At 44.0% G+C, this 1,153,433-nt stretch overlaps 11 protein-coding genes, 1 long non-coding RNA gene, 2 other non-coding genes and 2 pseudogenes across 28 annotated transcripts; 8 read left to right on the forward strand and 8 right to left on the reverse strand.

Annotated features, from left to right (window-relative positions):
• Positions 1 to 256: 256 nt before the first annotated feature.
• Positions 257 to 34,856, reverse strand: EARS2 (glutamyl-tRNA synthetase 2, mitochondrial). Of its 3 annotated transcripts, none has more exons than XM_054452577.2 (9): positions 34,590 to 34,856; positions 29,573 to 29,728; positions 21,967 to 22,156; positions 12,405 to 12,877; positions 10,170 to 10,278; positions 7,254 to 7,407; positions 7,012 to 7,142; positions 2,770 to 2,905; positions 257 to 1,982 (listed from the first exon to the last, which is right to left on the reverse strand). In XM_054452577.2, the coding sequence occupies exons 1-9, from the start codon at positions 34,726 to 34,728 to the stop codon at positions 1,899 to 1,901; spliced, it is 1,572 nt and encodes a 523-aa protein (XP_054308552.2). In that variant the 5' UTR covers positions 34,729 to 34,856; the 3' UTR covers positions 257 to 1,898. The 3 variants fall into 3 exon arrangements, with proteins under 3 accessions (XP_054308552.2, XP_063510710.1, XP_054308550.2); XM_063654640.1 differs by having other exon boundaries at positions 574 to 1,982; positions 34,274 to 34,749; XM_054452575.2 differs by lacking the exon at positions 257 to 1,982 and having other exon boundaries at positions 2,546 to 2,905.
• A 144-nt stretch (positions 34,857 to 35,000) lies between these two features.
• Positions 35,001 to 51,784, forward strand: UBFD1 (ubiquitin family domain containing 1). 2 transcript variants are annotated; one of them, XR_010124343.1, is made up of 8 exons: positions 35,016 to 35,151; positions 35,352 to 35,681; positions 36,865 to 37,073; positions 39,605 to 39,670; positions 40,031 to 40,136; positions 41,455 to 41,525; positions 44,402 to 44,484; positions 47,872 to 47,938. XR_010124343.1 is itself a non-coding variant. In XM_054452580.2 (7 exons), the coding sequence occupies exons 1-7, from the start codon at positions 35,127 to 35,129 to the stop codon at positions 47,980 to 47,982; spliced, it is 930 nt and encodes a 309-aa protein (XP_054308555.1). In that variant the 5' UTR covers positions 35,001 to 35,126; the 3' UTR covers positions 47,983 to 51,784. The 2 variants fall into 2 exon arrangements, 1 of the variants encoding a protein (XP_054308555.1); XM_054452580.2 differs by lacking the exon at positions 41,455 to 41,525 and having other exon boundaries at positions 35,001 to 35,151; positions 47,872 to 51,784.
• Positions 51,785 to 58,415: 6,631 nt separating this feature from the next.
• NDUFAB1 (NADH:ubiquinone oxidoreductase subunit AB1) lies at positions 58,416 to 72,479 on the reverse strand. The gene is made up of 5 exons (XM_054453679.2): positions 72,148 to 72,479; positions 63,089 to 63,211; positions 61,166 to 61,253; positions 59,673 to 59,772; positions 58,416 to 58,577 (listed from the first exon to the last, which is right to left on the reverse strand). The coding sequence occupies exons 1-4, from the start codon at positions 72,313 to 72,315 to the stop codon at positions 59,681 to 59,683; spliced, it is 471 nt and encodes a 156-aa protein (XP_054309654.2). The 5' UTR covers positions 72,316 to 72,479; the 3' UTR covers positions 58,416 to 58,577; positions 59,673 to 59,680.
• A 5,745-nt stretch (positions 72,480 to 78,224) lies between these two features.
• On the reverse strand, positions 78,225 to 115,283 carry PALB2 (partner and localizer of BRCA2). 8 transcript variants are annotated; one of them, XM_054453681.2, is made up of 14 exons: positions 115,056 to 115,145; positions 112,384 to 112,529; positions 111,995 to 112,054; positions 111,776 to 111,878; positions 108,804 to 110,276; positions 103,607 to 104,436; positions 103,174 to 103,245; positions 100,531 to 100,692; positions 98,303 to 98,388; positions 97,271 to 97,432; positions 95,655 to 95,771; positions 88,570 to 88,657; positions 82,437 to 82,585; positions 78,225 to 78,733 (listed from the first exon to the last, which is right to left on the reverse strand). In XM_054453681.2, exons 5-14 carry the CDS (start codon positions 109,600 to 109,602, stop codon positions 78,523 to 78,525), a joined length of 2,676 nt encoding a protein of 891 aa, XP_054309656.2. In that variant the 5' UTR covers positions 109,603 to 110,276; positions 111,776 to 111,878; positions 111,995 to 112,054; positions 112,384 to 112,529; positions 115,056 to 115,145; the 3' UTR covers positions 78,225 to 78,522. The 8 variants fall into 8 exon arrangements, with proteins under 8 accessions (XP_054309656.2, XP_054309655.2, XP_063510142.1 ...); XM_054453680.2 differs by lacking the exon at positions 112,384 to 112,529 and having other exon boundaries at positions 115,056 to 115,283; XM_063654072.1 differs by lacking the exon at positions 112,384 to 112,529 and having other exon boundaries at positions 114,197 to 115,256.
• On the forward strand, positions 115,206 to 143,800 carry DCTN5 (dynactin subunit 5). Of its 2 annotated transcripts, XM_054452991.2 has the most exons (6): positions 115,206 to 115,536; positions 116,905 to 116,973; positions 132,474 to 132,592; positions 135,140 to 135,251; positions 139,567 to 139,669; positions 140,985 to 143,800. In XM_054452991.2, exons 1-6 carry the CDS (start codon positions 115,489 to 115,491, stop codon positions 141,080 to 141,082), a joined length of 549 nt encoding a protein of 182 aa, XP_054308966.1. In that variant the 5' UTR covers positions 115,206 to 115,488; the 3' UTR covers positions 141,083 to 143,800. The 2 variants fall into 2 exon arrangements, with proteins under 2 accessions (XP_054308966.1, XP_054308967.1); XM_054452992.2 differs by lacking the exons at positions 132,474 to 132,592; positions 135,140 to 135,251; positions 139,567 to 139,669; positions 140,985 to 143,800 and adding an exon at positions 124,674 to 125,065 and having other exon boundaries at positions 115,394 to 115,536.
• Positions 143,801 to 149,592: 5,792 nt separating this feature from the next.
• On the forward strand, positions 149,593 to 165,622 carry PLK1 (polo like kinase 1). Its single transcript, XM_054452989.2, has 10 exons — positions 149,593 to 153,481; positions 154,243 to 154,411; positions 155,087 to 155,231; positions 156,239 to 156,332; positions 158,026 to 158,245; positions 162,739 to 162,894; positions 163,925 to 164,002; positions 164,496 to 164,650; positions 164,752 to 164,934; positions 165,118 to 165,622. Exons 1-10 carry the CDS (start codon positions 153,074 to 153,076, stop codon positions 165,319 to 165,321), a joined length of 1,812 nt encoding a protein of 603 aa, XP_054308964.1. The 5' UTR covers positions 149,593 to 153,073; the 3' UTR covers positions 165,322 to 165,622.
• ERN2 (endoplasmic reticulum to nucleus signaling 2) lies at positions 165,566 to 188,407 on the reverse strand. Of its 2 annotated transcripts, XM_054452988.2 has the most exons (22): positions 188,279 to 188,407; positions 186,072 to 186,177; positions 185,675 to 185,708; positions 185,331 to 185,403; positions 182,199 to 182,271; positions 181,945 to 182,052; positions 181,523 to 181,624; positions 180,101 to 180,365; positions 177,880 to 177,958; positions 177,646 to 177,793; positions 177,408 to 177,529; positions 176,229 to 176,384; positions 175,809 to 175,974; positions 171,142 to 171,226; positions 170,457 to 170,646; positions 170,281 to 170,380; positions 169,990 to 170,189; positions 167,432 to 167,579; positions 167,214 to 167,341; positions 166,550 to 166,673; positions 166,400 to 166,467; positions 165,566 to 166,314 (listed from the first exon to the last, which is right to left on the reverse strand). In XM_054452988.2, the coding sequence occupies exons 1-22, from the start codon at positions 188,369 to 188,371 to the stop codon at positions 166,102 to 166,104; spliced, it is 2,781 nt and encodes a 926-aa protein (XP_054308963.2). In that variant the 5' UTR covers positions 188,372 to 188,407; the 3' UTR covers positions 165,566 to 166,101. The 2 variants fall into 2 exon arrangements, with proteins under 2 accessions (XP_054308963.2, XP_054308962.2); XM_054452987.2 differs by lacking the exon at positions 176,229 to 176,384 and having other exon boundaries at positions 188,279 to 188,406.
• Positions 188,408 to 227,311: 38,904 nt separating this feature from the next.
• CHP2 (calcineurin like EF-hand protein 2) lies at positions 227,312 to 231,581 on the forward strand. Its single transcript, XM_054453361.2, has 7 exons — positions 227,312 to 227,770; positions 228,315 to 228,387; positions 228,501 to 228,581; positions 228,719 to 228,849; positions 229,033 to 229,094; positions 229,847 to 229,969; positions 230,177 to 231,581. The coding sequence occupies exons 1-7, from the start codon at positions 227,704 to 227,706 to the stop codon at positions 230,228 to 230,230; spliced, it is 591 nt and encodes a 196-aa protein (XP_054309336.1). The 5' UTR covers positions 227,312 to 227,703; the 3' UTR covers positions 230,231 to 231,581.
• Positions 231,582 to 313,014: 81,433 nt separating this feature from the next.
• Positions 313,015 to 699,085, forward strand: PRKCB (protein kinase C beta). 2 transcript variants are annotated; one of them, XM_054454155.2, is made up of 17 exons: positions 313,015 to 313,380; positions 314,396 to 314,427; positions 466,855 to 466,937; positions 511,230 to 511,341; positions 514,496 to 514,624; positions 570,799 to 570,955; positions 572,170 to 572,304; positions 588,902 to 588,998; positions 599,768 to 599,914; positions 630,623 to 630,796; positions 648,103 to 648,194; positions 650,352 to 650,414; positions 656,625 to 656,763; positions 661,006 to 661,086; positions 661,355 to 661,462; positions 669,264 to 669,404; positions 698,435 to 699,085. In XM_054454155.2, exons 1-17 carry the CDS (start codon positions 313,208 to 313,210, stop codon positions 698,585 to 698,587), a joined length of 2,016 nt encoding a protein of 671 aa, XP_054310130.1. In that variant the 5' UTR covers positions 313,015 to 313,207; the 3' UTR covers positions 698,588 to 699,085. The 2 variants fall into 2 exon arrangements, with proteins under 2 accessions (XP_054310130.1, XP_054310129.1); XM_054454154.2 differs by having other exon boundaries at positions 313,113 to 313,380; positions 692,821 to 699,085.
• A 15,530-nt stretch (positions 699,086 to 714,615) lies between these two features.
• LOC129015695 (uncharacterized) lies at positions 714,616 to 731,348 on the forward strand. Its single transcript, XR_008494633.2, has 4 exons — positions 714,616 to 714,648; positions 726,320 to 726,383; positions 730,432 to 730,630; positions 731,200 to 731,348. It is a non-coding gene; the product is annotated as an uncharacterized LOC129015695 (long non-coding RNA).
• Positions 731,349 to 734,211: 2,863 nt separating this feature from the next.
• On the forward strand, positions 734,212 to 843,486 carry CACNG3 (calcium voltage-gated channel auxiliary subunit gamma 3). The gene is made up of 4 exons (XM_054454156.2): positions 734,212 to 735,448; positions 827,778 to 827,861; positions 835,923 to 836,063; positions 842,426 to 843,486. The coding sequence occupies exons 1-4, from the start codon at positions 735,238 to 735,240 to the stop codon at positions 842,935 to 842,937; spliced, it is 948 nt and encodes a 315-aa protein (XP_054310131.1). The 5' UTR covers positions 734,212 to 735,237; the 3' UTR covers positions 842,938 to 843,486.
• On the reverse strand, positions 813,858 to 813,990 carry LOC129016401 (small nucleolar RNA SNORA1). Its single transcript, XR_008494803.2, has one exon. It is a non-coding gene; the product is annotated as a small nucleolar RNA SNORA1 (small nucleolar RNA).
• A 37,666-nt stretch (positions 843,487 to 881,152) lies between the features above and the next one.
• LOC129016378 (U7 small nuclear RNA) lies at positions 881,153 to 881,213 on the reverse strand. The gene has a single exon (XR_008494784.1). It is a non-coding gene; the product is annotated as a U7 small nuclear RNA (small nuclear RNA).
• Positions 881,214 to 1,015,820: 134,607 nt separating this feature from the next.
• Positions 1,015,821 to 1,052,304, forward strand: RBBP6 (RB binding protein 6, ubiquitin ligase). 2 transcript variants are annotated; one of them, XM_063654692.1, is made up of 18 exons: positions 1,015,821 to 1,020,310; positions 1,025,679 to 1,025,778; positions 1,028,584 to 1,028,620; positions 1,033,155 to 1,033,199; positions 1,035,255 to 1,035,343; positions 1,035,462 to 1,035,558; positions 1,035,949 to 1,036,088; positions 1,039,147 to 1,039,319; positions 1,041,268 to 1,041,371; positions 1,041,489 to 1,041,826; positions 1,042,866 to 1,042,962; positions 1,043,089 to 1,043,167; positions 1,043,276 to 1,043,330; positions 1,044,449 to 1,044,517; positions 1,046,586 to 1,046,948; positions 1,047,235 to 1,047,336; positions 1,048,185 to 1,049,939; positions 1,050,315 to 1,052,304. In XM_063654692.1, the coding sequence occupies exons 1-18, from the start codon at positions 1,020,145 to 1,020,147 to the stop codon at positions 1,051,882 to 1,051,884; spliced, it is 5,379 nt and encodes a 1,792-aa protein (XP_063510762.1). In that variant the 5' UTR covers positions 1,015,821 to 1,020,144; the 3' UTR covers positions 1,051,885 to 1,052,304. The 2 variants fall into 2 exon arrangements, with proteins under 2 accessions (XP_063510762.1, XP_063510763.1); XM_063654693.1 differs by lacking the exon at positions 1,047,235 to 1,047,336.
• Positions 1,052,305 to 1,087,138: 34,834 nt separating this feature from the next.
• Positions 1,087,139 to 1,087,733, reverse strand: LOC129015698 (acyl-CoA-binding domain-containing protein 7-like; annotated as a pseudogene).
• A 54,732-nt stretch (positions 1,087,734 to 1,142,465) lies between these two features.
• Positions 1,142,466 to 1,143,109, reverse strand: LOC129015102 (putative uncharacterized protein FLJ45256; annotated as a pseudogene).
• Positions 1,143,110 to 1,153,433: the final 10,324 nt, after the last annotated feature.

Raw genomic sequence — 1,153,433 nt, forward strand, 5'->3', positions numbered from 1 at the left:
CCTGTTTTTTTTTGGCTTTTTGGTAGATGCTGTGGCTCTCTTATGGCCTCCAATAAACATAAGTGAGGCAGAGTTGGTTTCCATTGTTTGCAACCAACGAACTTAATGGATTTTGTATCAGAAAGAACTGGTATATTTCTTTAAGCAAAGACTAGGACTCTCTGGGGCTCAACAAACTCTGTAATCGCCTTTCCACTCCCCTGGACAAAATAAATATATTGTCTATTGCTGAAATGCAAATTATCCCCAAACCAAGTAGCTTTAAACAATAAACGTTTACTATTTCACAGTTCATGTGTGTCTGAAATTCCGGAGCAGCTTCTCTGAGTGGTTCTGGCTTAGGGTCTCCCATAGAGGTCACAAGCGAGATCAGCTAGGACTGTGGTCATGTGAATGCTTGGCTGGAATTAGGGGACCGGCTTCCAAGATGGCGCACTCCCATGGCTATTGGTGGGAGGCCTCGATCCCTTGTCATATGGAGCACCCCATAAGGCTGCTTGAGTATTTTCATGACCTGGAAGCTGGCTTCCCCCAAAGTAAGTGATCAAAGAAAACAAGACAGAAGCCATGATGTATTTTATGACTTACCCTCAGAAGTCAAACTCTCATTTCTTCAATAGCGTAGTGGTTACACAAGTCAGGCCTATTCAATGTGGGAAGGAACCACACAAGGGTGTGAATAGAAGAAGGCAGGGATGGTTGGGGGCCAACTTAGAGGCTGGCTGCCATGCAAGGGAAGCCTAGAAGCCTGGTAGGGTTTCATGTACCCTGCCACCATCCTCCTTTCACTTGCTATTCCTCTTCACTGAAGACCCCAAGAAGCATATCTCATTTCAGAAACCAGCAGAGATGATGACTTATAAGTCATGGAGGAAGGAAGAGGTGGATTTGAAGAGAAAGCCACAAAATAGGCAGGGTCTCCAGTCCAAGGACCAGGTCTGGAAGACTGGAAAAATGGAACAGATGACGTTTAGGGAAGGGAGACACAGGCTGCCCCAAGGTTCAAGAATAAAGGGTAGCATAAGACAAGAGTGCTCACCCTTGGCAGTGGAGTCACACTTCTCCTTTTACAACCCCAAAGAAAGTCTGGTGTCCAGTTCAGCCCTGCTTGTGTCACATATCCTTTGCTGCTCTGAGTCCTTGGGGCCTGAGAACTGGGACCCGTGAGTGCTGCTGCCCAGCTGCTATGGGCTGAATTGTGTCCCCCTAAATTCTTACGTTGAGAAACCCCCAGCACCTCAGAATGAGACTGTACTTGGAGACTGAGCATTTAAAGAGGTGATTAAGTTAAATGAGGCTGATTAAAGTTAAAATCCAGTCCGACTGGTGTTCTTAGAAGAGGAACGTTGGGCACATAATGAAACCAGAGATGTGTGTGCATGGAGGGAAGACCGCACAAGGACACAGTGAGAAGATAGCTGTCTGCAAGCCAAGAAAAAGGGCCTCTAGGAAAAACCAGGCCTGCTGACACCTTGATCTTGAACTTCTAGCCTCCAAATGTGAGAAAATAAATCTCTGTTGTTTAAACCACCTGGTTCTGTGGCATTTTGTTATGGGGGCCCTAGCAAACTGAAACCCAAGCCTTCTGCACTGTTCTGGGATGTTAGCTTTTCTGTGAACTAACTCCAAACCTCTGCTGTGTAATGTGTGAGAAACCAGACCCGGAGAATGCCTTTCCAGAGTTCAGGAGGTTAGATGGGTTGGGCTTCCCCAGCCAACTGACAAGAACGGGCCTGTGGTAGATCACAAATGCACTCGTGTGCAGTCAGAGATTGTTTCCACTCTTGGTTCCTTCGGCAAACTTCCCGACGGGCCCCAGGCCTCCTTCTGTTCTCTGAAAGCTGTTTCTAAGCTCACAGGTTCTTAGGGCGATCTCCACTGCCCGACACATGCTCTCCCTAGCTGGAAACCACCTTCTGGATACGTTCTCGCACTTCCTTTGGTCCCAAGGCCAACATCATCTCAGCTACAGGAGGTCCTTGCTAAGAACAAAAAGAGCAAATATTGCCTTACTACCTTAAACTGCCTAAAGAACTGAAGCTCAACCTCAGTCTGCAGAAATTATTCCCAGGCCAGCTACTACACTGCTTCCTGTGTTCTGAGGATCAGTGCTTGTGTTATTTCCCTGGACAAGAATGGGTCCTAAGAGCCTGTTTCTCCCGCAACCACCGCCCTTTTTTTTTTTTTTTTGAGATACAGCCTCACTCTATCGCCCAGGCTGGAATACAATGGTGCGATCTTGGCCCACTGCAACCTCTGCCTCCCAGGTTCAGGCAATTCTCGTGCCTCACCCTCCCAAGTAGCTGGGATTACAGGCCCAACACCACACCCAGCTAATTTTTGTATTTTTAGTAGAGACAAGGTTTCACCATGTTGCCCAGGCTGGTCTCAAACTCCTGACCTCAGGTGATCCACCTGCCTAGACCTCCCAAAGTGCTGGGAATACAGGTGTGAGCCACCGTGCCTGGCCTGTTTTTCCCATATTAAGTAAGCTGTTGCTAGGTCTGTTATCCCCAATAAACTGCAAACCTCATGGAGGCAGAGATTATGTATGTGTGTTTCATTCTATACTGTATTCACTGTACCTAACACAATGCTTACACATAGTAGGTACTCAATAGTGTCTGTTGATTGACTGAATGAGGGGAGTGATCATGTTTCATTCACCTTTGTATACTCAATATTGAGCTCAGTGCCTGCCAGGAAATGTAAGTTCAAAAGATCAATGACGGGCTCCAGGGAACAATCCAACCCGTGTCCCTGCCTCACCTGCTGTCCACTGAGGGCCACCCGAAGGAGTTTCATCACATTACTGTACTTGGTGCCTTCCAGACCTTCTGATAGCTTCTTCAGTTCTCCATTCAGCATATCCTGAGTTAAGCTCATACCAGATCTTTCTAGAAGCCTAGAAGAAGAGGGCCAGTTTACAGGGCCTGCATGGGCCAATGGCAAGTGGGTGGGAGGAAGGGCTTCAGAAGGTTATTGATCAGCTACAGTACGAGCAGCACAACCAATGTTCAAGCCTGTTTTGAGGGAGGTGAGGAAGATATCGACCACTTTCTTCTCCCTTATCCAGGTCAGGAAGGAAAAACCACCAAGGGACCACACACAGAGAAGCCAGTGGTCACAATGCAGGGAGGTAAGAGGTGCCATCAGAGGCTTTACTCATTGCTACCTCTGTGTAATGCAATCTTTATGCCTCAGTTTTCTCATCTGTAAAGTGGGGAGAATAACAGTATCTGAGGCTGGCACAGTGGCTCACGCCTGTAATCCCAGCACTTTGGGAGGCCGAGGCAGGCAGATCACTTGAGGTCAGGAGTTCAAGACCAACCTGGCCAACACGGTAAAACCCCACCTCTACTAAAAATACAAAAATATTAGCCAGGGATGGTGGCAGGTGCCTGTAGTACCAGCTACTCAGGAGGCTGAGGCAGGAGAATTGCTTGAACCTAGGAGGAGGAGGTTGCAGTGGGCCGAGATCGCACCATTGCACTCCAGCCTGGGTGACAGAGCGAGACTTTGTCTCAAAATAAAAAAAAAAAAAATAATAGTATCTGTCCTGCACAGGGCTATCGTAGAGAGTTAAAACTTATAAAGCACCAAGTGCCTGAACACGTGATAAATACTCAGAAATATTACCTTTTTTTTTTTTGAGATGGAGTCTCGCTCTGTTGCCCAGGCTGGAGTGCAATGGCACGATCTCAGCTCACTGCAACCTCCACCTTCCGAGTTCAAGCGATTCTCCTGCCTTAGCCTCCTGAGTAGCTGGGATTACAGGCACGTGCCACCACGCCCAGCTAATTTTGTATTTTTAGTAGAGACAGGGTTTTACCATGATGATCAGGCTGGTCTCAAACTCCTGACCTCAGGTGATCCGCCCACCTTGGCCTCCCAAAGTGCTGGGATTTTAGGCGGGATTACAGGCATGAGCCACCATGCCCGGCCAAGTATTACATTTTGTATTTGAATTTAAAATTTTTAAAAATTAGTTAACTTAAGTACAATCAAGAGCTTTGAGACATTACAAAAGGATCTAAAAAGAAATAGTTCTGCTTGCAGGCACAACAAAAAACAAACAGGAATAGATTTGACATAGAATGGATAATTTCTGGGAAATTATCTGAAATATAGCTTTAAGATTGGTAGAGGGAGACTTCTTTGGAGATGTAGCCAAGAAGAGAAGAAATCAGAAGACCCCACCCAGCTCCAGCAATGGCCCTGCCACCAACTTGCTATGGCCGTTCTTCCACAAATTAAAGCCTCTAGGATTCCAATGGGCCAGCAACCAACTCCCACATCCTGGCAGTCCAGCTGAGCAAGATGCTCTGCCCAAAGCTTTTGTTTCAGGAGAAATTCTCCATTCAGTTAGAGATGGACTTGCAAAAATTTGCCCCGGCCCTGATTCTGAGTTAGTCAAGAGATGGGAATAGGCTGGGGATGAGTATATTTCACTGCAACTTCCCAGTTCCTCTCAGTTTTTAAAAATAATTAATTAATTATTATTTTTTTAAGACAGGATCTTGCTCTGTCACCTAGGCTGGAATGCAGTAGTGTGATCACAGCTCACTGCAGCCTCAAACTCCTGGGCTCAAACGATCCTCCCACCTCAGCTGCCTGAGCAGCTTGGACACAGGCACCCACCACCACGCCTGGCTAATTTTATTTTTACTTTTTGTAGAGATGGGGTCAAGCTATGTTGCCCAGGCTGGTCTCAAACTCCTGGCTTCAAGTGATCCTCCCCATTCACCCTCCAGAATACTGGGATTACAGGCACAAAGCCACAGTGCCCAGCCTCCCCTCAGTTACTACTGGAGATTCCAACGTGGAAACACTGAAGAAAAACTGGGGCTGGACATCTTCCTGGTGCAGATGATCTGTGATGCCAATTCTGACCCTGCCTGCTCAAACATGACCCAGGCAACTGCATTCCAAAGTCAACTCACTATGGACCACTACTGTCTCAGGGAACTGGGTTCCTAAGTGATTTGAAGAAGCAGCCTTTCAGTGCAGACATATTTCCTTACTAACTGTCAGCACTGAAGCAGATGAGTTTCAATTTCAGACAAGGGTGATCGTTCTTTTTTTTTTTTTAGACGGAGTCTCGCTCTGTCGCCCAGGCTAGAGTGCAGTGGCGCAATCTCAGCTCACTGCAAGCTCCGCCTCCCGGGTTCACGCCATTCTTCTGCCTCAGCCTTCTGAGTAGCTGGGACTACAGGCGCCCACCACCACACCCGGCTAAGTTTTTGTGTTTTTAGTAGAGACGGGGTTTCACCGTGTTAGCCAGGATGGTCTTGATCTGCTGACCTTGTGATCCACCTGCTTGGGCCTCCCAAAGTGCTGGGATTACAGGCATGAGCCACCGCGCCCAGCCAAGGGTGATCATTCTTACTGCATCACCTCTATGTTCCGAATGTTTGTGTTCCCCTAACTTCATATGTTGAAATTTTAACCCCCAACGGACAGCATTCAGAGGTGTGGGCTTTGGGAGGTGATCAGGTCACGCGGGCAGAGCCCTTATGCACAGATGAGTGCCTTTAATAAAAGACACCCCAGAGAGGTCCCTCATCCCTCCACCACGTGAGGACGCAGAGAAGGGCTGGAAAAGGGAAGGGCCCAGGAACAAGGCCTCACCAGACACTGAATCGGCGGCACCTTGACCCTGGACTTCTAGCCTCTAGATCTGTGAGAAATAAATGTCTGTTGTTGAAGCCGCCAGTCTATGTTATTTTGCTATAGCAACCCCATGGACTGAGACAATTATTAACTGGGTCACATGAGTACTGCTATTTACAAAAATCAGGAGATGAAATACTGAAGACATAAAATATAATGTGGGAAAAAAGCAGACACTCTCCCCAATGGCACTGCAGGCAAGCAGGCTGCTGAGGAGCTGATGAAACAATGACAGGCCCCAGGCTGGGAACAATGGCAGTTCCAGACCTGCTAGAGCTGGCCCACAGTTAAGAACCATGGCATAGGCACAGAAGGGATTTCTAGTGATCTGGCAGCTCCTGAACATTTGTGTATCAGCTTTCCTGACTCAAGAGGGAGTCCCAGTGCAAATCTAAAATCCAACCTCATGGTGGAGACAGGCAGTTATGACACTGAATCCTGGTGAATTAGAACTAATAGGCCCTGGCCAGGCACTATGGCTCACGCCTGTAATCCCAGCACTCTGTGAGGCTGAAGCATGAAGATCGCTTGAGCCTAGGAGTTTGAGACCAGCCTGGGCAACATGGCAAGACCTTATCTCTACAAAAAATAAAAAAATTAGCTGGGCATGGTGGCTTGTGCCTGTAGTCCCAGCTTCTAAAGAGGCTGAGGTGAGAGGATGAGCCCTGAGCTGCTTCCTGCAGATTGCTACATAATGGAGAAATGTACTTCCACAAAGGTCATGCACTGTCATTTCTTTTGTCTGGTAGAGAATCTTGCCCTCTAGTTACCTGATACACAGCCTCTGCAGGAAAAGTGGTCAGCATGGGTGAGTAGGGGCAGAAAGGGAAAGGCAGAGAGAGAAAGCAAATCTTGGTAATGGAGTACCGACTCCTGCATTAAGCTGTGCCTCAAGCAGCCCTTCTTCTAGCATCTGTGGTTACATAAGCAATTATTCCCCTCTTGCCTAAGCCAGGTTTGGTTGCGTTTGTAATTGAAAGTTATTACTGTCACAGTAAGAATTAGCATCGTCTCTCTCTCACTGAGAAGGAAAAGGAAGCTCAAATAGGTACAGTAACTTGGCCAAAGTGAAGCCGCCTGAGCAAGGTGACATAATCTGGTGAGTACATGGGGATGTGCCAGGTTGGTGCAAGCAGTGAACACATGCCTATGTCCAGGGAAAGCCCAGGTCCTCCGGGTAAGCCCTCCTTACCAATGAAAGCCAGTGAAGGGTCACTTCTTCACTGGCCATGGGGTTATGCTGGGGCCCCAGCAGCCCACCCCTGAAGGAAAGGGAGCCATGGGACAGAGAGAGGGAAGGAGGGTGTGGAACCCTGAGCTCAGCCTGCAGGTACTCACCCCAGCACACGCTTGGCAATCACATCCACCTTCTCCGAGATGGCGTCCAGCTGTGCTCGACCCACTGCAGGGCGAGTCCACAGGTAAGAGTACACTGGGGACACCAAGTCCTGCAGGCGGCAAATGTGACCCTGGGGAAGGAGACAGTCATTGAATGCACTAGGGGCAGGGCTCTGGAAGGGAGGAGGAATTGAGGCACCCAGTAACCCCTCCCTCAGCCTCCCAGAATCCTGACACCACACCTGTCTCAGCAGGAGGATCCTCTCCACATAGACTGGGTTGAGGACATCCCTGTTTTGCAGCTGGCTCCCAAAGGCCTCCTCCACAAGGACCTGCAGCTTCCCCACCAGCTGGCGCCTCTGGCTCTCATTGCTCACCAGCCGCTGGAGGTGCAGTCTGAGGAAGAAATCAAGGGGCTCCCCTGCTGTCAACACCCCAACCCACCCAAACCGTCTCTCCCCCAGGGAAAGGGTGAAGTTGGAAGAATGACATATCAGGTCCCATGAGCCCTCCCTTTCGCAAGCTAGAAGAATTCTCTTCACGTTTATAAAAAGAAAGGGATGTGACTAAGGTCACAAACAGCCTGAAAGTCCCAAGCAACTCAGAGCCATGCTTTGTTTTCAGGGGTTTGGTTTTTCTTTTTGTTTGAGAGTCTTGCTCTGTTGCCCAGGCTGGAGTGCAGTACCACGATCACAGCTCACTACAGCCTAGACCTCCTAGGCTCAAGCGATCCTCCCATCTCACCCTCCCAAGTAGCTGGGCCCACAGACACACATCACCATGCCCAGCTAATTTTTTAGTTTTTTGTAGAGACAGGGTCTTGCTATGTTGTCCAGGATAGGCAACAAGCAATCCACCCAGCTGGGCTCCCAAAGTGCCAGGATTACAGGTGTGGGCCACCACACCCAGCCATGCTTTCAGTGTTTTCAAAATAGTAGCTGACATTTTATTTTTATTTATTTATTTTTGAGACGGAGCCTCGCTGTGTCACCCAGGCTGGAGTGCAGTGGTGCAACCTCTGCTCACTGCAACCTCCGCTTCCCAGGTCACCTGCCACTCAGTCCTGCTGGACCTGGAAAAGCTTCTGGCCAGGTGCAGTGGCTCACTTAATCCCAGAACTTTAGGAGGCCAAGAAGGGAGGATCACTGGAGGTCAGGAGTTTAAGACCAACCTAGCAACATAGTAAGATGCCATCTCTACAAAAAAAATTTAAAGTAACAAAATTAGCCTGGCATGGTGGTACACACCTATAGACTCAGCTACTCTGGAGGCTGAGGGGGAAGGATGACTTCAGCCTGGGAGTTTGAGGCTGCAGTGAACCGAGATGTCACCACTGCACTCCAGCCTGGGTGACAGGGAGAGACCCAGCCACTAAAATATACAGAAAGAGGCTTTTTTTTTTGAGATGGAGTTTCGCTCTTGTTGCCCAGGCTGGAGTGTAATGGTGTGATCTCGGCTCACTGCAACCTCCACCTCCCAGGTTTAAGCGATTCTCCTGTCTCAGCCTCCTGAGTGGCTGGGACTGCAGGCGCCCGCCACGTCGGGCTGACCTTTTTTTTTTTTTTTTGTATTTTTAGTAGAAATGTGGTTTCACCGTGTTGGCCAGGCTGATCTCGACTTCTGACTCAGGAGATCCACCTGCCTCAGCCTCCCAAAATGCTGTGATTACAGGCGGGAGTCACCGCGCCCAGCCTACATCCACTCTTGAATGCCCCATTCAAAAGATGCCCACTGTTTACTGTGTGAACTTTGGCTAGTTTTTTTTTTTTTTTTTTTTTTTTTTGAGACGGAGTCTTGCTCTGTCGCCCAGGCTGGAGTGCAGTGGTGCGATCTCGGCTCACTGCAAGCTCCATCTCCTGGGTTCATGCCATTCTTCTCCCTCAGCCTCCTGAGTAGCTGGGACTACAGGCGCCCGCCACCACGCCTGGCTAATTTTTTTGTATTTTTATTAGAGACCGGGTTTCACTGTGTTCGCCAGGATGGTCTCGATCTCCTGACCTTGTGATCCGCCCGCCTCGGCCTCCTAAAGTGCTGGGATTACAGGTGTGAGCCACCGTGCCCGGCCACTTTGGCTAGTTTCTTAACCTCTCTACGTCCTGGGTTCCTCATACATAAAACAGGGCAAAATCATACAACTGACCTCATAGGTCTGATGGGAGAAGTAAATAAAGTAATAGCCCTAAAATATCTGCAACTGATGTTAATTCTCTGGGCTCATGCAAGTAAATGCACTGATACTGTGTCCCCAAACCAGTGCTCTAGGCAAAGTATCAGGAAGACCCTCACCCCAGGTGCACACCTGGCTGATGGTCTTAACCACTAATAACTTTTTTTAAAGACAGAGTCTCACTTTGTTGCCCAGGCTGGAGTGCAGTGGTGTGATCCTGTCTCACTGCAACCTCTGCCTCTCAGGTTCAAGTGATCCTCATGCCTCAGCCTCCCAAGTAGCTGGGACTATAAGCATGTGCCATGTCCAGCTAATTTTTGTATTTTTAGTAGAGACAGGGTTTCACCATGTTGGCCAGGCTGGTCTCGAACTCCTGACCTCAGGTGATCTGCCAACCTTGGCCTCCCAAAGTGCTGGAATTAAAGGTGTGAACCGCCATGCCCAGCCAACACTAATACCTTTTGACTCAGACATGTTAACAATGATCTGAGTTGGAACGATATTTGGAGGTTTCCAAGTGAAGAGCTACTTGCAATATCAAATACATGAAATATAAAGTAGATGCCATGAGACAGTGCTCACTCACTGTGTTGGCTGGGTGTAAGGTTGAGGGGGGGAGGGAGTCTAAAATGAAGATACACCTCTCCAGGCTTTGGTTGTTAACAGAGTCCATGCAAGGGGTGGCTAGGAACATAATGCTAATGATAAAAATATACATACCATTTACTGAGCACTTTGTATGTGCCCGGGGCTATACAAGATACTTTCATGCAACACTTAATACAAGATACTTTCATAGAACAAGCATATAAGATCGGTACTGTTATTAATCCCATTTTAGAGAAGAGAAAACAGAGGCTCAAAGAGGCTAGGTGATTTAGCCATGGTCACACAGAATTAGGTACCAGAGCCCATTATACCCTCTGCTGTAGGGACTGTCATAAGCAAGAAAGCCCTTTGCCACCAGGGGATCTCCATGCTCCCCACTCACCTGTTGAATTCTGGGAGCTTCTCCAGGTCCAGCAGGGCTGAGTGACAGGTGACCTGGGTCAGGTTGAACTGTGCGATCAGCTCTGGCAGGGTCCTGCCCATTTGGTTCTCTGCAAAGAAGAGAGGCCCAGCCACTCAGTTTCCTCCCTCCCTTCCTCCTTCCACTTTATCTCTTTTTTTTAAGAGACAGGATCTTGCTCTGCTGCCCAGGCTGGAGTGCAATGGTACAATCATAGCCCACCGTAACCTCAAACTCCCAGGCTCAAGCAATCCTCCAGCCTGTCTTCCAAGTAGCTGGGACTACAGGCACGTACTACCACACCTGGCTAATTTTTAAATTTTTCTGCAGAGCCAGGCATGGTGGCTCACACCTGTAATCCCAGCATTTTGGGAGGCAGAGGTGGGCAGATCATGAGGTCAGGAGTTCGAGACTGGCCTTGGCAAACATGGTGAAACCCATCTCTACTAAAAGTACAAAAATTAGCCAGGCGTGGTGGCGCATGCCTGTAATCCCAGCTACTCAGGAGGCGGAGGCAGGAAAATCACTTGAACCTGAGAGGCGGAGATTGTAGTGAGCTAAGATTGTGCCATTGCACTCCAGCCTGGACAACAGAGCGAGACTCCATCAAATAAATACATCATACATACATACGTACATACATACATTTTTCTGTAGACATGGAGTTTCACTATATTGCCCAGGTTGGTCTCAAACTCCCAGGCTTAAATGATCCTCCTGCATTGGCCTCCCAAAGTGCTGGGATTACAGACATGAGCCACTGCGCCCGCCCTCCTTCTACTTCCAAACATAAGGGAGGCTGAGTGAGCAAGCCCTGGGCCCCCCATTCCACTTTGCCCAAAGGGATTTAACTTCTAGCTATTTATATATCAAGAATCTGAATGAGCTTTCATTTTCAGAAAGGGTTCTGTCATTAAGGAAAAAAAGGTCTGAAAACAATCAGGCTAAACCCATCTCCATCACTCTCAAGACATGAGCTGCAGAACAGTACACCCACTGCCTGGCTGTACCAGAGACTCTGAGTCGACTGGGTTTGGTTGGGGTCTGAGCATATTTTAGAAGCTTCCTAGCTGATTCCAAAGCACGGTCAAGAGTTAAGAACCAGGCCGGGCGCAGTGGCTCAGGCCTGTAATCCCAGTACTTTGGGAGGCCAAGGCAGGTGGATCACCTGAGGTCAGGAGTTTGAGAACAGCCTGGACAACATGGTGAAACCCCGTCTCTACTAAAAATACAAAAATTAGCCGGGCGTGGTGGCAGGTGCCTGTAATCCCAGCTACTCGGGAGGCTGAGGCAGGACAATCGCTTGAACCCAGGAGGCGGAGGTTGCAGTGAGCCGAGATCGCGCCATTGCACTCCAGAATGGGGGACAAGAAGTTCTGTCTCAAAAAAAAAAAAAAAATTAAGAACCATGGTGCTGGGAGCTTCTTCTTGTGAGCAGCAGCTCAGTCCCACACGGTCAGCAGGCATCGTAATCAGGTGTAGACCTAAAGCGCTATATCCCTCACTAGGTGTGTGACTTTGGCAAGTTACTCAGCTTCTCTGAGTTTCACAGTCCTCTTACAAACAGTGGAGATATGTATCTACCCCTTAACAGTATGTTGTGTTAAATGAAATGAGACCAGCAGGCAGGCTATTCTGGACACATTTTCAGAAATCCTTCAGGTCATCCTATTTGATGCTTGCTTCTTAAAGGTTTGGGTCTAAGTCTTGGACCATGGATAAGTGCTCAGCTTGAAATAAACTAGATTCATCTGGCAGTAAAATGAAGAAGGAAAAAAAAAGAAACTAAATCCATATTAATTCTAGTCATACTGTTAGCATACATGCTTGTAATAATTGTCAGAATCATAGGGTTTGTCATTTTTTGTGCTTACAGTGTGACAGGTGCTGGGCTGGGTACCTTACACTCCTGAGCTCAGTGAATCCTAACCCTATGAAGTAGACACTTATCCCCATTTTCCAGATGTGCAACTGAGGCTCAGAGACTATAAGTCCTTGAGGGCAGGGATCATGTCTATCTTACCCACTATTGTAGCCTCAGCACTTAATGCGGTGTCTGGCAAAATAAACATTTATTGAATAAAAGAATAAACTTGTCCAAGGTCACCTGGCTGGTAGATGGCAAAGCTGGGACCAAAGAGCAGGACTGTCTCAGGCAAAGCCCTGCTCCTCCTGGCCACGCTCTCTGCTGCCAGGACCATTCAGGTAGGCGGGTACCTGCAAAACCTGAGCCACAGTTGGTGATGATGTCCAACAAGGAATCGGGCAGGAAGCCATCAGCAGCAAAGTGCTCCAGGAAAATGTCCCCTTGCCTCTTGGAGAGCTTGCTGCCATCTCTGTTGAGGAGCAGGGGCAGGTGGGCGAAGTGGGGTGGCTGCCAGCCCAGGGCCTGGTAGAGGAGCAGGTGCTTGGCAGTGGAGACGAGCCACTCAGAGCCTCGCAGCACGTGGCTGATGCCCATGTGGTGGTCGTCTACCACGCAGGCCAGGTGGTATGTGGGGAAGCCGTCGCTCTTCATGATGACTGGGTCTCCCTCCACGCTGGCCACTTCATGCCTATTCCAGCCATACACCAGGTCCTGGAAGGCCGGCGCCACCTGCTCCAGGCGGAAGCGGATCGCAGGCTTGGGGTCCTTGGCCAGCTTCTGGGCCACCTGTTCCTGGCTCATGTTCCTGCACCGATTGTCATACCTGATGGGGAGCAGAGCAGCATGAGTACTGTTGATGGACAGGTTGATGGACAGGAGTCCTACCTTTGTCATAGCTCTGTGACCTTAAACAAGTCAGTTACTGCTGCAAGCTGCTTCCTCAGTCTAGAACAGGGATGATGATACAGTTGTGTGGAAAACTGAGATAACATGGTGTAGTAGACACTAATGTCTGCCTATCTACCAGCCATTCCACGCTTCTTCCTTGCTAACAAGAAAATAGCAAAATGCTTAGTCCGAGGGGTTGAATCCTGATTGGTATAGCCAATCTTGCAATCCTATTGCCCCATGCCAGTGACCAGTCCAGGCAGGAATGTAACCCCATCCTAGTCACTGGGATGCAAAGAAAAGCATGCCTGGGGGGTAAGGAAGGCTTAAGGCTCCAGGAAAGGTTTTTCTCTCCAAAGGACAAGGAGAGACAGCCACAGGAGGAAAATCCCTTCTTAAAATTTCCCACTACCCCACTTCTGTCCTCTTTGGATGTTGTCCTGTGAGGGGAGCATGCTTGGACCTGCTGCAGCTACTTGCAACTGCAGGAGGGAAGGCAATGAAGTCAGAGAGAAGCCAAAATAGAGCCCTGGTGTCTCTACACTGCTAGTCTCATCCTGGAGTCACCCACCTCCAGCCTTGTGCAGAATCAAAAGACAAATGTCTATGATTGATGCCCTGGCTACTCAAAGTGTGGTCTGTGGGCCCCTAGCATCAGCCTCCTGGGAATCTGCCAGAAATGCAGACTCTTAGGCTCCACCCCAGACCTACTGAGTCAGAATCTGTACATTAACTAGGTCCCCAGGTGATCCATCTGTGAGTTAAAGTATCGTTTGTCCCTTCTAACAGGGTATTCCACTAACTGCACCCAAAAGCGTTCTGAGACACAGATGGAATGCTTGTAAGGTTAGTCTTTGCCACAGCTAAGTGTTCAATCAATCAATAAATGGTGCACAGGGCTGGACACAGTTGCTCATGTCTGTAATCCCAGTGTTTTGGGAGGTCAAGGTAGGAGGACAGCCTGACCTCAAGATTTCAAGACCAGCCTGGGTAACATAGCAAAATCCTGTCTCTTATTTAAAAATTTAAAATACCAGCCTGGGCAACATAGTGAGACTCTGTCTCCACAAAACAAAACAAAACAAAACAAAACAAAATCAGCCAGGTGTGGTGGTGCATTCCTGTAGTCCCAGCTCTGTGGGAGGCCAAGGTGGAAGAATCACTGGAGCCCAGGAGGTTGAGGCTGCAGTAAACTATGATGGCGCCACTGCACTCTAGCCTGGGTGACACAGTGAGACCTTGTCTCAAAAAAAAAACTTTTTTTATTTTTATTTTTTGAGATAGAGTCTCGCTCTGTCACCCAGGCTGGAGTGCAGTGTCGTGACCTCGACTCACTGCAACCTCCACCTCCACGGTTCAAGCAATTCTCCTGCCTCAGCCTCCTGAGTAGCTAGGATTACAGGTGCCTGCCACCACACCCAGCTAGTTTTTGTATTTTTAGTAGAAACGGGGTTTCACCACGTTGGTCAGGCTGGTCTTGAACTCCTGACCTAGTGATCTGCCCGCCTTGGCCTCCCATAGTGCTGGGATTACAGGCGTGAACCACCGTGCCCGGCCAAAAAAGAAATTTCTAAAAATGAGTCAGTTGCACATGAGTGAACAGGAGGGTGTTCAGCTGCAGGAGCAGGGCAGCACAATGTCTAAATCAAAGGAACTTGTTTCTTCAAGCTCTTCTGGCAGCAATTCTGACAGTGAGTTTGACAAAAAGTTAAAGAAGAAAAAGTAAGTTGCTCCAGAAAAACTTGTAAAGGAACAAAAGACTGGCAAAACTTTGGGAGCTCTGTCATCTTCCAAACAGAGCAGCGGCAGTAGACATAATAACATGTTTCTTTTCTTTTTTAAATTTCATATGGAGATGGGGTTTCACCATGTTGCCCAGGCTGGTCTCGAACTCCTAGTCTCAAGTTATCCACCCTCCTCAGCCTCCCAAAGTGCTGCGATTAGATTACAGGCCACTGTACCCAGCTGATAACGTTTCAGATAGGGAAAATGAGGTACCTTAGTGTTTGGGATGTTAAAGGGGAAGTGCTAATTGATGATATTAGAGATTATTGGATGGATCTCAAAGGTTAAATAAAACCAGGAAGAAAAGGTATTTCTTTAAATCCAGAGCAATGGGGCCAGCTGAAGAAACATTCATTCATTCATTCATTCATTTATTGAGACAGGGGACAAGGTCTCACTCCCATTGATCAGGCTGGAATACAGTGGTACAATCATGGCTCACTGCAGTCTTGACTTCCTCGGCTCATGTGATTCTCCCATCTCAGTCTCCCGAGCAGCTGGGACTACAGGTATGCACGACTATACCCAGCTAATTTTTTGTATTTTTAGTAGAGACAGGGTTTATTTCTTTTCTTTTCTTTTTTTTTTTTTGAGTCAAGGTCTCACTCTGTCACCCAGGCTGGAGTACAGTAGTGTGATCACAGCTCACTGCAGCCTAGACCTTCCCAAGGGTAAAGTGATTCTCCCACCTCAGCCTCCCAAGTAGCTGGGACTACAGGTGTGCACCACCATGCCTGGCTAATTTTTGTATTTTTTTTAGTAGAAATGGGGGCTCACCATGTTGTGAAGGCTGGGCTCTAGCAATTCGCCCACCTTGGCCTCCCAAAGTGCTGGGATTATAGGCATGAGCCACCGTGCCTAGCTGGAACAGATATTCTACATCGATACATTGATGATGCAGTAAGAAAACTGTAAAGTCTGAGCCATACACACTGTCCTAGTTGGGTTTTTTTGTTTTTGTTTTTGAGATGGAGTCTCGCTCTATCACCAGGCTGGAGTGCAGCGGCGTGATCTTGGTTCACTGTAGCCTCCACCTCCCAGGCTCCCAAGTAGCTGGGATTACAGGTGCATGCCACCATGCCCGGCTAATTTCAGTAGAGATGGGGTTTCACCATGTTGGCCAGGCTGGTCTCGAACTCCTGACCTCAGGTGATCCGCCTACCTCAGCCTCCCAAAGTGCTGGGATTACAGGCGTGAGCCACCGTGCCTGGCTTCTAGTTGTTTTAATCTGTCTTTTTACATTGGCTTTTGTTTTCTAAATGTTGTTCTCCAAGCTGTCATATGTTTGGATTACAGAACAACTTGTAAGATGAATACTTGTTTTAAATGTGCATTACTGAATATGTTCTGTTCAAGTGTGGTGGCTCACTCCTGTAATCCTAGCATTTCAGGAGGACAAGGCAGGAGAACTGCTTGAGCCCAGGAGTTCAAAACCAACCTGGGTAACAAGACCTTGTCTCTACTAGAAATTAAAAAAAAAAAAAGAATTAGCCGGGCATGGTGGGTACATGTGTGTAGTTCCACCCACTTGGGAGGCTGAAGCAGGAGGATTGCTTGAGCCCAGGAAGTCGAGGCTGTGGTGAGTCATGATTACATCGCTCCAGCCTGGGTGACACAGCAAGACCCTGTCTGAAAAAAAAAGTTCTAAGGGAAGCTGTCAGCTTTATTAAGGAGGATTGCTTTGTACCTACCACCTAGTATAAAATAAAATCAAGTAATACAATCTCAACAGTTATGGCCCCCCTCCTTTTTTTTTTTTTTTTTTTTTTTTGAGACAGGGTCTCATTCTGTCTCCCAGGCTGGAGAGCAGTGGCACAATCTCAGCTCATTGCAACCTCCATCTTCCTGGTTCAGGTGATTCTCCTGCCTCAGCCTCCTGAGTAGCTGAGATTATGGGCACACACCACCAAGCCCAGCTAATTTTTGTACTTTAAGGGTTTCACCATGTTGCCCAGGCTGGAGTTGTAGCCTTTTTTTGATCATAAGAGCTGCTACTGTTTAAGGCCCAAAGTAATAGTTTTTACAGATCTTTTAGTTTCAACTAAGCTTTTACAATAAAAAGGACTTGTATCACATTGAGTTTATAAACTTTTGGTTTGTGAAATCCACACTTGATCTGTTCTTTTCCAACCAAATGTCTAGGCTTGACTTTTCCACCCCAATGACATTTCACTCTCTTTATTAAATATTAGCAGATATACTTTGATAACCAACACAGCTTGTATGAAAACTGAGCAAGTGTCCATCATTACCCACAGGGTTCTGGGTAGTTGTTACCTTACTGTTTAGTCCACAAAAAATAACGACTTAGATGAGCTGTCTGATTTGCTTTCACTTATTAAACACGTTCACCATGAGATGATGTGTGTAACATCAGACACCATTAAACTAGACTAGGATTTAATACAAATCCTGAAAGATTAAAATAAATAAATAAATAAATGGCTGCACGGATTCCACAACAGGACATGAACATAATTAAAAAAATAATAATCTGTTGGCCAGGCATGGTGGCTGATGCCCATAATCCCAGCACTTTGGGAAGCTGAGGCGGGAAGATCGCTTGAGTTTCAAACCAGCCTGGGCAAAATAGGGGAATTCCATCGCTACAAAAATTTAAAAACTAGCTGTGTGCCAGCTGAGCACGATGGCTCACACCTATAATCCCAGCACTTTGGGAGGCTGAGGTGGGTGGATCTCCTATGCTCAGGAGTTTGAGACCAGCCTAGGCAACATGGAGAAACCCCGTCTCTACCAAAAATACAAAAAAAATTTGCCGGGCATGGCGGCATACACCTGTGGTTCCAGCTGTTTGGGAGGCTGAGATGGGAGGACTGCTTGAGCCCAGGAGGCAGAGGTTGCCTCGAGCCGAGATCACACCACTGCACTCCAATCTGGGTGACAGAGTGAGACCCCATCTCAAAACAAAACAAAACACCAGCTGTGTGTGGTGGTACGTGGCTGTGGTCACAGCTACTTGGGAGGCTGAGGATGTAGGATTGCTTGAACCCAGGAGATTCAAGGCTGCAATGAGCTGAGATCATGCTACTGCACTCCAGCCTGGGTCACAGAATGAGATGAGGAAAAAAAATATTCTGTCAATAGACAAATAGATTGTTTATAATAAAAAGGCAATGTCACTGTAAATGTCATGACCTTGGCCAAACAGCTGAGCCCTTGACCAAATAGTTCACTGGAACTGCAATGTAAATGTTACGATGCTATTGTGGATGGGAGTGTAAACAAGTAAAGGGCCAGCCACTTGGCAGTATCCATCAAAGCTACAACTCAACCCTGCAATTCCACCCCTAGGAAGGTATTCAGGAAACATTGCACAAGTGCAAAATGACATATGTCAACATTAGTTATCACAGCTCTCTTCTTTTATAACCAAATATTAGAAATAACATAAAGGTTTGGGCCGGGCGCAGTGGCTCATGCCAGTAATCCTAGCACTTTGGGAGGCTGAGGCAGGCGGATTGCCCGAGCTCAAGAGTTCGAGACCAGCGTGGGCAACACGTTGAAACCCCGTCTCTACTAAAATATAAAAGAAAATTAAATTAGCCAAGTGTGGCGGCGTGCACCTCTAGTCCCAGCTCCTCAGGAGGCTGAGACAGGAGAATTGCTTGAATCCAGGTGGAGGTTGCAGTGAGCCAAGATCACGCCATTGCACACCAGCCTGGGCGACAGAGCAAGACTCTGTCTCCAAAAAAAAAAAAATAATAACATAAAGGTTTATTAAGGCCGGGTGTCGTAGCTCATGCCTGTAATCCCAGCACTTTGGGAGGCCACCTGAGGATCACTTGGGCAGATCACTTGAGGTCAGGAGTTTGAGACCAGCCTGACCAACATGGTGAAACCCCATCTCTACTAAAAAAAATACAAAAATTAGCCAGGTGTGGTGGCGGGTGCCTGTAATCCCAGCTACTCGGGAGGCTGAGGCCAGAGAATCACTTGAACCTGGAAGATGGAGATTGCAGTGAGCCAAGATTGTGCCACTGCCCTCCAGCCTGGGGAATAGAGCAAGACTCCATCTCAAAAAAAATAACATAACATAACATAACATAATATAACATAGTATAACATAACATAAAAATAAATGTTTGTTAAGATGAAACTGATTCAGTAAATGAGTTATATCCATAAATGGAATATTATGGACTGATAATATTAAAATAATATTATGCATTATTATGGACTGATATCTGATCCTCAAGATAGTAAGTGAACCTGGTAAATTGCACCACATAGCATGTACATAGTACATTGCGTGCTACCATGTGAATAAAGAAAAAGAGAAAATAATATGTACTTATCGGTATATGTACTGAATGTCTCTGGAGGAGACATAAGAAAATTTTAACACTGGTTGTCTCCGGAGAGCAGAATTGAGTGGCCAGAGTCAAGATTGGAAGAGAGTTCTTTCAATATATATCTTTGTGGACCTTTTTTTTTTTTTTTTGAGACAGTCTCCCTCTGTCACCCAGGCTGGAGTACAATGGCACAATCTCAGCTCACTGCAACCTCCACCTTCTGGGTTTATGCGATTCTAGTGCCTCAACCTCCCAGGTAGCTAGGATTACAGGCATGAACCACCAAGCTCAGCTAAATTTTTTTTTTTTGAGACGGAGTCTCGCTCTGTTGCCCAGGCTGGAGTACAATGGCACGATCTCGGCTCACTGCAACCTTCGCCTCCCAGGTTCAAACTATTACCCTGCCTCAGCCTCCCAAGTAGCTGGGATTACAGGCACCCGCCATCATGCCCAGCTAATTTTTGTATTTTTGTAGAGATGGGGTTTCACCATATTGGCCAGGCTGGTCTTGAACTCCTGACCTCAGGTGATCTGCCCACCTCGGCTTCCCAACGTCGGGGATTACAGGCATGAGCCACCACTCCAGGCCTAATTTTTGTATTTTTAGTAAAGATGGGGTTTCACCATGTTGGCCAGGCTGGTCTCGAACTCCTGACCTCAAGTGATCTGCCCGCCTCCGCCTCCCACAGTGCTGGAATTACAGACATTAGCCACCACACCTGACCCTTTGTGGACCTTTCATTTTTCTTTTTTTTTTTTTTTGAGACGGAGTCTTGCTCTGTTGCCAAGGCTGGAGTGCAGTGGTGCAATCTTGGCTCACTGCAACCTCCACTTCCTGGGTTCAAATGATTCTCCTGCCTCAGCCTCCTGAGCAGCTGGGACTACATGCGCACCACCGCGCCCAGCTAATTTTTGTATTTTTAGTAGAGACTGGGTTTCACTACATTGGCCAGGCTGGTCCTGAACTCTTGACCTCGTGATCCACCCACCTCAGCCTCCCAAAGTGCTGGGATTACAGGCGTGAGCCACCACGTCCGGCCTGTGGACCTTGCTCATTAAAAATAACAAATAATTAAAATTACTTTACACATTACTTTCTGAGACCCAATGTGTCAGGCAGCTTCTAACATAGCCCCCTGGTGGTTCTGTCCTTGTGTAATCCCCTCCCCTTGAGTGTGGGCTGGGCCTAGTGACTTCTGTCTAATGAACAAAAATAATGCCAAATACGCCTAATCTGAAATGCTCCAATGGTCCAGGTGCAGTGGTTCACGCCTGTAATCCCAGCACTTTGGGAGGCTGAGGTGGGAAGATTGTTTGAGTTCAGGAGTTTGAGAACAGCCTGGGCAACATGGCGAAACCCTCTCTCTATTAAAAACACAAAAATTAGCCAGGTGTGGTGGCATGCGCCTGTAGTCCCAGCTACACAGGAGGCTGAGGCATGAGAATCCCTTGAACCTGGGAGGTGGAGATTGCCGTAAGCTGAGATTGCACCACTGTACTCTAGCCTGGGTAGCAGAGCTAGACTCTGTCTCACCAAAAAAAAAAAAAAAAAAAAAAAGTCAGGTGCAATGGCTCACACCTGTAATCCCAGCACTTTGGGAGGCCAAGGTGGGAGGATTGCTTGAGGCCAGGAGTTCAAGACCAGCCTGGGCAACATAGTGAGATCCCCATTTTTATGAAAAGTTCAAAAAAAAAAAATTAGCCAGGAATACAGTCCTAGTTACTTGGGAGGCTGAGATGGGGGGACTGCTTGAGTCCAAGAGTTGGAGGCTGCAGTGAGCCAACATCACACCATTGCACTCCAGCCTGGGTGACAAAGTAAGACCCTGACTCTATGAAAAAACAACAACAACAAAAAAAAAAACAAAAAAAACCCTGATCTGGCTGGGCGCGGTGGTTCACGCCTATAATCCTAACACTTTGGGAGTCTGAGGCAGGCGGATCACCTGAGGTCGGCCTGGCCAACACGGTGACACCCGTCTCTACTAAAAATACAAAAATTAGCTGGGTGTGGTGGCGGGCACCTGTAGTCCCAGCTACCCAGGAGGCTGAGGCAGGATAATTGCTTGAACCCAGGAGGCAAAGGTTGCAGTGAGCCAAGATCGCACCACTGCACTCCAGCCTGGGCGAGAGTGAGACTCTGTCTCAAAAAAAAAAAAAAAAAAGCCACAACTGATCTGACGTTTGAAACCTTTTGAGTGGTGACATGATGCCATAAGTGGAAAATTCAACACCCAAACACATGTGACAGGCTACAGTCAAAATGTCAAAACTTTGTTTTGTGCACAAAATTATTTAAAATATTGCATAAAATCACCTTCAGCCTATGTGTATAAGGCGTACATGAAACATAAATGAATCTCATGTTTAGACTTGGGTCCCACCCCCAAGATATCTCATTATATATATGCAGATATTTCAATATACAAAAAATCCGAAATCCAAAACACTTCTAGTCCCAAGGGTTCCAGATAAGGAATACACAGCCTGTAAAACAAAAGTGGTGAGAAGTTGCTTCCACAACTAGATAGACTCCAGCTCGTACCTGCTCACTCTCTCCTTGGCTGGCTTTGAGGAATGCTGGCTGCCACACTGTAAGCTGCTCTATGGAGATGCTCACATGGCAAAGAACTGATGTCTCCAGGCAACAGCTAGCAAGGACCTGAGGTTGGCCAATAGCCTTCTGAGAGGAGATGGAAGTAGATCTTCCCCAAGCTAAGCCTTAAGAGAACTCCAGGACTGGCTAGGACCTGTAGTTGCTTGCAGCTTTGAGAGAATCCCTGAGCCAAAGGAACAGGTGGGGCCACGCTCAGATGCCTGACCAACAGAAACTGAGAGGTAATACATGTTTAGGGGAATTTCTTATGCAGCACAAGGTAACACACCCAATGGCGGTGAGGCATCTGCAACAAGCTGGGGTTCTTACCGGGGCGTCTGGTGGTTCCGCAAGGCTTCCTTCTTCAGGAGCTCCAGCCGCTGGGGTGAGCAGAAACAGGGGTAAGCAGCTCCGGTCTTCAGCAGTGCTTCTGTGGCCTGGGCGTACAGCTCCAACCGCTGAGATTGCTGGTAGGGCCCAGCAGGACCGCCCCGGCGGGGGCTCTCATCAGGGGGGATGCCTGGCACACAGGGAATAATGACAGCTAAGGTGCACACAGCGCTCATTCTCAGGCATCGCTCTAAGCACTTTATGCACATATTAATCCTCGTAACAATCCATGAGGTTGGCATTAGTACAATGTCCCCCCATCCCCACCTTTTTTTTTTGAGGCAGAGTCTTGCTCTGATGTCACCAAGGCTGGAGTGCAGTGGTGCAATCTTGGCTCACTGCAACCTCCACCTCCCAAGTTCAAGCGATTCTCCTGCTTCAGCCTCCCAAATGGCTGGGATTACAAGCATGTGCCACCTCACCCAGCTAATTTTTGTATTTTTAGTAGAGACAGTGTTTCACCATGTTGGCCAGGCTGGTCTTGAACTCCCGACCTCAGGTGATCCACCTGCCTCGGCCTCTCAAAGTGCTGGGATTACAGGCGTGAGCCACTGCACCCGGCCCAATGTCCCTTTTAGAGATGAAAAGTTAAAACACAGAGAGGTGAAGCACTCGAAGTCGCACGGGCTCATGGACTAAGGAGCAAACAGGTGTACGGGCTCCGAAGTCCACATCCCTAATTGTATGTCCTCTCAATCCCTGATGGGATTCCCTGGAGAGGGAGAAACAAGTCCAGGCCTGGGAACAGCTGACTTAGGAGAAAAAAGCGTGGTTCAGAGAACAGCCCATCAGGCCCTGGTTGGACCCGTGGCTCTGCCACTTAGTAGCTGTGACAAGGGATCCTGAGGTGCTACCAACGTGTGAGCACCAGGGTGCTGAGCGCCATAAAAGACACTGTTCCCTGAAGCCTCAAACCCACCCTACCAGGTAGGTGCGGTTATTCCCCCATTCTGTAAGGAGGACACTGAGGCACAGAGGTGCTTTGTCACCTGGCCGAGTAGAAGGGGCACGATCAGCTTCAAACCCAGACTAATGGGCAGCGGAGCCGACATTCTTAACCACTCATTACACTGCTGTTTCTGTTACTTAGCCTTTCTTTTTCTAAGAGATGGGGTCTCACTCTGTCACCCAGCTGGAGTGCAGTGGTGTGATCATAGCACACTGCAGCCTCGAACTTCTGGGCTCAAGCCACCCTCCTGCCTCAGCCTCCCGAGTAACTAGGACTACAGGTGCACATCATCACATCTGGCTATTTTTTTTAGTAGAGAGCGAGTCTTGCTGTGTCACTCAGGCTAGGGCGCAGTAGTGCAATCATAGCTCACTACAGTCTCCAATTTCTAGGCTCAAGTGATCCTCCCCACCTCAGCCTCTCGAGTAGCTGGGATTATAGGAATGTGCCACCATGCCCAGCTAGACTTAATCTTTCTAAACCTCAGTTTCCTCTTCTGAAAAGTGGAGCTAGCAGCCTCCTGTGCAGAGGGAACTGTGAGAACAAATGTGTCAGTGCTTATAAGCGCTTAGCCCAGTGGTGTATATTTAGGACAGTTTCAATATATGCTATAGAATAGATTAGATATGATCTACTGTAAGCCAAACCCCCAACCCAAAGTCCAATTCCCTCCGCTTACACAGGATAAATTTCATTACGAATGCTTTCAGGAGAGGGCACAGGGACACGAGAACTGGAAGATGGTGTTTCTGCCCTCAAAGAGCTTTCAAAGGAATTGAGAAGATAAGGACATTGTTCACCCTGCTACTCTCAATGCTAACACAAACTGAGCTGAGTGGGCCTGGGTTCAAATGTATCAGCCAGCTCACAGACCTTGGGCAAGTGATCTTTCTGGGCTCTGGGTTCTCATTTGTCAAAGAAGGAAATAAGTAGTAACTTTCTCATGAGGATCATCATGAGACTACAGTAAGATGATGTAAGTAAAGTACTCATCATGTGGCCTGTGACCAGTGCTCTCTATGCTTTGGTATTTATGTATTTATTTATTTGAGACAGGGTCTCACTCTGTTGCCCAGTCTGGAGTGCAGTGGCACATTCTCGGCTAATTGAAGCCTCAACCTCTCAGGCTCAAACAATCCTCCCACCTCAGCCTCCCAAGTAGCTGAGACTACAGGTACATGCCACCAGGCCTGGCTAACTTTTTTTAAGTTTTCTATAGAGACAAGGTCTGCCTATGTTGCCCAGGCTGGTCTCAAACTCCTGGGCTCAAGTGATCCTCCTGCCTCAGCTTCCCAGTGTTGGGACTATAGGCATGAGCCATGGCACCCAGCCAGCTGTGATTATTTTCAGTGTTACTTGGCTCCCTCTCATGGGACCTCCATTTCTTCATTTGTCAGAAAAAAGGGCTAGATCGGGTAAATTTGGGGGGTCCCTTCCTGATCTAACGCTAAACAAGTCTCTTTAATGTGGTATCTTGGAATGCCCCAGGGTTTAAGAGGGACTCCCCTAGGAGAACTGAAAACATGTTAATTTAAACTCTGGCATGTAAATGTTCATAGAGTTTTACTGGACAGCCAAAAACCAGAGTAACCAAAATGCTCATTCACTAGCGATGAATAAACAAAATGTGGTATATCCATACAATGAATATTATTTGGCTATAAAAAGGAATGAAGCATGATAGCCCACAGATGAGCTTATGGTAAGTGAAGGAAGCCAGTCACAGAAGGCCATATGTTGTATGATCTCATTCGTATGAAACGTCCAGAAGAGGTAAATCCATGGAGGCAGAAAGAGATCGGGAGTTGCCAGGCGGTAGGAGACGGTAGAATGGAAAACGACTGCTAATAAGGAAGAGTTTCTTTTAGGGGTGATGGAAATGTTCTGGAATTAGTGGTGACGGTTGCATAACATAGTAAATATATTGAAAACCATTGAATTGTACACTTTGATACGGTAAATTTCATATCACATGAATTATATGTCAATTTTTTTTCCCCAAGACAGAGTCTAGCTCTGTCACCCAGGCTGGAGTGCAGTGGCATGATCTCGGCTCACTGCAACCTCCACCTCCCGGTTCAAGCAATTCTCCTGCTTCAGCCTCCCGAGTAGCAGGGATTACAAGCATGTGCCACCATGCCCAACTAATTTTTGTGTTTTTATTAGAGACGGGGTTTCACCGTGTTGGCCAGGCTGGTCTGGAACTCCTGACTTTGTGATCCGCCTGCCCAGGTGAGAGCCACCCCAGGTGACAGCTACCGCGCCTGGCTTATATGTCATTATTTTAAAAAGGCTGGGCATGCTGGGTCATGCCTGTAATCCCAGCACTTTGGAAGGCCGAGGTAGGTGGATCATTTGAGCTCAGGAGTCCGAAACCAGCCTGGGCAACATGATGAAACACCGCTTCTAAAAAAATAATAATAATAGCCAGGCGCGGTGGCTCACGTCTGTAATCCCAGTACTTTGGGAGGCTGAGGCGGGCAGATCATGAGGTCAGGAGATTGAGACCATCCTGGCTAACACAGTGAAACCCCGTCTCTACTAAAAATACAAAAACAAAATTAGCTGGGCATGGTGGCGGGCACTTGTAGTCCCAGCTACTTGGGAGGCTGAGGCTGGAGAATGGCATGAATCCGGGAGGTGGAGCTTGCAGTGAGCCGAGATCGCGCCACTGCACTCCAGCCTGGGCGACAGAGCAAGACTCCATCTCAATAAATAAATAAATAAAATGAAAAAAATAAAAAATGACTCCCAAAGTAAGGTGCTCTAGAAGTCAGCCACCATGAGGTGCCTGAATACCTGCCCTCTGCCTCGCCAAAATACCAGGGTGGGGGACAAGCTCTGGGCTGCAAGCCTCATTCTCACAATGATGCTGCCCCAGGAATTCCACGAGGGTGGGACCCATCACCATCACCGTTGTTCATCACTGTATCCCTCATGCCTGGCATGGTACCTGATAAGTAGCAGATCCTCTGTGAAACTGAAGCCTTCATCTTGGTCTGTGAGGCACCATGTAATTTGGCTTCTGGAAAGCCTTTTTTTTTGAGACAGGGTCTCACTCTGTCGCTCCAGGCTGGAGTGTAATGGTGCGACTGACAGGAGACAGACAAATTCCTAGGCAGTCAGGGACAGGTCCCTGGTGAAATCTGACTTCTAAGCCAAAGACAGCCTGAAGCCTGAAAACCAAACTGTCAGGTCAGGATAGAGTCTATGACTGGAGTGAGAACTTCTTTCCCTGTCTCACCCACTCTCTCTCGATTGGTTCCTTCTCGATGATGTTTTAACCAACTGAATGGTCCTTTTTCCAAGACCACTCATGGACCAATCGGCAGGCACTCCCCCATTCTAAGCCCATAAAAACGCCAGACTCAGCCTCACAGATGGCTACCACTTTCAGGGTTTCCTCTTGCAGTGGAGAGTTTCCCTTCTGTCATTCAATAAAATTCTTCTCTGCCTTACTCACTCTACGGTACCTGCACACCTCATTCCTCTTGGTTGCAGGACAAGAACCCAAAACTCGCCAAGCTGCAGGTGACGGGAATAAAAGAGCTGTAACACACTCCTGCTCACCAGACTATGGGAGAAAGAGAGCTGTAACATGCTCCCGCTCACCAAGCTACAGGAGTGAAGAGCTCAGACAGTGCTGGGGACTCAGATCTCAGGACTCCCCAAACAAGAGCTATAACACCCCTTGGAGCTCCACGACTGATGGTATCTCCCAAATTTTTGGGTGCCACCATGTTCCCCTCATCTAGATGCCAGCACCCAACACAGAAGCCACTCGTGGCACACCCAGTCCAGCCATGGGCTGAGTGTGGAGCCACGGCAGGTGTGGGATCCAAGTGGGCATGAGCCAAGTGCAGCCTGCTGGGCCAAATGGGCCCAGAAGGCCCAAGCGAGGCCCCGACAGAGGTGACGGCAGCTGCAGAGATTTCTGGCTGGCAAAGTGGCACTGAAGGAATCCTGTAACATGATCACAGCTAACTGCAGCCTCAACCTCAACTTCCCCAGTCTCAGGTAGATGCTCCCACCTCAGCCTCCCAAGTAGCTGGGACTATAGGAGTGCACCACTACACCTGGGAAATTTTTTTGTAGAGATGAGGTCTCACTATGTGGCCCAGGTTGGTCTTGGACTCCTGGGTCCAAGTGATCCTCTCTCCTTGGCCTCCCAAAGTGCTGGGATTCCAGGCATGAACCCCCGTGCCCGACCTGGCAAGCCTTCTATCCTCACATCCCTGGTCATTCTGCTCACTATGGTTAGATCAAGCTGGACTTTTTGATGCTCCTCAAATACATCCAGAACATTCCTGCTGTGGGGCCTCTGCATTGGCTATTCTTTTTGCTTTGAACATTCTTTCCCCAGGTCCCCATGGGGCTGGCTCCTCACTTCATGCAGGTCTCTGCTCCAGCATCACCTCCTAAGAGGAGATTGCCCTATCTACAAGGGCATCCCTCACCTTAGTTTCTAAGGCTGTTACTCTTTTCTCCATACTGGTTATTATCATTTAGTATCCTATGAAGAATGAATTAGGAGCCAGGAGCGATAGTTCCTGACCGTGATGCCAGCACTTTGGGAGGCCGAGGCAGGAGAATTAACTTGAGGTCAGGGGTTCAACAGCATCCTGGGCAACATAGCAAGACCCTATCTCTACAAAAACATAAATTAATAAAATTAGCTGGGCATGGTGGCACACAGCTATTGTGCCAGCTACCCAGGAGGCTAAGGTGAGAGGATCCCTTGAGCTCAGGAATTTGAGATTACAGTGAGCTGTGTTTGAACCACTGCACTCTAGCCTGGGCAACAGAGCAAGACTTTGTTAAAAAAAAAAAAAAAAAAGAAATAATTAATCCACTCATCTGTCTTCTCCCTTGTCACTAAGCACAGGGTCTTTTTTTTTTTTTTTTTTTTTTGAGATGGAGTCTCACTCTGTTGCCCAGGCTGGAGTGCAGTGGTGCAATCTCGGCTCACTGCAAGCTCCGCCTTCCGGGTTCACGCCATTCTCCTGCCTCAGCCTCCCGAGTAGCTGGGACTACAGGCACCCGCCACCACGCCTGGCTAATTTTTTGTATTTTTAGTAGAGACGGGGTTTCACCATGTTAGCTAGGATGGTCTCAACCTCCTGACCTCGTGATGCGCCAGCCTCGGCCTCCCAAAGTGCTGGGATTACAGGTGTTAGCCACCGCACCCGGCCAATCATTTTATACTCTTTAGGAATCCAGAGTCTAGTGAGTAATTTACCTGAGATTAGAACACACATCTCAAAATAGTCTTGGGACTTTTCTTTTTTTTTTTCAATCTCTAGACTAGCAGAGTCTTGGTATTTTTCCTTGGGAATCTCCCCTTTCCTAGTCACACTTGTCCATACAGGGAGACAACTGTCGACCCAGGAAAAGGAAACACACTCCTCTTTGTTCTCCCTGACCTTAGCTGTCCTCAGGATTAAACTTCCCACAAAATCAACTTCAGAAGCCGTATGAGTTTTGTGTGGTTTATACAACATAGTTAAAAAAAATCTGAGCCCACATTTAATAATGGTTAAGTATTCATCCAGAAAAACTGGATTTCTGGCTCCTCTTGGAATTCAGAAGATTGGACAAGCTGGGCCAGCATTCCCGCATGGGCACAAGGAGCTGGAGCTCAGAGGCACTCCCTCCTCTAGATGAGGTGTGGTTTTCACAGCTCAGCACCGGCCCAGCTCCTCCAGTTCCCACTTGGCCTGTGTTTCCTGCCTGGCCCCTGTAGGGAATGGACTTGAGATTCTGAGGTGAAAACAGGAATCTCAAAACAGCCTTGGCAGTGGCTCACACCTGTAATCCCAGCTCTTTGGGAGGCTGTAGCAGGAGGACTGCTTGAGCCCAGGGGTTTAAGCAACACAGCAAGATCTCATCTCTACAAAAAAATAAAAAACTAAAAATTAGCCAGGCATGGTGGTGCGTGCCTGTAGTCCCAACTACTTGGGAGGCTAAGGTGGAGGATCACTTGAGCCCAGGTCGAGGCTACAGTAAGCTATGATTGTGCCATGGAACTCTAGCCTGGGTAAAAGAATGAGACCCTGACTCTAAAAAATTAAAAAATAACGAAACCAAGTTGGGCGCGGTGGCTCATGCCTGTAATCCCAGCACTTTGGGAGGTCGAGGCAGGTGGATCACGAGGTCAGGAGATCAAGACCATCCTGGCTAACACAGTGAAACCCCGTCTCTACTAAAAATACAAAAAAACTTAGCCAGGCGTGGTGGCGGGCGCCTGTAGTCCCAGCTACTTGGAGGCTGAGGCAGGAGAATGGCATGAACCCGGAAGGCAGAGCTTGCAGTGAGCCGAGATCGCACCACTGCACTCCAGCCTGGGCAACAGAGCGAGACTCTGTCTCAAAAAAAAAAAATAAATAAAAATAAAGAAACCAGTCTTGGAGCTGTGTTTCAGAGAGCTTCAGCATTTTTTCAGGTGTCATCTGCCACCCCGGGCAGGGCAGTACAAATGTAGCCATTTCTCCAGGAACTCCCCATTTTCCACCCAGAACTCCATGAGAAGACCCACAGGCTCCTTTTCCTGCTTCCTGTTCCTTCCCTGCAGAAGGATCCTTTCTCTGCCAGGCTTACCTGCCCACTCCAGCATGTCCTCAATATTCTCCGCTGCCCCAGGCACAAGGCGAGTCTGATCTGTGTCCTCCAGCCTCAGGATGAAGCTCCCCTGGTACTTCTTAGCAAAGATGTAGTTGTACAAAGCAGTGCGGAGGCCACCCAGGTGCAAGAAGCCTGGAGAAGAGAACAGCTCAGATAAGACAGGGAAGATAAGCTAATAGGCCTCAGCAAGGGGCAAGTAAGCACTACTGTGACAGAATGTTGCAATAAATTTCAAAGACCAGCAGGACACATTGGCTCACACCTGTAATCCTACCACTTTGGGAGGCCAAGGCCAGGGGGATCACTTGAGCCCAGGAGGTTTCTGTAGGTTTTTAAAGACAGAGTCTCGCTCTGTCACCCAGGCTGGAGTGCAATGGCACAATCTTGGCTCACTGCAACCTCTGCCTCTTGCGTTTAAGCAATTCTCATGCCCAGCCTCCCAAGTAGCTGGGAATACAGGTGTGTGCCACCACGCCCAGCTAATGTTTGTATTTTTTGGTAGAGACAGGCATTCGCCATGTTGGCCAGGCTGGTCTTGAACTCCTGGCCTCAAGTGATCCCCCAGCCTCGGCCTCCCAAGTGTTGGGATTACAGGCAAGAGCCACCACACCTGGCCAATTTTTGTATTTTTAGTAAAGATAGGATTTTGCCATGGTGGTCAGGCTGATCTCGAACTCCCGACCTCAAGTGATCCATCTGCCTCGGCTTCCCAAAGTGCTGGGATTACAGGCGTGAGCCATTGTGCTTGGCCTGAGTTTAAGATCTGCCTGGGCAACATGGGGAGACCTTGCCTTAGCAAAAAAAAAAAAATTTAGCTGGGCATGGTGGTACATGCCTGTAGTTTCAGCTACTGAGGTGGGAGGATCACCTGAGCCTGGGGATGCTGAGGCTGCAGTGAGCCATGATCACACCTCTGCACTCCAGCCTGGGCAGCAGTAGAGTGAGACTCTGTCTCAAACAAAAAAAATTAAAAATTAAAAAATTTTTTCAAAGACTAAGAACTAGCTACCCCTGTGCCCTGTCTCCAGACACATTTAATCCCTCATCCTGAAAATGGAAACCACCCAGGATTTGGAGCATGTCATTTTATTAAAAGGCTCCAATTTTCCCCAACTGCATCCACCACTCTATTTTGATATTTGTTTCAAGGCCAAGTTTCGCCTGAAAGAGAAGCAGAGAGTTATTCATTGAGGCCATATCATGTACATTTAACTTACAGAAATTCAATGATGTGCGCTGGGAAAAAAATTAATTACAAATGAACTAGAAATTTAAAATACTGTACAATCACATTGTGGGCCAGGTACAGTGGCTCACACCTCTAATCCCAGCACTTTCGGAGACAGAGGCAGGAGGATCACCTGGGTCTCTAAATTTGAGACCAGCCTGGGCAACATAGTGAGATCCTGTCTCTATCAAGAAAAAAATAATCGGTGGGGCATGGTGGCTCACACCTTTAATCCCAGCACTTTGGGACGCCAAGGTGGGTGGATCACGAAGTCAGGAGTTTGAGACCAGTCTGGCCAACATGTTGAAACCCCGTCTCTACTAAAAATACAAAAAAAAAAAAAAATTAGCTGGACGTGGTGGTGGGCGCTTGTAATCCCAGCTACTTGGGAGGCTGAGGCAGGAGAATTGCTTGAACCCAGGAGACAGAGGTTGCAGCGAGCCGAGATCGCGCCATTGCACTCCAGCCTCGGCGACAGGGCGAGACTCCATCTCCAAAAAAAAAAAAAAAAAATCACATTTTGCATATGCAGTCTATGCAGTATATATGACTGTCCGCATCATACATTTTAAATTTTGTCTACTTGAGATTTTTACTTTTTAAAAAAAACAAAATTCACTTTTAAAATTTGAGATGGGGTCTCACTCTTGCCCAGGCTGGAGTCCAGTGGTACAGTCACGGCTCACTGCAGCCTCAACCTCCCAGGCTCAATCAGTCCTCCTACGTCAGCCTCCCAAGTAGCTGGAACTACAAGTGTACACCACCATGCCTGGCTAATATTTGTTTTGTTTCGTTTTTTGTAGAGGCAAGGTCTCACTATGTTGCCCAGGCTGGTCTCAAACTCCTGGGCTCAAGCAACCCTTCCACTTCAGCCTCCCAAAGTGCTGGGATTATCGGCATGAGCCACCATGCCTTGCCAAGATTTTCACCCTAATTGCTGGCTTTAAACACTAACCAAAAGTAGTGTTTGATTCCACTGTATTTCTCTTCATCAGTTTAAACTCATAAGATTTGCCTTTTTCATCATTCCTGTCTGAAAACTGAAAGTTAACAGCTTTTCCAGAGTTGTCATTAACTCTTACCGTACCTTCTTTGGACCAGCCCACAGCCCTAAGTCTCCACAACGAGCTCATCTACATTTACAAGTACAAGAGGCAGCAGAGGAGAGAAAAAGCTCTTCTGGGGCCAGGCCGACCCTGCTTCAACACTGATGTAACCTTCGGATAGTTACTGCAAGGACACCAGAAAACCAGTGGTATTCAGTGGCACTGAGTCCCAAGAGTCCCCAAGACAAAAGAGGGACCCAGCTGCTGAAAACAAAGCCTTTTACATCAAGTACACCTGGATTCAAATTCTGCATCCACCATTTATTAGTTGCTACCCCTTGAGGAGGAACTCTACTTTTATGAGCTTCTATTTCCTCATGTGTCAGAGGGATTAAGAGCAAAAAAATAAGAATCTTCTTTATTATAGGGTGGCTCTGAGGTCTAAATGCTGACCAAAGTAAACCTTCAATTAATTTCAGCTACTGTAATGATCTGTGCCTGATAATTCTTTTATCTGTTTATAGTCAAAAGTCTTTCCCACATGGGCTTTTCCCGCAAATGAGCAAGGAAATTATCATAATAGAGGCTGTTTATTAAGTGCTTTCTGGGTGTACTAGACCTTGCTGAGTGGTTCGGCTGCATGAGCTTAACCCCATAAGACAGATACTACTATTAGCCCTGTTTTGACAAATGGTAAAACTGAGGCTCAGATTCATTAAATAATTTGCACATCTAGGCCAGGTGCGGTGGCTCACACCTATAATCCCAGCACTTTCGGAGGCCAAGGCAGGTGGATCACTTGAGCTCAGGAGTTCCAGATCAATCTAGGCAACATGGCAAAACCCCATCTCTACAAGAAAATACAAAAATTAGCTGGGCGCAGTGGTCACACACTTGTAGTCCCAGATACTCGGGAGGTTGAGGTGGGAGGATCACTTGAGCACCGGAGGCCGAGGTTGCAGTGAGCCGAGATTGCGCCACCTCACTCCAGCCTGGGCGACAGAGCCAAACCCTGTCTCAAAATAACAATAATTTGCACATCTAGTAAGTTACACATCTAATAAGTGGCCAAGACAGAAATTTGGACCCAGGCAATCCCAGGCTTTGGCATTCTACATAAGTGCTCTTCAAAGCAAAGTGTGCAATCCAGTGCTGGTCTGAAAACAGTTGTCAGTTCACAATCAAGTACAGAAACTGAGAGTAAAGGTTTAGAAATTTTTGTTGTTGTTGTTTTGAGATGGAGTCTCACTCTGTCACCTGGGCTGGAGTGCAGTGGCACGATCTCGGCTCACTGCAACCTCTTTCTCCTGGGTTCAAACGATTTTCAGCCTCCTGAGTAGCTGGGATTACAGGCCTGGGCCACATGCCCGGCTAATTTTTGTATTTTAGTAGAGACAGGGTTTCGCCGTGTTGGCCAGGCTGTAGAAACTTACATAGCAATCTGGCAGAATGATTTTACCTCTGCTAACACAAATAAAAAGAGATTGGTTTGTATTTTGGATGTTTTCAAAATTTTATTTTTCTGGTCATTAATTTATATTAATTTTGTGCAAATATTGATACACAATTGATTGGAAATTTAAAACCAGCACTTCCACAACAGATGGTTTGAAAGGCACTGCTCTACGCTATACTGCCTGCCAGAAAGATCCTGTCATGTATAGCTGGGATTTTACCACAAAGATCCTTGTATGTTCATCCTGGGATTTGGGATGAGAGGCATACTCCGTGTAGAGAAGGTAGAAGGTAGCCTTACTGGTGGGAACCAGAAAGCCCTGACAAGATCTCCAACAGGCTATACAATGGGCCTCTGTCACCCTCTAGCTTGCTAAGCTCCCAACAGCACTAGCACAGTGCCTTGGTACCTGCGATTTCCTCTACCCAGAAGGTTCCTTTTTTGTTTTTGAGACAGAGTTTCGCTCTTGTTGCCCAGGCTGGAGTGCAATGGCGCGATCTTGGCTCACTGCAATCTCCACCTCCCGGGTTCAAGCAATTCTCCTGCCTCAGCCTCCCAAGTAGCTGGGATCACAGGCATGCGCCACCATGCCCGGATAATTTTGTATTTTTAGTGGAGACGGGGCTTCACCATGTTGGTCAGACGGCTCTCAAGTGATCCACCCACCTCGGCCTCCCAAAGTGCTGGGATTACAAGCTTGAGCCACCACGCCTGGCCTCCAGAAGGTTCCTTCTATAGGCTTCACATAGCGTGCTCCTTCTTGTCATTTGGATCTCAGCTCAAATGTTACCTGCTCAGTAAAGCCTTCTGGAGCGTCCTTCTTAACCCCCAGTCTCCTATCCTGTTTCACTTCCCGCATGGCACATGTGACTCTAAAATTACATTTATTTTTATAAGTGTCTGCGGCAGCCACTAGAATGCAGACTTCCACAGAGCAAGGCCCCTACCTTTCTCAATGATCACTGTATCCCAGCGTCTACAACACCTGTCACACAGCTTGTCATCAATACACATGTATGGAATGCACGAAAAAAAGATCGAAAGAGATGGGATGGCACAAAAAACACAAAGAAACTCCTGGCAATTTGAATTATTTCCGCTCCTGCACCTCAGTTTCCGCCTCTGTAAAATGGGCTCGCGCTGCCTTAACCCTCCTCCGCCCGCCCACTCTGACACCACCGGAAAGGATTCATTCGGGAACATTCGGGGGGCGGAGACGGGACAGAGGGCCTCGGCCTGTAGCGTCACGTCCGCCAAGGTTACCTGTGGGGCTGGGAGCGAACCGCACTCGCACCGCAACCCCGGGATCAGTGCCCAAGCTGGCCTCGCGCCGTCCTACGGGGCGGCCAGAGGCCGCCGAAGGCCTCTCGCGCCGCAGCAGCCTCCTCAGGAGCGCCGCCATGTGGGATGGAATAGCACACGTGGGCTTCTCCTGCGTCACTTCCGGGGACTGCTTCCAGCCAATCGGCCTCCGCCACAGCCAGCGCAGCCCTGCCCCTTAAAGTCACAGGCCTCCTAGCGCGAAAGCCCACGCCCCCCTGGACGGCTGCGGCCGCACTTGCCACCAGGGGGCAGAGCCCAGAGAAAGGGCTATTTCCCGGACCCGCCCCCTTCAGCTTGGGAAAGCGAAAGCGTGGCAGGGGCCGGACCTGGGAGCGGAGTAGGCGGGTCTCCATAGAAACCTCCACCTGTTTCCGGCCGGGCTGTGAGAGATTAGGGGCTGCTGCGGGGGCCAATCTCAGCCAGCTCGCCTCTTCCCAGCGGCCTCTGCGTGAGCGGTGGGTGTAGTACACAATCATCATGGCGGCGGCCGGGGCCCCGGATGGTGAGTGCGGTGCTGGTGGCGGGGGTGGCGGGGGTGGCGGGTGCAGGGCCCGGGCTGAGGTTGCGGGCCCTCCTCTGGGGGATGCGGCCCGGCCCGGGAGGGAGAACCGCGGCTCGGGAACGGAGGTCCGGCGGCGCCCGGACAGCGTCCGTTCCCAAGCCCAGCCCGCGGCGAGCGCCCACCCCCTAACCCCCTTGCAGGCATGGAGGAACCTGGCATGGACACGGAGGCCGAGACCGTGGCGACTGAGGCTCCCGCGCGGCCCCTCAACTGCCTGGAGGCTGAAGCCGCGGCGGGGGCGGCGGCCGAGGACTCTGGCACCGCACGAGGCAGCCTGCAGCCGGCCCCGGCCCAGCCCCCTGGGGACCCCGCAGCCCAGGCCTCGGTCAGCAACGGCGAAGACGCGGGCGGCGGCGCGGGCAGGGAGCTGGTGGACTTGAAGATCATCTGGAACAAGACCAAGCATGACGTGAAGTTCCCCTTGGACAGCACAGGCTCCGAGCTTAAACAGAAGATCCACTCGATTACAGGTAATTCCTGTGGCGCTGACAGCCAGTCTTCCCCACCCCGCCTCCTGATGGCCCTTGCACCTTACTAGGCACCTGGTGGCTTTCCTTGCATCAGGTCGCCCCATCCTCACAGCAATCTTCTGAAGGATATTTGGATGCCCATTACTCAGCTGGGGAAAGAGACTCAAGTTTATAGAGCTAGTAAGTTGCAGAGCTGGGATTAAAGCCGAAGTCTGACGTTTAGGCCCCAGTTTCTCATTAATGTTGCTCTGACATCTCTAATTTAAAAATCACCTAAGGCACTTGTTTTACGGCTTCCGGGCCCTTTCCCAGGAGATTCTGATTCAGTGGGTCTGGGATGTAGCCAGGAATTTATTTTTAGCAAATATCTTAGGTAATTCTTCTAGGTGAAGTTTAGGAAACACTGCTATTGACTTTGATGCTGGTTCTTCACAGTTGATTCTGTTTTTTAATTTTACCTTGTTTATAGCTCTTTGCCATCTGAAATTTCTTTTCTTTTTCCTTTTTTTTTTTTGAGACGGAGTCTTGCTCTGTTGCCCAAGCTGGAGTGTACTGGCACCATCTTGGCTCACTGCAACCTCTGCCTCCCAGGTTCAAGCGATTCTCCTGCCTCAGCCTCCTGAGTAGCTTGGGATTACAGGTGCCCGCCACCCTGCCGGGCTAGTTTTTTTTATTTTATCCACCCGCCTCGGCCTCCCGAAGTGCTGAGATTACAGGCATAAGCCATCACTCCTGGCCTTGAACTTTTTTTTTTTTTAAAGCTTTCTACATGTAGCCTTGTAAACTCTATTAAGAACAGGAGTTTTGTCCCTTTTGGCTTCTGTAGCTCTGATGCCTGTGGATTCTCACTTAATGTTTGAATGATTTAGATGACTGAGGAACAAGTTGGAAAGAATGAGAGCTAATACTTATTGAACAATTATTGAATGCTAGGCACCGTACTAAATGCCCCGCATTGGTCTCTTAATCCTTGAAACAAGTCTGTACAGAAGGACTTACTCCAATAAATCTTCTACAGTTCTAGAAACTGAGGTCCAGAGATTGTAAATCTCCCAAGTTCACAAAGCTGATAGGTGATGGAGTCAGTACTCACTTTTTGGTCTGTTACCAAAGAGCTGTGTAGTATCCATACATTTTTCTTTCCTTCTTTCTTTTCACTGTCCACCTTCTACCTTTTCCCAAGGTCTCCCGCCTGCCATGCAGAAAGTCATGTATAAGGGACTCGTCCCCGAGGATAAAACATTGAGAGAAATAAAAGTGACCAGTGGGGCCAAGATCATGGTGGTTGGCTCCACCATCAATGATGTTTTAGCAGTAAACACACCCAAAGATGCTGCGCAGCAGGATGCAAAGGCGGAAGAGAACAAGAAGGAGCCTCTCTGCAGGCAGAAAGTGAGTCCATCTTGTGCTTCTTGGTTCTGAGAAATTTGAGGCTTTGTCCTCTTGAGCCTTGGCTGGTTATATTCTCCCTAGAATAAGCTCCTTTTTGGACAGGGCCCATGATGGAAATATATGGCAGCAGTTGGGTGCCGCAGAGTGGAGGTGACAACTACCTGAGATTTGCAACTTTGTCTCATCTGGCGGGTCAGTGTGTCTCAAGTCTACCTACTTTAGGATAAGACCTTGGTAAAGGGAGGCTTTAGACCATCTGTTGAAAGGAATCAGACGTGGGTTTCTCTTTCCTATTTAGTGCCAGAGAAAACTACCAGTACTAGAAGTAAGCCCTCATTTTGTACAAGTGCTTACATTTGGCTTTTTGGTTTGTGGCTTTCCCCAAGTCAACAAGCCTGGCTAGGCATGGAAATCAACAACTCTCAGAGGTTCCTCTAAAACTGACCGTTTCAGGAAGCTGAATGAAGCTGAGTAGGAAGACAACTACACTGATGGATTTGTTTATTTATTTTTTTGTCTTGATCTGTGAAATAGGAGCTTGATTTTTTACGTTCTCTGTTCTTTTGGCTGCAAGAGATCCTGCCTTGTCTTGTGCTCATCATAGCCATTAACATTCTTTTATGTAATGAGGAAAAGTGAGATTATTTTACTATGGAAGGAACAGGTTGTAAGAATCATCACTTGTTGTCTTTTTACCTGGCAAATTCTACTGATTGCTCTGTAGCCTCCTGATCATTCTTCCTAGTGTTCCAAGGAAAACAGGTATTCTCAACTGTGTCTGAAGTAGAGTAGATCAATTTCAATCAACATCATTTAGTGACCATAGACACTAAGATATATGACCAACAGTAAGAAAAGGACACAGTTTGTGTTACAGATCCCTAAGCCCCCATGTGTGTTTCCAAAACCGCAAAGGAGTATATAAACGAAAAGTGTTTTTATAAATTTAACAGCAAAACCTGACCAGAATTAGTGTGAATTTTCCTGTTTGGTGACAAGGTACTGCCCCAGACCCCACAGAGAAGATTGTTATGTATTTGAAAGCAATATCATCTTTATAAAACTTCCAAAACCCTGAAAGTTCAGAACTCTAGGGTTTCAGATAAGGGGTTGTAAACCTATATTAATTATCTAAAAGGTGTTGATGTGGAGACTTCACCCCCACATATGGGGTCACAGTGTCTTGAAACCGATTGAGTTTCTTCTCATATTCCTGTTTCCTTTGCCACATGTATGAAATAGTGAAATGTGAGCACGTCAGATAGGAGTGGTCGCACCGGTCACACCCTTGGAGCATAACATGCCTCTTAAATACAGGTTTTTAATTACTAATGGTAGCTTAACAGGCCTAGAACTGTTCTCCACAGTACAGGAAATCTTGTTCAAAAGATACTTGAAAGGTGTGACTCGAATTGTACTTCCAGCCCATGCTGCTGTGTTTCGTTGAGGCCAATTATGAAGCATCATGTGACCTAATGAGAGGGATATAGTCCCTTGCCTTTTTATCAACTTATTAAGGGGTCTGGGGCTGATGTCTGGAGTGACTTTTTGCTAGCAGTCTGGCAGTGCTGAGTTTATTCCTCCCAGAGGGATTCCACCATGCCAGTGAGGATTTGGGCTGGTGTGTGGCTGCCTAGTGCTTACATTTGATTAAATAGTTACCTTCTATCCATTCATTGTCTCCTAGTTCCACTTTACCAAGCAGTGGCTATGCCTATAAGGCCACAGATGGAGAAGAAAGAAAACTCAGGCATTTGGGCCAGGCAGGAGAGCTGTTTAAGGGGCCCTGAACTTAGAATCCTTAAAGAGCTGCTTAGAGTTCTTGGGGCAGGCAGTAGGGGTGGAGTTTAGAGGCTTCTTAATGTCAGGTTATAGAGTAATAAGCATTTCTTTCTGAAAGGTGGCTGTTCCAGGTTCCTGTTTAGCTGGAGTTAAGGGTAGGGCAGTGGGGAAAACTTCGGCGATGGGCTGGGTCTCCAATTGTTGAAGAACTGCTCCTTCTAGGCAGTTAGACGGATTACCAGCATCTTGTAGTGTTCTCTGCGAGTTTAAGTTGAAAAAGGTGGCTGCCATTTTTTGTCTGCTAGGAGAGCAACACCCTTTGTCGCCCTCTTTAGTTTGATGGTTTAATCATTTCAGTGGTGATTTTTTTTTTTTTTTTTTTTGAGGGGAGAAGGGCAATCTGGAAATCCCGTTTGCTGTAGAACTTTGATATCTAATATGGTAGCTAGCTACATGTGGCTGGTTAAAATGAAATTAAGAATTCGGTTTCTCAATCATAGTAGCTGCATTTCAAGTGTGTAATAGTCACAGCAGTAGGTAGTGGCTAGCACACGTACAAACATATTCGCCCTCCCAGAAAGTTCTGCTGGACAGCACTGTGCTATAGTTTCAAAGGATCCATAGTCTGTCGTCATTAAAAAGCTTTTGAGCCAAAACACTAAGGCTTTCTTCATCCTCTCTTTCAAGGGAATAGTAACACGACTAAATGTAGTCAGCTGTTTCATTTCATTCTCTCTTCTGACTTATAGCAACACAGGAAAGTGTTGGATAAAGGAAAACCTGAAGATGTGATGCCATCTGTTAAGGGTGCCCAGGTAAGGCGGATTTCTTTGTGAGCATTCTGAAAATGAGATAGCCCCGCCGTCTGACTTGAGGTTCCTGCAATCCTGTCCTTTCTCTTTTTTCCCTTTTTTTTTTTTTTTTTTTTTTGAGATGGAGTCTTGCTCTGTCGCCCAGGCTGGGGTGCACCACCACACCTGGCTAATTTTTGTATTTTTAGTAGAGACGGGGTTTTACCATGTTGCCCAGGCTAGTGTCCAACTCCTGACCTCAGGTGATCCGCCCGCTTTGGCCTCCCAGTGTGCTGGGATTACAGGCGTGAGCCACCGCGCCTGGCCCCCTTCTCTTTTTTTCAGACCATCCCTCCATCTCTTACCATGCTCTTGTGCCTTCAGGAGCGCCTGCCAACGGTACCGCTGTCTGGCATGTACAATAAATCTGGAGGAAAAGTGAGACTCACCTTTAAACTAGAACAAGACCAGCTGTGGATTGGCACTAAAGGTATGTTCTTCCTCGCCTCCTTGCTGGCCCACTGCCTGCCTCTGGCACCCAGCAGCACTCCCATTTTAGAGTGCGATTCTGCCCCTCCTTCTGAAACCTCTCTCTCTCCACTGTGCTTTGCTTGCTTCTGGCTTTTAAATTTGCTTTTAGACGCTTGCCTTTTGTTTGGACCCTTTTCCCTCGTTGTTTTCAGTCTGATCTCAGGGCTGATCCACCAAACGTTGGCTCTTCAGTTGCACACAGATTCGGAGGTCCCAAACACGTGGCCCAAGGGCCAAATCTGGTCCGCAGAAAAATGTTTTGTGGGATGACACACAATCTGTAAAAATTGGGAGATTTCACTTAATCTGATTTTTTTTTTTTTTTTTTTTTTTGGCTTCTCTTGAAAACTCAAATGATCTGGCCCTTTGGGGCCTGCATTCTCACATGGCGTCGATCCACTAGAGCCGAGTGGTGGTTTCCAGTGGGCCATACTACAGTCCTCATGGTCCCATTTATCTTAGAAGTAGCCAGCTTTGTTCATTTGTCACCTGCCTGGCCCCTGTAGGTCAGAGTTTGACCCTGTAGTAGGTGAAGTTTTCCTAACCGCTGCCGAGGAATCTGCCTCTCCCTCCCCGCCTGGTTGCCCTCTGCCTGCCCCACCCCGGCCTGTGCACGGTGTCTGGATCAGCCTTGCTGTTTGCTGGGAAGTGTCTCTGACTGTCCTCCCTCTCCCTTCCCCCAGATGGTTACAAAGTCTTGTCAGTTATACTGCAGAACTGTCTGTTCCTTTCTTTGCCACACTGTTGTGCCAGTTAAAGTTCCCAAGCATCTTTAAACTTGGTCTGTTCAAAGCAAGTTACCCTGTTTCACTGCCCCATCTGTGTTTTCTTCTGTCCTGTCCATCTTACCTACTGCTTTTTATCCTGGGTACCCGTGCTCAAGGACCTTTGGCTGTTTAAGGACACATTCAAATGCCTAACCATAGCGTTCAGTGTTCTCAACACTGGGCCTTAGTTTAAATTTTGGTTCCAGCTTCTGGCCCGTTTGCCCTGTGGTCCCCTGTGTATTTCAGCCGCATCTCTCTGTGAAACTCCCAGTGTGCTTTGCACAGCTCCTTGTCTTTGCTCATGCTGTGCCCTTACCTGGAATGCCTTCTTCCCATTCCTTGTTATTAATAAAATCTTCCAAGGCCCTACTTAAATGTCCTCTCCGAATGAAGCCTTCCTTGATTCTCCCCCCACCCTCCAAATGACTTGCTGCCGCTTCTGTTCATAGAGCGCTTCGTTTATATCCCCAGAGCACTCATTACTCTCTGACTTGTCTGTCCCCCTGTTAGATTCCTGGAGGGAACCGAACATGCCTAAATCACCTGTTTCTGGCCAGCACTGTAGGTATTCAGTGTTCGAGGTAAATGCTAAAGAGAAGTATAGGGGGTCCCATCATCTGACGTTCACTGGTTTCAGGGACAGAGCATTTAGTGAGACTCCACTTAAAATGGGACCAAGTTTTATGGAGAATAATCGGGGCAGGGGTGGTGGGGAGAGAGAGTTTTTAATCATCTAAAACACAAAAATCAGTGTTCAACCCTATACTGATTGTTGAACAAAAATTGAAATGCCGAAAATGCTTGAGTTTTCTATCAGTTTTATGATAACTTGCTATTTTCTTCATTTCACATTCAACTCTAACTGCATGGTCAAAGCAAGTTTTACAGAATATCTGAGGGTTCCCCCCAGTTTTTGCAAGGGCCTTTGAACCCTCTGCTAGATCATTCTCTTCTGCAGAGCCTGTCCATCTTCCCGTTATCAGTAGTAAGCTGCCTAGCCTGTGTCAACTTTGCAGGTGATTTTGCTTAGTTCTGTCTCATCACATTCACTTGCTGAAATGCATAGACTTCCTGTCTCTTGCTGGACCTCTACTTTTGCTTGTGGGCAGCCTCATTGAAGGCAGTTGCTAAGGCTGACCTGGAAAGACCCTGCTGTGAGGATAGGTGCAGGCAGAGAAGTCTGGATGGGAACTAAGTCTGTAAGTGCTCGTTGGTTCCTTGGGGAATATTTCTGTGTCAGGAAGTTGTATAGGGAACACATCATAACTGCAGGAACTGATAGAACAAGAACTTCCTGACCCTGTATTGGAGGTTTTCTTTTTGCTAGTAGGAGCAGCCACTTTCCTGCTTTGGCCTAAAGGCAGAGCTCTAGAAGAAGCTCAATATGTTGGGGCTTCTGAGCCCTTGAAAGCCACCTTACCCACCAGTCTTGTTGAGGAGCATGGCCATGGACTACTCATGTTTTCTAGGGATGAACAAGGTTAAGATTTTCATTCCCACCCATAGCACTATACCTCTGGAGTCCAAGGGGCAGGCACTCTTGCCACTTGCCCAGTCCCGTTACCTAAGTGTCATAAGCACTCATAAGAGGACAGCTTGTTCTGGGAGTTGGCTACTAGCCACTGGCTTCGTCTTTCTGCTGGCAAGAAGTAGCGGCTATGGAATGACCATCCCAGCAGCGAGTTGGCCTCTCCGTGGGGCGCTTTGCTGAGTAAGTGACCCTTAAGGGCTGCTACTCTTGACTAAACTCTGCTAGCTTGTGTAGGAGGAGGCAGTACTAACAGCCTCAAAAGAATGAGAACAAGCTCCAGGCAGGAAACCGGAAGCCACTGGAGGAGAGCATGTACGCTGCTCGTAGGAAAGTTGAATCTGGCTGAAGGTCTGATGTAGTGATCAGGAGTGTGGGTCCAGAATTGCCCAATATTTGGAGTTTTCAAGAGAAGCCAGAAATCTGTTGTGTATTTTTGTGAAATCTCCAGACATTTCAGGATGAAAAGTGTTTTAAAAGTTTCCATCTTAAAGACAACTGCTGCCCAGGTCCTGCTTTAGGGCCCACTGTTGTAGAGCCACTAGAAGTCCAAACCTAAATAAACATCTTCAGGTCCCTTCTCCCCAGCCCCCATTTTTCAGAGACTGAGGCCCACAGAACTGAAGTAAAATGTCTTAAGTCCCCAGCTAGACCAGAACCCTGGTCTCTAAATTCCTAGTCTGTTTGGCCAACTTATCTATTTTTAGACTCTACCTTTCCAGATTTTTCTTTCTGCAAAGGCTGCAAGTTTTTTTCCACTTGGTTTAGCTGTTTGCTGAGCCTCCCTGCCCCCCTCCCCCTGCACCCCCGTCCCTGAGGTGTCTGCTGCTCCAGGGTGGCCATGTCCCATTGTGCAGGTGCACCTCGCCTCCCCTGACCTCACCCAGTCCCGCTTCACTTGGCTCACTCCCGGCAGTCTCATCTCACTCCAGGCATCCCTTGCTGGCCTCTTCTCTTACCTGCCATCCTCCTTAAACTCGCCTCAATGTCTTCTGACCCCATGTGATCAGTGGTATCTCAAGTGTTAATCACAAAAGGTTATAAATGTTTTAAGGAAACTTCATAAAAGTGTGTGAATATAGAGTGCAGAGGACTCGAGGAGGGAGGCGGGGGAAGGGAGCAGGGTCGTGATATAGAATCTGGCCCTGAAACCCAGGCACTCCCCTTCCCTTGTGAGAGCCACAGGGGAACGTGTTGTCTCTTTGTTCGTAGGCCTCTTGACCCTCCCTACTGCCCAAGACCTTAGCCAGTGCTGGGCTTGCATAAGGTTACAAAGGAATTTCTTGGGTATTTATTTATTTTATATTTATTATTTTTTTGTTGAGATGGAGTTTCGCTCTTTGGCCCAGGCTGAAGTAAAGTGGCACAATCTCGGCTCACTGCAACTTCTGCCCCCCGGGTTCAAGCGATTCTCATGCCTCAGCCTCCTGAGTAGCTGGGATTATAGGTGCCCACCACCACGCCTAGCTAATTTTTTGTATTTTTAGTAGAGACGGGGTTTCACCATGCTGGCCAGGCTGGTCTCGAACTCCTGATCTCAGGTGATCCACCCACCTTGGCCAAATCCTGACTCCCAAGGTGTTAGGATTACAGGCTTGAGCCACCGCGCCTGGCCTTTCTTGGATATTTATTAACCATCAGACTTTTAAAAAATAATCCCAGGGAAGATACATTTCTGCCCTCAGAGACCTTTACTATACCGTTGCCAAACCCAGTTTCCCACTTGCTCCTACGGAGTTCCCAGCTCCCACACAAAGCCCTATGTGCACTGGTCAGAAGACCCTGTCGTGTTGTCCCCAGAGGGCGTGGCGCCAGTCACTTGAGTTTACTGTAGACCCCGCAGCCACCAGCCCTGATGAGGGACTACTGAGTCAGAGGAGTTAGAACAGGAGGGCCTTTGAATAATCACTGTAATCCCTCTCAACTTAGAGCGGACTGAGAAATTGCCCATGGGCTCCATAAAAAATGTGGTCAGTGAACCTATCGAAGGACATGAAGACTACCACATGATGGTAAGTAGCGCTGGCTGAGTCCAGCCTCTCTCACTAGACTCCCACTTCACCTGGCAGGAAACAGTTTTAACTGAGCTTGTTTAATGGAAGAAAACTCAGTCTCCAGAAGATGCACTTTTTTAAGACCCTGATGTTTTCTTCATCTACTTAGAACTTAATCCATGGCCTCTATTCCTAGTTCTGTTTATTTTGCACCCCCCTACACACACCTTCCATCAGTTTAAAGGGGATATGTTTTTTCTTACCTCTTTTAGAGAAGTCTCTCTTGCCTCTCTCTTGTCATGTGTTGTTTCTAGACCAGGAAAATAAATTAAAGAGGAGGAATGGATTTTCATTATAAGTTTTGTCTTGCTTATAAAACAAAACTTGCCCTTAGCCTTGGTGTTGGTGAGGGCACCAGGCAGCCTCTTTTCTGTAATAACGATGCCGCTCTTCCAGGCCCAGTGGCTGAGGGCCTCGTGGGGAAGACGGGCTCTGTGGAGTATCTATTCTGCATAGAACCCACTCTGCAGAGAGCAGGCTACTCTTTCCCAAGACAGAATGTTTGGAGGTGTTCCGCAGGTCTGCAGAACAAAGCAAAAAATTCATTCATCCGGTAAAATGAGCAGCTTAGGCAAAGTTTCCAAAATTTTCCCAGTGCTCTTTGGAGGAGCCACATTGACAATGAAGTTGATTCTGCAGTTGCCCATCAGGGGCCTGGCCTGAGCAGCTGTAATGTGAGGGCGGGGCCTCCTGCCATTGTTCATCCAAGGAGGCAGGCCTTTCAGTGTCTATCCCATAGTGATGAAGCCACATCAGCCCATCCCAGGGAAAAGAAGGAACTAGTGGTTTGACCAGTAGATTGGGATAACAAGTCCCAGGCAGAGAGATGTGTTGGAAGATCCTCTTGCTATAGAAAAAAATCAAAGGGACTTAAAGTATGGTGGGCAAGGGAGGCAGCCCTGTTGGCATCCTGCTCAGTGCTGCTGTAGCAAGGCCGTAGCTGGGAGTGCAGTCCCTAGGCTGCGGGGCTTCTGGGGTTTTGTCTTCTGGAAGTGATGATGCCCCTGGCAGCCCTTCCACCCCTACTCTCTCTCTAGTCTTTTTTTTTTTTTTGAGACAGAATCTCGCTCTGTCACCAGGCTGAAGTGCAGTGGCGCTATCTGGGCTCACTGCAACCTCTGCCTCCCAGGTTCAGGCGATTCTCCTGCCTCTGCCTCCTGAGTAGCAGGGATTACAGGCTCGCGCCACCACACCCAGCTAATTTTTGTATTTTTAGTAGAAATGGGGTTTCACCATGTTGGCCAAGATGGTCTCAATCTCTTGACCTGGTGATCCGCCCACCTCAGCCTCCCAAAGTGCTGGAGTTACAGGCGTGAGCCCCCATGCCCAGCCTTCTCTCTGTAGTCTTTATTACAAGGATTGCAGACAGATTGGTTTGGCCTGGTCAGTTATTTTTTTCTGTTTTAACAGTTGGGCCGGGCCTGGTGGCTCACGCCTGTAATCCCAGCACTTTGGGAGGCTGAGGTGGGCGGATCATGAGGTCAGGAGTTGGAGACCAGCCTGACCAACATGGTGAAGCCCCGTCTCTACTAAAATTACAAAGATTAGCCAGGCACCTGTAATCCCAGCTACTCAGGAGGCTGAGGCAGGAGAATTGCTTGAATTGCTTGAACCAGGGAGGCGAAGGTTGCAGTGAGCAGAGATCGCGCCACTACACTCCAGCCTAGGTGACAGAGACTCCGTCTCAAAAAACAAACAAACAAAAAACCAAAAAAAAAACCAGTTGGACTTGAATATTTTTAACTGGGCCCCATCACTCCTTTTTGAATAGTTTGTGTTGCCAGTCACACCCTGTAGGGTTTGTAGCCTGAGTTTTCAAGCAGTGTGGTGGTAGGGAGTCCAAGGAAGTTGAGTGGACTGTTTTGGACGTCTTTGGAGGAATTGGTGTGGATGGGTAATGACTTAGTATTTCATTGAAATGTTCATTTCTCTCGAGTTATTTCTGGCAGAGGATAGCTCTAGTAGTCCCCTTCTCTTTTCCAAACACCTTTACCTTTGTCCTAATGAAAGTACTTAGTTATCTCTTTGGGCAGATGCTATTTCTCTAGCTAAATTAACATGTCATCATTCACAGTTGGAAAACTGTGGCTGTGCTTTTTCATTTTTAGAGAAATGTTTTTAAAATACAGAAAAGAGGCTGGGCGCAGTGGCTCACACCTGTAATCCCAGCACTTTGGGAGGCCGAGGTGGGTGAGTCACTTGAGGTCAGGAGTTTAAGACCAGCCTGGCCAACATGGTGAAACCCTGTCTCTACTGAAAATACAAAAATTTAGCTGGGCATGGTGCCATGCACCTGTAATCCCAGCTACTTGGGAGGCTAAGGGAGGAGAATCTCTTGAAAGTGGGAGGCGGAGGTTGCAGTGAGCCGAGATTGCACCGCTGCACTCCAGCCTGGGCAACAGAGCGAGACTCCAGCTCAGAAAAAATAAAAATAAAATACAGAAAAGAAAGAGAATAACTGTCACAAACCCATATATCCATCACTGAGAAGTGGCAATTATAAATATTTTGTAATTTGCTTTAATTTTTTTTAAATAAAAGAAATAAAGTTTATTCACAGCAATGATGGCCCCACTGTCTTCCCCTCCCCCCATTACCATCATCATGCGTCACGTGCGTCCTTCCCGTCTATCCATTCTTTGATTTACACGTGTATCCACGAACAAGATGGAGTATTGTTTTGTGCTTCCAGTTTTCGTAAATGGTATTATGTATTCTATAACTTGCTTTTCTCTGGTTCAACATAAGAATCTGTCAGTATTAACTGTAGATCCATATGGACCCAGTTGATACCTCTTTAAAAAGAGCTCCAGTATTGGTGTGACTAAGCCTTGTCACTTTGAATTCTGCATTCCCTTACTGATGGATATGTAGGTTGCCCCAGGTTTTTGTGGTTTCAGACAGTGCTGCAATGAACATTCATACCTGTTTTCTTGAGCATGTGTGACAGGTTTTCTAGGGCAGCGTTTCTCCAACTGTGGTCCCTGGATCAGTAGTGTTGCATCACCTGGGAGCTTGCTAGTTTCTCAGGCCACACCCCAGACCTCCCTAAATTAGAAACTTCACAGGGTTGGAGTCTGCTGATCCGTGTTCCAACAAGCCCTCCGGATGGCTTTGATGACCACTCAGGTTTGAGAATTGCTGCTTTAGGGTTGGCTCAGCTTAACCCTCACCCTGCCTGTTTTTGTTTTTGGTTAGGAGGAGAATGCTCTCCACATGCAAAGTTTTGTTTGGTTTTTCTTCCCTTTTTAATTAACTCACATCCCAACCCTCCCCCATGTTTGTCCTGCTTGCTTGGTCTCCCGACCTCTGAAATACCGCTTGGTTTTCCTTTTTCCCTTCCAGGCGTTTCAGTTGGGCCCCACGGAAGCCTCTTACTACTGGGTGTACTGGGTTCCAACTCAATATGTGGATGCAATCAAAGACACTGTGCTGGGGAAATGGCAGTATTTTTGAAAGCACTTTCACCTCTGGCCCAGGAGACTGACCCAAAGTGAAGGACATTGCTGGGAGAGGCCTGCAGCATCCCTGGATTTCAGAGTTCTGGAACTTTGTTCATAAAAAATCTATATTCAATCTGAGGTGATGTGGTGACTGAAGCCAGAGGTGATGTACTTTCCCCATTAGCTTAATTTTAACTTAAAATTACCAGTTCCCTTTCTTGCAGTCAGCTTCATACCATTTTTAAAGTCAATACGATGGAAATCAATAAATCTGAATTCCGAACATGTTGTGTGGAATACTCTTAAGTGTGTTTGAGAGTAGATCTGCCAATTATGTTGACAAGGGAATGATCAAAAGCTTTGTTTTTTTTTAAAAAAAAAAAAAGCAGTTTCAATTGAAATATTTTCATACATCTTTGGTTGCAAACATTTGGACTGCATTGCAATGAGTTGGGGTGTTTTTTTTTTTTCCTTTTTTGTATAAAATTGTATGCAAAATGGGGGGTGGTTAGTAAGCCATATATTTCTGTCCATTGATTCAGATTTAATTCTTTCCCTTTTTCATTCTCTCACTTCCTCGATTTGAGTTTTTGTTTTAAGAACCCAAAGATGTCAGTTCCTCTTTTGGTACCTCATTAACGCTTCCTTTCCTGGGCTCCCTCCCACCGTGCTGCTGCTGCCTGTGAACGCACGGTGGGAGAGGAAGAGCTGCTCGGTCTTGGGCAGGGAGCTCTCACACTTGCTGTGGTGTTCGTTGAGCAGCAGAGTATCTCCCAGTGACTCCTGTTTAAATGTCTTGCCCTTTGGGCCCCCATCTCCGAGGAGTTCCATTGCTGGTTGGATGATTGTCCGCACGCCTCACTGAGCTTGGCCTAGAGGCCCAGCCTGGCATGGTTGTGCCTGGGCTGTGCTGCTCAACAGCCCCAGCTCCCAAGCAGACAAAGACCTCTTCCAGGAGGAGCCAGGTAGAAGATAGTTATACAGCCATATAGCTGCAGGTCCAGATAACCTTCTTTCTTTGGAAGTTTTCAAGAAATTCTTAAGCAGTCCAAGGATGATTTCAATTATGCTTCTCCATTGGGTCCTTCTGCTCATGCATTCAGTTCAAGTGTCCTTTATCCCAGGTTCAGAGATGCTGCCTTTCTGAAGAAGACATCTGACCCTAGCAGATTGGCCAATGTTATTGAACAACAAAAATGGGATAAATTGCTTTCATGATTAGCTCACCTTCTTCTGGTTTTAGTCCTTCTGTTCTTTGTATACGTGAACTTCTGTCATCTCCTTCTGGCTTGGTTGCCTCTGAAAGGAGGGAAAGTCTCTTGGTAAATTATCTCTTTTGTGCTGTTTGCTGTTTCTCTGCTGCCGTCTTTGCAGTTCTCCTCTCACTGGTTGCAGGCTCTCATAGTAAGGTTTGGCGAGAAATGTTCCAAACGTCACATTTTGGATTCTAGGCTGTCACCCCTCATTCTGTGAAACGTATTAGCATGTGTTCGCCCAAGATGACTATTCCTTGTGAGCCAGTTAATGATGATATTCTACGCCCTTCCCTTCTAAGCTGTAGTTCAGGAATCCAGCCCACATAGACAGACTCTTGCTTTCCATGGCGTAGTCAATGCCAAGTGATGCATCTAGGCAGGAAAATCTACTCTTTGCTTTTTTGGGGGCAATTAGTACATTTGTGAAGTGCAGCATCCAAGAAACAGCCTGTTTTTCATCCCTTGAGAAAGGAGCAGTCATTGCAGCTTTTCTGTCCTTGTCGGCCTGCAGTTCCTGGGGAAAAGAGTGCATCTGAGCTATTTGTCCAAGCCTCTGTCTGCAGGTGACAGGTTTCGGGGGAAATGAGATGCATTAAGTAGAACATCATCTCGGATCAGACATTGCCCCTTTTGTTTGCCAATGCCCCAGTCCTAGAGACTTGTCCTGATAGTGCCGCACACCTGCTTTTGATCTCTCAGAGCAGGTGGCTCCATCCCCAGACTAGCCTGGCTGCTCTCTGAGGCCCCTCCACCTGCTCCCCTCATTGTCCCATTCTTGTGGCTCACCAGGCCACTTGGCCTCCCTTGTTGCCAGTGACAGCGAGCGTTCCATCATCTCCCCGCTCCCCAAGGGCCAACTGCTTCTCACTCAGGCTGGTGTCATTTCAGGAGGACCAAAGCCTGCGTGAGCCTTTTTATTTTCAGTAAAATGGTGCTTTTTTCCTTACTTTGAGATACTATATATAAATAATAATGTAAATGACACCTTTTCGTATGGAGCTGTTTGAGTATTGCTCTACAGAGCTCACTAAATCAGCTTCAACAATCTTGAGCTCTGTGGCTCCTCACCCTGTCTGCATGGAAGACCTTGCTGGAAGCTCTCGAGAGAGCAGACATAGCACCAGAAGCCACTGGGAGAAGTGTTTTCGATCTGTGTCTGGGCTACAGTAGTATTCACTGTTTAGTCATTGAGTTCCGTGAGCAGTCTCTTCATACATTTTTTACAGTCTGGAGTGTACTGACTAACTCTGTGTAAGCAAATTGAAATACTCTTTCTTTTAGGTAGCGTCACAGTGGTTTTTTTTTCCTCAGGATAATTTCTATACAATTTCCTTACTGTCAGAGGGACCAGATCTTTCCCTCACTGTGGCAGGGGGCGTGCAGGTGGATAAAGGAAGAGCTGGTTTCCGGAGAGTGGCTGTAACAGCGTTGACTCGAAGCTAGAGATGGAGGGGGTGGCCGTCTCTTACACATTGGACACCTCTCAGAGCCTCCTGAGGGCTTCTTTGTCTTCTAGGATCTGTATCAGTGGTCCTCCTGCGGGTTCTGGCTCACAGACATCATCATGCCTTTCTTTCCCTCCCTGAGGGGCCTTGGCAGAAGAACGTGACCCTGTGAGCCGGGCCTCTCAGCTCTGCTTCAGATCACAGAACGCAGACAGACTCGCAAGTTGCTGGACCTCTTTGGTATTAAGTGTTTGAATCCATGGTGGGCCTTTTGCAAGTAGCGTTAGCTCTTTTTAAATGTTGAACTGAGCTAAGGATGCACTTTCTTGTGGACATAGAAGGGGCCCACATAAGGCCCTGAGTAGGCTCCTTAGTTGCTGCTTTACCTGATGAGGGCCAAAGAGATTAACTCTGCCTCGTTGCCATGTCTCAGAAAAGTTGCCATATTTCACCCAGAAGGGGCTCGTTTTCCTCTTACTCTTACTTTAACCATGTGCCTGGAGGAGCCGTTCTGGGCTCTTGCACTTGCCCAGCCTTTCTTTGCCAGGGGCAGAGAAGGGAAAGGGGGTAGACTGAGTGTGCCAAGGGCCGTGCAAGGGCAGGCTTGCTTTCCACCCATCTGCTGAGGGAGCCCTCTCCTTTCGCTCCTTGCCTCTGTTCACACCTGTTGTCTTGGAAGAGGATGGTCCCTTTGTCTTAAGGCTTTGTGATAAAGTCATCTCCAGTTAGGATCTGCACGTGTTTCCTTCGTAATAGTGCCTGGTGGCCTTTCTGAAGTTACAGGTGTTTGGGAGCCCTCTCACGTGCAGAACATCTGGTAGATTGACCTGCCAGGCTGGGTGGTTCTACTGCTTTCTCAATTTCTAAGAACCTTTTTTTTTTTCTTAAAGAGTTCTGCAGAATTATTTGACAATATTTGTAAGTACCATGTTTCCTTGTGGTGTATGCTCTGTTCTGGTTTCTGTTTTTAAATCAAATGCCTGTTTGGGAGGAGATGAACGTATTTAGTCTATTAGATTTGCGCTGCTGGATTTTTTTTTAAAGTGTAACCTTGACTAGCTGTCTTATTGTTTATCCTGTAAGATTAGTCAGTCGATTAAAGTTTGATAATTAATTGCGTCTCTTTTTCCTTCCATTTCTTCATGCGCCTAATCCATACTGGGGATTAACCAACATTTGGAATTGGACCTGGAGCCATTTCTTTGCCAGTTGTGGTCTTATTTGGCTTTAAGTATATTCAAACGTATCTCTGCTGAAACAGTTGACATTTACTCTGCAAAATAGTGAAAGTGACCGGTGTGACAGTGAGCCACACTCCAGTTAAAGCAGCATGGTCTGCTCCTTGGTGGGCCCTGGCCTCCACGTGTAGGAAGAGAAGCTGCCTCCCTGTACTCACACCTCCTGACTAGTGCCTTGGGCAACCCCACCTGGCCATTTAGCCTTCGAGGACATGTTTTAGAAAACACTGAGATTGGAGCAACAGATTTAGCCACAAGCTATAAAGACCCAGGAGTCGGGAGGAAGAAAATCTGTTACCAAAAAATGGGCCAGGCTCACTGGCTCACACTGGTAATCCCAGCACTTTGGACACCAAGGTGGGAGGATCACTTGAGCCCAGGAGTTTGAGACCAGCCTGGGCAACATAGCAAGAGCCCCATCTCTACAAAAAATACAGATATCGGCCAGGCATGGTGGCTCACGCCTGTAATCCTAGCACTTTGGGAGGCTGAGGTGGATGGATCACCTGAGGTCAGGAGTTCGAGACCAGACTGGCCAACATGGTGGAACCCTGCCTCTACTAGAAAATATAAAAATTAGCCAGATGTGGTGTCAGGTTCCTGTAGTCCCAGCTACTTGGGAGGCTGAGGCACAAGAATCGCCTGAACCCCAGAGGCAGAGGCTGCAGTGAGCTGAGGTTGTGCCACTGCACTCCAGCCTGGGTGGCAGAGCGAGATCTGTCCCCCCCCCAAAAAAAAAAGGCAGGGGACTGAAACAGAATCCTTGGTATATGAAGAGTGATGGAGTTTGTCCCTGCTGGTCTCACTTCTTCCTGGCAGGTGGAGGGGGTCAGCTCTTCACTTTTTCACAGTACCTCATAATCCTGAAACAATACTGCTGGATGCTTAGGGATCTGACTCCTACATGGGAGAGGGGGAGCAGCGGGATTGTGTCACATGCTATACGTTGGCTGATGCCCACCTAGAGAATCTGCTGTCTGGTACTTCTAGGCTGAGTGTGGTGGCTCATGCCTGTAATGCCAACACTTGGAAGGCTGAGGCGGGCAGATACCTAAGGTCGGGAGTTCGAGACCAGCTTGACCAACATGGAGGAAGCCCATGTCTACTAAAAATACAAAATTAGGCGTGGTGGCACATGCCTGTAATTCCAGCTACTAGGGAGGCTGAGGCAGGAGGATCACTAGAACCCGGGAGGTGGAGGTTGCAGTGAGCTAAGATCGTGCCATTGCACGCCAGCCTGGGCAACAAGAGTGAAACTCCATCTCAAAAAAAAAAGAGACCACCTAGCAGGGTGTTTTGACCTCTTGCTGTGTGCCAGGCAAATGCTGCTTCTCTAGGCCTCCAGCCCTGGAGTGAAGAATGGACATCACCTTTGGGCGCTCTTTCACCACGTACTTGCTCTAAACACTGCATTCAGGTCCTGTGACATCAGCTCCTTCCTTATGTCTTAACGGTGCGAAGGATGTTACTTGCATTATATAGTCAACACTGCACCACATCCCTCCTGTGACCCTCGCTTCAGCCACTGGAGGAAATCTTAGGTTCAGAGAAGTTAGATGGCTTAGCCAACATCACATGCCTGTTAACCGAGTGAAGCTACGATTCAGAACCCAGCTTTGCCTGATGCTAAAGTCTGTGCTCTTAGGTACTTGTCTGGTACTTGAGAAGTTAGGAAAGAACCCAGCTGCTTTATTTTGCTTTCAAATTTTTTTCTTTCCTCGGTTTTGCTGTGTGTCTTCAGGGCACTAACTTGGGTGTGTGAGTTGCTTTTTTAAACTTTGAACCTTGGCATTTGTTTGTTGGCTTTATTAATTAGCTTTGCATATTAATAAAGTTAATTTGTCAGTTACATTTGTTTAATTGATTTTATTTATTAGTTGGCTATCACTTTAAAAATTAAAACAGTAACACATGCACTTGATAAAGAATTTCAGGTGATAGGTAAGTCTTTCAGTTCTCCTAGCTTCTCAACTCCAGCACCAAATCATCCCTGAAGAAGAATTCACATTACGCTCAAGTACTTAAGTGTGCATCCCAGGGGCAGAGGGCCTATCATTCCCACTTAAGCCACTTCCTAGAGTGGGGTGAGGGGACTCCTCAATGGGAACTTAGCAGGAGGAAGCCGGCACTGGGGAAGCACCTCACCAGCGCTCAGACTCCAAGCCTGACATTTTTCTTGAACTCTTGCTCATTATCTGTTGCCTGCTCACGTATCCTACAAACACCTCAAATTCAATGCATCAAATCCAATCCTCTGGTCCCTGCTTTAGACCACAACTCACCCAGTACTGGTAGGTTGGGAGATAGCTTAGACACAACTGATCAGATTCTGCCATTTATTTGTTTTATTTATTTTGAGATGGAGTCTCTGTTGCCAAGGCTGGAATGCAGTGGCATGATCTCGGCTCACTGCAACCTCTGCCTCCCCGGTTCAGGCAATTCTCCTGCCTCAGCCTCCCAAGTAGTTGGGATTACGTGCACCTGCCACCATGCCTGGCTAATGTTTGTATTTTTAGTAGAGACGAGGTTTCGCCATGTTGGCCAGGCTGGTCTCGGGACTCCTGACTTCAGGTGATCCACCCACCTCAGCCTCCCAAAGTGCTGGGATTTCAGGTGTGAGCCACTGCATCCTGCCTGTTTATTTTTCAATTCTTTTTTAGAGACAGAGTCTCCCTCTGTTGCCCAGGCTGGAGTGCCATGGTCCAGTAATAGCTCACCGTAGCCTCTAATTCCCTGGCTCAAGTGATCCTCCCAGGTTCTGCCATTTTATTCCCAGAATCTCTTGCCCGTCCATCTCTCTTTATCCCAATCTCCAAATCTGGGACTAACTGGTACTACAGGCATGTGACACCACACTCAGCTAATTTTTAATTTTTTTGAAGAGACAGGGTCTCACGATATTGCCCAGGCTGTTCTCAAACTCCTGGCCTCAAATCAAAGTGCTGGGATTAACAGAACAGGCATGAGCCACCATGCCGGGCCTCTCCTGACACTTTTTAAAGTCCAGGCCTTATAAACTGTCCCACCTTCTGGATTTGTTTCCTCATAATCAGATTCAAGTTAGATGATTTTAGCAAGAGTGCCTCAGAGGTGACATGACCTCGGTGCCTCACATCAGGAGCAGCATAGGAGGTTGGCTGCTTGTATCATTGGTGATGCTGAATGTGATACCTCCACCTAGGTTGTACCTATCTCCCTTACAAGGTGGTGAGCTCCTGGAGATGGGAAACGAACTATATAGTGTGAAACTGTGTACTCAGGCTCCAGGAGTGCTTAACACACGGTACTTCCTTGTGTGTGGAGCGAGTGAGTGAACTTGCTGTGTGGAGGACACAGTGAGAAGACTGAAGCAGCTCCACTGGAGATATGGTGGGGATGGCTGGAGACAGGGCTGGGACTGGGTCATGACAGGCTTCACAAACCACCCTTTCCCAATGGGAACGGTGTACAACAGAGGCACAGATCCTCAGAGGTGTTTTCAGCAGCTATTAAATACCATATGCATACAATTCCATTTACCCTGTTCTTGAATGCACACACACTTTGGAATGCTACATTTGGCCAGTTTGCTGCCTCCCTATAGTGGCACAGAAGTCTCTCAAAAGAACATTCTGATAAGCTCTTAGAGCAGAAAGAACAGAAAGGCCTTTGCTATTGCTTGAACAACCAGACCCTAAATGGCCTTGGGGATGAATGATCTGTGTGTGTGAGATCCAGTAAATGTCTTCCCTCATTCTGGCTTCTTTGGGGCTTACACCAGCTACTGGATGACGTGAATGGGCTGTTTCACTGCAGGCGTCTGGTGAAGATAGCAGCAAAGCAGGCACTCAAGTGGCAGTACAGTCAGACTTTGTGATCTTAGGCAGACATAATCACAGACGCTTTTTTTGTGATCTTAGGCAGACACAATCACAGACGCTTTTTTTGGTAAAATGTACAGCTGCCATGGGATTTAAAATAGAACAACTTGTGGACTATCACCAAAATACCCCCAGTGTTAAACTACCGGACGTTCCAGTCAAAGGAATAACACACAGCCTGTTTACTCCCTGTTTGATCACCAGTGCTTAGTAAGTGCTCAAGCTATTGTTAAATAAATGCAGTTGTAAAAAAACAATGAGGAAGAGCCTTATCCTCCAATTTGGCAGTTTTCCAAGATATGTTGCTAAGTATTGAAAAAAATAAAAAAGGTCTAGTGTAACAATGTATGATTTTCATGACTGAGAAGGATATGCTTTCTATTGCTAAAAAGGGGCCAGGTGCAGTGCCTCAACGCCTGTAATCCAAGCACTTTGGGAAATGGAGGTGGGAGCATATTTTGAGCCCAGGAGTTCGAGACCAGCCTGGGTAACACAGTCAGATCCCATCTCTATAAATAACTTAAAAAATTAGCAGTGGTGTACCTACTTGGGAGGCTGAGGCAGGAGGATGGCCTGAGCCTGGGAGGTTGAGGCTGCGGTGAGCCACGATCATGTCACTGCACTCAGATTGGGTGACAGTGAATGTCTCAAAGTAACTCAAAGAAAATGAGGTTTGCATTCGACCCAGCAATCCCATTACTGGATATACATAAAGGAATATCAATCATTCTACCATAAAGACACACGCATGCCTGTGTTCACTGCAACACTATTCATAAAAACAAAGACATGGAATCAACCTAAATGCCCATCAACTGCAGACTGGGTAAAGAAAATGTGTAGGCTGGGTGCGGTGGCTCTCGCCTGTATTCCTAGCACTCTGGGAGGCCAAGGCAGGCGGATCACTTGAGGTCAGGAGTTCGAAACCAATCTGGCCAACATGGTGAAACCCCATCTCTGATAAAAATACAAAGTAAGTATCCGGGCATGGTGGTGGACGCCTGTAATCCCAGCTACTCAGGAGGCTGAGGCAGGAGAATCACTTGAACTGGGGAAGCAGAGGTTGTAGCTAGCCAAGATAGCGCCATACCACTCCAGCCTGGGCGACAGAGTGAGACTGTCTGAAAAAAAAAAGTGTGTTTACACACACATACACACACACCATGGAATACTATGCAGCCATAAACAACGAGATCATGTCCTTTATAGCAACATGGACGCAGCTGGAACCAGTATCCTAAGTGAACTAACACAGGATCAGAAAACCAAATACCACGTTCTCACTTTAAGTGGGAGCTAAACATTGAGTAAACATGGACAGAAGGGAACAACAGGCACTGGGGCCTACTGGAGGGTGGAGGGTGAGGCTCCAAAAAACACCCATCGGGGACTGGGCACAGTGGCTCACACCTGTAATCCCAGCACTTTGGGAGGCCGAGTTGGGCGGATCACCTGAGGTCAGGAGTTCAATACCAGCCTGGCCAACATGGTGAAACCCCGTCCCAACTAAAAATACAAAAAATTAGCCAGGTGTGGTGGCGGGTGCGTGGTGGCGGGTATAACCTCAGCTACTTGGGAGGCTGAGGCAGGACAATCGCTTGAACCCGGGAGGCAGAGGTTGCAGTGAGCCAAGATCGTGCCACTGCACTCCAGTCTGGGCAACAAGAGCAAAACTCCTTCTCAAATAAAAAAACCCATGGGGTATTATGCTTATTACCTGGGTGACGAAATAATCTGTACACCAAACCCCATGACACATAATTTACCTATATAACAAACCTGCACATGTACCCCTGAACCTAAATAAAAGTTAAAAAAAAAAAAAAAAAAAAAAAAGGACTATGTCTGCCTAACATGCCTGGAATAACTCTAGAGCAACCCAGAAGGAACCAGCGTATTGGTACCTGCAGGAAGGGAAGCAGATGTGAGTGTGGAACTAATCCCAGAGCTGACTCCCATCCTTCAACCACCTCATCTCTCAGCCATGACATTCTCTGCTGGCTGAGGGCCCCTCACCTTAGTCCCTCTGCCTCGAAGACACTACTTACTGTAGGCCTTTGGTTCCTCTTCCCTCCCCATACTAGAAATGTCAGTAAAAGGAGAGCAATTATTTTGATGTTAACTCTCAAACTAAACTCTTCAAGAGCTAAGCAATGTGTACGTTATCTACATCAACCCCAAGGAACCAACAGAGTGCTAAGAGTAAAAGGGGTGGGACCAATAATGATGTGTGACAAACTGTGGTTTGATGTGTGGCAATGTCAAACTGACCTTCCAGGAGGAAAGAGAGCCTCCCATTCTCCAAAACTGTTAAATTGTATTAATTTGGAAAGGGATCCTTAGGACAGGGATGAAAAACTAGTCCCACCTGCTGATATCAGCTGACACATCTGATAATAAGCTAATGGAAACCAAAACAAAATTTTTTTTTGAAGCAAAAAGTCCATTTCCATGAATATATTCACTCCTGATATGAAGGTGGGGAAGACAGCCTTACTTCAAGTACGTGGCTGGAGAAGCCATTGTTTTTGACATGCATGAATACCAATGACAAATCAGACCTTTAAAAATATTAAACAATGTCAATATACAAACATAAAAAAGCACTTTATAGACATCAATGAAAAACTGAAGACTGGGGAAAATGTTGGTTTTATAGATTTATTTTCAAAGAGTAAAACACTTATACAATTTAAATACGAGTCCATCAGAATCACTCTGTCAGAGTCAGCAAGAATGCCAAAATGTGTCCTCACTGCCAGACATTCGTCACTATCATCTGAGTCCTCTCTCAGCCAACCCAAAGGGTCTGGAAAAGACAAAATAAGTTCAATGTTATTTTTGATGTATTCTTACTAATGATAAGTGACATCTTTCAGGTGCTAAAAATGCAGCCTCTGGCTGAGTGCAGTGGCTCATGCCCGTAATCCCAGCACTTTGGGAGGCCAAGGTGGGCGGATCACCTGAGGTCAGGAGTTCGAGACTAGCCTGGCCAACATGGTGAAACCCCATCTCTACTAAAAATATAAAAATTAGCTTGCACGCCTGTAATCCCAGTTACTCAGGAGGCGGAGGCAGGAGAATCGCTTGAACCCAGGAGGCAGAGGTTGCAGTGAGCCGAGATCATGCCACTACACTCCAGCCTGGGCAACAGAGCAAGGTTCCATCTTTAAAAAAAAAAAAAGGCAGGGTCACTAAAAGCTAAAGACTAAAGACACTAATACAATGTTTTAATTCAAAAAGTCTTATTTGATTATTCTAGGGCCCAAGTAACAAGAGCTACTATTTACTGAGAGGCTCCTTTACATCATTATATCAAGTGATATATATACTCTCTTCAATTTTGCTTTCACAAAAGCCCCAGGTAGGTCCTATCATTACCACCATATTACATATGAGGAAACTGAGGCTTACAGAGCTAAGCAGCCTGCCTGAGACCACCAGGCTTATAGTGTGTGGCAGAGCTGAGAATAAACTTGGGTGTCTCTGACTCCAAAGTCCATCCTCTTATCCATGAGGCTTCTCTTGCCTACTTAAGAGCCAGGTCACCTCAGTGTCTTACCCAGCAGGCTGGGCTTACCTTGGCTGAGTAATTGAGGGAGACAGAGGTCTGTTTCCAGGTTAACCTGCTCAGTACTTTGTAAAATATTCTGCTTTTGTGAGGAGAGCTGACAATCAAGGGAGTTCTATCCAGGAATGACAGCTCTCAACTTCTCAAAGGTAAAGACCACCACCAGGGCTGGGCCCCTTTGAGTGGCAGACAACAGGAAAGGGCTTGCATTTTATAAGTAGTGAAAAATCTTGGTCAAGCATTTCCATTTTCTATTTCTTCTTAAGTTTCTTTTATTGAAGAACCACAGACAAATCTATGGGTGAACATCATTTTTTAAGTCTAATTATTTACCTGATACTTTATTCATATACATCCTTCTTATCTGCAATGTAACCTACAATTTCTTGTGGACACATTAACTTTTCAGCATCTATATCAGGAATTTCAAACCCTAAAAGAAAAATATACAACAATGTGAGAGAGTTAAAAAAAAAAAAATCCTTTAGAACTGAACACACCTGACCCTTCTACAACAGCTACAAGTATATCAAAACTTTCAGCAACCTTGAATCCCATATAGGTTGTGGGCCAGTTAGCTTCTAGAGAGTATGCATACAGGTTGGGTACAATGCTTTGGAGGTATGTTTGTTTGTTTGTTTGTTGAGACAGAATTCACATAATAGAAAATTCCTCCTTGTATATACCATATAATTTGGTAGTTTTTAGTATATTCACAACATTGTGCAACCATCACCATTGTGTAAAAGAAACCCAGTGCCCGTCAGCAGTCACTCCCCATCCTCCCTAGCTCTGGCAACCACCCGTCTACTTTCTGTCTCTGGATTTGCCTCTTCTTGACATTTCATGTAAATGGTATATAACGTGTCATCTTCTGTGTCTGGCTTCTTTCACTCGGCACGTTCTCAAGGTTCGTGTGCTGTAACACACATCACCCATGCATTTTTTTTTTTTTTTTTTTTTTTTTTTTTAACGATGGTTGGGTTTTTATAAATGGCTGGGTTTTGGTAGTTAGCTTACTTTGGGCCAAACACTGTGCTGAGCATTTTACACATCATCTCTAATTCTCACAGCAATTCCAGTCCTGGGGTTCCTACTATTATCACCCCCACTTTACAGCTGAGGAAACATGCTTTGAGAGATACAGTTACTTGTCCAGGCTCCTACTGACTAAGCTCAATTCCAGACCTGGTACTCTTAAGCACTAGGCAAAGGATTCCATCCTAGTCAGCATCATCTGTGAGGAATTTTAACTAGGCCCTGCTCTGCAGAACAGCACAGAAGTCCTTTGATTTCCTATTCAGCCAACTCACGCAGAAACAGCCATGGAGCCTTATAAAAGTCTCACCTGCACAACACACAGTCCCAAACTTGGAGTATGCTTGTGAGCCAGGATAGGAGACCAAGGCCAGAGGCTCTGGGTGCATCTCTTGTCCTGGCACACATTACTTCTATCTGGTTCACGTTACCCGAGCTCAGGAGGGGCTGACGTGTCATCAGCATGTGTTCCGGGGAGGCTTTTGCCCTTTGTCTTAGACCCCTGTCTGAAGAATCAGTCCCCCGGAACCACCTCTGGTCATTTGGCTCTTGGCACCACACTGGGCACTCTGCTGGGCTTGTGCGAGGTGCTTTCTGAATAAATGTACCATCCCTAAAGCTTACTTCACCTGATGGTAAGTGGGCAGGAGGGTGTGTGCCTAGGGCAGTGGATGCTACTGTTTCTATTAATATTTAATTCTAATTCCAATTCAGACTCCCACCACTTCTTTCAGTTTAATCCACCTTAATCAAAAATCGCAGTATGTCGATAGAAGACTGAGCCTTACCAAATTCGTCTTCCATGGCCATGATAATCTCCACTTGGTCCAAACTGTCTAAGCCCAGGTCTTTCATAAAATGAGAATTTACTGAAAGCTGCAAGAAAGGAGCACCAAACACAAAATTTAGTCCATGAAAGCATCTGCTTCCCAAGATAACAGGGTGGTAAAATGCCACTTAATCACTATATTGAATTTTTTTATTACACTTTAAGTTTTAGGGTACATGTGCAGAATGTGCAGGTTTGTTACATAGGTATACATGTGCCATGTTGGTTTGCTGCACCCATCAACTCATCATTTACATTAGGTATTTCTCCTAATGTTGTCCCTCCCCAAGCCCCCTACCCCTTGACAGGCCCTGGTAAATGATGCTCCCCGCCGTGTGTCCAAGTGATCTCATTGTTCAGTTCCCACCTATGAGCGAGAACACACAATGTTTGGTTTTCTGTCCTTGTGACTACGTCGAATTTTTTTTAACATACAGAGGCTATAACTGACATTTTATATGTAACCTATGCTGGTATGGACATGGTTTGCTTTATCTTACTCTACTTTGTTTTGAAGTGAACAATATATACATAGCTAATGAAGGATTTCACTCTATATATTTTTTGTTTTTTGAGAGAGTCTTGCTCTGTCACCCAGGCTGGAGTGCAATGGCATGATCTCGGCTCACTGCAAACTTGGCCTCCTGGGTTCAAGCGATTCTCATGCCTCAGCCTCCCAAGTAGCTGGGATTACAGGCGTGCACCACCATGCCCAGCTAATTTTTTTGTATTTTTAGTAGAGACAGGGTTTTTGCCATGTTGGCCAGGCTGGTTTTGAACTCCTGACCTCAGGTGATCCACCCACCTCAGCCTCCCAAAGTGCTGGGATTACAGGCGTGAGCCACCGCACCCAGCCCAATCTATATGTTTTACTGAGATCTCTGATCATTGCTCTGAATGACATCTGAAGAAGTTTGGGTATTTTTGCTGCCTTACTGACAACAAAGGCCTAGACTCCACACCTTAAGTGGCATTATTATTATAAACTGTAAGCAGCTTTACAAAGTGTTTACTGTCTTTTTTTTTTTTTTGAGACAGAGTCTTGCTCTGTCACCCAGGCTGGAGTGCAGTGGCGCAATCTCGGCTCACTGCAACCTTCGCCTCCCGGGTTCAAGCAATTCTCCTGCCTCAGCCTCCTGAGTAGCTGGGATTACAGGTGCCCGCCACCACGCCCAGCTAATTTTTGTATTTTTAGTAGAGATGGGGTTTCACCATCTTGGCCAGGCTGGTCTTCAATTCCTGACTTCATGATCCACTCGCCTCGGCTTCCCAAAGTGCTGGGATTACAGGCGTGAGCCATCACGCCCGGCCCCACTTGTATTTTTATTATTTATTATTATTATTTTTGAGATGGAGTTTCGCTCTTGTTGCCTAGGCTGGACTGCAGCGGCGCTATCTCGGCTCACTGCAACCTCCATCTCCCGGGTTCAAGCGATTCTCCTGCCTCAGCCTCCCGAGTAGCTGGGATTACAGGTATGCGCCACCATGCCCGGCTAATTTTGTATTTTCAGTAGAGATGAGGTTTCTACATGTTGGTCAGGCTGGTCTCGAACTCCTGACCTCAGGTGATCCGCCCGCCTCGGCCTCCCAAAGTGCTGGGATTACAGGCATGAGCCACAGCGCCCAGCCACTTGTGTTTTTTAAAAAGAGTGAGATATACATACACATAATGTACACACATGTATGTATACTTCTTTAACATATGCATTGAGTACCTTTGGAAACATACATGAAACTGGTAGCGCGCTGGCTGTCTCCCAGAATGGGCCTGGGTGGCTGGGAGCCAGGGAGATTTTTACTGAGTATCTTTCCCTTTGCATTTTGTAGCATGTAATTAAATACTCTATATTTAAAGACAAAACTTCAAACCACCATCAGTTACCTTCTCTGGGTCAATCTTGTCATAGAGTTTCAATACGTAAAGAACACGGTCCTGGATGCCCTCTAACGTCAAAGGAGGCATGTCGCTATATTGGCGGCACAACTGTGTAACTCTACCAGGAACCTAGAGCGAGGGCAGGAAGGAAACACTGTCATTGAACGGAAAATACCTCTAAATCAATGCACGAGCCTACAGGTAACTTTCACAGAACTTTCGGGGCTTTAGAGAACCCACAGCATCTGATTCTCATTGTGGCCACCAGGACACACCAAGTTGTAGGACTGGGTAATCGCAGAAGCCCCAACAGTTCGGTAGCATCTCAGGCCTCCTTCCTGGGAGCCAGGACCGGTCCCTCTGCCTCCTGGGTTCAGCCCTCAGGCTCTGGACATTCATCCTGCTCTGCGACACTAACTGCCACTAAAATTGTCTAGCGTCTGCAGAATGCCTATGTCTTCTCACGGCATCTTCAGCATCCCGAGGCCTCTATAGGGTGCTGCCACCTTTAATAGGCAGACCCAAGTCAAAATAACCCACAAGGAAAGAGCTGTCATGGTAAACCCAAAGGCAATTCAAATTGAGGACCATATACCAAAAAGGTCTAGTTTGGCTCCAGCAGTTATCTCCCTGATCTCAGCCAGGACAAAGGAAGCTGGCCGGCCACCCACCCAAAGAGGAGATGAGGGAGCTTACAGTCATTACGTTCCAATCTGTTTCCCTTCCAGCGAGGCTTGCCTCATGGCCACCAGCCAAACCATGAGCCCTTCTGGCCTCTGCCATGTTAGAGCAATACCTCACATATCTCTGGTATTAGTCGGCTCGATGTTTAGGTATTACGATATTGGCCAGATTTCATTCAACAAATGTGGAATGAGCTGCAATTACAGGTCAGGGGGTTTAATGCTGTGGAAGGTACGACGCAGAACCAGAGAAAACAAAACAGGGTATCTGGCAGTTTTGCTCACTACAGAAATCCCTTATCTGGCTAGTCGTGGTGGCTCACGCCTATAATCACCACCCTTTAGGAGGCCACGGTGGGCAGATCATCTGAGGTCAGGAGTTCAAGACCAGCCTGGCCAACATGGTGAAACCCCGTCTCTACTAAAAATACAAAAATTAGCCAGGCGTGGTGGTGGTGGGCGCCTGTAATCTCAGCTACTCAGGAACCTGAGGAAGGAGAATCGGTTGAACGTGTGGGGCAGAGGTTGCAGTGAGCCGAGGCTGCGCCATTGCATTCCAGCCTGGGTGACAGAGCAAGACTCTGTCTCAAAAAAAAGAAAAAGAAATCCCTAATCTAAGTTGGTTTGTTTACCTCCTGAAGTTGATTTTAAGTCCGAGGCTTGGCGTTCTTAAGGCATTTCCCTATAGAACGTGGGGCTGCTTGTTAGGGCTCAGGTCCCTGAAACTCACAAAGGTCCATGAAAAATCATAATAAATACTGCCCAGGGAACCAAACCAGTATAACCTCTGTATAAGAAACATTCATCTTGCATAAAGAACAGGTATTGGGCCGGTGTGGTGTCTCACACCTGTAATCCCAGCACTTTGGAAGGCCAAGGTGGGCCAATCACTTGAGGCCAGGAGTTTGAGACCAGCCTGGCCAACATGGTGAAGCCTCGTCTCTACTAAAAATACAAAAATTAGCCGGGTGTGGTGGCGTGTGCCTGTAATCCCAGCTATTCAGGTGTCTGAGGCATGAGAATTGCTTGAACCCAGGAGACAGGTTGCAGTGAGCCGAGATTGTGCCACTGCACTCCACCTTGGCCCACAGAGTGAGACTCTGTCTCAACAAAGAAAAGAAAAAGAAGTCAGTTATTAAAATCAGGTTTAGGCTGGGCGCAGTGGCTCACACCTGTAATCCCAACACTTTGGGAAGCCGAGGCAGGCAGATCACGAGGTCAGGAGTTCAAGACCAGCCTGACCAACATGGTGAAACCCTGTCTCTACCAAAAATATAAAAATTAGCTGGGTGTGGTAACATGTGCCTGTAATCCCATCTACTCAGGAGGCTGAAGCAGAAGAATCGCTTGAACTTGGGAGGCGGAGGTTGCAGTGAGCCAAGATCACATCATTTACACTCCAGCATGGGTGACAGAGTGAGATTCCATCTCAAGAAAAAAAAAAAAATCAGGTTTAATCAGCAAGCTAAAGAGATGAGTTGGAGAGTATGATAGATATTCTAATGAGCCTTTCTGAGTATTTCAAGAGCTTTAGAGCATGTTTCTTTGTCTAAATGTCTAGTCTCCTTTCCTATTATACGTGGGTTAAGGAGACCTTTGATACAGGCACATCACCGGCCTACTTAACAATGACTCAAATAGGTTTCCAAGTCACAAATAAAATGGAGAAGAAAGGAATAAAGAGAAAGGGGGAGAAGAAATGAGGTAATATGGCAATGGCAGAAAAGAAGTTTCAGGTGGAGGGATCTAACAGAGGCTGTGTGCTTATCAAGAAATGGTACGAGGCCAGGTGTGGTGGCTCAGGCCTGTAATCCCAGCACTTTGGGAGGCCAAGGTGGGTGGATCACTTGAGGTCAGGAGTTTAAGACCAGCCTGCCCAACATAGTGAAACCCCTGTCTCTACTAAAAATCCAACAATTAGCCAGGCATGGTGGCGTGTGCCTATAATCCCAGCTACTCAGGAGGCTGAAGTGGGAGGATCACTTGAACCTAGGAGGCAAAGGTTGCAGTGAACTGAGATCGTGGCTCTACACTCCAGCCTGGGCGATAGGGTGAGACTGTCTCCAAAGAGGAAAAAAAAAAAATGGTACGAGGCCAGGTGTGGTGGCTCACGCCTGTAATCCCAACACTTTGGGAGGCCAAAGTGGAAGGATCGCTTGAGCTCAGGAGTTCGACCAACCTGGGCAACAAAGCAAGACCCCTGGTGAGGGTATATTCTGTGTTCGTACACAGTTACCCATGAGGCCAACTAGGTTGTCAGCATTGTCCTCGGCAGCTCCGGCAAGTACCTACAGGGGCCAGGTGGGCACCATGTGATTAAATTAAATGAGTCTCTGACTGGAGGCCACATGCCAATCTAGAGTGGGTGCTGCATCAGGGTCAGCGTGAGGCAGTAAGTCAGTGGGCAAGAGCTCAGACTCTGAAACTAGACCGCCTATGCCTGCACCATGGTGCTGGCTCTCACTAGTTGTTTGGCCTTGGGTGGGTTACTTAACCTTCTACATCTCAGTTTCCTCAGCTGTAAAATGGGGATAAACAACAGTACCACACTCACAGGACTGTTGTGAAGCATCAATGAGATGACGTAAAGGGCTTGGACATTGGCTGGCACTTAACATAGTAAGTGCTATTTAGGGTTATTTAGTAGGATCCTGAGAACAATGACCAGGAGCAGCTAGTTTGATACCTTGGCTGTAACGTAGCCCCAAAATACTTGATCCTACTACCCTCTCATGCTCCTGCCTCTGGTCTCTATTTCTTTCTTTTTTTTCAGACAGGGTCTCACTGTGTTGCCCAGGCTGGAGTGCAGTGTTGTGACCTCGGCTCACTGGAACCTCTGCCTCCCAGGTTCAAGTGATTCTTATGCCTCTGCCTCACAAGTAGCTGGTATTAAAGGCGTGCACCACCATGCCTAGCTAATTTCTGTATTTTTAGTGGAGATGAGGTTTCACCATGTTGGCCAGGCTGGTCCTGAACTCCTGGTCTCAAGTGATCCACTCACCTCAGCCTCTCAAAGTGCCGGGATTACATGCATAAGCCACCACGCCCCGGCCTTCATTGATTTCTTATCAAGTCAGGCTATGATACTGCCCTAAGCACTTTACACACATCATCTTTCTTCAGCTCTCCAGTATTCTGGTGAGATCCATGATACTATCACCCTCCTTTTTACAGATGAAAAACTGAGGCAAGGGAAGGTTAGGTATCCCCCTCACCCCATGTCCTTCCAGCATGGCCTCTTGGAAGGTCTTGTTGCTCCTTCTAGCTGGATCTCTGTTGATTGGGAAAAAATAAAAGGGATACAAAATGGACAAGCACCTCCCCAACAGCCAACATGTGATGTTTCTGGTGTTGTTCTTCCCCAAGATCTACACTTAACAATTATATGGGAAATAAAACCACCTCTCCCAGACATCAGAGAAGGTACTGTTTGCAGGTAAAGAGTGATGACCCTCTGGGCTAGTAATTCAAACAGATGAGGTTCCATCAGAATCCCGGTACTCCACTGGGGCCCACTTCTGCCTGAGGCAAACTCAGAGGAGACTAAGGAGAGGGCTTTAAAGACCGTCTCTACAAACTGCCGACTGGTCCACTCTACACAGGCAGCCCAGACCTCTCAAACTCAACAGTTTGGAAATGAACTCTTGACCTGTCTCCAAAACTCCTGCTTACAGACCTCTGTTCCTTTTCCGCCACCTGGGGCTTATTCCTTCAATCAGCCCTGCTTCATGTTCACTCCCTATGACCTTGGCAGAGAATACCCACAATTCCTCACTGCAGCATACAGCTCCCTTCATGATATGCTCACTCTCTTCCCCCCAGCAATGTTCCCTTCCAGACACCCTAAGAGTCAACCACAAGGAGGTAAGTGCCAGGCTCTTCCTGGCCTCTGCACAGGCCTTCAAGATCACGTTCACTGAGAGGTTGGTCAAGTATCTCTTTTTGCTTTTGCACTACACACACCTGTTTCACAATGTCTTGCCTTTATTTACACGACCGTCTCAGAAGCCTGGGAACTTTACCTGTGTGCCAAGAACTGTGCAATGGGCTGGAAATGCAAAGACGAATAAGACACAACCTTCCCCCCAGAGAAGCTTACACTCTAATGGAAAAGACCAATCCACAGATCATTTTAGTTGAAATAAAAATATGGCAAGCACCACAACAGAAGTATCTGTAGGCTGACGCAATAACAAAAGTTGTCACTCAGTCCTTGAGTGGCCGGAAAGGAGGATGCCAGACTTGGATTTGGTGAGGAAAAGAGCCGAGACTGATAATTCAAGGAGAGGGAAGAACAGGAAGAAAAGGAAATGAGGCCAGGCGCGGTAGCATGGGCCAGTTATCCCAGCTAGTCAAGGGACTGAGGCAGAAGGATTGCTTGAGCCCAGGAGTTTGAAGCTGCACTGAGATATGATCGTGCCACTGCACTCCAGCCTAATGACAGAGACCTTGTCTAAAAAAAAAAGGCATGAAAGTGCAGTGCCTGTGTCTATGTGAGAAGACATCAGCTCATGTTGGGAGATGGTACACAGATGACAGGCTTGGAGGCTAAGAGGGAGGGCCCAGGTCTGCAGAGCCTTAAGGGCCATGGGAAGGGACTGGGACTTTGTCTGGTCCTGGTCCCAGGTCCCAGTCCTGGAATAGCTAGCTTTTTTTTGCACAAGTGCTGTCTTCATCTGGGTACCATGCCCTATAGAACTGCTGGAAATTATCTTTGTGCTCCAGCTGCTGGACGGTGTAGATTCGGGGCCTGCCTGGATCAAGTGTAAGACTTCCAGGCTGCATTTTAGGCCACTGCCCTTGGTTTGTTTTTTTTTTTTCCTTACCATCTATTTTATATCATCTGGTATTTTTCTACCCAGGAAAGCTGCCTTAGCTCCTTTTGGGAAAAAGGGTGTAAATGAGTGACTAGTTGCTCTGAAGTTGGCATAGTGGATGGATTTGAGGAGAGGAAATTTCACAGCAGGGAACAGGTAGCAAGAGCAATGGTCCAAATGAGATGAACAAGGGCTGGAGGCGGAGGTCTGGGGTATACAGCAATAACAGAAACCAAGAGTGAAGAGTCCAAGGAGCATGTGTGGTAAGAGAACTCGGGAGCCCACCAACATTTAAGGACTAGGCATACCAGGTGTGATGGCTTATGCCTGTAATCCCAGCACTTGGGAGGCTGAGGCAGGAGGATCGCTTGAGCCCAAGAGTTCACAACTAGCCTAGGCAACATAAGGAGATCCCATCTCTACAAAAGACAGACATCAAAAAATTAGTCAGGCGTGGTGGCTCATGCCTGTAGTCCCAGCTACTCAGGAAGCTGAGGCAGGAGGACCATTTGAATCCAGGAGGTCAAGGCTGCAGTGAACCACGATCATGCCATTGCACTCCAGCCTGAAAGGCAAAGTGTCCCAACAAGGTAGGGGGACAAACCAACCAAGGGAGAACAGTGTCACAACAGCCAAGGGAAGAAGACAGCAGCAGAGAAGGAGCCGGCAAGTTGGACATAAGGGCTGCAAAGTGTTCAATGAAGATGTAAGCTAATGTCTTTCTTTTGTATCCATCTCTGTATCTATCAACAGCTAGCATGAGTCCTGGCACACAGCTGGCCCTCAATATCTTTGAATGAACTTAGTCAAAACCACTTTGTAAATATAAAATGGTTCCTCTGCTATATATGCAAGCCAAGCCGCCATAGTGGAACATTTCTGAGCTCCTTGCCATTCAAAGCATGGTCCAAGGAACACTCGCAGGAGGATCTTCTGGAAGCCCACTGGACGTGGAAACTCTCTGGCCCCTTCCCAGAAATGAATCAGAATCTGTATTCCAACCCAAGTGATCAGTATGTCCAATCAACTGAGAATCAATGCTGTAAGAACAAAGACAATCACTTCACATTTTAGCCCAATGTTGAAATCAGTCTTAGGAACCAGACACTCATCAATTCTATCTACTGCCTTTTTAACCCTTTTTTTTTTTTTTTTTGAGATGGAGTCTGCTCCTGCTCCGTCGCCCAGGCTGGAGTGCAGTGGCGCGATCTCGGCTCACTGCAAGCTCCTCCTCCCAGGTTCAGGTTCACGCCATTCTCCTGTCTCAGCCTCCCGAGTAGCTGGGACTACAGGCGCCCGCCACCACGCCCGGCTAATTATTTTGTATTTTTAGTAGAGACGGGGTTTCACCGGTTAGCCAGGATGGTCTCCATCTCCTGACCTCGTGATCCGCCCGTATCGGCCTCCCAAAGTGCTGGGATTACAGGCGTGAGCCATCGCGCCCGGCCTTTAACCCTTAATTTCAGGGTGACACTTTTCACCTTTTGATACAGCCAGTAGGGCAGTGCCCAATGAATTAATCCATTACACTGTCAGTGAACAGCAACACTGGCTTCAAAAAGAAACACTTGATGACTTCTAAAAAATAGTCGCCTAGTACTCACTTCTAGATTCTGTCGATCTGGCATGGGCTGGCTTATTTATTTATTTATTTAAGACGGTCTGCCTTCCAGGCTGGAGTGCAGTGGCATGATCTCGGCTCCCTAAAACCTCTGCCTCCTGGGTTCAATCGATCCTCCCACCTCAGCCTCCTGAGTAGCTGGGCCTAGTCAGGAGGCGCGCGACACCACGCCCGTCTAATTTGTTGTTGTTTTTTTTTTTTTTGAGACGGAGTCTCTCTCTGTCGCCCAGACTGGAGTACAAGTGGCGCGATCTCGGCTCACTGCGACCTTCGCCTCCCGGGTTCAAGCGATTCTCCTGCCTCAGCCTCCTAAGTAGCTGGGACTACAGGCACATGCCACCACGCCCGGATAATTTTTTGTATTTTTAGTAGAGACGGGGTTTCACTGTGTTAGCCAGAATGGTCTCGATCTCCTGACCTCGTGATCCGCCCGCCTCGGCATCCCAAAGTGCTGGGATTACAGGCTTAAGCCACCGTGCCCGGTCTAATTTCTGTATTTTTTGTAGAGACGGGGTTCCACCATGTTGCCTAGGAAGGTCTCAAACTCCTAGGCTCAAGCGATCCGCCCGCCTCGGCCTCTCAAAGTGCTGGGATTACAGGCGTGAGCCACCACGCCGGACCAGACACACTTATTTTTCACACTGACATGCAGTCAAGGTTGAAACCACTATTACCTGAGGTCTATGACTTTGAAAAGAGGTTTCATAACTTGACCTTGGAGTCTATCCTACCTTAAGACGGTTATTTTTATTCTCAATTGCACTTCAGAGTCATCTGGAGAACTTAAAAAACAACAGGCCGGGCGCGGTGGTTCACGCCTGTAATCCCAGCACTTTAGGAGGCCGAGGCGGGTGGATCGCGAGGTCGGGAGTTCGAGACCAACCTGGCCAATATGATGAAACCCCGTCTCTACTAAAAATACAAAACTTAGCCGGGCATGGTGGCAGGCGCCTGTAGTCCCAAATACTCCGGGGACTGAGGGAGGAGAATCGCTTGAACCTGAGAGGCGGAGGTTGCCGTAAGCCACAGGTTGCAGTTAGCTGAGATCACGCCACTGCACTCCAGCCTGGGCGACAGAGCAAGACTCTGTCTCAAAAACAACACCACCACCACCGAAATCACTGCCTCCCGGCGTTTCAGCCTCACGCAGATTTCATAAGCTCAAGCTATATACTACAGGTACAGTCGTTCCTTGGTATTTGCGCAGGAGATTGGTTCCAGGATCCCCGACTACACCCAAATCCGCGCACACTCACGTCCCGCACTCAGCCTTGCAGAATCCCCTTATAGGAAGAGCCTGCCCTCTTTATACGCGGGGCGGCACATCCCGTAAATACTGGCCGCGTTTGGTTGAAAAAAATCCGCATATAAGTGGACCCGCGCAATTCAAATCCTTATTGTTCAAAGGTCACTTGCGCTTGTTTCCTAGAATTACTTTCAGGAGTCCTGGACACAGGAAGAAGGTGCTGCAGGGAAAAGTTAAGGACAGAACTGCAGAGAGAGAATCGCTCTGGAGAAGGCTGTAGGCCAATGTGGCTGCCTCTTTGCGTGCTGCTTTCACTACAATACGGTGACCGCTATTTTGAGACCATACGAGGTGCTCTATCCGCATTAACTCATCTAATCCTCATTGCTACTCCGCAAGGTAGAGACCAGGATCCCAATTTTGCAGGTGAGTGTGAGCCAGGCTAGGAGACTTGTCCACAGTTTCGGTAAGCGGCAGCCCAGCGGTGCTGGACATCGAGTCAGTGCTCTTGCTCGTTATTACGAGGTCACCCGGCCTCCCGTCAGGGGTCAACTAAACACCTTTAGGCTGCGGAGCGAGCAGGCTGCCCCCTGGGTCACCCCTGCCTGCAGCTGGCGCGGCCCGGATGCCCGGCCCCCACCCCCACCGGGCCCAATCCCCGACCCTTGCCAAGCACCAGCAAAGTCACCGCGAATCACCTGCGCGAGCACTGAGGCCGGCTGCAAAGGCCCGAGCCTCGTCTGGGTCCCCGCGGAGCACAGAGCGGTGCTGAGAGGCCGGGCCACGGCCAGCATCCGGACCTGGGGCAGCGGCGCAAAGGCCGCGGGCAGGCGCCGGACATAGGCTGAAAGGACACGAGACGCCATGGCTACGCCAACCCAGGATGCACTGCGCCGCCGCCTCCGGGCCAGGGTTCCTTTCCGGCAGCGCGCAGGCGACGCACACAGCAGCGCTGTCGGCACCGCCGGCGGTGGCGGCCCCTGGCGGCTCCTGGAGGCACTGCGCCCTCGGAGCCCATCCAGGTTCGGGGACGAACAACTGCTTGGTGTCTAAACTGTGCAGACGTCGCCGTCTTTCCTAAACGACACGGCACGAGAAACCTACTTTCATTTGTTATCTGAAAGTTCTGAAATACATCTATTTAAACGTTTGGGGCCGGGCGCGGTGGCTGACGCCTTTAATCCTAGCACTTTGGGAGGCCAAGGTGGCAGGACTGCTTGAGCTCAGGAGTTCAAGACCAATGGCCAACATGGCAAGACTCCGTCTCTATTACAAAAAAGATTAAAAGAAAAAAAGGACAAAGTTTTGATTCCACGATTCTTCCACAAGTATTAACATTTATTGAATAGGTAAAAAAATATATATATAATAGTGTGAAAAAATAATCAATTTCAATACATAACTAAGACTAATAAATGTGAGAATTACGATTAAAACAATATACATGTTTTAAAACTTGACAGTGTATAATACAGCTGTCCAGTCCACGACTATGCCAACTGTCATGCCCACAGCCAGGTTCCAGCCCATATCGAGATCTGAGGGAAGTCGGTGGATGAACAGATAGCTGAAAGAACACTTAGGGGACGGTAGGCAGGTGAAAGATGATTTTATTCAGCAACAGCTCTCATCAGCAGCTTACTTACACTAGTTCTCTCACAGTGGCTGCCTTGTCTCAGCTGCTTAGTCCCGTGGCTCCCATACACAACTGCGAGGCTGGCTCTCCCTTGCCTTCAGGGTCAGCAGCTTAACTCTTTCTCTCAGCTGTATTCTGGCTCCCCCCACGTCTGTCTGCAAAGACTGACAGCTCTGGTTCTCTCACTCTTTTTTGGGGCACGAACGCCTGTACAGTATCAGCAGGGCAATTATACCTTTTACAGAAAATAGTGGCTTAGAGCCAAGTGATGGCCTTCCCACGTTATGGCTACATGGCTGTGATAACAAGTGGAGTTATACGCCTCTGTCTAAACTTGCTGAGTCACGCAGGATGTAAACATCTTACATTGGCCTATCCTTGACCAAAGCACAGCCATGTTCCTTACAATAGCTAACAAAAATAGGTAAGCGAGGGAGGAGTTTAAGGAGGCTAATTCCTATTTCTAAGCAGGGAGCTAAAGGATATTGACTGAAATTGAAACACACGGGATAATGACTCCAAATTCTGAAATCTGCCTGAATGAATGATCCAATAATGCCATCAGTTTTACCTCAATTTCTTTTTATTTTTGTTAAATCCAAGTAAAATAAAATGTAATGGTATGCTGCCAGGCACATACCTGTAATCCCAGCACTTTGAGAGGCCAAGGTGGGCGGATCACGAGGTCAAGAGATCGAGACAATCCTGGCCAACATGGTGAAACCCCATTTCTACTAAAAATACAAAAATTAGCTGGGTGTGGTGGTGTGCACCTGTAGTCCCAGCTACTCAGGAGGCTGAGGCAGGAGAATCGCTTGAACCCAGAAGGCGGAGGTTGCAGTGAGCCGAGATTGCGCCACTGCACTCCAGCCTGGTGACAGAGCAAGACTCCATCTCAAAAAAAAAAAAAAAAAAAAAAAAAACACGAAAACAAACCAAAAAAACATTATCATCCCAGTGTTGTAAAATAATTTCTATTTATTGTAGCATTCCCTTAAAAATCAAGTGTCTGGGGGCCGGGCGCAGTGGCTCACACCTGTAATCCCAGCATTTTGGGAGGCTGAGGCAGGTAGATCACCTGAGGTCAGGAGTTCGAGACCAGCCTCGACAACATGGTGAAACCCCGTCTCTACTAAAAATACAAAAATTAGCCAGGGGTGGTGGCAGGCACCTGTAATCCCAGCTACTCAGGAGGCAGGAAGCTGAGACAGGAGAATCACTTGAACCCTGGAGGTGGAGGTTGCATGAAGCTGAGATCGTGCCATTGCACTCTAGCCTGGGCAACAAGAGTGAAACTCTGTCTCAAAAAAAAAATAAAATTGAATATCTGTTATGTACTAATTGTTGAGGCTGCAACAGTGAGCAAGCCAGACAGGCAAGCCTGGTTCAGTGGCTCACCTCTGCAATCCCAGCACTTTGGGAGACCAAGGGAGGTGGATTGCTTGAGCCCAGGAGTTTGAGACCAGCCTAGGCAATACAGAGAGACTCTGTCTCCACAAAAAATTTAAAAAACTAGCCAGGCGTGGTGGTGCATGTCTGTGGTCCCAGCTGCTCAGGAAGCTGAGGTGGGAGGACCAATTGAGCCCAGGAGGTCAAGGCTGCAGTGAACTATGATCGCACCACTACACTCCAGCCTGGGCAACAGAGTGAGACTCTGTCTCCCAAAAAAATGTAGCTCTTAGCTTAGGAAGAACCTAATAGCCTACTAAGTTCACAGTTGGGGCCATCTCTTCCCATGACCTATCTAGTATTTCAGTGTTACATGTATTTATGTATGTATTTATAGAGATGGGGCTTCACCGTGTTAGCCAGGATGGTCTTGAACTCCTGACCTCATGATCTGCCCGCCTCGGCCTCCCAAAGTGCTGGGATTACAGGCGTGAGCCACTGCGCCCGGCCTCAGTGTTACATTTAATCCTTTTGGTCAAACATAACAAATCATCTCTTAAATAATTTGGGAGAGCTACTTTTCCCTTCAGCAAACAAATAAAGACAAAATATCAGCCTACATGGCCTGTAGGGTAAAAGTCCCAGTATTAACATCATGTCCTTAGCAGATGAGGAAGAGTTAAAAGACAACACCGGTGCTTTTCAGTAGCATTCCCATCAAAGGATGGATAAGCATAAAAGCTCTCAGCTTCCCAGCACAAACTATCCCACCAACCCACCATGATTGTTCCCTCTGCCAGCCCATTTGCGTGGTAGTCTCATCCCCTCCTGTTTCCAATGGGACCTTGTACCACCAGTTAGCTCTTCTTCCCTACATCTCAAAGGTCTCTCTTCTGGCTCTTTCTCCTGAACCCATAAACACATCAAAGTTTCTCTTAGCCTAAAAACAAAGTCAGAGGACCCTCCGCTGACCCTTTATAGATCTCTAATACCATTCCTCCTTCCTTTCATAGACAAGCTGTTACACTTTTTCTTTTTGTCATTGTTTGAGACAGAGTCTCGCTTTGTCCCCCAGGCTGGAGTGCAATGGCGTGATCTTGGCTCACTGCAACCTCTGCCTCCCAGGTTCAAGCGATTCTCTGCCTCAACCTCCCGAGTAGCTGAGACTATAGACGCCTGCTACCACTCCCGGCTAATTTTTGTATTTTTAGTAGAGACTGGGTTTCACCATTTTGGCCAGGCTGTCCTTTCTGCCCAGAATATCCTTTGCTTCTGCTTTGACCTAGTTATCCCGCAAGGCTCAGCTAAATTGCCATCTTCCATGAAGCTTTTCTGGGACTCCTGGGTTGTCCCAACTGCTCAGCCTTGAGCTTCCATAATAGCACCTGGAACATATCCCTTAAATTTTTTTTTTTAGCTTCCTTTTTTTTTTCTTTGAGACGGAGTCTCGCTCTGTTGCCAAGGCTGGAGTGCAGTGGTGCAACCTCTGCTCACTGCAATGTCTGCCTCCCGGGTTCAAGCGATTCTTCTGCCTCAGACTCTCCAGTAGGTGGGATTACAGGTGTGTGCTACCACACCCAGCTACTTTTTGTATTTAAGAGACAATGTTTCACCATGTTGGCCAGGCCAGTCTCGAACTCCTAACCTCAAATGATCTGCCCACCTCGGCCTCCAAAGTGCTGGGATTATAGGTGTGTGCCACCGTGTCGGGTCTGAAACATACCCCTTAAATTAAAAGTACAGTACTGACTGCTTTATGTGACAGTCTCCCCCACTAGGCTGTGTACTTCTCAACAGCAGAGGTCTCACAGCAATCATTTACATACCTACTGTGTCAAGTAGATCCTCAGAGTTTGTGCAACCATTACTGACTAGAATTACTTTGTACCTTAGTTTTGTTAACTCTTGTTGTTATCAAGATAATAATACAGGTTTCTCAAGGTTCATGAGTAAATTAAATCCTTACAAAAAGTTCTCTAGTATCTATGATGCACTAGCAAATAATTTGAGGTTAAAAATTGTGGGTATAGAATTTGTAAAAGAGGCTGGGTGTGGAGGCTCACACCTATAATCTTAGCATGTTGGGAGGGGATGCCACAGTGGGTAGATGGCTTGAGCCCAGGAGCTCCAGACCAGCCTGGGCAACATAGTGAGACTCTGTCTCACAAAAAATTTTTTTTTAATTAGCTGGATATGGTAGCCCATACCTTAGTCCCAGCTACTGGGGAGGCTGAGGTTGGAGGATCACCTGAGCGTGGGGAAGTCAAGACTGCAGTGAGCTGTGATCTCACCACTGTACTCCAGCCTGGGCAACAGAGTGAGACTGTCTCAAAGAAAATATAATAGACATCCTTTGAAAATTAAAAATTAAAAAAATACCAGAATTTGTAAATGAGCAAAAACTATAGTATCATAAAAATGTGTCTTTTTTTGTGTGTGTGATCCACCCACCTCTTGTGATCCACCCGCCTCAGCTTCCCAAAATGCTGGGATTACAGCACTGCACCTGGCCAAAAATGTGTCTTTTTTTTTGAGACAGAGTCTTGCTCTGTCCAGGCTGGAGTGCAGTGGTGCCATCTCAGCTCACTGCAACCTCCACCTCTCGGTTTCAAGCGATTCTCCTGCCTCAGCCTCCTGAGTAGCTGGGACTACAGGCATGTGCCACCATGCCCGGCTAATTTTGTGTATTTTTAGTAGAGACGGGGTTTCACTGTGTTAGCCAGGATGGTCTCGATTTCCTTACCTAGTGATCTGCCCACCTTGGCCTCCCAAAGTGCTGGGATTACAGGTGTGATCCACCACGCCCAGCCCAAAAATGTGTCTTTAAAAAATATAAGCTTCTTTGGCCAGGCACGGTAGCTCATGCCTGTAATCCCAGTACTTTGGGAGGCCGACGTAGGCAGATCACCTGAGGTCAGGAGTTCCAGACCAGCCTGGCCAACACGGTGAAACCCTGTCTCTACAAAAATTATAAAAATTAGCCGAGTATAGTGGAGCACGCCTATTAATCCCAGCTACTCAGGAGGCTGAGGCATGAGAATCGCTTGAACCTGGGAGGCGGAAGTTGCAGTGAGCCAAGATCACCCCACTGCACTCCAGCCTGGGTGATAGAGGGAGACTCCGTTCTTAAAAAAAAAAAAAAAAAAAAAAAAAAAAAAACAAGAAAAAAGAGCGGCAGTGGTTCATGCCTGTAATCCCAGCACTTTGGGAAGCCGAGGCAGGTGGATCACTTGAGGTCAGGAGTTCAAGGCCTGCCTGACCAACATGGTGAGACCCCCGTCTCTATTAAAATACAAAAATTAGCCAGGTGTGGTGGTGGGTGCCTGTAATCCCAGCTACTTGAGAGGCTGAGGCAGGGGAATCACTTAACCTGGGAGGCAGAGGTTGCAGTGAGCCGAGATCATGCCACTGCACTCCAGCCTGGGTGACAGAGTGAGGCTCCATCTCAAAAAAAGGTGACTCTAGTGATAATGCAGCACTGGCATGAAGGATGCATGAGAATGAAAAAGAGTAAGAGAATCCCTAAATTAGGATATTTTAGTAGGTTTCATATTATTTTAGTATGTATGTAAAAATAAAGTATTACAAATAGCACAAAAAGTATATTGTGTATTAGTGTAGTAAGTTAACTGAACTGAAATTTACACTTACTAGGCAAACACTATTGATTAAATATCCTAGTTGTATAATAATTAGTTCTTGCTTCTGCAAATGATCTTGAAAGAATGGGAAACAATTATATGCCAAGCAGAATGTATAAAAATAAATATTTATTGCCATTTGAAGCTTTATGTACACCTTTAAAAGCACATGTACAAATGTGGGAAATTACAAAAATCAACCTAAAACCCTTTTTCTCAAAGTAAACATAAATGTACATCCAAGATCAGTGGTGCCACCATCATCAGAATAAAAAAATCAGTCTTTCTGGACATATACAAGTAATTATTTTAAATGTCATTCAGATATTCTCCTTTATATTTAAAACTCCAAAAAATACTAAGAGGCCCAATATATCCAGAAAATTGTGTTTTCAATTTACCCTAACTTATGAATAGTGGTATACAAATATATTTCCATCTTTTTGTCCAGCCAGCAAATGAGAGTCTGTACCTGACCATTTCACAAAAGACCAATGTTGGTCAGAGATAGGTGGGAGGAGGGCAGTACACTGACCAAGAAGTAAGTCCCAAATGGCAATTGTTCCAGAAGTCAAGATTGCTGCTGCACAGTGATCTTTCACATCACCTTCCAGGAACCTGATAGCATACAAAGAAGATATAATTCTGATTACGTATCCAGAAAACAATTAAAAAAAAAAAAGGTCAAAACCATGTTCTCAAAACCAGCAACAGGAACAAAAATGCCTGTAACTATGAATGTCTACATTTGCAGTCTTGGAGGTCTGTTGGCTATTGTGTTGCAGTTTTGGACAGAATCACATGTCCAGTTCCTGCCAATCTCTCTGACGCATCTTGTAGCAATTGAAGGCTGGCGCATGGTGGCCTTCCTTCCACTCTCCATCACTCCGGCCAAGCTCAGTCCCAACTCAGTGTCACTGCTCTTGCCATTCTTTCTCCCTGGCAGGCTCTCGCCCCAGCTCTTAGCATGGCTGAGTTCTTGTCATCATTCAGGCCTGTTACGTCCATAGAAAGGTCACCCCTAATCCTCTATCTGAGGCAGTGTGCACACACATATGGAGTCTGTTCCATCTTTATGACATATATGTTTTTATCTTCATTGCACTTTTCACTATTTGAGATTATCCTGTTTCCATATTCAGTGGGTATTTCCCCATAAAAGATGCCATCTATGAAGCAGAAACCTACCTGGTTGCCTTTTTTATTTAGACAAGGGCTCTGCAGTCAGCTACCTGGGTTTAAATTCTAACTCTACAAAGTAAGAGCTGTGCAACCCTGGGCAAATTATTTAACTTTATCAGTACAATAGGGATGATTTTAAGAGCACATACTTGACAGGACTGTGGTGAGGTTAAATGAAACAGTTCCTATAAAAGGCTTAGCGCAGTGCCTGGCATACAGGAGGTGCTCAATAAAAATTAGCTATTATTAGCCGGGCGTGGTGGCTCATGCCTGTAATCCCAGCACTTTAGGAGGCCGAGGTGAGTGGATCACCTGAGGTTGGGAGTTTGAGACCAGCCTGGCCAACATGGAGAAACCTGGTTTCTACTAAAAATATAAAATTAGCCAGGCGTGGTGGCATGCGCCTGTAATCCCAGCTACTCGGGAGGCTGAAGCACAAGAATTGCTTGAACGTGGGAGGTGGAGGTTGCAGTGAGCCAAGATCGCGCCACTGCACTCCAACCTAGGCGATAAAGTGAGACCCTGTCCCCTCCACCCCCCCCCCAAAAAAAAAAAATTAGCTGTTATTGTGGCCGGGCCTGGTGACTCACGTCAGTAATCCCAAAACTTTGGGAGGCTGAGGCAGGTAAATCACCTGAGGTAAGGAGTTCACGACCAGCCTGGCCAACATGGCGAAACCCCGTCTCTACTAAAAATACAAAAATTAGCTGGGCATGGTGGCACATGCCTGTAATCCCAGCTACTGGGGGGTGCTGAGGCAAGAGGATCGCTTGAACCTGGGAGGCAGAGGTTGCAGTGAGCTGAGATCATGCCACTGCACTCCACCCTGGGCAACAGAGCGAAACTCCGTCTCAAAAAAAAAAAAAAATTAGCTATTATTATTACTCACTGCTGTATCACTGGTGCCTGGGGCACGGCCAGCTCTCAAAAGAATATTATATGAATGAACTGCATGATACTTTTTATCCCTGGTTCCCACCCAACTTTGCGTACCTAACTCGTAACTTATCTTTGGAAACTCCCTAAGGTTTTCTTTGACAGTCTCTCCCCAACCCCCTATTACCAATTAAGGTGCCAGCCTCTCCACTCTTGTGCTCTCAAACAGTGCAAGCTTCATGTATTGTATTTTGTGCACTGAACAACAGTCACTAGTTTTCCCTTCTAATTTCCATAAAATTAGAAATAGTGTTTTTTTATTTTTTTTGAGACAGAGCCTTGCTCTGTCGCCCAGGCTGAAGTGCAATGGCGAGATCTCAGCTCACTGCAACCTCCACCTCCCAGTTTCAAGTGACTCTCCTGTCTCAGCCTCCCCAGTAGCTGGGATTACTGGCGCACACCACCGCACCCAGCTCATTTTTGTATTTTTAGTGGAGACAGGGTTTCACCATGTTGGCCAGGCTGGTCTCGAACTCTTGACCTCAAATGATCTGCCTGCCTCGGCCTCCCAAAGTGCTGGGATTACAGGCGTGAGCCACCACACCCGGCCAGAAATAGCAGTGTTTTGCTATGGTCTGAATGCTTGTGTCTTCCCAAGATTAATCTGTTGAAACCTAATCACCAATGTGATGGTATTAGGAGGTGGGGCTTTTGAGAAGTGATTGGTGGTTTTGCAAGAGGCCCCAGAAAGCTGCCTTCTACCATGTGAGGACACATCTATGAGCCAGGAAACGGGCTCTCACCAGACACTGAATCCGCCAGCACCTTGATCTTGGACTTCCCAGCCTACAGAATGGTAAGAAATAAACTTTGTTGTTTAAAGGCTACCCAGTCTGTGGTATTTTGTTGTAGCAGCCTAATAGGACTAAGATATGCTTCCTACAGGATTGATACCAAATAGGCTTTCAAGGATTCCTGAACAGATGAGTTTGAAAACTGACAAAGGAAATGCTTGACCAAGCAGTTATCTTTATCTTTAATCTCTAGGGCCAACGACTACGGTTCTCTCTTCAAATCCAAGAAAGCAAGTTTTATATGAAAGCACATACTGCAGATGATAGTTCTGAGGTTCTTAGGTTCTTAAAAAAAAAAAAAAATTAGCCAAGTGTGGTGGCATGTACCGTGCCCAGCTAATTTTTGTATTTTTAGTAGAGATGGGGTTTCACCATCTTGGCCAGGCTGGTGAACTCCTGACCTCATGATCCACCTGCCTCAGCCTCCCAAAGTGCTGGGATTATAGGCGTGAGCCACTGCCTGGCCAGATAAATACTTATCTGTAGATAAATATAAACAGCCTGCATGATAGAGGCTCAGTCAAACTCAGTCAGATTTCAAAGTAAAGATGTCTTCCTAAAGTACCTTAAATTTTCCTTAATTTAGGTTTAGGGAAAGAACATAAATTATGTTTTTTAAATACAGAACGTTCATTACTCTTTATATGAATTTTTTTTTTTTTTTTTTTTGAGACAGGGTCTTGCTCTGTTGCCAGGCTTGAGTGAAGTGGTATGATTTCAGCTCACTGCAACCTCTACCTCTCAGGTTCAAGCCATCATCCCACCTCAGCCCCCCGAGTGGCTGGAAGTACAGGTGCATGCCAGCATGTTTGGCTAATATATAAATATATAAATATATAAATATATAAATATATAAAAAATATATATATAAATATATGTAAATATATAAATATATAAATAAATATAAATATATAAATATATAAATATATATAAATATATAAATATATATAAATATATAAATAAATATAAATATATATATAAAAATAAATATAAATATATATATATATAATTTTTTTTTTTTGGTAGAGACTGGGTCTTGCTCTGTTGTCCAAGTTGGTCTCAAACTCCTGGACTCAAGCTCTTCTCCCACCTTGGCCTCCCAAAGTGCTGGGATTACAGGCATGATCCACTATGCCCTGCCAAAATATTTACCTTAGGGGAAAAAACAGGGCTTGAATAAACACTATTAAAAACCTATATAACCCCATACTAGTACAGATCAGGATGCAGGGAATCTGGGGTTTGACTCAAGTCCACTAATCGTCATCCTACTTCTGAATATTCCTATCATGATATATAGTATTTCATGTTTTCCATTCTTCTAAGTGACACAAAAATATCTAGTTTTTGTGTTTGCACAGTGCCTTTCAGAATGTCCCACCCATGGAGTAGCAGTTATGCACACTTGCCTGCCAGCCTGCCCTGGAGGAAGACAGTACAGCATCACACCCACGCTGAGAGTCGTCTTAGGGTTAATCACAATCAGCTGAAACACAGGGCTTCGCAACGACTCACTCTCTTTGGCACAGGGATGACTCAGGACAATAAAGAGAAGCCCCTAATTTAAGAGAAAAATAAATATCCCAAATAGACTGTCAAGAGTATGTCAGGAAAAATAAAGATCTGGCAGAGACAAAAACCAAACAATTAAAGCAATGATCGATAGGCTCTGAAGTATCCAGGATTTAACCACTGGCTTGATTTTTTTTCCCTGCCATCTAGGAACTGTTGAGATTATTACTGGACTAGACTTCTGGCTTCTTCTTCTTTTTTTTTTTTTAGAGACAAGGCCTTGCTGTGTTACCCAGGCTGTTGTTGAACACCTGGCCTCAAGGGATCCTCCCACCTCAGCCTCCCAAAGTGTTGGGATTACAGACGTCAGCCACCGCGCTCAGCCAACTTCTAGCTTTAGCTTCTCCTGCTTCCGGTTCCCAGTGTTTGTTTTAGCCAGTCTTGCCAGGCAAGAATCTGATTCATCCATTTCCTTCCCCTTAGATAGTACTACATTTCACGCCATTCATTTAGGGAAATATTGGCAAAGAGAGAATGAGGACATACATGTGCAGGGAGTGCTCAAATTAGAAATATTCATTTGTAAATTGGTTTTTGAACATTCAGAAGATGTTTTCCCATAAAAACAATCTTGTATGTGGTGGCTGGTTTCTCAGACCAGCCCACAATAGCCTATTTAAAACCCTGACACTACTACTGTCTATTAATAAGGGTGACCAAAAAAAGATACCATCACCTATGGCTGTTTCTGTAGGAAAATGTGTTAAAGTTCTCTCCTGGCTTTAAAATTACAGGCTCTAATAATAATATTACTGTATGTATATATATATATACACACACACACATATATACAGATTTTTTTTTTTTGAGACGGAGTTTCGTTCTTGTTGCCCAGGCTGGAGTGCAATGGCGTGATCTCAGCTCACTGCAACCTCCACCTCCCAGGTTCAAGTGATTCTCCTGCCTCAGCCTCCTGAGTAGCTGGGATTACAGGTATTCGCCACCATGCCTGGCTAATTTTTGTATTTTTAGTAGAGACAGGGTTTCACCACATTGGCCAGGATGGTCTCGATCTCCTGACCTTGTGATCCAACCACCCCCAGCCTCCCAAAGGGCCGGGATTATAGGCGTGAACCACGGCGTCAGGTCAAATGATTGAATTTATTAATGAAAATAAAATATTTTTATATTTAGAAAACAACTGAGGTAACTCAGGAGGCTGAGGCAGTAGGATAGCTTGAGACAAGCCTGGGAAACACAGCTGAAGACCTCATTGTCTAAAAAAATTAAATTAAAAGTTAGCTGGGTGCTGTGGCTCATGCCATGTAATCCCATCAACTTGGCAGGCTGGGGAGGATCGCTTGAGCCCAATAACTCAAGGCTACAGTGAGCTATGATGGTGCCACTGATCTACAGCCTGAATGACAGAGTGAGACCCTATCTCTAAAAGCGAAAAAAACTGAGGATTTAAAAATGTTAAATGCTATACAGTTACGAAGAGGCTGACAAACTATGGCCCACCAGGTAAATCTAGCCCAACACTTTTTTTTTTTTTTGAGACGGAGTCTTGCACTGCCGCCCAGGCTGGCGTGCAGTGGCGCAATCTATGCTCACTGCAAGCTCTGCCTCCTGGGTTCACGCCTTTCTCCTGCCTCAGCCTCCCGAGTAGCTGGGACTACAGGTGCCCGCCACCACGCCCGGCTAATTTTTTGTACTTTTAGTAGAGACGGGGTTTCACTGTGTTAGCCAGGATGGTCTCGATCTCCTGACCTCATGATCTGCCTGCCTCGGCCTCCCAAAGTGCTGGGATTACAGGCGTGAGCCACTGCGCCCGGCCGCCCAACACTTTTTTTGGGGGGACAGGGTCTCACTGTCACCCAGGCTGGAGTGCAGTGGCATAATCAGCTCACTGCAGCCTCGTATTCCTGGCCTCAAGCAATCCTCCCTCCTTGGCCTCCCAAAGCACTGGAATTACAGCTGTGAGCCACCATGCCTGGCCCCAATGCTTATTTTTCCATGGCCAATAAACTAAGAATGTTTTTCAGATTTTGAAATGGCTGAAAAACAACAGAAAAATAACATTTTGTGACATGCCAAAATTAATATATGAAGTTCAAGTTTCAGTCTCCATAAAGTTTTATTAGAACACAGCTACATCCATCCATTTGCATACAGTCTATGGCTGATTTGGGGCCACAATGGCAGAGTTGAGTATTTAAAACAGAGATTGTAAGGCCAGCACAGCTGAAAGTATTTGCCATCTGGTCGTATATGGAAAAAGTTTATCAATCCCTGCACTAAACAGTTAAATAAATAATCCAATGTTATTTATTATTATTTTTTTTTGAGACAGAGACTTGCTTTTTCGCCAGGCTGGAGTGCAGTGGCAGGATGTCGTCTCACTGCAACCTCTGCCTCCCGGGTTCAAGCAATCCTCCTGCCTCAGCCTCCCAAGTAACTGGGACTATGGGTGCGCACCACCATGCCCAGCTAATTTTTGTATTTTTAGTAGAGACGGAGTTTCACCATGTTGGCCAGGATGGTCTCAATCTCCTGACCTCGTGATCTGCCCACCTTGGCCTCCCAAAGTTCTGGGATTACAGGTGTGAGCCACCACGCCAGGCATAAAATATTATTTCTGAAGATTGGCTTTATCGGGGACTTTTACTTACTATCTTACACATGTCTGTGTGGAATGTTTTAATATCAAGTGGGTATTAATGTTGTAATATAAAAGGTGTAACATTATTTAAATGCTTAGTAAGTAAATTCTAGGCCGGGCACGGTGGCTTACGCCTGTAATCCCAGCATTTTGGGAGGGTGAGGCGGGTGGATCACGAAGTCAGGAGCTCAAGACCAGCCTGGCCAACTTGGTGAAACCCCGTCTCTACTAAAAATACAAAAAAATTAGCCAGGCATGGCGGCAGGCACCTGTAATCCCAGCTACTTGGGAGGTTGAGGCACAGAATTGCTTGAACCTGGGAGGTGGAGGCTGCAGTGAGCCGAGATCACACCACTGCACTCCAGCCTGGGTGAAAGAGCAAGACTCTTGTCTCAAAAAAAAAGTAAATTCTAGAGATGAATTCAACTGTCAGTCTATCTATCTATCTATCTATCTATCTATCTATCTATCTATCTATCTATTAGTTGTTGTTGTTGTTTTTTTTGAGACAGAGTCTTCCTCTGTCACGCAGGCTAGAGTGCAATGGCACGATCTTGGCTCACTGCAACCTCTGCCTCCAGGTTGAAGCGATTCTCCTGCCTCAGCCTCCTAAGTAGCTGGGATTATAGGCACCTGCCACCATGCCCGGCTAATTTTTATATTTTTTAGTAGAGACAGGGTTTCATCATGTTGGTCAGGCTGGGTCTTGAACTCCTGACCTCAGGTGATCCACCTGCCTCAGCCTCCCAAAGTGCTGGGATTACAGGCGTGAGCCACCATGCCCAGCCTAGTTATTATTATTATTATTTTTTTTTTGAGATGGAGTTTTGCTCTTGTCGCCCAGGCTGGAGTGCAGTGGCGCAGTCTCAGCTCACTGCAACCTCTGCCTCCTGGGTTCAAGCAATTCTCCTGCCTTAGCTTCCCGAGTAGCTGGGACTACAGGCGCACACACCACACCCATGTAAATTTTGTATTTTTAGTAGAGACAGGGTTTCACCATGTTGGCCAGGCTGGTCTTGAATTCCCGACCTCAGGTGATCCACCCACCTTGGCCTCCCAAAGTGTTGAGATTACAGGTGTGAGCCACTGCACCTGGACTATTAGTTATTTTTGGGACAGGGTCTCACTCTATCACCCAGGCTGGAGTACAGTGGTGCCATCATGGCCCACTGCAGCCTGGAACACCTGGGCTCCAGTGATCCTCTCACTTCAGCCTCCTGAGAAGCTGGTATTACAGGCATGTGCCACCACACCTGGCCGCAACTGTCTTATTTAAAGGAGGACAAAGGTTAGGCTCAAGATTATGTGTTGGATTATATAAGATCACACAACTTTTAAGTTCAATTCCACAGGTCCTACTAGGCTAGGGAAAGATGCAGTCTTTGTGTTCAGAGCCTCTGGATGCTGATCCTCTCACTGTAATCACCAGGCAAGTCAGTCTCTACACAAATGCTGAGCCTGCTGCCATTGTCTCTGCTCATGCCTTCAACAGTGAATACTCAAGTAGTTATTCATTACTCCTAGACAACTACTTTCCCACTGTAACTAGATCGTGAGCCAAGGCTTTTTTTTTTTTTTTTTTTTTTTGAGACGGAGTCTCGCTCTGTCACCCAGGCTGGAGTGCAATGGCACGATCTCAGCTCACTGCAACCTCTGCCTCCTGGGTTCAAGCAATTCTCCCTGCCTCAGCCTCCTGAGTAGCTGGGATTACAGGTGCCCGACATGACATCTGGCTAATTTTTGTAGTTTTAGTAGAGACAGGGTTTTAACCATGTTGGCCAGGCTGGTCTCGAACTCCTGACCTCACATGATACACCCACATTGGCCTCCCAAAGTGCTGGGATTATAGGTGTGAGACACCATGCCAGGCCAAGACTTTTTTTTTTTTTTTTTTTTTTTGAGACAGGTTCTCACTGTTGCCCAGGCTGGAGTACAGCGGTGTGATCATGGCTCACCACAGCCTCGACCTCCTGGGCTCCAGGTATCCCCTGAACTCAGCCTCCTGAATAGCTGGGATTACAGCTGCACGCCACCATGCCTGGCTAATTTTTGTCTTTTTTATAGTGATGGGGTTTTGCCATGTTGCCCAGGCTAAAACTTTTTTTTTTTCTTTTTTTTTTTTTGAGACGGAGTCTCGCTGTGTTGCCCAGGCTGGAGTGCAATGGTGCAATCTCGGCTCACTGCAACCTCCGTCTCCCGGGTTCAAGCGATTCTCTTTCCTCAGTGTCCCAAGTAGCTGCGATTACAGGCGTGTGCCACCACGCCCAGCTAATTTTTGTATTTTTAGTAGAGGTGGGCTTTCACCATATTGGTCAGGCTGGTCTCAAACTCCTTACCTCAGGTGTTCCACCCACCTTGGCCTCCCAAAGCGTTTTTTTTTTTTTTTTTTTTTTTATTAATACAAAATATTTTATATATTTGTGGGGTACATGTATTTGTTATGTGCACAGAGTATATAATGATCAAGGTGGGGTATTTGGGGGTACCCATCACCTCGAGCATCTATCATTTCTATGTATTGGGAACATTTCAAGTCCTCTCTTCTAGCTACTTTGAGATATATAGCACACTGTTGCTAACTACAGTCATTCTACTCTGCTACTGAATATTGGAGCTTATTTCTTATTTCTAACTGTATGTTTGTACCCACTAGCCAAGACTATTAGTGCAAGAGCTGAGTAACTGTATTTGTTTCTGTGTGAGAAGACTAAAGCCTAAGAGTAAAGCACATTAGCCGGGCACTGTGGCTCACATCTGTAATCCCAGCACCTTGGGAGGCTGAGGTGGGTGGATCACCTGAGGTCAGGAGTTCGAGACAAGCCTGGCCAACATGGTGAAACCCCATCTCTACTAAAAATACAAAAATTAGCCGGGCGTGGTGGCGGGCACCTGTAATCCCAGCTACTTGGAAGGCTGAGGCAGGACAATTAATTGAACCTGGAAGGCAGAGGTTGCAGTGAGCTGAGATCGTGCCATTGCACTCCAGCCTGGGCAACAAGAGCAAAACTCCGTCTCAAAAAAAAAAAAAAAAGTATTTCTGGGATCATTTAATCATCCTTCCTAAGGCTACTTAAACACGGCAATGTGGTTGGGAGTCAAGTCTGGTAACAGGCATAATAGTTCTCAGTTCAAATCCACAGCTAGAAATAAATATTTGCCCTCAGGTCCTACAGCTAGAAAATTTACCAAGCAATCACTGTACCAACACTTATTTTCATCCTAAATTTCAAGAAAGGACAAACATTGCTATCCAATTTTGAAAAAAGACGCCACAGGGAAGGTTTGTTCATTACTGCTTATGACTTACTGCTCTCACTTAATGAGACCAACAATAACACACTAAGTGGTCCCAGCCAGTCATTACTTACCATTTCAGAATAGGCTTTGTGACAGACTGAAGCTTGGTAAGAATCATCAATGTGCATCTTTTTCAGGAGTTGGCCAGTTTTTAAATTCCTTAGATAACAAAAATAAATGAGCTGATCACATTCTTCCAACAAACCAGTTTTCAGAAAATATTTTCTTTTTCATCATAGCATGTCTTAGGAGGTGACCAGAGAAAAATCTAAGAGCTCCTTAGTTTTCTTTAGTCATAGATTTAGGTAAAAGTAGAACTGTGGGTTAATTTTGCCAATAGTTTAATTTGATAGTTCAGCCTTAGATTAAATCTACTATGCCCCTAGGGATAAATCTCTCCAAATTCCATGAGGAAGGTTCCATCATCTCATTCAACCTGGTATTGAAATCAGGCACATGGTATAGCAGTATCGTGGTTTTGTGACACTTCTTGTTATGTCTAAATTTTCCATGGAAGACAATGGCCAGGAAACCAAATTTGGTAGGGTAAGAGACTACACCTAAAAGAGAGTTACAATTATATCTCTATTACATGTATTTATACTACAGCTAGACCAAAATAATGGATAGAAGGAAGGATTGAGGTGGGGTAGGAAGAGAGGGGTGAATATAAAGAAGAAAAAAGATAAAGTTGGTTGGAATCACTCCCCAGCTTTTTTTTTGAGATGGAGTCTCGCTCTGTCACCCAGGCTGAGTGCAGTGGCACCATCTTGGCTCACTGCAATCTCCACCTCCCAGGTTCCAGCAATTCTTCCACCTCAGCCTTCCAAGTAGCTGGGATTACAGGCACCCACCACCATACCTGGCTAATTTCTGTATTTTTAGTAGAGGCACGGTTTCACCAGGTTGGCCAGGCTGGTCTTTAACTCCTGACCGTAGGTGATCCACCTGCCACGGCCTCCCAAAGTGCTAGGATTACAGGCATGAGCCACTGCACCTGACCTGCTTCCCAGCTTTATTGAGGATTTGTGACATTGACAACTGCTTTGTCATGATACTCTTATTTTTTTGTTTTTGGAGCGTAGGGCCTTGCTCCATTGCCCAGGCTGGAGTGTGGTGGCGTGATCATGACTCACCGTAGCCTCAACCTCTGGGGCTCAAGCAATCCTCCCACCTCACTGCCCCAAGTAGTTGGGACTGCAGCTGCATGCCACCATGCCTGAATAATTTTTTAATTTTTTGTAGAGACAGGGTTTCACTATGTTGCCCAGGCTGGTATCGAACTCCTGGGCTCAAGCAATCCTCCCACCTCAGCCTCCCAAAGTGGTGGGATTACAGGTGTGAGAGACTGCACCTGGTTCATGTTACTCTGTTGATGAAAAACTTTCAGTTGGCTCCCATTAGCCACAACATAAAGTCCAAGTTCTTTTTTTTTTTTTTTTTGAGATGGAGTTTTGTTCTTGTTGCCTAGGCTGGAGTGCAATGGCACAACCTTGGCTCACTGCAAACTCTGCCTCCCGGGTTCAAGCAATTCTCCTGCCTCAGCCTCCTGAGTAGCAGGGATTACAGGCAGGCGCCACCATGCCCAACTAATTTTTGTATTTTTAGTAGAGACGGGGTACACCATGTCGGCCAGGCTGGTCTCGAACTTCTGACCTCAGGTGATCCACCCGCCTTGGCCTCCCAAAGTGCTGGAATTACAGGCGTGAGCCACGACGCCTGGCCCCCAAGTTCATTTTAATTGTATTTATAACTCTCATGAATCCAGCAGTGCAATATTACATTATCACTCATTGCTCCATTTCCTGAAATCTTTCTGCCTGAAGAACATATGCATTTCCTTGACTCTAGACTTTGCTCAAGCTATGCTTTCCAATGACCCCTGCTCCCCCAACTCCCTGCCGCCCATTACAGAAGAGTTCCCATCCCTGTTACTGAGGGATTCCCATCCATTTCTTAGGGCCTAGTTATATCCCACCCCCTCCAAGCTGCATGAACTCACTTGAGACTACAGCGGTCCACAGTCATCTCCTCTCCTTTAATTCTGTCCATATACCTCATTTGGTATGCAATATACTACTGGCAATACTATATCATGTATTCACTCAACAAATACAGAATTCTATGGGCCAGGTACTGTGTATAAAAAACTGAAGAAGGAAAATTAAATTTTTATGTACATATGAAAGGTTTTCCTCCTATCAGGGACACCAGATGGGTGTCCTACAGAGTTTCATACATGGTCTGTATTTAGTAATTGTTCTTTCCTCAAATCCCAAATCACTTTGTCCAAATCTCTATCACTTTGACCTTACATGAATTGTAAAAAGGATTGTATTGAAATTGTAGGCTTTGATTGTAAAGGCATCTTATTTACCTACTAGATTATAGGGGCCCTGGGACCAGGATTCATATCTGATTCATCTCTGCATCTCTCACAGAGAATGGGACATAAGTAGAGACCCAGATACCTACTGAATGTTTGAAAGATATTAAATGAAATGTCTCAGTGAATATGGACAGCAAGACTTCCTTATACACTGGCCCCTCAGTGTTTAACAATGTTTTAACATGTTTCTTTGGTATGACTTCATTGTAAACATTAAGCTTAAGAATTTTTTTTTTTTTTTGAGACGGAGTCTCACTGTCACTCAGGCTGGAGTGCAGTGGCGCGATCTCCGCTCACTGCAAGCTCCGCCTCCCAGGTTCATGCCATTCTCCTGCCTCAGCCTCCCGAGTAGCTGGGACTACAGGCACCCGCCACCATACCCGGCGAATTTTTTGTATTTTTAGTAGAGAGGGGGTTTCACCGTGTTAGCCAGGATGGTCACCATCTCCTGACCTCGTGATCTGCCCACCTTGGCCTCCCAAAGTGCTGGGATTACAGGCGTGAGCCACCGCGCCTGGCCAAGCTTAAGAAATATTTAGACCTTCAGCACAGTTTCCAAAAAAAGCCACTTGACGCTTGAGTATAACATGAATCACTTGAGACATCTAACAAATCAGGAGTTAAATAAGAACAAATACTACATGTAAGTATAAAATTATACAGAGCCCAAAAGGTAAGTAATAGCTTTTGACAGACAATATGATTAATACACCTTTGAGTAACTACCCTAAACATGGAGCTAAGGCAGGCACCAAGAATAGATATGAGACATGGTACCTGTCTTCAAAAACGAGAGAGGATAAACAACACAAGGCAGAAAATACTAAATTAAAAATCAAGGCAGGCCAGGCGCGGCAGCTTATGTCTACAATCCCAGCACTTTGGAAGGCTGAGGCGGGAGGATCACTTGCATTAAGGAGTTCACGACCAGTCTAGGCAACATGGGGAGACCCTGTCTCTACAAAAAAAAATTTAAAAAAAAATTTTTTTTTTTTTTTTAAATTAGTCAGGCCTGGTGGCATGCGTCTGTGGTCCTGCTACTTAGGAGGCTGAGGTGGGAGGACTGCTTGAGCCTGAGAGTTGAGACTTCAGTGAGCCATAATCATGCCACTGTACTCCAGCATGGGTAACAGACTGAGACCCTCTCTCAAAAAAAAACAAAAACAAAAAAACAACCAAGGCAGTATGAATTCGGAGAAGGAAACATCAATGAAGACTGGAATAGTACAACAGAACTCAAGGTAACTGTGGGGCTGAAAATATCCCCTAAGGGGAACTTAGAAGCCAAGTATAGAAATCCCTCCCCAACTTCCCAGCACTTTAGAAGACCGAGGTGGGAGGGTTGCTTAAGTCCAAAAGTTCAAGACCTGCCTGGGAAAAATAGCAAGACCCTGCCTCTACAAAGAAAATGAAAAAGAAAAATTAGCCAGGCATGGTGGTGTACATCTGTGGTCTCAGCACTTTGGGAGGCTGAAGTGGGAGGATTGCTTGCACCCAGGAGTTCAAGACCAGCCTGAGTAACATACCAAGTTCTCATCTCTATAAAAAATTTAAAAATTAGCAGGGCATGATGGTGTGTGCCTGTAGTCCCAGCTACGCAGGAGGATGAGGTGGCAGGATTCCTTGAGCCCAGAAGTTTGAGGTTGCAGTGAGCTACCTCAAAATGCAGTGAGTCATGCCGATGCACTCCAGCCTGGGTACTGAGTGAGACTTTGTTTCAGAAAGAAATCCCTCCCCAACCTCAAATTCCTTTGTGACCTCTTATATACGAAATGCCAAAGGACTACTTATAGAAAAAGGGTACAACTGAGAGATGGGAAGGAAAAAGGGAGGAAAGGAGGACGGGAGAGCTGGAGAGGACATTTTTGTACTACAGCACTGGGGAAATAAAAGCTGAAGGAAAGCAAACATGGGTCCCTATAAAGGTTTTCTGTTGAGGGATGAGGGTAGGGTTGGAAGAAAGAGTATTTACGAAGTAGTCGAATAAAAAATGACCTGCGTTTGAGCCCAGGCATTCGAGGTTGCAGTGAGCTTTGGTCACGCCACTGCACTCTAGTTTGGGTGACAGAGTAAGACATAGTCTCTAAAAAAAATTTAAAAAAAAATATGAAGTTTGAATACTGATTAATGGCAAGGAGACGAACTACTAGATTATTTTAACAGTTCAGGAGACAGATATAATGAAGGTGTGGACTATGGAAATAGCACAAAGAACAGAAAAGACAACTTCTGGAAGAGCACCGTCCTCAAATAACACCTCTCAGCAGAAACCCTGGTGAAAGTGCTCCAAATGGCCAAGCGCTACTCTAGACATCAGGACATATGAAAACAGGGTCTTCTAGCAGATCAGAACATAGTCAAATTTCAGAGGCTTTCTGGTGGGAAGGGCACAACGTTTCTCTCAAGGGCCATGCTTTTCTAGTTTATTCCTAGAAGGTTAGGGTTGTAAGTCACCATAGTGTTTAAAAAAATAAAACAAAAAAAGGTTAGGGTTGGATGGTACAGAAGAGCTAGGGTAGTGGTCACACTAATATCATAACTTCCTCTTACCAAGACCCACTCTGGCCCTAAGGAAACAGTTAATAGACAAGACTTCTGAGAAAAGAAAAAAAAATCCATCTATTCTCCTAATACAAATTAAACTTGCAAGTAAGTGCCTGTGGCTGGGTATGGTTCTCCCTGTAGTCAGAAAAGAGATGGCTGGGGACTCCTGTGATGGTGTTTCCCTATCACAAATCTGTTAATTTGGTTCCTGTGATCACACTTTTTTCTTTTCTTTTTTTGAGACAGAGTCTCACTCTGTCACTCAGGCTAGAGTGCAATGGCGCGATCTCGGCTCACTGCAACCTCTGCCTCCTAGGTTCCAGCGATTCTCCTGCCTTAGCCTCGCACCACCAGGCCTGGCTAATTTTTGTATCTTTAGTAGAGACGAGGTATCTTTAGTAGAGATGGGGTATCTTTAGTAGAGACGCCATACTTTTTTTTGTATACTGAGTAACTTTGGACTGTATCCTAGTTACAGTGATATTAATATGCTGCAAAAACTTTGTATTCTGTTAGCTTCCTCTGACAAACACTGATGTTTTTTCTTCTTAAAAATATTTTTAAAAAAGGAATTTTAACATTTACTGAATACCTCCTATGTGCCAGACAATATGGTAAGTACTTTTTAAATACAATTCTATTGACTTTAAAAAAATTATTATTTTTTTTTGAGACAGAATCTTGCTCTGTCGCCCAGGCTGGAGTGCAGTGGTGCAATCTTGACTCACTGCAACCACCGCCTCCTGGGTTCAAGAGATTCTCCTGCCTCAGCCTCCTGAGTAGCTGGAATTACAGGTGTGCACCACCACGCCTGGCTAATTTTTGTATTTTTAGTAGAGCTGGGGTTTTGCCTTGTTGGCCAGGCTGGTCTCGAACACTTGGCCTCAAGTGATCTGCCTGCCTTGGCCTCCCAAAGTGCTGGGATTATAGGCATGAGCCACCGTGCATGGCCCTGATTTTTTTGGTTGTAAGTTTGTCTGTCCTAGTAAACAGTTAACTTGGCTGAACTTGAACTCCAAATGCCAAAATTGAAATTCAGTTCTTTCAGTCTTGCCTGAGCTGCTTTCAGTCTTACCAGACTCCAAGCAGTCTGACCTATGAATATGCAGTTTAAAGGGTCAATCAAATATTTAGGTAAACATTATAGCTAGAATTTAGGGTTCTTTTTTTTTATTTTTTGCTCGCTCCTTTTTAGGACTTTTCTCCTCCCTTTCTAGCAGCTGCGATCACCCTGAACTCTGTCCTTTGGTTCTCTAAGCCAGTGGGACAGAAGATCTTCTATTAGGCTTCCAGTCACCCAGTGAGCAGAATGGGCCTTGCCCCCTAGCTTAAAGCCATAATAGGAATGTTGCCTAGTGCCATTCCCTTCACCTAAAGGCAGAAACCCCTCCAGTATGTTTCTTCTTTTTCTTGCTCTCTGGTGCCTTTAGAAAACTGTTTTTTGTATTTTTTCCAGAGTGTATAGTTATTCAAAGGTAGACAGTTGGTCTGACAGAAACTACCCAACAACTAACCAAAAGCAGAAAGAAGTGTACATCTTTGAAAATAGAATTCCATTTACTTTTAAATAGTCTACTCAGACTGATCTTTTTCGGTTATGTCTCAATTAATATGATGTTGTTGGTAAGACAAGTATATAGTATCTGACAAAAAAACCACAATCAGGCCGGGCGCAGTGGCTCATGCCTGTAATCCCAGCAATTTGGGAGGCCAAGGCGGGCAGTTCACTTGAGGCCAGGAGTTCGAGACCAACCTAGCCAACATGGCAAAATCCCTTCTCTACTAAAAAATACAAAAATTAGCCGGGCATGGTGGTAATCCCTGCATTTTGGGAGACTGAGGCAGGTGGATCACTTGAGGCCAGGGAGTTCAAGACCAACCTGGCCAACATGATGAAACCCTATCTCTACTAAAAAATACAAAAATTAGCTGGGTGTGGTGGCACATGCCTATAATCCCAGCTACTCGGGAGGCTGAGGCAGGAGAATCACTTGAACCCAGGAGGCCGAGGTTGCAGTGAGCCGAGATCACACCACTGTACTCCCACCTGGGTGATAGGAGGAGACTCTGTCTCAAAACAGAACAAAAGCAACAACAGCAACACAAAACCACAATCATGTTTACACATACTCTCTTATTTAATCTTCACAACAACCCTGTAAAATTAGAGGTATATTCTCATACTACAGATGAGGGAGCTGAGGCCCTAGAGGGAAAGCTTACCAAATAACAATGTTGTTCATAATAGTAGTACCAAGCAGAGCTTCTTGCATCCCTTGGACCTCAGCAAAAGTTAGTATAGTCTCCTCAGGGGGCATCAAAAATTGGTTTTCTTTGCCTCTGCAATTAAAACAGTATGAAAAGTCAGTACTCTGCACTAAAGCAGTTTCTAGGTAGCCCTTCTCCACATTGTTGAACTATGCATAATATAAACTAACCTATAACCAGGAAAAATAAATCTAACCCAGAAAACCTGTATACTGAACTTTCTACAATGAACATATATTACTTTCATAATACCTACTTAGATATGCTGCAAGCACCTCAAATTCATTATATTCAAAATTAAACTTGTTAACTTTCTCTATAAACCTTTTTTTTCTTTCTGCATTCCTATCTCAATGAATTGCATCACCATCTAATGTCCAAGTTTCTGGGTTGGTCACCACTCAAGTGACCACCTAGACTGGGAGGAAGGAGACAAGGATAATATCTACGTTTCAAGCTTGGTCACCACTCAAGTGACCAATCCTACCATGTTGATATTCTCTCCTTCCTCTCAATCTAGTCAATCACCAAGTCCCAGTAATTTTATCTTCTCATCTCTCAGAAATCTGTCTGCTTCTTCCCATCTCCACTAACATACTCCTAATTTAAGCAAACAATTATCATCTCTTGCCTAGATTACTGCAACAGATCATGAATAAATAGGCCAAAGTTCCCTGCCCTCCATTTTTAGAAAAGACAGACGATTAATAACAATGAAGTGTAATTGAAAAATAAAAATAAAAATAAAGTGTAATGAGTATATGATAGAGAAGATGCTGTAAGTTCAGTTTGCAACATTTTGAATTTGAGGTGTCCCCAATATGTCTAATAAATAGGCCTGCAGGTCTAGAGCTCAAGAAAGAGCTCAGAGGTAGAAATGTATATTTGCAAGTAGTCAGCACCAAGATGGTCAGTGAAGCAATGGACACAAGTGTGTGGAACGAGGAAAGGGTCTAGGACCTTAAGGTATTTCTATATTTTTAAAAATATTTGTGTGTGTGTGTGTGTGTGTTTAAGATTAGGTCTCGCTCTGCTGCCCAAGGTGGAGTGTGGTGGCGTGATCACAGCTCACTGCACCCTTGAACTCCTGAGCTCAAGTGATCCTTCCACTTCAGACTCCCTAGCAGCTGGGACCACAAGGCATGCTCTGCCACACCCAGCTAATTTTTAAATTTTTTGTAAAGATGGGGCCCCGCTATGTGGCCCCAACTGGTCTTGAACTCCTGGGCTCAAACTTCTGCCTTGGCCTCCCAAAGGGCTGGGATTATGGGCATGAGCCACTGTGCCCAGTAGAGGTATTTCTAACGTTTAAGGGACACAGAGATCTCAAAGGAGACTGAAGAACAAACTACATTTGCTGAGCCTCTCCCCTTCTTTGACTTCATCCCTGACATGTCTGGCTTCCACCTCACTAACCTGCTTCTATGTCATAACCTAGTGTTGATGCGGTACATGCTTATATTACACCCCTAGCACAGAAAAACAAGATCCTAGTTACCCAACTTTCTCTGAAACCTGTGATAAAATCATTCTTCATCTAATAGTTAAAAATCAATCAATGCTTTTCTTACCCTCCATCTTCTGCAAACGTCATGACTTCTACTTGTTGATCAGAAAGGGTCCCACTGCTACTAACTAGCCTCCTCTTTGTCAGGCCAAGCACAGCTTTTATATTTCCAGACTTCAGTAGTACTTGCTTTTCACTTTCATCATCAGAGGAACAAAACAATGCCCTAAGCCAAATATAAGGAAAAATGGGGTGATGTGAGGAGTAACCTTTTAATATTAAAGGACTAGGTTCACTTTTTTTTTTTTTTTTTTTTGAGACAGAGTCTTGCTCTGTCGCCTAGGCTGGAGTGCAGTGGCACAATCTTGGCTCACTGCAACTCTGCCTCCCAGGTTCAGGCGACTGTCCTGCCTCAGCCTCCTGAGTAGCTGGGATTATAGGTGCGCGCCACCATGCCTGGCTAAATTTTTCTGTATTTTTAGTAGAGACGGGGTTTCACCATGTTGGTCAGGCTGGTCTCGAACTCCTGACCTTGTGATCCACCTGCCTCGGCCTCCCAAAGTGCTGGGATTACAGGTGTGAGCCACCATACCCGGGCTTTTTTTCTTTTTTTCTTTTTTGAGACAAAGTCTCACTCTGTCATCCAGGAGGAATGCAGTGGTGGCATGATCTTAGCTCACTGCAACCTGTTTTCCGGGTTCAGGCGATTCTCCTGCCTCAGCCTCCTGAGTAGCTGGGATTATAGGCACCCGCAGTGCTATATACCAGGCTAATTTTTGTATTTTCAGTAGAGACACAGTTTCACCACGTTGGCCAGGCTGGTCTCAAACTCCTGACCTCAGTTGATCCACCTTCCTTGGCCTCCCAAAGTGCTGGGATTACAGGCGTGAGCCACTGCGCCCAGCCTAGGTTCACATTTTAAATAGAAACTTCAGTCAGGGATGTCATTCTATTGATTTTTTTTAAAACAAATCTCTCTCTCTTTAGATCTTTCAGATTCTTTCAAGACTCAAGCCTAGGTTATTACCTGCACTTAAAACCCACTGACAGAGACAAAGATGAAGGAAAAACAAATCACCCCTTGGGAATTACATACCTGATCTCTCTGATTTCCAAATTTCCCAAAGCTACACACACGAGATTATACACATCAGGCACTGGAACTATCTGTAATACTGGAACCTAAATAAAACAAAGCAGCCAAAAATTATACTTGGTTGCTTCATTTTTGTTTAATCCAGATTTTCCAAAATTTATCACATTCTTTTGTATTCTCACTGTACAAGGATAATTTTCATCATTTGAAGGCTCAGAAAACTTTTTATTAGCTGTAAATCTAAATAAACTATATGCATAATAGCATAATAGTGCTTACCGAGCATTTACCTAATGCAAGGTATAATTCTAACAATAGGGGAATAACTGGGTATATTTTGGCATGTGAACGAAAAGAATATTTATGCAGCCATTTAAAAGTATATCTATGTTCACTGAACAAATATTTATTGGGCACCTCTGTGCAAAGCACAGTGTTAGATGTTGTATATATCTGGGGAGCAAGAATGAGGTATATTCAAGTATGAAGACTCTACAGAAACAAGGAAATTTTTTTTTTTTGAGACAGAGTTTCACTCTTGTTGCCCAGCCTTGAGTGCAATGGCACGATCTCAGCTCATTGCAACCTCCACCTCCTGGGTTCAAGCGATTCTCCTGCCTCAGCCTCCCGAGTAGCTGGGATTACAGGCATGCGCCACCACACCTGGCTAATTTTATTTTTAGTAGAGATGGGGTTTCACCATGTTGGTCAGGCTGGTCTTGAACTCCTGACCTCAGGTGATCCACCCACCTCAGCCTCTCAAAGTGCTGGGATTACAGGCGTGAGCCCCCTCGCCTGGCCAGAAAAATGTTTATATGTATGGTGAGAAAAGACAGATCTAAAAATTTTAAGCACACTAAGATTGCAAGCATGTAAGATGTATATGATGGTGGGAAAAGACCAGAAGGAAATACATGTAGAAAAGAAGCAAAATAATGCCTTGGTGAAGGGCAAGGAGTATAAATATCAGCAAGTGTCAAAGTCAGAATAGACATAAAATTCTAAGCTCCTCCAACAGGTCTAGTGTAAAAACCCGTCTCTAGGCTGGGTGTAGAGCTCATGCCTGTAACCCCAGCACTTTGGGAAGCCGAGGCGAGTGGATCACTTGAGGTCAGGAGTTAGAGACCATCCTGGCCAACATGGTAAAACCCTGTCTCTACTGAAAATACAAAAATTAGCTGGGCATGGTCGTGGGCGCCTATAGTCCCAGCTACTCGGGAGGCTGAGGCAGGAGAATTGCTTGAACCCGGGAAGCGGAGATTGCAGTAAGCCAAGATCGCCCCACTGCACTCCAGCCTGGGCAACAGAGTATGACTCTCTCTCCGAAAAAAAAAACAACAACAACAAAAAAACCCATCTCTAGATAAACCTGTGATTGGCTGGGCATGGTGGTTCACACCTGTAATCCCTAGCACTCTGGGAGGCTGAGGCAGGCGGATTGCTTAAGCCCAGGAGTTCAAGACCAGCCCAGGCGACATGGCAAAACCCTGTCTGCATAAAAAAATATAGGCCAGGTGTGGTGGCTCACACCTGCAATCCCAGCACTTTGCGAGGCTGAGGCAGGCAGATTGCCTGAGGTCAGGAGTTCAAGAACAGCCTGGGCAACACGGCGAAATCCCGTCTCTACTAAAAATACAAAAAAATTAGCCAGGCGTGGTGGTGGGCACCTGTAATCCCAGCTACTCAGGAGGCTGAGGCACAAGAATCCCTTGAACCTGGGCGGCAGAGGTTGACAGTGAGCCCAGATCATGCCACTGCACTCCAGCCTGGGTGACAGAGCAAGACTCCATCTCAATAAAAAGAAGAAAAAAAAACCAATAAAAAATTAGCCAGACATGGTGGTGCATGCCTGTGGTCCCAGCTACTTGGGAGACTGAGGTGAGAGGATTACTGAGCCTGGGGAGGTTGAGGCTGCAGTGAGCCATGATCATGCCACTGCACTCCAGCCTGCATGACAGAGTGAGACTCTGTCTCAAACAAACAAACAAAAATTTGTGATAAAGCGAACAAAGCAGGATGTTAATGGTAGAGTCTAGAATGGTGGGTATATGGGTGCTCACTATACAACTTTTCTGGATTTTGAAACTTTTCATAATAAAATGTTGGGAAAAAAACCTCACCTCTGTTCTGCCTTGCATGGTCATAGCTCCCAATTTTGGTAAGCTGCCCATCTACATTATCAGGCAAATGGCTGCAAAGATCTCTTTCAGCTCAAGATTCCCACTTACCTCTGTGAAGTGCCAGGTACAAAGTTTTTCCCACTGCCAAGCATCCAGAGCTTTCCAAAGAGAAACTACATCTTCGCAAGCAGTTATGATACATGGCTCTTTACAACCGGCTCTTTCCCAAAACATGGCACTCACATCTACGGAACAGGAACCTGAAGGATTCTGACACAATGGCAACAACAGTTCTGTTAAAGTGGTACTCGAGGGCTGTTTTATGCAAAGCATAAGTACGCAAAATGATGAATTATAATTCAATGAAACACTAGGTATGTAAAATTTAAGTCTTATGCAGGTGAAAAGAAAGAGCTTTGTGGTTCTTATGTGCCTAAAATACTGCCTATCAAACTTACATCATGAAAGATTTTATTTTTTATTTATTTTATTAATTTTAATTTTTGGGTGTTTTTGGGACTGAGTCTCACTTTATCACCCAGGCTGGAGTGCAGTGGTGCAATCTCGGCTTACTGCAACCTTCGCCTCCCAGGTTCAAGTGATTCTCCTTCCTCAGCCTTCCAAGTAGCTAGGATTACAGGCGCCCGCCACCACACCCAGCTAATTTTTGTAGTTTTAGTAGAGACAAGGTTTCACCACGTGGGCCAGGCTGGTTTCGAACTCCTGAACTCAAGTGATCCACCCGCCTCGGCCTCCCAAAGTGCTGGGGTTGGCGTGAGCCACCATGCCCAGCCCATGAAAGATTTTAAAATGTATAGTCCGGATGGAATAAATTCAGATATAACCACAAAAAGATATCCTGTAGAACTTATCCATTTGAAAATTAAACATCCTGATGAACCACTTATGGGCTGAAACCACAGGTTTCGATGTTATTCCTCGGAGGGAATAACATTGAAACAACATACATTATACTATCTACTATTATGACCATGGGAGCACTATGTATCAAACTACAGAGTGTGGCCAAAGCAGTATTTCCAAGAAAATTTGGAAATTTCCAAGAAAAATCATAATCACAAAGGCATTTATAAGAAAACAAGAAGGATTAAAATCAAGTAAGCACGCAGCTCAAGAAGTCAGTACAAGAACAAAATAAGAACAATAAAAAAAAGTAGGAAGGAATTATTTACAGTTATCCTGTTTATTATAAAAACAGAAATAAATGAACTAGAAAACCAAACAACAACAACAAAAAAACACAACCCAATTAATAATCAATACAACCAAAAACTAGTTTGTTTGGAAGACCCACGTAATGGCCAAATCTCGAGTCTAATGTAGAAAAACAATAATTTAGAAATGGGGGAATGGGGAAGAGAGACTTAATTGCATATATACAGATTTTAATAATCTATAAGAAGTAACTTTTTACCTACAAATTTGAAAATATGAATGAAATAGTTGATTCTTTAAGAGACTAAGTTATTAGGACACTGGGCATGGTGGCTCACACCTGTGATCCCAGCACTTTGGGCGGCCAAGGCAAGCGGATCCCCTGAGGTCAGGAGTTCAAGACCAGCCTGGCCAACATGGCAAAACCCCATTTCTACTAAAAATACAAAAATTAGCAGGGCATGGCGGCACACGCTTGTAATCCCAGCTACTATGGAGGCTGAGGCACAAGAATTGCTTGAACCTGTAGGCGGAGGTTGCAGTGAGTGGAGATTGGAGATTGCCCTACTGCACTCCAGCCTGGGCAACAGACTCTGTCTCAAAAAATAAAATAAGTTATTAAAATTGACTCAAGAACAAATTCCGAAACAGAGCGTAGGTATTACTATGTATCCTTTATAGAAAAGGAATCTGGGGCTCAGAGGTTATACAATTTGTCCAAGGTGACATAGCCAGTAACTGGGAAAAACTTTATGTGGATTTGAAGTGCTTTCCTTCACACCAGTGATTCTCTGGGAGAGCTTCTGCACCCCCATCTTCACCCCTACCCCTAGGACATTTAGTAATGCAACATTTTCAGTTACCACATTGCACAGAAAAGATTAACCACTAGAACTGCTCCCCATTTTCTTACAAATCACCATAAGTGATTCTTCTAGAAACATTACACCATTTGAGTAGGAGAGGCATGAATAACTCTCATTTCACTCCGTCAAAATGCCTGAGTTAGATTTATTTTATTTTATTTTTGAGACGGAGTCTCACTCGCCCAGGCTAGGGTGCAGTGGTAAGATCTTGGCTCATTGCAACATCTGCCTCCCAGTTCAAGTATTCTCTTCCCTCAGCCTCCCTAGTAGCTGGGATTATAGGCGCCCACCACCACGCCCGGCTAATTTTTGTATTTTTAGTAGAGATGGGGTTTCATCACGTTGGCCAGGCTGGCCTCAAACATCTGACCTCAAGTGATCTGCCCGCCTCAGCCTCCCAAAGTGCTGAGATTACAGGGGTGAGCCACCGTGCCCAGTTCCCTAACTTAGATTTAGACCTGAAGTTCAGTTACTTAGCCTAAGTTGTTCTTGCCAATAGGTTGGCATAGAAACTTTAAGAGGAGAGCTCAAAACATAAACAGAGGTAAATATTGGGAAAAATAACCAATCCAAATCTGTTTTTCTGAATCTGTTTACCAATATCTTTAATAGTATTAAAGAACAAGACGCTATATGACTGAATTCTTTTCAATTCATTAAAGTTTTCATATGTAAGACACAAGACACTAGAAGAGAATATTCTTCTGACCTTTAACTTTGAAACCAACTGTAGGTTGCCTGGGTTTATGCTATCAGAAGCAGGAAGCTCTGCTGTTTCAGTCTGTGAAAACAAAAGTCACATCATTAGTCTACACTTTATGTATGTCTGCCTGTATTACCCTCTCATCAAAATGTCTACTTCATATTGTCTTTATTTCCTCTTATAACAGCAGCAAAGCTCCAAATGCAAACTGTTTCACTGATAACAAAGAGAATAGGACCTCCCATATTTAAAAGAAACATTTTAATGAACCTTAATTTCCCCAGAATGAACTTAATGATTACAATGAAGTCATATCAAAGAAACATGTCAAACCATTCTTAAATGTGGAAGGCCCAATGTGCAAGCAAGTCATGCTGTTCACATTCACTAAGGCATTTCATTCCTTCAGAGAAAATTTCACAGAGGAAATGGATTGTACCTGTTCGATGGAATGTTTATGCAACTCCTGGCATGTGTTTCTACCGAGCTGATTTTCTTTAAAAGTGAATGACTCAATGGGTGGAGGTGTTCCTGGCGGGACAGAGTCACAGTCACAGGTAGGTTGTCCTTGCCTGCCTGACACTTGCAGGGTGGTGTGTGCTTTTGCTGGGCTGCCTGAACTGTCGAATTGTTTAGTATCACTGGCAAGACAGACTGAGTCTTTCAAATGAGCAAGCTGGGGTGTGCAGCAAGTTCGTCCAGCAACCTCTGTAGATGCTTTTTCATAGGAGCCTTGAGGGCCAAAGGCTGGAGTAGTACCTAAGATGGGGAAAGCAGGTGAACACATGTCTGTGGTAGGCCTGTCATTATCATCAGGCACAACCGTATTTAAAGGAGTATAAAGTAATATGGATGAAGAAAGGCCCGTCTTTGTATGCTGGCTTTGTGGGTTTGGCCTTTTGGGATGTGATTTTCCTGGTAGAACAATAAGATCTTCTTCTAAGTCCTCCACTTCTGTATCCATGCGTTTAGGACTCAGTTCCTCTGGAAAAATACAGTTTCCCTCTTTAAGATGTCTCTCTCCAAACATTTTTGATTCAAAGGGCTCCACTGGTTTTTCTGAGCAGGACTTCAGTTTTTCAAGCTTAAGAGGTCCAAAGTCTTCATCAGGTAACTGAAAGTCTGTGATACTGAGAAAAGACAGTAGTTGCTTTAAACTCAGCATTCCATCCCTATGAAATGGAGCCGTGAAAGCATCATCATCCAAGGATAAATAAGCACTGTTACTCCAAGAAAGGGAATCCTCTTTTTGATGACGACTTTTCTTCCCTAAAGAAGAAAAATAAGTCACAAAAATAGTAACAAAACCCAACAAAACAGACAATCTGTTTCACTGATGACAAAGAGAATAGGATCTCCTAAATTTAAAAGAAACATTTTAATGAACCTTAATTTCCCCAGAATGAACTTAATGTTTACAATGAAGTCCTATCAAAGAAACATGTTAAACCATTCTTAAATGTAATACCCAACAAAGAGTGAGCTTCTAAACTCAAATATACTAAAAAATGTTCATTACTTTTCCCATCCATGACTCAGAAACTTGGGTGAAGGGTTCAAACAACGGTCGTGAGTTAGTGATTAATTAGCAGCTATTTTTCTGCACTACCCAAAACAGTGTATTGCTAGCCAGGTATGGTGGCTCACAGCTGTAATCCTGGTACTTTCAGAGGTCAAGGTAAGAGAATTGCTTGAGCCCAGGAATTCGAGACCAGCCTAGGCAACACAGTGAGACTATCTTTAAAAACAATAAATAAATAAATACATAAACATTAAAAAAAATAAGGCCAGGCATGGTGCCTCACACTTGTAGTCTCAGCACTTTCAGAGGCCGAGGCAGGCGGATCACTTGAAGTCAGGAGTTCAAGACCAGCCTGGCCAACATGGTGAAACCCCATCTCTACTAAAAAATACGAAAAAAAAAAAAAAAAATTAGCCGGGTGTGGTGGCGGGCGCCTGTAGTCCCAGCTACTCGGGAGGCTGAGGTGGGAGAATGGCGTGAACCCGGGAGGCAGAGCTTGCAGTTAGCAGAGATCACGCCACTGCACTCCAGCCTGGGCGACAGAATGAGACTCTGTCTCAAAAAAAAAAAAAAAACAAAAAACTAAACTAAAAAAATTAGCTGGGCATGGTGGTGCACGCCTGTGATCTCAGCTACTTGGAAAGCTGGGGTAGAAGAATCACTTGAACCCGGGAGGCGGAGGTTGCAGTGGGCTGAAACTGCGCCACTGCACTCCAGCCTGGGCAACAGAGCGAGATTCTGTCTCAAAAAATAAATAAATAAATAAAACCAAACCAAACAGTGTATGGCCAACAGTATAAATAAATAAATACATAAATAAATAAAACCAAACAAAACAAAACAGTGTATGGTCAACAGTATTAACTAGGAGAAGGGACTGAGGACAAGTCTCAATTCAACCACTGATTTGCAGTGAAACCTTAGGCAAATCGATTTATTTCATTTTCTCTTTTCTCGTTGTCTCTCATAAGGGAAGTGAACTAAAAATATCTACATTCTTTCCTACCTCTAAAACTGTGATTTCAACAGGCTGCCAAAGTATGGTCTACAAAATGCTGGCTCTTCTCACTATGGAAAACTTAGTCCCCTTTTGAAGCAAAGAGTAATTTACTGCTTTTTGTTTGCTTGTTTGTTTCAAGATGAGGTCTCACTCTGTTGCCCAGGCTGGAGTGCAGTGGCGAGATCTTGGCTCACTGCAACCTCTGCCTCCCAGGCTCAAGCAATCCTCCCACATCAGCCTCCTGAGTAGCAATTTACTGCTCTTATTGCAAATGGTATCCCACACCATTCAAAATGTTGCTATATCCTCAATGATGAATGCATAAACAAACTGTGGTATATATATACAATGGAATACTAGTCAGCCATAAAGAGGAACAAAGTACTGATGCATGTTACAACAGAAACATACCTTAAAAACATTATGCTAAGTGGCCAGGCTCAGTGGCTCACACCTATAATCCCAGTACTTTAAGAGGCTGAAGGCAGGTGATCACTTGAGGTCAGGAGTTTGAGGCCAGCCTGGACAACATGGTGAAACCCCGTCTCTACTAAAAATACAAAAATTACCCAGGCATGGTGGCAGGCGCCTGTAATCCCAGCTACTCAGGAGGTTGAGGCAGGAGAATCCCTTGAACCTGGGAGGAGGAGGTTGCAGTGAACCAAGATTGTGCCACTGCACTTCAGCCTGGGCAACAGAGTGACACTCCATCTCAAAAACAAACAAACCCATTATGCTGAGCAGCCAGACACAAAAGGTCACATATTGTATGATTCCATATATATGAAATACCCAGAATAGGTAAATCCACAGAGATAGCATGCAGATTGGTGGTTGCCCAGGGATGAAGTAGGGGGTCAGCGGAGAGGAAATGGGTAGCAGCTGCTTAATGGGTATGGGGTTTAGGGGTGATGAAAATGTTTTAGAATGAGATAAGGTGGTGGTTGCACAACACTGTAAGTGTACTGATTTGTTCACTTAATTTAAAATGGTTAATTTTGTTATGTGAATGTCACCTTGAGAAAAAAAGTGTTTAAATGTAGCTGCAGGTTACTACAATTATAGCAGACTATTTCAAACAACTGGCTGGGCCTGGTGGCTCACGCCTGTAATCCCAGCACTTTGGGAGGCCGAGGTGGGTAGATCACCTGAGGTCAGGAGATTGAGACCAGCCTGGCCAACATGGCGAAAACCCGTCTCTACTAAAAATATAAAAATTAGCTTGGTGTGGTGGTGGGCACCTGTAATCTCAGCTACTCAGGGGGCTGAGGTGGGAGAATCGCTTGAACCTGGGAGGCAGATGTTGCAGTGAGCTGAGATAGCGCCATTGCACTCCATCCGGGGCGACAAGGGTGAAACTCTGTCTCAACAACAATAAACAAAAAACTACTGTGTAAAAAACAGTATTTCTAGATTACTGGATTGCCTACTTTTGATGACTTTGTATTCTTGTTCGCTTAAAAGATGATGAAAAGTCACAATTATTATTTTTGGATTAATTAGTCATAGCTTACAGACCAAGTCCATGTCCAATGGTACAGAGCAGCCTGCTACCTATTTTTGCACATAAAGTTGTTTTTTTTTGTTTTAGGAACTTGGCTGTAAAGTGCATATAAAGGTGGGTTGGAACACAGTCACGGTTACAAGTTGACTTTGGCTGCTCTGGCACATAGCTGAGTAGTTGAGACAGAGCACAAAGACTAAAACATGTGCTATCTGGCCCATTCTAGAAAGTATGCTGATCCCTAGTTTAGAGCCACAATGAATTACCCAGATTTTGTGCTTAGTTGATCAGATATGATTAAATTCTCAGTAAATGAATTAAAAGTTTAAATTGCAATGTATCCTTGCTTCCCATCCTCCAAAATCCTGTGTCCCTTGGAGGCCTTAGAGACACTGCATTAGATATTTTATCCAAAAAAGTTGTTTAGGCCTTTTCATTACATGATGACTTCTAAAAGAGATAGTCAATGGACTCTTAGTCTTTTTTTTTTTTTTTTTTTTTTGAGAGAGGGTTTTGCTCTATCACCCAGACTGGAGTGCAGTGGTGCAATCACGGCTTACCGCAGCCTCGGCCTCCTGAGCTCAAGTGATCCTCCTACCTCAGCCTCTCAAGTAGCTGAAACCACAGGCATACACCACCACACCTGGCTAATTTTTCTATATTTTTTTTTAGAGATGGGGTTTCATCATTTTACCCAAGCTGGTCTCAAACTCCTGGGCTCAAGCAATCCTCCCACCTTGGCCTCCCGAAGTGCTGGGATTACAGGGGTGAGCCACCAAGCCCAACATAGAGTCTTACTCTAGTACACATTCCATTTTACTTCAAAAACACTTTCTGTATTAGCTGTGAAGCTTCTACCCAAAGAATTATGTTGAACCTGAATATGTAATATTACGTAAACAACCAATACATTTTCCTTTTCAGTGTTGAATTGTTTCAGCTCTATTAGTGACCTCTGGCACCATACTGCCAGGTTTGAATCCTGGCTCTGTGATTTTAATTAAATGAAGTAAAGTTATTTTAATCTCCCTGTACTTTAGTTTCCTCACCTGTAAAGTGAGAATGAAAATAGATTCTGCCTCACGTAGGACTGCTGTGATGATTCAATGAGTTAGTATCTGTACAACATTTAGAAAGTGCCAGGCAGGCTGGACACAGTGGCTCACGTCTGTAATCCCAGCACTTTGAGAGGCTGTGGTGGGAGGACTGTTTGAGGCCAGGAGTTCAAGATTAGCCTGGGCAACAGGGCAGGACCTCACCTCTACAAAAAATTTAAAAACATTAGCCGGGCATGGTGGCACATGCCAGTAGTCCCAGCTAGTTGGAAGGCTGAGGCAGGAGGAACATTTGAGCCCAGGAGATAGAGGCTGCACCACGGCACTCCAGCCTGGACAACAGTGACACCCTGTCTCTTTATTTTTACTTGTTTATTTATTTATTTTTAATTTTTTTGAGCCAGGGTCTCACTCTTTTCCTCAGCCTCCCAAAGCGCTGGGATTACAGACGTAAGCCACCACACTTGGCCCTGTCCCTTTTTAGAAAAGGAAGTGCCAGGCAAATAGTAATTGTTAACTTTCATCATCATCATCATCAAACACATCTTGATTTACCTTTCACTCGAATAAGGAATTTTTCGTGCTGATATTTGTGCGAGGTGACTTCCTCCTTGGACCTGTTAACAACCAATGGGCTGGAACTTGGCAAAAGTGGTTCACAATGATCTGATGCTGGGGTGCAGGCTGATTTTCTTTTTCCTTTGTATCTTCTACCAGGTGCCTGGGCAACTGCCTTCCTAGACAAGTCATTATCTTCAGTGGGCCCAGCGGGAGAGCTGACTTTAGTTAATGAGAGAAGTTTCTGAGAGGTTCTTGAACTTGGTTGTCCTGTGCATGTGCCAGACATCCTAATTTCACTTTGGTCAGTTTCCTCATTGGAAAGGTTTAAATTTTTACTTGCATCCTTATTTTTATTTTTAAACCCTTTTTTCTTGACATCCAAATGACTCTGAATGACAGCCTCCAGGGCTACTTTCCTCTGGCAATTGGACATGCTTCGTGTTGTTCTAACATAATATTCTGCAGGAAACAGAAGGCCTTCAAGCATTGTGCAAGAATGTTTTTCTGCAGAAAGAGGAGAGGTTGCTTCCAGGCTAAGACTCTTAGGTTGACTTAGAATCTCATTTTCCTGAAGATTTTCATTTCTGCCATCAAGAACGTCACTGGGAGATTTTAAAGATTTCTCTGTTTGATTTTGTTCTTTTAAGTTTTGGTTTTCATTTGCTGGTAAGTTATTGTGAGTGAGTTCATTTAGAGAATGTGAAATATTTGCCTCTAAATTAGAACCTGTGGGCAGTTGGCCACTTTTACTTATAGCTTCATTTACAAGGAGGTTATCTGTAAAGACAGTCATTTTTTTGCCTTGTGCCTCCAAACTTACAGGTGAAGTAAATCTAATGTTTTTTAGGTCGTGAGTAGTAAGTTCACTGCTACCTTTAGGAGGAATGTGTTCAAGGTGCTGACTACTACCGCTATCTGATAGAGTCTGTAAAGGAACTGTAGTCGCCCTGGTGAAATTAGGTCTTCTTAGGAATGTATCAACACCTTTTTCTGGTTGGGCAGTTGGTGGAATTAATACACTGTCTTCATTAATTTCTGTAACTGGTTCTGGAGAATCTGGAAGTTCAGACTTAAGACTTAAAAGGTGAGTTCTTATTTCAGTTACTGGTGATCTAGCAGGATTTTTGCTACTGATTTCTTCCTGTTCCTTTAGTCTTTTCCCAGACAATCTGAGCGAATCAGTGCCAAAGACACAGTCTCTCTCCTGTGAAATAAACGTTCTCTTCTGCTGCTTCTTTCTTCTGCTTGGCAGCTTCTGCTTTTGCTCACCATCAGGGTCACTGACCCTGTGGGGAAAATGTTCTTGGGTGTCATCTGTTCTTTGTATAGGTAATCCTCCTGGGCCACCTCCAGGGTTAAAGGACTCAGGCCCAACATCAAGTGTGGTAGATGTCTTTTCTCCAGTTTCTTCATCAAGATGGGTTTTGATGTGTAACTTGTCATAAACACATATTTTATTTTTAGGTTCTGAGGAGGAAAAAAATGTATATAACTAATATTTTTCTTATAAAATAAAACAAAAAATACTAATTTTTAACCTATTATATATAAATACTACTAAACATTTATTTAAGAAAGAATCAGCGACATTTCATTCAGGCAGATGAATTTACAGGTGAAATAAACCTATTTTTTAGGCTGTGAGTAGTAAGGTCACTGTTACCTTTAGGAGGAATGTGTTCAAGGTGTTGACTACTTCTACTATCTGATGGAGTATGTAAAGGAACTGTACATACTCCATACTGTACATATTTTTAAAAGTTCTAATTTTTAAAATTCTAATAATCTATGAAATCTTAAGTACATATAAACAAATAGCATTGTGCTAAAAATGTTTTTTAAACGAACAGAGTATTCTTTATCACACAATCTCTTCTCTTAACTTCTAAATCTCGACTAATTTTCTATCTCATGTATTTCTTTCTTTATTTTCCCCCTTGGCTCAAGTAATTTTAATAACACTCCCATTTCAATAACCCTCAGTTTTATTATTATAAATTACTTGAATTTAAACATCAGAATTGACCATTCTTTTTAGAATATTTTCACCTAGAATTTTTCTCTGTTCATATATACTTAAATTTAAAAAAAAAAAACCTTTCGCTGGGCACGGTGGCTCACACCTGTAATCCCAGCACTTTGGGAGGCTGAGGCAGGCAGATCACGAGGTCAGGAGATCGAGACCATCCTGGCCAACATGGTGAAACCCCGTCTCTACTAAAAATACAAAAATTAGCTGGGCGTGGCGGCACGCGCCTGTAGTCCCAGGTACTCGGGAGGCTGAGGCAGGAGAATTGCTTGAACCTGGGAGATGGAGGCTGCAGTGAGCTGCGATCGAGCCACTGCACTCCAGCCTTGATGACAGAGTGAGACTCTGTCTCAAAATAAAAACAAAACAAAAAACCTTTCTAATATTTAAACAATAAATATAATTTCTGAAAATTGAGAGGGAAAAAGAGCAAGAGAGGGAAAAAGAATAAACAGTCTAACTGAAAATAGAGACTATAGATTTTACGGCATATGAATTTCATGTTAATTAGAATATATTGCAGCCAGGTACAGTGGCTCACACCTGTATCCCAGCACTTTGGGAGGCCCAGGCAGACAGATCACTTGAGGCCAGGGGTTCAAGACCGGCCTGGCCAACATGGTGAAACTCCATCTCTACTAAAAATATAAAAATTAGCCAGGTGTGGTAGTGCACGTGCCTGTAGTCCCAGCTACTCGGGAGGCTGAGGCAGGAGAATCACTTGAGCCTGGGAGGTGGAGGTTGTAGTGAGCCAAGATTGTGCCACTGCACTCCAGCCTGGGTGACAAAGAGTGAGACTCTGTCTCAAAAAAATAAAATTAAAATTAAAGCGTCTATTGCTAGTCATTATCTTCACTCTATGGGAAAAAGAACAATAGCCAAAATATACCTGGGAAATGAATGATAAAGCAGGCATAAGTGAATGGTCTAGATTTACCTGAGTGGTTTAGCTGCAGTGAGAGCTCCTGCTGGGACAAACAATCTTGTTCTTCTACTGTTTTCTTAATAGAATGCTTAATCTTTTCAGCTCTTTGGGCACGCTAGAGGAGACAAAAACAGCCCCAGAAATACATTTTCTTTAAAGCTTTATAGAGTCAAGAACTGTTTTTAAATTGTTTGTACTATAACACCTTAATTTGAGATACGATTCACTTACCTGAAGGCGGGCTAGTGTCTTGCTGTATTCCCTTTTCAAGAATGCTAATTTCTCCTTTAACTGGAAGAAGAAAAACACCAACAATACTGGGCAAGTGGAAAGGTGGAGTCAGTGGGAAGGGATGCAGTGCTTGGCGGGGTCCCTTGGCAAGAGGCAGGGAGTAGCACTGGCCCATAACAATCTACTTTTGGTTCTCAAAGAGCATCAAGCTCTGACCATTTCAGGATCTTTGCATAACCTGTTCCCATCATCTGGAACATGTCCTTCCTTTGCCAATTCCTACTGATTCCTCAAGACTTAGCTTAGATTTTTATTTCCCTGGGATAGACTTCTATGTCCTTCTCCAAATCTAGGTTAGACACTCTACCAGTCCTCTGTACTTTCCTTACCACAGTATTCTCACACTATGTTCTCTGTTCCTCCCCATCATCCAGATCCTTGAAGGTAGCAGGGACTGCCATCCTCAGTCACTCAACAAATGAATCTTCTATTTATCAGTTAATGGTCCAGGTATCTCCAGTACCTGGAATAATAACTGATACCCACTATGTGTCAATTAGTGCTCCAGATGCTATTCTAGATGCAATTTACGTACAGTGAGGGAGACAGATAATAAATAAGAAAACAAACAGATGATTTTACAAGGTAAAAAAATAACTACACAGGTAAACAGAGTGATATGAGAGAGTTACTGGCCTACTGACAGGGACTACTTTAGTTACAGTGGTCAGGGAGGCATTTTTGAGGACTATCATTTGAGCCTAAGACTGAATGAGGAAGGAGCTAGTTTTGGGAAGATCAGAGGGAACGGTACCCCAGGCAGAGGGAACCACAAATATAAAAGCTCTGCAGTGGAATAGGCTACGTACGTTTGAGGAACACACAGAAGGCCAGTGAGGTTGGAGCTATCATTGCTCAATCTCCAGCCAAGCACACAGTAGGCATTTAACAAATATTTATGAAATAAATAAATGAATTGGGCTGAATCAAATTACGGTTCTCTGAAAGCCTAGATTCCCTTGTCTCTCTGGCTTCTTTAGTTCAAAGGATTCTCTCAGCAGCAAAGCCAGCCTCGGTTTTTCTGCTTTTTAGCAACTTTTTAGCTATACTCATCTTTCAACCAACAAAACATCAAGATTTCCATCCTCCATATATGCCTTTAAAAAAAAAAAAGACCTACTCAGCTGGGGGCAGTGGCTCACGCCTGTAATCCCAACACTTTGCGAGGTTGAGGTGGGTGGATCATTTGAGGTCAAGAGTTCGAGACCCACCTGGCCAACATTGTGAAATCCTGCTTCTACTAAAACTACAAAAATGAGCCGGGTGTGGTGGCGGGTGCCTGTAGGAGGCTGAAGCAGGAGAATTGCTTGAACCCAGAGGCGGAGGTTGCGGTGGGCCTAGATCACGCCACTGCACTCCAGCCTGGGTGACAGAGCCAGACTCTGTCTAAAAAAAAAAAAAAGTTAAAAAAAAAAAAAGGCCGGGTGCGGTGGCTCACACCTGTAATCCCAGCACTTTGGGAGGCTGAGGCGGGAGGATTACCTGAGGTCAGGAGTTCAAAACCAGCCTGGCCAACATGGAGAAACCCTGTCTCTACTAAAAATACAAAAATTAGCCGGGCGCGGTGTTGGGCGTCTGTAATCCGAACTACTCGGGAGGTTGAAGCAGGAGAATCGCTTGAACCTGAGAGGCGGAGGTTGTAGTGAGCCAAAATCGAGCCACTGCACTCCAGCCTGGGCGACAGAGCGAGACTCCGTCTCAAAAACAAACAAACAGAACAAAACAAAACAAAACCTATGTGCAAAACATGCTACTAGATAAGTTGCCAACCGTATGGAATTTTCTTTTTTTTTTTGAGAGTCTCACTCTGTCGTTCAGCCTGGAGTGCAGCGGCGCGATCTCGGCAGCTCCCTGCAACCTCAGTGTCCCCTGGTTCAAGCGATTCTCGTGCATCAGCCTCTGAGGCCTGAGCCTCTGGGACTACAGGCTGGCGTCACCACACCCGGCTAATTTTTGTATTTTTAGTAGAGACGGGTTTCACTACGTTGCCTAGGCTGGTCTCAAACTCTGAGATCAAGCTATCTGCCCATCCCGGCCTCCCAAAGTGCCGGGATTACAGGCGTGAGTCACGGAGACTGGCCTCCCACCAATCTTATCAATGTCTGGGTATTATCTTGTTTACTGATAAATGATCTTTCTCACCTCCACCAGAAGGTAAGCCAGGATAAGAATAACATCAGCACAAGCTGGAAACATCCTAAAAGTCTATCAATAAAGTACAGTCTAAAGAAGCAAGGGCACTTCCAAGGCCAGGCGCAGTGGCGGGTTCCTGTAATCCCAGCTACTCGGGAGGCTGAGGCAGGACAGTCGCTTGATCCCGGGAGGCGGAGGTTGCAGTGAGCCGAGATCGCGCCACTGCACCCCAGCATTGGTGGCAGAGTGAGACTCTGTCTCAAAAAAGAAGAAAAACAGAAAAGGAAGAAAAAAGAAACAAAACGAGGGCACTTCCAAACTACGACATACTGTCTAGAACTTAAAAAAGAAAGCAAGGTAGATAAACATGTCCTGACAGGAATGCTAAACGGAACCTGCAGAACCATTCAGATCATACCATTTATGAACATTCCCTTCTCCAAAAAATATACATAGGATTCCTTTTTGGTGGTTAGGGATACGCCCCTCCTCCACCACCCACACTAACACACGAAAGGACCTGGAAGTACCAGACTTAAAAGATTTACTTGAGGCCGTCCGGGGGGAAAAGTAAAGATTGAGGGTGTGGGAGCGGGGAGGAGCAAGGGTGTCGATACAGTTTTATCTATAAAGTGTTACACATTGTATTAATGCGCTGCTACTGTAATGAAATTTGTTCTTTAAACGCCACCACGTGAGCACCACGCTATTTCCACATTTTCATTTTCTGTGCCCCCTCAGCCCTAAGAGGAGGGGGTGGTCAGACGATACTGCTGCCCTCGGACTGCCGAGGACACAAAGCCGGGCCTAAAACCCTGGGAAAGCGGGGTCAGAGTCCTGCGTCCGCCCTTCCCGCACCCCCTGGCACCTTTTCCTTCTCCTCACAGCTGAGGGGCTTCCCGGGAAGCTCTTCCATCGGGCAGGCGACAGAACGAAAAGAGCAGCCGTCGCCGACCCCAGGCCTGCCGACACCGGGACCCAGTTGGCCCTGGGCCGGGGAGGCGCCCTAAGAAGGAATGGGGAGCCCGGGATCGCACCCTCAGTGCGCGATCAGCTGACCCACGCGTGCCAAGCGCGCCCTAAACTCCGGCCAATTAAATCCACCATTCGACCTGCGCACGCGCAGCCATAGACGGCCGAGCAGTGGAGCGAGGCCGCCTAAAGGAGAGCCGAGCTGTCGATAAGTCCCAGTGGGCCCCCTGGAACGGAAGTGGAGGAGGGACCGGAAGTAGCCGGAATCTCTGAAAGACTGACCGACTGACTCTGACAGGATCTGGGGCTGAGGGAAGGAGGCGGCGGCCATGGAGTTGGGCGAGCTGCTCTACAACAAATCTGAGTACATCGAGACGGTACGCGGGTCCAGATATCTATCCTCCTCTTTCCAACCCTGCGTCCCTTTGAGGCCTGGTCGGCGTTCCCAACCTGCCCCTACCCCACCCACCCCTGTCCCTTTGGCAGTTAGTCCGGGATTATCTAGCGACGCCCCGTGTGCCGTCTGGCTTTGCTGTTTACTCCGCGCATGGCCATTTTAGGCCTTTTGTGTTTATTCCTGATTTTCTCATAGGAATAAAGTGCCTTCAGGAGGATAGGACAAGTCCCATCCTGTTCATATGAATTACAGCTCGGACTTCGGGCCCTTTTACACTGCCTTTTGTAATCTATTAACTTGCGCCAAAAACGATTCGGTTCTTTTTTTTGAGGAGGGGGGTGGGGGGGCGGAGACTCTCTCTGTCGCCCAGGCGGGAGGGCAGTGGCGCGATGTCGGCTCACTGCAACCTCCGCCTCCCGGGTTCAAGCGATTCTCCTGCCTCAGCGTCTCGAGTAGCTGGGATTACAGGCGCCCGCCACTACGCCCGGCTAATTTTTGTATTTTTTGGTAGAGACGGGGTTTCACCATGTTGGCCAGGCAGGTCCCTAACTCTTGACCTCAGGTGATCGACCCGCCTCGGTCTCCCAGAGTGCTGGGATTACAGCCGTGAGCCACCGCACCCTGCCGATTTGGTTCTTTATGATCAGTACATGATATGTTTGTAAAATCTTGGAAACAGGGCAAGTGGTCAATTAACGTTACTATTGTTATTTTGGTTTTCTTTGCTTTCTCACAACTCTGATACTCATAAAGTTATTATCCTCGTTTTAAGGCTGTAAAGCCCAAGTGTGGAAGTGGGATTTGAATCCGCGTCCGTCTGATGCCACCAAGCTATAGACATCCAAATTATGAGTTTATTCCTTGAGTCCTTAGTTTCCTTTGTGTTTCTATTTTTTGAGACAGGGTCTCACGCTATTGCCAAGGCTGGAGTGCCGTGGCGCAATCACAGCTCATTGCAGCCTCGGCCTTCCAGGCTCAAGCGATCCTCCAGCCTCAGCCTTCTGAGGAGCTGGGACTACAGACACGCGCCACCATGCCCGGCTAATTAAAAAAAAGTTTTTTTGTAGAGAAGGGGTCTCACTATGTTGCCTAGGCTGGTCTTGAACTCCTGGCCTCAAGGGATCTGTCTGCCTCAGCCTCAAAGTGCTGAGATTACAGGCATGAGCCACCACACTCAGCCATAGTTTTCTAATCCATCATTGCTTTTTTGATATCCTGGACTCACTCCATTGTGGACAGCACCCCACTTTATGTTTTTTTCTCTCAAATATGAGCTTTCTTGATGGAAACCTGTAGTCCAGAAACCTATTAAGTTTGCCCTCCCCGGTTTTCCGTTGTTTTCTTTTAGGCATCTGGGAACAAAGTCAGTCGCCAGTCAGTGTTGTGTGGAAGCCAGAACATCGTTCTCAATGGCAAGGTAAGGGACAAAGCCAGCTCCAGGTTGCAAACCTTAGCTTGCTTTCTGCTAATTATCACCATAGCAGGGCAGAAAAAATGTTGCCATATCTCCTATTTATTACATTTATTATTGTACATTTTTAATTCTCTTGTTTTTAAATTTTTTATTCTCTAAGTTGGATCTCCTTTTTTTTTTTTTTTTTTTTTTGAGACAGAGTCTCACTCTGTCGCTCAGGCTGGAGTGCAGTGGCCCCATCTCAGGTCGCTGCAACCTCCGCCTCCCAGGTTCAACCAGTTCTCCTGCCTCAGCTTCCCGAGTAGCTGGGATTACAGACACCTGCCACCAAGCCCGGCTAATATTTTGTATTTTTAGTAGAGACAGGGTTTCACCATGTTGGCCAGGCTGGTCTCGAACTCCTGCCCTCAAGTGATCCACCCACCTCGGCCTCCCAAAGTGCTGGGATTATAGGCGTGAGCCACTGCACCCGGCCTGAGTTGGATCTCTTGAATGCAAAAAGGTTCAATAAGAGGCAACAGAAAACCTTTTTTCTTTTATGCCAGGAACAAAACACAGTGGTACCTAGAACCAACATTATTTTACGATATTATAGTGTGCATTAAACTACTGGGCACAAAATATAACAGGTAATGAAATATTTGAAGGTAGAAACTAAGGTAATACTTATAAAATTATCTCTTTAGTAAAAATTAATAATTCACTATTAACTGAAACTCTTAAAATGAATGTGACAATTGGAAAAGATATTAAATATGAGACAAATATGCAAAGTGGAATCTGAAAGCCTGAGAATCTCGTAATCCAAATAGATTACAATAGCAAAGAGACGAGTATAAACTTGGAAGAGAAAATATCACAAGGTATATTTGAGCTTGACAAACAGTGAAGTTCACAGTTGTTTTCCTGCCATCTGGAACACTCAATTTTGAAATTAATTTTTCTTTAAATATTACATCTCTAACTTCCAGAAGGAAAATAGTCTCGTTATAACCAAGAGATCACAAATATTTTCAGTAGAAGATAATTAGTCTCCCTTAAGCCCGTCATACCAAGGAATTAAGTGGAAAAGAAATATAATTCAGTAATTGCTGCTCAGACATACTGTTTCTTTTTTTTTTTTTTCCTTTTTTTTGAGACAGAGTATTGCTCTGTCACCCAGGTCGGAGTACAGTGGCGCGATCTTGGCTCACTGCAGCCTCCACCTCCTGGCGTCAGGTGATTCTCCTGCCTCAGCCTCCTGAGTAGCTGGGATTACAGGCTCCCGCCATCATGCCCACCTAATTTTTGTTTTTTGTTTTTTTTTTGAGACGGAGTCTCGCTCTGTTGCCCAGGCTGGAGTGCAGTGGTGCGATCTCGGCTCACTATAAGCTCCGCCTCCCAGGCTCACGCCATTCTCCTGCCTCAGCCTCCTGAGTAGCTGGGACTACAGGCACCCGCCACCATGCCCAGCTATTTTTTTGTATTTTTATTAGAGACGGGGTTTCACCATGTTAGCCAGGATGGTCTCAATCTCCTGACCTCGTGATCCTCCCGCCTCAGACTCCCAAAGTGCTGGGATTACAGGAGTGAGCCACCGCGCCCAGCCTAATTTTTGTATTTTTAGTAGAGACAGGTTTTCACCATATTGGCCAGGCTGGTCTCGAACTCTTGACCTCAGATGATCCATCCACTTCAGCCTCCCAAAGTGCTGGGATTACAGGCATGAGCCACCGCGCCCGGCCCAAGTTTTTTTTTCTTATGGTGAACTATATATAACAATTTGCCATTTTAACAATTTTTAAAACATTTCTGTTATTTGAGACAGTCGCCCAGGCTGGAGTGAAGTGGCGCCATCTCAGTCACCACAACCTCCGCCTCTTGGCTTCAAGGATTCTCATGCCTCAGCCTCCCATGTAGCTGGGACTACAGGTGCACGCCACTACACTGGGCTAGTTTTTGTATTTTTAGTAGAGGCAGGGTTTTGCTACGTTGGCCAGGCTGGTCTCAAACTCTTGGCCTCAAGTGATCCACCCGCCTTGGCCTCCCAAAGTACTGGGATTACAAGCATGAGCCACTGCACCCAGCCTAACTATATATATATATATATATATTTTTTTTTTTGATACGCAGTTTTGCTCTTGTTGCCCAGACTGGAGTGCAATGGCACAATCTCGGCTCACCACAATCTCCGCCTCCCAGGTTCATGTGATTCTCCTGCCTCAGACTCCCCAGTAGCTGGGATTACAGGCATGTGCCACCATGCCCAGCTAATTTTATATTTTTAATAGAGGCGAGGTTTCTCCATATTGATCAGGCTGGTCTCAAACTCCCAACCTCACTCAGGTGATCTGCCCTCCTTGGCCTTCCAAAGTGCTGGAATTACACTCATGAGCCACTGTGCCCAGCCTTACCAATTTTTAAGTGTACAATTAGTTGCATTAATTACATTCACAATGTTGTGCAACCATCTCCACTATCCATTTCCAAAACTTTTTCATCACCCCAAATAAAAACTACACATTAAGGAATACATGCCCATTCCCTACTTCCTTCCATTGCTGATAGCCTGAATCTACTTTCTGTCTCTATGAATTTGCCTATTCTAGATATTTCATATAAGTGGAATCATACAATATTTGTCCTTTTTGTCTGGCTTATTTCACTTAGTGTAAGGTTTTCAAGGTTCATCCTTGTTAAAGCACATCAGAACTTCTACTCCATTGTATGTATGTGCCACATTTCGTATAGGCACTTGGATTGTTTCTACCCTTTGGCTATTGTGAATAATGCAGTGAACACTGATGTGCAAGTATCTGTTTGCATCCCTGTCTTCAGTTTTTTTGAGTAGATACCTAGGAGTGTATATACTCAATACTTAATTTGGCAATGTTTGGTATATACAAAAGAGTATGATTGCTGGGACAAATGGTGAGTCTATGTTTAACTTTTTGGGAAACTGACAAACTTTTTTCCGAAATGGCTACACCATTTTACGTTTCCACCAGCATTGTGCAGGGTTCCAATTTCTCCACATCTTTACCAACACTAGTTATTTTCTGTTTTTTTTTTTGGATTATGGCCATCCAAGGGGGTATAAAATGGTATCTCATTGTGGTTTTGATTTGTATTTCCTTAATGACTAATGATGTTGAACATCTTTGAATGTTGCTTGTTGGTCATCTGTACATCTTCTTTAGAGAAATGTCTGTTCAGTCCTTTGCCTATTTTTATATTGTGTTGTCTTTTTCTTATTGAGTTCTAGGAGTTCTTTATACATTCTGGATATTAAACACTTATCAGATATATGATTTGCAAATGCTTTCTTCCTTTCTGTAGATTTTGTGCATCCCTTTGATGCACTAAAGTTTTTAATTTTGAAGTCTGGTTTATCTGTTTTTTCTTCTGTTGCTTGTGCTTTTGGTGTCATGTTAAGAATCCAAACTTATGGCCATGAAGATTTACTGCCGTGTTTTCTTCTAAGAGCGTTAATGGTCTTAGTGCTTGTGTTTAGGTCGTTGATCCATTTTGAGTTAATTTTTTTTTTTTTTTTTTTTTTGAGACAGAGTTTCCCTCTCGTTTTCCAGGCTGGAGTGCAGTGGTGCGATCTGGGCTTACTGCAACCTCCGCCTCCTGGGTTCAAGTAATTCTCCTCCCTCAGCCTCCCGAGTAGCTGGGATTACAGGCGTGCGCCACCACACCTGACTAATTTTGTATTTTTAGTAGAGACAGGGTTTCTCCTTATTGGTCAGGCTGGTCTCAAACTCCCAACCTCAGGTGATCTGCCAGCCTCGGCGTCCCAAAGTGCCAGGATTACAGGCATGAACCACTGTACCCGGCTTGAGTTAATTTTTTTATATGGTTTGAGGTAGGGGTCTAACTTAGTTCTTTTGAATGTAGAAATACAGTTATCCTGGCACCGTTTGTTGAAAATACTATTCTTTCCCTGTTGAATGGTCTTGGCACTCCTCTAGAAAATCAATTGGTCTTAGATGAATGGATTTATTTGTGGACTCTCAATTCTATTTGGTTGGTCTGTATGACTATCTTTATGGAACACTGCACTGTTTTGATTACCTTAGCTTTGTAATAAGTTTTCTGGGTTTTTTTTTTTTTTTTTTTGGAGACAGAGCAAGACTCTGTCACCCAGGCTGGAGTGCAGTGGCACGATCTCAGCTTACTGCAACTTCCTTCTCTCAGGTTCCAGCAATTCTCTTGCCTCAGCCTCCTGAATAGCTGGGATTACAGGCATGCGCCACCACGCTAGAGACAGGGTTTTGCCATTTTGGTCAGGCTGGTTTCGAACTCCTGACCTCAGGTGATCTGCCCGCCTTGGCCTACCAAAGTAGTGGGATTACAGGTGTGAACCACTGTGCTCGGCCTACTATAATAAGTTTTTAATCATGAGTTATGAGTCTTCCATGTTTGTTCTTTTATAAGATTGTTTTGCCTATTGAGGGCCGTTTGCTTTTTTTTTTTTTTTTTAATTTTTTTTGGGAGGGGGATGGAGTATTGCCCTGTTGCCCAGGCTGGAGTGCAGTGGTGGGATCTTGGCTCACTGCAGCCTCCGCTTCCCAGGTTCAAGCAATTGTCCTGCCTCAGCCTCCCCAGTACCTGGTATTACAGGTGTGTGCCTCCATGCCTGGCTAATTTTTGTATTTTAGTAGAGATGGGGTTTTACCATGTTGGCCAGGCTGGTCTTGAACTCCTGACCTTAGGTGATCTGCCTGCCTCAGCCTCCCAAAGTGCTTGGATTACAGGCATGAGCCACCATGCCTGGCTGCCTTTTGCTTTTTAAAGATGTTTAATTTGGCAATATTTTGGGCATACAAAAGAATATATGTGACATATATGTCATAAAACATAAAATTAAATCAACAACAGTGAACCCTATACCCAACTGAAGAACTGGAACATAATCTGTGTACAATAAGCACTATTTTTATGTTCCTCCCTTATTCCTATTTTTGCTACCCTCCAAGAGAAAACCGCTGTCCTGATTTTGTGTCTTATAAATTATTTATTATTTAAGCAAATTTTCCACATATCCTTAAATAATATATATTGTTTAACTTGGTTTCCTGTGATTTATTTTTATTTTAAAAATCTTTATTTATTTGTTTAATTTGTTTGTTAGTTAATTTTTTTGAGACAGGGTCTCACTTTGTTGCCCAGGCTAGAGTGCAGTGGCACAATCATAGCTCACTGCAGCCTTGACCTTCCAGGCCAGGCTCAGGCGAACCTCCCACCTCAGCTTCCCAAGTAGCTTGTACTACAGGCATGCACCACTATTGCCGGCTAATTTTTTTTTCTTTTTTCTTTCTTTTTTTTTTTTAGAGACAGAGTCTCGCTGTGTCGCCCAGGCTAAAGTGCAGTGGTGCAATCTCAACTCACTGCAATCTCCACGTCCTTGGTTGAAGTGATTCTCATGCCTCAATCTCCTGAATAGCTGGGATTACAGGTGCGCACCACCATGTCTGGCTAATTTTTGTATTTTTAATAGAGATGGGGTTTAACCATGTTGGCCAGGCTGGTCGCAAACTCCTGACCTCAAGTATTCTGCCTGTCTCGGCCTTCCAAAGTGCTGGGATTACAGGTGTGGGCCACCACACCTGGCCCTATTTGTAGTTTTTTTAGGAACCTTCATACTGTTCTCCATAGTGGCTGTACTAGTTTACATCCCACCAACAGTGTATAAGAGTTTCCTTTTCTCCAAATCCTCACTAGTATTTGTTATTTTTTGTCTTTATGATAAGCATCCTAAACTGCGGTGAGATGGTACCTCATTGTGGTCTTAATTTGCCCTTCCCTATGATTAGTGATTTTTTGTTGGTTGGTTTGTTTTTTGAGACAGAGTCCCGCTCCGTTGCCCATGCTGGAGCGCAGTGGCGTGATGTCAGTTCACTGCAACCTCTGCCTCCCGGGTTCAAGCAATTCTCCTCTCTCAGCCTCCTGAGTTGCTGGGACTACAGGCACACACCACCATGCTGGCTAATTTTTTTTGTATTTTTAGTAGAGACGAGGTTTCACCATATTGGTCAGGCTGATCTCGAACTCCTGACCTCAAGTGATCCACCTGCCTTGGCCTCCCAAAATGCTGGGATTACAGGCATGAGCCACCGCACCTGGCTGATTAGTGATGTTTAGTGAACATTTTAAAATATATATTTGTTGGCCATTAGTATGTCTTTTGAGAAATGTCGATTCAAATCATTTGCCCATTTAAAAAATCAGATTGAGTTTTTTTGCAGTTGAGATGTTTGAGTTCCTTATATTAATATATTCTGTCTTTGAAGAATAGTTTGAAGATATGTTCTGCCATATTTTCATTCTGTTGATTGTTTCCTATGCTGTGGAGGATCATTTTAGTTTGATATAATCCCATTTGTTTATTTGCTTTTGTTGTCTCTGCTTTTGAAGTCTTATTCATCTTTTCCAAGACCAGTGTCTTTAAGCATTTCCCCTGTTTTCTTCTAGTAGTTTATAGTCCCAGGCCTTCATTTAGGTCTTTAATTCATTTTGAATTATAGACCAGGTGCAGTGGCTCACGCCTGTAATCCCAGCTCTTCGGGAGGCCAAGGCGGGCAGATCACTTGAGGGCAGGAGCTCAAGACCAGCCTGGCCAACATGGTGAAACCTATCTTTACTAAAAATAGAAAAAATTAGCTGGGTGTGGCATGCTTGTAATCCCAGCTACTCAGGAGGCTGAGGCATGAGAATCACTTGAACCCAGGAGGCAGAGGTTGTAGTGAGTCGAGATGGTGCCACTGCACTCCAGCCTGGGCAACAGAGTGAGACTCTGTCTCAAAAAAAAAAAAAAAAAAGAATTCATTTTGAGTTGATTTTTGTGTAGGGTGACAGGTGTGGGGTCTACTTCTGCTTATGGATATGCTATTTTCCCAGCACCATTTATTGAAGAGATTATCCTTTTCAAGATGAATGTTCTCGTCACCTTTGTCAAAAATCAGGCTATAGATATGTGGATTAATTTCTAGGTTCTATTCTGTTCCATTGGCCTATGTGTCTTTTTTTTAATGCCAGTATTATGCTATTTTGATTACTGTAGCATTGCAGTATATTTTTAAGTCTGGCAGTGTGATGCCCCCTTCAGCTGTGTTCTTTTTGTTCAGGATTACTTTGGCTATTCAGAGTCTCTGCGAATTTTGGGATCTTTTTTCTATTTTTGTGAAGAATCTCATTGTTATTTTGTTAAGATTGCATTGAATCTGCAGACTGCTTTGGGCGGTACTCAGCTTTTATTTCTAAGATTCATTGTGGTCTGTGCATTTTCTTTTCTTTTTTTTTAAGATGGAGTTTTGCTCTTATTGCCCAGGCTGGAGTGCAATGATGAGATCTTGACTCACTGCAACCTCCACCTCCCAGGTTCAAGCGATTCTCCTGCCTCCCTCCCTCCCCACATACCACCTCTTCCTCCCACCACACCTGGCTAATTTTTTTTTTTTTTTGTATTTTTAGTAGAGACCAGGTTTCACCATGTTGGCCAGGATGGTCTCGAACTTCTGACCTCAGGTGATTGCCCACCTTGGCCTCCCAAAGTGCTGGGATTACAGGCGTGAGCCACTGCACCCGGCTGGCCAGTCTGTGCATTTTCACTGCTGTGTACAATTCCACTTATCCACCCTCCTATTGGTGGAAAGTTACTTTGTTTCTAGTTTTTTGCTATTATGAACAATCCATTTATATTTCTATCCCTTCTCTTTCAGAACTTTGTCATTTCTGTTTTCCTGAGCCCATATATCAGATGTCACAGTGCCTGCAGGGATAGAAAGAGATCAGATGAGTCAGTAAGACTGAGTGTGAACAATAGGGAGTCGTGGGGTCTAGTGAATTGGAGAATGTGACCAATCTAAGCCCAAGCTGGTTGTTACTATATGGGAATACAGGCCCATGTGGCAACAATCAGCTTTCCAGAGCTTCTGATTCTTTTTCAAAAGCAACTGGAAATCTCACTTTTTAAAATGCAAGATGTTCCACTACTCGAATAGTAATGTTTAATTTTAAATGATTTGTTAAAATGCCACGTGTCCTTCCTGTAGGAGATAGCTAAAAAAAATTAAAAGAAATAAGTGATAAAAATGCCGCACGAGCCAAACAATACAGGTTTGCAAGTATAGTCCTTCAACCTCCACTTTGCTACCTCTGCCTTGCCCATTGTTGAGTTCAGTGAACTCTTTGCTTTGCTTCTGTGAAGGGCAGCCACCTCCTTTCATTTGCTTCTCTGAAGGGCAGCCACCTTCTTTCATTTTAACACCCCGTTGCCTCTGTTTTGTATCTGACTTCTCTTCCTCAGCACTACTCCTTGTGAAATAGGAAGCCAAGATTTGAGTCCATCTTCCTAAATTTCTCTGACCACCTGTGATACAATTTACTTCCTCTGCGTGTGTTTGCTTCTTTAGTTGGTGTATAGTTTAGGCTGACAAACAGACTTATGTGGATGTTCTTTATTTCCAGATTAAGCTTGTTGTACTTATTTAAAACAGAATAAAACAACCACCATCACCAAATACCCAGAACTTTTGGAATTCTGTTTTCCTCCAAAAGAAAAGGAAGCCATTTTCTCTGATTGTAGATGGAAACATGAAACTAAAAACAATAATTGAAGTAAATTAAGACTCTTAGATGGAGGAAGTTCATACTAGAAATAGATAATCTCTTTAAGCTTGAAGAGTACATCTTTTGAAAACCAAAGTGGCTGGGCACGGTGGCTCATGCCTGTAATCCCAGCACTTCGCAAGACCAGGGCGGGTGGAGGCCAGCGGATTACCTGAGGTCAGGAGTTTGAGAGCAGCCTGGCCATCATGGTGAAACCCCATCTCTACTAAAAATACAAAAATTAGCCGAGTGTGATGGCATGCGCCTGTAATCCCAGCTACTCAGGAGGCTGAGGCAAGAGAATCACTTGAACCTGGGAGGCGGAGGTTGTAGTGAGGTGAGATCACACCACTGCGCCCCAGCCTGAGCAACAGAGTAAGACTGTGTCTCAAAAAATAAAAATAAAAAAGAAAACTAAAAGAACTGTAATACTTCATAATCAGCAGCAGATGTGGAAGTTCTTTTTTATGAATACAAGTTTTGTAGACTATACGTATGCAGTTGAGATTAGTAAGTTTTTCCAGGTATGAGTCTATTTCTTTTTTGGTATTCTTCGTTCAGGCTAGTGATAAATCTAAATTCACCTATATGTCAGGAGTTCCCCACCTACCTCCCTAGCCTGACCTTCTGTCCTTGACCTCAGACCTTTATTTACAACTACCTATTGATCATCCCGTAGCTATCTCAAATTCAACATTTCAAAATTTAATTGGTAATCCTCATAATTGCTTACCCTATTATAAATTCTCTTTGTCTTATCTCCCAACAGCCGAACAGTCACCAAGTCATATAGATTCTCTTCCTTCTTTTCTTTTTAAACATTTTATTATGGAACTAAAACCAATAATCTTTATTGAGGTGTAATTTGCGTACAATAAATGTATCCATTTTGAGTGTGCAATTTGACAAGTTTTGACTGATGGGTACATCTGTGCAACCGCTACTACAATCAAGATATAGAATACATTTCTATTAATCTAGTTTCCTTGTGCCCTTTTGCAGTCAATCCTCTACCCTTGTACCCTTGCCCCAGGCAACCACCGATATAAGACTAATATAGATTAGTTTTGCATTTTCTGAAGTTTCATATAATTAGAATCGCAAGCCCTTTTTAAAAATAATTTTTCATTGACATATAATAGATGTACATATTTTGGGGGGCACATGATAATTTAATACATTTATAAAATTTATAAAGATAAGATTGGTTTTGGCCAGATGTGGTGGCCGACACATGTAATCCCAGCACTTTCAGAGGCCAAGGTGGGAAGATCTCTTGAGCCCAGGATTTCAAAACCAGCCTGGGCAACATAGGGAGACCCCCATCTCTACAAATAAAAAAAAATTAGCTGGGCTTGGTGGTGCACACCTGTGGTCCCAGCTGCTTGGGAAGTTGAGCAGGAAGGATCACTTGAGCCTGGGAGGTCGAGGCTGCAGTGAGCCGTGATGGCACCACTGCACTCCAGCCTGGGCGGCAGAGTGAGACCCTGTCCCCAAAAAATGAAAAAATAAAAAATCAGTGTAATTGGGATATTCATCACCTTAAATATTTGTCTTTATGCTAGAAACAATCAAATTATTTCCTTCTAGAGTAGCCAAGGCAGTCTTGAGCAAAAAGGACAAAGTTGGAGGTATCATGCTACCTGACTTCAAACTACTACAGGGCTACAGTAACCAAAACAGCATGTTGCTGGTACAAGAACAGACACATAGGACAATGGAACACAATAGAGAACCCAGAAATAAGACCACACACCTACAACTATCTCGTCTTCATCAAACCTGCCAAAAACAAGCAATGAGGAAAGGATTCTCTATTCAATAAATGGTGCTTGGATAACTGGCTAGCCATATGGAGAAAACTGAAACTGGACCCCTTCCTTACACCATATAGAAAAATCAACTCAAGATGGATTAAAGACTTAAATGTAAAACCCAAAACTGTAAAAATCCTGGAAGACAACCTAACCAGTACCGTTCAGGACATAGGCACAGGCAAAGATTTCATGATGAAGACGCCAAAAGCAATTGCAACAAAGCGAACGTTGACAAATGAGATCTGATTAAACTAAAGAGCTTCTGCACAGCAAAATAAACTATTAACAGAGTAAACAGACATCCTACAGAATGGGAGAAAATTTTTGCAAACTATGCATCTGACAAAGGTCTAATATCCAGCATCTAAAGGAATTAAACAAATTTACAAGTAGAAAACAACCCCATTTAAAAAGTGGGCAAAGGACATGAACAGACACTTTTCAAAAGAGGACATACAATAATCATGACAAAAAGCTCAACATCACTGATCATTAGAGAAGTGCAAATCAAAACCATGAGATACCGTCTCACACCAGTCAGAATAGCTGTTGTTAAAAACTCAAAAAATAACAGATGCTGGTGAGGTTGTGGAGAAAAAGGAACACTTCCATACTGTTAGTGGGAGTGTAACCGTTGTGGAAGACAGTGTGGTGATTCCTCAGAGACCTAAAGACAGAAATACCATTTGACCCAGCAATCCCATTACTGGGTATATACCCAAAAGAATATAAATCATTCTATTATAAAGACATATGCACACATATATTCATTGCAACACTGTTCACAATAGCAAAGACATGGAATCAACCTAAATGCTCATCAATGATAGACTGGATAAAGAAAATGTGGTACATGTACACCATGGAATACAATGCAGCCATAAAAAAGAATGAGATCATGTTTTTTGCAGGGACATGGATGGAGCTGGAGGCTAAATGATGAGAACACATGGACACATAGAGGGGAACAACACACACTGGGGCCTATGGGAGCAGGGAGTTGGGAGAGTGCAGGAGGGAAAGGATCAGGAAAAATAACTAATGGGTACTAGGCTTAATACCTGGGTGATGAAATAATGTGTACAACAAACCTCCATGACACAAGTTTACCTATGTAACAAACCTGCATACGTACCCGTGAACTTAAAAGTTTTAAAAAAATTATTTCCTTCTAGCTATTTTGAAGTACATAATAGATTACTGTAAACTATAGTCACCCTACTGACCTATCAAATTCTAGGTCTTATTTCTTATTTCTCCTATCAAGCTGTGTATTTGTGCCCATTGATCAACCCCTCTTCCTTCCTCCTACCCTTCTTGGCATTTGGTAACCACCAGTCTACTCTCTGTCTTGAAATCTACTTTTTTAGTGCCCACATATGAGTGAGAACATGTGATATTTGTCTTTCTGTGCTTGGCTTATTTCATTTAATATAGTAACCTCCAGTTCCATCCATGTTGCTGCAAATGACAGGATTTCATTCTTTTTTATAACTGAATAATATTCCATTATGTGTATATACTACATTTTCTTCACTTGATTTTAGCCAAAAGGCCAAGAAGCGATATATACCACATTTTCTTTATCCTTTCGCCCATTCATGGATATCTGGGTTAGAATCATGTACTCTTTTATGTCAAGCTTTTTTCACGCAACATAATGTTTTTGAGATGTATCCATCTTGTTGCATGTAGTAGCAGATTATTATTTTTTTCCTTTTTATAGCTAAATATTATCATTATAGAACTCATAAGACATGTACAAAAGTAGAATTCCCATAAACTCATTTACCAGCTTCCATAATTAGCAATATTATGACATTTTTGCTTCATCTCTAAACTCACCCTGTAAACTCAGTCCTAGTTTGACTAGGGTGGGGTAGGGAAGGCTAGAGTTTTTTATTCTTACTTATTTATTTTTTCTTTTTCTGAGACAGAGTCTTACTCTGTTGCCCAGGCTGGAGTGCAGCAAGTGGCACTATCATAGCTCACTGTAGCCCTGAATTCCTGGTGATCCTCCCGCCTCAGCCTCTGGTGTAGCTGGGACTATAGGCACATGCCACCATGCCCTGCTTAATTTTTTTTTTTTTTTTTTTTTTGAGACACAGTCTCGCTCTGTCACCCAGGTGGGAGTGCAGTGGTGTGATCTCAGCTCACTGCAGCCTCGACCTCTGCATGCTCAGACAATCCCCCCACCTCAGACTCCTGAGTAGCTGGGACTACAGGTGCACACCACTACATCTGGCTAATTTTTGTATTTTTTGTAAAGATAGGGTTTTGCCATGTTGCCCAGGCTGGTCTCGACCTCCTGGGCTCAAGCAGTCCCCTTGCATCAGCCTTCCAAAGTACTGGAATTACAGGCATGAGCCACCATTCCCGGCTGGAGTATTTTAAAACAAATTGCAAATGTCATATTATTTCTCTCACAAATACTTCAGTGTGTCTTACTAATTCTTAAGGACTTAAAAATTCAGTAGAGGTGGGGCATGGTGGCTCACAATTGCAATCCTAGCACTTGGGAGGCTGAAGTGAGAGAATTACTTGAGGCTAGGCATTTGTGACCAGCCTGGGCAACATAGCAAGACCATGTCTCTACAAAAAATGAAAAGAAAAATTAGCCAGTTCTAGTGGCATGCACCTGTAGTCCCAGCTACTTGGAGGCTGAGACAGAAGGATCTCTTGAGCCCAGGAGTTCAAGGTTACAGTGAGCTATGATCATGCCACTGCACTCCAGCCTGGGTGACAGAGCAAGACCCTGTCTCTATAAACAAACAAAAATGAGTAGAGTATCACTGTTACCATGTTAATATTGTAAAAACTGCAGTACTTCCTTAATATCATCTAATGCTCAGTCCATATTCAGTCTTCCCAGTATCTCAGGATATCTTTTTCCAGTTGGTTTGTTCAAAGCAGAATCCAAACATGATGCTGCACACATTGTATTTGGTTGATATGTCTCTTAAGTCTCTTTTAATCTGTAACAGTTCTCTTTCCCCAACCCTTTTTCTCTCCATGCCATTTATATATTGCAGAAACTGGATCACTGTCCAGTTGAATTCTCCAGCTGCTGAATTTGGCTGATTATGTCTATATGGAGTTGCCTAATAGGGTCCTTATCTCCCTCCTTCCTTGAAATTGGTCGTTAAATCTACAGGCTTAATCAGATTAATTTACTTTTATTATTAATTTATATATTTTTACTATTTATTTTTTCTTTCTATATGTACAGTTATTGCTTTAGATAAGATCCATTATAGGCTGGGCTCAGTGGCTCATGCCTATAATCCCAACACTTGGGGAGGATCACTTGAGGTCAGGAGTTCGAGACCAGCCTAGCCAACATGGTGAAACCCTGTCTCTACTAAAAATACAAAAATGAGCTGGGCATGGTGGTGGGTGCCTGTAATCCCAGCTACTGGGGAGGCTGAGGCAGGAGAATTGCTTGAGTCTGGGAGGCGGGGTTGCAGTGAGCCAAGATCACGCCACTGCACTCCAGCCTGAGTGACGGAGCAAGACTCCATTTCAAAAAAAAAAAAAAAAAAGACTCGATCTATTTTTACCTTGATCCACTGTAGTCATCTAAAGGGTCAGTTTTCCTCAGGTCTCTCACCTGTATCCTCCATGCAGATGCCAGGGTGCTTCCAGAGTAGTAGTAATAATATGGAAATTTATGTATGTTAATCCTTTGTTTAAAATATTGGGGCCAAGTGCAGTGTCTAATGCCTGCAATTGCAGCACTTTGAGAGGTCACAGTTGGAGGACTGATTGCATGAGCCTAGGGGTTCAAGACCAGTGTGGGCAACATAGCGAGACTCCATCTCTACAAAACATTTAAAAATTAGTGGGATGTGGTGGCACACACCTGTAGTCCCAGCTGCTCAGAAGGCTTAGGCGGGAGGATCCCTTGAGCCCAGGAGCTCAAGGTTGCAGTGAGCTATGATTGTGGCACTGCACTGCAGCCTGGGCAACAGAGTGAGACCCTGTGTCTTAAAAAAAAAAAAAAAAATTTTTTTTTTCCGAGGCAAAATCTCACTCTTTTCATCCAGGCTGGAGTGCAATGGTGCGATCTCGGCTCACTGCAACCTCCGCCTCCCAGGTTCAAGCGATTCTCCTGCTTCAAGCCTCCTGAGTAGCTGGGATTACTACAGGTACCTGCCACCATGCCCGGCTAATTTTTGTATTTTTATTAGAGATGGGGTTTCACCATGTTGGCCAGGCTGGTCTCGAACTCCTGACCTCAGGCAATCCACCTGCTTCGGCCTCCCAAAGTATTGGGATTACAGGCGTTAAGCTACCGCACCCGGCCAGAAAAAATTTTTTAATGACATAAAATATTTTATTGACTCTTTATATCCTCTAGGAAAAATGTCTAAGCTTCTTTGCTTAGCATACGTAATTCCTCATCATCTACTTGCATGTCCCTTGCTTACTTTTTCCAGTTACAACTCCAGCATATGCACTTTTTAACCCCATTCATTTATTCAGCAGACATTTTGAGGGTGTCTACTCTTTTACCAAGTATAAGGCATTAATCCTCCCAGACTTACAGGTTGTGTTACCCAGCCTCTCTTGAGCAACTTCTGGGGAAGCCACATCTTACACTCTGCAGTGTAGCACTTGGAATCTGAGTTCAGAGGTTGGGAGATGAACCAGAACTCCAGTGGGTCCACTTTTGGAGCATGGAGTTGGAGGAGGTAGTACTGTTAAGAAAGAAGACAAAGGTAGAGCAGCCAGAACTCTTGGTAAGCAAGCAGTCAAGGCTTGCGGGGCACAAGGACCTACCTGAGCAAATCTAAAGAGACATATAAGCCAGATCTGCTATAGGTGTTCTCACTAAGTGTTCATTCAGTGAGTTCTATTCATGGGGGATTAAGGGCAAAGCTTGTGATGTACTAGGAACATCACTAACTGCAGTCACTGTCATGAGGGCAGTTCTCTTTTTACCTTACAAGTTATTCCTTTTGGCGGAACATTTGAAATGTTCTGTCAGAGTGGATTGTAACATAACTCAGAATCAGTATCTCGTTATCTACTCTATTTTGTTACGTCTTAGGCTATGTTGCTAATTTTTTTTAAATTCGCTTTGTCTTGCAGACCATTGTGATGAATGACTGTATTATCCGAGGGGATCTGGCAAATGTAAGAGTTGGACGTCATTGTGTTGTGAAAAGTCGTAGTGTCATAAGGCCACCATTCAAGAAATTCAGCAAAGGGTATGTAATTTAATTACCTTGTTCAAGTCTTGGGCAAGAAGCTGCCACTGGTGGTGTGGTCCATGTGTTGAGTTGCGGTATAATGACTAGGTCTGTCCTGTTGTTTGAAGCACTGAGTAAGAGTTCACCATAATGAACACAATTCTGCTGGTGGTTGTCTCAGTCTGGTTGATGATTGATTGCTACAAACAGAATCCACTTATACACTGGCAAAAGCAAAGGGTTTCTGATCAAACAGACTGGCGTATATAATGGAACCTAAGAGTAGGAAAAGGAGCAAGCCAGGCCTCACAAGGGACCGGAACCTGGAATTGGACAGCTAGCCGGAATCAAGACTGTTTTGTCTACCTATCCCTCCCTGTATCTGAGATTGTATTTTTTCTTCTATACTGCCCTTCTCTCTGCATTTCTACTTGGCTTTTCTGTCTCACAGATACTTGCCCCATTTGTTCATGGAGCCTACCTTGCTGACTCAGCCTCTAATTTATATCATTTCTCCATTTAGGCTTCCAGCAGACACCAACTAGAGATCTTATGTGTTATTTCCAAACTCCTGAGAGAGAGAATCTGATTGACTCACCTTAAGTATCCCTGATCTGAACGACTTTGACCCAAAGGGCAGAGTCAAGTCAGGTCCACTGATCCTTCAGTGGGAATAAAGACTGTCCAAGAAAGGTCAGGGACAGAGCAGGCAAACTGACCACCATAGCTGATATGGTGCTAAAGTATTCTCTTTGCCTCTTTGCTTCTCTCCTCCTTGGCTAATTGCCCTCCTGGCACCCATCTGCATTTCATCCAGTAAGTCAGCAAGCATTTATTGAGCACCTTCCTCATGCCTGCAGCTGGGTTGTAAGCTGAGAATATATAACGGTAGATAAAATAAAATTCCTGCCTCAAGATTCCCAAAGTCTAGTTGTAGAAGCAATTAACATAATCAGATAGCGACATATGACAGCTACTATATGATGTGATACACCTGTCACAGAGGTATGACCATGGTTAGGAAGGAACAGAAAAGGGAGCAATTAACTCAAACTAATGATAATACCCAGAAGTATATCATGCAGAAATGATCCCACATTTCCAATAATGATGTTGGATTCCAGGCTTTCCATGACATACAAGAACTGGATCAGGGAATCATTATAAAACATTCACATGATTAGCTTTGAAGGCTACTAGGGGGAAACCAGAAAACCTCCTGGTACCCTATTATGGTTTTATATGGTGTGACTGATACATTACTAGAGATGTTGATTAACAGCATTGTTGGGTTGGATATGGCACAGGAAAAGCACCAAGAGTGAACAAGGGGTTTATTGCTGAATGAAGGAATGTGTAAATAGGACTAGTACATGTGAGAAATGCAGAAAATATGAAAGTGTAAATAGCAAAATGTGAATAGAAGCTGAATGTGGATTTTTTTTCTACCTGCATATCATACCAGAACCAGATAATACTATCAAACTTGGAATCTTAAATTTAAAATTAAAGAACTGTCGGTACTGCTACAGACTGTGATGAGATCAAGGAATGCATTGCTGCACGAGAGGTACAGACCGAAACTACTAATGGTTAAGGAAGATTTAAACAAATTATAGGTTCATAGAGGACAGGTATCATCTCTGAAAAAATATTCTGGACGGAACAGAACAGAATTGGAATTCTTCTATACTGCCCTTCTCTCTGCATTTCTACTTCCCTTTTCTCTAGTGAGCATCTAGCACTTTATATTCATTCCAGTCCAAATATTTTACATCCCAAGGTATAGAAATTACATATAAATGTGGTCACAGAACCACTGTCAGTGACATTTGAGGAACCTTAGAGAACGGGATGGGAATGATGTCAGATATCTGGAGAAAGCCTGCTGACTCCTACTCAAAGTCAATTAAGTTTTTCCTAAAGCCGTGGACTAGGTAAGGTCTCCTTGTTATATATGCTCATAACTTGATATTGTGTTTCTGTAGCCCTTATCACAGTTGTCACTACTTACTATTTAATCTCATTTCTTCTCTTGATTGTAAGCTGCTCGTGGACAGTGTTCTGTCTCTTTTGTCATTATTGTAGCCCTAATTTCTAGCATTGAGTCTGGCACATAGTATTCACTCACTGAAATCTGTGAATGAATAAATTTTTAGTATGCTGAATGCGGAAATTATAACTCATGAGCCTACTGTCAATCCCCTGGAACATTATAAGGCAGGTTACTAAAAATGTGATCTGTGAGCATTTTCAAAGGAAGTGGGAATGAACAAACGTTCATTGATTTTTATTTGGTACCTGCTCTTTTAGCTTTGAAGATCTTGCCCCTCCTGCCTTGGTTTTTCCTTGCATATTTCTTTGGTGTACTATTGCAATTTTGAACTAGTAATCATATTCATTTTCTTCAATATTGTATAATTTTTCTAGCCTGAGGTTTGTTTCCTTGCTGGGAACAGTCTTGCTAAGATGATAAAGTTCAGATTATGAACTGTGGTTCTATAAACCTTGACCCAAAGTACATCATCTTGACCTTTCTTTGTTCGTCTTCTTTTCCTCTTCTAGTGTTGCATTCTTTCCTTTACATATTGGAGACCATGTCTTTATTGAGGAAGATTGTGTGGTCAATGCAGCTCAGATTGGTTCCTATGTTCATGTTGGGAAGAACTGTGTGATTGTGAGTATGATGACTTGGCTGGCGAAGCAGCCTCACTTTCCCTTCAGCTCCCATCCCTCACATCGGTGGGACCCTGTTTCTGTGACCAAGCAGGGTAGCAGTGGTTTCCAGTCTTCCCAGAGTTGGATTTTTCTTGACAGATATGGAATTTTTTCAGCCGGGTGCGGTGGCTCATGCCTGTAATCCCAGCTTTTTGGGAGGTTGAGGCGGGCGGATCACTTGAGGTCAGGAGTTTGAGACCAGTCTGGCCAACATGGCAAAACCCTATCTCTACAAAAATACAAAAATTAGCTAGGCATGGTGGCGCATGCCTGTAGTCCCAGCTACTCGGGAGGCTGAGGCAGGAAAATCACTTGAACCCAGGAGGCGGAGGTTGCAGTGAGCCAAGATTGCACCACTGCTTTCCAGTCTGGGCAACAATGCAAGACACTGTCTTAAAAATAAATAAATAAATAAATAAAAAGATTTGGAATATTTTCTAGACATTAATACTGGCAAGCATTTATCAAGTCTCCTCTATATGATGTTAAACTCTTTCCTTTGATGATTTCATTTAATCCTTACAACCATTCAGATGTGTTAGGTGTTATCCCTATTTGCAGATGAGAAGATTGAGGACCTTAAATATTAAGGGATTTGGGGCCAGGTGTGATGACTGTTGCCTGTAATCCCAGCACTTAGGGAGGCCAAGGCAGGAGGATCCCTTGAGCCCAGGAGTTCAAGACCAACCTGGGCAACAAAGCAAGACCCTTTCTCTTAAAAAAAAACAAAAACAAAAGTTAAGGGATTTGATAGGGCTAGAAAGCAGTAGACCTGGGATTTAAACCCAGGCAATATGATTATTAGCTATGCTGCTATATGGCCTACTTGTTGCCTTACTTCACGGAGCTTACAGTCTAATGGGAGTAAGGAAATCTGAAGGGTGAGTTGAAATTGGGGGAAGACAGGCATTTCAGGGAAGAGATTCACATGCGTAAGGAAGGGTTCAAGTCATCAAAGGGCATTTATATGTAATTCAGGGTGCAAGCGGGCCCCTTGCTCAGCAGAATCTATAGGACCCTGGTCCATTGGAGCCTAGGAATAGGTTGATTTAACCCAACCAAGGCTTAACAAGGTTGGATTTCCTGTGATTCCTTAGATGATGAGCTTGATTTCAGTTGGGATTTACGAGAACCATGTTTAGGGAAAATGTTTTCTGCATTTTAGATTTGTACTCCAGACTAGATTCTAGGAAAAGCCAAGACTCTGTTTCTTTAATGACCATTCCCGTTAATATGGAGCCAGCTGTCTGCCCTGGATAAGACTCAGACCCTGAAATATCAAAAAACTTGCAGAAACCAAACAGTTCACATTCCAGGAGCTACAAGGGTACAGCAAAGATGGACAGAAAGTCTTTGGGACAAGGGGAAAGTTAGTAAAGTTCATCCTCTCCCCTCACCATAATTGCTTGACAAAAGCTAGCCTTCCAGTTGGGGTTTTCTGATATTTTCCTTAGCAAAGTGAAGATACCACCACAGTAGCCTAGTCGTATAACCCTGTCGTTTATCCTCAGAGCAAAATGTCTGAAAGGTTAAATCCAAATTCTATTCCCAGTGCTTAGGAAATTCCAATCCTGTTGTCAGGTGCTCTTGTTTTTATGCCACTTTTTAATACATTACTTCGTGATATAGTCATTGTACCATATTGGCGGTACTTGCTGAGCCTTGACAAATAATCTCAGGAGAGATTCTTTTAGAATTCTATAATCTCAGCACTGGAAGTAACTCTGTTAGTCCAGCCGTCCCCATGACACATAGCTCCTTCCTGTAACATCCCATGTGATATAGTCTTAATTTCCGTTTGGATATGTGAAGATGTAGGTGTTCATCAGAATTGCCCAGATGCCTGAAGGAAAAGCTTAACAAGCAATATTTATAGGCACTATTACTGTACTATGAGTTTTACATTTATTCTCTCTATTCTTGACAACCTCCCTGCAGATTTGGTTTTCCATCCTGTTTCACAGATGAGGAAACCAAGGTTCCAAGATGCTAACTTACTTGCACAGGATATGTAGGTGGCTGTAGTATTAGCAGCATGGCTGCAGTTGATAACTCCTTGGAAAGCTCTCTAGGGAAGAATAAAGAAGTAGTTTCAGGCTGGGCGCAGTGGCTCATGCCTGTAACCCCAGCACTTTGGGAGGCCGAGGCAGGAGGATCACTTGAGGCCAGGAGTTTAAGACCAGCCTGGCCAACATGGTGAAACCCCATCTCTACTAAAAATACAAAAAAATTAACGGCATGGTGTCACGTGCCTGTAATCCCAGATACTTGGGAGGCTGAGACAGGAGAATCGCTTGAACCCAGAGGTGGAGGTTGCAGTGAGCCGAGATGGCGCCACTGCACTCCAGCCAGGGCAACAGAGTGAGACTCCGTCCCCCCACCAAAAACAAAGAGGTTTCAGCTTTTACCTCCTCAGCTATTACCAGTACATTCATGCCTAAGAAATACCTACATTTTAAATGTTTAATTTGATTGATCAGTCTACCCAGACAGCTTCTGAAACCCAGTTAAGCATTATTTCTCTAAGTGGGCAAAATGGCCAACCAGTGGACAGAGCAGGTGCCTTCAGGCTGCATGGTGGCTGGTATACACAGTGAAAATATCCCATCAACTAGTCTTCTTTTCCAGGGCCCTTTGTCTGTGGATCCCTCCATGGGACTATATAATGCCTTATGTAGCGCATTGGGTGTCCTTTTACTCAGTGCCTCATGAACTTAGTCTGAGTTAGTAGGAGCTTAGTCATGACAGGAATTCTTAGGGTTTATGTTAATTTGAGGTCACCAGGGAAGATAGTTGCCATATTTTTGAAATTGCCACTAGCAGGTAACCCATGGAAGATAACTTTACAAGGAAGAATGAAGAACTACAGTCATAATGTGCTTTTGAGCTAAAGATGTTGCCAAGTATTCTCACAGCTGTTACCCACCTAGCTGGAGAGAGATCAGCCACTTGGGAAATTTAGAGCCACTTAGGAAATTCACATGCTTTCATAAGAAGTTCATTTAGCAATCTACCTTTTCCTAGAAAAACATATGATTTAAGTGTTTAATAATGGGGAAAATTTTAAACACAACCAAATCAATCATGTTCTTTGCTGAAATCTGAGGTCTGGACTGGTTAGCATTGTCCTGGTATTTGTAAAGATTTCCACATTCTCAGTCAGGTATATTTTCTGATTGTCTAGCCAGGATACCAGTGAACTAACAGGCCCTGATGTAAATGCAGTCAAAAATGATCAAAACTTTCATTTCCTCAGCAAGGAGTCTAAGATACAGCTGTAAACTGTACACAGAAGCCCCATGAAACAGATGAGGCTCTCAGACCTTATTTCTTGCTCTCTAAACGCTGTGGATCATGGCAGAATTGAAAAGTGGTGATAGTGGTTAAAGTCAGGGATGAGGTTCAAACATCCACATGACTATCACTCACCAGTAGGAGAACAAATGAACTAATAGTTTCATATCCAACTGAATTTGTCAGGATTTTTCCAGTTTGACAAAACAGCAAACCAACCAACCAACCTTAAGCTGGTGGGTGCGGAGTAGAATGGGTGGTGAATATAAACCAAGAGTATAGGAGTAGATTCTAATGTCATGGCCAAATGGCTCCAGAGGTTCAGCCCATGTTGTAAGAATTAGTCTCCATCTCTGCTGCTTTCCTCTGGGAGGTTCACTCCCAGGCAGGTTCTTCCTTCATGGAAATAAGATGCCTATTCCAGTCTTCCAGCCTATCCTCTGGAAACCCCAGTGGGAAGTGCTGCTTTCCCCAGCAGTCCCAGCAAAAACCCTGAGGTTGGGGTCCATCAGACTAATTGGGGTCATATGCTGACCTGTTATTGTTTCCAGGCTTGGGGTTTGGTGTGTAGGCTGGGGGGTGGCACATGGATGAGATGGGGATGGGACGGTTACCAAGGATAATACAGTTCTGTTACCAGAAGAAAGGGGAATGGATGCTGGACAAGCAAAAGCACAAATGTCCACTAAATCAAAGGGAGAATTCAACAGAGCTCATGGAAGACTGAAATTCAGTCTGTAATGCCTGAGACAGTTTGTCCTGTCTCTAGCATACAGCCTTCCCTCCGAAATGTACACAAACACACACTCTCACAACCTTGCTGTCTCCTTCTCGTCAGGTACCATCTGAAGCAGGAAGTTGCAACCAACCCTCTTGTCACTGTCCCTGGCTATTACATGATATCATGAATGGGGAAAATAGAAAGGAGCCTTTCACACAGTCGACTGATCCATTTCCTATTAACAAGATTTTAATTTCAGGGGCGCCGATGTGTGTTGAAAGACTGCTGCAAAATTCTTGACAACACAGTATTACCTCCAGAAACTGTGGTTCCACCATTCACTGTCTTCTCAGGCTGCCCAGGTAACCTTGGGTGTTGATTAATTTTATTTTAACTTCCTAAAACTCAATTGTATTTTCCATCACAAAAGTAATGCATACAATTCCTGTCTCTGGCAATATGTTGATAGAGCTAACTTAGAAATTCACCTGTACAAAGTACCTAGAAATGCTACCTAACATATAACAAGCATCTGTTTAAATGCATAATTGGGTTCACCAGAAAATAAGGAAATTATGAAGGGCCAAACACAAAGAGGAAGCTAAGCCCAAGCTGTGAGATTGCATGGGTTAATGCTGTCTTCATAATAGAGTGATTTGAGGGGTGATACTCATGTCGGGATGGAAATAAAGCCTTGGATCCACACATGACAGAGATCCTCAAATACTCTTAAAGGATTCCCTCTCAAGGAAAAGTCGATGTAAAACAAATCTGCTGCCAACACAGGGAATGTACAAGAAAGCATTTCTTGCCTGGCCTGGGCTCTGGGTAGAAAAAGTCTGTCTAGAGAATTTTAGCACTGGGCTTACCCTCACATTGGTCATGGGTTTAATTTGTACATTCCACATGGCCCAGGAATTCCCAGACTGAAAAGTTAGCATAAACCATGGTCTAAGACCAGCAATACCTTGGGGATACCTGAGAGGGGCAAATATTAATACATTATCTCTGGACCTTGGCTGATAGAATGCTCACAAGTAAAGCCCGTCAGGAGCCCAGAGTTCCAAATTATAAAACTTGAGGAAACGAAAGTGATACATACTTCTCTCAGAAAACTTGGAAAACACTGAAAAGCAGAAGGAAGGAGAAAACCTCACATTCCCTTAGCCCTACCCCAAGACAGTATCTTCTTCTCCATGTTGTTTTACACAACTGAAATCATGTAGCATATACAGAGGCACGTCATAAATTCACAGATAGAAAATAATATGAACAGAGAGATTTGACAGTATATGATACCTACCACTGAGTGGTTTAATTGTTTCTCCAATAAAAAATAAATCTCATCTCTCAGATCATTGAATCTGAGTTTCTAAGATGAACAAAATCATCACTCAGATTCTTTGGGGAGGCATTTGGCTATTCTACCGTGTCATGCATCTCTGCTTTTGCAGAGGAGGAAGGAGAGACTTCTGTTTAGTAATTTCTCCATATTGGGGTCCTGCTGTGAAAAAGTTTAGCTGTTCTTAGCAAGCGCTGGACCAGAACAGCCTCAGCAATTGTTTAAGTGATTGTCAGACATGCATCTGATTATGGTGAGAAGGATATTGCCAGAGAAATATCTTAACCTCTTGTAACTTCTTCAAGCTCCTTAGAGCTGGGTCTTTCTTTCCCCAGGACTCTTCTCAGGGGAGCTCCCGGAGTGCACTCAGGAGCTGATGATTGACGTCACCAAGAGCTACTACCAGAAGTTTTTGCCCCTGACACAAATTTAGCATCTCTGCCTCATGTCTTGAATCTGCTTGAGCTCTAAGATGAACCTGGGGACAAAGTGAGCCAGTCAGCACCTACAAAGAGCTCTTGTGTCTTTGACATCTACCACCCTCCTCCTTTTAAAAAATTTCTGTAGAATTTCTCGATCTTCAAGGCTCTAAGCGCTTAAGAATTCACTAACAGACAGACCATCTGAAGGAGCTGACTTCAAATGCTGTGCTTACACCTTATCTATGAACAGTCCACTTTGTACCATTATCTGTGGAACACAGAATCATCTGTTCCCATGCTCCAGCCCCTTGGTCCTGTGGATGGCTGGATCCCGCCTGAAACGGACCTGCAGAGCAGCAGCACCCTTCTGGTGTGGAGGCTATGTAGCTGGTGCGCTGCTCACGGCCATTCACTGCCCATGCTGAGCGCCTCTCACACAGGTAATGCCCAGCTTTTCTGCTGCTAACACATTTGGCCAGTTGTTGGAATTGCTCATTATCTTGGGAATGGTGTTTGTGACTTTTCAGAGCCCAGATTCCTGTTGGCTATTAAAACTTGAAGGGAGGGGTGAGTAGTGTTTCTCTCTCTTCTTCCCAAAATGACCTTAGCTGTCCTAGGATAGTTAGTAAAAGACTTTTTAGCATTTTGACCTAGGGCCTTTGGCTTTCACTAAAAGTGGCCTCAGTATCCCAGATTGTAATTTTGCCAAGTGTTAGATTTGAGTCTCTCATGTGGATGCATTAGTCAGGCGGTTGCTCCTTGCTTCAAGGTACTTACCTTATTTCATTGAAGACACCGCATTTGTGAACTCTTGCTCCCTGGCCTAGAACCATTCAGCCTACCCTGTATTTTCCATAAACTCCACAATTCACACCAAAATGTCTGTACTTAGAGCTCATTCGCATATATACATGAAGGGCTCTTAGAATCAGTTTGTGGGCACAGAGCCTCAGGAGTAAATGAAGTTGCTAGGGCTGTTCTTACCATCTCCTTCTGGCCAAATAGCACAACCTTTCCTGGTTCTGCTCTGACCTCTTAGCTTAGAAGGAAGATTTAGAAGTGAGGGGCTAAGAAGGTTGTCCTTGCTTAATGCTCTGATCTGTAAGTGAATAGGGCAGAACAGTTCAGCCTTGAGGTTAGAATTTAGCAGGAGCTATCCTGACTTAATATCCAGTTGTGGGGTTTGCAAAACGAAACAGCTGTATGTAATCATTGCCCACTAGTTCCATCTAGAAATCCTTTCTAGTTTGTCATTTTTTAAATGTTTATACATTAAAACCACCAAAATACATAGCTTCGACAAGATGGAAGTTTATTTCTCTCTTCCATAACAGTGCAGTGATAGTCAGCTGGTCCAGGCCAGGCAAGGGGCTGGTCCATGATGTCATCAGGCACCGAGGTTCCTACTGTTTTGCCATGTGGCCACAGTTAGCAACAAAGGAGGTTGTAAATTTAGTTTCTACTTGGGCAGCCAAAACTCTGAGGAAGGAGATTCTGCTAGTAAAAAGGAGTGGGGGAAGAATGGCCACTGGGAGACAACAAGCAGACTCAACCAGGCCTCTGTGTTGGCTTCCTTTCCTCCTGCTGCACATGAGCCTTCTCCATGCATTTGGAGCCATGACAGCTGACAGCTCCAGACCTGCATCCTCCCAGCTTGGGGGCCCTGAATGAAAGGTTTCTTCCCTCCAGTTCTAATTTGGAAACTCCCAAAGTTCTCAGTGGTTTGTTGTGAGTTCCATGTCCTCTTGGATCAGTCACTGTGGCCATGCGTGTTTGGCCACATGATTAATCCAGTCTGGGTCATGACCTTTTCTTCATCCAAAACAAGGTGGTGGGAAGACAAAAACAATAGCTACTACAAACAATAGGAGTTTATAATTATGTGCTGATGTATTCGAAGATGTGTTGACAGTCGTGAGTGTGTATCCTAGGAAAGGCGAGCTGGACTCTGTCTCCATGGTGGCTCTCACCCCAGGGACCTAGGAACAGCCTGTCACCACACAATTACTTTTATAACCCTAGAGAAGAAAATCTCCTTGTCCTCAAAATACTTCCAGAAGAACAACCAGATGGGAAGGACCTTGGTTGGGACTCTTTCCAGTTCACTTGGGGCAGAGGGAATTTAATGGCTCACGTAGCTGAAAAGGATGGGCTAGATTGGGCTTCAGGCTGCATCCCAGGGCTCCAAACAGGGATCTGTCTCTTTGGCTCTCAGCTCTGCTTTCATTTGAGTTGGCTTTATTCTTGGGCTTCACAGTGTAGCCCCACAGCACCAGTTATTGATAAAAAGAGCTCCCCTTTGCTGACAGAACTGCTGGATTTGGTTCTCATTGGTCCAGATGAGGAAGGTATCTAGCCTCAAGTCATCATTGTGGCCAGGAAGATGGAATACACCGAATGGACAGGCCTGGCATGTACCCACAGAGACTGAGAGTTGGTGCTGCTGGTTGTGGTGGCAGATGATATTACCTGAAGAAGGGACGAATGGGTGCTGGGCAGGACAAAGCAGCAGCTGTCCAGTTCAGGCTTCTCCTCTTTCCCTGGTGTCTTCATTTTCCTCCCTCTCCCTGCTGTCCCTTACCCTCTGCCCAATCTTTAATTACTTCTGGTCTTGGGAGGTGCCTTCTGAGGATACTCCATTGGGGGTACCTGAGCCTGGATTAGAGGGCAGGGGGAGGATATTGCCTAGCCAAAGTGGGTGTTCAATAAAGAACCATTTGGAGATGGTCTTCTGTCTGGAACTGCTTCCTTTTTATTTTATTTTTTTTCCCCAGATGAGCTGACTGGGCCATGGAACTGCTTCCTTATGGTCCCCATAGCACCTTACCCAGGGGCCATTACCAATAGAGTTTTAGTTATGTACCTGTGTTCTTGTCTGAACCCCTACTAGCTGTGAGCTCCTGAGGAGTCAGGCCTGAGTATGTGGGTCATCTAGCACATCCTTAATAGAATGACTGCCTGGATGTGACCACTCTCATCCTCAACCCTCACACACCCTGCCAGCATGCCTCAGACCTTACTCCAGCTCAAGATAAGTCTCAGATTGCAGGATCCCTGGTGCAGGGAACAAAGGTGAATGATTGTCTTGTGAGCCTCCTGTTGACTGATTCTGTTTTACATAGCTGCACAGAGCCCTTGTGGTTATTTGGGGTTGGTGGTGGCTTCTGTATTACTCACTTCTGCATGAACCAGTTAACTCAGGATCTGAGGCCACAGTTCCTTTCTTAGTCACTGACCCATCTGGCAGACTTGAAATTAATCAGACAAACATTGTTCATAGTTAACATATCCTTGGAAGTTTCTCAGCTATAAAGAAGAGGTCTTGGTGGCTAGGGAGGCCTTTCTGTGTATCCTTTTCTATTCAGTGAGAGCCTAGAGGGTGCTGCCCAGCCATATTCTGCCTAGCCTCAGCTATTCTCCTGAAAAAAAATTGGCATCTGACAACCTGGATGGTGACTATAGGTAGTCAAATCCAGCTGGCTGGTCTCCTGGGGGTTAGCTTCTATGGAGCTGCAAGTCACCTGAAATGATACTGGCGGTGTTAGGACAGCATGTCCAAAGGCCTGGTTTTTTCAGAACTGGTCTCAGCAAAATTTCTTGCCAACTTCTGCAGTTCCCATAAGTACATGATAACTGAAACACTTGAAGAGCACCCCCAGCAATGGGCTTGTGCTTTTAGTAGAATATGTGCTTGCTTCCATTTAGGGGTAAGAAGGTGGGCCCCTCACCATATGCTGCACAGAGAAGAGAGACACCATCACTCATTTATTCATTTAACAAGTGCTTTCCAAGCCACTACTAGGTGCCAAGCACTTCCTAGGTCCTGGGGATACAGTGGAGACTAAGATGGAGCCAGTTCTTTCTCATAGGGATCTCACAGCTTAGTGAGGGAGAAAGCCAAAGAATCAAAATACAGAGAGGGTCTGAGGGGCCCATTTTGAGAGCCATCATAGTGGTGAGGAGTGTGAGTGCTAGAGTCAGGCCGATCAAATCCCAGCCTGCCATTGGCTAGCCTTGTGACTTTGAGCAAGTTATCTTACTTCGTGGAACCTCAGGTTTCTCATCCATAAAATGGGGAAGTTGGATAGGGTATTATGAGGATTGAAATGCATTTATACATGTAAAGCGTAAGTACTGGCTCAGGGTGAGCACTCAATAAATGGCAGTTATACCTACTTTTATTAGGAAGTGATACACCTTGAGCAAAACCCCTTAGAGTATAAGGCATAGCATTCTTACATATTTTTAAAATTTAAAATAAAATTTAAAACATCTGGCCCTTTATAATCAGTCCACCACAAAGAAGAGATGGAGAAATCACCCTTCCTTGTTTTGTATCTATGGGGTGCAAACATTTAATCCTCCCAACTGTCAAAAAAGTGGGATTTTCACAGCCTGTTTTACAGCAGAGGAAACTGATATTCAGAGAGGTTAAGTAAATTTGCCCAGTGCCACACATCTAATAAATGGCTGAGCTGGAATCAAGGCCAGCTCTTACTTGACTGCAAAATCCATGTTTTATGCAGCTCCTCCACTATCTTGGCCTCCAAGGCAGCTGGGTTTGAACACTACCCTTGCAGCCCAGTCAGCCAATCCCTTGCTCTCCTGAAGCTTTTGCTGGTGGGCCAGCCCCACCTGCTTTCCTTGTGCACTCTGACTTGGACCCTGAAGTGAGAAGAGTTGGCACAGGACATCTTACTTCCCTGAAAACAGTACCTGGACTTTTCTGTATCTTCACTTCCATTAGGCATTGGGCAAATGGGTCATGCAGATGAAAACCATCCAAGAAAAGAGACACGGGAGTGAAATTCACACCCACTCTGGCTTTCAGACTATGGGTCTGAACATTAGCCCATGGTGTTTCTTGGCCATACTGACCTGTGCCATTTCAGCTGCATTCATCTCAGTTGGTGTTGTCTGCTGGCTGCTCTTTCTAATTTCCCACAGGAGCAGTAAGAGCCTGAGGAAGAGTAGGGTCAGAGGAGTCTGGGAGAATGAGGAAATATGGGAGCCCCAGGAACTGAAAAGGCCTGTGAGAGACTCTGAGCTTCCTGGGAACAGGTATAGGTTCTTTTTATTTCAATAATAACAGAAACAACTGTCAAAACCATGTGCCTGTACTATTTGGAGTGCTGTCCTTGCAGAATCTCATTACAAGAACCTTAGGAAATAGGCACATCATCTCCTGGATAGAATCCTAGGAAATGGGCACTATAATGGGCACTTTATCTCATTTTGTAAACATGGAAATTGAGGCACAGAGAGATTAAGTACTTTCCCAAGGTCATACAGCTAGTGATGGAGGAGCTGGCATTTGAACCCGGAGTTTTTAGTCTATTGAGTTTAACCGACAGATCGTATTGTGTTTTGGTAGGGAGGGAGGAAGCAAGCAAGTGAACAAATGAGTCTGGGATTTAGGACTTGCCAGACAAACAAGGCCCAAGAAGCAAGTGTGCAGGTGGGTGTACTTGGGAGTCAGCAGAGTTAGGTTGGAATTCAAGCTTTGCCACCTGCTGGCTATAAACCTTGGTTGGGTAAGTAACCCAAGGTAAATGAGATCATCTCTGTAAAACTCTTAGCCCTGTGCCTGGCACATAGTAAATGCTTAATAAGGGTTCACTGTTAGTATTACTGTTACTGGTAACATACAAATAGATTGTATTAATGGACCATAATTGCAACTGTATAAAACAAATTCCATGTTCGGCCAGGTGCAGTGGCTCATGCCTGTAATCCCATCACTTTGGGAGGCCGAGGCGGGCAGATCGTGAGGTCAGGAGATCGAGACCATCCTGGCTAACACAGTGAAACCCCGTCTCTACTAAAAATACAAAAAAATTAGCCAGGCGTGGTGGCGGGTGCCTGTATTCCCAGCTACTTGGGAGGCTGAGGCTGGAAAATGGCGCAAACCCGGGGGGCGGAGCTTGCAGTGAGCGGAGATTGCGCCACTGCACTCCAGCCTGGGTGACAGAACGAGACTCAGTCTCAAAAAACAAAACAAAGCAAAACAAAAACAACAACAAAAAATTCCACATTGACAAGGATGGGAATATGAGAACATGGAAACAGCTATGAAAAGATGTAAGAGAATTAGGAGCATTTTCTTTAATAGATCATCATTTTTTTTAAAAAAAAAACTTGCTTGTATTTTTTTATTTTTTAAATAGAGACAGGGTTTTACCATGTTGCCCAGACTAGTCTTGAACTCCTGGGCTCAAGCGATCTTGGCCTCCCTAAGTGCTGGGATTACAGTCATGAGCCACTGTGCCCCGCCATTTTTTAGTAAACCTTTCTAATGGATGGAACAAGTAAAACACATGCAGTGGATGCTCAGCAGACCTTGAGTGTATGAATGAAAAATATTTGAACTTGTTTTTACTGGTTGATTTCATTGCTTAAAAAACACCTTAGCCGGACACAGTGGCGTGCCCTTGTAGTCCCAGCTACTCATCTCTTCAAAAAAAAGTTTTATGCTTGTTAATTTCATAAAAGCTAGAGGGATCACCCCAATCAAATAAAGCTACTCAAAAATAAAATACGAAAGGTGTTAGTGGGATACAGCTTTCTAGTTTTTAGCCACTAGTGGATAGGTTGGAATTTAAATTCTTCGGATATTGGAACCAGAACAAGCTGTAACTGATGATTTTTGCTGTGATTCATGCCTATTGGAGCCTCGGGAAAGAGGGAGACAACATGTAGAGAGAAACAATCTGTTTGGAAAATGAAAATACAGTTAAATTGCTAATGAGCCCTTGTCAAAATCAAATTTCTACCCTTAGAAGCTGATGATTGTCTAGTCTAATATGCATTTTTTTTGAGTGGGTCAATTGGACTCTAAGACCAACAAGATAAAAAGGCAGCCTTGCATGTCACTTGGACCACAGCTGTCTGGCCACGCAGCATGCCTTCACTGCTGCTGAAGAAAAGCAGCTGGCTTGTTCAGAGTCTCAAATTCCCAGATCCTAATTGCCTGGCCCTGACTCTAAGCTGAAACCTGCTACTGTCTGCCTTGAGCTGCTTTAGCCTCAACACGAGCTATGCTGAACTGAAAGCAGACACAGGCTCAATGACCAGGACTCAGACGTTGGGGCCGTTGGAGATTAAGGACTCCCTCCATGGAGTGCTAAACTATGAAAACGTCTTGGAACCTGGCTGAAAAGGGCTTATTCTCTAATGGGACCATCTAAGATCAAGCTGCTGATAGGCTCTTTGTCTCTAATACAGAGGCTAATTGCATTCCTAACTTCTAATATTTGCCAAAAGCTCCAAGCTGGGGAAGGGCACATCGCAAGGACTGTGACCCCTCCACCTGCTTTTGACAGACCAGACTCAAACCTTCTCTGGGGCTTCTCTCACTGCTGTTGACTTGTTGCATTCAGTTTTGGGATTAGTTGCAGCTTGCAACAGTGGACTGACAGCCTGACTCTACTTCCCTCACTTTTCTCCCAGCACACACAGCTTAGTAAGGTAGGTGGATTATTAAAATGTAGCTGTCTCCAGAAAGGTATTAGGCTTTTCTAGTCTGCTCATTGAATAATCAGGACAAAAGGGGTGGAAGATTATGTAAACACATTTTGAAATTTTTAAAAATTCAGGGTATCATCCTTTATTAGTTTGCTAAGGATACCATAACAAAGTACCACAAACTGAGTGGCTTACACAATGGAAACTTATTTTCCTGCAGTTCTGGAGGCTGAAAGTCCAGGACAAGGTGTCGACAGCTTTAGATTCTTCTGAGGCCTCTCTGCTTGGCTTGCAGATGGCTGCCTTCTTACTGTGTCCTTGTATGGTCCTTCTGTCTGTGTTTCTGTGTCCTAATCTTCTCTTTTAATAAGGATACCACTCAGGTTGGATTAGGGCCCATCCTAACAATCCCATTTTAACTTAGTTACCTCTTCAGGGCCTATCTCCAAATATACTCACATTTTGAGGTACAGGTAGGTGGTTAAGGCTTCAGCATGAATTTTTATGGGGACATAGTTCAACCCTCCACACATAATTACCAATTTCTGAATGTCTTTCTGGTTAAGTTGCATAAAAACGTTTATCTACTTGAACTCTAGGATGATAGTTAAAAATAAAAATGTTGGCCAGGCGCAGTGATGGACGCATATGATCCCAGCACTTCGGGAGGCCAAGGTGGGCAGATTGCTTGAGCTCAGGAGTTCAAGACCAGCCTGGCAACATGGTGAAACCCTGTGTCTACAAAAAATGCAAAAATTAGCTGGACATGATGGCATGTACCTTTGGTTCCAGCTACTTAGGAGGCTGAGGTAGGAGGATGGCTTGAGCCCAGGATGCGGAGGTTGCAGTGAGCCAAAATCGTGCCACCACACTCCAGCCTGGGCAACAGAGCCAGACCGTGTCTCAAAAAAAAAAAAAAAAAAAAAGTTTATCTACAAAAATGCTTTTGTGCCTCTTACATACAACCCTTCCAGAGGAAAGGCCTAGCTGAGAGTAAGAGATGGTTGAAAAAATGCAATGTTATGATTGCTGAACAGGCCACGACTGTTTTTGTAGTATTGGAGAAAATAATTAAAGCCTGGCACCTGGGGAGGCTTGATCCCTGGAAGCCTCCTCTTGCTGAAGGAAAATTCCCTGCCTTTCCATGTGCTGTGAGTGCTTTGAGTTCAGACTGACAACAGAGTGGGTCTAGCTCCCATGCTTTCCATGAAGATCTCCCACAAATGTCATCCACGCTCATGAGATGGATCAACTTGTATCCTGAACAAGCAAAACTGTTTGGGACTCACTGCCTTCAGGCAGTCCCTTGGAAGCCAAGGACTCCGGGAGCTTTTCAGATGGGACTGGAAGCACTAGGGCAGGAGTTCCCCTGGTGGGAGGTCTGTTCACCTGTGCAGCCTAATGGATGTCCTGCTTGAGGTGCCCTAATATTGCAGATTCTTTGTTTACAGGGGTACCACCTGTGCCCCTGGGACTGTGCTTCTGTACATGACCACGACTCTCATGATGTCCCCTCAGCCCTGGAAAGCATTTGGGTTAGCTTCCGCTTACTGGTCAGAGTTGTACTGTGCCTGAATTGATGCCTCAGGTCAGGTTGGGAAAGAAAAAAAAAGGTTCAGACAGCAATTAAGGGCTGGGCACAGTGGCTCATGCCTGTAATCCCAGCACTTTGGGAAGCTGAGGTGGGCAGATCACCTGAGGTCAGGAGTTTGAGACCAGCCTGACCAACATGGTGAAACCCTGTCTCTAGTAAAAATACAAAAATAAAAAAATTAGCTGGGTGTGGTGGTGTGCACCTGTAGTCCCAGCTACTCGGGAGGCTGAGGCAGGAGAATCGCTTGAACCCAGGAGGTGGAGGTTGCAGTGAGCCAAGATCACGCCACTGCACTCCAGCCTGGGTGACAGAGCAAGACTCCATCTCAACAACAACAACAACAAAAAGGAATTAAGGAGGAAGCCACCTGGCTTTCTAAGATAGACTTTATGGTTAATGGGATTTATTTTAGCTGGTTAAGTCCAGGACCCCTACCAGGAAGAACTGAGGTCCATACTTGAGGTTGGTCTCACCCTTTTGCATGGGGTCCTACTGATAATAATTTTGCTGTAAAGAAGCCTCAATAAGGAGATGGACTGTGTGAAAAGAGATGAGAAAGCAGGCCTGTTTGCAAGGCTGGCCCTTGGCTGGCATCTGAAAGCTTGGATTTCAGGAGGGTTCTCATTACTCCCTAAATGGTAAGAGTGGCTCACTGTGCCTAAACTGTTTATACAAACAATGTGGGTTATGCCAAACATCTGCTTTCCTTCTGGGAGTCGGATTTTCGTATGTGTTAGGTAGAGGATGAGGTGAGCAGCTCCCAATGAGAACCCTGAACACTGAGTCTGTAATGAGCTTCACTTGTAGACAACATTGCACATGGGTTGTCACAACTGATTGTTGGAGGAATTGTGTCCTATGTGACTCTGCTGGGAGAAGACTGTGGGAGGCTTACACCTGGTTTCCCTGGACTTTGTCCATGCACTTTTTTCCTTTGCTGATTTTGCTTCCTAGCCTTTCGCTGTAGTAAATCATAGCCATAAGTATGACTACAGGCTGAGTCTGTGAATCTCCTAGTACATCATCAGACTAGGAGGTGGTGTTGGCACCCCCAGCACAGGGCACAAGGGAGACTTGCAGGGTGTTTGTCATGTTCTCTTTCTCAGTCTGGGTGTGGTTTACAGATTTGTTCAGTTTGTGAAAATTCACTGAGCTCTATGTACAATTATGATACGTATTTTTTTCTGTAAGTATTAAATTTCAATAAAAAGAATAATTCACACCATAGGGTACAAAATAACTTAATCTTTCAAAGTCTTCCTTTTATTCAGCCAACATTTTAGTAAGTACCCTTTTTTTTTACCAAGCACTGCTCTGGGAGCTTGGGACATGGGGTAGAAAGGACGGCATCATTGTCCTCATTGTCCTTCAGCTTAGCTGCAAGGCAGGTGAAGGATGCTTATAGTATGGTTGATTTTTGCTGGGCTCTATGAAGGATCAGAGGGTGCTAAGGAGGCACAGAGAAAGAGCTTCTAACTTGGGTATTTTACTGTTCCAGGGTTGCCACTCAAGTACCTACAGAACAAACGGGTGTAGCTGGAAACTGTGGCAAACTGAAAGCATGTAGGCACAGAGTAAGTAGCTAGAGCTGATTTTTTTCAGGAAAGGCCACAGATCCCAACTTTTATGAGCTCCTCTTTTAAATGCTGTAAATGTTTTACAATGGCCGGGCACGGTGGCTCACGCCTGTAATCCCAGCACTTTGGGAGGCCGAGGGGGCAGATCACTTGAGGTCAGGAGTTCAAGACCAGCCTGGCCAACATGGTGAAACCTCTTCTCTACTAAAATTACAAAAATTAGCCGGGCATGGTGGTGCATGCTTGTAATTCCAGCTACTTGGGAGGCTGAGGCGGGAGGATTGCTTGAACCTGGGAAGCAGAGGTTGCAGTGAGCTGAGATCGTGCCACTGCACTCCAGCCTGGGCGACAGAGCAAGATTCCGTCACAGAAAAAAAAGCGGGGGGAAGGGGAGGCCAAACAAAACCCCACAAGACACATTTGGCTATGACCTGCCAGTTTGCTAGGCATTCTTTCAACCTTCCCTCCCTCTGACCAAGAAACTGAGTGTCCACTATTTTAGGCCCTGGGAAATTCAGTAGCGAGCAGGCCAGACAGCTTCGTTGCATCATGGGGGGCTCTGGTACTGTGCTTCTCCAACTTCAGGATGTGTAGGAATCACCTGAGCAGTCTTGTTGAGAGGCGGACACTGACTCGGGAGGTCTGGGGTAGGGCCTGAACGTTTGCCTTTGCGGTTCTAACAAGCTCTCAGGTGATGGCGATGCTACTGTTCCCTGGCCCCTCCTTTAAGCAGCGTTGCTCTGTAATCCTGAGTTGCTCAGGAGCAGCAGTTATTTGAAGGAGCAGGGCTAGGGGACTTGCCACGGAGGTATGTTTGGCAAGCACACTTTTACTTAGATTTTAGTTCATTTCGGGTGGCTTGGCTGAGAGCTGACGGCATCGGAGGCGGGTGCTAAGGCTCTCCTAAACTACCTGTTGGCGTGCCAGTTCCCTACTCTTAGAGAGCTTATATTCTAGGTGGGGTGGAGGTGGAGGAAGATTTAAGTAAAAGCTTCCTGGAGGAGGCGCAAGTGAACCGCAGGAGCTTTCCCGGACGCCCGAGAAGGGGAGAAACTCCGAAGGAATTCCTCCCCTCTCGGGGCTGGGTCTCCGCATCCACGCAGGGTTTGGTTTCCCAGGCTGTCCCACGTGTTCGGGTGTCCTTGTCAATCAGGTTTTCCCCGGCTGGGTCCGGGTTTAAAGGCGGCTGCTGCTCAGGGCGCTCCCATGGTGCCGCGCGGCGGGCGGGTTTGGATTTTAAATCCCCGCGGCCAATCAGTGGCGCGCAGGCTTTTGTAACGTTCCCAGCGCCGCGTTTGAATTCGGGGAGGAGCGGAGCGGTGCGGAGCCTCTGCTCGGATCCAGGTCTGCAGAGCAGCTTCGGGAGCATGAGTGCGGCGGTGACTGCAGGGAAGCTGGCACGGGCACCGGCCGACCCTGGCAAAGCCGGGGTCCCCGGAGTTGCAGCTCCCGGAGCTCCGGCGGCGGCTCCACCAGCGAAAGAGATCCCGGAGGTCCTAGTGGACCCACGCAGCCGGCGACGCTATGTGCGGGGCCGCTTTTTGGGCAAGGGCGGCTTTGCCAAGTGCTTCGAGATCTCGGACGCGGACACCAAGGAGGTGTTCGCGGGCAAGATTGTGCCTAAGTCTCTGCTGCTCAAGCCGCACCAGAGGGAGAAGATGTCCATGGAAATATCCATTCACCGCAGCCTCGCCCACCAGCACGTCGTAGGATTCCACGGCTTTTTCGAGGACAACGACTTCGTGTTCGTGGTGTTGGAGCTCTGCCGCCGGAGGGTGAGTGTCGCTGCTGGGGAACTGGAACTGCCTGCGGGGCAGTTGGAGCGCCCAGACCTGGAGCTGCTGGAAAGAGTGCCCAGCAAGGGAGAGCCTGGGACTTGGAGCTGCTAGAGAAGGGTGCTGGGAGCCTCCCGCTTAGGTATGGAAAGTGTCTTTGGTAAGGGCTTCTTGGCTCTTGGAGCTGCTAGAGGAGGGGGTTCCAGTGAAGTGGAGTCAGAGTCATGTTGCTGATAGGGAAGTCAGCTTCTGGACACGAGGTGCTGGGGGGAGGGGTGCTGGTAATGGACGCTAGGGCCCTGGAGTGCCCAGGGAGGAGTCCCAGGTTAGTGATGCCGCGCCCTGGGAGCTTCTGGCGTGGAGCTGGGTCAGTGGAGGCGGGGGGGGGGGGGGGGGGTTAGTTGGAGCCAGACTTCGGGCCTTCCGGGGGAGATAAGAGTCAGGAGAGGGATCTGCTGCTGGGGACTCGGAGCTTCCGGAGTGGGGCTGAGAGAGGACCCCCAGGTAAGGGGGGAAGCTAGTAGGAGAAGGGGTGCTGCGAATGGTTGTGGACAGTGTTAAGGCAGGGTCCAGATGCCGTTGTGCTGGACAAGGAATGGGGTGGGGGCATAGGGAAGGAGAGAAACCCACCAAGACCCCTCTTTCATCCCTTGGGAGTCCAGAGTCCAGTCTTGTGCTTCCTTTGCCTGGTAACCCTCTCCCTTCCCCACCGGCCTCAATCCACCTCCCCATCCCTCCTGCCCTCTCCTTCCCACCCACAGTCTCTCCTGGAGCTGCACAAGAGGAGGAAAGCCCTGACTGAACCTGAGGCCCGATACTACCTACGGCAAATTGTGCTTGGCTGCCAGTACCTGCACCGAAACCGAGTTATTCACCGAGACCTCAAGCTGGGCAACCTTTTCCTGAATGAAGATCTGGAGGTGAAAATAGGTGAGTTGCTGAGCCTGCAGGGGTGCTTGACATCACTACAGGAGGCTGGAATTTGGAGGAGGCTGGGAGAAAGGAAGGAGACAAAGAAGCCACAAGTCAGTATCTTGCCTACAGATGCATTATTTTTTTGTGCCCCAATACAACATTTTTCTTTTTTTTTTACAAAGAATTTGAATTTGTTTTTGTTTTTTAAATTGGAAGGTTTGATTGAATAAAAAGTTTGATTCAGAGCTCCTTTTAAACAGGTGAAAGCTCCAGTAATACGAGGACAGCATTTTCTTAGGGCAGCCCTTTGCTGGGCTTGAAAACAGCTGTCCCCTTCAGACTTGTTTGCCACAGTCTCTACTCCTCCCTATTACTTCTTCACAGACTTGCCAAGTCTTGGAGGTTAACTTGCTTGATCCTTGAAGGCTTTGGAGTTTTACTATCCCTGTCAGTTCCTGTTTCAAAGCATAGCCCCTTTCTAAAAGGAGGGGTGAGAAGTGTCACTGGAGGCACCTCCCTGGTGTCAGCATGGCGGGAAGATTCCTGGGCAAGCCTTGCTACATACAAGGAGCAGAGGCTTGTGGGATCAGATGGCCCTGGTTCTGGATGGTCAAACCTTCACTAGCCTTCTGCATTGACAGATGTCAGAGGCTGGCATCTAAGTACCCACTCTTCCTCCCTCTGTCCCAGGGGATTTTGGACTGGCAACCAAAGTCGAATATGATGGGGAGAGGAAGAAGACCCTGTGTGGGACTCCTAATTACATAGCTCCCGAGGTGCTGAGCAAGAAAGGGCACAGTTTCGAGGTGGATGTGTGGTCCATTGGGTGTATCATGTAAGTTGGGAGTTGTCTCTGGACCTACCTGGTCTCAGCAGGGGCAACTTTGGGACATCCTACCTGGCCGACCTTTTCTGTGGACCTTTCGGCCTGCTTTACAGAAAGCCTACTCCAAGGGATAAGTCACCCCCAAACAAAGCCTAACTGCCATATCGTTCCCTGTCACTGGTGTACCCTGTCGGATTTCTGCAGCCTAGGCTGTGGGTACAGAGGAGGAGGAGGAGGAGGGAGAGTCTCCACAACCTTACTGTAGTCCTCAGCTAGAGTTGTCCACAGGGCGGCATCACCATCATCTGGGAACTTGTATACACAATCTCAGGACCCAGACTACTTACTGGATCAGAATCTGGATTTTTAACAAGGTCCCTTGGTATTCCCATGCACAATAAGGTCTTAAACACTGATGAGCATTAGCATGGTGGGGGAAATTAGGCCAGGAGTTACAGATGGAAAGATGAGGTGCCAGTGGTCTGTCTGGATTGAGACCATCAGCAGCGGTTGGTGGCAGGCAGAGGCTTGGGCCTTTTCAGGTGTTATCTTTCTTGTTTTGGGCCTAGGTACTGGAGAGTTAGGAATGAGTTGTAGCAATGGCTTTCATACGTCTTTGCAGTGGGGATTTTTCAAATGAAAACTTGAAGACTTAAGTACAGACCTGCTAAAGGTGGAGCTGCTTCTGTAAGTGCAGGTAGCCCTTTGACCTGTTTTGCATGACAGGCAGCCTCTGAGGCCCTTGCACAGAGTCCTAGATAACCACAGGCTATAGCTAAAAAATCACTGGCCCTTAAGAATCCTGGTCTCACCACGTGTATTCTGCTGAGGGCTTATTCTAGCCAATGTCATGGCTCCTGGGGCTGCTCAGTGGACTTGGGGATTGTCTTCAGGGGCCCCAGAGTTAGAGTGAGTGTCCAGAGGATGCCTGACCTTTGTTCTGACCCTGAGATGATTTCTCTTATGTCTGGGTTGTGGCTGGGAGACTGGTGCCAAATCCTACCTTGTGCTTACAGGTATACCTTGTTAGTGGGCAAACCACCTTTTGAGACTTCTTGCCTAAAAGAGACCTACCTCCGGATCAAGAAGAATGAATACAGTATTCCCAAGGTGACTAATGATGCTTTAAGTTTACATTTATTTTGTTTTCCCCAGAAGCTGTTTATGGAGCCCAGCAATATCCTAGGACCAGAAATAGGTCTATCCCACCTCTAAGGTAGCCACAGAGCTTGAGAGGGCCTGTGTCTGAAATTGCATACAGAACTTGACATGTATGTGCACATAAGCATTTTTTCTAGGGGGAGAGGGTTGGCAGATTCTCAAGAGATTGGGTAACCCGAAAATTGTGTAAAAAGCAAAAAACGAGGCGGGAAGGAGTAGGAGGCAAAAGTGCATAAGCTTTAGAAATGGTTTATCTTAATTCATATGGATTCTGCCACTTAGCGAGATCACATTGGGCAAATGGCCTGCATCTTTTTTTTTTTTTTTTGAGGTGGAGTTTTGCTCTTGTTGCCCAGTGCAGTGGCATGATCTCGACTCACTGCAACCTCCACCTCCCAGGTTCAAGCGATTCTCCTGCCTCAGCCTCCCAAGTAGCTGGGATTACAGGTACCCACCACCTCGCCTGGTTGTTTTTGTTTTTTTTTTTTTGTATTTTTAGTAGAGACGGGGTTTCACCATGTTGGCCAGGCTGGTCTCGAACTCCTGACCTCAGGTGATCCACCCGCCTTGGCCTCCCAAAGTGCTGGGATTACAGGCGTGAGCCACCGTGCCCAGCCTGGCCTGCATCTTCTGAACCATAGTTTCCATCTATAAAGTGGAGTTCCTGCCTTGGAGCACCTCACAGAGTGCCTTGCATGTGGTGAGCGCTCTCAGAATTATGAATCACTGTGAATCCCAGGGCTTCCTAATGGCATAGTGGTGTGCATTTTCTTTTTTTTTTTTTGAGACGGAGTCTCACTCTGTCGCCCAGGCTGGAATGCAGTGGCGCGATCTTGGCTCACTGCAAGCTCTGCCTCCCAGATTCACGGCATTCTCCCACCTCAGCCTCCTGAGTAGCTGGAACTACAGGCGCCCGCCACCATGCCCGGCTACTTTTTTCTGTATTTGTAGTAGAGACAGGGTTTGACCGTGTTACCCAGGATGATCTCGATCTGACCTCGTGATCCGCCTGCTTCGGCCTCCCTAAGTGCTGGGATTACAGGCGTGAGCCACCACGCCCGGCCGTGGTGTGCATTTTCACAACCACCAACAGAAATACATTTAAAGGAATAGCTGGTTCCTGCAGAAGCCTAGCACACAGCCAGTTTGAAGTGTAGTGTCCTTGTGTGAAGCCAAGAGGCCTGTCACCATAAGGACAGACATAGTAAATCCATCACAAAGTGTCAGTTCACTGTCAGAGACAGCATGGAATCAAGCTAGCTAGACAAGGCCTTCACCCTCTCTGTGCCTCACTTTCCTCCTCTGCGAAAAAGGGATGATAATAGATCCCCATCCCTTAGATGTGTTGGTGAGGGCTAAGTGAGCTAAACGCGAGAGTGCTTAGAATGCTTTCCTGGCACATAGTGAGTGCTAGGAAAGTGAGTTGGTGCTAGGACACAGTCCATTGACCCTTCTGTCAATAGTGCTCAGTAAAGCTGACAGTAGAGAACTTCTCATTGAACCAAGTTGTGAACCACTGACCTGTGGTGTATTTGAGACTGGGGGCTGCATGTCGGCTGGGGACCTGCAGCCCCTTTGAGGCCGTACTGTACTCCGGGTCCCCTTCACATTCTGCTTATGGCTGTCCCTCTCTCTGCCCCAGCACATCAACCCCGTGGCCGCCTCCCTCATCCAGAAGATGCTTCAGACAGATCCCACTGCCCGCCCAACCATTAACGAGCTGCTTAACGACGAGTTCTTTACTTCTGGCTATATCCCTGCCCGTCTCCCCATCACCTGCCTGACCATTCCACCGAGGTTTTCGATTGCTCCCAGCAGCCTGGACCCCAGCAACCGGAAGCCCCTCACAGTCCTCAATAAAGGTACAACAAGGGTCTGGGTAAGAGAGCAGACCCCCCAGAGAAAGCCCAGGTTGTAGGGGTGTGTGTGGCTTAGTCCCTGGCCCCGAGAGCTCAGGTGTGGAGTAGGACAGACCTCTGTCCTTCAATCCGTGGTTCCAATGCCCATCTGCTCCTTGGCCCTGCCAGGAAAGACTGACCTTACCATGGCTGGATAAATGTACCATGCCCAGGAAGAAGAAAATGGATTGAATGCCAAGCCTGAAAAATTCTTTCAAATCACTTTAATTAATTTAATTTTTTGGAGACAGGATCTCTCCTCTATTTTCCAGGTTGGAGTGCAGAGGCACAATCACAGCTTACTGCAGCTTTCAACTGTAGGGCTCAATCGATCCTCCCATCTCAGCCTCCCAAGTAGCTGGGACTGTCAGGCATGCGCCACCATGCCTGGCTAATTTTTCTAATTTTTGTAGAGACAGCGTTTTGCCATGTTGCCCAGGCTGGTCTTGGAACTCCTGGGCTCAAGCAATCCTCCAGCCTCCACCAAAGTGTTGGGATGACAGGCATGAGCTGCTACGTCTGGCCTTTAAAAAAATTTGTAACACCACTTTTTCATGATTCATTGACAAACATAAAAATCATAAAAATTTCCTTTTTTTTTTTTTGGAGACGGAGTCTCGCTCTGTTACCCAGGCTGGAGTGTGGTGGCACGATCCCGGCTCACTGCAAGCTCCACCTCCCAGGTTCACACCATTCTCCTGCCTCAGCCTCCTGAGTAGCTAGGACTACAGGCGCCTGCCACCATGCCCGGCTATTTTTTTGTATTTTTTAGTAGAGACGGGGTTTCACCGTGTTAGCCAGGATGGTCTCAATCTCCTGATCTCGTGATCCGCCTGCCTCGGCCTCCCAAAGTTCTGGGATTACAGGCGTGAGCCACCGCACCCAGCCTTTTTTTTTTTTTTTTTCTGAGACAGGGTCTGGCTGTGTCTCCTAGGCTGGAGTGAAGTGGTATGATCTTGACTCACTGCAACTTCTGCCTCCCAGGCTCAAGCCATCCTCCCATCTCAGCTGAGACTATAGGCATGTGCTGCCATGGCCGGCTAATTTTTTGTATTTTTTGTAGAGACAGGTTCTCACTTTGTTGCCCAGGCTATTCTCGAACTCCTGAGCTCAAGCAATCTGCCCACCTTGGCCTCCCAAAGTGCTGGGATTACAGGTGTGAGCCACTGCGCCTAGCCAGCATGAAAATTTTCAAGTACACATATAGAGCATAATGTAATGGATCCCCTCATACTTACCGGATTCAATAATTAGTTATCAGGATTTTGTCAAGTTTGCTTCATTTATTTATTTTTGTTCCTTTGAAGTATTTTTTAAAGTTAACCCCAGGCACTTTGCCATTTTATACCCATATAAACTTCAGAATACTTCTCTTAAAAAAGATGGACATTTTCTTAAAAATCAAAAACCCACATGCCATTGCTTAGGTTGTCATTGTTTCTAGGTTTCTTCAGAGAACAGAATTAGGAACTGCATTTGTGGCAGTGGGGGAAGACTGACACTGAGTCTATGATGGTATTTCTGAATCACACATTTTTAAACATTTTATTTTGATATTATTGCAAGTTTATGAAAAAGGTAGCAGAGACCAAAAACACACTCCTGTTCTCCCCTTTTGCCCAGATTCACCAGTTAACACTTTTTTTCACATTTATCAATTGCCCTCTTTTTTCTGAACATTGAAAAGTTGTACACGTCCTACACTTTACCCTTAATGCTTCAGTGTATGCTTCCTAAAAACAGATTCTTTTACATAACAATAGTACCTGGCACAATTCCCAAGTTCAGGAAATTTAACATTGATACATATTGTCTTATAGTGATCTTCTCCACTGGGGAGTTACTGCTTTTCTTTTGGTAATTTTTAAGTGTCTGATTCAGACACAATATTAATCTGTTTTTATTTCTTTGGTTTATACTTGTATTTCTTTTCTCTTAAACTGAAAATCTTGTTCCCTTACATTAATATACTTAAAATTTTCAACATATATGAGTTCCTATTATTACATGATATTTTATTTTCTTGCAATTCCAATTGTCCTTAAAGTATATTTCACTAAGGATACATAGTTTTAAAAAGTCACTTGAAATACTTTTTTTCTCTGTGGATATATCACCAATTTGATGTACAACTTCAGTTCATTTTTCAGTTTTCAATTTTTAGGTATTGGTTTTTCTTAAACTTCATTTTGGAATAATTTTAGGCTTATACAGAAAAGTTGCAACAACAAAAAAATCCCCAGAGTTCCTACATACCTACATACCTTGCAGGAATTTTTTTTGAGACAGGTCTCAGGACTTGCTGTCACCCAGGCTGGAATGAAGTGGCTCAATCATAGCTCACTGCAGCCCCAACATCCTGGGCTCAAACAGTCCCCCTACCTCACCCTCCAGAGTAGCTAGGACTACAGGCATGTGCCACCATACCCAGCTAATTAAAAAATTTTTTCTTTGGGAGGCCGAGGTGGGTGGATTGCCTGAGCTCAGGAGTTCGAGATCAGCCTGGGCAACATGGTGAAACGCTGTCTCTACTAAAAATACAAAAAATTAGCTGGGCGTGGTGGTGTGCACCTGTAATCTCAGCTACTCGGGAGACTGAGGCACAAGAATCGCTTGAACCTGGAAGGCGGAGGTTGCAGTGAGCCGAGGTCTCACCACTGCACTCCAGCCTGGGCAACAGAGCGAGACTCTGTCTCAAAAACAAAAAAAAAAAAAAATTTTTTTTTGTAAAGACAAGATCTCACTATGTCGATCAGGCTTATCTCAAACTCCTGCCCTCAAGTGATCCTCCTCGGCCTCCCAAAGTGTTAGGATTACAGGCGTGAGCCACTGTGCCCTGCCTAGAGTGATGTTCTAATGGTAATTTTTCTTTTCCTCACTTTTTCTGCATTTAATAATTGGAATTCTTCTGTAAGGAAGAGCTGTTCCTTCTCTCCCATTGATTTATTTATTTGGTTATGTCTGAAATAGACTCATGGATATTTTATTCTTTGGGTTATATTTTACAGGATTACTTATTTCTCTGCTTTTATTTATTTTTTTTTAATTTGAGACAGGGTCTTGCTCTGTCTCCCAGGCTGGAGTGCAGTGGCACAGTCGTACCTCACAGTAGCTTTGATCTCCTGGGCTCAAGTGATCCTCCAGCCTCAGCCTCCCAAGTAGTTGAGACTTTAGGCATGTGCCACCGAGTCTGACCAATTTTTAAATTTTTGGTAGAGATGAGGTCTTGCCCACACTGGTCTCAAACTCCTGAGCTCAAGTGATCCTCCTGCCTCAGACTCCTATTTTTTTTCTTTCAGTTTTAATTTTTCATATAGCATTTTAAAAACTTAAGGAAATTTTCAATTACCCGAATGTGGAGAGAACTGTATGATGAGTCCCATGTTTCATCTATTTTTACTAGTTATCAACACTTGGACAGACTTACTTTATTTATTCCAGCCTCCTGCCCTTTTTGTTACTGATGTTTTAAAAAATTATTATTTACTATTTATTATTATTTATTTGAGACAGTCTTGCTTTGTTGCCCAGGCTGGAGTGCAGTGGCAAGATCATGGCTCACTGCAGCCTCCACCTCCGTGTTCAAGTGACTCTCCCACCTCAGCCTCCCAAGTAGCTAGGCTACAGGTGTGCCACCATGTCCAGCTAGTTTCTGTATTTTTATTAAAGACAGGGTTTTGCCATGTTGCTCAGGCTGGTCTCGAACTCCTGAGCTCAAACAATCTACCTGCCTCAGCCTCTCATAGTGTTGGGATTACAGGTGTGAGCCACTGGGCCTGGCCTTGCTGGAGTGTTTAAAGCAAATCCCTAATATCTTATTATTTCATACCTAAGTCCCTATCATGACATCGTTTTTTAATTGAAAACTTAAACATTTTATATTATACAAGGAGAATTAGCACATGTTGGTGGGGGAATAAATAAGGAAAAGACAATAAAAATAATCTGTGTTTCTACTGCCCAGATATAATCAGCGTTAAAATTTCATGTTATCTCTTCAAGCTTTTTTGGTTATAAATAAGCATATAAAGCAAATTTTGGGGTGGAAAAAATTTTCTTGTGTTTTTATTTAAATGCCTACTGAATCCATTCTGTGGATGAACTAAACTACTCAGCCCTTCCATCTGCCTGGATGCTGAAGATGCTTTCCATTCTTTGCTCGAAGCTGGGCAGCTCTGAGCTGCTGGTGCCTTCAAGCTGTTTGCCTGAGTGGCAGGTCATATCCTGCAGGGCCACACCGTTGGGTCAGAGGCCACAGCTTCTGAAGATCTGTTGCCTCACAGTGAGCACTATGTGCCTGTCACCTGAGCATGGCAGCTGCTGCTCTAATAACTAGGCACTGAATCAGTTTCCCCAAAGCAGTGGTAGCTAAGAAAATTTTTCTTTCGGAAGAGTTTCAGCTGTGGCAGGGGAGTCCTGTGCCCTTCCCAACGCCCCTGTTTTTGTCACCTTCCTAGGCTTGGAGAACACCCTGCCTGAGCGTCCCCGGGAAAAAGAAGAACCAGTGGTTCGAGAGACAGGTGAGGTGGTCGACTGCCACCTCAGTGACATGCTGCAGCAGCTGCACAGTGTCAATGCCTCCAAGCCCTCGGAGCGTGGGCTGGTCAGGCAAGGTGGGTACTGCGGGGCCGTGGGCGGGGCAGGATTGCTTGGGGCATCTGGAAAAGGCAGGAGGAGCCTTGGCCAACAAAGCACTGGTGACTTGTCCAGGCCCTGTCTCCATGGGACCATTGGTTTCCCCATTTCCTGATATCCAAGGCCCTGCTTGCTGTGGCTCCTGCCTTCTTTTCTTCTTTTACTCTAGCACCTCGATGTGCCACCTTCATACATTGTTTCTTTTGCTCAGTAAGTTCCTATTGTTTCTTCAAGACCCTTGAAATAAGACCCAGATGTACTGCAGCCTCAGGGCTTTCTCCCTGGTCCTGGCATGAAAGCACTTCTTCCAGATACCACATGGCTCACACTGTGGCCTCCTTCAAGTGTCTGCTCCAATGTCGGCTCTGTGAGCATCTCCCTGGCCTCTCTGCTGGTGCTTCTCATCCCCTTACCCACTGCATAGTTCTCCATAACACTTCTCACCCAACATAGTCCAACATGTCCTTCTTTGTTTATTGGATGTAAAGTAAGGGGTTTGTTGCATGCACTGAACGTAACATTTTGATGTGTTTGCAACTGGCTTCTGTCTTCACAGTTTCTTAATTACTCCAAATTGGAAAACTAGATGTCTGTGACTCTTACCATGATAGAAGTCACTGATATTTTGCCCATACTTAAATTGATTAGTCTTTGCCCCTACAACCACAGTGTAAGCTCCGTGGAGGCTGGGGTTTTGTCTGTTGCTCACTGTACCTGCGACAGTGCCTGGCACGGCAGGCCTTCAGTAAACAGGTCAGTGGAATGAAGGAGTGAGTGGAACTTGGTGCGCTGTGCTGAGACTTTCTCTGCAGAGATGTCTGTGCTGCTGCTTGTCTGAGCCTGTTGGCAGCAGAGGCCCTGCTTTGCTCTTCTCTAGGGCCCTAGGCCTCTCAACTGAGCCCAGGTGGGGTGCCCAGCAGGCTTCCCTGTTCCCTGGTGTGGGCCACATGTGTGGACCAGAGGGGAAGAGGCTAGTCCTGACCAATTGTCTGTCTGTTTCTGTTTCAGAGGAGGCTGAGGATCCTGCCTGCATCCCCATCTTCTGGGTCAGCAAGTGGGTGGACTATTCAGACAAGTACGGCCTTGGTAGGTTTCTTCCAGAACAGGTGGGTGACTCAGGCACAGCCAGGTGACCTTTTCAGTTGTTACAGGTTCTGGCCTTTTAGAGCTCCCAGGTACTCTTCTCAGTGCCCTCCTCTCTCCATCCCAGGCCTCCCATTTCCAGCTCCCAGTGCTCCCCGACTCCCCAGCTTTTTTTTTTTTTTTTTCCCCCCAGAGACAGGGTCCTGCTCTGTCGCCCAGGCTGGAGTGCAGTGACACAATCATGGCTCACTGTAGGCTCACCCTCCTGAGTAGCTGGGACTACAGGCATGCACCATCACACTCAGCTAATTTTTAAAATATTTTGTAGAGATGGGGTCTCATTACGTTGCCCAGGCTGGTCTCAAACTCCTGGGCTCAAACAATCCTCCTCCCTCAGCCTCCCAAAGTGCTGAATCACAGGCACGTGCCACCACGCCCGGTCCCACTCCCCACTTTCTATTCCCCCTTTCTGAGTCCTCTCTCCACTGATCCCTAGGGTATCAGCTCTGTGATAACAGTGTGGGGGTGCTCTTCAATGACTCAACACGCCTCATCCTCTACAATGATGGTGACAGCCTGCAGTACATAGAGCGTGACGGCACCGAGTCCTACCTCACCGTGAGTTCCCATCCCAACTCCTTGATGAAGAAGGTGAGTGCCGTCCGGCCCATGGGGCGTGGTGTTGCGGAAGTTGGACCTGTGCTGGAGGATCAGACTCTAATTCTGGAACCCCTCACCTACTTTTCATCCAGATCACCCTCCTTAAATATTTCCGCAATTACATGAGCGAGCACTTGCTGAAGGCAGGTGCCAACATCACGCCGCGTGAAGGTGATGAGCTCGCCCGGCTGCCATACCTACGGACCTGGTTCCGCACCCGCAGCGCCATCATCCTGCACCTCAGCAACGGCAGCGTGCAGATCAACTTCTTCCAGGTGAGCTGGAGGTCACCAGGGGCAGGAGAGAGCTGGGGTAGGCTCCGCATGCCTGGCAGTGGCCCATGTGAGTTGAGTGTGGAGTGAGCGGCACAGGTACCTATAACCTGTTGTGTCTTCCTTCTACTCCCTAACATACACTGGCCTCTGGGATCGCCAACCCCTGCCGCTCTTCTCTTGCAGGATCACACCAAGCTCATCTTGTGCCCACTGATGGCAGCCGTGACCTACATCGACGAGAAGCGGGACTTCCGCACGTACCGCCTGAGTCTCCTGGAGGAGTACGGCTGCTGCAAGGAGCTGGCCAGCCGGCTCCGCTATGCCCGCACTATGGTGGACAAGCTGCTGAGCTCACGCTCGGCCAGCAACCGTCTCAAGGCCTCCTAATAGCCGCCCTCCCCTCCGGACTGCTGCCCTCCTCACTCCACCTGCATCTGGGGCCCATACTGGTTGGCTCCCGCAGTGCCATGTCTGCAGTGTGCCCCTCAGCCCCGGTGGCTGGGCAGAGCTGCATCATCCTTGCAGGTGGGGGTTGCTGTATAAGTTATTTTTGTACATGTTCGGGTGTGGGTTCTACAGCCTTGTCCCCTCCCCCTCAACCCCACCATATGAATTGTACAGAATATTTCTATTGAGTTCGGAACTGTCCTTTCCTTGGCTTTATGCACATTAAACAGATGTGAATATTCTTTTTCTTGTATTTCCTGAGGGGTGCCAGGGCCTGGGATCCAGGGAACATCTCTGCTTCATCAGCCCCAGGCTGCCCAGCCTCTGCCAATCTTGTGGGGGGAAGGGGGTGACAGTGTCTCTCTGTGGACCAGGCTGGAGTGCAGTGGCATGATCCTGGCTCACTGCAGTCTTGAACTCCTGGGCTCAAGTGATTCTCCCACCTCAGCCTCCCAAGCAGCTGGGACTACAGGCATGCGCCACCATGCCTGGCTAATTTTTCAAATTTTTTGTAGAGATGGGGTCTTGCCATGTTGGCCAGGCTGGTCTCGAACTCCTGAGCTCAAGTGATCCTCTCAGCCTCCCAAAATGCTGGTATTACAGGTGTGAGCCACTGCACCCAGCCTGGCGGTCTTTTCTGATTCTGATTCTGAGGCCAGCCACAGGCTCAGCTCTTCAGTGAGCCAGCACGGAGACCATCTGTGTGGCATCCAGCCCACCTCACCTCCCTGCGGCCCCAGGGCATGGCCTCCTGGCCTCTGAGTCTGGCGGGTAGTAGGGCAGGAAGAGGCTCTCAGAGGCGCAGCTCCTCATGGCTTGGTGCGTGTGGAGAAGCAGCTGTGGGAAGCGGTTTGTGAAGTACTGGACGAAGCCATCAGGGACTTGGCCGAGTGCCTGTCGCACCTCAACTGGGAGCTCCCTGTAGTGGTGCTTCTGTGGGTAGGTAGAGCAGAGAACCCTGGCTCAGCTGCAGCCAGGCCTCCCCAAGACCCAGGCCCACCCAGGCCCCAACACATACCTTGTTCCTCACAGCACGGAGCAGGTCTCTCACTGATGTCCCCTTATAGGACCGGAACTTTCTCAGATCTGTGGACAGGGAGTTCAGTGGCAAAACCGTCCCTGCTGGGCTCCCCTCCACCGCCCAGGCCCACCTGAGTGTGGCCTCTACCTGTCTGCAGCGGCATGGAGATGTGCTTGTGCCAGTTGTCCCGGACTACCGCGCAGCCTCCCGCCTCCAGTGCCCTCACCAGGGGCTCCTGCTCAGACTCCTTCTCCAGCCAGTCACTGACGTCCTGGGGCCCAGAGAGCTCCTGAGCCTTGTGACCCGGGCCAGAGGCCGCATAGCTAGGAGTGTGTTGTCTCACTTAGGGGAGTGGTTTAGGGTGACTGACAAGGATCATTGCCTCTGGGGGCATGAAGCTTCTCTGTGCCACACCTCTGTTATTTACCACCAACCTATGAGCTTGGTACTGCTGTCCCTATTCTACAGATGAGCAAACTGCAGTTCAGAGGCATGAAGTCTCTTGCTCAAGTTCACACAAGTGCAGTGGGCTATTGGCACAGCATGAATGATGACTCAGGTGGAAAGGAATGGGCTATATTCCCATACAAAGGGCAGCTGGGGCTGGCAAAGCTGGCAATGAGTGGACCAGAGAGTGCCAAGATGGCGGAGTTTAGGAGTCCAGGCTGGCTCCCAGTTTAGGGAAAGAGCTAGGCTGCCAGGACCAGGTAGCTCTTCCTGTTTTCCCTCAGCCAATCTAATATCCCATTTCTTATTGCTCAGGACCCAAACTTAGGACTTTTGGGTGCCATTCCCAAGCTTTCCTTCTGACCTGGAAGAACTGGAGTTGCTTGGCTCTGCTCCAAAAGAAGGGGTGGGCCAGCACTTGGGGGGCAGAGGGGCGTGGCTGCGGCAGTGGGCTCAACATGGCTCCAACCAGGTCCCGGGCAACCACCTTGTCTGGAGGATGGAAGAGGAGGAGAGTCTGCTTCAGGCCTGCCTAGCGTCTTGCCCTTCCTCCCTTCTCTGCCCTGCCCAGGGCTCCCTCACCGTGGACCTCTTCCTCCAGGTGAGCCAGACAGGGAGCCCCTGTGAGGATGTTTGCCTGGCGATAAAGACTGTCTCCAAAGGGGTGGCTGCCACCAGAAAGCACGTAGTAGAACACGCAGCCTGCAGAGAAGATGTCCACAGCACTGGTCTGGGGCCAGAGAGATGGGCATGAGAAGGAAATCCCTGCTTCCAGGAAGTCGGCCTGGCTAAATTCTCCCATGGGCTGATAGAGCAGCCAGGGGTGTGACTCAGACTGGAACTCAAGATGCTTCCCGGGCAGCATCTCCTTGGCTCTAGATCCCTCCCCTCTACACCACTATAGGGGGCCCATGGTTTTCATCCAAAATCTTTGCCCCTACTGAGCTAGTTCAGGTTTCCAAGCTTCATTACTGCAGGGTGTAGGCAGGTTACATAAGTGGGTGCCATACATGAGGCAACAAGGCAATCAGGAGGATTGTGGTGACCTGGCATGGGTTCTGTCTGCAGGGGCAGCTGGTCCTTAGCTCCAACCGGTTGTCACCAGGGGACTCTCCAGGGTGGCAGAGCTGATTTTGTTTTTTTTTAGTTGGGGCCTTGCTCATGTTGCCCAGGCTAGAGTGCAGTGGTGCAACCACAGCTCACTGTAACCTCAAACTCCTGGGCTCAAGCAATCTACCTCGGCCCGAGTAGCTGGGACTACAGGCATGTGCCACCATGCCTGACCAATTTTAAAATTGTAGAGATGGGTCTTCTTATGTTACCCAGGCTGATCTTGAACTTTTGGCCTCAAGCGATTCTGATTTTTTTTTTTTTTAAAGAAAATCCAGAAATCCAAATTTTATGTGGAATTTCTCAAACGTTAAAATATTGGGCCAGGCATGTGGCTGACACCTTGTAATCCCAGCACTTTGGGAGGCCAGGAGTTCAAGACCAGCATGGGCAACATGGTGAGACCCTGCCTCTACAAAAAAATACGAAAATTAGCTGGGTGCCATGTTGTGTGCCTGTAGTCCCAGCTGCTTGGGAGGCTGAGGTGAGAGGATCCCTTGAGCCCAGGAGTTTAAGGCTGCAGTAAGCTGTGATGGTATCACTGCACTCCATGACAGAGCAAGACCCTGTCTCAAAAATATATATATAGGGCCAAGCACAGTGGCTCACGCCTATAATCCCAGCACTTTGGGAGGCCGAGGTAGGTGAATCACCTGAGGGCTGGGAGTTTGAGACCAGCCTGGCCAACATGGCATAAACCCCATCTCTACTAAAAATACAAAAATTAACTGGGCATGGTGGCACCTGCCTATAGTCCCAGCTACTAGGGAGGCTGAGGCAGGAGAATCACTTGAACCCAGGAGATGGAGGTTGCAGTGAGCTGAGATCACGCCACTGCGCTCCAGCTTGGGCAACAAGAGCGAAACTCCATCTCAAAAAAAAAAAAAAAGAAAAGAAAAAAATATATACATATTGGCCACTAATTTAAAAATAAACTGTACAGTCTCATGACATCATGCATTTAGTCCTTGAGCCCAGCTCACCACTTTGAGCTTTCTCTCAACTTTAGGAGTGGGGGTGGCCTTCTCTGGTGACTGTCCTTTTGTGTGATTGGCATCCATTTCTCTGGCTTCAACTTCCGCCCACACACTGTGACTCAAAATCCATAATTCAGGGGTCCCAAATGCAAGCGTCTCTGTGTGGGTCAGACGCTACTCTGTGTATCAACTAATTAGCTCATCTGATGCCCTCCTAAACCTTCGACACCGGTGGTTCTTGAACTTGGCTCCACATAAAAATGACCCAGGCAATTAGGTCAAAATCACTGGGTGTGGGGCCTGGGGTTTTGTTTGTTTGTTTGTTTTTTGTTTTTTGAGAGAGAGAGTCTCACTCTGTTGTCCAGGCTAGCGTGCAGTAGTGTGATCTTGACTCTCTGGAACTTCCACTTCCTAGGCTCAAGCGATCCTCCCACCTCAGCCTCCCAAGTAGCTGGGACCACAGATGCACACACCCACACCGGCTAAATTGTGTGTGCTTTTGGTAGAGACGAGGTCTCCCTAGGTTACCCAGGCTGGTCTCGAACTCCTGAGCTTAAGCAATCCGCCTGCCTTGGCCTCTCAAAGTGCTGGGATTACAGGCGTGAGCCACCGCACCCGGCAATGGGCATTCTTTTTTTAAGTTGCGCAGTGGTTGTGAAGCACAGTGAAGATTACAAACCATTTTCTAGCTCAGGGTTTCCCAACCTCAGCACGACTGGCATTTTGTTAGTTCTTTGTGTTGGGTGCTGTCCTGTCCTGTAAGACATTTAGCAGCATTTCCAGCAGATGCCAGTAGCCCCTCCCTCCCAAGTCATGACAGTCAAAAATGTCTCCAGACATTGCCTAATGTCCCCTGGGTGGCAAAACAGTCCTGATACCGCTGTAAAAGGAGGGACAAATTATCCCTTCTTTAAGATGAAACAAGCTTGGAGGAGCAGCTCAAAGTCACACAGCAAGTGTCATGGAGTCTCCTCAGGAGGGGAACTGGGACAGGGACGGATTCCTGCAGCCTGGGGCAGCTGTGTGCCTGGAGGACTTGGTGGATAGACTCACAGGACTGTCTGGTGGCAGGAGCTGCAGGAGCTCGGGCGCCATCCAGCCTTCCGTGCCGGGGATGCCGGAGTGGAGGCTGAAGCTACAGCGGCCAGCAGGCAGCTTCTTGCAGAGGCCGAAGTCTGAGAGCACCACCCTGCCCAGGCCCTGGCTGTCAGGCCCGGTGATGAGAATATTGCCTGGCTTCAGGTCCCGGTGCACTGTGGGAGGGGAGCAGAAAGAAAGCCGGCTGCTGAGGGCGGAAGACAGGGGCTAAGGACAGGGAGCGGGAGGCAGGGGCAGTGCGGGTACCTATGTGTAAAGAGTGCAGGTGGGCCAGGCCAGACATCAGCTGCTGCAGCACTACCTCGGGCTCCAGGCCCCCGCGATCCAGGTCCGGGTTTTCTACGTACTGAGCAGCAGCAAGGGCCAAAGCATCACTCTCCAGCCCGGACCTTCCCACCCACCCTCCCTGAACCGCAGCTCACCTCCTGCAAGGAGGCCTGGCAGAGCTCCAGGGCAATGTAGTGGAACTGGGGTCCCCGCTCGGTGCAGAAGTAGCGGAGCACGTTGGGGTGCCTGTCAGACTCCTGCAGCAGTTGAACTTCCCGCCGAACCAGGCCAAAGCACTCGCGGAGGAGCCGCTTGACAGCCACTGCCCTTCCCTCAAACTGTCCCCTGGAAAGTGGGTGATGGCAGAGGCAGGGGGGCATTCAGGGAAAACAGATAAAGGGCCGGACATGGTGGCTCACACCTGTAATCCTAGCACTTTGGGAGGCCAAGGCGGGCGGATCACTTGAGGTCAGGATTTCGAGACCAGCCTGGCCAACATGGTGAAACCCCCATCTCTACTAAAAAATATATAAAAATTAGCCAGGCATGGTGATACACACCTGTAATCCCAGCTACTGGGAAGGCTGAGGCCCGGAATTGCTTGAACCTGGGAAGCGGAGGTTGCAGTGAGCTGAGATTGCACCACTGCCCTCCAGCCTGGGCAACAGAGCAAGACTCAAAAAAAAAAAAACAGATAAAGGAAAGAGCAGGACTGGCGAGGAGTGAGGGATCAACCTGTACCCACCTCGGGGAGTCTTTGAAAGAATGTCTCTCCAGGGGACAGTGCCCATGAGGGCTGTGAATGCCATGTCCCCAGCTTGGCTCCTGGCTGCCACTCACCGGAAAACGAAAGTCCCACCTGCCCCGCGGCCCAGCACGTCCTTGGGATTGAAGGAAATCTTCCCCACTACGGTGAGTTGCTCAGCTGGGGGAGAGGAGGGTGGTGACTCAGGGAGCCTTTGCCCACCTTTGCTGGCCACTGGCCCAGTCCAGACTCACCTTGACCTTTTCTGGGCCTCCACCCTCCCATGCTCAGCCTGGTGCAGTGGGTAAGAGCAAGGGCCCAAGTGTCAGACTGTCTCGGTCCAATGCCTGGTGCTGCCACTGATTCTTTGTCTACTTAGGCAAATTCCTCACTTCTGTGCCCTCAGTATTCTCATCTGTAGAGTGGGGAGCTAAAGCTAAAGAGCCCACACAATATTATTGTGAGGATTAAATGGATATATAGAAAGAACGGGTGGAGGTGATGTTTGCTATATTATCCTCTTTTATTTCTCTCCCTCTTTCAGTATCTTCTGCACAGGTTTGTTTTGTTTTGTTTTGTTTTCCCTTTACATCCTCTGCCATTCTGCCCATCTCCACCAGTTGTAATTGAATCCTTTTAATTGACACTGAATCAGCTTCAACTTCAAGGTAAGGTGAGTTCTGGCAGTTGGAAGAGTGATGAGAGTGAGTGTAGCCACAGAAAAAAGACCGGACAGAAGCAGTGGGCATTGGATGCTAACCTGCCCAGAGTTAGTTCTAGGGCAGCAGGGATCCCCCTAGAGGCCTCGGTTTCCCATTAGGATGGGTGGGGTTGGCTCAGGTGGGCAAAGATCTGTAGGTTGGGACAATTACTGCCCTTCTCTTTGGGCAGCCTGTGAAAGACGTCTCACTCTGACCCTGGCAAATCTGGGCAGGCTGTGTCCTGCTCAGCTCCAACGGGCACTATTCATATAGCAAAACATATATGGCACCCTAGAGTTGTGCAGTGCAGTGCAGTGGTCCTGAGAACACTCTACTTTATAAGAGTTTTTAGCTTCAGTTTTTACAATCAGCTGTAGGAAGAGTAAATGAAAATCAGCATTAGGGCTGGGCACCGTGGCTCACACCTGTAATCCCAGCACTTTGGGAGGCCGGGAAAGGTGGGTCACTTGAGTTCAAGACCAGCCTGGGCAACATGATGAAACCCCATCTTTACCAAAAAAAAAAAAATTAGCCAGGCATGGTGTTGTGTTCCTGTCATCCAGCTACTCGAGAGGCTGAGGTGGGAGGATTGGCTTGAGCCTGGGAAGCAGAGGTTGCAGTGAGCTGAGATCACGCCACTACATTTCAGCCTGAGTGACACAGCAAGACCCTATCTCAATAATAATAATAATAATAATAATAATAATAATCAGCATTAGGGATCAGTGAGAAAACACCAAGTTGCACCTTAGCATTCCTCTGGATTATTTGCTTAGAGTTCACACTCATCTGTCAGCAAGATGCAGGCAGTACCTTTGGTATACACTGGACTTTCTGGTGTAGATGGGCTCAGGCAGGGCCTTGCTGGAAGCACATCACCCACACGTAGGAAAAACAGGCAGATCAGAGAGCAGGGACAGAGCTGCTTAAACGAACCCTGCTCATCTGACTGCAGGTGACAGTCACCCTTCTGGGCCCTCTTTGTGTTACTGGCTCTGCTGGACTCAGAGGCTCTTGTGTGTCTGCTCTCAGTGCTCTCGGCATGGAGTAAACACTTGCTTAGAGTTTCCTGGATTAGATGTTCAGAAGCACTCTCGAAGAGATAGGCCAGACTTAAGGCCACAAAGGCCTTCAATGCAGATATAATGAGCTGGGGAGGCTCAGTCTGCACACACAGATATTTGCCATCACTTTGCTCAGCCTTTTGCATAATTATAATGGAGAGGCAGCAAATGTGGGAGTTTTTGTCGTTGTTGTTGTTGTTTTAGAAGCAGGGGCTCACTCTGTCACCCAGGCTAGAGTGCACTGGCGTGATCATAGCTCACTGTAACCTCAAACTCCTGGGCTCAAGCAATCCTCCTGCCTCAGCCCCCGAAGCAGCTGGATTACAGGTATATGCCTCCATGCCTGGCTAATCTTTTTGTACTTTTAATTTTTGTAGAGATGGGGCTTCACTATGTTGCCCAGGCTGGGCTCAAGCAATCCTCCCACCTCAGCCTCCCAAGTTCAATTCTAAAGTAATCAAAAGTTGTCGTGTCAGGGAGAAAGGGCATACAGTCAGAATTACCTCTGGAAATCCTGAATACACATGATGGAGTTTGCTGCTTCTTCTACACAGGTTGGGGAACACTTACAGTCAGTCACATTCTTTCACAGGTATTTGCTAGGTAATGTTCAAACAGGGGCACCATCCCACAGAAATTAGGGCACTTGCTGGAGCCAGCCGCATGCATCTGGACTCCTGAGCTGCCACTTATTAGCTTTGTGAGCCGGGGGTAAAGATGGGAGTTGTCACTAGACCTTTCTGCCTTAGTTTCCTCTTCCATAAAAGGAGAATTCTGTAATAAAATTTGCCTCACAGGAATGTTATCTCATGAGTTAATGCATTCAAAGGATTCAGAACAGTGCCTGGTATAGCCTGGTATACAGTAAGTGCTATAGAAATGTTATCTCTGGTTCAGGCTGGATTGCATCCACTTGTTATTGAATACATGATGCAGCCAGAGGTCCTGAGGGAGGCCCAGCCAAACACATGTAGATGAATTTGTGTAAGTTTTTGTTTTTGTTTTTTGTGGGTTTTTGTGGGTTTTGTTTTGTTTTGAGGCAGAGTCTTGCTCTGTTGCCCAGGCTGGAGTGCAGTGGCGCAATCTTGGCTCACTGCAACCTCTGCCTCTTGGGTTCAAGCAATTCTTGTACCTCAGCTACCTCCCAGTAGCTGGAACTACAGGCACCCACCACCACACCAGGCTCATTTTTGTATTTTTAGTAGAGATGTGGTTTCACCACATTGGCCAGGCTGGTCTCAAACCCCTGACCTCAAGTGATCCCCCTGCCTTGGCCTCCCAAAGTGCTGGGATTACAGGCATGAGCCTCCGTGCCCGGCCAAATTTATTCAAGTTAAATGAAAGTTGGCTGTGACTCCACTGTGTTTTGTGAACCATAAAACAGTCCCTGAGGACTTTGACAAGAATGACCCTGGGGAAAGATGGAGTCCTGGTTGTCCAGGTAAAGACGAGCCAGACTCAACTTGAGTCAGAAGGTCCAGGGAGATGGGCGTTTTGGGGTACAGTGGGGTGAGTATTACTTGGACCCACCCAGGGCCAGTAAAATGACAAAAACTACAACAGCTCAGGGCTCAGGAAATCCTGCTGCAGGGCCCTCTAAAAGAGCTGACCCCTGAGGAAGGGGAGCTGTTTTCCTCTGGGCTAAGGCACAGTGACCACAGAGGCGGACATTGCAAACAGCACTGGAGTATCAAGCCACGTGTGGCATAGACTTCCGCCTGAGAAGGTGATGGCAGGGTGGGGCCAAGGTATGAGGAAGTGGCTTGAGCAGTGACTAGAAGGTGCCAGCACAAGTTCACAAAGACAACCAAAAACATGAGCCTAGCCCAGAGCCAATCAAGCAGAAGTAGCCTGGGCTGATTGGTAAAGGCATGCAAGAAGCCCCCGGAACATTCCAGATGCCAGAGGAACCTTGAAAGGTTCACAGCTCACTGCAGCCTTGGCCTTTTGGACTCACGCAATCCTCCTGCCTTAGCCTCCTGAGTAGCTGGGACTACAGGTGCACACCACCACACCCGGCGAATTGTTTGTATTATTTGTAGAGACGGGGTCTCCCTGTGTTGCCCAGGCTGGTCTCGAACTCCTGGCCTTAAGCAGTCCCCACCTTGGCCTCTGAAAGTTCTGGGATTACAGGTGTGAGCCACCGTGCCCAACCTAAAAGGGCTTTAGTCTTTAAGGACTAAATTGAGAAAAGATAAGAAAAGCGCTTAAAAAATAAAAGGTACTAAATTGTACAAAGGTCATTTACTATTACTGTTCCCAAATATAACATCATTTTAACATGAATATTAATATTACCTAAGTATTATTTAATAATAATGATTGTGACTTCTCATGATGAGATGATGTAATGAGCTGGATATTATTATTCCCATTTGACAAACGAAAAAACTGAGCTCAGAAGAGGTAAACAGAGAGCAGCCTTAGATCTATACCCAGTTTTATCTACACCCAGGTTCCTTGAAAATAATAATACAATAATGAGCTGGGCATGGTGACTCATGCCTGTAATCCCAGCACTTTGGGAGGCTGAGGTGGGAGGATCGCTAGAGGACATCAGTTCAAGACCAGCCTGGGCAACATAGCAAGACCCAATCTCTGCAAAAAAACAAACAAACAAACAAAAAAAACCCAAAAACTTTAAAATTAGCTGGGCATGGTGGTTTATGCCTGTAGTCACAGCTACTTGAGAGGCTGAGGAAGGAGGATTTCTTGAGCCTAGGAGCTTGAGGCTGCAGTGAGCTATGATTGTGCCACTGCACTCCAGCCTGGGCAACAGAGCAAGATCCTGTCTCCAAAGAAATAATGATGAAAAAATGACAGCAGACACTCCTAGAGTGCTCAATTACATAGGAGGCTCTACTCAAAACACTCTTTTTAATTCATGTAGACCTAACCACCCCACTATAGTGGCTTTTAATAAACCAGCTTTGCAGTTAAATCTGCCCCTTGCTTTTCTCTGTTCCTGACTGCCCTGTCTTGTTTACTCAAGCTCACCTTCAGGGTCGTCGAGTGGCTGGGCTTGCTTCGAGGGACTTTGAAGCCTCTTCTGGCTCCTCCGGGTGGCCCCTGAGTTCAGGGACTGGGCATCCTGGGAGATGTGAGCAGAGTCTGCAGATGCCAGGGGGGTCTCCTGCTGCTTCTCCACCACCTGCGGCTGCTGCTGTAACATGAGAGCCTAAGAGAGCTTTGTCCTGGCCACGCCCTGCCCCGTGATGGGCCCAGTATCTGTGACTGAGATGGCCTCACCAGGCAGCATGAACTTACAGAGCAAGATTGCAGGGGCCTGGGGAGCTGCTGGGAGGGAGGCAGGGGGCAAAGTCAGAGCTGGGTAGAGGGAGAGAGTTGCTGAGTGGTCTCAGAGAGGAGAAGCAGCATTGTCCCCAGATAGAACTGAGGTCAGGGCGGTGGGCCTACCTGCCTCATCACAAAGAGAATCCACCCTCCCAGGAGGACAGCAGTGAGGCTAGCTGCCAGCAGGTCTTGGGGTCCCAGCCCCAGGTAATAGTCTGGAGTTTTTTCTTCTGGATGCAGCTCAGAGTCCCAAAGTTTCTCTCGGCTCAGGCTCAATAGCTGGGGATAAAGGGCCCTTCACTTTTAGCACCTCCTTCCACCAGGGAACCCCTAACTTTTCTTCAGCACCCAGCATAGGGCTGGGCTTAGCTGAAGGGGCAGTGAGTGGTCTGTGTATGGTGGGAAACGTGGCACTCTCCACAGTGCTGAAACATCATGTTGCCCAGAATGGTTTTCTAAACCTACCCAATGACCAGCGTTTCATGGGATGTCACTAAAAAATACAGGTACTCTTGGAATGTCACTAAAAATATAGATATCCACCTCCAGAGATCCTAAATGCGTTAGCGCTGGAGTGGGCTCCCAGGTGATTCTGATGAGCAACCGGATTTGAGAATTATTGCTCTAGGCCATGGCTGTTCCTTCTAACCTTGAGCTACTTACTAGTGATTTTGGTCCAAACCGCTCCCAGGAGCACATGCTTTTATAGTTTTTGTCTTCAGTGAATATTTTACAATTTTTACACTGAAGAAGAATAAAGAAAATGTGACCTACGTTTCATGATTTAAACAGTCAATGTCCTTTTTTTTTTTTTTTTTTTTGTAAGAGACAGGGTCTCACTGTGTTATCCAGTGCAGTGGTGTGACCATAGCTCACTGCAGCCTCAAACTCTTGGGCTTGAGCGATCCTCCCACCTCAGCCTCCTGAGTAGCTGGGACTACAGGTGCACACAACCATTCCCCACTAATTTTTTATTTTTATTTTTTTGTAGAGATGGGGTCTTACTATATTACCCAGGCTGGTCTCAGACTCCTGACCTCAAGCCATCCATCCTCCCACATTGACCTCCCAAAGTGCTGAGAATATAAGCATGAATCACCATGCCCAGCCACTTTTAGACACTTCTAACGTGTTTCTGGCAGTAACAACAACAACAAAAAGTTTGTCTTCTGGGAAATTGTGTGAGGTCAATTGCCCCACCCCCGATTGTTATTCTTAGCAGCCTGAGGAAAAGGTCCAAGGGCTATTCCCCCATCTGCTGGGGCCTCCCTATCCCCCACTCTCTGCCCTTCCAGCACTGACCTCCAAGAAGAAGGCTGGGGCCTGGGTATTCTCTGGAGGTCTTGTCTCTGCAGTTCCACTCCCCGGGGTGGGATGGACCCTCAGCATGGTGGTGTGCAAGACTGGGGGTAGCTCGTGGTGTCCTAAGGTGGGGGGCAAAAGCCATCAGGCTGAAGGGGACTTTAGCTTTCCAGCTCAGAAGCTGGGCTCACAGGTTCTTTATCTTCATCTACTCCCAATTTGAGCCAGAGGATCTCACCAATGAGCAGCCACTGGCTTGGGAGGGCCACACTGCCTGAGGGATATCTAACAGCAGTGCTGGGTGAGCCCTCTCGCTCTCCTGAGACTTGGAGTGTCACCTCATCTGTGGTGGGGCCATCTGCGGGGGCCAGGGTCAGTCCACGAGGCTATGGCAGAAGATGGAGAGCCATGAGTGAGGGAGGTTCTTCTCCCATTCATCCTCTTTCCAGCCCACTCAGAGACCACTTCTTACCACCAGGGCCACTCCTGTGTGGACCAGTGCTTTAGAGACATAGAAGCCAGTTTCATCCTTCCCCACATACAGCGTCATCCTAGCGGGAGAGAAGAAAAAGAAGAGAAGAATGAATGCTGGTGATGGGTAGTTTCAGTTATGAAGGTACTCATGCCCTTGTATATTTCCCTCTCACATTGACTCGCTTAGCCATGAGACTTGCTTTCATCATTTAGACAACAGCAAATGTGACATAAGGAGAGGCTTGAAAAGTGCTTGTGCCTTCAGACTTCCTTATGCATTTTTCTTTAGACCCTGAGACTACCGTGGGAGAAAACCCAGGCTAGCCTGCTGGGGTGTGAGAGACCTCTTTAATCCCCCATAGGCCAAACAGTCCATCAACTACGAGATAGGTGAGTGAGGCCATCCTAGATTCTCCAGACTCAACCAAGCCATGAGCAGACTGCAGAAAAACCACCCACCCCAGCTGACCCACAGAATCTTGAAAAATAATAAATTGTTGTTTTTTAAGTTCTCTGTTTTGGGGCAATTTGTTATGAAGCTAAAGCTATAAAGCTGATACATGTTCTATAGTCATGATTTCAAATCTGTGTCTAACCCAGACCTCCTTCAAGAGCTCAATTTTCTAAATATAAACTCATCACATCATTCTTTACTTCTTCCTCCTTCTCCCCCACCTCCTCTAGTGTTCCCTGCCTCTGAAAATGACAGTACCCACTTGCTTCTAGAAACCTAAGCATGATCTTTGACTCCTTGTTCACAATAATCAAACTCCCTAGTCACCAAATTTTTACTGGTTCTTCCTTCTAATACATCTTACACTCCACTTATTTTCCTCTCTCTAGTTTCTGCTCTAGTATAAAGTATCTTCATTTCTTGCCTGAACAAATCAATATTCCATGAATGGTCCACTTCTTTCCATATACCACTCTAAGATATTCTTTCTAAAATGAAAATATGATCAAATCACTTCCTTCCTTAAAACTCTCTAGTGACTTTTTAACTTTAGGAGAAAATGTCCAAGCCCTTTAAATGATCCTACAAGATCTCTTCTTAGCTTATAATCTCAGACTCTACTCCTTTCTTAGGTCTGTATTTCGGTCTTATTTAATTTTTTCCTGTTCCCTGAATTCTATGCTCTCTCATCTTTCTCATTTCCTATTCATTTTTTAGGTTTCAATTTAGATGTTCCTTCCTCCAGGAAGCTTTCCATGACTGCCTCCTGTCCCCAGTCTTGATGTGGGTACTCTTCCTATACATTCCCACTGCATCTTATACTACTCTCATCTCATCCTTTATCATATCAGGTTGCAATAGTCTCTTTACATATCTGTCTCTCCCATTAGACTCGGGTTCCTGAGGCAGGAACAATGGCTGGGTTATTTGCTATTGTACTCCCAGACTCTAGTGAGACTGGCACACAGTAAGTGCTCAATTAATATTTGCAGAATGAATGGAATGAATAGATGATCCCTGAGTTTCCCAAGCTGCCTACTGGTTTCTCAAGATGGGGACACTAAGGTGTTAGATGCAATAAGGTTGTTATTTAAAGTATTTAACAATCCAGAAGGCACAGCTCCTACCAACCAGAACAGATTAAGACCTGGAGTCCCCCTCTGATATGGTTTGGCTGTGTCCCCACCAAAATCTCATCTTGAATTCCCATGTGTTGTGGGAGGGACCCGGTGGGAGGAAATTGAATCATGAGGGCTTTCCCATGCTGTTCTCGTGATAGTGAATAAGTCTCCCAAGATCTGATGGTTTTATAAGGGGGAGTTTCCCTGTACAAGCTCCTCTCTTTGCCTGCCCTCATCCACATAAGACGTGACTTGCTCCTCCTTGCTTTCTGCCATGATTGTGAGGCTTCCCCAGCCACGTGGAACTGAAAGTCCAGTTAAACCTCTTTCTTTTGTAAATTTCCCAGTCTTGGGTATGTCTTTATCAGCAGCATGAAACAGACTAATACACCCTCCTAGGCCAGATCTTACCCTATGAGTTGCTGAACAGTGGGGGCTACCCAGGGGTTCCCAGGGACACTTGGAGGGTAGCACAGGACACTGGTTATTTACCAATCAGTTGGGTAAGTAACCAATTTGAAATGTTTTGACCCCTGGTTCAGCTGTACTGGTGTGTCACAGCTGAACATCTTGCCTGGCCATCAGACCCGGGTTGCAACACTCCCAGATGGCTCCCTCCCTGGGCCCCAGGCACAAACACCTACAGCAGCTGGGTATCCAAGGCAGAGAAGAGGGTGGCTGCGTCCTGGGGACCTGAGGCAGGCAGTCGGATGTGGCCCCAGCGGAGGGCGAGGAAATGCAGAGTGTCTCGGGCCAGCGTGAGATGCGGCAGCTGGCGCAGGCCATCCTGGTGCCAGGTGTAGACACCCATCACAGGCACGCCCAGGTCCTGTGTCCACAGCACCGTCCCGTTTCCTGGGTCCACAGTGAGCAGCAGGCCCATCCCACAGGATGCCAGGTGGCTCATGTCTGTTGAGAAAGGTGGCTGGGGAGATGTGGTTGGAAGCTCTTCTAAGAGGGTCCAACGGTGGGCCCTCTGGGTGAGGGGTTACTCTGGTGTGTGGAGATCACATGGAGGGTTATCAGGACATGAGAAGATTCGTTGGAGTTCATGGAGTCACTTTGAAAACGAGGCCATCAGTCAGGGTCATTCAAAGGTGACTCAGATGTGTGGGAGTCAGTTTGGGTCACTTAGGATGGTGGGGTATTGCTCATGGTCAACATATGGTCACCTAGCATGGATCAATCAGGGTGGCCTGGAGGCATTTGGGTCACTTGAGAGTCACTTAGAGTGTGAGAGGGGTCAGTTGGGGCAAGTAGGTGACCTCACCTCTGCTGAGGTGACCTGTGTAGGGTCTCATGCAGAATGATGGAATCAGGGCTTGAGGAGGCCTTAGGGGCACCTGTAAGGTCACTCAGGCAGTTGGGTATCAGTCATAATATCAAGGTGGTGGGCCAGGTGTGGTGGCTTATGCTCGTAATCCCAGCACTTTGGGAAGCCAAGGCAACACTTTGAGACCAGCCTGGGCAACATAGCAAGACCCCATCTCTACAAAAAAATTAAAAGATGAGCTGGGCTTGGTGGTACACACCTGCAGTCCCAGCTATTCAGGAGGCTGAGGATAGAGGATCACTGGAGCCCAGGAGTTGGAGGCTATGGTAAGCTGTGATCACGGTACTGCACTCCACCCTGGGTGACAGACTGAGACCTCATCTTACAAAAAATGGTGGGGACTGGTCAGGGTCACCTGGGGAGTCAGTCTATGGAAGAGGCTACTTAGGGTCAGCTTTCAGGGGTTATATATTGGGGTCAGTTAGGACACGCAGAGATTGCTCAGGGGCTGTTTGGGGTCACTCTGGATGTGGGAAGTCATCCAGGGTTACCCTGTTGGGGCCACTTGTAGTATAGAAGAGTTAGCAGGTTGAGGGATTGGTCAGGAGGGTCAGTCTGGGTGTCGAGGGAGCCACTTGGGGTCAGCCATCAGGGGTGTGCCATTTAGTATATGGGGTTCCTGGAGAGGTCAAGTGGGTCAAAATGTGGCTGGGAACTGGTCATGGATGATGTTCAGGGTTCCCTGGGTTGGGGACCTTGCTCCAAGATGGGACCAGAGAAAGGTGGAACTCACATTTCCCAGGTGAGCCATCCATGGGGGGCGCTGAGTAGCGGCGGTAGGTGGTGTTCCAGCGCAGGGCTGGGGCTCTTGGGTCATGCATGGTGACCGTATACTCTGGGGATCCCAGAAGCAAGATTACCAGGAACGTCCATGTAATGCTCCCTCCAACCCCAGGGGCCATTTATCTTGTAGGAGTGAGGGTTTCCTGAGCACACAGCCTAGAGACCTGGAAGCCTGTGAACATCACAGTGGCAGACTGGAGCTGTCTTGTTTACAGCTCTATCCCTGGCTCCTAGTTCAGTGCTCTGTAGAATGTTTGTTGATGACTAACAGACTGACTGTCCTGAATTCAACTTGGTTAGCCACAGCCAGATCTCAGCAGAGCAAAAGGGGAGGCTGCCCAGCGCTTGAGGAACAGCTGGGGCCCGACTCACGTGTTCGGCCAATGTAGAGGCGGGGGGTGGAGGGACCCTCTGTGGTCAGTGTCATCTGGGTCTCCCCTGACTCAGGGTCCACCACAAACCAGGCATCCTGCTTCCGGCCTGTGGAGGTGGAAAGTGTGTTAGCTCTCAAGTTGGCATGGGAAGAGGTGTGGCCTTGCCACTCTTGTGCCTAATTAGCCTGTCACGACTTAGATCCCTACCTCTGCTGGCTGAAACTGGACCCCACAGGCTGAAGAGATGCTCACCTGTGTAGAAGACCCCATCAGAGCTGCGGCAGGGAGAGGCATGAACCAGCTCAGGGATGGTGAATGGCAGTTTCTAGGAGAGGGAAAATTTCCAGGAAGGAGTAAGAGCAGAAACACACAGTGCTCACTTTGCCAGGTGAGCCAATTTCCATAGCAACCAGTTAACAGGTATTACTATCATTTCCACTTTTTAGGTAAGGAAACTGGGGCTTGGAGAGGCCATGTAACTTGGCTAATGTCACACAGCTACTAAATGGCAGAGTCTGGCCTTGAACCCAGGCAGTCAGGCTCCAGAGCCAGCACACTGAATCATTTTGCTACACAGCCTCTTGAGGAAATGCAGAAATTCCCACACCCAGTGTCAAGGTACCACGAGAGCCACTTGCTCCTGGCCTGACCTGACCTCCTCCTCAAAAACTTGCACTGGGGCGGCCATGCTGGCTCATGCCTGTACTCCCAGCACATTGGGAGGCTGAGGCAGGAGGATCGCTTGAGCCCAGGAATTCAAGACCAGTGTGGGCAACACGGTGAGACCTTGTCTCTTGCTGAGCATGGTGGCGTGTGCCTGTAGTCCCAGCTACTTGTGAGGCTGAGGCAGAAGGATCGCTTAAGCCCAGGAGTTCAAGGCTGCAGTGAGCTATGATTGTGCCACTGCACTCCAGCCGAGGCGATAGAGTGAGATTCTGTCTCTAAACAAAATAAAATGAAACGAACAAACAAAAAAAAACCCGCACACACATCAAGTGGGGAGTTTAATTCCAAAAATCCAAAACAACTCACACGAATACTTCAAAACTGTCAACAGCCATGAGAGACTCACAGAAGTGAAGGAGTTGTTCTAGAATAAAGGAGACCATAGCCTGATGCTGGCTAGGAGTGGAGCTCCATCCTCCACCCTTCTCTGCTCTGCTTTCTCCCCAAAGCTGGGCCTGTCTGGGTTATGTCTGTGGGCACCATGTGCTCTGGCTTCCTGCTGGGTTTGGATAATGGGGACAGGGTGAGATCAGAGTATGCCCTGCTGTCCTTGTCACAAAGTCCCCACGGGCTGGCTGTATCCCTCCACCGAAGCCCTGAGGTCCCATCGGGTGGTGCTCTCGGGACAGCTCTCTCCAGCTCCAGGCTGCTGTAGCTGCTCCCTCCTAGCCTCCAGAATTAGGGCTGATAATGTCACCCCACTGTCACAAACCAAAGGCTACTGCATGATATGCTTTGGATTTGTGTCCCCACACAAATCACTTGTTGAATTGCAATCCCCATTGTTAGAGGTAGGGCCTGGTGGGAGGTGATTGGATCATGGGGCCAGATTTCTCCATTTGGTGCTGTTCTTTTTTTTTTTGGAGACATGGCATCACTCTGTTGTCCAGGCTGGAGTGCAGTGGTGCGATCTTGGTTCGCTGCAACCTCTGCCTCCCGGGTACAAACGATTCTTCTGCCTCAGCCTCCCAAGCAGTTGGGACTGCAGGCACGTGCCACCACATCTGGCTAATTTTTGTATTTTTGGGTAGAGACGGGGTTTCACCATGTTGGCCAGACTGGTTTCAAACTCCTAACCTCAGGTGATCTGCCTACCTCGGCCTCCCAAAGTGCTGGGATTACAGGCATAAGCCACCGTGCACAGCCAGTGCTGTTCTTGTAATAGAGTTCTCACAAGATCTGGTTGTTTAAAAGTGGGTGGCACCTCTTCCCTTTCTCTCTCTTGCTCCTGCTCTGGGCATGTAAGACATGCCTACTTCCCCTTCGTGCCTTCTGCCATGATTGTAAGTTTCCTGAGGTCTCTCCAGAAGCAGAAGCTACTACACTTCTTGTACAGCCTGTAGAACCATGAGTCAATGAAACCTACTTTCTTATAAATTACCCAGTCTGAGGTATTTTTTTTTATTATAGCAATGCAAGAATGAACTAATATACTGGACTATCCCTTGTGGTTTCCTATACTCTGCTCACACTTGTAACAAAATGTCCTCAAACTATTCTATTTGAGTATGCCATGTGTTTGCAGCTGAGACCTTGCCTGATTCACACTAAAATTTCTTATCACTTCACCTTCCTAAATCATATACTTAAGACTTTTCTAGCAGGCTTCACCTGACATGGTTAGAATTCTGACAAAGAACTGGGTGTGGTGGTGTGTACCTGTAGTTCCAGCTACTCAGGATACTGAGGTGCGAGGATCGCTTGAGGCCAGAAATTTGAGGCTGCAGTGAGCCTTGTGATCGTACCACTGCACTCTAGCCTGGACACATAATGAGATGCTGTCTTTAAAAAATTTGTTTAAATTTAAAAAAAGGAATTCTGACAAAGCACATTCCACCCCATTCAGAGTCCTGATGTGGAAGATTGCAAAAAATGGCCACAGATTGCTTTTCATCTTGTATTCATGTCTGTGTCTGTGTCCCTTCACATGGTGAGTTTTCAGCTCCTTCCATAAAGGATGGAATCTGTTTTTTCACCACTGGATTCTCAGCTTGGCCATGTGACCTGCTTCGGCTGATGAGCCATTAGCAAATGTGACACAAACAAAAGCTTGAAAAGTGCTTATGTATTGCTGCTTTGGGGTCCCTTGTTGCTATCATGTGAACAAGCCTAGGCTTGCCTGCTAGGGATAAGAGACACATGGCCCAGCCACCCCTGCCAAAAACCAGCCAACTACCAACCAACTTTCAGAAACACAGCCATCCAGTTGACTAGCAGCTGACCACACATGCATGAACAAGTTCAGTCAAGACCAGCAGAAGAACCACTGTGCTGAGCCCAGCCTAAATTGTCATCTCACCAAATTCTGAGTTGAACAAATTTAGGTGATGTTTTAGTTTTAAGCTCTTGAGTTTTGGGTTGATTTTTATTTAGCAAAAGCTAACTGGTATATACATTTTTCTTTAAAGCCCTCAGAGTCCTGGAGAAGGCCCTGGGATACTTCCAGCTTGATAGTCAGATTGCCCGCAGACACAGCCAGACCTCCCCTTACCACCCTTTCAACAGGTCCCTCAGACAGCCTTCTCACAATGTGCTGAGTCCTGACTTACATCCTCTGCAGGACAGGAGATACTGACCATACTGCTTCTCCACCTCTCAGTGCTCCAGCTGACGAAAGCCCTGGCCCTCACCCATTCCTGAACACCATGGGATACAAACCATTAATCCCTGTTGTTTTTGGGTCCCCAACATGTACAGGCTGCCATCAGCTGGGTCAGAGAGAAAGGCCATTCTGTGGAGCAGAGAGAAACAAGGAGACCAATGGATGCTTGCCCCCCAGTTTCATGAAGGATCCAAATTCCCTCCAACTTCTCAGCTACTAGGAGCCTGTTCTTGTAGGAAACACCATGGGGCTCCAAGACCCTCCCCCATATCACATCCAGAGCCAATTCTCTTCCCTTATTTCCAACATGTCCCTGCCCCACATACAAACTCTCTCCAGACAACTGTGAGTCCCCCATCTCCCAGCAGCCTCCTCCTTAAAAGGCCCCAGGTTCACTTACTCTGTGACGTACATTGGTCCTTGGATGACGGGGTCTGCAGGGACAGGGACACAGAACATAAGCAGCTCCCTCCAGACTCCACTGAAAAGCACAGCTGATATTCACTGAGCTATGGCATGACTGTAATGTCAAGCACTTGTCGTGAATGTAATGCCATCTTCCCAAAAACTCTGTCAGATAGGGTTATATCCTTTGCCCCATTTTACAGATGAGGATGTTGAGGATCAGAGAGGTAAGGTGAGTTTCTCAAGGCCACACAGCTGGTAAGCAGTGAAGCTGCCTGTAGATACCAGCTTATTGGATTCTAGAGCCCATGTTCTTATTCTCTATGCCACAGTGACTCCCCCTTCACCAATCTATGGGCCCAAGGAGGGAGGAGGGACCGCCTCTTGCTCACCGTCCCTCAGAGTCCACTTCAGGTCCCCTGTCTGCTTGCTCAGTGCATGGAGACTTCCATCCAAGGTGGACACCAGCAGGAGGCTCTCTGGCCTGAGAGTATGAACCTGCGAGGGGGTAGAGACAAAGTCAGCTCTCTGAGGGGTCTGGGACCACCCTTTGCTCCTGTCCCAAGCAGGGTTGGCCATGACTCCCCTTCCCCCAGATGGGGACGCAGCAGGGGAAGAAGGGTGATTGGGGAACGTGCTGGTGTCACTCATCATCTCTTTAACCCTAGAGAGGGGTTATAGTGGGAGCTGGGGGCTTCTGAGGGGAGGTTTTGGCTCCCAATGTATTTAAATTCCCAATTACTTACCTCCTTCCTCAATTCATTCTGGTTTTCCAAAGAAGACTAAAGGCCTTTACAAAATGACTTAATTGTTTGTTTTGTTTCTTTTTGTTATTGTTCTTGTTGTTTTAATATAAGACAGGGTCTTGCTCTATTGCCCAGGCTGGAATGAAGTGGCACAGTCATAGCTCACTGTGACCTCAAACTCCTGGGCTCAGCTGATCCTCACACCTTAGCCTCCCAAGTAGTTGGGACTATGGGTGTGTGTCATCACACCTGGCTAATTTTTGTATTTTTTTTTGTAGAGATGGGGTCTTGCTATGTTGTCTAGGCTGGTCTGGAACTCCTGGCCTCAAGCGGTCCTCCTGCCTCAGCCTCCCAAACTATTGGGATTACAAGCATGAGCCACTGCACCCATTCTAAGACTGGTATTATTAGTTTTCCCATTCTACAGAGGAGGGAGACTGAGGCTCAGGAAAGTTAGGTCATTGGTTAGGTCATTGGCATAATGCCACAGAGATAATAAGTGGCAAAACTAAGGACTTGAGTTGCTATCCCTCTGATTCCTATGCCTGGCCTCTTTTTCCTCTGCCACAATGTCTACCTCTTTTGGGATGCCCCTTTCTGCCTCCCCAAACCAGCCCAGCTGGTTTTGGTGCCAGGCTCCAGTGGGTCCCCTGACCCAAGGCTGGGGGGTGCCCTTGGGAGGGGGGGCTGGAGCCACCCGTACTTACATCTGGCGCTCCTGGGCTCACTCACCTGCTTCAGTCCCTCCTTGAGCAAACAGGGTGAGGCTGAGCTCCCAGCAGGAGGCCTAACATCCGGGTGGCCCAGCCGCACCCCTATGGGCTCTAGAATGTGGCCTTTGTGGCCACATCCTGCTTCAGGACCCTCGGGTTTGGGGCTGAGCCACTGGTGTTGAGTGGAGAGTCAGGAAATTATCTGCTAGCCCCTCTTTCTTTCTGGGCTTCAATTTTGTCATCTGCAGCATGGCAGGAGGGAGAATGGTCTGGAGAAGAGGCTGCAGATTGGTTGCCCAGAAATGAATTTTATTTGACCATCTAGTGCTTAAAAATTTTTCAATTAGCTGCCAATTTTTAAAAAAATTTGATGATTTCTACAAAAAAAAACCAAGATTTCAAATCTTTCTCATTTCTAATTTTTCCGGAGACACCCGATCTGGCCACACTGGGCTTGCATTCTTAGCTGGCAACCATGAGGTGGACCCATGAGGTGGAAGCTGGGAATGAGAGGTGCCTAATTCTACCTGATCGCTTTTGCCCCATGGGGGCTCCAGGCGGGACACCTGGATTCTTAGGCCAGGCGACTTTTGCCTCCTGGCTGCATTTCTGTAAGACTCTCCTACTCCTGGCACCGTGGGAGCAGATACTGACACTCCCAGCTCATTTCTCCCATAGGTTCTGAACTTGGGGTGCAGCCATGGGTAAGGGGACCGCATTGTAAAGCCTCTGAAATTGCAAAACTGGGCGTGCAGGCGCATTTCTCAGCAGAGGGCCCTAAAGTCAATCATATTTTCAAAGGAAGCCAGGATCCCCAGAAGTTTTAAGGGGCCTGGCTTTCGTGCCCGGGTGCCCCCCTCCCCCAGACTACACCCCTCCCTGCAGAAGAGGCGGGGTGCTCGGTCTACCCTTGCCTTTCCACGCTGGCAGATCTCCCCAGCTAGGTATTTGTTGGGGGCAACTGGCGGCTCCCCAAACCCAGGAGGCTTTTACTCCGTCGGGGCCGAGTTGGGACCACCCAGGCGTGAGGGAGGGAGAGGTGCCCCCGTGGCTCCGCCGCGCCCTCGCCCCAGGTGCGACGCCGCCCCCTGCGCGCCGCGACCCGACTTTGGGAACTTGGCGTCGGTCTCTGGCTCTCACCTGTGGACTCAGCGTCCCGAGCAGCAGCGCCGCAAACTGGAGCTGGAGCCCCAGCCGGGGCCACGGCCTCGACCCCCTGGCCGCACTCGCCATAGCGCCTGGGCAGCTGCACGGCTGGCCAGGTCCCTCGGTGCCTCCAAGGGAGCGCTCTGTCCCCGCCCGACCCGGAGAAGACTCCGCCCCTGGCTGGGCCTGCAACCCCAGCCTGGAGTCCTCGCCGATCCCCGCCCGCCCTTCTCATCACACTCCCAGCCGCATCCTCGCTTCCCAGGCACCACACCAAACACGGTGGGGCGCTTTCCTGGGAGAGGGATTTTACTGAGCCCACTTATGGAGAACTTACCATGTGCCGAGGACCGTGCCGGTTCATCATCAGCTCCTGGAGTCCTCACTGCACCGCAGGTACAAGCGGAGGCTGAGAGCCGCAGTCCCAATACAGATCCGCCTGATCTCAAAGCCTGCGCTCTTCATCACTGCACCAGCGGATCCCGCTGGGCTATCAGGAAATAGAGATTAATTGGTGAATTCAGTCATTCGTTCAATAAATATTTATTACGGGGCAGGTAAGTGGCTCACCTCTGTAATCCCAGCACTTTGGGAGGCCTAGGAGGGAGGATCACTTGAGACCAGGAGTTGGAGACCAGCAACATAGTGAGACCTCATCTCTACAAAAAAAACTGGCCAGGTGTGGTGATGTCCACCTGTAGTTCTAGCTACTCCGGAGGCTGAGGGGGGAGGATCGCTTGAGCCAGGAAGGCAAGGCTGCAGTGAGCTATAACTGTGCCATTGCACTCCAGCCTGGGCGACAGAGAGAGACACAGTCTCCAAAAATAAAATAAATAAATAAATAAATATGCATGTATTTATTTTTTGAGACAGAGTTTCGATCCTGTCACCCAGGCTGGAGTGCAATGGCACGATCTCGTCTCACTGTAACCTTCGCATCCTGGGTCCAAGCAATTCTCCTCCGGAGTAGCTGGGATTAAAAATGTGGGCCAACATGCCCAGCAAATTTCTGTATTTTTAGTAGAGATGGGGCTTCACCACTTTGGCCAGGCTGGTCTCGAACTCCTGACCTCAGTTGATCCGCTCACCTCGGCCTCCCAAAGTGCTGGGATTACAGGCATAAGCCACCGTGCCCAGCCAATAAATATGCATTTATTACAAGCTATGACATGCCTGCCTGGTGAACAAGATGATGAGGTCCCTGTCTTCGTAGAGCTTAGAGATTCCTATGCCTTAGATGTAAGACAACGCCGCATGGAAGGCCACCTTCTAATGGCCGTGACCACCCTTGCTCCTGGTAGATGTCTCCAGTTTTGTTCAGAGAGGGCCTGCCAGGGTCCTTGAAGGTAAGGTCCACCCTGTTTGCAAGTTTCAACTCATTCATGTCTCCTTCATCCTTGTGTAAAAAATAAAAATAAAAAAAAAAAAATAAAAAACAAATCCCTGCTAATTTGAGGGTCATGCAGCCCAGCTCTGCCACCTTCTCCTCCTCCTCTTTGTCATCCTTGGCCCTCCTGGTCATCATCCCCTCACAGTTACTGAAAACTTGGTAGCTTGGCCCCTAGCCTTCATCTCCACCACAAATCCTGCCACTCTCCTTGGTGTCTTCAATGTCCAAGGTACCGCCTAGCCAGCATTGCAGCCTCTCAGTGGCTGTACCTCTTTGGAGACCTTATCCCCCACGCCACAACTGCACGTTATGTCGTGGGCCCTTGTCACACTCAGAACCACTTAGTTCCAACGTCCCTTTCTCTGATTGCAGTCTCCTCTCTATGCAACAGTTTCACCCCTTCATTCTCCCTATCCCTGTGCCCTGACCTACACGGTATCTTCATCTCACAGTCTCTCTCCCACTCTGTCAGCCCCTTCCTTGTCCTTATCCAGCTTGGACCTCCTAGCTGACCACCTGAAGGAACTATACCACTGTTTTAGGCTGGGTTTCCTAGAAACAGGTTGGGATTTTTGTGAAAGTTATTTCACACTAAGCCATGCCAGGAGTTCAAGAGCAGGAGTTCAAGAGTAGCCTGGGCAATGTAGCAAGACCTCAGTCTCTACAAAAAATAAAATATAAGCCAGGCACACTGGTGTGCACTAGTAGCCCCAGCTACTTGGGAGGCTGAGGTGGGAGGATCCCTTGATCCCAGGAGTTCCAGGCTGCAGGTAGCACCACTGCTCTCCAGCCTGGGCAACGGAGTGAGACCCTGTCTCTAAAAAACAAAACAGGCTGGGCACGGTGGCTCATGCCTGTAATCTCAGCAATTTGGGAGGTCGAGGTGGGCGGATCACCTGAGGTCAGCAGTTTGAGACCAGCCTGGCCAGCATGGTGAAACCCTGTCTCTACTAAAAATACAAAAATTAGCCGGGCGTGATGGCGCATGCCTGTAATTCCAGCTACTTGGGAGACTGAGGCAGGAGAATCGCTTGAACCCAGGAGGTGGAGGCTGCAGTGAGCCACGATCACGCCATTGCACTCCAGTCTGGGCGACAGAGTGAGACTTTGTCTCAAAATAAATAAATACATAAAAAACAAAACAAAACAAAAACAAATAAATATGTACATCATGAAGTCTTTAGTTTACTTGGTTGCTCTTTCATGCTTAGCTGTTCCAACACCCCTAAATTGGCCCAGTAGTCCTAACTTTATAACAAAAGTGATTGTTTGCCACTGTAGAACCTAACCCAAGCTATTGAGTGTGTGAACGAACCCTCCTTTCTGCTCTATATTTTGTACATTCTGCATTGTTTTGAAATGTACATTGTGTTTACTATGCTTGGATTCAGTCATTTCTCATGCAAAAAATTTGACTTGCATAAAATACAAACTGCAAATGAACTGGAATAAATTGTGTGTGTGTGTGTGTGTGTGTGATGATAAAAGCAATATACATTCTAGAAACTTTGTAACATTCAGAAAAATTTAAATAAGAAAATATCTGGATAGGTGTTGTGGCTCACACCTGTAGTCCCAGCTACTCAAGAGGCTGAGGTGGGACAATCGCTTGAACCTGGGAGGCAGAGGTTGCAGTGAGCCAAGATCGCGACGCTGTATTCCAGCCTGGGTGACAGAGTGAGAGTCCATCTCAAAATAAAATAAAATAAAATAAAATAAAATAAAATAAAATGGCAGAGAGAGAACACATGTGCTCAAATATACATGTGTATATATACATACATACATACATACATATATACATGTATGTATGTGTGTGTATATATACCTATATAGGGAGAGAGAGAGACAGAGAGAGTGGGGGAGGGAGGGAGAGAGAGAGAGGGAGGGAAAGAGGGAGGAGAGAGACTTCAGAGGGGAAGGACAGGCGATGCAGCAGAGGCCATTGGCATCTCAGGGGCCGCCCGCTCGTACAGATGGTGACCAGACCCCCGTGCCCTCTTGCCTGCTGGTGCTGTGTAGGCTCCACGGAACTTAAACCCGCCTTGAAAAAGGCTAGGAGGAGCCAGATGGATTGAATTTCTTCCACCTGGCACAAAGGGAGCTTAAAATAAAAGTTACATTTTATAAAGTCTGTGAAGTTCTATAAAATTTTACAAAGTTGATAAATTTTCTAAAGTTATAAAGAAATAAAATTCTATTTCTTCCCTGCACCTCAGTGTGTGCTCAAGGATTCTGAAATCTCTAGATCTATACACACATCAATAGCTTTTCTCATATTCTAGCAACAGAGTAAACAGGAATAGAAAACAAAAAATATTCCAATCATAATACCACTGAAAGGAAAATGCTTAGGAATAAATTTAAGTAGAAAGGCACAGGACCTACAGAAAGAAAACCTTAAAATCTTATGAAAGACATAAAACAAAATGTGAACAAATGTAAAGGGATGTTCCTGCGTGGGAAGATTTTATATAATTAATATGTTAATTCTCCCTGAATTAAGCTGGGCATGGTGGCTCACATCTGTAATTTCAACACTTTGGGGGGCCAAGGCAGGAGGATTGCTTGAGGCCAGGAGTTTGAGACCAGCCTGGGCAACATAGCGAGACTCTGTTTCTACAAAAAAAATTTAAAAATAGCTGGATGTGGCGGCAGTGGGAGGATCACTTGATCCCAGGAGTTTGAGGCTGCAGTGAGCAATAATGACACCACTGCACTCCAACATGGGTAACACAGTGAGACCCTGTCTCTAAAAACAAAAACAAAACAAAACAAAATCCAAAAAGCAAACAAAAAATTTTCCCCAACAAAACAAACAAAAAAACCCCCAAAAAACAACAAAAAAATTCTCCCCAAATTAAAATATAAGTATAATGTAATTCTTTTGATCCAAGGTTTTAAAAATTGGCTAAAATAAAGATTAGATGCAAGAATAAATGCTTGATGTGCTTATTTCACATTGCATGCCTGTGTCAAAACATCTCATGTACCCCATAAATATATACACCTACTATATACCCATAAAAATTAAAGATAAAGAATTTGAAATAAAATAAATGCTTGAGATCAGTCAAGAAAAGTGTCAGAATAAAGAAAAATGGGAAAGGGGCTTCTTTTTTTTTTTTTTTGAGATGGAGTCTCTCTGTGTTGCCCAGGCTGGAGTGCAGTGGTGCGATCTCGGCTTATTGCAACCTCCGCCTCCCAGGTTCATGCCATTCTCCTGCCTCAGCCTCCCGAGTAGCTAGGACTACAGGTGCCTGCCACCATGCCCAACTAATTTTTTTGCATTTTTAGTAGAGACGGGGTTTCACCATGTTGGCCAGGATGGTCTCGATCTCCTGACCTCATGATCCACCCACCTTGGCCTCCCAAAGTGCTGGGATTACAGGTGTGAGCCACCGTGCCCAGCCGGAAAGGGGCTTATTTTTACTAGATATCAGAACATACTGCAAAACCACAGCATCAATATAATTTTAGCACAGGAATTGACAAATAAATAAATATACGAGTTGGATTGAACAGAGAATCCAGAAATAAATATCAATATATGTGATAATTTAATAAATGTCAAAGATGATATTTTTATTATTTATTTATTTATTTAGAGATAGGGTCTTGCTCTGTCACCCAGGCTGGAGTGCAGTGACATGATCATAGCTTGCTGCAGCCTCAAATTTGGGCTCACACAATCCTCCCACATCAGCTTCTCAAGTAGCTGGGACTACTGGTGCTCGCCACCACACTCAGCTAAAGATGATGGTTTAATTCATTGGACTATTTGATGAATCCTTGGCATAACTGTCTATCTATCAGTAAGAAATAAAATTTCTTTCTTATATCACACATGCATTAGTTTAATATGGCTGCATAGCAAAGTACCCCCAAAATTGCTGGCTTTAAACAACAGCAGTTCTTCTTCCGCAGGTTCTGTGGGTCAAGAATGTGGGCGTGGCTTAGCAGGGCCCAGTGCTGCAAGTCTAGTGAGGCTGCAATCAGGGTGTCTGTCTGGGCTGTACTCATCTTAAGGGTTGACTGGGGAAGGATTCACTTCCAGGCTCACTCTGTGGTTGATGGCAGGATTCATTTCTTTGTGGGCTGTTGGACTAAGGGCCTCAGTTGCTTAAGAGGTGTTGGTCCACCCTTGTTTGGTTCCTTGTCATGTGGGCCTGTCCAAAGGGCAGCATATAACATTGCAAGTTAATTCATCACAGAGAGAGAGAGAGAGATGAGAGAGAAAGCAGAGATGCTGGCAAGGTGGAAGTCACAGTCTTTTGTAACCTAATCTCAGAAATGATACCCTATTAACATATTCTAAGCCCCCCTGCCCCTTTTTTTTTTTTTGAGACAGAGTCTGGCTCTGTTGCCCAGGCTGAAGTGCAGTGGTGTGATCTCAGCTCACTGCAACCCCTGCCTCCCGGGTTCAAGTGATTCTCGTGCCTCAGCCTCCCAAGTAGCTGGGATTACAGGCCCACACCACCACACCTGGCTAACTTTTTGTATTTTTTTTTTTTTTAGTAGACATGGGGTTTTACCCTGTTGGCCAGGCTGGTCTCAAACCCACCTCAAGTGATCCTCCTGCCTTGGCCTCCCAAAGTACTGGGATTACAGGCATGAGCTACTGCACCTGGCCTAACTTTGCTATATTCTATTTGTCAGAAGCCAGTTCCAGCCTCCACTCACAGGGAGGAGATGACACAAGGTCATGAATACCAGCAGGTGACAATCATTGGGGCCATCTTAGAAGCCTGCCTACCGCAATATATAAAATACATTCTAATGGATTAAAGGTAAATGTGAAAAATAAGACAATAAAGTTCTCTGAGGATGGTTTACAATACTACATGAACGATCTAGGAGCTAGGAGATGGGAAAATTTATTTTGTATTTTATAGTAAATTTTTTGGTGAAGTATAGCATACCTACAGAAGGTACAAAAATCACAGGTCTTATAGTGAACACATCTGTTTGACTGTGATTGTTTGTGTTCTGTTTTTTGTGCACAGATCAACAAACAGAACTTGACCAACTCCCCCAGAAATTTCCTTGTGCCCTGTTTCAAAAGTAACCTCTACCTGGACTTCTTACACCATAGATTATTTTTGTCTGTTTTTGATCTTTATATAAATGGAATCATACAGCATGTGCTCTTCAATGTCTGGCTTCCTTTTTAGTATTATTTTTGTGAGATATGTAGCTGTAGTTCATTCTCATTGCTGTATAGTGTTACTTTGCATGAATATGCCACAATTTATTTATCCTTTCTAATTTTTTTTAACTTTTATCCTAAGTTCAGGGGTACAAGTGCAGGTTTGTTATATAAGTAAATTTGTGTCATGGGGGTTTGCTGTACAGATTATTTCATCACCCAGGTATTAAGCCTAGTACCTATTAGTTATTTTTCCTAAACCTTTGCCTCCTCCCACCCTCCACTGTTGCGGGAAGTCAGGGACCCCGAATGAAGGGACCAGCTGGAGCCGTGGCACAGGAATATAAATTGTGAAGATTTCATTTTAATAGGGACATATATCAGTTCCCCAAATTAATACTTTTATAATTTCTTATGCCTGTCTTTACTTCAATCTCTGAACATAAATTGTGAAGATTTCATTTTAATATGGACATTTATCAGTTCCCAAAATTAATACTTGTATAATTTCTTACGCCTGTCTTACTTTAATCTCTTAATCCTGTTATCTTCGTAAGCTGAGGATGTACGTCACCTCAGGACCACTATTGTGTTAACTGTACAAATTTATTGTAAAACATGTGTGTTTGAACAATATGAAATCAGTGCACTTTGAAAAAGAACAGAATAACAGTGATTTTCAGGAACAAGAGAAGACAGCCATAGGATCTGACTGCCTGCGGGGTTGGGCAGAATAGAGCCATACTTTTCTTCTTGCAGAGAGCCTATAAATGGACGTGGAAGTAGGGAAGATATCGCTAAATTCTTTTCCCAGTAAGGAATATTAATAATTAATACCCTGGGGAAGGAATGCATTCCTGAGGGGAGGTCTATAAACGGCCGCTCTGGGAGTGTCTGTCTTATGCGGTTGAGAGAAGGACTGAAATATGTCCTGGTCTTCTGCAGTACCCTCAGGCTTATTAGGGTGGGGAAAAAACCCCATCCTGGTGAATTTGAGGTCAGACCGGTTCTCTGCTCTCGAACCCTGTTTTCTGTTAAGATGTTTATCAAGACAATACGTGCACAGCTGAACATAGACCCTTATCAGGAGTTTCTGATTTTGTCCTTGTCCTGTTTCCTCAGAAGCATGTGATCTTTGTTCTCCTTTTTGCCCTTTGAAGCAGGTGATCTTTGTGACCTACTCTCTGTTTGTATGCCCCCTCCCCTTTTGAAGTCCTTAATAAAAACCTGCTGGTTTTGCGGCTCAGGTAGGCATCACAGTCCTACCGATATGTGATGTCACCCTCGGAAGCCCAGCTGTAAAATTCCTCTCTTTGTACTCTTTCTCTTTATTTCTCAGCCGGCTGACACTTATGGAAAATAGAAAGAACCTACGTTGAAATATTGGTGGGCAGGTTCCCCCGATACTCCACCCTCCAAAAGGCCCCAGTGTGTGTCATTCCCCTCTATCTATTCTCACTTATAAGTGAGAACATGCAGTATTTGGTTTCCTGTTGCTGTGTTAGTTTGCTAAGGATAATGGCCTCCAGCTCCATCCACGTCCCTGCAAAGGACATGATCTTGTTCTTTTTTATGGCTGCACCATTGTAGTGTTGATGGGCATTAGTTTTTTTCCCCACCAGTTTTTGGCTCTTATGACTAGTTCTATGAATATTCTTGTACCATTTTATTTTATATTTTATTTTTAGAGATAAAGTCTCATTCTGTCACCCAGGCTGAAGTGCAGTAGGTCGATCATAGCTTACTGCAGCCTCTAACTCCCGGGCTCAAGTGATCCTCCTGCCTCAGCTTCCCAAATAGCTGGGACTACAGGTGCATGCCACCACCATGCCTGGCTAATTATTTTATTGTTTTGTAGAGACAGAGGTCTTGCTATGTTGCCCAGGCTGGTCTCAAACTCCTGGCCTCAGGTGATCTTTCTGCTTCAGCCTCCTAAAGTGCTGGGATTACAGGCAGGAGCCACTGTGCCCAGCTGTACATGTCTGTACATGAACGTATCTATGCATTTCTGTTGGGTATATACTTAGCAGCAAAATTTTTGGGTCATGGGAAATGTGTATGTTCTGCTTCAGTACATTTTGCCAAACAATTTTCTAAACTACCAGATTGCACTTGGTGGTGGTGGTGGGGAATTTCTTATGCAATACAGAAAATATAGAAGCTTTAAGAAAAAACGATACACATGAAATATATAAAAATTTAAAACTTTAGAATAGACATCATAGACAAACATCGGATTAGAAAAAATATTGGCAACATGGAGATAAGTAAAGGATTAACATCTATTATATACAAACTGTTCCTATAAATCGACAAGAAAAAGACAAACAACCAAAAAATATGCAAAGTCTATGAATAGGCTCTTACATAATATCAACTCCACACATGTGAAAATGTGCTCAAAATCACTAGCAGTCAGAGAAATGTAAAAACAAGATTAAAAAAGTAACAGCAAGTATATCACTTTATGCCCATAAATTTGCAAAAATTAAAAAGAAGTCTGCGGGAATAAAAGAATATTGAAAATTGCTGAAGCTGAGCCATGCGTTTTTGGAGGTTCATCATACTATTCTGTTTGCATTCAAAATGTTTGAAAATGTCCATAAGATAAAGAAAAGAAGAAAAAAATTAGCCGAGCTTGGTGGCATGTGCCTGTAGTCCCAGCTACTTGGGAGGCTGAAGCAGGAGCATCACTTGAACCCAGGAGTTTAAGGTTGCAGTGAGCTATGATTGTGTCACTGTGCTCCAGCCTGGACATCAGAGCAAGATATTGTCTTAAAAAAAATAAATTAGTAAAAAGAACAAGAACAAGAAAAGGAAACCCAAACAAACAAAAAAGAAGGCTAAACCTATTGCAGTCAGGGAAGACCACAGTCACACATGGTACTGGTGGAAATGTAAATTGTAGCAGACTTATTTGGTTATTTTGTTTTTGTTTTTTAAAAAATGTTTTGTAGAGATGGGGCTCTTGCTATGTTGTCCAGGCAAGAAACTCGAACTCCTGGCCTCAAGCAATACTCCTGCCTCAGCCAATACATAACTCCTTTGACCTGGAAACCCCACTCTTGGGGATCAAAATAAAAGCACCAGGTTTATAATGGTAGAAATATCAATGTGCTTACTATAGCATTGTTCTTAGTGACAAACAAGTGGAAACAATGAAAGTATCCTTCAATTGAGAAACAGCTGACTAAAGGCCGTTGTGGATGGATCACTCGAGGCCAGGAGTTCGAGACCAGCCTGGCCAACATGCTGAAACCCTGTCGCTACTAAAACAAAAATCAAAACAAAATTAGCCAGGTGTGGTAGCACACGCCTGTAGCCTCAGCTATTTGGGAGGCTGCGGCAAGAATCACTTGAACCCAGAAGGTAGAGGTTGCAGTGAGCCGAGATTGCACTACTGCACTCCAGCTTGGGCAACAGAGTGAGATTCTGTCTCAAAATAAATAAATAAATAAATAAGAAATAGTTGACTGAACTATATAACATCTGCAATTTGGAGTATTATACAGCTATTAAAAATAATATATTAGAGGCCAGCCTCAGTGGCTCATGCCTGTAATCCCAGCACTTTGGGAGGCCAAGGCGGGCGGATCACCTGAGGTCAGGACTTCGAGACCAGTCTGACCAATATAGTGAAACCCCGTCTCCACTAAAAATACAAAATTAGCCAGGTGTGGTGGCCGGTGCCTGTAATCCCAGCTACTTGAGAGGCTGAGGCAGGAGAATTGCTTGAACCCGGGAGGCAGAGGTTGCAGTGAGCTGAGATCGTGCCACTGCAGTCCAGCCTGGGCGACAGAGTGAGATTCCATCTCAAAAAGAATATATATATATATATATATATATATACACACACACACACACACACACACACATATATGAGGCTGGGCGTGGTGGCTCATGCCTATAATCCCAACACTTTGGGAGGCTGAGGAGGGAGGATTACTTGTGCCCAGGAGTTTGAGACCAGCCTAGGCAACACAGTGATACCCTGTCTCTACAAAAAATTTAAAAAATTAGCCAGGTGTGGTGGCATGCACCTGTGGTCCCAGTTACGTAGGAGGCTGAGGCAGGAGGATGGCTTGAGCCCAGGAGGTCAAGGCTGCAGTGAACTGTGTTTGTGTTACTGCACTCCAGCTTGAGTGACAGAGCGAGTCCCTGTCTCAAAAAAAAAAAAAAAAAAAAAAATAGAGTACAGTCATTGACTTGGAAGAATTTCTTTGAGTCACATTGAGAATTGCAAGATGAGAAAACAACCTTATAGGAACTTATTTTTGTAAAACTTTGCAATATGTTTGTAAGTTATTTTATATAAGCATGGAGAAAAATACAGAATGTAATATACTGGTTTGTTAACAGGGGTTTTGTGGTAGGCTGGAGGGAGTGTTATACTAATGAAGGAGTAAAACCAGCAAAAAAGAAAGAAAAAAGCTATTAAAAAATAGAAAATACTCTCATTATGTATCCCATTTATATAAAGTTGGATGTATCTATGTGATATGCATGTATGCACTAATTTGCAAATATGTCCTTGACCAAATGAAAGAGCTGTTTATATTATTATGCAGAAATGTTTTTTAAAAAACAATTTTGGGGACAGTGTCTCTCTCTGTCGCCCAGGCTCGAATGTGCCCATGCCGGTCTCGAGCTCCCAGCCTCAAGCAATCAGCAATCCTCCTGCCTCAGCCTCCCAAAGTGTTGGGATTACAGGCGTGAGCCACCGCTCCTGGCCTGGAGCAGTTTTAATTCCCATGTTCACATACCCTGCCAGTTTTGCACATCATAAATTCAGTGGATTGGAATGTCTTTGGAAACAAAATGAGGGTCTTCCTTTCATCCTCCTCAAAAGAGTCACTGTTGCTGCACATATGTGATTTACTTAATCGCTAAGTAATTTGCAAGGAAGGTTTTCTTGTCTCCATTTCACAGATGAGCAAACTAAGTTTCATAGAGGTTAAGTAATTTGTCCAAATTTACAAAGCTAGTAAGTGATGCGGCTGTGATTCAGACTTAGGTCTGTTGGACTCCTGAGTCTGCGAGCTTAATCTCTATGTTCTATTTCCTTCCTTCTATTTTCCCCTTGATATGTTTTTCCATGGTTTGCTTCTTCTAGATCATGGTGGTGTGAACTAATGAGCTGATTAAGGTTTAGGCTTCAAATAAAGGAGCCATTGGTAACCGGTCCTGTTGCCTGGGCAGAAGCAGTCCTTGGTGCTCATTTGGGCTATGCTAATGCACTGGCACGACACACTGGGTTTTTTTTTTTTTTTTTTTGAGACGGAGTTTCGCTCTTTTTGCCCAGGCTGGAGTAGTGCAATGGTGCGATCTCGGCTCACTGCACCCTCCGCCTCCCGGGTTCAAGAGATTCTCCTGCCTCAGCCTCCCAAGTAGCTGGGATTACAGGAGCCGGCCACCACGCCCGGCCAATTTTTTGTAGTCTTAGTAGAGACGGGGTTTCACCTTGTTGGCCAGGCTGGTCTTGAACCTCCTGACCTCGTGATCTGCCCGCCTCGGCCTCCCAAAGTGCTGGGATTACAGGCGTGAGCCACTTCGCCTGGCCTGTTTTTTTTTTGAGACGGAGTTTCACTCTTGTTGCCCAGGCTGGAGTGCAATGGCGTTATCTCGGCTCACTGCAACCTCCGCCTCCCAAGTTCAAGCGATTCTTCTGCCTCAGCCTCCTGATACAGGTGGCTGCCACCACGCCCGACTAATTTTTTTTTTTTTTTTGTATTTTTAGTAGAGACGGGGTTTCACCATGTTGGCTAGGCTGGTCTTGAACTCCTGACCTCAGGTGATCCGCCCGTCTCGGCCTCCCAAAATGCTGGGATTACAGGCTTGAGCTACCGCTCCCGGCCCACACTGGGGTTTAAGGCCAAAGCTGGTCCCTTTATCTCCCCCAGGGAACCTCGTGGCCTCATATCTCCTCCAAGGACTCACCCACGCACAGTCAGAGCTCAGTCATTTCACTTTCTCCTCCCAGCCCCGGGCATGAGTAACCATCTCCTTACGTCGGAGGAAGGCCAGAAGTCCTGCGGGACTGGGTTTCAGAGGCGGAGTCCTGCAGATTTCTGTTTTGCCTCATGAGAGGCCTCTAGTGGTAACATTTCAAACTGCAGGCTCATGATTCCATTGGAATGACAAAAGCAAGCTACGGGTTCCAAGCTGTTGCAAGTATTGGTTATCCACGGAGAAGGGAGAGGGGGGAAGAAACAGGGAAGTGACTCGGCGGAGGCTTGAGGGAGGCTCCTGGGGGATCTAACTGCATTGTGTTTCTTGATACAGATGCAGGGGGCATGAACACTTTATTTATTTATTTATTTATTTAAAGACAGTTGCATTCTGCCGTCCAGGCTGGAGTGCAGTGGCGCGATCTTGTCCTACTGCAACCTTCACCTCCCCGGTTCAAACGATCCTCCCACCTCAGCCTCCCAAGTCCAGTAGCTGGGACTACAGGCGCACGTCACCGTGTCCAGACATCATTAACAATTAACGTATACACACTTACAATTAAATACAGTATATTAAAGACAAAAGTAATAAATACTCAAAATTTATTTTCTAATTCTTTTACTGTTGCCTCTGAGCACACTTGGGATTCTTACTATCTATGGTATCTGTACGGTGGAAATACTATTAATATGTAATGGTGGGTTACACAGAATCATATCCCAACTCCATACCAGTGACATCACATTACCATTTTGGAATCAGTTATGGTGCGAGTATTTCTGCCATGGGAGTCAGCAGATGCTACAAGTTGGGGCTTGATTTATATTTTGTTGACCCCCTAAACTTTTTTTTTTTTTTTTTGATACAGGGTCTCATTCTGTCTCCCAGGCTGGAGCGCAGTGGTGCGATCTTGGCTCACTACAACCTCTGCCTCCTGGGTTCAAGCGATTCTCCTGCCTCAGCCTCCTGAGTAGCTGGGATTACAGGCACGCACCATTACGCCTGGCTAATTTTTGTATTTTCAGTAGAGACGGGGTTTCACCATGTTGGCCAGGCTGGTCTTGAATTCTTGACCTCAGGTGATCCTCCTGCCTCGGCCTCCCAAAGTGCTGGGATTACAGGCGTGAGCCACCGCGCCTGGCCGAAAATATTTTTTAGAAGTGTTGTGTCTGTTAATGACATAAAAAATCAAGGAAATATTCTCCTTGTGTTTGAAATCTATTATCTGATTCAACAAAGAAGTTCCTTTCATTGAAAAATGAGTAAAATTCCAAAAAAATCTTCTTTTCATTTTTCTCTTCCTAGGTGTGTATGTAAACAAAAATATCAACAAACATGCATGTCAGAGCTACACTTGAAGAGCCAGTTGTTAAAAGTCTACTAGTACATCATAAGTGATACTCAAATAAAAGGTTAAAAACCAATGAAGAAGCGGATACATGGATTTATGCCCTTATGGTAAAAATATGAGGGATTTCATACACAATGGTTTTGTTTAATTTTCTTAATAAAATATACAGACATTGAAAAGAAAACCTAGCTGAGTGTAGTGGCTCATGCCTGTAATCCCAGCACTTTGGGAGGCTGAGGCAGGTGGACTGCTTGAGCCCAGGCATTCGAGACCAGCCTGAGCAACACAGTGAGACCTCCACTCTACAAAAAATCAAACCATGGTTGTACATGTCTGTGGTCCCACCTACTCGGGAGGCTAAGGTGGGAGGATTGCTTGAGCCCAGGCAGTTGAGGCTGCAGTGAGCTGTGATCACACCACTGCACACCAACTTGGGTGACAGAGATCTTGCCGCAAAAGAAAAGAAAAGAAAAAGAAAACCTAATTACCAAAACAAGCAAAACCTTGCATCTCAGCCTCGAGCTTGCTGAGCAACCACCCTGTTGAGCAGAATCTCTGCAGAGTCAAATAAGTTGCCTTGCATAGTAGACACAGTGGGATCCCACCCCCATTTCCCAACTGCAGTGAGTATTAGCTGTTTACAGCCCATAGCGGTCTCCCTTCCTCGGAACATTGCCCTGGGATGATGCGAGCTGCCTCTCCTGGAAGCTACCCAACCCTGTGGTCCTCAGAAAAGCCCCACCCCTGTTCTCCAGGAGGAACCTTTCTGCACTATAGCCTATGCCCTACAAACCCTCACTGATCAGACCAAGGCTAAATTTTTCCTGAGACTACATCTTTGCTCCATCTCTCTCCCTGCCTCACCCTGTTTCCCTTTTCTCCCTTATGTTTGTTTCCAGAAGAAATAAACGAATAAACCCTATGCATCGGAAGCCCTGTCTCAGGCTCTGCTTCCAGAGGAATCAAGCTAAAATACCCTGGTTTGGCGGGATGTGGTGCCTCACGCCTGTAATCCCAGCACTTTGGGAGGCCAAGGTGGATGGATCACTTGAGGTCAGGAGTTCGAGACCAGCCTGGCCAACATGGCGAAACCCCATCTCTATTAAAAATACAAAAATTAGGCTGGGTGCAGTGGCTCATGCCTGTAATCCCAGCACTTTGAGAGGCTGAGGCGGGTGGATCACGAGGTCAGAGGTTTGAGACCAGCCTGGGCAACATGGAGAAACCCCGTCTCTACTAAAAATACAGAAATTAGCTGGGCGTGGTGGCATGTGCCTGTAATCCCAGCTACTCGGGAGGCTGAGGCAGGAGAATTGCTTGAACTCAGGAGGCAGAGGTTGCAGTGAGCCAAATCGTGCCATTGCACTCCAGCCTGGGCGACAAGAGCAAGATTCTGTCTCAAAAAAAAAAAAAAAAAAGAAAAAAAAATTAGCTGGGCGCGGTGGCAGGCACCTGTAATCCCAGCTACTCAGGAGGCTGAGGTGGGACAATTGCTTGAACCCAGGAGGTGGAGATTGCAGTGAGCTGAGATCGCACCACTGTGCTTGAGCCTGGGCAACAGAGCGAGACTCCATCTCAAAAAATAAAAGTAAAAAAAAAAAAAAAAAAAAAAAATGTCCTGTATGCCCAGACTTTGAGAAGAAAACCTAGGAGCATCAAAGAACTTCCTGAGCGTGAGCTTGTACTTGAGAATAAGCTTTTATCTCAAGTGGGCTAAATTTCTGCAAATCATTTCTCTTCTGGCTAATGAGGGCTGGGACTTGTTTCTGGTGCACAGCCTGGGAACTTATTACAAATTCCTGGTGCCACCCCAGATCTATTGAGTCAGGAACCAGCCCTTTGTGCCTTAGCAAATCCTCCAGGCCATTCTGATGCATCCTAGAGTTGGAGAACTGCCAGTCTAATAATAAAATATTATTCTCTGAGTGGGGAGATGCAACACCCAGGCAACAGACTTATCCCTCCACCTCTCCCCTAGAACAAAGGGGTTAACCTCTTGATGGAGGATTTCTCCCAGATCACAGGTGGGGAAATGAGGACAACTGGCATCTTGGAAAAACCGAAAGCAAGAAAGCTTTCCCTCTTTTCTTTTCTTTTTTTAAAAATAATATTTATTACCCTACATGGTTTCTCCTTCTCTCTCTCTTTTTTTTTTTTTTTTTTTTTTTTTTTTTGAGACAGAGTCTCACTCTGTCACCCAGGCTGGAGTGCAGTGGTATGATCTTGGCTCACTGCAACCTCTGCCTCTTGGGTTCAAGTGATTCTCCCACCTCAGCCTCCCCGGTAGCTGGGATTACAGGTACAAACCACCACACCCAGCTAATTTTTGTATTTTTAGTAGAGACAGGGTTTCACTATGTTGGCCAGGTTGGTCTTGAACTCCTGACCTCAAGTGATCTGCCCGCCTCTGCCTCCCAAAGTGCTGGGGTTACAGGCGTGAGCCACTGTGCCTGGGTTTTTTTTTTTTTCCTTCTATCTCTCCATCTATACACTTTTCCTTAGCTGACAATAGCGACATGATTTTAGACTTTGAGATCTTGAATCTTGCTCTTGGGTTGGGAAATGCTAATTTAGGAAAGAATCAGTGCTTTGATTTTAAGCAGCTGCAATGGTCATCTTTGGTTCTGATATTTGCTTGTATTTTCTAAATTTGGCGATGTGTAACTGGTCTTGAGATATCCTTGTGAGTTCTGTTGACTTCTAGAACTTTGGAAAGGTGAGACATGCAAGACTCTGGCTGAACTAAATAACCCAGTTCTGCAGGCCTTGAAGGACTCACATGATCCACCGACCTATCTGAATGAGCTCTTTCAGTCTATCAAGATGGGCCAGGTGCAGTGGCTCAGGCCTGTAATCCCAGCACTTTGGGAGGTCAAGGTGGGAGGATCGCTTGAGTCCAGGAGTTCAAGACCAGCCTGGGCAACAAAGCAGGATCTCATCTCTGCTAAAAAAAAAAAAAAAAAAAAGACTGAGCATGGAGGTACACACCTGTGGTCCCAGCTACTCAGAAGGTTGAGGTGGGAGGATTGCTTGAGCTGGGGAGGTTAAGACTGAAGTGAGGACTATGATCACCACTGCACTCCAGCCTGGGCAACAGAGTGAGACCCTGTTTCAAAAAAAAAAAAATGAGATGTTGAAGAATAACAGAGGGTAGAGAAGAATAATATAACAGGCGAAGTGTGGTGGCTCATGCCTGTAATCCCAGCACTTTGGGAGGCCAAGGGGGTGGATCACCTGAGGTCAGGAGTTTGAGACCAGCCTGGCCAACATGGCAAAACCCTGTCTCTACTAAAAATACAAAAATTAGCCGGGTATGATGGTGCATGCCTGTAATCCCAGATACTTGAGAGGCTGAGGTGGGAGAATCATTTGAACCCAGGAGATGGAGGCTGCAGTGAGCTGAAATTGTGCCACCGCACGCCAGCCTAGGTGACAGAGTGAGGCACCGTCTCAAAAAAAAAAAAAAAAGCCCCAAAACCCAAAACAAAAACAATAACAGTAACCATAATAACAGTAAAGATACAGGGTGTTTGCCATGGGCCAGGCACTGTACGAAGAGCCTTGCATACATAGTGTCATATATTTCTCACAACAATCCTACAAGGTAACTACTACTATTATCCCCATTTCATCTATGACAAAATTGAGTCACAGAAAAGGTTCAGAGAAGTTTAGAGTTAACTTTCCCTAGACACACAACTTGTAAGCTAAATTATAGAAACAGGCACCGGACGCAGTGGCTTATGCCTGTAATCCCAGCGCTTGGGAGGCTGAGGCAGGCGGATCACGAGGTCAGGAGATCAAGACCATCCTGGCCAACATGGTGAAACCCCGTCTTTACTAAAAATATTAAAATTAGCTGGGTGTGGTGGTGTGCGCCTGTAATCCCAGCTACTCGGGAGGCTGAGGCAGGAGAATCACTTGAACCTGGGAGGCGGAGATTAAAGTGAGCCAAGATAGCGCATCTGCACTCCAGCCTGGCAACAGGGCGAGACTCCATCTCAAACAAACAAACAAACAAGCAAACAAAAAAATAAATTATAGAATCAGGCAGGCCTGGTCTCAAAAACAACAACAACAACAACAACAACAAAAAAACCCAGGTCCGGGCATGGTAGCTCACACCTGTAATCCCAGCACTTTGGGAGCCCGAAGGGGAGGATTGCCTGAGCCCAGTAGTTCGAGACCAGCCTGGGCGACATGGTGAGACCCTGTGTCTAAGAAGAAAAATAAATAAATAAATAAAATAAAGAGCCAGGCTTTGAACCTTGGTGTATCTGACTTCAAATCTGAAGTTCTTAACCTCCGTGCTATATTGCATTTCAGAGAAAATCCTTTGGATGCATTTTTGTTTTTTATTTTTATTTTTTCTTTTCATTTCCTTAGGATGGAATGATATTGCTGTGAGTTTTAGATCTCAGTGGAAGCAGGAAACTGATGATAATAGTGGTAACATTTGCAGGGTGGTGGCTTATTTTGGATCATGGAACCGTCTACTTAGGCTCTGGGATTATCCTGGTTGCATTGCCTAATCCTGCAGACTAGATCCCAGGTGTGAGTGGATCCCCTCATAGAACATTATTTGAAATGGGAACTGGATTGGAGGTGAGTTCTTGGCCATGTGTCATAGTGTGGCTGAAACTGAAGCAATGAGCTCACTTACTTTAGAAGTCTTTGGAAGCGACAATAAAGATGGCCGGGCACAGTGGCTCACATCTGTAATCCCAGCACTTTGGGAGGCCGAGGCAAGCAGATCACCTGAGGTCAGGAGTTCAAGACCAGCCTGGCCAACATGGTGAAACCCCGTCACTACCAAAAATACAAAAATTAGCCCAGCGTGGTGGTGGGCGCCTGTAATCCCAGCTACTTGGGAGTCTGAATTAGGAGACTGGCGTGAACCTGGGAGGCGGAGGTTGCAGTGAGCCAAGATTGTGCCACTGCACTTCAGCCTGGCCGACAGAGTGAGACTCCATCTGAAAACGAAAAAAACAAAACAAAACATACCCAGTAAAGAGATAAAGAGACACTTGTAAGGTCCTCAAGGGTCTGCCCGTGGGTTTTGTCAGAACTCACAGTAGCTCTCTGGACTGCAGCCAGAATAGTTCTATTCTGGCAACTCTTCCTTACAACTCTGGCTCTCTGGCTGACAAGAGGTTTGGTTTTTGTTTTGTTTATTTTGAGACACGGTCTTGTTCTGTCGCCCAGGCTGGAGTGCCGTGGCGCTGTCTTGGCTCACTGCAACCTCTGCCTCCCGGATTCAGGCGATTCTCTTGCCTCATCCCCCCACGTAGCTGAGATTACAGGCCCATACCATCCTGCCTTACTAATTTTTGTATTTTTAGTGGAGATGGGGTTTCGCCATGTTGGCTAGGCTGGTCTTGAACTCCTGACCTCAAGTGATCCACCTGCCTTGACCTCCCAAAGTGCTGAGATTACAGGCGTGAGCCACCGTGCTAAGCCTTGCTTTGTTTTTTGAGACAGGGTCTCGCTTTGTCCCACAGGCTGGAGTGCAGTGGGATGATCACACCTCACTCCAGCCTCGACCTCCTGGGCTCAAACCATACTCCTGCCTCAGCCTCCCAAGTAGCTGAGACTACAGGTGCACACCACCACGCCCGGCTAATTTTTGTATGTTTGTTTAGTAGAGACAGGGTCTTGCTATGTTGCCCAGGCTGATCTTGAACTCCTGGGCTCAAGCAATCCTCCCACCTCGGCCTCCCAAAGTGCTGGGATTACAGGCATCAGCCACCATGCCTGGCTAGAGGCTTGGTGTTAAGTCTCTTATCTACCTGGAGAAAGTGTGAAGGCGAATGTTGTCCTCTAGGGAAGACCCCTTTCCATCCATGTCCTCCTGAGGGGGCGTTCAAGGTGTTAGGGAAAGTTTGGACTCTGGCTTGATGGTTTCGTTTTTGTTTTTTCTCTTTCACAGCTTTGAATGGTTCCTCTCTTCTCTCTCTTGAGGCTGGTGTGGCAGAAAGATCTGGGGCTGCTTCCTGCTGTGTGTGTGTGTGTGTGTGGTTCAGAAGGGTTTGGTTTTAAGTAGATCTTTGGAAAATCTTTCCGCATTAAATTTGTGACATTAACCCAGAGGAGCCAATTAAAGGCCTAATGCAAAACCTCCTTCCAGCGGGGGGCAGTAGAGTGTAGCAGTTAAACGTGTGGGCTTCGCTTCTGTATTTGGGTTTGAAACTGGCTTCAACCAGTAGTTGCCATGCATTTGGGATTACACGCCTCTTTCAGTGAGAAATTTTTGAACCAGCACCCTCAAATATATATATATATATATATATAATATATATAATTATTTATAAGTTGTACGCATAATTCTGGTCCTATTTGTTATATTATAAAACATAATAAAATTGAAATTAAGAATGAAAAAATAAAATTAACTCTTAAAATGCTTTATTGAGGCATAATTGACAATGAATTGCACACATAAAAGAGCACGATTTGAAAAGTTTTGATATATATACACACATACACACACCCCTATGAAACAATGACACAATCAAGATAGTGAACACACCCATCAGACCCAAAAGTTTCCTTTGCCTCTCTGTAACTACTCCTCACCCCTTTCTACTCTTCTATCCCTGAGTAACCACCAATCCGCTTTCTGTCACTATAAATTAGTTTGCATTTTGTAGAGTTTTGTATAAATGGCATTGTACACTATGGATTATTTTCTTGTCTGGCTTCTTTCACTCAGCATAATTATTTTGAGTTTCAAGCTAATTATGGATGAAATTAAGAATGAAATAATGATGGAGTTAACTATTAAAAATACTGTTTTATTTTGTTTGTTTGTTAATGGTAGAAAATATTTGTGCTTTCAAATTGTGGATTTTCTTTTTTCAATTTGAGACAGAGTCTTGCTCTATTGCCCAGGCTGGTGTGATCATGGCTCACTGCAGCCTTGACCTCCCAGGCTCAAGTGAATCCTCCCACCTCAGCCTCCCAAGTAGCTGGGACAACAAGCAAGTTCCACCAAGCTCCGCTAATTTTTAAAGTTTTTTTTTTTTTTAATACAGACGGAGGTCTTGCTATGTTGCCCACACTGGTTTCAAACTCCTGGACTCAAGTGATCCTTCCACCTCAGCCTCCCAAAGTCCTGGGATTACAGACATGAGCCACCACACCCAGCATATAGAGATTTGTCTTTATATCTTGGATACTAGTTTTTTTTCTTTTACATTGGATTAAATTTTAATTTAATTAATTTTTTTTTTTGATGGAGTCTTGTTCTGTTGTCAGGCTGGAGTGCAGTGGCACAATCTTAGCTCATTGCAACCTCTGCCTCCCGGGTTCAAGTGATTCTCCTGCCTCAGCCTCCCGAGTAGCTGGGATTACAGGCACCCACCACCGCACCCAGTTAATTTTTGTATTTTTAGTAGAGACGGGGTTTCACCATGTTGGCCAGGCTGGTCTCGATCTCCTGACCTCAGGATTCACCCGCCTCGACCTCCTGAAGTGCTGGGATTACAGGCGTGAGCCACTGCGCCCGGCCTAATTTAATTTCTAAGTAAGTAATACATTCACATGGTTTCAAACCTAACCATATGAAAACATATAAAGTGTGAACTCTCTCTTTAACTGTTGCTCCCTATTCATCTAAATGCACCATGCCCTCCCACATTCCAAAATAAGTTTCTTAGGCATCTTCTGGATTTATTTATGCAAATATATACACATATGTATGTATATATAGATATGCATGCACTTTCTTGGTATTCTCTTCTTGTATTCTCTGGTGTTTTTTTTTTTTTTTTTTTTTTTTTTGAGATGGAGTCTCACTGTGTCACCCAGGCTGGAGTGCAGTGGTACGATCTCAGGTAACTGTAAACTTTGCCTCCCATGCTCAAGTGATTCTCCTGCCTCAGCCTCCCGAGTATCGGGGATTACAAGTGTGCACCACCATGCCCAGCTAATTTTTGTATTTTTAGTAGAGACAGGGTTTCACCATGTTGGCCAGGCTGGTCTTGAACTCCTGACCTCAAGTGATCCACCTGCCCTGGCCTCCCAAAGTGCTGGGAATACAGGCATGAGCCACCGCGCCTGGCCACATTCTGTTGTATTTTTAACAGAAAAGATAGCGTATTATCCACAATCATGCATATTGTTCTACAACTAGCTTTTTCATGTGATATATCTTGGAGATCTTCCTATATGAGTTTGTAGAAAAGTTTCTCCCTTCCTTCTTTCTTGCCTTCCTCTCCTTCCTTCCTTCCTCCCTCCCTCCCTTCATTCCTTCCTTCCTTCCTTCTTTCCTTCTTCTCTCTCCTTCCCTGTTTCTTACAGCTTCATTGTGTTTCATGGTACTGTACTTTATTTAACCTGATGGACACTTGAATGGTTTCTGTTTCCATTTTTTTCTTTTTTTTTTTTTTTGGCTAGATAAAAAACCAATGTTGCATCAGATAACCTTGTGCACATATCATTTTACAAACATGTGAGTGTTTCTGTAGGGTTAATTCTTAGAAGTTGGATTGCTGAGTCTAGGAGTCCATATAATATATTTGGGATTTTAATGGATAGTATCCACATGACCTCTGCAGGAGTTATACCAATGAACACATCCCTTTACAGGGAGAAACTGAAATGAGAGTGCCTAGGTCCTGAGAGCCTCACCACCAGTATATTTTTCCAACTTCAGAATTCTTTTTTCTATTCTCAGAAATTAAAAATGGTATCTCCGTGTAATTTTAATTTGTGTTTCTCTTAAGGCTGAAGTCGAATTAGATGCTTAGTTTTATGTATGTATGTATGTATGTATGTATGTATGTATACATGTATGTATGTATGTATTTGTTTACTTATTTATTTTTGAGACAGTCTTGCTGTATCACCCAGGCTGGAGTGCGTTCGTGCAATCTCAGCTCACCGCAAACTTTGCTTCCTGGTTTCAAGTGATTCTCGTGCCTCAGCCTCCTGAGTAGTTGGGATTGTAGGCGTGTGCCACCACATCCAGCTAATTTTTTTGTATTTTTAGTAGAGACAGGGTTTTGCTATGTTGGCCAGGCTGGTCTTGAACTCCTGGACTCCGCTGACTGGACCAGGTGTGGACACTTGACCCCAGCTAAGCCAAGTAGATCTATTCTCTTTAAAATCTGAATTGATGGCAGGTGGGTTTGGGAACCCTGGAGTAGTAAGATACTGTAGGATCTGGGTCAGAGTTGATGTTGTGGAACCCAAAGTCAAGGGCAACTCTATTTTTTTTTAAGAGATGGGATCTCACTGTTGCCCAGGCTGTTCTCAAACTCCTAGCCTTGAGGGATTCTCCTGCCTTGGCTTCCCAAAGTACTGGGATCACGGGCGTGAACCACTGCACCCAGGCCCAAAGTCAAGGGCAAGTCCAAGTTACGGAGGAGACGGACTGTGGGAGCCTTTTAGAGGACACTGACTTACAGAGAAAAAAGAAAAATACCCAGAAAGAGAGAAGCAGAGAGGGAGATGATCTGCGCCCAAAGACAGAGAGAGAGTGAGAGAGAGAGAGAGAGAGAGAGAGACAGAGAGAGAGAGAGAGAGACAGAGAGAGAGAGAATAAGAGAGAGCAAGAGTGCCAGGTAGCTGGTTAGCTGAACTTCTTGCTCTAGGTTTCCATGAAATTCCTCTGATCCTTATACTAAAATACATTCTTTATAATGTATTTCATTTCCTTCAACAAATCCCCAGCATTTGGATGAGAAATATATAGAATGCATGCATATACATTGCTGGTGGAAGTGTAAAATCATATAAATACTTTGGTGAACAGTTGGGCATTATCTCTTCAAGTTGAATATAGCCACCCTCCATATCTGTGGGGTCTGTATCTGTGGTTTCAACCAACCTTGGATTGAAAATATTCGGGAGAAAAACTCATAAAAAATAACAATACAACAATAAAAAATAATACAAAGAGGGCAGGCGCGGTGCCTCATGCCTATAATTCCAGCACTTTGGGAGGCCGAGGTGGGTGGATCACTTGAGGTAAGGAGTTTGAAACCAGCCTGGCCAACATGGTGAAACCCCATCTCTACTAAAAATACAAAAATTATCTGTGCATGGTGGCTAATGCTTGTAATTCCAGTTACTTGAGAGGCTGAGGCTGGAGAATCGCTTGAACCTGGGAGGGGAGACTGCAGTGAGCCAAGATCATGCCACTACACTCAAGCAACAGAGCGAGACTCCGTCTTTAAAAAACAAACAAACAAACAAACAAACAAAAAAGCAATCAACATAAAAATGTGCTTTTTTTTTTTTTTTTTTTGACAGTCTCACCCTGTCACCCAGGCTGGAGTGCAGTGATATGAACATAGGTCACTGTAAACCTTGAACTCCTGGGCTCAAGGACTCACGCAGTCCTTTCAGCTCAGCTTCCCTAGTCACTGGAACTGCAGGTACACCACCATGCCTGGTCAATTTTAGATTTTTTTGTATAGATGGGGTCTCACTATGTTGCCTGGGCTATTCTTGAACTCCTTGAACTTAAGGGATCTTCCTGCTTTGGCCTCCCAAAATGCTGGGATTACAAGTGTGAGCCACCATGCCTGGTCTAAAATATGCACTTCTAAGGAATACGTATAAAATGAACTAAACATAAATAGGAAAGCAAGAGAATGATGAATATGGGATTCAGGATGATGGCTCCCTACTTGGGGGAACCATGTGGTTAGAGGTTGGCTACTGCCAAGTTCCTAGTTTTGTTTTGAGTGAGTGATTTTGTGGATACTGAATACCTTATTAAAAACCGCTAACTAACAACATAAAGGCAGGCCATACACGAAACACTGATAAGAGTATGCCTTGAGCCGAGGGTATTCATTATCATGAAAAATCCAGTTCTATGCACCTGATGTTTAAATAGAAAAAGAAATATAAAGGAGAGTGACTTTTAACAATCTTTAATAAATTTTATTACTGGTTAAAGGTACAAAAATGTTGACATGTGTTAACTCTTATATCCTCTTCTCCAATTTTATATTTTATGATGGTTACTATTGAAAAGCAATGCAGGCTGAGCGAAGTGGTTCACCCCTGTAATCCCAGCACTTTGAGAGGCTAAGGTGGGCAGATCACTTGAGGTCAAGAGTTAGAGACCAGCCTGGCCAACATGGTGAAACCCCATCTCTACTGAAAATACAAGAACTAGTGGGGTGTGGTGGTGCACCTGTAGTCCTGGCTACTCAGGAGGCTGAGGCAGGAGAATTGCTTGAACCCAGGAGATGGAGGTTGCAGTGAGTTGAGATCATGCCATTGCACTGCAGCCTCGGCAACAGAGCAAGACTCTGTCTCACACACACACACAAAAAAAAAGCAAAAAAAAAAAAAAAGCAACGCAGAGTGGTATCAAACAATAGCCTAGTAACAACTTTCATTTTTTAAGTGCATGCTGTGTACCAGATGCTGTGATAAGCCAATCACAGGCATTTATGTCATTTACTCCTGAGCACATTCATAGGTACCAGCTACTATTTTTCCCCTCCATTTACAATACCATTAAGGAAACTAAAGTTCAGAGAGATTTAGTGAATTGCCCTAGGCTACATGACATATGGGCCAACACCCCATTAATTACAGACTTTTTTTTTTTTTGAGACACAGTCTTGCTCTGTTGCCCAGTCTGGGGTGTAGTGGCATGATCTTGGCTCACTGCAACCTCTGCCTCCTGGGTTTAAGTGAATCTCATGCTTCAGCCTCCCAGATAACTGGGATTACAGGTGCACACCACCACGCCCAGCTAATTTTTGTATTTTTAGTAGAGACGAGGTTTCACCATATTGGCCACACTAGTATCGAACTCCTGATATCAAGTGATCTGCCTGCCTCAGCTTCCCAAAGTGCTGGGATTACAGGCGTGAGCCACTACTCCCAGCCAATTACAGACAATTAATATAACAATTATGTGCAACATGGAAACATCTTTTTTTTCTTTCTTTTTTTTGTTTTTGTGAGACGGAGTCTTGCTCTGTTGCTCAGGCTGGAGTGCAGTGGTAGGAATCTCCACTCGCTGCAACCTCCACCTCCCAGGTTCAAGTGATTCTCCTGCCTCAGCCTCCCCAGTATTGGGATTACAGGCGTGTGCCACCATGCCCGGCAGCATTGTGTTTTTCGTACAGATGGGGTTTCACCATGTTGGCCAGGCTAGTCTCGAACTCCTGACCTCAGGTGATCCATCGGCCTTGACCTCCCAAAGTGCTGGGATTATAGGTGTGAGCCACCACGCTTGGCTGGAAACATCTTTTTTATCCTCAAATACCATTTAGAATCAATACAACTCAATTTGTAATCCTATTCCGCCCTCCCCTACCAAAAAAAAAAAGATAAATTCCATCCCTATCTCTGTAGAACAAAAATGTACCTGTCATACCTGGGGTGATCCCTTATTGATATCAAAGGTTTTTAGGTGTCTCTTCAGTTTCCCTGTCAAGGCACATTGGGAAATTTGTGCCTGAATCTCTAGTAACATCTGTCTTGCCAGGAGTCAGCCAAGTGTGCCTGCCAAACCCTGCCTGCTGCCTGTTTTTGTGTGGTCTGTGGGCTAAGATAGTTTTTGCATTTTTTAATGATCAGAAAAAACCAAAAGGAGAATGATATTTTGTGACATGTGAGAATTATATGAAATTTGGATTTCAGGGTCTGTAAATAAAGTCGTGTTGGAACTCTTATTCCTTTGTCTATTGTCTATGCTACTTTTGCCCTACAAAGCAGAGCTGAGTGGATGTAATACAGACCGTACAGCCTGCAAGCTTAAAATATTTACTATCTGTCCCTTTGCAGAAAATGTTGGCTGATCCCTGTCTTATACTAACAAATTCACACATAGTAGCATATCCATTGCAAAATAACTTCAAGTTTAATTTTTTTTTTTTTTTTTTTTTTGCTGTTGTTGAGATAATTGCCATTTGTTTTGTGCCAGGGTTAGAGACATTGAGTACTTTTGGAGGAGATTCTTGGAGTGAACATTTTTTTCTTCCCAAAGAACTAACAAATGCCAGTTTGTGAAAACCGTATAGTCACCATAACATTGTGGAATGTTGATAGTTGGTTTTGTTTCTAATGCAAACTGTTGTATCTATTTTTTTTTAAGAGACAAGATTTCGCTCTGTCACCCAGGCCAGAGTGCAGTAGCACAATCACAGCTCACTGCAGCCTTGATCTCCTGGGCTCAAGTGATCCTCCCACTTCAGTCTCCCAAGTAGCTGGGACTACAGGGGCACACCACCAAGCCCAGATAATTTTTAAACATTTTTTGTAGAGATGAGGTCTTGCTATGTTACCTAGGCTGGCCTTGAATTCCTGGCCTCAAGCAATCCTCCCTCCTTGGCATCCCAAAGTGCTGGGACTACAGGTGTGAGCCACCACGCCAGGCTCATATCCCAGCTCTTAAGATGGTGCCTGGCATAGAGTAGGTGCTCAGTAAATCTTTGTTGAATAAATGAATGACTGAATATATTTAGTGTCTACTTCCTCCATTGGATTCAGCTCTATGGGTCTGGGACTGTGTCTCTTTTGTTCACTGCTCTAATCTCAGCATCCAGCACATTCCCCTTTAATACATGTTTCTCAAATAAGTAAGCAGAAAGAACAGAGCTGAGGACCTGCCCTTTACGTCCACCAGAGGATGGCGACATAGTTGCTTTTTCTCCTTTCCATCTTCTCACTCCTCCTCGCTTTCCCCACCCCTTTTGTTCTTCTCTTCCACTCCGCTTCTTTCCCCACCCTTTTTCTTTTTCTGCAGGGGATGACCTGGTTTTAGTTTTTAGTCTTGCTGCTAATTGTCCCTGTCTCTGAACTCTTTGACTCAGCCTCTGATTTAATTGGTCTGAGATTGGGCCCCCATATCTCCTATTTTTTAAACATACCAGGTGATTCTCATGTTGCACATTTTTCTTGCTCGTGATTGCTTTTTGCATGAGCATGTAAGGAAATCTCCACAAATGAGGGAAAAGGGAAGGTCTTTTGGGACAGACTTCTGGAAAAGATTCCTTTCTCTTAGGAGGCATCTCTATATATTTTATTGTCTGTTTTTTTGTTGTTGTTGTTGTTGTTGTTTTTTTTTTTTTTTGATGGAGTCTTGCTCTGTGGCCAGGCTGGAGTGCAGTGGCGCGATGTCAACTCACTGCAACCTCTGTCCCCCGGGTTCAAGTGTCCCAGTCTCCTGAGTAACTGGGATTACAGGTGCCTGCCACCACGCTGTTCTGTGTGGGAAACACACAAAGGGAAAAGAAAAGACACACACAATACCTTTAAGGGTAAACAACCTTTACCCCATGTGAATGGCAATGCAGATATAATAAGCAAATGACATAATACGCAAATTGATATAATAAGCAAATTACAATGGGAAGGGGAGAAGGGAAAATATATATAAATTTACACTCACCAGACTATGGAGGATTCATCACTAGACCGGGAAGCAACAGCCTGGGCTCCAGAGTTGGCCACCCATCTGTGCACAGACGAGGAGAGGTCTCACAAAGCTTTGGCGTGGTCTGGGACCCTAGCTCTTTTTGTAATGAGTTGTTTGGCATGAGGCCCAGTCACGAGGGCCCTTCGCGACTGGACTCAAGGAACACAGAAAGATCAACTTGTTTTTGCAATTGTCTGTTGTTTTTCAATAACTAACGTACAGGAATAGATTGAAATAGAGATTTTCCTGAAACAGCGCTGGATGAATGCATCAAGGGGCTCATACAACCTGTTCTGGGACTTGGTGACCATTGTTTGTGTCCACTTTCAATTGAGTTCAAATTTAGTATTTAACTTTTCCTCCACACACGCCTGGCTAACTTTTGTATTTTTAGTAGAGATGGGGTTTCGCCATATTGGCCAGACTGGTCTCGATCTCCTGACCTCAAGTGATCTGTGTGCCTCAGCCTCCCAAAGTGTTGGGATTACAGGCACGAGCCACTGTGCCCGGCCTCTTTTTATATTTTCTTGCATGTGTAGGAACAACTCTGGAAGATGCACAAAAAAAGACGGGGCAACAGTGGGTCCCATAGGAATGAGGATTGGTAAATAGGATGCAAAAAAGGAGACCTCACCTTCCCCACCACAAGGGTGAGTGTAAGACCCCAGCTGGCCCCTCAGTGATGGGTTTAGAAGTGAGCATGTGAGTTCCTTTTCAGGGACTGTTTGGATCCTGGGGGAGAGAGAGACACTTCTTACTCTCTGAGATCCAAGGTACTAAGGACCATTTCAGCCTGGAGATGTTGGGCATCATTTTTGTAGGCAGGTGGAGAGTCTGTCTGAAGATGAGAAAAGCACAGCCAATGGAGAAAGAGTGAGACAGCCACCTGATGGCATTGTTTGAACACCTGGATCTGGCTGTGCCTGAGGTACATTCCCCTAGAATTCCCTTTGGCTTGAGCTCATCTATGCTCTCCTTTCCTTAATCTAGGTTGAGGTTGGTTTCTGCCGCTGGAACTCAAAAGTTTCCTAACTAAGAACCACTGGCCATTGTGAAATGATTTCACTTCTTTGGAAAGCCCTCAGGCTGCCCTGTGGAGAACAGACAGAGGAAGAGAGAGGGCAAAGGGGAGGGGAGGGAAGGGATAATGTTAGGAGGTGTTTTTTGTTGTTGTTGGTTTTTTTTGTTTTGTTTTGTTTTTTTGTTTTTGAGACAGAGTCTCGCCCTGTCGCCTAGGCTGGAGTTTAGTGGTGTGATTTCAGCTCACTGCAACCTCTGCCTCCTGGGTTCAAGTGATGCTCCTGCTTCAGCTTCCCGAGTAGCTGGGATTACGGGTGTGCACCACCACGCCCGGCTAATGTTTTGTATCTTTAATAGAGATGGGGTTTCACCATGTTGGCCAGGCTGATCTCAAACTCCTGATCTTGTGATCCGCCTGCCTCAGCCTCCCAAAGTGCTAGGATTACAGGCGTGAGCCACTGTGCCCAGCCGGCCTTGGAGGTGTTCTTAAACCCAATTTAGATGTCTAATAGGCACCTCACCTGGAATGCATCTGCTGTGGTCTGAATGTTCATGTTCCCTCAGCAAAACTCATATGTTGAAGCCTAATCCCCAATGTGATGTTGTCAGGAGGTGGAGCTTTGGGGAGGTAATTAGGTGGTGAAGGTGGAGTGCTCATGAATGAGACTTTTGCCCTTATAAAAAAGACCCTAGGGAGCTGTTGGTTGTTTCCACTGTCGGCTGTTATGAATAATGGTCCTGTAAACATCCGTGTACAAGTTTTTGCATGACTATAAGTTTTTATTTCTTTCTATATACCTAGGAGGGAATTGCTGGGTCAGCCAGGTCATTCTTGCACTGTTCCTGTGACGACTCCTGCTGTCAAGCTCCCCCAAAGCTATCCTAGTTTATGCCTTTTGCAAACCTAATTCTCCAGTCTTCTTCATAAAAAACCAGTTTGTTTTAGTTCAGGGATTCCTTTCCTTCCCAGATGGGCAAAGTTCTGAAGATCTAGAAGAACAATGACTTGGTACTACTGGGGCATGGCCAGTTTTTTTGTGTTCCCATCCTATTAGGCCTTGAGGCACTCTGGACAGTACGCTCCACTGTGTTCTGGTTTATACCAGTCTTGATGCAAAATTCTAGCTTTCCTGGAGAGCTCTGAAGAGAAAACATATCAGTCTTTTACTGAGTACAGCCCTACAGAGAATGCAACTCTTGATGGAACCAACCCCACCACTGCCCAGTAGCACCCAGCTTGGCATTAGTAAGCGGAAGGGAGATGGATGTTTTCAGTCCTCATTTGGAAAACCACATCATACACATGATCCCAGAAATTACCATGATTGTCCATTTGAGCCATAAACTACAAGTTATGGATTTTGTATTGACTTTTATTACCAGACTTGTTTTCTTTACTGAACTGAAAAACCACACACCTGATTCTCCTCCCGTCAGTGGCCATTTTTTCTCAGGCTCCTCTGGCAACTCCTTCTTCTCTTCCCAACTTTTTGATGTTAGATCATCAGTACTCAACCCTAGGACTTCTATTCTCTCTTCACTGACATCCCAGGTGATCTTGTCCAGTCCCATAGTTTTAATACCAACTATACAATGATAACTCCCACATGTATGTAGCCTTGTCAATTCACAAAGAAGAGATGACAATTATAAACATATGTGCACCAAACAACAGAGCCCCCAAATCTGTGAAGCAAATATTGGCAGAATTGAAGGGAGAAAGAGGCAGCTCTACAATAATGGTTGGAGACTTCAATGCCCCACTTTCAAAATTGAATAGAACATCTAGACAAAATAATCAATAAGTAAATAGAGAACTTGAGCAACACTACAAACCTACTAGACCTAACAGACATATGTAAAATACATAAAACAGGCTATCCAACAACAGCAGAACATACATTCTTCTCAGGTGCACATGGAACATTCTCCAGAATAATCCATATGTTAAACCACAAAATAAGTCTCAGTATATTTAAAAATACTGAGATCATACAATGTATCTTTTCTGCAATGGAATGAAATTAGAAATCAATAAAAGAAGGAAAAGTATAAAATTCACAAATATGTAGAAATTAAACAACATACTCTTAAACAACCAGTGAATCAAAGAAGAAGTCATAAGGAAATTAGAAAATACTTTGAGACAAATGAAAACAAAAACACAACATACAAAATATATAGCTCTTGCTCCAACTTCTCTCTTGAAGCCGATACACCCATATACAATAATCTACTTAATATCTTTATTGGAATGTATAACAGGCAGCTCAAGGATTTTTTTTTAAACTCTCCTCTTGAAATGTGCTTCTTCTGCTCTCTTCACCATCTTGGCAAATGGCAACTTCCAGTTGTTTAGAGTCATCCTTGATTTCTTTCTTTCACAGCCTACATTTCATATATGAACAAATCTTGCAGGCTGTTCTTTCAAAATAAGATCCATATTTGATCCTTTCTCATCATTCCAATGCCGGCACCCTGGTCCAATCCACCATCATCTTTTACCTTAATTATCGCAATAGTCTCCCAGCTTTCATCCTGCCCAGTGAAGTCTACATACAGCAGCCAGTGTGATTCTTGTGATGCTACTAAAACAGAAATTGGAGCCAGGTACCGTGACTCACGCCCAAAATCCCAACACTTTGAGAGACTGGGGCAGGAGGATTAATTGAGGCCAGGAATTCAAGATCAACTTGGGCAGCATAACAAGACCCAATTTCTATAAAAAATAAAAAAATTAGCTGGGTGTGGTAGTGTGCACCTGTAGTCCTAGCTACCCAGGAGGCTGAGACAGGAGCATTGCTTGAGCCCAGGAGTTTGAGGCTGCAAGTGAGCTGAGAAGCTCCACTGCACTCCTGCCTGAGTGACAGAGTGAAATCCCGTCTCAAACACAATAACAATAGCAAAACAGAAATTGCATTATCACATCCTCCAAGGCAGGCAGGTCAGGAGGTCAGGAGATCAAGACCATCCTGGCTAACATGGTGAAACCCCATCTCTACTAAAAATACAAAAAATTATCCTGGCATGGTGGCGGGCACCTGTAATCCCAACTACTCAGGAGGCTGAGGCAGGAGACTGACATGAACCAGGGAGGTGGAGCTTGCAGTGAGCCGAGATGGCGCTATGCACTCCAGCCTGGGCGACAGAGCGAGACTCCGTCTAAAAAAAAAACCCTTCCACTATGTCCTATCACACTTTTGTGACTCTTGCTTGCTTGTTTTGAACATATCTAAATAGTCCATTGTTTCAGGTTGTATTTTAGACTTTGTATGGTTAAGTGTCTTTTTATCCTTATTGACCATGTCTCTTTTACATCTTATCCCAATTATTTTTCCTATTGGGTTGTCTTTTATCTTTTACATATACATATTTGTATGTATGTACATACGTATATACATATGTGTGTGTGTGTGTGTGTGTGTATATATATATATATGCAGCCATACAGAGGTTTTAATTTTCATGTAGTTCAAATTTGTCAAATTTTTAATTAATTAATTAATTAATTGAGACAGGGTCTCACTCTATTGCTCAGGCTGGAGTGCAGTGGTGTGATCACAGCTCACTGCAGCCTCAAACTCTTTGGTTCAAGCGATCCTCCTGCCTCAGCCTCCCGAGTAGCTGAAACTACAGGCAAGTGCCAGCGTCCTTAGCTAATTTTTGTATTTTTTGTAGAGACAGGGTCTCGCCATGTTGCCCAGGCTGGTCTGGAACTCCTGGGCTCAAGTGATCCACTCTCCTTGGCCTCCCAGAGTACTGGGATTACAGGTGTGAGCCACTGTGCCTGGCCATGTCAATCTTTTCTTTATGATTTCTTTGTTCTCTTTCATATTTAGAAGACCTTCTTCTGTTTAGTATTATAAGAACAGCTACCCAAGATTTTTTCTAGTATTACATGGTTTCTTTTTGTGTTGAAATCTCTATTCGATCTGGAATTTATTATATTTTGGTATAAAAAGGTAAAGTACAGCCTTATTTTTTTCTCCCAAAAGACAGAGAGAGGACCCAAATGACATTTTTGAATGTCAATAATTTGAAATGTTACTTTTATCAAATACTAAATTCCCATATATATTTGGGTATATTTCTGACTTTCTCCCCTTCCTTCCTCCCTCCCTCTCTCCCTTCCTTCCTTCCCTCCTTCCTTCCTTCCCTCGCTCCCTCCCTCTCTCTTTTTCTCTCTCTCTTTCTTTCTTTCTTGTTTCTTTCTTTCTCTCTTTGCCTGCCTGCCTGCCTTCCTGCCTTCCTTCCTTCCTTCCTTCCTTCCTTTCTTTCTTTCACAAGGGAAAAGGTCTAGCTCTGTCACCCAGGCTGGAGTGCAGTGGTGCGATCTCGGCTCACTGCAACTTCCACTTCCGGGGCTCAAGAATTCTCCCGCCTCAGCCTCCTGAGTAGCTGGGACTACAGGCTGTGCACCATCATGCCCAGCTAATTTTTGTATTTTTTGTAGAGATAGAGTTTTGCCATGTTGCCTGGGCTGGTCTTGAACTCCTGGGCTCAAGTGATCCACCTGCCTCAGCCTCCCAAAGTGCCACGATTACAAGTGTGAGCCACTACACAAGGCCTCTTGTCTGTGTGTGTGTGTGTGTGTGTGTGTGTGTGTATGTGTGTGTGTTTTAATTGAGATGGAATCTCGCTCTGTTTCCCAGGCTGGGGTGCAGTGGTGCAATCTCGGCTCACTGCAACCTCTGCCTCCTGGGTTCAAGCAATTCTCCTGCCTCAGCTTCCTGAGTAGCTGGGATTACACACACCCACAACCACACCTGGCTAGTTGTTATATTTTTAGTACAGACGGGGTTTCACCATGTTGGCCAGGCTGGTCTTGAACTCCTGACCTCATGATCCGCCTGCATCGGCCTCCCAAAGTGCTGTATTACCACGCCTGGCCCTTTATTCCTGTTTCTTACCTCTCTATTCCTAGTAGAGAAATTTGTATTTCCCTGATGACTAATGATGTTGATGTCACCCACCCTCATTACTTTTTGTCCCAGAGCTTTCCTGGCTATTCGGTTTTTAATTTTTATTTATTTTTGTTTGTTTACTTTTTTCTTTCAAATTTTTTTTGTTTTATAGTTTGTTTTTAAGAAGACAAAAAAAGATCCCTCTGTATGTTCACCTACAGAAATCTTGTTACAACTTTTATTTCCTCTGGAGAGTCAAGTTTGACTGTCTTCTCTGTGCTGTTCTCTTTTAAAAAAAGTTTTGATGAGATATAATTCACATATCATACTTTTTGCCCATTTAAAGCATGCAATGCAATAGATTTTATTACATTCACAGATATGTGCAACCAAACTATCACCAGAGTCGATTGTAGAACCTTTTCATCACCTTAACAAGAAACCCTGGGACCAGGTGCAGTGGCTCACACCTGTAATCCCAGCACTTTGGGAAGCAGAGGTGGGGGATCGCTTGAGCCCAGGACAGCCTGGGGAACATAGTGAGATCCCATCTCTACAAAAAAACAAACAACAACAATAACAAAAATTAGCCAGTTGAGATGGCATATGCCTATAGTCCTAGCTACTAAGGAGGCTGAGGTGGGAGAATCATCTTAGCCTAGGAAGTTGAGGCTGTGGTGAGCCATGATCACTCCACTGCACTGCATCCTGGGTGACAGAAGGAGACCCTGTCTCAAGAAAAAAAAGAAAAAATAAGAAACCCTGTACACTTTAGCTATCTTCCCTGACTCCCACCTACCTCCCTTAGCCCTCGGCAATCACTAATCTACTTTTTGTCTCTACAAGTTTGCCTATTCTTAACATTTCATATAAGTGCAATCACATAATACGTGGTCTTTTGTGACTGGTTTATTTTACTTAGCATAGAGTTTTCAAGGTTCATCCATGTTGTGGCATATATAATACTTCATTACTTTTTATGGCCAAATGATATTCCGTTGTATCAATATACCATGTTTTACTTATCCATTCATCAGTCAAACATTTGGCTTATTTCCAATTTTTGGCTATTATGAATAGTGTCGCTATGAACATTCACTACAGATTTTTGTTTGAGCTCCTATTTTCTTTCTTTCTTTCTTTCTTTTTTTTTTTTTTTGAGCCGGAGTCTCACTCTGTTGCCCAGGTTGGAGTGCAGTGGCGCAATCTTGGCTCACTGCAACCTCCGCCTCCCGGGTTCAAGTGATTCTCCTGCTTCAACCTCCCAAGTAGATGGGATTACATACGCGTGCCACCATGCCTGGCTATTTTTTTTGTATTTTTAGTAGAGACAGGGTTTCATTATGTTGGCCAGGCTGGTCTTGAACTCCTGACCTCAAGTGATCTGTCCGCCTCTACCTCCCAGAGAGCTGGGATTACAGGTGTGAGCCACTGTGCCTGGCCTGAGCCCCTATTTTCAATTCTTTTGGGTGTATACCTAGGAGCAGAATTGCTGGGTCACTTAGTAATTTTGTTTAGTGTATTGAGAAACCTTCAAACTGTTTTCCACAGCAACTGCACCATTTTACTTTTCCACCAGCAATGAATGAGGCTTCCAACTTCTTCATAGCCTCACTAAGACTTGTTTTTGTTTGTTTTAATTCCAGCCATCCTAGTGGGTATGAAGTGATATCTCATTGTGGTTGGTTTGTATTTCCCTGATGATGAGTGATGTGGGGAATCTTTTCATGTACTTATTGGCTAAACATATGTATTTTTTTGGAGAAATGTCTATTCAAGTCCTTTGCTCATTTAAAAAGTTGGGTCATTTATCTTTTTATTATTGAGTGCTAATTGTTCTGTATTTTCCTGACTATTCCTGGATGTTCATTCTTCTAGTTGAACCTTCACCAAGAATGACTAGCGGTCAGGCGTGGTGGCTCATGCTTGTAATCCCATCACTTTGGGAGGCCGAAGTGGGCAGATCACTTGAGGTCAGAAGTTCGAGACCAGCCTGGCCAACATGGTGAAACCCCATCTCTACTAAAAATACAAAAATTAGCCAAGTGTGGTGGTGCATGCCTGTAATCCCAGCTACTAGGGAGGCTGAGGCAGAAGAATCGCTTAAGCCCAGGAGGTGGAGGTTGCAGTGATCTGAGATGGCGCCACTGCACTCCAGCCTGGGCAACAGAGTAAGACTCTGTCTCAAAAAATTAAAAAAGAAAAAAAAAGAATGACTAGCAACTTTTACATAGCTAAAAAGCAAAACCCAAATATTCATCCTGACTCTAGTCTAACAGATTCTGCAGATAAAATTTTCCCCAAAGCATCTTCCCGCTTAAATGACCTGAAAAAACTGTGAAGTTGATTTAAGTCTCACTTGTGTACATGAAACAGAAATGAGTTCTAGCATAGCCTGCTCTCTCTCTCTCTCTCTTTTTTTTTTTTTTTGAGATGGAGTCTTGCTCTTTTACCCAGGCTGGAACGCAGTGGTGTGATCTTGGGTCACTGCAACATCTGCCTCCCAGGTTCAAGTGATTCTGCTGCCTCAGCCTCCCACATAGTTGGGATTACAGGCGCCTGCCACCACGCCCAGCTAATTTTTTGTATTTTTAGTAGAGACGGGGTTTCATTGTGTTAGCCAGGATAGTCTCGATCTCCTGACCTCATGATCTGCCCGCCTCGGTCTCCCAAAGTGCTGGGATTATAGGCAAGAGCTACCGCGCCTGGTCCAGCCCTCTCTTAAAAGCTTGTGTATGATGTGTGCATAGGAGTTCCTAATTACTCTCTGGCCTAATTTACTTTGGTGTAGCACTGACTCCAATATTAAGGCTGGAGAAGCCCTTTCCAAGATCAGCATCCCAAGCTGGCCTGAGGTGCTTTTCACAGCTTCTTAGGGCTCTCATCTCCTCCTGGGTTCAGAACTGAACCCAAACTACATGCACAGCCTGACTCACAGCTGTGGGTTGCAGTGATTGCTGGGCTTCATTAGGGAGGGGTGTGGTTTCCTGCATGCTTAGTCTTTGGGGGGAGTCTGAAAGAGAATCAAGCATTCCTTATGCCAGTTGCTTAGTCCTTGGGGGGTATCTGAAAGAAGCAAGCACTTCTTAGATCAATATTTTCAAGACTCATCTGATGCAGGCCTCTGCGTGGGGCTGGAGGATAGACTGTTTCTTCAGCTTCTCTCTCTCCAGGGTGGATATGAACTTGAGCCCTTGCAATGAACTGCTTGCATGTTTTCCTCCCTGGGAAATTTGTGTATGTATGTGCAATTATGATGGGGGAAAGGGTTTAAAGATACTTTCAAAAGTGGACACTTCTAGTGTTTGTCCCTTGACAAATGAGTTTCTCGACCTGTTTTTTTTTTCGTTACCAATGCCTCCCCGAGTCTTTTTAATTTCCCCACCCTCACCCCTACCCCATGAAATTTTCTTTTCTTTTTTTTTTTTTTGAGACCAAGTTTCGATCTTTTTGCCCAAGATGGCGTGCAATGGCACGATCTAGGCTCACCTCAATCTCCACCTCCTGAGTTCAAGAGATTCTCCTGCCTCAGCCTCCTGCGTAGCTGGAATTACAGGCATGCACCACCATGCCCAGCTAATTTTGTATTTTTAGTGGAGACCAGGTTTCTCCTTGTTGGTCAGGCTGGTCTCGAACTCCTGACCTCAGGTGATCCACCCGTCTCGACCTCCCAAAGTGCCGGGATTACAGGCATAAGCCACCGCGCCCGGCCTCTTTTCTTTTCAAAACAGGGTCTCACTCTGTCACCCAGGCTGGAGTGTAATGGCATGATCATGGCTCACTGCAGCCTCAACCTCTTGGGCTCAAGTGATCCTCCTGTCTCAGACTCCCAAGTAGCTGAGACTACAGGCATGCGCCACGACACCTGGTTAATTTTTTTTTTTTTTTTGTATTTTTTTGTAGAGATGGGGTCTCACTATGTTGCCTAGGCTGGTCTTGAGCTCCTGGGCTCAAGCAATCCTCCTGCCCCTACCTCCCAAAGTGCTGGGATTACAGGCATGAGCCTCCACGTCTGCCCTGAAATTTCAGTATCACAGCTATATTGTATATCTATTTATGTGCTGTATGTATGCTGTGCTTTATACATAAAACATATGTTTTATTTTTTGCCCCTTTGGGGTGAGATAGAGACCACACTGAGAACACACGCTTTACATAATTAGTTCACAACTTGCCCCTGGCAGCCTCCACCACGTAAAATCAGAAGAAAGCAGCCCAGCAGGGCCTACAAGGAATGTGTGAACGGATGCACATAAAGTGCTTAGCAAAGCATGGTAAACAAGAGCCCTTGTTGTTGTCATTCTTGCTTTAAGCCTAGTCCCAGTGATGTCTGTAACCCTCTCTTGGGCCGAGGAGTCCCATGGCTCTGGAGGGCTGTTCAGAGGACTAAGTCATTCCCAGTCTGGAGCTCTACGGGATCAGTAGGTACCTAAGGGAGTGAACTGGGCTTGGAGGGACTGTGGCCGGAAGACAGCTCTGGGCCTGGTGGTGATAGAACTTCCGATTTCTCAGGAAAAGCCAAGAATGTGGATTTTGGGTGAAACTCCTGAATTTTAAGCATTGGCTCAATTAAACAACAATAAGGCAATGTGAACCGAACAAAAGGGATGTAACCAAAATTTACTGACTTTCCCAGAGTCACGGGCACGGCTGGGATTCCAATAAGGACTCCCAAACCAGTGCTCTTTCCACTTAACCTAACGCACACCCTTCATCTCGCCGCCCCTCCCCACTTCTCCGTCTTTGGGAGTTCTTCGATGCCTCTTCCCCCTTCCCCCCCAGGATTCCCTCCCCATAGGCCACCCGCCTTCCAGCAGGGCGTGGTCTCTACAGAGGAGGTCAGGTCTCCCAGGCTTCCTCAGCATCGACGCCGGGGAGAGCCCTGGGGTTGGGAGCGCCCAGGGCCCGCGAAGGAGGAGGTGGCTCAGGTGTCAGGGCGCACTGTGGGAACCGGCCCCGGGGGAGGCGTGGAAAGGCGGGGCCTGGGACTCGACCAGCCTCTCCCGTGCCGATCGCAAAATCTCGGAGCTGAAACAGCCCGTTGTTCGCAGCCTCCCTCTGACCCGCCACCCTGCCATTGTTTTCCATTCGCCCGGGTCGCGGGTGGGAGGCGAGGCACGCCGGGGTTCTGGAGCTTGGCCGCGCGCCAGGCTTGTGGCCTTCGTCCTCTGGGGCCACTGGGGCGGCCACGCCTCTCCGGCGGGAGGAGAGAACGCGTGGGTCCGGGTGGCTGCTCCGGCCCTTCCGCCTCCAGCTCGGCCATGGGGTCGCGCAGCTCCCACGCCGCGGTCATTCCCGACGGGGACAGTATTCGGCGAGAGACCGGCTGTGAGTGCGCCCGCGCCGGCGGCTGCGGAGGGGACGGGGCGAACCCAGGCGTCTGGGGCTAGGGAAGGGGTTGGGTTGAAGGATGGATGAACTTACAAATCTGGGGTCCGGGGCTCCCCGGAGCTGGAAGACCAAGACCCCAGTGCCTGGGATCGCTGGGTTCGGGGCGGGTTAACCTAGGGGTCCCAGCCTCCAAGTCTGGGGAGGATCCGGGTTCACGGGGTTCGAGTCCAGAGGAATCCAGGCACCCAGGTGTCCTCGAGCCCGGATCGAAGCTGAAGGCAGAGCTGACGGCGGATGGAAGGGATGGCTTTGGTACTTTGGTTTTCGGGAGGTTGCGAGCCGCCCGGGTCTTGAACCTGGATTTTCGCGGGATCGTGTCACTCTCCCTCCGCCCCGGCCACCTCCACCCCTGATTCCCCGGGATGATCGCCCCTTCCAACCAGCCCCCGCTGTTCTGGCCCATCTTCCCGGCCTATTGGGGCGGGTTTCTGGAGCGGGCCCTGCAGAGTCACACACCCCTACCCCACTCTCCTTCCCGCAGTCTCCCAAGCCAGCCTGCTCCGCCTGCACCACCGGTTCCGGGCACTGGACAGGAATAAGAAGGGCTACCTGAGGTGAGGGGGAGCCGGCCTCATAACTTCTGGCCCCTGTCTCTCTGACTCCATGTCCCTCTTTGACCCTCCATCTGGCATCTCTGCCTTACCCTCTTTGAACTTTGGCTTTGCAGCCGCATGGATCTCCAGCAGATAGGGGCGCTCGCCGTGAACCCCCTGGGAGACCGAATTATAGAAAGCTTCTTCCCCGATGGGTGAGGCTTGCTGGGCGTGGGGAGGTGGAGGCGGGAAAACCGGTGTGTGAGTGGGTGGGAGGGGAGGTTAGAGATTGAGGCAGAGTGATGGCCAAGGTGACCACCACCTCTTTCCATTCTGCCCCCTGTCTCCCTAGGAGCCAGCGAGTGGATTTCCCGGGCTTTGTCAGGGTCTTGGCTCATTTTCGCCCTGTAGAAGATGAGGACACAGAAACCCAAGATCCCAAGAAACCTGAACCTCTCAACAGCAGAAGGAACAAACTTCACTGTGAGTTTGTGAGGACCTGCCCAAGTGAGAATGCAGATGTACCCACACCAGGGACAGGCTCCAGGAATCTTCCACTCCCTCCCTGAGCCCATTGGCAACCTCCCCCCTCCTCCAGGGTGGCCTTCTGCTGGAAGAGAGCCAGGGAAGACCTACAGTCCTTTCCCCCTCCCACCCTCTCCCCAGATGCATTTCAGCTCTATGACCTGGATCGCGATGGGAAGATCTCCAGGCATGAAATGCTGCAGGTTGGCAGAAAGCGAGAGCAAGAGATGTGATGTGTGAAGGATGGGATGGTTAAATGCAATGGTGTGAGAGATGGGGTGGGATGATTGGGGAGCTGGGGTGCAGATAATTGGGGTATTGTTTGGGAAATGGGAATGGGTGCAGTTGGAGTGTGGGTTTGTTGGGAGTCGGAGTGTGGAGCAATTGACTATGAGGTTGGGAATAGATCAGTGATTCTTAACTACGGGTGATTTTGCTCCCTGAGTGAATATCTGGCGATATCTGGAGATGCTTTTTGTTGTCACAATGGGGGAGAGAGTGTGCTACTGGCATCTAGTGGGTAGAGGTCAGGAATGTGGCTATATATCATGCAATACCCAGGAAAGCCTTCTCCAACAAGGAGTTATCTGGCTCCAAATGTCAACAGTGCCAAGATCGAGAAACGCTGGAACAGATGTGATGGAATGAGGATGGAATTAGAAACCCTTAGTGGCTAAGGTGGAGAATGGTGTGGAGGATGGATGGAGGTTGGGTGATAAAGTTGGGTAATGAGTTTGAGCATATTTTGAGGGTAGTGCAGGACGGTGAGGGAGAGATAGGAGATTGGTTGTTGAAGCAGTAGGGAAAATTATTGGGGGGATATGGTGAAAAATGGATGAAGGATGGATTATAAAATTAGCAATAACTTTTGGGATGAGGTGGGCAAGGTTTACGAGATGGGGAGTAGCAGCCTTCGTGCCCCCTCCTTATGGCTGCCTCTTCACTCATCTCCCAGGTTCTCCGTCTGATGGTCGGGGTACAGGTGACAGAAGAGCAGCTGGAGAACATCGCTGACCGCACGGTGCAGGAGGCTGATGAAGATGGGGATGGGGCTGTGTCCTTCGTGGAGTTCACCAAGGTCAGAGTGCCCTTGGGGATTGGGGAGTTGAGATCAGGAGTCCCTGGGGCAGACAGACATGGGAAATGTTCAACGGAGGAGGGCGGAAAGATAGGGGTTGCCTGGGAATGATGGGGTCTCTGGAATGGGTAGAACCCTGGGGGAGAAGATTGGGAGCATGGAGAGCTGAGAGTCAAGCCTCTTGCCTGCTATTTGTTTTTCCCTCAGTCCTTAGAGAAGATGGATGTTGAGCAGAAAATGAGCATCCGGATCCTGAAGTGACTCCGTTTGTGCCTTGGGCTTGCTCCTGCAACCAGTATCTCCTTGGAATTCATCCAAAGCCCCCATGGACGCATGGACGCAGGGCGCCAATAAACTGTATTCTTGCTTCTAACTCTATTTAGGGCCAAGAGAGGAAAGCTGGAAGGATGCATACTAAAGTCTAGCTCAGCAGTCCCCAACCTTTTTGGCATCAGGGACAGTTTTTCCATGGATGGGTGACGGGATGGTTTTGGGATGATTCAAGTGCATTACATTTATTGTGCACTTTATTTCTATTATGATTACATTGTAATATATAATGAAATAATTATACAACTCACCATAATGTAGAATCAGCAGGAGCCCCGAGCTTGTTTTCCTGCAACTAGACAGTCCCATCTGGGAGTAATGGGAGACAGTGACAGATCATCAGGCATTAGATTCTCATAAGGAGTGCACAACCTAGATCCCTTGGGTGTGCAGTTCACAGTAGGATTTGGGCTCCTATGATAATCTAATGCCACTGCTGATCTGACAGGAGGCAGAGCTCAGGCGATAATGCAAGCAATGGGGAGTGGCTGTAAATATAGATAAAGCTTCAGCTCGCCTGCCGCTCACCTTGTGCTGTGCAGCCCAGTTCCTAACAGACCACAGACCCGATGCCAGGTCTAGCTCATTTGGTCTCAGAGCTGTGAATCAGCCAGCAATCTTTTGGCTGCAAATCACTGAAAACCCAGCTCAAAGTGACTTAAGTCAGAAAGAAATTTTATGAATTCATGTAATTAAAAAGTCCAGAAGTATCTGCCTTTAGGCACGGCTGGATCCAAGGGCACAAATGGTATCATCAGGCCCCAGTTATTCTCCATCTCCCAGCTCCGCTTTTTCTGTCTGTAAGCCTGATTTTCAGGAAGGCTCTTTCCTAGTGATGGAGATGACCACCATCAGCTCCAGGCTTCTATCCTGCTAACCCAGTAACCCAGTGGGAAGAGATTTACTTATTCCAATAATTCCAAGTGGAGAGTGTCATTGACCCGTTTGTGGTCTCATCCCTACTTCTAGGGGAATGGAACACTCTGAGTGGCCAGGCCTGTGTCATGTGCTAATTCCTAGGGCCAGGGAAATAAGGTCTGAGGATTCAGGATGGGGTGAAAGGTGGTTGCTTAAAGGAAAATGAAATACAATTAGCAGAATAAGGGGAAATGAGTGGTCTGCTCTGCTCGGGCAAAACAAGAAATGCCCATTACTGTGAGGGACCCTTGAAGTCTGGACTCTTAAATGGGTTTTTGCTGATTTCCTGGGTGCATGCTAGGATGATGGGGCTTGATGGGGTAGGGAAGTGATGATGTAAAAATAATAAACAACATATACCTTCCTAGAGTGTGAATGCATTCGAAGATTCTAAGAGTAAGCTTGTTTTCATGGTAAGATGTTCAAACATTGATATAAGACGGAATGGAGTAGGAAGTCCCATAAAACTATGAGACTCTATGTCTGCAGCAGAGCACTCTGGTTGCACCTGTGGGAGACACTGTAATTGCCCTGCTGTTTTTCTCCCTCCCAGAGCTGGTCTTTGGTTGTCTTGTATCAACACATGAGAACCAGTTGTGCTTATAACATCTCAACTCTGCTTTCAATGATATGTTAGTAACTTGAAACTGGCTATAGCGGGAATATTTACACCACAGACATTGGTAAGTGCAACAGGTTAAGGCTTTTTCCTCCTGGAAAGCCAGTTGTTAAACATTTATCTGCACACCACCTGCTAGACATTTCCCATTACTTTGCATGCCAATGGTTTCTTTCCTTTTTTCTTTCTTTCTTTTCTTTTCTTCTTTCTTTCTTTCTCTTTCTTTCTTTCTTTTATCTTTCTTTCCTTTTTTTTTTTTTTTTGAGACAGGGTCTAGCTTTGTCACCCAGGCTGGAGTGCAGTGGCACAGTCTCGGCTCACTGCAACCTCTGCCTCCTGGGCTCAAGCAATGCTCCCACCTCAGCCTCTTGAGTAGCTGGGACTACAGGCACATGCCACCATGCCCAGCTAATTTTTTTTTTTAAAGAGATGGGGTTTCACCATGTTGCCCAGGCTAGTCTTGAACTCCTAGACTCCAGTGATGCACCCACCTCGGCCTCCCAAAATGCTGAGATTATAGGCATGAGCCACTGCACCCAGCCTTACATGCTAGTGGCTTATTTTTGCAAGCACGGTGATGCCTTGCCCGAGGGCTTTGCACGTATTCAGCCTGTATAAGGGGCAGGGTGGAAGTGCCAGAGATTTAATGACATTAGGAGTAGCTCTCAATTAGTGACAGATGGAAATTGGTTGGATAAATACCCAGTTACTTCATCATTCAGATGGCACAATTTAGATACATGTTTTCTTAATTTTCATAGCAATTTCCAGCAGATTTGAGCCCCCATTGCTTACAGTGTTAATTCATTTGCTTGTTAAATCACCCTGTCCTGGCCAGGGGCAGTGGCTCAGGCCTGTAATCCCAGCACTTTGGGAAGCCAAGGTGGGCAGATCACCTGAGGTCAGGAGTTCGAGACCAGCTTGGCCAACATGGTGAAACCCTGTCTCTACTAAAAATACAAAAATTACTCAGGCGTGGTCACATGCACCTGTAATCCCAGCTACTTGGGAGGCTGATGCAGGAGAATTGCTTGAACCCGGGAGGCAGAGGTTGCAGTGAGCCGAGATTGTGCCATTGCACTCCAGCCTAGGCAACAGAGTAAGACTCTGTCTCAAGGCTGGAGTGCAGTGGTGTGATCTTGGCTCACTGCAACCTGCGCCTCCTGGGTTCAAGCAATTCTCCTGCATCAGCCTCCCAAGTAGCTGGGACTAAAGGTGTGCACCACCATGCCTGGCTAACTTTTGTTTGTTTGTTTGTTTGGAGATGGAGTCTTGCTCTGTTGCCAAGGCTGGAGTGCAGTGGTGTGATCTCGACTCACTGCAACCTCAGCCTCCTGGGTTTAAATGATTCTCCTGCCTCAGCCTCCCGAGTAGCTGGGACTACAGGCGTGTGCCACCATGCCCGGCTAGTTTTTGTATTTTTAGTAGAGACGGGGTTTCGCCATGGTGGCCAGGCTGCTCTTGAGCTCCTGACCTCAAGTGATCCGTCCGCCTCGGCCTCCCAAAGTGCTGGGATTACAGGCATGAGCCACCATACCTGGCCTGAACCCCCTTTTTTGGCCTCCCAAAGTACTGGGATTATAAGCATGAGACACTGTGCCCAGCCCAGATCTATATATTTTTAAATAAGTGATTCTGATATCAGAAGATGAAGGAAAAAACTTTTAAAAACATTGACCTAAAGCTTCCGGCCAGGCTCCTAGAGACTGCTATCTATAAGAAGGTCTCCAACAGCCATAAGGCACTGAGCATAGCTCCAGGCCTATAGACTTTAAAGAAAGGTCTCCCCATCCATTCATGCCCACACCTTCTCTAGGAACTCAGTACCAATCACTAGTGCTCCTCATCTAATAAGGATTACTAGAGAGCCTGAGGGATCCCCAGGACTCCACTCGCTGCTCTGGTTGTTGGAGGCACAAACCACTCTCAACAGGAAAGCCCCCAGATCCCACCCAACCTCAGGAGGGGAGGCTTTTGTCAGGCAGATGAGGGGCTGCAGTCTGGCTGCTGGGCAGAAACTGCTGAACGCCACCCTCTGGATGTCAAGTCTGGCAGATGCCTGTGGATTTGTTCTAGAGGGGTCCTGATGAGAAGCCCCTCTCCTGTGAGCAGCAGTTGACAATGTTTAGTGATTTGTTTACCATCGTCATTATTGTTGCTGTACAGTATCTATGTCCTGTACTGTTACTCATTGTTTGTCTATAAACACACTCATTTAAAATTTATACATTTGAGTTTATAAAGGAAATTATATTTACTCCTATAAATTTTATTTTATTTTTAAAATATATTTTCCACATCCAATCATCCATTATCACTCCTATAAAATAAAAGCAGCATCAATGGCTATAAATAAAATAACACACAAATACAGTACATGCAAAGAAACAAAAAATACACATATAAGGGAATATCAGTGCAAAGAAATGATATATGTTTGAGGTGAAGAATATGCTAATTACCCTCATTTGAGAATTACACATTGTATGCATGTATCAAAATATCACACTGAGCTGGGCACAGTGGCTCATGCCTCTAATCCCAGCACTTTGGGAGGCTGAGGTGGGCAGATCACCTGAGGTCAGGAGTTTGAGACCAGCCTGGCCAACATGATGAAACCCCGTCTCTACTAAAAATACAAAAATTAGCCAGGCATGGTGGCGGGCACCTGTAATCCTAGCTACTTGGGAGGCTGAGGCAGGAGAATCGCTTGAACCCAGGAAGTGGAGGCTGCAGTGAGGTGAGATACCACTGCACTCCAGCCTGGGCAACACTCAAACAAAAACAAAAACAAAATATCAACTGTATTCTGTAAATAAGTATGATTATTATATGTCAATCAAAAATAATACTTTCTTTATAGGGGGGAGATTAACAAGTGTTAAAGAGTTTTAAAAGATAAACCTGCCTCAAACAGAGATTTCTCTTTGGTGATCTGAAGAATGCAAAAAAGAATTGAGAAGGGTACAATTTTTTTTTTCTTTTTTTGAGACCGAATCTTGCCCTGTCACCAAACCTGGAGTGCAGTGGTGCAATCTTGGCACACTGTAGCCTCTACTTCCTGTGCTCAAGTGATCCTCTCACCTCAGCCTCCTGAATAGTCGGGATCACAGGTACATGCCACTACACCTGGTTAATTTTGCTATTTTTTGTAGAGATGGGGTCTTGCTATATTGCCTAGGCTGGAATTACAAGTGTGAGCTACCACACCTGGTTAGGAATAACCTTTTCACTGTGTGATTCAATGTTATTGAGCTGTGTTGTTATTACCCAAAATCATCCTGTGTATGTGAGTGGTGTGTTTCCCACACCTTGGGAACCACTGGCTGGAGGAAACTATGAGGAAATAAACTTGGGTTGAGTCTTCCCTTCCTGTCCCTTCAGGGAACATCTGGAGGCAGCCATCAGTGGGCTGGACATCGTGATGCTCAGGTTGGCCACTGGTCAGGTTGGGTTTGGTAGAGGTTGGCCATCGTAGCGGAATTCACTCATCAGACCAGGTCCAGGGACAAGTAACAGGACATTATGACAGATGCTTTGTGGAGCTGGAAATATTAAAAGCAACAGCCCTCTGCTGACATTCGTCTCTAGAACCTGGTAAGACTTGTAAACTTGGAGACAGGGCCCATGAACTTGCCCACTTGCTGGGCTAAGATGGCAGAGTCCCCAAGAGAGAAACTGGAGGTGGCTCTAGTCCTGGTGCTTGCAATCCTCATTTGAGAGGGAGGGTGCTTCCCAGCCAGGAGTGGGATGGGCACTGGAGTGGTCCCAGCTTGTTCCACTGCAGCCGCTGGGAAAGGCCTTGGCTATCCTGGAATTTTCTAGAAGAACTCATCTACGTATCTCAAAGAGGAGACGGGAGTTCCAGAAGAAGCACCTCTCCTTGCCAAGGAGACAAAACTTGTTAGGATATGTAGGGAGCCCTCGGAAGAGAAGCAAGTACAATCATGCATCGCTTAGCGACTGGGAAATGAAATGTGTTGTTGGTGATTTCGTCATTGTATGAACATCATAAAGCATACTTACACAAACCTAGATGGTGTAGCCTACTACACACCTAGGCGATACGGTGTAGCTGATTGCTCTCAGGCGAGGAGAAACCTGCACGGCATGTTACTGCATTAAATACTGTAGGCAACTGCAACATAATGGTAAGTATTTGTGTATCTAAAGATAGCTAAACATAGGAACGTTACAGTAAAACTGTGGTATTACAGTCCTGTGGGACCATCGTCATATACGTGGTCCATCATTGACCAAAACGTCATGACGCAGTGCATGGCTGTAGAAGGACGTAGGTAGTGATGTTGGGTAGACCTGGTTATGCTGCCATTGCCCCTTGCTAACTGATGAGGAAAATAGTTAGGAATTCTGACCTAGTCCTCAGCCCTACCTAAGCAACACCAATAAAACTCTTTTTTTGTGTGTGTGATGGAGTCTCACTCTGTTGCCCAGGCTGGAGTGCAGTGGCGGGATCTCAGCTCACTGAAACCTCTGCTTCCCGGGTTTAAGTGATTCTCCTGCCTCAGCCAACCGAGTAGCTAGGATTACAGGCGCCCACTACCATATCCGGCTAATTTTTGTATTTTTAGTAGAGATGGGGTTTTGCCATGTTGACTAGGCTGGTCTTGAACTCCTGACCTCAGGTGATCCACCTGCCTTGGCCTTCTAAAGTGCTGGGATTACAGGCATGAGCCACCATGCCTGGCTCCAATAAAACTCTTAATGTTTAAGAGGCAACATACAGACTTGATTCCTGGTAGAGCCCTACCCTGAGAATCAGTGTGGTTTAGTAAAACCACACTGGCGATATGGTATAGCTGAGTCTTGTTAGGCCTGGGTTTGAATCTAGACCCTTATAATGAGCTGCCGTACAACCTTGGGTAAGTGATTTTAACCCTCGGAGCTTTAGCTTCTGTCATCTGTGACAGAGAGAGATACTAGCAGCTGCCCTCCAGAGCTGCATCTTATCCTTTCTCTTTCTCCCTCTCCCTCAAACCTACTTATTTTAGCTGAGGCCCTTGGCCTCATTTGTAAGCCTGGACTCTGGCCTGCACCAGTCAGGATTCTTCAGTTGTTAACTGGCTAATAAAATAATAGAAATTTATTGGTTCATATAACTGAAATAAAAGTCCAAAGGTTCACCAGGCAAAGGTGAGTCCCAAAGGCTCAATGATATTACCAGAAACTAGTCTTTCATTTCTTAACTCTGCCGTCCTCTGTGTTGGTTTCATTCATTCATTCATTCTTTTTTTTGAGACAGGTCTCATTCTGTTGCCCAGGCTGGAGGGCAGTGGTGTGATGTTGGCTCACTGCAACCTCTGCCTCCTGGGTTCAAGGGAACCTCTTGCTTCAGTCTCCCAAGTAGCTGGGATTACAGGCATGTGCCACCACACTGGGCTAATTTTTGTATTTTTAGTAGGGACAGGGTTTCACTATGTTGGCCAGGCTGATCTTCAACTCCTGACCTCAAGTGATCCACCCACCTTGGCCTCCTAAAGTGGTGGGATTACCAGCATGAGCCACTGTGCCCAGCCAATGTGTTGGTTTCATTCTTAAGCAGTAAAATAAAATACCAATAAAAAGAGAGCCTTTCTTTCCTTTTTAAAAACTTTTATTTTAAGTTCGGGGTATAAGTGCAGGTTTGTTACATAGGTAAACTTGTGTAATGGGAGGTGGCTACACAGATTATTTAGTCACCCAGGTATTAAGCCTGGTACCCATTATTTTTCCTGATCCTCCCTCTCCTTGCACCCTCCACCCTCCACCCTCCACCCCTCCACCCTCCACCCCTCCACCCTCCACCCCTCCACCCCTCCACCCCTCCACCCTCCACCCTCCACCCTCCACCCCTCCACCCCTCCACCCTCCACCCCTCCACCCCTCCACCCTCCACCCCTCCACCCCTCCACCCTCCACCCTCCACCCTCCACCCCTCCACCCCTCCACCCTCCACCCTCCACCCCTCCACCCTCCACCCCTCCACCCTCTCCACCCCCTCCACCCCTCCACCCTCCACCCCTCCACCCCTCCACCCTCCACCCCTCCACCCCTCCACCCCTCCACCCCTCCACCCTCCACCCCTCCACCCCTCCACCCCTCCACCCTCCACCCCTCCACCCCTCCACCCTCCACCCTCCACCCCTCCACCCTCCACCCCTCCACCCTCCACCCTCCACCCTCCACCCCTCCACCCCTCCACCCCTCCACCCTCCACCCTCCACCCCTCCACCCTCCACCCTCCACCCCTCCACCCTCCACCCCTCCACCCTCCACCCCTCCACCCTCCACCCTCCACCCCTCCACCCTCCACCCTCCACCCTCCACCCCTCCACCCTCCACCCCTCCACCCTCCACCCTCCACCCCTCCACCCCTCCACCCTCCACCCTCCACCCTCCACCCTCCAAAAGACCCCAGTGTGTGTTGTTCCCCTCTGTGTGTCCATGTGTTCTCATCATTTAGCTCCCACTTATAAGTGAAAACATGTGGTATTTGGTTTTCTGTTTCTGTGTTAGTTTGCTAAGGATAACGAGTCTCTCTTTCCCAACAATTCTGTCAAAAGTCCCAGAACAAAACCTCATTGGTTCATCCATTGTAGCCAGGTAAATGCAACACTCTTGTTAGCCAGACCTGCTCACATTCTTGCCCCAGTACTATGGACTAAAGTCAATCCCACTTGAACCAAATGCAATGTATGTGTGTGTGTGTCTGTGTGTGTCTGTGTGTGTGTGTGTGTGTGCTGATTCCCTAAAGGAATATCAGAATGTTGTTATGGGAAGAAGGAGGCTGCATGTTGGACAGGCAAAATCCACTGATAACTATATACTAGTTAGTTTGTTTTTGGCTACAAATAACAGAATTACCAGCTAACAGTGGCTTAAATAATTCAAACAATTATCTCACATTATAAGATGTCTCTGGTGGTAGGCAGTATTAGAGTTATTGAATGACTCAACAATATAATTGAGACTCCAAGATGTTTTATCCTTCTATTCCTCAGTATGTTGGCTTTTAATGCTCAGGTGTGTTGACTCATGGTTACAAAATGGCTGCCATAGCTCTAGCCATCACATCCTCACAAGAACAGTGTCTAGAAAAGGCTTCCGGAGAGAGTGTCCTAAGAAACAGGAAGTGTAACATGCCGGTGTCTTAAAGCCTGAGAAAGTGGCACAATGTCACTTCCATTATAATGTATTAAGACAAAACAGGCCTGGAATGGTGGCTCATGCCTGTAATCCCAGCACTTTGGGAGGCCGAGGTCAGGAGTTTGAGACCATCCTGGCCAACATGGGGAAACCTTGTCTCTACTAAAAATACAAAAATTAGCCAGGTATGGTGGCAGAAGTCTGTAATCCCAGCTACACGGGAGGCTGAGGCAGGAGAATCGCTTGAACCTGGGAGGTGGAGTTTGCAGTGAGCTGAGACTGGGCCACTGCACTCCAGCCTGGGCGACAAAGCGAGACTTTGTTTCAAAAGAAAAAAAAAATGAATCGAGACAAAACAGTCCTAGAGCACACAGAAGAGGAAATATAGACTCCATCTCTGGATGGCAGGAGTACTGATGAATTTACAGTCATTTTAATCTGACATTGTGGTTACAGGTGGGGATGCATAATTTTTTTGCAGAGAAGGAAAGTAGACATTTAAAAAAATGAATAATAAAATGGGCCTTATCTTACCAGTTGACATCGATCATTTATCATGAAACTAAAGTAAATAAAATGGTTGGTTCGGGAAGCCTGTAAAGTTTAGGCAACTCTATGTAAACTGCTTTATGAATGGATTTTTCTTGTACTTGTTAATGCAAAGCACTAAATAGGTAGATGTAAAAGAGCTTTATGTATATAAATAATGTAAAGTATCTAGTAAACTATTACAGTATTCAAAAAAATATAATAAAATACACTTTGGGAGGTCGAGATGGGAGGATCGCTTGAGGCTAGGAGTTTGAGACCAGCTAGGCAACATAGTGAGATCATGTCTCTAAAAAATAAAACGTTAGCTGGTGGTGCACACCTGTAGTCCTAGCCGCTTAGGAGACTGAGGCAGGAGGATCACTTGAGCCCAGGAGGTCCAGGTTGCAGTGAGCTGTGATCATGCCTTGCACTCCAGCCTGGGCAACAGAATAAGAATCCATCTCTAGGCCGGGCATGGTGGCTTACGCCTGTAATCCCAACACTTTGGGAGGCCGAGGTGGGTGGATCACAAGGTCAGGAGATCGAGACCACCCTGGCTAACACGGTCAAACCCGTCTCTACTACAAATGCAAAAAATTAGCCAGGTATGGTGGCGGGCGCCTGTAGTCCCAGCTACTCGGGAAGCTGAGACAGGAGAATGGTGTGAACCTGGGAGGTGGAGCGTGCAGTGAGCCGAGATCACGCCACTGCACTCCAGCCTGGGTGACAGAGCGAGACTCCATCTCAAAAAAAAAAAAAAAAAAAAAAAAGAAAAAAGAAAAGAAAAGAAAAGGAGTATAACAGCACTTTAGGAGGCTGAGTGGGAGGACCACTTGAGCTCAGGAGTTCAAGATTAGCCTGGGCAACATAATGAGACCATGTCTCTACAAAAAATACAAAAATTAGCCGAGTGTGGTGGTGTACCCCTATAGTCCCAGATACTTAGGGGGCTGAGGCAGAAGAATTGCTTGAGTCCAGGGGGTTGAGGCTGCAGTGGAGTGAGCTGTAATTACATCACTGCACTCCAGCCTGGGTGACAGAGACAGATCCTGTCTCTTAAAAAAAAAAAAGAAAGGAAAAAGGTGTGATTATTAATGTATTAATATAATCCTGAGATGCAGAAGCTTTCCTAAGAAGAATCATAAAGTAAAATATTAATAGTGTTGACTACATAAAAATTTAAAAAATTAAAGGTAAAAGACAAACTGGAGAATTATTTGCATCATGCATATCAGACAACGGGTTGCAATCTTTCACATATAAGTAGCTCTTTCAATTGGAAAAAGATGACCATCCTACATCCAACAATATGAACAAGAAGGTTTTTTTCTTTTTCTTTTTTTTAGAAATATAAATATCTAGGCCGGGCGTGGTGGCTCAAGCCTGTAATCCCAGCATTTTGAGAGACCAAGGCAGGTGGATCACCTGAGTTCGGGAGTTCAAGACCAGCCTGGCCAACATGGCAAAACTCTGTCTCTACTGAAAAACACAAAAATTAGCTGGGCATGGTGATGGGCGCTTGTAATCCCAGCTTCTTGGGAAGCTGAGGCAGGAGAATTGCTTGAACCCAGGAGACAGAGGTTGCAGTGAGCCGAGATCGTGCCACTGCACTCCAGCCTGGACAACAGAGCGAGACTCCATCTCAAAAAAAAAAAAAAAAAAAAAAAAGAAAGAAAGAAATATAAATGTCTAAATGCATATGAAAACATTCAACCTCAATGTTGATTAAAATCTGATTAAAACCACAACTCTTCTGAGGCCCAGTCTAGTTTTATATATCAAAAGCTCTAAAAATGGGGAGATTATTTGTCCCAGATCCTCATTTCTAGGCATGTATCCTAAGCAAATAATTAAGGATGTGCAAAAAGATATGACCTACCAGATTGTTCACTTAGGTCTTGTTTATAACAAAGTGGATTATCAGAGTCATCCAACTGTGTGCCAATACAGGTGCAGCAGCTCTAGGGTGTGCAATTTGGGTCTCCTTTCAAGAAGGAACTTGCCCTTCAGCTGTGAGGAATGCTGGGAGCTGACAGATTCCAGCTATTTTTATTTTTCTATTTTTGAGGCATGGGCCTTGCTCTGTCACCCAGGCTGGAGTGCAGTGGTGCAATCACAGCTCACTGCAGCTTTGACCTTCTGGGCTCAAGTGATCCTCCCACCTCAGTCTCCTGAGTAACTGGGACTACAGGTGTGCGCCACTACACTCAGCTAATTTACTTTTTCATTTTTAGTAGAGATGATGTCTCACTATATTGCCCTGGCTGGTGTTGAACTCCTGGGCTCAAGTGACCTTCCCACCTCGGACTCCCAAAGTGCTGAGATTGCAGGTGTGAGCCACTGAACCTGGCCTCTGCCTCACCTGTTAAGCTGAGGTTGTGCTGTTCTCAGGCAGCCCCAGCGAAGGACAGAGCAAGGTACTGGGACTAGTGATTATAGCTCACTGTGGGATTCCTTTGGTGGGAAATCTTTGCTCCAGAACTCCCCACTGGGTTGGATGAGCATTTTCCAGATCTGCATCTCGATCTGATATTCTCCCTGACCAATCCTCCTTCTTCACCATTTTATCTTTCATGGATGTTACTCCCAGTAAACCTGATACTACCCCAGAGAACCCAACTAACACATTGCTTTAGCGTTCAATTGGAGTTTGATCAGAGGAGCAGAACCACTATGGCTGACATGCAATGAGACTTATTACATGCGGGGATTAGTCCTCATGCAACTGTGGGGGCAAGTTATCAGTCTGTGTGAGGCGGTGGCTCTTCTGAATCTGATATTGGATCTGAAGTCATCAGGGCCAGCAGCTGGACAGGAAAAAATGTACATGAAGTAGGGGATGCAAAGATCAGCAGGAACCTACAAGGACAACATGGAACCTGAGTCTATTGCCACCTCCAATCTTGATGATGTGAGAGACTGGCAGGAGGAGCCGGTGCCCATGACAGGCACCTGGTCTAGGGTTTGGAGAAGCTGAAGGAGACCTGGAGGAGCTGGAGGCACCACAGGCCTGGTTGATGCCTCACACCCACAGGTGAAGCATCAGATTAGCTGCAAATTGTGTAAGTGGCAAGAATGTCATGCACCTGTGCTCAGAGCATAGCAATTGCTGCACCTTCAGTCCTGTCTGCCAAATCTTTTTTTTTTTTTTTTTTTTTTTTTAAGCGACAGAGTCTCACTCTGTCACTCAGGCTGGAGTGAAGTGGTGTAATCATAGCTCACAGCAGCCTCAAACCCCTAGACTCAGGTTATCCTCCTGCCTCAGCCTCCTGAGTAACAGGGACCACAGGCCCATGTCACCATGCCTGCCTTATTTATTTATTTATATTTATTTGCTTATTTATTTTTTTCTAGAGATGGGGGATCTCATTATGTTGCCCAGGCTGGTCTCGAACTCCTGGGCTCAAGCGATTCTCCAGCCTCAGTCTTCCAAAGTGTTGGGATTACAGGCATGAGCCACTGCGTCCGGCCAGTCTGTCAAATCTTCCATATGTTTTTCTCATGGCCAACAATAACATAGACCATAGAGAAGGGATTTCTTGGAAATATGGTTTCAGTTTTGCTAAGTTAAATAAAATTAAGTAAACCTACCACAATAGGATCGGTTAAAATAAAATGATATATTCATAAAATGAAATGGTATTCAGCCATTTAAAATGATGTCATAGATGAATATTATCATTAAGAAAACAATATAAATAGCATAAACTAATTTGTAAACATGCATATAAACAAATAAAGAAAAGTATTTTGAGGGGTTATGTTCTAAGATGTTACATTTTTAAGTCAAAACAAGTCAATCTGGGTCACTTTTCTTCTTTAAACTCTTTTTTTAGAGACAGGGTCTTACTCTACTGCCAGGCTGGAGTGCAGTGGCACAATACAGCTCACTGCAGCCTCAACCTCCTGGGCTCAAATAATCTTCCCACCTCAACCTCCTGCGTATCTGGGACTACAGGTGTGTGTCATCGTACTGGGACTAAGTTTCCTTCCTTTTTTTTTTTTTTTTAGAGATAGGGTCTTGTTGTGTTGCTCAGGTTGGTCTCGACTTCCTGGTCTCAAGTAATCCTCCTGCCTCAACCTTCCTAATATCCTTTAAATTCTTAAATAGTACTTTGGGAGGCCAAGGCAGGTGGATCACCTGAGGTCAGGAGTTTGAGACCAGCCTGACCAACATAGTGAAACCCCATCTGTACTAAAACTACAAAAATTAGCTGGGCATGGTGGCGGGTGCCTGTAATCCCATCTACTCAGGAGGCTGAGGCAGGAGAATCACTTGAACCCAGGAGGTGGAGTTTGCAGTGAGCTGAGATCACACCATTGTACTCCATCTCAAAAAAAAAAATTCTTAAATAGTTTCACACAATTGATCAAATCTAAGTATTTTTATAGTTTCCAGGTCCTCCGCAATGTAGATGACGTATGCAGTCTTTCCAGTTTCATCTCTGACTCCCACGTGTGTGTCATTTCATGTTCTAGGAATGCCAACTGTTTGAGGTTCTTCCTCTCTATGCTCTGCTGTTTCTCACTGACTTTGGCTTTTCTCTTTGGATGGACTATCTTTCATCCCAACCTTTGCCTGATTAGTTCCTCCTTATTATTCAATAATAATTTTCTGGTAGTGCTTTATTGAGCCATTTGCAGCTCAATAGTTCCCCGAAGTAATTATTTTGAACATCAAAATAAATTACCTGGGAAACTTACAAAAATGCTGATACTTGGGCTTCACTATAGATCTTCTACATTATAATTTCCAGAGACAGGACCTGCAAGTCTGCATATTATTTTGAATATAGACTTGTCTGCATATGATAGCGATCCAATGGTTGTGTGGTGAATTTCCATAGTTTTATGTTGCCTTGGTACCCATTTTGAATATAAGTTAGACTTTCTCATATCAGATGCAGGGCCCAATCACCCTTGACACAGTTCTTCACCTCTTCCCAGTTCCTCAATGTGGTTGATCCAGATACCTGCCTTATATCTCCTCCTGGTGTAGATACAACCTACTTGTCTCACCCCACCTACTTGACTCACCCCTCTGGCCCCTACACCTTGCATAGGTTGCACAGATGTGCTACAGTGACCACCTCTCAGTCACAGTGTGGCTTTGCAGAGCTCCTGCCTGCTTACTCTAAACCCACCAATTAGAACTTCTCGTGGGAAATCTGCTGGGGTAATACCCAAGACTTTTCTTTTTTTTTTTTTTTTTTTGGTGAGATGGAGTTTCACTCTTTTGCCCAGGCTGGAGTGCAGTGGCATGATCTAAGCTCACTGCAACCTCTGCCTTCCGGTTTTAAGCAATTCTCCTGCCTCAGCCTCCCGAGTAGCTGGGATTACAGGCACCCGCCACCATGCCCAGCTGATTTTTGTATTTTTAGCAGAGACGGGGTTTCCCCATGTTGGCCAGGCTGGTCTCAAACTCCTGACCTCGTGATCTGCCCGCCTCAGCCTCCCAAAGTGCTGGGATTACAGGCATGAGCCACTGTGCCTGGCTGTACCCAGGACCTTAATAAAGGCTTTGACCCACAGGTCTGTCTCTTTCTCTCTTGCTTTCCACTTACAGGTTCAACACGCTGCTATCTCCAGACTTTCCATCAGTCCTTGCAGGCACCCCTGGCCTGATGACCAAAGTTTTAAAATAGCTTCATTGTTTTAAATGGTGCCATTTTAAATATGAAATACATATATATGTATATACTATATATGTATTTTAAATGGTACCATTTTAAATGTGAAATATATATGTATATATGTATATACATATATATTTATATTTATGTATATACATATATACATGTATATACATATATACATATATATTTCACATTTAAAATGGTATCATTTAAAATACATATATTTATTTTTAATACATATATGTATTATTTAAATATATGTATATATGTATAAATATACATATATATTTCACATTTAAAATGGTACCATATGTATATATGTGTTTGTGTATATATATTTTTTTTAACCAAATTTTAATGATAAAGCCATAATGGTAATGGCCACTTCCTATTGAGCTAAGCCCTACACAAATATAACCTCCTTTAATTCTAACAATAAACCCATGAGTTAGGTATTTTTGGTAACTCCACATTATGAATACGAAGTAATATTCTCAAGGTCATGCAGTCAGTAAGTGGTGAAGTGCTTGCTTTTAGTCATTAAGCTTTTCAGTCTGTTGAGAAATTGCTGGTTTCCAATCACATATATTTTTCTTTTAATTAAACATTCCCTCTGATTCTTCCACAATTTTGTGTATGAATTTTCATAATTAGACTTCAGTGTATACTAATTTGATATTTAAGAGGTCTGTCGCTTCCTAGCATGAAAACAATTCACGAAAGATATTTAATTTAATACTCGGATGATCAACTTCTCATTTTAAGCCATACCAAACTCTTTCCCAACTCTGAGCAATATTTTCAGATTCTGTTTTAAGAAAATGATTAATTAATAAATAATTAATATTCATGAACACTTTGGCATGCCAGACACGGAGCTAAATAAAAGCAGGTGTTACAGGGATAAGCAAGACAGACAACCCCACTGCCATGGGATTTATATTCTAGAGAGGTAGGCAGACCACACAACAAATAAATGTATGACAAAGTAAGTTCAGGCTGGACAGAGTGGCTCATGTAATCCCAGTGCTTTGGGAGGCTGAGATGGGAGGACTGGGCTCACAGGGATTCAAGACCAGCCTGGGCAACATAGTGAGACTCTGTCTCTACAAAAAATTTAAAAATTAGCGGGGTGTGGTGGTATACATCTGTGGTCCTAGGTACTTGGGAGGTTGAGGTGGAAGAATGGCTTGAATCCAGGAGTTTGAGGCTGCAGTGAGTATGATTGCACCACTGCACTCCAGCCTGGGCAATAGAGCAAGACTCTGTCTATGAAACGAAAATAACATTTATTTTTTTTTAAAAAGCAGGATAAGGAAGACTCGGTGGAGGCTATGGCAATAGTTTAGGTAGGGAGGAAGTGGTGACAGCAGAGGTTAGATTTAGAAAGGCATGGGACATATTTTGGAGGTAGAGTCAAGAAAACATGCTCATGGTTTGCATGTGGGGCTAAAGTAAAAGAAGAATCAGAGATGGTTTGTAGGTTCTTGGTTTGAGCATGTGGTTGGAGAATGGTAGCATTTTAGAGCTAGGGATTTCTAGGGATCCATATGCTTGGAAAAACGAAGAGTTTTGTGCAAAGTAATTTTTTTTTGAATGAGTGCCCATTGCAGAGACTGCTAGGTGTCTACTGTAGCATTTTCATTCCCCCTTTTTTTTTTAATAAAGGAAAGCCAATTGTACCTGGGGTGGCAAAGTGCCTGGAGAAAAGATAACATTTCTTAGTTTCCTTTGTAGCTAACCTCTTTTGCTTGTCTATTACGTGAGCTCCATTTACATAATGTGAACGTGAATAATCTTGAGTTTTGAAATTACATGCTTAGACTAAGAGAAGGAGCCTGTATGCCAAATAACTTTGCAGAGTTGCCGTATCAGTTCTAGCCTTTCTTCCTTTTTTTGAGACAGAGTCTCACCCTGTCACCCAGGCTGGAGTGCAGTAGTGTGATCTCAGCTCACTGCAACCTCCGCCTCCCAGGGTCAAGCAATTCTCCCACCTCAGCTTCCTGTATAGCTGGAGCTACAGGTACACACCACAATACCTGGCTAATTTTTGTACTTTTTGGTAGAGACGGGATTTCACTATGTTAGCCAGGCTGGTCTCAAACTCCTGACCTCAAGTGATCTGCCCGCCTCAGCCTCTCAAAGTGCTGGGATTACAGACGTGATCCAACTGTGCCCAGCCAATTCTAGCCTTTTATATCAGAGAAAAAACTCTAAATTGTTTAATCTACAATAATTGGAACCCTGTTACTAGTAGTTGAATGCAATTCCTATCTGATACCATACCGATTCTAGAAAAAAATTATTATGCTTTCCAGAGTTTGTCCCTGAATTCCCATTCTCCTCCAAGCAGAACATGAAGAAGTTGCCCAGAAATAGTTTATCTGTGGTATGCAAATCCGGTGTATTAGAAAATATTTTCTGAATCTACTTTTGGTTCCATTATCCTCAACCAACATATGTCAGCAAAATAAAACAAGCATTTGTATTTTTAGTATGTCACTGTTGTGCAGTCTCCTAAATTTTGATGTTTTAAGCACTATGCCTTTAACAGTCGCTAAAGCTGACAACATGGAAGAGGTTGATTATGGTTCTCCGGGTGCCAAGAATTGTACTGGTTTCTGTTCCAATGTTGAGGACAGAAATCCTTCAGTGCAGACGGAAACATGGTTGGATTCTGTAGATACATTTCTTATTCACACAAAAGAGAGTCTAGTAGGGACCGGACGTTATTATTTTTTTGTTACAAATGGCCACTTAAAAAGCTACAAGCATTATATGCAGATACTTTTTTTTTTTTTTGACACAACGTCTCATTCTGTCACCTAGGCTGGAGTGCAGTGGCTTGATCTCTGCTCACTGCAACCTCTACCTCCTGAGTTCAAGCGATTCTTGGGCCTCAGCCTCCCGAGTAGCTGGGACTATAGGCGCCTACCATCAAGCCCAGCTAATTTTTGTGTTTTTAGTAGAGATGGGGTTTCACCACGTTGGCCAGGCTGGTCTTGAACTTCTGACCTCGGCCTCCCAAAGTCCTGGGACTACAGGCCTGAGCCATTGTGCCTGGCTCATTATTACTTTTATATTTTAAAAAATAGATGTGGGTTCTGTCATTTAGGGTGGAGGCTTAGGTTTGTGTGTGGAGTGCACAGTTCCTTTCTTTTGGGAAGGGCCATCTGGGTGAGCTCTTTTGCTTTGGGCAGGGACAATGCAAGGACAAATACCATGTTCATAGGGGACACTCTTGCTCTCTTTCCAAGGTTGGGGCTGGAAGGAATTTCTGGGCCTAGTGGGAGGGGGAGGCCAGCTCCCAGCATGCGGAATTTGAGGCTGGGGTCTGTGCCCCTTGGAATAGCCCAGCTGGACAGTGCATCTCACGATCTGAGGGTGTCTAAGTGGGTCTAATCAGAGGCATTAGAGAGTGACAAGTCTCCTGGAGGCCACAGATTGCAGAGGCCTAAGTGTGGTAACTAAGACAGAGACTGAATTCAAAAGCCCAGTTATGCTTCAAACTCAACCCAGAAACCAGCAGTCCCTGCTGCACTCTCTTCCTCCCCAGTTCCAGTCTAGAGAGGCAACCTCTATAATTTTTTTGTTTTTTTGAGATGGAGTCTTGCTCTGTTGCCCAGGCTGGAGTTCAGTGGTGCAATCTCGGCTCACTGCAACCCCTGCAGCCCCTGGTTCAAGTGATTCTCCTGCCTCAGCCTCCGGAGTAGCTGGGATTACAGGTGTGTGCCTCCACACTTGGCTAATTTTTGTATTTTTAGTAGAGACGAGATTTTGCCATGTTGGCCGGGCTGGTCTTGAACTCCTGACCTCAAGTGATCCACCTGCCTTGGCCTCCCAGAGTGCTGGGATTACAGGCGTGAGCCACCGTGACTGGCTGCAACCCCTATAAATTCTTTTAGCCATTTCTTCTCTAATTCACCTCCATATTTACAAACATACATCTATCTTTCCCCTTATAGACATTATTTGCTGACTTTCTACTATGGAGGGTGAGAATTCGACTCTTTCACACTCTCCTTCAATTTCCTTTCTCATCTTTGACCTAACCATATTACAAGGTTTGGTTAAATCCATATTCAGTGTTTGCATTATTGTGACTTTGTAAACGCTATGTAAGCTGAGCCAGGTTGTGTACCATGATTACTTTTCCTTCTTGCATAAGCTTTTGTTTTCTCCAGAGTCAATAATTCCTTTATTTTACTTTATTAGTTTTCCACATATTTGTCTTAGTCTGTTTGGGCAGCAAAACCAAGATATGATAGACCGGGTAGCTGATAAACAACAGAAATGCATTTCTTGGCTGGGCGCGGTGACTCACGCCTCTATTCCCAGCACTTTGGGAGGCCAAGGTGGGTGGATCACTTGAAGTAAGGAGTTTTGAGACCAGACTGGACAGCGTGGTAAACCCCGCCTCGACTAAAAATACAAAAATTAGCTGGGCATGGTGGTGCACACCTGTAAGCCTCAGCTAGTTGGGATGCTGAGGCACAAGAATTGCTTGAACCTGGGAGGTGGAGGTTGCAGTGAGCTGAGATCATGCCACAATATTCCAGCCTGGGCTACCGAGTGAGACTCTGTCTCAAAAGAAAAAATAAAATAAAATAAAAACACAAAGACAGAAACTATTCTTCTTCCCTTGAACCTGAGTGGAATTTTGTGATGCTTCAAAAACTTCAACAAATAGGCTGGTGGAAATGACACTGTGATTTTTGAGGCCAGGAGTAAAAGATAGCATGTCATCTACTTGACTGTCTCTCTCTCAGGGCTCCTAACCTTAGAACCCAGTCGCTGCTGTGAGAAAGCCCAAACTAGCCCACAAGGACGGAGTGCACAGTGAGGAACTGAGGCCCCCAACTGACAGCCAGCATCAACCACCAGACCTGTGGGTAAACAACCCTTCAGATGATTCCAGCCCCCAGCCTTTGAGCCTTCTAGTTGAGGTCCCAGACACTGGGTAGCAGAGACAAGTCATCCCTTCTGCGCTCTGTCTAAATTCCAGACCCACAAAACCCATGAACATAATAAGTGATAGTTTTTCACCACCAGGGTTTTGTTTGTTTGTTTGTTTTTTGTTTTTTGAGACAGCGTCTTGCTCTGTTGTCCAGGCCGGACTGCAGTGTTGTGTTCATGGCTCACTGCAGCCTCAAGCTCCTAGGCTCAAGCAATCCTCTTGCCTCAGCCTCCTGAGTAGCTGGGAATACAGGCACATGCCACCACACCTGGCTAATTTTTAATTTTTTTGTAGAGATGGGGGTCTCACTATGTTGTCCAGGCTGGTGTTGAGCTCTTGGCCTCAAGTGATGTTCCTGCCTTGGCTTCCCAAAATGTTGGAATTACAGGCATAAGCCACTGCAACCCAGCCAATTTCACCACTAGGTTTTGCTACACTGCTGTAATAACTGGAACACCTTTGTGGTAGGTGGCCTCAAAGATGATCCCCCCAGTGATCCCTGTTTCCTGATATTCACACTCTGTGTAGTCCTCTCCAACCTTGTACCAGAGTTCATCTCTGTTGACCAGCAGAATAGATCAGAAGTGAGGGCATATTAGTTCTAAGATTAGAATATAAGAGACATTGTAACTTCTGTCTTGGTCTTTGCTTCATCCCCATCTCTATTTGATTATTCACTCTAGAGGGAGCCAACTGCCATATGGAGCAGCCCTATGGAGAGGCCCAGGTGATAAGTAATTGAGGGATCTTGCCAGTAGTTATGGGAATGAATAGATCTTTCAGCCCCTGTCAAGCCTTTAGATGACTTCAGCCTCCGCTTAACTGCAACTTCATAAAAGACTGAACCAGAGGCTGCTCCCTGATTTTTGACCCTTAGAGAGTGTGCGAGATGATATATATTTGTTGTTTTAAGCTACTAGCTTTTGGGGTGTCATTTGTTACACAGCAATAGCTAACTGATACAACCTCCTATTTGGCTTCCCTTTTTTAAAATATGTGTATATTTTTTATTATACTTTAAGTTCTAGGGTACTTGTGCACAACGTGCAGGTTTGTTACACATGTATACTTGTGCCATGTTGGTGTGCTGCACCCATTAACTCATCATTTACATTAGGTATATCTCCTAATGTTATCCCTCCCCCGTCCCCCCACCCCACAACAGTCCCCAGTGTGTGATGTTCCCTTTCCTGTGTCCATGTGTTCTCACTGTTCAATTCCCACCTATGAGTGAGAACATGCAGTGTTTGGTTTTTTGTCCTTGCGATAGTTTGCTGAGAATGATGGTTTCCAGCTTCATCCATGTCCCTACAAAGGACATGAACTCATCATTTTTTATGGCTGCATAGTATTCCATGGTGTATATGTGCCACATTTTCTTAATCCAGTCTATCGTTGTTGGACATTTGGGTTGGTTCCAAGTCTTTGCTATTGTGAATAGTGCCACAATAAACATACGTGTGCATGTGTCTTTATAGCAGCATGATTTATATTCCTTTGGGTATATACTCAGTAATGGGATGGCTGGGTCAAATGGTATTTCTAGTTCTAGATCCCTGAGGAATCGCCACACTGACTTCCACAATGGTTGAACTAGTTTACAGTCCCACCAACAGCATAAAAGTGTTCCTATTTCTCCCCATCCTCTCCAGCACCTGTTGTTTCCTGACTTTTTAATGATCACCATTCTAACTGGTGTGAGATGATATCTCATTGTGGTTTTGATTTGCATTTCTCTGATGGCCAGTGATGATGAGCATTTTTTCATGTGTCTGTTGGCTGCATAAATGTCTTCTTTTGAGAAGTATCTGTTCATATCCTTCACCCACTTTTTGATGGGGTTGTTTGTTTTTTTCTTGTAAATTTGTTTGAGTTCTTTGTAGATTCTGGATATTTGCTCTTTGTCAGATGAGTAGATTGAAAAAATTTTCTCCCATTCTGTAGGTTGCCTGTTCACTCTGATGGTAGTTTCTTTTGCTGTGCAGAAGCTCTTTAGTTTAATTAGATCCCATTTGTCAATTTTGGCTTTTGTTGCCATTGCTTTTGGTGTTTTAGATATGAAGTCCTTGCCCATGCCTATGTCCTGAATGATATTGCCTAGGTGTTCTTCTAGGGTTTTTATGGTTTTAGTTCTAATATTTAAGTCTTTAATCCATCTTGAATTAATTTTTGTATAAGGTGTAAGGAAGGGATCCAGTTTCAGCTTTCTACATATGGCTAGCCAGTTTTCCCAGCACCATTTGTTAAATAGGGAATCCTTTCCCCATTTCTTATTTTTGTCAGGTTTGTCAAAGATCAGATAGTTGTAGATGTGTGGTATTATTTCTGAGGGCTCTGTTCTGTTCCATTGGTCTATATCTCTGTTTTGGTACCAGTACCATGCTGTTTTGGTTATGGTAGCCTTGTAGTATAGTTTGAAGACAGGTAGCATGATGCCTCCAGCTTTGTTCTTTTGGCTTAGAATTGACTTGGCAATGTAGGCTCTTTTTTGGTTCCATATGAACTTTAAAGTAGTTTTTTCCAATTCTGTGAAGAAAGTCATTGGTAGCTTGATGGGGATGGCATTGAATCTATAAATTACCTTGGGAAGGATGGCCATTTTCACGATATTGATTCCTCCTATCCATGAGCATGGAATGTTCTTCCATTTGTTTGTGTCCTCTTTTATTTTGTTGAGCAATGGTTTGTAGTTCTCCTTAAAGAGGTCCTTCACATCCCTTGTAAGTTGGATTCCTAGGTATTTTATTCTCTTAGAAGCAATTGTGAATGGGAGTTCACTCATGATTTGGCTCTCTGTTCATCTGTTATTGGTGTATAAGAATGCTTGTGATTTTTGCACATTGATTTTGTATCCTGAGACTTTGCTGAAGTTGCTTATCAGCTTAAGGAGATTTTGGGCTGCAACGATGGGGTTTTCTAGATATACAATCATGTCATCTGCAAACAGGGACAATTTGACTTCCTTTTTTCCTAATTGAATGCCCTTTATTTCTTTCTCCTGCCTGATTGCCCTGGCCAGAACTTCCAACACAATGTTGAATAGGAGTGGTGAGAGAGGGCATCCCTGTCTTGTGCCAGTTTTCAAAGGGAATTCTTCCAGTTTTTGCCCATTCAGTATGATATTGGCTGTGGGTTTGTCATTGGCTTCCCATCTTATTGCTTCAGTGTCAACAGACCTGCTGTACATTTTGGGCCACTTTTTACTCTCATCCTAGGGATTCCCTTTCCTTTTTCCTGCTTCTACTGCTTCCTAGACCCCGTTTTCCTCTTTATAGCTTTAATTTCTCATTTTGATAGAGCAGACTACCTAGTAACCTCCTAAGAAAGAGTGCATTGGTGGTCAGGTGCAGTGGCTCGCGTCTGTAATTCCAGCACTTTGGGAGGCTGAGGTGGTTGGATCACTTGAGGTCAGCAGTTCGAGACCAACCTGGCCAACATGGTGAAACCCCGTCTCTACTAAAAATACAAAAATTAGCCAGGCATGTTGGCAGGTGCCTGTAATCCCAGCTACACAGGAGGCTGAGGCAGAAGAATCGCTTGAACCCAGGAGGTAGAGGTTGCAGTGAGCTGAGATGATTGCACCACTGCACTCCAGCCTGGGTGACAGAGCAAGACTCCATAAAAAAAAAAAAAAAAAAAAGGAGTGCATTGGTGAAAAATATTTGAGAGCTTGCATGATTTATAATGTCTTTATTCTGCCATTACGCTTGATGGTAAGGTGTCAAGGTCTAGAATTTTAGGTTGAAAATATCCTTTCTCTCAAAAAAAAAAAAAGGAAAAGTATTGCTTCATTTTTCTTCTAGCTTCTTATGATGCTCTTGAAGAGTATTAGTTTTTGTATATGCCTATTTTGTTTCTTTCCCCCACTCCTGAAAACTTCTAGGTGCCATTGTTGGTGGCAGTTAAGTGTGCAAACTCTAGAACCAGACTACCTGGGTTCAAGTCTCAGTTCCAACAATCATTGGTTATGTGACTGGGAAATGTGTTTAACCACTCTGTGCCTCAGTTTCCCCATCTGTAAAGTGAAGATAATAATAGCACCTACCTCATAGAGTTGCTGTGAGGATCAAATGATCCCCCATCTTTCTGTGCTCCTCTGTATCCATTGATGTAAACCTTCCTCAAGTTGGGTTGGTTCCACACACCATTTCTGGAGAGGGATAGGGTCTAGAACAAGATGGGCAAGCTTTGCCTGTGAAAGAGCAGATAGTAGGCTGGCTGTGGTGGCTCATATTTGTAATCCCAGCATGTTGGAAGGCTGGGGTGGGTGGATCACCTCAGGTCAGGAGTTCGAGACCAGCCTCACAAACATGGTGAAGCCCTGTCTCTAAAAAAAAAAAAACACACAAAATTAGCCAGGCATGGTAGCACATGCCTGTAATCCCAGCTACTTGTGGGGGCTGAGGCAGGAGAATCGCTTGTACTTGGGAGGCAGAGGTTGCAGTGAGCCGAGATTACGCCATTGCACTCCAGCATGGGCAACAAGAACAAAACTCCATCTCAAAAAAAAAAAAAAAAAAAAAAAGCAGATAGTAAATTGTTTTGACTTTGAGAGCTATAAAGCTAGTGTTTCAGCCATCGAACTTTACCATTGTAGGGCAAAAGCTGCCATAGACAAAATAAAAGTGAATGAGCCTGGCTGTGTTCCAGTAAAACTTTTGTTTATACAGCTGCAGGCAGATTTGGCTCGCTGACCGTAGGCATCTGACTGTGAAACACTATCCTCTCCTTTTTGTACTTATTTTATCCGACCCTTCTTAGAGGTATACAGATGCCTCCTAGTTAGAGACATCTCAGACTAAAAACTGACTACCTTATATTGTAACTTCTCCACAGTGCTCTAAGTGGTCTGATGATTGAGTTGTATCAAATGCAGGGTTTCAGTTGCAACGTTAATGAAATAGCCCGAGTAAACCTTTCGTGATGACAAGAGCCAGCCACCAATTATCTCATCCCTGGATTGGCATTATTGTAAGCCACAAAGTCCCAAGCTTTCCTTGTGCTTAAACTGATGAGGAAAATGCTTGACTCTTTTTTTTTGAGACAGAGTCTCCCTCTGTCACCTAGGCTGGAGTGCAGTGGCACGAACATGGCTCACTGAATCCTTGACCTCCTGGGTTCAGGTGAGCCTTTCACCTCAGCCTCCCAAGCAGGTGGAAATACAGGTGCAAGCCACCATACAGGCTAATTTACAAAATTATTTCTAGATACGAGGTCTTACTATGTTGCCCAGGCTGGTTTTGAACTGGGCTCAAGTGATCCTCCTGCCTCAACCTCCCAAAGTGTGGGTTTGCAGGCATGAACCACCATGCCTGCCCAGCCAACTCTTTCTTTATAACATTTTTATACAAATAAAAACAGCCATACTATGGCACTTTTATTCATTAATTCTAGGTCAAGTGACATGCTGGGACTGGAAAGATGAAAATCACTGTGTCACCCTCAAAGGTTTGAGTAAGCAAGCAATTTAGATAGAACATCCCCTGTGTCACAATAAAGCCCTTTTCGCCAATCAGATTAGCAAAGACTAAAAACCAAACAAAAGACACAATCAATGCTTGTTAGGACATGATGAAAAGGGCACTTTGTAGATTTCTATGGTAAATAAATTGGAACCCAGTCTGACTACATTAACTCTGTGCTGTTATCTTCATCCCAACTCTGTTTTCTTTGTCTTTTCTTTTTTTCTTTTTTTTGAGACAGGGTCTTGCTCTGCCATCCAGGCTGGAGTGCAGTGGCATAATCCTGGCTCACTGCAACCTCTGCCTCCTGGGCTCAAGCAATTCTCCTGCCTCACCCTCCTAAGTAGCTGGGACTACAGGTGCACACCACCATGCCTGACTAATTTTTTAGTAGAGATGGGGTTTTGCCACGTTGTCCAGGCTGGTCTTGAACTCCTGAGCTCAGGTGGATCTGCCCATCTTGGCCCTCCAAAGTGCAGGGATTACAGGCGTGAGCCACCATGCCCGGCCCCAACTCTGTTTTCTGCTCTGGCCCTCTGTGTCTTGCCTTGGGGGTATGGGTGGGTAGATGGGTGGGAGTTTCCTCTTTGTTCCCCACTGACTCTTTTTTTTTTTTTTTTTTTTTTAAGATTATCTATTTATTTAGAGATGAAGGTCTCAGTATGTTGCCCAGGCTGGTCTTGAACTTCTGGGCTCAAACAATCCTCCCACCTCAGCCTCCTGAGTAGCTAAGACTACTGGTGACCCAACCGGTTCTTGGGGAAGGCAGCCCCAAGTGAGTTGACAACAAAAGTGCCTCCCTAGCCTGGGGCCAGTGAGACCCCAAATATCACCGCCCTCCCTTCGCTTGGTTTTTCCTGCCCGTCTTTACCTGACCATTGGTCACTGGATGAGCCTCTTAAAACTTCTAACCGGGAACTGCTCCTGCTATTGTATTTTCACCCACCTACCCAGATACTGTACCAGAGCATCTCCTACCACGCTCTCACTTCTCACATTGTCAGTTCATCCATCCCCAGTCCTTGCCTGCCAAATTCCCCCATCTGTCATCAACACCCCCCATAGATTTTCTTTCCCCTTCCATCGACAAAAACAATTTTTCCCTTCTCCCAATGTTATTATGCTAGTATTGGTTAACACTGAGCTATTTTCATCTATTTGCTTCATTTGAAATTTTCAAATGCATTCACGCTCCTTGTAAAAATTAAAGTAATTCAGAAGTACATGAAGTAAAAAGGTGAGAGTCCCTCCTTCGCTCAACTCACCTCAGTCCCCAGAAATAACCACTGCTAGTAGTTTTGCTTTCCTCTTTCCAGAACTGTTTTGCAAAATTCAATTTGGACTAATAGGGTTTTAGTGCTCATATGCATAATTTATAGAATATGGTGGATTAAGAAAATCACATCTCTGGGAATTGGGCTGATTCAATCGATCTGCATCTTATATGACTTTGCTGCATTTTGACATTGGCCAAACTAGTTTTTTTTTTTTTGAGATGGAGTTTCACTCCGTTGCCCAGGCTGGAGTGCAGTGGTGCAGCCTTGGCTCACTGAAGCCTCTGCCTCCCAGGTTGAAGCGATTCTCCTGCCTCAGCCTCCCAAGTAGCTGGGACTATAGGTGTGCACCATCACATCTGGATTTTATATATATATATATATTTATATATATATTTGTATATATATATTTGTATATATATTTGTATATATATGTATATATATTTGTATATATATGTATATATATTTGTATATATATATTTATATATGTATATATTTGTATATATATATTTATATATATTTGTATATATATATTTATATATATTTGTATATATATTTATATATATTTATATATATTTGTATATATATTATATATGTATATATTTATATATATTTATATATATATTTATATATATTTGTGTATATATATTTATATATATTTGTATATATATATTTGTATATATATTTGTATATATATTTATATATGTATATATTTATATATATATTTGTATATATATATTTATATATATTTGTATATATTTATATATATTTATATATTTGTATATATATATTTATATATATTTGTATATATTTATATATATTTATATATATTTGTATATATATTTATATATATTTATATATATTTGTATATATATTATATATATATTTGTATATATTTATATATATTTGTATATATATTTATATATATATTTGTGTATATATATTTATATATATTTGTATATATATATTTATATATATATTTGTATATATATATTTGTATATATATTTATATATATATTTATATATTTGTATATATTTGTATATATATTTATATATATTTGTGTATATATATTTATATATATTTGTATATATATGTATATATATATTTATATATATTTGTATATATGTATATATTTATATATATATTTGTATATATATGTATATATATTTATATATATATTTGTATATATATTTGTATATATATTTATATATATATTTGTATATACATATTTGTATGTATATATATTTGTGTATATATATATTTGTATGTGTATATATTTGTGTATATATATTTGTATGTATATATGTTCGTGTGTGTATATATATATATATTTGTGTTTTTAGTGGAGATGGGGTTTCACCATGTTGGCCAGGTTGGTCTTGAATTCCTGACCTCAAGTGATTTGCCTGCCTCGGCCTCCCAAAGTGCTGGGATTATAGGCGTGAGCCACTGCCCCCGACCAAAGCCAAACTGTATTTTTTTTTTTTTTTGAGACAGAGTCTCGCTCTGTCGCCCAGGCTGGCCAAACTGTTTTTGAGACTTGACTCCTTCTAGGCTTCCTGAGCACCATTCCCTGGCTGCTCTTTCTGGTTTCCTTGGAGGCTTTCTCTTATCTGTTTCTCCCCCAAATGCTGGTATTCCTCAGGGCTCTGTTCTCATCACTCTTGGTGGATTAGGCACAGAGCAAATCATCCCTTCTTTAGACTTGCAAACTCACATCTACTAGTGAAATATGTGTTGAGCAGGCAGTGCACGGTGGCTCAATGCCTGTAATCCCAACACTTTGGGAGGCTGAGGTGGGAGGATTGCTTGAGTCCAGAAGTTTGAGAGCAGCCTGGGCAACATCATGAGACTCTGTCTCTACAAAAAATGTAAAAAGTTAGCCAGGGGTGGTGGCACACACCTGTGGTCCCAGCTACTTGGGAGGCTGAGGCAGGAGGATTGCTTGAACCCAGGAGATCGAGGCTGCAGTGAGCCGTGTTCATACCACTGCTCTCCAGCCTGGGTGACAGAGTGAGACCCTGTCTCTGAGCTAAGGTTGAGAAGGAACCAAGGGTGAACTGGAAGTTCAGCTTAAGATATATAAGCAAATTCTAGATTTGTTCCAACCTGGGTCAATATCCAAGCAGAATGCTACAACTACTACTATGATGACTAATGCTATTACTGGCACATTGGCTGGCTGAAGTAGATCTTAGACTTCGTAGTATAAATACATACCTTCCACTCCATCCACCACCATTACCAATATGCATTTGCATCCAGTGATGGTCATGGAGCTATTGTTGCATAACTGGAATAGAACAGAGGTATCAGGGCCAGGTGCAGTGGCTCATGCCTGTAATCCCAGCACTTTGGAGGCTGAGGTGGGAGGATCACTTGAGGTCAGGAGTTTGAGACCAACCTGGCCAACATGGCGAAACCCTGTCTCTACTAAAAATACAAAAATTAGCTTGGCGTGGTGGCACATACCTATAATCCCAGCTACTTGGGAGGCTGAGGCATGAGAATTGCTTGAACCCTGGAGGTGGAGATTGCAGTGAGCTGAGATCATGCCACTGCACTCCAGCCTGGGTGACAGAGAGAGACTTTGTCACACACACACACACAAAGAAAAGTGTAAAGGACAGGTACTATAGAATTGTTTCTAAAAATGTTTTTTTGGAGGTGGGTGAGAGTATATAACATTCATATAGAAAAATGCATCAAACATAAGTGGACAGCATAAAGAATTGCTATACAGCAAACACCCATATAAGTAACCATCACCCAAGCCAAGAAAGGGAACATCGTCAGGGCCCCAGGAAGCCCTTGGATGTTCCTTCACTTTCAAAACCTTTCCTGTACCCCAAAAGGAAACCAAGCTCCTAGTATTTAGTAATCACTCTCTTGCTTTTTAAATATCTTTTTATCACCTTAGAATGCATCCCTAAACCATGCCATTTGACTTACTCTGTTTTTTTTTCTTTTAGACATAATATAGGTTGATTCAAAAATGCTTTTTTTTTTTTTTTTTTTTTGGCTGGGAAAGGTGACTTATGCCTGCAATCCCAGCACTTTGGGAGGCCAACGTGGGTGGATCACCCGAGGTCAGGAGTTGGAGACCAGCCTGGCCAATATGGTGAAATCCCATCTCTACAAACAATTTAAAAATCACCTGGGCATGGTTTTGCATGCCTGTAGTTCTAGCTACTTGGGAGGCTGAGGAAGGAGGATCACTTGAGCATAGGAGGTAGAGACTGGAGTGCGCTATGATTGTGCCACTGTACTCCAGCCTGGGCAGCAGAGCAAGACTCTGTCTCAAAAAAAACAAAATTAAACAAAACAACAACAATGAAAACAAACCCAAATCCACAAAGCCAAACAAACAAAAATACTTTTAAATGAATGTTTTCTTTCACTTAACTTTACATCTGTGAAATTCATGTATGTTATTGTGTGGAGTGTTTGTGCATTTTCCCTGTTCTATGGTATTCCATTGTGTGAATAAATGACAATTAAAAAAACTCATTCTCTTTGACCCAGCCATCCATTACTGGGTATATACCTAAAGGATTATAAAACACGCTGCTATAAAGACACATGCACATGTATGTTTATTGCGGCATCATTCGCAATAGCAAAGACTTGGAACCAACCCAAATGTCCAACAATGATAGACTGGATTAAGAAAATGTGGCACATATACACCATGGAATACTATGCAGCCATAAAAAATGATGAGTTCATGTCCTTTGTAGGGACATGGATGAAGCTGGAAACCATCATTCTCAGCAAACTATCGCAAGGACAAAAAACCAAACACTGCATGTTCTCACTCATAGGTGGGAATTGAACAATGAGAACACATGGACACAGGAAGGGGAACATCACACACTGGGGCCTGTTGTAGGGTGGGGGAAGGGGGGAGGGATAGCATTAGGAGATATACCTAATGTTAAATGACGAGTTAATGGGTGCAGCACACCAACATGGCACATGTATACATATATAATAAACTTGCACGTTGTGCACATGTACCCTAAAACTTAAAGTATAATAAAATAAAAAATAAAAATAAAATAAAATAGTATTAAAAAAAAAACTCATTCTCCCGTTGAACACTTGCATTGTTTCCAATGTTTGGCTTTTATAAACAATGCTGTCTGCAGAACTGTTTGGATGAGAGATTTTGTGATTGCTGGGGAAGCAAGCAGATTTGCAGTGATGCAGCGATGGGGAAGAGGTGGTCCTGTGCAGAATCCACCTCACCTGGGGCACCCCTGGAACTGGTCACTTTGTGGGCATTGGGGGTGGTACCTCAATACCAGCACAGGCATCCTCAAAAGAGACACTCTCAGCTGTGGCTAGTTTATGTGGCTTCCTGCACCTCAATCTGAAGCCAGAGAGAGAAAGAACTTGGCAATTTTTGTGTTTTTAGATTGCAGTGGAAAACTGGTGTGTGAGTGCATATGAGGTTGCTTTCTGAAAGTAGGAATAGGGTGCAAGTGGGAGGCTCAGAGGCATTGTAATTCAGGAATACGTGTAAATGTTCCATATATGAATCAACTGGAACCAATAATCCACAGGCCTGCTGAGTAGTGGGGAAGGGGCTGGGCCACCTGGGGTGGGTTGGAATGTTTCTCACTGGGTCTGGCATGAGCAGTGACAGGTTTTTGTTAGTGTTACTGCAGTAGAAGGGCTTGCTTCTTTCCCATTGGCTAACTCTGAAGTAGCTGTTGCTCACCAAAATGGTGTTGGAATGAGATACTCATGATCTGTGCAGATCAGCAATGACTAATGGTGCTTTTGCAAGGTCTGGAGTCCCTCCCTTGGGGAGGGAACTAGACTTGGAACCAGACTATGGGTTGGCAAAATTAAGCATAATTTCTTTCTGTGCATGCTCTGCTTCAGCAGAGATCACCCCGGAAGGTTCCTAGTATCCTGACTTCACAGATCACATGATGTGATCAACATTGATTGAATACTTATTATTTATCAGGCACTGGTTGAAGCACCTTATATACATTTAAAACTCAAACATCACTGTGAGTGGGGCAATGTGTATCAGTTAGCTTTTGCTGTGTAACAAACCTCCCCAAGTTTTAGTGTCTTAAAACAACAGACATCATTTTATTTTTGTTGAGACAGAGTCTTGCTCTGTTGCCCAGGCTGGAGTGCAGTGGTGTGAACATGGCTCACTGCAGCCTCAACCTCCTGGGTTCCAGTGATCCTCCTGCTTCAGCGTCCTGAGTAGCTGGGACCACAGACACATGCCACTACGCCCAGATAATTTTTAAATTTTTGTAGATACAGGGTCCCACTATGTTGCCCAGGCTGTCTTGAACTCCTGGGCTCAAGTGATCTCCTGCCTCAGCCTCCCAAAGTGCTGAGCTTTCAGGCATGAGCCTCTGTGCCTGGCATTGTTTTATCTTTTATTGAATTTTTTTTTAAGAGACGGGGTCTTGCTATGTTGCCCTGTCTGGTCTTGAATTCCTGGGCCCAAGCCATCCTCCCTCCTCAGCTTCCTGAGTAGCTGAGACTATAAGCATAGCCACTGCAACTGACTAAGCAATAGACATTATTTCTCACAGTTCTGTGAATTTTCTGGGAGTTTATTCTGATTTGGGCTAGCTTGGCTGCAACTGAATGGCCTAGGATAGTCTCACTCACTTATCTGGCAATTGCCTCCCCAGCTGGGGCGACAGCCATGTGTCTCTCAGTATCAGCCCACACTGGTTCACATGATGGTAGGAAAGTTCTCAGCAGCAAGAGAGTAAATCCTAATGTGCAAGAAGGCTTCCAGCCTCTGCTTGCATCACATTGGTTAATGTCCCATTGGTCAAAGCAAGTCACATGACTAAGATCAGATTATACATAGAAGTGACCTTCTCAAGATATGGATGTGGGGAGGGAGTGGATTATGTTAGTCATCTTATAAACAACCAGCTGCATACTCTTATTATCCTCATTTTACTGATGATGGTTAGATAAGTTAAGGATCTTGTTACGGGTCACACAGCTGCTATAAGGCAGAGCTCAGCCTCAACTTTAGGTCTATATGGTGATGAAGCCTGTGCCTTAAGTCCTGTGCTATTTGTATTGCTTCCTTCCTCACACCTGGACTGTTGTGTCTCAGCCCAGGGAAGAGGAGAGATGAGACACTTAACCAGCCTCCTCCAGGGACCACTGATCACAGAGCCTAGCCATTGCTTGTGCAGCCAGCTGGACTTAGCAGCCCCTGCAATGCTGGAGAGAGTAATTCTCATGAATCTAACAATTCCGCCATTGCACTGGATTCTGTACCTTCAGATTAGTATTGGAGATCTCATTCTATAGACCGTAGGAAATAGGTGGAAAGGATAAAGGATGGCAGCAGAAATAGGGCCCCACATTTGCTTCATGGGCAATCATCAAGCACCTACTGTGTCTGGGCTAGATTGTGGTTATTCAGGCAAAGTGCAGGAAGGGGAACAGTTGCTCTCTAAAGTACATTTTCAACAAGGGAACATGTTGACATGAGGGACGTTAAAGACTGAGATGAAAGGCACTTAGACTCAGAAGCTGCAAGACAGTAAGACCTTGAGATTTGTAGGGAAGAGGGGAGGAGAAGACATCTCTTAATAATAACCAGCTGCTTTACCAGTGCTGGTGCAGACACTACCCCCTCTCACCAGGTGGTTATAGAAATTGCACCTTCTTCTATCCAATTTCAAGCCCACCATCTCTTTCAAATTTAAGATCTTCAAAAGAACAGTTTTTGATGACACTGGGAAGAGGGTGAGCAGGCAGATTTGGGGTGGGAATTGAAGGAATCAAATCCCAAACCCCATTTTAGATTTGCAATCAAGATGAAACTCTCAGCACCCCCAGAGTATGCCTTTAAAAGGAAAAAGAAAAAGGCTATTTGTAAGAAACAAAGACCGAGGTTTGCATCTGAATGGAGTGCCAATCAGCACTCATTAGTGGGAACACAATGCGGCCCCATTAGCACGAAAGGAGCTTTGGCAATTGCTCATTAGCTTTGTAGATTCAAATGATTATTTTAAGGGATGCTTGGGTGTTTGATGAGATCCAGCAGTGTCAATGATATGCCACTTTTCTCCCCAAAGAAAGGGAATGTTCCCAGGAGTAATTGTACTCTCTTATCCTCCTCCCTTCTCACTCACACCTCAATGCTTCTCTATATACTCCCAGGGGTACAGGACCTCAACAAAGGGCTGGAAGGTGGATAGAAACTTCTCCATCAAGATATTACTCACGGGAAAACTGTGGTCCCGAGAGTACAGGAACACAGAAGTAGTTATCTGAAGAGCTGGGAGAATCTGTTTATTACACGTACTCCCTTCTTTCATTGAGGGGAGGGAATCTCGATGGGCTGGGGGAAGAATAGAAACATGCAATAGGGTCTTGAGTACATACTCAAGAGAGAGGAGTGTGGGCATACCAAGGGAAGGAATATTCATGAAAATTCCTGGAAAAAGGTGGAGATTTCCCAGAATTATGGTGCCACCAATTTTTACATCAAATATGGGTGCTCCTGGCACTGTCCTGGCACTGGTGGGTATGTGATTAAGAATGTTAATGAGTATACAGGCTGGGTGCAGTGGCTCATGCTTGTAATCCCAGCACTTTGGGAGGCCGAGGCAGACAGATCATCTGAGGTCAGGAGTTCAAGACCAGCCTGACCAACATGGCGAAACACTGTCTCTACTAGAAATACAAAAGTTAGCCAGGTGTGAATGTGGGCACCTGTAATCCCAGCTACTTGGGAGGCTGAGGCAGGAGAATCGCTTGAACCCAGGAGGCAGAGACTGCAGTAAGCTGAGATCGCGCCATTGCACTCCAGCCTGAGTGACAAGAGTGAAGCTCCATCTCAAAACAACAACAAAACAAACAAACAAACAAATAAGGTTCTAGGTGAAACCTAGGTCAAATCCAGCGCCAATTAAGTTCAATTAGTCTTAGCCAGCTTGGTCCACACTCTGGTTTTTCAGGGTCTTATCAGCCCCTAGCTTCTGTAGCTATTTCAACATTTGCCTTTTGCCTAGCCCTGTGAAAGTGCTGCCTGGAATTTTCTGTTCTCCTGTGACCACCCTGTATTATTCCTGTCTCACTTTGATGAGAATTTCAAAGATCAGACCTCTGTCCAAGGGGCTGGAAAATTGGGGTGGGCACAACTTTTTTTTTTTTTGGCTGGAAGGAACATTCTGGAGGATAAGGTGGGTCACAGGGGACCTATGAAGGGGAACTTCTTAGGCCTAATTCTGCTGTAGGCATTAAGGGAGTGCTCCTAGAGCAGTGCTTGGCACAGGGTAAGAGCTCAATAAGACAATGGTTAAAAGCCCAGGTGCTAAAATAGATGGATTTAGGCTCAAGTTCCATCATTCCCAGAGATCTGCCCTTTCACCAAACTTCTGGGGTGATTCTTATGCACATTATTGTTTGAAAACTGCTGAGACAGACAGTACTATTTCTGATAATTAATGCTGGTCCTCTGGAGCTTGTATTTGGGGAGGAAGAAGGATGAATCCCATTGTGAGGTCCACTTCTGTGGTTAGAATGTGGCAAAAACTTGGTTTCCTCTTCCATTTATTTTTTGCTGTCTACTGTCCTCCACGTGGTCATGTTCTTTACAGGAAGCGGTCTCTGACCTCAAGAAGTTAATCGTAATTGGTCTAAACCAACCATGTTTTCCTATTTCCCTTGCTTAGTGATAGGCTTAGCATGGGCACATGAAATAATTCTGGTCAGTGAAACACGAGTTGGGAGTGTATTGGAGTTTCTGGCAAAGGTCTTCCTTAATGATTGAAAGGAGATTGACTGAAAGAGGGAAGAAACAGCCCCTTTACTGTCTCTGGTTATTCGAGAACATGCTGGCTGGAGCTTGGGCAGCCATCTTGTGGCCATGATGGGGGCTGATAGGTCAAGGATAACAGTGGAAATCCACAAAGAAGTGGGCCTTTACTGAGGTAATTGAGCTGCCAAATCAATCAACCATGAAGCTTCCCGATTTTATTATGTGAGATAATAACATTTCTTCAGTGTTTAAGGTCAGATCAGTTGTAGGCTCTGTTTCTTGCTCTGAAAGTTTTCCAGAGAGGAGGGATGGAGATGTATACTGAGAAGGCCTGAAGAAGGAGGGACGGAATAGAGGGAGAACCCTGAGAATGGCTAGGAACTGGAGTGCATCTTTAAGGAGAGGCCCTATGAGTGGCCCAGACTTTACTGCAGCACAGTGGCTAAAATCAAGGTCTGTAGAATCAGAATGTCTTGGTTCAAATTCTACCTCCACCACTTACTAGTTATATCACCTTGGGTAAATTACTTAACCTCAGTTTCATTGTTTGTAAAACAGGATCATGGTAGTATTAACCTCACAGGGTTTAAGAAGGTGAGTAGGGCTGGGCACGGTGGCTCGTACCTGTAATCCTAGCAGTTTGGGAGGCCAAGGGAGGTGGATCACTTGAGCTCAGGAGTTTAAGACCAGCCTGGACAACATAGTGAAACCCCATCTCTGCAAAAAAATACAAAAAAAGTTAGCCAGGCATGGTGGCACATGCCTATAGTCCCAGCTACTTGGGAGGCTGAGGTGGGAGGATGGCTTGAGCCCAGGAGGCAGAGGTTGCAGGGAACAGAGATCACACCACTGCACTCCAGCCTGGGTGACACAGTGAGACCCTGTCTCAAGAAAAAAATAAAAAAGAAAAAAAGATTAGTTAATAATGTAAAGTACCTAGTGTAGTGTGATCTGAGAGACCTATGTGTAGTGTGCTCGGAGACTGAAACAGACACCCCTTCATCAACTAAGACAAGCCCAAGGTTAAGGAAACAAAAGTTACCTACCTAAGGTCAAGGGTTCAGGTCCTGGCAGGCGTGGCAAATTTCTAAATTCCTGTAGCTATAAGAAAAACCAGCTGGGTGCTGTGGCTCATGCCTGTAATCCCAGCACTTTGGCATACCTAGGAGGGCAGATTGCTTGAGTCCAGGAGTTTGAGACCAACCTCGGCAACATGGCAAAATCTTATTTCTGCAAAAATTAGTCAGATGTGGGCATACCTGTAGGCCCAGCTACTCAGGAGGCTGTGGGAGGATTGCTTAAGCCCGGGAGGTGGAGGCTGCAGTGAGCCATGATTGCACCACTGCACTCCAGCCTGGGTGGCAGAGCGAGACCCTGTCTCAAAAAAGAAAAAAAAAAAGTAAAATTACAGCCTTGCTAAACTCCCTAACCATAGGAGCTATATCAGGTGAATTTACGGCCCAGACCGCTACAACTCTGGACAGGGACCAGCCTTGTAAACATTGTTTTCTTATAAGGAACTGCAGACCTTAAGCCAGTTTCAGCGGCTTATAGAGGCTGCGCACAAACTTTCTTTGTGTCCTGTCGGTCACCTTTTGACGTAACGAGCCAAATTCCACCTCATTTTAATGCTAAAACCTGGCCCCGAAGTGAACATGGGAAGTATGCTACATCCCGTGTGTGTGTGATTAAGAATGTTAACAAGCATATAGGCTGGGTGCAATGGCTCATGCCACTGTAGGTTCCCCTTCCTGCGCTTTGCCTGAATAACCAGAATCTACCCCAGACACAGTAGGTGCTTAATGATTGCCCATGAAGCAAATGCAGGGCCCTATTTCTGCTGCCAATGTTTACCTATTGCTCATGCGTTTGGCTCCTCTCATAAATATGTATAGCGTTCTCCCAAACCTGCTGAATATGCATGACTGTTGTATAACAAGACCTTGTGTGACATAAAACCCAACCTGCCCTTTCTCTCTTCAAAGCTAAGTGTGGTGGTTTATGCCTGTAATCCCAGCACTTTGGGAGGCTGAGGTAGCCAGATTGCTTGAGCCTAGGAGTTTGAGACCAGCCTGGGCAACATGGTGAAACCTTGTCTCTGCAAAGAAAATATAAAAATTAGCCAGGTGTGGTGGGCGCATGCCTGTAGCTCACTGTAGCCTCGAATTCCTGGGCTCAAGTGATCCTCCTGCCTCAGCCTCCTGAGTAGCTAGGACTGTGATGTGTGCCACCATACTTGACTATTTTTTTTTCTTTTTGTACAGATGAGGGTCTTTGTGTATTTCCCAGGCTGGTCTTAAACTCCTGTCCTCAAGTGATCCTCGGCCTCCCAAAGTGCTGGGATTACAGGTATAGGCCAGCACGCCCAGCCTAACCCATTTTAGACAACCAATAAGTTTTATTTTTTATTTTTACATTTTATTTTTGGAGACAGAGTATTGCCCTGTTGCCCAGGCTGGAATGTAGTGGCATGATCACGGCTCACTATAGACTCCACCTCTTGGGCTCAAGCAATCCTCCTGCCTCAGCCTCCCAAGTAGCTGGGACTACAGGCATGTGCCACCACACCCGGCTAATTTTTTTTCTTATTTTTATAGAGACGAGGTCTCACTATGTTTCCCAGGCTTTTATCGAACTCCTGGGTTCAAGCGATTCTCCTGCCTTAGCCTCCCAAATTGCTGGGATTACAGGTGTGAGCCGCCATGTCCAGCCCTCTGGATATTAATAGCCCTCTGGACATTAATAGCCAGCTGCACTTCTCTAGGAGAATGTCTCTTTGCCCATTGCTGGACATTTCAGCCTATACAGTGTGCCCGTTGGTCTGAAGAAATGACAGTTGGCTGCCCAAATCCGTGTACTATTTTTGGTCCTGTTTTTTAATGGCATCGTGAATAGTTGCATCTTCCACTGGGTAAGCAAGGCCCAGTGCAGTCAGTGTCTATTATTGTCAAGACCCACTTGTGGTTCCCCAGGGCTACCAGCATCGGTCTCACTTGCCAGCTACGTTCAGGGCCTTCCCACCAAGGAATCTCTCCCGTAGCCCTCGGCAGCTTCTGTCTCTCTTGCTGACAAACACAACAGTCTCACTGGCATTCTGTACCTCAGAGGGCACAAGAGGAACATGTCTAGATTCAGCCCGTCTCTGCACTGCTGCAGTGCCCCTGTCTCATAGACCCAGCTGGCCCCCACAAGGGAACACATGGGGATATCTGCTTGTCGATTCCAATCACCTTCCGAACCCGGAAGGAGGTTCTTCTGATGGGCAGCCCATGTCTTACTCTAATGCACTCTCACACTTCCATAGGGCTGTCCCCTATAAGGGCATCTCTTTAATAGGCCAGGTTTCCATGCCCTCCTGCCTGAGTATGGTTAGGCCTCTGGCCACTGCCCATGAGTTTGTAAAAACCCAAACACAAAGACTTTTTATTACTGTTCAATCTTTCCATCACTGCTAGGAAACCACCATGCAATTCAGCCCACTGAGCTGATTTGCTTTTACTGTCTTTGATCAGAGTGGCATCTTTCCAAATAAGATGTTGTCTATTCATTTTGGAACTTGGAACTGTCACCCATACTCCATGCAGTTTTTTTTTTCTTTTTTGTTTTTTTTTTTGAGACAGGGTCTCACTCTGTCACCCAGGCACCCAGGCTGGAGTGCAGTGGCATGAACACGGCTCATTGCAGCCTTGAACTCCTGGGCTCAAGCTATCCTCCCACCTCAGCCTTCTGAGTAGCTGGGATCACAGGCATGCACATGGCTAATTTTTAAATTGTTTGTAGAGAGGTGGTCTCACCATGTTGCCCAGGCTGGTCTCCAACTCCTGGGCTCAAGCAATCTTCCTGCCTCAGCCTCCCAAAGTGTTGGGATTACCAGCGTGAGCCACCATGCCTAGCCCCAACCAGCTGTTAGTTGAGAACTCTTTATAGGGCACTATCCAAGTGACAATAGAATCCAGCAACCCCTCCCACAGTTCCAAAGTCTATCTGAGGGGAAAAGAGGCTCTCTGCGTGTATTTCTTCCTCGCATTCCCCAGGTAGAATGATCCGCTAAACCATTTCCATTTCATCATGGATCTCTGCTGCACAGTGTCACACTAATTACAGTGTTTCTCTGATGTCACTCCAGTCATCAAGGGTGTTTTCCACCTTCCTGGGATGAATCCTTTGACTTTCTTGTTTGCATTTCCCCATTCTCTTATTAATTAATCTTATTTTTTTTATTTATTTATTTTTTGGAGACTGAGTCTCTCTCTGTCACCCAGGCTGGAGTGCAGTAGTGTGAGCTTGGCTCACTGCAACCTCTGCCTCCCAGGTTCAAGTGATTTTCCTGCATCAGCCTCCTGAGTAGCGGGACTACAGGCATGTGCCACCACGCCCTGCTAATTTTTCTTTGCATTTTTAGTACAGACGGGGTTTCACCATGTTGGCCAGGCTGGTCTTGAACTCCTGACCTCAAATGATTTGCCCATCTAGGCCTCCCAAAGTGTTGGGATTACAGGCGTAAGCCACTGTGACTGGCCCAGAAAACGTGATAAGGCTTCTTGAACTATTTGATTTTGCAGCAGCAGAGTTATACGGGGCATCCACGTTACAGGGGTGCCCTTAACCACAGCATTTACTATGACCTTGGCAATGAGCACATTCAGCTGGTGAATATCCCGATTCTCATAAAGCCAGGCCCACACGACTTGTATACGAAACACATCAGCTCCTTCTTCTGAGATGCTCTACTGGATATTTATAGGAGGAGAGAGAGTCCCCCTTCTCAGGGAGAACAGATCTTACAGTGGCTTTTTTTTTTTTCTTTTTGAGACAGGGTCTCACTCTGTCACCAAAGCTGGTTGCAGTGGTGTGATCTTGGCATACTGTAACCTCTGCCTCCTAGGCTCAAGTGATCCTTGCACCTCAGCCTCCCAAATAGCTTGGACTTCAGGGGCACACTACCATGCCTAGTTAATTTTCTTTTTCTTTTGGAAGGGATAGAGTCTGGCCATGTTGCCCAGGCTGGTCTCAAACTCCTGATCTCAAGCAATCCACCTACCTCTGTCTCCCGAAGTGCTGGGAGTACAGGCATGAGGCACAATATCCAGCCTACAGTGGCTTTTATCCAGTCCACCAGGCTGGCTGTTCTCTTGGGAATAACCCGCTGTGTGTTTGCCTCCCATATAACCATTTGTGATTATTTCGTAGTGAGCTGTGGGTCACCCCAAACCTGCTCTTTCACTGCAGTATTTAAAACTAAAGACATAGGCCGGGTGCGGTGGCTCATGCCTGTAATCCCAGCACTTTGGGATGGCGAGGTGGGCAAATCACTTGAGGCCAGGACCAGCCTGACCAATATGGCAAAACCCCATCTCTACTAAAAATACAAAAATTAGCCGGGCATGGTGGTGGGCGCCAGTAATCTCAGCTACTCGGGAGGCTGAGGCACGAGAATCCTTTGACTCCAGGAGGTGGAGGTTGCAGTGAGCTGAGATCCTGCCACTGTACTCCAAGGATTCTAAGGATTTTAGGAGTTGTATGCCAGGAAATGGGGTCCAAGACCAAATATAATTTTACAATATCACAAGTTGTTTCCAGTGGTTGCTTATTAAGAGTAAAGCTGCGATAAACATTCATGTAGAGGTTTTTGTGTGAATATAAATTTTTATTTCTCTGGGATGAATATTCAAGAATGCAATTGCTGGGTTATACAGTAGTTGCATGTTCAGTTTGCATAGATTATGACAATGAGACAGTGAGAGAAGTCTAATGTGGCTGACTCCATCCTCACGGCTGGATGTCTTTGCCCATTCCTGGGCATAGGCCAAGCTAACCATGGGAGGAGTTTCATTTACAGTTTAACCTTGAAGCAAGGATGAGAATAGTCTTACCCTAAAATGGATCCTTTCCTTGTGCAGGGGCTGAAACTGTCTTTGTAAAGTTAATAAAAGCCCACAAGATTAGGATTATGGAAGGGGCATAAATTTTAAAATGTAGATATAGTTTTTATAATCCTTTTACTGCTCTGGTATCATGTAACCAGAGGTCACGAGATTTGAGACTTTGCTAATTGCTCCTGTAGATGACAGCACTATTTGTAGAATCAATCTAAGGTTGATCTTTTTTTTTTTTTTTCCTTTTGGGACAGAGTCTCACTGCGTCACCCAGGCTGGAGTGCAGTGGCGCAATCTTGGCTCACTGCAACCTCTGCCTCCCAGGCTCAAGCAATTCTCAGCTTCAGCCTCCCAAGTAGCTGGGACTATAGGCATGTGCCACTGCACTCAGCTATTTTTTGTTTCTGTTTTTGTTTTTAGTAGAGATGGGGTTTCACCATGTTGGTCAGGAAGGTCTTGAACTCCCAGCCTCAAGTGATCAGCCTGCCTCAGCCTTCCAAAATGCTGGAATTACAGGCATGAGCCACTGCATCTGGCCAAGATTGACCTTTTGAGATGTTTTTCAGGCTTTTACATTCTGAGTAAAGAATGGATTGACTCCCACTGAACCCATGACTCATGACTCAATCAGTCCTGTGACCTCCACCCAGAGGTAGACTCAGTGCACGAGGGCCATTTTCCACACACCTGTGATTGCATTTCCAATCCATCAACAGGACCCATTCCCTAATCCCCAACCCACCAATCTATCCTTGAAAAACCCTAACCTCCGAGCCTTTGGAGAGAATGATTTGAGTGATAACTCCAGTTCTCCCAGATAGCCGGCCTCACATTAATTAAACCCTTTCTTTACTGCAATATCACAGTCTCAGTGAACTGGTTTTGTTTGTGTAGTGCACAGGAAGAACCGGACAGGCAATTATGCATGGATACCAAAACTGGGGGATCTCCATTACTTCTGGGCAAGAGGGGGATTTCTTGCTCCCCACTAGGCCTCCATGGATACCTTCCTAGAAAGCGCAGGAATGGCTCCATACTGCTTCCCACATGGCTTTTACTGACATCGTGGACTAGGGGTGGGGTGGGGAGATAGGAGAGTAGAGGGTTGGGGGGATAGGAAGTTGGGGGATGGGTGGGTTTGTTCTCATGACTGCTGAGAGGCCATAAAAATCCTAACTTTCCACTAGACCTACTATGACCCCACCCAACAGAGAGGGAGAAGACCTTGCTACTGCCTTGTGGAGATAAAAGGCCCAGCTCCCTACCTGCCCTTCTCTGACACCACTTCTAGACGTCTCATTACAGCCTAGGGAGGGTGGAATTCTAGGCTATTCACTCAGCTTTGCTGCATGGGTGTGGGTGCATTCAGTTTTTTTTTTCCCTGTGGCATTTCCTGGAGAAGAGTTATTATCATTTAAAAGTTTTCTGTCTTGCTAGGCTGCCTCTTCCTGCTCCCTTAGCTACAGAGAACACTTTTGGAAGAGCATATTTATCTGCACCTCTTGGCATTTCTGGATTGCTGGCTTCTCCAGCTCCAAGTCTAGGCTATATTAGGCAAAAAGAAAACCCAGAGAACTCAACAATATGTCATTCCTTGAGTCCCGAGGTTCTTAACTGGCCTCTCTTCGTTCTGCCTCTCAGAGCATTTTTTTTTTTTTTTTTGAGCTAGGGTCTCACTCTGTTACCCAGATTGTAGTGCAGTGGCATGATCACAGCTCACTGCAGCCTCCTCCTCCTGGGCTCAGGTAATCCTCCCACCTCAGCCTCCAGAGTAGCTGGAACTACAGGCGAGTGCCATCACTCCTGACTAATTTTTGTATTTTTTTTTCTGTAGAGACAGGGTCTCATTATATTGCCCAGGCTGGTCTCAAACTCCTGGGCTCAAATGATCCTCCCACCTTAGCTTCCCTAAGTGCTGGGATTACAGGCATGAACCACCATGCCTGGCTGGCTTTTTTCTTCATTCCACTGGGAATTGTAATGTGCCCAGTTGTCAAGAATGGATCATGACTTGTGTAGGTCAGTCATTGCTATCCTATTCTCCTTTGCCAGATACTCATGTTCTCAGCCTCCTTTGCACTTAAGGGTGGCCGTGCGACCCAGTTTTAATAAATGATATGTAAAAGAAAATCTTTCTGGAAACTTCTATGAGTATTTTTGCATTTTCATTGTCTTCTTTCCTGCTGGGGACAAAAGAGAGAGGGCATGAAGGCTGGAGGTGCAGCAGCTATCTTGTGACCTTGAGGTGATAAGCCTAAGAGAAAGGCCAGGCGAATGGTTACAGATGAGCTCCCAGAGACTGCAGCCAGCCATGCATAAGCTCCTGATTAGACTCATTACCTAGCTCCAGGTTCTCACTGAGAAAACAAGAAATGTCTTCACAGTCTAAATCTTCGCTAGTTGGGGTTTTTTTTTGGTTGTTGTTACTTGCAACCAGACATATTTTGATTGATTCAGGGAGGGAGGAGTTTATGACGCAGGGAAATAGCTGCTAATAAATTAATTACAGAGTGGATATGACACAAACTGATGTTTCTCAAGTATTTCAAAGGAAGATTATTCTTGAAAGGGAAGGAGGGAAGCTGAAACTAGGGTTTTGGATCATAAACACTGAATAAATTATATGTTTTCACAATAATAGACGTGAGCCAGCAATCCAGGGTGGAAAGGGAGATTGGAGTGAAAGAAGCCACTTGAGTTCTCTCTGGCCTTAAGGGCCTGGAACTGGGAGTTATTTCTAGTGAAAGCTCCCATTTGAGACGGCCCTGAGGAGCTACCCCTGGGAGAACTCTGTTTTAGCAGCAGTCACAGGAGATGCAAAAAGGTGGTCAGGGGCTAAAGAAAGATGGACGCTCTTCAGGATTCAGTAAACTACCGAGGGAAGAAAAGGATGCTTCTCGATTTCCAACAATAAGGACGTTTTTGATCTCAAATAATAACTCAAGAAGTAGACAGCTATGGGTTTGTTTGGAGAATATCTAGACCACCAGGAACATCAAGGTTGTGTGAAGTTGTGTGACCGGTTGCCTGCCATCCACATGGAAAATCCAGCTTGGGAAATGGACTCTGTCTCTCAGTCTTTCACATTCACTCAATACAAGTGCTCCTGGGTCAAAGAAAGAAAAGAGGCCCTGGAACATGGCTGGGCGCAGTGGCTCACGCATGTAGTCCCAGCATTTTGGGAGGCCGAGGCAGGTGGGTCATTTGAGGACAGGAGTTCGAGACTAGCCTGACCAACATGGTGAAACCCTGTCTCTATTAAAAATACAAAAACATTGGTAAGACTTGGTGGCACATGCCTGTAGTCCCAGCTACTTGGGAGGCTGAGGCAGGAGAATTGCTGGAACTCCAGAGGCGGAGGTTGCAGTGAGCCAAGAGAGTGGGTGCCATTGCACTCCAGCCTGGGCGACAGAGTGAGACTCTGTCTAAAAAAAAAAGAGAGACACTCTGGAACATTCTGGAAAGGAGATATTTAAAAGATTATTATTATTTTAGAGACAGGGCCTTGGTCTGTCATCCAGGCTGGAGTGCAATCATAGCTTACTGCAGCCTTGAACTCTTGGCTTCAAGCAATTCTCAACCTTCCAAGTAACTGGGACTAGAGATGTGTCCCATCACAGTGGACCAATTTTTTTTTTTTTTTTGGTAGAGACAGGGTCTTGCTATGTTGCTCAGGCTGGTCTTGAACTCCTGGGTTCAAGCAATTCTCCTGCCTCAGTTTCCCAAAGTGTTGGTATTACAGGTGTGAGCCACTGTGTGTGACCTTAACAGTTTAAAATAGAGTTGGTGGAACTAGAGGAAAGAAGGAAATGTTGGGAAAGGTGTAGTGGCTCAAGGGATGATCCTTGCAGATTTGAAAATGTTGCTTCTAAGAAGTGATATCTCTGGAAATGAGGATTTCTGTAAAGTGGGAGGGTAATTGTTCACCAGGATACGAAATACTTCTAAAGGGGAAATAATGTCACATTTAATCTTTTTTTCCTTCCGATAATAATTTTCTCTCATTGTAAAAGTAGGGCATGTCCTTAAAGAAAATGTAGAAAGTACAAGTACAAGAAAAAAAAAGAAGAAAAATAAATCACTCATATTTCTGCTACACTAACAAAGCCGCTTCCTATGTTGATTATGTTTATTTTACATTATTTTTAAAGCCATAGGCTAGGTGCCATGGCTCAAGCCTGTAATCCCAGTTCTTTGGGGGGTTAAGGTGGGCAGATCACTTGAGGCTAGGAGTTCAAGACCAGCCTGGCCATCATAGTGAAACCTGTCTTTACTGAAAATACAAATATTAGCTGGGTGTGGTGGCACATGCCTGTAATCCCAGCTACTCAAGAGGCTGAGGCAGGAGAATTGCTTGAACCCAGGAGGTGGAGGTTGCAGTGAGCTGAGATCACGCCATTGCCCTCCAGCCTGGGCAACAGGAATAAAAAATGAAAAACAAAAACAAAAACAAACCATGCTACAAAGCTTGATATTTTGTGTTCTGCTTTGTTTTTACTTTTCCATTTCCATTATATTGTGAACAGTTTTGCTTATTATTATTACAGACTTTTGGCCAATATCATTTTTAATGCCGCTTACTAATATATGAAGTGCATGTACTGTAATTTCCTGAATAAATCTTTTCCATTAGTTGGACAATTAGGTTGCTTCCAGTTTCTCTCTATTAAAATTGATGTTTTGGTGAAAATTGCCATGAGAATGCCCACCGTCACCACTCACCAAGCACTTATTGTGCTGCGTGGCTTCCATTCCACATTTATTTCATCCTCACAACAACCCAATGAGGCAGACGCTATTGTGGTTTATTTCCTTTTCTTTTTATTAAATTATGAAAATAAAATGTGTCTCTGTAAAAGCAATTCAAGCAGAACCAAAGGGGCCTAAGGGGAAAGACCAAGCACTTCCTCCCCTTTCCCTCCAATCTCACCGCTGCAATTCCCCAGAGATAACACTCATACATTTCTTGTATACCCTTCCAGAAATTTTTTGTGCATATCCAAACACATTGGGAAATGGACTGTGTATTGGCATTTCATGGCATGTATTTTACTCTGAAACTTCCTATTAGTCTGAGTGACGTATCTCAAATGTCTTTTTATTTTTGAGATGGAGTCTCGTTCTGTCATCCAGGCTGGAGTGCAGTGGTGCAATGTTGGCTCACTGCAACCTCCGCCTCCTGGGCTCAAGCGGTTCTCATGCCTCAGCCTCCCAAGTAGCTGGGACTACAGGTGTGTACCACGGCACCCTGCTAATTTTTGTATTTTTAGTAGAGACTGGCTTCTGCCATGTTGACCAGGCTGGTCTCAAACTCCTGACCTCATGATCTGCCTGCCTCGGCCTCCCAAAGTGCTGGGATTACAGGTATGAGCCACTGTGCCTGGCCTCAAATGTCTTTCTATGTCAGAAAATTTCAATCCTATAAGCTGGCTATAATTATTTTCATTTTACACTTGACTAAATGAAGACTTAGGAGGTGAAAGACTATGCTGTTGAATCACATTGTGTGCCCACAAAAAGATATGTTGATGTCCTTCCTATCCCCCAGCACCCCAGAATGTGAGCTTAATTTGGAAATAGAGTCATTGAGGTAATTAGTTAAGATGAGGCTGTACAGGAGTAAGGTGGGCCATAATCCAATACAACTGCTGTGCTTATAAAAAGGGGCGATGTGGACACAAAATAGACAGGCATAGGAGGAAGATGTCATAAGAGACACAGAGAGAACGCCATGTGAAGATGGAAGATTGGAGCGATACATCTGCAGCCAAGGAGAGATTGCTGGAAACCACCAGAAACTGGGAAGAAGCAAAGGAGTCCCCTGCAGGTTTCAGAGAAGGCATGGCCTGGCCGACACCTTGATTTCAGATTTCTCACCTCCAAAACTGAAACATACTTTATTATTTATTTATTTATTTATTTTGTAGAGATAGGGTCTTGCTATGTTGCCCAGGCTGGTCTTGAATTCCTGGGCTCAAGTGATCCTCCTGCCTCCAATTCCCAAAGCACTGGGATTACAGGTGTGAGCCACTGTGCCCAGCTCTTTTTTTTTTTTTTGAAATGGGGTCTCCCTCTGTCGCCCAGGCTGGAGTGCAGTGGTGCAATCTCGGCCCACTACCACCTCTGCCTCCTGGGCTCAAGCAATTCTCCTGCTTCAGCCTCTCAAGTAGCTGAGATTCCAGGTGCCCTCCATGACGCCTGGCTAATTTTTGTATTTTTAGTAGAGATCGAGTTTCTCCACGTTTGCCAGGCCGGTTTTGAACTCCCGATCTCAAGCGATTGGCCTGCTTTGGCCTCCCAAAGTGCTGGGATTACAGGCGTGAACCACTGCGACCGACTGGCTCAGCTCATTTTTTAAAAACCACCCAGTTTGTGTGACTTTGTTAAGGCAGCCCTAAGAAACCCAAACACATGTCAAAATTTCAAAACTCGTATGTAGCAGAGCTGGAATTTGAACTCAGGTAGGTGTGACCCTAAGGCCAATGCATTTAAACGAACAGGATCTATATATTTTTTTTTGAGCAAACCCCTATATATAGTGCTTAGCCTGTGCCAGGCTCTGGGACGTGTATCTGTCTGAAACTGGCATTTCGCCTTCTGGGCAGTGCAGTAATTTCCTCCTTGAGGTTGTCTGGTGGCTTCCACCAGGGGGCAGACCTGGGCTTTCGTGCACAGGCAGGAAACTAACACACAAGGCAGGAGGTGGACCTTCCCCTTTCCTTTTCCTTTCCTCTTTTCCTTTCTTTCCCTTCCCTTCCCTTCCCTTCCCTTCCCTTCCCTTCCCTTCCCTTCCCTTCCCTTCCCTTCCCTTCCCTTCCCTTCCCTTCCCTCCCCTCCCCTCCCCTCCCCTTCCCTTTTTCCTTTCCTTTCCTTTCCTTTCCTCTTTCTTTTTTTGATGGAGTCTTGCTCTGTCTCCCAGGCTAGAGTGCAGTGGCGCTATCTTGGCTCACTGCAACCTCCATCTCCTGGGTTAAAGCAATTCTCCTGCCTCAGCCTCCCGAGCAGCTGGGATTACAGGCGTCTGCCACCACACGTGGCTAATTTTTGTGTTTTTAGTAGAGACGGGATTTCACCATGTTGGCCAGGCTGGTCTTGAACTCCTGACCTCATGATCCACCCACCTCGGCCTCCCAAAGTGTTGGGATTACAAGTGTGAGCCACCGTGCCTGGCCAGGAGATGGACTTTCTGGCAGTTCCCTCTGCAGAGATTGTCTGTAGGTTTGGTCTACCCAAAGCAAAGACGGCATTAAAAACAAAAAAACAAAAAACAAAAAACCAAGAAAACAAAAAAAACAAAAAAACAAAAGAGAGAGAGAGAGGATCGACCCAGACGATTGAGTGCAAATAAACTTCCATGTTGTCTGAGGGAGAGAGAGCCAAGCCCCAGGGGTACAGGCAGTCTGATTCCCAGAGAGGGACTCTTTGTCATGGATGTGATGGGAGACATGTTATCTGCTTTTTCTCCAAACAGATCCTGAAGCCAGTCTCACTCAGCAAGCTTCTGATGAAAAAACAATGAACATTTGTGTCATAGGCACAATTCTGGAGATGGTCGTCCAATAATTAATCTTGCTGGGTGCGGTGGCTCACGCCTGTAACCCCAGCACTTTGGGAAGCCAAGGCAGGAGGATCTCTTGAGTCCAAGAATTTGAGACCAGCCTGGGTAACATAGAAAGACCCTGTCTCTAAAAAAAAAAAAAAAAATTTAAAAATTAGCTGGACATGGTGGTGCATGCCTGTAGTCTCGGCTACTTGAGAGGCTGAATTAGGAGGATCACTCGAGTCCTGTAGTTTGAGGCTGCAGTGAGCTATGATCATGCCACTGCCCTCCAGCCTGGGCAACAAAGCCAGACCTTGTCTCTAAAAAACAAATAAAAAATTAATCTGCCTTTTTGTGCAATGATCTCAGCAGCAGCAGCCGTATCTATACCACATGACCTTATACCCCTGGCTGAAGCAGAGCTTAGGGTTTTGACATGAGAGGTGTAAAAGCGGCCCCTTAGGAGGAAGTTTGCACATTCCTGCTGCTGAGTTTCTGCAGCTGCCCTGGTTGCTGGCCCTGCTAAGCCCTGGTTGTTCAGCCCTTCCTTGGATTCTGTTAATATACCCCAGTATCCATCCCATAATCTTTCTTTTTACAATGCCTTTTAAGCCAGTCATAGTTAGTTTCTATTACTTGCAAAAGCACAAAATAAAAAAAACCCTGACTTTATATGAATAAGAATAGAAAAAAATAAAGGATTAAGTATATTATTTAAAGCCATGCAGGCAATTAAAAAGTTATAAATAATAAAGTCATTAGAACAACCAGCACCCAGAAAAGAGGTGGAGGTTCTCAATAAATATTTATTCAGTGACTGCAGGAATTTACCCACAATAATATCAAACAAAACTGATGTAGAAACAAGGGAAAAGGGCATAGTAAGGCTGAACTAAATTTCACTCTGTCAATGGAGACAATATGGTTTTAAGTTGATCAATCAAACCACAGAAGCACAATCATATTATTTAGAATTATAGTGTGAACGCCAGAGTTAAAATAAGAAAACGTTTTCTGAGGAGTGGGAGAGTGTTTTTCTGTCTCCTTCTAAACTCTCAACCCTTTAATAATTTGGCCTAGGGTTCTAAGCTTGTTTGGAAACCCAGGCTGCGAGGCAGTAGGACTGAAATCCAGAACTCGCCCCGGTCACTGGCACGAGGCACATCTTCCCAGAAGGGGGTGCTGCTTTCTAATGTGCACAGAGGTGCTCACAGGCCAGCCTCCACCTCGTGTTTGCCAGTCCCATAGGAGACAATGGTATCTCATTATTGTTTTAATGTGCATCTCCTTAATTGTGTGTGAGATCGAGTGCTTTCCCCCATGTTTATAAGCCATTTGTATTGCCTTTTCTGTGAATTGCCTCTTCATGTCCTCTGCACTAAATGGAAGCTGTGTCTCGTCTCGTTCAGAACTTTCTTTTTCTTATCTGATCATTTTATTACTCAGCTCCTCAGTTTAGCTCATTTTTGGCATACTAGATGGGTTTTAAATTCTCCTTTCCTCTTCCTTCTTCTCCTCTACCCCTCTCTTCCTCCTCTATCCCTCTCTCCTTCTTTACAGATTTGATTTTGTAAATACCTCCCAGAATCCTAACACTCCTGCTTAGTTCCTTGCAACAGTGTTTGGGGAATCATACATACCAATGACAGGAATACATCTTGTATCGGTTACAAAATATAAAATGACCATCTTCCTTTTGTTCAGTGCCATTTACTTCTGCAAACATCCCCCCATTCTTTCTAGCTCTTCCACAAACCCTCTGCATTCTCCTATGGGCTTAGATTTTTAGTGCAAAAGCCAAGACATCTTGGAGATTATTGTGCTTTTCAGACCTGCCACAAACCCCCTCAGAGACTAGGACTTTCAAAGTTGACTTTCTGCTTGCTTGGCTGGGGGAAAGACAGTGGGGAGAGGAAAAGTGTATAAAAATCCGTAAATTAAAGTCAAAATGTTATTCAATTACATTTGGGTAAATGCAGAAACAATTCTGGAAGAACTTGAAGGCAATATTTATCAGTGATTAGCCTGGGGGGATTTTGTGTCTTACTTTGTATAATTTTCTATAAATTAGGATTATGCATGAGTTTTACTTTATTTTCCCCCCTTGGGCATCTCTCATATATATATATATATATGTATAAATTTTTTTTTTAATCCTGCTCTGTTGCCCAGGCTGGAGTGCAGTGGCGCAATCTTGGCTCACTACAACCTCCGCCTCCCAGGTTCAAACGATTCTCCTGTCTCAGCCTTCTGAGTAGCTGGGATTACAGGCATGTGCCACCACGTCTGGCTAATTTTTGTATTTTTAGTAGAGACGGGGTTTCACCACGTTGGCCAGCTGGTCTGGAGCTCCTAACCTCAAGTGATCTGCCTGCCTCGGCCTCCCAAAGTGCTGGGATTACAGGCATGAGCCACCACACCTGGCAATATTTTTCTTTTTAAAAATTTTTTTCTGGCTGGGCACAGTGGCTCATGCCTGTAATCCCAGCTACTCAGGAGGCTGAGGCAGGAGAATCACTTGAACCTGGGAGAAAAAAAGGAAAGGAAATTAAAAAATATATGTGTTTTTTAAAAATTCCTTTCCTTTTTTTTTTTTGAAACAGGGTCTCACTCTGTAACCCAGGCTGGAGTGCAGTGGCACAATCTTGACTTGCTGCATCCTCAACCTCCCAGGCTCAAGCAATTTTCCCACTTCAACCTCCTAAGCAGCTGGGGTGACAGGCTTGCACCACCATGTCTGGCCAATTTTATAATTTTTGGTAGAGATGAGGTCTCACTACATTGCCTAGGCTGGTTTTGAACTCCTGGACTTAAGTGATCCTCCCGTCTCTGCCTCCCAAAGTGCTCGAATTACAGGCATGAACCACCACTCCCAGCTCTCCTAATATTTTTTATTTGAATATTTTCTAGAAAAATAACATGGTAAAATTCAGAGTAACAAAATGCATACAATGAACACCGAATTTCTCTCTTACTTTCACCCAAGAAACAATTACAATTAATATTCTCTTATGTAAATTCCTTGTGATATGATCTTTGTAGTGTCTCTATGTGTGTGTCTCTATCACAATCTCTAACTCTGAATATCATCCTCCACTCTTTTTACACAAGTGAGTATGTCACCTACAGACTTTTATGTCCCCAATGCTACAACTTGTAAATTGTTTAATGTCAGAGCCCATAAAAATCTACCTCATTAAAAAAAATGGCTGTGTAGCATTCTTCTGTGGAAGTTCTGTAATATAACAAACACTCTCCCATTGATTGGGAAACATTGTTTCTCATCTTTTGCTACTATTAATAATGTCAAAAGAAATAACCTTGAGCAATATCTTTACTCAGATTCCAGCTTATGTCTAGGATAAATTCTCAAAACTAGAGTTCCCGGGTCAAAGGATTTTTTTTCTTCCTCATTTCTAATTTTTGATAGCTGTTTCAGAATTTCCTTCCAAAGAAGTTGTACCAGTTTATGCTCACACCAACAATGTGTGAAGCTGGATTTTTTTTTTTTTTTTTTTTTTAAGACAGGGTCTCATTCTGTCACCCAGGCTGGAGTACAGTGGTTCTATCTTGGCTTCTAGGCTCAAGCTATTCTCCTGCCTCATCCTCCCGAGTAGCTGGGATTACAGGCATGTGTCACCACGCCTGGCTAATTTTTGTATTTTTTCTTTTAGTAGAGACAGGGTTTAGTTATGTTGGCCAGGCTGGTCTCAAACTCCTGGCCTCAAGTGATCTGCCTGCCTTGGCCTCCCAAAGTTCTGGGATTACAGACATGAGCCACCACGCCTGGCCAGAAGCTGAAGCTGGATTTTTTTGTTTGTTTGTTTTGTTTTGTTTTTTGAGATGGAGTTTCACTCTTGTCGCCCAGGCTGTGAACTCGGCTCACTGCAACCTCCGCCTCCCGGGTTCAAGTGATTCTAGTGCCTCAGCCTCCCTAGTAGCTGGGACTACAGATGTGAGCCACCATATCCAACTAATTTTTGTATTTTTAGTAGAGACGGGGTTTTACCATGTTGGCCAGGCTGGTCTCGAACTTCTGACCTCAGGTGATCTGCCCGCCTCAGCCTCCCAAAGTGAAGACATTTATTTATATAAATGAAGAAAGTATACAGATAAATGACACAAACACAAATTAGAGAAACTTTGATCTCTCTCTTCTACTTATTAAATTAGCAACAACAGGTAATACCCCTGCCCAAGTGGTGATGCTATAAAATGTTACAGCTCTTTGGGAATACAATAAGGCAAACATAAGCCATACAATTGTTCATATTATTCTATTTAATAATCCCACTCCCATGAATTTATCCTAATAAAATTAAAAACTACTTAAGTATTCAGCAATACTGATGCCCTCTGCTGATGAATCCATTTTCGCCCCTACTTATTTGAAATACCTCTTTTATCTTATTTAAGGGCTCAATGACATGGATACCCACAGAAAGTCTTGGGTAACTGAACTCTGAGATCCTGTTCTTCATTTTTATTGCTGACATTTTTGTCTTTGAGATGGTAAAGGAAGTATCTAGAGGAACTGTTGCCTTGGGCCAAATTCTGGCCAACCAGGCAGAACAAGCTGGTGAGGGGAAGTGACAAGGACCTTAGTAGAAAGTGACTGTGTGGGTCTAGACACCCTGTCTGCCTCCTACCACTTTGGTTAACCCTCCAGCTCTTTCCAGCTTAGCTGGGAACATCCCTTGTGGTCAGTATCCTTGACAGCCTAGCTCTGTCTCCAATAACAGAAAGTTTGACCAACGAGTTCCCCAAATGTGCCCTCCTTTCTATTGTCTCCACGTTTTTGCCTCTGCCCTTCCCTTTGCCTGCAATATTTTCCCTCACTTGTAGCCTAGCTAACTCTTCAGCCTTCACATCTGTTTAAAGGTTACCTGCAATGTGAAGGAGATAACATGCTAAGCTAGACACTCCATAATACCTTCTATTTTCTTCTTCTTTTTTTTTTTTCTTGAGACAGTCTCACTCTGTCACCCAGGCTGGAGTACAGTGGTGTGATCTTGGCTCACTGCAAACTCTGTCTCCTAGGTTCAAGTGATTCTCCTGCCTCAGCCTCCAGAGTAGCTGAGACTATAGGCACCCACCACCACGCCTGGCTAATTTTTGTATTTTTAGTAGAGACAAAATCACCTGTTGCCCAGGCTGGTCTCGAACTCCTGACCTCAGGTGATCCACTTACCTTGGCCTCCCAAAGTGCTGAGATTACAGGTGTGAGCCACAGCGCCCGGCCTGCTTCTATTTTCTTAATGGTCTTTATCCAAGATGGATGGGGTGCAGACAAGAAAGCCACTCAAATTCCAGGGGCCTGATGATCTGGAAAGTGGGCTGAGGTAAATCCCAAGTAAATACTTCCCATTTCCTGTCTGCGTCAGGACTAGAACCAGCTACATAATAGCCCAATACAAAATGAAACCGTGCTGGGCACAGTGGCTCATGCCTGTAATCCCAGCATTTTGGGAGGCCCAGGTGGAAAGATCGCCTGAGGCCAGGAGTTCGAGACCAGCCTGGGTAACATAGTGAAACCTCCATCTGTACAAAAAATTAAAAAAATCAGCTGGACATTGTGGTATGCACCTGTAGTTCCAGCTACTCATGGGGATGAGGTGGAAGAATTGCTTAAGCTTGTGAGGTTGAGGCTGCAGTGAGCCGAGATTGCACCACTGCACTCCATCCTGGGCAACAGAGCGAGACCCTTTAAAAAAAAAAAGAAAGAAAATGAAAAGAAAGAAAGAAAAAGCCACCCTTCTTTGGGGTGTCGTGGAAGTCTAGCTGAAGATTTGTGGAAGTAGGAAATATTTAGTGAACAAAGTCTCCAATGAGATAAGCATGAGTTCCAGAGCCAGGGGCAAGGATAGCACGGAACAGGATTTGGAGTTGGAGGGATACTTCTTTAGACCCTTCTGTGTGGCTATCAGGACTGGATGAAGATATTTAGAATCACAAAGAGCTATCTTCATATATGATAAAAACGCCAACAGAGGGGAGAGCATTAGGGAAAAGAGCTAATGCGTGCTGGGCTTAATACCTAGGTGATGAGTTGACAGGTGCAGCAAACCACCATGACACACATTTACCTATGTAACAAACCTGCACCCTGGAACTTAAAAAGAAAAAAAAAACCAGCCAGGTGCAGTGGCTCACACCTGTAATCCCAGCACTTTGGGGGGCTGAGGCCGGTGGATCACCTGAGGTCAGGAGTTCAAGACCAGCCTGACCAACATTGGGAAACTCCGTCTCTACTAAAAATACAAAAACTTGCCGGGCATGGTGGTGGGCGCCTGTAATCCCAGCTACTTGGGAGGCTGAGGCAGGAGAATTGCTTGAACCTGGGAGGCGGAGGTTCCAGTGAGCTGAGATCGTACCATCATACTCCAGCCTGGGTGACAGAGTGACCCTGTCTCAAAAAAAAAAAAAGAAACACCAACCATAAATCATAAAGGATGTATAGCACACAAAAGACATGCTTCTCACCCCCTCTTAGGTCTGCTTTTTTACTCCAGCCAACACTGTGGCACCTGGTTGTGCACAGCCATAAACGGGGAGCATCTCCCTTTGGTTGCATTGTGTATCTTTCATTCTCTGTCTCTGGGCTTTTCTGCTTTCTCCAGATGGTAGGACTGTAGGAATCTGCATGAATGAACCACACTGACTCATTCACACACCTGGAAAGGCAAGGGAGCTAACAGCTCATGCAGCAACCCTTGACAGATGAAGGAGGGCTCCATGGATAAATTGCTCTTCTCTGGAGCCTCCTGTTTGGAGAGGATTCACCATCATTCCTCTAAGGACCTCAGCAGGACTGAGCCCCAGCTGCCCATGGTGGCAACCAGTTCAATAACGTATCCTTGGATCCGTGATCACTCCTGGTTTCATGCTTCTCCAGCCTCTGCTTTCTTGGAATCACTTTCCAGATTAAACTGGCTGCCTGCAAGCCCTTATCTCGAGCTCTGCTCTTTGGAAGAACCTAGGCTAAGACAACAGGTGTAAGAAATTCTACCAACGTTTTAGTTTTTCCATGACTGTTTTTTATTTTTTATTTTCAAGACAAGGTTTCACTCTGTGGCCCAGGCTGGAGTGTAGTGGTACAATCACGGCTCACTGCAGCCTCGACCTCCTGGGCTCAAGTGATCCTCCCACCTCAGGCCTCCCGAGTAGTCGGGACTGCAGGTTCACACTACAACTGACTAATTTTTTAGTTTTTCTCTTTTTTCTGTTTTTTTTTTTTTTTTTGAGACAGGGTTTCACTATGTTTCCCAGGCTGGCCTCAAACTGAAGGGATCCTCTTGTCTCAGCCTCCGAAAGTGCTGGTATTACAGGCATGAGCCACTGCGCCCAGCTTCGTTGACTATTTTAACGTTCCTGAGTCACTGCTATTGCTGCTACTGCTGCTGCCTGAACTGGTTCAAGAGGGCAGGAAAAAAGATAGGCTCAGGAAAGATTCCAAACAGGGTGGGGAGAAATCAGGATGAGGCTGAGGCCATTGGGGCCTAATAAGAGACTTGCAGAAAGGATGGAAAGAACTGGGTGGACAGGATCAGCTATGCGTGTGGCAGCGTTAGGACACATTATTAGGAGTATAGCATTGAAAACAAAGGAGGCAAAAGTTCTCCATTCTTCGTGGATCTGATCATAGGCTGGAACACTGTGTGTCAGTTCTGGACACTATAATAAAGACAATCAAAAACTGAAGCAAATTAGCTCAAAAGGTCAGCAAAGATTTTTCAGGACTTGTTACCATGTTATACAAAGAAATAAGGAGATTTACTTGCAGAACTGCTAAGAGAAAGGGAGGGATATGGGAGCTATTTTTCAACGTGTGAAGGGTTGTCATGTGGAAGACGGAATAGGTTTATTCTGTAGGTGAGAAATAATCAGTGGAAGTTAGAAGGAGCTGGATTTATCTCAGCTTAAGGAGAAACTCTCAAACCTGGGGGCCACCTTCTAACTCCCAAAGGATCCAAATGCCTGGGGCTACTATGCATGGTATGGTATACAACCTAAGAAGAACCAAAGGCAATGGAATCAAAGTTTCTTAGCTTGTCTCCTTCCTGTTGCCTCCATTCATTCTATCAAATTACTGAGCATCTCAAATTTGCATGAAGGTCTTCCTTACAGAGAATTAAAAACATTTGGTAACTTTCATCTTTTGTCCCTAGGCTCTTCTCTCAAAAGGAAATACAAGTCTCCAGTGTTGCTTCGTTTTGCCAGTCTTTCTTGAAATGTGGTTCATGGAACTGAGCATAGCCACGTCCACACACCTTGGCAGCAAGAGTCATTTGTATTAGTTGATCACCTAGGATACTTTTTTGTAAACAACAGAAACAGACGCTGGCTAACCCTATGGGAAAAAAATAAATTTATTAGATTGCAAAATAGGTACAGGTAAAACTAAAGGTTAATAGTTGATGCTAGAACATGGAATGTTCTAAGGGTCTGGGTATCAGGAACAAAGGAACCTATATTGTGCATGTCTCCCTCTCTCTCTCTGTGTCTGTCTGTCTGTCTGTCTTGTCTATCTATGAAGCCTGCACTCACAACCATAATGTTGTAGAAAGAGTCTCTTTCTTTCTTTTCTTCTTTCTTTCTTTCTTTTTCTTTCTTTCTTTCTTTCTTTCTTTCTTTCTTTCTTTTTCTTTCTTTCTTCCTTCCTTCCTTCCTTCCTTCCTTCCTTCCTTCCTTTTTTTCTTTCTTTCTTTCTTCTTTCTTTTTTTATTTTTTGACACAGTCTCACCCTGTTGCCCAGGCTGGAGTGCAATGGCACGATCTTGGCTCACTGCAACCTCTGCCTCCCGGGTTCAAGCGATTCTCCTGCCTCAGCCTCCCCAAGTAGCTGGGATTACACGCACCTGCCACCACACTGGCTAATTTTTGTATTTTTAGTAGAGACAGGGTTTCGCCAAGTTGGCCAGGCTGGTCTCAAACTCCTGACCTCAGGTGATCCCCCGCATCGGCCTCCCAAAGTGCTGGAATTACAGGCATGAGCCACCGTGCCCAGCTGTAGAATCTTTTTCACACGAAGTCAACTTTACAACCTTACCTTAGTTGAAACCTAGCTCCCCATGGAGTTTATTTCTTCTCTCCCTTTCCATTACCATCCTGAGAAATTTTAGTGTTCTTGCAGATGACTTTCCCAGCATGCTGGGTGGCTGTTCTGTGATCTTCTCAACCAGTGACCTTCTCCTCTGTTTCCTCATGGCCACACCCTGGACTTGGACATCAGCCAGAGCTGCTCTACTTGAAAAATGTCAGAAATGGACACTTCTATCTGGTCATAGCTTCCTATCTCTTCACCTCTTCTACACCTTCATTCCCAGTTAACCTACTTTTCATCCTCATCAAAGCCACTGGTTCCAGCCAGGCATAGTGGCTCGTGCCTGTAATCCCAGCACTTTGGGAGGCCAAGAAGGGCAAATCACTTGAGGTCAGGAGTTTGAGACTAGCATTGCCAACATGGTGAAACCTTGTCTCTACTAAAAATACAAAAATTAGCTGGGCGCAGTGACTCACATCCATAATCCCGGATCTTTGGGAGGCCAAGGCGGGCAGATCACTTGAGGTCAGGAGTTTGAGACCAGTCTGGCCAACATGGTAAAACCCTATCTCTACTAAAAATATAAAAATTAGCCTTGTGTGGTGGCAGGCACCTGTAATCCCAGCTACTTGGGAGTCTGAGGTAGGAGAATTGCTTAAACCTGGGGGGTGAGGGTTGCAGTGAGCTGAGATCGCCCCACTGCACTCCATCCTGGGCAAGAGTGAGACTCTGTCTCAAAAAAAAAAAAAAAAAAGCCACTGGTTCCTCAACTCCTCTTGGCTTCACCTTTTTCCCCAGCCGGGAGTCTGTGGTTAGTGAAATGAACATCCCTCTGACCAATAATTCCAGTTCCTCCATATCTTTGCCTTTCTAACCATTCATTTTCTCAGTTCCTATTTCCAGGCTTTTTGGCATGACTGGAGAAAAATCACAGTATCAGACTCTTCAGCTTCATGAAAAATTCTTAGTTTATATCCTTAGCTTGATCTTTATGCTATCAACAATCCTTTTATGAATTCTTAGATGTTCTCCTTCTCATACAAGCCTTTACCACATTCCCGAAGGTCTCTACTCCATTGTATCATTTGATTCCCGAGATGACTTTACTTCCAGAGCAACGGTTTAAAACAACCTCAACTTTCCTTTCCTCCATTTTGAAACCTGTCTGTATTTTCCTAGTCCTTACCATAATCATGGCATTTTCAGTAGGACAAGGATACTGTCTAATTTTCTTTTCTTTTTTTCCTTTTCTTTCTTTTCTTTTCTCTCTTCTATTCTTTTCTTTTCTTTTTTTTTTTTTGAGACAGAGTCTCACTCTATCACCCAGCCTGGAGTGCAGTGGTGGCATCTTGGCTCACTGCAATCTGTGCCCCCTGGGCTCAAGCGATTCTCTCGCCTCAGCCTCCAGAGTAGTTGGGATTACAGGCATGCGCCACTATGCCCAGATAATTTTCGTATTTTTAGTAGAGACGCGGTTTCACCATGTTGGCCAGGCTGGTCTTGAACTCCTGACCTCAAGTGATTCATCCTCCTCTGCCTCCCAAAGTGCTGGCATCACAGGCGTGAGCCACTGCGCCCAGCCGGATACTGTCTAATTTTCAAGGATGTGTTCACCTCTTTCTTCATCATGTCTCCTATCTTCTCCCCAGGAACCTTGCTTCAGCAATTAATTCTCTATCCACGTACTGTTTCTTCTTTTCCTGCTATGGCTGGTTTCTCCCTCATCTTATATCTATTTCATGTCTCCATCATCTAAAAATTAAACATCCAGCAATTCCAACCCCTTTACTTAATCCTATGTTTGCCTCAAATCATGATCATATACTCCCCGCATAATCATCCAAACCTCTGGAAAAAGTGCATATAGTATACATTTTAAAAATGTATCTCCTTTGAGATAATTGTAGATTCACATGTCATTGTAAAAAATAATACAGAACACATACATGATGCAGTACTATGGAGCCATAAAAAAGAATGAGATCCTGCCATTTGTGACAACGTGGATGGAACTGGAGGTCATTATGTTTACGAAATAAGCCAGGCACAGAAAGACAAACTTCATATGTTCTAATTTAACTTGTTTGTGGGAACTAAAAGTTAAAACATTTGAACTCATGGAGATCAAGAGTAGAAGCATGGGTACCAGAGGCTGGGAAGGGTAGTGGGGGTGCGGGGAGAAAGTGGGAGTGATTAATGGGTACAAAAAATAGAATGAATAATATCTAGTATTTGATAACAGGGCATCTATAGTCCATAGTAATCTAACTGTACAATTTAAAATAATTAAAATAGTACAATTGAATTGTTTGTAACACAAAGGATAAATGCTTGAGGGGATGGATACCCCATTTACCCTGATGTAATTACTATACATTGTATACCTGTATCAAAATACCCCATACACCCCAAAAATACATACATGTAGTATGTACACAAAAAATTAGAAATTAAAAATTAAAAAAATAAATAATATAGAGAGATCCCATATACCCTCCACCCAGTTTTCTCCAACAGGAACACCCTGTGTCACAGTAGGGCGATACTCCAACCAGGGAACTGACATTGATATAATCAATTGATCTTAGTCCGATCTCACCAGCGTTTCAGCCATTCATTTGGTGTACGTGTGTGTGCGTGTGTGTATTTAGTTTCATGAGATTTTATCACATGTGTAGACTCCTGTGACCACCAGCAGTGAAGACAAGAACAATTCCATCACTGCAGGGATCCTCGTGCTATTTATTCTTTTATAGCCACACGGCCACCTCCCTTCCTCTATCTCCTTGTCCCTGGCAACCCCTCATACATTTTCCATTTCTATACTTTTGTCATTTTAAGAAAGTTATATAAATGCAGACATACAGCATGAAACCTTTGGGATTGGTGTTTTCCACTCAGAATAATTCTCTTATGATCTATCCAAGTTACTGTGCATATCAATAGTTTGTTACTTTTTATTTCTGAGTGTATTTCTATTCTATGGTATGGGTGTACTGTAGTTTGTTGAACGATTCACCCTTAGAAAGACATTTGGGTTGTTTCCAAATGTCTTTTCATTTTTTTTTTTTTTTTGCAATTACAAATAAAGTGGCTATGAAAATTTCTGTATGGATTTTTGTGTGAACATAAATTTTCATTTATCTAGGATATATGTCCAACAGTGCAGTTGCTGGGCAACTGTATTTAGTTTTATTGATTGATTGATTATGGCAAAAAACATATACCATAAATTTACCCTCCTAACGACTTTTAAGTGTAGAGTTCAGGAGTGTTAAATATACTCACATTGTTGTGAAACAAATGTCCAGAATGTTTTCATCTTGCAAATCTGAAACTCTTTACCTATTAAACAACCACCCCTCTTTTCTTGCTTCCCTCAGCCCCTGAAAACCACTCTTCTATTTTCTGGCCCTATGAATTTGACTCCTCAAGGTTTCTCATACCAGTGGAATCATACAGTATTTGTCTTTTTTGTGAATGGCTTATTTCATCCAGCACCATATCCTCAAGATTCATCTATGTTTAGCATGGGTCAGAATTTCCTTCCTTTTTAAGTCTGGATAATATTCCATTGTATGTATGTACCACATTTGCTTATCCATTTCACCAGTGATGGACATTTGGGTTCCTTCTGCATTCTGGCTGTTGTGAATAATGCGACTATGAGCATGGTGTGCAAATATCTCTTTGAGATCCAGCTTTCAATTATTTTGGATAATTGAAGTGGTTTTTCTGGATCATGTGGTAGTTCTGTTTTTAACTTTTTGAGGAACCTCCACATTATTTTCCATGCTATGTTGGAATAATCTTACAATGATACAACAAAAATGTTGCATCACTTTACAATTCCACCAACAGTGCTGAAGGGTTCCAATTTCTCCACATCCTCACCAACATTTGTTATTTTCCCTCTTCCCCTTCCTCTCCTGCTCCTCCTTCTTGTAGCCAGCCTAATAGGTATAAAGTGATATCTCACTGTGGTTTTGATTTGCATTTATTTGATGATTAGTGATGTTGAGTACCTTTTCATGTGCTTATTGGGTTTTGAATATCATCTTTGGAGAAATATTTATTCAAGAGCTTTGCCTTGAATATTTTAAAATTGGGTTATTTGATTTTTTATTCTTGAATTGTAGGTGTTCTTTATGTATTCTGGATACTTACCCCTTGTCAGATAGATGATTAGCAAATATTTTCTCCAATTCTGTAGGTTGCCTTTCCAATCTATTATGTCCTTTGATGCACAAAAGTTTTTAACTTTGATGTAGTTCCAACCACATTTAGTTTGTAAGAAATTGTCATGCTCTTTTTGACAGTGGCTGTGCCATTCTACAGTCCCACCAGCAACGGATGTATGATCCTGCTTTTCCACTCTCTTACCAGAATTTGGTGTTATCACTTTTTTAAAATTTTGGTCATTCTTATAGGTGTGTGGTGCTTTCTCACTATGGTTTTAATTTGTATTACTCCAATGGTTAATCATGTTGAACATATATTTTTTTTCAGATAGGGTCTTGCTCTGTTGCCCAGGCTGGATCACAGTTGCATTATCATGGCTCACTGCAGCCTCGGCCTCCTGGGCTCAAGCAATTCTCCCACCTCAGCCCCACTAGTTCCTGGGACTACAGGGATGTACCATCATGCGGGGCTAATTTTTTTTTATTGATTTTTAGTAGAGACGAGGTCTCACTATGTTGCTCAGGCTCGTCTTTAAATTCTGGGCTCAAGCAATCCTCTTGCCCTAGCCTTCCAAAGTGCTGGGATTACAGGCATGAGCCACCACGCCAGGCTGAACATATTTTCATGTTTTTATTTGTCATTTATGTATCCTCTCCCATGAAATGTCTGCTGATGTTTTTTTTTCCTCACTTTCCAATTAGGTTGTTAGATTTTTTACTGCTGAGTTGTGAGGGTTCTTTATGTACAGTAAATACTAGTCTTCTGTGAGTTACGTGGCTTGTGAATACTTTCTCCTAGTATGTAGCTTGTTTTTGCATCTCTTAACAAGGTCTTTCAAAGAAAAAAATTTAAAAAATTTCATGAGGTCCAATTTATCAATTTTTCCTTGCTTTTGGTGTCAAGTCTAAGAAAGCTATTATATATATTTTTAACCCTTTACTTAGCATTTCTTCTTTGAGACAAACATTGCTCCGCTTATTTCATAGAAATCCTGTTTAATCCCTGTGGCTTGAAGGCTAACAAGGGCACAGCCAATCAGAACACTCCATCTCCCAGGCTGGCATGATAGGGTCAGGCATGGTCATGTCTCCCAAGCTGGACCATGCAGAGTTGTCCTCCCTGAGACTTTTGCTACAGTCACTGGGGAGACTGTGCTCCACTTCTCCATGTGGAGAGAGACTTTTTTTTTTTTTTTGAGACATTTTGTTGTCCAGGCTGGAGTGCAGTGATGTGATCTTGGCTCACTGCAACCTCTGTCTTCCAGGCTCAAATGTTTCTCCTGCCTCAGTCTCCCAAGTAGCTCCTGAGATTATAGATACATGCCACCATGCCTGGCTAATTTTTGTATTTTTATTAGAGACGGGGTTTCACCAGGTTGGCCAGGCTGGTCTCGAACTCCTGACCTCAAGTGATCCGCCCACCTCGGCCTCCCAAAGTGCTGGGATTACAGGTGTGAGCCACCATGCCCGGGCTCCGTGTGGAGGGACACTTTCTGAGAAGAAGGCAAGTAGAACCAAGAAATGGAGAGAAAGAGTGTTTCCATTATGTACAGTGGGTTCTCCATATCCGAGGATTCTGTAGCCCAAAAATATTAAAAAACAGGGCTGAGAATGGTGGCTCACACTTGTAATCTCAGTATGTTGGGAAGCTGAGGTGGAAGGATCATGAGACCAGGAGCTCGAGACCAGCCTGGGCAACATAGAGAGACCTCATCTCTACAAAAGAAAAACAAAAAATTTAGCCAGGCATGGTAGTGTGTGCTTGTAGTCTCAGCTACTCAGGAGACTGATGTGAGAGGATCACTTAAGCCTAGGAGTTCGAGCAGTGAGCTATGATTGCACCTCTGCACTCCAGCCTGGGTGGTGGAGTGAGACCCTGTCTCAAAAAACAAATAAACAAAAAACCAATACAGTATAACAATTATTTACATATCTTTTACATTATATTAGATATATAAGTAATCTAGAGAGGCTTCAAAGTATATAAAATTATATTCATTGGTTATATGCAAATATTACATCATTTTATATAGCAGTTTTGAGCATCGTCAGATTCTGGTATCTGACAGGGTCCGGAACAAATTCCCCACAGATAATATGGAGTGACTCTAGTTTGAACCTCTGAATCCAAGTACATCTGATGCTAGATACTCTTTGAGTTTCAGTTATAAGAGCTGTTAAATCTACACCCTCAAACCAAGTGGTTTAAGGTAGGATTATGAGGCACATAATCGAAAGAGTCCAAAATAATGTGACATCCTATATTTATTATTCATCCTTTCTCTTCTGTAGTTTACTCTTCAGTTCCTCATAGTCTGCTTTTCATGTCACAGCACTGAAACTGTCCTTGCTATGTTGACTGGTGACAACAATTTTATGGTCTCTTTTGAGCCCTTTTTGTGCTTACCCTATTTGCCATATTTGGCATTAAATAAAATCTTTTTTCTAATATTTATTTCTCTCTCTCTCTTTCTCTCTCTCTCTTTCTTCTGTTTCTTGGGATTGTAACACGGGGTATTTTCTGCTACACAGCAGAGGCCATGATGGGCATCATCACTTAAATTATATCATCTACCCCTCCATCTGTTTCACATGTTTTATGCCATCTTTCTATGTATGTGTGTATTTGAAATTTTGGACCTCAAAACTGGACTTTGCTTCTCATCTTCTGGACTGCATGTAATTTAAGGATGTATAAATTTGCATATGATTTTTGGGTAACCATCCCTCAAATTTAGCTCATATTAGGCATGCAGTCGGCCTGGACTCCTTCACAGAAACTTAAAAAATATCCAGCCAGGCTGAGCACGGTAGCTCATGCCTGTAATCCCGGCACTTTGGGAGGCTGACACAGGTGGATTACTTGAGCTCAGGAATTCGAGACCAACCTGGGCAACATGGTGAAACCCCTTCTCTACAAAAAACACAAGAATTAGCTGGGCATGGTGGTGTGCACCTGAAGTCCCAGCTACTCAAGAGGCTGAGGTGGGAGGATGGCTTAAGCCCAGGAAGTGGAGGTTGCAGTGAGCCAAGATCATGCCACTGCACTCCAGCCTGGGTGACAGCAAGACTGTTTGAAACAACAACAACAACAACAACAAATATTCAGCCAATTTGGGATGTCTGGCAGTGGGTGAACCACCTTTTATCGTCTGGGAACTGACCTCCCCTTGTAACATCTCAATTGATATACAAAAATAATATACATCAGTTAATACCAGTTCAACTGTCTTAAACAGAAAGGAAAATTAATCAGCTCACATAACAAAAACTTCCAAGGTAGCACCTCCTCAGGGTTAGTAAATTCAGTGGTTCAATGTCATCATAGAGAATCCTTCCCATCTTCTGCCATCCTCAAGCTACTATCCCTCATAGTCCCAAGATAGCAGAGTTCTAGGGGTCACCATGATAGCCTGCAAAAATTGCTGCACTGCATTTTATCTCCTCCCGTAAAGAAATATGGTCTATTTCTCCACCCAACCAGGCTTAGCCACGTGGCTTGCTTTGGTCAATGGGACAACAGCAAATGTGATGCATGAAGATATTTGAAAAGTGCTTGGGCAGGGCACAGTGGCTCACACCTGTAATCCCAGCACTTTGAGAGGCTGAGGCGGGCGGATCACCTGAGGTCAGTAGATTGAGACCAGCTTGGCCAACATGGTGAAACCCCTTCTCTACTAAAAATACAAAAATTAGTTGGGCATGATGGCGCATGCCTGTAATCCCAGCTACTCGGGAGGCTGAGGCAGGAGAATCACTTGAACCTGGGAGTGGAGGTTGCAGTGAGCCGAGATTGTACCACTGCACTCCAGCCTGAAGGACAGAGTGAGACTTTGTCTAAAAAAAAAAAAAAAAAAAAATTAGCCAGGCATGGTGGTGGGCACCTGTATTCCCAGCTACTCGGGAGGCTGAGGCAGGAGAATCGCTTGAACCCAGGAGGCGGAGGTTGTGGTAAGCCGAGAATTGCACTCCAGTCTGGGCAACAAGAGAGAAATTCTGTCTCAAAAAAAAAAAAATAATAAAAAGAAAGGAAAAGAAAAGTGCTTCCCCACCGCCCCGCCCAACCCTCTTACTGTACTTTGAGAGCCTGACATACCATGTTAGGAAGCCTGGACTAGGTTCCTGATGTAGTCAGGATGAGCCATCCTCAGCTATCCCTTGTACATCAAACAGCTTGTGAACTGCTAGACATGTGAATGAAGGCATCCTAAACCATGCAGTCCTAGCTGAGCTAGCTCAGATCAGAACCAGCTGGCCAACCTACAAAATCATGAGAAATAATAGGTGCTTCTGTATTGTTGCTAAATTTGTGTGTGTGTGTGTGTTTTCTTTTCGAGACAGGGTGTTGCTCTGTCACCCAGGCTGGAGTGCAGTGGCACAATCATAGCTTACCACAGCCTTGACCTCTTGTGCTCAAGGGACCCTCCTGTCCCAGCCTCCCAATTAACTGAACTACAGGCATCCGCCACTGTGCCTGGCTAATTTTTATTTTTATTTTTGTAGAGACAGAGTCTTGCTATGTGGCTCAGGCTGGTTTTGAACTCCTGGCCTTAAATGATCCTCCCACTCTTCCTCCCAAAATGCTGAGATTACAGGTGTGAGCTGCTGTAATTGGCCTAGCGTTTTTTTTTGTTGTTGTTGTTGTTGTTGTTTTGAGACGGAGTCTCACTCTATCACCCAGGCTGCAGTGCAGTGACACTATCTGGGCTCACTGCAACCTCCGCGATTCTCCTGGGCTCAGGCAATTCTCTTGCCTCAGTCTCCTGAGTAGCTGGGATTACAGGTGAGGTGCGTGCCACCACGCCTGGCTAATTTTTGTATTTTTAGTAGAGACAGGATTTCACCATGTTGGCCAGGCTGGTCTCGAACTGCTGACCTCAGGTGATCCGCCTGCCTTGGCCTCCCAAAGTGCTGGGAATACAGGCGTGAGACACCACACCCCACTGTAGGGTGGTTTTTAATGTAGTGAAAGCTAATTGATAGAATCACATACAGACACAACAACATACAGTAACAGGAGAGTGGCCGTCTTGACATTGTATCTATTTTTAGCTGTGAGGAATGTTTCCTTATGTATCATTAGCTAGAACTGAATCACAGGTCTATTTCTAAACCCATTACTAGCAAAGGGCAGAGAATTACCATGATTAGCTTGGAAAAGCACTGGGGCCATACAGAGAAGAGTAGACTATCCTTCACATGGGGCTTTGCAAAAACATAGGAGCCCTCTGTCTTTTTAGGAGAATCACACTGGGAGAAGGGATGGTCAGTGAAGGGGCCCTTGGTTTCCTATTGGCTTTGCATTATCGGGGGGAAGCAATTGTATTTTCTGATTCTCATCATTCTCCCACCTCCCACTATGGCAAATTGGACTAGGGATGCACTGTGGAAGAAAGATTAATCAATTAGATTCTCTCCCTGGGAATTTGGAATTGAGACTATGTGAGAGCATATGTGGGGGATGGAGATTGTGTCAGGTACACTGGGGGGATGTGGGGAGGCACACACTCCTACACTCAGAAAGGAGGTATTTCCCATTTTGGAAAGAGAAGAGTAGATGAGAGGAGAGGAGAGAGAAATCAATCCAATTAACATTTTTTGTTTTCTAGATCTGGGGGCCTGGCTGGATTGCTGCTCTTGGCTCCATGAGACACCTCTTAATTCTTATAGTAATTTCCCCTTCATTTACTTGAGTTAGCCCTAATGAGCTTCTGTCACTCATGATAAAAGTGTTTTTAATGTGCCATTCTTATGAAGAGATGCTCAACCTCATTCACAATAAGATAAATGAACATTAAAATTCCACCAATAGACCATTTATCACTTATCAGCTTGGCCAAAATAGAGAAGCATGACAATGTTGTGCATACAGCTGTGGGGGAAACTGGCATTGTCATCATGAGTAGGATGAGTACAAAAGGCCATAGCCTCTGTGGAGGGCAAGCTGGGGACATCTAACAGCCTTGAAAATGCACTTACCCTTTGACCTAGTAATCCCTAGTTCTGGGAATTTATTCGACAGTTGCAATGCTGTGGGGAGAAGATGATGTATGTCCAAGGTCATTTGTTGCAGCATCACTTGCAATAGCAAAAGTTTGGAGATGACCCAAGTTTTTATTGATGAGGGACTGGTTAAACTAACAGTTATACAGAATAGGATACAGCTGTAATGATTAATGAAGTTCTCTATGTTCTGTTATAGAGAGAACTCCAGAAAAGTTGTGAGTTTTTTGTTTTTCTTTTGTTTATTTTATTTGATTTGTAGAGACAGGGTATCACTCTGTTGCCCAGGTTGGAGTGCAGTGGTGCAATCATAACTCACTGCAGCCTCAAACTCCCGGGCTCAAGTGATTCTCCCACCTCAGCCTCCTGAGTAGCCAGGACTATAGGCGTATGCCACCACACCCAGTTAATTTTAACTTTTTTTTTTTTTATAGTGATGTGGTCTCACTACGTTGCTAAGGCTGGTCTTGAACTCCTGAGCTTAAGCAATCCTCCTGCCTCAGCCTCCCAAAGTGTTGGGATTACAGGTGTGAGCTGCTGCACCCAACCCAGAAAGACTGTTAGGTGAAAAAATAAAGTGCAGAATATTTTACATAGTGAGATACTTTTTTTCCGTAAGAAAAGAGGAAAAGAAGAATATGTCAGAATATATACAGCATTGATTTTTAAAAATATTTAAATAAGTAAATTTAATAAAGGAACTATGGAAAGAAGAATAAGAAACGATAAACTAATAAACATGATTACCTCTAGGGGGTGAAGAGAAAGGCTAGGATGGGAGATGCTCCTCTCCATGAAAACCTTTTTATATTATTTTAGCTCTTAAAAAATGAACACATTAACTGTTCTAAAAATGAATACAAGTAAAACATCATATTTTAAAGTGAATTCAAATATTAAGTAATTCTAGTCTATCCAATTGTCCGAAGAATTGAGGGCAGGCCAGGCATGGTGGCTCACGTCTGCAGTCCTGGCACTTTGGGAGCCCAAGGTGGGAGGATGGCTTGAGCCCAAGAGTTTGTGACCAGCTTGGGCAACAAAATGAGAACCTGTCTCCACAAAAAATAGAAAAAATGGGCTGGGCATGGTGGCTCATGCCTGTAATCCCAGCACTTTGGGAGGCTGAGGTGGGCAGATCACGAGGTCAGGAGATCGAGACCATCCTGGCTAACACGGTGAAACTCTATCTCTACTAAAAATATGAAAAATTAGCCAAGCTTGGTGGCATGTGCCTGTAGTCCCAGCTACTTGGGAGGCTGAGGCAGGAGAATCGCTTGAACCTGGGAGGCAGAGGTTGCAGTGAGCCACACTCCAGCCTGGCCAACAGAGTGAGACTCGGTCTCAAAAAAAAAAAAAAAAAAAAAAGAAAAGAAAATATGAGCCGGGTGTAGTGGTGTGTGCCTGTAGTCCCATCTATTCAGGAGGCTGAGGTGCAAAGATCACTTGACCCCAGGAGGTCGAGGCTGCAGTGACCCATAATCACACTTTAGCCTGGGTGACAGAGTGAGACCCTATCTAAAAGAAAAGAAAAGAAAAGACAAAAAGAATTCAGGGCCAGGGCAGTGGAAGAAAACGTACTATATTTATACCTTGACACTTGTTTAAAAAACACCCAAACCTGGAATGTACCAGTGAAAATCCAAAAGAAGAGAAAGTGTGTGGTAAGTATCCCTTTAACTGAGTAGTTTGTGTTTCTACATTTGGTGCTGTGGTTGCTTGTTGAAACCTCCCCTCTCCAGGTCACACTACATCCGGAAGCAGTATTATGGATGGGCATTCTGCTTGGCCAGTTGAAGATTAAGCTGACCAGCCAAGCATAGAGAAGAATTCTAGGACAGAGAGAGATGTTGTATTAAAGATTTCTTTTTAACCTGAAGGGATCAGGTGGCCTCTTAGAGAAATGACAGAACCTATTTTCTCCTTCTCATCTGTTCTCGCCATTAGCAATCTCTTGTTGTTAGAGGGAGTAAGTAAAGATTGCCTGGGGGTGGAGGGGTAATAGAGCTGGCATCTTTTCACAGATGTGGGCGGCAGGGTTCTGTTAGCCTGGGAGCCCCATCTCATTCGATACTCAGGAGCATAGATTCGGGAGTCAGAGAGGGGTGGATGGAGCACAGCTGTCCTACGCTAGTAACTGAGTGACCTTGGGCACACACTTGACTCCTCTGTGCCTCAGTTTCTTCATCTTTAAAAGGGGATAGTGATATCACCTACCTATATGATTACCATGAAGATTAAATGAGTTGATACATTGAAAAAGCTTAGTAGAATGCCTAGCACGTATGACGTCCTCAATAAATGTTAGCACTGAAAGAAATAATGATAATTTTATTACTATATGACTTCAGACTAAATAGGAGAGTTGACAAATATGTAAACGGTTGCCACTCCACATCTCTCACCAATCAATTTAGTGCATCCTTGTGAAGAAGGTTAGAGGAGAGATGTGTGGACACAGATTTACACTGATCTAAGAGAATAAATATAGTTCCAGTAGCTAATATGTGTGAGGCACTGTGTTTGGCCCAGGGAAGGATAAATTGGTAAGCAAAATAGGACTATCTCTGCCTTCACAGAGGTTCTAAGCTACCCAGGGAGATTAATGTGATGGACTGAGTATTTGTGTTTCCCCCAAATTAATGTGTTGAAGCCCTAAGGCCTGTGTGATGGTATTTGGAGGTGAGGTCCTTGACAGATAATTAGGTTAAGAGGAGGTCGTGGTCCTCCTGATGGGATTAACATCATTCTAAGAAGAGGAAGAGGCCAGAACTCTCTTTTTCCATCTTGTGAAGATAAACTGAGAAGGTTGCTGTCTGCAAGAGGGGAAGGGAGCCCTCATCAGACTCCAGATCTGGTGGCACCTTGAACTTGGACTTCCCAGCCTCCAGAACTGTGAGAAATAAATGTCTGTTGTTCAAGGTACCTAATCTATGATATTTTGTTCTGGTGGCCTGAGTTGATGAAGACAATGGCCAAGTAAACAGACAACACAATGCAGTGTAAGTGCAGGCCAGTTCAGGATGCCAGAGGATCACAGGGAAGGAACACCTAATTTAAACCCTAGGAATCAGGAAAAACTTACAGGCAAGGACAGGAACAGCAGACCCCCACTCCACCTGGTAATAAAACAACTATCTCTTTCCTACAGCAAAAATAGTAGTAATAGTAATAGTAGTAGCTGTAGTAGTAGCAGTATTAGTAGCAGTAACAATAATGCTAATAATTAAAACACATTGAGGGCTTGTTCTAAGCATGTTACATGCATTAGCGCATTCAATCTTAACGTCTTAGTGGAGCTACTCTGCACTTACATGACTTGGCCTTACCCTAATTCTGCCCATCATAACCTATATTTATTTTAAAAGTTGATATTTCCCTCATCAGGGATTTTTTTGCATTAGTTTTGATGTTTTTAAATATTGCATTAAATGTTGTTTATCTTGCTTACTGATTTTTTTTTCTCCTTTTTGAGATGGAGTCTGTCGCCCAGGCTGGAGTGCAGTGGCATGATCTCAGCTCACTGCAACCTCCACATCGTGGGTTCAAGTGATTCTCTTGCCTCAGCCTCCCAAGTAGCTGGGATGACAGGCATATGCCACCACACCCGGCTACTTTTTGTATTTTTAGTAGAGACAGGGTTTCGCCATGTTGGCCAGGCTGGTCTCAAACTCCTGACCTCAAGTGATCCACCCATGTTGGCCTCCCAAAGTGCTGGGATTATAGGCAGGAGCCACCACACCTAACCTTACTTACTGATTTCTTGGCATCCCTTTAATTTTACACTCAGGGCAAGCATCTTTCTCTCCTTACTCTAGTCCTGGCCCTGCTGAGGAACACCATGTGGGGAAGGGTAGGCAGAGCTGTCTAGCCTGCCCAATTCAGGCTGTCTATGCAGAAGGCATTTGCAGTTCCTCCTTTCCAGACAGCATCATGGGAGGAAAGAGAAAGAGAACGCATTCCCTATTTGGACTCAGTCACCCCTTAGCGTCCTCCTTCCCAAATAGGGCCCCTGCAATGGCTTTTAGTACTACTTTCACATGGCATCAAGTCCCACTGACTCTCACAATGAGAGTCCTTCCTTATTTAACTCGCTTTCAATTATTCTAAAACTGTCAAGGGGAAAGTGTCAGATCGGTGCTAATAGGTTTATAACACCTCTCTAATACTTAATGAGCAGGCCTCTGACTTTCCTCCCCTGCCTTCTTGAATGAAGAGGGTTATAGAGCTGGAATTTTAGAATCATAAGTCTGTCCTTGAATCTGAGACCCATTACTGTACTATTACTGCTGGGAGGACCAGATGACTGTGATGGGAACGATGCTTCAGTCTGGATGTCTGACCTCTTTGTTTGTGCTCTTATACCTTCATTTTTTTCAGTTTCCCTTTCTAGAATTTAGTAAACCAAACAAGAACTTTCCCTGACCTGAATGCTGGGTTCAATTGTGCTGTGTTCATTATTACGCAGCATTTTACCCACGATTACTTCCTGTTCAAGATCCTGTTTGCTGCTGTGCTCTGAGAACCCACCTAGGTACTGGAGGCTCTTCAAGGGAAGAGGAAGACAAAACCTCCTTTCTGAAGGGGAACTTAGCTAAGGGAGTGGGGTAGATACAGGACCACGTGGCATCACAGATCCAACCGTTCAGAGTCAGTCTAAAGGACTTAAATTTTAGTAATTCTACTTCTGGGTATATTCCTAAGAGAAATAGGCACGTATGTCCACAAAAAGACATGTACAAGGATGTTTATGGTAGGGTTTTCCAAAGTAGTCCCAGACTGGAAATAACCCAAATAACTATCAACATTTAATGGATAAGTACATTGTGATATATTCATGCACCGCAATACAAAAGAACGAACACAGATATACACAAAAGCATGGATGAATCTTACTGACATTATGTCGAGTGAAAGAATCCAGAAACCGTATGATTTTATTCATATGAAACTCAAGAGCAGGGAAAACTAATCTACCATCTCAACCTTAAGAAGGAAGGAAATGCTGACACACGATGGGACATGAACGAAACTCGAGGACATTATGCTAAGTGAAATTACAGAAAGACAAACACTGTATGAGTCTACTTTTACGAGGTACCTGGAGTAGTCAAATTTATAGAGACAGAAAGTAAAATGGTGATTGCCAGGAGCTTGGGGCAGAGGAAATGCATATTTGTTTAATGGGTATACAGTTTCAGTTTTGCAAGATGAAAAGAGTTCTGCAGATTGGTTGCACAACAATATGAATGTACATAACACCACTGAACTGCAAACTTAAAAAGGCTAAGATGGTAAATGTTATGTTATATATTTATACCACAATTTAAAAGATTCTAACAACAACAGCAACAAAACCTAATCTATGATGATGAAAGTCAGACAGTGGCTCCCTTTTGAGGTAGTATTTCCTGGGAAAAGGTACAGAAGAGTTTCTGGGGAACTAGAACTTTTCTGTACGTTGACCTGGTGGAAGTCATGTGGGTATATACACATAGAAAAAACATAGTCTGTTGCATGTACAGCTTATTGCATAGATGTCATACTATAACAAAAAAGTGTTTTAAAGAAGGTAGCCAGCTGCTGGGCACAGTGGCTCATGCCTGTAATCCCAGCACTTTGGGAAGCCGAGGCGGGCAGATCACGAGGTCAGGAGTTTGAGACCAGCCTGGCCAACATGGTGAAACCCCGTCTCTACTAAAAATACAAAAAATTAGCTGGGCATGGTGGTAAGCACCTGTAATTCCAGCTGCTCAGGAGGCTGAGACAAGAGACTGCTTGAACCCTGGAGGTGGAGGTTGCAGTGAGCTGAGATTGCACTACTGCACTCCAGCCTGGGTGAGTGGCTCCATCTTGAGCCACTGGAGTGCAGTGGCTCAAACTTGGCTCACTGTAACCTCCGCCTCCCTGGTTCAAATGATTCTTCTGCCTCAGCCTCCTGAGTAGCTAGGATTACAGGCACATGCCAGCATACCTGTCTAATTTTTGTATTTTTAGTAGAGATGGGGTTACACCATGCTGGCCAGGCTGGTCACGAACTCCTGACCTCAAGTGATCTGCCTGCCTTGGCCTCCCAAAGTGCTGGAATTACAGTTGTGAGCCACCGCGCCCGGCCCATCTTAGCTATTTTTAAGTATAGTTCAGTGATGTTAAGTGCATTCATGTTGTGCCACCATTACCACCATCCATCTCCAGAACTCTTTTCATCTTGCAAAGCCAAAACTATACCCATTAAACAATAATCCTCTATTTCTTCCTGCTCCCAGCCCCCAGCAGCCGCCATTCTACTTTCTGTCCCTATGATTTTGACTACTCTAGGTACCTCATATGTATTAGTCCATTTTCTGTTGCTTATAACAGAATACCTGAACCTGGGTAATATAAAGAAAAGGAATTTATTTCTTACAGTTATGAAGGCTGAGAAGTCTAAGGTTGAAGGGCCACATCTGGTGAGAGCTTTCTTGTAGGTGAGGACTCTCTGAAGATTGCAGAGGTAGCTCAGGGTGTTATATGGTGAGGGGGCTGACCATACTAATGTACTTGTTCAGATCTCTCTTCCTCTTCTTATAAAGCCACCAGTTCGCCTCCCATTATAAGACATTAATTTATTAACCGATTAATTCATTCATGAGGGCAGACCACATCATGATCCAACCATCACTTAAGGGCCCCACCTATTAATACTGCCACACTGGGGATTAACTTTCCAACACATGAAATCTGGGGGTGTGGGGAAGGCACATTAAAACAATATCGTGTAAGTGCAATCATACAGTATTTGTCTTTTTATGACTTGCTTCTTTCACTTAGCATCATGTTCTCAAGGTTCATACATGTTGTAGCATGTGTCAGAATTTTCTTCTTTTTGAGGCTGAATAATATTTCATTGTATGTATATGCTACATTTTGCTTATCTGTTCATGTTTTAGCTACTATGACTAATGCTGCTGTCAACATGGGTACAAATATTTCTTTCAGACCCTGCTTTCACATTTTTTAATTTCAAATTTGTGTCTTTGGATCTAAAGTAGGTTCTCTTTATCATTTATTTCTTTCTTTATTTTTGAGATGGAATCTTGCTTTGTCACCCAGGCTGAAGTGCAGTGGCTTGATCTCGGCTCACTGCAAAGTCCACCTACCAGGCTCAAGTGATTCTCCTGCCTCAGCCTCTGTAGTAGCTGGGATTATAGGTGCCCACCACCACGCCTGGCTAATTTTTTGTGTGTTTTTAGTAGAATGAGGTTTCACCACGTTAGCCAGCTTGGTCTTGAACTCCTGACCTCAGGTGATCTGCCTGCCTTGGCCTCCCAAAGTGCTGAGATTACAGGTGTGAGCCACCATGCCTGGCCTAAGGTGAGTTCTCTTGTTGTAGACAGCATATAGTTAGGTCGCATTTTTGAAAATCTATTCTGCCAATCTCTGTCTTTTGATTTGAGAGTTTAATCCATTTATACTTAAAGTAATTACTGAGAATGAGAGACTTACTTTTCTCATTTTGATATTTGTTTTTTATATAACTTACAGCTTTTCTTGTTCTTCTTTTCCTGCATTGCTATCTTATTTTGTGGTTAGCTGATTTTTTTTTTTTTGCAGTGAAATGTTTTAATTCCCTTCTCATTCCCTTTTGTGTATATTCTATAATTATTTTCTATGTTGTTACCATGGGGATTACATTAAAATCCTAAAGTTAGAATATTCTAATTTGAATTTATACCAACTTAACTTTAATAACATACAAAATCTCTGCTTCTAATACCTCTGTCCCCATCCCTTTCAGTTATTAATGTCATAAAATTACATCTTTATACATTGTGCACCCAAAAACATAAAGTAGTAATTTTAAATAATGCATTAGTCTCTTAAATCATGGAGAAAACAGTAAGTGGATTTTATGATGATATTAGCTTTTATAATTGCCCATGTATTTACTTTTACTGAAATATTTATTTCTTCATACTGCTTCAAGACACTGTCCAGTGCACTTTCATTTCAACCTGCTGGACTTCCTTTAGTATTTCTTGCATGGCAGCTCTAGTGGTGACAAACTCAGCTTTTGCTTATGTGGGGATGTCTTAATTTCTCTCACTTTTGAAGGACAGTTTTGACAGTTATAGGATTTTGGGTTGATTATTTTTTTCTTTTAGCATTTTGAATACATCAGCCCACAACCTTCTAACTGCTGAAGTTCTGATAAGAATCTGCAGCTAATCTTATTGAGGATCCCTTGTATGTGATGAGTCACTTCTCTCTCATGCTTTCAAGATTCTCTTTTTGTCTTTGGCTTCAGACAGTCTGATTATAATGTCTTGGTGTGGATCTTTTTGAGTTATTCCTACTTGAAGTTTGTTGAGCTTCTTGGATGTTTATATTCATGTCTTTTATCAAACTTGGGGAGTTTCTGGCCATTATTTCTTCAAATAAGCTCTCAAATAATTCCCCTTTCTCTTTCTCTTCTCCTTCTGAAACTCCCATGGTACACTGTTGGTTTGCTTGATGGTGTCCCACAAGTGTTTCAGGCTTTGTTCACTTTTTTCAAGCATTTTTCTTTTTGTTCTTCAGACTCAATAATTTCAATTGTCCTATATTTAAATTGTGGATTCTTTTTTCTGCTTGCTTAAATCTGCCTTTGAAACCATTTAGTGATTTTTAAATTTCATTTATTGTATTTTCACCTCTAGAATTTCTTTTTGGTTTCTTTTTGGGTTTTCTATTTTTTTATTGACTTTTCTGTTATGTTTATGCATTTTTTAACTTTCTCCATGTCTTCCTTTAGTTCTTTGAGCATCTTCAAGATAATTGCTTTAAAGCCATTGTCTAGTAGGCTTACCTTCTGATCATTCTCTGTGACAGTTTCTGTTGGTTTATTTTTTTCCCTTTGAATGGGCCATACACCCCTCCCTCCCTCCCTCCCTCCCTTCCTGCCTTCTTGCCTTCCTGCCTTCCTTCCTCTCTATCTCTTTCTTTCTTTCTCCCCCTGTCTCTCTTCCTCTGTTTCTTTTTTGAGATAAGGTCTCACTCTGTCACCCAAACTGGAGTTTGGTGGCACAATCATGGCTCACTGCAACCCCCAACTCTCAGGTTCAAATGATCCTCCTGCCTCAGCCTTCTGAGTAGCTGGGACTACAGGTGTGGACTACCTGTCTGGCTAATTAAAAAAAAAAGTTTTTGTAGAGATGGGATCTCACCATATTGCCTCGACTGGTCTCAAACTCCTAGACTCAAGTAGTCTCCCCACCTTGGCTTCCCAAAGTGGAGGCATAAGCCTCCACCACACCTAGCCTTTTCTTGTTTCTTACTATAGGTTTTTAGTTACAATTAGTAGCAGTTCTAAGTGATCTTGAGAGTTGCTTAACTTTTTCAAGCCTCTATTTCATCAGATGTCAGATAGGAATTGTGACATTTTATTAATTCAACAAATATTTGAGTTCCTCACGTGTCCCTCAAATTCCTTGACATTCTTTCCACTGAGAAATGGGATCTCTCCTTTAATATGGGCTCTCTGTCTGCCTGATCAATGGCATGTATCAGAAATGATACTTTACTGTGCCACTTTGAGGGTCACACCTTAAGAAACTCTCATTCTCTACTTCCTGTCTTTTGGAACTCTCACTCTTGGGATTCAGCTACCATGCTATGAAGAATTCCAAGCAGCCAGTGGAGTGGCCCATATGAAGAGGAACTGACACCCTTGGCCAAAGCCCTGGGCGAACTTTCAACTGACAGCCCACACCAACTTATTAGCCACATGAATGAGAATTTTCAAAGTGGACACTTCAGCTTCCAGTCAAGCACCACTGCTGATGCCACATGGAATAGAGATGAACTTTTGTTTTATAGTATCCAGATGCTTTTTATTAATTTACTCGATATAATTTTAAATCTATTCTTTAGAAAGAGCTGCCCAAATACATATAATACAGGCCACATAAATAATTTTACATTTTCTAGCAGGCACATTACAAAAAATATAAACAAACAGAAAAGGTGAAATTAATTTGAGACAGAAATTTGATTATCCAAATATATCAGAAATATTATTTCAATATGCAATAAAGATAATAATAATCATCATTATTATAATTATAATTATTTGGAGGCAGGGTTTTGCTCTGTTGCCCAGGCTGGAGTACAGTGGTGTGATCATGGTTCACTGCAGTCTCAATCTCCTAGGCTCTAGCAATCCTCCTGCCTCAGCCTCCCAAGTAGATAGGACTACAGGTGTGCACCACCATGCTAGGCTAATAAGAATTATGAGGTATTTTACATTATTTTTCATACTGCATACTTGAAATTTGGTGTATATTTTTATGCTTGAAATCATATCTCAATTCAGACTAGCCACATTTCAAATGCTCAGCAGCCACATGTGAGTACTGTGACAACTGTGTTGAAAAGTGCAGCCTTAGAACAAAGGGATTGAGGCCGGGTGTGGTGGCTCATGCCTGTAATCCCAGCACTTCAGGAGGCTGAGGTGGGTGGATCACCTGAGGTCAGAAATTTCAGACCAGCCTGGCCAACATGGTGAAACCCTGTCTCTACTAAAAATACAAAAATTAGCTGTGCACGGTGGCGCACGCCTGTAATCCCAGCTACTTGGGGGGCCGAGGCAGGAGAATCGGTTGAACCTGGGAGGCGGAAGTTGCAGTGAGCCGAGGTCGCATCACTCCACTCCAGCCTGGGTGACAGAGCAGGACTCTGTCTCAAAAAAAACCAAAACCAAAACAAAACAAAAAACAAAAGATTAAAGGGGTTGAGAGGCAAACTACTCTATCCTTGTCCTACCTTAGAGAAGAGGAAAATGAGATACAGGAGGAAGTAAGTGACTTGCCCAGGGTTATGCACTGTAGTCATTTAAATGGTAGCCCGCAAGAAGGTATATCCATGTTATAATTCCTGGAACTTGTGAATGTTATTTTATTTGGCAAAGGGATCTTTGCAGGCGTAACTATATTAAGGATTTTGAGATGAAGAGATCATCTCAGATTATCCAGTGAAGCCCTAAATCCAAGGACCACTGTCCATATAAGGGATATACAAGGGATAGGGCCAGCGCAGTGGCTCATGCCTGTAATCCTAGCACTTTGGGAGGCCGAAGGCAGGCAGATCACCTGAGGTCAGGAGTTTGAGACTAGCCTGGCCAACATGGTGAAACCCCGTCTCTACTAAAAATACAAAGATTAGCCGGGCGTGGTGGCAGGTGCCTGTAATCCCAGCTACTTGGGAGGCTGAGGCAGGAAAATCACTTGAACCCAGGAGGCGGAGATTGCAGTGAGCCGAGACCATGCCATTGCACTCCAGCCTAGGCAACAAGAGCAAAACTCCATCTTGGAAAAAAAAAAAAGAAAAGAAAAGAAAAAAAAGATATACAGGGGCTATTAGAGAAACAGAATGGGTAAAGATAGGCACACAGAGGAGAGGGTGATGTAAAGACAGAGGAGGATGGGAGCAACGTGGCCACAAGCCAGGGAAGCCAAGGAATGCTGATGGCCTCCAGAAGCCACAAGAGGCAAGGAAATGTTCCCTTCTGAAGCCTCCAGAGGGAATGTGGCCCTGCTGACACCTTGACTTACAGTTTCTGGCCTCCAGAATGATGAGATAATAAATTTTTGTTATTTCTAGCCACTCTGTTTTGTTATAATTTTTTATGGCAGCCACAGGTCTGGAGCAAAGGGACCTTGGACTCCATTCCCAGCCACAACAACCTTCCCCCTCACTGCCTCTGAAATCTTTCAAGTGACCAGCATTCACTCCTTCATGAGCAGAGTGGGCCTGAGGGGCTCTGGTGACATGGAGGACCCATGCCCAACCTACAGGGAGCCGCTGCCCTGCAGCTCCAGGTGGCACTATGCCATGTTGCCTTAATCTCTTGCCTGATCTGCTCAGTTGACCTCTTCACTGCTCTTCCTGCCTCCACCCTTTCTCCTCTAATTTCCACGTAGTAGCTAGGGTAAGCTTTTAAAAAGAAAACCCCATAAGTTGTATCAGGCCACTCCTCAGCTTCCAACCCTCCAATGGCTTCCATTCACTGGAGTGAAATCCAAACTCCTTATCACATTTGCAAAGCCCTTTGGGGCCCTGCTGCCTCCCTGACCTCATCTCATAAGTCCTCTCTCCTCTCTGTTCATCCAGCCACTGAGGCCTTCTTGCTGTTTCTCCAGTATACCAAGCATGATCCTCCCCTAGGCTCTTTGCATTTGCTGTTTTCTCTGTCTGGAAACTCTCGATAGTCCCCTGGCTCACCCTCTCACTTTATTCAGGCCTTACTCAGATGTCCTCATATTATAAAGGCTTTCCTGTGGTCTTTACAATAATGCTTTATTTTTATTTACGAGCATTCTATTATACACCACCTGGTATGTATTCGTTAGTTGGTTAGGTTATTACTCCCCCTTCCCCATTAGACTATAAGCTCCATGAGGGCAGGGACCTTTGTCTGGTTTGTTTAACAGTATCTGGAACAGCACATAGTAGGTGCTTAATAAGCAATTTGTTGATTGAAAGAACAAATGTATGAGTGAGTGCAGGAATGTAGGCTCCATTTAGCTCTATCCTTTTTCCTAGATAAGTCAGAATCTGGATATTTAGGTAAAATTCTATGAGCCGTGAACTAAAAAAACAAAAACACCCATTGGGCTAGCTTAAAAAAAATAGAGCATCTGGAGCCACCAGTTTGAGATCCCTGACCTACAGGAATCTGGGTCCAATGGGAATCACATTTCTCATCCTCACTCGGTGCAACGCCTTCAGGAACCAAGTGGCTTTTCTCCATCCACAGCCCTTGCATCCCCAGGCCCCAGCGCCATGAGGTACTGTTTGTTGTTGCAGACCAAAGTCATCCAGGGCACTTCATTCAAAAGGCAGGATGTGGGCTGTGAGCTTCCAGCTCATCAGTTCAAAGGAAATCTACTTCAGCAGCAATGTCTCCTGGGATGTTTTCCCAAGCCTCCCTGGGAGGTGGTGGGGCCTCTTCAAGGACTAATAATAGACAGGCACATCCAGTTTCCCAAACATGTCAGCCTTAAAAGTGAATGCTATTTTTTCCTCCTTACCTTTGAATTACTATGTAAGAGAGGGACATTCTATTATTGCAGCCCTTGCTCTCGACATGCTACCTAATAATGACTTACCACTCAGCAGCTTCCAGGCAAAATTGTCATAGTGGGACCTGAGCTCGTGCAACTCCAGCCTGCCCCCCTTCATCCACCGCTACTCAGGTTCACGCCTTTGTCACCAGGATGCTTTGTAGTCAGGCCAGCCCAATCACCATTCAGCAACGGTATGACTGTGGGTGTATCTTAATCACTCTGAACCTCCCCATCCTTATCCATAATGAAAGTTACCACATCTACATAGGGTTGTTGCGGGGGCTAAATAAGACAGCACAAGTACCTGACATCCATCAATCACTTGATTTTTATTATTAAACACCTACTGGGTGTGAGTGGGGGTAAGGAGTGCTGTCCTTTAAGTCTTCATTCATTCACTTGTTCATCCATGCCCTCACTCAATCAATCAATATTTACTGGGTCTTGGGAGGTATCAGGCACTGAGCTTGGTGTTGGGCGACATGGTGGTGAACAGCCCCCCTGCTCTCACAGAGCCTAGGTCTGGTGAAGGAGCTCACGGTCTAATGAAGCTCTGCGTTCCCAGAGTGGGGGACATGGTGGCAGTGGGTATCTTTAGGCCTTGTGCATGAACAGGGCGCTAAATAACATTGAATTACACATTGTAGACAATTATTACCCTTTCAGTTACCTTCAGATCACATCAAGGAGAGAGTCCTGGTTGGATAGTAATGTCTTTAACACTCCTCTAGCATTTATTAATTTCCTCTCTTAACAAATAAAAGATGACTTCAGTGGAAGATGCTTAGGACAGATGATGGCACCTGGAGATATTTTAATAATAAAAATACCTCTTGCTATTCAAACTCAGATAGATCAAAAGAGATAGGCTTTTTTTTTCCCCCAGAGGATGCTCAAATACGACCAGAATTTGTGAAGACGAGTCAGAAATGAATGAAATTTGGAAAAATATTGATCTACTGAAATCCTTCCTCCCCACACTATTAGCCCTATGTTACAGTTGGGGAAACGGAGTCGTTTTGCAGAGGGGATGGACAGAAGGTAGGGAGTTCTCTTCCAAACGTGCAGGAGGCAAGCAAAGCCAAGAATTTTCTTTATAGTGGAGTTAGAGATATATAAAATAAAGATCGCTCCTCCCCTACCTCTGCAGAACGTGTGTGTGTATGTGTGTGTAAGTGTGTGCGGCCACAAGCCTTTCCGAATGAGTGACAGCGGGAGCCCATCCCTCCAGGAAACGCGTGCAGAATGACCAATGGGATGGATGGGGGTGGATGGGTACCAGTCTCCGCAGAGGCCGGGGTGGAATTCGCTGCGCCCCACCCCTTCCACCCGCTCCCCACCCCTTCCACCCGCTCCCCTTCGCCCCGTAGGTCTTTCCACTCTCGCTCCTCCCCCGGGCACATCTCCTAAACGCACCCCGGGGGCCGAGGACGGGGTGGGGTGGGGGGCGAGGCTCGGGTCCGACGACCCCGGGCTGCGGTCCCCGCGCTGCAGAGCTGCGGCTGTGCACGCTTAGCCGCGAGGCCCGCGGCAGCCCGGGCGTCGATATGTAAAGCAGCTGGCAGCGCTGGGCGGGGCCTGGGCGCGATGCAAATGAGGAGGGCGGGGCTGGCCCGGGGCTCCGCCTCCCTCCCCCGCAGCTGGGGCCAGCGGTGCCAAGCGCATCTGGACGAGCGGCAGCAGCTGGGCGAGTGACAGCCCCGGCTCCGCGCGCCGCGGCTGCCAGAGCCGGCGCAGGGGAAGCGCCCGCGGCCCCGGGTGCAGCAGCGGCCGCCTCCTCCCGCGCCTCCCCGGCCCGCAGCCCGCGGTCCCGCGGCCCCGGGGCCGGCACCTCTCGGGCACCGGCTCCCCGCGCGCAAGATGGCTGACCCGGCTGCGGGGCCGCCGCCGAGCGAGGGCGAGGAGAGCACCGTGCGCTTCGCCCGCAAAGGCGCCCTCCGGCAGAAGAACGTGCATGAGGTCAAGAACCACAAATTCACCGCCCGCTTCTTCAAGCAGCCCACCTTCTGCAGCCACTGCACCGACTTCATCTGGTGAGCGCGCGCGCGCAGGGCACCTTCCCGGGCCCCCGAGGGCAGCGCCGCGCCAGGGACCCCCTCTCCGCGCCCTCTGCGCCCTCCGCACCCTGGGACCCCGCGTCCCCGGACTCCCCGCTCCGGACCCTGCTGCCCGGGACTCCCGGATGGACAGTCCTGCCGTTGCCTTGTCCCCACCCCGGTCCCAGACGGGCCGCCGCGGGGCGCCTCCTGCCCTCTCCTGCTCTCAGGCGCCTCTAGAGCGCCCAGGGGCAGCGTCGCGGGCGCCTTTGCTCCACCTGACTAGGAGCGCGCGGGGTCTGTGCCTGCCCTGGAGGGCAGCGCCTCGGGTGCTCTCCGACCCGGGGTTCCCTATCTCTCCGCCCGCTTCTGGGCGCGAGGAGCCCTCGCCCCCCACCCCTTGTTTCCGGGGGGCAGCGCCCTGGGTGTCCTTCTCTATCTCCCTGCGGGCATGGGACATCCTTTCTCACTCCTCTGTGCCTCCGGGCAGCGCCCTGTGTTATCTCCCATTGCCCCTCCCCGAGGGCCTGGGTTCCCCTTTCCACTCCTCGGTCACATCACTGCGGGCCCCTTTCTTCCCCAGTCCCTCCAGTAGTGAGGCATCCTTTCCTCCTTCCCAGTCCCCCTCCCAGAGGACTCCACCGCCGCGGGGTCACTCTTGCCCTCCCTCTGAATGCGTCTTTATCTCTTCTTTTTTCCCGAGGGTGCTCGGGGCATCTATGGGCACATCTCTCGCCTGCCTTCAGCCCCTACCCCGACGGAAACGCTCCCCACTATCCCGCCACCTGGTGGTCGCAGCCTCCTCTCTTCTGCAGGAGTGAAGGGAGATGGGGGTTACAGCAGAGCTCCCACCTACCCCCACAAAGGCGGAAGACTCTTGGGCACCCGCCTGTGGCTGGGAGTTTGCACCTGGGGTACAGAGGCAGGGAGGAAGGCGGGTGACTCTGTGGGGAACTAGCTGGAGGCTGGGCCCCCCGCGCTGCCTGACATACACCTCCTTCTGCTTTTGCAGGGGCTTCGGGAAACAGGGATTCCAGTGCCAAGGTAGGCTCTGGGGCTTTGGGGATGCTATTTGTGGGAAGAGAGGGTGAAAAATACTTTATAGAAGTGACTGAGTTAGGCGGAGAGTGAAAGAATCACGTTGGTCGGAGTGACCTCCCAGGCTAGGAATTCTTCACCACAACAGGGTCCTTTTAAGGGGTGTGTGTGTGACTGGGGCCGATGGCGCTTGGGAGTCTTACATGCCAAAGAAGTTCACCTACCCTTCCTGCCTTCTTGGCTCTGGAAGAGCCAAAGCGGTCTCCTGAAGCAATCCTGGCATGGTCAGTTCCGCTGGGGGAGAAAGTGTCTTCCTAGGACGTTTCTGGGAGAACCTGTCCTCCTTAGTTCCCCTTTCTCTGCCCATGTCCCTTCCTTATCTCACCCAGGGAGGTTCTGCCTCCCCCTGCCTTGCAGAGGTCTCTGCAGGTGGCTGCCGCTCCTCTGCAGATGGTGCATCCCCTAGAAAGGCGACTGTGTTTGTCCCCTGGGCCTCCTCTCTCTCTGAAAGAAGTAGTTCCAGAGGGGGTATTTCTCAGATCCTGGTTTAAATCACCCTATCTTCTGGGTAGAAACAGAAAGGTCTCCAGGGCACTGGTTACCTGAGTTCTTGCATGTGGCTTGAGATCCTGGACTCTAACCAGGGGTATCAAACCGCTGGTGGTGAGTTGATCACGTGTAAAGTGTCCCCCTCCCCCGTCTTTGGGGCTCATGTCTAAAAGACAGATTGCAAATTGGCTCTCCAGGACCAAAAGTCACCAGCAGCTCTGTGTAGCCCTTAGGGTGTCTTACTTGTGAATCTGATGTGAACATTTTAGAACTGGGAGATTTCATGTACACATCCTAATTTCCAACTTTAACTTTGCTGAGAAATGGTCTCACTTTCGCGTGAAAACAATCGTTTGGAGCTGAGAGCCGTTGTCGTAGATGGGGAACAGCCTTACCATTTTGTCTCAGTTGATCCCAGTTGGGAACACTTCACCCATTTCTGGCCCCTGTGGGCATTTAAGTTTGCAACCTCTTATCTGGAAAGTTTGTGTGTGTATGTTTTCTTTTTAATTTAAATTTTAATTTTTCACTCTTGGGCTTGGTGAGATTGAATTTGGTAAGAAACGGCACATTTCTGGGGTATTGTATCTTTAGGGGCAAATTGACCACCATCCTGGTGAGCTGGGTTTAGATCAAAAGGAAGTGTTTGAGTGTGGAAGAGTCTGACATGTGATTTAGCACTGACTGACAGTTTTGGGGCTGCACCTCCACCCTCCAGGGAAAAGTAAAGTGATCCCTAGTGAGTGTAGGTGGCATCGTCAGTGGTGCAGAATGTTTGCTTGCTGGCAGCATGGCACTGTGCTCCTCTGAGACTCGTGCATATTCTTCTGAGATCGGGGCCCCGGTGGGCTCAGTGAGCCCTGCCAACCTACCCAGCCTCTCTTACCAAGATTTGGGTCCTCTGCACCACACCAGAGGGTACTCCTCAAGTCTCTTTAAGTGGCAACAACTTAGGCCCTGGTATAAACAAGTTTGGATTGTTTTCTAGAACTTTGACCCCTCAAAGAAAACGCCAATGGTGTCTTGGCACCAGAATGTGTAATTTCTTCTTTGACGTTCCCTTTCACTTCCATGAATCAGTTTCAGTCTTTGTCTCTTGCTGAGGTCGGGGGCAATTTTTAAACATTTTTACCACGGATCTTCTATGCCACCTGCTCTGCTGTTATTGATGGATGGGAAAGTCACTTTGGAATGTGCAAGGCATGACACATCTGAAATAGGAGATCCTTTAACTCAAAGTCTGGAAGATAACTGGAATTTTCTGATGTTGTGAGAAAAAGGCAGAATTAAAGTTTGTAATGAAATATGGCCACTTTAGAGATAGGAGTGTCTTTTTTTTTTTTTGACAGGGTCTCACTCTGTTGCCCAGGCTGGAGTACAGTGGTATGATCAGAGCTCACTGCAGCCTCAAACTCATGGGCTCAAGTGATCCTCCCGCATCAGCCTCCTGATTAATTGGGACTACAAGTACACACCACCACGCCTGACTAATTTTAAAACAAGTTTTGTAGAGAAGGGGTCTTGCGATGTTGCCTAGACTGGTCTTGAACTCTTGGCTTCAAGCAATCCTCCCACCTCAGCCCCCCAGTGTTGGGATTATAGGTGTGAGCCACTATGCCCCTCTGGAGTGTCTATTTTTTAAATTGCCTATCTTTTTCTCCTCCCTGCCTCCCCACCAAGAGGCAGCGTAGAGAAGTGGGCATTTGCACAGGCTACCAGGCAAGTCCCTGTCAGTCTGAATCCTAGCTTTGAGACTTCCCAGGAATATTACTTAGCCTCTCTGTATTTCAGCCTCCTTGTCTATAAAACGGAATCAGTAACAGTACCATAGTGTGGCTGAGCAGCTCCAACTCATTGCAATATCCAAGATTCTTGGACAAGAGCTTGGCACAGAGTATGCTCAGAAAATATCAGCTCTTATGATTGTCCCCAGACTACTCCAATGGTGGGGCAGCTGGCACGAGAGAAGACTGGCTCTGCAGGGTTGCTTTACTATGGAACTGCCTGCCAGGTAAGAGTCAAAACTCAACCATGAACTTCTGGTCACTCTGTGTAGCTGCTTTGACAGCATATTCCATTTGGGCAGCAGTAGGGAGGAGTGAGGGGAGGGGCAGATTGGCAGTCCCTGAAATTGAGATGTTTAGAATGGGAACATACAGGAAGGAGGGAAATTTATCCCTGGTACTCAACGTTGCCTGGGACTAATTCTGGAACCACTGAGGAGTTCCTTAGTATCGGATTGTTCTTGGTATCAGATATTTCCTCTGAAAGTGAATCCACTTACGATGGAATCAACAGTTTATACAAAACACATAAGGTTTTATGATCTCACTTAAGTCAGCAATCCAGAGCCCAGGGCCTCAGGTTCCTTTCAGTTTTCTGCTCCACCATCCCTGGGGAGTGACAATTATCTCATGGTCCAAGAAGGATGCTAGACGCTGGAGTCCTCACACCCTTCTTTCAGCTAGCAGGAAGGAAGAAAGGGGTAAAGAAGTCACTTGTGGAAGTTGCTCAAGATCCTTCTACTTATATCCTCTTAGCTAGGGTTTAATCACATATCCACACCTTGCTGGGAGGGAGCATGTGGAAAATGTAGTGTTTATTTCAGGCAGCCACTATTTAGAGGATGTTTCCATTTCAAAAATATAAGCAGAGAGAGGATGTCGTCTCTGCCACTCCGGTAGGAGGTGTGTAGGATGATCGCAAGGCAAAGAAACCATTGAGAGTAACCTTCATGCTCTATTATATTGTCATGGAAATTGGGGACACTGCTATGGGTTGGGAGAGGAAGGATGGAAAACTCATAAACCATGGGAAATTATGGATTTCTGTGTGCTCAGGGGAGCTTAAGAATAGATTTTCTTGCTTTCGTATGATGATAGGACAAAACTCTAGGTTGACTGCCTTTTGTTTCCACTCTGTCTATTTCTTATAAAACCACTCTCTGGGAGGTAATATAAGAATGTGTTTGATGACAGGGGACTGGGGCTGAAGATCTCTATTGTAAAATTGCCTAAATTCTAGAGTAGAAGTGGAACTCCTTTGACAAGCAAGGCAGATTTCTCTCTATGGCATTTTTTTTCTTTGACTTTTTTTTTTTTTTTTTTAAGACGGAATCTCACTCTGTTGCCCAGGCTGGAGTGCAGTGGCACCATTTCGACTCATGGTAACCTCCATCTCCTGGGGTTCAAGTGATTCTTCTGCCTCAGCCTCCCAAGTAGCTGGGATTATGGGGACCTGCCACCAAGCCTGGCTAATTTTTATATTTTTAGTAGAGATGGGGTTTCACCATGTTGGCCAGGCTGGTCTCGAACTCCTGACCTCAGGTGATCCACCCGCCTCGGACTCCCAAAGTGTTTGGATTACAGGCGTGAGCTACAGTGCTGGCTGTCTCTATGGCATTCTTTACAGGAACTTAGGACCTGCATTTGAGCTTTAATTGTAATTAAAGTCTTCTCTAAGAAAACTTTTGGTAGAGAGAAAAACCTTCTTTCTTTTTTTTTTTTTTTAAATTTTGTTTTTGGAGACAGGGTCTCACTGTGTGGCCCAGGCTGGAGGGCAGTGACATGATCATAGCTCACTGCAGCCTCAAACTCCTGGGCTCAAGTGATTCTTCTGCCTCAGTCTCCTGAGTAGCTGGGACTGCAGGTGTGTGTCACCACGGCCCTTTTTTTTTTTTTTGAGAAGGAGTCTTACTCTGTCATCCAGGCTGGAGTGCAGTGGCGTGATCTTAGCCCACTGCAACCTCCACTTCCCAGGTTCAAGTGATTCTCGTGCCTCAGCCTCTTGAGTAGCTGGGACTACAGGCGTGTGCCACCATGCCCGGCTAATTTTTATATTTTTAGTAGAGGTGGGGTTTCGCCACGTTGGTTAGGCTGGTCTCGAACTCCTGACCTCAGGTGATCTGCCCGCCTTAGCTTCCCAAAGTGCTAGGATTACAGGTGTGAGCCACCGAACCTGGCCAAATATATGTTTTTTAATTTTAAAATTTTTTGTAGTGATAGTGGGTCTTGCTTTGCTGTCTGTGCCTGGTCTCAAACTCCCGGCTTCAAGCCAGGAGTCTCGTTCTGCTTTGGTCTCCCAAAGTGTTTTTTGTTTGTTTTTGTAAAGGAAGTGACTTTGGTAGAAATAGAGAGGCAATAAAATATAGAGATTCAGAATTCTTAGCAAGGAGTTGGAGTCCAGTAGAATTGGGTATGTATTTCTGATGGGCCACTTACTCCCTGTGTGACCTTGGGCAAGTCGTCCCCCAGTAGCAACCTTGGTCTCCTCATCTGCAAAATGGGGATAATAGCACCTAACTCATAGGGTTATGGTGAAGAATAATGAGGTGGTGCATGAGAAATAGCCACAGCAAGTATCAATGACTCTAAGTGAGACCATCAGTATTACTTGATTAGCTGTAGGAAACTGTGTCAAAGTGGGACGGAGTTCATTCTGGAACTTGTTAAATGACTAGGCCTCTTTCATGTACTTAGATAGTTTCTCTTCTTGGGTATATTTCTTCCTGGTATTGGGTAACACCAGTGAGTGCTCAGTTCAGTGTCTGGGCCCAGAAACCCAGGCCTGGTTAGCATTGTCTTTCCTTCTGAGAAAGATCTGAACTTGCCATGGACTCTCTAGAAAAACCCCAGTGTACAAATTTTCTATGAAAATCTAGAATTGATGATTATAATGAGTAAGTTGGCTCTTCCTTTTCCCATGTAGATTAGAAAACATGTTTTTAAATCTTCTAATTGAAATTATTCTTAAAAAACCCCAAAGTCTGACATGACTCCAACTATTGTTGTTTTCATCAATATCAATCCTATCAAATCAAATATAAGTTTATTTTAGTGTGTAATTAACACGTGTAGACTAGAAGAGTTTGCACTTTTTTATATCACGAAAAACGGTTAATTTTATTTTCTATGAAAAGCTAGAATTGATGATAATGAGTAAGTCAGCTCTTCTTTTTCCCATGTAGATTAAAAAACAGGTTTTTAAATTTTGTAGTTGAAATTATTCTTAAAAAACCCCAAATCATGACATGAATCCAACCATTCTTGTTTTTATCAATATTCACCCTATCAAATATAAAGTTTATTTTAGTGGGTAATTAACATGTGTAGATTAGCATAGCATATGTGTATTTATATAACAAAAAATGAATCAAAAGTTAATTTTATTTTGGGCAGTGTTCCCTAGAAACTTATAATATGACCCCCATGCACTTCAGGTTGAATTTTCTTAGTAAAATCATAAAGAGGGCCATTTTTTCAAAAAATCACCAAGTAAGGCTGCAAGTTTAGAGGTTACTTCTATTGTTTCACTTCTCTTTCTTCCCAGAAGCAGACCCCAGAGACCTGTGAGCCAAACTCCACTCACCTTTTAGCTTATTCTAAATGTGTCCTGCGGGCTTCTCTGTGAATAAAAGGCAGAGGCTTTTTGACTTCGTGTTTGATGATTTGGCTTTTTTCTCTTTTTTACCACCTGACGAGGGATTTCAGGCTCAATGTCCCAGTCGAAATAAGAATCTTTGAGTGGGTTAACATTGAGTCTTAAAAAGGAGGGCTGATTTGTTGGAGAGGCAACAGCAAATTCATTTTTCACTGTAGAGCACTCAGGAGGAGTCTGAAGCTTTGTCACTGGGCAACAGAGTGCCTTTCTAAGTAAATATGGAAAATATGACCTTTGAAAATCTAGCTGATATGATATATAGATTCTTAGGAAATAATTTTTTTAAAATATATTATTTCCAAGCACTAATGATACTCCAGATACTGCCCACAACCAGATGCAGCATGTTTGTAGTGTATCTAGGCCAAAAAAAAAAAAGAAGAAGATATAGAAGAAGGCAGTTGGTCAAAAGATTAACTGAAGTTTTGAGAATAATTTTATACACATTTGTACTGTTGGGGTCTCTCTTTTCTCTGTCTCTGCTTATCCTTCTGTCTCTGTCTCTTTGTTTCCATCACACACGCACACACACATGTGTATACACACACATATATGTAAGTAGATCAATATGTCATAATTTTCACAATATGCATCTTCTTTTGCTACTTTTCAGGTACAGGTCATTAAATTACTAAGTATAATTTAAAATCTATGGTCTGGCCTTTTAACTATGCAGTTCAATTAATCCTTGGGTAGATAGGGGGATCTGCTGAAAAGTTTGTCTCTGATGCCTTCAAAGGTAAGTCCCTTATGTTCTAGCATTTGCTCTAATAACATGAATTCTTTGACTTCATTCATCGAATCTCCTCATTGAAATTGTGTGAAATTCCATAGATAGAATGTTAGCCTTTTTACAGAGAATACAACATCCACAGTGTTTACATATGGCATTTGGAGGTGTGATGGCTGCTTGAAAATCCAGTAGGAAATTCGTCTGTTCACCACATACATTCCATTTATTCATCCTTCCACCCCTCCATTTATCCATCCACCTCTCTATTCATCATCTGTTTTTCCATTTATCTATTTGTCTGTCCATGCATCCATCCATTCACTCCATTCTCCTTCTAAAAGTTCTCTCTCTCTCTCTCTTTTTTTTTTTTTTTTTTTTGAGACAGGAGTCTCGCTCTGTTGCCCAGGCTGGAGTGCAGTGGCACGATCTTGGCTCACTGCAAGCTCCGCTTCCCAGGTTCACGCCATTCTCCTGCCTCAGCCTCCCGAGTAGCTGGACTACAGGCGCCCACCACCTCGCCCGGCTAATTTTTTGTATTTTTAGTAGAGATGGGGTTTCACCGTGTTAGCCAGGATGGTATCGATCTCCTGACCTCGTGATCCTCCTGCGTTGGCCTCCCAAAGTGCTGGGATTACAGGTGTGAGCCACCACGCCTGGTCTCTTTTTTTTGTTTAGACAGACTCTCACTCTTTCGCCCAGGCTGGAGTGCAGTAGTGCAATCTTGGTTCACTGTAACCTCTGCCTCCCAGGTTCAAGTGATTCTCCTGCCTCAGCCTCCCAAGTAGCTGCGATTACAGGTGCCCACCACCTCGCCCAGCTAATTTTTGTATTTTTAGTAGAGACAGGGTTTCACTATGCTGGCCAGGCTGGTCTCTAACTCCTGACCTCAAGTGATCTGCCCACCTCAACCTCCCAAAGTGCTGGGATTACAGGAGTGAGCCACCACACCTGGCCTCACTGATTAAGTTCTATGTGTCAAGTTCTATGTGTCAGGAACTATTTTAGGTGACAGAATACAATGGTGAATGAGACTGAGAAGATTTCTGTTGTCATGGAGCTTACGATGTAGTGGGGGGAGATAAGACATTCTACAGATAATTTCACTCATATTTAACCTCATTTTTACTAGGTACTTTGAAGAAAATGGACTGGGTACTAGGAGAATATATAATGGGAGGCTAACCTATGTAATGACTGGGGATGCAGTCAGTGGTCTGGGAATTAAAAAAAAAAAAAGCCCAACTTCTCATTCTCATTTTCTGAGGTAAGTGGAGAAAGTCTGAGCTGTCAAGGAACTAGAGTTAAAATCTGTATTGTAAAACTGCACATATCCTGGATAATATATGCAACAGGGCTGAAGGCAGTGGCTCATGTCTGTAATCACAGCACTCTGGAAGGCCAAGGCAAGAGGATTGTTTGAGGCCAGGAGTTCGAGACCAGCCTGGGCAACATAATGAGACCCTATCTCAATTAAAACAAAACAAAACAAAATATGTGCAGGAGACTTATCTTTGTGACATTCTATGGAGAAACCCTAAATATTTATCTGTATCATGGCTGCAAGTAAGATGAGTAAGTATTTGGTAGAACTGGCCTGTTAACTTGAGATGGCTTCTTTCCCAGTTTGACAGAGAACTTCATCTCCTCTTAGTTAATAACTCAGATAATGAGCTGACTTCCTTTTTGTTTAGGGTTTGCAGTTTGAGGTGGCTGTTCTAAAGAAGAAAAATCAGACAATTTCAGAGGTGGAGGAGCAAGTCTGGGCCAATAGATTGAAAATAAATAAAAAGAGAGAGCACAGCATTTCAGTGAGAGGCATTTTGAGCTGAAAGTCAGTTTTCAGGGAGCACAAGATTACTCACATTGCCTGCCAAATACCTTCCTCACCCTGTGTCCATCTCTGATATATTACAACTCTTCATTCGTTTGGCTTAGGCAGTATTTTCTCTTGTTCAGAAGATACTTTTTAAGTAGTTTAACAATAAACAGTGTTGAGTCACTTATAGAGAAAGGACTTTTGTCAAGTCTGTCTTTCTGATTTCATTAAGGAGAAAGTCTCAGTTGGTGTTAATATATCTTTAACACCCCTCTAACACAAATCTGGGCACTTATTAGATACCTGTTGTTTTTTTTATTATAAAGGAACTACGGGGAATTATGAGAATATAAAACTGTGGGCCAAGTGTGGTGGCTCATGCCTGTAATCCCAGCACTTTGGGAGGCTGAAGCAGGTGGATCATCTGAGGTCAGGAATTTGAGACCAGCCTGGCCAACATGGTGAAACCCCTTCACTACTAAAAATACAAAAATTAGCCAGGTGTGGTGGCATGTGCCTATAGTCCCAGCTACTTGGGAGGCTGAGGCAGGAGAATCGCTTGAACCCAGGAGGCAGAGGTTGCAGTGAGCCAAGATAGCGCCACTGCACTCCAGCCTGGCGACAGAGCGAGACTCCGTCTCAAAAAAAAAAAAAAAAGTTAGTTTCTACCTATAAACCAACTTTTTTTTTGGGTCAGCGAGGGTACAAGTGTACCCTAATGTTGACATTACCTAATGTTGAGCCTGGTTCTGTTCTACCCTGAGTTTGATTCTGTACTGGCTCTTCCTCCTTGTGAATAGAGAAGGGAAGTTCAGTGCGTTTCCTGAAAATTTTTGGTGTTGTAAGGATGCTCAGTGTTCCTGAGGGTTGAGAGGAACAGCAAGGACAGGATCTGGTAGAGAAGGCAGCTTTTATTCAGAAGTGCTAAGCTGTTAATCATTACCATGGTTGTTATTACCTTTTAATTGCCATTTGTCCTGCTTGTTTGTGGTCTCCTGGGCATCTCTTTCCCCCTCAGCCCACAAGCAGAAAGTTGCCCTACAGAGTCAGGAGGAGAACTCTAACCCAGACCAGAGAGCTCTGATCCACTCCTGTTGGGTCTTGGAACTGGCTAAGTAGATGGAAATTAACTGGTTCAAGATATGCAACACCATTAGTTCAACGATAACCGTGTTCCTGGGGTGAATTATAGCTTTTTTTTTTCTTTCATCTTGCTACTTCCCAGAGACCAGACTTTGGGCCTCTAGGGAAGGAATATCAAATTGGGCTTGAGAGTTCAAGCTCAAAACAGACCTGATTTTAAATCCTGGTTCTGCTTCTCCATATCTTCCTGATCTTTGGGTGGGTAAAATATGATCCTGCCTCTATCTATCTATCTATCTATCTATCTATCTATCTATCTATCTATCTATCCGTCTATCCACCTATCCACCAATCCATCCATCCATCCATCCATCCAACCATCCAACCATCCATCCATCCATCCATCCATCCATCCATCCATCCATCCATCTAGCTATCCAACCATTTTTTCATTCATTTAATATATATTTATTGGATGCCTACCACATATCAGGTACTGTTCTAGGCATTGGAACTAGAACAGTGAACAAAACAGCATCGCTGACTTCATGGAATTTACATTCTAGTAGAATAACAGTGATAAGTAAATAACACAGAACGAATATATTGTATAATGTCAGGTTGCCATATGGGCTTTGAAGAGAAGTAAGACACTGTCCTCACCCTTAAAGATCTTCCTGGTCTTTTAAAAGGAGAACAGCACATGGCCAATTAGTTCTGAGACATAATGTAAAGTGCTACACCAAGGATGTAAAAACACTTTGGATGGCATCCCTACTCCTCCTCGGACCGGTGAAGATTCCACAGAGGAGGTGACATTTGGGAACAGTCTTACAGCAGGAGTGGGAGTTCCTGGATTGACAAGGGGATGAGGGCAGGGGAGGGTGTTTCAGGCACAGGACAGGACAACACAGTTGAGATAGTGAGGAGAGAGAATAGGGCACATGCAGGGAACAGGAAGAAGAGGGTGTGAGGGAGGGAGGAGCAGGTGGGAGACGAACGTCATATCAGAGGGGTTGGCCCCTGTGAAGGCAGTGTAGTGACTAGGAAGTGGTTGTTGTCACTGTTTTAAAGTGGGATGTGTGGGGGTGAGTGAAATGGCCAAATGTTTGAAAAAGAGGAGCATGAGATGCCTTTGGCAACAATACTTGCCATGACTCAAATCCTGAAATTCCAGGCCTGCAGTGATGGAAGTCAGGCAGGAGAAACTGAAATGACCATTTAGAAGCAGTGGGGGTGCCTTACCAGAGCACCTCGTGGCTGTTGCTATTTTTCACACCCTAAAGAGACATTTGGAATTTCATGTCAGTCATATTGTTGATTGTTCTATTTTGAGGGTGGTTACTAGGTTATTTTTATGGTTCTAACAATAGGGATATCTCTCTTCACTGTATCCTTAGACGCGGAGGGCTGTAGAAATGAATTTTCCTCTGAAAGGCATCCTCCCACTCCCTCTCCCTCTCCACTGCTGTCACCCAGTGGGTACGTGTTTGTTGAGCACATGCTGCACATGGTGGTGAAGAGTTGGTGTTTTGGAGAAAGAAAGGCTTCGATTTAAATCTTGACTTCTTGCTGTGGGACCTTAAGCAAGTTACTTAACCTCTTTGAGCTTCTGTTTTTTCATAGCTAAAAGGATACAATAATAAAACCTACTTTATGTGAAGTGTTTCTTAGCACCCTACCTGACATATATACAGTAAGCACTTGACAAATGGTAGCTATTTCTGTTCTTCCTAGGACTGGGCACTGTCCTTGTCCTTACTGAGTTTATAATCCTGTTGGGGAGGCAAGATGAATGCTCTTGAATCAAGGAGACGACGCAAGAATGGATGTACTTACATGTCGTGGTCAATAGCATTAGCTGCACCTTACAGTGGATCTGAGAGAGAAATGCTTGGTTGGGGCCAGAGAGGTGATTTGAGTGTGAGTGAGCACAGCGCTTTCTGAGAAACCCATTCCTGGCCTGCAATGCTTTAATTTGCGGGAAACCTCCGAAAGTTGAATTGCAATCTGTGATCGCCCCATCGACTGACCTCATTTCAAAAATGTATTGGTAGCATTTCAACTTTAAATAGATTTGTGACCATTTCACCCTTCTAAATTTGGGTTCTCTTCACCCTTTGGGTGGAGTGTTTATATCCCTTTTCGGTTGAAGAAGCTGGCAGATAGTGTAGGTGAAGGTGGAGGGTGAAGTCTGCAGGACGGTCGCTTGTCTCATTGGGATAGTCAGGGCAGTGATTTTTGTGGGATGGCCCTATATTGAAGATCTTCTTTCCCTCTCTAAAGGTAGAGACCATTCTTTAGAGTTTAGTGAGTGCTGCAAATGAAGATTTGATCGTTATTTGGATTTTTTTTGTGTGTGTGTATGTGTGGATTTTTTTTCGTAGTTATCCGGATACATTTTGTGGCAAAATTTATGGCTGAGGGTATTGATAATTCTTTCTGAGCCAAACAGTGCACTTAGGGAAACAGGATTGACATATAAAGTAGAGAAGGACTTCTTTTTATTTCAGTTGGATATTCATCTTTTGGTGGCTAGCTTTTAAAAAAAACTATTAATATTATTTTTGATTGACAGATCATAATTGATGGGGTACAATATGATGTTTTGATACATATGTACAATGTGTCATGGTTAATTCAAACTAATTAATATAACCATCAGCTTGTTTACTTATTTTTTATGGTGAGACATTTGAAATTTACTTAGTAATTTGAAATGTATGATACACTTATTATTGACTATGTTACCCTGCTGTGCAATAGATCTCCAAACCTATTCCCCTTGTCTATCTGAAACTTTGTATCCTTTGATCAACAACTCCCTCCCTCATCCCAGATTCTGGTAACCATCCTTCTACTCTCTACTTCTATGACTGCAACTTTATTAGATTCCACATATACGTGAGATCATGCTGTATTTGTCTCTGTGTTTCTGGCTTATTTTACTTAGCATAATGTCCTCCAGATTCATGTATATTGTCACAAATGATATAATTTCTCTCTATTTTTTAAAGTCTGGGTAGGATTCTATTGTGTGTATACACCATATTTTCTTTATTCATTCATCCTCTGTTGAACACTTAGGTTGATTCCCTATCTTTGCTATTGTAAGTAGTACTGCAACAAACATGGGAATGCACATATTCTTTGACATATTGATTTCAGTTGCTTTAAATATATACCCAGAAGTGGGATTACTTAAAAAAAAATTAATTTTTTTTTTTTTAATTTGAGACTGAGTTTTGCTCTTGTTGCCCAGGCTGTAGTACAATGGTGCGATCTCGGCTTACTGCAACCTCCACCTCTCGGGTTCAAGACATTCTCCTGCCTCGGCCTCCTAAGTAGCTGGGATTAAGGCATGCACCACCACGCCTGGCTAATTTTGTATTTTTGCTAGAGACGGGGTTTCGCTGTGTTGGTGAGGCTGGTCTCAAACTCCTGACCTCAGGTGATCCAACTGCCTTGGCCTTCCAAAGTGCTGGAATTACAGGCGTCAGCCACCATGCCTGGTGGTAGTTCACTTTTTTGTTTTTTTGAGAAACTTTTAATACTGTTTTTCATAAGGCTATACTAACTTACATTCCCACCAACAATGTATGGGTCCCCTTTTCTCTACATCTTCTCCAACATGTTATTTTTTATCTTTTTGATAAAAGCCATTCTAACAGGTGTGAGGTGATATCTCACTGTGGTTTTAATTTGCATTTCCCTAGTGCTTAGTGTGCTGAACGTTTTTTCTTGTACCTATTGGCCATTTGTGTGTCTTCTTTTGAGTAATATCTGTTCAGATCCCATTTTTAAATCAGATTATTTGTTTACTTGCTATTGAGTTGTTTGAGTTCTTTGTATATTTTGGATATTAACTTCTTATCAGATACAGCATTTGCAAATATTTTTCCCATTCTGTGGGCTGTCTCTTCACGTTGTTAATTGTTTCCTTTGCTTCGAAGAAGCTTTCAGTTTGATGCCCTCCCATTTGTCTCCTTTTGCTTTTGCTTAATCATTGCCCAAATCAATGTTGTGGAGTTTTTCCCCTATGTTTTTCTCTAGCAGTATTATAGTTTCAGGTTTTAAGTCTTTAATCAATTTTGAGTTGATTGTGTATGTGGTTTGTAAGATAAGGGTCTAATTGCATTCTTTTACATGTGGATATCCAGTTTTCCCAACACCATTTACTGAAGAGACTGTCCTTTCCCTCATTGTGTGCTTTTGGCACCTTTATCAAAAATCAGTTGGCTATAAATGTGCGGGTTTATTTCTGGGCTTTCTATCCTGTTCCGTTGGTTGATGCATCTGTTTTTATGCTAGTACCGTGTTGTTTTGATTACAATTGCTTTATAATGTATTTTGAAGTTAAGGAGTGTGATTCCTGCAGCTTTGTTCTTTTCGCTCAATGTTGTCTTGGCTATTTGGGGTCTTTTGTGGTCCTGTATGAACTTAGGGATTGTTTTTTCTATTTCTGTGAAAAATGACATTGGAATTTTGATAAGAATTGCATTGAATCTGTAGATTGCTTTGGATAGTATGGACATTTTCACAATATTAATTTTTCTAGTCCATGAACATGGGATATCTTTTCATTTATTTGTGTTTTCCTCAGTTTCTTTCATCAATGTTTTATAGTTTTCAGTATATAGATCGTTTGCTTCCTTGGATACATTTACACCTAAGTAATTTTTTTTTTGCTGCTATTATAAATGTTTTCTTAATTTTCTGGTCTGGTAGTTTGTTATTAGGTATGCTAGTGTAGAAAATTAGAATAATTAGATATTCTAATATAGAAACACTACTGATTGTATGTTGGTTTTGCATCCTGCAATTTTATTGAATTTGTTGATCAGTTCTAACAGCTTTTTTTGGTGGATTCTTTAGAGTTTTCTGTATATAAAATCACCTTGTCAACAAATAGAGACAAATTCACTTCTTCCCTTCCTATTAGGATGCCTTTTATTTCTTTCTCTTTCCTAATTAATCTGGCTAGGACTTCCAGTACTCTATTGAAAAGAAAGGGTAAGAGTGGGCATCCTGATCTTAGAGGAAAGGCTTTCAACTTTTCAGTGTTGAGAAGGATGTTAGCTACGGGTTTGTCATAATAGAGCCCATAGTGTTTATTGTGTTGAGTGCATTTCCTTTATACCTTATTGCTGAGTACTTTTTTCATGAAAGAATGTTAATTTTTTTCAAGTGCTTTTTTTTCCTGCATCTATTGAGATGATCATATGATTTTTATCCTTTATTTTGTTAACATGGGTATCATATTTATTGATTTCTATGTGTTGAACCATCCTTGCATCCCAGGGAGAAATCCCACTTGATCATGGTGAATAAAATTCTTTTAATGTGTTCTTCAATTTGGTTTGCTAATATTTTGTTGAGGATTTTTCCATCTATGTTCATCAGGGATATTGGTTTATAGTTTTCTTCTCTTGTGTTTTTGTTTGGCTTTGGTATGATAGTCTTGGATAATGAGTTTGGAAATACTCCCTTAATTTTTTGGAAGAGTTTAAGAAGAATTGATTGACATCCAGATCAAGAAACAGAACATGCTGGTACCCCAGAAGCATCATCTCACAATCCCTATCAACCGTATCCTTCAGGAGTAATCACTATCCTAACCTCTATCACCTATGATTACTTTCATCTGTTCCTGAACTTATGCCCACTTTTCTGTTATGCAACTCCATTGACTTATGCCCATTTTTCTGTTAAAAAATTTAAAAAGCGCAGAGCTTTAAGTTACTGAGTCTGAGCCTGAGAAATGTTAGGTGGGACTTTTTTAGTTTTGCATAGAGGAAGTGAAATCCGTATGGGAGACAGGCACCTTCTGGAATCACCCATTGGGGAATGGTGCCGTTTGCCTTCTTTGGGGAACATCTGCTTCCTGTTTCAATGTTGCCCATTGGTTCCAGACTGTTCAACAAGGAAGCCAGGGCATTCTGACAGTTTTTCCACCCAATAATTTAGCTCTGTAAATACTAGGAAAACTTGAGCTCACAAACTATTTTTAGGGCTTACATTTCAAAAATTCTGTATTAGTAAGAATCTATTAAAGCTGCTGTAACAGACAAACCTTGAAGTCTCTGTGGCTTGACAGAAGGGGGTTTATTTCTCACTCATGTCACTAACCAGTGCAGGTGGTCCTGGTCAGGACATCTTCCACAGAGTCACACAGGACCCCAGGGTCCTCCCCATTGGGCCAGTGGAAGTGGAAAGGGAAATTGAGAAAGCACACTCATTTCACAACCACTTCAGCTGGGGAAGGAAGTCACATCACTTCTGCTCACATTCTATTTGCCAGAACCCAGGCAAAGAGGCAACCAACTGAAGGGGGTGCTGGGACATGTCGGCTAGCTCTATGTCCAGGAGGAAAAGAAAACAGGTTTTGATGAACTCAGTAAATCTCACTCCAGTCTCCAAAGCCATAATTTCCTTTGTCTTTCTTTGCGGTGATGTATCTAGTTTTATCTCTCACTTGACTGGTAAAACTAAGATGTGAAACTCTGGACGTCTTTATCTTATCAAACATAGCAGGGAAAGAGTGAGGTCTATTTGTGTTCCTAAAAGTGAAATAAAGAAGCACTCTTCTTGTTTTCAGTTATTAGGACAATCTGGCTCTTGTCAGACTTTCCAGTTTTTCAATCAGTGAGAATTCTTGCCTCTCTGGTTGCCTGTTGTATTAATCCGTTCTCATGCTGCTAATAAAGGCATACCTGAGACTGGGTAATTTATAAAGGAAGAGGTTTAATTGACTCACAATTCAGCATGGCTGGAGAGGCCTCACAATCATGGCAGAAGGCGAAGGAAGATCAAGGCACTTCTTACATGGCAGCAGGCAAGAGAGCGTGTGCACGGGAACTGCCCTTTATAAAACCATCAGATCTCGTGAGACTTATTCACTATCACGAGAACAGCATTAGAAAACTCACCCCCATGATTCCATTACCTTCCGCCAGGTCCTTCTCATGACACATGGGGATTATGAGAGCTACAATTCCAGATGAGATTTGGGCGGGGACACAGCCAAACCATATCACCTGTGGACATCCCAAGCAGATCTCTCTGAGGCCGGGTTAGTTCTCTTCTAAGCTGACTTGTTATATAGAAGAATCCTTTGTTGGTTCTACTTCCAGATATTTGACTGGACACCCAACAAATCAATTATCTATTGCTGGATAGCACATAACCTCAAGGCTTAGTGGCTTAAAGTAGCCACTCTTTTATTTAGTTGTAGTTTCTGTGGGTCAGTAATTCGCGCTGGGCTCAGCTGGGTGGTCTGTCTGATCTGGGCAGGGATTGGCTGTTCTTGGCTGGGCTCATTTACCTGCCTGGGGCCTCAGCAGGGATGTCTAGGACAACTGGGGCCTCTCTTCAGGTCTTTCATCTTCCAGTGGGCTATCCTGAGTATGGTCATGTGCTGATGGGTGCATTCTCTGGGCATGAGCAAGGGCTGCAGGGCTTCTTGAAGCCAAGGCTCAGAACATGCATAACATCACTTCTGCCATATTCCCTAGTCAAAGCAAATCACAAGCCCACCCCAGAAATAAAGGAGGAAATAGAGAAGAGAATAGATGCCTCCTCTTGATGGGAGAAGCTGCAAATAATTTGTGATATTTTTGGAACCCACCACACTAATTTCAGTGTGGTCCTCGTAATTGCTTGGCTGTCTAAAAACATACTCCAGTCTAGTGTGCATTTCTGAAAATGAACTTGATCAAAGGCAGGCCCCAAATGAGTGCTCGACATTTACACCTGATAATAATACTACCTACCTCCTAGGGAAATGGTAGGGCCAGATGAGATGCTGTATGCAAAGGATACAGCCAGGACTTAGTGCACATGCAACACTGAATACTATCACCATTACTACTGAATACTGCCACCAAATACTACCGTTACTACCACTTGGCACTACCTAAAAGCTTGAGATTCAGAGAAAGGAAGACAAAGCCCCTGTACTTGAGGAGGGAGAGAATAAAGAGAGCGGGGGGGAGAGAGAGAGAGAGAGAGATAGAGGCGTGTGAGTGAGTTCTTGCAACACAGTGTGGTCAGTGTGATCACAGAGCTGTGATGGAGTGCGGATGAGGTCTGATGACTTACTGGTCAAGAGCAAGGGTTCAGGCCTCAGTTCCTCCCCAGTCACATGTGGGGTCTTAGGCATCTTTCTCTTTAATCGTCAGTTTCTTTGTCTGTGAAATGAAGATAATGGCACAGAGCCTACCTCCTAGAGTTCTATGTGGATTAAATGAGACAGGCAAACAACAATAAAAACCACAAACAAACAAAAAACAAAAATGAAAACAAAAATCATGTGATTGCTTATTAAATGTTAGTTATAGAAAAAAAATATAAGTTCTTAAACGTGCCCTTGTAAAAATGTCCTAAAGACCTCATCTTTATTTAGTTCTTCTGCAACTCTGGCTAGCATCATTGATAAATTGTCTTAAAAGATGAACATTTGCATGCAGGTGGTTTATTGGGGATGTAGCTCTTGGGAACAACATCTATAAGGGATAGAGGGAAGCAGGGAAGAGGTAGTTGAACTGTGGTGCAATAGTTTAATAGAGGCCAAAGCCAATTCCATAGCTGGAGCTGAGATGACCCTTCAGAACTGGGATAAGCCAATGCATCAAGTGGGCATTGATTGTGGGCTGCTCTTTGGAAGGTAGCATTACCTTGGGCAAAGCAGCTCCCTTCTTCAGGGGAGGATTCCCAGGGAGGACACAGCTGTGAGCAATTGGTTTTCCCAGCAGCTGGGGGAATGAGTGCCTTGTCCCTATAGATGGTTTTGAGTGGGGTACATTTGGGGGATGCTCTCTGGGGTTCACTACATGCTTCTATGTCTTTCTTAGAGGTTCATTTCAAACTATACCTTGGTTCATTCACAGTACTGATTTAGTTACTATCCATATTCATAGACTGTACTTACTGGCACTGGAATATCATGGACAGAGAGTCCTAATCTGACGAGGCCTAGGGAATGACATGGGAACACCTTGTCCCGGGTCATCCAGCTACCAGAGAGGAGAGCTGGGATTCATATCCAACCAGTGATACTTTATACCTCACATTACTTCCATTATGCTACACACTCCTGAGTCACAGGAGAATCCAACTTGTATTTCAAGCCCAGACTGCATGACTTCAATGTCCTGTTGCCCTTAACCCCTATATCAGATTGCCGCCCCACTCTGGAAAGTTTTCTTGAATTCTTCTATGTATGTTTTTTAAACTGTGGGTCATCACTCATTAGAAGTTCATGAAGTCAGTGTAAGAGGTCAAGAACACCATGAAAAAAGCAGAACAGAAAATATCACAGTGCATCATTCTCAGGAAGGGTAGATATTGTTTCACGAAACTTTTTTTTTTTTTTTTTGAGACAGGGTCTTTGTCTGTCGCACAGGCTGGAGTGCAGTGTTACAATCATAGCTGACTGTATCCTCACCTCCCAGGCTCAAGAGATCCTCCCAACTCATTCTCATGAATAGCTGGGACTAGAGGCACATGCCATCATGCCTGGCTAATTTCTAAAACTTTTTGTAGAGATACGGTCTCCCTATGTTGCTCTGGCTGGTCTCAAACTCCTGAGCTCAAACAGTCCTCCTACCTTGGCTTCCCAAAGTACTGGGATTATAGGCATGAATCACTACTCCTGGCCTCATATAATTTTTATTTGATATAAACATATATAGCCATGAGTGAACTGGGTCAAAATGTAAAATGTGTCTCTTACTGCAGGTAACTGTAAATATAGTTTGAATATCACTGTGAAATATATAGAGAAGAAGCTCTGGGGGCTCATGAACTTGGCCCATGGACTGTCGAGGCTTTTTTTTTTTTTAATCTTTAGAGATGATATAAATGTAGTGCTTTGAATTCTTTATAATTAGAAGTTTTATTCTTACCCCATCGCCATGTCCCAAGATCATTTTTATTATCATCTTTGAGCTTTAACATATCACAGACAAAAGTTACTTTTCCAAATAGAATTTTAAATATGCTATAAGAGGTTTTTAGAAATGGAATGATTGGTTTTGGCAGAACTGCCTGGCCTGACCTGTCACTCGGGTGAAGTGTCAGAGAGCTGTGTCGAATGCTGGCGGAGAGCTGTCCCTCTCCTGCAGAGAGAAGGAGCTGCTTATCCTGGGGATAATGTGGGTTGAGAAAGAAGTGTTTTATGAGCAGAATCAGCACAGAGGGAGGGAGGAGGAGGTGTTTAGGGGCTGCAGAGAGCCGCCAGGAGATGTGGGAACAGTATGCCAGCACGGAGGTGGGTCAGATCCCCATGGTGGGACTCTGCTGAGGGTTGCCTCCAGCCGAGACTTCCAAGGGCTGGGATTCAGTGTGTGTTTATGTTCTCTGGTGTCCCTGATAGGTGGGGGCCCACATGACAGCTGGCCTCACTGTGTTTCCCTTCTGGCCATCTCTGATTTGGGGCCCAAGGGCCATAGGGGGGCCAGAGCACTCCAGATGGGATGAAAAGTCAAGTCCAAGAAAAAAATGAAATCCGGGCTAGGCTTGTCCTTGCTTGAGGATGTGTGTGTGCGTGTGTGTGTGTGTGCGCGCGCGTGCGTCTGCAGTCCCTAGAAGGATCTCTATTCATTGGACAGAGAGGCCAAGGGAATTTTCCATTTCCTGGATGTCTTCAAAGATTTCAAATGCCATTAACTTGAGCTGACATTTATTGAGTGCTCACTCGGTGACTGGCACTGTTCTGAGTACTTTACATGTATTAACTTATTTAATCCTCACAACAGCCCTGTGTGGTTGCTGCTGTTATTGTTGCCATTTTATGCTGAGAAAACAGCACAAAGAATTGAGAAATTTTTCCAAAGTTACAGTTAGGATTCAAAAATAGACTTGGTTTTAGGATTGTGTAACTTCAGAATTTATGGTGACAATGATGTTGATGATGATGATGATGATGATGAAGGCAGCTAATATTTGAGTGTTTGCAATGAGCTGGGCATTTTCACAGACTTTATCCCTTTGAATCTTTACCTTCCACTAAGATTTGCTGCTATTCTTACCCCTTTTGTAGATAAGAAAGCAAGCTTAGAGAAGATAAAGCATTTGCTTAAGTAACTGCAGAGTGTAGATTGAATTCAGGTCCATTCGAGTCAGAGTCTCTGTTCCCAGCCACCAAGGTGAAGGGCTCAGGGGGTTTGGGGGTTATAGAGGAGCACCATGGTGAGGAAGGCCCCATAAGAGTGTGGCAGAATGGCAACCAGGAAGGATCTGGTATACGGGATGGTGATAAGGCCCATCTCTCATGGCCAGGAAAGTGTGCCTGCCACAGCAATGAATGAAACTGGCAACATTTGACAGGAAGGGGAAATTCTCTAGTGGGAGGAATACTTCCATCAAACTGTTTTTTTTTTCCCAGTGGGGGAGTTTGCACATGTGTAGTTTTTTTAGCCATAGCCTTGAATAAGGAATTCAGAAAGTGGCTTCTAGTTTGAGGCCTTTCAATGGCCACGTGATCACAGTAGGCTGATTTCTTCATGTCTAAGTTACCAGGCTGTGAGGACAGGCTGAGAACTATGCAAGCTGTTGAGTCACTTGGAAGGAAGAGGGTTACATACAGCAGGCACTTCCATGGAATAATACTTCCCTGAAGAGCTGCACTAATTTATTGAGGCACTGAGCTGGATGCTTCACACACATGATCTCATTGAATGTCCACAGCACCCTAGGAGATTGGTCTCATTATTAACTTCATGAAGTGACTGAGGCTTAGAGATACTAAATAGCTTCCAGCCTGGGAAACATAGTGAAACCCCGTCTCTGCAAAGAATAAAAAAAAATAAGCTAGGCGTGGTGGCTCGTGCTTATAGTCGCAGCTACTTAGGAGGCTGAGGTGGGAGGATCCCTTGAGCCTGGGAGGGTTGAGGCTGTAGTGAGCTTTGATGGCACCACTGCACTCCAGTCTGGGTGACGGAGTGAGACCCTCTCTCTAAACAAACAAATCCCAGGAGACATTAATTAACCTGCCCCTGGTCTCTAAGCTAAGTAGTTGAAGAGGGCAACAAACCCAGGTGGTCTGACTCTGAGGCTTGAAGGTCCAGGTTCAGTTACTCCACCAGTATCCCTGGTCAGTCTTTGGCCAGGGCACAGAAGGTGGCATATCAAGTTGTGGGGTCTGATTTGGAAAGTGTGAGATCCCTCCTTTGTATCTTTTCCAAAGTCCACTCAGAAGAGAGTAGTGTAAAAAGAGTGATAGCATAGCGTGGTCTGGCTGGCATAGTCAGCCGCCCTCTGATGGGCAGGGGGAAGCTGCTTTCTGTCCTCAAGCAGCCCCTAAACTTGTAGGCCAGACTCATAAATCACACATTGATAACTCAGTGTGATGTGGGCTGTAATGGTGGAGACGGGGGAGAAATGCCGGGAGCAGCTCATCTCCCAGGGTCCTGGGGAGGCTGCACAGAGGAGCCTGAGTTCTCAGTTGGGTTTTGAGGCAGAGGAAGCAGTGAAAGAGAGAGGAAGAATGTCAGTGAGGTGCAGGGAGAAGCAAGAGAGAGAAGACACTTGGCAAGAAGAAGTAGTTGAAGTACCCGGGGATGTTTAGCTTGAAGAATGGAAAATTTGGAGGAGGCAGAGAAAAGGCAGGAAACTTTAAAGGCAGGAGAGAAAGACCTCCAGGTTCCCAAAGGGAGCATGGCACTTCTCAAGGGGGTGAGGCTGACAGCATTAGGAGGGAGAGAGAGAGAGAGAGAGGGAAAGAGAGAGAGTTGTCAAGGAAGGGAAGGACCCATGGAGGGGAGAGCACAGGTGAAAATGAGAAGTGATGGGAAAATGGGTGGGAAATAAATGAAGTTTTGAGGCCAGTTGAGAAATTTTGCTTGGTGGTTTCTATTTTCTTTGTGAAGCAGAAAAAAAGAGGAATTAGACAGACCTGCATTCAAATCTCATGACCCCCAGGCAAATTTCTTATCCTTAGCTTCTTCATTTTGAAAATGGGGTGAATGATAATAGGACCTACCTAATAGAGTTGTCAGGATCAAATATGATAGTGCTTGTGTAAGATGCAGTGGCACCCTGGCACATAGTACCAAAAAAAAGTACTATGAATGTTGTCACCTACTGAGGGAGTCCGGGTTTGGGTGCTTGATACATAGAAGTATCACAGATAGCAGCAGAGAATACAAGAAGAAGAGAAAGCTTGGGGGAGAAGGTAGATAATTATGCATTGGGTATGTTGAGGATGAGGTGCCTGTGCTATATCTGGGTGTAGGTGCCCAAAGGCAACTGGGAGTCATGAGAAGTCAGGGATAGAGGTAAATGTTTGGGAGTTATTAATACAGGGGTGTATTTTTAAAATATCTGAAGTATGTTACTGGTGGCACTCAAAGATTTTTAATGATGTAAGGTATTCAACAACATGGAACTACATAGTCTTAAAAAAATCTCTTGTAGGCTGCATGTGGTGGCTCACACCTGTAATCCCAGCCCTTTGAGAGGCCAAGGTGGGCGGATCACTTGAGGTCAGGAATTCGAGACCAGCCTGGTGAACATGGTGAAACCCCATCTCTACTAAAAAAAAAAATAGAAACAAAACAAAACAAAACAAAAAAACAAAAAAACCGGGCATGGTGGTGTGTGCCTGTACTCCCAGCTACTCGGGAGGCTGAGGCAGGAGAATTGCTTGGACCCGGAGTCAGAGGTTGCAGTGAGCCAAGATCGCGCTACTATACTCCAGCCCAGGCAACAGAATGAGACTCAGTATAAAAAAAAATGTTTTTTTCTTTTAATTCTTCAGGTTAAGGAGAGTGTCTTAGTTTGGTGCTATCATGTCCTAAACATCTTTCTAATGCATGCAAATCTCCCTTTTAAGCTAAAAGAATGAAGCAATCTCAGACTCAGAGCTATGTACCTGCTAGAATTTAATAATTTAAATTTTCATTGTGTTCTTCATACTCACCTTCTATTTATAGCAAGTGTTACTAGCTCTCCAATTCTGGAGGTTGTTTCAGATAGGATGCATTGGTTCTTTTTTTTTTTTTTTTTTTTTTGAGACAAGGTCTTGCTCTGTCACCCAGGCTGGAGTGCAGTGCCACAAACACAGCTCACTGCAGCCTCAACCTCCCAGGCTCAAGCAAACCTCCCACTTCAGCCTCCCAGGTAGCTGGGACTACAGGCATGTACCACCATTCCTAGCTAATTATTTTATTTTTTATAGAAAACAGGGTCTCACTGTGTTTCCCAGGCTGGTCTTGAATTTGGGCTCAAGCAGTCCTCCCACCTCAGCCTCCTAAAGTGCTGGGATTACAGGCATGAGCCACCACACCTGACCTGCTTTGGTTCTTAAAAACAGAATACCTGGCGAGCCTAACAAGGAGGCAGGTGGTTCCAGGGTTGGTTTAATCAAAGACTTAACACTGTCATCAAGCGCCGCTCAGTTATTTGCTCTGCCATCCTCAAAATGTGATCGGTGTCTCCCTTCTTCATCCCAGGAAGGCTGTGATAGCTCCCAGAATCACGTACTCACAGGGCAAAGCAGGAAGGAAGGGGACATAGGACAAAGGATTTGTGTTTAAGTACTTCATGTCACACCTTCATGTGATGCTTGGAGCTATGGCAGCTATGTTTTGACCATGAGGGACAAGGTTGGCAGGCTGTAAATGGCAGTGTAAAAAGAGGGAGAGGATCTGTCTCCTTCACAATGTCCTTGAGCCCCTGAATTCACTAATCTTGATATAGCTCTATCTCTTGAAATTTTGTTTTGTTAGATAATTCTCTTACTGCTTAAAACATCTTAAGATGGGTTTTCTGTTCTTTCCAGTAGAATGCATTGTATCTCACACAATTTGAGGTTATTGCCCCAACCTACTGTGAATCATTGCTCCTCCCCCTTTTTTCCTGGTTGATTAGCTTTTCTCTTGAGATTGTGTCTTATCTTCCTGGTTTTTTGTATGTCGGGTAATTTTGGATTGTATCCTGGACACTTTAAGTGTTGTGCTGTGGAGACTCTGGATTCATTTGTATTTCTCTGAAAAGCATTGATGTTTTTGTTTTAGTAGGCCATTGACTTGGTTGGACAGTAGACTGTCTCTGGGACACCAACTCAGATGTCAGTTTTGTTTTTTATTTTATCTTTGAGTCTTCTTTGGGACTGCCCCATGCATGCATGGTTCAAGAGTCAGCCAGACATTTGGGTGGGGTTTAGACACAGAATTTGGGACTGTTCTCTCTTGGCTGTCTCTATTATGGAATTCCTTCCTCACTTTCCAGAAGCCCTGAGTGATGTGAAAACTGTCCTCTGGTTCTGTACACCAGAAAGACTTGGGGCTTCATATTGAAGTTTTAGCTGACGGCAGCTTGCATTCAGGGGAAAAGCTGTAAAATGACCATTCCCTTCTTCCAAGTTTCAACCTCTCTGCAGAATCTGCTTTCTTTTGTTCACTTTCCACTAATTTCAGGAAAAATTTTTTTTTTCATTGAGAGTTTTTACTTGTTACCTATGGAAAGGTTGGGTCTAGCTGAAGCTTGCTTGCCCATAACAGAAACGAGACTCTTTTCTGTCTAACACGTGGGAAAACTAAGGCCCAGAGAGGTGAAGTCATTTCCCCAATTGTCAGAGGCTCTTGAGCCAGAGTGACTCCATCTTGAGTAAGAGCTAGGAAAATAAGACTGGGACTTGCTGGGCTGCATTCCCAGAAAGAAAGGTATTCCTAGCCTCTAGATGTCTACAGTTAAGGGAACAGATTGATAATGTTTACTAAACAGAGCCAGGCTTGGGAGTGTCCAGATATCCCAATATCTTGAGAACAAAGGCATTCCTAATTTTGCTTTAAGGATAATAATATTGATTCTTGCAAAATAGAGTAATTAAGAAAATTAATCCTTTATCACAAACCCTTGTAGCAGAGCACATCTCTCCATGATTTTAAAAATTACATATATGACTTGTATATATGATCATATAATATATTATATATGATCATATATACACATATATATATATGATCATATATATATATATATATATATGAATATTTTACCTATGGTGGACATGCTCCTTCTCTTACTTTTAGGAACCCCCTACTCTGTCTATGGAGTAGCTGTTCTTTCACCACTTTACTTTCTTAATAAACTTGCTTTTGCTTTGCACTGCAGACTCACCCTGAATTCTTTCTTGTGCAAGATCTAAGAATCCTCTCTTGGGGTCTGGATCAGGACTCCTTTCCTGTAATACAATGTCACAGAGCTCTTAAGTGGCAGAGCTTGGGGCCAAACTTAGGCTGCTGCACCCAATGTCCCAGCTCCTCTGCCCTATCTAGCTGTGGATTTGTGCCTCGAAATAGAATTGCATTTTGCATGCAGTTTCATTTTCGTATGGAAAGTGTCTATCCTGTAAATGTAACTGTAGCAGCCCCAAAGCTGAGCTGGGCAGTTTTATGGCAGCCTGGAATCAGTCTTGTCCCCTTCCAATCAGGGTTCCTGGACTGGCTCCTATATTAAAATTGGAATTAGTAGACAATGTTCCAGGCAGAGTTTTGGATAGAAACTATCCATCAGCACCAAGAACATGCCTGATTTGGTAACTTTTTACCAAAGTAAAAGTCAGTAGTAAGTTGTGGTTAAAAGAGAGGAAGTTCAGAGTTCAGTACGTTATTTCTCTCTCTCTCTCTCTCTTTGTTTAAATAAAAGAGGAAGTTACTGCTCTTATTTTTGTACCAGCCCGTCAGTAATGGGTACAGAGTAAAATCTTAGCTAAGCTGAGGTCAAACTTCAAAACTTAGTAATAAGGATCTCCCTTGTTCCTTTGTAGGGCCACTAACATGAAGGTTCTGACTCTTAACCCATACAGCCACAGAAAATAATTCTAGGAAAATCATATGATTTTATTTATTTCAGGAACAGAAATGGTCCCCTCCGAAGTAGAGTCATTTCTACTTCTTTCCTAAACACCATCTCTGCTCAGTGAGCTCTCCCACCCTCAGGTACTGTGTTTCAGGCTTCTTGCTTTATTGCTAGAAGTATCCTTACCTTCGAGATTAAGAAAAGATATTAATTGCCGGGCACAGTGGCTCACGCCTGTAATCCCAGTCTTTTGGGAAGCTGAGACGGGAGGATCACTTGAGCCCAGGATCTTGAGACCAGCCAGGGCAGTATAGTGAGAACTCATCTTGCAAAAAAAATTATTGAGCTCCTACTGTATACTGGGGATACAGCAATAGGCAAGACAGCCCTTGCTCCTTATGTAACCTACAGATAATAAACAAGATTACAAACAAACAAAATAAGAGGTCGTTCTAGGTTATGATAGGTGATGGAAAAGAAAAAACCTGTATCTACTTCTTACAGCAGAAACCTGCATTGGGAGTTGCTGTGATCAAACAGGAAACGGAGGGTGGAGTTTGCTTCTGTATCCCTCCATCCCTGAATGGAGGCTGGGTGCTTCTCATGACCAGGGCCTCTGAGATTTCTTTCTTTTTTTTTTTTTTTTTAAAAAAAAAAGATTAAGGGAGTACAAGTGCAGGTTTGTTAAGTGGTTATGGAGCGTGATGCTAAGGTTAGGGTTTCTATTGGTCACACCACTCACATAGTGAACCTAGCATCTGATAGGAAGTTTTTTGACCCCCTTCCCCTATGCCCTCTCCCTCTTGGGGTCCCTAGTGTCTGTTGTTTCCATCTTTATGTCTCTGTGTACCCAATGTTTAGTTCCCACTTAGAAGTGAGAACATGTGGTATTTGGTTTTCTGTTTCTGCATTAATTTGCTTAGGATAATGGCCTCCAGCTGTATCCATGTTGCTGCAAAGGACACAATCCAAATAAGCACAGTCAGAAATGACCAAGGTGACATTATGACTGATCCCACAGAAACACAGGAGATCCTCAGAGACCACTATGAACACCTGTATGCACACAAGTTAGAAAATCTAGAGGAAATGGGTAAATTTCCTTTGCACACAACCTCACGAGATTGAACGAGGAAGAAATAGAAATCAATATTTATTTTCTGTTTTTTTTTTTTGTGTGTGTGTGTGTGGTTTTTTTGTTTGTTTGTTTGTTTTTTTGGACAGGATCTCATTCTGTCACTCAGACTGAGGTACAGTGGCACAATCACACCTCACTGCAACCCCGACCTCCTGGGCTCAGGTGATCCTTCCACCTCAGCCTCCAGGGCAGCTGGTACTACAGGCATGTACAATGATGCCCGGTGTGTATATATATATATGTGTGTGTGTGTGTGTATATATATGTATTTAAATTTTTATATATAAATACATATCTATCTTTGTAGAAATGGGGTTTTGCCATGTTGTGCAGGCTGAAATTGAGATTTCCTAATGTAAGAAACAGAGCCCCAAGGGGCTCTTCTTGGGCTGGTCGCTGTATTTCATCAGGTGCCTCTGTGTTGGACACTTACTTCCCTCCATTGCATAGATTGGATCCCTTATGCTTAGTCTAGACTCTGCCCTTTGGGATGCAAGGAGCTGCGTGAAGATTCTGGGAGAGTAGGCTTAAGCCCAGAAGAGGAAGGCCTCTCTCTGGATGTCATGCTAGAGCCTGCCTTTTAGTCTTTGTGTTTCCACTCTCCATCCTCCTCTTCTGGAGTTCAGAACCCCTTCCTGGCCAAATTGCCCCCGGGTTCTATGGGATCCTGTGGGATTCTATCCTTTGAGTCTACCCCACCCTTCAAGTACTTCCTGTCTTTTCACACCTAAGTGAAAGTAGGATAAGAACAGCAGTTGTTAACTTGATTGATTGTAAATTGCCTGCATTAGAAAATGTTAATTATCGCCCCTGGGAAGGGATTAATCCTTTAGGTCTCTAGGTTACTAGACTAGCAAAAACCAGGTGTGTCTTGGTTGACTGTTTCTTTCCGAGAGTAAAGAGAAAACATCAGGGGAGGTAGAAACCTCAGTCATGGGGTAATCATTATGGCCCTGTTTATCCCCATACGGGTATCTGCTGCTGATTCTGGAGTCAGCTAGATTTTGTGACCCAGCATAGATGATATAGTGACATTGTCCTGCTGTGTTAAAAAATTTAAGTTCATAAGAAATGCATAAGTACAATCTCATCAGGATAAATTACATATCATAGATAAGATTGAAGACCTTTTAACTCTTTTGACATCTCAGTTTAGTCCCCTCTACCTTCCCCAGAAGCCACTATTGTTTGTAAATTTTGCGTCTCTTTTAGAACTCTGTAGCATTCCAAAGTCTGAACTTTCTCTAATGCAGATGGCCACTTCCCTGTTGATGAACATTTAGATTCCTTTTTGGAGGGGTTGTGTCTATTACAAACAGCATGGCAATGAGCATCTTTTTACACATCTCATCAATATGCAAGTGTTTCTCATGTTCCTCGGAAGTATAATGGCTTAGCCCTGAGGTATACACGATTCAGCTTTTAATAGATTTTGCCAAATGTTCTCCAGAGTAGCTGGACCATTGTACACTCCCACCAGCAGTGTGTGTTTCCGTCTCACTGCATCTTTCCGAGACCATGATATTATCAGGCCTTAACACTTTTGCCAATCTGATGGGAGAAAAATGGCATTTAATTTTAATGATCCTTTCCTCTTCTCTCCTCTCCTCTCCCCTTCTTTCTTTCTTTCTGTCCTTCCTTCCTTCCTTCCTTCCTTTCTTTCTTCATTTCCTTTCCTTTCCTTTCTTTCCTTTCTTACTTTCTTTTTCAGAGTCTCACTCTGTTGCTCAGGCTGGAATGCCGTGGCATGATCTCAGCTCACTGCAACCTCCGCCTCCCAGGTTCAAGCGATTCTCCTGCCTTAGCCTTCCTAGTAGCTGGGATTACTGCCACCTCACCTGGCTGATTTTTTTGTATTTTTAGTAGAGACGGGGTTTCGCCGTGTTGGCCAGGTGGGTCTTGAACTTCTGACCTCAGGTGATCCACCAGCCTCGGCCTCCCAAAGTGCTGGGATTACAGGCATGAGCCACTACTCCCAGCCACCTCTTCTTACTAGTGAGACTGAACATCTTTTTACATATTTATTGGACAATTGTATTTCATCTTCTACGAATGTCTCCCTCCCCACCTTTTTATACTTTCATATTGATTTGTAATAATTTTTATTTCAATCTACTAGACACTGATCCTTTGCTCGTTGTTTGTGTTTGTGTTGTCTATTTTCATCAAGTCCTGGGTCCTGTGTCACTTTAGTGCCTGGAATGACAGACTCCCTTATTGGTTTAGCTCTTGAAGCCTAACAAAGTGTTTCCAAACAGTTCATTATTCCCACTTTAAGGATGTGAAGACTGAGGCTCAGGGTCACAATTTGTGCAATCTTGGGTAGACTTTGAATCTCTGAGCAGACTTAGAAGTAGACCAAACTGCTGTGAGCCACAGGGGGATTATTATTGCTAACTTTTCCCTGTTAGCCAAACACTTCTGCTTGGTCCCTCTAGAGAGAAGTCTTTAATTATTCATCTCTTTCCAAGTAATTGGTGACAAGTCCTGCAGCTGGGAGATGGAATAAACTTGGTTGCTAAAAGCATCCATCACACATAAAACAGGAGATCTGGCTCCAAAGAATGGTAGATGGAGATCTTCCCCTATGGATTTGTTTTCTGAAGATCTCCTTATACACTGACCTCAGCCTTTTGCTGAACTATCCTTGTGAACTGAAGGCTGAAACACCCAATGTAGCCATGGTCCACATCCATTTATCACTTTCAGAAATGGCCCCTGCACTTTATATTTCTTCAGGTCCTGCAAAAAATGAAAATCCTTTACAGATAGAGGCAAGGTCAGGCCATCCCTGTGGGATTTCCAGGGAGCAATGCACTGACCCGTTTTACAGAATGGGAAACAAAAAATAAAACTCAGACTTAGACAGCTGGCATAAGCAAGGACTTCCCTATTCTGAGTGCCAAATGTCGATTTGAAATACTTGAACTTTTATTCTCTGGGACATGTACTGGCATTAGTAAGAATTTCTATTTATTGAGCATTTATTTGGGGCAGGCAGAAGATAAGTTATACACATTAATTATCTTATTTGATTTTCACAATGACCTATCAGTTACATAATTGATTGTCTGCATTTTATGGATAAATAACCTGTGGGTTTTTTTTTTTCTGTTTATCACTCTTTTATTTATTTATTTTATTTTATTTTATTATTATTATACTTTAAGTTTTAGGGTACATGTGCACAATGTGCAGGTTTGTTACATATGTATACATGTGCCATGTTGGTGTGCTGCACCCATTAATTCGTCATTTAGCATTAGGTATATCTCCAAATGCTATCCCTCCCCCCTTCCCCCACCCCACAACAGTCCCTGGAGTGTGATGTTCCCCTTCCTGTGTCCATGTGTTCTCAATGTTCAATTCTCAGTTATTTGACTTGCTCAAGGTGATGTAACAAGTAAATGGCAGAGCCATGATTTAAATAACAAAACGCATGCTCTTAATCACCACATTAATGTCTTGATATCAATTAATAGAACCATTTCCCCTCCATTTTCTCTTTAGTTTCAGAACTGGTAAGAGTTTGTCTAATAAGATTTTTATAAAGTGGTGACATGAATATCTTGTGGGGATGGAGACTGGGGCTGGCTGCCAAGGGTACCCATCTCACACGAAGCATCAGGTCCACTTGTGTTTGTTTTTGGCTGATTACAATCTTGAATCAAACTTTTCAGTACAGCTGGTCTCCCAAGAACTTTCTAATGTTGGTTTGAGCTTCCTTGAATGAATCTCAGAAAATAAGAAAGGGAGAGAGAATGCCTGTGTATTGAGCTTGACCCATTTCACAGATGCAGAAATAGAAGTGAGGTGACTTGCCCAGGGTCCCTGTGGTGGATTGTATTGTTGTCTCAATTATTTGCTCCCACCTCATACAAGGATTATACATTTCGCACATGGCTATGTGACACACATGTCTGCTTGCAGAAGGGACACACTTTCCTTCCCACTGATGTGGAGCATTGGCCAATGGAATGTGAGCAGACACAATCTACTCTACATTTAAACAGGGGCTTTTAGAAGCTATTGTGTGGTTTAGCTATTGTTCTTCCCACCTCTGCCACAAGACCAAGAAAGAGCTGTTGCCTCAGCTGTGTCCTGGGATGGAAAAGACACAGGAAGTAGAACCACAGAGCCACAGACAACTGCAGTGACATGTAGCACGAGTAAGAGCTAAACTTCGAATATTGTAAGTCATTAGAATTTTGGGGTTGCTTGTTACTGCAGACTTACCTACCAAAAGCTGACTAATACAGTCATATAGCCAGTAACTTGGCTAAGCTGGAACTTGAGCCAGGTTGATCTCCCAATCCTATCCATGTTCTTTTCCTTATTTCAGTCTTCCTTAATATTCCATTCTAACTTACATCATATTTTCTGTATCTGTGTGCTGTCTGTCCTTTTTTCTTTTAAATAAATCTTTTTCTACCAAAGATATAGAACAGGAAAAAATATTTTTCTTTAGTCTGTTTTTTCATTTCAACCCATTTATTTTGAAGGAAATTTTATCATCATATGAATAGAAAGGCAGTGTCATCACAAATAATTCATAACTATAAGCAGTGGCTCACGCCTGTAATCCCAGCACTTTGGGAGGCTGAGGTGGGCGAATCACCTGAGGTCAGGAGTTTGAGACCAGCCTGACCAACATAGTGACACCCCATCTCTACTGAAAATACAAAAATTAGCCAGGCATGGTGGCAGAGGCCTGTAATCCCAGCTACTCGGGAGGCTGAAGCAGGAGAATCGCTTAAACCTGGGAGGTGGAGGTTGCAGTGAGCCGAGATCATGGCATTGCACTCTAGCCTGGGCGACAGAGTGAGACTCCTTCTGAAGGAAAAAAAAAAAAAAAAAGGTAATTTAAACAATATTATGAAGTTCTAGCTAGGTATTGTTGGCAGACAAGAATCTGATTTTGAAATATCATCTCTCTTTGTTCCAAAAAGGAGTTTGGCAAATATTAGAATGGTGTTCAAAACATACAAGCACCAAACTGATACTTTCTCCTTTGATAAATCAGGAAGATTAAAAAAGAATCAGAAGAACAATTTCTTCCTAGTGTGGCTTGGTGTGATGAGTGTCATCTGTATTCCATATAAAATTCTTTCAGATGTCACCAATGAGTGATATGTTCATTACAATGGGGGGTGTCCCTTTCTTTGGTTCATGTATAATAACTGGAAACATGTATATAGCATGTGGTATGTGCCAGGTACTCTTCAAGATACTTTACTTATTTAATCTATTATCAGATAAGGAAACAGAGGCTTGGAGAGGCTAAACAACTTATCCTAGCTAGAAAGAGGCAGAATTGGGACTTCAAGTCAGGTCTGTTTGATTCCACAGGCAACATCCTGTGGAATGTTGGAACTCCTCTTGGGAGTCCCAACTGCTCACTTGGGACTTTTAAAGGAAGCCATTAGGTGCTTCACTTTCTTGTAGCATGCCAGAGTGGTAGCTGCTTCAGAGCATCAGCCTGGGGCCATGTCAGGACCTACTTGCACGTAGGTTGATCAGGACCCTGGCAAGGCTGTCAGGTACAGCCACAAAGCAGGCTGTTTCTGACTGTGTTCCCACACTTTCTTGGGCATCCACCCTAGGTGTATGAATTTGCTTCTTCTTTATAACAAACTACCTCTAAACTGCACTCTAGTCTACAGATCAGCTGGGCAGTGCTGTTGATCTCGGCTGGGCTTGCTCGTGTGTCTTTGGTCAGCTAGCAGGTTATCTGGGGCCTGATTGGTCTAGGGTGGCTTCACTTGCACATCTGGCACTTGGATGTGTGTTCGCTGGAGCAATAGGGGGCCTGGACCCCGTGGGTCTCCTTTTCCAGCAGGCCACTTGGGCTTGTTCACAGGGCAGATGGGCCCAGTTCAAAGGATTTGGGAACACAACCATGCTGCAGGACGAGCTTCGGAACTGGTGCACTGTCTCTTCCACTGCATTCTGCATACTGGCCCTAAACAAGTCCCAAGCCTTCCCAGATTCTAGACATGGGGGATAGGCTGTACCTCTTATGGAGAGAGTCACATAGCAAGGGTGTGGCTCTAGGGAGGAATGAAGAGTGGTCAAGTGCAGCCTGCCATGCTGGCTCCTTCACCAGCCTCTCAGTTATATGAGCCAATGGGCTGAATCATAGTCATCTTTCCACATGCCTGGCCCATGAAGGATTTGCCTGCCCAGCAGAGACCGTGGAATGAATGTGTGCTCCAGCCACTTGCCTTCTCTCTCTTCTTTGACTTCTCTAAGCTCCTTCCTGCCCCTGTCCCCCTCTGTCTCTCTTCCCCAGGATCATGGCATTAGTCAGATCCTTCTCATCATTTTCATTTTAGCTCCAGTATCACCTCTTTGAGCCTTCCCTGACTACCCTTCCAGGATTCTCTAATCCCATCAACTTGTTTTTTTTATCTTTTCTTTTTTTTTGAGACGGAGTCTCACTGTGTCGCCCAGGATGGAGTGCAGGGGCACAATCTCGGCTCACTGCAACCTGCGCCTCCTGGGTTCAGGCGATTCTCCGGTTTCAGCCACCCGAGTAGTTGTGATTACAGGCATGTGCCACCATGCCCGACTAATTTTTGTATTTTTAGTAGAGACAGGGTTTCATCATGTTGGTCTGGCTGGTTTTGAACTCCTGACCTCAGGCATTCTGCCCAACTCAGCCTCCCAAAGTTATACAGGGTTTTTTTTTTTTTTTTTAATCTTTTCATAGCATCTGTAACTGTTTAAAATATTAGTTTGACTTCCTCTTCTAGAATGTAAACTTTGGGAGAGCGGGGTCCTTGTCTGTCTTGTTCTCTGTTACTTCTCCAGCTCCCAGAATGGTGGCTGGCACTCAGGAGTTGCTCAACACACATAATTGTCAAGAACATGCTACATCAAGGCCTGAGTGGCTTTGCCACGGCTCTTCTTGTGACTGCAGGCCCTGGTGCCAGCAGCTGCCCCAGTTCCAAGAAATGGTCTCTTGCTGGCCAACTTAGTAGGAAGAACTGGCAGGGTTCCTGTTACAGCACTTCCAGGTGGCTGCTTTTCCCTGAGTCCATGTGGCTTCTCCATGTCTCTCTGTTGGAGTCACAAGTTGTGGAAATTCACTTAGGCCAACTTAGACCAAGAAGTGGAATAGCAAATAGTTAAATGTCAATCTGGGCAACATAGCAAGACTTTGTCTTTACAAAAAATTTTTAAAAATATTAGCTGGTGCAGTCGTGTGCACCTGTAGTCCTACCTACTCAGGGGGCTGTGGTGGGAGGATCGCTTGAGCTCAGGAGTTGGAAGCTGCAGTGAACTATGATTGTGCCACTGCACTCCAGCCTGGATGACAGAGCAAGACCCTTTATCTAAAAAACAACAAAAAATTAATAAATAAAAGTTAAATATAAGGTCTCTGGAGGTATCCTGTTTGGGTTCAGATTCTGGCTCTGCCACTTGCTAGTTGGGTCACCTTTGGGAAGTTACTTAACCTCTCTGTGCCTCAGTTTTTCACCTACAAAAATAGAGCAGAGAATAAAAATATGAACTACCTCACAGGGTTGTCAGGAAAACTAAATTTTGTGTATGGAAAGCACTGTTTGCTGAGCAGATGGTGAGCATCTCTGAGTAGGAGCTCCTGCTGCCATTATTATTATTATTATTATTATTATTATTATTATTATTGGAGGTTATCATGTGTGATTGAAGAGCAGGAACTTCAGCTGGGCTTCAGGAGCAACTGGATAGAAAAACGGAAGACTTGGCCCGGCGTGGTGGCTCATGCCTGTAATCCCAGCACTTTGGGAGGTCGAGGCGGGCAGATCATCTGAGGTTAGGAGTTCAAGACCAGCCTGACCAACATGGTGAAACCCGGACTCTACTAAAAATAAAATAAAAAATAAAAAATAAATTAGCTGGGTGTGGTAGCGGATGCCTGTAATCCCAGCATTTTGGGAGGTCGAGGTGGGCGGATCACTTGAGGTCAGGAGTCCAAGACCAGGCTGGCCAACATGGCGAAACCCCGTCTCTACTAAAAATACAAAAAAAAAAAAAAAAAAAAGTTAGCTGAGTGTGGTGGTGGGCGCCTGTAATCCCAGCTACTTGGGAGGAGACTGAGGCAGTAGAATTGCTTGAGCCCGGGAGATGGAGGTTGCAGTGAGCCGAAATCATGCCACTGCACTCCAGCCTGGGTGATGGAGTGAAACTCTGTCAAAAAAAAAAAAAAAAAAAAAGAAAAGAAAAAAAGAAAAACGGAAGACATCAGGAATGCAGGCAGCTGTGCGATTTCAGCTTCTCTTTGTTTTTGGACCATGGGTTTTCTGGTTCTTCTTTGGTTCCTGAAGGTCTGCCTTTCTCCTTTTTCTGTTGATGGTCTTTCTTGGCCTGTGTTTGCAATGGGTCAACCATGTGCTTTCTGGTCATACTTTACACTTACTTCCCAACTGGGACAGATAGCATTTCTTAAGTCTAATTCCAAACTTCTGGGATAATCTGATTGCCCTTCCTTGGGTCAGAAACCAGTGGATAGGGACGTGGAAGATGCTATAGCTGGGCTCCACCCTTGCAGGTGAGAGGAGCAGTTTTAGGAAAGTCTGCCAGGGATGAGCTGAGACCTTAAGAGATGTCAGCTAGAATTAGCCACTGTCAGTATATCTGCTTCTGGGTCCCACTCTTCATCCTGCTTTTCAAGGTTTTCAAACATATACTCCTACTCATTCTCACAAAAATTATTATTTTAAAAATACCCTTTAGCACATTTACCTCTAATGATACTAGATTCTTGCCTCCTGCCTCTGTAAATCACGCGGTCACTTCCCGATCTTATATTTGGTTGTCAAGAATGTGGAAATCTCACAGAACCCTTGAATTTCAAAGTTGGAAGGGAAAATTGCTTGTCTATGCTTATAAAAAATACACACCTACACCCACGTACTCATGTATTTACTAAAATAGTATTAGGCTAAATATTCAGTTGTACAACTTTCTGATTTCACTAACAATGTCTGTCTTTCCATGTCAGAAGAGGTAGACATTTGAAAAAACGGCAGCATAGGATTTTGTTCTATGGATGAGCTAAAAGTTCTTTCACCTGTCCACGAATTTCCACCTTGTCCGTGTGCCTTATAAATCACAAATTCTGAAATCCCATGTAACGTGTCAGCTAGATTCTGCCTTCCACGAATTTCCACCTTGTCCATGTGCCTTATAAATCACAAATTCTGAAATCCCATGTAACGTGTCAGCTAGATTCTGCCTTCCACGAATTTCCACCTTGTCCGTGTGCCTTATAAATCACAAATTCTGAAATCCCATGTAACGTGTCAGCTAGATTCTGCCTATCACTGAGTAGAGATGAACCATCACATCTCATGTTCTAGATTTGGGGTTACAAATTCAAATTCCTACAGGGGCCAGAAAACTGTCTTAGATGTGTGAAACATCCTAGATATAAGAAATGCCTGTAAATGAAACCTTAAGAGTTTTTATAAGCATACAAATAAGTATGTAATATTTTGAAACATACTTATTTTTTGGTATACCCACACAGGCCTAGCATTACCAGATTCTTCTCTTTTTTTTTATTTTGCCCCAAGAGAGGCAGGAAATGAGTATATTTATGGGAGCTTTCCTAATTTTGAAGTGTTGGTAAGTTGATTATTTTTAAAAAACTAAAAACTAGCTTGCAGGCCAAACAAAATGTGGGCCACCAATGTGTAATCACTGATGTAGATAATGTACTTCAATTAATCTAAAATCATTAACTATTTTGGCAGCCCTGTCAGACTGCTGACTCACTGAGCTTTTCATCTAATGAAATCCTTAAGTGATTCACAAATACTTAATCTGAAAACCTCTTAATCTAACTTGTGTTCCTGGACTTGTAAACTGGGTTTCTGGACCTTAATACTTGCTCATGTTAAATCCATTCTGTTACTTATGTTTAATGTCCTACATCTGTCTTCCAGCCTGATCACCCATCTTTTCAGCCATGTGTTGTTTTTGAATTCAACTCATTTGGTCCTTTCTCTATGTCCTTTTTTTTTTTTCTTTGAGATGGGGTCTTGCTCTGTTGCCCAGGCTGGAGTGTGGTGGCACGATCAGTACTCAATGCAACCTCGACTTCCTGGGCTTAAGCGATCCTCCTGCCTCAGCCCCCACAAGTGGTTGGGACTACAAGCACGTGCCACCACACCTGGCTAATTTTTTTGAATTTTAGTAGAGATGAGATCTCACTATGTTGCCCAGGCTGGTCTTGAACTCCTGAGCTCAAGTAATCCTCCCAGCTCAGTCTCCCAAAGTGCTGGGATTACAAGCGTGAACCAGCATGCCCAGTCTCTCTGTGTCTTATGATAAAAAAAATACTGAATAAGACAAGACTAAGGAGGAAGACCCAGGGACCCTTTTTAGCAGAGCTTACCAGCAGGTGTCCAAGGACTGAATTTCCCTTCCTAGACATGTTTTGCTTCAACTAAAAACATATATATGTGTGTGTGTGTGTGTGTATATATATATATATGTATGTATATCACACATATATGTATGTATATCACACATATATATGTATGTATATCACACATATATATGTATGTATATCACACATATATATGTATGTATATCACACATATATATGTATGTATATCACACATATATGTATGTATATCACACATATATGTATGTATATCACACATATATATGTATGTATATCATATATATGTATGACCCATATTTAAAAACAGGATATTTCATAATGAAATACCAGTATTAGGTATCTTTTGAAAAAGTGTCATAACTGACATCCCAAGTCTGCATTCCTGCATTCCAGGGCTAGAACTGAGAAGTAGCTGACTTTTTGGGGTGGATATAGGCTCCCCTAGTCACGCTATATGCCTTATTTTACGTGACTGGCCTGGCCCCACAGGCGTTTATGTTTGCCACTCTTTTAGAAGTCCCTTTAAGGTTGACATACATTCATTGATTGATCAAATCATTTACACATGCATGCAGTCATTTTTTGGACCCCTGTCTGTGTGCTCTGCACAATGCGAGGTGTGGGCTATAATGGTGACCAAGACAGATGCCAACCACTCACTCACAGATCCCACAGCCTACCAGGGAAGCCAGATATGGAACAATTATATACGTAATTTTAGTTGTAAGTGCTACAAAGACAAATTGTATTAAGCAGTACCATGTGGCTGTGGAAGTTTAACTTGTCACTAATCCACCAAACTCTGAGAAGACAGAATATTTTCCGTCATTCCCAAAAGACTATCGCAAGCAACATTGAGGAATGCTTTGTTAAACTCCAGGGATATATTCCACATCACACTTCCCCCGTCCACCAGATTAGCAACTGTCCAAGGACAAAACAAAACACACACTAAAAAGGAAATGGGGTTAGTCCGATATGCCTCCCTCTCCTTATGCTGGTTCTTTTGTCTGCAGAAGCCACGGTTTCTTTTTTTTTTGAAAAAAAGAATGACATTTGCGTACCTCTGTGCATTTCTCTTTCTCCAGGATTCTTCTGGGATCCTAGGCAGTGTGGTTTGGTGATCTCACTGGTGAGATCTCTTGGAGCTCTGGAATGCAATTCATCTGGGCCAGAAGAGTTGATCTAATTTAAGGACAACTGAGTGCTTCATTGATGTATTTGTTCTGCTCTGTCCCTTCAAAATACCACTACTCAAAACAATGTTCAGCTGGGGAAAGTGGTTAACACTGGAATTTTCTTTTTTTTCTGAGACCTAAGTGACAGGGAAGGGTGGATGAAGGAAACATAGCCTTTGAAAATCCTTTAGTTAGAATCCTTTGGTTGTAAGTAACATAAATGAACTCTGATTAACGTAAGCAAAAATGGATTTATTAGAAGGATATGGGGGGAGGGGCAGACAGAGATGTGAAGGAAAAGATGAAGAACTAGGCTTTAGAAAGTCCTGGAACCAAATAAATTCTAGGGATCTAGGAAGCAGGGACTGACTGTTTCCTTCAGGACACCAGAGACGGGGTGAATAACTCTGTAAAAGATGCAAATTTCCCAGCCTGGGCAACATAGTGAGACCCTGTCCTTAAAAAAAAAAAGTAGCCAGGCACAGTGCCTGTAGTCCCAGCTACTGTGGAGGCTGAGGCAGGAGGATCACTTAAACCCGGGAGCTCAAGACTGCAGTGAGCTATGATGGCACTACTGCACTCCAGCCTGGGCAGCAGAGGGAGACCCTGTCTCTTAAAAAACAAATGCTAAATTTTAGAGAGAATAGAGAGAATCTTTTCTTAAAAAGGTGCTAAGTCTGGGGAAGGAGCTTCTGATTGTCCTGCCTTGAGTCACACGACCATCTCTGACTTGTTGACCCCTCTACAATCCCATATAAGACTCCCCAAGAGTAGATTCTGAGCAGGTAAAGCCCATGGGTGTTCCCCAAAGTCGTCCTCAACCTGCAGCCACTTATTCACTCTGAGCTCATCACCAATGGCATGCTGCACTGTCAAAACTCTCTTTCTGTGCATTTGTCTGGGCCACTCAACTCAGGAAAGTTAGTTGTTCTATGTGAGTCCCCATGTTCTCATTGATTTCATTTCAGACTTTAAGATAAAAATCTGTATAAATGGTAATGGAGAATGGCTACATCACACTTAGTATGTGTCAAAGCAGTATCCTAAGTGCCTTAGTGGTATCAGCTTATTTAAGACTGACAGTACTCTGAGGTGCAGTCACTTCTTTTTTTTTTTCCTTTTTTCTGAAACAGAGTCTCACTCCATCGTCCAGACTGGAGTGCAGCGGCATGATCTCAGCTCACTGCTACCTCCGCCTCCCAGGGTCAGGTGATTCTCATGCGTCAGCCTCCTAAGTAGTTGGGACTACAGGCGTGCACCAGCACACCTGGCTAATTTTTGTATTTTTACTAGAGATGGGGTTTCACCATGTTGGCCAGGCTGGTCTTGAACTCCTGACCTCAGGTGATCCACCCACCTCAGCCTCCCAAAGTGCTGTAATTACAGGCATGAGCCACCGCACCCGGCCTGTCGCTTCTTGTCATTCACAGTAGTTACGTTCTGTAAAGTCACTGCAAACACTGAATTAATAAACACTGAACCATTGTTCCTAGGTGAAATACAAAGTTGGGTTCCTGTGAGCTTCTGGTCACAGCATTTTCATCCACTGATCAACCCGTAAGCTTATTCTGTGTGTGTTTCTGTTTAAAGACACCTTAATATATATTGTTGACTCATTAACATCTAACTCACTGCCAACAGCACTCCAACTCATGCCTGATCAAAGCTTATATAACACACGCATGACACATCTCGGACTCCTTGCACTTACGAACACCAGATAGCACTTCACCATTACCCTATGGGACCATTTTACAGCAACGTCACCCTCAAAAAGCAGGAAAATGGGAAAAAGTGTGCTGCTAATATACCACAGAGAGAATGCTTGTTTACAGCATGAGAGCTGAAGCCTGAAGGTAGAACATCGTTTTGTTCATCCTCACCTGGAAACACATGTTGGCTGACTCAAATATTTTGCCACTCTGTACATGTCCGTGAATGATCATGAAAGAACCTTGAGTATGGATTTGGGGGTTATAAATAAATTTTAGCAAGAGGTGAATTTGCAAATAATGAGGATTGACTATAACCCCTGTTATTAGCTCTAGTTAACAGATGGGGGAGTGGAGGTAAACAGCTCTCTGCAGGTCTTGCAGCCAGGGAGTATAGAGGAGGCTTTGTCATTCTGAGTGCACAGCCTGCGTCCTTAAGAGGCAGTGTAGTGTTGGCTGGGCGTGGTGGTGGTTCATGCTGTAATCCTAGCACTTTGGGAGGCCGGGGTGGGTGGATTACTTGAGGTTAGGAGTTCAAGACCAGCCTGGCCAACATGGTGAAACCCTGTCCCTACTAAAAATACAAAAAAGTCAGTGGGGCGTGGTGGCACGCTCCTGTAATCCCAGCTACTCAGGAGGTTGAGGCAGGAGAATCACTTGAACTTGGGAGGCGGAGGTTGCAGTGAGCTGAGAGCGTGTCACTGCACTCCAGCCTGGGCAACAGAGTGAGACTCCATCTCAAAAAAAAAAAAAAAAAAAGAGGCAGTGTAGTGGTTGAGTGCAGTGTAGCTCCTGCTGAGAGCTGGTTTTCATGTTTTGTGGGCACACAGGAAGTAGAGAATGCTGAGAGCTGGGGACTGAAGCAGTAGGAGATATGAGAGTGGGAAAGTGGTTTTCTTTAGTAAGTCTGGGCTGTTTTCATAGCCTGGGACGAGGTCCAGCAATACTCAACCTTGAGGTTTTCCAGGCACCTTCTCCTTGACATGAATCTCCTGCAAACAGATGTCATAGTAATCTTGGAATAAACCTTTTTTGTTGGTCCTTTAGCTATCCTTTTTTTTTTTTTTTTTTTTTTTTTTTTTGAGACGGAGCCCCACTTTTGCCAGGAGTGCAGAAGCGCGATCTCAGCTCACTGCAACCTTCGCCTCCCTGGTTCAAGCGATTCTCCAGCCTTAGCCTCCCGAGTAGCTGGGATTACAGGCATGCACCACCATGCCTGGCTAAGTTTTGTATTTTTAGTAGAGACGGGGTTTCACCATGTTGGCTAGGCAGGTCTCGAGCTCCTGACCTCAAGTGATCCGCCCGCCTCGAACTTTCAAAGTGTTGGGATTATAGGCGTGAGCCACTGCGCCTGGCGCCCTGGTCCTTTAGCTTTCTAAGACAGCGGCATAGTAGTTCAGAGCATAGGCTCTTGGGCCATAGCTTCCTGAATTCGAATCCTAGCTCTGCTGTTTTTTAAACTCTGTGACCTTGGGCAAGTCTTAACCTCTCTGTGCCTCAGTTTTCTCGTCTGCAAAACGGGATTAATAAAAACGCCGATTTCATAGGATTGTTGTGAAAATTGAGTGAGTATCTTTGTAGTGTTTAGGAAAGTGCCTGGTACACAAGACATGCTCTGAAAGTTTATTAATATTATTTGTCCTTAGACTCAATAGTACTCTGCGGGAGTCGAATCCCCACCCCTAAGCCAGGCAGCATGGTAGAAGCTAGGTCAGCTTGCAGGATCCTGGGTCTTTTCCATTCTGCTGCAGGAGATGCCTGACTCACCTCTTGTGCTCACACAGATGACAGCTAAATAGAAGGGCTCTTTCCTCCTAGTATTAGCTTAATTATAGGGGCTCCCTCGAACAGTGGGGAAAATGAGCTTTGAGAATCCCCCCACCACACACACAAGGCCCACACTAGCACCTGAAAGAGGAGTGAACGTTGCTTCCTGCCTCCTTCTCCCCCTCCTTCTCACATATGCCTTTGTCTCTCTGATTCTGCACGTTTAATTTTTAATCCCGGGATGGGTTCTATTAGTTTTTGTGTATTTTCTCTGCCCTGGTTTGAGCTCCAAAAGGTCTGTTTGGGTCTCTGTGGGTGTCTGACAGCCTCTGCAGGCCTTTCTGAATTATATTACTCAAGCTTTGTATTTTCTGTTTGTTACTGGGGGTTCTTTCTGTGCTATAATTTTACTCTTAGAAAATGAAGTAGGGTACTAGAATTTTCTCTGGGATCCCCTAGGTTTTCCTTCTGAATATTTTTTCCTGCCATATTTTCTTCGCTAAAACATTTTTTTGCTTATTTCAGAAGCAATACATCTTCATTATAGAACATTACAACAAAATGCAGAGAAAGAAAATAATCTCATCAAGCAGAAATGTTAATACCTTGCTATCTACCCTTGTCTCTCTGTCTCTCTCAAACACACACAGATAGGGTCATGATGACATAAGAGACTATCTGCTTTTCAATTCACATTTCACCATCTTTTTTTGGTATGGTTTTGTAGTCTCCACTGCTTGGCTTGACCATCTTTAACAGGTGCCCTCTGGATGGTCATGGGGGGTATTTTCCATTTCTCACTGTTACAAGCAGTGCTCTGATGAAACACCTTTTGCTGGCATTCCTAATTATGTCCTGAGAGCAGACTTCTAGAAGTTTTCAGCAGTGAGGTTAAAGGGAATGTTTGCCTCTCCTCTTCACTCTGTGATGCTCCTGGGGGCCCAGGCCCATGAGTCTCTGTGTCCATCTTCCCAAGATGAAAGGCAAAGAATGGGTAGAACATTGACAGGGCCCTGTGTTGACTCCTTTTCTCTCTTTTCCCAGTTTTTTTTTTTTTTTTTGAGACAGAGTCTCGCTCTGTTGCCCAGGCTGAAGCGCGGTGGCACGATCTTGGTTTACTGCTACCTTTGCCTCCCAGGTTCAAGCAATTCTTCCGCCTCAGCCTCCCAAGTAGTTGGGATTACAGGCACTCACCACCACACCCAGCTAATTTTGTATTTTTAGTAGAGACGGGGTTTCATCATGTTGCCCAGGCTGGTCCTGAACTCCTAGCCTCAAGTGATCCACTCACCTTGGCCTCCCAAAGTGCTGGGATTACAGGCGTGAGCCACTGCACCCTGGCTCATTCCTGTTTTTTAAAAAAATATTTTCTTCCTTTTAGACTATTTAGCCACAGTTTTCCATTCTATTCCTTGGAATAGGTGAAAACTTGATTTTTAAAAAATAATTACAAAATTTTAAAATCATGGAAACATATAACATGAAATTTACTATCTTAACTATTTTTTTGAGTGTACAGTATCATTTTAAGTACATTTACATTGTTGTGCAACAGATAGAACTTTTCATCTCGTAAAACTGAAACTCTATACCCACTGGCAATAACTTCCCATTTCTTCCTCCCCACCAAGCCTCTGGTAACCACCATTCTGCTCTCTGTTTCTATGAGTTTGGCTATTTTAGATGCCTCATGTAAGTGGACTCTTGCAGTATTTGTCTTTTCATGGCTGGCTTCTTCCTTTTCTTTCTTTCTTTCTTTCTTTCTTTCTTTCTTTCTTTCATTCATTCTTTCTTTCTTTCTTTCTTTCTTTCTTTCTTTCTTTCTTTCTTTCTTTTTTTCTTTCTTCCTTCCTTCCTTCTTCCTTCCTTCTTCCTTTCCTTTCCTGTCTTTTCTTTCCTTTTTTTTTTTGACAGGGTCTACCTGTTTCTCGCAGGCCCGGCTGGAGTGCAGTGGGGCAAACACAGCTCATGGCAGCCTCAACCTCCTGGGCTCAAGGGATCCTCCCATCTCAGCCTCATGAGTAGCTGGGACTACAGGCGCACACTACCATGCCCAGTTAATCTTTTTCTTGATTTTTAATAGAGGCAAGGTCTTGCTATGTTGCCCAGGCTGGTCTCAAACTCCTGGCCTCAAGCAATCCTCCCATCTCAACCTCCTGAGTAGCTGGGACTACAGGTGCACACTACCATGCCCAGTTAATTTTTTTTCTTGATTTTTAATAGAGACAAGGTCTTGTTATGTTGCCCAGGCTGGTCTCAAACTCCTGGCCTCAAGTGATCCTCCCACCTCAGCCTCTCAAGGTGAAGGGATGAGCCTCCCAAAGTGAAGGTGTGAGCCATTGCACCCCGCATGACTGGTTTATTTCACTTAGTGTAATGTCCTCAAAGTTCATTCATGTTGTAGCATATGTCAGAATTTTCTTCCTCTTTAAGGTTGATTAATATTCCATTGTATGAATAGGCAACATTTTGCTTATATATTAATCAGTCAATGGACATTTGAGTTGCTTTCACCTCACGGCTATTGTGAATAATGCTGTTGTGAACATGGGTATACAAATATATATATATATATATATATATATATATATATTTTTTTTTTGTAGTGATGGGGTCTCCCTATGTTGGCCAGGCTTGTCTCAAGCTCCTTGGCCCGAGCAATCCTCCCACCTCAGCCTCCCAAAGTGCTGAGATTACAGGTGTGAACCACTGTGCCTGGCTGAGACTCCACTTCCAATTCTTTTGGATATAGATCCTGAAGTGTAATTGCTGATGGTAGAAACTGTCTCGGGAAGATTTTTCTGGGGATTTGGCTTCTAATTGTGCCACAGCTCCAGTGGAAACATCTATTCATTAAACTGGCGTTTATTGAGAACCAGCTTTGTTCCAGTCACTGAGCAAGGCTGGGGGCATAGCATGGCTTAGATAGGTCCCCACCCTCATGGAGCTGATACTCAGCAAGAAGCCAGACAATACACAGGTAAGCAAATTGAAAAAACAGGATGAGATCCATTGGCGATAAATGTCATGAAACTGAATCAGGATTTGACAACAGAGTATGTGGTGAGTGGCTACTTTAGATCAGAAAGGCCTTCCTAACCAGGTGACAGGTGACAGATGACCTGAGAACTACAAGGTGGGGAGGAGCTAGCCACACAGAATTTGGGAAAATACCATTATGGGCCCTGGGATGAGCAATGGAAAGGTCTTGAGGAGGAAACTGGCTAGGCGTGATCCTTGTTGCTGGGGTGTGGTGGGTGTGGGGCCAGATCATAAGGAGCCCCATAGGATGAGCCTCTGTGCTAAGTGCAGTGGGAAGTCACTGGAGAGTTTTAGGTAGGCGAGATGGAAAGGATCAGATTTGTATTTAACACACCTTCCATTGGCTGCCAAGTACAGAATGGATTGTTGGGGACTGGAGCAGAAGTGGGAGGATGAATCAGGAGTCAACTACAGATTTCTAGGTGAGAGATGGTGTGTTTATCTGCAGGGGCAGCAGTGCAGAGGCAGAGACACAGGCAGATTTGGGAGGTAAAAGGACTTACTGGTAGATGGGATATGAATTGGAAGAGGGAAATAAATGCACAGCTGGGCACCTGGTACACTTTACATATGACGTCTTTGAACTTCGTAGCAATCCCATAACCACATTTTGTAGATCTGTGTTGTCCAGTAGAAATATAACATGAGCCATAAATCTGAGCTGTGTATGTAATTTAAAATGTTCTAAGCAATCACATTAAAATGGTCAAAGGAAACAGGTGAAATGAACTGTGAGAATGTTTTCTTTAACTCAGCATATTCCAAATATTCCCATATCAACATGTAATCAATATAAAATTATTAATGAGATATTTTACTCCCCCCCATAGCAAGTCTTCAACATTTGATATGTATTTTACACGTACAGCACATCTCAATTCAAACCAACCACATTTCAAGTACTCAGTAGCCACATATGGCTAGTGGCTACCATATTGGTAGCACAGTTATAGATGAGGAAAGAGAGTCTCAGAGAGTATAAGTTCCTATGCAAGCTTATAGAATTAGGACTTGAACCCTAATTTGACTCTGGCACCCATGCTGTGCTCAAAGCACTGCATCCACCCCCAATATGAAGACATTTTCAATGTAAGCAAAAGTCCTGGAGATTTCCCCACATCATATACTTGGGGCCATAGAAACTAACATTTGTCATATATTTATATTTTCCTTTCCAAAGCAGATCAACCCCAAGTTTCTTCCCTTAGCTCTCGTTTTCTGCATTTCTTTGCAAATATCACTTCATTAAAAATTGTGAACATTCTCTTTGCCTTCCCTTATGGGCTTCCTGTTTGAGCACCACATCCAGGGTACCCTGGGAACTGAACAATCTCCTTTTCTTTTTCTTTTTGAGTCAGGGTCTCACACTGTCGCCTAGACTGGAATGCAATGGTGTGACCATAGCTCACTGCAGTTTCAATCTCTTGGCCTAAAACAATCCTCCCACCTCAGCCTCCTAAGTAGCTGGGACTACAGGAATGCACCACCATGCCTGGCTAATTTTTTTATTTTTATTTTTTGTAGCTGCAAGGTCTCACTGTGTTGCCCAGACTGGTCTCAAACTCCTGGACTCAAGCAGTCCTCCCACCTCAGCCTCCCAAAGTGCTAGGATGACAGGTGTGAGCCACAATGCCTAGCCCATATCTCCTTTTCTTTTGTGGCATTCTAGTAGCCCTTTGGTTCATGAGATCATTTAGTTGTTCAGCAAATATGGATGATTGAATGGATATAATAGGTGCAGGGCCTTTGGGATCAGACAAACCTGGATTTGACTCCCAGGTTCGCAAGATGGATGATCTTGGGCAAATTATTTAATTTCTCTGGATTTTAGTTTCCTTGCCAGCAAACTCAAGATAATAGTAATGCCTACTTTTAAGTAGTTATTGTGAAGATTATAAGGAATTAACAATAACGATAATAATAAGTAATAATGATACATGTTGTTTATTAGAGCCTGCTATATGCCAGACACTAACTCAATGATTTAACCTTCTCCTGCTACCCTTTACTCTTATTATTTCTTTAGGAGTGAAATTCACTAATCATTAAACTTTTTAACTAACTGAATCAATTCTGTTTCTTAAGCAGATGGGAGATCCTGTGGCTTTTTACCACTATCCACAGCTCTTTTTTCTTTTTCTTTTTTTTTTGAGACGGAGTCTTGCTCTGTCACCCAGGCTGGAGTGCAGTGGCATGATCTCGGCTCACTGCAGTCTCCGCCTCCCTAGTTCAAGCGATTCTCCTGCCTCAGCCTCCCAAGTAGCTGAGGTTATAGGCGCCCGCCACCATGCCCAGCTAATTTTTGTATTTTTAGTAGAGATGGGGTTTCACCATTTTGGCCAGGCTGGTCTCCAACTCCTGACCTAGTGATCTACCTGCCTTGGCCTCCCAAAGTGCTGGGATTACAGGCGTGAGCCACCGCGCCTGGCCTATCCACAGCCTTTTTCCCCTCTTTGCCCCCTTTTGTGGCACTCACTTCTGATTCACTCTCAACTCTGATTTCCAAGCTACCCAGCTCCTTCCCCTAGTGTGAATCTGTATTTGCACTGGATTTATTTTTAAATGGGAAATGAAAGCCACTATGTGCTGGAAAATATATATTTCAGACACCAGGAAGCTGGTGGGGAAATATTTTTTGGATGTCTTTCTAGATCTCTTAAAAATCCTGCGAGCCATCACCAGGTTGATCTTGTAGTAAGGTGGCCTTGGCCTTAGTGTATTTCTTTTTGACTCGATATTGGGCGGCAGGAGGTTTGAGGAGTGTGATACTAACAACATTAACAACAACAAACTTTCATTGATTGATTGCCATGTGCTGGAAATGTGCTAATAAATTACATTTATTTTCTCTTGAATCCTCAAACCAACTCTTTGAGACAAGTGTGTTGTATTACAGCTGTAGAAACTGAGGTTCTAAGAGGTCAGTAGATTTGCTGAATGTCACAGAGCTGAGATCCAAATCTAAGCCTCGCAGCAAGAAGTATCCTTAACCATCAACTTTGCTGTTGGTTGGCATTAGACTGGCTGTGCTAAGAAAGTTTCCTTTGACTTGCAGATGGATCAAGGCTTTTCTTGAGAGAGGCTTCTCTTGCCTGGTTCTCCTTGATTCTTTTACTCTAGGAGACTCAGTTCTTCTCAAATCCCTGTCTGTGGGACTTTGGGCAAAACATTCAACGTCATCTTTACCTCTTAGAGTCACTGCGAGGGTTGGACTATGGTGTGTTAGGTGTTTTTTTTTGTTTTTTTGATGAAGTCTCACTCTGTTGCCCAGGCTGGAGTACAATGGCATGATCTTGGCTCACTGTAACCTCCACCTCCTGGGTTCAGCCGATTCTTCTGCCTCAGCCTCCCGAGTAGCTGGGATTACAGGCACGCACCACCACGCCTAACTAATTTTTGTATTTTTAGTAGAGACAAGGTTTCACTATGTTGGCCAGGCTGGTCTCGAACTCCTGACCTCAAGTGATCCACCTGCCTCGCCGTCTGGAAGTGCTGGGATTACAGGTGTGAGCCATCGTGCCCAGCCGTGTTAAGAGTTGAACAGATTTGTTGGCTTCAGCAGGGGCTCAATGTGGGCCTATCATCATTTTCATTTATCTCCTCTTATGCCTCATGCTCTATCTGTCCCCTTCATCTCTGCCTGTAGCAGCCACAGACCCTCTCTTTCCTTGGTGCATATCCCTCCTTCCCACTTTCCTAATTTCAGCCTGACTTAGTTCTCTTACTGTCAGCTTAAGGAAAGGAAGTTCTCTTTTCTTGGGGGGTCACTGGGGCCATGGGCATCTTTCCACTCCATTTCTTTTCCAAAGCTGGCTCTGGAATGAATCTGTAAATCCCAGGGCATTGCATGAGTTTTCTTTTCTTTCTTTCCTTCTTCTCTCTCTTTCTTTCTTGCTTTCTTGCTTGCTTTCGTTCTTGCTTTCTTGCTTTCGTTCTTGCTTTCTTGCTTTTGTTCTTGCTTTCTTGCTTTCTGTCACTGAAAGCAAATATTGTATTATAGACAGATATGCTTGTAGGATGGAAATAAAATGCCCCATTCTTTGAAACATATTTTATTTTTTATTTTAGATTCATGGAGTACGTGTGCAAGTTTGTCACGTGGGTATATTGCATGATGCTGAGGTTTAGGCATTGAACTTGTTACCCAAATTGTGAGCATAGTACCCAGCAGGTAGTTTTTAAACCATTACCCCCTTCTCGCCCTCCTTTCTGAGTGCCCAGTGTCTGTTGTTTCCATATTTGTATCTGTATATACCCCATGTTTAGCTTCCACTATAGGTGAGAACATGTGGTATTTGGTTTTGTTTTTCTGTGATAATTCACTTAGGGTAATGGCCTTCAGCTGCATCCATGTTGCTGCAAAGGACATGATCTCATTCTTTTTTATGGCTGTGTAGTATTCCATTGTGTATATGTACCACATTTTCTTTATCCAATCCATTGTTGATGGGCACCTAGATTGATTCCATGTTTTTGCTGTTATGGACAGTGATGCAATAAACATGAGAGTGAAGGTGTCTTTTTGGTGGAATGGTGTGTTTTCCTTTGGGTATATACCCAGTAATGGGAATGCTGGATTGAATGGCAGTTCTATTTTTAGTTCTTTGAGAAGTCTCTAAACTACTTCCCAGAGGGGCTGAACTAATTTACAATTTCACCAACAGTGTAAGAGCGTCCTTTTTTCTCCGTAATCTCACCAAGGCACTGCATAAGCTATCTGAGTGGCCAGCAGGCAGTATGCTTGAAGGATTCTCCACCTGGGGGTGCTGGGCCCAAAGGCTGGCAGCTGTATGGTCCTAGCCTTTTTCTCTCCAGCAGGGTCCCCATGATCTTCCCAGGTCTAGTTTTTTTCTTGAGCACACCTGCATCTGACAATTAATTGCAAGAATCTGACTTGCTGAACTCTCATTTCTCCCTCCTCCTTTAGCGCATCAAGTCCCCTTCTTGTTTTCCCAGCTTGGTTCTTGCAAGGACTACCTAGAGGAGGACTTCAGGCAATCCCTTTCTCCCTGGTGGGCTGCTGTGTTCTCACCAATAAATCAATGCTCTCTCTAGATTCAGGCTGCCTCTTAGGACAGATGCTGATACCAAGTGACTTTTGAGGTTGTTGAGTTGACACTTGGACCACAACAGTGGAAGGCACAGCTTGGCTCAGCTAAAGGAAGCTCCATGAAAGCTCTCTGAGTGGGCCTGTTGGCTCCATGAATTGGCAGGCTGGCCCTCCTCTAGGAGATGGTGGGTCCTTATGGGCTGTAGCAGGGCCAGGCCACAGGAGCAGACTGTGCTGGAGGAGAACATTTAGGGCCATCTTCCTTGCTGCCTTTCTGTGATCTCTTCACCCAGGAAGCTGAATGCTATTGGCAAGCAAAAGGGTGCTTGGTAACCATTTCTTTTTTAAGTGTGTGCTGGTGCCAGGGAGGGAGAAATCCTCAAAACCCATTGTATCTGACTCAGGCACCATTGGTTTGGCCATAACCACTAGTTTGTCCTCCCTCTCTCTACCACCCTCGTCATGTCTGCTTTTTCTCAACCACAACCTGTCTGGACCTTCCCTGGGTTGGCCAGGGCTTGATAATCTTTTTCTGTGAGGAGTTATCCCTTCCTCATCTGCAAAGATGGGGCTACTGTGTGGGGACTGGGTAACAGGCTTGAAGTTGCAAGAGGGCTGAAAGGGTCTAAATAGCAAGCACACATTATGTCTTATGTAGGTCCCTGGCCTTGTGCTTCAGACCCTATCACAGCTTTTCCATAGCGGGGGCTGTTGAGGATGTAAGTGGTGACATAGCTGGATGGCTAAGATGCGGGGAGTGTGAGACCTGCAAGCGTGTGAGTCTCCTTTTGCTAGCAGAGTGTGAATGAAATGCATTTATTTTCCCAATAAATTCGACATGACTGATCATTCATCCACCCACTTACCCACCCATCTACTCACTAACCCACCCACTCAGTCATCTACACACCTGTTCACCCATCCATCCATCCATCCATCCATCCATCCATCCATCCATCCATCCATCCATCCATCCATCCATCCATCCATTCACCCATCCATCTATCCAGCCACCTACCCACCTATCCACCCCACCCATCCACCCACCTATCCACCCATCTACCCATTAACCCATCCATCCATCCATCCATCCATCCATCCATCCATCCATTCATCCATCCACATTCAACGTAGTGTAATGACTAACAGCATAGAGTTTGGAGTTATCCTGCTTAGGTTTGAATCCCAGCTCTGTCACTCACCAAGCATGTGATCTTGGTTCAGTTTTAAAACCTCTCCTTGTCTCAGTCTTCTCAGCTATAAAATGAGATTGATGTTGAAATTAATAACAGAGCCTACCTTACAGCATTATAAAGGTTATGTGCGTCAGTATGTGTAAAGTGCTTTCAGTAATGCCTGGGTCATAGCAGTGCTATCTAAGTGTTAGCTATTAGTATTACAGCATCTACTCACCTGTCTATCATCTATAATAGTCATTAAAGGTCTTCAATAAATATTTCTGGTCTTTGGCCTTGCAGGCCAATGGTAGGATTGCACTGCTTGCCTCCCTTGTGGGTAGGTGGGGCCCTATGAGTAGCTCTGACCAGTGAGTTGTGATCCAAAGTGATGTATGTTCACTTTTATGCTGGGACATGTAATTGCTGGTTCTAGATTATCCAGAAAAAATCTTTGAGTTATGGCTGCTCTGTCAACTTGCTCCTGGAGACATAGAACTTCTTCCTTAGCTGATCAGGCAGGAGGCTGTAGTATATGAGAAAAACAAACTTTTACCTATTTTGAGGGTTATTACTGCAGGATAACCCAGTTCTATCTCTGTCTCTCTCATCTATCATCTATCTATTTACAATAATACCAGTCTCATTTTATTTCCCTTCCCTTTTCTTTTTGGCACCTATTACTAGCTGGCATTTTCTTATTTTTTGGGGGGTTTCCTCCCAAAATTTATTTGTTATTAATTATAAGAATATGTTTTCCATGAGAAAAAGGACTTATTCACTTATCTAATTCCAATAGTTAGAATGGTACTTTACACATAGTAGACACTCAGCACATATTTTTAAAACAATAAATCAGTTAATGAATGAATCTACTTGACTTTTAGGAGGTCCTATTGAATACTGCATTCCACAGCTCCTTGAAAATCCTTACTGAGGCCGCTAATATTTAAGAAGGAACACCCTGACCTTTCACTGTCCAATTTTATTGCCTGAATCAAGAAAAATATCCCTGAGATAGACCTCACTGCCTCTCTGCAAACTTCTTAATACCCTTAGTCAATTGTAAGAAGCTGCTTGGAACCCTGTAAGATGGTCTTTGGCCAGATCAAGTCTTGCTCCTCTTCCTCTGAATCTTGTAGGGGCCTTTAATCTTTCTGTAACTGTGATTCCCCAGAACAGGATGCCTTTGTTAGCCTAGCATCTTTTCTGTTACTTCTACGAAACAAGGAGAGACGCTCCCTGGGACCCTTAACTATTTCTGGAAGCAAAATGACCCATGCCCCACTGAAGACTTAGGAGCCTGGTCACTTCCAACCAGGCTTTTCATCTTTGTGACTTTCAGTCATGGGCAAGAGGCTAGCTAGCTCCAATCCTAATGCCCATGCCATCAGCTGCTTCATTTCTGGTTTCTTCCTTGCTTTTGTGATACCCTCATTGACTCTTTCCATTGTACCCTGTGGACTCGCCTCTATGGGACACTTCCTCCCCATCCTGCCTGAAGAGGAAAGAGCCTGCCTTTCTTCTGGGAACATCATCCCATTCAGAAACAATAACCTTTCTGGAGTCAGGAGTTTGCTTTCCTGTTGTTCTTTATTGCTGCTTCCTGGAGATTGCATTCTTGTTTAAAAGCTCACCTGTAAGACTCTGATCAAATGTCCATTCTTCCCTCTTACTTCATCCCTGAAGATGAATGGGACATTTATCTTTATATATGTATATATATGTATATACATAAAGTTTTTCCTAGGGGAAAAAACTGAAGGGACATTATGTATATATATAATGTGTGTGTGTGTGTGTGTGTATATATATAAAATGTGTGTGTGTGTATATATATATATAATTTTTTTTGAGACAGGGTCTTGCTAGACTGGAGTGCAGTGGAGTGATCATGGCTCACTGCAGCCTCGACCTCCTGGGCTTACGTGAGCCTCCCAGCTCAGCCTCCCTAGTAGCTAGGACTACAAGCATGTGCCACCATACCCAGCTAATTTTAAAACTTGTATTTATTATTATTTTTGGTAGAGATGGGGTCTCACTATGCTGCCTGCGCTGTTCTTGAACTCCTGGGCTCAAGCAATCCTCCTGTCTCAGCCTCCCAAAGTACTGGAAATACAGGCATGAGACACTGCATCCAGTCTATGATATTCTTATGTTTTTACGATGTGCTTATCATTGAGTAGGAAAATTATGAGTGATGTGTGTGTATGTATGTGTGTGTATACAGGTGTATGCATCTGTGTTCAATTTTTCCTGTTGAGCGTGAGTAAACAAATATTTTTGAAAATAATAAAATACATAAATGGGGGGGCCGGGGCTCTCTTGGACACTTCCAAAAGTACTTTGCTCAATTTTCTATGTTAGGCCTATCTGTAAGAAGCATAAGGGTTTGTCAGGAGCTATTATGATTACTTATTCTACAAATCCCAGTTCAACAAAGAAGGGTGAGGCTTGAGCGTTTCATTAGAGAAGCTGGCCAGTTGTGGTATCATGATATCAGCTCTACATCCAGTGCCCAGTTTTCAAGGGGTCATGTTGCTCTGAAAGGCCTGGTGAGGTTGATGAGTGTCTTAATGAAGCCACTTGTGAAAGAGAACGCGACGTGTCTGTCCAACAAATTGACCCAGGAAAGGAGCTTTCACAAAAGACAGCACAGAAATTTTGCAGGCTCGGACCAGAAGGGAATTTGTCAGTGTTTAGCTTGGCTGACATCCCACACCCTACCTTCTTGTGCAGTTAGAATCCCTTCTAGTGTAATGTGTGAAAAACCCTAGGCCCCCTGCCCACGCCCTCCTAGAGCTGTATCACCAACAGCTTTCAAGTGTGTGCAAATTGGGAGACGGCTGGATCCCACATCTCCGGGTGACATTTGCTGAAACAAATGCCTGTTAATAAGTGGCACGATTCCCTTGGTCTCAGTGATAAAGATGTACCTGTTACTGGGAGCCCTTGAGATAAATCTTTGGTGAAGGCCTTCACACTCATTTTAATTGGTGATAGACAGATGTGTTGAGAAAACTTACATTTTTTTCTCTATCCATCTCAATTACAATGTTATGAAATAGCACCCCCTTTGCTCTTCTGTGCTTTATGCCCTAGGCTTTAAAGACTGACAACATGAGTGGTTAAAAAGTCTCCATTGCTTCAGGATGCAGTATCAGCTGATTTGGTGGATTAAATCGTTTTAAGGCCCTGAGCTTTAATTCTTACTTCAGTGATTCTCAAACCTTGTTCTGCAAAGCCCCAGAGCTTTAATCTTAAGGGATGAGCCTGCTATTTCCAAGACAACAACATTATTTCTACTTCATATTAATACAAAACATTAAAATATACATTGTCTTTGTAATATAGTTTATTAATTCAAAGCACTTGAATTCCCATTTATCTGGTCTTCATACAAAACCATGTATGAGTGAGTAGGCAGATGGTCTTATTTATTACTTCATTCAATATATAGATTTTTGAGTGCCTACCGGTATACAGCACTGAACAAAACAGAAAAATACTAGTTTCACTGGAAGCTCAACACAGTCTGAGGGGATATATTGGACCCATTTTGCAGAGGAAGAAACTTTGGTTCAGGAAGGGAAAGCGAATTCTGAAGTTTGACATCAAGTTAGCTTCAGAACTAGAATATCTGCCTTCTGATCTCAGTCTATCACCTATCTCAGGTTCTGTCTCCACAATACCATGTGATTGGAACCAACTCATTAACCTGGGGATGGATCAATCAGCATCTTTTTTTTTTTTTTTTAACAGGATTGGAAATCTGCATTCCTTGATCACTCAGTCTATGGGGTGAACTTACAATGGCCCTCATGCTTAATCTTGAAATACAGGGATGGTCTGATGGAGTGTGCTGGAGACCCTGCTGAGATCTTTGGACAACTCCTCTCTCGTCCACTACCTGAATCCTTTCTCTTCTCCTCAAAAAAATCTGAGACTATCCAAATGAAGAGTAAATAAAGGGAGGAGTAAGAAGGAAACATGAGATAGAGAGGCAGCAGGAGCAGAATGAAACTTGGGGAGCAGAGGGAGAAGCCAAGAAAACTTACTGGACTTGAAGCCAATAAGTTGGCCATGGCATGAAGGCTTTTGCCAGCAATATGGCAGCCCATTCCAGCTCTTTCCATTTTCTTTTCCCAGCTGTGCTGCCAAGCACCATGCTTAGGCTGGTTTAACAGAGATTATGCTAGGAGGATTTTCTAACATTCATGTCCTGATTATCCCTTATCTGATTCCTTAGCAGTAGCCTTCAGTGGCCTCAGAGAATTCTAGATTCAGCTTTCTGAACAGTTCAATGACTGTTTATAAGTTCTGACTTATGATCAAGGCAGGAAATATGTAAAGCATTTTTAAAAAGGAAAAAACTCATCCAGCATTGTTAACATTTTTATGTTATTCCAGTATTTTCCCAAGCATGTAAATATGTGTACTTCTTTTATTTTTCACAAGAGTAGTCTCACACCATAATATTGTTTCATAGCCCTCTTTTCCACTGTGCTCTAGTGTAAACATTTTACTATATCAAATCTTTTTCCACAAGAGGATTTTTAATTACTGCATAGATTTCCATTGAATGGATGTACTAAAATTTACCTAAACAGCTCTTATTATTCGACATGATTCAACCATTGTTACAAATAATGTAGTTGTATATTTATCTTTATGGAAAGCTATTTCTGAATATCTCCTAAGGATAAGTTCATGTATTAGTTAGCTTTTGCTGTGTAACAAATCATCCCACAACTTAGTGGTGTCAAACAATGACTATTTACTTACCTCTGCAGGTCTGCATTTTGGGCCAGGCAGTTCTGCTGGACTAGGCTGGAATCAGTGGACATAGGCTAGGGTTGCTTATGCATTTGCAATCTGCTGGGGGACTGCATGGGATGATGGTGGTATGTCATCTTCCAGCAGGCCAGGTTGTTTCCATAGCAGTTAGAGTTGCAAGAGCAGCAAGGAGGCAAACCCTGATGCACAAACTTTTTTTCAAGTTTTTGGTTGCATCACATTTGCTTCTGTCCCATAGGCCAAAGCATGTGACATTGCCAAGCCCAGAGACAGTTTGAGAAGACATTACCAAAGGCGTGGCTACAAAAGGCATGAAAGTCTTGGGACCACTGTTGTAATCAACTCATCACAGTCCCTAAAATGGGAGTTTCTGGGTCAAAAAATGTGGCCATTTAAAAGGTTTTCATTGTCACATTGCTCTCCAGAGAAGTTGTAACTAATTTACACACCACCTAGAGTACATGCATTTCCAAATTCACTTGATCACTGGATATAATCATTGCTTTAATTTCTCCCCAGAAAATAACATTGTTGCTTTTGAAGAGTACATGCTTTGTGAGGGAAGCAGTCTTGAATGTTCCAGCTTCCAGGTGCAAGCACCTGCATGTGTGCACAGGTGACACCATGTAGAACTGAAGAACCACCTGGCTGAGTCTAGCCAACCCAGAGAATTGTGAGGGGAAAAAAATATTTTTTTAAGGCAGAAGAAAAATGTATGTTCATTGTAAAAACCTGAAGCAATGGGGAACCTTTATCATCAATATCTTCCCCAGTACTTGATTCATTCTGACATTATGTTGTTGGGTTACATTTATTTCTATTACATTTAGGACCTTTGAGTCTATATTCATTAGTGAAATTTGTCTGCCGTTTACTCTTTTTTTTGGTCTGCTGTCTTTGACAAGTTTTTGCTATTTTCATCAAAACATCTGGGAAGTCTTCCATCTTTTCTTGTTTTTTAATGCTTAGGAAGAGTATAAATGGCAAAGGATTTAGAATATTTTTTAAAAGTTTGAGTGGATTTACCATACCCCTAAAGCAAAACAATTTCTGGGCCTGGTGCCTTTTCCAGGATTAGTTATTTGATAATTTTTTTCTGGTGTATTCTGTGATCATTTTTGGTATACTTTCAAATGTGTTATGTTTTCTTAAGAATAATCATTTAATTGAATCTCTAATTTATTAGCATAAAACTATATATATTATCCTGTAATGATGTGAAAAATTGCCTTGCCATCTGTAATTCTCTTTTCTCATTCTTACTGAGTTCCTATTTTTAGTTTTTGAAAATTTTCTTAAGAGCTTTGCCAGAGTGTCACTGTTTTATTTTCCCCTCAAACAACCACCTCTTAAATTTATCCTTCAATTCACCTTTTTTCTGTTTCCAGATGCATTAATTTCTGCTTTTTAATTATTTCCTCAGTTTTATCACTCTTCCTAGTTTCTTGAGCTAAATGTCCCTATGTACTTTCAGTTATATCTACTGATTTGTCAAAAATTGGATAGTATGCTCGTCTCCTACTATGATAGTGATTTTTCAACACATCTTTGTATTTTTTTAAACAAATTTTGTTTTGTATGTTTCTAATGTACTTTTATGTTATAGGAGTTAGAGTTTCATGATTCTCCAGTCTTATTGTGAAGTTACTCAGATCTCAGTTCACATTCTCCTGTGCTGCCTACCAAATGATGAACCAGTTTTAGATTCTCCTAAAAGCTTGGTGATAATAATGCCAGTGTTGCTTATTTTTAATACTTAAATTAAATGATATAATTGATGTTAAGTGCTCATCATAGTGCCAGGCACATGGAACACACACTGCTATTGGTTATATTGTTATTATTGATGTACCCTTTATGAATACAAAATATCCGTCTTTGTCCTATGTAATATTTTTATGCTTCACATTTTATTTGTCTGATAATTAATATTTCCACTCATTGCAGCTTTTCCCACCTTTTCATTTTCATTTTGGATCATTTTATTTTCAGCAAGTCTCATGGGAACCATGCATATTTGAATTCTATTTTTTCTTTAAATTATGAATCTTTGTCCTTTAATGGGATAATTCAATCCATTCACTTTTTTTTTTTTTTTTGCAAGACACAGCATTTGGCAAGTGTTTACTTCTTTCTTCTCCCAATCCACTTTCCTGCCTTTGAAGATTTTAGAACCAGAATTTATGAAAAAAACATATACATTTGATTTCCCATGAATTGCTATTGACACATGCATTATTTCATGCAATTCAAGACTTTTTTAAAGATGTGACTCTCGAACTTATTTCATTATTCACTTTTTATGTTTTTTGGACCCATTTCCCTCTTATTGAATTAATTGATTGATTCATTAATTCAATCAACAAATATTTATTGAAAACATACTATATGCAGACACTGTGCTAGGGTCTGAGAGAAACGTATTTGATGTAAACCTGGTCTGTGTCTTCATTGAATCTACATTTAGAGGGCGAGAGACACAAAAATAGATGACAAATTAAAACAGATATAAAGGAAACCAATAAGTGTCTCAAGGAGAGAGTAGTGAATGTGCATGTGAGTATCTATTTAGGAAGTTTAATGAGGGGATGCTTTTTGTGAAGGTGACATTTATGCTGGCAGCTTAAGAAGTGGCATTAGCTGTGTGAAGAGAGGAAGGAAGAAAGGCATTCCAGGCAGAAGGACTAGCATATGCAAAGGGCTTGAGAGGGGAAAGAGCCTTATCCTAATGTTTTCATAGAAATTATTTTTAAATACTCAACAATTAGCTTTTGAATTAAAGGAATACACACAAGTGAAGTTAATCTCTTACAGGCAAAACCAAACGAAGGATTGGAAAATGCCTCCAAAGGTCAGCTGGAAGGCTCTTCATCCATCCATCCAACCATCCATCCATCTATCCATCCATCCATCCATCCATCCATCCATCCATCCACTCATCCATCCATTCATCCTTCCATCCATCCACCCACCCATCTACCCACCCATCCATCCATCCATTCACCCACCCACTCATCCATCTATCAATTCATCCATCCATCCAATAAACATTCATCGAGTGCCTACTGTGTGCCAGACCCTGTGCCAGATGTTGATCACAAATACTACAAGCACCTCCTGGAGAGTAGAGCCTAGCTGTGTACATGGATGGAGGGCCATGATAATAAAGCTGGTACTTCTCATGGAGTGGGATGGGCCAGGGGCATGGGGAAGGCACACGTGCTGTGCTCTGTAGAGCTCTGAGCAGGGAGGGAGGCAGTGGGAAAGAGCTGAGAACAACTCCTGCCAGATGGCTTTATTCTTTCCCCTGAAGGAAGTGGGGACTTCGTACTGTGACATGATACACAAGAACAGTGTTTCCTGTGGGTTTGCAAGGGCATTTTGAATATAAACACTACAGCTCGCTGATGTGTGAAAGAATTATTTTTTTTTTGCTTTTTCAGACTTTGTGAAGGGATAATCAGATCAATTTTGTAAGTCTGGAAAAAAGGTATTTGGGGTGAATTTTAATGCACATATTGTAGTGGCTGGAACCCTAACCAAAGGCAGCCGTCACCTGTTGGTGGGTTCTCTTAGGCACGTTGTTTGTTCATCTAGCTGTCACCTGGCAGCTTATGCCCTCCAGTTCCTGGAACTGACCAGTTATCTGCAACTGACTAAGTTCTGATACTGGATCCTGTGTGATTTGACTCTAACCTCCAAGAACCTTACTGTTTTTAGCTGTGAAATGCAGAGAAGACTAGACGACTTGATCTCTCAACACTATATCTTTAAAGTTAAATCATTTGTTCAGTCATTCGCCCTTTCTTCTGCTCTTTCTCTTTCCCTCTCTCCCATCCATCCATCCATCCATCCATCCATCCATCCATCCATCCATCCATCCATCCATCCACCCACCCATCCACCCACCCATCCATGTATCTATCTAACATTTATGTTATTTATTTATTTATTTTGAGATGGAGTCTTGCTCTGTTGTCCAGGCTGGAGTGCAATGGCGTGATCTCGGCTCACCGCAACCTCCGCCTCCCAGGCTCAAGCGATTCTTCTGCCTCAGCTTCCTGAGTAGCTGGGATTACAGGCACATGCACCACCACGCCCGGCTAATTTTTTTTTTTTTTTTGAGACGGAGTCTTGCTCTGTCACCCAGGCTGGAGTGCAGTAGTGCAATCTCATTTCACTGCAAGCTCCACCTCCCAGGTTCACACCATTCTCCTGCCTCAGCCTCCCGAGTAGCTGGGACTACAGGCGGCCTCCAACATGCCCAGATAATTTTTTGTATTTTTAGTAGAGACGGGGTTTCACCTTGTTAGCCAGGATGGTCTTGATCTCCTGACCTCCAGTGATCCGCCCGTCTTGGCCTCCCAAAGTGCTGGGATTACAGGCGTGAGCCACTGCACTGGACCCTATCTAATATTTAATTGAGTGCCTGTTGTGTGCTAAGCACTGTGCTGGGTTCTCATCCAGTGGCCAGTAAATTAGACAATCCTCCCGTCATAGAGCTTGCCATCTAGTAGAGAGACAGACAAGCAAATAATTACACAGGTAATAATACAATTACAGTTATAATAAGTATTACAAATGAGAAGAATGGGGTAGGTGAGCATGTGTATTAAGGCTATCGGTCTCATGCTGAGGGCCAGAGAACTCTTTCTTGACAAAATGAAGTTTAAACAAAAACTAGGTGAAGATTGGCAGAAAAGCATCCCAGGCAGAGGGCACAGGCAGTGTGAAGGCCTTGGGATAGGAAGGGGCATGGCCATATCAAGAGAGGTAAAAATACATAACAAAATAATAAGTAACAATGGCAACTACTACTGAAGGAGGACCGCCTATTTGCCGGGGACCATGCAATCCTTAATTAACTGTGTGGTTTTGATCAAATCATCTAACCTCCTTGCACCTTGGTCTATGCATCTATAAAATGGGGTGATAGTGATTGTGTATACTTCATCAGATTCTTTTGAGGCTCCAATGAAGTAATGTCTGGGAAATCCTTACGTCTATGCCTGGACCATAGGAAGTGTTTAAGAGCCATTGTGACTGTTATTTTTATGAATGGTATTGGGTGAGAAAAAGTTCGTTTTGCATCTCAGAGCTTGTCTTGGACCCTGTTGATGATTTCTATGTTGAGGTCACTCTTGGAGTTTCTGCAGAAGTAGAACTCTTGGAAGTCTGCCATTCGGCGTGGCCAAATGTGTGAAACAAGTGCTTCTGCCTCTGCTCCCACAGAAAGAGGGGCAGAGAGGCCAGCCACAGCTTGGCCTTCAGGCAGCAGGCACGTTGGGATCAGTGATTGGCATTTGCAACATTGGTTGGCATCACAGAGAGCATGGAAGGTCAAGGTAATAATTACAGTTTAGGGGGAACAGTACATTCCATTCCTTATCCATTGTAAGACCAGTACATTCCCTGTTCTTTAACTCTTGGGAAGACATCTCCCCCAGATCTCTCTGCTGAGGATCAGGGCCATTTCTCTGTTAAAAGTGTCAAACAGCAGCTTACCAGAGGAAACAGAATGGTGGAAATGCCATCTCAGCATTTAGAAAGCCCTAGTACCAAACTTTGCATGTATATACATTTGAAACAAGCTTTGTAAATTACTTTTGTTCATTTGTAATTACTTATCCATAAGAACTCTCTCTCTCTCTGTGTGTGTGTGTGTGTGTGTGTGTGTGTGTGTGGTTTGTTGTCACCTAGGCTGGAGTGCAGTGATGCGACCATGGCTCACTATACTCAAAATCCTGGACTCATGCGATCCTCCCACCTCAGCCTTCTGAGGAGCTGGAACTGTAGACACGTGCCACCAGGCCCAGCAAATAAAAGTTATTTATTTATTTATTTATTTATTTATTTATTGTAGAGATAGGGCCTTGCTATGTTGCTCAGGCTGGTCTCTAACTCCTGGTCTCAAGTGATCCTCCTGTCTCAGCCTCCCAAAGTGCAGGGATTACAATTAGGTATGGAGAGAGAAGGAATTAAGGAAGACACAGTTATTACTCTTTAGGACCCATAATTTAACTCAAGTGGTTTTGCCCCCAGGTGGTATTTGGCAAAGTCTGGAGACATTTTGTTTGTCACAACTTGGGGTGGTGGGGGTTGCTACTGGAATCTAGTGGGTAGAGGCCGGGGATGCTACTAAACAAAATATACAAGACAGCCTCACAACAAAGAATTGACCAGTCCACAATGTCCACAGTGCCATGGTTGAGAAACCTTGATCTAACTGCTTATAACATACCACTTCCATGAAGCTGAGAGATATCAGTTCTTATGCAGTTATCACTGTGTACAGGAAATTGTGTGTTTGTATGTGTGTGTGCATGAATGTGTGGATGTAAATGGGTAAAACCTTTATCTTCCTTTCCTAGGCATTTTTAGCTCTCTATTATCAACTGAAATAATTTGTTTTTGAATATACGATGCAAAGTTTGAAATCCTACAGGTACAACAAGGTATACAGTGAATAAAGAATCTCCCCATTCCACTTCTGTCCTCAAGTCTTCAGTTCTCTTCTCTGGAGGAGTACTACTGTCACTAGTCTCCTATATATTAGTAGAGAGACATTCCACATATGAATCTTATACCCTTAGTAGCACCTCACACACATTTTTTTCCTTGTTGCCTTTTTTTTCCTATGTGATGATGTATCTTAGAGATATTTTCATATCAGCACATATAGAGCAGCCTCATTCATTTAAACAGCTGCATAGGTTTTTTTTTTTTTTTTTTTTTTTTTTCTGTGAATGTCCCATACGGTCTTCTGTTGATGGGCATAGGTTATTTCTAGTCTTTTGCATAACAAACAGTGCTGGAGTGGATCTCCTTGTACCTAACTGTGGACACACATGTGCAAGTACGTCTGTAATCCAAAATCCTGCAAGAGGAATTTCTAGGTTAAGATGGCATGCGCATTTTAAATTTGGCTAGAGATTTCTGCAGTAGTGTCTGATCCTGTGCACCGTGCATTCATCATGTGACCCATTTCTAGTCCTTCTTGACCGCCCCCTCTCCTATGGGGATCCTGAGCTGATAGGGTCACCTCTGTCTCTCCCTCACATTGGAACAGCTCTCTCTAATCTACAAGATTAATTTTTTTTCCGAATCAAAATGCAATTGCCAGGGATAGTTTGAAAAATATTAATTGTGCCTGTCATCCTGGGGCTCTGAGCACGTGAGGGTTTGGGATATAATCTTTGCAAATTGCCCATAGTTCATACAGCACAGCAAGAGCCTCTCTCTCTGCAGCCAGTCCTTTATGATCGATCGTACCCACCCCCTCTCCCAATGGGCTGTATCCTAAGGGTAAGTAGACAGCATGGGTTCTCTTGCTTAAAAAAAAATCGTTAACTCAACGGGGGCGCCTGCTGCTTGATTGGGAGTATGTCGGCATTTAGAGCCTGCTGGCTGCAATCTCACTACGCAGACTGGAAGTTGTGGGGTGTTTTTATCGGCAGGAAACAGCTTTGAGAGCGGAAGGGGAGTGAGAGTAGATGGATAGATGAGGGAATTCGAAGAGGAGGAAGCCGTGGGAGAAATGTCTTCTTTTAAAGACAGACAAGGCAGATTTCTCTGGCCCATCTCTCTGGAATGTCAAGTAGGAATGAAATGGGAAGTTGGGTTAATTCTAGCAGGCCTGCCCAGCAACCAGCCTGTTCAGGTTCCCCAGGAGTTGCAGCCTGTTGTCTGAGACTGTGAGGTTCTCCTCCCTGAAGTGTCTTGTGGGAATTGGCTGGTGGCAGCATTTTCTCTGAGGTCCCAAAAATTCGAGTGGTCAAGAAGACACCCTGCAATGACCATTCCCCAGCATTGGAGGCCATAAAAGTCAGTCTGGGTTTGCAAATACACACTGGAAGTCTCAGAGCTGATGCAGACGTCTCAGAGCTGGTGCAGACAGACACTGTGGCTGAGTGTGTGTGCCTTGTTCGTTATGGTTTCCCAGCTACTGGATTGGTACCTGGTACACACTAGGCACTGAAAAAATATTCACTGAAAAAAAGAGAAAACTTGATGGCAGTTTTCTCTTCCAGGTCTGGGTCTGTTGGAATTTTTACCCCCAGGAAGAGATTTGATTTTAACTCAAAGCCAGTTGATAAGCAGCCTCACCCAGCAGACAGAGGGCAGCTTGGGGGAAACTGGAGGGTATGTAGGGTGGGGTGGGACTCTTATCTGTGTGGACAATGCCATATATTTTCTGAAACTTGGATTTTTCTCCTCATAAGGGAGAAGATCCAAGAAGACAATGAAAAAATATTTGCCCCTGCCTTTACAAAAAATAACCTTTTAATTTTTGGAATAATTTCAGATTTTTAGAAAAGTTGCAAAACATTTACAGAGAGTTCCACTGCATACCCCTCACCCAGTTTCCCCCTAATGCTAACATCTTATGCAACTGTGATGCCTTTGCCCCTACCATTTTGAGGTTAACAATTAAGTTAGTATAATACTTATTCTGTGCTGAGCTCTATTCTATATCATTTTCCTGCAGTTGTTTATTTGACTCTTTCAGCATCCTTTGAGGAATAAGCACTGTTATAGCAGTCCCTATTTTACAGATGGGGAAGCTGAGGCTCAGCTAGACTCTAGCTAGGATTCGAAACCTAAGTTGTCTGGCTCCAGTCTCTCACCCCTCACCATTATTAACTGCACAGTAATGATAGTAGCTGTCATCTCTTGATGATAATGTGTTCAGGAACTGAGCTCAAAGTTTTTCCCTTCCTTCCTTCCTTCCTTCCTTCCTTCCTTCCTTCCTTCCTTCCTTCCTTCCTTCTTTTCTTCCTTTTTTTGAGATAAGGTCTCACTCTGTCACCCAGGCTGGAGTGCAGTGTCACGATCATAGTTCACTGTAACCTTGAACTACTGGGCTCAAGCCATCCTCCCACCTCAGCTTCTTGAGTAGCTGAGACTACAGGCATAAGCCATCGTGTCTACCTAATTTTTAGTTTTTTCTTTTCTTTTTTTTCCCCCTTTTTCTGTAGAGACAAAGTCTTGCTATGTTGCATGGCTGGTCTCAAACTCCTGGCCTCAGGAGCCCTCCTGCTTCAGCCTCCCCAAGTTCTGGGATTACAGGTGTGAGCTGCCACGCCCGGCCTACTTATGTTATTTCTAAACCCTCCCCTGACTCAGAGCTGTGGTAAAGAGCCCCGCTTTTGTTGTCCTGCTCAGGACAAAAATACATGGCCCCAAGCTTTTGTGAGTAGGATCCGGAAGGGAACTTAAGAGTGTGTGTGTGTGCGCACCCACGTGTGTGTGGGGGAGTGATAGAGATTCTCCTTGTTTCTGTCCTAGTTTTTTCTAAGTGTATGGAGACAGGTCTGCTCCGTACATCTGGGGATTGATATTACCACATCATTTCCCTCCTAACAGCAGCAAAGATTCTCAAAGTTGATCAAAGCATGGACAATCAGAAATGCCTTAATTTTGTTAGTCACAATAAATAATACTTTGATTAATTAGCAAGCACATGCCTTGGGAATATGAGAAAGTAAATGATTTCTACACTAGATCTTTCAGATAGCTGGGAGGGAAGAGAGTATTAAAATAAGCTTTTAACTGTGGGTTTTGGATGGAGAAGAGGAGAATGCCGGAGGGGGGAAAGCAGCAGTGGAATTGTTCTTGGGGATAGGAGAAACTGAAACTCTTTCCATCCAGGGTCTTTGCACAAAGTAGTTCCCACTGCCTGGAATACTTTTTCTTCTCTTTACATGGTGAGCTCTCACTCTTTAGTCTCAACTTAAATGTCTCCTCCCCCTTTGACAGGCCCTTGCTAACATCCTGTTTCAAGTTCCTTCTGGATATTGATTAGGATGGTAAGCTTCATGAGGTTAAGGGTCTCTCTTTCATTCACTGCTCCATCCTCTGGTGTCTGCAATGACGCTGGGCACACCATAGGCCCTTATTAAATATGTGTCGACTAAATGAATATGTGGTCTATTTCAAGTCCTCATTTGTGTCTGCCCTAGAACTTAGCACTGTTTGCCATTAGCTTGTCTATTTCCTTGTGAATAGCTAGATTTCCTCATGAGCTATAAGGGCCACGATGGCAGGGGGTGTGTCTACCTTGTTCACCAAGAGTACCCAAGATGAACCTGGCCTGCAGATAGGAGGGTGGGCTCTAGGGTCAGATTACTTGGGCTCAAATCCCAGATTTCCTACGTTCCAGCTGTGTGATTTCTGCTAATTGTCAAGCCACTCTGTGCCTCATTTTCCACATAGGTGCAAGAGGGATAATAATAGCATCTATCTCTTGGGGTTGTTGAAAGAATTAAATATGTCAGTATTGGCTAAAGCAGTTAGAGGAAGCTGGGTGTGGTGGCTCATGTCTGTAATCCCAGCACTTTGGGTGGCTGAGGCAGGTGGATTGCTTGAGGCCAGGAGTTCAAGATCAGCCTGGCCAACATGGCGAAACCTCATCTCTACTAAAAATACAAAAATTAGCCAGACATGGTGGCGGGTGCCTGTGATTTCAGCTACTCGGGAGGCTGAGGCAGAAGAATCGCTTGAACCCGGGAGGTGAAGATTGCAGTGAGCTGAGATCGCACTACTGCACTCCAGCCTGGGCAACAGAGCGAGTCTCCATCTCAAAACAACAACAACAACAACAACAACAACAAAAAACCACAACACTTAGAAGAGTATCTGGCATATAGTAAGTGCTTCAGTGCTTTATACATGTCAGTTATTGGTAGTACTCAAAATATTTGGGATTTAAAAGTTGGGGGATTTTTACATAAAAGGCACTTTTCCTCTTTGAGTGGTAAAATCTCCCCTAAGAAAGAGGCAAGGACAGATGGAGATGATCTGAGAGACCCAAGAGATCCTTAAAACCAGGCTTTTTAAGAAATCCGATGTTTTATTTATCCGTATTGTCATGGAAAAGGCCAGCTTTTAGCATGCCTGGTATTTCTGGTGTTTGTTCTCTTCACTGTCTTCACTGTTTTCTACATTTCTTTCTTTGCATTGGTCCTTTTTTTTTTTTCTTTTTTTTTTTTAAATAAAAAAACAATAGCACAGCTCGGAGTCTTGCTTGCTGACTTGCTGCTAGAGTGTGGGATCCAGTGCTTCCATTTAGAGAAGCAGCCGGCCCTGGAATGCAGCCGCAGGGCTGCCAGGCTGACTCTGCAGGCTGAGCTGGCCAGGAATGCACTTTGCAGCTTGCACTGAGTTGGGCCTTAGGTCTGTGGAATTTCTTTTCTCTTCTTACTCATTCGTGTCGTTAAATAAATAATAACACAAGCAGTGCATCCTCCTCGTTATAATGGCAAACAGTATAATGTGTTACAACACACAGTAGCTTGAAGAGGTTATCTCTCTCCTATGGTAGACGCTTCATTCCCCAGAACTTCACTCCTCCCCCCCAGAATAGGTTGCCCAGTTAACAGGATGTCTGGTTCAGTCTGCATTTTGGGTAAACAAGGAACACATTTTTAGTATAAGTATGTCCCAAATATTGCATAGCACCAACTTATCCTAAAACACTATTTGTTGTTTATGTGCTATTCAGGTTTAACTGGGCATTCTGTAGTTTTATTTGCTAAATCTGACAACTCCAGAGCCTCTCCTAGAACCAGTTTCCCCTATTTTCTTCCAGTAATTTTCCAAGCATGTGCAACCTATGGATATCTTGGCAGACTTACTCCTGGTAGGATTCCCATCACCTATAACAGTGCTTAGGACATTGTAGGTGCTTAATAAATATTGGTTGAATGAGTGATTTAATCTGTACCCACCCCATTTTTCTTCACGTAAGTGGAAATATATTATAGTATTGTTTCATATGTAGCTTTTCCTTTTAATAGTGTCTCATGGGGATTGATACATAGAGCTGCCTCATACTCCTCTAAGGGTTTCCTAGCATTCCCTTTTATGATGCATAATGTATTTAACCAGTCCCCTGATGATCGACGTTGGTGCTATTGAGAGTCTTTAGCTATTATAAGCTATAAGGTAATGAGCATTCCTATATATGTTTACCTCTGTGGGTTTGAAGACGTGCAAGGATAGGTGTGGCATTGGAATCATGAGGACAGAGGATATGTGCTTTAAAATGTGGATTGATGTTGCTGAATTGCTTTCTGTAGAGGATCTGTTCACACTTCCCTCAGACAGCTTGTTCCCCATCTCCTTACCAACATAGACTATTATCAAACTTTTTCGTTTTGCCAATCTGATCAGTGAAAAACTAGTATCTCGCTATCATCTTAATTTACATCTCTTTGCTTATGAGAACATTTTTATGTTTGAAAGCTCTATTTCTTTTTCTGTGAACTGCTTCTTCTTTTTTGCCTATTTTTTTTCTACTTTCTTATTGATTTTTAACAGGTTTTTGTTTGTGAAAGAACATGTCTCTTAGCCTGGCATATGTTTTATATATAATGTAATTTATAAAATTGGTGTTTAACTTTGAAAAATTGATTTATTATGGATTTTTTAAACTCTGTAGACTTTAAAAAATTCCTCAGTAGTCAATTTATGAGTCTTTTCTTCCACATAGTCTACATTTTGTGTCTTGCTTAGAAAGGCCTCTTACTCAATGAGATTATAGAGCAATTCTCCCATATTTTCTTTTACTACTTTAACTTCTTTTTTTTTTTGCATTTAAATCTTTAATCCATCTGGAATTTATTTTGGTTTTAGGAGGGAGGTGAGGATCTAGCTTTATTTTTTACCAGATGGCCAGCCAGTTGTCCCAATACCATTTATTGAATAATCCATCGCTTCCCACAGAATTGAAATGCTGCCTTTATCATATATTAAATTGTGGAGGAGGGATTTTGTACTCATTTTCTGACAGCCTCCAGTGCCAGCTAGGCAGCAAGGAATTTAGGGGGTTTCAGCTGACTAGAGGCAGAGATCCCGACCTGAAGGATAACCACAATTTATTAAACCAGAAATACTCTGTGTAGGAACAGTGGGTTTCCTGGGTGGGGACAGGGTTGGGGTGGGGGAAAGTGAGTGTCCCGTGCTGGGAGGAATTTAGTTACAGCAAGATTTCTCAACCTTGGCATTATTGACATTGGGGGTGGAATAAGTCTTTGTTGGAGGCTGTCCCGTGTAGTGTAGGATGTTTAGTAGCATCCTTCATCTCTACCCAGTATGCACCAGTATCAACTTCACCCTGATTTGTGACAATCAAAAATGTCTCCAAACATTGCCCTGGGTGGCAAAATCATCTTCAGTTGAGAATTACTGCTTTATCAAGCCTGGGTCGAGCAGACCTCCCATCCTTTTCTTTTAAATAGAGGCAGGGTCTTGCTCTGTTGCCCAGGCTTCAGTGCCTGATGTGATCATGGCTCACTGCAGCCTCAAATTCCTGGCTCAAGCGATCCTCCTGCCTCAGCCTCTGGGGGAAGCTAGGACTATACCACATACTCAGCTAATTTTTTATTTTTTGTAGAGACAGGGTCTTACTATGTTGCATAGGCTGGTCTCAAACTGCTGGCCACAAGCAATACTCTTGCCTAGGCCTCCTGAAGCACTGGGATTGTGGGCGTGAGCCACTGTGCCCGGCCTGAACAGACCCTTGATTAGATGCATGTGAGGCCCTTTCTTGTTCTGAGAGTCTGTCATCAACAATATCAATGGCTCCAGATGTCTGGGAGGCAGGAAGGGAGGTGCCTATCTATCTCAGAGACCAGAACACCCAGATTTCTGGTATGAGTGTAGGGTCTGTGGGGAAAGGGTGGAACCATACCGGTCAACTCCGGGAGGAACAGAGGTTCCCACCTAGCCCTGCAGGAGAATTTTGCAAAACTCCCTAGGACCTGCCTGGGATCCTAGCCATTCCCCCTGCTAACCACACCTCCAGACAACAAGGCCTGGCCATGGATCCAGGAACAATGACTCTGAGAACCGGAGGTGGCAGATGTTTTGTGATTTAACAGCATATCAATTTATTGTCTAATTTCCTTAGGAGTAAAAGAGTCCATGGGTGTATTGTTGGGGGCAGAAGGAAGCACACATGTCTATTCGGAGATTTGGGGCAGCAGGTGGGGAGAGAAAGTCCATCTAGACGAGGGAGGTGTGGGAGTGAGATGGAAGAGGAAAGGGAAGTGGGTGGAATCCCTGGGAGCTGGGGGAAGGAGGAAAACACAGAGGGGAGCTTGCTGAGGTTTGAGCAAGGCCTCTGGAGATTGACCGGTGAGAGCTGGGGCGGCAGGGATTCTTTATGACAGCGCTGCAGAGAGAGAAAGTATTGTTGCTGAGTTGGGTGGAGGTAGGTAGGAGTGATTTGAAGAAGGAGGTCCCCTTGGGAAGTTGCATTAATGGGTGAATGGGGGTTTTATAGGCCAGGCAGAGAATATGGGGAGGGCAACTCCAGCAGATGAACAGCTTTTGCAAGACACCTGTGTGGAACATGTGGCACCACCTGAGCGTCCTCCCCAGGTGCGGCTCTAACACAGGTGCAGGTTATGTTGGGAGATAGAGAGCCAGAACTCAAGAGTGCCTTGGGTGCGTTGCTCTAAGATTTGGGATTTCCCTTTATTTCTTTTTCTTTTTTTTTTTTTTTTTGAGACTGAGTCTCACTCTGTCGCCCCAGGCTGGAGTGCAGTGGCGTGATCTCGGCTCACTGCAAGCTCCGCCTCCCAGGTTCATGCCATTCTCCAGCCTCCTGAGTAGCTGGGACTACAGGTGCCCACCACCACGCCCAGCTAATTTTCTTTTTATATTTTTAGTAGAGACGGGGTTTCACGGTGATCTCGATCTCCTGACCTCGTGATCCACCCGCCTCAGCCTCCCAAAGTGCTGGGATTACAGGCGTGAGCCACCACGCCCAGCCTGGGCTTTCCCTTTATTTCAAAACACTCCTCACCCACGCAGTATAGAAAACCAAAAAATAGAGGTGAGCAAAAGGAAGAGAGTGAAGAACAGCGTGGTGTCACCCACCCAGTGGCCACCTCCATAAACGCCGTCCAGTTTCCTCTGCACGTCCTTAGCGTGCTCCCTGCACACCCACTGGGACACCAGCTTCGTGAAGGCAGGGGTTTGTTTTGTTTTGTTTACAGAGCTAGGCGCACAGTTGGCACTCAGTAACTGTGTAATGAATGGATCTGTACTGCAAACCTGATATCACTTGTTCTTTTCACTTCGAAGTTCATGATTCGCTTCCTTGTTAGTAGATACCTTTCTGGGACAGGTTTTTAATGGGCACAAATTATTGGACTAGGTAAATAGGCCACATTTCACGGAACCAACACCCTCCTGCTGTTTATCAGTTTTCTTCCACATTCCTCTATCACAAGTGCTTTCATCTGTTTGGGCTGCTGTAACCATGGGTGGCTTAAGTGACAGAAATGTATTTTCTCACAGCTCTGGAGCTGGAGGTCTGAGGTTCTTGGTGAGACTCTCCTCTTGGCTTATAGATAACCTCTTTCTCTTTGTATTCTCACGTGGCAGAGAGCAGAGAGAGGAAACCAGCTCTCTCATGTCCCTTTTTAAAAATTCACATACATTTAAGTTCAAGTGCAGTTTTGTTACATGGGTATATTGCATGGTGGTGAAGTCTGAGCTTTTAGAGTAACCATCACCCAAATAATGTACATCGTATCTACTAAGTAATTTCTCATCCCTCACCCTCTTCCCACCCTCCCAAGTCTCTATCATTCTACACTCTACGTCTGTGCACACACATTATAAGCTCCCACTTATAAGTGAGAACATGCGGTATTTGGCTTTCTGTTTCTGAGTTGTTTCAGTTAAAATATTGACCTCCAGTTGCTTCCATGTTGCTGCAAAAGACATGATTTCATTCCTTTTATGGCTGAGTAGTATTCTGTGGTGTATATAGACCACATTTGCTTTATCCATTTTGAGTCCCTTCTTATAAGGCCTTGATCCCATTCAGAAAGTCTCCATGATCTGATCTAACCTCATGATCTAATCTCCTCCCAAAGGCCCCACCTCCTAAAACTAACACACTGGGGGGTTAGGCTTCAACCAATTAATCTGTAGAGGACAAACACGTTCAGTCCATAGCAGGAAGCAGTGCCGCCATGGGAAGAGCATTGTCGTGAAACTTTTGCCCCTCTTGTTGAGTTTTCTCCTCCAGCACACCCTGAACATGCTGATAGTGTCACCTTCCTCTTTACTTGTCCCTCTTCCGCTCCAAGTTGCCTCCTGGCTTCCCAGTGTCTCTGTGGGCTTGAGACCAGAGCTTGTCATAAGAGATAGATGACATCACTTGATGCAAAGAGTCAAGTGCAGTGACCAGCACGTAGAAGGTGGCCATCAACATTGGTTTCATCCTTTAGAGCAAAGTTTCCCCAAGCGCCAGGTGTGCACTAGTGAGATTTGGGGACGGGGTGGTACTTAAGACCTGGCACTAATTAACACTAGGTCACTGTGTGGGAAACATAGTCCCTTTTCTGTTCTCTTTAAATCCTTCTGATCGGGCTGAGGAGAAAGCCTCAGGTTGGTGCTGATGTGCTTTTAACTCCCAGACCCCCATCCTAACAGAAACAGAGCAGGTCTCAGGCTCAGGCCGTTAGGCAATGATGTCAAGCCAGAATGAACTAACATTATTTTGTTTTTGTTGTGTTTTATTTTCATGGGAAACTTAGAGTTATATTCAGAGATACTGATTTTTTAATCCCATTTAAAAATAATTTTTTAGTTGAGATAAAATTCACATAATGTAAAATTCACATATTAACCATTTAAAATGTACAATTCAGTGGTTTTAAACATATTTATAATGTTGTACAACCATCACCACTATTTAATTCCAGAACATTCTCATCACCCCCTAAAGAAACCCTGAACCCCATTAGCAGTCACTCTCCATTTTTTCTCTCTCTTCCCTCCGGCCCCTGGTAACCAATAAACTAATTCAGTTTCTATAGATTTGCCTATCCTAGACATTTTGTATAAATAGAATCATACAATGAATGATCCTTTGTGACTGGCTTCTTAGAATAATGTTTTCAAGGCTCATCCAAGGCATGTATCGGTACCTCATTCCTCTTAATGGTTAGATCATTTTCCATTGGGTGGAGGGACGATATTTTGTCTATTTATTCATCAATTAGTGAGCACTTGAGTTGTTTCCACTTTTTGGCTGTTATAAATAGCCATGAACATATATATGCTTTTTTTTTTTTTTTTTTTTTTTTGAGACAAGGTCACCCAGGCTGGAGTGCAGTGGCACGATCACAGCTCATTGCAGCCTTGAACTCCCAGGCTCAAGTGATCATCTTCCACCTCAGCCTCCCAAATAGCTGGGACTACAGGCACATGCCACTGTGCCCAACTGATTTGTTTATTTTTTGTAGACACAGGGTCTCACTTTATTGCCCAGGATGTTCTCCAACTCCTGAGCTCAAGTGATCCACCCACCTCGGCCTCCCAAAGTGCTGGGATTACAGGCATGAGTTACCATGCCCGGTCCAATTTTTTGTATAAGCATGTTTTCAGTTCTCTTGGGTGTCTTCCTAGGAGTGGAATTGCTGGGCCCTATAAGAGCTCTATGTTTAACTTTTGCAGGCCATTTCCTGAGTGACTTTAAGTTGAAAAGTAAGTCAGTTTAAAGAAAACTATTAATCATATTGCAGATGGTGTGTGGACATGGCAAACGTCATAAAGGTGGTTTGCAGTGATGGAAGAGTAGAAATCCTGCTTGGACATGACCTCCTCCATCAACTGTTTCCCACCCACCTTTCTAGCCTGTGGTGCCTCTGTTCCTGGGAGCCTCAGTGCAGCCACGCTGGCCTCTGAACTGTCTTACATGAGATGTCCTTCAAAGATACTGCCGTTTGTCTTGTCCTGGGATATGCGCGACCCACTTTTTTTTTTTTTTTTTTTTTTTTTTTGAGATGGAGTCTCACTCTGTTGCCCAGGCTGGAGTGCAGTGGCAGGATCTCGGCTCACTGCAACCTCCGCCTTCTGGGTTCAGGTGATTCTCCTGCCTCAGCCTCCCGAGTAGCTGGGATTACAGATGTGCACCACCATGCCCAGCTAAGTTTTGTATTTTTAGTAGAGACGGAGTTTTGCCATGTTAGCCACGCTAGTCTCGAACTCCTGACCTCAGGTGATCCACCCACCTCGGCCTCCCAAAGCACTGGGATTACAGACGTGAGCCACTGTACCCAACTGCGCCACCCCTTTATACCCTCCAGGGAGCTGGACTTTTCAGAGATCATCTTTTGCTTAGAATCTACCATTTAACCCTTAATTGCATTTCCCCTCATATTATTATACTCACTTATGATTTTGTTGGAGAATCTTTTGCCTCTGCTATAAGCCACTTGGGGGTAGCATCTATATTCAAGTAGTCCATTGTTCCGCTCATAGTGCAGCCTCACCTGATCAATGGTGAACAGACGCTGATGAACAGAACCTTCCCTGGAGGCCCCTCTTCTACTGAATCTTGGCCAGCCCCGTGTCCTGATGCTTGCCCTGCTTGCTGTTACTTTTCGCCTGTGGTTTTACTGTTTAGTTAACTTCTTCTTTTTCTTTCTTTCTTTCTTCTTTTTTTTTTTTTTTTGAGACGGAGTCTCGCTCTGTTGCCCAGGCTGGAGTGCAGTGGCGTGATCTAGGCTCACTGCAGTCTCCGCCTCCTGGGTTCCAGCGATTCTCCTGCCTCAGCCTCCAGAGTAGCTGGGATTGCAGATGTGTGCCACCACACCCAGCTAATTTTTGTATTTTTAGTATAGATGGGGTTTCACCCTGTTGGGCAGGCTGGTCTTGAACTCCTGACCTCAGGTGATCCTCCCTCTTTGGCCTCCCAAAGGACTGGGATTACAGGTGTGAGCCACTGTGCCTGGCCTTTATTTATTTATTTATTTATTTATTGATATGGAGTCATGCTCTGTTGCCTAGGCTGGAGTGCAGTGGTGCAATCAAAGCTCACTGCAGCCTCGAACTCCTGGGCTCAAGTTGTCCTCCTGCCTCGGCCTCCCAAGTAGCTGGGACTACAGATATGTGCCACCATGCCCAGCTAATTTTTGTATTTTTTATAGAGACTGGTCTTGAACTCCTGGGCTTAAGCGATCTGCCCACCTTGACCTCTCCAAATGCTGGGATTGCAGGCAAATCAGATTCTTTCACAGACTTCAGAATGGAGGCTGAGGCTCAAGGAGGTGGACACCAGGCAGCCCTGGGAGGCCATCTTCCATCCAGTATGTAGGGTAAGGAATAGGAAAGCAGGTGTACCCAGAGGCAAGAACCATGGATATGGACAAGGAGAAGCCGAGAGGACACAAGGGGAGACCCAACAGTCTTCCAGTTCGCAGTTCTCTTCCTTTCCTTCAGCCAGACCGACCTTCCTCCTATTGGGCCCAAATCATGTCTTTAAAAAAAAAAAAACTGACTGGCCAGGCTTAGTCAAGGAGGGGATCATAGAGTCCCAGTACTATGGATGAGGGAGGCAGTCAGCGTAGACATCATATCATTGGGGAGATAAGCCTTCAATGGTGCCCACTATTGGGTGAAAAGGCAGACCTGGAGCTGTGAACTTCAGCTTCCCCTTCTTCCCAAGGTTGTAGAAGTGGGAAAGCCAAGCTAGTCATTTCTGAGTGAGGGAGGAGAATGATGTGACAAAAATGGTTAACATCAGACTGGCTAGCCTTGAAAGCTTGAGTCTGAATGGTGATATCTTAGGAGAGGGAAAAAATAAGCATGAAGCTGTGGATCTACTCCATTTCTGGGGACGGAAGCTCTTCTGACTTTTCTGCCTCAGTGCAGGAAGGCTTGAAGAATCTCTTAAAATCTCCTGAGTCCTCTTTGTCCTTCATCTCAGAATTCCTGTGCAGGTGATGTTTGGCTTTATGCTCTGCGAAAGAAAAAGGGAACTTTGCTCCCTCCCTCCAGGGACTGTTGCTGCTGCTCTGAATTTCCTTAGCTTAAGCTGTGCTTCCTGTGTGCCATTTGCCTTGGGACAGAGATGGCCCCCATTTTCCAATCCTGTTGTAGGGGTGGGAATGATCCCCCGTATGTGGAAATATCCCCAAGCTGCTTTTTTGTTCTTTGTTTTCTTTTGGGGCAGGCTCTTGTGTTGCCCAGGCTGGAGTGCAGTAGCACAATCACAGCTCACTGCAGCCTCAAATTCCCAGGCTCAAGCAATCTTGCCTCAGCCTCCCAAGTTCCTAAGTAGCTGAGACTACAGGCATGTGCCTCCCTGCCCAGCTAATTTTTATTTTATTTTATTATTTTTGGGATGAGGTCTTGTTATGTTGCCCAGGCTCATGTCAAACTCCTGGCCTCAGGTGATCCTTCTGCCTCAGCTTCCTGAACAGTTGAAATATCCCTAGGCTTTTAAGCCTCAGTTACTTAATCAACACAGTGAGGCCAGTACAGCCCATCATTGGCATTTGTGGATTTGGCAGTGGTGGTTCCTCTTCTCATTAGCTACCCAGAAGATCCTTAGCACAGCATCATAAGTCACTGTCTTGAAACTCCACCCTGAATTGGATGCTTGGTGAACATCTGGGAGAGGCAGAATGGTGTTGGAACCAAGATTGTGGGCTCTGGAGTGAGATTCCTCTGTAAGTCTGGACACCACCCCTTGGTTGGGTGATCTTGGGCAAATTAATTAATGTCTCTAAGCCTCATTTTCCTTGCCCATAGGTGGGGATGACATAGCACCCACCTCACAAGGCTGTTGGGAGGTTTAAATGAATTAAGACCTGCACAGCCCTTAGAACAGGGAGCTTTCAATACATGTTGGCCACAGCTCTTCTGCCCGATTGATTTCACTCATTTGGGCAATGCCTGGGTTCTAGATGAAGGGGGAGGAGGCTGCCTGTAGTGTCTTCTTCATGGGCCAGTCCAGCTCTGCAGTGGACCGTACTGGTGATGTCCACCGTGCCTCAGCTTTTGAGCATATATTCTCCTTGAAAACTATTTAAGCAGAACACATTGGGGTCAAGCCAGTCCAAGTCAGATGTTTGGGGTCCTGGGTGCTTCTGTTTTCTCCATCTCTGTTTACCTTTAACAAGATGGATGGGGGCTGTGAAGCCCCTCTGGGCGGCCTTCTCTGGCTGTGACATGCACCAGAAACCCACTTTTGGCCTGTTTGCACTGTGTTAGAAAACAGCAGGTGCAGTTGGAAGCCTCTCCCCCACCCCTTCTCCCGTTAGCCCCTGATCTCTGGGGACTCCTTAGACTAATGCAGTTTTAATGAATACACATTACTGTTTACATGACTGAAATGAGAGGCTGGCTGCTTATTTTATGCTGAGGTTTACAGCCCTGCCTTTTAAAACCCTCTCTCCCTTGCTCTGCTTCTGGCCACGGTGATATTTCCTGGCAGCCCCTATGCTTTCCCTCCAAATAAGGAATTCACCATGAAGTCCTGCAGCAGTGTCAGAGCCATTGCCTTGCCCCGGAAGGAGTGAACTGTGTAGAACAAAAGCAGAGGCTGGGAGCCGTGGTTCACGCCTGTAACCCCAGCACTTGGGGAGGCAGAGGCAGAAGGGTTGCTTGAGCCCAAGAGTTCTAGACCAGCCTGGACAACACAGTGAGACTCCAGTCTCTATAAAAAATACAAAAATTAGCCAGACGTGATGACCTGCACCTGTAGCCCCAGCTACTAGTGGACACTGAGGTAGGATGATTGCATGAGCCCAGGAGGTGGAGGCTGCAGTGAGCTATGATTGCACCACTGCATTCCAGCCTGGGCAAGAGTGAGACTGTATCCAAAAAAAAAAAAAAAGCAGAAAGATGGATTTTTTTTTAATTTAAAAATATTTTTTACAATTCTTAAATGCTTGCTTATGATAGAACAATTAGAAAATGAAGGTATACAAAGAGAAGAAAATAAAAATCACCTCTAATTCCACTACTCAGAAAAAACTCGATCATTAACATTCCAGTTTATGTTTTAGCATATTTTAATCAATCTTCATTTATATGTATTTTAAATTAAAATTAGAAACCAAACTTAATACATGTTATTCAGAAATCTGCTTTTTACCCTACCTCACAATTAATATATGATGAATGTCTTTCCAGGTTAAGAAATATAGATCTGCAGTATCTTTTCTTTAATTTTAATTTTAATTTTTTAGAGACAAGATCTTGCTCAGTTGCCCAGGCTGGAGTGCAGTGGGGTGATCACAGCTCACTGCAGCCTCAATCTCCTGGGCTCAAGCGATCCTCGCACCTCAGCCTGCCGAGTAGCTGGTACTACAGGTGCATGCCACCACATGTGGCTAATTTTTTTTTTTTTTTGAGATAACGTCTTACTATGTAGCCCAGGCTGGTCTTGAACTCCTGGCGACAAGCAAGCACTTCTCCCACCTCAGCCTTCCAAAGTGCTGGGATTACAGGCTTGAGCATTGTGCTTGGTCTTGCAGTATCTTTTTTTATGCATCATTGTACCCTATTCTATGATTGTTTCTATGGTCTCATTTGTAGAAAGGTTAACATTAAATTTTGAATAGTTATATGTACTCACTGGTTCAAAATTAAAAAGGCACAAGAGCTTTAATACTTTTATTGAAACATTTCTCTCCTATCCTTAGCCCTTAGGCCACTCTGTTCATCTCCTTTTTGGCACCCAATATTCAACTAATAATACCAATTTATTGTGTATACTTCCGAAAATAGTTCATAATGTACATGCACATCATATACATTTATTTTTCTCTTCCTCAAACACATACATTCAAATGTTAGCTTACCTTGCTTTCTTCACTTCACAATATCCTGTATCTTGGTGTTTGTTCCATATCAGTGCATATAGAACATCCTCATTCTTTTTTTTGAAACAGGGTCTGGCTTTGTAACCCAGGCTGGAGTGCAGTGGTGTGATCTTGGCTCACTGCAGCCTCTGCCTCCTGGGCTCAAGCAATCCTCCTACTTTAGCCTCCTAAGTAGCTGGGACTACAGGCACACACCACCATGACCGGCTGATTTTTGTATTTTTTTTTTTCATTGTTGTTGGTAGAGACAGAGTTTGTCCCTGTTGCCCAGGCTGGTCTCAAACTCCTGGGCTCAAGTGATAGGCTCACCTGGGCCTCCCAAAGTGTTGGGGTTACAAGAGTGAGCCACTGCACCCAATGTCTCATTCTATTTTTATTTATTTATTTTTTGAGACAGAGTCTCGCTCTGTTGCCCAGACCGGAGTGCAGTGGTGCGATCTTGGATCACTGCAACCTCCACTTTCCAGGTTCATGCGATTCTTCCACCTCAGTTTCCTGACTAGCTGGGATTACAGGTGTGTGCTACCACACCAGGCTAATTTTTGCATTTTTAGTAGAGATATGGTTTTGCCATGTTGCCCGAGCTGGTCTCAAACTCCTGACTTCAGATGATCCACCTGCCTCCCAAAGGGTTGGGATTACTGGCGTGAGCCACCACGCCCGGCCATCTCATTCTGTTTTATGATTGTCTCATGGTCTATGGTATGGACATCCCTGGGGTGTTTCCAGAATTGGGATATATTGACTCAGAAACCCTTGCTGTGGTTCTGTCCAAGCTCCTTGTTCATGTGGCCTGGCCTGGGGTGACTGGAGGAAGGATGTCCATTCAGAGATTAGGAGGGACTGCAGCTTCCTATTATGAATGGGATTGGCCTCCATAGGCCTGAGTGACAAAGACAAAACAGAGCTGGTGAGCCCCATGCCAGGTGGCGGTCACTGGCGGTCACTGGCGGAAGGCCATTTGTGACTTCTCTGCAGTTCTCCAGATGGACCACATTTAAAACAGAGGCACTGCCCTTCATTTCTACTTGGTTGAGGAAAGGTTTCATCGCAGGCCCAGAGAGAGGATCAGATGTTTTTTGCAGTTTCTGGCAAGACATTAGTGGGTATCAGAGGGTAAGTGATCTCGTAAAGCTGACTCAAAGCAAGAGAAAATTTCCTGTCTGTCTTAGAAACACATTTGCCTCCAAAGGGAAGGCAGGGTGTGGAGGACTAATCAACGCATTTCACATTTGGTTTCTTTGTCTTTCTTGGTGATCTTATGTGACTAGCCCTGAATGTTTTGCATATGTCAAGGAAACATTTCAAATTACTAAGATGAGAGGAAAATATGGGGAATGAATGAAATGGGGTTTATCAGCAAGAACAGCAAAAGACTTCTTAGAGCCGGCTGGGGATTGTTTTGTGAATCTCTAAACAAGACGGGCAGTTTGACTTGGGGATGGGGGATGTTTTGACACTTGGAGGAATGGGAGGGAGCCAACAAAGATATAAAGCAAAACTGGGATGGTGGTGATGGAGAAGCAGTGGGGGTTTCTATGGGAAGACATAGGAAATAATGGTCTGTCCTTCACAGAGTAGGTGAGGTCTACTAGAAGATACTTATTTTTTCCCTAAATTTCAGTCAACTTCACATGATTAAGTTTCCATTATTAAAGACTTGTTCTTTGTGTTACCTTTATTTTTTTATTTTTATTTTATTTTATTTTTTTGAGATAGGGTTCCGCTCTGTCACCCAAGTTGGAGTGCAATGGCGTGATCTTGGCTCATTGCAACCTCCACCTCCCGGGCTCAAGAGATTCTCATGCCTCAGCCACCCGAGTAGCTGGGACTATAGGTGCACACCACCAGGCCTAGCTAATATTTGTATTTTTAGTAGAGGTGGGGTCTTGCCATGTTGGCCCGGCTGGTCTCGAACTCCTGGGCTCAAGTAATCCACCCGCCTCGGCCTCCCAAAATGCTGGGATTACAGGCATGAGGCACCACGCCAGGCCTTTTGTGTTACTTTTGTAAGAGATGAAATGAAACTAATATCTAATCAAACCTAAGCATCAAGCAATTAAAAATATTTTCTTAAATAACTATTGAGTTAAATAGGACTCAAAAGTACAATTGCAGAGAGGCTATAAATGAAAAAAAATAGAGTGCTATATAAAACAATTGATAAGATCAGCCAATGCTGTGCTTGCAGATAAGTTCATAGCTTTAATACTTTTATGATTAAGGATTGAGATGCCTTGCTTTGAGCATAATCCGGCTATTCACTTACTCTAAGGAACTTATCATGGCTCAAACATGTTTCTAGTATCCTCTTTAGAAATTCCGTTTAGATACAGTTTTCTTTATTAAACCTTCTAAGACGACTATTTCAAAGATGAAACATTCATTTTGTTGTTTAAATTAGCATGTATTTTTTAAAGGGTTATGTAAATGTGTTATCCATCAAATATATCTTTGAACCTTCATCACAGTGTGATGTAAGTGATATAAGTTGTTGAGGATCCAGGAGTAGAGAAAGTTTCTGCACAAAAGTAACTATAGCTCTATTACTTTTGGAATATTCCCTAGGATACATCCAAAACCAAATCAAATTATACTACTTATAAAACACATTTGGAAAGATACTATGTGAATATGCTTTGAATACTGAGGCTTATGTTAGAACAGAGTCATGGACGAATTTGCAAAAAAAAAAAAAAAACCTCCAAAATTTCCTGGAGTCTGACAAAAATACTGGATAGGGTTCCTGAATATATTTTCATGATCTTTGCTATATAACCAGATATCTCTATATTTTGAAATGGATCATATTTTATTAGTTTTTCTTAGTACACAAGCAACATGCCATCATTGCATGATACCAGATACCAGAAAGTAGGATCACATTGCCGTGCTATAGATCTCCAGAACTTCTTTATCTTGCAAAACTCAAAAACTCTATCATTTCTCAAACTCAAAACTCAACAATTCTCCATTCCCTCTTCCTCCATCCCCTGGCCACCACCATTCTACTTTGTCTCTATGAATTTGAATACTATAGGTATCTCATATAAGTGGAATCATCCAGTATTTGTCGTCTTAAGATGTCTTTCTTTCACTTTGCGTAACGTTATCAAGGTTGATCCACGTTGTTGTGTGTGTCAGAAGTTCCCTTCTCTTTTAAAGGCTGAATATTTCATTGCTTTATAGATTGCACTTTTTTATCCATTCATCTGTCAATGGACAGTTGGATTGCTCTCATCTTTTGGCTATTGTGAATAATGCTGCTATGAACAGGAGTGTACAAATATCTCTTCAAGGCCCTGTTTTCAATTCTTTTGGCTATGAACCCAGAAGTGGAATTGCTAGATTAAATGGTAATTCTATTTTTAATTTGTTGAGGAACCGCCATACTTGTTTTCATAGTGGCTGCACCCTTTTGCATTCCCATCAACAGTGCACAAGGATTTTTCCACATCCTCACCAACACATGTTATTTTCTTTTTCTTTTTTTGATAGTAGCCATTTAATGGGTATGAGGTGGTATCTCATTGTGGTTTTTGATTTGCATTTTGCTAATGAGTGATGCTGAGCATCTTTTCATGTGCTTATTGGCCATTTATGTGTCTTCTTTGGAGAAATTCTATTCAAGTTGACTTCTATGATTTTGCATTATCGCATCTGTATTGATTCAAGCAAGCCAACTAGAATAAATTCTGGCATTTAAACCGATTTTGTGGTTTTTCTGCAAATAAATTCTGCCCCCAAATAACCTCCAACTTTCTGGAAGCAGTCAGCAGGAGTACAGTTCTGAAGATAACTTTCTTTAAAAAAGGAAATTCATAAAAGTATCATGCATCTTCCTTTTTTGACACTAATGGAACAATTTAATGTAATTTCAGAGGGAAGCAGAGCCCCTGGAAAGGCTGGTGTGATAAGGGGAGGTTACCCAGCTTTCCTGTCAGGCGGTGTGTGGGAGCAGAGAGTGGCATTCTCTGCATACTCTTGGGGAGAGGAGTGGGTGAGACAGGATGCTCAGGGCTGGGGCAGAGCCCAGGGGAAGGGGATGGAAGAGGGGAAAAACAGCCCTTCAAGAGTCCTGCAGAAATTGGTGGAAGTTATTTAACAGAAGTGTTCGGCTCCACCCAGCACATTCTGTTGCCTTCTGCATTACAGAGTGTGTTAGTCTGTTCTTATGCTGCTAATAAAGGCACACCTGAGACCGGGTAATTTATAAAGGAAAGAGGTTTAATGGACTCACCGTTCCACATGGCTGGGGAGGCCTCACAATCATGGCAGAAGGCAAATGAGGAGCAAAGTCATGTCTTACATGGTGGCAGGCAGGAGACAGCATGTGCAGGGGAACTCCCATTTATGAAACCGTCAGATCACCTGAGATTTATTCACTACCATGAGAACAGTACGGGGGAAACCACCCCCATGATTCAGTTATTTCCACCTGGCCCCACCCTTGACATGCAGGGATTATTACAATTCAAAGTGAGATTTGGGTGGGGCCACAGCCAAACCATATCACAGGGTAATGAAGAATGTGTGCCCAAGTAGTATAGGGCTTAAGAAAACCACTCTTGGGCTCTGAGTCTCTCTAGGTCTCAGTTTCCTCATCTTTCAAATGGCAATATTAATAAGACCCACCTCATAGGGATTGTGTGAGGTTTAAATGAGAAAAGACAGGTAAGGTGCTGGTACCTTATAAGTGATTAAGTTGCCATTAAGGTATTGGGGACTTAGTGCTTGTCCTTGAAGAGCTTTTGGTCTCATGAGGAGACAACCTGATCCTTATAAACTATTATAGAAAATGGGAAGAAATAAGGGCTGAGGTGTGATAAAGATGTGCTAGGCCAGGCAAAATGGCTCATGCCTGTAATCCCAGCACTTTGGGAGGCCAAGGTGGGCAGATCACTTGAGGCCAGGAGTTCAAGATCAGCCTGGCCAACACGGCAAAACCCTGTCTCTACTAAAAATACAAAAGTTAGCTGGGTGTGGTGGCACCCATCTGTCATCTCAGCTACTTGGGAGGCTAAGGCAGGAGAATTGCTTGAATCTGAGAGGCAGAGGTTGCAGTGAGCCACAATTGCACAACTGTACTCCAGCCTGGACAACAGAGCGAGACTCTGTCAAAAAAAGAAAAAATAAATAAATAAAGATATGCTGTACCCTAATATCACAATAATGCCAGGAAATAGATCGTTAATTCTGAACCCTAATTCTTGGGTGGGCATCAAGGCAGGCCTCACAAGAAGAAGGCATTTGAGTTGAATCTTATAGGCTCAGCTGGGTTCCAACAGCAAAGACTTAGGGAAAGGGCAGAGCAGGCAGGGGAACAGTATCAGCAAAGGCTTGAAGGCATGGAAGTTCGTGGGTAATTACTGACTGAGATGTTTGGTGTTATGGTGCATAGAACACTATTGGATGATAATGAAAACATTGAATTCCAGCATGTTCAAAAAGACATTGGCTGATAAAAATGATGTCTTAATAGTTATCTGTGGACAAATTTGTAAATGTAAAAGGGTTGTAGACTCAAATTCTACAGAAGCTAGGCAGGAGACCTAAATGAGTGAAGTCAGTGGGTATAAAACAGAGGTGGTGGTAGGAACCCATGTTGAATTGAATAGTGGGTGTTTTGTTTAAAGGGGCACCAGTAGTAATTTTTCCTCTGTTGGAATATGATTCTAGGGCTGCCAGCTCTTCTACTTTTTCAAGAGAAGCCAGAAATCTGGGTTTCATGCAAAATTTCTTGTTTTTCTTTTTATTAAAGACATGGTATAGACCAAAAAAAGATGTCTCTAGGCTAGAACTCTGCAACCTCTCATCTATACTCTCTATATATGAGAGTATATAGATATACTCTCATCTATACTCTGTTGCATTTTTAAGACTATATGCAAATGTTATTTAGCAGAGCTACCTAGTTTTTTTGTGTGATGATAGCATGTGAAAGAGCTGTGATACATCTTAGAAATGTCAACATTGAAATATACAGTGACTGTGTTGGTCATTACAGAATGATCTCTGCAGAAACTTCAGTTACATTTTCTCTAAATGACACCTTTGCTTTGACAACACATTTTCAAAAAGAAAAATAGCGAACTACCCTTCCTCCAGGGCCTTAGCCACAGTAGCTCCTGCTAACATAACACAATGCTGCACCTTACTGAGGGATCAGGAGACGTGGTTTGATTTATAATTATGGCTTCATGGGTAGAATGGTAGCCAATGTCCACATGAGCCACACTCACTGGCTGAGATCCAGAGGGCATTTATTTTAGGTAGCCAGTGTTACAGACATAGTTTAGATTTTTGCAGACTTGACCAATCTTAATAGATCTGTCTGTTCTTTACAGTTACCTTTTTTTTCTCCCTCCTGGCTACCTACACCTTTTAATGCTAAACGTAGTTAGCTAGTGAATGCTGTTATTTGAATCTTAAAATTTCAGGTTTGGACAGAACCTTAAAATTCATGTGTTTCAACCACCCTTTGTATGAGGCAGGAATCTTGGTTATGACAGGTGACAGAAAATTCAAACTAGCTTAATTCAGAAGGGAATTTATTGCCTTTATAAAACCAAAAAGTCCAAGGGTAGCTGCCTTCAGATATTGTCTGATCCAGGGGTTTGTTATATTTCCAGGACATGGTTTCCTTTATTCCATCTCTGCTTCTGTATTGGCTCCCTTCTCAGATGGAAGACCCTCCCCTCATCATGGTGAGATGGCTATGGAAGCTCTACTCACATTTCCTCTAGGTTCAAGTCCATGCAGAGAAGAGCACCTCCTTCTCTTGTTATATCTCACAGGCTCTAAATTAGCTACTAGGGCCAGTGAAAAAGCAATGTGCTGATTGACCACCCTTATCTACTCTGGGAGTTCCGGATGGAATTAACACTACCTGAATTATGTGGACCAAGAGTGGGAAAGGAATAGTTCTCCAGAAGGATATTTGGTATTGTTATTAAAATAAGGTTAAGTGAATACTCACTGAACCATCTAATGCTTGAATTCCCTACGTAGCATGCCATTGGTGACTGTCCAATCTTCAGTTACTAACATGCTACCCTCAAAATGGTGTGTTTGTGCAGCTCTAATAATGACAGGGTTTCTCCTAATACTGAGATGATATTGGCATCTCCATAGTTCCAGACATTATTTCTGGTCCCAACTATAATCAACCTGTTTTGACATGGGTGAACATGTAAGGGAAGGGATTGCTCATTGTGGTCACAGAAGTGACCTACCCAATAGAAGCACACCAACTTGAAGCATGCTTCCATGATCACTGAGGGAGGAAAATGATTGGCAAGTCTCGTATTGGTCCTTGAAGCACTCCCTATAAACACCTCTCACTGCCAAGCATGTATCACTGGCCAAAGCAGGTCACATTGTGATATGATTAGACTTTGTGTCCCCACCCAAATCTCATCTTGAATTGTAATCCCCATAATCCGCATGTGTCTAGGGAGAGAACTGGTGGGAGGTGAATGGATCATAGGGGCAGTTTCTCCCATGCTGTTCTCGTGATACTGAGTGAGTTCTCACAAGAGCCGATGGTTTTATAAGGGGCTCCCCCTTCACTCCTCACTCTTCTCTCTCCTGTAACCATGTGAGAAGGTCCAAGCTTGCTTCCCCTTCGCCTTCTGTCATGATTGTAAGTTTCCTGAGGCCTCCCCAGCCATGCAGAACTATGAGTCAATTAAATCTCTTTCCTCTAGAAATTACCCAGTCTTGGGTAGTATCATGATAGCAGTGTGAGAACAGACTAATACACATGACCATGCCTAACTTCAAAGCAGCTGGGCAAGTATCATATTGCTGTGTACTTGGGAGGAGGGGAGAATCAGAATATTTGATCTGGCGACCACCACACAACTGAACTTCTCTATTTCTGTGTTCTTCTTGTTAACCCTCTAGTTTTTGTTTCCTCTTGTGACACATATATTAATTAATTTTTCAATACCCAAACACAAGCCTCTAATATTTATCTTTGTTTAGTTACTTCCTAATAAACTAAGACATCTCTACATCCTGATCCTAAAATTTAAAGGCTCCATGTATGCCATGGTGACTACAGTTAATTGCAATATATTGTATAGTTGAAAATTGCTAAAAGAGTAGATTTTAAGTGTTCTCACTACGAAAAAATGCATATGTTAAATAGCTTGATTTAGCCATTTCACAATGTATACATGTAGCAAAACATCATGTTGTACACCACAAATATATACAATTTTTACTTGTCAATTATAAACAACAACAACAACAACAACAAAACTGCAAAGTCTCCTTAGACCCACCCAATCACATGTTATCTGCTCATTTAATGAGTAAATGCTATATAGGTTCATTCTGGACCTGGGTAAAATGATTTAACAGATTGGGGACCAAGTGGGAGGACCCTACTGCAATTCATTAGGTAAGGTCTTCCAGGTCAATATTTGACCATTGATTGCCACTTTTGGGGTATAGTTATTTAACTGCCTTCTAGTTTACCTCAATATGATCCCTCAGTGGTGGGAGAATGGAGCACAATGACTAGAAGAATGTTGAGAGATGAGGAAAGAGAGAATGGGATGGAAAGAACATAAAATAGGAAAGCATTGACATTGTTATTTCTTGGCTATTTCTTCCTATAAAATCTTGCCTGGAGTGCCCTACAATGGGGTCCCCATCCTCTGCCCTGATAACATCTTAGAGGATCACGCCTCTCTCCCTTGTCATTCTGCAGGACTTGCCCATTGGGGCTTTTTCAGACCTGACTTGTCATTGGGCATCTGTGGCCATGATAATTACTCTCTTCCTGGGCTTGACCCTCCTCTCATTGACCACGATGCCTGTGTTCTTAAGGTTGGCTGTTTCCAAGGACAGAGAGCTTGCATCCCCAGTTTCTAGGGGACTGGGGATCCAAGGACTCCATTCTCGACATTGTCTTGTCAGCCTTGAAATGCCGAAACCCAGCATCCCTGCCTGAGGTCATCCTGTCTCTCTTCCAAACATGAGGACTTCTTAAATTTTTTTTTAAAAAGGTTTTACTTGTATAAATTTAGAAGGCACAAGTGCAATTTTGTTACATGGATATGTTATTTAGTGGTAGAATCTGTGCTTTTGGTATATCCATCACCCAGATAGGGTACCTTGTACGCATTAAGTGATTTCTTATCCCTCACTCCCCTACCCAACCATTCCAAGAAGGATGACTATTACTCAACAGTCTTTCAGTAGCCATTGGAGAATGACTATTATTCCATACTCTATGTCTATGTGTATTATATAGCTCCCATTTACAACTAAGAGTATGCAGTATTTGACTTTCTCTTTCTGAGTTTTTTTTTTTTTAAGATAATGGCCTTGGTTTCTATCCTTGTTGTTGCAAAAGACATGATTTCAGACTGGGCATGGTGGCTCATGCCTGTAATATTAGCACACTGGGAGGCTGAGGAAGGAAGATCACTTGCGCCCAGGAGTTTGAAACCAGCCTGAGCAACTTGGTGAGACTCCGGCTCTATAAAAATTAAATTAGCCAGGCATCGTGTTGTGCACCTGTAGTCCCAGTTTCTTGAGAGGCTGAGGCAGGAGGATCTCTTGAGCCCAGGAGTTCAAGGCTGCAGTGAGCTATGATCACACAACTTCCCTCCAGCCTGGGTGACAGAGTGAGACCCTGTTTTAGTCAGGACTTCAAGACCAGCCTTGCCAACATGGTGAAGCCCCATCTCTGCAAAAATACAAAAATTAGCCTGGCATGATGGCGGGTGCCTGTAGTCCCAGCTACTCAGGAGGCCGAGGTGGAAGAATCACTTGAACCTGGGAGGTGGAGATTGCAGTGAGCCGAGATTGCCCCACTGCACTCCAGCCTGGGCAACAGAGCGAGACTCTGTTTCAAAAACATAAATAAATAAATAAATAAAAATAAAATCAAAGGTCTTACTCTTTTTTATGGCTGAGTAGTATTCTATTGTGTGTATGTATATATAGATATACATACATATACCACACACATACATGTATATATGTATATACATGGTGGTATGTGCGTCTATATACACACAATGATATGTATATTAATATATATGTATATATAAATATATATACATTTTCTTTATCCAGTCATCCATTGATTTATGCTTAAGTTGATTCCATATCTTTGCTATTGTACTGTGATAAATGTATGCGTGCAGGCATCTTTTATATAATAATTTCTTCTTTGGATAGCTGCCCAAAATTCAGGTAAAAGATCTCAGTCTACAAGGAAGCTCCCAAGCTTCAAAAAATTGCCTTGCCAGATTTTTAAAAGCAAGTTTTCTCAAAAGCTTCGATGTATACGTTGGTTGATTTATTTAACCATTAAAGTATTTACTGAATACTTCTTACTGCGTATGGTGGTGGTGGTGCTGAGGTGTCTCACAGTGAACACAACAGGCATAGCCTCTGCTATTACCAAAATTGTTGTCTGGTAAAGAATGCAGATGGCTAACCAGGCAGGTGCCTGTACGGTGAGATATGTGCTCTGATGGCTGTAAGCGCATGGTGTCAGCGTAGAGTTGGGTGCTTAATTGAAGGCATCAGGAAGGCTTCCAGGACTAAACAATATCAAAGTCCCACCTCAAGGATGACAGGTTTAACTGAGTAAAGGAGGATGTGGAAAGAAGGGGGAGAGTGCTCCAGGCAGAGGAAATAGTATATGCAAAAGCACAAGAGGATTGAAGAACCAAAATCACTTTGGCATGGCTGGAAAGAAGGGCATGTTTGTGTATTTTTAGGGTAGGGGATGTGGTTAGGGACAAGCTCAGAGAAAAGGAAGTCAGGAACCCTGTCATAAAGGGCTCATCTGTCCCATGAAAGAGTGTGTACATTTTATTCTCAGAGTACAGAGCCTTTTCTTTTTTCTAAGCATTACATGATTAGATTTGTCTTTTAGAAACCACTCTGGCTGCTGTTAAAAATGAATTTCACAGTGACAAGGCTGGAGGAAGGATCTTGGGTTAGGAGGCGGTGGTAGTAATCTAGGCAGGACTTGAGGACGCCTGAGTGTCAGTGAGGAAGGAGAGAGGTGGATGGAAGATTCAAGAGATATTTAGGGGGTGTTACTGAGAGAACTTAGTGATTGATTTGGTGTGGGAGGAATGAGAAAGTCAGGGATGGCTCCCTGGTTTCTGGCTTGGGTACTAGGTGGGCTGGTGGTGCTTTTGACAGAGATAGAACCATGAGAGGAGGCACATGTTTTGAGGGAAGGCTGTCTCCCTTTTAGACATCTAGTTGGTGTCCACATGTCACAGACCAGTTGGCATGTGGATATCTTGGGGCTTAGGGCATGGATCTGGGCTCAGGGTGGAGATCTGAGCCTCAGCTGCACATCAGTAGTCATTGCAGTCATGGAGTGAGCTGAGGTTTTGCCAAGAGCTCATGTAGATTCAGGCGAGAAGAGAGGAGGGGCCCAGGCTGGGAATACTGGCTTTGGAAATACTCTTGAAATATATAGAAATGAAAGAATGTGTAGGGCTATTTCCATAGACGTTTATTTTTTATTTTTATTTTTTTGAGATGGAGTTTCACTCTTGTTGCCCAGGCTGGAGTGCAATGGCATGATCTCAGCTCACTGCAACCTCCACCTCCCAGGTTCAAGCAATTCTCCTGCCTCAGCCTACTGAGTAGCTGGGATTATAGGTGCCCACCACCATGCCCGGCTAATTTTTTGTATTTTTAGTAGAGACAGGTTTCACCATGTTGGCCAGGCTGGTCTCGAACTCCTGACCTCAGGTGATCCACCCGCCTTGGCCTCCCAAAGTGCTGGGATTACAGGCATGAGCCACCGCGCCCAGCCCACAGACGTTTACTGAGCAAGAGCTTGAGCAAGGCACTCTGGTATGCATGCAGTCGGGGACCCTCTGATGAATGGAACTCAGGCCTTGTATAAGGAAGTGACCTCCATCAGGGGGTGGAGACGCTGTCAGTGAACATCCATCACAGACAAGTGACTGAGCTAGGAGCTGGGGCAAGGTAGAAAGAGGAGGAGAGTGGGCGATATGAGCTGGGAAATGCACCTCTGTTGGGGGACTGGGGAGGGCTTCCTGGAGGAGGTGATTTTTGTATCTGGTGGTTTTGTTTCGTTTTGTTTGTTTTTTTTTGTTTTGAGATGGGGTCTTGCTCTTGTCACCCAGGCTGTAGTGCAATGGCATGATCTCAGCTCACTGCAACCTCCGCCTCCCAGGTTCAAGCGATTCTCTGCCTCAGCCTCCCAAGTAGCTGGAATTACAGGCGCCCACAGCCATAACTGGCTAATTTTTGTATTTTTAGTAGAGATGGGGTTTTGCCATGTTGGCCAGGCTGTTCCTGAACTCCTGACCTCGTGATCTGCTCGCCTCGGCATCCCAAAGTGTTGGGATTACAGGCATGAGCCACCGCGCCAGGCCTGTATCCAGTGTTTAAGGAGATGTTTTGTCAGATAAAGCTGGAGTTTTGTAATGGAGTTTTGGAGATGGGGAAGGGCAGACTGGTTTAAGAGGGTGCTGCATAAGAGATGGCTCAGAGGAGAGAAAACGTACGATGTTTTCAGGACAAATTAGTCCTTCACCATGGCAGGAATCTAGGCGGCTGAAGGACATTTGTGGGAAATTGTAGCAGAAAATACGAGGAGGACTTTGATGCCAGGCCGCAGAGTTTGAGGTCTTTTTTGGAGACTGGGGGAGTTATTGAACAATTAGAAACTAAAGGCTGATGTGACCTCCACACGATACTGGCTAAACGCATGAACTCTTGAACCAGATGGACCTGGATTTAAGTTTGGATTCTGCCATTTCCTTGCTATGTGGTCTTAGGCAGATTATTAACCTCTCTGAGCCTCAGTTTTCTCATCTGTCAAATAGGAGTGAAATACCTCATAGAGCGTTGTGAAGAGTGAAGTAAACTAATGTGGTGAAGGCATTCTGCAGTGTCTGGAATTCAGCGACCCCTCAGTACATGTTAACACACTAATACTTTCTACATAATCATACCTGTAACAACACAGAGACGATGGTATCATCTTTGTAGCTTGTTCGCTTCTGTATCCTCAGCATCTAGGACAGTGCCTGGCATGTAATGGATGCTGGAGAAATATTTCTTGGGCAAGAAATGAATTGCACCAGTTTCTTTTTGTAAGGGATCTATTTTTTTCTTGTCTGGAAAAATACTTTGATAAAACCTTAGGGAAAAGATGAAATTCACTTTCTTCTGGAGCCCAGATTTCAAAGAGGAGAGATTGGGTGCTCTGCAAAGTAGAAGGAGAAGATTTTGGGCAGTGAGGAGGAGACAATTGATGAGATGGTGGGGCACAGCGTACTATGAAATGTGACTCTTCCCCCGGGACCCCCCAAAAAATCTTCTGTAACATTTTGTATATGTAAGACATCTCTCTACCATCTGCTATGGTCGAAATGGGATTTGTAGAGAGCTCAAGTGATTCTCAAACCTCCTAGTAACTCTGCTTACATGGAGAGACAGCTGTCTCCAAGCCAGCTGTTGTCTTTTGGAAAGCTTTAATCTGGGGGAAGATAACACCTTGAGAAAAGATGTCAGGATTGGAGGCAGATGTTGACAGGGCCACTGTTCCTAATGCCCCAAGGCAGCCACACTTTGTATGGATTGTATGGATGGGCAGGTGCACAAGGTGAGTTGTTTTTTTCCCTACCCAGAAATTTATGGAAGCCTGGCATGGTGGCTCACACCCGTAATCCCAGCACTTTGGGAGGCCAAGGTGGGCAGATCACTTGAGCCCAGGAGTTCGAGACCAGCCTGGGCAACATGGTGAAACCTGTCTCTACTAAAAATACAAAAATTAGCCAGGTATCGGGGTATGCACCTGTAGTCTCAGCTACTCAGGAGGCTGAGGTGGGAGAACTACTTGGACCCAGGAGGTCGAGGCTTCAGTGAACCATGTTCATGCCACCACACTCCAGCCTGGGTGAGAGAGTGAGAACCTGTCTAAAAAAAATATGAAGTTGCTCTTTTGAAGAGCATTCTAATGACTTATCTGGAGATTCTAGGAAAGAAATTAAATTCAGCTTTCAATGTCTGTCTTTCTAGATTTCTTCCTTCTAACGTTATTGTTGTTATGTCCTCAAACAAAAACATTTAGTACTTATTATGAGCTTCATATGGTTGTTGTGGATTAATACATGTAAAGCTCTTAGTGCAATACACGACACATAGATAACATTTAATTTTATTATCGTTACTGTTGGGTAGCACTCAGTTCATGAAATTCCCACACACTGTCAAGTGGTAAATGCTATTACTTTGTAAATATCATCGATGAGGAACCTGAAACTCACAGAGGTTGATGACTTGCCTAGGATCGCTCAGAAAGCAGGCAGCAGAGCTGATTGCCATGGTAACCATTTCCAAGCTTCAGTGCCCAGAGATGGACCCAGTCCGGCATGGGCTCATCCTCTGGAGCACTGTGAGTGTCTTGACAGATAAGTAAAGGAAGTCATTAATTTCTGAAAAATGCCCAGCTGTGATTGACATTGTTAGGGGTCAGTGAAGACACGCTCAAAGACCTTACTGTCCAGCTTTTTTATCTTTCACCTTTAATGCCCCTGTTAGCCCCAGGAGCTAACCGAAGGGGAGTTTTCTTTATCAGTTCCAAGAGGGATGCCATGGTTGTCCCAAGATTCTGGAGCTAAAGGTGGGACCAGGACCAGACTTCAGTTTCTGTGTTTCCAAATTCAGTTCTATTCTCCTCTCAGTAGACCAGGAGGCCTCCAGACAAGACAGATGGCAGACAGCTACAGGAGTTTAAAATAGCCTGAGCTCACTTCTGAGGTAGACATGTGCGTGGAGTGAGCTGGAAGACAGGGACCCCTGTGTGGGAAAGATTTTGGCAAACAGAAGCCCAGTGGGGAGTTCTGATGTTAGGATGAGTGTCATCAGGTTGGGGTGAGGGTGTGAGAAGAGACCTGAGCAGGTGCCAACCTGAGGCTGAGTGGGGAGGAGAGAAGCGAGAGGACGGGTGCCAGGCAAGATGCGGCACTGCCAATTCGTAGAAGCTTCCTCCCTCCTTTCCAGCTGTGCTACCAAGACGGGGAGGTCAGGTGGTCGTTCTGGGAGGGCTGGTGCCTTTTACTTCTCGGCCTTCTGGCCTGCTGGGTCTTGGAGTCTAGTGCAAAATAATGGAGTTCCTATAAAGACAGTTTGTATAGATCCTTTTAGGATGACTTGAAAGCCTATGCATTTCCTTAACAATGATCAATTCTTGGCTAATCCTCTTTCATCCATATCTGCACCCAATGCTCGTCACTCCATTTCCATACTGGATATTTTGACGTAAATCCCAGACACCATATAATTTCACTAATATCAATCTTAATATCACAGAAAGTCAAATAGACATTATACATCTTCTAATATGATGCAAATAGAAGTGGCCAATGCTATCTATGCAATATTATTACTAAAGATCTAACTCCAAATTTACAGGAAATACAGAGAATATGTAGGAAATTCTACACAGAAATAACTTGATTTCTTCAGGAAACCAATGGCATGGAAGTGTGAAAAAAGAGAATTAAAACATATAGCAATCTAAGATAGTGTGTGGACCTCATTTGGAAATAAATTCAAACAAATCATCTATAAAGAAAACATTGTGAGATAATCAAGGAGAAGGAAACATTAACTGAAATATAAAATGATAATGAAGAATTGTTATTGCTTTTATTGGGTGGGATAATGGAATTGTGGTTGCTTTTTTGTTGTTCCTATCTGTGGAGATATGCTGAAGAATTTATGGGTAAAATAAAACTAAGCGATGCTAGGTGGTGAGGAACCTATGCATTTCCTACTTTTTGGCAAACAGGCCCCAAGGTGTGGTCCCTAGCACCTGTGTTGGAACAATGTGACCCAGCATTCCTGCTGATCCCTGACTGAACCAGGTATGGCTCCACCTGATCCTCTCTCTGGGGACTGGGAGTTAGCATTCAGAAATGCCAGCTAGCCTCCATCAACAGCAGACTGGAAGGATCAGGCATCTCAGGAACCATGCAATGTGCATCAAAAAATAGAGAAAGCTTATCTTCAGAGAGACAAACAAGTGAAGCTGGCTTAGAGGTCATGTGGACCAGAGGGATGGGGGAAGCAGTTGCCTTGGTTCCTGACAATCCTGCATTGAAGTCAAACTGCTGTTCCTTTCCCTGGTTTCTGTTTCCTTGTAGCAGACTTATTCCTTTGCTTGAACTGGGGGGTTTTAGTAGGGTTCTGTTGCTTGCAAATCTTAAGTACTCTGAGAAACAGCTAAGGAGATGAAGATGGAAAACTTTGTCATGAAGGGAATGGATTACTGGAATCTTTCTGGAGGGAGAATTATGAGGATTACGAGGATGCAGTTCTGATTGAAGGGGATCTTGTAGGTATCTGGGATTTGGGATGAATGCTGTAGCAGATGCTATTAGCTACCCATCCAATGGCCATTCCTTCTTTGTTTCTAGTTTTGTTCGGTGGCAATGTGCCCAGGGGACAGTGCATGCATGACCCATGATGATTTCCCTTTCAGTGATTGGTCTGGAAGTGGGCATTGGACCCAGTTTGGGTCATGTAGGAAAGAACTCTTTCTTTTCATCCTTTCTTCCTGCTCTGGAGGCTGTTAGGTGAGGACATAATTGTTGGAGCTATGGCAGCCACATTATGACTATGAACAGGTGCCTAGATTTGTAGCAACACTGACTGAGAGCACTGTCATTCTTGAGTCACTCATACCTCCTTCTTTCAGACTTTATTATTTTGGGGATGATATTTATTGATGAGCCCCTTTTGGTTAAGTTGCTTATGGTTGGCTGTTCTGTTAATTCAAGCCAGAAGATTCTTAGTTGATACAGTTAGGCTTCATAATTTGGAGGTTTGGGAGGAAAATGAGGTGAAAGAGCATGCATGGTTGGGGAAGACAATATTTTAAATCAGAAAATTAACATTTTCTACCAGAAGACCTTCAATTATTATATTATAGACTGGTTTGCAGAGCCTTTTGAGAGTGGTGTGAACTGATATCCATCCATCCATCCATCCATCCATCCATCCAGCCATCCATCCATCCATCTTCTATTTGTTGATTTTCTGTCCATCCATCCATTCGTCCATCCATCCATCTATCCATCCATCCATCCATTCGTCCATTCATCTATCCATCCATCCACTCCATCCATCCATCCATCCATCTTCTGTTTGTTGATTTTCTATCCATCCATCCATTCATCCATCCATCTATCCATACATACATCCATCCATCCACTCCATCCATCCATCCATCCATCCATCCATCCATCATCTTCTGTTTGTCAATTTTCTATCCATCCATCCATCCATCCATCCATCATCTTCTGTTTGTCGATTTTCTACCTATCCATCCATCCATCCATTCACCTACCTCATCCATCCATCCATCCATCCATCCATCCATCCATCCATCCATCCATCCATCATCTTCTGTTTGTTGATTTTCTACCCACTCATCCATCCATCTATCCATCCATCCATCCATCCATCCATCCATCTATCCATCTATCCATCCATCCATCCATCCACCCATTTGACTTTCTTTTTATGAAACTTTCCCTTTGAGTAATGGAGGATTTCCTTCCTGGACTTGCTTGGTTCTGTCTATTATCATCTGGGTATAAAATGCTTTTCCTTCTTCAATAAGGTCACGTGTAGAGAAATGATATTAGATAGTTATGGTGAGGAGTGAACGGGATTCTGCCTGGGCCTATCTCTAGAGACACTGCCTTCTGCAGTGTCTGGCATTTCTAAGAAACGTTGATTTTTAGGCATTGAGGAAAAAAGCTGTTTTTTTTTGACATTAAAAGCTCTAATTTTCCCTTATTTTATTCCCTGGAGCTTCTTTCAACATATTCAAGCACTGTTGGCTTCAGGCGTGGCTTTGTGGGCTGGAAAGGGCCAGGGTATGTTTTCAGAGGAATCCTGTGGGATTGAATTAGGAATGCTGCCTTCAGGGGATAATTATTATTTTAATAGGAAGATAGTCTTTATTTTTTGATTCTTAGGAATTGCTGTTTCTCATGTAGATGTACTTACCTTTGTTACATTAATAAGTTCCATAAAATATTTTCAGCGCATATAATTTTTATATATCTAGACCATTGTCTGGTTCAGGTTAGGAATGGTCAGTGTTTATACGTGTGCCTAATCCCTTGTAGTCTGTTCGTTATTGGGATGGTGGTGATGGGGGCACTAGAGGGTAGAATTTGTTCACATGGAGAGAGGAGATGGTGCATGTCAGTGTGTTTTCCAGTTGAGGCCCTTGGGGCTGTGGGTGGGGAGGAAAGAGGAGGAGGAGGAAGCCTGTGTGGTAGGAGTGTGATCCACATTCTCAGGAAGAACCATATTTGATTTCATTTAGAAAACGGAATTCTTACTTCTTGAACAAAGTTGGCTTTTCTTCTCTGAACGTGGCCTTTGCAAGTGCTTGAATCTTTGAGTATGGTGATGACTGAGTGAGAGGAGGGATTTGCTTGGGGCAGCAGGCACATCTGGAACCATTGACCACAAACCTGGCTGAGCACAGAGCCACCTGGACAATGGGCTTAATAGGTACAAACTGGGAACTTCCCCTCAGGCATGCCAACTCAGGAGGTTGTCACCAGTGGCTGCAGCTTGGAGTGATCTGGGGATCTTTTAGATGCCCCAGTGCCCTGCCTCTACCTCAAGTCAGTGAAAGCAGGCTGTCTGGGAGTAGAATCAGAGCAGCAGTATTCATTAAAGGCTCTCCAGGTGACTGTCATCAGCATCCAGGTTTGAGAGCCACTGTGGGGAAATAATCTGTACTTTCTATAAAGGCAGAAGCAGTCAGTTTTCTGAACATCACTGATTAGACCATAGCCATTTTCCAGTATAGACAAAGTAGGTTCTCTCCTGCCATCCCCCGACTGCAGCAAACTTCTCACTAATGGGCATGCTTTGAGAAACACCAAACTGCAGGGACCCAAAGGAGCATACAATTAAAATTAAATCACACCAGCTTTGGGCATATATATCCCTCCTCCACCCCAAAATCTCTTTTAAAATAGTGTTTTAAATGTATTTTTTGTAGCATGTTCACAGGACTCAAAAAAAAAAAAAACAACAAAATGCTGCACTATTCACAATAACAAAGATATGGAATCAACCCAGGTGCCCATCAGTGGCAGAATACTATGCAGTCATAAAAAAGAATGAAATCATATCCTTTGCAGCAACATGGATGGAGCTGGAGGCCATTATTTTAAGCAAATTAGAGCAAGAACAGAAAATCAAATACTGCATATTCTCACTTATAAGGGGGAGCTAAGCATTGAGCACACATGGACATAAATATGAAACTAAACACTGGACTACTGGAGGGTAGAGGGAGGGGGTGGGATTAAAAACTACCTGTCGAGTACTGTGCTCACTGCCAGGGTGACGGGATCTGTACTCCAAACCTCAGCATCTTGCATTATTCCCGTGTAACAAATCTGCACATGTACCTACTGTATCTAAAATGAAAGTTGAAATTTAAAAAATGTTCAAAAACCGTACAGTTTTAAAGTCTCTTATTCTCTTCTGTTCACCATCCACCCATTTCCCACCCCCTTCTCTGGATATCCTTTCAGAAATCTTTTCCTTCACCCCCTTTGTTGTCACACAAAAGATGACATACTGCAACCCCTATTCTCCACCTTGTTTTTTTTTCCTGCTAATATTTGGCTAGTAAGCACCAGCATGGTGTAATGACTGGCATTTGTCCTGATTTGTTGAGCATCCTCACTGACTGGCAGAAGCTCACATGGTGCTGCCAGTCTTTAGATATTTGAATTACTTCCCCTGTCCACCCCACATCTTGAAGATCTCTCTAAGCAATACAAAGACAGCTTCCTTATACTACTTTTTAAAATAGATGTAGAGTACATATATATTTGAGACAGTGTCTCGCTCTTACCCAGGTTGCAGCGATCTTGGCTTACTACAACCTCTGCCTCCCAGGCTTGAGTGATCCTCCCACCTCAGCTTCCTGAGTAGGTGAGATCACAGGTGTGCACCACCACACCCAGCTAATTTTTTTTTTTTGTATTTTTGGTAGAGACAGAGTTTCATCATGTGCACAGGCTGGTCTTGAAATCCTGAGCTCAAGCGATCCACCTGCCTTGGCCTCCCAAAATGCTGGGATTACAGATGTGAGCCTGGCCCAAGTATTCATTTTTTAATAGATGTAAAGTATGGATAATTCATAATTTATTAAACAAGTCCTCTAGGGATGGACTTTAGGTGATTTCCAATTTGGGGCCATGACAAACAATGCCATTAAGGATAGCATGGCCAATGCATCACTTCAGATGTGTAGAAATCCATCTGTAGAGTTCCCATAAGTGCTATTTCTTATGGTCAAGGGGCATGTGCTAGAGTATCTTTAGCAATGGGAAATTTCATGAAGGCATCACATTTTCCAGTTTGCTGTAGCAGGCAGCTCTGCTTCTGAAATTGTAGTAGGTACAGGGTTTTATTTTCTTTTTTTCCATTGGTGGCTTGGAGGAACTTTCAGATGGGATAGTTGAAAAATGTACATCTAATGGTTTTAGAGGAGATGCTTCTGGAGGTGCAGTTCTCCTAGGGCCTTTCTTGAATGACCTGCAGGCACCATCTGGTGTTTGTTAAAAATGTGGACCCTGAGCCCTGTTAGACTCTTTGAGGCAAGGCCCAGTGGATTTTTAACACAAGCTTCCCGAGCGATGCTTCTGTGCACTGAAGTTTCAGAACCACTGTTCTAAGGGATTTGTTGTAGAACAATGCCGTGAGAGGACATCTTTTCATATGATTAGCACAGTGGAACCGCACTGGTTTACTCGGGACAAAGTCTGTGACTGCCATGAACATTGCAAGCTCAATAATGCCAAGCAAAGACTGAGTCTTGGCATCAGGTTGAAAATAACATTTGGCTATCAGCCTCTGATGCAGCATTTACAAGTTTGCCCTCAAATGCCCATAGAATAGGAGGAACAGGGTCAACAACACTGAAAATAGTCAGAAAACCAGTTGCTGGAATCTCAGTGAAATATCCATTAACTCAAAGGCAGATGGCACTGGATTGGATCCACCCTTCACGGTCAACACCTCCAACAAGATGGAACAAGACCAACTGGAGACAGTAGAAAGATGCTTTGTCTATCTTCCACTGTCCTATTCCTAGACTAAGAGACCTAACTTTGTACCAAGTGGAAAGTCACCCTCTTCTGCTCAAAATTAAGTTTTTGAAATGACCAGAGGCCTCTTACAGTGGCTAATTTTCCTACATTCATTCAGAGAAGCCAGGAAGGGAAGGGGAAGCAGTTAACTTGTGCACTGGTTTGTGTAGGAAACTGCTGGTGGTGAACTGAATGTTCAGTTGTGTGGCTGCCATACATTAGGTGCATAGGAGAGGCCGAAGGAACTAGGGTGTGAGTGCATTGTGGAATCAGAGAATCAGATTGTGGAGGTGGGAGAAGAGTCTGAGGCAGGTCAAGAGAGCAGCAGTGGATGAGTGCTTGCTAGAATCCAAGTGCTATGTGTGTAGTTCTGCCCTCCAACCATGGCTTGAGAAGAGGACTTGACCATTACTAGCGAGAGCATCACTAGCAAGGGCAGCCTACACAACCAATCTTCTGGCAGACACAGGGCCTGGATATATCTTTCCAATGAATAATCCAGTACTCAAGACAATGCAGCTGCGTTTACAGAGTTTTGAAGGGAAATGTTATCATCTACATATTTGATTCTCAGTCAAACTGTCACTTACATGTGAAGGCAACAGAAAGACAGTTTTCAGATATAAAAAGGCACTGCAAATCTACCACCACTGAAAAAGTTAATTGAAGATGTACTCTGATTGAGAGCAGATCCAAAATTAGGAACTTAAGAATGAAGAAGTCATGGTATGGAGGAAGTGGGATGAGCACTTCCAGTAATTAAACATAATATTGAGTCCAAATAATTGTTATAAGTCTCCAATTAAGTGTCAGACAACAATAATTATTTGTGAATGAGTAGCTATATGGTGTAAAATTAGCTTCATGATCGATTTGAGTGCAAAATCCTAGCATATAAATGAAGACTGGGAAGTAGATACCATAGGAGAAAGGATATGAAAACTACTTAATATATCATCTTTTATTGGTTTTACTTAATTTTTCATCTTTCATTGTGGAAGATAGAAAACATGCTGTCAACTTTCTTTAATCACAATGAAGTAAAACTAGAAGTTAATAACAAAGGTTATAAAAAATCAATGACTTAAAAATAAAATGCTTTCCTTAATGACCCTGGGATGTGTTCAGCATAGTGCTGTATGTTCCCGTTGGTCCTTACCATTGCAATATGGCAAAAAAAAAAAAAAAAAAAGCATACAAACGAAGAAATAAAACTGTATTTATTTGCAAATGACATGTGTATCTGTGCAGAAAATACCAAGGAATCTATAAAACAAACCAACCAACCATAAACAAACCATCCTACAACAAATAAGTGAATTCAGCAAGGTTGCCAGATACAGGAGAAACATACAAAAAACCAATTGTATTTCTATAAACTAGCAATGAACATGGGAAGACTGAAATTGAAAATATAATACTATTGACGATTGCTCGAAGGAAAAAAATAATTAGCTGTAAATCCAACAAAACATATACAGGACTTATATACTGAAAACTGTAAAATGCTGATGAAAGAAATAAAGAATATCTACATAAATGAAGACATACTGTGTTCATGAATTGAAAGACTCAATATAGTAAAGGTAGCAGCTATCCCCAAATCGATATACAGGTTTAATGTGATCCTTACAAAAATCCCAACAAAATTATTTTATAGATATAAATAAGATTATTCTATAATTTATATGAGAAGGCAAAGGAACTAGCATAGCTAAAACAGTTTTGAAGAAGTAGAATAAAATGGGAAGAATCGGTCCACCGTAATCAAGGCTGTGTGATATTGGTGGAGGGACAGACACATAAATCAATAGAACAGAATAGATAACCCAGAAATAGACCCACACAAGTATGCTCAATTGATTTTTTACAAAGGCACAAAAGCAGTTCAATGGAGAAATGAATTTTCAACACGTAGTGCTAGAACAATTGGATATTTATTGGCCAAAAAATGAACCTCAGCCCAAGTCTTGCACTTTATACAAAAATTAACTCAAAATTGATCATGCTATTAAATGTAAAATATAAAACTATACAACTTTTAGAAGAAAACATAGGAGAAAATTTTTGGAATCTAGGGTCAGGGAAAATTTCTTAGACTTTACACCAAAATCATGATCCATAAAAGGAAAAATTGAATAGTTGGACTTCATCAAAATTAAATGCTATTGTTCTGCAAAACCCTGTTGAGAGAATGAAAAGGCAAACTACAATCTGGACCAAATGTTTGCAAATCACTTATCTGACAAAGGACTATTATCTAGGATACATAAAGAGCCCTCAAGTTTCAGCTGTAAGAAACAAACAATCCAATTAAAAAACGGCAAAAGGTATCAACGGACATTTCACCAAAGATAGAATACAGATGACAGATAAACGCATGAAAAGATGTTCTACATCATTAGCTTTTAGGAAAATGCAAATTAAAAGCACAATGAGATATCACTACAGATCAAAATGTCAAAAATGAAAAATAATGGTAATGCTAAATTCTAGCAAGGGAGGATGAGGAACAACTAGATCACCCACGCATGGTTGCTGAGAATGGGAACTGCAGTAGCCACTCTGGAAAACTGGCAGTTTTTTAAAACATGCCAACTGCCCTATGACCCAGCAATTGCACTCTTGGGCATCTATCCTAGATAAATCAAAGCTTAAACGCTCATTCAAAAACCTCTGTGTGAATATTTATAGCAAGCAAGGAAAAAAAAACCCACAAGAGAAACCTAAGGTAAACTGGAGTAAGAATATAGATAAGAATATATAATATTTTATATTCTGATGCAATATAGTGTTAGGATATATAAAAAGGATTGTGTTGATACCTCTAAGAGTTAGTCCTGGAAAACAGAACAAAGCAAAGCAAACAAAAGAGCCAATAAAACATCTACTTCTAATTATATATTTAATCATATATGTAGGTCATATATATATCACGTATATATTTATATAACATATACAATGAATATATATAGCAAATATATATATGAACAATATGCAAGTTAGAAGTGAGAAAGGACTTATAAATCCAGAGATAGAAAAATTATAAGATGAGATGTGCTATTACAATGGTGTTCAGACTGGTACTCTCAGATTTATGTCGTAGCTTTTCCACTACTGTTTTCTGACCTTGGGTGATTATTTACTCTCTCAGTCTCAATCTCCTCCACTATAAAACAGGGATAATAATGCAGTAGTTGTATGGATTTGGTTAAATAATGCATGCAAATAGCTCAACCCAGTGTTGGACGCCTCATAGAACTAGGATGATAGCTGTTTTTCAATTTTTGGTATTAAGTTTGAAAGTCCAAGAAGACAGAAATCCTCAAATTGTCTACCACAAAAAAAAGACTGCCTAGATTAGGGGTCAGCAAATGTTTTCTTACACGACTAGATAGTAAATATTTTAGGTTTATGGGGCATCTGAGCAACTACTCAATGCTACTATTGTAGCATGAAGGCAGCCGAGGACAATTTATAAAGAAGTGAGCATGGCTGTGTTCCAATAAATCTTTATCAAAACAGGTGGCAGGCCTGCAGGCTGTAGTTTACTGGCCTCTAGTCTAAACCAATAACAAGAAGGAAGTAAGGAAAGTTTTCAAAATCGTCACCAAAACCTATAGAACAAATGATCCTTTTGGTTTTTAAAACATTTCTCTAGACCATAGAGAAAAAGGACACTGTCTCACTTCTTTCCTCTGACCCTAGCATCATACAGACACAAAAATCTAACAAAGATAAGGCAAAAAATAAAGCCATGGTCTAATTTCACTTATAAACACAGAGAAAACAGTCCTAAATAAAATCTTGGCAAGCTGAATCCTCTAGGATATTAAAAGAACAATGCATCATGATCAAGGAAGGTTCATTCTAGAAATACATTATGATTTATTATTAGGAAGTCTATTAATACATCCCATCAATATGTCAAAGGGAAAATATGATCATAGATGCAAAAAAAAGCATTTGTTAAAATTTCAATATTTGTTCTTGGTGAAAATTCTTGGAGAAAGGACTAAGAATAAAAAGATACTTTTTCAGCATGATGAAGACTATATGTGGGCAACCAGTAGCCAAAAATATACTTAATTTTGAGATACTTAAGGAATTCCCATTAAAGTTAAGAATAAATGAAAGATGGTTGATAGCAACACTGTTATTTGTCATTGTTTTGGATGTCCTAGTCAATGAAACAAGAAAAGAAACATATAAATAGTAATTACATGTCAGAAGAACGGATACCAAATTAACACTATTCACAGGTTATATTATTTATTTTAGCAACTCTAAAGGAATCCATTGAAAAACTATTAGTACAAATAAGGGAATTAGTTAAGAGGGCTGATTACAAAACATGTCAACCAAAATCAATAACTTTCTTAGAGAGCATCTCTAACTAGGTGGATGACATAATGAAAAAATAATCCCTTTCGGTCTCCAGATGCCACCAGCTCCCTTTTCCTCCTCCGCATGCTTGGCAGAAAGCCAGAGGAAGTACTGTAGTCTTCTACTACAGAGGGAAGTGTAGGAAACTGGAATATTAACCATGGATTGGCAATCTGTGTGTCTAAAGGAAAGTGGTTTAAATTTTCTTTTAAACGTCACACTTGGCATGCCAGATCCCCATGCCGTTGGAGCATACCAAAGTGATAGAGCATGGGCATAATGTGTTTCAGGCAAAATGTTTAGCATTTGCACAGTTAAGTTCTCACCAATGGTGTGTTCCTTCCATAGACATGTGAGCCTGGAGCTTGGAGCATTGGAGTTTGAGAAATGGCTTGATGAGGGCAGTGAGAAGCACTAGAAAGGATATGGATAGCAACTCGATTCAAATTTTATTTTTGTCTTCTTTTCTAATTTTGTTTACTTCAAGCACTTAAACTCGACTTCTTTGAGCCTTTGTTGCCTTGCCTACATACTGAGGATAATTAAACCTTTCTCCTAGGGTCTTGTAGCAGTAAATATGATTGGATGAAAAATACGAAAGCATGTCAACAACTGCTTGTTAAAAGTTAGTTACCTTTCTGCTGCCTTCTTATGCTTGGCTAGCTCCCTTGACTCTTTGAAAACATCAGAAAGCCTAGCCTTAAATTCCTTTTTGGAAACTAAGCATTGGGTCCCAGAGTCTGAGGTGTCTTAACATCTGCCTCTAGTCTGGTTCAGCTTCTGCCTGTTTCTCAATTTTGCTCTCATTTCAGGAAAGGAGACAAATGAATTATTCACAATTATTGTCTCTTGAGGGGCAGTGACTGTCTCTTCTACCTTGTTCTTTCCCCCCCCCGCCTGGAGCATCCAGAGCAACTCTAGAAATAGGAGTGTACAAATAAAACCCAGGAAAGAGGGACTTCAGAAACAAGAGGCAATGCCATGGACAGGGGTGGCAGAACTGTTGCCCTTCCAGTCTTTACTCTGCCATCCACCAGCCTTGTTGCATGGGAAACTCAGTCAACTTCTGAAGCTTCAGAGTGTTCTCCACTATAAAAGGAAAACATGATCATCTACCTTAGGGTGGTGTTGTAAAGGTCACATATGTGTGGTCAGGCACAGTGGCTTATGCCGGTAATCCTAATGCTTTGGGAGGCTGAGATGGGAAGATCACTTGAGGTCAGGAGTTCAAGACCAACGTGGACAACATAGCAAGACCCCATCTCTACAAAAAAAGTTAAACAATACTAACCAGGCTAGTTGACATACACCTGCAGTCCCAGCTACTTGGGAGGCTGAAGCAGGAGGATCACTGGAGCCCAGGAGGTAGAGGTTGCAGTGAACCATGATTGTGTCACTGCATTTCAGCCTGGGTGGTAGAGTGAAACTCTCTCTCTCTCTCTCTCTTTTTAAAGACTACCTGTGTGAATGTGTCTTATTTAACTATGTTACACATGCATATAAATATAAATTCTGTTTATTAATAGCTCAAGTAATATACAGACTCTGCACCTGTACAAATGTAAAGGCAATGCATTTTACATAGGAAAAATGGTTGAGTCGAATGATTTAATTTTTTTAAAATCACACAATACTTGCATGAAATAGCAACAAGTGTGAACCTCCTAGGCAGATAGGAGTGCAGTGCTTTGTTTCACAAATACTATCAAGCCTAATCTTTGTTGTGTGGGCTTACTATGTGTCAGGCCTGTTCTAGGATCTTGTTAATGAACTGATTCATTTTTTTCTCATAACAACGTAGAGGGGAAAAGATCACATGGGGAAGGCACCAGGTCACTGGACTTTGCCTCACGTGCTCCTGGCATTTTGTAGAGAGGTAAGGACTTGGTTCCTTATGGACTTTTAAGCTCGTGATTGGTTTGGTCTGGTTTCAAGTCTCATCTTCATATATGCTTTTAGAAATAATCTCATCTTAGGAGAGAAATTCAGAGTCAATACGGAAACTGAAAAGCTTTAGTACTGCCTGAGGTCTCAGAATAAAGGGTGCCTTCATTTTCACTTTTTCAAATAATCTATGAGAGGGACTTTTAGTGTATCCATAAGATGTGATACTAACATAGTATCTGCATATTGTGAAAAATTTATAACTGTATCCAGAAAGGTTATTTGACTCCATTGCCTCAAAGTCTATATAATTAGAATTCCATGATGTCATCTTTGAGCTTTAATATAGCTTAAAATTATCCTTCTGTAGGTTGTGTTTCTTTCTGAAACATTTTAAATTTAGAAAATTAACTTGTTAAACTTTTTTAAGTTAAATCTTTAGTTTTTTTTTATTCACCCTGCTGTGGGGGAGTCAGAATGACAAATGCTTGAGTCATCAAAGTCAAATGTTAGGGCATTTTAGCCCCTCTGGGAAAGCTAAGGTCTCCATGGCCCAAGAATCTAACTCTACTTATGGGGATGATGATCTCACATGATCTCATGATCTCTGTGTTTTGCCAACATTCCTTCTTGGCAAGGCTTAGGAGTGCAGATGGGCCCCAGAGAGCATGCCTTGCTCAAGCCAGGTCCCCCTCCTGCTGCCACTTTGGGTGGCTGGAAGAACCTCACAAAGGGTGCAGTGTCTGCGGTTGGGAGACTGGTCTCCATTTTCCTCCATCACCTGCTCACAAACTCTCGTGGGGTTCTGGGTCACAGTGCAGCCCTAGGTCAATCCTCCAAAAGCTGATTTGCTGAATTTCATGTGAATCGACTAGCTTCATGTCAGCATTTTAGGGAACGTTTGATTGGTCTTCATGCCTGCTTTCTGCTTTTGCAGGCTGAGAAACAATGAGGGGAGAGAATGAGGGACAGAGAGAGGAGGGGACTGAGGGGGCCAAGGAGGTTCCGATGAGCAAAAATGGAAGAGAAAGACGGTCAGAGAGGAGGCTATTGGGAGATGAGGAGAGAGACCAGAGATCAAGAAGCATGAAGGTATTGAGGGCAAGAGAGGGGACTTCTAGGGACATGGAGAGGCTGCAGGACAGAGAAAGGGCTAGGGGAACGGGACAGTAGCTCTTTCATTTCAATGATCAAAGTTCCCAGCTTTTTGACACCAAAGGGGCACCCTGACAATTCTGGCAATAAGAACATGAAAGGCCTGGTCTTTATGTCTCTCAATTCCTGCTATGTGTGGTGAGTGTGGGTGAGCCAAGGGGAAGGTGATCCTATTGTCAGGAGGTAATTTACCATGAATAGGGGATGATACGGAAATGATGTGTGTGATCTTTCCCCTGCCACCGTTGGGACGTCTTATTAATTTCCTTCCCTCATTTATCACAGCCATGAAAATACTTTTTCTGATATGATGAATGACAGATGGCAGGGTGCCGGCAGCCCTTCTGGAGGGATGGGAGGCTGTGTGTGTCCACGATAGGGGTCCAATAAGTACTGGCTGAATGAGAAAATGAGGAGCCTACACTGTGGGCTTTCTTTGGGGTGGGTGGAGGTGCTGAGTGACCTCTCAGCTTCCTAGAAGTCACAGGCCAGAAGCTGTGGAATCTCAGTGGTGGAAAGTCCTACCGATTTGAGGATCAGGGAGGGAGAGAAGCAGCAATGGTGTGCTGATAAATGTTTAGTAGTTGGCTCTCTGGTTAAAAAAAAAAAAGAAAAAAGAAAACAACAAAACAAAACAAAAAACAAACAATGAACAACCCTGGTATGCAGTGCTTGCCGCTGGTCAGTTTCCATGGTATAAATACTCTCACCATGGTCAATTTCATGTGCCATCACTGAACACAGAGTAGGGAAGAGATCCACGCCGTTGGCTCACAAGCTGGCCCTACCATACCACCAGGAGGAATATATACTGGGCAACGACTAATAGCAATAGAAAAACTCATGCTTCTTTCTCCTGGCATGACTTCATGTATATGACATACATCCTCTCATTTTACGCTTGCAGCAACTCTGAAACCTAACATTTATTTCCTTATTGCAGGTGGGGAAGCCAAGGCTCAGCGGTGTTAAATAATGTTTCTGTTATTGTACAGCGAATCAGTGGCAGAGTGGATTCTAAGATTCGTGCCTTCTCTACTCACTTCTCTGGGCTGTCAGAGGTTAAGGGATGAGTTACATAAGCCACCTCTGATTATTAGAGAATGACAGGGCTGGCTAATTCTGCCTGGATAGTATTGAAGAGGAGCTTCATTCAGGGGCACCGCTTTGCTAAAGAGACCACCCAAAGAATGAGTAGTTGTGAGTCACCAGGTACCCTGAAGTGGTACCTGAAGGTACAGCTGGTATGATGGATGACAATGCTGGTACCTTGCTGTCTGTCATCCATCATATCAGTTGTCAGTTACCAGGTAGACCTAGTGGTAAAGGGTAAGTTGTATCTCTTGCCTAAACGTCAGTTTCCTCATCTGTAAAATGGGGCCCTGAAAATCTACTTTAGAGGGCTGTAGGGTTGTTAAGATTTAATGAGTTAAGTCCATAAAGAACCTAACGTAGTGCCAGACACATAATAGATCCAGAGAAATGCTGATTCTTAGCAGGCTAACTTTTTCTTTTTGAATTCCTCTTTAGGCCAGAATTGACCAGCATAGGCTTTTCAAACTTTAGCGTGCAGAAAGATCACATGTTTTCTTTCATTCTTTCTTTTTCTTTTTCTTTTTTTGAGACAGAGTCTTGTGCCATCATCCAGGCTGAAGTGCAATGGTGCGATCTCAGCTCACTGCAACCTCCACCTTCTGGGCTTAAGCGATTCTCTTGCCTTAGCCTCCCAAGTAGCTGGGATTACAGGCATATACAACCACTGCTGGCTAATTTTTGTATTTTTAGTAGAGACGGGGTTTTACCATGTTGGCCAGGCTGGTCTCAAACTTCTGACCTCAAACGATCCACCTGCCTTGGCCTCCCAAAGCGCTGGCATTACAGGCGTGAGCCACCATGCCCAGCCCATGGATCACACTTTGAGTAGCAAGGGGCTAAGGGATCCTGACATAGCATTTTGGGGTCCTGCAGCTTCAACTTACTCTGCTGCCTGTTCCCATGACCTCTAAGACTGCTCTTCTCGAGACAGCATCCTTGTTCTGCACTGGTTCCTTTGGAGCAGCTGCTCAGCCCTGCTAAAGGCATCTTGCTCAGTGCAATACTAGTTTGCTGCGGAGGATCTGGGACCTGGGCTCCTCTCCTCATTCTCCTTGATCTTAGTTTTGGTTCTGCCAGGACTTTGCTGGGCGATCTTTGTCATGTCTTTTCCCCTTTTTAGATTCAATTTCTTGATTTGCAAAACAAGACAGTAGGAGAGAGTCACTTTCTAGTTTAGGCATTCTGAAGTTCTGTGAATCTGTGATACCAGCTGGTTGGTGCATTTTCCTGCCAGGCCATAAGCAGTACTTGCCTTTATTTCTGGGCTCCAGTGGGGGGTCTTCAGAGATACATAGATGCATATAGTCAGGACAAGAGTTAGGAGGAGTAAAGGTAAGGGTTCAATCCAAACCTTTTGGAATAGTAACAGGGTGGCCCAGAGAGATGAAGAATGATTGGGGCACAGGAATCTTCTTGCTTTGGGGCCTAAACGACATCTCCAGGGAATGGCTACTCATTGGGCACATATGAGCCAGGCACTGTGCCAAGAGCTAATGGGAGACGCTTGTCATTCTTTCTGGCCACACACTCTGGAGCCGCTTTTTTTTTTTTTTTTTTTTTTTTTTTTTAAATATTTGTGAATTCGCCACCTCATAAACCCATGTCTCTTTAATGCACAACTCAGAAACCCACTCGCCCAACCTCCCTTGCAGCTAGAGCGCAGACATGTGACCCGGGATCTGTCAGTCAGGTGAGTCCTTGCTGGACTTTGAACTGGTGGCTAGAAGCAGCAAACACTGTGTTTGATTTGTTCTGGAGGGGGAGGCGTTAAGTATGTCTAGACTGCAGAGTCAGCTATGGTGAGGCTTCTAGCAAGATTTGTCCCTTGTGAATGTTGAATATTCACAGCATCTGTAGTGCAGACTGCCTTGTCTGGACTCTGGAGTGGTGGCAGCGGGTTCTGTACTGTGGTCAAGATGTTTCTTCGGGCTGTCTAAAGGTGTCCTAATTGGATTCTCAGGGCCTCCCAAAGATTAAGTGTCTTTCCTGGTTAAACTGGTTAGAGTGGGCTTCCATGTTTATAAATAAGAATCTTGACTGCCTACAAGACTTTATGTGTGTTATTTCATTGAATTCTTTTTTTTAATTTTTGAGATGGAGTCTTGCTGTGTCTCCCAGGCTGGAGTGCAGTGGTGCGATCTTGGCTCACTGCAACCTCCGCCCCCAGCGTTCAAGCGATTCTCCTGCCCCAGCCTCCCAGGTAGCTGGGATTACAAGCACACAACACCATGCCTGGCTAATTTTTGTATTTTTAGTAGAGACTAATAAGGTTTCACCATGTTGGCCAGGCTGGTTTCAAACTCCTGACCTCAAGTGATCCACCTGCCTCGGCCTCCCAAAGTGCTGGGATTACAGGTGTGAGCCACCACGCCTGGCCCTCCTTGAATTCTCACAGTAACCTAGTGAGGTAGGTGTTATTATCCTCTTCTTGTAACTGAAGAAACTGAGTCAAGAAGAGATGAACTAACTTGCTCAAGCTTCCACTGTTGATAAGTGGAGACCCAGGATTTGAGTCCAGATCCTCTGGTTCCAAAGCACACATTCTTAACCACCGTGCATCTCCTGTCGGAGATTTGTGGGTGTGGAAAGGTCCTTGCAAATCACTTGTCAGTAGTACACGGTTTCATGAGATCCACACCTGGGCTGGGCACGCCTGTTGGTTTTTTACTGACAACGCATATTTTTTCGAGGAGTGGTAATCAGAGGCAACTGTTCTAGTGACTGATTCAGGTGTAAACACTTGGCTTTGGCCCAGAGGTTGCACTGTGTGAGACCACAGGTGAACACTAGAATGTTTACACTCTTCCAGAGTCTGTAGGTGGATGCCAGGGACAGAGAATGAGATTGTAACCCAGAGAAAGAAAGAAAAGAAAGAATGAACAAAAGAAAGAACGAATGAACAAAAGAAAGAACGAATGAACAAAAGAAAGAACGAATGAAAGAAAGAAAGGGCAAGCCCCCGGGGCCTCTTTAGATAAGGAAGAGAAAGGAGACCTTGGCTCAAGCTCAGAAACTGGTTAAAACGCGAGCCCAGTCACCTAGTGATAAGCAGTGCTTGGTTCTATTAACTCTGACAACATAGTACTATCTTGGGCAGAGCTCTTTGGAGAAGCAGTATGGCTAACTGGCCAACCTCAGCTGATTCTCATGGTCTTGGAACTTTCCTGGGGGTCTAACTTCCTCCCTTCTGCCCCTCTTTCTTCTCTACCTTCTATCGTTTTATTCTTTCTTATGTCTCCTTTATTTTTCAACAAATATTTTTGAGCACCTATTGTTAACAATTCAACCAATATTTATTGGATGTTTGCTCAGTGCCACTTACAGTTCTAAGTGCTGGAGATACAGCAGTAAACTAGGCAGACAAGCTGTCACAGAGTTTCCAATTTAGTGGCAGTGGGGTAGTCCAGTGGGCATAAAGCCAGGTAGGTACCAGTTGATGAGGTGGTGGTAGTTCCACCCAGTCCTAGGAAGATAACATTCCTATCCCCATTTTACAGATGAAGACACTGAGGCCAGAGAGCTCAAATCAATTGCCTCTCACAGGTAGGCTGGGATCTCTGTGAGATCTAGGAGTGCCAGAGCCACTTGGGTCCAGCCACCCACACCTCTTCCCTGTGCCTCAGGCTGGGATGACACCCAGAGCCTCTCCTTTCTCCCTCACCTGGGCCCAGAGACCACCTCCTTCCCTCTCCTTGCTGCTGCCCATGCTAACCCAAGGAGCCTCGCCGTGGGGCGGATGTGGCCTCCCCAGAGGCCCACTTCCTCCTGCTTCTGCCAACAGCAGCATCAGCCCCCATGATTTGAAGTTTTTTTTTTTTTTTTTTTCTGTTGATCCCTCTAGCGGCACCAGATGTGGGTGGGGAGGAGGGTGGGTACACCCACACTCCCTTAAGCCTGGAAGTAACCTAGGTTCCAGACTCTGTGTGTCCCTGAATGGTAATAGTGACTCTCTTCTTAGCTGTCTGGCCCACTGGGTCCTCCCACTCCCCAACTGGTGCTCCTGCTTTTCCTCAGAATGGGGGGCATAAGTCTCCTTCCAGTCCCAACCCATTGTCAGGCAGGACTTCCTCCTGGAGGGCTGACTTCCCAGCACTGGGCCAGCTAAAAGCTAAGCAGTATGGGTAAGAGCACGGGGTTCTGGAGTCAGACAGACCTAAGTTCAAACCCCAGTACTGCCGTGGACAAGCTGTGTGGCCTCAGACAAGTTGATTAACCTCTCTGAGCTCCTTTTAAAATAGGCTGAGGTCTGTAGGGATAAGGTACTTGAGGTCTCAGCTCAGTGCCTGGCACAGAGTAAACCCACGTGTTGGCTGTTTCCATTATTGGATAGAACAGAGGGGCCTCCTGGTGTCAGTGGGCATTTTGGGCCTGCTGCTGTCTTGTCTATCTAGGCCTTGGTTTTGCCTTTCAGGCTGGTGCCTCTTTGCAGTTTCACTTTAGCAAGTGAAACTTTATTTTGCCTCTTGTCTCCTGATCTGTTTCCTCCTTATTCTCCATAGTGAATAATCACACATAAGCCTTTCTTTTCTCAGGGCAAGGTTGCTGTCTGTGAAGGAGTGGAATGCCTGAGCATCCCTGGTAGGAAAGAAAGAGTGACCAGCATCAATGGCGTACTCTATTCCCTCAGTAGCAAGCCCTCTTCCCCCCTTGTCCCTGGCTCCCACACCTGTTATCCTGCTGGCAGTCATCTCCAGTATCCCAGAAGAGCCATAGGGATGGGTGTTTGAATAATAAGAACCCACTGCAGCTCAGATATGCAGCATTACTTTTCCTGTTTGACTCAGTTCTGCAGAGGGTTGCTGAGTGACTGTCATGTGCAAAGCACGTGGGAGGAAAGATGAATAATGAGAGCAATCGAATGCCCATTCTCTTGCATCCAGGGTGCTCTACTAGACCTGCGTTCTTTCATCATTCTTTCAGCCCATGTGGTTGCCAATACTGGGAGTTATCAGTCTTTTCCATTTTTGCCAATCTAATGGATAAAATATTTTGTATTAATTTGCATTTCCCAGATATTCATGAGATTAAGCATATGCTTTTTGGGCACTTGTATTTTTTTCTCTGGGAATTCTCTCTTCATATTACTTTGTCAATTTTTCTAGTGGCTTTTTTTTTTTGAGACAGGTCTTCCTCTGTCGCCCAGGCTGGGGTACAGTGTCCAGATCACAGCTCACTGTAACCTCAACTCCAGTGATCCTCCCACCTTAGCCTCCCTAGTAAATGGGACTACAGGCACACACCACCATGCCAGGCTTTTTTTTTTTTTTTTTTTTTTTTTTTTTATAGACAGGGTTTTGCCATGTTGCCCAGGCTGGTCTCAAACTCCTGGGATCAAGTCATCCTCCCACCTTAGCCTCCCAAAGTGCTGAGATTATAGGCATGAGCCACTGCACCTGGTCCCCTTTATTTTTTTTTTTAATTAATTGATAGTAACTCTCTTTACATATTCTGGATGCCAATCCGTGATATAGTCTAAAAGTAAATCCCCTTGGTCTGTCCTATGTCTTTTCTTTTGGTTTATGAAATCTTTTGTAATGCAGGAACGTCACACTTCCACAGTCAAATATATCAGTCTTCTAAATAGATACAGGTACCTTGTATACACTCCTTGATATATCACATTGATTGGTGGTGACCTGTTTGTCTCCCTGGCTGTCAGACTGTGAGAAACTTGAGGGCAGGGGCTGTACTTATTCTTCTCTGTCTCTCCAGGGACTAGTGCAAAGCTGGGCACAGAGTTTTGTGCCTGAATGAGTTTTTTTGTGTGTAAACGTGGTCTAAAACAGGTCTTGTGACTGAATGAGGGAATGAATGAAAAAGCCCTGTCTTGCCCTCCCTGCAGAGATGGGGTCTGCTGCAGAGATGGGAGTGAGTCAGGGAGTGAATCACAAGCTCTTCCGTGGCTCAGCTGACATTTCAAAAGCCCTGGGCGGAGAAGCCCCCCTCATTCCAAGAGAGCCTCCCCCTCTCTGAGCAGGCGCAGTGAAGCTCTGCTGATTATCAAACTCTGTGTGTGTATGTGCACGAACGTCAGGGGTTTAGCAGTTAAAACTCTTAGTCCTGCATGTTCTGTGTATATGTGAACAAGGCTTTAAAAAATCTCTCAGAGGACCTGTGTATGTGTGTGGGTGCTGGGGGCTGCATAGAGAGAGAGTTAAAAGAGATGAGGGGGTGTTTAGAATCGTTGCAATGTATTGCATTTGTTTCTGGGAGGGTGGGGCGACTGGAGGGGGTTAAATAGCTCCCAGAGGCGCTCTTGTGAGCGGAGCTTCCTGAAATCTCTTTATCTGTGGCCACATGCTGTTCTTGGTTGTCCACGTGGTTCCGTGGTGTCCCTGTTGCTGAAGGCACTTCTGTTTTGTTTCTGGAGGCTTGGCTTCTCATTGCCATTTTCTGAAGCAGTAGAGAGTGCCAGTTAGATTGTTAGACCCAAATAATCTGAAATGTGTGAAAAAATAGTAAATATTTACTGTACCTTTTGTGGAACAGGTTATTGCCATGGAAATGCACTGTACACGAATCTGGATGATGGAGGGAAGCTGGCTCAGGAGCTATGGGAGTGTTTGGATACCATGCCGCCAGAATTGGCAGGTTTAGGAGTGAGTGCCGTGGGTTTAGAATCACAATGTGGTTGGGTGAGGCTGAAACACTTGGTCCCCAGTCAACCTGTACCGAGAGGGGCATTTATTCATTGCTTCCCATGTGCAGGGTGCTTCCCAGAGCATTCTCTGTGCATTATTGCGTTTAATCATCATGCCACCCCAATGAGGTGCCATTATTCTCCCTGTTTTACGGAGACACAGAGTGTTTGATCTACTTGCTTGAAGGTACGCAGTCAATGAATGGCAGAGCCGCCTGACTCTGTTCTCTAGAGCTTGATCCTTCCCTGCTCAGCTGTTTCTCTCACTGTGATTTACCCTAGAGAAAGCTAACCAGCTGTCTACCGGGGTTTTATTTTCCAATATTGACTTCGGGGCTGACATTTAGAAACCATCAACAATTTCCAACTTCTCTTGAAAATGTGCACAATCTGGCTACTGTGTGGGGCTTCCCTAGTGACTGCTCCTGAGCAGCCATCCAGGTTAGCCGGGCATCAGCTCTGCAGTTGGTGCTGGGCATCCTCCTGTTGCAGCTGGGGAGAAAGCACGGGGTATCACACCCAGGGGTTCCTTGAATTAATTGAGAACTGTCTGTTGAGAGCTCCTCATCCGGTTAGACATGACATTTAATTTAGCTGTTGTTTTCATTTGCCGATTAGAGCTTTTGAGATTCTTTTGATTTTCTTCCTGTGGTCTCAAGGAATTTGTGGGTGGTTGAATGAAGATCTTCATGGCAGTAAAGGAAGGCTGCAACAGGAGATGTAATGCGTGAGCACATTCATTCATTCATTCATTTACTTGTTTATTCATTCGTTCAACATATTCATTGAGTATTGGATGTTGAAGTTATAGTAGTGGAAGTATGGCAATAAATAAGACAGACCCAGTCACTGCTCTTAAGAAGCATATAGTCAAAGAGGGCAGTCAGACATCAACTATGATGCACGTTACAGGGAAGGCATCCATCTATTTTTTTTTTTTTTCTGTGTCACCCAGGTTGGAATGCAGTGACATAATCTCAGCTCACTGCAACCTCTGCCTCCCGGGTTCAAGTGATTCTCCTGCCTCAGCCTTCCGAGTAGCTGAGATTACAGGCACCCACCACCATGCCTGGCTAATTTTTGTATTTCTGGTAGAGATGGGGTTTCCTCATGTTGACCAGGCTGGTCTTGAACTCCTGACCTCAGGTGATCCACTCACCTTGGCCTTTCAAAGTGCTGGGATTACAGGCATGAGCCACCACGCCTGACCAGGGAAGCCATCGATCTTAGACTGACTTAGTGGTGTCTAGGTGTCTGAAGGAAGTGTCAGAGAAGGTCTCCTTGGCTAATCTTTGTGATCACCGGAGCTCTGTTAGTTTCATAAGACATAAGTCTCAGCAACTGTTGCAGAAAGACCCTTACTCAGTAAGGATGATGGGCTCCTTGGGCTCTTGCCCTTCCTGTCCTGGGAGGCACCTTTTATCAAGAGTCATGGTTAGTCATTTCATCCATTGGGAATGAGCTTACTGGCTCCATTTATGAGAGTTAGTTTAGACTGAGGAGTAAAGGAGGAGTGAAGGAGTTTGGGAGTTGTCAGTGATGAGCATGCACATTCTGAGTTGACAGGACAGCATGGACACTAGAGCCCGAACACCTTAGTTCAGCTTAGCTGCACTGCCTATTATGTGATACTGGACTGGTTTCTTAACTGTTCTATGCCTCAATTTCCCCATCTGAAGTTAGGAATAAAATACTCATCTCATAGGGTTATTGTGAAGAGTAAATGAGTCCAGCTGGGTGTAGCGGCTCATGCCTGTAATCCCAGCACTTTGGAAGGCCGAAGTGGGTGGATGGCTTGAGGTCAGGAGTTTGAGAACAGTCTGGACAACATGGTGAAACCCTGTCTCTACTAAAACTACAGAACATTAGCTGGGATTACACATATGCAGGTGTGTAATCCCGTGAAACACATTTCAAATAATTGCTAAAATTTTTCAAGCTGTGGCATAAGAGACAAGAGTCCTGAAGAGGACTGAAAGGTCTTGGGATGCAGGGGAGCTTAATGTATTAAAAGGTGACATTTTGGATCAGTAGGGAAAAAATTACACACAGGTGTGTGTGTAATCCCAGCTACTTGGGAGGTTGAGGCATGACAATCACTTGAATCCGGGAGGTGGAGTTTGCAGTGAGCCGAGATGGCACCACTGCACTCCAGCCTGGGCGAGCGAGACTCTGTCTCAAACACACACACATGCACACATACACACACACACACTGCCAGGCGAAGGATGAAGAGCAGCAGTTAATAAATGTGAGCCATTCATGTGTATATCATGATTATCACGTGGTATCAGCCAGTCCTGCTTGAGACTCACTTTTCTGACAGTTCTTTCTTCGGCGGACTGTACCCATGCCCCTTTGTGCCATATATTTGTGATTTCCAGCCTTCCTTTCTGATAACTTCAATCCATTGCTCTTCCCAGGCAAGTCCTTCAGTGGTTACGGGGTGCCGCGCTTGCCCTCATCCCCAGCTGAGTGTTCGGCATTTGGGGACTCGTGTTTATAAGTGTGGAAGGCTGTCCCCTGGGGGTTACTGCCCAGACAGTTAGGGTTGTCCATAATAACAGAGAAGTGCATGGAGAGAGAAGGTGCAGGTCTGGCTATTTGATGTTGGGTAGGATGTGCTGCTTGATGACTGGTGAAACATTTACTTCTCCCACCATGGGCGATACCTTGGATGCGTCCTTTACCTCTCTCTTTGTCACTTCTGTCCTGAACTGCCCATGAGTGACCAGGGGCTTCCGAAGGAAGTGTCTCACGATCCAACCACACAGCAGAAAGGCATTTTCCTTTGGATTTGAGCTTTGTCCCTGCACTGACTTTTCGTGTCATCTCCTCTTCATTCAATGTGAGATACTCACCTTGATTCATAGGCTGTTTTCTCATTCCAGGTTTGTATTTTTTTAATCACCAAAAGAAGCACTTATCATGAAAGACTGTGATGATGTATAACTGTGTTATTTAGTTTGAAAATCTCCACCTTATAGAAGCAATAAACTTAACATTTAGGTGTATTATCCTGTGAAATTTTTATAAATATAAGACTTTATTACTAATAAACAAAAAAATGAGATCATATCCTATATACTTTTTTTATAATTTTTTTTTAAGACAGGGCCTTGCTAGGCCATCTAGGCTGAAGTGCAGTGGTGTGATCTCGGCTCACTGCAACCTCCACCTCCAGGGCTCCATCCTCCCACCTCAGACTCTCGAGTAGCTGGGACTACAGGCACATGCCACCACGTCCAGCTAATTTTTGTATTTTTTTTTCGTAGAGATGGGGTTTTGCCATGTTGCCCAGGCTAGTAACTTTTTCCCTATTAATACCTTATTTAGATCCACCTTATGTTTTAAATGGCTGCAGAGTGTTTCATAATATGGCCACCATATTACTTATGTTCATGTTTATAATTTGTCTAAAACATTAGTAATAGGCATTTGGATCATTTCCAAGTTTTCTCTATAATGAACAGTGCACCAGTGAACATTCTTGGGCACTGTACTGGGGATTTCCATAGAACAATTCTTAGAAATGGGGTGTTTAGGCAAAGGATATGAACATTTTTAGTTGTAATAGATATTGCTAAATTGCTCTCAAAAAGGTTGTGCCAATTTATGCACCCACCAACAGCGCATGAAAGTGCCTCTTAGAAAATGTCTTTTAAAAGATAAAATACCTACTGTTAAGCCATGAAATACATTTCAAATAATTGCTAAAATTTTTCAAGCTGTGGCATAAGAGACAGGAGTCCTGAAGAGGACTGAAAGGTCTTGGGATGCAAGGGAGCTTAATGTATTAAAAGGTGACATTTTGGATCAGTAGGAAAAAAATGGCTTATTTAATATATGGTGCTGGCATAATTGGGAGGCCATGTGGAAGGATGCTGAGTTTGATTCCTAACTCATACAAAAATAAATTACAGGTGGAGTAAGCTATAGGCAGTAAAAAAAAAAAAAAAAAAAAAAAAAAGAATATTAGAGGAAGTTTTAGGAGCATACTTCTGTAACCTTGAGTGAGGGAAATCCAGAAGCCATAAACAAAAAGATTAGACAGTTTCAATTATGTAAAAATAATTTAATCTTTTAAAAGGAGAATGTATTCATGAATTGCTTATATAATAAGAAAGACTATTAAAAATAGGTCCAGTAGATAATGTGCAATGGTTTCCAATGTGAATAAAGTTGAAGTTAATAAAGAAAAGAAAGTTTTAGGACATGTCAGGGAGCTTTTGTTCAAGGATTGAGATTCTGCAATGTTTATTCCAAATAAAGATGAATGATAGACTAGTGCACATGTAGTAAACTAGTAAATGTGTAGCCCATAAACCTTGTAAGCCCTGGAAGGGTAAAGAAAAAGGGAAGGAAATGTTGTTTTCTGCCTCTTTATTTTTTGTTGTTTTGAGAAAGTTGAGTACCCACCCAAAGCCCCAGGTGTCCCAGGAGAGAGAAGATTGAAAACATGCCATCAAAACAGGAGCTTCAGCCTCAGCCACAAGCTCCAGTGTTTACTGGGGGCCAGTGCCCTTATTCCCACATGAAGCATCTGCCTTTTTGGCCCCTTGAAGTCTGAGTCTCTTGTCTGTTCCTGGAGATTTTTAGCCAAGCCCCTCCTCCCCACCCCTAACCTTAGTATTTGTACCACCCTCTGAATCAACCCCAAAGACACCCCTGTGTACTTTTCCCTTCATCTGGCCATCACTAGGGTACTGTGGTCATTGAAGCTGAGTGTGTGCCCTCACTTTCTATAAACTCACAGTTCCTTTATTCTGCACCTTCAGGGATTGCTATCTTGGCTCACTGCAACCTCCACCTCCCGGATTCAAGTGATTGTCATGCCTCAACCTCCCAAGTAGCTGGGATTACACACACACCTGTGTTAAGGTGTCTGCCTTCAAATACCAGCCCTATGACTTCCTAGCTCCATAACCTCACACAGCTCTATGTCTCAGTTTCCTCATCTGAAAAACAGTGATGAAATGGCACCACCTCCTAGCACTAATGTGAAGATTGTTATTATTATGTGTTATTAATCATTATTATGTTATCCTATTTGAGACAGAATCTCACTCTGTTGCCCAGGCTGGAGTGCAGTGGCGCAATCTTGGCTCACTGCAACCTCTGCTTCCCAAGTTCAAGGGATTCTCCTGCCTCAGCCTCCTGAGTAGCTGGGATTACAGGTGTGTGCCACCAAGCCTGGCTAATTTTTCTATTTTTAGTAGAGACAGGGTTTCGCCATGTTGGCCAGGGTGGTCTTGAACTCCTGATCTCAGGTGATCTGCCCACCTCGGCCTCCCAAAGTACTGGGATTACAGGTGTGAGCCACGGCGCCCGGCCTATCTTATTATTATTATTATTACTTTTTGAGATGGGATCTCACTCTGTCACCCAGGTGGGAGTGCAGCAGTGCAATCTCAGCTCACTGCAATGTCTGCCTCCTGAGTTCAAGTGATTCTTCTGCCTCAGCCTCCCGAGTAGCTGGGACCACAGGCACCCACTACCATGCCCGGCTAATTTTTGCATTTTTAGTAGAGATGGGGTGTCACCATATTGTCCAGGCTGATCTCGAACTCCTGAACTCGTGATCCACCCGCCTCGGCCTCCCAGTGTGCTGGGATTACAGGCGTGAGCCACTGAGCCCAGCCTCTTTTTATTATTATACTTAGCACGGCACTTGGCACTTAGGAAATGTTCAATATATGTTAGCTATTATTGGCTACTGTTATTTCTTCTTCTCCTCCTCCTCTTCTTCTTTCTCCTCTTATTCCTCCTCCTCCCCCACTCCCTTCCACCCCCTCTTTCTTCTTATTCCTCCTCCTTCTCCTCATTATTATTTTAAGTACCTCCTTACCAATGCCTGCAGAAATAGACTGACCTAGTACCAGGATCTAGAGGAGTTCAATCAAGTTCGCCTGTTGCCTTCAAGGTAACCGAGTAGTGGTGGTTCCGAGCCAGATGCCAGACCAAGTCTGCCTTTGTTCAAATCCTGGTTATACACTTAATACTGTGGGTACCTCGGGCAAGTTACCTAACATTTCTTCACCTCAATTTCTCCATTTGTAAAATGTATATAATAATAGTACCTACCACACATGGTTATTAGGAAGATTAAATGAATTAATATTTGTAAAGCAGAGCAGCCAGCTCATTGTAAGTATTGGGAGTATTGGTTAAAATAATTACAAAATAAACAATCTCACTTAGATACATCCCTTACCCCCTGTGGATTATGTCAAGGATGAAAGAAACAGTGTGCTTGAAATCCCGCCGTGTGCCGAGCTGTATATCAGAGGTGTTATGGTGATTCGTCATCATTCTCCTGACCACTTTCCATTTTTCTTTTAGAGTCAACCCTGGCCAATCTTTAGGGAGGAGCTCTGATCGTTGAGAAACTGACACCGTGGAAGGGGGCATTTCTGACTGTCTCTTCCTGCTCCATTTGATCTTCCTAAATCTTTCACTAATGTGTCATTGGGGTAGGACCAAAGAAAAACCGGGTGAATGTACGGTTGCTGCTTTGTTTCCCATAGTGGGAGTGACTCTGATGTTTCACAAAGGCAGGGGTGGAGAGGCAGTGCCTCGCAGGAAAGCCTTCTTGCTAAATCGAGGACTTCTGCACAGAAATAGATACAAACTTGCTTACTGTTTAAATAGAATATTAGCGATTATCTTTTATCCAGCTGGAGACTCCTGGGTTTGGTACTGCCTCAAATGAGCAGCCTGCAATCTCGGGTGTCACTTCCTCACCGGTTCTGCTTTCCATAACTCTGTGTTGAAATCACTCCCCCAGAAGGTCACCAAAAGGGAAAATATTAGTGTGTGTTTATTGGCATGATCTTGCAGGTGCTGGGCTAAGTGTAGACATGATTTATTTTCATTTAATCTTCAAGGTAGTTCTAGGCGATTTCCCCCCATTTTTCAGATGAGGACACTGATGTGCAGGAAAATGAAGCGACATGCTGTAGCACTGTTGGTGCTCTGCTCTGTCCCCTCACCCTTCCATTTCATTGCATTCTGGCCTGGCTTCCAACGGGCAGCACCTGCAGCTGTTCACCTGAGGGCTTGCTCTGCCGTAGTCCATTCAGTCCATAGGCATGTCAGGCTGTGGAAGCACAGGAGGAGAGGGGAGGGATGGTGCAGGAGAGAGGAGAGGATGATTAATGTCCCCCAGGGCCCATCCTTAACCAATGACTTATGGGAAACAACCTCCTAGAGTTGTATTAAGCTCCAGTGACCCAGAGTGGTAACAAGCTCACAAACACTTCCTTTTTAAAAAAATTTCACAAAAATACTTTATTATACCCATACCTCCTTGTTTTAGCCCATCCCAGTACGGTGGTGTCTTCAGAACACTTCCACTTTCCCCTCTCCTCACCTCTTCCCTCCCACCCTTGAGATGTAATCTTTGGACCACTTTTACTTCTTTGCTTTCTCTCAGCACCCTTTCTCCCCTACTCTATGGTGACTTTGTGTTTTTGGATTGAAGTCGTTTCATGCCTGTCTTTTTTTTTTCTTCAACTTTTATTTTAAGTTCTAGAGTACATGTGCAGGATGTGCAGGTTTGTTACATAGGTAAACATGTGCCATGGTGGTTTGCTGCACGGATCAACCCATCCCCTAGGTATTAAGCCCAGCATCCATTAGCTGTTCTTCCTGATGCTCTCCCTCTTCCCGCCCCACTCCGACATGGCCCAGTGTGTGTTGTTCCCCACCACCAAGTGTCCATGTGTTCTCATTATTCAGCGCCCACTTATAAGTGAGAACATGTAGTCAAACACTGCCTTTATAGGCTTCCTTCCCTTCCCTGTCTTACTTCCCCACTCCCTACTGCTGCTCTCTGGGATCACCTCTCACACAAGCTGTTTGTACTTTAATCATTGTCTAAGGGTCTGGGGTATCCCAAACTAAGATAATTGCCCAAGGTCTTAGCTAAATTCAACAGCCCTTTTTGTCTTTATCCTCCTTGTGGCAATGCCACTACTAATGGATGTCCCTTCTTAAAATTCTTCCCCATTTTGGCTTTTGTGACACGTAATAGAATTCTTCTTCTACTTCTGATTATTTCTTTCCTTTTTCATTAATTGGCAGGTCTTTCTTTTTAAAAAAATTTGCGATTTTTGCTTTTTTTTTTTTTTTTTTTTTTAAAGGAATGAGGACTCATTATGTTGCGCAGACTGGCCTCAGAATCCTAGGCTCAAGCGATCCTCCCATCTCATCCTCTGAAGTGCTGGGATTACAGGCGTGAGCCACTGTGCCCATCTTTCTTTTCCTTTCTTTAGCCACCCAGTTTTAGGTACCTCCAGTATCCCAGTATTTTAGTTGTAAGTGACAGAAAATCTGACTCAAATTGGTTTATGTATAAAAAAAAGTAAGTTATTGGATCACATACTTGGGAATCTTAGGTGGCTTCAGGGAAGGTATGATCAAGGTGTTCAGCAATCTGATTCTCTCTCCATCATGATTCAGCTTTCCTCTGTATTGCTTGATTCTCAGGCATGTGCTTGACTAATGAGGCAACAGCAACTTGCAGGTCCAATCTTATCTTCATCAATGGTATCTTAACTACATCAGTGGTATAGGACTGCTTCTTTCCTTAGAGTCCCACTGTAAGTTTTGAGTTTCATTCTCATTGGCCTGTGTTGGGTGATGTATACGTTTCTAAATGAATCACAGTTGCCACGGAGATGTAATACAGGTTGAGCATCTCTTATCCAAAATGCTTGGGACCAGAAGCATTTCTGAGTCTGGATTTTTTTTTTTTTTCAGGTTTTGAACTATTTGCATTTTACTTGCCAGTTGAGCATCCCAAATCCCAAAAGTTAAAATCCAAAATGCTCCAATGAGCTTTTCCTTGGAGCATCATGTCAGTGCTCAAAAGCTTTTGGGTTTTGGAGCATTTCACATTTTGGGTTCCTGGATTTGGGGTGCCCTCATTTCCCGGGCTGGGTCACATAATCACCCTTGGAGCTAAGGTTAGAGTTGAGCCCCACTCCATAAGGACCAAGAGTGGGGAGAGGTGATTTCGCAAAGGAAAGTCAAAGTGCTGTCACATGAGGGGATGGGTACTGGAGAGGCAAAAACAACAGATGTTCACACTCCCCATCTCTGGGTTCATTTATCTGCTCTTCTCTTTCTCTGTGAATCATCTGATGATTTCCGCTCCTGCTTGCCTGAGTAGGACTCTGAAACTCCTGCCTCCAGATTTGACTCCACTTCTGAGTTGTAGCCTCCTTTCCCCCACCCTCTAGAGTTAGGCATTTCCATTTGGTGGTGCCATGCAAACCTGAAACTCAGTGTGCCACAACCCTCGCCACCTCCCACCTGGTTTCTCTCCCTAAAGTCCCTGTCTTTGTCAGTGGTGCCAGTTGGGTTTCCATCTCTCCCTCATCCGTCCCAACCCCCGCGTAATTTCCAGCCCCATTGTGCTTCTTTTGATTCCTTGAATGCACCTTTGCAATGCTTTTCCTTGTTTTGTAACCCTCTTTAGCATATTATTGGGTTGGTGAACTCCTGGCCATATTTAGATATCAGCTCAGAAGTCACTTCTTTGGGGACCTCTAACCTGGTCACCCATCTCTGCCAAGCCTGAGTTAGATGCTCTTTCCCTGAGTTCTACTAGGCCTTCATCTCCTCTACCACAGCGCTTCTCACTCAGACTCCAATGACTGGCTCCATTGCCTGCCTTCCCCGTAAGGGCAGGGGCACATCTGTGTAATTCACCATTGTATCTTCAGCAGTCCAGCCTGACAATTGAGTCTGGGCTGATGTCCAACAAACCAGTCTTTTTTTTTTCTCTTATTTTAATTTTGATAGTTTTGGGGGAGCAAGTGGTTTTTTTGGTTACATGGATAAATTCTTTCATGGTGATTTCTGAGATTTTGGTGCACCCATCACTGGAATAGTATATGTGGTACCCAATATGTAGTCTTTTATTCTTCACCCCCTCCCACCATTCCCCCGAGTCCTCACAGTCCATTATATCACTCTTATGCTTTTGCATCCTCACAGCTTAGCTTCATTTACAAGTGAGAATATATGGTATTTGGTTTTCCAGCCCTGAGTTACTTCCCCTAGAACAATGGCCTCCAACTTCATCCAAGGTGCTGCAAAGGCCATTATTTCGTTCCATTTTATGGCTGAGTAGTATTGCATCATGTATATATACCACATTTTCTGTATCCACTAGAGATAAACCAGGTTTTGAATTCAGGATCCACTTCTCCTGAGCTGTGAGCACATGGGCAAGTTTCCTCACCACTCCAAGCCCGTTTGCTCATCTCTAAAATGGAGACAATGATGGTTCCTCCCTCACTGAGAACTTGTGAGAAGTAAGTGGTGATCATGGTTACAAAGTGTTCAGCACAGTGCCTGGAACACGGTAAGCGTTCAATCAGTGCCAATGATCATTTATTATACTCACTATGAACATTATTTTTACCTCATCCAGTGTCTAGCACACAATCAACTTTCAACAAATGACAGCTCTTATTATTAGCCAAGAATGGAACCTGAAACATAGTATGCTCCATGGATCATTGAAGCTTTGTTTTTGAAGTTTGAAATTAACAAAAAGAGCCTTTGATGTTTCCCTTGCTGCACATTCTTCCCCTCCAGGTGGAGTGGGCAGTTTCCACTGGGGGCTGGAGCCACCCCTCCTGTAGTTGGAGGTGGTCTTCTCTGATGTCACTGGGGTGCCGAGGTGATGTGTCACCAGCACTTGTTTGCTTGTTTGATGTAATGAGGGTGGCCTTGCCCCTCCTAGGGAAGAGCCTCATTAAGGTTAGAAAGGGGCTTGTTCCTGGGAAGTTCCAAGGACCGTCTGGGGCTGCCACATAAGGAACTCCCCTTTTCTCATTTTTGTCTCCGGTAAGTTGTTATTGATCTGTAAATGATGTTTCTCTTTCTTGCCAGCCGTGGGAATGGGCCATCCTCTGGCATCGCTGTTGCCTTGAACATTGCCATCACCACCGTTGTCATGAAGTCATGACAGCAGCACCATTGGCTCTGGTTTATTGGGTGTCTACTGTGGACAGTAGTAGGGCTAGACATTTGGTATACTCCAGGGCTTAAATGAGGTATGAAGCATCTATAACCCCACGGTCCAATAGGGTAACCACTAGCCATCTGTGCCTACTGAGATATACATTTTAATTAAAGTTAAATAAAGAAAAAATTCAATTTATCATGCACAGTAGCCACATTTCAAGTGCTCAGTATGTGCTCATGGCTGATGTAGCTGGCAGTGAAGATGGGGAACATTGTCATCATCACAGAAAATTCTTCCACAGCGCTGATCTAGATAGAACAGGATTCAGTCTGCTGCGGCTTGTGGATCCACGGACTGAATTTGTACACACAGAATTTTGTGGGAACACAGCTGTGCCTGTTTGTTTATGCCTTGTCTATGGCTGCTTTTGCGCTACAAGGATGGAATTGAGTAGTTGTGACAGAGACCATGTGGCCTGCAAAACCTAAAATACTCAGTCTCCTATCCTTGAAAAAAAAGTTTGTCAGCCTCTGGTCTAGAACATTGCCTGGCACTTGGTAAGTGTTAAATACATGTTTGGGACTTTTTATTTATTGAAAATAATATACATTTAGTTCTCCACATAACCTTTTAAAGTAAGTATTGTTATCCCTGTCCTAGAGATGAGAAAACTGGGACTGGAATTCTGTACTGTCACTTCCAGGGGGCAAACACCTCATGAGGTTTTTTTTCTTGTGTTTTGTTTTTTGTTTTTTGTTTTTTTGTTTTTAGACAGTCTCGCCCTGTCTCCCAGGCTGGACTGCAGTGTCGCGATCTCAGCTCACTGTAGCCTCTGCCTCCTGGGGTTCAAGTGATTCTCCTGCTTCAGCCTCCCCAGTAGCTGGGATTATAGGTACCTGCCACCTCGCCCAGCTAATTCTTGTATTTTTAGTAGGGATAGGGTTTCATCATGTTGGCCAGGCTGGTCTTGAATTCTTGACCTCAAGTGATCCACCCACCTCGGCCTCCCAAAGTGCTGGGATTACAGGCGTGAGCTACCATGCCTGGTCTCATGAGTCTTGTTTATCACTTACATCCTTTTGTTCTTCCAACTTTAGTTTCAGGTTCAGGGGGTACATGTACAGGTTTGTTACATGGGTAAATTGCATGTCACTGGAGTTTGGTGTACTAATGATTTCATCACCCAGGTAGTGAGCATAGTACCTGATAGTGGTTTTTGATCCTCACCTTCCACCCTCCAGGAGGTCTCAGTGTCTGTTGTTCCCTTCTTTGTGTCATGAGTGCCTGATGTTTAGCTCCCACTTATAAGTGAGAACATGCAGCATTTGGTTTTCTGTTCCTGTGTTAACTCGCTTGGGATAGTGGCCTCCAGCTGCGTCCATGTTGCAGCAAAGAGCATAATTTCGTTCTTTTTTATGCCTGCATAGTATTCTGTGGTGTTTATATACCACATTTTCTTTATCCCATGCACTGTGGATGGGCACCTTGGTTGATTTCTTGTCTTTGCTATTGCATCACTTACTCTTGAATCTGGAGCAGTGCCTAGCACATAATAGACATTCAGGACATGTTTGTTGAGCAATGAATGGATGAGTTAGGAATCAATTACATATAAATCAATAATCAATAATCATCAATGATGAATTTCTATGAACAAATATGAAAATTAGATCAACCTCATTGTAGAGATGAGGAAACAGCCCTGTAGAGGGGAAGTGCCTCATCAAAATGCAACATCGCTGTGAAAGTGTAGACTTGGGGCTCCAGCTGAAGTCATCTGTGTATTTTCTAAGCTGTCCCCTCTACCATCCTGCCTTCTCCGGGAGCTGCCAAAGTGCAGCGCTGATGCCTCCTCTCTGTCCCGCAGCCTGACTTTTGTTCAGCTCCTGCTTCTCTTCTTCACCAATTGCCAGCTTCAGCTGCTTTGTGGCACCCTTGGGCTTGAAGCCTCATTTCTGGTGCTGTGGCACCACAAAGCTCTGCCCTAGTGTCACTTAAGTCCAAGTAGGTCAGCCAAGTTTGAATGATCTCTCTCTTGGTCACTTCAGTCTCTGAAGCTGGAGTTGAGACCATATGTGATTTTACACATTCGTTACAGCAAAACCAAGAGGGCTGTGGAGTAAGAGGGCCATTAAGCTAGAGGCTGAGCAAAACTGTGCTCTTGAAGCACCTTCTGAGATGGCTTCTCATGGAACATCTGCGCAAAGTGGCTTCACATCCAATTAAGTCAAAGATGCATTAAATGAATCCAGTTTGTAACTGCTTCCAGCCATGAAGTCACAGTTCCATCTCTTGCCCTGGGAGGGGCTTCTTTCGGGTTCTGAGGACTGGAGCCCTGGAGACTTTATTGCCTTACGGTTTCCTCCTCTACCATCAGATGTTTCTTTTTCATGTGTTCTGGCCTGGATTTGAATAGACTGCCTGGATTTGAATGCTGCCTTCACCTCTTTCTGGTGTGTAATCTTGGACAAGTTACCTTCTTTCTCAGTGCCTCAGTTTCCTCCTCAGTACAATAAGGATAGTAATAAGACCTACCACATAACTGTAGAGAGGATTAAAGGAGCCAATATGTGGAAAATATTTAGAACAGTGTAGTGCATAGTAGCTTTTCTATAAGTGATTATTATTATTATCCCTTCGAATCTAAAATCTCTCTAATTTGTTTCAGAGGATCAAGGATTGCGTCTCGCCTGCCTTTAAATCCCTTTAAGTTGGGGGTCTCAAGCCCAACCATCTGCAGGAGACCAGAAGGGGACTTACATGAGTGAATTGAACCAGGTGTGGATTTCTGTGAACTAAAGAATGCAAGGCTGTCTGAAAGGGGAACTATTCCTTATTCATGCATCACATATACACTGGTGTGCCAAGCACTGTTCTGCATCTAGGGACACAGCAGAGAATGAACTGGGCAAAATTCCCTGCCCCCTTGGAGTTGATGTAGTGGGCTAAGCTCTGTTGCTGCATGAGAATGTGGGCCCACTGTTGACAAAACTTCTGATTTTTCTGTAAGAAAAGCCAGAAACCTGGATTTGTAAAAACCATGAACTCTCGTAGCTTAAGAATTGGCAGTGGTTTCCATTTTTTTTAAATTTTATTTTATGTTTTTAAAGCACAGTACATGCTGTGAACCCAAGAGCCAGTTTGCAGGCCCTGCCTTAAGACACTCCTCTAATTGCTCTGGGAGGAGGCCTGTCTCTGCCCTGAAAATCTGCAGCTGGTCGGATTTCAAGGTCGTTGGCGTGGAGGGCGCCTCCTCCCTCTCCTGCGTGGAGGTTATTGTGGCTTTTTCTGCCCACAGAGCAGATGACGCTGCCACCCTGCAGACTGCAGGCAGTGAGTTCGAATATTCCTTCTCTTATCCTTCCTTTTGGATGGTGGCCTTGGCTGGGTTCCCAGCCCCCTGACAGCAGACGACAAAAGGATGGAAGCAACTTCCTCGTAGTCACCCATGAGGGCGATAGGGTGGTGATGGTGATGTGGAGAAAATGCACTGGGTCAGGACAGCCACCTTTGAAGCCAGAAAATTAATGATCTCTGTTGCCTGAATCTTTTCAAAGTGGAGAAGAGATTTAAAAGCTTGTGTGGGAAGGATTGAGAATGGGATTGAGGAGAAAAGAAGTTTAGGTTGCTATCAGGAACAATTCCTAACAGCAGGAGGTTTTTGGAGAGGCAGTGGTGAAATTCCTTGGAAATTCTTGTGTGGTGTCTTTTTTTCTTTTTTCTTTCTTTCTTTCCCTTTTTTTTTTTTTTTGTTTGTTTTTTTGAGATAGAGTCTCATTCTGTCACCCAGGCTGGAGTGCAATGGCACAACCCCGGCCCACTGCAACCTCCATCTCCCAGGTTCAAGTGATTCTCCTGCCTCAGCCTCCCGAGTAGCTGGGACTACAGGCACCCGCCATCATGCCCAGCTAATTTTTGTATTTTTAGTAGAGACAGGGTTTTGCCATGTTGGCCAGGCTGGCCTTGAACTCCTGACCTCAGGTGAGGTCCACCCGCCGTGGCCTTCCAAAGTGTTTGGATTATAGGTGTGAGCCACTGCGCTGGGCCTTTTATGGTGTCTTTGAAGTGCTTGTTTAAATTTACATGTGGTTGCCTCTCAGTGGGGTGCATGCTCTCTGGTTTTCCCCAAGCCCCACCACTCCCTGTTGTGCTTTACCCACTTGCCTGACTCAGTTATGCTTACTGGCCTGGCCTTTGTGGGTCTTTGAGTTCATGCCCTCTGCTCTGAAGGAAACATGCTTGAGATGATGGAATCTAGGTTCGAACCTACCTGCCCTATCTGCCCTTTACTGACTTGTGTGACTGTGGACAAGTTCCTCCACCCCTGAGGTTGTCAGGACCCTGCAGGAAATAGAACCATTCAGGTGGCTGCGAGAAGAAAGTTTCATGAAAGGACTATTTAGGGAGACATGGGCAAGGTTAAGATTACAAATAAGGAATGTGGAAGTACCTAGGGCCTTGCAACAGCAGGAAGCTGTTACCGTCTCTAAAGAGGAAGAAGCAAGCAGAGGGAATAGTTTGGAGTCTGTTGAGAGCTTGGGCTAAGAAGGAAGGCATCGCCAGCAGGAACCATGGTCCTGGAGGGATGAACCGCTTCCCAAATAGCAGTACCGAGGCAGGGAGGAAGAGGGGGAAGAAATACCCCAGCTTCTCTTCACCTCTCCCATTGCCTGTTGGCCTCACCCACTGGCTGAACCCAACTGGAAACCAGAAGGACCAGATGATGAGTTCTGTAACGGTCAGCCTTTTGGGACTCAGCTCACAGCAGAATCAGAGAAAAAAAAATGGATCTGAGAGGTGAAACAAGGAACAAGCAGCACGCAACTCTCAGCTTCCCTACCTTGAAAGTGGAGGAGAATGAGATAACTGACCTCGGAAGGTTATTGGGTGGCTCATGTACTCCCAAAGGGAAGGGCCTGATCAATATTAAGTACTCATAAATGCTGAGATTCAGTGTGGGTTTCAAACCATTTCTAGGAGCTAAAGGTCCTGAGAAAGGGGTTCAGTTTCACTATCAAGAGACATTCTCAGGTGAGCAGATCTCTTGAAGCCAGGAGTTCGAGACCAGCCTGCCCATCATGGCAAGATCCCATCTCTACTAAAAATACAAAAATTAGCTGGGTGTGGTGGTGGGTGCCTGTAATCCAAGCTACTCGGGAGGCTGAGGCAAGTGAATTGCTTGAACCTGGGAGGCGGAGGTTGCAGTGAGCTGAGATCGCGCCACTGCACTACAGCCTGGGTGACAGAGTGAGACTCTTTCTCAAAAACAAAAACCAAAAAGACATTCTCCTTCTTCCCCTGCAGTGGGGCCCACTGGGAATGGTTGCATCTTCCATAGGGAGTTTAAAGTGAATGTGTAGTGGCTAAGAGCAAAGACCCTAGAACCAAGTAGGTAGACACTGTGGTAGTCTATCAGTGTGGTAGACAATGATCTACTTTCTGTTGCTATAGATTAATGGCCTTGTACAGTATGCACTATTTTGTGTCTGCCTTCTTTCACTTAAAATAATGTTTTTGAGACTCACGCATGCATGTGTCTGTATTGGAGTCTATTGAGAGTTGGGTTCCAGTCCCGATTGCCACTGATAATCAAGTTACTTAACTTTTCATGCCTTATTTTCTCATTTGTAAAATGAGGATGTTAGTAGTTTCTACCTCATCGGGCTCTGAGGATTAAAATGAGTTAATCTATGTAAAGAGCTTAACACAGCATCTAACACATAGTAGACAATCAATAGATGTTAGCTATTGTAATTGCCATCATCATCATCATCATCATTATCATCATCATCGTCACCATCTCTGTGGATCAGCTCCAATCAAAACTTACCCATTGTCAACAGAAAAATTCTCTGTGGATGAAGTCCATGCCACCAGGCCTCTCGGGAACTTCATTGATCATACCATTATCTTCTCATCCTCCCACAGATATGATATTTCAGGGAGTGATTGATAGGTGTGTGTGTGTGTACGTGGGGAAGGGTGGGCTTGTGCCTGACTCCAGGGACAGAGTGCTTTGTTATGCAGAGTAGCTTGCCTGTCATCCCACTACAGGCCCCTTCCTTGAAAAGTTCCAGGCTATTTTTGAGCCCTCATGGCTCACATGTTCCTTTCTACATCATGTCAATGCCAGTACAGAAAAATTGAAACCTTTTGGCAGCATCTAAAGCAAAAGAGATTTCAAAGTGCATGGAGGATGAGTGTTGCTCGAATGACAGGGTATTAAAACGTGACAAGAATGCTGAGTTGAGAGACTGCAGGCAGCTTGTGTGTTTGTATTCGGACCTTGCTGGATTTCTTGGGAAATCAGTGGAGTTGCCCAAGGTTAATGTCATCTCCAAGAAGGCACCAAAGGGTAGTAACACTCCTTCACCCCCATTTGTACATACACTCTGCAAGAGTGGAAGAGGATGCAGCCAGTGGAGTGGGCGGTTGTCCCAGAGCACCACCTGAGCTCTGAGCTACAGGATTCTGCAGGGGGAAGCACCTGAGGACAGAGTGAGGTGGGTTGGTGCCACCTGGGGGCTCCAGGCTTTTGTGTGCTGATGTGCAGGCAGATACTGGAGCCAGACCAAACTGTGTGCGAAAATGTGGGTCTAAGAGTGAAGGCACCAAACCCTCACCTTTTCTACTTTCATTCAGCCTTCCCATTCTTCTTTGAAGGGCAGAATATGACTTTGGAGTCAGATAGACCTGAGTTCAAATCCCTCTTCTTCTTCAGTGAGTAGCTAAATCTTTCCAATGCTTTATTTAAAAGGAATCATGATCACAGTTTCAGGGTTGTTGAGAGGTTTAGAGATCATGGTGTTACAGGGCCCCTGGGGCTCAAAAGATGTTTGCTGAACTCCTGTCTTGTGTTAAATTGTCACAATAGTCCCAAGGGGAGGATGAACAGGTAGCACTGCCGTTTCATAAACAGGTGACTGAGGTGCAGAGTGGCTTATCCATAATGACACAGGAGGTGAATGCTGGAGCTGGATTGAAGGCTGAGTCATTGGACTCTCCTCTGAGGGAGGCAGTACAGAGTAGTAGTCAGGGCTTGACCAACCTCTAGAGTCCACGGGCAGATTTTCTGGGCCTCTGGCTTAGTTTTCCTCATGCATAAATGGAGTGTGGGGTTTATAGTAGATGTACTTTCTATGGTTGTGAAGGTTACATATACATGAGATAATTCTATAAATGCTTAGTATGTGCTTGAGTTACAGTAAATATGCAATGAAATATTCACTACTGTTTTAGTATTATTTTTATTAGAAGCAGTGGCAGTAGTTACCATCATTGTCACCATCTCCATGGATCAGCTGTAATCAAAACTGACCCATTGTCAATAGAAAAATTCCCTGTGGATGAAGTACATGTTGTAGGTGTAGCGGGCAATTGTAATCGCCATCAGAGATTCATACTGGGGTTTGGTTTACAAGTGTTGGCCTCTGGGAGTGTTTCCTGTGTGCTCCTTCTCTCCTCCCCTTTGAGGACGGATGGTGTGATGGTTCCTCTCCATTTGGTCCCTCCTCTGGGACCAGCATTCTCCTCCCTTCTTTGTCCTGCTCTGTGTCCCAGGAGGTAGACCCCTGTGGACTGTATCTCCTGGACTCCCTTGCTGGTTGACTTTTGTCTGAGTTAAGCCAAAGGGAGGTGGTAGCAAGAGACAAGAGGATGGGAGGAGAGAGAGTTTGGGGTATTTCCACCTGCAGCTCCCTCTGTCCATCTCTGGCCCCACTCTGTGATGCTAGCCCCTGCGAGGTTGCCCGTCTCTCAGGGTTTCCTCTCTTACTCGCCCCTGTTACGTCATTTCATGGGACTATACCTTTAGCTTTAGGTGCAGAACAGTTTTCCACAGTTAAGTGTCTTTAATTGAACATCTAGAATGAAAAACATATTATAAGATAATGTGTTGGATTGTTTTCCTTTAAAAAATGGTACAACCACTTTGCAAAACAATGGCAGTTTCTTATTAAGTTAAACATAGAGTTACAGTATGATACAGCAATTCCACTCCTAGGTATTTATCCAAGAGGAATTAAATTGTATGCCCACACAAAAAATGAATGAATAAATGAAGACTTATAAATGAATGTTCATAGCAGCTTTATTCATAATAACCAGATACTGTTAAAAAAATCCAGAATATTGATCAGTAGATGAATGGATAAGCAAACTTTAGAATAATCATATAATGGAATATTATTCAGCAGTAAAGATGAACTAACTGCTAATACAGACACGTGCGTGCGCGAGTCTCAAAAACGTTATTTTAAGTGAAAGAAGGCAGACACAAAATGGTGCATACTGTACGAGGCCATTAATCTATATAGTAACAGAAAGTGGATCAGTGTCTACCACAGGCTGGGGGTGTGTATAGGGAAACTTTTTAGGTGGTGCCCATGCTCTGTATCTCAATTTCGATGGTACATGGGTATAATACATTTGTATTTTCTTGTATCAAAATATGCCTCATGAAGTTCAGGTATATGAAAATTTGTATTTGCTTTATTATATTAAAATATCAGAGAATGCAAAATTGTAAGAAGAAAAAGAAAGCCTGAAAGTCCTTTTAACTAGAGACAACCACCACCATCCACATTTTATCTATTTCCTTTCAGTTTTTAATTTTTTCCTGTACTTAGATTTTCCCCTTCACTGTCTTATTTAAATAAAAAAGAAAGCAAATTGAAAGTCTCCCATACGAAGGCCTTTTTGCTATGAGTTTACCTTGCCTAAGGGCATCTAGCATGATGGTGAGAAGGTTTTGTCTTGTATAGCTAAAATGTATTGGGAGGAAATGAAAATGTTTAGCCTGGTGAAGGGGAGACATTGGGGAGAAAAGTGAGGGAGAGTATGGTCTACAGTCGAGAGCTTTAAATCACAACCAATCAGCCAATTAAATACTGAGCTCCTTTATGTGTCAGTATTAGGAAGACAGTAATGAACAAAACATATGGCTCCTCTGATTTAATGGAGTTAACAGTCTGGGAGGGAAAGATATTTTTATTATTTGCAACAACAATAGCAATAGCTAATATTTATGATGAACTAGTGCCTGTTACGGTGTTAAGGTTTAGTTTTTTCTTTTAGTGTTTTTAATGTGTTGTTGCATTTAATCCCAGCAACTCCATGAGTAGGTACTCTTTTAATTCTCATTTCAAGATTGAAAATAATAAAGTGTTCTTTTGGCTTAGGATTGACTTGGTGATGCGGGCTCTTTTTTGGTTCCATGTGAACTTTAAAGTAGTTTTTTCCAATTCTGTGAAGAAAGTCATTGGTAGCTTGATGGGGATGGCATTGAATCTATAAATTACCTTGGGCAGTACGGCCATTTTCACGATATTGATTCTTCCTACCCGTGAGCATGGAATGTTCTTCCATTTGTTTGTATCCTCTTTTATTTCATTGAGCAGTGGTTTATAGTTCTCCTTGAAGAGGTCCTTCACGTCCCTTGTAAGTTGGATTCCTAAGTATTTTATTCTCTTTGAAGCAATTGTGAATGGGAGTTCACTCATGATTTGGCTCTCTGTTTGTTTGTTATTGGTGTATAAGAATGCTTGTGATTTTTGTACATTGATTTTGTATCCTGAGACTTTGCTGAAGTTGCTTATCAGCTTAAGGAGATTTTGGGCTGAGACAATGGGGTTTTCTAGATATACAATCATGTCGTTTGCAAACAGGGACAATTTGATTTCCTTTTTTTCTAATTGAATACCCTTTATTTCCTTCTCCTGCCTAATTGCCCTGGCCAGAACTTCCAACACTATGTTGAATAGGAGTGGTGAGAGAGGGCATCCCTGTCTTGTGCCAGTTTTCAAAGGGAATGCTTCCAGTTTTTGCCCATTCAGTATGATATTGGCTGTGGGTGTGCACATTGTGCACATGAACCCTAAAACTTAAAGTATAATAATAATAAAAAGAAAATAATAAAGTGGCTTGGAGATGTTAAGTCAAATGGGGTCATACAGTGAGCATGTTAAACCTAGACTGGCAGGTCAGGACGGGAGTGATATTTAATCCCCAATGAAATGATTTTTTTTCTTTTTAATTTTTATTTTTATTGAGACAGAATCTCACTCTGTTGCCCAGGCTGGAGTGCAGTGGCACAATCATGGCTCACTGCAACCTCCACCTCCTGGGTTCAAGTGATTCTCTTGCCTAAGCCTCCCAAGTAGCTGGGATTACAAGTGCCCACCACCATGCCTGGCTAATTTTTGTGTTTTTAGTAGAGACGGGGATTTCACCATGTTAGCCAGGCTGGTTTCTAACTCCTGACCTCAGGTGATTCACCTGCCTCGGCCTCTCAAAGTGCTTGGATTACAGGCGTGAGCCACCAGGCCAGGCCTCTTTCAGTGTTTTTAATGTGTTGTCACATTTAATCCCAGCAACTCTATGAGTAGGTACTCTTTTTATTCCTACTTTATGGTTGAAAATAACAAAGTGGCTTGGAGACATTAAGTCAAATGGGAACATACAGTAAGTATGTTAAACCTAGATTGGCATGTCAGGACGGAAATGATATTTAATCCCCAAGAAAATAATATATTTTTTTCTTTTTTTGAGACAGGGTCTCACTCTGTTGCCCAGGCTGGAGTGCATTGGCATGATCACGGCTCACTGCAGCCTCGACCTCCTGGGCTCAAGTGATCCTTCCACCCCAGCTACCTGGGTACAGGCATGCACCACTTTGCCCCGCTAATGTTTTGTGTTTTTTTCAGAGATGGGGTTTTGCTATGTTGCCCAGGCTGGTCTCAAACTCCTGGGCTCAAGCAATTCACCCTTCTTGGCCTCCCAAAGTGCTGGGATTACAGGCGTAAGCCACTCTGCCCAGCTGGAAATGATGTTTAATCTGATATCTGAAGGATGATAGGAGTTAAACAAGTATCAAGTGTCAGAGACCAGATATATGAGGTCTCTTATATATATATATTTGCTCAGGGCAGGGGGCTGGTTTTGGGTGATAATTAGGGGCTAGACTGAACAGAATTAGTGTTTGGAAGTGAGTGGTGGTAGTGGTGAGGGAGGAGAGAAGGGTGAGTCCCAGGGTGAGGTATGCAGGCACATCCTGAGAAATGAGGCAGAAGAATGAGAACTTGGCTTGGGGCATGTTCTGCTCATCTGAATGGTGGTGCTGAGGAGACAGGTGGACAGAGAGGGGTGGGGCTCAGGGAGGAGCACAGGACTGAGAGGGACCAGCAGGAATAGAATTCCTGAAGTCCCTTGGATTGACAAGATGCTTCAGTGAGAGGGAGTCCACAGGGTAGAGATCAGCACCTAGGACAGAGCCTTGAGAACTTCCTCTAGGATAGGGAAGGGCTGGAGAACAGGAGGAGGAGCCAACGAGAGGAGGAAGGGGCCACAGAGGGCAGGATCAGGACTGAGGCAGGCCGACTTCTGCGCAGTTGAAGAACTCTAATGTCAGAGCTGTCCTTAGGAGGCAGAAAGCCCCTCATCCTGGAAGAGTGCAGGGATCTGCTTGGTGACCATCCTTTGGGGATGTCATGGAAAACACATTTGCATCAATCTGGGGTGAGATTAGATGTCTGGATTGGTTCAGGTTCTTCTGTCATTTGTAAGCACACAAATGAACTCTAGTTATCTAAAGGAAAAAAAACTGGAAATATTATGGGTTGGCACACGAGCAGTGCTGGGCCTTAGAAAGAACAGGGCCCAGGGTGGCTCTGGGGATCTGGGTGGCAGGAGTTAATGGATGACCTTCACAGGGTGACACCATCGGGAGGAATCAGCTCCAGCTGTTTTCTGTCCTTGTGTTTCTTTGCCCAAGAATCAAATCCCAGGGAGAACAGTGTGATTCCCCAATGTTGTGAGGTTCAGTCGCGTGCAAGGGGAAAGCCAGGTACCTCGATTGACAGCCCCACCAGGACTGCATACCGTGGAGAAAGGATGGCTTCCCAAAGAAAAGCAACATTCCAGCTACCAGAGAAACGGGAGTGGATGCTGGGCAGGCAAAGCCAACAGACACTTTTTGTAGTCTCTATGGTCCTGTGTATGATTCAGTGATTTTTGCAGTATTCACTTAGCAAGTCATTCCTCCTTGCAGAATTGTTGCTAGTGTTTTTCCTGCCTGGGGATTAAGCTTTTTCTATTTGCCTATTTTAGAGTGAGTTGGGGGCCTGGGATTGACACGCATTTGTCTCTGGGCTTCAAGGTAGCCCAGAGATTGTGCCACCTCAGGAGGCACAATTTGTTGGCTGTCACTCCTTGTCATGTCAACAAAGGGTGTGGCTTGTGGCTCTGTGGCCTCTGCTTTACCAGCAAGGGGAGGATGCTGGTAGTAGCAAAGGGTCTAAATCGCTGTTGCATCAGCGAGGTGAATGTGCCTATCCTAAAGGCACCTACTGAGAAGATGCCCAAGTAACAGACACTCATGGGCACAGTAGACCTGTCAAACCTCATAGTTCCTGGCTGACTCTCTTTGGGTGACCTGAGTCACACGCCCACACCTGAACACCCACTGAAACTCCTAGGTGCATTATGTCTTCTGCAATATCTAAAGGAATTAAGGGAAGGATGAAACTCTGTATCTCAACTTTCCTGAATTCACCAGTATGGACTGATGGAATTGAGTGCTAGTAACACCAAGCTCTTAAATAATAATAAAAAAGCCTTACTTACAGAAACGTATGAAGCACAAGAGAAATAAGGGCCCCCACGGCCCACCCTTCAACTTCTCACCTTTGGTTTGTTAGTCAGGACTCCTTTGGTCACAAGAGACAAAAAAACAATTCAAGTTGGTTTAGGAAAAGAGGCATTTATTGGCCTGTACAGAGAAGTTGAGAGTTCTTTAGGTCTGGCTGGATTTAGGTGCTCCAGTATGGTCATGGGGCATCTCTTGGCTCAGCTTTTCTCTGTGTTGGCTTCATTCTCAAAAAAACTTTTCCTCAGTGATGATAAAGATGGCAGATGCAGCACTTTGGGAGGCTGAGGAAAGAGGACCACTTGAGGCCAGGAGTTCGAAACCAGCCTGGTCAACCTCGTGAGACCCCAATCTCTACAAAAGAAAAAAAAAATTCAGGTGTAGTGGTGTGCACCTGTAGTAGCTACTAGGGATGTTAAGGTGGGGGTTGCATGAATCCAGGTGTTTGAGGTTGCAGTGAGCCATAATCGCACCACTGCACTCCACCTTGGGTGACAGAGTGAGATTCTGTCTCAAAAAACCCACAAACCCCCCCCCCCTCAATAAAGACGGCAGATGCAAATTTATTCCCTACCAGTTTAACAACTCTGCTGGAAAATAAACCCTCTTTCGTAATAATTCCAGCAAAAGTCCTGAAGCTGATTCTCTTTGTGTGTCCTGAGTCACACGCCCATGCCTGAATCCCCACTGTGGCCCAGGTCCCATGTCCACCCTTACAGCCAGAGGATGAGGACAGCCTTAGCCGGCCCACACAATCAGTGAGCCAGTGAAGAGCGATTCCTCACAGGAGAAGCATGGAGGATGGGTGCTGTCAGGCAGAAACAAGACATGACACCACACTTGGTTTTGGGGTTAGGCCTGCTGCTGGTCTGAGCAATCTAGGGCTGGATATGGCTGGTGAGTGAAGAGATGTTGACGTGTCATCCCCTTAGACCATGGCATTGTGTCCTGCTCTCTGCATCTTTGGGGGCCTGATCAAAGGAAGTCATGGGGTCAAGGACAGTATCCATATGCCACCCAAACAGGAAGGATGTCCCCAGCAGGTGTTCTGCTCAGGGTCTGGCTCTTCCAGGGTTGTTACTGCAGAGGGAAGGGTAGGGGCAGCTTTCTTCTGGTGGATTTATTTACTTCTCAGGCCTGTTCTTGTCCTCGTGTTGGCTCAACTGTTTTATCTTGCTTAGTTAAATAAATTTGGTAACATTATAAAGGAAAACAGTCTTTTCCTGCAGTTGCTGACCACTGCAAAGTTATTGCTCTTTCTTTTGTTTTTCCTTTTTAGTGCTGGGCTGTGAATAAGCAAATGAAGTTTGCTATCTCTTCCTCCCCTCTTCCAGGAAGAAATAATCACCATCAGAACTTTAAGAGTTTCCCATAAGACTGGGCAAATTAGAGGAAGGCCCTCTATATGATGGAACAGATGCAGTTGTGCAAACAGAATGGGGTCATTCTCTACATATGGAGATGGAACAGACCCTCCCAGATGTGTTAGTGTGGGGAAAAGCAGGTGGTGGAGGTGTGTTCAGAGTAGCAGTGTTCAGCAATCCCAAGCACATTCGAATCACCCAGGAGCTTTTTAAATGTACTGATGCCTGCCCACCTCCCTCTCGTCACAGCGCCATTAAATCAGAATCTCCGGGAGTGGGACCTGAGCGCTTTTCATTTTAAAAGCTCGCTGGGTGACTCCTGGGGAGCCAGGACTGAGAACTAGTGCTGTAGAATTGTATATGGGCAAAACAGCAGGGACCTAGATAAAAAAAGAAAAATGAAGTAGGGAATATCTCAGTCCGTACCTACAGATAGCCTCACATGTGTGGTCGCACATACAGAGAACGTCTCTAGAAGGATACACAGGAGACTGGAAAGAACGGTTCTCTCCAGTGATGAAGTACAGTGTTGATTCTCAACTGTATACTCGTTTGTAATGTTGGAATTTTGAAGCCACAACCATAAATGCTCACCGTGTACTGAAAGCTGGCCAGACAGGGCTGTAAGATGACCCCTGAACTCTAGCTTGTCTGTGTTGGGGCCGGCTGCCCACAGATTCACACAAACCATCTCCCTGCCCATGGTCTCTGCTTGCCCTCCTCTACTCAGCTACAATGAGTGGTTTCTGAGTGTGGGAGAGACCAGAAGAGCTCATTCATTCATTCATTCATTCACATTTTTAGTAAGAATTAGGTAGAAGCCAGGCACGTGGTAGGCACGTGAATCTGATCTCACCTTCACAACCATATGTGAAATTGGTTGTCTTATCTCCATTCTAAGATTGGGGATATTTCAACACAGAAATTCATACAACCAAGCTGGAAATATTTGAGGCCGAATGACCAGCTAAGAGAGCTTATAAACTGGCAGCACTTAGATGTGTTTGGACGGCCTGTACAGAGCTTTTTAAAAAAATCCTATTTCACGATTCTGGACCAGTGAACCCAGGGCCACTGTTGGCTACAGCTGAGTGTCCCTTGGAAGGGCATATGCCCTTCAGTTCAGCCCAGTCCCCCTGTATCCCTTCCCTTCTGTGTCACACCAGCCTTGCATCACTCAGTCACAGGCCTAGCCTCTGCAGGCATTTGCGTTTGTCACCCCTGTGTTAAGGTAGGTAGGATGAGTGAACTGTCATCTGTCCTGCAGGGATACTGAGCTGAAGTGTCCTGTGGAACGTGCCATTTCTATTCCAATCTGACCCTCCATCTGCTCGCTGGAAAACCAAGCTCCTCTGCTTTAAGTTTCATTTGTGGACTGCATGGGATGGGCTGTGGGTATTGATTTGTTTGTGGAAAAGATGTGCACAATAGGGAATGTGTAAAATACATTATGGAAATGGACGGTTATGCCGCCTGGCCGGAGTGTGGGGCAGTGGAGTGACAAGAGATGAGAGTCAAGTTAGATGGTGGGCTATACTGTGGGTGGATGCCAGGCTAAGCATTTTGAACTTTAACCTTTAGGCTACTGCTGTCCAATAAGACTTTCTATGGTGCTGGAAATTTCTTATATCTGTAGTATCCAATGATGTCTCCAGACGCATGTGGCATCAAGCACTTGAAAAGTAGCTGGCATGAATGAAGATTTTTATTGGCATTTTAGATTTTATTTAATTAATTTACTTTTACGTAGCTCCATGTGGCTGGTAGCTACCACACTGGGCACCGCAGATTTAGGCAATAGCAGTGGATGTGTTGGAGCAGGGAAATAATATCAAAGCTGAATCTTCAGAAGGTGATTTTTCCAGGAGTGTACAGGCCACATGGGGTGAGCAGAAGTAGATAGGGATAATATTGACACTTCTTAGCATCTATTAGGCGCTTCCTGTGTCCACACACTGTGCTAAGATAACTCACTTATTCCTCATAACAACTCTATGAGGAAAGTACTATCATTGTCCCTATTTTATAGACTAGAAAATGAGACACAGCAAAGACAATGGGCATATTCAAGGTCACACAGCTAATCAACAGTGGCACACGGTGTAGAATCCAGGCAGCTCAGCTGCTGTGCTTGTACCATGAATCCCTCCATCCTGGAAGGAAATAAGTGAACCTTCATTGAGAATATACCTTGTGCTGTCCCCTGGTGCTGTGCATTCACACGTGACATCTCATTTAGAATTTGTAGCACTCATATGCCATTGGTGGACTTAGATCCTTTGTGTTTATGGAAACTTGGGCTCATAGGGATGAGATATCAAGGCAACTGCAATCTCTGTGGACACCAGTTAAGGCTTTATTGTAAAATTCCATGCCTGTGGGGGAATCACAGGCTGTGGGAGTCAGGGGGGAATGTACAGGAAGATATGGCATAAAAGGTGTTGCGAAGGAAGAATCAGTGGGATTTAGCAACTGACTGAATGGTGGGGGTGAGGAAAGCGGGGGAGGCTTTCTCCTGGAACAGTGAGATGAATGACAAACACACATGTAACTGCACTGTGTGAGTTGAGAGTGTAGGCTCTAGAGGAAGACAAACTGGTTTCAAATACAAGTGTTAACACGGACTAGCTGAACAACCTTGGGCAAATCACTTCTCTCCGAGCATCGGTGTCCCCGTTAATATAATGAAGACCCAAGGCAGGAGGATCGCTTGAGGTCAGGAGTTTGAGACCAGCCTGGGCAACGTAGTGAGATCCCGTCTCTAGAAAAAACTTAAAAAATTAGCCAGGCATGGTGATGCATGCCTGTAGTCCCACCTACTCAGGAGGCTGAAGCCAGAGGATCACTTGAGCCCAGGAGTTTGTGGCTGCAGTGAGCTGTGGTTGCACCATCGCACTCCAGCCTGGGTGACAGAGCAAGACTTTGTCTCTATAAAAGATATAATGAGAATCATAGCACCTTCCTCAGAGGACTGTGATGAGGCTCAGGTTAAGCACGGAAAGCCCTTTGCAAACTCAATAGCATGACCCCGTGAGTCACTCTTCTTAGTGCTGGTGAGACCAGCCATTGGGCAGAAATGGTGACCAGAGCCTTCTGTCTTTGATCATGGAAACAGTTCAGGAAATTGCCTGGGGGAACCCCACTTCATCTTAGGCACTTGGCAGAGTTTAATGCGGATAAGCCTGTGGGTCAGCTTTGACCTAGGAGGAAAGAGTGGTTCTCCCAGCATCTGTAGAGGAAAATCTGCATGCCAGTGGCTCCAACTCAAACGCCTTTTTCCACCAAACAGTTTGCATGTGTTGTCTTATTTGAGCTGCACAACAACCTTATATACATAGGTACTATGATAAAATAGGGCTCAGAGAGGTGGAGACACTGAGCTAATGTCCTTCAGCTTATAGGTAGTAAAATGAGCATTCAAACCAAGGTCCACTGGCTTCCAGAAACTTAGCCTGTAATTCCTGTAGATGATGGGCTTCTCATTTCTTCTCCCACCACAGATATCTGCAACTAGTGCTAGAATTTCTATCCCAGATTGACATGAATTTAAGGGTAAAGGTTGCTTCCTAAGAATGTCAGTTTTCCACTATAGACCCCAGTAAGAATTGTGTACAAGAGGGGAATCGACTCCAAACAGAATATATATATATATATATATATATATATATATGTATGTGTATATATATATATATATATGTATATATATATATATATATATATGATTTAATTTAGTCCTCTTTGGAATGCAATGAGTAGATTTTAGTGGTTAGAGTAAACCACTAAAATTTGGGAGTTAGGGGTGAAGTGCGATGTGAAGCAGAGTTGAGATCTCAGTGCTTTTCCTGGGGCAGAAACATCCGAGAGGGCCCCTGTCACCCAAGCTTTTGGCTACAGTCTACTCCTTCCATCTGGGATTAACCAGGCGTTTCTTATCCTTGCTAATCTCGTGTTTTTTATTGCTGCTGTAACAAATTACCACAAATTTCCTGGCCTAAGATGGCACACATTTATTATCTTATACTTCTAGATGTCAACATTCTGAACAGCAGGTCTTCCGGGGCTGAAATTGATGTGTCAGCAGGGCTGTCTTCCTTCTGGAGGCTCTAGGGGACAATCTGTTTCTTACCTTTTCTAGAGGCCACCCACATTCCTTGGCTTGCGTTCCCTTCCAGAAATGGCACAACTCCAACCTCTGCTTCCATCATCACGTCTCATCCTCTGACTCCGAGTCTCTTCCCTCCCTCCTATAAGGACCCCTGTGATCACACTGGGCTCATCCAGATAATCTAGTATAACCCCCTTTCTCAAGATCCTTAATTTAATCACATCTGCAAAATCAATTTTGCCGTGTAAGTAATATATTCAGAGGTCCCAGGATTAGGACATGGATATCTGGTGGTGGTGTCAGGGGGTTGGGTGTAGGGGGTGGGAACATTATTCTGCCTACAGAGCTGGCAGGTGGCCTTTCTTGTTTCCTTTCCTTTCCTTTCCTTCCCTTCCCTTTCCCTTTCCCTTTCCCTTCTCTTTTTTCTCTTTCTATTCCCTTCCCCTTCCCCTTCCCTTCCCCTTCCTCTTCACTTCCCTTTCCCTTCCTCTTCCCTTCCCTTTCCCTTCCCTTTCCCTTTCCCTTCCCTTCCCTTCCCTTCTCCTTCCCTTTCCCTTCCCTTTCCCTTTCCCTTCCCTTCCCTTCCCCTTTCCCTTCCCTTTCCCTTTCCGTTCCCCTTCCCTTCCCCTTCCCTTCCCTTTCCCTTCCCCTTGCCTTCCCCTTCCCCTTCCCCTTCCCTTCCCCTTCCCTTCCCCTTCCCTTCCCTTCCCCTTCCCCTTCCCTTCCCCTTCCCTTCCCCTTCCCTTCCCCTTCCCTTCCCCTTCCCCTTCCCTTCCCTTTCCCTTCCCTTTCCCTTCCCTTCCCTTCCCCTTCCTTTCCCTTTCCCTTCCCTTTCCCTTCCCCTTCCCTTCCCCTTCCCTTCCCCTTCCCTTTCCCTTCAGCTTCCCTTTCCCTTCGCCTTCCCTTCCCCTTCCCTTCCCTTTCCCTTCCCTTTCCCTTCCCTTTCCTTTCCCCTTCCCTTTCCCTTTCCCTTCCCCTTCCCCTTCCCTTCCCTTCCCCTTCCCCTTCCCCTTCCCTTCCCCTTCCCTTCCCCTTCCCCTTCCCTTCCCCTTCCCTTCCCCTTCCCCTTCCCTTTCCCTTCCCCATCCCCTTCCCTTCCCTTTCCCTTCCCCTTCCCTTTCCCTTCCCCTTCCCCTTCCCTTCCCCTTCCCCTTCCCTTTCCCTTCCCCTTCCCTTCCTTTTCTCCTTCCCTTTCCCTTCCCTTCCCCTTTCCCTTTCCCTTCCCTTCCTTTTCCCCTTCCCTTTCCTTTCCCTTTCCCTTCCCCTTCCCTTCCCCTTCCCTTTCCCTTCCCTTTCCCTTCCCCTTCCCCTTCCCTTCCCCTTCCCTTTTTCCCCTTTCTCTTCCCCTTCCCTTCCCCTTCCCTTCACTTTCCCTTCCCCTTCCCTTCCGCTTCCCTTCCCTTTCCCTTCCCTTCCCTTCCCTTCCTCTTCCCCTTCCCTTCCCTTTTCCTTCCCTTTCCCTTCCCTTCCCTTTTCCTTCCCTTTCCCTTCCCTTTCCCTTCCCTTTCCCTTCCCTTCCCTTTCCCTTTCCCTTTCCCTTTCCCTTTCCCTTTCCCTTCCCCTTCCCCTTCCCTTCTCCTTCCTTTCCCCTTTCCTTCCCCTTCTCTTCTCTTTTCTTTTTTTTCTGGAGTCAGGGTCTCACTCTGTTGCCTAGGCTGGAGTGCAGTGGTGCTAACACAGCTCACTGCAGCCTTGACTTCCCAGCCTCCCGGGTTCAAGCAATTCCCCCCACCTCAGCTTCCCAAGTAGCTGGGACCACAGGTGCACACCACCACGCCTGGCTAATTTTTAAAATTTTTTGAGATGGAGTCTTGCCATGTTGCCCAGGATGGTCTTGAACTCCTGGGCTCAAGCAATCCTCCTGCCTCGACCTCCCAAAGTGCTAGGATTATAGATGTGAGCCACTGCACTCGGCTGCAGGTGGCCTTTCTGATCTTGCCTGTAATAAGGGAGGGTGGGAGGTGGATAGAGCCTGAGACATCTTTTTCATTCTCTGCTGGAGCTGAGTAGCAAGTTCCCCTTTTAAACAGGCCATGTGTGCAGTCCCCTACCTGGCCGTCAGACATTTTCATTGCTCACCTGGCCCCTAGGCATTTGAGTTTCAGACCCCATTTTGTAGTTCTAGTAAAGCCTTGCTATAGACTGGGGTCAGAGGGCTGCAGGCTTTCAACATTTGTAGAGCAAGGAGTTATTGAATAAATTATGAAGCATCGGGAGATTCTGGGCTCTTAGCTGGGTACCTGTTTGAAAGTAGGGTCTAGTACATTTTTTTCAGTAGCTCAGTAAATGTTGCCTCTTCTTAAAAAAACAAAAAACAAAAAAACAAAAACTGGTCTTACTCTGAATTTGCCAAATAGAAATGAGGGAGCATTTATTTGTGTCACAAAAGGATTTGATTTCTTTAAATAGGCAGCGCTATTTTCTTCAAAGTGTTTTTGTTAATGGGAGATTTGATTTGCACAACTTTTCAGAAATACACTGTGTAAAGGAATTACCTGCACCAGAAGCTCATGAGGTTTTTCAAAGTCTGTTCTCAGCTTCTCTGCACATCATGCTGGGGTTCACTTGGCCTATTGATTCTGCCTCAGTGGGGATGGACTATTCATTTCTGTGGGTAATTGGAAGGCTACCTAAAGTGACCTTGTCAATGATTGGATTGACAAATATCCAGACTGGTGGAATGTCAGGGGATCAGCCAGGAGCTACATCTACCATGAAGTTGGTTATGTTTTCTCCTTTTTCTATGACTGATAATATTCATTTTCTGGTTCATTCATTCATCAAACATTTATGTACTGAATATCAATTATGTGCCAGGAATTGTGGTAGACACTAGGAGACTAGAGATGAGCTATCTTTATCACCTTCTATCTCCAAAGGGGATAAAGATGAATAAGATAATAACTAATTTTTTTTTTTTTTTTGAGACAGAGTCTCGCTCTGTCGCTTAGGCTGGAGTGCAGTGGCGCGATCTTGGCTCACTGCAGCCTCCGCCTCCCTGGTTCCAGTGATTCTCCTGCCTCAGTCTCCTGGGTAGCTGGGATTACAGGGGCCTGCCACCACACCTGGCTAATTTTTGTATTTTTTGTAGAGAATAACTGATATTTTAGATGTTTGGAAGAAAGGTAGAATAAAGCAACTACTTGAAAATGGGGGAAAGTACTTTCCTAAATATTTCTGGGTCAAAGAATAAATTAAAACTATACTAATAGACCACTTAGAAACTTGATACAATGATGGGACTAAATATAAAACATAGGATGCAGCCAAAACTGTACTTAAAATAGGGTTTTTAGCCATAACATCTTTAAATGTTTAATGAAGAGGAATGGGAATAAATTAATTGAGCAGTCAATTCAGAAGCTTTAAAAAGAACAGTGGATAATATTAGCTGACATTTGTAGAATAGTCATGATATGGTTGGCGTGGTTCTGAGCATGGAATAACTCATTTAGTTCTGACAACACCACTGTGATATGGGTCCTATTGTCACTGTCATTTTCCAGAGAGGAAACTGAAGTACAGGAAGATGAGGTAGTGTACCTAGTCTAAGAGTTTGCAAATGATAGACACAGGATATACACCTGGTCATCAGACTCCAGAATTCACATTTTCAACCAATAAGTGATACAAATACAAGTAAGCAATACAATCACAGACACACAGAACAAAAAAAGTTAAAGTAGCAATTAATAAAGTAGAATAAAACCAGGTAGAGCTGATAAATATAATCATAATCTGCTTTAACATGATAGAATGATAAAAATAGACAAGAAAGAACAAAAACTTATGGAAAAAAAATAAGGAGAAACTACCTAACAATGCAATATGAAGAAAGAAAGAAAGAGAAAAGGTGTAATATCATCCCAGATAAGATGCTACAATTTAAACATGTTGAGAAGAACACTGTGGATAATTTCCAAGGAAAATATAACTTCCAAAAATTAGTTTGAGTAGAGGTGGAAAACTTTCCTGTGTGGTTGAAGTGTAGAGAGGGAGAGGGAGGTGAAGCTGGGGAAAGCTCAGGGATGGGGCGAGACTATGCTGTCATCCCTTTACTTTCATGCTGAATAAAAGGGGAAGTTAAACATGGAACTATGAAAAGGGGAAAAGAGAGAATAATAAAAATATTATTTGGGGTAATATGGTTTTCTATCTGGAAAACTCAAAGGAAGCAACTAAAACTCCACAAAAGCTATTTGAGTTTTTTAAAAAATGCTTTAAAATAAATATGCTAACAATCTATTGCTTTCCTATTGTTTTTGTTTGTTTGTTTGTTTTGTGTTTTGAGATGGAGTCTCACTCTGTTGCCCAGGCTGGAGTGTAGTGGCGTGATATTGGCTCACTTCAACCTCCGCCTCCTGGGTTCAAGCAATCTCCTGCCTCAGCCTTCCGAGTAGCTGGGACTACTACAGGCACCTACCACCACACCCAGCTAATTTTTTTTGTATTTTTAGTAGAGACGGGGTTTCACCATGTTGGCTAGGCTGGTCTCGAACTCCTGGCCTCAAGTGATCTGCCTGCCTCAGCCTCCCGAAGTGCTGGGATTACAGGCGTGAACCACTGCACACAGCTATTTGCTTTCCTATTTTTAAACAATGACCAGTTGGGAAACAAAGTGAAGACATGTCAAATTTACAATAGCATATAAAAGAATCCCTTAGATGATGCTAAAGGGAAAATGTGTAGGACTTCTATGGAGAAAATAAGAGTTCAACAAGGGGACAATCATTTCCTGATGGAAAGACTCATTGTTGTCAAGGCATCAATTATCTTGAATTTAATTTCTAAATTTAACACAATTTCAATCAAAGTCCCAATCATTTTGTGGAGGCTGGGGGTTGACTGAATACAATCCCGATAAAAATTCCATTGGTATTTTTAAAATCTTGATAAATTGATTCTAAAGTTTACTTGGAAGAATAAATATGCAGTGATAGCCAAGAAAATGTTGAAAATAAGGATAATGAGGGAGGACTTGCCCTGCCAAGATATAACATATTACAGAGCTACTATAATTAAAGCCCATATTGCTATACTAGAAGACAGATCAGTGGCACAGAATAGAAGGCCCAAAGACAGACCCCAGTATATATAATTATTAAACATATAATAAAGTTGGCATTTGAAGTCAGTGGGGAAAGGATGAATTATTCAATAAAGGATGCTGGGACAATTGGTTACCTCTTTGGAAAAAAATGGCAAATTGGATTCCCATTTCACATCAGATTCCAAGAAATTACACATGGATCAAAGAGTTTAAAGTGGAAATGATGCCATATAAAAGTACAAAAAAACTCCAAAGAGTAATATTTATATGACCTTGGAGCATGAAGAAGGCTGTTTGAGGTGTACCTGGACTGTCTTTCTTTGTCCAGTTTTCCCTTTTAGTGGTTTAAAAGGAATACATAGTAGTTTTTATATTTTTATTTATTTATTTATTTTTGAAACAGGGTCTCATTAGGTCACCCAGGCTGGAGTGCAGTGGTGCAGTCATGGCTCACTGCAGCCCCAACTTCCTGGGCTCAAGCGATCCTCCCACCTCAGCCTCCGGAGTAGCTGGACTGCAGGCATGCACCACCATGTCTGACTAATCTTTTATTTTTTGTAGAGATGGGTCTCACTATGTTGCACAGGTTGGTCTTAAACTCCTGGGCTCAAGTCATCCTCCTGCTTTGGCATCCCAAAGTGCTGGGATTACAGATGTGAGCCACCACACCCGGTTTCTATTCTTATTTTTAATCTTTAATTGTTAACACGTATATTTAAACTTATAATGTCCTATATGCAATTTCTGAATATCTATAATCTTTTGAGGAATATAAGACTCAGCACATTTTAATCTTGTAACCCTCCTGCAACTCCCATTTCTTATGACTTGGGTTTTCTCTACTTCTCTATCTCTTCCTCTGCTGAAAACTTTCCATATTATGGAAAAAGTTAAACATATATAAAACTAACAGATTAGTGTAATGCATCCTCGTGTGTGCATCACCCAGTTCAATAATGACCCATCATGATCAATTTCTTTTTCATCTGTAATCCTCCCCTTTCTATCACCACCTTGGCATACTGAATTATTGTAAATTATTTTATCCATAAAGATTTTAAGGTATCCTCAAAGATAAGGATTCTATAACCAAAAAAAAAGCAAGACCATTATCACACCAAATATTTTTAATTCCCTAATATCAGTAACAATAATTCCCTAATGTCATCAGAAAGTGAGTATATCCATTTCCCTGATTGCCTTATAATTTTTTAAACTATTGGTTTTTTCCAGTTAGAATCCAAATAAGGTCCACATGTTAAATTTAGTTGATATCGGTTGATAGGTGCAGCAAATCCCCATGGCACATGTATACCTGTGTAACAAACCTGAACATTCTGCATGTGTATCCCAGAACTTAAAGTAAAATAAAAAAAAATTTAGTTGATATGTTTCTTAAATTCCTTTGAAAATATACGTTTCTCATCTTATTTTCTCCCCACTTGCAGTCCTCTCTTGTAGTTTATTTGTTGAAGATACCATATTCGTTGCCTTGTAGTTTTCTACATTCTGGGTATTTGGTTGGGGTGGGGGGCGGGTGTGTTTGCTGATCGCATCCCTGTGGTGTCATTTAATATGTTCCTCTGTCACTTGTATTTTCTGTAAATCTGTAGTTGCATCAAGAGACTTGAACCAATCATGTTTGATTATTTGACAAGTGTACTTCATAGGTAGTGAAGTGAGCTGTCCTCTGTAGGCCAGTGGTATCTTTTTGTGACCTTGGCAACCATAGATGATTGTCACCTAGACTCATTGTGTCGCTAGGGATGGCCTTGAGGTTTCCTGTTATATTTTCATTTACTAAGCATGCACTTTAGAAAGGCTCTGAGCTGCTCCCTGAAGCATGGCACCCATCCTCCAGAAACCTGCAGTCTAGAGGTTGTGAAAGAAGATTTGAACACCAAGACTGTAAAAGATGATTTGAACAACAACAACAACAAAAAACAGTTTTATTTTGTATACATTCTTTCATTGTACCTCCCCCAGAGGGATATAACCTCCAAATAGGGGAGCCATACCATAGATGCATTAAATTCACACCAATTCAAATATGTGTATATATGTATTTGCTTGCAGACTACTAAAGTGACAGTGTAAACGTTGCTGCCTATTTTTCCCACTTTTCTATTAGAATGACATTGCTTTTGGTGAGATGGGGCCATGAGTCCACCATCCTGTTCCCTCTGTTTCCACATGACCCTCATCGTATGAACACCTCTCTTAAGTGTGATTCTAAGATTTAAAGTTACATATTTCTTATGCATTATGCACCTAAACACAAGCCAACTACTTCATCTGGCACCTGATCCAAGAAACAACATTCTGTTCCAAAACCAATAGAAGACAAGGCGCTTTAAGGGATCTTCAAGGGAGTGTAATTTTGAGCATATGGAATCTTTCTAACCCTAGCTAACTATAGAAGTTTAACTCCTATGCAAGATGAAGCATCTATGTTCCCAAGAGTTTGACTTCAGCAAAGGATATGCTGCAGAAGCTGACATTGTTTATTTTGGCATAAAGGCTTTACTTGTTGGTGAAGTTCAAGTTTAATGATCTCTTCCTCCCTTTCTCTCTTCCTCCTCTCCGCTTTCCTTCTTCCCTTCCTCCCACCCTGATTTTCTCTTTTGCAGTTTGCTGCTTTGTGGTGCACAAGCGGTGCCATGAATTTGTCACATTCTCCTGCCCTGGCGCTGACAAGGGTCCAGCCTCTGATGTAAGTAATGGACATTGATCACTTTTCTCTGTCCACAGTTAATGCTGCCTTGTGATTAAATGTGAGTGAGCATGCTTAGACGAGTAAGTGCAGAAGATCTCACTCTAAGGCATGTGGTGGTCCCTATAGCTTTCGAGACAGTTTTCCTTTAGTGGAAAACAAAACGAAACAAAACATTTTGAGAGGGGGCGTGGCTGGATAGGAAACCAGCTAGTTTGTCTACTATGATTTTGCTAATGTCTTCACTTTGAGAGCTGGAGCGCGGAGGGTGATAGGCAGGGGCCTACTTGGTAGTGTGGCTGCAAAAAGGTAGTTTCGGTGGTACTTTGCAGTGCATGTTATGGCACTTTGTTAGGGTGTTCTTTCTTTTGTTATTATTATTATTATTTTTTTGAGATGGAGTCTTGCTCTATTGCCCAGGCTGGAGTGCAGTGGAGCAATCTCAGCTCACTGCAAGCTCCGCCTCCTGGGTTCATGCCATTCTCCTGCCTCAGCCTCCCGAGGAGCTGGGACTACAGCCACCTGCCACTATGCCCGGCTAATTTTTTGTTTTGTATTTTTGGTAGAGACGGGGTTTCACCGTGTTAGCCAGGATGGTCTCAATCTCCTGACCTTGTGATCCACCCGCCTCAGCCTCCCAAAGTGCTGGGATTACAGGTGTGAGTCACTGTGCCCGGCCTATTATTATTATTATTATTTAAGAGTGTTGCCCAGGCTTGTCTCAAATTCCTGGGCTCAAGCAATCCTCCTGCCTTGGCCTCCCAAAGTGTTGGGATTCCAGGCGTGAGCCAGTGCACCCTGCTTGTTAGGGTGTTCTTAATATCAGGGCCCAGGAATGAGGAGGAAATGAATTTATCCTGCTACCATGAATCTCAAAGTATGACCACTGCTAGTGGGAGAAGAGATGCTTGTAGGTAAAATGTGCAAAAAATTTTTGTTTTAATCATTATAAATGTAGTTTAATGTGGATTGGGAAAAACATATCTAGTGGTGGTTTTGCATTTATGATAAGGATATAGAATTTCCTACCTAAGTAAAGATTTTTAGGTTAAACAAAAGATAAACTGATTTGAGGACAATATTAAGTGAATGACAGTATGGGTGATATAAGGATATGGCAAAAGTTTTGGTACAAATATGTTTAAAGTTTAGGCTATGTTGTTGATTGGCCTACCCAGCAGCCATTCACAGCCTTCATCCTTCTGGCAGAGGCTACCTTTCATGCTGGAAGCTAAAAATGCCTGCTACTTGCTTTCCCCGGCTCTCCTGTAGCTGCTGAATGAGGATGTGACCCAATCCTGCTAATGGGAACTGAGGGGAAGACCTGGGAAAGAGTCCAGGAAAGATTTTTCCTTTCTGATAAGAGAGAGACACCCCTTCCCTTGTCCTCTTGGGCATTTTTGTACAGGGATATAATGCTTGGAGTTGTGGCAGCCCCTTTGGGTCAATGAGGGACACATTGCCGACATCCTGAGCATGGCAGAGCGGAAAACTTAAAAGAACCGTGGGTCCATGATGATGCTGATGAGCTGTTGATACCACTCACAGTCCTTTTATCCCCAAGCTGGATAGATGGGATAAGAAGCTTTTTTTTTGGCCAGGCGCGGTGGCTCACGCCTGTAATCCCAGCACTTTGGGAGGCTGAGGCGGGCAGATCACAAGGTCAGGAGATCGAGACCATCCTGGCTAACATGGTGAAACCCCGTCTCTACTAAAAATACAAAAAATTAGCCAGGCTTGGCGGTGGGCACCTGTAGTCTCAGCTCCTCGGGAGGCTGAGGCAGGAGAATGGCGTGAACCTGGGAGGCGGAGCTTGCAGTAAGCGGAGATCATGTCACTGCACTCCAGCCTGGGCTACAAAGTGAGACTCTGTCTCAAAAAAAAAAAAAGAAGCTTTCTTTTTTTTTTTTTTTTTAAGCAAAGTCTTACTGTTTGAAGCCTTCTTTTTCATTTTTGTTTTTTTCTCTTTTGAGACAGAATCTTGCTCTGTTGCCCAGGCCAGAGTGTGGTGGCATGATCATGTCTCACTCACTGCAGCTTAACCTCCCTGGCTCAAGCAACCCTCCCACCTCAGCCTCCCAAGTAGCTGGGCCTACAAGTGCATGCCACCACACCTGGCTAGTTTTTTATTTGTTTGTAAAGATTGGTTTTCCCTGTGTTGCTCAGGCTGGTCTCGAATTCCTGGGCTGAAGCCCTCCTCCTACCTCGGCCTCCCAAAGTGCTGGAATTACAGGCATGAGTCACCGTGCCTGACCCTGGGGGCATTCTTTTACATGCAGCTGAAACTGTCCTAGCTGAGAAGGCTTTCCACCACGCACAGTCTTTCATTGCCCAGTAATGAACTGCATTCAGCATACCCCAATGCAGCCATCACCCCTAGTTCTCTTACTTTGTTTCTGCTTTGATTCCCCTTCTTGAAATTTCTCCCATTGGCTTTGTCTCCATTACTGGTTCTGTTACCTACTTAGACTTGACAGCTGACAGCTTGCCCAAAGTGAGTAGTGACTATCTTCTGTCATTGAATTTCTTTAGCTCCTGCTGGTCTTCTGCAAATGGTCATCTGCCAATTTGCTGCAAACTGGGGTGGGAGTTTGTGGGGGGGGAGGGCATATCTGTTGCCATAGCAACACAAAGATGCTGGAGCATATGTTGGATATTCTTTGCTTGGAAAATGTGGTAATTGAGGTTAAGAACTCCAAGAAACATGGAACAACCAAAGTCCTTGAAAATCTGTTTGCAAAGACAAAGTTTGAGACTGTTTGTCATGTTCTCTCAGATCCTATGCCCTAGCCCTTGTAGTGCAATTTCTTCTCTCCTCCCTAGCAAAACAGGCAGGGGAGTTTGGGGAGACTGCCCTACTCAGTATGCAGCTCTGAGTGTTCATGCAGACTGAAACTTGATACTCAACTTGCAGCCAAGAAGATGGTGTTTCCCATATTCTATCTATCTGCTGAATGTTTCTGTTGCCTAAGACAGAAACTCAGCTCAAACTGACTTACATGAAAAGGAAAATTTTCGGTCCTTGAAATTGAAAAGGCCTAAGGGTTGACCTGGCTCCAAGCACAGTGAATCAAAGTTCTAAATAATGTCCTCAAGAACCTGTTTCTCCCTTTCTTGGCTTAGCCTTTGTCTGTGTTGATTTTATTTTCAGGAAGGCTTGTCTCCTATGTGAGCATGGTGGCTGCAACACCTTTAATCTTATATCTTATTAGTGCTGCAGTGCAGTAACAAGAGCTAAAGTCTCATTAGACCATGAATCACATATTGCCAGAAGAATGGGTTATGCTGATTGGCCAGGCCTGGGTATATGCTGCTGTGGTGTGAATGTTTTGTTTCTCCAAACTTATATCCTGAAATCCTAACACCCAAGGTATGGTGTTAGAAGGTGGGCCCCTTGGGAGGTGGTCAGTTCATGGGGGAAGAGCCCTCATAAATGAGATAGTGCCCCTATAAAAAAGACCCCAGAGATATCCCTCACCCCTTCTACCATGTGAGGTTGCAACTAGAAGACAGTTGTGTACGAGAAAGTGAGCTCTCACCAGAGACTGAATCTTCCAGTGCCTTGATCTTGTACTTTCTAGCCTCCAGAACTGTGATGAATAAGTTTATCATTTAAAAACCACTCAGGTTTTGGTATTTTGTTACAGCAGCCAGAAGGGACTAGGACAAAAAATTTTGGTACTAAGAGTGTATAGAGGAACAAAATTTTAAGGATGGTTTTTCTGAATTGGTTTTGGGGATTTGGCAATTGGCTGCCAAATCTGATTAGATTTAAGACTGCTAATTACCCTATTTCTAGTAGTAAAGAGAGCCTGGATAGTCCATGGCATGATCTGCTTATAGAGATACACAAATCATCTGCATTGGATACTCCTAATCAACCATTTATAAGAAGCAAGGAGCCAAGTGATTCGATATATGATACCCAAACACTTTTGGAAAACTAAGGCATATAATGACTTGCTCCTAATGTCGCTGGACAAAGTGGAGAAAGAAAAAGATGAGCTCAGGGATTTGAATTCCCAGCTCGAAGTGTTTCATAAACGATCTAAGAGCTTCTAGGTGTACCCTGAAGGAGAGCCTTCTAGCCTGTAGCTGCAGGGCTGAAATTTCTGAAAATTAAATGCACAACCTCATCCTGCAATTGACTGAATTACAAAGCAAATTGGACTCCCAGCCACACAGGGTGTCTGCTGTAAAAGCAAGGGCAAGGGCATTGATCAGAAAAGAATGGGATCCCATAAGGTGGGAAGACTCTGATGAAGACCCTGATGAAGCTGGAGACATTGAGCCCCTAAATTCTGACAAGTCTTTTTTACCAGTGGAAGTGGCCTCCTTACCTCCAGCAAAAGTGCCATCCCCACTCAGGGTGGCATTGGCCTTTCCACCTTGTCTAAGGGAACTAACCCTGCATTGCCCTAGGAAACAGTAATGGCTTTCCCTGAGGCAGTTGCCATGCCAGGCAATGCTGATTGTTCTCAGCACCCAATCCCACCACCCCTTCAAGTCCTAGCAGGCTTCTAAAGATGAGATGCACAGTGTGACCCACGGGGAGGTATGCTATACCCCAAAAGAACTATTTGAGTTTTCTAATTTATACAAGTAGAACCATAGGGAATATGCATAGGAATGATATTAAGGGGGTAGGATAATGGTGGAAGTAACATGAAGTTGGATCAGGCTGAATTTATTGATAGAAGTTCACTAAGCAGAGATTCTGAATGTAATGTTCCAGCTTAAGGAGTTAGGAAGGGCTCTAACAGTTTAGCTGGTTGGCTGAAACATGGATTAAAAGATGGCCTATCATGAGTGAGTTGGAGATGCCTGACCTCCCCTGGTTTAATGTAGAGGAAAGGATTCAAAGGCTTAGGGAGATTAGAATGCTAGAGTGGATTTGTCATTTAATACCTGCTCACCCATGCTGGGAAGGTCAGACATACCTTTAAGAAAGGTATGTCTCTCTCAGTACTTTGAGAAATAAATTTGTGAGGGGAGCCCCAGCATCCTTTAAGAGTTCTGTGATCCCTCTTCTCTATAGACCAAACCTTACTATGGGAACCACAGCCACTTAATTGGAAAACTTAAATGCAATGGGAATAATTGGGTCCTGGAATATCAGGGGCCATTTTGTGGCACTCAACTGTTAAAGGCAAGGTGGGTGCAGTTACCTTAATGGATCGCAGAGTTAAAACAACAATCAGAATAGCCTGACTCATGCAGACCTATGGCACTGCCTAATCATGGTGTTGCTAGAAGTGAAATAGGTGGGAAGCCTACTAAATTCTTACTTGATCTGTATAAGCAGAAAAATTCTAGGTGAAGTGAACAGAAGTCTAACTCGAATCATAAAAATAGAGAATCATAGCCCCTCAATCCATTCCCAGACTTGAGCCAGTTTATAGACCCAGAACCTTTTGAATGAAAGGGAGGTAAAGTTTCCTTGAGAAAGCGATTATACTGCTAAAAGTTTATCCTGTTAATCTTTCTCCCAGCCTTCCCCAAAGGGACCTACTGCTTTTTATGAGGATAACTGTGCACTAGAGAAAAGGAAATGATCAGACCATTTGGGGACTACTGAACACTAGTTCTGAACTGACACTGATTCTAGGAGACCTAAAATGTCACTTGGCCCTCCAGTCAGAATAGGGGCTTATGGTAGTCAGGTGATCAATGGAATTTTAGCTCAGGTCTGTCTTGCAGTGGATCCAGTGGGTCCCCAAACCCATCCTGCAGTTATTTCCCCAGTTCCAGAATGGATAATTAGAATAGACATACTTAGCAGCTGGCGAATCCCCATACTGGTTCTTTGACCTGTAAAGTGAGGCCTACTATGATGGGCGAAGCCAAGAGGAAGCCATTAGAACTGCCCAAACCTAGGAAAACAGCCAACCAAGAGCAATACTACATCCTTAGAGGGAGAGCAGAGATCAGTGCCATTATCAATGACTTGAAAGACACAGAGGTAGTGATTCCCACAATATCCCTCATTCAGCTCTCTTATTTGGCTTCTGCAGAAGACAGATGAATCTAGAAGAATGTCAGTGGATAATCATAAGCTTAACCAAGTGATCACTCCAAGTGTAGCTGCTGTATCAAATATGGTTTCATTGGTTGAGCAAATTAATACATCCTCTGGTAGCTAGTATGTAGCTATTGATTTATTAAATGACTTTTTCTCCATCTCTGTCCATAAGACCCACCAGAGCAGTTTTATTGCAGCTGGTAAGGCTAGCAATACACCTTCACTGTCCTACTTCAGGGGTATTTCAACTCTTCAGTCCTATGTCATAATTTAGTTTGCAGGGATCTTGATCATTTTTCCTTCCACAAGCTATGAATATGGTCCTTTACATTGATGACATTATGCTGATTTGTCCTAGTGAATGAGAAGTAGCAACTACTCTAGACATTGGTAAGACATTTGTGTGTTAGAGGATGGGAAATAAATCCAACTAAAATTTAGAGACCTTCTTCTTCAGTGAAATTTCTAGGGGTCAGTGGTGTGTGGCATGTTAAGATACCCCTTCTAATGTGAAGGATAAGTTGCTGCATCTGGACCCTTCTACATCTGAGAAAGAGACAGATGGCCTACTTGGATTTTGGAGGCAATACATTCCTCATTTGAGTGTGTTATGCTGGCCTACTTACCAAGGGACCCCAAGAGCTTCTGGTTTTCAGTAGGGCCCAGAACAGTAGAAGGCTCTGCAACAGGTCCAGACTGCTGTGCAAGCTGCTTTGCCACTTGGGCCATATGACCCAGCACATCCAGTGGTGGTTGGTTAGTGGCAGAGAAGATACTGTGTGGGGCCTTTGGCAAGCCTCTATAGGTGAATTGCAGCACAAGCATTTAAGATTTTGGAATATGGTCCTGCCATAATCCACGGATAACTAGTTTCCTATTAAGAGACAGCTCTTGGCCTGCTACTAGGCCTTCGTGGAAACTGACGATTTGACCATGGGCCACTAAATTGCCATATGACCTGAATTGTTCTTCATTAACTGGGTCTTATCTAAACCACCGAGCCATAAAGTTGGTCACGCACAGCAGCACTTCATCATCAAATGGAAGTGGTATGTATGTGATCAAGCCTGGGCAGGCTCTAAAGGCACAAGCACGATACATGAAGAAATGGCCTGGATGCCCATGCCCCCCACTCTTGCTACCCTGCCTTCTCTCTCCCAACTTGCACCTTTGGGCTCATGAGGAGTTAGTTCCCTATGATCAGTTGACAGAGGAAGAGAAGACTAGGACCCAGTTTACAGATGTTTCTGCACAGTGTGCAGACACCACCCAGAAATGGACAGCTACAGCACTGTAGTCACTTCAGGACATCCCTGAGGGACAATAGTGAAGGGAAATCTTCTTGGTGGGCAGAACTTTGAGCAGTGCACCTGGTTGTGCACTTTGCTTGGGAGGAGAAGTGGCCATACATGTGACTATATCCTGATTCATGGGCTGTAGCCAATTATTTGACTGGATGGGCAGGGACTTGGAAGGAATATGATTGAAAAAATTGGTGACAAAAAAGTGTGGGGATGAGGTGTGTGGATAGACATCTCTGAGTGGGCAATAAACATGAAAATATTTGTGTCCCAGGTGAATGCTTTCCAAAGGGTGACCTCAGCAGAGGAGGATTTTAATAATTGAGGGGATAGAATGACCCGTTATTTGGATACTAGGCAGCCTCTTTCCCCAGACACCCTGTCATCACACAATGGGCTCATGAACAAAGTGGCTGTGGTGGCAGGGATGGAGGTTATGCATGGGCTCAGCAGCATAGACTTCCACTCACCAAGGCTGACCTGGCTATGGCCACCGCTGAGTGCTCAATCTGCCAGCAGCAGAGACCAACACCAAGTTCCTGATATGGCACCATGCCTAGGGGTTATCAGCCAGCTACCTGGCGGCAGGTTGATTACATTGGACCCCTTCCATTATGGAAGAGGCAGCATTTTATCCTTATGGAAATAGACATGCTGGATACAGATTTGCCTTCCCTGCATACACTGCTTCTATTGAAACTGCCATTCATGGACTTAGAGCATGCTTTATTCACCGTTATGAAATTCCACACAGCATTGTGTCTGATCAAAGAAATCACTTCAAAGCCAAAGAGGTGGGCAGTGAACTCACACTCATGGAATTCACTGGTCTTACCATGTTCCCCATCATTCTGAAGCAGCTGGCTTGATAGAATGGTGGAATGGCCTTTTGAAGACTCAGTTATGTTGTCAGCTAGGTAGCAACGCCTTGCATGCCTGGGCAAGATTCTCTAGAAGGCTATATATGCTGCGAATCAGCATCTAGTATATGGTGCTTTTTCTCTGATAGCCAGAAATTTATGGATCTGGGAATCAAGGAAGTGGAATGGGAGTGGTACCACTCATTATTACCCCTAGTAATTTTACCACCAGCAAAACTTTTGCTTTCTTTTCCCATGATTTATGCTCTCCCGGCATGGAGGTCTCAGTTCCAGAGGGAGGAATACTTCCAGCAGGAGACAGAAAAATGATTCTATTGATAGTTAAGACTGCCACCCAGCCACTTTGGGGTTCCCATGCCTCTGAGTTAACAGGCCAAGAAGGAAGTTATGAAGTTGGCTGGAGTGATTGATCTGGACTACTAAGGGGAAATTGGACACTACTCTACAATGGAGAAAAGGAAAAATGTGTCTGGATACAGGAGATCCCTAAAGGCATCTCTTAGTGTTACCATGGCCTATGATTAAGATCAATGAAAAACCACAACAACTCAATACAGGCAAAACTATGAATGGCCCAGACCTTTTAAGAATGAAGGTTTGGGTCACCCTGCCAGGTAAGGAACCACCACCAGCTGAGGTGCCCACTGAAGGTAAAGCGAATACAGAATAGGTAACAGAAGAAAGTAGTTACAAATACCAGCTATGACCATGTGACCAGTTACAAAAACAAGGACTGTGATTGGCATGATTATTGGCATTATTTTGTTATGGATATGTTTGTGTGTATATATACATATGGTAAGCAAATATCTTTGTTTTCTTTGCTCTTTTAGTTCTTTATCATGTAACGTAAGGTGTATTGACTTTATATCAGTATTTAAGTATTGTTAATTTTATGTCTTAGTATTTAAGTTATAGGATACCAGGACAAGAGGAATCATTACTCAAGGACTTCATCTCCTTTTCTGGGGAGGGGTTTATTGCATTTTCAGTTGTACAAAGTCTAATTGTATCACATCAGGTGGAATTATATCCTTGTTATTCTTTATTTGGCGGTTCTTTGTTTAAGAAGGTGTGTATGGATGCCAAGTTGAGAAAGGGTGGACTTGTGATGGTTAATTTTGCACATGCAGTTAACCTTGACTGGGCTAAGGGGTACCCAGATAGCTGGTAATACATGATTTCTGGGCATGTCTGTGAGGGTGTTTTCAGAAGAAATTATCATTTGAATCAGTAGACTGAGTAGAAAAATTGCCTTCATTGACATAGGCAGGCACCATCTAATCTGTTGAGGACTCAAATAGAACAAAAAGGCAGAGGAAGGATAAATTCACTCTCTCTTTTTGAGCTGGAACATTAATTTTTTCCCGCCTTTGGGTGTTGGTGCTCCAGGTTCTCAGTCCTTCAGACCTGGACCAGGACCTACTCCATTGGCACCTATGGTTCTCAGGTCTTTGGGCTCAGATTTCAAACATTGGGTTAAACTATACCCCTGGCTTTCTTGGTTCTCTAGCTTGCAGATGGAAGACTGTAGGACTTCTTGGCTTCCATAATTATGTACACCAATTCATGTTATTGGTTTTTTTCCTCTGGAGAACCCTGACTAATACGTTGTGCCTACACCTGTAGATGAGGGCCTGAGTGCCCATTCCATGGATTGAGGGTGGGGAAGAGGTAGTTTCTCTGAGGAAAGCTAGAGAAACAGTATCGTGTCCTGGTTAAAATCACAGATTATGGAGCCAGCATTCCTAGCCTCAGATCTGTGTGACCTTGGACGAATTACTGAAATCCATTTATGCCTTAGATTCCTCAGCTAAAAAATGAGTAAAATAATAGTTTCTACTTGATAGCATTGTTATGAGTATCAAATACATAGATATCTGTAAAAGCACTTAGGACAGTGTCTGGTGCATGGCAAGAGCTATGTATGTGATGATGATGATGATGACAATGACAATGAATAACAGTGCACACATGCTGGGCAGCCAGCAAGGACAGGTGTCTTGTCAGACAGACCAGGAAAGGGTGAAGAATGAGCAGGTTCTCTGTCTGCCATCTGGCAGTCCTTCCTAGAAGTGTGGAGGCTCTGTAAGTGGCATAAGACCCCTCTCTGTATGAATGAAGGAGTGCAGCCATTCATTGCCTTGAGCATGAGGAGAGCAGGAAGTACTCCCTGCAGCCAGCATGCATAGGATTTGGCAGCCTACCTGAAATGATTCTATCTCTGGATACGGTTCCAAAAAGGTCGGTTGGCACCAAGGATGATGAGTTAGTCCAGACACTTGAACTGGCTTGACTCAGTTCATTGACCTTTTTCTGCTCATGGTTGGAGGCATGATTAAAGACCTAGCCACACCTGCTTGCCCACCTGGCCAGACTCTCCTTTAGCTGCCCCTGATACTCATGCAGGTATGGAGGGGTGCCCTCTCCTTCTGCATGACCTTGGAGGAACTGGTGTGCAGCAAGTTCATGAAGCAGAAACACACAGGCGGTGACCTTGGACAAGGCTCCATCCACGATAAAGGATGTGCTTGGATGCATCCTCTACCCTCTGCTATTCCAAGCCCAGTCTGAGCCAGGCAATATTATGGATATTAGTAGAGCTTTGTGCTGTTGGCATTATCCTACAGATATGTTCACATCATATCACATTGAGGCAATTTTATGAACCAGGCACTGTCCCGTGAACCTAGCTACTGAGCCAACCATTCAATACCAATGAGAATAGACAACATTTATGGGCACTCACCATTGGAGGACCACAAAGTGTGGCAGATACTGCTGGTCACCACAGTCATCCTTCTTGATCTCACCAGATAGGAAATCCTCAATTCATCTGTCTCTTGTACCTCTTAGAGAGCCCAGGTCTCTGGTACTGTCATAAGCATTACTTATGGACATTATAGGTTATTCAGCACTCGGAATACTGACGACATACACAGCCTCCTGTGACATCTCAGAACAAGAAACAGAGGAGTTGTCTCTGAGGGTTGGGACTAGGGTGAGTCAAGTGAGGTACTTTCCCTGGGCACAGTTTAAGGGGTTCTTGTCCGTGTCTGTGGATAGTGGGTGGATGATCTAAGATGGCCCTTTTCACGTGACTGATAATGAGCAGGTTGTAGGCCTGTGTGCTTTGGCTCTCGTCCATGTGGCCTCATCCTCCATCCAACTGGCTAGCTCTGGCTTGTTCACATGGTGGTTTCCAGGCTCCATGAAGAGCAAGAGAGCATCCCTCAATGCTTTTTAAGCCTTTGTATCATGTTTGCTAATGTCCTACGAAGCTAGTCTCTGGCCAAGTCCAGATTCAAGTGGTAGAAAAATAGATTCCAGTGCCTCATTGGAGAGGAAGTATTTATGGTTAATCTATTGCAGATCCTGTTAACCCAAGAGGCCACAGCAGAACAGAACCCCTGGAGACCATCACACTGGACTTTATAAAAATCTGCATGTTATATTGTGGCTCAGAGTCGTAGATGGCCTCATCAAAAGAATGCACCTAACTTATTCCCTGCCTCAATCGCTAGTGGACTTAACCACCTCTAGCTACAAGTGGTTAATGTGGCAGTTTATTGATCATGTCAATGGTGGTTAAGAGTATGGACTCTGAAATCAGACATACCTGAATTTGAGTCCTGATTCTGCCCAGATACTCTTTAGGAAAACTTGGGCATGTCGTTCGACTTCTCTATGCCCTGGTTTCCTTATATGTAAAATAGGATGTTAGTACCAACCACATAGGTTTATAGTGATAATTTTAAAAATATTTAAAATGAGAAAGAGTTCACAAACAAAAGACAAATGAATTTCAAAGCCCTTACATGAAAGCACTTGGCACAGTGCATAGTAAGCCCTTGGTACATGTAGCTAAGGCCATTTCCATTGCTCCACCTAGGTCCATAATCAAGAATGTACTGATAATTCTCTACATTCTTCCACCCAGAGCATGCTCTTATGAGGTGATTACGGTTTCCATTTCCATTATTTCACACAAACCTCAAATTCTGTGATGCAGTGCTAAGAAAAGAACTCAAATTTTGAAGCCAGAAAATGCTGGTGTCAAATTCCGAGTGGTCTCTGCTATGTATTGCTCCAATGACCTTGGGAAAATAACTTTAAGTTCTGTGACCCTTAGTTTATATCTTTTAAATAGAGAAAATAATACCTAAATAAAGTGTTTTTTTTTTTTGTAACTATTCAATAGGAGACTGCTTGAACCACACCTAGAATAGTGTCTGGCACAAAGAAGGCACTCAATACATCGTTTTAAAATCATTATTAATGTCTGGAGGGGACTCTCCTGCTCTATAAGGGATACAGGTTACCCTCTGACTTGCCAAGAAATAATAGCTAATAATGATAGCTAACTTTATTGAACAGGGGCACTGGGCAGGCAGTACAAAAGGACTCTTTGTCTGGTTTGTCTAAAGATACTTTTTTCAACATTTTACGGCTTTAGAAATAATTTCTTATGATTTATAGTCAAGGTACTGAGTAAAACCCACTGTTAGATCCTGTGCTCTCCTAATTCCATCACTAAATCAGGTCAATTAAAGATGATAGACACTAATGTTGACCTTATCCTTTTGATCAAGTCTCACTTTGTGATAAGATAGATTAAAAATCATAAACTTGTTAAACTTGTTAAATGTTGAATATTTGATAAAACGGAAATGAAAGTATTAAATGTATGTATACATTAAAGTATGTAAATAAGTGAGAGCATGTTTGAAAATCTGGTTGAAATGGATGATTTTCTCGTAAAATTGTCAATTTTGTCTCAAAAAGAAATTGAAAACCAGAATAGGCAAATAACCGAGAAAGAAATGAAAACATTATTCAAGGACCTTTTCTTCTTGTAAAACCCCAGACAAATAAGTTTCATGGGTAAAACTTCTTAAATTTTAGAGCAATGAAGAATTTCTGTTCCTTTAAAATTGTACCTGATTACAAAGAAGAAATAAAGCTTTACAATTTTTTTTAAATGAAAGTGAGAGAAATCCAGCTCAAATTAGCAGTAGGAATAGAGGGCCCATTGAGTCCTGAGAAGGACATTGGGAATAGAGTACAAGCTTCAGGACAAGGACCTCAAAGGCTGGAACTGAAGCTCCAGTACTTGCATGATGCTTTTCCATTTTCTGCTTTATTGGTTAGTTATTTTGCTCTGTAACAAACCATTTCAAAATGTAGTGCCTTGAAGCATCAGTTATTTGTGATTTCTCATGATTGTGTGGGTTACTTGGGTGATTCTTCTGACCTGGGTTTATTTAGGTGATCCCTGCTGGGCTCTGTCATGGGTCTTGGTGAGCTAGTGGCTGGGCTGGTGCTGGATTACCTAGAACAGCCTTGCTCACATTGACTGAGGGCTGGCAGGCTGTCGATCTGGGCATTTCATTTTTCCTCCATGCGTCTTCTTTTCCTCCAGCAGGCTAGCTTAGTTTCACGGTTCCAAGCATGGCAAGAGAGGGAAATCCCAAAGCACAGGTGTGTGTGTGTGTGTGGGGGTGTGTGTGTGTGTGTGTGTGTGTGTGAGAAATGGAGTCTCGTTCTGTTACCCCGGCTGGAGTGCAGTGGTGTGATCTTGGCTCACTGCAACCCTCCCAGATACAAGTGATTCTCCTGCCTCAGCCTCCTGAGTAGCTGGGATTACAGGCACCCACCACCACGCTTAGCTAATTTTTGTATTTTTAGTAGAGATGGGGTTTCACCATGTTGGCCAGGCTGGTTTTGAACTCCTGACCTCAAGCGTTCTGCCTGCCTCAGCCTCCCAAAGTGCTAGGATTACAGGCATGAGCCACTGCGCCTGGCCAGCATAGGTGTTTTTTAAGCCTTTGTTTGTGTCACAGTGATTATGGACAAGACCAGATTTGGAGGTGGAGAAACAAACTTCATCTCTGGATGGGAAGAATAGCAAAGTCACATGGCCAAGGAGCATGCAGGGATGTGAGACACTGGTGGCCATTGTGCAGTCTACCACACTGACCCTTACCTGCTGTGCCAGATGCCTCATTTGCCCTTCCAATCCATTCTGCTCTGCTTTCTCTGAGAGACTGAGCCGTAATGACTGCTTCAACCAGGGTTCCTTACCTTCTGACCTGACATCTGGTTGGACTCAAGGGGAGGGGCTAATAGGAGACTGGGGGAGGGGAAAGAGTGAGACCCTCCCCGAGTCAGTCAGTATTTATTATGGAGTCATCTTCACTCTACCCTTTGACTATAGCTTGCTGCTCCTCTACAGATAATCTTCTCTATGTAATTCTCTTCTTCTGGGTTCCAGGAGCTACCCCTTCCTTTGTCCCCTGGCTCTTACTAGCCTCCAATCCCTTATACTTTCCCAACACCATGCCCACACCTTTAGAAACAGTCCTTCCATTGAACCTTTCTTAAACACTCTTCACTTGAGTATGCCATCTGTTTCCTGTGGGGCCCCTGACTGATGCATCTGCTTTGTCTTGCCTCATTTGTCCTGCTGTAGATGGAACATGTCTGCAAGCATCATTACAGTTGACCCCATGGAAAGATGGCAACCCTAGAGGAGGAATTAGCCTTCTTCCTGCATTCTTTTTTTTTTTTTTTTCTTTGAGTCACAGTCTCGCTCTGTTGCCCAGGCTGGAGTACAGTGGTATGATCTCAGCTCACTGCAACTTCCGCCTCCTGAGTTCAAGCAATTCTCCTGCCTCAGCCTCCCAAGTAGCTGGGACTACAGATGTGCACCACCACACCCAGCTAATTTTTGTATTTTCAGTAGAGATGAGGTTTCAGCATATTGGCCAGGCTGGTCTTGAACTCCTGACCTCAAGTGATCTGCCTGTCTCGGCCTCTCAAAGTGCTAGGATTATAGGCGTGAGCCACTGCACCCAGCCATCTTCCCTGCATTCATAATCGATCTCAGAAAAGGTTCTGATGGGGTTGGTTCTCTAATACTGGGAGAACGAACTCTTATAACCTCAGACCTGGATCCCATGGCATCCCTTTCACCCAGGAGCAGTCTATGTTATAAGAAGAGTGAAGGAGAAACTTTGATGCGCTGATGAAATTAATAACTAATTATTATAAGCTTGCTTAACCACAATAACCGGTGTTACCTAGTAAAGTCGGCATAAAAAGTAAACTACAAGCCAGTCTCACACATGAATCTAGATGAACATATCCCAAATAAAATAGTGAATGCTATTTTATTGTTGTCACAGACATTATTGGTTCAAATAATGTGGAGGAAACAATCTAGAGATAAAACGACAAAGAAAATTATGATCAATACAACAAAATATAGGAATAAAGATAAAAATACACCAGCAAGGAACCGTGAAATCTGGAAAACATAAATTTAGATGGTAGAAGTGATAGCAGAATGTTACCCAACCAATGTAAATGGATTGAAATTCTCTACTGAAAGGCAAAGACTGTGAGATTGGATGAGCAACGTACAACTCTTGGCAGTGTATAAAAGAAGCTTAAAGCACAGGTTTTAAACATAAAAGGGACAAAAGTATATCATGAAAATACACATATAAAAATGAAACATGGTCTTAATAATAATATCAAAAGAAATAGGACTCAAAACAAAAAGCATAAACAGAGGCAGTGTCCCAGCAAATCACTTGAGCTCAGGAGTTTAAGACCAGCCTGGGCAACATGGCGAAACCAAGTCACTACAAAAAAAAAAAAAAAAAAAGCCAGGCATGGTGGCATGCATCTGTAGTCCCAGCTACTCAGGAGGCTGATGTGGGAGGATCACTTAAGCCTGGGAGGTGGAGGCTGCAGTGAGCTGTGATTGCACCACTGCACTCCAGCCTGGGCAACAGAGTGAGATTCTGTCTCAAATAAACAAAACTAAACAAGAACATAAAACAGGAGGAAGGAGAAAACAGGAACTCTGATACATTACTGGTGAGTGGCAAATTAGTATATGTTTTCTGAAGAGCAAATTTTCCATACATATCCAGAACTTTAAACACATTTTTGATCGAAGAATTACTAAATCTAATCATTTTGACCTAAGCATGACAATTCTAGGAATTTTTGGTAAGAAACCATTTCAGGATATGTGCATAGATTTATCTAGAGTGATATTCATTGCATCAGTATTTATAATATCAAAAATTTGAGAATGACCCAAGTCGCTACCAATTAGAGTTTATATAAGTAAAATATATTACACTCATATGGTGGAATGCTGGCCAGTGATTCAGTGTCACGATGTTTGGGGATAAGGGGAATGTTCTGTATCTTGACTGGGATGGTGCCTATACAGGTGTACACATTTTTCAAAACTCATCAAACTGTATGCTTAAACTCTGTACATTACTGTATGTAAATTATACTTTAATAAAAAGTCACGGTGATTAAAATGCCATTGGTCTGGGAATGCAGTCATAATATATTGCTAAATGAAAAAAAAAAAGCAGACAACAAAACATTAGGTCAGGTATGATAGATTTAAAAATATAAAAATATATACACATGTAAAGCCAAAGGCCACATTCCCTAAATAAATTTTCGTGAATGCTTAATTCTGTTCACTGTCTTATTCCAGACTTGTTACCTGCAGAGCTCTGAAGGTCCACTTTGGGATGTTCTGTAGCTGGTTTCTCCAGTTTTGTTTGTTTCTGGGGCCACTTCACCTCTAGTGCAGACTCAGGTTTCCCACTTAGTTCCGTGAGGATCAAACTTGAGTGGCGGTTCCAGCATAATCGGAGTCACTTACAGTTCCTTCCAAATGTGGTTACTCTTGAGGTCCTCCATCAGCTGGGAGTCAGCTCAGTTCCTGGACTGAGCATCTTCAGATGCTTCTATTAAGATTCTGGCCTCTGATAAGTCTTGACTTCAATTCACTTTTGGCCCCAGAGAAGGGGAGTCCTGGCTCTGCCAACAAGGCCCTGTCCGTTTCCTGCCTTAGTGTGAGTGGCAGGAAGACCATCTTGATCTTCAGGGCAAAGGCTCGCTTCCTCCTCTTGGTGTCATCTGGTCTCCTTGGCTCAGTAAAGCAACATAACTGTCAAGTGCACTTTTCTCCATGCCTGGTTTGTTCTGTCTTACGTAACCCCGAGTGGGGACACCCACAGTGAACTTTCAAAAATAATGCTCCTTCCAGGGAGTGAAGCAACAATGAGGGCTGAACATCTCTCTTGGGATGACCATCACCTGGACCAAAAGACCCATTTGCATCTCTCAAGAATAAGTAATGTCAGGGGCAATTTAGTCTAAATGGTATAGTTTCCACCTCCCTTCCTCCCTTCCTCCCTTCCCCCCTTCTTCCCTCTCTCACTTATCTATTATCTCCCTACATCTGAAAGTGCACCATCCTGCTGAAATCACATCCTGTTCACATAACACTGCAGTCCATAGCTTCTGCATCCACACAGAAGTTCTCGTGGGCGATACCAAATGCCAAGAGGATGCCTTAGAAGGAGCCTGGAGATACTTGAGGATTGGCCTCTCTAGCTCAGAGGTTATGCTGTCATCAAATGTCCAAAGAGCTCTTGTATAGAATTTTGTGGTGTAGTTCTAAAGGAAAATTAGGACTGAGGTCCATCTGTGCAGGCTAAGGAAGAACAGCCCATACTGACCAACTGGTTGCTACATAATGATATTAGCTCCCCATCTGAGGATAGTAAAGCTCAATTGCCAGGCATGCTGTAGAGGGCATAGCTGTGGTAGATGTGGGTTTCTACCATGTTGGTGGTTCTACTAGCTTTTGTTGTTTTGTTGCATGCAACAGAAACCATCTTTGGTTAACGTAAGTTGGAAAGGAATTCATTGGAAAAGATGAGGCATCCTTCAGAGCATTGAAAGAAAACTTGAACAACCAGACCAGCTCTATCTGATTTTGGTTCTTGTGTTATTTTCAGCCTAAATTCAAATTCCAGAAGGACAGAGATTATTTGGCCGAGCTCAAGTTGCCTAACAAACTCTTGGGTTGGACTTTTAGAATGTTCTTTCAAAGACTAAACGCTGTGGGGGTAGGATGGCTTTTCAAAGGAGAATCAAAGTACTGATAAGGGGAGCGGGGGACTGGGGGGTGAAGAAAGCATAGATCTTGTGCTGATTGAAACAACATGTTTGCTACAATTTCTAAATGCTACATTGTAGATTGCAGAGAGATTGGATGACAGGCTTCACCTGAAGAGATACAGATCAGGACCTGGGAATCCGTGTGTTAAAAAAGTTCTTGGGTAATTCTGATGGATAGCTGGGTTTAGAAGCCAATGTAAGGCAATATGTATAAAGGCTCTGAAACCAGAATGACTGAGTTTGAATTCCAGGTTGGCCACTAACTAGCTGATAATCTTGGGCTAGTTACCTAGCCTCCCTGCTTCAGTTTCCTCGTCTCTAAAAAGAGGATAAAATGGCACCCACCTCATAGGGTCCACATGAGGATTAAATGAGTTAACGTAGATGATAAGAGCTTCATGCCATGACTGGCACATAGGACATACTAGTTAATATTATTGCCACCAATGATCCTTTCAAGTCTTAGATTGTGCATTTCAAAAGCCCATCCTTATTTTTGGCATTGCATGCATTTATCTTGCTTTCTGCAAAATGGAAAGGCATCTCCCATGGGCTGGTTGGAGAGAGGGGCTGATAAAATGATGGTAGTGTGATAAAATGCAGTTCTCTTGATTGTCAAGTGAATTCTGCATGATTCTTCTGCTCTCATTTGCCACGGGCTGACTGCTTCTGCAATGCAGAACCCGCCTGTAAAGGTCAGAATGAATTGCTTCCAAACATCCCTTTGTCCCTCACTGTCACGAAGACACAGAGCTGCATGCTGTGGAGGAAGAAGCAAATCCATGATGCTGGAAGGCCAGAAAACAGAAACCAACCGTGCACAAAGAGGCGAGCTGCTGGGACTTGAATGAAGCTGATACGTCCCATCTGTAAATTATTGTGGCTTCTCCTAGTTGGGAGGCAGGACCAGCCTCACAATTTCCCAGAAGACCTTAATTTCTGAAGCCTGTAGGCCTGGGGGCAAATGGAGAAATCAAAAGGCAGATGACCTTGGAGAGAGGCAGCCAGAAAGGATGCGAAAGGCCCTGGTTCTGGACTCAAGAGACCACATGTTTCCTAGTCTTCTTTCTGTCTCTGCTCTTTTGTGTTCATGAGGTTCATGCCCTCATGAGGGCTCCCCCACCTCCAGTGGTCTAGGATTCTAGGATGTCTTGGTATTCTTTTTCAAAAAAAATAATATCTAAGAGCCAGCATTTGTAGATATAATTCTGTCCTAAACACTTTACATATAATAATTCTTCATTCTTCATTACACCCTGTGAGATAGGTTATCATTGTTATAATTCCATTTCGCAGATGAGGAAACTGAGGTACTCAGAGACTAAATGACTTGCTCAAGGTCACTAGTGAGAGGTCCAGCCCTAGGCCGTCTGGCCTGCGGGGCTATGCTCTTACCTCGTACCTCAAACTGCCTGGTAAACCTCAACCCTGTGTACCTGTACAAACATTCCTGAAGCAGGCAACTTTGTTTCCTGAGAGCTGCCTTTCCAGATATGTACTGCCAAAGGTCTGTGACCCTACAGCCCTCGCCTGATTTGGTCCAGATGCATGTGGACATCTCTCCCAAACAGGATCAATCAAATGGCCTCTTCTAGGAGTTTAGAATTTGGCATCAAAGGTGCTGGTTTTAGTCTGGACCGGTCACACAGTTTTTGACAACTGTTTATTGTACAGGAAAAGTGTCCAGCTTGATGAATTCTCACACAGTGAATTTTTCTTTGTAAGCAGAGCCCCAGAAGCCCTTTTGTGCTCCTTCTAATCTCTACACGTCCCTCCCCATCCATCAAAATAACCACTACCAGACCAGCAATCCTTTGCCTGCTTTTCCCCCCATCCCCAGTGATCTATTTTATTTTATTTTGGAAAGAACACGTAACATGAAATCTACCCTCTTAACAAAGTTTTAAGTGTAAAATGCGTCATTGTTGATGATGGATGCAATACGAGACAGCAGATCTCTGGGGCTTATTCATCTTGCTTGACTGAAACTTGATGCCCATTCGTGAGTAATCCTCCATTTCCCCCTTCTTTCAGGCTGTACCCACCACCCTTTCACTCTGATTCTCTATCAATTTGACTATTTTTGTTACTTTATGTAAGTGGAATCATCTAGTATTTGTTTTCCTGTGACTAGTGTTTTTCATTTACCATAATGTCCTCAGGGTTCATCTATGTTGTCTCATTACAGAACTTCCTTCTTTTTTGGGGGCTGAAAAATATTCCATCATATGCATAAACACATTTTCCTTATCCATTTGTTCGCCAGTGGACAACTAGATTGCTTCCACGTTTAGCTGTTGTGAAGAGTGCTGCAATGAACATGGAACTGCTAATATTTCTTCAGGATGTTAATTTCAATTCTTTTGGGTAAATACCCAGAGGTGAGAGTGCTGAATCATATGGTAGTTCTATTTTTAATGTTTTGAGGAAACTTCACACGGGCTAAGGACTTGAATAGGCAGTTGTCCAAGGAAGACATACAAATGACCAAAAGGCATATGAAAATTTAAAAAGCTAAACATCACTAATCACCAGGCAAATGCAAATCAAAACCACAATGAGATATTATCTCACACTTGTTAGGATGACTATTTTTTTTTTTTTTGAGATGGAGTCTTGCTCTGTTGCCCAGGCTGGAGTACAACGGCATGATCCTGGCTCACTGCAACCTCCACCTCCCGGGTTCAAGTGATTCTGCTGCCTCAACCTCCCAGAGTGCTGGGATTACAAGTGTGAGCCACCACGCCCGGCCTATTATTTTTTTTAAAAAGACAAGTGTTGGCAAAGATATGGAGAGATTGGAACCCTTGTACACTGTTGGCAGGAATACAAAATGGTGCAGATACTATGGAAAACAGTTTGCCTGCTTTTGAGCACTTAAAAAACAAAACTAGGCTGGGCCCAGTGGCTCACGTCTGTAATCCCAGCACTTTGGGAGGCCGAGGTAGGGGGGATCACTTGGGGTCAGGAGTTCGAGACCAGCCTGACCAACATGGCAGAACCCCGTCCCTGCTAAAAATACAAAAATTAGCCGGGCATAGTGGTGCACATCTGTAATCCCAGCTACTCAGGAGGCTGAGGCAGGAAAATCGCTTGAGGTTGCAGTGAGCTGAGATCATGCTACTGCACTCCAGCCTGGGTGACAGAGGAAGACTCCATCTCAAACAAAAACCAAAAAACAGAATTATAGAGTAGACAGTCTCTTGTGTCTGGCTGGTTTCTTTCGTGTGTGTGTGTGGCCACATGATATTGAAAGGACACATAGCATCCTGTTCATCAGGATGTCCAGCTTCAGAGCCAGCAAGGGCCAGGCAGGTGGGTGAATGAGTGACGTGTGTGACCACAGGCATGTCCCATTGGCCCATGAACACCCTATCTGAAAGGGGCAGCGGCACTCAGCTCCGTTTCCTAATTCCTGCTGTTTTAAGGACGAAGGTCTAAGTTTTCCCATTTTTTTCCAGAGAAATCTGAAATGCCCTAAATTTAGATTTTGACAGATAATTCAAGAATTACAACTGTGGTGTATTTTAAACATATTTTTGGACTGGATTCCTTCTGTGAACCTCCGGTTTACAACTTCTGCATTCGTAGGTGGGGACTGTCAGTGGAAGGTCTCCCCCACCCCACATCTGAGGGGAGAAGGGAAAATGTAAATTTAGTCAAATGGGCTTTCTTTGGAAAGTAGAGAGTGTGCAATAGTCCAAGGCAGGGAGCTTTAAAAGAATGCAGAAGTCTTTTTTCTCTCTTGGTGTCTGAGGTCTAAATTGGCTGGGACATATCCTTAGTTAGGAGTCAGTGGCTATAGCGCCCCCTTGCTGTCCTTTAGCACCCTCTTCGTGTCCAGTGAGATCTGCAGGTGAGCTTGGAAGCCACTTGCTTCTCCCGCAGGTTTTGGGAGGAGGATTGATTCATCATTTTAAATATTGCTCAAGTGCCTGCCGCTGCCAGTGACTTCATAGGCTCCTGTTAGACTCGCCTTCACTTATATTTGGTCAATTACCTACTCCCTCAGTCAGACCTTGCCACTCGATTTTTTTTTTTCTTTTTGAGACAAGGTCTCACTGTGTCGCCTAAGAGTGCAATGGTACCATCACGGCTCACCGCAGCCTCTGCTTCCCAGGCTTAAGTGATCCTCCTGCCTCAGTCTCCCAAGTAGCTGGGGCTACAGGCATGTGCCTCTATGCCTGGCTGATTTTTTAGTTTTTTTGTAGAGATGGGGTTTCATCATGTTGCCCAGGCTGGTCTCAAACTCTTGGGCTCAAGCAATCCTTCCACCTTGGCCTCCCAAAGTGCTGGGACTACACAGGCATGAGCCACCATGCCCAGCCACCACTCTAATTTTTTTCAAATTGGAGGTAGGATAAGAAGAACCGGGCCAGGCCGTCCTTCCCACAATTCCAGTCTCACCATTTCTATCTATTGAAAAGCATTTCTAGCATTTGCTTGGTACCTTTCCCTGGTTTCTGGGCTGAAATAGATTTTGTCCCATTTTTAAACAATTCCTTCTGATACTTTCGGGGGTAGTTTGTGGATGAGAGCAGGGTGAAATGCATGGGCTCAGGTCTGTGGTCTTGCAGGTTAATAAAGAGTGTGGACTTTGGAACCAGCCTGCCGGGGCTCCAGTCTTGGCTCTGCTACCTACTAGCTGTGTATCATTGTTTTTGTTGTTTTGTTTTATTTTGTTTTGTTTGAGACAGGATCTCACTCTGTTGCTGGGGCCAGAGTTCAGTGGTGCAATCATAGCTCACTGCAGCCTCCAATTCCTGGGATCAAGTGATCCTCCCACCTCAGCCTCCTGAGTGGTTAGGACCATAGGCATACACCACCACACCTGGCTGATTTTAAATTTTTTTGTAGAGATGGAGTCTTGCTATGTTGCCCAGATGGGTTTTGAACTCCTGGTCTTAGCCTCCCAAAGTGCTGGGATTACAGGCCTGAGTCATTGTGTCCCACCTTAGCTGTGCACTTTAGATAAGTCACTTGACCTCTCTGTTCCTGTTTCTTCATTTACAAGGTGAAGATGATAATATACTACTTCTTAGGGTGAGTATTAAATAAGTTAACCTATGCAAAGAGGTTAAAACAGTGCCTAGCATATCATAGAAATGTTTGCTTGACCCAGAGGCCTGAACCTGCTTTTGCCTTCAGTGTTGGTCTTTGGGTCCTGGCTTCACTCCTTAATGCTGCATCTCAGCCTTTCCTCATGAAACTTTCTGTCTTTGATCGTTTTCACCCCTTAACTGTGAATCTCCCAAATTCCACTGAGCAGTGATCAATTCTTGGGGCGTCTTCCTATGTGTTCCCAAACATTCCTTCACCCTCATTTTCTCTCTGTGGCCAAATCCTATAGTGCCTCCTAAATAATTATAGCTAACATGTATGTAGCACCTATCATATGCCACGTGCTGTTCTAAGTGATTGACGTATACTAACTCATTTAATCCCCACCCTATGAGAAAGATGCTTTTTTAACACCCACTTTATAGAGGAGGAAACTGAGGCCCAGAGAAGTGAACTGACTTGCCAGGTCACATGACTAATAAGCGGAGTCTGGATTTGAGTTTGGCTCTAGAGCCTGCTCTTAGCCACCATGTCCCATCCTCACTGAGAGGACACTTGTTCAACTCCACTAACCCTCTCCGGACCAGTAGCCTCTGGGCCTGTCTCCCTGCTTCCTCTCTGTCTCACTGGCCTACCCTTTCCACATCTTTCTAAAAACCAAATGTGATCATGTCATCCTCTTTGCTGAAAACACGTCAATGGCTTCCCATTGTTCTTGGGACAAAGTAAATACTCTTTGAAGTGACTGCAAAGCAGGGTGGACATACATCCTCCTCTGCCAAGCTTGCCTATAAACCAAATTGGTTTGTTCTGTTGCATCAGTGTACCACAAGGTTGGTGCCCTTGTCATCCTCACAAGATTCCCCTTTGGAAGATACAGGATATGGTTGTCCTACTCATGAGGCCCTGCATGCTCTGGTGTCAGGGTCCCTCCAGCCTTTGCTTGACCACTCTGAGTGCCTTTGTTCACTCCTCTGTTCCTCCTGCCACCAGGCATTTGCACATACGTCCCCCTCGGCTGAGATACTCTTCTCTCTCCTTCCCCATGAGTTCACTGGGTCTCAATCCTGGTTGCATTGTAGAATCTTCTGCAGGGTTTTTTAACTGAATGCAGTGTCTGCACCCATTCCAGACCAACTAAGTCCAAATCTCTGATTCAGAACCTCTCAATTGCATGCAGGGTTAAGGGCCCTGGTCAACTCACGTTGGTCCTCTAGACTGCAGCTCAAGCATCACTTCCTCAGGGAAGCCCTTCATGACCTCCCTGACCAGGCCCATTTCCAATATTTTGTACTCAGTGCACCACATACCTCTTCTTGCTGTCACATATCTTAGGGACATCTCAATATTAGATTGGTGCAAAAGTAATTGCGGTTTTTGCTATTGCAAATAATGGTGCAATAGTAATTAGTTAAAAGTAATAAAAAATAATGGCAAAACCAGAGTTACTTTTACACCAACCTAATATTTACTTACATGGTGACAAAGAACCCAGATTCTGGATAAAAATGAATCACTAGCTCTGTGACCTTGGGCGAGTTACTTAACTTCTCTGTGTCTCAGTTTTCTCCTCTATAAAATGGGAATAGTCAAAAACCTGTTTTACATGGTCATTGAGGATCAGATTAGTTCATAATATGTAAGGCACTTAGAACAGTGCCTGGCACATGGTGAGTGCTGTATGTGTTAGCTGTTACTGCACTAGTAATTATTATGCCCTGCTGGGATCTGTAAATCCCTGAAGGTGGGGTTGGCATTGGTTGTTTGATTGCACCACACCTAGGATGGTGCATGAACATAATAGCTCTTCAATACCTGTCTGTTCAGCAGAGTGGCATCCTAGTGAGGTTCTTGGTAAAAGATGAAAGGTGAGATGTGGAATTGCAAAAAAAAAAAAAAAAAAAAAAAGTATAGACATCAGAGCTGGCCTGCACAGAATTCACCTTCCTCAGTTAGGGCCCTTGTGTATGTGGACCTGCTGGCTCAGGGTCGTTGTTTCTAGCGGTCATGAGGATCAGAGCCTGCATGGACTTGCTGTTTGCAGAGTCCCCGGTGCAGATGGGCACCTGGCAGGCGTTTGCTCCAGCAGCGTCCTTTGCAGGAATGGGAGGCTCCTCTGTAATTCACAAACTCACCGTGTCCTTCTATACAGAGGATCTTTCTGCTCTTCTGAAATGCAGACTTGGGTGTGCTGAGAGCTTCTGTGACAGAGGGTGCTGTCAGGAAGCTGGGCATCCAGGGCTGCACCTGGAAACCAAGCTGGCAGCAGCTTTGCAAGTTGAATAATCTTATGTTGTGATCTTGCATTTACGGGACCCCCCACTTAGCAAAAAGGGGTGCTCAGACCACTTCCCTTGGTTGGCTTACGGCACTGCGGGGGGAGAGGGGTGGGGAGGGGAGGAGATGGGTGTGGTTTTGTGGGTGATGGAGGATTTATTTATAATGTGGGTGTGATCCGTTGCCATGTGACTATTCCCTGAAACTACTGTACACCCTGAGCAATGAATGCACAACCTGGCCTGCACAGGAAGAGGTGGGGCTCACTCTGTGAACAGCCTCCACCAGAACTCAAAGGCCCCCTGGGAAATACCCAGCCTAACCCCTTTGTTTTCAGAAGGAGGAACTGAGACCAGACCATGGCAGTGACTTGCCCAAGATCACAGATGTCATTTTTATTCTAAGCTAACATTTATCATATGGATACTACATGCCAGTCACTGTGCCAAGCTAAGCGTCATCATCGTGATTTCATTAATCTGCACAAATCTAGAAAGCAGGCACATTATATTCAGCAAACACTTAAATAGTATATATATGATGTGCCAGGCACTGTGCTGAGTCCTTTACAAATATTAATCCATTAAATTCTCATAATCCTATGAGGATTTAGTGTGATTATTATTTCCTTTTATTTATTTATTTAAGACAGAGTCTTTTTTTTTTCTTTTATTATTATTATTATACTTTAGGTTTTATGGTACATGTGCGCAATGTGCAGGTAAGTTACATATGTATACATGTGCCATGCTGGTGCGCTGCACCCACCAACTCGTCATCTAGCATTAGGTATATTAAGACAGAGTCTTGCTCTTGTCACCCAGACTGGAGTGCAATGGCATGATCTTGGCTCACTGCAACTTCCACCTCCTGGGTTCAAGCCATTGTTCTGCCTCAGCCTCCTCCCAAGTAGCTGGGATTACAGGCGCCTGCCACCGCGCCCAGCTAATTTTTGTATTTTTAGAAGAGACAGAGTTTTACCATGTCGGCGAGGCTGGTCTTGAACTCCTGACCTCAAGTGATCCGCCCACCTTGGCCTCCCAAAATGCTGGGATTACAGGTGTGAACTGCCGCACCTGGCCTTATTTCCATTTTAAAGATGAGGACCCTGAGGCTCAGAGAGGTTAGGTAACCTGTCCAAAGTCACTCAGCTGGGAGGTCGTTGAGTTGGGAATCAATCCCAGACAGTCTGGCCTCGCAGTGCCTGCTCCAGCACTGTCATTTCTCTCCGCATGACAGCTCTTCTCTCCATTTTACAGGTGAGAAAATAAGGCTTATATAGTTCAAGTAGCTTGCTCAAGGCTGCACGACTGGAAATTACCAGAGCTGGTGTTGAATTTGCACATTCTAGCTATAGAGTCTGACCTCTGATCTCATGCTAAACTCCCTCTCAGTGGGGCTAGGGTCTTTTGGCTGAGGGGTCCAAGCTGGGAACAGGTCAGGGGGGTTGAGGCAGAGCCTGAAGCCAGCAGGTGGAGGTGGGGTGGTGTCAGCCAGGTCTACCTGGGTTGACTCTGAACCTCATGCAGTGGAGCAGTTACTCCCTTCCCACGGGGCAGAGCCCCAGCTAGGTGGCCATTTCCTGGTTACAGCCTCTAATTCCTTAAGATTTCAGCTTAAACTTCATTTTCTCAGGGAAGCCCTCCTGACTCTATCCAGCTGACTCTCTCCTTGTAAATTCTCTAAGCACTGAGTGTCTCCTTTGCAGCTGTTGGAAGTGTACATTGGTTTATGCTTCTTTATTATTTTCCCCAACTAGACTGACATACGGAAGGTGCTCAACGAATATTTGGTGACTAAATGGTTAAATAAATGAATGGCTTATAGCCATAGTAGAGGGAATTGGCACAGGAAATCAAGACTGAAGTCCAAGAAGTGGAAATATATATGAGGTTTATTGGGAAAAGTCACAACTCACTAGGCACAGGGATGCCCTGAGCAGTGATAATTAATAATTAATAGTTAATAATAATAGCTGGTACTTATTGAGTGCCTGCTCCGTGTCAGGCAGCTGTTTTAAAGGTTGTGGGTAATTCATTCCCTAGAACAACCTCACAAAACAAATATTATTATCCCCTAGGGATAACTACCCCCAGGGTTATTATCCTAACTCCCCCTAGGGTTGTTGTTCCTAGACAGTTAAGGTTAACTAGGGATAACATCAAGAGAGCTGGCCCGAGGTCACCATTTCTTCCCAGCTTTTAACCAATGTTCTGAGAATACAGTATTCCCCATCAAAATCGTGGCTCACCATGGCTGTGAGTTTCACCCAGTGGCCTCGGTGATCATGGTGAAAGCTAGAAATACATCTCTGGAAGACATTTTCAGGTATGCTACAGAGGTTGGCATACCCGGGCTAAGAGCTGCTGGCCTGGCTAATGAGCTAAGATCACTCGTTGAAACAACAGGTATAAATCTTCAAGCAGAAAAGACTCGCTTAACATGGATGGCAAATGTTGTCTACCAAGAAGACCCAAGAAAATAATCAAATACCCTTTGCCAAGAATGTCTGGTTATAAAATAAAGAAATGACAATAATTTTCTGTATTTTAGCAACAATCAGTTAAAATAAAATTGAAAAAATCCCAGTTAAAATAGCAATAAAGAGGTAAAATACCTAAGAATAAATACTTAGGCCCCAACTAAGAAGAGTTTATGGGGGAAAAATCTTTTCTGGAAAAACACAAGAAGGCTCAAATTACATGTGAATTCCACCCCTAGCTCCCCCAATCTGTCTTTCTGCTGGCAGCCGTGGTTCTATATCACATCCCACCTCACCCCTTAGCTCAGCCACAGCACCCAGCTCTGCACAATTCCTTATTCTAAATTCTGATTGGCCCAGTTCTTCCTTCATAAATTTCATATCACTGACCCAACCTTGGTCTATTCAGTCTTGGCTGGAAGTATGAGGTCAGATGCTTTACTGTCCACTGAGTTGTTGCTGTAGGTTGGAATTTTTCTAGAAGGGTCAATAAGTCAAGCAGCCAATGACTGGCATTTCCAGCACAATCTGGGAGAATACATGGATAAGAATAACCAAGAAAAATCTGAAAGCAAGCAGGAATGCTAGGGGAGGGGCCAGTGGGTATAAAAATGCATGCCTCTAGATACCAAGAGCTTATACTATGGTATGGTGCAACTGTGGAGAGAGAGAGACAGATCAGTGGAGCATAAGACAATATTAAAAAATGAGCCGAGAATACATAAGAAATTTGTGTATCATAAAAGAGGCATTTCAAATCAGCAGGGAAAAGATGCATTTCATACATTTGCTGTCTAAACATTAAGAGTAGAAATAAAGGTCTTTCTTGAGATCTCATGCTAAAATGAATGCCAAGGGAAATGATGATTTCAGTGTAAAAAAGTGAAACCATAAAAGACTACCAGAAAATATCAGGAAGGACTTTCTAAATACGACAGGAGAGACAGAAACCATACAGGAAAAGGGAAAAATTTGCACTTTATTAAACACACAGGCGCACACACACACACACACACACACAGACACGCACATGCATTATATGTTGAAAAAAGAACATCGACAAAATTAAAAGGCAAATGAGAAACTGGGAAAAAATTTACTGCATATATCATACGTGAAGGGTTAATATCCTTAAATAATACACAGGAAAATTTGTTACAAATAATTCAAAAGAAACAAATTTGAATTTTAAAACAGACAAAATTAATGATAACAGTGAACATTTCTTCTTTTTGTTTGTTTGTTTTGGAAGCAGGGTCTTGCTCTGTCACCCAGGCTAGAGTGCAGTGGTGCCATCCTGGCTTACTGTAGCCTTGAACTCCTGGCCTCAAGTGATCCTCCTACTTCATCCTCATAAGTAGCTGAGACTGTAGACATGTACCACGTAACTGGCTAATTTTTTTTTTTTTTTTTTTTTTTTTGAGATGGAGTCTTGCTCTGTAACCCAGGCCGGACTGCAGTGGCGCGATCTCGGCTCACTGCAAGCTCCGCCTCCCGGGTTCACGCCATTCTCCTGCTTCAGCCTCCCGAGTAGCTGGGACTAAGGCGCCCACCACCACGCCTGGCTAATTTTTTGTATTTTTAGTAGAGACGGGGTTTCACCGTGTTAGCCAGGATGGTCTCGATCTCCTGACCTCGTGATCCGCCCACCTTGGCCTCCCAAAGTGCTGGGATTACAGGCGTGAGCCACCGCGCCCGGCCCGTAACTGGCTAATTTTTAAATTTTTTGTAGAGATAGAGACAAGATATTACTATGTTGTCCAGGCTGGTCTCAAACTTCTAGGCTTAAGCAGTCCTCCCACCATGGCCTCCCAAAGTGCCGGGAATACAGGCGTGAGCCGCCGGACCTGGCAGAACATTTCTTAAATGTTCACCTTCACCAGCAACTTTATGCAGTTTCCATGCAGTATCTCACTGAACTCTTACTAACCTAGGAATTAAGCATTATTATTCTTCCAGTTTCCACACAAGGAAATGAAAACTTAAAAGGGTTAAATAACTTTCCCTAGAGTCAAAAAGTTAATAACTGTAAGAGCCAAGAGTTAAGCCTAGATGTGGCTATTAATTCACCCCTATATTGACATGGACTGCAGTGCAGATCTTAACCCAGGAAATGGTATTTTAAATTCTGCCAAAGTTTATACAATAGAAACGTATCCTTCAAATGGAATAATTACGTATTCGCCAAAGGGGCGGGGTTAGAAGAGGGCAGGGTATATCAGGCGGTTGAAGCAAATCATCACCCAGCACACAAATGTTTACATGGCATTATTGGCTCTATTCATTCTCCTCTCCAGGAACAAAATGAAAGATCGTCACCAAATTATAGTGTCCCCTTTTCAACTGTGTCATGCATGTATAATTACAGCTTCTAACATTCTCCACTTTTCATGCTCACGCAATCTCCGTCCACTCAGTCTTAATTAAGGTTTCCCTACTTTTTTTGTCTTTTGCAAATTTTTGGCATTTTGTTTGCAGTTGTGGGCATGGCGGTACTAATGTGTTACCCACGGTAGTAGTACAAGAGCTGAAATTTTTGTAATACACAGATAAACCCTAAAATATTCTACTTTACATCAAAAGTATAGAAAAGTCTGTGCTAAGAAGTTTTACTCTCTGTCTACTTTATTCTCTCTTGCCTCCATAGATTAACACTTTTATTAGGTTTTTTTTTTTTTTTTTTTTTTTTTTTTGGTGTATCCTGCCAGAGGTGTAATTAAGAGTCGACTTTCCCCAGTTACTCAGGAGGCTCAGGCAGGAGGATCACTTGAGCTCAGAAGTTTGAGGCTCCAGTAAGCTATGATCTCGCCACTGTGCTCCAGCCTGGGCAACATAGTGAGACCTTGTCTCTAAAAATAATTTTAAAAAGAAAGGATACATACTTAACTTATCGCACCTCCCTTTCTCACACACACAAAAGGTACCATGTAATATACACACCTCAGCACCTTGATTTTTTTGTTTGTTTCACTTAAAAAATACAACCTTGGTCGGGTGCAGTGGCTCACGCCTGTAATCCTAGCATTTTGGGAGGCCGAAGGTGGCGGACCGCTTGAGCTTGAGCTCAGGAGACCAGCCTGACTAATATGGCAAAACCCTGTCTCTACAAAAAATATAAAAAGTAGCTAGGCATGGTAGCGCACACCAGTAGTCTCAGCCACTTGGGGGGCTGAGGCGGGAGGATTGCTTGAACCTGGGAGGTTGAGGCTGCAGTGAGCCGAGATTGCACTGCTGCACTCCAGCCTGGGTGACAAAGTGAGGCCTTGTCTAAAAAAAAAAAGAAAAAAAAAAGAGATTTTTTTCCATATTAATGCAGAGAACTTCCTCATTGTACTTTATACCTGAGTAGTCTTCCATTATGTGGCTACACTATGATTTGTTTAAACAACCCCTTCCCAGTGACACTTAGCGTGTTTAAATCTTACGCTACCCTAAACAGGGCTTCAGTGAATAACTCTATCTCTATATTACTTCCTACGTATGCAGGTTATTTTACCTTCGTCCAACGTGATGGAGTCAAAGGTGAAAAGAATTTGTAATTTTTAAAAAGCATTTATACTTTGGATAGGTAGTGCCAAATTGCCCCCACAGGATGACACCAATTGGCCCACCCACCAGGAATATGTGTCTCCGTTTCTCCACAGCTTTTCAACAGAAACAGTCAGGATGAACATTTAAATGCGATTCCTCAGGGATCTAGAACTAGAAATTCCATTCGACCCAGCCATCCCATTACTGGGTATATACCCAAAGGACTATAAATCATGCTGCTATAAAGACACATGCACACGTATGTTTATTGCAGCATTATTCACAATAGCAAAGACTTGGAACCAACCCAAATGTCCAACAATGATAGACTGGATTAAGAAAATGTGGCACATATACACCATGGAATACTATGCAGCCATAAAAAATGATGAGTTCATGTCCTTTGTAGGGACATGGATGAAATTGGAAATCATCATTCTCAGTAAACTATCGCAAGAACAAAAAACCAAACATTGCATATTCTCACTCATAGGTGGGAATTGAACAATGAGAACACATGGACACAGGAAGGGGAACATCACACTTCGGGGACTGTTGTGGGGTGGGGGGAGGGGGGAGGGATAGCATTGGGAGATATACCTAATGCTAGATGACGAGTTGGTGGGTGCAGCGCACCAGCATGGCACATGTATACATATGTAACTTACCTGCACATTGCGCACATGTACCATAAAACCTAAAGTATAATAATAATAATAATAATAATAATAAAAGAAAAAAAAAGAAAAAAAGAAAAAAAAAATTTTCATTTTAAAATTTTAAATTGTCTACTTCATTTTAAGGTGCATTAGAAAAGGCAGTTTGCATATTGATCCCATGAGTTCACACTCTTAATTTCGTTTTTAAAAATAGGTTTATTTAAATAAAAATGGCAGTACTGAATTGAAGAAAAGTATCAAGTAAATATTATGTTGGTGCAAAAGTAATTGCGTTTTTTGCCATTACTTTCAATGGTAAAAACCGCAATGACTTTTGCACCTACCTAATACTGTTACAGGTTGAATGCAGGCATGCAAAGTTATGACAGCTCATGACTGAAGCTGGGGAAATGTTGCCATGATGATTTTTTCTCTTGGGAATAATAAAATCAAGAGGTTTTATGTTCTGTGTGCAGGACACTGTGCTTGAGGTTTTATAAAATGGATAGTTATTAGACCCATCTTATGGCTGAGGAACCAGAGACTCAGGGCAGTTAAGTCACTTCCCTGAGGTCACACAGCTAACTCTGGAGCCTGCGCTTGTTAATTTCCCTCTGTTCTGAGGGTATTTCCAACTGGGACCTTCAGTTTAACCTTGCCTACCTACCCCATGGGGAGTAGAGCCTCAGGAGCTTTCATAGCTTGCAAATGCCCAGGGATGACACAGTCTGAACTTGCAATTTGCTTTTCCTTTCTCCTCTATGGATACTGTTAGCTTGTATATTCTCTGTGTGCCTCATTTCAGCTTCCTTATTCCTGCAGTTTTACTTCAGCCCAGCCAGATTTCAGCCCACCTGTGGGCAAAGCTGCACAGCCCATTCAGATTGAGAGAGACTCTTTTCTTTTTCTTTCTTTCTTTCCTTCCTGTCTCTTTCTTTCTTCCTTCCTTCCTTTCTTTTCCTCCCTCCCTCTCTCCCTCCCTCCCTCTCTTCCTTCCCTTCCTTTCCCTTTCTTTCTTTCTTTCTTTCTTTCTTTCTTTTTCTTTCTTTCTTTCTTTCTCTTTCTTTCTTTCTTTCTTTCTTTCTTTCTTTCTTCCTTCCTTCCTTCCTTCCTTCCTTCCTTCCTTCCCCTTCCTTCCTTCCTTTCTTTCTTTTTCTTTCTTTTCTCCCTCTCTCTCCCTTCCTTCCTTCCTTCCTTCCTTCCTTCCTTCCTTCCTTCCTTCCTTCCTTCCTTCCTTCCTCCCTCCCTCCCTCTCTCCCTCCCTCTCTCCCTCCCTCCCTCCTCCTCCATCTCTCTCACCTGTGCTTCCTTTCCCCTTAGCTGCCTGTGTCTGGGGTTAAGTCATCACTGTCTTAGGATCTGCCTGTCTTTGGTGCTGGGGATTGTTTTTCACTATAAAGACTCTGGTTTGGGAGTGGCAGGGACCCAAGTACTCTGTCACTGGCCGGTGCTGAATTTGTGTGAGATGAAGAGTGTTATCGTCTATAACCCCCCTGTTAGGTGGGAGACCCTCTGGGGAGGCTGAGGAGCAGGGGGGCAGCCAGGGGACACTGAGGGGTTCCCACTTGGCTGGCTGCATTTCTGGAGTCTGACAAACTTGGCTTCCAGTCTTGGCTCTCCCATGTCCTTGCTTTGTGACCTTGGGCAAGTTACTTCTCTGAGCCTCAGTTTTCTCATCTAGAATACCAGGATAACAGTCTAACTCCTCCATCACTGGGCTGTCAGGGGAATCTGGGGACATGACATAGAGGACTCAGCACAGTGCTTGGCAGGTAGTATGTGCTCAATTCAATAACATTGGTGGCAGTGAAAGTCACATTCGATGGTTATTTTGTTGTTGTATTCAACAGTCTCTTGAATGAAGATCGGAAATGGAAGGAAATTTGGGAATCCAAGCTTGCCTAATACCAGGCATGTGGAGATGGAGCCTTAGCAACAGGAAATACTGGGAAGAGGAATTGTGCCAGGATCCTGTGGACACCTGATTTCCTGTGGGCGAGATGACTGGGGATGATCAAGGGGTGATGCTGGGGCAGGAGTGTAATAGTTTCAAACCTATTTTTGAGAGCACTTGAGACCGAGTCAGACGAACTCACTCGGGAGTTTAGGGGATGTGTTCACATGGGGTTGGATTCTACCACTGTTGGGAAGAGGGTAGGGAGTCTGGCAGAGGTCCCAAATCCAAATTCCTACAGGGTCCAGGCAGGAAAGGGGAAAGAGAGAAGCAGGCCTGGTGTAAGACAATAGGGAAGAGAGGGGACTGTGGAAAACTAGAAAGTTTATCACTTATCTAAAGGGGGAAACCACTGCTTAGCCCACAGAAATGAGTGTTCTGTGTTGTCACAGCTGGTGATTTCTCAAAAGGAACTAATATTTCACATTTTTTATTCTTTCTTTTTTTTTCTTTTTTTGAGACAGAGTCTTGCTCTGTTGCCCAGGCTGGAGTGCAATGGTGCGATCTCAGCTCAATGCAAGCTCTGCCTCCCAGGTTCATGCCATTATCCTGCCTTAGCCTCCTGAGTAGCTGGGACTACAGGCGCATGCCGCCACGCCCGGCTAATTCTTTTTGTATTTTTAGTAGAGACGGGGTTTCACCGTGTTAGCCAGGATGGTCTCGATCTCCTGACCTCGTGATCCGCCTGCCTCGGCCTCCCAGAGTGCTGGGATTACAGGCGTGAGCCACTGTGCCTGGCCAAAATTTCACATTTTAATCTGATAGTTCCTGACTTAAATATAGTAAACTTATTTGGATTTCTAAGAAGCACCATGTTGGCCAACTGTAGCTTCTTTACAGGCTTGATACGGCTTCTGGGTTCCACACTGTGACCTCTGGGCATGAAGGAGGACCCAGGCCAGGGATGGGACAGGCTCTAGGTGGCCTGGAGGGGTCTAGTCAGTGTGGCCTGGGTGACGAGGATCTGATGTAAAATGAGACTAGGGGAGGGATTAAGGCAGAGACGGAAGCTGTGTCTTTTTTTGTTGTTGTTTTCGAGTCAGAGTTTCACTCTGTCACTGGAGTGCAGTGGTGCCATCATGGCTCACTGCAACCTTGAATTCCTGGGCTCAAGCGATCCTCCCACGTTGGCTCAAGCGATCCTCCCACCTTGGCTGGGATTACAGGCATGAGCCACTGCTCCCAGCCAGGAAGCTGTATCTTTGAATGCGATCAAAACCAAACCCCATAGGGGTAGTGATGGCTTACAGGCCATGAGGATTCCCAGACTCATCTCAGGCTTGGTCAATACCCACAGCATCAAGGCTAGGAAGGGAACGTATTTTGGTTAAAGGCAGGACTGATATTTATTTATTTATTTTGAGACGGAGTCTCGCTCTGTCACCCAGGCTGGTGTGCAGTGATGCGATCTCGGCTCACTGCAAGCTCCGCCTCCTGGGTTCACACCATTCTCCTGCCTCAGCCTCCCAAGTAGCTGGGACTACAGGTGCCCGCCACCAAGCCTGGCTAATTTTTTGTATTTTTAGTAGAGACAGAGTTTCACCGTGTTAGCCAGGATGGTCTCCATCTCCTGACCTCGTGATCCGCCAGCCTCGGCCTCCCAAAGTGCTGGGATTACAGGCGTGAGCCACCGCGCCCGGCCAGGCAGGACTGATATTTAACCTGTATGCACGGGCACTACTATACCAGTTGTGGAAATATTGAAATACTCTGAAACCGATTGGTAAATAGCTACTGGGTCCTCTGGGCCTTTTCCCCCAACCTTGCACTTACCCATATCTGCCTCTGCCAGCTCCTACCACACCTCCTCCATGATGTGGTGACTAAAGTGCTAACTCCCAGCACAGCCAGGCTCTGCTGTCCATTCCGTTTGGTCTGTGGGCAGTCCCTGAGTCAAGGCAATTATAAATATCTTGACTCACCCCTGGTTGCAGGTAACATGCCTACCTGGATTGGCTGAAGCACAAACGACAAATTTTAGAGGACACAGGGAGGCAGATGGAATTGGAAGGCAGGATGCCAGAACCCGAGGGACCAGAACCAGGAGCTTCATCCCTGGGGTCATGTAATCTTTGTCTTTGTTTCTCTGGGTTCCTTAGAGCGCACTATAAAAATCAGCACCAACTGTCATTTGCTACAATGTGGATGAACCTGGAGGATATTATGTTAAGTGAAATAAGCCAGGCACAGAAAGACAAATACTGCATGATCTCACTTAGATGTGGAATCTAATGAAGTTGAACTCATAGAAGTAGAGAGTAGAATGATGGTTACCAGAAGCTGGGGACAGCAGGAGGCAGGAGTAGGGAAGAAATGGAGAGTTGCTGAGCAAAGAGTACAACGTTTCAGATAGGAGGAATTGCCTTTGAGATCTATTGCACAGCAGGGTGACATTAGTCAATAATATGTATGTTTCAAAGTAATTAAGAGAGTAAATTTCAAATATCTCATGTTAAGAAAATGATAGGCAAGTTAGGTGATGGATATGTTAATTTTCTTGATTTAATCATGTCACATTGTGTGTGTATATTCAGAACAATCAGAACAATCACATTGTACCCCATAAATGCATACAATTATAATTTGCCAATCAAATATAAAATTAGCAGCCTCAGCCCTGGAACTGCATGTCTGCTGGCCTCAGGACTGATTACCTGTGTCCCAGCCACTCAGCATATGTGACCCTTGAGCCAAGTGTCCACCTCTGCCCCAGTCAGCCGTGTTCAGGGAACATGGATGTCTCAAAGTACAAGCATGACTGTTGGGAGGTGCCCATCTCAGAGATGGCATTGGGCTCAGGCAGGCATGGAAAGGTACCCTGAAAGATGCACCTTGAGGGTTGTGGAGGGAGTCATGAGGACCACAGGTGTGGGAGTGTGGCTTTAAGCTCTTTCAGGTAGCAGGAAGGAGGAGAGAAGAATCCATTGAGGATGACCTGGTTTGTCTGGTCTGAGGGATTAGGGCAGTGGGTGGGTAGAGTTGGTGCCTACAAGTATGATCCCTCATGAAAGCGGAGGGAGGGGAATGAGGTCAGAGGAGCTCTCCAGCAGCCTCTAAATAAGCCATAAGAAGTCAATGTTTCCCTGCAGCTTGCTGATTGGTTTTCCTGTCACTCATCTGGCTCTAATCTGTGCTGCACAACCCCTTCGAAGTCATTTTCCTAAAATAGCATGTGTATGGTGCAGGGGTTTGCAGTGGCCAACAGCGATGATTGCAGCCCTACAGCTGTCGCAACAACCCATTGACCACTGTGTGCAATGCTGTGCTTGCCCCGGGCAAAACACTTCGTCTCTTAGTCCTTTGGTTTCCTCATCTGTAAAACAGGGGTAGTAAGTAGTATGTACTTTATAGGGCTGTTATGAGGATCAAATTCATTAATGCCTGATAAATCCTTTAAAATAGTCCCTGGCATGAATAAATGTTCGATAAATGTTAACTCTCACTTATTAAGTATTTATTGAGCATCTTCTATATGCCGAGTACAGTTTATGCCCTGGGAGTATAACGATGAGCAAAATTTCCTCACGTTGCATGCAGTGAAGTGTGGAAGAGATGCAATTAAGCATGCATTTATAAGTCAGTGGTTTAAGTGCTGTGATGGAGAGGATTTAGAATATAAGTTCCATGAAAGCAGAAGCTCTTTTGTTCACAACTGTATCCTCAATGCCTAGGAAGAACTTGACCCTCAGTATACATTTGCTAGGTGAATGAATGAATGAGTCAGGTTCTATTTAGCTGCACATGAAGATGAGGTGTCAATGGAGTAAAGTTGGGAGTGAGGAGAGAAGGGAGGGGAACTTGGTGTGAACCCCATCTCTGCAAGGGTCCAGCTGGGTGGCCTTGGTGAAGTTACTCTGTAGTTAGGATCTGTTTCATTGTTGCTAAAATGGGAACAAACGATACCTTCTGCATGGCATGTCATAAGGATTGGAGAGAGTACATGTGAGACACCCAGCATACACATGCAGCTCTCAAGCAATGTGTTGAGACTGGGTGTGGTGGTTCACACCTGTAATCCTAGTACTTTGCAAGGCTGAGGCAGGCAGATCACTTGAGCCCAGGAGTTTGAGACCAGCCTGGGCAACATAGCAAAAACCCTGTCTCTACAAAAAATAAAAATTAGCCAGGCATGGTGGCATGTGCCTTCAGTCGCAGCTACTCAGGAGGCTGAGGTGGAAGGGTTGCTTGAACCTGGGAGGCGGAGGCTGCGGTGAGCTATGATCGCACCACTGCACTCCAGCCTGGGTGACAGAGCAAGACCCTGTCTCAACAAGACAAAACAAAACAAAACACACACAAACACAGAAACGTGCTTCCTTTTCCCTTCCCATTCTTTGTGCCTCTTGGTATCTCCTCTTGTTTAAGAGACTGTTGAGATGGAGAAAGGTCTGGATCATTTTTGGTCAGAAATGTTTGAATCCTTGTCTTGGAGATGTCTCAAGAAAATATTTACATGAAGAAAAGTGCAAAACCAACAGAGGCAACTTATTATTAGTTGTGATTTTGCCCCAGATCTTAAAGTAGAGCTCACAAGGCCTTCAGGAACTCCTTTCTTCTCTACTAGGTAGGACTAAGGAAATTCAAACCTGAACTCAAACCTAACTCTTGGCCTCTGTAAGATCAATACATCAGAGAACCCAGAAGGGACCACAAGAGCCAAGAGTAGAGACAGAATGTGTCCTAGGTCTTGGAGAGGAGCTGGCTCAGGCCACTTCTGCCAAGGGTCTCAGGGCAATACTATGAGACTTGGACCCAGCAGCATCCTGGGAGAGGTGAAGGATGTAAGGGAGAAGAGAAAGATGGCAAAGGTGCCTTTTAACCTCCATGCGAGCTCCACCACTGGGGTCTGGCCAATCCGTGTCTTGGAATCCATCCAATTAAATCAACTCTGCCTCCTTAGAGGTTAAGTAGGGGTGTAAGAGAACCTTGAGCTTCTCCTACAGGCCAATACCAGTCATGAACAGGGATTCCTTTTTTATTATTATTATACTTTAAGTTCTGGGGTACACGTGCAGAATGTGCAGTTTTGTTACATAGGTATACACCTGCCATGGTGGTTTGCTGGACCCATCAACTTGTCATCTACATTAGGTATTTCTCCTAATGCCTCCCCTAGTCCCCAACCCCCCGACAGGTCCCAGTGTATGATGTTCCCCTCCCTGTGTCGATGTGTTCTCATTGTTCAACTCCCACTTATGAGTGAGAACAGGTGGTGTTTGATTTTCGAACAGGTGTTCCTTTTTAGGTGGGTTTGAAGCACTGAATTCCCAACTTTAAGGTGAATGTCCAAGAAGCACAATGGGAACTGTTCTGTGGCACAGAGCAGGGGGACTCCGATAGGAACATTATGTATTCACTTAGTCTCACTGTCCGGAGATAAACACATGGCTGGTTAAGCTGCCAAAACAGATCCCTTAGTTTTTTGTGGGGGGATTTCCAAGCCCTGTTGTTGTTATTAGGACAGCACCTCAATCTTTGAGCAGGGCGGGTGATTGCTGGGGTCCTTCTGCAGCTGAGAGCACTCAGGATCCCACTGGCGACAGCAGAGCAGACCTCGCTTCTCAAACTTGGCTGTCCAGAGCTCTGCAAGGACCAGTACTTCATCTGCCTCACTGCAGAGTGTGGGAATGTCATGAAAGAAACTTTGTAGCTCATTAAGAAGAGAGGAAGCAACCAAAGTCTGCAGTGGCTGAGGATGTTCAGTCAGGTTTATTGAGATATACGTAAAAGTCACTTTAAAAAAATTTTTTTGAGACAGGGTCTTGCTCTCCCACCCATGCTGGAGTCTAGTGGTGTGATCATAGCTCACTGCAGCCTTGAACTCCTGGGCTCAAGTGATCCTCCCACCTTGGCCTCCCTAGTAGCTAGAACTACAGGCATGCACCTCTATGTCTGGCTTTAATACATATATACAGTAGAGACAGGGTCTCACTGTGTTGCCCAGGCTGGTCTTAAACTCCTGGGTTCAAGCTCAAGCAGTCCTCCCGCCTTGGCCTCCTAAAGTGTTGGGATTGAAGGCATGAGCTACTGTGCCCACCAAAATTCACTTTTTTCCTTTTTTTTTTTTTTTTTGAGATGGAGTCTTCCTCTGTCGCCCAGGCTGGAGTGCAGTGGCGTGATTTCAGCTCACTGCAACCTCTGCCTCTTGGGTTCAAGCAATTCTTCTGTCTCAGCCTCCTGAGTAGCTGAGACTACAGGTGCATGCCACCATGCCCGGCTAATTTTTGTATTTTAAATAGAGACGGGGTTTCACCATATTGGTCAGGCTGGTCTCGAACTCCTGACCTCAGGTGATCCACCCGCCTCGGCCTCCCAAAGTGCTGGGATTACAGGCGTGAGCCACCGCTCCAGGCCACAAATTCACTTTTAAAAATATAAAGTAAAATTCATCACAGTTAATATATAGACCACTCCAATATCCAAAACAAAAAAAGTTGCTGCATCTGCCTCTTTGTAGTTAATTCCCTTTCCACCTCCAACTCCTTTTAACCACTGATGTTTTCTGTCCCCATAGTTTTGTGTTTTTCAGAACATTTAGAAATGAACCCACACTTGTGTTGAACATCTTTATTTTACCAGAATGCTTTCGAGGTTCATGAATGCTGCTGCATGTGTCAATAGTTCATTCCTTTTTACTGCTGAAAAGTATTCCCCTGTGTGGATGCCTCACACTGTATCCATTCACACGTCGAACAACATTTGGGTCCTTTCCAGTTTGGGGCTATTATAAGTAAGGTAGCTATAAACCTTCATGTATGGATATGGTTGTTGTTTTCTTTTCCCCCGCTCTGTCACCCAGGCTGGAGTGCAGTGGCACGATCTTGGCTCACTGCAACCTCTGCCTCCTAGGTTCAAGCAATTGTTGTGCCTCACCCTCCCAAGTAGCTGGGACTACAGGCATGTGTCACCACACTCAGCTAATTTTTGTATTTTTAATAGAGACGGAGTTCCTCCATGTTGGCCAGGCTGGTCTCGAACTCCTGACCTCAAGTGATCTGCCTGCCTCGGCCTCCCAAAATGCTGGAATTACAGGCGTAAGCCACTGTGCCCGGCCTGGATGTTTTCATTTCACCGAAAAGTAGGATTCCTGGGTCCTAGGAGAGTTCCAGTTTATGTTCTTTCTTCAGTAACACTTGGTATCGTTGGTTTTAGTTTTCAAACATTTTAGCAACTCTGGTAGGTATGTGATATGGTTAGGCTTTGTGTCCCCACCCAAATCTCATCTTGAATTGTAATCCTCATAATCCACACATGTCAAGGGAGAGATTAGGTGGAGGCAATTGAATCCTGGGGGCAGTTTCCCCCATGCTGTTCTCATGATAGTGAGTGAGTTCTCATGCAATCTGATGGTTTTATAAGGGGCGTGCCCCCCGTCACTCGGCACTTCTCCTTCCTGCCGCCTTGTGAAGAAGGTGCCTTGCTTTCCCTTCACCTTCCACCATGATTTTAAGTTTCTTGAGGCCTCCTCGGCCTCAAGAAAATTGACTGTTAGTCAGTTAAATCTCTTTCCTTTATAAATTACCCAATCTCAGGCAGTTCTTTATAGCAGTATGAAAGCAGACTAATACAGTATGGAATTACTTTAAAATTTTGAAAAGAACAGTTTCCTTAGGAGAAACACTCATCACATTAACAGCACATAAAAGAATGTCTATGTAGCATGTCTGTTTATTTGCTTACACGTTCATTTTCTGTCACTGTTACTAGAATACAATTTTAAAGGAGGCATCTGTGGCAGCATCAATAAATACATATGAATGGATGAATGAAGGAAGGAAGAAACGGGTAGCATGTACCAAAGGCTAGGGTGTCAGATCGGCCCTGGATTGGAACCTAAGGCCCATGTTATTAACCCCTTGCCATGTACTTTTTTTTCTTTTTTTTTTAAGAGAGAGAGAGTCTTGCTCTCTTGCCCAGGCTGGAGTGCAGTGATGCAATCATAGCTCACACATAACCTTGAATTCTTGGGCTCAAGTGATCTTCCCACTTCAACTTCCCAAGTAGCTGGGACTACAGGCATGTGCCACTACACCTGGCTAATTTTTTACTGTTGTAGATACGGGGTCTCACTATGTTGCCCAGGCTGGTCTTGAACTCCTGGCCTCAAGTGATCCTCCCATCTTGGCCTCTCAAAATGCTGGAGTTATAGGCATGAGACACTGTACCTGGCCTGCAATGTATAACAGAGAAAGCAACTTTTACAGAAAGAGTTCTCTTGAACTAAAACCGATTATGTGAGGAAAGAATCTCTTCAAGAAGAAAGAGAAATGCAGAGCCAAAGGCTTACAAAGGGCATGGCCTGTTTGGGAGCACGGGTGCGCTCTGAGTGCTGAGAATGTACATAGTACATGCGCATGTGGGTGGGTGGGAGGAGGGGGCTTAGCTGCGGATCACCTTAGCCAAATAGTAATAACAATCATGCAAAAGCTTATGCTGCTTGCTATGTGCCAGGTGGTTCTAAGATCTCTACACAGGTTCATTCATTTATGCTTCCCAACAGTCTTATAAGGTGAGAACTAGCATTATCAGCATTTTACAGATAGGGGAACTGAAGCACAAAAAGAACAAATTAACCGCGCATGGTGGTGTGCACCTGGAGTTCCAGCAATTTTGGAGGCTGAGGCAGGAGGATCATTTGAGGCCAGGAATTTGAGACTAGCCTGGGCAACATAGTGAGACCCCCTCTCTACAAAAAAAAAAATAAAAATAAAAAATTAGCTGTGCAGGTTGGGCACAGTGGCTCGTGCCTGTAATCCCAGCTACTCGGGAGGCTGAGACAGAAGAATCACTTGAACCCAGGAGACAGAGGTTGCAGTAAGCCAAGACTGTGCCACTGCACTCCAGCCTGGGTGATAAGAGCAAAACTCTATCTCAAAAAAAAAAAAAAAAAAATTAGCTCGGCATAGTTGCATGCACCTATACTCCCAGCTACTCAAGAAGCTGAGGCAGGAGAATCACTTGAGCCCAGGAAGTCAAGGTTCCAGTGAGCTGTAATCGTGCCACTGCACTCCAGCCTGGGTGACAGGGCAAAACCATGTCTCTTAAAAAACAAAAGAAAACAAAAAACCATCAAACAACTTGCACAAACTCACACAGCTTAGAGCCCAGGAAGTTTATCCAAGTCTACCTTTTACCACTGCACTGCACTGCCGGGCTATCAAGGGCATATTTATTGATTAGGAAATTATGTAAGGTTCTGTGAAAAATAGCTCCCAAAATATAGTGACTTAAACAAGGCAGAAATTAGGTTTTTCTCTCAGAGGTCAGCCCAAAGGGACAAAATTCAAGGCTGGTAGGGTGGCTTTGTCCTTTCCACATGTGGCTCCAAGTTTGGGTCCAGGACGGTGACTTCCAGTTCTCACCATCTTTGAGCCAGTGGGAAGAGGGAAAGGCTCAAGGAAGTATGCATTTCCATTTGAAGGGAATGGCCATGGAGCACACACATCCCATTGGCCAGAACTCGGCACCATGACGGCACCTGCAAGAGGCGCTGGGAAATATGGCCTCTATCTGGATAGCCATGCTCTCTGCTAAAACTCGAGGGTTCTACTATTAAAGGGAAGAATGGATATCGGTGGGAAACCAGCAGTCTCTGACACAACTTGCAGACTGTCCACTGGGCTTTGTACTCTATTCTGTCAGTGGTGAGGAACTGGCAATGGTCTCTAAGCAGGGAGACTTCACATCCAGACTTGGGTTTTTGATCACTGCAGAAGCATGCTTGGAGAATAAAGGTGGGGAGAAAGAAAAGTCAGGAGCCCTGTTTAGATGATGTGTCTGTCGCTTTGTTTTCCCGTCTCTGGAGTCCCTACTACAGGCAGGAACCTGTAGGTTGGGTTCCCAGGCAGGCCCAGATGGAGGGTTTGCAGGCAGGGTGAGTGAGCATGGGGCTGCAAAGGGAGCAATCATCTGTCTTTGTCCTTCATTCCTTCCACAACTATTTATCCAGCACCGTTTCTGGGCACAGGGCTCCAGCGATGGTCCCAACAGGTACAATGACCTCTGGGGATCAAGTTCAGTTCTTGGTGAGTTCTCCAGTGCCTCTCAATGTAGGGTGAACCCTTGGCATGCTCCACTGATGCTGGCTCCTTCTGTTGTTTCTCTTGGCTCCAGGACCCCCGGAGCAAACACAAGTTTAAGATCCACACGTACTCCAGCCCCACGTTTTGTGACCACTGTGGGTCACTGCTGTATGGACTCATCCACCAGGGGATGAAATGTGACAGTAAGTACTTTTTCTCTCTGGGGGCATCTGCTGATGGCAGAAGCAATGGGAAGGGCTGCTTCCGCTTGGTTTGGGGTCCAGGTCTGCCATACATTCCCCCCATCCTGGTTGGGGCTGGTGTACCAGTTGTCTGTTGCTGCATAATGATCCTCCCACCCCAAAACACTGTGACTGAAGACAATAAACATTTTTTTAGCTCATGACTTTGCAAGACAGTCCTTTGAATCTGGGCTGGCCTCAGCTGATGTCATGCATGTTCATAAAGCGTGAACTCTTGGTTCATGGTGGATTAGCAGATGGAGGTGGGCTGGGAGCTGTCTGGGCCATGGTGGCCTCACCCACATGTCCTGGAGGATGGCTGGCTGTCATCTGGGTGATGGGGATGACCAGACCGCGTGTCTTTCCTCCTCAGTAGGCTAGGCTGGGTTTGCATGCACGGAGGTCACAGGGTCCTGAGTTCCTTAGGAGGGCAAGTCCCGTTGGCAGACACACTTCAAGTCTCTACTTGTGTCTTTTGCTCCTGATCCACTGGTCAACGCAAGTGGCATGTGAGATGCACAGTCACAGTGTGGGAAGGGACAGTCCATGGCTGTTGACACCCGGAGGCATGAACAAATCATGGGCATTTCTACAGCCATGCACCACCACTGTTTTCAGCACTGAGATGTGGGGCTGATGCATTCTTTGCATGGAGAAGACCTGTGGCCCTGCAGCACCCACAGGTTTGTGCTGGAGGAGGAAAGAGAGCGTCATTCTCTGGCCAGGATGTGGTAGGAAAGGCAGGTGGGGTAGGACTTCTCTTTATGAGGCCAAGGCCCAGATGGCCTGTGGGGCAGGGGAGCAGACAGGTTTTGAGAGCTATGGCCACAAAGCTACAGGGACGCTGGAGGTGCTGGTGGCTCCCACAGGCCTGTTGGTCTGCAGCAGGCTGGGTGTCATGAGGCTGGTGGTACTGCTGTCCCAAGGGTCCTGAGGCCCAGAGGACAGAGGGAGAAAGTCACAGGGCAGAGAGTGACAAGAGAGGAGTGTGAGGGTGAATAGGGTGGTAGAGAGCAAGAGAGACAGCAAGAAACACACACACCTAGACAGACACAGAAGCAGGGGAAAGATGGACATATGCAACCCCAACACAGGGAGGAATGTGGGGTGTGGAAGCTACAGAGAGACTCAGCTAGAGAGAGACTCAGGCAAAAGGAGGGACAGGCAGACACACAGACCAACAGATAAGCCAGGCACAGTGGTTCACTCCTGTAATCCCAGCACTTTGGGAGGCTGAGGTGGGTGGATCACCTAAGGTCAGGAGTTCGAGACCAGCTTGGCCAACATGGCAAAACCCCATCTCTACTAAAAATACAAAAATTAGCCAGTTGAAGTGGTGGGCACCTGTAATCCCAGCTACTTGGGAGGCTCAGGCAGGAGAATCACTTGAACCCAGGAAGTGGAGGTTGCAGTGAGCTGAGATCGCGCTACTGCACTCCAGCCTGGGTGACAGAGTGAGACTCTCAAAGAAGAAGAAGAAAAGATAAAATGATTGGCATGGACACACAGAGAGATGCCATCACACAGGCTCATGCAGAGGTGTAGAGACAGAAAGACCAGAGACAGAGACAGAAGCACACATGGAGAGCCACAGAGAGACACAGAGGAGAGAGGCAGAGAGACACAGCTGGAGAAGGGGAGAGACAAAGAGGCCAGAGACAAGTGCAGAGAGTGGAACAGACCGATTCACAGACACGGCCAAGGCAGTGAGCCACGTGCAGAAGTGGGACAGCAGAGACAAGAGACATGCAGCAACATGGAAACAGAGAGGCAGACACAGAAACATGGCGAGAGCCACGGGGGGACAGTGAGGTTGGAGCCTTCTGCCTGCAGGACACCAGCTCCTCTTACCACACATGGGGCCCTAATATAGGGACAATGTCCCTGCCTCAGAGACAGTGATGGGTGGGAGCTCAGGTTGGTGTTCAGGACCCAGAGGGCTCTCCCTTCCCTCCCCACAACTCATTTCTAGTTTTTGTAATAGGCTTGCTGCCTTCTGGGACTTGGGTGGTCTGAGAAGGGTTCCTTGCCCCCAGATCCCTTGAAATTGGGGCCCATGGGGTGACTTGGCCTCTCCTTCTGGCTTCTCGAAATGGAACTAGTATCCCCCCGGAGAATCCTGGGTTCCTGGCACACCTGGCGCATTATTGCTCAAGACCTAGAAGAAATCACCCACCACGTTGAAATAGACACAGATACTCTACGGAGGAGTGCACAGAGGGAGTGGATATCCTATAACATGAGAGATGGCTGAAGGCCAAATTCAGCATACAGGAACATTTTATCCACCCTGCCCCGGCTCTAAATCTTTTTCCTTGTAATTAATTATGGTGGACACTATGGCCAGCCCAGACCCCCTCTTCAGGGTCCCACCCCATCCCCTAGCTGTGGTTCACAGCAGTGCCCTATCCTGCATAATTGCCCAAGATAATGCCTCTTCCAGGGCGACCAGATGATTGCGGTGCCCAGCCCTCTTGTCTCAGTTTGGAACAACTCTGGAAGGTCATCTCAGCTCTGGGCTCCCCCAACATGAGCTTTGATTGCATCCATGTGGCAAACCAACTTCTTCCCCCAAGAGCACTCCTCAAAAACCTTGTGCTCAAAACTCCCCGTCTCAGACTCTTTCCAGGGAACCCAACCTATTAGCTGTCAATATTTAAAAATCAGAGCTGTCACGTACACATCGAGATTCCTGCATATGTTGAGAAATGGGGAATGTTTTTGCTCTGTTTCCCACTTGGCCAAGTCCCTGCCACCCCCTTAGCTTTCCTCACTCATGTGAGGAAGCTCACAGCCAGCCTGTGAGCATTGAAGTTGGTGACTCTGGCTTCAGAGCCTTAAGGGGCGTGGGGTGTGCTTGCTTCAGACTGCACCCTTGGCCTTGGGTGGGGAACAGACAAGTTCTACCTCCTTTGCCCATCAGGGTTCAGGGGAAGAGTTGGAGAATCCCTTCTGATGAGATCCTGGCAGGCAAGTTGGTCTCAGCCAGGCTCGTGTGTCTCAGCTGTCTCAAAGGAGGGAAATAGGAAGGGCTCAGCGGTCCTGGGTGGGGCCGATGTCTGCAGCCCCCAGCCTGGGCCAGCCTAAGCCACATCCCCTCTCTCTGCCCTCACAGCCTGCATGATGAATGTGCACAAGCGCTGCGTGATGAACGTTCCCAGCCTGTGTGGCACGGACCACACGGAGCGCCGCGGCCGCATCTACATCCAGGCCCACATCGACAGGGACGTCCTCATTGTCCTCGGTAGGTGGCCCTGGGGCTCCACTGGCTCCTGACCTTGCTTGACCTGTGTGATTGAGAAGGGGAGAATGGTGGAGGGGTGGGGCAGTCCAGGGACCAGGGAGGGGGTGTGGCACTGCTTCTGCCCACTGCCCTGCCCACGACAGCCCCTCCCTGCAGCAGGGGGATCTTTAGAAACTGTACATCCTCAAAGCTGCGTCCATCAGCACCCCAGGCTGGCTTGGGTTCAGAGAGGAGACGTCTGAGTTCCTTGGACTTCTAACTTCCTCAGGATCCTCCACTTCCCTTCTCTCCTTCTCATTTCCCACTCTTTTTTAGTTATTTTTTGGGATGGGTAGTTGCATTTCCTTTACTCAGATAGCAGAGAAGGGAAGCTTGCTTCTTCCCCAAACTTTTCCAGCAGGAAAAATGGAGTCTTGATGATAAACACCAAATTTGGAGAATATAATATCTTGGGAAGGAGGAGGGTTGGAGGGTGCAATTCAGGGGCTTTCCACATATTTGAAATATTTCTTTCTTGAACCTGATGGTGGCTATACTGTAATTTTATTATTCTCTATATTTTCTGCATGTCTAAAATATTTCATGATAATTAGAAAGCAGGATGGCACAGTCTGCTGGGAGATGCAGTGAGAGGAGGGGCTAGTGGTGGTGGTGGTGGTGGGGCAGTCACTCGTGTATCCCAGCATTCAAGACATACTTGGCTCTGATATGGGAAGTTCAAGCAAAATTGGAACTCAGCTGCACTGGCTTGAGGAATACTCAGCCATAAGCCTCGGTATAACCAGCACTGAGCTGGCTGGGAGTGGAGCTAAAACTTTGCAGGAATTTCTTCTCGAAGGCTGGTGACAAACTACTGTGGACTTGATGTATCTAATGAATATAAATAAGGGTTTATGAGTTGGTAACTCAGGAAATTGATCATGGAAGAGATTAATTTTGCAAAAATTAGTGTTTCTGAGGCCTCAGACTGGTTCAGTAGCTCTGATGCACTGAGCCCTGGGTTGGGGAGGGGCTTTATGTAAATTGTGTAAAAGCTGAAAAATACTTATCCTTGTACAATATAATTCTTTTAAACTTGAGATTTCGTGAAGCCCAGTGAGATTTTAGAAAATGTGCAATCCATTGCATTATGTTTTCCTCCAAGTGGTTGCCTGCCTCCCAGTGCGAAGCTTGGGGGCCCCAGGGGAAATCCCGCAGTTTCAGGTTCAAGGGAAGCCAGTTTTCCCCACTGATTGAGGTGCCCGATGCTGGTGAGACAAATATGAGATTCTGCTTCCCTCTGGTGTCATTCTATGGGAACTACACTCATTCCAAAGCATGACTGCGGGCAGCCAACATTTATGGACCGCATGGGATGTGCAGTGCTCTAAACCTTACGTGTTATCGCTTTCCACCTTCACAACATTGTGAAATCGCTATTATTCTTGTTTGAGAGGGAGACTCTATCTGTTGCCCAGGCTGGAGTGCAGTGGTGCCATCTTAGCTCACTGGAACCTCCACCTCCGGGGCTCAAGCAATTCTCCTGCCTCAGCCTCCTGAGTAGCTGGGATTACAGGCGCACACCACCATGCCTGGCTAATATTTGCATTTTTTAGTAGAGACAGGGTTTCACCACATTGGCCAGGCTGGTCTAGAACTTCTGACCTCAAGCGATCTGCCCATCTCGGCCTCCCAAAGTGCTGGGATTACAGCTGTGAGCCACTGCGCCCGACCTTCTATTATTATTGTTTTATGAACAAAGAAGCCACGGCTCAGAGAAGTTATACTCCAAGAGCTCACACCATTTGCAATAATAATAAAACAATAGCTAAGATGTGTTTAGTTTTTAAAATGTGTTAATCATTGTGAAAAGCACTTACAGGCAGTATCCGATTTACATTTTTTCAACAACTCAAATGAGGTAAGTTATTATCATTCTACCCATCAGAAAACACACTTCCTCACCTAGGTCTGTTTGACTCAAAAGTACTATATAGTAGGTTACTTTTTTGTTTCGTTTCGTTTCGTTTCGTTTCTCTATGCCCTCCACCGTATTTATTCCTTTTGTGGTTTGGCTAGGGCACCTCTTATGGGCATTCCTTAGGGAGTCTTTGTTCTGATGTGGTACAGCACAATATTTCTTCAAGTTCAAGGTCAAAGTCTTCCCCCTTAATTATAGATATGCTGTGAACTTCGAGAACCTGGATCACAAGCCCCTGATTCTCAGGACACACTGATAGGAGGTGTATCCATTTGCTGTGGCTGCCATAACAAAATACCACAAACTGGGTGGCTTAAGACAAGATGTTTAAAAAAAAAAGAAAAGAAAAGAAAAAGAAAAAAATAATAGGCCAGGCACAGTGGCTCATGCCTATAATCCCAGCACTTCGGAAGACCAAGGTGGGTGGATCGCTTGAACTCAGGAGTGAGCCTGGGCAACATGTTGAAACAACATCTCTACTAAACATACAAAAAATTAGCCAGGTGTGGTGGTGCACGCCTATAATCCCAGCTACTTGGGAGGCTGAGGCAGGAGGATCACTTGAGCCCGGGAGGTGGAGGTTGCAGTGAGCTGAGATTGCACCACTGCACTCCAGCCTGGGTGACAGAGCAAGACTCCGTCTCATAAAACAAAAACAAGAAAAACAAACAAACAAAAAAGGCCAGGTGTGGTGGCTCACACCTGTAATCCCAGCACTTTGGGAGGCCAAGACAGGAGGATTGCTTGAGACTAGGAGTTCAAGACCAGCCTAGCCAACATAGTAAGACCCTGGCATATTGTAGGATTTCATTTCTTTGGGATGTTCAGAACAGGCAAATGTATAAAGAAGTTTAATAGCACTTTGTGCTTTTCCAAGTGCTTTGATATCGGACCATTCAGGAAAGGGCATGTTGTTGCCATTATGGAAGGGAAAATGAAGTCTCAGCAAGGCTGAACACCCTGACCAATGTCACATGCTGAGCAGGGGTGAGCACCTGGGCCTCTGGCCCCATGTCACAATGCCCTGCAATTGCCCATACACCATGCTGGGCGCAGCCTGTACTCAGCACGGGCTTGTTGATTGATGGATGATAGAAGAGAGCCCTGATGCTGTGGCCGAGTTCTCTAAAAATAGAGCTAAGATGGGGATTTTGTTCCAGTGATTTATTGGGCTGCTCATGGGAAAAGAGAAGTGAAGGAACCATGCTTCCTTCCTTGAGCAGGGAAAAAGCTCGGAGAGAGTGTGGTCTCCATGGAAGTCTTCTTCAGCCTGGTATCTGGTGGAATTTTGTACCAAACACTGTAGCACAATCAGTCCCATCTTGAGGCAAGGGGGCTGGTCTGTCGTGTTCCAGGTCAGTCAGTGCTATGGGATGACTTGTGTCTCCCCCAGATTTGTATCTTAAAGCCCCACCCCCAACGTGTTGGTATTTGGAGCTATGGGACCTTTGGGTGGTAATTAGGGTTAGATGAGGTTGTGAGGGTGGGGTCCTCATAATGGGATTTGTGTGTGGATTTCTAAGAGGAAGAAGAAAGAGAGATCATTCTGTCTCCACCAAAGGAAGGATACAGCAAGAAGGTGGCAGTCTGCAAGCTAGGAAGTGAGTCTTTACCAGGAATTGAAGCTGCTGGTACCTCGATCTTGGACTTCCCAGCCTCCAGAACTGTGAAGAAATAAATGTCTTATTTTCTTTTTTTGTTTTAGACGGAGTCTTGCTCTGTCACCCAGGCTGGAGTGCAGTGGCATGATCTCTGCTCACTGCAACCTCTGCCTCTCAGGTTCAAGCGATTCTCCTGCCTCGGCCTCCTGAGTGGCTAGGATTACAGGCACGTGCCACCATGCCCAGCTAATTTTTTGTATTTTTAGTAGAGATGGAGTTTCACCATGTTAGCCAGGATGGTCTCAATCTCCTGACCTCAAGTGATCTGCCCTCCTCGGCCTCCCAAAGTGTTGGGACTACAGGTGTGAGCCACTGTGCCCGGCCTAAATGTCTGTTGTTTAGGCCACCCAGTCCATGGTATTCTGTTATGACAGCCTGAGCTGGCTGATATAGTCAGTCACTGCTGTAGGCTGCTGGGGATGGAGGTGGGAAGGTAGAGTAACTTCCCAGGTGAGGAGGCTTCTGTGCAGTTGAGGGCAGTTATCTGGACATAGGGGTAACTGTGAGCCATTAACAGCCATCATATACAGCACCCAGGGGATGGGTGCATTGGCCAGCATGGAGGGGAGCTGGGCAGGATCCAACAGCACCCGGGACACTCAAGTTTCCCTTGGTCTCCTGACTGCCTTCCTGGTTTCATTGCTGGGACTCCAGCCCCCTCCTCCTTGGTCTTGGCCAGACAGATCAGAGAGGAGAGAGCACTAAAGGTTGTGCGGGGTTCTTTCCAGCAGTGCCAGGCCAGAAGTGGCCTTGTGGTGTTTGTGGAATGGCCCCACCTCATCCAGACCCCAGAAGCATGGTCAGTATTAGGATTTTCCACTGACCATCAGCCCAGGACACTGCCGTTTTCCCTGAGTGTCATATGTTCTTTGGAAATCTCAGCATCTCTATAGGTGAAAGGTTTTCTAACTTGCCCGGCTACTGAAATTGAGCTCATATATCTGTTCTTAGTATTTTGGCAGGTCAAGATGAGAATAAATCTGATCGGTTCTCCTCCTTTTAAAAACCCATCAATGGTTTCCCATTGTCTTTATAACAGACTAAATCTAACATGGCGATCTCATTCACTGTCTCCTCCCCCTTTCTTTTAATCCTTGGTCCTCTGCAGACTGCCACACACCATAAGACATCTGTGTGTTCTGTTCTCTGTTTAGAATATTTGCCATTGCCATCTTCTCTTTTTCTAGCAATTAACTCTTCCTCTCGATCTCAGTTCATTTTTACCATCTAATAAGCTTCCTCCAACTTCCCCCTTTCGTAGACACTCATGGTAACCTGAGCTTGGCCTTGTGAAAGGGGTGATTTTATGTTGGATTTGATTAATGTCTGCATCTCACCACAAGGCATTAGCTCCATGAGGGTGGGACTGTGTCTTGCCACTCTACTCCCAGCACCTAGCAAGGTGGGCATCACTAAATATTTATGGGCTCAATGGCTGTATGTATGAATGAGAAACCCCTGGAGGATCCTGATAGATAGATACAAGGCTTTCACTGATGGTCCCCAGATCAGTGCTTCCTAAAGTCAGGAACTGAACGTCAACAGATTGTCCAATTTATACCATTATTCTTATGGGAGGTAGAACATGCAGAAAATCTTAAGTACCAGGTCCAGTGTCAACAGCAAGTGTTACTGGGACTGAGACCCGCTTGTTGGAGTCATGACCACCCTTGTTCCCTGGACAATGTAGAAAAGACATGGAGCAGTGGGATTTGTAGTATCCCAGGAAACCGTATTGACGTCATGATGCCCATAGGTGTCATGAGATCAGGCAATACAATGTCCAGATCAGAGTTGTAAAATGCTCCCAAGGTTTATGAAGCCTGTGTGTTCGTACATGCAACAATAATTTTTTTTTTTTTTGAGACAGAGTCTTGCTGTCACCCAGGCTGGAGTGCAGTGGTGCAATCTCAGCTCACTGCAACCTCCCCCTCCTGGGTTCAAGCGATTCTCCTGCCTCAGCCTCCCGAGTAGCTGGGACTACAGGCGCATGCCACCACACTCGGCTAATTTTTTTTTGTATTTTTGGTAGAGATGGAGTTTCACTGTGTTAGCCAGGATGGTCTTGATCTCCCGACCTCATGATTTGCCCACCTCAGCCTCCCAGAGGGCTGGGATTACAGGCGTGAGCCACCGCACCCAGCCAACAATATCTTATTCAACGCTTTTTCAATTCAGTATCTACCTATCAACATAACAACTGACATCTATTATTTATACTCCCATCTACATTACAGCCACCTCCAAATGCTTAGCCATGTCCATCCTCATATCTATCTCCTAAAAGTTGGGAGTGTTCTTAAAGAAAGCAGAAAGAACCTTTTTTTTTTTTTTAATGTTTCTCTTTGGAACTCCCATTCTATATTCTTACCATTATATTGTGTTATACAGAAACTTTTTAGACTGAAACATCTCCCTGACAGCCTTAGGTACTCCCAATATTGTGATATTTAAATCCTTCTTAAGATCTGACATCCACACATCAAAAGAAAAAGAGTACCAAAGAGGCTGAGTGTGATGGCTCATGTCGGTAATCCCAGCATTTTGGGAGGCTGAGGTGGCTGGATCACCTAAAGTCAGGAGTTCAAGACAAACGTGACAAAACCCCGTCTCTACTAAAAATACAAAAATTAGCCAGGTGTGGTGGTGGACGCCTGTAATCCCAGCTACTCGGGAGGCTTGGACCCGGGAGGCAGAGGTTGCAGTGAGCTGAGATAGCATCACAGCACTCCAGCCTAGGTAACAGAGTGAGACTGCATCTCGGAAAAAAAAAAAAAAAAAAAAAAAAAGAATCGGGAAGAAAAAGGGCAATGTAAACAAGAAAAGAAATCCAGATAGCTTAATATTTATTTTCTGTTTAACTTTTATTTGAACTTTGGGGGGATACGTGTGCAGGTTTGTTATATAGGTAAACTTGTGTCATGGGGGTTTGTGTAATATTGCCCAGCCATGCGTCAATTGCAGACAGAAAATTATTATAAACTAGGCCGCCAGGGCCCACTAGGGGGCAGTCTCTGCCTTCAAAGCCGTTCCTCCTCAGCTACTCTCTCAGGAGATGCCCCGATTTGTGAAACCACAGTACTGTCATTGCTCATAATGAAAGGTGCAGCAGAGACCAGCTAGGCTCACTGAGGTCCAGAGAAAGGTTACTTCTCCAGGTCACACATAGAATGGGGATAGGGCCCAGTTCTGGTAGATCTCCCTTCCCTTTTACATTATTGGTTTGTAATTTTTTCCCAAGGCTTTATTTTGAACTAAGTTGAAAGAATTTTACAGCAAACACTCATTTATCCACCGCCTATATTCTGTCGTTAACGTTTTCCACACTTGCTTAATCACATTTCCATCTATCTCGCTCTCCATCCATCAATCTGTCTTATTTTTGACACATTTCGAATTGGTGCAGACACCAATTCGATTTCCCCCAAACGCTTCAGCATGCCCAACATCAATAGAATTCAAAATTTACTTGTAGCGTTTTTTTTTTTTTTAACTTTTGAGGTGAAATGTACATACAATGATACTACACATTTTTTTTTTTTTTTTTTTTGAGACAGAGTCTCACTTTGTCACCCAAACTGGAGTGTAGTGGCGTAATCACGGCCTACTGCAGCCTCGACCTCCCAGGCTCAATTGATTCTCCCACCTCAGCCTACAAAGTAGCTGGGACTACAGGCATGAGCCACCACACTCAGCTAATTTTTGTAGTTTTGTAGAGACGGGGTTTTGCCATGTTGCCCAGGCTGGTCTTGGACTCCATGGTTCAAGCAATCCTCCCACTTTGGCCTCTCAAAGTGCTGGGATTACAGATGTGAGCCACTGTGCCCGGTGATGTCTTAAGTGTACAATGGCTGAGTTTTGACAAATGCATATGACTCTGTCATTCTAACCCTTATCAAATTAATTCTCTTTTTTTGATGTCACAGCTGCTGTTGAGGATCCAAGGGAAGGTATGAACCAGAGAAATGCCCTTATATCCCCACACACTGCATGCATACTCATGAGCTCTGGCTATTGGGATGTCCATTATACCTAAAATCCCTTAGATGACATGATACTTAATAGTTGTTCAATTTTTTTGTTGGTTTTTTGAGGAGTTGTAATGCAGTAAAGTAGAAACTTTGAAAATTGGAAACTCTTGTTTACAATTTTTTGTTATGTATTCATTGAAGAGCAAAATGTCTTTAAAAACTCAACACACCTGCTTTATTTTGCTTTTTTTTAGTATTGTTGTAATGAAGAAGTTCAGTTAAATCATATCTCTGTCTATGGAACATCTACCATCCTTCTCAGTGTATTACTGATAGTTGTCTGCACACCCCATGAGGCCAGGGGAAGGGAATCTTGCCCATCCTTCTTTCAAAGCCTATCAGCTTGTTAGGTTGAGGTGAGTGTCTCAGGCACTGAAGTTCTGGGATACTGGACCTGAGGAGAGGTAGGGAAGCTGACGTCTTGCTATTCAGTGTTCCTTCTCTTCTTCCCTGGTCATTTAAGTCTCATGAGAATTATCAAGGCCAGGCCAGCGTCTGAGGCCCTCAGGATGTGCTGGGTGCGGTCATTGCTCCCAAATGTCTAAGGAATTGCATTGAAGTGGGCACTGCTGGGACCTGCAGGGCTGTGACTTGTGACTGCCTTTGGGGACAGTGGTCCAGCAATGTCTATTAAAATATGTATATATATGAACATTTTGACTCTCACATTTTCCTTTAGGGAATCTATTCTCTTAAAATGAAACACCAGTGTGCAAAGAAATAAAGTCTAGAACAAGCATGTTTATTGATGTTTTCTTTGAGATGCAAAGAAAGCATCAGCCTAATGAAGGGGGTACCCATTTTATGTGATACTAGGTAGTTGTTGAAAGCATTGAATTAGGCCAGGCACGGTGACTCACACCTGTAATCCCAGCACTTTAGGAGGCTGAGGAGGGCGGATCGCTTGAGGCCAGGAGTTCCAAACCAGTCTGGCCAACATGGTGAAACCCCATCTCTACTAAAAAAAATCCAAAAAATTAGCTGGGTATGGTGGTGCATGCCTGTAATCCTACCTGCTCTGGAGGGTGAGACACGAGAATCACTTGAACCCTGCAGGTGGAGTTTGCAGTGAACAGAGATCAGGTCACTGCACTACAGCCTGGGTGACAGAGTGGGACTCTGTCTCAAAAAAAAAAACTGAATTAAAATGAGAAAATGAATATAATTTTTAATATGGGAACTGGTTACACAGGTGAATTTCCTTTGTCAGAATTCAAGCTGTAAAATTATGAGTTATACACTTTTCTATAGGTATATTATACTTCCTATACTTTTATTATTTAAAAGTTTGTGATAAAAATTCTAAATAACTAAAAACAAAACACCAATTGGTTAGAGCTGCAGATATTGGTGTAAAGCAGAGGCTGCCAAACTGGCCTGCTGCCTGTTATTATAAATAAAGTTTTATTGGAACACAGCCACATCCATTCATTTATGTATTGTCTATGGCTGCTCTTGTGATACAATGGCAGAGTTCACTGCGTAGTTGTGACAAAGCTTGTACAATCTGCAAAATGTGAAATATTTGTTCTCTGGCCTTTATTGAAAACATTTGGCCGTCCTTGAACTAGAGGAACATCTATGGTTAAGTGAAAGGGTTAGGTTGCGTAAAAATATATTTAGTATGATATCATTTTGAAGAAATAAGCAACAGAACAGACACCTCCTATGTGTGACGTTTTGTTTGTATATTTTATAACCTATGTGTGAAGAAAGGTGTGGAAGGATACCAACCAGGTTGTAAACACTGGGATCGCAGCAGGATTGGGAGTGAAGAGGCTGTGGCGGTGAGGGGGATTGTGTTGTGTCTCTATAGTTTTCATTACGTTTCACAGGTTGATTGCAATACATATCATTTCCACAATTTTTGAAAAATAAAAACAGAAAAATCTCCAAATAGGAAAAATGAACAGAAATAAATTGTCTCAACAACAATAGCAGAAAAAAAAAAAAGAATGGATAATGCCCCAATGATGGGGTGTTGGTTGCTTGAGGAAGGTTGTTGGGTGGTTCTCAGCTTGAGCAGAGCTGGGCCCAGGCCCTGTCTGGGTATTTTTGAGTTTTTATTGTCACTGGCTTCCATCTTGTGTAGCATCTGCCTTGTGAGCTGGGCCTGTTCTCCAAGTTTCATGGTGTTTGATGTTTTTTGCCTTCTTGCAGCATGGTCGCTGGCATCATCCTTGCAGAGTCGCATATGTTCTGGGAACCACCTCCTCTTCTCTGTGCCTCTCGCCTGGCAGGTCTACGCTAAACTGCCCCCCTGCCCTCCCAGGCCCACCCCGCCTCCAAGTCTGAGTTCTTTGACTTAAACTTCAATCATGTTTCCCATGGGCTGTGGCTTCCCCAACCCTCAGTTTCAGTTGAAGCTAATTTTTTTTCCCAGAAATCACTGTGGGCCCTGGCTGCTCTGGCTGTGGTCTGGGGACCAGCTGCATCCCATCAGCATTACCTGGGAGCTCATTAGCAATTCGGGATCTCAGCTTCCCCTCCAGGCCTGCTGAATCAGAATCTGCAATTTAACAACATCTTCTGGGGATCTGGATGCACTGTAACATTCCAGCAGCCCTGCTGCAGAGGATCGCGGTGAGATGGGAAGAATGTGTCTTTTCCACTAGATGGCAGGCCTTACCTGCCCTTGGCTCCTGCGCAGACTACCACAGGTGGACGTGCCAGGGGTGATGTGACCCTCCAGCCCCGCGTTGGCCATGGCATCTTGCCAGTCATGAAGCTTGGGTGTCAGTCCCGCCAGGGCCGGAATCCTCTTTCATTGGTGAGCTGCACCTACCTGCATGTCCTGGCCTGGTGCAGCATGAGCTCCTGGCTTGAGCCATTTGTGTAAAGTGACCCAGAGCCTTTCTTTCTTCCCTGCTTTGCCTTTGTCCTCTACCACCTGGAAGGTGAAGGCATGTCTCTGGGGAGCTTCCTAGTCATGAGCCTCTGTGTTGCTTTTCTGGATGGCTTGCTGCACGTCTCTGCTAATTTTAGGCTAGTGTGGTCTATGATTACAAGGGTTTTGCATGGGCTTTGGAGTCAGGCCTGGGTTTGAATCCTGCCTTTCCCACTCCTCCAACAAGTATTTGTTGGGGGCCTCGCATGTGCTGGGCACTGCTTACAGGCAAGGCTCTTGCGCTCATGGCCTCTGCCTTCTTTCTAATGATGGGAGATGAAGAGGAAGCAAACAAAACACTTTGAGAAAACAAGAAAGACTATCAAGGAAATAAAATAAAGCGGCATGATGTGATAGAAGGTGGCCAGTGGGCTGAGTGTGATTAGCAGGGATAATGGCATTTAGTTGAGACCTCAGGGACCAGCAGCAGGGAGCCAGCTTGCTGAAAATTCCAGGGAAGAGTATGCCAAGCAGAGGGAGCGGCAGAGGCAGAGGCCAGAGGGAAGAGTGAAGCAGCAGGCTTGTGAGTGACAGAAACTGACTGCCAGTGGGTGTGACTGGAGCCTAGGGATGAGGAGGGGCGGGTGATGCTGGAGGAAAGGCAGGGGCAGCCAATTAGGCTTTGTGAGCCCCATGGTGGGCTTGGTTTCTTTCTAAGTGCATGGAAATTTAGATCCTAGGAGTATCTGAAGGACGTCATGCAAGGTCAGTGTGTTTAGGCCCCACAACCACCCAGTGGGGGCAGTCATTTTGTTTTTCTTCTTTTACAAAGGAGAAAACAGAGCCTTGAAAAATCTGAGCCTGGTGTGGTAGCATGTGGCTGTGGTCCCAGTTACTCAGGAGGCTGAAGCAGGATGATCAGTTGAGGCCACAAGTTTGAGACCAGCCTCAGCAACACAGTGAGAAAAAAAGTCTTAAAAATTAGCTGGGCAGGCAGGGTGCGGTGGCTCATGCCTGTAATCCCAGCACTTTGGGAGGCCGAGGTGGGTGGATCACAAGGTCAGGAGTTCGAGACCAGCTTGGTCAATATAGTGAAACCTCATCTCTACTAAAAATACAAAAAAACTTAGCTGGGCGTGGTGGTGCATGTCTGCAGTCCCAACTACTCGGGAGGCTGAGGCAGGAGAATCGCTTGAACCCGGGAGGCAGAAGTTGCAGTGAGCTGGGATTGTGCCACCACACTCCAGCCTGAGTGACAGAGTGAGACTCTATCTCAAAAAATAAATAAATAAAATAAAATAAAAATTAGCTGGGCATGGAGGCATGCACCTGTAGTCCCAGCTACTTGGGAGGCTGAGGCAGGAGGATGACTTGAGCCCAGGAGTTGGTGGCTGCGGTGAGCTATGATCTCACTACTGCACTCTAGGCTGGGCAACAGAGCGAGACTCTGTCTCTCCTTCTGAAAAAAAAAAATAGAATTTGAGCACCTGCCTCTAGTCACTAAGGCCACTAGTGCATGGAGGAGGCTGGACTTGTACCCTGGGTCCATCTGTCTGGCAGGTTCTAACACATTAGGTCAGATGTTGGAAAGATACAGTTTAAGACTGCGACACTGGAACATAAGAAACACCCAGCATGCCAGTGGGGAGAGGAAGGAGATTGTTCAGTATTGGTAGTTCTCCTAGTCTTATCTTTCAGTGGCTTTAGGGCACAGGTTGGGACTAGTTTAGCCTCAAGGTCTTGGAGAAGACCCGCTTTTCATTTGCCTGTTGCCCCAGCGCTGTGGGATCAGAATCTTTCTTGTGATCAGAGTTTAGAGAAGGGGGGGAGCAGTGGACTGGAGGCATTCCAAGTAGCTCCCTGGAGAAGGCAGGAGAGGCACAAGTTAGAAGGGTGAGGGAAGGGAGGAGGGCCAGTGGCTGACGCTTACTGAGCCCTTGCCATGAACCCAGCACAGTGCTAGCCATCGTGGGGCACAGAAGCCTGTGCAAGATGCAGTCCCAGCTCCTGAGCAGCCTCGCTGTCTGGTTGGGTTTCATCTTCTTTACCACTACCAACAAAACCAAGGGACGGACACCTCTTACTGGTAGTAACCATCAGGCACTGGGCGAAGCACGTTGCTCAGCCACATTGTGTAATCCTATCAACAACCTGTAGTTCCACCTACTTGGGTGGGCGAGAGTTACTGATGGCATCTCCATTTTACAGATGGGGAAACTGAGACACAGAGAAAGAGGTTAAATAACTTGCCCAAGCCACACAACTAGGAAGATGTGGAGCTGGGACTTGAATCTAACTATGTCATTCCAGATAATTAGGCTCTTGGACACCGTCTTATCCTGGTACTAAATACATCAGTGGAGTGGTGATGATACATGATATTAGTAGCAGCCACCTTTACTTCTTTCTTTTCTTTTCTTTCTTTCTTTTTTCTTTTTTTTTTTTTTTTAATAACAGAGTCTCACTCTGTCGCCAGGCTGGAGTGCAGTGGCACAATCTCAGCTCACTGCAACCTCTGCCTCCCTGGTTCCAGCGATTCTCCTGCCTCAACCTCCCAAGTAGCTGGGACTACAGGCATGCGCCACCATGCCCAGCTAATTTTTTTGTATTTTTGGTAGAGACAGGGTTTCACCATGTTGGTCAGGCTGCCTGACCTCAAATGATCTGCCCACCTTGGCCCCTCAAAGTGCTGGGATTACAGGTGTGAGTCACCGTGCCCAGCCACAGCCACCTTTTCTAAAACCCTTCCAAATGCCTGGCTTTTGCTAGGAACTCTACAAGTGTTCCTTCGAGTAATCCTCCTAACAACTTCTGCTATTACCCATAGTCCTTCTCTCCATTATATGGTGAGAAAACTGAGACTTTTCTTCATATGACTCCATTTTCCCCAACACTTCCTGCTAGCCTGTTTTGCTCCTTTGGGAGTATGAGAGTCAGTGTTCGCTGGACTGTGAGGCTGAAGATGATAACATTTCTTCAAATTGGCCTGTTTTGTTTGTTTGTTTGTTTGTTTGTTTGCAGAAAGACAGATTTCATTGGCCAAGATCTGTCCAAGAGGCTGAATAAATTCCTAGGTTGCGAGAAGCAGGTGAATGGAGAAGAAATTCTCTCCAAACCTCACTGTGTTAGGACCAGGGAATGGGTTATGTGAATCTGGCAACCCTGTCCCACCCTGGACCTGCACCCTTAGCCACTACCCTGGCACACCCGGACCTGCACCCTTAGCCACTACCCTGGCACATCCGGGACCTGCACCCTTAACCACTACCCTGGCACATCCGGGACCTGCACCCTTAACCACTACCCTGGCACATCTGCAACCTGCACCCTTAACCACTACCCTGGCACAACCGGGACCTGCACCCTTCACTACTACCCTGGCACATCCGGGACCTGCATCCTTAACCACTACCCTGGCACATCCGGACCTGCACCCTTCATTACTACCCTGGCACACCCGGACCTGCACCCTTAGCCACTACCCTGGCACATCCGGGACCTGCATCCTTAACCACTACCCTGGCACACCCGGGACCTGCACCCTTGACCACTACCCTGGCACATCCGGACCTGCACCCTTCACTACTACCCTGGCACATCCGGGACCTGCACCCTTAACCACTACCCTGGCACACCCGGACCTGCACCCTTAACCACTACCCTGGCACATCCAGGACCTGCACCCTTAACCACTACCCTGGCACATCCGGGACCTGCACCCTTAACCACTACCCTGGCACATCCGGGACCTGCACCCTTAACTACTACCCTTGCACAACCGGGACCTGCACCCTTAACCACTACCCTGGCACTTCTGGGACCTGCATCCTTAACCACTACCCTTGCACAACCAGGACCTGCACCCTTAACTACTACCCTGGCACAACCGGGACCTGCACCCTTAACCACTACCCTGGCACATCCGGGACCTGCACCCTTAACCACTACCCTGGCACATCCGGGACCTGCACCTTTCACTACTACCCTTGCACAACCAGGACCTGCACCCTTAACTACTACCCTGGCACAACCGGGACCTGCACCCTTAACCACTACCCTGGCACATCTGGGACATGCACCCTTAACCGCTACTCTAGCATCATCTGGGACCTGCACCCTTAACTACTACCCTGGCCTGCCTCCTTGAGTGGCCCAGGGAACATCTAGAAGCTGAGAGAAAGAGAGGGATAAAATCAAGTTCACAGCAGTATCCTAAGAAAGTGCTCTCACTTAAAAATGCAAAGATGCTCACAGAGTGTTCAGGTTACACTGGAAAACTCCAGAAACAAAGTGGTTTGTGCACATGGGAGGAAGCAGAATCAACTTCCCACCTTAGCATTGTGGGTGCTTAGCCCACGAGGACCGTGTATGACTCAGGGAATCACAGTCACTATGAGCATCATGGAATAAGGGATTTACTGTACCTGTTAGACCTTATGCAAGCTTGGAGATGCTGGAGATGGGAAGATCTGGAGGGGTGAATTGAGAATCAGAGGAAGAGCAGTGGTGCAGGTGGACAAGTTGGAGTTGGTAGGGGATCCAAGAAGCCAAGCACGTTGAGCTGCTGACATAGATATTGGTGAATTTCATGAAGCTTCTATAGGCACTGGTTTCACCCTTGGGTAACTCAGTACAGGTATGTCGACAGCCTTCCACTTACTCAAAGATGGTTCATAGGTGTCCCAGAATCTTTTAATTCCCAAGTGAGGCAGCCCCAACTCCTTCAGCCATTTACTTTCTAATCCCTAATCCATAGCCCACAACCTCAAACACATGATAGGGCGGAGTATGCCATCATTGATGTCAACCTGGAACTCTTCCTAGACAACACTCCAGTTGGAGTAGCTTCCTTATAAAGCAGGGTGCCCAGAGTGAAAGAGAATCCACCTGTGTTGCCGAGGAGAGAAGGATCGTCACTTTCCTTCTTCTAGATCAGCTGTTTTCTAACCTTTCAGCTTCCAGTCCATCTAGGTTTTATGTAACACACACACACACACACACAGTGCACAAACAAGCACAAACTCACAAACACACACACATTGCGCAAACAAGCACACACTCACAACCAAAACCAAACTGCCATTAATGCTTACTTCTACGTATGCTCACCACACACTCTGATATATTCTCCTCTCTTTTGTGGCCCTCTTTTCTGTTCATTTCCATTCTATTTCCTTTAAGAAACGCTTTAAGGAAAATGCTCTTACTTTGCAAATTGATTTCACTAACAATTGGCAAATGTGTCATGACCCACCGCTTGAAAAACACTGTCCTAGACAACAAAATTCTCTTTCTGCGTCCTGAGATGATACTACTCTTTTGGGGGGTCTGGGGGTACCACCAGCCACATTGCACTGTTGACTTATCTTGGGTTTATGATCAGTTAAAGCTCTCTTGTCTATCACATCAGGTGCTGCTTGCCTGCAGGTCCCATATCCTTGTGCAAGATTTTTTTTTTTTTTTTGAGACTCCAGGATGAACCCTGATGCATTTCATCTTGTAGGGTTTGGCCTTTTGCTCCACGGCCAGGCTGAGAGCTTTTTGGTTTTCCTGTTCTTGTGCCGAGTGTCTTCGGGACATCACCTTCCTCACACCATTCTCTGTGCCACTTGTTCTGCCCTCCTTACTTTTGAAAAGATAGTTTATTACTCATAGTTCCCATGAGGAGCAGGCGTGCCCCTCCCTGCAAGGCCACACAGGGAAGCAGCAGGGTCTGCCAGGAGGCAGAGGAAGCGGGAAGAAAACGTGGCAGGAGCATTTGCTGCTGTTTCTGTGAGAAGGAGCAGGTAGGGCGGGAAAGCAGCCTTAGGGCTGGCTGGTTTGAATGATCTCAGCAGACTCTGGGTGTAGAGGCTGTCTCTCTAGTTGCCTGGTACCTGATACCTGGTGCTTTTACCTGGGGTAATTAGCGCAGGCTGGCCCAGAGTGTAAGAGCCCCATGAAGGAGTTGGTTGGAGGTTTGGGCTTTGGATTGGTTGGTTTGCATATGAAAGGTGCGCTTGCAGGTGAGTTCTTTACTGTCTCTAGGAATGGGCTAGCCCTGGGACAGACAGTTTCTCCAGGGTCAGCAAGGCTCTGAGACACCAAAGCATCAGAAATACAGAAAATAGAGCCAGGTGCAGTGGCTCATGCCTGTAATCCCAGAGACTCAGGAGGCTGAGGTGGAAGAATCACTTGAGGCAAGGAGTTTGAGACCAGTCTGAGCAACATAGTGAGACCCCTGTCCCTAAAAAAAATTAAAAATAAAATTACCCAGGCACGGTAGTGCAGCATGCCTGTAATCTCAGCTACTCAGGAGACTGAGGCAGGAGGATCACTGAGCCCAGGAGTTCAAGGAAAGAGGCCGGGCGCAGTGGCTCACGCCTGTAATCCCAGCACTTTGCGAGGCTGAGGCAGGTGGCAAGTGAATCACCAGGTCAGGAAAGGGAGACCATCCTGGCCAACATGGTGAAACCCTGTCTCTGCTAAAAATACAAAAATTAGCTGGGCGTGTTGGCGGGCACCTGTAATCCCAGCTACTCAGGAGGCTGAGGCAGGAGAATCGCTTGAACCTGGGAGGTGGAGGTTGCAGTGAGCAAGCGAGACTCCGTCTCAAAAAAAAAAAAAAAAAAAAGACATAAAATTAATAGACCTTAGACTATTTTATTTAATTATTTTATCAAAATAGTATAAACATAGAGTTAAAAATGCCAATGTGCATTGGAGAGCTGAGGATGAAAAGCAATGTCCCCTACTTGAGCTTGCATCAGAATCATCTAGAGAGTGCCCCACCCTCAGAGTTTCTGATTCAGTAGACATTGAAGAATGAGAATTTGAATTTCTAACAGGTCCCCAGAGGATGCTGGTATGTTCACACTCCTGTTACCAGAAAGGGGTCCCGATCCAGACCCCAAGAGAGGTTCTTAGGTCTTTCACAAGAAAGAATTCGACGCAAATCCATAAAGTCAAAGCAAGTTTATTAAGAAAGTAAAGGAATAAAGCATGGCTACTCCATAGGCAGAGCAGCCCTAAAGCTGCTGGCTAGCCACTTTTGAGGTCATTTCCTGATTATATGCTAAAAAAGGGGGTGGATTTTTCATGAGTTTTCTGGGAAAGGGGTAGGCAATTCCCGGAACTGAGGATTCCTCCTCTTTTTAGACCATGTAGGGTAACTTCCTGACGTTGCCATGGCATTTGTAAACTGTCATGGCGCTAGTGGCAGTGTCTCTTAGCATGCTAATGCATTACAATTACTGTATAATGAGCAGCAAAGACAACCAGACGTCACTTTTGTTGCCATCTTGGTTTTGGAGGATTTTGACCTACTTCTTTACCACAACCTGTTTTATCAGCAAGATCTTTGTGACCTGTACCTTGTGCTGACATCCTGTCTCATTCAGTGACTTAGAATCCCTTAACCTCCTGAGAATGCAGCCCAGTAGGTCTCAGCTTTATTTCACCCAGCCCCTATTCAAAATGGAGTCACTCTGGTTCGAACACCTCTGACACACTGAGAACCACTGCATTGGAAGACACTATTTTCAACTCTTTAAACTCTTTCTTCAGGCACTTGAGCTCTAAATTGTAATCACGTGCTCTGTCTCTCTGTCATTTCACTATTTCACAGCTCTGACTTCCTGAGAAGGTTTTAACTCTCTGATGTGATCCCTCTAGTTCTCTTCCCCCCACATCCAGCACAGGGTTACTGCCATTTGTAGTTCGCTCATTCAAAAAAAAGTGATTATTAAGCATCTTCTACATGTCAGGCATTGACTTAGTCACTGGAAATTTGTCAGAGAACAAGCCAAAGTCCTGCCCTCTTGGAGCTTATATTTTAGTGCAGGGCTTGACAAACTTTTTCTGTGAAGGACCAGACAGGCTTTGGAGCTATCTGGTCACTGTCACAGCTACTCAACCCTGCCGTTGTAACACAGAAGTGGCCACAGTGTGCCAATGAATGGGTGCGGGTGTGTGCCAATAAAACTTTGTTTACAAAAACAGGCAAGAGGCTGGATTTGGCCCTTTGGCTGTAGTTTGTAGACCTCTGTTGTAGTGTGTGAGAAGACAAAGTAGGTAAATAAGTAAAATACCAACAGTAAGCTAAGGAGGAAAAAAAAAAAAAACAGAAAAAGAGGATGGGAAGGATGCAGGAGGGGACTGGACCTGCACATTTAGATATGATGGCAAGCAGGCAGTCACTGAGATGGGGACATTGAGTAAAGACTTTCAAAGGAGATGAAGGAGGGAGCCATGCATCTCCCTGCCAGAAGGACATTCCAGGCACAGCAACAGCCAGTGCAAAGGCCCTGTGGCATGAGTATGTTTGGTGTGCTTGAAGAAACAGCAAGGAGGCTCATGTGTCTAAGTGGGGCAAGTCAAGGGGAGGGAGCAGGAGAGGAAAATGGAGGAAACAGAGAGGCAGCTGCTGAGGGCTTTGTGATCCTTGGGAGGGAATTTGTCTTTTCTCTTAGTCCAGTGGGAATCCATTATTGTGACTCTAGTAGTTGTAACAGTTCCTTTAAGTTTTATTTATTTATTTTAGATACAGGTTCTCACTGTATCACTCAGGCTGGAGTACAGGGGCACAATCACTGCTCACTGCAGCCTCAAACTCCTGGCCTCAAGCAATTCTCCTGCCTCAGCCTCCTGAGTAGCTGGGACTGCAGGCACACACCACCATGCCCAGCCAAATTTTTAAAATTTTATAATAGAGATGGGATCTGGCTATGTTGCCCAGGCTAGTCTGAAACTCCTGGCCTCAAGCGACCCTCATGCCTCAGCCTCCCAAAGTGCTGGGATTACAGGTGTGAGATACTGCACCTGGCTATTTAAGTTATATATTTGCAATTCCATTTCTTGCTTTCCCAATGGTAGGCAGTATCTCTTAACTTTCTCTTTTGTAGAGCATTTTTATATGCATGATATCATTTACTCCCTATGAGACAGATGTGAATATTGTCTCTATTCTGTAGAGGAGGCAACTGAAGGTTGGAAAGGTTAAATGACTTGGCCAGATTCATATAGCTGATAAGTGCTGGTGCTGGAATTTAAACCCAGGTTTGTCTTAATATGGAGATCTTAGCACCTATTTTATATCAAGAGACAATCCTTTAGGGATACTGGGGAAACCTGTGGCTTTTGGACAATAAATTAAAAACCCTTTCTCAAGAAGGGGAGCTGTGTGTGTATCAATCAAACAAAATGAGAACTATTCTGAGAGGGAGGAAAAGGCTTTTTTCTGTGGGAACGCTGACCAAGCCGTTGACAGCTCATTTATGTGATGCTGGTGCAGTTTGACATTCATAGTACAAGACTTGCATGCAATTAGCACGAATCGTTCTAACAGTCTCTTGAAAACATTTGGAATTTTCCCTCTGTCTGGCCTTGTGCATGATGTAAACATGGCTTTATTTAGTTGGTCATCCATCCCAGAATAGTATGGTCTGCATCTGTCTGCATCACTGTGGTCTGATTAAGGTCTTGTTTTCCTGGAGGGCAGAGACTGTTGTGTAGGCCTGCTTTGTGGATCCTCCTCCCCCAGGATCATTTGCCGCAAACCCGATGGCAGCCTCTCTCTTTAGCGCATGACAATTTCTCCAAGTATAAGCCGGGGTCCCGTTAAGTATGCAATGCAAATGAGATGCAAATGAGGGGCCCTCTTGGGCACAGGCCAGGAGGCCAGAACTCTGGGGACTTCTGCACCCCTCCTCTGAGTTGCCTAATAAAGCTGACAGTTCCTTTCACAATCATCTTCTCCACCCATCAAAGGCCTCTTAATGAGGGCAGAAATTGACTGCTCTGAAACCCCTTCAGACACCTGATGATTGGAAGCTAGAGAGACAGTGAGCTTTAGATGGGCTGTCAGCCGCTGCTGAGTTCTCATCAGCTGCCTGCTGGGTTCTGAGAAGCACAAGGGAAGGAAGGGAGATGGCCCTGAAACTGACTGCTATTGTCTGTTCCTCCTCCCCTGACGAGCTGCATGCGGCAGCCACGGATGGCTGGGTTTGGGCTTTCACGTCGGCTTCTCTGGCCCTTGCTGGATGCCTGCTTCAGCTCAGAGAATGTGACTTCACAGGGACTTGGAATAAGAGCTGAGAGCCTGTTCCCCCCATCGAGGATCAATGCTCCTTTGATTTCATTTCTTCTTTCCAGACGAATCCACTGTCTTAGCCTGTTGTTGGAGAAATCCCGACCTAAGCAGCCTTTCAAATTGGGGAAAGAAAAGTGAACCAATCTGAAATCATGGAATGGTTGGTGGAGAAGGACAAGTAGGCATATCCACAAAGAGCCAGCAGTCCCAAAGGATGTTCCAGTGCATCTTTCTGCTTATTTCTTCTAGTTTTGTAGGGGTGTGTGGTGTGCAATGCTGTTTGCTTGACAGAATCCTTTCAGTCTCTCTCTCTCTAAATATAAATTTCCTGCACTACAACAGCCTACTAAGTGCCAGACACAGTGCTGGGCTCTTTACCTGCATCAACCCATTTAGTCTCCATTTACAAATGGGGAAACTGAGGCTCAGGGAGGTTAATTGACTTGCTCAAGGTCAGCTGGGCTTCTGTGTGGCAGAACTGGAGTTTGGTCCCAGGTCTGTTTGCATCTAACACCCAGACCGTTAACCACTTTGCCGAATTGAGAATTTGGAAATTAAACTGGTGATTTCAACTCAGGGATGGGTGTGCTTTCTTTCAGCCTTGCAGTAAGTGCACATCTTCTTTATCTTTTCCTCTTTGAAGCTGCCAGCCTCTCCCTTGGGGTTCTCCTTGGCTCTGGCCATGATTTCCCCAGCTTCCTCATCCATACCTCCTGGCATCAGACTAACCCGAGCTAATCACCATCTCTGCCTGTTACTAGCTCAAGAGGCAGCTTATGGGACTTGTGGGTCATACAGGTTGCCCTAGAAAGATGATGGGCAGACTGACATTGGGATTGAAATGTCTTGTCTCCAGCGTTCTTGAACAGGGGCAACAATGCCCACTGGGTCTCCAGGCATGGAGTCTAAAAGTGAATGCAAAATACCTGTGACACAGCGTGGATGTTTTATCCCCACCAAGTCTCATGTTGAAATGTGATACCCAATGTTGGAGGTGAGGCCTTGTGGGAGGTGCTTGGGCCATTTTGGGTCATGGGGCAAACACCTCATGCCTGGCTTGGTGCCCTCCACGTCACCTAAACGAGTTCTCGCTCCAAGTTCACTCGATATCTGGTTGCTTAAAAGAGTCTGGCACCTCCCCCCCTCATTCTTGTTCCCGCTCCTGCCATGTGATACACGGTCTCCCCCTTCTCCTTGTGCCGTGACTGGAAGCTTCCTGAGTCCCTCACCAGAAGTGGATGCCAGCACCATGCTTCCTGGACAGCTTACAGAACCATGAACCAAAATAAACCTCTTTTCTTTATAAAGTACCCAGCCTCAGGTATTCCTTGAGAGCAATGCAAACAGACGAACACAGCCTATTTCCATGGCCTTGCTATCAGTGAGTCTTGGGCCCATGGTGCATGCACAGGGGCCAGATCCAGCCCTTACCCCAAGAGCAGATTCAAATGTGTCTTTCCCTGATTATTTATGGCCAATAAAATGGAGGGTGGTGATTGTGGTGGGTGTCTATGATCAGAGTTCAATAAATATTTTGTTGAAAACAAAAATTTAAACAAGAAGAAGACAGGACCTTGTCAATAAGTGTTATATAGTTGCAGATCTTTATCTTGGATTGTTCAGACTCTGTCCTTCTCTGGCAGGCACACTTTTGGGAATGGGAAGGGCCAACAGTGCTTCTTTGGTCCCATTAGATCCCCATGTCAGCCCTATGAAATAATGCTATCCCATACTTACTGCTATTTCAGCTATACAGAAGGGAAAAATGCAGCTCAGAGAGGTGAATTCACTTGCCCAAAGTCCCATCGCTAGGGAGCGATGGGACTTGAATTAAAAATACAGATGTGATTGATTCTAAACGCAGGCTGTTAATGCATAGCTTTCCTGGGGAACACAAAGAGCTTTCTTTTCATACCTCATTCATTCATTCATTCACTTGTTCTTTAATCTCCCCTGTATGGGAGGTCATTTGCTAGATACTGGATGGCTGTAGGAATGAATATGATTCTTTACACACTGAGTATTTCATAGCCCTACTAAGAGAGAAGAAGAGAGAGCTCACTATAAAAGGCGGGATTGGTGAAGAGATAATGGAGTAGGAAGCACATGCTGTGGGAGGTGCCAGGGGATGAGAGGTTAATTCCATGGGGTTGGGATAGGCTTCACAGAGGCAAAGGCAGTGGACTTAGTTCTGGACGGGGCGGAGATCTAACGCTTATTGATGGCTTGCCCCTTGCTAGGACTCAGCTCGGTGGGCGCTTTGTCTATTTTCTACTTTGAAAGATGAATAGAAACTTTCATGGTCTTTTGCCCTCTGAAATCCACTCTTCACACCCAGCCACAGGAATCTTTCTAAAATGTAAATCAGGCCATGTCACCCCTCTGCTTAAATGATTCCAAGCCTTCTCAGAGCTTCCAACTGAAACCTAAACTCCTCACTCCTGCTCTAAGAGCCTGCAGATTCTTCTTCCTCAGCCTCTTTCCAACCTTGTTTGTTCTCTTGCCCATGATAGCCACATCTCTGAGCCACCAAATATTTTTCCTTCCTTCTTGCACTTGCTCTTCCCTCAGCTTGGGTTGCTTTTCCTTGGGCTGTATGTGTTGCCAACTTTCCAGTAGCCTTCAGTCATCACTAAATGTCACCTTCTCAGAAAGCCCACCTCTGAGCCTTATCTGAAGAAACCCCTCCCAGTCACTCCCTATCCCATTACTCTGTTTGCATTTATCACACTCTGTCATTACGTTGTTTATTTATTTGCTTCTTGCCTGTTTCCCTCCACTGGATGGAGAGCAAGAACCTTCCTTATTTTTTATGCCACTTTGTGCTAGTGCAGTGCACAATTGACATGTACAGATGCACAATTAGAGTTTGCCAAGTAAATGGTTAAATAGGTTAAAAAAAAAACCAAAAACGGTGGGCTGCTAGGCAGAAGTGTAACCACACAAGTGAACCTTGAAGGTTACCATGAAATGTAACCTTCATGCCTTAGGGCATGAAGGTGCCTTAGGTTTCTGGTGTGTTTGGACCATAGATTGTAGCTGTGAAGTCTGATTAATGCCTGAATCACACACTGAATGACCTGAATAAATAGTTAAAAAGTTGGACTTCTAGGCTGAAGTGTAACCACGTGAGAGAACCATGAATGTTACCCATGAAGATGCCTTGGGTTTCTGGTGTGTTCAGACCATAGATTGTAGCTATGAAGTCTGATTAATGCCAGTTCACAGAAGAGCTTGCTCAAGCATGCTGGGGATTTGATGAGCCGTTGTAGGTGGTAATGACCTGATCTAGTTACCATGGGTGACAATTAAAAAGAAGGATTAAAGATGTAAGGGACTAGAACTGTAGAGACCCATCCAGGAGCTATTGATCCCTGTAGGATGGATGAGATGAAACACACATGAATTAAGGAAGTGGAAGGATAAGAATAAATTGATGTAGAGGATCAGGAAGAGGATGAAGGAGTCAGGACTAACAGAGATTTCTGACTTAGGAAGACATGTGGATAGTGAGCGTGATAGCCAATTAGGGTTAGAAGTCACAGAAGCTTACTAGAAGGGAAAGGTAATCATCTTGCTTTAGTATATGTTGAGATGTTTTTGGGTTGCATGGGTGACTGTGTCCAGTAGGCAGATGAATCTGTATATCCAGAGATCCAATTGGAAAAACAGAGCCAACAGTATGGATGCAGGGGTCACCGGCCCTAACAGTGGGAGCTGAATTCTTTGAGTGGGTCAGGAATTAGTGCAGCGTTGTAAGAGCAGGAAGGTTCAGGCTCTGGGAAATGGGGCCACTTCAGTAGTCGGTGGAGGAGAATTTAAAAATAGTGCTTTTAAGTCCAGATGCAGTGGCTCATGTCTGTAATCCCAGCACTTTGGGAGTCTGAGGCGGAAGGATCGCTTGAGCCCAGGACTTCAAGACCATCCTGAACAATAAAGGGAGACTCCATCTCTACAAAAAAAATTTTTTTTTAAATGTAGCCACTGTGGTGGTGCATGCCTGTGGTCCAAGCCACTGGGGAGGCTGAAGTGGGAGGAGCCCTTGAGCCCAGAAGTTTGAGGCTGCAGTGAGCTATGATCATAGCACTGCACTCCAGCCTGGGTGACAGAGTGAGACACTATCTCAAATAATAATAATAATAACTATTATTAATAATAATTATAGTGCTTTTAGAGAATGAAGGGGAACCAGCCAAGTAAATGGTCATAGAAGCCAAGGGAAGAGAGAGTTCAAGAAAGTGGATATGGCCAGCACCTTAGATGCTGCCAACTGGTAATGATAAACACCAGGCTAAGAATTAAACAAAGTCACTGGATTTGGCCATTTAACTTAGGGACTTGGAAAGTGCTCTTTCAGTGGCATAGTAGGAGTTAAGAGGCAGGATGCCGGAAAGCCTGGATGCTGGATGTTGAGGAGGGAAGTGAAGGAGGGGATGTGGGAAGAGGAGTGTAGACAACTCAAGAGAATTTGGGTTGTGGAAGAAAGGGGCCAGGGAAGGCATCTTAGAAGGAAGTTATTTCTGAGAGGCGTCTGAGCAGGTTTATACCATGAATGGAAGAAAGCAAGGTGCCTGGGAATAGGGATAGGAATTAAGCAGAAGGGGTCCTAGGCTTTGTCTTCAGGCAGATAGGTGTTCAAGTCCCAGCTCTGACACATGCTGGCTGTGGGACTTTGGGCAAGTTAATGAAGCCCATGAGTCTCAGCGTCCTCATCTGGTGAGCAGAGAGAGTAGCCTGTACCTCGCAGAATCATGGCAAAGATGAAACAAGAATGTCTACCCGGGCCTTCACAGCGCTTAGTGCATAGTGAGGGGTTAGTTAGTGAACTCCTACCAAGCTCCTTTGTATAGGGCATTTAGCAAAGCCCCCAGTGACCCTGAGAATCCCTAGTCTAAGATAGGTACCCCTTCCCTAAGCGCTGAACTTCCTCACCTATGACATGTATCACATTTACAATGGTTCCTTGTGTAGTGGATACTGTGGTGTGCCACCAGGATCCCTCTCTCAGCACAGAGGCACTCCTGCCCCAAGCCATGCAGAGTGTTGGCTCCGACCACTCACAGCTTCAATATTTCCATAGGATTTGCCCTGAGGGAGCTGCAGTGCCCAAGGTTATGCCCTCTTCCAGGGGCAGCTCACAGTCTATGATTGGTTGCTGGTGGGGAATGGGCATAAACGCTCTTCCCCAGCCTCAGTAGGGAACAAGTCTAAGGGGCCATCCCAGCTACAGAGCTCCCTCATGGATCAGGTGACACCTCTGTTGCAACTACATTGCAGTTCAGTTTCTCGGTTTCATCCTGCTTCCCCCATTCGTTGCAGGAGTTCCTCCCAAGGTTATTCCCTGAGAAGCCTCCTGCACACAATATCCAGATCAGTCTTTTTTCAGGGAACCCGACTTAAGATGCCTTGTTTAATGTTTGTATCTTTTCTCTAAAATATAAGCTTTCTGCAGAGACTGACTATTCTGTCTTGTTCATTTTGTGTCACCATGTCTAGGTACATAATAGGTGCTTGTTAATAGTTTTTAACCTTTTTTTTTTTTTTCTTTTTGAGACAGGGTCTTGCTCTGTTGCTCAGGCTGGAGTGCAGTGGCATGGTCTCGGCTCACTGCAACCTCCGCCTCCCCAGTTCAAGCAATTCTTATGCCTCAGCCTCCCAAGTAGCTGGGATTACAGGTGTGCATCGCCACACCCAGCTAATTTCTGTATTTTTAGTAGAGACGGGGTTTTGCCATGTTGGCCAGGCTGATCTCGATCTCCTGAGCTCAAGTGATCTGCCCACTTTGGCCCCAAAAAGTGCTGGGATTACAGGCATGAGCCACCACATGCAGCCATTAATTGAATAAGTAAATGAACGGGTTTCCTAAACGCACACACAGGAGTGCCCTGATGTATACAGTTTTTCAGAGTTGCGATTAGAGAATAGGTTATCTGGAAGTGCCTTCCTGTGGGAGTGTGAGCTTGCGTGGGCTCCCCCAGCATGGAGCCATCCCTAGCAATGGCTGTGTCTTCCACGAGCTATTTCCAGGGTTCCATCAGCAAACAGTGGTCACGATTTATAAAACGTTCACACAAGAACATTTGGGCTGCCTTCTACATCATTTTAGTACAGAGAGGTTGTTCCTTGGGGCCTTTAATTTTCTAGCTTTCATTATTGAGAGAGTAAAATGTATCACTTGCATTCCAAAATTGATTTTTATTTCCCAAAAGAAGCCCATAAAAATAAATAACTTCCCGGGAGGGAAAACAGAAAAGCACTCTATACACTGGGCAATTTGTTAAAAGAGAAAAGAAAAGGAAAGGAAGCCTGGAGTGACAAAGCAATCTAAACATTTAGATTGTATCTCTTGTACTCCCCGACTCCCCCTGCACCTTAAATAAAAAAAGAAAAACAAAAAACTTGAGGCCAGCTGGACTTTGAAAATGCCCATGTTGTTGAGAAAACTCTGTTGGGACAGCTTCATGGGACAGCATCCTTTGGAGCACTGTCCCATGGTTTGCACCCCTGGTATCCCAACCCACTGTTATGTTGCTATTAGCAAGATACATTTCCAGTATCTCATTACTAATTGTATCAGTAAGCATTTGCTGTGTAACAAATTGCCCCAAGGGTAGTGGGCTTAAAACAACATTCTTTCTCTCAATTTTGTGGATCTTCTGGGAGGTTCTTGTGATCTGGGCCTGCTTGTCTGGGGCTGGAGGGTCTGTGAGGCCCTCACTCTCACATCTGGTGGTTGGCTCAGTGTCAGCTGGAGGGACAGGGATGCGTTGGCCATTGCCTGCCACCACCCAGCAGGCTAGCTTTTGCCTGCTCACATGGTTGTGGTCACAGGCATCTCAAGAGCAGTAAGTGAGGGCATTTCAATCCAAGCCCCAATTCCCAAGCACTTTTGAGGATTCTGTTTGCATCCCATTGGCTAATGTCCCAGTCACATGACCAAACCCAGATGCAGGGAATGGAGAAGCGAATTGTCATTCTTTCCTTGACATTTTACTTTCTCAAGTATAAAGGGGGGTTTGTAGGCAAGGAAAATGCCAAGTAGTCTCATTTTATAGCTAATAAACTGAGAACCAGAGAGGTTGAGCAACTGGTCTGAAGTCGCACAGCAAGCCCAGAACACACCGGGTAAGCAATCCATTGGGGATGAGTTCACCCTGTGCAGCCACATTTGATCTCCCCTGCTTCATTCCCCCTACCACTCTGGCAGCCAGCAGGACAGCTCTCTGTGGGGACTGTAACATTACTGACCCCTCACTCAGCTCTTCTTGTGCCAATTAGAATGCATACTTACCTGTGTTGCAGGTTATCCTCTGCTTGCATCCCTCACCTCCCCCATCCACTCTGTGATCTTCTCTGTGGCTCAAGAACCTGACCCCTTCGGAGTGCACGACATGGGCTCTTTTCCTTTTTAGTTTCTGATTGAGTTCAAGCAGCAAGAGGCATTGATTGGCAAGAGATTGTAGGGTGGTAGGAGTGAGAAGATGCAGCATTTCTGTCCCAATTCCTCTGCTCTTGGCTGTGTGTCCGGCAGTATCAGAAGGCCTCTTCTCTGTATCTCCAGATTTCACTGGGCTCTGGTAACACTACTTCCTTCTTTGGCCTCTTCAGGCCTAGGGGTAGCAATGACATCTCAGTGCTGCTACTCTCTGGATGTCTCACCATGCATTGTTGATCCCTTTAACCCTGTCTTCACATTTGTGAGTAGCACCTTGATTAAAATCTCTAGAGCCATCTGAATTGAATTCTGTTTTCTGCTTGCGCCTATCCTGATACACTTTCCTTTTTTTTTTTTTTTTTTTTTTGAGACGGAATCTCACTCTGTTGCCCAGGCTGGAGTGCAGTGGCATGATCTTGGCTCTCTACAACCTCCGCCTCCTGAGTTCAAGCGATTCTCCTGCCTCAGCCTCTCAAGTAGCTGGGATTACAGGCGTGTGCCACCATGTCTGCCTAATTTTTGCATTTTTAGGAGAGACAGAGTTTCACGATGTTGGCCAGGCTGGCCTCGAACTCCTGACCCCATGTGATCTGCCCGCCTTGGCCTCTCAAAGTGCTGGGATTACAGGCGTGAGTCACTGTGCCTGGCCACTGATACACTTTCACTGGGTTTCACTTTTTTTATAAGGGGAGAAAGAATGGAGTTTGCAGCATGCGCTTAGGGAACCCAGTATCATGATGATAGAGGAGTGAGTAGCCTGCATGAATGCTGCTGTGGCAGGAAGAATGTTTCAGAACTTGAGCACTACAGTGTGAGATTTCTGGTTGTCTTGGCTCCATTCAGGGAATTCTTAGGACTCTGGGAAGGACATACCAGGATATTTACGGCATCACTGTTTGTGGTGGCAAAAAGCTAATAGCCTCCTGAATGCCCGTTTTTGAAGGCTGAACACGTTGTAGTCTGTCCATGCTGTGGTATAACTTGCAGTTGAAAAAGAATGAGTTTCAAACTGACTGACATATCGTTGGGTGGGACAAGCATTCTGCAGAGCAGCGTGTATAGTGCGATTCCGTTTTCGTAGAGTAACCCTCCCAATCCATTTGTTTCTAGGTGATTGTCTCAGCCAGAAGAAAGGTAGGGAAGCATAAACACCAGGTTGCCATCCTTCTTACCTGGGAGTTGGGGAGGAGGAGAAAGATAGAATGGGAAAGCAAGTGGGTAAAGGGAGCTTGAAAAAAAACCATAGCAAATGGGAACATACACATAGATTTAATTTGCTGTTCCTTTTCTAACTTTTTGAGATACATACTTAGAGCATTGATTTTTCAGCCTATCTTCTTTCCTAATATGTACATTAAGGCTACACATTTTCCTTTAAGCACAGCTTTAGTTGACTCTCACAAGTTTTGAGTATTTTTGAATTTTCATGATGATTTTTTCCTATGATTTATTCAAAAGTGTATGTCTAATTTTCAAGCATTTGTAAATATTCTAGCTATCTTTTTGTTATTGATTTCTAGTTTATTTCCACCACAGTCTGAAAACATACATAATTTCATTCATTTGACATTTGGGTAAATATTCCATGTACACTTACAAAGAATATGTATCCTGTGGTTGTTGGATGCCATATTCCGTGTGTGTAAATTAGTTAGTTTTGTTAGTTGTGTTGTTCATATTTTCTATATCTTGTTTGATTTTTATTTTGCTTGCTTGTTCTGTTACTGAAAGAGTTGGATTTAAGTCTCCTATTATGATTCTGGATTTTTTTCCTTTTAGTTTTCTCAATTTTTGGTTTGTATATTTTGAAGCAATGTTATTATTATAAAATATAATTGATATCTCCTTGGTGAATTGATCCTTTTATCATTCTGAAAGGTATCTGTTTATCTCAAATAATGCTTCTTGCCTTAAAACCTACTTTGCCTCATGTAAATATACCAGTTTTCTTTTGGGTGATGTTTTATGATGTGTGTGTATATATGTATATACATATATACATTATATATAATATATGTTTTATATAATGTTTTATGGTGTGTGTGTATATATATATATAAAGACTGAAAGGGAAAAGGGGGAAATATATATATATATATAAAATAATATAAATAGATATATTTTTCCCCCTTTTCCCTTTCAGTCTTTCTGTAGCCTTACATTTAGAGTGTGTCTTTTATAAACACAATTTTTAATACAGTCTGACAATATTTGATTTTTAATTGGAGCATTTAAACCATTTACATTTTATATAATTGCTGATATATTTAAGTCTATATCTACCACTTCCTGTGATTTTCCATTTGTCCCATGTGTTTTACATTCCTTTTTCTCTTTATTATTGTCTTTTGGGGATCACTTAAGTATATTTTATTATTTCATATTCCTTTCTATTAACTAGTCATGTATTTTTTCATTATTTTTATATTGATTCTAGAGATTGCAATATGCATCTTTGAATTTTAGAATTTAATATATTAGTACTTTTATTACTTTCCAAATAATCCTAGGTTCTTTAACATTTTAGTTCTATTTACCGCATCCCACCATACACATTGTAATTTTACATGTCATTTAAACTACATTATGATAATGCTTCATATAATCAGCATTTACTTAGATTTAATAATATATTTACCCTTTCTGTTGGTTTTCATTCTTTCTTACATTTTCACATTTCTGTCTGGGATCATTTTCTTTCTCTCCAAAGAACTCTTTTATTATTTAGTTTAGGCCTGCTGCGAATACATCTTAAGATACTTGTATTTCAAGCTGGTCACAGTGGCACATGCCTGTAGTCCCAGCTATTCAGGAGTCTGAGACAGGAGGATTGCTTGAGCTCAAGACTTCAAGTCCAGTCTGGGCAACATCATGAGATCCCATCTCTGGAAAAAAAAAAAATCTTTATTTCACATTCACTCTTGGATAGAATTTGAAACTGGCTGTTATTTTCTTTTGGCACTTTAAATATATCATCCCGTTGTTCTTCCATAATTTTTGTTGATTTTGTCAGTCTTATTGTGGCTCTTTTGAAGTCTGATTCTTGCCTTTTTGTAATCTGTATGATTTTAGATTTTCTCTCTCTCTTTGATTTTCAGCAGTGTGACTGTGATGTTCTTGTGTGTGTGTGTGTGTGTGTGTGTGTGTGTGTGTGTGTGTGTTTATCTTGGCTGGTGTTTCTTTACTTCTTGCCTCTTTAACTTGATGTTTTTCATCAGTATTTTCTTGTCCATTCTCTGCCCTATCCTTTCTCTCCTTTTCATGCTGGACTTTGATTATATGTGTGTTAGACCTTGGTACTGCGTCCTCTGTCTCTGACACTCTCTTCTGTACTCTCTGTCTCTTTTGCTCTTTACGCCGTAGTCTGATTTTTCTCAATAATCTGTTTTTCAGCTCACTAATTTGCCTTCTAACTGCTTCCAATCTGCTGCTAAGCCATGCATTGAGTTATTAATTTTAAGTATTGCATTTTAAATAAACTTTTTATTTTAGAATAGTTTTAGATGTACAGAAAAGTTGCAGAGGATAGACTTCCCATATACCCTTCACTCAGTTTCCCGTTATTAACACGTTACATGACCATGATACATTCGTCAAAATGAAGATGTTAACACTAATTAGTACTGTATTGTTAACTAAACTCCAAACTTTATTTGGATTTTCCTTTTTTTTTTCCTGATGTTCTTTGTGTATTCCAGGATCTCATGTAGGATACCAAATTACATTAAGTTGTCATATTTCCTAAGTCTCCTCTGGTTTATGACAATTTCTCAATCTCTTCTTATTTTTTGTGACCTTGACAGTTTTGAGAAGTACTGGTCAAATATTTGGTAGAATGTCCATCAACTTGGGAATTATTGTGTATTTAATTCTAAAGCTTTCGTTTGGTTTATTTATTTATTTCGAGACAAGGGACTTGCTCTGTCACCCAAGCTGGAGTGCAGTGGCACAATCATCGCTCATTGCAGCCTTGAACTCCTGGCCTCAAGCAATCTTCCCGCCTCAGCCTCCTGAGAAGGTGGGACCGCAGGTGCATGCCACTGAGCTTGGCTAATTTTTAAAAATTTTTGTAGAGATGAGGTCTCGCTGTGTTGCCCCAGGCTGGTCTGGAACTCCTGGCCTCAAGTGATCACCCCTCCTCAGCCTCCTAAAGTGTTGGGATTACAGGTGTGAGCCACTGTACCCAGTCGGTTTCTTTTCTGTAGCCAATAGTTCTCTGGTGAAACTTTCCACATTGTCATCCTTTCCCCCTTCTTTTAAACATCTTAATAAGTTATTTTAAAGTTCATGTTTGATAATTCCAGTGTCTGAATCACCCATGGGTCTGCCCTCTTGTCTGTTTTTTTAAAAATTTTTAGACGGGATCTTATTCTGTCACCTAGGCTGGAGTGCAGTGGTGCAATCATAGCTCACTGCAGCCTCTACCTCCTGGGCTCAAGCAATCCTCCCACCTCAGTCTCCTGAGTAGCTGGGACTGTAGATGGGTACCACCACACCCCACTAATGTTTGTATTTTTGTAGAGATGGGGTTTTACTATGTTGTCCAGGCTGGTCTTGAACTCCTGAGCTCAAGCCATCTGCCCATGTTGGCCTCTCAAAGTGCTGAGATTACAGGCATGCATCACCACGCCTAGGTGTTTTTTGCTTCTGGTCCTATATCTTGGCATGTTTGGAAGTTTTGTTTGAATTTCAGATGATTCTTTGCTAAATTAGAAAGCTGTTGGACAGATGTGGTGGCTCATGCCTGTAATCTCAGCACTTTGGGAGGACAAGGTGGGTGGATCACCTGAGGTCAGGAGTTTGAGATCATCCTGGCCAACATGGTGAAACCCCATCTCTACCAAAAATACAAAAATTGGCTTGGCATGGTGGCACATGCCTGTAATCCCAGCTACTCGGGAGGCTGAGGCACAAGAATCACTTGAACCTGGGAGGCGGAGGTTGTAGTGAGCCTGGGTGAGAGAGCGAGACTCCGTCTCAAAAAAAAAAAAAAAAAAAAAAAGCGAGAGAGAGCTGTGGAAGAGGTTATTTTCCATGCAGGTTGGGGGTCACCCTTCTGGTGGTGATCGAGCTCACTGTGTGCTGGTTTATGGCTTTTGTAAGGTTTGTTGTATTTCTGGTTCATTTGCACTCCTATGGTGTAGAGGTTTCCAACTCTGAGGCTGAAGACTTGCCAGAGCCCTCCTTTTAACTGGGTCCTGAACCCCAATTTTTGTTTCTCTAGCACCATGAGCCTGACAAAACCTCTCAGCTGATTTCTATTTTGTGTCTCAGCCTCTGCAGTGTGATTGGTAGAGCCTCAAGAGAAAAATCAATGCCTAGTGTTGAGTTCACTTCTTTGCTCTTCCCCTCCCACTATGATTTGGCCCAAGTCCTGCCTTCCCTGGAAGCTTTGATTCCTAGCCCCAAGAATAAGCTTCAAGCTCTGGTGGCCTCACTCCTTCTTAGCAGCTGCCCTCTGTCTAGCTTCTTAGTCCCTTGCCCTGTGTTGAGAATTGATTTATGGCCCAAAGGAAAAAAAAAAACAACACTCACACACACACAGAATATTGGACTTATCTTAATTCTAATTCCTTCAAAATTCCAATTTCTTGAAAAATATTTTTTATCTGGCTTTTATAGTTGCTGTCAGTGGGAGAGCTACTTTATCATTGCCCCAAGTGGTATGATATTAAATAAAAATATAAAATACAAAATAGATTTAGAGTTGTATAATTATGCAAAAATTGAATGTTAATATGGAAAAAGACCAGAAGGTGAATGTACAAATGAAAGCATTTATTTAATTTTGGGATAAGATCTAAGGTAATATTTGTTTGGTTCAGAAAATTATTTTTAAAGAAGGGTGTTGTGAGCATCAGTGATAGAGTGAGGAATCCTCATTTCTTTCAGGTCCTGGTAGGGGACCCTGAGAACTTTGGGGAGTGAAGATAGTGAAGTAAAGGTTACTAAGTATTCTGCTAGAACACTATGGAGATATCGATATAAAATAAGAGCCAATAATAACAAAGTAGCACATAGTGAATGTTTACCATATGCCGGACATTCTATTAATTCATAATGATTGTGATATTCCTATGAGCCAACATTCTTATCATTAGCCCCATTGTTTAAACAAGGAGACTGAGTTACCAAGAAGTTAGATAACTTTTAGGTTACAAAGCTGCTCTGTGGCAGAGCTGATCTGCCAGGATCTCTGGGTTTAAGCTCCTCACCATCACACTTGACTAATTTGGTATAGAAAGTGGCTTTAGATCGGATAAGGGTACATGAAATACAGGAGTGCCGTGTTAGAGGACAGTTTGGTCCAGTCCCCATATCCTGGGGCAAATGAAACAGATGGCCTCAGAACAGCCTGTTTTTAAATCATGTAAGACTGACTTTTTTCAGCTGCTGGATTCCTGCCTCCCAGAGTGAGTCGTTGAAGTTTGGCCCGGAAGAGGCTGAGCACTGGGGACGAGCAATGCTGTGCTGTGTACAGAGTGCTTAAAACAGTGCCTGGGTCTGAGCATGGTGGCTCATGCCTGTAATCCCACCTCTTTGGGAGGCCATGGTGGGAAGATTGCTTGAGCCCAGGAGTTTGATTTCAGCCTACAACATAGTGAGACCCCATTTCTACAAAAAATTTTAAGAAGTAGCCAGGCATGGTCGTACACCTGTAGTCCCAGCTACTTGGGAGGCTGAGGTGGGAGGATCACTTGAACTCCAAAGGTTGAGGCTGCAGTGAGCCGTGATTGCACCACTGTACTCCAGCCTGAGTAACAAAGCAAGACTTTGTATCAAAACAAAACAAAACAAATGAACAAAACAAAACAGTGCCTGGCATATAGTATGTGCTCAATAAAAGTTGTCATTGTTATTGTCATCACATCATCAGAGCCTAGAACAAATCACAAAACCTGTATATTCTCTCTGGGCTGGAGGTCTTAAGATTCTTCTCCATTCTCCATTCCCAATGGATACTCCCGAGATGATGTGATTCATGGTCATTCCTTCCTTCCTTCAGTGTGTGGCTCACACTGTGCTGGGCTGTGGAGTCACCACTGTCGATACAACAAATAAATGGATAATTACAGCTAAGTGTTAGGTCTGCTGTGCCAGACACAAGTGCGAGGTGTCCTGGGCAACCAGGGAAGGGACAGTAACTTATACTGGGATTGGGGCTCTGTGATGGTAAGCTTTTCATCTTGCAGGAAACCAGGGGATTTTTTTTTCTTTTTTTGAGACAAGGTCTTGCTCTGTCATCCAGGCTGGAGTACAGTGACACGATCTTGGCTCATTGCAACCTCTGCCTCCCGGGTTCAAACGATTCTTGTGCCTCAGTCTCCCAAGTAGCTGGGATTACAGGCACGTGCCATCACTCTTGGCTAATTTTTGTATTTTCAGTAGCAACGGATTTTTGCCATCTTGACCAGGCTGGTCTCAAATTCCTGACTCAAGTGATTCACCTGCCTCAGCCTCCCAAAATGCTGGAATTACAGGCATGAGCCATTGCGCCCGGCCTTGAAACCAGGGAATTTAATGACATTTAAAAATCATTTATTAAGTATCTATGAAATATGTAGAAAATAGTATCCCAGGCACCTAATAGAACAGAATAATAATAATGACTAGGAGTTGTTGAGTGTAAAATAGGTTGCAGTCATTACGACACATATAATAGCATGAAGTATACAGCTCCTCAGCCCTCAGCCATCTTATGAGGGAACACTGTTGCTATTCTCATGTTACAGATGAGGAAACTGAGTCTCAGAGAGGTTAAGTAATCCTCCAAGGCGCCACAGCTAGGAAGTGGTATCACTTTGAACTCAGACTCAGGTCTGTTTGATCCTGAGGCCAAGCCCTCGGCCAGAAAAATTAGGAAGTCATAGTCCCTTCCCTTAAAGAGCTCTATTTAATATAGCAGAACAAGTAAAGCAAGTGCATATCTCTCTAAAGTATACTGTGCCACTGAAGATAAGAAAGGAACAAATCCTGTGATGGGTCAGATGAAGTCAGGAAAGGCTTTCGGGAAGAGGTGGCCTTATAGATCTAACTAGAAGGATGAATGAGCTTTGGGCCAAAGGCAAGGGAGGGAACCATCTGGGCAAAGAGTAGTACACACTGTGACCTGAAGAGGGAGCTCAAAGCCCCTCTCCACTCCAGGGCTGATGTGAGGATGTGAGTTAAGGACTTGGATGCTGCTCTTGGGGCTTTCAGAGATAGGGGAGGAGCTTAATGACCTCATCATCATGATACACCCTAAGCATTCTCTCTTGGCTTTCCATTCCAGACTTACTCTGCCTTCAGACCTCTCAGAACTCTGCATGTCTGGTATGGTAAGAGGAGCCTGAGCTACCTCTTCTCTGCATTGCCTTGAAAACAAAACATGGCCGGGCACAGTGGCTGATGTCTGTAATCCTAGCACTTTGAGAGGCCAAGGTGGGTGGATCGCTTGAACTCAGGAGTTTGAGACTAGCCTGGGCAACACAGTGAGACCCTGTCTAAAAAAAAAAAAAAAAAAAAAAAAAAAAAAGAGACAAACAGGACTGGGGAAAAGGAATAAGAGGAGCCTGTGCAACCTTCCAATTTCCACCGATTCTAATGTGGATCCAGAATTGAGAATGCTAGTCTAGCTCAACTGAACAGGGCCAGTGGTTCTACTTGTGATTGGGGGTAAAGGTCCTAGGGTAGTAAAGAGAGTGAGTACCTGCCTGGCTTGTCCACTCTGCACATGTCTCTGGGCAGTAGCCGTGGGATGTGGTCCTGGACACTAGATCCCATCTGCCTCATCCTATGGAGGCAGGATCTTACAGGGAACAGCCGGCAGCCAAGGCTAGCTGGAGTCTGGCCTACACCATGTAATGAGATGATGCAGGAAAGGCTGAAAGTTATGGTGGGGGCCGAAGAGGGAGTTGAGTTGCAGTAACCAAGCCCAAGCCTTTGTGGAGTTAATGATCAGAGTGGACACATTCTGGAGGGGTCGTCGGCATCACTGGGCCCTGCTCCAGGATCTCAGCAAGGTTGTTATTATCATCATGAGGGTGCCCAATTCAGTTTGCTGCTTGTTTATGGGCTGATTGCAATTTGGATAGAGTTTAACCCCCACCCCACCCCCGCCTTTTGTTTTTAAAAATTTGCTGAGGTGAAATTCACATGACTTAAAATTGTCTGTTTTAGAGTGAACAGTTCAGTGGCATTTAGTACATTCACAGTGTTGTGCAACCACCACCGCTATTTAGTTCCAAAACATTTCCACCATTCCAAAATAAAACCCCATACTGATTAAGCAGTGACTACCCATCTCTGCCTTCTCCCAGCCCCTGGCAACCATCAATCTGCTTTTGTTTTTAATTTTTTTGAGACAGGGTGTTTCTCTGTCACCCAGGCTGGAGTGCAGTGGCACGATCATAGCTCACTGCAGCCTGGAACTCCTGAGCTCAAGCAATCCTCCCACATCAGCCTCCTAAGTAGCTGGGACTGTAGGCATGCACCACCATGCTCAGATAATTATTATTTTTATTTTTTATAAAGATGGGGGTCTCCAACTCCTGGACTCAAGTGATCCTCCCACCTCAGCTTCCCAAAGAGTTGGGATTACAGGTGTAAGCCACCACAACCAGCCAACCTGCTTTCTTTAACTCTCTCTTTCTCTCTCTCGCTCTTTTTTTTTTTTTTTTCGAGATAGAGTTTCCCTCTTGTCACCCAGGCTGGAGTGCAATGGCATGATCTCTGCTCACTGCAACCTCCGCCTCCTGGGTTCAAGCGATTCTCCTGCCTCAGCCTCCCAAGTAGCTGGGATTACAGGCATGTGCCACCAGACCCAGCTAATTTTTGTATTTTTAGTAGAGACGGGGTTTCACCATGTTGGCCGGGCTGATATCGACCTCCTGACCTGAGGTGATCCACCCGCCTCGGCCTCCCAAAGCACTGGGATTACAGGCATGCGCCACCGCACCTGGCCTAACTCTCTCTCTCTTTTTAACGCTGTTTAAAAATGAAACTATTCAGTAGCTCAAGTATACCTTACTGTAAAGAGGAAGTATTTATGCAGTGCTCAGTCATCTTGATCAGAGATGATGATCAAAACATCAAAATATCTCTATGCCAGCTGGCAACTAAGAAATACCGCCAGATGTCCTCTGCCTCTCTGGCCTTGTTAGTTTCTTCTCCAAGAGCCCTTGGATGTGATCTGATGATGAAAAGGTGAATGTCTAGTTCAGTGGGAGCCTTCACATCTACCCCAGGGCTTGGCTGTCTCCAATCTGATGGATAAACCGCTTGCTAAATATTTTGACTATCAGCCCTGTGATGAAGGTCAGGATTAGAACTGTTGTATCTCTAAGAACCTCTCCTAAAGATGACCTCTCATTGCCCATGTGTTTGAATCCTACCTGCCTTAAACATTTTTGCCATTTTTATTTATTTCTTAGAAACAGGATCTTGCTCTGTCTCCCAGGCTGGAGTGCAGTGGTACAATGTTGCCTCATTGCAGCCTCAGACTTGTGGGCTCAAGTGATCCTCCCTCCTCAGCCCCTTGAGTAACTGGGGCTACAGGCGCATGCCACCATGTCTGGCTAATCATGAAAATTGATTTTGTAGAGACAAGGTCTTGCTATGTTGTCCAGGCTAATCTCAAACTCCTGGCCTCCAGCGATCCTCCCTCCTTGACCTCTCATATTGCTGGGATTACAGGTGTGAGCCATTGCGCCTGGCCTATTTTTTAAAAGTCTCAGTCTAAAGTTCAACATTCATCCCCTAGCCCCTAAACCATGTTTTTTATACCACAAGAAATGATGTGCTGACCTTACCTAAAATGTGTCCAGTATTCCTTCTGAGATGGAAAGATGCTATTTTGGGGGTAAATATGTTGATCTTTTCCGGAAGGAGTCCAAGACAGCTGATGATAGCTTTTGCTTGTTCACTATAGAAGAGCAAGTGATGGCCGGGCCTGGTGGCTCACGCCTGTAATCCCAACACTTTGGGAGGCCGAGGCAGGCAGATCACGAGGTCAGGAGATCGAGACCATCCTGGCTAACATGGTGAAACCCCGATACAAAAAAATTAGCCGGGCGTGGTTGGTGGCGGGCGCCTGTAGTACCAGCTGCTGGGGAGGCTGAGGCAGGAGAATGGCATGAACTCAGGAAGTGGAGCTTGCAGTGAGCCGAGATCACGCCACTGCTCTTCAACCTGGGTGACAGAGCAAGACTCCATCTCAAAAAAAAAAAAAAAAAGAAAAGAAGAGCAAGTGATGTGTTTAAGACAGATCTCAAAGCTACTGCCATAGAACGTGTGACCATGGTTATGGATTTCATAAGGGGCACCCTAAGAGGGAAAAATAATCTGACCCAGATGGATCTTCTGAGGCATTGTGATGTTGTGACTAAGAGTGCAGCCTTGGGAGGAAGACAGCGAGGGTTCAAATCCCTCTCTACTGTTATCAGCTCTCTGTATACCTTGGACAAGTCACTCAACCCCCTCAGCTCTCAGGTTCCACATCAGTAAAATGGGGAAAACAGTAACACTCACATCATAAGGTTCTTATAAGGATTCAATGAGATAATTCATGTGCAGTCCTTAGAATAGTGCTTGGCTCATACAGTAAGAGCTCATTCACCGTTAACTATTATTATTTAATCTATTTTCTATCATATTTTGGAATAAAACATTTTGGCTTACTAAAAAAGAACAAAAAGAACATGTATTTAAAATCAGTAGGCAACAGTGAGTCAGTGAGGATGTTCTCAGAGTAGGAATGACATGATAAGATCTGCGTTCTGGGAAGATTAATTTGTCTGAAGCTTATAGGGTGACCTGAGAGGAGACGAGGAGGGGAGGGAAATCTGTCAGGAGGCTGATGCAATGGTCTAAGCTGCTTTGTGCAATATGGCAGCCACTAGCCACGTGGGGCTATTTAAATTTAAATTAACAAGCTTGGCCTGGTAGCTCATGCCTGTAATCCCAATACTTTGGGAGGCCAAGGTGGAAGGATTGCTTGAGGCCAGGAGTTTGAGACCAATCTGAGCAACATAGCGAAAACTTGCCTCTACAAAAAATAAAATTAGCCAAATGTGCTGGCATATGCCTATAGTCCCAGCTACTCGGGAGGCTGAGGCAGAAGGCTCACATGAGCCCAAGAGGTTGAGACTACAGTGAGCCATGATTGCACCACGCACTGTAGCCTGGGTGACAGAGCAAGACCCTATCTCAAAATAAATAAATAAATAAATAAATTTAATTAAAGAAAATTAAATAAAATGCAAAACTCAATTTTTCCAACACAATAGCCACATTTCAGGTATTCAGTGGCCTCATGTGGCTAGGGATTACTATAGTGGACAGCAAACACTTCCATTATTTTAGAAAGTTCTATTGGACAGTGTAACTGTAATAGGTTCACTGCCCAATGCATGCAGCAAGTCAATACACTAAGACACTGTGTTGCAGCAGAGAAATAGGTTTAATTGTAGGGAAGAGACAGGAGGAAACCTCAAATCTGTCTCCCAGAGGAGTTTAGGGCTAGGATTTTTAAGGGTTTTGCAGTGGGCTGAAGTGTGGAGATTGTTGATTGGTGGAAAAGAGCAGGATGGAGTCATGGGACAGGGAGATAAAGAAGCTGTGTTCTCTTGCTGATTCAATTCCTCTGTTTGGGGTCTTTAAACTGGTTGGCATCAGCTATTCTGCTGGAATTCAGGATCTGCTTAAGCAACGCTTAAACAAAAGCCTATGATTCTAACGTCAGAAATCCTATCTATAGGAACAAGGAGGTTGCAAATGGTCAGTATCCAGTGTTACCTGACTTCCAGTTGCAAGGAAGTGGGTCAAAGTTAGCCTGATTAATGCTGAATTGTAACTATATTTCTGTCCAGAATTCTTCCTACCCTGGTGAGGCTGGCTTCAACAGCACTGGTCAAAAGCAGTGGTTTTCATACATGAGTGTCACATCAGAGTCATCTGGAAGGTGTGTTAAAATACAGGTTGCTGGGTTCCATCCTCAATTCAGCGGGTCTGGGCAGGGCCTGAGATCATGCATTTCTTTTTTTTTTTTTTTTTTGTTATTATACTTTAAGTTCTAGGGTACGTGTGCACAATGTACAGGTTTGTTACATATGTATACATGTGCCATGTTGGTGTGCTGCACCCACTAACTCGTCATTTACATTAGGTGGGAGGGATAACATTAGGAGATCATGCATTTCCAATGAGTTCCCAGGTGATGCTGACGCTGCTAGTCTGGGCCACACCCTTTGAGAACCACTCTCTGAAACAGGACTTCTCAGCCATGGTGTGAGGGAAAGCGGAGTTGTTTGGAGCATGTGAAAAGTCTTATTTATATGCCCCAGTTAAGCCCAATTGGGATTTGGACTCAGCCTCTTTCCAGGATTGGCAGTTGTTGGCAGATGCACAGGAGTGCTTTTGGCTTTTCTGGTTAAAAGAGGTGAAAGGTCGGGCTAATTCAGAGTATGGAGAGCAGAGGGGTGAATCATGGAGCAAAAAGGTGGCATTATCTGCTTCTTCATCCATTCTCTCTGTCATCCTGGAGCTCAGCTTTTGGAGCCTGATAGGGAGAAAGACTGAGACAGAAGCTTTCAGAACTGAGAAGTCAGAATTCACTGGCTTTGTTCCTCACTAATACCTTGACAACTTTCTCCCTAAGGCAGTGGATGACTCACGTCTAGCTGCATGGTCTGGGGGGAGGAGCCTCAGGGTACAAGTGACAGAATTCAATGAAGTGCAAAGTGGGAGAAACAGGCACTTCAAACCTCAATGTATTACATTGCTACAAGTGTGCTTTAGTTCACTGTTTGAGTCGCAGAAGGAAACAGCATAGGGCTTGCTCTCAGGGAGCCGGAGTATAGCGTCTGCTGATGGCCAGGGTCACTGGAATATTTGCCTCTGTCTAGGCAGAGTTTGGAATAACAGGCAGAGGCATAGGGTGGGGGCTGTGCTGGAACTCTGTCTGTCTCAGCTGTGTACCCTTTTATAGATGGTCATCGGATTTGTATTTGCATCTCAGTGTAGTTAGACATTCTTCCAGAACACTCCAGCAGTGCTTCTGTGCCTGCTGGAAAATAGCTGCAGCTCTCTCCTAAGGCAGCTCTTCCCGCAGTCCCAGCTGCTCCCCTGGGATCCTCCTTGGACCTCTCCACAGCCTGGCAAGTAAAGTTAGCACCTGGGCATATCAGGGGGCCTATAGGACCCTGTTCCAATACTGAGCACATCATCAGTACTGGTTAGCTTGTGCTTGGGCTGTGCCATTTGGAAGTATTTTGAAGATGCACATGCGCGCGTGTGTGTGTCTGTGTGTCTACAGTGGTGAAGAATGGAGGGATATGGGATGGGGCAGATTCAGTAGATGCCTTGAGATATGGATAGTTTGGTAAAATTATGATAATAAGAAAATGGAAAGGATGCCAGTTTCCTTCCAGCTAGTTAAGACCCATTACTTTACTCATCGACCCACTTAACCCATCCATCCATCCACTCATGCATTCATCTCTCCATCCATCCATCCATCCATCCATCCATCCATCCATCCAATCCATACATTCATCCATCTGTCTAATCCATCCATCCATCCATACATGCATTCATCTCTCCATCCATCCATCCATCCAGTTCATACATTCATCCATACATTCATCCATCTGTCTAACCCATTCATCCATCCACTCAGCCAACCCATCCATCCATGTAATCATATATCCGTTTAGGATAAATGTATCCAGCACTCTCTTTTAGTGCTTCTGTGTGACTGAGGATGTTTGACAATGAAAGGAGGAAGCATTCATCTGCTGGGACCCCTTCTAACAGATGTTTTCTTCTCCCTTCGTCCCTGAACAACAGTAGAAGAAACAGGAAACTTGTCTTTAAATGGTAGCCCTTTTCCCTGACTGTCTGAGGATCATGGTCCGAGAATGTGCCTCTCAGTTTTTAAAAATCCTTGAATTCCATGATTCAGTGATGTGGTTAATGTAGACAGGCCTCTTCTATCAAAGCAGGGAGCCTATTGAAGATATGAGAAAATATGCACTGTTTCTCTAGAGAAGGGAAGTAAACCCGCCTTCTTCAGAGCTGGGAAGGCTTTTGTCCCAAGCTTCTGAAAATTAAACCCATCACTTAGCGTTCTCACTGAGCAGATTGCGGGGCTTCTGGCCCTATGCTGCTTGGGTTGTGCAGAGCTGCCGACAGACAGTTTTGATTGAATGTCCAAATTAAGCTGCCAAGTAGCGACTCTGCAGCTCCAGGGACTCCATGTTAGTATTTATGTCACATCTTTAGAAATAATCGCATTGCAAAGCAGCACCCAGAGCCATGTCTGCAGCCGCTGCAGTGTGGGAGAGGGGGCTGTTGAACACCTCCTGGCTCCATGCTTCATGCTGCATTAACTCAGCACCCAAGCAAGGGTGGGGCCCCATGGCACGCCATCCTGGTTCCTGTCCCGAGGATGTGAGTGAGAAATTGGTAAACCTAGTCTGTCCTTCTTGTTTTCACTTAACTTGAGGCAGGAGGTGGTCTCCAAACAAGAAATAAAGCTAACTTATTGGATGCCTGACTCCCAAACCATCTGTCCTAGGTAGATAGAAAGACCCTCAGGGCCAACCTGAGGGGAACAGATGTTTATGGGGGGCAGGTTTACTCTTGTTTTTCCAAGCTGGGCTGAAGAGCTCCTCTTCCATCTGCATCAAGCCCTGAAAACTCTGCCGTGCGTGAGTAAAGTAGCAAGTGCTGCATCCCCCAGTGAGATCCAGTGGTGACATTGCCCACACCACTGGGGAATGCCAGTTATTAAGAGACTGGGCTTGTGGGAGCTCAAAAGTGGACTAACCCAGATCTTCCCTGTCAAGGGAAATGGTTTCTAGACTTGTGGGGTTGTGGTTATGTGGAGTCAGAGTAAGTGTGGAGCAGCGCTGGGAACTATAGGACTCTGAATGATCAGGGAAACCTCTGTAGAAAATAGTTGACACTAAACTGGGTTTAGGGGGTCATAAAACCTCCAAGATTTCAAAGCTTCTGGGTCCCAGGAGGACTCAGTTACTGAGCACAAAAGTTGCATGGTTTTGGTGTCAGGCCTCTGAGCCCAAGCTAAGCCATCATATCCCCTGTGACCTGCACGTATACATCCAGATGGCCTGAAGCAACTGAAGATCCACAAAAGAAGTGAAAATAGCCTTAACTAATGACATTCCACCATTGTGATTTGTTCCTGCCCCACCCTAACTGATACGATATATTCTCCCCCGCCCTTAAGAAGGTACTTTGTACGCCTATCCCAAACCTATAAGAACTAATGATAATCCCATCATCCTTTGCTGACTCTCTTTTCGGACTCAGCCTGCCTGCACCCAGGTGAAATAAACAGCCTTGCTGCTCACACAAAGCCTGTTTGGTGGTCTCTTCACACGGACACGAGTGACATTTGGCAGTGTTGCAAAACTCTCAGAAGTCCAAGTATCAGCTGGACTGAACCTTGGGGCACCCACGTTGTGTCTAGTTCCAGTTTGTTAAGAATTATGTGCACAAGACCAGCCCCCCTTTTACACAATGATTTCTTTCTCTCAGATTTAGAGTAACATTTTTTTTTCCTAACTAAAAATGTAATTAATGCTCAACTGAGACCATATATTGAATGTCTCCTTCTTCCAAATTCCCACTGAAGTGACAAAGAGATTAAAAATGGAAAAAAATTGATCAGGGTGACAAACCAGAAAAGTGGTATCAATCAGATGCCAGAATCTTTGGGGAATTTTTCTAAGACACAATTCAGACAATCCAAGCTGATTTTGTGTCCTCTTTTCCAACATCTAAGCCTCTTATACAATACTTTTAAAAAATGTAATTGCATTGATTGGTACTTTCAGAACAATGTTAAATTATAGTAGTGATGGTGGGCATTCTTAATTTGATTGTGGCGTTAATAGATATGCCTCTAGAGTTTTACCAGTAAGCATAATGAAGGCTGTTGGTATATTTATTACGTCAAGAAAAGCATTCATTTATTTCTATTTTTCTAAGTGTTAAAGGGACGAATGGTTATTGAATTTTGTCAGTTGCCTTTTTCGTCATTTTTTAAGATAATTATATAGTTTTTCTCCTTTGACCTAGTTTTATAGCGAATCATATTATTAATAGATTTTCTAAAATTATGAAAGATTTTTATTTGAAGAGTGTGTGATCGGTTTCTAGCTTTTGAAAGATCACTTTGGTGGGGGAGTGAAGGAAGGGCTCAATAGAAGATCGCAGGCAGAAAACCAATGAGGAGGATCTTAATTTCACCAGGAGAGGAAAAGTGAGTGGCCAGGCAGCAATCATATGAGCAGCTGCTGTTTATGAATCACTCATCACCTGCCCAGCACAATACCAGGATTCAAATATAACTTAATAATCACAGTAATTCTATGGCACACTTATTATTGTTCAGATGTCAGTGATATGAATAGTAAGGACTCAGGTACACAAAATGAGAAAGAGGCAGATCAAACAGCACGGGGTTGTAGACTGCACCAAAGGGAGGAGACCAGAATGATTTCTAGATTCTTACTGGGGCAGTTGGGTAGATAGTTCAACACTCACTAAGACTGGCATTGAAAGACAGGGAGGAGACATGGTGGTGTCAGGGAGCAGGAGGATAATGAGTGTTGTTGGACATGTTGAGTTTAGCTTGCATATGGGACATCCAGTACAAGATAGCCAGTGGACAGTTGTACATACAGTCATAAAGGTCAGTAAAGAGGTGTGGGTGGGAGTTGTCAGTATTTAGGTAGAAGTAAAATCATTAGAGTAGAGCCCCTGGAAAAATACGGAAACTAACAAACAAACTTCCGAATAATCCATGGTTTAGTTCAAAGAGGAAGTCTCAAGGGAAATAAGAAAATATTTTGAACTGAAAGAAAATAAAAGTATAACACATGATACTTCGTGGAATCCAGATTAAAAAGTGCTTAAAATGAAATTTATATTGGTAAATTCTACCAACACTTAAAGATGAAATAATACTGATTCTCCTAAAAAGTAGATGAGAAGGGAACAGTTTTCAACCTGTTTTATGAGGCTAGCATTACCCTCATACCAAAACCAGACAAAAATAGTACAAGAAAACTACAAGCAAATATCTCAAATATTTTCTTCCAGTTCGTCGTTTGTGTTTTGCAGAACAAATGTTTTTAAACTTTAATAAAGTATAATTTATCATATTTTTCTTTTATAGGTCATGTTTTTAGTGTCATGTGTAAGAACTCTTTGTAAACATAAATATAAAAATCTTCATAGAAATATTAGCAAATGAAATTCAGCAATATATAAATGAAAAATACACTCCGACCAAATGAGTTTTATCCTGAGAATGCAAGCTGGCTTAATAATAAAAATAAATCAACCAATGTAATTTACCATATTAATAATCTAAAGAAAGAAAAAAATGAACATATCAATTGATGCAGAAAAAATTGGGCAAAATTCAATATTCATTTATGATGAAAGTTCTCAGCACACTAGAAATAGAAGGGAACTTTCTTGACCCAATAAGAAGTATCTACCAAAAACCTGTAACATACTTAATGATGAAAAACTGCGTGCTTTCCCATTAAGCTATGAAACAAAACTAAAATGTTCATCCTCCCCAGTCCTATTCAACATCATGTCATAACCAGCACAGTAAGACAAAAAAATTTTTTAAAGGCATATGGGGCTCGGCTCAGTGGCTCATGCCTGTAATCCCAGCACTTTGGGAGCCTGAGGTGGGTGGATCATCTGAGGTCAGGAGTTCGAGACCAGCCTGGCCAACATGGTGAAACCCCACATCTACTAAAAATACAAAAATTAGCCGGGCGTGGTGGCAGATACCTGTAGTCTCACTTGCTTGGGAGTAGGCAGGAGAATTGCTTAAACCTGGGAGGCGGAGGTTGCTGTGAGCTGAGATTGCACCACTGCACTCCAGCCTGGGTGATAGAGCAAGACTCTGTCTCAAAAAAGTAATAATAAAATAAAAAATAAAAACCATATGGAATGGAAAGGAAAAAAAGCAAAATTGTTTCTATACACAGAAAACAGTATTGTTTATGTAGAAAATCCACAAGAATCTACCAAGAAATTACTAGAAATAATGAGTGAGTTTAGCTAGGTTGCAGCATACAAGGTCAACACACAAAAATCAATTGTATTTCTATATATTAACAACTAGAAACCAAAAATTTAAAAATACTACTTACAGCAGCTCCAAAACAAAGGAAATATTTAGGTGTAAATCTAACAACGCATGTCTAGAATCTATATGCTAAAAATTCCAAAACACTGAAAGAAATCAAAGAATACCTAAATAAATGAAGAGATAACCCATGTTCATGGATTGGAAGACTCAGCAGAGTGAAGATAGCAAGTCTTACGATTGATTTGTAGACTTAATGTGTCTACAGGAAACGTCAGTGCATTTACTTGGGAAAACACACCACACCCAGCACACAAGTAGTGCCTACTGCAGAAAATGTAATAAGTAATATGGAAACAAGCTTAAGGAGTGCTCCCAATGGGGATGGCAGGGGAAAGGGACAAATAAATAAATATAACCACTAAATAAATGACAGATGTAGAGAACAAATAGCATTTATCCATGGGTAAATGAGTATCAGATATTCCTAGAGAAAAGACCAGAGCAAATGGAAAAGCATCTATACTGTATTCAAAGTAGAGTTCAAGACAAATATATAATATAGTATATAAAATGAGTCTTTTATTTATGGTAAGTAAAGTCTGGGGATAAGAAGTAATCATGAACCTAGGGCGAAAATGCATAAAGCAAAAACTAGAAATGAAAGGAGAAATTTACAGAAATACTATAATAGAAGGGCTTTAAAAACACACTTTGTCAGTCTTGGACAGATAAAAGAGGTTAAGAAAATGGATATAGATAATTTAAATAATATAATTAGAGTGAATATAAAATACCTCTCTATCTTGAATCCTGGACCCTTCAATAAAAGAATTACATTTTTTCCCTAGTATTCACAAAATTAGTGATATATTAACTTGTTAAGGAAACCTCATTAAATTCCCTCCAAAATGCCCCCAGAAATTGCTCAGCCCACATTTTCCAATAAAAATAAAACAGAACTAGAAATTAATGACAAAAACATAAAATACCAAAGATCAATGGATGAGTGAGATGGAGGTAGGAATCAGATGGGAGCCTCAAGAATTGAAATCTTGAAATTGCTTCTGTAAGGAATGGGAAATTAACTAGGAACACCCAATAGGTTTGACAAGCAGTGTGCGGGACCTTGCTGTGGTTGGAGATCATGGGTATATAGTGGCATGAAGCCCCTGTGTGTGACACTTTCCCCTGGGGACACTCTCTAGAGCAAATTTCACTCATGGTTGAGGGTATGCACACAGGATGTTGAAGAGACAGGAAGGTAAGGACATTTAAGCCACTGGTCAGAAGCGATTGAATGGCTTTTCCATATGGGAAGGAGTAGGGAGGAAGTAAAACTGTAGCAATGCACTGATGGACCAGGGGAAAGGAAACAGTTGAGGAACTGGAGGGTTTGATGAAATGAAAAAAAAAAAAAAAAAGCCAGGTAAAGGGAGTAGAGACATAAAAGGATAAACTATCACTGGAGAGTTCAGAGGCTATGCCATATCAGGTGAAACTCCAAATGCCTGGATTGGAGTGGAGAGGAGGTCATAAGAAGAATGGGTGATACGTTTGACTTCACGTCGTCTATTATTCTTAGACCTCCTCCAAGATTCATTTTGTATGAAAACCACATTGGAGGGATACTCTTTTAGCCCTGGAATTTATCTTGATTGTTACATAATTTCGTCTAAATTCTCTGAAAGGAGAAAGGAAATCAACATTTGTTGAGCCTCTGCCATGCGCCTTACATTCCACTTTGACACTATTATCCTCTATCATTAGGGTAGTCATATAATTTATTGTTAAAATTTGGACTCTCTTAAGAGTGAGAGGACAACAGTTCTAAATTGAGGTTGCTCTGGGAAAACTGGGATGGATGGTCACCCCCACTATTATCCAAGAGCCCATTTGAGTTGTCTGTAGGTTTGTGAGAATTTGGGGGTGGGGAGACAAAGGCTCAGAAAAGCCATTTGAATAAGATCACCCAGTTAGTGAGAGTCGTGGCAGAGGTAGAACTGACAACCGTGTCTGCCTGACTCTGAAGTCTAGCCATTGCTAACTTAGTTCCTGATTCACCACGCTAGCTCTCCACCATTGTTTCACTAGCTGTGGCTTGACAGGCTCTCTTCTTGACAGACACCATGACAGTCCCAGCTGGAAGTCTGTCTCAGCACAGATAATTAGATGTGTGATAACTGTACCACTGCCAGCAATGACGGGAAGCCAGCTGTTCTAGGAGCCTTTGGGACCACGATGTGCTCGGGAGGACTTTGATGCTGGATGTGGGCTGGATGTGGATGCTGGATGTGGTTTGCTGGTTTTGTAATCAGAGCCTATCAGGTGAAGATTATACAGCATGGCCAGTTACAGAGGCTAGGAAGGGGATTCTGAGGGATTCCAGGGCTCATAAAAGCCACAGCATCAGAGAACCTTGGGGTCAGAAACCCCCAGGATTAGAAGAAGTAATAAGTAAACAGGAATCGATGGGACAGAAATCTAGATTGTAGAGCAAAGGGCTAAAGAAGCTTCCAACTTAGGAAGGTATGGCAGGGCAGGGGGGTTCAAGCAAAGTACCAGGTAAACTGTCAGCCACCAGCAGATAACTGAAACAGGAGAGGGGCAGGGCAGGACAGTGAAAATAGGTTATGGCTCTGAAATGATTGACCTGTTTAGTCTCTCCCTCCAACCCTGGTTAGGGCATGTGCTGAGGATGTCCAGCTGACCTCAATGAGCTTATCTTGGGTCTGTGTGTTATTCACCACGGAGCTTATTTTCTGGGTTCTGTGATGCAAACCAAAAGTTTTTAAGTATCACCCTGCAGATCCAATTGCCCTATAAAGTCTTTGAAGGAATAGGATGGGGGTCTCTGAAAGCCAGGGCAATAGATTCTTGGAAACTGTCAAAGCACAACTGAATTTGTAAATAGTTTTAATAACACAATTAATACAAGAATACATTCTCTTTGTCAGAAATTTAAAATGTGATGGATAAAGCTAAAATCTTTATTCACAACCCTCAAATCAGGTTCCTATACCTGTTCCTCAGAGGTGAACATTATTTTAAATCAATTTTGGGTATATCTTTTCAGACTCTTTTCTATATATTTACATTCATATATGACCTTGTAGAAAATGCATTTTACTGTACCTTTCTTTTAAATATTTGGAGGGCCTTTAAAATTTTTTTATTCTGACATAATCTCAAAACGACAGAAAATTGCAACAACAGTAAAAGAAATTTCTGTATACTCTTTACCTGATGTACTAATTGTTTATATTTTGCCCCATTTGGTTTAGCATTTTCTCTACTAATGTATTTTTATATATGTGCACATTTTTTTTCTGATCCATCTGAGAGTAAGTTGGGGTCATGGTTTCCACTTATCCTGAAATACTTCAGTTTGTATTTCCCAAGAACAAAAATATTCTTAGTACATTTATTCAAATGAGGAAATGCAATACTGACTCAGTGCTATTATCTGACAGTTCAGCTCCAGATTTCACTAATTGAACCACTAATGCCTTCACGCTTTTTTCTTAAAGAGGCACTATATTGCCCTCATCTTCTTTTTTCAACATGCTTCATCTTGCTTTTTTCAACACGTTTCTGCATATAGATAACCCAATGTTATCGGTATGGGCAAAGTACGTCACAGTATGCATGCGCCATAAATTATTTACTGCTTCCCCCATTGGTGGGCACTCAGGTTATTTCCTACTTTTATAATTGCACACATCCTCAGGCTGAATATTAGTGGGTATTACTTTGGATTAATGTTCTTTTATTTTTCCTTAATAAATCCTTCATTGGAATGAATTACTGTTTTGAGGACACACAGTGAGGACAAAGCAAGACTCACAATATTGAGGAAAGTTCCTTCAAAAGGAGTTAAATAAGAGATGCTCCTGATTCACATAATGTGGGATCAGGATATGAAAGCAGCACAATTATTCCGAGTTTTCTGACAGATAATTGTATCTTCTTAGAAAGAAAAAACAACTAAGGAAGTTGTTGGTGAAGAACAATTCTTGGAAAAATAGTTAACATGCATGCTATCTTTTTATGGATTCAGTGCTGTCTTAGGGAACTTGGACCAGAATGCAGAGGCCTCACTTGCTCCAAAGACCCTTAGACAGAAACAGGCAGACCTCACCCTGCACCCAGAGCCCCATGCCCAGGGCAAGCAGTGTTCTCTGGACCAGGACACGCTTCTCCTATACACTTAGCAAACTTCCACCAGTGGGGACGTTTGCTATTTCTGCTTTGTGTGAAGCATTTGGTACCATCTGGGTTGGCTGGGTTTCAACAAAGATAGTAAAGAAACATTTATCAAGAAAAATCAAAGTCGGTCTCGCCAAGTGTGGTCTAGAGAGATTTGCTTCCGCGGTACATATGCGGCTCTCTTGCTGCTGGGAAACACGACTCAACTTTGAAACGCTTCAGGAGGGACAGCCCTTTGGATCTTAGCCTGCAGCTACTGTCAGCTGCTCATGATAGATGGTTTTAGTAGCCAGAGCTCTTGGAGATGTGAATGCCAGTAGTCTCAGGATGCATTCCACAGCATTCCGTTACACAGAATGTTTTGGCCGCTTTGGTAGAGAACAAGCTCAAAAGGACAAAAGTAGAAGAAAGGACCTATAAAGGTGAGGGAAGAGGTGGAGTCATGCCTCAGTGAGTAATGTTTGGCTCTGCAATGATTAGATTCCCAAGAAAAGGTCATTCTTGGCTGCACACAGTGGCTCACACCTGTAATCCCAGCACTTCGGGAGGCCCAAGCGAGAGGATCACTCATGGCCAGGAGTTTGACACCAGCCTGGGTAACATAGTGAAACTCCATCTCTACAAAATTTTTTTAAAAGTTAGCTGGGTGTAGTGGCACATGCCTGTAGTCCCAGCTATTCAGGATGCTGAGGTGGTAGCATTGCTTGATCCTGGGAGATCAAGGCTGCAGTGAGCCGTGATCACGCCACCGCACTCCAGCGAGACCCTGTGTCAAAAAAAAAAAAAAAAAAAATTACTCTTAAACCACGAGTCTTGAGATTGACAGCTTCAAAATACAACACTCTTGTCCAGCAAAGAGCACTCTAAAAGAGCTGTAAATTCCTTAAGCTTATGATAGAAGATCTTTTTCCAGTGACTATCCTTATGGTGTCAGTTCATAAGACTGGGGCGGAGGAGGGGGAGTGGCCTTGCCAGGGAGAAGAAAGATGAGCTGTTTCCTCTTGCCTCTGTGTTGCCAATCAACCAGACAGACAAGCTTCTGGCGCTTCTGAGTGTCTCAATCCTGTGTGTGTGCAGCTCACTATGTGATAGATGTGTCACTCCAAGATCCCAGCCTGGAAACTGGTACATGTTATTTTCCTTGGAAGGCTCAAGAAATGAAAGTAACAGTTGGATATTATATTCTATGGGGAAAATGCATGAGTATTTTGAGAAATTATTATTCTCCAGAACAATGTTACTTAATGTGTGTCTTATAGACTGGCAGCATCAGCATCACATGGAAATGTGTTAGAAAAGCATACGGACAGGTTTCACTGCAAACTTAGGGAATCAGAATCTGTCTGTGGGGGTGGGTGCCAGATATATGTGTCTCATGAGTCCTCTGAGTAATTTTTATGCACACTAAGGTTTAAGAAGCTCTCCTGTGGAAGAGTTCAAGTAAACATCGAATGCATTGTTAAGAAGAAAACCACAAATGGTTCCATTTGATGTCAGTACATTTGGAAATGGTTAAGTCTTCATAATAAAAATAGACAAATAGTCAAGGCATGGTGGCTCACACTTGTAATCCTAGCACTTTGGGAGACCAAGGCCGGAGGATCATCTGCATCCAGGAGTTTGAAACCAGTCTGGGCAACATAGACCCCCACCTCTACAAAAATTTTTTAAAAAATTAGTTAGGCATAGGTTGGCAAGCACCTGTAGTCCCAGCTACTTGGAAGGCTGAGGTGGGAGGATCACTTGAGCCCGGGAGGTCGAGGCTGCAGTGAACCATGATCATGCCACTGCACTCCAGCCTGGGTGACAGAGTGAGACCTTGTCTCTCTCTCTCTCTCTCTCACACACACACACACACACACACACAACAAAAACGTAGTGAAAGAGGGCATTGAATATGAATAAGAATAATAATGAAATAGCAGTAATATATAGCAGTTAACATTTATTGAGTATTTTCTAAGTTCCAGGTTCTGTGCTAAACATGTATATTCTTTATCCAATTTTACTCTTGTAACAACCTATTTTATTGATCAAGAAATTGAGGTTCATATGTGTGAAGTAACTGCGTGGTAAGATGCAGACCCTGGGATCTTGTAGCCCTGTGTCCATGACACTATATGGTCTGTCTTGGGGACAAGATTAACATTTTATTTTGTCCCCTATATCCCCAGGGCCTAGCAGAATGCTTAGCACTTAGTAGGGACTTGCTTGTTGAACTTAACTGATCAAGGTGAACATCTTGCTTTTGGTGTAAAAATGAGATGCAGCTTGCAAGCTGAGATGGGAGATGAATTCAGCCTGTGGAAAAATAGAAGACACTGCCATATTGCTGGAGTGCAGAAAGAATGTCAGCACAGAATAAGTTACAGCTTGCATCCTGGTAGCCGATTCAATGCTTCTCCCATCTCATTTATTTGGTCTCAACCCCTTACTAGCTGTATCATTTTAGGGAAGTCAGTCTTATTTTTTTTCCAGCAATGGTCAGATGTTTGATTGTAGGAAAAGGACAGAGTAAGAAAGGACAGGTATTTGAATTTAAGTAGGGCTGGGGTATTGTGAGGTAAGTAAAATAAAAAGAAAGAGGGGCAAGGGAGTTGAGGGTCTTTCCAAAGGAGTAGCTAAAATGCAACATAAAATTGAATCTGGAGATGAATGGAGTAAAAGCGAGAGGGAATAGTGGGATCAAGAGAGTGTGGTGGGTTCAAGGGACTGATTGGTGGAGAATGGACTGATGAATAGGGGAAGATTTATTGCAGTAGAATAATAGAACTAATGAACTGGAAAAATAGAAATTGGTGTAAGATAGTAGGGTACTTGAAACTGAGATTGAGAAAGTGGTATAATTTCTGGGATAAATAGGCTCCAGAGCATGACCGTGGTACGAGATGACTATGATTGGGGGTGAGCAAAGGTTGCAGGAAGTGAGGGGGTGCTTTCTCTCCTACATTCCAATATTCTTTCTTCTAATCTGTTTTTCTTGTCTTCTTGAGTTTACAAAATTTCTGGTTTTATTTATGCTGTGGATATTTTTCCAGCCTTTTCCCTATGGGCTGTCTGGGTGCAGGTTATGGGTGATGCATGGATAACAGGTGCATCTTGGTTTAGAGGGTAGCTCTTTATTTCTTACTACACTTATGGAGCACCAGAAAAAAAGTATTAAATAATGGCTATGGTAATGGCTATCTTTGTCTTATTCCTTACTTTAATGGAATTGCATTTATCATGAACCATGGTGCTGTTATTTCAGATAGGCTTTATCCTGTTAAGAAAATTCTCTGCTGTTTCTAGATAACTACAATGGTCTTATGGTTTTCTTCTTTGATCTATAAATATGATGAATATATTGAAAATAGATTTCCTAAGGTTGAACCATCTTTGCATTCCTGATAGGAGTCATTATGTATTCACCTTTTAGCAGATAGTTAGAGTCAATTGGATTGAATGTATTACTGTGGATTGTTCTACTGTAAGTGAGATGATTGACATTGTATCCTTAAGAGGTGTACAATTCTCATTTTCTAGTCTGCTTCCATTGACTACCTGCATTACTGGTTTCTGAATTGATTCCTAATTAACTGCTTCCTGTTTCTCCAAGCTGATTATTTAGTCTCCCTCATCCTTTCTATGGCCAGTTGCATCTTCACTGCTGATTCTCTGCCTCCTTTTCTCCTCTAAGTTCATCTTTTTTTTTTTTTTTGACAGAGTCTCACTCTGTCGCCCAGGCTGGAGTGCAGTGGCATGATCTCGGCTCACTGCAAGCTCTGCCTCCTGGGTTCACGCCATTCTTCTGCCTCAGCCTCCCAAGTAGCTGGGACCACAGGCGCCCACCACCATGCCTGGCTAATTTTTTTGTATTTTTAGTAGAGACAGGGTTTCACCATGTTAGCCTTATAGCCTCCTTTACCTGGGTGTTCTGGAGTCAGAGTGGAGCTGAGCTCTAATGCTGCTGACATTGTTCCAGCCTTCTCTCTATGGGCTGTCTGGGTGCTGGTTATGGATGATACATGGATAATAGGTGTACCTTAGTTTAGAGGGTAATTCTTCCTTTCTTTAGCTTTTTCTTTTTGAATGGAGGTAAAATTAACGTAACATAAAATTAACCATTAACTGTTTTTAAATGTACAATTCAGTGACATTTATAGAATATTCACAGTGTTGGACAACCATCATCTCTCTCTAGTTCTCAGAAATTTTCATCACCTCTAAAAGAAACCCTGTACTCATTAAGCAGTCACTCCCTTTCCCTTTCCCTCCAGCCTCTGGCAACTATTAATAGTAGTCTACTTTCTGTCTCTATGGATTTACCTGTTTGGGATGTTTCATGTAAATGGAATCATACAATATGTGACTTTTTGTGTTGGGGTACACAAATGTTCATAGCAGCAGTATTCACAACAGCCAAAAAGTGGAAACAACCCAACTGTGGATCAACTGCTGAATGGATAAACAAAATGTGAGATATCTATACGATGGAATATTATTCAGTCATGCAAAAAAATGAAATGCTGATACATGCTATAGTGTGGTGAACTTTGAAAACGTTATGCTAAAAGGAAGAAGCCAGCCTTTCCTGTGGGCTTTGTGGAAAATAAGCTTAGAAAACTTACAGTTAATCTTGGTATGGGAAGAGCAGTGTGAAAGTCAGAAATCCATTTTTAACCAACACAGAACAGAGTTGACATCTTATCAGCCCATCTCATTTTGTGTGCTGCTTCAGCTATGGATGTTAATAAAATTAAATTTTTCACTAAACAAGTGTGATGCCAAAGAACCTTCCACAAGTTCTGCAGCTGTCACTGCTTGGTGCTTAAACATGTTGGACAGTATTAATGCAAAAACTGCTTTTTCTTTTTCAGTAAGAGATGCTAAAAACCTTGTACCTATGGACCCCAATGGCCTGTCAGATCCCTACGTAAAACTGAAACTGATTCCCGATCCCAAAAGTGAGAGCAAACAGAAGACCAAAACCATCAAATGCTCCCTCAACCCCGAGTGGAACGAGACATTTAGATTGTAAGTGGAAATGACTGCAGTGAGCATGGGTGGTGGAGGTTGGGTTATGGGCCACCTGAGATCAGGGAGTTCTTCCTCCCTTAGCTTCTGTCTCCTTCCTTCCCTACTTCCCTCCTTTTCTGTCTTCTCCGTCCCTCATTCCTCTCTTTCCCTCCCTTCTCTTCCATCTGCAATTTTGTATTGTGAGCCAAGAAAAAAAATTAGAGCTATTTTTTTAATAGAGATGAGAATGCCTGTGGTGTGGGGGAGTGGGTAGGACAGGAGATGGTGTGATGTGTTGCTAAGTGAAGGCAAGTTGTGGGAGAAATGATGGGGCTCAGCAAACAGGGGGACATAACCTACAGGGTGTGGTGACAGCCTCTGTAGAGTTGGGTTTACGGATGATGCTTGGCCTGCAGCCTGCTGGGACATCTCCACCAGCCTCCCTTGAGGGTCTTCCCTGGCCAGGGCTCCAAGAATCTGGGAGTCTCTTTTTTATACATCTAGGCATCAGGAGTTGGTTATAACAGCCAATTTACTGAGCATATATGATGTGTGACAAACACTGGGCTAAGCGATCTGACTTCATTGGCTCATTTTATTCCCAATGTAGCGATAGGGCTTATAGAGGTTAAAAAGTATGCCCAAAGTCCCGTAGCAAATATGGGGCGGAGTGGGATTCAGCTTCCGGCAGTCTGACTTTAGAGGTCATATTTTTTAGCCATCAGCTAGAAGCACAGTTCCTTGTCCTGTCTCCTCTTCCCTCTCTCAGGGCAAAGCTGGGCCCCTTCTCAGCCTCAGTCAAGGACATGTCTCAGAACAGACAATTTCCCCAGGATTTTTCTCCATGCATTTCCTCAGCCTCATTCTCAACCCACCTGTGTGCAGATATACACACGTACACACCCAATTATGCAATTGATATCTGTATTTCTTATAGGCAATAGAAATTCCTGAATATCCTGAACCCTGTTAAGACATAAGATAACAACAGTAGTTAGAACTGTTCTTGTCATAGCCAATCTAAGGCCTCTGCCTGTTTAAGCCACAGGCTGTCAAACAGAAAAAGCTCTCACTCCCTGGAGAGCTAGCCTGGGATGGAAACTGAATATGTTTCTTTCAGCAGCTTGTAATCTTTAAAAATTTCTACCTCTAGATCTTGTCCTCTTGTACATTTCTTCTGCTTGAGAAATTACTACAACCTCCACTGATGTCTTTTCTTTTTCTCTATGCAGTCAGCTGAAAGAATCGGACAAAGACAGAAGACTGTCAGTAGAGATCTGGGATTGGGATTTGACCAGCAGGAATGACTTCATGGGATCTTTGTCCTTTGGGATTTCTGAACTGCAAAAAGCCAGTGTTGATGGCTGGTAAGTAAGATTTTGCTTTGAAAGCTACCATACACTTGCTCCGTCAAACACGGGGTCAGGTATGTTTTCCTTTTTCTCCAGAAATTGAAATACTAAAACAGAGTCCCAAAGTGAAGTCTGGTTGATCGGATCTGCCTCGCAGATAAGTTTTGTTTGGTCTTTGTACTAAAAACAAAAAAGAAAGAGGCCAGGCCTGGTGTCTCACACCTGTAATCCCAGCACTCTGGGAGGCCAAGGCAGGTGGATCACTTGAGCTCAGGAGTTTAAGACCAGTCTAGGCAACATGGTGAAACCCCATCTCTACCAAAAACATGAAAAATTAGCTGGGCATGGTGGTGTGTGCCTGTAGTTCCAGCTACTTGGGAGGCTGAGATGGGAAGATTCCCTCGAACCCTGGAGGTAGAGGTTGCAGTGAGCAAGGTTGTCAGGGATTGAGCCACTGCACTCCAGCCTGGGTGACAGAGTGAGAAAAAAGAAAGAAAGAGAGGGAGAGAAGGAAGGAAGGAAGGAAGGAAAAAGGGAAAGGGAAAGGGAAAGGAAAAACAAAGAAAGAACGAAGAAAGAAAGAAAGAAATAAAGAAAGAAAGAGGGAAAGCAGGAAGGAAGGGAGGAAGGGAAGGAGGGACAGAGGGAAGGAGGGAGGGAGTTAGTTCTAGTATTTTAAAAATCTGGGGCTAGAAGGCAACAATTGAGAACAGTTGAATAGTTAATGCCCTCTTTAGACAGGACATGGATTTTCTATTTATCACCGTCCTCACCACTCCCTATTTTATTACATCTGGGCCACTTTACTAAACTACATGATGAGACTGTAACTGCCCAGTGGCTTCTTTGTGCCTGCTGCCCAGACAGAGCCGATTTATCAAGACGGGAGAATTGCAATAGGGGAAGAGTTTTACACACGTAGAGCCAGCTAAATGGGAGAACAGAGTTTTTTATGACTCAAATCAGCCTCCCTGAAAATTTGGAAGCTAGGGCTTTTCAAAGATAGTTTGGCAAGGAGTAGGGTGGCTAGGGAATGGGTGCTGCTGACTGGTTGGGGATGCAGTAATAGGGGTGTGAAAAATGGTCCTCGTGCACTAAGTCCACTTCTGGGTGGGGCCACAGGACTAGTTGGCAGGTCCAGGTGGGGCAGTCTGGTTGTCAGAAAGGCAAAAGCCTGAAAAGACATCTCAAAAGGCCAATCTCAGGTTCTACAATAGTGATGTTATCTGCAGGAGTAACTGGGGAAGTTGGAAGTGTTGTCAGCTCTGGGATAAAGGCTGATAATAATCCATGTCTACATCTTAGCAGAATTCAGGCTCCTTTCATTTTCCTAACTTGGCAATATTTCATTAGTTTTACAAAAGCACTTTAGTTTTGGGAAAGGGCTGTTATCATTTAAAATATACACCAAATTTCTTTCAAAGTTAGGTTGGTGGTCTGGTCGGGGTGGAGCCATTGGTTACCAGAAATGCAAAAAAACCTAAAGAGACATCTTAAAAGGCCAGTCTACAATAGTGATCTTATCTGCGGGAGTCATTGGGAAAGTTGCAAATCTTGTGACCTCTGGAATAATGGCTGGTAATCCTTTATGTCTACACCTTAGCAGAATTCAGGCTCCTCTCATCCTCCTAAGCTGGTGGTCTCTCATTAGCTTTATGAAGGTAGTTTAGTTTTGGGCAAAGGCTATTATCATTTAAAATATACCCTAGGCCAGGCGCGGTGGCTCACCCCTGTATTCCCAGCACTTTGGGAGGCTGAGGTGGGTGGATCACGAGGTCAGGAGATCGAGACCATCCTGGCCAACATGGTGAAACCCTGTCTCTACTAAAAATACAAAAATTAGCTGGGCGTGGTGGCATGTGAGGATCACTTGAACCAGGGAGGCGGAGGTTGCACTGAGCCGAGATCATGCCACTGCACTCCAGCCTGGGTGACAGAGCAAGACTCCATCTCAAAATAAAATAAAATAAAGTAAAATAAAATAAACACTAAATTTGTCCCAAAGGTAACTTGGCCCAAGCCCAGGAAAGAGTAAGGGCAGTTTGGAGGTTAAAGGCAAGATGGGGGTTGGTTAGATCAAATCTCTTTCACTGACATCGTCATTTTCTCCCTGTTACAATTTCTGCAAAGACAGTTTCATGACTGGCTCCATGCACACTACAGTGGCTTGTACACTTCACCTAAAAGATATGAGCAACCCACTGTCAGATAGTGTCTGAGAAGCTGCCGCTTCCTTGGGAGTCCTTAGCAAGGCTGGCCACAGATCACAGATGTACTGGGGTGTTGTTTTCATAGTCAGCTGCTATGTCTCCTTTGTCCTGAAGATTTTATTTTGCTCCCTTCCTATAGCAAATGTATATATATATATATATATATATTCTCCAATGTTACCAAGAGAGAGGCTGGGTAAGCCCCCTTGGCAACTGTTTCACAGTTAACTGAGTCAAGGAGTCAGAAGAAATAGCTTAACCTGGCACTATAACTTTGGGAGAAGTGGCAACTGGGCGGCTATTACTTCTTTAAGATAAATTGTTTCATATCTGAATAGTCTCATTCAGGACTTTTTCAGCTTCAAGTGAAAGAAAATAAAAATCAAACTGGTTTAGCAAGAAAGAGATGTGTCATTTGGACCACACACACATCTTTCCTTTCCATTGTTCACCTTATGACTTCCTTGTCTTGGCTCCATATTTCATCTTAGGCTTTTTTTTTTCTTTTCCTTTTTTTTTTTTTTTTTGAGATGGAGTCTTGCTCTGTCACCCAGGCTGGAGTTCAGTGGTGTGATCTTGGCTCACTGCAACCTCTGCCTCCCGGGTTCAAGCAATTCTCCTGCCTCAGCCTCCCGAGTAGCTGGGACTACAGGTGCCCACCACCACACCTGGCTAATTTTTTGTATTTTTAGTAGAGATGGGGTTTCACCATGTTAGCCAGGATGGTCTCAATCTCCTGATCTTGTGATCTGACTGCCTTGGCCTCCCAAAGTGCCAGGATTGCAGGCTTGAGCCACCGTGCCCAGCCTATCTTAGGCTTTTCTTGAAACATATATTGAGTGTCCACTAGGTGCTGGTCACTAGAAACACATGGAGGTATAAGACAGACATGACTTCATGGAGCTTAGCTTATGGCAGAGGGTGGGGTGGGGAGATAAACATTGAACAAGGAATTACGCAAATGACAAATCAATGACAACATGATGGAAGATGTGAAGAAGACAGGAGCTGAGAGTTTTGAACCCAAAAGTATCTGAGACAGATTTCAATCAATTTAGAAAGTTTATTTGGCCAAGGTTAAGGATGTGCCAGTGACACAGACTCAGGAGACCCTGATGACATGGGCCCAAGGTGGATGGGGTACAACTTGCTTTTATACATTTTAGGGAGACATAAGACATCGATCAATACATGTGAGATTTACATTGGCTCAATCTGGAAAGGCAGGACAACTCAAAGTGGGACGGAGAGGTGCTTCCAGGTCATAGGTAGATTTTACAATTTTCTGATTGGCAGTTGGTTGAATGAGCTGTTATCAATAGAAAGGAATGTCTGGGTTACATAAGGAGTTGTGGAGACCAAAGTTTTATCGTGAAGATGAAGCCTCCAGGTAGCAGGCTTCAGAGAGACTAGATTGTAATTGTTTCTTATCAGACTTAAGGTCTGTGTTGATGTTAATGCTGGTTGGCTTTTCCTGAATTCCAAAAGGAAGGGGATATAATGAGACATCATGTCCGACTCTCCCTTCTCGTCATGGCCTGAAACAGTTTTTCAGGTTAACTTTGGAATGCCCTTGGCTGAGAGAAGGGGTCCATTTACATGGCTAGGGGGCTTAGAATTTTATTTTGGGTTTACAGAATGTACCCCAAAAGAGTTGTGTTAAAGCACAATTCACAAATGGTTAAAAACATAGTTCTCGTAAGATAGATAATGGGCATTAATGGGCATTGGCCAAAGATTTCCTTAGCTCACTAAGGAGAAAAGCAGCAGGATGAATGAATGATTCCACAGAAGGTTTGATAAACTGATGTTCGTGTAGTCAGTAGAAAAAGATATGCTGAAATAACTTTGCTCAGTTAAATATAAAACTGACTGATAAACAGGACAATCGAATTGTAAGCTTTGGGGTTATCCACTGGAATGAAAAAAAAAAAAAGATTTTGGCCAGGCATGGTGGCTCACACCTGTAATCCCAACACTTTGGGAGGCTGAGGCGGGTGGATCACCTGAGGTCAGGAGTTTGAGAACAGCCTGGCCAACATAGTGAAACCACATCTCTACTAAAAATACAAAAATTAGCTGGGCATGGTGGCAGGTGCCTGTATTCCCAGCTACTCGGGAGGCTGAGGCAGAAGAATCGCTTGAACCCAGGGGGCAGAGGTTGCAGTGAGCTGAGATTATGCCACTGCACTCCAGCCTGGGCAAAGATTTCACCTCAGTTTTCTAAAAGTTAACATGTATCTTCACAGACTAGGGAGGCCATCTGGGGCTGACTTGATGGTGAATAATAAACTAAACAAAGTAATATTACTGTGAGGAAAGAAATAGCTAATTAGAAAATGCTCTAGCATGACATTAAAAGTTCACACGGTCATCTTTTTGGTTTTCTTTTTCCCCCAAGTTTTGGATATTTTTCCCTAACATACAAATGACTTGACTTTGCAGGGTGTACATCAGTTACTCACAGTGGGTCTTTCATTCTCATTTTAAATCAAACTTAAAGAGGTTAAAGAGAAAGAATGCGTGATCCTCAGGGGGTATCAGTGTGACAGGAGGAAACATAATAATAATAATTATAATAACAATAGCTACTACTCATTGACTCTTAATAGATGCCAGGCTCTTGGTCCAGCTTTTCCAGATGTTGTGGAGTCACACTTTTACACAGCACTGATCAGGTGTGCAGAAAAAATAAAGCTTCTTTCTTTTCTATAATGGACTTAGACTTTCTCATGCACTTTTGTGAGCTCCTGGTGACCGAGGAGAAGGGACTCTGTATGCTGCATGTGGTACTTTCTGAGCTTCACTGTTTCACTTTTCTGACTGGTCCCTGTTAACAGCAAAACCAAGCTCTGTAAAATATTTTAAAGAAGTTTATTCTGAGTCAATGTAAGTGACTGTGGCCAGGGGAAACACAAACCCAAGAAGCTTTGAATAAGTGGTCCTGAGGTGGTTAGATTACAGTTTGATTTTACACATTCTGGGGAGGCAGAAGTTACAGGCAAAGACATAAATCAATACATGGAGATTATACATTGGTTTGGGCCCAAAAGGCAGGATAGCTTTAAATGCGGCTTATGGGTTATAGGAGATTCTTTAATTTACAGTTGGTTAGAGTAAGGCTTTGCTAAAACTTGGAGTTAACAGAAAGAAATATTTTATGTTGGCTGGGCACGGTGGCTCATGCCTGCAATCCCAGCACTTTGGGAGGCCGAAGCAGGTGGGTCATTTGAGGTCAGGAGTTTGAGACCAGCCTGGCCAACATGGTGAAACCCCATCTCTACTAAAAATGCAAAAAAATTAGCAAGGTGTGGTGGCGCATGCCTGTAATCTCAGCTACTCTGGAGGCTGACCAGGAGAATGGCTTGATGCGGGAGGCGGAGGTTGCAGTGAGCTGAGATCCCTCCACTGCACTCCAGCCTGGGTGATAGAGTGAGACTCCATCTCAAAAAAAAAAGAAATGTTTTATGTTGAGGATGCCGTGCAGCAAGATGGCTTGCCTACAGTGTGACTTCACCTTTGCCTGGCCTGGCCTTAGTCCTGTTTATAATCTGGTATTTTATTGCCACAAAGAGTCTGTTTTGTCAGTCTTATGGTCTCTATTTTAACATTCATGTCAGTCCATTGTTGTATCTAAACTCCAAAAGAGAGGGGGTATAACGAGACATGTCCAATCTCCTTTCTGTCATGGCTGAGAATTCCATTTTTAAGGTTTTTCTTAGATCCTCTTGGCCAAGAAGAGGGGTCTGTTCCGTCAGTGGGGGGCCTTAAGATTTTATTTTTAGCCTATGTTCCTAAACCAGCGCCCACTGAAGTGGGACTGGTCCCACCTAGCTTTGGGGCATCATTCTGGCTTTGTGCTGAAGATCCTGGCCTGTTGCTTCTCCTTGTGAGTTCCCTCCATCTAGCACCCTCTCTGTCCCACTCATAGGCTACTGCTGGGCCTGGTTCAGGGAGGCCAGGAGCCTGCCTGAGTCCTCCCCCTGAGGAGTCTTGTCTGCTCCTTCTGCTGCTGCTGGAGTGATGTTGCCTGGTGCATGGATAGGTCTCTGGCCAGCGTTCCAGCCGAGGAGGAGGGAAACCCACCTCTCCCCACCACCTGTCCTTTCTTCTTTCCCAAGGTTCTCCAAGCCCCAAAGGGAGGGGCTTCTCTTATAATCACCCAATGAGTTCATCTAGAGCTGATTCACTGAGACAGCAATATTTTAGCAGAGAAAGAGTTAAATAAACACAGTGCCAGCCAAGCGGAAGAATGGGAGTTTATTACTCAAATCAGCCTCCTCCAAAATTCAAAGACTAGGGTTTTTCAAGGATAGTTTAGTGAGAAGGGGGGCTAGGGAATGAGAAATGCTGATTGGTGGGTTGAGAGTGAAATCATAGGGGGTCAAAGCTGTTGTCTCATGTTGAGTCATTTCCTGGGTGAGGATCACAAGACCAGGTAAGCCAGTTTCGTTGTATGGATTCCCGGTCTGGGTTGCACCAGCTGGTCCATCAGAATACAGGGTCTGGAAAATATTTCAAACACCAATTTTAGGTCTATAATAGTGATTTTATCTATAGGAGCAATTGGGGAGATCCTGAATCTTGTGACCTCTGGCTACATGTCTCTGGAGCCAGAATTCTAACTTTGTGGCTAATATGTTAGTTTTACAAAGGCAGTTTTAGTCCCTAAGCAAGGAGATGGTTAGTTTTGGGAAGGAGCTGTTATCGTCTTTGTTTTAAAGTTAAACTAATGGCCAGGTATGGTGGCTCATATCTGTAATCCCAGCACTTTGGGAGTGCCAAGGTGGGAGGATTGCTTCAGTTCGGGAGTTAGAGACCAGCTTGGGCAACAATGAGATCCTGTCTCAACAAAAAATTTAGCCAGGCATGGCAGCATGCACCTGTGCTCCCAGCTACTCAGGAGCCTGAGGTGGGAGGATCACTTGGGCCCAGGAGGTCGAAGCTGCAATGAGCTGTGATCGTGCCATTGCACTCCAGCCTAGGCAACAGAGAAAGACCCTGTCTCAAAGTAAATAAAGAAACAAATACAAATAAAAAATGAAGTTGAACTGAAACTAAATTCTTCCCATAGTTAGCTTGGCCTAGGCCCAGGAAAGGACAAAGACAGTTTGGAGATTAGAAGCAGATGGAGTTAGTTAGGTCCGATTTCTTACACTGTCATAACTTTTCTATGTCATATTTCTCTTACTGTCATAATTTTTGCAAAAGTGGCTTAACTCCCACACATGCCATATCCTTCTTCCTGGGCTAGCGCCTGCCTTGTCTACTCCCCTAAGGCAGAGAGCAGGGAAGAAAAAAAATGGCTTAAGAATAGGGATAGTGTATCAGGAGTAAGCCCAAAATATTACTGCATTTACACTTAGATGATCATTTAATTCTCCAGTTATTCTAGGTAGAGCATCATTTCCAAGAATCAGAATAGTTCAGCAGCATGTTAGGGACACACAGCTTGTAAGCAATGGTGCTGTGTTCAGGTCCAGGTTTCTGTGATGCCAGAGCCTAAGCATATACAAAACCCATTTTGCCTCCTGATACAGGGTTAGGTGGAAGGCTAGAGGGTAGACAGCTCGGATTTTATTTTGGCTTTCCTGACTGGATGGATGCTTTGTGACCTCAGGTGAGCCACTTCACCTCTCTGTACTATAGCCTTCTCAGCAGGTATGCCACCCATCAGATTTATTACAACACCCCCTATCCTCCATCCACCACTTAGGATAGCTGTGAAGTCGATGACATAATAGTTGGAAGGGAACTTTTCCAAAATAAAAGCCCTCTGCAGATTTTGCAGATAAAAGTCCTCTTCAGATTTACGGCCAAGACATTTGTGATGCTGTCTTGACTCTAAATGGACCAGATCGTAGACATTTGGATTCTTGCCCCTGGGATTATGTGATCTTGAGTAAGTCTCACACCCTTTCTGAAACTCAGATTCACCGTTTAGAAGGGGATGGGCTCCACCAGCTCTTCTGTTGTGCTGTAATTGAAGACCGTGTGGCAGAAACAGCAGATGCAGCTGTGGAAGCTCCCAGATGTGGTGCACCAGCCCCAGGCCCCCCGTCTGCCTCTTCGCCAACTGCCCTGTATCTGTTGTCAAATCCTCCTCTTTGTTTCTAATTTTGTTTATTTATACTGTCTCCTTTCTTTCCCCTTCATTTTCCAGAGATTCATCTGCTTTATTTACTTATTTATTTTCTTCAAGGAATTAACGCTGGGATTTGTGTATCAATTTTGTTTGTTTTCTCCTTTTTTGTAGGTTTATTTTGTGTTTGGCTTTGACTTTCAGTTGAACATTTTACTAATTTATTTTTTCTTCTTTTGCCTGACTCTGCTCTTTAAAAATAATGAATAGCTTTTTTGTTTGTTTGTTTGTTTTTTGTTTTGAGACGCAGTCTTGCTCTGATGCTCAGGCTGGAGTGCAGTGGCACAATCTCTGCAGGTTCAAGTGACTCTCCTGTCTCAGCCTCTTGAGTAGCTGGGATTACAAGTGCCTGCCACCACACCCGGCTAATTTTTGTATTTTTAGTAGAGACAAGGTTTTACCATGTTGACCAGGCTGGTCTCGAACTCCTGACCTCAGGTCATCCTCTCACTTCAGCCTCCCAAAGTGTCGGGATTACAGGTGTGAACCACCGCACCTGGCCAAAAATAATGAACAAGGATTTAAGGGAATAAATGTTTCCTCTAAGTTTCGATACGCTAACATTCTGGCTTTTGCTGCTTCCTTGAGGGCCTGCAGTTGAGGTTTTAGTTTCTTTTCTAACATGCTTTAATTTAGGCATTTTTTTAACCCCTAGAATTAGATTTTTGTTTAAATTTTTAATATTAATGTTAAGTTACTGTTTTAGTGCTTTCAAGTTAGGGAATATGGCCTGTGCACTTTTCTTTTTTCCTCCTGTTTTCTTTCCTTTCTTTCAGCATAGCTTAGTATTTGTTCAATGTTGTTAAAAGTTCTGTGGGCTTTCAAGAAAAAGATTGTATTAGCTATTTGTAGAGTATGCTTTTTTGTGGAGAAAGAGTAAACCTTTTTTCAACTTTTATTTTAGATTCACGGGATACATGTACAGATTTGTTACTTGGGTATATTGCATGATGCTGAGGTTTGGGATATGAATGATTCCGTCACCCAGATACTGAGCATAGTACCCAACAGTTAGTTTTTCAACCCTTGTCCTCCCCTCCCCTCTCCTCTCTATGGTCCCTGGTGTCTGTTATTGTCATCTTTATGTCCATGAGTATAGGGTATACATTTATTCATTCCAAAGTATTATAAGCTCCAGATCTTTTTTTTTTTTCTTCTGAGGTGGAGTTTTGCTCTTGTTGCCCAGGCTGGAGTGTGACGGTGCGATCTCAGCTCACCACAACCTCTGCCTTCCAGGTTGAAGCGATTCTCCGAGCTCAGCCTCCTGAATAGCTGGGATTACAGGCATGCGCCACCACGCTCAGCTAATTTTGTATTTTTAGTAGAGATGGGGTTTCTCCATGTTGGTCAGGCTGGTCACGAACTCCCAACCTCAGGTGATCCGGCCACCTTGGCCTCCCAAAGTGCTGGGATTACAGGTGTGAGCCACCACTCCCGGCCAAGGTCCAGATCTTTTATGTCTTCATATTGTCCTTTTGTTTGCTTGAGCTAAATGTGTGGTGCTTATTAAGTTTCTTCAGGCAAAATGATTCACAAACATTCTTTTTATTTCTAGGGGTTTTTGCCTTATCTGTATATGGCAATATGATTAACCACATAACTCTACAAGTCTTATTATATTGACAGGAAGTTATCTTTGTTGCAACTAATGCATTTTCTCTACAATTTTACTTCGTTGCTGGCATTCATTCATTCATTCATTCATTCATTGAATATACACAGTGAGCACTTACTGTGCTGAAGAGACACTAATGAGCAAAACAGACAAGAATCCATGGCCTCATGGAGTTTTCTTTCTAGTTGAAGAAAAATAAACAACAATTGTAAATGAACAAAAATAAGTAGTAAAACATGGCATGTTTGAGGCTGATAAATGCCATAGAGAAAAGTAAACAAGAAATGGGAACAAGGAATCTTAAGGAGTGGAGACATTCAGATTTTATGGGAAACTCAGGAAAGGACTCACTGAAAAGGTAACATAGAGCAAAGATCTAAAGCAGATGAGGAGTGAGCTGTGTGGATATCTAGGGAGAGGTTGTCTTAGGCAGAGAGGACGGCAAGCGCAAAGGCCCTGAGGCAGGAGTGCACCCGGCAAGTTGGAAGAGCAGTAAGGAGACTCGTGTAGCTGGAGCTGGATCCATGAGGGGAGAGCGGAGGAGGATTAGGTCTGGGAGGATATGGGGAGAGGGTTGGAGGATCCTGTGGGCCTTGTCAGGACTTTGTCTTCTACTCTGAAGAACACGGGGAGCCAAGGAATTAATGAGATTGAACTGACCTTTGCATGTGTCCTCAGGTTGTGGTGTGGTCAATCCCTTTTCCCTAGTAGGTCCTTTCCCACCATTCTTTTATGTCTGATCTTTCTAAGTCCTTTGGTCTTGTGTAACAAGTGGCACATTGTTGGATTTTTTTTTTTTTTTCCTTTTCGAGACAATGTCTCACTCTATTGCCCAGGCTGGAGTGCAGTGGCACGATCTCAGCTCGCTGCAACCTCTGCCTCCTGGATTCAAGTGATTTTTCTGCCTCAGCCTCCCAAGTAGCTTAGATTACAGGCATGGGCCACCACACCCAACTAATTTTTGTATTTTTAGTAGAGGTGGGGTTTCACCATGTTGGCCAGGCTGGTGTCGAACTCCTGACCTCATGATCTGCCCACCTTGGCCTCCCAAAGTGGTGCTGGGGTTACAGGCGTGAGCCACCACGCCTGGCCTTTTCTTCTTTTTTTTTTAAATTTCACTTTAAGCTCTGGGATACATGTGCAGAACGTGCAGGTTTGTTATATAGGTATTCATATGCCATGGTGGTTTGCTGCACCTATCAACCTGTCATCTAGATTTTAAGCCCTGCATGCATTAGGTATTTGTCTTAATGTTCTCCCTCCCCTTGCCCCTCACCCCCTAACAGGCCCTGGTGTGTGATGTTCCCCTCCTTGTGTCCATGTGTTCTCATTGTTCAACTTATGAGTGAGAACATGCAGTGTTTGGTTTTCTGTTTCTGTGTTAGTTTGCTGAGAATGATGGTTTCCAGCTTCATCCATGTCCCTGCAAAAGACATGAACTCATCCTTTTTTATGGCTGCATAGTATTTCATGGTGTATGTATGCCACATTTTCTTTATCCAGTCTATCATTGATGGGCATTTGGGTTGGTTCCAAGTCTTTGCTATTGTAACTAGTGCTGCAATAAACATACATGTGCATGTGTCTTTATAGTAGGATGATTTATAATCCTGAATCTGAAAATCTTTTTTCCACAGGAAAGTGTTTTAATGCTTATAGCTGTAACTGCCATGTTTCTTATGGTGTTTCTGTTTCTAAAGTTTTTCTTTCCTATTTCATTCTTTTTTTTATCTCCTTCTAAACAGATAACTATTATCTTAAATCAGTGTTATATTACATTTTTTAAAAAAAGGCTTTTTGTTATTGTTAATAATCACATTTTGGTCTTATTACAAAAAAAAAAAAAAACCCAAAAAACCAAAAAACTAATGCTTTGGAATCAGACTTCCCGGGTTAGAATTTCTACTGTACCACTTCCTAGCTGTGTACCCTTGGCAAGTTACTTAGCCTCTCTGTGCTGTGTTTCCTCATTTGGAGATAATAGTCGTAATTATGTCACAGGATTGTTGCAGTATCAAATTAGTTAATATAAGTGTGGTGCCCAATGTCTGCTAAACAGCACTCAGTAAGTGTTAGTCATTATTGTTAATTGAATAATTATTAGAAAAATATAAGAAATTGGAGAATTTCAGAGACCGCAGATTCCCAGTGCCCATAACCACTATTGACCCTATAGAGAGAGAGAGTGAAGCAAAAATGAAATCTTACTGTGCATACTATTTGGTACCTTGCATTTTTCACCTAAAAATAATCTGCAATAAACATAATTGTGGCAAAATTTTGTGCCCTGCTTTAATAATTTCCTAACAAATTTCTGTGCCTGGAATTGATGACTTTAAGCATATACGCATTATTAAAGTGTTTGCCAAAATGTCCTACAATTTTAAAAATCAATTTACAGTCTTATCAATCTTGTGTGAAACTTTTCAGTTTATTAACATTAACATCCAGTGCTATAAATTTCAAAGATATGATACAAAGATTATACACATATTGTATTAGAAATTATGTTGAACATTTTCATTTGCATATTGCCATTTGTTTATATTTATATATGACTATGTCCTTTTGCCTTTTTCTTATTGACTTGTAAGAACTTTTTATATGAGAAGAATATTAATATGTCTTTTCTGACATATGTATGTTGCAATGTTCCTTCTCCTCCTTTTCATGTTGTAAATTAATTTTGGTAATATGCATTTTTCTTATGGTATATAAAGCATTCAGTTCAACTCCAATCTAATATGATAGATATCAAGCGAATTGCCAGAAATATTTCTCAAGTTTTTCTTTTCATTGACTAATTGTTATCTGAATTATCCGTGCTGTGTTCACTGTCTCAAATGAATTTTTTAATTCAGTGATTATATTTTTCTTCTGAAAGTAGTCTTTCCCACTCTCATATTTGTTCCGTTTTCACAGATGCACCAACCTCTCGAATCTCATTGAAAATATGAATTAGGTAGTTTCTAGAATGTTCTCTCTTTTGGCAGCAGTTTTATTTCATGGGAGTTATTTGATTATACATTGTTTCTTTCTATTTAAATGACTAAATTTTTCACACATCCTATTGTGCTTATTTGCCCATCCTTATAGAAGGGTGAGCACAGAAATGACAAGTGTCCTTGTTCTAACATTTCATACCCGGATAAAGGGAGACAGGAGTCTTTTGTATTTTTTGGAATTCTGTTTTGTCAGATCAGGAGTCCTGTTCCTGACATTTGGGTGGGACTACAGTGGAGACAAGTGCATAACAGGCAGCCCTCATGCCAGATGGAGAGCCCATCTTCCTCATGTTCGTTCTGTGCATCTCAAAGTCAGAAGGGGTCCTGCTCCTCTCTGAGGGGGCACATGTGTCCTATTTGGAGGCAGTAGTGGCAGCGTCCTTCACTCACTCTGTGGCGTACTGGCCACCGTGAACACACGCTGTGGCACCATGCCCTGCCTGCTGCTCCAGGAACTGACATCTCTCCTCTTGCATATGAATGGGAATCGGCAACCCTCACCCAGTCCTTGATGGTCTCAGCCAGGGTCATTATTGGGCTCTGTTGGGGCACCTTTTATGGATGACAGCTGGTCAATTCCCCTTTATCTGTATTTTCCCAAGTGTGAGACCCCAAATACTCTAGATGGTTCACAGTCCGGGCATAAATAATATTGAATTGTGCCCCAAGAAAGCAATTATTTTGTCAGTGTTCTTTCAGTTCTTCAAATTATGGCAAAGAGAAAATCTCAGAGGTCTCTGATATATCGTTAGCACTCTAACACTTGCTCTTTGCTGGTCTCCCATTAAAAAGGGGGCAGCGGCAGGCTTTAGATTGAAAGCCTTTAGTAAGCAACACCATCTACTTGCACGTGCATAACCTTGATTTCCTTGATTTCCATTTGTTTATTTATTTATTTTTTTATTTTTGAGACGGTGTCTTGCTCTGTTGCCCAGGCTGGAGTGCAGTGGAGCAATCTCGGTTCACTGCAACCTCTGCCTCCCGGGTTCAAGCGATTCTCCTGCTTCAGCCTCCCGAATAGCTGGGACTACAGGCGCGTGCCACCATGCCCACCTAATTTTTTTGTGGTTTTAGTAGAGATGGGGTTTCACCATGTTGGCCAGGTTGTCTCGATCTCCTGACCTGGTGATCTGCCCACCTTGGCCTACCAAAGTACTGGGATTACAGGCATAAGCCACCATGCCCGGCCTTTTTTTTTTTTTTTTTTTTTTTGAGAGACAGGGTCTTGCTTTGTCACCCAGGCTGGAGTGCAGTGGTGCAATAATAGCTCACTGCAGCCTTGACCTTCTGGACTCAAGCGATTCTCCTACCTCAGCCTCTCAAGTAGCTGGGACTACTGGCATGCGCCACCATACCTAGCTAAATTTTTTTAATTTTTTTGTAGAGACAGGGTCTCGCTATGTTGCCCAGGCTGATCTTGGACTCCTGGCCTCAGGTGATCCTCCTTCTTCAGCCTCTCTAAGTGCTAGGATGACAGACATGAGCCACCACGACGACCTGTTTATCTTTTTGTTTGTTTTGTTTTGTTTGTTTTTAACAATTATTTTCTATTTGTAACAAGTGATATTGAATTTCCTTCCAAGGAAGAAATAAAAAATGTCCTTTAAAATTAAATTTATTATTAAAAAAGTAAAACAGATATTTCAATGCTGATATACAAATCTAGCAAATCCACAAAGGTAGCATCTGAATGGATAAAGTTAAAGTTTACCCAACATAGCTCTGTTTTCTTCCTATTACTTTAATTTGTAGGAATCCCTGGAAGTCCCTGCTGTGTGGATAGCACCCTTCTCGATTTCCAGCAAAGATACAGATGCTCTCTTGTTTTTGTATTTCTTTTGGTAATTTCCGTGGAATTTTGGAAGAAAATTTGGAATATTAAATGTGGAGGCGTAGAGGCTTAAATTGTCTTCTCTGCTTTGAATCACCTAGCCCATTTTTGGAAGCTGTGTAAGAAGATTCGTGAATGGAGAGAAAACATTGTGATGAAAATTTTAAACTTTGGTTAGGAATGATCTTTGAGAGCATGGAGTTTTGGGGTCTTTTTTCTTTCCCACTGATTCAAATGCTTTTAGAATGTCCCTTTTCCTTCCTCACACTCATCTCATCCTCTTACTAGCTGGAAAAATCTTTGTGGTCAAGAAACAAACTGAAGCCCCCATGTTTATTATTATATTAGTAGTAGCTGGGCATGGTGGGATGTGCCTATAATCTCAGCTACTTGGGATGCTGAGGCAGGAGGATTGCTTGAGCCCAGGAGTTCAAGACTGTCCTGAGCAACATAGCAAGACCCTATCTCTGCCAGAAAAGAAAAAAAGAAAAAAAAATCAAAACAGCCAGGTGTGGTGGCATGTGCTTTTAGTCTCAGCTAGTTGAAAGCTGAGGCAGGAGGATTGTTTGAGCCCAGGAGGTCAAGGCTGCAGTGAGCTATGATTGTGCTGCTGCACTCCAGCCTTGGTGACAGAACAAGACCCTGTCTCTAAAATAGTAATAATGACATTAGTCACAGTAATAATAATCATGATGATGCCACTAATTGAACACTTGTTGAATGCCAAATGCTGTACTTATCATTTTACATGCATCATTACATTTCAATTTCACAAGAATTCTATGAAAAGGGAATTTGTATTCCAATTTATAGATGAGGAAAACAGAGGCCCAGAGAGGCTAACCAGCCTGTCTAAGGTTATGAGATGAGATTTGCACCCAGACATGGTTTGACTCTAGGGCTTGTGCACTTAACCACTAAGGGATGCCGTTTCTCAAAAGGCTGACTACAGCACATTTTGGGAAAACTTTTGCAGAGAAAATAGCATCATGAAGTTAAGTCCATGATCACCTAAATGCAGTTGAGTGCCAGGATGGCAAAGTGGCACCCTATGTAGGATGAAAGGTAGAAACGCTGGAAGAGCATGACAAGAATGTATTTACAGCCAGGCAGTGGGGGTTGCAATTTGGGAGGATAGGGTGAGAAGATCACTTGAGGTCAGGAATTCAAGACTAGTCTGGGAAACATAGCCAGCTCCCATCTCTACAAAAAAATTTTTTTTGTTTAATTAGCTGGGCATGGTGGCACATGCCTATAGTCCCCAGCTACTCAGGAAGCTGAGGCAGGAGGATCGCTTGAACCCAGGAGCTCGAGGCTTCAGCGAGCTATGATTGCACTACTGCACTCCAGCGTGGGTGACAGAGTGAGACTCTATCTCTAAAAGCAACAACAACAATAACAACAACAACAAGAAATTTACGATGAGGGATCTTCATAGCATCCTTTCAGAATAAGAAACTACTTAATGGACAAAAAGTAGGTAAAAATATACAGTAATTTAATGATATAACTAAGAAAACTGTGTAAGTGTGTATATAGAGTGAGAACTTTGCCTCCTATGTACACGTGATATACATTTTTTTTCTGCTGTCCATGGAAGAGTTACAAAAATACATAGTGTACCTGGTAGTGTACCACGCACACTACCCCCACCCAACATACTGAAAAACAAACCAAAACAAACCAAAAAACACTCAACATATATTTTTTCAAGTAGAGCTTTATATAGGCCTCCTTTTCATATCCTGATCAATAAAATAATATCGAGTAGAGTCATGAAATATGTTCCACCCCCTTGTCTCCCTTCAGGTTTAAGTTACTGAGCCAGGAGGAAGGCGAGTACTTCAATGTGCCTGTGCCACCAGAAGGAAGTGAGGCCAATGAAGAACTGCGGCAGAAATTTGAGGTGAGGTTTCTTTTCTTTCTTCTTTCTTTTTTCCTTCCTTCCTTCTTCTCTCTCCTCTTTCTTTCTCTCTCTCTCGTTCTTTTTTTTCTCTCCTTCCTTCCTTCTTCCTCCCTCTCTCTTTTCTTTCCTTCTTTCTCCTTTCTTTCTTTCTTGCTTGCTTTCTTGCTTTCTCTTTCTTGCTTTCTTGCTTTGTCGCTTGCTTTCTTGCTTGCTCGCTTTCTTGCTTTCTTTCTTGCTTGCTTTCTTTCTCCCCCTCTTTTCTTTGTTTTTTCCTTCCTTCCTTCCTGCCTTCCTTCCTCTCTCTTTCTCTTTCCCTCTCATTCTTTCTTTTCTTTCTCTCTCTGTCCTTCTTTTCTTTGTTTCTTTCTCTCTCCTTCCTTCTTCCTTTCCTCCTTCCTTCCTTTCCTCCCTCCCTCCTTTCCTCTTTCTTTCTTTCCTTCCTTCCTTTCTTTCCTTTCTTTCTTCCTCCTTCCTCTTTCTTTTCATTCTTTCTCCCCTGTCTCTCTCTCTTCCTCTCTCTTCTCTCTTTCTTCTTTCTTCATCTCCTTCTTTTATCAGTGGGAACCAGTTAGGTTTGCTGCTGTGCTGATTTTCCTGTTTATGGCATGGTTCCTACCAAGACTTTTCATGACTCTGAGCCTTTGCAAGGTTGTTTTATCTCCTAGAAAACTCTGATTAATCCTTCAAGACCCCAATTAAATGCCCTTGCCTTATGAAGTTATTCCTGCTTCCCTGTCTGCATCCAGGCTTAGACATTTCTTCAAAAGTGCTCATTCACTGCCCACCATTTTGATGGTGACTTGGACTGGAATGGTAGTCATGGTGAATGAAAGAAGTAGACAGAGGGCTGGGTGCAGTGGCTCACGCCTGTAATCCCAGCACTTTGGGAAGCTGAGGCAGGCAGATCATTTGAGGTCAGGAGTTTGAGACCAGCCTGGCCAATATGGTTAAACCCCGTCTCTACTAAAAATACAAAAAAATTAGCTAGGCATGGTGGTGCACGCCTGTAATACCAGCTACTCGGAAGGCTGAGGCACAAGAATTTCTCTGGGTGGCAGAGGCTGCAGTGAGCCAAGATCGTGCCACTGCATGATCAGTAATGCTCTGTTGCCCAGGCTGCAGTGCAGTGGCGCAATCTCGGCTCACTGCAGTCTGGGCAACAGAGCGAGACTTCATCTCAAAAAAAAAAAAAAAAAGTAGACAGAGAAGTGATATATTTTGGAGGCTGAGTCAGCTAGGCTTGCTGATGGATGGAATCTGGGTTGGCTCTATTGATAGAATGATGCTATATAGTTAACGAATGGAATTGATTGTGCTAATGACTTCATGAAATACCCTGGGGGTAGATCTTCCCAGAGAATAGTTTTATCAAATGGAAAGCCCTTGGCTGTGACCTTGAGTCACATTGCTAGCTCTGCTCCTACCTGAGATAAACCCCTTTCCTTCTATGGGGACAAATAAACACCATTTTCAGCTACCTAAGAGCAGCAGGTGTATAGGACACATCCTTGCTTTATAAAGAAAATGTTTGGGGGAAGATAGGTTTGAATACTTACATTATATGTGCATTGAGTGATTTTAGTAGTTTCCTGAGGGAAAACACATTATTTTGTTCCCACAAACTCAATACACTGAGTCTGGTGGGAGATGATCAATTCTAGATAAGCCATGATGGCCTACTAACTCCCCAAAAATGTATATAATAGCATAGCTAAAATGAAATGAATTTTTATTATTGTTATTCATCAAATAATGACACGTGCAAATAAAAAAACATGTAAAGACCATGTAAAGTCCTGGGAAAGAGAGATCAGGTACCTTGAGAACATGTACAAGAGAAATGTCACGCAGTTTGAGAGGATGGGGAGGTGTCAGGGAGGAAACAGCAATGGAAGTTTAACATGTAAAAAGGGGAAAATGTATTCTGTTCTGCAAACAGCATGTGCAAAGGCCCTGTGGTTGGGGGTTATATAGCAACCATGTGAGACTGAAGGAAGACCGGCCTGGGTAGAGCAGAGAAAGCCAAAGAGAGTCCAAGGAAAGGCTGGGGAAGTAGGCATGAGTCAGAGTACGCAGGGCTGTGCTGGGCTTGACAAGGATTTTAGCATTGATCCCAAGAGTATTTATCCCAAGGATTTTAGCATTGATCCCAAGAGTATTTATCCCAAGGATTTTAGCATTGATCCCAAGAGTATTTATCCCAAGGATTTTAGCATTTATCCCAAGAGCATTTACCCAAGAGCATTTATGCCAAAAGTATTTATCCCAAGGATTTTAGCATTTATCCGAAGAGTATTTATCCCAAGGATTTTAGCATTTATCCCAAGAATATTTATCCCAAGGATTTTAGCATTCATCCCAAGAGCATTTACCCAAGAGCACTTATCCCAAGAGTATTTATCCCAAGGACTTTAACATTTATCCCAAGAGTATTTATCCCAAGGATTTTAGCATTTATTCCAAGAGTGTTTATCCCAAGGATTTTAGCATTTATCCCAAGAGTGTTTATCCCAAGGATTTTAGCATTTATCCCAAGAGTGTTTATCCCAAGGATTTTAGCATTTATCCCAAGAGCATTTACCCAAGAGCATTTTTCCCAAGACTATTTATCCCAAAGATTTTAGCATTTATCCGAAGAGCATTTACCCAAGAGCATTTATCCCAAGGATTTTTTTTTTTTTTTTTTTTTTTTGAGACAGAGTCTTGCTCTGTCACCCAGGCTGGAGTGCACTGGTGCGATCTCGGCTCACTGCAAGCTCCGCCTCCTGGGTTCACGCCATTCTCCTGCCTCAGCCTCCCGAGTAGCTGGGACTACAGGTGCCCGCCACCACGCCTGCCTAATTTTTTGTATTTTTAGTAGAGACGGGATTTCACCATGTTAGCCAGGATGGTCTCGATCTCCTGACCTCGTGATCTGCCCACCTCGGCCTCCCAAAGTGCTGGGATTACAGGCATGATATCCCAAGGATTTTAGCATTTATCCCAAGAGCCCAGTTACCACATGTGGTATATTTCAGTACGTCAGAGTTGGTTGCCTCTGTTTGGTTACGGGGCTTTGAGTTCTAGGGCTCTAAATTGCAGACATGAAAAGGCAACCATTAGTGAGTGTATTCCTGTTTCTGAAGGCACATCGTACACAGCAAGATAAAGGACAAGTTTGTTTGTTGAAAGAAACAAACTATCAAGTTTGTTCTCCCCTCAACTTGATAGAAATAGCGCTTAGGGGCCAGGCACGGTGGCTCATGCCTATAATCCCAGCACTTTGGGAGGCTGAGGCAGGAGGATTGCTTGAGCCCAGGAGTTCGAGGCCAGCCTAGGCAACATAGTGACCCTACCTCTATTATTAAAAAATATTTATTTATTTTTTAAATAAAAAAAGAAATAGCACTTACATATTCCCAAATTCCTTGTCTTGAGCCTATGCCCACCCCACATGCTGGAAGACAGTGATAGTTCTGACCCAGTGGGGTCCTCCCTTCCTGGAAACAAGTGGAACAGACACATTGGCCTTGAGCTTATCAGTCATTCTCCAGTGACCTTGATAACAGAGGCTTGTTCCCAAAGTCTTGGACTCAAGCCCAAGCGAACTGATAAAAGAACCTTCCCTCCAAGTAGAACTAAAAACTGGATGCTGTTTGATAAAAATTAAGACAGGAAGGCAGTCCTTCCAGAGAACACTTTCTGTCTCTTTCCCCCAACTTGCTGATGAAGTGGTATCCATTTGCTGCTGTTATAGAAATGTACTATTACGGGTGAAAAACACAAGGCCACTATTTTCTTGTATACAACCAAGTCTCAGTTTTGCAAAATGATTTTTTCTGTCCTGGGGCAGCTGGGGTGACATTTCAGAACACCAAGGAAAAGATTTGCTACACAAACAGAGCATTTGTCTGGACCAGTAATTGGCTTGGAATAGGAAACTGTTTTATCCGCATGCAAGAAATTGTGTCCCTTTATTTCTAGCAAGAGCCTGCAAATGCTTGTTTATGCCTGAATTATAATCGCTCCATACTGTAGTTGTTGATTAAAAAAAATGTTTCCAACAGACTGAAAATTGTTCTCAGGCTCACAGAGGAATTTCAGTTGACCTTGAACGTGAGAAATGTAATCCCTGGGCGATAACCAATTAGCACCCGGAATGACTCAGAAATTACTTTCAAGCCTCTTATCTGGAGGAATTCTGAGTGACAGTAAAATCGAGCTGCTAGAATTGGAGTAATAGAATTTCATGGTAGTGTGAGCTTGGTGCAGTTACCACACGTGGTATACTTCAGAACATCAGAGCTGGCTCTGTTTGCTTAGGGGGCTTTCAGTCGACCGTGGGCTTGGGAAAAGAAGACTCCATTTTGGATGGTACACAGTGGGATTTCTCAGAGTCTTAAAATTTATTTATATAACAAAGTGCTTACTGTGTGCCATTTATGATTCTAAGTGCTTTGCAAATATTAACTCAGGTAATTTAATCCTCACAACAACCTAGAATGGTAGGTACTATTATCACGCCATTTTACTTTTACAAATGAAGAAACTGAAGCCCACAGAGGTTTAAGTAACTTTTCAAGGTCCCAGAGCCAGTCATTGTCCTGGGTTTGAGTTTTCCCACAAACAGACTATAAGGATTCAAGTGCAAGTACTTTATTAGAGAGGTGATCCTGGAAGCACCATAAGTTAATAAGGAAGCATTGCCAGAAAAGGTGGGAAACCAGGAAAGTAAGTATTATCAAGCAGGCTACTGCTGTGGGCAGCTAGGGGTTAACCCTGCTGGAGAACTCTCAAGTCAGCGCAGAATGCATGCCTCAGAATTTCCCAATCAAGGGACAGGAAGCTGAGGGGTTATCCATCGGCTCCCCTTCCATTGCAGGCTAAGGGCTGCTCCCAGGGAAATCCACTCACCTGCACTTTCAATGTGCCCTGTGCGCTGTGCCCGCTCCTACAACCAGAAAATAAGCTACAGGCAAAGAATCACAGGTGTTTGCTATTAGCAGCCCCAGGTGTAGAGAGCAGCGTGCTGGTGGTGTCTTGGAAGAACACCAGTGATTGTATCTGTGCAATGTAGCCTAATGGTTAAGTGTGATTGCTTGAGAGCCAGACTGCCTAGATTTGAATCCCAATTCTGCTACCTCCTTGCTGAGTGGCTGTAAGCAAGTTGCTTTGTCTCTCTGAGCTTCTGATTCCCTACCTGTAAAATGGGGAATTATAACGCTTCTTACCTCATGAGGTTATGTGAGGATTGAATGAGGTAATGCATTTAGCAGAGTGTCTCACACGTCATACACATCCAGATGTTAGATGCTAGCATCATGGTGGTTGTTATAATTATCGGCTCCCCCTTCGGGATAAATAAAGCTCAGAACATCCTCTTTCTGGGCTTTGGAAGGGCTGCTTAGAGGTTAGGGAGAATCTACGGGGACTCCTAGCCTACAGAGGTCCTTGCCCCACTGCTGGGTAGCTGGGAGTGCCTGTAGTAGTTCCTTGTAGGGATGGAGTGGCAGAGGAATCTGCAGTTTTAGCCAGGACAGGCATTCATCATCAGGAGTGGAGCCCAGAACCTAGCTTCCAGGGCTTCTCCACTGTCCCCTCGTGCTGTCTGGAAGGTGGCTTGGCTCTTTGCTCAGAAATGCTATTTGCTTTCTATCTTAGCGTTGAGTTCTAGGGCTCTAAATAGCAGACATGAAAAGGCAACCATTAGCGTATTCCTGTTTCTGAAAGCACATCCCACACAGCAAGATAAAGGACGAGTTTAATTTGTGCCTCAATTTTAAAATGTTCGCTCTTTGATGCAGTGTGTGCTAGGCATTGTCCCCTTGGAACAATGGGATATTTCAAAGGACAAAGGACAGGGCTCCTGTCCTCTGAAGGCTCACTGAGTAGGGGCCACAAACCCAGGTGTTTTCAGGAGCCAGGCAAAAAACAACAAGAAGGCGAAAGAGCGTGGCATCACCCAGTGTTAGCAGATCGCCTTCTTCAAAAGAAGCTGGGGATCTGGGTTTTCATATCTCCAAATTTTCAACAGTTGGCAACTAATTAAATATTAAAATGACAACAAACGCTGTGCAGACCAGACCAACAGGGTTATCAGACTTCTTTTTTTTTCCAGGGTTATTAGACTTCTGATCTAGATTCCAGAAGTTAAATTAACATGCCCATGGGAAAAGTTATAAAAGCAAGCTGGGAGGGAGGGAGGAAAGAGGGCTGCCAGCCCCAGATTCAGAGGAGAGAAGGGAGTTTCTAGTGCTGAGGGATGAGGCTGTTAGCTGCTCCTTGAAGGACAAGGAAAAAATCAACCCCTCTCCCCACCCTCTCAAAAAAGTCCTTATCTGTCCACTAAGCAAAGTCAAATGAAGAAATCAGGAAGTTTGAGGTCCGTGCTCACGTTTCATGGGGAGTGTGTGCTGGGACCCGCAGGTGGATGGGAAATGGGAACTGGGACAGGCAGGACTTGGATCTTCACAGTCCAGAGAATGGAGAGTGTGAATCAGATGGGTCCTGAGCCAGGATTCAAAGAAGGCAGGACACACGGTGCTAAAGTGATGGGGTGGTGGAGCGGGGAGGGGAGTAGGGAAAGTGTTTGGGTCAGGCCAGCTTGGGGGTGATGATTTAGGAGGGTGTGAGGACATAGCCCAAGAAAGGTGAGATGGCTTCTGTCCTACGCTGGCTCTTTGGTTTGCAGTCTCCATTGCAAATAAGATGACCTTGTAGTTTTAACTACCCCCTCGTTGCCTCTACACCCCAGATCTCTGTCTCCAGTCCAGATATCTTTGCTCAAGCCCCAAACCCACGTATACAGCTGCTTACTGGGTATTTACACTTGGGTTAAACCTCAACATATCTTACTGCAAAGTAAACTGACCAAGTATATTCATAGCAGCGTCGTTAGTAGGCTGAAAGGGGAAACAACTCAAATGCCTGTACACAGGAGACGGGATAAACATCAACAATGAGTGCCATTCAGCAATACAAAGAGACAAATTACCGATTTATGCAAAAACATGGATGCATTTCAAGAACATTTTGATGAGTGAAAGAAGCCAGGCACAAGAGTACACACTCTACAATGCTGTTCAGATGAAATTCAAGAACAGACAAAACTGACCTATGGGGTAGAAACTGGAACAGAGATTGCCTTAGTGGCGGGGGTTGGGGGTGTCGACTGGGAACCTTTGGAGGGTGATGGAAATGTTCCGCGTCTTGTTTGGGGTTTGGGTTACATGGGTGTGCGCATTTGTCAAAATCTACAGAACTGTGCACGTGAGATTGGTGCACTTTGCGGTGCCCACCTCAATTTTCAAAACATGAATAAAGAGAAAATGGCATATACTTTGTTAGCCATGGTTCCTAAATGGTAACAGTGGAATATGCACCCCATGAGGGAGAAATGAACCTTGAAGTTTTAAGCTGCTGTGGGGAAGAGGGGATCTCAACATGCCTGAAATCACACCGGTCATCTCTGCCCACCTTCTTCCCCACACTTCCAAACTTGCTTCTCCTCCGCTTCTTCTCATCTCAGTGGAAAGAACCAGCATCCTGCCAGTTGGTCTGAACAGAAGCTGGGGAGCTGTCCTTCATCTCCAATCTCCCTTCTCCCTTGTCCAATCTGCTACCCAGCTGGGGTCAGTCTGTCTCCCAAATAGATCCACTTTGTTCCGTCTACACTGCAGACAACTGAGTCCATCATTTTTTTTTTTTCTTTTAAGACAGGGTCTCCCTTTATCACTCAGGCTGGAGTGCAGTGGTGCAATCATGGCTCACTGCAACCTCCAACTCCTGGGCTCAGGGGATCCTCCCACCTCAGCCTCCCGAGTAGCTGGGACTACAGGCACACACCACCATGCCTGGCTCATCATTTCTCTCCTTGATAATGCAGTGACTTCCTAGTGATCACCCAGCCCACGTGCTGGGGGGTCTCCTCTCCACTCAGAGTGACCTTTTAAATATGTATGGTCATACCATAGCCCTGCTTCAAACCTTTCAAAGGCTGCCTGTCATGCTCATAGTCAGACTGAATTTCTTAAGGTCCTTTCAACACTTTGTCTGCCTCCTGTGCATGCTCCAGCCAGACGATGTTTCATTCCTTGAATGTGTCTTCCCCTCTGTTCCATAAATGCTGTTCCTGCTGCCAATACCATTTGATCTACTTCAGCAACCCCAACATACCTTTTGGACACAGTATGGAGGACCCAATCCCAGCTAGAATGCACGTTTTTTGAGAGTATCTGTATCCATTTTGCCCTCTGATGTATCCTCAGCACCTAGAGCAGCACTTAGCATGTAGCAGGTACTGAATAAGAATTTTTGGTTTGTTTGTGACAGAGTCTTGCTCTATTGCCCAGGCTGGAGTGCAATATAGTGATCATAGCTTACTGCAGCTTCCAACTCCTGGGCTTAAGGGATTCTCCTGCCTTAAGCCTCCCAAGTAGCTGGGACTACAGGCCCACTGCCACCATGTCCAGCTAATTAAACTTGTTTTTTTTTGAGATGGGGTCTGGCTGTGTTGCCCAGGCTGGTCTTGAACTCCTGGGCTCAAGCAGTCCTGCTTCAGCCTTCCAAAGCTTTGTGATTACAGGCATCAGCCACTACATCCAGCCTCAATAAATGTTTTTTGAATGAATGAATGAATCTTCCCTGATATTCAAAACTTTGGAAAGATTTATGTTGCCTCTTTGTCTTCAAAACAACCAAATAATGCAACAATAATAATAGCTACCATTCACTGAGCATGTGTTGTGTGCCAGGAATGATACTAAGGACTCTGTGATACATCATTTCATGTCATCATCTCCATTGTCTTGAAAAGGTGATGAATGTTTAGGAAGCTTCAATTACCACATGCAAATTAAGTGCCTTCTCTGTGCCACACTCCTCTAGGTACTAGGGAAACAGTGGAAAGCAAAACAGACAAAATCCTTGCCATTGGGGAGCTTACATTTGGGTATAAAGAGAAAGATGATAAATTGGGAAACAAGTAAATATATGGTTTGTAAGATGGTGACAAGTGTTTTAGAGAAAATCAAGTAAGTAAGGCGGATGGAGATTGCTGAGAGCAATTTTATGTAGGGTGTTCAGGGAAGGGCCCTCTTATCAGAGGTGAGAGAATTCTGGGGAAAGAGTGCTCCGAGCAGAGGGAACAGCAGGTGCAAAGGCCCTGGGGTAAGAGCATATTTGGTGCATTCAGGGAGCAGCAAGGAGGCCAGTGTGGAAGTAGAAAGGAGGCTGAAATCAGGGGGGGTCCAGAGGGGCTCAGTCATCTGTGGCCTTTGGCTTTTACTTTGAGAATAATGGGAAGGTATATATATTGGGCAGAGGAATGTTGTGACTTAACTGATGTGTTCTGGGCCACACAGCTGATTCACGTCAGAGGATTCTACCACGAGGCCTTTTTTTTTTTTTTTTTTTTTCTTTTTTAGTGAAAGAGAGATGGGATCTCACTTTCTCACCCAGGCTGGTGGGCAGTGGTGTGATTATAGCTCACAGCAGCCTCTAACTCCTGGGCTAAAGCAGTCCTCCCACCTTGGCCTCCCAGGTAGCTGGGATGACAGGTGCACACCACCTTGCCTGGCTAACTTTCTTTATTTTTGTAGAGACAGGGTCTTGTTATGTTGCCCAGGCTGTTCTCAAACTTCTATCCTCAATCGAATCTCCTGTCTCAGCCTCAAAAAGTGTTGGAATTACAGGTGTGAGCCACTGTGCCCAGCCACACATGAGCTTTTAACTCTACAGTTTTCTTTCTGCTAAAAGTGAATCCAGTAACGAAGTCCTGGCAGCTGCAGGTCTCCCACTCATGGCTTCCGGTTTTTGCCTCATTCCAAAGCACCTGCTGCCACTCTGAGCCCCATTCCACAGCTCATGGCAAGGAGTCCCTCTCCCATTGCACTGAGGACACACACGGTGCTCACTCATCCATTTATGCAACAAATATTTAGCTGGGAACTATACTAATTGTCAGGAAAACCATGGAGAATGAGAAATATTCTGTGTCTACAACTGTCTCCAGTTTATTGGAAGGAAACAAGTGAACAGGCAGTTATCCTCCAGTATTTGTGGAAAGAGAAGTGGATGAAGGAAGAAAATCAGAGGAGAACCTAGTGCAGACAGAGAGAATCGATGAGGGCTTCCCTGAGCACATGAGAATGTGAACCCCAAGCTGGGTTGCTGAAGGGGAGAGAATAGCCATTTGTACCACAGTAGCAGCAGCAGGTGCAAAGGCCCTGTGGTTGGAGGGGCCTGGGACATCCAGGGGAGTGAAAGGAGGATGAAGCTACGTTGCAGAGAAGAAGCACCCTAGCAATGATGGAGCTGGAAAGCCAGGTGGGGCCTGAACATACAAGTCCATGAAAGCACCTCGATCTTTATCCTGAAAATAATGGGATGCCACTGAGGCATTTTAAGCAGGAGGCGACTTGGTTGGATGAGAGGCTCACTGTGGTTCTGTGTGAAACCCAGTGTAAGGGAAATCACTGTGCCTTGTGCAGGTGAGAGATGATGGCAGGTAGTGGTGGTTGAGATGGAAAGAAGTAGTTGAATTCTAGAGACAGCTGGGAGGCAAGAAATGACAGTTCTGGTTACGGTTGAGACATGAGGGATAAAAGAAAGATGGAGTTGCCAAGGATGTCCGACAGGTTTCAGGCTTGTGGAGTGATGCATGGCCATGCTTTTCATGGGGACAGGGTGCCGGAGCTGCAGGAACCACAGCTTCCCATTGTGTGCCTGTGCCTTCCTACAAGATCATCCTCAAACCCTGAGCATATTTTCTGTGTGCTTCCTTTTTGCAGAGAGCCAAGATCAGTCAGGGGACCAAGGTCCCAGAAGAAAAGACGACCAACACTGTCTCCAAATTTGACAACAATGGCAACAGAGACCGGATGAAACTGACCGATTTTAACTTCCTAATGGTGCTGGGGAAAGGCAGCTTTGGCAAGGTACGGTATGATTTGGTGGCTCCACCTGCTTTGGAAGGAACATCTAACAAGGCAGGCACATTTGCTGTTCCTATGGGACGGACGTCCTAGTGGGAGAGAGAGTAAGAAGTAAGCAGAGCCACACTACACTTTGTAATGAATACCACGAAGGAAATGAATGGAGTGCTGTGTCACAAACAAAAAGGCGACCTGTTCAGTCTGAGGAGGTGACACATATGCTGAGACCTGGAGGATGAGAAAGAACTATCTATGCTTTCAAAGAGCTAGGAAAGAATGTTCCCAGAAGAGAGCAAGTGCAAAAGTTCCAAGGTGGGGACAGGCTGGGTGCATCCTAGGAACCATCAGAAGGTGTTGGGGCAAAATGTCACTAGCAGAAGGATGTATAGGACATGATGTTGCAGAGATAAGCAGGGCCCAAGGGTGCAAACCTTATAAGCTACAATGAGGAGTTTGGGTTTCATTCACAGTGCAGCGGGGAGCCATTGAACGTTTTTAAGCAGAGCAGTGACACGATCGGATTTGCCTTTTGGAAAAGATCACTCTGACAGCCAAGAACGGAAACGGTTCCTTTCAAACAGTAGCACAGTGGAAGGATGACCCTGGGACTCGTACGGTGGTTCTGGATGCTTTTATAGATACTGCGAGATGCTGTTTTACTGAAGTTGAGATTGTGTTATAAGTATTTCTGACTCATTTAGTGTTGTTTTGGGGTTTTTAGTCCCTTTGCGTGCCACAAAGATGTCTAGCATAAATCTCATACTCTGAACTCAGGTGTGCAAAAAATATAAATTGCTTTTCCATCTATGTAGCGTAAGCCAAAAACCTGGGAGTTATCCCTGAGCTTCCCTCTTTCCTGTATTCCCACTGTCCCTGCCCACCGCCCCCCGCAACCATGTACAATGCATTGGCGAATTCTGACAGTTCCTTCAAAGTATATCACGTATTCACTAACTTCTCTTCATCTCTCTAATACCACCCAAATCTAAACCATTAATATCACCTGGATAACTGCAGAAACTCATCAGTGGTTTCTCAATCCCAATCTTGTTACCTATAATTAATCCCAATCCCAATCTTCTTATCTATAATTAATCGTTACCTATAATTAATCCCAATCCCAATCTTTTTTTTTTACCTATAATTAATCCCAATCCCAATCTTGTTACCTATAATTAATTTACTTTCTACTTCACAGCCGTAATAATTTTTTAAAGCTTACATTAGGTCAAGGAGCTCCCCTGCTTAAGACCCTCCAATGACTTTCCATCCGATTAGAAGAAATTCTATGTTACATCCTTAGCTTGTATCACCTTTTATCATCTGGCCCTTGTTCTCTGTGTGACTTCTTTTCTTCTTTTTCTCCTCCCCATCACCCACTGTGCTCTGGCCACAACATCAGCTCTTGGGTCACTGAAACACACAAAGCTCTTTCCTCCCTTAGAGGCTTTGTGATTCAGCTCCCTTTGCTGTTTGCAAGGCTGGCTCCTTCCTGCAATTCACATCTCAACTTAGACGCCACTTCTTCTGAAAAATCTTCCCCAACTACCCACTCAAAAGTTGCCGCTCATTCACTGTCCATTATATTTAACTCTCTCATAGCACCCATCACTGAGAGATTCTTTTCTTGTCTCCTTGTTGATTTTTTCTCTCTTCCTTTTCTAAGGTCTAAGCTCCACAAGAGTAGGGATCTTCTTCGTCTTGGTCGCCACTGTGTTTTCAGAGCCTAGGCATGGAATTCATTCAGTGCCTAGATTGAATGCGTGGATTCTCTGTGTCTGTGGGTGGCAAGGGCATCCACTGAGATGGACTAAGGGATCTGAAATGATGGCTCAGAGTCTGAAGAGCCTCTGCATGGGATGGGAATAGAGAGTAAGGGCAGCCAGTAAGATGGCCCATCCAGTCCCTAAGGTTGGGAATAGGCAGTTGGCAGTGGTCTACAACGTTGTATGGTTTTTACCAGCAGCTCTGAGTATCCCTGGGGTGGAGATGGAGAAGGAGATGGTGGATTTGAACTAAGCGTGGGATTAGTAGAATCAGTGAACTAGAAGATTATGGAAGAAAGAGAGTTAAGGATTCTGGGAAGAGAGATGTCCACTGCAGATCCACAGAGCCTGCACCAAGTGCTCAGGAAAAGCGTGTTGAATACATGAATGAAAATGGTATCTAGATTGGGTTGGGGAAGATGTCTAGCATAAACAGGGTCATCACCTGGGTGGGAAAAAGGGAGTTTAGAAGTCTAGGGATGAAAAAAAAATGGATGAGGTCAAGATACGTAAAATGTTAGGAAGAATTGAGGCATTTAGATTTCAAACATGGAGCAGTTTCTCTGATGATGGGGAAGAAAGTGGCCTAAATAAAGAAGAGGTTCTAATAAGCTGAGTTTTTACAAATTAAATGAGCACTTTTTTTTTCTTTTTGAGATAGAGTCTCACTCTGTTGTCCAGGCTGGAATGTAGTGGTCCATTACGGTTCACTGCAGCCTCGACATGCTGGACTCAAGCAGTTCAGCTCCTACCCAAGTTCACATCTTTCTCTGACCCCCGAATAACTGCATGCACCACCATGCCTGGCTAATTTTTGTTTTTGTTTTTTTGAGTCAGAATCTTACTCTGTTGCCCAGGCTGGAGTGCAATGGTGCCATCTTGGCTCACTGCAACCTGTACCTCCCGGGTTCAAGTGATTCTCCTGCCTCAGTCTCACGCTCGGCTAATTTTTGTAGTTTTTAATAGAGACAGGGTTTCACCATGTTGACCAGGCTAGTCTCGAACTCCTGACCTCATGTGATCCATTTGCCTCGGCCTCCTAAAGTGCTGGAATTACAGACATGAGCCACCGCGCCTGGCCTAATTTTTGTATTTTTTTGTAGAGACGTGATCTCACTATGTTTCCCAGGCTGCTCAAGTACTTATAAGCTCAAGCAATCGTCCTGCTGTGGCCTCGGAAAGTGCTAGGATTACAGGTGTGAGCCACTGCACCTGTCCTAAATTTTTTATATATATATATATATATATATATATATATATATATATATATTTTTTTTTTTTTTTTGAGGCAGTGTTTCTCTCTTGTTGCCCAGGCTGGAGTGCAATGGCACAATCTCAGCTCACCACAACCTCCGCCTCCCGGGTTCAAGTGATTCTCCTGCCTCAGCCTTTTCGAGTAGCTGGCATTACAGGCATGCCCCACCACGCCCAGCTAATTTTCCACTTTTAGTAGAGACAGGGTTTCTCCATGTTGGTCAGGCTGGTCTTGAACTCCCGACCTCAGGTGATCCGCCTGCCTTGGCCTCCCAAAGTGCTGGGATTACAGGTGTGAGCCACCACGCCCGGCCATGATATTCTTAATAAGCAATGCATTCACATGTTTCATCATTAAGATTATATTAAAAGGATAAACACTGAGAAGTCCTGCTCCTACCCAAGTTCACATCTTTCTCTCACCACTTACTGCTACTGCTCTCCCTATGTGAACACTTTTATTCAGTTAATTTGTGTCTTTCCAGTCCCCCTGAGCTAATTTAACATTTTTATTCTTGTCCTTGTTAACTCAAAAGTTCGTGTACTACCTCTGTTTTTGATCACTTAACAAAACAGACGAGAGGATGTTTGATGGAGGATTGGAAGTTCTGGAGGGTCCCATGGAAAGGATTGGGGTTGGGGGGTAGTGGGTGGAGTTGTGGGAGAATGAATCACTGGCGAGCAATGAGAGAATAGATCATATGTCTCCATGGAAACTGTTATAATAATCGAGAGCTCTGTTCCAGACTGGAGATATAGCATCAAGTAAATCATAGATGAAAACAACAGTATGTCATGAAAGCAAAGTAGAATAACAAACACCTCTATGATCCTTTAAAACAGAGTAATCCTTTGCAACTCTAGTGTTGCCAACTAGGGTTGTAAATTAATGCAGGTTTTATATTTGAATTCCAACTTTGAACATTTTGCAGTCTGGTTAGGTATATAGATCAATCTCCACAAACAGAAGAACACAGCTGCAGTGATTTGCTCTTCCCCTTTGGAAGATGAAAGTGATGGGGCTTTGGGGTAATCTGTTTCCACCTCCCTTAACCCAGGAAAAAAACAAAACAAAACAAAACATGTTTTTAAACTCTAATGGCCAGGTGCGGTGGCTCGCGCCTGTAATCCCAGCACTTTGGGAGGCCAAGGCGGGCAGATCACAAAGTCAGGAGTTCGAGGCCAGCCTGGCCAATATGGTGAAACCCTGTCTCTACTAAAAATACAAAAATTAGCTGGGCATGGTGGCAGGCGCCTGTATTCCCAGCTACTCAGGAGGCTGAGGCAGGAGAATCGCTTGAACCCAGGAGGCGGAGGTTGTAGTGAGCCGAGATCGTGCCACTGCGCTCCAGCCTGGGTGACAGAGCAAGACACTGTCTCAAACAGCAACAACAACAACAACAACAGCAACCCCACTAATAATTTGTGGGGCGACTAGGGAATGGCACAAGCCTTTTGGTGAGCCCTGTAAAAATGAAACAAGGCAGGAAGCAATGGTGAAGGACATTGAATTTCAAACGTGTAAGCCCGTTTCAAAATCTTTCAAGAGAAGAAAACTGTGGAGAGTTTGTTTTTTTTGAACAGGCAGAAGTGTTTACCTGGAAGGGCTATCTTACCAAAGCAGGGCCTGTTGGCATGGCTGGCTTACTCGGAGGTAGATGCCTTCTAGGACTTTTAATACAGAGCATTCAAAGTGTCATTCACATTTAAAAATTATTTTATTTCTCAACTTTTATTTTAGATACAGAGGGTACATGCGCAGGTTTGTCACATGGGTATATTGTACCCAGGTAGTGAGCATAGTACCCAATAAGTGGTTTTTCATTTATTCCTTAATGGTGCTTAGAATTTTATCCTTAACTGTCTGTTTTTATAATGCCTTGAAACTTTAACTTGAGTTTTGCCAACAACTTTCAAGAATTGAACCTTGAATGATTGCTGGCGTCAAAATTATGCTGCACATATATAAAATGGGCAGATTTGTACCATCCAGATTGATGATACAAGCTTACCTTATAAAGTAAATACAGCAAATACTTGATCAAGTATATACACAGCACAAGGATAACTATATTATAAACGCGATTCCTCTAACCCTAATGTGCTGCCATAATAAACATGCATTAAATATTTAATGAATGCTAATACTGTGTGTCTTCTGAGACTTCATATGTGCTCATGGTAATGATTTGTATGATCCAAGTCTTTAAAAAATAGTATGCAGGAAAGTTTGAATGGAGGCTTTCTTGTTCTCTTATACCCCTGACTCTTGCCTATGGATGGAACTGAGCTAATGTACATGAATTGAGATGGGGTCAGAGGGATAGAAAGGAGCTGGGGGAGACAGCTGGTGTGCTATAGTGGACATAGATCTATAACCATAAAGAAGCTCAAAGAAGCTTCAGCAGAGAAGATCTATGTAAAAATGGTATTTACTGGAAAACAGAAATAGCCCAAATGGTATATTCATAATAAATACAAAAAAAACCGAAGTGACTCTCTTCTCTCTCTCTTTCCCTCTCTCATGCACACATATCTATCTATCTATCTATCTATCTATCTATCTATCTATCTAATCTGTCATCTATCTACCTATCATCTATCTATTATCTATCATCTGTCATCTATTTATCATCTATAACTGTCATCTATCATCTACCATCTATCTACCTATTATCTGTCTATCTTATTATCTATCATCTGTCTACCTATCATCAATCAATCAATCAATCATCTATCTGTCATCATAGAGAGATTTTCATAACATATCAAATAAAAATAAAAGCAAATTATGGAACATTATGACTGGCAATATAAAATGTGTATAGACCAATTCCTTTTATGTAATATACTCATGGTTCCTGCTTTCATTAAACTTTTTCTTCAACATTTCATTGTGAAAATTTAAAAAATGGAAAAGTTGAAGTGATTGCATAATGAACATTTATAACACCCACCACCTGGATTCCACAAGTAACATTTGACTGTATTTGCTTTATCATGTATCCATCTATCCGTCCATCAACCCTTTTTTAATGCATTTCAAAGCAAGTTGCAGACATCCATAAACTTTACATTTGCAGATAACTGCAAATGCACTTTACATTCAGCATGTGTACCATTTAACCAGAATTCAATATTTGCAATGATTATTTTAAAGGTAAAATTACACACACTGAAATGCAGCTATCTTAAGTATATCATTCTATGAGTTTTGAAAAATGCATAGTTTTTAAAATGCAGTGGAGGTGTACACATTCATTTAAAAAATCACACAGGCATGAAAGCAACTGTGATGTTTAGTGTGTTCCATAGGCACCTGTGGGAGTGGGATTTGCCCTGGTTGAAGCCAGAGAAGGCTTCTGTGAGAAAGTGGCTCGAGCTATAGCTAAAGGATGAGTTAAGTTAACTATGCAAAGAGGGGAAATAGTAAATGAAAATCTCAGAATGTCTCCTTGTTCCTGGCCCCCACCCCCAAAGTAGGCTTGGTTAATCTGTGTGGCTGACAGGGCACCTAAATTTTATTAGGGTAGATTCATCTGCTGTAACAAATAGATCCCCAAATATATACTGGCTCAGACACAATAGAAGTTTAATTTTCATTAAACTTCTAAGTTTAAGAAGTTTAAGACAGGCTCGCCTGGCCACACCCACTCTCTCCATATGGTGATTGGGGACAAGGTGCCTTTCGTCCTATATGGCTCCATTAATCCCTAGAGCTTTGTTTTTCTCTGCAGTCAGAGGGTGGAGGAGGCACAAGCTGCTTCTTAAAAGTCTCAGCTTGGGAAGTGGCACCAATCACTTCTGCCTACTCTCTATTAGAGAAAATATAGCCACGTGGCCACACTTCAGTGCAAAGGAGGCCGGGAGAACAATTTGGATGGATGACACGTCGTCTCAGCCACACTCCCTACTTTTCAGCCCTGGCTGCAATTTTTCACGGTGACACACAAAAGACCTTCTGACTTTTCCCTTTAGAGCTCTCGATGTATCACACTCCACACACAAAAAACTTCAAGTGCCTCTTTTCTGTGACATTTCTTTGTGTTCGAATCATGGAGCACGCCAGGTGTTAGTGGTGACTTTCTTGAAGCCTAGGACGAGCCAGGAATAAGTCAAGTAGGAAGAAGTCAGCAGCTTATGAAATTAAAAAGAAAAAGTGAAGTTACTATAGAAACTAGGTGCCCAGGTATCACATTTTTTCTCTTTTAAAAATCCCATCCAGTTCTGTTGCTGTCTATGCATCTAAGATGATCTAAAATCAGAAGCAGAGAGGTGAGAGACAGAACCATTAAACTTCCCCATCTAGTGCTTGACTTTCCTAAAATAATCCCAAGACAATGAACCAATGACATTAAATGCCTAGGTGTATCACTAAGGAGACTCTGGAGGGTCTGGTGGTGGCCCCTTCCACTAGGGTACCCCTAGAAACTTGGCATTTGCGTGACACTCTCCAAGATGCTGGCATCAACTTTTGTAGCTCAAAATTCAGACCGTACAACAGAGTTGACTATAGTCTTGGCCAAGTTTTCCAAATATTAGTCATTTGTGCCCCTGTTGTGGGTTTTTCTTTGCCATTACATGCCTCCTTTATACGATCATATTTTTCTTTAAAGTGACTTTAACTTGACTTCCTTTTCTTCTTCTTAACATTGCCCTAAGCAATAATATATGTGAAATCACAAGTTTGATATACCAGTTATATATTTATTTTAATGTGTTTGGTTTGATATACCAGTTATATATTTATTTTAATGTGTTTTAGGAGAATATATTAAAAGAAGAGTAATTTTGTCCTTGTACTAGTACCTGAACCACATTTGGTGAAATACTGTCATAAAATCTTACACTTACACAATGTAAGATTGAGGTGATTTGGCAGCTCGATTACCATGGTATTTCTAAGAATGTGAAGTCTTTTGTTACAATTCGTGTGCACCTGGAAGTTACAAAAAGCCTCTGTTCATCCCCCTCCTCCATATCCTTTCCTTCAAATAAGGAATATGCGCAACACTTCCTGTATCCTTAAAAATCTTTCGTGTGATCTTGACCTCCCTCCACCCTCCTTTACTCACTAAATATATCCAGACAGCAAAGCTACTCTTTGGAGATTTTCTACCTTCATTTCCTCCCCACCCACTCCTTCCTTATCCTTTTGTATTATGTCTCCTCCCCTTAGCAACTTTCAGAAACATCTGTCTCCCAGGTTATCAGCAGTCTCGTAACTCATACCTCTCCAGATGTGAGCATGAGGCATCCTGACTTACTCAGGAGAGTAGGGCAGGCATGAGGGGAAGGGAACTGGAAATGAGATTGGAATCCATACATTATTCTGGGGAGAAGTCATCACCTTTACAGTACCTTCCCACTGAAAGACGTAACTAAGGATTCATTCATTCGAGAAGTATTTATTGAGCATCTACTATATGCTAGCTACCCTTGTAGGTACAGAGGCAATGTCTATGAACAAAACAAACAAATATATCTGCCTGCCTTCATGAAACTTATATTCTAGTGGTAGTGATGGTGACGACGAAGATGATGATAACACCTAACATTTTTTGGGTCCTTACTATGTGCCAGGCTCTGTTATAAGTGCTTAGTATGTATTCATTAGCTCACACTTACTCTATGATGCAGCTACTGTTGTCCCCATTTTACAGATGAGGAGAGTGAGATGCAGAAAGTTGGAATAACTTGCTAAAGTCACACAGCTAGTAAGTGGCATTAAACAGATCAGCTTTGATTTAGATGTGTATGATTTGGGGCTCTTTTTTTTGTTTTTTTCTAGAGACAGGGTCTCACTCTGTCACCTAGGCTGGAGTGCAGTGATGCAGTCATAGCTCACTGCAGCCACGAACTCCTTGGCTCAAGTGATCCGCCTGCCTCAGACTCCCAAAGTGCTGGGATTACAGGCATGAGCCACTGTGACCAGCTGATTTTGGGATCTTGATTGCTTGATACTTAACATGTAATTTCCTAGTTTTAACAGTGATTCCCTGAAATGTCACAAACATATTCTAGGAGGTTAGTCATTTTTCCCTCTTATTTCCTCATCTTTCCCTCTAAATGCTAAGCAGAGTTTGTGGCCAGGTGCAGTGGCTCACACCTTTAATCTCAGTGCTTTGGGAGGCCAAGGCAGGAGGATCACTTGAACCCAGGAGATGGAGCAACATAGGGAGACCCCATCTCTATAAAAACAAAAAACAAAAAAAAATTGCATGCCTTATTTTCAGTGTAAGCTGCTGCCATTAGACAAACCACATGCTCCTAGTGATGGAGGGTTCTGGGTTTTCTGTTCTTCCTCATCACTCTGTGCTTATTGGCTACCTATCCATGTGTATGTGCTCATTGGAACACATGTGCCATGTGCTCATTGGAACCATGAGTCATCTGCAGGGATTCCTAAGAGGGCCCATGAGAATGGCTTTCACTCCTCCAGCCTCTGCCCTTCTGACCTCCTCCACAGGCTTCAGCCTTATGGGATTCCCCAAGTCTTGGAAGCATCTCTAGTGAGTGCAGTGACTCCTTAGCTGGTTCCTTTTCATCCTTCAACCTCCATTTTCCTAACCCTTACCAACTCTACGGCCCAGCTGCACCCACTCCAATTCCACTCACACCCTGCCCATTATCTCCAACGTTTCTGAGCTCATGCTCATTGACAAGGACCATGCCGTGGATTTGCATGCGTTATATCATATTAATTCTGACCATAATCCTGCAAGGTAGTTACTGATAATCACTGTATTATATCATATAGAAATTGTAAGGCAGAGAGGTTAAGTGACTTCTCCAAGATCACACAGCTGGAAGGAGGCAGGACCTTGAAAGCTGGTTTTGTGATTTCAGTTGCCTCTTGCCATCTCTTCTCCACTTTGGGGTCCACACATCTTCCCAAACCACTAGTTTAAATTTTTTTTTTTTTTTTGACAAGAGTCTCACTCTGTCACCCAGGCTGGAGTGCAGTGACGTGATCATGGTTCGCTGCAGCTTCAACCTCCCAGGCTCAAGCAATCCTCCCATCTCAGTCTCCCAAGTAGCTGGGACTACAGGCACATGCCACCACACCCAGCTAATTTTTTAATTGTTTTTGTCGAGACAGGGTCCCACTTTGTTGCCCAGGCTGGTCTCGAACTCTTGGGCTCAGGGAATCCTCTTGCCTTGCCCTCTCAAAGTGCTGGGATTATAGGAGTGAACCACAGTGCCCAGTCCAAACCACTAGTCTTTCCTCTTCCTTTTTTCCTTTCTTTCTTCCTTCCTTCCCTTTCTCTCTTTTTGACTTTTTTGAAACAGCAGTTACGAAACGATTACAAGAGCTACCTAATGAGGCCAGGTGTGGTGGCTCACGGCTATAATCCCAGAGCCTCTAGAGGCCAAGCCTGGAGGATTGCTTCAGCTCAGGAGTTCAAGACCAGCACAGCCTGAGCAACATAGCAAGACCTGATCTCTAAAAATGTGTTTAAAAATTAGCCAGACACAGCTGGATGCAGTGGGTCATACCTGTAATCCCAGCACTTTGGGAGGCTGAGGCAGGCGGATCATAAGGTCAGGAGTTTGAGACCAGCCTGGCCAACATAGTGGAACCCCATCTCTACTAAAAATACAAAAAAAAAAAAAAAAAGAAAAAAAAAATTCTCCAGGCGTGGTGGCGCATGCCTGTAATCCCAGCTACTCAAGAGGCTGAGGCAGAAGTATCACTTGAACCTGGGAGGCAGAGGTTGCAGTGAGTCGAGATCATGTCACTGCACTCCAGCCTGGGCGACAGAGCGAGACTCTATCTCAAAGGAAAAAAAAAAAAAAGCTAGACACAGTGGCACATAGCTGTAGTCCTAGCTACTCTGGAGGCTGAGGCAGGAAGATCGGTTGAGCCCAGGAGTTCAAGGCTGAAGTGGGCTATGATTACACCATTGCACTCCAGCCTGGACAGCAGAGGGACACCCTGTCTCTTATATATTTAGAAAGCTGCATAATGACATTTGTGGGTTTCTCCTTCTTCCATGAAAAAAAAAAGCAAAAAATGGTATCTCATGACTGCATTGACATGAAGACAAATATATTAATATTACATATTAAAACATGTACTTCCACCTAAGTTCACTTTTTTTCTTGCAATTTAAAAAAAAATTAAAGTGCCTTATGAACCCTAAAAACAGCATGGGCCCTGAGCACTGTGCCTGGTGGGTTTTGATGGAGAAGTCAGCCCTATTTTCCAGCTCCAGCATCTCAATAGCACCTCCCTCTGCAGCCTCCAAGCTTTTCTCCCTGAAGGCCAGGATGCTTAACTACCATGCTCTGTGAGCATGAGAGAGCATTCCAGAGTTCCAGGCCCTAGACCGCAGCGTCCCTTTTTTTTTTTTTCTTTTTGAGACAGAGTCTTGCTCTGTTGCCCAGGCTGGAGTGCAGTGGGGCGATCTTGAGTCACTGCACCTCCCAGGTTCAAGCAATTCTCCTGCCTCAGTCTCCCGAGTGGCTGGGATTACAAACGCCTGCCACCACGCTCAAGTAATTTTTATATTTTTAGTAGAGACAGGGTTTCACCATGTTGGCCAGGCTGGTCTCGAACTCCTGGCCTCAAGTGATCCGCCTGCCTCAGCCTCCCGAAGTGCTGGCATTACAGGCTTGAGCCACCGCGCCTGGCCTCACAGCGTCATCTGCTGGAGCCAAGCGCGGCACCAAATTTTAACAGGAAGAAATTGCCTGAGGAGATTAAAAGGCAGCTTAGTTCATGCCAGGAACAAAGGCCTTCTCTAAAGTCTGAGCTTCTGTTGTGGGAGTCTCTACTAATTTTAATCTCATTAGTGGTATGTATTCACACACAGACATATACATACATACATTAGATGTGGTTATATAATCCTACAGACAAAAGCACTTCCCTGTACTTCAGCCTGCTTTGCTATCTTCCTGCACCATATGGTGAGTTCCTTTATCATATGGTTCACAGATAGCTCAAAGTGTTTGCTACCTGTTTCCTTAATCCTCTTCCAGAGAACCTTTTTGACATTTGCTGTCTGATCTTGGATTTCTGCCTTCTCTTTGGTTCTATCGCAATTATGTCACTTCCCTGCCCCCACCAAGCCTTCAACCTTTCCTTCTTTCATATGCAATTCTGATTGCAGCGTGGTTTTTTTTTTTGTTTTGTTTTGTTTTTTTTTACCAACTCATCTTCCCAGATCCTCGTGAGGCCCTTCTTCCACCTTCCCGAATTTTCCAGGTCTCTCCTCAATGAAGTGACTTACTGCTCTTCCGCAGCCTCTGCCTTCAATTCTCAGAAGGTAGTACGTTACAAGACAAGATAAGCGTTCAGTTTTTGCAAGAAAATTAATTATATCAAGGAAAATGAAATGTCAGGAATTTAAGTTTTACAACCTTCCATCTGCTGCAAGTAGATTGTCAAGCCAGAGTGAGTAAAGCGGGTATTTGCTGAGAAGACGTGGCTAGTTTCTGTGTATCTCAAGACACCCAGAGGCAAGAAGTGCCACCTGAATGAGAGAGCTTCCAGCAGTCTGATAACCACAGCTCCAGCTGGGGGGTTGTAGGGGGGCCCCCAGCCTGTCATCCCTGCTTCTCGATGACATCTCTCTGCAGATACGCATCAGCACCGCCCCCTCAGCCTTGTTGATGCTTCTCAAGTCTCCATGTCGAATTCTCACATCTAGAATATCCTAGGAATCTAAAATCCCAGGAAAGAAAAACTAATGGGCCGGTGTGGACCAGGGATCCCTAGGATCCAATTCACTGTGACCAGGGGAAGCGGTTACTTTTCCAACCATCCATCAGGAAAGATGACAAGAAAAGAAAATAGGATGTGGGCAGCTTTCCTATGAGAAAGAAGAAAACGATGGGCCTGTCTGGCACACAGGCCAAAGTAGGAGTTTCCTTTAAATGTGTATTATTTTTTATTTTAATTTATTTATTTTATTTATTTATTTATTTATTTTTGAGATGGAGTCTCACTCTGTCGCCCAGGCTGGATTGCAGTAGCATGATCTCGGCTCACTGCAACCTCCACCTCCTGGGTTCAAGCAATTCTCCTTCCTCAGCTTCCCGAGTAGCTGGGATTATATGCACATGCCACCATGCCCGGCTAATTTATTTTTATTTATTTTTTATTTTTTATTTTTAGTAGAGACGGGGTTTCACCATGTTGGCCAGGCTAGTCTTGAACTCCTGACCTCAAATGATCCATCCGCCTTGGCCTCCCAAAGTGCTGAGATTACAGGTGTGAGCCACTGCGCCTGGCCTTTTATTTTAATTTTTTAGAGACAGCATCTGGCTTTGTTGCCTAGGCTGGAGTGCAGTGGCATGATCTTAGCTCACTGCAGCCTCGAACTCCTGGGCTCAAGCGATCCTCCTGCCTCAGCCTCCCTACTAGCTGGGACTACAAGTGCATGCCATCATGCCTGGCTCATTTTTGTTTTTTTCTAGAGACAGGATCTCATTATGTAGACCAGGCTGGTCTTAAACTTCTGCCCACCAGCGATCCTCCTGCCTCAGCCTCCCAAAGCAGTGGGATTACAAGTGTGAGTCACGTCGCTGGGCCCTGTGTTTTCTTTAAAATGTAGCCTGATTCTTTGGGAAAAATATCACAAAGATAAATCAAGTCCTCTTGTAGAAGTACCAGATAGAGCCCATTAACATGGAAACTCTGTCTCAGGTGATCATTCATGGCTACTGGTCCGATTATTGTGCTATCATGGTATCTGCCATCCTCTGCATATCCATCTCAACTTTATCTCTATGTATTATTTCAGAAATTTACAGTCCTGGTAAAATGAATCCCTGGTTACTAACAGCATAAACCATAATCTTTTCTATAATACAACAAACATTATGGCAGAAACTTTTGGATTGTAATCATCCAACACCGATGATAAATATTTTGGATGTACAAATGTGGATGGTACCTATGATTATTCATGCCATAGTTGTTTCAAACCCCCACCCCACCCCACAGTTTCACCTTATGTACTGACCTCATTGAACACCACTGCGGAGATTGATAATATTTTTGGAGCACTGGGAACTCATCTGAGTGTTTTATATGCATTGCTCATTTAATCTTCACCATGGGTCTTGTGAGGTGGGTGCTGTTATTACCTGCATATTTAAATTTGTAGATAAAGAGACAGAGTCTCTATTTTGCAGATGAGGGAATAGAGGCTCAGAGAGGTGAGAAGCTTGCAGTCCTGAAGCGGTGGAGGCAGGTTCAAACCAGGGAGCCTGGCTGCAGAATGTGTTGCCACTCAGCTCCATAGTCCCCTTGCACCCAGTGCCCCCTACTCCTGCTGTGCTGAAACCCGTTCTCTATTAGCAGTGCTCCGTAACTCCAACAACAAAGGGGGGCAGTGCTTACAAGGCAGATCAGATTATAAACAAGCTTTCTTCTTGCCACCTAATTGTTGCCATGAATGACAGGCCTTTAAGGGTTTCATTTCATTCTCTTTCAGTAGAAGCCATCAATTATTAGTTTATTTTCCCAGCAACCATTTAAAAAAGAGTCAAATTAAATCTGCTTTTATTTTAACTATCCAGCTTTGTCAAATATAACATATGATTCAAAGAAATTTGACTAAGCCATACATGTCACCAATGTTTATTTTATTTATGTATTTTTTTTGGCATTTCTGTTCTTTTGTGAGTGTGAGTGGTGAGAACACTTAGGATCTCCTCCCTTAGCATATTTCAAGTATATAACACAGTATTATTAACTGAATTACCATGCCATACCTATTAAATTGCTAGTACTTATTTATCTTGTAACAGAAAGTTTGTACCCTTTAATCAACATCTCCCCATTTTCTCTACTCCCAGCCCCTAGCAACCACCATTCTGCTCTCTGTTTCTTTAAGTTTGACTATTTTAGATTCCACATATGTGAGATCATACAGTATTTGTCTGTTTTTTTTTTTTTTTTTTTTGAGACACAGTCTTGCTCTGTCTCCCAGGCTAGAGTGCAATGGCGCAATCTCGGCTCACTGCAACCTCGCCTCCCAGGCTCAAGCAATTCTTCTGCCTCAGCCTCCTGAGTAGCTGAAATTACAGGCATGCACCACTGTGCCCGGTTAAATTTTATATTTTTAGTAGAGACAGGGTTTCACCATGTTCACCAGGCTGGTCTGAAACCCCTGACCTGAGGTGATCCACCTGCCTCGGCCTCCCCAAGTGCTGGGATTACAGGCGTGAGCCACCGTGCCTGGCCCCAGTATTTGTCTTTTGGTGTCTGGCTTATTTTGCTTAGGATAAGGTGCTCCAAGTTCATGAACATTTATTTTAGCTCAAAAGAACCGTTCAGTTACTGGAATTGATCAATATCAATTCTATTGGTAAAAATCAATTCTACTGGTATCAACAATTAGACGACACAGCCCAGAGTGTGGAAATAGTAGTTCTCTGGCATTTCTTATTACAACCCAATTAGACATTTCTTATTAGACCCAACCACACATCCTCATTTAAATACCGGGGCCAGGTATTTCAGGTTTCAATCTCCTTGTTCCACTCCTCCCCTTTCCAGCAGTCACTGTGAGTCATCCCTTCTAGGGGTGTAGTGACATTTGCTTAACAATAGCAAATCCACAGAAACCAGAGATGACTGGGCTAAATGCACCTTCATTCTAAACTTCATTTCACACTTTCATGACTTTCTCAGCTAGTGGGCAAAAATGCTACTTGATTAAATTACAGGTGTGACGTGGCCTCATTTTAAAAGGTTTAAATCTTCATGCAACCTGTCAATCTGACCTCTGAAATGAAAAATTAGCTTATCTATCACACAGATCCATGCTTTTATCATCTATAAAGAGATTTTTAAATACAGAAAACCTTACGTAATAAATCAAGAAATAGCCAAGTTGTATCATCTGAGTTGATCTATATGCCGGATATCACTGCTCTTCTTTTCATCTGGCCAACGTGAAGACTGTATTCAAAAAGTGCTGCAGTCCTACCTACATCCACACTATTAATTCCCAAGCATCTTCTCCCCATTATATCACTTTCCAGTTTTTCCTGAGGTACGTCTTCACTTGGCAGAGTCTACCCAGTTGCCTTCTCCTAAACAGACTGTTAGAAGTCTGAAATCATTTTTAGACTGCTGGCTCCCTCTTTACTGCTAGAGGCAAGTGCATTTGATTCCTTCAAACCACATGACTTTGCATCAGACTGATGTGGCCACTGTCAAATGTAACATTTAAACATATGTTTGTGTGGACATATGTGTTTGGAACATTTCATCCGAAGTCTGACGCTTAAGAATACACTTTGGAAAATCAGAATTAGGGACTTCAAGATAAACTAAAATATGATAGGACATCTTCATTTCTGGTCAAAGTTGGAAGTTTGGGAGAGCCTCAAAAGTGAATAATTCGCCAACAACCATGGTGAATGCAGTGTACTGAGTTCTTGTAACCACCCAGTGGGATCTTCTTGCCCGCTCCCCAGATAGAGCCGATTTCTCAACAGGGGAATTATAATAGGGAAAGAGCTTTACACACATAGACTCAAATCAGCCTCCATGAATATTTGGAGGCTAGAATTTTTCCAAGATAATTTGGCAGGGAGAGGAGGTGGCTAGGGAATGGGTGCTGCTGATTGGTTGGAGATGCAGTCATAGGGGTGTGGAAAATGGTCCTTATGCTCTGTATCCACTTCTGGGTGGGGTCGCAGGACTGGTTTATGGGTTCACTTCGGGGCTGTCCAATAGTCAGAAAGGCAAAAGACTGAAAGACATCTCAAAAGGCCAATCTGCAGTTCTACAACAGTGATGTTATCTGTGGGAGTAATTGGGAAAGTTGCAAGTCTTGTGACTTCTGGAATAATGGCTAGTAATCCTTTATGTCTACACCTTAGACGAATTCAGGCTCCTTTCATCCTCCTAACTTGGCAGTCTTTTATTAGTTTTACAAAGGCAGTTTAGTTTGGGGGAAGGGCTGTTACCATGTAAACTATACACTAAATGTTTCCCAAATTTAGCTTGGCCCAAGTCCAGAAATGACTAAGGGCAGTTTGGAAGTCAAAAGCAAGATGAGGATTGGTTAGATCGGATCTCTTCCACTGTCATCATTTACTGTTATAATTTTTGCAAAGGCGGTTTCATTCTTTGCTGTATGTTAAGCTGTTAACATGCCTTATGTCATAGAATCATCATCATGGCCCTACTAACTCTTGTTAATGGACTCTTGTCTACATTTTACCCTGATATCCAACCTGCTGTGAGACCTCCTGTTTTTGTTTGTTTATTTTTTGTTTTTTGAGACAGAGTCTCCCTCTGTTGCCCAGGCTGGAGTGCAGAGGTGTGATCTCGGGTCACTGCAACCTCCACCTCCTGGGTTCAAGTGATTCTCCTCCCTCAGCCTCCCAAGTAGCTGGGATTGCAAGCATGAGCCACCATGCCTGGCTAATTTTTGTATTTTTTAGTAGAGACGGGGTTTCACCGTGTTGACAAGGCTGGTCTCGAACTCCTAGCCTCAAGTGATCTACTTGCCTCAGCTTCCCAAAGTGCTGGGATTACAGGCGTGAGCCATTGTGCCCGGCCAAGACCTCCTGTTTGGAATGGCTTTCCCCTCCATTCCAGGCCTCTGGTTATCAAAGGTGAGGTAGCTTAAGCCCTTCAGTGCTTAATCCCTGGCCCAGGCGGAAGGAGGGCTTTGGCAAATCCACATGCTAGAAAAGATGGGTTTGGAAGAGCCTGGAAACCAGGGTACATAGTTCCTTTTCCCTTGAGATTTTAGAAGTTGACAGACGGTTTGCTGGTTTTATAGGGAAATCCTGTCTGCCACAGAGCGTGTGGATTACCCAGGGAGGATCCTGGAGGTCACGTGCCGAGTACCACCTCTAAGCACAGACAGTATGACCTTGCCTTTCACTCTGGGCTTTGTGTAAGGATCTCCCAGGACATAGATTTCATAGCGATATTGGTGGATTGCTCCAATTCACTTTCTGCCTTTCTCTTTCTTGCATATGGAGAATGTGGGAAAGAATTCCCTATACACACCCACAGAAGGAGTTAGAACATCCTTCTTATCCTCCATAATCGTGCCTTCAAGTTAATAATTATGGCTTGCTGTGTGTTGGGCCCTGAGCTTAACCTGCATTATGTCACTTGATCTCACAACAACCTTCTGAGGGAGAAACTGTCATTATTCCCCTTTTATGGATTGGGGAACTGAGACTCAGAGAGGTTGAGTAACTCAGCCAAGAACACACAGCAAACCATGTGATAGAGCCAGGATTTGAGCTCATGATTCCAAAGTCTGAACTTGAACCTTCTATGACTATAATTCTAATTAGATATAAGCTTCCAGATCATCAGACTCTGTCGATGCCATAATCTCTTTCTTACATGACAGAGATGGTCAGGATACCTGCCACGTGGTAAAGATGTGGATGCAGAAGCTAACCTCCATTTGATTAGCTTGGGTGCACCAAGCTGCACCCAGGTTTCTCTTGAAATCCTGCTCCTGAGTGGATGAGTGCCCTGGGAAGAGCAGGTGGTTGGCGTTTGCTCAGTTTTCCAGCCCCTGATCACCCTGATGGCCTCTAGCCAGCTTTCCTCTCTGTCCTCCCCCAGTGAGGGCCAGGCCTGGCACAGGCAGCCTCCCAATATTTAGAAGATTCCAATTTAGTTGGTCTAGACTGTGGCCCAAGCATCGGCTTCTAAAACCTCCACAGGGAATTCTAATATGCAGTAGGGAGAAACAGCAGCTCAGTGCAGCAGGCAAAGCTCGTCCACGGAAGGGCTGGGGGAAGGAAAGAGATCATATTTGACTTAAAACTTGGAGTTGAGCTCATCTGACCTACCCTCTGCAGGTCTTCAGAGGGACTGGGAAGACTCCATGCAGGAGATAGCCCCAGAGAGCAAGGGGATCCTCAAAGAGATGGGGTCTTAAGATAGAGGGAGGGTACACTCCTTGCAACAGATCAGCACCCTGACCCTGTACCCAGCCTCGTCCACAAACCTGCTCCCTAGTGCTGGGCATGAGAGACAGAGCTAGGGGTAGCGTGGTCCCCCGGAGGCCTACAGTATATACACATGAGCTGTAACTTTCTTGTCTATCCCTCCCCAAGTTGACCTCAGTTTACCACACCTTACTGATGCTCTTCTGCCAATTTAGTGTTTGAGGACCCTGTGAGCCCTAAAGGTCTCTTTCTCTTATTTTATTATTTCATTTATTTATTTTGAGATGGAGTCTCACTCTGTCATCCAGTCTGGAGTGCAGTGGCGCGATCTCGGCTCACTGCAACCTCCACCTCCTTGGTTCAAGCGAGTCTCCTGCCTCAGCCTCCTGAGTAGCTGGGATTACAGATGTGCACCACCACACCTGGCTAATTTTTGTACTTTTAGTAGAGACAGGACTTCACCATGTTGGCCAGGCTGTTCTTGAACTCCCAACCTCAGATGATCCACCTGCCGTGGCCTCCAAGGTGCTGGGACTACAGGCATGAGCCACTGTACCCGGCTGAGATAGGATCTTAAGATAGAGGGAGGGTATAGTCCTTGCAACAGACGAGTACCCTGATCCTGTACCCAGTGTCATCCACAAGCCTGCTCCCTAGTAGGGATGGGAGAGGGAGCTAGGGAGGGAGGGGCATGGGAGAGGGAGCTAGGGGTCGTGTGGTCCCCTGGAGGCCTACGGTATATACAAATGAGCTGTAACTTGCTTGTCTATCCCTCCCCAAGTTGATCTCAGCTCACCACACCTTATTGTGTTGAGGTATAATTTACAGAAGATTCACTTGTTTCATGTAATCTTGAATGATGCTCTTCTCCCAATTTAGAGTGTGGGGACCTAAGAGCCCTAAAGGTCTCTTTCTCTATTTTACATGCACCATCTGAATTCATCAAGTTAGAATCTTTTCCCAATCACTGTTAGTCAAGCTTGCAGACTCTGACAGTGCTAGATGTTTTGGTCTCTTCTCCCTTTCCTCCTCCTCCTTTTCTGATTCTGCTGCAGGAATGTTATTAAGAACACCATCCACAGCACAGTGTGTTCAAACATCCATGCAAAACATTTCTTTTAGACCTAAGTTCTAGAGAAAGCTTATTTTTCTCCTCAAAAAACGATTTTCATTATAGAAAATATGAATTTTGTTATGTTGCATGTATTTCTGATTGCTTTGGTTTCCAGGAAGCAGAAAGAGAAAGTAGGAGAGAGAGAGAGAAAGAGAGAGACTGAGAAGAAAAGAGGGAGATAAAAGGAAGAAAAGAGAACGAAGGAGAGAGGGAGATGGCAAAGGAGGGAAAGAGAGAGTATATATCTATAAAGTATATATGCATACATGTACACATACACGTGTATTTACTACATTCTTTTTTTCTTTTTGAGACTGAGTCTCGCTGTGTCACCCAGGCTGGAGTGCACTGGCATGATGATCTCTCGGCTCACTGCAACCTCCACCTCCTGGGTTCAAGTGATTCTCCTGCCTCAGCCTCCCAAGTAACTGGGATTACAGGCGTGTGCTATCATGCCCAGCTAATTCTTTTGTATTTTTAGTCGAGACAGGGTTTCACCATGTTGGCCAGGCTGGTCTCAAAATCCTGACCTCAAGTGATCCACCCGCCTCGGCCTCCCAAAGTGCCAGGATTACGGGCATGAGCCACCAGGCCCGGCCACTGCATTCATTTTTAACCACCTGTGTTGAGGTATAATTTACAGAAGATTCACTTGTTTGTTTCACGTAATCTTGAATGATCCCTCAAATTCTTTGTGAAATATGAGTTGGACGGAGTCTTATGTAAATTAAACAATGCTGACACCCAAGGAACTGAAGATCTTTAGTGACCTTGATCTGGGAGATTTTTAAAGCAACTTTTCCTACTCATGAAATCCTTTCATTCATTGATTCAACAGATGTGTATTGAGTGCCAACTGTGTGCTAGATGTTGGGGACATGACAGTGGGCAGCTCAAACAAAATGCCTGCCCTCAAGGAGCTTCCACTCTTGTGAGGGATAAAAATAAATAGACAGATATTAATATAATGCCCGTGTGGTAAGTGCTGTCAAGAAAAACAAACGAGGGGAAGGGGATGGAAAGTGACAATGGGGGCTACGAGTTTAGAGAAGGTGGTAGGGAGGGTGTTGGTGACAGGGTCACATTGGAGTGACCTGAACAAGATGAGGGAGCAAACTGTTGAGTGTCCCTAGGGGAAGAGTCATGCAGGCAGGAAGAGCAAAAGGCAGGGATTCTGAGAGGTGAGACTGAGTCCCAAGTACAGTAGGAGGACAGAGGAAAGCCTTAGGAAGGTGGAGTGACATGAACAGACTTAAGTTTCTGAAGCATCGTTCAGGTGTGTAGAGAATAGAATGGACCAGGTGCGGTGGTTCATGCCTGTAATCCAGCACTTTGGGAGGCCAAGGTAGGAGGATCTCCTGAGGCCAGGAGTTCCAGATGAGCTGGGGCAACAGAGTGAGACCTAATGTCTACCAAAAAAGAGAGAAAAAGAGAATAGAATGTTTATGAGAGCGAGAAGAGGGGAAGCAGAAAACAGGGTAGGAGACAATTGCAGGAAACCCGCCTAAGGATCAAGGTGGCTCAGATCAGTAAAGAGGTTGAACTTAGTATATATTTTGAATGTAGAGCTGACAAATCTTGTGATTGTACTGGATGAGAGATACAGGAGAGAGGAACCGAGGGTGACTGGATTTGGCTTTGGACTTGTGGCAAGTGTATGTTGAAGTTGAGCAGTTGGGGAGCAAGATCTTGGGTCCCTGGCTGTCTCTGCCCTTGCACACTAGTGTGGCCATTTGCACAGCTCCCTCAGGACAAAGCTCCCGGGCCAGTTGAAAACCGGAGGTTGGTGCTTTGTACAAAGCTCACCATCAGCCCCCTTTGTTGTTTAGTGAAAAGATGATGTTGACGATCACCACTGTAATGGGTAGAATTGTGTCCTCGTAAACAACGTATGTTCAATTTCTAATGAAGGTGGCCTCATTTGGACATAGGGTCTTTGCAGGTATAAGCAAGTTAAGATGTGGTCACTCTGGATTAGGGTGGGCCCGAATCCAATGGCTGGTGTCCTCATAAGAAGAGGGACATTTGGATACTGACAGAACACACAGGGAAGAATACCAGGGGAAGACAGAGGCAGAGACTGGAGTGATGCGCTTACAAGCCAGGGAGTGCCAAGGGTAGCTGGCAGCCAGCAGGACCTAGGAGGGAGGTGTGGATGGAACAGATCCTCCCTCAGAATCTTCAGAAGGAACCAACCCTGCCAACACCTTGATTTGGGATTTCCAGCCTCCAGAACTCTGAAATAATAAATTCCTTTTGTGTGAAGTCACTCAGGTTTTGACTCTTCCTTTTGGTCACCCTAGGAAACTAGTAGAACCACCAGGTTTTAAGTATTTATAATTTGCCATGCACAGTGCTAAGTTAAGGTGTGCACTTAGATACTTTATCCCATAAAACTCTCTCAGCAGCACCAAAAGCAAAGTATTGTTGGCATCTCCATTTTATAAGATGAGAAGATTGAGGTTCAGAAAACAGTGAATTTCTCAAGGTCGTACAGCTTGTATGTGGCAAAACTTGGACACGTACCAGGTTTTCTAACTCTAAAAGTCCATGCCCTAACCATTATGCAACGCTGGGCCACAGTCGGGGGCCGAGATTCCAGGCACGCTTTGCCATTGGGATTCGCCAGTAAAGTTCATCACCACAAACTTTCCAGTCAGGAATCCCTGGACTACTTTCCTCTGTTTTATTTGCTGTCATCAGAGTTCTGCTATTTATCACATCTCTCCCAGAAGATTCTTGGGGAACAGATGTGGCTTGGAATTTGATAAGAACATCACTTCAACACATCCTTTCAGTCTGTTTGGAATCCTCACCCTGGAGAGAGAGGGACAGCTGAACAAACGGCCCACGCCCTCTATGTTGGTATTAAAGTTTCTGGAAGCTCCAGAAACTGCTTGAGACAATTAATAAGAGATCATTTCCATTTAAAGGAACATTTTAGAACGTGGGCATCACCAGCCAGGGCAATGGCTACTTTTCTGCTCTTTTCCTCTCCTATGGCAAAACTTCACAGCATATGGCCGGGCGTGGTGGCTCACGCCTGTAATCCCAGCACTTTGGGAGGCTGAGGTGGGTGGATCACGAGGTCAGGAGGTCGAGACCATCCTGGCTAACATGGTGAAACCCCGTCTCTACTAAAAATACAAAAAATTAGCCGGGCATCGTGGCGGGCGCCTGTAGTCCCAGCTACTCGGGAGGCTGAGGCAGGAGAATGGCGTGAACTCAGGAGGCGGAGCTTGCAATGAGCCGAGATCACACCACTGCACTCCAGCCTGGGCAACAGGGGAGACTCTGTCTCAAAAAACAAACAAACAAACAAACAAAAAAACAAAAAACTTCACAGCATATGTGGAGGCAGAAAGATCTGCCCAAGCCACTTGATGGAAGCAGGGCCATGTTTGTCCTGTTCACCAGTGCTTAGCATCATGCCTAGAACAAAATTCCCAACAGAGCTTGTAGACCTGATGGGAGAACTGGAATCGTGACTGCAGCATGAATGCACACCAAGCTCATCTCGCCAAGCAAATGTTAGTGATTGTATAAGAAATAGAAAAAGGAAATGACTGTTCTGTCTGTGGCTATGTGCAAGGTGGATAGGAAAAGAGGACTAGGACCAGGATCTAAAACTGAATTTAAAATATTCCAGCACTAATTTGCTCACCACTGAACACTTGGCACTTAGGGCTTGATGATGGGGTGTGTTTAAGGGCATGGATTTAGGGGACAGGTGACTAGGTGTCACTTCCTAGTGGAATACGGACGAGTCACCTAGTTTTGCTAAGCCCTCCCTTCTTCATCTGTAAAATAGGGATAGCAGCAGTTTCCACCCTACATATTTACTGTGGGAATTAAATAAGATAATGCATATTGAAAGTAATCAGTGGGCATGGACATGGTTATTGTTATAAAGTCCAAACTGTCCCAATGTTGCCCTTTTCTTCCTTGGCACAAACACTTGGCCTTTGATTATCACAAATTCTTTGTTCAGCCACCCTACTTGGTGGCTGGATCTCTCTGATTCTATTAGAGACAATTGTCTGCTACATCTCAGAGAGATGGGAGTCAGCATCTGCAATTTGATTTCTGAAGCTCAAGTGCTCATATGCTTATAGGAATCATAGGCCAAGGTTTGTAGATCAGATCGTTTAATGCTAAGGAAGCACCGTTCTTTTCCCTTTGGCTGAAATATGCCTCCTGTATCCCCGCCTTGCTAGTCCTATTGATACTTCAGGTGTCAGCTTAACCATCACTTCCCAAAGAGCATCTTTTGCTGACCCACTCAGCAAGGTTAAGTCTTCCATTTAAACCCTCCAAGAGCAATGTGTACTTCTGTTTCAGGGGTCTCATTATGATTGATGTTAGGTACTTATTTGTACAGGAGTATAAGCTTCATGAGGGCAGGAATCTTGTTGTTCTGCATTCCCGGTGCCTATCTCAGTGTCTGACACATCCTAGACCCTAAATTAATGTTAACTGAATGAATTGTCTAGCCTTCTAGGTGCTGGATAAAACTAGGAAAGTTGATGCATTTGGAAGGCACAATGAATTCCATCTCTGTTGCCTCTCTCAATTGAAGCTTTAAACAGTATTGTTATTATTGATTGAAAAGAGCATGCATAACCAAACCCAAGGTGGCGGGGACCACAGCTGACCAAGCTGGGCTGCAAATTAAACTGAAGCCATTTTTGATCATGTGGTTACTCTTCTTTTCCCTGATCCTTCTTGAAACACTTATTCTAAAACGAGGGTCAGCAGACTATTGGAACCCAGGCTACTGCTTATTTTTGTAAATAAAGTTTTATTAGACCACAGCCACACTCATTCACTTGATCCAGACCGCCCTGCAAAGCCTATAATATTTCCTGCTTGGCCCTTTATAGAGAAAGAGGGACTTGATAAATCTGTTCTAGTTATCTATTGCTATGTAGCCATCATTCAAAAACAAAGAAGCTTAAAACAACAGCCATCCTATATTATCTGTCATGGTTTCTGTGGGTCAGCAGATTGGGAATGATCACTGGTTGGTTGTGGCTTGAGGTTTTTCGGGCACTAGCTGGAGCACCTGGGGCTGCCTGGTCATCAAGCTTATCATGTAGTACCAGGGTTTCTTCATGGGGTCTTGTTCCCTGGTCTAGCATGGTGATCTTGGGGTCGAAAGGAAAGAAACTGACAGAAGCTACAGCCTCAGAAGTCTTGCAGGGTCTCTTCACCACATTCTGTTCATTAAGGCAGCCGCAGTGCCTGCCCAGGTTCAGAGACTCTGGCTTTGATTGGAGGAGTATCAAATATTTGTAGACATGTTTTAAAACCTCTATAAAGTATCACTTCCTTCGTGCTATGGGGACAGCTCTCAAAATGTAACTCTAAGAGAGGACAGAGAGATTTATATTGAAAATGAAAGCTTGATTAGAATATTAAGAAGAAAAGGAAAGTTTTCTCTCATCCTATTAATGACTGCTGAGAAAGTGTTAGGAAAATCAGGATGGAAGGATTCTGTCAGCTTTACCTATTGACATCTCCTAGCCACCTTATTAAATGAATCAATTTTGATAATATCTGGTGATTATAATCAAGATAGGAAGAATATGTTTATTAAAATGCAGACTCCCAGGTCACAGTCCAGAGCTCCTGAAGGAGAGAGAATGCTTGGAATCTATATTGTAAGCAAAGACCCTCAAGTGATTCTGACATAGGCAAGAGGCACTGTCCTTTATAAAGACTGGAATTTGCCTTGTTTTAGGTCGCGTACTGACATGATGCTACTTGACTTCATGTATTTTAATTATTATTAAGAATTTGAGCTACCTATGTAATAATTTTGTTTTAGGGATCTCTAAGATACATAATTCATTCAAAGTAATATAAATAAAAATAACTTTATTGGAGGGATATAAAGGTTTCTAACAGAAAATGGCTAAGCCTCATGAGAGATTGGAAACTGAAATTAAGGCCTCTGCTTGTTCTCTTACCTTCTTTGTTTTTTTTTCCCCCTGCCTCAAACATCTATTTCATTCCTCTTTGCCTGCACCGTGGTAGAAAAGGACCACGCTAGGCTGAGTGTGGTGGCTTACGCCTGTAATCCCAGCACTTTGGGAGGCCTAGATGGGCGGATCACTGAAGGTCTGGAGTTTGAGAACAGCTGGGGCAACATGGTGAAACCCCATTTCTGCTAAAAATAAGAAAATTAACCAGGTGTGGTGATGGACGCCTGTAATCCCAGCTACTTGGGAGGTTGAAGCAAGAGAATTGCTTGAACTCGGGAGGAGGTGAACCAAGATCATGCCACTGCACTCCAGCCTGGGCAATAGAGTGAGAATCTGTCTCAAAAACGAAAAACAGAAAACAAAACAGAAAAGGACCACTCTAGGAAGATCTGTGTATTCTCTGTTGAGGGACCCAGGACTGACTCCTCAGAGTACCCTAATTCAAATTCTTAGGACGGGGAATCCGATTGGCTTGGCTCAGGTTGAGGAACTTACCTCTGATCCAATCAGCTGTGACCAGCTGTGTTCACTGCCCAATCAGAAGGTTCTTCGAATAACACAGAGTTGGAAGAAGTGAAAGGCATGCTAGGGTTTTCATTTCCAAATTAAACTACAGTCATTTTTTATCATGTGGTTACTCTTATTTTCCCTGATCCTTCTTGAAACACTTGTTCCAAAACAAGGGTCAGCAAACTATTGGAGCCCAGGCTATTGCTTATTTTTGTAAATAAAGTTTTATTAGACTACGGCCACACTCATTCTCTTGATGCAGACCGTCCTGCAAAGCCTATAATATTTCCTGTTTGGCCCTTTATAGAGAAAGTGTCCTGACTCGTGCTCTAGAATTCAGTTCGCTTCTATGTCTAAATTTTTGCTATGCCTTATGCATGTCAGTTCTGTTTTCCATTAATCAGTATAGGGCATGTTGTTGAGGACAGGGCAAGACACTGGGAATCTTCACACATCCCTGTTAATTGATTTTTAAAACTATCTGTACAAATGCAATAGTATTTCCTAAGATGCGGAGCACGTAGCATTGCTGATTTACAAGAAGATTTCAACTGCTACTTGAGATTGTTTTAGTTGCCATGTAGTTGTGCTATTAAATAAAATTAAATCACATTATGATAAGGTTATTTCTGTGTCTTCTTTTACTCTTTCTAATTACTTGAACAAGAGAATCTCATTTGATGACAATATGCTCTCTAACAACTTTCTAATATAATTTTTTCCTTTAACAAGGAGAGATGCAGAGCCTGACTCAGAACCTTCGGCATCCAGCAGTATATAGCTAGAATTTACTGGCACTGCTTTGCTTTTATTTATTTTTATGCTTATCTTCCATTTATGACTTGTGATACTGGCTTGCCATTAATAGTGGTGATATAAAGTTTCCTTTTCAAATTTAGTTAAGTTGAAATGTGACTACATTTTTAAAATGCTAAGCAAATAACAGTTTAGGTGGCAGGAAGGAATGTGAAAAAAGGGATATGAATGATTGAAGTGCGGAAAAGCCTGAGCTACAGTAACTGACGTAGTTACAAAGCAGCCGTGGTGCCCAGAGGAGGTAGTGGCCAATTTGGTCTGAATGGAACCTCCAGATTAGAGGAGGAGATAACAGCCCAGCGGAATCTCAGATTTTCAAAGCAGTGCAAGAGCATGGAAGGGTGTCATAGACAGTGGGAGTCGAATGTTCAAAGGAAAAGAAAGAACAGGATGTGGTCATGGAATTGTTTGGCTTTCAAGAGCCACTGAAGGGCTTTCAGCATTCAAGTGGCACGGTCAGAGCTGCATTTTCAGAACAATCATTAGCTAAAGCAAGTTAATCTCCCTGAGCCTCAGTGTGTTTATCTACAAAATGGGGGTAATTGACACAGATGTAGGATGTCCACCCCTGTCCCTGGTGAAGGGGGAAATTCCCAGCCATCCTTCCCTGTCTCTCTTCCATGCGGAAGGCTAAGATGTCCTATCATGACTGCATCTGCACTGAAGGTGTCTAGGGCCCCTCCTTCTCTCGTTTTGGTTGGGGGAATGGGAGGTAGTTGCAGATGTTCAGGATTGTTGGATGGTGCCTTGACCGGTGGTGATGGGTCAGGAAGAGTGTATCAGTCCGTTTTCATGCTGCTGATAAAGACATACCCGAGACTGCGTAATTTATGAAAAAGAGGTTTAATGGACCTGGGGAGGCCTCACAATCACGGTGGAAGGCTAAAGTCACGTCTTACATGGTAACAGTCAAGAGAGAATGAGAGCTAAGCGAAAGGGGAAACCCCTTATAAAATCATCCGATCTTGTGAGACTTATTCACTACCACTAGAACAGTAGGCAGGAAACTGCTCCCATGATTCAATTATCTCCCACCAGGTCCCTCCCACAACACGTGGGAATTACGGGAGCTACAATTCAAGATGAGATTTGGGTGGGGACACAGCCAAACCATATCAGAGGGTGTCCACTCTCAAGGACAGCTCAGCACCAAGCCCTTCTTACTGGGCTCCCGAGTTTCTCAGCTGAAAACTCTTCTTCTTTCCATCTCCGATCCCTCTGCTGGCTTGTCTTCCAGCTAAGTCACCTCCCTGCCCCCTCCCTGCACTTGTCCCGGCCCCAGCTCTCTCTGGAATCCAAGAGCAGGAAGTCCCTGTCTCTACCTGACTCTACATCTTAGGAAAGTGACTCCCTTGAGTCATTGTTTCTGTGTTAGTAAGCATTGAGGAAGGAAAATACAGCCCTTGGGTACCAGGGAGAGAACAGAGGGAGGCAGGAAATAAACTGAAGGTGCCCATCCTAGCACTTGGAGCCCTGTCTTGCCGTGCACGTAAGCAGAGGGTCTGCAGGAGCCACTCAGACTGGCAGCTCTTCTTTTTTATTATGGTGCTGGGGAAGAAAGAGGTTAATAAGCGTTCTCTTGCTGTGGAAGTGTGTGACAGGGACCCTCTTCCTAAGGTGTCCCAAATCCCTGCATCTGCCTGGCTTTTGCCACTCTGGCTGTGATGAGAGAGAAGATGGTGAGGACAGGAGATGGGAATGCTGTGAGCTGGCAAGCTCAGCCCGGAAGCTTCAGTGCATGGATGCATGATCTGGAAGCTTCTGTGCCTGAGTTTAGCCAGACCTTTTGCAGCTGGGATGAGAGCTGAGTGGGGTGTGCAGAGCTGCCTTCCTGCTGCTAAGCTTATTCTGTGTGTCACCCCTTCTAGCCTGAGGTCTCTATTGCATCCTCTGGTCCTCCATCTGAGTTGGGTATAGCATCTAATTTCCTCAATCACCTGAACTCTGGCCCTGACTGGTTCCCTTACCCTCCTGAGCCTTAATTTCCTGCAATATGGGATTCACAATGGCATCTACTTCCTAGGATGTTATGCAATACAAATGAGTAACAATAAGTGAAAACCTGGAATTATTTGGTCCATAGAAAAGTGCTCAAAAATGTAGTGGTGGTTAATATTGTTGCCTGCAAAATATCTGACACAGTGCATGCAGTGAATACTTCAATCTGATTGTTTCTTCCTCCAGGAAGCCTTCCTAGAAGTCCCCAAACCAGGTTAGGACTCTTCGTAATGTGGTTCTGCCTTGTGCTTCCTACAAGGCTTCTTGAGACAATCTGCTGGTCATTGTTCTCTCTGGCATAATCACAACCAAAGAATGTTCAAAGAATATTCCCCCGGTTGGGAGAGTGGGAGAGGGGGTGACACGCAGAAAATACCGATGTGTCTGTGAGCCACACCGGTTAACTGGCCCTGAATATGACCACAGCACAGCTCATAGAAGGAAGCCCCAGGACAACAGGAGAGACTGTTAAAATATTAAATTAATCATCTCTGTAATTAATTTGCAAAATCTTTCTTCCTCTCTGGAGTTAAGGGTCAGAGAACGTGCTTGTTTCTTTATTGCTGTATCCCCAGTGCTTAGCAGGTTCTTAGTGAACATTAAATACTTGAATTAATAAAAGAACAAGTGCCCTAATTTTAGTTTTGTCAGTCATTCACTCATTCCCTCATTCAACAAACATTTATTGAACATGTACTATGAGCCAGGAGCTATTGCAGGCTCTTGGGTTACACCAGTAAACCAAAACAGCAAAGATGCCCTCATGGGACTTACCTTCTAGCTTGGCATTGATACATTGCCTGTTACCTCAGAGGGATCGATATACAATCATCTCCCCTGGAACCATCCTCTCTTGATTGAGTTCAGCTATTCAAAGTGCGAGGTCAGGGCTGGATGCAGAATCACCCCTGTAATCTTAGCGCTTTGGGAAGCCGGGGCAGGTGGATTGCTTGAGGCCAGGATACCAGCCTGGGCAACATAGTGAGACCTTGTCTCTACAAAAAATAAATAAACAAATTAGCCGGACATGGTGGCACTTACCTGTAGTCCTAGCTACTTGGGAGGCTGAGGCAGGAGGATAACTGAACCCAGGAGTTCGAGTCTGCAGTGAGCTATGATCATGCTACTACCCTCTAGGCTGCGGTGAGTCATGATCATGCTACTGTAATCTAGGCTGGCTGGCAGAGCAAGACCCTGTGTCTGAAAATATAAAAGTGTGAAGTCAATAGAAAACATTACCTGTTGTTTCAGAGTCAACTGAAGGCACCTATACAAAGCTAAGTGTGGCTACAAATGAACACCAGCTGCTCATAACTGGCCCCCAGACTCCTTCCAACTGCCCTGATATGCTTGCTCTCTTTCCCAGGTCATGCTTTCAGAACGAAAAGGCACAGATGAGCTCTATGCTGTGAAGATCCTGAAGAAGGACGTTGTGATCCAAGATGATGATGTGGAGTGCACTATGGTGGAGAAGCGGGTGCTGGCCCTGCCCGGGAAGCCACCCTTCCTGACCCAGCTCCACTCCTGCTTCCAGACCATGGTAACTTGTCCCATGGCCCTGGGTATTCCACCTCCAGGGCTTCACCAGGCTTTGGCCAAAGCTATCTTAGCAGCACCCACCACAGAGATACCTGCACTCTTCCCTTTCTAGACACAGAAAGATGTAAGGCCCAGGGAAGTCAGCTGAGAGTTCCGAGGTTACTACTGAGAAACGCTGTCCCCTGAGACAGATGTTGTCTCAACTTAGATAAAGGAACTCAGACAACTGGTTTTATAATCAACAGAGCAGGGCCTTTCTCGGACAGCAAGGGGTGACTTGGGGACAGGAGCTGGGTGAAAAGGTTCGCAGCTTGTGGCTCTAGATGGTTCCATTCAGCCCTCCAGCCCTTTAGATAAATGCACAAGTACATCTCTGCAGGTTGCCTGAGGCCTTTGCACGGGCCTCGTTGGAGGGAGGATGTTGCCTGAGAACACAGTCCTCGAGGACTCTCAGGGAAGGTACACAGTGTCCTGGGAAGGAGCTAGTGAGTTCAGAGCCATGGCTGCCAAGGTGAGAAGGTAGCACTTGTCCATTTGTCCATTTTCTGCTCTTGACTGTGATTTCAACCCTATCTGCAAGAGCAAGAGTCCCTGCTTTAAGTAACCTCTTACCTTTTCCCTGTTCAAATTAGACCTTGGTTTCCATACCCAAGGACGGAGAGGCCAGAGCCCAAATGTGAAGGGGTACAAAGTTAATTGATGCCTTTTAGGCTTCTCAGGGCCAATGACCTGGTGACTTAAGATGTTTTGGGGACTTTTCAAGATTAATTTTGACTCTATCCAGTTCTCAACTTACTGAGTAGAGTGACTGATTTTAGAGCCCAACCCATATATGAGATGGGACATTATAGTACTTTGCATCTAATTTGATATCTTTAGTGATTTTCCTCTCTCTTTAATTCTTTTCTTTTATCTGTTCTATTATCTGCTGAAGATATCCTGGGCTGTGTGACCTGTAGCATTTTCACAGTCTGGGTTTCACTGACTGTACAGTCTTGGGGCACCTCAACACATTTCCTCTGTCTTCTGTATTTCGTGCAATTGGCAGCTGGTTCTGGAGTCTTGGTCAGACTCAGCTAGGATCTCTTTGGCAAGACCATAGATGGTGACCTGTCCTTTCATCTGAAGTCGTATAATGGCTGGGTGTCTCTCATAGTGAAGTTGGCAGTGACTGACGGTTGGTGCCTAGATCTGTTAATTCATTAGGGGTTGTAAAATGGTGATATCCTAATTCTATCATTTATTTTTCATTTACTAGTGAGAAGGCCTTTATAAAGAAGGGCCTCCCTTCACCTATTACTTAGTTCCCTAGTGGTATAGTTCCTGTGAGAAAAGCAGGATAAATGCTTGATTCTTTCTCTTTATTTAATAGTTCTCAGGATAATAAATTGGTTCACTATTGTGCTCCAAGGGTGGCTAAAGTTGGCTTTTTTTTCTAGATGGGTCTGGCTCTGTCTCCCCAGCTAGAGTGCAGCGGCAAGATCATAGCTGACTGCAGCCTCGATCTCCCATGCTCAAGTGATCTTCCCACCTCAACCTCCCTAGTAGCTAGGACTACAGGCACACACCACCACGCCCAGCTAATTTTTGTACTTTTAGTAGAGACCGGGTTTCACCATGTTGCCCAGGCTGGTCTTGAACTCCTGGACTCAAGTGTTTCACCTGCTTCAGCCTCCCAAGGTGCTGGGATTACAGGCATGAGTCACCATGCCCGGCCAAAGTTGGCTTTTAAAATAAACTGTTTTGAGTGGAAGAAGAGACAATAGAAAGAAAAATATCAAGTGAATGATAATTTACATCATGCAATGGAGACTTGGCAAAGACCAGGAAAGGGGTACACCTAACTTTACTAGTCCAAATCTCTAGTCTTACCATGGGGATTTAAGGCCTAAAGGTGTTCAAGTGGTGATAGAGACAAGGCTGGGATTTAAACCTCTAGGCTCCCCTACTCCCCTACCTTCTCCCTTTTCCATTGGTTATCCGGAAATGGATTCATTGACATCATCAGGCAAAGGACAGTCTCCGTCCAGTAAATCAACTAAGAAAGGGACCTTGTGCCCAGCAAAGAGGCTGAGTAGCAGCAGTTTTCCATTTTAGTTGGATATGTTGAGAGTGGGAGAAATGAATCATGGGTGACTAATGTTCATTGTAGTGTCTTTGTTTGTGGTTTATTGTTTTAAAAGTGATTAAATAGAGTAGATTTGAGATTATTATTTTAATATTGACCATCCCACTCACCTGTATTTCAATATGCTTTCTGGAATTAGAGAGTAGGGGCTGGGTGTACATGGAAATTTTGCAGAAGTCTGGGTCCCCTCCAGGGATTGTCATGTGCCAGGGAAGAGATACTGAGAACCAGGAGAGCCTAGAACACAAGAGCCCAGTGGGTTTGGGTCTTGCAAGGTGACATGATTTGGCTGTGTCCCCACCCAAATCTCATCTTGAATTGTAGTTCCCATAATCTCCATATGTCGTGGGAGGGACCAAGTGGGAGGTAGTTGAATCATGGGGGCGGTTACCTCCATGCTAGTTATGATAGTGAGTGAATTCTCCAAGATCTGATGGTTTTAGGTTGGACTTTTACCCCACTTCGCTCTGCACTTCTCCTTGCTGCTGCCATGTGAAGAAAGACACGTTTGCTTCCCTTTCTGCCATGATTGTAAGTTTCCTGAGGCCTCTCTAGCCATGCTGAACTCCAAGTCAATTAAACCCCTTTCCTTTATAAATTACCCGGTCTCAGGTATGTTTAATGGACTAATGAGAATGGACTAATACACATGGGAATGAAGGCCTCCCATGTTGGAGACCAATGCAAGTAATTGAATTGTGGGGGCGGTTACCTCCTCTCTAGTCATGATAGTGAGTGAATTCTCACGAGATCTGATGGTTTTATGAGGGACTTTTACCCCATTTCGCTCTGCACTTCTCCTTGCTGGTGCCATGTGAAGAAGGACACGTTTGCTTCCCCTTCTGCCGTGATTGTAAGTTTCCTGAGGCCTCTCTAGCCATGCTGAACTCTGAGTCAATTAAACCCCTTTCCTTTATAAATTACCCAGTCTCAGGTATGTCTAATGGACTAATGAGAATGGACTAATACACATGGGAATGAAGGCCTCCCCATGTGGAGACCAGTGCAGAATCTCCCCAACCGACAAGTCCAAGGATGGAACAGATTGCTTTCTCAGTTGTTGAGGGTCTGATAAGTCATTAACCTATCTCTAGGGATTGTATCGATTGAAAGAAAGAAGTGCTTGGGGAGACGCACTCACTGCAAGCAAGAGACCCTGGGATGCCAAGTGCAGTTGGCTGAAGAAAGAGCAGATCCCCTTCCATCTCACCTGCACTCTGCGCATATGCTCATTGAGTGAAATGCTCCAATTTAAATTATTTTTTCTCACTTCTTTTTGGGCTAAGCACATATATTTTAATGTTGCATAAATTAAATTTATTTTCAAAGACTTATAATAATGCCTACTATATGTGAGGCACAAGGCAAACAATTTTAAGTCTCATGACAACTTAGATAGGTTCTGTCATCATTCCCATTGTGTAGACCAGGGGACTGAGGCCACACAGCTAGTACATTTCAGGGCCAGGATTTGAACCCAGGCAGTCTGGCTTTAAGGAGTTTTGCATTTAACTGCTATGCTCTGAGATCTTTTTAAAAAAACATTATGTATATGTATATGTTTATGTATATGTATATGTATGTGTGTGTGTGTGTGTGTGTGTATGTGTATGTGTATGTATATGTGTATGTGTATGTATGTGTATGTGTATGTATATGTATAAGTATATGTACTTTTAGAGACAGGGTCTTGCTCTGTGGCCCAGGCTTGAGTGCAGTGAAACAATCATAGCTCACTGCAGCCTTGGGCTCCTGGGCTCAATAGATCCTCCTGCCTTGGCCTCCCTAGTAGCTAGGACTACAAGCATGCATCACCACGCCCAGTTAATATTTAAAAATATTTTGTAGAAACAGGGTCTTGCTATGTTACCTAGGCTGGTCTCAATCTTCTAGGCTCAAGCAATCCTCCTACCTCGGCCTCCCAAAGTGCTGGGATTACAAGTATGAACCACCACACCCAGCCTGAAGTCTCTTGAGTGTGGATCACCTAAAGACCACTCCACCTGACACCCCTGGGTTAGAATCCCCCCTGCGGGCCTGTCTCCAGGCTCCACCAGGAGCCTGTGCTGTACTCTAGCCATGGTCACCTCTCACCTGTTCAGGGAAGCCACACTACCTCCACCTCTTAGCTTCCCTATCTCTGCATAAAACTTGATGTTCCATCTGAGCCTCTACCATGCATGGATCTTCAACAATGTTGCTTCATTCCAGCCTCACAAAAATCTTGCAGTGAAAGGGATTATCTACTGTCCCATTTTGCAGGTGAAAGGATTGAGAATCAGGGCTGCATGGTAGTTCTTCCTCGACACAGCACTGGGTCATTGGCTCATTGAGCTCAGAGCCCAAGCTTTTGTTAGTACATCATGTTGAGTTGCCACCAAAATGGCCTTGACGATGATGACACAAACAAGAACAAAAAGCAGCAGCTCACAGTAATATGTTGGGCACTCTACTCAGCACTCTAGCTGTATTATCTCATTTTATCCTCCTGATACCTCTATTGGAAAGGTACTATTACTAACTTTAATTTACAGACAAGAATGCTGACATTCAGAGAAGTTAAGTAACTCGTGCACCGTCACACAGCTGCTAAGTAGTGGAGCTAAGATTTGCTCGGCAAGACTCTAGAACCCCAAACCTGGAAGCCTTTGCTAACCTACCTGTGCCTTAACTTCACATTCCTGGTTTTGGCTTATAGAATATTTTCACTTTACAGCCCGGCACAGTGGCTCACACCTGAAACCCCAGCACTTTGGGAGGTGTAGGCAAGTGGATTGCTTGAATCCAGGAGGTCAAGACCATCCTGGGCAACATGGCAAGATCCCACCTCTACAAAAAATTAGCTGGGAGTGGTGCACGCACCTGTAGTCCCACCTACCCAGGAGACTGAGGTGGGAGGATCAACTGAGCCTGGGAGGTCAAGGCTGCAGTGAGCCATGATTGCATCACTGCACTCCAGCCTGAGCTACAGACTGATACCTTGTCTCAAAAAATAAAATAAAATAAAATATAAAATATTTTCACTTTTATGATCACATCTAATCTTCACAAAAACACTATAAGTATTATGGTCCACATTTCTACTCAATGGAAACTGACCCCCAGAAAGATGAAATGGCCCAAGTTCCACAGTTGGTAAGTGGCAGTTCCAGGGCTTGAGCTCAGGTTTTCTAATAGCCCTTTGGGTGTTTTTTTTTTTTTTTTTTTAATACTATGGAAGTCACTCCGCTTATCCTACGGGGATATTGCAAGGATTAGATAAGATTTTATCCATGGGAATGATTATTAAAATTTAGGGAGCACTGCATATACATGAGGCAAACCATGGTTATCATGACTAAAATGAGCAGGAAGGTGACACCTCTTTCTGGGGATGTCCTTGAAAATGGTCATCTGGCTCCTGCTCATTTTCTAGCATTGCATGGCCTGGATCTGCAGAGCAGGGCTTCAGAGGAGGCAGTGGAGCTGGAATAGGCCATATCCCTAAAAGGGCATTACTGCCTGTATACAGAGGGCACTAATGCTTATTGATTATTTCAACAAAGACTTATTCATTGAAATAATTGTATCAGGCCCCATAGCATCACCATGATGAGGTACAAAACAGATAAAGTCCCTGTTTCTTTGGAATTTACATTCTCTTGGGGGAAACTGATAATAAACTATAATAATGACACAAAGTAAAGAGGATGGAGATGGATGGATTGGGGCAGAGAGATGCTATTTTTGATAGGATCATCAAGGAAGGTCTCTCTGATAAGGATGACATCTGAGCAGAGACCAGGGCAAGCAAGGGAGCGGGGCATGTGGCTATCTGGGGGCAGAGTGTTCCAGGCAGCAGGAAGAGTGAGTGTGAATGCCCGCGGCGTGAGCATGCTCCGCGTGTTTGAGGAACAGCGAGGAGGCCGGTGTCGCCCCGGTGGATTGTCATTTTGTATTTTGTGACCCAGAATTCTTTTTGAATCAGCTACCTTTAAAAAAAAAGAGACAAATCCAATATAACATGCTGTAAATTTGATGTTTTTCTTTCTAGAGACTTAGAATTTTAAAGATAAAAGATTCTTAATAGACTTCTAAAAAATCTCAAAAGTGGCCAAAATACTGGATAAAAGTGAAAGAGACAACCAGCAATGTACAAAACCATTTTTTAAAAATCAATTTTTAAATGATATAAATTTGATTTTTAAAAATTTATTTAAAAAAGCAAAGTTACATCAGAAATAATCTTATATTGGAATAAAAATATCTTTCAAACATATGCACAGCACGGTGTTAACAGAAAATGTAGGATATTAAATCCTATTTAAGATGTTATTTTAAGTGTGTTAAAATTGAATATTCACATGGAAAAGAATCAGAAGGGGGCATAAACAAATCAAAATATTGATTTGATTTAGGGAGGGGTCTGTGGGTAAGTGCCTTCTTTTTGAACTCACATCATTTCAGAAGTAGTTATAATATAGCTGTTTAAGTTTTTTTTAATGTACCACAAGATGGCAAAGTTAATATCCAAATAGATGCAAAAGCTCCCAGAAGGGGGTTGAGTTTTCAGAGATTTGCTCATTAGATGGTTTGGGCAAATTGTCCTAGAAGCACAAAGGGATAATAAGCCTGTACTCCACAGTCAGGTGAATCTGGATCTGTGATTACTTGCTAGATGACCTCTAGGAAGTCACTTAACAGCTCTGAATATGGATTTCATCATCTTTAAAGTGGGCATAATCAGGGAGGATTAAAAGAGATGGTGACTATAATAAACATGAAATGGAGGTTGCCGGCATTATTAGAGCTGGACTGGAGGTGCACCTTGCTGCATAGGCACAAAAGAATTATGTTTCTTCCATTCCTTTTGCAGTTTTTCTCAGGGACAATTGTCAGCCCGGCACATTCATGCAATTTCCCAACTGCCAGTGGGCACAGGCAGTTAAGTTTCTTTAGCAAAACATCTATTTTAACTGTTTTCTTTTCAATTGAACATATGCACCTCTTTTTTTTTTTAAATAGAATTAGATTTTATGAGTCATTGAAGGACAGAAGTTACTTCCTCCCCAAATTTGCTGCCATGGCCCAGCAATAACTCAGTTGCAAGGCATGCTGGGAGGAACGTCAATTCAGAATGCAAGAGAAGACAGGGAGGGGGTGAAGATGATTCCCACTTGTAGAGTGGACCCCTGATGGCCCAAGAATGAGCCCCGAGAATGTCCCTGGCAGCAGTACCCAAGGATATGGTTGGACTTAAGGGCATTGCTGCAGGTGGCTCTGGCTGTTGTCTCAGTCAGCAATGATCAAGTTGTAAGAAACAGAACCCCCCTTCCCCTGCCCTCCACCAAACTGGCTCCAATAGCTCCAAAAAAACAGAGAAGACTTTTTTTTTGTTTTTTTTTTTTGAGACAGGATCTCCCTTTGTCACCCAGGCTGGAGTGCAGTGGTATAATCATGGCTTACTGCAGCCTGGACCTCCTGGGCTCAAGTGATCCCCCTGCTTTGACTTCCCGAGTAGCTGGGACCACAGGCATGCACCACCAAGCCTGACTAATTTTTTAAAATTTTTTTGTAGAGATGGGGTTGAGACCTATGTTGCTCAGGCTGGTCTCAAATTCCTAGGCTCAAGTAGCCCCCATACCTCAGCCTCCCAAAGTGTTGGAATTACAGGCATGAGCCACCGCACCCAGCCTGGAGAGGATTGTTGATGAGAAATTAGTTAATGCATGCAATGTACCTTATTCAGGTGATGGGTGCCCTAAAAGCCCTGACTTGACCACTATGCAATCTATGCAGGTAACCAAAAAAAGAGGATTTTATTGGAAAGAAACCACCCAAAGACAAAGGTGTACCTGGGCCTCATGAGGAGCTAGAATCTGTAATCCTAAAGCAGTCTAGAATAGATTTCTAGGTTTCTTTGTCCTTGCTTTCTTTGTTTCTCCCTGCTCCTGGTAAACATGACTTTGTTAGCTCCTTGCAGTTTGCCTATCTGGCAAATTCCCTGCATTTCAGATCATAGTCCTGGGAAAGAGAATCTGGTTGGTTCAGCTTGGGTCAGGTGTTTATTCCTGGCCCAATCAGCTGGAAATTGGCTGCTACTAACTCACTAGAAACCTTTTAAAAGGTGTTGTATCTACAGGGAGGGAATAATTGGTGCTCATGCCAGGTGAGAGGCACCATCTTGAGTCCAAGGAGACTAACTGGATTGAAGCAGGACATAGTTATAGCCTAGTGGTACAAACATGGCATCATTGCCTCCCAGGGGAGGAAACTGGTGAGAGCTTGGCAGGTGTTAGTGCTTTAGCCAACTAAAGCCATCCAAGGATCTTGAGTACAGGAAATGAATCAGAAATGCAACCCAGGCAAATAGAGCTGGGGCAGGTAAGAATAGACACAGCCTTACGCTCTCTGTTTTCTTGATGGTGGCCTTTGCATATTCATTCAATAATCAAAGATCTGTGGAATTCCGAGGAAGAATAGAGGTGTTCTAGCCTTTGAAAACTTTGGCCTCTATGTGGAGGGACAAGGCTTAGAAAGCTGAAAACAAACAAAAAAGAAGCCAGAAGAGCATCAATTGCTTGATTCTAACAGTGATTGCAAGGCTATAAAATACAGAGGAAGGAAAAGTTGTGTGTGAACACGTCATTGACGGCACACTTACTTGGGTAAGGCTTTTTGAGTTTGCGTGGACTTGACATGCATCATCTGATGTATCTTGGCAACACCCCTATGAAGAACAACCTGTCATTACCCCCTTTTGGGAAGGTGGAGACTCTAAGTAACTGACCCAAGGTCTCAGAGCAAGTATCCAGTATAACTGTGACTAGAACCCAGGACTAGCTGATGCCAGAACCAGGGCTCTTAACCACAGCACTACACAGCTTCTCTGGAGAGAAACAGATGGTTCTGAGCAATAAAGGGATCAGCTTACAGACAGGATGAATCCACAGACCAGCTTGGAAAATCATTAAAGATCATTAAATAGACAAATTCTTGCAGCGACTCCCCTTGGAGCATGGTACATAGAGCTGCCCACGTGGTCGGTTTTCTCTGTTCATGGTATCTGATTAAAAGTGGCAAGTGTCCCCCTGGCAGTCACACAGGCATCATGTTACACTCCACTTTCAGCTGTCTTAGGGGAAGATTGTCTCTTTGAATTCCCTTGCTTCCTCTGGAGACCTCCAGGTGAATTCTGCACCTCCCACCTTGTCATCATTTTAAATCAGACTATCCTCATACTCATGTTCCAAATTTGGGAAATTCTAGCCAACCATTTTGCATAATGTAGTGACAGACAGACATTTAGTTTTATTTATTTACTGATTATGAGAGATTAAGGAGAAAGGGAATTTTTAATTACCTGAAGGCACTTGAAGCTTAGAGGGCAGCGGTAATAGTGTAATGAAGAATCACAATAACAATGACAATTTTGAAGAAGCCCTTTAAAGTCAAGCAGACTAGCCAGTTTGAAGAGAAAGATGGTGAGTTTGCCTTTCCGAGCTTTTAATTGGAGTTGATGGTGGAACACCCACGTAGAAACGTCCTGTAGCCAGCTGGAGCTGACTGGAGCTCAGGAGAGAGGGAGAGGATAGAAATATAAGTCAAGACTCATCAGCCCAGCAAGATGAGAGTTGAAATTCTGAGCTGTGACAAGCTCTTCTTGGAAAATTGAGTAAGTAGGAGAGAGCCAATCTGGACTTCAAGTCGATACGCAAGAAATACTTTTTTTGATTTTCATATATTAGAGTCCAACAAATAAGCCCCAATCAAAAAACACTGAGTTTGGTGATAAGGAAGATTTTGCAATAATTTCATAGGAGGAATGGGGAACAAAGGCAAATTTAAGGGTGCTATGGAGGAGAATAATATGTAAGAATTGGAGGCAGTACGTGAGGTCCATTTAGTTAGCTGAAGCCCCCATAGTTCACTCTTTATGCCTCTCATGCACTTTCTTTTATCACATTCTATTTTATTTATTTACTTTTATTTGAAACAGGGTCTCACTCTGTCACCCAGGCTGGAGTGCAATGGTGCAATCACTGCTCATTGCAGCCTTGACCCCCTGGGCACAAGCCATCCTCTCACCTGAGCCTCCTGAGTAGCTGGGGCTACAGGTGTGCGCCACCATGCCTGGCTAATTTTTTTATTTTTTGTAGAGCCAGTGTCTTGCCATGTTGCCCAGGCTGGTCTGGAACTTCTGGGCTCAAAAGCAATCCTCCCACCTCAGCCTCTCAAAGTGCTGGGATTACAGGCATGAGCCCCTGTGCCCAGCCACATTCTATTTTAGATTAGGATTTGAATTAGTTGTATATTTGTTTTAACCAAGATTCTGAATTCCCTGAGGGCAAGCCTGAACCTTATTCATGGTTTTCATCCTTTTAATGCCTGCCTAATGCCATGACTTGCAAAAATAAGCGCTCGATGAAAGTTCTAAAACTCGCTTCTCTGCTCCAGATTGGCTCTGGATTGCCTCTGACAATGTTTTCCAGATTTTGATGTTGCTTACTGTGGAGTGGGAGATGAACCTGGTGGTACATGAACACATTGCATTTATTTTTAAAATAAGTCATTTAAAGGATTGATGTACCAGAGCCAGACTGGATATTGCATAAAGATGATGGACTCCAGATATGCACTTCTTTTCTACAGAGAGGAAGAATTTCCATTTATGACTTCGGTATGAAATTTAAAATTTTTAAAATAATTGTGTTTAAGTTTTTTTTTAACTGAGTTAATAAAAATACTTTTAAAATAAGTCAATTTTAGTAGAAAAGGCAGATGAACTTAGTAAAGATTTTTTTCTTTTCTTTCTTTCTTTTTTTTTTTTTTTTTTTTTTTTTGAGACAGGGTCTCACTCTTGCCCAGGCTGGAGTGCAGTGGCACAATCTGGGCTCACTGCAACCTCCACATCCTGGGATCAAGCCATTCTTGTGCCTCAGCCTTCCGAATAGCTGACATTAGAGGTGTGTGTCACCATACCTGGCTAATTTTTGTATTTTTAGTAGAGATAGGGTTTCACCATGTTGGCCAGGCTGGTCTCAAGCTCTTGGCCTTAAGTGATCTATCCACCTTGACCTCCCAAAGTGCTTACAGGTGGGAGCCACCGCATCCAGTCCAGATATGTACTTGTTTTCTACAGAGGGGATGAATTTCCATTTATGACTTTGGTATGAAGTTTAAAAATTTTAAAATAATTGTGTGTAAGTTTTTTTAACTGAATTAATAAAAATATTTTTTAAAAATAAGTCAATTTTAGTAGAGGAGGCAGACAAACTTGGTAAAGATCTTAAAGCCAGTTGGGAGACAAGTCACATTTGGGTGGATGGTCTTAGGCAGTGCATCATAATCTGGTCTTACCCTACCTTTCCCCCTTTTTCTTTTATATGACTCCATGAATTTTACTCCCCCTCTCCAGCAATAATAGCCATCAAATCAGGAGCATAAGTGCTTAGTTGTATTTTCCACAATATACGTTAAAACAAATACAAAGCCATAAAGGTGAAACCATCATACATCCATGGACTACCTAAAATGATCTCCTACCCATTTTGGGAAACACGGCCATTTGGAAATTTATTTGGCCCCTGTCCCTCGCCTGGGAATCCTTAACATCTGGCACCGTGGATTATCCACAGAAACATCTCTGGCAATAGAGTTGCTCCTGGCATAGAGTGGGCGTCATTAAGTGTTTGTTCAGAAATGAAAGGACAGTGAGATGCCAACCGTAACATTTAATAGCTTAGGCGCTGGTGTGTCGAAGCCACATGCTCAGTACAGTTCAAAGACGATAGATCTTAGAGTTTCCCTGCATATGGTTAGCGGTAGAAACATACCACAAAACACGACCTTACCCACAGTGGAGCGATCCCCAGATTTGGGGATTCCGACTAATGAGTTTGGGGGGCAAGCCGAGTTCTTCCAAGCAGAAAGCAAGCAAGTGAAATCTCTCTCTCACTTACTTCTCTGTCTGTGGCCAATGCCATCTGCTAGCTTTAAAAATAATTTTTAAAAGCAAGTGTTTTGGTTCTCTTCAACGTGCAGCAAAGACAGATGCTATTTTTAGGCTTGTTTTCTATTAAAAAAAAAAAAAAGCCAAAGAACCAGGGGCTGGGTGTTGGCAGTTCTGGCTTACCGTCTGCATTACCAACTTGTATGTGACCTTTTGGCAAATCTCCTATGCCTTGGACCCTGAGAACATAAGTGATAATTTCACCTCCTTTTCTCATTAGACATGTTGAGAGGGTGAAGTGGTATTGGTCTGAGAAATAAAAACCATTTTCTAAAAATTAGTCAGTGTGGGCAACATGGCAAAACTCTGTCTCTACAAAAAATACAAAAATCAGCTAAGTGTGGTTGTTGTGTGCACCTGTAGTCCCAGCTACTGGAGAGGCTGAGGCAGGAGGATCACTTAAGCCTGGGAGGTTGAGGCTGCAGTGAGCAGAGATCACGCCATTGTACTCCAGACTGGGCAACAGAGTGAGACTCTGCCTCAGAAAAAAAAAAAGAAAAATTGGTTAACTTGTGCTCTCCTGTAACCTGCCAGCTTCTGTCTTGATGTACCGCTAAATCTCCATGTTCCTTCTCTCCCCTCTTGGACTGGAAGCTCTTTGAGGGGAGGACACATCCACACATCCATACAATGTCTAGCTCAGAACCTTTCACACAAGATGTACCCACTGGAGGCAGCATCATGAGGGGTTGAGAGTGTAGAGTCTGGAACCAAATGCCTAAGGTTCAGACCCTGGCTTTGCAGCAACTTATCAGCTGAGAGACCACTGGCAAGTTACTTACCTTTTCTGAGCTTCAACTTTCTCCTCTTTAGAAGAAAGAGAATGATTATACTTGTCACATTGAGTTTTGTAGAGGGACAAGTGAGACAAAATATGTAAAGCATTCAGCTCATCACGTAGTAAGTACCCAAGAGGGCTTAATTTCATTATTGTTGTTGTTATAATTATTAGGCACTCCCACATTTGATAAATGCACATATGACTGTTACATATAAGATAAAGTTCTATGTGCTGTATGGAAGATTTTTTTAAATGGTGAATTAAAGGTTTGTTATATGGCCAGCATCATGTTAGACACTCTACATATGTGTCCTTGTTTAATGTTCTGTGGGCAAGTGAAAAATGTCCCGTCTACAGGTGAAGAGAAAGCCCAAAATTAGATTAAATAACTGCTCAGTGTTGCAGTTAGTAAGTAGTGCCACAAGACTTCAAATACTGTATTGACTTAAAAGGTGAAATCTTTGCTTCACTTTCCCACCACCTCCTCCTGGTTTTATAGCCCCTCACAATAGCTTTGCAACTTTTGACAGCAAGTCACCTTTTACACTGTGACTCAGCCATAGCAACATATAAATATAACCAAAACATATATTCCGCAAAAAGTACTTAGTGGTGTTCTGTGCAGCATGCACTGATAATTTCCATTTCATCATTTCATCATTTTTCTTTCTTCTTCTTCTTCTTCTTTTTTTTTTTTTTTTTTTTTTTGAGACAGTTTCACTCTGTTGCCCGGGCAGGAGTACAGTGGCACCACCATGGCTCACCATAGCCTTGAACTCCTGGGCTCAAGCGATCCTCTTGCCTCAGCCTCCCGAGTAGCTGGGACTACAGGTGCTCACCACCATGCCCGACTAATTTTTTTTTTTTTTTTGGTAGAGGCAGAGTCTTGCTATGATCCCCAGGCTGTTCTCAAACTCCTAGCCTCAAGTGATCTTCCTGCCTCGGCCGTGCCAAAGTTCTGGGATTACAGGAGCCAGCCACCATGCCTGACCTCTTTTTTCTATTCTTTTTTTTTTTTTTAAGTTGATCATGACCCACCAAATTGATTCAATCATCAATTAAAGTGAGATACAACTCGAGTTTGGAAAACACTCGTCTGGCTTCAATACTCAGGCAGTGTTGCCAGGACATCTCATTTTCATCACATTTACAGTTTGCAGCCCTGTGTATGTTTCATTCCAGCCCCTCAGTCTGTTAGAGATTATCGAATATGTTATACTCATTTTATAAATGAAGATATCAAGGCTCAGGGATATGAAATGGTCTTCCCAAGCCTCCCCAGTAGTCAGAAAACGTGGAGCCAGTGCTTTGATTCCAACCTTCTGACTGTATGAATGGTGCTTTGGAGACTCAGTAACTCCTGCTGCCTTGAGGATCACCCATTTATTCACTTGATTAATGTGTATTGATGGCTGGCTTTGGCCAGGCATGGTGCTGGGCTGTTGGTACACAGTGGTAAACAAATTTTACATGGTTCCTGGATTTGTGGAACGTTCAGTCACATTTGGCATTAGTCTGTTTCTTTCAGAGTGAGACCCCGAACCTTTGTATTAGCCTACGTGACCTTACATGATGAGTCCCTCAGCACTGCCCTGGGCTCATCTCCTACCCTGTCCCCCTTCTTCTTTCTTCTCCAAGCACATGAGGTGTGCTTTAGCCTCAGGGGCTTTGCACAGCCTGTTTCTCCGCTGGTAAGCTCTCACTCTAGATACCTGCATAGCTGCTTTCGTCATCTCCTTCAAGTCTTTGCTGAAGGATCACCTTCTAAATAAGATTATCCTGAATACTTTATTGAAACTGGAACTCCTTTCTCCATCTCATCCAGCTGGTACTCCCAATCCTCCATACTTTGCTCTGTTTCTCCCTCGCGGCACTTTTTAATCTTTTAACCTTCTATTTTTATTTTTTTTTATTTATTTATTTTTTGAGACAGAGTCTCACTCTGTTGCCCAGGCTGGAGTGCAGTGGTGTGATCTTGGCTCACTGCAACCTCCACCTCCCAGGTTCAAGCAACTCTGCTGCATCAGCCTCTCGAGTAGCTGGGACTACAGGCGCACACCATCATGCCCAGCTAATTTTTGTATTTATATTTTAGTAGAGACAGAGTTTCACTATGTTAGCCAGGGTGGTCTCGAGCTCCTGACCTCAGGAGATCTGCCCGCCTCAGTCTCCCAAAGTGCTGGGATTACAGGCGCGAGCCACTGTGCCTGGCTATCTTTTAACATTCTATATAGTTTATTTATTATGTTTAGCATTTATTGTCTTTATCTGTGTCTACCTGCTAGAATGAAAGACAAAGGCCAGGAATTTTTGTTGGTTTTGTTCACTGCTCTATCCTCAGCACCCATCTATAACCTGGTACCTAGTAGGACTCTATAAATTTGTTTTTACTTGAATAGATAGATGAAATAAATAACCATCAAGTTCAAAATATAATTAACAAATTATGATGTGGTCAGAGATTAAAAAAAGAAAAGAAAAGAAAAAAGCCCACAGGCTTTCATGAAAGAGTATAACGGCAGACCTAATTTAGATTGGGTGGGTTAGAGGAAGTGACTTTTTTAGGCTGAGAACATAAGAGGGACTTCAGTTCCCAAATTCGTTAGCGCAGACTCTGCCATTGCAAGCCAAAGGAATGTAGCGTAAAGGAGAGATTTCACCCAAGCAGAAGTCTCTAAGAAGGGATAAAGTGATTCATTCATTCATTTAGCAAACACCCTCTGATGGAAGGAGAGAAGCGAGTCACATATTGGTGTTGCCCAAGGGCCAAAACACACATCTGACTTATTTAATCCCGCAACATCACTGAGGTTCTACTATTATCTCCTTTTGACAGACAAGGAAACCCAGGTGTTGCATAACTTCTCCAAATACATCCAGCTATTAAGAGACAGAGCTGGATTTCCAAATGAAGTGTCTTTGGCACCAAAGCTTGTGCCCTTTCACTCTCTGGGCACCTGCTATGTACTAGCTGTGCTATCAGAAACAGGGCTTACACAGCCAAGAAGGGCATAGCCCCTGACTTGAAGAAGTTCACAATATCCCTTGAAAGACATGCTGAAAAACTTCCCTGATTAGGACACAGATTTTTTTCTGGCCCCAATTCTTTTACTTCTGGACATGCCTTCCTAGGTTACTGTTTTTCAAACCTTGATAATTCATCTTTTTGATTTTGGTAGCCACTGTGTTATCTATTGGTGAGTACCTCAAAATTCAGCGGCTTAAAACAACAATAAGCATTTATTATCTCAGTTTCTGTGGGGCAGGAATTTGGGAATGCTTTACCTAGTTGATCTGGCTCTGGGTCTCAAAGGAAGCTGCAGTCAGATTGCCAGCTGGAATTTTAGTCATCTGATGAAGCCTTGTCTCGGGTGAAGGATCTGTTTCCAAGGTGATTCTCTCACAGGACTGGAGTTGGTGCTGGCTGCTGGCAGGAGGCCTCAGTTCTTTGCCAAATGTACCTTTCCATAGTACTGCTTGAGCATCCTCATGGCATGGCGGCAGGCTTCCCAAAAAGCAAGTGATCTGAGAGAGGGCAGGGTGGAAGTTGTAGGTCTTTTATGCGCTACTCCTGGAAGTCATACGTTGTCATTTTTGCAATATCCAATGGGTTACACAGGTCAGTCCTATTCATTAGGGGAAGGTACTACACAGGAACATAAATACCAAGAGATTGAAAAATCACTGTGGGCGGGGGGAGCATCATAAAGGCTGGCTACTACAGCTACCTATCACCTGTAACATTATTTACTTAATATTTTCCACTTTTTGTTAAAATCAGCCTTATCCTAAACAGTAATATCAGTTAAGTCACAAGATTAATATGCTGATTATATTTTCCAGCAAAAACAAATATAAACTTGTAATTATTATTATTATTATTTTTGAGATGGAGTCTTACTCTGTCACCCAGGCTGGAGTGCAGTGGCATGATCATGGCTCACTGCAACATCCCCCTCCCGGGTTCAAGTGAGTCTCCTGCCTCAGCCTTCCGAGTAGCTGGGATTACAGGTGCCTGCCACCACGATTCGTTAATTTTTGTATTTTGTTTTTTTTTTTCAGTAGAGACGGAGTTTTGCCATGTTGGCCAGGCTGGCCTTGAACTCCTGACCTCAGGTGATCTGCCCACCTCAGCCTCCCAAAGTGCTGGGATTACAGATGTGAGCCACCGTGCCTGGCCAAAGTTGTAATTATTAATGAAAAAAATTATCTGTGTATCACCTATGCTCGCTTGCGTAGTTCCAGTGACACAAACGTTACCCTTGGGGAAACAGGAAGCTCAGCAAACAGGGATCTGTCAGAGAGTCCTGGTAGTTTTCATCATAAATTCCAGCTCTTCCCCCACTGTCCATTTGGAGCCCCGGAAGCTACAGGATGCTAATGTTGCTGTTTGCTGTCCTCTTCCAGGACCGCCTGTACTTTGTGATGGAGTACGTGAATGGGGGCGACCTCATGTATCACATCCAGCAAGTCGGCCGGTTCAAGGAGCCCCATGCTGTGTAAGTGAGAACTAGTGCTGTGCTTTCTCCTTGGGATAAATGGATAGGTTAGTGGTTCCTTTGAGGGTGTTTTTTTGCCAAAGAGGGATTTTTAAACACCTCGGGCATCTTTTTGAAAAAATATTTAGCCAGGGAAGAAAGGTGTTCTGCTTAATATAAGATGCTTCTTTTTTTCCTGACACCACCTAAGAACCTGAAGCTCAGCCAGACACCATGGCTAATACCTGCAATCTCAGTGTTTTGGGAGGCTGAGGTTGGAGGATCACTTGAGCTCAGGAGTTAGAGGCCAGCCTGGGCACCATGACGAGATCTCGTCTCTATAAAAAATAAAAAACTTAGCTGGGCATGGTGGCGCACAGCTGTAGTCTCTCCTAAAAATAAAACAAAACTCAAAGCTCTAAAACCACAGCTATTTCTTTATTTCTAATTCATGTCCCTGACTGCTTAGAAAGGCCCCATATCTTCCTTGGGGATTATCATTGTAGATTTTATGTGTCCATTTGCTAATATTTATTGAGAACTTACTATGAGCCAGGCCCTAAGTGCTTAACAAACATCGTCTCACTTAACCCTGAGAATAACTCTGGGAGGGAAATGCTACCATCCCTGCTTTACAAATAAGGAAATGGAGATGCAAGGTTTTGAAAGCTTGCTCAAAATCATGGAGCTAGTGAGAAGTAGTCCCCGAATTCTGACCCCGGTTTTTCTTTGCCCATGTTCTTTATCTTATACCACTCTCCCTCTTAGATGCCTTCACTCCACGGGGGTGAAGGATCAAGGTGCTCAGTGGCAATGGTCTGTGGTTCCTGGGATGGGGAGACTGATTCTGGGTTGTTGGAAATGTGTTTCCTCTGCTGAGTCAATTCCATCCCCTTTAGTTCAAAAGGCAGCTACAGTCTCTTCTTTTTAGAACACACATTTCATCATGTCACTCTCCTGCTTAGGAACATGGCAAGTTATAGGAATTAGCAATGATAACCTCTCCTGGGGAGTTTGCTAAGATCTTATTGCCTCTCCAGAGAGCCCCCAGAGCTCATCTAGAACCCCACCTTGTCATACCAGAGGCTCAGTGGCTCCTACCCAGTTCAACTTGCCCCGTGTCCTCCCACCTGGACAGGTTGTGAGCACTATGTTCTGATAGGATTTGCATTATTCTTGTGCTTCCAAATCTAGCCATTCATATCTCCTGGCATGACTCTAATAGGACTAGCTTTGCTTTTACTTCTAACATCTAATTGACCACAGGCTTTAATTCCATTGTCACACAAGACATGTCAAGACACTTTACATAGTTCCCCAAAGTGCTGCCCAACCTTTGTGGCATAACTGGGCTTCCCAGTTCTCTCAAAACCTCTTTCTTTCTGGGTTGACCTTCAATAAGAGGTTATACTTTAGACAGATGTTGTTTCTTATTCCAACTGCGCCATTCATCCACTATGTAACTTGCCCAAGTTAACCTCTCTAACCCTCAGTTTCCTCATTTGAGGAATGGGGAGATACTAGTAGGACCTACCTTACAGGATTGTTATTAGGATTAAGTCAGGTAATGCCTAAAATGGTGCTAGGCAGATGGTAAACCTTCAACAGATGTTAGCTGCTATTGTTAAGATAATTTAACTTGCTATATAGTCTGAAAGTATAATTCTCTCTTTTTTGGGGGGGTGGGGGACAGGGTCTCACTGTGTTGCTCAGACTGGAATGCACTGGCCCTGATCATAGCTCACTGCGGCCTTGATCACCTGGGATCAAGCAATCCTCTTGCCTCAGCCTTCCAAGTAGCTGGGATCACAGGCATGTGCCACCACGCCCAGTTATATTTTTCTTTTATTTTTAGTAGAGACAAGGTCTCACTCTGTTGCCCAGCTAGTGAAACTATAATCCTTCACCCAGTTCATCATATCCCGTGTCCCCCTCTCCACTATACAATTGTTGAACTTCTGCCTACCCCCAGTTTGTCCTTAAGGCAACCCCATCACCCTCTAAACCACCCTTTGAATCCATCCGTACTCTCAGCACTTTATAAGCTATATAGCTGACCATCCAGGGGTTTTTTAATGCCCCGCACCTAGTTCAATACTGTATTGAATTTTGAGCATTGCCAAGCATATGGTGTCCCTGAGTTTCTCCATCACTTTTTTTTTTTTTTTTTAATTTCAGATTTTACGCTGCAGAAATTGCCATCGGTCTGTTCTTCTTACAGAGTAAGGGCATCATTTACCGGTAAGTGAACACTGCTGTACTTTCCATCTCTTCATCTCCCTCAGCTCCTCCCTGCCCTGCCTCTTTCTTCAGCTGCTTTTAAAATTAGAATCCGCGGTGGGGGAGGAATCCTCCAGAACTAACTTGGGCATGTGTTCTGCCAGGCAGCATCGCCCACTGCCCTGGCAAAGTTTGGGCAGCTCTATGTGGTGGTAGAAAATCTCGATGGACTGTGTCACAAATGATGGTTCAGAGCCTCAAACAGGAGACCGTTTGCTCTAAGAGGAGACTCACAAAGAGGACCCCAGTACTTCTTTCTCTTGCTTGTGGACCCTACATTTGAGGAGCAGGCAAAGAATTTTGGCTGGCAGAATGTGATGGATCACATTATTATGAAACATTTTTTATTTATTTATTTTTTTCTGCTATGTAACTACAACTTGGAAATGGATCTCTGAGTGGCTGCCCTGAAAGACAGGATTAAGTTCAGGACTTGGCATTTGCTGGTTTTTGGAGGAGCAAATGGATGATCATAGCTGCATGAGTCATACCATTTTATATTTCATGCAAGGCAGACGATTGCACCCGAGGCTGCTATTTGTCAGCGAGTCCAGGGCGTACAATTCTCCTTGTACTACATCGATGCAAATGGCATAGCCAGTGCAGGCTTGGGCTGGTTTGTTATGCAAGAGAGGCTGCAAAGTATGAGGCTTCCAAATAGCACTTGGCACGGGTGGGGGTCTATTTCAAAGATTATGAAGAACCACAAAAGTCTCTTCCATTCATGTGTTTGACACATATTTATCAAATCCTACTATATACTAGGCACTCTTCTGGGTGGTGGGCATACAGAAGTGAATAAAACAGATGAAACCCCTTGCCCCTGTGAAGTTTATCTTTCTCATGGTGGGAGATAGACAAGTGAATCATAAAAACTAGTCTACCAAGTAGTGATAAGTACTATGTAGATAAATCAAGCAGGGGAGGGTGCTGGTGTACACTGGCTGTTGGAGGGTTCTCTCTCATTCTGTAGAGAGCATGTTGATGAGGGCCTGGAGACTTAGGGGTGACTTGAGAGTCCTGGGCCTTTTGCCTTAACTGCGGGATATGGGATTAAAAGGCATGAGGGGGCCGGGCACGGTAGCTAGCACCTGTAATCCCAACACTTTGGGAGGCCAAGGCAGGAGGAATGCTTCAAGCTAGGAGCTCCAGAACAGCCTAAGCAACATAGTGCAGCCCACATCTCTAAAAATAAAACAAAATTAGCCAGGTGTGATGGTGCATACCTATAGACCTAGCTACTCAGGAGGCTGAGGTGGGAGGATCAATTGAGCCCAGGAATTCAAGGATGCAATGAGCTATGATCATACTACTGCATTCCAGCCTGCGTGACACAGTGAGACCCTGTCTCCAAAAAAAAAAAAAAAAAAAAAAAAACAGGCATGTTAAGATTAGACCTGGTAAGTACAAGGCAGATAGCGGAAGCCAGGCTATGGGGTGCTGGTAGGATGGAGGCATGGGAAGTGGGGACCTTGTCAGAGGCTTTCAGAGTCCTGGGGCTTTTAGTCAAACCTGAAGTGGTGATACAGAATCTATAGGGGAAAGGATGATCTTATTCTGAGGGCACAAAGTCCCTGCCATTCCTACTTTCTCCTAATGATGGAGGGAAGAAGGTCAAGAAGAGGAGTGGTTTTACTTGGCACGTGGGTGATCCTAGTGAAAATGTAAAAATAGAGAGAAGAATAATTTAGAAGCTGAGGCAAGAGGATCACTTGAGCCCGGGAGTTCGAAACTGCAGTGAGCTATGATTGTGCCACTCTACTCCAGCCTGGGCAACAGAGCAAGACCCTGTCTCTAAAAAAAGGAGAATTTAAATTTTAAATAGTATGATCATTCTGCCCATGCCCATGTTTGCCCTCAATGAACACGTCCACTATGTGTGCAAGAAATGGCACATGGAAATCCTCTAATTCCCTTAGTTTCTCTTTTGACTCTCATAGTGACAACATCTTTTTGTGCTGAATATTATTCTGGTGTTGAAAGGTACACATGAGGCTGGACGCAGTGGCTCATGCCTGTAAACCCAGCACGTAGGGAGGCCGAGGCAGGCTGATTGCCTGAGGTCAGGAGTTGGTGACCAGCCTGGCCAACATGGTGAAACCTCATCTCTACTAAAAAATACGAATATTAGCTGGGTGTGGTTGCACATGGCTGTAATCCCAGCCACTCGGGAGGCTGAGGCAGGAGAATCGCTCGAACCCGGGAGGCAGAGGTTGCAGTGAGCCGAGATCGCCCCGTTGCACTCCAGCCTGGGCAACAAGAATGAAACTCCATCTCAAAAAAAAAAAGTACACATGATCTGCCATATGACATGATCCCTAAATTCAAGCCGATGACTTCAGCTGGTGCTTAACCAAAGAGACAGGGATCATGGGTGATTTTTCACTCTACATGATTTTCAGCTTGGGTGCTGACATTAGGACCTAACTCCTATGTGGGATGTGCCTCTACTAAAATAGAACCAGTTGGGTTCTTGAGAAGATTAAATATGGAACTACAAGTTTATTGGAAGAAAATCCACTCCCAGTGTAGGAAACAGGAGAGGAAATAATTAGAGTTCCGGTCAATTGAGTTGTGATTCAGGGCTAGTTTCTAATCAATCAGGAAGCTGCATTGGGATCTGGGATCCATGGATCCAGCTCATTGGCCAGGCAGCTGGTAAAATTCAAAGATTAGCATTTCAGGTGCTAAGATGATACCTATTCCAAAGCCCCTTTTCCTAAACTAACTACACACTCTCCCTTTCATCTTCCACTATTAATATGGTCTTTAAAGGGGTATTTATCAATCTTTTAAGCCAGTCTGCATCTGAACCCTTCTTTTGTGTATGTGGAAGAACAGAGTCAATCTCCTGCTATAAATAATGAAAATGACAGATACTCATTTCACAGCCCCCCTGTAACCAGGGCAGGCACACAATCCAAGCTCTGACAGTTGGTCATACTTACTCAAGACCTTGAATCAGAAACTAGTGGCCAAGGAAGCAGAAAGCATAGAATCAAGAGTGACCATAGTAATTATCAGCAGCTACTTTCCAGAGGCAAGAGAAGAGGGTCTTAATAGCAATAGGCAGAGTCCAGCATTAGGGCTTCGTGGAACAAGGGGTAATGTCTGTGTCCCATGGCAGCTTGGGTGGTGGTGTCACTGGACAAGCCCTGAGTTGCAGTTAGGCATCATTTCAGGCTGTATAGACTCTTAATCTGGTTCTTCAGTCTCCTCAAATATTCCATGAGCTCCCCAATATCCTTTGATGAATTCCTTTTCAGGTAAAAATCATCATAGTTGGTTTTTGTTGCTAACCATCCAGAACGCTGATGGAAATAGAGATCTTGAAATTGACAGTCAAATGGAAATGGCAAAAAATAAATTACTTGACAAAAGATGTATAGTTTTATCATTTCATAGAGATTGATTTCATAGTGGTAATATCTTTTAAGATGTTACAAATCACTACTTCCTTCATCTAAATCTCTACTTAATTGAACAGTTCTTAAGGAAAGAGGATGAAGGATTATGTTAGACTTACCATCTTTAAGGAACTGGAGATGTTGGGTTGGGGGGCGGGAAGGGAAGAAGATTCTTCCTATCAAACTTAGTGTCTGATTTACTGACCACTGTCTCTGGAATGTGTGTTGGTTTTGCCCTTGATGGTTTTCTGAAAAATGAAAATAATTTCTCCATCCACCTTTTGAAGCAGAAATGAGGATTTATTACATAGAACAAAAGATTAGAGTGTGATATCAAAACACTGTATGTGACAGTGAAGATGACAGAGGTGCCCTCCAGCCTCAGGACTGCCTGGCTCTTGGCACCTGAAACTTCTTTTCTATAATAGATGAAGATTTTATCACTTCCCTAGTCTAACCAGCTGCCTGCTTCTGAGCATGTGGTCGAGCTGAAGGGATGTCATTTGTCACTATTAGAGAAATCACATATATCACATATAGACCTACCTAGTAAGTTTATGAAAAGCAAATTGCTGCAAAGCCTGGGTTTTCTGAGTTCCAAACTTTCACTCAAATCACGGTGGCTTGTAGATGAGCATGAAGGCTGGCTATGAGCAGCACCATGGGCAGCGCCAAAGGCATGGCATGTTGGGACTGGCAAACATCAGTGGGCAAGTGCAAGTGGACCTCCCCCTCCCTTTGAATAAGGAGACCCCATAGACACAGATAGGAGATGCCAGGATATAGTTTTCAGATTGTATTCTTTTAGTTGGAAATGATGACAGCAACTCAATTCAAAGTAACTTAGGTTAAAAGAGGCATTTATTGGCGACATAACTTAAAAATCCAGGCGCAGATCTGACTTCAGGCCTGGATAAATGCAGAGGCTCAAGTGACATTATGTGGGCACACTTTATCACCCTCCCTCTAGGCTCTACTTTCTCTATATTAGATTGCTTCTCTTCATCTGGTGACCTCTGGAGTTTCTAGACTTCCATAATACCACCTGAACAACCCCAATGTAAAATGCACTTATCCCTTTCCTGATTGTGCCAGCCAAAGTGCCAGCACTAATGCTTAACTGCTTTGATTGGCTCAGATTGGATCACATGCCCATTCCTGAATCAATCACTGTGACCAGCAAGATGGAATATTTCCATTGGCCAAGACAGGCCCACTTGACCACTCCTGGAGCCATGTTACATGGAAGCCATGTTACACCCATATTACATGGAAGAATTGAAGGAGGGTGGTTCTTCCAAGAAATAATAGAATGCTGTCATCACGAAATACTAGAATAGACAGAACCACAGATGCCCACTACCCAATCAAGATGACCGAAGGGAAAGATCTGAGTTAAGGAATAGATCCCCCTACGTCTCAGGAAATCGGACTTCCCCATCTTCTATTAGGACTGGGACCATCTGATCCATCTCTCAGCCTTGCTCACTGGTGCTGAAATATAATGCATTGACATTGGAGTAGGTGTTTAGGGAGGAGGAAAGTGTGTTGATATTGGAGCAATCTTGTGTGCTAAAGACCTACAACTGTTCCCCAAAATATCAAGCTCTTCTCATCAACACAGATGAAAATAAAAGAGAATATAGCACATATCCTTTAGGTTAGAGCTCAAATGTCACCGCCTTAGAGAGGTCCTTTCTGACTGACACCCTGCTTAAAGTGTCTTCCTCCAATCACTATCTTATGTCCTCTTTATTTTCATCATACCACTTATCAGAATCTATAATAATCATGCTTATAGAGCAATTGCTATCTTTTTCCCAGCACTGAAATTTAATCTGAAGAACAGGAGGCTTGCTTATCTTGTTTACTGCTACATGCTATACCTGGCTCCAGGCATAGTGCCTGTCACATAGTAATTGTGCAACATTTTTTTTTCAAGACGGAGTCTCGCTCTGTCACCCAGGCTGGAGTGCAGTGGTGCGATCTCGGCTCACTGCAACCTCTGCCTCCTGGGTTCAAGCTATTCTCCTGCCTCAGCTTCCCGAGTAGCTGGGACTACAGGCGCCCACCACCATGTCCAGCTAATTTTTGTATTTTTAGTAGAGATGGGGTTTCACCATATTGGACAGGCTGGTCTTGAGCTCCTGACCTTGTGATCCACCTGCCTTGGCCTCCCAAAGTGCTGGAATTGCAGGTGTGAGCCAATGTGCCCTGCCAAATATTTTTTGATTCAAAGAATTGATGGAAACTCCTGGGTCATGTCCTAGGAGGTGGCCCAAGAGATCAGGGAACACTTAACATTAAATATTTCTTTCGATCAGCATTTTTTTCTTTGTAATTTTTAGAGATATTTAAAAAAATAATAATTTTGTGAAAAATGTATCTTCTTACAAAATATAAGGAGTCTTTAAGTTGCATAGGACAATTCTTGGAATTTTCTTGGATCCAAGAAGTGTCATGGATGCTCTGCCCTTTGCTTAACTTTCTGTGGATCTCCGTCTTTTCAGAAGTGCTGTCTCTTTGTGTCCTTGTGAGACACTTGGCACAGTTGGCTGTGTAGAAAAAGAAAAGCACGGAGGCTTGCGGACCTCTTTTTTTCTCCCTGCCAGATTGTAAGCTGTTGGAGGTCAAAGGCTGGTTTCTACTGACCTTTGTGCCCACACAACACCTAACACAGTGCTTTATGCATAATGAGTGGCTGTTGGTTGGCTTGAAATGCATAGCATTTAATTAAATCTCTAAATTCTTGTGTCTGCCATAGTGACCTAAAACTTGACAACGTGATGCTCGATTCTGAGGGGCACATCAAGATTGCTGATTTTGGCATGTGTAAGGAAAACATCTGGGATGGGGTGACAACCAAGACATTCTGTGGCACTCCAGACTACATCGCCCCCGAGGTGAGAGCTGCCGGGCACACGTTCACATTGCGGTGATGTACCCTCTGCTCCCCAGATGGCCGTGTGAGAGCTGGGAAGGGTTGAGGGTGGTACCTTGCAAGGGAACCTCGGGCAGATTCTTATTCTATACTCTAAATCCTCCCTTTGAGATCACACATGCAAATTAATTTAGCACACATCCAGAAGCCCAAGCCCAAAATACATCAAGGTTTGGGAGAAAATTTAAATAAAACCCAAAAGAACCATCCAACACACATCAGTAAAATTCTTCGTCAAACTGTTGTGGCTCACGGCCATGTGATACCGCCTAATTATGACATTGAAGTGTTTGTTGGGAGAAAAAGAGCAGATCCCCTGGGCTGGCATATGACATAGGATCTATGTCCTGTATATGTCCCTCAGTAGGAAAATGGACAATAGCCCATGATTTATTTATAGCATGAAATACTACCAGGCACCAATTCAGAAGAGTGAATTAGATATATATGTAGATATGCAAAGATCTTCAAGACACATCGTTAGAGAAAAAAATCAAGGTACAGAATGACAAATACAAGGCCAGGTGTGGCAGCTCGCGCCTGTAATCCCAGCACTTTGGGAGGCAGAGGCAGGTGGATCACTTGAGCCCAGGAGTTGCAGAGCAGCCTGGCCAACATGGCGAGACCTCGTCTCTACAAAAAATACAAAAATTAGCCAGGTGTGGTGGCACATGCCTGTAGTCCCAGCTACTTGGGAGGCTGAGGTAAGAGAATTACCTGAGCCCCAGGAGGTCCAGGCTACAGTGAGCTGAGATTATGCCACTGCGCTCCAGCCTGGGTGACACAGTAAGACCCTGTCTCAAAAAAAAAAAAAAAAAAAAAAAGAAAGAAAAGAAGAAGAATGACAAATAACACTATGATGATACTATTTATGGATGAAACAGAAATACACAGAACACTGTTCTGTTTTCAATGAGTAAAAGCATACAAAAATCTGGAAGATTTCAAACTGATTTTATAACACTGGTTACCTCTGAGGATAAGGGAATTGTAAAGAGAAATTTAGCTATTTCTGTATACTGCTGACATTTTTTACAAGGTAAATGTATTTGGGTATTACTTGAGTAATAAAGTAATTCTTTAAAAATAATAAGGCTTTCCTTGGACCCAGTGAAGTTTTCCCTATGTGATATGCTTTGGTCTATTATCATTTTGTTAATTAATTAGATATGACACAATCCATAACACAACTTCCTGATAGGCCAGGGGTTCCATAATCTCTGGTTCTCAACTCTAACTGCAGTTTATAGTCATGAGGGAGCTTTTACAATGTAGGATGTAGCTGGGGCATGGTGGCTCACCCCTGTAATCTCAGGACTTTGGGAGCCTGAGGCAAGAAGATCGCTTGAGGGTAGAAGTTTGAGACCAGACTGGACAACATAGTGAGACCCTAATCTCTACAAAAAAATTTAAAAATTCGCCAGGTGCACTAGGTCACACCTGCTGTCCTGACTACTCGGGAGGCTAAGGTGGGAGGATCACTTGAGCCCAGCAGGTAGAGGCTGCAGTAAGCAGTGATCATGTCACTGTACCCCAGCCTGGGAAACAGAGTGAGACCCTGTCTCAAAACACACACACACACACACACACACACACACACACACACACACACACACACAAAAGCCATGTGGGATGCCCAAGCATCATCTCAGTAGAATCTCTGCAGGTGGAGGCCCAGGATCTGTGGTTCTCAGAAGTTCCTCAGAAGTTGCCTCATAGTGATTCAGGCAAGCACAAGAAACCCTGAACTGTGTTGCTGGTGAAGTTGCCTCCCCTCCAGCCCACAGATGGGAGGGATAAGCAGCAGATCAGGCTTTGTCATGAGCTAACCACATCACCTTCGGCAACTGCTGTCACATCCCAGGCTCTAGTTTCCTTTGTAAAAGGATTAACTTGTTGGATTGTCATGAGGATCAAATAAGACTTGAAGTACTTTAAAAGTGTGAAACACTTTTTTTTTTTTTTTTTTTTTTTTGAGACAGAGTCTCGCTCAGTCACCCAGGCTGGAGTGCAGTGGCTTAATCTCTACTCACTGCAAGCTCTGCCTCCTGGGTTCATGCCATTCTCCTGCCTCAGCCTCCCGAGTAGCTGGGACTACAGGCGCCCACCACCATGCCCAGCTAATTTTTTTGTATTTTTTTAGTAGAGACGAGGTTTCACCGTGTTAGCCAGGATGGTCGCAATCTCCTGACCTCGTGATCCACCCGCCTTGGCCTCCCAAAGTGGAAAACACTTTCAATGAGAAGTGTTCTCCTGGAATGCTTTCCCTTCCTTGTCTTGAGGGTTACTTCTCAGAATGCATTTCATTCATTCATAATTGACAAGTAAAATTGTATACATTTATCATGTGCAACATGTTGTTCTGAAATATGTATACATTATGGAATGGCTAAGTTGAGTTAATTAACGTATTTATTATCTCACACACTTATTTTTTTAATGGTAAAAACACTTAAAGATCCCTCAGCAATTTTCAAGAATACAATAGATTGTTATTAACTATAGTTACTGTGTTACACGATAGGTCTCTTGAATTTATTCCTCCTACTGAACTGAAATTTTGTATCCTGTAATCAACATCTCTGCATTTCTGATTTTGGAATAGAAATCAAAGTGGGAGATAGAGATCAAGAAACAAACATTCACTTTATAGCCAAGTTTGCTCAAATACCCTTTTTGAGTTAAACAAGCAATAACTGAATTATAAAACATTCTAGGATTAGTTAACATTTTGAGGGCATAATATGCGAAAGCCACCTAGTATCTCATTCATCCTCACATAACTCCATGATATAGAGATTATAGAAGTTCAGTAACTTCTCCTGTGGTCAGACAGCCAACCGGTAGACAGCAGTCAGGATTCAAAGTCAGACTGCCTAACCCTCAGACCTCAGCCTTTAGCCTTTGCTGTATTACCTCTTAATCTCTGACATGGTTAGTTTTACATCCCTGCATACTGAAAGATGGACAGTCACATGGCTCTTCTAGACTTTTCCATGTTCTGGCAGTTTGGGAATATGAATTAAAAATTTCACAACCATATATACCATATGATCCACCAATTCTACATCTAGGAGTTTAGCTTAAGGAAATACTTGGACAGATGTCCAAATGTCTAATTACAAGAATATGTTACAGCATTGGAAGAAACCTAATCAATTGGAAATTTATAAGATAGATTTTGGCATATCCATTCAACGGAATGCTATGCACAGATAAAAATTGATTATGTTCATATACAAATATTAAATTAGCAAGGAAAACTTAAGTGAATAACTGGGTTTATTAAAGATCTATTGCCCATAATCCCAGTGCTTTGGGAGGCCAAGGTGGGAGTTTTGCTTGAGTTTGAGATCAGTCTGGGCAATATAGAGAGACCCCATCCCTACAAAAAATTAAATAATTAGCATGGTGGTGAGCACCTGTAGTCCCAACTACACAGGAGGCTGAGGTGCGAGGATTGCTTGAGCCCAGGAGGCCAAGGCTGTGAGCTGTGAGCTGTGATCTCGCCACTGCACTCCAGCCTGGGTGACAAAAAGAGACACTATCTCAAAAAAAAAAAAAAGAAAAAAGAAAAAAAATCGTCCAAATACTAAAGTGTTTATGTAAAACACACATATACACACAGAGTTTAATATGTATTCAGAGAAAAGAGTATGGAATGAAGTAGACCAAATATTAGTCATAATTTTTCTCTTAATAAAGGATTATGGGTGATTTTCATGTTATTATCTCAGCTTAGCTATCTTTTATAAAAAAATATTAAAATAGTGACAAATGTTATTATCTCTTAAACATTTTTATTTTTAATTATGTTTTAAAAACATGTAACGTAAAATTACTATTTTAACCAGTTCTGAGTATACAGTTTAGTAGTGTTAAGTATATTTACATTATTGTGTAAATGTTGTAACTTTTACAGAGGAGCAAAGACAGTTTTTCCTTTTAAAAATTCCATGCTCACTGTTTTGAAAATAATAATAACAATACACCTTACTTAGTGCTTCGAAAAGGCAATGTGACAGCCACAGGTGTTTGCCTAGCTGCAGGTGCCTCTGCAAAACATGTCTGTCATTCCCTGAGTAGCTAATGTAAAGAAACAGCTCAGGTGGGCACTGGCCTTCTTGTAAAAGAAGAGTGAAATCTGTCTCCAGAAGAAACATGAACTGCAAACTTCCCTGATAGGATGACTTCTCTTTTCTAGATAATTGCTTATCAGCCCTATGGGAAGTCCGTGGATTGGTGGGCATTTGGAGTCCTGCTGTATGAAATGTTGGCTGGGCAGGTAATTGAATTTTAAGTGATTGATAAGAGAAGTCCTCCCTTCCCCCATCCACATGGTTTCTTTAGGAGAATGCATGTTTGGTAACAGCTCATAAATTGGAACCTCTATGACTTTCCCGGCCTTGGGGTCATACAAGTCTGTGGTCATTTGAAAGCCTGGGTGTGTGGCTTCACTGTGGGCCCCAGGGAGGAGGGTCTGCCAGTTGAGGGGAGCTAGGGGGAGGGTTCAAGCAGGGATTCTTCTCCTTCCACCCTCCCCCGTCATACAGGCACCCTTTGAAGGGGAGGATGAAGATGAACTCTTCCAATCCATCATGGAACACAACGTAGCCTATCCCAAGTCTATGTCCAAGGAAGCTGTGGCCATCTGCAAAGGGGTAAGTACATCTCTTAAAGCTGTGACCAGGACCACCACATGCAGGCATGTGGGCTGTACCTTGCCCAAGAACACCCCACCAGAGGGGAACAGAGCCTGAACTCCACCCTTCACTCCATTTGCCAATATGAGAACCCTGGTGTGGAGCTGCTACCTCCCGGAGGAGACAGAGCTTTTTTTCTGATTTGCACAGAAGTGCTGTAGAGAGCTGCCTGCGGCTGCGTCTTGCTGCTGGCTGGGCTGCAGTCTCTGAACCAGCACAGGGGAATGCTTATTGAATGAATGAGGTAGAAAGCACAGAGATTTTGTCAAAGAGCTGGAAGTCATGGGAAAGGGCACAAGAGGTCTTTGGCACAACTCAGGCTATCATGCCCTGCTCTGCTGTATGTGTTTAGTTAATACTAAGAGCGTGCAACTTTTGTTCTAAAAAATACCACGCAGTGTTGAGGTTAAGGAATTCTCTAGATAAGCAGACTGAAATTCAGTGTACTCAAAATCCCACTGTCTCCTCTCCCCAGACACACACACAAATGGCTAAAAAGGCATGCATGCTTGGACATCTACAGTTTATGCACAGGGCACCTGTGAAGAAAGCAGGATGTGTGTTTATGGGGAAGGATTGTTTGTTTTGCATCTTGTGTTGGACCAGGGCATACTCACAGTGACTTTTGTGAGATCCTAAAGATCAGCGACCCTCACCTTTGGAGCCATCAGGATAACCCGAAGTGCCTTACCAGAATGCACATGCTTCTGCCTCACCCCAGAGATTAAGTCTGGGTATGAGTATTTTGGAAAAGTCTCCATTTGGCTTGCAGACCACTGCCTTTAAACATACTGTCCAAATGAAGTGATTTTTCAACTCTGATGGAAGCCTGAAAGCAATAGAATTAGACGCCCAGAAAATATGTTCCACACATAATATACTAATAAAGGATTTGCTCTCCCTCCACCCAGTGGTACAGGTTAGAACATGGCCGTGCCTTAATCAGCGGGTTCCCACCTGTGTGTCTGAATAAACCAGGGCTGCCAGTCCTAGATCTCTGGGATGTTTGCAGACTTTTCATGCCCTACTTTGCTCTTCCTGACCCCAGCCAGATGTTGGATGCACTGTCTTGGGTGAAGGAAAGCTGGGAAACTCAGGCAGGCCAATCTGAGGCCTGGCCCAGTTTGGAATAGCTGGGCCAGCCTCTCAGCCTAAAAGCGCCTTGTCACACTGCCTAAATTCCCACTCTTAATGAATCACCTAAGGTTTGCACCTCAGCTGCATAGGCTAAGATGCATGTATCCCTAGGGAAACCACCTGTGAATTAGTCTCAATCCCTTACATCTAAAGTGAATTGCTTGAAAATATTTTCTTTGAGGGTGTGGGGCAGGGAGAGAGAAAATGAAGAATAGAGAGGGGAGTCCCAGAGGTGCATTAGGAACCCAAGCAAAGCCCATAAAGAAAAGGAAGGCACACACGAAGGCCACTACAGGCCCCCGTAGACAAGTTATTGAAGGGTGGGAGTGGGTAGAGGGAAGGTGGTACCTGGAGCTTTTAGTTTATTTAATAATTGCCAGCATATAGACATGAAGTCCTTGCCAAGCCTATGTCCTGAATGGTAATGCCTGGGTTTTCTTCTAGGGTTTTTATGGTTTTAGGTCTAATGTTTAAGTCTTTAATCTATCTTGAATTAATTTTTGTATAAGGTATAAGGAAGGGATCCAGTTTCAGCTTTCTACATATGGTAGCCAGTTTTCCCAGCACCATTTATTAAATAGGGAATCCTTTCCCCATTGCTTGTTTTTCTCAGGTTTGTCAAAGATCAGATAGTTGTAGATATGCGGTGTTATTTCTGAGGGCTCTGTTCTGGTCCATTGATCTGTATCTCTGTTTTGGTACCAGTACCATGCTGTTTTGGTTACTGTAGCCTTGTAGTATAGTTTGAAATCAGGCAGTGTGATGCCTCCAGCTTTGTTCTTTTGGCTTAGGATTGACTTGGCAATGCGGGCTCTTTTTTTGGTTCCATATGAACTTTAAAGTAGTTTTTTCCAATTCTGTGAAGAAAGTTATTGGTAGCTTGATGGGGATGGCATTGAATCTATAAATTACCTTGGGCAGTATGGCCATTTTCATGATATTGATTCTTCCTACCCATGAGCATGGAATGTTCTTCCATTTGTTTGTATCCTCTTATTTCATTGAGCAGTGGTTTGTAGTTCTCCTTGAAGAGGTCCTTCACATCCCTTGTAAGTTGGATTCCTAGGTATTTTATTCTGTTTGAAGCAATTGTGAATGGGAGTTCACTCATGATTTGGCTCTCTGTTTGTCTGTTATTGGTGTATAAGAATGCTTATGATTTTTGTACATTGATTTTGTATCCTGAGACTTTGCTGAAGTTGCTTATCAGCTTAAGGAGATTTTGGGCTGAGACAATGGGGTTTTCTAGATATACAATCATGTCATCTGCAAACAGAGGCAATTTGACTTCCTCTTTTCCTAATTGAATACCCTTTATTTCCTTCTCCTTCCTAATTGCCCTGGCCAGAACTTCCAACACTATGTTGAATAGGAGTGGTGAGAGAGGGCATTCCTGTCTTGTGCCAGTTTTCAAAGGGAATGCTTCCAGTTTTTGCCCATTCAGTATGATATTGGCTGTGGGTTTGCCATAGATAGCTCTTATTATTTTGAGATACGTCCCATCAATACCTAATTTATTGAGAGTTTTTAGCATGAAGGGTTGTTGAATTTTGTCAAAGGACTTCAAGTTTAAAACACCAAAAGCAATGGCAACAAAAGCCAAAATTGACAAATGGGATCTAATTAAACTAAAGAGCTTCTGCACAGCAAAAGAAACTACCATCAGAGTGAACAGGCAACCTACAAAATGGGAGAAAATTTTCACAACCTACTCATCTGACAAAGGGCTAATATCCAGAATCTACAATGAACTCAAACAAATTTACAAGAAAAAAACAAACAACCCCATCAAAAAGTGGGCAAAGGACATGAACAGACACATCTCAAAAGAAGACATTTATGCAGCCAAAAAACACATGAAAAAATGCTCACCATCACTGGCCAGCAGAGAAATGTAAATCAAAACCACAATGAGATAACCATCTCACACCAGTTAGAATGGCAATCATTAAAAAGTCAGGAAACAACAGGTGCTGGAGAGGATGTGGAGAAATAGGAACACTTTCACACTGTTGGTGGGACTGTAAACTAGTTCAACCATCGTGGAAGTCAGTGTGGTGATTCCTCAGGGATCTAGAACTAGAAATACCATTTGACCCAGCCATCCCATTACTGGGTATATACCCAAAGGACTATAAATCATGCTGCTATAAAGACACATGCACACATATGTTTATTGCAGCACTATTCACAATAGCAAAGACTTGGAACCAACCCAAATGTCCAACAATGATAGACTGGATTAAGAAAATCTGGCACATATACACCATGGAATACTATGCAGCCATAAAAAACGATAAGTTCATGTTCTTTGTAGGGACATGGATGAAATTGGAAATCATCATTCTCAGTAAACTATCGCAAGAACAAAAAACCAAACACCGCGTATTCTCACTCATAGGTGGGAATTGAACAATGAGAACACATGGACACAGGAAGGGGAACATCACACTCTGGGGACTGTTGTGGGATGGGGGGACAGGGGAGGGATAACTTTAGGAGATATACTTAATGCTAAATGATGAGTTAATGGGTGCAGCACACCAGCATGGCACGTGTATACATATGTAACTAACCTGCACATTGTGCACATGTACCCTAAAACTTGAAGTATAATAATAATAATAATAATAATAATAAAATAATAATTGCCAGCATATAAGGATCCGGAGATTCCTCAAAAACATTCAGCTTTCAGGTTTCTCTTGAAAAATCAGATCTTGCCACATTGGCCTGTCATTCTAACAAAGCACCAGTCAGCTGGACTGGAAACCATGGCCCTCTGTAGTTGGAGCTTGCCCTCTGTAATTCACAGAAATTCTCATTTGGCCAATTCTATCCAAGTTCAAATCCTGGTTCAGGCATTAATTGCTGTAGGACCATGGGGAAGTTGTTTGACGGCATCTGCAGATTGGGGATAATAATAGCACTCCACACTGGGTTCTTTGATGACTAAACAGCTGAATACTGTAAATCACTTAGAATAGAGGCTGGCACTCTGCTCCAAGCCCCTTGGAAGTTATTATTACTATTACTAGTGCTGACGCTATTGTGTTATCTGCCAGGTTCCTCTTGGCATTTGAGTTTGCATCCCCTGGAATTGCAACTTTTAAAGGAGGGGATTCTGGAGATCAAGGGACCCTTTGCAAATCTTGACCTTTCTACTTTCTAGGCTCAAGGTGTTTTTTTTGTTTTGTTTTGTTTTGTTTTGACAACGTCTAGCTCTGTCACCCAGGCTAGAGTGCCGTGGAGTGATCATGGCTCACTGTAGCCTTGATCTCCCAGGCTCAAGGGATCCTCCTGCCTCTGCCTCCCAAAGTACTGGGATTACAGATATGGGCCACTGCACCCAGCCTAGGTGCAAGATCTTAAGCCACTTCCTTTGCATCTCTGGGCTTCTGTTTATTTTAAAAAATGGAATAGTAGTACTCATTGAAAATAATTTTTCAGAGCATTAAATGAGATAACATAAGAGAAAGCTCCTTGCATGATGTGGGCACATAGTAGGTGTTTAATACATCCACAGGGTCCTCCCCTTCACACGCCCGCCCTGCCTGGACAGCTGGGGGTTCTAAGTGGGTCATGGAGGAGAGAGGGTTTTCCAGGTCAGCTGCCTTCAGCTCCCGCTCCAATTAGCAGTTTCCCTGGTAGAGCCGTTTTCTATTAATTCAGGACCCATAACCTTCATGATTAACTGGGGTGACTCTCTTACTATTGAGTTTGGGGATCATTATTAATTGAGTGGGCTGAGTCCAATGGGGCTCTTCCTTCAAGGAGGATACTCCAAAAACGAGTGATGCTCAAGCAAACAGCCAAATGCTTCCTCCGGAACAGCGAGCCCCAGGGGATACGTCTGGGAGGTGATCAGAGATTGGAACAGTGATTAAATCCAGCTGTCTACATGGCTTCGGGCACATTAGAGCAGAGTGCGGGAACTGGGCAGAGACTCCGAATTAATGCTGGATGTTTCTGCAGTACCTTTTCTTTGCTTGGCATCCTCCTGCTTAGACAGAAACAGTTGAGCTTTTGAAAACAGTCACCTGTTTAATTGAAGCAGTGTCCTTTATATGTCCATTCCCTTAAAGGCCCGATTTTCTACTAAAAAAAGTTAGTAAAACCTTACTCAGATGGCTATTCCCACTTTGAACAAACTTGAAGCAAACAGAAGCCCAAATAGGCTGTACCTTAGGGTGAAAACCAACAGACACTGAACAGTTGAGACTGAACATAAAGCTATAAGAGTCCTGAGCCAGGCAGAGCTGTTCAAAGCCTTGCCCTGCTCCTTATCTGTTTGACCTTAGACAGATGACTTTACTTCTCTGCACCTACATCCTTTACCTGGAAAATGGGAGATAATAGTTGCTGAGGCCTCAGAGTATTGTTGCAAAGGTTAAAGAGTAATGGGTAATGGCCGGGAAGCCCTTAGCACGGAGCCTGAACGCATATGTTGTCATGCTCAGTACACGGAAACCGTTATTGATATTATCAGTGTGAACCAAAACCTCACTGCCCTTTCTTTCCTCCCATCCTAATCTTACACAAATGTCAAGCCTTGGCTCAATTTCCTTACCCTCCATAAATCTCTCCTGACAAAGCCAGGCCACAAAAATTCCTGAGAAAACCACGTGTGAAATGCGCTCCCATTTTTCTTAAAAGCCCAAGTTTTAGAGCTAGGCAGAGGTGGAGTCTGCACCCAGCTCTTAGTGACTCTGCCACTTCCTGTCTCTTGAGTCCTTGCTGTTCCTCAACTTCTCTGAGTGTTCATTGCCTTTTTATTCAAATGGGAAAAATAGTATACTCACCTCATTGGGTTATTATGACGATTAGGGAAGATCATGCATGTAAGTGAAGAAGTAGCAGCTGGGCATGGTGGCTCTCGCCTGTAATCCCAGCACTTTGGGAGGCCGAGGTGGGCGGATCATGAGATCAGGAGATCGAGACCATCCTGGCTAACATGGTGAAACCCCGTCTCTACTAAAAATACACAAAAATTAGCCGGGCATGGTGGCGGGCGCCTGTAATCCCAGGTACTCGGGAGCTGAGGCAGGAGAATGGTGTGAACCCGGGAGGCGGAGCTTGCAGTGAACCGAGATCACGCCTCTGCACTCCAGCCTGGACAACAGAGTGAGACTCTGTCTCAAAAAAAAAAAAAAAAAAGAAGTAGCTAAGTGCTCAGTAATTTCCCCACCCTGGAGGATACACTTTATATGACAAGTACATGCTTGTGTGTGTGACCACAAATTACCTGGTAAGGGGGCAACAGGCTGAGTGACTATCCAACAGTGTAGGAATGAATTTCTGGGTTCATCCCTTCCCCATCATCAGCAAGTCCTGGGCAGAAGATTCTGCCATCATGGGCTGCTCAATGTGATGTCAACTCCGGAAAGCTTTTGGACTTGTATGCTTCTTTCTTTTTAAATTAATCACCAAGTCTTCTGTCTTTACTCTCTGTGCATTTGCTCAAGTCTTGAGATCAGAGATATTTTCATGCTGCTTTGGACTCATTTACAAGAGGAAGCCTGTCTGGTTTCATCTTGGAGCATCTATTCATCTTGTTATTTAGCATTCAGAGACCCAAAGATGGAGGGTTTTGATAATTAAGTAATTTAAACGGAACACCAAAGAAACCTCAGCGGTGTTGTGTGTAATGTATGATACAGGGGAAATGAGCTGGGCTAGGTTTTGACTATTTAATGAGCTTTCAGAAAGTAATTACTTGAAACTTGGGCCCCTTTGACTAACACTTTTTCTTCTGTTTTGTCATTTTTGCAAGTGCTTTACTGAGAAATGCAAATGCTATCTGAATGAATGTAGCCTTTGCTTTTGTCAAACTCCAGTTTTCTTGTTGTGGGAGGAGGGAAGTTTGAAGATATTGAAACTGTCCTAATTACATGCACTGGTAATTACACAAAACTTATTCTTAAACCAAAATGGATAAATGGATCATGTGGCATTTCTTTTTTTCTTTTTTTTTTTTGTTTTTTATTTTTGTTTTTTGTTTTTTTTTGAGACGGAATCTCTCTCTGTCGCCAGATTGTAGAGTGCAGTGGCGCGATCTCAGCTCACTGCAACCTCCACTTCCCGGGTTCAACAATTCTGCCTCATCCTCCCGAGTAGCTGGGACTACAGGTGTGTGCCACCATACCCAGCTAATTTTTGTATTTTTAGTAGAGACAGGGTTTCACCATGTTGGCCAGGATGGTCTCGATCTCTTGACCCTGTGATTCGCCCACCTCGGCCTCCCATAGTGCTGGGATTACAGGTGTGAGCCTTTGTGCCTGGCCCTCTTGCGGCATTTCTAACTTGAAGTTCACGGCCACATTCAGGCTTCGTTTTGATTAACCATAAGAGATGAATGGCAGTGGGTCCTATTATCAGGTCCTCTCTTGCAAAGTCCTGGCTGGGATTTTTTGCTGGGATAAAAAGCAAAAAACAAAAATGAGTTGAGATTCTTCATTTGTGCTTTCTTTCCTAAATTATTTTCCTAAATTTGTAATTATTTTCCTAAATTATTACATTGGAGTAATTTTCCTAAATTATTACATTGGAGTAATAATTTCTGAGTGTCTTACATTTCCCCTTCTGAAACTGATCAAATTCAATGTTTTTCTTTCTCTTGAAGCTGATGACCAAACACCCGGGCAAACGTCTGGGTTGTGGACCTGAAGGCGAACGTGATATCAAAGAGCATGCATTTTTCCGGTATATTGATTGGGAGAAACTTGAACGCAAAGAGATCCAGCCCCCATATAAGCCAAAAGCTGTAAGTAGCCCGTTCTCTCTGACTGCCGGGTATTCACACACAAGGTATTCTTGCCTGTGCCCCGTGTTTTCCAAATGCTCCCTGAGGGGTAGACATCAATGTGTCTACTGGAACATGGGTGTATGTATTCACACATATGCACAAAATCACTGGATACTAAGATGGACATTTCCATTGGCCCAGCTTAGTCTCTATAAAGATGGAAATGACGATGCCTATTGAATTTTTGTTTCATCGATTCAATTATTGTAACTGTCTTAGCTGACAACTTTCTGAGAATGGTTCTTGGGTGAGCAGAGTTCAGATCCATTTCTGGACTGTGATAAAGGGTCTAATTTTGCCCTCATTCTTTCTCTTGGTTCAACTGTGTCATTTTCTCTTCATACTGACATTGAAAAGGTCATGTTGTTTATCTCAACAGTATTTAAATTTAATTCTGAAACATACACTATGTCTGAGTCAGTAAATAAGATGGCAGTTCAGCAGCCAGCTCCCACCCAAGGCAAAACAGAGTGAAGCAGAGACTGAAGTCCTCTTGAACTGAAGACCCCCTCCTGGAGGGTTTGGGTGTGGAGACGGCTTTGACATAAGTTTTATAATGCAAGAATAAAACTCTCACATTTCCCACAGTCCATGTACCCACAGGAAGGTTTTCTATCCCCAAAGACTCAGCAGGAAGTACTTGTCGGCATCAGGAAAGAAGAGTTTACACCTGAATTAATCAAACTGCTATGCTGCTGGGAGGATATTTCTTTGTGAAATTAAATAGAGGGCAGACTTGGTGACTCGATGATGGGTTGTAAGACTACTGACTGAGGCTGAAGAGTGAACATAAACACCGTCATTGAAACCTAATGTTGTAAGGGTTTGAGTGTTAAGATGAAGAAGATAATAATGGTAGTTATTTTGATACTAGCATTGTTATTCATTTCTTGAGCACTTACGTGCTAGGCACGTAATGATAATAGTTTTGACATCAGAGGGTTGTTCTGATGCATAAAGCACTTTGTACAAGCCTGGTACAGAGGAGGCACTCACAGAGAGCTGATCATGGTTTTCGTTAGCTGTGTCATACATTAATTAACGTCTCCATGTAGGGTCTTTGAGGGGCAGAATCCTGCTGCTGCTATTCCTTAAGGTAACATCTGTGTGTACATTGGGGTTGAAGAGGGCCCCACGTGTCATTTGACAGCATCACAGCTTTTATGGGACCATTTGGAAAAAGATGAAAAGGTAACCTGGAAAGGAAGAGTGAGCTCTTTGTTCAGGAAACCGGGAACTCAGAGGTGAGATGCGTAACTCATATGGTTTTTGTGGGGTTATTTATGAGATCTCGAAATGTGGACCTCCCTTTCTTCACTTGGCCAGATGCACACGCTCCCATCCCCACCAGCATAGAAGCCAGCAGACATCTGGGGGTCATGTTATAGCTGTAGTGCAGTGGTTTGCAAAGTGTGCTGTCTATCAGTATGCAGTATCAGTATGCAGTGTCACAGCCAGTGGTATCGACATCTCCTGAGCACTTTAGAATGAAGTTCTTGGGCTCCACCCCAGACCTCCTGAATCAGACACTCTAGGGGTGGGGCCCAGTGTTCTGTGTTTAATAGGCTCTCCAGGTGACTTGATGAGCTCTCAAGGTTGAGAATCACTGCTGTGGAGTTTGGCATTAGGAGCTCAGCCAGGGAAGCTAGGCAGAGACCAGAGGGAGGTAGCATGGAGAATCATCTCCTTTTTTTTCTTTTTTTAAAGACAGGGTCTTCTTCTGTTACCCAGGTTGGAGTGCAGTAGTGCGATCACAGCTTACTGCAGCCTCAACCTCCAGGGCTCATGCGATGCTCTCACCTCCGCCTCCTGAGTAGCTGGGACTACAGGAGTGTACCACCATGTCTGCCTAATTTTTTATTTTTATTTTTAAATAAATGGGGTCTTGGCCGGGTGCGGTGCCTCACGCCTATAATCTCAGCACTTTGGGAAGCCAAGGTGGGTGGATCACCTGAGCTCAGGAGTTCGAAACCAGCCTGGCCAACATGGTAAAACCTCATCTCTACTAAAAACATACAAAAATTAGCTAGGTGTGATGGTGGGTGCCTGTAATCCCAGCTATTCGTGAGGCTGAGGCAGGAGAATTGCTTGAACCCGAGAGGCAGAGGTTGCAGTGAGCCGAGATTGCGCCACTGCACTCCAGCCTGGGTGACAGAATGAGACTCTGTCTCAAATAAATAAATAAATAAATAAATAAATAAATAAATAAAAATAAATATAAATAAATAAATGTGGTCTTGCCATGTTGCCCAGGCTAGTCTCAAATTCCTGGGCTCAAGTGATCCTCCAAAAACCTCAGCCTCCCAAAGTACTAGGATTACAGGTGTGAGCCACTGCACACAGCCAAGAGAATCATCTCTTTAAGTGGAAGACACTGGTCCTCCTTCTAGTCAGGGCATGGGGTGGTGGCTTCCAGAAGAGGTCACAGACTCAGATGCCTACAGAGACCAAGCAGATAATATGAATGAGGGAAGAGGGCTGGTGAGATAGAAGAGAAAGTGTTGGAGATCGATGCAAGCCAGAGAGCAGGTGAGCTACCTAACAGGTTCAGCTGATGTTCACCTCCCGATGGCCTGCCCTGCAGGATGCAGCCTCCGCAGGGCTGCTCCATCTTCCTGGTTTTCAGGGGCTAGAACTCAGTGCTGTGGGATGCAGCAGACCTGTGAGTTGATTGACAGATCCTGTTACAGTCAGTGTAGTATGTAGGTCCTGTGTAGTAAGGGCTTAGTGAAATGGTGTATAAAGTTAAGATGTTTATATAAAATCTCACAATTTTGGCCGGGTACAGTGGCTCACACCTGTAATCCCAGCACTTTGGGAGGCTGAGCCAGGCGGATCACCTGAGGTCAGGAGTTTGAGACCAGCCTGGCCAACATGGTGAAACCCCATCTGTACTAAAAATACAAAAATTAGCTAGATGCGATGGCATGCACCTGTAGTTGTAACTACTTGGGAGGCTGAGGATAGAGAATCGCTTGAACCTGGGAGGCAGAGGTTGCAGTGAGCTGAGATTGTGCCATTGCACTCTAGCCTGGGTGACTGAGCAAGACTCCATCTCAAAAAAAAGCAAAAACAACAACAACAACAACAAAAAAAAAAACCTCACAATTTCTTTTATATATCAGAACAAATTTTTGAAAATTAAACACAGTTCGGGGCAAATAAAACACACCTACACCCATATGTATCCCATGCATTGTTGGTTTATAGCCTCAGGGGTAGTGATGGTTCAAAGTCAGGTTGCTGTTTAGCCAGCGTCTGTTAGCAGTGGTTATTTACAACCAGAGTCCATTTTGACCAGTTAAATATTTTGAATAGCCCTGCTAAGCAGTAATGAATATAAAAGGTCTAGCCTTGTGCCTGGCTCATAGAAAGCACTCAGGAAAAGGTAGCTGTTATTATCACTGATAATATAAAAAGATTACAATACTTAGTCATTATCAACAAGATCCCTCAACTCTTCGGCATTTGATATGATTTCCCACTGACCTATGTCTTGAATTCCTCCATGTGGGTTTAACAATGACTTTCATAGTACAGTGATCAGGCTGTGCTACATACTTCAAAATGTTCTGGTACCAGTTCTAAAGGAGCAGGTGCTACCTTCAATCTCCTTAGACTGAATTAGAAGTAATAATAAATGATACATCATCCAGGTACGGTGGCTCATGCCTGTAATCCCCACACTTTGGAAGGCTGAGGCAGGCAAATTGCTTGAGCCCAGGAATTTGAGACCAGTCTGGGCAACATGGCAAAACCCCATCTCTACCAAAAATACAAACATTAGTGGGCATGATGGCATCCACCTGTAGTCCCAGCTACTCAGGAAGCTGAGGTGGGAGGATCTTGATCCTGGGAGGTTGAGGCTGCAATGAGCCATGAGCCATGATCATGCCAGTGCACTCCAGCCTGGGCAACAGAGCAAGACCCTGTCTCAGAAAAAAAAAAAAAAAGATACATCACCTACCCATTTGATCCAGCCTGCCCGTATGCCTTTTACATTGCAAATGCATTGCATCAGAGCCCTCCTTCCCCCAATCCCAGGATTTTATATTTCTCCTTCCTCACCCCTTCTTAACTGTCTGCCACTTCCAAAAGGCCCATGGTGAGCGTGTGCAGAGTTCCATGTGCCTTGTGGGATGTGAAAAGGCATGCCTGTATCTGTCAGCATTTCTGATTCATGCATGCTATTAAATAGAGTGTGGTGAGAGAAAAAACAAGGAACAATAACAGAGGATTATATTCGAACATCAGTGAAGGGTGCTATTATTGGAGGTTCATTAAAATAACTTTAAATGGGTTTTTCTAAGTTGTTCTCAATGCCATCTTTTATTGTGGCAAGGAGCTGTTCACAGAGCATTGTTTGTATTGAAATACACTAGATTTGGTGTATTGTTGCAGGGAACAAGAGTCATTTTTTTTTTAATGTTCGCCTAGTTGTGGGTTGCTTTTGCTTTAAAACACCCAAATGGCTTTCTGTTGCCCCAGTCTCATATCTAATGCTCCTTGGCATATATGGCTTTTGAGGTCTCCCAATGCTAGATCTCTGTCCTCTTCCTAGCTTTAGCTCCTGACTCCAAGAACAGCATTCCTGGGCTGCTTTTAGTCCCTCAAACATGCAGTGCCTTGTTTTCCCTTGCCTGCTTCATCTGTGCAGAGCCATGCACCTGGGATGCCCAAAGCCCTTTCCTATGCTCTCACCAGCCCCCTGATCCCCACCGTGCCTTGCCTTTTCCCCCTCATCAAATCAGTAGAACATCACCCGCTCAGGGAGGCTCTTGTTGATTCCTGAGTAGATATCTGCTACTGTCCCATCAACAAATTCATCACAGGTTGTAATAACATGTTCAATCTCATGCCTGTCTTTTTGACTCCTTTAAGATGGTGACTTTCTCCGTGTCAAATCCCAGTGCCTAGCATAGGGTTTAGCACATTATAGGTGCTCAAGAATTCTTACTGAATGAGTGAATGGCCATAAAACAGGATGCTGTAATGCAGTGTGCTGTGGAACGTAAAGGAGTCTTTTGGGATATATATTAGAGTGCGTGGTGTTTTTCTTATGTACAGCAGGGTATCGCAAATAAATTGGTTGTTGTATAAGTTACCACCTATTTATAAAGGACTATAATTTGGCTGCTGATTTTGCAAACTGTCATGGCATCGTGTGGTTTTGCAGTGTGTGTTGGGAGAGGGTGCTGGTGAAGGATCTGAAGAGGCAATGCATTGAATCATAGGACTTTGGGTAGAGAGATCTGCAGCTTCCTGCAGTCTAACCTTACACAGTCCAATCCAGTGTTACAGATGCCATGATGTAGCCTAGCAGAGTGTCTTAAATTTTAATGTGCATACACGAGTCACCTGGGTATCTGGCTAAAATTCTTACTCAGCCAGTCTGCGGTGGGGTTTCAGATTCTGCATTTCTCACAAGCTCCCAGGGGATAGGACACTGTGGGGCCAGGGACTCCACCTTTATGTAGCAGGGGCTAGAAGTCAGTGCTGCAGGGTGCAGCAGGCCTGTGAGTTGATTGGCAGAACCTGTTGTAGCAGTGAAGTAGGTAGACCCTGTGTAGTAAGGGCTGTAGTGAAGGAGTATATACAGTTAAGTATAGAATGTTCTGGTGAAGTTGTTGTTCAGGGCACACAGCAGGCTGTTCCTGGCCAGCATGTGGTGGGAGAAAGGTGGTGGTTTGGATACTAAAGGGCAGACTGTGTCGCTGAGTGCGTGATGGAGCAGTGGCTTGGGAAGAAGCTTGTACTGGTTCTGTCCTCTGGTGGGGATGTTATCAGATATTGAGTCATCCATTCAGTGGGTGATGAGGTTAGGTACTGTTCTAGGTGATGGGAACATAGCACTAAAAATAATTAACATCCCTGCCCTCATGGAGCTTATATTCTAGGGAGAGTGGGCAAAATAATAAACATAGAAACAAGTGAAATATACAATGTGTCAGAAGTTGATAAACATTATGCAGGAAGCTGAAGTAGGGATGGAGATTGGAAGAGCCAGGTCAGGGAGATGTCCATATAATAGACTAGGTGGAGAAAATGACATTTCAGCAAATACAGGAAGAAGATGAGGGAGGTGGGAGCCATGTATATATCTGGGTGAGGGAGGAGAGTGATTTGGTTGGTAGTAGCAGATGCAAAGGCCCTGAGGCAGGAGCTTGCCTGGCATGGTCAAGGGAGAACAAGGAGTGCAGGTGGCTGAGCCAAGGGGTTGAGGGAGAAAGGAAAAGGGGGTGTGAGATCAGAGAGGCCAAAGGAAAGCACAGGCCACTGAAGGATCTTTGGCTTTTACACCAACTCGTGAGCCAAGAAATAACATGTTCTGACTTTGGGTCTTTAAAGGATCCCTCTGAGTGCTGCAGGGACAACGGTGAAATCAGGGAGACTGCTTAAGACTCTTGCCATAATCCAGGCAAAAGGTGATAGGCGCTTGGGCAGGTTGGAGCTGTTTGAGAACCCCTAAGTTGGCATCCTCAGGTCCTCCCCAGTTCCTGGCATCTTGTAGGCACTCAGTCATTGTCTCATGGGGACATGAAGGCACTGATGAACATGAGTCCCTGCAGACTGCCCACATGATTGCTCCTCAAGTATAAAACATGGTAGCCAAGAGTTTGGTCCCAGTAGCAATAGGATGAATGAATGAAATAGATGGTCAGGAAAGCTTCTGTGATACAGAGCGCTGGCTTGCAGGGCATAGAGCAGGAGGACATGGTTGTGCACTTGGTTGGACTTCCTCCTGTCCATCCTGTTGCAAAGGATGTAGTGATATCAGAGGGTACAGTGGCTGAGGGCTGTACCCAGGGAGTTGCTTTGTGTCTGGGTGATCCAGCTCAGAATTTTGCTGACTTGTAGCAGAAGGTGCATTGAGCCTTTGGCATGGATGAGCATATTTTATTGCAGAAGTAGTAGTACATGGAGCTATAATGTCACAGGACAAGATATGCTAGGTAATATGTTCAAATTGAAACGCCTAATGGAGAGTTTGATGGCATTCATGTATTGTCACGAATTGGCTTAATGAAGTCCTGTCACTCTTCCTCTGAAAGGCTCCCATAGTGTCCATAACACCTAATGAAGGGCTTACTGTGAAAACTGGGTAGGGGGAAGAGCCCAGGGTACAAGGATTCAGCTGCCTCAGAAGACAAACCAGGTAGCAGCATAGAAGCAGTGAGATGAAGAGGAAGAGAAAGCTAAGTAGGCTTCATTAGAGTCCTTGGAGTCTTTTCTGCTTTTTATTTATTTGTTTTTTCATTGTTTTTAATTAATTGCCCAGGCTGGTACCAAACTCCTGGTCTCAAGTGATCCTCCCACCTCTGCCTCTGAAAGTGCTGGGGGTTACAGGCATGAGACACTGTGCCTGGCACCTGTGGAGTCTTAAGCGCTAGAGTGTGTGTACAATGACCTGCCCAGTAGTAAACATGGCTCTAGTATTCTTTTAAAATATTATCAATCAGATCATCAATTGTTCTAAAATATGGTCAACCAGATTGTCAAGTGTTCTAAAATATGATGCATCTGATCGTCAATGCTCTTTGGGTAGGGCTTGAGGAGTACAACTTGATGAGAAGTAGACGTTAAGAGCCCCTTTCCTCCACTCCTGACATTGGAGCAACCATCCAGTCCTGTCTAGACATCATTAGAATGCTCATTCCCTCCTTCCTTCCATTCTAGCCTGTGTCAGGGCTCGCTAACTCCAAACCCACTTGTGTGACAGACTGATTCCAATCATTTCTGCTCCTGTTACCGATTCTTATCTGCACTTTACTTAAAGCCCCATAATTTTGAGGCATCTGCACATTAGGAAAGGCTGAAAACCTGGCAAGCTTTTATAGCTTGCAAAGGTCCTTGTCCTAAGCTCTGTTAGTATCATTTCCAAAATACTACTTGGGCTATCTGATCACATCCCATTGCCCGTATCCTCTGAGAGTCCAAATGCTGCACTGCTTCACAAACTAAATCATACTCACAGGACTTGGTTTCTCAGCAATTTTATCATCTGAAAACATTGTTTATGTAGCTGAGGTCAAAAGCTTCAAGTACTGCTTTAATGAGCTGCGAATCTGTTCATGTGACATTCTCTTCCAAACCCAATTGCCCTTTACACTGTATGAGTAAGTGCCTCTGTATGTGTGTGTCTGAATGTGTGTTTGATGTGCTGACATTTCTGAATTGAATCCAGAAAGTGTAACCTTTGTGTGTTTGCTGTTAAAACTCCAAATTCAAGCCTTAAGAAAAGGATCTAACACTTACTCAATATGATTTATTTAAGCGCAGAACCTAACTCCCCCAAAGTATCAAATACTCAAGAGAACAATTCCTTTTTGAAAATTGTGATTTAAAATAATTCTCATAAAATCTTTACTGTTCAAATATATTCGAAAATATATTGAGTTTTTGTCTGCATCAGGCACTGTTTTAACTGCCTTCCATGAATTGCCTCATTTAATTCTCTCAACTCTATAAGGTAGGGTTATCACCACATTATAGATGAGGAACTAGAGCTTGGAAAAGTTAAGGCATTTGCCCAAGGTCCAGCAACTAGAAAGTGGAGGAGCCAGGACTTGATCCCTGGACTGTACACTGCCCAAGACCCTTGTAAAGATTATTAGAAGCACTTGGAGCCCCTGGTAAGGTTTGTGGTTGTGCTAACAGGAGAGAGTCATGATAACACCATCGAATGGTGTCTATTACATAATAGAAAAAGACTGAGTATTCTTACAATTCAAATGATTTAAATTTATTTTAAAATATTGCAACAAATAAGTAGCATCTTCACACCTTTTATAATTCGTTGTCAGGATTTTAAAAGATGCAAATCTTATCTGTTCCTTAGGGCTTTGATTTTGAGGCTGACAAAGACAGCATGCATTGACTAACATCTGAAAGAAGGGCGTGGCAGCATTGAAATGAGGCAGCCGAGACAGGCTCATTAAGGAGTAGAGGTTTCCCTGCTCATTTCTGGTTGTTCTTTTGGGGTATCCACTGTGTGGAGTTTGCAGAGATCTTAATAAAAATATCAACCTACATTTATATACTGACAAACACATAGCCAAGAGCCATTTAGGACACATAGCTTGGAGTCTGTTTATCTGTCTCCACCTATCTACACACCCATGGAGAATCCATTTAAACTTCAGATCAAACCAGGCTCCCTTTAGATGGTTGGAATTGGCAGTTTCCTGAGCCAGGTGAAGTTCCTAAATCAGTTGCTGTCTTAGTCCATGTTGTGTTGCTATGACTGAATAGCACAGACTAGATAATTTATAAAGAAAAGAAATTTATTTCTTACAGTTCTGGAGGCTGGAAAGTCCAAGGGTGAGGGGCTTGCATCTGGTGAGACACTTCTTGCTGTGTCATCCCTTGGCAGAAGGTGAAGGACAAGAGAGAGTATGCGTGCATGTGTGTGCATATATATGCATATGCATACATGTGTGTGCACATACAGGGGAAAGATAGGGAGCCAAACTTATCCCTTTTATCAGGATCCCACTATCAAGATAGTGGTGTTAAGTTCTCATGAGGTGCCACCTCTCAACACTGTTGCATTGGAGATTCAGTTTCTAACACATGAAATTTGTAGGGCAAGTCAACCATAGAACCTACCAGATACATGACTTTGAGTCATGTATTATTATATTATTATTTATTATTATTATTGTTATTTTGATACTGGTCCATGGCCCAGGGATTGGGGATCCCTGCCCTAAATCATGAGGAAGATTGAGGCCCATGGGTGCCACAGATTGGTAGCCGTCAGCTTCTTACCACCTCCTGGCACCTCCATAGTCATCTTGACCTCCTTGCCTGGCTTCCATCTCTGTCTTAGCAAATATGTGTTCCCTCCCCCAACTCATGTGAGACTTACCCTCACTCCTGCTCTGGACTCCACCCTCTCGATCCTTCATGCTTATCTCCCCTTTTAGTCTGTGTCTACAGCTTCTCTCTGTATCAACAAAACTCCTATGGTTTCAAATAGGAACCTGATTTAAATTGACTTTTAAGCAAAAAATAATGATAGTTAGTATTCAGATGTAGATGGATCATCTACATCCGGTCCCAAACAATGCCAGCAGGGAAACATTTATCTATATCCCTTAGGATTACTTTCCCCACTGTGTTGACTTCATTCTTCATTCTCAGAAGGCTTTCTTGGGCACATAGCAACTCCCAATTTATGTCCCATTATCTCTGCAACTTCTACCAAAGAAAAGGGCTTCCTTTTTATAAAATCCCAGCAGCCTAGGACTCAATCTTTTTGGAAGATATTGGGTCATATGCCCATCTCTAAGGGAATTGCTCACTGCACCAGGGGGATGGTATATGCTGATTGACAGGGCCTGGATCACCAGCCCCTCTTAGCCAGAGAGCTGGATCTAATCCAGACATTTTGAAAAAAGAGAAGGAATGTCCTATCTAAATCAGACATTTTGAAAGAAGAGAAGGAATATCTCCTTTAAGAAAAATAAAGCCACTGTCATGGCCGCGTGTGGTGGCTCACACCTGTAATCCCAGCACTTTGGGAGGCTGAAGCGGATGGATCATGAGGTCAGGAGATCGAGACCGTCTTGGCTAACACGGTGAAACCACGTCTGTACTAAAAAATACAAAAAATTAGCCGGGCGCGATGGTGGGTGCCTGTAGTTCCAGCTACTTGGGAGGCTGAGGCAGGAGAATGGCGTGAACCCAGGGGGCAGAGCTTGCAGTGAGCCGAGATAGCACCACTGCAGTCCAGCCTGGGCGAAAGAGTGAGACTCCGTCTCAAAAAAAAAAAAAAAAAAAAAAAGAAAAAGAAAAAGAAAAATAAAGCCACTGTCACTAGAGGAAAAGACAATGCCTGCTGGCTGGGCAGAAACAGCAGCTGTCCTTTCTGACTCTATCCTGGCCTTCTCCTTTGTGCATAAACCTGCTATGTCTTTTTCATGTTAAAAATCCCCTACCTCAAACCTGGGAATCCTCCTCACTACTACTCTTACTACTGCTATGACTACTACCCTACCTCACTTTGCATACAAACACACTTTTGAAAGAGTTGCCAGTTCCTGCTATTTCCACTTGATGACAATTTATTCTTTCCTCAGTTTGGTGCAATCTGGCTTCTGCTCCCACCATCCTATTGATATTTTTCTCATTGAGTCATCAATGACCTGAAAACTGCCTCTTCTCATAAGCTTGTCTCATCTTTCTTGACCTCACCATATTATTAGGTGCTCTAATCCTTTCTCCTTTAAAAAAATGTGAAAAAATAAAATATTCAAGCAACATCAAAAGCTACAAAGTGAAATTAAGGCTCCCCTCACCCATGGCTCCTAGCTAGGCTTCTTGGTTCTCCTTCTCAGAGACACCCACTGCAACCAGGTTCTTGTGTGACCTTCTAGAGAAGATGTGTTCAGGCCCAGAAATAGTCTACATCACACTAAGGATGTTAGCATGCTGTGTACAATTTCTGTATCTTGCATTATTCCCCTTTATCTTGGAGATTGTTTCTTATCTGCATATCTAACTCTACATCACCCTTTGAATAACTTCCTAGTTTCCTATATAAGTGAGTTTATCTGTAGGAAAAATGCAGAGTACCTTCGTTCTTTTTAAGCCCCTCTTCTCCTTCATTTTTATGACATTGTATGTCTGTCTTAGTCTGTTTTGTGCTGCTTTAAGAATACCTGAAACTGAGGCCTGGTGCAGTGGCTCATGCCTGTAATTCCAGCACTTTGGGAGGCTAACATGGGCAGATCACTTGAGCTTGAGCCCGCAAGTTTGAGACCAGCTTGGGGAACATGACAAAACTCTGTCTCTACACACCCAAAAATTACAAAAATTAACCAGGTGGGGTGGCACATGCCTGTAGTCCCAGCTACTCGGATGACTAAGGCAGGATTGCTCAAGCCTGGGAGGTCAAGGCTGCAGTGTCGTGGTCACAGCTTACTGCAGACTCAACCTCCCAGGCTTAAGCAATCCTCCTGCTCAAGTGACAGAGTGCTTACAATGAAAAGAAATTTATTTGGCTCATGGTTCTCGAGGATGGGAAGTACAAGATCAGGGGCTGCATCTGGAGAGGACCTTCTTGCTACATAGTAACCTGATAGAAGGCATCACATGGCAAGAGAGCACATGAGAGAGGGTAACTTACTTTTTAAATAAATTCACTCCCACAATAATAACATCAATCCAGTCACCTCCAAAAGTTCCCACCTCTCAACACTGTTGCATTGGGGATTAAGTTTCCAGCACAAGAACTTTGGGAGAACACATTCAAACCATATCACCACATTTGCTGATGTTCTTCCTACCTTCACAGCCACTCCCAATAGAAATTCCAACTCCACGAAGACTTCCAGTGACAGTTGAATTTGGAGGGTTGAGACCTGCTCATGACCCAGAAAGGAAAACAGAAAGCTTACTTTTTGTTTTGTTACAAGTGCAGTCTCTTAAAAATAACCACAAAATGCCCCCCCAAATGGCGTATGGAAAACAGCACAGAGATGGTGTGTGAATCTACTTGAAATGTCTTTCTAAGGAAGTGAGGCTTGGGTGGGAATGGAAATGCATCCCTTTTTCTCCCCATGGGTACACGTCTTTTTCTCACTTCCTCTAACTGGGAGCCCCAGGGCCTGGCTTTGTCTTGTAGCTTCCTGCCATGATGCACCAGGCTAAGTGGGAAGGTTTCTGTTCTATGTCTAAAGTAGCACTGGCAGGTCCTCATTCTGCTTGTAATTGGGATGGGAATATGGGTAGGAATTTGGGGTTTGGCAGAGTGTACAGGACCTCTTTCAAGCCAGAGCACAGCCCTATCAGACTTACTCAGTGGACAGGAATGGGTCAGTCAGCCCTCAGCAGCAACCACCAGCTACCATGTTAAGTATTTGATGTGAATTTTATCAAGTCATTCTCACCACACCCTACAAGAAACTTGAGCTTAGGGGACTTAGCTAACTTTCTTGAAGGTTGTATAGCTGGGAATTGTTGGAGCCAGGATTGGTACCCAGGTCAGCTTAACTTTTAAGTCCATGCCACACAATCAGATACATAGTATGAGGCAATGGGATGTAATGGAAAGCCTATGGGCTTTGGAATTGAACAGATGGGCTCTGGATCTTGGCTCTCCTACTTGACCCCATATGACCCGGAACAAACTGTTAACTCTTAAAATTATCTGTTAAGTAGAGATAATCCTTTTCCTGCCTATCTCACAGCCTTGTGGGAATCAAAGCTATAAAAAGATAGGCAAGTAGAAGGGATAATTACTATTTGAGGGTGAGTTTACTTGAAGCCAGCAATGTGGGTTTAGGATGAATGGTGAAGAATAGATAAGAAAAAAAAAATGATACTCTGTTGACATGGGAAGATGTTTAGAGTGTATTTCATCTAGTTTCTTTTAAAAAGCAAGCAAAAGAACGGAGTCATGGTTCCACCTTTGTCTAAAAACTAAAAAACAACCATTCATCTATTCATCCAGCCATCTAGGATACAGACCAAGATGTTAACATAATACAGAGATTTGGGGCGGCGGGATTAAGAAGGATTCTTTTGTGTGTTTTAAAATTTTTTATGGCCAGGCACAGAGGCTCACGCCTGTAATCCTAGCACTTTGGGAGGCCAAGGCAGGCAGATCACGAGGTCAGGAGTTCGAGACCAGCCTAGCCAACATAGTGAAACCCCATCTCTATTAAAAATACAAAAATTAGCTGGGTATGGTGATGGGCGCCTGTAGTCCCAGCTACTTGGGAGGCTGAGGCAGGAGAATCGCTTGAACCCAGGAGGTGGAGGTTGTAGTGAGCCGAGATTGTGCCACTGTACACCAGCCTGGGCGACAAAGTGAGACTTCATCTAAAAAAAAAATTTATTATTATAATTACTTTTTTTTTTTTTTCTTAGAGACAGGGTCTTACTCTGTCACCCAGGCTGACGTGAAGTGGAACAGTCATAGCTCACTGCAGCCTCCAATTCCTGGGCTCAAGGGATTCCCCCTGCCTCTGCCGCTTGAACAGCTGGGACCACAGGCATGCACCACCATGCCTGGCCAATTTTTAAAAAATTCTTTGTAGAGACAGGTTCTTGCTATGTTGCCCAGGCTGGTCTCAAACTCCTGACCTCAAGTGATCCTTCCACCTGGGCCTCCCAAAGTGCTGGTATTATAGGCATGCACCACCATGCCTGGCATCTTGGTGCTTTTTAATAGCTTGTTTGTTTCTGCGATAAATGTAGGAGACTGATAGAAGAGCCTGGATCTCTTGTCAAATCTAGGATCAAATCATGGTCAGATACTTAAACTCTCTAAACCCATTTTCTCATTGCACAGCAAGGACTTCATAGAGCTTTTGGGGGGATTAAAGGAGGTAAAGCTTGCAAAACACTTAACACAGTATCTGGCTCATAGTTAGTACTTAACATACACTATTATTTGTCCATTTGATTTTTTTTCATCCCTAGGTTCTAGAAATGCAGTGGTGAATAAAACAGATGTGATTTTGCTCTCATGTAGCTTACAGTCTAGGTGAGAACATAGACAATCAACAGAGAATGAACATGTATTAATAATTACAGATTGAGATATACCAGATTTTATTTCTGTGAAAGAAATGAACAGGATATCTTGACAGAGAATAACAGGAGGAAAGAATGAGGATCCACTTTATTTGAAGGCGGTCTGGTACAGCTTCTCTGACAAGGTGCCATTTAAACTGAGATCTGGAGGAAATCAAAACACTGGATGTTATTTTTTAATGAAAATTAAGAAAAGCAAGAGCAAAACAAAACAGACTTAGTATCAAACACAAAAGACCCCTCTCCTACTGACCTCCTCCCTAAATAAACATAAGAGATAAAAGATCCCTGATTGTAAGGGACCTTCATTATTAGCAGAAAAAGGAGACTCAAATCTCTCTTTTTTTCTGCCAAAACCCAGACCACAAATGACTTTTTTAAATGATCAAATATGTATGCAGCTTTGAGCATCTGATTCTCCCTGAGTGGGTCCCTCCTGTGTTTGGCTGTGGGAAACTGGAAGACATAAGAACGACCCTGCATTTCACTGTATGTGCACATGTAAAAAAGAAAAATACATTTGTCTTTTTGCCTAGGCTATGTAGCTTGGATGTCTTTTCATCGTGACCTTCTGGTCTTGTTAACCTGAAGGTGTCCTGGTGTCTTGATGGAGGCTGGGCAGGTAGCTCTCCTGAGCCACTAGCCTCATGTTATCAAACTCGGCTGGGCAACAGACAGCAGGGAGGAGCCTTATCCTCTCCTCCACCATCTTACCTTGTCCATGCCCTCTTTTTACCTCCATTTCTTCTCCAGGCTCTTTCCTTTCCTCCTCCAAAGAAGCAATGTCTCTCTTGCAGGTCTCACTCACGTGAGATGTCACTCCCTCCAGACAGAGTTCCTGGCCCTTCTTGGGTTCCTTTCCTCTGTGCTCAATGGCAGCACCTGTCCCATGGTCCCATGCAGTGGCCTATGTGTGCATCTGTGTCTTCTGCTAGATCTTAAGCTCAATGGGGACAAGAACAGGTACCCTCTTATGTATCGCCAGTGTCTGGCATGCTGCTAGGCAGAGGATCTACAAGACCCAAATATTAGCCTTCCTCATTATCCCTTAGCACCAAAATACACGTCAAAGCAACCACTTGTTTTAGAGTTTTTTCGTTTCATTTTGTTTTGAGACAGGGTCTCACTCTGTCACCCAGGCTGAAGTGCAGAGGCACGATTATAGCTGGCTGCAGTCTAAACCTCCTGGGCTCAAGTGATCCTCCGACTTCAGCCTTCCAAGAGCTGGGACTACAGGCATGTGGCGTCATGCCCTGAGAAGTTTTAAATTTTTGTAGAGACAGGGTCTTGCTATGTTGCCCAGGCTGGTCTCACACTCCTAGCCTCAAGCGATCTTCCTGCTGCCTTAGAGTGTTTTACTAAGATGAAGCATGTTAAAGTAGCATCAGGCTAACCTTAACAATTTACCCAAATACTCCCATTCTCTTTATTTCTATTTTTCAATTTCTTCCATGATAATTGCTCTCTCATATAAGATAGCTTTCACAGCTTCTTTTCTTGTTACAAAATAATAATAACAATACCTGATTGTTATGTAAATTTTAAAAATATAATCAAGCATAAAGGGGAAAAGGAAAAAATTAAAACCATCTGTAATTCTTCTAATCTCCATAAGCCTGTGTATAAAATATGTACAGATATTACATATACATTTGTTTATATAATTTATAGAATGGGAAGATATTGTACACACTGTTAGTAATTATATAACTATGTCATTTAATATTCTTCTATATCTTCTTTTAATTTTTAAGAGTGTTTTGCATGGTAATACATCAAATAGATGTATCATTATTTATTTAACTGTTTTTCCCTATTGGCCCATAGTAGATTCCCAATTTTTTTTTCCTCTGGCAATTATTTGATGAACACCCTGTATTTTGATGGGGTAAATCCAGGAGTATAGAGAAGAGGTCAGGAAAAGCCTCGTGGAGGAAGTGACACTGCTCTGGAGACAGAAAGGATGCACAGGAGATAGCTGGATGAATGGGGAAGGAATGGAAGACAAGTGTTCCTGGCAGAGGAGACAGCCTGTGCAAGGGCTTGGAGTCACCTCCAAGAGTTCATGAGTGTTCCAAGAACTGGAAATACTTCAGTATGGCTGGAGGGTGTCTCAGGGGGTGGGGGACATGGGCAGGGAAGGGGCCATTGACCAAGTGTCCAGGAACAGGTCCTAAATGGCTTAAGGAAGCCATGCTAAGGAGTGTGGGCTTTGGGCAATGGGGAGCTATTGCAGATAAGAGCAGGGAAATGGCATACTCCAGTCAGCATCTTTAAAAGATCCCTTTAGCTGGCCATGGTGGTGTACAGCTGTGGTCCCAAGCTACTCACAAGGCCAAGGCAAGAGGATCCCTTGAGCCTTGGAATTCAAGGTGGCAGTGAGCTATGATCACGCCACTGCACCCCAACCTGGGTAAGAGAGCAAGACCTTGTCTCAAAAAAACAAAACAAAACAAAACAAAAAGGAGATCCCTGTGGCAGTGGTGACCAAGCAACTCCACATTCAACAGCAAGACTCTGTTATTAACTCAATGAAACAGAAATTAAAAGAGAAGAGAAAAAGAAAAAGAGCTTACGTGTAACAGGTCACAGATAAGCTTTTCAAACTGTCTAGATTCTTAAATTCAGGAGCGTAATTCAACAAACCAACCTTCTTACTCCTCTCCTTAATCCTGAAAGAGGTGCTTGTGGTTTAAATTACCCAGTTGGTTTCTGGCCCCCATTCCTGTTCCAGGAGCCCCATTGATGTACCCTGATGACAAGGGGGTCGGATTTTCTTTTTTTTTTTTTAAGCTGAGTGAGGCTGAAGTGTTCACCCAAGACAAGCCAGAGAGGCAGGTGCAATCCATGGTGCGTTTTTAATTAGATGCCAGCCACCGAGCTGCCCATACTTCAAGGACACAGCAGGCAGGAAACTGATCTGGGCTGTGTCTCCCAAGGGCTGACGTCTCCATTTAGGGAGCGCTCCTGAAGCTAATGGTCAGTGACAGCTCCATTTGAAAAACACAGAAACACTAAACAGGGAGGCTGTGATCTGCCAGCCCTGTAAGCTGCTGATTAGCAGGGAAATCACACTCCCTCTCTATCGCACCCCTTTGGTTAACCCCTGTTCTTGCGTCTCCTCTGTGCTATCTCACTTAAAGATTTCATTGTTCTTTGAGGCAGGAGGGAGTGGGGAGAGGGAGGGGGAGGTTGTGGAGCTGCCAGAAGCTGTTTCACTGGCTCCCATCACAGCCTCTGGGGAGGCCCAGGCGAAGCAACAGCCTTCTGGTATGGATGGGAAATTAATGGTTTTTAAAGAAAAATGGTCCCTGAAGATGCTCCGTGTCTCAGCTAATGTGCTTCCTAGACTGGCTGGCTTGGGTTCCAACACCCAGGCCAAAGAAAGACACGCACAGGTCTGCCTTATAGCCACACCAGGATGCCAAACCAGCAGTCCCTGCCACCATCACCTCTTTGTTGTCTGCTTCACCTCCCTTTTCTACAGTCCTAGCCACCATTCCTTTCCTGTGGATGACTGTGGCAGTCTCTCCCCGATGCCATGGCCACCAATCTAGCTCCCCAAACCTCTGCAATCCCCACACTGCAGCTGAGGGGACTCCTTGACATGTCACCTGGAATTTTGAACTTATCAAAAAGGAAAGCAAATACTAAATTTCCCCCCTCAAATAGGCTCTACTCCTCGTGTTCCTCTCTTACTAAGTAGCTCAGGCCAAAAATGCCAGGGTCACCAACAATGCCTCACTTCTTCTCATACCCCACACCCGATCCATCAGCAAATCTTGTCAACTCTGAATTCAGAACATACCCCACATTTGAATGCATCTTTCCATCCCCCCACCAATCACCTTCTTTCAAGCCCCCATCATTCTTACCTGGATTATCGTAACCACCTCCTCACTGGTTGCACTGTTTCCGCTATTGTCCCCTGCTCATTTAATCTATCCTTGTACACCACACCAGTGATCCTGTTTAAATGTAAGTCAGGGCCGGTCTTGGTGGCTCACACCTGGAATTCCAGAACTTTGAGAGGCTAAGGTGGGAGGATCACTTGAGGACAGGAGTTTGAGACCAGCCTGGGCAACATAGCAAGACCCCCACACACACCCCGTGTCAACAACAACAACAAAAAATTAGTCCCGCGTTGTGGTGCACATCTGTAGTCCTAGCTACTCATGAGGCTAAAGTGGGAGGATTGCTTGAGCCCAGGAGTTTGAGGCTGCAGCGAGCTATGATCATGCCTCTGACTCAAGCATGGGCAACAGAGCAAGGCCATGTCTCTAAAACAATGAAATACTACAAAAACAAAACATATGTCATCATATCATTCAGGGCTCAACATTCTCCAGCAGTTTCTCATGGAGCTGAGATAAAAATCCACTGTCCTTACGTGGCCATCAAGGACCCTGCTCTGGCTCATGGCCCACTCTGTGGCCTCTTGGTCACTCTGCTCTGGCCATACTGACCTCATTGCTGTTTGGTGACTGTGCCAGGTGAGCTCTGTCTTGGGGCTTTTGCACTTGCAGCTCCCTCTGCCTAGCATGCCTTTCCTCCCGACATCCAGAGGGCACCCTCTCTCACTTCACTGAGGTCTTGCTCAAAGGCCATTTCCTCCAAGCTGAAAATGGCATCATTCTCACTCCATCCCCTGGCCTTTCTTTCTTTATTTTTTTATTTTATTTTATTTTATTTTTTTGAGACAGAGTCTCATTCTGTCGCCCAGGCTGGAGTGCAGTGGCTTGATCCCCGCTCACTGCAACCTCTGCCTCCTGGGCTCAAGTGATCCCCCACCACAGCCCTCCTGAGTAGCTGGGACCACAGATGTGCACCACCACACCCAGCTAATATTTGTATTTTTGGTAGAGATGGGGTTTCACCATGTTGCCTAAGCTGGTCATGAATTCCTGAGCTCAAGTGATCCACCATCCTCGGCCTCCCAAAGTGCTAGGATTACAGGCGTGAGCTACCCCCCCAGCCTTGGCTTTATTTTTCTTAACATCACTTATCTCCCTCTGGCACTAAAACATATATTCACATTTACAGTTACAGTCTTGTTTGTTGCTTCTCTTCCCCAGTAAAATGTAAGTTCCATGAAGCATGGATTTTGTATCATTTTCTACTAGCACAGAGCCTGGCACGTAGTGAGTGCTCAATAAATCCGTCTTGAATGAGAAAATGAATAAACAAATGAATGAATCTGGACAACAATCCTAACCACAGTGAGTTTACCCTGAGGGGTCATCCTTCTGTGGGAGCTTCCCTCCACTGGCCAGCAGAACAGACCCCAGGTCTTCATACTGTGTCAGAGAGTTCTCATTTTCTGATACCTGAAGCCAAGTTAACAAAAACAGCAGAAACAATTTAGCTTGGAATGACAAATAGGTTTCCTTAAGTCTGACAAGAGTCTTTTAAAAATTCAAGACTGTTTCCTTAGTATTTAAAACTTAAACACCGTGTAAATGCCCTATTATAGGAAACATACGCTGTCTGTCTGTGGGGATTTGGAGTAGAAAATGGGAACTAAATAATACTTGGAGCCATGATGCATTGATCACATACTCAGTACCTGTTACTTGCATTCTCTCATTTTATCCTCATATCACAACCCCAGTGTGATAGGAATTAAAATTGCTCCCATTTTACAAAAGAGGAAACTGAAACTTTAAGGAACTTGCCCAGAGTTGCACAGATAGTGGGCAGCATAATACCGGGGTTTGAATTCAGTCTACAGACTCACTTTTTTTTTTTTTTTGCAATGAAGTTTCCCTCTTGTTGCCCAGGCTGGAGTGCAATGGTGTCATCTCAGCTCACTGCAACCCCCGCCTCCCGGGTTCAAGTGATTCTCCTGCCTCAGCCTCCCAAGTAGCTGGGATTACAGGTGCCTGACACTACACCTGGCTAATTTTTTGTATTTTTAGTAGAGATGGGATTTCACCATGTTGGCCAGGCTGGTCTCAAACTCCTGACCTCAGGTGATCCACCCACCTCGGCCTCCCAAAGTTCAGGGGTTACTGGCATGAGCCACCGCGCCTGGCCCCAGACTCACTTTTACTCAGATAAGAAGTGAGCAGGAGGCAGAGGCTCTTGGAGACCTAAGTCCCTTGCATGCAGAGCAAATGCTTCTGCTTCCCTCAACAAAAAGGCTTTGAAGAAGAGCGTGCACCTCTTGACTTTCTCAATGTACCTTCACTCCTCCAGCAACTGAAGTTCAGTGGCAGCCCTCCATTTCTTATCAATATTGCCCCAGTTGCTAATTGCAATGATCCTTTTTCAGCAACTCTCCTGTTTGACCTCTTAAAGATATTTTAGTTATACCAATGCCCTTCACCTGGAGTTTCTCTCAGTCCTTAGCTTGGCTGATACTGTTCTCTCCTGGCTCTCCTCCTGCTGTCCTAAGACACTTTAAGGAGCATTTTTATCATGGGCAAATGGAAATAAAACACCTATTTCACAGAGTTGTTACATGAATGAAAAAGGTCATATATGCAAAAACACTTGGCAAATGTCTGTTTCATTGAAAGTGCTCACTGGTTTTTATTGCTCTTGTTATCTCTTTCCACTCCCCACATTCTGTGCTTTAAAAAAAAGAAAAAAGTTTTTTCAAGACCTCTCTCCTCCTGTGCTTTTTTTTTTTTTTTTTTTTTTTTTTTTTTTTTTTTTTTTTTCCGGTTTTGAGTCAAGGTCTCAATCACTGCCCAGGCTGGAGTGCAGTGGTACAATCTCTGCTCACTGCAACCTCTACCTCGCAGGCTCAAGCAATTCTCTCACCTCAGTTTCCTGAGTAGCTGGGACTATAGGCGTGCACCATCATGCCCAGCTAATTTTATAAAGACAGGGTTTTGCCATGTTGGTCAGGCTGGTCTCAAACGCATGATCTCAGGTGATCTGCCCACCTCGGCCTCCCAAAGTGCTGGGATTACAGGTGTGAACCACCACGCCTGGCCCAGAACCTGTACTTCTGACTCCCTCTGGTCATCACCAGGACTCTCATTGGCCTCTCAAAGTCGTTATCCAAAATGGAATTAATCATCTTTCTCAGTTTTCCCACTTTCCCTGTCTCAGTTCATACAACCATAGTCTCTGTCATTCAAACCAGAGACTTCATCATCCCCATCCTTGCCTTCCCGCCGGCCCCTTCCCCACTTCATTAGTCAATCAGCCACCAGGCTGCCACCGTACTTGTTTGTTTGTTTGTTTGTTTGTTTGTTTATTTATTTATTTTGAGAGAGAGTCTTGCTCTGTCACCCAGGCTGGAGTGCAGTGGCACGATCTCAGCCAACTGCAACCTCCGCCTCCTGGGTTCAAGCGATTCTCCTGCTTCAGCCTCCTGAGTAGCTGGGACTACAGGTGCCCATCACCACACCCGGCTAATTTTTGTATTTTTAGTAGAGATGGGGTTTCACCATGTTGACTAGGATGGTCTCGATCTCCTGACTTTGTGATCCACCCACCTCCTCCTCCCAAAGTGCTGGGATTACAGGCATGAGCCACTGTGCCCGGCCACTGTACTTGTAAAAATGGAGCCAGGAACTTGGGCTCTGATGTCAGGTGGACCTGGTTCATCTTGCTCTGCTATTGGTTTGCTGTGTGACCTTGAACAAATTACATAATCTCCCTGGTCTCAGTTCCCTCATCTATAAAATGGAGATAATAATAATACCCACTTCATAGGGCCACTGGGAAGATTAAATAAGGTAATGCAAGTAAAGAACTTTCCAGTAAAGAGCATTTTGCACTGGCTTATAGCAAATGCATAATAAATATCGGCAGTCATAATTATTATTACTCCTATTACTATTATACTATTAGGTTGTGGTTACCTCGTAGAGATACTGTGTTGGAAACACATAGAGCTTTTGTGCAAATGGGTTTTGCTGGCAAAGAACAAGGAACCCCAAATTAGCGGTTTGCCCCTTCTCATTAGGTGGGAATTAGCATGTATAGGTGTGAGCATTCATGCATGCATGCACACATGTGCAGACATGTACATACACATATGTGTTATAACTCTGCCTCAGATAGGGGCCTTTTTAATATAGAAAGACCAGCAGGATGGGTGAGAAATGGCAATGATTTTCTCTCTAGAACCTGATTGCTTCACCAAACAATGGCTTGTACTTCCTCCCACATCCCTCCTTCCTAATTGAAGAGGGAATGGCTGAATTTGCCTCCTGGCACCTTGCATTTGATGGTCGGTGACTGATCCAGCTAACCAGGGGCCTCGTGGTTGTCCAGGCGTGCAAGCATCAAACCCAGATCTTCACTGGGTTCTTCCTCCATTGGCTGGAGTTTATAAATTGTATTCTGTTAAGTTGGAAAACATCCACTTCTCCTGATTGAGAGCTGGAGGACAGCACTTTGAGGGGTCTGCTACTATAAATACTGGGATCTCCCAGGTGACGTATAAATGGGTCATTACTTTGCATCTTGTACCACCTGAAACATCTCAGGTGCCTTAATCCCATGTTTTCCAACAGATGAACTTGGCTGACTTCTCAGGGTGGGTTGGGGGGACATGCCACATGCCTTCGGCCCCACCATCTCATGCCTTTGCCATCCATCTCCTGACTGCCCAGAAGGACACCAGGAGCAGCTCATGAGCTATAAAAACTGAAGGTCGGGAACCCAAGGTCGTGCACCAAAGGTCATGAGAATTTTGCATTTTATGTTGCTCTCATTTCTGATCATTTGAAACAACCTCTCTGAGTTTCTGAAAGGGAAGGGGATGGAGAAAAGCACACCCAGTTATGCTAGGTTCTGTTTTATTTTGACTTTTGTTTTTGTTTTTTTCCCACCCACCACAAGTTCTTTTCTTCCCCTCTCATAGTGTGGGCGAAATGCTGAAAACTTCGACCGATTTTTCACCCGCCATCCACCAGTCCTAACACCTCCCGACCAGGAAGTCATCAGGAATATTGACCAATCAGAATTCGAAGGATTTTCCTTTGTTAACTCTGAATTTTTAAAACCCGAAGTCAAGAGCTAAGTAGATGTGTAGATCTCCGTCCTTCATTTCTGTCATTCAAGCTCAACGGCTATTGTGGTGACATTTTTATGTTTTTCATTGCCAAGTTGCATCCATGTTTGATTTTCTGATGAGACTAGAGTGACAGTGTTTCAGAACCCAAATGTCCTCAGGTAGTTTGGAGCATCTCTATGAGATGGGATTATGCAGATGGCCTATGGAAAATGCAGCTGCATAATTAACACATTATCAAAGTCCTCTTACAATTTATTTTCCGCAGCATGTCAGCTAAGTAGACCCAATGGGGAGAGAAAATGCCTGCTTTCTTTCCCTCTTTTTCTGCACTGCCATATTCACCCCCAACCATCCAATCTGTGGATAATTGGATGTTAGCAGTACTCTTCCACTTCCGGGCCTGGAGCTTGGCTGGTATCCAAGTGTATGGTTGCTTTGCCTAAGAGGAATCCCTCTATTTCACCTGTTCTGGAGGCACCAGACCTTGAAAAGAACATGTTCAAAATAAATGTTATTTGTTATTTTTGTAAACTCAAAGTTAAGATGATCAAAGTTCTAAAATTCCAAGAATGTGCTTTTAGACGGTCTCAATCTAAAAGCACTTCAAGGGGTCAAAGGGCAACCAGCTTGGGTGCTACCTCAGTGTTGTAGTTTCTGATACTTTATGTCTTTGCTCACCCTCATCCCCAAACTACTTGAAAAGGGCATTTGGCACCACTCCCTGAAACAACACAGTCACTCTAGCAAGGCCCCCAAAGGGCCCTGGTTTTACATTACATTTCAAACTTTATTTGCTTTGGGGTTTTGTTTCTGTTGTTGTTCAAATGCAAAAAAAAGAAAAAAAAAGATGACTCACATTGTTACACATGCTTTAAAATATGTGTTCAAATGTTATTAACCACAATGACAACTTGCTTTGATTTAACCAAGAAGTCGGCTGCGGAGCCTAGCAGACTCAGGCCTGTGGGAATGGGATTTGTTACAAATCTAGGTTTGTTACTGGCTTTAGAAAGCTAATGAAGTGCTCTGAAAAAGACACTTTCTTGAAACAAAGATGGTTGTATTCCTCACTTTGATGTTGTTTTGCAAGATGTTTGTGGAAATGTTCATTTGTATCTGGATCTCTGTTATGTGCCATTTTTCTTCTAGCATCGAGATACAATAAAAAAAAAGAAAAGAAGAAGAAATACTATTTTAAGGAAAACTGATCTTTTTGAAAAACATGGACCTAAACTACAAAGTGGGAACTGAGGAGGGAACTCAGGAGAAAGGAACTAACTGCGGAGCTTTAATCTTGGCCCCAGTGTTCAGCCACTTGGAGGGGCGGGGGCTGTGGCCCATTCAGGGGCTGCTGGAGGCCTGTAGTGGGGTGGGATGACCTGGCCAGAGCCAACGAGGATACTGGAACTCAAAGTCAAGTTTAGAGACCAGCTGGGAACGTGAATGGGGCTCTTGATTTTCTTATCAAAATCACCACTCCTCCCAGCTTGGGCTAAATATTCTTTCTAGCAAGCAGCTTTGTGAGCTCCCTGAAGCCCCAGGAAACCCTTGGGTGGGAGAAATTTCATTTCTGTCTGAGCGGATTAAGACAGCAGGTGACTCCTCCTCCTCGCCTGCCGTGTCCTGCTATTCTCAGGCAGCTCTAAGGAGAATTCTTATCACAGTTCAAGTGATTTCCAGAAGTTCCAGGGCTTCTGAGAGACCATCAAGGGAACTTTAACAACTTGACAAATGTCCTTGAAGTAAGATGTCTCATCTTTAGGGAAAAATGGGGTTTGGATTTCTGCTTAGGCAAAGTCTCCTGCAGTTCATCCTTCTCTGTCCTCTTCTTGCTTCAGGCTTGGGGACCGTCCCTGCTGTCCCCACTGTAGTGGCAATCAGGACCTAAGGTGAAGCAAACTTGAAGTTCTAGCTGACAAGTTTAGGCAGTAAGAGAAGGAGGGAAATCGGAGCAAGGCTCCCTCACTTTATTGTTGAGAAACTGGCATCTGGAAAGAGGAATGAACTTGCCCAAAGTCAGTCAGCTGGGATAAAAACCTGGGTGTCCTGTCCAGAAAGTGCAGGGCACTTTCTGCTCTGTAGCAAGGCAACAGGCATCTCTGAATCAGGCCCACCAACACGCCCGTATCTGGTGGTTGGATCATGATCCCAGATGAGGGATCCCATTGAGGTCCCGTATCTGGTGGTTGGATCATGATCCCAGATGAGGGATCCCATTGAGGTCCCGTATCTGGTGGTTGGATCATGATCCCAGATGAGGGATCCCATTGAGGTCCCGTATCTGGTGGTTGGATCATGATCCCAGATGAGGGATCCCATTGAGGTCCCGTATCTGGTGGTTGGATCATTATCCCAGATGAGGGATCCCATTGAGGTCCCGTATCTGGTGATTGGATCATGATCCCAGGTGAGGGATCCCATTGAGGTCCCGTATCTGGTGGTTAGATCATGATCCCAGGTGAGGGATCCCATTGAGGTCCCTCATCTGGTGGTTGGATCATGATCCCATTTTGCTTGGACATGCTCTCAGGAAGACAAAAACCATGGAGAAACACTAGGCCATTGACAAATGATCTGAGACAACTTTAGAAAACAATGTAGGATGAATGGAAAGAGAAAGAGAGAGAAAGAGAAAGAAAGGAAGAAAGAAAAAGAAGGAAAGAAAGAAAGAGGAAGGAAGGAAGGAAAGAAGGAAGGAAGGAATATAGTGTGTATAAATACTGCACTCAACATTTTCCAAATTCTTGCCATTATTTTTCAAAAGTTTAATAGTTTGCAGAAATAGATACTCAAGCCAAAGTCTGTTTTAGAGAAACTTTCCATGGAAAGTCAGAATTTCTACCACTTCCTTTTCTATCCACATTTCCAGTGCAGAAGAAACTGAGAAACAGAGCTTTTTGAAGAGAGGACAGGGCCATAGCCACAAGGGCCTTCTTGGGGGATTAATGGGAGGTCAGTAGAATTAATAACCCTCCTTGGATGAGTGCTACTGTTCTCACATGGCTTCAGATGCTATCAACCTCAAAGAAATGATCTCAACAGAGAGGCTTATTCTCTCCCAACTTCTACGGTAAAATCCAGGAGTGTTTTCTCTGGGGATCTGCCCGCAGGACAAAGTCCATAAAAGCAAGTCCTGTCTGGACCATGTGGTTATCTGAAGTATCAGCCATCACCAGCACAACAAATGGGGCAGGGCTTTCCAAGGTGGGGCTGGTCAGAAGCGAATGTTTGATAAGATGATCACAGGCAGGGAAAGTGAAATAGGGTTGATGAGACCAGGGGAGACCTAAAAAAAAAGGCAGCTTTGTGTCTTCTAGCTCCAAATATACCTGCCTTTTAGCTCACACACTGTCCTGGAGTTCTCAGACCTTTAGGGGCCCTAACACAGTTCAGTTTATACAGGGGTTCAAAAGGGACAGTGGCCCATTTGGGAGACCTTTAGGATCAATGGGAATAAATTCCATTGTTTTGCCTCACAGTAAAGTTTCTGGCTCGGGGGCAATTATAAGTTGCAAAAAGGATAGAGGCATATCCCAAGTCTTCCTTCATTCCACAAATAATTACAAACAACCTACTGTGTGCCAGGCACTATTCTTAGCACTGGAAATACACTAGTGAAGAAGCAGATGAGGACCCTGTTTATTGTTTCTCTCCAAGAAATTCTCTAACAATATTGTTTCTTGGAGAGAAATAATAAATAAACAAGACAATTTCTGAAAGCAATAAGTGCAATCAAGATAATTAAAGGATGCTAAAGTGTGACTTGTGGGGATTGGGAGAGAGATGCACAATCAGTATTAAAGAGGAGGCATTCGATCTTTGTTGTGAACACCGGAAGTAACATGCTGAGCGCCTGGGGGATGGAAACTCCTATAGCACCCCACAGGCTAACAGCAGGCAGGACAAGACAAACAGAGCAGGTGGGACATGGTAGAGATGGACCCCACCCAGGAAACAGCTCTGTCAGCATCTTAGCCTGCCCCACTCTAGCCACACATACCCACGTGCACTCCTGAGTTCAGTGTGCCCACCTCACTCCCACACCCTCACATAGACATGGCGAGAGTAAGGAGGGAACTCCATAGAAACATTTTACCTATCTCAGGGGAGCAGCCACAAAGAAGCAAGTCTTGTAAAAGGTGTTTTGCAAAGGACAGTGAACCCAGCAATGAGAGATCCCTAACACCTAGTGCCCATTAGGGGGCTAAACCTAAAGCCTGGGTGGTGATGGCTCAAAAGTTAATGAGTCAGTGAATCCTTACCGACCCCCTGGCCTTTATAATCTGAGGCAACTTTGGCTGCAGCCCGGGAATGTGCAGGGCACTAGGGAATCCAAGGCCTTCTTCCCTGGTTGTCTTGTAATAAAACAGCCATTGGGTTGTCCCTCCAGTCCGAGGGACTGAGATGAGGCCTACGTAGCAGCGATGTGGTCAGGTAAAAATCAGGAACCCACTGAAATCTTGGGCAAGCCACCCTGCCTGCTTGTGCCTCGGTTCTCTCATATGTCATATATAGGAGGTGAGGACTCCAGCTCTACCTGCCCCAGGTGGGTGTGGTGATGATGAGGAAAGACAAGAGGCTTGCAAGGACCCTGAAGAGGTCGGAGCATCATACAGATTCCTTTATTAGCCCACATTCTGATGTTCCCTGCTGAGACTTGCCCCAAGCAATTGCTAGTAAAAGGGGGTTAATTTCTTCTCCACCTCTCTACTGAACAAAAAAAGAAAAGCCAGACTTACTAGGAGAATCTAGTTGCTTTGGGTTTCTTTTGTTTTGTTTTATTTTGTTTTAAGGCTCCCCTTACACACCCTCCTTTAAGCTTTGGGTTTTCTCTCTTATAGTTTGTTGACTAGATACAAGCTAAAAATGTCTTTGGAGAGAACTTCTGCCTGATAAACACCCAATTCTAGACTGTGGGTGGATTTTCGAGTTGACAGTGGTCAATTCCTTTCATTAAGCAGTGATCTGATTTCTCCACATGGCCATTCTGCCCAAAGTAGATGGGCAGCAGTTCACCTTTTCAAAGAAAGAGGTCTTCTAGCCACCTGGGCTGCTACTGAATGGTTTTCTCCAGGACGCTCTACCTAATGATTATTTCTATAACATTAAGCATGGTAATAAGTAGCTTCCAATTCAATTCATCCTAAAGCCAAAGAAAATACAGCACCACACACACACACACACACACACACACACACACACTCCACTTTATGGCAATTCTTAACTGAAATTCAATGACTTACTTTTTTTCTTAGAAAATTTCCACCACGTTTCTATCCCCAAGCCAACATACAATGTGAAATGAAAGCTAGTACATGGAGTGCAGCTGCTAAAAATTTTCGGCACAGGGCTCTTTCTGACTCTGCTCATGAGATGGTATCAGCCACCCAATGACTGGCGTATCTTGGTCCTGTGTCTTTCTTCTTATGCTGTGTTAATGTGTTTACTTTCCATTTGGCAGAGAGACAAGAGAGACACCTCCAACTTCGACAAAGAGTTCACCAGACAGCCTGTGGAACTGACCCCCACTGATAAACTCTTCATCATGAACTTGGACCAAAATGAATTTGCTGGCTTCTCTTATACTAACCCAGAGTTTGTCATTAATGTGTAGGTGAATGCAAACTCCATCGTTGAGCCTGCAGTGTAAGACTTCAGGCCAAGCGTATGTATCAATTCTAGTCTTCCAGGATTCACGGTGCACATGCTGGCATTCAACATGTGGAAAGCTTGTCTTAGAGGGCTTTTCTTTGTATGTGTAGCTTGCTAGTTTGTTTTCTACATTTGAAAATGTTTAGTTTAGAATAAGCGCATTATCCAATTATAGAGGTACAATTTTCCAAACTTCCAGAAACTCATCAAATAAACAGACAGTGTCAAAACTACTGTGTCTGATACCAAAATGCTTCAGTATTTGTAATTTTTCAAGTCAGAAGCTGATGTTCCTGGTAAAAGTTTTTACAGTTATTCTATAATATCTTCTTTGAATGCTAAGCATGACTGATATTTTTAAAAATTGTGAGTAAGCTTTGCAATTACTGTGAGCTATTGTCTCTTGGAGGAAGTTTTTTGTTTAAGAATTGATATGATTAAACTGAATTAATATATGCAAGCTCTTGTTTATATGTCTTTTCTTAAATAGACTATGTTATAGAGGTTACAAACTGAAGATCCAGTTTGTAGCCATTAGATAAGCTTAATTTTACTCACATGGAATTTTACTTAATCAAAACCATTGTGAACATGAAAAAATTAGATACTTTATATAAATTCCTGGACCTTTAGATTCCCTTGAAAAAAGAAACAAAAGACTAGCAGCTCTGAGCCTATGTTTCCACATGGAAATAATTCTACAGAACTGAGAAATGCTGTCTCCTTTAAAAGCAGTGTATGTTCTCATTTTGCCACAGTCTCCACCACCCCCTATTGTCTTATACCCTCCATCCACTTCCCTGGCTGCTATAGCCACTTGAGGTTGAAACCTCTGTCATTTGTGAGTCACAGGTTTGAGGACCTTAATATTTTCTGTGCCCTTAATCAGGGTATGTGCGCAGCCACCCACTCAATGTGATTCGTGTTTATTAAGCTTATGTATCAAGCACAAGATACATAAGATTTTATTCCAGCCATGACAAAAGTCAGGAAAGAGGCTGGTGTCAGTGCAGAGAGAATCCTTTGTTTGTTGTCCATGAGGATGTTGCTATTTGTAAAATGACTTACCTTTGACTTATACTCTCCTAATTTAGCTAAGCACCTGCCAAAAAGAGGGGGCAGTATAAGCCATTTTTTTTTCAACAGCTTGTCCAGAGAGGCCCAGGAGAAGAGGGAGAAATAAGGGAGACTGCTTCTAAACCCCGCTGGCATGATAAGGACCCGCACTCTCTCAGAGCAGAGTGGCACAGTACTGAATCACTGGGTGTCAATCTAATACCTTCTTCTCTGAATGAAGTCATGCTTCTATTTTCTTTTCAAAAGATATAGTAATCCAATCTGTAGCACATGCCTTTGTAGCTGCTAAGGCTACTGGGTAGCAGAAAAGAGCAAACGTGTTCACGCTACGTACATTATGACTCTCTACAGAGTGTATTCATCTCTTCCCTTCTTGAAAGAGCCTCAGTAAATGGAGCATTGGAAAGATACAGTGAATCCATTGATCTTACCTAGTGCACTAATCTTTGCAGAATTTTAGAAAGTCTGCCAGTTAAATTTGGCTGAAGCCCATTTAAACTTCAGGAAGAAACAGTGCTCTAGGCATCACATTTAGAAAACAAAAATACCTGGGATTCTACAGATGTTTGAACATGCATTCCATTTAAGACAGTATTATATAGAAGAGGTTACCATTGCTGCCTCTTATTCCTTCTCATTCCATGCCAGCTTCTCAAACTTCCCCCTCTGCCAGATATAAACCCATCTTTCATTTAATAAATATTGAGCCCCGACTCTGAGCCAAGCACAGTTCTGGGTACTGGTGTTACAGAGACCAATAAGATAGTCCAGAACTCCCCACTTGTAGGGACAACATGGCTGCAGAAATCCTGGCCTCTCATCCTTCTAGGATCATGTCCAGTGAGAAAGAGTGGGAGCTCCTGTAAAAGTATTGTAGTTTATTCCAGTTGACTCAGCCTGGTCACATGTACATTCTTGAGCCAAGCACTGTGGTTGGAGAGGGGAGACAGGTGAGGTGCTTTAATTGGCCAAACCCAAGTTGTATTAGTTAGGTATTACTGTGTAACAAGTTACCCCAAAACTTTAAAGCAATAAACATTTATGACCTCTCAATGTCTGTGGATCAGGAATCTGAGTATGGCTTAGGTGGTATAAAGTCTCTCATGAGGATGTGGCCAAGCTATTGCCCAGGGTTGCAGTCATACATGAAGGTTCAATTGGGGGAAGATGGGATTCACTTCCAAGCTTACTCACATGGTTATTGGCAACCCTAATTCCTCACTTCATAGGTCCCTCCATAGGGCTGCCTCTGGACATGGCAGCTGGCTTCTCCTAGGGCACATGATTCAAGTGAGAGTGCCCAGTTTGGAAACCACAGTCTTTTTGCAATCTAATCTCAGAATTGGCATCCTATCATGTTTCTGTTTTCTGTTCCTTATGAGTAAGTCCAGCCCATGCTCAAGGGCAAGGGATTATGCAAGGTGAGACTATTGGAAAGTGGAGGTCTTTAAGGACCGTCTTACAGAATGTCTATCACATATAACATGAGCTGCACCTCTGCAGCTAGGGATAGAGTGCCACCCAAAACACAGGAACTGGGAATAGGTGAAGAACAGCTCTCCGAATGAAAACTGGAAGCTGTTCTTGGAACAAAGTGGGTGTATGCCCAGGAAGGAAACCACAGTGGTAGACTCTCTGTAGATGGGAATTTGGGGTTACTCCAAAGATTCTTGAAGCTAATGATATATGAGAGACGGGTCAACACTGATAAACAATTAAAGGAGTGGTTCACCTCGCATTACTTTGGTCCACAGTAGTCTCTATTGTTTCATAGCCAAGCTCACCACCCAAGGCAAAGACCTGAATTGGACCTTCTGATGAGTTATAGTTCTTTGCCTTCAAGATCTCAAAACCTACCAAGAAGATGAGTTGGAGGAAACATACACATGGTGTAAGTCTACGTCAATTATCGGGCACTGAGTAACAAACCACATCACAACCTAATGGCTTAATAAAAACTACTGCTTATTTAGCTCACGATACTGGTTTTTCTGGCCTGGCCTCCACAGTTTGTCTCTGATGGACTTGCTTGTGTATCTTCAGTCAGCTGGAAGGTTATCTGATGACTGGAGCATCGAAGAAATAAAACAGATGGAAATAAATTGCTGGGAGTAGACCGGACTTTCCCACAGTCAGATTCTTCAATCTCAACATATAAAGGCATGGTACCAAAGTTTAGGCTTGTCAATTGGATGAACACAGCCAACTTAAGAACTTCAAACCCATGAGGACAAATTTCTCAAATCCTCAGAGCTTATTCCTGCCACGTTCTTTCTCTAACCTCACATACAAGCTCAGATCCTGGTGAAATTAAGAAGAAATGCAAAGCAAGATAAATAGGAACCAAATCTGGGATACCCAATCTAGTTCCACTTGTCGTGTCCTTTGCAAGGACATAGGTGGAGCTGGAGGCCATTATCCTCAGCAAACTAACACAGGAACAGAAAACCAAGTACCACTTATAAGTGGGAGCTAAATGATGAGAACACATGGACACATAGAGTGGAACAACACACACTGGAGCCTATCAGGTGGTGGAGGGTGGGAAGAGGGAGAGGATCAAGAAAAATAACTAATGAGTACTAGGCTTAATACCTGGGTGACTAAATAATCTGTACAACAAATCCCCATGACACAAGTTTACCTATATAACAAACCTGCACATGTACCCTCTAACCTAAAGTAAAAGTTAAACAAGCAAAATAAATAAATGCCCTAAAGCCCTGTACCTCAGGTCCTATATCTTTGGTTGTTTTGATGTGGGACTGCATTGACCTACACAGAATTCTGGTGCTCATTACTTCCTAGACAAGCAATGTTGGCTCCAAAATGGAACCCCAATTTCCAAACACAACAAAGTTTTAGCTCTAGGGGACTTGCCCAATGAGTGAACCACACTCCATCCACTATCGACTTTTTCCCATAAATGCTAGTCTCCCTGGCATATAGCCTGCCAAAATCAGGGCAGATGTCAGGGTGAGATGAAAATGGTATTTGGACAAGAGATGTAAGAACATTTAGTTTTGTTGTCAACCAGTGACTCCTCACAAGATCCAAGAGAGAAATAAATGCATATAGGACAATGCCTAGAAAATGAAAAATTTATTATGATTTGAAGATTTGACTGCATATTCCAATATCCTAATCCTAAAGTGGTTGGACTCCATAGAGAGCTCCTAGATATCATGGGGGTTGTATTAGATATCTGTTAATAAATTACCCCCAAAATTAGCAACTTAAAACAACATACATTTATTATCTGCCCTTTCTGTGAGTCAGGAGTCTGGGCACAGCTTAGCTGGGTCTTCAGAGTTTCACATAAGCTAAAGTTAAGGTGTTGGCTGGGGCTGTGGTCTTATCTGAAGTTTCAGCTAGGGAAGAATCCACATCTAAGCTCATTTACATGGCCATTGCCAGGATTCAGTTCCTTGTGAGCTGTCGGACTGAGGTCTTCAGTTTCTCACTGGCTCTTGGCAGGAGGTTGCCCTCAGTTTGTTGCCATGTGGGTCTTGCCAAAGTGGAAGCTTGCTTCATCAAATTATACACACTAAGAAGGCAATATAATGAGAATACCAGTAAGATGGAAGACCCATTCTTCTGTAACCTAATCATAGAAGTGACATTATATCCTTTTTGCTGTATTTTTTTAATTACAAGCAAGTCATTAGGCCCAGTCCACACACTCAAGGGGAAGGAATTACACAAGGATATTATGGTATTAGGTATATATATATATGTGTGTGTGTGTGTGTGTGTGTGTGTGTGTGTGTGTGTGTTTTCATCTACAGTTCCTGGCTCATACATCCCATAACCCTTGTTATAGTCTTGTTATAATGTTGGGTGCTTTAGACCTCAGGAAATAGAAGCTCTCTGACCTTCTTCTGCCCTCCTTCAGGCAGGACTCTAATCTTCCCCCAGCTTTCTGATTGTGGGTCATAAGACCCTCATTTCAGAGATGGTCCCCTGTTCCCATACTCAGGGGGAAGGAATGCTGACATAATGAAGGTTCCATAAAAACACAAAAGGATAGGGTTGAGTGAGCTTTCAGATAGCTGACCACATGGAGGTTCCTGGAGAGTGGTGCTCCATATTCCTCCCAGTGGAGAGGGCATGGAAGCTCCACGCCCCTTCCTACATACCTCACCCTATGCAAGACATCATCTTCTGTATCTTTTGTAATATCTTCTATAATAAACCAGTAAATGTAAATGTTTTCCTGAGTTTTCTGAGCCATTCTAGCAAATTAATCAATCCCAAAGAGGGGATTGTAGAAATCTCAACTAGAAGCTGGTCGATCAGAAGTTCCAGGGGCCTGGATTTGTGACTGGTATCTGGTGGGTGGGAAGGGGCAGTTTTGGGGACTGAGTCCTCACCCTGTGGGATCTAATGCTATTTCCAGGTAGATAGGGTAGAAATTGAATTGGAGGATACACAGCTGGCATCCACTGCTTGTTGATGGGGAAAACCTCCCAGACATTTGGTTACAGAAGTCTTCTGTGTTGATTGTTGTGGTGTGGAGAGCAGAGGAAAAACACAGGCATAAATAAGCAAGATGGAGACTACTGGGAGCTATGTCTGAGGCTGTCTACCACATAATATGGGCTGGAGTAAGGGAGGGAGGTGTCTTAGCACTGTGTCCAATAAACTTGCTCAATCTTGACCAGCCAGGTCAACCCTCCTCCCTAGAGGTGAAGTCGGGATGGGGAGCAGGGACTGTGATGATCCCTTCTCTGAGAGTTTCTTAGCTGGTGTGAATGATCGGACTGACACAGTTAATCCAGATGAAAGAGATTCTTTCAAACATAATGATTTGGGCCTCTCATAAACAGAGAAGAAATTAGTATTTCCTTAAACCCACGCAACTTAAGGGCCCTTGCTCTCAAAATAAAGGAGTTTCCTTGACTCCCTAAGACACAAGCAGCACCAGATTCACATTTCTGCCCTAGTTAAGCAGCAGAAATCAAAAGGGGACTTTAGCTGATGAGCCACTGAAGGTATTTGACCCCGAGGTTGTCCTCAGGAAATCCTACTAATTGTAAGTGGGCAAAGCCCAGCACAGGACTTTCAAGGGAAATAGATGAGCAAAGAGGAAATACTAGAAAATTATTTTAAGAGGGAAGACTCTCTGAAAATTATGTTAAGGGGGAACAAGCAGAAATGACCTCCAAATCTCATCCTCTATCATCTCACGGCTCAAATCTGGATTGGGGGTGATTTGCTTATTGTTAATATACCACAAGGGCTGAACCCATGGCAGGGAGCCCATGGCTTTGGAGAGAAATCATTGGACATGGAAGGTCTATTTCACTCATTCATTCTACAAATCTCTCTTTAGAATGAATGACTGTTCCAGATGGGAACAAAGCATGGGCCCTTTTCTCATGCAGCTGATGTTTAGGAGGGATGCATATTAAATGCATATTAAATATGGTGAATAACATGATTGGAGACAGCAGGATTTTGACCTGCTGGGTTGTCAATAAATAGCTGGGTTGTCGACTATTTAACTAAGGGGCCAAGGAGGGCCTTCTTGACGAGGTGATATTTTGAGCTCAAAGATGAGGATCCAGAGCAAAGCATTCCAGACTGAAGGAATGTCAAGAGCCATAACCTGAGGGCTGGCCTGTCAAGGAGCAGAAAGTAGAACCATGTGGCTAAAGACCGGTAAACATTGGACCAAGTGGTAGAAGATTCCTTCCAAAGAGGAAGTCAGCAGTCTGATCACGTAAGCATTTGTAGATCCTACTGAGAAGCTTGACTTTGTTCTAAGTTCAATGAGAATCCCTTGAAGACTGTATTACTTTCCTGTTGTTGCTGTAACAAATTGTCACATGCTCCATAGCTTGAAACAACACAAATAGATTATCTTATTGTTCTGGAGGTGAGAAGTCCAAAAGCAGCCTTACTGGACTAAAATCAAGGCATTAGCAGAGCTGGTTCCTTCTGGAGGCTCCAGAGGAGAATTGGCTTCATTTCCTTTCCCACCTTCTAGAGGCTGCCTGCTTCCTTAGCTCATGGCCCCTGTTCATCTTCAAAGTGCATCTCTGCAACCTCTATGTCTCCTTTTCCATCTGTGACTTTTCTGCATCCCTTGTGATTACCTTGGGACCACTTAGATCATCCAGGATAATCTCCCCATCTCAGATCCTTAACACATCTGCAAAGTCCCTTTTGCCACTTAAGGAGCTTATTCACAGGTTTCAGCGATTAGGATGTGAATGTGTTGGGAGGGCCTTTATTCTGTCTCCCTACAGAAACTTTAAGCAAAGAATTGCCATGATCTGATTTGTGTTAGAGAATATAGTTTGTAGAGAAAAAGGAGGAGCAGGAAAATCATCGGAGGCCATTGTAATAGTGCAGCAAGGAGGTAGAGGTGCAGTTTACCTTGACCACTGCCATCCTTGTGGAGATGAGAGAGTAGAAACACACGCACACACGCACACACACACACACAGAGAGAGAGAGAGAGAGAGAGGCAGGTGACTGCCTCTGACAAGTCCAGCCAATCTTGTTTTTACCGACCCCAAGCCCAGGGTTCTTTCAACCATCCCAGCTTTATTTCTCTAGGGTCTGTGTGACATTTTTGAAGGGAAGAGACTTGGCCAGAAAGGGAGGGAAAGCAGGATAAGATTAGGGCATCTGTAGTGGTGAGTAAGGCCTGGAGTAGTAAGCTGAATAACGACCACCCAAAGATATCAAGTCCTAACGCTGGAATTTGGAAATGTTACCTTATTTTGGGGGTGGGAAGGAAGGTCTTTGCAAGAAGTAATTGAATGGAGGATCTTGAGATGAAGAGATGACCCTGGGTTAACAGGGTGGGCCCTAAATGTCATCACGAGTTTCCTTATAAGGCAGAGGCAGAGGAAGATAACACAGACACACGGAGGAGAATGCAATGAGAAGATAAGGCAGAGGGAGATGCAGGAACTAGATGCTAAAGGATGCAACAGTCCCCAGAAGCTGGAAGAAGCAAGGAATGCTTTCTCCCGTAGACCCTCCAGACAGAGCACAGCTCTGCCAACACCTTGATTTCATACTTCTGGCCTCCTGGACTGTGGGAGAACACTTGTCGCCATTTAAGTCTACTCAGTTTGTAGTAATTTGTTTCCACAGCCCCAGGAAACTGATACATCTGGTGTGGATCAGATCATAGCCTAGCGTGTGACCCAACTGCTATGAAATTGACCAAGCTGGGATTTCAAAACCAAGTTCCCAAGTATTGCCGTGCTAGCAGGCAAGTGCAGTCAGGGATGAACCCTCACTCCCGGTTGTCCCAGGAAACGAGATGAGATGATGCTACCAAGGTCGCTCTGACAGCAAGAGGACCTTGATGCCTCTAAACCCCTTTCCAATTGGCACTGTCCCCACCAGCTGGAATAAAGAGCAAGGACCCTGTCTCTGTGGATGCAGCCCTCCTGCGGGGCCCCCGAAGACAACGGATGCTTCGTATGGTGCAGGCCTGGGGACAGCTCGCCTCTCCCTCGCAATACACCCACCTGGGGTTGGCTCAAACTCCTTTTTGTCTGTTGCTGCAGAGAGTGGTGGAAAGCTACAGAGAATGGACAAAACTCACAGACCATCTGTTCATCTTCTGTGTTTTGTGAATTTATTTTCAAATGTTAAGCATTCGATAGCAGTCGTCAGGCATCATCTCAAAACTTACCATTTGGGGAAAGACATTCTCTTAAAAATCTACAAGAATCACTCATAGACCAGTGAGACTCAGGGTTTGGAATAGGGGGTGAGTCGTATTTTGAAACATCTTCAAATATTATCATATAATTTCATAACCGGAAAAGGAAAATAAGATGTCTTGTTTTTATAATACAGACTTCAGGAAGGAAAGCTTGACAAGATTTCACTAGAAGAGCTCTGTAGAAAATGGAGGGATTTCTTAAGAATGAATCAAGGCTCTTGATCAAGGGTGGGCGTGTGGGGGCTTATTGGAATATCCTGGCCATGGTAAGATTTTATAAATGTTTTTCAGGAAGGGGCACAAGTTCTCTCTGTCTCTCCATATATATATATATGTGTGTGTGTGTGTGTGTGTGTGTGTGTATATATATGTGTGTGTGTGTGTATATATATGTATATACATATATATACACACACACACATACACATACATATATTTATATCTATCTTTTATCTATATATACATGTATATATAGAGAGAGAAAGAGCATAACACTTTCAGTATAGGGATGTGTCACTTTGATTCGATTCTAGCATGATCAGAAACTGAATAAAATGGATAGTTTTCAGTCATCTAGGAAGGGATGTGTCTATGGTTGTTAGGGATAAGCAGAATGTACCAACTCCTGAAGATGGGTTTTCTCTCTGTGTTCTGCTGCTCAGAAGCTGAGTTGGGGAGACTCCAATGTAGGAAGAGACCCTCACTGTAAGTTCAATGACCTCCAACAGGAGCTTCTATTCTGGGTAGAACTATCCTTGTGCATCAGAGATGAGTCTGGGAATGTTGAGGACAATTGGGAAATTAGGCACCTAATTCCCTAAATCATGACCTTTGGCATCCACAACTAAGCCCTCTTGGCCAACACGATGAGAGCTGAAGATGGACACCCTGGAGTGTGTTCCCCTTTTATTCACACAACTGCAGAAAGCTTGAACCAGGTAGGAATAAGGGGTTACTCTAGAGTAGAGTGTAGGGGCGAGAGCCCAGAGTTGGGAATCAGAGTGTGCAACTCCCAGCTCTGCCACATGCCAGCTGCACAACCTTAGCCCTTCTGTGTCCTCTCATCCTTAAAATGAGACAATAACAATACTTCTCCCTTAGGTTTGTTGTGGGGATGGATTGAGATAGTGCCTGAATCATAGCATGCTCTGTGTATGTGTTAGCCATTATTTTCATTATTTCAGGAGCCAGGCAGGTAAGGCAAGTGCCTGAAACATTCCCAGGTGTAGAAAAATGGGGGTGTTGTAAACCAGGAGGCTCCTGACCTGGACAGTGTCTGTCCTCTCCACAGTGAGCAATCACGGTGGTGTCAACTCCAAATGACAGCCTGAAAGAATGTGTACCACGGTGCCATCTCTTCCCATTCCTCAGGAGAAGCTGGAAAGCCAGATTTTTATATGAAAGGTGCTGATTTTAAAATATGAGCTATTATCCAGGTGTTTTGAGTTTTTCTTAAACAGGCATAAGTAGGCGAGGTAGACTATTGGGAGCCATGTCTGAAGCTGTCTACCACATAACTTGCACACCTGTAATCCCAGCTACTCAGGAGGCTTAGGTGAAAAGACCGCTTGAGCCCAGGAGTTTGAGACCAGCCTGGGCAATGTAGTAAGACTGTGTCTCTAAACAAAAAATGGGGGCACTGATTCCAATTTTTTGAAACTTGAGGCTGTGCAAGTAAAATATGTCCACTGGACATGTCTGTCAGATAGGCTATAAGCTTGAAACCTGCAATGCCCAAGATCAAGAAACATATTTTTCAGCTCTTTTAAGAGAATTCTAAGGGTATTTGGAAGCATCCCATTTGCAGGATATATTAGCTGGACATTATCATTTATAAGATAATAATTTCACACTTACAATGTGTCAAGACCTATTCTCAGAGCTTTGCCATAACAACTCAGTTAATCCTCATGACAACTTATGAAGTAGGTACTATGAGTTTTGCCATTTTACAGTTGAGGAAACTGAGGCTCAACAAGGTTAAGTAATTTACTCGTGATAAAATAGCAGATATTGGACCAAGACTTTGAATGCAAAAAAATTATTGTGAATTAATTGTACACAAAAAGAACGTGGAATGTTGGCATGGCCAGAGTTTTCACCAAAATTCATAAGGCTGTGTACTGCTGAGTGGCGTTGGGATTAGCAGGACCACAACAGGACTCAAGCGATCAGAACCCAGCATAGCCTGACTGTGCACACAGAGTGGCTTGTGTCCAAGAGAAATTAGTACTTGGCCACTCAACGTGTATGTGGTTGACGTGGCACAGTATTAAACACACAGATGATGACTAGTCCTTATCTTGTGTCATTCATTAATATTAGCTTACTTAGTATTAAATATTAATTTACTTAATCCCAATGAGGCAGATACTATTTCTTTTTTGTTGTTGTTGTTTTTGTTTTTTGTTTGTTTAAGACGGAGTCTTGCTCTTGTTGCCCAGGCTGGAGTGCTATGGCGCAATTTCAGCCCACTACAACCTCTGTCCCCTGAATTCAAGCAATTCTCCTGCCTCAGCCTCCCGAGTAGCTGGGATTACAGGTGTCCACCACCACAATCAGCTAATTTTTGTGTTTTTAGTAGAGACGGGGTTTCATCATGTTGGCCAGGCTGGTCTCGAACTCCTGACAGGTGAACCACCCGCCTAAGACTCCCAAAGTACTGGGATTACAAGCATGAGCCACCATGCCTGGCCGGCAGATACTGTTTTTGTCATCCCCATTTTATGTGGAAACTGAGCCACAGAGAGGTGGAGCCATTTGCCTAAGACTACGCAGCCACTAATGAGGCAGAGTTTGAATCTAAACAGCCCAGTTCCTGAGTCCATGCTCTTAACCATTACAGTTTGCACATAAATCAATTGAGAACATCAAGTACCTGTGGCTGTATCCACTGCAAAAATGTTTGTGAATAAGGGAGGACAGAACAAAGGGAGAGATTTTGAGTTAAGTTACAGACAAAACTGAGCATTTGCAGGGAAATGCTGTTTGCTTTATAATGATGACAGTCGCTATCTTTCATTGAGTAACTACTAGGTTCCCACCAGTGTTCAGTTTATTTCAGCCTCACATAAACTGTAGGAGCTGAATGTTAGTATTAAACTCATTTTGCAGATAAGAACACTGAGTCTTAGAAATGCCAAGTAACTTGACTGAGGTCACATGACTGGTAAGTGGCCAAGCCAAGGCTTAAATGCAGGTCTGTCAGACCCTAAATCTTGTGTGGTCAAGCCTCACATTAAAATGTTCAAGAGCTTGCTTCTTCCAGAACCACTTCTGCTAAGGGAAGTGGAGTAAGTGGGAACAGGGACTGATCCTTACTAGGCCATGGAGTGAACTTCCAAAGAGTTTCCAAAGGGTTCACATGACCAAGCAGTGCATGAAAGAGTCGAGGTTTAGGATAGAGTCTCATCCAGGATATTTATCTGACACCCGACAGGCTCCAACCCTCAAACACCCTGCACTTGGAAACAAGAGGGCCATGTACCTCTGCCAAATATAAGGGATGTCCTTCTGCCTTGCTTTGTCCTGGAATCCAACACCTGCCTTAAATCAAACCTACATGTTGGGCTGGGTGTGGTAGCTCATGCCTGTAATCCCGGCACTTTGGGAGGCCGAGGTGGGTGGATTACTTGAGGCTGGGAGTTTGAGAGCAGCCTGGCCAACATGGTGAAACCCCATCTTTACTAAAAATACAAAAAATTAGCTGGGCGTGGTAATGTCTTACAGGTCATGCACCTGTAATCCCAGCTACTTAGGAGGCTGAGGCACGGGAATGGCTTGGACCCAGGAGACAGAGTGAGCCAAGATTGCGCCACTGCACTCCAGCCTGGGCAACAGAACGAGACTTCGTCTAAGAAAAACAAAACAAAACAAAAAACAACCAAAAAAACCCTACATATCTGACCTTCTTAGGGTCACAAGTGACAAAACCCACCTCGAACTAAGGCAATTTAAAGGGAAAAATGATTGTATATTTGTTTAGGTAACTAAAGAGGCCTTAGGTCTTTCTGGCTTCAGGTACAAATGGATCTATGGACTCACGCAATATCAGAAAGCTGTTACTCTCCACCTTCATCTATGTTTTTCACCATGGCTTTATTTTCTTTGGTGGCTCCCAGAATCTCCAACCACCATCCTCAAGTCTTAGTAATACCAATGGAAGGAGAATTTATTTTTTTCAGTAGTTCCAAAAAAAGTTCTGAGACTGGGTTTTATTGCCTCAGCTTGAATATTTATCTCTAACTTAATTTTCTTAGCCCAGAGGATAAATATCAGACTTGCCAAACTTGAGTCACCATGCTTGCCCCTGAAGTAGGGTAGAGGTGAGAGACAATCCCTTTGAATTGCTTGGGAAATGGTTAGTTTCCCAGAAGAAACTGGTGGTGTAATTAAAAAAAGAAAGGGGTCAGCACGGTGGCTCATGCCTGTAATCCCAGCACTTTGGGAGGCCGGGTGGGCGGATCACCTGAGGTCGGGAGTTCAAGACCAGCCTGACCAACATGGAGAAATGCCATCTTTACTAAAAATACAAAATTAGCCCGGCATGAAGGTGCATGCCTGTAATCCCAGCTACTTGGGAGGCTGAGGCAAGAGAATCACTTGAACACAGGACGCTGAGGTTCCGGTGAGCCGAGATTGCATCATTGCACTCCAGGCTGGGCAACAAGAGTGAAACTCCGTCCCTGCCCAGGGCCCCTCCCCTCAAAAAAAATAAAAAGAAAGGAAAATGGATTCTGGAAAGACAATAATGACAAGTGTCTTCTAAAAGATCAGCACGTAGAGTCAACTTCCTCTGGATACTAGGGTTGTAGGAGCAGCCCCATTTAGTGTGTGATGTGTTTACCTAATCACCCTTAACAGAAGGTGCTCAAGACCTCTGAAGCCTATAGTAAAGGCAATAAGCTTCTTTGCTAACTTAGGTAGTGGACGTTTTCCCTTCTGGAAAGAACACATCATTCCTGTTCCATCCCTCACTCTTGCTCACTATGGTTCAGGTGGGCCTAACCCTACCCAAGGCTTCAAGCAGGAGACTGTGACCTAAACTCATCTGTTACAGGAAAGGGGTCCCAATCCAGACCCCAAAAGACGGTTCTTGGCTCTCATGCAAGAAAGAATTCAGGGAGAGCCCATACAGTGAGTGAAAGCTAGTTTATTAAGAAAGTAAAGGAAAGAAAGAATGGCTACTCCATAGACAGCAGCACCACGGGCTGCTGGTTGCCCATTTTTATAGTTATTTTTTGGTTATATGCTAAAGAAGTGGTGGCTTATTCATGCCTCCCCTTTTTAGACCATATAGGGTAACTTCCTGATGTTGCCATGGCATTTGTAAACTGTCGTGGCGTTGGTGGGAATGTAGCAATGAGGACAACCAGAGGTCACTCTTGTGGCCATCTTGGTTTTGGTGGGTTTTGGCTGGCTTCTTTACTGCAAACTGTTTTATCAGCAAGGTCTTTATGACATGTATTTTGTGCCAACCTCCTATCTCATCCTGTGACTTAGAATGCCTTAATCGTTTGGAAATACAGCCCAGTAGGCTTCAGCCTTATTTTACCCAGTCCCTATTCAAGATGGAGTTGCTCTGGTTCTCACACCTCTGACAGTCTTATACCTCTGGCCATAGTGATTGGTTCTGAGGTGATTCTGTCCTTTTTTTCTTTTTTCCTTTTGAGACAGGATCTCTCTTTGTCACCTAGGCTGGAGTGTAGTGGTGCAATCTTGGCTCACTGCAACCTCAAACTCCTGGGCTCAAGTGAGCCTCCTGCCTCAACCTCCCAAGTAGCTGGGACTTACAGGTTCATATCATGAAGCTCACCTAATTTTTTTATATTTTGTAGAGATGGGATCTTGCTATGTTACCCAGGCTGGTGCTGAACTCCTGGGCACAAGCAATCCTCCCGCCTCAGCCTCCTAAATCACTCGGATTGTAGGCATGAGTCACTATGCCTGGCCACTTATGTGATTCTATTCTTGTCTAAGTCGTCACGCTCTGGGCATTAAATAGATGATAGATAGATAGATAGATAGATAGATAGATAGATAGATAGATAGATAGATGATACATAGATAGATAGAGCTATTGGGAAATAAAAGCTCTCTCTTCCTGACTGGGGTGGGTGAGAGGGTAGGTTCTTGGCTAGGAGGTACTAGGAACCACTTTGCCACTGCAAGGATAGGTCTGGCCTCAAAATGGTGCAACATAGAGGCAACTAGAGCTGAGAGATGGAGTTTCAGCTCCTGGATTCAGGCATGCCTCGACTTCTCAGCTACTTGAGCCAATCGATTTCTATCTTTTTTTTCCCTTGAATTAAACCAATTTGAAGTGCATTTTCTGCCACTTGCAACTGAAACAAAGCCTAAATGATACTACCTGGATCCAAATACCAGCTCTACCATTTTCACAAACCATGCTTTTTTGGGTAAGTCAGTTCTTGTGATCCTTAGCTACCTTCTCTTTGGAGTGAGGATCCCTCCCTTGTAGGGTTTCTAGGGTAGTAATTGAGGTTATAGCTGATAATACACTGGGTGCTCCATACATGTAAGTTTGAGACATTGTAAGAGCAGAGAAATCAAAAAGCAAGTAGGATGCAACCAAACTGAATGTCTATCATTGAAGCCAGGAAAGTATATGATGTAGATGATGAGGGCAGGCTGGACACAGATAATACGGAGTTCTGGAGCTAACTGGAAAGCCAATGCTCAATTGAAACACATTTACAATTTAGAATTTCAATCTCTGTAAGGGACAAACAAAATAAACACCAAGACTGCTAGTTCACAAACCCTGCAAAGCAAATGAAACATTTATGTTTCAGGCGAGACCACAACTGTGAGCCATGAGATGCAGTTACCCAGTTCTGGGTGTTCCCATGAATTAGGGTTCTGGGGAAAGGAAGCCCCATGGTGCTCTCCCACCACGTCCCCCCCACTCAGCACCCTCTCTCTCCCAAAGCCAAGAGAACTGAAGGGCCTTTGAGTCCATGCCTCTCTTTTAATTTCAAAACTGAACATGACCACTCTTTATTTTTAATCTTCCCTTCCCCTAGTCTATGCCTTCAAGCAGCTTTTCTGGGGAGAGAGTGTTGGCGCCCACACTGGCAGATCTGAGTCCCTGGCCACATGCCCGCTGTGATGAGGATGTTGCCATGCTCACCCACCCCAGCAGCCTGGAATCCAGCCTTTAGAGGGGCTCACTTGAGAACTGTCAGCATGATGAGGAGAGTGGAAGTCAAGTCCCACAGGTGACCAAGGTGAGGACAAGGCACCCTCCATCCTTGCCTCCTCTTTAGAAATGAGCATGCCTTATGTCTGGTTGGAGAATCTATAACAAAGGACTTGACTTGAGGGAGAAGTAGGGGCTTACAATGGTCATCACCATATATTGAATGCTCCCCAAGTGCCAGCACTCTTTGTCCACTCTCCAAAGAAGAAAGCTGCTTAGAGAGGTCAAGGAACTTGCCTAGAGTCACAAAATTAATAGGTGGATAGCATTTTAATCTTGCTCAGTATAAATTCAGAACTACAACTTAGTCATCATACTATAATGCCTACCAGGAGAAAGAATGCATTGATGAGCTGGCATGGATGTCCTGATCCATTTGACAATCATATTTATTATTGTTAATTGTTACAGAATTACCTGATCCATACATCAATTTTCTATCAATTTGATTGGTATCATGGTCTTAAAACATGTCCAGTTCCTTGATGCTCATCCCATCAAGAGGTAGAGACTAATTTCCCTTCTCCTTGAATATGGTCTGGCTTCTAATGAGTAGAATGTGGCATAAATAATGTATTGTGATGTCGAGGCTAGGTTAGGAAAAGCTGTAGAACTTCTACATGGCTCTATGTCTTGCAATGCTCATTCTTGAAACCCAGCCACCATGCTGTGAGGAAGCTCAAGTCACACAGAAGCCATGGGGAGGTGCTCCTTCTGATAACCCCTGCTAAAGTCCCACCCAGCAGCCAGCAACAATCACTAGATATGTGAGTGGGAAAGCCTTTGAGATGACCTCAGTCCCAGCACCATCTAATTGCAACCAGGGAGGGATTCTGAGCAAGAACCACATAGCTGATCCCAGTTAATTTCCAGAACAGTGAAAGATAACAATAAATGATTGCCATTAGAAATGGTTAGTGTGAATTAGTTCCTGTAAAACATGATCACTCCTTAAACTCTGGCAAAAAAAAAAATTAAATTAAAAATTAGCTGCTTGACTTGTCTGATTTGACTCCAAAATGAATAAACTTCACTCTTATAAAACTTTGTCTGGGAGACTTTCCACTTGCCTTTCTGAGAGTGCTTTTACGTTTAAATAATATGGATGACAATGATGATGATTCATGTTACTACTTCTTGAGGGCTAAGGTCTCTACCTGCATTATTTTATTTTATTTTATTCTTTTTTTCTTTTTTTGCTTAAAAACAACATAGTATTGTCATTTTCTTTTCCTTTCTTTCTTTCTTTTTCTTTTTTCTTTTTTTTTTTTTTTTTTTTTTTTTGAGATGGAGTTTTGCTCTTGTTGCCCAGGCTGGAATGCAGTGGCACAATCTCAGCTCACCACAACCTCTGCCTCCTGGGTTCAAATGATTCTCCTGCCTCAGCCTCCCGAGTAGCTGGGATTACAGGCACCTGACACCATGCCTGGCTAATTTTTTGTATTTTTTTTTTTTTTTAGTAGAGACAGGGTTTCTTCATGTTGGTCAGGCTGGTCTCAAACTCCCGACCTCAGGTGATCTGCCCACCTTGGCCTCTCAAAGTGCTGGGATTACAGGCGTGAGCCACTGCGCACAGCCAGCAGTATTGTCATTTTCATTTTTGGAACTGAGCTCGAGTAGTTAAGTTGTCCAGAGGGGTCGGGCATGGTGACTCACACCTGTAATTCCAGCACTTTGGGAGGCAGATAGGGAAGATCACTTGAGGCCAGGAGTTCAGGACCAACCTGGAAAACATGATGATACCCTGTCTTTATTATTTTTTAAAAATCATCCAGAACACACAGCTAGGAGGCTGCAAGGGTGAGGTCTTTATTGATTCATTGATTCAACATGTATTTTGGAGCCCCTGCAATACATTACTCTCCACGCCAGGCCCTAAGAAGAAGACAGATGAGGCTTTTGCACTTGTACTCCAGCGTAGCAAACAGGTGATAAGAAAACAAACCAGTAAGTAAATATCTTAATCTATCAGGGCTACTATAATTTTAAAAAACCATAGTCTGAAGGCATAAACAACAGAAATTTATTTTCTCACAGTTCTAGAGGCTGGGAAGTCCAAGACCAAGGCATTGAGTAATTTGGCTCCCTAGTGAGGGCTCTCTTTCTGGCTTACAGACAGCCACCTTCTCACCGTATCATCAAGGGGCAGAGAAAAAGAGCTCTCATTTCTCTTCACCTTCTTATAATGAATCACATCCCATCATGGTGCACCATCCTTATGACCTCGTCTAAACCTAATGACTGCCCAAAGTCCCCACCTCCAACTACCATCACATTGAGGATAAGGGCTTCAACATCTGAACTTTGGAGGAACATAAACATTCAACTCATAGCAATAAAAATGGCATTGCTAATCATTGGTATGAGGAAAAACAGTGATGCACTTTGTGGAATTAAGGTAAGTGTCTGTCTTCAATCTGGTGGTTGGCCACAGCCTCTCTGAGAAAATGGACTTTGAAGGACATGATGTGGGATCTGCACCGTGTGATCCTGGAGAAAGAGCATCCCAGGCAGCAGAAACACTGAGAGGAAAGGTAGGGTTTGGGGAAAGGCTTGGTACCTTCAAGGAACAGCGCATGCACACACACACACACACACACACACACACACACACACACAAAAGAGGACAGCATAACAATGAACAAGAAAAACAGGATATGAGATGAGGTCAAAGAAGGAGGCTGCAGCCAGATCACACAGGGCCTCGTTGACCAAGGTAACAAATGTGGATGTGTTTAAATAAAAATGTGAAATTTGGAAGTTTTTTTTTTAATAGGGTAGTGTTATGGTTTGGCTGTGTCGCCACCCAAATCTCATCTTGAATTGTAGCTCCCATAATTCCCACATATTGTGGGAGGGACCCAGTAGGAGATAATTGAATCATGGAGGCAGTTTCCCCCATACTGTTCTCATGCTAGTAAAGAAGTCTCACAAGTCCTGTGGTTTTATAAGGGGTTTCCCCTTTCGCTTCTCTTTTCTCTCTCCTCTCTCATTCTCTCTTGCTTGCCACCATGTACGATGTGCCTTTTGCCTTCCACCATGATTGTGAGACCTCCCCAGCTATGTGGAACTGTGAGTCCACTAAACCACTCTTTCTTTATAAGTTACCCAGTCTTGGATATGTCTTTATCAGCTGCATGAAAATGGACTACTATAGGTAGTGACATGATCTGGTTAACTTTTAAAAAGTATCATTTCTGGCTGTTCCATGGACCAAATCAAGTAGGGGAAAAGTGGACTGAGAGACTCCAGTCAGGGTCACCAAGGAACACATAGCTAGACAATATAACTCCTGAACACAACTGAGCTTACAACACCTAGGATTCAGAGTTTGAGCTGCTTTGCCCAGAGCAATATCTATCTAGAAGTGATCATCCTTCTACTGTAGCAGCAGGAGATTGACAAGCCAGTACTTAGAAAGGCCAGAATGACTAGGTTCTGAATTCAGGAAGAGGGAGTGGATAGGCGGCCGTGAAAAGGAGAGGGCAGCCATTATCATTTCCATTAATTAAAAGAAGAAAAGGAAATTAAATGAAGTAGGCATCTGATTCAAGAAGTTAGGAAAGGAAATGAAAGCACAATATGAGACTGTATGCTAGCTCACTGGAAAATCTTGATGAAATGGATGCTTTTCTGGGAAATAATTACTAAAATTCATTCAAGAAATAATATAATCTTAAATGAAGTAGCAGAGGGATTAAGAACAGGCTCTGCCATCAGATGGATATGGGTTTTAATCCATTCTTCATGTCTTACTAACTGTGGGAATTTAGGCAACAGTCAATATCTTCACTTCTAAAACAGGGATAGACTGGATACAGTGGCTCACATTTGTAATCCCAGAACTTTGGGAGGACAAGTTGGGAGGATCCCTTGAGCCCAGAGGTTTGCAGCTGCAGTGTGCTATGATGGTGCCACTGAACTCCAGCCTGGGTGACAGAATGAGACCCTGTCTCAAAAGAAATAAGTAAGTAAATAAATAATCAGGGATAAAACAGTCCCTGCCTAGAAATAAATGTAACTAGAAATGTGCATAACATATATAGAGAAATAACAAAAGTTCATCAAGGGAATTTAAAACAAGATTAGATAAATGAAATTAAGGAATGATTATTTAATAATGTCAATTCTTCCTAAATAAATGCATGGGTTTGATGCAGTTCTAATAAAAATCCCCATACAATTAATTTTATTTTTGTTATATATGATTTCCTTTGATGAGCAGGGGAAGAATTTGACAAAATGATTATAAAATTTGACTAGAAGAATGAATGGACAAAATAGCCAAGAGCAATTTGAAAGTCAAGAATAATTAGGGAACTGTATTATTCCGTTTTCATGCCACTGATAAAGACATACCCAAGACTGGGCAATTTACAAAAGAAAGAGGTTGAATGGGCTTACAGTTCCACATGGCCTGGGGGGGCCTCACAATCATGGCGAACGCAAGGAGGAGCAAGTCACATCTTACATGGAAGGCAGTAGGCAAAGAGAGAGAGCTTGTGCAGGGAAACTCCCCTTTTTAAAAACCATCAGATCTCATGAGACTTATTCACTATCATGAGAACAGCATGGGAAAGACCTGCCCCCATTATTCAATTACTTCCTACTGGGTCCCTCCCACAACACATGGGAATTCAAGATGAGATTTGGGTGGGGACACAGCCAAACCATATCAGGAACACTCTGAATATAGGTATTAAAATGGACTATAATTGTTCAAAGATTAAAATAGCATAGTACATAAATACTGTAACATAGATTAATATGATAAATATTGTAGCATAAACTCATGTGCTCTATGGATCTATGGGACTATGTAAACAATAATTGCAACATAAACAATGGAATAGTACAGATAGCTCCAAGATAATCTTTCATGTACCTGACTTTATTAGATAATGAAAGTCTTCATACAAGTCTATGGAAAAAGAACTAGCATTCAATAAATGACCGTGGGACAACTGATTAATATTTGAAGGGAATAAATAAAGCAAAATTAAATCTTCATCTCATACTATAGATCAATGTAAATTCCAGATTAATTAAAGAGTATAAAATAATTTAAAAGTTAATGAAAACTAATAAACAATCCAGACAAAGTTCTGGCACCTTGATCACTTAATCACAGACATCTAATCCTTTGCTGTATCTGTGCTGGAAATTACAGAAGGCTGGCACCCATATATTTGAAACTTTAAAATATTTATACTCAATATAGAATGGATGAAACAAAATTCAAAAATGGATATTTGGTGGGTGTTGGGGATCAATATAAAAGGAAATAAATATTTACTTAATCTGATCAAGGAGCAGTAGAGGGAAAAGGGACCTTTAAGAATAAGAAATAGGCTGAGTGCAGCGGTTCATGCCTGTAATCCCAACACTTTGGGAGGCCAAGGCAGGTGGATTGCTGGAGACCAGGAGTTTGAGACCAGCCTGGCCAACATGGGAAAAACCCTTCTCTACTAAAATACCGAAATTAGGTGGTGTTGGGGCAGGTGCCTGTAATCCCAGCTACTCAAGAGACTGAGGCAGGAGAATTGCTTGAACCCAGCTGGTGGAGGTTGCAGTGAGCCGAGATCACACAACTGCACTCCAGCCTGGGTGACGAAGCCAGGCTCTGTCTCAAAAAAAAAAAAAAAAAAAAAGAAAGAAATCAGAATGATAGTTAAGAAGAATAAATTAATTTAAAAATAAGAGATTATTATGCATAACTTCATGCTGATAAATTAGAAAATGTTGATGAAATAGATTATTGAAAAACATATATGGCCAAAAAAATGATTCCAAAAGAAGAAATAAAAAATCTGAGTAAAGCCATGGAGAAAACCAAAAAATTATTCAAAGAATGGCAGTGGGCTCAGGTGGTTTCATGGATGAAATCCTAATGTTGTTTGGAAAAACTGCCGGGAGTTATTGGAATCCATACTTCAATGTCTCATCCACAAGGCATCTTGGGGACCCATGGGAGCTAGGCAGGTGACTAAGGAGCGATCTTCAGGCAGAAGATCATAAGGTGGGCTGGGGACTGCAGTAAACAGAGGCAGGCATGCTTCATCAAATGTAGATGCTACTCTCCTCCAACCAATTGCCAGCAGGAATGTGGGCCCACATTCAATTCATTTCAGTGTAAATTGCAAAACCAGGTAGGCACAACAAAACATCAGAACCTGTGAGCTATCAGCTTGCACATTCTCCTGAAGATGCTAAAAATGCGGAAGGGTTTAGGGAAAGGCAACCCCCATAACATTATCTGGAATCACTTGTGAAGCTGTTTCTCCAAAGAGATAATTACCCTAGTCAGTCCTTCAAGGTGGGATATTTTGCTCAATAACTTTGGGTCAGTACTGAGGCAAGCCAACTGAGTAACAAAGTATAAATATTTCACCTTGTGATGTGTAGCAAAAAGGAAAAAAAAAATAAACGTTTTACCTTTTACTTCAATCTGAGCACTTCTCAGGTTATGGCAAAGGGAGGCCAGGCTATTTTGAACAAATAATTCATTCAACAAATAATTATTGAGCACCCACTATGTGTTATGTGCTATTATGAGTATAGGGCTAGTGTAGTGAATAAAATAGAAAAATTCTCTACCCTATGGAACTTTATGCTTTAAAGACTGAAAAAAATGAACAAGAGGAACCCAGGGTCTTCCAGTCATTTTCAATGTTAAGAACCTTACTTTCGTAATTAGAACTCATGTGCAGGCATTCAAAAGCCCAATCTGGAGGCAATAGGATGTCTGGTACTTGCTTCAGAATGATAGTTAATGGAGCATAGACATGACAAGATTGGCCATGAGTCAGTCACTGTTGCAGCCAGCAATGGTTACAAGGGCATCCATTCATTCTGCTTTTCTGCCCATTTTGTATATGTTTGGAAATTTCTCATAATAAAAATATTTTTAAAGTCCAATTTAGTTGAAATCTAAACTACAACCTCCCATTCCATTCAAAGCCTTTCCCTCTGTCCAGTTCTAGCCTGACCATCAGTGGAGAGCCTCCACTAGTGGGAATGAGAGGAGGGATGTCCTCTCATTTTCCTTTTTCTGTTGAAGGTTCCCCTGGGGCTGAAATGGGAGGGTGGCATCTGGGGTTTGGTAGAGGGTGAGAGGTGAAAGTCTTACTTAGATGGTGCAATCAGTGGTTCTATTTTGTTTTGTTGTTATTTTGATTTTTGAGACAGTCTTGCTCTGTCGCCCAGGCTGGAGTGCAGTGCCATGATCTCGGCTCACTGCAACCTCCACCTCCCGAGTTCAAGCGATTCTCCTGCATCAGCCGCCCTAGTAGCTGAGATTACAGGCATGCGCCACCATGCCCAGCTAATTTTTTTGTAGTTTTAGTAGTGACGGGATTTCCCATATTGGCCAGAATGGTCTCAAACTCCCAGCCCCAAGTGATCTGCCCACCTCAGCCTCCCAAAGTGCAGGGATTACAGGTGTGAGCCACAGTGCCCAGCCTATGGTTCTATTTTGGCAGCTGCTCTCTGACATCCATATGCTGTTCTCTTGTGGGCATGGTCCCATGAAGAGAGCTTGAGCTCAGTTACTTTCTCAGCATCTACTTGGTACTCCGCACATCTCTGCTACACCACATCCTGGAAGTGGAAGCTGCTTTGTGATGCTCTTTCCTCCTGCTCTGCTGTGGAAGGTGGTTCCAACCAACCCCTTGCTATCATAGTTCTACAGGTAGAATCCAGGCACTGGCCTCCATGTTCAGGTGTTCATGTGTGCCCCAAACACCAGACAACACTTGCCAATTTCTCCCCAGTAGTCCCACCCGATGTTCTGCTGGAACCCACTGCTCTCTTCTAGGTGCCAACCTAGAGTCTCCACAGCTCAGCAAGCATCAGGGAGTAGGATGTCAGTCTCCCCTAATCTCTCCAATAAGCTAATTGGGCTTCTTCTTACTTGCTTGGTGGGCAAATGCTACTCCCTCTTCTATCATGGGGATGGAATAAGAAAAATCCAAAGTACCTTCCTCCCACAGCCATTTCTCCCACCTCATTGAACTCCAGCCTTCAGTCTAGATCGTCGAGATGGGAGTCATCAGAGTGGGGACCACAGGACCCACTTGGCCATCTCTTGGTAAATGCTAGAGAGTCATTTGGCAGCTCTTTGGCTCTGGATGTGGGAATATTTCATGCTTATTGTTTTCACCTTTGAGGCTTTGGCCAACATTCCAAGCCACTAGGAAGAGCCCCAAACTACATTCGATTTCACTTCGTTTTAGGAAGGTTTCCAAAGTGGTTTTAAGCTTCTTAGTTGTCTATTTGAGGTATTTATCTCATCTCTCAATAAAGACACCTTTTGAATCTCTAACTGCCTCTTGGGTCATTTTGTTTTCCTGTTGTGTAAGTCTCAGGGAAACTGATTAACCACGTAATAGCCGTTTGTTATTCTGAAGGTGGCAGATTAAAGCAAATCTCATTAAGAGCCAGCTTCCTTGGCATCATACTTCTATTTATAGCTGCAGCTGACATTTATTGAACACTTAATACGTGCCAGGCACTGTGTTAAGCACTTATGTGTATTACCATATGTAATCCTCATTACAGAAGGAGGTTTCATTGACCAAAGAGACAGCTTCTATTACTATCCATATTTTATTTATGAGGAAAAAGTGACACTGAAAGATTACATTTCTCAAGGTCACACAACAGATGATGCAATTAGGGCTCTAAACCAAGCTTCTCTACCCCCACGTCCCATTTTCTCTACCAATACTGTCTGCCATGCTGCAAGTGCAGTGTCTGATGCTTCCATAGATGCAAGTTTTTCTCCTAAAACATGTTCTGGATTAGAGATGAACAAAAGTTCTTTCTCCTGGTTCTTCTGGCAAAGTTTGTCCAAGACACAATTTGGGGGATCTTTATCCTGAGTCTGGTTTCTAAAGTCAGGTCTTGGGGAAATGGCCAATTTCACAACCTCCCCATCTCATAACTTAATCTGGGTGGTGAGAAGAAGAGCAAAGCCCTAGGGAAGCTTGGAGCCTAAGTCTTGCCATCTTCTGGGTCTGTGCTACTATTTCTTTTCCCATAGAGCAGAGCCAAGGCACGGATGTACCACTAAGAAACAAAACAAAACCCAGATTTGACCACATCATTCCCTGCTTAAAACCTCTCAATGTTCCCCATAGTTTTCAGAAAACAGTCATATTCCTTAACATCCAAGACATCAATACAATATCTCTTGCCTGAGTTAATGCCACCACCTCCTAATTCATCTCCAAGCCTTTACTCTTGCTTGTGCCATCCACTCCGTGGCTAGAGTGAAATCTCTGAACTGCAAATCAGATCATGTTAACTCCCTTGCTTAAAATTGTGCAATGGCTTCACCCTGCAAAAGAATTAACACCCAAACTTCATTTAGCCTGGCCAACTAGGTCTATACAATCTGGCCACAGTCCACTTCCCTAACCTGATTCTCTACCATTTTTCTTCTTGTTTATCATTTGTCTACCACTTGACCCTTTCTGTTTTTCAACAAGCTGCATTCATGATCCTTCTGTTGGGGATATCTTTTTCTAGATTCTCTTAGAACTGACTCCTCCTTCACTATTGACTTTTCTCAACTCAGAAACCACCTCCCCAGAATGCCCCACTGACCATGCTACCTAAAGCAGTCCTTCTACTGCCAAGATTGGTCACATTGTATCAACATTGCTTACATTTATTTTTTGCAGCATTTTTCACTACCTGCATTTTTTTGTTTGTTTGTTTTGTTGGTTGGTTTCATGTTTACTGGCTATCTCCCTCACCTAAAATATAAGCTCTTTCAAGGCAGGGAATCTATCTGTCTTGCTCATTGCTGTACCCTTAGAACCTACAGCAGTGCTTAGCAAATAAGTAGATCTTAGTAGATATTTGTTGAATGATCTAACATGGCTAAAAGTCCCTGAATAATTTGGAATCTGTATATCTGTAATGCACAGTGAATATCTATTATTCTTTACTTCCTACCATTTATCCAACCTTTTTCTGGTAACAGCACCCTCGATTTTCTCTAAAACATCATCCTTTATGCTACTGTCTGTCCACATGGATTAAAATAAGGCCGGTTTTCCTTCCTATATGCCCAGAGATTGGAAAGGTAGCCCAAACCTAGAAATCAGTGAATTCCATTTTGTGTCCATTATGATTGGTTCAGGTGGGTATGAACTAAATGAGTCAATGAGAAAGCAGCCCCAAGACACTTACCGTAACTGTTGGTGGAGAGAAGTCCTCTTTCTCCTAGGATTGCTCAGCTGATAAGATGCAAGCCAGGAGCTCTTGGTGCTTCAGAAGACAGCCTGCTAAGTGCAGAGGGGGGAGGTCTGAGATGGAGAGAGACGGACCCCAGAAGCTATAGATATATACCTTTGGACTTTTAAGTTACACATATTAATTGATTACTTCTGTTTGTCTTATATACTTTAAGTTGGATTTCTGTTAACTGTTACTAGAGGCTTATGACCAATAGACTACCTCTCTAATTTCACGTCTCCTTGCCTGAATAAATTAGGAATTGTGCTCATCTGCTAAACTTGAAAAGGAGTGAAATAGGTTAAAGAGTCTGTTTTCATCATGTAATGAGAAATGTGGAGATAAAAGCTTTTGGCCTGTAGTAGTAGTGCCATAACGCTATCAGGGACTCCGGCTTCTTTCAGTATATCTCTGTTGCCCACGCTGGAGTGCAATGATATAGGATTATAGCTCACTGCAGCCTCCATGTCTGGGGCTCAAGTGACCTTCCCACCTTGGCCTCCCAAATAATCAGGATTACAGACATACTCCAGCATACCTGGCAAAAAAAAAAAAAAAAAAAAGAACTTTTAAAGATGAGAGGGGATCTTGCTATGTTGCTCAGGATGTACTCCTGGGCTCAAGTGAGCCTCCCACCTCAGCCTCCTGAATAGTTGGCATTACAAACGTGAGCCACCACACCTGGATCAGGCTTCTTATGTTTTATTTTCAGGTATCCTGAACATGTGCTTGTTACTTTATGTAACAACATGGCTGATATGACTCCACCATTAAGTCCTAGTTCCAGGTAGGAAGAAAGCCAAGAGCAAAAGGTGTCACCTACGTGCTAGCAAAGTCTGTCCAAAAACCTGCTGGGAGGAGATTTTACAGAAAACCCACAGAACAACTTTTGTTTTCACTTTCTTAAATTTTGGTAAAATATATATAATATTTGCCATTGTAAACATTTGTAAGCATACAATTCAGTGGCATTAATCACATTCACAAGGTTGTGCAATCATCACCTCTATTTCTAAAATTGTTTCATGTATCTAACAAAAATTCTGTAACTATTAAGCAATAACTCCTCATTCCTGTCTCCTCTTAGCCCCTGATAAACTCTAATCTACTGTCTGTCTCTGTGCACTTGCCTGTTCTACGTACCTCATATAAATGGAATCATGCTGTATTTGTCCTTTTGCATCGGGCTTATCTTGCTTAGCACAATGTCTTCAAGATTCATCCATGTTGTGACATGTATCTGAACGTCACTCCTTTTTATGGCCGAATAATATTCCACTCTATGTATATACCACATTATGTTTATCCATTTGTCTGTTGATGAATACTTGGGTTGTTCTCACGTTTTAGCCATTATCTACACTGCAATTTTTTATTACATTGTATCAGTCAGAATTTTATGACAAAACCATCCTTTTCTGTAAGGAAAACTGAACAGTGTAACTTTATTTCAGCTAGGGAGAGTGTCCCCAGTCACAATTGGAGTCTTATGTAAGAAGAAATAAGGAAGGCTACTGGGTAAGTAACTAGAAGATTCTGTAACAATCCACTTTTTTTTTTTGCCAGCGAATATCATTATTTAAAAAATATATATTTAGAGGGTACAAATGCAGTTTTCTTTCATGCATATATTGCATAGGGGCGAAGTAGTGTACCCATCACCCAAATAGTAGTGTACCCATCACCCAAATAGTAAATATTGTACCCAATAGGTAATTTTTTAGCCCTCACCCCCCTCCTACCTTCTTTTGGAGTCTCCAAAGTCCATTTTTTCTACTTTGTATGTCCACGTGTACCCATTGTTTAACTCTCACTTGTAAGTGAGAACATGTGGCATTAGACTTTCTGTTTCCGAGTTATTTTAGTGAGGGTAATGACCTCCAATTTTATCCATATTGCTGCAAAAGACATAATTTCATTCTTTTTTATGGATGCATAGTATTCTATGGCATATATATATATATATATACATACATACATATATATATATCACATTTTCCTTATCCAATCCTCCATTGATGGACACTTTGGTTCACTTCATATTTTTGTATTGTGAATAGAGCTGCAAAAAACATACAAGTGCGGGTATCTTTTTGACATAATTATTTATTTCCCTTTGGGTATATACCCAGTATACCCAGTAGTGGGATTGCTGATCAAACAGCAGAATAGTAGTCCTATTTTGAGCTCTTTAAGAAATCTTTTTATCTTTTCTTTTTTTTTTTTTTTTTTTTTAGACAGAGTCTTGCTCTGTCATCCAGGCTGGGGTGCAGTATTGCAATCTCAGCTCACTGCAGCCTCTCTGCCTCCTGGGTTCAAGTGATTCTCCTGCTTCAGCCTCCCAAGAAGCCGGCACTACAAGCACATGCCACCACACCTGGCTAATTTTTCTATTTTTAGTAGAGATGGGGCTTCACCATGTTGGCCAGGCTGGTCTCAAACTCCTGACCTCAAGTGATCCACATGCCTCGGCCTCCCAAAGTGCTGGGATTATAGGCGTGAGCCACTGCGCCCAGCCGAGATATTTTTATACTGTTTTCCATAGAGGCTGTACTAATTTACATTCCCACCAACAGTATGTAAGCATTTCCTTTCCTCTGCATCCTCACCAATATCTGTTATTTTTTGACTTTTTAATAATAGCCATTCTAACTGGAAAAAGATGATATCCCATTGTGGTTTTAATTTGCTTTTCTCTGATAATTAGTCAGCAAATGTCATTCTATATATAGAATACATTTACCTTTACCCAAAGGACATCACCCCCAAAGTCTCATTCACGTAAAAGGTAAGATTTCTGGGCAGCTTGCAGCCCTCTTCAGCAGGTTTGGGTGTGTCCTCTCTTGGTCTAAACTAAAAGACAATTTACTTGCTTCCAGCACATCCATCATTCAATAGTGCAGAAGGAGCCACATAATTAAAAAAAAAAAAAAACTCCTTTTAAAAGCAGAGACTAAAGTACACACAGCAGTCACCCATGTATAGAAGTGATCAACTGAGCAAGAATAACAATATTTCTCTTTCCTAAGAATGGAAGACTTTCCTGGCTAGCAAATCTGTTCCCTTTTCAGAGAGAAACTTCCATATTCATTACTTTTCATCACCCTACTCTCTGCCCCCTGGAAGGTTCTTCTGTGTCCATCTTTCTCCCTAGACTCATCTGAGGTGAAATTGGAAAGGACAAGCTTCCTGTTGGGCTCAAGGATCTTTTAGGAGTTTAGCTGTTTAGGGATTTAATAGTCTCAGGTTGCTGTGTATCAAGCTTGGGAATTGTTTGGGAATGTAGTTCCTTACTATTCCTCCTTGTTGTCTTAGGTAGCATACCCTAGAAGCAGAGCCTTAAGCAGAGATTTAGATGCAAGAGACTTATTGAGAATGTAATCTTTACGAAAAACCCCAAGTGAGTGTGGGAACAAGCATAAGAAAAGACAATGATTCTCCAGTTGTGGTTTCCTAAAGAGCAGCATTAACACCTCTTGAGAACTTGCTGAAAATGAACAACTTCAAGCACCACCCACCTTGGAAACTTTGAGGGTGGAGCCCAATAATGTCTCATTCAACAAGCCTTCTAAGCGATTCTAATGCACACTATGGTTTGGCAACCATAGAGGATGGAGATGAAGCCCAACGAGGATGTGGTAGACTTGGCCTGATCATCGGAAAACTCTGGAGCATAAATTGTATCTCAGAGTTGTCCCTGCCTCTGGCAAGAGGCCAGACTTTTGCACCTTTGTATCTGCAGGGAGAAGGGCTCTAATTCCTTGGGAGAGGCAGCTCCCATCCGCTGAGACCAATTATCCCTGGAAGGGGCAGTTGTGGGTTAGAAAGGTCAGGGCTAGAGGGGTATAAATGAATCAATTCAGTAAAGAGAATCTGAAGAGTGGTGTACCAACAACAACTTCTTCTTCTTCTCCTCCTCCTCCTCCTCCTCCTCCTCCTCCTCCTCCTTCTTCTTCTTCTTCTTCCTCTTCTTTTTCCTCCTCCTTCTCCTCCTCTTCCTCCTTCTCCTCCTCTTCCTCCTTCTTCTCCTCTTCCCCCTTCTGCTCCTCCTCCTCCCCCTCTTCCTTCTCCTCCTCTCTTCTTCTTTGAGACACGGTCTCACTCTATTGCCCAGGCTGGAATGCAGTGGCACCATCATGGCTCACTGCAATCTTGAACTCCCAGGCTCAAAGGACTCTCCTGCCTCAGTCTCCTGAGTAGCTTGGATTACAGGTGTTCACTACCATGCCTGGCTAATTTTAATTTTTTTAAATTTTGTTTATTTATTTATTTTTGGAGAGACAAGGTCTCACTATGTTGCCCGGGCTGGTCTCAAACTCCTGGCCTTAAGTGATTCTCCCACCTCAGCCTAACAAAGTGCTGGGATTACAAGCACAAGCCACTGCATCCAGCCTGCAATTGCTCTTACTGGTCCAGTTGTCTCTGTCCTCTTCTTGAGACTAAGAGTTTCAAGCGATCAAGAGCAATGTCTTTCCTGCTTGTTATTTGCTCATCAGTGCCTGTCACAGGTGTAAATCTTAATAATTACTTAATGCAATTAGTTGATTAAACAAATACTATTTAAATGCCTACTATATCCTGAGTACTATTCTAGGGTCTGATAATTTAGATTTGAACAAGACTAAGCACGTGTTCTCATGGAGTTCTTTGGCTTTAGTTGGGAAGATGACAATAAGCATAAAAACATATATGTGCCTATACACAGTATAATGTCAGATATTGATAAATGCTATGAAGAAAAATGAAGCAGAGTGAGAGTATAGAGAGAAGTATGGGGTGTTATTTTTAGATAGAGCAGTTAAAGAATTCTCTAAGAAGGTGACATTGGAGCTGAGGTATTCATGAAGTGAGGGATTGAACCATGACAATATCTAGTGGCAGCAATTTGTGTGTAAATTCAAAATTATTTTAAAATAAATGTTTCTTACATATAAAGTATATTCAGGGAAGAGCATTTTCAGCACAGGAAATCAATGGGTGAGTCACAGGAAACACCTGGCATTTCTGTATCAATAAAACAGGAGGTAGTTGGAGGAGATGGACAGGTGGCACATTGCTTACTGTTTTTATTTATTTTTGAATTAACTTTAAACTTTTATCAAAACATACATGTATAAGATTTTTAAAATCAGATAGGATAGAAGTGGCTGTAGTGAAAAACAACTGTTCTGGTCCCACCCTGTTTATTCTCATTACTCATTTCATTTTATTTTAGTTCATTTTACCCCAACCTCTCTTCTTCTCTTCTCCAAATATAGATTAGAATATTTTTATTTTTATATTGGTTGTCTTTAATTTTCAATGACCTACTAGATACTCTAGATCTCCTTTTCTCAACTCTAGAAGTATATCTTGGATCAGGATGTTACATCCTACCATTCCTCCCCTCCTTCTACCTCCAATTTCTATCACTGTCTAGAGAGTAGAAACATAACTTCATGTAATTGGGTTCAAAGAGAGAACAGAGGGTTTCAGACACTGAAAGGAAGTTAACAAGACTGAAGTTGAAATGATGATGTGTGAATGTTTTGTAAGCATATTCGGTTTTTAATGCTTTTTTCTATAGGTTGAATCTGAAAGTAGAAAACTCATAACAAGGCTATGTGTGAACATCAAGAGAGAATTCAAGATGGCGGGGATGACACTCTTTAGTCCATGTGTGCCTGGTTTTCATCATCTCCTTGACTAACACACATGTGGGCGCCTTTACCTCTGAAGACTTTTTCTCTTCTAACTGATGATGCTCCATTCTCTTCTGACAAAAGGTAAAGCTGGTTTGGTACCACTGACACCCAGCTTAGTTGGGGTCCAATATCTCCTGAGCCCCATATCCTGCCGTGTTGTCTTCTCCTTCGTGGTCACATTTTACTGCTGATCCCATGGACATCACTGGAGTGGTGCCACAAGTAGATCACATAGACTTTTCACAGCAGTCTTCTGAGGTATCACAGAATTTCCCCCTTTTCTAAGAACTATCCTCCCACAACTCAAAGGGGCTGGTCCTGATGGCTGCGTTTATACTACATGACCCTGAATCGTTGGCCACAGCTTCATGGACCAGGAAGTGGCACGCAACATAAGCCAGGCTGATCAGGTTGTCTCTCCCAGAAATTTTGAATTAGGACTAAAACTTCCCAGTTTAGTCTGGGTGGGTTTCTTAAATAGAGATGACATAAGAACTCAAAATCTAGCTTCTATTTCAAGGATCAAAGAATAGATGAAGCAAAACAATTTTTCAACTAAAAATATGAATAGAGGCAGAGATGCAAAATGAAGTGACTGTCAAGACTCCTGATGGCAATTTTTTTTTTTTTTTTTTTTTTGCTGGTTCCAGCTCCCTGCCGAGGCCTGATTGAACCTCTGCCCTATGGTTCCTTGAAACATCGTCATATTCTTGTACTAAATTCCCCATTTTCTTAAGCTAGCTCTGGTAAGTTTTTGCCATTTACAGTCAAAGTGAACTCACTAATAAAATATTCCCAAGGCATAATCTTCTCCCTGGGGGATGGGAATCATATCTTTGTATTCTCCAAGGTTCTGAGCACATAGGGGAATGCCTTGCACATAGTAGGCACTCGAAAAGCATCTGTTGAATTGAAGCAACTGTCAGTACTCCTTCCTAAATGACACTACCATTTACAGGGATCACTGACCCCTCCAGAGGTATGAGAAGATGGACAGGAAAAAGCATAAATAGATACACCGTGTGAACTACTTCACTAGCTGACAGCCCAATAGAGGAAAACAAAAGTCTTAATAAGAGAATCAGACATCAGTTGCAAGATGTCTAAATGTCTCCTAGTCTTCTGCCAGATAAGTGGGATCAGAAAGGGCTATTAGCAAACGGGAGTCTAGCTCCAACCCTCCCTGGACAGAGCTCTGAATCTCTTGGGTCCCTTATTGATCTGTTGAAAGAGCCCTCTAGTGGTGAAAATGAGGAACGATCTCTAGCCTTACAAGCAGATTCTACGCACCCAGGTCCACACACCCACACATTCAATTGAATGAAAGGATGAGGTCACCACCTAGTAAGTTGGGAGGCATGATAGGGAACTAACTGCGGCCTCCCTGCCTCCACACTCCCACTCCGTTCAGTTGTTCTGACTTGCTCCACATGCAGGCTCGGGACTTCCCACAGTGATCAGGTTGGCCCTGGACTGCAATTCCAAAGAATGAGCCTGCCTCACCAAGTCAGAGGCTCAGGACAAAGCTCCAGTTTTATCACATGTATCCCTTTCTCTTATTCAGCAAAACTGGGTGCATCCTGACCCATAATTGTTACCTTCATCTATCTGAGCTCCTGACCCTTTTCCCCCAACTATCCTTCTGCTGGGCCCCTGGGCACCATAGTCTGCTTGTCTGGGCTTCTGTTGTAGAGCTAAGTGGGTGGAGATGAAGATGCTGCTGTTCCACTGTGGGTCTGGTAAATGGAGAGATTGGGGCATACTGTCCCTTAGCCCAAAGCTCACTCACCTTTCATCAACATGGTCCTTCTTTGAAAGAAGACCTTTCTCACTTCTATCCGAGCAAGAGAAGAATCAAACAGATCCTGAAATGACTGCTTTGATCATTATTAATTATTTCATCTTATTTAACTTTCTGAGAGTGGGGAGGGAAATTTTTGCTAACTGAATTAATCCCTCCCAAGAAATACCAACCTCACCTCCATGTTACATATGGCTTTCCCTTAAAAAAGAAAGGTAATAATAATCAAGGCAGGATATTTTTATTAAGATGCAAATTTTCATTTCGGGAAAGAAAATGACACTAAAAAACTTGTAGGGGCCATCGTGTATCCTCTCCCTACTATCTTCTGTCATTCTTCTGGAGTATGGCTGTGGTCCTGGCCCCAAGTTTATCCATTCCATTGTGGATTATGTGGCAAGATTTCAGTATTTCTACCTCCTGTCCATAAATCAGTGTTTGTGAACCACGACACATGCATATGCAACTAAATGCACGTAGGTATACACACCTACATATTCAAATCTATACTATACCTACACAGGTGCATGCATACACATACATGGGCAAATATGTATGCATATGCGTAGCAAAAATGCTAGGCATTTGCAGCAAATATGTTCACATGGTCCATAACACTGTCTGCAGGTACAAACATACATTTCATACTTGCTTTACTTCTATGACAGATTCACAGGCATTCAGAATTTATAACTAAACTGAACATAGCACAGGTGAGCATTCAAACACAATCACTCCACAGCTATATATTCAAACTTCCTCAGGCACATGAGTATTTATCTAACACCAAGAATAAAGTCTTCAATCTTAACACCAAAATGAAAGTAGCAAAGTCACCAAGAAGTTGTGAGCTGCATTTGCGAACCCTTCAATATACTGCTGCTATCCAGTCACCTGAATAGAAGTTCCCAGGCAGCCAGAGATGGCACCAGGGGAGTATGTGTGTCTGCGATTACCTCCCGTTATATTTCTGTCCAGCTAAATAACGTTCAAACATGACAGTTGGTTGCGGACACATCTCAGGAACTGCGGAAACAACCCAAGCAGCCTCATTTCCAACTTCCTGACCTCTGGATATCAGTCCCAGGATGCCATAAGAAAAAAAAAATAAGGGCATTTCTGTGGGCTGTTTCTAGTCAACTCGGTGTGTGCCCATGCATATGCCAGAATACATAGTAATAAAAAGCTGGTTAAATGCTGGTCTTTTGCAATACTGGCTATTTCCAAGGAAGAGAGCTTTCAGGTGTGCAATGCCATTTGCACTTTGGACTAACAAGCAAGCAGACCTAACTTCACCTGCTTCATGGTCTGACTTAGATAACAATGTTAACAAATGAATATCTCAGAGACCTTTGAAGAAAATCTAACATTTTCAGTGACTCTCCCACCATGAATCCATCACCCCCTTCAATGTAGATGTGTTAAAATGTTTTAAAGACGTATTCAAAGACCAAAATCTTATAGTCTTTTGCCCAAGGTCCCTAATATGTGTATGACAGAGTCTATATATATTTAGCTTCTTCCATCTTTTAGGAATACATGATCATATATATATGAACAGTTCCGGGTCTGATCTGAGCAGGTTGTCTCCGGTGTAAACCAGAGCTCCAGAGAAAGGAGGGTAGACATATTGGTTTGTTTGCTGGGGAACCAAATTGAGACAGACTCTACACAGATGTGATTGTGACAACACTTTTTGCCCGCCTAAGCGAGCCATACAGCCGTCTCCAGAGCTGCCGGTGCCTTTAAGAAGACTCGGTCTTTCGGGTCTTCTTTTTCCCCAGTGGGCTCCAGTGGTGCCCGCAGCAAAAGGCAAACTTGCGTGGCTCATGGGGTGAAAGGGAGGATTGAAGAATGCCGCGTTGGGTGGGTGCTAGGGGAGCGCCAGAGTGCGCTACGGGCTTCGCTCCCCTTCCCCTTTCCTTAACCCTTCCCAGAGCGGAGGAACTGGGTCGTGCTGCAGCGCCCAGGAGCCGGGGCGCTGACTGTCCTCGGCTCCTGAAACTTTGCGCGGAGAGTGGGCTTGACTGAGCAGAGCCGAGCCGGCTGGCTGACCCGGGAAGGAACGGGGGAAGGGCGGGGTGAGGGAAGAAATACCCTTTAGCACCCCGGGTTTCTAGCCCGGGCGGAGGTGTGCAGCTGCATGAGGGAGCTGTCCCTTCAGCACCACGGACCTTAAAGCCTAGGCGTTAGGACGGCGGAGGCGGGGCAACAGGCGGGGAGCTGTCCCTTCAGCACCACGGACCTTGGCGCCCCCAGGGAAACCAGCCGGCCCCCGCCCCAGGACTCTGTCTTTTCTCCAGTTAGAGCGGGGGTGTCGGGAGCAGGCGGAGAGCTTTCCTGCGAGGCTGTGGAAGCAGTGAACACTCTTCTCAGCGGCTCGCCTCCCAGCAGTGCTATTTTTTGCCATCCGCCCTCACCCCCAGCACACGCGCTCGCACACACACGCACGCACGCACACACACACACACTCACACAGAGACCTCTCTGGGTTTCTTTGCCTTGAATCTCCCGGGGCTGTGAGAAGCCAGGCGCATCTCAAATCGAGCTGGCAGCTCCAGGCTCCGGAGCCATGCCCTGCACGGACCCTCGTCTTTACCACGCTCCTGAGGAATGAAAGGAACCCAGGGACCCTCAGAAGGCAGCAGTGATGCGGACCAACCCCCCGGAGCCTGCACCCTTCCGAGGGCCATAGGCGACCCAGGGAACTGGAGAGAGCTCCAGACAGGAAATCCCAGCTTTCCCAAAGTCCCTGTGGATGCTGACAAAAGGAGACCTGAATTTTTGGAAGAGCCTGTACTAGGTTACCCGGCTGCAGAGTGATTTTCCCCTCCGGCACTGACTCTCCCCCTCCAACCCCCAGCCGTCCAGAGTACCATGAAGAATTATGAGGATGTGTGACAGAGGTATCCAGATGTTGATCACCACTGTGGGAGCCTTTGCAGCTTTTAGTTTAATGACCATTGCAGTGGGCACGGACTACTGGTTATATTCCAGAGGTGTGTGCAGGACTAAATCTACAAGTGATAATGAAACCAGCAGGAAGAATGAAGAAGTAATGACCCATTCGGGGCTGTGGAGGACCTGCTGCCTAGAAGGTATTTACAATTTCCTCTCAATGGCTCTGAAAAATCCAGTTCTGATATTCTGGTGGGTGTGTGGGGGAGATGGAAATGGTGATAAGGAAAGAAGAGTAGTTCAAATTATTGCTGAGAATGTGCAGGTGCCCAGACTCTGTTAACAGCAAGACTGATGCCATGTGGGTTAAAGGGGTTGGGTCTTGTTGATTGTTTTTAGTATAAGCTTCATGAGATGAGATTTTGTCACACTCTAGACAGCTTCTGCAGTTTAGAAAAGTCTTCAAATTCAAAATCCCTAGGCATATTGTCAACTGCTTGGATCTCTGGCTTGAGATGGGGTCTTTAACTCTACTTAAATTGGATTTCGAAGGGAGGGGGAGGGAAGGGAGGAGAAGGGACAAGAGGAAGGAAGTGAGGGGAGAGAGAGACAGAGAGAGAGAGAGAGAGGGAGAGAGAGACATCCTGACCTGGTCTGGCACATTCTGAGCTATTTCCTTATTTCTCAACATAGACTTATCAGTTTCTCCTGAGTTTGTTCTAACTAGATATTGTCATGAACTCCCACTGCCAATCAGTAACAGGGTAACATATGTAATCCCCTACTCCCACCCACACCCTATGCACACATTTTAAGAAAAAAAAATCCTAATTGATACATGTTTTATTAGTTTGGATCACAACAAAACTGAAGTCTTGGTATTTTGTATCCACCTGTCTTCATTCCTAAATCATTCCCAAACCCCCAAAAAGGTATTTCCATGACATTTACAAAAGACTGATTCTCCAAGAATTGCAGTTCATCATTTCTAGCTCTAAAAATTAGGGGAGTAGTTATAAATTATAATGAAGAAGACAGAGCAATTTAAAAATATAAAGCCCTTTTGTAGCCTATCACACTATTAAACTTGCCTTTGCCACACCAGAAGCACTCTCAGCACCAGTAGGCAATGCTTGGATATCACTGGGAGTAAATAGAAAGATAAGGAAGAAAATCAAAGCTCTTTGGAGCCTATGTGCCTGAGGGAAGTCACTGGATTAGAGGGGCAGTAGGGGTTTTCTTAGGCTTCCGAGAAATCTGTGAAGCTTGTCACAGTGGTGGGCAAGGAAATGTGGGTTTCCTGTATGGTCCCCTCCCCTGCTTGCCATTGGTTCTTCACACTGCATTTCCACTGGCTGGCATTTGTCAAGGCTTCTTGAGAACTTGCATTTATGTAAATCGCTTGGGAAATCATGCTATGCCATCACTTGCCAGTGTAATATTGCATCATTCTCTGGCCTTTTTCCCATGTCCTGACACTTTGAACAACTGCTCTCCTGACCGTAGCGCTACTACAACTGATTCTGTTTCTAACACAAATTTGCAACTGGTGGGAAGCCCAGGTAGGAAAGGGCTACCTTTAATGCAGCAAGGATCATGTGAAGTCAGAAGACCTGGGTAATGCTGCAAAGTATCGCTGTGACCTTGGCTAAGACATTTACCCTCTCCAACTCTCAGTTTATTCATCTGGGAAATGATACGTTTGGATTAGGTGGTCTTGAATTAACACTATCTAAAGCTTATACTGTATTCAATGTACTGACAGAAATTCTAGAATAATTATTTCCTAAACAATGACAAAAGTTGGATACTTGTGAGCATTTGTGATTGGGTATGGTGAAGTCATTTACCTTAGGGAAATTCCATATTTCCCTTTCTTATATTGACCATAAGGAATTGAATTATCTTTTGTAAAACTGATTTGGTGGATGTTGCGATATCTACATGGTTCTAGAGATGGCATAAAAGTTCTAAGGTTCCTCCAAGCCAAAAATGGCACATATGTATACAGTGCTTTAGCCATTTCCAATTCTTCTGCCTGTGGGAATCAAACCTGAGAATGCACAATTAAAAATGAAGTTTGACGTCCCTAATTACGATCTATGAAAAAATACATATATCTATAAGAGCAGAGGTAGGACTTAAATTTCTGAACCCTTGCTAAGAATTTCTCAACTGATGGTTTCTCTTTTTTCCAACATCATGTCCTACACCCACAGTTTGTACAAGGAATTGAAACCCCACCCAGGCATTCTGTAGGCTTAGTGGGAGAAGTGAGAAATTGAATCAAGAAGGAATTGGACGAATTGAAGACATCCTTGGGCAGGTGAATTCTATTGAGAAAATGTGTTGCAGTCCCCATACAACTTGGCCTGGCTTTTTTTGTTGTTGTTCACTTTTTTGAAGTATTAAATACAGTAAGATGCACAAATCACAATGAATCACAATAAAATATTAGCTATGGCTGCACCCATGTAATTAACACCTAAGTGGGTCCCGGCTGAAATTTGAAGCCAAGATGTGTACTAAACACATCAGGTGTTTGGGGAATTTGCAGAAGCCTCTGATTTCTGCATGGGAAGTCACATGCAGTTGGTAGCATCCATCCCAGGCATTTCCATCCTTTGCTAGAACGAAGATGGACAGTCCTTTCCCATTCAGTATTTCTTTCCTACCCCTGAGCCTCAAAATCCTCATTTTCTGGTCCTTTAAGTGTCAAATGAAAACTGGTAGGTTTTTGTAGCTCCATTTTCTTCGAGGTCAAATTAGAAAAGTTCATTCTCCTGTACTTTTTTAAAGAGCCATGAGACAATGTGATTATTTTATCCAAAAGAAGAGAATGCCAAGGAGAACATGACAGCTGTCTGCAAATATCTGAAGGGCTGTCATATGAAAGAGAGATTTGAAATGTTCTGTGTGGCCTCAAGGAGGTAGAAGTAGGAGCTAGAGGAAAATAGGTTTTACCTCAATATAAACAACTATCCAATGTGGAATGGGAAGCTTTGGGAGGTTATGGGTCTTCCAACAGCAAAAATATTCAAGAATAAGCAAACTACATCAATTTTTTCCCAACTTTGCTGGTCATCAGATTCTCATGAGGAACTTTAAAAAAATTAGATTATCAGGGGCTCCACAACTAGATTCCCTGCTTGCATAGGTGTGAGGTAGACCACGAAAATCTGAGTTTTCTAAAGGTGCTCCAAGCAATTATGATGTTAAAGCCAACATGTATTGGTATTTGCACTGGGCCTGAGGATGACTATATGTTTTAAGGATGATCACATCACTCAGGGAGGAGAAGGATGTTTCCAGTTTTCATTTCTGTAGGTAAGTTATATTCTTCTCCTCCTTGAGTGACATGATCAGCCAAACCAAGTTTACCTTGTAGCTGAATTTGGCCCATGGGCTGCCAGTTTTGAGCCTTGTAAATTACCTAAATGGCATTTTTAATCCAAATTTCTGATATTTTTATATTTGACTCCTGAATTACTCTTTAATAGTCAATAATCATTTTTTCAACCCTTAAAAAATACCTAAGAAAAAATAAGCTAACTTACAGAATATCCCTTACATTTAGCACTTACTATGTGCTCAGGCTGTTCTAAGAATTTTGAAAAATTAACTCTTTCATCTTCAAAGAAGCTCTGTGGTGTAGGTACTATTATTACCCTCATTTTACAGATGAGGAAACTGAGCCCTGGGGAATTTACATAACTTGCCCAAGGTCACACACCTAAACTCAGCAGGTAATACTTAACCTTAGTCATGCTGCCTCTCTGAGTATTTGCTAGAAAACATTAATTCATGTTTTGGTGGGTAGCCTGCTAATGGTACAAACATTAGCTTGTGAAAATGCCCAGGCACATGGGTTTTTCCATTCAGAAGTTTCATATCTCAGAGCACTCACTGTGCCTGTGCAGCATCAGCAGGGATGCAGGAGCCACCAGACACACACAAACTCAGAGGCAGCAAAGGACACGTTTGCATGGAGAGACAATTGACCTGTGTAGAGACACCCACACTGGGAAACCAACACGAACACCCGACTCATTATCTGGAAAGCACGGGAGGCATTCACAAAGTAGAGCCCTAACCTGCTGCGTGTTTTCAATAGTGGACTGTGAATTTGAATGAGAACATGTTCAATATGTGACTATCTCATTAAGAAAACCTCGTGAAGTCCTGGAGACAATCAAAGCGATGTATTTAGATAGCAGAAAGACCACCAGGCTAGTAGTGAGGAACCCTAAGTGTTCATCCCATTTCCATCACTAACAGTTATGTGAATTGTGAATGTTATTTTCCCTCTTTGGACCTTAGTTTACCCAATTCTAAAATGAGAAATTTAGATAAGATTAGAGAGTAACAAATCCAAATGTTTGTGTAGATGAGGCAGCTAATGTAAAGTATGAAACAAGCATTTCCCAATCCTCTTAGCTCAATTCTCAGCAGGTTCGGAGGCGGGTAACAGTAGATTTGAGAAGATGTATGGTAACTGAAACTTGGTCTCAGTGTGGGGCAATAGGGAGTGGTGAGGACTGTGGCAAACTGGAAAACACAAGCCTCATCTGAAGGATGACTGCTACTTGGCTTGAGTTGATTTTTACCTCGGAGAAATAGACACCAAGTGTGGCCCAATATTCCAAGTAAAGAAAAGCCAGATGTAAAATATCTTGATTTTTAAAATGCAGGCAACTCTTTCAACTTTTTAAGAATATGATATTAGCCAAACCAAATTTATCTTGTAGCTGACTTTGGCACATGGGCTGCCAGTTTTCGGCCTTGTAAATTACCTAAATGGCACTTTTAATATAAATTTCTGATGTTTTTATATTTGATTCCTGAATTACTCTTTATTAATCAATAATCACTTTTTCAATTCATTAAAAAATACTTACTAAGAAAAGAAAGCCCACTTATTTAGGATTTTAAAACAAGGAACTTAAAGTTATAGAGAAGAGGTTCAATAACTGATATTTCTGCTACAGATGGGCCAGGATGACATCAAACATCTGGCTGAAAAACTGGAGAAAAAAATTAGCCAGTCATTAGAAGTTCTCCCATATTTCCAAAACTCCAGATGGTTGACTTTTTCAGCCAGATGGGGTTTCAGCTTTATTTATGTGTCTGGAAACCTTCAGGGAAGCTGCAAAGATGTGGTTGAGGAAGGAGGTGAGGAAAAGACATAACATTTATTAACTATTCTGTATGTGCCAAGGTCTGTGCTAGGTGCTTTTGTATGTGTTAACTCATACTTTTCATATCTCCTGTCTCCCCCCAAGTAGAATGTAGAATCTGTAAGGACAGGGATTATTGTCTTTGGGGCACTGCTCTACCCCTAAAACTTAGAAACAGTACCCAGTCATCACTTCTGCACCTGCAGTCCTAGATTTAATGCTGCACCCTCCCTTAGACATGGGTTCAGAATGTGCTGGAGTTCTCTTACTCTCTTCCCTACTCCTGACCTTCTCCCAGTTCCTTTTTCTGTATCCTTCCTCCTTGCCACTAAAGCCTGAGAGGCAGATGGAAGAGCAAAATGGGCTGGAGTCTTAAGGCAGGATGGGAGTGAGTGACCCTGACTGTGTTTGAGGGTTGAGTCAGGATTGGGCAGGTGGTAGAGATCGGAGTATGAACATGACTAATAGTCAGACAAAATGTGTCCATAGTGCCATACTGGTTGTTAAAATGTTAAAATACTTTCCTATGTCTTGATAAACAACAACTGGCCCAAGTCATTCACCAACTCCCCACCACCACTGCACCCACCCTAGCCCTTACTGGGGCTGCTCAGATCCATTAGGTAAAGGGTGAAGACCTGGCCCCACAGATGTCATTGTGACCTTGCTCTGGCCCTACAAAACCATTCATTCTGATTGTCTGGTCTTGTGTCCCATTGGTTGTTACATATTTTAAATCTCATTCCCAGTCATATCATCATCGGTGGAAAGAAACTTACTCCTCTTCTTTCTTCCTCAAACTCGATCTTCTACCTGACTGTGGGATTCCACCTACCTTAGGAAGTGGATGCCTTGAAAATACTTTCAGTTGTTTCAATCTCTGAAATTTTATCTTCTGGATTAGAATAAAGGCAAGTGACCTTCATTCCAAGGCTGGGTGACCAGTGTGGGTTATTTATATGGATAACTAGTGTGTGTCAAGAAAAAGCAAAACGAGAAATTAGGCAAAAAGATGACTGTGTTCTTTTAATGTTTACATAGAGCACAGTGAAACAAGCTTACCCAAGGGGTCATCTGACCCTTGGGGGAAATGTAACTTTGATTGACTCAGCTTTTAGTACAGATTCAGGCCTGGTTGCTACAAAGTTAGATATTTACTTGTAGAAAACTGAGAAAATGCACATAATTTTTTTGTTCAGTAGATGTGCATGTGATTTTCATTCATTAGAGGAGATAACCCCAAATGTTGTGGATTTATTCTCTCCTTTCCTGAATATTATTCAGTTTTATATTAATTTAGTAATCTTATTTCAAAATTTTTTTCACTGAAAAAAAATAGAACATCCTCCTTTGAACTAGTTTTGTCATTCTGCTGGTTTCCTCATTGCTGAATTGAACAAAACTTGACATGAGCTATGTATTTTAGGAGAATTATGTTTTTAATAATTTAAAATTTCTTTGACATATGGAAGCATCACCCGATGAAAACAATGTTTCTGAGGTTAAACAGAAGTGTAGAAAACCCCAAGGTTGTTTTAATTTTCTCCCATCTCATAACCCTGCCACAGCACACTTTTTCAATGTAGGAACAAATAGGCCTTTAATAAGTTAATGAAAGACCACAGAGAATATGGGATATAGCAGGGGCTTTGGGAGCAGGTGGACCTGGGGGCTTATGTGGATCCTGTTATTTACTGACTGTGAGACACTGAAAGTTGCCTACCCTCTGAGCGTTAATTTACTTACCTGGGAAATGGGGAAATAAAAGTAGCAAGTGCCATCAACTGTTTCTGTTTTAATTCTTGTGTTTCCTTCATTTCTTCTTACCTCTAAATAACATGTTGACCACTAGTTCTTGATTTATGCATTTCTACACAAGATCCATTTGCTAAAACAAACAATAAGTTAGCTTTCTTATACAAGTTCTCTCCTTCCTCCCAATACTTTTAGTTCCTCAGCGAGGTACCTGTGGCTCCAAGAAGAATCACTCATAATGATTGAGTGCTGGATTGGACACTTGCTTAAGCAGCATGGCTGCTCATGTGCCCACCTCAGCAAGGGACTTGGAGGGAACAACAGAGCTAAGAGGAGGCATGGGAGTGGAGTAGCCTGTTTGGAATGGTGAAGTTCTGTGTGTGGTCTGGATCTGGGAGTGGGCAGCTGAGCTGCCACCATTGTGTTCATATCTCACCTGAGAGAGCAGCCCCTTAACCAAGAAAACTCTAACCCGGCTGCACAATGTTTGTGAAGATGTTGCCCTATATGAGGCTGCCTGGCCGAGGGGTTGAGTAGGGGCTGAGAGTTAGCCCACGCTCCACTCACCAAACCATGCATCTTGGTTCAGAACTGAGTCTATCCAAAGGGAGGAGGGTCTATAATAAATGTTTGCAGGGTACTGTATGGGTCAACTACAGTCTCAGCAACATGGGCTGTACGTTTTCAGTGGAAGGAGCCAGGCAGGATGGAAAAGACTAGACCAGAGTCAGAGATTCCATACCAGGAAAGGAAGTTGCAGTGGGAAGGTACCATAGGACCCTCCAATAACCAATGCATGTAACTCCACAAGACAGTCAGCATGCAGATCCCTGCTACACAGAGTGCCTGGCCATTGATGTTAGCCAGAGAAGCAGTGACAGCAAACAAGAAAGGTTTACAGCCTCACCCAGCTAAGTGAAGTGGCATGTTGGCCTTTTCTTTCTTCCTGCTCCCTGTAGGAACATATATACAGAAGGTGCTAGAATCTAAAGGAGGAAGGAGCAGGGATAGTGATTTGAATTCAACATGCAATTTGAAATGTTAGACAAAACTGGAAGTTTTAACAACCAAAAGTGACTGGGAAGTTATGAAATTTGCCTAAATTGTCATTAAGAAAATGAAGGATTTGATATAACACAGTTGAAAGCCAAACTAAAACTGGTGCATGTTTATATTCCACTAAATTGAGACACATCAATAAACATAAATAATGTCATCATGCTTTGTCTCAGAAATTTTAACAGTTGAAAACTCTGCAGGTCATGGTGGATCACATCTGTAATCCCAGCACTTTGAGAGGCCAAGGAGGGTGGATCAACTGAGCCCCAAAGTTTGAGACCAGCATGGGCAACATAGTGAGACCTCCATCTCTACAAAAAATACAAAAAAATTAGCCAGGTGTGCTGGCATGCTCTTATAGCTCCAGATACTCAGGAGGCTGAAGTGGGAGGATGACTAGAGCCCAGGAGATTGTAGTCGCAATGAGTTGAGATCATGCCACTACACTCCAGCCTGGGTGACAGAGTGAGACTCTGTGAAAGAAAGAAAGAAAAAGAAAAGAAGAGAAAGAAGGAAGGAAGGGAGGGAGGGAGGAAGGAAGGAAGGAAAAAGGGAAGGAAGAAAGGAAGGAAGGAAGGAAAAGAAAGAAGGAAAGAGAGAAAAAGGAAAGAAAGAAAGAAGGAAAGAAGGAAAGAAAGAAAGAAAAGGAAGAAAGAAAGAAAAGAAAGAAAGAAGAAAGAAGGAAGGAAGGAAGGAGAGAGAGAGAAAGAAAAAGAAAGAAAAGAAAGAAAGAAAAGAAAGAAAGAAAAAAGAAAGCAAGCTAGCTCACTCAGTGGTGTATATATATTATGATGTGTAGCTATATCTCAGGGTTTGGAAAACCACAACTAGGCCAAATTCAGCCCATTGCCTGCTTCTGGACAGCCCATAGCTAAAAATATTTTGTACATTTTTAAATGGTTGAAAAATTAAGTAATATCCAATAATATTTCATGACAAATAAAAAAGATATAAAATTCAAATTCCAGGATCCATAATCCTAAATGTTGTCAACAAAAAATGTATAGAAACTTGTTTTCTTTCTTGTCATTTATATTTCCATATAATATCCTCAATTTTGCTGCTTGGCCTGCAAAGCCTGAAATATTTACTATCTTGCCTTTTCCAGAAAAAGTAAAGTTTGCCAAACCCTGCTATATCTCACTGCAGAGACATGTAGGAATCTATAATAACACTCTATTTCTAGAAGGATTATTTGTTTTCCCAAGAGTTTTGAATTGCTTTTCTTTTTTCTTGCACCATCTGCCTTTATCACAGACCCTTCATGTAATCAGATATTCTTTCTTTCCCAGAGAATTCTTGCATAGGTCTGATTTTCCCTTCTCTCATGGTGTCCAGGAAAATGTAGCCCTTGTCCAGGTACACAGGGAACAGTATCTGCTAGGGCTGACAAAAGAAGAAAGCCTTGGGAACCAGTGTTTCTACTGACAATAAAAAGAAAGGAACACTATATAAGTTTGGCAGTAGACTCTGTAAGACACGGTTACTCGGTGGGTGACCCACAACAGGCAGCTGGTGTTGGGAGTCTAGGTACGAATACTGTGTCATTTAGCTCTATGGATGAGGTTCAGTATGCTCATGAAACTTCATGAAAGATACATGAATGGGCACTTCTATGAAAGAGTCTCATACTCCAAAATGTTACAAATCACAAAGAGAGATTTAGAACAGAAGTGAAACTGAGGGTGACACCTAGGGTCATCCAAACATAGATGGTAATCAAAGGTATGACTGTACACAAGAAATGCCAGAAAAACACAAGGAAGAAAAAGAGGGAAAATGATACCCTAAGTAGCACTAACATTTATGGACAAAGAACAGAGGAGCCAGTGAGACTCTGGGAAAACAGAGATAAAGGAGGAGAAGGAGAATTCAGGATTTGACTAGCGTTTTGTGGGTCTGCTGAAGCTTTTTCCAAAATGGTGCAGACGAATGACAATGTCTACTACTAGAAGCCCTCCAGCCTAAGAGAGCGCTCTACAAGGCAGGAACCCCACCTCTGGCCTGCCTCCTGGATTTGCATGAGGCGGCTCACTTCCAGGGCAAGTCCGCCCTTCTTCCTGGGATCAGTCAGCAGGTGAAATTGTGTTATGGATCCTGGGAGCTGTTTCCAAGGAAGCTGGAGAGAGAGAGGATGGACCATGAGAACCCCAAAAACAGGCGCCAAGTAACTAGGGAAATAATTATTTTTAATTTATTTTATTTATTTATTTTTTTGAGATGGAGTCTTGCTCTGTCGTCCAGGCTGGAGTGCGGTGGCACGATCTTGGCTCAATGCAACCTCTGCCTCCTGCGTTCACGCCATTCTCCTGCCTCAGCCTCCCGAGTAGCTGGGACTACAGGCGCCCGCCACCACACCCGGCTAATTTTTTATATTTTTAGTAAAGACAGGGTTTCACCGTGTTAGCCAGGATGGTCTCGATCTCCTGATCTTGTGATCCACCTGCCTCGGCCTCCCAAAGTGCTAGGATTACAGGCTTGAGCCAGCGCACCAGGCCTATTTTTAATTTCTCAATTTTTACTTTCTAAAATTGTTTTGAGACAGGGTCTTGCTCTATTGCCCAGGCTGAAGTTCAGTGGGGCAATCAGAGCTCACTGCAGCCTCGACCTCCTGGGCTCAAGGGATCCTCCCACCACAGTCCCATGAGTAGCTGGGACTACAGGCACATGCCATCATGCCCGGCTATTTTTAAAATTTTTTGTAGAGATGGGGTCTTGCTATGCAGGCCAGGATGGTCTTCAACTCATGGGCTCAAGCAATTCTCCCACCGTGGCCTCCCAAAGTTCTGTGATTACAGGTTTGAACCACCGTGCCCCGCCTAGAAAAAAATAATTAATAGCTAATACTTAACAAACACCTTCTATGTGCCTAGCAATGATTATTGTGGTAGATTGTGCATTCATTTGTTTGTTTGTTTGTTTTTGAGGCAGAGTCTCTCTCTGTTGCCCAGGCTGGAGTGCAATGATGTGATCTTGGCTCACTGCAACCTCTGTCTCCCTAGATCAAGTGATTCTCCTGCCTCAGCCACCCAAGTAGCTGGGACTACAGACGTGCGCCACCATATCAAGCTAATTTTTTGTATTTTTAGTAGACACAGGGTTTCTCCATGTTGACCAGGCTGGTCTCAAACTCCTGGCCTCAAGTAATCTGCCCACCTTGGCCTCCCAGAGTGCTGGGATTACAGGCGTGAGTCACCATGCCTGGCCTCTTATCTGGGCCAGCCCCTGAGCATTTATTCATTTATTTAATAGACACATGCTAGATGCCAGGCACTGTTCTAAGAATGCACTTTACAATTACTATTTAACCGTCCTGATTTATTTGAGAGATAGATACTACTATTACCTCCATTTTATAAAATGCACATAGTTAGTAAATGCTGGGCTGGGATTTAAACTGTACCTTCATCTGTTTCTCATTAACTGTATTCTGGGCCCTTGGATAAAACCTTAGCATAAACAGGCTAAATTGAGCCTCATCATAGCCCTTTCTACTACTAGTTGTCTGTTCTACCAGCAAGGAGACAGAGGCTCAGAGAGGTAAAGTAGCTTGCACAAGATCACTCTGCTAGGTGGTGACAGGGCTGGGATATAAACCACAGTCTCACCCTAATCATCACACCACACTGCCTTAATTTAAGGACCCGGTCTGGTGGGTTGGGTCTCCTCCAACCTGCTCAATCCTGTGTCAAGGAGAGCTCAGCATCAGTCAGAGGCTCTGAACCATTCAACCACTGGAGATATTGTGAAAAATAATTCACCCAATGTCTGCCAATTCTGATACCAAATCCAGAAAGCAAGGTCAAGGAAAATAAATGGTAAAGCCAATAAAATTGAGACATCGTAGCACTAGGCTGTAAAGAAATACCACCTCTGGAGATCAAATGTAAATTTTTCTTTAAAAAGGTAACACTAATGATTTGGAAGTGAGAAGAACAGGGAGTCTGATGGGATGCAGGTGAGCAAACAATTTGAGGTTCTCATATCTTCTACGCTGGAGTTGGGGTGTTCGCCAATGTGGGGATGGCATCAGGTCCATGGCTGTTCCACTTCCTGAGGCGTAAACTTGAGCATATTATTTATTTGACTTCTTTGGGCTTTAAACTCTGTGTCAGGCACGAGTCAACCCTACCCTCACCCTCACCTCCAGGTTTTGGGCTTGGATGACTCTGTAACATAAACGATGAGAATCTGCAGCCAGGTTCTCATGCAGCACTCAGACAGCCAAAAACGTCTTTGAAAGGCACCAGACTTGCAATAGACAAATGTACCACCAGGCCTGGTTCTTACTGGCCTTGGGCTTGAATGGGTCAGGAATGGGCAGCTAGGCTGTGATTTGGGCAGGCAAGACCCAACATCATCTATCCACCTTTTAGCCTGCAGGTTGTAGGAAATGTTATCAAATATCTTATTGCCACCCAAAAAACTATCCGCCACAATTCCCTGAACCACCAGCCTAGAACCACAGCCTGATGTATAGTAGATCTTCAATAAATACACCTTGAATTTTTTTCCAGAAGAAAGATAATTCAATTACCTTAAGCTTCTCCTAGTGAACCTATACTAATCCCTAACAATTACTGTTTTACTCTTAGGTGCTTACAAATTACCCTATTAATAATATCTCCTATAATTCCAGCCACAGTTGTTTACAATTCAGCAGCCTGTAGTTTGAGAGTCTAGCTCTCCAGTCTTGAAAATCTCAGCCGAGTGCAATGGCTCACACCTGTGATCCCAGCAGTTTGGGAGGTCAAGGTGGGTGGGTCACTTCAGGAGTTTGAGACCAGCCTGGCCAACATGGTGAAACCCTGTCTCTACTAAAAATACAAAAATTAGCCCAGTGTGGTGGTGGGTGCCTGTAATCCCGGCTACTCGGGAGGCTGAGGTGGGAGAATAGCTTAAACCTGGGAGGCGGAGGTTTCAGGGAGCTGAGATAGCACCATTGCACTCCAGCCTGGGCAACAGAGAGACTCCATCTCAAAGAAAGAAAAAAGAAAGAAGAAAGAAAGAAAGAAAGAAAGAAAGAAAGAAAGAAAGAAAGAAAGAAAGAAAGAAAGAAAAGAAAATCTCAATGTTATTTGTTCATTTGTTGTTTTTTTTTTTTTCCATTTTATCCACGAAGATTATCCAGAGTAGTTTAACAGTCTCGTTTTAAAATTCCCTCAATATCCTGGGTGCAAACTCAGGAAAAGAAAAAAGAAAATATATGTTGTATGGACATATTGTGCACAAATCCCACAGACACTGTTTCTATTCCTTGTGGCTAAGAGTCTATATATACATTTGGTCACCTGCACATTTAGGAAGTGGAATTTCCACCACTCTGTATTGTGTACCATATGCTGTTTGACATCATGCATAGCTGCCCTGGTATAAAATAATACTTACCTGTTAAATTAAACTGATCCAAAAAACCATATTGAGGTAACTGTTGAGGTGCCTTCCATCACCTCATTCTACCGTCACCTGTAGAAATTGGTTTTGGCAGACAGCAGTTAATATAGATGTATATTTACAAATCATTTTGACCCTTTGCAAATTACAGGACAGCAGAACCAATTAGCTGTTTATTAGCTTAACGTGCCCTAAAATATGTATTACCAAGTAAGTCCTGATTTTTCAAAATGTTACTTTTCACCAAAGATGAATCTGGCAGGCAATCAAAATGCTCTGGGTGTTTGGAGAAAAATAGAAAGATCAAATCAAGAGGCAATGATGTTAATCCGAGCCAAAGGTCTGCTGCGTAGCATAATAATTGCTCTTTTCTGCTTTTTCACTCTTTGGTGAGTGATGGCTTAGCTCCTGAGCAGTTGGGAGATGGCAGGGGTTGGGTTTCAAGAGATAATAAGGTCTGGACCAAGGAAATCAGGTCTGGACCACCCCAGGATGATTTTCCAGTTAGAGTCCCTGGGGCTCAGCTGCAGTGACAGCTCATTGGCTTAAGAAAGAGATAATCTTAGCATAGCACAATGGACTTCTTCCAAATTACTGTAAAGCAGAGAAGGTGTGTTGGGGTGGGTGGGGATGAAATTGTAAACAGTGTGGTCAAGGTAGGCTTCCCTGAGAAGGTGACATTTAACTCAAAATATGAAGGAGGTGAGAGGCAAAGCCAAGTGGCTCACTGGGGGATGGGCATTCCAGGCAGATGGATCAGCAAGCACAAAGGCTTGAAGGGAGGAATGTGCCTGGAGTGTTCAAGAAAGCCAGTGTGGCTGAAATGGGAGAGTGAGGAGGAGAGAAGCAGATCAGTTTAGGATAGTGCAGGCCAGGTCATGTAGAACCCTGAAGGGAATTGTAAGGACTTTGACTCTTAATAAACTGGAAGCCTCTGAAGGCTTTTGAGCCCAAGAATGGCTCTTGAGTTCATCATGTCTGAGTCTTCTTCTCAACTGCACTATTTGCTGCTTGACAGGAAGAGTGCTTTGTCCCTCGACCTCCCTTGCTTCTCTCAAGCAAGTACTTTAGCTCTAGACTTTTAACACTTTTGCCTCGCCCTTCTCTGTGACTGGGTACAGTGAAGTAGCACCTCATCAGCACTGTCTTCCTTCTTTCACTGAAGACAAGTCTGTGGTCCCTTATTATTTTTCAGTATTTCATTTCTCATTGTGGAAAAATAGGTTTTTTTAAATGACGTTGATGTAGAAGTTTCTAGTCCTTACCAAATCTTGCAAAGCTCCTAGAATCATCATTCCTGCTGGGCAGCCCCTTCCCAACTCACAGATTGTCACCTTTCACTGGCTCAGGCTGGTGTTTCCTCCTGTGCAGCTTCCCCTTCTCAGCCTGGAGATCCAACAAGAGATGCAAAGTGAGTGATTTGAATTTAGGGGGACCTACAGCCTGGGTTCCCTGCACCAGATGTACTTATTGAGTAGCTACTATGTGCTAGACCCTGTGTTGGGTCCTGAGGATTTAGCAGAAAATAAGGCAGACATGGTTCCTGTCTTTGGTAAGCTCACAACTGTGCAGGAAAGATGCTGATAGAGTGCACCCAGGTGAGCAGGGCCTGGGGCTCCTGTAGCAGAGTACCAGTCCTAGAATAGTCATGACAGGGGTGTCAGAGAAGTGTTCTCTTAGGGTTTGTGAGTCCCCACGGTGCCTCTGGTTCACAGTAGGTGCTCAAAACACATTTGCCAAACACACAAAAAGGCTTGTGCAGCATACATAGGGGAGAACTGACCTCTTCAAGTACTCGGGGCTGGAATAGAAATGAGCTCAGAGATACTTGTTTCTTATCCTTAAGCAGAGGGGAAAGAGAACATGGAAATAGCCTACCCCTAGAAATCCATGAAGACACACTGAGTGATTATACATTTTCTCTCTCTCTTTTTTTTATCTTTAACTTTAAAAAAAAGAAAGAAATCCTGGATATTTTATTGTTATTATATTCTTTCGAGTGGTATATTTTTCCTATTGTATTTTGTTAATTAAAACACTTTTTATAATATGAAAGTAATGCAAAAACATGTTCTCAATATCAATGTTTAAAACAAAGTACACGAGACAAGGTTTCCTTTGTACCCTCGCTATAACTCATCTCTTTTCCTCAAAATGACAGCTACTTCTAGTTTGGTAAATAGCCAATAAATCTCTCTCTTTTTTTTCTCCACCAAATCAAAGAGATTAGGGAGCATACATTTTTTCTTTCAGTTCAAATTCTTCATAAGTCACTCCACAACTTTTTAACAATTATCTAACAATTTATCAGACATTTAATCATGCACATTATTTTATATTATTTTATTTTTATTTTTTGTCATGTAAGTTGAATTTATTCAATTTTTTTCAACTTGCCATTTATTTTTCAGTTAACAAAGTGTCCTAGAGATCTTCCTATAATTATCCCACAATTTATTAAGACATTTAATCATGCACATTATTTTGTTTTTATTTTTGTCATGTAAATTGAATTTATTAGATTTTTTTCAACTTGCCATTTATTTTTCATTTAATAAGACATCCTGGAGATCTTTCTACATCAGTAGAGAAGTCCACTTTGTTCTTTTTGGTGCCTATTTAGTACTTTGAAATATTCTATTATATAACTGCTTTTTTAAAATTTTATTTTAAGCTCAGGGGTACCTGTGCAGGTTTGTTATAAAGGTAAATTTGTGTCATGGGGGATGTGTTATACAGATTACTTCATCATCAGGTATTAAGCCTAGTACCCTTTAGCTATTTTTCCTGATCTTCTCCCTTTCCCCACCCTCTACCCTCCAGTAGGCCCCAGTGTGTGTTGTTCCCCTCTATGTGTCCATGTGTTCTCATCATTTAGCTCCCACTTATCAGTGACAACATGCAGTATATGGTTTCCTGTTCCTCATGCACACTATTTTAAACATCAAATCATATGGAAGGGCTTTTCATGAGAAGCATCCACGTCAGAGATACTGTTGTCTCCCCACCCTAAGTTGTCCTATTGCCCAGAGCAAGCTTTTTTAAACCATTTTTTATTCAATCCTTCTGGTGGTTACATCCTTATCCCTACATAATATGTTCATCCCTCTATTTCTTGATTTATAATCTATTGACTTCCTGCCATGATAGGTGAGAATTTAGCTAACTTACTCCTCCCTCTGTATTGGTTAGCTTTCTAATTTTTTAAAATAACTTACATCTTCATTTCTTTTTTCATTCACCTTGCGTAGACTGTCTTAGCTTCCCATTTTATAGAATGAGAAAGTTCACATTCCTCACTTCCACCTACCCATGTCTGTAGCTGTATTTTTACTTTTTCATCATCAAGATTCACTCTGATTGCATCCTATTCTGTAACTAGACCAACGTCTTCCATGCTTGGGCTACGGATCCATTCTGAAGTTTGAAAACCAGTGAACCTTATTCTGATTATGTAGATAATGTTCAATGTGAAGCTGAGTCATTTTCTGAGATTACATTTTTCTCTTTGTGGTTTCAGTGTCACAATCTCTGAGTCACTCCAAGAAAAATGTCCAAATGGAGTTGCCTAATACTTAACCAGTCCATCAAAATCACGCCATATATTTATTTGCATCACACTTGGGCTTTCTGGTACAGTTTTCATTTTTCCTGGCATTTCTGATGGACTCAAGGAGTTTTTTTAACAGGTCGTTTAAGAGCAAAATTAGGCTTTTTTAAACACAAGCCCTATACAGGAGGAAACACTTTTCTGGAAAAATAACTCCTCTCCCTTTTTTCCTGCCTCCTCAGTAGGGTATAGCAGTTAAGAACTCAACCTCACCAGCTTGGCCAATATGGTACAACCTCTTCTGTACTAAAAATACAAAAATTAGCCAGACTTGGTAGTGCATGCCTGTAGTCCCAGCTACTCTGAAGCCTGAGGCAAGAGAATCACTTGAACCCCGGAGGCAGAGGTTGCAGTGAGCTGAGATCACACCATTGAACTCCAGCCTGGGCGACAGAGTGGGACTCCATCTCAAAAAAAAAAAAAAAAACAACTCAACCTCTACCACCAGATTGCTTGGGCTCAAATCTCAGATCAGCCACATATGACTGTGCAACTCTGACACATTACTTAACCTCTCTGTGTCTGTTTCCTCACCTATAAAATGGGGGGATTGTCATTATACCTACTCACAGGGTTGTTATGGGTAATTAATATTTGTTCAACACTTAGAAGAGTGCCTGGCACATGTAAGTACTAATTTGGTGTTGGTTATTACCATTTTCCTGGGATAAATAGATTGGACAGAATCTACTCATCTGCATTGCTCCACCAACAGCAGGGAATCACTCAGGTCATGGTTACCACTGCTCTGTTAGTCCCCCAGAATCTTTAGGAGCCTTAGGGAAGACTGAGGCAAAGCCAGTGATGCAGTTGATGGAGCCTCTACCATGGAACAAGATTTGTGGCCTTTGTTGACAAATCTTGGGTCTGACTTCATACTCGTTGAAGAAGGTAGTCAAAACCTTAAGGAATAGATGTTCTAGAATATCCCCAAGATGAGCCACATTGGGGAGCCATTAGCACTTAAGTTAACAACAGCAAGCGCCTACTGAGTGCTCACATACATCATCTCACTTTGTCCTCCCAAGAGCCTTGTGGGATGTTAAACTCATTTTGTCAATGAGTAAATGGAACTCAGAGAAGTAATTGTTCCAAATTCTCGAGACAGTAAGTGGTAGAGGTAGAATTCAAACTTAGGTATTTTAAATCGGAAAACCGCTGTCCTCAATCCCGATGTTATAGCTCAACATCCTCAAAGGGTGGTCTATTAATTCCTAGGATAAGAGGGGGACTTCCTAAGATCCTTTTAAGGGATTGGCAAGGTCGAAACTATTTCAGAATTATAATAAGACATGGCTGGGCATCGTGGTGCACATCTGTAATCCCAGCTACTCAGGAAGCTGAAGTGAGAGGATTGCTTGAGCCCAGGAGTTTGAGACCAGCCTGGGCAATACAGCAAGACTCCATCTCAAAAAAAAAAAAAGATATGATTTGCTTTTTTCAATGTGTTGAAATTTGCACTTATGAGGCAAAAACAATGGTAGGTAAAACTGTTGGAGCCTGACCACAAAGGAAGGCTGTGGCTCAGTACTCATTGTATTCATCACCACTCACTCACAGGGGAAGAAAATGCTAGCCTCACTTAAAAATGTCCCTGATGAAGCCATAAAGAGGCATCAATTTTATTAAATCTCAAACCTTGAGTGCTAGATTTATACAGTCTGTGTAACCAAATGAGAACTATGCATTGAGTACCTCAGCCAGAGTATGCTAGTGGTCTCAAGCAAAGGCACTTGTGTGACTGAGTTGCGAGCTGAACTAGCTGCTTTTTTCCATGAAACACCATATTTACTTGAAAGAATGACAGGTAAATTATGGTTATTCAGGCTTGGGTATTTGGCAGACATTTTCTCAAAAATGAGCTAAGTGAGCCTGTCACTTCAAAGAAAGCAACTGACAGTATTTGTTGCCAAGGATAAAAATTCAAGGTTTCAAGTGATAATTATGATTTTGGAAAACTGGTGTCCCTGTGAGCCAATGTGAGTTGTTTTTATACTATGTAATGAAATGTGCCAAATTTAGAAGACCTGCGTAACTCAGTGAAACAATACTTTCCAAATGACCAATGAATGATGTCACAAAGTTATGCCTGGCTAAAAGACCCATTCAACGTGCAGGATTAGAAAAATGGATTTTCATGTAGTACAGCATGAAAAGTTAATATGGTTTCAGATTCCACATTGCAACTAGCCTTTAAGAAACTACCATTTGTCGAGTTTTGGTGTAGTATCAAAGAATATTCACAGTTATTTCAAAGGCTATTCAAATACTACTCTATTTGTCAAACTTGTGTGAGGCTAGGTTTTCTTCATAAACTTCAAGTCTAACAACAGTGGGCAATAGATCAAATGCAGAAGCAGATATGAGAATCTATCTGTCTTCTCTTGAGCCAGACATTAAAGAGATTTTCAAAAGCATAAAAACAATTCTTCTCACTATTTTTTGTTCTGGAAAATATAGTTATTTTTATATAAATATTTATGTTAACATGCAATTGAGTTTATCATTATTTTCAAATGAATTTTAAAATAAATATTTCACGATTTTAGGGGGTTTTAATTTCTGATATAGGAAATATTAAATAGATATAACCCACATAAACAAAAGTTCAATAATTTGCAAAAGTGTAAAGGAGTCCTAAGACCAAAAAATTTGAGAGCCTCTGCTACAGCTGTATTTCAATTCTGTTGACTAACTTCAGATAGTTGAGGAGAGAAACTAAAAGAGCTATTTCCATACTTTTGTCAGAAGATTTCCTTCTAGTTCTGTCTTTTCTTCTCCAGTGGGAAATGAAACAGTCTCTTGGTGGGTTCTGGTATCTTTTTGACTTCTCTTTAGTTGCAGCTAAGCTAAGTCATTGTTCCGCCATCACTGGGATGGAAGAGGCAACATGAGATTTCAGCAGGCACTGAAAGAGATGTCTTTGATTAAAATGCAACCCTGCTGGTATAAAGTTGGACAGAGCCTGGAGGATTCATAGCATCTTGTGTCTTTGTTCATGAAAACTGACAAAGCTTAGCCACCACTCCACAAAAAGTTGAGATCTGTGGTGATATTCTTCATATGTGAGATGAAGCAAAGTGCAAAAAACTGAGATTTTTGACCAAGTTTTGGTGGATTGGAATTTAAATATATAAATTTTCCACCTTCTAACCTATATTTAAAGACACTATGGGTGAGGATGGAGAATTTGGGGAATGGAAGGATCTAGTAGGCAATCACTGAACAAACATTTATCTTGGCCAGTGCCAGGGCTTGGTTCTTGGAAATGGAGAAATGGGCACTTGAAGGGAGGATGGGTTATGTGGCCATGAGTGTTTTTGTTTGTTTGTTGTTTGGTCAACCTCACATCCATTACTCCTTTTTCTGGTAACAGTGTTCTTAATTTTTTGGGGGGGTTGTCATGTCACCCTGTCCTCAGTCCATGTGGTTAGGGTGGAACTGACTCTAGCCTAGCAGGACCAGCATGTGACCTAGGAATGACCTTGAAGATTATCATTCAGCATCTGGAGTTTATACTAAGGCAGTAGTTCTTGACAGGAACATTTGGTAATGTCTGAGACATTTTTGGTTGGGGGATCAGGGAAGCACAACCGGATCTAGCAGGTGATATTGGGGATGCTGCTAAACACCTTGCAATGCACAGGACAGCCCCTACAACACAGAATTACCCAGTCCCTAATGTCAAGAGTACCGAGGTTGAGAATCCTGATCAAAAGGTAAAGGGAGCTGAGTGCGGTGGCTAACGCCTGTGATCCCAGCACTTTGGGAGGCCGAGGTGGGCGGATCACTTGAGGTCAGGAGTTCGAGACAAGGCTGGCCAAAATGGTGAAACCCCATCTCTACCAAAAATACAAAAATTGGCCAGGTGTGGTGGCACACGCCTGTAGTCCCAGCTACTCTACTCAGGAGGCTGAGGCAGGAGAATCGCTTGAACCCAGGAGGCGGAGGTTACAGTGAGCAGAGATTGCACCACTGCACTCCAGTCTGGGTGACAGAGCAAGACTCCATCTCAAAAAAAAAAAAAAAGTAAAGGGAAGCCATGAAAGAGTTTTAAGCAGAGGAGCAATAGGATCTAAATTGATGTATGTATGGTATTTGTTTGTTGTTGTTGGAGATAGTAAGATGGAGATCTTACTATGTTGCCCAGGCTGGTCTCCAACTCCTTGGCTCAAGTGATCCTCCTGCCTTGGACTCCCAAAGTGCTGGGATTACAGACATGAGCCACAGCACCTAGCTAATTGATGACTTTAAAGTGTGGTCAGGTCCCAGGTAGAAACAGATTTTTGAGATGTAAGAAGGGAGCAGGAGATAAGCCAGTGGGCTATTGCAATAACTTTAGAGAGAGAAGACCCTTGGAGTATGGAATGTGGTATGATGTGGAAGGAGGTAAGATGTGGGAAATGCACATTTGGAAATCATCAGTGATAAAAGGCAGAATCTTGAATGTGAATAAGAGCTTCCAATAAGACTGTAAAAAATAAGAAAATAGGACCAAAGACAGAGTCTTGGGGGAACATCCATGCATAACAAGTAAAATAATAATAATATCTAACACTGGGCCGGGTGCGGTGACTCACGACTGTAATCCCAGCATTTTGGGAGGCTAAGACAGGTGGATTACAAGGTCAAGATATTGAGACCATCCTGGCCAACATGGTGAAATCCCATCTCTACTGAAATACAAAAATTAGCTGGGTGTGGTGGCGCATGCCTGTAGTCCCAGCTACTTGGGAGGCTGAGGCAGGAGAATCGCTTGAACCTGGGAGGTGGAGGTTGCACTGAGACGAGATTGCACCACTGCACTCCAGCCTGGCGACAGAGGGAGACTCTGTCTAAAAATAATAATAAATAAATAATATCTAACACTGTTTGAGAGTTTATGTGCCAGCTTCTATGCTAAATAACTTACACGATTACATCTTACTGTTTTTAACAACCTTCATATCTCCATTTTATAGATTAAAAACCTTAGGCACAGAGAGGTTAAGTAACTGGCCCAAGGTCACACATGGAGCTATTATCTGAGACAGAACTTGAACTCAAATGATATAACTGCATGGCTTCCCTTCTTATCTACCAAACTGATTCCTTGAATGGAGACAAATCTTCCAAAAGGAAAATTACAACTCTTAAGAGCTGAAAGATGAACAAAAGTTAGAGAGATGAAGGGATGGGTTGGTGTTCCAGGAAAAGGGAACAGCAAGTACCAAGGTCTGGAGGCTAGATGGAGCATAAAGAGAGCATATGTCAGAAGCCAAAACATACAGTAATGGCTGGAGCAGGGGTGGGGTGAGTGGGGAGAATGGCAAGACTGGAGAAGTAGACAGGGGCCGTGTCATGCAGATCTTTGGGAGGCACGTTAGGTAAGACTTTATTCTAGGGGAAACAGAAATTCTTTGGAAAGATTACAATAGAAAATTAAAGATCTGACGTAATCAGGTTTTCATTTTTGAGGCTCATTCTGGCGGAAGTGTGGGACATGGACTGGGAAATGGAAAAGGAATAGTTTTATTTTTATTTTTCTTGAGACAGGGTCTCACTCTGTTGGCCGTGCTGGAGTGCAATGATGCAATCTCAGCTTACTGCAGCCTTGACTTCCTGGGCTTAGGTGATCCTCCCACCTCAGCCTCCTGAGTAGCTGGGACTACAGAGGTGCACCACCACACCTGGCTAATTTTGTTTATTACTATTATTATTATTTTGTAGAGACAGAATCTCACTATGCTGCCTAGGCTAGTCTTGAATTCCTGGGCTCAAGCAATCCTCCTGCCTCAGCCTCCCAGAGTGCTGGAACTACAAGGGTGACCCAGTTCACCCAACTGAGGAATATTTGCAGACTGGTTAAGAGACATTAATTCAATAATCCCATAGCAATAATAGAATCCTATATAAGGGAGATGGACTTATTGGCCATCACTTTGGTAGATGCTTGAAAGCTGGAATCAACTAAATTTCCTGATTGTTGCATGTAAAGGTAAGAGAGAATGAGCTCAAGGCACATCTGGGTTTCTGCCTTTAACCTTTGGATGGACAGTGATCCCCTTTAGGATGAAAAGTTTAGTGATGGGGAGAGGGTGAGTCTGGTTTTAAAAGTGTTGAGTTTGCAGCTTCCTTTCTAACACTCAAGTGGAGGTGTTAAAAGGGCCGCTGAATGCACTGCCCAAGAACTCATGAGGGGTATCTAGTCTAATTACTTCCATATATATGGAGCTATACTTTTTTGATCAGGAAACAGTCAACACGTACATTCCAACCACTGCTAATTCTAACAGAGGCAACTGGTGAAAGGTCATTAGCTAAGGTTCTGTGTGACAGATGAACTGATGTTAAAAGTCTGAATGCAACACCAGGAGGTCACTGCCAGTCTAATTAGGCACAGATAGAGTTTATTGGGTCATGGAAAGCCGGTTGTGTGTAACCATCATTTCAGCCCCCTCTCCTTCCATTTCTGACTTGTCATCTGGTTTTGAGTGAACATTAAAGTATCCTTTCATAAATGGTGACCTTTAGAATTTGAAATGACGGTTTCTGGCTAATTTCCATTCCAGCCCTGGGGCTGCTGCTTGAAGCTCTTGACTAGTTTCTAGCCCTGTGCTCTCAACCATAATTTGGAAAAGGGCAATGTTGTTTTCGTCCTTAAAACGCCCATCATTCGGATGAAGGATCGTCATTTGTAATTGTGCGACCACACACTGTTTGGGGATGAAAAATGTACTAGGTGCTGAGCTTATGCTAATAACAAGACCAGACCCAGCCAGGCGCAGTGGCTCATGCCTGTAATCCCACCACTTTGGGAGGCTGAGGTGGGTGGATCACTTGAGGTCAGGAGTTCGAGACCAGCCTGGCCAATATGGTGAAACCCTGTCTCTACTAAAAATACAAAAATTAGCTGGGCGTGGTGGTGCATGCCTGTAATCCCAGCTACTTGGGAGGCTGAAGCATGAGAATTGCTTGAACCTGGGAGGCAGAGGTTGTAGTGAGCTGAGATCAAGATTGCACCACTGCACTCCAGCCTGGGAGACAGAGCAAGAGTTTGTCTCAAAAAGAAAAAAAAAAAAAAAAAAAAAAAGACCAGACCATTTGTTCTGGAGATTTTGGGAACATTTTGTCTGAGGTCACAATAGAACAATAATATGGTTGTATAACCTAGAATTCATTCAGTTGGAAGTGACAGAAAACTAAATTCTAATTGACTTAAGAATAGGGAGACAGAAAGAGAGAAAAAGCCCTATTGGCTCACATACTGAAATAATAGAGGTATGGCTATATGCGGGGACCAAATTCACAAGGACACTATATCTCTCACCATTGTTTCCTCTGCTTCTTCTCTGTTGACTCCATTTCAGAGTAATGGATGGGATACTCAGGGATTCAAGATGGGGAACAGCAGCTCCCAGGGCTAGATTCTGTTTTGTTGTTGTTGTTTGTTTGTTTGTTTGAGACAGGGTCTCACTCTGTCACCCAGGCTGGAGTGCCGTAGTAGAATCTCAGCTCGCTGTAATCTCGACCTCCTGAGCTCAAGTGATCCTCCTGCCTCAGCCTCTGTAGTAGCCAGGGAACTACAGGCATGCACCACCATATCCAGCTAAACTTTTTGACTTTTTTTTTTTTTTGGTAGAGACAGGGGTCTTGCTATGTTGCCCAGGCTGCTCTCCAACTCTTGAGCTCAAGTGATCCTCCCCCTACCTCAGCCTTCCAAAGTGCTAGGATTACAGGCGTGAGCCACTATAACCAGGAGGGCTGTATTCTTCAACCCAGCACAACAGCATGAGTTTCTTTTCCAGAGGCAAAGGTCTCATTGCATTTTATTGGCTTCAATTAGGTCATATGTCCATTATTGAACCAATCACTGCAGACAAAGAGTCCCCCAAAGGCTGATTGGCTTAGGCCTGAGTCATGTGATTCAATCTTGAAGTAGGAGGGGCATAGATCCCCAAAGATAATTATGATGATAAATGACAACCATTATTGATCAGTTGCTACATGTTCTGACCAGCATGAATGCTTTTTTCGTGTACTTTTCATGACAACACTTTGAGATAGGTGCTATTGTCATCACTCTTTTAATGTTGAGGAAAACAAAACTATAGCAAGATTAACTAACTTGCCCAGGACCCACAGCCAGTAGATAACAAAACCGAGGTGTAGAGGAGGTGACTGTAACCTTTCCAAAGACCCACAGATGGTAAACAATGGAGCCACTATGCAAATTCAGGCAGGCTTTCACTAGAGTGTAGGCTCTAAACCACTACTCTATGACACCATCCTGAGTTAGGGTAGGGTTACCAGATGTCCACTGCAACGCAGCAGTTTTCAGTGACAGCAGGCTTTCAAACATGACTTTATTTTTCCTCACAACAACTTTAAAGGAGACCGGACCGGGAAGCACGATCTCCATTTTCAAGTGAGGAAGTCGAGGTTCAGGTTGAATGCTTTGCTCTAGGTCAAACATGAATTAAACAGTGGAACAGGGACTAGAATCCTATGCCCGCCTTTTCTGGGCCTGCAGTAATGTAGCTTGAGCCCTTAGTAAACGTTTAGGAGGCCACACAGCCTGAAGAGTCACACTGGGCTTATTGCGGGCTAATCCTCCACCCACACTTATGCGCTTGTGCAGCTTCTTCATTACTTCCTTTTTTTTTTTTTTTTTAAACAGAATCTTACACTCGGATAATTTGTGTATATTTAGCAGAGATGGGGTTTCACTATGTTGGCCAGGATGATCTTGATCTGTTGACCTCGTGATCCGCCCACCTCAACCTCCCAAAGTGCTGGAATTACAGGCATGAGCCACCGCGCCCAGCCTCATTAACTTTCCTTCTGTGATTGTTATAGGTGGACATGAGAGTCCCAAGAACGTGGACACAAAGTTGCTCTCAAAGATGTAAACTGTAAATTAAGCTGTTTATGAAACAATTTATCCACGTTGAATTTACCTTTTATTAAACTCAGACACATATATGTATGTATGTGTGTATACATATTTATTTATGTACATATGAACATATCTATTTCTGAACCTTCTATTCTTTTCTTTTAATCTATATTTGTGTTACTGAGATTCTACCACACTCTCTTTGGAATTCATGTGCTTCACAAGATTCTTTTCTTTTTTTGGACGGAGTCTCATTCTGTCTCCCAGGCTGGAGTGCAGTGGCCTGGCCTGATCTCAGCTCACTGCAACCTCCACCTCCTGGGTTCAAGCAATTCTCCTGCCTCAGCCTCCCAAGTAGCTGGGACTACAGGTGCACACCACCACTCCCGGGTAATTTTTTGTATTTTTAGTAGAGACGAGTTTTCACCGTGTTAGCCAAGATGGTCTCGATCTCCTAACCTTGTGATCTGCTTGCCTTGGCCTCCCAAAGGACTCTTAATACTAGAAGAGCACCTTCTTCTCTGCTATCCTTCTTTACCAAACATCTGAGTTCTTATCATTTGGTTTTGCTAGCAAATATTCTGACTATTCTCTCTCATTGTAGGATATTGAGATATTAATTTAAAAATGTAATTAACAGGCTTATCTGGGGATGATCGACATCTTTAGGATATTGAGACTTTACATTTAACAACATAATGTATCTCTCATTTATTAAAATCTTCTTTTAGATTGTTTAGAGAAATCTTAACATTTTCATCATTCAAGCCTATGCATCTATTGTGTACATTATTTCTAGGTAGTTTTTATGTTTTTTGTTTACTCACATTAATGGGTGGTGTTTTCTAGGATATTTTCTAAGAGGCTAGTGTGACTGGTAGGTGAGAAAGCTATTACAGATCTATAATTATTTATAAGCTGCTTGAACATTCTTACTTGGTTAATTTCATTTGCTTTTCCAGGTAAGACAATCATAACATCTGCAAATAATAGGTGGAATATTTTTGCCTCCACTTTTTTTTTCTTTGACTGAAGTTTAGAGAATAGTGTTAAATAATGGTAGTGGTCAAAGACCACCTTGCTTTTAGCTGTAATGGATATCTCATGAACAGTGTTTCTCAAAGTGTGATCACAGATCTGGGTTTACATCCCAGAATTTATACAAACCTGGTCATCTGCATTTTAGCAAACTCCCTAAGGTGATTCCTGTCTGCACTCAAGTGAATAACTCCTCCAGGTTTTCACCAAGAAGCATGGTATTTGTTATTGGTTTAGATAGGTTTTCTTTATCATACTATCAAGATTTCTGTCAATGTCTGCTTAACTAAGAATTCCCATCAGGTATGGAGATTTACATTTTTAATAGTTATTGAGATTATAAGTTTTATCCTCTTTGGATTATTAATAGGATAAGTTATGTTAATGGCTTTCATATTGGCCTTTCTACCTTTCATTCTTGTAATAATTCCTTTTGGGGCAATTTTGTTTTTGATCGTATAATGCTGAAGTGGATTTGCTAATATATAATTTAGGATTTTTCTATACACTTGTCAATGAAATTTTCCTGTGGTTTGTCCTTTGTGTGTTATTTTTGTTAAGGTTTGAAATCTGAGTTGCGGTAACTTGCTGAAATGATTTTCTATGCTCTGAAATAGAATAGCATGGAAATTTTCATATAAAATTTTCATATAAAATTTTCATATAAAACCTTCTGGGCCTGGGGCCTTTTTGAAAGTAGTTTTTGACAATTTCTCTCACATCTTATTTGCCTATTTTGAGCCTTTTTCTAGAGTCATTTTTACTCATAGAAATGTAAAAATGTTTTAGTCTAGGGTTAAATAGTGTGATTGCTTATAATTCATTTTATTCCAAATCTGTCTTTTTTCTTCTCTATTTTCTCAACTTGTCTCCGACTGCATTTATAATTGGTGTCATTTCTTCCAAGATGGTGCCATTAAGTTGTCTTTCAGTCTTTAACTTTTAGGTTTTGAATTTTCATCTCTTTCTTGGGTTTCTTAATGTAGTTTTTAAGAATCTTGGAAGAGCAGTTTGAAGGCAGCCAACCAAATGCCATTATGAGCAATACGTTTTTGCTCTTGGGATTTTTTTAACCTGGATTTAAAAATCTCATCTTGTTGAGGTTGGCATGTTTTAATGTGAAGAGGTCCTTTTGGGATCCTAACTACTATCCAGCAAAGTCACTAGACCTCGCAGATAAGTGTCATCTGTCAATGTGATTAACTAGCTTGCCATTTTGGTTCTCAGCAAGATATTGATAAAATCATTGAAGGGGAAAGGTTGAAGGACATAGCAGTGTGGTAAAGAATTAGCCAAACATCTAGTAGTCTTGCCTTACAAACACAGGAATTATAACTTGGTTTTGTGGGATTCCCATCAAAGAAAAAAAAAAGGAAAAAAAAATTAGTTGAACATCATCACTATCAGAAGAGACACCAGAGTGTGACCTCACCTCAGGTTCACTGAGCTCAATGAAAAACCACATTCCCTAACACAAGCTGAGTAAATGTTGTTCACTCCTGTGATTCACACTCATCAGGACTTACTCTGGGAAAAGCACTGTGCTGGTCTTGGACATGCAAAGCCAAAAAGATATGGCCCCTGCTCTCAGGGACTTTGCGTACGAGGAAAATCCTTTCTTAGTTATGTGGTCTCCAATATCACAAGGTTACCAAAACCATTTTTTAAATAATTGCAAACACAGATTGTTTAAGGTCCCTCTTCAAAGATTGTAAGAGTAATCTTTTTACTGCACCTAGTGAAACTATTCAAAAATAGAAAAAGAAGTAATAATACCCCCTACTCTATTCTCACCCTGCCCCAACTCATCCCCTTCCAAAGTAACTACCGTTAACTGCTAAATGTGCTTTCTTTTCTACCCTCAAAACATACACGCATACATGCACAGAAGGAGCATCATTTGCTTTTGTTTAAATTAAATCAGAGCCAGACACAATGGCACACACCTCTAGTCCCAGCTATTTAAGAGGCTGAGGCAGGAGTTCAAGTCTAGCCTGGGCAACATGGTGAGACCCTGTCTCTAAAAATAATAGTAACAATAAAAGTTTTTAAAGTGTAAAATAAGTAATTATATATCTAATTGAAGATAATATGTATATATAATTAAAATATATATATATATAAAATTAAATCACACTGTCGATATTAGCCTGCCACTTGCCTTTCAATACATCATGGCTATCCTTCTGGTTCTATAGGTACTGATTTTTTTTCTTTTTTTTTTTTTGAGACAGGGTCTCGCTCTGTCACCCAGGCTGGAGAGCAGTGGCGCGATCTCAGCTCACTGCCACCTCCACCCACTAGGCTTAAGCAATCCTCCTACCTCAGCTTCCCAGGTAGCTGGGACCACAGGCGCATGCCACCATGCCAGCTATTTTTTTGTAGTTTTGGTAGCGATGGGGTCTCCCCATGTTTCCCAGGCTGTTCTTGAACTCCTGAGCTCAAGCAATCCCTAACTTGATTTTTTCGATAGCTACATAATGTTCCATAGAATAGAATCACTTCAGTTTATTCAATATGCCTTTGTTCATGGGCATTCATCTTGTTTCCAATTTTTATTGCTGTCATTGTCATTCTTGTCACATGTTGCATGACAACATATGTTCTTATGTACTAGTGCTTTTATTTTTCTGGCTAGATTACCAAAAGCAATATTGCTGGATCAATAAGGGTATGGAGTTATAATCTTAATAGATATTGACAGGTTATTATCCTAAAAAATTGTAGCAAGGGGAGTGATTATCAGGCAAATGTCTTGATTATTAAATGAAGGGCACACACACACACACACACACACACACACACACACACACACACACACACACACACATATTCAAAGATTTTGCTTTGAAAGGAGATCCCCTAGAATGGATTGGAAGCACAAATAGCAGCCCTGAATTTCAGTCATTCCTAGTAGTGTCCTCTGTTGCCATCGCCATGCTGGCCCCCAGAGGACACTGCCCTGAGAACGCTAAAAACAGCAGCAAAGACATTTATCGTGTCCCACCCAGGTAATACACTAGTACCTTAGGTACATGTCTTCCATCTTACTCTCATAGTTATGTAGGAGATAGATGCTATTACCATCCTTATTTTACAAAAGTGGAAACTGAGGCCTAGAAAGTTTGTCACTTGTTCAACGTGACGCACTGGTAGGTGGTATAGCTGGGATTTGATTCCAGTTCTGCCTGCCTCCAAGACCTACGCTCTTAACGACTGTGTGGGATTTCCTCCAAGGATACCGTCACTGAGACTTTCATTAGAGCCCCAGGCAGAGCCACACCTTGCCTCCTGCTGTGAATGAGGAAGGCTCCTGTGCAAGGTCCTTGCAGCCAGGCTGACCTCCAGGAAGTACCTTCCCTATTCAGAGATAACTGAGTGAGCATATGGGCACCCCAGAACACTATGGATGGGACGGCATGCTTGCTTGCTCCTGCAAATGACTCAGAAGCTAGCTTTCATCTCTCCTTTCTCTCTCCCACTCTCTTTCTCTTGCTTTCTCAAAACAAACTGAAGCAATTAAGAGACACTGGTCACCCTTGGTTTGGCCTTTCCCCATTCTGTTGTGATAGGCAACAGGTACGCTTGATTGAAAGTGTAGGCTCTGGGCCATGCATGATGACTCACACTTGTGATCCAAGCACTTTGGGAGGCCGAGGTGGGTGGATCACTTGAGGCCAGGAATTCAAGACCAGGCTGGGCAACATAGCAAAACCCCATCTCTACTAAAAATACAAATATTAGCTGGGCCTGGTGGCACTCACCTGTAGTCACAGCTAATCAGGAGGCTGAGGCATGAGAATCACTTGAACCCAAGAGGCAGAGGTTGCATTGAGCCGAGATCAAGCCACTGACTCCAGCTGGGGCAACAAAGCGAGATTCTCCAAAAAAAAAAAAAAAAAAAGAGGAAGAAAAAGAAAAAAAAGTGTAGACTCTGGAGTCAGAATGACCTGGGTAGGAAACCAACTTGTTAAACCTTCAGCAATTTTCCTGAGACTCTCCAAGACTCATGGTCTCCCTGGCAACAGAACCATCCTACTCAGTGTCTTGTCTTACCTGAGAATGCATCATCATCTCCTTGGGGACAGGTCAATGTCTATGCCTCTTGGCTTACAGGTCCTGAGGGAACCTCTGTAACACTAAGCAAAGGTTGATTCTCAATAATTAAATTCAATGGTGTTTTAAGGTAAGATTGAGGCCAGGTACAGTGGGCTTATGCCTGTAATCCCAGCACTTGGAGAGGCCGAGGCGAGAGGATTGCTTGAGACTAGGAGTTTGAGACCAGCCTGAGAAACATAGTGAACCCGAGTCTTTCCAAAACATAAGTAAATTAAATAAATAAAGTAAGTAAGTAAGGTTGAGACCTGAAAAGGGAAGAAAGAAAATGAATTCACATGTATTGAGGACCTACTTATGTGTTAGGCAGTATTCTGGAATTTAATAAACATTTACTCAACTCTTTGAAATAGGCATAATTATTCCCATTGTATAGAAGACAAAAATGAAACTTAGCAGCATCAAGATAAGTTTGCTAGGATTGCAGAGCTAGAAATGATGGTGATAGTGATGGTGATGATGATAATGATAATGATGATGATGATAATAGCTTACTGTTTACTGAACATCTTCTATGAGTGGCACTATGCTAACAGCTTCACATGCACTCTCTCATTTAATCCCAAGCACAATCCAATAAGTTAGTCCCTTTTATAGTTGAGAAACCTGAGGTCCCAAAAGGTTACAAGGGCACTCAGTTAGTAAGTATTAGACCTGAGAATTGAACCCAGGTTTTTCTCCTTCCTTGGGAGTATCTCTCATCCTTGCTTTGGAAATGAAGGCCTTGGTGGCAGTTATTCAAATTTAAACATTCAGCTGCCTGGACCACTTCTAAATGTGCTGTCATGCAACTGTACAGAAGGCCAGGCCTTTGGAAAAAGAAAACAGATTTTATATCTACTGTCTTTTCCCCTTCATCTTCTGTGCTCTGTGGGCAATAGTTTCATGGCAAGATTCTGCATCCTGTCTCATGGCCACACATACTGTCTGTGCTTGGCACAGCCTGCTGTCTCCATGGAACATCTGCGGCTCACTACTAGTGTGAGTGATTCTATTTTCCACACATCCCCAGCTCGTTAGAAAGCAAGGCTCCCATTTGTTGGTGGATGTTTGCAATCTGAAGCTGAAACACTGCAAAATGATGATTGAGCTGATTCACACTAGGAGAGAGTCTGTGACACATAAACACACACACACACACACACACACACACACCAGACACTTAATTAGTGAGGATTGATCTCTTGCCTGACCCAAAGGGTGTGGTGACTTTTTCCATCATGGGGCCATCTGGCTTCTGAGGACAGTTACCCAACTGGAAGCTTTGCATGCAGTCATGGTGGTCTTTCCTGGCCAGGGATGCAGCTCAAATGTTCTCTGGGCCACCCAATTGAAGTGTCAGCATCTTAAGGAAACCGCATGTCTACAAAGGTAGTAAGAAAGCGGAAGTAAACAGCATCCCTCCCAACCGACCCAGGGCTCTGCAGAAAGGAAAGAGCTTCCCCTCTCCTTCTCGATGAATTCGCCTTAGAACTTCCTCAACGTTCCTCTCAGATTTTCCACTTCTGGTCTTTGGCCAAATGCAGTCTTTAAAAATACACATTTGGCAAGAATCTGCAAAAAAAAAAAAAAAAAAAAGAAAAAAAATCCCTTCAGATTGTTATGTGATGGTGGGGAAAAGACACATTTTTTTAAACTCTAAAAAAAGCACCTTAGCATTTTGTAGGCTTTTATAATTCTGAAACAGCTGAAATGCTAAAACTTTCAAGTTGGCAGGATTGAAACTGAAATCTGCAAAGCAGGTTCAATTTGACAGGAGTAGGAGCCTTGCATTTCAGAGGGTTTTGATGAGCTTGTGGGTCTGAGCCATCAACACAATGGGTGGCCACCCACTTGCAGGGAGCCCTTCATGCCTGGGTCTCCATCCCCATTCTAGCTCCCTACAGGGTTCACTCTGAGAGATGCTCTGGGGTAGTCCGTGAAGGTACCCCATTTGTCTTCCTAGCTGTGGGTAGCACAGCACACTCTGTGGCACTAGACTGCCTGGATTTGCAGATCCACTACCTGTAGGACTTTATTCACTTAATTCCTGTGTGCTTCAGTTTCCTTATTTGTAAAACGGGGATAATCACTACCTGATAGGATTGCTGTGAAGATCAAGTGAGTTCATTCTTATAAAAGGCCCTAGAACAGTACTAATAATATGAAAAACATTCAGTAATGTTGGCTATTACTTATTAGCAGAGAAAGCTCAACTTGGAAGAAAGATTTGGGGCAGTGGCTAAGAACAGCGGGAAGCCCAGTCCTGGAATATTATGGAGGCTTGGGCCCTAGCAGGGCAGGCATAAGGTTAAGACAAAGACCATCATAGACGGAGAAGACCTACTATATGTCAGAAACTCTACTGTAACACTCGAAGTCAACATTACAAATTAACATTTTGAATCAACAAACATTTCATTTATTTGTGGATTTATACCCATCTTTTATTTATTTGTTTATTTGTTTATATCCATCTTGTTCCAGAAAGAATTGGAGAGGGAGTCTAGTTATACAAAAGAAGACAAAATAGGATAATTTCTAAATTGGACTAAGGAAGAAAACATGGGAACAGAGCAGAGCCAAGCATGATGCTGAACATGCATATCATAAAGAACTACATTCCTGATAAGAGTAGTTCATAAGGTTGACTGTAAACTGAGCTTCCTAGCACCCCCTTCACGAAGGGAAGCCTGTTCAGTTCCATATTTGCAGTGCTTAGAACACTGGAAAAGTTGGTGGCTAAGCAGACTTGCAGTCAGGCTGACCTGAGCTGGCAAGCAGGCTCCAAGATGTGTCCCTGGACAAACGACTTAATGTTTCAGAGTTTGAGTGTCTTCACCTCTAATGGGGATAAAATTGTAGTCATGGGTTATTTATTTATTTATTTATTTAGATAGAGATGGGGTCTCGCTATGTTCCCCAGACTGGTCTTGAAGTCCTAGGCTCAAGTGGTGCACCTACCTTGGCCTCCCAAAGTGCTGGGATTAGAGGTGTGAGCCACTACACCCAGCCTATGGGTTGTTTTTTAGAGTAAAGTGAAAGAATATATGTAAAGTGTTTATCACAGCCTACGTCTTAGCAAGTGTTTGATAAATACTAGATAAAATAAAATTTAGAACATGGAGATACACACAACTTTCCTTGATACCAAGATCAGATAGGGATGGCTTCCTTCCTAAGAGGATGATGTGTCACATAATAAAATGTGGTGTCTCCAATGAAGGCAGATGGCAAACTCCCCAAAGCAATACTGCACTGTTCTTGGGAGCATGAAAGAAGGATGGGTTGCATCCTAGCTCTGCCACTTACTAGCCAGGTGACCTTGGGCATGTCACTTCACTCTCTTGGGATGCACATTCTTCTGCTGTAAATGGGCAATATAATAGTACCTCCCTTAAAGGGTTCTTATGGAAATCAAATGAGTTTATGGCTGATAGAGCATTTAGCTTAGTTTTGGCACATAGTTAGCCCTCAATGGCCACGTTGTTGTTGCTTGTTGTTGTTGATTACAGCACTGTGAGTCATCACTGCTGGTCTGGCTTGATCCAGAGGGACACTCAGAATGCCTGGAAGAGTAGGGACCTGCACATCCCACAACCCTTACTGGATATTGCTCCTCTCAACAATACTTCTGGCAACCACCATATGACAATGCACTTAAAGACTGTGCGGTCCAACAAACTTTCAAGTGCAGCGATTTTATCCTGCCCGTTGGGTATGAACCACATAGGCTTAAAAAAATCAAGTGAGGGGTGGAAACAATATTATTGAGAGCAAGAAGATGGGGGTGGGGGCATATAAGGACCTGGGGCTGAATGAAAGACTTCAGGATTCTTCTTAGAAAAATTATGCTGGTGGAAGGCAATTATTATGGGTTGAGTTATTATAGCCAAATGGTTAGGGGCATGGTATAGTGAGTCAGAGAGTCCTGGGTTCAAGACCTCCTTCCCCTACTTACTGGCTCTGTGATGTAGGACAAGTTACTTAACCCCTCCTGCCTCAGTTTCCTCATCTGTTAAAGAAAGGCGAGAGAGAAAATAATGGCACCATCCGTGTATGGCTGGGATAAGGATTAAGTGAATTAGCACACATAAGATGCATTCTACAGGGGCATTCAGGAAAGCCAGTCTGAGTGTTAGCAATTAATGTCAAGGAATGAATGGAAGATGAGAAACTGAAGGCAGTATGGGGATGAAGGAAAGGGTTAAGGAGGATGGAAGTTTGAAGGGAGGCAGAATGGAGCAACTTTGTTTTAGGATGAGCCAGTGGGGAGAGAGAGAGAGAGACTGAGGTAAGTGAGGGGTGGTTATTGACAAGGTAAGGACGTTAGGGTAACAGATGAGACTGGTTTCTGGGCACAGGTGGAGCGGATAACCGGGCAGGCGGAGGAGGAAGGCATTCAGGATGAGCAAGGTGGCAGCTAAGTTTAGCGCTGGAAGGGAGGTATTTGAATATGCATGTACTGTCCCACTGTGCCAAACAGCTCGATTTTTCAATCGTTCCTCAAGGGGAGTCATGAATGGCGAAACAGAGTCAGCAGGAATCCCTGTGTTGAGTGCAGTCTGCCTATTCCTTCTGGGTTCAGGCCACTGGCTTCCCCAAGGGCCTCTTTAGGGACCTGGAGAGGGATCTTCCTTCCCTTTGTTAAGTGAAATTACATATTGAGGAACATTAGATCAGCAGAGTGCTGGACACTGATTCCTTTTTGACATAAAGACAGCCTAGTCTTCGATCATTGCTTGTAGATGGCCTGAATTGGAAAAGGGTCCATGCCAGTTTCCTTGCATCATCATCCCTGGAGCTCGAATTCCTTCCAGTCCTGCCTTCCTCTTCTCTTCTCTTTCTCCTCCTCTCTCTCCCATCCCCTCTGCCCAGACTCTCTCCCTCTCCCCTTCTTCCTCTCTACTCCTCTTCTCCGGTTCCCTCTTTATCTCTCTCCCACAAATCTATATTCAGTTTCTGTCTTCCAAAAAGAAAAAGTGAGTAGGAGGACAAATTGTTTAAAAGCAATGCAGCTATTTTAACAAAATGCTTTTTCCTTTGAGTCAGTCCTAAGAAATTTGGGTAAAATCAAAGCCAGAATGAACCAAAAAATTATTCTGAAAAATGACATGGATTAGGGAAAAGAGCCTAAACTCCCCCAGATAGAATGGGGAACAGGAAAGAACCAGAGAGGATGTGAACACCAGTGTGTTGGAAAGAAAACCAAAGGAAGGAATTTGATGAGATTGGAAAGGCAGCAGAGAGAAAATGAGAAGACATTTATCCAATCACTTGAGTCCATTCCATCATAGACACCTGACTCTTGGGAACATCTGGATGAAGGTTTGTGTAGACATGGTCATTCAGATCTGAGCCACTGAGGACGTGGGCTCCCATCTAAGCCAAGAAGTTATTGTCCCTTGAATTTCAAGGTCCTAGAGCTGTTAAGAAATTATTTGAAATCTTATCTGTTGGAAGAGCCAGAAGCTTAGCTCTAGTCTCATCTCTGCCCCTAACTTACTCTGCACCCTGAAATAAATCATGCCCTTTGCTAGGGAGTGGTACTGTTTTCTTCTTTCCAGAAGGAGAGGATGGGACTAGATGACCTCAATGGTCCTCCAACTCTGATGTTCATCCTCTGGTTCTCTTTAGCCTTGCCGCTCCACTTGACAGCCAGTGAAAAGCACGGACTTGGGAGCCAAACTGCCTACATTTGAATCTTGCCTCTCCACACCCGATGGCTGTAAATCTTTGAAGAAGCTACTTTGAGCTCTCAGGGCCCTCAGTTCTCCCATCTGAGAATTGGATAACAATAAGGTTCTTCACTTTTCCCCTTCTCATCTAAGAAACTATGTCAGAATACAATTGAGTGACAATAGAACCCACCCTCGTTTATAAAACTCAAAAGCACATCACTTGCACACTTCAAAACCTACACTAGAAGATTCCTGGGATGCCTTCTACAATTAACAGTTAAATAGCCTGAAACTGAGATTTGGTTGTTCTTCTGATCTGTTTCCATTTCAGTTTCAGCTTTCTCAAGCTGAGGACCAGAGAGGCAAATCTATCTGTCCAGCATCAGTCAGCAGATGTTCTCGAAAGAGCCAAGGGACACCTAGCAAGGGGAGATTCTCTCTTCCTCCAAGACCCTGCATCTGGTTTCGGGATTCATATTGAAAATATTATGGGTGAAAAAAAATAAACCTTGAATCTTCTAGATCCACATATGAACTGTTTCTCATTTCAGTCCCCTTGCTTTTCGTCCCCATCCATCCCCTTCCTCCAGCCACTTTCTTGGCGGCAAGAATGTGTTTTCGTAGGAAATTGCTCTCACCTTATCTCCCTTCTGAGAAAATCTGCTGCTTCTGAAATGATGTATTCTTCCCACAAACCTGGCGTTGTGCACCTGATCGTAGGTGCAGGAGCAGGAAGGAAAAGCTACATAGCAGCAAAATTGCTTCCTTTTGCTTATCTGCAAACTCTTAGCTTAGAGAGGATGCTGGAAGAAGACACCAGAACGTGTCCCCTCCAGGCAGCGAGGACAGTTTCCCCTTGGCTTGGGAATGAGAAATCCCCGAATCAGCCAACACAAAGGGACACAACACCATTCCTGTTGGCAGCAGAGTCACCTGTGCCAAGGCCTCGGGGTCCCCAGCCGCTGTTCATTAATGCTGCCCATGGGCTGAGGGAGAAATCTGTCTGTTCTGATGGGCAGAAGGTCCAGGTTCCAGGGCAGTGGAGGAGATAATTGTCTTTATAGCCAGGGGATGCTTGGCAAGGAGGTCAAGTGACTTACACACTCCACAAAGTCTAGGTGGATGATGATGATGAAACCATATTGCCTTTAACTCCTGACAGGAACAAACAAAAGATAATTCAGGGTCTCACTATGCTGCTTAGGCTGGTCTCAAACTCCTGGCCTCAAGTGATCCTCCTACCTATGCCTTCCAAAGTGCTGGAATTACAGGCGTGAGCCACTGTACCCAGCACAAATAAGATATTTTAGAAGAAACATGTTGTAGAAAGAACAGTGAGGGGTCATAGGGGAATGAAATGTGGAATCCTGCCTGCCATAAGAGTCTTGTGACAGTTTGTCTAGCAAAATTAGAAAAAGGATTTTTGGCCTGCATATTTCATAGAGCTACTATGAGAATTAAATGAGATAGTAGGTGTAAAAGGACTTTGAGAATGATATTGCACTTCATTCATTCATTCCTCCTAATGATAGATAGTGAGTATTCACTAGATGTCAAGCACTGTGGATAGAGTGGTGTAAGGTAGGCATGGTAACTGCCCTCACATGCATGTTGGGGAGGACAGCCTACCACTGCAGTCTGTGTTTTTAGAGGATGAATTTTCAGGAGTGTCCCTCAGAGACCAAGTCCTAGACCTCCACCTGCCAGTTTAGCAAGAAGTCCAATTTCTCCCATCTTGGGTCTCTTCCTAAGTCTCCAGGTCACTCTGGGCTCTAAGTGGTCAGTCCAGCTTTCTCCAGACTTGCAGCCTGAACTGGAGCCCAGATGTACTTCCTGGAGCTATGGTATGTCAAAACTACTACCGAGATGCCAGCTTCAGAATGGGGTTTCATTCTACCAAGGACGTCCCCTGTGTACCTACTGGGACAGGGAAACCCCAATACATTCTCAACTTGCTACTCCTGGTGCTGATGGCGGCTAGATCTCAGTTTCCAGAGACAATGCAATTTCTGCCTACGTTGTTGTTACTCTTCAAGTAAAAATAACTGACAATCAATCGTTATTGAGTGATTTTGCAATTTATGGACTAAGTATTATTCTGAGTATGTTTTATACATTAACTCATGTAATCCTTAAAGCAACTTTAATACCAGGTGTGGTGGCTCATGTCTGTAATCCAAGCACTTTGGGAGGCTGAGGAAGGAAGATCACTTGAGCCTAGGAGTTTGAGACCAGCCTGGGCAACACAGTGAGACCTCATCGCCACTAAAAATTTTTAAAAATTAGCTGAGTGTGGTCATGCACACCTGTAGTCCCAGCTACTCTGGAGGCTGAGGTGGCAGGATTGCTTGGGCCTGGGAGATAGAGGCTACAGTGAGCTATGTTGTGCCACTGCACTCCAGCCTGGGCTACAGAGTAAGACACTGTTTCAAAACAAACAAACAAACAAACAAAAAAACCTCAAACAGGTATTAGGATTATCTCCATTTTACAGATGAAAAAACTGAGGCTTAGAGAGGTTAAGAAACCCTCCTGGGTCACAGCTAATAGGCAATAGACCAGGATTTGAACCGGAGCCATCACATTTAGCTACCATGCTCTACTGCCTCTAAGGAGGAGGACAATTTTGCACAAGGTGCATCACACCAAAATAAGACACACAGATCTTTAGATTCAGGTCCAAGTCTGCCCTCAGGATGACAAGGTCAGAAGCCCCCCAGTGTCCACAAGCTCACAATTGTCATTCTCTTTCCGTGACCCGACTCCTGGTCCTTCCTCCTGCCTCCTGCCACCCTCAGGGTGACTCCCACCTAGGGATTTATATTGCCTGCCCATACCATGAACTAAGTCAGTTTGCCCTGAGAGTCTACAACTTTCCATCTTGTTCTTCTTCTATAAATTTGTCCTCTGAACTTGCAGCTCTTCCAGACCTGCATAGCAACTGTCTTTCTTGCAGAAAACAAAATTAAACCTCTTCCTTACCAGACACCCAGCTGTGCACAAAAACTTAATCAATTACAGTTGAGATTAGAGCTGCAAAGAAGCTGCTCACGGGGCTGTGGCAATACTACCGTTATCTCTGAAGACACTCCTGAACCATACTCTGGAGAGGAAGGTCTGGGCTTGCTGGGATGTGTGCTCATCCTGCAGATATTTCAGGACTAGAGACCCCCGTAATACTTTCTTCCCCCTCTTCTCTTAAGTAAAAGTATTAAAGAATTAACCCTCCTCATTCTTTGGTATACATGACAACTACTACTGTGTCTGAATAAGTGAATTAACTTTATATTATAAAACCAGGGTTCTCAAAACACCAGCAAAGGGAGGAGAGAGGGGCTGCTTGATGACTATGTGTTACTAAAGTCCCAAGAAGGTGATGCCCTGGGCCAGAAAGGGCTTCATTATCTATTTTGAGCCTGCCAGTCATTTTGGGTGTGCAAATGGAACTGACCTGTTATTGACCCTCAAACAGGAACAGGAGCTGAGAGTACAGCCACAAGCAATGATCCTCAGTCCTGGCTGCACAGGAGGTTCCCTGGGGGATGCTTAAAAATACTGACATTAGTTGGGTACAGTGGCCTGCACCTGTCATCCCAGAACTTTGGGAGGCCAAGGCAGGAGGATTGCTTGAGCCCAGGAGTTTGAGACCAGCCTGGGCAACAAAGTGAGATCCTGTTTCCACAAAAAATAGAAACAAAACTTAGCTGGGCATGGTGTCACAAGACTGTGCTACTTGGGAGGCTGAGGCAGGAGGATGGCTTGTGGCCAGGAATCTGAGGCTGCAGTGAGATATGATTGCACCACTGCACTCTAGCCTGAGCAGCAGAGCAGAATCCCATCTCTAAAAATTAAATAAATAAATAAATAAATAAATAAATAAAAATACTGGTATCTGTCCCCCTCCTCCAGACCAATTTAAACAAGAATTTTGCGCAACAGCTTGTTTTGAAGCTGCTCTGGGGATCCTAATGGGCAACTGGGGTGAGAACTGGTGTGCTGCAAGGAGCAGAGCTTCCAAAAACTATAACCAAAGCCCTCTCACCTTACAACTGCAAACAAGAGAGGACTTAGAACAAGCTGAACAGAGGATGCATCTACCCGCCCACCCATTCACTCACTCAATCACCAAGTGTTTGTTGAGAACCTACTACCTGCCAGGCAGGTTGAAGTGTCCTCCAGACTCGACAGCCTGAGCAAACAGAGAGCTCTTCTGAGCTAGAATTTAGGCAGCTTAGCTCTAACATGTTGCAGCCTCTGAAACTCAGACCTCTGAGAGCCATCTAAGAACAGAAGCATAAGTGATGGATGGGGAGGGGGTGCTGTGGGTAGAAGATCTCTGCAATGTTCCAGAATCTCTCCACCCCATGTGAGCCCTTTGTTCTGTTTCCTAGACGTGGTCAGCAAGAAAACCCTCACACTGTAAAGGATTTTTCTGCATTTTTTTAGTGGCCTTGAGAAAGGGGGAAAGACTGGATCATACCCCAAAGTTGGTGTCACAGTGGCCTAAATGAGGGTCCTCAGCCTGGGCCTGGAGGACTGTGTCTTCTTTTCTTTTTCAAAAGATCTCTGTGTGTGTGTGTGTGTGTGTGTGTGTGTGTGTGTGTATGTGTTTGTGTAATTGCTTTTCTTTATTACAGAAGCAATGCATTATTCACTATAGAAAATTTAGAAAATTAAAATTCGTTTGAAAGGTACAAGTAATAATTATCTTTATATTCTCTTATCCCAAAGATAAACCCCTTCAAGTAAGTATATTTACATTTTCTATTCTATGTGATTAGCCCTTGTTTTTAACCAAAATGGGGTGATAGTCTACATTTTTTTGTAATGAATTTTTCCTTTACTGAAATACCATGATCATCCTTTCTATATCAGATATTTTACTCTATCACTTAACGACTGGATAATATTTCATGGTATAATGTACCAGAAATTATTTAGTTAATCCCCAGTTATTTGGTATTTAGTTTGCTCCCAATTAAAAACCGCACACACATACATCACTGTAATTAAATCCTTGCACACACTCATCATAGTTTTCTAAAACTGAAATTATTGAGTCAGAAGATTATAGCATATTTTTTTTTTTTTTTTTTTTTTTTTTTTTTTTTTCTTTTATTGTAATTATTATTATTATTATTATTATACTTTAGGTTTTATGGTACATGTGCCCAATGTGCATTTAGTTACATATGTATACATGTGCCATGCTGGTGCACTGCACCCACCAACTCGTCATCTAGCATTAGGTATATCTCCCAATGTTATCCCTCCCCCCTCCCCCCAACCCACAACAGTCCCTGAAGTGTGATGTTCCCCTTCCTGTGTCCATGTGTTCTCATTGTTCAATTCCCACCTATGAGTGAGAATATGCGGTGTTTGGTTTTTTGTTCTTGCGATAGTTTACTGAGAATGATGTTTTCCAATTTCATCCATGTCCCTACAAAGGACATGAACTCATCATTTCTTATGGCTGCATAGTATTCCATGGTGTAGATGTGCCACATTTTCTTAATCCAGTCTATCATTGTTGGACATTTGGGTTGGTTCCAAGTCTTTGCTATTGTGAATAATGCCGCAATAAACATACGTGTGCATGTGTCTTTATAGCAGCATGATTTATAGTCCTTTGGGTATATACCCAGTAATGGGATGGCTGGGTCGAATGGAATTTCTAGTTCTAGATCCCTGAGGAATCGCCACACTGACTTCCACAATGGTTGAACTAGTTTACAGTCCCACCAACAGTGTAAAAGTGTTCCTATTTCTCCACATCCTCTCCAGCACCTGTTGTTTCCTGACTTTTTAATGATTGCCATTCTAACTGGTGTGAGATGGTATCTCATTGTGGTTTTGATTTGCATTTCTCTGATGGCCAGTGATGGTGAGCATTTTTTCATGTGTCTTTTGGCTGCATAAATGTCTTCTTTTGAGAAGTGTCTGTTCATGTCCTTTGCCCACTTTTTGATGGGGTTGTTTGTTTTTTTCTTGTAAATTTGTTGGAGTTCATTGTAGATTCTGGATATTAGCCCTTTGTCAGATGAGTAGGTTGCGAAAATTTTCTCCCATTTTGTAGGTTGCCTGTTCACTCTGATGGTAGTTTCCTTTGCTGTGCAGAAGCTCTTTAGTTTAATTAGATCCCATTTGTCAATTTTGGCTTTTGTTGCCATTGCTTTTGGTGTTTTAGACATGAAGTCCTTGCCCATGCCTATGTCCTGAATGGTATTGCCTAGGTTTTCTTCTAGGGTTTTTATGGTTTTAGGTCTAACATTTAAGTCTTTAATCCATCTTGAATTGATTTTTGTATAAGGTGTAAGGAAGGGATCCAGTTTCAGCTTTCTACATATGGCTAGCCAGTTTTCCCAGCACCATTTATTAAATAGGGAATCCTTTCCCCATTTCTTGTTTTTCTCAGGTTTGTCAAAGATCAGATGGTTGTAGATATGTGGCATTATTTCTGACGGCTCTGTTCTGTTCCATTGATCTATATCTCTGTTTTGGTACCAGTACCATGCTGTTTTGGTTACTGTAGCCTTGTAGTATAGTTTGAAGTCAGGTAGCGTGATGCTATTTATGACAAACCCACAGCCAATATCATACTGAATGGGCAAAAACTGGAAGCATTCCCTTTGAAAACTGGCACAAGACAGGGATGCCCTCTCTCGCCACTTCTATTCAACATAGTGTTGGAAGTTCTGGCCAGGGCAATTAGGCAGGAGAAGGAAATCAAGGGTATTCAATTAGGAAAAGAGGAAGTCAAATTGTCCCTGTTTGCAGATGACATGATAGTATATCTAGAAAACCCCATTGTCTCAGCCCAAAATCTCCTTAAGCTGATAAGCAACTTCAGCAAAGTCTCAGGATACAAAATCAATGTGCAAAAATCACAAGCATTCTTATACATCAATAACAGACAAACAGAGAGCCAAATCATGAGTGAACTCCCATTCACAATTGCTTCAAAGAGAATAAAATACCTAGGAATCCAACTTACAAGGGATGTGAAGGACCTCTTCAAGGAGAACTACAAACCACTGCTCAAGGAAATAAAAGAGGATACAAACAAATGGAAGAACATTCCGTGCTCATGGGTAGGAAGAATCAATATCATGAAAATGACCATCCTTCCCAAGGTAATTTACAGATTCAATGCCATCCCCATCAAGCTACCAATGACTTTCTTCACAGAATTGGAAAAAACTACTTTAAAGTTCATATGGAACCAAAAAAGAGCCCGCATCGCCAAGTCAATCCTAAGCCAAAAGAACAAAGCTGGAGGCATCACGCTACCTGATTATAGCATATTTTTAAATAAACTTTTTATTCTAGAATAGTTTTAGATTTACAGAAAATTTGCAAAGATAATATAGAGTTCCTGCCCACATCCAGTTCCCCCGTCGTTAAGATCTTACATGAATATGAAACATTTGTTCCAACCAATGGACCAATATTGACATATTATTATTAACTACATGTCATAGTCTATTCTGATTTCATGAGTTTCTCCCTAATATCCTTTTTCGGATCCAGGATCCCATATTATGTTTAGTCATCATATCTCCTTGGGTACCTCTAGACTGTGAAGGGTTTTCAAACTTTCCTTGTTTTTGATGGTTTTGACAGTTTTGAGAAGTGCTAGCTAGTTATTCTGCGGAATATCCCTCAATTTGCCTTGGGCTGTTTTGCTCATGATTACATGAAGGATGATGGGTTTGGGGGAGGAAGTCCACCAAGGTAAAATGTCCTTCTTAACACATCAAATCAAGGACATGCTATCAACATGACTCACCACTGATGACGTTAGCCTTGATTGCCTGTCTGAAGTCGTGTTTGCCAGGTCTCGCCACTGTAGAGTTACTTTTTCTCCCCCTTTCCCTATTGTATTCTTTGGAAGGTAGTCATTATGCACAGCCCACACTTAAGGAGTAGGAAATTAGGCTTCACTTCCTTCAGGGGGCTGTGTTTACATAAATTATTTGGGATTCTTCTGTACCGGAAATGTGCCTATTCTCCCCCATATGCTTATTTATTTATTCATTTATTTACATCAGTATGGACTCAGACATTTGTTTTATACTTTGGATTATAATCTAATACTGCATTGTTCATTTTATTGCTCAAATTGTTCCACCTTCGGCACTGGGAATGCTTTCAGCTGCCTCCTGTGTCCCTTTGAAGCTCCTCCCATCAATGAGTATTTTGAACACATCCTTGCTTTCCAGCACCTCAAGATGCTCCAGGCACATCTTGTACATTCCCTGCCCCAGCCCTAGAAGAAGTCATTTCTGCGAGGATCCTTGGTTTCTTTGACTGGAGAATGGTATTAGAAACCAAGATCTGAGTGCTGGGTGTGCTCGTTGCTATTGGGATAATGCTGTTCCTGTCAATGTAAAGAGCTTGGAAATCTGTGTATATATAGCAACCCATGTATATAGACACATTCATAACTATTTCCATATTTATCTACCTGTATCTATCTTAAGCTGAACATGACTTCATAGTGATGTATCCAGTGTAAAGACATGTATGAGACTGTTTATTCAGTTGAATCCAGTATGACATGGTTCATTCTAGCTTTCTCCCTCCTTGAAGATAGCCATATTTGAAAGGCTTTTGAGTCATAGTACCATACTGCCTTCCATGAAATTTGGGAGAGGGGGTAGGGGAAGACAAGTGTGCCCTGAACCTATTAGCTGCCAATCAAGTTTTAATCAAGTTATCTGCACATGCATGGATGTGCACATGCACACACACACACACACACACACAAGATAGAATGACATATTCTAAGATAACATTTCTCATGTTACATGAGGGTCTTATCATCCCTTTTGCTTGAAGGGATCAAAACCTGAAAGTACTGTCTGTACAACTCACCCACTTTGATAACCAGAGACCACGAATGTCAAAGAATTCCAGATGGAAAGCTGTGGTTATTTCTATGTTTGTTTTTTACTTTGTAGCATCTTCTTTTGAGTGATGACTAAGGCCTTTTGATCTAAACTGCTTCCAAACTGCTTTCACATCCCAGATAAAGAGTTAGTTTTTTGTTCCCAATTTATTGGCCATAGACCTCATGGGGGAGACAGTGGGCTCTCAAATCTGTACACAGGGGCCCTGATAAGGTGTCTACAGAGGCCAGGCAGGTTACACGTGTGAGAAGGGGCTGGATGAGGACTCTGGCAAACTGGAAATCACATGGTCTGTTACAGAAATGCAGGCCCATTGTTGCCAGGTCTTCTGATTTTGGGGGGGAAACCAGAAATCTACATTTTTGTGTAAACACCTACAGTTGTGAAATGTTGGCTGTGATTGTCAATCTTTCCAAAACACTGCAAGAGCCAACCAAAATACGTCCTCTGGCAGGATCGCCCGTTTGGGATCTTGGTATCTGAACTCTCTTGTTAATTAAAAAAAAAACACAAAAAAAAAACCCATAGGCTGAGCATGGTGGTTCATGCCTGTAATCCCAGCACTTTGGGAGGCCAAGGTAGGCGGATCAATTGAGGTCAGGAGTTCAAGACCAGCCTGGCCAACATGGCAAAACCCCGTCTCTACTAAAAATACAAAAATTAGCTGGGTGGGCCAGTGGACCACGCCTGTAATCCCAGCACTTTAGGAGGCCAAGGGGGGCAGATCACAAGGTCAGGAGTTTGACACCAGCCTGGCCAACATGAAACCCCATCTCTATGAAAAATACAAAAATTAGCCGGATGTGGTGGCACACACTTGTAGTCCCAGTTACTTGGGAAGCAGGAGAGTCACTTGAACCTGGGAGGCGGAGATTGCAGTGAGCCAAGATCATGCCATTGCACTCCAGCCTGGGTGAGAAGAGAAAGGCTCCATCTCAAAAAAAAAAAAAAAAAAAAAAATTAGTCGGGCATGGTGGCACACACCTGTAATCCCAGCTACTCAAGAGGCTGAGGCATGAGAATCACTTAAACCCAGGAGGCAGAGGTTGCTGTGAACTGAGATCATGCCACTGCACTCCAGCCTGGGCAACAGAGAGAGACTCTGGAAAAAAAAAAAAAAAAAAGCATATGAGCTCAATTATATGAGGATCCATGAATATCTTTTCATATTAAAAAGGAGTCCCACATATTAGAAAATATGGGGAACATTGGGTCATTTTGTCTTGCAACAACATTCACTTTTCTTTCTTTCTTGAGCTGATGAGCTTCCAGACAACTTGGAATCTAGATTCTCTGGAGATTGAAGAATTAACACTGGAAACGAACAAACCACTAAAGGCAAAAATGACCCAACTCAGTCAACTTGTCTATGAGGCGTATGCAGTGTTGGGAGAAGTGTGTTATCCTGCAGCTCATGACGGTCACAGAGAGTGTGCAGGCAGGAAAGGACTTCAGCCTGCCCAGTGATAAAACATTTCTCATTCCCTCAGGTTGTCATTGTTTCTTTTGCTTTTCTGACTCATGACTCTCCCTCTTGGGGCTATGGGGATTGGTTTGAAGACATCGCACAAGGCACAAGGGAATGGAGCTGGGGGAATTATTCTCCATTCAGCAGAGTCAGGCCTCCAAATAAAAACCATACTTCCTTCCTTCATCTTCGCATGCAGCATTCATCTCTCACCCAAGAGAGCACTATTCTATTCATCGGCAACAAAAGAGTAGAGACATTAATGATCATTTTCTTACAGTTTAAAGCAACTGCCTATTCTCCTCCTCTGGACCTGTCCATAGCTGTATTTCCTTTCTGCTTTCTGAGATCTCTGTGGTTGGGGATAAATCTGGAATTGAAAATTATGACTTGGCTAAGTGATTCATCCTGGGATAGTTCTGAGTATTTAATGAGATGACATAGGTGAAGGTTCTAGATCCAGGTGTTAGACACTGTGAGTTTCTAATTTCTCTTCTGCTATCCCCATGCTCAGAACCCCTAGGGCCTTGGGCAGCCTGGAAAGCAGCAAAAGTCACTCATCCTCCTTCTAATTCCTCATCACTTGTCATCCGGCTTCCTCTCCTGTCTGCCTCCAATCCATGTTCCACAATGTAGCCTGAGTAATCTTTTGAAAACATCTGTAAGGTTGTGCTATCCTTCTGCTTAATATTCTCCAACAGCTTCCCATGGGTCTGTAAAAATAAGCCTCCTTATCACAGCCAAAGCCTTGCTACTCAAAGAGTGGCCCTTGGACCAGGAGTATACAGCGTCCCCTGGGAGTTTGTAAGAAATGCAGCTACAAAATACAAAATACAACCAACGGAGTCAGCATCTGCCATCAGGACGGGTTCCAGGTATTGAATTTTTTTTTTATTTTTTATTTTTTGAGATGGAGTCTTGCTCTGCTGCCCATGCTAGAGTGCAGTGGCATCATCATAGCTCACTGCAGCCTTGAACTCCTGGGCTCAAGCCATCTTCCCACCTCATCCCCTAGAATAATGGAGACTACAGGCATGCACCATTATGCCCAGCTAAATTTTTTTGTTTGTTTTTGTTTTGTTTTGTTTTTTTGAGACAGAGTCATGCTCTGTTGCCCAGGCTGGAGGATAGTGGTGCAATCTTGGCTCACAGCAACCTCTGCCTCACAGATTCAAATGATTCTCGTGCCTCAGCCGCCCAAGTAGATGGGATTACAGACACACACCACCACATCAGGTTAATTTTTGTATTTTTAGTAGATACGGAGTTTCATCATGTTGGCCAGGCTGGTTTTGAACTCCTGATCTCAAGTGATTCACCCGCCTCGGCCTCCCAAAGTGCTGGGATTACAGGCATGAGCCTCTGAACCTGATCTAATTTTTTTTTAAAATAGAGATAAGGTCTTGCCATGTTGCCCAGGCTGGTTTTGAGTTCCTGGGCTCAAGCAATCCTCCCACCTCACCTTCCCAAAAGGTTGGGATAACAGGCGTGAACCACGGCACTTGGCCTAATATTTTTTAACGTTCCCCTGGTGATTGTTAAGGTGCAACTGGGACTAAAAACAACTGCTTTGCCCCATCTTCCCCTTCCCTCTCTAGCCTCATTTCGGCCACATTCCTTGCTGTCTCCTCTACTCCAGCCTCACCTACCTTTCTGCCACACTCTAGGAAACTCTTGGGTCCACAGTTATTGCATTCCCACTACCTAGAAAGGTCTTCTCATGGTTGGCTTCATCTCATCATTTAGAACTCTGTGTATGTATTTACATATTTATTTAGTAGAGGTGGGGTCTCACTGTGTTGCCTAGGCTGGTCTTGAACTCCTGGCCTCATGTGATCCTCCTGCCTCAGACTCCTAAAGTGCTGGGACTGCAGGTGTGAGCTACTGAACCTGGCCTAAGGTTCTGTTTAAATGTCAACTTCTCAGGGAATCTTCCTTTGCTACTCCCACCCCCCACCACCTCTCTATCTCTTTGCCTTGTTTTATTCCCTTCAGCATTCGTTGCTGTCTGCGGTTACCTTGTTTCTGTATTTGCTTGCGAAGTGGCTGGTTTCCTTCACCAGAACTTCCTTCTTTAGAATTAGATTGGGAGGCAGAGACAGGTGGATCGCCTGAGCTCAGGAGTTCAACACCAGCAATGTGGCAAAACCTTGTCTCTACCAAAAATGCAAAAGATTAGCTGGGCTTGGTGGTATGTGGCTGCAGTCCAGCTACTCAGGAGGCTGAGGTGGGAGGGTAGCTTGAGCCTGGGAGGCAGAAGTTGCAGTGAGCTGACTGCACTCCAGCCTGGGTGACAGAGCAAGACCCCATCTCAAAAATAAATGAACAAAAGAATTAGGTGGTGCACACCGGTGGTCCCAGCCTACACCATAGGCTGTGGTGGGATGAGCCCAGGAGTTCAAGTCCAGTCTTGGCAACATAGAGAGACCCCCATTTTTAAAAAGTAAATAAAATAAAATAAAAACAATTTCAGTTCCAGGAAGATAGTGACCTTGTGGTTTTATCTATCAGCAGGACTGGATTAATAGCAAACTAAAGCAGGTGTTTTGGACAAGAATATGTGGCAGGCGAGTGGGGGAGTGGAGAAAGAAAAAGTCTTTTAAAATGAGATTTGCTACCTCGAAAGCTTATTAAAGCAGTCATCATGGAAAAAATAGATTTTTTTGGACTTCCTAATATACATTTTAAGGATAGAGTTTTCTTTTAATTACACATAGGAAAGAGTATTACCTTCTTAGTGCTTAGAACATTTAAGTTTTTTTAGCTTTTTAAAAATTAAAGTGCATGTGCAGAGAAATGCACACAGTACAGGTATACAATTCAATGAAATTTCATAAACTGTACACCTCTGCGTAACCAGCACCCAGCTCAAGAAATAGCACCTGATAAGCCCCTAGGAGCTTCTCTCATGTTCCTTCTGGTCACTACCAGCCCTGGGAGTGCACTAACTTGACCTCCAACAGCACAGACTGGGGTATTTGGTTTGGTTTTGTTTTTACAGACAGTCTCACTCTGTTGACCAAGCTGGAGTGCGGTAGCGCAGTCTCAGCTCACTGCAGCCTTAACCTCCTAGGCTCAAGTTAGCCTCTCGAGGACCTGGGCCTACAGGTACATGCCACCATGCCCAGATGACTTTTGTATTCATTTGTAGAGACAGGGTCTCACCATGTTGCCCAGGCTGGTCTCCAACTCCTGAGCTCAAGTGATCCACCCACCTCATCCTCCCAAAGTGCTGGGGTTACAGGCACGAGCCACCGCGCCCAGCATGATTTCTTAAGTTTTAATCCAACATTATTACCTCTGTGACCCAGTAACTGGAACAGTGCCTGGCAAAAACAAGATGTCAATCAGTGTTTGTTGAATAAACTAATTGGTAATCAATTAATTACTTTCCTCCATTGGTCTCCACGCACATCCTTTGTGGAGAATCCAGAGAGTGTGGCTGTCAGGGGCTTAGCTGTCAAATTTGAGTAACAAAAAAGTGATGGAACCCTAATATAAGTGATGAATTCTGGGTGGTGATGAAGTGTCAATATGGGTTCATCAGCTGTGTGTGACAAATGTGCCATTCTGGTGGGGGATGTTGATAATAGGGGATGCTATGCATGAATGGGGACAAGGAATATGAGAAATCTCTGTACCTTCTGCTCAGTTTTTCTGTGAGCCTAAAACTGCTCTAAAAACTAAAAAGTATATATATGTATACACACTTATATACATAAATATATATATGTGTGTGCGTGTGTGTGTGTGTAGACAGGTTTAGAGACAGGTTTGCTCTGTCACCCAGGCTGGAGTGGAATAGGGTGATCATAGCTCACTGCAGCCTCCAACTCCTGGGCTCAAGGGATCCTCCCACCTCAGCTTCCTGAGTAGCCATTGCACCCAGTTAACATTTTTTAAAATTCTTTTACCATCATTGTCGGAAAACTAACACAGTAACAGAAAACGAAACATTCACTCATAAGTGGGAGCTGAACAGTGAGAACACATGGACACAGGGAGGAGAACATCACACACCGGGGCCTGTCCTGGGTGGGGGACAGGCGGAGGAAGAGCATTAGGACAAACACCTAATGCATGTGGGGCCTAAAACCTAGATAATGGGTTGATAGGTGTGGCAAACCACCATGGCACATGTATACCTATGTAACAAACCTGCATATTTTGCACGTGTATCCCAGAACTTAAAGTAAAATTTAAAAAAGAATTTTAAAAAGAAGGAAAAAAATTATTTTATAGAGATGCGGTCTTGCTTTGTTACCCAAGCTGGGGTCTCGAACTCCTGGCTTTAAGCAATTCTCTGTCCTCTGCCTCCCAAAGTGCTGGGATTGCAGGTGTGACCCACTGTGCCTGGCCTGTATATATAATATATACACATTTAAGTGATGGTCTCAGAGCTGACCTCAGCCTCCTTCAAATCCAAGGCAATTGACAGGCACATTTACTGGATGTAGTTGGTCTGAGTGCTTTGATGGAAGCCACCAGGTGAACTTTCTTCCTCTGGTGCCATTCACCCAGCTACACCACAACTCTACATACATTAGTGGGACTTGTCACACCAGTGGGCTTTTCTTGGAGCCACCGTGTGGTCACTGCCCTTTGGATTTCTTTGCATTTGACTGCAGCTTATATTCAGCCCGTTGGAAGCTCAGGGTTTCTATTCTTCCTTCTGGGCTTTTCGTCTTTTCCCTCCTGGCTGCTGAAGTGACCACACTGAACAAAGTGAAAAGGCTGAACGGCGGGCTTCAGGAGCAGAAAGTTGCTAAGCTGCAGTTTCCTGTGCAAGAGTATGGGGTAACAAAGCAGGGAGTTCTGGCACTGACCCCAAAAGACAGGGAACACCTGGCAGTTAGGGGCTCTTTCCCACCTCTGGACTAATAAAGATTCCTTCCACCCGTTTGGTATCTCCTTTGCCCACTTCTTTGCCTCTAACACCAGGTACCACAGTTTCTTTAATGTACAACTGTACCCAACTAAGAGAAGCCTTCTTGGACACTCTCTGCCCCACGCCAAATTCCTGCCCTCCCCCTACCCCAACACATACACACACCCCACAGTTTGCATCAGGCAGGATACTCTGCACTATCCCAGGCACAATAAAAATAACCTCTGCTTGCACTGCCATGCTAGAGATTCACTTACAGCCATTCATTCAGCCCACCCACTCCAGCCCATGAAGCCCCTCCTGGCCTCATCCCCATTTTACAGATGGGGAAAGTGAGGCTCTAGGAAGTTGACTGACCCCCAGTCTCTCAACTAGTAAGAGATCAAGACTGGCCCCTTAGTCTGTTTGACACGGAGGGCAGGTGTGCTGGCAACACCGTTCTTATCTGACACAACTGGTTCACAGTTGAGCGCCGCTCCAGGAACTGCTCTCAGCACAAAGGAGCTGCCTCAGCCAAGGTCACACCCGCTTCCCAGAGGCCTCCCACATCCAATAGCTGGGCAATATGGGGGTATAGAAGTTCATCTAGCTTGCCTTCGTTCTGAACATCTCCAAATGCCATCTTTTTTTTGTTGTTGTTGTTGTGTTGTGTTGTTTTGTTTTGAGACAAGCTGGAGTGCAGTGGCGTGATCTCAGCTCACTGCAACCTCTGCCTCCCAGGTTCAAGCAATTCTCCTGCCTCAGCCTCCCAAGTACACACCACCATACCCAGTTAATTTTTGTATTTTTAGTAGAGACGGGGTTTCACCATGTTGGCCAGGTTGGTCTTGAACTCCTGACCTCAAGTGATCCACCCACCTCATCCTTCCAAAGTGCTAGGATTACAGGCGTGAGCCACTTCAGCCAGCTTCCAAATGCCATCTTGACTCGAGTCTCCACAGGACTGGCTGAGTCCACTGTGACAACTGACAGCCGCATCACAGTCCTTCTTCTCCCTCTGTCTGGTCCTGCTTCCCCCTTCCTACAACATGGGGGTTCTTCCCAAGAGTCCATCCCAAAAAACCTCTGGTATGCAAATCTCTGTCCTAGAGTGTGTATTCTGGGGACACAATCTAAGACAACAGTCACCCACACACTAAAGTATGCTCCACTGTAAACTCTACCACAGCTCTCTCCATCATGCACCCAATAAATGGATGATGAACAGAGCGACTCAAGCCCCTCCATTTCTCTGTGCACCTCATGGAGGAACTGGAGGTCCCCATGCATAACAGAATGGTGGCCTGAAACATGGGGCCAGGGAAGAAATCCTGCCTGGTGGGTAATTTCACTGCATTGTTGCATCCTTTGCATTTCTGATTCATAACTCTACTTCTTGGGGTTGGTGGTATCTCCCAAGATGAGGTGGGGTGGGGTGGCCATTGTCCCTCCAGCAGCCCAGGGCTTGCAATAGAAGCATCTCTCTTTTTTGGTCCAGTGGTGTGAGATCTGTGCTCTCTCATCTGCATCTGAGAGAGCAATGCGTTTGCCGATATGGCTGACTCCCCCACGGCACTCTGAACTGTTGATGTGTGGAGCCAACACTTACTTGCATCCAAAGCTCTTGGGCATAAAACAGGATCTTTGACTGTGGATACTCAGAAAACATTGCTTGAATGAAGAGATGAGCAGGGACCTGAGAAAAAGTCCATAAACGGTGGAATGACCACACTTGGTGGGTCACTCCTAGGTCACTCACCATATCATCAAGGAGAGCTGTCTATGCCCCTGGCAGAAGCACCCTGTCTAGTCCTCATTGCTTCCTGGACTAGATGTGACTGTTTCAGAAGCTGCCTACTCTTCTAGTGCCTGCAGCAATCCAAGGTGTGGAGGGCACTCCCATTTCCCTTCCCTGTGCTTGAGAATCTGTAGAAATTGTGCAACTTTGTGCTGCTGGGTTCCATCCATCACCTCTGCAAGATGTCCTTGCAGCTGGACGGTATTTACCTGCTTCTATACTCCTAAATCTTCTTGTGCAGGCCTGAACCCATTGTAAGCACCTAATTAATTAATATTATCAGGCCAGGTGCCGTGGCTCACACCTGTAATCCCAGCACTTTGGGAGGCCAAGGTGAGAGGATCGCTTGTGCTCAAGAATTCAAAACTGGCCTGGGCAACCCCATCTCTACAAAAGATTTAAAAATTAGTCAGCCATGTTGGCATGTGCCTCCCAGCTGCTTAGGAGACTGAGATGGGAGGATTGCTTGAGCCCAGGAGTTCAAAGCTGCAGTGAGTGCTGATCTCACCACTGCGTTGCAGCCTGGGTGATGGAGTGAGACCCTGTCTCAAAAAAAAAAAAAAAGATAATTAATTAATATTATCATTAGTAAAAGTGAACAATTTAAAAACATTTACTATGTGTCACTGGCCTGGCTACATTTCTTGAATTGGCTCACTTAACCCTTCACAGCAGCCCTATAGATAGTTATTCTCATTTTGCAGTTGTGGAAACTAAGACACAGATGTGTCAAGCAACCTGCCTGAGGTCACACAGCTAATAAAGCAGTGGCGGCTGGCTCTGAGTGCAGGCACTTAACCACTGCTCGATTATCTCTCCAATGCGCACAAAGTTAAGGCATTTGAACAAAGAGATAAGGACTAATGAGTATGCAGAGTAGAAAAAGAAGGCAGCAAATAAATGACATCTACTGCCTAATATGCACAAGGTGCATCCCATACTTTATGTCTTTTACTTCCAACAGCTGTGCTATGAGATAAGGGAGGCTCAGAGAGGTTAAGTAACTTGCCCAAGGTCATCACAGCAAGCACCAGAGCCAGGATTCTAATGCAGGCTTCCTGGCACCTGTCAGAGTCACTTCACTCTTTACAAAAAGCTATGAGCCACACAATGTTTCCAGCATAAGAGAGCCACCACATAAGCTTCTAGCTCAGGTTGTGACCTCCTGGCGGGCTGCCACATGACTCATTTGTCTTGGTTTTGCACACAGTTCCAAGCACAATGCCTATTGAGTGAGCAGATGAATTACAATTCACGTACTTTCATGCAGGGGTGCCCGGTGCCTGGTGGGATTTGGTAGAAACAGTGCAACGACATGCTGTATAAGTGATGATTTCTCCACAAAGCAGTAAGAATAATCTTTTTACAGAGTAAATCAGATCATGTCCTGCCATGGGACGGCAGAGAGGGCCTCTCTGAAGAGGTGACATTTTGAACTGAGACCTGAGTGGGAATACAGAGGAGGAGATGTATTCCAGGCAGAGGGCGTGGCACATGCTAAGGCCCTGGGGTAGTAAGGAGCCTGGGTGTGACCAAGGGGGTCGAGATGAGGGCTGGACAGTGGACAGGAGCTGGATCACAGAAGGTGTCATGCTACATCACGGGGACTTCAGACGTAATTTTAAATAGGACAAAAAGCCACTAGAGGGCTTTAAAGCCATAGAGTCATGTGAAGTGGCTTTGTGTGTGCGTGTTTGAAATGTCACTATGAGAAAGAAATGAGCAAGACCAGAAGCAGAGTGATCACAAAGGAGATTGCTGGGGCCATCCAGGTAAGGAATGGCGATGACTTGGACCAGCATAAAGGAGGGAAGGATTCCGAAGACAGACTATGATTTGCAGATTGAGTTAACAGACTCTGGACAAATTCAATGTTTGAAAGTCAGAGAAAAGATATTGAGAAGTCAGCTCTTCAGAGTGAGTCAGCAATGGAAACAGCTCTTATTTAAACAGTGTTAAGCTGGGCACAGTGGCTCACGCCTGTAATCCCAGCACTTTGGGAGGCCGAGGCGGGCCTATCACTTGAGGTCAGGAGTTCAAGACCAGCCTGGCCAACATGACAAAACCCTGTCTCTACTAAAAATACAAAAATTAGCTGGGCATGGTGGTGCGCACCTGTAATCCCAGCTACTCGGGAGGCTAAGGCAGGAGAATCTCTTGAGCCCAAGAGATGGAGGTTGCAGTGAGTCGAGATTGCACCACTGCACTCCAGCCTGGGTGGCGGAGTGAGACTCCACCTCAAAAACAAACAAACAAACCAAAATAGTGTTTATGACATGCCTGGCACTGTTCTAATCACTTAACATATATTACCTGATTTAATCCTCACAAAGCCCCTGTGAGATAGGTATTGTGGTTAACCCCGTTTTACAGATTAGGGAAATTGAGGCACAGAGTGGTTAAGTGACTCACCCAAGGTCACATACCTGGTAGGGGGTGCTGCTGAGATTTGAACCTGGATAGTCTGCCTCTAGAGTCTATACATTGGAATTTCACCCTGTATTCTCCCCAAAGAGGAATGTTCACGAAACAGAAGTTTTCCGGGCTCTCCGCATCGTTCCCTGAGCCTCTCAGTCAGTACACACAAATTGGCTCCAGGAAGCTACTCTGCTGAAGACGTTTGAGGTCCAATGGAGGCAAACATTCCTCCAGGACACAGTCTAGACAATGTCCCTGCACCCGTTTCCATGCCGGGAAGCAGGAAGCCAGCCCAGGGGCACTTGGGTTGTCCCCATTAGTCACAGTGTGAGGCAAAAGTTAAGAGCAAAAGCTCTACAGATAGATCCAAGGCAATTTACAAGATCTCTGTGTGTCCCAATTTTGTCATCTGTAAAACGGGGACAGTGTTGATATCCCATGGGGTTATAATGAGTTAGTGTGTGTAAGGTGCCATTAAAAAGTACCAAGTGCAGTGGCTCATGCCTGTAATCCCAGCACTTTGGGAGGCCGAGGAGGGTGAATCACCTGAGGTCAGGAGTTCAAGACCACCCTGGCCGACATGGTGAAACCCCATCTCTACTAAAAATACAACAATTAGCCATCATGGTGGCACCACCTGTAGTCCCAGCTACTCAGGAGGCTGAGGCAGGAGAATCACTTGAACCTGGGAGGCAGAAGTTATAGTGAGCTGAGATTCTGCCACTGCACTACAGCCTGGGTGACAGAACAAGACTCCATTTCTAAAAAAAAAAAAAGTGCCAAGTACATTCTAAAAGCTTTTACAGTATGTGATAAAGAAATTAAATGGGCCTGGCGTGGTGGCTCACACCTGTAATCCCAACACTTTGGGAGGCTGAGGCAGGCTGATCATCTGAGGTCGGGAGTTCAAGACCAGCCTGGCCAACCTGGTGAAACCCCATCTCTACTAGAAATATAAAAATTAACTGGGCATGGTGGCGGATGCCTGTAGTCCCAGCTACTTGGGAGGCTGAGGCAGGAGAATCACTTGAACCTGGGAGGTGGAGGTGAGCCCATATTGTGCCACTGCACTCCAGCTTGGGCGACAGAGCAAGACTCCGTCTCAAAAAATAAATAAATAAATAAAATAAAATGGTGGTGGGTAAGGGCACAAAGGAAAGAGATGGTGTTTCTGCAAGCCAGGACCATCGTCCACAGACCAGGGTATTTCTAGTCATGATCAATCATCATGTCTGTCCCTGGACCTGATCTATTTGATGTGAGAAAGTGCTAGAGTCAGCCTGCACCAATCTGCTCTCAATATGGAATCAGAGTCAACAAGAAGGAATGATGGAGCCAGACATTTGTGGCTGAGGCTGAACAGCACTAAGCAGTGAAGAATGTGGTTTGTGCTTGGTTCACAGTGTGCTGGTGGGGAAGCTGCAGGTCTAACATGGATCTGAGGGAGAACCCAGACCACTGGATGTCTCCGCTCTGCTATGCCACAAGTCCCTCCAACTCTTCCTGTCATAACTGAGCCGAGCATCTCCTCCTGTTCCATCTATCCTCCCCATCTATGCTTCTTTTCCTGATTTGGTCAATTGCATAATGAAAAGAAATACAAAGAATGTGAAGTCCAAAGTCAGATTACTTGGGTTCTAAATGTAGCTCTGTCACTTGTTAGCTGTGCTTCTTAGCATAAGTTCCTTACTCTCTCTGTGCCTGTTTTCTCATCTGTAAAAAAAATGGGTGATAATAATAGTTATCTTCTGGAGCTGTTGTGAGGACTAAATGAAAGTATGCTTCTGGCCAGGCACGGTGGCTCACACCTATAATCCCAGCACCCTAGGAGGTTAAAGCAGGAGGATAGCTTGAGGTCAAGAATTTGAGACCAGCCTGGTAAACATACCAAGACTCTGTCTCTTAAAAAAAATTTTCTTTAATTAGCCAAACACTGTGGCACACACCTGCAGTCCCAGCTACTTGGGAGACTGAGGCAGGAGAATCACTTGAGCCCTGGAGTTCAAGGCTGCAGTGAGCTATGAACACACCACTGTACTCCAGCCCTGGACCACAGAGTGGGACCTTGTCTGAAAAAAGGCAGGGCAGGGCAGGGCAAGACAGGGTGAAAGAAAGAAAGAAGGAAGGAAAGAAAAAAAAGAAGGAAAGAAAGAAAAAAGAAAGAAAAGGAAAGAAAGAAGGAAGGAAGGAAGAACAAAGGAAAGAAAGAAAGAAAGAAAGAAAGAAAGAAAGAGGGAGGAAGGAAGGAGAGAAACAGAGAGAGAGGGAGAGAGAAAGGGAGGGAGGGAGGAAGGGAGGGAGGAAGGAAGGAAGGAAGGAAGGAAGGAAGGAAGCTTCTATCATCCAGTAAGCACTGAATAAATAGCAATTGATGTGTATAAGCCATTAGTCTTTTTAAAAAAATAACAGTAGCTAGAACATATTCATTAAAACATTCACTATTCCAAGAACTTTTTATAGTGAACTCCTTTATTTCTCAAAACAACCCTCTGAGATAAATCCTATTATTAGCTCCAATTTACAGAAGAGGAAAATGAAACTCAGAAAGGCCAAACAACATGCCCCAGGTCACACAGCTTGAAGTAATACAGTTGGGATTTAAACTTGGACACCCTGGCTCCAGAGTCTAAGCTCATAAACCCTACACTAAGTTGTCTCAAGAGTTCCTTTTGGCGCTTTTATGTTTTTGATTTTTTGATTTTTTACTTATTTATTATTTGTTTTTAGAGACAGTAACTCACTCTGTGTCCCAGGCTGAAGTGCAGTGGCACAATCATAGCTCACTACAGCCTCAACCTCCTCAAGTGATTCTCCTGGCTCAGCCTCCTGAGTAACAAGAACTACAGGCACATGTCACCACATCCAGCTAACTTATATACAGACAAGATCTTATTATTTTGTCCAGGCTGGTCTCAAACTCCTGGCTTCAAATGGTGCTCCTGCCTCAGCCTCCCAAAGTGACTTTTATGTTTTTATTTATTTATTATTTTTTTTTTTTTGAGATGCAATCTGGTTCTGTCGCCCAGGCTGGAGGGCAGTGGTGCGATCTCAGCTCACTGCAACCTCCATCTCCTAGGTTCAAGTGATTCTCTTGCCTCAGCCTCCTGAGTAGCTGGGATTACAGGTGCGCACCATCACACCTGGCTAATTTTTGTATTTTTAGTAGAGACAGGATTTTGCCATGTTGGCCAGGCTGGTCTTGAACTCCTGGCCTCAAGTCATCCACCCTCCTCAGCTTCCCAAAGTGCTGGGATTCCCAAAGTGCTCACCACACCTGGCCTTATGTTTTTAAAAACCTTTACTTTTCTACACCCTTCAGGATAAATGAAAAAATGAAACTTCCCAAAAAGACAGATCTAGCAAGTTTTTCATGTGCTAAAACGGTTTTCCTCAAGGTATGCTTGTCATGGGTTACTGGTGTGCTGAGCAGGACCAGTACATAATTTATGGGGTCCAGCACAAAATGAAAATGGGGAGCCTCTTGTTCAAAAAAATGTTAAGAATTTCAAGACAGTGACAGACAGTAGAGCACTAAATGAAGAAGAGACCCTTCTCAGTGTGGGACCTCGCGTGACTGGTCAGGCAGAAGTCGCAGCTTCTTATGTAGAAGTAACAATCCCCTTGGCCCTCAGGGCAGTCCAGCAGCCAGGAGTGATCGAGCTCCAGGCCAGCTGCCTAAGGGCTGTGAGCAGCCTTGACCTTTCTCCCAATGCACCTTGATGTGAAAAAGTTAGGAAGGAAGCCTTGTCCTCATGGATGAATCTGGACAGCAGGCTCTTCCCTAGTCTCCAGCACATCTGAACCAAAGCCCAGTTGAAAAGAAAAAGATTTATTAACCATCAAAATGTTCTGCATGTGTGGGTTGCCACAACCCTCACGGTATAGATATATATGTCCCTGTGTTTCCACCGACTCCCAGCAGACATGTGGCAGCTTCATTTTGAAGCTGGCAAATTCTCCTAGGACTCTCGCCTCCTCCTCCTCCTCCTTCTCCTCCTCTTCCTCCTCCTCCTCCTCCTGCTCCTCCTCCTCCTGCTCCTCCTCCTCCTCCTGCTCCTCCTCCTCCTCCTCCTCCAACCTCCACCTACTCTCCTTCATTTTCATGCCTTTCAGGAGTCCCACACAATCAGGAAACCCAAGTAGGTGACAGGAGGATGGAAAATAGGGGCTGCAGGTTCCGAGCGTTATGATGATTGAGAAACCAGAGTCCCTGAGCTTGCAAGGCTGTGAGTCCCTTGGGTCACTGCATAAAGAAGCTGTGAGCTTGTGCAAGATAGTTTTATTCTCCACCTGGGTTCCTCAGGAGGCTCCTGGAACATGGAGGTGTCTTGCCCACCTGACGGTCAAAAGGACTTGGTTCTAGCAGGGAACAATGACCAGCCAGTGGCTGATGCTGCTACTTCCCTGACATTAGCATCCCTGGTGCCTTTGCAATGCCTCTCAGAATTATTTTTGGAAATCTATTAAATCAACAAGTATTCACTGCGTGATGTAGCTGGAGGCCGGGCCACATTGTCCTACTGCCGACTGGCTTTGCACCTCTCACCAAAGTTTACCCATCTCTGCATCTCATCCAGACATTCGGCAGGGGGAAAGGTCTCCTCCAAATCCTAGGAAGGGATGTTTGGGGTTTATTTCCCAAGCTGCCAGAACACATCTATCACATCACTTCCTACTCTGATTACCACCCTCACTCTCACCATCATCGTCTCTCCCTCCCTTCCTTCTTTCCTTCCTTCCTTCCTTTTCTTCCTTCCTTCCTTCCTCTTTCTTTCTTTTCTTTCTTTCTTTCTCTCTTTCTTTCTTCTCTTTCTTTATCTCTCTCTTTCTTTGTCTCTCTCTTTCTTTTTCTCTCTCTTCCTTTCTCTCTTTATCTCTCTCTTTCTCTTTCTCTCGCTCTCTCTCTTTTCTCTCTCTCTCTCTCATTCTCTCTTTCTTTCTTCTTTTAACAGTCTCACCCTGTTGCTGAGGCTGGAATGCAGTGGGATGATCTCGGCTCACTGCAACCTTCACCTATTCCCAGGTTCAAGCAATTCCCCTGCCTCAGTCTCCCAAGTAGTTGGGATTACAGGCATCCACTACCATGCCCAGCTAATTTTTGTGTTTTTAGTAGAGATGGGGTTTCACCAGGTTGGCCTGACTGGTCTTGAACTCCTGACCTCAGGTGATCCGCCTGCCTTGGCCTCCCAAAATGCTGGAATTACAGGTGTGAGCCACTGAGCCCGGCCCATCATCTTAATTAATAACACTTATTGAGCATGTACTATGTGCCAGGCAGCATGCCAGGCACTTCACAGACATTGTCTCATTTAAAGCTACAGCAAATTAGAGAGCTTGTACTATTATTATCCCTGTTTCACAGAGGAGGAAGCTGAGGTTTAGAGAGTGTAAGTAAGTTGTCCAAGATCACACAGCCTGGGAGCCAGGCTATTGCCATCACTTTAACATCCCTGCTTCGGGGACCGTCTGGACTTTATCCATCATGCAGGGCACCAAGAGCAAGCACAGCTCTCCTTTCTCACCTCTTCTTCCAATCCGTGGCAGGAGCCCTCCCTATTGTCGGAGCTATGCCATCCCCTGAAACATGCTCCCACACCTTCCCAGGGCAGCACCCTCACTGAGGACCAAGCTTGACCTGTCCTTCAAGCCCCACCCCAAATGCCTGGCACACTGAGAGCATTCTCTGCCTGCTCTAAAGTGGACTCTGTCTTTGTGAGTCTGTTCTCTCTCCCCAGCGAGACAAAGCTCCTGCGGGAAGGACGTGGCCTGCTTTTCTGTGTCCCCCACAGAGCCAGCATGGCTTGGGCACCATGGTGCTTACTGGGGCATCAACTGATTGATTCATCTGTGGCTTCCCAGTGCTCTGGGCACCTTCCCAGTCCTCCTCACAGCAGCCCCAGCTGAGACACCCCCAGACTCCGCTGCACTCCCCAAAGACCTCAGGGCCTCTGACCGGACCCAGGCTGACCCAGGATGTCCCTTCCTAGCCCTTGGCTCCTGGGAGTGAGTGACACAATTTGGCCCAGTTAATCTGGCTTCCCCCAAGTTCCTGACACAGTGGCCCCATGTGGAGTGGAAACAAACAGACCTGGTGGAAATTCCAAACTAACAGCATATTTCAAAAAGACCTTTGTTCAAATTCCAGCCTCGCTGCTTGGCTGGGTCACCCTTAAATAACTTAACTTCCACGAGTGTTAGTGTCCTCGCCAGTGAAATATGGATTAGAATGCACAGCGAATCACATAGCAGGGAGAAAATCTAGTATAATACCTAGGACAGAGGCCTCATGACACCAGTTTCCTACATAGGGAACTCCTGTGTATAAAAGGGTCCCATGAGTGACCCGCCAGGCTACATAGTAACTGTCATCATCATTATTGCCCACACATCCCGTGTCTCAGGGACATGCTAGGTGCTTTATATTATCTCATATAATTGGTCATTCCAATTTTCCAATTGAGGAAATTGAAGCTTAGAGATGTTGAGAAATTCAAACAAGATTACATGGGTAAGAAGGTGTAGAAGCAGGCCGGACTTGGTGGCTCCCACCTGTAATCCCAGCACTTTGGGAGGCCAAGACGGGCAGATCACTTAAGGTCAGGAGTTCGAGAACAGCCTGGCCAACATGGTGAAACCCCATCTCTACTAAAAAATACAAAATTAGCCAGGCGGGGTGGTGCATAACTGTAATCCTAGCTACTCGGGAGGCTGAGGCACGAGAATTGCTTGAGCCCAGAAGGCAGAGGTTGCAATGAGCTGAATCAAGCCACTGCCTCCAACTTGGGTGACAGAGGGAGATTCTGTCTCAAAAAAAAAAAAAAAAAAAAAAAAAGAAAGAAAGAAAGAAAGAAAGAAAAGAAAAAAGAAATGCTGAACCTCAGGTCCCACCCCAGACCTGCTGAATCAGATCCTTTTGAGTTATGGACCAGGAATCTTAAGCCAACCTCCCTCTGACCCCCACTCCTAGGGATTCTGCACCCCCTGAAACTTCAGAAGTGCTTCCTTGAAGATGGGGTGATGAGAGGTGAGAATTCCAGCCTCTGGGCCTGTGCACTTGCTGGTCACCCAGCCCAGATGCTCTCCCACTTATCTTAGTGTGGCTGCTCATGCTTGGCATTTGGTCTCAGCCCAGATGCCCCTTCTCTGAGAGGCTTCCCTGACCTCCCACTGTGACAGGCTATCCTGCCTCCTTGTTTATTTCCTTCATATGATCCTTCTCCATCTCTCCCACATTCACAAAGGCAGGAGCTTTGTCCCTCAGCATCCCTAGAGCCGGGTATGGTGCTTAGCACATAGGAGGCACTCAGTATATCCTTCTGTAATTTTTTTTTTTTCATTTTTCTTGAGATGGAGTCTCACTCTGTCACCCAGGCTGGAGTGCAGTGGCACAATCTCAGCTCACTGCAACCTGTATCTCCCAGGTTCAAGCCATTATCCTGCCTCAGCCTCCCAGGTAGCTGGGACTACAGACATGTGCCACCACACCTGGCTAATTTTTGTATTTTTAGTAGAGATGGGTTTCACCATGCTGGCCAAGCTGGTCTCAAAGTCCTGACCTCAGGTGATTCTCCCACCTTGGCCTCCCGAAGTGCTGAGATTACAGACATGAATTACCGCACCCGGCCTGTATATCCTTTTTCGAATGAATGAATGAAAAAACAGCAGCTTCTTGCCTAGTGCCCAGACCCTGGGGTCTCACTTCCAGCCAAAATAAGCTACTAGGCTCACCACCCCTCTGGTCATACTACGGCACCTCCCAGCGATATTGGCTCAAGGAAAATAAATGTCCTTGTGATTACAGTTCAATAGGACACCTCCTGTTGCAAGTGGGGGCACATGTTACCAAGTAGCTTTGAGCACATTCTGGGTGCTCTAACAAGAGGAAGGGCAGCTGTTAAAGCTGTTCCTCGAAGCATGGAATATCTGTGCTACCTACCTCAGGTTGAAGGGGTTGGGGGCTAACTAGCCTCTTCCTTCTACCAGTCAGGCAACCCCACCAGTAGGAGGCTTCCTGGCTGCAGGTAGCATCTACCAAGGCTGCTGTGTGGTATCCGGACAAGGCATTAAATAAGATCTCACCACATGGTGAGAAAGCTATTTCCTTTTCAATTCACGGTATCTGGCTGGAATTTAATAACATCATTTTGTTTTCATTGTGTTTATTTTTACAGTGGCCTTCTATTTACAGCCAGAGATACTCACTTTCCATTTACAGTTGGGTTATAAAGTTTCATTTGAAAATAAATTTAAGTTAAAAAAGAAACCAGGTTGATTTAAAGAGTGTCAACCTAAATGACAAACAGAGAGGAAAATGCTTCAAAAGAAAATGACATTTATTAGGGAACAGGCATTGCAATGGGAATACAGGTGTCATAGTGAACTATGCGCATATTTAGGCAGGGAGGTAAAGGAAGACAAAGATTTTTAAAGGAAAAATGAAGGGGATTGTGTAATTGTTTTGAGATAATTATCCTTGGCTACAAGGATGAATAACAAGGGTGGTGCCAGTTCGAGGTTGGACAGGCAGTTGCTGGGAAGATGTCCTCGTAGAAGTATTTTTTGTGTGTGTAAGGTTGCAATGGTCTTTGTGCAAAGTTATGGTTTTTGCAAGAGAAGAGGTCTTGCTTTGTCTCCCAGGCTGGAGTGCAGTGGTGTGATCATGGCTTACTTCAGACTTGACCTCCTGGCCTCAATCAATAGCAGGGACAATAGGCATGTGCCACGCCTGGCTTTCATTTATTTATTTATTTATTTATTTATTTTTTTGGTAGAGATAGAGCCTTGCTGTGTTGCCCAAGCTGGTCTTGAACTCTTGGCCTCAAGCAATCCTTCTGCCTCAGCCTCCCAGAATTCTGGGATTACAGGCATGAACCACCATGCCCAGACTTGTCAGGGCTTTTTTGTTTGTTTGTTTTGTTTTTAAACAGAGTCTCACTCTGCTGCCCAGGCTGGAGTACAGTGGCACAATCTCTGCTCACTGCAACCTCCGCCTCCTGGGTTCAAGCGATTCTCCTGCCTCAGCCTCCCAAGGAGCTGGGACTACAGGTGCACACTACCATGCCCCGCTAATTTTTGTATTTTTAGTAGAGATGGGGTTTCACCATGTTGGCCAGGCTGGTCTCGAACTCCTAACCTCAAGGGATCCGCCTGCCTCAACCTCCCAAAGTGCTGGGATTGTCAGGGTTTTTAAAACAAGTGACTCCATTTTTATTCTGACAACTTTCACAAGAGAAATGTAACATAAATATTAAAGCATGTGACATAAATATATGCAGAAAAGCATAAAAACTGGGGAATGTGTGGTCTGCTGTGTTCATTATGGTATAGGTCCACGGTCTCATACTCAGATGCGTTTCAGAAATTCAAATGTTTAGGATTTTACAAAGGCGTGAGGGTTCATTCACCACAGATAACACCTCCGGGCAGTGCCCTGCAGTCAAATGCATTCATTGCTCTGCAGCAAAACTTAGAAATAATCATAACAAGTGAAATAAATAAAGACCATGAATACTTTCCCAAGTCAGCTCAGGTCAGATTTTGCTCCCAAATAAGTCCGTGTGACGACCTCACAGTTTGTTGCTGTATAAAATCCAAGGAACTTTTATTTTTTTCAGAGCTTTTTGGATTTCACGAGCTTGGATAAGGGATTGTGGGCCTTAGGAATAATGCTAATACTAATATACTAATACTAAATTATTAATATAGTATTAGGACTAATACTAATCCTGGCTGAAAGTTAATTAGTATTTCACTGTGTTCTGTGCTTCACTTTCCTTGTTTTCAGTTACCTATGGTCAACTGAGTTTCGAAAATATTAAATGGAAAATTCCGGAAGGAAACAATTATACATTTTTCTTATTTTATTTTATTTTGTTAGGGATGCAGTCTTGCTCTGTAGCCCAGGCTGGAATGCGGTGGCATAATCACGCCTCACTGCAGGCTCAACCCTTTAGACACAAACAATCCTCCTGCCTCAGCCTCCCGATTAGCTGGGACCACAGGCATGCAACACTATGCCTAATAATTTTTGTTTTCATTTTGGGTAGAGAAAGGGTCTCACTATGTTGCCCAGGTTGGTCTCAAACTCCTGGCCTTGAATGATCCTCTCACCTGAGCCTCCCAAAGCACTGAGATTACAGGTGTGAGCCAATGCACCTGGCCTAATTCATAAGTTTTAAACTGCACACTGTTCTGAGTAGCGTGATGAAATCTTGCACCGTCCCACCGAGGATGTGAATCCTCCCTTGTCCCAGGTATCCACACTGTAGATGCTAACCACCTGTTAGTCACTTAACCGTTGGCTTGGTCATCAGGCCAGGCACAGTGGCTCACGCCTTTGTGTAATCCCAGCACTTTGGGAGGCTGAGGCGGGAGGATCACTTGAGGCCAAAATGGTGAAACTCTGTCTCTACTAAAAATACAAAAATTAGCAGGGTATGGTGGCATGTGCCTGTAATCCCAGCTCCTCAGGAGGCTGAGGCAGGAGAATTGCTTGAACCTTGGAGGTTGCAATGAGCCGAGATCTCACCACTGCACTCCAGCCTGGGCAATGGAGTGAGACTCTGTCTCAAAAATAAATAAATAAATAAATAAATAAAAATAAAAGAAATAAAAATAAAGAGTCGTCTCGGTTATCAGATGGATTGTCTTAGTATTACAGTGCTTGTGTTTAAGTAACCCTAGTTTTACTTAATAGTATCCCCAAAGCACAAGAGTAGTGATGCTTGCCATTCAAATACGCCAAAGAGAAGCTGTCAAGTGCTTCCTTTAAGTGAAAAGGTGAAAGTTCTTGACTTACAAAAGAAAAGAAAATCATCTATTGAGGTTGCTAAGATCTAGGGAAGGAATCTCCTATCCATGAAATTGTGAAAAGTAAATTCAGGCAAGTTTTGCTGTCACATCTCAAACTGCAAGAGTTATGGCCACAGTGAGTGATAACTTTTATGACGATATACTGCTATAATTGTGCTGTTTTATTAATTACTGTTGTTAATCTCTTACTGTGTAGAATTGATAAATTAAATATTATCATAGGTAGGTACTTAGAGGAAAAATCAGTATAAATAGGATTTGGTACTATTTCAGTTTCAGACATCCACTGGGGATCTTGGAATGTATCCCGTGTGGATGAGAAGGGACTGCTGTATACCCATGTACCAGATGAGGAAACTGAGGCCTCAAGCAGTTAAGTCATTTGCCAAAGTTATACAGCTAATTCAGTGGGGGAACCTGAACTGGAAACCAGACAGGCAGGAGCAGGAGAGCAGGGAAGAGCCTGGAACTCAGGCATAGCCACCCTCACCCCAACCCTGTGCCCCGCTGATGACTCTCACTCTCCTATTTGGATTGAAATGCTCACATCAGCATCATTCCTTCGTTAGGTGAGGAAGGAGCACTGTCTCCAGATGCCCCGGGAGAACACCGCCCAGCCAGTGCCTGTAAATGACTCTATCAGGTCATTAGCACCTCAAAGGAACCCTGGCCACCCTTGGGGACCTGCCACAAGGTGCCAAGAGAAGCTGGATGCTTCACAGCCACAGTTTCTCTTAGTCTTCTCCTCTGCCCCCTCCCCACTAAACACACTCTTTTTTCTCTTTAGTTGCCATTTTTATTGAACATACAAATCTCGTGCCAGGCAGTGCTTAGCTAAACATTTTCTTATGCATTAGCTCTGTTTTTAGAAGACTTTTACATTTGAAAAATATAAGAAAATGGAGCCAAAAAGAAAAAAAAAGTAAAACTCCCTCCTAAAGCACTTTTAAGAGGAGAGTGTAAGAAGCAAAAGTTTTTCCCCTTCTGCTTCTCAAATGCTACCCCCTCCCCAACCCACAGAGGTTCCTTAAAGTAACTTTCTCAGTCATTCCGTGTGCATATTGAGACATATCTATATTCATGTCTTTATCTGTGATTATGTCTATAATCTAAATCAATATCTACCTATTTTGCTATCAAGCCACAAAATACCTCTATACAGTTGCTCAGGTGGTGCACTGCTCAACTCCCAGGGCCACCATTCACATAACCAGCCTTGCAATCCACTCACATATATTTTTCGCCTTACAAAAATGAGATGAAGGCCAGGTGTGGTGGCTCACACCTGTAATCCTAGCACTTTGGGAGGTTGAGGTGGGCGGATTACTTGTGCTCAGGAATATGAGACCAGCCTGGGTAACATGGCAAGAGCCTGTCTCTACAAAAAACTTTTTAAACTAGCTGTGCATGCTGGCAAATGCCTGTAGTCCCAGCTACTCAGGAAGCTGAGCTGGGATGATCACTTGAGCCTGGAGGGTTGAGGCTGCAGTGAGCCATAATTGAGCCACTACATTCAGCCTGGGCCACAGAGCAGGACTCAAAAAAAAAAAAGAGAGAGAGAGAAAGAGAGAGAGAGATGAGGCCTTCCATATGGACATCTTTCTGGGTCATCAGATGGTCAGAGCTTCCTCATTCTTTATGATTTCTGCCTATACTAGACCCTAGTATGGATGTATCTTAGTGAATCTAATCCTTCCCCTAATAAAGATTATCTAAGATGTTCCCAAGCTTTTTGATTTTTACAATGGCCTTTTAATACTCATAGCAGTCTTTTGAGGATAGCAGCATTACACCTATTTTAAACAAAGGAAACTGAAGCTCAGAGCGGTAGAATAACTAGCTCAAGGATGCAGTTACTATAGGGTAGTACCAGGATGCAATCCCAGGTCGGTTTGATTTCATGTTTGTATAAAGCAGTTGATACTGAGGTTGGATCACAGCAACTTGGATCATAGCAACTCTCAGTAAGTCAAGATCATCATTCCCACAGCTTGATACTAATAAATATAATAGACAAAAGGAGTCATTACCTTTGCCTGGAAGGGCAGAGGGAAGAAGAATAAAACTTACTTAGCACTCAGAATGTGTCCAGCACCTTACCAGATGTCCTTTTTTTTTGAGGCAGAGTCTCACTGTGGCCCAGGATGGAGGGCAGTGGTGTGATCTCGGCTCACTGCAACCTCCACCTCCCAGGTTCAAGCGATTCTTCTGCCTCAGTCTCCCGATGAGCTGGGATTACACCACCACACCGGGCTAATTTGTTTATTTTTAGTAGAGGCGGGGTTTCACCAAGTTGGCCAGGCTGGTCTCGAATTCCTGACCTCAGGAACTCCTGATCTGCCTGCCTTGGCCTCCTAAAGTGTTGGGATTACAGGCGTGAGACAACATACCCAGCCACTAGATTTCTTATATACATTTTTTATTGAATTCTCAAAGAGCCGGAAAACAATAAAGCCTGTTAGAAAGACACTGCCATCCCTGTGTATAAAAAGCTGAAGTTCAATAAAGGCAAAGGTCCCAATGTCACACAGCAAATGGTGGATCTGGGATTTGAACCCTTGCTTATATTTCTAGTGGATACAGAATTCAGCCCACAAACCCAGGTGTGTGTGAATATAACTATTTTTCTGCAAGTGAACTTAGTTTCTTAATTTCCTTGCTAAACCTGCCTCTTGCCTAGTTTTTCCACCTCATTTCCTAGTACCACTACTTACCCCAGCCATACACAGGCAAAAAGCATAGACATCACTGGTGCCTGTTTCCCCCACTCCCCATACCCAACACACCAAGTCTCATTGGCTCTGCCTTCAAAAATATCATCGTAGCCAAAGGCAACAGCTTCTCCCACTTCCCCAGCTGCCAGTTTAGCTCAAATCACCATTGCCCCCACCCCAGATCATTCTCCATCTGGCAGCCTGAGGGACCATTTACAAAATGCATACCCTATCATATCACTCTCCTGCTTAATCCCTGAAACCCCCATTGCCCTTGAAATAAATGCTCCTCAGTGGCCCATGTGCTCTCCCTCCTGTGGTCTCAGCCTTCTCTCAGCTTTTCCCTCCTTCTCCCTCTACTCTGCTGTTCCCTACTGGGTCTCTTCTGTTCCTCCACACACCAGCTCATGCTACTATAGGGCTGGCTCTTCCTCTTCCCTCTGCCTGCACTGCTTGTCCTGATTTGCAAGGAGGCTGCTTCTTTCCCCTTTCAGCTCTCAGGCCACACAGCCCCCTCAAAGACCTCCTCCCTGCCTCATCACCCTCGGTCACTCCGAGCCCCTTATCTTGGGGGTCTTTTTAGCTCTGATTGCTGTTGGAAGTCATTTGTTCCATTGTCCTCCCCATCCCCTTGAAAGAACCAAGAGTGCTGTATGTCATGACCCCGGAGCCACAGTGCCTGCAGGGATGCCAGGCACAGGGCAGCTATTTATTGAGTGAAATGAATGAATGAATTTATGTTATGAGTTCTGTGTCTACTGGGGGAAGAGGGCAGGAATTTCATATCAGCCAATTCTTTAATCTCAGCCAATTCCTTCCCTTGAGGGGTGTCTAAATTCTGGGGGACAGCAGAGGTGGGTATATGTGGTCTGGATCATTGATCCATGACAGCATCTGCTGAGATGTTCTCATTCCCTGGGACAAAAGAAACATCATCAGGTACATGGGAATAAGGGTTAGGGGGACGTCAGTTAACATTCAGCAGAGTCACCCACCACCAATCTTTAGCCCACTCTATTCTCCCACACTCCTGAGATCAGGAACACTCAGGACCCTGGGAGCTCCCTTTCCCAAGTCCTAGGAGCCAGACCCCAGGGATTGCGTACATCAGCTGGAATGCATTGCTGAGCGCAAGCCCCGCCAACCCCAGCGAGCTCTGCCCCTGGGAGAAGGTGCTCAGTACTGTTATGCAGCACGGGCTGGTGAGTCACAGTTTATGAGCCGCCTCATACCCATCACTTTGATGCTCACAACAAGCCCGACAGGTAGGAAAAGTAGAGTTTATGAGCTTCTTTTCACAACTGTGGAAACCAAGATCAGAAATGGTAATGTGAGTTGCTCAGGTTTGCAGAGCAGGCATGGAGGCAAAGCTGGGACTGGGAGACTATTACATGGTTAGAGCTTAATAAATGGTAGGTGCTGCTGTTCCAAACAGGTGAGGACTCTCAGTTCATGAGGACTCTCAGTCGCAAAGTACAGAAATCCATTTCAAATAAGTGTAAGCAGCCACATAAGCTATTGGCTGATGGAACTGAAATATCGAAGGTTTACCTGTTTCAAGCACGGCTGGAGCCAGGGGCTCAAATGATATTAGCAAGATTCAGATCATCAACACCTCTCAGCTCTATTCTGAAATCTCTGCCTTGATTTCACCCTCAAGCTTGCTGTCTCCAACGTGGAGGGGTTGGGGGCTTGGCAACTGTAGCCCCAGCCCACTAGCTTAGCCACTCAACGGAAAATAACATTTTTCTTTTTTTTTTTGAGATGGAGTTTCGCTCTTGTTGCCCAGGCTAGTGTGCAATGGCACAACCTCTGCTCACTGCAACCTCCGCCTCCTAGGTTCAAGCAATTCTCCTGCCTCAGCCTCCCGAGTAGCTGGGATTACAGGCATGCGCCAGTAGGCCCGGCTCATTTTGTATTTTTAGTAGAGACAGGGTTTCTCCACGTTGGCCAGGCTGGTCTCGAATTCCCGACCTCAGGTGATCTGCCCGCCTCGGCCTCCCAAAGTGCTGGGATTACAGGTGTGAGCCACCGCACCCGGTCAACATTTTTCTTTCTCAACATTTCTAACCAAGGTTCCAAGACTATCTTCACTGGACAAACTTGGTCACTTGCCCTACCCTGAACCAATCACTCCAATCAAGCTGGTGAGACATGTTTATTGGCCAGATCTGGGTCATGTGCTCACCCTCTTAGCCAACCACTGTAGCCAGGAGAATTTAGAATTCTGATTGGCCAGGACTGAATCACATGCGCACTTCTGAAACTGACAATGGAGTCACCCTATGCTCACCTCACTCTCTGCACAGGCTGAAGTGGGAGAGAAGGCATTCCCTACCGTGGAATGAAGGTAGCCTTACCAGTGGAAGGGAGAATGGAAGCTCCTCTGGCAGCTAGAACAGATGTTTCCTCCAGATGCCTGGTACAGACCAGTAACCTCAGCCCCTTGACCAGAGAAACATGCCATGATCTCTGTCTCCTGCCACCTGATCCTGAACCAGTCTAGCTAATGACGCCTAACTGGAGGCTCCAGGCTCGAGGCTCAGGCCAGAAACAGAGGCTGGCCTCTCCCTGCTAATGGCAGCAGGTGACGGGGATGAAGGAGGTGGCGGTAAATGTGATGGTAGCCCGGCATCCTCCTCATGCAGAGAGGTGAAGTCCTAAGTCTCTAAGGAGTGGCCAAGGCAGGGGCTCCAAACCAAAAAAAAAAAAAGCCATAGCAATGAGAGAAGGAAGAGGAAAAGAAGACTCGGGCTCAGAGAGGCTCTGGAATAAAAGGAGACTCTCAGGCAGTGAAGAGATGCCAATAAACAAAGCTTAAAGGACAGTTCATCCAGGCTGGGTGCTGTGACTGATGCCTGTAATCCCAGCACTTTGGGAGGCCAAAGTGAGAGGATCACTTGAGCCCTCACTTCGAACTCCTCACCATGAGTTCGAAAGCAGCCTGGGCAAAATAAGAAGAACTTGTTTCTACGAATATATATATGTATTCGTAGTATATATATATATATTCCTAGTGTATATATATATATATATGGGGGGGCTGAGGTTGGGGGGGATCGTTTGAGCTCAGGGGTTAAAGGATGCAGTGAGCTATGATTGTACCGCTGCACTCCAGCCTCAGTGACAGAGTGAGAACCTGTCTCAAAAAAAAAAAAAAAAAGAACAGGCCGGGTGCAGTGGCTCATGCCTGTAATCCCAATGCTTTGGGGGGCTGAGGCAGGAGGATCGCTTGAGGCCAAGAGTTCAAGGCCAGCCTGGGCAACATAGTGAGACCACATCTCTACAAAAAAATGAAAACAGTAATGGAGCATAGTGGTGAGCACCTGTAGTCCCAGCTACATGGGAGGCTGAGGCAGGAAAATCACTTGAGCCCCGGAGTTTGAGGCTGCAGTGAGCTATGATCATGCCACTGCACTCCTGAGTGTCACAGAAAGACCTTGTCTCAGAAAATAAACAAAGTAAAAACAATTCAGACGTGAAGGAAATACGCAGTACTCATCCCATACATTCATTTGTCCACTTGTTTATTTAACAACCTACTATGTGCCAGGTCCTGGGAAGACAGCGGTGAGCAAGACAGAGATGCTCTCGGGATTTACAATAGACAGGAATAAACAGACACATCATTAAACTCATAATTAATCCTTTGTAATATGTGCCTGAAAGAGAAGCACAGGGTGTGGTGCTGTGAGGGCAGATTATTGGATGGCATCAGCCTGGGGACATATTTTTGGTAAGATCTGAAGCCCAGATAGAAATTACTCAAATGCAGGATGGAGAGGGAGAAATAATTGAGGCTGAGAGTGCTCGTGCAAAGGCCCTGAGGCAGGAAAGATAAAACAAAGCCTGTGCGGCAGGAATTTGGTGAGAAAGATTTGGAGAGGGGCTGGGGCCACATCACACAGGATCTCGTAGGCCAGGTTAAAGACTTTTGTCACCATCCAACAAGAAGTTGCCCAAGATACCTGCAGACATATACAAAGGACAGTCTGATGTTCAGGGCACAGTTATAAAGCACCTACTGTGTATCAGATTGGGTGCAGGATATTTGGGATTCAGTGGTGCTTATAGTCTAGGAAATAAGAAGACAGAAAATAAACTAGGCAATAAATATAAACAAGATATTTAGCATACTCACGGATCATCGTAAGCTTAGCAAAGAAAGTGACTGGAGATGTTCAAGTGATGTGAGGACCTGACGGCCCCGTGAAGGGCTGGGAGAAAGTGGTCCAGGCAGAAAGAGCATCAGCTGCAAAGGGCTGGCAGCCATAAGACGTGTACTCACCAGTGCGCCCACAGAGAGTCACATCCACAGGCGGGCATCATGTGCCCATTTACATTCCTTGCTCTTTCAAAATGCGTCTGCATCCACCTCTGATAACCTGGGATGCCCCCCACTCTCACCCCGACTTCATCACATACACACATACACCCTTTCGTAGCCTCACCCCACTCAGAGACAGCCCCCGCCACACCCCCATCATATGGCAACTAGCAAAGATCCTAAGGGCTGAGTTGGCAGGGAGAATGGGGATCTGGGGGAGGAGACACCGCCCTCTTTCCCTTCTTCAGCCAAGAGGCCTGGGGGCAGCTCAGATTCAAGCAGGGGTGGGGGAACCACCAGGATGTCCATGCAAGTTGGAGGGAGGCATCCAGGTCTTTACCTTGCAGAACTAAATCCCAGTGTGGTGTTTGCTCAAAACGCCAGAACTATTCCTGGATGTCAGGTGCAGTTAATGGTTGCCGTGGCAACCGCCCATGCTTAATGAATAGAAGAGAGTAAAAGACGCCCCGGATAAATGTCAAGGCCCGGGATGGATTTGCTTGGGAGCAAATCTGTTAGCGCTGGGCAGAGCTGACCAGTGAAGGTTGAAATGAGCAGTCCAGGGTAGCTGAAGACAGATCCAGGAGGCTCTCTTCTCCTTCTCAGCTTAGCATAGTCAGAATGCTAACATTTCACAAAATGTCAAAAAGTGTGGCTCTTTATACAGACAGTTAAACATAGGCTCCAGTTTTGCAGGTTTGATTCTGCACATGTTTATGTAGTTTGCAGGGAACAGAAATCTAAGCCCAGGTCTCTCAGGAGTTGAGACGTCACTCTTTTCTTTTTTCTTTAACTCTTTCTGCATTACCTTTTTTAATGAAGAAAGTGTCAAATTAGGGTCAAAAATAATATTTTAAACTCTGAACCTCTACACATTATATTGTCATTGTGCTATTTACATGCTGCTTACAGGATTAGAAAACAACTGGTAGTGGCTGGGCCACGGTGGCTCACACTTGTAATCCCAACACTTTGGGAGGCCAAGGCAGGTGGATTACTTGAGGTCAGGAGTTTGAGACCAGCCTGGCCAACATGGTGAAACCTGTCTCTACTAAAAAAATACAAAAATTAGCTGGGCATGATGGCATGCACCTGTAATTCCAGCTACTTGGGAGGCTGAGGCATGAGAATCTCTTGAACCACAGAGGATGGAGGTTGCAGTGAGCTGAGATTGAGCTACTGCACTCCAGCCTGGGCAACAGAGTGAGACTCTGTCTCAAAAAAAAAAAAAAAAAAGAAATGAAAAGAAAACAACTGGTAGTGTCTGGTAATAAGGCATAAGTTAAATGCCGCACAATGAGCATCCGTCACGTCCTCTGGAGCATCCCAGTGACCATGTGCATAGCTGCATTAGGGAACCATGTCAAACTCTGTTGGCCCATGAAAGTGAAGCCCAAGTCCAAGGTACGGACCAGCTCTGCACTCGCAGCTGCAGTCAAGGACTCGGGACTCACCATGGCTGTAATGCTTGCTTGTAGGGAGACCTCAGATCAGTCTCAGAAGGCCTCAATCCCAAATCTTCTAAGGGGAAATAACCCTCCCCACAAACCTTCCACATCCCCAAACCTATCTTGCCTATCCTCCAGGCAGGGTCTCAAATACTCCCTGAGGGCAAGTTTTTTGTAATGTGATGACAGTAGGGTGTGTCCATCTGATGACAGAGGCTGGAGCACCTCCCGAGGTCGCAGCACTGCTCTCAGCCTCTGCTATGCATCAGAATCTTGGAGAAACATGTTCAAAAACACAGGTTCTCAAAGCCTCTAATTCAAGGCATTGTGTAGGTGCCCAGGAATGCACTTGTTTGTTTGTTTGTTTTAAGGAGATCCCAGGTGATTCTCATGCAGGTGGACCCAATTTTTCCAGGCACCTCTGAAAGAGAGATGTCTCCAGTTAAAAAGCAGCTAAGACCCAGGAGCCACAGCTATGACCCTTGTTCTCTTCAACCCTTCTCCCCAGAAGCCCCAGAAGCCTCTGTGGTCTGAAAACAGGATGAGTTCTGCATGCTTTTTAATGCCTGCCAAGGTAGGGTTAAGAAGACTTTCAGACACTCTAAGCAATGAAATGATCAGGGTGACCACCCTACCCTCATAGATCTCCAGTGTTAGTAATACTAAGCTGTTAAGTAAGGAAGATCAACACACATCTGGTTTTTTTCTGTTGCATTTCAATGCTTTTTGTACATGTCAAATATCAAATAATTTATAGTTGTCATTCTCTCTGTCTCTCTCTCTCTCTGTACCCATGCTTTGCTGGTACCCCAGACACATGACTATTCTACCGAATTGGTGACTCCTACAGCAGTGCCTACAAAGTTTCAAGGTACTGTGTTGGTGAACATGCCCTATGGTCTAGGCTAGGAAAGGCTGGGCTCTTGGCTCTGAGCTCCAGGACTAACCAGAATCAAAACCCTCAATAACCAAACAATGGAGGACCAAGGAAAACAGTTCACTCTAAACCTCCCAAACCCATTCAATGGGCCGATCAAGCAAAGAGCTCAAAACCAGGCTCTTTAGAAATGAGGCAAGCCTATTCATCATGCACAGAAACGGACAGGTAGCACGGACAGTCATTCCTCATTAAATTCCCCATACTCTGTTTTAAGGTAGTACCCTCTCTCGACAAGGCATACCTCTGTGGACTCTGGCTTGACTACTGTTCCACCCCCATCACCAGTGGCTTCTCCAAAAGGCCCAAGGTCACTTTCAATGATTCCTCTAAGATGCACTTTCATTCCTGCTCCTCCACAAGTTCCTAGCATGCAAAGAGATTTCTCACACTATAAATCAGATTGTGTTTCTCATGTGCTGAAAACCCTCCAAAGCCTGGACCATACATGCTCCTTTTCAGTTCTGGACCCTGGCCTGTAAGAAGCTCGATGATATGTGCCTGCTCCTTCATGGGCCTGATCTTATCCCACTTTCCCCCTCACTCACTCTGCTCCAGTTGCCCTGAGCTTGTCTTTGTTCTAGAAACACGCTAAAGTGCCATCCTTCCCCAAGGCCTTGACACTTGCAGTTTCCTCTGCCTGGAAGGCTCTTCCCTCAAGTCTTCCCATAGGTGGCTTCCTCTTGTCACTCAGGTTGACTGATCAGATAGGCCTTTTCTGTCCACCCAATCTCACAACTGTCCTCCCCCACCCCAATCACATTCTCTCCAGGGTTTATTATTTTCATGGAACTTACCACTGAAATTATCTTTTCATTTTTAGTGACGCATTTGTTTCATTTATTTCTTTGTTTAAGCTAGATGTCTCTCCACTAGAACATAACGGCCTGGTCTATTTTGTTCACTGATAAATTTCAAGTGCTGGAAACAGTGCTTAACACAAGCAACCTAGGTGCCTCTCCAGGTATCTATTGAACAAAAGAATGAATCAGGGACCAGGTGCGATGGCTCATGCGTATAATTGCAGCATTTTGGGAGGCTAAGGTGGCAGATCAATTGAGGTCACAAGTTTGAGACCAACTGGACAACATAGTGAGGCCCCATCTCTACAAAAATAAAATAAAAAGATTAGCCAAGGGTGATGACATGCACCTGCAGTTCCAGCTACTTGGTAGGCTGCAGTGGGAGGATCACCTGAGCCTGGGAGATTGGAGCTGCAGTGAGCCATGATTGTGCCACTGCCCTTCAGCCTGGGCAACAGAGCAAGACCCTGTCTCAAAAAAAAAAAATGAGAAAAGAATAAATCAGGATGTGCATCAACCACAGTTCTGTACACCAGAATAAAATGTTTATTTCTCAGAAACTGACTCGTTGTTCTCTTATTAGAAGAGGTAATTTGTAATTGCTATACCCTAAGTGCTTCATCTTGATCAGGGTCCAAGCTCAGCTCAGCGTCCTTGTTACTATGAATTCATTATCCAAATCCCTGTGCACAAGTTTGTACGGACAGGCAAGTAAAATCTGTCTTAATATGAATATGTGCATTCATGACCGGACCAGTTATAAAATCATTCCCTACACAGGCACCCCCCTCCCTATTCCACTCCACACCCCTGCCCCATTTAACACTCTGCAATTCGCGGTTTTTGTCTGACAGCCTGTTTCTGATTGCCAGCTCTTGTCAACACGTGACAATACAACAAAAATAGGAGGCAAAACGTGATGTGTTAACCACGGGTAGACAAGAGCCTGCTGGAGGGACACAAGCTAACAATGGAAGAAGAGAAAATTGACAAGAACGATGATGTGATAGACACATCCAATGATTTGAATATCAAAGAATTAACAGGAGCCCTTAGGAAAACTGATGACATGCTCAAATATTTCTTGCAAAAATGACCCATTTTATGATCCTGCTGTGAAAGTCAAACTTTATGATCTTGTCAGGGAAGGGAAAGATTTCATACTGGACTACCATGCGATTTTATCAGAAAAATTATGCATGCCCCACCCCTGCCACTCCGAAATCAAAAAAGCTTACTTTTTTTGTTCACCCTAGTACATAGTTAAAGAAGATCAGAAAAAAATCAGCATGTTTTCCTGAATTATAATTTCATTTTCAGATAAAGTTGGAAGCATGTTTTGGGACTTGATTGTTTACTATGAATAGGAGGCCCTGGGTTTTTTTTCTTTTATTTTATTCTCTTAAAAAAAAATTTCAAAATGTTACAGGTTTCATTGTTATCACTGCAATACATATACTGTTATGGAAGCATAACCCGTGTTTCAATCTAGCTACTTACAATTTTCAGACACCATGATCGACAGTGCCCATTCTCATCTAGAAAGAGGCTTTAGTCCCTATTTTTGAGTGGACTCACCTGAAGGCTGTGGTCTTTGACCTTAGCTGCACAGTTAATCACCCAAGGAGCTTTGAAAAATCCATAGCCTGGGCAACATAGCAAGACCCTATCTCTACCAAAAAAAAAAAAATTTAAAAATTAGCCAGGTATGGTGGCATGCACCTGTAATCCTAGCTACTCAGAAGGCTAAGGCAGGAGGATTGCTTGAGCCCAGTAGTTCGAGGCTGCAGTGAGCTATGATTGTGCCACTGCACTCCAGTCTGGTGACAGAGCAAGACCCTATCTCTCAAAAAGAAAAGAAGGGGAGGGGAGAGGAGAGGAGAGGAGAGGAGAAGAGAGGAATTCAGATGCCCAGATAAAGTAAGAATCCCTGGGAGTAAAACCCCAGCCTCAGTGTTTTTCAAGCCTCCCTTCCCAAAGTAATTCCAATGTGAACCGATGTTGAGAATCACTGTTGTAAGGCATCCTTATTCTCAGATAATAAAGATCTGCTGTAACAACAGGGGCCCAAACATTCTTAATCAAGGGCTTAACCCAAGTACTCAGGAAGCACAAACACACATGATATTTGCTCTTCCTTCCTGATATCATAAAGCAAAAATCTTCACAAAAGAGTTCTAGCAAAAGACCTACAATGCTGGACCCTAGGTTCCTGCTGCCCTCTGTTTTGAGCTCTAAGCTGGACTTTTGGGGGCCTGGAATGTGGTTGCACTGGCTGGACTCATGCTGAGATGGATGTCAAGCTCTGGCTACAGAATTGGCCCTGTTTATGGGTTGGAGCAGGTTCCAGGCACTGTCGCTGGGCTAGGTGGGCTGGTGAGGAGTGCCAGCCCTCACTCTGAGCACATCATGACTGTCCAGAGCCTACTCTGAAGTGATATCTCTCTGTTAGATTCGTGGATTCACAGCCACCAAAATCTGCCCCAGGACCCTCCGTGTGGGCTGTGCAGAGGAGATGGATGTGAGAAGACCATCGAGAGGCTCTACTGATATCCTCTCCTTCCACTGGAGTGGGGACATCCTGGGGCAACCTGTCTCCACTCCCCATTTAGGATCTCCCTTCAGGACTGCAGACTCGGAAAGATTGGGCCTTGGATGATAGTCTCACTTCCCCAGGCCTCTCCGCTCTGGATCCAGTATTTCTTGACTTGAAGTCAGATCCACTAAATTCAGAGCTGTCTTTGAATGACCCAGAAATCTCTGTCTGGCCTTTGGCCAAAATTGGCATAGCAGGTTGGTCTAGCTCTATTCCCTCCCAAGAGTGATGGTTCCTGGGGCTCCTTGCCTGGGTTAGCGCTCTGTGGGAATACACATGCATGCACAGGTCTGCACATGTGTACCCATGTCTGGGTGAGGGCAGGATGAAGAAGGCCATACCCTCCAATTTTCCATTGCTTTCCTCTCACCCCCATGCCCAAAATAGAGATAATGATATTAATAACTGCCCCCTGTTAACCCTCTTTCCAGTGCTTGGCACTATGTTAGTGCTATTTAGAGGATTTTGCAAGAGCTCAGGGTCTAGGGTTAGACAGACCTTGGTTTTATGACTCAGCTTCCCCTTCTATAAAAGTATTTATTGGGCCAGGCACGGTGGCTCACACCTGTAATCCCAGTGCTTTGGGAGGCTGAGGCAGGCAGATCACCTGAGGTCAGGAGTTCAAGACCAGCCTGACCAACATGGTGAAATGCTGTCTGTACTAAAAATACAAAACTTAGCCGGGCGTGGTGGTGGGCACCTGTAATCTCAGCTACTCAGGAGGCTGAGGCATGAGAATCGCTTGAACCTAGGAGGCAAAAGTTGCAGTGAGCCAAGATCGCGTCATTGCACTCCATCCTGGATAACAGAGCAAGACTCCGTCTCAAATAAATACATACACACATACATACATACATAAAATAAAATAAACATACTTATTGAATTGACATCCACATACATAACACTTGCCATGTGCTAAGCATTGCTCTAATGCACTTGATGAACACTGACTCTTCTATTCCTATTGTTATTCTCAGCTTTCAAAGGAGGAAACTGAGGCACTTGTAAGTTAAGCAACTTGCAGAGCTGGGATTCAAACCCACTCATTCTGGCTCCAAAATCCATGCTCCTCAGCCCATCCTATGACCAACAATAGTGGCTGCTTCATGGGATTGTGAGCAATACCCAAAGAGCCTTTACCCAAGGCCTGGCAGAGCACATCTCAACAAACATGGGTACTATGATGATTTCTTTTGAAACCCCCAACAGGCTGGGTGGTGGCTCATGCCTGTAATCTCAGACTTTGAGAGGCCAAGGCAGGCGGATCACTTGAGGCCAGGGGTTGGAGACCAGCCTAGCCAACATGGTGAAACCTTGTCTCTACTAAAAATACAAAAAATAAAAAATAAAAAAAAATCCGCCTGCCTCGGCCTCCCAAACTGCTGGGATTACAGGCGTGAGCTACTGTGCCTGGCCCAGTAAATACTTTTATAGAAGGGGAAACTGAGTCATAAAACCAAAGTCTGCCTAACCCTAGGCCCTGAGCTCTTGCAATTTTGGTGGCACACACCTGTAGTCCCAGCTACTCGGGAGGCAGAGGCAGGAGAATCGCTTGACCCTGGGAGGCGGGGGTTGCAGTGAGCCGAGATGGCACCACTGCACTCCAGCCTGGGCAGCAGAGTGACACTCTGTCTCCAAAAAAAAAACAAAGAAAGAAACCTCAGCAATCTGGAGATCACTGGCATTTTTTTATTTATTTATTTTTTTTTTTTTGAGACGGAGTCTCGCTCTGTCTCCCAGGCTGGAGTGTAGTGGCATGATCTCAGCTCACTGCAAGCTCTGCCTCCCAGTTTCATGCCATTCTCCGGCCTCAGCCTCCTGAGTAGCAGGGACTATAGGCGCTCGCCACTACACCCGGCTAATTTTGTTTTTGTGTTTTTAGTAAAGGCGGGGTTTCACTGTGTCAGCCAGGATGGTCTCGATCTCCTGACCTTGTGATCTGCCTGCCTCGGCCTCCCAAAATGCTGGGATTACAGGCGTGAGCCACCGTGCCCAGCCAATCATTAACATTTTCTAACTGAGGAGATCAAGTCCAGGCACTGCGACTCATACCTATAATCCTAGTACTTTGGGATGCCAAGGTGGCAGGACGGTGTAAGGCCAGGAATTCGAGACCAGCCTGGGCAATATAGCAAGACCCCATCTCTACCTTGAAAAAATAAAACTAAAATTAAAAAAAAGAAAAACTAAAATGAAGAGATCAAGGCTGAGGGGAAGAAGGTGCCTTAGTCCATTTGGGCTGCTATAACAAAGTACCATAGGATGGGTGGCTTGCAAATAACAGAAATTTGTTTCTCATGATTCTGGAGGCTGGAAGTCTGAGATCAGGGTGCCTGCCGGGTGGGGTGCTGGTGAGGGCCCTCTTCCGGGTTGGTGGGGTCCTGGTGAGGGCCCTCTTCCAGGTTGGTGGGGTGCTGGTGAGGGCCCTCTTCCAGGTTGGTAGGGTGCTGGTGAGGGCCCTCTTCCGGGTTGGTGGGGTGCTGGTGAGGGCCCTCTTCCGGATTGGTGGGGTGCTGGTGAGGGCCCTCTTCTGGGTTGGTGGGATGCTGGTGAGGGCCCTCTTCCGGGTTGGTGGGGTGCTGGTGAGGGCCCTCTTCCGGGTTGGTGGGGTGCTGGTGAGGGCCCTCTTCCAGGTTGCAGATGGCTGTCTTTTCACTGTATCTCCACATGGCAGAAAGAGAACAAGAGAGCTCTCTGGAGTTTCTTTTATAAGGACACTAATCCCATTCATGACCCTCATGACCTAATCATGTCCCAGCAGGCCCCACTCCTAATACCATCATTGTAGGCATTAGGATTTCCTTTTTTGTTGTTGTTGTTTTGTTTTGTTTTGTTTTGTTTTGTTTTTATATAGAGTCTTCCTCTGTCACCTAAGCTGCAGTGTAGTGGTGCGATCATAGCTCACTGCAGCCTCAATCTCCCAGACACAAGTGATCCTCCCACCTTGGCCTTCCGAGCATCTGGGACTCTAGGTGTGTGCCACCATGTCCAGTTAATTTCTAAACTTTTTGTAGAGAGGGGCCTTGCCGTGTTGCTTAGGCTAGTCTTGAGCTCCTGGGCTCAATAGATCCTCCTGCCTCGGCCTCCAAAAGTGCTGGGATTACAGGTGTGAGCCACCATGCCCTGCAGGCATTAGGATTTCAAGATAGGAATTTTGAGAGGACATGAGCATTCAGTCCATTGCACAAGGCCATACAACTGGTAACTTAGTGGCTGGGCAAGGATTCAAACTGAAAGCTTGGGTTCCTACCAGTATACGACACTATCCCTCTAGAGGTCAGATAGGCACCTGCTGAAGAAGAGGCAGCCGATTTCTCCCCCAGATTGCAACCATCTGACTTATTTGTAAAAATCCACAGACAAGCAGCCTTATACCCCTTTGTGATTGCTGGTGACCACTTCCCAGGATCAGGCTGGGGCCCACGCTGCTGAGATCTGAAAGGAAACACTCAAAATAGGGACTTTGAGCCCCTTTTCAGCTCAAGTACCTGGGAAGCACCACTTTCTCCAGAGATAGACGACAAGGGCTTTAAGAGTTAAACATACAGGCCAGGTGTGGTGGCTCACGTCTGTAATCCCAGCTCTTAGGGAGGCAGAGGTGGGAGGATAGCTTGAGCCCAAGAGTTTGAGACCTGCCTGGGCAATGTAGTGAGATCCCATTTTTAATAATAATAATAATAATAATTTTTAAATTAAAAAATAGTTAAAAATACAAACATCCCATTTCTAGAGCCCCTCCCCATTCCTGCATGTTTGGAAGCCACCCAGAACCAGGTCAGTTATTTCAGTTACCCCAAATCTGGTGGTCTCAAGGTTACTCCCTACCCTAAGAAAGAGCTGGGGCTGACCTTGGTCCATGTCCATGTGCAACTCAACCTCCTAGATTTTCCAGAGGTTGAGTTGCACACGGACATGTGCAACTGAAGGGACATGGAGAGCTAAAGGGACAGCTAGAAGGGCAGCTGATGGACCCAGTGATCACTGTGCTGAAAAGACAGCTGGAAGGGCAGCTGATGGACCCAGTGAAACCACCGCAATAGGCCTTCTTTTTTCCTACTAGCCTCTCTTCCGTTCCTCAAACTCACCAAGTTCACTCCCACCCCAGGGTCTTTGCATTTCCATTTCCTTCTACCTGGAAAGCTCTTTCCTGGACTCTTCATATAACTGGCTCCTTCTCTTTTTTCAGGTCTGAGCTCAAGTGTCCCTTCTGCAACAACCCTATCCAGTTTTGCCCTCCACTTGCCCCCACCCAATGAAGAGTTACTATCACATCATCCTGTTTTGTATCTTTCTTGGTTTTTTGTTTTTGTTTGTTTGTTTTTTGAGACAGAGTCTCACTCTGTCACCCAGGCTGGAGTGCAGTGGCAAGATCTCGGCTCACTGCAACCTCTGCCTTCTGGGTTCAAGTTATTCTCCTTCCTCAGCCTCCCGAGTAGCTGGGATTACAGGCATGCACCATCATGCCCAGGTTATTTTTATATTTTTTTTTTAGTAGAGGCAGGGTTTTACCATGTTGGTCTGGCTGGTCTCGAAGTCTTGACCTCAAGTGATCTGCCTGCCTCGGCCTCCCAAAGTGCTGGGATTACAGGTGTGAGCCACCATGCCCAGCCCCAGTGTTTTGTATCTTTCAAAGCTCGGTTATATTGTCTATAGTCTCTCTCCTCAATGAGAATGCAAGTTCCGAGGATCAAGACCATCTCTGTCTTGAGCATTAAGGAATCCCTAGGACCTAAAACCAATCTTCACAACCCAGTTCTCACACTTACCTTCCCCAGTTCCCATCACCCCTCTCCTCTCACCTGTACCCACTGGATCTGTCCTCCAGACCATTAATCCTCTAAACACCTTGAGCTACTTTGAGTTCCCAAATGAGTTTTTCTCTTGTTCTCTCTCTCATCATCACACATGCTATTCCCTCTGCTTCGAGAAACACACCTCCCTTCCTCTGATTAACTTCTAATTAACCTTCAGGTCTCAGCTTAGACATAATTTCACTCCAAGTACAGTTAACAAAAATTATTCTGCTGAGTTATCAGGTGAGAGAATTTTTGGTGGTGGGGAAAGCACTTTTAATCCCTTCCAAACTGTTTTAATTCTCTATGTACATCTATTCTTTTTAATTTAAAAGGGATTAACTGAATAAAGGGTAATGGACTGTCTCTTGTTTTCTTTGTATTATTTCTCTGTATTGAAAAAATGTCGTAGTAAATGTGATTTTAAAATGCCAGTACCACAATGACTTAATTATTACAGCTTTATTGTATGGCTTAATATCGTGTAAGAAACCACCTCACTGCGCTCTTTCATTCATTCTACTGTGTTTTTTCAGCTAATTGCCTTCAGCTGCTTCTTCCTTTTTTTTTTTTTTAGCTGGAGTCTCGCTGTCTCACTCAGGCTGAGTGCAGTGGTGCCATCTCAGCTCACTGCAATCTACGCCTCCCAGGTTAGAGAGATGCTCCTGCTTCGGCACCCCAAGTAGCGGGGACTATAGGCGCCCGCCACCTCGCCCAGCTAATTTTTGTATTTTTAGTAGAGACGGGGTTTCACCATGCTGGCCAGGCTGGCCTCGAACTCCAGACCTCAGGTGATCCACCCGCCTCAGCCTCCCAAAGTGCTAGAATTACAGGCTTGAGCCACTGCACCCAGCCTACTTTCAGCTTCTTAAGTAGACTAATTCTATCACCTGGAAAAATTGTAATTTTATTCCATTTTTTTTCTGTTGCTTGTAACTCTTAATTCTGTTTTATTCCTTCTTGTGCTAGAATTTGTTGAACCATAACAAATAATCGAGGCAATGATAGGCATTCTTATCTCAGTCCTGATTTCAGTAGGAAAATTTCAAGAGTTTGACCTTTAAGAAAAAGTGTCAGAAGTTACAGCTAGAAGGGAGGAATACGTTCTAATATCCTATAGCACTGTAGGGTGAATATGGTTAACAATAACTTAGTGTGGCCAGGTGTGGTGGTTCACACCTGTAATCCCAGCACTTTTGGAGGCCTAGGTGGGAAGATTGCTTGAGTCCAGCAGTTCAAGATCTGCCTGAGCAACATGGCAAGACCCCCATCTCTACAAAAAATATAAAAATTAGCTGGTTGTGGTGGTGCACACCTGTAGTCCCAGCTACATGGGAGGCTGAGGTGGGAGGATCGCTTGAACCCAGGAGTTCAAGATCATCTTGGGCAACATGACAAGACCCGCATCTCTACAAAAATATAAAAACTAGCCTAGGTGTGGTGGTGCACACCTGTAGTTCCAGCTATAGGAGGCTGAGGTAGGAGGGTCACTTGAGCCCAGAACGTCGAGGCTTCAGTGAGCCATAAGCATGACACTGCTCTACAGACTGGGCAACAGAGCGAGACCCCGTCTCAAAATAAATAAATAAAATAATTTAGTGTATCTTTTCCAAAAGCTAAAAGAGGTAGATTTACCAATTACCTTGATTTGATCATTATTCGTTATATACATGTATCAAAGTATCACTCTGTATCCCATAAATATGTACGATTGTTACATGTCAACTTAAAAGGAACAGAAAAAGAAAAAAAGAGTATCCACTTAAGGACAGCACCCCTCCTCATGTGAAAGAAGTACTTTCCCATTGTCTGAACCAGAGACAACCTATTGGTACAATCTTCTATCCCCAGGTTGAAGCTGTGGCCACCAAAAAGCCAGTCTCTGCAACTGTACTTCAACACCTCTGGAAATCTCTTTTGGCTCTGTCTTTTGCTCCAAACCTCTTCCCGGGGTTCTGGGGTCTATGAATTCTCAGGGCTCAGCTCTCACACATGCCCTTCGCTGGGCTCCTGTCCTCCCTCACCTGAGCTCCTGTCCTCCCTCACCTGTAACCACTGGATCCGTCCCCCAGACCAAACGCCATTGATCCTTTTCCTGCTTTAGCTTCTACCTCTCTCTGCTCCAATGCCTGAGCTTAAAGCTGTGCCAGGACAGTGCTCTTCTCTGCATCCTGACTTCATCCTTGCAGTCTGCATGTTTTCACCATCTCTCTTGCTTCCATCTTCTACAGTGGGTGGGCAAGTCCAATCTCATTCTACTTTTCTCAGATTTACTGATATGGGAAGATACTCCTAAGAAAATACAAGTGAGAAGAACAGCACGATCCCAGTTTTGTAAAGCCATTTGTGTGCGAAAGCACAGGGGAAAAAAAGCCTGGAAGGAAATATACAAAAATGCTAAATAGTGGTTATTTCTGGGAGCCAGCAATATGCTACTTACATGACTGTCCGAGCTCACTTTGTGATGCATGTATGACATGGGGTGCCAACAGATTCATTTTCAGTGTGGAGTCTTCCTTGGGGAAAGTGCTTGATTCCTTTTCCTTCTATATTGCTTCTTAAAATCTCACCGTGGCGCCAGTGTGTCTCTTGTGATCCTAAAATACCTACCAAAACCAACGGTAATAATAGCTGTAATATACTGAGTTCCTACCATACTCCAGGAACTGTACTAAGTGCTTTATGTCATTGCCTAATTAAAAGATTTATGTGTAAAGTGCTGAGAACAGCAACTGGTGTAATAAGTGCTATTACTGCCTCAACTAATTCTCATGGCAACTCCATGAAGTTACTATTGTTATCTTCATTCTGTAGAAGAGGGAACTGAGATTTGGAGAGGTAATTTGCCATAGGTACCACAGCTAGTAAGTGGCTGAGTCAGGATTCATCCCTACGTGGGACACCAAAGACTGGGCTCTTACTAAATACATTTTGGTTCAGGGGTTGCAAACTCAAATATCTACAGGGCCAGGCAAGAATATAGAGCCAGGTGGGGACTTTGGCCCACTGGAGATTTTACACCCAGTCTAAAGAGGGCTGCTGATGTCAGCTACGTCATCCAGAGATTCATTACTCCCGCATGGAAATGTAAGACAGAGGTCCCTATTTTTGAAGAGAAACTGCGAATCAGTTTTTAATGTGAAATATTCAGAATTTTAAATTGCAGCAGCCTAGGCCAGGTGCGGTGGCTCACGCCTGTCATCCCAGCGCTTTGGGAGGCTGCGGCAGGCGGATCACCTGAGGTCAGGAGTTCAAGACCAGCCTGGCCAACATGGTGAAACCCCCTCTCTACTAAAAATACAAAAATTAGCCAGGCATGGTGGCACATGCCTGTAATCCCAGCTACTCAGGAGGCTGAGGCAGGAGAATCACTTGAACCCCAGAGGTGGAGGTTGCAGTGAGCCGAGATCTTGCCACTGCACTCCAGCCTGGGTGACAGAGCAAGACTCCATCTCAAAATAAAATAAAATTAAAATAAAATAAAATAAAATGCAGAAGCTTACTTAATTTTTAAAAATAAAATACGCAAAAGAGTATTGCAGGTAAAACAAACACACACAGATAAAACCGTAAAATGAAACAGTCTGCAACCCAGATTTGCCCCAGAAGCAAATATTATCTATTTTAGAAATACCAGCCTAGATTGCATCTTCTATCCCAAGAAGTCCCAAACTCCCCTTTGCTTTCCATTTTTGCCTTTTTGGGACAGAAATCTTTAAACCAGGGACCAGCAAAATTGTTGTTAAAGAGCCAGAGAGTAAATATTTTCAGCTTTGCTCTCTCTGTGGCAAATACTGAACTCCGTTATAGTGGCATCAACAGGTTTTATTTACTTTAGTTCTCAAAATGGCTTCATGAGGAGCCTAATGTTATAATGAGGAAATTGAAGCAATATAAACAAATGGGCATGATTATCTTTCAATAAAATTTTATTTTCTGACGCTGAAATCTGAATTTCACATTTTTTTACCGGTCACAAATAATATTCTTTCGATTTTTTTTCAACCATCTAAATATGCAAAAACCATTCTTGGCTCATGGGCTGTACAACCGTGGGTAGTAAGCTGCTTTAGACCATTAAAAACTGGTGACTGCAGGCCAGGCGCAGTGGCTCACGCCTGTAATCCCAGCACTTCAGGAGGCTGAGGCAGGTGGATCAGCTGAGGCCAGGAGTTCAAGACCAGCCTGGACAATATGGCAAAACCCTTTCTCTACTAAAAATAAAAAATTAGCTGGACATAGTGGTGCATGCCTGTAGTCCCAGCTACTTGGGAGGCTGAGGCAGGAGAATCGCTTGAACTGGGGAGGTGGAGGTTGCAGTGAGCTGTGATTACACCATTGCACTCCAGCCTGGGTGACAAGAGCGAAACTCTGCCTAAAAAACAAACAAACAACAACAACAACAAAACTAGTGACTGCGTCTCCAGGAGCTACTGACGTTTGCTGGTTCTAAGTCTTAGTTTCAAGCTGCCTGAAGCCACCATGAATAGGCCCATTTTGCAAGCAGATGCCCACACGTACGTAGTTCCTAATTCCTCAGTAATTCTGACTGGTCTGTATTTAGTAGTGTTCCCATTCCATCTTCACCTGAACACTTTCTTCCTTTGAAATCTTTCGTGGAAAACAGCAAATAATGAGGAGTACGGAAATCAACTAACAATGGATGGTGTCACTACCAACACCCTTCCCCTGCCCAGGCGCCCCTGGGACATGCCATGGGGAAGCATAGTTAATGGAGAAGCCACTGGTCCAGTTCATTGCCAACATCAATAGTAGGGGGTAGGCTATAAAATGATCATGAAGCCACCAGGCAAAGAACTTAGCACAACACTGAGACTTGTTGAAGAAAGTGCAATTCATAATAGTAGTTAGGAACTTTGGGGTCAGCTGGTAAATGTCAAGCTGTGTCCTTGAGTAAATCAGTGACTTGGCTAAGCTTCAATTTCCTCCTTATATTAATAATATTGCCTCATTATAACATTAGGCACCTCAGGCCGGGCGTGGTGGCTCACGCCTGTAATCCCAGCACTTTGGGAGGCTGAGACGGGTAGATCATGAGGTCAGGAGATCGAGACCATCCTGGCTAACACAGTGAAACCCCATCTCTACTAGAAATACAAAAAATTAGCCAGGCATGGTGGCGGGTGCCTGTAATCCCAGCTACTCAGGAGGCTGAGGCAGGAGAATGGCGTGAACCCGGGAGGCAGAGCAAGCAGTGAGCCGAGATTGCACCACTGCACTCCAGCCTGGGCGACAGAGCAAGACTCCGTCTCAAAACAATAATAAATAAATAAAAATAAATAAATAACATTACGCACCTCATAAAGTCATTTAGATAGCTAAAGAGGATAAAACACATAAATGTAGCCGGGCGCAGTGGCTCACACCTGTAATCCCAGTGCTTTGGGAGGCTGAGGCTGGTGGTTCACCTGAGGTCAGGGGTTCAAGACCAGCCTGGCCAACGTGGTGAAACCTCATCTCTACTAAAAATACAAAAATTAGCCAGGAGTGGTGGTCGGGAGGCTGAGGCTCAAGAATCGCTTGAACCTGGGAGGTGGAGGTTGCAGTGAGTTGAGATCGTGCCACTGCACTCCAACCTGGGCAATAGAGCAAGACTCAGTTTCAGAAAAAAAAAAAAAACAAAAAAACGCGTAAATGCTTAGGATGGTAACTGGTGTATAGTAGGTGCACACATGTGTTACTTATTATGATTTCTTATCCAGTCAACTGGAAGGGGATGGGGCTTAAAACCAAACAGGAATATATAAATGAAACTCTAAAATATGAACAAGCATGAATAAGGTCTTTTTTTTCCAATATCAGGGAATAAATTATGGGTCTGTCTTTTTTCTAAGAATTTCCTTGAGTCTTCTCTCCTGAACCTCCTTCCTGGTTCTGAGTCTATTATTTGCCTGGTAAGCAGAGAATCAGAACCAAGGAGATGTTCTACATATTCCAAGGTATTTATTATGAAATGGCTCTGGCCTGGAGCCTACTTATAGTAGAAATTAAATATATGACACTCTTATTTTTATGAGATCATAATAGACATCATGATAGTAGCCATAATAACAATGGCTACTATTCATAGTGTAATGGTGAAACCACAGCCTCTGAAACCTGGATCCAAAAATCAATTCCATCACTCACCGGCTGTGACACCATCTCCTCTGTGATTTTCCATTGTCTCATTATCAAATGTTAATATTAACAGCCTCTACCTCCTGGGGTGGTAAACAAGGGTAAATGAGATAAGGGATGTAAGGTTTCAGCTATGTGCCTGGCCAATTGGAAGCACTTAATAAGTGTCAGCCATTATTATGACATGCCTAGAGCTTTGCAAAAATTATCTCATGTTCATGTATAGCCTTATTTCATTCTTACAACAACTGTTCTGAAATACCAACGCAGCTCTGTCTGATTCTGAACCTTGTCCATTTTCCACGACATCACAATGCCCGCCCCCCTGATTCCACTCCAGCTACACAGACAGGGAAAGGGACAAGAATGCATAATTTCTGGAAAATTTTTTGTCCTTTAAAAGAACTGGCAGAGCTATTAACTGCCCCCAGAGACTGGTTAACTGTCTAGTTAACTAACACCCAAAATGATGATTAAACATCCACACCTCAGCCGGGCAAGGTGGCTCATGCCTGTGATCCCAGCACTTTCGGAGGCCGAGGCAGGTGGATCACCTGAGGTCAGGAGTTCGAGATCAGCCTGGTCAACATGGTGAAACCCCATCTCTCCTAAAAATACAAAAATTAGCCGGGCATGGTGGCAGGTGCCTGTAATCCCAGCTACTCGGGAGGCTGAAGCAGGATAATCTCTTGAACCCGGGAGGCAGAGGTTGCAGTGAGCCGAGATCGTGCCATTGCAATCCAACCTGGGCGACAAGAGCAAAACTCCGTCCCAAACAAAACAAAAAAGACAGCAAACATGGACGGATGTTCAAGATGCATGTTCAGCAAATCTGAGGCTCCCAAAGGGGTGAACCTCATAGTGAGGGAAATGAGCTGTGATCCTTTGGGAGGGCAGAGAGGGAAAGGGAGTGTCCTGTGGTTAGATATGAACATCGTTGGGGAGAGTGGACTATTCTGGAATGCCTGGATTCAGCTCTTGATTGGAATGCCGGTTCTATTTAGGTTGGCGCAAAAGTAATTGCACAACTGCACAATTACTTTTACATCAACCTAAATAACTACTTACCTGAGTGATTTCAAGAAAAATTCTTAAGCCCTGTTTCCTCATTGGTAAAATGAGCAGAAAAAAATGATGTACTTGAATTCTACCAGCTTTTTCCTTCATTGACTGGAGGAGAGGGGAAAGATAAGATAGTCTTCATAATTAGTGTTTATGTTTCATGGTGTTTTTGCCCTTCTAAAGTGGATCCCAACATCATGCAAAATCTAAAAAGTAGCAAATTTCCATCTCCTGCTTTGTATTGTTTATCTTTTGCCTCTACTGGTCTCTTTTTTGTGCCCTAAAGAAACATGCTGTTGATGACTGATCCCATTGGCTCATGCCTATAATCCTAGCACTTCGGGAGGCTGAGGAAGGGAGGATCGCTTGTGGCCAGGAGTTTGAGGCCAGCCTGGGCAAGATAGTGAGACCTTTTGTTCTCACTATCAAAAAATGTTTAATTAGCCACGCATAGTGGCACATGCCTATAGTCCCAGCTACTTGGGAGGCTGGGGTGAGAGGATCACTTGAGCCCAAGAGTTCAAGACTGCAGTGAGCCATGATTGCACCACTGCACTCCAGCCTGGGCCACAGAATGAGACCCTGTCTCTAATAAAAAATAAAGGTGCTCTTGGGCCTACCAGCCCAACAACCCTACAGCCCCCAACAACCAGAGAAAGGATCTGCACATAGCGGTGAGGACCCAGGCTGGGCCCCTGGAGCTCTGTCTCCTCCCCCAGGCTCAGAACCCTTATCTGTTTCCACAGGGGCTTTCCGAGGCGTGTGCAAGAAAATCGATCACTTCCCTGAAGATGCTGACTATGAACAAGACACAGCCGAGTATCTCCTGCGTAAGTTCCCCGACTTCTCGGGTCTCTCTGGGAGGAAGGGATAGGCCCCTGCCATTACCCAGCTGCCTCTGAGTTGGAGGTTCCTCAGCATCTGTCCCTAGAAATGGATAAGTGCAAAGAAGCCCCATGTGCCAGTACACAGAGACATTCAAGTGGTTCTGAGAGCAAAGCCTCTTTAGTTTCAATGAATTAGAAACAGAAAGAAGAAGCAGGGGGTAGGGTGGGGGATGGTTCATGCCTGTAATCCTAGCACTCTGGGAGGCGGAGGCCAGAAAGGATCGCTTGAGCTCAGGAGGTCGAGATCAGCCTGGGCAATACAGCAAGACCCCATCTCTACAAAAAATTAAAAAATTAGCTGCATGTGGTGGCACACACCTGTAGTCCTAGCTACTCAGGAGGCTAAGGTGGGAGGATCGTTTGAGCCCAGGGGATTGAGGCTGCAGTGAGCTATGATCATACCACTGCAGTCCAGCCTGGGTGACAGAGTGAGACTGTCCCTGAAAAGAAGGAGAAAGAAAAGGAGAATGAGAAGGAGAAAGAGAAAGAGAAAGAAAGAGAAAGAGAAGGGAGGAAGGAAGACAGAAAAGTAGGTGAGTCAAAACTGAAAGGTTCTTTTTAGTCAGTTTAGGAGAAAAATCTAAGGAACTTTCTCTAACCTGAATGCAAGTTTTCACTTTCCCAGGAGGGTTGATTGGAGGTGCTAATGGCAGAGTGCTAATGGGTGACATGAGGTGCTAATGGGTGAGGTCCCAAGGAGCCAGGCCTAGGAGAATAAATACAAACCCAAGTTCACCTCTTCTTTGACTTCCCTCCAGTTTCAGTCCTACTGGGACAGAGCCAATGTCTCTGTAGGATTTTTCCAAAGTCAGTAACCTGGATATGACATGAACTGTCACAACTACAGCATGTAGGAGCCAAGAGAATGTGGTGGCTTTGAGCCAAGGCCTCTGGAATCTGGGCTTTGACCCTTGTTTGACTCTACTAGCTGGGTTGGACCTGGGGCAAATGGCTTTACCTCTCTAGTTCCTACCTTTCTTCATTTTTTCTGAAATGGAGATTATAATGTCATCTATCTGACAGGGTCATGAAAATTAGCTTGGGCCCAACACATAGTCAGGAGGCAATATGCATTAGCTCCCGTTTCTTGCATGGGATTAGCAATAGCAAAATTCACTGCAGAGATGAGCCTTCCATTGGTCAAGGCACAGAAAGAACTTGATTTGGGATTTTAATGTAATTTCTTCAGCAAGAATGTGTGTTGAACTCACTCAAAATAATGAGGCCAAGTGCAATGGCTCACACCTGTAATCCCAGCACTTTAGGAGGCCAAGGTGGGAGGATCACTTGAAGCCAGGAGTTCAAGACCAGTCTGGGCAACATAGTAAGTTGCCTACTCTACAGAAATTTTTTTTTTTTTTTTGATTATCCAGGCATGGTAGTGCACACCCTTAGTCCCAGCTACTTGGGAGGCTGAGGTGGGAGGATTGCTTGAGCCCAGGAAGCTGAGGCTGCAGTGCCATTGCAGTGATTGTGCCACTGCATTGATTGTGCCATTGCACTAATCAATAATATTGATTAGTGATTGGCTACAGGGTGTGGAGGATAGTGTCAGATGCAGCATTATTAGGTTAATTTATCCTACTTGTGGCAAAAGCCAGCAATTTCAAGAGAAGAGTACCCAGCTCAAAGAGGAGAGAAGGACACGATCACTGTCTCATTTTAATGTCTCTCTGGGCCTGATAATTAAAAGGACTTGCATTACTCAGATAAAAGTTGTTTTCTTTTCTCACCCCTCACATCAGCAGCTCAAAAAGATTCAGTGTGGAGAGCAAAATTAGCCACACTTAGAGATGTAGCTTAACCAAAATTTGAGAGATGACACAGATCGCTTGCATCTTCTCAATAGAGAATGGCGTTAGTCATCACCAGTGGGGTTTTACCAAGAGTGCCCATAGATTTTCTTTGTTTTTCTTTTTTATGTTGATAAAACATGTTGACGTTTGCTCTGTCAGAGACTAAACAGAACTGTGACTTCTCTTCACAACTTGTATAGCTGATTTTAAGTTCTTCAGAGAGGCCCATAGCTTTTCTGACAAAGTATTTTTCTCTCGTCTGGGAAGATGTCCCTTCCTCTCTCCTCACCCCTAGCCCATGGTCCACCTAAGCTTCAGCAATAGCAGCAGAATTGGGCTAAGGTTAAGGAGAGGCCTTAATGAGCACACAGATTTCCTGCTGAGAGTTTTGGAATTCCTGATCCAGCCACGTAGGGCTGGGAGCACATTCCCGCAGGGTTCTCCCTGCCTGGCTGGTGTTCACTCTGCCAGTCCCTGTCCTGACCCACAACCCTGGAGGGATTGGGATTCTGCATATCAACTTTTCTGCTGTTTCCTCTTTCTCCTATGCTCTTTGGGGTAGGCTACACTATAAACCCATAGCAGTGTTACCGGAAAGGGGTCCAGATCCAGACCCCAAGACAGGGTTCTTGGATCTCACACAAGAAAGATTCAGGGTGAGTCCACAAAGTAGAGTGAAAGCAAGTTTATTAGAGAAGCAAAGAAACAAAAGAATGGCTACTCCATCGACAGAGCAGTGGCATGGACTGCTTGACCTAGTATATTATAGTTATTTCTTGATTAATGGTAAATAGGAGGCGAATTATTCATGAGTTTTCCAGGAAAGGGGCAGGCGATTACCGGAACTGAGGGTTCCTCCCACTTTAAGAACATAGGGTAACTTCTGACATTGCCATGGCATCTGTAAAGTGTCACAGCGCTGGTGAGAGTGTCTCTTCACGTGCTAATGTATTATAATTAGCATATAATGAGCAGTGAGGATGACCAGAGGTCACTTTCATCACCATCTTGGTTTTGGTGGGTTTGGGCTGGCTTCTTCACTGCATCCTGTTTTACAGCAGAGTCATTGTGACCTGTATCTTGTGTTGACCCCCTATCTCATCCTGTGCTTGGGAATGCAGCCCAGCAGGTCTCAGCTTCTTTTTACCCATCCCCTATTCAAGATGGAGTCGCTCTGTTTCCAACGCCTCTGACAGCAGAAGGTTCAAAGCCCACAGGTTCTGTTGACTAGAGACTCCCACAACACAGCATTGGACTTGGAAAGTCCTATTCAGACTCCAATGGTGGGGCTACACTTGAACAAGCTTATGTCCCCACCCTTAAGACCTTAACTTAGCTCCGTATAGTTTGGGGAGGAGAAACAGGGAAGGAAGACAGTAAAAACTTCTTTGATCTTAAGTCACCATGTGTCCACTGGGCTAAAACAAATGCAAGGTGGACTTCCACTGACTTAGGAGAAAATGGCAGTAGAAAATTTCCTGTCTGAGGCAGACACTTATAGCCAGAGTTGACGGAATCTGCTTGTATCTTATTTGTGGGGCAAAGAGTGGGGTCTCCCCACCAATGGGTTCCCAAATGATGATTGCACCACTTGGGAAACAGTCACATTTACATATCTCCTATCCACATGTTTCAAACATAAACTTTTTTTTTTTTTTTTTTTGAGATGGGGTCTTACTCTGTCATTCAGGCTGGAGTACAGTGGCACGATCATAGCTCACTGCACCCTCAAATTCCTAGGCTCAAACCTCTTGTGCTGGGACTACAGGCACCCACCACCACCATGTCTGGCTAATTTCTTTTTACATTTTTTGTAGAGCTGGGGTCCCCCTGTGTTGCCCAGGACTCCTGTCCTCAAACAATCCACCTGCCTTTGCCTCCCAAAGTGCTGAGATTACAGGCATGAGCCACTGTGCCAGGCCCAAATATCCATTTTTGTGTAACCAACACAGTTCAATAGCTTCAAACATTCAGATCATTTTCTTAGGGCACACATCAAAGGTTAATCATCCTTTGATTTTTTAAAAGGTATTCACTTTTTATTAATTACACTCATTACATTGAATATTCAAGCAATTCCTGTCAATATACAATGCAAATGATCCCTTTAAAGGTTAGTCCACAAGCCCCTAACAGGTGCTTGAAACCACTGGAGGAGACTTGCCCCTAATATTTGCAAGAGCCCAAGGCAAGAATCCAACTGGAAACCCATAGGTCATATGCGTACATTTTTACAAATTATAAATAAGTTGTGCCCACAGCTGGGCCCATTAAAAATAAGCTACACTCACATACAGAACCCCAGAGCTCACTCCCTGGGATGGCCCCGTCGACCTGGGAGCTAAAGGAACCAGGGGCCAGCTCTGTCTCCTGCAAGCCTGCATAATAGAACTGCAGGACTTTGCAGCAGGCCAGAACTCAGCAAGGACACTAATCATGCCTAACTAAAGTTAAGGGTTGATATAGCCAGGAAGGAAAACAGGAGGGGCAAGGAAGAGGATTTGGCCAACAGGCAGCAGGTGCATTTCATTTCATTGAAACTTACACATGTAAGTTTCTCAAGCTTCAGTTCATGGCCATCCAGCCTGTTAGAAAATTGGGCCAGTTTCAGTCAGGCATGGTGGCTCACGCCTGTAACCCCAGCACTTTTGGGAGGCCAAAGCGGGTGGATCATCTGAGGTCAGGAGTTCGAGACCAATCTGACTAATATGGTGAAACCCAGTCTCAACTAAAAATACAAAACTTAGGGTGGCATGATGGCATGCGCCTGTAGTCCCAGCTACTCGGGAAGCTGAGACAGGAGAATTGCTTGAACCCGGGTGGTGGAGTTTGCAGTGAGCCGAGATCGCACTATTACACTCCAGCACGGGTGACAGAGCGAGACTCCATCAAAAAAAGGAAGGGAAGGGAAGGGGGAAAGACGAAAGAAAGAAAAAAAAAGAAAGAAAGAAAGAGAGAGAGAGAGAAGGAAAGAAAGAAAGACAGAGAGAGAAAGAAAGAAAGAGAGAGAGAGGGAGGGAGGGAAGGAAGGAGAGAAAGAAGGAAAGAAAGAAAGAAAGAAAGAGAAAGAAAGAAAGAAAGAAAGAAAGAAAGAAAGAAAGAAAGAAAGAAAGAAAGAAAGAAAGAAAGAAAGGAAGAAAGAAAGAAGGAAGGATTGGGCAGTTTCAAAACCAAAGCAAAATCCCTTCCATCTTCTCTTTTTTTTTTTTTTTTTTTTTTTTTTTTTTTTTGAGAGAGTCTCGCAGTGGTGCGATCTCGGCTCACTGCAAGCTCTGCCTGCCGGGTTCACACCATTCTCCTGCCTAGCCTCCTGAGTAGCTGGGACTACAGGCGCCCACCACCACACCTGGCTAATTTTTTGTATTTTTAGTAGAGACGGGGTTTCACCGTGTTAGCCAGGATGGTCTCGATCTCCTGACCTCCTCACGCCTGTGTGCCGTCAGCCCCCCACTTCAGGTCTCCCTCTTCATCCCTCCTAGGCCCACAGGTTAAATAAGTTACCAAATTTTCAGAAAACTGAAAACACAAGCAAATGAATGAAAGTCCAGTAGCAAATGAAAATGGCCAGAGCTAAACAGGCAGAAAAACACCTAGTGAATATGGAGGTTAAAGGCTTGAACACTGAGCAATGTGAACTAAGTTTTGAACCCCTGAGCCAAAATAAACTCGCGTCCCTCCCTGGCCCCACCCCATTGCCTTGCACGTGTCCTTGGTCAGGAGAGGCTCCTCCATTCGCTCAGCACCTAAGACCAAACACAACTCGCAGCTCATGGCCAATCCATCAGCGAATTCTGTTGGCTTTACTTTCAAAATATAAAGTACACCCTGAATCTGGCCACGTCTTACCATGTCTACCCCCCTAGTCCAAGCTATGAAGGGCTCTTGCCTGGGTTATGGGGTTTTTTGTTGTTGTTGTTTGTTTGTTTGTTTGTTTGTTTGAGACAAGGTCTCACTCTGTTGCCCAGGCTGGAGTGCAGTGGTACGATCTCAGCTCACTGTAGCCTCCGCCTCCTGGGCTTAAGTGATCCTCCTACCTCAGCCCTCTAAGTAGCTGAGAACACAAGCACACACCACCATGCCTGGCTAATTTTTTATTTTTTTAGCAGAGATGGGGTTTTGCCATGTTGCCCAGGCTGATCTCAAATTCCTGACCTCAGGTGATCCTCCCGCCTCAGCCTCCCAAACTGCTGGGATTACAAGCGTGAGCCACTGCTCCCAGGCTTGCCTGGATTCTTGTGGTCCTACCTGTTACACAGGGCTCAGCCCTCAGAAGGGCCCCACCCTTGGTTCCATGCTCTGCTGTCACTATCTTGAAATTCTTAACAATTCTGGAACAAGAGGCCTCACTATTTTTTGTTTGTTTGTTCATTTGTTTTGAAACAGAGACTTGCTCTGTTGCCCAGGCTGGAGTGTAATGGCGCAATTTTCAGCTCACTGCAACCTCCACTTCCTGAGCTCAAGCAATTCTCCTCCCTCAGCCTCCCAAGTAGCTGGGATTACAGGTGCCCTCCACCGTGCCCAGCTGATTTTTGTATTTTTAGTAGAGACAGGTTTCACCATGTTGCCCAGGTTGGTCTTGAACTCCTGACCTCAGGTGATCCACCCACCTCTGCCTCTCAAAGTGTTGGGATTACAGGCGTGAGCCACCATGCCTGGCTAGGCATCACATTTTTGTGTTGCACAAGGCCCTGTAAATTATGCAGCTGGTCCTGCCTGTCATTGCTACTAGAGTGTAAGCCCCTTGATGACAGGACCCCTGGCTCCTTGGTAAACCAATGAGCACAGAATTTATTCAGCTGATGTATTCTGGCCTGGACCCACCAGAAAATACTCTTATACTGGATGGGTAAATACTGGGACCCCAATCACATGGGGCCCCTCTCCCAGGACCTTAGGGCCTTCCATGATCCAGAAAGTATTTAATAAGAAGCTGACACACGGACCTCCAGGACTCTGCTTTGACTCCTCAGCCAGTGTCCCATTTGAAGGGCAGTGCCTGCACCCTTGCGGCGGTTAAACATGTCAGCTATGACTGCAGCACCCGTCACAACACCTAACATCTATTAGGTGCTCAAGAAATATTTGTCAAATGAATAAGCAAATTCATTTGTTCATTCGTGACTAAATGGGTATTCAATGGGTATTGTCACACTCTCTACTATGCAAATGTAGATGCATGCAGGGAAAGATTCTGCATTTTAATGAGCAGCATGTGGTCTGATGGGAGTCCCTGTATGCAGGGCTGGCTGCGTCATTTGCAGGGTCCAGTGTGAAATGAAAATCCTGGGCTCTTAGGCTGGGCGCAGTGGCTCATGCCTATAATCCCAGCACTTTGAGAGGTTGAGGCGGGAAGATTGCTTGAGGCCAGGAGTTCTAGACCAGCCTGGGTAACTTGGTGAGATCCCATCTCTACAAAAAATACAAAAATCAGCCAGGCATGGTGGCACATGCCTGTAGTTCCAGCTACTAGAGAGGCTGAGGCAGGAGGATTGCCTGAGCCTGGAAGGTGAGGCTACAGTGAGCCATGATTGCACCACTGCACTCCAGCCAGAGTGACAGAACAAGCATCATCTCAAAAAAACCTCAGGCAAAAAACAAAACAGAACAAAAAACTTTTAATTTTTTCTGCAATTGCTCTCGATCTATCATGGTGTTTTCTATTTGCCGTTTAATATCACCCTCCTTGGGTGCAGGGACATTCTCCTGGTGAGTGCAAACCCTCCCAGGAACCTGAGGCTTGCACCCAACTCTGATTCTCCTTGTGTCCGTGCCTGGGCTCCCACCAAGGGCAAAGTGGGGGCAGTAGTCGCTGGGCTGAGGAGGGAGAATGGGCGTTTGAGAGCCTTTTCCAGGGAGGCAGGGAGGTGGGAAGATGTTGGTGATAGGTGGGGAGGTAGAGAGTGGGGTTCCACATAAGTCAAGTCTCCAAGCCCCAGCGCATGTGTCAGTGTCCCATCAGACTTCACTTATAAAACACACATTCAATTATAAAATTGTTAAGACTCTCAGAACGGTGACTGTAGAGCATCAACCCCAAGTGCCAAGACTCTTAAGCACAGGCCCTGAGCACCTGGTCTCATGCCCATGTTAGACATGGGCTCTGCTCTCCTCCTGTGCTGCCTTCCTCTCAGGCACTCCTACGCTTGCAATGGGAGGACCCCAGGGGCAGGCTGGGCACAAGCAGAAGCCTCTCTCCTTCTCTCCGCAGGAGCTGTGAGGGCCTCCAGTGTCTTCCCCATCCTCAGTGTCACGCTGCTGTTCTTCGGCGGGCTCTGCGTGGCAGCCAGTGAGTTCCACCGCAGCAGACACAACGTCATTCTCAGCGCGGGCATCTTTTTTGTCTCTGCAGGTGAGTGTCTGGCCCCAGCCCTGAGATCTTCACAGATACCAAACCGAAGCCAGGGCCACATGGAGGAAGCAATGCTATTCAGGGCTCCCTCCAGGGAAGGAGCAAGAAAATGTTCCAGTTGTTGTGCTAAGGATGAGAACTCAAAGAATTTAATTAGAACCAAAGATGCCAAAACTCTAGCTAAAGCCGGCATGAAGGAAAAACAGGGAGGAAACAGCATGGCAGGATCAGCTGAGATTGAAACAGAGAGAGGGAAGAAGAAAGGGGCAGGAGAGAGAAACAGAAAAGGAGAGAGAGATTTATGAGTGTACATACATGCTTGCTGCTTGCATATGTGGTACGTGTGAACTGATTGACTGGGAAGGCTAAAGTAGGAGGATTGTTTGAGCCCAGGAGTTCGAGACCAGCCTGGGCAGCACAGTGAGACCCTCATCTCTATAAAAAACAATTTTAATTAAAAAATTAGCTGGGTGTGGTGGTGCACACCTGTGGTCCCAGCTACTCAGGAAGCTGAGGTGGGAGGATCGCTTGAGCCCAGGACGTCAAGGCTGCAGTGAGCCAAGATCTTGCCACTCCACTCCAGCCTGGGTGACAAAGTGAAGTCTCATCTCTAAAAAATAAATAAGTAAATGTAAAAATATAGAGTTGCATTTTTGTGTTCACTTGGGCATGTTAATATACGATCTCTGGCCCTTTGAGATTTGTGTTTGACAGCTAATTATTGTTCAAGCCTCTCTTACTCGCCATTTTATACTCTCCTCCACTGTTCCTGTGCCAATCAACACTCTGCCATCACCCTGAAAAGTTTGAAAGTCATCACGAGAGTCCAGCCCCATCCAGCTTTTGAAGTACTCAAATCCTCATATCATTCCAAGCATCTCTGGGAACAAGGTAAAGACCAGCAGCCCAAGATGCTCTGGGGGAAGACCTTACAGTCAATAGGAGCCCTGACCAGAAGAAGGCACAGGGTGGCAAGGACGCTGAGAGACAACTTTCAGAAAAGGGTCCTGTTAAAGGGTCCTCTTCTCTGCCTTCTTTTACCACCCTCCACCTCCATCCCTTCACTGGTGTCCTGTCTTCCTTGCTTCCCTCTGGGTTTTCATCCTGCATCCTTGCTTTCATCCCTTTACCAGCTCTTCCTACCTCACTCCTCTTGGGATGGATCAGTGCCATCTGGATGAAATGCTTTAGAGAAGAAAAGAACAGGGCAGGGATGGAGGAAGACGGGGCTGGACTCTGGTGATGACTTTCAAACTTTGCAAGTTGATGGCAGAGTACTGATTGGGATGGGGACAGCGGTGGAGAGTATAAAATGGTGAGGAAGAGTGGCTTGCAACCCCCCTGGATTTCAATCCTGGATCCACCAATCAGGCCTTGGGAAATGTGATCATCTCTCTGTAATTTGGTTTCCTTCACTATAACATGGCAAATAATAATAGTACCAACTGCAGCTGGGCTTAGTGGCTCGTGCCTGTAATCCCAGCACTTTGGAAGGCCGAGGCAGAAGAATCACTTGAGCACAGGTCTTCAAGACTAGCCTAGGCAACATTGCGAGACCCGATCTGCACAAAAGTTTAAAAATTAGCTAGGCCTGGTCGTGGGTGCCTATAGTTCCAGGTAGTCAGGAGGCTTAGGTGGGAGGATTGCTAGAGCCCGGGAGGTCAAGGCTGCAGTGAGTCATGATCACACCACTGCACTCCAGCCTGGGTGACAGAGCAAGACCCTGTCTCAAAATAGTCGTAATCATAATGATAATAGTACCAGCTGCATGGGGTTTGCTGGAAGGAGACTGTATTAGTTTGTTCTCACACTGCTAATAAAGACATACCCGAGACTCGGTAATTTATAAAGGAAAGAAGTTTAATTGACTCACAGTTCCACATGGTTGGGGAGGCCTCACAATAATGGTGGAAGGCGAAGGAAGAGCAAAATCATGTCTTAACATGGCAGCAGGCAAGACAGCTTGTGCAAGAGAACTCCCCTTTATAAAATCACCAGATCACGCCTGTAATCCCAGCACTTTGGAAGGCTGAGGCGGGTGGATCATGAGGTCGGGAGTTCAAGACCATCCTGGCCAACATGGTGAAACCTGTCTCTACTGAAAATACAAAAATTAGCTGGGCGTGGTGGTGCACGCCTGTAGTCCCAGTTACTTGGGAGGCTGAGGCAGGAGAATCTCTTGAACCCAGGAGGCAGAGTTTGCAGTGAGCCAAGATCGCCCCACTGCACTTCAGCCTGGTGACAGAGTGAGACTCCATCTTGAAAAAAAAAAAAAAAAAAGCCATCAGCTCTCATGAGACTTATTCATTACCATAAGAACAGTATGGGGAAAACTCCTCCCTTGATTCAATTATCTCCACCTGGCTCCACCCTTTACACATGGGGATTATTAAAATTCAAGGTGAGATTTGGGTGGGGACAGATTGCCAAACCATATCAGAGACTTAACAGAGAAAGCACAATATTATTTTCTAGTATTAGAAAAGGAGCAACAACACGGTTCCAAAATCTGGAGCCCCACAAGATCTTGCTCGAATTCCTTCCCCACTGCTTCCCCTTCTGTGAGATGAGAAAGGGAGACTGTCTAAAGCTGAGTCTCTGGGAACCGACTCAAGCAACAGACCAGAAAGAAAACTGCCATCTTGCCCCAGGGGAATGAGATCAGCCCACAGGTGGCAGTGGCCTCTACCTTGCTCTGTGTGGACAGATGTTAGCATCTGGCAAACCCAGGGACTTGTTTTGTCTTGGGGCACGCTCCTGTCACTGGTGGCCCCGTCCAGATCTCCCGGGTGCTTGGCCGATCCAGAGGATCAGTACCAGTGTCATGCTGATGTGAGAGTTTCCTAAGAACAAGAGAAGATCATTATTTTGTCCCCCAAGGGGATTGTTAGGGAAGAGTGTGTCACCAGCAACTTTCTTCTCACAAGAGGTATTGTGAGGGATGGCAGGTAGGTTAGACACGTAGGAACTAGAAAGCGTGTGAGTGTGTGGAGGAAGCCTGACGGGAAGGCAGAGGCTTGGGGTCTAATCCTAGACCCTTCCACTGATCTCCCTAAAGAACCTGAAGATCTTGTTTTTCCACCTCTAAAATGAAAGGATTGGAGGATTCACTACTCTCTAAGGCTGTTTTTTGCTCATCTACACTAAGGTTGATCATTTGAGGCAAGCAATTAACAACCCTTTAAATCGGTAAATAAGAGTGCTGGGGGGAAAAAAGAGAAAACAATTCTTTATTGAGCACCTACTATGTGTCAGATACTATGCAGAATGCCCAAGAGTGTAAGCTCTGAAGTCAGGCTGCCTGGTGCAAACCTAGCTCTACTACTTTCCTGCTGTGTGACCTTGGGCAAGTCACTTAATCCTTCTGTGCTTCCATTTATTTCCCCATCTGAAAAATGAGAATCATAATGGCCACACCTCTTGAAGCTGTTAAGAGGATTAAATAAGTTGGTATCGATAAAGTGCCCAGAGTGGTGCTTATCATCCAGTATGTGTTCAACACATAGTAGCTGTTATCATATACAATGTACCATTTAATTCTCATATCAACTCCACTCATTCACTCATTCAACAAATATGCATTGCCCTCTTGCTATGAATCAGACTCTGGGCTGGGAGTTACAGCCATAGCAACGAAGGAGATAAGCCTAGTCCCTGCCCTCAGGGAGTTTACAGTCTGAAAGTAGGACAAAGCAATTGCCTACTCAGATCTTGTTTTCCCTAAGCCTTGTTACTGAAATCTAAATCCACCGTGGCTAAGAGCTCTGGATTCAAATCTCACTTCAACCATTTTCTATTAGGTTGATGCAAAAATAATTGTGGTTTTTACAATTACTTTTAATTTAATGGCTGTGCTCTACATGGGAAGTTACTTACCTTCTCTGTGTCTGTTTCCCCATCTGTAAAAGAGAAATCATTTTTTAAGTGGGCCTGCTGCAATGGTTAATAGGTATGATGCATATAAAGATTTTGCACAGTGCCTGGCACATGGTAAGCCCCCTGTAAACAATTGGCAACTCGCTTGGCTTCCTATCAGCTTAGTCTGATATCTGAGCCTCTCTTTGAACTTCTTTCTTTGCTTCCCCACTCCCCCCCACCCACCACGCTGCCCCCAGAAAGACCTTCTTTGGGGACTTTCCAAACTTTGCCACCAAAATATTCCTCATGGCAGAGGAGAGAAAAAACATGGCCCGGGGGAGTCAGGGGGCATCAATAGAAGCCACCTTCATTGAGCTGAGACGTCTTTGAAGTCTGACTCCCATTTAACTTAAAAATTCATGTGAATTCTGCCTTCTCCTCCTTATTATATCCATGTTCATTTTAATATAAAAGAATATGTCTTCCCTACTCATCTTCAAGCCAAATTGACACTCCAGGAAGAGGAGCCGTTTGTCACCCTGTGGTTTCTTGCAGCCTGACACAGAGCTGGATGTGTCAACCCGCATAATAAGAAATAGCTCAGTGATGAGAACTTGCTACCTACCTGCTGAATGTCTGTGCTGGGTACAGCCAAGAGGAGGCAGGAGAGAAGCAGCAGATTTTAGCCCTGTACTCTGGAGACAAATTTTAGATGAAATATAATGAGAAGTCCTATTCAAAATATTGAGGCTGGGCATGATGGCTCATGTCTGTAATCCCAACATTTTGAGAAGCCAGGGTGGGAGGATCACTTGAGGCCAGGAGTTCAAAACCAGACTGGGTAACATAGCAAGACCCCATTTCTAAAAAAAAAAAAAAAAAATTAACTTAGTTGTGCTTGGTAGCACATACCTGTAGTCCCAGCTATTCAGGAGGCTGAGGAGGGAGGATGCCTTTAGCCCAGGAGGTTGAGGTTACAATGAGCTAGAATTGTTCCACTGCACTCCAGCCTGGGTAAGAGAACAAGATCCCATCTTTAAAAAAAATCTAATAATCCTAATGCATGTGCACCAGCTAAGCAGAAGGGTGGCACTGGAGCACAGTCCTGTGTCTCCTGCTCTGCCAAGCTTTAACCCTTTGGTTGCTGGACTGTAAGGAGATCTTGGGGATGCCCACAAAGAGTACGGAACATTCAAGGAATAGAGAGAGAATTCAGGAGGCTCCTGGAAATGGTTATTCACCAACTGTTGTCGAAAACTATAATGAGGGACAACCTCCATTTAGCACCACCCTACAGGTAGCCTAAATTTGGAGGCAAAGAGATGCCAGCTGGTGTACCAACAACCTCCATGAGTCATTGTTGGCACCAAGCCCTGGATGAGGCCCTTGAAACAAAGGGACAAAAAGAGACATATCCCCTTCAGAGTAAGAACATGAGAAAGGTAGGCAGAGATGTGCACAGCCCTCCAAACCTCCTGCTCCTACTGACCACTACCTAGGAAACTGATTCCTCTCCAGTGGGCTAAGCAGTTATTTCCAACAATATTGGCACTTTGGGAAGCTAAGTCTGCAAGCCTCGCCTGTTGGAGGTAACAGCTTCCTGCTCCCCAAGTCCTGGTGCCCTGGTGCTCAAACAACAGCTGATCTGAAGCATTATCATATCCTGTGCAGATAAAAAGACTTGGTAAGCTCCCACCTCTTCCCCATGTGTTTATTTATTGTCCCAAATTGTAGCTGCAGACCCATACATTCCCACCGAGCAGCTCCATTTGGATTTTCCATAAGCACTTCCAACTTAATGTGTTCAAACCTCCTCTTTTATCTAAAGCTGGATTCTCTGCTGCCTCTTATTTGAGCTCAAAATGCCACCAGCCTCCCAGGCATCCAAGTTAGAACCCTAGTAAGTCATTCTCAATGGCTTCTCTCACATGCCATCGTCAACAGTCTTTCATCTCCCGGCTTACCCCTATTTAATTTTCAGGATCCGGCTCAAATGTCACCTCATCTTCAGTGCCAGGTTCTTAGTCTTTTTCTCTCCTTCTCTTCCTGAACAATTTTTATGTGTCTCCGGTAGAACCCTTACTGTATTTTCCTGTAATTGCATTTACATGTCAGTCTTTGCTACTAATGGTAAAGAATTCAAGGGCAGGGGCGTGTATCTTGTTCATTTTACAATCTTCATGACTTAGTGCCAAAGATTAAGTGTTGATGAGATGAATTGCTTCTAAGGGAAAAATAAGTGCATTCTGAGTTCTTCTGTACTTGCTGTAGGAGTAGGGTGTATTCTTCAGCTGAATACACATTGCCTGGAACTGAGCAGCAGAATTCTTCATTTCCTAAGTGACAGACCATGCAAGAAGAGCTAGGTGGTTGGATTTCCCAGCTATAATCCATTCTCCTCTCTCCCCATTACCTCCACATGTTCTATAAATATTTTAAGATGGAAAGTGACAGTTCTCTCCGAGGTGTATAAAGGACATGTTTTTCTTTTCCCCTTCTCTTAGGGTTAAGCAACATCATTGGCATCATAGTTTATATATCAGCCAACGCCGGAGACCCCGGGCAGCGTGACTCCAAAAAAAGTTACTCCTATGGTTGGTCCTTTTATTTCGGAGCCTTCTCTTTCATCATCGCAGAAATTGTAGGAGTGGTTGCTGTGCACATCTATATTGAAAAACATCAGCAGTTACGAGCCAAATCCCACTCGGAGTTCCTGAAGAAATCTACTTTTGCCCGCCTCCCACCCTACAGGTATCGATTCCGGAGGCGGTCAAGTTCTCGCTCCACGGAGCCCAGATCCCGAGACCTGTCTCCCATCAGCAAAGGCTTCCACACCATCCCTTCCACTGACATCTCGATGTTCACCCTCTCCCGGGACCCCTCAAAGATCACCATGGGGACCCTCCTCAACTCCGACCGGGACCACGCTTTTCTACAGTTCCACAATTCCACACCCAAAGAGTTCAAAGAGTCACTGCATAATAATCCGGCCAACAGGCGCACCACGCCCGTCTGAACTGACCTCTGACCTCTGCCCCACGCCCAGCACAGCCTTGGGGGAAGTGTACAGAGATGTCTCTGAGGTTGCATGGCATGGTCCTTGTGATGGTATTACTTTTTACAAAGAATGAAACCAAATGGACTCAGCCCTCTCCCAAATTTTCCCCTCACCCTCCAAGTCCTAACCCCTCCATCCTCCCTAACTTTTCAAGCCAATCCCTTAATGTCATTCCTCTCTCTGTGTATCTGTGCCAGATGTTTTCCTTTCTTCCTTCTTTACTGGAAGGACCTCCACATTCTTCCCTCCTTGGAAGAGGACTTTACTAAAAGTCACGGGTGGTGGCCAGGGGGGATTTCCGAATCTCCATCAGGCGCGTTAATAGTTGTCCCCATTGTCTACCCACACAAATCCTCAGGAAACCAACCACCTCACAGGTGGCCCTGAGGGAGGCATTCACCTTTACGTGTTAGAAAAACATGACCAGAAATCAAAGATGTCAGAGCCCCGAAGCAGCTAATGTAATAAGCACTCATGTTATTAAAGGTTTTGCCTTGTCGTAACCAACCGAGCTGGGGTGTTTTGTTTCTTTTGGGTGTTTCCTACACAAACTCACTCCCCTGCCTCCAAACTGGCTCATGTCCATCTTGGAAGCTGAACTTTGCTCATCCACACTTGAGCCACTGGAAGGATCTCCCTGCACCTTTGGAAGCTAGTAAGGTATTCCCACAAATGTCCGAATCAGTGCGTCCTTCTACTTGAATTCCTGGAGGCTACCTGGGGGTAAGTGAGTGAATGCTGGTTTTCAAGATCTAACTTTGGCATGCAATAGCTCTAGAACCTTGGGCAAGTCACCTAAGCCTCAAGCCTCAGTCTCCTCATCTGTAAAATGGAACATGATAATAGCACTCTCCTCCACAGAGTTATGAGGTTTAAATAAAACTGTGTGTAAAATGATTAGCACATTGTAAACAATCAATATATATTTTTCAGTGTTTCAGGTGGATTTTAGGCAGAGTAAGCATTATGTTGATCTGCTTGTGCTATGACAACAAAATATCAAAATGGGCCAGGAGAGGCAGCATGAGCTTGTAGTCCCAGCTCATGGAACTACAGACTTGGAGGCTGAAGCGGGAGGATCACTTGAGCCCAGGAGTTAAAGAGTTCAAGTCTAGCTGAGACCCCAGCTCTTAAAAATAAAAAAATCAAAGACTGTTGGCTTAAACAACAGACATTTATTTCTCAAAGTTCTGGAGGCTAAGGACTCTAAGATTAAAATGTCAGTAATTCAGTTTCTGCTAAGGGCTCCTCTTCCTGACTTGTAAACAGCAGCCTTCTTGTTGTGTCCTCACATGATAGAAAGAAAGTAATCTCTTTGTCTCTCTCTCTCTCAATTTCTCTTTTCATAAAGCCACAGATCCCACAGTGAGGGTCCCACGGGTCCCACCCCCATGATCTCATCTAACCCTAATTATCTCCCAAAGATCCTATCTCCAAATATCATCACACTGGGGGTTAGGGATTCAACATACACATTTTGGGGGAATGGGAAGGTGGATGGAGACACAGTTCAGTCCACAGCAAGTGTTACTTTAGCAAGATAAAAGCCAAATGGAAGTTACTTTATATAAGGGAGAGAGAGAGAGTACATTTTGCACAGGCTCTGAGGGCTTTGGGAAGAGAGAATGGAAGGATTTGAATATTTAAAATATTTGATGTTAGAAAGCATGAGAAATATGTTGGCCGGGCATGGTGGCTCACTTCTGTAATCCCAACGCTTTGGGAGGCCAATGTGGGCAGATCACTTGGCCAAGCTCAGGAGTTTGAGACCAGCCTGGGCAACACAATGAAACCCTGTCTCTACAAAAAAATACAAAAATTAGGTGGGCATGGTGGCACATGCCTGTAGTCACAGCTACTTGAGAGGCTGAGATGGGAGGATCACCTGAACTCAGGGAGGTGGAGGCTGCAGTGAGCCGTGATCATGCCACTGCACTCCAGCCTGGGTGACAGAGTGAGACCCTGTCTGAAAAAAAGAAAAGAAAAAAGTACGAGAAATGTCACCTATGCCCACAGTGACTTCCTTGAGCATTTTTGGCACACACCCAAGTCTTCGCACTTCTGAGGAGCCTTCCCATTTAGGGCCTCAGCACGCTAGGAGGCAGGGTTGCAGGCTTGAGGGCTCACACTTAGCTGATACTGTGGGTACCAGACTGTGTTCTGCTGCCATACACACACAAAATCATTTCATCCTTCCAGTAATCCCATGAAGAAAATACCTCCTAAAATCTCCACTCTACCAATGAGGAAACTGAGGAAAGAGAAGTGCTGTGACTTGCCCAAATTGTATTCCCACTATGGGACAGAAGTACTGGGAAACTAGTACCTTGCCCACACTCACACAGTGAATTTCATTGTAAAGTGCACCTAGGGACAATTCATTTTGTTCAACACTTGAGTCATTGCATGCAAATTGCACGAACATACATTAAATTATCTCATTTAGTCCTCCAGAGAACCACGTGTAGTAGGAATTATCATCTCCATTTTGGCAGGTAAGGAAATAGAGGCTCAAAGAAAGTAAGCGTCTTGGGTGCTAATGAGCAGAGCGACATTTGTATCTAAGCCTCTGCTTCCTACGTTGCATGGCTGCCCCAGTATTCCAGCATTTTCCAAGCTCAGTCATTTGAGTGCCACTCCTAGGAAGTTTTTTATATCCACATCCCACATCAACAACTATTTACCTAATGTCTTTCTTCAAGCCTACTCGCTTTTAATCCTTTAATAAATATATTTCAAAAAGGAATTTTATAATACTACTGTAAAGAGAAAACTGAAATTCCATGCCATAATCAAATGGTAACTGGGAAAATAAATACAATACAAACAAAAACAATCATGCTATACTTTAGCTGTTGTTAGCTTAGCTCACTGCAACCTCCACCTCCTTGAGTTCAGCTGAAGTCCGGCTGCCGGCTGCCTGTTCTTTGTGAAAAGGATATAACCAAAGTGTTAGAGAGGTGTTAAAGGATATTTTGGCACCAAAAGAAGATGCTTCCCTTGGTTTATTCAGAAGGAGCAAAGGAGAAGTCAAAAGGGAGTACTCTTCTCACTGTGTGATTTGATGCTCTGATACTGCAGCCATGCACCATATCAAATCATCTCCTACTCTTTTTTTAATGGAAGGTTACAGGGCACTATTTTTTTTTTATTTATTTTTTTTAAAGATGAAGGATGAGGTAGATTTTATTTTGAAGCGTGTGAAAAATATTTGGGAATGGTAACTCAGGTAATTTTTTTTTATTATTATTTTACTTTAAGTTCGGGATACAAGTGCAGAACTTGTAGGTTTGTTACCTAGGTATACATGTTCCATGGTGGTTTGCTGCACCTAGCAACCCATCATCTAGGTTTTAAGCCCCGAATGCATTAGCTATTTAAAACTGTGGAATGCTTCATGAATTTGCATGTCATCTTTGCTCAGGGGCCATGCATCTCCTCCTACTCTTGGGGACAAGTGGTCCAGCCACCCTTGGAGAGGGAAGGATCTGAGAACTGGAGCAAATAGGTAAAGAACACTGTGAAGGGGAAGCAGCAGAACCCAGGCACCCTGGGAACTGGAAGTGTGCAAAAACAGGGCATCTGGGAAGTGGATCTGGGATGGAGAGAAAGGCCCCAGGGCCTTAACTAGCAGGGTATCAGCCCTGGTAGTCAAGAATAAAGTCCTTCTGCAAAGGCCAGAGTGCTAGAGGAGAGAAATGGCCACATGACCCGTGGAAGGACTCCCTCTCTACCCCACATCCCTCCCCACCGCACTATCTAGGTTTGCTCCCTGAAAAGCTTTGGCACAGGAGCCTCGGGATACCTTTGCTTGAAGGCTGGTCAGTTGAACCCCGCTGGCTGGCATCAGATAGATATTAATATTACCATTTCTGGGGTGCAGCCAGGATTCAGGCCAATCCTTGCCATCCAAATCCACTGGAAGAGTATTTCCATTCACTAAGCCGCCACCCTGTGTGTCAGACACTGCGCCATGAACTTCACTCATCTTGTCTCATTGAATTCTCATATTTGTGGCAGGTATGATTGTTAAATCCATTGTGTAGATAGTGAAACTTACAAGTAGACAGCAAAGCCAATACACAAACCAACGTCTGCCTGACTTGAAAGCCCATGCAGCAGCCCCTTACTAAGCATTCCTGGCCGTGCTGCTCGAATCTCTTACTCCATTGCTGAGTTCTCCATCTCCTTCTCCCTCAAATGCAGCTCCCTTTCCCAGCTGACTCATTTCTGGACCAGCAGATCCCTCCACCAATCTCAAGACCAGAACCCTTGAGTTTCTCTTTGCTGCTGCTTTACTGTGTAGTCCCCAGAACTGATTTTTTGCCAAGTTATGCCTCTACCTTTTGAGAACAGAGAGGCAGCTTGCACAACATTCAAGCACGCAAACTCTGCAACTGGATCTGGACAGTTGCAGAGTTTGATTCCTTTGACTTTGAATCCAATGACTTTGAATCCCAGCTCTGTATTTATCAACCACAGACCTTTGACAAGATCGTCGCCCTCTGCCTCAGCTTCTCTGTCCATAATATGGGCTCAAATGTAGTACTTACTCCGTAAGTTCATCGTGAGGATTAAATGAGCTTACCTGCACAATGCACTTAAAAAAGAACTTGAAACACCATAAGCACCATATAGATGTGAGCTATTGTGATTTAATATAGTTCACAGATTTACATTTTTCCCATTTGGGTGCTTTTCTGCCTAGACAATCTTCTTTTCCAGATCTTGTCAGCACAGGCCTCTGCGCTAATCAGGCTGGTGTCCATACTATACCCTGGGCTATCTCAGGCTTTCTCCCAATTCTCTGCCTTTGCTGATAAATGTTATCCCTACCAGAAATGTTTCCACTTGCCCTCTCCAAATCCTATCCATCCTTCAAGGCCAAGGTCAAGCCTCATGCTTTCCATGAAGTCTTTTTTTTTTTTTTTTTTTTGAGATAGAGTCTCACTCTGTTGCCCAGGCTGGAATGTGGCAGCACAATCTCAGCTCACTGCAACCTCCGCCTCTCAGGTTCAAGCAATTCCCATGCCTTACTCACCCAAGTAGCTGGGATTACAGGGGTACACTAAAACTCCTGGCTAATTTTTGTATTTTATTAGGGATGGGGTTTTGCCATGTTGGCTGGTCTCAAACTCCTGACCTCAAGTGATCTGCCCACCTCGGCCTTCCAAAGTGTTGGGATTACAGGCATGACCCATTGCACCCAGCACCATGAAGTCTTTTGTGGCTCCTCGGGCCACACAATCTCTCACTTCTGGGCATTCATCCATTTATTCATTCATTTATTTATTCAGCACTTATTATTCAGCACTTATTGTGTGCTGGTGCTATCATTTGGATGTTTGACCCCCTTCAAACCTCATGTTGAAATTTGATCCGCAATGCTGAAGGTGGAGCCTGATGAGAGGCAGATGGGTCATAGAGGTGGATCCCTCGTGAATAGATTTATGCCCTCCCTTGGGAATGAGTGGATTCTTACTGTATTAATTCACATGAGCCGGTTGTTTAAAACAGCCTGACACCTCCCCTCTGTCTCTCTCTTGCTTCCTCTCTTGCCATGTAATCTCTGCATACGCCGGCTCCCCTTGCCTTCTGCTGTGAGTAAAAGCTTCCTGAGCCCTCACCAGAACAGATGCTGGCACCATGTTTCTTGTACAGCCTGCAGAACCGTGAGCCAAATAAACCTCTGTTATATATAAATTACCCAGCCTCAGAGATGCCTTCACAGCAACACAAAACAGACTAAGACAGCCAGAAGGAGTAATAATCCCAAAAGATATGACCACTGAACTCATGGAACTCTCAATCTAGTAGAGGAGACAAGCACTGAACAAACGAACATACACATCAACATCATTCAAAATTGTGATCTATGCCATGAAGGGAAAACATAATGCAAAAAATACAAATATAAATGGGGATCTCTGGCCAGGTGCAGTGGTTCACACCTGTAATCCCAGAACTTTGGGAAGCCAAGGTGGGTGGATCACTTGAGGTCAGGAGTACGAGACCAGCCTGGCCAACATGGTGAAACCTCACCTCTACTGAAAATACAAAAATTAGCCAGATGTGGTGGCACACGCCTGTAAATCCCAGCTACTCAGGAGACTGAGGCAGGAGAATCACTTGAACCTGGGAGGCGGAGGTTGCAGTGAGCCGAGATCATGCCACTGCCCTCCAGCCTAGGCGACACAGCCAGACAGTATCTCAAAAAATAAAATAATAAATAAATAAACAGGGACTTCTAATTTAGCTGGTGGAGGGGCGATCAAAGAAGAGGAAATGACATTTAGGATCAGAGCAAAAGCAAGATTGGGAGTTATTCGAGGAAAGGGAATAAATAAAGTTTCTAGGGGAAAAAAACAAGCATGTGCAATGTCCTGAGACTGGAGAGACCAAAAACAAACTAACAAAAAACAACCAACCAAGGAAACAACAACAACAACAAAACAGGCCAGTAAGGTGTAGGAAGAGGAGCACTGATGAGAACGGGAAAGAAGGCTGGGTCCAGAGGATGCAGCATTAAGGGCATGCTAAGGATGTTGAGTTTTGACCCTAAGTGCATTTAGAAGCCATTTGACAGTTTTAATCAGGAATACATTAGATACCACCTAACATGTATTTTCAGAAGTTTAATAAGTTAGGCACCCAGTGAAATGCTAGTTTCCTAGATCTTATCTCTGGAGTATCATTGCCTGCTTTATCTACAGTCCCTGGTAGGAAGGCATGACCCTGTCCTTGGTCACAGCTGATTGGATCAAAGATTGCACCTGATATAAGACCAGCCAATCCAGTCATAGGATGGCCAGTGGTCTAGGATTTGCAACTAGACTCCAAAAGGTCAGCTGGTCCAATCAGATGATCTCTATGAGACTTTTAACTAAGAGACATGGAAGGCAATTACCAGTTGGCTACAAGGAGCAGAACAGAGAGGATATGAGGGACCCATGAGGCTAGGGCTGCAACAATCAGCCAAATGCAGGTTAAAGTTATACCAAAAAAAAACTGCTTGGTAAAGAGAAGACAACTCTGTAAAGGCTTCTCATTGTACTTAAATAAAATTCAAATTTTTGGTTGGGCACGGTGGCTCACGCCTGTAATCCCAGCACTTTGGGAGGCTGAGGCAGGTGGATCACCTGAAGTCAGCAGTTCAAGACCAGCCTGACCAATATGGTGAAACCTCGTCTCTACCTAAAATACAAAAAAATTAGCCAGTCATGGTGGAGGGCACCTGTAGTCCCAGCTATCCAAGAGGTTGAAACAGGGGAATTGCTTGAACCTGGGAGGTGGAGGTTGCAGTGAGCCGAGGTCATGCCACTGCACTCCAGCCTGGGTGCAGTGAGACTCCTTCTTCAAAAAAAAAAAAAATACAAAATTTTGCTAGGATCTCCAAGTTCTTGCATTATCAGGAGCATGCTGACCTATTCAACTTTATTCTGTGCCATTAAGTTGGTGCAAAAGTAACTTTATTCTGTGCCATTACTTTCAATGGCAAAAACTGCAATTATTTTTGCACCAATCTAATACTTCCATCTTGCTATCTGCACTCCAGTCAGGCTGTCCTTCTTTCTTCAGTTCCTTGCTCAAGCCTCAGGGCCTTTGCACCTGCCATTCCTACTGATTTAAATGTCTTCAATCTCTTTACATGGCTGGCCCCTTCTCATCCTTCAGATCTGAGCTGGACAAGTCACTCCTGAGAGAGGACTTTCCTCAACAACTCTCTAAAGTAGATCACCTCTTATTCTTTTTTTTTTATTTATTTATTTATTTATTTTTTTTATTTTTTTATTTTTTTGAGACCGAGTCTCACTCTGTCGCCCAGGCTGGAGTGCAGTGGTGCAATCTCAGCTCACTGCAAGCTCCACCTCCCGGGTTCACGCCATTCTCCTGTCTCAGCCTCCTGAGTAGCTGGGACTACAGGCGCCCGCCACCACGCCAGGCTAATTTTTTGTATTTTTAGTAGAGACAGGGTTTCATCGTGTTAGCCAGGATAGTCTCGATCTCCTGACCTCGTGATCCACCCGCCTCGGCCTCCCAAAGTGCTGGGATTACAGGCGTGAGCCACTGCACCTGGCCACCTCTTATTCTTTACTCGAGTTCATCCTTATTCCCTTAAGAGGTCAAAATTTTGTAATATTTTATTTTGTATTTATTTATTTTTATAGATTTCCCTACGAGAACACACATTTTGTGAGAGCAAGATTCTTGACCGTATACTCCATGCCTAATATGGAGTTGTTCACGTGGTAGGTGCTCAGATACCTAAGTGAAGGAAGGAAGGAAGGAGAATGCATTAAGAACTGTTTAGAGGAAAGCAGAAATATCTCAAGGGAGAGGAAGGGAGTGGCTTCCTTGTCACTCAGGCTAGAGTGCAGTGATGCGATCACGGCTCACTGTAGCCTCAACCTCCTGGGCTCAAGTGATCCTCTCACCTCAGCCTCCTGAGTAGCTGGGACTACAGGTGTGCTGCCACACCCAGCTAAGTTTTTTTATTTTTTGTAGAGACGGGGTCTCACTATGTTACCCAGGCTGGTATAAAACTCCTGGGCTCAAGTGATCTTCCCACATCAGGCTCCCAAAGTGTTGGGATTACAGGCATGAGCCACCATTCTTGGTCTCTTTTTTATTTCTAATAGCTTCCCTGTCCCGTCTCCTCAAGGCCCATCTCAATTTGAGCTGCCATTCTCAGATCCCTGGGTCACTTTTTCAGCATTCCTTCAACAATTCTCCCTTTTCTTGAGCCAGCCTGAGTGGGCTACCAAATAAACACCAACCAGAAGCTGTGTCTGTAGAACAGAGGAACACTCGGTTATAGTGGTACAGCTGAGGGTCCCTTGTACAGACAGAACAGCCATGCCAGAATGATATTTAGTCAGGATGTTTGTTGAAGAGAGATCAGAACCTCAAAGCAAGTTCAGTTCAGAAACAGCCAAGACTGAGAGAGAACCAGTAACCAGAAAACAAGTGGCCAGGTCTGAGGGTTGAGTAAAGCCTCAGTCTAAAAAGACACCATAAAGGCAATGGCAAGGGCAAGTCACCAACTTGAAAGCAAGAATTCCTGGATATTATATAAAATTCATGGTATGTTGATAGCTTCATTTTTGTAAATAATAAACAAGTCAAACAAACAAAAAACCAGTTTTGAGATGGTAATCTGGACTTATGGGTCCTTCTCTAATGCTTTAGGTAAGATGCTTTTGGCTGCAAGTAACACCTAACTCCAACTTAACTAGCTTGTATTAATCGGGTAGACTAGGCCATCTGTCATAATAAAATAAATCCTAAAATCTCAAGTGCTTAACAGAAGAAATCTTCATTTCTTACTAAAGACTATTGCAGGCACTCCTGGCTGAGTAACACTCCTAGATGGCTCTACTCCACACAGTGACTCAGGGACCCAAGCTGTTTCTGTCTTGTAGTTCTACCATATTGTGGCTTCAGGGCTATCCTGGTGTCATCCACCTGGTAAACGGAGGGAAGAGAAAAGAAGTGGTGGTGAGAATGTGAAGGATCATGCACCTAAACATAACAACCTTGGCCCACAAGTAACCCACTTTATGTCACATTCCACTGGTGAGAATGAATCACATAGTTCCATCTAAATTCCAGGAGAAGGAATGCTGAAAATGTCATCCATGTCTGGAGAATTGCTTCCAAATAATAATTTTATATTATTTAAAGTGTGCACAAATCTTTGGCAGGTGTCTGTCTTGTAACCTAAATAAGAAAAATGTCTGCTCCATAAAAAGAAATCTCAAGGTAAAGGGGTCCCAGGGTTAGTTACTTCAGCAGCTCAAAGATAAACTCAAGGACCCAAAGTCTTTTTATTTTCCACACTTCCATGCTTAGGCCAATGTACTATCATATCTAAATACAATATCCCATTGTATCAAGATACAACATCCAGCAGAAAGGTGTCTTTAAGAGTGGAAAAAGTAGGCCAGGCATGGTGGCTCATGCCTGTAATCCCAGCACTTTGGGAAGCCGAGGTAAGCGGATCATGAGGTCAGGAGATCAAGACCATCCTGGCTAACACTGTGAAACCCCGGCTCTACTAAAAATACAAAAAATTAGCCAGGCGTGGTGGCGGGCGCCTGTAGTCCCAGCTACTTGGGAGGCTGAGGCAGGAGAATGGCATGAACCCAGGAGGCAGATCTTGTAGTGAGCCGAGATCGTGCCACTGCACTCCAGCCCAGGCAACAGATTGAGACTCCGTCTCAAAAAAAAAAAAGAGTGGAAAAAGCTTTCACAGGACAGTATTGGGTCATGTGCTCATTCCTAAACCAGTCACCAATAAGGGGAATAAAATTACCATCAGGGACCAGCACCAGTGGTTCTCAGCCCTAGCTGTACGTTAGCATCACCAAGAGGTAATTCTTTAAAAATACAAATGTCCAGTCTCCACCCCAGAGAGTCTTAGTTAATTAGTCTGATGTAAGACTGGGCTTCAGAAGTCACCAAATAACAGTGTGAGGACTAAATTTCATTCACAACCAACGCATGGCTGTGTGCACCTGTAGTGCCAGCTACTCGGGAGGCTGGGGTGGGAGGATTGCTTGAACTCAAGAGTTTGAGACCAGCCTGAGTAACATAGCGAGATCTCATCTCTTTAAAAAAAAAAAAATCTTTTGGCCAGGCGCAATGTCCCAGTGGCCCATGCCTGTAATCTCAGCACTTTGGGAGCCTGGGGTGGACAGATCACTTGAGTGCAGGAGTTCAACACCAGCCTAGGCAACATGGCAAAACTCTGTCTCTACAAAACTTTAGCCAGGCTTTGAGGCACTTGCCTATAGGCCCAGTTACTTAGGAGGCTGAGGTGGGAGGATCGCTTGAGCCCAGGAAGTCAAGCCTGCAGTGAGCTATAAGTGCACCGCTGCACTTCAGCCTGGATGACAGAGTGAGACCCTGTCTCAAAGAAAAAAAAAAAAAATCCTTCTTTTTCATTTTTAGCTTGATCTGTAGTGTGATTTTAAAATTTAGGAACTTACAATGATGCAGAAAATGGGGCAAAATGTTAACAATTGGTGAATCTGGGTAAATGGTATATGGAAGCTGTTTATAACTTTCTTGCAGTTTTTTCTATAGATTCAAATTATATCAAAATTAAAAGTGACCAAAAATAAGGGAAAATGGGAACATACACATAAAAGCCAGGATTTGTGGCTTCTCTTCAAAAATCAGGAAATCTGTAAAAGCTGGCTCTGTATTCCCACAGGAAATTAAAAGCAGGCCTGAGAAGTAATGCACAGACTTCTGACCAAGTATCTCCAGGGCAAGAGCTTGTGCACATATACCGTTAGCTAGAGCTCAGGTGAGTCTTATAATCAGGTAGTCTTGGGGATCACTCTGGAGTTCTTTTAATTTTTATTCATTTTCTTCTATCGTGTTCCATCCTCTTCGAACCTCTATGTATAGCTTGGATTATTTTTGCCAAGCGCGGCACCTTACACTTGCCCACACTGAAGCTCATCCTTGGCAACTCCTCTGCCCACTCACACAGCCTGGTGAGATCTTCCTGAGGCTTATCACCAGCAGCTTGGCATTTCACTACCTGGCACAGTGAAGTGTCATCAGCAAATGTGGAGCTCTCACCACTTACACCTCCAGATCAGTTAGGCAAATGTCAAATAAGACCAGTCCCAGGACTGACACCCCACCGCTCTCAATTAATCAATTAACTAACTCATAATAACCCAACAGACTGTCTGGTGGCAAGCAAAAGAAATCAACTGCAGCTAACTTAAGCAACAGAGGAATTTAGTGTAAGTTGGGGCCTCTCAACAGCAGCACTAGTGGATTTGAAGCTGGATAATTCTTTGTTTTGGTGGAGGGTGGTCTGTTCCGTGCATGGTGGGATGTTTATCAGCCTCTCTGGCTTCTATCCATGAGATAGCAGCAGGACGACTCCCCTCTCCCTCCAAGTTATGACAACCAAAAATGTCTCCCAGACATCGCCAAATGTCTCCTGGAAGTGAGAGAGGCTAAAGTCACTTCCAACTGAGAACCACTGGTAGAGGGGTGGGGAAGTTGAAGCCCCAGGCCTTAGAAAAGTTGGAAACCTGAGTTGTTTTAAGGTTCTAGAGAGCATGGATTAATACATGAATGAGTTTAAATCCTGGCTTCACCATCTACTAGTTGTGCGACTTGACAAGTGACTTAACCTCTCTGTGCCTCAGTTTCCTCATCCGTAAAATGGGATTATCAGGATAGGCTGGGCTACACAGTGGGAACAAACGACCCTCCAAAATCAGTAGCTTGAAACACATGCAGCCAGGTGTGGTGGCTCACGCCTGTAATCCCAACATTTTGGGAGGCCCAGGTGGTTGGATCACATGAGGTTGGAGTTCAAGACCAGCCTGGTCAGCACGGTGAAACCCCGTCTCTACTAAAAATACAAAAATTAGCCAGTCATAGTGGCACGTGCCTGTAATCCCAGCTACTCGGGAGGCTGAGCCAGGAGAATCACTTGAACCTCAGAGGTGGAGGTTGCAGAGAGGCGAGATCATGCCACTGCACTCCAGCCTGGGGGACAGAGCAAGACTCCAGCCTGGGGGACAAAGCGAGACTCCATCTTAAAAAAAAAAAAAAGAGAGAGAAACACGTGCTATGTATCCAACGTGATCAGCTGGGGTTCTGCACATGTTGCCCACTCCAGGAGACAAAAGCTGAGAAGAGGCTCTACCATCTGAACATTGCTGGTCAAAATGAAAAGGAGAAAAGAAAAATAAACTGGCTCTTAAATGTTTCTACCTGCAAGTGATACACATCACTCAGATAATTCATTGATCAAAACAAGTCCCATGGCTATACCAAATGTGAAAAATACTGCAAAGTGAAAACCTACCACATGCTGCAAAAAGGCAGAAGAGGAAATAATGATTGATAAACAGCACTAATGTCTAACAAAAGTAATAATGCTGGCTTCGTATATTTGCTGGGAAGGGCAAACAAATTAATATATACAAAGTTCTTAGAACAGTGTGTGGTGTATATTAACTCCCGAATAAACATTAGCAGGGCTGGGTGCAGTAGCTCATGCCTATAATCCCAGCACTTTGGGAGGCCGAGGCAGGTGGATCACTTGAGGCTAGGAGTTCGAGACCAGCCTGGGCAAAGTGGAGAAACCCCGTTTCCAATAAAAATACAAAAATTAGGCAGGTGTGGTGGTGCATGCCTGTAATCCCAGCTACTCTGGAGGCTGAGGCAGGAGAATCGCTTAAACCGGGAAGGCAGAGTTTGCAGTGAGTTGAGAACGTACCACCGCACTCTAGCCTGGGTAACAGAGTGAGTGAGACTCCATCTCAAAACAAAACACACTAGCTTATTATTATTATTATTATTATTATTATTATTATTATTACTGAGACAGGGCTTCACTCTGTCTCCAAGGCTGGAGTGTAATGGTGTATTCACGGCTCACTGCAATCTCAACTTCCTGGACTCAAGCGATCCCCTTATTTGAGTCTCCTGAGTAGCTGGGCATCATGCCTGGGTATTTATTTTTATTTTTATTTTTTTGTAAAGATGGAGTCTCACTATGTGGCCCAGGCTGGTCTTGAACTCCTGGGCTCAAGCAATCCTCCCACCTTGGTCTCCTAAAGTGCTGGGATTACAAGCATGAGCCACCACGCCTTGCCTGGTTTATTATTTATTAATTCAGCAACTGTTTATTGGGCACTGTGATAACCACTTTTATGTGTCACTTTGGCTAACCTATAGTATGGAATTATTCAATCAAACCTCATCCTAATCCAGATGTTGCTATGAAGAAATTCTGTAGGCATGATTAACATGTACAGTCAGTTAACTTTAAGTAAAGGGGATTACTCTCAATCATCTGGGTGGGCCCGATGCAGTCAGTTAAAGGGCCTTAAGAGTAAAACTGAGGCTTCCCTACAGAAGAAAAAATCCCATCTGTGAACAGCAGCACCAGCTCTTACCCAAGAGTTTTCAGCCTGCCCTTCCTACCAGCCTGCTCTACGGATTCTGGATTTACCCAGCCAGCCTCCACAATCACATAAGCCCATTCCTTGCAATAAATCCTTTCACAGTCTTAACTCTTAATATCCTCTTCCTTCCCTGCCTTCTTCCCTCTCCCCACCACGAATATATATATATTTTTTTTTTTGAGATGGAGTCTTGCTCTTTCGTCCAGGCTGGAGTGCGGTGGCACTATCTAGGCTCACTGCAACTTCTACCTCCTGGGTTCAAGCTATTCTCCTGCCTCAGCCTCCTGAGTAGCTGGGATTATGGGCATGCACCACCACGCCCAGCTAATTTTTGTATTTTTTTTTTTTTGAGATGGAGTCTTGCTCTGTTGCCCAGGCTGGAGTGCAGTGGCACGACCTCGGCTCACTGCAACATCCACCTCCCAGGTTCAAGAAATTCTCCTGCCTCAGCCTCCCAAGTAGCTAAGATTACAGACTTGTGCCACCACACCCAGCCAATTTTTGTATTTTTAGTAGAGACGAGGTTTCACCCTGTTGGCCAGGCTGGTCTTGAACTCCTGACCTCGTGATCTGTCCGCCTCAGCCTCCCAAAGTGCTGGGATTATAGGTGTGAGCCACCATGCCTAGCCCCCACCACCATTTTTAAAGGCATGAAACCTGAATCTTATTCCCCACTTCCAGTCTTGGTCAAGACTCCTCTCTGACCTCTGACCCTCTGGTCCTGACTCCCATAAGAGAAGTCTAGAATGGCTGACTCCATCTTGCTTCACAGACTGTCTGTCCTCACTCATTCTTGGGCATAGGCCAAGCTAACCAAAGGAAGAATTTCATTTATAGTTTAAGTTTGAAGCAAGGATAATAATAGCTGCTCCCTAAAACTGATCCCTTCCTTGTTTGGGGACTGAAACCGATTTTGTAAGAATAACGAAACGTTACAAGATTAGGATTATGGGAGGGGCCTAAATTCTGCCAAGATGTAGGCATAGATAAAGGATAATCAGCCAATGTCCCCTAGCTTGCTTTTCTATAATCTGTTTGCTTGACAGTTATATGTCCAGAGGTCACAAGATTTGTGACTTCTTTAATTGCTCCTGTTGATAGCATCACTATTGTAGAACCCAAAATTGGTCTTTTGAGATGTTTTTCAGACTTTTACATTCTGGCAGCCAACTGACTCCACCTGGACCTCATGATTCCTGACTCAGCCCCCAGAGGCTGACTGAGCATACAAGGACTGTTTCCCATACCCCGATGATTTCATCCCCAACCAATCAGTAGCACCCATTCCTTAGCCTCCTGCCCACCAAATTACTTATAAAAACCCTAGCCTCAGCCAGACGTGGCAGCTCACACCTGTAATCCCAGCACTTTGGCCGGGTGGATCACCTGAGGTCAGGAGTTCGAGACCAGCCTTGCCAGCATGGTGAAACCCCATCTCTGCTAAAAATACAAAAATTAGCCTGGTGTGATGGTGGGTGCCTGTAATCCCAACTATTTGGGAGGCTGAGGCAGGAGAATTACCTGAATCCAGGAGGTGGAGGTTGCAGTGAGCCGATATTGCGCCATCGCATTCCAGCCTGGGAGACAAAAGTGAAACTCCGTCTCAAAAAAATAAAAAACAAAACTCTAGCCTCTGAGTTCTTGGGGAGGCTGATTTGAGTATTTACTCCCATCCTTCCATTCAGCTAGCCCTGTGATTATTAGACTCTTTCTCTCTCTTTTTTTTTTCTTCTTTTTTGAGATGGAGTCTCACTCTGTCACCAGGCTGGACTGCAGCAGCATGATCTCAGCTCACTGCAACCTCTGCCTCCCGGGTTCAAGCAATTCTCCTGCCTCAGCCTCCTGAGTAGCTGGGACTATAGGCATGAGGTACCATGCCCAGCTAATTTTTGTATTTTCAGTAGAGACAGGGTTTTACCATATTGGCCAGGATGGTCTCAATCTCTTGACCTTGTGATCCACCCTCCTCAGCCTCCCAAAGTGCTGGGATTACAGGTGTGAGCCGCTGTGCCTGGCTAAAGTCTTTCTCTATAGCAATATGGCTGTCTCTGTGAATTGGTTTCATCTGTGCAGCAGGCAAGATGAACCTGTTACACTCACTCCTACTAGTGCTCACCTGCTTAGAGATCAAGCAGCTTCTTTTCCTGTGCCAGGTGTCCCAAGGGCTAAAGGACCTGAGAGAGCAGAAACTTTGAGCTATGTGACCACGACTGACTTGCCACACAAAGCTCCCCTACTACCCCAGGCTTATCCTCCCTATCTTTAAAATAGGCCCAGTTCTAGTCCCTGCTCTGTGGCTTTAGGCAAGGTGCTTTCTGTGCTTCAGTTTACTCAGCTGCTGAAGGGCATCAGAGCATGCCACCCCAAAATATGACACTTTGGCATAAGAATTATTTTGAGCTGAAGGCAATTGAGAAAAAAAACAACAGATGCAGGAAAAGTTCTCTACCCTCTACTTTCTATATAAAGGCAGAGCATAAAAAGGTGTCCGGGCTCCCTTCTGTCACACCAGGAAAAGGAGATGACTCTTATCACTGGAGATTGCACCAACTTGAATCTGCATAAACAAACCTTACTGAAATAACCCATTATCTTCTCTTTGTTCCCCCCTTTTCTAGGTGTTTATCTTCCCACAATTTACCACCCTCAGAAGAGCAAACCCTTTTCCTTTGTCTTGTCACTTTGTCTTGTCACTTATCCACACATTTATTGCTCTTTGTTAAAATGGTATATAACCTCTCAGGCCTAACCACTTCTTTGAGTTTTCATTTCCTTTTCTGTGAGATCCATGTGTACATGTTCAAAATTAAAATATTAGCAACAAATACAATCTGTATGCCTTTATCCTTTTGTCAGTTCAATTTATAGGGTCCTAGTTACTAAATCTAAGAGGGTAGAGGAAAAAAATTTCTCTCGACACTGCAAAATGGGGATAACAATAGAATTCTACTCACTGAGTGCAGTGAAAATTTAACAAGATGATGCCTGCATAGCACTTAATACATGACTGGCTTATAGTCAATACTTAATAAACTATAACTTGTTCAATCATTATAAATACAAGCCCTATCCACCCCCAGCCTCAGTATCTTTATCCTTTAAGGTTCCAGGACAATTTAGAGAAGGCAGAACAATTCGGTCACAGAAACTTATCTGGTTTTAGTAACCTCAAAGAAGCAGGCAATTCCCAATCCAAGCCTACCTCAGGAAGGAGAACTTTTATGAAATTTTTTTTTTTTTTTTTTTTGAGAGGAGTCTCACTCTGTCGCCCAGGCTTGAGTGCAGTGGCATGATCTCGGTTCACTGCAAGCCCTGCCTCCCGGGTTCATGCCATTCTCCTGCCTCAGCCTCCCGAGTAGCTGGGACTACAGACGCCCACCACCACACCCGGCTAATTTTTTGTATTTTTAGTAGAGACGGGGTTTCACCGTGTTAGCCAGGGTGGTCTCAATCTCCTGACCTCGTGATCCGCCTGCCTTGGCCTCCCAAAGTGCTGGGATTACAGGCATGAGCCACCACGACCAGCCTGAAAATTCTAGGAACCCAACTCCTACAATCTTTTCTCCAAACCCAGCCCCTCTCATTCCATAATAAAACACTTTGGTTAAGAAGGAAGCCAAGGGGAGCTGGCTTCTCTCTCCTCTACCCTGATCCACTCTCTGGCACCCAGGATCAATATTGCCATTCTGGATGTGGGGGAGTTACACAAGGTCTTGTGCCTTTGAAGTGCTTGAATTTTCATTTCACATTTTACATATCAAGAGGGAAGAGGACCATAAATCATTATTGGCAAGAAAGACAGGAGAAACAGCAGAGGTCAGTATTCTAAAGCAATTAGTTGGGACAACAGAGGGAACAAAAGGAAAGACATTATGCAAATGGAAGTCCATTCCACCTTCAGAAGATAATGTCTGCTTTGAACATAAAGGAAGCAGTTTAAATCAGCCTAGTTCATTCCAATTCTGTTTAAATATTAAGCTTCCTCATGAGTAATATTAGGCCGGGGTAGCATCAGGCCTCTGAAACATTAACACTTTCCTATTCCTCCATAATTATGTTGGTAATATTCACTGTATTAGATTTTAAATAATTCACAACACTGAACAGGAGTGAGTACAGCAATAAATCTTACATTTCTCCAAAATAACTTAAACCTGATTGGAGCCTATATCTATATCTTTTCTTGCAGGTTTCCCCTGTATAGCTTTTTAAATGTCCCCTTAATGGGGAGATGGTCTTTAATAAGCAGTTAATCTCAGGAAGTGAGTAGAGTCTGACTTCAGTTACATTAGGAGACAGTAAGCTACAATTGAATGGGAAAGATCCCCCTGAAACTATTTGCACAGTGTTGATGAGAATTACATGCCAGTTTCCGGACAGAAATATAGTTATAGTTAAGCCCTAATCAGGCTGCACTCTGCCCCACTTCCTTGTTGCTAAAGTCACATAGCACTGGACACTGAACATTGCATCCTCATGATGCCTATAGATAAGATTTTGGACATTAGGGTCCTAAGACTGTTTAAGAATTGATTTTGGCCAGGTGTGGTGGCTCACGCCTGTAATCCCAGCACTTTGGGAGGCCAAGGAGGGCAGGTCACGAGGTCAGGAATTCAAGACCAGCCTGACCAACACAGTGAAACCCTGTTTCTACTAAAAAATACAAAAATTAGCCAGGTGTGATGGTGCATGCCTGTAGTCTCAGCTACTCAGGAGGCTGAGGCAGGGGAATCACTTGAACCTGGGAGGCAGAGGTTGCAGTGAGCCAAGATTGTGCCACTGCACTCCAGCCTGGGTGACAGAGTGAGACTCTGTCCCAAAAAAAAAAAAAAAAAAAAAAAAGATTTGACTTTCAGCTGGGCGCAGTGGCTCACGCCTGTAATCCCAGCACTTTGGGAGGTTGAGGCAGGTGGATCACAAAATTAGGAGATCGAGACAATCCTGGGCAACATGGAGAAACCCCATCTCTACTAAAAATACAAAAACTAGCTGGGTATGGTGGCACATGCCTGTAATCCCAGCTACCCAGGAGGCTGAGGCACAATAATCGCTTGAACCCAGGAGGCAGAGGTTGCAGTGAACTGAGATCCCACCACTGCACTCCAGCCTGGCAACAGAGTAAGACTCCATCTCAAAAAAAAAAAAAAAAAATTGAGTGTCATCCCCATTGTTCCTGACATTAGAATCATAAGGCTTTTGTTTAAGAATTACTTAAGATGTTTTCAGATCTCAAATTCCAGTGAAACAGCTGATGCCAATCAGTTTGAAGATCCCCAGAGGAACAGGACAGCATAAGAACACAGCTTCTTTATCTCTCTGTCCCGTAACTTTACCCTGCACTCTTCAACCAATCAACAATCTCCACACTCCAGCTTACTCCAAAACCCTCAAAAACCCTATCCCCAAATTCCTTGTTGGGAATAAGAGCTCAGAGTCCCAAAGAAAACAAGCACTTAGACAGAGAACATCTCAGCAAGGCAAATTTACTTCTGCAGAAGGGTGCATCTTGCATATGGAGCAATGGCAAGAGAACACAGAACAGAAGAAAGCAGGGGGTTTTATTATCTCTACTGCAGCTTCTGCTGTGTGTCTTTCCCCAATTGGCTAGGTTTGGACTGCACAGTCTAAACTAGTCCCAATTGACTAAACATTTTAACTTTCTTAGATAAGGTAGGCATGTAAGGGAGGTGAGAAGAGAGAGAAGGGGGGATATTTACAGAGGGACTAAGAAGGTAACCTATTCCCTAATAAGGAAAGGAATGTAGACTGGGGTTGTAGCAAGTTCAGGCATGCCTAGGCATATTCAGACAAGTTGGGGCGCAGCAAAGGCAAGGGAGTATTTGGAATTATAGGATAGAGAATGGGGAAACTGGATAAGCTGCTTGAAGAGGGAACCTAACTGTATCTAACATTCCTCAAGAAGATGGATTTGAGGTTCCCTCCCATCTCCTCATTTGGTGGCCCTCTGCTGCAACCTGATGTCTTGGCATATCAACTTGCTGTGTGCATCAGGCAACAAATCTATTATGGTTGCAACCCCTTTCCTTGTACCCCCCCATCCATGGGACCAGGACTCTTTCTTCCCTCCACCTCCTCCTTCTCCACCAGGAGAAACAGAGATCAGAGCATATCCCTCTCCACCACCAGAAGAGGGCAGAAGACAGTAGACACCTGAGATGGTAAATTTTTGGCAATGGACCGGGCGTGGTGGCTCACGCCTGTAATCCCAGCACTTTGGGAGGCTGAGGTAGGCAGATCACTTGAAGTCAGAAGCTCGAGACCAGCCTGGCCAACATGGTGAAACCCTGTCTCTATTGAAAATACAAAAATTATCAGGGTGTGGTGGTGGGCACCTGTAGTCCCAGCTACTTGGGAGGCTGAGGCAAGAGAAGCACATGGACCCAGGAGGTGGAGGCTGCAGTGAGCTGAGGTAGTCCCACTGCACTGCAGCCTGGGTGACAAAGTAAGACTGTCTCAAAAAAAAAAAGGTAGCTTAGATGGTTGGAGATTTATTGTCTGTTGAAGAGGGATAGCAGATTTTGAGGAAGGGACATTTGGGGACATTTGCAGGCTTCAGAGCGGGGAGGAAAATATTATAAGCTGGCTTCCATGCCTTGAGGGTCCACTCACCCATTGTCAACACCCTCCTTGATGTCACACGTGGTTTCTGTTTCATGTGTCAGTGCTCACACTATCCTTCAACTGACCGCAGCTGTTGCAATGCACGGCAGTTCTAAGGGAGAATCTCACTCCACAGAGTTGAGCATTTGCTTAGTGTTTCCACTTAGAGCTGTCACCATTACCCCCAATTAGCCACCCAGGAAGTTCTGCCTTTTTATCCTTCCCAGGGACACATGCAAGAGCTATTCATCTCCTTTAAACTCTTAAAAAGCCCTATTTCATTCTTCCAAGACAATGGGGCTACTCACCCTTTAAAAGTAGTTCATGGATTGTTCCCAGGAGGCCCACAGTTACCTGAGAGCTTCTCTTATTTGTTCCTTAAAGACTGACTATCATTACTTCCCCTTTCCTAGAGAATAGAGCCTGATTTCCTCCAGAGGGGCCCAGAGCATCACAATAAAAAGGCCTTTTGTTGCTCTGGGGAAATTCATCTTCCCAAGAAGGATAACATGACCTTCCATTACCTCCCCCGCTAGGACAGAGGAAATAACTCTAATTCTGACATGGCATCTGCTATGTAAACCAAAGCTGGGTTATCTTTAGAGACAGCCTTTGGTGTTAGGATTTCAGCTGCCTGGCGGGGACTTTGCTCCACAGAGTCCACCTCTGCCGTCCCCTAATCATAGGATAGAAACTAAATCTTTCACATGGCCAGTGGGAAATAAACAGCTAGTGTTGAAACTGGACTGGGGCAGGGAAACAGGTGTATGTTTCCTTCAGTCCAAGAACAAACGCTTAAGTCTTTTTAATTTTTAGAGACAGGGTCTTGCTGGAGTGCAGTGGTGCAATCATAGTTCACTGCAGCCTTGAACTCCTGGGCTCAAGTGATCCTCTCATGTCTCAGCTTCCCAAGTTGCTGGAACTATGGGCACACACCACCATGCCCTGCTATTTTTCAAAATTTTTTTGATAGAGATGGGGTTTCACTATGTCTCCCAGATTGGTCTCAAACTCCTGGCCTCAAGCGATTCTCCTGTCTCTGCCCCCAAAAGTGCTGAGATTACAGAACACTTAAGTCTTAAGAAAGTGTTTCTTTCCTTAGTCCATTTATTTTATTACGTATTATTCTATATTAATTACATTTATATTCATTATATAGTTATATTATTTATTAATTGCAATATTGTATATTATTATTTTCCTCTCCCTCTAAAGTCTGTTCAGTGCTCCACATGCCCTGTCCTCTAGCTGAGCTCTACCTGCCACCCCCAGAAAAGTAAGACCCCAATTCCCCAGACTGGCCTCATGTGTTGCAAAATCTGCCATCTCAGGTGTCTCCTGAATATGAAGAGACTTCTCCTCTGCTCTTTTTGCTGGTGGGGAGCGTAAGCTTTGATACATTCTTCTGGTTTCTCCAGATGGTGAGGAGGAATCCTTGTCCCATGAAAGAGGGTGCAGGGTAAGATAAGGAAGTAGATATATCCACTCTAGGCTATGGCTTATTTTCTCTCAAGGCAACTGAAATCAAACACAATGCTAATGTCCCTTTAAAAACCCCCACGACAAATAAATGTTTTTGTCTCTCATGACTTGACTTTAACCTATTCATTGACAAGTAATAAATCTGGCTTTATTATGCTAAAGACACAGCTACCCCTTTTTTTGACTTGGGTTTTGTTGTTTGTTTGTTTGTTTGTTTGTTTGTTTGTTTTGGGAACAAGTTCTCACTCTGTTGCCCAGGCTGGAGTGCAGTGGTGCAGTCTTGGTTCACTGCAACCTCCGCCTCCCCGGTTCAAGCAATTCTCCTGCCTCAGCCTCCTGAGTAGCTGAGACTACAGGCACATGCCACTATACTCAGCTAATTTTTGTATTTTTAAAGAGACAGGGTTTTGCCATGTTGGCCAGGCTGGTCTCAATCCTGGCCTCAAGTGATCTGCACACCTGGGTCTCCCAAAGTGCTGGGATTACATGCGTGAACTACTGCACCAGCCTTGACTTGGGTTTTATTACAATGCAGCCCCAAATTACTTCCTCTACTTACCTTCCAGGTCAGATTTTTTTTTTTTTTTTTTTTTTTTTTGGAGACAGAGTCTTGCTCTGTCGCCCAGACTGGAGTGCAGTGGCACAATCTCAGCTCACTGCAACCTCTGCCTCCTGGGTTCAAGCAATTCTCCCACTTCAGCCTCCCGAGTAGCTGAGATTACAGGCATGTGCTATCATGTCTGGCTAATTTTTTGTGTTTTTAGTAGAGACAGGGTTTCGCCATGTTGGCCAGCCTTGTCTTGAACTCTTGACCTCAGGTGATCTGCTGCCTCAGCCTCCCAAAGTGCTGGGAGGCCCGCCACTGTGGGCCACCCACCGGTGCCCAGCCACTGCGCCCGGCCATGTCAGATGTTTTCAACTATGGCTAAACATTAGAACCACCTTGGGAACTTAGAAACAGACAAGCAAAACCCTATGCCCTATCCACTGTGATCTGAGAGACCAAAATAGACTCCCCTTTATCAACTAAGATGGGCCGTATGGTTAGGGAAACAAAAGTTACCCACAGGTTGAGGGGTTTAGAGTGATTGGCATGGAAACTCCGTAAATTGCTACAAGAAAAGCCACACCTTTCTAAACTGCCTAACACAATAGGAGGTACCAGGCAAAGTACAAGGCCTCTCCTAACTCTGATTTACAACTCAGACCACTACAACTCTGTTGGACAGAGGACCGGTCTTTTTTTTTCTGATAAGCAACCGCAGACCTTAAGCCAGTTTCGGCAGTTTATAGAGGCTGTGCACAAACTGTTTCTGTGTCCTATAGTTCACTTTTTTATGTAAAGATCAAAATTCCACATCATTTTAATGCTAGAACACTACCCCAAAATGAGCATGAGATGTATGTTACATATGTGTTTACCCACTTCACATGCACTCAGCGCCCCTCATAAATATGTACAGCCGTTCCCCCAGACTTGCTGAATATGTATAATACAAGTCCTGTGAGGCAAAAAAACCAACCTGCTCTTTCTCTCTTTGAAAAGAGAGCACCTTTGGTCCAGGCTGGAGACTGTCTCTTCCCAGTTTACAAACTGATATCACCAATAAAGCTCTCCTTTCTACTCTTTGGCCATATTGGTGGCCTTTTGGACAATGCTATAAACAGTAAACATACTCCTGCCCTATGTCCCAACAATCCCATCCTCAAGTGTATGCCTAACAAAAACAAGTTCATCAAAAAATAAAAGTGAGGCTGCGAGCAGTGGCTCACGCCTGTAATCCCAGCACTTTGGGAGGCTGAGGCGGGCGGATCACTTGAAGTCAGGAGTTTGAGACCAGCCTGGCCAACACAGCGAAACCCCGTCTCTACTGAAAATACAAAAATTAGCCGGGCATGGTGGCACAGGCCCATAAACCCAGCTACTCGGGAGGCTGAGGCAGAAGAATCGCTTGAACCTGGGAGGCAGAGGTTGCAGTGAGCCGAGACTGCGCCATTACACTCCAGCCTGGGTGACAGAGTGAGACTCTGTCTCAAAAAAAAAAAAAAAAAAAAAAAAAAGATAAAAGTGTACAGGCAGGGCATAGTGGCTCAAACCTGTAATCCCAGCACTTTGGGAGGCCAAGGCAGGCAGATCACGTGAGGTGAGGAGTTCTAGACCAGCCTGGCCAACATGGAGAAACCCTGTCTCTACTAAAAATGCAAAAATTAGCTGGGTGTTTTGGTGCGAGCCTGTAATCCCAGCTACTCAGGAGGCTGAGGCAGGAGAATCACTTGAGGCGGAGGTTGCAGTAAGCTGCGATCTTGCCACTACACTCCAGCCTGAGCAACAGAGTGAGCCTCCATGTCAAAAAAAAAGTGTACAACATGTTCATAGGAGCTTTTGTTACGATAGCCAAATAATTGAAAACAACCACATTTTCATCATCAATAGGATGGATCAATAATTTGTGATATATTCGTCAGTGGAATGAATGACTGCTGTCCCCACAAAGTGGATGAATCTCACATACTACACAGCTTCTTTTATACGATGTCAAGAACAGGCAAAACCAATCTAGAGGTACAGAGGTCAGAATAGTGTTGCCCTATTCTGGTGGGGTGGCAGGAGTTACTGCCCGTGAGTGAGACAGGATAATTCCCTTCACCTCCTTTATGGGAGGGAACTGGAGTGGCTCATTTATCTCAGCCCACTACTGGCCACTCCTCACGAGAGCGAGCATGCAAGCGAGTGAGTGTGGGAACTGGAGCGAATGAATACTGGAACTGGCTGGTCGCTCCTCTCTGGCAGGAGCAGGCTCTGTGCGGGCCCTGCAGCAGCATCCAAGTATATTACAACCAATGTTCTTTCAGCTCTGACACCCAGGGACAGCAAAGTGCCAGCTAGCTCACTGGAGGGTCAGGGTGGTAGCCCCTGCCCTCTTGGCACCCGGGATCTTGTCCAGAGTCCAGGAACAATCAGGTCACAGGAACGGATTGAAAGGTAATGAATGTGGAGGATTTTACTGGGCAATGGAAGTGGCTGTCAGTGGGATGGGGAGTTGGAAAGAGGATGATGTGAGAAGAAGGCGATCTTTCCCTGAAGCCGGCCCATCTCCGGCAGGGCCCCTCTCTAAAGCTGCACAGTCTGACGTTAGCTGTGTCTATCCATAGTCTCTGACGCTCAGTTGCTTCTCTGTGTACCACTCAGCCATTTGTATCCCCGACACTCAGACATTTGTGTTGCTCTTCCAGCTGTAGTCTTTTTATGGACACAGGATAGGGGCATGGCAGGCCAAAAAGGCAACATTTGGGAGGAAAAATGGGGTCAGCTGTTTTCACTTAGGGCCACGGTTCCAGGCTTGGGAGGGGGTTAGCCAGGAGCCCAGCCATTCTGAATCAGGAGGGCCTTAAGGAACTTCCTAGAGGGTACTAGAAAAGCTCTAAAGCTTCATCTGGGTGGTGGTACATAGGCATATACTTATGTAAAAATTCATTGAGCTGGCTGTGCATGGTGACTCACACCTGTAATCCCAGCACTTTGGGAGGCCAAGATGGCAGGATTGCTTGAGGCCAGGAATCCTAACCTGAACCTGAGCAAGACCCCATCTCTATAAAAAATTTAAAAATTAGCCGGGTGTGATGGCTTGCACCTATAGTCTTAGCTACTCCAGAGGCTGAGGTGGGAGGATCACCTGAGCCTAGGAGGGTAAGGCTGCAATGAGCGGTGATCATGCCACTGCACTTCAGCCTGGGTGACCTTCTTTAAAAAAAAATTAACTAAAAAAAAAATTTTGTTGAGCTGTACACTCAAGATTCAAGATTAATGTACCCTAGTGTAATATGTAACTCAATAAAAATTTTTGTAAAATAAGCAAAATTATATAAAATACAAAACACCTCTTCCTGAGAGTCTGATTTAATTGGGCCTCAGTGGGGCCCAGACAAGAGGATTTTTTAAAAATCCCAGGCCAGCTGGGCGCGGTGGCTCACGCCTGTAATCCCAGTACTTTGGGAGGCTGAGGCGGATGGATCACCAGGTCAGGAGATCGAGACCATCCTGGCTAACACGGTGAAACCCTGTCTCTACTTAAAAAAATACAAAAAATTAGCCGGGCGTGGTGGCGGACGTCTGTAGTCCCAGCTACTCAGGAGGCTGAGGCAGGAGAATGGCGTGAACCCGGGAGGCGGAGCTTGCAGTGAGCCGAGATCACGCCACTGCACTCCAGCCTGGGCGACAGAGCGAGACTCTGTCTCAACAAAAAAAAAAAAAAAGAGAATCCCAGGCTGGGAGTGGTGGCTCATGTCTGTAATCCCAGCACTTTGGGAGACTGAGGCAGGCAGATCACAGCCCAGCCAAAGTGGTGAAACCCCGCCTCTACTAAAAATACAAACATTAGTCGGGTGTGGTGGTGCACACCTGTAATCCCAGCTACTCACAGCTTGAGGACATGACCCTATTAGCCACATTTAGTGAGGCACTAGTATTACTTGAATCCAGAAGGTTGCAGTGAGCTGCGCTCCAGCCTGGATGACTGAGCAAGACTGTCAAAAAAAAAAAAAAAAAAATTTAAAGAATCCCAGAGGATTTTGAGATAGCCTCTCTCTGACCCCATGGATCACCCCTCACAGCTGTATGGAGAAGAGGAGCGAGAGTCAGTACAGGAAGGAATCTCTGGTCAACTGGGCTGGAGCTGATGACTTGAACTTCGGGCCTAAGGGGAACCTCTTGTTCCCCATTGCTCCACATCTTATCATCAGTGGGTCATTGAGACAAAAGCAAAGAGTGTTGAGGAAAGAAAAAGTGATCATGAGACAAAGCAGGGACTCCTCTTGGGGCCTTCTGGGCCACGAAAGCAAGGAAATAAAGGAAAACCTTGAGTTCCTTCTGAAACCACCATTTCAAAATTGTAATTGGGACCGTGAAAGAGATCTGACCTAACCAACTCCATCTTGCATCTAACCTCTGAGCTGCCCTGGGCCTAGGTTGAACTAACTTTGGGAGGAACTTAGTTTATAGAGTAAAACAAAGACGATAACAGCCTTTTCCCAAAATAAACCTCATTGCCTGGGGACTAGACTGCTTTTGTAGGACTAACAAATTAGCCACAAGATTAGAAATTATGCTTTAGGAGTCATGCAGCTAGAGGCTACAGGATTCTGACCCTCCCTAAACTGCTCCTAAGATCAGTGCTTGAGATATTTTGCAGATCTTGCACTTGATGGATCATCACCCAGACTCACTAACTGGCTCATCTGATCTTGTGACCTCCACCCAGGAACTGACCCCGCGCAAGAGGACAGCTTCAATTCCCTATGATTTCATCTCCTACTTAACCAATCAGCAGTCCTGGCTCACTGGCTTCCCCACCATCCACCAAGTAGTCCTTAAAAACTGTGATCCCCGAATGCCTGGGGAGACTGATTTGAGCAATAATAAAACTCCAGTTGCCCACACAGCCGGCTTTCCGTGAATTACTCTTTCTCTGTTGCAATTCTCCTGTCTTGAGAAATTGGCTCTGTCTAGGCAGCAGGCAAGGTGAATCCACTGGGCAGTTATATTTCCAGGGAAATTCCAGGCACCTAGCTAGGACTGAGAAGTAAATGAGCAATTTGATAAGCAAGATGGTAATGGTGCTTAAAACAAAAGCCAAGGATGTTAGAGTCATGAGAATGTTTGGTTCCCCATAAAAACTAAAGACAAAAATCTTAACAAATGTGCCTGACTTATTTTTCAGAAATCTGGACCCGCACCAAATGGATCCACTGGGAGGTAGCCCTCAGAAAAGGGGGAACTGAGGATGGAACTCTGACAGCCGTTTTTCTTTTTTTTTTGTGATGGAGTCTCCCTCTGTTGCCCAGGATGGAGTGCAGTGACATAATCTCAGCCCATTGCAACCTCCGCCTCCTGGGGTCAAGTGATTCTCCTGCCTCAGCCTCCCAAGTAGCTGGGATTACAGGCAGATGCCACCATGCCCAACTAATTTTTGTATTTTTAGTAGAGACAGGGTTTCACCCCCAGCCCCATTTTTCATCCTAAATTTCTTCCTGAGGGACCTGAAAGGGGTCATGTCCACAAGCCAGAGCTAACAGTCTTTTCAGCTGATCCCAAATCTTTAGACAAATCTTCACCTCCTTAACCAATCACAAATCAGAAAATCTTTGAACCCACCTGTGACCTGTGGGCCCCTACTTCAAGAAGTCCCACCATTTTTGGTCAAACCAAAGTACAGCCTTCACGTATTGATTTATGACTTTGTCTGTAACCTCTGCCCCCCAACTTTAAAATCCCTTACTTGTGCTGGGTGCGGTGGCTCACACCTGTAATCCCAGCACTTTGGGAGGCCGAGGTGGGTGGATCACAAGGTCAGGAGATCGAGACCATCCTGGCCAACATGGTGAAACCCCATCTCTACTAAAAATACAAAAATTAGCTGGGTGTGGTGGTGCGTGTCTGTAGTCCCAGCTACTAGGGAGGCTGAGGCAGAAGAATTGCTTGAACCCAGAAGGCGGAGGTTGCAGTAAGCCGAGATCGCACCACTGCACTCCAGCCTGGTGACAGAGCAAGATCCCATCTAAAAAAAAAAAAAAAAAAAAAAATTCCCTGACTTGTAAGCCATCAGGGAGTTCAGGTCTGAAGCACTAGCTGCCCTATTCTCCTTGCTTGGCACCCTATAATAAAGGCCACACTTTCTCTTATTGCAGTCCTAATGTCAGGATTTGGCTTTGCTTCACCAGTGAGTAGACCCCTATTCTGTTCTATAACACTCAGACCTACCCCAAGAAGGCCAGCTAGCTTCAGTTCCATTTAACCTTTTAGCTGCATGGGAAAGAAGAAAGCCTGGAAGAGGAGAAGGAGCCTACCAAGCTTCAGGTCTTGACCCTCCAGTTATCCCCAACTTTGGCTGCCCATTAGAATCACCTGGGGTAGGCTGGACATTGTGGCTACCCATTCTCCTCAGTCCTGGGTTGGGTAATCTCAGCACTTTGGGAGGCTGAGGCGGGAGGATTGCTTGAGCCTTAGAGTTTGAGACCAGCGTAGGCAACATAGTGAGACCCCCATCTCTACATATAAAAATAATGATAATACATGGCCAGGCGTGGTGGCTCACGCCTGTAATCCCAGCACTTTGGGAGGCCAAGGCAGGCAGATCACGAGGTCAGGAGATCGAGACCATCCTGGCTAACACGGTGAAACCCCATCTCTACTAAAAATACGAAAAAATTAGCCAGGCGTGGTGGCGGGTGCCTGTAGTCCCAGCTACTCAGGAGGCTGAGGCAGGAGAATGGTGTGAACCTGGGAGGCAGAGCTTGCAGTGAGCCAAGATTGCGCTACTGCACTCCAGCCTGGGTGACAGAGTGAGACTCCATCTCAAAATAATAATAATAATAATAATAATAATAATAATACATAAATTAGCCAGGCATGGTGGTAGGCACCTGTAGGCCCAGCTTCTCAGGAGGCTAAGGTGGGAGGGTGACTTCAGCCTAGGAGTTTGAGGTGGCAGTGAGCTGTATTGTGCTACTGCACTGCAGCCTGGGGGACAGAGCAAGACCCTGTGTCTTAAAAAAAAAAAAAAAAACGAAAAGGAAAGAAAAAAAAAAGAATTGTTTGGGGAGATTTTTAAAAATCTCAATGCCAGACTGTTACTCCAGATCAATTGTATCAGAATCTCCTGGGGGAGAGGGGCAAGGCATGAGTATTTTGTAAAGCTCCCCAGATGATTCCATTGTGGAGCCAAGGTTGAGAACCACTGCTCTTACCTCTGCAGCCAAAGATGGCCAAAATATCATGTCAATGCACTATGACCTTGGCCACTGGTAAATGTGGCCTCTTGTTCTGGAATCTGACCCAGTTCTCTTAAAGGGAGATGGGGACAGGAATGAGGAGCGGTGGCCACCTCCTCCCCTTGCCAGCTCTGGGAAAGGTGCTGTACTTGTGTCGTGTGTTGAAATACAAAGCCTCTCTCTCGAGGGCCCTACAGTCTCACAGCTTGAGGAGGACGTGACCCTGTTAGCCACATTTGGTGAACACAAACATTGTTGCATAAGCACTGCATTATTCTACAGTCAGTTTGGTTCCACTGGGAGTCACGCTTCTCTGAATCCCCTTCCCTATCAGGCTCCTGGTGAGAGCTGCCAAAAGTGAAGGTGTATGAGATGTGGGAGGCAGGAGGGAAGCAGCACCAGGGCACTCTGAAGGTTCAAGGTGATGAGGACAGTCCAGAGGTGCTGGTGGGTTCCAGCTTATCTTTGCTCTTCCTACACTGTGTCCAGCTCTTCTTCCAGAACACAGGACCAGCTCACCAGCAGTGATTCCCATCCATCACCAGATGTGACTGAACCAAACTGGGGCTTACTTGCCCAGTGCAGTAAAGCCAGATGCTGATGCCGAGATTTGCAGTGGGAGAAAAGGGCATTAATTGCATGGTACCAAGCAAGGACAATGGGTAGCTAACACTCAAGACCTGAACTCCCCAATGGCTTACAAGCAAGAGTTTTTAAAGGCAAGGGTACATTTCAGGAAAGCAGCAATTGCAGGCAAAATCATAAACCAATACATGAAAGTCTGGCCCATGTGTGTGACTCTCTCCACAACCCCAGGAAATTTTAGAACAAAGAATGGCTGTCAGAGTTCAGTCCTCAGTTTCCCCCATCTGACGTCTATGTGATAGTGGTAGCATTTTCTAACTGGTGGGGGTTTCTGAAAAGCAACTCAAGAACTTGTGTTAAGATGTTATTTTTGCCGGGCGCAGTGGCTCACACCTGTAATCCCAGCGCTTTGGAAGGCCGAGGCGGGTGGATCACGAGGTCAGGAGTTCGAGACCACCCTGGCCAACATGGTGAAACACTGTCTCTACTAAAAATACAAAAATTAGCCGGGTATGGTGGTAGGTGCCTATAATCCCAGCTTCTCGGGAGGCTGAGGCAGGAGAACTGCTTGAACCCGGGAGGCAGAGGTTTCAGTGAGCCGAGATCCCTCCACTGTACTCCAGCTTGGGCGACAGAGTGAGACTCCATCACAAGAAAAAAAAATGTTATCTTTTAGATTCTATAGAGAACCAAAACACCTGTGACTCTGGCTTGCTTGGGAGACCACTTTGTTACTATCTCCTTGTGTATCAGGCTGCTCATTTACTTTTTTTTCTCTTTCTTTCTTTTTTTTTTTTTTTTTTTTTTTTTTTGAGACAGTGTCTCTCTTGGTCGCTCAGGCTGGAGTGCAGCAGCGTGATCTCGGCTCACTGCAAACTCCGCCTCCCAGGTTCAAGCGATTCTCCTGCCTCAGCCTCCTGAGTAGCTGGGACTACAGGTGTGTGCCACTACGCCTGGCTAATTTTTATATTTTTAGTAGAGATGGGGTTTCACCATGTTGGCCAGGCTGGCCTCGAACTCCTGACCTCAGGTGATCCACCCGCCTTGACCTCCCAAAGTGCTGGGATTACAGGTGTGAGCCACTGCGCCTGGCCTCATTTACTATTTTTTTAATTTAATTTTACTTTATTTTAGGTTCCAGGATACATGTGCAGGTTCATTACATAGGTAAACATGTGCTATGCTGTTTTGCTGCACCTATCAACCCATCATGCTCATTTACTTTTTAAGGCTAGCTAGGTGCCTGGAATTTTCCTTGAAGGGACTCAAGATTTTTCCTTTATTTCCATGCTTGAGTGGCCTGGAAGTCCCTTAAGAGGGGTCCCTGCTCCATCTTAACGTGACTTCACAGAGGCAGCAGCTATGAAGACCCAAGAGCCTTCCATGGGCTTCTCTCCCAGCCCCTTTGGGGTCTCACTCCTGCCACTGAATGTGACCAGTTTCTGGGCTGCCCTGCAAACTCTGACTCATTCATCTGCATATCAGTGTTGCAGGACAGCTGGCAAGCTCCTTTTCTTGGATCCCCTCACTCCCTTTCTTTGGACTTATATTTCCACAGGTCCTCCTACAGTTGTGTAAGGTCAAGTTCTTATCCCTGATTCCCTAACACTCATTGTCGTTCTGCTTTCTGATTCAACCTTGATGGATACACCATAGAAGGGAATGGGAGCCTTCCAGAATGCTGGAATTGTTGTACATCTCCATTTCTCTAATGGTTACATGAGGTCTGTACATATTTAAAAATTCATCACATTTTACACTTGAGATTATGCACATTACCATTCATGTGCTACACTTCTGATACTTTTTTTTTTTTTTTTTTTTTTTTGAGACGGAATCTTGCTCTTGTCACCCAGGATGGAGTGCAATGGCATGATCTTGGCTCACTGCAACCTCCGCCTCTGGGTTCAAGGGATTCTCCTGCCTCAGCCTCCTGAGTAGCTGGGATTACAGGTGCCTGCCACCACGCCTGGCTAATTTTTGTATCTTTAGTAGAGACAGGGTTTTGCCATGTTGGCCAGGGTGGTCTCAAACTCCTGACCTCTTGATCCACCCACCTCGGCCTTCCAAAGTGCTGGGATTACAGGCTTGAGCCACCACGCCCAGCCGATAACTTTTTAAATAGAATAGCTCAAGAGACTTTATCAGACAAATACGTTAAAGTATAACAACAACAATAGGTTGAGTGCAAGCCCCGTTTGTTGCTCGCCTGGGCCACAGACTCCCAGCCGCAGAGCATCTTTCCCTGCTGCTGCTGAATATGCAGCAGTCCTTCAAAGGACTCCTCTGCCTGCTGTCTTCCACAATAAGCGATCATGATTACAAACGGCTTTAGACTGGAGAAAGATCTTTGGTCTTCATTAAGGTTTATTTGTGACTGTTCCGATGGTGGTTTCTGGGAGAAGAGAAAGAATGCCGATGGTAATTAGGCCCTCCTAATTGCAGTAGTCACTGATTGCCTGTATTAAAAACATTGGAGGAAGTGTAGCAATTAGAGCTTCGGGAAATATTTTAAAAACAAAGTGAAAAGAGGCCTCTGAGTGCAAGGACACGGAGAGACAGCCAGGAGCCCCTGCCCAGCTGCAATGGACCCTTAGCAACCCTAGACATCTGGGCAGCGCACCCCTGGGACAGTGGCCATGACAGTCTCAGGAGGAAGAAGTGAGTTTCCTCCCAGTCATTTTCCAGACGTGACTGTGAATCCACCCATGGAGAGGCAACATAGGAGGAAGACATTTTGCAAACAATCTATAAGAATAACAGTAATCCCAGATAAGTAGTAATTATATTAACATGTTAAATCCATACAACAAGCCATAGCATTGTTCCCATTTTAAAGAAGAAGAAACAAAGGTCTTCATTTGCAGAGAAAGTTGAAGACTTTCTCAAGGTCACACACACAGCAGGTGGCACACCCCAACTCAAACCCAGATCTGTTTGATTTCAAAGCACATGCCTGGAACCATTCTGTTATTCTGTGTCGTCCTCAGCTCCAGAGCCCTGGATCTGTCTAGCCACCAGCACCCCAGAAAAGTGAGCTTGCAAGTTTACCCCACTCCCTCATACCAGCCCTTCAGCATTCCTCCCTCAAGAACCTGCTTCCAGTCAACAAATCAGCTAATGACTCCTTTGCCCATCCTCATCCTTCCCCAGCTCCTGCTGGGGAGAGCCTCTCAGCCCCTCCAACCAAGCTCTATGAGAATGAGGTGAAGGCATTTCTTCACTCCCTTTCCCAGATGAGATCTGAGATCCAAGGTCCATCATCTGTTCCTGTAATTCTACTTTGAAGAATTCTAATCATTTTCATTGCTCATCTCCAAACTTCTTCAACTATCAACCAAACTCATTTGGCTTCTTGGTCCCCACCTACACTTAATCCAGAATGTAAGCTCCATGAGAGAAGACATTGAGGTCTGTTTTATTTCCTGCTGTAAACCTGGCACATGGAAGAGTGACCAACACATAGTAGGTGCTCAATACATATCTGCCAAATAAATAAGAGCTTTCTGTTATCCAAACAGAAATACATTGTCTCCATTTCTGGGCATCTCTTCATACATGATGCTTTCTCAATTGCCAAAAATGCATCCTCTATATTTCTTTTTATCAATCACTTTCTATAGAAACATACTCCACAACTTTGTAGGCTAGATAGGTCAATTTGTCCCTTCTTAGAGCACAAGATGCATTTACATTTCTAAAGCCTGGCCAGGGCCACTAGTTCATGCCTGTAATGCCAACGCTCCGGGGGGCCAAGGCAGGAGAGTTGCTTGAGGACAGGAGTTCAAGACCAGCCCAGGCAAAATAGTGAGACTCTGTCTCTCTATTTTTTTTTTCTTTGAGACAGGATCTCACTCTGTCACCCAGGCTGGAGTGCAGTGGCATGATCTTGGCTCACTGCAACCTCCATCTCCCAGATTCAAGTGATTCTCCTGCCTCAGCCTCTCGAGTAGCTGCAATTATAGGCATATGCCACCTCTCCTGGCTAATTTTTATATTTTTGATAGAGATGGGTTTTACCATGTTGGCCAGGCTGTCTCGAACTCCTGGCCTCAAGTGACCCACCTGTTTTGGCCTTCCAAAGTGCTGGGATTACAGGCATGAGCCACCGCACCCGGCCTTTTTTTTTTTTTTTTTTTTAAGAGAGCGTTCAACCACACATGTACTATGTTCGGGAGGAAACAAGATTAAAATTTTATTTCCATCTCCTAATTGGTACTGACGTCCCAAGAGAAATACTGGTCCATTAAGTAAGGAATGCTAATTGCTTACTCACCTCCTACTGACAGTGATGACAGGCTTGGTTAAGGGTTTTTATTAAGGCCCATTAAAGGGAAGACTGTGTGGCAAGTTGCTGGGTTGCTTGGGAGGCAGAGACTTGAACAGAGAAGCTGAGGGGGTGCTGGTGGGAGTGCAAAGTGTAGGAAGGTGCAGGTGAATGAGGAAACAGGTTCTGGGGGAGGGAGGACAGCTGGGAAGAGTGCAAGTCACATAGATCACATGCCTTGAAAATGGTTTTGGATCTGAAATAGTTTGTTGTAATTTAAAACAAATTTAATCCTTACTGATTGTGTTAGTTCATTTTGTGCTGCTAGATGGGAATACTTGAGGCTGGGTAATTTTTTTTTTTTTTTTAAAGGTCTAGTTGACTCACAATTCTGATGTCTGGAAAAAGTTCATGATTGGGCATCTGCATCTGATGAGGTCTTCAGGCTGTTTCTACTCCTAGTGGAAGGTGAAAGGGAGCTGGTGTATGCCGATCACATGGTGAGAGAGGAAGCAAGAGAGAGAGGGGAGGCATCAGGCTATTTTTAACAACTGCGCTTGGCCAGGTGCAGGGCTTGTAATCTCAGCACTTTGGGAGGCCAAGATGGCAGGATCGCTTGAGCCCAGGAGTTTGAGACCTTTTTGGGCAACTTAGTGATACTCTTATCTCTAAAAAAAAAATAATAAACAAAATTAGCCTGGCATGGTGGTGCTCTCACCTTCAGTCCCAGCTACTTGGGAGACTGAGGTGGGACAGTCACCTGAGGCCGGGAGGTCAAGGCTGCAGTGAGCCAAGATTGTGACACTGCACTCCAGCCTGGGCAACAGAGCCAGAACTTGTCTAAAACAAAGCAAAACTAAACAAAAACAGAAACAGAAACAAAAACAAAACAAGCTCTCACAGGAGCTAACAGAGTGAGAACTCACTGGCTCCCAAGGGAGGGCATTAATCTCTTCATGAAGGATCTGCCTTCATGATCCAAACACCTCCCATTGGACCCCCTACATCCCAACGCTGCCACACTGAGGATCAAATGTCAACAAGAGCTTTGGTGGAACAAATATTCAAGTTAGGGCACTGATATACACACCAGGTGCGTATCTACTATATGGCTCAGCAATTTCATGCCTAGGTATTTTATCTACATCAAATGAAAACATACATCTGCAAAAAGACCTGTGCACAAATGTTCATAGCAACCTTATTCACAATAGTCCCAAACTGGAAACAATCCAAATGTCCATCAAGAGGAAGATGGACAAACAAATTGTAGTATGTCCATACAAGTTAAATATTCCTTATCCAAAATGCTTCAGGCCAGAAGCGTTTTGGATTTTGGATTTTTTCAAACTCACATTATACTTACTGGCTCAGCATTCCTAATTCAAAAACCCCCAATCCAAAATGTTTCAATGAGTAATTCCTTTGATCATCATGTCGGCACTCAAACAGTTTTGTATCTTAGAGTATTTCGGATTTTGGATTTTTGGATTAGGGGTGCTTAACCTGTTCTACATAGCAATACAAAGTAATAAACCACTGACACCTACAACAGGATGATGAACCTCAAAAACATTATGTTTGACAAAAGAAGCTGGTCACAAAAGGGAACATACTGTATGATGGTACTTATACAGTCTAGGCTTAGCCTAGGCTAATTGAATCTATGGTGATAGAAGAATTAGATTGAACAGAAAGGGGCATGGGATGATGGAGATGCTTCACATCTTATTTTGGAATTGTTATTACACAGATGTATACAATAGTCAAAACTCATTAAACTGAACATTTAAGGTCTGTACATTTTATTCCATGTAAATTATACATTGATTTTTTAAAATGTTTTTAAAAATTCTGCAAGTTGTGTTTTTCATTTTTACAGGTGAATATCAAAGTTCAAAGTGAGTGAAGTGGTGGAGCCAGAATTTATGACCAGCTTTGACTGATTCCAAAGCCCATGCTATATCTTATGATCACTATATTAAAACATTCAAAAGTTCCTCTGCTAGGAAAATTAGGCAAGAAAAAAAAAGGCATTCAGATTGGAAAGGGAGAAGTAAAATGATCTCTATTTGCAGATAACATAATCTCATTTATAGAAAATTCTTTTTTGTTTTTTTTTTGTTTTGTTTTGTTTTGTTTTGTTTGAGACGGAGTTTTGCTCAGTCGCCCAGGCTGGAGTGCCGTGGTGCAATGTCAGCTCACTGCAACCTCCGTCTCCCGGGTTCAAGTGATTCTCTTGCCTCAGCCTCCCAAGTAGCTGGGATTACAGGGATGCGCCACCACACCCGGCTAATTTTTTTTGTAATTAGTAGAGGCGGGATTTCACCATGTTGGTCAGGCTAGTCTCAAACTCCTGACCTCAAATCGTCCACCCACCTCAGCCTCCCAAAGTGCTGGGATTACAGGCGTGAGCCACCATGCCCAGTGGTATATAGAAAATTCTAAGGAATACACATGCAAAAAAAACTAGTAGAACTAATAAACAAATTCAGCAAGCTTGCAAAATATAAGAGCAATATACAAAAATATTTCATACAGTAGCAATGATCAATCCAAAAATGAAATTAAGAAAACGATTACAGTTACAATAAGATAAAAAGTAATCAAGTATTTAGGAATAAAATCAATAAGAGAAGTGCAAGACTTGTTCACTGACTACTGCAAAACATTGTTGAAAGACTTAAAACTTAAATAAATGGAAAGGCATCATGTATTCATAGATCGGAAAGCTTCATATTGTTAAGATGGCAGTATTCCTTAAACTGGTCTATAGATTCAGCACAATCCCTATCAAAATCCCCACAGCATTTTTTGCAGAAATTGATAAACTGGCTCTGAAATTCATACAGAAATCCAAGAAATCCAGAATAGCCAAAACAATATTGAAAAAGAACAGAGCTGAATAATGCACCATTCCCCATTTCTAACCTACAGTTTCAAACACAGAGTAACACTATGAAGATAGTGTGGTACTGGCATAAAGATAAACACATAGATCAATGGAATAGTATTGAGAGGTCAGATATTTATAGTGAACTGATTTTCAACAAGAATGTCAAGACAATTCAATTAGGAAAAAATAGTCTTTCAACAAATGGTGCTGGGACAACTGGATATCCCTATGCAAAAGAATAAAGTCGGATCTCCACCTCACATCATAATCAAAAATAACCTCAAAATGAGTCATATCTAAATGTAAAAGCTAAAACTATAAAACTGCTAGAAAGAAATTCAGGAGTAAATCTTTATGACCTTGAGTTAAGCAGCGGTTTCTTAGGTATGACACCAAAAGCACAAATGAAAAGAAAAAATACATAGATAAAAGGGACATTATCAAAAAAAAAATTGTACTTCATATGACACCATCAAGAGAGTGAAAAAACAACTCACAGAATGGGAGACAATATTTGAAAATCAAATATCTAATAAGGGCCTTGTATCTAAACTGTATAAAGAACTATTGCAGCTTTTTTTTTTCTTTTACTTTTGGCTGGGGAGGGGTTCTGGATAAAAATCAGAAAACCTGCTAGACAAATTCTAAAAGAGCTGTAACACTAATGCAACTCAGTAATAAAATGACAACCTAATTTTAAAATGAGCAAGAGATTTGAAAAGAATTTCTCCAAAGACATATAAATGGCTTATAAGCATATGAAAAGATATTCAACACCATTAGTCATTAGGGAAATGCAAATCAAAACCACAATGAGATACCACTTCACACTCTTGAGAATGGCAAAAATATGAAAGACAGACAATTACAAGTATTAGCAAAAATGTGAAGAAATTGGAACCCTTATACATTGCCAGGAGGAGCGTAAAATGGTGTTTCTCCAAAGTTACCATATGACCTAGCAATTTAATGGTAACTCAATTATCATTTTGAGTTACCACATGACCTAGCAGTTGCACTCTTACAGATATACCCAACAGGATTGGAAAGTATGTCCACACCAAAACTTGTACAAAATGTGCGTAGCACCATTATTCATAATAGCCCAGAATTGGAAACAACCCAATTGTCCATCAGCTGATGAAAGGAAAAATCAAAGACATATCCATACAATGGAATATTATTCTGCCATAAAAAGAAATAAAGTACTGGTATCTGCTACAACATGAATGAACCTTGAAAATACCATGCTAAGTGAGAGAAGCCACACCCAAAGACCACATGTTGTATGATTCTATTTATAGGAAAAGTCCAGGATAGGCAAATCCTATTTTGAGACAGTAAGTAGAAAAAGTAGATTTGTGGTTGCCAGGATATGTGGAGCGGGTGAAACGAGGAGTAATTGCTAACAAGTATGGAGCTTCTTTGGGGAGTGATAAAAATGTTCTAAAATTAGATCATGGTGATTGTTGTACAGCTTTGCCTATATAGTAAAAATCACTTAATCATTTAATGGTACACTTTAAAGGGGGTAGGTTTATGGTATATGAATTATATCTCAATAAAGCTGTTATTTAAAAAAAAAATTCATCTCCTGCAGAGGAGAGAGAGTGGGGTACTAAACTAAGTACTAAAGGGCTTGAAATGAGTAATGAGGTTTGAAATCAATGGCAGTGGGTGTGTAATAGGATTGCTAAGCCGTGATGAGTCCCTGTCTGAGGTATAGCACCACAAAATTATAATGGCACCTACCTGCATGGTTGGGAGCATTTCACACCTGTGCCTTCCAGTTTATAGGTCACAAGCTCAGAGGCTCTAGGCATTAGAGAAGGACCCCACCCCCCCATGATGGGTACCATACCTGGCAGTCTTTAGCAGAAAGAGCTAAGGAATACCTGCTTCTCCTTCCTGCCCACATCCTGGTCTTCACACCCAACCAGAAGAAAACTGAAGACTTGGCTCACTATTTCTCAAGTAGAATTTCTGGAACAAAAATATCTACTAAACCTGCTGCCTAAGCGTCAGGCAGGGGAAAGAATAAAAAGAAAAAAGAAAAGGAAGGCATTTTTTTCTAGTAATTAAATCTGAATTATTCACAACCTGTTAGACACTTTTTTTCCCTCTGCTACAGAAGCATGCATTTTCATTTCTCCCCTAAGTCCTAAATGCCTTTGCAATCGAAGTTGAATTTTTGGCTGACAGCCTTCACTTTATATGGAGAGCCAGGGTCCCAGGCCACAACTTCACCTGAGTCATCAACAGACCCATTCTCCAGCTCAACCCATGAGCTGTTAAAAGGGGCTAGCTTTACCTAATGCTTTCATCATTACCCCTCGATTAATTCCCCCAAGTCTTGTGTATTATGAAAGTTCCTTCAAGTGTTGCAGGTGGCCTAGTTTCAACTAACAGAGGCAAAGTGGGGAATTTATTGACCAAGGTAACTAAACTTTGGGAAGCCTAGGATGCAGCTGCTTTTAGGGACAATAAAACGAGGAACCAAGGTGCTCTTGCTTAGTAAAAGACACCTCCATCCCTCCCCATTCTCCTCAACACATGCCACTCCTTGTTGGGTGACACTTTTCTTTTTCTCAGACCTGTTTTCTCCATGAAGCTGCAAGCATGGCAACAAATGGTGGCCAAGCTCACATCTCCTCCCATAGTTCTAATCCAGAAAGTCCCCAGGAAAGCTCTGATTTTCTTAGCTCAGGTCATATGCCCTGTAGCCAAAGAAACAGGGCATCTTGCGGTTGGCAATCCCCATTAAAATAATATTATTGGAATGGGAGCAGGAGTGCCCCTAATGAAGGGAATTGATGTTTACAGTCAGAAGGGAGGCCAGGGCAAGCAAGGGTGCAGACGGTCATATCCATGGGAGCCAAATTTCTGCAGCCTGGTGGGAAAAGCTTAGGATCTGGAGCCAGAACTCCCAGGTTTGGACACATCTATATCAGCAAGCAATGTGATCTTGGGCTCAGTTTCTTTGTCTATAAAATGGGCATAAACATTCAAGGGAGTAGAGAAAAACCTCCATCTCTTGATAGGAAGAGCTGCAAAGTATCATGGCTGATTTTGAAATCTACCATAGTCAGAAACAGCCAGAAGTGTGTGCATCAGGTTATTGGTGGACAAACTGCGTAGGAGGGCAAAGAAGAGTATTCCATGAGAGTTAGGGCTGAGACTGGGAGTAGGAAGAGGTGACCAGGGAGATCTGGAGTAATTGACCTCTAAGGTGCATGGGAGAATGAATAGGAATTGCCCAGATGAAAGAAGACAGGAGAATGTTCTAGGCAGAGGTAACAGCATACAGAGAAATGTAAAATTGAGGGAAGCAGAGGGGACTCAGGAGCTAAAAGTACTTTAATGTGGCCATTGCATGGAATGCAAAGGGGGCACAGGATGGCAACACCTGGGCTTGGGAGACAAGTGGTAATTCACCCAGCAAGTGGCTCTTTCAAGTCATGCTAAACAATTAGGGCTCAACCCTAAAAGCAACAGGGAGTTGCAGACAGTTGTATGCAGGGAAGGAGCGTGACCAAATGTGCAATTTGTGCAAATGGGATACTACTGTACACCCATTGGAATACCTAGAATTATAAACACAGACGATAATGAGTTTTGGCAAGGATGTGGAGCAACTGGAACTCTCATACGCTGCTGGTAGAGATGCAAAATAGCAGCGCCATTTTGCAAAACAATTTGGCAGTTCTTTATAAAGTTAAACATACACTTATCACATGACCCAGCAATCCCACTGCTATATATTTACCGAAGGGATGAAAATGTGTGTTCACACAAAAACCTGTACACAAATATTTGTAGTAGATCTGTTTGTAATAACCAAAAACTAGAAATGACCCAAATGTCCTTCAACTGGCAAAAATGGCTAAATGAGCTGTGGATTATCCACACAATGGAATACTAATCAGCAGCAAGAAGGACCAAATGACTGATACGCAAAATAACTTGAATGAATACCAAATGCAATATGCTAAGTGCAAGAAGCCAGAGAGTCTACATACTGTGTATGACTCCATTTATAGGACAATCTGGAAAAGGCAAACCAATAGGGACAGAAAATACATCAGTGGTTGCCAGGAATTATGAGTGGGAATAGAAGTTGATGAAAACCTGATGGCATGATTGAATTTGGTTGGGGTGAGGGGGTGATGAATGGCTCTGTATCCTGATTTTGGTCATGGTTTCATGACTAGATGCATTTGTCAAAATTCATAGACCTGTACAACCAGAAGAGTAAATATTGTTGCATGTCATTTTCTTTTTTCTTTTTTGTTTTTGAGACGGAGTCTCGCTCTGTCGCCCAGGCTGGAGTGCAGTGGCGTGATCTCAGCTCACTTCAAGCTCCACCTCCCAGGTTCACATCTTTCTCCTGCCTCAGCCTCCCGAGCAGCTGGGACCACAGGCGCCCACCACCAAGCCTGGCTAATTTTTTGTATTTTTAGTAGAGACGGGGTTTCACCGTGTTAGCCAGGATGGTCTCGATCTCCTGACCTCGTGATCCACCCGCCTCAGCCTCCCAAAGTGCTGGGATTACAGGCATGAGCCACCGCGCCCGGCCTCTTGCATGTCATTTTCAAAAAGTGAAATTTTAATAATTGCATATTGAGCAGGTCACTCTAGTTGCAGCAAACAAACTAGAGAGGGGCATGGCCAGACTGAGAGAAGCCATTTGGGAGATTGCAGTAGGCATCTAAGTTCATGGTGGTGTCCTGAAATAGAAAAGTGGCAGTAGGAATGGAGAGAAATGGACTCATCCAAGCAATATTTAGAAGGGGGGATCCATAGGATTTGGTAACTGAATAAGGATAATAAGGGGAGTGTGGGTTAGAGGGACAGAAAGCCAAGGAGACAAAAGATTTGGGGGACTAGTGAGGGTGTCATGGGAGGGATTGGCTGTGAAATCCAGTTAGGAAGGAAGTCACTTGGGAAAGACTGATGGACAGGAAAGGCAAACAGGTCAAACAGTAGTATTGGGATGAGTTTGGTAGAAGAGTCAGCAGGACAGAGGATGTCATCAAAATAGGCCATTAGAGTTTGAGCTTTCAGAGCTAGGACAAGGCACAAGAGAGAAGATGGCCATAGCTAACTTTTTTAATGGTGCCTTCCATGATGTAGTGAGATCCTTGAGTGGGGAGGATGATTTCTAGTCATCTTTGTAATCTTCTCCTAGGTGTTTAGCACCTAGCTTGGAGGTTCTCTACCTTGGTTACATCCCCTGACCCAGCTCCACCCAGAACAAATATGTCCAAATCTCTGTGGATGGGAACTAGGTGGCAATACTTCTTAAAGTTCCCTAGGTGATTCCAACAGGATTGGAAACCCAGCTGGCAACCCAAAGTTGCAGCCAATATAAACCATTGCTGATCACAGTGGTTCTCTACCTTACCTGCTTATTAGAATTGTGGGGAGATTTTAAAACATACTAATGCCTGGGACTCACCCCTGGAGATTTGCATCAATTGGTCTGCAGTGGGGCCCTTAAATTGATATTTTTGAAAGCTCTCTAGGCAGTACTAATATGCAGCCAGGGTTGACAATCACCAGCCTAGCCGATGGAAAGCATTTCAACAAATGCTAATTGTGATTTCAATCAGTCTTTCCATCCCTGCTCTCCCTTCTGAGTCACAGACCTATCAACTTAATGACCTGCTGTACACATCCTTCTATGTGTTAGGAGACCCCCCAAGAGGTCTCAAACTCAATATATCTCAGGTTAAACTCAATCTCTGTAAGCCCCTGGCAGGCCAAGGAGGGATTTGGGCCTCCCACTGGGACAGAGGTTCCAGGAGTCTCCCGAAGTGCTGGGATTACAGGCATGAGCCACCGCGCCCGGCCTCTTGCATGTCATTTTCAAAAAGTGGTGGTGGACTCATAACTCAAGATTCAAAGAACCAAAGAATGAAACCCAGTAGGAGTCAGAGGATCTTGGGCTGACAGGCAAAGAAGCAGGAACATGGTCTCAAGTCAAAAACTTTCAGCCTCATCACATTGACACAGAACGGCTCTTGGCTAAACCCCACCCTCGAGCCTGGAAACTTGGCCCTAAGTGAAAACAGCCCACTCCATTTTTTTGCTCAAATGATTGCCTTTTTGGCCTGCCATGCCCCTATCCTGTGCCCATAAAAAGGCTTCAGTTGGCAGAGCAACAGAAGCAACCAATGCAAGTGGTCAGGGATGCAAGCTGCTGAATGTCAGGGATACATGCAGCTGAGTGTCGGAGGCTACGGATAGACTCAGCTAACTTCAGCCAGTGCAGTTCCAGGGAAAGATTTTCTTCCCACACCATCCCATTTCTAATTCCCCATCCTACTGAGAGCCATTTTAATTGCCCAATACAATCCTCTGCACACACTACACTTCAAATAGATCATGTGACCTGATTCTTCCTGGACACTGAACAACTTGGGTGCCAAGAAGAGCAGGTGCAGGAGGCTGTCACCCTGACCCTTCACTGAGCTGTTAACACTTAGCCATCCATGGACTGCAGGCTGAGTGAAACGAGCCCCTCCAGTTCCTGCCCACAAGAAAGTCAAGGTCAAGGGAACAATCCCGTCTCAGTATCACAGACGCTTCATAAGAGCTCAATAAACACTTACTGAAAGACATGGATGAACCTGGTTCCAGGATCCAGAAGGGCCTGGAAGCATCCGTGTGCAGAGGATAACAGACTACATGAAAAAGTTAGTGGCATTTGCTCACCTGGAGGTCTCAATTTTTTTTTTTTTTTTTTTTTTTTTTTGAGTCAGAACCTCACTCTGTGGCCCAGGCTGGAGTGCAATGGTACGATCTTCAGCTCACTGCAACCTCCGCCTCCCAGGTTCAAGAGATTCTCCCACCGCCTCCTCCTGAGTAGCTGGGATTATAGGTGCCCACCACCACACCCAGCTAACTTTTGTATTTTTAGTAGAGACAGGATTTCACCATATTGGCCAGGTTGGTCTCTTGGCCAGGCTAGTCTCGAACTCCTGACCTCATGATCCGCCCACCTTGGCCTCCCAAACTGCTGGGATTACAGGCGTAAGCCACTGCGCCTGGCCTGGGTTCTCGATTTTTGTGTGCAAAAGAATCTTCTGAGGATTCTTCAGCCATACTGGCTTCCTTCTCTTCCCAGGTCAGGGCTGCTGTATTTGCTGTTCCATCTGCCGGGAGCACTTTTTCCCACAATATTCAGCAAGGCTGACTTTAAGTCATCTCACTCTAAAGACTTCCTTCAGGTCTTTACATATATGCTCAAATGTCATCTTCATACCTCTTTTCCCCATTTTTGGCTTTATTTTTCTGCCTAGTGCTTATTACTAGCCAATATACTATATATTTTTACTTAAATATTTTGTCTATTAGGGATTTCCTCACTGGCTATAATCTTGGCTCCCTGCAACCTCAGCCTCCCAAGGTTAAGAGATTCTTGTGCCTCAGTCTCCTGAGTAGCTAGGATTACAGCTGCATGCCACCAGGCATGGCTATATTTTTTTTTTTTTTTTTTTTTTTTTTGAGACAGAGTCTCGCTGTGTCACCCAGGCTGGAGTGCAGGGGCGCAATCTTGGCTCACTGCAAGCTCCACCTCGCAGGTTCACGCCATTCTCCTGCCTCAGCCTCCCAAGTAGCTGGGACTACAGGTGCCCACGACCAAGGCTGGCTAATTTTTTTTTTTTTTTTTTTTTTTTTTTTAGTAGAGACAGGGTTTCACCATGTTAGCCACAATGGTCTCAATCTCCTGACCTCATGATCCGCCCGCTTTGTCCTCCCAAAGTGCTGGGATTACAGGCGTAAACCACCACACCCGGCCTAGGCATGGCTATTTTTAGCAGAGACAGAGTTTCACCATGTTGGCCAGGCTGGTCTCAAACTCCTGACCTCAGATGATCTACCCACCTCGGCCTCCCAAAGTGCTGGGATTACAGGCATGAGCCATGGCGCCTGGACATCATTAACTATAACCTCCGTGCAAACAGAGATTGTATTAGACCATTCTTGCATGGCTATGAAGAACTACCTGAGAGTGGGTAACTTAAAAAGGAAAGAGATTTCAGTGGCTCACAGTTCTGCAGGCTGTACAGGAAGCATAGCGGCTTCTGGGGAGGCCTCAGGAAACTTTCCTTTTTTTTTTTTTTTTTTTTTTTTTGAGACAGAGTCTCGCTCTGTCGCCCAGACTGGAGTGCAGTGGCACAATCTCGGCTCACTGCAAGCCCTGTCTCCTGAGTTCACGCCATTCTTCTGCCTCAGCCTCCCAAGTAGCTGGGACTACAGGCACCCACCAGCACACCTGGCTAATTTTTTGTATTTTTAGTAGAGACGGGGTTTCACTGTGTTAGCCAGGATGGTCTCGATCTCCTGACCTCGTGATCCACCCGCCTCGGCCTCCCAAAGTGCTGGGATTACAGGCATGAGCCACCGCGCCTGGCAGGAAATTTTCGATCATGGCAGAAGGCAAAGGGGAAGCAGGCATGTCTCATATAACTGGAGCAGGAGAAAGAGGAGAGAGGAGGGAGGTGCTACACACTTTTAAACAACCAGATCTCATGATAACTTAATCACTTGCTATTTGCCACAACAACGCCAAAGCAGGGTGGCAACGATGATCCTTCACTTTCCACCAGGCCCCACTTCCAACATTGGGGATTACAATTTGACATGAGATTTGGGCAGGGACACAGATCCAAACCATATCAGGGATCGTTGTCTGTTTTGTTCCCTGGCACATCCAGAGCCTAGAACAGTGCCTGACAAACAGCAGGCACTCAATAAGTGAATGAATGGGGCAGTTAAAATTGCAGACTCTCCTTGGGTAAGGTCCAGTAATGTACATGTTGCCTGGGTGGTTCTAAAGGAGATCGTTGGAGGCCCCACGTAATGAAACATTTCTTGGAGAATGCTTTGTTTGGAGTGAACATCCCTCTAATGCAATTCTCTTGACATCCAGCAGAGAGCAGGAGGCTGAGGACTCAGGGGCGCAGGATGCCAGTCATCATTGCTGGTTTCTTTCCTGCACCAAGACGCATCTCACATTGGGTGATCTGGCACAGAGCAATGAGTGTGCACAGGAGGCAGGAATTGTGGGTGGCCAGCTCCTGGGAGGATGTCTCTCTATAACAAACTATTAATAACTGCACTTCGGGGCAAAGTCCCAGGTGGAAGAAGCACAGTTCCTGCCGTAGGAAAGGACCTTCGCAAAGTGGGAATCTCAGCTTGACAGGAAGTTGAGATGGCATTACTGCGCAGCACTCTTTTTGGCCAAAGCCTGCTTGGGCAGCCAGAGTCAGTGGTGCTAGAAAACGTTTAACAAGTGTCTCTGAGGGGGAAAAAAAGCACGCATGCAGTTACATATGTATGTCTATTACAAACTGTATTGACATCAAGAATGTGTAGCAAGGCAGGCACAGTGGCTCATGCCTGTAATCACAGAATTTTGGGAGGCTGAAGCAGGAAGATTACTTGAGGCCAGGAGTTTAAGACAAGCCTGGGCAACATAGGGAGAACCCATTCCCACCAAAAATTTAAAAATTGGCCAAGTGTCATGATGCATGCCTGTACTCCAGCTACTTGGGAGGCTGAGGTGGGAGGATCCCTTGAGCCAGGGGTTGGAGTCTTCAGTGAGCCATAATGGTGCCACCGCATGCCACCCTGGGCAACAGAGCAAGACCCTGTCTCAAAAAGAAAAAAAAGAAAAGAATGTGTATCACACACTTTAAAAATAACTATAAAGCATAAAAATGCTCTTCATCTTAAATTACGCATAGCCGATGAATTCTTACAGAATGCTTTTGTTGAATTTTGCTGAACTCTTGTATATGTAGTTAATATGATTACAATTCAGTCATGATTTGACAATGCTTTCTGCCATTCACAACATAACCACTACAGACAAAACACACATTGACATTTCTGCATTATTAAAGTTTTCTCTATCACTTTCTAAAGTCTAGACATCTAATAAAAAAAGACAAACGGTCAATCAGTTCTTGCTTTGATTGAGACTCAAAGTGTTATCTGATTACCGTGGTATAAATATTCAACTGTGGCTGATTTTAAGCTACACCAATATGTTGTCACTGAACGGTGACTTGCAGGTTGGGAACAGATGCTCAGTAGCACCCCATTATATAGTATTGCCACAAAATTTATGTAGATATATACTAAATATATCATATATGTTATAGAGAGAGATACATAGACATCTTTATATGTATGTATTTATGGACTTCAAGAGTATAGTTAATAGGCTGGGTGTGGTGGCTTACACCTGTAATCCCAGCATTTTGGGAGGCTGAGTGGGTGGATCACCTGAGGTTAAGAGTTCAAGACCAGCCTGAACAACATGGAGAAACCCTGTCTCTGCTAAAAACACAAAATTAGCTGGGAGTGATGGCGCATGCCTGTAATCCCAGCTACTCAGGAGGCTGAGGCAAGAGAATCACTTGAACCCGGGAGGCAGAGGTTGAGGTAAGCTGAGATCGTGCCACTGCACTACAGTCTGGGCAACAAGAGCAAAACTCCGTCTCAAAAAAAAAAAAAGTATAGATAATAGTAAAACAAAATTATTAAGAAGCAATTCCAGTATTTATTACCTTTCAAAATATAATTTAGTTAATTATAAGTTTATATAATTTAATTTTTAATAATGGCTGTGTTTAATAGCCAGCTTTCAAAAACCCTGGAAATTTAACAATCATCTCTATAAGCCTGCCCCGGCACACCACTGGACAGATCCCAGCACTGAGAAGGAACTCAGTCACACACTGGGAGGCTTCAAGTTTCACTTACCTGTAGGACTGAGGCAGGCTCACCTCGAAGCAGGTGAGGAGCCAGGGTGCGTGTCTGGGGGTTGGCAAATGGTTTTACTCTTCAATATCCATGCTCCTCCTTACATGCCACTTCTCACCCAGATTGGGATGTTTCTAAAGCCTAGGTGATGGCCATGAAGTTAGGGGCCCCAAGAGTGTGTTTAACATCAATAAGAAATATAGAGTAAAATCTCCAGGTGACGTGGAAGGAACACTCATTAAATTATTCCATACCCAAGAGATCCCAGGCCAATGAAACCTGAATCTTTAGGGATAGAGCCTGGTTTTTTCAAGCTCCCAGGTGGCTTTTTTGTTTTTTTTGTTTGTTTGTTTTTTGAGATGGAGTTTCGCTCTTGTTGCCCAGGCTGGAGTGCAATGGTGCGATCTTGGCTCACCGCAACCTCTGCCTCCCGGATTCAAGTAATTCTCCTGCCTCAGCCTCCCGGGCAGCTGAGATTACAGGCATGCGCCACCACACCCAGCTAATTTTGTGTTTTTAGTAGAGATGGGGCTTCTCCATGTTGGTCAGGTTGTTCTCAAACTCCCAAGTTTAGGAGATCCACCCTTCTCGGCCTCCCAAAGAGCTGGGATTACAGGCGGGAGCCACGGCGCCCAGCCTCCTAGGTGGTTTTAATGTGCAGTCTAGCCTGAGAATCCCTGCTCTGAGGATGGAAGAAAGAACCCAAGTTCCAGCAAGTGAATACACCTGGAGGGTTGCCCCCATCTCACCCCCACCTCCCATTGTATTTAAAATTTAAAATACAAAAATAAAAAAAGAGCTTTAATTGCTCTGGAAGAACAAAGGATTAAACTGATAAAAGAAATTCATAGTGTAAAAGTGAATAGTGCCATGTCTAGGGAATTTTATGTCACAAGTGTTGTGTGGTTTGAATCTCCGTTATTATATTAAACCCTCTCTGTAGGGCCTAAGTGGACACTGGAACTGAGCACCATTGAGATGGTTATGAATTCAGGGAGGATCCTGGGTCCAGGAAGACTGTGGCCTTGGAGTTAATTTATACACATCCTTTCGACTTTTTTCAGCAGCTTTTGGGGCCAGTGTCAAAGAAACATTCTTTTTTTCTTTTTAAAGGCAGTCTCGGCTGGGCTCGGTGGCTCATGACTGTAATCCCAGCACTTTGGGAGGCTGAGGCAGGTGGATCACCTGAGGTCGGGAGTTTGAGACCAGCCTGACCAACATGGAGAAACCCCGTCTCTACTGAAAACACAAAATTAGCCAGGCATGGTGGTGCATGCCTATAATCCCAGTTACTCGGGAGGCTGAGGCAGGAGAATCACTTGAACCCAGGAGGCAGAGGTTGTGGTGAGCTGAGATCGCACCATTGCACTCCAGCCTGGGCAACAAGAGGGAAACTCTGTCTCAAAAAAAAAAAAAAGACAGAGTCTTGCTGTGTCACCTAGGCTGGAGTGCAGTGGTACAATCATAGCTCACTGCAGCCTTGAACTCCTGGGTTCCAGTGATCCTTCCACCTCAGCCTCCCCAGTAGCTGGGACCACAAGCACTTGCCATCATGCCCAGATAATTTTTAAATTTTTTGTAGAGCTGGGATCTCACCATGTTGCCTAGGTTGATCTTGAACTCCTAGGCTCAAGCAATCCTCCAACCATGGCCTCCCAAAGTGCTGGGATTATAGGCGTGAGCCACCGCATCCAGCCAAGACATTTTTAAAGCCTCCAAGTTCAGGATGATGGCCATGGCCATAGAAGTTGAAATCTGCTAAGGAGTGTGTCACAGTTCATCTGCTGAATCAAAAAATATTTTTTAATTTATAAAATGAAAATCAAAGGCTCCACATTAAAACCAGTGATCACTTTTCATTGTCCATAGACAATGAACATAGTGGGACTAAACTGTAATAACTAAAGCCACAGGGAAGATTTTCTGTCCTGATGGTGACTACAACACCACTGTCGTTAGTTGGCCACATTTCACATTTGTGAAACCAAATTCAGTTTAAAGGAGAACAAACTATGGAGGGGATGATTGTATTGTTAAGTGCCACCAACCAGCACCCTCACCCAGTCCCATCTCCAGGGCACAGACACACACATGCACACAGACACACACAGCCTAAGAGGAACAGTTTTGTGCACCAAAGTAGTACACAAGGTGCATCAGGGTGCTACAGCTCTTGCGTGTTGTGGGGTGGTGTTTTTGCACGAAGAAGAAAAAGGCAAGAAGTTCCCACAGTATTCTCTTGGTATTTGTCTTTTCTCTTAGGATTCTTGTTTATGGAGCCCAGTCTTGGTTTAGTTCTCTCTGATCCCAGACCACTTGCAGGGTAGGAACGGGTCCAAGCCTTCTCCTCAGTAGAGGACCAAGGGGGATCCGGAGTAGGATATACAAGAAGGAGGCCTGAGGTGGGTTATGTAGGTTTTACCAACTTGAGGCAAGTGATGTGCTCTGCATTCACATGAACATCAGCTAACTCAACAAGGGGGTGACATTGGAGTCTGCGGTCAGCAATAAAGAATTCCCCTGGCAGCCAGGTGCAGTGGCTCATGCTTGTGATCCCAACACTCTGAGAGGCCGAGGCAAGCGGATCACCTGAGCTCAGGAGTTTGAGACCAGCCTGGGCAACATAGTGAAACCCCGTCTCTACTAAAAATACAAATAATTAGCTGGGCATGCACCTGTAACCCCAGCTACTCGGGAGGCTAAGGCAAGAGAATTGCTTGAACCTGGGAGGAAGAGGTTGCAGTCAGCTGAGATTGTGCCATGCACTCCAACCTGGGCGACAGAGCAAGACTGTCTAAAAAAAAAAAAAACAATTCCTCTGGCATTTTCTTTTTCCTCTGAACCTAGAGGGACTGAGTGAGGCTAATCAAGCAGGATATTCAAGAATTTAGGTGGAGGTTCATTGCTCAGCTTTTTCTTAATCTCCTCCTTATATATAAGACCAACAGAGTTATGGAATTGAACTGGGGTCCGCTCGCCTGGTGCAGTCACATCCACACCCAGGTTTGCGGCAGGAGAAAGGAGGATGTTTATTTGCAAGGCCCCAAGCAAGAAGAATCAAGCAGCTCTCAAAGTCCTGACCTCCCTACTGGCTTGCAAGTAAGGGTTTCGTTTTTGTTTTTGAGACAGAGTCTTGCTCTGTCACCCAGGTTAGAGTGCAGTGGCATGCCCTTGGCTCACTGCAACCTCTGCCTCCTGGGTTCAAGTGATTCTCCTGCCTCAGCCTCCCGAGTAGCCAGGATTACAGGCGTGCACGACCATGCCTGGCTAATTTTTGTATTTTTAGTAGAGACGAGGTTTCACCATGTTGGCCAGGCTGATCTCAAACTCCTGACCTTAGATGATCTGCCCTCCTTGGCCTCCCAAAGTGCTGGGATTGTGGGCGTGAGCCACTGTGCCCAACCAAGTAAGGGTTTTTAAAGGCAAGGGTACATTCCAGGAAAGCAGAAATTATAGGCAAATCATAAATTAACATATGAAGATTATGCATAGGTTTGGCCTAAAAGGGTGAAATATCTTGGCTTACAGGTCATAGGCAGATTCAAAGATTTTCTGATTAGTAATTTGTTAAGGAAGAGGCTTGGTTTAAATTTTGAAGTCAGCAGAAGAGAATGTTGGCTCTGGCTCATAGGCACGACCTCCTCCAGGCCCCTCAGGAAGAACTTTAGAATAAAGAATGATGATCAGAGTTCAGTCCTTGCTTCTCCCTTCTCTGAGGTCTATGTGCCAGCAGATCCATTCAGTGGGGGTCTGGGTTTTTGAAAAACAATCCAGGAATTCACGAGTTGATGTTATATTTAGTGAAACCAAACATCCTATGATTCTAAATTCCTTGGCTATTCTTTTAAGCTACTATTGCAATCGCCTGATGAGTTCTTCCTGCCTGCTGTACAGACAAAACCAATTCACTGAGACCATGACATTCCAGAAAAAAATAAAAACAAAAAATAAAAAAGGAGTTTAATTGACACACAGCTGGCCCACACAGGAGAGCTGGAGTTATCACTCAAACCAGTCTCACCAAAATTCAGAGTCTAGGGTTTTTTTAAGATAGTTTGGCAGGTGGGGGATAGGGAATGGGTGCTACTGATTGGTTGGGGATGCAATCATAGGCCTGTGGAAAACAGTTCTCTTATGCTGAGTCTGCTTCTGGGCTGGGGCCACAGGACCTGTTGAATCACGAACAGCGGGTCTGGATGGAGTCAGCCAGTAGTCAAAAATGCAAAACTCTGAAAAGATGTCTCCAAAGGCCAATCTTAGGTTCTAAGTTTCACTAAAAGTCATGGCAAAAAACTGCAATTACTTTTGCACCAACCTAATACAATAGTAATGTCATTTACAAGAGTAACTGGGAAGTTACAAATCTTGTGACCTCCAGAATGGCTGGTTACTATTTAGCTATGCCTACATCTTAGCAGAATTTAGGCCCCTCTCATAATCCTAACCCTGTGGGCTTTCATTAGTTTGGTGGTTTAGTTTGCAGAAGGGCCATTACCATCCTTGCTTGAAGATTAAACTATAAACTAAATTTCCTCCAAAGTTAACTTAACCCATGCCCAGGAATGATCAAGAGCAGTTTGGAGGTGAAAGGCAAGATAGAATTGATAGGTCATATCTCTTTCACTGTCATAATTTTCTCACTGTTATAATGTTGGCAAAGGCAGCTTCACTATTACCTTCTTGCTTCTCAAGTTGGTTGCTTTTTCTTGTTTTTGTTTTTGTTTTGAGACAGAGTTTTGCTCTTGTTGCCCAGGCTGGAGTGCAATGGCGTGATCTCAGCTCACCACAACCTCTGCCTCCTGGGTTCAAGCGATTCTCCTGCCTCAGCCTCCCAGGTAGCTAGGATTACAGGCATGCGCCACCACGCCCTGCTAATTTTGTATTTTTAGTAGGGAGGGGGTTTCTCCATGTTGGTCAGGCTGGTCTTGAACTCCCAACCTCAGGTGATCTGTCCACCTTGGCCTCCCACAGTGCTAGGATTACAGGCATGAGCCACCACACCCGGTGTTTACTTTGTTCTCAGGGCAAGCTGGGCTCTTACAATTTCCCCTGATGGAACTCAAGATTTTCCTTTATTTCCATGCATGGCAGGGGGCGGGGTGGGGGTGCCTGCAGGCATCCAAGAGGGACCCCTGCTTCATCTCAACAGGTATCAGTGGCCTTGTATGCCTTTAGCATGGAGATATAACCACAGAAGCATCCCAAACTGACCCTACTCTGTTGATAACAGAACATTCACTGTCAGGTTACCTTTTAGGTCTAACAGAACCAAAATTCAAGTCATGTAGCCCAGGCATGCAATAGAAAATGCATTGACCTCTAACAATACCCAAAACCAATGTTTCCTCCCTGCAGAACCAAGAAGACAGACATGCCCAGAGCCCAGGACAAGAACCTGAATGCTGGAACACTTTCAGAAGAAAAGGTTCCTCTGAGCCCTTCTCAGAAGGGGTCTGTTGGCCAGGAAAATCCAGTGCTGTAATTTGCTTGAACATACCTTACTGTAAATGGTCAAATTTGAAGACCTCCAATCAGACTCTGCCAAGTCAACATTCCCGACACTGTAACAGTACTGACTCCATGTTAGAGCAAAGCTTGTTTAAGTGAATGTAATTATTATTTTGCCTGAGTTTGTAGATTGTTCATTAAAAACAGCCTCAGGAAAACAGGATCTGAGATAAAAAAGAAGCAGAGATAAAAGATAATATGCTGACCAACAACTCTGGGAACTGGCTGATCGGCCTGGTAAGAACAGCTTGAGGACACCAGCAGAAGGCCACAAGACATTGACCAAAAAAGCAGTGATCAACTGCACACCTGAGACTGTGCACATTTCACAAGAATGTTTAAATCACCATTTGTACTCTCTTAATTTCCCTTAAAAACCCCTGATCCAGGACAGGCCTGGCGGCTCACACCTGTAATCCCAGCACTTTGGGAGGACGAGGCAGGCAGATGACTTGAGGTCAGGAGTTTGAGACCAGCATAGCCAACATGGCGAAATCCCATTTATACTAAAAATACAAAAATTAGCTGGGCATGGCGATCGGTGCCTGCAATCCCAGCTACTTGGGAGGCTGAGGCAGGAGAATCACTTGAACCCAGGAGGCGGAGGTTGCAGTGAGCTGAAATGGCACCACTGGACTCCAGCCTAGGTGACACAGTGAGACTCCATCTAATTAAAAAAATCCCTGATCCAGAGACACAACTTAGGGAGAGGTGGTCTTTGAACATGAGTTCATTAGCCTCCCCCCAACCTCAACCTCATTGCTGGCTTCTCAAATAAAGCTGATTTTCTTTCTCACCAAAAGCTTGTCTCTTGAATTTTAGCTTTCAAGCAATGAGTGGCGCAGAACTAAGTTCAGTTACAGTCTTTCCCTTGCTCTCCCACCCCTTTAAAACTTGCCCAGACTCCAAACTGGGGAGACAGATTCGAGTCACACCTCCTGCCTCCTTCCTGACTTTTCTCAAAAGTCAGTGCCGTCTTATTGGCTTCTGTGTGCATCTGGCAGCAAGCCCATTACTCAGTAACAGAGGGAGTTGTTAAGAGCTAAGAGTTTGGGCCGGGCATGGTGGCTCACACCTGTAATCTCTGCGCTTTGGGAGGCTGAGGTGGGTGGATCATCTGAAGTCAGGAGTTCGAGACCAGCCTGGCCAACACGGTGAAATCCCATCTCTACTAAAAATACAAAAATTAGCCGGTCGTGGTGGCAGGTGCCTATAATCCCAGCTACTCAGGAAGCTGAGGCAAGAGAATTGCTCGAACCCGGAGGGCGGACAGTGCAGTGAGCCAAGATCATGCCACTCTCCCGCCTAGGCAACAGAGTGAAACTCCGTCTCAAAAACAAACAAACAAAAAAGCTAAGAGTTTGGACATTTACCCTTCTCCCTCTTAGCTCCTCCAAAATCTGTTTTCTCTTCTGTGTTCTCTAATGTTGGGGTACAGAAATCAGTACTCCAAAATACAGCACTTTGACATGCTTAACTGAAGTCTCAAGGTTTCTCTGACCTTCCCCCATCCCCAACCCCATCGTCTCTTCCAAAACACAGGAGGTAGTTGAAATTCCCTCATCTGCCTAAAATCTGGGTCTACCAAGGAGAATAATTATTTTTTTCTTCCCTTCCCTGTAATATAAAAAATGTAAGCATACCAGAACAGAACTTTCACAAAATAATGTCTGTCCAAGAGAACTATTTACAAGTTAATCTCTATTCCTGGATCCATTCATTCTCCCTAGTAATCCTTTATTGCTCCCCAACAGAATTCCTCTTCTTCTTTCTCTCATAACCTGATTTTCCAGGATCCAAGCTCCCACTCTTTCTGTAACCTTAAGATGGAATCAAAGATTCTGAACTCCTTTGGGAATAGGTAATCACCTGTGGCTCTTCCCAGTGTATACATTAATACATTTTATATGTCTTTTCTCCAATTAATCTGCCTTTTGTGAGTTGGTTTTTCAGTGAACCTTCAGAGGGTGAAAGTGTTAGAGTTGGTAGACAGACATTAGCAAGACAGGATAGAGCCCCAGGGACTGTCAGGTGAAGTCAGATGACTGTCATGTACCTCTTCAGGAGGCACCAGGGAGAGGAAAATTTCCTAACAAACAGGAAACATCTTGAGCTTGTAGATAACAACTTCCCAATAAGATCCTAGGAAACTAGCAGACATATCCAGGTATGCACAGCACAGAACAAAACGGTGGAGTTTGACCAGTATCTGACCTTCCTCTGGGAGTGCTAGACTGGTAAGGGAGAATTGCCCTAAGAGGGCAAGCACATAACTTCGACCACCAAATGGCATATGCATTCCTCCTATATACTGACAAGACACTGTGCATGCAGTGATTAGCCAACAGCCTGCCCAAGGGGAAGCTACCGGAAAAAACAAACAAACAAACAAAACAAACAAACAAAAAACAGGAAATAGTAAGTCTATAAAGGCCCTAAACCAAAGATCAGGTGGGGCACTCAATCTTTCAAGTTGCCCCCTTGCTCCCTTCCAAGTGTACTTTTCTTTGCTTCAATAATCTCATTTCTATCTTAAATTTTTTTCTGTCTCTTGGCAAATTCTTTCCTCCAAGAGGACAAGAACCGAGGACCATGGACCCCACCCAGACTTGCTGCTGTAATAAGAGGGAAGCTTTCTCTTGGCCCTGACACTAATGGAATGAAAATTCCACCCAGTCACCTAAGCTCAAAGCCCTAAAGTCTATCAGATACTTGAAAATCTCTTGGTTTTTACCTCCTAAATACCTTGCCCTTCTATCTCATTTTCCTCCATCTCCTTTGCTGACACGTTATTTATGGCTACCATCATCTCTCTTATGCAGTCACAATAGTCTGTTTTATTTATTCCTTGAAAATTATTTTTAATTGCAGAAAATATGAATATATTATCATTTTTTAAACATTCAAACAATATAGATAATCAAAAATTCAAGTGTTAACCATGGTAATCAGCTGGGAGTGTTCTGGATATTTTCTATGCATATCTATACAGAAATTGTTTTTGGATGAATTTTTTTTAACATAAATGGTCCCATAAATGATTTTGTCTCTTTTTTTTCTTTACAATACGTCTTGAAGATTTTCCGTGTCAGTATATAGAGAACCACCTAATTTGGGCTGCTACATAGTATTCTCTGATGTGACAGGCACCCTCTAAGATGAGTCCTGCTTCCTGTTTTCTGGTATTTACAGCCTTGTGTAATCCCCTCTGGGTGTGTCTGTGAGGGTATTTCCGGAAGAAATTAACATTTGAATCAGTAGACTAAAAAAGATCCACCCTCTTCCATGTGGATGGGCATCATCCAATCTGTTGAAGGCCCAAATAGAACAAAAAGGCAGAAGGGTGAATTTTCTCTCACTCTGTTCAGGCTGACATGTCCATGGCTTTTAAATTTCAAATGAAAACAAAAGTAAGTAGCTGAAAACAGTCAAGAAAATAAGGTATACAAAAATTAGCTGGGTGTGGTGGTGGGCGCCTGTGATCCCAGCTACTCGGGAAGCTGAGGTGGGAGGATCACTGGAATCATGGGAGTCAAGGCTGCCATGATCCATGATCATGAGACTGCACTCCAGCCTGGATGACAGAGCAAGACTCTGTCTCAAAAAAAGAAAAAAAAAAAAAAAAGGAAAAAGAAAAAGAAAAAAGGAAAAGAAAAGAAAAAAAAAAAAGAAAAAGTATGGAGTGGTGAGATTTGCCTTACCAGATATTAAAATTTACAATAACAGGCTGGGCAAGGTGGCTCGCACCTGTAATCCCAGCACTCTGGGAGGCCGAGATGGGTGGATCACTTGAGGTCAGGAGTTCAAGATCAGCCTGGCCAACATGGTGAAACCCCGTCTCTACTAAAAATACAAAAATTAGCCAAGCAAGGTGGTGCACACTTGTAATCCCAGCTACTTGGGAGGCTGAGGCAGGAGAATCACTTTAGCCCAAGAGACAGAGGTTGTGAGCTGAGATTGCGCCACTGCACTCCAGCCTGGGTGACAGAGGGAAACTCCATCTCAAAAAAAAAAGAAAAGAAAAAATTTGCAATAACATATTGTAATCAAAACAATACCATAAACTACATCAAAAGACAAATGAATGTGAAGTGCAGTGGTGCATGCCTATAGTCCCAGCTACATGGGAGGCTGAGGCAGGAAAATCTGCTTGAACCCAGGAGTTCAAAAGTTTGAGGCTGTAGTGCACTATGATTGCACCTGTGAATCGCCACTGCTCTTCATTCTGAAGAACACAGCAAGACTCTGTCTCAAAAAAGAAATAAAAATAAAAAGACAAACAAGGTTCTGATACTGACCTAGAGCTATGTAAGATGTTACCTGGCATAATTTGGATATGTGTCCTCACCCAAATCTCATAATGAAATGTAATCCCCAGTGTTGGAGGTGGGGCCTGGGGAGGTGACTGGCTCATGGGGCAGGTGTCTCATGAATGGTTTAACAACATCTGCCTTGGTTCTGTCCGTGTGATAGTGAGTGAGTACTCATGAGACCGGTCATTTAAAAGTGTGTGGCACCTCCCGCCTCGCTCTCTTGCTTCTGCCCTGGCCATGTGATGTGCCTGCGTCACCTTTGCATTTCACCATGATTGTAAGTTTCCTGAGGCCGCCTCAGAAGCTGAGTAAATGCCAGCACCATGGTTCCTGTATAGACTGCAGAGCCATGAGCTAATTAAACCTCTTTTCTTTTTCTTTTCTTTTTTTTTTTTGAGACAGAGCCTCAATCTGTCACCTAGGCTGGAGTACAGTGGTGCAATCTCAGCTCACTGCAACCTCCACCTCCCGGGTTCAAGTGATTCTCCTGCCTCAGACTCCTGAGTAGCTGAGCTTACAGGCACACACGACCACGCCCGGCTAATTTTTGTATTTTTAGTAGAGATGGGGTTTCACCATGCTGGTCAGGCTTGTCTCAAACTCCTGACCTCATGATCTGCCCACCTCGGCCTCCCAAAGTGCTGGGATTACAGGCGTGAGCCACCACAACCGGCCCTCTTTATAAATTACCCAGGCTCAGATATTTCTTTATAACAAAGCAAGAACATACTCCTACATTACCCTTGAGGGAAGCTGGGTTAAGGGCACCTGGGTCTCTCTGTACCAGTTTCACAACCTCCTATTCTATTAGCCTCTAATTATTTCTAAATAAAAAGGGTTTTTTAAAAGACATGATAATCTGGTGAGAGGAGAGAACTTCTGCAAAATGTATGCATAAATATTAACAATTACTAACATTCAAAGAGCTTTTACCAGTTGAAAAGAAAAAGACAACTGAATAGCAGGCAATTCACATAAGGGTATCTGCAAATTGTCACTAGATAGAATAAGATACCCAACACACGTAGTAGTCAAGTAAAGGTAAATTAAATCAGCCTTTTTTTCACCCATTATATTTGCCAAATTTTACAAACAAAAGATCAATAATGTCCAGTTCTGGCTGACAGTGTTGAGAAATAGGAATTGCTACAATCTGTTAGAAAAGTAATCTGAAAACACCTATTAAAACTAGAACTGCAAACATCCATTGACCCAGAGTTTCTACCTTTCTAAATCTGTTTTAGTGAAAGTCTCAATATACCTGGGAATATTCTCAAGGAGTCTTCCTATAGTAATTGTATCATTGTTAAAAACAGAAAGCAATCTTAATGTCCACCAATGAGACAATGGTTGAATAAACAAAAGAGTTAATCTAATTCGTTTAGAGGGAAAAGGGCAAGTTGCAGAGTAATAAGTATATAATGCCATTTTTGTAATCCACGCCAGATCAAATAAGCAAACCAATCAACCCTGCATAAAAGAAATGTGTTACTCCTCGTTACGAGCTCTGGTTACCTCCAGGATAGGAGAAGGCAGGAATTATTACCTTTCCGTTCTTTTTAAATCACTTTTTTAATTCTTTAAAATAAACACGGGCCAGGCACAGTGGCTCATGCCTGTAATCCCAGCACTTTGGGAGGCTGTGGCTGGTAGATCACCTGAGGTCGGGAGTGTGAGACCAACCTGGCCAACATGATGAAACCCCATCACTACTAAAAATACAAAACTTAGCCAGGCATGGTGGCAGGCGCCTATAATCCCAGTTACCCGGGAGGCTGAGGCAGGAGAATTGCTTGAACCCAGGAAGTGGAGGTTGTGGTGAGCTGAGATCGTGCCACTGCACTCCGGCCTGGGCGACAGAGAGAGACCCTGTCTCAATAATGATAATAATAAAATAGAACAATTATAACAATATATTATAATAAAAGTTATGTAAATATGTAATCTCTCTCTCTAAATATCTCTTTGTTTGTTTGTTTATTTTTTGAGACTCCAGCCTGTTACCCAGGCTAGAGTGCAGTGATTCAATCACAGCCACAGCTCACTGTAGCCTTGAACTCCCTGGCTCAAGAGATCCTCCCACCTCAGTCTCCCAAGAAGCTGAGACTGTCACTATGCCTAGCTAAATTATTTATTATTTTTAGTAGAGACAAGGTCACTATGTTGCCCAGGCTGGTTTCGAACTCCTGAGCTCAAGTGATCCTCCCACCTTAGCCTCCCAAGTGCTGGGATTACAGGCATAAGCCACCATTCCCAGCCTCAAAATAACTTATTGTACTGTACTTACCCTTCTTGTAATAATGTGAGATAAATACAATGCCTACTTGATGAGATTAAGTGATGTGAATGACGTTAAGTATTATGACGTAGCTTCAGGCTTCTATTGGCTTTCTGAAGATATGTCAGAAGGAGGGTCATCTGCTTCAGAAGATCCTGAATCATTGAGCCATTGAGCCATGATGATGTCTATGGTCGAGTGTCTGGAGCAGACCATGTAGATGACTAGTGGGTGGATAGCATACAGAGTGTGGACACGCTGGACAAAGGGATGACTCATGTTCCAAGTAAGATGGAACAAGACAACAAGAGATTTCATCATGCTACCTAGAACAGCATGCAATTTTAGACTTTTAAATTGTTTCCTTCTAGAATTTTCCATTTAATATTTTCAGACCACAGTTGACTAACCATAGGTAACTGAGATCACAGAAAGTGAAACCTCGGATAAGGGAGGCTACTTGATGGAGATAAATACTGTGATGAGTATTGATCTCAGGTAGAGTAACTCCGTCTGAGTTCTTTTTGTCTGTGCTACAAAACAAAAAATAAGCCCCATGAAAGTTAAAGCTGTTAAATAAAATTCACAGCAGGCCATTGTTTTGGACTGAGTTCCAACAGACCAGACCAAACCAGAATGGAGTCAGTCATGCTAGGCGCCACGTAGTCAAAATGAATTTACAAAGGGGCCAATTTTCTGCAAAAACAGGACATTCACTGCAACCAATCCAAAGGGGCCAGGTAAACCTGAGCCTGCATTCTAAGGAAGTCCCCACTGCTTTAACCCTACTACAAGGGAAGTAACTTCAAGTAACGTGATGTTAACCAATCCACTTTTTGCACTATACTGATTTCTTGTTCCTGCTCAAGCTACTTTACAAAAGCCAACCACCCTGTCATGCCTGGCAAAGCATCTTTCTATTTCATTGATGGGATGCTGCCCAATTCATGATTCTGTTCTTTGACAAAGCCTTATGTATAGTCTCACCACTGTATCTCCATTGCCTGACAAAAGACCAGCACACAGTAACTGAAGAATACATATTTATTGAATGAGAATAAAAGATGTGTACATGATGCTAACTGAGATGCAGATGAGAAGGAATTCTGAAAACAGGGAAAAGCTTTACAAAAACAGGTGATTTCTAAAATTTAGACTGAGAAAGAGTTGTCAAATTTTGGCAGGCAGAGAAGGGGACTGAAGGGAAAACCAAAGGTCCAGCATGAGCAACATAGAAGAGTGTTGAAGTGTGGGTTAACTTCCCTGAGATGATGAAGCTGCTCTTCTGGAGTCATCCTGGTATAATCATTACCCATATGTTTCTCTGAGCCCATCTCACTGAATATTCAGAAAGTGATTTGAGGCCTAAGCAGCTCATAGTTGGCAAAGAACAACTGCATTAACCTTCAGCTGCTGTGAAAAGTGCCCCCCAATAAAGCTGGGTGCAATGTGAGTTTGGACAATTTCTCCTTGGGGTTTGGGTGTTTTTGAATGCATACCCAGAGGCTGCTACAGTAAATCCCTTTTTAGAATCTAAACAAACACACAGGAAGGCGAGGGGAGTCAGAGGCAATGGCAATGGCTCTCAGGGGATTTTGGTTGACGGAAAAGATATCTGGATCAGGGAGGAGAGGGACGCCAGTGACAGTCAGAGGGCTTAGCTCAAAGTCCTTTACTAAGCCACCTGCCTGCTTCTCCAGAAGACAATTAAGCAAAACCTCCCTTTCTTCTGTCTGGGACCCCACAGAAGATCCAAATAAAGTTCCACATGGGACAGCATAATTCAACTGGGAGAACTTGCAGCCCCCTCCTCCTGCAAGGAGTAAACCAGATAGGACAAGAGATCGTTTAGAAGAGAAACTATACTTGTTCTTGATATTATATGGTGCTTCAAGTTCAAGGTGATTCAGAGTCTTAAATTCTCAACCCTGAGTCTTAAATCTTAGAGTAATGCTCAACTTTTCTTCTCCCCCTGCTGCCAAACCCTACTGACTCTTGTTTGAATTTTTTTTTTTTTTTTTTTTTTGGAGACTGTCTTGCTCTGTCACCCAGGCTGGAGTGCAGTGGCACGATCTTGGTTCACTGCAAACTCCACCTCATGGGTTCAAGTGATTCTCCTGCCTCAGCCTCCTGAGTAGCTGGGATTATAGGTGCCTGCCAACATGCTCAGCTAATTTTTGTATTTTAGTAGAGACGGCGTTTCGCCACGTTGGCCAGGCTGGTCTCCAACTCTCAACCTCAGGTGCCTGCCTCGGCCTCTGAAAGTGCTGGAATTACAGGCTTGAGCCACCACATCTTACCTCTTTTTTCAATTATTTTATTGTAGTAAAATATACATAACATAAAACCTACCATCCTAATAGCTTTTAAGTGTATAGTTGAGTCATATTAAATACATTCATAATGTGCAACCATCACCACCATCCATTTCCATAACTCTTTTCATCTTGCAAAACTGAAACTGTATACCCATTAAACAATAACTCCTATTTCTGCCATGCCCCAACCCCCACCCCAGTCCCTGGCAACCACTATTCTACTTTTTAAAATTTTTTTAATTTTTAATTTTTGTGGCTACATAGTAGGTCTATATATTTATGGGGTATGTGAGATGTTTGGTACAAGCATGCAATGCATAATAATCTCATCATGGAAAATGGTGTATCCACCCTTCAAGCATTTATCCTTTGCATTACAAACAATCCATTTATATTCTTTTAATTATTTTTTAATGTACAATTAAATTATTATTGACTATAGTCACCCAGTTTTGCTATAAAATACTAGGTCTTATTTATTCTTTGTAAGTATACTTTTTTTGCCCATTAACTACCCCCACCCCTCACCACCTTTCCCAGCCTCTGGTAACCATACTTCTACTCTCTATCTCCATGAGTTCAATTGTTTTGATTTTTGGATACCACAAGTAAGTGGGAACATGCAATGTTTGTCTTTCTGTGCTGGCTTATTTCACCTAGCATAATGACCTCCAGTTCTATCCATGTTGTTGTAAGTGACAGGATCTCATTCTTTTTTATAGCTGAATAGTACTCCATTGTGTATAGGTACATTTTCTTTATCCATTTATCTGTTGATGGACACTTAGGTTGCTTCCAAATCTTAGCTATTGTGAACAGTGCTGCAAAAAAACATGGGACTGCAGATATCTCTTTCACACAGTGATTTCCTTTCTTTTGGTTATATACCCAGCAGTGGGATTGCTAGATCATATGGTAGCTCTATTTTTAGATTTTTGAGGAACTTCCAAACTGTTCTTCATAGAGGTTGTATCATTTAACATTCCCATCAACAGTGTGTGAGGATTTCCTTTTCTCCACAACCTCCTGTCTTTTGGATATAAGCCATTATAAACTGGGGTGAGATGATATCTTGTTGTAGTTTTGATCTGCATTTCTTTGATGACCAATGATGTTGAGCATCTTTTCATATGCCTGTTTGTTATTTATATGTCTTCTTTTGAGAAATGTCTATTTAAATCTTTTCCCATTTTTTAATTGGATACTTAGATTTTTTCATATAGATTGTTTGTGCTCTTTATATATTCTGGTTATTAATCCCTTGTCAGATGGATAGTTTGTAAACATTTCCTCCCATTCCATGGGTTGTCTCTTCACTTTGATTGCAACCTTTGCTGCGCAGAGGCTTTCTAACTTGATGATCCCATTTGTCCATTTTTGCTTTGGTTGCCTGTGCTTGTGGAGTATTACTCAGGAATTTTTTGCCCAGACCAGTTTCCTCGAGAGTTTCTCCAATGTTTCCTTGTAGTAGTTTCATAGTTTGAGGTCTTACATTTAAGTCTTTAATCTATTTTGATTTGATTTTTGTATATGGTGAGCAATAGGGGTCTAGTTTCACTCTTTTGCATACGAATATCCAGTTTTCCCAGCACCATTTATTAAAAAGGCTATATTTTCCCCATTGTATCTTCTTTGTACCCTTGTTGAAAATGAGTTCACTGTAGGTGTGTGGATTTGTTTCTGGATTCTCTATTCTGTTTCATTGGACTACGTGTTTGTTTTTAGACCAGTACCGTGCTGTTTTTGTTACTATTGCTCTGTAGTACAATTTGAAGTCTGGTAACATGATTCCTTCAGTTTTGTTCTTTTTGCTTAGGATAGCTTTGGCTATTCTGCATCTTTTGTGGTTCTATATAAGTTTTAGGATTGTTTTTTCTATTTTTGTAAAGAATGACATTGGTATTTTGATAGGGATTGCATTGAACATTGAATCTGTAGATTGCTTTGGGTAGTAAGGACATTTATACAATATTGATTCTTTCCATCCGTGAACATGGAATATCTTTCCATTTTTGGTGTCCTCTTCAATTTCTTTCATCAATGTTTTTTAGTTTCCATTATAGAGATTTTTCACTTCTTTGGTTAATTCCTAGGTAATTATTTTTTGTGGCTATTGTAAATGGTATTGGTCTTACTTTACAAATTTCTTTTTCAGATTGTTCACTGTTGGCATATAAAATGCTACTGATTTTTGTTGTTGGTTCTAGTAGTTTTTTTGGTGGAGTCTTTAGGTTTTTCCAAATATAGTATCAAATCATCTGCAAACAAGGATAATTTGACTTCTTCCTTTCCAATTTGGATACCCTTTATTTCTTCCTCTTGTCTGATTGCCCTAACCAGGACTTCTATACTATGTTGAGTAACAGTACTGAAAGTGGGCATCCTTGTCATGTTCTACGTCTTAGAAGAAATGCTTTCAGTTTTCCTCCATTCAGTATGATACTAGCTGTGGGTCTGTCATATATGACTTTTATTATGTCATTCTACCTTCTGTCTCTATGATTTTGACTACTCTAAGTACCTCAAAAAGTAGATTCATATAGTATTTATCTTTTTGAGACTGGCTTATTTCACTTAGCAAAATGTCCTCAAGGTCCATCAACATTGTGGCATATTGCAGAATTTCCTTCATTTTTAAGGCTAAGTAATATTCTGTTGCAGGCTATACCACATTTTGCTTATCCATTCATTCATCAAAGGACACAGGTTGCTTGCATGTTTTAGCTATTGCAAATAATGCTGCTGTGAACATGAGTGTACAAATAAATACCTCCGTAAGACCCTGATTTCAATTCCAGTTCTTCTGAGTGTATACCCAGAATTCAAACCCTTTTGATTCTTACTGGTGTTCTTAACCCCTGCCCTTGAGGGATGGCAGCTTTTCCATAGATTAAAGGAAATTCATACTTTGGGCAGGGGTGGGGTAGTGTTCTGGTCTTAGACAAGGAGACTGAAAATCAAGGACTGGAAAAAGTGAGAGGGCCAGTGAATTGTACAGAAAACAGTGAAGTAAAAATGACATTGGTCAACATTTCCTTGTCCTGAATATTGGGTAGGGTTTCCTTTGGGCATGCAGGTAGCTAGTTTATTTTTGTTTGTTTTTGTATACAAGATGATTTCTGTCCTCTCAGAAAGCATGGCTACACAATCTTTTTGTATTTTATTTTATTTTTATTGCGAAGATGGGTATGGCGAGTCTCCCTATATCATCGAGGTTGGTCTTAAACTCCTGGCCTCAAGTGATCCTTGGTCAAGTTGGTCTTAAACTGCCTTGGCCTCACAAAGCTCTGGGATTACAGGCGTGAACCACTATGCCAGCACAATCTTTGTTTATTTCATATAGTACTCAGCTGAGGCTCGCTTCCTTATTTCTCAAGGCATTGCTAAAGCAAAAGGGTGCAGCCATAGAGAAGGAACTCCATGAACAGGAAAATGACCTTAAAGAGAGAAGACCTTATTCAAAATTTTTAATGCAAGTAGAATCAGGAAAAAGCAGATTGGTTATCACAGAAAAATTGATAAGCAGGCCAGGCGTGGTGGCTCACACCTGCAATCCCAGCACATTGGGAGGCCGAGGCAGGTCGATTGCTGGAGCTCAGGAGTTCAAGACCAGCCTGGGCAACATAGTGAAATGTCACCTTTACCAAAAATAAAAATTAAAAAAATTAACTAGGCATGGTGGCACATGCCTGTTGTCCCAGCTACTCAGGAGGCTGAGGTAGGAGGAGGATGGCTTGAGGCCAGGAGGCAGAGGTTACAGTGAGCCGAGATAGCGCCACTGCACTCCAGTCTGGGTGACAGAGCCAGACTGTATCTCAAAAAAAAAAAAAAAGAAAGAAAGAAAAAGAAATAAGTGACTCAAAAAACAAGCTCAAAAAAATCTACTGGAATCTATGTTTTTATAATAAAGAGATAAAAGTTATGAGAAAAAAGATAAAACATGAAAAATAGATATGTGACATCCAAAAATATATGTATATTTAGCCACTTCAGAAAGAGAGAACAGAAAGGCCAAAATACAATATTCAGCAATTTAGCATAGATTTCATGGAAAAAAAAAAAAGACTTCAAAATCAGAAATGCATGTGCTTGAATCTGAGCTCTGGTACTTTTTTTTTTTTTTTTTTTTGAGATGGAGTTTCACTCTTGTTGCTCAGGCTGAAGTACAATGGCATGATCTCGGCTCATCACAACCTCCACCTCCTGGGTTCAAGTGATTCTCCTGCCTCAGTCTCCCAAGTAGCTGGGATTACAGGCGTGCACCACCACGCCCGGCTAATTTTGTATTTTTAGTAGAGATGGGGTTTCTCCATGTTGGTCAGGCTGGTCTTGAACTCCCAACCTCAGGTGATCCGCCTGCCTCGGCTTCCCAAAGTGCTGGGATTACAGGCGTGAGCCACCGCACCCAGCCCCTCTGGCACTTTTAACTGTGTAAACTTAGGCAACTTCTTACTCTCTCTACTTCAGTTTCTTGGTTTTATGAAAGGGGTTATAATAATCATATTGATCTCTTAGGATACTTGGGAAATTATGTGAGGTGATGTTTGTAAAATATTTGCATAAGGCTAACACATAATAAACAATAAACGACAGCTGGTATGGGATGAATTGTGTCCCCTCAAAATTCCTGTGTTGAAGCCCTAACACCCAGTCCCTCAGAATGTGACTGTATTTGAAGACAGGACCTTCAAATAAGTAACTAAGTTCAAATGAGGCCAATAGAATGAGTCATAATTCAATCTGACTGGAGAGGTTTTTTAAGAAGAGAAGGTTTGGACACACGAAGAGACACCAGGAGTCCAAGCATGGTGGCTCATACCTGTAATCCCAGCACTTTGGGAAGCCAAGGTGAGTGGATCACCTGAGGTCAGGAGTTCAAGACTAGCCTGGCCAACATGGTGAAACCCTGTCTCTACTAAAATATAAATAATTAGCCAGGCATGGTGGCAGGCACCTATAGTCCCCTCAGCAATTTGGGAGGCTGAGGCAGGAGAATCACTTGAACCTGGAAGGCAGAGGTTGCAGTGAGCCGAAATCATGCCACTGCACTCCAGCCTGGGTGACAGACACTCTATCTTAAAAGAGAGAGAGAGAGTAAGAGAGACACCAGGGATGCCCATGCACAGAGGAAAGACGACAAGAAGACACAGCAGGAAGACAGCCGTTTGCAAGCCAAAGAGAGAGGCCTCAGAAGAAATCAACCCTTCTGACACCTTGATCTTGAACTTCCAGACTCCAGAACTGCGAGAAAATAAATGTCTGTTGTTTAAAGCACACAGTCTGTAGTATTTTGTTATGGCAGCCCTAGTGAACTAATATGTCACTTATTGATATTATTTTTAAATCCAGACGCAAAGCTGAAAACCAAGGTGCTCTTCGTGTTCTATACTAATGAAGGTTCTCAGACCTGTCGTGCAGAAGAAGCCAAAATCCACACTCCTTTCCAGTCCTGCACATGGGCTGGCTCGCTACAGAGACCATTGCAGAATGACTCATCCCTTTTATGGATTCAGTATAGGATGCAGAGCTTGGTAGAGACCATCTGACAATTGCTATGAGTCAACAGCAGGGAAGTCCCTGCAATTCTACGACCTGTTCCATTCCCCAGCCCCCAGCTCCTCTGGGCGTGCCAAGACCATGTCACCCCAAAATAACACAGTTCTCCCTTGGTTTCCAAATCATCAGAATTGCCCTCCCATCACCCTCCTGAAGGTCAGAAGGTCAGATTCCATCAAAGACAACCACAGATGTGGTTTTAAAATAGTCCCTTCAGAAGCCCACAATTAAAACCTAATTACATATTCTTGCCAATTAGGGAAGGAGTTGCCCTCTCTAGTGATGGCAGAGTCCCCAAAAATCCATAATCTGAAAAAAGGATGTCTGCTGTCCCCTAACAAACCACTCTCCTTTCAATGGCAGATAGCTTACAAACCTCTGCCATTATTTGTAACCTGGAAGAGCTATTTAATCTCTGACCCTGATGAATTATCTTTAAAATGGTGCTAACAACGCCCACTGTCTGAAGGATCAAATGAGATCATTCAGGGTACTATGCTCACTTCCTGGGTGATAGGTTGTACTCCAAACCTCCGCACCACGCAATATACCCATTTAACAAACCTGTGCATGTACCCCCTGAATCTAAAATAAAAGTTGAAATTATAAAATAGAAAATAAAGGTGACAGCCACTTTTTTTAAAATAAGATCATTCATTCATGTATTCAGCCAATATTATTTGAGCTCCTCTCCTGAACTCCTATGCCATTCATTCTTTTTTTTTTTTTCATTTAACAAATATTTACTGAGCATCTGCTATATACTGCACCCCCTTGAGGATGCAGCAGTGAATCCTATCTAGAGGGTCTCAGCTCTTACGGTTTTCCTTCTAGGTGGAACACAAGGAACAAGTAGTTAGATAAACCAGATCATGTCAGACAACGATAAGCTATATCTGAAACAAGACACAGTAATGGGATAGAAAGTAATAAGGGAGTACATTAGAGGTTGTGTTTGTTGTGGAAGGCTTCTCAGAGACCTGTATGTCAAGCTGGCCCTGGGAAGATGGGAAAGAACATGTTGCCAGAAGGCAAAGGGAACGACCAGTGCGTAGATTCTAGAAGGAGAGATGTATTTAAGGGGCAGAAAGAAGGGCAGTCAGGGAGAGGGTGAGGAGATCAGGGTTAGATTGGAGATGTGGTAGAGACCAGAACATCAGAGCTATGTATCTCCCTGGGTCGCAGGTCTCAGAAGACATGAAAAGTACTCAACACAGAGCAAATAACTAAAATATCAGATACTTAACCTCAGTGAAGACAGAGGATACAGCCGGGCGCAGTGGCTCATGCCTGTAGTCCCAGAACTTTGGGAGACTGAGGCAGGTGGATCACCTGAGGTCAGGAGTTCAAGACCAGCCTGGCCAACATGGTGAAACCCCATTTCTATTAAAAATACAAAAAAATTAGCCGGGCATGGTGGGGCACGCCTGTAGTCCCAACTACTCAGGAGCCTGAGGCAAGAGAATTGCTTGAACCCGGGCGGTGGAGGTTACAGTGAGCCAAGGTTGTGCCACTGTACTCCAGCCTGAGCGACAGAGCAAGACTCCATCTCAATTAAAAAAAAAAAAAAAAGAGGATAAATGTTCAGAGATGAGATCTGAGAGAAAGGTAGGGGCCAAATCAGACAGGGAATCCCTGGCTGTGGTCACACTTTTTGATTTAATTCAGAATGTAATGCAGTGGAGAGTTTTTTCTTCTTCTTCTTCTCCTTCTTCTTCTTCTTCTTCTTCTTTCTTCTTCTTCTCTTCCCTTTCTTCTTTTTCTTCTTCTTTTTTTTTTTAAGAGATGGGGTCTCTGTCTCTCTCCCCTAGGTTGGAGTGCAGTAAAGTGATCCTAGCTCACTGCAGCCTCAAACTCCCGGCCTGTAATGCAGTAGTTCTTAACATTGACTGCACTGGGAATCATTCAGGAAGCTGACAAATACTGATGTCTGGGCTGCAGCCTCACCGATTCTGATATAGTTGGTCTCGGGGGCAGCCTGGGCATTTGGGGGTAATTTAAATCTCTCCCATGATTCCAATGGGCAGCCAAAGTTGAGAAGCCACGAGAGAAAAGTGGTGAACAGGAGAGTGACATGATCTGAATTCTCTTTAAGAGAGATCTCTGTGGACAAATATGGTGGCTCATGCCTGTAATCCCAGCACTTTGGGAGGCTGAGGCAAGAGGATCAGTTGAGGCCAGGAGTTTGAGACCACCCTGGGCAACACAGCAAGACCCCATCCCTACAAAAAAAAAAGAGAAAGAGAGAGAAAGAAAGAAATCACTCTGGCTGCCACATAGGTACAAGACGTTCCCACACAATCTCCAATGTTTTCTTCCTTCTCTCCCCGCTTCCTGACGACCCTCAGAAATTTGAAATTGCTGAACATTGCAAAGAGAAAGCCCAACCAGATATTGAGAAGTGAGTATCCCACCGTTTCTGTCTCCAGCTAGTGACTTTTTCCCTTTCTCTGTTTCCGGAATTGTTCACCCATCCCCTCCTAGGACTTGCAGCCTCCTCTCCTACATTTTCCAAATCCAAACTTTGCACCTTCTTTGACAGCCCTGAGGACCACAGCCCCCAGGAGAGCAACTCCAAGGAACATTCAGAAGCAAGTTGGTGAGTTTATTTTGATGAAATACAATAATTAGTGTGCTTAGCAGCTGTTGCTATTTAAAATAAGAAAAACCTGGGCTTGAATTTAAACTGTTTGGTAAAAGCATGTGCCCCACCAGTCTGGTTCAACAAAATCAGACATTATGAAATCCGCAAAAGAAGTGGAGCTTGTTACAGGAAGTTAAGATGCAAATCATATTTTGTTTCAAATGAGCCCAATGAATGCATAATTTTCCACAAAGAAATACTTTTGTGTCAGGATCCTTTTACCAAGAACTGAAGTTCTTGGGCTGCAGCTGTTAGCAGTGTCTGATTGTCCATTTCATTCTGCAGGGAGTTCTGCCTTTCTAAGGAAGATTTGGAGCAAAGATAGGAAGAGGACAGAGCTACTCTCTCTCATCAATTGCCTTCCAGAATATTCTCTGTGAGATTTCCCTGTGCTTCCAGATGAAGGAGCACCAGAAACTTCATCCCAAAAGGTAGCTCCTTGTTATAATGCATATTTTGAATTAAAGATCCTTAAGACATCAAAAGACGCTGTTAGAGACTTTTCCCTTAGCTACGTATGAACTAGACAGAACTTGGCCAGGTGCGGTGGCTCATGCCTGTAACCACAGCATTTTGGGAGGCCGAGGAGGGCAGATTACCTGAGGTCAGGAGTTCAAGACCACCCTGGGCAACATGGTGAAACCCTGTCTCTGCTAAAATACAAAAAATTAGCTGGGCATGGTGTCCCAGCTACTCAGGAGGCTGAGGCAAGAGAATCACTTGAACCTGGAAGGCGGAGGTTGCGGTGAGCCAAGATCACGACACTGACTCCAGCTTGGGATACGGAGTGAGACTCTGTCTCAAAAACAAACAAACAAAAAGGACTAGACAGACCCTGCAGGAAGAAGAATTTTTCTTCCTTTGCTTCCCTATCTTATTGTCTATTGCACAAAAGAAGACCAAGAATGTAACCACACCTAAACAGACCCTTTCACAGGATAATGTCTGTCTGCCTCTCGGGCTCATTCAATTGCCAAAGAGAACTATTCACAAATTAATCTTTGTTCCATTCATTCCTCCTAGTAATCATTTATTGCCCATTAACAGAATTATCTATGTTCCCCATCTCTCCTCTCGCCTCTGAAACAGGCTATGGTAGGTATCTGGGCCTCATTGAGATATTGGGTAATCACTCCATAATTTTTACCCCACGCATAATAAATTTGTATACCTTTTCCCTTATTAATCTGATTTTTGTCAATGAATCTTCCAAGGACAACGGGGAAGTTTTCGCTTCATGCCTACATAGACCACCACGCTTGTCCTCAGAATTTGCAGAGACCAGGTGTGGTGGCTAATGCCTGTAATCCCAGCACTTTGGGAAGCTGAAGTGGGAGGATCATTTGAGCCCAGGAGTTTGAGACCAGCCTGGGCAACAGAGCGAGACCCCATCTCTGCAAAAATAATTTAAAAATTCGGCAAGGCACGGTGGCATGACCCTGTATTCCCAGCTATCGGAGGGCTGAGGTGGGAGGATCCCTAGTGCCCAGGAGTTAGAGGCTACAGTGAGCTATGATCATGTTACTGTACTCCAGCTTGGGCAACAGAATGAGACTCTGTCTTAAACACAGAAAGAAAAAGAAAAGAATTTGCAGAAACTGGATGTCAAATTGAATCAACAACTACTCCCAAAGTATTATTCATTCAGAAGAGGCTTTTTCCCTTCTTCCCTAGCGCCTTCTCTAAGCTTGGGGTCATTAATTTTATTTGTCAAGAGTCTTTTGATTTCAAGTGGAAGAAGCACAATTCAAACTAAATAAACAAACAGAAAAGGCAGGAGAGGAATTATTTGTTCTTGTAGCTGCAAAGTCCAAGTATGATTTGGCTTCAGGCATACTGGGTCCACGTTGAGGGGGCAGGAGAAGGAACCCGTCATGGACAAGTAAAAGGATTAACAAGCAGCCCTCTGGGCCCAGGATTCGTTGCCATGGATTTGCAACGCACCAGTTTTCAAGTTGTGCAGTTTTCTTCAGGTATAGACGCAGAAATGGCTGATTGAGGAATTTGAATTGAGTTTAGCTTGACACATATGGTTAAAAAAAAACTAGAAGTCAAGAAATATAAGAGAAATGACCATTCGGATGACCTCCCCCAAGATGGGCCTAAGTTGAGAAGGGGATGAAACCACTTTTACAAAAATTATGACAGTGTTGGCTGGCTGCGGTGGCTCACACCTGTAATCTCAGCATTTTGGGAGGCCAAGGCAGGCAGATCATTTGAGGTCAGGAGTTCAAGACCAGCCCGGCCAACACGGTGAAACCTCGTCTCCACTAAAAATACAAAAATTAGCCAGGTGTGGTGCTCATGCCTGTGGTCTCAGCTACTCAGGAGGCTGAGGCATAAGAATCGCTTGATCCCAGGGGGCAGAGGTTGTAGTAAGCCAAGATCACACCACTGCACTCCAGGCTGGGTGACACAGCGAGACTCTGTCTCAAAAAAAAAAAAAAAAAAAAAAAATTATGGCACAGAGAAATCTGACATGGGGCTGGGCAAATGACTCACACCTGTAGTCCCAGCACTTTAAGAGGCCAAAGAATGAGGATCACCGGAACCCAGGAGTTTGAGACCAGCCTGGGCAATATGGTGAAACCTCGTCTCTACAAAAATTAGCCAGGTGTGGTAGCATGCACCTGTAGTCCCAGCTACTGATACAGAAAAACTGGGCTCCTGGCTAAACCTCACCCTTAAGCCTGGAACCATGCCCCTAAGTGAAACAGCTTACTCTGTTTTTACTGCCCAAAGGTTGCCTTTTTGCCCTGCCATGCCCCTATCCTGGGCCCTTAAAAAGACCAGCTGGCAGAGCAACACAAACAGCTAATGCAAGCATTCGTGGATGCAAGGCTGAGCATCGGGGATATAAGCAGCTGAGCACCAGAGACTACAGATAGACGCAGCTATCTATCTCCTTTCCAACTCCCCATTCTGCTGAGAGCCACATCCATTGCCCAATAAAATCCTCTGCATATACTATCCTTCAATCAGTCTGAGTGACCTGATTCTTCCTGGACACCAAACAAGAACTCAGGTGTCAAAAAGGGCAGGTGCAGAAGGCTGTCACCCTGACCCTTAATGGACTGTTAACACTTAGCCATCCACAGACTGCAGGCTGAGTGAAACAAGCCACTGTAGTTCCCGCCCACAAAGGGGATCAAGGGAACAATCCTGTCTCACTGCTTGGGAGGCTGAGGTTGGAGGATCACTTGAGCCCAGAGCTGGGCATGGTGGTTCACACCTGTAATCCCAGCACTTTGAGAGGCCAAGGCAGGTGGATCACTTGAAGTCAGGAGTTCGAGACCAGCCTGGCCAACGTGATGAAACCCCATCTCTACTAAAAATACAAAAATTTGCCAGGTGTGATGGAATGCCTGTAATCCCAGCTACTTGGGAGGCTGAGGCAAGAGAATCACTTGAACTCAGGAGGTGGAGGTTGCAGTGAGCTAAGGTGGAGCCACTGCACTCTGGCCTGGGTGACAGAGCGAGACTCAGTCTCAAAAAATAAAATTAAATTAAATTAAATAAAAACATAGATCCTACTTGAGAGAGAGAAGAAAAAGATGTAGGAAGAGGAGGCAATAGATGGGAAGGATGAGCGAGACAAGAGAATTAAGTGGACCAGAAGTTTTGAGTGGGGTAGAGGAAAAGAGATAAGGAACTTCCATAAGGTGCAGAATCTTGGGAAGAGAGAGGAGAAAAGGTCGTTGCTATGATTTGAATGTTGTCTCCTCCAAATTTCATGTTGAAATTTGGCCCTCAGTGTTGGAAGTGGAGCCCATTGGGAGCTGTTGGATCATAGTGGGCAGATCCCTCATAAAAGGCTTAGTGCCATTCTATTGGTAATGAGTGAGTTCTAGTTCTAGTAGTTCCTGGGAAAGCTGATTGTTTAAAAGAGCCTGGTTGGGATGTGGTAAGAGGGAGAAAAGAAAAAGGAAAAAAAAAAGCCTGGGACCTCTCCTCACTCTCTTTCTCTATTGCTTTCTCTCTTGTCATGTAACATCTGCAAGCACCATTCCTCTTCCCGTTCCACCATGAGTGGAAGTAGCCTGAATCCCTCACCAGAAGCTAATGCTGGCATCATGCTTCTTATACAGTGTGCAGAAACACGAGCCAAATAAACCTCTTTTCTTTGTAAATCATTCAACCTCGAATATTCCTTTATAGCAATACAAACAGATTAAGACAGATGTTTAGGAAGTCTTCCTCTATATTGTGTGGTGTACAGCAGTCTCCTGTTATCAGCAGGATACATGTTTCAGGACCCCTGTAGATGCCTGAAATTGCAAATAGTACTGAACTCTGTCTATATCATGTTTTTCTTCTATACATACATCTATATAGTAAAGGAATGGGGACATTTATGTGCCTGTGGAAAGAGCACCAGGAATAGGGGCTCCAACACCCCCTCTTCTGGCTGGGAATAAGGTGGGATGCAGGGAATGAACAACCCAGATTTGCAAGAGCTGCAAGGGGAAGCAATATTGTCAAGGAGAGTCAAGTTTCCCTTAGGACAGACTCATGGAGTGGTTGTAGATGCTTACCTTGGAAATGAGCACAGAGAGAAGACTTAAGAGGGAGGGGAAAGTGAGGAGTTTGGGTCAGCAAAGCAGATGAGAGAGTTGGCTCTTCGGATGGCTGGCTCCTTCCCAGTGGCTGTTACCTCCTTGATCTTACCTCAGCCCTGCCTGCCCAGGTCCTATACAGCATTTATTCCTGTTTATTTCCATCAGAGTACTCAATCCAAAATGGCACTGTGTTTTTAATTTGTTTATTGTCTGGTCCTCCAGTTGGCAACCACCACCACCACCACAAGAATGTAAACTCCATGAAAGCAGGGACCATGTCTGAATAAATATATGTTGAATGAATTCATTAATGAACAGATGGATGGACGGACGGATGGACGGATGGAAGGATGGATGGATGGATGGATGAATAAGTAGTGCTCTGAGGGTGGGAGGATAGAAAAGCAGAGATATGGCTGGGTGTGGTGGCTTATACCTGTGATCCCAGCACTTTGGGGGACTGAGGCCAGAGGATCACTTGAGCCCAGGAATTCAAGACCAGCCTGGACAACATGGTGAGACCCTGTCTCTACTAAAAATTTTAAAATTAACTGGGCATGGTGGCGAGCACCTGTAGTCCCAGCTACTTGGAAGGTTGAGGTGGGAGGATCACTTGAGCCTGGGAGGTCGAGGGTGCAGTAAGCTGTGATCATGCCACTGCACTCCAGCCTGAGTGACAGAGTGAGACCGTGTCTCAAATGAAAAATAAAAATAAAAAGGCACAGATATCCACAAAGTTTCCACATTTGCCAAGGTGCCCTGAGTTAAAGGGATGTGAGCCCTGGTGTGATTAGCTTCTGTAGTGTTATGATACGTATTGGTTTTCATCCATGGTTCCTGGCTCCTAACTCCCACAGCCTTTGCTACAGTGATTTGTGGTCATGTTGGGTGTGCTAGGCCTCAGCGGCAGGCCTTTGGCCTTCTCCCTACCCTCCTTTCACCTGCTCCAAGGCAGGACTCTAATGTTACCCGCCTTTCTGATTGTGGGTCTTAAGACCCTCCTATTAGAGGGTCCCACCCTATACTCTGGGGGAAGGAATGCTAACGTCATGAAGCATCCATAAAAAAGCAAGAAGACTGGGTTCAGACAGCTTCTAGATAGCTGACCACGTGGAGGTTCCTGGAGGATGCTGCACTCAGGGAGGGCATGGAAGCTTCCCGCCCCTTCCTCCATAGCTCGCACTATGTATCTCTTCATCTGTATCCTTTGAAATATCCTTTATCACAAATGGCAAATGTAAGTAAGTGTTTCCCTGAGTTCAGTGAATCATGGAAACCCCAACTTGGAGTTCCAGAGGCCAGACTTGCAACTAGTGTGGTAGGGGGGCAGTACTGGGGACGGAGCCTGGGATCTGACACTATCTCCAGGTAGATAGTGAACGAACTGAATTAGAGGACACCCAGCTGGGGTCCACTGCTTGGTGTGTGGGGAAAAAAAACCCACACATTTTGTCACAGAAGTCTTCTTCTGTGTTGATGATTGTTGTAGCGTGAGAGTAGAGGAAAAGTGCAGTTTGTGGAGAGTTTTCCCTACAAAGCTTTCCACAAGATGGAGACGTGGTGCCTGGAGCCTCCCAATTTATTCCTATGGACAGATCTCTCCTGGCCTTGTTGCTGTGCCCTGGGAAGTTCTCCTTGAGAGATGCTTGCCTAAATCCGCACTCCTGCAACGAGATTTGTTAGCTCCAAGTTCTAGCCTAAAAATACTCCTCTCTGATATCAAGGACAAAATTTATAAACACAAAAGTGGTTATTACGGCTTAATCACAGGCTTGGTGGTAGTGACTCTTGGCAATCTCTCTAGGGTATTAACAAGAGCAGAGTAAATATGTCATGTAGGTGGTATTTTTAGTCTCATCCACCCTTCCGACCCAAATGGGAACATCCCTACAGAAGGTTCTTGCGACTTCCTGGGCCCCACCCCAGCCTTTGCTGCTCCGAAACCATAGTCATGCATGCTATGGTGGCAGCCATGAAGTTCAGTAACAAGAGGGGGCAGGTGGGTGCTGCCTGGGACCCATCTCTTTCCTTGTCAGATGGGCACCAAAGTCCTGGTCCCAATAGGCTAATCTATGCTTCCTGATTTCGGTGACTGAGTCACGTTCCTTTGTAACCATGAGACCAGCCCAAACTGGGCCTACTCTGTTTATAAGCAAATGTGGAGTTGTCTTTTAGATGTAACAGAGCCAAAAGCTGCAAGTCAGGCAGGCTGGGCATATGCAATAGAAAAAGCTTTGACAACACCAAGAACCAACAATTCCTCACCTTTGGAACCAAGAAGACTGGGACATGGCTGAAACCTGAACACCAGAACTCTTCAAAAGCAAGGGTTCCACTGGCTGGAAAGATCTGGGCCAAAATCAGCCTCAACATATCTTTTTTTTTTTTTTTTTTTTTTTTGAGGCAGATTCTCACTCTGTCACCCAGGCTGGAGTGCAATGGCATGATCTCGGCTCACTACAACCCTGGCCTCTTGGGTTCAAGCAATTCTCCTGTCTCAGACTCCTGAGTAGCTGGGATTACAGGTGTGTGCCACCATGCCCAGCTAATTTGTGTTTTTTTAGTAGAGACAGGGTTTTACCATTTTGGTCGGGCTGGTCTCGAATTCCTGACCTCAGGTGATCCACCCACCTCAGCCTCCCAAAGTGATGGGATTATAGGCGTGAGCCACCACGCCCAGCCCAACCTCAACATATCTTACTATAAATGGTCAAATTTGAAGCCTTCCAATCAGACCCTGCCAAGCTAGCATTCCTAAATCTTTTCCCTTGTCTTCTGATTCTTTAAAACTTGTCCCAGACCCCAAATCAGGGAGGCAGATTTTTTTTTTTTTTTGAGACAGGATCTTGCTGTATCACCCAGGCTGGAGTGCAGTGGCATAATCACGGCTCACTGCAGCCTCGACCTCCCAGGCTCAAGCGATCCTCCCTCCTCAGCCTCCCAAGTAACTGGGACTATAGGTGCATAACACCACACCCTGCTATTTTTTATTTTTTATAAAGACAGGGTTTCACTATGTTGTCCTGGCTGGTCTCGAACTTCTAGCCTCAAGAGATCCTCCCATCTCAGCCTCCCAAAGTTCTGGAATTACAGACGTGAGCCACTGTGCCTAGCCCTAGGGGGACAGATTTGAGCCTGACTCCTGTCTCCTTGCTGGCCGGTTTCACAGTAAAGTCTTTCTTTTCTCAAATTCTGGTGCCACAGTTATTGGCTTCCATGCACATCAGGCTGCAAGCCCATTTGCTCAATAACACCTTCACAGGGGGAGGCGCAGCTGAGAGTTACATGTATCTCATGGGAATAAAAAAAGCCCGTCTTCTAAAAATCCTCTTTCTGCCAACTCTCATCCCCAGCATTGGCAGCACTGAAAAAAAGAAAAAACAAATAATCTCCGACTGAGCCCTAGAGTCATGAGCCTAACTAAAAGAGTTTTCCGAGCTACATCTTTTCTATTCAGTGCCAGAAGGCTTTAAACATGAAATTTACACTCCATTCTGAAGGGTGGGCTCTAGGGTAGGTATTAAACTGGTCAGGGCTGGGGTCAGGGACTAGACTGTCTCTCCCCACACCCTCTGGATGTGGAGGGCATGTTTTGTCAATACTTGCAATGAACCAGGCACCCTGCTAAATGCTTTATGTGTATCATTTCATTCAGTCCTCACAACAGCCCTATGAAGCAGTTACTGATATTCTCTTTTTTTTTTTTTTTTTTTTTGGAGACAGAGTCCTACTCTGTCACCTGGGCTGGAGTGCAGTAGTGCGATCTTGGTTCACTGCAACCTCCACCTCCCGGGTTCAGGAGATTCTTGTGCCTCAGCCTCTGGAGTAGCTGGGATTACAGGCGCATGCCACCATGTCTGGCTACTTTTTAGTATTTTTAGTAGAGGAGGGATTTCACCATGTTGCACAGTCTGGTCTCCAACTCCTGGCCTCAAGTGATCCACCCACTTCAGCCTCCCAAAGTGCTGGGATTACAGGGGTGAGCCACCATGCCCAGCCTCTCCTCTTTTTGTAACTGTTGTTATATGACCTTCCCAGGGTCATATAATAAGGGGCATTTTGAACCTGGACAAACTCCCTCTGAGCCTCTGCTCTTACCTATGAAGTAGATTTATCTGAGCCCCCCTATAGGTTTTCCCCTATAGTTTACGGTCTATAGAAGCCATCCCCAACCTCTCTGGCAACCAGGACCAGTTTCATGGAAGACAATTTTTCCATGGACAGCAGGGAGGGAGATGGTTGGTTTGGGGATAATTCAAGCACATTATGTTGAATGTGCATTTTATTTCTATTATTATCACATTGTAATATATAATAAAATAATTATACAACTCACCATAATGTAGAATCAGTGGAAGCCCTGAGCTTGTTTTCCTGCAACTAGATGGTCCCATTCAGGAGTGGTGAGAGACAGTGACAGATCATCAGGCATTAGATTCTCATAAGGAGCACGCCACCTAGACCCTCACATGCGCAGTTCACAATAAGGTTCTCACGCCTATGAGAATCTAATGCCTCCACTGATCTGACAGGAGATGGAGCTTAGACAGTAATGCTGGTTCACCGAGCTCACTTCCTGCCATGCAACCCACTTCCTAACAGGCCATGTTCTGTGACCCCAGGGGTTGGGGACCCCCGGTCTATAGAATTTGTTGTTTCCAGCCCTACCTCAAAAATTAACCTCACTTTTGCTTGTTTTCATTTGGGAAACCGTAATATTGTGATGTAATAAGAAATACATACTTGGTCTTTCTCCCCAGTTCCTGGTACAAGAGCTTCCTGTAATTTCCTGAGTGACAGACTGTTAGGGGCATCTGTTGTTATTCATAGTAAGGTCCTTTCAACCACACCTGAGTATATGTTAATGGTATATGCAAATGACTCAAGGAGGGGTCCCCTAGACAGCTTCAGGCTTGGGGCTGGTTGCCAGAGGAATCACATCCGTGTGATTAGAAGTTTGGAACTTTCAGGCCGGGTGCGGTGGCTTATGCCTGTAATCCCAGCACTTTGGGAGGCTGAGGCAGGTGGATCACCTGAGGTCAGGCATTCGGGATCAGCCTGGCCTACATGGTGGAAACCCCATCTCTACTAAAAATCCAAAAATTAGCAGGGCATGGTGGCGGGCGCCTGTAATCCCAGCTATTCGGGAGGCTGAGGCAGGACAATTGCTTAAAGCCGGGAGGCAGAGGTTGCAGTGAGCCAAGACTGTGACATTGCACTCCAGCCCAGGCAACGAGAGCAAAACTCTGTCTCAAAAAAAAAAAAAAAAAAAAAGTTTGGAACTTTCAGCCCCACTCCCACAACCTTCAGGGAGGAAAGAGAGGCTGGAAAGGGAGCCAGTCACCAATGGCCAGTGATTTAACCAATTATGCCTGCAGGATTAAGCCTCCACCCAAAACACCCCTGAACAGTGGGGTCTGTAGAGCTCCCAGGTTGGTGAACACACTGACATGCTGGGAGGGTGATGTGCCCATAGAGGGCATGGAAGTGCCACACCCCTCTCCTAGGCCTTGCTCTGTGGACCTCTTCCATCTGGCTGTTCCTGAGGGTTTTTTAAAATAATAAATTGGTAATCTAGTAAGCACACTGTTTTCCTGATTTCTGCGAGCCATTCTAGCAAATTATTGAACCCAAGGAGTAACCTTAGAGCTGGTTGGTTAGAAGTACTGAGGAGCCAGGCGCGGTGGTTCATGCCTGTAATCCAAGCACTTTGGGAGGCCCAAATGGAAAGATCACTTGAGGCCAGGAGTTCAAGACCAGCCTGGGCAACATAAAAAGACACCATCTCTATAAAAAATTTAAAAGTTAGCCAAGTATAGTAGTATGCATCTGTGGTCCCAGATACTCAGGAGGCTGAAGGGGAAGGATTGCTTGGGCCTGGGAGTTCAAGGCTGCAGTGAGCTACGATCATACCACTGCACTCCAGCCTGGGCAACAAAGTGAGATCCTGTCTCAAAAAAAAAAAAGTACTGGAGCTCCAGGATCGGCATCTGAAGTGAGGGTGGTCTTGTGAGACTGCGCTGTTAACCTGTGGGGTCTGATGCATAAACTAAAATAAAATCCTAAGTCTCTCACTGATTGAACAGACCTCCTCTTGGCCAAAAGGACCCCAAAGAAACCTTAAAAACTCAGTTTCTGGCTGGGCGCAATGGCTCACACCTGTAATCCCAGCACTTTGGGAGGCCGAGGCGGGTGGATCACGAGGTCAGGAGATCGAGACCAACCTGGCTAACTTGGTGAAACCCCGTCTCTACTAAAAAATAAAAAAAATTAGCCAGGCATGGTGGCGGGCACCTGTAGTCCCAGCTACTTGGGAGGCTGAGGCAGGAGAATGGCGTGAACCCGGGAGGCGGAGCTTGCATTAAGCCGAGATCAAGCCACTGCATTCCAGCCTGGGCGACAGAGCAAGACTCTATCTCAAAAAAAAAAAAAAACCCTCAGTTTCTGGCTGGGCACGGTGGCTCACACCTGTAATCACAGCACTTTGGGAGGCCAAGGCAGATGGATCACCTGAGGTCAGGAGTTGGAGACCTGCCTGGCCAACATGGTGAAACCCTCTCTACTAGAAATACCAAAAAAAAAAAAAAAAAAATTAGTCGGGCATGGCTGCGGACACCTGTAATCCCAGCTACTCAGGAGGCTGAGGCAGGAGAATTGCTTGAACCCAGAAGGCGGAGGTTGCAGTGAGCCGAGATTGTGCCACTGCACTCCAGCCTGGGCAACAATTGTGAAACTCTGTCTCAAAAAACAAACAAACAAACAAACTCAGTTCTGGCCATGATGCGAAAGGGTTGGAAACACCTCGTTATGCACTCTCCCTTTCAGGGTTTAGATACAACACCTGACAAGCATTAATGTTAAGCTACAGACCATTAAGACTGATGGAACAGACTCTTTGTGGCAATAAGATACCAAAGTATAATCAGGACCAAAGGCCACGCAGGGCAAGGGTTTAATCATGCCCGCAGGCCATCAATGTTGCTACATAGCATCCTTAACTGAAAACCCTTGTTTCTGCTGACTCCAGGTTTTTGCCAGAGCCTTACGTCTTTAACCAATTGCAAATTAAAGAATCTCTGCATCTTCCTGTAAGATGTAAGCCCTTGCGTTAAGATGTCCCAACTTTTTAAGCCAAACCTATGTAAAACCTCCATGTATTGATTTATGTCTTTGCCTGTAACTCTTGCCTCCTTACAATTATAAAACCAAACTGTAATTTGACCACCTCAGGATCCCTTACTCCAGGCTTCTTGGGTTTGGGTTTTCCCTGAGCCACTCATATTGGCTCAGAATAAACCTCTTTAAAATATTTTACAAAATTTTATTTTTTTATTAACAGAGGTTAACTCCTGGTACATAGTGTCAGAATTGAATTCCACTGTAGGACACCCAGTGGGTGTAAGAGAATTGGTTGACAGGAGAAAAAGCCCCTGGACATTTGGTGTCAGAAGAGTTTTGTGGGTTAGTAGTAGGAACAAACTTCTCTTCCATTAACAATATATGATTCTGGCCTGGTGCAGTGGCTCATGCCTGCAATCCCAGCACTTTGGGAGGCCGAGGCTGGCAGACCACCTAAGGTCGAGAGTTCAAGACCAGCCTGGCCAACATGGTGAAACCCTGTCTCTGCTAAAAATACAAAAATTAGCCAGGTGTGGTGGCATGTGCCTGTAGTCCCAGCTACTCAGGAGGCTGGGACAGGAGAATCACTCGAACCCAGGAGGCAGAGGTTGCAGTGAGCCGAGATTTTGCCACTGCACTCCAGCCTGGGCAACAGAGCAAGATCTGTCTCAAAAAAAAACCAAAAAACCAAAACAAAAACAAAAACAAAAAACCAACCAAACAAACAAACAAAAAAAATGTGGTTCTGGTGAGGTTGACTCTACCCTCATCTACAGAGGTGGCCCTTGACTCAGGCCTAGCCAATCAGAGCCTTGCATTCTTCCAACTCCAGTAGGATTAGCGGGATTTGTTCCAGGGATGGGTGTGTGGTCATATAGAAGCCAAAACAAATCCTTGAGGCCCTTCACTGGCTTGCAGGATGACCTTGGGTGAGTCATTTACCTCTGTGGCTGTCTATTTTAGGAATGTGGCACTGGGTCAGTGCTACATCCACTGTGGACTAAGGCAGCATCAACATCACCTGGTGTTTAATAGAGATACAAATTATTGATCCAGCGTGGCGGCTCACACCTGTAATCCCAGCATTTTGAGAGGCCAAGGCGGGTGGATCACCTGAGGTCAGGAGTTGGAGACCGGCCTGGCCAACATGGTAAAACTCTGTCTCCACTAAAACTACAAAAATTTGCTGGGAGTGGTGGCATGTGCCTGTAATCCCAGCTACCTGGGAGGCTGAAGCAGGAGAATCGCTTGAACTCGGGAGGCGGAAGCTGCAGTGAGCAGAGATCGCGCCATTGTACTCCAGCCTGGGCAACAGAGCGAGACTCCTTCTGAAAGAAAAAAAGAGATACAAATTCTTGGGCCCCTCCCAGACCCTTTTAATCTGGTCTGGGAGAATTTGTCTCCCTTGGGCCTCCTGCCAAGACTTTCTTGGGAAGAAGCCCAGTAATTTTACACTTTAACAAACCTTGAGGAGATTTCGATGCACGCTGAAGTTTGAGAAGCACTGGATTAGCTGGTCCCTGAGTATCTGAGTCTATTAATCGTTGTGTAAAAAAAGAAATCAGAAAAATCAGACAAGGGCTGATCCAGCACTGACAACCATTCTTTTTTCCTCTTTCTTTTCTCTTTCATTTTCACTCACGATTGCCTCGCGTTTTCTTTTTCTTTTTTTCTTTTTTTTTTTTTTTGAGACAGGGTCTTGCTCTGTCACCCAGGCTGGAGTGCAGTGGCATGATCTCAGCTCACTGCAACCTCCGCCTCCCAAGTTCAAGCGATTCTTCTGCCTCAGCCTCCTGAGTAGCTGGGACTACAGGCAGGTGCCACCATGCCTGGCTGATTTTTTGTATTTTTAGACAGAGTTTCACCATGTTGGCCAGGCTGGTCTGGAACTCTTGACTCAAGTGATTCACTCGTCTCAGCCTCCCAAAGTGCTGGGATTGCAGGTGTGAGCCACTGCTGGCCTTTTTCTTACTTAGCTTTTAAAAATAGAGATAGGATCTCACTATGTTGCCCAGGCTAGTCTCAAACTCCTGGTCTCAAGTGATCTTCCCACCTCAGTGCTGGGATTACAGGCATGAGCCACCACTCCTGGCTGACCTCCTGTTTCATCTCAGAGGCTTTCCCATGCCACTCTTGGGCAACAGGAAATGTAAAGAGAGTTTCATGCCCTCTTTGCATGGCCAAGACTAAGCCACAATAGACTGGAGAATGCAAGCAAGAACTGTGTCTGGGTTTTTTGTTTGTTTTAATAAAGGCAGGGTCTCACTCTGTCACCCAGGCTGTAGTGCAGTGGCATGATCCCGGCTTACTGCAGCCTCAAACTCCTGGTCTCAAGCAATCTTCCTGCCTCAGCATCCTGAGTAGCTGAGACTACAGGCACACACCACCACGCTCAGCAATTTAAGTTTTTTTGCTTTTGTTTGTTTGCTTGTTTGTGTGTTTGTTTGTTTTTGAGATGGAGTTTCGTTCTTGTTGCCCAGGCTGGAGTGCAATGGCGCAATTTTGGCTCACCACAACTTCCGCTTCCCAGGTTCAAGCAATTCTCCTGCCTCAGCCTCCCGAGTAGCTGGGATTACAAGCATGTGCAACCACACCTGGCTAATTTTTGTATTTATAGTAGAGACAGGGTTTCTCCATGTTGGTCAGGTTGGTCTCAAACTCCCAACCTCAGGTGATCCACCCACCCCAGCCTCCCAAAGTGCTGAGATTACAGGTGTGAGCCACCGCACCCAGCCTTTAAAATTTTAGTTTAGAGAGGGGGTCTCACTAAGCCAATTTTCAACTCCTGGGTTCAAGCAATCCTCTTGCCTCAGCCTCCTAAAGTGCTGGGATGACAGGCATGAGCCACGGCACCAGACCAAGAACTGCATCTGTTGGTTCATGGCTATATCCAGTGCCTGGCATATGCATGGTCTTCATTAAGTATTTGTTGAATGCCCTGGGCGCTGTGGCACACGCCTATAATCCTAGCACTTTGAGAGGCCAAGGAGGGTGGATCATTTGAGGTCAGGAATCCAAGACCAGCCTGGCCAACATGGTGAAACCCCGTCTCTACTAAAACTACAAAAATTAGCTGAGTGTGGTGGCACATGTGTGTTGTCCGAGCTACTCAGGAGGCTGAGGCAGAAGAATCGCTTGAACCCGGGAGGTGGAGGTTGTAGTGAGCCAAGATCACACCACTGCACTCTAGCCTTGGCAACAGAGCAAAATTCTGTCTCAAAAAAAAAAAGTATTTGTTGAATGAACAAGTGAGGCCTGCCTTTTTCCTGAGGGCCCCTAGAGAAACAGAGAAATGCCCATACACCTGTCCTGGAGTGTATATTAATTTGCTCAGGCTGCCATAACAAAATACCACAGACTGCATAGTTTAAACAACAGAAATTTATTTTCTCACAGTTCTGGAGGTGGGAAAGTCCAAGATCAAGGTCTGGCAGGGATGGGTTTCCCATGAGAGCTCTCTTCCTGCCTTACAAATGGCTCCTTCTCACTGTGTCCTCACAGGGCCTTTCCTCAGCAAGTGCATTTGGAGAGAGAGTGAGGTGTCTGGTGTCTCTTCTTTTTCTATTATTTTTTATTTTTTTAATTTTAATTTTTATTATTATTATTTTTTGAGTTGGAGTCTCACTCTGTCGCCCAGGCTGGAGTGTGGTGGCGCAGTCTCGGCTGGCTGCAACCTCTGCCTCCCAGGTTCAAGCGATTCTCCTGTCTCAGCTTCCCAAGTAGCTGGGACTACAGGTGCGTACCACACTTGGCTTTTTTTTTTTTTTTTTTTTTTTTTTAGTAGAGACAAGGTTTCACCATGTAGGACAGGCTGGTCTCAAACTCCTAACCTCAAGTGACCCGCCTGCCTCAGCCTCCCAAAGTGCTGAGATTACAGGCTTGAGCCACCATGCCCGGCCTTTTTTTTTTTTTTTTTTTTTAAATAACTTTTATTTGTTTTATTAGATTCATTTAGGCTAGATTAAGAGGACAAAATCAATATAAATATTACATTCATATCATTCAAGAGTCATTATTAAAGGAAAGATTAAAATGAATTCAGACAATTGTATCTGAGGAAAATAATATTCAATGCCTAAAAATAAGAAATACATAAGATGGTGAATTAGTCCATTCTCACGCTGCTAATACAAACATACCTGAGACTGGGTAATTTATAAAGGAAAGAGGTTTAATTGACTCACAGTTCAGCGTGGCTGGGGAGGCCTCAGGAAACTTACAATCATGGTGGAAGAAGAAGAAAACACGTTCTTCTTCACATGGCAGCAGCAAGGAGAAGTGCCAAGTAAAGGCGGTGAAAGCCCCTTATAAAACCATCAGATCTCATGAGAACTCACTCACTATCATGAGAACAGCATGCAGGTAACTTTCCCATGATTCAATTACCTCCCACCAGGTCCCTTCCATGACACGTGAGGATTATGGAAACTATCAAGATGAGATTTAGGTGGAGACACAACCAAACCATATCAGATGGTCATAATTTTTTCTGCTGTGCTTCTTATAAGGATGCTAATCCTATCAGATTGGACTCCTACCCTTATTGCAAAGCAGTTTCACTGTTCATTGGTTACCACTTCAGCCCACTGCATCTTGGGCTGCAATTTCTATCACTTGTAGAAGTCTGGTGAGACAGAACACTCACACAAGTTCAGCAAAGCAACTCTATTACTCACAGGTAGACAGTAAGGGACAATAGAAGCTAGGATTTGGGCCAAGCCAGTCCCCCAAGGCTCAGGAAAACTGCCTAGGGGAGATGGAGTCTTGTCTGTGCATGACCCAAGTGCACCACAGCTAAGGGACTCTGAAAAGCAACCCATCCTGAGTTTTATACCCCAGGGGCATGTGATCACTAGGCTAAAGCATTGAAGGATATCCTCCTGTTTCTAGGAGCTTTGAAACAGAGCCCAGACTGGTCTTGCCAGGATGCTGCATTCCCAGCACATTCTACAGTACAGTTGTTATTATTATTATTATTACTATTATTATTATTTGAGATGAAGTCTAGCTCTGTCACCCAGGCTGGAGAGCAGTGGCATGATCTCAGCTCATTGCAACCTCCACCTCCTGGGTTCAAGCGATTCTCCTGCCTCAGCCTCCCACGTAACTGGGATTACAGGCATGCACCACTGCACCCTGCTAATTTTTGTATTTTTTTTAGTAGAGACGGGATTTCGCCATGTTGGCCAGGCTGGTCTCAAACTCCTGACCTCAATTGATCCTCCAGTCTCAGCCTCCCAAAGTGCTGGGATTACAGGCGTGAGCCACTGTGCCCAGCATACAGTTATTCTTGAGAAGTACAGGTGACAAAGCTGGGTGGGAGGTGTTCCTGGGAGGTACTGGGCTGATCCAAGGCCACCAGGAGAACTGTCCTGCACTTATGACCTCAATTAAACTTCATCACTTCTGCTCTCCAAAAACAGCTACACCAGAGGTTAGCACTTCAGCTATGAGTTTGTGGGGCTGGAAAAGGGTGAAGACACAAACATTAAGTCCATAACACAGTCGTACTAATTTCCCTTTCCCATCTCAAAGACCCACACCCCCATCTCATTCTCACGCTCTTGCTTCTGCTCGTCACCTCTACTCATGATTAGGGAGTTTTTATCTCCTCTACAGCAGGAAAACTCAGCTAAGCAAACAGCCTTAGCTTCAGAAACTCAAAATCCCTTCTGCTGTGCCACTCTCCCTCAAGGCAACAGATGCCTCATTTCCGACAGCCCAAATGGAAGAGAGTCATTGGGTACTGGAAGAAAAAAGTAGAAACTACAAGAGAAAACAAAAAATTCACATGGCTTGCATAGCAGCGTATTACCCCTCCATAGGAATGATCAAAGTATAATACATTGAGTAAATAATGAATGATATTTTTTATTTCCTCTAAGTTATAGAGGAGTAAAGGAAACAAGGTTTAAAATGTGAACAATCATAATATGTAAGAAAAAGCAAACTGCAGAGCAGTGAGGAGAGTGTGATCTCTCTCTCTCTCTCTCTTATTTTTTCAGACAGGGTCTCACTCTGTCACCCATGCTGGAGTGAAGAGGCGCAATCATAGTTCACTGCAGCTTCAACCTCCTGAGCTCAAATGGTCCTCCCACCTCAGCCTCCCAAGTCGCTGGGACTCCAGGCATGCACCACCACACCCAGCTAATTTTTTAACTTTTTGTAGAGACAGTGTTTCACTATGAAAACAAATATGTTTAGGTACTTTATCAGTTTATAGGAAAAAAAAACTGAATGGGTACACAGCTTTTTCACAGTAGTTTCATCTAGAGAATAAAATTAGGGAGAGAGCATTTGAGCTTTTTATTTTATACACATCTACATTTAAATAAATCTATGAAACATTTAATGTGAATAATAAAATGTTAAAACATGATGAGGAGAGATAATTAAAAGAAAACACTAAATACTTAAGATAAACGTTTATTTTGTTAAAATTCCAATAAAACAAGGCTGAGATAAAAAGACAAAAACAGAAGCAGTTTGAAAGAAAATAATGCAAATGAGAAGTTATAACAATTATACATTCAAAGTTAAAAATTAAAAAGCACACTGAGATGAAATATCAATGATATAACAATGAGAAAGGCAGTATAAGGTACATTTAAAAAAAAAAAGGTGTTAGAGAAAATAAGAAAACAAAGACCAAGGTTTGGAGACATAAAGAAAGCCAGGGAAGCCATTCATTAGAAGCAGCTAAGATTAAAGCTTTGTTAACACGGTTTTTGTCTGGCTTCCCTAGTAAAAAGTCTCCTGTGTCAGAATTACATTTTTTTGTCCCCAAAGCACCATCAGCCCCTCTATCTTCACTCATAGCCCCTGTGGCTCCAACTTCCACCTCTAGTTGACTTTTGGGGGCATCCACTTGTGAGCACAGGGTGCAGCTCCTTAGAGCCACAAAAACACACTCAGGCCGGGTGCAGTGACTCACACCTGTAATCCCAGAACTCTGGGAGACCTCGGTGGGAGGATTGCTTGAGTCCAGGGATTTGAGATCAGCCTGGGCAACATAGCAAGACCCCATCTCTACCAAAAAAAACAAAATGTAACAATTAGCCTGGCATGGTAGCATGCACCTGTAGTCTCAGCTACTTGGTAAGCTGAGGTTGGAGCTCGGGAGGTCAAGGCTGCAGTGAGCCATGATTGCACCTTTGCACTCCAGCCTGGGTGACACAACAAGACTGTCTCTAAAAAGAAAAAACAAAACACACTCACCTTGGCTAAGCACAATTGACCTCAGGGGTCCTGAACCAGAGAGATGCAATTCTGTCCCTTGCAACAGAATCAGCTTTGTAGAACTTTCTGGAATCTTAGCTCGCAGAAGGAATGTACTTCCACCCACCCCGGAGCAAAGCAGAACTGCATTGAAATTCTAGGTTACTTCTCTAAACCTCCATTTCCTCTTTTGTCAAGTAGAGGAAGTAAGAACCCACCTCATAGAACTGTTATGGAGACCAAATACCCATAAGGAGAACTGGAAAACATTCAGATGAGAAAACTTGTCTCCTTTTGCAAAGGAATAGAATGAGGTTTGAAGATTTGTGCATCACACAGCAAATACATTTAACTCAATATCCTCTCTCTCCAGGGCATGTTCCTTTATGCTAGTCTTGTTTTGGGGATTACATTTTTTGTTTCTTCGTTTTCTTCAAGAGACATTTTTGGTTGCATGTCTTCAAATTTGTTGAGGAGCAGAAATTTCCAGAGACAGGCTGATACCTGCCCCAAAGTACAATCTTTAGGATCAGTTGAGTTCCCTGAAATTGGAATAGAAGTTCAGCTTCCGCTCAGGTGGACTTCTGTAGCATTAAATGAAAGAAAGATTTGGCTGGGCCTGGTGGTTTATGCCTGTAATCCCAGCACTTTGGGAGCCCAAGGTGGGTGCATCAGGAATTCGAGACCAGTCTGGCCCACATGGCTAAAACTCATCTCTACTAAAAATAAAAAATTAGCTGGATGTGGTGGCAGGTGCCTGTAATCCCAGCTACTCGGGAGACTGAGGCAGGAGAATCTCTTGAACCCAGGAGGCGGAGGTTGCAGTGAGCTGAGATCGCACCATTGCACCCCAACAGGAGTCAAACTCCAACTCAAAAAAAAAAAAAGAAAAGAAAGAAAGAAAGATTCATGTACCTTCCCCTTTCATTTTGCTGTCATTCATGTTTCCTTATTTAAAGACATAAACTGAAAGATTAGAAGGGCAATGTAAAAGAATCACCTTTTTGTAAAATGAATTAAAATGATATAGAATACTAAAAATTGACCAAATAGCCATTAGGTAATTAGGGACTGCCACTCCCACCCCTACCCCAACCCAAGGTTGCTTAAAATCCTCTAATACCTGGTTTTAAAAGCTGATAATGGAATTAACAAGCAAGAAAGGGGAGCCAAGAAATGGAAAGTGTGGGCTTGAAAACTATTGATGTCCTATCTGAGTTGCCTAAGCCAGTTACCCCTGAAATGGTCCATTACGTGAGCCAATATTTTGTTTTTAAGCCAGTTTGCTTGTTTTTCTGTCTGTTGCAATGGAAAAAATATAAATTAAAAATGTAAATATAAATACACCCATGCTCCCCACCTCTTCCTGCAAATGTTTCCAGGCTTAACTTGCCTGCCTCAAAGAGTGCATTCTCCCCACAACCATTGCCTTACCTTGGAGAAGAGTGAAGATAAAATCCCTGTAGTTTCAAATATATTCTCTTTCCTTGGTGTATCCCAAAAACCAATCAAGGCCATTGAACCATCCAGCTAGTGATTTACCAACCATAATGAGGATGGAAATCCAGGCTGTATTCTAGGGGTAATGGTTAGTTGTTGCATTATAATTCAAATAACACAAGGTGAAGTCTCTAAAATATAATTAGCCAGCCTTCATATAATTGGTTCACCTTCATGGTTTATTCTTTGTCCAGTGGACGACTAGCCCCATCTATCAAATGGCAAGGCACTTCCCACTTGTGTGTCCCTAGGAATTCTCAACATGAGATGGTTGTCTCACATGTAAGATGGACTTCCACATGCAGCCTGGGAGTCACTGCACCAACCCTGGTCCTCACCATTCCCTGTCCCCTTTGCTGCTACAGATTGGCCACTGCCAGCCCCAGTGCATCGTCCTGTTGATAGACAACTCAGCCCCCCCTCCAGAGGCCCCTCCACCCTTCACCACCAATGCCTCTCTTCACTCTGGCTTTGTTGCTGCTGACTGTATAAGCAACTTGACACTTCTGCTTGCCTCTGTGTCTCTCACTGGCTGGTAGGGAAATGCCTGCCTCTTACCATCCAGACTTTTACAAGATGGATTGCCTTCACTCAGAGGTTCAGGGCCAGGTGCAGTGGCTCATGCCCATAATGCCAACACTTTGGGAGGCTGAGGTGTGAGGATTGCTTGAGCCCAAGAGTTTGAGACCAGCCTGGGCAACATAATGAGGCCCCGTCTGTTAAAAAAGAAAAAAAGAAAAGCGGTTCAAGCCCTTAATGGTATTGGCTTAAAGTCAAGAGACCTATAAATTTTTAAATGAGGACTTCATTTCTTGAGAAGGATTGCAACCTGCAGGTTGGGAAGCAGAGCCTCCAGTGGAGACCAAAAGAAGGCACTTTAATAGAGGAAGGGTGGGACAGGAGTTTTATGCTAAATGGATTGGCTGAACATATATATTTAACAGGTTATGGGGGAGCTATGAATATTCATGAAAGGGGTTGTGGGCATGCATGCTAAGCAAACATACATGTTACGTGCATCCCATGTTCACTCTGGGGTAGAGAGTTAACATTAAAATGCAGTAAAATTTGGCTTTATACATCAAAAGGTGAAACACAGGACACAAAGTCATTTTGTGTTCAGCTTCCATAAACTGGCCAGAACCAGTCCGTGGTCGGTGGTCATTTATCAGGAAGGAATGCTTTGTGAATCTGGTCAGCTGCCATGTCGAAAACACAAAAAGGGAGGGAAAAGGGAGGGGACTCTGGCCATGGTGCCAGGCAGCTTGTTGAAGTTGAAAGTTGGAATCTTCCTTTTTTTTTTTTTCTTTTTTTGCAGGGCTGGTTTTTCTTTAATTCTAAGGAAAAACCGTCTGGTATCAGCTAGTAAAGAAGAGAGTAGACCAACTTCCTGTTATCATAGCTGGGAAAATTAGTTTTTAATGTTTTTTGGGGGGGTTTCTTTGGCCAAGTGGGGTTCATTCAGTCAGATGGGGGCTTAGGATTTTATTTTTATTTCACATTAGCATAGTTATTTTATTTTACCACTTGACTCATCTGGGCGGTTCCTCAATGTAGAGGCTGACACAGTTCCTCTAATGTCACCACTCAGCCTCTTCCTTCCCGGGAAGCACAAGCACTCTAACCTGCCTAGACCCAGAATCTCCTCCTTCTCAAACTCTGAACCTTGCATGGAGCCCAGACCCCAGTACCAGACTGTTCCCCCTGGAATAGGGTGATGGTTGTCTGGGGGGTTTCTGCAGTCCCTCCTGATATGGTTTGGCTCTGTGTCCCCACTCAAATCTCATCTCAAATTGTAATTCCCATGTATTGAGGGAGGGACCTGGTAGGAGGTGATTGGATTGTGGGTGGTTTCCCCCACGATGTTCTCATGATAGTGAGTGAGTTCTCATGAGATCTGATGATTTAAAAATGGCAGTTTCCCCCCTGTGCTCTCTCTCTCTCCTGCTGCCATGTAAGACATGCCTTGCTTCCCCTTTATCTTCCCCTATGATTGTAAGCTTCCAGAGGCCTCCCCGGTCATGTGGAACTGTTAGTCAATTAAACCTCTTTTCTTTATAAATTACCCAGTCTCAGACAGTACCTTTATAGCAGTGTGAAAATGGACCAATACACCTTCCTATAGGCAAGTTTCCATCAGGGCCATCCCAAGTTCATTAGACAGGTCTGAATATGTGTTAAACCCAAATTGCAAATTGACCTTGCCTTCTGGGACCCAAACAGATGAGGTCGAGGGAATGAATCAGGTGTCCACAAGCATTACCTACAGTTAGGGCAGCTCTATTTCCCAACACTTACAGAAATACCTCCAAGATAGTATTATCTAACTGCACAGAACAGAATATTTGAGTACTAGTGAAGATGCCCTGTTACATACACATAGACACACACACACACTCAAACACACACACACACACACACACACCACTCTTTACATGACATTTGGGACTGAATGAAAATACAAATAGTTTTGTGTCTTATTTTCTTAATAACATGCTATGATTTGTTGGGGCCGGGCGCAGTGGCTCACACCTGTAATTCCAGCACTTTGGGAGGCCGAGGCAGGTGGATCACTTGAGGCCAGGAGTTCAGACCAGCCTAGGCAACATGGCAAAACCCTGTCTCTACTAAAAATACAAAAATTAGCTGAGTGTAGTGGTGCATGCCTGTAGTCCCAGCTACTCAGGAGGCTGAGACACGATAATCACTTGAATCCAGGAGGCAGAGGTTGCAGTGAGCCAAGATCACGCCATTTTACTCCAGCCTGGGTGACAGAGCAAGACTCTGTCTAAAAAAAAAAAAAAAAAAAAAAAAAAAAAGCTATGATTTGTTATTAAACACTTATTTCTCCCTTGTTATTAAACATTTATTCAAAAATTCATTTTATTACATTGGATGGGTGTACCATAATGTATTTTTTTCACTACTTTTTTTTTTTTTTTTTAAGACATAGTCTTACTCTCTCAGTGATCACAGCTTACTGGGGCAGCCTTGGCCTCCTGAGGTCAAGCAGTCCACTCCTGCTTCAGCCTCCCAAAATGCTGGGATTACAGGTGTGAGGCACCATGCCTGGCCTTTTTTATTTTTTACTTCTTATCGGGAATATTTCTTATTCCTTGCTCTTATGACAGCATGACTGATGAACAGTTATATATAATCTCTTATTATGTCCTTGTTTGTTTACTCAGGATAGATTCCTACAAGTGGAATTGCTGGACCAAAGGGTATAGGCTTTTTCCAGACTCTTGGTATATATTGCCAAATTGCTTTCCAGAAGGTTTTCCAAGTTTATACCTCCAATCAGGAAAGGGTGGATCTTACTTCAACTTCTTCAAAACTGAATACTACGTGATTAGTTTTCCTTTATTCTTTTCTTTTGATTCATTTTTCTTTAATCTTTGCCTATTCAATAGGAATAAAATGTTTCTTGTTATTTGAATATGTGTTTATTTCAATACAAGCAAGATTAAACAATTTTATTATAATTACTATCTATTAGTGAGAACACCAAGAATTTATGTCTTTACTAATTTTTCATATTTAGATATTTCTGGAGATTTTCTTATTGAATTGCCAGATTACTTTTGATATTAAAGTTTTTGTTTGTTTGTTTTTTGAGACAGGATCTCACTCTGTCGCCCAGGCTGGAGTGCAGTGATGCAAACACAGCCCACGGAAACCTCTGCCTCCTAGGCTCAAGCAATTCTCTCACCTCAGCCTCCCTTGTAGCTGGGATCACAGATTTGCACCTTCACACCCAGCAAATTTTTTTTATTTTTTGTAGAGGTGGGGTCTCACTTTGTTGCCCAAGCTGATCTTGTGGGCTAAAGCTATCCTCCCACCTCAGCTTCCCAAAGTGCTGGGATTACAGGCGTGAGCCACCACACATGGCCTTAAAGGTTTTTTTTCACAATGCTTTTTGTATTTTCATTTTGCTTAACACATTTGATTCACAGACACTTGAAGAATAATGTAGCAAAATCAATCATTTCCTCTAAAATTTCTTCTATTATTTTATGTTTAACAGGGTTCTCCTAGTTTCCTTACAATTTTACTAAACACTGTTTTGAATTTTATGGAGTAAAACCCAAGGGTATTCTCCTTCATGGGGTTTTTTTTTTCCTGTTATGCTGAAAAAGGCTCCCCTCCTCCCCAAGATCTGATAAAATAATCACTACACACATTTTCTCACAGCTCTTTCATGTTTTCATATTTTATGATTAGCTTTTCTTGGATAAATTAAAATTTATAACGTTTTGTTATAAAAATAGCATTTGTGACAAAAACATATACATTAAATGATATTTAGGGAAATTTTAGTAAATAAAAAAGAAAAGAAATGGCATGTAAAATCTCAATAATGAGATTTTTTTTTTTTTTTAGATTCAAAGTCTCCCTCTGTTGCTCAGACTACTAGAATGCAGTGACACAATCATAGCTCACTGCAGCCTCAAACTCCTGGGCTCAAATTATTCTCCCACCTAGGACTACAGGTGCATGCCACCATGGCCTGCTATTTTTTTTTAATTTTTTTGTAAAGACAGGGTCTCACTATGTTTCCCAAGCTGGTCTCAAACTCCTGGCCTCAAGCAATCCTCATGCCTCAGCCTCCTAAAGTGCTGGGATTATAGGCATGAGCCACTGCACCTGGCCAGAGCACATACCACTTTAATTTTTTTTTAATATGGTAAACCTTTTGGGGCTCCCTAATTCCTTCAGGCATTCTTATCTTGGTACACTATACAAAGGCCTTCTCCTTTTTTTTTTTTTTTGTTTGTTTTGAGATGAGGCCTCACTACATTACCCAGGCTAGTCTTGAACTTCTGGCCTGAAGGAATCCTCCTATCTCAGCCTCCCAAGTAGCTGGGATTACAAGTGTGTGCCACTGCTCCTAGCTTACAAATCCCTTCTTAAATTTGTCTTCTTTCTTCTTAAACTGCACTACCAGGCACTTCTTCATCAGTTGTCTGAACTATTGCTGGAACAGACGTATAGGAACCTGATGCTCCTTGATACTTCAATTTTTTTAAAGATCCATTTTCTTTCTCCTAATGCAAAGTTTCTCAACCTTGGTACTATTGACATATTGGCCCAGATAGTTGTGGGGAGCTGTCCTGAGCACTGTAGGATGATGAGCAGTATCCCTGGACTCTACTCACTAGATGCCAGTAGCACCCCCACCCCAAGTTGTAACAACCAAAAATATCTCCAAACATTACCTATTGCCTGTAGAGGAGGGGAAGGGAAGGAAAGAGGAGGGAGGGGTTAACTCCTCACTGAGAATCATCATCACACAGTGACAAACCCTCCACTCCATCCGCAAGGGTCTCAGCTGCCTGCATCACTCCTACTTATTCTCTGAGACTCAGGTCAAGCCTTCCCTCTGCCTGAAATTGTTCCCTGACCTTCCCAGGTGAGCAAGCTGTATCACATCCCACAAAAGTGGGTGCAACCCTCTCTTTTTTCGTCTCTTATTAAACTGTTTTGTAATCTTGAGGTTTGTCTGTTTCCCCCACTTGACCTTATGAACTCCCCCAAATGTCTGCATCCCCCAAACATGGTACCTAATAAGTGTTTGTAGAGTATATACAAAAGTCTTACAGCCTGTGTAGCCTGTGGCAATCCCATGTGAAATGTCATTTGTCTGTACATGGGAGATGGGACACAGAGAGTGAAATAGTGGAACTTTCTAGGTTCAATAGAGCGGATACCTTGACCAGCATCAGGGCCACAAGATTATAACTACATATCTGCATTTTATCCCTGTGATGGCAACATCCTATGGGGATCTATAAATTGAATTCAGCCACCACCATCACCTCTTTCTAAACCAGGCCACCCCGTATTCACCCATGTATTAGTCAGTGTTCTCTAGAGGGATAGAACTAATATGATAGATGTATATATGAAAGAGAGTCTTTTAAGGAGTATTGACTCACATGATCAAAATGTGAAGTCCCACAATGGGCCGTCTAAAAGCTGAGGAGCCAGGAAGCCAGAATGAGTCCCAAAGCTGAAGAACCTGGAGAACTTGATGTTCCAGCATGGGAGAAAGATGTAGGCTGAGAGGCTAAGCCAGTCTAGTCTTTTCACGTTCTTCTGCCTGCTTTTATTCTGGCCAAGTTGGCAGCTGATTAGATGGTGCCCACCCAGCTTGAAGGTGGGTCTGCCTTTCCCAGTCCACTGACTCAAATGTGAATCCCCTTTGGGAACACCCTCACAGACACACCCAGGAACAATACTTTGCATCCTTCAATCCAATCAAATTGACCCTCAATATTAACTATCACAACCCAGTTGTAGGCATAAGAGCTGGACTATCAGGTCACGAGACTTTCCCTCCACCTTGTGTGATAAGAAAGAAGTTGCCTGCCAATCAACAAGTGGAAAAAAACCCCAGGCAAAAACTCCTGACAGACATTGCTTGAAAGACCACACCTTGGTTTAACAGGGCAATGAAACTGCCTTGCTACAAGCCTGATACAATGGCATTCCATGAAATCAGATGTTATCAAAGATCCATGGAACCCATGCACCTACTTTCCTGGGTCTGGTGCAAACAGTGGCCCTGGGCATCACACCAGATGTGGGCTTCTGGGAAGATGACACTGATGCTTTAGGGGAGGCAAGTGAGGCCTACCAGTCTTCTTGTTTGAAGATTCCATGCTGGTACCACCCATGTCAAACGAGTAACTACCATGCCCCAAAACAACCAGACAGCCTGCTACATACTGGACACCATGCTTAAGTTCCAGTACAATAAGAAACATTTCCTTGCCAAGCCAATAAAAATACCTTTTTCTCCCTTTGCTATTATTGGAAATCTGAACTTAATACTATTTTTTTTTCCAACAGTGTAAAAGCAATCTTAGTACAATGACAAGGCATGGAAAAATAGGAGACATAAATAGATATTGACAAATTATTTTTTCTTTCCATTTTCATTTGTGTGGGGATTTTTCATGCAAAACAGAGACATAAAGTATTTGTGCAAGTCAAAATGTTTACTGAACAATTTTATAATAATCACAAATACACCAGTTAAGTATTTTCTAGACCATGCCACATTTGGATTTTTTTTAAACAGGTACATTTTTTTAATCAGTGACAACTAAATGATGTTTAGAGCATTTTAAATGTATAGTAGAATCCATTAATTCACTTTTTTTTCTTTTTTTTTGAGATGGAATCAGCTCTTGCCTGGGCTGGAGTGCAATGTCGTGATCTCGCCTCACAGCAGCCTCCACCTCCTGGGTTCAAGCAATTCTCCTGCCTCAACCTCCTGAGTAGCTGGGATTACAGATGTGTGCCACCAGGCCTGGCTAACTTTTGTATTTTTAGTAGAGATGGGGTTTCACCATGTTGGCCAGGCTGGTCTCGAACTCCTGACCTCAAAAGATCAGCCCACCTAGGCCTCCAAAAGTGCTGGGATTAAAGGCATGAGATACTGCATCCAGCCTACTTTTTTTTTTTTTTTTTTTAAAGCAAGTTATCCTACACGTAAGTACATGTTTTTTTAATGAACTTCCCTGTTGTTCCTGAGGATTTATTATTAAAATGCACTGAACTACTTATTTTTAATGCTATGAAGGGGCTGGACATTTTTATTTTACTAATTAACTGAAGCCCTATGAGGTTTTTTGGGATTTGTTTTTGTTTTTTGGTTTTGAGACTGAGTCTCGCTCTGTCACCCAGGCTGGAGTGCAGTGGTGTGATCTCGACTCACTGCAACCTCCGCCTCCCGGCTAGCCTCAGCCTCTCGAGTAGCTGGGATCACAGGCACACACCACCACGTCCAGCTAATTTTTGTATTTTTAGTAGAGACAGGGTTGCACCATGTTGGCCAGGCTGGTCTTAAACTCCTGCCCTCAAGAAATCCCTCACCTTGGCCTCCCAAAGTGTTGAGATTACAGGTTTGTGCCACTGTGCCCAGCCCCCGTGAGGTTTAAGACAGTAGTTTGAGTCCAGGTGCAGTGGCTCCCACCTGTAATCCCAGCACTTTGGGAAGTCAAGGTGAAAGGATCACTTGAGCTCAGGAGTTTGGAGACCAGCCTGGACAACATAGTGAGACCCTGACTCTACCAAAAAACAATAACAACAGAGAATTTTTTTAAAAAAAGACAATAGTTTGCAAACTATAACGCACAGGTAAATCACCTGGGACTCTTGTTAAAATGCAGATTCTGGCTCCACAGGTCAGAGGTGAGGCCTGAGAATCTGCATTTTGAACAAGCTCCCTGGTGAAGCTGACCTGCTGGTCTGGGGACCACACTTTGAGAGTGAGAGTTTGCCACTATCAAACCCACAGAACCCATTTATATCCTGGCAGGGATTAGAATCCAAGCCTCCAGGTAATCTAGTTATTGTTCAACTATCCCACATCGACCTTAAGAAGGTAACCATAAAATTCATCATCCCTGCTGGGTGCGGTGGCTCACGCCTGTAATCCCAGCACTTTGGGAGGCTGAGGCAGATGGATTACCTGAGGTCAGGAGTTCAAGACCAGCCTGGCCAACATGGTGAAACCCCGTCTCTAGTAAAAATACAAAAAATTAGCTGGGCATGGTGGGGGGTGCCTGTAATCCCAGCTACTTGGGATGCTGAGGCAAGAGAATCACTTGAACTCGGGAGGCAGAGGTTGCAGTGAGCCAAGATCGTGCCGTTGCACTCCAGCCTAGTGACAGAACAAGACTTCATCTCAAAAAAAAAAAAAGAAAATAAGAAAAAAATTCATCATCCCAAATGTGACTTCTTGTAATAAGGAAAAAGGAGGTGCTGTTAATGATTCCTGGGCCCAGAGCAGGACTGTCTAAGGCAAATAGAGACTTATGGTTACATTGCCAGTAAAAGAAGTAGAGATTAACTTCAAATGAACAAATTATTAAGCATTTTAAAAAATCTATTGGGAGGAAATGCAGTGCTTACTCTAGGAGGAAGTTAATCAGGAATATGTTGCAATTGCTAGAGATGTTCGGAAGCAGTAAATAAGGAGGGAGGATAAGAGGGATAGATTTAATTTCTGTAGTTGTTCAAAAAGCTATTGATAAGGTTCTCCAGGAAAGGCTGATAAAGATGAGTCACCAGAGGATGGAAAGAATGTTTCCTCGCGATAGGAAAGTGACTTCCAGCCTGGAAACAAAGGCGAGGGACAAACAAGCACTTATCTACGCTAGGGTGGGTGGCAAGCCTGCCACAGCACTGGGGAGAAAGGAGGGGAGATGGGATGGGCTATAAGCTGAGAATGTGCACTTGCTTTCATTTAAGGCAATGAGTGCATTTACAAGGCAGTTTCAAGGTGTTGCAGTTTAGGGGTGAGTGAATGGGAGGCTGGAATAAATGCCAGATGAGATAATACCTTGAATAGAACTGACTTTTCTACTCAAAGAACAACTAACTTCCAGGCAAATGCAATTAAAAATAAAATGCTTAGGTTGTCAGTTTGGGTGAATGTTGGAAGGAAGTGGATGACTAAGGGAAATACACTACGCAGAAATTGCAACAGAAGAGCATAGTTTAAAGCCGAGGGTCTCTGGTTTAAGCCTGAGGCTGCAGATCACCGTTGCTTGGTGAATGTCTGCAAATTGCCAAGGTCTGGGCTCCATGCTGGACCTGCTGCATCAGAATCTTAGAAGGGGGTTGGACTCAGGCATCTGTGTTGTGGAGGGAGAAACACTCCACTGGAGATTCTGATGCACAGCGAGGACTGAATCCCAATGAGTTGGCTTATTAGAATGATGCAGAAAGACTCATATTTGTCAACCAAAGAAAAATGTTTCTCAGTTAGTTAATGGAACAATAATAGCATGGTACATCGTTCTTAATATTCATTTTTATTCAACAATTTATTGAGAAATAGAATGCAAATACAGAAAAGAACACAAAACACAAATATACAACTTACCAGATTGTATAAACACCTGTGAAACCCCTAACAGATTAATAAATAAGATTATTGCCAGCACCCCATGAGTTCCTTAGTTACCCCTTCTCAATTACACCCCCCACCTACCCTCCAAAGTAACAACAATCCTGGAATTTTAAAGACTCAATTCCTTGTTTTGCCTTCTAGTTTCACCTCCTCAAGATGCTCCTTCAACAATATAGTCTCATTTTTCATGCTTTTGAACTTTTTATAAATAGGAGTACATATTTTGTGTCCGATTTCTTTCATTCAATACTTTTCAAAGACTTATCTATGTTCTTGTTTGTAGCTGGGCTCTTCATTCTCTCTTTTTTTTATTATTTTACTTATTTATTTTTTTGAGACATGGCCTTGCTCTGTCACCCAACCTGAGTGATATGGTTTGGCTGTGTCCCCACCCAAATCTCATCTTGAATTGTAGCTCTCATAATTCCCGTGTGTCGTGGGAGGGACCCTGTGGGAGGTAATTGAATCATGGAGGCAGATCTTTCTCGTGCTGTTCTCATGATAGTGAATAAGTCTCGTGAGATCTGATGGTTTTATAAAGGGGAGTTTCCCGGCACACGCTCTCTTGCCTGCTGCCCTGTAAGACATGATTTTGCTCCTCCTTCGCCTTCTACCATGATTGTGAGGCCTCCTCAGCCACGTGGAACTGTGAGTCCATTAAACCTCTTTCCTTTATAAATTACCCAGTCTCAGGTATGTCTTTATTAGCAGCATGAGAACAGACTAAAACACTGAGCATGGCTCACTGCAGCCTCCACATCCTGGGCTAAAAAAATTCTGCCATCTCAGCCTCCCAAGTAGCTGGGACCACAAGCACACACCACCACACCTGGCTAATTTTTTAAATTTTTTTGTAGAGATGGGGTATATTAGTCCATTCTCACACTGCTATGAAGAAATGCCTGAGACTGGGTAATTTATAAAGAAAAGAGGTTTATTGGCTCATGGTTCTGTAGGCTCTACAGGAAGCATGGTGGGGGAAGCCTCAGGAAACTTACAATCATGGCAGAAGGTGAAGTGGAAGTAGGCTTGTCTTATGTGGCCAGAGCAGGAAGAATAGAGAGAAGGGGGAGGTGCCACACACTTTTAAACAACCAGATCTCATGAGAACGCACTATCACAAGAAGAGCAAGGGGAAAGCCTGTCCCCATGATCCAATCACCTCCCACCAGGCCCCTCCTCCAACATTGGGAATTACAATTTGACATAAGATTTGAGGAGGGACACACATCCAAACCATATCATGGGGTCTTGCCATTTTGCCCAGACTGGTCTTGATCTACTGGCCTCAAGCAATCCTCCTGCCTCAGCCTCCCAAAGTGCTGGGATCACAGATGTGAGCCACTGCACCTGGCCCCTTTTACTCTCAATGTTATAGAGTAATGGTCAGAAAACTGTGGCCTCTGGGCCAAATCCAGTTCCCCATCTGTTTTGTAAATAAAGTATAATTGAAATATAGCCATGCCTATTCATTTCCCTATTGTCTGTGGCTGCTTACATGCTACAACAGCAGAGTTGACTAGTTATGACAGAGACTGTACAGCCCTTAAAGCCTAAAATATTGGCTCTCTGGCCCTTAACAGAACAAGTCTTCCAACCCTTGCCGTATAACATTTTATTGTACAAATACAATTGACCCTTGAACAATGCACGAGGTTAGGGATACCAACACCCCACATACACTTTTGACTTCCCCAAAACTTAACTACTTACAGCCTACCATTCACCAGAAGTGTTAACCAATCACTAAACAGTTGATTAACACATATTTTGCATGTTATCTTTATTACATACTGTACACTTACAATCAAGTAAGCTTAGAGAAAAGAAAATGATATTAAGAAAATCATAAGAAAGAGAAAATATATTTACTGTGAAAGTGGATCAAGGAAGATGTTCTTACCATCTCAGGGGTGGCAGAGGTAGAAGAAAATCTGCATATAAGTGGACCCAGAAAATGTGCATATTAAGTGGACCCACATAGTTTAAACTCATGTTGTTCAAGGCTCAACTGCTACCAAAACTTATTTATCCATTCCATTACTGATGGGAATATGTGAATGGTTTCCAATTTGAGGCTACTACAAACATTCCTGCTGTGAATATTCATGTACATGTCTCCTGTGCACAGGATCATGCGCTATATACCTAGAAGTGGAACTGTGAGATCATATAATAGGCATAGCTTTAAAACTGTAGATATTGCCACCTGGATATACATTGCAAAATGGTTTTTCCAATTTCCTCTTCCACTAGCACAATATGAGCATTCCTGTGGCTCCATGACCTTATCTACACCAAGTATAGTGTTTAGTGCTCTCTCATTGTGTTTAGTGTTATCTCATTGTATTTCTTGACTATTGCTTCAAAACAAATTATCCCAGAACTTAGTGCTTAAAATACCAGACACATAATCTCACATAGTTTCTTTGGGTCAGGAACTAGGAATGGCTTAACTGGGTGCTTTGGACTCAGGCTCTCTCATGAGCTTGAAATAAAGATGTTGGGCAGAACTGAAGCAAATCCTCATGTAGTCTTCTGAAGGCTCAACTGGGCTAGAGGACCTATTTCCAAACTCACTGATGTGGCCGCTGGCTGGAGGCCTCAGTTACATGGCCCATAATCCTCTCTGGAGAGCTGTTTGTCACATGACAGCTGGCTTCCCCCAGAGCAACTGATCTGTGAGAGAGAGAAAGAGACAATGAGAAACCAAGGTGGTTTCTTTTATGACCTAAACTCAGGAGTGACATACCACCACATCTGCCATATTCTATTGATCACACAAACCTCCCATGGTGCAATATGGGAGGGTGTAAACACCAGGTGGCAGGGATCACTGGGAGCCATCCTGAAGTCTGGCTACCACATTCATTGTGGTGTTCATTTGCTTTTCACTGATTACTAATATGTGGAGCACCTTTTCATTTGTGTTGGCCATCAGAATTTCTTCTTTTGTAAGTATTTTGGTCATTTTTTCTGTAGAGTTATATGAGTACTAGGGTGTTTGGGGTTTTTGTTTTGTTTTGTTTTTGAGGTAGGGCCTTGCTCTGTCATCCAGGCTGGAGTGCAGTGGCACAATCATGGCTCACTGCAGCCTCCACCTTCCACTCAAGCATTTCTCCTGCCTCAGCCTCCCAAGTAGCTGGGACCACAGGCAGGCACCATTCCTGGCTAATGTTTTATTTTTTGTAGAGATGGGGCCTTCCTATGTTGCCTAGGCTGGTCTTGAACTCCTGGATTCAAGTGATCCTCCTGCCTTGGCCTCCCAAAGTGCTGGGATTACAGGCATGAACCACCACTCCTGTGCTGTAAGAATACTTTTTTTTTTTCCTAGAGATGAAGTTCTGCTATATAGCCCAAGCTCAAGCTGAAGTACAGTGAGTGGCTAATCAAAGGTGTGATCGTGGTGCACTACAGTTCAAACTCCTGGGCTCAAATGATCCTCCTGCCTCACCCTCCTGATTAGCTGGGACCACAAGCACATAGCACTATGCCCAGCCTAGGTAGTAGTTTTTATATTCTGCATATAAAGCCATTGTCCATGTGTTTTACAAACATTTTCCACCATGTGGCTTACCTTTTCACTTTTTTTTTTTTTTTAATTAGTGTCTCTCTATGTTGCCCGGGCTGATCTTGAACTCCTGGCCTCAAGCTATCCTCCTGCCTTGGTTTCCCAAAGTGCTGGGACCATTTCACTTTCTTAATCATGTATTTTTTTATATATTATTATTATTTTTTCTTTGAGATGGAGTTTCACTCTTGTCACCCAGGCTGGAGTGCCATGGCATGATCTCAGCTCACTGCAACCTCCGCCTCCCGGGTTCAAGCAATTCTTCTGCCTCAGCCTCCCGAGTAGCTGGGATTACAGGTACACATCACTACACCCAGCTAAGTTTGCATTTTTAGTAGAGATGGGGTTTCACCGTGTTGGCCAGGCTGGTCTGGAACTCCTGACCTCAGGTGATCTACCCGCCTCGACCTCCCAAAATGCTGGGATTACAGGTGTGAGCCACTGCACCTGGCCCTTAATCATGTCTTTTAATAAGCAGAAGTTCTTAACTTGAACATAGCCAAATTTATTGACCTCTTCATTTATAATTGGTGATTTGTATCTTCTTTAAGAAATCTTTCTGTATCGTGAGGTCAAGAAGACATTCTCTCATATTGTCATCTAAACACTTTATTATTTTGCCTTCCAAAAAATAGGTCTATAATCTTCCTGGAATAGATTTTTGTGTAAGTATGATGTAGGTGTCCAATTTTATTTCTTCTCCATATTGATATCCAATTTTCTCTATACCATTTACAAAAAAGGCTGTCCCTAAAGTTCTGCTGAGTCCCTCCTGTGATAAATCAGCTGTCCATATATTGTGTCTGTTTCTGGGCTTCCTTCTCTGCTATATTGCTCTATTTTTCTTTGTATTTCTTGGCTTTTTTATTTATTTATTTTTTATTATGAGACAGGGTCTCCCTCTGGTCACCTATACTGGAGTGCACAGCTCACTGCAGCCTCGAACTCCTGGACTCAAGCAATCCTCCCACTTCAGTCTCCCAATTACCTGGGATTACAGACGCATGCCATCACGCCCAGCTGATTGTTGTATTTTTAGTAGCAACACAGAGTTTTACCATGTTGGCCAGGCTCATTGGCCAGTTTTTTTTTTTTTGAGATGAAGTCTCACTCCGTCACCCAGGCTGGAGCACAATGGCATGATCTCGGTTCACTGCAACCTCCACTTCCTGGGTTCAAGTGATTCTCCTGCCTCAGCCTCCCAAACAGCTGGGACCACAGAAACGCACCACCATGCCTGGCTAACTTTTTTTTACTTTTAGTAGAGACAGGATTTCACCATGTTGGCCAGGCTGGTCTAGAACTCCTGACCTCAGGTGATCTGCCCGCCTCAGACTCCCGCACCTGACCTAATTTTTGATATTTTTCACAGACAAGATTTTGCCATGTTGCCCAGGCTCATTCTAACACTACACCTTGTTATTACCATAGCTTTATAATAATAAGTCTTAATATTTTTACAGCAAGTCCTCCAGTCATGTTTCCAAGAAACAGAGAAAAGAGTAATGCAACTCTCGGCCTTAGTAATGCAACTCTCGGCCTGGTTGTCCGGGCATGGTGGCTCATGCCTGTAATCCCAGCACTTTGGGATGTCAAGGCGGGGGGATCATCTGAGGTTGGGAGTTTGAGACCAGCCTGGCCAACATAGTGAAACCCCACCTCTACTAAACATACAAAAAATTAGCTGGGTGTGGTGGCAGGCGCCTGTAGTCCCAGTTACTTGGGAGGCTGAGGCAGAAGAATCGCTTGAACCCAGGAGGTGGAGGTTGCAGAGGGCCGAGATCGCGCCATTGCACTCCAGTCTGGGCAACAAGAGTGAAACTCTGTCTCAAAAAAAAAAAAAAAGAAAAGAATGGCTGATCTGATGAGGGATACACAGTCTTTGTCTTTAGGAGTCCCTAAATCCTAGTATTCTTTTATAACCTAAATTAAAACTTACCTTGTCCATGACACCTTCTCCAGACAGAGAATCCCTCATCTGACACCTGATAATGTGGATTCTGTCTCTGTCAGGTAGGTAACCACACATGCTACCTTATAACTTAATTCCCATAGCTGCTACATTTTCCATTGAAAGACAGGAATGGCGTTTTAGTAAAGGATTTTATAGTATTCATTTTTGTGCATCTAACACAGAACCTACATGCAGTAGATGCTTAATAAAGAAATATATAATTTTTCATTATTTGAATTGTGATTTATTGTCTATGCTAGCACCAGAATGAATGAATCAATGTTCATTTCCAAGACAAACAAGAATAATCTCCAACAACATACAAACTTAAGATCCTAATCAGGGTTCATTCACAGGAATAGAGCTAAATATCACCTGCTAAATGATAATGTGGTATTCAACTAGCTCCATGTATCCTTTCAATGGCTCCTGCAGCTCTTCAAGTCCAAGAATTAAAGCCCTATTTGTGATCACAAGCAAAGAAGCAAAAGCCCCTTGAACACCCTGCACACACATCTCCTCTCTTGTTTGTCACACATACAGATACCCAGTTTATTACGAGGTCTGAACTCAGTGGAGGTATAAACATGAAAGCAGTTTCATTTTTCTCCAACTACTCACTACCTTTAACTACACAGTTGACCCTTGCACAGCATGGATTAGAACTGCTTGCGTCCACTTCTACGTGGATTTTCTTCTGCCTCTGCCACCCTTGAGACAGTGAGACCAACCCCTCCTCTTCCTCCTTCTCTTCACCTTATTCAATGTGAAGAGGATGAGGACAAAGTCATCTATGATGATCCACTTCCACTTAATGAATAGTAAATATGGCCGGGTGTAGTCTGTAATCTCAGCATGTTGGAAGGCTGACCACTGCATTCCAGCCTGGGTGACAGGGCAAGACTCCATCTCAAAAAAAAAAAAAAAAAAAAGAATCCTAAATATATTTTCCTTATGATTTTCTTAATATTCTATTTTCTCTAGCTTGCTTTATCGTAAGAATATAGTATATAACACATATAACACAAAACATGTTAATTGACTATTTATGTTATCAGTAAGACTTCTAGTCAACAGTAGGCTACTAATAGTTCAGTTTTTGGCCAGATGCCATGGCTCATGCCTGTAATCCCAGCATTTTGGGAGGCCTCAAGTGACTTGAGGTCAGGAGTCCAAGACCAGCCTGGCCAGCATGGTGAAACCCCATTTCTACTAAAAATACAAAAATTAGCCAGGCATGGTGGTGCACACCCGTAATCCCAGCTACTCAGGAGGCTGAGACTCGAGAATTGCTTGAACCTGGGAGGTGAAGGTTGCAGTGAGCCGAGATCGCCCCACTGCACTCCAGCCTGGGCGACAGAGTGAGACTCCATCTCAAAAAAAAAAAAGAAAAGAAAAGAAAAAAAAATAGTTAAATGTTTGTGGAGTCAAAAGTTACATGTGGATTTTTGACAATGCCTCTAACTCTTGCATTGTTCAAGGGTCAACTGTACTCCCAAATATCCCTCTCTCTTAGAAACATAGTTTTTTAGTCCCATTAGGGTATTTAAAAGTCTAACACATGCAACTCAATAAGTTTAAAGCTTCAATATCACATGCACTTTCAAGATCTTCTCCTCATAGCTCAGTTTGACCACTGGTCAAAAGGACCTTTGTCTATTTCTCTGATGGTTGCAGAATCTAGCTGATGCATGCATACGTGTGCACATATGTGTGCACATACACACACACACATACTGGCACATACTTATACTAAGAAATAATCTGCCGTTTATCTGAAATTCAAATGTAACTGAGAGTCCTATATTTTATGTGGCAACCCTACTTCCCACTCCCTCTTCTGGGTTTCCCATTCTCCTCCGAGGTGTTGGGCTCCAGGAAGAGAGATGCAGAGCGAAGAAGTGTGAACATCTTCTACTTAACTGCTGCTGCTGTAATTCTCCTTCAGCTGTCATCCACCGTGGTTGCAGCCTGCCAAATCTGGCTTTCCTCAGGCACTTGTACAAGCTTTCAGGCGGCCCTGCAGGGTGGCACATTTTCTCTAAGACAACTAGTCTCATGCCCAATGCCCATGAGTTCAAGAGCCTCCTTTCCTCCCACCCAAAGCCGGTATCCCCAAGGAGGTGAGATTAATTTCTGCTCAGGTGGGTCTTGTGCCAGCTATTATTTAGTTGTTATCTCTCAACTCCAAACCCAACCTTCTGTATTCTGCTTTGTGATACAAGAGTTGAAATTGGGAAAAGCATATTTCTGCTGTTCCAGCTGCTTCCTGTGAGGTTCTACCCATGGGGGTGTTAGAGGGGAACTGCAAGGCTGGAGGAAGAAGGAACTTGCTCTTTCTGTTCCTGTGAACATTCTCCTAGCAAGGCTTCCTTTCTCCTGCAATGGCAGTTCCTTCCCATAGCAGCATCTCAATCCAGTTTGCAGTTTTCCTAACACTGGCAGAACCAGTCTAATTGCACCCCTCAAAGACTCCACCCCCCGTCCCTCCTTAGAGATCTGAGTTTCAGTTTGCAGGGCACTTTTCTCCTATTATTCTAGTGATTTTTTGGTTTGTTTGTTTGTTTGTTTGAGACAGGGTCTCACTCTCTCTCTCAGGCTGGAGTGTAGTGGCGCAGTCATACTCACTGTTAACTGGGCTCTAGTGATCCTCCTACCTCAACCTCCCAAGTAGCTGGGACCACAGGTGAATGCCACTCCGCCTAGCCAATTTTATTATGTTTTGTAGAGACAGGGTTTCACTATGTTGCCAAGTCTAGTCTCAAACTCCTAGCTTCAAGCAATCCTCCCACCTTGGTCTCCTGAGTCTCTGGGATTACAGGTATGAGCCACTGCACCTGGCTGATTCTAAGTGTTAATGCCAACCTTTTCTCATTGTTCCGCCAGACCTCTGTTTCCTTCAGTTGCTTCTTCTGTGATACATTAATATTGTTGTTGGGTTGGTTTTGGTTTTTTTCCTTTTTAGTTGCCTGGTTATCACCTTGATTCCTAGTTAACAATTCTTGGCCAGGCATGGTGGGTCATGCCTATAATCCCAGGACTTTGGGAGCCCGAGGGCAGGGGATCACTTGAGGTCAGCAGTTTGAGAACAGCCTGGCCAAAATGGTGAAACCCCGCCTCTACTAAAATACAAAAATTAGCCAGGCATGTTAGCGAGCACCTGTAATCCCAGCTGTTCGGGAGGCTGAGGCGGGAGAGGTGCTTGATTCCAGGAGGCAGATGTTGCGGTGAGCTGGGATCACGCCACTGCACTCCAGCCTGGGCAACAGAGTGAGACTCCATCTCAAAAAAAAAAAAAAAAAAAGGAAAGAAAAAAATTCTTCATATTAAATTCTTTTTCTTAAGAGGAGTCTCAATAGGTTGCCCAGGCTGGTCTCAAACTCCTGGGTCCAAGTGATCCTCCCCGCTGAGCCTCACAAAGTGCTGGGATTACAGGCATGAATCACTACGCCTGGGCCATACTAAATTCTCTCTGTTAAAATAACTGGTACGGGGCCAGGCACGGTGACTCACACCTGTAATCCCAGCAGTTTGGGAGGTCGAGGCAGGTGGATTGCTTGAGCCCAGGAGTTCAAGAACAGCCTGAGCAACATAGCAAGACCAAATCTCTAAAAAATAGTAATTAATAAATAAATGAAATGAAATAACTGGTATAGTTTCTGCCTCTTGATTGGACCCTGACTGATACAGTGGCCCTGATTCTCCTCTGAGTAAAGGACTTTTCTGTTCTTATCCATTCAAATCAATAGTGCCTATAGCAAAGAGCCCAGACATAGTACTCAGAAAATCTGCACTTTCCCGCCATTCAGTGCCAAATCTAAAACAAGTTGCCTAAAGTCTCTTGGTCTCTATTTGACCAACTGAAATCGGAACAGTAATATCCACCTTCGGAGGAGGGTCTGGACCTCCATAAAGATAGCCAATGAAACATGCTGACTCAAGAAATATCAATTATAATTCCTCCTATTTATACCATTTTTGCATCTATTACCTTAACTCACGTATTCATACAACAAACATGTATTAAAACCAAATACATCCCAGGTTCTGGGTATGCACTAGATTATCAAAAGAGCACTATATTATGATTATCATTCATCGTGCATTTGCTTCATGCTGTTATGTTGACCATTCTGCATATGTTATTTTTTTCATTTTATCATGGCAGAGAGCATTATCACTCCACCAAAAGTTCATGCTCTTCCTTCCATTGTATAGAGGTATTCCCAGCTACCCTCCCAACATGAGATGATATTACCTAGCTACCTTCATAGTTAGATACATTATGTGACCAAATTCTAACTGTAGAATATGAGTAGAAGAAATGTTCACCATTTCTTACTCTTGTCCATTAAAAAAAAAAAAAAAACCACATGGGGCTCTTTCATGTTCTTTCCCTTTTCTCTGTCTTGAAGCCAAGACCCAAGGAATTGTAGCCATAGATCCTAGTATTGTAGGCAACTTCCAGGATGGTTCCCAATTATTTACACCTCCAAGTATTTATCCCCATGTGTTGTCACTCTTATATTGAATAGGGCAGTCTTGTGTAACCATAGGACTTTATGGAAATGATAAAATATTACTCATAAGGCCAGTTCATAAAGGATATTGTGGTTTCTATCTTCTTCATTCTGGATTACTCACTCTGGGGGAAGCTAGCACCATGTTGTGTGGATGCTCAAGCAGCACTGTGGAGAAGACCACATGATAAGTTATTGAGGCTTCCTGCCAACAGCCAAGTAAGTATGCCATCTTGGAAGTGGATACAGCCCCAGTCAAGCTTTCAGATGATGGCAACCCTAGCCAACATCTTGACTACAACCTCAAGAGAGACTCTGGTCAGAACACCCCAGCTAAGCCACTCCCAAATTCCTGACCCTCTGAAAGTGTGCAATAATAAATGGTTTTTATGGGGTACACAGAAATAGATAACTAATATGCCTGGATTCCTGAATGACTACAAGGAAAACTACTGCTAACAAGGAACACATATATTGAATGAGTGATAAATAAACATCTATAGTGTTAAACCACTGAATATTTGAGGTTTATTACATTGCATAACGACTACTCTATTCCAGTATTATTAATTCAAATATTATTCTCATCTACTATTCTGTATAAGAGACCCTCATGACACTGAGGTTGGGACAAAATAATATTTTAATTTTATGCATTTGTTTGCTCTTGTAGAAGGTAGTTGCCTTCAAACTTCATTTGCTAATGGAAACATTTTTTCAGTAAATCCTTCCCCAATCTCCAATACAAAACAGAGAATGTCCAAGCATGTTCATACTGAATGAAGCAAAGTTACAGTAGTGACAATCTCACACCCTCTGTGTCAGCCTCTAACCCACTCCTTGAAGTCACCTTGGGACATAATAACAGCATTTTCAACAGGGAAGACATGGCCTGAGGAACACAGATTCACCAATATAAAATTCTGGGATACTTTGTAATGGAAACAGCACTTGGAAGAGTTAATTATCATATTAGTTTGCTAAGGCTGCCATAACAAAATGCCACAGAACAACAGAAATGGCTTCAACAACAGGAATACATTTTCTCACAGTTCTGGAGGCTGGAACTCCAAGATCAAGGTGCCGGCAGAGTTGGTTTCCTCTGAGGCCTCTCTCCTCAGCTTGCAGATGGCTGACCTATTGTTGTCTCTTCACATAGTTGTCTGTCTGGGCACGCACATGCCTGGTATCTGTGTGTCCTAATCTCTTCTTCTTACAAGGACAACAGTTGGATTGGATTAGGGTCCACCCCAATGGCCTCATTTAAACATAATCACCTTTTCAAAAGCCCTATCTCCAGATACAGTCATAGTCTGAGGTACTGGGATATTAAGACTTCAACATACTAATTTTGGGAGAACACAATTCATTCTTTCTCTCTTTCTCCCTCTCTTTCTCTCCCTCTATCTTTGCTTCCTCCCTGCTTCCCTCCCTCTTTCTCTCCAGCTAGTAAATTAGCCTGAAATAATTTGTTCAAAGTAAGTAGGCAGGGCTGGGCATGGGGGCTTACCCCTGTAATCCCAGCACTTTGGGAGGCCAAGGCGGGTGGGTCACTTGAGGTCAGGAGTTCGAGACCAGCCTGACCAACATGGCAAAACCCTGTCTCTACTAAAAATACAAAAATTAGCTGGGCGTGGTGGCACGCACCTGTAATCCCAGCTACTTGGGGGCTGAGGCAAGAGAATCACTTGAACCTGGGAGGCAGAGGTTGCAATGAGCCGAGATTGCACCACTGCACTCCAGCCTGGGTGACAGAGCAAGACTCCATCTAAAAAAAAAAGTAAGTAGGCATGATGTATCAGGTGAACTCCAAGAAATGTAATTTGGTTGAGGAAAAAAAATAAGCTCATCAAAGTAGATGCAATTTTGCAGAGTCAGAGAGAATTCTGAATGTTAAAAAGACAGCCAAATTATACTGCGCCAGTCAGTGTGAGCCTTACATCTCTGGTCATCTCAGTGGTTAAAATTCAGTTCTTCTTGAAATCCTTTTAAGTTCTAAGATTTCCTTTCTTTCATAGGGAAAGACAATGGTGATCCTGGTTAAAGCCAGAAAGCAGCAGTGGGTTTGATGTTTAACTGCTCTCAGCTCACTTTCCAGGCAACTCTAGAAGATATATATATATTTTTTACATTTAAAAAAATATATATATATATGTATTTTACATTTTAATCATACATTTTTAAAAGGAAAAAGGATTCCTTTGTTCACCTTACAAGTGTGTCTTCACCTCTTCCCTTAGGAAATGTCTTGAAGGCAAATAGAAGGAGATGCTACCATGTGAAGTAGATCCTGCTGTCAAACCCAGAGGGTTCAACAGTTTGTGAATAAAGCTCACTTGAAGGAAGAAATTCCAAGTGTCTTTCAAAGTTAATGACTATTAGCACAATTTTCTTTTCTGCAATCACATGGATACAATGGTAAAGCAATGGCCTGGCATAGTGGCTCATACCTGTAATCTCAGCACTTTAGGAGGCTGAGGCAGGAGGATCCCTTGAGGCCAGGGATTCGAGACCAGCCTGAGCAACATAACGAGATCCTGTCTCTACTTTAAAAATAAAAAATAAACAAAATTAAAAGATAAAAATAAATTCAAAAATTATGAGGCAAGACTGGCAAGGTTGATAATTTACCCACACTCTGTCCCATTAAGGATGCTTTTGGCTACAAGTATCAGATATTCATCTCAAGTAGATTTAAATTAGAGAGTTTATTATCTCACATAACAAAAAGGGTGAAGGGATGATGGTCCATTTAGCAGTCTGCCTCCTCAAGGACCCAGGTTTCTTCTAGTTTCCCTGATAGCCCTCAGTTAACTCCTCTCATGGTTCCAAGCTGTCTGCCACAGTTCCAGTCTTTACTTGCATCAGAATAGAGACCATTTCTTCCACGTGTGTCTCTTCTTTTCTTTTCTTCCTTTAAAATTTTTTTATAGAGACAGGATCTCGCTCTGTTGCCCAGGCTGAAGTGCAGTGGTGCAATCATAGCTCACTGCAGCCTCAAACTCCTGGGCTCAAGCAGTCCTCCCACTTCAGCCTCCTGAGTAGCTGGGACTACAGTTGTGCACTACCGCACCCAGCTAATGTTTGCTTATTTATTTATTCATTTATTGCAGCCTTGGTATGTTGCTCGAACTGGCCTTGAGCTCTTGGACTCAGGTGACCCTCCCTCCTGGGCCTCCCAAGGGCTCGGATTACAGGCATGAGTCTCCACACCCTGCGTCTCTTCTTTTCAATGAGAAAAATCTTCCCAGATGCCCCACAGTAGAAATTCCAATGTCTCATAGCCAGAATTGTTACGTAATCCTTTACCTAACTCCATCACTGACAAGCGGATGGGGCATGAAGACCAGTTGAGAATAATTGTATGTGCTTCTGAGTCACGCAGGAGAGGGCCATTTGCCCTGAGCAAGTGACTGTACAGAAAGAACGAGAACACCTGAAACCAGTGGAACCAATGGTATCTGCAACATACTACAAAGCAGGTGTACAAAACATGAAATTTCTTCTTTGTCCGTAAATATCTTGCTCATGTGCCCTTGTCCCACTGATGTCAGGGGTGGAAGAATCCTAACTTCCAGTTAAGGTAACTTGGTTACTTCTAGTTCAAAACAGTCTCTGTAGTGCTGGTTCAATTTCTTTTGAATAAATATTCAATCCAATTCAAGGTTCAAATTCTCTACTAGGGCCATCTCTCTCTTGTCAAGGGTTGGTTCCTCATTCTCTGTCTCAAGATGGTATGCATCCAGGTCCTCAGAAAAGCCTACACTTCCTCCTAATGATGGGGCAGGGGCCCAAATATGCCCCACTGTGCTGTCTCCTGGACCTTCAATATTCTCTGCAGAAATGTCCTTTGTCCTGCCTGATCACTGAGACTTCTGCTGGCCTCTGATGCTGGTGATATAGGAGTAAAGAAGAAATTATTTAGGTAGACAGTGAGGGTAAGGAAGTGCTCAGTAAGGTTTCCTTTTAATGAAAAGCAGCCCCTGAATCATTTTTTTTCTAACAAACAGCAGCCTGTAAAATTGAGCTGCAGACACAGAAGCTTGCACGGGTGAATGCAGCAGCTGTGTCAATAGGAAAAGGCTACCTGGGACTAGGCATGTTCAAAATGGCAACTCCATCTTCCCTTTCCCTTTCCAACCACATGTGCATTAGGCAGCAGACAACATGGTGCCAGCCAAGTGGAAAGCCTATTTGCATAATAAGATTAGGGTGGCGTGGCCAGCTTCCCCACATGCTATGTAAAACTCGCACCTGGTCCAACCAATCTGTGGGCCCTATGTCAATCAGACACTGCCTCCTCAAGCCTGTCTATAAAATCCAATGCACTCCATCGTGGGTCAGAAGTCCCACTGGCGCTCCCCTCTCTCTCCTACTGTTACCCTTTCTCTTTCTTTTGCCTATTAAACCTCTGCTCCTAAACCCAATTCTTGTGTCCACAAACTTGATTTCCTTGGCATGAGACAAAAAAACCCCGGTATTGACAGATAATGACACCATTTCACTGGTGGCCACAGCTGGTAGACTCTCAGATCTTCTAGTTGGGTTGTGCCATTGGGTGGCTGGGCTAGGACCCTCTGTTGGGTAAGTCCCGCCTTAGCTTTCACTGGCTCCGTGGATCCCTCTGAGATTTGGTTGTGGCAATCCATCCTGCAGCTCTTGGCTACACAGTCATGTTGCCCTTATAATAAAAAGACAGGTTGGGTGCAGTGGCTCACATCTGTAATCCCAACACATTGGGATGCCAAGGTGGGAGGAGTGCTTGAAGCCAGACATTCGAGAACAGCCTGGGCAACATAGTAAGTCCTTGTCTCTACAAAAATATATATATATGGAGAGAGAGAGAGACAGAGTTTCACTCTTGTTGCCCAGGCTGGAGTGCAATGGCGCAATCTCAGCTCACTGCAACCTCTGCCTCCCAGGTTCAAGTGATTCTCTGCCTCAGCTTCCTGAGTGGCTGGGATTACAGGCATGCACCACCACGCTTGGCTAATTTTGTATTTTTAGCAGAGATGGGGTTTCTCCATGTTGGTCAGGCTGGTCTCTAACTCCCGACCTCAGGTTATCTGCCCACCTCGGCCTCCCGAAATGCTGGGATTACAGGCATGAGCCACCGCATCCAGCTACAAAAAATATTTTTTAAACTAGCTGGGTACAGTGCCGCATGCCTGTAGTCCCAGCTACTCAGGAGGCTGTGGCAGGAGGATCACCTAAGCTCTGAAGGTCGAGGCTGCAGTGAGCTGTTAATCACACCACGGTACTTCAGCCTGGGTGACAGAGCAAGATCCTGTCTCTTAAAAAAAATATAAATACATAAAAATAATAAAAAGACAGCTAGTACATTCAATTACTTTCTTTGTCTCTCTTGGTAATGGTGGAGGGGAGTGCTGAAGGTATTCCCAGGCACTCAGGAATTGACAGAGACCCAAGGCACCAGTGGAAGCCCTCTCTACATACACACACGACACCACCAGTGTTCCTCTAATGCAGCCACTCTGTGCTGGTGCAGGGCTTCCAATGACTCATTTGCATCCCAGAGTCTCAGATGGGGACTGGGGCCCATACCCCGCTGCTTGAGGATTCCCCCATATGCCTCTAGTTTTTGCTACTACACATTCTCACCCCACCCAGCAGGAGTTTTGATCCAGAGGGAGGGAGACAGGACACACTTACCTGACCTTTGTCCTTCCTCTCTCTCTCTCTCTCCCAATCTCTCTCTCTCTCTCCCAATCTCTCTCTCTCTCTCCCCCAATCTCTCTCTCTCTCTTTCACCCACAGACACACACACACACGCACTTATATCAAAAACTTTGGAATCAAAAAGCTCACTGCTATTTCAAAGACAAATACTACAAGTTCAAAAATATATAGGCCAGGCATAATGGCTCATGCCTGTAATCCCAGCACTTTGGAAGGCCAAGGGTGGCGGATCACTTGAGATCAGGAGTTCAACACCAGCCTGGCCAACATGGTGAAACCCCATCTCTGCTAAAAATACAAAAATTAGTATTTTTGGTGGTGTGGTGGCACAAGCCTGTAATTCCAGCTACTCGGGAGGCTGAGGCACGAGAATTGCTTTAACTAGGGAGGTGAGGGTTCCAGTGAGCCAAGATCACACCACTGCACTCCATTCTGGGTGACAGAGTGAGACTCTGTCTCAAAATAAATAAATAGACTCCAACTAGATTCCCCTTCAAGGCATTTGTTTGGGGGTGTCTGATCACCACGTACAAGTTCTGTCTGCACCTGTAACGTGAACTTATGGGTCAGAAAGACACTGACTCTTTGGAGTGTCTTTAGGCTTTGGAGACAAAAAAACACTCTGAATGAGAATCACAGCTCCTGTATTCTGCTTTGACTTGAAACTATGAGCTCAGTTTTGGGTGAGACACTGAAGATGTAATGGGGGAGAAAGCATTCATTGGTATGGGCAAAGCAATAAAAGAAAACTCTAGGAGTCAACTAAGTGGGATATGAAAGAAAACTACCAGAAGTGGTGATTAGCTCATCTATCATCAGAAGGAATCAACTCATCATTTCAAAAAAAAACAAATAAAAATTGGGCCATAATTAGGTCCAATTAACTCATCCTTCAAACACATTCTCTGTAGTGGACATCTGTTGTTTTGGCTGCCTTTCGGGTAATTACAAGCCAGTTTCCCTTTGGAGGAACATCCCTCCCCCAAATGTCTGCCATACAATTGATTGGGAATGACCCCATCCCTAACTCTAGGAATGGGTATCAACTCCCCGAAGCCAATCAGCTAATCAGTCTAATCCCCCAAGCCACAGTTTAAAGATTCACACATAACCAGTTAGAGCCAATGAGCTTCAAGGGGGTGCATGGAAGATAAGATGTCACTCTTCTTCTGAATATGTAGCCACCATCTTGTTTCCACTGTAGAGGCAGCCTAAGGATGAAGCCAACCTATGGGAGAAGGCAGTGAGAAAGGATGGTCACACTACTTGAGGCTGAATGTAGATTAACTTCTCAGTACTGTGAGCCAATACTGACCTAAGTGCTTAGGACATACATCATTTGCACAACCCAGTGAGAGGTAAGATATTACCCCATTCTACAGGAAACCTGGTACTCATATAAATTAAGAGGATTGTCTAGTGTCACAAAAGCCAGGATTTGCAACCAATCATCTTGGATGCCAAAGCCCTGGCTCCTAATCATTCTACATGCTTATATAATCCTCACAATAAACTAAAACTCCATGAGTTTTAGTAACACTCATGGAGTTTAGGTAACATGTCCAAAGTCACACAGAAGGGAGACAAATGATGGAGCTATGATTTTCATTCAGAATTTTTTGTCTACAAAGTCTGCATATTCTGCTTTAACATCAAACTATGAGCTCATTTTGGGGTCAGGTAGAGCCAATAAGAAGGTTGACACGTGTGTTTTTTTGTTTGTCTTTGTTTTGTTTTTTTGAGACAGAGTCTCGCTCTGTCGCCAGGCTGGAGTGTAGTGGTGCCATCTCAGCTCACAGCGCCATCTCGGCTCACTCTAACCTCTGCCTCCCGGGTTCAAGCAATTCTCCTGCCTCAGCCTGCCGAGTAGCTGGAACTACAGGCATGTGCCACCACGCCCAGCTAATTTTTGTATTTTTAGTACAGATGGGGTTTCACCATGTTGGCCAGGATGATCTCGATCTCTTGACCTCGTGATCCGCCCTGGCACATGTTTTTAAGAGCAGGGTTCCAGAGCCCATGAGGCTGGTGTACTAACACTCAGTAAATGTCAGATGCCTCTGTATCTTACTCTTTTTATTTTTTATTTTTTGACAGCGTCTTGCTTCCAGGCTGGAGTGCAGTGGAGGGATCTCAGCTCACTGCAACCTCTGCTTCCCAAGTTCAAGTGATTCTCCTCCCTCAGCCTCCCGAGTAGCCTGGGATTACAAATTTGAGCCACCGTGCCTGGCCTCTATATATCTTCGTCTTAAATTCACCCACTGATATGGTATAGGAAGACGGGCAACAAATACAATAATAACCTAGCTATGCATAAACAGAAACCCAGCTAGATTTAATCCCTACTTGGAGGGTCTTTTGGATACCACTGGCCCTCCCCTTAAATCCATTCTCTTCTTTCTAGGTATGGAAGTGAACTACAATTCCCAACATCCCTTGCAGTTAGGTGTTTAGTGATTTAGTTCTTGCCAAAGGGATTCAAGTGGAAGTGGTGTGTGTCTAGGCCTATGCAGTGGGCATGACTCCTCCGTGTTCTTTCTCTTTCCCACTGGTTGGAACCCTCACCATGCAGATGATGTTAATGCACTGGTATATAGCAAAGCGACACGATGAAAGGACCTGGGTCCCTGAAAGACTATGTGGATTAGAGCCACCTCAATGATCTCAACTGCTAACCTCAGCACTGTTACATGAGAGGGAAAAAAAAAACGCTTTGTTCTTTAAGCCATGTATTGTTGGATACTTTTGTTATGGCCGCTTAGCAGTTTTACAGTAAGACAAGGATCTAGAGGTCTTGGAAAAGAATTAGTCATGTTACGGGTGAGCTCAAGAAAAGTAACTAAACACAGCTCCCTATCTCAGGTTAAAAGCCACAGAATCTCATGCCTCTTTGTTATTCTCTCAGCATGAAAGCTCGCTGCAGTGAATGAGTAAAGCCAGCACTGGGTCAGGGGCTAAGGCAAGCTGCAGAGACCGTACGGCATGGAGCCAGCATCTGTAGCAGGCAGCAGAGAAAGTATGCCACATAGCTTAAGAGAGTTTCCTAAAATCCTGGTGCTGTGAGCAGAGCCTTTGAGAGAACCAGTGAACCCCCAAAACATCTGTTACATGAAGACCAAAAATGAGGGACTCTTCTGCAGGGAGGAAGCATCAGAAAATATTACTTTGATGGTGCCTTGGTAATTTTGAGCTGTTATAACAAGATACCATAGACTGGGTGGCTTAAACAACAAACATTTATTTCTCATAGTTCTGGAGGCTGGGAAGTTCAAGATCAAGGCATGGGCTGATCCTGGGTCTGGCGAGGGCTCTCCTTCTGATTTGCAGAAGGCCACTTCCCATTATACCTTCATTTGAACAGAGAGAGAGAGAGACAGAGAGAGAGAGAGAGAAAGCTCTCCTGTCTCTTTTTGTAACTTCATTAATCTTATAAGGACTCCAACTTCATACCTAATCACCTCCCAAAGGCCCTATCTCCACATACCATCACATTAAGGATAACGGTTTCAACATATGAATTTTGGGAAGACACAAGCATGCAATTCATAACAATGGGGTTTCTTGAAGGAAAAAAATCAACATCAAATAGTAACTCACTGGAAGCCATAGATTAGAACTTCTTCTCTATCTCTCATAGTGCCAGTGCTCAGAAATCACCATTTGGTGAACTGATTTCCCAAGTATAATAATGTAGTCACAATCCCTTTGAGCAGATACATATTACTCATGGGCAAGGGTATGGGGAAATAAATCACCTTGTACTCTGATGCTGAAGATGTTAGGGAAATACCACACTCCAGTGTTTAGGAGCCAGGACCCAGAAGCCAGTGCTAACACCTACTAGTTCTGCAACCTGAGTCTCTGAGGCGACCTCAGCTTCCTCATCCATAAAACAGGGATGATGGTAATGATAGCAGCATCTATTGCATACCATTATTATGAGGATGCAAAATTCTTAGAATAGTGCCTGTCTTATAGTAAGCCCTATGGAAATGTTTGTTACATAAATGTTCATACCACCTTCCAGGATGGGATTTGATAATATGCATTAAAAGCCTTGACCCAGCAATTACACATCAAAGGATTTTTCCTAAAGACATCATCATGGGACATGTGCAAAGATTTATCTTCAAAGAGGCTCACTGCAGTATTAAGTGACCATAAACAGGGGCCTGGCTAAATAAATGATGGGACAGGGCAGCCAGGTTTTATGCAAAGGATTGAATTGCTGAACACCTCTCATAATACGATACCTCACATTATGCAAGATTAAATTTCCTACAGAAAATAAATGTAAGGCAGGATTCACATTTTATCAAATTTTGCCCATAAAGTTAGATTTAGTTAATATTTTATATCCTACTATTTCAAGCTGTGTAATTCAAATTTGCATTGAATGTAACCTGACTGTATATTTATTATGGAACTACACAAAAATTTATGTTGCAGAAGAATAAGCAACAGCTGAGGATGACATCCGTGATATATCTATTTTTAAAAGTATGACCCCATTTTTACCAGATAGACATTTTTAAAACACTGGAAAAATATACAGCAAAATTTCATGTGTGCTAGCAGGTTACTTGTAATTGTTGTTTCCTTCTCTTTCTTTGCCTACAGTTTCTAATGCACTAAAGGAACATGTATTATTTTTATAATAAGAATAAAAGGGTCGGGCACAGTGGCTCACGCCTGTAATCCCAGCACTGAGGCAGGCAGATCACCTGAGGTCAGGAGTTCGAGACCAACCTGGCCAACATGGTGAAACCCCGTCTCTACTAAAAAAATATAAAAATTAGCCGAGTGTTGTGGCAGGCACCTGTAATCCCAGCTACTCGGGAGGCTGAGGCAGAAGAATAGCTTGAACCCCGAAGGTGGAGGTTACAGTGAGCTGAGATTGCCCCACTGCACCCCAGCCTGGGAGCCAGAATGAGACTGTCTCAAAAAATAAGAATACTAAAATAAAATAATAAATAAATAAAATTAATAATAAATAATAATAATATTTATTATTATTATTTATTATATATAATATAATAATTATTATTATATATAATTATATATTATTATTATATAATTATTATATTATATATAATTATATAATTGTATATTATTATTTAATAATAATATATAATAAAAATAAATAATAAATAATAAATAAAATTAAATAAAATAAAAAGAACATAACTCTGCCTTATCATAGAATGTCTACAGCTTTAAGAAACTACTTGTTTTTCTCTAATACTTGGTCCCAGAGATAAGTCTGGACAGAAAATGCCCATATGGCAGCATTGACCAGAGCTCAGCCTCAGGCCCCAGGAGCCCAATTCAGAGTCAATTAAACCTCTCAAAATGCAACAAAGGACACGTTAGAAATCAGATTACACTTAATGTAATCTGGTTTATACTTAACATGCCTATATGTATTTTTTTTTTTTTTTTTTTTTTGAGACCGAGTTTTGCTCTTGTTGACCAGGCTGAAGCACAATGGTGCAATCTCAGCTCACCGCAACTTCCTCCTACTGGGTTCAAGTGATTCTCCTGCCTCAGCCTCCCAAGTACTGGGACTACAGGCACCCACCACCATGCCCAGCTAATTTTTGTATTTTTAGTAGAGATGGGGTTTCACCATGTTGGCCAGGCTCGTCTTTAACTCCTGACCTCAGGTGATCCACTTGCCTCGGCCTCCCAAAGTGCTGGGATTACAGGAGTGATATGTGTTTCTTTTATATTTTTTTGTAGAAATGAGGTCTTGCCATGTTGTCCAGGCTGGTCTCAAACTCCTGGGCTCAAGTGATCTTCTGCCTCCGCCTCTCAAAGAGCTGGGATTACAGATGTGAGCCTTGTCACCAGCCCATATGTGATCTTTTGACATTTGACAATATCTTTAAACAAAACAGAAAGGATGCCATTTTGGTGACTCAAAAAAAGAGCAAATAAAACTAATGAACCTTCAGTCATCTTCTAGCTCATTTTCCCCAACCATAACTGGCACAGTCTATGTAAAGTGGAAATGTGAAGAAAAGCTCACTGATTGTTCACTTCCTCCTTTCCCAGGGAAAGGGCAGGTAGAGATGTGGGAAGGAATAGAAATCCAAGGGAATCCAGGGGCCTAAAGGACTGCCCTCTCTCCTGTGGCTGGTAAATAGTGGTGTTAGTTCTCATTCATGGCCTTACAGGCCTCACCCCTCCCCACACCAGCCATTCCGATTCCACTTGAAGTTTTAGTCTTTTGTTTTGAACAAACACTCTGCTAAGTAAACACATTCATATGGATTACCAGGTTTAACCATCACAAAAAGCCTATGAATTCAACACTATCATTTTCCCAATCTTATAACGTTTAGAAGCTGTACAGAGGCTAGGAGCTGGGGCTCTGATTTGAATCCTGGATCCACCAGGCTTCTGAGCTGTGTAATCTTCAGCAAATTACTTAACCTTCCCATGCTTCATCCTTTACTTTTCTCATATGCAAAATGAAGATGATAGTAACAGCACCCACATGGTTTTGTTGTAAAGCTTTTAGAACAGTGACTGGTGGCCAGGTGCAGTGGCTCACACCTGGAATCCCAGCACTTTGGGAGGCCAAGGCAGGAGGCTTGCTTGAGGCCAGGAGTCCAAAACCAGCCTGGGCAAGATAGCAATATCTGTCTCTACAAAAGCAAACAAACAAACAAAACCTTACATTAGCCAGGCACGGTGGCATGCAACTGTAGTCTCGGAGGCTGAGGCAGGAGAAGCACTTGAGCCCAGGAGTTTCAGGCTGCAGTGAGCTGTGATCATGCCACTGCACTTCAGCCTGGGCAACAGAGCAAGACCTTGCCCCCAAAATAAAACAAAAAAGAACAGTTCCTGGAGCAGAAGTAGTGCTTAATGTAAGTTTGTAGTGAGTAGCACAAGGTCAGACATAACCAAGTCCATGCACATTTGTGTCTTTCCACAAGGTCAGACAAGGTTACCTTGATTAGGTGAACACAAGGTTACCTTGATGAGGTGAACTTAATCAAGGTAACCACTTGGTTACCTTGTAGATTAAGGTAATCACTTAAGGAAATCACAAGATTTCCTTGATTAGGTCAACTTTTACTGATGTTATTTCAATCATGGGGTTCCCAAGCAGGCAATTCTCCTTAGTACTTCCCATTCACTCAGTAGTCAGAGCTGTGGGCACACGGGCTCAAGTCAATCCACAGGTCAGTCAATATTGCAAACCATACATAAGAGTATGCTTAATCAGTCTATAAATGTTGTAGATTAAAATTTCACATGAAACAGAGCAGCATTTAACAGCAAGAGAAAAGGGGATAGGAAAAGGAGTTAATGAACCAGGCCAAGGAGAGTGACATGGACAATTAGAGTGTCCTGGGATGACCTGGATGGTTGTCAGTGTCTTGCAAGGAGAGCAAGACATTGTCTCCTTGATTTGGGCAGCACAAATGCCAGGTGCTGCTCATGAGTGAAAGCAAGACAGGGTCTGCCAAGATGGCCATATCTAGTTGATACAATTCTGCTCACTTTATGGCCTTTGAGTCCTCTGGTGAGAACTGATAGTAAAGGGTGATGCCCTTATCTGGTTGGGTTTTGTCTCTATTGATTAGGAGAACATCTGGACCCTGTTGCCTTAATGTGTTTTGAAATGTTACCTGGACTTTTTTCCTTTTTTTCTTTTTTGGTGAGATGGAGATTTATTCTTGTCACTCAGGCTGGAGTGCAATGGCACGATCTCAGCTCACCACATCCTCCGCCTCCCAAGTTCAAGCAATTCTCCTGCCTCAGCCTCCCAAGTAGCTGGGATTACAGGCATGTGTCACCACGCCCGGCTAATTTTGTATTATTAGTAGAGATGGGGTTTCACTGTGTTGCCCAGTCTGATCTCAAACTCCTGACCTCAGGTAATCCACCCACCTCGGCCTCCCAAAGTGCTGGGATTACAGGCATGAGCCACTGCACCTGGCCAACCTGGACTTTTTTTCTAAGGTGGAATCACTTATGTCAAGGGTGCTCCATACAAGATTCGTTATTACAACAGATGAGGAAATGTGGCCACAGACAGCATAGTAACTTGCCCACAGTTACAAAGCAAGTATTGGATGCAAGATCTGTTTGGGGTTCCTTGAGATTCTCATAACTGTGGGTTTATAGCTTTTTATAAAATTTGAAAAGTGTTCAGTTGTTATTTTTTCAAATACATTTTCTATTCCCCTTACTTCTCACCTCTCCTTCAAAGACTCCAATTATACATATATTAGAGCATTTGACGTTGACCACACTTTATCATGGCTGGTTTTTTTTTTTTTTTTTCTGGCAGGGGGAGGGTTGAGACAGAGTCTTGCTCTGCTGCTCAGGCTGGAGTGCAGTGGCACACTCTCAGCTCACTGCAACCACCACCTCCCAGGTTCAAGTAATTGTCTGCCTCAGCCTCCCAAGTAGCTGGGACCACAGGCATGCACCACCATGCCTAGCTAATTTTTGTATTTTTTTAGTAGAGAAGGGTTTTTGCCACGTTGGCCAGGCTGATCTTGAACTCCTGGCCTCAAGTAATCTGCCTGCCTCAGCCTCCCAAAGTGCTGGGATTACAGGTGTGAGCCACTGCAGAGAACAGAGGCTCTGTTCTTTGTGTGCGTGTGTGACTTTTTTTTCTTTAGTCTTTTTTCTCTGTGTCTGATTATTTCCCATAGCCTATGCCTTCATAGTGTCTGATTTGCTATTTGCTCCACCATTGTACTGTCATCTCTTGAAGTTTAATTTGGGTCTTTTTTCTCTGTCTCCTATAGCTCTCATTAACATGCTCAGGCCTCCATCTTCTTGAGTATATTTCTTTTTTTTTTCCTCTAAACTGAAAGTGACTTTATTCAGGATTTGCTAATCATAAGAACAGAGACCTCTCCAACTGTCTCAAGAAAATAGGGACTAATTGTAAGAGTCCATGTGGTTGGTGCTAGAATCAAGACAGCTCTGAGGCCTGAGGAGCCCTTTCCATGTCTCTCCTGGAAAGCCCAGCCCCTCCCTCAGGAGTCTCTGCTCTTTCTGTGCATCTATTCCCTGTATAGAGCATATTTCTAATAGCTGTTTTAATGTCCTTATCCACTAATTCTAACATCTGTAACATCTTTGGGTCTGTTTCTATTGGATGATTTTTTTTTCATGATTGGGTCCTACTTTTCTGCTTCTTTGTATGCCTGGTAATTTTTTACTGGACGTCAAACATTATGAATTCTACATTGCTGAGTGCCAACATTTTTTATATTCCTATAAATATTTGGGAGTTTTGTTTTAGCATGCATCTAAGTTATGGGAAACAGTATGAAACTTTCGAGGCTTGCTTTTCAGACTGTTAGCCAGGTCCAAAACAGCCTCTAGTCTAAAGTTAATTTGGCCACCAGTGAGACGACATCCTTCCCAGGACTCCACTCAATGTCCCATATATTAGGAGGCTGATATGGTTTGGATATGTGTTTCCTCCAAATCTCATGTTGAAATGCAATCCCCAGTGTTGGAGGTGGGGCCTAGTGGAGGTGTTTGAGTCACGGGAGCAGATCCCTCACAAATGGCTTGGTGCACTCCCCATGGTAATGAATAAGTTCTCACTCTGTTAGTTCATGCAGAAGCTGGTTGTTTAAAGGGGCCTCGCATCTCCTCCTCTCTCTCTTGCTCCCTCTCTCACTATGTGACACACCTACTCCCCTTTCACCTTCCACCATGACTGAAAGCTTCCTGTCACCAGAAGCCGAGCAGAGGCTGGTGCCATGCTGCTTATACAGAATCCTGAGAATCCTGAGCCAAATAAACCTCTTTTCTTTATAAATTACCCAGCCTCAGGTATTCCTTTGGAGCAATGCAAAATGGACTCATGGAGAGGTCTTTCCTTTCTGGTCAGTAAGAACACAATTCCCGATCCTATGTGAGCTCCACCTGGTCCTTCTTGGTGGTCTTTCCTTGGCCTCTGGGAGTTTCTTCACAGGCGTGTACTGATCAGTACTCAGCTAAAGAATGGAGGGGAACCCTCTAAACAGCTCCAAAATCCTTTCTGTGTGGTTCACTCCCTTGCCTTGGCCTCCCCAGACTCTCAACTCAGGGACACTGTCGTATTCTGTTGTGTTTCTCCTCTCTGCATCAAGACCTGTGGCCATCACTAGACTTAGCTATTTCCCTTCTTTCAGGATCTCTGTATTGTGCTATCTGTGGTTCAATGTCCGGAAATTATTGTTTCACGTATGGCATCGGGTTTTTGAGTTGTTGAAAGCAAGAGAGTAAATCTGGTCCCTCCCAGTCTGCCATGGTTGGAAACTGAAGTCTCTGAAGCCAGGATCTGAACCCAGGGAGACTGACTCCTCAGATTCCTCCCCATCCCTTATCAATCCTTCAGTTCCTTCTCGTGTTTATTCAAATGTCACATCACTATTGAGAGGTCTTTGCACACCACCTCAGCCCCAGCTGCACTCCCTGTCCTCCCTGTTTCCCTCCAAGGAATTAAAGCTCCACAAGGGCAGGGACTTTTGCTTTTGATCCTAAAGACTGAGGTCGGGCACGTGGCTCACACCTGTAATCCCAGCACTTTGGGAGGCCGAGGCAGGTGGATCACCCGAGGCCAGGAGTTCGAAACCAGCCTGGCCAAGATGGCGAAATACAAAATACAAAAAAATTGCTGGACATGGTGGTGCATGCCTGTAATCCCAGCTACTCAGGAGGCTGAGGCACAAGAATTGCTTGAACTCAGGAGGCAGAGGTTGCAATGAGCTGAGATAGTGCCAATGCACTCCAGCCTGGGTGACAGAGTGAGACTCTGTCTCAAAAAAAAAAAACAAAACACTGAGGCTTTGGTCCCATCCCCCTAGGACCTTGAACTGCGTATTAGAATAGAATCTTGAGCTTATGACATATTTAATACATGATTTTTAAATGAATACATAGCATCCTCTGCTCTCCATGTTAACATGCAGGTCAGGTTTACTTAGTGTAAGCAGACAGGGAGGGTCTCCAGAGATTACAAGAATTTAATGAACTTGAGCAATCAGCCTGTTTTATAGCCTCCTGCCCTGAAGTCCTTTTGTTCCTAAACCTTGTATGGAATGTAGTCACCTAATCAGTTAAAACCAGTTCCTGGCAGACTCCCACAACTTATAGATGAACCCAGTGAACATTCCTCATTACCATGCTAAAGTCTCCACCCCCAGAGGAGCTATAGCTTCATTACCTTAACATGCAACCTATGTGCTGGCGTGATGACTCAGCGCATCTGCACAACTGAGACCCCACTACACGCAATGATGCACCCTCTCCCTTCTCTATCACCGCATAAAACTCGCCTATCACTTTCCCTTGGGAAGACACTGCTTTGGAGAATACTCTCAATGTTCTCCTCTACTTGTATCAAGTAATAAAACTCCTATTGATCCAAACCTACATCCCTATAAAGAATCTTTGTTACTTGCCTGGTGAAGAATCCCAGTTTTGTTTTGTTTTGTTTTGTTCTTTGGGATGGAGCCTCGCTCTGTTGCCCAGGCTGGAGTGCAGTGACGCGATCTCAGCTCACCGCAAGCTCCGCCTCCCAGGTTCGTGCCATTCTCCTGCCTCAGCCTGCCTAATAGCTGGGACTACAGGCGCCCACCACCACACCTGGCTAATTTTTTGTATTTTTAGTAGAGACGGGGTTTCACCGTGTTAGCCAGGATAGTCTCGATCTCCTGACCTCGTGATCCACCCACCTCAACCTCCCAAAGTGCTGGGATTACAGGCGTGACCCACCTCACCTGGGCAAGAACCCCAGTTTTTTAGAACAACATTAGCATCTGTGCTCTAGAAAACATCCCACGATGGGCAAACCAAGGACAGATTCTCCACTAAAAGAGAACAAAGCTCATTTCCCCAGGAGAGATTAAGTTGGAGCTGGACACAAATAGCCCTGGGCCTTACAGCCATCCTCTGACATTAGTCACGGGAGTGAGGTCACCCCAGAACACAGAGGTTCAGAGCTCTAGAGCTCCACTGTCCATTGCAGTATCCACTGGGCACATGTGGCCATCGGGCACTTGAAATGTGGTGAGTCTGCATTAAGTTGGGATCATTAGTATAAATTACACCCCAGTATTTTAAAAAACTTTAGTATGGAAAAAGAAAATAATGATGTTTTATATTAATAGCACACTGAAGTAACAGTAATTTAGTCATATTGGGTTAAATAAAACATTATGAAAATTGTCAGCCGGGTACAGTGGCTCATGCCACTGTAATCCCAAAATTTTGGGATGCCGAGGCAGGCAGATCACTTGAGGTCAGGAGTTTGAGAACAGCCTGGCCAACATGGCAAAACCTCCTCTTTACTAAAAATACAAAAATTAGCTGGGCGTGGTGGCGGGCACCTGTAATCCCAGCTACTCCGGAGGCTGAGACACGAGAATCACTTGAACCCGTGGTAGGGGGTTGGAGGTTGCAGTGAGCTGAGATTGTGCCACTGCACTCCAGCAGCCTAGGCAATAAAGCGAGACTCCGTCTCAAAAAAAAAAAAAAAGAAAGAAAGAAAAAATAAAATTGTCATGGGTGTCTCTTTTACTTTTTGGAGACAGAGCAAGGCTCTGTCTCCCAGGTTGGAGTGCAGTGGTGTGATCATAGCTCACTGCAGCCTCAGCCTCCTGGGCTGAATCCATCCTCCCACCTCAGTCAGCTAGTTTTTTGTTGTTTTTTTTTTTGAGACAGAGTCTCAAAATTTTTTAATTTTTTGTAGAGACAGGTTTTGCTATGTTTTCCAGGCTGCTCTTGAAATTCTGGCTCAAGTAATCTGCCCTCCTCGGCCTCCCAAAGTGCTAGGATTACAGGCATGAGCCACCGTGCCTGGCCTCATATTTATTTATTTATTTGTTTATTTATCGAGACAGAGTCTCACTCTGTCGCCCAGGTTGGAGTGCAGTGGCACGATCTCGGCTCACTGTAGCCTCTGCCTCCTAGGTTCAAGCGATTCTCCTGCCTCAGCCTCCCAAATAGCTGGGACTACAGATGTATGCCACCACCCCCAGCTAATTTTTATATTTTTTTAGTAGAGATGGGCTTTCACCATGTTGGCCAGGAGGGTCTTGAACTCCTGAGCTCAGGCAATCTGCCCACCTCCACCTCCCAAAGTGCTAGGATTATGGGTTTGAGCCACCATGCCTAGCTATTTATTTATTTTTGTAGAGACAGGGTCTTACCATTTTGCCTAGGCTCATCTTAAACTGGGCTCAAGCAATCTCCCACCTTGGCATCCCAAAGTGCTGAGATTACAGGCATGTCCCACCACGCCGGCCTCTCTTTACCTTTCTAATGTGGCTAGCAGAAAGTTTAAAATTACATGTGTGGGTCATATGACATTTCTCTTGGGCAGCACTTCCCTGGAGGGGCAGTGTATCCCACAAAGGCAGACCTGGGCTAGCCACAGAATCTTCAACCCCGTCCCCAAGACTTGAGGCTGACAAGAAGTAAAACAAAGTGAAGGTGGAGGAGATGAAAAATGGGATACAAAGAAACAGATGTGATATAGTCCATCTTTCTCTCTCTTTCTTAAAATGTAGACTGGATCTCACTGTGTTGCCCAGGCTGGTCTCAAACTCCTGACCTCAAGCAATCCCCACAACCTCAGCCTCCCAAAGCACTGGGATTACAGGTGCAAACCACCATGCCTGGCCATCTTTTTTTTATTTTTTAATTGTGATAAGAACACTAGGGGCCAGGTGCAATGGCTCACACCTGTAATTTCAGCACTTTGGGAGGCCAAGGCAGAAGATCGCATGAGGCCAGGAGTTTAAGACTAGCCTGGGCAGCATAGCAAGACCCCCATCTCTTAAAAAAAAAAAAGAAAAAGAAAAAGAAACACAGCATGAGATCTCTTCTCTTAACAGATTTTTTAAGTGTCCAATACATTCCTGCTGACTATAGGTAAATGTCATACGGCAGATTTCTAGAGCTTATTCATCTTGCTTGACTGGAGCTTTCTGCCCATTGATTAGTAACTCCCCATTTCGCCCTCCCCCAGTCCCTAGCAACCACCATTCCACTCTTTGATTCTGTGCATTTGACTATTTTAGATCCCTCCTATAAGTGGAATCATGCTCGGTACTCTCACGCCCTTTCCCGCTCACTCCTTCCCCACCCTGTCCTCCAGGCAACGCTACATGAGTCACCTACTCATTGCCTGAGGGAGAAAGTTGTCACCATAAAACTAGAGAACAATAGAAGCAAATGCTTAGTTTTTAAAATCAAAAGTCAAAGACAAAGTCATAATCCAGACTGGCTAAAACCCCCTTGATACATCAGTGTTGTGTGGGGAAAAATAATTCAATAAAAACCCACATGCTTTATCCATTTCCAGTATCAACAAGGGTCCCCGGGGCAGAAACAGAGTTGGACTGGGAACCAAGTTGAGTGCTTGGTGAAAATCAAGTCTCCATGTACCACACCCCCCTCACCTGTGACACCATCAGAAGGTCACATAGGCTGGGAGATAAGAGCCTAGCCTTGGCCAGGCATGGTGGCTCACTCCTGAAATCCTAGCACTTTGGGAGGCTGGGGTAAAAGGATTGCTTAAGTCCAGGAGACCAGCCTGGGCTACATGAAGAGACCCCTTCTCTACTAAAAATACAAAAATTAGCTGGGCATCTTGGTGGGTGCCTGTAATCCCTACTCAGGAGCTGAGGCACCAGAATCCCTTGAACCTGGGAGACAGAGGTTGCAATGAGCCACGATCGCACCACTGCACTCTAGCCTGGGTGACAGAGTGAGAATCCGTCTCAAAAAAAAAAAAAAAAAAAAAAAAATTTAGCTGGTCATAGTGGTGCATTCCTGTAGTCTCAGCTGCTTGGGAGGCTGAGGTGGGAGGACTGCTGGAGCTGGGGAGGCAGAGGTTGCAGTGACCCGAGATTGCATCACTGCACTCCAGCCTGGGCAACAGAGAAAGAGAGAGAGAGAGAGAGAAAGGGAGAGAGAAAAAAGGAGAGAAGGGGGGCGGTGGGGAGAGAGAGAGCCCAGCCTTGGAGCCAGACTCCCTCCGTTCAAATCCTCGCTCTGCCACTTACCAGCTGCATGACATTATGAAGCGCCTTCGTTGTCTGGGGTAAATGCCTGAGGTTCGTCGTCTCACGCCAAGGAAATCGAGGACACGGACGCACAAGAAGTGAGTTTAAGAGAAAAGGTTTAATAGAGAGAAAGAGAAAAGCTCTCTCTCCTGCGGAGAGAGGAGGCACCTAAGTAAGTCTTTGGGTTTTGCGGTGAAATGCATGTGGGGGTAGGGGAGGGTTTATAGACTGGCTTGAGGAGGTGTTGTCTAATTTACATAGGGCCCAAAGATTGGTGGACCAGGTGTGATGTTTACAAAGCACGCAAAGAAGCTCGCCACCCGACCCTAATCTTCGATTATGCAAATGGCTTCTCTACCTGGCCGGTGTGATGTTGTCTGTTCCTTAAAGTACACCTGGTTGACAAAGAAAAGGGAAGATGGAGCCGCCATGTTGAACATGCCTGGCCGCCAGGTAGCCTTTTCCTGTTGGCACAGCTGCCGCATTCCTCCATGCAAGCTTCCAGCTTGCTTATCTGTGTCTGCAGCTCGATTTTACAGGCTGCTCTTTGTTAGAAAATAAATGATTTAAGGGCTGCTTTTTGTTAAAAGGGAAACCTAGCCAAGGACTTCCTTACCCTCACTATCTGCCAAAATAATTTTTTAGCACCCGTACCACTTAGACCAACAGGGAGTGACGTTCTCCAAGTTCCTCAAAAGAAAGTTAGAGGGTGGTGGTTAAAGTTGAGTCTTCGCTTCACTCTTACCTGGGGTCTATGTCCCACCATCTGGAAGACAATTCAGGGACCTTTGTTAAGTTGTTATCTTTAGTTTCTGTAGGGAAAGCAAATATCTCCTGACTCTTAACTTCCTTGGCTATTGCTTCAGGATGATTGCCTTTCTTGTTTAAGAAGTTACTTATTTAGGGCCGGGCGCATTGGCTCACGCCTGTAATCCCAGCACTTTGGGAGGCCGAAGTGGGCGGATCAAGAGTTCAAGAGATCGAGACCATCCTGGCCAACATAGTGAAACCCTATCTCCACTAAAAATACAAAAATTAGCTGGAGGTGGTGGCACACGCCTGTAGTCCCAGCTACTCGGGAGGCTGAGGCAGGAGAATCGCTTGAACCCCGGAGTCAGAGGTTGCAGTGAGCCAAGATCACGCCACTGCACTCCAACCTGGCGACAGAGTGAGACTCCATCTCAAAAAAAAAAAAAAAAGAAAGAAAGAAAGAGAGAAGAAAAAAAAAAAGGAAGTTACTTATTTAGTTCTCAGAGTTCTCAGGGCTAGCTAGGTGCCTGGAATTTCCCTTGAAGGAACTCAGGATTTTTCTTTATTTCCATTCTTAGGATTCACAGGCCCTTACAAAAGGGGGTCCTCACCCTGTTTCAGTTTCACATCATGCAGTAGGTCAGATGGGCCTCAAGCAATGATCAGGGCGTACACATGGGCGTGGCTTCTCTGGGTTTTTTGTTTTTACTTTTTTATTTTTTAAGACAAGATCTCACTCTGTCACCCAGGCTGGAGTGCAGTGGTGCAACCTAAGCTCACTGCAGCCTGGAACTCCTGCACTCAAGTGATCCTCCTGCCTCAGCCTCCCAAGTAGCTAGGACTAGAGCCATGCACCACCATGCCTGGATAATTTTTTCATTTTTTGTAGAGATGACCAGGCTCCTCTTGAACTCAAGTGATCTCCCACCTCGGCCTCCCAAAGCACTGGGATTACAGGGGTGAGCCACCACACCTGGCCCTGATTAGACTTTCTAGCCCTGCTAGAAAGCACTGCACTTCCCTTAATAGAGTAGCCCAGGCCTGGCTCCTTGATGGCAGCTGCACCACTCCAGGTGTGCACCATGCAACTGTACTCCATTGCATGCTTCAGACTGTGCTCTGTGAGCACCATTGACCTGAACTGCAACTGGAATGGTGCTCCCTAGAGTTATGCGGCGCGGCAGTCCTGTGTTCCCTGGGGAAACTCGAGCCTCGGGAATCAATGCTCACTGCATTTCTCTGCCATCAGCATTTGTTGTTCAGTGACCCAAGTGGTATATTGCAGTGGTTCTCAAACGTTGGTATGCATTGGAATCACGACAGACTGTGAGGCACCATCCGCAGAGCTTCTGATTCAGTAGGGTCTGGAGGAAGGCCCAAGACATTGCATTCCTACCACATTCCCAGGGGAGGCGGATGTTGCTGGCCCAGGAGGTACCCACTGGTGTAGTGGGTGCTGTCGGTGCCTTACAGGGACCCTCTTCCCAGCCAGTGCATCCATCCCCAGATGCCCGGAGCACTGGCTGCTAATAGCTCACAGCTGTTTCCTCTCTAGAGCACTGCTTGGTATGGGTTGAATTAATTGTATGCCCCTAAAATTCCAGTGTTAAAGTCCTAACCCTCAATATCTTAGAATGTGACCTTATTTGGAAAGAGGGCCTTTAAAGAGGTAATTAACTTAAATTATATCATTAGGTCTTCAGGGCCCTGATCCAATATAACCACTGATATAGTTTGGATATTTGTCTCCTCCAAATCTCATGTTGAAATGTGATCCCCAGTGTTGGAGGTGGGGCCTAGTGGGAGATATTTGAGTCATGGGGGCAGATCCTTCACAAATGACTTGGTGCCATCCTCCCAGTAATAAGTTGAGAAGTGATTCTTACAAAGAGCCCAGCACCTCCCTCCCTCTCTTGCTTCCTCTCTCACCATGTAATCTCTGCACACACCAGCTCCCCCTTGGCCTTCTGCCGTGAATAGAAGCATCCTGAGCTCTCAGCAGAAGCAGATGCTAACGCCATGCTCCCTGTACAGCCTGCAGAACTGTGAACCAAATTAATCTCTTGTCTTTATAAATTGCCCAGCCTTGGGTATTCCCTTATAGTAATGCAAACAGACTAGGACCACCACTGTCCTTATAAAAAGGGGATATTTGGACACAGACAGACAGACAGACATACACACACACACACACACACACACACACACAATGCTAGGTAAAAATGAAGGCAGAGGGCCAGGCGCAGTGGCTCACACCTGCAATCCCAGCACTTTGGGAGGCTGAGGTGGGTGGATCACTTGAGCTCAGGAGTTCGAGACCAGCCTGGGCAACATAGTGAAACCCCATCTTTACCCAAAATACAAAAAACTAGCTGGGCATGGTGGCATGTGCCTGTAATCCCAGCTACTAGGGAGGCTGAGGCAGGAGGATCACTTGAGCCTGGGAGGCGGAGGTTGCAGTCAGCCACGATTGCACCACTGCACTCCAACCTGGGTGACAGAACAAGACCCTGCCTCAAAAAAGAAGACAGAGATTGAAGTGGTGCTTCTACAAGCCAAGCAAAACCAAAGATTGCCAGCAGACCACCAGAGGCTGAGGGAAAGGCATGGAACAGACTCTCCCTCATGGCCCTCAGAAAGAACCAACCCTGCTGGCACCTTGAACTTGGACTTCCAGCCTCCAGAACTATGAGAGAATAAATGTCTGTGGTTTAAGCCATCCAGGTGGTGGTACTTTGTTTCAGCAGCCTTCCAAACTAATGCACAGCCCTTGGCCAGAAATGAACCACTAGGAGATGATGGCCCCCACACCTCCTGGGATCAGACCTCGGACGATAACCCATGGGAATGGGGCCAGCCCCTTGGCCTTAAGTGGGGACCAGCTCTGTGTTGTCATTTTGCTTCCTGCGGCATTAGTGAGCTTTCTGTACTGTTTTATCCTGCTTCCTCACTCATCTCCTCCTGAGAATTCTTGGTTTCCATCTTGGGATCTGCTGCTAAGGAACCCAACTCAAGGGATGAAAATTTGCATTCCTATTACCCCATAGGCAAGAAATGATTACCTTCTCTCCTCCCAATCTCCACCTCACCATCAAAGAAAGATGGGCGGCAGCCTAAACCTTGTGGGTATTTTTTGTTTTGTTTTTGTTTTCTGTTTGCTTGATTTTGGGGTGGTTTTGTTTTGTTTTGTTTTGTTTTTCGTTTTGTTTTGTTTGAGACAGCCTGACTTTTTTACCCAGGCTGGAGTGCAGTGGCTTGATCTCAGCTCACTGCAACCTCTGCCTCCTGGGTTCAAGTGATTCTTTTGCCTCAGCCTCCCCAGCAGCTGAGACTACAAGTGTACACCACCGTGCCCAGCTAATTTTTGCATTTTTAGTAGAGACAGGGTTTTACCATGTTGCCCAGGCTGGTGTTTTTTGTTTATTAAGAGATGGGGTCTCCCTATGTTGCCCAGACTGGACTCGACCTCCTGGGCTCAAGCAATCCTCCCGACTCAGCCTCCTGATGGCTGAGACTACAGGTGCCCACCACCATGCCTGGTCTGTGTTGGCTATGGTCTGTGTTGAAGGCTCCTTCACTTTGAGTGAAAAAGAACCTGCTCCTAGGCCTATCTTTGGGATAAGAAATTGTACTTGGCTCACCAAGGCCAGGGTGGTGGAATTACGGAACAGAAGCGCCCTCAGCTGGCAAGCTGGAATTAGACACACCCAGCTCAATTTCTCCTGTGGAGAAGGAACAGCAGGGGAACGCCAGCCCTCTACAGCCTTCCTTCCTCCACACACGCACTGCTACCCATGCTTTCAAAAATACTAAGAATTAGCCGAGCGTGATGGTGCATGCCTGTCGTCCTAGCTACTCCAGAGGCTGAGGCGGGGGGATCTCTGCATCTGAGAGTTTGAGGCTGCAATGAGCTATGATCATGCCACTGCACTGCAGCCTGGGCAACAAAGCAGGACCTGGTGATATGGTTTGGGTCTGTGTTCCCACCCGTATCTCATGTCGAATTATAACCCCCAATGTTGGAGGTGGGGCCTGGTGGGAGGTGATTGGATCATGGGAGGGGATTTCCCCTTGGGTGCCCCTCTCATGATAGTGACTTACCACCAGATCTGCTCATTTAAAATTGTGTAGCACCTCTTCCCCTACTTCCTCCTGCTCCAACCATATAAGAGGAAACTGCTTCCCTTTCGCCTTCCGCCATGATTGTAAGTTTCCTGGAGCCTCCCCAGCCATGCTTCCTGTAGAGCCTGCAGAACCATGAGCCAATGAAACCTTTTTTCTTTATGAATTACCCAGTCTCCGTTATTTCTTTATAGCAGTGTGAGAACAGACTGATACACCTGATCTCTAAATTAAAAAAAAAAAAGTTAAATACTAAGAAGTGATTTGCAGAGCTTGTAGGGGTAAAGCTGGGTCTAGAGAGGGCTCAAAAGTACTGCTTCCCCATATCCATCAGTTCGAAGAGTGCCTGGCCTCGATCATAGACTAAGGCAGAGCTGGCCTCCAGCATCTGTCCAAGAATGTGACCCAGACCTCCTGCCCCAGAACCTCCTAAGGGCGAGAACAGGCTTTTGGGACTCTGTCTCCCTCACCCTCACCACCATGACCCGGACCCTCTGTTTCCTGTTTCATTCCTTACTAGTCCAGATAGTCCAGGGTAGGAAGGCTTGCAGGGACAGAGTGTGGAATAGATGTGCACACACTGCAGCTCTGTGTCTGTGTATGTGTGCAGGGCCACATGTGTTGGAAAGATGCAAGAAATGTCTCCCTAGGAGGGGAATACCTGCACACTGGTTGAGAACATGTTATTGTGAAAAGGTACCTTGGAAAGCACTGTATCCGTCAGCCTCATTGAGCAGATAAGGAAAATGAGGCCCAGAGAGAAGAATAGACCTGCCCAAGGTTGGTCATGCTGGGGCTTACCCCAAGAAAAGAGAAGCAAGCGTGATGTGTATATTGGATTGTGCACGTGTGCTTGCCAAAAAAAAAAAAGATTTAAACACACACATCTTCTCCCCCGCTCCTTCCTGCTACAACCATATAAGAGGAAACTGGAGTTTTTGTTTTGTTTTGTTTCATGTTGTTGTTGTTGTTTTGAGTCAGGGTCTCCTCTGCCACCCAGGTTGGAATGCAGTGGTACCACCTTGGCTCACTGCAGCCTCAACCTCTTGGGCTCAAGCCATCCTCCCACCTTAGCCTCTCAAGTAGCTGGGACTACAGGTGTGCACCACCATGCCTGGATAATTTTTTATTTTTTTACTTTTTGTAGAGATGGTGTCCCACTATGTTTTCCAGGCTGGTCCCGAACTCCTGGAGTCAAGAGATCCATCCTCCTCAGCCTCCCAAAGTGATGGGATTACAGGCCATACTCAGCCCCAGGAGTCTTGATTTATGCCCCTGAAATGGTTTGGGTCCATGTCCCCACCCAAATCTCATGCCAAATCATAATCCCCAACGTTGGAGGCAGGGCCTGGTGGGAGGTGATTGGATCATGGGTGTGGATTTCCCCCTTGGTGCTGCTCGTTAGTGCTCATGAGATCTGGTTGTTTATTTTGGTTTTGTTTTTTGTTTTGTTTTGTTGAGACGGAGTCTTGCTCTATCACCCAGGCTAGAGTGCAGTGGCATGATCTCAGCTCACTGCAACCTCTGCCTCCTGGGTTCACGCGATTCTCTTGCCTCAGCCTCCTGAGTAGCAGGGATTACAGGCATCCACCACTACATCCAGCTAATTTTTGTGTGTGTCTGTATTTTTGTAGAGACAGCGTTTCACCATGTTGGCCAGGCTGGTCTTGAACTCTTGACTTCAGGTGATCCACCTGCCTTGGCCTCCCAAAGTGCTGGGATTATAGGCATGAGCCACCACACCCAGCATGAAATCTGGTTGTTTAAAGTGTATCACCTCCCACCTCTCTCTCCTCCTCCTACTCCAGCCATGTAAGATGTGCCTGCTTCCCCTTCTTCCACAACTGTAAGTTTCCTGAGGCCTCCCCAGCCATGCTTCTTGTAGAGCCTGCGGAATCATGAGACAATTAAAACTCTTTATAAATTACTCAGTTTCAGGGTTTTTTTTTTTAATGGCAGTGTGATAATGGACTAATACAGCACCTGATCCTCAGTCTGTCCAAGAATGTGACCCAGACCTCCCAGGCTGGAGTGCAGTGGCTTGATCTCGGCTCACTGCAACCTCTGCCTCCTGGGTTCAAGTGATTCTTTTGCCTCAGCCTCCCCAGCAGCTGAGACTACAAGCGTACACCACCGTGCCCAGCTAATTTTTGTATTTTTAGTAGAGACAGGTTTTTACCATGTTGCCCAGGCTGGTGTTTTTTGTTTATTAAGAGATGGGGTCTCCCTATGTTACCCAGACTGCACTCGACCTCCTGGGCTCAAGCTATCCAGAAGAGCAAAAGAGAAGAGCATGGCGTGGCCACAGCGAGTTCCACTTTTTTTTTTTTTTTTTTTTTTTTTTTTTTTTTTTTTTTGAGATGGAGTCTCACTCTGTCATCCAGGCTGGAGTGCAGTGGCGCAATCTTGGCTCACTGCAAGCTCTGCCTCCCAGGTTCATGCCATTCTCCTGCCTCAGCCTCCCAAGTAGCTGGGACTACAGGCACCCGCCACCACACCCGGCTAATTTTTTGTATTTTTAGTAGAGAGAGGGTTTCACCATGTTAGCCAGGATGGTCTCGATCTCCTGACCTCGTGTTCCGCTCGCCTCAGCCTCCCAAAGTGCTGGGATTACAGGCATGAGCCACTGCACCTGGCCCAGCGAGTTCCACTTCTAAGTGGGCAAGGATCAAATACATAGAAAACGCACAAGGATGGTAGGGCCAGCCAAGGGTAGGACTGTTGAGGCTGGAACTCCGTAATGGCCAGCTTGTCTCATGCTGGACTTGAAGTTCTTGAGAGCAGGCTCCTACTTTTTTTTTTTTTTTTTTTTTTGAGATGGAGTTTAGCTCTGTCACCCAGGCTGGAGTACAGTGGTGCAATCTCAGCTTACTGCAACCTCCACCTCCCAGGTTCAAGTGATTCTCCTACCTCAGCCTCCAAAGTAGCTGGGATTACAGGCATGCACCAGCATGCTCAGCTAATTTTTGTATTTTTAGTAGAGACAGGGTTTTGCCATGTTGGCCAGGCTGGTCTGGAACTCCTGACCTCAAATGATCCACCTGCTTCAGCCTCCCAAACTGCTGGGATAACACGTGTGAGTCACCATGCCCAGCCTCTAATGCACAAGTGTTCAGGAATGAACGCATGCATCCATGAATGAATGGCTGCTTGACAGTCATTAGCAAATGATTGAAGTTCTGCACTTTCAATGGGAACATAGACTTACACTTTAAGGGACATTCAGTGGGAAGCATCAGGCAGTCATCAGTGTTTATTTCTTAAGCATCTAACATATGCCAGGCTGTTCTGAACACTAGAAATTTCCTTCCTTCCTTCCTTCCTTTCTTCCCTCCCTCCCTCCCTCCCTCCCTTCTTTCTTTCTTTCTTTCTTTCTTTCCAGACAGAGTCTCCCAGGCTGGAGTGCAGTGGCACAATCATAACTTACTGTAGGCTTAAACTCCTGGGCTCAGTCAGCCTCCTGCCTCAGCCTCCTGAGTAGCTGGGACTACATGTGCATGCCACTTCATATGGCTAATTTTTTAATTTTTGCAGATACAGGGCCTCACTATGTTGCCCAGGCTGGTCTCGAACTCCTGGGCTCAAGTGATCCTCCCACCTCAGCCTCCCAAAGTGCTAGGATGACAGGCGTGAGCCACTGTGCCTGGCCAAGAAGGAAACTTTCCTCTAGCAACTCACATTCCAGAGGAGACAGAAGAGGAGTCAGAGAGATTGGAGAGTGGCCTGTGACAAAAATTCTACATTTTACAGTAGAGGGAACTGAGGCTCAGCAAAGTACATACTTACCCAGGCCACACGGCTGGCAAACAGCAGTGCCAAGATTTGAACCCATGTCTGTGTGACCCCCAAAGAGCCACACCTGGGGGCCGGGCACGGTGGCTCACGCCTGTAATCCCAGCACTTTGGGAGGCCAAGGCAGGCAGATCACCTGAGGGCAGGACTTCAAGACCAGTCTGTCCAACATGGCAAAATCTTGTCTCTACTAAAAACATAAAAATTAGCCGGGCATGGTTGCACGTATCTATAGTCCTAGCTACCAAGGAGGCTGAGGCAGGAGAATCACCTGAACCTAGGAGGTGGAGGTTACAGTGAGTCAAGAGCACCCCACTGCACTCCAGCCTGGGCAACGGAGTGAGACTCCATCTCAAAACAACAAACAACAACAACAACAAAAATATCTGCACCTGGGAAATGCTCAAAGCCTTTTGTATTTCATAGATCCTAGGCCTAAAATAAATCAGCTGGTTACTAATGGCATTCAGGCTTTTGCTAATCTCAGCATTACACTGTGATTAAGAGCCCAGTGCTACATCCCGTGCCGGCTTTTCATCTGTAACATGAAACTATACCTACCCCATAGAGTGTTACAATCATGAAATCAGTTAATAAGTGTAAAATTATTTAAGTTCCCAATACATCATCAATACTCGGAAATTGTTATTATTACCTCCAGCTTTCCCTTTCTTTTGCGTCCTTTGTTCCCTGATGATTTCTCAGAAGTAACTCAATAAATTTGCCCTCAATAGAAATCTCCATTCTCTTAGTCTAGTGATAAAATCCGAGGGTTGGTTGAGAAGCACAGACAGCAGCCTTGGAAAATGTGTTTGTATGACCAGCGCGGTTTCACAGGTTAAGTCATCTTCCCCTCCCCAAACTTTTTTCAGGCTGGGTCTCGCTCTGTTTCCCAGGCTGGAGTGAAGCAGCACAATCACAGCTCACAGCAGCCAGCCTAAACCTCCAGGGCTCAAGCAATCCTCCCAGCTTAGCCTCCCAAGTAGCTGGGACAATAGGCCCTTGCCACAACTGCTGGCTAATTTTTTTGTATTTTGGAGGTCTCACTTTGTTGCTCAGGCTGGTCTGGAACTCCTGGGCTCCAGTGATCTTCCCGCCTCAGCTTCCCAAAGTGCTGAGATTACAGGCGTGAGCCACCGCGCCCTGCTTGGACACTTTAGAAATGGTGTTTTGGGCTGGGTTTAGGAGCTTTGAACTTTGGGGTTAGCCTGACCTCTAGTGGGAAAACAGAAAACAGTGCAAAGCTGGCGGGAGATGCTCAAATGTGGCAAAGTCCCCGCCCCAGCAGGACACTTTATTGAGTAGCTTTTATTGAGAGCTTACTAGATGCTGAATTTAAGCACCTCATTGAAGTCCACACAGATTGTAAGTGGCAGGGTTGGGGTCTCCCAACCCTGTCTGGCCTCAGAGCCTTCTTGTTTATCCACAAGGCACAGCTCCTGGCTGGAGAAAACCATCACGTTGCATCCAGACAGGTGACCCAGTGGATAAAGCCCTTCCCTTACATCATTGAAACAACACACGCATCCTATGACAAACGTTATTACACCCACTTCTCACACCTAGAAGCTGCAGTGCTAAACAGCCTATCCCAAAGTCATACTCGGTCCTTCATTCAATGCTAATTTATCACTCAGTCTTCAGCATAGTGCTGGACACTGGAAATAAATGGAAAGCAAAACACACAAGATCCCTACCCTGCCCTCAAAAAGCTTGGAGATTAATCAGTTGCTACCAGAACTGAGGTCCGTGTTGCCCAGGCAAATGATCTTTTTTCTATGACACTAGGAATGCTAGCTCATTTTCTGGGTGGCTGGTTTTTGGTTTGTTTGTTGTTGTTTTCGTTTTTGTTTTTGTTTTTTTGAGACAGACTGTTGCTCCGTCACCCAGGCTGGAGTGCTGTGGTGTGATCTCAGCTCACTGCAACCTCTGTCTCCTGGGTTCAAGCGATTCTCGTGCCTCAGACTCCCAAGTAGCTGGGACTACAGGCACCCACCACCACGCCCGGCTAATTTTTATATTTTTAGTACAGACAGGATTTCACCATGTTGGCCAGGCTGGTCTCAATCTCCTGACCTCAAGTGATCCACCTGCCTCAGGTGTCCCAAAGTACTGGGTTTACAATTATGAGCCACCGCACCCGGCCTGGTCTTCTTACCTGGACTAGAAATTCAGCAAAGATGGGGATACTAGGGCTTAATTTTCTTTTACTCCATCCACAGATCCAGAGCCTGAGTCCAGTTCTGCCTGACTCCAAATTTCACCTTTTTTTTCCTTTTCTTTTCTTTTTCTTTTTTCTTTTCTTTTTTTTTTTTTTTTTTTTTTTTTATGAGACAAGGTCTTGCTCTGTCACCCAACTGGAGTGCAGTGGCACGATTATGACTCACTGCAGCCTCAATCTCCCAGGCTCAAATGATCCACCCACCTCAGCCTTCCAGGAAGTTGAGACTATAGGCGCACACCACCATGCCTGGCTAATTTTTTTTATTTTTCATTTTTTTAAAATGTTTTGTAAAGATGGGGTTTCACTGTGTGGCCCAGGCTGGTCTTGAACTCCTGGGCTCAAACAATCCTCCTATCTTGGCCTTCCAAAGTGCTGGGATCACAGGCATGAGTCACTGAGCCCTCTTTTCTTTTCCCTTAATTTTTATCTTAAGGACGGGATCTTGCTCCGTTGCCGAGACTAGAGTGCAGTGGCACAATCATAGCTCACTACAGCCTCAGACTCTTGGCCTCAACCAATCCTCCTGTCTCAGCCTCTCACGTAGCTGGAACTGTAGGCACAAACCACCATGCAATCTCACACTTTTAACCACTGCACTATAATACGTTGTCCCTGACTTCTGGGCACTGTTGTTTGATCTACAAAGTTCCATGTGGTTCCTGTACTTAGGTATGCATTGTTGGTCTGCGAGTTGGGTTCCTGAGATAATTTTTTTTTTTTTTTTTTTTTAGACGAAGTCACTCTGTCACCCAGGCTGTAGTGCAGTGGCACGATCTCAGTTCACTGCAACCTCTGCCTCCCAGGTTCAAGGGATTCTCCTGCCTCAGCCTCCTGAGTAGTTGGGACTACAGGCATGTGCTGCTACACCCGGCTACATTTTGTAATTTTAGTAGAGACGATGTTTCACTATGTTGGTCAGGCTGCTCTTGAACTCCTGACCTCAGGTGATCTGCCCACCTCGGCTTCCCAAAGTGCTGGGATTACAGGCGTGAGTCCCCTTGCACCTGGCCCCTGAGATAAGGATTTAAGTGCAAATCATTTATCTGAGAATTGACCCCAGGAAGCACTGTGGGGGAATGGGGAAGTATATTAGTCTGCTAAAGCTGCCAAAACAAAATGTCATAGACTGGGTGGCTTAAACAACAGGAATATACTTTCTCACAGTTCTGGAGGCTGGAAGTTCAAGATCAAAGTGCCGGCAGGGTTGGTTTCCTCAGAGGCCTCTCTCCTTGTCTGCAGGTGGCTGACCTCCTGCTGCCTTTTCACATGGTTGTCTGTCTGTGCCGGCACATGCCTGGTGTCTCTCTGTGTCCTAATCTCCTCTGTTAAGTAGAACGGTCTGATTGGATTAGGGCCCACCCTTACAGCCTCATTTTAGCTTAATCACCTCTTGAAAAGCTCTATTTCCAAATGCAGTCACATTCTGAAGCACCGGGGGTTGAGACTTCAACATGTGAATTGAGAGGGGAGCACACAGTTCAGTCCCTAACAGGAAGTAAGACAGGGGAGGGAAAGACACAAAGAAATGGCACTTGACTAAGTAGGTTACTGCCGTGGGGAACTGGGGCTGATCCCACAGGGTACATCTGAGACAGTTTAGAACATTCTCTCATGCCTGTAATCCCAGCACTTTGGGAGGCCGAGGCAGGCGGATCACAAGGTCACGAGTTTGAGACCAGCCTGGTCAACATAGTGAAACCCCATCTCTACTAAAAATACAAAATTTAGCCAGGCGTGGTGGTGTGTGCCTGTAGTCCCAGCTACTCGGGAGGCTGAGACAGGAGAATCACTTGAACCTGGGAGACAGAGCTTGCAGTGAGCGGAGATTGCACCATTGCACTCCAGCCAGGGCAACAGTGCGGGACTCCGTCTCAAGAAAAAAAAAAAAACACTCTCAAGCTAAGTGTGATGGCTCACACCTGTAATCCCAGCACTTGGAGAAGCCTAAACGGGTGGATCCCTTGAGTCCAGGAGTTCAAGTCCAGCTTGGGCAACATAGAGAGCCCTCATCTCTACCAAAAAAATGAAGAAATAAGGCTGGTGCAGTGGCACTCACCTATAGTCCCATCTACTCTAGAGGCTGAGGTGGGAGGATCGCTTGAGCCCAGGAGGTCAAGATTGCAGTGAGCTGTGATTGCACCACTGTACTCCAGCCTGGGCCACAGAACAAGACCTTGTATAAAAATAAATAAATAAATAAAAATAAAATAAACTCTCTCAGGGTGATCCTTCCCTGCTGAGGAACAAGGAGTGGGGTGTTTATCTTTCATTGCCTATCCATGTTGTCAATGGCTGCTTCCAGGACATTAGCTCCCCAGCACTCATAGTCTAAGAGAAAGTATTTGGGCTGACAGATGCAGCTGCTCACAGCAGGATGCAGTCAGCATGAAAAGGGACAGTGAGTGTGTGAGGATTTGGGTGGGGCACTGACTGTCTTGCTATGCCACCCCATATACCCCCTAAGTCCATCAGATTCTTTTTTTTTTTTTTTTGAAATAGGATCTTGCCCTATCACCCAGGCTGGAGTGCAGTGGCACAATTGTAGCTCACTGCAACCTTGGCCTCCTGGGCTCAAGTGATTCTCCCACCTCAGCTTCCCAAGTAGCTAAGACTACATTTGTGCACCACCATGCCTCACTAACTTACTTAAATTATTTTTTGTAGAGATAGGGCCTCACGATGTTGCCCAGGCCGGTCTCGAACTCCTGGCCTCAAGTGATCCTCCTGTCCTGGCCTCTCGAAGTGCTGGGATTACAGGCATATGCCACCATGCTCAGCCTACCTGATTCTTATGTTATGGTACCTGGCTCTGAGCCAACTCTAGTTTGTTTCAACAGCAGATCTTTAAGTGATTTTTCTACCAATTATATGTGCCAACAAATTGCCAAGTCAAATCAGAGCATTTCCATTACAGCCTGCTTGGTTTCCTGTTTTTGCTACTCTTTCCATCCAGCAGGAACAATTTCACTGTCTCACATTCCAGCTCAAGCTTATGAGTCAGGACTCTTTGGGCCCAGTGCAGTGGCTCACACCTGTAATCCCAGCACTTTAGAAGGCTGAGGCAGGCAGTTCACCTGAGGTCAGGAGTTTGAGAACAGCCTGGCCAACATGGTGAAATCCCATCCCTACTAAAAATACAAAAATTAGCCAGGCATGGTGGCCTGTTTCTGTGGTCCCAGCTACTCAGGAGGCTGAGGCAGGAGAATCGCTTGAACCTGGGAGGCGGAGGTTGAAGTGAGCTGAGATTGTGCCATTGCACTCCAGCCTGGGTGACAGAGCAAAACTCCATCTCAGAAAAGAAGACAGAAAGAAAGAGAGAAAGAAAGAAAGAAAAAGAATAGAAGGAAAGAAAGAAAGAAAGAAAGAAAGAAAGAAAGAAAGAAAGAGAGAAAGAAAGAAAGAAAGAAAGAAAAAGAGAAAGAAAGAAAGAGAGAGAGAGAGAGGAAGGAAGGAAGGAAGGAGAGAGAAAGAAAGAAAGAAGGAAAGAGAGAAAGAAAGAAAGAAAAAGGGAAGGAAGGGAAGGAAACGAAGGAAGGGAAGGAAGGGAAGGAAAGGAAGGAAGGGAAGAGAGGGAAGGAAGGAGAAAAAGAAAAAGAAAAAGAAAAAGAAAAAGAAAATCAGGACTTCTTGGTTCCAAGTTGCAGAACCTCAGTAGAAATTGGATTAAAAATAGAGAGGATGGGTTTATAGGCTCAAGTTACTGAATATGCCAGACACTATTGGATTGGGTGTCCAAAAAAGTAGCTTTGGGAATGTGTCCTTTTAAACCCCTTAGTTCAGTTTTTCTGTGCTGGCTTCTATGGAAGGCAGGCTGTCCCTATGAAGTGGCACAGATGACCCTGAGCAGCCCCAGGTCTATATCCTATGAATACCTCTACCAGTTAAGATGCTTTTTGGAGACTCGTAACCAAAAAGCTGACTCAACAAGACAGACAGCACCCAGAGACAGAGTCCAGAGGTGGGCTGGGCTTTCACCTCAGTTGATTCATCTGCACCAAGATGAATCTTTATTCTGTCTCTTTACTCTGCCCATTCACAGCACCAGCTTCATCCTCGATCTGGCTTAAATGTATTAAAGTATCCTTTTCAGAAGCTCCTAGCAAGACTTTCTTTGCACCTCTTGGCCCAAATTGATTTTAACTTGTCCACCCTTGAACTAGTCACTGCCAAGAAAATGGATTATTATGATTAACTTAAGATAATTATCTGGGGGTAATGAATTTTAGAGAGTCAACCACTATGTCCACCAAAAGATGTGTCTTGTGTCTTTCAAATCATTTCCATTGCAACTCAATCTATGATGTCATTTACATCATGACTCAGTATACATTCATATAAATATAAATTTCCCAAAACAATATTTATCCTTACTATATATGATGCACCCTGTTAGTTCTACTCTATACTGCATTGTTTGTTAAATGTTGATTTTTTAATTTTATTTATTATTATTATTTTTTTTGGAGACACAGTCTCACTCTGTCGCCCAGGCTGGAGTGCATTGGCGCAATGTTGGCTCACTGCAACCTCTGCCTCCTGGGTTCAAGCAATTCTCCCACCTCAGCCTCCCAAGTAGCTGGGAATTCAGGTGCTCACCACCACGCCCGGCTACATTTTGTAGTTTTTAGTAGAGAGGGAGTTTCACCATGTTGGCCAGGCTGGTCTCAAATTCCAGACCTTAAGTAATCCATCCGCCTTGGCCTCCCAAAGTGCTGGGATTACAGGCATGAGCCACTGCACTTGGCCAAATGTTGATTATAATTAGTAAATTGTATAACAAGCCATTAATGGGTCACAACTCACAATTTAAAAATGCTATATACAGCCTACTCTGGGCACACTGCATGTGTGGTAGCAGTACAAAAAAAAATGAAATATGCTGTACATACTTCCTGCTGACAGGTCTAAAAAAAAGAAAAAAAGAAAAATGCTGTACTGAAATAACTGGCTTAGAAAGGGGACTTTTGCCCAATGATTCCAGCAAAAATTCCACACCTGACTCTTCTTCTTCTTCTAGTTCACATTCTCTCATGACATGCTTGACTCTTTTGGGTTCCAGCGGCGTCATGGGGCCATCCGTGAACCATGGCAGTGACTCTGATTGGCCAGGATTGGGACCCACTCCTAACCCTGGAACCAGCGGACTGTGCTCAGCACCGCTAAAGCTGCATGGACTGAGAGTCAGTGAGGAATAGTTCTTCAAAGAAAAAAAAAAAGTTATTAAAGCAGAAAAAAAAATGAAAACAGGTGCTGCTCAAGGAAAAATAACAAGTTTCCACCATTATCCCACTCCATTTGAGAGACCAATAAAGACTTTAGATAGCTTTAGACAGGTGGAGATCAGGAGTTCTGAACCCAACAGTGTGAGGCTCTGCATCCAGTAATCCAGGCTTCTAGTCAACTCCTGAGCTTGGACTTCAGATTTATTAGGTTGCTGCAAAAGTAGTTGCGGTTTTTGCCATTACTTTTAAAGATGGACTTTTCTCTCCTCTCTCTGCCTAAATTCCAGACTGGGCCACCTGCATATACCCAGAATCTTGCCTAGTTTAATATTCCCTCTCTGTAACTCAGGGATCAGAATCTCACCCTTGGACCCCAGCCTGGGTGCCTGGGGCCATATCACCTCTGACAACCTATTTACCCATCTACCTTCCTGCCAGGGTCTCCAAATGTCACCTCCTGGATTCCCCAATGACCCGCTCCACCTGCCTGAGTGACCTGACAGAGACGGCTGCCTTTTGATGAGAAACAAGACATTAGTATGGTCTTGTTGGTAAAGACAAGACATTGGTAAACAAGACATTTATAATAACTCAGACAATTCCTCCTTCCATTGGAAGATAGCCTGGCTCCATGGGGCTACTGGGACATGACAAGTTATGTTTAGCACTACTGTGTTTTGTTTCCTGGTTCTCAAGCTGTGGCAGAGATTCTTCAGGTTCTTACCCACCTCATTTCTTCTTCTTCCTGAGCACACAACTGGACTGTATTTCCCAGCCTCCCTTGCAGTTAGTAGTAGTCATGTGACTGAGTCTGGCCAATAAACTGAGCATAAGCAAGGCACCACTTCCAAGACTGGCCCAGTGAAACCTCCTACATGCTGTCTCCATTGTTTTTCCCCATCTCCCAGTTGATTAGAAAAATTCAAGTCCTAAGTGGGATCTGTACTAGTCAACTCAGGCTGCCATAACAAAACACCATCAACTAGGTGGCTTCAGCAACAGAGATTTATTTTCTCATAGTCCTGGAAGTTGAAAGTATGAAATTATGAGATCAGGACACAGTGGCTCACGCCTATAATCTCAGCACTTTGGGAGGCCAAAGTGGGTGGATCACCTGAGGTCAGGATTTCGAGACCAGCCTGGCCAACATGGTGAGATCTTTTCTCTAATTAAAAATATAAAAATTAGTTGGCATGGTGATAGGTGCCTGTAATCCCAGCTACTCAGGAGACTGAAGCAGGAGAATCGCTTGAACCCAGGAGGCAGAGGCTGCAGTGAGCCAAGATGGCACCACTGCACTCCAGCCTGGGTGACAGAGTGAGACTCTGTCTCAAAAAAAAAAAAGAAAAAAAAGAAAGAAAGAAAGTACAAGATCAGGGGGTCAGCATGTCAGGTTCTGGGGAGGGCCCTCTTCCTGTCTGGCTGACAGCCACCTTCTCACTGTGTTCCCACATTGGCAGACAGAGAGAGAGCACTGGTGCCTGCTCTAGCATCTTTTCTTATAAGAACACTACTCCCATCATGAAGACGCTACCAAGGTGACTTCCTCTAAATCTAATTAGCTCCCAAAGGCCCCATCTCTAAATTCCATCACACTGGGGTTCAGGGCTTCAACATATGAATTGGGGCGAGGAGAGCACAATTCAGTTCATAGCAGTGGTCCCTGAATGACCTGCATTCTATTACGTTGCAAGAAATACATTTTTATTGTGTAGAACACTGAGCTTTGGGGAGACCACTCATTACAACAGCTCATGTTATTCACCTTAACAGATGCATCAGATCAATCCTAGCTTCTATTCCCTCACCTTAGTGAATAGAGCTAAGCCCACCAGACCAGCAACTCCAAATGCACACGTGTGTGTGTCTGTGTGTGTGTTTTTCAGAGCCTCATGCTCTGCCAGCCAAGCTAGCTGGGTGCAAATTTGTGAAGAACATAAAATATGAGGTCTTACTACATCTATTCTTGCCCTCTTCTCCAATCACTTCCCCACACAGAATCCCAAGTGGCCCTTTACAATGCAAATGTAATTATATCACTCCCCTAATCAAAATCTTCAGCATCTGCCTCTTGCTCTTTGGAAATCTTCACCAGGGCAAATCAACACAGCCCCTGAACTGAACAAGCAGCTGTTGATCTGGCAGACGAGTTCTATTCTTTTTTAAATTCTTTTTTGAGACAAGGTCTGGCTTTGTCAGCAAGGCTGGAGTACAGTGGCATGATCACGACTCACTGCAGCCTCAACCTCCCAGGCTCAAGTGATCCTCCCACCTTAGCCTCCTGAGTAGCTGGGACTACAGGCACACACCACCACGTGTGGCTCATCTTTTAATTTTATTTTATTTTGTAGAGATGGGGTCTTGCCATGTTGCCCAGGCTGGTCTCACTCTCTCACCCTCAAGCAATCTTCCCACCTCAGCCTCCAAAAGTGCTAGGATTATAGGCACGAGCCACTGTGCCCAGTCAGATGAGTTCTTTTCAATCCCCATCAGATAGGCGAATCTCAAGCAGTTCAATTCACTTGGGACAGACAGTTGTACACATCTGAGGTCTAGCCCAGAGCTATAATAACTCTCCTGCTGTCTGTCACAACATAGTCCCAAGGGGCCTTGATCTTCTGGGCCTCCCACAGAACATCCCTCAGGTCCACTATATTGATGACGCCATGTCAATCAGACCTGGTGAGCAGGAAGTGGAAGATATCTGAACATTCTGGTGTGCCACAGGATGGTAGATAAATCCTACAAAGATCCAGGAACCTGTCACGTTGGTGAAGTTTTCCTTGCAGCCTAGTGGTCTGGGGCATAGAAAGACGTCTCCTCCAAGACAGAGGAAAGAATATTGGACCATGCACTTACTTACTTGTTTTTGTTTTGTTTTGTTTTGTTTTGACAGAGTCTCAGCTCACTGCAACCTCCCCTGCCCTGGTTCAAGTGATTCTCCTGCCTCAGCAACCTGAGTAGCTGGGATAACAGGTGCGCACCAGTGCACCCAGCTAATTTTGTATTCTTAGTAGAGACAGGGTTTCACCATGTTGGCCAGGCTGGTCTCACCTAACCTCAGGTGATCTGCCCACCTCGGCCTCCCAAAGTGCTGGGATTACAGGCATGAGCCACCGTTCCTGGCCTGCACCATGCACTTACTATCACTAAGAAAAACCTAGCATTGGTCAGGCACGGTGGCTCACACCTGTAATCCCAGCACTTTGGGAGGCCAAGGCAGGCAGATCATGAGGTCAAGAGATCGAGACCAGCCTGGCCAACACGGTGAAACCCCGTCTCTATTAAAAATACAAAAATTAGCTGGGCATAGTGGCACATGCCTGTAGTCCCAGCTACTCGGGAGGCTGAGGCGGGAGAATTGCTTGAGCCAGGGAGGCGGAAGTTGCAGTGAGCCAAGATCCCTCCACTGAACTCCAGCCTGGTGATAGAACGAGACTCCATCTCGGAAGAAAAAAAAAAGAAAAAAAGAAAAAAAGAAAAACCTAGCATTAGCAAGGTCTTTGGTGTTTTAGAGACAGCTCATACCATCCTTTGGGCTCCTGCTTCTTGCTAACTCAGAAAAAAAAATATTAGTTTTGAAGTAGACGTAGAGCGAAATAGAGCTTTGTAGTAGGTTTCAGCTGCAATACAAATGGTTCTGCAACCTGGGCCACGCAGCATAGAGCTATCTGGAGTGGAAAATGGCACCATGTGGAATCTCTGGCAAGCTCCACTAGAGAGTTACAACAAATACCCATAGGGTTCTGGAGCAAGGCCATGCCATCTGCAACAGAGAACTCTTCAACATTGGAAAAAGCAGCTCCTGGCATGCTACTGGGCCCTAGTAGAGATGGAGTATTTAACCACGGGATGCCTATTGTGAGCCAGTAATTGTCAGACCCACCAAGTCTTTAGCTTGAAAAGTACAGCAGAAATCCGTAGTACAGTGGAAACAGCACCTTCTGGGTCAGTCCTGGACAGGTCCAAAGTTCAATTAAGTTATAGAAAGATGTGACCCAGACCTATATGTTCCCTGCCTCATTGCTCTGATGCTCTTCCTCAGCTCATAGTTACATCCTGATGAAGGGTTTCATTTTTTTTTTTTTTTGAGACGGAGTCTCGCTCTATCGCCCAGGCTGGAGTGCAGTAGCATGATCTCGGCTCACTGCAAGCTCCACCTCCCGGGTTCACCCCATTCTCCTGCCTCAGCCTCCCGAGTGGCTGGGACTACAGGCACCCACCACCACGCCTGGCTAATTTTTTTTTTTTTTTTTTTTTGTATTTTTAGTAGAGATGGGGTTTCACCATGTTAGCCAGGACGGTCTCGATCTCCTGACCTCGTGATCCACCCACCTCGGCCTCTCAAAGTGTTGGGATTACAGGCGTGAGCCACCGCGCCTGGACAAGGGATTCTTATGTACGGTTGATGGAGAACGAGAGACCCCAAGCCAAATTTATGCATGAGATGTCTCCTCTGTTGGTGAAAGCTGAAAATGTCCTGCTGCTACACTAGATTCCCAGGCAGGGGCAGCTTAGGAAGGCTGGACAAGCTTTGGATGGTATACCTGGCCATCGATTTTGTGAGAAGAGAGAAGTTGCCTGACATGAGCGTATATGCAGACTTCTTGGCAGCGGTGAATAGCTTAAATGGTTGGCAGGGAGCCTTGAAGGAGTGAGATTGGAAGACAGGAGAACCTGAAGCAGAAGTACGTAGATAGATTTGTGGGAGAGGTGCCAACCGTGTGGATATTCAAGTCTCATGTCAATGCCCACCAGAGGGTATCTTCCAAAAGACAGCATTAAAGAACTGGGCGGACAGGCTGACTGGTTCAGTGGAGGCCCGCCAGGTTGCGTATCCAGCTGTAACTGTGTTGGCACAGTGGGTCCTTGAATAGACTAACCATGGTGGCACAGATGGAGGCTTGCTAAGAGCTCAGCAACACGGGCTCCCTTTCACCAAGACTAATCTGCTGGCCGGGCACAGTGGCTCATGCCTGTAATCCCAGTCCTTTGGGAGGCTGAGGAGGGCAGATTGCTTGAGCTCAAGAGCTCGAGACCAGCCCAGGCAACACAGCAAGATCCTATCTCTAGTAAAAATAAAAATTAAAAAATCAGCTGGGCATGGTGACACATGCCTGTAGTCCCAGTTACTCAGGAGGCTGAAGTGGGAGGATCGCTTGAACCCAGGAAATCGAGGCTGTAGTAAGCTGTGATTGCACCACTGCACTCCAGCCTGGATAACACAGTGAGACCCTGTCTCAAAAAAAAAAAAAAAAAAAAAAAAAAAGGCCATGTGTGATGGCTCATGCCTGTAATCCCAGCACTTTAGGAGGCTGAGGCAGGCGTATCACCTGAGGTCAGGAATTCGAGACCAGCCTGGCCAACATGGTGAAACCCAGTCTCTACTAAAAATATAAAAATTAGCTGGGTATGGTGGCGCACACCTGTAATCCCAGCTACTCAGGAGGCTGAGGCAGAAGAATCAGTTGAACCCAGGAGGTGGAGGTTGCAGTGAGCAGAGATCACACCACTGCTCTTCAGCCTGGGAGACAAACCAAGACTCTATCTAAAAAAAAAAAAAGGGGGGGCAACTTGGCCCCTCAAGGGACCATAGGCAATGTGTGGAGATACTTTGGGTTGTCATAATGGGGGAAGGGATGCTATTGGCGTATACTGTGTAAAGACCCAAGCATGTAGTTAAACATCCTACAACGCAAAGGACAGCCTCCCACAACAAAAGATTGTCCAGCCTCAAGGTTGAAGAACTATTAGACTAAAGCCTGTTGTGCCTTTTCTTTTTTTTTTTTTTTTTTTTTTTTTTTTTTGACGGAGTTTTGCTCTTGTCGCCCAGGCTGGAGTGCAATGGTGCGATCTCAGCTACTGCAACTTCCGCCTCCTGGGTTCAAGCGATTCTCCTGCCTCAGCCTCCCCAGTAGCTGGGATTACAGGTGCCCACCACCACACCCGACTAATTTTTTTTGTATTTTTACTAGAGACAGGGTTTCACCATGTTGGTCAGGCTGATCTTGAACTCCTGACCTCAGGTGATCCACCAGCCTCAGGCTCCCAAAGTGCTGGGATTACAGGCATGAGCTACCACTCCCAGCTCTTTTTTTTTTTTTAAGACAGGGATTTGCTCTGTCACCCAGGCTGGAGTGCAATGGTGTGATCATAGCTCACTGCAGCCTTGACCTCCTGGACTCAAGCAATCTTCCCACCTCAGCCTCCAGAGTAGCTGGGACTACAGGCACACACCACCATCCCTGGCTAATTTTGTAATTTTTGTGGAGATGAGTCTCGCTATGTTGCTCAGGATAGTCTTGAACTCCTAGGCACAAATGATCCTCCTGCTTCGGCCTCCTAATGTGCTGGGATTTCAGGTGTGAGCCACCCCACCTGGTCCTGTTGTGCTTCTCTGATGGCCAGTCCAGCCTTGTAATCATAGCGGTGATATTGAAGGCGATGTTCATCTTGTTCCCCAAGCGTGTGTCCGTGCTGTGGGGATAAGAATGTCATTTATCTAAACTCTTGCCACACTGGGGAGTATTAATTAGTTTACCCCCTGCTGGAGGCCAGGTGCTGGTATCCAGTAGAGGTCCTCCCGCAGAAAAGAGCAGACCACAAAAACACAATCTCATGGGAGTCCACTAGGGAGCAGCCATCAACAGCATCCACTTGTTAAAGTCGCTTCAAATCAAATGAAACTAAAGCTGGAAATCCACAGGCAGAAGGAAAACAGACCGTTATCTCACCCCTTATGCAAGAATGAACTCAAACTGGATTAAATATTTAAACATAAGATCTGAAACTGCAAAACCACTATAAGAAAATATAAGGGATAGAAAGGAGCAAAATAGTCCCGGTGCTGTAATCCCAGCACTTTGGGGGGCTGAGGAGGGCGGATCACTTAAGGTCGGCAGTTCGAGGCCAGCCTGGCCAACATGGTGAAATCTCTCTCTACTAAAAATGCAAAAATTAGCTGAACATGCCAAGGTGCATGCCTTTAGTCCCGGCTACTCAGGAGGCTGAGGTGGGAGGATCACTTGAACCCAGGAAGTCAAGGCTGCAGTAAGCCGAGATCACCCCACTGCACTCCAGCCTGGGCAACGGAGCCAGACCCTGTCTCAAAAAAATAAACAAAACATAATTTATATACAGTTGACCCTTGGACAACATGAAGGTTTGGGGCGCCAACCCTCCATGCTGTTGAAAATGCAAATATTATCTTCTGACTTCCCCAAAACTTAACTATTAATACTAATAGCCCACTGTTGACTGGAAATCTTATCAATAACATAGACAGTTGATGAATACATGTTTTGTATGGTAAATATAGCATATACTATATTTTTACAATATAGTAAGCTAGAGAAAATATTATTAAGAAAATCAAAAGGAAGAGAAAAGTTATTTACTATTCGTTAAGTAGATTATCATAAAGATCTCCATCCTTCCAAAAGTCTTTAAAAAAAAAGAAAAAAAATTGCCTCAAGTCTAGGAGTCTTGAAAAAGAATAATTTATTAAAAAAAAAGATCTTCATGCTGAGTAGACTGAAGAGGAGGAGGAAAAGGAGGAGTTAGTCTTACTGTTTCAAGGGTATTTTATGGTAGTAAATGACAAAATAGGCTACCGTCTACATATATTTTATGCATTCATGACATACTTATTTTTTAAATTTTTTCGATATTTCTAGGTTATGCAGTTTGTCTGCAAATTTCTTTTTTCCTTTTTCTTTTTCTTTTTTTTTTTTTTTTTTTTTGGAGGCAGGATCTCACTCTGTCACCCAGCCTGGAGTACAGTGGTGTGATCTCGGCTCACTACAACCTTCACCTCCTGGGCTCAAGTGATCCTCCCACCTCAGCCTCCCAAGTAGCTGGGACTACAGGCACACGCCACCATGCCCAGCTAATTCTTTAATTTTTTGTAAAGACAGGGTCTCAATTCGTTGCCCAGGCTGGTCTTGAACTCCCAGCCTCAAGCAGTTCTCCCACCTTGGCCTCCCAAAGTGCTGGGATTACAGACATGAGCCACCACACCTAGCCTAAGTTTTTTCAAATTATTGCAAATCTCCTAAACATGTTCCAATACATTTATTGAAAAAAATCCACGGACTCAAGCAGTTCAAACCCATGTTGTTCAAGGGCCAACTGCAGATAGATAGATAGATAGATAGATAGACAGACAGACATAATTTTGGTAGCATATTATACATTGGTTTTTACTGTGCTTTTCACTTATCTATATATATCTTGGACACCTTTCCACAACAGTAAATAGTATGCCATCTAATCCCTTTTTTTTTTTTTTTTTTTTTTGAGACAGAGTTTCACTCTTGTCGCCCAGGCTGGAGTGCAGTGGCGTGATCTCGCCTCACTGCAATCTCCACTTTCCGGGTTCCAGCGATTCTCCCACCTCAGCCTCTTGAGTAGCTGGGATTACAGGCATGTGCCATCACACTTGGCTGATGTTTGTATTTTTAGTAGAGACAAGGTTTCACCATGTTGGCCAGGCTGGTCTTAAACTCCTGACCTCAAGTGATCCACCTGCCTCAGCCCTCCCAAAGCGCTGGGATTACAGGCATGAGGCACTGTGCGTGGCCCATATATAGAATTGGGGTCTCCCCTTCCCCGGATCTCTCTTTTCCAGGATTCCCCCTGCATCGATCTGCAGAGACTATGTTTGTGCATACCCTGCCCTCTGGTTTTTCCACATAAAACCAGGTTTTCTTGCAGGGTTTAAGCTACTCCCAGACCTTGGCACAGACTTGCCCTGCCCTCAAAAACAAGGCACTCACCCGGCTTGTCCCAAGTGGCAGCACCACTCTAGCACCTGCCTGCTTGTGCTCACTCCTCCGTGCTTTCAGGTTTTCGCATTTTTTCCAGAGTTTACAGTTGTTATCTACACAGGGTTGATCCAGGATGGGAGTGAATTTTTGCCTTACTCTTTTTTTTTTTTTTTTTTTTTTTGAAGAATGGTCTTGCTATGTTGCCCAAGCTGGTCTCCAACTCCTGGGCTCAAACAATCCTCCCACCTCGGCCTCCCAAAGCACTGGGATTAGAGATGTGAGCCACCGCACCCAGCTTGCCTCACTCTTTAACTGCCACATTTCACCTTCAGAAATGTCACAACCCAGCTGGGCGTGGTGGCTCACACCTGTAATCCCAGCTACTTGGGAGGCTGAGGCAGGAGAATTGTTTGAATCCAGAAGGTGGAGGTCGCAATGAGTTAAGATTGTGCCACTGCACTTCAGCCTAGGTGACAAGAGCAAAACTCCATCAAAAAACAAACAAACAAACAAAAAAGTAAGAAAGGAAGGAAGAAACGACGGAAGGAAGGAGGGAGGAAGGAAGGAAGGAAAGAAAGGAAGGAAGGAAGAGAAAAATCACAACTCTTTGACCCTCCTGTCTTCAGAGCAACGGGTGGTATGGGCCATCAGATCCCAGATCATTTGAGCAATTTAAGATGGAGTGTGGTTTTGGTTTTTGTGTGTATTGACAAATAAAACACCGTCAGCGTGACCTTGGGAGAATCGCTTCACCTCAGTTCTCATTTATAAAGCTGAATGTCAATGAGTCTTTCCTTGCCGGCTTGTGCAGAAGTTCAATGGGATAGCACAGTGATGGTCGACGTTTTTGTGGCACTTACGGTGTACAGGTACTGCTGCTCAGGTACTTTATTCCCTGCCACAGCCCATCAGTGAGGTCCTGTGATTATCGGCTCCATTTGATGATGAGGACATGAAGGCACAGTGAGTTTACATGATTTGCTCAGTACCCTTCATGGAGTACGTGGTGGAGCTGGGATTTGAACCAAGGCCATGTGGTGCCTGCATCTGTGCACCTAATCATGTGGAACCTATAATGTGGGGTTTGTTTTGTTTTGTTTTGAAGAGTCAGTGTCAGGCCATGTGCAGTGGCTCATGCCTGTAATCCCAACACTTTGAAAGGCCAAGGAGGGCCAATAGCTCAAGCTCTGGAGTTCAAGACCGGCCTGGGCAACATAGTGGGACTCCCTCTCTACTAAAAATACAAAAATATAGCTGGGCGTGGTGGTGCACACCTGTGGTCTCAGCTACTTGGGAGGCTGAGGCAGGAGGATCACTTGAACCCAAAAGGTGGAGGTTGTGGTGAGCTGAGATCACACCTTTGCACTCCAGTCTGGGTGACAGAGCAAGACCCTGTCTCAAAAAAATAAAAATTGCAAAGAGCCAGTGTCTCACTCTGTTGACCAGACTAGAGTGCTGTGGTGCAATCATATTTCACTGCAGCCTCAAACTCCCGGGCTGAAGCGATCCTCCCGCCTCAGCCTCCCAAGTAACTGAGACTACAGTCATGCGCTACCACGCCCAGCCAAATGTGGTGCTTCTTCATCCTGGGTCTGCATCAGAATCACCTGGGCTTCCCTCAAAGACCTGCTGAATCAGAATCTCCAGCCTCTGTATTTGGAAAAATCTCCATGCCTTGGCATTGAGTCAGGGCTGAAATATGAATGTCCTTACCTCCTGGTCTCCCTTTTCCTGATTCACAGGGGAGGATTGCTGCTGCCAGCCTCTTATGGGCTCTCGACCAAGTTGCAGGCCTAGATTATTAGGGTAACCTCTGACCCATTCCTGATAGATCTATGTCACCAGCCTGAGCAACAGGTGGAACAGGCTCCAGGAGCTTCGGCAGGAAACGGCTGCCCCTGCCCCTTGGATCATCTATACCCGCCTGGCTGAAGCTGTAACTCTGGTCATGTGGCCTCTGGCAAAGATGCTATGAGCCGTGGTGTATGTCACCCAATCTCTACATTCTAAATAAACCACACCTGCCAACCCCACGCTCTCCTGCGCCCCTGCAATTTCCTGGAACCTCCCAGGATGCTCTTGATGATAATTACAGTTCAGTTGTAACTTGAAGGACTTAGGAACCCATGGTACCAATCATACTGAGAATCCTGAACATTAAAATGGGAGTGTCTTCAGTTCTCATACCCTTCTAGAACATTCCTTTCTCAAATCTAAATTCATTCACATGCCTTTTATGATCCTACACTATCTGACCCCTGCTCATCTGTCAGGCCTAAGCCCTGCCACTCCCCACAACTCCAACCCCAATAACCACACTTCATTTAGCCACATTGGCCTTTTGACTCTCCCCTCCCCCTCCTCTTTTTTTAGAGGCAGGGTCTTACTCTGTCACCCAGGCTGGAATGCAGTGGCATGATCAAAGCTCCTCACAGCCTCGACCTCCGGGGCTCAAGCGATCCTCCCACCTCAGCCTCCCAAGTAGCTGAGATTACAGGCAAGCACTAACATGCTCAGTTAATTTTTTAGTGTGTTTTTTTTTTTTTTTGAGACAGAGTCTCACTCTGTCGCCCAGGCTGGAATGCAATGGCACGATCTCTGCTCACTGCAAGCTCCACCTCCCAGGTTCATGCCATTCTCCTGCTTCAGCCTCCCAAGTAGCTGAGACTGCAGGCGCCCGCCACCACACCCAGCTAATTTTTTGTATTTTTAGTAGAGATGGGGTTTCACTGTGTTAGCCAGGATGGCCTCAATCTCCTGACCTCATGATCTGCCCACCTCAGCCTCCCAAAGTGCTGGGATTACAGGCATGAGCCACCGCGCCCAGCGAGTTTTTATTTTATAGAGACAGGGTTTCACTATGTTGCCCAGGCTGACCTCAAACTCCTGAGCTCCAGTGATCCTCCCACCTCAGCCTCCCAAAGTGCTGGGATTACAGATGTGAGCCACTGTGCCTGCCTAAATTTCTCTTGATCAAACCTCAGGGCCTCAACACTTGCTATTCACCCTACCAAGAATGTTTTTCCCCTAGAACTTCCCACAGCTAACTCTTTCTTGTCAATCAAATGTCAAGTCAAATGTCACCTCTTCATGGAGGCCTTTTCTGACCACCCAATGTTAAGTAACCCTTGCTCTGTGCCTCCCCATCACTCTCCATCTCACTACCCTGCTTTATTGTGTTCCCAGCAGCACTTATTGCATTCTAAAGCTGTTGTTGGCCAGGCACAGTGGCTCACACCTATAATCCCAGCACTTTGGGAGGTCGAGGTGGGCGGATCGCCTGAGGTCAGGAGTTCCAGACCAGCCTGGCCAACACAGTGAAACCCTGTCTCTACTAAAAACACAAAAATTAGCCGTGTGTGGTGGCTTGCACCTGTAATCCCAGCTATTCAGGAGGCTAAGGCAGGAGAATCGCTTGAACCTAGGAAGTGGAGGCTGCAGTGAGCTCAGATAGCGCCACTGCACTCCAGCCTGGGCAACAGAGGGAGACTCATCTCAAGAAAGAAAAAAAAAAAAAAGAGAAGGTCCTTGAATAATACATTGTTTCATTCAGCATCAGTGGTTTCACTATAACTCAATTGCCAGCCGGGGCCACTATCTGGAATTCGCACATTCTCCCCACATCTGCATGGGTTACCTCATTAAATTTCCTCCGACATCGCAAAGCTGTGCCTGTTTGGGGAATCGGACATCTACATGGTCCCAATGTGAATGAGTGTGTCTTGAGTGTGCCTTGTGATGGAATGTGTCTTGCCGGGATGGCGTCGCATCACGCACCCTGGGCTGCCAGGACAGGCTCAGGCCACACGAGACCCCGAACTGGAATAAACAGGAAAATAACAATCTTACATGTTTTTCTTAATCTTTCTTAAAAGTATGTATAGCTCACATTCATTTCAATGTTCAATAGGAGAAGTGTGTTGGTCTTTATTTAGAAGTTTGGTGATGTTTTTGTGATCAGAAATGTGCCGTAGGAATCTAACTCTTGTTAATATCAATAAACCTATGGTAAAACTGGTTTTGTTATGTGTTGTTTCGCTTAAAGTCACAATTTCCAATAACCTGTTAATGACATTAGGTGAGGACTTACTGTGCCTGAGATGGGCACTGGTGTGACAGACACCATTAAGAGCACCTAACAGGAAGGGCGAGCTCACTCCGAGTTTGAACCCTGACTCTATCACTATTAGTGGGTGCCCTGGACCCACCTCTGGGGTATATAACCTGAGGCTTCCTTCTGTGAGCCCGGGGTTTCTTCCTCTGTAAAACAGGGAGAAGAATCAGGCCTCCTTCACCAGGTCATCACAAGCATAAGTGAGATAGTACCTGTTAAGCCTGTAGTACAGCACAGGCCTATAGGACCAGCAACCCCAGTTGCAGAGTCGGGGAGAGGAGGGAGGGGCAGATATTTGCCGGCAGCATCACTCACAGAGCCTGAGAGATGACCTAGGTAAGCAAAGGCTTCCCCGTGTGCACTCCGTCCAGGGAGGCTCAGCGGTGCAAGGGGAGATTCCAGGCCAGCGCTCTGCTTTAATCTATCAAGCTCGTCACTGCTGCAGAAGCCAGATAGAACCACTTATCAAGAGTCATTCTGGGGCCCCACAAATAATTCCCCAACCCCTGCCACGAGCTTAGGGAAGACACAGGTGAGGCAGACAAGGTCTGTGCCCTCTGGGAATTTTATCTCAAAGCAGAGACAAGATAAAAACAAAGATACCAGGAGACTCGCTGTTGCAAGGGGATATGTTGGTCTGTTTACAGAGGGCCAGCTCTGCTCCTGTTCTCCACGGGAAATGTTAGCTACAGGCAGTAAAATGGAGTCAGTGGAGTGGGGGAGACACTGCTCTCCCCGGCAAGACACATCCCGTTTTCTTGGAGGTTTTGATGTTGTTTTGTTTGTTTGTTTTAGACAGAGTCTCGCTCTGTCACCCAGGCTAGAGTGCAGTGGCAAGATCACAGCTCATTGCAACCTCCACCTCCTGGGCCCAAGTGATCCTCCCACTTCCATCTCCCGAGTAGCTGGGACTACAGACATGCACCAACACATCCAGCTAATTTTTGTATTTTTTGTGGGAACGGGGTCTCACTGTTGCCCAGGCTGGTCTCAAACTCCTGGGCTCAAGCACTTTGGCTTCCCAAAGTGCTAGGATTACAGGTGTGAGCCACGGTGCCTGGCCTCTGGTTTAGTTTTGTTTTTAAAACGTAACTTTTTGTTGTTGTTGTTGTTGTTGTAGAGACAGCATCTCACCTTATTGCCCAGACTGGTCTCGAACTGATGTCAAATAATCCCCCAACCTCGGCATCCCAAAGCACTGGTATTACAGGCATGAGCCACCGCATCCAGCTCACATCCATTTTAAATGATGGTTCCTGTGTGACCTCAACTCTCTAAACTTCATTGCGTCATCTATAAAATGGGGATAACATTGGGATGGATTCACAGTGTTGCTGGGAGGATTTAAGAATTCAATGCAGTAAAAAGTGTTTGGCTCAGGGTATGGTGAACAGAAAATGCATGGTAAATGCAAGCAGTTGTTGTTTTGTTGGTGTTAGGTTTACCAAGTGGGAAACACTTCAGAGAAACATGCCACATGAATGTATGTCCCAAACAACCTCTAAGTGGTGCTTGTGTACCAGGCACGGTCATTAAATTGCCTTAAAAACTCTATGAAGGACTGAGCACAGTGGCTCATGCCTGTAATCTCAGCACAGGTGGGAGGATAGCTTGAACTCAGGAGTTTGAAACCAGCCTGGACAACATAGTGAGATCCCACCTCTACCAAAAAAAAAAATTAGCTGGGTGTGGTGGCATGAGCCTGTAGTCCCAGCTACTTGGGAGGCTAAGGGGGGAGGATCACCTGAGCCCAGGAGGTCAAGGCTGCAGTGAGCTGTGGTTGCACCACTGTACTCCAGTCTGGGTGACAGAATGAGATCTTGTCTCAAAAACAAAACAAAACCAAACAAAAACAGCTGTATGAGGAAGGTACTTTTGTTATCTTTCATATCATTTTTTTAACACATAACATAAAATTTATTCTCACAACCATTTTTAAGTGCACAGTTCAGTAGTATTAAGTATATTGACATTGTTGTGCAACAGATCTCTAGGTTTTTTTGTCTTGCAAAACTGAAACTCTGTATTTTTTGAATACCATTTCCCCATTTCCTTCTTCCCCACCCCTCACTGCCAGTCCCTGGCAACCACCATTCTACTTTGTTTCTAGGAAGGGACTATTTTAGCCCTGTTTCACAAATCAACAAACTGAATCCAGCTACATAATTTGAGGGACTCAGAGTAAAATAAAAACATTAAAAAAAATTTTTTTTTTTTCTGAGATGGAGTCTCACTCTGTCACCCAGACTGGAGTGCAGTGGTGCAATCTCAGCTCACTGCAACCTCTGCCTCCCAGGTTCATGCAATTCTCCTGCCTCAGCCTCCCGAGTAGCTGGGATTACAGGCACACGCCACCACGCCCGGCTAATTTTTGTATTTTTAATAGAGATGAGGGTTTCACCATGTTGGTCAGGCTGGTCTTGAACTCCGGACCTCAAGTAATCCGCCAGCCTTGGCCTCCCAAAGTGCTGGGATTACAGGCGTGAGCCACTGTACCCAGCCCCCAGTGTTTAAACTGCTCTAAAGAAGGTCAAGACAGTGACAGTAGAGCATTAACTGAAGCACAGAGCCTTTCTGAATAGTCACACAGGGCCGGTGAAGCCGACCCTGGAGAAAACCACGGGCCAGAGAAGTTGTATAACTTTCCCAAGGTCACACAGCAAGTGCTGGAGCCAGGATTCAAGCCCAGCCTCTAAAATGACATGACTCCCTTTACTTATTGAAAACTCCCTGCAGGCAGGGGCTTTGATCTTATCACCACCGATTGCCTGGCTCCCTCTCAGGGCTTGTCACACATTGGCATTCATGACGTATTTCATATTTGGAGGAATGAATGAGTAGGTCACATTCACCCAAGAGCCAAGCAGCTTCTCGGAGGCTCTTTTGTTTTGCCTTGGCTCTGGCACAAGTAACACTCCCATTTCTGCCCCTCCTTCATGTTTACTTAAAGCCTTGAATTCCTAGAAAAAGCAAGACTGGCGTGCCTGTCTACATGTAATGGCCACACGCCGGACACTTTTATGAGGCTCCACCTTTCCAGAGCATTCCTAGCCTCTGAGTCCCACTTTGATGGGGTGGAATGAAGCTAGAGGACATGAGATAATGGAAGGTCACTGATGGCATACCTCACTCCAGGCCCCCACATCACCTGAAGTCTGATGGCCAAGTCCCTGGTCTGATCCTAGTGCAAGGAAACTAGAACCAACTCATTAAAACAGAAGCAAAAAATGGGTTTTATTTGTGGTTACGGCATTAAGTGAAAAAACAGCTAATGCTGCTGGGCACAGTGGCTCAGGCCTGGAATCCCAGCACTTTGGGAAGCAGAGGCAGGAGGATCACTTGAGCCCAGGAGTTTGAGACCAGCCTGGGCAATATAGTGAGAACCCATCCCTACAAAAAATTTAAAAATTAGCCGGGAGCGGTGGCACGTGCCTGTGGTTCCAGCTACACAGGAGGCTGAGGCAGAAGGATCGCTTGAGCCGAGGAGGTTGAGGCTGCAGAAAGCTGTGGTTGTGCCACTGCACTCTATCCTGTGCAACACAGCAAGACCCTGTCTCAAAAAACAAACAAACACACACACACACACACACACACACACAAACACCACCAGCTAATGCCATAACCGTAAATAACTAGATCAGCCAAAATTAATCTAGTTTAATCTAATTAGAGTAATCTAATCTTAACTAGATTTAGGGAGCTAGCCTAATTATTGTTTCTTTGAAAGGAACTACATTTTTCTGTCTGAATGTTTATAAGATGTTTTGCTGGCAGTCGGTTCGGGTGAGGGGAGAGAAGGAAACTCAGGAAAACATAAATGAATTAACCATAATCCTAATGTCATAACACCTCATCATCATTGCCCTAGGCATGACTCTCTGTTAGTTTAATTATTTTTTCTTTATGTATTTATGGTAAAATAATGAACACTTGTAAACTCACTCACTCACCCAAGAACAACATCATTACCAACAACTCACATCTCTGGGAGGGGACTTGGAGGGAGCAAATGGTTTCCTCCTATCTCATCTTTCTGTCTCAGAGGTAATCACCATCCTGAATTTTGTTTTTTGGGGGGGGAATTTGTTTGTTTGTTTGTTTTTGAGACATAGTTTCACTCTTGTTGCCCAGGCTGGAGTACAGTGGCACGATCTCAGCTCACCACAACCTCCACCTCCCGGGGGGTTCAATGATTCTCCTGCCTCAGCTTCCCAAGTAGCTGGGATTGTAGGCAGGCGCCACCATGCCCAGATAATTTTGTATTTTTAGTAGAGACGGGGTTTCTCCATGTTGGTCAGGCTGGTCTTGAACTCCTGACCTCAGGTGATCTGCCTGCTTCGGCTTCCCAAAGTGCTGGGATTACAGGCATGAGCCACTGCGCCCAGCCTTTTTTTTTTTTTTTTTTTTTCTGATACAGAGTCTCACTCTGTCACCCAGGCTGCAGTGCAGTGGTGCAATCTCAGCTCATTGCAGCCTCCGCTTTCTGGGTTCAAGCAATTCTCCTGCCTCAGCCTCCAGAGTAGCTGGGATTACAGGCAAGTGCCACCACACCCCACTGATTTTTGTATTTTCAGTAGAGACAGGGTTTCACTATTTTGGCCAGGCTGGTCTCGAACTCCTGACCTCTAGAGATTTGCCTGCCTCGGCCTCCCAATGAATGTAATTACATAGAGTTTAGGAGTGTTCAAATTTGCTAGAAAATGCCAAATTGTTTCCCAAAGTGATTGTTCCAATATATATCCCACCAGTTCCAATATATATCCCATCACTGGGATACATCCCCCACCAGTGATGGGATGTATATTGGAATAATCACTTTGGGAAACAATTGGTCTGGTCTCCAACTCTCACACATGGTATTGTCAAACTTTTAAATTTTGCAAATTGAAAGAGTTTTGAATTAAATGAATAGTGGGAAAACAATGGATTTTTCAGATCAATTTTCAGAAAATCTATTCATATGATGACTTAATTTATTACTTTACATTTCTACAAATTGAATTTATTTTTTTCTTTTGGGAGACAGGATCTCATTTAGGCCTGGTGCAGTGACTCACGCCTGTAATCCCAGCACTTTGGGAGGCCAAGCAGGCAGAGCACTTCAGGTCAGGAGTTGGAGACCAGCCTGGCCAACATGGTGAAACCCCATGTCTACTAAAAATACAAAAATTAGCTTGGCGTGGTGGCTCATGCATGTAATCCCAGCTACTCAGGAGGCTGAGGCAGAAGAATTGCTTGAACCTGGGAGGCAGAGATTGCAATGAGCCAAGATCACACCACTGCACTCCAGCCTGGGCAACAGAGGGAAATTCTGCCTGAAAACAAAACAAAACAGAACAAAACAAAACAAAACAGGGTCTTGCTCTGTCTCCCAGGCTGGAGCGGAGTGGCAAGATCATAGTTCACTGCAACCTCAACCTCCTGGGCTCAAGTGATCCTCTCACTTTGGCCTCCCAAGTAGCTGGGACTGCAGGTGCATACCACCACGCCCTGCTGATTTTTTAATTTTTGGTAGAAATGGGGGTCTCTTTATGTTGCCGAGGCTGGTCTTGAACTCCTGAGCTCAAGCGATCCTCTCACCTCATCTTCCCAAAGTGCTGGGATGACAGGCTTGAGCCATCATACTTGCTGAAAATTCTTTAAAAGGCTGCTGAGAAGGCAAAACAAAAAGCAGTCAACTATAATACTGTAAAAATCTTCTAAAAACTAAAATCATCCCATCTGATTAAACCATCATAAAATATAGTAAAAAAAAAACAAACTTTTGGTAAATGTTGTAAGTTCAGCTAGTCATTTATCAAACTGGAATGGCTGAAAAATATTTAGAAAAAGGGTCAGTAAGTGGCTCCAGTGGCGCAATCGGTTAGCGCGCGGTACTTATAAGAAAAAGGGTCAGTAAACTTTTTCTGTAAAGGGCTAAATAGGAAATATTTCACATTCCATGAACTATTATTCTTCTTTGCTTTTTTTTTTTTTTTTTAACCCCTTTAAAATTTTAAGAAATGCCGGGAGTGGTGGCTCAATCCCAGCACTTTGGGAGGCTGAAGTTGGGAGACTGCTTGAGCCTAGGAGTTCAAGACCAACCTAGGCAACATAGCAAGACTCCTGTTGCTACAAAAAATACAAAAAAAAAATTAGCCAGCCATGTTGGCACACGCCTGTAGTCCCAGCTACTAGGGAGGCTAAGGGAAGAGAACTGCTTGAGCTGAGTAGTTTGAATTTACAGTGAGCTATGGTTGAACCACTGCACTCTACCCTGGATGACAGAGAGAAACTCTCACACAGAAAAAAACAAAAAACAAAAATAAAACATGAAATTTGAAAATCGGTGCTATTGGAAGAATAGTACGGGTTACTTTTGGGGGAAATGATTTTCAGTGAATTATTATACTTTTTTATTATTATTATTTGAGACAGAGTCTCGGTCTGTGGCCCAGGCTGGAGTGCAATGGCGTGATCTTGGCTCACTGCAACCTCTGCCTCCAGGGTTCAAGCAATTCTCATTCTTCAGACTCCCAAGTAGCTGGAATTACAGGTGTGCACCACCATGCCTGGCTAATTTTTGTATTTTTAGTAGAAACAGGTTTTGTCATGTTGCCCAGGCTGGACTTGAACTCCTGGCCTCAAGTGATCCACCTGCCTCAGCCTCCCAAAGTGCTGGGATTGCAGGCATGAGCCACCATACCCAGCTGAATTATTATACTTTTAATCCAAAAAACACAGTTGACTATTTGGAGAAAAAAAATGTTAATCCATGAGAAAACAGAAGACTTATCAAATGACAGGTGCTGAGACATTTGGATATCCATATGTGGAAAGTAAAATGAAACAGAACCCGCAGTTCATGCCATAAACAAAACTGAACTCAGCTAGACAAAAGAATTAAATATGAATGGTAAACTTAAAAGCTTTTAGAATAGACTAAATGCACTGCCTATAAAGGAACATCTTTTAAATTTGACATTATACTTAAACATTTCTATTCATCAACGTATATCTAAACTAACAACTAAAAAATGAAAAAGGAATGATGGACTTACAAAAATCACTATTTTGCAACTGCCATAGTAATCATTGTTCAGGTAGGACTCTTCAATGAATGCTAGACTGAGTGAAAAGTTGATGAGGAACAAGGTCTTCAAATAGTCTCAAAGTATCTCCCCACAAATTACTTATTAATTACAAAGGGGTAATATCTGTAGAGTGGATAAAACCAGCAAAACAACCTTGTTTAAAAATCAAAAATAGGTTGGGTGTGGTGGCTCATGCCTCATGCAAATGTAATTATCTAATTGCAATGCGTGGTCCAGGATTGGATCAAAGGCCAGAAAAAAAAAGAGACAAATTACATTAGTGGGTGGCAAAATTCAAATCTGAACTGTGGATTGGATAATAGTTCTGGATCAATGTTACATCTCTGAATTTTGATAAATGTAATGTAATACATAAATAAACAAATAAATAAATAATGTAATAAATAAATGTAATGTGTAAGAGAAAATGTCTTTGTTCTCAAAATCCCAAGCTTTGAGAGGCCTAGGCAGGAGGACTGCGTGAGTCTAAGAGTTTGAGGTTGCAGTGAGCTACAATTGTACCAGCCTGGGCAACAAAAGGAGACTCTGTCTCTGAAAAGAAAAAAATAAATAAAAATAACATCATCAATAATAAGTAGCCATCACGGACTCCCTGCTGCAATGATTCCCTGAGGAGGACACATCAATTCTGTGGTTTTTCTGCCAGGTATTCAAACTCTAAATCCAACTATGTGGAAACATTAAACCAAATCAAGATACATAAATATACATGAATTATCCCATACTCTTCAAAAATATCAAAAGACTACTGGGTGTGGTGGCTCATGCCTGTAATCCCAACACTGTGGGAGGCTGAAAAGGGAGGATTGCTTCAGGCCAAGGGTTCAAGACCAGTCTGGGCAACATAGCGAGACTCTTTGTCTCTACAAAGAAATTAAAAATTAGCCAGGCGTGGTGGCACATGCCTTAGTCCCAGCTACTCGGGAGGCTAAGGAAGAAGGATGACTTGAGCCAGGGAGTTTGAGGCTGCAGTGGTCATGCCACTGCACTCCAGCCTCAGTGACAGAGCAAGCCCCTGTCTCGGAAAAAAAAAAAAATTCAGAAGACAAAGGCTAACAAAATGTTTCAGACTAAAGGAGATTTGAGAGACATGGCAACTAATTGCAATATGTGATCCAGGAATGGCTCAAAGACCAGAAAAAAAAAAAAAGAGAGATAAATTACATTAGTGGGTGGCAAAATTTGAATCAGAACTGTGGATTGGGTAATAGTTCTGTATCAATGTTACACCTCTGGATTTTGATAAGTGTCATGTGTAAGATAAATGCCTTTGTTCTCAGGAAATCTACATGGATTTTTTTTTAGGGATAAAGAGGCGTGGTGTCTGCAAAATCCTTTCAGAGAGATCCAGATATACCTATATGAAGAAGAGCAGGGGACAAATGGTTAACTAAAAAAAAAAAAATGGGGCCAGGCACGGTGGCTCATGCCTATAATCCCAACACTTTGGGAGGCCAAGGGGCGGGGGTGGGGGGGCAGACCACTTGAGGTTAGGAGTTTGAGACCAGCCTGGTCAACATGGCAAAACCTCTTTTCCACTAAAAATACAAAAAATTAGCTGGACATGGTGGCTCATACCTGTAGTCCCAGCTGCTTGGAAGGCTGAGACATGAGAATCGCTTGAACCTGGGAGGTGGAGGTTGCAGTGAGCCGAGATGGCGCCTTTGCACTCCAGCCTAGGTGACAGAGTGAGACTCTGTCTCAAAAACAAAAAAAAAGGGCTGGGACAAGACGGGGCATGGTGGCTCATGCCTGTAAACCCAGCACTTTTGGAGGCTGATGGGGGAGGATCACTTGAGCCCAGGAGTTTGAAACCAGCCTGGGCTACAGAGTGAGATCCCATCTCTACAAAAAAAAAAAAAAAAAAAATTACCTGGGTGTGGTGGCTGGAGCCTGTAGTCCCAGCTACTCGAGAGGCTGAAGTGGGAGGATTGCTTGAGCCCAGGAGGTCAAGACTGCCCTGAGCTATGACTGTGCCATTGCACTCCAGTCTGGGTGACAGAGCGAGATTCTGCCTCTAAAAAAAAAAGGGAAAAAAAAACCAAAATGGGAAAAAATGTAAACAATTGCTGAATCCGAGTAAAGGGTACATAGAAGTTTCTTATGTTCTTGCTGCTTATCCATAAGTGTGAAAAACTCCAATTTGAAAAGGCTGTATGACTTCATCTATGATTCCAACTATATGACATTCTAGAAAAGGCAAAACTAAGGAGACAGTAAATAAATCAATGATTGCTTGGGGTCTGGGGTGGAAGGGAGGGTTGGGGAAACAGTAGCATAGGAGAGCCAGGGTAACACCTTATTAATTAATTAATTTATTTATTTATTTATTGAGACAGAGTTTCACCCTTGTCACCCAGGCTGGAGTGCAATGGCTGGATCCCAGCTCACTGCAACCTCTGCCTCCCAGATTCAAGTGATTCTCCTGCTTCAGCCTCCTGAGTAGCTGGGATTACAGGTCCATACCACCACACCCAGCTAATCTTTGTATTTTTCATAGAGATGGGGTTTCAACACATGTTGGCCAGGCTGGTCTTAAACTCCTGACCTCAGGTGATCCACCTGCCTCGGCCTCCCAAAGTGCTGTGATTACAGGCATGAGCCACTGCGTCCGGCCAGTGTCACCATTTTAAAACAGACACCATCTTAAAACTAGCAAGGCACATTCCCTGCTGGTCACGGCTCATGGTCATAAGATGTTTACAACTGAAGAAACAGCTTAGTAATGCCTGCAAGGACAAACTCCTCCAACAACAAAATGTCCAGATGTCCCGATCTCTTATAACAATATATGCTTTTACAATCATTATAGTCATGCTTTTTGATATACTTACGCACTAAAACGCCAAGGATAACTTTCTTTAAATCAACAAGGTAATAAATTTTGTTATGCTGCCAGCCTACTAGCACATAGACACAGCTTAGCTTTTACATAGATAAGACCCTATATTAGAAGAGTTTAAAATAAAGACAGTGCATTCCTCCTGTTGCTTTCTGAGGATGCCCTACTCTGCAATGAAGTAGCTTTTAATACACTATCTCTTCTCACTGCACTCTGAGACTCATCCTTAATTCTTTCCTGTGCCAGATCCAAGAAACTTATCTTGAGGTCTGGATGGGGATCCCTTTGTCAGCAACAGGAAGGAGGGATGACTAGGAAGGACACAGGGGAATTTTTATATGTCACTATACATTTGCCAAAATCCACAGAATGTACAACACAAAGGGTAACCCCTAATATGAACTGTGGACTTTAGTTAATAATGTATCAATACTGACTCATCAATCATAACAAATATATGACATCAATGCAAAATGTTAATAATAGTGGAAACTGTATGACGGGAGAGGGGTATATGGGAACCCTATACTTTCCACTCAATTTTTCTGTGAACCTGAAACTGCTCTAAAAAAGAGTATATTATGTACCAACAAAAATTAAACATTAAAAAAAATTAAAATAAGGCTGGGCATGGTGACTCACACCTGTAATCCCAGCACTTTGGGAGGCCGAGGCAGGCGGATCACTTGAGGTCAGGAGTTTGAGACCAGCCTGGCCAACGTGGTGAAACCCCGTCTCTACTAAAAATACAAAAATTAGCCCGGCATGGTGCTGAACTGTAATCCCAGTGACTCGGGAGGCTAAGGCAAGAGAATCGCTTGAACCCAGGAGGCGGAGGTTGCAGTGAGCCGAGATTGTGTCACTGTACTCCAGCCTGGACAACAGAGCGAGATATATATTTTGTCCCTTTTCTATTTATTTATTTATTTATTTTTGATACAGGGTCTCACTCTGTCACCCAGGCTGGAGCACAGTGGCACAATCACAGCTCATTGTAGCCTCAACCTCCCAAGCTCAAGCAATCCTCCCACCTCAGTCTCCTGAGTAGCTGGTACTATAGGCATGCGACACCGCGCCTGACTAAGTTATTAATTTTTTGTAGAGATGGGTTTTTGCCATATTACCCAGGCTGGTCTCAAACTCCTGGGCTCAAGTGATCCTCCCGCCTTGGCCTCCCAAAGTGCTAAGATAACAGGTGTAAGCCACCACTTATGGACTCTTTATTAACAATATACTTCACAATGAAAAAGGGAATACAATGATCTTCATTCTATATTATACCCTATACACCAAAAAAAAAAATCAAATTGATTATGGAGTTTAAAATCATGAAGCTATGTATAAGCTAGAAGGAAATATAGCAAAAAAAACTAAGGTGAGTGCTGAGTGGGCTACAAGCCATTTCTCAAAGCAAAAGCAAAAACCATAAAGGGAAAAAGGTCAATGGACTTTTATTTGTTTGTTTGGAGACAGGTTCTCCCTTTGTTGCTTAGGCTGGAGTGCAGTGGCACAATCATAGCTCACTGCTGCCTCAAACTCCCCGGCTCAAGCTATCCTCCCACCTCAGCCTCCTAAAGTACTGGTATTACAGACATGAGCCACAGCACCCTGCCGGTCAATGGACTGTATTACATAAACTGCAAAAAAATAAAAAATACCCCAACAACTGTAGGCTGAAATATTAAATAAAATAGAAAGGCAACATAAAAGCAATCAACTCTCTGGAGAAAATACATTGTGATGTAAGGGACGTATCTACCTTCTGTGAATTGGACTGACAACACAGAGGCTTAGAATTTGGGTTTTTTTTTTTTTTTTTTTTTTTTTTTTTGAGATGGAGTCTCCCTCTGTTGCCCAGGCTGGAGTGCAGTGGCAAGATCTCGGCTCACCACAGCCTCCGCCTCCTGGGTTCAAGTGATTCTCCTGCCTCAGCCTCCCTAGTAGCTGGGATTACAGGTGTGTGCCAGTGAGCCAGGCTGATTTTTGTATTTTTAGTGGAGACAGGGTTTCACCATGTTGACGAGGCTGGTCTTGAACTCCTAACCTCAGGTGATCCACCCACCTCGGCCTCCCAAAGTAATGGGATTACAGGTGTGAGCCACCATGCCTGGCCTTGTTGGTGCATTTTTAAGATTATATTCAATATACAAGCATAGAACAGCTTCTGTGGGACCAGGCACAAGCTCAGGCCTGTAATCCCAGCACTTTGGGAGGCCAAGGCGGGAGGATTGCTTGAGGCCATGAGTTTGAGACCAGCGTGGGCAGCATAGTGAGGCTCTGACACTACTGAAAAAACTAAAAATTAGCCGAGCATGTTGGCACAAGCCTGTAGTCCCAGCTACTCAGGAGCCTGAAGCAGGAGGATTGTTTGATCCCAGGAGTTCAAAGTTACAGTGAACTGTGATTGCACCACTGCACTCCAGCCTGGGTGACAGAGCAAGACCCAGACTCCAAAATAATACTACTAATAATTAAACAAACAAAAAGAGAACAGCCTTCATGAAATAGATCTCATTCCAACTTCCTGACCTTGAGTAGTTCACTACAGACAGCAGGCAGGCAGCGCTCCTTGGATCTCCCAATTCCGCTTGCTGGAACTGAACTTTTGACATAAGAAAATAAGTTAAGGGGTTTACTAACTGTCTATGGTCAGTGGTATGAGGCTATACTGGGTTTGAGAATGACAAAGGTTTGAAATCCTGGGACCTGGGAGCTCCATAATTGTTACATTATGAGAAGCTTAGACAGGAATGCTTCATTCACCGTAGTATAGTACAAAAGGCTTTTTCAGGGCTTACAAAAATATTGGTAGGGGAGAAAAGCGGCAGGGAGAACAGCTCCATATTACCCAAAGAAAACGGCAAAATTTACAATTCAGCTCACTGAAGAGAAAAGAAAATAAAAAGATTTTTTTTTAAAAAAAAAAAGAAAACTGCAAAACGAAGATTAGTAAAGGAATTCAGTGAAATGGACCAAATGTAGCATTGTGTCAATTAGTCAGGCAACTCAAGTCATAGGCTTATTGCGGGTGGTGAATGCATTTTGACCTGTTTGATGTGATATGAAGTGAGGCCTCTGTAAGTGAGAATACCAAGGTTGAACAAAGTTTTTGGCGGATGAGAACAATTGGACCAATCGACAACATTCTTTCCAAGGACATCCCCCTGCCAGATTAGGTTATGATCCACTGTGTCATATCCTGAGGGTGTGGCCCCCTTTGAGATCCATGATGCACCAGGCTGATTAAATTATGCATTCAGTATATAAAGGAGTCGGCTGAAGACGGGCGAAAGGAACAGACTCACCGCTTCGAAGTGAATTTCATGCTGGTGTGCAGTTTTCTCGTCGAGTTTTTCTCTCGCTAGAGACAGCCCTCGCCCTTTCATTCATACAGAGGCTTTTAAGAAAAAGCAACCAACCTGAAGAGGACCTGGCAGCAATACGTTTTTGTTGAGTTAACAAAGAGGTAAAAGTGGAAGAAACTTGTTATATATGAAAAGTACTGATGTGTGTGGTTGAGTTAAATTGTAATGGTGTCTCTAGCGCTGCCCTTGACTACGGCCAAAATTTTATTGCCACGACATCTCTACGGATCACGTAAAAATGTATCCAGTTATTCAGCACGTATTTATTGAGCACCTACTATGTTCTAAGAGCTGAGGATACAGCAAAAACAAATATAGAGATAAGATCCCTATTGTCAGCTGAAGGTAGGGGTTGGGGGAGATAGATAATTAAAAAGTAAATGTATAACTGTCAACTATCTGCAAGTGCTAGGAAGAAAAGACTAAAGGGATAGAGAAAGATCGCCATCTTATTTTAAAAAGATGGCCTTAGGAAGGCTTTTCTGGCAGGATGATGATTAATTTTAAATCAAGTTCAGTAAGAATTTGGAGTGTGCTTGCAGGAAGTCCCTGGGAAACTCTGCTACTTCTTGGCTATAGGATCTTATTCTCAGTTGCCTACATTCACTGAGCCTAGCCTGTAAAATTCAGAGAGGATGAGGAACATGGATTGTAAACGATAATGACTATCGTTTATGAATGTAATTTTATTATGATTTTTTCTGAATGTAATAACGTCCCTGTGCCCAAAGGAAAAAAAAAATTCAAATCTACTGAGGGGGTTCTTGTTACTGTTCCTGGCATTTGCGCTTAGGAATGGAATTGGGACCCTGCCACTGAGCAGGCATCCCCTTCTGCAAATTCAGAAAGTACATGATTGCTAGCTTCAGTTCCATCATCTATAAATCGGAAATAATGTCATGTTGACCACGTAGGGTTTTTGTTGTTAAATTGACATTTATTGAGCTACAGCTATTAATATTTCGGTGCATTGAGCCATGTCAAGGCACCGGCATGGTCTTAGACTATGGATTTATGTGCATTTATTTAATCCATAACAACCAAGTAAACCAAGTACTATTTTTAATGGCATTTTACAGCCAAGGAGACCCAGGCACAGAGGGGTTAAATCTAGAGCCCCACATCTAGGGATCCAACCCAGACAACGTGGCTGCTGAGCCTGGCAATGTTATTATGCGATCAGCCCTGTGCCTAGCACATAGTAAGAGCTCAATAAATCCGTATGGTGCTAGTGGCTGTTATCAGTTCTTGGCAGCGGCTGCTCCACGATTTCCACTTGTGAAGAGTATAAGGTAGCCAGTTTATTGGAAGCAGCAACTAGGGAGCGCTTGCATAGCAACCACAGTTTTCTGCTTAGCAACCATAATGCTCACTTAAATTGGGAGGCTTAGAGGAGCTGACAGGGCCTGTGGGGAAGGGGGAGTTAGCCGGCCACCCCTAGGCAAGCCATTTTGCAGGGGAAACTGCACGCAGCCCCAGCAAGGCGAGCTCTCCCCACCGAGCCTCCCTGTGAGCCGGTCCTCCTGACGCGCAACCCCCCTCCCTTTTGAAGCAGATGGTTCCTCCTGTTGTCCCTGCTCTTTCAGTTTCCGCGCTCTGGAGTCACAAAGCGCGGGGTCACGTGGGCGGGCCGTGCGCTTTGTGACGACAGCCGCCCCGCCTCTCGGCCCGCCTATCCGCGCACGCCAGCCCCGCCTCGCGCGCGCCGCCCGTGCAATCCCTGCTTAAGAGACCCCGCAGTGGGGCGCTCGTCCGAAGCCAGGCCGCGTCCGCCATAGTGCCTGGCTTGGAGGTGTCGCCGCCACTCGGTGAGGGCCCCCGAGCGGCAAGGGGGCAACACAAAAAGGGAGCCGGAGAAGCCCTAGCCGCTGCCCGGCAGCTTGCGGGCGTGTTCTCGCGGTTCCGGGCCTCAAGGCGACGGAAACGAAAGGCGAGCGAAGCGCGGAGGATCCGGCGAGAGGAAGCGTCAGGGAGCCTCGGCGGTGTCCCCGGGGTCCGCCGAAGCCACCCGGCCGCCGGCTGGGGCCCGGGGTGGTGAGGAAGTGCTCCGAGGCCTCGCCGAGGCCTAGCGCCGGCTTTGTGTCCGAGGCGGCGGCGGCGGCGGGAGGAGGCGGAGCCGGGGGCGGCCTACGGGAAGGCCTCTCCTCCGCCGACCGCGCGTTTTCGGCCTAGGCCGCGGGGCCGTTCGTGGCCTCCGGGGAGCAGGCGCCAGGGGTTTGTGTGCGGTGGGGGCCTGGGCCTGGGCCTGGGGAAGCTGACGCCGGTCGTCCGGAAGCCAGGAGGAGGCGTGAGGCCGCTCGTGGACTCCGGGCCTAGGCCCTCTCCCCTCAACCTTCTCCCGGGGCCTGGGTCACCCCAATCCACGGAGAGAGAGACCTGCCGGGAGGTGCGGCCGCGCTATGGACCCCTGACCCTGTGGGGTCGCTCGGACTCTTAACGTGTGGACTGACCGCTACTGACTGCACCGCCTACCCCCCCGTCTCTGCCGGCCCCTTAGCATGAGCGAGGGGGACCCAGCCGGGTGACATTGTGCCCGTTGGCGGATTCTCGATTTCCCCTCTTCCCCGTCCTCGTCCTCCTCCTCCCCATGAAGTGATTCTGAGTATCGGGGGTTCTCTGGATTATTGTTCTGACGAACCCCTGCTTGTGGTTGGGGGGTATTTAATCTGAGGCTTTAGGGTCCTTCGGTGTCTTTGAGTGTTTTGTGTGTACATATTTTGCTCTTAAAGTTTATAAATATACGTATATTGAGAGTGTCCACGTCTCCTCGCTGAACCTTAGGAATCCCTTGGCACCATGTCCTGTGTGCATTATAAATTTTCCTCTAAACTCAACTATGACACCGTCACCTTTGATGGGCTCCATATCTCCCTCTGCGACTTAAAGAAGCAGATTATGGGGAGAGAGAAGCTGAAAGCTGCCGACTGCGACCTGCAGATCACCAATGCGCAGACGAAAGAAGGTAAGGGCCGCTTGGTCTTAAGATACTTAGTGGCTGGAGAGAGATACTAGCTAGAAGGTGCTTGGCAGGAAGCTAACCGCCATTATGTCTCTAGTGGGACTGTTCGTTCTAGTACTTTGGATACAACTTTCATTGATAGCCAAGGTTTGCAGCAGCTGGCCTTAGAGTTTCACTGGTTTATTTTATTTCTGCATACTTGGGTCATCTGTAACAGGCTAACCCAAAACGTGGAAGCCTGATTATTATTCTCGCTGTTTTTTAAAATGAGGGAGGGAGGAGAGGGCGATAGCTATCTAGACTGTTTGAGTGCTTGTCTTAGGGCGTTTTCTAACTTATTTTCCATCAGGAGGGCAGGAGAGCCTGTGCAAGGCTTGTTTGTTCAATCAGCAAAAAAAAAAAAAAAAAACTTAAAATTTTCTAACCTAACAAAGTTATGGAGTTTGATGGCAAATTTTATGTCCTGCCTTCCTCCCTCCCCGCATTTATTTATTTGGAGTTGCTTGCCTGTGTTGTGGAGAAGGGATCTGAACTTTAATATTTTTGAGGATTTAATCAGTATTGGAATTGTTTTTGGATCTTGAAATGTTCTGATGTCACCGCTCTTGTCTTGTGTGTCAATTCCAGAATTAGTAATACGGCAATTAAGTAGTTAAACTCTTAGTTGATTACATTCTCTTAAGATGTATCAATTCGGTGAAGATCAAAAGTACTGATTTTTTTTAAAGTAGTAGTTGCTAGATTTTACATGACTGTTGATACTAAGGTACTGGAAAATAGGCTGCTACCATAGAGTACAAATAAGCCACTGATAAGAATTGTTAGATTCTTTCTCCTTTTCAAAAGTGTTTGATAATATTGGGAACTTAACAGTAGATAAATGTGACAAGCAGTCTTTCCTGACTGAACTTGTTTTGGTTTCTTTTTCTCAGATCAGTAATGCTGATGTGTATTTTTTTTAGCAGTTCGGTGTTCTAAAAGTTACTGATGGGATGAGAAGAAGTGAAGTTACAATTAGGTTAGGGTATTTTTTTAGTCACTAAATTTTTATCACACTTAAGGTGTGACATGAATTCTTTTAGTTGAAATGGGAGGTCCCCCACCTCCAGCTTGTAGTTTAGGTAGAGTAAATCTTGTCATGTAGAAGACCAGTTTTCCATTTACAATGCAGGCCTAAGTACAATTGTATTAGGTTAAGGAACAGCAGTGCTGGCATATCGTGACTCAAAAATATTAAGGAAGAATTTATTTGCTCAAATGATATTATGTGAAAATACTGTCTGCTTCCCCACCTTTTAAAAACAAGTGTCATATCCTTTGATAATTGGAGCTATGTGTAATCCTCTGCCTAAGGAGAGGAAAAACTGGTGGTGGTCATGAACAGTTGAGAAATAGCTTTATTTAAGTGCCTCACAAGCATCCCTTAACTACAACAGTCACATTTCACAGAACAGATGGGTTTATAAGAAGTTTGGGCCATCTTGATATATTGAGTATTTATGAATGAGAGGAGAGACAATATGAATGGAATTAAAGGATATTAAGGCAATTTTAATCGTCATTTATTCAGGTTTCATATTTTACTAGAGTATTACACAAATGAATCATTAGGGCTAGGCGTTATCCATCTTTTTGACCGAACAATTGAATGCAACTTTTTTTTTTTTTTTTTTTTCCCTGAAACAGAGTCTCACTCTGTCACCCAGGCTGGAGTGCAGTGGCACCATCTCAGCTCACTGCAACCTCCACCTCCCTGGTTTGAGCGATTCTCATGCCTCAGCCTCCCAAGTAGCTGGGACTACAGGCATGCACCACTACACCCAGCTAATTTTTGTATTTTTAGTAGAGACAGGGTTTTGTCTTGCTGGCCAGGCTGGTCTCGAACTCTTGGCCTCAAGTGATCCACTCACCTGGGTCTCCCAAAGTGCTGGATTACAGGCATGTGAATGCAGCTTTAGACTGTGTAAGTTATAGTTGTAAGAATCCTGTCCAGAAATTTAAGGGTTTTGTGACTTTGTGTAACCAATTTTTTTTTCCTGGTCCAGGAAATAAATGATACGTAATTCAAACCCAGAAAGCCAGGAATGTGTTTTTGCCCAGCACATTTTCTTTTTTATATTTATGTGAACTGCCCTTTATTGGAGAAAGCTTTGATGTTCGGTTTGTTAAGAAAAGGGAGCTTTGAGGGAGAAAATGTGTATTTTTTATGCAGTCCTCAAATTAAGAGAGAAAGAGATATTGATGGTAGCTACTTAACTAGTTTTATGGGAAATGGTATCCAGTGTCACAAGGCAGTTGAGTAGAATGCCATTTGGTTTTAGCACTGATATTCAACATATTTACTAAAGAAAACTATGGTAATCTTTTTACCGTAGTTAAGGTCCAGTTTCTTAATTTCATTCTTATAATTTTAAAATCCCTAATCTGCCATGTTTCTATAAAACATTTCCTTACAGTTTTGGAACTCTGTCCATGTTTAGGTCCCTTAAATCTTTTTTTTTTTTTTTTTTTTGGAGACACATCCTCACAGGCAAGGGTATAATGGCACAATTTTGGCTCACTGCAGCTTCAACCTACCAGGCTCAGGTGATCCTCCCACCTCAGCCTCCCAGGTAGCTGGGACTACAGCCACACACCACCATGCCCGGCTAATTTATTGTAATTTTTTTTTTTTTTTTTTTTGGTAGAGATGGGGGTTTTGCCATGTTGCCCAGGCTGGTCTCCTGAGCCCAAGTGTTCTCTTTCCTTGGCCTCCCAAAGTGCTGGGATTATAGGCTTGAGCCACTGTGCCCGGCCTAGGACCCTTAAATCTTGATAAGACTAAAATGCTTGGGTCAGAATTCCATGGATTTAAGACAAGAATCCTGCTTGTTTCTAGACTATATTTCAAAATGAATCTCAAGTAATCTTTGTTATATATGAGAAACTTTTCTACTTTTCTGCACACCGACCCCTAAAAAACAAAACATCCTTCGTTCTGAAATTAAAGTGTGAGAGGTTTGGAAGCTGAATATGAAGTGTTTATAAATGACCCTTATTATCTTTCTTACTCTCCATTTCTCGGATTCATTCTGTTTTTCATTTCATCCATGCCTTTCATGTCTGGGGTCAAAAAAACTGGCAAGCAGAAAGGGTCTTTTGAAGCCAACAGACTGCTTGTTAAGGAGGTATTTTAAATGAAATACCCCCCCAAAGTGTCTTTATTACCCCTAGAAAGATACTTTGAGGGGTAAGAAATCATTGTAATTCAGGTATTTAAAAAGTCAGTTAGAACATCTGTTTTGAAGGGCATTGAGGCACCTTTTAGTTTGACACAGTAGGGTGCTAATCAAATTAATAAGCTGTCTTGGAAAGCTCTTGTGAGTGCATTGAGTTGTTACATATTCAGAAACTTCCTGTCAGGTGTTTGACACTAAGTTTTATTTCTAGAATTAACTTTTAAAAAAATCTAGTCACCCCATGCTCTCAGTTTTTCTGACTCAAAGCTTCCTTGGAATTTGGGACTATCATGAACTGTCCAAGATAAAGATTATAGTCCTACATTGGCAAGCCTAAGTCTAGGAAATTGCCTACCTCTAATTGAATACCTGTGAGATAGCGCCTTCTACTTGAAGTATATAGAAAATAACCCTTGCCTGAACAATTTCATTTATAACAAGGAATACTATTAGCGTTATGACTAAAAATAATTAATATACATTAAAAGCCGAATATGCCTACATATGTGGTAAGCGTAATAATCGGAAGAACAGAGATAGTCACTTTGTGCAGAGTAACTTTTAAGTGAAGCAAGTAAACTTAATGACAATAAAAAGGCCTGGTTGTGTGATTAAAGGAGATGGATACGTTTTTGCATCTCTAGGTAATTTTTCTTTTTGGTAATTTTACACATTCTTTCTTTAGCAAATCTTTTTACCATAGTTAAGGTCCATTTTCTTAATTTCATTCTTATAAAAGTATTGCAAATAGCCCAAGGAGTATAAAAATAGGATCCATTCATCTCCCTCTTGGTTTTCCCAGAAGGTGACATCACTGTTTATCTGGTGACTGAAGCCAGGAACCCAGGGATTCCTCTGTCCTGATTCCTCTTTCTCCTTCATCTCCCCCATATTCAGTCCATCAGCAAGCTTTGTCAGTCCTACCTGAAAACATTCTGTCTTTATTTCTCTCTCACATCATAACACAGGTCATCATTATCTCTACCTGGATTTTTTAGCAGCCTGGTTATTAGTCCCCTGGTTTCTACTCTTGTTCTCCTACAGTTCGTGCTCCACATTGATACCACAGTAGTCTTTTTTTGAGACGGAGTCTCGCTCTGTCACCAGGCTGGAGTGCAATGGCGCGATCTCGGTTCACTGCAACCTCTGCCTCCCAGGTTCATACCATTCTGCTGCCTCAGCCTCCCGAGTAGCTGGGACTACAGGCGCCATCACCACGCCTTCCTAATTTTTTTGTATTTTTAGTAGAGATGCGGTTTCACCATGTTAGCCAGGATGGTCTTGATCTCCTGACCTCGTGATCCGCTCCCCTCGGCCTCCCAAAATGGTGGGATTACAGGTGTGAGCCTCCACGCCTGGCCAGTAGTCTTTTTTTCTTTAACAAAAAGCAAATAATCACTTTGCTTAAAATCCTTCAGTGTCTTCCTGTTGCACTTCAAAACAAAATATAAATCAGTGTATGGTCTATACTTTTCTGTCATTCTTCTCTTTTATTTTCTTAGGCTCTTCAAGCCGTTTCGTGTCATTTTTCCACGTGCTTTTTTTATCCTCTGCCTGAAATAGTCCTCAACCAGTTTTTTTCCCGTATCTGGCTGGGTTCTCAGTCTTTTAAGTATCCAGTAGAAGTTCCTCCAAGGGGCTTTCTTGGAATCAACATTCTATCTGAAGTTGTATTCCACTATTCATTCCTTATTAGAAAACCATTTTCTCTTTATTCATAACGTCATAGTTTAATTTTTAGTCTGTCTTCCTGAGTAATAATTTCTGTGAGTGCAGGGATTATAATACTCAACTAATGTTCAGGGACTAGGAGAGACAGAATATCTTCATTCTGAATAACAGCTTTTTCTCCATTCACATGCTCAGCATTTCGGACTAAACTAAAGAATGACAGTGTTACTGAGATTTGGAGTTCCACAAAAGTAGAAGTGCTAGAGCCAAGAACCTGCTGATGATATTTGTTGTCCTTTGAAAAGAAGCCCTCTTAGGGCTTTGGATGTTTGTTCTGACAATATCAGTAATCTAGTTGCAAGGAACTTGTAGTTATTATATTTAAGTTCATTTCCCATGAAATTTATATTTGAAGTTTTCTAATTCTTGGGTACTCACCCAAATCCCCAAATGGAAATACGATTCTGTCTTTTTATTTACAGAATATACTGATGATAATGCTCTGATTCCTAAGAATTCGTCTGTAATTGTTAGAAGAATTCCTATTGGAGGTGTTAAATCTACAAGCAAGACATATGTTATGTAAGTATCAAATCTCATGTATTTCTCAAAATAGACTTGTTTTTTAGTTTTTTTAATTTTGTGAGAAAAAACTATATTTTAGAACTGAACTCATTACTTTAACCTTAATGAATACATCTTCTCAAGACTGTGAGGATAGTGGGTTTCCTTGGTCGTTTGTTTTTGATTTCCTCCCCCAGTTAAATTGACTTAGCCTGTGGTGAGAGGGCCATTATTAGGAAAAATTTTTCTCCATATATATGGCCAGTATTTACAAATACAAGAAAGTGATATTCAAATTATTTCTGTGCCTTTCTTTGACCACTTTTTTTTTGTGGGGGTTCCTTCAGTTTTCTTCACCACAAAAATTTAGCGTTGTAGACATTGGTCCTAAATATTTTGACAGCATCAAGAGTATTCAGTAATGCTAACATGTACTCTTTATCAATAAGGGGCTTTGGCTGAGAGGCATAAAGTATATAGGATTTATAATCATAGGCACTGAAATCAGGCTTAGATTTGACTCCATTTACTGCTTCATACCAGTTGTGTGACTTTGGACCTTGGGTAAGTCTCTGTGCCTCAGATTCCTCAAAAATAAAAGGGACGTGAGTACTTAACTCTAAAGGGTTGTAAGAATTAAATAGTGTCTGGCACATGCTAAATGCACATTATTGGAGTAGGAAGAGAGCAGTCTCACAACTAGTCTGGAGCTGATATTCATTAACCTGGGACAGGATTAAAACCTTATATCCTTAACTTTCTCTGCTTTCTTGCAATTTCAGTAGTGATAGCAGAACTATAATATGTGAAAAGGGCAGCAACATAGGTTATTTAAAGAGTAGTGATTTTCACTTAGAATTAGGTAGTATTGTTTGAAATTGGAACAAATTATTTTGAGTCAATGAAAAATTCTAGAATTTGCCAGTGCTAGGAAATGGAAAGTGTTCTTGAAATTAAGGTAAAAATAAAGTCATTTCTTGGAGCTTTACCTCATGTGGGCAAGTATTCTAAGATTTTTCTCATTAGTTTGTTGTAAAGTTATATTCCATATCTTAACACTTAGAGGTCCTTTTGTGCAGTATCTTCCATATAGTAGCTAGTTTAAAAAGCTGAATACTTTCCTTGTTGTAATTGCCAAGTGAACTTTTAATGGTGTGTGTTCTTAACGTTAAATGATTCTAAGAATTATATATGTGTGTATATATGTGTGTGTATATAAATATATATATTTTTAAAAATATATATATATATTTTAAAAAATATATATATATATTTAAAAAATATATATATATATATTTAAAAAATATATATATATATATATATATATTTTTTTTTTTTTTTTTTTTCCCTGAGATGGAGTCTCACTCTGTTGCCCAGGCTGGAGTGCAGTGGCGCAATCTTGGCTCACTGCAGCCTCCGGGCTCAAGCGATTCTCCTGCCTCAGCCTCCCAAGTAGCCAGGATTACAGGTGCCCACCACCAAGCCTGGCTAATTTTTGTATTTTTAGTAGAGACTGGGTTTCACTATGTTGGCCCGGCTGGTTTCAAACTCCTGACCTCAGGTGATCCACCTGTCTTGGCCTCCCAAAGTACTGAGATTACAGGCGTGAGCCACCACACCCAGCCTAAAAATTATAAATTTATGGGGAGAATTAATTCCTACAGTCCAGTGTGAAATTTTACTTTAATTTACCAAGTGCTTTTTAAAAAATGGCAAACATATTTTCTGTAGATTTTTTGATAGAAACTCTTAAGAATTATTTGAAGTACATGGCAAAATAAGTTGCCTCTTACACACAGAATTATATGTTAATATACAATATATAGGATTCTGTTTGTAATAAATTTGCCTCATAAAACGCATCTCAGTTTTTTTTTTTTTGAGCAAATACTAGAAAATCAAAGCTCAGTTTTTTTAAATCTCAAATTCCAAATTATACACACACCTAGAAACTCCTGTTAGATGCTAACATTTCGCTATAGTCAAGATACCTTAAACTTTAAGCATTAAAAGGCTATAATCTAGCAACTCAACTCCTTCCCCTTTCCTGTGTGGATTAAAATAATTTCTTTTGGGATTTATGTTTTTTAAACATCAAATTGTCCAGTTCTACACAGCCATTTAAGTCAGTTCTTTTAACTAAAATACTCTGATTATATTGTGTTTTTCTGGGAGTGAGAATTTTTGTTCAATTTTTTTTTTTTTTTCCTTTTTTTAAGAGATGGGGTCACTGTGTTACAGCCCAGGCTAGTCTCAAACTCTTGGGCTCAAGTGATCCTCTCACCTTGGCCTCTTGTTCACTCCTTGATTGTTGTTTTGAGACATTTGAAAAATGAAAATAGCTATCATCCTGGCCCTCCAGATTTGAAAATTAGTTTTGGGAGCACAGCAATGTCTCAGGGATCCAAATTACAAATGTTAACAACAGTGGTCTTCCTGATGTGTGAAAATTTATGCATTCAGAAACTGGGAAATTATATAATTTAAATTTTTCAGTTTATTAAGAATAAACTACGTTTCTAAACAAAAATCCCTATACTGCCTTTCGGAAAACATTTGTTTTAAGTGGCAAGGTACACCTGTTTTCGAATTCCCTAGTATGAAATTTTTTTTCAAACCACAAATCTGTCTTAAAACTGCTCAAAGGTGGTAAAGATTAATCAGAGTAATTTATTCCTTCAGAAATTGGCTGTTGTTAAATATTTATACCAAAGGAAAATTAGGTTCCTAAAAATGTATTATTGAAGATAATGTGTTAAAATTTATTAGCACAAAAATTCATAAATAGCTAATGTTAATTTTTGTTTTTATTTTGTGTTTTAGAAGTCGAACTGAACCAGCGATGGCAACTACAAAAGCAGTATGTAAAAACACAATCTCACACTTTTTCTACACATTGCTTTTACCTTTATAATGTAGCAGTGAAGTAAATCATTTTAGAACTTAATATCCAACTGATCATAGTACATATTGTAAATAAAATGTATTTTGATGACAGCTCAGTTGAATATGGATATATGTGGCATCACTTGCACACTTATTTTGTAGAAATGGGTAATTTGTGCCCGTAACACTGTTTCATATTAAATATGATAGCATTCTCCCTGTATGACATTGTGTTGTACAGTTAATGTATGATCCTTTTTAGACCGTTTAGGTTTTACACTAAGGAACATGATGACATGTTCTACATTTGTCTGTCTATAGTTAGTATTTTGTATGTATGTACAGGCTGTTGTGTGCTTTTTGTTTCTTGCAATAAAAAATGTTTGGAGTGTATATTTTGCCATTTTCACGTTGTATCACTTAGTTTTTGTTAGTTTTTTTTTTTTCCTGCCTGATTTATGGCTTCCAAAAACGCATTAGCAACATGCAAAAAAAGTTTGATGCTTTCTCCAAGTTCAAACACATCATAGAAAAGAGCTTTCCAGAGACCATTGATGCAGCTTTATTATTTAGTCTTGCTTTATTTGGCATTTTGAGCTCCTTCTTTTGTTTACATCTGTACTATAAAGTGAAACCTGAACCTGGGGCCCCCTATGAATATATAACTTGTCTTAGTGATTTTGAGTTTATATAAATTGATTATATTGTTTTCAAAGTTTAATGAGATCTTCCACTTCTATCTAGTTAGTGCAGATGTCCAAATTAAAATATTTCCCTCTTATACTAAAATGCTGCGTTAATTTTAGGCCATTGAAAGCTGTACCTTATCAGAGGTAACTCCCCTTAACCAGGATAACTGGTCTGAAGAAAGTTAAGCTTAATTTTTGTAATCACAGATTAACTTAATTTGTGATACCATTTTAACTTTGAGCTCTTAAGTAAAAAGTAGCAGCATTCCTAAGTTGTGGGGTGAAGCATCTGTTTCGTAACACAGGTCTTATCATAATTGGGTTCTGTAAATGTAATGGTTCTCTAAACATTTTAATGCCCAGGCTTGATATTGTACACAATGCAAGATGTCTAAAATCTTCATTTAGAATTCAAGGGTATTGCTTGCTATTTCACATTATATACTTTTTAAATACTATTGCTCTTTGTATATGAGGCATTTCACTAACCTTGGATCATTGGATCTTAAACATGATAATATAGAATATCTGAACATTGGACTTGTTCTTTAGAGTATATGGCCTTTAGTTCTTGTGGAACTAAATACAGTGATTCTGAGATCTAAAGTCTTAGTGTTTGGGGTTTTTTTTCCTCTTTTTGGATATGGGGTTTTTTTTTTTGTTTTTGTTTTTGTTTTTAAGCATAATGCTGTAAAAACTGTCCAAGCTTATGTTTTGCTGGTGATTGGTTTAAAACTGATTTTTATGTATCCAAATGCTAGCATAAATTAGATTGACTATCCTGGTGACTGTAGTAGTTAATGTAACACATTTTGTATAAAGTACAGTTTATATAGTATTTAAACTAATTCAGATGAAGTTTTATTTCTTGAAAACAGTTATTTCCTTTTTGTTTATTAGCATGTGTATAAACACAAATCACATGTTCATAAATAAAGTTAACATTCTTTTAGCCTTGTGTGTTCCGGCATGTCTGTATTACATTTATAAGAAGCAGTTTATTTAAGCTTATTTAGGTTTCTCTTTTCTTTTCTTTTTTTTTAATACTTTAAAAGTGGCTTTAATTTTTAGGTAGAATTATCTGAAATAGAGATACTAGATACCTTGTTGTCCCCATCATTTATTTGCTTGGGGTACATTTGCTGGCATTTAGGATGAGAATATATTCATCAAGCATAATTAGTGCCCATCTTAGGCGATTTAGAGTCACGTGGATTGTACACATTCACAAAAGCAAAGTAAATAGAGGCGCTAAGCCAAATTTTTCTTATCCCGATTAGTAAAGTAAATGTATAGTTTTGGTAATGGAAGCGAACTCTAATCAAGGATGGATGGCTGTTTCCATATTTCCCAGTCTTGTTTTTAGTCATCCATCCATGTTGATACCCCAAAGCTGGATGTTCTTCTTGCTAACTAAATATCAGAGTTGCATTTTATAGGATTCTTTAACTTCAAAAAGCTAGTATAATTGGCATAAAAGATTTTAGATCCTTGTTCCCCAAAACAAGACCCCTAATTAGGTACAGGGAGGTGGTTTAATTTTAATGTCTACAGTCTGCATCAGTCAGTTTTGTGAGGACTTTAAGTGGCAGATTTTTTTTACCATTAGTATCTTACCAAGGGTCACTATTTTTATTGATGTTTAGTAATACAAATTCCTAATCATTTTTAAACCATTCTTTGTCAACATTTTTTGCTCATTTCTTAACACCTTGCTATATGTAGAAAACATTTGTTTGCTTTTCTAAATCTGAGGTAAATTTGACTTCTTTGTGGACTATAAGATATTTAGGGGCAATAGTGATTATTTGGTGGTAAAAAGGTGATTTAGGTGCAGTTGCATATCTAAAACCACTTCAAAGTCAATAAATACATAATACTAATAAGTTGGCAGAAAGCTTAAAAGCACACAAAAGCCCAGCATAAAAACAAAAAGGATACTATATCTTAAGTGTTAGGAGTGGGAAGATTTTTTTTTTATTCTTAAGTTTTTTAGTTCCAGTGGTAAGAAAGTTAATATAATTGATTTCTTTCCGAGGAAATCATCGGTATTTATATTCTATTTTAGATAGTAATGGGCAATTTTTAAAGACTATTTGTTTTATTGGTTAGAAATGTAGTCTAGATGGTGGTTGACAGCAATTTGTCTAGTCCTTGTTACTTAAATAACTCCTAGTTGGTATAAAATCTTTAAAATAGATTGAGTAGGTCAGAACTTATTTTAGATTAAAAAGAGATATGTATTATTTATAGGTTTTTTTCTACTTACCACTTGAGATTAGTTCTTAAAGGAAAAAAATACTTTAAAGCTGGACAAAAATGATAACCCATTGGCAAATTATGTAGTTATGCATTAAGTTATGGGTTAGTGCATCATGAACTCTTTTATAGTCAGTTCCTTAATGTGGAGCAAAGAACCTTTTGTCTGAATAAACATCCCAGTAATAGCCATCAAACTAACTTTTAAAACCCTAAGATATTTGTGAGATGTATCTTATATTTAGCCAACGTTATTTTTTATTTACATTTATTGAATCCCTACTGTTTGGGCATTGGCTAAGAACTTCATATTGAGACTGGTTACATTTGTCTTTGGGGCTCTTAAGTCATGTTGCTTTTATTTTAAAACTTTTGGTTCTCTGGAACATAGAATACCTGATGAAGACTTTTTTCTTTGATCCAGACATCTTGTTACATTTCTCCATTTTAAATGAAGAGTTCTGACCTTACGACATGTTAACTAAGCAACCCGCTTACTACATAGGAAGCTGTAGGGAAATCATATCTTCAGGATTGTTTGCTAAAGATTTTTTTTTAAAATGATATTAAAATCATTTCAGAGGATCAAATGAAAAAAACTAGTGTTCAATTTAAAATACATTTTTATTTTTATTTTATTTTGAAAGAGAAATGTTTTATTCCTCTTTCACAGAACAGTTTATGAAGGTGGCTCTCTCCTGATTCCATACATCTTTTACACAAAGATGCCTCTTCAAATATGCCCAGTTATCTCCCCCACTTCAGTGTTGGAGAATTGGCAGTTAGTGAGTGGGGCAGAATGCTTAAGACTCATTAAAATACGTTTTTTAAAGCCCTCTTATATCCTTTATATGTACACTTGCTCTGTGTGATTAAATTAACTTTCTTCAAATATTACAGTCCATCATAATAAGTGACAGCTCTGTTGGCCTTCTTAGGGTGCCGTTGTTTTCCCTTTTTTTGACTTAACATCTTTGCCCTGATAAAGCTGTGGTTTCTTTGACAAGAAGCTATTCTTACTCTTTGTATGAGAGAATAAACAAACTTACTCAGACTGAAGAGTATGTTTTCAAAAATAAAAGAAGTAGCAATTACATGGGAGCTGTTATTTATTAAAGCAATTATCTGAGCCCTTAAATGGCTGTTTGTTTTTACAATGTTGTATAATGGCCTTACAGAAAAATTAGATTTCTTATTCTCTCTTCCAGTGTACATTGTCTTGATTATTGTCACATTTAGAGACCATAGAGAGACATGGGACTCCTAGTATTCCGTCAACACTCTGAACAGATTTTCTGTGTGATACATTTTTTTCCCCATTTTTTCATTTTAATTGAGTCCCCTCTTCCTCCCCTCCAACTGATAGCTTTTTATAACTATGTGAAATATCTAGAGAAGAATGAAGTAGGCCGAGCTACATTTTCAAGCTTAACATAACATTCTTTAGAAAACTAAGAAAATGCCCAATATTTCAACATTAAGTGTCAATAGGGGCTAAATGATCACTTTAAGATGTTTTCAGTTTGGAACTTGAATGTGTGTTTAATTTTTTGTGAACAGATTGATGACTCTTCCGCGTCTATTTCTCTGGCCCAGCTTACAAAGGTATATATATATTCTTGAAAATATAAGTTTTTTTCTAACATCATATTTTTTTATGTGGAACGGTTTTTTAAGAGGGGTTGGGGGAGGATATATTTTGCAAAAGCATTGTACATATTATTACTATCCTGTAAAGAGTAGTTGCTGTTTTGAGAAGATAGGGGAATACTTTGTCAGCCTCAGCGTATTGGAGTATTGTTCATCTTCAAGACAGAAGAAACACTTGAAGCTACACTTAATTATTTTTTTTTTCCCTCATACATTTTGTTTAATTATACATTGGAAACTAACAAGGTTCTGGAGGAATTTCCTGGTTTTGGCTATAAATTATGTGGACCTTTTTTAAGCAGCCAAAACAGAAGATTTCCTTTACACGGACGATTGCATGGTTATTTCTTGAGTATTTGACTTGATCCCATGAAGGTCAATATTTTAAATGTGATGCAGTTGTTTCTTTATGCTATAGACTTGTAGTCTGTCTGCATTAGAAAAAGTTTTGAACAACCTAATTTGTTTGAACACAGACTACATGAATTGTGTAAGTGTGTAAAGCTGTTTGCAGGAATATACCAATGTGTATGTTTGGCAGAGGGGCAAATTGTTACCTCCTGAATCACTGTATATGCCATGTTTTGCGATAAGATTGCTTGCATTTTCTGCTCAACAATGTGTATCTTCTGTTTGGGAAAGCACTAGTGATGGATTACTTTTTAAAGCAATACATTTAGCTTGCAAATTGTGCCTTTAAAAAAAAAAATAGGCAGACTTTTGAGGGCCAAGAAGGAAGCTATACAGTTTTCCAAAAATCCTTTTTCCCTGCTATCAGAAATGTGAAACCAAATTTAGCAACCAAGATTAATGAAAAGATGGGTTTTCCATTAGTGCTGTCCCTATCTTGTTCTTGGCTTTGTTATGTCCTTTCCCCTAGACTGTATCCCAACAAAATGTCCTAGTAACAAATTGCTTTTTAAGCTCCTGTTCTGGGAAAACTAAGCATTAAAATTGATTATTCTAAAACATAAAGTGGACTAAAGCCATCCTATTTTATAATTTTCTAATGCAAAGTGGTTTAGTATAGAGTTAACACTTAGAAGTTTATAGTTTACTGTTTTTATTCTTATGTACTGTAAGGACCATATTTGAGTTTTTGGTCTATTCCTACCATTGTTTCTTTGTGGGGAGGAGTTGGGGAGGTTTGGGGGATTGGTTTTTTTTTTGTTTGTTTTTTTAAACTACAGGTATTTGTAAAACAATGTTTGGGTTCAAACAAATTAGTTGTTAAACATCTGTAATCCAGTTTTCTGTAAATGTTGCTGTTGTTCTAAGCTCTGTTAATGTTAAGCATTCTTTGTATATAAAATTACAATAAAATGTTAAAACTGGTTGCTTGTTTTGTGGATGAATGTAAAGACAAACCCCAATGAATGGCTGATATGAGTGCTAAATGCCTGAAGATTCAACTTACTAGAAATCACTCCCTTAGACCCTGCTTATATCTAGACCTTGTATATCATACGTCAAAGATGAAATTCAAAAACTTATCTGAAGAGTTTGATTTAAAATTATAATGCTCAATGCACATCTTTTGCACTTGATTTGAAACTAACATCACTACCTAAAGAGCCTTCTACTTCTAATATCTGCTACATAATATGTTCAGTCATTCTACCCCCATCCGTACCTCCACATTGTAAGTATAAATTACAGTCTTAATGCTCTGACACTTGAATTATTTTTGAAACATCAAGTGTTTCTATTCTAACTTAATATCAGTCTTTAACTTGTAGAAAAGTAGTATGCAAGTCTTAATGTAAGGTACAAACAGGGTCTAAGGTTTGAGTGCCCCCAGAATGACTTTCTTCAGCCTTGCAGACACCCAAACATCATGTAATTACCTAAGGAATTCCCAAGTGCCTCTTCCAGGTTATACGTGTAAATAGCTGTTTTTATGCAAGGTTAGTTAGATACTGCTCTTTACAGGATGAGTGGTGTTGTCTTTGGCTGTGTGGTCTTAAATGTGTTTCTAATGTGTGTGTCAAATAATTACCTGTTAAACAGACTGCCAATCTGGCTGAAGCCAATGCTTCTGAAGAAGATAAAATTAAAGCAATGATGTCGCAATCTGGCCATGAATACGACCCAATCAAGTAAGTTCATAAATATTTTATACTAATAGGAACTTTTGGGGTGGGTTTTCCCCCCCAATCAAAAGCACTATTTTTTCAAAGTCCTCGTATACATGTAATTTTTTTTTCCCTGTTTTAGTTACATGAAGAAACCTCTAGGTCCACCACCTCCATCTTACACGTGTTTCCGTTGTGGTAAACCTGGACATTATATTAAGAATTGCCCAACAAATGGGGTAAGTTCAAAGCAGAAACTATGGTATACCTTACTTTTTTTCCTTTGGAATTGTTTCTTAGCTATCTTATTTTTCTTGGTCAATACTGCCTTCTGTAGACAATGGCAAATGAGCATGGTCTCTGGAGCCAAATTTGCCAGGCTTCAAATCTTGGTTCTGCCACTTAGCTGAGTTTAGGCAAGTTACTTGATCTCTATAAGCCTGTTTTTTCTTCTCTAAAATGGAGATAAAATAGTACGTACTTCACATAGCAGGTACAAGGATTAAATGAGATCACATATGTAAAGCACTACAAATAATATAGTAAGCACTGTATAACATTAGCTAATTTATTAAATAAAAGTAACTGCTTTTTCTCTTCCTCCTCCTCTTCCTTTTTCCTCTGAATAGGATAAAAACTTTGAATCTGGTCCTAGGATTAAAAAGAGCACTGGAATTCCCAGAAGTTTCATGATGGAAGTGAAAGATCCTAATATGAAAGGTGCAATGCTTACCAACACTGGAAAATATGCAATACCAACTATAGATGCGTAAGTATGCAAATTAGGTATGACCTGTGGAGACTCCAGTCAGTCCCAGGGTATAGTGTTTTAATCTTGGGCTTGTAACTTTGCTACTTGGATTCCTTGAGAACTTTGTGTACCAAGGCCGTTAGTCGCTACATCTTGCATTTCTGTGAGGCTGCAGTCTGCTCCATTTAAAGCAAATTTAAAATGGATTTGGGGATTTTTTGTTATCAGTGAGTGCCACTTCCCTTGTAGTCTTCTAATTTTTTCTTTTTCTGTCATTCCCTGCTTTCTTCCTCATTCACATACATACTCCCACATAATCTTATTATATATGCTACTTGCATTTTTAAGTGAACAAAACAGATTGTAATCATTTTGAGAAACAGGAGGCTTAAGAATAAAAGCTCTGCATGATGTTAAGGCAAATTTAAGTGTCAGGCATAAATGAAATACTGAAGTAGCTTGAATAAGTTTAGATATGCCATGTGAGTCTTAAGATTCTCAAGTAAGGTTTATTTTATAAACCACTAGTTCAGATCAACTATAGCTCTATAAAACACCTTAATGCCTTTTTTTTTTTTTTTTTTTTTTTTTTTGAGACCGAGTCTCGCTCTGTCCCTTAGGCTGAAGTGCAGTGGCACAATCTTGGCTCACTGCAAGCTCCACCTCCCGGGTTCACACCATTTTCCTGCCTCAGCCTCCCGAGTAGCTGGGACTACAGGTGCCCACCACCACGCCTAGCTAACTTTTTGTATTTTTTTTAGTAGAGACTGAGTTTCACCGTGTTAACCTGACCTTGTGATCCACCCGCCTCGGCCTCTCAAAGTGCTGGGATTACAGGCGTGAGCCACCACGTCTTAATGCCCATTTTTAATGTGTATTCAGATTTTATATTATGAACCAGTTTTTAATGAAATGGACAGATATGCAAATTCAGTGGCAGGGTTCAACTAGATAACCTCCCATTTTATCTGCTTTATTTTATTAATGTAGTCAATTACTTTTTTGATTACCTTCAACAGTTGTGAACTCACATATTATACAACACAATATTAAGTGTTCTTTGGACTGTCGTTTTGTAACTTTGTTGAGCGTAAGAATTTCCTACAAAAGTGTGTTAAAAGACTGGCCAGGTAGAGTGACCTTGGACCAAAAAAAAAAGATCCTGGTTGCTCTGCCCCTGATTTTGATTTAGAAGTTATGTGATAAGACCCTGATTCTACATTTTTAACAGGTTGTCCAGGAGATTGTGAAGTTAGGAGATCCTCAGGGCATCAATTTACAGAATAGGTGTTCATGTTCTCAGTGAAAAAAAATATATATATAAGAACAGTTTTCCTCAGCTTCATGCTACAAATATTGTTGAAGTGTAGTGTAGTGAGCAGGTGGGGATGATGATGAAAATAGCTATGCCATAGAATGATATTGAAAAGATCTTGTGTTTTTGAATATGTACTTTAGCAAATAGTGTTTTCGTTCACAGATAAGAATGTTTTCCTAAACTCCCAACCCTGCTCACTTCCTCAACTTCACCCCCATCTATTTTTTATCAGTCACCATCCTGTGTTTTTGTGGTTCATCATTGAACAGTCTGTTGTTATGCTGTTTCTAATTCAGAGACATTTCATAGATGTTTCCAAACAACTTTAGCTTGAAATTGATTATTTTTAGACACAATTAAGAGCAGACCGCTTCATCTATATTATGTAAAATTTTTTAATAAAAAATTGTGTTGGAAAAATTAATATCACCTGTAAACCCTAATAATTAACTTCATTGCTTTTGAATGCTGAAATACAAATGCCCAATTGTGCCAGACACACAGCAAATACTGGGGAAAGATGGGAATCTAAATATTTTAAATGAAACTTTCACCCTCTTCACTAACACCACTGATAAGCAACTCAGACTCTTCTTCTGTTTCTTTTTCTATCCTCTGTTCTCCTCTTTTTTCTTTTTTTTTTTTTTTTTTCTTTTTTCTCTCTTTTGGGCAGTGGGAGACTCCTCTTTCACAAATTGGGAACAATGGGGCATAAGCAAATTGATACTTATTTCTGGAATCGTGGTGATGTCTATGGAGCAACTGCAACACAAATAACACACCTAAGGTACCCTACTCTGTACAGCCGAGATTCTTTCATTTTCAGCATTGAGATAAACACACTCTGTTCCTGAATGAAATAGAAAGGGTTTCTCTAGGGATTCCTGTGTTTTGCAAATTTGCCTGATTACAGAGAAGATGGGGGTGTAGAAGCAGTGGTGACAAGTCTGAGAATAGCTATTTTTATTTTTTAATACTATATTTAATGCCCAACATTTCTGCAAAATGCATTTCTACAAAAAAACTGGACCTAGAATGTCTAATGAGGTGTTACTTTACATTTTTGTAACACAGATTTTGATCATTTAAGTCACTAATGCTTCTTAATTGACTATAAATTGATTAACCTCTCTTAAAATACTAATAAGTAGATCATGGGTTTCGGTATCTCATTTTATTAATTATTTGTGTGGTAATGACATAATATTTCCCTTGAACTATCTTTCCTTAATTGTATAATGTCAGTACTAATTTTAATTTCCCATCTTGTGGCATTTACTCCAATACCTTCACAGGTTTGAGAGACTTTTGGGATATGGAGAAGGGGAGATTTTTTGGGATTTTTAATTTTCATTTTCATTTTTATTTTTTTCAAGGAACTTGATAGAGTAGGAAAAATTGTGATTATGGTGTTGTCTAAATTCAAGTCTTGTCTTTGTCACTTAAATAGAACTTTATGGCACAGAACATTTTGCTTTATTTCTGGCCCTCAGTTCTTAAGAGTTACGGATTCTAAAATCCTTTTATTGTTTTTATAGCATTTCTTTGCTTCTTTTTGTTATGCTTGTTTAGACTTTTGTGTCTTTGTTTAGGGTGAGGTTGTACATAATTACTCCCTTATTTTAGAAGATATGGTGCTTGTCTAAACTAATTCGGCATTGTGCTGAATTATGTGTTCCCATTATGTTATAGTAGAACATGTAGCATGAGTACTCTGCCTTCTTAACAGTGGTAAAACATGAAAACTTTCTTTTACAGAGAAGCATATGCAATTGGGAAGAAAGAGAAACCTCCATTCTTACCAGAGGAGCCATCTTCTTCCTCAGAAGAAGATGATCCTATCCCAGATGAATTGTTGTGTCTCATCTGCAAGGATATCATGACTGATGCTGTTGTGATTCCCTGCTGTGGAAACAGTTACTGTGATGAATGTAAGAAATGCTGAACTTGGAAGATGTATATTTTAGAATATTTGTATTTACTTGGAACGGCTCTTCCCAACCTATATATTTTAATAATAAAATAAATGATGACAAGTGTTGATCAATGAGCATTAAGTAATGAGAAGTCTGTTTTTCTTGCTGTATCTTTTTTAAACAATAACTTCTTTGTCCTTTTAAATTCTGGAATTGACCACCTTCTGTACCTTCGTCAGGGTGACTATACTGAGGTGTTTTTCTTAATATAGACTTTTTGTTTCCTGTATGTTTTAAGTGGTATCCAGAATGTTAAAACTTTTTTGGGCCTTAGATAATTCTGGGAATATTTTTCAGTGGTATCTAAATCCTTTTCCTGGATTGTGAATAGCTTATCCTAATATTTCTAAGTGTATTAAGACCTGATTCCTGTAGACAGTATTTTTTTTTTTTTTTGCGGCGGTGTCTCGCTGTCTCCCAGGCTGGAGTGCAGTGGTGTAATCTCAACTCACTGCAAGCTCTGCCTTCTGGGTTCACACCATTCTGCCTCAGCCTCCCAAGTAGCTGGGACTACAGGCGCCCGCCACCATGCCCGGCAAATTTTTTGTATTTTTAGTAGAGACGGGGTTTCACCGTGTTAGCCAGGATGGTCTCGATCTCCTGACCTCATGATCTGCCCACCTCGGCCTCTGCAAGTGCTGGGATTACAGGCATGAGCCACCGTGCCCGACCTCTGTAGACATATTTATTACCCAGCATTTACCATGCAGTTGTGACTTTTTAAATCACTTATATTAGCACTTAGTTGTTTCCTGCCACTTATCCTAAGTTTGTGCCTTCTTACACAGAAGAAATCAGTGTTACCTGAAAATTTGCTCAAGCCTGCTCTGGCCTTTTTCATTTTTAAAGGTAGTTTTGAAATATACAGTCCTCATATACATGGTTCTGCATCTGCAGATTCAAAACCACAGATCATAAATATTGGGGGGGGGGGGGCAAGAAAACGTAAAAAATAATAGTAAAGACTAATACAGATTTTAAAATAAGAGTATAACAACTATTTACATAGCATTTATATGGCGGCAGGTATTACAAGCAATCTAGAGATTATTTAAAGTATACTGGAGGATGTACATAGTATTATATGCAAATACTATGCCTTTGGGGCAGTTGAGAGACTTGGGCATCTACAGACGTTATCTTCAGAAGGTCCTGGAACCCATCCCCTTTGCATACCTGTAAATCTTTATTTTTTGACCTCTTCAGTGAAGACCAAGGTCAAGAAGAGGTTGCTAAAGACTTGTTTCAGATTATATCTTAGATTTAACATACCACTTGATATTACTGGAGTTTTACTACATTGAAGCTTAATCTTCATATATGTAATTTAGTGTTGCTCCCACGTACTGTGCTGTAGGTCTCTCATTTCCTTGCCTGAATAAAAACCCCAAGTTAGCCATGTAAAATTTTTGTCTTTCTAGACTATCTTATATTTCTCTTTTGTTTTCTACAATATTCCAATTACTAGCTAAACAAAGAATAGTCTTTGAGAAAGAGTGCTTTTGCTCTCAATTCAGACATTTGTTTAAATGTGTCCTTTGTTAAAAAAAAAAAAAAAAAGATGGGGTGGGGGATCCTTGCTATTTTGCCCCAGGCTGGCCTTGAACTTCTAGGCTCAAGTGATTCTCCTGTCTCAGCGTCCCCAGGAGCAGGGATTACAGGCACATGCCAGCGCACCCAGCTGTGACTTCTTTTTAGCGTAGCATAGGTCATATAGAAAAGAGCAGAGGAGTACTGTAAGATGGGAGATTTTACTTAAGTTTCTTAATCTAAGAAATGATTAGCACAACATGCTTGGAAAAACAGTAATGTAACTGAACAAATGTGAACCATCCTTTTAATTCATTTCATAAACACTGAGTTCCTACTATGCTTTTATTAATATTTGAAATCTTATACATAGGTATAAGAACAGCACTCCTGGAATCAGATGAACATACATGTCCAACGTGTCATCAGAATGATGTTTCTCCTGATGCTTTAATTGCCAATAAATTTTTACGACAGGTAACTATCTTTGTATCCATTTTATGAAAAAATTCTTTTTAATCTTTAACTGATTTAACTGTACTTCAGTGAATACTACATAACATTTTTCTGCATTATTATGCTTGGTATCTGTAGGCTGTTAATAACTTCAAAAATGAAACTGGCTATACAAAAAGACTACGAAAACAGTTACCTCCTCCACCACCCCCAATACCACCTCCGAGACCACTGATTCAGAGGAACCTACAACCTCTGATGAGATCTCCAATATCAAGACAACAAGATCCTCTTATGATTCCAGTGACATCTTCATCAACTCACCCAGCTCCGTCTATATCTTCATTAACTTCTAATCAGTCTTCCTTGGCCCCTCCTGTGTCTGGAAATCCATCTTCTGCTCCAGCTCCTGTACCTGATATAACTGCAACAGTGTCCATATCAGTTCATTCAGAAAAATCAGATGGACCTTTTCGGTAAGCCTGTGTATTTTTCACTGTTAGAAACCAAATGAGGTCAATGATGTAGTGTTTTGTTGTTGGTTATCACTTTAACAGCTTTCTTAGTGGACCACTGTGCCCAGTAATGTGGGATGACTTGTAAGAAATGACGTAGTCTTATTGGGGGAAGAGGAAAACAAAGGTGATTGATTTGGCAAATGAGGATTAAGCATCCTGAGGTCAAATACTACACAGGTTGCCAACCAGCCCCTATTAAACGTTGAATGTTCCATATACCATAACAGCTCTGAACTTAACAGAGGTGGGAGAATTCACTTGTGATCATAATGATAGTTTTGGATAGGAGTAGTTTTGAGTAGAACTAAGAACAGTTTAGATAGGTAGAGAAGAGGGGGTAAAAACACAGGTAAGTAGAGAAGTCAGGAATAGTGATTGTTTTGGAGCATAATTATTATGTAGGAGAATAGTGAAAACTCACAGCCTACCACTTCAGAAATGAGACTTTTGTCCATGTAGTTTAATGTCTCATAAATTCTTTAAAAAAAAAAAAAAAAGGTGTAAGAGGCCCATTTCAGACACACTGAAGCAAAAACTTCAGGATGAGACCTTTACATTTACATTTAAGAAATTCCACTGATCTGGTGGAATTTATTTGGTTGATAGTGGAAATAGGCCCAGAGAGTTCTATGGCTGACCCAAGATTATCCTTTCAGTTTAGTGGTAGAACTAGAGCTAAAACTTAACTCCTAATCCTAGAGGGATTTTTGTCTTCATAGGCCACACTTTGATTTTCTTTAAGTTTTACTATTCTTGCAACTGATTTCTGTCATAACTATCGTATCTTCTTAAGGAGGGTCCTTCATTTTACTTTTCCACTTAAACATATAGAGAACTCTTCAAAGTTTCAGCCTTCTCTCACTTTCCTCAGAAGTATTCATCATCTTTGACTTAACTCATCTTACTGCAGGTGATGGGTAAACAGCAGCAAACTTTTTTACTCTTAATTGTCCATTTCTGATGATTTTTAATGTATTATAATTTATGTTTTTTTAAGGGATTCTGATAATAAAATATTGCCAGCTGCAGCTCTTGCATCAGAGCACTCAAAGGGAACCTCCTCAATTGCAATTACTGCTCTTATGGAAGAGAAGGTAAATTTTACTGGTGCTTTAATTTGGGATTTTTTTACAGCAGGGTTTTGTTTTTCTGATTTTGTTTTTACCTCTTTTTTTTTTTTTTTTTTAACTATTTCTGTTTATTTGTGGTTGTTTCTAAAGGGTTACCAGGTGCCTGTTCTTGGAACCCCATCTTTGCTTGGACAGTCATTATTGCATGGACAGTTGATCCCCACAACTGGTGAGTAAGATCACTTTGGTTTAGACTTTTTTCCCTTTAAAAAATAATTTTAGCTTGATTTAATGTGCAATTTTATATTTACCTACTGCTTTTATTTTTTGTTTCTAGGTCCAGTAAGAATAAATACTGCTCGTCCAGGTGGTGGTCGACCAGGCTGGGAACAGTGAGTAGATGTTTACAATAATCTTCAGATGATTGCCTGCAAACTAGATAATGGAAGGTCCAAACTAGGCAGCGGGTCACTGCTCTTTATTGTAAACTTTCATGTGCCAGATTAACATTTTTTATGTAAAATGTCAAAATTCAAGCTTATATGAGGGTTTTTTTTTTAATGAGCAAATCTTTTCTAAAATACAAAATTTTTAAAGTTTTTTTCTACTTTCATATCCAACAAATGGGGATCTTGACAGGACTTCAGTTTAATGAATAGATAAGAATTACTTGAAAAGTTATTTTAAATATGGTGTCAGTTATTTTCCTAGTAGGTTTAACTTTTTCTATCCTTAATTTGGATGATCAAAGTTTGATTTGAGTACATAAATACATAATAAGATTAACATCCACCGAACAAAAATTTTTTGTCTGAAATCGAGTTGTTCTACAGGATATGTTTTTTCCACCCTAAAATACAAAGAACTTTGATTTTCTCTGTGGGATGTTTTATGGCATTGAAAATCAGCAGACTTACTTAATGTATTTTTAGTTATATAATTATTTCTGTTTATATAATCCAATTGAAAACTGATATATTCTTAAAAGTATGAGTTACTAGCAGGATATATCGGTAGAAGGAACATAGGATTTAGGAACAAGTAGACTTGGGTTTGAATCCCATCTCCTTCATTTCCTAGCTGCATGACAGTGGTCTTGTGGTTTTACTCCCTAACATCCATTTCCTCGTTTGGATTTGGAATGACACTACCTACCTTAACATGTAAAATGACTTCATTGTGCCCAGCAGACAAAAGGGCTCTTTTCCTTGTATATAACAATAAGTTCACAGAGTAATTTATAGAGTGCTAATTAAAATATAATATTACATAAAGTAGTCTATTTTGAGGTCTAGTTATTTGTTGTGATACAGTTAATTGGTGGGGGAAAGTTAGTTTTAAGTAAATATAATATTTACTCAGCTCTCTATCCGAAACAAGTTTAAGAATTGGGGAGTAGGAAAAAGTTTCCAGAGTAGTTAAAATTGGTGTCTTAACATCTATGCATGGAAAGGTCATGTATTATACCCATGGAGAAATGCTTGAGCTATATTTTTTTTCTCCCACACAGTTCCAACAAACTTGGCTATCTGGTTTCTCCACCACAACAAATTAGAAGAGGGGAGAGGAGCTGCTACAGGTAGGCATGCTAAAAATCTTGGAAAATAATCATATTATTTTTTATATATATATCTTACCAAAGAAATTAAAGCACAGCAGTGGCAGGAAGGAAGGGGGTCATTTGTTTGTATTGTGCTTATCCCTCTTAAGTCCTGGGTAGTTGTCCTTAAAGAGGGCTAGAAAAGAATAAATTATATATAGTATCTTAAATGATGGTTTTTAAGACATTTTTAATATTCCTTCTCAGTGATTACTTTCTCCCTGTCAGCAAACAGCAGAGTATTAGCTTGCATTTACCCTCTTGGAAGTAGAAGAAAGTCATTAAGGCTCAGACAATATCTAAGATACCAATTTAATTTAAGATGAAAGTTAACAAGCTCAGCTCCCAACTGTGAACAAGAATTGCAACTATTTCTCTTCTAGACTCCACTGTCCCAATCATCTCCCACCCTCTCTTTTCCAAAAGAAGAGACAGGAGATTGTTAGAGGCTCCTGCGCTAGTGGGCGGGTACAAGCAATATTAATCTAAGAAGTAAGAATCTTACTGTCTAGGTCAGGGGTCCCCAACCCTGGGCCACAGACCAGTACCCATCCTTGGCCTGTTAGGAACTGGGCAACACAGCAGGAGGTGAACAGCAGGTGAGCGAGCATTACCACCTGAGCTCCACCTCTTGTCAGATGAGCAGTGGCATTAAGATTCTTATAGGAGCATGAACCCTGTTGTGAACTGCGCATGCAAAGGATCTGGGTTGCACGCTCCTTAGGAGAATCTAATGCCTGATCATCTAAAGTGGAACAGTTTCATCTCGAAACCATCCCCCCACCCCCCTGCCCCCGTCCATGGAAAAATTGTCTTCCACAAAGCAGCTCCCTGGTGCCAAAAAGGTTGAGAACTGCTAGTCTAGGTCATAATCACCACCAGGATAAAGGAGCCACCAAAACTTCATAACAAGAGTTTTGGCCAGGCATAATGGCTCATGCTGGTAATTTTAGAGCTTTGGGAGGCTGATGGTGGAGGATTGCTTGAGGCCTGAAGTTCAAGATTAGCCTGGGCAACATAGTAAGACTCTGTCTCTACCAGAAAAATAAAATAACCAGACATGGTGGCATGCATCTGTGGTCCCAGCTACCTGGGAGGCTGAGGCAGGAGGATCACTTGAGTTTAGGAAGTCAAGGCTGCAGTGAGCTATAACCACATCACTGCACTTTAGCCTGGGGGACAGAGTGAGACCCTGTCTCCAAAAAGAAGGAAATTCGGGATATTTTCTAGTGCTTCATTGCTAAACTTATGAAAGTTTACTATGTCATTACTGGATCACATTTTAAAAGAAGGTAATACTTATTAATTCATGGCTCTCTGAAAAGATGCTTAAAATCTAAACCCCTACTGTTGCTGTTGTGTACCAATTATTTATAATTTAAAGCACCTTTAGTTTAACAGAAGTAACCCATTCTGTTTGGTGAGGCACAAATTAGAAACTTTAGCCAACACTGTTATTTTTACTTAAGCCTTTGAGAGAAAGCATTGATATTTTCATTGTTAATTATAGAAGTTAAAACTAGAATTTATTCTGCTTTGTATGATCTTCACCCACTTCCTCCCTCAAAAAAGAGGTTACAGGAGGTGGTTTTCCTTCATTTAAACTTTTGGGGCTGGGTGTGGTGGCTCTCACCTGTAATCCCAGCACTTTGTGCAGATCACCTGAGGTCAGGAGTTTGAAACCAGCCTGCCCAACATGATGAAACCCTGTCTCTCCTAAAAATACAAAAATTAGCTGGGCATGGTGTCACGTGTCTGTAGTCCCAGCTACTTGGGAGGCTGAGGCAGGAGAATTCGCTTGAACCCAGGAGGTGGAGGTTGCGGTGAGCCAAGATTGCACCACTGTAGTCCAGCCTGGACGAGAGTGAGACTCTGTCTCAAAAAATAAAAAATAAATGAATAAGCTTTTGGGGAGAGCTAGGTCATAGCAGCATTAACCTGTCAGTTCCTTCAAAGTTTGAAAATAATTATGGATAGAAAAGATAAGCTTACTTGTCTCAGATGACTTTAGTTTGAAGAATTAATATCTTGGAATTTATTTCTCCAGAAGTATAAACCGTGGGCGACACCACAGCGAAAGATCACAGAGGACTCAAGGCCCGTCACTACCAGCAACTCCAGTCTTTGTACCTGTTCCACCACCTCCTTTGTATCCGCCTCCTCCCCATACACTTCCTCTCCCTCCAGGTGTTCCTCCTCCACAGTTTTCTCCTCAGTTTCCTCCTGGCCAGCCACCACCCGCTGGGTATAGTGTACCTCCTCCAGGGTTTCCTCCAGCTCCTACCAATTTATCAACACCTTGGGTATCATCAGGAGTGCAGACAGCTCATTCAAATACCATCCCAACAACACAAGCACCACCTTTGTCCAGGGAAGAATTCTATAGAGAGCAGCGACGACTAAAAGAAGAGTATGTATTCTAATTTGAAATTATTATACACTTTTTTCATTTTCTGATAATAACATTAAATAGGTGTCTGGAAACGTTTTCCAGTGTTTCCAGTTAGTATGAGAAATTCACCTAAAATTTAAACCAAAGCCATACAAGCAACTTCTCAGGGATTCCTAGTTTATAGTTTTAAAGTGGAAAACTAATGGCAATTTCATTCCTTTCATTCATGATCTAATTACATTTGTCTTGTTAGTTTTCTTAAATGGTTTTTGTTAACTTTCACTCTTTAACTTTATTTTACTAGGGAAAAGAAAAAGTCCAAGCTAGATGAGTTTACAAATGATTTTGCTAAGGAATTGATGGAATACAAAAAGATTCAAAAGGAGCGTAGGCGCTCATTTTCCAGGTTAGTGTTTTGCAAGCCTTCACAACAGAATTACAAACGGGACTTTGAATATCCAGGGATTAGCTATGGATATAAAGAACATTGCACTTAGGAATTTTTCTGATTCGGTCTAGGTGTATAGAAGTGAAGATGTAGCTTATTTCCCAATATCTGTTCATTGAAATAATGTCTCAGTGTAAATTCTATTGTGTAGAACTAACAGTTGTGGGGATTAAATTGCCCTTGTCCCTTGAAGTTATTTATAGTATCAAATAATTGGGAAATGTTTTTGGAAGGAAAGAAATAGGGGAATAGCCAGAAAACAGTTCTCAGGACCCTTTTACCATAAGGCTACAGCTTCTTGCTGGAACATTAACCTGTGTATTATGAAGTAGTAGTAGAATACAAATTGCTTTATTGATAGAAAAAGTGAATTATAAAAATTCCCTGGAAGTTTGTTTAAAAGACTATTTTTTAGCCTTACACTTGAAATGTGGTTTCTTTTAAAACTAGGCTGTTGGCCAGTATAGGACAAAAAACAGACTCCTACTTCAATATTCAGATAGGAAGTGAAATTTAAAATTAATTGACATTTTGTTTAATGTTAGTTAGCTCATATAACTCACGGTACATTAATGCACTTCACTCTGATTGTTAAGACTTCACTTTTGTTTTGTAACAAGTGATTGCTCTGATTTGTGTACTTTATTCCATTCCAGTAGAGGTCACTGTGCCTCTTTAATCATCTGAGGTGAAATTTGATATAAAGACAGATGAAACCGTGAGGAAAGAATGCTAGAATCTGAGAGTCTGTGTTTTATTTTGTATGTATTTCTCAACTATCAACTATTGTTTTGTTTTGTTTTTAGGTCTAAATCTCCCTATAGTGGTTCTTCGTATTCAAGAAGTTCATACACTTATTCTAAATCAAGATCTGGTTCAACACGTTCACGCTCTTATTCTCGATCATTCAGCCGCTCACATTCTCGTTCCTATTCACGGTCACCTCCATACCCCAGAAGAGGCAGAGGCAAGAGCCGCAATTACCGTTCACGGTCTAGATCTCATGGATATCATCGATCTAGGTCAAGGTCACCCCCTTATAGACGCTATCATTCACGATCAAGATCTCCTCAAGCGTTTAGGGGACAGTCTCCTAATAAACGTAACGTACCTCAAGGGGAAACAGAACGTGAATATTTTAATAGATACAGAGAAGTTCCACCACCATATGACATTAAAGCATATTATGGGAGAAGTGTTGACTTTAGAGACCCATTTGAAAAAGAACGCTACCGAGAATGGGAGAGAAAATATAGAGAGTGGTATGAAAAATATTATAAAGGTTATGCTGCTGGAGCACAGCCTAGGCCCTCAGCAAATAGGGAGAACTTTTCTCCAGAGAGATTTTTACCACTTAACATCAGGAATTCTCCCCTCACAAGAGGCCGCCGAGAAGATTATGTTGGTGGGCAAAGTCATAGAAGTCGAAACATAGGTAGCAACTATCCAGAAAAGCTTGCAGCAAGAGATGGTCACAATCAGAAGGATAATACAAAGTCAAAAGAGAAGGAGAGTGAAAACGCTCCAGGAGATGGTAAAGGAAATAAGCATAAGAAACACAGAAAAAGAAGAAAAGGGGAGGAAAGTGAGGGTTTTCTGAACCCAGAGTTATTAGAGACTTCTAGGAAATCAAGAGAACCTACAGGTGTTGAAGAAAATAAAACAGACTCATTGTTTGTTCTCCCAAGTAGAGATGATGCCACACCTGTTAGAGATGAACCAATGGATGCAGAATCAATCACTTTTAAATCAGTGTCTGAAAAAGACAAGAGAGAAAGGGATAAACCAAAAGCAAAGGGTGATAAAACCAAACGGAAGAATGATGGATCTGCTGTGTCCAAAAAAGAAAATATTGTAAAACCTGCTAAAGGACCCCAAGAAAAAGTAGATGGAGAACGTGAGAAATCTCCTCGCTCTGAACCTCCAATTAAAAAAGCCAAAGAGGAGACTCCAAAGACTGACAATGCTAAATCATCATCTTCCTCTCAGAAGGATGAAAAAATCACTGGAACCCCCAGGAAAGCTCACTCTAAATCAGCAAAAGAACACCAAGAAACAAAACCAGTCAAAGAGGAAAAAGTGAAGAAGGACTATTCCAAAGATGTCAAATCAGAAAAGCTAACAACTAAGGAAGAAAAGGCCAAGAAGCCTAATGAGAAAAACAAACCACTTGATAATAAGGGAGAAAAAAGAAAAAGAAAAACTGAAGAAAAAGGTGTAGATAAAGATTTTGAGTCTTCTTCAGTGAAAATCTCGAAACTAGAAGTGACTGAAATAATGAAACCATCACCAAAGCGCAAAATGGAACCTGATACTGAAAAAATGGATAGGACCCCTGAAAAGGACAAAATTTCTTCAGCTGCACCAGCCAAAAAAATCAAGCTCAACAGAGAAACTGGGAAGAAAATTGGAAGTACAGAAAATATATCAAACACAAAAGAACCCTCTGAAAAATTGGAGTCAACATCTAGCAAAGTTAAACAAGAAAAAGTCAAAGGAAAGGTCAGAAGAAAAGTGACTGGAACTGAAGGATCCAGCTCAACTCTGGTGGATTATACCAGGTAGCTGAGTGTAGGGGGTGGGTGTGGAAGTTTGTTGGGAGAAGGATTTTCTTCAGTTTTATCCATGCTTGTGCTTTTTATATTAATTATGAATGCTGATCTAGGGAAGTAGGCTGGTTTTATGTAGTCTTTTGTTGTCTTTGAAGAAGGGAATTGCCAAAGACAAGGTTGTGAGTAGATTTTGGGGGTGAGCCACATTTGTGTTTATACAATCATAATCTTAAATTGTGTGTCTTCCTTAGGGCAGAATAAGTTTTTTGTTTTTTTTTTTAATGTTAAAAGGACATTTGTGTTTAAGTTAGCATTTTTATATTTATCAGTGTTTTATAATAGTAAATTCTTCATTAATTAAAAATATTTTGTTATTCTTTTTAGTACGAGCTCAACTGGAGGCAGTCCTGTGCGGAAATCTGAAGAAAAAACAGATACAAAGCGAACTGTGATTAAAACGATGGAAGAATATAATAATGACAATACGGCGCCAGCTGAAGATGTTATCATTATGATTCAGGTTCCTCAATCCAAATGGGATAAAGATGACTTTGAATCTGAAGAAGAAGATGTTAAATCCACACAGCCTATGTCAAGTGTAGGAAAACCTGCTAGTGTTATAAAAAATGTTAGTACAAAGCCATCAAATATAGTCAAGTATCCTGAGAAAGAAAGTGAGCCATCAGAGAAAATTCAGAAATTCACCAAGGACGTGAGCCATGAAGTCACACAACACGAGGTTAAAAGTTCAAAAAACTCTGCATCTAGTGAAAAAGGGAAGACCAAAGATCGAGATTATTCAGTGTTGGAAAAGGAAAACCCTGAAAAGAGGAAGAACAGCACTCAGCCAGAGAAAGAGAGTAATTTGGACCGTCTGAATGAACAAGGAAATTTTAAAAGTCTGTCTCAATCTTCCAAAGAGGCTAGAACGTCAGATAAACATGATTCCACTCGTGCTTCCTCAAATAAAGACTTCACTCCCAATAGAGACAAAAAAACTGACTATGACACCAGAGAGTATTCAAGTTCCAAACGTAGAGATGAAAAGAATGAATTAACAAGAAGAAAAGACTCTCCTTCCCGGAATAAAGATTCTGCATCTGGACAGAAAAATAAGCCAAGGGAAGAGAGAGATTTGCCTAAAAAAGGAACAGGAGATTCCAAAAAAAGTAATTCTAGTCCCTCAAGAGACAGAAAACCTCATGATCACAAAGCCACTTATGATACTAAACGGCCAAATGAAGAGATAAAATCTGTAGATAAGAATCCTTGTAAGGATCGTGAGAAGCATGTATTAGAAGCAAGGAACAATAAAGAGTCAAGTGGCAATAAACTACTTTATATAATTAACCCTCCAGAGACACAGGTTGAAAAAGAGCAGATTACTGGGCAAATTGACAAGAATACTGTCAAGCCTAAACCCCAGTTAAGTCATTCCTCTAGACTTTCCTCTGACTTAACTAGAGAAACTGATGAAGCTGCTTTTGAACCAGACTATAATGAAAGTGACAGTGAAAGTAATGTTTCTGTAAAAGAAGAGGAAACTTCAGGAAACATTTCTAAGGACCTGAAAGATAAAATAGTGGAGAAAGCGAAAGAGATCCTGGACACAGCAGCAGTCGTCCAGGTGGGCATAAGCAGGAACCAGAGCCACAGCAGCCCCAGCGTCAGCCCCAGCAGAAGCCACAGTCCTTCTGGAAGCCAGACCCGAAGCCACAGTAGCAGTGCCAGCTCAGCAGAAAGTCAGGACAGCAAGAAGAAGAAGAAAAAGAAGGAAAAGAAAAAACACAAGAAACATAAAAAGCATAAGAAGCATAAGAAACATGCAGGCACTGAAGTGGAATTGGAAAAAAGCCAAAAACACAAACACAAGAAAAAGAAGTCAAAGAAGAACAAAGATAAAGAGAAGGAGAAGGAGAAAGATGACCAAAAAGTGAAATCTGTCACTGTGTAAAAAGACAGATTTTAAAAATTGACTTAATTACTAAGTCATCTGTATTAAATTTTGTTATAATGTAAAGAGATTCAAGCCTTGTAAATAAATGACATGGAAGACCCTGTGCTGCACTTAAAATATTGCTGCTTGATTATTTGATTTTTACATCAGAGCTTTATAACACGAACTTTTGTACAGAATTGTGAGTTGTGACCATGTAACATGAGAGGTTTTGCTAGGGCCTATTATTTTTAACCACCATTAATTAGTTGGGGTGGAGTTTACTGTAATGTGAAATTTTCACATTTGAATTTTTTTAATTGCCTGGCAAAAGCTGATATAAGTTCTAAAATATCAGCAGAATGATTTGCTGAATTCATTACAACCCTGTTATGTCACTTTTTGATTACAATAAAAGTTTTCAGTAAACTTTTCAAATGTTGAGTATTTGCATTATTTACAGAAAGTAGTGCCATATCTATATACTTAACCCACCAGACACAGGTTGTATGTGTGTCTCCATTTCCCTATTTTAAAATTCTTAGTTTTTAATACAAGCTGAACTGAATATACAGAATTCTAAACTAAACATGGAGGATACATTTCATAGGTGGGCGGGTGGAAGAGGCCAGAAATGAATCAGGATTAATTGGAGATGTGGTTAAATAAATCTAGGAGAGTCTTGAATTACATAGAAATTCGAAGTTTGAACTTTCAAAATGGTTTGGATTTGAATATTAGAGATGCAGAATTGTGACTCGTTTATGGCCACGTATTTTTCCGGAAACCCTGATAAATAAGTATTAAATTCCTTGATAAAGTAGAATGCAGCTAAACCAGTGAGTGTTTGTGGCCTACCCAGTCTGCCCAGTTGACAAGCGGTAATTACTTACGATGAGTTTCCTTTATTGCTGTGGTTCAGGAAGTGTACCTGGGGACAGTGAAAAGGTACTGAAAGGATGTGGGGAATGAGGGAGAGTAGGAATGGCACTTCAGAAACATAGTGGTATAAGTAGGGATTGAGATCATCTTTTTTTTTTTTTTTTCTTATTTGAGACAGAGTCTCACTCTTACCCAGGCAGGAGTGCAGTGGCTCGATCTCAGCTCACTGCAACCTCTGCCTCCTGGGTTCAAGTGGATTCTCCTGCCTCAGCCTCCCGAATAGCTGGGGTTACAGGCGCCAGCCACCACACCCGGCTAGTTTTTGTATTTTCAGTAGAGACAGGGTTTCACCATGTTGGCCAGGCTCATCTTGAACTCCTGACCTCAGGTGATCCACCTGCCTCAGCCTCCCAAAGTGCTGGCATTACAGGTGTGAGTCACCGCGCCGGCCAGTCATCAATTTTAAGCGGTATACAGACATACTTTTTTTAAATGTGTTTTTTAAGTGCAATACTTAAAAATATTAAGTGATTTTAAAATTTTAGAATTATATTTCTATAGGTGACAGGCAAGTACTGTAAAGATCATGAAAGCTGTTCAGAACTGAATTAGGGAAATGCTGCCTCCGAATCAAATTAACTTTGTTCTAAAGGGCCCTCCTTTTGTTGTGATGCTTAGATTACATTTGTTTATTCCCAGACACCCCTGTTGCCCGGGATGGGATGTCTGGCCTAACCATTCCAACTCTACCCCACCCCACACACAACACACTCTGCCATTTTGACTTTAAAATAATCCAGCTGGATTTACTGTTAATTCTTGCTAATCTGGACCAAAAATCTCGATTAGATCTCTCACGTTCATAGGATCTGGCACCCAGAACTCACTGTTTATCATACATTCCATCATCTGAGGTCAGTTTCATTACCTAAGCTCATTGTTCCTTAAGCTAAACTGACCTTTTCTTTAAGTGCAGTCCACTCCTATGACAATTTTCTAGTTACTCAGCACCTGTGGCAACTCCTCTCAGAGAAATACTGGAGTTAAGTTCTAATGTTTCATCCACGACTTGGTCTTCCACCTCCATCCTTTGTTGGTCTTATTTGGGGCTGAAGTTTCAACTCATCCCCCAGTCTCTCTTCTTTCTACTCTTTCCCTTCCCTAGTATCCTATGCCCTGTTGTTTCAGCCACACGCTAACATCCCCATAACCTGCTGCTCCTTACCCATCTTGCTGCACCCAAACAGCTAACCTTCAAACCTGGATTAAGGTGCTGAACACTGCTTAACAAAACTAGTCTTTGAAGACAATTTAAGAAGTAACTTATTTGCAAGGCACTGTGCCAGGTGCTTGGACTTCCTTTAATGCTTAAAAATTCCAGTTGTGCTTGATGTCTTGTGCTAAGCAGGAAAGTCCACTGCCAGTGAAGGCTAAGTCCAGCCTTGGATATTCAAGCCAGCTCCTAACTAATCCAACTCGCCCCTACCATGTGGAAGAGTAAGCCAGCAAGTAAGACTCCACGTCTTGCAGATCCCCAAAAAACCATGTCATGTCTCCCTATCTTTTGCACTCAGCTGTTTCATCTGGCTGGAATTTCCTTCCTCCTTTGCCTGCTTCATAATTTCCTACTCATTGTTCAAGAGTTAGGTTGCTGTTACCGGGCACGGTGGCTCACGCCAGTAATCCCAGCACTTTGGGAGGCCGAGGTGGGCGAATCACGAGGTCAGGAGATCGAGACCATCCTGGCTAACATGAAGAAACCCCGTCTCTACTAAAAATACAAAAATTAGCCAGGCGTGGTGGCGGGCGCCTGTAGTCCCAGCTACTCTGGAGGCTGAGGCAGGAGAATGGCATGAACCCGGGAGGCGGAGCTTGCAGTGAGCTGAGATCGCACCACTGCACTCTAGCCTGGGTGACAGAGCAAGACTCCGTATCAAAAAAAAAAAAAGTTGCTGTTTTGGAATTATTCCCTCACAGTGCCCGCCCGCCCCCATACACGCCTGAGGTGCAGTAGCATCCCTGAATGTGCTGTAATAACACCTTCCAAATTGTTTTCTGTGGGCTGTGTTTGGTTATCTCACTCACCGGACTGAGCATGACTTCCACAAAAAGTAAATCCTAGTTTATATTCCGGAAGCCAAACCATGCCTTGCACATAGTAATAAATGTTTGAAATAATGAAATTACCTTGTTTTAAACTTTGAGATTGTGTTTTGCCAGGCAAGTTAATTCTTACCCACACACTGGCCTAAAGAAATATGTGTAGAAGCTAGTAATAAGAGTAGACTTCACAGAAAACCGGTGACGTGTCCGTTTCTCAAGGGAGGGATTAATTTTTGGCCTACTGCAGGTTTGAAAAGTAGTATCCTTCAAGGACCTAGGTGTTTCTGTGTGCCAAGAATACTCCAGAGTGTTAAAATCAGGAGCTTAAAAATCACTCCTTTGCTAGTGTCAGCATGGCAAATGAAGGGAGCAAAACCCGCTCCAAAATATTTAAGCCAGGATTTCAGAGGGGCAAAAAGCTACTTAATAAACTTAATAGTTTATTCATCCCGGTCTGCACAAGTGTCTCTGTGTACTTGTCCACTTTCCCTGTCTTTCAGCCCCTTTAATGAATGCTGTTCCTACTGTATAAAGCTAGACATAGAACAAAACCTCTGATTTGACGCATGTCCTGAGAGTTTTTATACCACTGCTCATTTACTTTAGCTTCAGCAGTTGTCTTATTTTTAACTAGAAAAAAGCCTCCTATATATAGTGTGTATATATATACGTATGTATATGCGTGTATATATAAAATATAGAGAGCGAGTGTGTACCCTGCATTTTCTTTATGTTATAAACACATCCTTTGACATTAAATTTTTCCACAAACATTTTTAATTTTGAGAATTGGAATGGTCAGGAAAGAATAGACTTAAGGTCACCTACTTAAATCCTTGAGAAAGTATACCATGGAGCTGCTGTATGTGAATAACTTCAGCATACGGATCTGAAAGAAATAGGGTTAATAGGAATATTCAAAGACTTCAGGCAAATTCTTTCAGTATGGATCTAAAGTATAAACAGCTTATCAAGGCTCCTCTTTGATAAAAGCCTTTGAGATTATTTTTAGGATCGTGTTAAAAGTTCTTTTTAAAAATAACTCTTGCTAATTCCTTTATGCACTTTACCTTTTATTAAACTTAAGGGTGAACAGTGATCTCATATTAAAGCCAACACCAGCATGAATCTTGCTTTTCCACTTTGCTTGAAATGTGGCTCTTTTGTAATTTACTATGAAGTTGGTTTGGCCAGTGTGAATGTTTTCAATTTAGGTTTCTATTTTTAAAGTCTTTTGTGGTAAGATTTTCATATGAGAATGGACATACATTTAGAATTTAAAATCTTCTTTGGTAGAAACAACTGGAACCTTAATAATTTTTTGGGGGGTTGGGGGGTTTGTTTTTGTTTTTGTTTAGAAACAGAGTCTCTCTCTCTCTGTTGCCAAGGCTGGAGTGCAGTGACACAGTCATAGCTCACTGCTTCCCCAACTTCCTGGACTCAAGCAATCTTCCCGCCTCAGCCTTATGAGTAGCTGAAACTACAGGTGTGTGCCACCACACCTGGCTAATTTTAAAAAAATTTTTTTTTTTTTGTAGAGATAGGTCTTGCTGTGTTGCCCAGGCTGGTCTCAAACTCTTGGCCTCAAGAAATCCTCCTGCCTGGGCCTCCCAAAGTGCTGGGGTTACAGGGATAAGCCACCACACCTGGCCCATTAACAAAATTTTGATAATTGTTAAAATATGTTTTTACCTAGCTTAATGATATATAAAGCTGGTAGACTGATTTCTTTTTGTATCCTAAAAACTAAAACCAATAAAAACAAATATGAAAAATGAAGCCAGGGAAAACTGTATTAGTGCTGGAAACTCAGGAAAAGACAGAAGGGGCAGACATAGCTAAAAATATGGCATTTCTGCCATAGCACCACATCTTAAAAGTTTTTTGTTGTTAATGGAGAGAAGGTGAAATAAAGACAATTGACAGTTCTCTCCTTGAGAAGGCAGATGGCCTCTTGGAAAGCTTGAATAGAAGATCTTGGGTATTAGGAACACGCCATCATCTGAAGAAACAGGGATGGGCCATGGAGCAAATAAAGATAATTTCCTTTGAAGTCACTTTGAATATGATGAAAATTGCACAAAGGAAACCTGAAGCGTAGGCTACCATGTTGACGGGGATGGAAGAAGATTCTGTCCAGAGACAGATTTGTTATAGCTGGTCCCGTTGCCGGGAAGGAGGCCGGACCACGCAGCCCTCATTCCCCTGGCTATTATGGGGGCTGAAGGGGGAAAATACGCAATTTTCAAAGCATTATGGCAATGGTGCCAGAAGAGGCAGACAAGTCAGTGGAATTGAATACAACACCATAAATTGGCCCAAATATAATACACAACAGTTTCAGCATAAGTAAATGTGAAAAAGGATAGGTTTTTCAATAAGCTTTGAGTGAACTGGTTAACCACTTGGAGAAAAAAAAATCACATCTTAAAATTCTAGACTAAATATTGTTTATCCAAAATTTTATATATTTAGGATTTAAAATATTCTTTTGTGTAAATTTTGGTACCAAAATAAAATGTTGATAATTGTGTGTTTTGACCTATCACATTAAATTCCTGGATTTTATTCTTCCCGTCTTCCAGGATGACCATTTTTTTATAGGTTAGGAGTTCATTATTTCAACTGGCCAGTCAACTGGAAGCCCAGGAGCTTCCCCGATATTTTTGATGATGGTTATATGAGATCTGGTTTATCCTGGTTTGCTCCTTTTTAATTTTCTGATGTCTCTTGTGCTGATTTTTCTCTTCAGAGCTGCTCATTATGGTAGAATCTCAATCTTTATACATTTTGTGACATTTCTGCCTATGTTCTGGGAACACATCACATCTTCTAATCTTCCTGTGCACACCATCATCCCTTCTTTTCTGTTCTACTTCATAGTTTCTTCATCTCTGAAACTGAAATTAGCCATTATTTTTCTGAACCAAGGATGAATTATGCCATTAGAGGGCAGAAGCTGCTTGTTCTTTAAACTAGCAACTGCTTTCCCCTTCTGCAATTTTTTAAAATTACAATCTCAACTATTACACAAATAAACATCTGAAAAATTTAAATTCCACTAGCAGCCGGGTGCAGTGGCTCATGCCTGTAATCCCAGCACTTTGGGAGGCTGAGGCGGGTGGATCACTTGAGGCCAGGAGTTCAAGACCAGCCTGGCCACCATGGTGAAACCCCATCTCTACTAAAAATACAAAAAAAAAAAAAAAAAAAAAAAATTAGCTGGGCATGGTGGTGCACACCTGTAATCTCAGCTACTAGGGAGGCTGAGAATCGCTCCAACCCTGGAGGTGGAGATTGCGGTGAGCCACTGCACTCCAGCTTGGGTGACACAGTGAGACCCTGTCAAAAAAAAAAAAAAAAAGCCACTAACAATAAAACAGAAATGCCAAGAAAACAAAGTTCTGGTGCCTTCAGGCATTTAGAGTTACCTTTAAGTCCAAAACCAGTGTGATTCTCCATCTTCTCCCTCCCCCCACCGATATTGACTTTTCTACCAGGATATGTCTGTGGTAGTTAGCATTTTCATTAAATTTGCCCAGATCATAATACATTCTCAATTTTGCACGCTTTAAGAATTTTTTAATTTTTCTAACAAAGTTGTACATTGTTTAAAAAGTCATAAAGTTCTTCAAGACTTACAACAGGCCGGGTGTGATGGTTCACGCCTGTAATCCCAGCACTCTGGAAGTCCGCGGTGGGTAGATCATCTGAAGTGAGAAGTTCAAGACCAGCCTGGCCATGGTGAAACCCCGTCTCTACTAAAAATACAAAAAATTAGCCGGACATGGTGGTGCACACCTGTAATCCCAGCTACTCAGGAGGCTGAGGCAGGAGAATCACTTGAACTCGGGAGGCGGAGGTTGCAGTGAGCCAAGATCACGCCATTGCGCTCCAGCCTGAGCAACAAGCGGGAAACTCCGTCTAAAAAAAAAAAAAAAAAAAAAAAAAAAAAAAAAATTACAACAAAAACTTCATTCTCCTGCTCTAATTAATTATACCCTGACTAATTCTTTAGAGGCCATTTCAACTCTGCTAGTTCTTTCTTTAAAAAAGAAAAGAAAGAAGAATATTATATGTAAATAACACACTCCTATTACTTGATTTTACAGTCTCAAGTATGAGCTACCATTGACTTTAGCAACACCCACACACATACACCTCTACCCTCTCCCATCCTCTCAATAAAAGTTTTACCATTTGTATTAAATAAAAATGGCGGTATACATTATTATATATCTGTATAAACAGTTCCACATTGAGTCACTTGGTATAGTAGGATTGCTTTCATGTAAAATGTTGTTTTTCCTGGAATTAATATCAACTGCCGTTTCAAAAGTTTTTGATTTTCTATGGATCACTGGAAAGAAACCTCCTCCCAGGATATTCAAATAAGTATTCATCAGTTTTACCCTTTTCCTTGGGATATTCCCCTCAGAACCTTCTCTCTACCTATCTAATAAAAATTGGGGCCAGGCCCAGTGGCTCATGCCTATAATCCCAGCACTTTGGGAGGCCGAGGTGGGAGGATCAATTGAGGTCAGGAGTTCAAGACCAGCTTGGCCAACATGGTGGAACCCCGTCTCTACCAATAATACAAAAATTAGCCGGACGTAGTGGCGCGCACCTTGTTATCCCAGCTACTCAGGAGGCTGAGGCTGGAGAATTGCTTGAATCTGCGAGGTGGAGGTTGCAGTGAGCAGAGATCACGCCACTGCACTCCAGCCTGGGTGACAAGAATGAGAGAATCCATCTCAAAAAAAAAAAAAAAAAAAAATGGCTGGGCACAGTGTCTCACGCCCATAACCCCGGCACTTTGAGAGGCCAACACGGGCGGATCAGTTGAGGTCAGATTGAGACTATCCTGGCCAACATGGTAAAACCCTGTCTTTACTAAAACTACAAAAATTCGCTGGGCGTGGTGGTGCATGCCTGTAGTCCCAGCTACTCGGGAGGCTGAGGCAGGAGAATCGCTTGAACCCGGGAGGCAGGTGTTGCGGTGAGCCGAGATCGTACCACTGCACTCCAGCCTGGCGACAGATTGAGACTTTGTCTCGACAACGACAAAGATTGGTTGCCCTCTAGATGTGCCCCAAAACTGCCTGCTCCTGGGACTTCGCCTCGCCCTCTCTTCTGCATTGGATCTTTGCCTTCCATCCTGTGTTTTTCTCTTTCTAGGTTTGCTTCCTCATTTGAGGTGGAAGACATGTGCTCTAGTAAGTTACTGTGGAAGGGTACCTGGGAGGTAAAATTTTTCAGAGCCTAAAATGTCACAAATGTTCTTACTCTACCCCGACACTTGATTTATGGTTGAGTTGGGCATCGAATTCTGCATTGGAAATCATTTGCATTCATACCTGGAGGCATTTCTCTATCATAATCCTGCTTCTGGCATTGCTGACCAGGCGTTCAAGCCATTCTGACTCCTAATCCATTTATATGCAATTTTTGCAATATTTTCCCTTCCCAGGATTCTTTGGTAACTTCCTTTTAACTTAGGTACATTTAGAAAATCCAATGTTGTGATGATGACGTTGTGACTCTTTTAAAATTTACTTTGCCAAGTGCTCTATGAGCCCTTTCTTTCATGTCCTTCGTGAAATCATGTATTTTATGATTTTCTTGGAAACATTCTTTTATTACTTGTGGGATAATATTCTCCATTCCATTTTTTTCTGCTTTCTTTTTTTGGGACTCATTATTTTGATATTAGATTTTCTGGACTGATCCTCTACTATTTTCCATTCTTGTGTTTGTTTTGTTTTGTTTTGTTTTGTTTGACCAGGTTGGAGTGCAATCGTGGCTCACTGCAGCTCCTGGGCTCAAGCGACCTTCCCGCCTCAGCCTCCTGAATAGCTAGGACCACAGGCACACGCCACCACACCCGGCTAATTTTTTATTTTTTGTAGAAGTAGGGTCTCTCTATGTTGCCCAGGCTGATCTTGAACTCCTGGACTCAAGTGATCCACCTGCTTCGGCCTTCCAAAGTGCTGGGATTACAGGCGCGAACCACTGTGCCCAGCCTCCATTCATATTTTTTGTTGTGAAGTTTCCTCAACACTTCAGTTCTTTACTTCTGCTGGCATATTTACAATTTCTTTTTTTCTTTTTCTTTTTCTTTTTTTTTTTTTTTTTTTTTTTTTTTTTTGAGATGGAATTTTACCCTGTCTCCCAGGCTGGAGTGCAATGGTACAATCTTGGTTCACTGCAACCTCTGCCTCCTGGGTTCAAGCGATTCTCCTGCCTCAGACTCCCGAGTAGCTGGGATTACAGGCGCCTGCCACTGCACCAAGCTAATTTTTGTATTTTTTAGTAAAGACAGGGTTTCACCATGTTGGCCAGGCTGGTCTCGAGCTCCTGACCTCAGGTGATCCACTCGCCTCGGCCTCCCAAAATGCTGTGATTACAGGTGTGAGCCACCATGCCCGGCCCATATTTACAATTTCTCAGGGTTCTATTTTTTTATTTTCTGATTGTTCCCCTTTTCATAACATTCTATTCTTTTTCATGGCTATAATAGGACTTGTAAAGATATTCATTTTGTTGAGGTTTTCTTCTGCTCTTCACGTTAGAAATTTGTGAGATATGACAAGAGAGTTCTATTGTAGAGTGATCGGAGTGTACCACTTCACTGAGGATCTTCCCGGCATTTTTTCTTGGGCTTAGTTTCTCCCAGAGGGGAATCCTCCACTCTTCAGAATGGGGATGAAAAACTATAGTATAATTAGAAATCTAGCTACCAGGAATTTTTTGGAGCCAGGTAGGCTTCCATTCAGTATATATAGACAGACTCCATCCTGCTCTTTCCAGCACAGCACCCCTATCCACTTGATGTCCTTAAGTCCAGAGTCCTTCTGTTCTTTGGTACCCAAAAGGGCTGCATATTTTGGACTACTTAGAGAGCTTTAAGACATACTGAAGGCTGTATACCTCACCCAGAGTTTTTACTTTAACACATCTGGTGGGGTGGTCTGAACATCAGTCTTTTAAAATCTCTCCAGGTGACTCCAATGTGCAGCCAAGGTTGAGAACCACTGCTCTAGTTGAACCTCTCCAGAGAGTAAGCCTCTAATCTTCTGCCAAGGTGAGCTGTTTGGCCTTATCTGCATTCTTGCTTTCAGAGTTCTTTTTTTATTTTTTATTTTTTGAGACGGAGTTTTGCTCTTGTCCCCCAGGCTGGAGTACAATGGCATGATCTTGGCTCACTGCAACCTTCGCCTCCTGGGTTCAAGCGATTCTCCTGCCTCAGCCTCCTGAGTAGCTGGGATTACTGGTGTGTGCCACCACGCCCCACTAATTTTTTTTTTTATGAGACGGAGTCTCTCTCTGTCGCCCAGGCTAGAGTGCAATGGCATGATCTCGGCTCACTGCAACTTCCGCCTCCCAGGTTCAAGCAATTCTTGTGCCTCAGCCTCCCGAGTGGCTGGAATTACAGGCGTGCGGCACCACACCTGGCTAATTTTTGTATTTTTAGTAGAGATGGGGTTTCACCATCTTGGCCAGGTTGGTATTGAACTCCTGACCTCATGATCCACCCGCCTTGGCCTCCCAAAGTGCTGGGATTACAGGCGTGAACCACCGCACCCAGCCTAGAGTTCTCTCTTGCTTGCATATTCTGATTCACTTTAGGCTTCTAGGTTATGAGTCATCTGGTTTTTAGGCTTCTGATTCAGACCTCTGGTTTTCTGGTCAGCTTACCCCTTGTTCACATGAATTTCACCTTTCAAAAATGTGTTGCGATTATTTCCTCTTCTGCTCTCCCTGTTTGTGCCTTGTTTGACCCTTTATTATCATTACAGTGCACTCTGGAGAGGGAAGGAAGAATATTCGGTCCACCATGCTTAGCTGGAATTTCTCAGTCCTACTCCCTGTCATTAACACTCATGTTAAAATGTCAGCAGGGGGCTTGCCAAGCCAGATTTAGCAAAAATTGGACCTGTAGAACGTCAAAGGTTTCCCCAAGACTCTGTAAATTTCTAGGCTGCTTATGTTTTCAAGGCCATTCTAGATTTGTTGTTTCTGGCTCCTTGATCAACCATATCAACTTAAGTTCTTTCCATAGATTAAGAAAGTTGTCTTTCATTATTTCTTTTTCTTCTCCACCACCACCACCACCACCATTTTTTTCTTTCTTTTAGTGACTCTGATTGTTTGCAGGGTGTAGCTAAGGGATTTGTCTTCCATATACCTTTTTCTGTCTCTCTTTTTTTGCTTTGTTTTTGTTTTTGTTTTGAGATTGGATCTTGCTGTGCCACCCAGGCTGGAGTGCAGTGGCATGATCATACCTCACTGCAGCCTTGACCTCCTGGGCTCAAGCGATCCCCGCAACCCTGCCTCAGCCTCCTGAGTTACTGGCACCACAGGAACGTGCCACCACACCCAGCTAATTTTTTAATTGTTTTGTAGAAATGGGGATCTCCGTTATATTGCTCAGACTGATCTCAAACTCCTGGCTCAACCAGTCCTCCCACCTCAGCCTCCCAAAGTGCTGGGATTACAGGCTTGAGCCACTGCGCCCAGCCCTCAGCAAACTTTTAAATCATTTTTTAAGGTTTCTTTCTGTTGGATAAATCGTAGTTTATTTTCCCTAATTCAATGATCTTCGTATACCGTCTTCATATACTGCCATTCAGTTTCTCCTTTGTGACTTTTCATTTCAAAACCACCTCTCTCATCTCCATTCCGTCTTCCTTTGCTGCTCCTTTTCTAGGACAACTTGATCAAGTTACATAGATGTAGAATCCACTTCAGTCTTGCTGAGAACATAAAATAGACGTTGGCTCTAATTTTTTGTTATTGTTTCTGAGGAATAGATTTCTGAAGGAGAAAGCAACTCTGAGGCCCCACATACTTGTCATTTAAGTTTTTGGTTTCTGTGTGTGTGTGTTTTTCTAAAGATGAGGTCCTGTAATCCCAGCACTTTGGGAGGCTGAGGCAGGCAGATTACTTGAGGTCAGGAGTTTGAGACCAGCCTGGCCAACATAGTGAAACCCTGTCTCTACTGAAAAAAAAAAAAAAATTAGCCAGGCGTGGTGGTGCATGCTTGTAATCCCAGCTACTCAGGAGGCTGAGGTAGGAGAATTGTGTGAACCTAGGAGGTGGAGGCTGCAGTGAGCTGAGATCGTGCCACTGCACTCCACCCTGGGGCACAGAGTGAGACTCTCAAAAAAAAAAAAGAAAAAAGAAAAAAGAGTAGTAATAAAATTAAAAATAAAAATTAACAAAAATTAGCCGGATGAGGTGACACACACCTGTAATCCCAGCTACTCAGGAAGCTGAGGCAGGAGAATCGCTTGAACCTGGGAGGCAGAGGTTGCAGTGAACCGAGATCACACCATTGCACTCCACCCTGGGTGACACAGCAAGACTCTGTCTCAAAATAAATAAATAAATAAAGATGAGGTCTTGCTATGTTGCCCAGGCTGGTCTTTAACTCCTGGCCTCAAGGAATCCTCCCGCCTTGGCCTCCCAAAGTGCTGGGATTACAAGCATAAGCCATTTCACCCAGCCTAGTTTTAATAGGCCCTTTTCTCATAGACCCATTTATTATCCATACAGAGGGAGAGCTATTTGAGTTTTTATTCTTTTTTATTTTATTTTATTATTGTTATTTTTTTGAGACAGGGTCTCACTCTGTCATCTAGGCTGGAGTGCAGTGGCGGGATCTTAGCTCACTGCAACCTCCACCTCCCAGGTCAAGTGATCCTTCTACCTCAGCCTCCCGGGTAGCTGGGACCACAGGCAGACGCCACCACGCCCAGCTAATTTTTGTATTTTTTGTAGAGATGGGATTTTGTCATGTGGCCCAGGCTGGTCTCAAACTCCTGACCTCAGGTAATCCGCCCGCCTCAGCCTCCCAAAGTGCTGGGATTACAGGCGTGAGCCACAGCAGCCATCTGACTTTTCTTTTTAATGAAAAAATTTCGATCACTTCATGGCATCTTCATGGCATCTTGTTCTTTTCCTTTTTGCTTTTCTTCTTTATTTAAAGCAACATCTCTTTTTGTTCTTCTGATTTCAAAAGTAACACACATTTGTTTTGGACGATTTGGGAATCGCAGAAAAGCACAAAGAAGAAAATTAAAATTACCTTAATTTCACAACCCAGTGATATTTTACTTCCAGTTTTTCTAGGTATTTATATGTAATTATCCTGATTCTTTTAACAATTTTAATCACTACTATTTTTATTTTTATTTTACGAATGTATAATACATTCACATGGTTCAAAAATTGTGTATGTGACAAGAGAAAAGGAAAAGGAAAAACATGTATGTATATATAAAGAAGTCTTTCAACACCTGTTTGTACAGCTTCCATCAATAACCACATCTAGGCTGGGAGCAGTGGCTCATACCTGTAATCCCAGCACTTTGGGAGGCCAGGATGGGAGGATTGCTTGAGCCCAGGGTTTGAGACTAGCCTGGGCAACATAGCAAGGTCCTATCTCTACCAAAAATTTAAAAATTATTTGGGCGTGGCAGCACATGCCTCTAGTCCCAGCTATTTGGGAGGCTAAGGCGGTAGAATCACTTGAACACAGGAGGTCAAGGCTGCATTTGAGCTATGATCACACCACTGCACTCCAGCCTGGGTGACCTGCTGAGACCCTGTCTCAAATAAACAAAAAAACCACACCTAGCCCCACCCCAGATGACCTCTCTGCTATTAGGTTCTTGTGTATTGTTCCAAATTTTCTTTATACCTATACTAACACACACACACACACACACAAGAATATATGCATGCACACTCACACAAACACTTAATACCTTTTTTTTTTTTTTTGAGATGGAGTCTCGATCTGTCACCCAGGCTGGAGTGCAATGTTGCAATCTCAGCTCACTGCAACCTCTGCCTCCCGAGTAGCTGGGATTCAGGCACATGCCACCACGCCTGGTTAATTTTTGTATTTTTAGTGGAGACGGGTTTCCACCATGTTGGCTAGCCTGGTCTTGAAATCCTGACCTCTAGTGATCTGCCCACCTCGGCCTCCCAAAGTGTTGGGATTACAGGCGTGAGCCAACATACCCGGCTAATTTTTTGTCTGTTTTTAAATTTAACTTTATTTATTTCTTTATGTACTTACTTACTTACTTATTTATTGAGACCAAATCTTGCTCTGTCACCCAGGCTGGAGTACGGTGGCACAATCTTGGCTCACTGCAACCTCTGCCTCCCAGGTTCAAGTGATCCCCCTGCCTCAGCCTCCCGAGTAGCTGGGACTACAGGCATGTGCCACCACACCTGGCTAATTTTTGTATTTTTCGTAGAGACGGGGTTTCACCACGTTGGCCAGGCTGGTCTCAAACTCCTGACCTCAGGTGATCCACCCGCCTCGGCTTCCCAAAGTGCTGGGAATATAGGTATGAACCACCGCACCCAGCCTCACACACACTTAATACCTTTCCTTTTTATACGAATCATATAGTACTAAGCACATTGTTTTCCTCCTTGCTGTCTTCACTTAACAATATACCTGAACATCTTTCTTTATGAATACATAGACAAATTTTCTATTTTTTATAGCTGCACAATCTTCCATTGTGTATTGATATAACATTATTTAAGTGGTCACTTACTGATAATTTAGATTGTCAATGTTTGCTATTACACATAGGGTTAAGTACATTCACACTAAATTTGACAGTGTTTCTCTCTTGGTTTAATTATTGTTTCAAATGTTCAAACAGACATCATAGGCAATTTTTAAAAATTTTTAACATGAATCATATTATACAATAAACTGCACATATTTAAACAGTACAATTTGATAAATCTCACCATGTATGTACCTGTGAAACCATCAACAATCACCACAATCAAAATCATGAACATACCTTCCAGGCACAAACGATTCTCCTGCCTCATCCTCTGAGTAGCTGGGATCACAGGTACCCACCACCATGCCTGGCTAATTTTTGTATTTTTAGTACAGGCGAGGTTTCACCATGTGGGCCAGGCTGGTCTTGAACTCCTGACCTCAAGTGATCTGCCTGATCTCAAGTGGAGCCTCCCAAAGTGCTGGGATTACAGGCGTGAGCCACCACGACTGGCTGCTCCTAAATATTTTCTTGTACCCCTTTATAAGCCTTTTTCCCCATCCTCCCATCTCCAAGCAACCACTGATATGCTTTCTGACACGATAAATTAATTTGCATTTTCTGGACATTACTGTGCATGAACTCATATAGTTTGTACACTTTTTTTGTCTGGTTTCTTTCAGTATAATTATTTTGAAATTCATGCTGTGGCATGTACCATTCCTGTTTCCTGTTATTGCTGACTAGAATGTTTTGCTTGTGTTGTTCATCCATTCACTTGACAGTGAACATTTGAGTTGTTTCCATTTGGGGGTATTACAAATAAAACTGTAAACATTTATATAAAAATCATTTTGTGAATATATGCTTTCATTTCTCATGGGTAAATACCTAGGAATGAAATTAATGCATCATATTTTAGGTGTCTGTTTAACATTTTGAGAAACTGCCCAACTGTTTTCTAAAGTGGCTATGTTACATTTCCATCAGCAGCTTATGAGAGTTCAAGTTGTTCCACATCTCGGGGGGAGGGGGGAGGGATAGCATTAGGAGATATACCTAATGTTAAATGACGAGTTGATGGGTGCAGCACACCAACGTGGCACATGTATACATATGTAACTAACCTGCACGTTGTGCACATGTACCCTAAAACTTAAAGTATAATAAAAAAATAAATAAAGAAATAAAAGAAGAGAAAAAAAAACAGTTGTTCCATATCTCGCCGACACATGATATGGTCAGTTTTAAAAATTTTAGCCGTAACCACAGTAGTGTCTGATGGTGGTTTTAATTTGCATTTTCTGCTGAGCACTTTTTCCTGTGCCATTTGCCATTCGTATGTCTTCTTTAGCGAAATATCTGTTCCAATCTTTTTGCCCAATTTTAAGTTGGATTGCATATTATATATATATAGTTGTATATATCTATATATATGGTTATATATATCTATATGTAGTTGTATATATCTAGATATATATGGCTATATATATCTAGATATATATATAGTTGTTGTTTGTTTGTTTTGGTTTTGTTGTTGTTGTTGTTGTTTGAGACAGAGTCTCGCTCTGTCACCCAGACTGGAGTGCAGTGGCATGATCTCAGCTCACTGCAACCTTCGCCTCCTGGGTTCAAGCAATTCTCCTGCCTCAGCCTCCCAAGTAGTTGGGATTACAGGCACACACCACCACGCCCAGCTAATTTTTTTGTATTTTTAGTAGAGACCGGATTTCACCATGTTGGCCAGGCTGGTTTCCAACTCCTAACCTCAAGTAATCCGCCCATCTCCACCTCCCAAAGTGCTAGTATTACAGACGTGAAACACCATGCCCAGCCTCCAGATTGTTAATGTATTTTGCAACTTCTTTATATGTTCTGGATACGAGTCCTTTATCAAGCACATGATATGTAAATATTTTCTTCTAGTCTATGGCTTGTTTTCATTCATTCAACATGTCTTTTGAAGACCAGAAGTTTTTTATTTCAATGAAGTCCAATTTATATGTTGACTCTTAAATATTGTGCTTTTGGTGTTGTTTCTAAAAAATCTTAGTCTAAGCCAAGATCACAAAGATTACTCTTATGTTTTCTTCTAAAAACTTTTGTAACTTTAGGTTCTACACTTAGATCTATAGTCCACTTTAAAGTACAGCTTTATTGAGATATATTTCACATACCATAAAATTCACATATTTAAAGTGTACCATTCCGTGATTTTAAGTATATTCAAAGAGTTGTACACTCATCACCACTATCTAACTTTGGAAGACTTTTGTCACCCCAAAAAGGCACCTCATATCCATTAGCAGTCATCCCTTATTACTTCCTTACTTCAGTTTAGGCAACCAATAATTTTCTCTCTCTATGGATTTGCTTATTCTGGACATTTCGTATAATTGGAATCATAGATCTGGTCTTCTGTGTCTGGATTCTTTCATACATTAGCATTAGCATAATGTTTCCAAGGTTCATTGTGTTATGCATGCATCAGTGCTTAAAACCTTTTTTTTTTTTTTTTTTTTTTTTTTTTTTTTTTTTTTTTTTGAGACAGAATCTTGCTGTGTCATCCAAGCTGGAGTGCAGTGGCATGTTCATAGCTTACTACAACCTTGAACTCCTGGGCTCAAGTCATCCTCCCACCTCGGCCTCCCAAAGTGCTGGGATTACAGACATGAGCCACCATGCCTGGCAAGCCATGCCATTTTACATTCTCACCAGCAGTGTATGAGAGTTCCAATTTCTTCATACCACCTCCAACACTTGTTATGGCCCATTTTTTTTATTACAGCCATCCTAGTGCATGTAAAGTGATATCTCATAGTGGTTTTAATTTGCATTTCCCTAATGAATGACAATATTGAGCATCTTTTGTTGTTGTTGTTGTTGTTACTGTTGCGATAGAGTCTCGCTTTGTCACCTAGGCTGGAGTGCTGTGGCACAAACACGGCTCACTGCCGCCTCCATGTCCTAGGCTCAAGCGATCTTATTACATCAGCACTCCAAGTAGCTGGAACTGCAAGCATGTGCCACCACACCCAACTACTTTTTTGTTTTTTGTTTTTGTTTTTGTTTTTGAGATAGAGTTTTGCTCTTGTCGCCCAGGCTGGAGTGCAGCGGCATGATCTCGGCTCACTGCAACTTCCACCTCCCAGGTTCAAGAGATTCTCGTGCCTCAGCCTCCCAAGTAGCTGGGATTACAGGTGTGTACCACCATGCCTGGCTAATTTTTGTGTATGTGTATTTATTTATTTATTTATTTATTTATTTATTTATTTATTTTTGAGACAGAGTTGTGCTCTTGTTGCCCAGTCTGGAGTGCAATGGCCAGCTCTCGGCTCACTGCAAACTCCACCTCCTGGGTTCAAGCGATTCTCCTTCCTCAGCCTCCCGAGTAGCTGGGACTATAGGCGTGCGCCCCCATGCCTGGCAAATTTTGTATTTTTACTAGAGACAGGGTTTCACCGTGCTGGCCAGACTGGTCTCAAACTCCTGACCTCAAATGATCCGCCTGCCTCGGCCTCCTAAAGGGCTGGGATTATAGGCGTGAGCCATCACACCCGGCCTTAAATGTGTTTTTATTTGGCAGAAATGTCTATTCAAATCCTCTACTCATTTTTAAATTGGGTTATTTGTCTATTTCATATTAAATTATAAGTGTTCTTTTTGTGTAGTCCGGATAAGAGCCCCTTATCAGATATATGATTTGCAAATATTTTCTCCCATTTTGCGGGTTGTCTTTTTATCTCTATGATGTCCTTTGAAGCACAAGCATATTTACTTTTGATGATGTTCAATTTGTTTTTTTTCCTTTGTCTTCACTTGCGCTTTTGGTTTCACTTGCGCTTTCGGTTTCACTTGCGCTTTCGGTTTCACTTGCGCTTTTGGTTTCACTTGGTCTAAAATTCCATTGCCTAGTCCGAGGTAATGAAGATCTACTACATTTTCTTCCAATAATTTTACAGTTTTAGCTCTTACATTTAGGTCTATGATGCATTTTGGGTTTTTTTGTTTTTTGTTTGTTTTGTTTTTTGAGACAGAGTCTCACTCTGTCACCCAGGCTGGAGTGCAGTGGCGCGATCTCGGCTCATTGCCACCTCCACCTCCCGGGTTCAAGCGATTCTCGTGCCTTAGCCTCCCAAGTAGCTGGAATTACAGGCACACGCCACCTTGCCAGGCTAATTTTTTTATTTTTGGTAGAGACAGGGTTTCACCATGTTGGCCAGGCTGGTCTTGAATTCCTGAGTTCAAAGTGATCTGCCCACCTCGGCCTCCCAAAGTGCTGGGATTACAGGTGTGAGCCACCATGCCTGGCCTATGATGCATTTTGGGTTGACTTTTGCAGATGGTGTGAAATAGGGGTTCAACTTCCCTCTTTTGCATGTAGATGTTCACTTGTCCCAGGACCATTTGATGAAAGGCTACTATTTTCCCATTGAATCTTGACACCTTCTTCAAAATCAATTGACCATACATAGATGTAAGTGTTTATGTCTGGATTCTTAATTATATTATTTATGTGTGTGTGTGTATATATATATATATAAAATAAGGCCAGGCACAGTGGTTCACACCTGTAATCCGAGCACTTTGGGAGGCTGAGGCAAGAGGATCACTGGAGCCTGAGGAGTTCAAGACCAGCTTGGGCAACATAGCAAGACCCCGTCTCTAAAAAAAACATAAAATATATATCCTTATATATTTTTACTCTTATATCCTGAGGATATGTGTGTGTGTGTGTGCATGCGTGTGCATGTGTGTATATATATATGTGTGTGTATATATATATCTATGTGTGTGTATATATATCTGTGTGTGTGTATATACATATATATATCTTTATCCTTACGCTAGTACCACACTGTATTTTTATAGTAAGTTTTGAAATCAGGAATGTGAGTTCTCCAACGTTGTTCTTTTTAAAGATTGTTTTGGCTATTCTGGGTTCCTTGCATATCCATATGAATTTTCAGATCAGCTTGTCCATTTCTCAAATTCTAAAAAAAAAAAAGCAACTGTAATTATTATTATATTTTTAGAGACAGAGTCCTTCTCTGTCCCCCAGGCTGGAGTGCGGTGGCCTGATCTCAACTCACTGCAACTTCTGCCTCCAAGGTTCAAGCGATTCACTTGCCTCAGCCTCCCAAGTAGTTGGGATTTCAGGCGCCTGCCACCATGCCTGGCTAATATTTTTGGATTTTTTGAAGAGACAGGGTTCTGCCATGTTGGCCAGGCTCGTCTCAAACTCCTGACCTCAGGTGATCCACCTGCCTCGGCCTCCCAAAGTGCTGGGATTACAGGCATGAGCCACTGTATCCAGTTGCACCTGTGATTTTGATAAGAATAGCATTGAATCTGTAGATTGCTTTAGGTAGTATTGTCCTTTTAATAATAATAAATCTTCAATTATTTAGAAGAATTTATTCAGATCTTCTTTAACTTCTTTCAGCAGTACTTTGTTTTCAGTGTACAAGTTTTATACATTCCTGGTTAAATTTATTCTTACGTATTTTATTCTTTTTGATGCTATTATAAATTGAATGGCTTTCTTAATTTTATTTTTGGTTGTTCATTCCTAAGGGATGGAAATACAGTAAATGTTTGCATATTGATCTTGTATTCTGCAGCTTCGCTAAACTTGCTTATTTTGTCTGGTAGTTTTTTTTTTTGTAGATTCCTTGGGATTTCTGTAGATAAGTTCATGTCATCTAGAAATAGTGATGGTGTATTTCTTCCTTTTCAATCTGGATACCTCTTTTTGTCTTGCCTAATTTTTCTGGCTAGAACCCTAAATACAATATTCAATAGAAGTAGCCAGGGGCAGAAGTTCTTGTCTTATTCCTGATTTTTGGGGAAAAGCGTTTAGTCTTTCATGATTAAGTAGCACTTTTTCCACAAATTACTTTTCTCAGGCTGAGGAAGTTTCTTTCTGTTCCTAGTGTGTTGAGTGGTTTTATCAGGAAAGGGTGTTGAAATTGGTGAAATGCTTTTTCTGCATCTATTGATATTATCATGTGGGTTTTACCCCTTATTTTATTAATATGACATATTACACTGCTTTATTTTCTTTGTTAAGCCAACTTCACATTCCCGGAATAAATTTCACTTGGTCATGGTATATAATTCTTTTTATATGTTACTGAATTCAGTTTGCTAGTATTTTATTTAGGATTTTCTTCATGTATACGGGATACTGAGCTATAGGGTTTCTTTTATTATAATGTCTTTTTTTTTTTTTTTTTTGAGATAGGGACTCAGTCTGTCCCTATCTTAAAAATAAACTTTTCACCCAAAGGTGAAAATAACCCAAATATCCATCCACAGATGATTTAATAAGCAAAATGTGGTATCAGCTGGGCTCAGTGGCTCATACCTGTAATCCCAGTACTTTGGGAGGCCAAGACAGACGAATCACCTGAGGTCAGGAGTTCGAGACTAGCCTGGCCAACATGGTGAAACCCCATCTCTACTAAAAATACATAAATTAGCCAGGTGTGGTGGCAGGTGCCTGTAATCCCAGCTACTCGGGAGCTGAGGCAGGAGGATCACTTGAACCTGGGAGGCAGAGGTCCCTAAAAAAGAAAAATAATTTTTTAGGGACCCAGTTCCCTAAAAAAAAAAAACAAAAAAAAAAAAAAACTTTTTTTTTTATAGAGATGGAGTCTTGCCATGTTGCCTGAGCTGGTCTCAAACTCCTGGCCTTAAACGATCCTCCTGCTTTGGCCTCCCAAAATACCGGGATTGCAGGCATGAGCCACTGTGCCTGGCCTCTAATGATGTCTTTGCCTGGTTTTAGTATCAGAGTAATATTGGTCTCATAACATGAGTTTGGAAGCGTCCCTATAATCCATTTTGAGTTAATTTTTGCATAATGGATTTAAGTTTTGGGTTTTTTTGGCATATGTATATGTATTGTTTAGTACCATTTCTTAAAAAAAAAATACTTTCTCCACTGATTGCCTTCACAATTTTGTTAGGAATCAATTGATGATATTTGTGTGGGTCTATTTCTGTACTTTCTATTCTGTTCCTTTATTTTTGTATCTATCTGTCCACCAATACCACACTACCTTGATTACTGTAGCTTTTTCCTTCAATGTCAGTCTTATTCAAAGTTTTGAACACAAAAATTAGCCAGGTGTGGTGCACATGCCCGTACTCCCAGCTACTTGGGAGGCTGAGGTGGGAGGATCGATTGAGCCCAAGAGGTCAAGCCTGCAGTGACCTATGATCACATCACTGCACTCCAGCCTGGGTGACAGAGCAAGAACTGGCCTAAAAAAAAAAAAAAAGCTTTTTTCCCCCACACTATTCTACATCCTCTACATTTTCATGAATTTTAGAATCAACTTCTCAAATTCTATGTTTTAGTAAAACATGTATAACATAAGATCTAGCATTTTAGCCATTTTTACATGAACCATTCAGTGGCATTAACTACATTCAAACTCATGTGCAACCATCACCAGAACTTTTTAATCATCCCAAACTAAAACCCTACACCCATTAAATAATAACTTCACGCCCTCCCCTCTTCCCAGCACCCATCAATCACCATTCTATTTTCTGTCTCTATGAACTTGACTACTCTCGTGCCTCCTAAAAGTGGAATCGCACAATATTTGTCATTTTGTGGCTGACTTAATTCACTTAGTGTAATGCCTTCAAGGTTTAGCCATGTTGTAGCATTTGCCAGAATTTTCCTCCATTTTAATATTGAATAATAATATATGAGTATACCACCTTTTGTTGTTGTTTGGTTGTTTTTATTTGTTTATTTTTGTTTTTTCTTTTGAGACGGAGTCTCGCTCTGTTGCCCAGGCTGAAGTGCTGTGGTGCCATCTTGGCTCACTGCAACCTCCACCTCCCAGGTTCAAGTGATCCTCCTGCCTCAGCTCCCGAGTAGCTGGGATTACAGGCACCTGCCACCACACCTGGCTAATTTATGTATTTTTAGTAGAGACGGCGTTTCACCATGTTGGCCAGGCTAGTCTTGAACTCCTGACCTCAGGTGATTCACCTGTCTTGGCCTCCCAAAGTACTGGGATTACAGGTATGAGCCACTGAGCCCAGCTGATACCACATTTTGCTTATCAGATCATCTGTGGATGGATATTTGGATTATTTTCACCTTTGGGCTATTATGAATAATGCTGCTATGAACATCAGTGTACCCAACTTCTCCATTTTTTTTTTTTTTTTTTTCTGAGACGGAGTCTCACTCTGTCACCCAGGCTGGAGTGCAGTGGCCTGATCTTGGCTCACTGCAACCTCCACCTCCCAGGTTCAAGCAATTCTCCTTTCTCAGCCTCCTGAGTAGCTGGGATTACAGGTATGCACCACCACACCCGGCTAATTTTTGTATTTTTAGTACACACAGGGTTTCACTGTGTTAGCCAGGCTGGTCCCAAACTCCTGACCTCAGGTGATCCACCCACTTCAGCCTCCCAAAGTGCTGTGATTACAGGCATGAGCCACCGCACCCGGCCCAACTTCTCCATTTTTACAGAAAAAAATGCCAGCTGGGATTTTGACTGGGATTGTATTGAGTCGATAGATCAATTTGGTAGGGAATTGACATCTTAACACTGAGCCTTCCAACACGTAAACCCATGTCTCTTTCCATTTACTTAGATATTCTTTCATTTCTCTCAATAATGTTTTGTAGTTTTCAGTGTACATGTCTGACACATTTTTTTGTCAGATTTATCCTCAAGTTTTTCATGCTATTGTAAAGGGCATTTCTTAAGATTTTTATTTCTGACTGTTGCTAGCATAGAGAAATACAGTGGAATTTGGAAACTGGGGTTATATCCTGAAACCTCACTAAACTCACATATTAACTCTTTCATAGGATTTTCTACATAAATGATCATGTCACCTGTGAATAATATCTTGCTTCTTTCTTTCTAAACTGAATGCCTTTTATTTACTTTTTTTTCCCTTACCTAATGGCCCTAGCTAGAACCTACAGTGCAATGTTGAATAGTATTGGTGAGAGCAGACATCCTTGTCTTGTTCCTGATCTTACGGGGAGAGCTTTCAGCCTTTTACCATTAAATATGATGTTAGCTGTATGTGATTTTTATAAATGCCCTTTATCAGGCTGAGGAAGTTCCCTTCTATTCCCAGTTTGTTAAGAGTTATTATCAGAAATGAATGTTTGATTTTGCCAATTTTTTCAGCATCTACTGAGATATTTATGTGGTTTTTCTTTACTAGTTTATTATTATGTGTATTACATTAATTGAACATTAAACCAACCCTATTTGCTGAGCAAATTCCGCTTGGCCATTGCGCATCAGCCTCCTCATTTGCTGTTAAATTTGATTTGCTACAATTTTGTTAAGAATTTATTCATCTAAGTTCAAGAGGGATGTTAACTCTGTGGTTACGTTCTTTGTGCTGTCTTTGTCTGGACTTGGTAAAATCAGAGTAATGCTGGCCTCACAGAATCAGCTGAGAAAAATTCCTTCGTCTTCAATTTTCTAGAAGAGCTTGTGTTGAATTAAAATTATTTTTCCTTAAGGATTTGATAGAATTCCTGAGTGAAATCATCTGGCTCTGCAGTTTTCTTTGTTGAAAAGATCTTAGCTATGATTTCAAGTTCTTTAAGAGAAATATATACTTTCCAGGTTATCTTTTCTTGAGTGATGTTTAGTATTTGCATCTTTCCAGGAATGTATCCATTTCATCTAAGTTGTCAAATTTACTGGCATAAACTTGTTCATAATATTCTCTGGTTATCCTTTTTAATGTCTGTAGAATCTGGAATAATGTTATCTTTCTCATTCTGATATTGGTAATTTGTTCGTTTGTTTGTTTGTTTGAGATGGAGTCTCGCTCTGTCGCCCCGTGATCTCAGCTCACTGCAACCTCTAACTCCCAGGTTCAAGCAATTCTCTTGCCTAAGCCTCCTGAGTAGCTGGTATTACAGGTGCCTGCCACCATGCCTGGGTAATTTTTCTATTTTTAGTAGAGACGGGGTTTCACCATGTTGCCCAGGTTGATCTCAAACTGCTGGCCTCAGGTGTTTCACCCGCCTCGGCCTCCCAGAGTGCTGGGATTACAGGCAGGAGCCACTGCACCTGGCCTCTGATATTGGTAATTTGTGTTTTCTCTTTTTTTCCTGATCAATATGGCTAGAGGTTTGTGAATTTTATTGATCTGAAAGCTTCTAATATTAGCTTCTGATATTTCTGCATTTTTCAGTTTTCCATTTCATTCATTTCTATTCTGGTTTTTATAATTTCCTTTATTCTCTTTGTTTTCTTTGTGATTTTGCTCTTTTTTTAGTTTCTTAAGGTAATAGCTGATGTTATTGTGATTTTTCTTTTCTAAGAAGGCATTTAAAATTATAAATTTCCATTTAAATACTGTTTTAGCTTCATCCAACAAATTTTTATATGTTTGTGTTTTTATTTTCATTCGGTTAAAAATTCTAATGTCCCTTTTGATTTCTCCTTTGACCATGGGTTATTTAGAAGTGTATTATTTAGTTTCCAAATATTTGTGGATTTTTCAGTTATCTTTCTGTTATTGCTGTCTAATTTAACACCATTTTGGTCAGAAAAGATACTCTGTATGATTTGAATCCATTTAAGTTTATTTACATTTATTCTCATTCTCCCTGATTTAATCTAGGAGGGTTGTATGTTTCCAGGAATTTATCCATCTCCTCTGGGTTTTCTAGTTTGTGCATGTAAAGGTGTTCATAGTAGCCTTGAATGATCTTTTGTATTTCTGTGGTGTCTGTTTGTAATATCTCCCGTTTCATTTCTAATTGAGCTTATTTGGATTTTCTCTCTTCTTTTCTTGGTTAATCTTGCTAATGGTCTATCAATTTTATTTATCTTTTCAAAGAAAAAGCTTTTTGTTTCATTTATCTTTTGTATTTTTTGTTTGTTTGTTTCAATTTCATTTAGTTCTGCTCTGATCTTGGTTATTTCCTTTCTTCTGCTAGGTTTGGGTTTGGTTTGTTCTTGTTTCTCTAGTTCCTTGAGGTATGGCCTTAGATTGTCTATTTGTGCTCTTTCGGACTTTTTTGATGTAGGCATTTAGGGCTATGAAGTTTCCTCTTAGCACTGCCTTTGCTGTATCCTGCAGGTGTTGATAGGTTGTGTCACTATTATCATTCAGTTTGAAGAATTTTTAAATTTCCATCTTGATTTCATTGTGACCCAATGCTCATTCAGGAGCAGGTTATTTAATTTTCATTTACTTGCATGGTGTTGAAGGTTCCTTTTAAAGTTGATTTCCAGTTTATTCCACTGTAGTCTGAGTGCTTGATATAATTTCAATTTTCTTAAATTTATTGGGATTTATTTATGACCAAGACTATGGTTTATTCTGGTAAATGTTCTATGTGCACTTGAAAAGAATATATATTCCGCAGTTGTATGAAGCGTTCCATAAATGTCAATTAGGTCTAATTTGTTCAAGTGTTGTTCAAGTCGTCTGTATCCTTGCTTATTTTCTGTCTAGTTGTTCTATTAATTATCAAAAGAGGGATGTTGAAATATCTGCCTATAATAGTAGATTTGTCTGTTTCTCCTTGCTGTTCAATCAATTCTGCTTCCTGTAGTTCAAAACTTTCTTATTTGATGAATATGTTTTATATTTAAAGTGGGTTTCTTGTAGCATGTAGTTGATTGTTACATTTTCATTCTATCTGACAAACTCTGTTTTTGAGTGGGGTGTTTAGGCCATTTACATTTAATGTGATTATTAATATGAAAGGGTTTAAATGATCTGTTATTTGTTCCACTTTTTTCTTTTTTTCTGCTTTCTTTTGGATAAAGTGAATATTTTTATTATGCCATTTCACTTTTTATTGGCTTACTAGCTGTCGCTCTTGATTGCGTTATTTTAGTGGTTGCTTTAGGGTTTAGAGTATACATCTTTAACCTATCACAGTCTACATTCAAGCAATAGTATTCCACTACACGTCTACTTAGTATAAGAATCTTACAACAGTATATTTCCATTTCTTTTCTCCTGCTCTTGGTCTTTGTGCTGTTTTTGTCAAGAAGCTTACTTTATATTATAAACCCCACAAAACATTATTATTTTTCCTTTAAATTTTTTTTTTTCCCCAGACAGAGTCTAGCTCTATCACCAGGCTGGAGTGCAGTGGCACGATCTCGGCTCACTGCAACCTCTGCCTCCGGGTTTCAAGCAATTCTCCTGCCTCAGCTTCCCGAGTAGCTGGGATTACAGGCACACGCTGCCATGCCCAGCTAATTTTTCTTTTTTTTTTTTTAAATAGAGATGGGGTTTCATCATGTTGGCCAGGATGGTCTCGATCTCCTAACCTTGTGATCTGCCCACCTCGGCCTCCCAAAGCGCTGGGATTACAGGCATGAGCCACTGCGCGCAGCCTAAATGATTTTTTTTTTTTTTTTTTTTGAGATGGGAGTCTCGCTCTGTTGCTCAGGCTGGAGTGCAGTGGTGCGATCTCGGCTCACTGCAAGCTCCGCCTCCCGGGTTCACGCCATTCTCCTGCCTCAGCCTCCCTAGTAGCTGGGACTACAGGCGCCCGTCCCCACACCCGGCTAATTTTTTTGTATTTTTAGTAGAGACAGGGTTTCACCATGTTAGCCAGGATGGTCTCAATCTCCTGACCTTGTGATCCACCCACCTCGGCCTCCCAAAGTGCTGGGATTACAGGCGTGAGCCACCGCGCCTGGCCCTAAATGGTTTTTTTAAGAGAGTTAAAGAATAAGAAACAAAGTCTGTATATTTACCCATACAGTTGCCATTTCTTGTGCTCATCATTTTCTTACATAGATCTAGATCTCTGCTTAGTATCATTTTTCTCTGCCTGAACATTTTTTATGGTGTGGATGCTGGTGATAAATTCTTTCAACTTTTGTATGGCTAAAAAAGTTTTCATTTTTCCTTCATTTTTGAAAAAGTTTTGCTAGTTATAGAATTCTAAGTTGACGTTTTTCTTTCTTTTTAAAAAAAATTCTCAAGATACAGGGTCTTGCTCTGTTGCCCAGACTGGAGTGCAGTGGCACAATCATGGCTCACTGCAGCCTCAATCTCCTGGGCTCCAGCAATCCTCCTGCCTCAGCCTCTCCAATAGCTTGGATTACAGGTGCATGCCACCAAGTCCAGCTAAATTTTTTGTTTTGGTACTTTAAAGATGTTCCATTGTCCTCTCTCTTGTATTGGTTCAAATAAAAATTTTCTGCCATCCTTATCTTTCTTCCTCTGTATGTAAAATGTTTCCCTCCGTTGTTTTCTATTTTTTTTTTTTGCTTTTTAATAAAACCTTTATTGAGATATAATTCACATACCATACAATTCAAACATTAAAGTTGTACAGTTGAATGGTTTTTAGTATATTCACAGAGTTGCACAACCAATTCCACAACCAATTTTTAGAATATTTTCATCACCCCAAAAGAAATGTACCTCCTTTAGCTAAAACTTCTCCCCCAATTTTTCTCATTCATCAAGCCATAGGCAACCACGAATATATTTTCTGTCTCTATAGATTTGCCTATTTTGCACATTTCATATAAAGAAATTTATATAAATCTGTAGGAGTTTTTGTGACTGGCTTCTTTTACTTAATGTAATGATTTCAAGGTCCATCGGGTTGTAGCATGTATCAGGATTTAATTTCTTTTTATGACTGAATAATATTCCATTGTATGGATATACCACATTTCACTTATCCACTCATCAGTTGATGAGCATTTGGGTTGTTACACCTTTTGGCCGTTGGGAGTAACGCTGCTACGAACTCTGTGTAATTTTTGTGTGAACATATGTTTTTATTTCTCTTGGGTATATACCTAAGATAAAACTACTGGGTTAACAGCACTTTGGGACGCTGAGGCCAGCAGATCACTTGAGGTCAGGAGTTCGAGACCAGCCTGGCCAACATGGTGAAACCCTGTCTCTACTACAAATACAAAAATTAACCAGGCATTGTGGTGGGCGCCTGTAATCCCAGATACTCGGGAGGCTGAGGCAGGAGAATTGCTTGAACCCAGGTGGTAGAGGTTGCAGTGAGCCAAGATTGAGCCACTGCACTCCACCCTGGGCAACGGAACGAGACTCCGTCTCAAAAAAAAAAAGAAAAAAGAAACAGAAAAAAGAAAAATATTGCTGGGTCAAATGGTAACCATATGTTTAACTTTGAGGTACTGCTAGACTCTTTTCCAAAGTAATTTTGCATTCTCACCAGCAGTATATGAGCAAAGTATGAGGGTTCCAATTTCTCCACATCTTTGTCAACACTTGGTATTATCTATATTTTTATGGCCATCCTAGTGGGTATAAAGTGACCCTGACTCCTTTTAATATTTCCTCTTTGTCATTAGCTTTAAGCAATTTGATTTTGGTGCATTTGGTATAATTTTCTTTGTATGTCTTTTGCTTGGTGCTTGTTTAACTTCTTAGATCTGTGTCTGTAGTTTTTATCTACTTGAAGAAATTTCAGTCAACAATTATTAAAATATTCTCCATCCCCTTTTTTTCAGGGTCCCTAATTACATGCATATTGGGCCGCTTGAAGTTGTCACCTAGTTCACTAATGCTCTGTTCATTTCTTTCCAGCCATTTTTTCTCTATGTGTCTTATTTTTATTATTTCTGTATTTTTTCTATATTTTATATATAATATATATATAATATATATATAATATATAATATATATATAATATATATATATTTTATATATAATATATATAATATATATATATTTTATATATAATATATATAATATATATATATTTTATATATAATATATATAATATATATATATTTTATATATAATATATATAATATATATATATTTTATATATAATATATATAATATATATAATATATATATATTTTATATATAATATATAATATATATATATTTTATATATAATATATATTATATATATATTTTATATATAATATATATTATATATATATTTTATATATATATTTCTTATATATTTTCTATATATTAATTCTGTATTATTTCTGTATATTAATTCTATAATTATATATTAATATAATTATATTTTATTATAATTTAATTATAAATTAATATATAATTTCTATATATTAATTCTATATATTAATTCTGTATTATATATTAATTCTATAAATTAATTCTGTATTATAATTTAATTATAAATTAATATATAATTTCTATATATTAATTCTATATATTAATTCTGTATTATTTCTATATTTTTATTAGTATCTTCAAAGTCACTAATACTCTCTTTTGTAGGTTTATTTTCTTCTTTTAACCCTATGCTGTATAATTTACATCTCAGTCACAATATAGTTTTTATATCTAGAAGTTTGGGGTTTTCATTATGTCTTCCATATTTCCACTTAACATATTTCATCTTTCCTCTAGCCTCTGGTACATACAGAATATACTTACCATAACTGCTTTACTTTCCTTATCTGCTAATTCTATCACATCTCATTTCTAGGTCAGTTTTGATAAATTTTTGCCTTCCTATGAGTTATATTTTTTTCCTTCTTTTTACATATGGTAATATTTGAGATTGAGTAGTAGATATTGTGGATTCTGGATTTCACTTTGAGGTGTGCCAGGTATTTCTATATTTCTTTTTCTTTTTCTTTTTTTTTTTTTTTTTGAGATGGAGTCTCACTCTGTCGCTCAGGCTGGAGTACAATGGCACGATCTCGGCTCACTGCAAGCTCCGCCTCCCGGGTTCACACCATTCTCCTGCCTCAGCCTCCCGAGTAGCTGGGACTACAGGCGCCCACAGCCACGCCTGGCTAATTTTTTTTATTTTTAGTAGAGACGGGGTTTCACTGTGTTAGCCAGGATGGTCTCGATCTCCTGACCTCGTGATCCGCCCGCCTCGGCTTCCCAAAGCGCTGGGATTACAGGCCTGAGCCACCGCGCCTGGCCGGTATTTCTATATTTCTTTAAATATTATTGATCTCTTTAATATGGGATTCAATTAAGTTACTTGGAAATACTTTGATCCTTTCAAGGTCTTTTTCTTCTTTTTCTTTCTTTCTTTCCTTTTTTTTCTTTTTTTCTTTTTGAGTCAGGATCTGGCTCTGTTGCCCAGGCTGGAGGGCAGTGGAACAATCATAGCTCATTGCAGCCTCAACCTCCTGGACTCAAGTGATCCTCCTACCTTAGTCTCCCAAGTAGCTGGGACTACATTCATGCACCATCACACCTGGCTAATTTTTTTTTTTTTTTTTTTTTTTTTTTTTTTTTGTAGAGATGGGTTTTCACCATGTTGCCCAGGCTGGTCTCAAACTTTTGAGTTCAAGTGATCCTCCCACCTCAGCCTCCCAAAGTGCTGGGATTACAGGTGTGAGCCACTGCACCTGGCCTTTTATTATTATTTTTTTTTCTTTTGATACAGGATCTCACTCTGTCACCCAGACTGGAGTGCAGTGGCGTGAACACAGTTCACTTTCAGTCTCGAACTCCTGGGCTCAAGCAATCCTCCCACCTTAGTCTCCCGAGTAGCTGGGACTATAGGCACATGCTGCCACATCCAGGTAATTTTTAGGTTTTTTGTAGAGACAGGGGTTTTACCATGTTGCCTAGGCTGGCCTCAAACTTCTGAGTTCAAGCGATCCTCCTACCTCAGCCTCCCAAAGTGCTGAGATTACAGGCAGAAGCCACTGTGCCTGGCCAAAGTGTTTTTTTGTTTTGTTTTGTTTTGTTTTTTTTGGTTTGAGATGGAGTTTCACTCTTGTTAACCAAGCTGGAGTGCAATGGCGTGATCTCAGCTCAGTGCAACCTCCGCCTCCTGGGTTCAAGAGATTCTCTTGCCTCAGCCTCTCGAGTAGCTGGGGTTACAAGTGCGTGCCACCATGCTGGGCTAATTTTTTGTATTTTTAGTAGAAATGGGATTTCACCATGTTAGCCAGGCTGGTCTCAAACTCCTAACCTCAGGTAATCCACCTGCCTTGGCCTCCCAAAGTGCTGGGATTATAGGCATGAGCCACTGCACCTGGCCCAAAGTTTGTTTTTAAAGTTTGTTTGGCTGGACTAGAGTTAGGTTTAGTCTAGGACTATTTTGGTCCCACCACTGAGGTAAAACACTTCTGAGTATCCTACCTGATAGATACTGTGTGAATTATGAAGCTTTCCATTCTAGGGTAATGGGCAAAAATTGCTCCTGGCCATATGTTGCCCTGTAATCCTTCTGGGCAGGTCTTTTTCTAACATGCATGTCATGATCTGTACTCCACTGAAGACTTGAGGGACATCTCTGCAGATCTTGATCTCTGTGCAGCTCTCTCCTCTCCAGTACCTGCCCTACAAACTCTGTCTTCCTTGGCCTCCCTGGACTCCCTGCTCTGTCTCCTCAACTCAGGGGGAACACCAGCGTCAGTTTGAAGTCCACCTCTCTGCACGGCAATTTGGAAACTTCCTCTAGGCAGTAATATGGGGCAATCATAGAGCTCACCTGGTTTGTTTCCCTTCTCTCACAGATCCCTGCCCTTTGTTATCTGATGTCCAATGTCTTAAAAACTGTTGTTGTTGTTGTTGTTTTGGGACAACGTCTCTCTCTGTCACCCAGGCTGGAGTGCAGTTTTGCAATCTCAGCTCACTGCAGCCTCCGTCTCCTGGGTTTAAGCAATTCTCCTGCCTCAGCCTCCCAAGTAGCTGGGACTGCAGGCAAAGTCACCATGCCTGGCTAATTTTTTGTATTTTTAATAGAGATGAGGTTTCACCACATTGCCCAGGCTGGTCTCAAACTCCTGACCTCAAGTGATCTGCCCACCTCAGCCTCCCAAAGTGCTGGGATTAGAGGGTGGGCCACCATGCCCGGCCAAAACTGTTGTTTTATATATTTTATCTTGTTTGTTGTTGTTTCAGGGAAAAGAGTATACCCAGTTTCTGTTATGTCATCTTAATTGGAAGCAAAAGGCACTGCTTCTTTCTAAAAAGTTAAGCGTAAAGTTTTATTAATAATCTCCATCCAATTATTTTATTATATGAAATTTATAGGAGTCTAATCCTGCACTTTCTTTTGTCTCCTAGTGCTTTGTAATTTATAACATGTTTTATAATTTTGGATTATAAACTCATCTGCAATGGGAACATAATCTGTGGGAACTCTGTGAGGTCTGGGCTTAGTGAACTTACCTCTAGATCACTTTTATATTTGCCTCTCTGAGGCTCCTCTCTTTCTATGTTATTTCTTATTTTTGGTATTCCAGGGCCATAAAAGTAATGTATGTTCAGACATCAAAACCACTTGAGAACAGGCCTTGGTTATTAATTATCATGGGAGTATTTTTTTTTGCCTTGACCCAGAATTCAGGTCAAGTCACACAAGCTTCCGTGTTTCTCTGGGCTTAAAGGTGATCTTTTTTTGTTTATTTGCTTCACCATGTATTAGTTAGGGTTCTCCAAACAAATAGAATCAGTATGAGGGAGAGAGACTGATTTATCATGAGGAATTGGCTCATGCAATTATAGAGGCTCTGAAGTCTCACAAGTCTACTCTCTGCAAGCTGGAGATCCAGGGAAACTGGGGATGTAATTTGGTCCAAGTCTGAAAGCTTAAGAACCAGGGTAGCCAATGGTGTAAATCCCAGTCCAGAGGCTGGACAAGATGAGATGAGGTGTTCCAGCTCAAGGAGGCAGGCAGGAAGCAAAAGGAGAAATTTCCTCCTTCTTCCACCTCCTTCCTCCACCACAGATGACCCTTTTGTTCCACTGAGATTGAATGATTTCCACCCACATTGAAGTGGGCAATGTTCTCTACTGAGTCCATCCACTGAAATGTTAATTTCATCCAGAAACATCCTCACAGACACATCTAGAAATAATGTTTAATCTGGGCACCCCATGGCTAGTCAATGTGACATAAAATTTACCACCATGCACCTTTTCACTGAGGATACAGCACTTTTAAGAGTCCCAAGCTGATGTGGAAGTTTCCACTCCCAGGCACAAGTCTTTGTCTCCTGTACCTGCTTGGAGTTGCAACCCAACTTCCCAAGGCTGCCATGTCCCTGCCAAGCACTAAATCCCCAGGGTGGATACAGCGTTAGCTGGTATGCCTAGCTCTCTAGTTTTCCGGGGTTTTTTCTTCCCTTTTTAAAAATTATCATTATTAATTTTTTTAGATGGTGTCGCTGTGTCTCCCGTGTTGGAGTACAGTGGCATGATCTCTGCTCACTGCAACCTCTGCCTCCCCCAGGTTCAAGCAATTCTCCTGCCTCAGCCTCTTGAGTAGCTGATATTACAGGCGCATGCCATCACACCTGGCTAATTTTTGTAATTTTAGTAGAGACGGGGTTTTGCCATGTTGGCCAGGCTGGTCTCGAATTCCTGGCCTCAAGTGATCTCCCCACCTTGGCCTCCCAAAGTGCTGGGATTACAGATGTGAGCCACTGTACCTGGCCCTTTTTTTAAAATTAATAACCTGTTTTTATTATACCAGTAACACCAACTCCTTGTAGGAGAACAGATGAACCAAAAGAAGAAATAATTGTTAAAGTCTGTGTACATACTACCAGGGCAAGACTTTCTAAATAGTCAAAAACCAATAGATGTTGGCGAGGATGCGGAGAAAACGGAACGCTCACACACTATTGGTGGGAATGCAAATCAGTACAGCCTCTATGACAAACAGCATGGAGATTTCACAAAGAACGAAAAATAGAATTATCATTCTACCCAGCAGTCCCACCACTGGGTATCCACCCAAAGGAAAAGAAATCGTTGTATCCGAAAGATACCTGCACTTGTATCTATCACAGCACAGTTCACAATAGCAAAGACCTGGAATCAATCCAATGTCCATCCATGGGTGATTGGATAAAGAAAATATGGTACATGTACATGATGGGCTACCACTCAGACATAAAAAAAGAATAAAATCATGTTTTATTTTATTTATTTATTTATTTGATTTTACTTATCCACGTGGGTGGAACTGGAGGCCATTATTTTAAGTGAAATAACTCAGAAACAGAAAGTCAAACACCACCCATTCCCACTTACAAGTGGGAGTTAAACAGTGTGTACACAGGATCATGGAGTGTGGAATAAGAGACACTGGAGACTTGAAAAGGTGGGAGGGTGGGAGGGGCTGAGGGATGAGAAATTACCTTTTGGGTACAATGTACACTATTTGGGTGATGGGCTCACTAAAAGCCCAGACTGCCACTACATAATATATCCATGTGAAAAAACTGCACTTGTACACCCTAAATCTACAAAAATAAAAAATCAAATACTTTTCTAAAAAACATTTAAGGACACCTGGTTTAAGAAAGCACAATTTAGTTAACTATGTAGTTTCAGCATACTCCTGTTACTACAATTCATGCTAATAGCAAAGATACACATGATACATAGAGTGAACAGTGCCTCTCTCTCTCTAAATGTTAGGTCATGAGAGCATTATCAAGGCTTCAAAAGGAAAACTTTCTCATACACTGTATTCTTTTTTGAGACAGAGTCTTGCTTTTTGCTCAGGCTGGAGTGCAGTGACGCCATCTTGGCTCACTGCAACCTCCGCCTCCTGGGTTCAAGTGATTCTTGTGCCTCAGCCTCACAAGTAACTGGGATTACGGGCACACACCACGGCCGGCTAATTTTTATATTTTTGGTAGAGACGGGGTTTCACCACGTTGCCCAGGCTGGTCTCAAACTCGACCTCAAGTGATCCGCCCACTTTGGCCTCCCAAAGTTTTGGGATTACAGGTGTGAGCCACTGCAACTGGCTGGAAAAATTTCTCATGTACTGTATTCTAAATGTCCTATTTTTCTATCGGCTCTTTTGCCTTAGAAATAGAGACACTCATTGTATCTTCCTTTGACAACCTTTTTTGGAGAGTCCATGCTGCCCATTTGGCCTTGCCCTTTAAATCCAGCATTCTCGGATACTCAATATTAATGTCTCCAATTATAGCTTGTTTGTAAAATCCATTGAGTTTTTTCAGTTCTTTATTATCTGCTTTTTTTTTTTTTTTTTTTTTTTTTTTTTTTTTTTTTTTTTTTTTTTGAGATGAAGTCTCGCTCTGTCCCCCAGGCTGGAGTGCAGTGGCACGATCTCGGCTCACTGCAACTTCTGCCTGCCGGGTTCAAGCGATTCGGCTGCCTCGGCCTCCCATGTAGCTGGGATTACAGGCGCCCGCCACCACCTGTGGCTAATTTTTGCATTTTCAGTAGAGACGGGGTTTTGCCATGTTGGCCAAGCTGGTCTCGAACTCCTGACCTCAGATGATCCACCCACCTCAGCCTCCCAAAGTGTTGGGATTACAGGCGTGAGCCACTGCGCCCGACCCCTCATCTGGTCTTGTTGGCAGCTTCCTCACGTCTTCTGCAGCCTTGTCGATCAGCCTGCAGTGCCATGGTGGTGGCGGCTGCACTGCTGCTTCTGTCCCGGCACTCCCTTCTTCCCTTTCTGAGGGCTCAGCTATACACTTAAAAGAATGTTGGTTATTTTTTATCCAGAATTTCTTTATGATTATTTTGTCTTTCATATTTGGTCCCCCATATTGTCAGAAATGGAATGTTTCCAGTTACTTCTTTTTTGTTTTTTGTTTGTTTGTTTGTTTTGGAGAGAGGGTCTCACTATGCTGCCCAGGCTGATCTGGAACTCCTGGGTTCAAGTGCTCCTTCTGCCTCAGTCTCCTGGAGTAGCTGGGACTATGGGCTTGCACCACTGTGCATGATTAAGATTACTTCTTAACCTATTATCATCAGACTTGCACCTCCACAACTTTACAGATGCTGTTCTTCAAAAACCATTGGTAACTGGAGCAACTGCGAAATTCCATGGGTGCTATTTCAGTTAGGATGAGCTCCAATCACAAGTGATGAAATACGAAAAAGCAACCATAAAGATGCTTGATTTGTTCTTACATAGGTGGTCCCAGGGTCGGTTTGGCAACTCACTTCTATTGAGAACTTACGTTTTTCTGTGCTTCCTCTCTGCCATCCCCGAATGTCTGTGATGATTTTCACCTCATCGTCGCACGATGGCTGCCGCCCGTGACTACATCAGAGGAGCAAAAGGTGGGCCAGGCACAGCGGCTGAGAGAGGTCTGTGAGGAAGAAGTCCTTTTCTTGCTTGCCACCTTTTGCTACTTTTTGCTACTTTGCTACTTTTTTTTTTTCATCTCATCACTTTCAAATAAACTCAGTCACCTGGGTGACTTTTCTCTGCTTCAGATTTACAGTAAGTCAAGTTAAAGATTTTTTTTTCTTATTGCCTTTCTTCTCCCTACCGTTGATACTAAGCTCTGATGCTCACTCGAATAATCAAACAAGTAAACAAACCTTGCAGACTGCTTTCCTTTGTTTTGTTTGTTTGTTTGTTTTTAGGCAGAGTCTTGCTCTGTTGCCCAGGCTGGAGTGCAGCTGCACGATCTCAGCTCACTGCAACCTCTGCCTTCCGAGTTCAAGAGATTCTCCTGCCTCCTGAGTAGCTGGGATTACAGTTAGCCGAGATTGTGCCACTGCACTCCAGCCTGGGCAACAGAGCGAGACTCTGTCAAAACAAAACAAAAACACCACAATCCTCCTTTGCTCAAAAAGGCCCCCACCTGCCGAGTGCCAGCAAATCATACTATCTATCTACAAAGGAAAGCAGTCTGCACGATTTGTTTACTTGTTTGATTATTCGAGCGAGCATCAAAGCTTAGTATCAATAGTAGGGAGAAGAAAGGCAACAAGAAAAAAAAATCTTTAACTTGACTTACTGTAAATCTGAAGCAGAGAAAAGTCACCCAGGTGACTGAGTTTATCTGAAAGTGATGTGATGTAGTTTCCTATATTGGGCAGAATCAGGGAGTGGGGCGGGAAGTAGAAGTGAAGTTCAGGTTTGGACAAATAGAGGATTCACATCTTTGCACACTTGAGTTTGTGTGACTCTGGAATTTTGCATCTGCCAGATCTGTTTATGATTCTGTTGCCTTTAACAGACAACAGGCACCTCAAGGACAGAGATGTGGCTTTATGCATTTCTTTAACATGTCTTCCCTCCCTTCCATCTTTCTCAGTGCCTAGTACGAGACCTGCAGCATGTTAGGTGCTCTACAAAAATATTTGTTTAATAAAAGATTGAGTGAATGAAAACATGAGCAAAGGAGGTTACTATAATGGGAAGAAACAAACTCAACCGATTTTTTTTTTTTTTTTTTTTTTTTTGAGACAGAGTCTTGCTCTGCAACCTCCACCTCCGGGTTCAAGCAATTCTCCTGCCTCAACCTCTCAAGTAGCTGGGATTACAGGTGTGTGCCACCATGACCAGCTAATTTTTTATATTTTTAGTAGAGATGGGGTTTCACCATGTTGGCCAGGCTGGTCTTGAACTCCTGACCTCAGGTGATCCACTCGCCTTGGCCTCCCAAAATGCTGGGATTACAGGTGTGAGCCACTGCACCCGGCCAAACCCAGCTGATTTTTCAGTCGATTTAACTGTATCCTGATTAAGGGAAGAAATGGAGAAATGTACATATGTATGAGAGAGAGAGAGAGAGAGAAGAGAAATATCTGCAGAGAGAACAGAGCTATGATCACTAAGTAGAACAGAGGCAGCCTAATCACCTAATCAGATACCCAGTCGGGGCCCCACCTGACTCCTGCTGCAGCTGGGGGGTGGAGGGACTAGAAGGTTCAGCTGGAGTGGTCTCCCCTTCTGCAGCTCCAGTCTCCCCACCTCCAACCCCCACTGCCACTGCCCTGTGAGGAAGCTGTGGGGAGGGGAGGCAGCCGAGCTGGGCTTCTAGAACGAGGCGGGATGGTGTGAGCTCAAACGCCCTGCAATTGCTGGAGCAACAGCGGCGACACTTGAGTTATTCACAAAGGCTGGAATTCAAATGAGGCTGGCACCGCTCCAAGTCGCAGTAGCTTAGGAGGAGAGAGAAAGGCATATTAACTATTCATCAAGATCTTCGCGTTGCATGGGCTCTGAGGGTTCTCCATCTGCGTCCCTCCCTCTGTCACTGACTGGGGGTGGGGGGCAGGGGGTCCTCCAGAAGCACTTTATCTGTCAGTCTGTGAGCGGGGGCTGGGAGTGGGGGACTGAAGTTAGGCAGATTTGTCTCATCACATGATGGGGGACCTGTATCATGTGATGGCTCCGGTGATGTTGGAGGCGGCATGTGACTCCCAGGGCTACGTGGGTTCAAAAACAATTTAAATACAAAAACACAAGCAGGTTCCCCTCCTCTCCTTTGCCTTTGGTCTGGCTCTCCCCATCGCTGGGTTCGGTGCCTGACTGAATGGAAAACCCGTCGTCTTGCAGCCACTAACCTGTGAGCGCCGGGTACCTGGAGACCAGGCCCCTCTGCTGGGGGCCCCCAGGAGCGGTGCCCCATCATTTTGCAGCCCACTGACTCCCAGCCTGGTAAGTTACTGCACACTTTCAGCAATTATCTGCGAAGCTGTCCTCAACTGCCTCATTAGCATGCGCAGGGCATCCTCGCTGGGCACGTTGGAAGGGAAGTGCCTGCCGGCTCTGGGGAGCTGCGGCTCTCGGGCCCTGCCAAACAGACGCAGCCTTCCTAGGGAGCAGCGCTGCGCTGGCTCTGCTGGGGTGGAAGGAGCTTCTCCTTCGCTGTCCTCCCTCTCCCTTCCCAGCCCATCTTATTCCCAGCCTCTCCTCTCTCTATCTCACGCCTCCTAACCTCCCTCACCTCTCACCTTCCCCCTCTCCACCCCCTCCCCTCATATTTGTTTGTTTGTTTGTTTGTTTATTTAAGACAGACTCTCGCTCCATCGCCCAGGCTGGAGTGCAGTGGTGCAATCTCGGCTCACTGCAACCTCTGCCTCCCGGGTTCAAGCGATTCTCCTGTCTCAGCCTCCCGAGTAGCTGGGATTAGAGGCGCCCACCACCACACCCATCTAATTTTTTTGTATTTTTAGTAGAGATGGGGTTTCACCATGCTGGCCAGGTTGGTTTCGAACTCCTGACCTCCAGTGATCTCCCCGCCTTGCCCTCCGAAAGAGCTGGGATTACAGGCGTCAACCCCTGAGTCTGGCTGGATTTTCTTTTTTATTCACATACCTTTCTGTCTCCCACTGATTTTCTTAGGAGTTCCTCTCATCCTCTCACCTCACTTTTTAAAATTATTTTTTTGGATACCTGGATTTTTGTCCTTTCTGGCCAGAACCTGAAAGAACAGCTTCTAAGGACTTGGTGATTGGAAATGCACCTTCTAAAAAAAATTCTTTTTTCACTAAGACAGTGTAGAGTGTCCAGTTCCTGTTGTGTGTACGTGCGTGCACGTATGTGTTAAAGGAGATGGATACATTGCTTGGGGCCATCAGAACTGTCTCCTGGGAGGTGGTTTCTTGGCTCCATGCCCCAGCTCAGCAAGGGAATGATCAAGTGATAGGAGGCACAGTTACAGCAGTCAGGAGACAAGGCACTCGGACCCCAAACGTCTTACTCTCTGTGGGAGAAACCAGGGCTCAAAGCAGGAGCAAAAAATCTAGTGCTGGATGCGCTCGGGCATCGAGAGGCATCTCGCAGAGCTGGCTCCGAGTTTGAGGCCACACCTTTGAAGAATGAGGCAGCGTGTGAGCGATTTAGTTTAATGTAATTGCAGTGGAAATGGACAGGGAGAGGACAGATTAGACTGATGTTTAAGGGATAGAAATCACAAGTCTTGCAGATGTATTACATATATTAGTTGAACCATGGGGAAGCCAAATGTGAATTGTGAAATCATGGCAGTGGCTGGATATAGTGGCTCACACCTGTAATCCCAGCACTTTGGGAGGCTGAGGCAGGCAGATCACCTGAGGTCAGGAGTTCGAGACCAGCCTGGCCAACATAGAGAAAACCCCATCTCTACTAAAACTACAAACATTAGCCAAGCATCGTGGAGCACATCTGTAATCCCAGCTACTCAGGAGGCTGAGGCACGAGAATCACTTGAGCCCAGGAGGCAGAGGTTGCAGTGAGCCGAGATCACGCCACTTAACTCCAGCCTGGGCAACAGAGCGAGACTCCATCTCAATAAAATAAAATGAAATAAAATAAAGTAAAGTAAAATTAAATTAAATTAAATCATGGCAGTATCTGTAGCCCCAGAGAAAGGAGATGGTGGCTGTGTCAAAAGCTTTTGGTTCACCGTCAACTGAGCTATACCAACATCTGTTCGGCAACAAACTTTTAACAATGACAGAGCAGAATCCACCGTGTGACTCGATGAGAGGGTGCTATTTCTATCTCCATTTCCAAGATGGAGAAACTGAGGCAAGGAGCAGCTCATTAGGTCACTTGCTTAAGGGCACTCAGCTAATAAGTGATAGAGCTAGGATTTAAGCCCAAGCAGTTTTCTCCAGCGCCCACACAGTTAACCACCAGACAGCTTCGAAAGAAAGCTATCCAGGCTGGGCGCAGTGGCTCATATCTGTAATCCCAGCAATTTGCGGGGCCTAGGCGGCTGGATTGCTTGAACCCAGGAGTTCCAGACCAGCCTGGGCAACATGGCAAAACCTCATCTCTACGAAAAATACAAAAAAAAAAAAAAAAAAATTAGCTAGGTGTGGTGGCATGCACTTGTAGTCCCAGCTACTCAGGAGGAGGATAGCTTGAGCCCAGGAGGTCGAGGCTGCAGTGAGCCATGATTGCGCCACTGCACTCAGCCTGGGTGACAGAGTGAGATCCTGTCTCAAAGAGAAAAAAAATAGCTGTCCAACAGTTGCCATGTGACAGTTTGTGCAAGTTTGGGGCTACATTTGTGGACAAAACAGAGACACTCTATTCTCATGGGGTTTATAGTCCAGTGGGGAAGGCAGCTATTAAATCATCATGCAAGATGATATATTGTTTCAAAGTGGCGAATTTGCTAAGAAGGAAAGTAATAAGGTATGATAAGAATATATAACTGAAGGCCGGGAGTGGTAGTTTACACCTGTAGTCCCAGCTTCTCCAGAGACTGAGGCAGGAGAATTGCTTGGACCCAGCAAGGAGGCAGAGTTTGCAGTGAGCCGAGATCGCACCATTGCGCTCTAACCTGGGTGACAGAGTGAGACTCTGTCTCAAAAAAAAAAAAAAAAAAAAAAGGCATATATAACTAAAGACATACTTCAGTTGCGGGGGCATAAAAGTGGGGACAGAGTTGGTCAAAAGAGGCCTCTCTGATGATGCAATTTTTAAGTTGGGGTGTGAGAGAGGAGTAAGAGTCAACCAGGTGGCATATGTGTGAAGGCCTTGAGGAGGGTAAGGGCTCAAGAATGCTGGTGGACCAAACACATTGCATATTTCAGACTGTGTTAGATGAGGCTATCCAGATTATGTGGAGCTCCAAAGCCCTGGCTAATGACTTGGGTTTTATCCTGGGATGAATGAGCAACTATTAAAGCATTTTATTTTATTTTATTTTATTTTATTTTATTTTATTTTATTTACTTATTTATTTAGAGACAGAGTCTTGCTCTGTTGCCCAGGCTGGAGTGCAGTGGTTCGATCTTGGCTCACTGCAACCTCCACCTCCCAGGTTCAAGCAATTCTCCCCTCAGCCTCCTGAGTAGCTGGGATTACAAGTGTCTGCCACCATGCCCAGCTAATTTTTTTTTGTATTTTTAGTAGAAATGTGGTTTCGCCATGTTGGCCAGGCTAGTCTCAAAATCCTGACCTCAGGTGATCCGCCTGCCTCGGCTTCCCAAAGTCCTGGGACTACAGGCATGAACTACTGTGCCCAGCCTATTAAAGCATTTTAAGTAGGGAAGGAGCATACTTGGGTTTGCAATATGAAAAAACGAACACAAGAGGTATATCAGTTTTTCTTGCATTACAGACCACCTCAAAGCTTAGTGGCTTCAAACAACCATCACTTATAGCTCATAACTCTGTGAGTTGGAAGTGGCAGCTGGGATCATCTGGGCACTGCTGCTGTCCTGGCCTGGGTTCACTCATTTAGATAGTCTGTTGGCAGGTTGGTTGAGAGTTGGTTGTTTGTGGATGATCTCACCCAGGTGTCTGCTGATTGGCAGGGGCAATTGAAATTGACCAGGCCACGTGTCTCCCTAGCTAGAGGGCTAGCCCAGTCTTTTTCATATGACAGCTGGGTTCCAAACGCAGCAAGAGAAGGGAAGCCCCAGTACACAAGCATTGTTCAAGCATTTGCTTGCATTGTGTTTGCGAGGCCCCATGGGCCTAGACAATTTATGTAGTCAAGCCCAGAGTTAGAGGATGGAAAAAGATACCACTTGTTGGGTGGAGGTACAAAATATTGTGTCTCTTTTTCTCAGACTACTACATGAATTCGAAAGGCTAATAAGCTGGACACTGTCTCCCTCTAATATTGGGAGAAACTGAAAGCCAAGAGGAAATTTAAGGCCAATTTTGTGATTAGAGACACCCTCAGAACTATTAGCTATCAGACTTTGTTTTTTGCTTGGAACAAGCACGGGTCTGTTTTGGATATGGATTAGAAGGTGGGTGTGGTGAAATAAGATCTCTTCTCACAGGATTTTTTGGGAATGACTTGGAGTCTTTTGAGATTGTTCCCTGTAAGGAAATTTGGGCCATATGGAACTCAATGCCTTCAGTGTTCTAGGCAAGGCAAGAGCACATGCAAAGGCCCCCAGGCAGGAAGGCTGGGGCTTATTTGGGAAACAGAAGGAAGGCAATTTAATTTAAAGTAATTGCAGTGGACCGGCAGGGTGGCTCACGCCTGTAATCCCAGCACTTTGGGAGAACGAGGCAGGCGGATCAACTGCGGTCAGGAGTTCGCGACCAGCCTGGCTAACACGGTGAAACCCCGTCTCTACTAAAAATACAAAAAATTAGCCAGGCGTGGTGGCGGGCGCCTGGAGTCCCAGCTACTCGGGAGGCTGAGGCAGGAGAATGGTGTGAACCCGGGAGGCAGGGCTTGCAGTGAGCCGAGATGGCGCCACTGCACTCCAGCCTGGGTGACAGAGCAAGACTCCATCTCAAAAAAAAAAAAAAAAAATTAGCCAGGCATGGTGACGGGCACCTGTCAGCTACTCAGGAGGCTGAGGCAAGAGAATTGCTTGAACCCGGGGGGCGGAGGTTGCAGTGAGCTGAGATCTCCCCACTGCACTCCAGCCTGGGCGACAGAGTGAGACTCTGTCTCAAAAAAATAAGTAGGTAATTTTTAAAGTAATTGCATGGGCGATGGAAAGGGAGTGGACAGATGAGAATAATGTGTAAGAGGTAGAAATAACAAGTCTTGCTGCTGGATCACATAGAGTAGTTGAAGGAAAGGCACATATTAGAGAAGGCTCACAGGTTGGTAATGCCATGTACTAAGATGGAAAGAAAGACTAGGAGAGGAGAAGAGTATTTTGTGGGCGGGGGAGGGCAGGAAGATGTCAGCCATTCTGTGCTGAGCCCAGTAGACTTGAGATCCCGTGAGACATCCAGAAAGATATACCCTAGACAGTGGGATATGCTCAAAGAGGCTTAGACTTGATATGTAAATTTGGAGACCAGCTGAGATCACTTAGAGAGTGTAAAGAGAGAAATCAAAGAGAAGTGAGACTGGAACTCCAGGCTGCCCACCATTTAGAAATCAGATAATGGAGGCATCCATGCAGGAGGTGGAAAGAGGAGGGAAATTGGAGTGTGGGCTCATGAAGACAAGAGGGCAGAATATTTCAGGAAGGAGAAAGTGACCAACTGGGTCGAATGTTGCTGAGACACTGAATAAAATCATCATCTTGGAGAGGGGGAATGAACATTCTAAAGTGAGCAGAGGGTTGCTGGGCAGAGCTGAGAACACAGAGCATGTGTTTCAAGTTGTAGCTGGGTGTACTGGCTCATGCCTGTAATCCCAGCTACTCAGGAGGCTGAGGTAAGAGGATCCCTTGAGGCCAGGAGTATGAGACAAGCCTGGGCAACATAAAAAGTAACCCACCCACCCACCCCCCAACACACATACCCCTACGTGCTCTAAATTTTTTAATTTAATTAGCCAGGTATGGCAACACAAATGTAATCCCAGCACTTCAGGAGTCCGAGACAGGAGGATTACTTAAGGCCAGAAATTAGAAACAAGCCTGGGCAACAAAGCAAGACCCCATCTCTAAATTTACTTTTTAATTAGCCAGGCATAGTGCCACATGCCTGTAGTCCCAGCTACTCAGTAGACTGAGATGGGAGGATCACCTGAGCCCAGGAGTTCTAGATGAGTCTGGCCAACATGGTGAAACCTGTCTCTACTAAAAATACAAAAATTAGCCAGGCGTGGTGGTGGACACCTGTAATCCCAGCTACTCAGGAGGCTGAGGCACAAGAATCGCTTGAACCCGGGAGGCAGAGGTTGCAGTGAGCTGAGGTTGCGCCGCTGCACTCCAGCCTGGGAGGCAGAGGTTGCAGTGAGCTGAGGTTGCGCCACTGCACTCCAGCCTGGGAGACACAGCGAGACGCTGTCTTAAAAAAAAAAAAAAAAATTAAAAGATGTTGCTTAACTCCTAAATACATAAGGGAAGGTAGTTCTCTTTTGCTTATTAATTTTTTAGGAGAAAAAGGCATACAAATTTATTAATGTTCATAAACACAGAAGCCACGCAAAATAGGAGATTCTGTTATTTCTATCTTGACAACAGTCAGAAAATATACTCTGTATGGTTTTATTCTTTGATATTTGTTAAGATACTCTTTTTGACCCAGCATATGATCAGTGTGGGCAAAGTTTCCATATGCACTTGAAAATAATGTTTATGGCTGGATGCGGTGGTTCACGCCTGTAATCCTAGCACTTTGGGAGGCTGAGAGGCGGGTGGATCACCTGAGGTCAGGAGTTCGAGACCAGCCTGGCCAACATGGTGAAACCCCGTCTCTACTAAAAATGCAAAAAATTAGCTGGACATGGTAGCACACGCTACTCAGGAGCCTGAGGCGGGAGAACCGCTTGAACCCTGACGGCAGAGGTTGCAGTGAGCAGAGATCACGCCATTGCACTCCAGCCTGGGCCACAGAGTGAGACTCTGCCTCAAAAAAACAAAATGTGTATTGTGCAATTGTTGGGTATAAAGTTTTATACATGTTAGGCCAAACTTGTTAATCATATTGTGCAAGTCTTCTGTAACCTTCTTGATCTTTTGTGTGTGTGCTTGTTTTCTCAGTAAGAGAGAGATGTGCCAAAATCTTTAACTGTAATTATAGATTTATCTATTAGTTTTTTTGAGCATCTTTTTTTTTTTTTTTTTTTTTTTTTGGCAGGTGGTGGGGATGGAGTCCCACTCTGTTGCCCAGGCTGGAGTGCGGTGGTGCAATCATAGCTCACTGCAGCCTCCCACTCCTGGGCTCAGGTGATCCTCCCACATCAGCCTCCTGAGTAGCTGAGACTTCAGGTATATGTCACCACACTTGGTTAATTTTTTAAATATTTTTTGTAGAGACTGGGTCTCACTATGTTGCCCAGGCTGGTCTTGAACTCCTGGGCAATCCTCCCACCTCAGCCTCCCCAAGTGCTGGGGTTACAGGCATGAGCCGCCACCCCTGGCCAAGATAATTTAATAATCCTAATGCCTAGTGTGATTATGTGATTAAGAATTATGCTTCTTTTATTGCTTCTTGGCCTTTTGGCTAAGATCAAATATGAAGAAATATGCTTATTTTATTAATTGTATTATTTATACAACAAACTTTTACAGCACTTACCCTATGTCAAGTATGTTATTACTAAAAGCTCATGTAATCCTCATAACAACCCCAGGAGGTAGGTATTGATATTATACCCATTGCAGAGATTAGGAAACTGAGGCATGGAGAGACTAAATAACTCACCCAGAGTCATGTGCCTTGTAAGTGGTCGAGCCAGGCTATGTTATCTCTCCTCCGTTCTTCAGCTACGCCTGCTGAGAGTGAAACAGTTCATATCCACGGATGAGGAGAGCATCCTATCCCCTGCACAGTTCTGGAGATGTGTAGAAGACATTTGATTTTATCTATGCCTTTTAATTTGAATTAATTATTTTATTTTATTTTATTTATTTATTTTGAGACAGAGTTTCTATCGCCCAGGCTGGAATGCAGTGGCATGATCTCAGCTCATAACCTCTGCCTCCTAGGTCTAAGCGATTCTGGTGCCTCAGCCATCTTAGTAGCTGGAATTACAGGCATGCGGCACCACACCCGGCTAATTTTTGTGTCTTTTTATTTGTTTATTTGTTTGTTTTGGTAGAGATGGGGTTTCGCCATGTTGCCCAGACTGGTCTTGAACTCTCAGCCTCAAGTGATCTGCCCGCATCAGCTTCCTAAAGTGCTGGGGTTACTGGCATGAGCCACTGTGCCCAGCCTATGCTTTTTTCAAGGCTGTGACTGAACTGCCTTCTGTTAGGAGTAATTACAGAAAACATCAATTGAACACTTTGCATGTGCCAGCCATTGAGCTAGGTATTTTGCCTAGTGGCATATCCTATTTTCTACAGTACCCTACTCCTGGTAGGCCCTCAGCAACTATTTGTCAAACAAATGTGGAATGACTTTAATCCCCACAGCTTTATGGTGTAAATGTAATTATGATTCCCACTTTACTGGTGAAACAACTGAGGCTCCAAGTAGTTGACTTGCCTAGTGAATGATCTGTAGACAACAGCAGTGTGATTATATCACCCAGCAAGTACACAAGATGATCTATTAGGGTGAAGAAGGAAAACAATGGGACCTCTATTTATATGTATTCCTTACATCGTTCCTTTTACTTTCCATTTCATGATTTTTTTTTTTTTTTTTTTTTTTTTTTTTTGAGACAAGGTCTTACTCTGGCATCCAGGCTGGAGTACACTGGCGCAACCATGGCTCACTGCAGCAAACCTCCCACCTCAGCCTCCTTGAGTAGCTGGAACCACAGGCACATGCCACCACACCTGGCTATTTTTTTTTTTAAGTAGAGATGGGGTTTCACCATGTTAGCCAGGCTAGTCTCAAACTCCTGGCCTCAAGTGATCCACCCACCTCGGCCTCCCGAAGTGCTAGGATTACAGGTGTGAGCTACGGTTCCTGGCTAATGTTTTTGTAATATACTGAATAGTGCAGTAGTTCATATATAAAAGCTATAAATAATAAATAAATACACACATTTGCAGAGTTACAGGCTTAAAATGCATACCACTGAAGTGAATTTTTGAAAGAATTTGAAAACCATTGCTCTAAGCCACTACTCTGTACTTTTTCTTCAAAGAGAATGTAACAGATTCATTTATAGCTTTCTTAATTGCCATGAGAACTAAAGATACATTCTTGCTGCCTTGATTGGGCTGTTTTCTGAGTATCCATAGACAATACCCCACCGTCGCTTGGAGTTAGTGAATTTAGAAACTTCACCTATTATTGTAGGTCTCACTCTCAGAGATTAAATTGGAGAAGGGAAAATAGAGAAGGTATTCTCTTTGTGTCATGAATTTAAGTAGCTGCTATTATAGATGCAATAAGAATTAATTCTGTTTCCCTACTGCCTAAGAATAACATTTGAAGGTAAGAAATTGCCTGTTCATTGAGGCATAAGTCAGTAAGTAGAGTCAACTAATGATAGAGCAGGGAACAATCAGATACAATGTAGTAAATTATGTTCTGTCATAGTGTAATTCTTAATAACTCAGCTGTCACTCTAGACATGTTCACATTTTTGTCTGGAGAATGGAAAGAAATAAAATTTTAGCTGTATTACAGACAAGGTAAAAATCCTGGGATGTGGGTGGAAGGGAAGACTTCACAGAAAATACTCCTGCACTGGAAGATGAAGGGTGAGTGAAAGTTCATCAGGATGACAAGGAGAGGAATGTCAGAGAATGTCCCTGACAGGGGGAACAAGACAGCCACGGGTACAGAGAGGAAAGGTCAGTTGTACAGGGGGTGTGTGTGAGACAGCGCAAGAGCAGATGTCAGAGAAGCTGGGCAGGAATCATGGTATGGACATTCAGAACTAGACAATAGGCCAGGTGCAGTGGCTCACGCCTGCAATCTCAGCACTTTGGAAGGCCAAGGTGGGCAGATCACTTGAGCCTAGGAGTTCGAGACCAGTCTGGGCAACAAAGCAAGACCCTGTCTGTACAAAAAATTAAAAACTTAGCCAGACGTGATGGTGCATACCTGTAGTGCCAGCTTCTTGGGAGGTTGAGGCGGGAGGATCACTTGAGCCCGGGAATTTGAGGCTGCACTGAGCTATGATCGCACCACTGCACTCCAGCCTAGAAGACAGAGCAAGACCCGGTTTCAAAAAAAAAAAAGAACTATATGGAACTATATGAGCTTAGGATCATCAAATCTCTGCTTGACCTTGAATTATTGCACTAGCTTCATGGCCTTGAGCAAGTACTTCTGCAAGCCTCAATTTCCCTATCTATAAATTCATAATAACAATCATTGTACCCACCTGTTGGGGTTATTGTGCGTTTGAAAGAAGAGTATCCATTTGCAATGCTACCTGATCACATGGGAAAGTCTCAGTAAAGGGAGGTGGTATTGTTGGTAGTGTGGTTATAATGCTAGTCAAGGAACTAGATTATGGAATGCCTTATATACCAAGTCAAAGAGTTCAGGCATTATCTCTTGGGTCACTGTTTCTAAAATGCAATGTTTTTTCATAAGTGGCTCAGGCTGGGTGTGGTGGCTCAGGCCAGGCACAGTGGCTCATGCCTGTAATCCCAGCACCTTGGGAGGCTGAGGCGGGCAGGTTACCTGAGATCAGGAGTTCGAGACCAAGAGTTCGAGACCAGCTTGACCGATATAATGAAACCCTGTCTCTACTAAAAATACAAAAATTAGCTGGGCTTGGTGGCATGCCCCTGTAATCCCAGCTACTCGGGAGGCTGAGACAGGAGAATCACTTGAACCGGGGAGGCAGAGGTTGCAGTGAGCCGAGATCGTGCCATTGCATTCCAGCCTGGGCAAAAGGAGTGAAACTCCATCTCAAAGAAAGAAATAAATAAAAATAGTCTTCAAGTTGTTTAGCAGTTTCTGTTTCTATATGAGTAATTTTAAAAAAACATGTGCTTAAGCATTTCACAAATTTGAAATAGAAGAAAAATTACCAAATACTGTTATGGTCTCAATAATGGTTCAAGGGTGCAGATGGTTCAAATCGGTCACATTCTTAACAAGGTATAGTTAAAATTCAGTTACTAGAATATGGTCATTCTTTTTTTTTTTTTTTTTTTTGTGAGACAGATTCTCCCCCTGTCACCCAGGCTGGAGGACAATGGCACGATCTTGGCTCACTGCAATCTCCGCCTCCCAGGTTCAAGCGGTTCTTGTGCCTCAGCCTCCCGAGTGGCTGGAATTACAGGCGTGCGGCACCACACCCAACTAATTTTTGTATTTTTAGTATAGGCGGGGTTTCATCATGTTGTTCAGGCTGGTCTCGAGCTCCTGACCTCAGATGATCCACCCACCTTGGCCTCCCAAAGTGCTGGGATTACAGATGTGAGCCACTGTGCCTGGCCAACATTTCTTAGCTAGATCATTGGTATATTATTGTTTATATGTGTAACGTGTGCATTTTTTCCTGTTACTATTATGTTATGTTATGGCTCTGATTAACAAAAATAGCTTAATGACTAAGTGTTTCATTAGAGTATAAAAGCAATGATAAAAATAGTAGTACAAACACTGCAACTCGGAAGCATAATTAGTGAACAGGACTTCAGGATCTGCCGGGACAGAGCATCTGTGAATATGATGATTTCACCCCAGCAGCTGAAAGAGAAAGTGTGAATGGAAAGCAAGGCTATGAGTATCTGAAAATTGGATTTTTATTGAACAAGGGATTTATCTTCCTAGTGTCTCCAATGTATATTGTGTTAGAAAACTTTATCATATAGCTTCCTGATGCTGTAGGACATTTCACATCACTTCCAAAATAGAATAACCTGTCTGGCCAACCAGTGTTTTCTCCTGAACCAAGTACAAAAGAATATTTTTTAGTGGCCAGCCATGGTGGCTCATGTCTATAATCCCAACACTTTGAGAGGCCAAGGTGGGAGGATCTCTAGAGCCTAGGAACTCAAGACCAACATAGCAAGACCCTATCTCTAAGAAAAAATTTAAAAAAGAATATTTTCTAGTATGCAATTGATTAATTTTATTTCTAATTGCAAAGAAGGCCAAGTGCTTTGGCTCACGCCTGTAATCCTGGCACTTTGGGAGGCCGAGGCAGGTGGATCACCTGAGGTCAGGAGTTCAAGACCAGCCTGGCCAACATGGTAAAACCCTGTTTCTGGTAAAAACACAAAAATTAGCAGGGTGTGGTGGTGCATGCGTGTAATCCCTGGGAGGCTGAGGCAGAAGAATTGCTGGAACCCAGGAGGCAGAGGTTGCAGTGAGCCGAGATCGCACTACGGCACTCCGGCCTGGGTAACAGAGTGAGACTGCATCTCAAAAAAGAAAAAATTATCATAATAATTGCAAAGAGGACAAAACAGCAAAAGCAGATGCAAGCCATGCTGTTTTCAACATGCCTCCAAAACCAGCCCCAAATTTAGGACAAACAGAACGCTAGGAGAGAAAGCAAAACTAGCCAGAAGCAAACCTGGTGACAGGGTTGTATGTGACATAGCACAAATGGCAATAATAGTTCTATTATATGGTGGAACTACCATCATTATCACGATGCCAGCCAATATTATATTTTGCAGTTGGGTGAAACTACTGGTGGAAAAGGTAAGAACCAGCTCTTTTTATCTGTGCGGTACATAGGTGAATGAGAAAGATACACTTGATCATTTCGAGTTCCAGTTATCACTGAAAACCAAAATACAAAAGCAATTTTGTGTTTCACCTAACGTTGTTTTGTAAGATGGTGCAGTTTGGAAGTGTATTTTACATCATGCTAACAGAGGAACTACTGTGTGTATAGCAAAGAAAATTTGGTGCATCAGTATCTACTGCTACAATAATGCAAAGCAACCATCCAACCCAGTCAGTTAAGTGATAAGAATTTATTTATTTATTTATTTATTTATTTATTTATTTATTGACTTATTTATTTATTTTATTTATTTTTTTGAGACGGAGTCTTGCTCTGTCACCCAGGCTGGAGTGCCGTGGTGTGATCTCGGCTCACTGCAGGCTCCGCTTCCCAGGCTCACGCCATTCTCCTGCCTCAGCCTCCCGAGTAGCTGGGACTACAGGCGCCCGCCACCACGCCTGGAGAATTTTTTGTATTTTTAGTGGAGACAGGGTTTCACCGTGTTAGCCAGGATGGTCTCGATCTCCTGACCTCGTGACAAGAATTTATTTGTCTCGTGAGTCTGCAGACCAGGCTGGGTCATTCTTCATGTATCAGCTGGGCTCACTCCAGTGTCAGTGCTCAGATATGGGCAGGGCCCACTACATAATTTGTGGAGCCCAGTACAAAATGAAAACACAGGGTCCCTTATTTAAAAATTATGAAGAATTTCAAGGCTGGACATGGTGGTACACACCTGTAATCCTAGCACTTTGGGAGGCTGAGGTGGGTGCTTGAGTCCAGGAGTTCAAGATCAGCCCGGGCAATATAGTGAGACCTCGTCTCTAAAAAAATTAAAATAAAATAAAATAAAATCAGCAGAGCATGGTGGTGTGTACCTGTAGTCCCAGCTATCAGGAGGGTAAGGCGGGAGGATTGGTTGAGCCCAGGAGTTGGAGGCTGCAGTGAGCTATGATCGCACCACTGCACTCCAGCATGGGTAAATGAGCAAGACTCTGTCTCAAAAAAAAAAAAAAAAAAAAAAAAAAGAATTTCAAGAGGATGGCAACAGCATTAGCATTAAAGCAAATGGTTCTTTTCTTAGCACTGGGCTCTATGCAATTGCAAAGGTCATGCAGTGGTGAAGCCAGCGATGGCTGTAGGTCACATACGTGGCTCTGCTGCTCTTGGCTGGGTTCTTTCACCTGTCTGGGCATCAGCTGGCTGTTGGCTAGCTGGGACAAATCGGGGTAAGTCCACTCCATTCCATGGGTCACATCCGTCAGCAGGCTCGCCCACACGTTTCTTTCCACACAGACAGAGGAGCAAGAGCACGCAAGCCCAAATGTGCACGTGGATTCCAAATCTCTGCTCACGTCACATTTGCTGACATCCCATTGGGCCACAGCAGGACACGTGGCCGTCTCAGAGCAAAAGTGGGAGATGCTACAGCATTTTACAGCAGGGGGCATGAATACAAGGAGGGCTGAAGAAGGAGGGCCATTTTTGTCATCTACCTTCCTTGACTACTCAAAAATAGTTGCATCTGAGTGCTAAATTGCCCACTGCTTTACTTGCTAAGGACCGTTTGTTTGTTTGTTTGTTTGTTTGTTTGTTTGTTTGTTTTGAGACAGGATCCCACTCTGTTGCCCAGGCTGGAATGCAGTGGTGCAATCATGGCTCACTGCAGACTTGAACTCCCAGACCCAAGTGATCCTCCCACCTCAGCCTTCCAAGTAGCTGGAACCACAGGCACGCATCACCACATCTGGCTAATTTCTTATTATATTTTTTCTAGAGATGGGAGCTTCCCTATGTTGCCCAGGCTGGCCTCAAACTTCTGGGCTCAAGTGATCCTCCTGCCTCAGCCTCCCAAAGTGCTGGGATTACAGGCATGAGCCACCGCACTCAGCAAAGGACAGTTGTTCAACAGCATACATCCTGAACTTAAGTGCTGATGAAGTAATAAAAATTGTTATCACAATCAAACGTCAGTCACTGAACAGAGGTCTTTTCTGAGTGTTTGGGGAAGAAATGGTTGGTGTGTGCTAAAACTGCTTTTCCACCCCAAAGCATACTAGCTCTCCCAGGGGAAGGTGCTCATGTGAATAATTGAAGGAGGTGATGAGATTTCTTTATATAATACTAATAAGGCCATAAAAGACCAGAAATCACAGACCTGCTCCCTGTCATCCTTGTCATTATCTGTTTGGTGGAGAAATGTTATCTCCATGATTTCAAGTAGCGTGTCAACACATTATGGCCAGTAGCTTCAAAAACTTGAACCCCTCATTTTAGGCCCAACATAATAGGAGATTCAGAGCTAAGGATAAGGTATCAGGAAATTGAACTGTGATGCACGAGGCTTTGTTGGCAGGCATTGGCTCTTTCCTAACAGTTGATTTTCTTCATTCTATGGAGAAAGAAATCAATTATGGAGCATATTTTAAAACCCCATGCCGGCCGGGTGCGGCAGCTCACGCCTGTAATCCCAGAACTTTGGGAGGCCAAGGCGGGCAGATCACAAGGTCAGGAGTTCGAGACCAGCCTGACCAACATGGTGAAACCCTGTCTCTACTAAAAAGATAAAAATTAGCCGGGCATGGTGGCACGCGCCTGTAATCCCAGCTACTCAGGAGCCTGAGGCAGGAGAATTGCTTGAACCTGGGAGGCGGAGGTTGCAGTGAGCCGAGATCGCACCATTACACTCTAGCCTGAGCTAGAGTGTTAAGTTTGTTTATTTTTATTCTTCCAGTACAGTGACTCTCAGATACATATCTTTGACCCCATCCAAGAGATTCTAATTTATTTGGTCTGCACTGTACTCTGGACACCAATAGTTTGTTTTCAACTTTTATTATAGATTCAGGGGTTACATGTGCAGGTTTGTTACAAAGGTATATTGCATGATGCTGAGGTTTGGAATAAGAATGCCCTGGTAGTGAGCATAGCACATATTTAGTTTTTTTCTCTTGCCTCACTTCCTCCCTCTCCCATCTTGTCCTCCCCAGTGGACACCAATGTTTTTTAAACCCTCTTCAGATTGCTCCAATGTGCCACCAGGCTTCAGAATCACAAATCTAGTGGTCACTCTTGGTTTTTATTTGTTTTTAAAATGTTTTATTATAAAATACCATATGTACAGAAATATAACACACACAGGAAAAAAGAACATAAAGCAAACAAAGCTAAACATTTTTACATTGAGAAATGAAATCTTGCCAGCACCCCAGAAGCTGCCCACATGACTCATTGCAATGTATCTGAAATTTCATAACAGATATCTTTCTATGAGGATCTAGATTTATTCTGCCTCTGTAGCCTTCCTTGGAGCAATTCAAGCCATAGCATACTTTCAAGCCTTTTCCTGCTTGAACAACACTGAAATCTGATGAAATCATAGCTCCAGATTTAAAAAATTTTTTTACATATACACATTCACATTTATGTAAAGCATATGTTTTACCAGGTTTTTTTAGATACTACTTTTTTTCTTTTTTTTGAGGCGGAGTCTCGCTCTGTCGCCCAGGCTGGAATGCAGTGGCACTATCTCCGCTCACTGCAAGCTCCGCCTCCCGGGTTCACGCCATTCTCCTGCCTCAGCCTCCTGAGTAGCTGGGATTACAGGCACCCACCACCACGCCCGGCTAATTTTTTTGTACTTTTTAGTAGAGATGGGGTTTCACCATGTTAGCCAGGATAGTCTCGATCTCCTGACCTAGTGATCCACCCGCCTCGGCCTCCCAACGTGCTGGGATTACAGGTGTGAGCCACTGCGCCCAGCCTGTTTTTTTTTTTTTTGTTTGTTTTTTTAATCTACAAATTCCTTTCTCTAGAATTTGCAGTGGTGTCAGAAGCTAAAGCATCAGTCCAAATGAGAATTCCATAAAGTTCAGGAGTAAATGTATGGCCCAACCAGGTAGTTTATATTCTAGAGATGGGACCCTGTATCCTTCTTGGTAGCTAAATATTATCTGGGGTACTGCTCACCTGCTGCAGCTTCTGTGGCTAACCTGAAGTGTCCTAGCTTGGAGGGCTACACATGTAGCTGTGACCTGGAGCAGTCACTGGTGACAGCCTTTCCTTCTCCTCCCTCACATCAGCCTCGATTGTTTTGGAGGCCCTATTAAGAAAGGCTGTGCTTCACAATCCAGGTCAGCTTTCAACTTCAGTGCCTTCCCCAGGCAAGTTATTTATTCCCTTGTTCAAAAAGTAGCTCTGGGGTCTTCATCCTCAGCGCTTGATCATCCTGGAGTTACCAGGCAGAAGGGCGGCATCTGACCCAGCTGGGGCCCTGTAAAATTAATTAATTATCTTAATGACTGCCCTGGGAGACCTCTCTCACTCTTAATATTTGTTTACTCTGATCTTGGATTTCCTGCAGGCTTCCTTGGGAAGAACTGCCTTCCCTCAGGAGTGTTTAGCATTGAATTTCTCTACCCTGGTTCTGCCATTGATTTGACCCCTGATGTGTTCTTATAGGATTTCCTCACAATTTCTGATCTGCTAACAGGTCTCTTTCATGTTTTCTTCTCTTGCTTTTTTTTTTTTTTTTGACAGTCTCACTCTGTCGCCCAGGCTGGAGGGCAGTGGCGTGATCTCAGCTCACTGCAACCTCTGCCTCCTGGGTTCAAGTGATTCTCCTGCCTCAGCCTCCCGAGTAGATGGGATTACAGGTGCCTGCCACCATGCCCGGCTAATTATTTGCATTTTTAGTAGAGATGGGGTTTCACCATGTTGGCCAGGCTGGTCTCGAACTCCTGACCTCATGATCCGCCCGCCTCGGCCTCCCAAAGTGCTGGGATTACAGGCATGGGCCACGGCACTTGGCCATCTTTCTTGTTTTCTAGCAATTTTGGATTTATATGTAAAATCTGTATGTATGTATAAATATAAAATGTAGTTGATGCTTGAACAACATGGATTTGAACTGCACAGTTTACTTATACGTGGATTGTTTTCAATAAAAGTCACACTAAGGGCCAGGCACACGCCTGTAATTACAGGCTCATGCCTGTAATCCCAGCACTTTGGGAGGCCAAGGCGGGTGGATCACCTGAGGTCAGGAGTTGGAGACTAGCCTGACCAACATGGTGAAACCCCGTCTCTACTAAAAATACAAAAAATTAGCTGGGTGTGGTGTTGGGCACCTGTAATCCCAGCTACTCGGGGGACTGAGGCAGAAGAATCGCTTGAACCTAGGAGGCGGAGGTTACAGTGAGCTGAGATCGCACCATTGCACTCCAGCCTGGGTGAAAGAGTGAGACTCCATCTCAAAAAAAAAAAAAGTTATACCAAGTGTGCCTGCCTCTTCTGTCTCCCTTTCTACCTTCTCCACCTCTGCCAAGTCTGAGACAGCAAGAGTAACCCTTCTTCTTCCTCTTCCCCATCAACCTACTCAAACTGAAGATGACGAAGATGAAGACCTTTATGATGAACCACTTCTACTCAATGAATAGTAAATCTATTTTTATTTCCTTGTGATTTTCTTAATATTGAAGACAGTATATAATACATATAACATGCAAAATACGTGTTAACCGACTGTTTATGTTATCCATAAGGCTTGCAGTCAATAGTAGTCTATTAGTAGTTCAGTTTTTGGGGAGTCAAAAGTTACAAGTAGATTTTCAATGTCGGTGCCCCTAACTCCCACATTGTTCAAAGGTCCACTGTATTTTTTTTTTCTGTCATTTTAGTCAGATTTGGAGTGATCATGGGAGACAGACACCCAGGCTCAAAAAATAAAATGGTGAGACTGGCATATAATGGCATTTCACAGGGAACAGTTATAATTTTAGCACCTGAATTTGAGCTTTAGTGCATAGACAAGTATATTTACAGTTACTTGGATTTTAACTAACACGCAATTTGTTAAAGTTTTAAATGTAAAAACCTAGTTTTCCCGAGGCCTTTAACGTAACTCATGAATCATATTATTATGCTTATAAATCTAGTATATCTTATCTAAAGTTATGTATATTTTTTATTTGTTCTTGTATCAATGCTAAATTGTAAATGTGACATAATAAATTCCCCTAAATATTTAACATCACTTAAAAGCCTGCTTAATAAATTTTCCTTCAGCTTTGTCATTTTTAACCACAATTACAAATTTGAATCTCCTAAGTGCTTCAAACATCTGACAAGGCTGACTTATAAATCTGACAAACAGAATTTCTAAGTGCTTAAACACTATTTACAAATCTAATAAGTCTGAAATTATTTATTAATCCAGAAATTTTTAAACATTCAGTTTCAGCCTAAATAAATCAAATTCTCTTAAATATTTTTAATTAAAGTTACAAATCTTATATCAATCAAACTGTTAATTCACCATTCTGCTTAGAGCAACAGTTGTGCTTGTTGGTTTTGCTTTAAATTTATGTCCATAAATCTTCAGTTGACCGCCCAGTACTGCCCCCTAATATATTCACTTTTCTGTTTTCCCAGATAACTGTTATTTTTGGAGGAGGAGAAAGATAGTCATTTATTAGCCTTTTTAAAATTTTTATTTTTAATTGTAGTAAAATACACATAGACCGGGCACAGTGGTTCACACCTGTAATCTCACCGCTTTGGGAGGCCGAGGCAGGTGGATTGTTTGAGTCCAGGAGTTTGAGACCAGGTTGCAAAATCCTGACTCTACAAAAAAGTGCAAAAACTTAGCTAGGTGTGGTGGCGCGTGCCTATTATTCCCAGCTACTCAGGAGGCAGAGCCAGGAGGATCACCTAAGCCCAGGGAGATCAAGGCTGCAGTGAGCTATGATCACACCACTGCACTCCAGCCTGGGTGACAGAGTGAGACCCTGTCTCAAAAAAAAAATGCACATAACATATTTGCCATCTTAATGATTTTTAAGTGTCCTACATAACTTTTCATAACTTATTCCTCCCTAATTCTCACTTACTATTTAATTGTGAATATTAGAAGCAATTAGAAAAGAATGTTATATTTTTTCTTCCCACTACCAGATCTACCAACCTAACTATGCCTGGGCCAATCTAATCTGCTTTCTCTCCTTTTATAGTGGAGGAATTGTCCATTGACCTCCTTAGGCCAATTCCTGCATTCAAGCCTTGGATCTGATCCTATCTCTCACCTGCTCAGGGACTCTGCTGCTAACACCACCCCCATTCACTTCACATCATCAGCATTTCCCTCTACTGGATCATTTCCATCAGCATCCGGAAGTGCTGTCTTTAAAAACACAAAGCAAGGGCCAGGCACAGTGGCTCACATCTGTAATCCCAGCACTTTGGGAGGCTGAGGCAGGAGGATCATTTGAAGCCAGGAGTTAGAGACCAGTCTGGGCAATGTAGCGAGAACTTGTTTCTACAAAAACAAACAACAACAAAAAAAAACATAAAACAAAGTTTCTTTGGCTCTCCTTCTTCCTCTAGCTACTACCTCTTTATAGGAAAAATATTTTCAAAGAGCTGTCTACCTTTGCTTCCCTCCCACCTCACCTCCTGTTCTCCTATTCTCTCTTTAACCCACTCTAATACAGCCCTAAGGCCTCATGCTGTAGGGAGCCCCACACTGGTCATCCTACAGCTGTGCTGTCCCCTTTAGGCAAGGGATTCACAGGTCCAAACAAACATGGCTAGTCAGAAGTTGTCCCTTCACGGACTCTACTCAGAGTACCTAAAACCCTGGGATTCCCTGTCTAAATGGCTCCAAGCCAGTTCCCAGTGCTGGGGAGAGGCTGCTGCCCAGATCCAAGGGATGTGGTATGTGTATCTCTGTACCTAAGAGATGGCTGTTTGCTGGGGTGGAGGTGGGAAGGAGCGTGTTGGTGGAGCTTAGACATTCAGCCTAGAGGGTCCATGCTTGTACATACAGATGAAGAGAAGAAAGAAAAAAAAAGGGACCAGCCCTCCCTGTGCCAATTCATTCTGGAGAAGAACTCTTGGAATCAGAGAATTCTAAATTTGAAACTTGCCTTCCAAACACATATGGTGAATATGCATTTGTCAAGGTAGGAGGATAACATCTATTTTATTTAGCAGTTTGCTTGGCTGATAGCATTTAGTATTTAAACATATGGTGTGTAGATCTCCACTTGTACTTTTGGCCCGTGCCCTACAACTGCTTGAGAAACCTGTCTGGTGAAGGTCACACAGATTCTCTTCAATTTGCCTATCCAGTGGCCAAGTCTCAGATGTCATCTTTCTCAACCCCTCAGCAACATTTGGCACAACATATTACTTTCTTCTCTCGAGTTCCAAGACACCCCACTCTTGGTTTGCCCCTATTCTTTCTCAGTCGTTTTGTTTGTTCCTAATCTTCTTCCCACTTATTGTAAATATTAGAACATCCTAGGGGCTGGGTGCGGTGACTCACACCTGTAATCCCACTTTGGGAAGCTGAGGTGGGTGAATCACTTGAGGTTAAGAGTTTGAGACCAGCCTGGCCAACATGGCAAAACCACATCTCTACTAAAAATACAAAAATTAGACTGGTGTGGTGGCGCATGCCTGTAGTCCTAGCTACTTGGGATGCTGAGGCATGAGAATCACTTGAACCCAGGAGGCAGAGGTTGCAGTGAGCCAAGATCATGCCACTGCACTCCAGCTTGGGTGACAGAGCAAGACTCCACCTCAGAAAAAAAAAAGAACATCCTAAGTTTCAGTCTTCGGACTTGGACTCCACTTAAGTTTTTTTCTTGTTTGTTTGGGGTTTTTTTTGGAACAGGGTCTCCCTCTGTTGCCCAGGCTGGAGTGCAGTGACTCGATCATAGCTCACTGCAGCCTCAGCCTCCTGGGCTCAAAGGATCCTCCTATCTCAGCCTCCTGAGTAGCTGGGTCCACAAGTGTGCACCACCACACCCAGCTACTTTTTTTTAATAGACAGGGTCCTGCTATATTGCCCAGGCTGGTCTCGAACTCCTGGGCTTAAGTGATTCTCCTGCCTCTGCCTCCCAAAGTGCTGGGATTACAGGTGTGAGCCACCATGCCCAGGCTCTTTCCTTGTTTGAAAGTCTCATATCTGTAAATATCATCTACAAGCTGACAACACACTTCTCATCTCCCATAACCAGCTACCTGCTGATCATCCCCCTGTGGTTTATTGAACAGGCATCTCAAATTTTACAGGTCCAAACCAGAATTCTTGATTCCCCCTCAAAACAAACTTATCTCTCTCCCAACCTCCAATATCTTTCCCAACTGAAGAAATTCCACCACCATCCACCTAGTTGTTTAATCCCAAACTCTAGAAGTCTTTGATTCCTTATTGTCACCACACCCCACACACAATCCATAGTCAAGTTCCTCTGGTCCTACCTTCCAAACATATTTCCCGGCTATTCATTTCTCTCTGTTTACACTTTCACCATCCTCTTCCAGGCCAATATCATTTTCACCTGGACTGGGTAAGACTCCCACATGGCCCCTCAGCTTCCATTCATTCATACCTTCCTCTCTACAGACTTTTCATCTTACAGCCACCCCCAAAGTCTTCTAAAATCATAAATCAGATCCCATGATACCGCTACTCAAAATCTACCAATGAGTTGTCTTCACATTAAAAATAAAATCTGGGGCCAGAAACAATGGCTTTCGCTGGTAATCCCAGCACTTTGGGAGGCCGAGGTGGGCAGATCACCTGAGGTCAGGAGTTCAAGACCAGCTTGGCCAACAAGCTAAACTAAACAGGTTTAGTAGAAACCCTGTCTCTACTAAAAATACAAAAATTAGCTGGGTGCGGTGGTGCATGCATGTAATCCCAGCTACTTAGGAGGCTGAGGCAGGAGACTCACTTGAACCTGGGAGGCGGAGGTTGCAGTGAGTCGAGATTGCGACATTGCACTCCAGCCTGGGTAACAAGAGCAAAACTCAGTCTCAAAAAAAAATAATAAATAAAAAATAAAAAAATTAGCCAGGCATGGTGGCACCTGCCTGTAGTCCCAGCTACCCAGGAGGCTGAGGTGGGAGGATCACTTAAGGCCTGGAGTTTGAGGCTGGAGTAAGCCATAATCACACCATTGCACTCCAGCCTGGGTGACAGAGCAAGACCTTCTCTTAAAAAAAAAAAAAAAAAAAAAAAAATCCAGACTTCTCAACACGGTCTGCAAGGCCCTACATCACCAGGCACTTGCTTTGTTCTAGAACTTCCTCTCACTTGCTCTGTTGCAGCCACAGTGGCTGCTTTGCAGGTACTTGAACCTACCAAGCTTGCTCTGGCCTCAGAGCCTTTATATGCTCTATTTACCATACATGCAGCTGCTTGACTTATTCATGGTTTACTCCTTTGTAGGTTTTAGATCTCAGCTGAGAGTATTATCTCTTCAAAGAGATCTTCAATCTAAAGTGCAGTGCTTTGATCTAAAGTGCAATCTATCACCTTAACCAGGCTTATTTCCTTACAGCATCACTTACTTTCAAAAATTATACTCATGGTGTATTTATTTTTTTTCTTTATTTTTTTTTTCTTGAGACAGAGTCTCACTCTGTTGCCCAGGCTGGAGTGCAGTGGCACAATCTCGGCTCACTGCAAGCCCTGCCTCCTGAGTTCACGCCATTCTTCTGCCTCAGCCTCCCAAGTAGCTGGGATTATAGGCGTGTGCCACCACACCCAGCTAATTTTTGTGTTGTTAGTAGAGATGGGGTTTCACCATATTGGCTAGGCAGACCTCAAACTCTTGAGCTCGTAATCCACCCACCTCGGCCTCCCAAAGTGCTGGGATTACAGGCGTGAGCCACTGCGCCCGGCTTTTATTTCTTTACTTGTTTGTTTTCTGTGCCTCCACACACACACCTTCCTCCCAATAGAATTTAAACTCCATTAAGGTATAGAATTTATCTCTCTTTTTTTTTCGAGACGAAGTCTCGCTTTGTTGCCCAGCCTGGAGTGCAGTGGCATGGTCTCAGCTCACTGCAACCTCTGCCTCCCGGTTCCAGGGATTCTCATGTCAGCCTCCCAAGTAGCTGGGATTACAGTCATGCACCACCACACCTGGCTAATTTTTGTATCTTTATTAGAGACATGGTTTCGCCATGTTGCGCAGGCTGGTCTCTTGAACTCCCGGCCTCAAGTGATCCTCCCGTGTCAGCCCTCCAAAGTGCTAGGATTACAGGCATGAGCCACTGGGCCAGACCAAATTTATCTTTTTTATCACTATATATGCCCAGTGCCTGGAACAGTGTGATCATTTGATCAATAAATTTCAAAATTGGGCCGGGTGCAGTGGTTCAGGCCTGTAATCCCAGCACTTTGGGAGGTTTGCTTGAGCTCAGGAGTTGAAGGCCAGCCTAGACTACATGGTGAAACCCCATCTCTACAAAAAAATACAAAACAGATAGCCAGGCATGGTGGTGCACGCCTGTAGTCCCAGCTACTTGGGAGGCTGAGGCAGGTGGATCCTTTAAGCCCAGGAGGCAGAGGTTGCAGTGAGCCGAGATCACGCCACTACACTCCAGCCTGGGCGACAGAGAGAAACCCTGTCTCAAATAAATAAATAAATAAATAAATGCACATTGAATATACCAGATTCTCTTAAGCGTTTCACACACCTTAAATACGGTAACATGCAAAATCTACACATTATCACTAGGACTATAGAAACGAATTGCTGAACCTAATACAAGAGTATTAATACCACAGGTATGACTTATTTGCCCATTGTCTCTATACTTGTTTTTACACTTTTCTGTATTTGTCACATCACTTCCCTACTAAGAAAACAGATTTGTTATCCCAGGTCAGCTGAGGTTACAAGTCCAGGAACTTCATTCGGGGATTCCAGATTACAACGAGGGATCCAGAATGTGCTCTCCAGGGTGGGGCAGCATCAGCCCCCACCTTACCAATCTTAGCCCTTTCTCGTGGTTCAGTGGCACCTGGCCTGTCCATGGAGGCTATCAAGCCTGTGTCTTGCCCTAGAATTTAATGTAAATTTCACAACGTAAGCATCATTTACATTTCACATTTAGCAAGTTGGAAAAAAAAATCTTATTCTCCATACACTTTTTTCTTTCTTCATTTGTTTTGTTGTTGTTGAGACAAGGTCTTACTATGTTGCCCAGGCTGGTCTTGAACTCCTGCCTCAGCCTCCCAGAGCACTGGGATTACAGAAATGAGTCACCTTTCTTTCTTTCTCTTTCTTTCTTTCCTTTTCTTTTCTTTCCTTCCTTCCTTCCTTCTTTCTTTCTTTGTAATGCTGGAACTCTGTACCTTTCACCTAGATTGTTTTACTTCTTATTCATAAGATTCTGCACCTTTATTTATTTATTTACTTATATATTTATTTGTTTATTTTTGGAGACCTGTCACCCAGGCTTGAGTGCAGTGGCTCGATCTTGGCTCACTGCAACCTCTGCCTCCCAGGTTCAAGCCATTCTCCTGCCTCAGCCTCCCAAGTAGCTGGGATTACAGGAGCCCACCACCATGCCCAGCTAATTTTTGTATTTTTAGTAGAGACAGGGTTTCACCATGTTGGCCAGGTTGGTCTCAAACTCCTGACCTCAAGTAATCCACCTGCCTTGGCCTCCCAAAGTGCTGGGATTACAGGCACAAGCCACCACACCTGGCCAGATTCTGCACGTTTTTAAAAAATTTTTCTTTCTCAATTGTCTCAGCACCCATCATAGACATCACATTTGTTGGTATTCAGGGAAAACAATTACCATTTGTGTATCTGTAAACTTCCAGAACTCTCTTATTATTTCTGAGAGTTTTTGCATAATTCTCTGAGGTTTTACACAAAGAAAGATGATTTTGTCACCTTATTGCCAGTAGCTGTACCTTATATTTTGGTCTCCATGGTTTTTTGTTTTATTTTTGCCTGAGCTTCCAGAAACATCATCAAATGATAGCGGTAGCTCACATCCTGCGTTTTATTTCTGACTTTAAAGAGACAATGCTGGTGTTTTATTGTTAAGGATGATGCCATTGATCTGAGATTCTTTTATCATCCATTCCTTAATTCGTTATATATTTATTGGTACCCATCCAAGTGCATTGGATTTGGCAATATGCAGGGCGCTGATCGCCTTGGGGAAAGCAGTTCCAATGGCAGGGTGCCAGCAAAAGCCAGATTGCAGTGGTTTGTAGGGAGGCATGTGACGGAAACCTTCTTCTTTACTGCCTGCCAAGGATTTTCATCAGGAATGGGTGCTGGATTCTTTCTTAATGCCTTTTCAGCATTTATTAGTAACATTGTGGGTTGTTTTTTATACTTGACCTATTGGAATGATTTAACATATTAATATATTTTCATTCATTCATTCAAGAAATACCTAAGTGCCTATGATAAGCCAGACACTCTTCTATTATTGTAATGTTAGATTTGTGATTTTATAAAATATTGTAGGACCTTGTGGTTTTTTTTTTTTTTTTGAGACAGGATCTTGCTCTGTCACTCAGGCTGGATTGCAGTGGTGTGATCACAGCTCACTGCAGCCTCAAACTCCTGGGCTCAAGAGATCCTCCCATCTCATGCTCTCGAGTATTTAGGACTACAGGCACATGCCACTGCGCCTGGTTTATTTTTTAACTTTTTTTTTGACAAGGTCTCACTATGTTGTCCAGGGTGGTCTTGAACTCCTGGCCTCAAGTGATCTTCTCACCTCAGCTGAGATTACAGGTGGAGCCACTAAGCCTGGCTCTTTGTTTTATTTTTATATCAATTTGTAAATATTGAACTGTTTTGACAGTAGTAAGATAAATTTGACTCAATTATGGCATTTTGTTCCTTAATTTTTAATTACTAAATCAATGGATGCTTATTATTAAAAATTCAAGATGCAAAAGCATATAAATCCAGAAAGTTCAGATATTCCCTATTAATAGATATTTCTGAACCTTTTTATCTTTTAATTGTCATAAGCTTGAAAAAGTTATTTGTAAGCATTTTATGTAGAATTTTCACATCTATATTCATGGCTGTGGTATAGATATTACAGTAAGAGAGCCATACCTGGGGCCCCATCAGATTGGCCTCTCCTGCTAAATGACACTTTGTTGCAGTGGTTTTTTTGTTTGTTTTTCTTTTTGTTTTTGAGACAGGGTCTCACTCCCTGGCCCAGGCTAGAGTGTAGTAGTGGGATCATGGCTGACTGTAACCTCAACCTCCCAGGCTCAAGTGGTCCTCCCGCCTCAGCCTCCCTAGTAGCTGGGACTTCAGGTGCACACCACCATACCTGGCTAGTTTTAAAATTTTTTGTAGAGATGGGGTTTCATCATGTTGCTCAGGCTGGTCTTGAACTCCTGGCCTCAAGCGATCTGCCCGTCCCAGTCTCCCAAAGTGCTGGGATTACAAGTGTGAGCCGTCGTGCCCAGCCTGTTGCAGTTCTTGACCCATCTGTGGTCTGGGCAGCCTGGCGTTCCCTCCACCCATGGGCATACTGGATGCCATGCGGAGGTCAGTGAGGTTTACTTGTTCAAAGAGTATGAGCATTGATCTGACTATGACTCCATAGTTCTAAGCAAGGGGCAAATAATACAATAAATAGATTAAATGTGCAGTATATTAGATGGTGATCAGACCTATGGAGGGAAAGTAAGGAAGGAGGAAGGGAAATGTTATTGGAAGTGAGAGAACCACAGTTACTGTGGGAAGGAAGGTCCCATGTGGGGAGGTGCAGAGCTTTCTTAAAAGAGGACTCAGGCAGCAGTGAGAACGAGGGCGCTACAACCACACAACACAATACCAAGGAATCTCACAAATATCACATCCAATGAAAGAAGAAAGGCACGTAGAGTACATTCCATATGATGCCATTTATTTATTTATTTATTTTTGAGATGGAGTCTGGCTCTGTTGCCCAGGCTGGAGTGCAGTGGCCTGATCTTGGCTCACTGCAACCTCCGCCTCCTGGTTCAAGCGATTCTCCTGTCTCAGCCTCTCAAGTAGCTGGGACTACCGGCTCGCGCCACCACACCCAGCTAACTTTTGTATTTTTAGTAGAGACAGGGTTTTACCATGTTGGCCAGGCTGGTCTCAAACTCCTGACCTCAAGTGATCCACCCACCTCAGTCTCCCAAAGTGCTGGCATTACAGGCGTGAGCCACCATGCCCGACTGTGATGCCATTTATACAAAGTACAAAAACAGGCAGCAAAAATCAGTATAGCGGCCAGGCGCAGTGGCTTGCCACTATAATCCCAGCACTTTGGGAGGCTGAGGCAGGAGGATCACTTAAGCCTAGGAGTCCAAGACCAGCCTGGGCAACATAGTGAGACCCCATCTCTACCAAAAATACAAAAATTAGCCCAGCGTGATGGCACATGCCTATAGTCTCAGCCACTCATGAGGCTGAGGTGGGAGGACTGCTTGAACCTGGGTGGTTCATTTGAAGTGAACCGAGATCACACCACTGCATGCCAACCTGGGCAACAAAGCAAGACCCTGTCTCAAAAAACAGAAACAGGCTGGGCACGGTGGCTCACGACTGTAATCCCAGGACTTTGGGAGGCCGAGGCAGGCAGATCGCTTGAAGCCAGGAGTTCAAGACCAGCCTGGCCAACATGGTGAAACCTTGTCTCTACTAAAAATACAAAAAGTAGCTGGGCGTGGTGGCACGTGCCTGTAGTCCCAGCTACTCGGGAGGCTGAGGCAGGAGAATCACTTGAACCCGGGAGGCAGGGGTTGCAGTGAGCTGAGATCATGCCATTGCACTCCAGCCTGGGTGACAGAGCAAGGTTGTCTCAAAAAAAAAAACCAGAAAAAACCTCAAATGAATCCCTGTAATCTCTAAATGGTGTTGTATTTAGTCTCCCTTAAACTGACTGCCTTGGGAAAACTAAAGCAATAACTATTTCTAGTGTCATTTTTCTGTTTTAAAAAATCATTTCTGTCTTCCCTCTGGTTATATAAGAATAATAAACTCAGCAGACATCAAAATACTGTTAGGACTTAGGAGGTCAAGTAAAACAAGGATAGAAATCTGTTGCCATTGGATTGGGCAACATGTAAGATCTTGATGATGTTGGTGCAAATAGCTTCACTGGTGTGGAGGCAACTGATCCCAGAGTGCAGAGATTTTGGAGAAATAGGATATGAGGAACTGGAAACAGTCAATCCTCACAAATATTTCAAGTACTTTGACTCTTAAAGTTAAGAGAGGACGTACATAGGGTTGATAATTGTTTAATTGTTTGTGTGAATGTTTGTCATAGAAGATGAGAAAGACAGCTGTGTGTGGTGGCTCATGCCTGTGATCCCAAAACTTTAGGAGGCCGAGGCAGGAGAATTATGTGAAGCCAGGAGTTCGAGGCCAGCCTGGATGACATATCAAAAAACTTGTCTCTACAAAAAATTAAAAAAAGAAAATTATCCAGGCATGGTGGCACACACCTGTAATCTCAGCCACTTAGGAGACTGAGGTGGGAGGATCTCTTGAACCCAGGAATTGGAGGCTGCAGTGAGCTGTGATCACACCACTGCACTCCAACCTGGGCAACAGAGAAAGACCCTGTCTCAAAAAACATGAGAAAGACTAAGATATGAGTATGTGCTAAAGGATGAAATCAGTAGACAGAAATAGTTTCATTCATTGATTTCTGCTTTCAATCTTTTCATCATTCACTTATTCACCAACTACTTACTAAATACCTGTTGTACCAGCCACTTTTTTTGTTTTCTTTTTGAGACAGGGTCTCGCTCTATCGCCCAGGCTGGAGTACAGTGGTGTGATCATAGCTCACTGTAGCCTCCATCTCCTTGGACTCACTCAAGTGATCCTCCTGCCTTAGCCTCCTGAGTAGCTGGGACTTACAGATATGCACCACCACATTTGGTTAATTTTTTTTTTTTTTTTTTTTTTTTTTTTTTTTTTTTTTGTAGAAATGAGGCTTCACTATGTTGCGCAGACTGGTCTCAAACTCCTGAGCTCAAACAATCTTCCCACCTCGGCTTCCCAAAGCTCTGGGATTACAGGCATGAGCCATGGCACTTGGCCCAGTCACTGTTTTTTGACAGTGATAATAGAGCAATGATAGGTGCAATCTCATGTAATTTACGGTCTATCTGAGAAGAGAGAGAAGTTGCAGACATAGGTGACAGCGAGAATGATAGTTGGGTGGGGGAGTCTTGAATAAAAGTACAAGATAATAGACCAGCCAGCCAGGCACAGTGGCTCACGCCTATAATCCCAGCACTTTGGGAGGCCAAGGCAGGTGGATCCATAGAGCTCAGGACTTCAAGACCAGCCTGAGCAACATAGGGAGACTCTGCCTCTGCAAAAAATACAAAAATTAGCTGGGCATGGTGGTGTGCACTTCTAGTCCTAGCTACTCAGGAGGCTGAGACAGGAGGATCACTTAAGCCTGGGAGGCCGAGGCTGCAGTGGGCTGTGATTGCACAGCTGCGCTCCAGCCTGGGTGACAAAGTAAAACTCTGTAAAAAAAAAAAAAGAAAGAAAAAGAAAAAAGGAAGAAAAAGAAGGGAATGAGGCTGGGCACAGTGGCTCACACCTGTAATCCCAGCACTTTGGGAGGCTGAGGCGGGTGGATTGCTTGAGCTCAGGAGTTTGAGATCAGCCTGGGCAACATGGCAAAGCCCCATCTCTACCAAAAATACAAAACATTATCTGGGCATGGTGGTGCACGCCTGTGGTCCCAGCTACTTGGGAGGCTGTGGCAGGAGGATCACCTGAGCCCGGGAGGCAGAAGTTGCAGTGAACCAAGATGGAACCACTGCACTCTGGCCTGGGTGACAACAACAACAACAACAAAAGTAAGGGATGAAATTAAAGTTTGTACCCAGGAGTTGCACATGGGTGTGTGTCTCATAGGCAAATAGGCATCACTGGTTGTGTTTGGGAGGGGAATGAAGTAAAAAGTGGAGAATCACTAATCTAATGCAACCTCTTCCTTTCTCAGGTGTGAAAACTGAGGCCCGGAGAGGTGATGTGATTTGCCTAAAGTCATGCAACTAGTGGCAGAGCCAGGCCTAGAAGCCAGGTGTCCTGGCTCTCAAGACATTCCGCTGCCCGAGGAATGGAACAGGTAGTATCACTCACACTGGGGGCCACGGGTCAGTCCATTCAGCCCAGAGCTGCCTGAGGTTCCAACTAAGGAAACCAGAGGAAACATCCACTCAAAATTCTGACAAGTTGAACGGGGTTGAAATCAGAACTGGGCAAGAGAAAGGGGGCAAGGTTTGAAACTCAGACCTCACGATCCTGGGACAGAGGCCAATGTACCATCACCCCACATCACCTTCTGAAGGTGGATTGAGCTCTGGCCCTATCATGTCCATCTCTAAACAGCTTGGTGGTGAGTCCTCTTCCAGCCATTCTGCGACCCATGCTCTGTCTGATATGATTCACAGTGTTAGGAACATCAATGGCCACTTGCAGAGGATGTGTGGGAGGACGGAGAAAAAGGGACACAGGGAGACCAGTTAGGAGGCCTTTGGAGAGATCCCGGAGGAAAGTGAAGAGGAAGGGCTGGTAGGAGAGATCTGCTGGATCCGTATGGCATCACTTGGGTTAGTGGTTGGTAAAGTTGGTCAGCAGTGATGGTGCAAAAGCTAGAGTAGAAATGAAATCTGCATCAAAGTGGGAAGGAAAAGAGTTACTGCTTTTGTATATGTCTACTTGCTATTTCTACTAAAGGATGTTCTTAAGCCAAGTATTGATAAAACAAAATCTACCTTTGGTATTATAAGTAAGATATACCCTATGAATTATTTGTAAACATGAGTACTAGTCATTGGTAATGTGTATTAACCCCTCTGAATATTCTGGGTTATGATTTCTTTTTCATTCATTCGATGATTTTTTTATTGAGCAACTACCATGTACCATGCATTGGTCTGGGCATTTGGAATACATCAAGTGAATTAAACAAACAAATACCATTGAACTCCTAAAACTCAATCAGCGGCAGGTGGCCAGAGAAGCTAGTCTTTGGGAAAAACAATGGGAGAAAAAGCTAAGGAGAAAATTCTCAATTGACACAGTAGTAATCAAAGTAAAAGCTGGAAAGATGTATATTGATAGATTGGGTTTGATTGGATCCCATGGGGAAGGATTTTTCCAGGCAGGGAGAGCTGAGATAGCAGACTGATCATTTCAGAGGATCTGCCTGAATCAGTGGCTACAATCATGTGTCTCCTGACAGGACCAGATTCTTGGGGGTAAAAGGCAACAAAAGAGGCTCCATAGGGAGGGGCTCTCAGCAAAGGCGGTGTGAGGAGGCTCAGATCTGGAACAGTTAAGCAGGTCATCAGACTCCAAGAAACCGAGCAATGTTGTCCAAAGGTTATCCAACGTGGTGGTGTGGGGAGAAAGCCATGGAAAATCTAGGAGCATCTGACGCCTGTTGAGTTGTCAGGCAGGGATTGAGCAGTGGTCAGTGGGCAGAAAGCAAGGCTGTGGTCACTAAGCTGAGGTTTAAGGAACATTTCCAGCCTCTGGGAGGAGTAGGTTATATCCCATGCAAGGCATTAAATAGGGACAAAGGCACAGGAGGGGAAAAGGAAAATGACCTCAGAAGTAGAGGATAAGAAATAGCATAAGAACAGAATCAGGCCGAGCGCAGTGGCTCACATCTGTAATCCCAGCACTTTGGGAGGCCGAGGTGGGAGGATCACTTGAGCCCAGGAGTTCCAGACCAGCTTGGCCAACATGGCGAAACCCAGTCTCTACTAAAAATACAAAAAAATTAGCCAGGCATGGTGGCACATGCCTGTAATTCCAGCTACCTGGGAGGCTGAGGCAGGAGAATCTCTTGAACCCGGAAGGTGGAGGTTGCGGTGAGCTGAGGTAGTGCCACCGCACTGCAGCCGGGCGACAGAGTGAGACTCCATCTCACTCGCTTGAGGCCAGGATTTCAAGACCAGCCTAGGCAATGTAGTGAGACCCTGTCTCTACAAAAAATTTTTAAACTTAGCTGGGCATGGTGGTGTGTGTCTGTAATCCCAGCTACTTGGGAGATTGAGGTGGAAGGATGGCTGGAGCCCAGGAGTTCAAGGCTGCAGTGAGCTATGATTGCTCCACTGCACTCCAGCCTAGGCAACAGAGTGAGACCCTGTCTCTTTAATATATATATATATATATATCATCCATCCCATTCATGGGAACCCCATGGCCTGGGCTATAGAGGAAGTAGGATGCAGAGACAGGAAACAGGCAGGGCCCATCATTCCTGCCCCATGCAGAAGGAAGGAAGGAAGAAATCATGCCTATTGCTTCTTTCCTTTTGTCATCAGGAATCCCCATGAGTGCCATGACACTGAGGTTTCCAGAGAGTGCTTTTTCTTTAATTAACCCAGGTATTCATTTCAAAACTCAGAGAATGGTTTTCTTAGGGCTGCGGATTAGGGCAGGCATAGGGTCCTAACCTATGTCTTAATCTTTTGCTTTATGTGGTTTCTTTCAGCTGTGACCGCCCCTATCCACCATTCATTCTTAGTCCAGACACCTCTTTGTACAGCTCACTCTCCACTGCACACTCTATTTTATTCCATCTTCCTGGCTTCCAGCCTTACTGCTTATTCTTCTGTTTGGAGGCTAACCTAACCCATCAGACTTGAGGCTTGGCCCCGTCTTCCCGTGAGTCAACATCTTCCTCTAATAATACTTCTGTACTGGACATTCTATCTGATTCCCCACTGTCCCTTCCACCACCCCTCCCCCCCCCACCCCATTAGTAGCAGCAATACAGTGGGGAAGAATTTACAAGTCTAGGCCACACACGGACACTGATCCTATGCTGAATTTGACTTCCAAATAATGTTTCTGTCTCTGCACCACTTACTCCAGAATCTAAGTCCCGGGAGGAAGGATCTAATTGCTCAGCTTCACAGCTAACTTCTTGAACCTGGCTCCTTCAGCTTCCAGAGTGGATGATGAGATGAGAGGGGAGACAAGTGACTTAGACAGCTCTCTTGTTGGACCTAATCACAGTGCATAATTCTCGCAGCGGGAACACTGGTGCAAATAAGAGGGCAGGCAATTCTAGATCATCTCTGGGTTTTGTTTGTTTCTTTTCTTTAATTTTTTTTTTTTTTTTTTTTTTTTTTTTTTTGAGACAGAGTCTGGCTCTGTCGCCCGGGCTGGAATGCAGTGGCGCGATCCCGGCTCACTGCAAGCTCCGCCTTCCGGGTTCACGCCATTCTCCTCCCTCAGCCTCCCGAGTAGCTGGGACTACAGGCACCTGCCACCATGCCTGGCTAATTTTTTTTGTATTTTTAGTAGAGACAGGGTTTCACCGTGTTAGCTTGTTTCGTTTTTTGAGACAGGGTCTCACTCTGTCCACCAGGCTGGAGTGCAGTGGTGCAATCATAGCTCACTGCATCCTCAACCTCCTGGGCTCAAGTAATCCTCCCACCCCAGCCAAGAAGCTGGGACTACAGGTGCATACCGCCACATCCAGCTAATTTTTTAATATTTTGTAGAGATAGGGTTTCACTACGTTGCCCAGGCTGGTCTCAAACTCCTAGGCTCAAGCGATCCTCCCGCATCAGCCTCCAGAGTAGCTAGGACTACAAGTTCATGACACCACACCAGGCTCATTTGTGGGTTTTTTTTGTGGGTTTTTTTTGTTTGTTTTTTGTAGAGTCAAGGTCTCACTATGTTGCCCAGGCTGGTCTCAAACTCCTAGTCTCAAGTAATCTGCCTGCCTTGGCCTCCCAAAGTGCTGGGATTACAGGCATGAGCCACCACACCCAGCCCATCGCTATTGAATAGAATAATAACACAAACCACATACGTAATTGTAAATATTCTAGTTGCCGCACTTTTAAAAGGTAAAAAGAAACAGATGAAATTAATTTTAACATTACAATTTATTGAACCTAACATTTCTAAAATATCATCATGTCAACCTGAAATCAATATAAAAATTTGTAATGAGATATATTCCTTACTTCCTGTTGTTATTCTAAATCTTTGACATCCAGGGTGTATTTTACACTTACAGTACAGCTGTCATTGAAAACATTTGATCTGTATTTATAGTTGCAGTTGAAAAAGTAGAACAGCATATGCAGGTTGTTCCAAAGATACTTAAATATTTTCCAAGTACCAAAAAATCACTTTCCTGTATTATTCACTTCCACATTGGTGAAGCTAGTTCTTTATTGGAATAATGGTTTGACTTTGAAGCAAAAGCATACCAGTTTTAAAACTACTTCTGTCCAGGCTGGGCCAGTGGCTCACGCCTATAATCCCAGCACTTTGGGAGGCTGAGGCGGGTGGATCATTTGAGGTCAGGAGTTCAAGACCAGCCTGGCCAACATGGTGAAACCCCATCTCTACTAAAAATACAAAAATTAGTCTGATGGTAGTGGTGCATGCCTGTAATCCCAGCTACTCAGGAAGCTTGAGCCTGGGAGGCAGAGGTTGCAGTAAGCCAAGATCGCGCCACTGTACTCCAGCCTGGGCAACAGAGTGAGACCCTGTCTCAAAAAAAACAAAACAAAACAAAACAAAAAAAAACCTACTTCTGTCCAAGTTATAGCAATTCACCAATCCTCATGTCAACTCAGTATTAACATGGAATATAAAAGGATGCTGTATAAATTGAAAAGTAACTCTAAAGTTTGTCAATATCAACAATATTCTTCAAATTTTTCTTGTAAGTTTTGCAGGTAATTTACATAATGCTGGTGATTACTATTAAAAATATTTTGCAGCCAGGCGCGGTGGCTCATGCTTGTAATCCCAGCACTTTGGGAGGCCGAGGTGGGGAAGATCACTTGAGCTCAGGAGTTCAAGACCAACCTGGGAAACATGACAAGACCCTGTATCTACCAAAAAAAAAAAAAAAAAAAAAAATTAGCAGGCCCTGGTGGTGCGTGCATCTGTAGTCCCAGCTACTTGAGGGGCTGAGGTGGGAGGATCACTTGAGCTTGGGAGGCAGAGGTTGCAGTGAGCCAAGATAATGCCACTGCACTTCAGCCTGGGCAACAGAGCAAAACCCTGTCTTAAAAAAGATTCATGTTGAAAATATGCAGAATCATTATTATTGATTTGTATTATGAAATGTTTTCATTTCAATATAAATTCTTATACTTTTCCAGCTAGGTCACAGGTTTTTCTTTCTTTAGAGCTTGGAATTTATCTCATTTCATATACACTATGATATTGCTGAGAAAACATAAGTCACACTGCCACGTTTATCTTTGATTATTAAATATTTGGCAAGCATTCCCTTTGTTTCAAGAAAATCTTGAATTGGAATTGACAGTACAGTAAATCTTTGTAAAACTCTTCCATGACTCAACCAATGAACATTGGCAAAGACCCAAGATCACCCCATTCATTGCCTTCTATTTCTTTCAAAAATCCCATGCACTGGTGGTGATTCACAGCATTTGTACATATACACTGAACAGTTTTAACAACTGTACCCATGACACTTTCCATGGAGCCTGCTTCCAAAAGCAGCACAAATATTTTCAGTATTTATCATACAGTGGGATGAAGCAATAAGGGAAACATCAGTCTCTTGTTTTGAAACTCCAATAAAACCAGATTTTTGACCAAACATAGCTGGAGGACCATCTGGCATGATAGAAACTAATTTTTTCATATCTAAGTGAAATTTTTTTGGTCAGATGTAAAAGATTTTTTAAAATCTATGCTACACTTTTGTAAGCCATGAATTGACAACGTTTTTTCATACATTTGGAAGACCTTTCTGAATAAATATACCCAGGCTATTAGTTGGATGGTATCTCATGGGTCATGACTCGGATAAATTCTGCAATTTTCCAAAATTTGAATCCATTTAGCTTTAATACATTCTTTCATTCTATGGGCAATTGTTTGGTGGCTTAATTACAGATTATTCACTTTCTGTAAAATCTTTATTTTTATTTATTTATTTATTCATTTATTTTGAGACAGAGTTTCCCTCTATTTCCCAGGCTGGAGCGTGGTGGTGCAGATTGACCCCACTCCAGTTTTGACCTCCCTGGGCTCAGTGATCCTCCCACCTCAGCCTCCTCCTGAGTAGCTGGGACTACAGGAGTGCACCACCACACTCAGCTATTTTTCTCTATTTTTCATAGAGACAGGGTTTCACCATGTTGCCCAGGATGGTCTCATACTCCTGCGCTCAAGCGATCTGCCCACCTTGGCCTCCCAAAGTGCTGGGATTACACGTGTGAGCCACCGCGCCAGCCTAAAATACCTTTTTAGTCTTTTCCTCATAATTTTCTAACAAAATTTTTGCAACTTAAATAATTTTTTTTACCATCTTTCCATTAAAAAATTGTGTACGTGTGTATACACATATGCATGCAAGAATCCAAGTCATTTTTATAACTGATCAAAGTTGTAATCTCTAATCCTGATAAAATAAAATCTATTTAAAAGGTTTTTGCCCAACATTTTATTCTGATTTCAACTAACTAATTTCATTGGGTTTTCTTATTGTGGTAAAATATATACAACATAAAATTTACTATTTTAATCATCTGTAAGTATACATCTCTGTGGCATTAAGTACATTCACACTGCTGTGAACCATCACCACCATCCACCTCTACAACTTTATATTCCCACACTGAAACTCTGACCCCATTAAACACTAACTCCCCCCTTCGCCCAGGCTGGAGTGCAGTGGCATGATCTTGGCTCACTACAACCTCTGCCTCCCGGGTTCAAGGGATTCTCCTGCCTCAGCCTCCCGAGTAGCTGAGATTACAGGCACGTGCCACCATGCCCAGTTAATTTTTGTATTTTTAGAGAGATGGGTTTTCACCATGTTGGCCAGGCTGGTCTCGAACTCCTGACCTCAGGTGATCACCTGTCTCAGCCTCCCAAAGTGCTGGGATTGCAGGCGTGAGCCACTGTACCCAGCTGATTTTCTATATCTATGAATTTGACTACTCTAGGAAATTCATATGTGTGGAATCATACAGTATTTATCCTCTTGTGTTGGGCTTATTTCACTTAGCATAATATCTTCAAGGTTTGTCCATATTGTAGCAAGTGTCAGAATTTCCTTCTTTCTTAAGACCATATACTATCCATTCATCTGTTGATGACCATTGGGGTAATTTTCACCTTTTGGCTATTGAGAATAATGCTGCCATGAACTTGAGTGTACAAGCATCTATTTGAGTCCCTGCTTTCACTTCTTCTCGGTATATACTGAGAAGTGAAATTGCTGGATCCATGGTATTTCTTTAATTTTTGAGGAATTGTACCACTTTCCACAGCAACGTTTTTTTTTTTGTTTATTTGTTTTTTGTTTTTTTGTTGTTGTTGTTGAGATGGAGTCTCGCTCTGTCACCCAGGCTGGAGTGCAGTGGCACAATCTCAGCTCACTGCAACCTCCACCCCCCGGGGTTCAAGCGACTCTCCTGCCTCAGCCTCCCGAGTATCTGGGACTACAGGTGCCCACCACCACGCCTGGCTAATTTTTTGTATTTTTAGTAGAGACGGGGTTTCACTGTGTTAGCCAAGATGGTCTCAATCTCCTGACCTCATGATTCACCCGCCTTGGCCTCCCAAAGTGCTGGGATTACAGGCGTGAGCCACCACGCCCGGCCCACAGCAACCACTTTATAGTCCCACCAGCAAGGCACAAGGGTGAAAGTTTTCTAGTTTGTCTCCATCCTCACCAACACTTGTTTCCTGTGCTGTTTTGTTTTGTTGGTAATCGCCACCCTAATGGGTATGAAGTGGTATTCTGAGGTTTGATTTGCATTCTCCTAGTGTCAAGGGATGTTGAGCATCTTTTCATGTGCTTCGTTAGTTCTTTCTTGAATGTGGAGAAAAATTTATCAAACTCACTATGTATTTGCTGAAAATGTCTCAATAGTTTCCACCTTATTCTCATAAAATTTTTTTTCACAACCAACGGGCAGCTTTTTTGTTTCACTCTACCACAGCAAATTGCAACTGTCATCCATCATGAAATCGGTGGCACATCTTCTTACAGTTTCTTGAGCTTTTCCCTTTTTAAAATCGGCAAGCAGGCCGGGCACAGTGGCTCACGGCTGTAATCTCAACACTTTGGGAGGCTGAGGTGGGAGGATCACTTGAGCCCAGGAGTTTGAAACCAGCCTGGGCAACATAGTGAGACCCCGTCTCTACTGAAAAAAAAATTAGCCTACTCTGCCTCAAAATAAATAAATAATTGACAAGTAAAAATTGTATATATTTATGGTGCACAATTGGTGTTTTTATATATGTGTAAATTGTGGAATAGCTAAATCAAACTACTTAACATATGCATGTTACCTCACATACTTCTTTTTGTTTTCTTTGTTTTTTGTTTTGTTTTGTTTTGTTTTGTTTTTTTGAGACAGGGTCTCACTCTGTGGCCCAGGCTGGAGTGCAGTGGCACAATCATGGCTCACTGAAACCTCAAACTCCTGGGCTCAAGCCGTCTTCCCACCCCAGCCTTCTGAGTATCTGGGACCACAGATGTGCACCACCACACCCAGCTAATTTTTTTAATTTTTGTAGAGACAGGATCTCCCCATGTTGCCCAGGTTGGTTTCGAACTCCTGGGCTCAAGAGATCCTCCCACCTCTGCCTCTCAAAGTGCCGGGATTACAGGCATGGGCCACTTCATCCAGCCCTCACATACTTCTTTGTGTGTGTGTGGTAAGAACACTTAATATCTACTTTCTTAGCAATTTTCAAATATACAATATGTTATTAACCATATTCACCATGTTGTACAATACATCTCTTGAACTTATTCCTCCAGTCTAACTGAATTTTTGTGCCCTTTGACCAACATCTCCCCAATTTCCCCATCCCCCAGCTTCCAGTCTCTCTCTCTTTTTTTTTTTTTTTTTTTGAGATGGAATCTAGCTCTGTCACCCAGGCATGACAGTGGCACAATTTCGGTTCACTGCAAACTTCACCTCCCGGGTTCAAGTGATTCTCCCGCCTCAATCTCCCGAGTAGCTGGTATTACAGGCATGCGCCACCAAGCCCAGCTAATTTTTGTATTTTTAGTAGAGATGGGGTTTCACCATGTTGGCCAGGCTGGTCTCGAACTCCTGACCTCAGATGATCTGCCTGCCTTGGCCTTCCAAAGTGCTGGGATTACAGGTGTGAGCCACCACGCCCAGCCTCCAGTCTCTTAGTTTACTACTCTTGTCATAGCACTACCATTTGCATCTCCGTTTAATTCTACATCAGTTGCCTGCCTTTATTTTAAATTGGAAATTTTGTTCATGTATAGAAAAATAATTGAATTATAATTAAAATAGTATGTATTTTTCTTTAATGAACAATGTGATGCAAAGGTAACATGCAATTCATACTGTCTGGATAAAATATTCAGGTAAACACATTACAATGTTGTATCAATGCACAGAAAAAAAGGATTTGGCCAGGTGCAGTGGCTCACGCCTGTAATCCCAGCACTTTGGGAGGCCAAGGCGGGTGGATCACTTGAGGACAGAAGTTTGAGACCAGCCTGGCCAACATGGCAAAACTTTGTCTCTACTAAAAATACAAACATTAGCCTGGCACGGTGGCAGGCGCCTGTAAGCCCAGCTACTTGGGTGGCTGAGGCAGGAGAATGGCTTGAACCTGGAAGGCAGAGGTTGCAGTGAGCCAAGATTATGCCACTATACTTGAGCCTGGGCAATAGAGCGAGACTCTGACTCAAAAAAAAAAAAAAAGAAAGAAAAAAGAAAAAAAGGATTCAAACCAAATGAATTGACGCCTATTAGATGAGTGATAGGTTCACATGTGATCTGAGAAAACACGTACACGCCTGCCATGTGTACTGGCAACATAAGAATATTTTATGTGATGCACTCAGGAGAGAGAAATGTAATCCTACCAAAGCAAAATTTAACTTAATAGAAAAATATTTTATACTGGTTCAGTTTTAAAATTTTAAAAATTAAGGAAACCTAAAAAGTTGGGCTCCCCATTCACATTAGCTACTTTGCTAGTGCTCATTCGCCACATGTGGCCAGTGGCCAGTGGCTGCTGGATTGAACAGTGTAGCTCCGTGTAGATCTATCAAACAATAAATTGTCTACGCAATTCCACTGCTCAGTTTCTTCTCTAAAGAAACTCTGTCCAGGTGCACAGAAGGTATGTAGGAAGATGTTTCCCGCAACATTGTTTATAACAGTCACTAAGGAGAACAACCCACATATCCACCAACTGAGTATGGCAAAAAAAAAAAAAAAAAAAATTGTGGTGTATCTATTCTAAGGAATCGTATGCCACAATTTAAAATAGACACATTCGCCAGGCGCCGTGGCTCACGCCTGTAATCCCAGCACTTTGGGAGGCTGAGTCGGGCAGATCACCTGAGGTCGGGAGTTCAAGACCAGCCTGACCAACATGGAGAAATCCTGTCTCTACTAAAAATACAAAATTAGCCACACATGGTGGCATGTGCCTGTAATCCCAGCTACTCAGGAGGCTGAGGCAGGAGAATCGCCAGAACCCGGGAGGCAGAGGTTGCTGTGAGCTGAGATCATGCCATTTTACTCCAACCTAGGCAACAAGAGGAAAACTCCATCTCAAAAAAAAAAAAAAAAAACATAAAATAGACACATTGGCACAGTGACTCACCCCTGTAATCCCAGCACTTTGGGAGGCCACAGTGGGAAGATCACTTGAGCCCAGGAGTTCGAGACCAGCCTGGGCAACATAGTGAGACCCCCCCTCCCCTTAACAAAAGAAAAAGAAATTTAAAAATAAAAAATAAAATAAAATAAAAATAGGCACATGGTTAGATTGTAAGACATATTACTAGGTGGGGAGGAAAAAAGAAAGTTGTACAATATGATATCATTTTAAAAATTGATGATAGATGCCAGCTGTGATGACTCCCAAGGGAGGATCACTTGAGGCCAGGAGTTTGAGACCAGTCTGGGCAACATAGCAAGACCCCCTTTCTAAAAAAAAAATAAATTAACTTAAAAAAACTTTTTGATGATAGATAGATAGAGACACAGAAAGATACCAGAGAGTGGTTCTCTCTGTGCCTCTATGAAAGGAGAGAGGGAACTTAGGTGAACTTGGATTTAATAAGAAGAATGCATGTATGTATTACTCATATAATTAAAATTAATTTAGAATAAAAGAACTTGGAGAAAGGGAACTTAGATGAACTTGGATTTAATAAGAAGAATGCATGTATGTATTACTCATATAATTAAAATTAATTTAGAATAAAAGAACTTAAGAAAGGAAACTCTTGATCAAAATGAAAAGATGAACAAAAAACCAATTAAGTAGAATTCACTGCAATCCCGATTATATGGTGGCTAGATAAGTGTTATCCCATGGCATAATATTTAATGCAAATGTCAAAAGTAATTCTCCAAAAAGAAGATACAGAAATTATATGGTTGCCTTTCTGTAAACTGAAACTGGGAAATCCTAGTAATCAAAACTAATTTATGAGGCTTTTCTCCACCAGTGTTTTGGCTAATATCCAGGTTACCCATCCCAAGCTGCTATTACATTAAAACCCCCAGACCTCAGCACCGATTGGCATCCAACCCACTGACTGCAACATTTTCCAGCACACCAATTGTTCTTATAGCCCTTGTTTTCATTATCACTGTTCTTTTTCTTTGGTGTTCTTCATTTATCCCATAAATACATATGTTGATTAAGTGGTAATTATTAGGCAACTGGACCCAAACAGCATATGAAAGACGGAATAAGAGGGGGAAAGATCTAAGAGTGTTTTGGGATCCTCAACGTGCCTGTCTTTACATTAGAGAAACCCAGTTTTAAATTAATAGCGCTAATTCTCTACCTCCCTGTAGATGAAGTTTACTCGAGGGACAACAGGACATGGATTGATCATTTAATCCTTATCCCAAACTCAAAATTACCCTTGCACTATCTGACATTGATTGAGTAAATAGATTAGCCAAGAAAGACAATTCAATCAGCAGAGAGGCCTGAGAATTCTCTTGAACTTTGTTTAAAAGCACCCTGAAATTGGAGCTTCTTGGGAGCATTTGCTTCCAACCATTTTCTAAATTGAAATTGCATTCCACTTCCCTAAGACCACAGCCTTTTTCTAAGACAGGATTATGGGAACTCTGAACTATCTAAGCAGAAGTTGTGTGTCTGAGAATAAAACTGGAATGAACAAATCTATAAAGCAATAGAACAATAACCCCAACAAAGACAGCGTGATTCACATTGCAAATGACAGGAAGAAAAAACAAACAAGGGAGCGTTCACCTTAGAAAAGACAACCACGATGACCATGATGACACCTGAGATAACAAAAATAACACAGCAAGCCCTGTGGAAAACAAAGCCCTTCGAAATAAATTTTTAAAGTCTAGCTACATCCTGTTTCCAAGAGACAAGCCTAATGCAAAGTGAATCAAAAGCATTAAGTGGAAAAAAGTGGGGGTGATCTAAAATACATCAGAAATACAAAGGAAATAGAACAGTAATACTAATTTTAAAAAACAATTCTATTAACGCCCCAGGCGCAGTGGCTCATGGCTGTAATCCCAGCACTTTGGGAGGCTGAGGCAGGCAGATCACCTGATGTCAGGAGTTCGAGATCAGCCTGGCCAACATGGTGAAACCCCGTCTCTACTAAAAATACAAAAATTAGGCAGGCAGTCATGGTGGTGCACACCTGTAATCCCAGCTACTTGGGAGGCTGAAGCACGAGAATCACTTGATCCCAGGATGTGCAGGTTGCAGTGAACAGAGATGGCACCACAGTATTCCAGCCTGGAGTGACAGAGCAACTCTATCACAAAAAAAAAGAAAAAAAAAAAAAAGAAGCCTAGTTAACGTGATAGACAGTACTTTAGACTAAAGGACTGTACTTTAGATTGAAGACCTCTCTGAAGAGATAATACTTTGAGCTGAGATCTTAGAAAAATAAATTATTAACTTTTCTTTGGCAGGGGCAGACCAAGACTTTCTCTGTGGCCCAGGCTGGGGTGCAGTGGCTCAATCATAGCCCACTGTGGCGTCCACCTCCCAGGATCAACTGATCCTTTCACCTCAGCCTCCCAAGTAGCTGGGACCACAGGCATAGCCACCACACCCAGCTAATTTTTTAATGTTTTGCAGAGATGGGGTCTCAATATGTTACCCAGGCTGGTCTCAAATTCCTAGCCTCAAGCAATCCTCCTACCTTGAACTCCTAAAATGCTGGGATTACAGGTGTGAGCCATTGCACTTGGCTTATTAGCCAATGTTAACATATTAAATGAATCTATATATTGCTAGGCAGAGCAGCTTACAAAATGCCAGAATGCATAATCAAACTGGACAGGCTCAATGAATGATTACACTGTGCTTAATGGCTAAGCTCAACACCTTGATATAACTTTATGATTTGCAGAAAATTTTTAATAATGGTCCCTATAAGAATCACCTGTAGACCAGGTACGGTGGCTCACGCCTGTAATCCCAGCACTTTGGGAAGCCAAGGCGGGCAGATCACCTGACATCAGGAATTCGAGACCAGTCTGACCAACATGGTGAAACCCCGTCTATACTTAAAAAATACAAAAATTCGCCAAGCGTGGTGCTAATTTCTGTGGCATGCACCTGTAGTACCAGCTACTCCGGAGGCTGAGGCAGGAGAATCACTTAAACCCAGGAGGCGGAGGTTGCAATGAGATGAGATCGCGCCACTGCACTCCAGCCTGGGTGACAGAGTGAGACTTCTTCTCAAAAAAAAATTAATACAAAATAAAAAATAAAAAAACACACAACAACAGAAAAGAATCACCTGTAATTTAAAGTAAATTTCAGTAATTTTACTAAATTACTAATTTTAACCTAAAACCACATAACCAAAAACATTTTGGACAGAATATTATTTCACGGTAGATGGTATAATCTCCCCCAAAGATAAAAACATTTATGAACATCTATGAGGTAAAGAAAAGACTGGGCATAGTGCCTCACGCTTGTAATCCCAGCACTTTGGGAGCCCAAGGCGAGTGGATCACTTGAGCCCAGGAGTTCAAGACTAGCCCGGGAAACATGACAAAACCCCATCACTACAAAAAATACAAAAATTTAGCTGGGCATGGTGGCAGACGCCTGTATTCCCAGCTACTCAGGAGGGAGGTGGGAGGAACACCTGAGCCCAGGAGGTAGAGACTATAGTGAGAAGTGACCGTGCCACTGCATTCTAGTCTGGGTGACACAACAAGATCCTGTCTCAAAAAAAAAAAAAAAAAAAAAAAAAAAAAGGCGGAAAAAAACACTGATAGAAAAAAAGATTTTGTCAAAAAACATGAAATTCTGCTTTGTGGTTTTAAAGTATTTTCACTATAATCGCCATTTATTTTTATTATAGGACTTAGATAAGGGGAAAAGTCTTTTAAGAGTTATTCCTAGCCAAGCGTGGTGGCTCATGCCTGTAATCCCAGCACTTTGGGAGGCCAAGGCATGTGGATCACCTGAGGTCAGGAGTTCGAGATCATCCTGGCCAACATGGTGAAACCCCGTCTCTACTAAAAATACAAAAGTTAGCCAGGCGTGGTGGCACATGCCTGTAATCCCAGCTACTCGGGAGGCTGAAGTAGAAGAATTGCTTGAACCTGGGAGGCAGAGGTTGCAGTGAGCCAAGATCATGCCACTGCACTCCAGCCTGGGCGACAAGAGTGAAATTCTGTCTCAAAAAAAAGAGTAATTATTTCGGTAGAAAGATAAGAATTGTTGACAAAACTAAAATTGAGCTAAAGATTAACAAACTATTCTCAGTCTGACCGAACAAAATACAAAAGAAACAGGATTTAAATAACAGAATTAATAAATGTTAGATAACAGATACACAGCAAGAAACATAGGCCTGGTGCCCTGGCTCACACCTGTAATCCCAACACTTTGAGAGGCCAAGGCAGGAGGATCACTTGAGGCCAGGAGTTTGAGACCAGCCTGGGCAACATACAGAGACCCTTGTCTTTACAAAAAATTTTAAAAAATTAGCCAGGCATGGTGGTGAGTGCCTGTGGTCCCAGCTACTTGGGAGGCTGAGGTGGCAGGATCACTTGATCCTGGGAAATGGAGGCTGCAGTGAACCTTGCACTACCACTGCTCTCTAGCCAGGGTGACAGAACAAGACCTTGTCTCAAAAAAAAAAAAAAAAAAAAAAAAAGAAAGAAAAGAAAAGAGGCCAGGCGTGGTGGCTCAGGCCTGTAATCCCAGTACTTTGGGAGGCCAAGGCAGGTGGATCACCTGAGGTCAGGAGTTCGAAACCAGCCTGGCCAACATGGTGAAACCCCGTCTCTTCTAAAAACACACAAAAAAAATTAGCCGGGCATGGTGGCACATGCCTGTAATCCCAGCTACACAGGAGGCTGAGGCAGGAGAATCGCTTGAACCCGGGATGTGGAGGTTGCAGTGAGCCAAGATCGTGCCACTGCACTCCAGCCTGGGCAACAGAGCGAGACTCCATCTCAAAAAAAAAAAAAAAAAAAACAAAGAGAAAAAGAAATACATATGCTTTTCAAAAATACATAGAACATATATTCAAAATGAAAATATATCAGGCCAGATAAAAACTTTAAAAAATTCCAAAGGCAGAAATTGCACAAGTCAAATTATCTGATAAAAACAAACTATAAATAAATAACATCAGGTTAACAAAAAAGTCAAAATATTTAGAACTTTAAAAAATCATTTATAGAAATTATTTTGAGGGAAAGAGGAAATTAAAATGGCAGCTTCTGTTTATGTACAAAATAACAAAAGGAACCCCACCTTTCAAAACTGATAAGATGTAAACAACACTGTAATCAGAGGCAAAATTGTTATTTTAAGTGTTTTTATTAAGAAAGAATTTTAAAAATAAAATGTTTCACATAAAAGAAGTATGAAAAAGAACAAAATGATCCAAAGTAGCAGGTAGACAGAATCAAACATAATAAAAGCAGACATTACTGAAACAAATAATAGAAATAAGTGTTAAATAAAACCATGACCTGGGTCTTTGATAAGATCAATAAAATAAAACTCTAGAGAGGCGGGGCGTGGTGGCTTACACCTGTAATCCCAGCACTTTGGGAGGCCAAGGCAAAAGAATCACTTGACCCCAGAAGTTGGAGAATGGCCTGGGCAACATAGCAAGATGCTATCTTCTACAAAAATTACAAAAATTAGCCAGGCATGGTGGTGCATGCCTGTGTTCCCAGCTACTTACTTGGGAGACTGAGGCAGGAGGATTGACTGAGCCTGGGAGATCAAGGCTACAGTGAGCGATGGTCACACCACTGCACTACAGCCTGGGTGACAGAGTGAGACCCTATCTCAAAAAACAAACAAACAAACAAACAAACAAAACCTCTAGAGAGATTTATCAAGGAAAATAGAGCACATATTTCAAAATTTGGAAATAAAGGCCAGGCAGGCAGCTCATGCCTGTAGTCCCAGCACTTTGGGAGGCCGAGGCGGGTGGATCACTTTAGGTCAGGAGTTCAAGACCAGCCTGGCCAACATGGTGAAACCCAGTTTCCATTAAAATACAAAAATCAAGCAGTCATGATGGTGTGCACCTGTAATCCCAGCTATTTGGAAGGCTGAGGCAGGAGAATCGTTTGAACCCAGGAGGCAGAGGTTGCAGTGAGCTGAGATCATGCTACTGCACTCCAGCTTGTGCGACAGAGCAAAGCTCCATCTCAAAAAAAAAAAAAAAAAATGGAAATAAAAAAACGGAGTTTAGCCAAAAATACAATGGAGACTTAGAAAGCTGTAAGAGAATATTTTGTCAATTCTATGCTAATAACATTACATTTTTAAGATAATTTTATGCCACTTTTTTTTTTGAGCTAAGTTATATGGTGAATGTTGCTTACTAGCAGATTTCCTAAAACAGCATTTCCTACGTTCCTAAAATATGCTGGGCTTTCTTTGGTACTATCTTATTTAAGATAAGATATTCATAAGTGAGTTTTGTTATATACTTGTTCTTTGTGACATGATTTTCAGGTTTTGATGTGGCTTTGACAAAAAATATGAACATCTTTTATTTCTCCGTGCCTGGATACAATTTATATAGAAGCAGAATTGCTTATTTCTTGGCTATTTGGAAGACTTTATCTAAAACTCCTGTGGGTCTGGTGGATTTGGGGTGGGAAGTTAGTTAACATTTACAGTTTTGTTTCTGCTTACTGTTTTATTTCAGAGTTCTAAAACTGTGGGCAATTAGTTACATTTTTCTAGAAAATAATCTACTTCATTCAGATTTTCAAATTTAATTGCACAGTTTTGCAAGGTACAAAGCCATTTCATTTCCTCTTTGTTATGTTATTTCCTCCACCCTGTTTCTTTTTGTTTGTTTGTTTTTGAGGCAGAGTCTCACTCACTCTGTCGCCCAGACTGGGGTGCAGTGGTGCGGTCTTGGCTCACTGCAACCTCTGCCTTCCCAATTCAAGCAATTCTCCTGCCTCTGCCTCCCGAGTAGCTGGGATTACAGGCGTGTGCCACCATAACCAGCTAATTTTTGTATTTTTAGTAGAGACAGAGTTTCACCATGTTGGCCTGGCTGGTCTTGAACTCCTGACCTCAAGTGATCTACCTCAGCCTCCCAAAGTGCTGGGATTATAGGTATGAGCCACAGAGCCCCACCCACCCTGTTTCTAACGTTGTGTTTTTGAGCTTTCTTCCTTTTTTTTTTCCTGATTAGTTGACTTTTCAATTATTTATTTTACTCTAACCAACTCACCCCAAAGAGTTTGCTCTTACATTAATTAATTCTATTTTTTTATGTATTTTCTTTTCTTTTCCTTTTTTTTTTTTGTTTTGAGTCAGGGTCTCACTCTGTCACTCAGGCTGGAGTGCAGTGCAGATCATTGCTCACTGCAACCTCTGCCTCCCTTACTCAAGCTATCCTCCCACCTCAGCCTCCCGAGTAGCTGGGACTACAGGCGCACGCTACCACCCCCAGCTAATTTTTGTGTGTTTTGTAGAGTTGGAGTTTTGCCATGTTGCCCAGGCTGGTCTTGAACTCCTGAGCTCAAGCAATCCACCTGCCTCAGTCTCCCAAAGTGCTGGGATTACAGGCAGGACCCACTGCGCCCCACCATTGTTTTATTTTCTAATTCGCCTATTATTTTCTTCCTTATTTCTTAGAATAATTTGTTGTTTTTCTAACTTCTTTAAGTGAATACTAAATTCACTTACTTTCTTTGTCCTTCTTTACTTATGCCTTTGTTTAGGGCTCTGTTCTACTTAACAATCCAGTTTTAGCCATAGGACAGAGGTTTTGCTATGTATTAACTTCATTTCATTATTCAAGATGTTGAGAAATTTGGGTTTAAATTTTTTCTTTGATCTGTCTCTCTCTGTGTCTCTCTCTCCTCGTGCCCTCAAAACACGCTCCCTTTTACCGAGTGGCGGGTGGTAGAAGTTTCCCCTTCCAATTTTGTTGGTCTTTATCTGTTACGCAGACTGGCTGCAGTGGTACGAACATGGCTCACGGCAGCCTCTATCCCCTGGGCTCAAGCAATCCTCCTCCTTCAGCCTCCCAAGTAGCTGGAACTACAGGTGTGCACCACTATGCCAGGATAATGTTTGTATTATTTGTAGAGACAGGGTCTTGCTATGTCGTCCAGGCTGGTCTCAAACTCCTGGGCTCAAGCAATCCTCCTGCCTTGGCCTCCCAAAGTGCTGGGATTATAGGCATGAGCTATCACACCCAGCCCTATCTTTCTTGTATTGTGACTAGAAAGTGGTCTCTACTCTTTCTCCATTTTGAATTTTGTTAAGATTTTCTTCACGGCCTGATACATCATCTATTACCATGAAAATCCCATAGGCACATAAAAGATGTATCCTCTATTATTAGTGTATAGCATTCGACATAAACTACAAAGTAGGCCTTATTAAATATACATTCAGATCCTCTAAATTTTTATTTTTAATTTTTTTATCTACTGCAGGCTGGGAGAGGTGAGCTATAGTCATATGTTAGTCTTGGTGTCTGTTGGAAGCTGATGCTGTAATTATTTTGATGCCATTTTATTTTTTTTTTTTAACTTTTTATTTCCGTAGGTTTTTGGGGAACAGGCGGTGTTTGGTTACATGAGTAAGTTCTTTAGTGGTGATGTGTGAGATTTTGGTGCAGCCATCACCCAAGCAGTATACACTGAACCCAGTTTGTGGTACTTTATCCCTCACCCCCTTCCTACCCTTTCCCCCTGAGTCCCCAAAGTCCCTTGTGTCATTCTTATGCCTTTGCATCCTCATAGCTTAGCTTCCACTTATGAGTGAGAACATATGATGTTTGGTTTTCCATTCCCGAGTTACTTCACTTAGAATAATAGTCTCCAATCCCATTCAGGTTGCTGCGAATGCCATTAATTCATTCCTTTTTATGGCTGAGTAGTATTCCATCATTCATATATATATATATATCAGTTTTTTTATCCACTCGTTGATCGATGGGCATTTGGGTTGGTTCCACATTTTTGCAGTTGTGAATTGTGTGAATTGTGCTGCTATAAACATGCGTGTGCAAGTTTGATGCCATTTTCTGTTGTGTTCTCACATTGAAAATTTAGCCTAACTCTTAGTGCCCTTTGTCATTATAAAATGCCCCCATTTGTCTAGGTTGCTTCCCTTAACCTTAGATTCAACATTGTCTGATATTAATATCATGAATTCAGCTTTCTTTTTCTTTTTGCTTTCTTTTTTTTTTTTTTTTTTTGAGATGGAGTCTCGCTCTGTTGCCTAGGCTGGAGTGTAGTGATGCTATCTTGGCTCACTGCAAGCTCCGCCTCCTGGGTTCACACCATTCTCCTGCCTCAGCCTCCCGAGTAGCTGGGACTACAGGCGCCCGCCACCACGCCCGGCTAATTTTTTGTGTTTTTAGTAGAGGCGGGGTTTCACCATGTAAGCCAGGATGGTCTCGATCTCCTGACCTGGTGATCCACCTACCTCGGCCTCCCAAAGTGCTAGGATTACAAGCGTGAGCCACCGCCCCCGGCCCAGCTTTCTTTTTCTTAACCTTTATCTGGTATGTCTTAAAAAAATTTTTTTTTCAATAGCTTTAGGGGTACAGGTGGTTTTTTGTTATGTAGATGAATTATGTAGCAGTGAATTCTGAGATTTTAGTGCGCCTGTCAAAGGAGGATTGTACATTGTACCTAATGTTCAGTTTTTTACCCTTAGCCCCCCACCCACCCTTCCCCTTCTGAGTCTCTCAAGTCCATAATATCACTGGGTAAGGTATGTCTTTGCTTATACTTTTAAGTTCAGTTTTCCTAAGAAACTGTATTTTTTTTTGTTTTCAACCAAAGTCAGGTTTTGCCTTTTTGACCTCACCTAAAAGTCTTTCTCTTTAAATTGCTTTGTTTTGTTTTGGAGACAGAGTCTCACTCTGTCCTGGGTCTGGAGTGCAGTGGCGCCATTTTGGGTCACTGCAACCTCCACCTCCCAGGTTCAAGTGATTCTTCTGCCTCAGCCTCCCCAGTAGCCGGAATTACAGGCAACTGCCACCACGCCCAGCTAATTTTTGTACTGTTAGTAGAGACGTGGTTTCAACATGTTGGCCAGGATGGTCTCCATCTCTTGACATTGTGATCAGCCCGCCTCGACCTCCCAAAGGCTGGGATTACAGGCGTGAGCCACTTCGCCCAGCCTACATCCTTATTCTTTACAGCATGATATTCTGAAGTGTAAATGTGTCACACTTTACCATACTCTTATTGATGGTGCAATTAACTCATTAATGGAGCGAGTAATTAATGCCCAGTGTGGCAAGGAAACAGAGACACGATCATGTTTCTACAGTACTGGTAGAGTTTTTAACTGATACAGTCCCCAAAAGGTATAATATATCAAAGATCTTAAAAACATATGTACCCTGTAGTCCTAGCTGCTTGGGAGGCTGAGGAAGGAGGACTCCTAGAACCCAGGAATTCAAGGGTGCAGTGAGCTATGATTGCACCACTGCACTCCAACCTGGGCAACGGAGTGAGATACTGCCTCTAAAAACCAAGCAACCAACATACAAAAATCTGTGCTCTTTAATTCATGTATATAAATTTATCTTAAGATAATTATATGGCTGGGCACAGTGGCTCATGCCTATAGTCTCAGCACCTTGGGAGGCTGAGGTAGGAGGATTACTGGAGTCCAGAAGTTCCAGAACAGCCTGGGCAACATGGTGAGACATCGTCTCTTTTTAAAAAAATACAAAAAATTCCCCGTCTCTATAAAAAGTACAAAAAGTTAGCCAGGCGTGGTGGCACACACCTGTGATCCCAGCTACACAGGAGGCTGAGACTGTGGAATCACTTGAGCGTGGGAGGTTGAGGCTGCAGTGAGCCATGATCGTGCCGCTGTACTCCAGCCTGGATGTCAGAGCAAGACCCTGTCTCAGAAAAAAAAAAAAAAAAAAGGATAATTAGATAATTATAGAAGAGCCTAATGATTACTCTGCAAGAATCATTATGGGTGCCTTATTTGGAAGAGTAAAAATGTTAGAAACAACCCAAATATCCAACATTAGGGGAAATGGTTGAGAAAAGTACAAATCCATCCAGTGGAATCTACAGGGCCATTAGCAGTGCGAGCAGGTGGTGAAGGGACCTTCATCTTATTTGCAGAAAGGCCACGCATAGGCATGCTGGCAGGTGTATTTTTCATTGTACTTTCACTGACCTTATAATATGTGGAAATGATTCTTCAATTCTGGCAATAGAATCCTCGTCCTGGTTCTGGTGAAGGCATGACAGCTGTGGGCATGCGTGTATGTGCTGGTGTATAGGCACACACACATACATGCTCAAACTCTTAAACAGGAGCTTCTGCAAACGTGTGTAATAAGCTGGAGAAAGTCATTTTCACCAGCATCACCTCCATGAAGAGCACTGGGTTTATTTGAAAGAAATTTCTTGATGAATTGCTTAGAAGAGGATATGAGACCACAAATGATCTCAGTGTGTTCAGAACTGCCTTGCAAGAGGCAAGCAGGGGCCTCTTTCAGTTTACCCCAGAGGAAGTGAGAAAAGAGAAGAGGGAGTGGGAAGATGTGTTGGGGAGTCCCCAAGACACGCTCAGGTATGACGATTTGCTGCAAAGACTTGCAGAACTAAAAAAAGCTGTTGTATTCACAGTTACAGCTTAATACAGTGGAAGGATGCGGATTAAAAATCAGCAAAGGGGCCAGGCGTGGTGGCTCATGCCTGTAATCCCAGCACTTTGGGAGGTCGAGGCCGGTGGCCACATCACTTGAGCTCGGGAGTTCGAGACCAGCCTGGCCAACATGGCAAAACCCTGTCTCTACTAAAATATAAGAACTAGCCAGCCATGGTGGCTGGCGCCTGTAATCCCAGCTCCTTGGGAGGCTAAAGCAGGAGAATCACTTGAACCTGGGAGGTGGAGGTTGCAGTGAGCCGAGATCCAGCCACTGCACTCCAACCTTGGCGACAGAGCGAGACTCCATCTCAAAAATAAATAAATAGATAAATAAAATCAGCAACGGAAAAAGGTGCTCAGGGCAGAATCCAGGCAGGAGCTTCCAGCTGTACCCTCCTAGATAGTCATATGTGCAGTGCTTAATTCTCCCAGCAATGATGTGTGACAACACACACAAAACATTGCCAACCAGGGGAACTCACCTGAGCCTTAGTGTCCATGGCTTTTCTTGGGGATCAGTTACCCAGTGTCCAGCCCCTCCAGAGGTCAGGCTGATACAGCATGACCCCAGGCACCCACCATAAATCATGTTGTTAGCATCAACTATCTGGCATGGCCCAAGGCCCCAGATATACACAAGCCCTCTTATCAGGCAGAATATTTTAAGCCGTTCGCAGTTATCTTGCAGGAACAGGTGAAGAGCCAGTCCTTCCTCTGAGATGTGCAGGGTTGAACCATCCCAAGCCCCTTGAGTTAACCCTGTAGCGAACAGAAGAGAAGGGGAAATGAAGGTAAGGAGGCTGGGAGTGGTGGCTCACACCTGTAATCCCAGCACTTTGGGAGGTGGAAGCAGAGGCGGGTGGATCACCTGAGGTCAGGAGTTTGAGACCAGCCTGGCCAACACGGCGAAACCCCATCTCTACTAAAAATACAAAAATTAGCTGAGCATGGTGGCGCTCACCTGTGATCCCAGCTATTCGGGAGGCTGAGGCAGGAGAATCGTTGCACCTTGGAGACGGAGATTGCAGCGAGCTGAGATCATGCCACTGCACTCCAGTGTGGGGGACAGAGTGCGACCCTGTCTCCAAATAATAAAATAAAAAATAAAGTAGGGAGAGATCAGAAGACTCTTGTTTATAGGGTGCCTTGCAGTAATCCCCAAATCTCACACACACACACACACACACACACACAAAACCTGTAAGAAATCCCAAAAACCTTTCTGTAAATGAAGGTCGAGTTTTGCATCAGAGAAAACGTGTTCGATTGAGGCCAGGGTGGTGGAGAACAGAAGTGACGACAGACAGAAGCCAGGAGAAGTAAGGCACGAGGCTCTGCAGAATCACGGGATGGTTGAAGCCAGATTCTAACATCAGAGGGGCAAGATTTGAAGTGGAGAGGCTGATCTGATGAGGAGGAAGGACAAACTAACTTATTTATTTATTTATTTGTTTGTTTATTTATTTTAGAGGCAAGGTCTCACTCTGTTGCCCAGGCTGGAGTGCAGTGGTTCGTGCAAGGCTCACTGCAGCCTTGAACTTCTGGGCTCAAGCCATCCTCCCACCTCAGCCTCCCGAGTAGCTGGGACTACAAGCACATGTTTTTAAAACTGGCTAATTTTTTTTTAATTTTTCTTGTAGACACGGGATCTTGCTATGTTGCCCAGGCTGGTCTTAAACCCCTGACCTCAAGCAATCTTCCTGCCTTTGTCTCCTAAAGCACTGGGATTACAGGCATGAGCCACCACATTCAGCCTGGAAAGAACTGGTAAATGGCCCCATCCCAGCTGAGTCAAAGACTCAGAGAATCAGGGCAGAGCATTAGGTTTTCATTGCCTTTTACTTCATTGGGTGAATCTAATGTGTAGCCAGGGTCGAGACCCACTGCTCCAAGGTGTTTTCTTCACAGTCATAACAATAGTCTTGTTCCATATTACCTTAAAATAGTTTCTCAACCTCAGCACTATTCACACTTTGGGTAGGATAATTCTTTGTTCTGAGAGGCTGTTTGGTAGATTGTAGGATGTTTCTTTGGCAGTATCCCTGGCCTTTACCCCACTATAGGCTGGTAGCACTCCCTTCCCAGTTATGACAATAAAAAATGCCTCCAGACATTGTCAACGTCCCCTAGCTGGTCAAAAATCACCTCTGGTTGAGAACTACTGCCTTGCAAGAATTATTGAAGGTGTCACTTGTGGAAACTTTGCTTGCAGGGACAGATCTTTCCCTGCAACTCGTCTGTCTATGCTCTGCTAGTATAGCAATCAAATCTTTGCGAGGTGTTGGTGGTGGTGCGGGACAGCTGATTGCGGTTCCTTTTCAGTGGAAAGTTGTGAGTGGTTGTACTCAAGAAATGGTACATGCCAGCATAAATGGGAAACCTTCTGAGTGTTTGTGAGAAATGATGTTCAAGAGAATAAATGGGCCAGGAGTGGTGGATCACGCCTGTAATCTCAGCACTTTGGGAGGCTGAGGTGGAAGGATGGCTTAAAGTCAGGAGTTTGAGACTGGCTGGGGCAGCATAGCAAGACCCCATCTCTACAAAAATTTAAAAATTAGATGGGCAGCCGGGCACAGTGGCTCATGCCTGTAATCCCAGTACTTTGGGAGGCCGAGGTGGGTGGATCACGAGGTCAGGAGATCGAGACCATCCTGGCTAACACAGTGAAACCCCGTCTCTACTAAAAATACAAAAAAAAAAATTAGCCAGGCGTGGTGGCAGGCGCCTGTAGTCCCAGCTACTCGGGAGGCTGAGGCAGGAGAATGGCATGAACCTGGGAGGCGGAGCTTGCAGTGAATCGAGATTGCGCCACTGCACTCCAGCTTGGGGACAGAGCAAGACTCCGTCTCAAAAAAAAAAAAAAAAAAAAATTAAATGGGCATGGTGACACATGCCTGTGGTCCCAGCTACTCAGGAGGTTGAGGTGGGAAGATCACTTGAGCCCCGGAGGTCAAGGCTGCCAATGAGCTATTGGCACTGCACTCCAGCCCAGATGACAGAGCAAAAAAAAAAAAAAATATATATATATATATATATATATATATACATATAGCAGGGGCAGGGGCAGTGGTGACAGCTGGAACAAATCTCAACTCCAACATTTACTCACTGGCTTATTTTGGTTGTCTAGTTAGTTTTTACTAACCGAAGGCACTCCAAAACTTAATTGCTTAAAAGAACACCACTCTTGGCTGGGCGTGGTGGCTCACACCTGTAATCCCAGGATTTTGGGAGGCTGAGGCGGGTGGATCATTTGAGATCAGGAGTTCGAGAGCAGCCTGGCCGATATGACGAAACAACATCTCTACTAAAAATACAAAAATTAGCAGGGCGTGGTGGCATGCGCCTGTAGCCCCAGCTACTCAGGAGGCTGAAACAGGAGAATTGCTTGAACCCAGGAGGTGGAAGTTGCAGTGAGCCAAGATCATGCCACTGCACTCCAGCCTGGGTGACAGAGCAAGACTCCATCTCAAATAAATAAATAAAAATAAAAAGTACACCACTCTTTACTGCTTATGAGTCCATTGGTCAGTGAGGGTGGTTTTTCTGGTCTCATCTGGACTTTTTAATGTATCTGTGATCCGCTGCTGGCTGGAGTGGTGGCTCTGCTGATCTTGGCTGGGCTCTGTCCTGTGCCTGGGCCTCAGCTAGAACAAATGGACTCCTCTCATCCTGCAGAAGGCAGGCCTGGCCCCGTGCACATGGCAACAACAGGGTTCCCAAAGTATTCCCAGGAAACTGACAAGGCCTCTTGAGGCCCAGACTTGGAACTGACCCATCATGCCATCTGCTGCACTATTGTGATCCAAGTAGATCACAAGGCCAGTGGGCAGGAAAACAGATTTCTCTCTTAATAAGAGGAGCTGCAAAGTCACTTAGTAAAGTGACCGCACTGTGACAGACAGGGAGGAGAGGAGAATTGTGGTCAATCTACCACATCTGGGAAAACTACTGAATCTCATTAAGCCTCAGTTTTCTCATCTGTAGAACAGGAATAGTATTACCTACCCCAGACTTGTTATGAAGATTCAATGACTAGTGCATAGTTAGTGCACTACTAATGATAGCTATTACTGTTGTCATATCATTCCACTGTTTAATATATTTCAGTATGCTGGGCATGGTAGCTCATACCTGTAATTCCAGAACTTTGGGAGGCTGAGGCAGGAGGATCACTTGAGGCCAGGAGTTCAAGACCAGCCTGGACAACATACCAAGAAAATTTTTTGAGTTAGCCAGGCGTGATGGCACATGCCCATAGTCCCAGGTACTCAGAAGGCTGAGGCAGGAGAATCTCTTGGGCCCAGAATTTTGAGGCTGCAGGGAGCTAGGATTGCACCACTGCACTCCAGTCATGGCAACAGAGCAAGACCCTGCGTCTTAAAACATTACATATATATAGGCTGGGTATGGTGGCTCATGCCTGTAATCCCAGCATTTGGGGAGGCCAAGGCTGGCGTATCACCTGAGGTCAGGAGTTCAAGACCAGCCTGACCAACATGGTGAAACCCCCTCTCTACTAAAAATACAAAAATTAGCCAGGCATGGTGGCGCATGCCTGTAATCCCAGCTACTTGGGAGGCTGAGGCAAGAGAATCGCTTGAACCCGGGAGGTGGAGGTTGCGGTGAGCCAAGATTGTGCCAAGCCAAGATCGTGCCATTGCACTCCAGTATGGGCAACAAGAGCAAAACTCCGTCTCAAAAAAAAAGAAAAAAAGAAAAGAAAAGAAAAAATATATATATATAAATATATGTATATGTATATTTCAGCGCTTGCACTTTACTCAGTGAATAAGTGCAATTTACAAAGCCTTCATGATCTGGGCCAGTCCCTCGGCTCTACCCCACTTCCCCCACTGGGCTTCAGTGCCTCTGAACTACTTAAGCAGTCTGAAACTGGCATCATGCTTGCCTCCATTTTTATCACCAAGGCCGTGCTTTCCACCTGGCATTGGCCACCGGAACAATTAGACTCAGCAGAGATGCAGTCTGCTCTAGGGCCTACTTCTTACCCTGCCTTTCCCGCCCCCTCTGAGAAGAGGTAATTATTCACCCTTAATTAAGGCCAGCCATGACCTTAGATGGGAAAGAGCATGGAACATTTGATGTCATTGAATTACACAGTGAGAAAGTCATTCTTCCTTTGGTTGCTTTTCAGCACTTCTGATTAAAAAGGAAAAAGTTTCATTTTGTGCTAGTGTGCGTTTAACACCTCTCTGAGCCTTGCTAACCTCCCTTTTGAACAGAGTGAGCCTGAGTCTCTGAAAGTTCAACAGGAAAAGGGTATTAGCTAGAATGCGACGACACACAATTAGTCTCGTTGTTTTTATTTTTATGGGGTTTTTTTTTTTCATGGCAAGTGATGCTAATTTCACATTTTCCACAGTGCGATCCAGATTTCTTCAAACCACATTTATTTGACCAATGAGGGGGATCAATTTGAAGAGAAATAAAGCCTTAAATAAATAACAATGTGAGTGGTACTCAGAACTAAAATAGAGAGGGGAAACTTGAGGGATGAGTTTGGGAAAATCCTGAAATAGATCATCTGTACAATCTCTTCTAATAAAAATCCTGGAGGGGCACACTTATAATCCCAGCACTTTGGGAGACTGAGTTGGGTGGACTGCTTTAGCCCAGGAATTCGAGACCAGCCTGGGCAACATAGTCTCTACAAAAAATTTAAATATTAGCTGAGTGTGGCAGCGTGCCCCTGTAGTCCCAGCTACTCGGGAGGCTGAGGTGGGAGGATCACTTGAGCCCAGGAGGCAGAGGCTGCAGTGAGCTGAGATTGCAACACTGCACTCCAGCCTGGGCAACAGAGCAAGACTGTGTCTCAAAAAAAAAAATCCTGTAGCTCCCATAGGATTCCCTGGTTGTTTGTTGAGTCATGCCTTTGTTGGACACTAGATTCACAGTCTATGAGGGCAGTGGCTGTGTCTTCTCGGCCTTTGCTCCCAGCTCCTTACAAAAGTGCTGGCAAATTCAAGTACTCTGGTACCATTCGTGGGAGAGGACTGAGTCGCCAGTGATTCATCATCCTGTCCTCAGCTGAATTGTGTAATCCCCATGGTGCTGGCAGGAGGAGGAATAACAATACTTGTTTTAGTAGTAAGAGTAGTAATAGTAATAGTAGCACCAATAGTAATAGGAGTTGTTGTTATGGTAATAGTAGCAACCATTTACTGGGTTCATTATATGAGCCAAGTATTAGGCTTAATGCTATATGCATCCACTCATTTTGTTCTCATTATGACCCTATGAGGCAGCTACTTTTTTTTTTTTTTTTTTTTTTAGACAGAGTCTCACTCTGTCACCCAGGCTGGAGTGCAATGGTGTGATCTTGGCTCACTGCAACCTCTACCTTCCAGGCTCAAGCGATTCCCATGCCTTAGCCTCCCTAGTAGCTGAGACTACAGGTGCATGTCACCATGCCCAGCTAATTTTTGTATTTTAAGAAGGGACGGGGTTTCACTGTGTTGCCCAGGCTGGTCTTGAACTCCTGAGCTCAAGCAATCCACCCACCTCAGCCTCCCAAAGTGCTGGGATTATAGACGTGAGCCACCACACCCAGCCAACTGTTCTTATTATCTCCATTTTACAGATGAGGACATTGAGGCTTAATGTGGGAAAATAATTTGCCCAAAGCCACTTAGCTGGGAAGTGGCAGAGCTGGGAGTCTAAGGTCAGTCTCACTCCCAGGTTGGTGCCCTTCAGGACTGCAGAGACGACCCTTCCCGCAAGGGTCTCCCAGATGCAATGCGTTGCACCTTTCTGGAGGCTACGGGGCTGCTGTTTCAGCAATTCATGTATAATTTAAGGGAATTCTGAAGCAGTCTGGATATTTAAATGATGTCTTAGTAATGTAAAAATCTGCTTCTCTTCAATCTATATTCTCTTCAAATTCAGTAGACTATCTGAGAACTCTCCCGTCTGTACTCCCTCTCCAAATACCCGCTTGGCCCCACCTGTGCCCTGCCCAGCCTCCGATCTCTCTCATTTCACTGAAGAAATGAGATTCGGATGGAAAAATACTGGTACAAGCTTGACCGAGCTTCTCTAACAGACACTGTGCATCACGCATCAGCTGCTGCTGTTGCTATGGTGACAGCCACAATTTCTCCCAGACAGCTTGGGTCTGAAGGAAGGGTGGACCCTTGGGGAACAAGTGGATCTCTCCAACCTGTCAGTCCCTCTCACCTTGCCCGTTTCTCTCGCCTCCCCCACTCCCGCCAGCCCCCACACTTCCTTAGATGATGCTGACAGGGGGTACCAGCACCCCCAGGCCATCGTAATTAGCATCTGGCCATGATCCCAGTCTCCTGGCAGCACATTCCTCATCTTCCTCGCCAGCCAATCTCCTTTCCCCGGCAACCCTCTGACAGCACTGCAGCAGCTGCCGCACCAACAGCCTCCGTGCCAAGGTCACCCACCACCAGCACCAGCAATGACGAAGCACCCGTCATTGCTCCCTGGGTGGACATGACACCGTTAATGCCTCACTGTGTCTAAACCATTTGGGGTCAGAAAATTGTGATTCTAAAAAAAAGAGAGGTTGTCCTTAGGAAGATGGGTGAGGCTAAACTCCAGTTGCTGGAGGGGCTAAGAGATACATATGGCTTCAGTTTCATCGCTTAAGTTCTCCAGGAGAGAGGGAACTGAGCAGGAGGGGCATAAGACATTCCAGAAGCATGAGGAAAGAATGAGACAAGTTTGCGCATTAATACGGCTTGGACTGTGGAGTGCTGAAGATGCTGGTGGTGATGAGGTGGAGGATGCTGGTTGGAATGATGGTGATGGCAATGGCTCCTTTATTCAGCATCTGTGATGTGCCAGACACTGCACTAGGCGCTGTGCAGGCACTATGCCCTGCAGTTCTCGCACTGCCTGGAGAGTAGAATGTGGTACCCATGTGGTAGCTACTGTCACTGCACCCATTTCACAGATGGGGAAATTGAGCCTAGAAAACACCCCGAGGAAACAATCACACGAATCCAAAATGTGAGATGTTTCCATGACAACTAGCCTGGATGAACTCTTAAAAATATCAATGTCAGGCCAGGTGCAGTGGCTCACGCCTGTAATCCCAGCGCTCTGGGAGGCCGAGGCGGGAGGATCGCTTGAGCCAAGGAGTTCAAGACCAGCCTGGGCAACATAGTGAGACCCTGTCTTAATAAAATTAAAAAATAAAAATCAGTGTCATTTACAAAAGGGTAGAAATCTTTTCTAGAAAAAAAGAGTAAAGAGACAAAGACCAAATGCAATTTCTGATCCTACATTGGATCCTAACCAAAAAAATTAAAACAGTCATAAAAAGACATTTGAGGGACAGTTGGTGAAATTTTAATATGGACAGCATGTGAGATTGTGTTAGGAAATCATTTTTAATTTTCTTTAAGAGTGATTTGGGAGTTGTGTTTGTGTAGGAAAATGTTCTTTGTTTATTTTATTTTATTTATTTATTTTTTGAGATGGAGTCTTGCTATGTCACCCAGGCTAGAGTGCGGTGGCGTGATCTCAGCTCACTGCAAGCTTCGCCTCCCGGGTTCACGCCATTCTGCTGCCTCAGCCTCCCCAGCAGCTGGGACTACAGGGCATGCCGCCACGCCCAGCTAATTTTTTTTTTTTTTTTTTTTTTTGTATTTTTAGTAGAGATTGGGTTTCACCGTGTTAGCCAGGATGGTCTCAATTTCCTGACCTCGTGATCCGCCCTCCTCGGCCTCCCAAAGTGCTGGGATTACAGGTGTGAGCCACTGTGCCTGGCCCTTTGTTTATTTTTTATTTGTTTACTTTTTTTGAGACAGGGTCTCACTAAGTCACCCATGCTGGAGTGCAGTGGTGTGATCACGGCTCACTGCAACCTCAACCTCCTGGGCTCAGGCGATTCTCCCATCTCAGCCTCCTGAGTAGCTGGGACTACAGTTGTGCACCACCACGCCTGTCTAATTTTTGCTATTTTTTGTAGAGAAGGGAGACTTGCCATATAGCCAAAGCTGGTCTCTAACTCCTGGGCTCAAGTGATCCTTCCACTTCAACCTCCCAAAGTGCTGGGATTACAGGCACGATGAGCCACTGTGCCTGGCCTGTTCTTCTTAGATGATACTGGCTGAAGTATTTAGAGAAGAAGTGTCATGATGCCTGTAACTTACTTGTAGATATACTTACATACATATACATGTATTTACATATAAATACAGCAAAATATTAACAATTTTTGAACCTAGATAGTTCATCATTGTGTCATCAATAGTACTATTCTGGCTGGGCACAGTGGCTCATACCTGTAATCCCAGCACTTTGGGAGGCCAAGGCAGGAGGATTGCTTGAGCCCAGGAGTTCAAGATCAGCCTGGACAACATAGTGAGACCCCCATCTCTACAAAAAATATTTAAAAACTTAGCCAGGTGTGATGGCACACACCTGTAGTCCCAGCTACTCAGGAGGCAAATGTGGAAGAATTGCTTGAGGCCAGGAGTTTGAGACCAGCCTGGGCAACAAAGCAAGACTCCCTCTCTACAAAAATTTTTTAAAAATTAAAAATAAAAATAAAAAAAGATAGTACTTTTCTTTCAACTTTTCTGCGTGTGTACAAACTTTGATAATGAGAGTCCTGCGGGTAAGTAGAAAAGTAAGTAACTTGCCCAAGATTGAAGGTCACACAGCTATCAAATTTCAAAGTGAACTCAAATCTGATCCACTGGGCTTCAAAGCTATGTTCTGGAACTGTGTTCCACAGCCTTCCCAGAGAGAGGGCTTCGCTCACCGAGGGATGCCCATGGGTCCACTTTGCAAGGGGCCATGTCCCAGGCAAAGTTAAGGAAGTAGATTCTGGCAGAGTGTGAGAATCCCAGCAGCTCAAGCAGTGAAACAATCTTCCAGCAACTCATTCAGGAAATTTATTTTATTTATTTATGTTTTTGAGACAGGGTCTCACTCTGTCACCCAGGCTGGAGTGCAGTGGTGCAATCATGGCTCACTGCAGCCTCAACCTCCCAGGCTTAGGTAACCCTCCCACCTCAGCCTCCCAAGAAGGTGGGACTACTGGCACACGCCACCGTGCCCAGCTAATTTTTGTAATTTTTGTAGAGACAGAGTTTTGCTAGCCTAGGGCTGGTCTCGAACTCCTGCGCTCAAGCGAACTACCCACTTCGGCCTCCCAGAATGCTGGGATTACAGGCATAAGCCACCATGTCTGGCCTCAAGAAATATTTTTGTGAGACAACCGTGTAAGGGGCACTAGCTGAAGTGATGCAGTTGTCAATGACAAAAGTCCTCACCCTCGTGCAGCTTGGTGCATCCACATCAGGTAACATTCTCAGAAGAGCTTGGCATCAGATACCATCCAAAACATTTCCATCATAGTTACAGCCGAGGAAAGGGAGCTGGGAACCATAGTATCCAGTCTATGATCTTTTTTATTTTTTCTTTTTTTGAGACAGGGTTTGGTTGTGTCACCCAGGCTGGAGTACGGT

Source organism: Pongo pygmaeus, chromosome 18, assembly GCF_028885625.2.
Source record: "Pongo pygmaeus isolate AG05252 chromosome 18, NHGRI_mPonPyg2-v2.0_pri, whole genome shotgun sequence".
NCBI lineage: Eukaryota > Metazoa > Chordata > Mammalia > Primates > Hominidae > Pongo > Pongo pygmaeus.

What these genes read in the sequence shown, in the direction of transcription:
- EARS2 (XM_063654640.1), bottom strand. Translation starts at nt 34,529, where the DNA reads ATGTTCCCGAATGAATCCTTTCCGGTGGTGTCAGAGTGGGCGGGCGGA. An exon ending in TACAGTGATCATTGAGAAAG is followed by an intron (nt 29,729 to 34,273) that starts GTAGGGGCCTTG and finishes TCTCTTCTCCAG; the next exon opens with GCTTCTTGCACCTGGGTGGC. An exon ending in GGATCCTCCTGCTGAGACAG is followed by an intron (nt 7,143 to 7,253) that starts GTGTGGTGTCAG and finishes CTCCTTCCCCAG; the next exon opens with GGTCACATTTGCCGCCTGCA.
- UBFD1 (XM_054452580.2), top strand. Translation starts at nt 35,127, where the DNA reads ATGGCGGCGGCCGGGGCCCCGGATG. An exon ending in GGCGGCCGGGGCCCCGGATG is followed by an intron (nt 35,152 to 35,351) that starts GTGAGTGCGGTG and finishes ACCCCCTTGCAG; the next exon opens with GCATGGAGGAACCTGGCATG. An exon ending in AGCCTCTCTGCAGGCAGAAA is followed by an intron (nt 37,074 to 39,604) that starts GTGAGTCCATCT and finishes TCTGACTTATAG; the next exon opens with CAACACAGGAAAGTGTTGGA.
- NDUFAB1 (XM_054453679.2), bottom strand. Translation starts at nt 72,315, where the DNA reads ATGGCGTCTCGTGTCCTTTCAGCCTATGTCCGGCGCCTGCCCGCGGCC. An exon ending in CGGCCTCAGTGCTCGCGCAG is followed by an intron (nt 63,212 to 72,147) that starts GTGATTCGCGGT and finishes CCCTCGCTCTAG; the next exon opens with GTTCCTGGTAGAGTTACACA. An exon ending in GGCCATGGAAGACGAATTTG is followed by an intron (nt 59,773 to 61,165) that starts GTAAGGCTCAGT and finishes TTTTTCTTTTAG; the next exon opens with GGTTTGAAATTCCTGATATA.
- PALB2 (XM_063654072.1), bottom strand. Translation starts at nt 114,250, where the DNA reads ATGTTTCCAGCTTGTGCTGATGTTATTCTTATCCTGGCTTACCTTCTG. An exon ending in GTACCTGGCACTTCACAGAG is followed by an intron (nt 98,389 to 100,530) that starts GTAAGTGGGAAT and finishes TGTTTTATTTAG; the next exon opens with GTTCCAGTATTACAGATAGT. An exon ending in TTGGAAATCAGAGAGATCAG is followed by an intron (nt 97,433 to 98,302) that starts GTATGTAATTCC and finishes TATTTGGCTTAG; the next exon opens with GGCATTGTTTTGTTCCTCTG.
- DCTN5 (XM_054452991.2), top strand. Translation starts at nt 115,489, where the DNA reads ATGGAGTTGGGCGAGCTGCTCTACAACAAATCTGAGTACATCGAGACG. An exon ending in TTCAAGAAATTCAGCAAAGG is followed by an intron (nt 132,593 to 135,139) that starts GTATGTAATTTA and finishes TTCCTCTTCTAG; the next exon opens with TGTTGCATTCTTTCCTTTAC. An exon ending in TTGGGAAGAACTGTGTGATT is followed by an intron (nt 135,252 to 139,566) that starts GTGAGTATGATG and finishes TTTTAATTTCAG; the next exon opens with GGGCGCCGATGTGTGTTGAA.
- PLK1 (XM_054452989.2), top strand. Translation starts at nt 153,074, where the DNA reads ATGAGTGCGGCGGTGACTGCAGGGAAGCTGGCACGGGCACCGGCCGAC. An exon ending in AGATCTGGAGGTGAAAATAG is followed by an intron (nt 154,412 to 155,086) that starts GTGAGTTGCTGA and finishes CCTCTGTCCCAG; the next exon opens with GGGATTTTGGACTGGCAACC. An exon ending in ATGAATACAGTATTCCCAAG is followed by an intron (nt 156,333 to 158,025) that starts GTGACTAATGAT and finishes TCTCTGCCCCAG; the next exon opens with CACATCAACCCCGTGGCCGC.
- ERN2 (XM_054452988.2), bottom strand. Translation starts at nt 188,371, where the DNA reads ATGGCGAGTGCGGCCAGGGGGTCGAGGCCGTGGCCCCGGCTGGGGCTC. An exon ending in AAAAACAACAGGGATTAATG is followed by an intron (nt 182,272 to 185,330) that starts GTTTGTATCCCA and finishes TCCCTCTCCTAG; the next exon opens with AAACTGCCATTCACCATCCC. An exon ending in GGATGGCTCACCTGGGAAAT is followed by an intron (nt 180,366 to 181,522) that starts GTGAGTTCCACC and finishes CTTTCTCAACAG; the next exon opens with ACATGAGCCACCTGGCATCC.
- CHP2 (XM_054453361.2), top strand. Translation starts at nt 227,704, where the DNA reads ATGGGGTCGCGCAGCTCCCACGCCGCGGTCATTCCCGACGGGGACAGT. An exon ending in TATTCGGCGAGAGACCGGCT is followed by an intron (nt 227,771 to 228,314) that starts GTGAGTGCGCCC and finishes TCCTTCCCGCAG; the next exon opens with TCTCCCAAGCCAGCCTGCTC. An exon ending in CCAGGCATGAAATGCTGCAG is followed by an intron (nt 229,095 to 229,846) that starts GTTGGCAGAAAG and finishes CTCATCTCCCAG; the next exon opens with GTTCTCCGTCTGATGGTCGG.
- PRKCB (XM_054454154.2), top strand. Translation starts at nt 313,208, where the DNA reads ATGGCTGACCCGGCTGCGGGGCCGCCGCCGAGCGAGGGCGAGGAGAGC. An exon ending in ACAAGGGTCCAGCCTCTGAT is followed by an intron (nt 466,938 to 511,229) that starts GTAAGTAATGGA and finishes TCTTGGCTCCAG; the next exon opens with GACCCCCGGAGCAAACACAA. An exon ending in GGACGTCCTCATTGTCCTCG is followed by an intron (nt 514,625 to 570,798) that starts GTAGGTGGCCCT and finishes TTTCTTTTTCAG; the next exon opens with TAAGAGATGCTAAAAACCTT.
- CACNG3 (XM_054454156.2), top strand. Translation starts at nt 735,238, where the DNA reads ATGAGGATGTGTGACAGAGGTATCCAGATGTTGATCACCACTGTGGGA. An exon ending in CACAGCCGAGTATCTCCTGC is followed by an intron (nt 827,862 to 835,922) that starts GTAAGTTCCCCG and finishes TTCTCTCCGCAG; the next exon opens with GAGCTGTGAGGGCCTCCAGT. An exon ending in CATCTTTTTTGTCTCTGCAG is followed by an intron (nt 836,064 to 842,425) that starts GTGAGTGTCTGG and finishes CCCTTCTCTTAG; the next exon opens with GGTTAAGCAACATCATTGGC.
- RBBP6 (XM_063654692.1), top strand. Translation starts at nt 1,020,145, where the DNA reads ATGTCCTGTGTGCATTATAAATTTTCCTCTAAACTCAACTATGACACC. An exon ending in AAACAGTTACTGTGATGAAT is followed by an intron (nt 1,039,320 to 1,041,267) that starts GTAAGAAATGCT and finishes TCTTATACATAG; the next exon opens with GTATAAGAACAGCACTCCTG. An exon ending in GGTCGACCAGGCTGGGAACA is followed by an intron (nt 1,043,331 to 1,044,448) that starts GTGAGTAGATGT and finishes TCTCCCACACAG; the next exon opens with TTCCAACAAACTTGGCTATC.